Source organism: Macaca fascicularis, chromosome 1 (assembly GCF_037993035.2).
Source record: "Macaca fascicularis isolate 582-1 chromosome 1, T2T-MFA8v1.1".
Classification (NCBI taxonomy): Eukaryota; Metazoa; Chordata; class Mammalia; order Primates; family Cercopithecidae; genus Macaca; species Macaca fascicularis.
The window spans coordinates 68,013,613-69,130,993 of NC_088375.1; the positions used below are offsets into that span (position 1 = coordinate 68,013,613).

Genomic DNA, 1,117,381 nt, shown 5'->3' on the forward strand with positions numbered 1-1,117,381 from the left:
TATGTGCCCACACAAAGACTCACACACCAATGTTCATAGCAGCATTATTTGTAATAGTCAAAAAGTGGAAGCAACCCAAATATCATTTTGTTTATCATTTGGACAGATGAAATGTGGTATATCCACAACAGAATACTATTCAGCACTTAAAAGGAATGAGCAGAAACTGCTACAACATCTCAGGAATAATTGTGCTAAGTGAAAGAAGCCAGATGCAAAATGTTACATACTGTATGATTTCATGTATCCTAAAAAGACAAATCTAGGCCAGAAATGGTGGCCCACGTCTGTAATCCCAGCACTTTTGGAGATCCAGGCAGGTGGATTGCCATGAGTTTGAGAGCAGCCTGGGCAACACGGTAAAACTTGTCTCCACAAAAAAATAGAAAAATTAGCCAGGCATGGTGGTGTTATGCACCTGTAGTCCCAACTACTCAGGAGGCTGAGGTGGGGGGATCACCTGAACCCAGGAAGGTCAAGGCTGTAATGAACTGTGATCCTGTCCCTGTACTCCAGTTTGGGTGACAGAATGAGACCCTGAAGCAAGCAAGCAAGAGAGAGAGAGACAGAGGGAGAGAAGGAGGGAGGGAGGAATGAAAAAAGGAAGGAAGGAAGGAACGAAGGAAGGAGGGAGAGAGAAAGGAGAAAGAAAAAGGAAAGAAAAAGAAAGAAAGAAAGAGGAAAGAAAGAAGAAAAAAGAAAAGAAAGTAAGAAAAAAGGAAAGAAAGAAAAGAAAGCAAGAAAGAAAGAGGAAAGAAGAAAAAAGAAGAGAAAGAGAAACAAAAGAAAGAAAGAAAGAAAAAGAAAAGAAAAGAAGAAGAAAAAAAGAAAGAAAAGTCTATAGAGACAAAAAGTAGATTAGTAGTTGTCTGGGGCTGAAGGTGGGAACATGAAATACTGTAACTCAGCATGAGGGAATTTACTGAGTTGAGGAAAATATTCTAAAACTGGATTATGGGGATGGTTGCCACAACTCAATAAACATGAAAAGTCATTGAACTGTATTCTTTAAATGGGTGAATTTTATGATATGTAAATTATACCTCAATAAAATTTTTAAAATTCAAGTGCCTGGCTGAGGTAACAGTGTAGTGTGAATGAACTTCAAGTATGCTACAATTATTCTCTCTTTAAACTAATATAAATGGTTAGTTATAGAGCTTACTCCGCAGGGCTCAGGGAGAAGACAAGGATAGTAGAAGGGACTGGAGTGAGTGTGGGAGGAAAATGGAAGGACAGAGGGGCGAGGCAGCCTTGCAGAGACATTAAGAACTTGGATAGCCAGATCTTGGTTCCTATGCTGGCTCTACCACTTACTAACAGGTCAAGTGAGCAGATATTAATCTTCTTTTAATGTCTATTACCTCTCTGTGAAATAGTGTCTCTCATAGGACAGTGTGAAAAAACAGAGATAATTTATGTAAAGTACTTAGCATAGTGCCAGGCCCATAACAATAATTTTTAAATGAACTATTATTATTTAAAATAGCAGTTTTTAAAATAGAAGGCAAAACAGCAAGGTGCCACGAATTTGCATGGGTAGTTCTTATTTACCCTCAACTGGAAAGAGAGAGATTGATCTTTATCCTTTACAACCCAAAGTGCAAGCCTAGATATTATCAGAGTCTCCTTCAACCCATCCGGAGTTTCTCTGGGGCTGTCTATGATGTCACATGTACACCACTACTGTATAGTGCATCCTTGAAATAACTCCCTTAGAAAAAGACTCCATTTTACATTTCGTCGGACACTTTGCCAACAAGAATAAGACGTTTTGCTTAATAAACAAATAACAAAGACTATACCCAACAAGACAAGAACATAAACAAACATACTCTTCCACTATCAGTCCTCACCAGGGGACTCAATGGTCATAAAAACTTACTGTCACTCGTGATTTAAAAAAAAGAAAAAAAAGAGTTTGGCATCTACTGAGCCAAAGGCTGAAGGCTGTGCCACATCAAAGACCCTTCATTACAAAACCGACAGACCTCCCTGGCCTAGCCCAGGAGATTCTTTTTGTCTTGTTAAAGCAAACTAAATATGGCCTGAGAAGGACTCCGTACCTCTATATTTGAGTCCTTTTGGAGGAACTGTAACCTAGCTTAACAGACAAAATTGAAAACCTAACTTAGGAGTATGTGCCTGTCACAAGAGCTAATCTTGGCCAATCCCAGCGGCCATACTTCAACCATTCATTCACTACTGAGTGTTCACACTGTGTTCAAATAAGGTAAACGCCGAGCTGTGACAATCTAGCCGTTCTGTACCTCACTTCCGATTTCTGTATGTCATTTCCCTTTTTTTGTCTATTAATCTTCTTCCACCATGTGGCCATGCTGGATGCTGAAATCACTGTGAATCTGCTGTGATTCTGGGGGCTGCCCGATTCCTGATGTTCATGGCTCGATTAAACTCTTTTAAATTTAATTCAGCTGAAGTTTTTCTTTTATCAGCCTTCATCACTCTCCTTAGACTAGTTTGTTAACCCTTTTTCCTATCTTTTCTCTTGATACTAAAAGTTACTTTATTTGTAAAAGATTACATCTGTAACATTTCTTTTTTTGGTAGAGACAGGGTTTTGCCATGTTGCCCAGGGTGGTCTCAAATTCCTGAAGTCAAGCGATCCGCCCACCTCTGCCTCCCAAAGTGCTGAGATTACAGACGTGGGCCACGGTGCCCGGCCAAACCTATAACATTTCTATATTGATTCAGTGTACTACTATGTGTGGTTTCTAAAACTGGCTGACTTTCAGAGTGGCTTGAGCCTGTGTGCCCGCAGCTCTGACTACTGGATGAATGAAAAGTACTAAAAAAAATTGCCTTCTTAGAAACTCCATGTAACTGGTGACTTTTCTAATTAAAATAACATCAATGAAAATCTAACATTATAAAAAGACAATGAAGGTGGGTAGATCTGGTTTCCCCTAATAAGGTAATGAGGCCTACCATTAACCAGGTAGAGAAGGTCTGCTGGGGCCTTTCTCAAGGATCTAGGGATGTCTTCACCCTAATCTTGCACCTCTGGAATCTTCCTCCTTCCCCTCCTCCATGTGTCAGCTGTCCAAGTGCCATCCACTCCTCTCCAGGTACAGGGACATTAATCTATCACACTCCAAGTACCCCAAAATAAAAGCCTCAGAAGCAAGTTTTCCTTTGATTTTCTCTTGTCCTGTTGTCTCTCAGTTCCATTCTCCCCTGAGCCTAGCCATAAAGCTGGAATCCCTCTTCCCCAAGGCAGGTCATAGAAACCAGAACCCCTCTTCCCCAAAGGTAGCCACAAAACCTAAATATATTACTCAATTTTCCCTCCATCTTTCTGTGTAAAGACTGGCCACAAAGAAATTATCCAACCTACCTTGTTTGACTATAGGTCATAAGACCCCATTCTAGAGAGGGATCTGCCCCACACACAGGAGGAGGAATGTGTGCTCAGGGAGGTCAAGAAGAATCTAAACAGGCAGGCCTCCCTGGGTTTCCCCAATCAGTCTATTAGCATTAGATCAGACCCTTTTTGTCCAATCATATTTCTACATGGTGGTTTGTACTTTGTTGAATCTAAGCCTACCAATGGACAATTTCCTCTGTATCTTTGGGTCTTCAATCTGAAGGCTCCCATGTATTCATGTTAAATAAATGTGTATACCTTTTCTCCTATTAATCAGTCTGCCTCATGTCAGTAATTTTCAGTGCACGCCCCCTCCAGGGGACCAAGGCCTTGCCGCCTATGTCACCAAGCCTTGGTTTTGATAAGTGAAGAGAAGGTTTGACATTTTCTCCCTCAACAAAGCCTGGCTTTCCAGACCGTTCTCTCATTCAGCATGCCAAAGTGAAATAAAATTGACAGTCAGAACTGAGCAATGACTGTTGTTCTAGCTGGTATCTACCATCTCTATAAAGCAATGAAATATTGATTCAATGAGTGAAGGCAATGGAGCTTTAAGAAAAATCTTAAACTGCATTGGCTTAAATTTTTAAAAATCATTATTATATTTGTTACAAATGTACAAAAAATTAATTTTAAATAAGAATTAAGGAATTTTAAATTATTTTCCACTACTGGTAAGAGTGAAGAGAAAGACATTTTCATACATTGTGTTCACACGTTGCTGGTGTTTGCATAAATTTACTAAGTATACTCAAAGGTCCAAGTAGATGTCTGCTTTAACTTGTAACCTGCTCCTCTGTACTCACCTCTACCTAACGCCCTCCTCTCTTTTCCTGAAAATTAAAAGTGACAATAGACAGCAATTTCCTCAACATGGAGAATTTTTGAGAAAGAAGAAATCAATGAGCTGCTTTCTCTTCTCTAAATAAGTTAGATTATAAACGGATTTAGACATATCAAGGGCATAACTTTCTCTTTCCAACTATTATGTTTTGAGATTTAGGATAGTTTATTGCATTTATATCAATCAATATGTTGTTATGGAATTTAGAGATTCCTTTTAAAGTTGGCAATCTTGGTAGTTTTTTTTTTTAACCTGTTAATTCAGTGAATTTCTAACTTACTGTAAATGTTGATGCTTAAGGTCTTAATGGTCTATATTTATATAGAATATCTTGATTCCAATTTTCTGTTCTTCTAGCTGAAGCTTTGCATTTGGAAAAACGTTGCATTTCCATCTAGATCTACCCTACAGGCCTAGTGGAAGAAATTATTTCCTCTCATACCTCTTACAATGAAATTTTAAGAAGCAAAAAAAGGTGGGGGGGCTTCTGATTAAATATGACAGATTGAATACACATGTTTGCCTCCATTTCCTTCCACAACCTCACTAACCTGAAAGTAAAAAGATTACCTAAAAGACATAAACCCATAAAGGCAATGACAAAGAAAGAAGAGATGACACTACAGCACGATAGAACGTATAGATACATACATGAGTGGGAAGTTACTAGGTAAGAGAAAGCTGAAACTTTAAGCTGACCATAAGGCAAAGGGAGGTGGTCTAGAAACAAGACAATTGATTTTACAGAACCCCAGAAAAGCTAAAAAATCATAGGTATCACATATCTCAAGGTGCTGATCGGGTGGGGCTAAAAACAGAAGGGCAGGGCCGGGTGCAGTGGCTCACGCCTGTAATCCTAGCACTTTGGGAAGCCAAGGCAGGCAGATCACCTCAGGTCAAGAGTTTGAGACCACTCTGGCCAACATGGTGAAACCTCACCTCTACTAAAAATACAAAAATTAGCTGGGCGAGGCCAGGCACGGTTGTTCATGCCTGTAATCCTACCTTTTTAGGAGACCGAGGCGGGCAGATTGCCTGAGCTCAGGAGATGGAGACCAGCCTGAGCAACATGGTGAAACCCCACCTCTACTAAAACTACAAAAAATTAGCCAGGCATAGTGGTGTGCACCTGTAGTCCCAGCTACTCAGGAGACTGAGGCAGAAGAATGGCTTGAACCTGGGAGGCAGAGGTTGTAGTGAGCCGAGATCACACCACAGTACTCCAGCCTGGGCGACAGAGTGAGACTCTGTCTCTAAATAAAGAAATAAATAAATAAATAAATACAAACAGGATAGGGTAAATCTGTATAGGAAATAGAATCCCCAGATCCCCTCTTTCACCCCAAATAATGACTACCCTTTTGCCACCCGGTGTAAGACTGGATGACTCTCTGAACAAGCTGCACCATAATGGCTCAGGTCATAGGACATCAGGAAGTGGGAGACGGGGATACCGTACTAAAAATGAAAATCTACACGTGAAAGGTGAGAATCGCATTGCACTTTTTGACATAGCTCCTAAGAATGCTGGCATGCAGGCTGATACTAATATAGGAGTTAAAAATAAATTATTGGCCGGGCGCGGTGGCTCCGGCCTGTAATCCCAGCACTTTGGGAGGCCGAGGCGGGCGGATCACGAGGTCAGGAGATGGAGACCATTCTGGCTAACACGTGAACCCGGGAGGCGGAGCTTGCAGTGAGCCGTGTTCGCGCCACTGCTCTCCAGTCTAGGGGACAGAGCGAGACTCCGTCTCAAAAAATAAAATAAAATAAAATAAAAATAAAAATAAAAATAAATTATTTAGGCAGATAGTGAGGGTACAGGAGTCCTCAGTAAGTCTTTTCTCTCAATAAAAAGCAGCCCCAAAACCATTTCTTTTCTAACAGAAAGCAGCCTGAAAAGTCAAGCTGCAAGCATAAATAAGCAAGCTGGAAGCAGGGATAGATGAGTGCCAGCAGCTGTACTAAAAGCCAGGTTCACACAGTATGGCAATTCCCCCTCCCTTTTCTTGGTCGCCATGCGTGTGCGTGTCGTGGAGCCGGCCACGTAATAAAAATTTACATAATAAAAGATTAAGGTGAGATGGCCAGGTTCTTCTTGGGCTATGTAAATGACACACCTGGTCAAACCAATCCCCTGGGCCCTATGTAAATCAGATACCACCTCCTCAAGCCTCCCTATATAACCTACTGCTTCCTGCCAAGGGCGGGTTTTCCATTCAGAGCCCTTCCTCTGCACAGGGAAGCTGTTCTCTTCTTTCCCGCCTGTTAAACTTTCCGCTCCTTAACCCACTCCATGTGTGTGTGTCCCTGTCGTTAATCCTCTCGACGTGAGACGATGAACCTCGGGTATTTTCCCAGACAACAAACTGCTTTGATACCTCCAAGTGGATTGGAAGATTTCTCTCTGGGTCAGTTGACCAATGCAAGAGGAAAGACTCACAGACAACTCACGTCGGAGGACACTATGACACTGTCCAGCCCAGCCACCCTGTGATGGTGGTCATCATTCCAAAAGCCCCCACCACTCACACAAATGTTCCATCCAACTTTTTAGTGCCTCACTCTGAAATTAAATATGCAATAATGGAGAAAAATTGTGAAATAAAATTAAGTTAATCTCCTAGGGGGGAAAAAGACAGAGACAGAAAATGGGAGATAAAATTTAGAAAATTAGAGGACCACTGTAGACTATCCATATAATAGGAATTCCAGAGAGAATGAGTCAGGAAAATGAAGGGAGGGTGTTTTAAAATAAATAATTCAAGGGAATGTCCTAAACCCGATGACATAAGTTTTCAGATTATGCCCAGCACGACACCAAGACACATATGAAAACCATGCCAAGACACATCATGAAATTTTGGAACCCCTAAAATAAAGACCTTAAAAGCCTTGAAATTTTTTTCCAAATATCATGTACAATGGATTAGAACTCCGATTAGCATCAAATTACTCAATACCTAACAATGGAAACTAAAAAAAATTTAACAGTATTCAAAAATCAGAAGGAAATTGTATTCAACCCAGAATTATCTATCTGGCCAAGCATTCAATTAAACAAAAGGATAAAGACATTTCCAGATGTGCAAAGTGTATCGGTGAGATTCCAGTTAGTATTCTGATACAGGGAAAATTTAATATGAAGAATTATTAGTTAGTAAAAAAATATGATTTTTTTGAGAGAGGGTCTCACTCTGTTGCCCAAGCTGGAATGCAGTGGTGGGATCACAGGTCACTGCGGCCTTGACCTCCCGGGCTCAAGTGATCTTCTCACCCCATCCTCCCAAGTAGCTGGGACTACAGTCATAAGCCAATGCACCTGACTAATTTTTTTATTTTTTGTCAAGATGGGATCTCCCTATGTTGGGCAGACTGGCCTCAAACTTCTGAGCTCAAGTGATCCTCCCGCTTGGCCTCCCAAAGTGCTGGAATTACAGGCATGAATCACCATGCTCAGCTAGTAAAAGATGATTAATTACTAAAAGATGTAAAAGAAAGCCCAAAGAAGACAGGAATACCAACTGTAGGGAACGACTACTTCCTTTAAGGCGGAGACAGAGTATCCATAATCAAGAAAGAAATAAGCTCAGAAGGACCTGCAAAGGCTGAGATTCAGACCTCATTGTAGAGGGTGTGACTGAGGCCCATGTAATAGTGGAGAAGTTCACTGGGGTACTGTGGACAGAAGCTGTCCACTGGGGTGTGCCAACCAGAGCCAGTGGGCAGGAGGTCACCCGCTAGAGCAAGCTAGGGCTGGCTCATGAGAAGTTGCTTGCTGGAGAGTTGGAGGAACTTACTGGAAGTTGAGTGGAGAAACTTGTTTGAAGGCAAGTGCCACTGAGCCCCCTGCACATCTGTTGACAACTGCACATGAGAACTTGGAAGAAAAGCCCTTTTGTCTGCCATGCTGTGCGGTGTTTTTCCAGGGCCCTCTATTGACAAAGCCTACCATTGCTCCAGCTGGCAAAGAAGAAATGTTTATTGGGTCCAGCTCCAGTATCATAAAGAAGCACAATAGAGCTGAGATGCAATAAATTAATAACTGGCACACAAAGTCTCAGAAAAATCTGCTTCCTTTGTGCCTTTCCCTGGAAAGTGACTCAAAAATGATCCACCAAAAGGAAGCAAACTAGGAAAGAATAATATATGAGATCCAAGAAACAAGAGATAGAGGACTGATCCCAAGAACGAGGAAAAGTGAATCCCAGGATGATGACAATGGAAGATCCAGGATGACAGTGGATACAGCAGGACTAGTGAGCAACCAGTATCTCTGACTGGAGCAAGAAAAGAGATGATTCCAGGAGGGATAACTCAAAAGAGACTGTGTGTGTGTGTGTGTGTGTGTGTGTGTGTGTGTGTGTGTGTGTGTAGAAGGAAGAAATGGAGTAGGGAGGAGGAGGGAGAAAAAGAGCAGGAGAAATAAAAAAAGGAAGAAAAGAAAAGAGAATATGTTTGAATACATTGAAAGGAGTTTTATGCTCTATCAGTGTCTTAATGATAGATACCTAGAAAATTAAGTGAACAAGAAACTGACAATTATTAATCCCAGAGAGAAAAAAAGGTTTTACAAAAAATATATATAATTGTAGTTCACTACATGTCTAGTTGTGAAAAATATTTACACAGTGTTCAAAATTCAATGAATATTCAACTGATCAAAAATCATGGTACAACTATATTAGGAAGATGAAGTGAGAATAGGTGAAGAATCAGGAGGTATAAAAGAACGGAAGCCTCATCTTACCTAGCAGGAAGGCAATAACAGATGATAACCAACATGTAAAAATGTAAGAAAGCAACATTACGAAAATGTTATTAAAAATATGAAGGTGACTACCAAATGAAAGACCAAAATGTATCCTAAGCGGTTGTTTCTGGATAGCAGTAATTGAGGGTAAGGTGAAGTGGGATGGAAATTGTTGGTTTAAGTTATAAGAATTATAGAATTTAAACATTTTTAACTATGCATATGGATATCTTCAATAAAAATTGAGGAAAAATCAAAACAGAATTTATTTCTTAAGTTTGAATTGGAACGTAGGTCTGCATTAAACACATTTCTTCAATTTATTTCAATTAAAAGTTGGTTCCAGGGCATAATTCCCTGCTTTGGACATATTCTCAGAAGCATAAAGTCTTTGGCAATAAGGATGCTCCCCTCAAATTACATGAGGCGCAAAACCACAGTGTGCCAGGGGGCGTGAGAAACTACAGTGTAAGCATGGCCTACCTCTAGAGGAGAGAGTCAATTTTATCCAAGGGTAATCGCAGAAAGCTTCTTTTCTTGTCTTAGAAAACATATCAGGCCAGGCACTGTGGTGCATGCCTGTAATCCCAGCATTTTGGGAGGTTGAGGTGGATGGATCGCTTGAGCCCAGGAGTTCAAGACTAGCTTGGCCAACCTGTTGAAACCCTGTCTCTACCGAAACAAACACACAAACAAAAGAAAACCAAAAATTAGCTGGGAGTGGTGGTGCACACCTGTAGTCCCAGCTACTGCAGAGGTTAAGGTGGGAGGATTGCTTGAGCCTGGGGAGGTCGAGGCTGCAGCGAGCCATGATCGTGCCACTGCACTCCAGCCTGGGCAACAGAGTGAGACCCTGTCAAAAAAAAAAAAAAAAAAAAAAGGAAAAAGAAAAGAAGAAAAAAGAAAAGAAAACATATCTATGTTATGGAAGACAGTGGAGCTTTAAAGAAGGAAAGAAATTTGAATTAATTTTGATGCTAAGTTAATGGTTACACTGACATCAGGGCTTTTCAGATGTTGTTTCCTCTCAAGAAGTGCAAGCCCCTCTAGCTTTTCACAGGTATATTACCTTCCCATTCGGTTCTTCAAGTATGAATGGAACACTTAATGTATATGTTATGGGTTGAATCGTGTTCCCCCAATATTTATATGTTAAAGTGCCAACCCCCAGCATCTCAGAATGCGACCTTCTTTAGAAATAAGTTCGCAGCACATATAGTTAAGATGAAATCTTCATGATGGACCCTAATTCAATAATACTGGTGTCTTTACAAAAAAGGAAAATTTGGACACACACACACAGACAATGCCATTGAAAGATGAAGGCAAAGATGAAGGCAGAGATGGGGATGATGCTTCTACAAGCCAAGGAACACCAGGGATCGCCTACAAACTACCAGATACTAAGGGGATGGTAGGGAACAGCCTCTTCCTCACAGCTCTGGAAAGAAACCAACCTTGCCTACACCCTGATCTCAGGCTTCTAGCCTCCAGAACTATGAAACAATGTGAAACATTTCTGTTATTGAAGCCACCCAGTTTGTAGTATTTCATTATAGCAACCCCAGAAAACTAATACAGTGTTTAATGTGCTTTTTCTATTAAGTGGTGGTCTGGTCCCCAGATTTTCTTTTTGTTGTAAATATTATCCAGAGAGTCAATATACTTATAAATATCTTCTCAACATATTTATATCATCAATTGAATTAAATTCTTCTTTTGAGCTACATTTGTATAGTTATGAATGAAAAGTTGTTGGGGGAGATAGCAGAGAAAGAAAATGTGATTATTTATTTCTTTAGACTGAATAAATACATTTACTTTTCTGTCAGAGGGTGGAAGGGATCAGAGTAACACTTTCCAGTTGCATTCCTTATTTGATTTTCTAACTAATTCAAGTCCTTTCAGTTTAGATTTGGTTTGTATGTTTTCTTAAAAGATGAGTGAATGCACATAGTTGTATTTACGTTGCTTAGGATCTATATACTGTAAGGCAAGAACGTTTCCATTTATAACATTCCTTGCAGCAGGACACAGTGGCTCATGCCTGTAATCACAGCACTTTGGGAGGCTGAGGTTGGCGATTACTTGAGACCAGGAGTTCGAGACCAGCCTGGCCAACATGGTGAAACCTTGCTTCTATGAAAAATACAGAAATTAGCCAGGTGTGGTGGTGCTCACCTGTGATCCCAGCTACTTGGGAGGCTGAGGCATGAGAATCACTTGAACCTGGGAGGCAGAGATTGCAGTGAGTTGAGATCATGCCACTATACTCCAACCTGGGCAACAGAGTGAGACTGTCTCGAAAAATAAGAAGAAAAATACATTGTTCCCTGCTGGCAAACTACTGAGGGTCTGAACTAGAAAACACTGTCCTAAAACCTATGTATTACACAGAAGTTCAATTGGTTTAGGGATCTGTAAAAACAAATAGAACTGACAATTTTTATCTAACACAGATGTTTTAATCAGTGGTGTGTATATATCTTGATGCACAATTAAACACAAATGTCCCCAGAAGATACATGCTATTTCAATGTGCACATTGGGAGTATCTCTAGAATAAGGACCTGAAAAAGTCCTATTGTTCTTCATCTTATTAAGAACTTCAATTCTGGCACTTTAATCTATGCATTCATAGTAGAGTTGAGAATCGTGATACAGCTATGCTGATAATTCAAGTTAAAAACACATTTTCTTTGATTATCTGGATGTTGCAGGCAAATGTAGGAACCTATTAGCATGAATTATTATCCAGAGAGTTGGCTCAATTTTCCATTTCACTTTGCTCATGTAAGCATGGTCTAAATCATTGAGTGAAAAATATTGTTAGCAATGAACTGCATTTAAAACTCTGGTAAAAAAGTCATTTTTATCTAATGGCCAAACGTAACAAATATAATAACAATGATTTCTTACACTTACAGGGTTGACACTGGTGAGATGTCTCCATCAAGGGATTTGATGGAGATTACAAAATTTAGAACTCATGGGTCATAGTTCAGTGTTCCTTCCACTGCTTCAAGGTTCTTTGTTTTTTTGTTTTGTTTTGTTTCTGTTTTTGAGACAGGGAGTGCAGTGGTGCCATCAAAATTCATTGCAGCCTCAGCCTTCTGGGCTTAAGCGATGCTCCTACCTCAGCCTCCTAGCTGGGACTACAGGCACATATCACCGCTCCTGGTTAATTTTTTAAAATTAGATTTTTGTAGACATGGGGTCTCACTTTGTTGACCAGGCTGTATTTCAGGGGTGCTTAGCCTTTTATGTGCCATGAACCTCCTTAGGAATTGGCAGAAGCATTTGAACACCTTCTTAGAAAAATGTTTTCAAATGTATTTCTAAAACATCATAGGTTTATAAAGAAAACCAATTATATTAAAATGTAATTTTCAAAATATCTTAAAATTTGTGACACTGTAGTACGTGTGCCTCTTTATTAACACACTAAATATCAAGATACAGTAGTAAATCTAATAAATGTCATAATTTCAAAGTAATGACAAGTATAAACAATAATTCAAGGTATTTACAACAATTGTGACATGCAAATAACTGTGATTTCTGTTGGTAACAAAGTCACTGATATTGCTGCATACAAGACATTGGGAGTTATCGATAACCAGTAATCCAAACAGGATGTGGCATTAGAGTTTTGAATTCAGATAATTATTTAATTAATTAACTAACTAATTTTTTTGAGACAGAGTCTCACTCTGTTGCCCAGGCTGGAGTGCAGTGGCGCAATCTCGGCTCACTGCAGCCTCAACCTCCCAGGTTCAAGCGATTCTCCTGCCTCCGCCTCCAGAGTAGCTGGGATTACAGGCATGTGCCACCATGCCCAGCTAATTTTTGTATTTTTAATAGAAACAGGGTTTCACCATGTTGGCCAGGCTGGTCTCGAACTCCTGGCCTCAGGTGATACCCCTGCCTTGGCCTCCCAAAGTGCTGGGATTACAGGTGTAAGCCACTGCCCCTGGCCGAGATAGTTATTTAATCAGTTGTTGGGTTCTTATGAATGAAACTAACACCTTGGAGTAGCTCGACATTAAACCAGGTGTAGGGGCAGAGGGGTGCTGTCACCGAAAGGTCTAAAACCCAATCTGAGTTATATGCATCCCAGAGCCAGGAAAGCTCTATAAGTTAAATTGCAATGACATTCATTCATTCAACAATTACCTTCTGGGAACCAGGAACTGAGTGGACACTTCCTCAGCAACTTGGTCCTATCTGCTGATATTCGAAAGCCAGTCATTAAAAATCCAGAGATCAATGGGAAACAAAATGGCATTAATTCAAGAAAAAGCTATTCATCTTGATTGGATTGAGTTTCAAGACAGGAACACGTAGCTTACATCTTGCCATTCCCCTGGTTCTCTCAGTAATCTTGGCCCATTCCCTTTTGTGTGTGTGTGCCAAAATATTTTTACAGACTTTATGTTTTTAGAACAGTTGTAAGTTTACAGAAAAATTGAGAAGATAGTACAGAGGGTTCTCGTACCCCCTAAACTCAATTTTTCTTATTATTAATATCTTACATTAGTATGGTACATTTGTTACACTTAATGATATAATATTTATACATTTTAATTAAAGTCCATACTTTATCCAGATTTTTTAGTTTTCACTCCATGTCTTTTTCCTGTCCCAGGGATGCTACATTACTGTCATCCTGCCTCCTTAGACTTCTACTCTTAGACTTTTCTTGACTGTGACAGTTTCTCAGATTTTCCTTGTTTCTGTTGACCTTGACTGTTTGAAGGAGGACTGGTCAGGTATTTTGTAGAATGTCTCTCAATTGGGATTGGTGTGATATTTTTGTCATGATTAGACTGAAGTTATGGGTTTTGGGGAGGACTATCACAGAAGTAAGGTTTCATTTTCAAGACCGCATATCAAGGGTACAAGCTATCAACTTAAGAATGATGACCTTAAGTTATCACTGTTGATGATCAAGTGACTGAGGTAGTGTTTGTCTGGATCCCCTGCAAATTCACTTTTCTGTAATTAACTACTAAAGAGAAAATAATTCTTACTATACATGATAACTTCGTCCTTTACAGAATCATAGATCTAGAAGAGATTTTGACAGATTAAGTGGTCCAGTCTCTTGTCCCTGTATTCGAGCCATCCTGCACAGATAAGTTTGTGGTAGGCCTATTTTTAAAGATAGAAAGTGGCTGGGCGTGGTAGCTCATGCCTGTAATCCTAACACTTTGGGAGGCTGAGGCAGGCAGATCACTTGAGCCCAGGAGTTTGAGACCAGTGTGGGTAACATAGTGAAACTCTGTCTCTACAAAAAATACAAAAATTAGCCGGGTGAGGTGGAGTGCAACTGTAGTCCTACATACTCAGGAGACTGAAGTGGGAGGATGACCTGAGCCCAGGAGGTCAAGGTTGCAGTGAGCTGTGATTGAGCCACTGCACTCCAGCCTGGGTGACAGTGAGACTCTGTCTCAAAATAATAATAATAATAAATATAGAAAGGGAAAGGGACTCCACAGTGAAAGAATTCTGAACTCTTGACAAATGAGGTTCTCTGGCTCAATCAATCAACAAATATGCAATGTAGAGTGCTGCAACCGTATGCAAACTGCTTAGATATGTGTGTAACTCCAAGGCACTTTTACCATCTGAAATCATTTCTGGAACAAGGTGGTGTATGAGTGAAGATACAAATAACTGAAAACAAAAAGGCAGTGTAACAGTGGGAAACAGTACAAAAAAAAGTGTGGTTATAAACACAGTTTTTGGACTCATAAGGTCTAAATTTACATTCCAGGTCCACTGAATGAAGGCATGCCATTTTCGACAAGACACTAAGGCCTTTCTAAGCCTCAATCTCCTTAGCTATAAAATGGGGATAATTCGTACCTATTATCAAAAGTTGTGCAAATCAAGTAACATATCGAAAGCATCTGGCACATAGTAGGTCCTCAACACATTGTAGCTATTGTTATTAAGCAGGGAATAATTATATGACCCTGTAATCATTCTATTACTTGGTATCATAATAGTTACATGGCACTGTAAATTAAATAGAGTGTGTTTTAGAAGGGCTTTCTGCTGCAGGAATACACATTGTGGATATTTCTCCTTAGTTTTCTTCCCGCTTCCCAGCTTCCTCCACTCCCTACTTTCTCCTTTGTTTGTTCTGGGATTTCATTACCTCTTCCCTGCTCTCTCAGTGGCTGGTGCCTTCATACCATTCCCCACTGCCAAGCCCTTTTGTTACTCTGGCATTTGTCAAGCAGCTGAGTTTCTTAGTGACTGATAAGAACCGCTTCTCCCCCAGGTAATCAGGGAGAGGCAGCGAGCTGGCAAGAGTGGAGAAAATGTTTCTGTGTACAGGACTTGGATTCCTGCATTTGTTTGTTTTGTTTTAAGTGGTTGCTTTGCTGATCTTATTACTGTAAAGGGTAATGATATTTGGGAATGAAAGTCTATGAATAAGTAATGATAATAGAAGTAAGACCAAGAACTGTGGGATAGAAAGCTTCTGTTAAAAATAGTCTGTCATTTTCCACTCTGCCTACTAAGCCTTTTCCTAGACTGAAAGACACAGATCGTGCTTCCACGAGCTGAGCCAACACAGCATGGCGGGAGTCAATCCACAACCCAAGGAAAACCGTACTCCCGAGCAAAGCAAGTTTCTATTGTGGTCAAACCACGTCCCCTGGGTTTCTCTGATGTAGGCAATGAAACTTTTCTCCCCAAAGCCTGGTAACCTGAGTAAAAAATGTAAAATGTATTGATTTTAGAATGGAAACTACAAAATGAGAACACATTAGGCTTTGCTCTGAGAACTTTATGGTTCTTAAGATAGTTATTCTTAGTTATTTGATTCAATTAAAACACAGATATGAGCAAGGTGAACCATAAGGAAATATGATAAGAGACTTCAGCTCAGGATGAAAGTGTAAACCATAGCATCAGAGGCATCATGCATGCATTATCTAGAAGGCTGGTCAAACTGAGGTCCTGCAGCCTCAGCACAAATGGCTGCCAAATCTCCATTCTAGTGAACTAAGAGAAAACAGACAGCGAGGCAAGCAGGACTTTGTACTCAGAATATTCTCCAGTTCAGGAAGCCCAGATCCTAGGAGTGCAAGCCAAGACATTACAACCGATGCGAGCAATTGCTCTGGTGCCTATCGTGGCCTTGGATTTATTGCTTTAATGGCTAAGGTCACAAGCTAAGGCATTCTCCAGATTCTGCTATTGAATACAGACACTACCGCCCCTCCTGTCTCCCCACCATCAAACACCAGGAGTCTGGTGGGGCAGAACTGCACAAATGGGAAACACCCATCAAATGCAGCAGGAATATTAACTTCACTAGGAAGCCTTTATATGCCATTACTTTAGAAAGGATTCCTTGTTAGTCCTACCATTAAACAATTAAATTGTCAGAGATGAATTCTGTGCATGTGTGTGCAGAGCTTGCCTGTGTGTGCAGGATGTGTAATTTCCCGCTCAGGTGATGTCTGCTGCAGGTTGTCTTTCTCTCTCTTTCTCTCTCTGTCCCTCTCCCACCCCAATTGTATGCTTTTCCCTTTACATTGTTGAAAATAAATACATCTTCCTGATGGTATAAGCAGTTTTTGTTACAAACTTTGATATGCCTACACATTTTATACTACACAGAAAGTAGTAATATAAAATGAAATGTTCAAAAATTAATTTGTCTCCAGGTATTTCTCTGCCAGAACATGATTCCTTAGTTCCCCTCTCCTGACACTAGTTATTGATACAGTCAGTTTACTCTACATGCATTCTAAACATGGATGTTATATCAAAAAACTCTAAACCAAGTCCAGGCTAATGCCTACAAATAGGAAGAATGATGAGCAAATGCTGTTTCCCTTATATATTCATCCTAATTAGGAATTTATGCCTTCATAATACTGGCTTACTTACCCCAGTTCCCTATTGTAAAATGTTTGACCTAGGAAAATCAATGCTTGTGACAAGTACACACATTTCACTTAAACCAAGTAATAATTATTTTAGTCAAGAAAAAGCACACTACCTAAAATAAATTTAATTATATTTAATACATATAATTAGTGCCACACTTAAATCTCTATACTTTCTTATATAGCTCATATGTTTACTTAATTGGAATATATCCTTGCCCTTGTCAATTACCAAAACTTTTCTTTGAGGTTTTTATAATCTTTTAAAAATGCTAAAAACAAAATAGACTAGCTATACACTAAGATGAAAAGACTTTTAGAAATTCCATATGTATAAAGTGAAGGGGCCAGGTGCAGTGGCTCACATCTGTAATCCCAATTCCTTGGGAGTCCAAGGAGGTAGGATTACTTGAGACCAGGAGTTTAAGGTTACATGAGCTATGATCCCACCATTACATTCCAGCCCAGGTGACACAGTGAGACCCTATCTCTAAAAAATAATTACAAATTTTAAAAAATAAGGTGAAGAGTAAGCTTGAGAAAATACTCCAATATCTACAAATCCTCCAGTTCCTGAGAAAACCATGTTGGATTAATTCTCTATGTGCCAGGGTGACTATTAGTCACTTAATAAATGCTCCTTGATTGTGATGACATTGCAGTATCATGAATATAACCCATGAACGAATATTAAGCTTCATAAAATATTTAGCCTATCTTTTTTATAACAATGTGCAGAAGGGGCAAATAGAGAAGGAAAGGACTCTTCAAATCAGATTATAAGTAGCTTCAGTTTCTCTCCAGACTGCCCGTTTTTTGGCTCTTGTTTTCTTTGGCTTATGATATGGTTCGAATATGTCCCTCTGGATCTTAAGATGAAATGTGACTCTCATTGTTGGGAATGGGACAGATTCCTCATGAATCTGGTGCCATCCTCATGGTAATGAGTGAGTTCTCAGTCTGTGAATTCGTGTGAGAGCTAGTTATTGAAAAGAGCGTGGCACCCCTCCCCTCTCTCTTGTTTCCTTTCTCTCTATGTGATACAGTCTCCTCCTTTGCCTTCCACCATGATTGTAAGCTCCCTGAGTCCATCACCAGAAGCAGATGCTGGCACTATGCTTCTTGTACAGCCTGCAGAACTGTGAGCCAAATAAACCTCTCTTCTTCATAAATTACCCAGTCACAGGTATCCCTTCATAACACAAATGGATGAACACAGCGCATATATATATATATATATATATATATATATTTTTTTTTTTTTTGAGACAAAGTCTTGCTGTGTCGCCCAGACTGGAGTGCAGTGGCATGATCTTGGTTCACTGCAAGCTCCACCTCACAGGTTCACACCATTCTCCTGCCTCAGCCTCCAGAGTAGCTGGGTCTACAGGTGCCCACCTCCATGCCCGGCTAATTTTTTGTATTTTTAGTAGAGACGGAGTTTCACTGTGTTAGCCAGAATGGTCTTGATCTCCTGACCTCGTCATCTGCCTGCCTTGGCCTCCCAAAGTGCTGGGATTACAGGCGTGAGCCACTGTGCCTGCCCTATTTTTTTTTTAACAGATTGACCCTAATATGATTTTTGGAACCTCCTCCTGTTGCATGGCCAGTTATATTTAGGTGTAAGCTGGGGTACACTCTGCTGTCCAGCTGTGGGGGCCCTCACACAGCCCTGCACAGCCTCTCCCAGGCCTCACCAAAATCTGCCTTCAGGTTTTGGATGAAATACTCGACTTCTTCAGTCATTCATACTTCTGAATTTGTGTTCTGGCACCATGCGGACCCATGTGTTTAGGTTTCTGGTCAACAAAAAACTGTACAGACCCTTACTGCCAAAGGAAGGAAGAGGATAAATGAGGAACATTCTTCTTGGAAGAAGAAAAGGAAAAGGGAACAAAGAAAGGTAATACTCCCAGAAGATAGATGTGTCACCATTTTTCTTATTTACTTACTATCTCAGTTCATTGTGTAAAAAGTTTGAACTCCCCCACCTCCAATACACATACATACCCCACACACTCTTTTGCCATCTTTTGCTTAAATAACTTCCTTCCACTTTCTGTGTTTTTCCTCCAATAGCAATGCCATCTTCCTTAATATAACTATTTTTAAAGTTGGCTTTGACTCATCCAGTGCCCTCATGCCTGGAGCATTCTGTTCTCTTACCTGTGGAACTCATGAATGTTATTCCTTAACCCACAAGAAGGTTCTCTTCCTCCTCCCCTCTGGTTATCCAGGTCCCATCCAAGTTTCATGCCTAACTTAGGACCCATATTCTCCCTGAAGACTTGGGATGAATATTGAGGTTGATGTACACATGATTGCCACACTCTTTTTATTATTACTATTATTGTTCCTAATATAGAGAGGGGAGTCTCACTATGTTGCCCAGGTTGGTCTTGAACTCCTGAACTGAAGCAATTCCCCCGCCTTGGCTTCCTAAAGTATTGGGATTACAGGTGTGAGCCACAGTGCCCAGCAGGCTACCATACTCTTTTAGCTAATACAATATTAATAGCATTAAAAGTATTTCAACTGAAAAATTTTAGTTGAAAAAGTTACCAAGGATGTTAGAACGACATCTCTTTACAAATCATTGGTATGGGCCAGGGCCAGGTGTGGTGGCTCATACCTGTAATCCCAGCACTTTGGACCAGCACTTTGGGAGCGGGAGGATCACTGGAATCTAGGAGTTTGAGACCAGCCTGGGAAACAAAGCAAGACCTCCATCTTTACAAAAAAATTAAAAAACAGCCAGGAGTTGTGGTTTGTGTGTGTGTAGTCCCAGCAACTTAGGAGGTTGAGGCGGGAGGATTGCTTGAGCCAAGGAGTTCAAAGCTGCAGTGAGTTTTGATCACTCTATTGCATTCTAGCCTGGGCAACAGAGTGACACCTTAACTCTAATTATTTTTCAATTAAAAAAGGATTGATATGTTTACTGTAAACCACTCCTACCTATTTACTAATATAGGTTTTCCAAAATAGTACCTTGAGCAAGGGACTCTCTCTCTCTATATATATATATACAAACATATATAAATATATAGTGATTTCCATTCAGAAATAATACTTGTATTACATCTGAAATCATGTCATTAGTTATTAATTGCTTTGATTAAAGTTTTTATAGCATTATGAGACTCCTATTAACATACAAATGTCCCTGAGAGAGATAACACTCCAAGTTCATTGTCAATGATTTACATATTTTCAGGAATTATTGCAGGATTATTTATGAAATATCAAATCACTTTCCACCTGTGATGGCAAATAAGTAAATGCAACCACATGAGGAAGCCCAGCACATAACTACTTCTGTGTCATGATATCGGGGCAGTTAGAAGAGACTGCCTGCTACCCAAACTCCTCCATCACTTCTCAAATTTTTTATTTTAAATTTTAGCCAAAAGGGTCTTTGTATACTATTAAATACAGACATTCCTGAAAGAAGTCACACATTAAGCCCAAAATGGTTTTTTTCCATCTCTGAACAAATGCATTTATCAGATTCTTCAAGATGCTGACCCAAACCCTTTACTGTTTAATTCTCTGAAATGTCTTCAATAATTTTTTGAAGTCCTAAGAGATGTTTATTGAAATAATCACAAATTTTTGTAATTTGCTCTCATATTATGTCCACACCTAGAATGGAATATTCAGCTAACAAGTGGACATCCCTGTCTACACTTCATCCTCAAAATACCCAGAACCAACACATGCTATTCTCTTCATATCTGCTTCTCATTTGTTATGGGTTTACTTAGCCACACAGTAGTAGTAACGTCACTCAAGTAGTAACGTCACTCAAGTAGTAACGTCAGAGGTATCTTTCCTTCTTCTCTTCCCCGCAGTCAGTGATTATATCCTGAGGATTCCAACTCAGCGATACCTCACACTTGAAAGGGCTCTCATTCAGAGGCCCCGTGTTTCATGCAGACCTGCACTTTTCCTCCCTAGACTGCCAAAAGAGCTTCTTACTCACAATGCCCAGCACCGCTCCCCACTGCACGTTACTCTTCCTAAAGCTCAGCTTCAATCATATCATTCTCCAGTTTGAAAACTTTAATGTTCCCCACTGCTTATTAAATTCAGATCAAACTCATCTTGCTTTTCAGTGTATATTATGATACACTGAATTATGTATATTCATAATACAATATTAATAGCATATTTGATACACTGTGTTATGTAATATACACTGTATTATCATACACTATATTACGATACACTTTTACTTTCATGTACCCACTAGTTAACCAGAACACTCACTCCTCTCAAAGATTCCCTTTGCTTTCCAGCCTACGTGGCTTTCCTCAAATTGTTTCCTCCACATTTCACCCATTCCCCATTTCCAGCCAAGATAGGTATCTTCAAGGTCAACTTCAGGTTTTACTTTCTTCACTACATCTTTCTGGCTCTCCCAGCTGGATGTGATCATCTCATCGTGGAACTCCCATGGCCATTGCTGTGCCCCGACTTACTAAATAGTGCCAACGTATCTATGCTTGTCTTATGCTACTCACTGTGTTGACAACCCATAAGTCTAGGAAGAGTGTCTTATTAATCTCTACTTCACCTGCAGTGCCTAGATCAATTCTTGCATGTAAAATGCACATAATTATTAGAGTATTTCTGAATGAGTTTTGAAGGAGGATAAGAAAGAAAGTGGAGGAACTCTGAAAGGGTAGCTATGCCAAGAAATGATATCCTAGGCTCCTAGAGAGTAATTTTACACACTTTGTCATCTTGTATAAGACTGTAACTTAGCACAAGCATCTTGACAATGATGAAAATCTGTGCTGGGGGCAAGGCAGGCTGGTCCAGAGCACCAGCATCCACAGGAATCAAATCTAGTACTGGACTCTCAGGCAGGGAGGGCAGCATGAAACCACTGGGTCCTGGGAATCTTGGTAGTATCTTCAGGTCCTGGAAGGCTGCGGGGCAGATGGCAGCTCTAGGCCAGAGGATTCTGGGAGACAAATGAGGTGATAAAACTGACTGCCTGTTTCACCAACATACACTAGATTAGACTAGCACTATTTTAGCCTTGTTTGGATTCTGTATATACGTGAAACTGTCAGTCCCTTGTTCAATCAATCATTATATATTTATTGAGTGCTTCCAGTATGCCAAGTACTTGCACTGTGCTAGTTGCTGAAGATATGGGAGCTAATAAAAAAAGACAAAAATCCTTGCTTTTATGGACATTACTTTCTAGTGGAAGAAGAGAAGTGATAAATTGAACATATGCATAAAAGATTAGAAGGTGATCTTTATTTTATTCTCTGGATGAAAATCAAGCAGGCTATAAAGGTGAAGTGTTAGAATTTCACGCATAGTGGTCAGGGCTTATTAAGAAGATGATACTTGAGCTGGGATGTGGAAGAGGTGAACATGTATCTGTGCAGCTATCTGAGGAAAGAGCACAACAGGAAGAGGGAATAGCCAGTGCAAATGTCCCGAGGAAAGCAAGGTTGGCTGTTAGAGGGACAGAAAGGAGACCAGAGTGGCTGGAGTGGTTGGAGGCAGAGTGAGATTAGAGAAATAAAGAGAGACTTCTAGTCTTTGTAGGCTATTGCAAGAACATGGCTTTTACTTTGAAATGGGGAGCTCTAGGAAGAGCCTTGGCAAAAATTGACACCATTGCTATTGACCTGAGATTGAACTGGAGACAGGGCCAAAGACGGAAGCAGGGAGACCAGTTAGGAGGCCATTGTCACATCCTAGGCAGAAGATCATGATGAAAGCGTGGACCACAATGGTGGTGGTAGAGATATTGAGAAGTGATCAGAGTCAAGAAAAAAAAATTCTTTTTGAGACAGAGTCTCACTCTGTTGCCCAGGCTGGAGTGCAGTGGCGTGATCTTGGCTCACTGCAATCTTCACCTCCCGGGTTCAAAGGATTCTCCAGACTCAGCCTCCCAAGTAGCTGGGACTACAGGCACGTGCCACCATGCCTGGCTACTTTTTTTTTGTGCTTTTAGTAGAATGGGGTTTCACCATGTTAGCCAAGATGGTCTCGCTCTCCTGACCTCATGATTCGCCCACCTCAGACTCCCAAAGTGCTGGGATTACAGACATGAGCCACCACACCTGGCCGAGTCAAGAAAAATTTTAAAGGTAGCTTCTCAAGACTTTCTGATGTATTAGATAGAGGAGATGAAGGAAAAGAAATCAATGATGACTCTAAGGATTTTTGTCAGAACAAGTAGAAAAATACTGTTGTTTATTGATGGAGACTATTAAAGGTGGCATAGATTGGGAAAGCAGAGATAACAGGGGTTGAGTTTGGGGTCTGTAAAGCTTGTGATACCCATTAGGCATCTACATGCAGTCTGGAAGTCAGGAGAGAGCCTGGGCTAGAGATATAAATTTGGGAGTCATCAGAATATAGAGAGTATTCGAAGGCAAGAGACTAGATGAGACCCACAAGAAAGTGGCTGTAGAGAAAAGACAAGGTGCAAGGACTGAGCTTGAGGCAACCCAACATCCAGAGGTCCTAGATAAGAGGGGGAACCAGCAAAGGAGACTGAGAAGGAACAACCAGTGAGGCAGGTGGCAAACCAGGTGGGTGTGTTGTCCCAGGAGCCAGGATAAAGGCATTTGAAGGAGGAGGAGTGGGCACCTGGGTCAAATGCTGCTTAAGGGTCAAGTTAGATGCAAAATGGCCTTTGGATTTAACAGCGTGGAGGTCACTGGTGACATTGACCAGAACAGTTTCAATGGAGTGATCGGATAAGAAAGCCTCAGTGGAAAAGGTTTGAGAATAGAAGAGGAATTGGGTGCAGATGCTTCTTTTTGCCATAAAAAATGGGTTTTGTTTTGTTTTGTTTTTTAGACGGATTCTTGCTCTGTCACACCCTGGCTGGAGTACAGTGGTGCGATCTCGGCTCACTGCCGCCTCTGCCTCCTGGGTTCAAGCTATTCTCCTGCCTCAGCCTCCCAAGTAGTTAGGATTACAGGCGCCTGCCACCACGCCTGGCTAATTGTTTTGTATTTTTAGTAGAGGCAGGGTTTAACCGTGTTGGTCAGGCTGGCCTCGAACTCCTGACCTCAGGTGATCCACTCACCTTGGCCTCCCAAACTGCTGGGATTACAGGCGTGAGCCACCGCACCCAGCCAAAAATGGTCTATTTTTTAAGCCAGTAATTTTAACTTTCAATTAACCCAAATGGGAATTGTATCCACAGCAATCTGAATAAGTCAAATTTTACTTGTGAAATCTCCCTATCAGACAAATGACAAAAAGGTTTTGTGAAATGGGTTTCAGCAATTTTAAGTCTGAAAGTCTATTTGTTAAACAAAGGAAAACAACCACTGCCTTCAGTAAATCTGCAGCTCAAAGTATTATAAGTTTTATAATCAAACTTCTATTTGGAACTTCACACACACACACACACACCCCAAAATGATGACATCATAGTTCTCAATTAAATATTGTACCTCATTAGAAATAACATTTACTCATTCCAAATATTTCATTATTGATTTATAGTTAGTTCTTTTTTCATGCCATAGCTACCACATACTCACCTTAAATTTGTAATGAGGTTTCTCATTCCATAGACATTTGTCTGCCTTTTGTACTTGTAGACACAGGTTCATGTTGTCAACAGTTGGGTATTGAATCTCAAAAAACATTAAGCTTGGGATTAAAAGTAGGGCAGGGAAAGCTGTCAGTAAAACATGCTAACCTAATATATCTGATGAGGACAAGGTCTAGTTCATAATCAGAACTGCAAGGATGCTGTGAAGTACAATGATCTGATACTTGTGGTATCATTTTGTTGTAACATTAAAGCCAAGAGTCTTCTCCACCCAAGGGCAGTGCCAGTTTCCCAGAAGGCTCATTTCTCAGAGCCAAAGCTCCAAAGATACCAGTGCACCCATGCTGATAACTTAGTCTCATGTTATTTCTCAATTTTATGCTTAATTTGCTCCTTTTGGTTTTATGTATTTTGACACGGCCAAGTGTATGTGGGGATTTCCCCATAGTCCTTTAAATGCTGTAAAACTTTAATATAGGGAGATAAAAACCATAATAAGCCATGCCTCCAAGCCCTCACATTTAGTTCTTTGAGTTTGACAATAACCAGTTTTAGATATTTGGAAATTTGGATTTCTACATACTTGCACTGCTTTAAACGCCCTTGTGCCTTTCCTAACCCTCCTCTCCCACCCAAATGAAAATTATATTCTACTGTTAATCTGGACATGCAACTTCCATTGACTGCACAAAATGGCATCTTTACAATTCTTAAATTATCATCATAATGGCCTACATCATGCATGAGCCAATGCAATTTAATATGGTTCAGAATAAAGCCAAGATGGATGCCCAATTCCCAATTTTAGGCATGCAACCCTGGAACGTCTTTTGGAAAAAATGAAATAATGCTCTTGGTAGGCTGTTGGGTTCGTCTGTTTTCAGCATAATTGCCATCTCTCAGCTTCCTAATACCCTTAAAACCTCTGAGAGTCTTTAATGTACAAAGTTCAACAGAAACACCTTCAAAACAGATTAGTTCTAATTATGTTTAATATTGGTTTGCTACTTTATTGAATAAACTACATTTGCTTAAAAAAAAAAAAAAGGAAATTCACTTAACTGCATGTCAGTCACCCAAGTTTTAAGTGTACAAATGAAATGGAAAACATTTATTACACAAATTTAATTACAATTCTAAGAAATAAACATGCAAATTAGATAGAGTTCAATTTGCAGATGCTAATCCTCATCCTTGATCTTGTTCCTTCCTCCCTTGATTTTCAGTCTGTGCGTCTTCTTGATTCCTAGGGTGCCAGGCAGCCAGAGGTTTGGTTTTTCACAGTCGGAGGATCACTGTTTTAAAGAAGTGTTATATTTAGCACATCTGGCATAGTGGCAGTAAACAAACATTATAGTCTTTGTAACACTTTTGTGCAGGTGCCTTCTCCCGATTTTATTAGGTCTATGCCTTCCAAGCCTCTGCCTTCATTACACCTAAAATGACCCATCTCGGCTATGGAGGGGTCCCTAGACAGAAGTTATGAATTAATGTTTTTAAAAAATAAACTCTGAGGCCACTATAGGAGAAAATTACTATTTGCAAAAATTCTGATTCCAAGGCTTAAATTACATTCTCTTCAGCAAGGACAATCTCTTGTATTACTTTTTATTTCCTGGAGGTTTTCCCTGGAGGCTCCCCACCCAGAAAGAGTTGCCAATTCAAGTTGCAGCAGGACCAAGGTTGCTTTTTTTTTTTTTTTTTTTTTTTTTTTTTTTTTTTTTATACGTACGCAGCTCAGGAGGGAAACGGGCGGGGGCGGCGAGGGAGAGTAACTGTTTGGTCCTGCAAAGACATCTGTTTCTCATCTCCGTTTGCTGTGGCAAAGGAGAAGAAAGTCTTTTGCAAACGGTGGGAAAGGCACAGATTTTTTTTTTAATCACACGCACACACAACAACAACAAAACTAAACCAAATTTTAAAAGACAAGACATCTCGGAAGGTTGCAGTGTGAATACATTATTCGGCTGGAGCCGAGCCCCCAGGGTTAGGGCGGGAGCCGGAGAGCGCGTGGGGTCTGGGCTGCGGGCTGGAGCTGCGCCCGCGTGTCCCCGGGCACCGGGAAGGGAGGGGAGGAGAAGGAGGAGGGAGGGCGGGAAGGAGGGAAGGAGGCAGGGGGCGGGCTGGGGTGGGGGTGCGGGAAAGGCGCCCCGTGTGCAGCCTGAGGAGCGGCGGCGGCGGCGGGAGCAGAGGGAGGGAGGGAGAGCGGGCGCGCTTGTCATGTTCCCTCTCTCACCCTGGGGGCATCCTGCAGAACCTCTCCTCGGAAATCCACGGGGAAATGGCAAACAGGATTGACGGGTTTCACACGCTGCTCGCTAGACAGAGCCGCTCATTACCATAACCGTCTGCAGCGACGGCGGCGCAGCGCCCGAGTCGCGGCGGCGGGACCTGCCGGGACCCTCGCCCGCCGCGCACCCGCAGTCACCGCCGAGCGGGCCGCCGGGCCGGGACCCGTGAGTGTGCACCGGCAGCCGGGCTGGCGCCGAGCCCAGAGCGGACCAGCAGCGGCTCAAGCGCTGCGGCCGCTGCCTCCCCGCTGACCCCGCGGTAAGAGCCGGGCTGGGCGCGGGCCGCGGGGGCGGGAGAGGGCCGGGCCGGGTGGAGAGGGAGGGCCGGGCCGGGTGGAGGGCGAGGGCCCCCCGGGGCTCCTGCCCGCTCAGACGGGCACCCACGCGGCCTCCCGCGCGCCCTCTTGGCACCAGGGCTGCGCCGAGGTCACCGAGTGGACTCGCAGCGGCCGGAGCGGGGTCGGGGCGGCGTGGGGGCCAAGGCACAGCTGGGCGCGGAGGCGGCGCGGGCTTTTCCCTGGGCTAGCGTGCGCCGCGGCGCCTTCACCAGGGCGGGAACCGCCGCCTCCTCTAGGGCTGCTCGGGCTGCCACCCGCGCGCACCGAGACAACTCCAGGGGCGGGTGGGGTCAGAAGCTCTGGTGAGACCTCAGGGTCCTCGGTGGTCGCTTAATCCCTCATCCTAGGGGACGGGGGTCAGTAGGAGGGGTTCCCCCAGGTCCGGATGCCGCGGCGCTTGGCAGGTGGGGAGAGAGGGATTGTGGATGTCAGGAGCGCGCGTTTGCAAGAAAAAGGAATTGATGCAGTAGCTGACACCTTCTGTCCCCCGCCACCTCCGCCCCCGCACCCTCCTCCCAGGCAGCAGAGCCGCGCTGCGGGCGGCGGCGGCTCCTCTGTCCTCAGCTCACCTCCCCGGCGGGCTGAGGCTGCTGCCCGCCTGGTCCACGCCTCCGCCTCTCTCTTCCCTTCCTCCCCTCCAGCCTCTTCGGCCCTAGCAACTTTCCGAGTGCCCAGCTGCGGTCGCAGAAGCAGGGAAGAGGCGTCCTCGCCGCCAGGTCCCATGGGCGCAGGGCGCTCCCGCGGCCGGGGGCTTCCGGCGGGTTTGGCCGGCAAGGGAGGGAGGGAGGGCCGGGCCGGCATCTGCTGCGGGCTGGAGCGCGGGGGCCCGGGCCAGCCCCGCCAGAGCCCTGCCAGCCGCCGTGAGTCATTTCCTTGGAATCCTACCTTTGGTGTTTATTTCCCTTAGAAGGAAACTTGGTTGAAAAAAAAAAAAAAAAAAAAGGATAAGACATAAAGAATAATAATAGCTCTTATTCTTCCGAAGAGGCACACGGCTCCGGCACCGTAGAAAGACAACTTGCCTTTGTTCCCGGACACTTGGGGTGTTGTTTACTTTCTCCTGCGGCCAGCGGCCGACCGGGAGCTGCTGGCTACCCCGGGAGGGGCTGAGGGCTGCGGCACCGACACCCCGGGGGTGTGTCTGTGCGGGAGCCAGAATGTGGTTGGTGGCTGCCGCCCGCCTTCAAGAGGTCGGCCCTCCAAACCTCGGACCCCCCCACCCCCCGCCCCGCCGCCAACACACACACACACCTTGGGCACCGGGGCTTGGACATCGGAGCACCCCTTCGTGCTCTTTAAGCCCACCCAGCACCTGCAGCCCCAACCACAGGACCCAGCTTCAAGCTCTTGACCTCGTAGGGCTGCAGCTGAGACATGTACTTCCCAGGGCAGACAGGTGTACTGCAGGGACCGGCAGAAAAGCGACATCTGTCTGTTTAGAAGGGTTGAAGGATTTTGTTCCGCCCATCCAGTCCCTTCCACTACCACCACCAGGAGCCGGACAAGCTATTGAGATCATTTTAGGACGATGTGGAGGTCAGGGGCTTGATGCCATTTAAGACTGGCAGCATCGATCGAGGGTGGAAATAGCCCTTTACTTCCCTGCTTTCCAGTGCTGGAATCAGACTGCTAACTGCTGTAATGATCTTAATCAAATGCTCTCCAGTTTTCAATGACAGATGGAAGAAGAGGTGAGCGAAGAATAACCTGGCGCCCCTTGTTAGATTCAAGGTGCCGCTGAATTCATAGCTATCCTGTTTTGTGTGCCAGCCACTCCTATTAGCATCATAATTGCTTTGAGGAAAGAATAAGCACAACTCATCTGGAAAAAAACAAATTGTGTAGAAATGTCTGATAACTTTACTATGAACATTTGCTGGAAAAGCTTGGCATTCTAGCCCTCAGCCTTCTGGGGATGCTGGACATGTCATTCCACTACAGCCACCTGGGTGTCAAAACAGACATTCAGGAGCCTGAGGATGAAGGGTTAGGGCTTGTTTTTGTTTTTTTTTTTTTTAATCTTTTAAACCCATGCATAGGCAAAACACACTCTAACACCCTCCTGTTGAATCCACCACCTCAGATGTTAGAAAATAAATTTTGTCATAATGTATATCCTTTTATTTGTTTAATATTAATAGAACATGAATTTGTGGACTTGAACTGCTGACATCAGTAGCAGAATTATAAATCTCATCAGACTGAGAATTATGACAGTTTAGATCTCTACATATAATATGAAGACAGATTCATGTTAAGCATTTGTGCTTAATCCTGCAGTGTCCAATTTTTCATGAACAGTCAACTTGCCTTCTTAATTTGTTAACATCCATCCAGTGTTAAGTTTTAAATAGACTAGGAAGACTCAATTGCAAAATCTCCTCCCTGTTCCCAAATAATCCCAATTCATTCACGTTTTATTCAGATTTACATAAATCACTTGCAGAACTCAGCCTCTCTAGTTTAGGGTTTTGTGTGTAACAGTTCTCAATTTACAGAAGAAAAACTTACTAAAATTAGATATTGTGAACAAAAAAATAGCCAAGATAAATACTGTTATGCCATGTTTCCAGTTCACATGCATAATAGCATCTCATATGCTGGAAATAATGCTAACAAATAGAAACACTGAAATCCCTAACAACCAAAAAACTCCTACCAAAAAGTTATTAAAATATAAACAAACTCTGACAAACATAAAACAGCACAGGGCCCATATAATGTCCTATTAAACAAAAGTAATTTGCTGCCAGGGGCCTGCAAATGTTTTTCTTTCTTAAGGGGCATGAGTTTGTCAACTTGCTTTTGTTTACATGAAATAAAATTCTGCATAGGCAAAAGCCTTGCATCTTATTCCCGTGATCTAACACAAAAGTGAGTGTAAACTTCAAACTAGAAAATGTTGATTCTCTCAATAAGAACAGGCTGCTGACTGTTGAAAAGCTGTAATTCATGTGCTCTTGGCAATAGTATTTCCTGATATGATTGTCTCTTAGAATAGTTTAAGAGACTGGACCATTTCATAAGAGTCTTCCAGGGAATAAATCATCATGAAGTTTGATACCCTACTTGGATGTGGAGTTTGAGAAGTGATGGACAGAAGGGCTTAATTTGTTAAATCAGTGTAGGCTAAATTTCTTTGTTGATGACTCAAAGATAAAAATAAATGACATGTCCCATCGTTTGTTTATAAAGATTTATCTTTTGCCCACTTGTCTTAAGGTTTACTAATAAGTCCTTACTGATGTCTCTTTGGAGAGTGTCTTAAAAGAGAAAGGGGAAGTGTTTTAGCAGCCCAAACCAGCTGAGTCCTAATTCTCTCCACTGACCTGTACACCTTCCCTGTCTGTCAAAAGGTCTTGCTTCATTATTCTGTGTGGATGGGACAGAATTTGAGACCTCAGAGAGAAGACTGGGTGAAAGGTAGAGTCATTGCTGCCAAGAACTGCTCTTTTAGCCAGAAGTACATTGTCACTTTAATGATGCTGTTTTGCCTTTCCCTGGTGTTTTTCCTCCTTTTCCTTGGAAGTGGACCCCTGTTATGGCATGTAGGTAATAGTCTCCCATGAGACAATGATAGATTCCCAGTCTTTCCCAAAAACATTACAAGCTGTATAATTTGGAAAAGAAAGCAAGAACTGGGCCCTTAGTTTATATCTGAAAAACAATCAATCTTCAGAAAGCAAGCGTGACATCACTTGTGTGACAGTTCTTGAAACCACAAAATGAGATAGTGGGGGCTTGGGTCTCGTAAAGGGATTGGCAGTTAAGGAGGCACTGAGGCTGTGCTACTGTCACCACTGGTCTATGGCTGCTAGGTCTTTTTACCTTCATATCAGACTCTCCTCTCCCTTGAACTTACTCTTGACCCTACCTTGAGAGCTGCAAAGGGCCAAGTGAAGACACAGAGCCCCCATGAAAGCGGCCCCACTGCTTGAGCTATAGAGGGGCCCAGGAAGCCTCACAGAGCAGAGGCTCCCATCTCCCTGCAGGCCCAAGGGAGAAGGGCGTGAACTGGAGAGAAGGGCAGTGATGTGTTGCCTCTTGGAAAGTTCCTGCTCTGTGTCTGGGCTTTGCAGTGTAAAGAGTTGTTGGCTGCCTCTGGCCCCAGAGCCTGGCTCCTGTTTAATATTCTGCCTGCTCCGTTGATGTTGTGCTTGGCTCCTGTGGGACTGCAACTCACGGCTTGAAACTGGAGCCAATTTTCTGTCTTCATCTCTCAGTGTTTTGACTGGAGGCAGATCCAGTTCAGGCCGATCAGGGCTGGTGGAAACAACTACCAAGTGTCTCTCTGTCTGCTTTGCTTTGGGAGAAGAAAGTGGAGGGAGCCCCAGCATGTTGTAGAGGAACTGGCCTGCGGAAACAAGAGGAGGAGGGTGCAGGGGGCAGCGGAACAGACTGAACCTCAGAACATCAGTTGGAATTACGGTGGATATTTCTGCTTCCCCTGCCCTTTTCTTTTGATTGATTAGTGGATTTCATCAAAGGAGACTCCCGGGGGATTGACTGGAAAATTGATTTTGCCTTATTAATAGAAAGGAAGAGCAAGGGTTTTGGCTTCTTAGCGGTACATTTTCTTTGGAAGGTCAGGAGGAAAATGTGTTTAGGAGGCAAAGCAGCTGTCTAGAAGAAGGCTGAGGGGAATCTGAGAACAATAAGAAATGAGGTTTTAAAGATCCGCCCATGAAATGCAGATTGCTGAACACAGAGGCTGAGCTAATAGCAGCTAGAGAGTTTGCTGAGGTTTTCTTTGAAAAAATAATAAAATGTTTCAGGGTGAAGGGGAGGGCCGAGAAGTAAAAGTTTCCCAAAGCAAAGAAATGAAGATGCCAAGGCCGTCCCTTGGCTTGCTCTTGATTAGGGCTGTTTTCTTCATTCTTGTTTTTTTTTTTTTCTTTTCTTTTCAGATCTGAGGCTGTCAGAGATGACTCTGGTTCTGTCCATGAATAGATTCTGCGAGCCCATTGTCTCGGAAGGAGCTGCTGAAATTGCTGGGTACCAAACACTATGGGAGGCTGACAGCTACGGAGGCCCAAGCCCCCCAGGGCCAGCACAGGCTCCTTTGCAGGGAGATCGGGGAGCTGGTCCCCCGCTGGCAGGTATTTCCCTTGACCCCCCCACTCCTTGCTGCCCTTTGCAGTCAGCCTGGTGGGCAGGAGGTGGTGTCTGGAGTGCCCCTCTGAGCCAGGAAAGCTAAAGCTCCAAGGGCTTCCCGGGCTGCTGTGCACCTCTCATAAGTGAGTCCAGAGCTCCAGAGAGAGGACCAAAGGTGATATTTAAATTGCATTCAAACCTGTGTCTACCCATGCTGCTGCTTGAATTATATTCTGTATTTTTAAGAGGGCCAAACCAGATATTGAAACTCTGAGTTTGGGTTTTGGTTTTCTGCCCTGTGGAACTATATGGTTCTCTCACAACTATGAAAGCTCTGGTGGGCTCAACAATGACACCTTTATCCCATGAGATATAAAGGAATCGGCACTTTGCGCCAGCAGCTATGTGTCTCTTTTCTTTATTAACCCATTTAGGCTCAGTGTTCCATTATTGGAACGCTAAGCTTGTGGAAGTTATTTCTATCCTGCTGTTCAAGGTCATCACCAAGGTCTGACTTCACACACAAAAAATGTGCAACCTCTGGCATAAATGGGTTAAGCACACAACTGGCTTTGGGATTGTAGGAAAAAATTTAAAGCCAAGAAAATAAAAATATGTTCTTCCTGATTCTTTCTGCTTATGGTTTAAGTTCCTTCGGATTTTTGTGCAGTATTAGCTATTTTTTAAAATAAACTAAAATATAAAACAAGTACTCAATGAAGTCTGTTTTGCTAAAAAAGATTAAAAACTGTGGTCTTCATGGTTGGCATACTACATTTTGAAGAGTGAAAAGGACATTAGTTACCCAAAATTTTAATTCAAATTTTAAAAATTTGAATTTTGCATTTTGAAAAAAAGGAATGTTATAATTCCAATATGCAGATAACCATTTGTTCACTAACCTAAAGCCAATAATATTTTAAAGTTGTTTGGTTATCAGTGGTTACAGTTAAAGATGTATGCATTTGAACAGTGGTGCTATGTTGTCATAGGTTTAATTAAACAATTTAAATAAATACTAATATATTTTAGAGAAATTACACTCCTCCACTTTCTGAATATTGCAGTTTCCTTTTGCATAGATTTAAGATTCTGCATATTTATTAAATGCTAAAGTATGTGATTTTCCTCTATAATTGCCTAGAAATCTTTTCCTAGCCTGGGTCACAGGATTCCATATGATAGCAACTATTAAGACAAATGTTTATTTTTAATCACCACATGTTCAGACAAATATGCAGCCAAGTTATCATCTAGAAGGACAGGAAATGAAAGTATTTTGTTTGGAGAACCTCTGGCAAACCGCATGTCATTTGTCATATCTGATTTATTACCACAGGATCACATTACAGGGGAACTTCAAATCCTCTAACAACATCCAAGATCGCATACTTTAAGAGGAAGTATGTGGAAGAAGAGGATTTTCACCCACCACTCAGCAGCTGTAGCCATAAAGTATGTTTTTTTTTAATAGTCATTATTTTTATTAAGAGTTTAAGATACTTAGTAACAGTTGCTTGATCCACTTCCAGGAATTAAATTGTTTCACCCAAGCAATGAAAATGAGCCACTTCTCAGTGGAGCTTCATTAATCGTTGTCACTTTTTTGGGTCCTGTGTTATTTTTCACAAGTACTTGAAGAAAAAGCTGGCAAGAGCTGTTCTACCCAGAAATGTCAAAATTATGTAATCCAAGGAATTTTTTTAACATATGATTTAATATTTCTCAGACTGCGTTTCGGGTTATGGTTCTTCCGCACTTTTGTGTGGAATGCTTGTTCTTTCCCGTGGTGTTCTCCCCAGTCTAAGTTCTGGCTCCTGCAGCCAATGTTACTTCTGTGTGTGTCCACATGGGGGTGGTTACGCAGAGCTTTTCCTGACCTTTTGTGGGTAGACTCACCATCCTTGAATGTGTGTATGCAAGTAGAAATATGTACTTCCCTGGACATTGGTTACATATAAGTTGTTGAAAAATATACTTCATTTCCAAGAAAAGACCAAAGCTAACTTTTTTGTAGGTATAGTTAAAAAAAAAAAAAAACAAGGTGGGGAAATTGCATAGAATTATGAAACTGGGCACCTAAACTTTTGAAATATCAGTTCGTTTTTCTTTAGAGTTACCTTCCTTCAATAACTATCTGCTGATTTAATTGAGGCAGGTATAACTGCAGACCATAGTTGTCTGAAATGCAGAGAGGATTTTCAATTCGTCTTCCTCTCTGTCTTCTCTTGTCTTCCCCCTCTGCCACCTCATCCTTTAGAGGTTACTTTTACCTTGCTCATGAAAGGACAGCAGAATGCATTGGTAGGTACTGGGCTTTTCCCTGCATGTGTAGTCCCTGCCTTTGGTCAGTATGGGCTGGTTTAGTTCACAGCTCCTCAGGTTATGCTGCCAGTTTGCTTTTTTGATGACCTGGAATAGCTGGTCCCCCGGACACAAGCAGTTTATTTCCTTTTTAGTTTCTGTGTTGTGGTTGTAGCAGTTTCCCAGTTGCTACTGGATTTGCACCAACCATCACATAGTGATAGTGTCACACAGCTCAGGAGTGAGCCCTCTCAGTTCCTCTCGGCATCTCATCTCCCACTCAGCTCCGCAAGGAAGCCTACTTTGGTCCTTCAACTGACAGATTCTGTCAGGGCCTGAGCCTCATTCATTATTGTGTCCTCTTATCAAGCAAGGATAATTGCAAGTATGAAACCCAAAGGATTAAAAGAGGGACAGTATTAAAAGCCAAATCTCATGCTCCTTGATGGCTAGACCAGGGTTTGAAGTATATTCATTGTGACTTGCATTTTGACATCATTTTAAAAACACGTATTGATGTATAATATATGAGTTATGTGTCTGTGTGTATGTGTATTTGTGTAGACACACATAAAAAAGTACAAGTATCACAGTACAGCTTGATGAATTTCATGAGGTGAACATATCCATGTAACTAACATCCGGGTCAAGAACCAAAACATAACCAGCAACCAGAATCCTCCTTGACCTGCTTTTAACACTACCCTTTGCCCCACTCACCCCAACTCTGAAAGTACCTCCTCTCCTGACTTCTAATAGCTTAGATTAGTTTTGTGTTTCAGCATCTTCCTTACTGGGCCATAATAGATCAAACCACCTGAACTGTCCCTCCTGAGGTCTGCACTGTGGCTTGATTCCCTAGTGCTTGGCCATACCAGTGGATCAGGAAGTGGGTGGGCACTCCAGCCAAGTGACAAAAGGGAACAGAATGGGGGACAGCCTCTCTAAATGAACCTTGGGGAACAAGACCACAACATGCCCAGACCCAGACAGTGCCAAGAAAGAAGTATGCTATGATGGTGTTTTCTTATAGTCCATTTTCTAAGCTTTCTCTCTTCCTTTTTTGTTTTTTTTGTTTTGTTTTGTTTGGTTTTGGTTTTGGTTTTGGTTTGTAGACCATCTCAATTTTTGAGGAACGAGCCCACATCCTTTATATGTCCTTAGAAAAGCTAAAGTTTATCGATGACCCTGAAGTATACCTCCGAAGATCTGTCCTTATAAACAATTTGATGAAAAGGATCCATGGAGAAATTATCATGCAGAATAACTGGTGCTTCCCTGCCTGCTCTTTCAATGGCACCTCTGCCCAAGAGTGGTTTATGGCTCAAGACTGCCCTTACCGAAAACGACCACGGATGGCCAAAGAGGAATGTGAAAAGTTTCATGCCTGCTGCTTTTACCAAGAATGTGGTGGCCACTACCTAAATGTACCCCTTTCTGTCAATGCTAATGTTGGAAGTGCCTCCACCGCTGCCTCCTCTCCCTCCGTCTCTTCTTCCTCCTCATCCTCCTCTTCCTCTCCCCCTTTGTCTCTACCGAGTTGTTCCCACCAGGTGGATTTCGATGTAGGCAGTGCACCTGTTTACAAGAGTGATGGCCAGATACCTGCCAACGAAATCTTTGTCACTAATGTCAGATCACTTGGTGTTCAGGAAAAGGCCAAATTAAATGAGGAGAAAGCAAATAATGACACCAACAGAGATGGTGGCCCCCTCAGCCATGAACCTGTGGGAAATGACCTTGCTTTTGAGTGCAAAGGCCAATTTTATGATTATTTTGAGACCGGATATAATGAAAGAAACAATGTAAATGAATCTTGGAAAAAGTCCTTACGGAAAAAGGAGGCTTCGCCACCAAGTAACAAACTGTGCTGCAGCAAAGGAAGTAAAATATGAGCCATCTTCTCACGGAACTTTGAAGCATGCACAGCATGATCAGTTAGCTCTCATAAATTTTATTTTGAATGGATTTTGTACAACTGATAAAATTATGCCATGAACATGCCGTGTCGTTTTAATGCCTGGAGAGCAGATTGCATAAAACATCTGTATAGTAGGCATCAGCGAGCTTCTTATAAATGTGGTGATTTTTACCAAGGAAATGATTGACTTAATGCTTAAAAGTATATCATAGTTTTCTGACAGAAAAGACCAGTAGATTAGATTGGGGGACAATGTGCCCTTGCAATATTTCCATTGCCCCCCAAGGAGCCTGTCACTAGCTAAGAAATTTCTACATGTTTGCCGATTAATTAGGGAGTTATTTGGTAAGCAAATCAATATAACCAGCAAAGATACCTGCTTCTTCTATATGATATAATTTTGTTTTTAAATAAAAGACTGAAGACAGGGAGCTAGATGAAATGGCTTAATGGTGCTGTTAAGTATTTGTACCTAACAGTCTTGCGTGACAGATGAAAATAGGATGTAACATAATGAAACACACCTGTCTAGGGGCGGCAATCAACAGTCTTACACAGAGAGGGTATTCCCTGCAAGTTTCTGGCTTGCCTGTGATGGGTGATGAGGCTTTTAGAGAGGTGTTATACAGGGCGATTTTTGGTGCCTTACTTTATCTTAATTTTTGCCAATGTGAAAATTAAGGATAAATCAGAGTTACAGCAGGGATTTAACAAACAGGAAAAAAAAAAAAAAACAGGGTGGATCAATATGGTGTGGAAACTGTTAACTTTGAACTATTGTGTTCAACTTTTGATTCGACATCTCTATTCTTCCTTTATTTTTGATGCCCAATTGCTTTTGGATTTGGCATTTTTTCAATAGGGATGGAGGAAATGAGAGAGAGCTGTTAGAAAGCAGCACGGGCTGCTCGAGCTTTTCTATGGCAACTGTCTGTTGCTGGGGTTTGGGTTTTCTGGGTTTTGGGTTTTGTTTTGTTTTCTTGTCCAATGAAGTTCACGAACCAGTGGCATGCATTATACTTTTCTCTGTTTTGCATCATTTCACTTGTTTAGATTATAAAAGCATGTGGGTTTTTATATATGAACTTTGCTGTTGATTAAGAAGCACAATGTTATAAATGATGTGGTGATCATTAAGGTTTATCTTAAAGAATGTAAAGACTTTAGTTTTTTGAAAGTTATTTTGGAGAAATGGGACTTAATTTATAATAGTTACTATGTATTTGGTTTACATTTTCCAAATAATATCTTTAATTTGTACGTTTGAAAAGTGTTCAGAGTGGCCCTCCTACCATCCTTCCTTCCACTCCAGCCAACTCTTCCTGCCATTCCAGTTTCCAGGTTTACTAATTGACTTGGACCTGTTTAAACAATACTTCACAGAAACCAAATGCCAAATGGAGGAAATAAGTAAACCCTCCCAGTTTCTCCAAGATAAAGCTTTTTTATTATTGCTATTAATATTAAATATAGGTCTCATTCATACAGTGTATGAGTAGGATCATTTGGACAATTGTCCACAAGGACCAATTTTTAAAACATTTTCTTGCGTTATAGCTAAATACTCTAGTAATGTTTTGTCCTTTATTTTCAATATTTGATAAACATTTGATGTTCAAAACTTAGCTAATAGATGCTTGTATATGAATGTGTTGTAATAAAGTGAGGTTTTCTTGATATATATTTATTAAAATGATAAAAATTCATTAAGATTTTTAAAAATTTTAATGGCTATTGGCTATGTTTCTCTTTTCCATTATTCTCTCTCCTTTAAAAAACTCAAAACATCTAGAAACTGTAATGGATAGTGGCCACACAGGAGTTTTCTAAATTAAAGAGTATTTTAAAATGCCAATCTGACAGGTGTTTTAGAATGATCCTAGTTTGTAAGTTTAAGTTTCTGTTGATTAAGAAGCACAATATTAATAGATGATGTGGTGATCAATAAGGTTATGTCTGAAAGAATGTAAAGATTTTCCTTTCTGGAGTGTGTCTGAAAAAAATTGTATAGCATGAAGCCGTAAATACTGAATCTTAGCTGATTGCATTATGAAATGTCGAACTGTGAAGATGACCCATATGTAAACGGTTATAACAACTACAGATTATTGCTAGTAGCATTCCATACAATTGTGTATTAATGTTCTTAGGAGCTAATATTTGATAAAGGGGGAAAGCTAGTTAAAAACTAATTTGTCAAATGTAGCATTCTTATTACGAGTGTAATATCTCATGGAGATTTAAATATGAACGAAAGGATTTATCCTTCTGCTTTTTAAAGGCCCCAGCATTACTAGACAGTGTTTTTCTTGATGGCCAAAGCTGTAAAATGACAAAGTTGATGATTTTCAGCAGCACTCACCTGAGCTGTGAGCGCCTGCACCTGTTCGGTAGAACCCACTAGAATCACTTCTCTGCAGGATAAGTGATGCCTTTGAATCCAGCAGAATAAAAATCTGTTCTTTTTAGTCATCGTCAAGTTTTTGTTTCCAGGATATTTCTAGCATCACAAAAAAATTTTCTTCACCAAAAACTAATTCCTAAGCACCCATCCAAACTACAAAAATTCTCTTGTTAGTAGGTGAGAGTGCTAGGACTTCCTGTGTTCACCTCCCATGCACCCAGAATTGTCTTTTATGCGTGAGATATTCCATTAGATTTTCCTAGAGTGGCCAGGACACCCTTCATAGTAAGTTAAATCCCTTAGCTGGATTCTATAGTTTTATCTTGAGCAACTTGGAAAAGCTAAGACATCCTCCACCCACACTGCTGTCTACCCGCCTGGAAGCAGCACCTTCTCTCATTGCTGTGCTGTGCTTTAAGGAAAACCTGATATGACAGAATCAAGACTATTAAAAGATAAATGAAGGGAAACCTTCATTTAAGAAAGTGGCCTTGCTCCCCAAGAGTGCCTTTAATTGCTATTCCCCTAGGCATCTGGGTGCATATCATTAATGAAATCATTAACCTTTGTCTCTCGTCCTTCCTTTCTAAAAATGGCAGATTATAGAAGGTGGTCTGGCAAAGGGATTTTCAAAGGGCAAAAGTCTCATCATCATCTTTCCACTCAAAATCCTATTATTCTATACTTCACTTTGCAGGGGTCCTAGGGACAGGATTGCAGGGACAGGGGACATGGGAGGAAGAGAGAAAAATTCAAAACCAGCAGATGCCACTATCTGGCAATGAATTGAGAATTAGGGTAAAGCATCTTTGGCATGATCTTTTATTAAGACAACAAAAATGTAGAATATTTTACATGCTACTTTGTTAAATGGTGAAGCAAGTGAATGAAAGTATTTATTTTTAGAGCTCACAGTTAACTCCATCGAGACATGGCTATCCATCCCTCCAGTTATGAACTTGTATTACAGCTCCACTTGGTGACTTCCTTTCTGTGTATCAGGAGCAGAGCAGAGGACAACTTGTAGAAGACATGACCATTAAGAGACATCCACTTCACAACAAATATAAGACAAGGATACAAGGATTCCTATGTGATGCAGCTAGGTTTTTATATCCTTCTAACAAATGGTGAGCAGGAGACTTTTTTTTTTGGAAATAATTAGTTGTGAAATTCCATTTTTCTGACAGCCCCTTACATTTGAAGTTATTTCATTTGTAGTTAAGGTTATCACACCCCTGCCAATTTTGCTAGATCTTTTCAGAGACAAGCATTCAGCATGGCATTAGTAATGGTGGTTTAAACTAGAGGCAGAACTGTCCCATGAAGAGGAGAATGATATCAGTATTTAAATCATAAAAGAAGAGACAATGTATGGTTTGTAGTGATTCATTTTAAGATTGCTGTGTTTTGATTCTGTGGTTTAAAATAAATGCATTAAGGATCTTTTAAGTTACTACAAGATGCCTCTGTTGCTTTCTTAGCTATAGTGCCTCAGCAAGGTATATTCTCTTGACATGGCTAAAACAGCTCAATTTTATGTGATATAGCTACACGACCGGGGGTGAAAGAGTTACTAGTTTGGAGATTATTTCCCAGCCCTGGGTACCTGCCATATTTGAGCTGGGAGAACTCACTTAGGAAAAGCACTTGCAAAGATGTAAGTTATGAACACTTGAATCTCGCATCCTGCCATAAAGTGCATCAGCAAGTGAGTTTAATAAAACATGCTGTTTAAAATAGTCTGTAATTTCCTGTTTCTGCATTTCCCTTCAGTATCTGTGACAGGCTGAAGAACGATGACTAAACGAAGGGAATTTACACAAGCTAGTCTGGTGGTGTTTGCAAACCATCGCCATGAGCTTCATCTTCTTTGGTAAACAATCCGCTGGTGGGCTGTCTATGGTTGGTTTCTTTTCCTTGTTGTTGATCCAATTTGTTAATTTTGAAAATGCAAACTACTTATTCACAGCGTGGAAACACCTGCTTTTGACCACAATGAAACTGATAGAATGTATGGGGATGTATTAGTGGTTTCTCATGACATTTCTTATATTTCTCAACCCCATTTTTTTGACTCTTCTCTTGATTTAAAAATATAAAAATGTGATAAAATCTTGTTGGGAGGACCTACCTATAAAAGAACTTGCAGAGATGTAAGTTATGATCTTGCTTTCTGCCAAGATCTCCAAAACAATAGGCAAATATCAGAATTTTGGGAGAAAGGGATCTAACGTACCCTAGTCCTGTGCTGCACAGACCAGCCTGGCCTTCAGCAGGCATTACCTCTATCCAGATCTTTCAATGGAAGCAGCTGAGTCCAGGCATCAGGCATGTGATTCTCCACTGCCTCCTCTGGTCAGTACACACGTGCTTCAGATACCCTCTAAAGTGACTGCAATGAACTAAGCTCAGATGTGCTAAGACCCTGGTATCCTCTCAATCAAGAGATGAGTAGATCTTTCTGAAATATACTTGGCACAGCACTCAGATATCTATACCATCTTCAAAACTCACAACATCCCTGTGTGCACAATAAGGAAACGATCAAGAATGACAGGCTATGCAAGGGATTTGGGCAAAAGGTTAGGGAGTTGATGTCTGGTCCAGTATGCTGAAGGAAGTCTGAAAAATACAGTGCTCCCCGTACACTGCGGAGTGAATACACTCTCTTTAAGGAAAAGTCTAAAGACTGCAAGAGAAAGAAGACAGAATTTTTTTGTTTCCTCGTCAAACCTCTTTAGGAAAACAGAAAAAAACATTTCAGGGACTAAAGGATTGTTTTAAATGTTTTTGCAGGAAGAGAGACATGGCTTGTCTGCCCTTTCTTGATCTGGGAGGGGCTCTCCTTGTTCTCCATGTCCTTAGAAACCCACGAAACTGTATTTGTGAACAGGTATGGTCATTAGCCCAAGGAATCTCTCTCCTGTTCAGTTTAGGCACAGAGGTTGTGGGTTTCTCACAAGACTGGAGTATAGCAGAGAGTTAAGAGTAGGGAGTTTGGAGTTAGACTGCCTGGATGAAAATCTCAGCTCTGCCAGGGTAGCTGTGCAAGCTTGGCCTTGGCCAGCAAGCCACTTTACCTCCTAGTGCCTCAGTTTACTCATCTGTAAAATGGAGTAGCACACATTATCCACCTCACAATTGTCAGGATTAAAGGTTTTAATATCAGGGAAGTGACTCAACATTTTCTGGGTGTACATTATGGGTTTGCAACGAACACGCCTCCATGACTCCTCCATTACGGTCCTTGAATACCCTGCAGGTGGAATCCAACAGTGCCAGATCCTCCTTTTGGTGGAAAGTATTCAGCCTCTTTGGTTCTGTACAGCAAGCTTGAAGTTAAACAGGGGGATGGTATGAAACCTGGGGTCCCAGGGCCCTTAGCTATGAAAATAGTCATGGTGTCCTCGAGATATGTTTAGTATTTAAAATACCTTATTGCAATTCATAAAATCTTCTGAAAGTGGTTGCACAGGCTAACCCCACATCAGATTTCCTTACCTTTGGCTGGAATTAAATCAGCTCCAGGCTATCACAAACGGAGAAGAAACTCTGACTGGGAAAATGAAGGCATTATCCTTAATAAATACAATTTGTTTGTCAGACAGAATCTTTCAGAACATTCGCTATGTGAGGGGAATAAGAGGTGTCCCTTACAAATGGAAAGATTAAAAACCACTAACCTCTGACTCATCTCCAGGATTTGCCAAAGTTCAAGTTTATTCAGTTGTTGTATCGAATAATTTTCTTAAACCTAGTTTTAACTCTGAAAAAGTACAGTATTAAGTTAGGAAAAAAAGGGGGTGGCAGGCGCGGCAGCTCATGCCTGCCAGTAATCCCAGCACTTTAGGAGGCCAAGGTGGTTGGATCACTTGGGTTAAGAGTTCAAGACCGGCCTGGTCAACATGGTGAAACCCCGTGTCTACTAAAAATACAAAAGTTAGCTGGGTAGGTGTGGTGGTGGGGGGCACCTTTAATCCCAGCTATTTGGGAGGCCAAGGTAGGAGAAGTACTTGAACCTGGGAGGCAGAGGTTGCAGTGAGCCTAGATTGATCCAACCTGGATGAGGAAGTAAGAGTCTGTCTCAAAAAAAAAAAAAAAAAGTTGGGGGGTGGGCAGGGGAGGTAATTTAGACTAAACGCTATTCCTTGTGCTCCTAAACCTGATAATTTTGGAGGCCAAAGCAGAATTTTCTGGATAACCATAACCAAGGACACAGCCTATTATAAAATAACGGGGATACAGTTTCCACGTATAAGGTCAACTAGAGGTTGGTTATCCCTATTTCAAACTCTTATCCCTTCTGTTTTGCCATTAAACTCAGAAATCTACTGATAATTTCAAAATAGAATTCCATTTACAAAATTACATTCCATCTCTCTATTTTTGAAGAGTATGTATTTTTCCATAAGGTGAGGTTCACTTGTAGTAGGCTTGCTGATGGGTAGGTCCTGAAATGAGAACAAAACTGAACCATATGGCTTGAGAATGAGAAATGGACAACAGAGTATAATGAGAGCAAATGCAGTGTTGTATCATGGGGGTCCCAGGACTTCTCTGCAAGAGGCTCCCCTCCTATTTGACTGGACCAGGATCTCATGATTGGCAACATTAGTTGCCATTTGAGCCAGCTGAGAGAGGCAGTGGGAAGCCAGGACATCTCAGCCTGCCCAGGGAGGTCTAGACTGGCCATCTCTAAACCTCTGTCCTCTCAGAGTTTGGAAAACCAGCAGCTGGAGTAGATATTTTTATTTTCCAATCAGTAGGATTTTAACCAGTTAAGATGACCAATTAGAATTCTCAACCGGCCCAATCTTGACCTAGCTGGTTTTAGGCAAGATGACCTAATGCACAAGGGACATCTCTATCTAGAGATGGTATTTGTCCCTGCACAGAAAGAACTCTTAAAGAAATTCTGGGGCCATTTATCCATCTGGGTGTTTTAAGTGATGAATAAAGAAATACATACTAGGAAGAATCCTGGGATGGAATTTGTGTGACTTAATTGATTTCTAACTCTTATTCTTATTATAGATCCAACAAAGCTTAACTCAATCTTTTAAAAATGTCCTGTTAGGCCAGGCGCGATGGTGCACACTTTAATCCCAGCACTTTGGGAGGCCAAGGCAGGAGGATCACTTGAATCCGGGAGGTGGAGGTTGCAGTGAGCCTGCAGTCCCAGCCGCTCTGGAGGCTGAGGCATGAGAATCGCTTGAACCCCAGAGGCAGAGGTTGCAGTGAGCTGAGATTGCACCACTGCACTATAGCCTGGGTGAGAGAGCAAAGAGCAAGAATCTGTCAAAAAAAAAAAAAAAAGAAGAAGAAGAAGAAAGAGAGAGAAAAGAAAGAAGAAAGAGAAAGAAGAAAGAAAGGAAAGAAAGAAAGAAACAAAGAAAGAGAAAGAAAGAAGAAAGAGAGAAAGAAGAAAAGGAAAAAGAAATCCTAAGTCTTCATTTATTTGCTTAGAGTCAATCTATTGTATTGATTTCTGGTCAAATGACTGCTGTTTCTGAACCACAAGATTATAACCAACTTAGTGGTGAGAACTAGATTAGGAGTTAGGAGACAGATTCTTGCCCAGGTCTGCCACCCAGTAGCGGTCTAACCATGAACAACCCCCTTCACTTCTCTGGATCTTGATTTTCCATCTGTCAAATGATGAGGCTGGATTCAAAGGACCTCTAAAAGATTGTTCCCTTCTGACCCTGTCTTCTGATTCTAACAATTCCTGATTCTAACAATCAGGGATCTTTCTGAAGATGTTCACTTGAGTTTTCTGCATGTCACCCTTTCCTTTCCTTCCCCAGAATGCCTTTTTTCCCTCCCAGTGAAACTGAGAAATGGCTTCTGGATCTTTCTTTAAGAATACATCTCTGAGTTTTCCTGTCCCAAATAACTGTTTTCTGCATATGGCGGCTAATCTATTGTCTTCTGAAAATATACATTCCTCCAGATAGGCCGTGCTCCCCCATTCTCACTGCAGTTCCTCTGCCCCTCCCCCTGGAGTGCTCCTGCCCCCGCCTCCTTTAGCCGATTAGCTCCACACACCCGGAGCCAGCCAGGCACAACGTGGCTCCCCCTGGCACAAGATTGTCCTCGCCTGCAAGCAACCAGCCTGCCTGCACCATGCAGGCGGGAGATCCGTGAACCCTCCTCTCTCTCATTCTTATGCCTAATAAAATAGCGGACTTTCCCCCTTCTTTTTATGAAGACAGTTCTTGCAGCTGTGACTATAACTGTTTTTTTGTTCGGTTTTTTTTTAAAATACCAGCCAAGATTATGGTCCCATAACCCAATTAGTGTCATTTGGTTGTGGTCCAAGGGCTTCCCCTGCACGAGTTTTAATTTGGGGATCCCCGGAGGCTGCACTCCACATCTGTAGCCGGCCTGTTCTTCCTCTCCCCTTATTTGCTCGAGGTTTATGGGAGGATTAGCTGTGTGGTCTGGGAGGCGGCTGCTTCCCTTTCATCCTCACGGCTCTCGAGCCGCCGAGGAGCCTTTTACTTTTCATCAAGCCCTGGCACCTGGAGGGCGGGCAGCCCGGGCGACTGGAATGAATCAGAGGATGCCCTGCAGGCCCCGGGGGGCGCGGCCCTGCAAGCAATGGGGAGGGGAGGACTGGGGAAAGGCTGCTTATTGGGCGGCTCAGCACCGGGCCAAGCTGGGCCGTGCTGGGACGGCGAGGGGGTGGTGAGGAGGGCGACCGCAGTGTGAGGTGCCCTCGCTCCCCGCCCCCACTCCCTGACTGGCGAGGGCTGGCAAGGGCTCCGGGCGCTCATTGTGCAGGCAGCTGGCACCAGCTGGGAAGGGGAATTAGCATAACAAAGAGCCGGAGCGAGCGCAGCGCGGCCCGGCGGGGGCTCTACCGAGCGCCCGGGGCTCCGAGGAGCCGCGCTGTCAGCGGCTGTGGCGCGCTCGGGCGGCCTGGCCTGAGACCCTCGGAGCGGCGGGGCCCGGCCCCCAGCGCGCGCGCTCTGTCTGGGTTCCGGCCGCAGGACTCGCCCGGAGAATGCAGTGGGTGTGGGTGTGTCCGGGACAGCGTGAATGGGCGTGGGGGTGTGTGTTCGGGTGAGTGTGGGTGCCCGTGTGTCCGAGCGTGCGTGTAACCGTGTCCCTGGGCGTGGGAATGCGGGTATGAAGGGGTCACCTGCATACGGGTGGGGACCCGCCAGCCCTCTTCCCTCCCGCCCCAGGAAGGCCTCTTTGTTTATTTTTTTTTCCTCGAGACCGCGGTCGTTCTTCTTCAGTCACCAGTTCTGAATCCTGACTGCACCTCGGAGCCCCCTTCGGGAGCTTTTACAAAACCCTCAGGCCTGAACCCTACCCCCACGCGGCTCGCGATGAATTGGACTCCGCTGAGGCCTCCCAGCGAATGTTTCTTCAAATGTCCGCGTGGATTCCGATATGCGGCGTGGTTGGAGACTGCCGGGTACCCCCTCCCACCGTCCCCAGCCCCGCTGCCGACCCTGGACGCCAGCGAGCGCCAAGGAGACCCAGGCCGGCTGGGCGTCGGGTTTAGGGTGAAGGATAAACTCGAAGCTTATCCTTCGCCTTCACTGGTTGAGGGTCAAGTGCACATTCCCCCGACAGTAGCGCTGGGTCTTAGGCTACCGACTGGGCAACTTCACCTCCATTATTGCATCTAAGCCTTACAGTAGCCCCGTGGGAAAAAAGCTGTCGTGAAATGAAGCTCAGTTGAGTGTCACAAAAGGTCACAAAGCGAAGTGTTCAGCCCACCGAACTGGAGTCCAGGGCTGCGGGACTCCAAAGTCCACGTTCTTTCCACTGTAATATTTAAAAATAAAAATTAAACAACTAAATCAAAAACCACCGGTGCTTTTCAAGTGTTGCCAAGACCTCAAGCTGACCAGGTCCCTGGAAAAACCCTGGGAGGACTGTGAGGTAGGCGGGGTTAGGGTGTAGCAAGACTCCTGACCCCAGAAGGCAGATACGGCCTAGACGACGTCGCTAGAAAAGGCCAGGGGCATCTTCTCTCCAGCAACCTTCTACACCGCCTTCCACCTGGGCAGTCTCCCTTCCAGTCGCGGCCCTTCCAGATTCCAGTTCCCCACCCCCTCCCTACAGGAAGGAAATGTGACAGCACAAGCCGTTCGCCGTCACCCAGGAGCTGTCAGCAGCTGTGCAGCGCGGGGCGGGGTGGAGGGGGGCGGGAGAAAGCGCCGCGGTCAGAGACTCGGGGACCCGGGGACCCAGGGACCCGGAGACCGGGGAGGTGCACCTCCGCGTTCCGGGCCTCGCGCCTGGGCTTCGCCTCGCTGCACCGCGCCTGCTTGCTCCTAGCGGGAGCCCAGAGTCTCCGAATCTCCTCAACAGCTTCGCGACAGGAGTCTCTTGCCTCAGCTGCCTGAGCAGCCCTCCTGGAGACGGAGGAGAGGAGGATGAAATAAGCTCTGGGCTCTGCTAGCCCCAGACTCCCCCATTACCCAGAGGTGTGGGTTTCCACAGTGCAGGCTCCAACCAGCGCCTTAGCATCACCAAGCTCCAGAGGGCCCTGGGCTTCTGAGGCCACCCAGGCCCACCCACCCTTCTCACAGCAGGGGAGATAAAGGTCCAGGGAGATGAAGTGACTGGAGGTTTCACTGTCTCCTGACTGCCTGCTCAGCTTTACTCTGGCTGCATCAGACCCTTTAACAGGCACCTGCCCCTGCTTACTTACCGGGGACATTTTCTACGGAGAGAACCTCAGTGCTGGGGAAAGGAGCAACTATAGGCTTGCGGGCAGCATCTGCCCACAAGGTGCTCTGGAGAGAGGGAGAAGTTGGAAATCTTGGGCCCCCAGCCTGAGCACTACCCAGTTTGAGTTTCTGGGGCCTGATGGGGCTGGTGGTGGCTGCTGTTGTTATTATTAAGAGTTCAGAATTCTCGTAGGTTCTAACAACTGTGTTCTTTCTCAATAAATGGTTTCTTAATAATCGTTTTAATTAGCAAAAAGGCTGTCTTATTAAAGCTAATTAAAGGCAATTTGGGAACTTTGTTTTCATACAATCATAAAATTAGAGAAACAAGAGGCAGGAGAAATGGGAAAAGTCTCAGCTTTACTGCAGAGGGGGCAGGGAGGAGTTGGGGAGACCCTACCTCCAAGCCAGGCATGCAGAATGCCAGTGCCCAGGGGGTGGACTGGAGCTCCTAGACTTGGGTGTGGCCTCAGGCAGTGTTAGGGACCAACTGCAGGGAGGGATACTCTGTTCACATCCTCCAACTGGAATCTCAGAGACACCTGAACTCTCAGAGTCACCTGAACTCCTCCCTCTGCTCTCACACAATTAGTCAATTCTTTCCCTCTAGTTATCTTTACATGGAAAAAGAAGGTGCTACCATTGCACCTCTGCCATTGCACCTGGCAGCCATAACCTAGGTGGTTTAGCATCCCTCAGGTGCCTTAGCATCACCAAGCTCCACAGGGGCCCAGGCTTCTGAGCACTCAGGCTTATCTACCCTTCTCACAGCAAGGGAGATTAAGGTCCACGGAGGTGAAGTCCAGAGCCTCAGCCCTGCCCAGGGCGCCCCTAAGTTCCCCAGTATTTCCATTCCATCCATTCTGTAGCTGATCGTCCTAAATCGCCAGGCAAACAGGAGCAGTTTACCTCCCAGGTTTGACTTTCAGTGCCCTCCAGACCTCAGCCCAGGCTATATGCCCAGCCCCACCTTCTGCTCCCTGGGGGGAACCTTCTGCTCCAGCCACGTCTGTCCTCTCAATGTCCTCTCCTGCTGACCTGCAACTTTTCACCTCCCAGCCTTCACTCCAGCTTTTCCCTTAGCCTGGGATAACCTCTCCATGCCCCCACTTATACAAAGAGTAACTTGCTCTCAAGGCCAAGTCAAGGTCCACATTTTGTGTGAAGCCTGCCAGGACTACTATAGTTCTGTTCTGTGATACATAAAATGTAATATCCCCCCTCTCTAGAATTACTTTTCAACTAGAATCATAGTTTTGGGGGAGATTTTTTTTTTGGAAGGCATTATAAAGTAGAAATTAAACATGGGCTTTGGAATCAGAGAGCTTAGTTAAAACCCTGGCTTCCTATGACTTTGTGACCTTGAGTAAATGTCTTGACTTCTCTAAGCGCAGTCTTCTTCATGAGCAAAATGTGGCTAACGATACCCATAGCTAAGTTATTGGGATGGTGTATGTAAGTCACTTTAAATAATGCCAAACACGCAGTATGAATAGCTCTAGGATCCTTGTCCTTGTTGATGTGGGGGAATAGTTTAGGGTGACCATTTGTTGTTGTATGAGCAAGTCCTCCAGATAAAGAGAGCACCCTGTCAAAGGATAGATTCCGTGGCTATCTGAACTTCCACCGCACACATCCCTAGGGGTTCTAGTGCCTCAGTACACATACCGCCATTCCTTCTCTCCAGGGACCCTTCCAAATCCTAGGAAGGGGCTCTTCCCTCGGGTCCATGGGATAGTGGTTTATGGGCACATACTTACTGTAAGTGTCTAGTGTCAGAACTCTACACAAGAAAGACACTAAACAGGGCGTTAGCTCCTTACCTTCTTGTTTTAAGTTTCCCAGTCTCCATCCTCAGTAGGCCTCCCTGTAAATCACCCATTCTGGCAGGAACTAACAGTCTATAAGGGTTTTCCAGTAAATTCTACCAGAACACCAAGAATTCTTGCCTGTCCTTAAAAATGCAGCTTTGTGCATACATAGCTTTTTTTGTACAGCGGGTTTTGTCCCTCTCCTTAGCTGTTGCTTAGGCCATGGGACAGTGGGTGGCCATGAATCTCCAGGGGGCTCCCCTTCTGCCCTCCCCTGAACATCCTCTGGATGAAACAACCATGGCAAAACTGACCTGGGAGGAAGAGTAGTGAGCCCATGCGTGAAACACTAGTGTTTAGCCGCCTAGTCTCAAAGCAGTTGTTTAAATAGGGGCCTCAGCCATGCTAATAGCTGTTATCATAGGACCTTACGTCTATTAATGTCTCCTCAGAAGGAAATGCAAACCTATGACATGCTGATTGTGATAAGCAGCACACTTTCACCTACGAGGGACTGTAATCGAAGCAGAAGTGCCTCACAAATGACCTAGTAGTCCCCCACACATCAGGCACCAGAGTATCTTTTCTCTATCATAGGTAAGAAAGGGACTTATTTCCCATCCTGGAGCATCAGTGGCTGTGTCAGCCCCACCACAGCTTCTGATGTGACTGGAGCTACACTGACATGTATGATTAAAGCTCCACGTTATACCGCAGTGGCTGCGTTTTCAAGGAGATGGAGGAAACCTCACAGGACCCCTGGGGCAGGACACAACACTGCTCCTCAGAACATTCCTTTTAAAAAAGTTGTCATGAAATCCAATTAACCAGCTGGAAGGCCATCGTGGGCAGGCCTCCTCGGGGTTAATAAATAATAGAATATGCCCTACGTGGGAAGGGGAATCTCTCTTTTCTAAGCTTGCAGGCTGTGACAAGGGCTCCTGGCAGGAATAAACACGAACTACCACCACATTCTGGTCCCTAAAACTTCGGTGAGTCCAGCAGTGAAGGTCTCCTAGACAGATGCCCAGGGGATACCCTGGGGGTACCTTCCCCCTCCCCTGCACCATAAGCCACAAATTCATCAACCCAGCCCCAGGTGTGAGGGAATGAGGGGCCCTGTCTTGAGAGAACAGAGCATTAAAATGCAGTCAGGAGCTTTAGTTCTAGCTCCAGGTCAGTCTCATTCTCAGGCAAGCTGTTCAGAGGCTCCTGTTCACAGCTGAACAAGACCGATGGTAGAGAAGAGTTCAAGATGGGCACAGCAGGTCCTCTCTCACTGGTCCCTTCTCTGTGGCTGATCCCCCGTGGGGAACTCTGTGCTTTTGTTAGACCAGCACTGCTCAATAAAAATATAATGCGAATCATGAATGTCATTTTCAATTTTCTAGTAGTCACATTAAAAAAAAAAAAAAGTTCATTTCAAAAAAAATGGTGACATTAATTTTAACAATGAAGGCTGGGTGTGGTGGCTCACACCTGTAATCCCAGCACTTTGGGAGGCCGAGGCTGGAGAATCACTTGAGACCCGGAGTTCAAGACCAAACTGGGAAATAGGGAGACCTTGTCTCTACTAAAGATTAAAACTTAGCCAGGTGTGGTATTGCACGTCTGTTAGTTCCAGCTACTCAAGGAGGCTAAGCAGGGAGGATCATTTCAGCCCAGGAGGTCGAGGCTGCAGTGAGCTATGATTGTGCCACTACACTTCAGCCTGGGCAACAGAGTGAGACTCTGTCTCAATTTAAAAAGAATTTTTTTTAATTTTTTTTAATAGAGAGAAGGTCTCGCTATGTTGCCCAGGCTGGTCTTGGACTCCTGGACTCGAGCAATCCTCTCGCCTCAGCCTCCCAAAGTGCTGGAATTACAGGCATGAGCCACCACACCCAGTCCCTTAATTTTGACAAAATAAAAAACAGTTTTAAATTATAAAACATTTTAATAATATATTTTATTTAACCCAAATATATACAAATTATTGTCATTTCAACATGTAATCAATATAAACATTTTGAATGAGATATTTTACATTCTTTTTTGTCTTGTGCTAAGTCTGAAATCCGGGGTCTAGTTTACAATGACAACACATATCAATTAGGACAAGACACATTTCAGTGCTCAATAGCCACATACAACTAGTGGCTGCCATATTGGACAAGTCAAGGCCTGGATCTCCGTGATCCCTTGTACAGGGAATCATGCAGCCCCCATCTGGCTCACAACCACATCCCCTCTCCTCCGTGCCCTCTGGGCACCATGTTCTTGCTTCTTGGGGACCCTTAGCCCATCTCCCTAGTTCAAGACTTTGGAAGGACTGGGAAAGGCAATGGAAGCTGCCATCACTCCCAGGGACTGCTCAGTGAAAACTCCCCGACACCAGAGGGTCAACATTTTGGGGCTGGCTGGCTCTGGTCTACACCCTCCAGCATCATCCCCACGGCCCAGGGAGGGTTGTGTGGGGCTATCCTAGAGTGACAGAGCCAAAGACTGGGCAGGCAGGTCGGGGGAGAGGAGGAGTTGCAGACAGTAGCTCCAGTAGTTCCTGGAGTGGTGAGGGCTTTAGTTAGAAGCAGATTGAGGAGCCTTTAATCCTCTCTGTTACCAGAGAGGAAAATGTGGGTGGCAAGTAAAGTCTTGTCAGGGAAAATACTGGCAGGAAGGTGAGCCACATGCCCGAGTAATCGCCGACTCCACTGCTCTCCTTTGATGTAGCACCTTGGTGCCATGCAGGCCAGGCCAGGCCTGTGACAGACAGGCCCTTCCTGGGCGATTGCGACTGTGTGTGTATGTGTGTGAGTGTGTATCCTGGCTCCTTCTCAAGCTGCAGATGCCTGTCTCTGCATGCCCTCAATCTGACAGCATCCCAAGGGGAATGAGTCCTAGGTTCATGTTTTCTGAACCTCACATTTAGACGTGTGGCCTGAGAAATTAGGAGTGTCATGGAGCGGACGACAGGCTGGTACAGATGACACTGTACTCACCATGCCCGTCCTACCTCCCTGAGTGGTCTCTGCTACCTTGTGGAATAGCAGTGGATGCATGAGCACGTGACTGCTCCAGACAGTGGGCAGGCTCGGTCAGCATGCTGAGTAGAAGAGGGCACTGCAGAGAACAAAGAGCTCCAGTGGAAGTGCTGTCTATGGGCCTGGAGCAGTGGAACAGGATGAAGGCTCAGTGAGGTCCCATGGCGGGGAGAGAGTCACCCATTTGTAAGAGACAACACTCCTGGGGTCCAGTTCTCAGGCCCTTGTGCGTTACCAGGAACTCTGCCAGCTCTAGCCTGATGTTGCCACCATCCCTCAGGCTTTAGAAAGGGGAAAGGGAGCTGGCTGATTGATCACTATTATAATATAAAACACTTTAGAGTTTACAAAAAACTTTCACCTCCCTTACGGTGTAATTCTCCCAACAATTCTATAGTGTTGGCAGGACAGGTATCGTTATCCTTATTTTATAGGTGAGAAAACTGTGGCTCAATGAAGGGAAACGCTTTCAAGGGGCAGAGCCAAGATCAGTAGGCAGGCTTTTCCATAGAGCTCTCCAGAATCATTGCTCAAGCTGCCCTTAGAGCAGGGCTCTTATAATTTGGGGGTCATAGATCCCTTTGGGAGTCTGATTAAAAAAAAAAAAGCTTTGAATCCTCTTACTGAATAATAGACTTTAAACAGTCCATGATCCCCTTGAAATTTTACACAAAATATTGTCTGTACAGTTTTTAGGGGGAGGGACTGGGGATGAATGAAAAATATCAGATTTTTTTTTTTAAACAGTCTTGCTCTGTTGCCCAGGCTGGAGTGCAGTGTCATGATCTCAGCTCACCACAGCCTCTGCTTCCTGGGTTCAAGTGATTCTTCTGCCTCAGTCTCCCAAGTAGCTGGGATCACAGGTATGCACTGCCATGCCCGGCTAATTTTTATATTCTTAGTAGAGACGGGATTTCGCCATGTTGGCCAGGCTGGTCTCAAACTCCTGACCTCAAGCAGTCCAACTGCCTCAGCCTTCCAAAGTGCTGGGATTACAGGTGTGTGCCACTGCACCTGGCCAAATATCAGATTTTTCTTTTTTTCTAGTTGGAGTCTTACTTTGTTGTCCAGGCTGGAGTGCAGTGGAGTGATCTCAGCTCACTGCAACCTCTGCCTCCTGGGTTCAAGCAATTCTCCTGCCACAGCCTCCCAAGTAGCTGGGACTACAGGCACACACTGCCAGTCCCGGCTAATTTTTTTTTTTTTTTTGTATTTTAGTAGAGACGGGATTTCACCGTTTTGCCCAGGCTGGTCTCGAACTCCTGAGCTCAGGCAATCTGCCCACCTCTGCCTTCCAAAGTGTTAGGATTACAGGCATGAGCCCCCTCAACTGGCCCAAAGATCAGATTGTTAAGGGAGTCTATGACACCCAAAAGGTTAAGAATTTGTGATCTAGACCAACCTCTTCATTTGACAGATGAGGTAAATGAAGCCCAAAGATGGCCAGTGATTTGCCCAGGACTGCACTAGCCTCAGAGCAAAAGTGGGACTTGAAATCTGAGTCAGTCTGCCCTTTCACTATATATCAATTATAATGAGGTTTACAGATGCCTGAGCTGCTCCTGGCTCCAGGGAGCCCTGGTTTGGGAAACACCAAGCCCCTACACAATGAGATCCAGATTAAGAATGAATGTGTCATCCCAGCTCCACCCCTAGCTAGCTGCACCACTATCCTGCACTCTCTACACATCATTTTACCTTCCAGAGTAGCATTTTACCTTCCAGAGAGAAGCACCCCCTGACCTCCCTACCTCTGAGGAACAGTGTGAGGAAGCAAGGACATGAAATGTGATGGAGCTCCAGAGATGGGGCAGGGAAGGGGAGGAAGAGGGAAGAACAGAAGAGAGCAAGTGGATGTTCAAAGAGGCTGGGGCTGGGCAACAGATAGATGGGATGGTTTTATTCTATGCAGCTGTTTCATCCTTTGGGGCTAAATTTCCCCATCCCTCACACTGTAGGTAACAGGTCTCCTTAAACTTTGCCCTTGCATCCTCTGAATTGATCAGGGTCCTTCTTTGTAAAACAAAGCAAATATAAAAACCTGGAATCCTCCCTATCTGGTTTAAGCATGAAGTAAGGATATTGAGAGGACTGAAAAACAGACTTGAGTCTGAGCTTCCAGGATGACTCCAAGAGCCACACTGCAGATCCGGCTGCCAGGGGAGCTGCTGCCTCCGTCAGGAGCAGGAAGCTGCCAGTTCTTACCCACTCTGTGCCTGCTGTGATCTGGTGCCAGCAAAAAGGGAGGACCCCTTTCTGCCATGTCCCTGTGCCTGGGTAACTCTGTTCAGAGACAAAGATTGACTCAGATTGATGTGACTAGCACCCCTAGCAGCAATGGAAATGAAAAAATAAGGGCCGTTTTCTTTTGTTTTAGTCTTCGTTGGAAAGGTAGGATGCATCCTTGAAAAACTATCAAAATATCAAGAGGGTATTGAAAACATTTGGGCAGCCATGAATATGTCTATGATAGTGCCCTTTTTGATGCTGGGGACATAGTCCCAGGAGACTTGCTCTGACAACCGTATTTTGAGGTCTCTCATTTTAACTTAATTTTGTTTTGTTTTGTTTTTTTGAGACAGTGTCTCACTCTGTCGCCCAGGCTGGAGTGCAGTGGTGTGATCACGGCTCACTGCAGCCTGGACCTCCTAGGCTCAAGCGATCCTCCCACCTCAGCCTCCAGAGTAGCTGGGGCTACAGGCATATCCACCACACCTGGCTAATTTTTAAAGTTTTTTTGTAGAGATGGGGTTTCACCATGTTACCCAGGCTGATTTCAAACTCCCAGTCTCAAGGGATCCTCCTGCCTCAGCCCCCTAAAGTGCTGGGATTACAGGGATGAGCCCCCACACCTGGCCTAATTTCAACAAATTTTTAAAAAATTCATGTGACTTCTGTATTATATGTGTATATATCTCTTATCATCTATCTAGAAATATATATAGAGATACACATACACACATATACTATTTATAAGCACACATTGTATACATACATGTTTTATTTACCATAATAATCATGTTTCTCTAAAAATCAAGTCGAATTGGGGTGTTGAGGAGAATATTTGAAGCTAATCCTTCAGTTTCTCATAACCCTCAGCTACACACACACACAGGCCCTTAAAGATCTTAGAAGGGAGGGAGGCTAAATGTCCTGGTTTATCTGGAACAGGCCTGGTTTATGCCTATGGGCCCAGCATAATGATTAATAACACACCTGCTCTCTCCAAAGTCTTCATTTAAATGATAAATTATATAGTCATCTTAATCTTGGGGGACATCTGACAGTCCCTGGCTTCTGGGACGTGCTGACAGAAATGTCATTGCAACCTGACCCAGCCAGCCCTTGGGGAAAACCAAGTGGTCAGCTGATTTGTCTTTATTCTCCTATTTTGAGAGAGGTCAGACCTCCAGGCCCTACCTCACCACACCCAGCCAGTTGAACTGAGACCTCTGGGGACATGGGCTCCTAAGTCCTGTCCCCTAAGAATTGAGAATGCATCATCACAGATGCTCACACATAGGCTATGGTCCTAGCCAAGCCACGGTCATCTTACTGCTCAAACCTTCCCTCCTCTAGGAACTACCCCTAACCCTGATCCACTGTAAACATAAGTCCTTTAGCATATGATGTCCCCACATTGCATAAAACTCACTGAACCTGCTTACATGCCAATTCTATGAGAGTCTGATTATTGTTTCATTTACTACAGTCCTGCCTTTCTCACCAGACTAGGGATCCCAGGGTTAGGGGCTATCTACTAGGTATCCCCAAGTGCAAGATTGAGTTCTTCCCCCATCAAACCAGAGATCTTTAATGGCAGGAACCAGTCTCCCCATCAGATGGAGCTCCCAAGGACAGGAGTCCTGTAACCTGGAAGACAATCATCTCTTCTTCTTACTTCTGCCTTTGCCATTCAGTGCGCAACCTAGGTTCAAGGGAAAGTGTAGGTATGGATCTCGTTCTCCTAACTACCCCGCACTTGGGCTGAGTGAAGGGGTGAGATTTGTTCCTGTGACTCCCTTTCAAAGCAGTTCTGATTTTTCCAGTCTGCCTGGGCCTCCAGGCTGCAGAGCGGACTGACTCGTGCTTAATGAAGCGCATTCTCCATCTGTGGTCTGCCCCTCCTGGCAGCTCCAGCTGCCTGGGGCCTGGCTTTGGGGAAAGCAGTAAAGAAGTTCCCTCATCTCAGGCTGCCCCTCACTACAGACACACCAGGGATCCACTCCCCCAGGCCAGCCCCACCCCACCCATGTTAGGCTAATGAGATCCAGACCCCACACCAGAGCTGTCCTGATTGGGTTGACCTGTTTAATTAAAGCAGCAGCTTCCAAAAACGGAGGTTCTGCTCCAAGGCTCTGCCCCTGGCCTCAGAGACAGACTCTGGCTGTCTCTGGCCAGCTTGGACTTTGGCACTTTTTCTCAGACCCTGACTTTCTTCTCTCCCTCCCTCCTTCCTTCTCCTCATTTTTCCAACATCTGTGTCCAGAAAGGAAGAAAAACCATGTTTGGACTGGCCTCCTTCCATCAGTCATTTTTTTCCCCTTTCAAACGTCTTGTCTAAAGCGGAGTCAGTTACATAAACATTCCACCTCTTTCCATAAATTGGCCGCAGTTACCGAACAATAGTGTTACTGTGCAGGGGAAGAGGGAGCCCGAGGCCACACCCCGCAAGTGCTGGTCCCCCAGCCAAATAGAACCAGAGACTCATTCTTTGAAAGAACCAAAGAGGAAATCCAGAATCTTCAGGCCAGACCTTTTCTGTTGTGCTTGGAGCAGTTCCTTTACCAAAGCCCCTCTCTGCTCTGCCCTCCCGACAGCCGTCTTCCATCTCTTAACTTCAAGCTGTTTGAACGGATGCCCAATTTCTGCTTTTTCCTTAACTGCCTGACAGTGTGTGTCACTGTGTGTCCCTGTCCCGAGGGCAGAGTGTGTGGATGATGGAGTTGGTGGTGGTGGTGATGTGTGCATGTGTGTGTGTGTGTGTGTGCGTGCGTGCATGTGTGTCTTTTGGCAAGATTTTTGGAGGCACGCCCTCAAGATTTTGTTGCCTTTTTCTTAAATAGAAACAGTTAGACCTCACTAATTCAGACCAGTTGGAGAAAAGTGCACAGGGGGAAAAAAGTCTGACTTAACAGAACCCAGTTCTTCTCAGGCCTTCTCCCTTCTCCCAAATGCATCCAGTTACTGGAACTGGACTAACCACATTGGCAGATACAGTTTTGCCAGACTTGCTCCATGAATAGATAAAGACCACTTTTTCCATTATCTTGAGTACCTAATTAAATGTGCTGGCCACTCAGGGTGTGAAAATGCATTTTTTTTTCCTAGTAGGTCAGATATCTTCAACATTTATACAGTACTTCTCATTGACTTAGTGAACTGTCTTCTTAGCCAGACTGCATGCACTTTAAGGACAAGTTCTATATCTTAATCCATTCACTATCCAGTGTCTATTGTAGCTCCAAGCACATAGTAAGTGTGCAAAATATTGTTGAATAGTGGATGGATGGATGGATGGATGGATGGATAAATGGATGTACAGATGAAATTAGTTAGGCAGGAATAACGGGGGTGGAGAAAGAGCCTTGGCAGGGGAAATTTGAAGGAAGCTTCGATTGACCTCCGTCTGGTGAGGAGCAGAAGTAGCAGAGAGCAATGTTAGAGCAAGAGCAAGTAACTGACAGCACTGCCATCAGCTCTCACAGCAAGTGGCAGGAGATGGGAGAGACAGAGATGGTTGGAGCTGGGACTGGGGAAGTGAGTGGTAAAGCAGGAGTAGGAAGGCTGTGATTGAATGGGGTTGGTGGGAAGATGTAATCGTGTGAATGGGTCTGTGAGCAGCTCTGGTGCTAGAGGCAGATGTGGGTGTGATAAAAAGAGATTCATCTGCTATGGGTAAACTAAGTGGAAAAGGTGCTGTATCAGTTAAGTGGCTTTTGGCTGCAAGTAATAGAAAATTTAGTTCAGTTGGCTTACACTAGTCATTCTCAACTGGGGGCAGTTTTACTCCCCAGGGGACATTTTGCAAGGTCTGAAGACATTAGTGGTTGTCACAACTGGGATGGGTGGTGGAGGGGGTCATACTGGTATCTAGTGGGCAGTGGCCAGAGATGCTTCTCAACATACCACAATGCATAGGACCACACACAATGCACAGCTGCCCACAGCAAAGTATTATGCACCCCAGAGTGTCAATGGTGATGCTGAGAAACCCTGACTTAAACCAATAAGGAACAATTTATTGTTCCATATAATAAGCAGTTTCAATGGTGGTCATTTTATGTGTTCATTGAGGAGGTGGGTTCTCCCCACCAGTAGCCTTTGCCTCTGCCATGTATTGGGCCTTTGTTCCCTCAGGGCCACAAGAGGCTACAGTGGTTCCAAGTATCACATCCTCACCCAAGAGCATCTTCCTGTCCCTTTATAAAACTCAAATTTCCTTTCTGTCTCACTAGCCTTGTGTCCTATACCTATTCCTCAATCAATCCTGGGCGAGGGGATTGCCAAGATTAGTTTAATTGACATCCCTCACCCCTATCCCCACGCTGACACTGGGGTATGGAACGTGAAACATGAAGAAAATTTATATTCTGTTAAAAAGAAAATGTATCTTCTGGAGAAAGGAGAGGGTGCTGTGTGATTCACAACAGGCTCTCCCCAGCATATTAGGTTCATGAAACTGAGAAATACGGTCCTGGGCCTCAAGGCTGGAACTTGCTGCTCTGTTACTCATTTTGGATTTGCACCTTCATTCACTCATTCCATAAGCAGTAGATATTTACGGAATGCCTCTGCATGGTGCAAGGGACATCACAGACGTGTGGTTCCTGCTGACCTGGAGCTTTCAGTCTTGTAAGGGAGACACTAATCAAATAGTCTCATGGATGATGTGCAATTAAAGACAGAGATAGGCTGAGATTTAAAAGCACATGGAGCAATGACAGCATATTACAGAAGACCTTACAAAGAAGGTGAGGGAGAGTCAGGAAGAGTTTCCTTGGTTGAGCTAAGATCTGAAGAATGTATGAAAATTAGCTTGGTAAAAGACAGGGGACAGAGGAGATTTCCCGAGAATAGTGACCATGTGTGCACATCCCTCTGTGGGGAGGAGCTCAGCGCAATCCAGGAACAGTCACAGCGGAGTGCAGAGCAGAAATCCAGGGGAGGACAGCAGGGATTTTGAGAGGTTAAGCAAGGGCCGAATCTCATAGAGTTTGCTCATGTTAAGGATTTTTGTCTTGGTCTTAAGAGCAAGGAAAATTCATTCAAGTGTCCCAAACAAAGATCTTTTTTTTTTTTTAAGTGTTTAAAGTTTGTAATTCCTAGTAGGAAAACATTATCTGAATGAATACCCTAATGGCAAACCACTGTAAAATGCTTCAGCTGCATTTGGGGGAGAGGGGTAGGGATTATCTTCAAAGCATCCTGGCTCTCTTGATGAGAAGGTCAGAGGTACACTGGTTTGTATTATTGAGACATCCATAAGGTGATCTAGGTTGCTTTCCCTTCAGTAAGGGCTTTATTTATCAGAAGGGCATTATGCTTGACCTCCATATTTGGCTGACAATTTACGGATAAGATTCGTAACCTTTGGGTTGCTCTGGTATTGTGACATATTTGCTGGATGCTGAGCCACATCCTGGAAGGCCACCATAACTTCTGGATCCTGCATGGCTGCAAGAACCTCTGGATCACCAAGAATTTCATTGAGTCCAGGCATTCTGGCCATTCCAGGCATGCCCCCTCCCATTCCAGGCATTGCTCCGGGAAAATGACCAGGCATTCCCCCAGGAAAACCACCTGGAAAAGAGCCACACTGAGCTCCTGACTGTCATCTGGCTTCTTCCTCCCTCTGGGCTCTCTCATGCTCTTCTCGAGCCTTCTTAGCTCTTTCTATTCTGTCTTTGATCTCTCGCTCTTTCCATTTTTGCTCATACTTTCTCCAATGTTCTGCAATTGTCTGTGCCCTAGGTTGAACTTCTTTTAGCATTGCACTAGCATCTTCATTATAATCCAATTTACAGGCAAGGGCAAGATCATGGGCTGCTTCTTCCCAGTGGCCTAGAAGTCTGTGTGCTTCCCGGCTGGGTGCGGTGGCTCACACCTGTAATCCTAGCACTTTGGGAGGCTAAGGCGGGCGGATCACAAGGTCAGGAGATTGAGATCATCCTGGCTAACACAGTGAAACCCCGTCTCCACTAAAAATACAAAAAATTAGCCGGGCATGGTGGCGGGCGCCTGTAGTCCCAGCTACTCAGGAGGCTGAGGCAAGACAATGGCGTGAACCAGGAGGCGGAGCTTGCAGTGAGCCAAGATTGTGCCACTGCACTCCAATCTGGGTAACAGAGCAAGATTCCCTCTAAAAAAAAAAAAAGAAAAGAAAGAAAGAAAGAAAGAAAGAAAGAAAGAAAGAAAGAAAGAAAGAAAGAAAGAAAGAAAGAAAGAGAAAGAAAAGAAATCTGTGTGCTTTCTCTCGCCACTTGTCAGGCTGAGCTGAATCAGGATTTATTTCGATGGCTCTGTCACACTCTCGGATGGTAGCATTTGGCTTCTGTAATTTGAGGAAGACACTGGCCCTCTTGGCCTACAAAATGGCCAAGCAAGGATTCAGCCTGATGGCATCTGTGAATAAGTCAGTGGCTTTCTGCAGTTTACCATCATTTAGGGCTCAGTAGCAGCCACCTTCTTATCATTTGCCTGATCCATCATCTCTGTTATCTCTGCATTTTCATCTCCCATTTCTTGATGGGCATCAGTGTCTGGTTCAATCACACCTTCATTATCGATTTCTAGATCACTTTCCTCACTTGATGGTTCATCTGCCTTTAAGTCTTCCTCCACCTTCTTACTATCAGGTTTTTCTTCCTAGGTATTTTCTTCGAATATAGCTTTCTGAGTAGCAGGTGGTACTTTACCCCACATGCTCTCCACCCACTCCCTCAGGAAGCGCATTTCCTTGGTGTGCAGAACACTGGGATCCTGCTTACACATTTTCACAAAGGCCCGAAGTTCATTCACTTTGTGGGGGTCCATGGTCAGGAGGTGGTGGGCAAAGCTGAGGGTCTGTAGCCTGGTTCCAGGATCAGGTTCCAGGATCATGCTTGGCATGACCGCACAGAAAGGACTTTTTTTTTTTTTTTTTTTTGAGATGGAGTCTTGCTCTATCACTCAGACTGGAGTGCAATAGTGCGATCTCGGCTCACTACAGCCTCCACCTCCTGGGTTCAAGTGATTCTCTTGCCTCAGCCTCCTGAGTAGCAGCGATTAGAGGCACCCACCACCACGCCCAGCTAATTTCCAAATAAGGATCATTTTGATTGCAGTGTGAAGAACAAAGTGGAGAGAAGCAGGCTAGATTTGGGAAGGTAAGAAACTACTACATGGGTTCAGGCAGGTGAGTTGTGATGGTGGATTGGATCACGGCGATGGTGGGGATGTAGAGAGGTTGTAAGATTTGAGATACATTTGGCCGGACATGGTGGCTCAGGCCTGTAGTCCCAGCATTTCGGGAGGCCAAGGCAGGTAGACTGCTTGAGGCCAGGAGTTTGAGACCAGCCTGGCCAACATGGCAAAACCTTGTCTCTACTAAAAATATAAAAATTAGCCGGGTGTGGTGGCGTGTGCCTATAGTCCCAGTTACTCAGGAGGCTGAGGCAGGAGAATTGCTTGAACCTGGGAGGTGAAGGTTGCAGTGAGCTGAGATTGTGCCACTGCACTCCACTCCAGCCAGGGGAACAGAGCAAGATCTTGTCTCAATTTAAAAAAAAAAAAAAAAAAGAAGCCAGGCACGGTGGCTCACACCTGTAATCCCAGCACTTTAGGAAGCCAAGGCGGGTGGATCACAAGGTCGGGAGATCGAGACCATCCTGGCTAACATGGTGAAACCCTGCCTCTACTGCAAATACGAAAAATTAGCCAGGCATTGTGGTGGGCACCTGTAGTCCCAACTACTGGGGAGGCTGAGGCAGGAGAATGGCAAACCCGGGAAGCAGAGCTTGTAGTGAGCCGAGATAGTGCCACTGTACTCCAGCCTGGGTGACCGGGCAAGACTCCATCTGAAAAAAAAAAAAAAAAAGAAGCAGAAAGAGGGAGATAGACATTTAAGAGGTAAAATTGACCAAATTTATTGATGGATTTCTTGTGGACCAGTGGGGAAAATAAACTATTAAGGACAGATTCCTAAATTTCTGGATTCAGAAAATGGTTGGAAGGAAGAGCCATTTATTAAGAAAGAAAACAGTGGAAAAGGATCAGACCTCTGGGAAAATTAGAGTTTAGCTTTCATCATGGTGAGATCACAGCTCCTTTGAGACATCCAAGTGGAGATGCTGAGCAGGCAATTGTATATATGGATCCAGAGATCAAGGGAGAAGACTGGGTTGGAAATATAAATTTAGAGAATATCGACATACAGATGGTATAGTGGGTGTCTTTCACCAAGTAACAAATTACCTCAACACTTGGTGACTTCAAACAACAGCCATTTATTATCTCTTATGGTTTTGTTGTATTGAGACTTTGGACAGTGCATGGAGAGGATAACTTTGTTCTACAGTGTCTGAGGTCTCAGCTGGGAGACTCAATGGCTGGGACCTGAAACTACATATATATATAAAAAATATATGGTTTGGGGTTTTTTTTTTTTTTTTTTGCGATGGAGTCTCGCTCTGTCGCCCAGGCTGGAGTGCAGTGGTGCAATCTCGGCTCATGCAAGCTCCACCTCCTGGGTTCAAGTGATCGGTTCTTCAGCCTCAGCCTCCCAAGTAGCTGGGATTACAAGTGCCCACCACCACGCCCAGCTAATGTTTTGTATTTTTAGTGGAGACGGGGTTTCACCATATTGACCAGGCTGGTCTTAAACTCCTGACCTCGTGATCTGCCCACCTCAGCCTCCCAAAGTGCTGGGATTACAGGCATGAGCCACCATGCCTGGCCTATATGATATTAATGTTGGCTGCTGGCTGGGGGCTTAACTGGAGTCATTGGCTGCCAACACCCACATGTGGCCTCTCTACCTGGCCTGGGCTTCCTCACCACAGGATGGGTTGCTTCTAAAATCAAGAAGCCTGAGAGAGATCCAGGTGGAGACTGAATTCTTCATACGACCTAACCTCCAAAGTCATAGAGTGTCACTTCCATTTGACCAAAGAAGTCATAAGCTGCCAGGAAGATTCAAGGGGAGGAAACTTAGACCCTACTTCTTGATGGAAAAGTGTCAGTTACGTTTTAAGAAGAGTATGTGGGATGGGATAAATATATAGGTGTGGCCATTCTTGGACAATGCCATGAGCCACAGATGCTACTTAAAGGTAGCGAATAAGGTGTCCCAAAGAAAAACAATATGGATGAGGAGAGGAGAGTGCCTAGGATGGAGGTTTGGAGTCATCTTACATGTCAGGATAAAGAAGAAGAGTCTACCGAAAAAGACAGAGAAGACACAGACAGGGAGTGGAAGGAAAACCAGAGAGCATGGCGTCACAGAAGCCATGGAAAGAAAGTTCACTCATTCATTCAATGAGTATTTATCAGGTACCTACTGTATTTATCAGGCACTTATGCCAGACTGTTCCAGGTTCTGGGAATATAGTAATGAATGCAAAATTCCTTGACTTCATGATGTTACATTCTAGAAGAGAACTATCCAATTAGTTGAAAACTGAAAAAAAAAAATGTGCCTTGGATATAGTCACTTGAAGGTCAATGGTGATCTTCATGAAAATGGCTTTTATAAGAAATGGGGACCAAGCATGATGGCTCAAGCCTGTAATCCCAGCACTTTGGGAGGCTGAGGCAGGAGGATTGCTTGAGCCTGGGTGTTTGAGATCAGCCTGGGCAACACAGCAAAACCACATCGCTGCAAAAAGGAGCAAAAAATTAACCAGGCATGGTGACGTGTGCCTGTGGTCCCAGCTAGTTGAGAGGCTGAAGCAGAAGGATAGCTTGAGCCTTGGAGGTCGAAGCCATAGTGAGCAGAGATCATGCCACTGCATTCCAGCCTGGATGACAAGTGAGACCCTGTCTCCAAAAAAAAAAAAAAAGAAAGAAAGAAAGAAAAAAGAAAGAAAGAAAAGAAAAGAAAACAAAGGAAATGAAAAAGAAAAGAAAAGGAACAGAAGCCAGATTGGGTGGTTTGAGGAATCAGTTGGAGAAGGAGAGTATAAAAAATGGATTGGGGAGGTAAAGGCAGCTGTGGGGCTCTGAGGATAAAGATAAAACCCCTGACAGGGCATTTCCTCTTCTCTGTAGCATGTCCTATTATCAGGGCACTGGAAGGGGCTGAAGCCCCACTGTGACTGGCAAGGGACCCGCATCAAGTTTTTCTGCGCTCCACTCAGCATTGTTCGGGAGTAACCAAGAATGTGCTGCCTAGTGCAGTTCCAGCCTCCAACCCTTAGTCAACAGCTCTGTCATCTCCCGCACCCTCATGGATTCTTTCCTGGATTGTTTCTTCATTGCTGCCAAACTCCATCCTGAGCTTGCAGCCCAGATTCTAGCCACATTGATCTCCTCCAAGCTATGCCTGAACTCCCCTCCTTCCTTCCGTCTATCCCTTTCACTATTTGAGTTCCACGACAAAACTCCTTCTCCATGAAGAAGGACCCACACCAGCCCTCATGGATGCCCTTACCCACTGAAGACTGCACTGAGCTCAGCTCTGCACCATGCATGGTTCTGGCTGGCCTGTGATGTTTGTGTCTTAATCTCCCACACCACAGGTAACTTATGTGAAAGCAGACTGGGTGGAGATGTTTCCTATGTCTTCACAGTGTCCCTGAGGCAAGCTTGATACTGGACTAAGTAAATAGCAAGGGCCCAATATCGCGTCTGTTGAATGACTTGATGCAGAGGCTACCTGTGCCCTCCCACACTTGCCCCAGATGACCGGCCCTGTGAGCCTGTCGCAGTAGCTGAATCCAGGATAGGAATGGGAACTGCTTTTCTCAAGACTGCTTGCAGAGCTCCTGGGGAATAAACAGCAGGAGAAGCCCTCTCTGTACTCAAGAATCTGAGTTCAATCTGGAGATAGAGGAAGAGGGATATAGTTCCCCATCCCCATAAGCACCCCCAGATAAGTTAAAGAGAACACACCAGCCCACAGTAGTAGTTGAACGAGTCCATTTATGTATGGCAAATAGATACAGAATAAAAGATTGACTGAGGCGGGATGATCTTCTCTGGTAGAGTCTTCTCCAGGTGAAAGGTCTTAAGCTTGATGGGGGAGACATACAAATGCCACTTGTTAGCCACACCACCTTGTACAAATCACATAAGCCCCTCTGAGCCTCCGTTTTCCAACCTTTTTTTTTTTTTTTAGAAACTGAGTCTCACTGTGTTACCTTGGCTGGACTACAGTGGTGGACTCACTGCAGCCTCAAACTCCTAGGCTAAAGGCATCCTTCTGCTCAGCCTCCTGAGTAGCTGGGATTGCAGACATGAGCCACCGTGTCCAGCTCCCAAGTTTTCTAATCTTTAAAATGGGAATAGTAATACCCACCACGGGCTGGACGTGGCGGCTCACACCTGTAATCCCAGCACTTTGGGAGGCTGAGGAGGGAGGATTGCTTGAACCCAGGAGTTTGAGACCAGCCTAGGGGACAAAGCAAGACTCTATCTCTACAAATAATCATAATAAATACCCACCACATAGAATTGCTAGGAGAAATAAACAGGATAATATACAGTTGGTCCTGTTAGTTGTGACTTCTGTATTTACAAATTTGTCTACTCACTAAAATGTATTTGTAACCCTCAAATCAATATTTACAGTGTTTTGGGGGTCATTTGCAGACACACACAGAGCAGCAGAAATTCGAATCATGTTCCCAGCTGAGGCTGGACAAGGCATGCTCTTCCTTCTTCTTTCAGCCCTCATGCTGTAAACAAGTGCCCCTTTTGCAGTCTATTTAGTGCCATGGTTTTGGCATTTTTTTGTGCTTTTTCTTGGTGATTTCACTGTTTAAAATGGTCCCCAAGCATAGTGCTGAAGTGGTGTCTCCCGCTCCTAAGCATGAAAAGACTGTGCTGAGATTTGTGGAGAAAAGAAGTGTGTTAGATAAGCTTTGTTCAGGCTGAAATGATAGTGTTGTGGGCTGTGAGTTCAGTGTTAATTAATTAATGATACATACTTCATAGAAACACATAAAACAAGGCTATGTATTGATTGGTTAATGAAAATGTTCTGACCAGAGGTTCGAGGTTTGCAGTGATTTTGTAGGGTATAAGTACCCTAAGTAATGAGAATGGACGGTATGTAGAGGTGCCTATATAGCACATGGTGTAGACGAGACGCATTCAGAAGTGCTGACTGCTGATCTTGGTGACAAGGTGACAGAAGGCACTCCAGGCAGTTTCTTGCCATGGTTGTTTGTGCTTTGCTGGGAATTTGGATCCTGTAAGAGTCAAAAAAATTTTGATCATAAGTTTCTGTCTCTTTGCATCCAATTGAGGTACCGAGTTAAAAAAAAAAAAAAAGTTTCTGTCTTATTTCTCTTGTGTCCTGTGGGCACCTCATGTTTTTGCCTCAGACAGGGAGCTTAGGCAGGGGCTGAGGCTCCAAAAGGACCATGTCTCTAGCCTTCTGTGTGTTTTCTACCCTCCTTCTTGTTTGACACCCAGGGGTCCCAATTATCTTGTGTTTCAGTGGTTACTTTCACTGTGGTTGGTCCTGGGGTGGGTGGAGGAGCAAAAGCCCTGTCTGGATCCACATTCCCCTGCAGGGTGACAGACTGGGCTCTAAGCCCCAGCCATAGGGGAAAATGTTGGGGGTGGGTGGGAAGGGGGACCCTGACCACAAGCTTTCCCCCCATAGGAAAGGCCTTCCCCTATTGGGCTACTGTCTTTTCCCAGGTGGGGACAAAAGCAGCAAGAACTAAGAAAAAGGACTAGAGGTTTTCTCCACACATGGGTCTGATTAGACTCTCATTCCTGAGGCTCTCTGGGCTTGAACACTTTCTCTCCAGGAAGCCAGACAGCCAGTTAGAGAAAATCTGCAAACCTGCACTGAGGCCAGGCTTCAGGAGGCAGCCCCGGGTGGGGTGGAAGAGACGGGAGGGCTGTGGGCACTTGATCTTTATCACAGCCCTCAGCCTCCCGGCCTCCTGCCAGCTCCCATAGCCCCTGGCCAGGAGCCTCTAAGAATTCAGAGCCTGAGGATTGTGTTACCTTCTGAATTCTATTAGCACAGGCCAGCTGGGGGTGGGGATGGGGGCTGGCTAGGGCTTACCTGGGGAGTCGTTTGGTGCCAAGCAGGCGCCTTGGGTTGCTTGTTTCTGCCTTTCCAACTTTGATTCCCCCTTTGCCCTCATTCTCTCATGTTCTCTGCAGGGAAGGACATGAATTGTGTATACGTTAATATAAACCAAAAAAGATAGGGGTTTTTCAGATGTTCATAAGGAAGAGAAGTTAACGATGATACGAATAATAGCAAAACTTTGTGCCAGACACTGTTCTAATTGCTTATATGTGTACAGTCCTGCATTGTTTAACAAAGGGGATATGTTCCGAGAAATGTGTCATTAGGTAATTTCATTGTTAGGTGATGTCACCATTGTGTAAACATCATAGAGTGTACTTGCACAAAACTAGACGGTAGAGCCTACCTAGGCTGCAGGGTATAGTCTATCTCTCTTAGGCTACAAACCTGTACAGAATGTTACTGTACGGTATACCACAGGCAATTGTAACAGGCAGTGGTAAGTTCTAGAATACCATAGGCAACGGTAAGATTTTTTTGTATGTAAACTTATCTAAACATAGAAAAGGTACAGTAAAAATACAGTATAAAAGATAAAAGATGGTAGACCTGTACAAGGCATTCTCTGGAAAAGAAGCTTGCAGGACTGGAAGTTGCTCTGGGTGAGTCAGTGAGTGAGTGGCGAGTGAATGTGAGGGCCTAAGACACTATTGTGCACTACCATAGACTTCATAAGCTCTCTACACCTAGGTTGCAATAAATTTATAAATAAATTTTTCTTTCTTCAATAATAAATTAACCTTAGCTTACTGTAACTTTTTTACCTAATAAGCTTTGAAAAATTTAAAAAACGTTTTGACTCCTTTGTATTAACACTTAAAACACACATTGTACAGCTATACAAAACTATTTCTTTCCTTATGTCATTATTCTATATGCTTTTTTCCATTTTTATATAACTTTTTTGTTAAAAACTAAGACACAGACATACACATTAGCCTAGGCCTACACGGGGTCAAGAACATCATGTAGAGAACCACGTCCACATCTTGTCCAACTGAAAAGTTTCTTGTTCTTGTTTCTGTTTTGTTTTGTTTGTTTGTTTGTTTTGAGACAGGGTTTTGCTCTGTTGTCCAGGCTGGAGTGCAGTGGTACGATCTTGGCTCACTGCAACCTCTGCCTCCCGGGCTCAGGCAATCCTCCCACCACAACCTACCAAGTAGCTGGGACTACAGGCCTGTGTCACCACACTGGCCTTATTTTTGTGTAGTTTGTAGAGAAAGGGGTCTCACCATGTTGCTCAGGCTGGTCTCAAACTCCTGGGCTCAAGCGATCCACCCACCTTGGCCTCCCGAAGTGCTAGGATTATAGGCGTGAGCCACCGCGCCGGCCCCGTTGGAAGGTCTTTGGGGGCAACAGTTGTCGTCTCCTACGATAACAATGCCTTCTTCTGTAATACCTCCTGAAGGAACTCCCTAAGGCTGTTTTATAGTTAGCTATTTTTAAATAAGTATAAGGAGCATACTCTAAAATAATGATAAATAGTATAGTAAATACATAAACCAGTAGCATAGTTGTTTATTATCATTATCAGTTATTATGCATTGTACATAATTGTATGCTTTTACACGAGTAGGTTTGTTTATACCAGCACATGAGTAATGCATTGTGCTACAATGTTACATAGGCTACCATGTCACTAAGTGATAGGAATTTTTCATCTCCATTATAATCTTATGGGACCACCATCATATATGTGGCCTTTCCTTGACCAAAACATCATTCTTTATGTGGTACATGACTGTATTAGCACATTTACAACTCAAAATATCTCTATTTTACAGATGAGGAGATTGAGACAGAACTGTATTAGACTACAGTTTCCTCATAACCATAAAGAAGTTAGACAAAATCAATCTAAAGTAACTTACAGCCGAGCGCAGCCAAATTATCTCCGCTCACTGCAATGCTAGGCTCATGCCTGTAATCCTAGCACTTTGGGAGGCTGAGGCAGAAGGATCACTTGAGTCTAGGAGTTCAAGACAGTCCAGGAGTTCGAGACCAGCCTGGGCAACATGATGAAACCCATCTCTACCAAAAACACAAAGATTAACCAGGCATGATGGCACATGCCCGTAGTCCCAACTACTTGGGAGGCTGAGGTGAGAGGATTCCTTGAGCCAGGGAGGCGGGTATTGCAGTGAGCTGAGATGGCACCACTGCATTCCAGACTGGACAACAGAGCCAGACACCGTCTCAAAAAAAAATGTAACTTTCATGTTCATTTTTCATTTGTTTTTCTTTTTCTTAGTCTCCTTCCATAACAAGAAGGAGGAAAAGGAAAGAGAAAGAATAATTTATTTAATCTTTATTACATTGGACTCTATAACAAGGGCAGCAAACTGTGTTTTCAAGAGCCAGATAGTAAATATTTTAGGTTTTGTGATCCACACAATCTCTGTCAAGACTATTCAGCTCTGCCATTGTAGCACTAAAGCAGTTAGATACAATATGTGGACCAACATGTGTAGCTGTACTTCAATAAAACTTCATTTAACTAAATAGGCAGAGGGCTGGATTTGGCCCTCTGTCCTATTGCTTTATAAGATTACCCAGGCTGGGGTCCTGCCCTCAGAAAGCTCACCTTCTGCTCCAGGCTTCACTGTGAGATATATGAATGTGACTGACATACTCCATTTAACGTGCAAAACTACATATACATGTGGACACACACACACATGCTCACACACATATGCACATAGTTTCCCAGCTTTATGTGTATTGACACACACCACAGGCCTCTTTTACACATTGCCTGGCAATTTACATCCTCAAAAGGAATAGTATTGCTGGGCATTCACGATGTTCTAAGCACTATGATTGGTGATTTTCGTGTTTTCTCAAGTCATCCTTCCCACAGTTTCGTCCATAGGAATTATGATCCCTGTAGTAGTTTGTTAGGGCTACCACAACACAGTACCACAAACTGGGTGGATTAAACAACAGAAATGTATTTCTCACAATTCTGGAGGCTAGAAGTTTGAGAACAAGTTGTCAGTAAGAGCCAGGCATGGCGGCTCACACCTGTAATTTCAGCACTTTGGGAGGCCAAGGCGGGGAGATCATTTGAGCCCGGGAATTTGAGACCAGCCTGGGCAGCAAAGGGAGACCCTGTCTCTACAAAAACATTTTAAAAATTGTCTAGGTGTGGCGGTCTGCACCTGTAGTCCCAGCTACTTGGGAGGCTGAAGTGGGAGGATCACTTGAGCCCAGGAGTTCGAGGCCACAGTGAGCTATGATCACACCACTGTATTCCAGCCTGGGCAACAGAGTGAAACTCCATCTTAAAATAACTAATTAAACAAGGCAGAGTGCAGTGGCTCATGCCTGTAATTCCTGCACTTTGAAAGGCTGAGGTGGGTGAATTCACTTGAGCCCAGGGGTTCAAGACCAGCCTGGCAAATAGTGAAAACGCATCTCTCCTAAAAACACAAAAATTAGTCCAGTGTGGTTGCACGCACCTGTAGTTCCAGCTACTCGGGAGGCTGAGGCAGGAGGATCACTTGATCCTGGGAGGTGGAGGTTGCAGTGAGCTGACAGAGTGAGACCCTGTCTCAATAAATATAAATAAATAAATAAATAAATAAATAAATAAATAAATAAATGGTGTCAGCAGGGTTAGATTCTTCTGACGTCTCTCTTCTTGGGCTGTGGATGGCCTTCTCCTCTTTGTATCTTCATATGATTTTCTCTCTCTGTGTCTGCTATGCTCTGAATGTTTGTGTTCCCCCCAAATTCATGTTCCTATCCTAATCCCCAGTGTGATGGTATTAGGAGGTAGGGCTTCTAGGAGGTGATTAGGTCACGAGGGCAGAGCCCTCATGAATGGAATTAGTGTCCTTATACAAAAAAACCCATCCCTTCCACCATATGAGGACACAGCAAGAAGGTGCCATCTATGATGAAAGGGACCTCACCAGACACTGAATTTTCTGCAGACATGATCATGGACTTCCTACCCTACAGAACTGTGGGAAATAAATATTTGGTCTCTATAAGCCACCTAGTTTGTGGTATTTTGCTATAGCAGCCCAAATGGACTGAGACAGTGTCTGTGTCCTGATCTCCTTTTCTTATAAGGACACATGTCATATTGGATTAGGGCCTACCCATATGATCTCATTTTAAATGACCCTTTTAAAGACCCTGTCTCCAAATGGTGCCATTCTAAGGTGGGGGACAGGGCCATAACACATAAATTTCTGGGGAATACGAGTCAACCCACAACAATCCCATTACAGAAAAGATAACAGAGACCAAGTAATTGGCCCATGGTCATACTGCAATTTGGTTGCCTGACTTCAAAGCCCATGTTGCTGCATGTATCAGTAGCTCATTCCTGTTTATTGTTGAGTAGTATTCTATTGGATGCATACATTATGTTTTCTTCTTATGCATTAATTTTTAAATTTTGTTTTATTTTTTGGAGATGGAGTTTCACTCTTGTCATCCAGGCTGGAGTGCAATGGTGTGATCTCAGCTCACTGCAACCTCTGCCTTCCAGGTTCAAGCAATTCTCCTGCCTCAGCCTCACAAGTACCTGGGATTACAGGCATGCACCACCACATCCAGATAATTTTTGTATCATTAGTAGAGACGAGGTTTCACCATGTTGGTCAGGCTGGTCTTAAACTCCTGACCTCAGGTGATCCACCTGTCTCAGCCTCCCAAAGTGCTGGGATTACTGTGTGCACCACCACGCCCAGCCATGCATTTTTAAATTGATGAACATTTGTGTTATTTCCAGGCTATTAGGAATAAAGTCATTGTGAGCATTATTATACCAGTCTTTTTGTGGCTACAACTCTAATTTCTCTTGCCTAAATACCTAGGAGTCTAATTGCTGAGTGATAGAATAGGTGAAACATTTAAGTTTTAAGAAACTGCCAAACAGTTTTCCAAAGTGCTTATTCTATTTGCACTTTTATCAGCCATGTATTAGAGATCTGGTTGTTTCTTGTCATCTTCAACATGGGGTTATTTTTCCCTTTGCTATTGAGTTGTAGGAGTTCGTGTGTGTGCGCGCGCACGCGCGTGTGTGATCCTTTGTTAAAGAGATTGATTTCTGGTATGATGATTTGGGAAGCTCCAGTGAAATTGATGAAAATCATTTTTTAAAACCCCAAACACTTAGAGGCTCTGGAAACGTGCCTAAGGGCATACAGCAAATGAAGAAATATCTATTAAAGAAAATCTACAAATATCTGGTAAGAAAAACGATAATCTATTGTATTTGAACAACTGTTTATTTGTAGAAATTGACAAACTAATTCTCAAATTCATATGGATTTGCAGAGGACCCAGAATAGCTATAACAATCCTGAGAAAGAATCTTGTCTGGGTGTGGTGGCTCACACCTGTAATGCCAGCACTTTGGGAGGCTGAGGTGGGAAGGTCAAAAAAAAAAAGCCAGGCACAGTGGCTCACACCTGTAATCCTAGCACTTTAGGAGGCCAAGGCGGGTGGATCACGAGGTCAGGAGTTCAAGACCAGCCTGATCAACATGGTGAAACCCTGCCTCTACTAAAAATTCAAAAATTAGCCTGGGGTGGTGGTGCACACCTATAACTGCAGCTACTCAGGAGGCTGAGGCAGGAGAATCGCTTGAACCTGAGGCGGAGGTTGCAGTGAGCCGAGATCGTGCCACTGCACTCCAGCCTGGGTGACAGAGCAAGAGTCCATCTCAAAATGATGATGTTAATAATAATAATAATAATAATAAATACAGGTCACAAAGACTTTGCTGCTAAAACAGGCTGTGGTAAAGAAGCCAGGCAAAACCCACCAAAACCAAGATGGCAACAAAAGCGACCTCTGGTCGTCCTCATTGCTCATTATATGTTAATTATAATGCATTTTAATGCTAAAAGACACTCCTCCCAGCACCATAACAGTTTACAAATGCCATGGAAACATCAGGAAGTTACCCTATATGGCCTAAAAAGGGTAGAAACCCTCAGTTTTGGGACTTGCCTACCCCTTTCCCTGAAAATTCATGAATAATCCATCCCTTGTTTAGCATATAATCAAGAAATAACCATAAAAATAGCCAACCAGCAGCTCTCAGGACTTCTCTGCCTATGGAGTAGCCATTCGTTATTCCTTTACTTTCCTAATCAACTTGCTTTCACTTTACTCTATGGATTTGCCACGAATTGTTTCTTGCACAAGATCCAAGAATGCTCTCTTGGGGTCTAGATCAGGACCCCTTTCCTGTCACACAGGATGAGTGCTCTCCCCTCTCTCTTTGGGACAAGGGCCCAGCTGAGTACTGTTCCTAGAGGGAGGTAAGGAAACAAAGGACTTTCCTTAGGGAAATGGCCCAAATACCTTGTGGGCCATAACGAAATGTTGCTAAGTACAGTCCAATGGTACTTACAGAACCTGATACGGGGTTTCACTAGCTAAGGAATTATTTTGGTTCCACCCATAGTGGAAACAATAGAAGTAACCCTGTTGTGATTGGCAGTCCCAAGGGGACCTTGTGTCTCTGGATGGAATTTATACATGGCTCTTTGTTGACCAGAGTTCATCATAATGGGTAGGGGAGGGGCTGAGTGCATAAGACTTGAGTTGGTTGAGTCTTTGAACCAGTAAAATGGCTCCCTTAGATGTGGGAGCCTGACAATCAAAATTAGTGACTGAAGCATAAGTTTCAAATTATCGAGGTTTATTAAGCCAGTTTGAGGGCACACCCAGGAAAAATGAGAGTCACAGACACATCTGCAGCTCTTTTTTTCCAAAGAGGTTCTCAGGAGGTTTAGTATTTATACATTTTCCTTAAAAGAAGGAATGGGAGCAGTGAGAGGAATGACTACATGTTTGTCAGACTGTAGTTAGTGCCCAGGAAATCTATATTTTACATAATATAAGGTGAACATTTGAAGAGAAGAGGAATAGAGGAAGCAGATGTCTCAGAGAAGGGTGAAGAAGCGACTAATCTCATCTTGTCTTTGTTCTATACCTGGGAAGATGAGCTAGTCATTGACATTATCAGTGTGGAGTCTTTTGAAAGGTCTGGTTTCTGTGTAGCCCTTAGGGAAGAAAGTCTAACGGCAGTTATCAAGGGAGAGGATGTAATGAGATATGTCCAACCTTCTATAGCATCATGGCCAGGACTCAGCTTCCAAGGTTTCTCTGGGGTCCCCCTGGCCAAAAGGGGATCAGTTTAGTCAGTTAGGGCCTTGGAATTTTGTTTTTTATTTCTCAGGTCTCAGTAAGGCAACCTGGGGAAGAGTCATTCCCCACCTGGGGATTCCTGAAGATACATGTTAGATATAAGTGAGGCTTGGTGAGAAGGGGGGATGACAGGAGTCTTGGGGACCTGCCTGGTATCATCTTTCCTACTCTGAACTTGTCCACGTGAGGAAGCACCCAAGGACCAACACTGAGATGATATCTGCCTTTGTAGGTTCCTCAGTCCAGATCCACAGTGGAGGCAGAATTAGTTAAGGTGTGAGTTGGTGACTCCCTCCCCACATTTCCCCATCATCCTGTCTCTCGTTTGCCCAAAACAAAGCCCTTTTTTAAAGGCTAAGAGCTTCTGCTACTATGAGAATGTGAGACGAGAAAGGAAGAAACCGGTCAAGCAGGCAGTTAGAGTGGGTCCTCAGTTAAATTATTTCAAACAAAAGAACAGCCTGAAAAATCAAGCTGCAGGCACAGAAAAGGAAACTTGCACAGGGGGTCTTGCCTAAGACATTCCCACAGCTGCACAGATAAGAACAACTACACAGGTGACTTGCCCAGACATGCTTGCAATGGAAAATTCTGTGCTTTAACACATGCGCGTAAGGGGAACAAAACAATATGGCGCTAAGGGCCCCCATGCACATTAGGAAAATGGGGTGGAGCTACCAGAAATTTGCACCTTATGTAAATGAGATGCCTAGCTCCCATCAGTTTCTTATAAAAGGCTTTGCATTCAACTATAAAAACAGCAACCCTTTTGAGACCCCTCTCTGCTGCAGAGAGTTTCTTCTTTTGCTTATTAAACTTTCACTCCAACCTCATCCTTTGTGTTTATGCTCCTTAATTCTCTTGGTTGTGAGACAAAGAACTTGGAGTGATACTTCACAACGAGAGACTGCTACATTGTGGTGCATTGCTGAGACTGTAACAAAAACAGCCTCTTCTTACTACATATTTCATCAAGAGGAGCTTACATATTTATTATAAGGTTTTTACTTTTAAGGACTGAATCCCAGTATCATGTCTCTGCTCAGTGCTACGGGAAAGCAAGTGGCATCCAGGCAGAACCTGTGGAGATCTATCACTGTGGGGCCAATTTAACCTGCAGTACAGAGGCTTGTGCATTTGAGCTTCATAGTAACAGCCTTCAAATGCTAGTTCCATGTCCATGGAACAGAAATGACCTTGTGTCTGAGAAAGAATTTGGGCATACAATGTAGCAGCTTCATGTAAGGGATTGTATTTGTCAAACTAAGACAGCCTGAACCGCTGGAACTTATGCTTGATTTAAGGGAGCTGATGATGTAGGCAGGGGAGACAACCCAGAGAGTTCATCTGCAGTCCGCAGACCTCCTAAAGAATCCATAAGTGGAGCTCTATCTCAATATAATTGGTTTCCTAGGTAATCCTATACATCTGATTTTACGCATTTGAAGACACTCTTCAGAGAAGGGGTCCATAGGCTTCACTAGTTTATCAAAGTCATCTACGGCACCAAAAAGACTCAAAGAATAAGAACCTAGTACCTCTCTCTCCTTTCTCCTCTCTTTTCCCTTTTCTTTTCTCCATCTCCTTTCTCAGTTTTTATAGCAGGGCAATTATAAGACAAAAAAGCCCGCTGTTACTAACACTGAGCCCTCTTCACAGCATACTTTTGATATGTTTGTTTAAAAATCTACATTCCTATCAGGAGAGGAATGGGGAAAGACAAAGGAGATGACCTCATTTTTAGTTTCTAGGGAGGAAGGGATTCATTGTGTGGTTTATTTATACCCAATTCCCTCCAGAAAAGGCTTGGGACAAATATAAACATTTCAACATATGTAAACCTATGTTTTAGGTATTAAACAGCAGGAGAGAAAGCAGGGAGTGATCCTGGGGTGCTTGCACAGACCTTGCTCAGCTGTGGAAATCAGCATTAGCATTTGGCTCTATTCCAAAAAGCTCCTTCATCACCTTCAGAGCAGATCTCAGAATCTAATAATAATTTAAGTGAGTATTTTTGTCAAACTTTAAAAGCTTGGCATGTTCTGTCCTTTAATATCTTCCTTCAGAAAAGGTAAGCTGCTTAAAAAGTATCAATGTTAATGGATGGAATCATTAATCAAGAGGAAGAAAGATTTTTTTAATAGTCATTTGACTTAATTCATCTTAATTCATCTCCAAAATATTTTCCTAGAGAGAAATTGGACAATTCAAGTCTTTTTTTGGTCATCAGCATTGATAAGGCTTTGGTACTCAGGTAGTAGTGGGGTCATTGTAAGAAATTTCCAGCTTCCAGTTCTTTATGTAGTTTGGTTTTTTTGAATGTTGGTCAAAAACAAGATGTTGCAACTTTGTCAGACGTTTTCAGAAATCATTAGCAATAAAAATTCCATTAGCATCCCAAAATATGTATTAGTCCTATAGCAGACACAATGCATTGCCCACTCCCCATATCCGTTTTTCCTTCCCTTTCCCTCCGTTCCTTTCCCTGGGCACATGACTACCCAGGTAAAGACCACATTTCCAGCCTCTTTTGCAGCACGAGATGGACACGTAACTAAGTCTTGGCCAGTGAGATGTGAGCAGAAGTGGTACGTGTACTTTCTAGGTCATTCCTTTAGCAAAAGAATGTGTCCAGTGTCACCCTTCTTCCCTTCCCATGAGCTGAAAGGTAGGAGTTATGGCAGGAGCTGGAGTAGCCATCTTAGACTGGGAGGTGAAGCCACATGCTGAGAATGGCATGGCAACAAGGTAGAAGAAACCTGGCTCTCCTACAAGATAGAAGAAGCCTCCAACACTACAGAACCACCATACCAACCCCGAACTATCTACTCAAATTCTTTTATGTAAGAGAAATAAGCTTTGTTAGAGACACCATTATTTTGGCCTTTGGTATAGTAGCTAAATCTGTACCCTAACCCATCTTGGTCTCAGCCACACTTCTTCTTACTCCTAGTTACTCTTATTCTCTTCTGGGCTCCATTTCATTTTGCTGGCCAACCTCTGACATTTTGCTATCACGATGCATTGCCAAAGCTGTTGCAGATAAGCGGGGAGTACCTGGGCCAGTGGTGCAGGGGTAAAAGAATTTACCAAGACAGCTGTAGATAACAATAGGCAGATTTACTAGAGAAAGTAGGAAAATACGTTGCAAGGAGGCAATGGGCAGCCAGCAGAAGAGAATCTGACTGCCAGGAAACAGAGGCTTGCTGGAGATTCTATAGAAGGGTGTTTATGCTATCTGTTGAAGAGGGCTTTGTGCAGTTCTGATAATGCCAAGGTTGCAGTGAGCTATAATAGCTTGCAGGTGTCTGGTGATAGTTGGACGCAGGAAGATTGTGAGTTATTTGCTCAGGAGGGCTATGTGTCCTGGACCATGAAGAAAGAAAGGAAGACTTACAGTTTATCTGCTTTCTTTTTTCTTTTTCTTTTTTTTTTTTTTTTTGAGATGGAGCCTCGCTCTGTTGCCCAGGCTGGAATGCAGTGGCATGATCTCGGCTCACTGCAACCTTTGCCTCCCAGGTTCAAGCAAATCTCCTGTATCAGCCTCCCGAGTAGCTGGGATTACAGGCACACACCATGATGCCTGGCTGATTTTTGTATTTTTAGTAGATACGGGGTTTCACCATATTGGCCAGGCTGGTCTTGAACTCCTGACTTCAGGTGATCCACACACTTCGGCCTCCCAAAGTGCTGGAATTACAGGCATGAGCCACTACACCCAGCCGTTTATCTGCTTTCTCTCTTTGCTTTCCCTTGGTCCTGCTAGCCTAACTCTGTTTCTCTAATTAGGACTCCACAAAAGCTTCCTCAGTCACTCCCCCTTCCTGCAACTTATATGATTTTCTCATCTGATCACCACCACACACCTCATTCTCAATTCTCCACCATGGCCTACCTCTAGATAATCCATGATCTCTAACTTTTGCCAAGGATTCATAGAGATAAAGCAACAAAAGCTGCCAATATTTCTTTTAACACTTAACACATGCCAGTTTCTATTCTAAACTAATTATGTATTAATGTTATGTCTAAACTAATTACATCTCATTTTAACCTTTCACCAGCCCTTCGAGGTAAGTAGTTTTACTCCCTCCATTTTGAAGATGAGAAATCTGAGGCACAGACAGGTTAGGGGATGCTCTTCCCACTCATCCTGACAGTGGTTCTACTCCAGAAACTCTAAACAGAGACAAGCAAGATCAGAAAAGTCCATGAGTGAGGCAGGTGAATTGCTTGAGGTCAGGAGTTTGAGAGCAGCCTGTGCAATACCATAACACCATGTTTCCACAGTAAATTTAAAAACTAGCCTGGCATGGTGGCCCCACCTGTAGTCCCAGCTACTCAGGAGGCTGAGGTTGGGAGGATCCTTTGAGCCCAGCAGTTTGGAGCTACCGTGAGCTGTAATCACACCACTGCACTCCAGCCTGAGTGACCCTGTCTCAAATACAATGAAAGAAGAAAGACAGAAGGAAGGAAGGAAGGATGAAGGAAGGAAGGAAGGAAAGAAGGAAGGGAGGGAGGGAGGGAGGGAGGGAGGGAAGGAGGGAGGGAGGGAGAGAGGGAAGGAAGGGAGGGAGGAAGAAAGAAAAGTTCTTGAGGTCACTGAAGAGTGAGGGCCAGGCTATCTATGACCAGTGGCAGCTGCTGGGTGGTGGAGACAGGCTGAGCAGTTTTGGAGGACTCCTGCATCTCTGGTTCTCAAGAAATGGCACAACTTTTGTTGGGGTTCTGCTCTCTCTGCCTTGCTCCCAAACACACATAATTCCATGGTTGTTTTAAATGATGTTCTCCCCAATGATTCCCTCAGAATCCTCCAATTCCTATCCTTGGGCTCTCTCCATTTTATTTTTATTTTTATATTTTTTTTCCTTTGTCAAGCTTTCTGCTTCATTAGAACCATATAATAGCAGAAAGCAACTTACCAAGCCAGACCCCAGAGAGCCCTACAAGTTGGAACTGGGTCTCTCCTCTCAGCATGGGGACAACTTTGTATCTTCCCCATCAGGCACATTGACCAGCTGAAAGATATTCAGTATGGTCACAGAGAAGGCAATCCGGAGTAAAAGATGCTTATTTAAAATGGATAATTCTTCCTCTCTCATCCTACTGAAAATATCTCTCTCTGTCCCTTGCTCCCTCCTGCAGTTTCAGCAGGGGTGTTGTGTGATCACATGTTAATTGAGTTGTAATTCCTCCTCCTGTTAAAGTGGGTATTTGTTCACGGGAGAGTTTAATGCTGTTGTACTGGGATGTCACAGATAGTTCTTCCTTCTTTACAGCAGTATGTAGTCAATGCTACATGTCAACTGTATTGTCATTATTCTGCCAAATGGAGGATTGTAGTGGTTATGGTTGATTGGCACTCAGCATCTAGTCTGCCTTCACAGGTAGCATTTCCTGTTTGATTTACAGAAGCGGGTAAACTAAACTCCTCATTTCTCAGACTCCCTTGCAGCTAGGTTTCTAGAAGACAATTAGGTTCTCCCAATTAGATGTGCCTGACCCAAGTGAGACAAAGGCTGTCTTCATGCAGCTTTGACTATTAAGGATCTACCAGAGAACCAAGCAGCTAAGCTTGTCCTACCTCAGGGTCTTGCTCAGAGCCATCCCTGGAACCAGCAGCAAGCATGATTGTACAGACAGTATGTTTCTCTATAGCAGCCTTCCAGCGCTCTGTCACCAGTCTTGTAGGTGTCAGGAGGCAATGATGTGGTGGTGGTGGTGATGGTGGTGGTAGCAGATGCCTGAATCCAGCTATGGATTTTTAAATTCATCAGCTTCAGATTTGCCCACCTTTGTAGCAGCTCCCCTGTTGAGCCAGTTCTGGTGTGCTGTTCTGAAAGTCATTCTAGGAGGCACAGTCTGGGGTCTGCTGCTTCAGCCCTGGCAATAATCTTTCAGGCATCTAATTCCTGATACTACATAATCTTTTTGTTTAAAATTGGTATAATGGTTTCTGTTTCCTATACCTGAACTCTTTTAAAACAGGGGGCTTTGGAAGTACAAAGAGCTGAGAGCCATGGAGAAAAATTCTAGCATTTGACTGTGGAAAGGGGACAGTCATAGTACCGCTCTTGCTGAAATGCCCATGAAAAGCTAGAAAGGTACTTTTTATGCCTATATGTATTACAAGTTGGTCAGAGGGCTTAGATTTAAAGCTTGCCCTAGGAAAGTTTCATTCATTTAGTCATTCAACAAACCTTTATTTTCTGCCAGGAACTATACTAGGCACTGTGGCCAAATAAAGAATAAACCATAATCCTTGCTCTCCAGGTGCTTGGAGCAAACATCCAAAGTAAAATTAAAGGCAGCTTGGAAGAAGCATCTTAACCAAAGTTTGGGAATAAGATCAAATTTAGATTAAATTGTGATTGATGACAGTTAAAATTGCCCAATTCTGTAGAGCTATTCCTCTTAAATCCTTTTTGGAGCTGACATGAGTCAGTAGATAAATAGCCTCACCTATGTGTTTCATTGAAATGCTTGTTTCCTGAGCATCTTCCCCGAGTGGAGTGTTTGTTTCATATGCATTAGCAAAGAATTATATTTTTCATTTAAAAAATATCTAGAAATGTTATTCCAAACTAGAACTCAGGTACAACACACATACCGTGGTTTGGAATGTGATATCAAGGTATCTATCACCAGCTCAATGCAGAGCATTAAAACTCTGGGAAAAATACAGCATCCTAAATGATGAATTTGCAAAACTGAACTTTTAAGGCAACAACAATAAGATGTCACTGGCTACTGCTTTATATATACACAAAGGTTTTTGATAATATTGACCAATTATTAGGTTGGTACAAACGTAATCATGGTTTTTGTCATTAAAAGTAATGGAAGGCCTGGTGCAGTGGCTCATGACTGTAATCCCAGGACTTTGGGAGGCCGAGGTGGGTGGATCACCTGAGGTCAGGAGTTTAAGACCAGCCTGGCCAACATGGCGAAACCCCATCTCTACTAAAAAATACAAAAATTAGTCCATGGTGGCGTGGTGGCAGATGCCTGTAATCCCAGCTACTCAGGAGGCTGAGGCAGGGAGAATTGCTGGAACCGGGGAGGCAGAGGTTGCAGTGAGCCGAGGTCACACCACTGCACTCCAGCCTGGGTGAGAGTGAGACTCTGTCTTAAACAAACAAACAAACAAAAAGTAATGTGAAAAGCCTCAATTACTTCTGCACCAACCTAGTATATTGATTGTTTATTTTAACATGTATAAAACAAAAATAGAACTCTTCTTCATTTTCTTCACCCAAACATTTGTTTCCATGAGGGCAAGGACCTCTTCTATTTTGTTCACTGCTGTATTTCCAGCAACTGAAATAGACTCTTGCACATAGCTGGGCTCAATGAATATTATTTGAATGTTGAATATATCTTTTTAAAAGATTTTCTGTGCTGGGCATGGTGGCTCATGCCCGTAATCCCAGCACTTTGGGAGGCCAAGGTAGGCAGATCACGAGGTCAGGAGATCTAGAGCAGCCTGGCCAACATGGTGAAACTCCATCTCTACTAAAAATACAAAAATTAGCCGGGCATGGTGACAGGTACCTGTAATCCCAGTTACTCAGGAGGCTAAGGCAGGAGAATCGCTTGAACCCGGAGGCAGAGGTTGCAGTGAGCCAAGATTGTGCCATTGCACTCCAGCCTGGGGAACAAGAACAAGACTTCATCTCAAAAAAAAAAAAAAGAGATTTTCTGGGCCAAGCACAGTGGCTCATGTCTATAATCCCAGCATTGTAGGAGGCTGGGGCAGGAGGATTGCTTGAGGCCAGACGTTTGAGACCAGCCTGAGCAACATAGTAAGACCCCCTTCTCTACAAACTTTAAAAAAAAAATATTAACCAGGCATGTTGGCATATGCCTGTAGCCCTAGCTACTCAAGAAGCTGAGGCAGGAGGATAGCTTGAGCCCAGTGGTTCAAGGTTATAGTGAGCTATGATTGCACCACTGCATTCCGTCCAGGCTGAGTGACACAGTGAGACTCTGTCTCTAAAAAATAATAATTAAAAAAAGATCTGTCTGGCTACTGTGTGAAGGATAGGCTATGGGGTGCAAGATGGCAAGCAAGGTGGCTACAGTAATCCAGGTGGGCAGGTGAGAGATGGTGGTGGCTTAGATTAAGGGTCTTTGGTGGAAGTGATAAGAAGTAGTCTGATTTGGAATCTCCTTAGAATGGAAACCTGTCAAGACCTGCCAATGGATAGGCTATGGAGTGTGAGAAAAAAAAAAAAAAAAAAAAAAGGAATCAAGAGTGACTCCTAAATCTACTGCTAGAGCAATTGGGGGAATCATGGTCCATTTATGGGAACTCTCGGTGTAGGGACAGCCCAGGCAGCAGACTAGGCAAGTGTGTACGTGGCCTGGTCAAGGAAGAGCAAGGAGGCTAGTGAGCAGTGAGCCAGAAAAGGCAGGAGCTGAGGTCAGAGAGGTGTTTGGCACAGATCATGAGGATCTTGTCAAGGAAGGTGAAGACAGTTGATGTTGTTCTGAGTGATGGGAAGCTCTTGGAGGTACAAACTACAAGTGTTCTAACACATGATCACATTTGCATTTTTAAAGGATGATTCGGGCTACGTATGTAGAAAATCAACCACAGAAATGAAGAAATAAAAATGGAGAGGCTTGTTAGAGCTATAGCAGGGGAGAGGGTAAGAGACAGTGGTGGCTTGAACCAGGTTGGTGGCTGGGGTGGGGATGAGACCAGTGAGATCATGTCTGCTTCTGAAACATGCCAAGCTCATTCCCTCCTCCTGGACCCTCCCTGGTTGGTCCTACTAACTAGGCTGCACTGCACTCACTGTTCCACCTCATGCAGGTCTCTCCCCAATTATCATATCCTCGGAGGTCTTCCCTGAGAAAGATCACCTTTAACACAGTGCCTGGTGCCTCCTCTCTCACTCTTTGCTTTATTTTACTCATACTCTGTATCACCCACTGTTTTTATATTTTATTGACGTATTTTTATCATCAACTTCCCCCACTAAAAGGTCAACTCCATCAGAGCAGAGGTTTTGTTGTACTCACTGCTGCATCACCAGCCTCTAGGTCAGTGTCTGCAAACAGGTATTTGTTGAATATAAACGAAGCACTTAGGTAGGTGCTGGGAAGATTTTCTTTATATGACAAAGGGTTTCGTATGCAAATATTCAGCATAAACATGACTAAAGGACAGGGAGTATTCAAACTATGTTAAGGAACAAACCATGTTAGGGAAGTTTCTACATAGGAAACCTTTTTTTTTTTTTTTTTTTTTTTTTTTTTTTTTTTTTTTTTGAGACAGGTTCTCACTCTGTCACCCAGGCTAGAGTGCAGTGGTCCGATCATGGCTCACTGCAGCCTCCACCTCCAGGGCTCAAGTGATCCTCCTGCCTCAGCCTCCTGAGTACTGGGATTATAGGCATGCACCACCATGCCCAGCTAATTTTGTTCATTTTTTATAGAGATAATGTCTCACTATGTTGCCCAGGCTGGCCTCAAACTCCTGGCCTCAAACGATACTCCCAATTTGGTGTCCCAAAGTGCTGGGATTACAGGCATGAGCTACTGGGCCCAGACTACACAGGGGAACTTCTCATTGACATACAGTCAATAGGTGAGGGGCATAGCAGCAGGTTGATGCTTATGTATGTAAGTACTCTCTTGCACCAAGATACAGGTCTAAATAAGAAAATTTAGTTATTTTTAATAAAAGTGCCTGGCTCATCATTTAAAAAATAGAACTTTTTGGGGGTGTAATTCCTGTTTAAAAAAAAAAAAGATAGCATGTATTCATAATACAGACCTTTACACAAGCATATGCATTGAACAAATACATGTTGTCTTATTATTTTTGAATGCAGTCTTTTCCCCCTATTTCCTTTTCTTTAGTCAGCCCTAGCCCCATTTCTTCCCACCATAACACCTTGAATATGGAGTATACTTTTCTCTTTTTTATGTAATTCTGTATAGAATATATACCTATACACATACCCAGGGGGAATGCTGTTCATTGCTTTACAATGTGGGATCATTTATACACCTTTTCTCTCCTCATCTCAACACCACCTCATAGAAACTCCTCCAAGCTATCTGGCATACTCTGATTTTCCATGTTCATTGGTTACATACTATTCCATGGCGTGGACATGTAATAATGTGTTCAGCTATTCCCTCTTGGAAGGCAACCCTCTGTTTCCTGGCTTTTGCTCCTTTGAACTATGCCATAACACCCATCTTTGAAATGTACAGTTTCAGAGCAGGAGGTGAAGCTGGATGCTCTTTCATTCAATCCCACAGTTTTACAGTTAAGATGAAAAAGGATCAGAAAAGTAAAAGAACATGCCCAAGGTCACACAGCTATTGGCTTGGTGCTTTGTAAAAATTTGAATAGCTATTATTTCACACGCTCTTCACAAGCAGGGCAAGTATTATCATGTCAACCTTAAAAGTGGAGAAACTGAAGTCAAAGAGACCAATTGCTTTGATTTTATTGCCAGTGAGGGCTAAAGCTAGGGCTTAAAGCCAGGACTTCTGATTCCTGATCCCCAGTAGCTTCTTCCACTCCTACGTCGATGGAAACCATTAACTCAAAACTTCTGCAGGGCAGCCTTCTGTTAATATATTCTAGACATCAACTATACACCAAGCCTGAAAAAAAAAAAGTTTCGTTAAAAGAATGATACAGTGTGGATTTGCCCATAATTCACAGCGTACTTTCCTTACCTATTAGAATAAATGATAGTCGAGGTTGTTAAAAACTGTCTTTGAAATCAAACAGATTTAATTGTGAGTGCTGGCTCTGTCACTAACTCTGCAACCTTCAGCGGATTATCCAGCATCCCTAAAACCCAGTTTCCTCATCTATAACCAAGGATATAATTGCACTGCACCTACCTTCTCAGGTATTGTTAGGATTAGATGCCACAGGTGTAAGAGCAGATAGGACAGTGCCTGGCACATAGTAAGCTCTTGATAAAGATTAGCTATTATTTTGGATGTTGTAATTCTTAGGTCTCACCCAACTGAACCAGTAGATATCTTTGATATCTTTCCTTCTTCACTCTTGTCTAGGACAGGGAAAGTCTTTCTTATCTACAGGTCCAGGGCAGCTCGATATCCTTGCTGGTTACTTTGTTATTTCTTCGTAAGTGTAGGGTTAGAGCAGGGAAGACCTTGAAACAGTTGTCTCTTTTAGCATTGTACATTGGCTAAAGTGGAGGGGAATCTGTCCCCGAAAACGGCAGAATGGGAATATTCTGACCCTTCTGAGCACGCCTGACTGACTGTGTGAGCCATGGAGAATGCAGACATTTTTCAGCAACAGAACATAACTGTCAATGGATGTGTTACAGCTATTTTAGTGCCTTCTCCCCTCCTGGAGAAAAGCCATTTTCAAGCCCGTTGCTTGCAATGCATCAAGTGATGAAACACAGATAACAAATTGTGCATTTGTTTGGCTTCATGCTTATTACACCCCCGGTTCTGGAAAGCATTGCACTTAGCCCCTTAATAATCCCTCTCCTGGGATCAATTACTAGGATTTATCTGGTTCCTCGAGCATAAAAGTGTTTTATTGTTTTTACTTTTGCTCCAAGTGAAGTGTGAGTGGGTAGGCCAGGTTTAAAGGGACTGTCCCAGGCAAGAATGTGAAGCTGCGATCATTGGCCCTGCTTTTACTGTCTACCGGGTCCTCATGACCAGGAAAGGGGGGAATATTTGGAAACGCCTTCCCTGGGGAGGCATCAGGTCCAGATGTCCTCATCTCTAGCTACTTGCATGTACATAGAATGTAGGTCTGCAGGTGCCTAACAAGGTGGGTGCTGCTCCAGGGGAGAGGCTGGAAAGCAGAACCAAGTTACCATCTCAGACCAAATCGTTTTTCCTCTAGAGTTTCACTGTAATCCAAACCAGTTGAACATTTGAGAAGTGGGTACCATGAAAAGGGGTAATGGAATTAGCTTTCATGTTTTTCCAGGACTCTAAACCATATTTCCTGTCACAACTGTACATTATTAATACAAGGCATCTGTTAGCGCAGAACTGCCTGAAAATGTGCACCCAAAAACCTTACATCTGGTTTCAATAATTTTTTTCTGACATTTGTAGTTGGTGGTGGTGGGGAGTGGGAGGAGGATGGGAAAAAAGGGGGAATTAAAGCAAGATGTTGCCTTTAACCCATCAGAAGCTCCTGTTGGAGCCGAAAGCTGGCGTTCTTAACGTGGTTTCTGCATTAGGTAATATAATTATATTAATTTAGCAGCAAATAGCAAGACTCCAGGCCTGGTGGGTGTGGGTGCCCGCTCGCTTTTATCCTGCCTTCTCTGGCTGCAGCAATTAGCTTCCTCTTGAGAAGGGGATTAGGAGGACCACCCCCCAGCGGCGGGGGTTGGGGGGCTCTCTCAGAGCTGTCAGGTGTCATTCGGCTTACCCAGTCCCCCCACCACTCCCCGCCCCTGCAATTAACTCGCTCTCCTGCTTTGCCAGCCCCTCACCCGCGCAGAGACAAAGAGGCCTGTTCCCGAGGTGTCCGACCTCCTGCCCCCTCGGCGGGCCCCGCCCGGGTTCCTCCAGCAGGAATCGCCCCAGGCGCTGGGAGCCAGAGCAGGCCGGCTCTGACACCCGCCCCAGACTTTCCACGATCAGGTTTCAGCTTGACTAACGAGGGGGAAAGAAAGAACGCGCGACTTCCGCGGGCCAGAGCTGCGCCGGGGCCCGGGGGAAATGCAGGCCTGGCCTGGGTGGGAGGCGATGCGAAGAGGCTCCCGGCTCTGCCAGTGTCTGCCCCGGGACTGGGCCCTGGGACTGGGCGGGGCACAGGCGTCCCAGGAGGGGGCGCCCTAACTCGACGCGTACGGGCCACCTGTGCCTCCCACGCCTGCGCTGCCACCCGCCCTGCTCCGCCGTCGCCTCCTCAAAAGTGCCCCGGGTCCTCCGAGGCGGCGGCGTCCGAGATGCTCTGCAGAAGGAACGTCGGCTAAAGCCGGCCCCCCGCCTCAGGAGGGGCAGAGCCCGGTTTGTCTTTAAGTAGAACACTTGCCAAAAGGGGCTCTTTGGGATTTCGGACTTTTTTTTCCCCAAGCAACAGACGTACCTTTCTAGACTCACCAACTTAGAAACACAGGTTTTCTGTTTGTTTCATTAATAGACCTTCAAAGACCATCATGTCCCACAGCCTCCTCCTTTTCCAGATGAGGGAACTGAAAATCAGAAAGATTTTGCCTTTTGCTCAAGGTCACACAGCTCAAGTTCACTGTGCGACTGGGACTAGAGGGTCCGAATATTCTGCAGCTATGATATGAAAAAAATAAGTTTGGCTGGAGGGTGGAGGGCATCCAGGTCTGTCCTGGCCAGCCGGCGGAGAGGCTCAGCCCAGGGTTCAGATTTTCCTGGAGCCAGTCCACCAGCGGTCAGGCCACATGTGAGTAATAAAGAATTGAGTGTTGTGTACTTTAGGCTGGTCTCCCTCTTCCTGGCCCCCTTTCCCGGCCTTAACTTCCTTTTGGAGTCCCTACTGACTTCTGGGTGTCCACCATGGGCCCTGTTGGAAAAATTTCAGCTCCATCCCAGAATAAAAGGAATGAAAACCTGGGGAAAGGAGCCAAGGAGGAAAAGCCACAAATACGCATCTGGCCGCGGCAGAGGGAGCAGATCCAAGAGTCTGCAGAGATGCACCGTGACTGCTGTTTGCAAAGTTTCAGCTGCCAGACACTGGGCTGCCCTCCTGGGTCCCTCTCCTGAGAAATCAGAGCAGTAGAGAGAAGACACATGTTCCCCACCAAATTTTTCCTGCTGCCAAGTCCTTCAAGTTTCTGCAGACCATGGGGAAGAGCAAGAACTGTGGAGTCAGACAAGAGGTAGCTGGAATTCCAACTCCCCAACCCATTAGATGGGGCCTTGAGTAAGTGACTCGACCTCTCTAAGCCTCAGTTTCTTTGCCTGTTACATGAGGGGAACAATAGGACCATTATGAGGACTTATATAATGTGTACTATATAAAGCACTTTACACAGTTCTTGTACCCAGGGCTACATTGTAACTTTTGTGGATTTTAGGCATTTTGGCCTTTGTGGCCCTGAGCCCTTCATCAAAAACAAAAATTAAAAAATACAAAAATATTTTATGGCTGCATTTGTATAAAGATGAACATAGTAATATTATGTAGTAAAGCATTTTTTTTTTTTTTTTGAAATGGAGTCTTGCTCTGTGGCCCAGGCTGGAGTACAGTGGCACGATCTTGGCTCACTGAAACCTCTGCCCACTGGGTTCAAGCGATTCTCCTGCCTCAGCCTCCTGAGAAGCTGGGATTACAGGCACTTGCCACCATGCCTGGCTAATTTTTATATTTTTAGTGGAGACGGGGTTTCACCATGTTGGCCTGGCTGCTCTCAAACTCCTGGCCTCAAGTGATCTACCCGCCTTGGCTTCCCAAAGTGCTGGGATTACAGGCTTGAGCCAGCGTGCCCAGCCAGTACTAAAGCATTTTTTAATCTAAAAGTATTATATATTGTTTTGTTTCTACAAAGAAATTACAACATTTCTGTGGGCCCCCAAAAGCCCTGTGGGCCCTCGACACTGTGCCTAATGGATGTCAGCCCTGCTTGTCTCCCAGCTCAGGATCTGCTTTTAGGGTAGCCCAAACAAAGACATAGGGGCATGTCTATGGTGTGTGAGGAGCCATAGCAAAGAGGCAAACGAGAAGAGTGTAATGAGTGAAGGTGGGGGGAAATTGGAGAGAAATAATTTTCACAGACTCAGCCTCCCCACAATCCTCTGGCCATCACATGGGGCTGCTGTTGTAGCCTTCCCTGCAGGGTCTGTCAGGACTGTGCTTCCTGTACATTAGGTCTGCCCTCAGCACTACTGGCCTTCTATCTCCACTCCCTCTGCTCATACCCAGGCAGGTGGGTAGTGTAAAGTCCACCTTCCCCTATAGGCCCCTCTCAGTAGTTCCTCTTCACAGACAGGCATCTGTCCTGCCAGGATTCTAGTCCCTCTTGTCAAGGGGAGATCCCAGGCTTTGGAGCAACACTGCCCTAGCCTCCCGAGGCCCACATGTGGAATATCTGGCCATGCCCTCCCACCCACTTTTCTTCTCAGGGCAGGCCCACCTCTGGGGTACTTTTCAATTGCAGAGAGCCTCAGAAAGAGAGTGGACATGAGAGAAAAAGGCGCTATCCTACATGATATTAGCTTTTCTTCCATCTGAAGTCACAAGGCTGGGTCATGCAGTCAGTCCCTGGGGGCACATAGCTCTTAGGATTCGCTTCCAGCTACCAGGCAACTGGCAGAGACTAAACAGCTTATGTTTCTAAAGAGGGAGTGACTGGTGTTTATCAAAGACTGATGTGTGGGCTCCAGCGGCCTCTCCAGACGGTGGCTGAGGCCTGTCCTGAGCTCTGGGAAAGCAGGAAGTCCCCGGCTGGGCTGAGACTTGCTGGCTTTGCAGGAGCACTGGCAGGATCTGAGGAAAGCATTCCTCACAAATGTCTCCTTCAGAGGCTGGTGGATTCCTTAACAGCTAATTAGTGAGAAGTCACTACCATGATGGGAGCTGACCTAGGCCTTCCTCCACCTCCTCCTCGGGGTCGAGACCCCAGGAGAGACCAGCAATGCTTTACTATGGCCGTATTTCCTCCCCGACATCAATGCTTTCTTTAGGAATCATCTCTCCAGTTTCAGCCTTTTCTCAGAAACCAGCTTTTCTCTGACAAGTTTGCAGCTCAAAAGGAACTGGCTCCTCTTACTGTTGAAATCGGGCACATCTGGAAGCAGTAAACTTTTCAGCAGGCTGAGGGGGAAGAAAAGATGTCTTGTAGGGGACAGATTTACCTCTGGGACTAATTATTCTTTGTATTTCACCCGTCACATTTACCATCTTCATCAGAGCAAAGAGACAATAAGTGATATTAAATCCCAGAAAGATGCTTCTCCCCTTCAAGGAGAATCTCCTCTCAACACCCTGTCCTCTGACAAGGGCCATGTCACTGAGGTTGACACCGGGGCCTGGGAATCAGGGATGGGTGGGGCAGAGGTGCTTCCAAATGCTTTTCCTCGTTTGAATATAGTGTCTGTGTTTTCTATTGCTGGAAATATCCTTATGGGTCTGAAATCAAAGTCTTCTCTGGCCAGATTTTCCCCAGACGTAGGCTCCCTTTGGAAAGATAGAAATGAGAGGGGATTGGTTGTGGGGTTAAAAAATCATTTTGGGGGAATTCTGAACCAGCTCTTCTCCTCCCTTCTTCCTATCAAAAACTCATCCTGTGGCCAGTTGCACTGGCTCACACCTGTAATCCCAGCACTTTTGGAGGCTAAGGCAGGAGGATTGCTTGAGCTCAGGATTTCAAGACTAGCCTGGGCAACATGGTTAAACCCAGTCTCTCCAAAAAATACAAAAATTAGCCAGGCATGGTGGCACATGCCTGTAGTCTGAGCTACTTGGGAGGCTGAAGGGGGAAGATTGCTTGAGCCTGGGAGGTTGAGGCTGCAGTGAACTGAGATTGTGTCACTGCACTCCAGACTGGGTGACAGAGTGAGACCCTGTCTCAAAAACAAACAAATGAAACATCCTGGTAAAAAGATCAGAGAAGACACTGAGTCAGATTCTTCCAGAGCTGGGTGACAGTTGTGTGAAACCCCTATTAACCCCAGTGAGTGAGGCACCAAGTTCAAGAGGCTGAAGGTGAGGCCCAGAGTCAGCAAATGAGACATGGGGTTTTATTAGCGGCTTCCATACAGGGGAGCATCAGGATGGACAACATAATTGGGTGGCCTAGTGGCAGTGGGCTGGGCAGGAAAACTGCAATGGCCTCCAAATCTCATGCAGTTTGTATAGCATTTTCACTTAACACCCTCCCCCTAACAACTTTCACCCAGCAGACTTCATTTTGTCCCAAAATTCAGGGCCTCAATCCCCTGTACCACCGGTGTTCCACAGGATGGGCTGGGGACTCAGATGTTCTGCCTAGACAAAGAATTAATCTCCTGGTTGGCTACTCCCAGATTCCCTAGCTCAGAACACACATTCTGGTGCATCTGCCACACAGGGTCATTCCGAGGGTTTGCTAAACTTAATGCTGACAGGTGCGTTTACCCTACAATGACCCTCCACAAAGCCATCACTGTGATACCAGGGTTCAGGAGTTGTCACTTCCTTTCCCAACCACATAAATGAGCAGCTCAGACAGGGCCCCAGCATCCGATTGATTGTCTTCCCAATCCACACCTTTTTAACCCTTCAAACAGATACCACTCAAGTCAAGGGGATGAGTGTAGGATAAGATGTTCTCTCCCTCTGCACTCTTGTCAGATGTTGGCCTGAGATGGCCCAGGAGGATCACAACCCCATCTTCTGAAGGGTGCCTGGTGTCTTTCAGGTCTTCCTTACTTAAAATGTGCTTGACAAAATTAGCATTAGTTGAAAGCTCCTTCAAAAGTACACAGTCTCCTCACCCTTTCCTGCCCCGCATCCCAGGCATTTTTAACAAGACCTCCAGGTGATTTGTATGAATGCTGTAGAATGAGAAGTTGTGTTCCAGATCAGTAGTTCTCAGTAATTGGCTTGGCTCGGAATCACCAGCAAGGGTTGTTAAAATGTTGACTGCAGGACACTACCCCAGAGTTTCTGATTCCAAAGGTCTGGCATGGCTGAGAATGTACATTTTTAATAAGTTCCCATGTGGTGCAGGTTGTGCTGATCCAGGGACAACGCCAACGTGGTTCCCAAGCCTAATTGCATAACACTTAAGGAATTGTGTTTAAAAATACAGATTCCTGGGCTTTACTTAAGAAATTCAGATTCAGAGGTCTTATAATCTAATAACAGGGTTGTTACAACAAAGTACATTTGTATAGCACTTTACAGTTTACAAAATGCTTTTGTCAGAGGCTTTTGAACCAGAGCAACTCCATCTTGAATAGGAGCTGGGTAAAATGAGGCTGAGATCTACTCGGCTGCCTTCCCAGAGAGTTAAGGCATTCTAAGTCACAGGATGAGATAGGAGGTCAGCACAAGATATAGGTCATAGAGACTTTGTTGATAAAACAGGCTGCAGTAAAGAAGCCAGTTAAAACCCACCAAAACCAAGATGGTGACAAGAGTGACCTTTGGTTGTCCTCACTGCTACACTCCCGCCAGCGCCATGACATTTTACAAATGCCATGGCAATGTCAGGAAGTTACCCTATATGGTCTAAAAAGGGGAGGCATGACTAATTCACCCCTTGTTTATCATATAATCAAGAAATAACCATAAAATGTGCAACCAGCAGCCCTCAGGGCTGCTCTGCCTGTGGAGTAGCCACTCTTTTATTCCTTTACTTTACTAATAAACTTGCTTTCACTTTGCTCTATGGACTTACCTCAAATTCTTTCTTGCATGAGTTCCAAGAACCGTCTCTTGGGGTCTGGATCAGGACCCCTTTCCAGTGATGAAATGAGAGAGTTCCCTGGCCTCTTTGTAGGATGCACAACAGGGGTGTGGCTCATTTATTTACCGCCCCCCCACAACAAACACACAAATCCCTTAAGGTAACGGGAGCACGCAGGTGAGCAGGTGCAGGAGCTGGGGTGAGTGCTTTTGGTCTCCAGCCCCACAGCAGTGTCTAGGGGTGTTACAATGCTCTTTTAACCCTGCCGTATGGGGATGGCTTTACTGTTAAACAGCTGAGTGAAGAGTCAGTATGAGAGCCTTTTTGGGTTCCTGTATCCAGTGCATCCCGAATTCTTGTCCAGTATCCAGGAAGAATCAGGTCACACAGACTTGAAGGATGGTGAATGCAGGGATTTTACTGAGTGATGGAGGTAGTACTCAGTGGGACGGGGAGCTGGGGAGGGGATGGAGTGGGAAGATGATCTTCCCCTGGAGTTCAGGCATCCTGCAGCCAGTCTCCTCTGCAACTGCTCCCAGCTGAGCTCTTGACCTTCAGACGCTTTGTCTGTTCTCCCCTTCTCTGCCATGCTGCTCTGCTGCTCTTCTGCTTGTGGAGCCTGGCGTTTGAGGTTTTTATGGGTACAGAATCGGGGTATGATGGGCCATGGTGGTTTTGGCAAACACTTGGGCAGGAAAACAAGGATAACTGTTCTCATTTAGGGCCGTGGTTTCCAGGCTTGAGGGTGGGGCCTCTGCTGGGGAACCACTCTCTTCTACCCAGTATTTCCCTGCCTCCTGTCTGTATCAGTAACACTTTTATAAGCAATATTCCATTTACTCTTTGGAGTGAAGAATCTTCTTACAAACAAGGAGGAAGCTCAGGCTCTGAGTGGTTAAGCAATTTATCTAATATTTCTTAGTGAGTAAGCCAAGATTTGAACCCAAGAATTCCAAAGCCACAACCTAAACTTTTCCATCTCATCATAGCCTGTTACAAAAGCATTGTAAAGATTGAGGCCATTTCAAGTATTTTTAGTTTCGTGATCACATTTGAGTTAACTGTTCACAGGGTTTTTCAGAGGCAGTTTTATGGTTTTGTGGAACCTGGTTAATGAACAGATAAGACTGTTTTGTACGGAGCAACATCTATTCCCATGCTGGTAATATCCTTGGGTACTTAGAAGTATGCCAAATAGATTGAACATGCCTTCTCTGGTCTTAACTACCCTTCCAATTCTCCTTTTTTTAAAACAGTTAAAAAAAAATAAAAATAAAAAGACCCAACCCTTTCTTCAAAGGTCAAACTGATCAAGTTTTGATTTAGCTGAGCCTGAATCAATGAGTTTACTGAGTGTACAGACTCCCAGTCCACATCACTGCCATAATGCCCAACTAAGCTTTTTCAGTCAAAGAAAAGGCATCTGCTTGCATTGTAAGTACTAGTTGTTGATGACCAAAAAAAAAACCATTGTATGCCTTAGGCCATATCTATGAAAAAAAAAAAAATCTTCCCAGAATCTGTCCTCAGATCCTTTTTAAATGCAAGTTGAGACGAGAGGTTTCCAAGCTGGCTGGGACAGAGAACAATGCCCTGGAGCTGTGGGTGTGGGAGTGGGTGCGGCTTGTCATCTGGCAGCTTTTGAAGAGTTGTCAAAAAAAGGCCATTTTGAAATAGGTGCTCCAGTTACCTACAAGAGGGCAGCGCCTAGGTCAGAAATGTCCAGAGGTCTCCTTGAAAAAAGAAAAGGGGAGAAAACAACCTTCCTAGCTGGGAAGCAGAGCTGATATTCTCCCATTGCACGAACCCCTTTCCGAGAGGTGTTTCTGGGAGCACTGAGATCAAATTACAAAACCATTTTCTGCCTCACATTACTCAGTTTTTTCTTTCTTTCTTTCTTTCTTTTTTGAAATAGGGTCTCACTCTGTCACCCAGGCTGGAGTGCAGTGGCGTGATCTTGGCTCACCGCAGCCTCCATCTCCAGGGCTCAAGCGATCCTCCCACCTCAGCCTCCCGAGTAGCTGGGACCACAGGCACATGCCATTATGCCTGGCTACTTTTTGTATTTTTGGTAGAGATGGGGTTTTACCGTGTCGGCGAGGCTAGTCTTGAACTCCGGGGCTCAAGTGATCCACCTGCCTCAGCCTCCCAAAGTGCTGGGACTACGGGCGTGAGCCACCATGCCTGGCCTTAGTTGGGGTTTTAAGTGGCAAAACTTTCTTCTTTCAAAGTCCAGTGCTCCATTGATTTTCCCCTTTCCTCCCTGTCTGGCAGGAATGGCAGTGAGGAAGTCAAGGTGCTACAGAAGAGTGAGTCGAGGGTGCCTGTATCTTAGATCACATGCCATAACCAGGAAATATTTTTAGAAATCCAGAAAAAAAAAAAAATCTCCTGGGCGAATGGTGTCGATTTTGTGCTGTTTGGGGAAAGTGGCTCATCAGAGTAAATGCCTCTTTCTCTGATGCCTTAAGTATCCTCCCTGCCTCAGATGAGCATGTTATTAAGGTAATGTTACCCTTTATTGTTGAAAAGCAGTGTAAATAGACACCCAGACTACAGAGATTACCTGCTTTCAAACTGCAGAAATGAGACACTTTCTCTTACAATTTCCCTTTCCACCAAATAGCATACCCTATTTACTTGGGGGAAATAGTCGCCTTCTTATAATGACCACACCCATTTGCTCAGATGGAAGAAGCTGGCAAAGTAAGTGCTGTTATTATCTGGGCAAATCTTTGAGAGTTTTCTTCCTCATCCTGTGTTGTTCCACTGTGAGCTTACTGCCCTCCCTTCATTCAGTCACATACAGAAGGTACTGCCCCTTCTGCTCCCCACAAGGGTCAAGGAACTCCCAGTCCTAGGATGGAGGGTGTCTCTTGACTGATGGGGATGGCGGTAGGGGTGAGAATCATTTCAGGACCATCTGATACTGAGAGAGGAGACCCAGCCTGCTGCCCTTGGAGAGCTCTCAGCTGATGAAGAAGGCACAGCCCTGACATGAGGAAATTTACACACACACGTGCACACATAGACACATACATATATACATTTACACATGTACATATGTGCACATATATATACATGCATTTCCACCAAATATTATATATTAATATATTTTTTCTTGGAATATATAGAGAAAAGTAGTATTTGATGAGTAACACTAAGACTAAGAGAGCATAATTAGTATTCATTGACCCAAACTATGGAGTTAGTGCTGGGGAAAAGAGATTTTAAAGGGAGCAGGTGTCCGGCTCCATGTAGAGCGAGTCAGTGTGACCGAGGTGTACTCTGAGTGCTTAATATTAGCCTAGGAAAGAATAGCAGAGACTCCGCCTGCTGCCTCCCGATAGGGATTTCTTTATAACCAAAGCACAATAGCTTTACCCAGCCCACTGTAACAGGATAAACAAGTTTGATGTAACTTCCAAATCTATTTTCTATTGTAAGTTCGTTTATTGAATAAAATAGCAATTCAACATGTTTGCAAATCATGGTGCTGTTAGATGCCAACGCTGGCAGAGATTCATGTGTTTACTGTACAGCTCGCCCAGTTAGGCTCTGCTACTCAGCAGAGCAGCAATGTGGAATTCCAAACAGCTGCAAGTAGTAAGTGGAAAGCGATTTTTGCTAATCATCCAGGAGGTTATGTGGCATGGTGGAAAATGGTTCCAGACAGCAACTTGCATGTAGAGTCAGGACTTGGAAGCGGCTTCTGGATATTTGCTTTTTGGACTGATACAAAGTAAGAGCGAAGTGGTGACGTGATCTTGCACACTTGCATTTGGTATTCTCTAAATGTGAACCTGAATTTGTTTTACATTAGAAAACCCCTTTTCAACAGTTTTTGGGCCTGGTTCCCAGGATCTGAGGAAAATGCACAAAAGCAAAGATGTGGTCCACTTATGGGGGAATATGGGAAAGCTACCTCCTCACGCTTCTCCAAAGGATTTAAAAATTCTTCTGAGGATGTGTGTGGTTTTTTAAAATCTATTTTGAATGTAGAATTAACTTATATCCATTCAGCCAGAGAAAAGTTGATCTTGGTTTCTCAGTAAAAGCACATTTCAAGATATCGACGTGGAAACAGGGGCTTTGGTGGTGGTCTACCAAGAAGTATACCTAATCTGTGAGTATCCCTGCTCAAGCTGGCCACTCTAAAACTCAAGACTTCCTAGGCCTACCATCACCTTTTGCCATGTAATGATCCCCAGCCCTGCTCCTCCTTGTCCTGGCTAGAGCTTAGAATGGGCTTTGGAAGCCCAGGCTAGAGGCTGCATTTCTCTCTCATCAAGAATGGGAAGTGAAGACCCTCTGCTGCTGCTTTTTGTCTGTGGCTGGAGCACTAAGAACATGGCCTCGAAGCTGGCTTCCAGATACCCAAGCAGCCAGGATCTCTGCTAGGTCCCTTCTGTCCTGGTGTTTGGCATCCGAGGTAGCCCTAGCCTGTGTTCCAGCCACCTAGCTGGTTGCTGCCAGCTCAGTTTCCCAGGACTTGGGCCTAATCCCGGTCTCACGCCTCACATGGAGCCGGCTGGTTCCTGTTAGCATGTCAGTCTACCCCTAACGGCGAGCATCGTTGCTGCCAAGAACTCATGAAACTGGATTCCCATTTGGCCCCTTCTGATCAGACTCTTCTGGACCACTTTGCCTGCTTGGAAACAGGCGGCAGTTATGCCACGTCCCTTGGACTTGTCTGTGGCTGCTCAGGGAAGGGCTGCGTCTGGTCCATATGTTCTGATTCATGATATCCCCTCCCGGCAGCCTGTAGTGCAACTGGCTTCAATCTGGAATTCTAGGTAGTGCTAACCCCTCTTTTGGAATAGCTCCTTATAGCTATGATCTGTGCTGAACAAAATAATCTTATAAAGTGCAGAGGCTTTCAGAGAATGTTATCTACCTTTCAAAGTAAAGTTCTCAAGAACATTCTAGAAGATCACGTTTTGTTTTTTTTCCACAGCTTAGCTCAAGGCATAGGGGATTTGATAGATTTATGACAAGGACTTTTTCAAATGTATTGATCTGGCTAGCTTTGGTCCTCAGAAGAATGTTCTGCCCTGGAGCAGGCCCGTCTTATCAGACACAGCTACACAAATGGGTTAGTTCTTGCAAGTGGTCCACCGACTGACCATAGAGAAAAATAATTAGCCAAGTCTTTAGTTATGCCTCAGAGTGGACATTTTTTTTTTTTTTTTTTTAAAGATAGGTTCTCACTCCTGTCGCCCAGGCTGGAGTGCAGTGGCACAATCTGGGCTCACTGCAGCCTCGATCTTCCGGGATCAGGTGATTCTCCCACCTCAGCCTCCACAGGTGTGGGCCATCATGCCCAGCTAACTTTTTGTAATCCTTTCAGTAGAGATGGGGTTTTGCTATGTTCCCCAGGCTGGTCTCAACTCCTGGATTCAGGCAATCCACCCACCTCCACCCCGAAAAGTGCTGGAATTATAGGCATGAGCCACCGTGTCCGGCCTCAGAGTGTACTTTTACTGAAGCTATTTTTGGTGGGCACTGTTGGGGTCGCACTGGTTTGAAGCGAGGGTGAGCCATGTGCCAGCCTTGATAGCTGTGCGCTGCCGCAGAGACCGTTGCAGCCTCAGGATGGCCTATGCTGTGGGGAGGGCCTGCAGGACCGGGGTCTTTCTGACCTGGAGTGAATGTAGAGCATAGGTGGACCTATTTCCTGCTGCCAGATTTAAGAAGTTTGCCACAGAAAATGAGGCCTGGGCCTTTGTCAGGAAATCTGCAAGCCCAGAAGGTTCAGAAGGGCAGAAAAATAAACATGTACAAGAATCACAAACGAAAGCCATCAAGGGACTCCATGAGCCATTGAATGGCGATGGAGATGAAAGCGCAGAGTTGTGTGCAAAGCCTGTGAAGCAAATCACAGAGCCGGCACCTCGAATGAGCAGGGACATTTTCTTACATCGAAGGCTTTGTCGTCGAGTACACTGATGGCTGCTGCTCCAGTAACGGGTGGAGGATAGCACTTGTGGGAACTGATGTTTACTGGGGGCCAGGCCATCCTTTAAATGTAGGCATTAGACTTCCTGGGTGACAGACAAACCAAAGAGCAGAAAATCATGCAGCCTGCAACACCATTGAACAAGGAGAGGCTGAAAACATCAAAAAATTGGTTCCGTACACAGATAGTATGTTTACTGTAAATAGTATAACTAACTGGGTTCAAGGTAGGAAGAAGAACAGGTGGAAGACAAGTACAGGGAAAGAGGTGATGAACAAAGAGGACTTTGTGGCACTGGAGAAGCTCACTCAAAGCATGGGCATTCAGTGGATACTTGTTCCTGGTCATCCAGGGTTTATCGGGAATGAAAAAGCTGATAGATTAGCAAGAGGAGCTAAACATTCTGAAGACTAAGCAAAGTGACTTTATTACTTGGGAAAAGTTGAGCCAGTGGCTGTTTTGCTACTTTTGCTTACTGGTACAGAAAAGAGACTACAGGCTGGACCATTGCAGTGGATGAGCAGATGTGGCTTTCACACTGAATCATGGTGGCACGGTGGCATTCTGTGATACATTTTGATAAAAAGTGGTTAAATATATAATAAATTGAACATCTCTCAGATTTAAGAATTATGTGAGATTTCAGCATTATGCTTACTAGGTTTGATACTGTTCTTGCTTATTTTATTGCAATCTGTTGTAAAATGCCACAGGTTTGATTTTTTTTTTTTTTTAGACAGAGTCTTGCTCTGTTGCCCAGGCTGAAATGTAGTGGCACAATCTCAGTTCACTGCAACCTCCACCTCGAGGATTCAAGTGATTCTCCTACCTCAGCCTCTCGAGTAGCTGGGACTACAGGCGCGTGCCACCACGCCCGACTAATTTTTGTATTTTTAGTAGAGATGGGGTTTCATCATGTTGGCCAGACTGGTCTCAAACTCCTGATCTCAAGTGATCCACCCACCTCAGCCTCCCAAAGTGCTAGGATTATAGGTGTGAGCCACTGTGCCTGGCCCACAGCTTTGATTTTGATAAGAAATCAAAAAAACATTGGTTAAAAGATGCAGGTCAGAAGTCTAGAATTATTCTGAAAAAATCCATTTACCTTCCAGTTCACAGACTTGAATCTCTTGCTTTTACAGGTGACTTGTGCATGTGGGCACATTAGAGACAGATGCAGCCCGGGGCCTGGGCGGGCTGCTCAGCAGAGAGGATGTGAGCTGGTCTTAGCCTCACATACCTGCCTGCTGGGCAATGACATAACAGGCCAAGCCTGCACACAGGTGACCCTGGCTGCTAGGCCACTCTCTAGGAACAGACAACTTGTAAAGACCAAGATGTATAAATCAATCTTTCCAAAATTTCTTTGGCTCTTTTATTGAAAACTGTGCACACTTAAAAAAAAAGTTTGACATGATCATTGATTTAGTTTTAAACCTTTTTATCATAAAATGAAAACATACAGGAAGACAGACAGACACACACACACACACACACACACACACACACACACACACACGCTGTTTTCATTGAGACTTCTGCCTAGAAAAAAATCCTTATTGATCTGTATGTTCTGAAGGCTAGTGGCATTCAAGACTGTTAGCAGTATTCAGACATTTTTTATTTATTAATGGAACATTAATTTTTAAAAACCTCCCTTATTATTATTTTTTCTTTTTTTCTTTTTCTTTTTTTTTTTTTTTTTTGAGACGGAGTCTCGCTCTGTTGCCCAGGCTGGGGCGCAGTGGCATAATTTTGGCTCACTGAAACCTCTGCCTCCCAGGTTCAAGCAATTCTCCTGTCTCAGCCTCCAGAGTAGCTAGGATTATAGATGTGCGCCACACCATGCCCAGCTAATTTTTGTACTTCTAGTAGCAGGGTTTCACCATGTTGGTTAGGCAAACTCCTGGTCTCATGTGATCCATCCACCTCAGCCTCCCAAAGTGCTGGGATTACAGGCGTGAGCCATGGTGCCCGGCCAAAACCTCCCTTTTAAGAAAACCAATAATAATCTGTTAATCTAAATGCATACAGAAACACAACTTATGAGTTGGCCATTATTTTCTTGCAATGGAAAATTAGATAACAACTACTGAACAGGCTCACAAATCATAACTTGGAAATACAGTTAAAACAGAGGTACATATGATCGTTTACTACTATTTTGCTTATTTCCAATAGATAGAATCACTATAAATGTCCCACATTAACATTTGTGTTTGTTCATTTCTGGTGAGTCCAAAAGGAATAAAACAGTATTCCCAAACATTTAATATTTTAATTGTTTTGTTATTTTCAATGGGTTTTAGAAATAATCACTTACTCTGGTGTCATCCATTAGTAAAAACTTATTACTGCTTCAAATCATCTTTTGGCTAGATTGTATATAGAAATAAACGTGTAATTCATTGAAAATCTACTTGGTACATGTTGCCAGGCTTAGTCAAGGGAGCCCTAAAGCAGAGGTGTTTGAGACCTCTCCATTAAGCTATGAATACCTTTTTGTTAGTTACAAAACTTCTCTTACTGTAGGTAAAATAGGTGAAATGGTGGCTGATGTTGAGTCTGTGGTAGAAGGCCCAGACTCTGTTGTGAGCCACTCCTCCAGTCTCAAGGGTCTCCTTAGAATACCTAGACTACTATGGAGCACAGTTTGAAAACATGGCCTATTAGATGAGGTGTAATTTCAACCTTAGTGTTTCTTGGGTACTAAAGGGGGTCACCTTAATAGTAGTAACCCATGCCAGGCACCGTGGTGGACACCTGTAATCCCAGCACTTTGGGAGGCTGAGGTGGGTGTTCTTGAGTCTAGGAGTTTGAGACCAGCCTGAGTAACATGGCAAAACCTCATCTCTACAAAAAATACAAAATTAAAAAAACATCGTAATAACCCAAGTTTTATTGACTCTTCTTACCACATACTCAACTAGGACCTTTTATTTGTTTCAACAAAGTTCCATCCAGACTTCATAGAGTATGTCTTACATGTCCTTATGAATGGTGACCATATTATTATAGTCAACACACAGATTCCTCTAGGCTCATCCTTCTTCTCTGGCCTCAGTCCCATCCAATGTTCTCTGTCCACAAAACCTCTTGAGAGTGACTCTCCATTGCCCTAGCTTCTGGCCACCACAATCAGAATTTCAACATCCAAGCCAACTAAATCCAGAGGCCAAAGTTTCTAATCCATGAGGGCCAGAACAGCACTAGGTCCTGGCCCATCTGCCTGGCAACCTGTGTCATGCTGGTCCCTTAGGAAAGTAAGAATGATACTCTTGCCTCAGGCCTCACTGAGTCCCTCACAAAGACCAATAGTATAGCTTTAGCTCACAGCCCCTTTTCTACCAGGCTCAGACACCAAACTGAGGTGCCAGGTATGGAACAAATCCCACTTTGGCCTTTTATTTTTACCTCCAACCAGATGGCCATCAAACCTCCTCCCGTCTGTTTCTACCCCATATAGCAAACCTGCAAACTGACTATTCTTGTCCACCCACCAGTTTAGGTCCATTCTCTGACATGTTTAAATCTTAGTTTGGGCTCAAAGTGGAATTAATTCATCAGATGACATTATTCTAAAATTTGATGTCGGCTGTCTTGTTTCCCTTAGATTGACACCATTCACTTCTTTACGCTGTGGCTCTGAGCCCAGCCCTGGGGTGCTATAAGCTTAGATGGAGAGATGTGTTCAGGACATGAGGCACCTTCAGCACATGTACCAATATCTTTGGCCCTTGGAATGAATGTGTTATCCAAAGGGCAGCTACTGTCTTTACTAGATTTCCTGGAAAATTACAAAGAAAAACAAACAAACAAATAAGCCACAAAAGCTATTTCCTGATTTTTCCAGCAACTCTGACTAGTTTTGAGTAGGTTGTTTTTATTATTTCTTCCTTTGGGGAACAAATTAAAGTTGTGTGTTTATTTCTGCAACATTGAGGAACACAAAGAGAAAGTCTCCCAAAAGGATGATCCTCTTTCCCATTCCAGATATTTGCCAACAACCACATGAAAAGGAAAAATATGCTTGAAGACATTGCATTATGCAATAGATTTGCCTTATAATATCACTTATAATTCCGATTCTATTTTAAATTCATGTAAGGTGTGACTCCCACTCCCTTGCGCCATCCAAAGTCATTTAAAGACCTAGGAGGGCTGGGCATGGTGGCTTATGCCTGTAATTCCAACACTTTGGGAAGCCAAGTTGGATGGATTGCTTGAACCCAGGAGTTTGAGACTAGCCTGGGCAACCTGGGGACAAACCTTGTCTCTACAAAAATGATAAAATTAGCCAAGCATGGTGGCATGCACCTGTAGTCTCAGCTACTCAGGAGGCTGAGGTGTGTGAATTACTTGAGCCCAAGAGGTCAAGGCTTCTGTGAGCTGAGATTGTGCCACTGTAATCCAGCCTGGGCAACAGAATGAGACCCTGTCTCAAAAAACAAACAAACAAACAAACAAAAACCCTAGATGATAAATAAATAATCATACTGATAACAGCCTCTCATATTACCAGAGAGAACACGATTCTAATAAAAGCCAGTCATGACCACACTCAACATCTGGGATGGGGAAAAACTGTTGTGTTCTTTTCCCATTGGCTCTCCTTTTGGTCATATGAAGACAGCTTTAGGGCATTTGGAAGGCCTGTCTTGAGAACTTCTCAAGGCTGGTTTTAGTTAGTGGCACTTAGAGTACAACATTTTTAGATTTTTCCAAGAGGACCATCTATAAGCAATATTTCACCTGCCAATAGCAACAGCATCTCATAACCATGATGTGCTACTGTGCTCAAAGAATGCCTCCCTCTTCAAGGTAACAAAAGAATAGAACAAAGGCAGTTGAAGGAACTGAGACATATAAATGTATTGGTTTCATACAGCTGCAGTAACGAAGTACCAAAAACTTGGTAGCTAAAAACAACAGAAATTCATTCTCTCACAGTTCTGGAGTCACACGTCCAAAATCAAGGTGCTAGCAGAGTTTGTTCTTTCTGGAGGCACTGAGGGAAAAGCTGTTCCATGCCTCTCTCCTGGCTTCCGGTTGCTGCAAGCAATCCTTGGGTTCCTTGGTTTGTAGATATATCACCCCAATTTCTGTCTTCACATTGCTTCTTCTCCATGTGCCTTCTTCCTCCCCTCTTCTCCCCTTCCTTTCCCTCCCCTCTCCTCTTCTCCCCACCCTTCCTCTCCTTTCCTTTCCTCTCTTCTTCACTCCTCTTTTTCTCTTTTCAAGACACTTGTCATTGGATATAGGCTGATCCTAAGCAAACATAATCTCATCTCAAGATCCTTAATTAATTACATCTGCAGAGATCCTTTTTAAAAATAAGGGGATTAGAGACCAGCCTGGGCAACAGGGTGAAACCCCATCTCTACAAAAAATACAAAAAATTAGCTAGGTGTGGTGGCGTGTGCCTGTAGTCCCAGCTACCCGGGAGGCTGTGGTGGGAGAATCACCTGAGCCTAGGAGGTTGAGGCTGCAGTGAGCCATGATCGTACCACTGCACTCCAGCCTGGGTGATAGAGTGAGACTCTGTCTCAAAAAAAATAAAAAAATAAATGAATAACATTTAAAAATAAATATAAAAGTATGGGCATATTCACAGATTCTGTATCTTTTTTGGGAGGGGGATGGTGGCACCATTCAACCACCATAACATGTAAAGGAAAGTCAAGTAAATCCAATTAAAAAAGGCAACAAACATGTCTATAATCCTTTAAGAACAGATAAAATGACTGGAATTACGAACTGGGGATCAAGATATTGAGTTACATAGTCTTAGTTCTGTCAGTGTTGACTCTAGGATACTGGGCAAGACCTTCTCCTTTGCAGGCCTGGTATCTGCATTTATAAAATGAGAGGATGGATTAAATTAGCTTGAAAGTATGTTCTAGCTCTGGTGTTCCATGATTCCATATGAACATCCATTCTCCTAACTAGTTCTCACATGAGCTTATGTGCACACACACATGGGTGCAAGTCATACCCCACCCTCTTACAGATCAAGCCAGCCACCTCCCAAACCCAAATGTGGTTTCCACACTGAATCTATAACCTATGCTTTCTCATGTGGGGCATCTGGGAGCTGACTTCCATTGTGTCATGTTTGACTTGGCTGGAGAAATAAATTTGGCAGTGCTTAGAAATGCCACACCTTTATATTCTGAGTTTTTCCACAATCTTCTTGGTGTCCAGGACTTCTGATCACTTTTCTTTCTTATTTTCCAATTGCGTATTTCAGCCTGTGGTCTTCAGCCTTCCCACTGCTTTTAATGCCGCAGGAGTGGCCCACGTCTCAGATGATTGTCCTGGCACTGGCAGATGACCTAAGAAGGCAATAAACAGATAAAGAAGAGAGACTTGGAAATTCCTTGGCATCACTTCTTCTGGAACTCTTGATGGTAAAATGACCACATGCCAGAAATTACACTGCAACTCTACTCCAGAAAATCTGTGTGGCATCTAATTTTGGCGGATTAACTGAGTCTTACTATCCCAGACTTCATGTGAGGGCTGTGCAAGGGAAGGGTATACTCATGGAATTGTAGAATGACAGCTGGAGAAACTGTACACTTTTTTTCTATGTACAGTGTATATGCATTTTTCTAAAACCTAAGTTCCGTGAGAGTACAGAGTGTTGTTCACAGCTCTCTCCTCAGCACCTAGCCCAGGGTGTGGCAGGTAGTAGGCACTCATCAAATTTCTGATTATGAATGAAAATTAATGCAAATCAGATTCTTAGAAGAGTTCAGATCTCATGCAACATCCTCATTTCTGATTCATTTTCAGTAGCCAGAAATGTTAGTAGGCTAACACTTCAGTTTCTCTGCTAAATAATTGATGAACTAAAAAGGACTAAAAATATCAAGAGAATTCACCTGTAAGGAGGAGCTCTGCACGCCTTCCATTGTCGGCATTAAGGATAGCCCTTCAACTTACCTGCTTTGTAAATTTAGGCATTTTTAACATTGAGTTTTCTTAAACTTCTGTCTCTGCCTCCCCATTCTCCCTGCTGGGCACCTCCCCACCCCCTACCCCTGCCAGGTGCGTGCACAGGAACACACACACACAAGTGGCAGAGGGTCTCATCTCTCTTTGCCACTAGCCTGGCACCTATGGAAACAAACAAGGTCCTGTGCAGCCACCTAGTGGTGTCTCCTCACCCCTGCAGTTCCACATGGCTTCTAAAGGAAATAACAGAGGGCACTGGGAGGCACTGAGATACTTTGAAGACGGCCCACTTCCTCAAGGCATCTGGGACCTCAACCAGAGGTGAGCCAGAGGGAAAAAAGGAGAGCGAGCTCAGGGCGTGCCTGGCTCCGGCCGCTGCCTCACTTCCTCGGGGGTCAGCGGCCAAAGGCGGTGGGGGTGAGGCCAGACGACCCTGCACCACCCGAAGGAAGTGATGTCATGGTCTTCTTCTCCGAGAAGCCTTTGACACGGAGGGCGGGGGCGGGGGGATAGGAATGAGTGCCAGGGTGGGACAGACAGCCCTTGTTCCATGGGAAACGTCGGGCTTTGAGAGACTTGTTTCATAAACATGCCTTGCCTCAATTTTGAACCCTCCATTTGAGTTCCTTTACAGAATTGTCCCTTGGGACTGAGAAACTGTTGTGATTGCAGAGGACACAGAAAAGGGTCAGCCAAGCAGTGATCAGAGAACAGGGGCAGGCAGAACTCAACAGCCACTAGGCAATGGGGTTTAAATGAAGAACCATAACATTGAACGAGGCTCCTGGGAGCTTAAGGACTCTGGAATCTTTCCACAGGGTCTCCAACCTTCACAGGTCCCAGGGTGCTGAGCCTAAGGAGATGGAAGTAAAAGACCAGCACGATCAGACACACACCATTAGAAATACCTTTCTTCTCATTTCATACTCCACCCTGCAGTACCACTGTGAGTGCTACCATCCCGAGAGCACCTTGCCTTTGTGGATTTGACCAGTTTTCACCTGAGTAGTAATGTATCTTACGTCCACTGGAACCTTCCTTTACCCACGGACAGCTCTGTGTAAGCCTTTCTCGTCTGCCTACAACTTCTGCCTATAAATTATTAGGTTTCTCCATTTAAAATAAACGGAATTTCCCTCAAGCTTACGATCCATACTCATCCACACCCACACTCCTCGCCAGTGTCTCCAAAGAGCAGTTTATTTTGACCACTCTGTTCTGACCCCATTCCCATCTGGCTTCTGTCCTAAGCATGGTGGAAATTGCCTTTTTGGAGGTTGCTCATGACTTTCTACTTGCCAAATCCAAAGGCTTCATTAATAATAACATGTCAGTTTTGATATTTTATACAGTCACAGCTCTTGGTGTTCAAGGATGTAACTTAATTTTCTTAGAGCTGACCTCAAATCGTTAACTCAACCTCCAATGTCTGTGGCCTTCCTAATTCAAGATAAATCCAGCCTTTTCTGTTTTTTATCTTTTATTTTTTAGAGATGGAATCTTGCTCTGTCACCCAGGTGGGAGTGCAGTGGCACGATCATAGTTCACTGTAGCCTCCTGGGCACAAGGGATCCTCCTTCCTCAGTCTCCCGAGTAGGTGGGATTACAGATGCGTGCCACCACACTTGGATAATTTTTAAATTTTTTTCTGTAGAGACAGGACTCTCACTTTGTTGCCCAGATTGCTCTCAAACTCCTGGGCTCAAACAATCCTCCCACCTCAGCGTCCCAAATGCTGGGATTACAGGTGTGAGCCGCCACACCCAGTGCCCATTCTGTTTTTATTCTTATTTAAAATTTTTATTTTTATGTAACTTGTGTTAGAAATGTACCATCAGACCCATTTTTTTTGAGACAGGCTCTCGCTCTGTCGCCCATGCTAGAGTATAGTGGCTTGATCTCAGCTCACTGCAACCTCTGCTTCCTGGGCTCAAACAATTATCCCTCCTCAGCCTCCCGAGTAGCTGAGACTACAGGCACACACCACAAACCTGGCTAAGTTTTTGCATTTTCAGTAGAGACAGGGTTTCGGAATGTTGCCCAGGCTGGTCTTGAAGTCCTGAACTCAAGCAATCCACTCACCTCAGCCTCCCAAAGTGCTGGGGTTACAGGTTGGAGCCACCACACCCAGCCTCATTCTGTTTGAAAACAGAATTAAAACATAGTCTTTGAGAAGCAAATCAGAAGTTCCCTCCCCTTATTCCCCGACATTTTTTCAGTCTCTGTAGCTGCAGGGGGCATGTGACTGGGGGCAGCATTCGTGCATCATGTCGGTGTGGGGAGAAAAGCAGTGTCTGGCCCATCATGACATTCTGTCTACACCAATTTCCACTGACTAGTGACCCTTGCAACTTGATCTCATTGTCCTGAGCCAGCACTAGTTTCTGATGGCCAAGTTTCCACTGTCGCCTCTCTTTGCCTACATCCTTATGGTCCAGACTGCAGCTCCTTTGGATCCTTTTGGCTTGTCCAGGGCCTCTTCTGCATCCCTTTTGGTGGCCATAGAAACTTTTCAGATTTTTCTCCAGCCTCGCCAAGATGCGTGGGGGCTCTGAGTGGCCACCCTAAATCATGACTGCTCTGTTCTTCCAATGCCATTCTGGATGTGGAAATTCTCCCAGGAACTATGATTCTCCCTGGTGCATTCTGAGAGGAGAGACACATGTGTCCTCTGCTATGGAGAGTCTCTGGTGATGTATGAATTTCTTTGACTGTGACCATAAAAGAAAATGCATTTTACATCACGGCCGAGCACACGTACACATCACACACGAAACAACAACTTCATGAAACAACATTACCATTACCTTGCAACGAACTCTGGGATTTCCTAGTCCATTGTATTCTGTTTCTTTTCATGCTGGTTTCATCCCAATAAACCGATTTTATGATGCAAGAGGTCTCAGCCCACAGTTTAAAAAATATTGCCTTGATAGTGGGTTTGCTTGGTTCAGAGGGCGGGCTCTGGGCTCCATACCAAAACTTAGGAAGCAGCTACACACTTGTTTTGTTCTTTCTCAAAATGCACAGCTTTCAGAATCAAAGAAAGTCCTGCCTCTCAAGCTGTTGTCTCTACTATGGGTTTAAAATAAATCCATTCAGACATTCAACAGATTTTTTCTTCTCAGCTTTATCTACTTTCTGTCTGAGAACAATGTGTATGGAGTATGACACATGATAAAGAAAAGAGTAATGGCTATAAAGAAGCACAAGGGGAAAAAACCCTCAGTTAATATTCCCAAATATACCTATAATCCCAGCACTTTGGGAGGCCGAGTTAGGTGGATCACTTGAGGTCAGGAGTTGGAGACCAGCCTGGCCAGCATGGTGAAACATACAAAAATTAGCCAGGCATGGTTGGAGGTACCTGTAATTCTGGCTACTTGGGAGGCTGAGGCATGAGAATCGCTTGAACCCGGGAGGTAGAGGTTGCAGTGAGCTGAGACTGCACCCGTGCACTCCAGCCTGGGCGACAGAGCAAGACTTAGTCTCAAAAAACAAACAAAAAAAAATCCAAGCATTACATATTCTATTGGTAATAGTAATAGTAACTAATTATGATTGAGTATGTATTATGGGCCAGGTATGATGCTTAGCATTTCATGTTTATTATTTCAGTTAATCCTTACACCATCCCTATGATATGGTACAAATATTATCCCCATTTTATAAAAAGGAAGTTAAGGCTAACCTAAATTTGACTCTTTCCCTACCCTTTACATTCAGAGACCATTTCTCATGTCTGTTAGTTTCTTTGTTCTAGCCCTACCTCCATAAAATTAGGGATGAAAACTAGACCCTCTCTCTCAGCTCAGAAAGAGTCCAGCAAACTTTCAAAGGCAAGGCTGCTTTCTGCTAAGTTGGAAAAGTGAGGTCTTGCTGCACAGGCCTGCAGCTTGACCTGCACCCATCCCTCCTGCTGCTGTTAGCCATTCTCCTTCTAGGGCTTTCTATGGCCTAAAACTCAAGATCATCCAGAATCTTCTTCCAACCAGAAGGGATTGGGAGTCTGTCCTTCTCCTTAGCAACCTGCAGATCCTCATAGGAAATGATCACGGTAACTTCCCTTTATCTTTTCTAAAAGCCACATCTATAAAAGGGAGAAAGATGACTCAAGAATGCAAACAAAACATAACTATAAGTTTGAATTTTCTCCTTTGAGTTGGTGAGTTCCTTCTTTATCTAGCAAGTATTAATATTTATTGAAGATGTACTAGGCACAGTTCTAGGTGCTACTGGAGATTTGATGACGAGCAAGACAGATCAAATTCTTCCCCTTCTGAAATTTACACTCTATAGGGGCTGGTTTCTGGGGAGGGCAGGCAGTGGCTGGAGGTTTTCAGCTTTCTTTTAAGTCACACTTCCCAGTAAGAAATGTGTTTTGCACGGCAAGGTAGTATATTCCTTCTCCCTTCTGCCCCCACACAATAGAATCAAAGTTTTGTAGAACACTTGCTCTTACTAATATAAAAACTAAAAACATAAAGTTAATATTGCCTTATTAATACTTGAATGCAGCTGGGTGTGGTGACTCACATCTGTAATCCCAGTACTTTGGGATGCTAAGTCAGACAGATTGCTTGAGCCAAGGAGTTTGACACCATCCTGGGCGATATAATGAGACCCTGTCTCTACAAAAAATAAAACAAAATTAGCCAGGCCTGGTGGCAGGTGCTTGTGGTCCCAGCTACTCAGGTGACTGAGGTAGGAGGAGTGCTTGAACCTGGGTGGTTAAGGCTGCAGTGAGGTACGGTGGTGCTACTGCACTCCAGCCTGGGTGAGAGAGTGAGACCTCATCTCAAAACAAAAACAAAAACAAAAACAAAAAACTTGAATGCAGCATAAGAAAACTTTCCCCAACAAGCAATACAAAAACAAGAGTCAGGCAAGATTGTATTTAATGCACTAGGAGTACTTGTCTGCTTCTAAGTTTATTCCAGTCCAGAACATACAAGGATATTTCTCACTGTGCATACATTCATGTGCCTGTTTCTTTCTTTCCTTTGTTTTAATTGGTTTTAAAAGTTGGAAATCCTTGTTCATACAAATAGGTAATTGTGAGTGGTGATAATAAAGATGCATTCTTTTTGCCTATGAATGGAGATTCTTCTTTAATCTTACCCTACAATTATGATTCATTTAACGTCTTGTGATTACTCTTTCGTACAAACATAGAACTAAGCTGCAATAATTCATTCACCCCTTTTGGGCAGCAAGTTTAGGTCACTTATTGATTCAGGGTTCTGAAAAGAAAATGAGTCTTTCATTTGAAACCTTTTATCTTGTGTTTACAATTTGTCATCTGGAAAAATCATGATTGCATCTGGAAAATCACTCCAAGTTTGAAACTGAGGAGTGAAATATAACGATCTCCCTAATTTTATTTCCATCATACTGACTTTACTAATAATATCATTTTCAATATGTTGTAACAATATGAGGAACAAATAGGTGCTAGGGTGATTGCTCTTAAGGTGACTTGCCATAACAAAATGTCTTTGGAATCCTGGACGTGTTGGACTTGCTGAATTATATTGTTGTTTTCTCCCTGAAGTTATACATTTTAAGTTCATTTAAGAAAAATCAATAACCTCCATTAAATATACTAATTAAAAATGCCAAACATTGTCTTTGAAAATGAGATTGCTTGCCAAATGAGATTGCTTTCCAACTAGAAAAACGTGACTGTCATTTCTGAGTTTATTCATCCTGCTTAATACTTTCCCTTACGTTTCCATAGGATAACCAATGAATTTCAGTGAGCTTCAGTGTGAGAGTATGGTTCATTCCAGTCTCACCAAAACACATCAATATTTTGGTTATTGATAAGCTCTTTTTAATAAATTTAACAACTTTCATGATGTTTTCCAATACCTCTATGAGATTTAGCAGAATTACTTCAAGAGATGGCACATTTCTATTGATTCTGATTTCTAAACACAACTGTCATTAATAGTTTTTACAAATATTTTAATAGCTTTGCTGTTTTCTAGCAATATCAGCTGGCCCTGCCTGTCACTCATAATTCCATTATTACATTTTATTTTATTTTAAAACATAAATTAAAATAATTAAATTTGTTATTTTCTTTTAGAGATAGGGACTCCCTATGTTGTCTGAGCTGGAATGCAGTGCTTTTCTCAGACATGATCATAGCATGCTATATCCTTGAACTCCTCGGCTCAAGTGATCCTCCCTCCTCAGCTACCCAGGTAGCTGGGACTAAAGGTGCATGCCATCATGCCCAGCTCTATTTTTCCATTTTAGTAGATATTGACCAACAAAGCATTTTTCCACTTTTGTAAATATATACAATCCATTGTGTGTGCGGTTAAACAACACAAACACCCCCCCACACTCACACAGATCTTGTTGTTTTGCATACATGAGAGGAGTTTAACAACTTGCAGTATCTGTGCTCTTTTGGGGATGGATCTCAAGGTCTATACTGGATTTTAACCACATGAGAAGCATGACTCTAGAAGGTTCTGCAGTAGCACAGATCTGACTAGAAATACTACTATCCCAAAGAATTGTACACTTCAATTTATTAGCTGATTTGGTATTAAAAATCATATTCATCATAGCTATTTATATTAGAGAATAATTTTTATGTTTTTATTTTGAAAGATTGATTTTTTAAAGTGGTTTCATTTTGAAGTAGTATAGGTACATAATAGTTGTATATATTTATGGGGGTACATTTGATACTTTGATACAGGTATGCAATGTGTAATAATCACATTAGGGCAATTGGAGTATCCATCATCTCAAGCACTTATCATTTCTTTATGTTAGGGACATTCCAATTCCACTATTTTAGTTATTTTAAAGTAGACAACAATGTATTGTTAACTATAGTCACCCTATTGTGCTACCATATAGATCTTATTCATTTTATCTTACTGTATTTTTGTGCCCATTAACCATTTCCATTTTATCACCCTATCATTGCTACCCTTCCCAGTCTCTGGTAGCCATAATTGTACCCACTAATCTCCTCCCTGAGTTCAAATTTTTTTCTCACATATATGAGTGAGAACATGAGATATTCGTCTTTCTACACCTGGCGTACTGCACTTAACATAATGTCCCTCAGTTCTATCTGTGTTGGTACAAATGGCAGGATTTCATTCCTTTTAGTGGTATATAATATTCCATTCTCTGTATGTGCCACAGTTTTTTATCCATTCATTTGTTGACGGACTCTTAAGTTGATTCCATATCTTGGCTATGGTGAATAGCACTTCACTAAACAGGGGAGTGCAGATATCTCTTTGATATGCTGATTTCCTTTCTTTTGGATATATACCCAGCAGTAGGATTGCTGGATCATATGGTAGTTCTATTTTTCACTTTTTGAGGAACCTCCATAGTGTTCTCTATAGTGGTTGTACCAATTTACATTTCCACAAACAGTGTACAAGGGTTTCCCTTTCTCCACATCCTCACCAGCTTTCGTTATTGCCCGTCTTTTGGATAAATGCCATTTTAATTGGGGTGAGATAATATTTCATTGTAGTTTTCATTTGCATTTCTCCAATGATTTGATGTTGAGCATTTTTCCTGTACCTGTTTGCCATTTGTATGCCTTCTTTTGAGAAATGTCTATTTAGATCTTTTATCCATTTTTAAATTGGATTATTATTTTTTTCCTAATGAGTTGTTTGAGCTCCTTATATATTGTGGTTACCCTTTGTCAGATGGGTAGTTTGCAAATATTTCCTCCCATTCTGTGACTCGTCACTTCACTTTGTTGATTTTTTGCTTTGCTGTGCAGAAGCTTTTTAGCTTGATGTGATCCCAGTTGTCCATTTTTGCTTCGGTTGCTTGTGCTTCTGAGGTCTTACTCAAGAAATCTTTGCTCAGACCAATGTTCTGGAGAGTTAGAAGAATAATTTTTCAACAACTGTGTGAGACCCATTTTCTCTTTTGTCCAACCATATGTAACTAAGTCTCGTTTACAGTTTATAGAACAGGCCAGGAGCGTTGGCTCATACCTGTAATCATCTCACTTTGTTAGGCTGAGATGGGCGAATCACTTGAGGTCAGGATTTCAAAACCAGCCTGGCCAAAATGGTGAAACCCCCTCTCTACTAAAAACGCACACAAAAATTAGCCGGGCGTGGTAGCGGGCACCTGTAATCCCAGCTACTTGGGAGGCTGAGGCAGGAGAATCACTTGAACCTGGGAGGTGGAGGTTGCAGTGAGCCGAGATTGTGCCATTGCACTCCAGTCTGGACCACAGGTTGAGTCTCCACCTCAACAAAACAAAACAAAACAAAACAAAACAAAACAAAACAAACAAAAAAACAGTTAATAGAACAACAGAAATTGTGTCAATAATTTTTTGTCCTTTGTTTTCTTTTAAAAATGTTTGAAGAGCTTATTAGTAAGTCTAGCATGCTGTGTTTCCAAGTGTCCTCCTAGTTTTGAAGGTGTCATTGCAAATAATATATTGGGGTTTGTCACTTTTGTTGGATTTTATGCACTGAAAATTTTTAAAAAAATAATCCGTCTTATAAAGCTGTGCATTCTCTTTTTCTTTTTAAAAGACATCTTAAATGAAGTTGAAGCTAACTAATTAGAATCAATCATTTTCTCAACATTGTCACTATTTACAGTTCTAGGTTGAACTTGGGCATTTCTCTAATTTTTCCTTCATTATTCTTTTCTAATAAGAAGAAATCCTGTTAAAGGGAAATTCATGCTAATTTAACAAAATACACATTTGATGCAAACCTGAGACATATCTCACTTGACAATGTTCTTTCAGAAAAAGGCTTTACAATGAACTCTGACTAATGTTAACATAAAATATAAACAGCTAATTGTCTTATAAATATCATGGGCATATTCATATCATATATCAGAAAATCAAATGAGATGTTTGTTTTTAGAAGGTAGAATGACTTGTACTAGCCAACTGATATTCATCATAGTCTTTTTTTTTTTTTAATTCTTTTTGAGACAGAGTCTCACTCCATCACCCAGGCTAGAGTGCAGTGGTGCGATCTTGGCTCACTGCAATTTCCACCTCCCAGGTTCAAGCGATTATCCTGCCTCAACATCCCAAGTACCTGGGATTACAGGTGTGTACCACCATGTCTGGCTAATTTTTTTTTTTTTTTTTTTTTTTTTGTGGTAAAGATGCAGTTTCACCATGTTGGCCAGGTTGGTCTCGAACTCTTGGCCTCAAGTGATCCACCTGCCTCAGCCTCTGTAAATGCTGGGATTATAGGCGTGAGCCACTGTGCTTGGCCCCTCATAGTCTTTTATTAGCTTTCTTAATCCCACTCATAGCAATTGGATGTAGTATTTCTTACAGTGTTCACAATTCCTAAAAAAGTCCAGTGATGTGTTCTCATATTTTCTATTTTATTCTAATTGCTTATTCTACTCTATTTCATTTTGTTAAAAAATAAGTAAAAAAAAAAAAAAATTAAATGTAGTTGTGACCCATTAAGTTTATTTTACAACCTACTATGGTATTTTGTCTTCCAAGTAGTCTGAATAATGGTGACATAAATAATAAATATATAAACAAATGAGAGAAGTTCAGAGAGTGGTAAGTGCTATAGGAAAATGTAAAAGAATAATGTGATAGAAGAGAGTGACTGGGCAGAGATTAATTTTGCCAGGGATTGAATTTACCCTGGATAGGAAGGGTTCTTGGAGATGCTAATGAATTGCACTCTGCATAGTTTAGATTACTGATATGAGCCTGTTCTTCAGCATTTATGAGTAGTTTGAACTATATCATTTTAATTGTACTTCTGATTTGCCTATTGTTTTGTGTATATCTGGTGAATCCCCAGCCAGACTGCAACTTCCTGCAGGAGAAGTCTTTTTTCCCTTTTTATAAAATCTCCCCCAATACTCAGTTTTGTGCTGTGTGTAAAGTTGGTGCTAGACAAATGCTAGTTCAATGTTGATTATTGAAAATCACAATAAACCAGGGTGGACATTCTTATAGGTGGAGCAGACAAAAGCCTATGCCAGATGGTCAGGGTTGGGTAGATCCTTGAATCCTTCAAAATAGCTCATGATTGCTCCTTGAGTGTGAATCTTTGTAATTAGAAATTCACTCCTTTGTCTTCCAGCCTCTATCAATGAAGTCTTAGCAACCATTTGTGCCTCTGTTGAATGAGTATAATTCTGTGGCTGAGTCACGGCTGAACTTAAAAGGAGGATTGGCCTGGTTAATCCCTCCTAAGCACCAGTTTTTCTGTCTGGAGAGTTGCTACCAGATACTCAGGTCTGTCTGTCTGGATGGGATGCCCCAGTGGAATACTTAGATTCTACTAATTGAGAGTCAGAGAGAAAACACACCCAGTGCAGGTGCCTGATTAATGACTTATGATTAAAGTAATAGTATAGAGAGGGACTGACCATTTATTACTCACATTTATATACTAATTTTGGTATTTTTGTTTTTAAGGAAATACAATACCAAGGCACAAATTGGTTCCCTCCTTTAAACCTCAATTATCATCAATTTTGCTCTATTTACTCTATTTCTGGTTTGCTTCTCAACTTCAGGGAGGACTCTCCTTGGCTTTGCTTGTAGTCAGAACTGAAGCCTTTCAAGCCAAGGTATGTCCGGTCATGTCTTGCCTCAGGGCTGACTGCTCTGGCTCCAAGTCGGGAAGGTCCAGAGGCCTTACTGCTCCAAGAGAAGCAGAGATCCTCAAAGTTCAGCCACTTCTGCCTGTGTGTGAAGCATTAAAGGTGGGGGAGAATCTCCCTCTTCTCCCTCTCCTCCCATCTACACTCTCCCCAACCCAAATTTTCTCCTGGTATTTAGACTTTGACATTGGTTTACTCCATTAATCTTATTTCTCATTTCCAAAAGGAACTTAGTTTCCTACCATCCATTCCTTCTACTCCAATCCCTGGCATTTAAAAGATGTTTATGCTTTTTAACAAGTGGTATTGGGAAAGTTGGATCACCATATGCAAAAGATTGAAGCTGGACCCTTATCTAATACCAAATACAAAAATTAACTTGAAATGGATCAAACTCCTAATCATAAGAATTAAAATTATAAAAATTTCAGAGGAAAATACAGGAAAAAATCTTCATGACATTGGTTTCTTGGATATGACATTAAAAGTACCAGCAACTGGCCAGGCATGATTGTTCATGCCTGTAATCTCAGCACTTTGGGACGCCGATGTGGGAGGTTCACTTGAGCTCAGTAGTTTGAGACCAGCCTGGGCAACATAGTGAGACCTCTTCTCTACTAAAGATAAAAACAATTAGCCAGGCATGGTGGCATATCCTGATAGTCCCAGCTACTTGGGAGGCTAAGGCAGGAGGATCGCTTGAGCCCTGGAGATGGAGGCTGCAGTGAGGTATGAATGTGCCATTGCACTACAGCCTTGGTGACAGTGAGGCCCTGTTTCAAAAAACAAAATAAAAACAAAAACAAAAAAAAGCAACAAAAGAAAAAATAGTTAAATTAGATTTCACCAAAACTAAAATGTCTGTGCATCAAGTGACACAATCAGCAGAGTGAAAAGACAACCCATGGGATGGGAGAACATATTTGCAAATCATATATTTGATGAGTGATTAATATCCAGAATGTGTAAAGAACTCCTACAACTTAACAAGAAAACCAACAATACAATTTTTAAAAATGGGCATAGGACTTGATTAGACAGTTCTCCAGAGAAGGTATGTAAATGACCAATAAGCATATGAAAAGATGATCAACATCATTAATCATTAGGGAAATGTAAATTAAAACTACAAGGAGATACTACCCCATAATGATTAGAATGGCTAGTATAAAAACAAAAAAATAACAAGTATTGGTGAGGATATGGAGAAATTGCACTGTTGATGGGAATGTAAAATGGTACAGCCTCTATGGAAAATAGTATGGCAATTCTTCATAAAAATTAAAAACAGAATTACCATATGATTCAGCAATTTCACTTCTGGGTATATACTCAAAAGAACCCAACGCAGGGTCTCAAAGAGATGTTTGTATATCTGTGTTCATGGCAGCATTATTCACAATAGCCAAAAGAAGAAAGCAACTCAAGAGTCCATAGAGAGATAAATGGAAAAAATGTGTGACATACATACAATGGAATATTAGCAGTTTTAAAAAGGAAGGAAATTCTGACATGTGTCAGCTTAAAATAAAATCACACATTTTTTATACATTTAGAAAACAGACTTTATTTCTTATATAAGGTTGCAGACTGCAGGGTGGCCATCTTACAGGCTGAGAAGTGTAGCCTCTGGTTTTTTAAAGCCATTCAGCCACTCTTACGTCTTTTGATTGGAGAGTTTAGTCCATTTACATTCAATGTTATAATTGATAAGTAAGGACTTACTCCTGCCATTTTGTTATTTGTTTTCTGGTTGTTTGGTGGTCTTCTCTTCCTTCTTTCCTTCCTTTCTGCGTTCCTTTTAGTGAAGGTGATTTTCTCTGGTGGTTATGTTTTAATTTCTTGCTTTTTATTTTTTGTGTATCTGTTGTATGTTTTTGATTCAAGGTTACCATGAGGCTTGAAAATTATATCTTATAACACATTATCTTAAATTGATGACAACTTAACACTGAGTGCATAAACAAACAAGCAAGCAAAGAGAAAACTAATGAAAACTCTGCATTTTAACTTGCTTACCCTACTTTTTAACTTTTTGTTGTTTCTATCTTATTGTATTGTTTATGTCTTGAAAAGTTGTGGTAGCTATTATTTTTAATTGCTTCCTCTTTCAGTCTTTTCACTCAAGATATGAGTAGTTTACACACCACAATTACTGTGTTAAAATATTCTGTGTTTTTCTGTGTATGTACTATTACCAGTGAGTTCTGCACCTTCAGATGATTTCTTATTGCTCATTAACGTCCCTTTCTTTCAGATTGAAGAACTCCCTTTGGCATTTCTTGTACAGGGCTGGTGTTGATGAAAAATCCTTCAGCTTTTTTTGTCTGGAAAAGTCTTTATTTCTATACTTTTATGTTTGAAGGATATGGTTCACTGAATATACTATTCTAAGATAATTTTTTTTCTCCTCAGCACTTTAAACATGTCATGCCACTCTCTCTTGGCCTGTAAGGTTTCCCCTGAAAAGTCTGCTGCCAGACGTATTGGCGCTCCATTGTAGAGCTTTTTTTAAAATTTATTTTGTTTTTTGAGACATAGTCTCATTCTGTTGCCCAGGTTGGAGTGCAGTGATGCAATCTCAGCTCACTGCAACCTCTGCCAACCAGGTTTAAGTGATTCTCCTGCCTCAGCCTCCCAAGTAGCTGGGATTAGAGGCACCCACCACCATGCCTGGCTAATTTTGTATTTTTAGTAGAGACAGGGTTTCCCCATGTTGGTCAGGTTAGTCTCAAACTCCTGACCTCAGGTGATCCACCTGCCTCAGCCTCCCAAAGTGTTAGGATTACAGGTGTGAGCCACTGTGCCCGGCCAGTATCCTTTCTTTATCCTTGACCCTTGGAAGTTTGATTATTAAATGTCTTGAGGTAGTCTTATTTAGGTTAAATCAGCTTGGCGTTTTATAACCTTTTTCTACTTGGATATTGATCTATTCCTCTAGGTTTGGAAAGTTCTCTGTTATTACCCCTTTCAATAAACTTTCTACCCCTATCTTTTCTCAACCTCCTCTTTAAGGCCAATAACTCTCAGATTTGCCTTTTGAGGCTAATTTGTAGATCTTGTAGGTGTACTTCATGTTTTTTTTTTTTTTGTTTTGTTTTTTTTTTTTTTTGAGACGGAGTCTCGCTCTGTCGCCCAGGCTGGAGTGCAGTGGCGCGATCCATGTTTTTAAATTATTTTTTCTTTTGTCTCCTCCCACTGTGTATTTTCAAATAGTCTGTCTTTAAGCCCACTAATTCTTTCTTCTACTCGATCAATTCTGCTATTAAAGGACTCAGATGCATTCTTCAGCATATCAATTGTATTTTTCAGTTCCAGAATTTTGGGCTTAATTCTTTTCAATTATTTCAATTGCTTCATTAAATTTACCTGATAGGATTCTGAATTCCTTCTCATGTTATCTTGAATTTCATTGAGTTTCTTCAAAAGAGCTATTTTGAATTCTCTGTCTGAAAGGTCATTCTGGGAGTGATGCCTTATTTAGTTTGTTTGGTGATGTCATGTTTTCCTGGATGGTCTTGATGCTTGTGAATGTGTGTCAGTGTCTGGGCATTGAAGAGTTAGGTATTTATTGTAGTCTTCACAGTGTGGGTTTGTCCTCATCCTTCTTGGGAAGGCTTTCCAGGTATTCAAAGGGACTTGGGTGTTGTGATCTTAGTTTTGGGTCACTGCAGTCATTTCTGCATTAGGGGGCACCCCAAGCCCAGGAATGCTATGGCTCTTGCAGACTCAGAGGTACCACCTTAGTGGTCTTGCATAAGATCTGAAAGAATCTTTCCCCAGCTGCTGCTGGAGGATGAGGGAGGGGTAGCGTCTGCAATTCAAGACTGTCTTTTCTACGCTTTTCAGTGCCTCTTTCAGTGATACAAAGTTAAAACCTGGTACTGCAATGGCCCACTTGATCTCTGGTTCTTATTAAGGTGTGTTTTTGTGGATAGCCGTTCATTTTGTTGTTCTCGAAGGGAGGACAATTGGTAGAGGCTTATATTTGGCCATCTTGCCCCACCTCTCTTAGATTTTGATAAATTTTAAGGGTTTTCATATTGCCAAATTGCTTACCCAACTAAACATTGTGTGTGAGTGCTATCACATAGCACTCATGCCAGGCTGTAATGTTATTTATTAATTTTTTGCCAACTTAATGTGTGAAAATTGTGTGTTCTTATTTTACTATACATTTCGTTGAGCTTTTTGCAATATATTTTGTTTCCTAATTTTATTTCCCTCCTCCTTTTTCTAGTGGGTTGTCTATAAATGTGTCTTGCTCGTCTATAATTGGTTTCTAATGTTTTCTTATTGATTGTATTAACTCTATATATAATTTTAAAATTAACACTTTGCAAATTTCTTGCAAATACCCCAGTCTATTGCTAATCTTTAAATTTTTGCTATTATGGCCAAGCATGGTGGCTCACACCTGTAATCCCAGCACTTTGGGAGGCTGAGGCAGGTGCATCACTTGAGGCCAGGAGTTCGAGACCAGCCTGGCCAACAAGGCAAAACCCTGTCTCTACTAAAAATTACAAAAATTAGCCAGGTGTGGTGGCTGGTGCATGCCTGTAATCCCAGCCACTCAGGTGGATAAGCCATGAGAATTGCTTGAATCTGCAGTGAGCTGAGATCATGCCACTGCACTCAGTCTGGGTGACAGAGTGAGACTCTCTCTGAAATATATATATACACACATAATTTTTGGCTATTTTTATTTAATTGATGTTTCTGATTGCCTGTGTTTAAATCTACCTTTATCTCCTTTGTGTTCTCTGGTGAATTTGAAGTGTGTTTATACATAGGGGTTAAATCACACTGAACCTATATTAACAACAGCATCTTTTAGAAATTATGTAGGAGCTGTTATCACATCCCTGTCTCTAAGTCTGACACTACCTGAGTTGAGTTCTTATTCCACCACTCCCTCTGCCAAACCCTTGGATCTAGAGTTGCCAGATAAAATACCCAGTTAAATTTGATTTTCAGATACCTAGGATGTAAATTTGAATTTCAGATAAACTTTCTTTTTTTTTTTGGTAGAGATGGAGTTTCATCATGTTGGCCAGGCTGGTTTCAAACTCCTGGATTCAAGTTATCTGCTCACCTTGGCCTCCCAAAGTGCTGGGATTACAAGCTTCCTGTAAGTACTTTTTTCTTTTTTTAAACACAAGTATATTCAAATATTGCATGGGTCATAGTGATACTAAAAAGTTACATATTGTTCACCTGAAATTATGTACTTATTTTTTGAGACAGAGTCCGGCTCAGTCACCCAGGTTGGAGTGCAGTGGTGCTATCTGAGCTCACTGCAACCTCTGCCTCCCCGGTTCAAGCGATTCTCATGCCTCAGCCTCCCAAGTGGCTGGGATTACAGGCGCAGGCCACCACACCCGGCTAATTTTTGTATTTTTAGTAGAGAGGGGGTTTCACCATGTTGGCCAGGCTGGTCTCAAACTCCTGGCCTCAAGCGACCCTCCTGCTACGGCTCCCAAAGTGCTGAGATTACAGGTGTGGGCCACCGTGCCCAGCCTGAAATTCAATTTTAATTGAGTATGCTGTATTTTTATTTGTTAAATCTGGCACTCCTATTTGGGGCTAGTTTACTAACACCTGCTTACTGAACACCATTCTGTACTAGATTTTGGGGTGGGTGGGTTGGGAGAAAGCAGAAAGAAAAGATGACTCCAGCTCTTGGAGAGTTCATACTCTGGTTTCCTGGAGAATTCTACAATCGTTAAAATAATCCTCTCGACCATTACAATGACTGCTAGATGAAATTTCTGAGAGCACAGCTTCCGCATTTCCCTGCTGCCTAGGGCAGAGTTATCCACTTTTACCTTATCATAGAACCACCTGAGCCGCCCCTGCCATGGACAGTCTGATTCATTTGGTTTGGGGAGGGATCGAAAAGCCCGAGGTTTTAAGGAGAGCCAGGTGAGTATGCTGAAATTAGTCTGTAGAACTCTGGCAAGCCTGTCTGTTGGCTCAGGTTTGGAGGCCTCCGAGCAGCAACATCGTGCCAATTACACCCCGTTGGGGCATCTTCAGATCTTTCACTTTTCACAACGCAATCAAAATCTTCGTACCCATTTTGCAGTAGTGATCTCTGTAAGTTGTTTTACAATTCATAAAGTTTATTCTGTTTGATCTTCACTCTAATTTACAAGGAAAAGCAGGGAAGTTTATTTCTGTTTTACAGAGGTGGACAGGGAGGCTCACAGGGGCTAAGTTCACACAGCAAGCCCTCGAAACTGCCAGGGCTGCAAAGCCCGCCTTCTTTCCACCGCACCGAACTACCTTCCTTTCGCCTACAAAACGTAGGTGGGGACCACTGGTGTTGGAATGAAGGCCCACCTCGAGTTTCAGGTGACTTCCACTCTGCAATTAACTTGCAGGCAGCCCCACACCTGCAATGAACATACAGGTGGGGGGAGAGATATACACGCCAGGGTCAGTGGAAACCAGCAGCCGAGGGGTGAGCGGGGCTAGGGGTCCCGGGCCGCCGGCGGGGCACACGCGGTTCGGAGAGGCAGGCCGCTCTGTGGCCAGTCCCCCTGCAGCAGCACGGCCTGCTCGCCACCGCCCCGGGAGCGCCGCGGGTTCCCGAGGCCGGGCGCGGAGGGCGCGCGGGCACGGCGGCAGGGGCGTGCTCAGAGGACGCGCGCTGGACTACTCCTCCAAAGGGCAGCTCCGGGGGAAAGAGGGTGGCGTCCCGGGGAAGCCCGCAGCCGCCGCCGATGTCGCTGGGACTCGGAAGTGCCGAAAGAGGGGTGTTGGGAACTCGCGGCTCGCGTGAACGTTGCCGTCGCCGCCGCCCGGGACAGCCCGGAGGTTGGTAACTGGTGACCGTAGGGGGTCCTGGGGAGGTTAGATGGTGAATTTTCTGCGTCAGTTTACTTCGTTAAAAAAAAAAAATGCACAAAACGCTTTCCGTTTCCTACCCCAGTTTCCGTGTGCGCGCCCGAGGGCGGGACAGAGGAAGTTCCCGGTCGGGCGAAGGAGACAAAAGCGGCGGGGGCCGCGCGCTCAGTGCGCCCGGGCAAAGGCGGGGATCTGGGCGCCGGGACATGTCCGCGCACGGCCCAGCTGGCGTCCTCTCTCCTTGGCTTCGTCCCCAGCTTCCGGCACTGCTGCGGGGAGTTGCGAACTCTGGTCCCCTTGGCAGTATCAGCGGTGCGCCTGCCTGCCTGCCTGCTGTGACTCTAGGGACTCTAAAGTTAGAGACTTCCTTTGCGTTCTGTCTTCAGGACTCAGTTTCCTTCCTCTGTTCTGAGTCTAACCTTCAGGTGACAGGTCTTTATGCGGAAAACCCCTCCCCCCAATCCTCACCAGAGGTGCTTTACGGGTAGCATTGTGTTAAAAAATGTGTTACTACCTGTGTTCGTTGCTCTTGGATCAAGGTTGTAGAGCTAGGGCATTTGGCATCCTCGGAGGCTTGCATTATGTGGGAGTGAGACATTGCTTCTCTGTCTCTTTCTGTTTTTGTTGTTGTTTGTGTTTTTGAGACGGAGTTTGGCTCTTATCGCCCAGGCTGGAGTGCAATGGCATAATCTAAGCTCACTGCAACCTTCGCATCCCCGTTTCGAGCGATTCTCCAGCCTTGCCTCCTGAGTAGTTGGGATTACAGGCATGCGCCACCAAGCCCGGCTAATTTTGTATTTTTAGTAGCGACGGGGGTCTCACCATGTTGGCTAGGCTGGTCTCGAACTGTTGTCCTCAGGTGATCTGCCCGCCTCGGCCTCCCAAAGTGCTGGGATTACAGGCGTGAGCCACCGCGCCTGGCATCTCATTCATTCTCAGAGCTAAGGACCGATTTCAATGTGATTAAGTGCTATGGGAACGCAAGGAGAAGAGAGGGAAGGCTTCATTGAAGAAGTGGTAGTTAATTGAAGGAGACTTTGAGGAATGATTTTTTCCCCCTTCCATTCCTCATGTTCCATTTTCCCTGTGATTTTTCTCCCTCCTTTCTGGTTGCCAGTCAGTCCTTAATTGTGAATAAGTGTTTGATAAGGACAGCTCTGACCTGAGAGATTCCATTAATGTTAATTTAAGGAGACTATGTGCTTGTTAGGTGCTTTAGATACATTATTTCTAAACCTTACAGTAACTGGGAAAGATAGGTGGTGGTATAGCTTTTCACAGTGGGATAGAGAAAGCCTTGGAGGGGAGCCAAAGCTGCAGACTAGTACATGTCAGGGCTGGGTTTTGGACTCCTCTTTTGGATCAACGCCTGTGCTTTATCTGCTGTTTACTTTGTCCCCTCCTTGGGAGTAGGTTAGATGGATGAACTTAGGGTGAAAGTCAAGTCTCTGGAGGGAGCAACCATTTTTGTGGGTGGCCAGATGTTGGGAGCTCTGTAGGTAGCATCACGAATTTGCGAGCATGGGCCTTAACTGCACCCCCAGCTTCCAGATGGACCTGGCCCAGGGGGAAGTGTTCCCTAAAGTAGTGGTCCCAACCTTTCTGGTACCAAGGACCGGTTTCATGGAAAATAATTTTTTCATGGACCGGGGGAGTGGGGATGGTTTGGGATAATTCAAGCGCGTTACATTTATTTTGTTTATTTGTTTTGAGATAGTCTTGCTGGGTCACCCAGGCTGGAGTGCAGTGGCACGATACCAGCTCACTGCAACCTCCACCTCCCGGGATCAAGCAATTCTCGTGCCTCAGCCTGCAGAGTAGCTTACAGGTGTGCGACACCACACCCGGCTAATTTTTGCATTTTTAATAGAGACAGGATTTCACCACGTCAACCAGGCTGGTCTCAAATTCCTGAACTCGAACTCCTGAACTCAAGCCATCCTCTCCTTGGCCTCCCACAGTGCTGGGATTACAGATGTGAATCACCATGCCCCCCCTGCATTACATTTATTGTGGACTTTATTTCTATTGTTACATTGTAATATACAATGAATACAACTCACCATAGAGTAGAATCAGTGGGACCCCTGAGCTTGTTTTCCTGCAATTAGGCGGTCCCATCTGATGGTGTTGGTAGACATTGACACGCAAAGTCTGTTTGCTTATGTCCAGTCTACTCCATAGTCTCATTTTGGTTGCTGTCACTGCAGAAGACCCTGCTTCACAAAGATAGGATGTTGGCAATGGAAGCAGGCTTTTTGGTGCTTTTGTGGCAATCTCAGGATGTTTCGCCTTGGCTTTAATCCAGAATGTATGGAGATGTGAAGTCGTCTCAAACGTACTTCTAGGGCCCCATCATTTGCGATCTCAAGCAGCTGGTCCTCTTCTGGCATGGACAAAGTCAATTCACCTGGCTTATTCACAAATGGGTGTAGGATCCTTCCCAGTTCGTGGGTCTCTTGTAGTTGGGAAGTAATGCTCAAACTCTTGAAAGCTGAGATAGGTGATCATGCACCAGCTGGGAGAGAGAAGGCCCTGACTTAGTCTCTTTCAAAATCTCTGCTAATGTTTGAAACATGTCAGAAATCCGTGTTCGCTTGTCGCCCCAATGATTCCAGTTTGGTTTTGAGTGCAGCCATTTATCTGTTGACCTGAACACAGTTCTCCCCTGAAGGGACAGATTGAGTTCACTGAGGAGGGAAGCAAGTAAGCAAGTTTTGCAACCCCTTCTGTGAAATGTGCTGCCAGTGGTGACTGTTTTTCTAAAAGAAATCCCTGGAGTGGCCCTCATAACTCAAACTCTGGCCAGTGATCTATCTTTAGTCATCCCACTTCTGTGTATAAAAGATGTGTGTGCCCTACGTCCATCTCATAAAGCTGCGTGAACAGATGTGAGTTAAGGGCATGTACTTTAATGTGGTTAATAATTTTAATCATATCCTGCAAAACGTTGTTAAGTTCAGGTGACATTTTCCGGCTAGCCAGCACTTCTCTATGGATGTCACAGTGCATAGACTCATTCAGAAGTGACCTCTTTGACCTGAGTAGTGAAACCAGCCGTAGCAGTCGCTCTGCTCATGCACATACTACCCAAAATGACCAATTCAGTTTTCCTGATAGGTAATCATTCAAAGACTTGAATAGTTGTGCAGCTGTGGTGTTGGTTAGCAACAAAAGTGCAAGTGACACATCCTCGTGCATCTAACATCCTCATGCACATCCTCCTGAAAACCGTATCACATAAAAACAAGCATTGTTGCCTTGTCAACATTGGTAGACTAGTCAATCCAGATTGCGCACTGCAGTGACTCATTAATCCTCTCTAACAATTGTGCCTCAATATCTTCTGCTCTTTCAATTCGCCTAGTTATGCTGCTAGAGAAGAACACATGCCACCTTTTGAACTGCAGCCTCTCCTAAAAGTTCAGAACAAATGTCCTTAGAAGTAGGCAGGACCAACTCTTCACCAATAGTAAAGGGCTTCTTAGCTTTAGCAATATGGTTAGCCACTAAGAATGATGCTCTCATTGCAGACACATTTGATGAAATGATAGCCTTCAATAATTGCTTCTGTTCTTTGTGCTTATGTTTTTTCTTTTGAAACACTCCAAAGGTTTGTCTTTTAATGCAGGGTGCTTGGTCTCTATGTGGTGAAGCAGTTTTGAAGGTTTCATGGCTTCATTGGATAGCCAGTAGCCACATGTTATACAAAGTGGGTTTGGAGAATGTGAATCACCTGTTGCAATGAACCTGTAATTTGAGTTTGACTCCTGGTATTTTCTTTTAAACGCAGCTTTCTTTTTGTTGGCAGTCTTAGCGTCTTCTGTCTCATCATTGGGTCTTTCCCCCTTTTCAAAGAAGCTTACCAGTGATGTTTGTTTTTTCTCATTTCGGCTAGGGTTAACTTGTGGGCTTACCAAAACTGTGACTGAGACAAATGTGCAGCGTAGGAAACAGGCACAGCTGGAAGTGGTAAATAAAATAATGGGCGGGCCATGAGTGGACTAAAATAGGTGTCAGATTCTGATTAAAGCCTGCCCACGGATGCGGTTGTACAGTGGAAGTACATCAACTTACTTGCCATTATAAAGCCTGCCACCAGACGCAGCTTGTTGCTTGACACTCACTGATAGGATTTTGATATGAGTCTGCAAGCAATTGATTTATTATGGTCTCTGTGTAGTCAAACCTCTCTGTTAATGCTAATCTGTATTTGCAGCCACTCCCCAGTGCTAGCATCACTTGTGGTCCCAACAACTTGAGGGGCTGAGGAGGAAGGATCATTTGAGCCCAGGAGGTCAAGGCTGCAGTGAACTATGATCAGGCCACTGCACTCTAGCTGGCATGACAGAGTGGGACCCTGTTTCTTAAATAATAAAGTGAAAAAACTAAAAAAGCTCCAAATTTATGAGTATATGTACTTCTTTATTAATATAGTAAGTAACTTTTATTAAAAAGTAAAAACAAATTCAGTGCAGTAGCAAATAACTCCTGTAATTTCAAAGTAGTGATGCCCACGTAAATGGTATTTTGTAGTATTTTCAAAAGCTACACTGTGGTATGAAAGTATCTGTGGTATGAAAGTATCTGACTTTTCCTGGTGACAGTCATCAGACCTGCTCTTACTACCATGATTTTCTGGTTTTTTGAGACAGCGTCTCACTGTGTCACACAAGATGGAGTGCAGTGGCATAATCTCGGCTCACTGCAACCTTCACCTCCCGAGTTCAAGCAATTCTCATGCCTCACCCACCCCAGTAGCTGGGATTACAGATGTTCACCAACATGTCAGGCTAAGTTTGTAGTTTTAGTAGAGACAAGGTTTCGTCATGTTGGCCAGGCTGGTCTTGAACTCCTGACCTGAAGTGATCTGCCCACCTCGGCCTCCCAGTGTGTTGGAATTACAGGCGTAATTCCAACATATCTGGCCGGAACTGCTCTTACTACTGTGATTTGTTGTCCACATCTATAATCCAATGAAATGCTAATTTTCAACCAGAAATTCATGAAAATAGAGATATTTGAGCTCATATCCCGCTGAATTCTCTCTATGGACACCTTGGGAGTGGAGGGCTGGGGATCCTGGGTTACATACAACCCTACTTAGTGGTTGTTTTCATCTAAGTACTTGCTGGCCACCTTAGAGTATCACTTTTTTTTTTTTTTTTTTTTTTTTTTTTTTGAGAAATGGTCTTGCTCTGTTTCCCAAGCTGGATCACAGCTCACTGCAGCCTCAACTTCCCAGGCTCCCACCTCAGCCTGCCGAGCAGCTGGGACTACTGGCGTGCAACACCATTCCTGGCTAATTTTTGTATTTTTAGTAGAGAAGGGATTTCGGCATGTTGCCGAGGCTGGTCTCAAACTCCTAGGCTCAAGTGATCTGCCCACCTCAGCCTCCCAAAATGGTGGGATTACAGGCATGAGCCACCACACCTGGCCTGTTAGCGCATTACTGATAGCAGTTTCCTTCTCCTTCAGTTAGTGTTCCCCTTAGCCCGGGTTCACAGTTGTTTCTGTTTGATGAAAGCTTTTGAGAGAGCATTGCTGGATTGTTTATATAATCTACCTGCTCTGCTCCTTCTGTGGGTAATACAGTTGGAGAATATTCCTGAAATAGTCGATGTGTGTCATGTATACACCCTACCTGTCTTTTTTTTTTTTTTTTGGCGAGTAGAAATTAACCTTAGTGGTAGATGATGTTATTAGTGTCAGGGAGGAAAGATGAACTACAATCACATATACCACAGACAGAAGCTCTTAAGATGTTATGAACAATTTCATGGTAATACATTTGAAAATTCAGATGAAATTGACAAGTTTTTTCCAATAAAATGTATTACTGAAGACAAAAGCTAGAAAAAAGAGTAGTCCTATATCTACCAAAGACATTGAATTTGTAGTTAAAAACCTTTCCACAGCAAAATTTTCAGGCCCAGATGGCTTTACTAGTGAAACTTCCAAACATTTAAGAAAATTAAAGAGGAACCACTTTCCAGTTTCATTTATGAGGCCAGCACAATCTTGTTACTAAAAATTGATAAGGATATGACAAGAAAATTATAGACCAAATGCTCATACAGACAGACACATAAGTCTTAAATAATGGTAAGTCAAATCTAGCAATCTATAAAAAGGATAATAAATCATGACCAAGTTAGATTTATTTCAGGAATGTAAACTTTGGCTAACACTAGAAAAGTCAACAAATGCAATTTAACTCCATACATGAAGTAAAGGAGAAAAATTATTTGATACAATTCAGCACCCATTCATGATTAAAAAGAAAAAAAAAAAAACCTCCTTGCAAGCTGGAGCATTGAGATAAATTAGATTTAAAATAACAGAGGGTATGGTATTGCTCTGCAAATCTATAGATTTGGGCTAATCCCAATCAAAATCCTGGCAAATTTTTTTCTTCAAAAATAGGTGATAAGCTGATTGTAAAATTTATTTGGAAATTCCAGACAGTCTTAAGAGCAAAATTGGAGGACCTAAGCTACTAGATCAGTATTTAGTCATGTCAATGTGGTATTGCATAAAACTACACAGATTATGGAACTGAGCAGAGAATCCATAAACAGGCTTATACATCTGTGGTCTGTTGATTTATGACAGAGGCAACACTGCAGGGCAGTGGAGAGAAGATGGTCTTCTCAGTAAATGACACTGGGTCGATTCGCTATCTACATAGACAAAATGAAGCTAGATTATGTACCTCATCTCATATACAAAAATTAAGATAACATCATATACCTAAATGTGAATGCTAAAACAAAGCACCTGGAAGAAAGCTAAGTAAAATATCTTTATGACCCAGGGACAAGTTTTTTGAATAGGATACAAAAAGCACTAATTTGTACAGTAATAAGAATGAACCAATTATTGCCTCACATAACATGGATGAATCTTGTGACACAAAGCTGAACAAAACTAAGATAGATGTAAAAGAGTAAGTGCAATGTGATTCCATTCATGTGAAGTTCAAAAACAGACAACTAAATAAACCATGGTGGTAGAAGTCAGGCTAGTGGTCACCTTTGATGGAGTTAGTGACTAGGAAAGGGCAGAAGGGGCTTCAGAGGCGTTCTTTCACTTTTTTGAGACAGGATCTCGCTCTGTCACCCAGGCTGGAGTGCAGTGGTGTGATCTCAGCTCACTGCAACCTCCCTCTCCTGGGCTCAAGTGATCCTATCACCTCAGCCCACCTGAGTAGCTGGGACTATAGGCATGAGCCACCATGCCTGGCTGATTTTGTTTTTTGTTTTTGTTTTTGTTTAGAGATGGGGTCTTGCCATGTTGCCCAGGCTGGTCTTGAACCCCTGGGCTCAAGCAATCTGCCCATCTCCTCCTTTCAAAGTGCTAAAATTACAGATGTGAGCCACTACCTCTGGCCTGGCATGCAATTTTTATCTCAGTGATAATTACTTGGTAATTACATAAGGCTTTCCACTTCTCGAAAGCCCTAAGGGCTGGGCATGGTGGCTCATTCCTGTAATCCCAGCACTTTGGGAGGCTGAGGAGGGAGGATCACTTGAGGTCAGGAGTTTGAAATCAGCCTGGCCAACATAGCAAGATCCTGTCTCTAAACAAAAGAAGACCAAAAAAATAGCAGGGTGTGGTGATGTGAGCCTGCAATCCCAGCTACTCCTGAAGCTAAGGCAGGAGGACCACTCTTGAGCCCAGGAATTTGAGGCTGCAATGAGCTATGATCATGCCATGCACTGTAGTCTGGGTGACAGAGTGAGACCCTGTTTAAGAAAAAAATAAAAAATAGTAAAAAGGAAGTCTTAAGGTTTTTTCTTCATTTAAGTATATTTTAATAAAGTTTACTTAAAACCTTGTAAAAAGTTAGGTTCATTCTGATGCTCCCAGGCTGGGGAGTGTAAGATGTGGTGGGCACGAGCCTTGCTGATTAAAAAGGTTTAAAATAGGTTGAGAATTTTCAGGGGGAAAGAATGTAATATCGCATCAGTAGCTTTTTTTGAATTAGGGACTTATAAAATTGACTCCCTTTTGCCAATCTTTAATGGCAGAGATCTGGCTTAAGGGAATTTCATATAAAAAGACTTAGAGTTATGTTTGATTATAAGATTGATACCAGTGTGAGGTGGAAATAAAAGCTAAGGGAGTATTAAGTAGAAAATTTTGTTTTCAGATTTAATTTTCTTCCAATTTAAGTTTTGAAAGTTTATGACCACTGGATTAAAAAATTTTTCTTCCAATTTAAGTTTTAAAAGTTCATGACCAGTGGATTAAAAAACAATCTTTTCTATAAATCCTTTCAGTTAGGTACTTTCCTCCCATAAGGCCATGAACTAACTGAGGGCAGGGGTGGCATGTGAGTTTCCTATTACACCTGTACTAAATTAACACAAATTCAGTGGCTTAAAACAACAGACATTTATTACCTTATGGTTCTGGATGTCAGAAGTCCAAAATATGACAGCAGGGTTCATTTCTTCTGGAGGTTCTAGGGAAGAATCTTTTTGCTGTCGTTGCCTTTTCCAGCCTCTAGATGCCTCTTAGATTCCTTCATCCGGGAGCCCTTCCTCCATCTTCCAAGCACACCACTCTAACCTCTGCCTCCATCATCACCTCACACTTCCTCTCTGTCTCTGACCCTTCCGCCTCCTTCCTAAAAGGAACCTTGTGATTACCTCGGGCCCACCCAGATAATCCAGGCTAACCTCTCAATCAAAAGATCCTTAATCACATCGGCAAAGTCCCTTTTGCTGTGTAAGGCAACATATTCACAGTTCCAGGGATCAGGACATGGACACTTCTAGGGGACCCATCTTTGGTGGACCCCACAGAGGGGGTCTTTATATTTTGTCTTCACAAAGAGCACAGTTCCTAGTTGTCAGTAGAAGTTCATTCGTATTTGTTGAATGGAGACATGGGTCTAAGATTTCATTATTTGAGTGCAGTTTCTGAAAGAAGAGAAGTGATGGACTTGTCCTCCCACTGACACAACTGAAGCTTTGGGTTCAGGTTTAGGTACATGTATTATACAGAGACAACTGACAGTAAGGCAGAGGATCTGGGGACAGGCATAGTGGCTCATGCTTGTAATCCCAGCACTTTGGCAGGAATAGGTGGGAAGATCACTTGAGCCTGGGAGTTCAAGACCAGCCTGGGCAACATAGTGAGACACCCCCCCCCCATTTCTTAAAAAAAAAAAAAAAAAATGGGTGTGGTGGCTTTTGTCTATAGTCCTGGCTACTTGGGAGGCTGAGATGGAAGGATTGCTTGAGACTGGGAAGTTGAGACTGCAGTGAGCCAAGATTGTGCCACTGCATTCCAGCCTGAACAACAGAGAGTGAGACCTTGTTTCAGAAAGGAACCTGGAACCAAGTCATTGAAGTAATGGTTGAAGGAATCATAGATGTTAGTCTGGAAGAGGGTTTAGATGGAGTAGATGGCATTAGTTATCTATAAATATTTGAAGGAGTATTATTGGAAAGAATAAAAAAGCCTTTTTAGCATACTCAACAGTAATAGCATTAAAAACAACAAATAAGCATTTCAGAGTTTACTATGCCTAAGGCACTGTTTTATCATTTTATAAATTAACTTAATCCTCACATCAATCTTCTGAGGTTCGCTATTACTGTATTTTACAGATAAGGAAACTGAGGCTCAGAGAGGTTATGCACCTTGTCCTAGGTCACACAAGCATGAAGCAGCAAAGCTGGGATTCAATCTTTGGCATTCTGACTCCAGAGCCATCACTGAAACCATATCACACTGTGCTGTCTCCATGCCTTTAGTTCCAGAAGGTAGGAGAGGACTAGTGGCAGAGGAAGTCCACCCCTGTATTTTTTAGAAATCTGTATGTTTTAGAAATACAGGGGTAGATTTCAAGGGAAAACACAACAATCAGAACTGCTAGCCAGGCATAGTGGTGTGCACCTGGGAGGCTGAGGCAGGAGTATCGCTTGAGCCCAGGAGTTTGGAGCTGCAGTGAGCTGTGATCATGCCACTGCATTCCAGCCTGGGTGACAGAGTGAGACCCTGTCTCAAAACAAAAACAACAACAAAAGCAACAGCTGCTTAGGAACAGTGTTTCTCCGCCTTGTAATGTTACTGGAAATGGTCAAGTAGGCTATTATAAAAAGAATTCCCCAAACTGGCTGGAGATGAGACCAAATGGCAACAGAGATCCCACTGATTTTGAAAAAAATTAATTTTTTTCACTACATATATAAGAAGGGAGGGAACAACCTTTGTGACATTTTATGTAATAAAGATCCATTGTGAAAGGTATCTTTTCAACTAATTTTCCAGATTTTATTGATGAGTAACTATTTATAATATACCTGGTGTGATAGATGTGTCCTCACCCCTTTTTAAGGTACCCTTGCTGCTCCTCCCATAAAGAAGTATGGTCTGTTTTCTCCTCCTTGAATCCAGGCTGGGTTTTGGACTTGCTTTGACCAATAAAGTGTTCTGTGAACTCTGGAGCCTGGTCCTTAAGGGATGTTGCACCTCTTGCCTCTGTTCTTTTGGTACCCTGAAGCCCCACTGCTGTGAAAAAGCCGAGTCTAGCCTACCAGAGGAGGAGCCCTGGCCTGGAGGAGAAGGGAGGGGCCTTGTGTGAGCTGGCGCCAAATGCCAGACGTGTGCATGAGGTCATCATGGCCCCCTCCAGCCCCAGTGGAGTTGTGTGATGACAGAAGTCACATGAGTGACCCCAGGAGGGACATGAACAGAACTATCTAGACTGACATCCCACAAAATCCTTAAAAAGAATAAATGTTTATTGTTGTAAGGAACTACATGTTGTGATGGTTTCTTATGCAGCAATACATAACTGATACATAATATGTTGGTGTGGATTTGGAAGTAGTGGGTATTTTAAACTATTCTGTAATTAGACATTTTCCCCAGTCCAGTGGACCTCTTTCAGTCTATCTAGTCATTCTTCTGTGTTGGTGAAACCTTTCTGGGTTTGGAGAAGTATTTCCTCTTAGTATTATGTGTGTTGAAGGATAAGAGTCTTTATAAGACTCTTATGTGGGGACCGGGCACGGTGGCTCACACCTGTAATTCCAGCAGTTTGGGAGGCTGAGGCGGGAGGATCACTCGAGGCCAGGAGTTCAAGACCAGCCTGGGCAACATGGCAAAACCCCATCTCTACTAAAAACAGAAAACTTAGCAGGGCGTGGTGGTGTGCGCCTGTAATCCCAGCTACTCAGCAGTCTGAGGCATGAGAATTGCTTGAGCCCAGGAAGTGGAGGTTGCAGCGAGCTGGAATCATGCCAGCGCACTTCAGCCTGGGGGACAGAGCAAGACTGTGTCTCAGAAAAGGAGAAAAAAAAAAGACTGAAGTCGGGTTTGGAGAGAATTGTGATATGGGAATCTGGACTTGGTGGTTTTCTTGGAGAAAATCATGTAATTTAGAGTCTATAAAATGGGGTTCCGTTTCATGAAAATTGGACTCTGGAAAAGGCAAAAGTGTCATACCACTTTTTCCGAATATGCTAGAATATTGCACTACTATTTCATTTTCTTTAAAGCCATTGTCATTTCAGTGGGCATGTGCTTCTTTCACTTTTATTACTTGTGGTTTCCAGAGTGCTCATTTGTTCCTGAATTTAGACCTATTTCAATTTTACTCTTATCTCTGCATAACTGCTAACTTTCCCCTCTTACTTACAAGGTAGATCGGTTTGGTTTAGTTTGCCTTTTTCAGTAAATCTTTTAAGGAATGTACGTGAGTTAGATGTTTCATGTGTATTTTGATTACATTTCATTGATTTAAAATTTTTTTCATCATAGAGAGTGTCTAATGTTATGCATAACGTTTAAAAATTCTATTACACTTAGACCACTTATATTACCTTCTGGCTTTCCTAATGGATTGATTTCATTATAGATTTTGGAAAATGAATCCAGTACACTCTAAGAATAGTGAGGTGGCTGAGGGAAGGCTCTGCAGTTAGACTCAGTGGGTATGAATTTAAGCTTTGCCACCTACCAGCTATGTGATTTGGGGCAGGTTTCTTTATCCTTTCTGGGCCTTGGTTTCCTCTTGTGTTAAGTGAGGTTATCAGAAGCACCAACCTCAAAGGGTTGTTATGAAGATTAAGTGAGATAATGCTTGTAAAGTGCCTTTTCAGCATAGGAAATCCGTAAATAGTACTTGTTATAGTACAGCTATTACTAAAGCATAAGAAAACTCAGTAGAGGGAAATCTTCGTTTAGGACATTAAGCAGTTAGTCAGTAGAAGTGACGATGGTGATGCTGGTGTGGGGGGATTGTTAGCTTAATGATGAGAGCTGTCTTATTAAAGTCCTCTGGTGCGTGTGAATATTGGGTTATAGCCCATTTAGTGCTTGATATCAAGATTTAAAAGCAGAAAAAATTTAAAATGGAAGTGTTGGAATCCATTAGTTGCCTGCATCAGAATTAAAGCTAAAGTACTTTTGAATGATATTGGAAGTTGCTGGGGGAAAACCATCTTGCAGCCATTATGTTTATGTATGTTTCAGGGTTTGGCAAGGTGAGCTGTGCTTTTCTTCCAAGATCAAGGAACCGGATTTCTGCCTGTATGACAGCGGGGGTTGGGAATTTTGGTTCTAATTTTTGCTTCATTGCTGGCTTCTCTGTCCATGGGCAGATCGCTGCTTCTTCCCAAGCAGGATTCTGATTCCTGAAAGGGCTCTAAAAGCTTAGCCCTCCTGTGAGGATCAGAGTAGATGGCAACTTTGAAAGCAGGTGGAGGGTAATTCCAAAGTAAATGCAAATGTAAGTAGCTCCAGTATAGAAAAAGCTCTGTTAGCTGAGAGATTCTTGCCATTTTACAGCTCAGATTTTATTCTGTGGCCCTCTTGAGTTCTATAATTCCCAGATAAATATATTTTTTGAAATATTCAACTTTGGGGTGTTTGTACCCAATTTGCAGGTGGAGAAAGCTCCCTATTACTCCAGTCTGAATTCCTTCCGTCTGATTCTAGGGAAACCTTTGCTATGATTTCCTTTAATGTCTAATATTAAAGGCATGTTCTGTCGCTGTGTCCTCACTTGCCTCGAAATTCTCACTCTTTTCAACATTTAACTTCGAGATCCTGTTGTCTTACAGCTTTGGAGTTGCTGTTTTATCTTCTTTATCTTCCTCTTTTTTCCCCCCTACCAACTTCTGGACTAGTTTGATGCCAGGGACAACTTAATTTTTCCCCGTCTGTGTGGCTTGGTTCCAGCACTCTCTCCACTTTCACTAAGGGCCTAAATCATCCACCTCCCTGCCTCTTGGGTCTACCACAGCATCAAGGCGCTGCTTTGTAGAGCTTCGTTCGAATAATTTTATGTACTGGCTTGCAAGCCTGAGGTTCTGCAGGAAATAAAATCTAAACGTGAAATCGTATGTTTTAAGACTCCTTACCACTTGGCTCCTGTTCTCCCTTCCCTGAACCATCCACACTTTCTCTTCTTTACAGTTCTGACCAGTATTCCCAAACTGGGAAAGTGTTCGTAGGCACATCTCACCATCACACATCCCAACAACCCAATCACTCTTACGTATCAATAGTGCAATCTCATTTATGTAGATTAATCAGGTAGACTGCTACTTAAACACAGGCTATGTCACTATAGATTGGCTGTTTTCTATAGAAATGATGCTGTAAGTGGTGATGACTTTTCTAGGCTATCTCACAGCTACCCACTTAGCTGATAATATTGGTGCAGGACTGACTGCATGAAAACAGAAAAGAAGCATCAGTTACACATTTTAGTAAGAATCTCCTTGATTTCAGATAGCTCTGCCTAAAGAGGGACATGCTTGTTTAGAGCATGAGAAATGGACACTTGATAATTTTCTGAGAGACTTTTTGGGAACCTCTAAGGGCCTGGACATTTTAAAAAGGTTCCAGTCATATTCCCAAATATACAGCTTTCCTTTTCTTTTTCCTTTTCCTTTTCATTGTGTCATAAATCCCTTAAGAGATATCTACTCTGATTTACTTTCTGGCTGCACAGCTGAAATAAACAGGGAAAACAAAGTAGGGAAATAATTTTCCTGAGATAAGTGGGCAAGTGTTGAAGGCTGAAAGAATGAGGGTCGTGATCAACTTAGTATACCACTGGAAGCTATATGAGTAAACAGCAAACTGTTTCTCATGAAAGCAGGTTGTTGGCAAACTGACAAACTGTGTCTGCCTCCCAGAAGGAATGCTGGGGACAGTCACCACCCAGGCACAGTGTTTCTTGTGATTAGGCAAATCTGAAGCCTGTTAGCAATAATGTGAACCTGTGATCAATCAAGCAGCTGACCAGTCGTTACCTCCTCCTCCCTGCTCTTTCTACCCAATAAAAACAAAGGGCTGTAGAAGCTGGAGGTTGCTGCTTTTGCTCACTAGAAGCAGGGAGCTCTCTTCTTCCCCGGCCCCTTCCTTTAAAATAGTTACTTTTGTTTTAAGTTTTCATTTCTGCCTTCATCCTCCTTCCTTTAGTCTCCTAATGATGGTCTCAAGTAGTAACAGTAGTAACTGTTGTAATGACGATCTCAAGTGGTAACAGTGACTGTCGTAGTGACAGTCTCAAGTAGTAACTATGGCAGTCAGCTACAGGCAAGAGTTGAAAAGAGAGGTGAGGAAGAAAGGTCTGTTAAGGAGGGTGGGGGAGTGTCTGTGCGGTGGTGGTGTTTTGAGGTGGCATTCGTGTAATGGAGAGTGGTGAAAATGAAAGTGGAATGCCCATCGTTCCCTTGAGGGTAGCAGAGAGGTAGGTGGTGAGGAAGAGGCACTGGGCTGGGCTGAAAGCTTGCAGGTGGCCCCCAGGGATAGTTTGCTTGCTGTCCAGGGTGGCCTTGGATTGGGCGTCAGAAGAGGAAGGAGACATTAACGAAAGCCCTGGGGATGCCAACCTCCTGAAAGAGGTCCAGATGCAGGTAGGATGGGCACACCCTTGGAAGGTCAGCCAGATTTCTTTGATTCAGGGGGAAAATCAGGGTCTGGGCTAGGTGGGCTCCTGATGAATGAAATTCACTAGTAACTGCTGATGTTTGTTGAGTGCTTATTCACTGCCAGGCCCTGGGCTAAGCATTTTACATTTAACCCCTCAACAACCCTATGAGAAAACATTTGGGAGGCCATTATTTACCCAAGTTTCCTCAACCAATGAATGACAGAGCCTGGGACTCCCCCCGCACCTGCCCACCCTTCCTCCCCCGACCCCACAGGTGGGTTTGGTGCCAGAATTTATCACTGTGCTGTCAGGTGGAGACTATTTGGTTCAATCCCTAAATTTTGGGGGTGAGGGGTCAGCTAGTTTTGCTGCTTCGTTACCTGCTGTTTTGCTGCTACTGTGTATCTTTGTGCATATGTCTACAAAACATGTAGCATTATTGAAACTGTTATTGTTTCCTTATACCACTGAATAGAAGAAAATGGAGTTTGTGCTGGGGCCACTGTCTGTGGAGTTTGCACATTCTGGCTATGTCTGCAGGGGTTTTCTCTGGCTACTCGGTTTCCTCCCACGTCCCAAAGCTGTGCCCATTAGGTGAATTGGAGTGTCTAAATGGTCCCAGTGTGTGAGTGTAACTGAGCACCCTATTAAGTTTTTCTGTGATGGCATCGAATGCCTGTTGATGTTCATCTGTCCAAGGTTGGGGGCTCTGAATCTAGTCCTTTTTAAAGGCCTCATAAATTGGCTTAGCCGTCAACCCCAAATTTGGAATTCAAATTCAACAAAAGCCAGACATTCCTAGGAATCCCTGCAATTGCCTCCTGTTTTGGGGAGCCTTTGGGGCCACTGTTATCTGCTTTCAGTCGGGTCTTTAGGCTCCTTCAGCCTGAAGTCGAGGTTCCAGAGACTAGACCTTGATACAGCACAGACACCTGTGAAAATCTCCCCTACCAGGAGATGGCTTCAAGGCTACAGTCAATTTACAACCCAGCTGAGCCCCAGATGATGCCAGCCCATTCACAAGATGGAGCAACAATTCAAGATGAGTCATCGGAACAAGTCATGCGGGCCTGCACAGCCTCACCCCATGCCACAACTTCCTTCCCCTTCTTTTTTATTTATGTATTTTTATTTTATTTATTTTATTTTTTTGAGACGGAGTCTTGCTCTGTCGCCCAGGCTAGAGTGCAGTGGCCTGATCTCGGCTCACTGCAAGCTCCGCCTCCCAGGTTCACGCCATTCTCCTGCCACAGCCTCCCGAGTAGCTGGGACAACAGGCGCCCGCCACCATGCCCGGCTAATTTTTTGTATGTTTAGTAGAGATGGGGTTTCACCGTGTTAGCCAGGATGGTCTTGATCTCCTGACTTTGTGATCTGCCTGCCTCGGCCTCCCAAAGTGCTGGGATTACAGGCGTGAGCCACCGCGCCCAGCCTGCCTTCCCCTTCTTAAGCCTTTGCACTTCACTTGGAAATTTGAAGTGGTTCCATTAAGGCAAGAGTCTAGACCGTCTTGCCCATTGCTAGCTTTGGTCTGTAATCAAGTCACTTTCTTTCTACCATACCTCTATCTTGCTAATTTGTTTTGCAAGTAGTGAGCAGCTGAACCTGTGTTTGGTAATGAGTGTGGGGGTGTGAGTATGAGTGGGTTCTGCGCTGAGATGGCATCCTGTCCGGGGTTGGTTCCTTCCTTGCGGCCTGAGCTGCTGGAATGGGCTCCAGCTACCAGAGACCCTAAATTGGAACAAGTGGGGTGAAAAATGAATGCATAAAAATTACCTAATAAAAATTTGTAAAGTCTATGATAATCATACAAATGCATGACAAAAAAATGTAGTATGGAAGCTCTCAGTGAGCCCACCCTAATTGTAAATGTTTTGAACTGCATGGTGGCAGGAGGTGCTCATTATAATTTTTGCTTTGCAAACATTTTATTCCTTGGTTTCACCCACCACCAGTACAACTGCCATCACTTGCTGATTCATCAAACTTGGGTAAATAATGATCTTACCTGTGCTTATTAATCTTTAAGTGTATGTATAGCTCATGTTTATTCATGTTTATTTCAGTGTTAACTATTAGAAGTGTTTTGGTCTTTAGATGTTTGGTGTTTTTGTGACCAGAAATATGCAGTAGGAACTTACCTTTTGTTTATATCAATTAGCCTGTGGTAAAATTAGTTGCATTATACATTGTTTTGCTTAAAGTTACAATTTCCAAGACCCTACTAGTGATGTTAAATAAGGACTCATTGTACAATCCAGCTAAGAGCAGCACTAAGCTGAGTGCAGTGGCTCACGCCTGTAATCCCAGCACTTTGGGAGGCCATGGTGGGCAGATCTCCTGAGCTCAGCAGTTTGAGACCAACCTGGGCAACAAAAAAACTAGCCTGGCGTTGTGGTGCGTGCCTGTAATCCCAGCTACTCAGGAGGCTGAGGCAGGAGAATCACTTGAGCCTGGGAAGTTGAGGCTGCAGCGAGCTGAGATCATGCCACTGCACTCCTGCTTGGGCAACAGAGCAAGACCCTGTCTCCAGGAAGAAGAAAAAAAGCACCAAAATGAAAAATTATTAAACCGAATTTTCTAGTTCCCTGAGGATTAAATCCTTAATGCAGGAGAATTGTCTCAGATAGAATGTCCCTGAAGAGCATCTAATGGCAAGCCTTCTAAAACTTTCATTTAGTCTACAAGATCATTTGTGTTCAAATTTCAATCCTTTTAGAAGATCAGCTTTTTGTTAATCAGATTCTTCATGAGGCAAAGAGGTCATCCGATGTAATACCAACATCTTTTGACAGGCGAGACATTAAATTATAAACCAAGAAGTTAAAATTACCTTCCCACTAAGGGGAAGCCTATCAAATTCCGGAAAAGCTCCAGAAAGGAGTCTTGTTATTCTGAAGATGAAAGTATTTAAAAATAAATTGTGAGTAGAAATGGATAAAGCTAGAAGTAGTTCTGAAAAATAGTAAGGAACTTGAGAACGTGTTATTGAAATACTAGGGTTTAGGCATGTGTTTTAAAGCATGAATGACTGCTTCCGGATCTCTTAGGTTGCAGGAAAAGTCCAGACCAAACTTTCTGGGTGACTTTTAGGTAATGAAATGGGGCACTCTGGGTGCAAGACCGCTTATTTCTGAAATCATGGTTTATCAAAGCTGAAGTTTATTTCCCTTCCTCCTCTGTCTCCCAGTGGCCTGAAGAAAGGAGTTTGTGTGTGGCAGATTCTGAGTCAGGCTCTAAGTCTGAGTCACTGTACACTGGCATTAATGGGATTGGCCATGGCAGAGTGGACGGGCAGGGGCCTGGGTCCAAAGACTTGGCTTTGAGCCTTGGCTCAGTTATTTACTTATTTGTTTACTCATTTATTTAGACAAAAATTGTGCATATTTATGGTGTACAATGTGATGTCTAGCTATACATTGTGAGATGATTAAATCAAGGTAATTAACATACCCATCACCTTACCTGCTTATCATTTTATGATGAGAACATTTACGGTCTACTCTTAGCACTTTTTAAGACTATAATACATTATTGTTAACTATAATCACCATGCTGTATGATAGATCCTCAGAATTTATTCATCCTGTCCAACATCTTTTAACCAGCATTTTCCCCCTTCCCCCCAGCCCCTGGCAACCACCACTTCTGTGAGTTTGACTTTTTTTAGATTTCACATATAAGTGAGATCATGCAGTATTTGCTTTTCTGCTCTGGCTCAGTTATTTCTGGCTCTGTGACCTCATCACATTTGTCATCTATAAAATGCCTACCTCCCCTGTTCCACTTCCACCTACTTCACCAGGCTGTTGTGAAAACAAAATGAGATAATGTGTGAATTCTGGGTTTTGGCATTACTGTCACATGTTAGAAGTAGTTGGTGGGGTTGGGGAGGGGGGTGCGGCTTAAAATTTTGCTCTTAGTTTGGCATCCACAATGAGACATATTTGAGAGGTTTAAGTAAAGCAGTAAAGGCCATAAATGGGTTTAAATTTAGTGAACTCTGTTAGTTGGAACATTTGGAATCATTTAATTTGCTGAATTTTAGGATCTAACTTTCCTGTACCTTCTCTATTACTTAGAATATAGTCATGGCTACCATGATGGAGAGATCTAGAATAGGAGAGGCTTCAACAACCTAGAAATGCATTTCTTTCTCCTGTAACAGTCTAGATCTAAGTAGTCTGGGGCACTTTGGGGGTTGGGGGTAGTACATGGATTTGGGGGCTGAGAGGCCTCTGTCTTGTCCACGTGGCTTTCACCTCTTCATCCATGGTGGCTGTTCCAATTCTGTTCAACAGGAAAGGGAGGGAAAGAAAGAGATGGCCACAGCCATGTCCCTTCACTCACATCCTTTTGAATGGAGCTATTCAGGTGTCCACACTTAGCTACAGTGTAGTGTTGGTGTCCGGAGGAAATTTTAATTGCTGTGTGAGAAGAGAGACTGAATTCTGAAAAGGGGTAGTGAGGGGCAGTGGGTAACAAGCAGTGTCTGTCACAGATGCCTGTGGTTATGTCATTAACTGCCCTTTAAGAAATGTATGGATGAGGCCTGGCACAGTGGCTTGTGCCTATAACCCCAGCTACTCAGGAGGCTGAGGAGACCAGGAAATCAAGATCAGCCTGGGCAACATAGACCCTGTCTCCAAAAATACATAAATAAAGTGCGTAGATGCATGGCAGACAGAGAGGTTTATAGTATTCCATTCTGATAATCAACTGCAGGATGGTACTTGATTTCTTATATATATTTTTTGAGGCAAGGTCTCACTCTGTCACCCAGGCTGGAGTGCAGTGGCACAATCTTGGCTCACTGCAACCTCAGCCTCTTGGATTCAAGTGATTTTCCTGCCTCAACCTCCTGAGTAGCTGGGATTACAGGCAAGCGCCACCACGCCTGGGTAATTCTTGTATTTTTAGTGGAGACAGGTTTTGCTGTGTTAGCCAGGCTGGTCTCAAACTCCTGGCCTCAAGTGATCCACCTGCCTTGGCCTCCCAAAGTGATGGGGTAACAGGTGTGTGCCACCGTGCCCCGCTGATTTTAAGTTTTTATTATATTTTTTAGAGATGGGATCTGGCTATTTTGCCCAGGCTGGTCTTGAACTCCTGGCCTCAAGTGATCCATCTTGGCCTCCCAAAGTGTTGGGATTACAGGCATGAGCCACCATGCTTGGCCTATAGTATGATACTTGAAAGGGACAACAAGGATGGTGAGCCTGTTGGCTTAGAGGTTTGGATATTGTTTGTGCTTTTCAGACTTTTTGAAGCCATTTATTATTCACAAAGCACATGGTAGTCCCTTCTTGCTACATTCCAGGCACTGCGCTAGGGGCTGGGGAGTCAGCGATCATGGTCCCTGCTATCTGAGGTTCACTCCACAGAAGAGACAAGTATATTATGCAATGAGTAGAGAACTGTCTGATGTATACTCTGATGGGAGGCTGTGGGAACCCCTAGGAAAAGACCTGACCCCTTTGACAGGCAGGATGCGTGTGTGTGGTGTATGTGTGGGTGTGCGCGTGCATGTGTTTGTTGGATGCAGGAGGGAGTAAGGTCACAGGGAGGAGGAGGCTTTATTGGGGTTATGTCTGTATCACCTCGAATAGTGATGGTCTCAGGGAGTGTGAACTAACTGAATTGATGTTAAGATGCTGTTCTCTAGTGCCATGTTCATGGCTTAATGTTTTGTCTCTTTCTCAGAAACTCTCAGCGTGGGCATTGGGAATCTTCGTGCCTAGGAGCCATGCTGCCCCGATGGGAACTGGCACTTTACCTACTTGCCTCACTAGGCTTCCACTTCTATTCCTTCTATGAAGTTTACAAAGTCTCCAGAGGTAAGGCCCCAAGCTTTTCTGACCTTCTATCAAACAAGGAAACTCCTGTCAAAAAAAAGGAGCAGAGGTGGAAGATTCAAGAAGATGATCCAATAGTGTCGGATGATGTGGGCCTTGATTTGCTTCCCCCTGTCTTGGATAGTTTGAATCAGTGACCTGAGTCCATTAAGTTTTCTACCCTAATCCTTGGTCTTTTAGGTGATGCTGTGGCTTGTCTTCTATAATTGGTGGGTTTGATTCAAAGGCTATTGAAGGCCATGGAGGGGATTTGCATTCAGAATTCAAAGTAAAACTCTTAAATTTCTCTTTCATCATTACTCCTCTCAGACATATGAGACCCGGGCTCGTTTTATCTTCTTGTTCTGTCATTTTTAGTGTGTTGCCTTTGTCTGAGTGCTGGAGATAAATCATCATCAGGTCACATCCCTGCCCATACGAAGGAGAATGGGGGCCCTCCTTTATTTTAGTGGCAGTTTGGCAGGGAGCACTAGTCACTCCTGCTCACGCCCAATTGGCCAGCACTGAGTCCCACGGGCACAGCTGGGAGGTTGGGAAATAGTCATTAGCTTGGTGGCTATGTGCTACCTAAAACTACTTTTTTTTTTTTTTTTTTTTGAGACCTAGTTTCACTCTTGTCACCCAGGCTGGAGTGCAATGGCACGATCTCGGCTGACTGCAACCTCTGCCTCCTGGATTCAAGCAATTGTCCCAGCTCAGCCGCTGGGATTACAGGTGCCCACCGCCACGCCTGGCTAATTTTTGTATTTTTAGTAGAGATGTGGTTTCACCATGTTGGCCAGGCTGGTCTCGAACTCCTGACCTCAGGTGATCCTCCTGCCTCAGCCTCCCAAAGTGCTAGGATTACAGGTGTGAGCCACTGCACCCAGCCTAAAACTTCTCATGTTATGGAAGAAAGAGAAAGAATTTTGGAGGGTCCTTGAGCAGTCTCTGCCATAGGTAGCGAGAGTGTCCTTGAGGTGATAGTGATTACTGAGCCTTGTCTTAAGAAGAGCAAGAGTCAGCCAAGTAGAGAAGTGAGCAGAGGAACTCTGAACAGAGTTAAGTTTGCAGGCAAATGATGTTGGAGATAGCTTACCATCATCAGGGAACTACAAACCACTCATCAGGACTAGAGTGCAGAGTGTGATGGGGAGTGAAAGAGTTGAGCTTAGATCAAAGAGCAGGGATAGGTTGTGAAAGACATGGGTTGTATATTTGGCCAAGGAGTGTGGACCTTATCTTGAAGACAGGACGGCATATTGAAAGTAGTGCAGTCATTTAAAATGACAAAGGTAGGTTTTGGGAAGTACAGTTGAGAATGCTCTGCCTTCAGCATCTGCTACTCTATGGATCACCAGGGTTGATCTTCCTCTGCATTCTGAATGTGTCCCATTCATAGCCACGGACTTGGTTGCAGGAAATGACCATCTAAAGGAGATGAGCAGGGTTCTTTGGGCAAGGCTGTCGAAGTGGCTGCATTCTCTTGCTGGAGCCTCTGAGCTCTCAGAGCTTATGAAGAGGAACTAACCTGCTCTGTGTCAGGCTCCGTGTTAGATACTTCATGTACCTTGTCTCACTTGATCTTTAGCGCAGCCCTATGAGATAGGATATTTAGAAAACAAGCTTGGCTGCAGAAACTTAGCCTCCAGAGTAACTGTAGTTCACAGCTAGTGTGGTGTCTAGCTAGCATCAGAGACCCTGGTTCCTTCTCCCATGTTCCCCTGCTGTCTTCAACATGTCCCACCTTTTGTAAGGTAGCTGCTCTAGCTCTTGTTGTCAAGTTTGCTCTTTGATCAGCAGGAAGGATGGAAGGGAAGGGGAGGACAGGCTCTCTCCCTTTCAGAACTTGACTTGAAAGTGGCTTATATCATATCTATTCAAGTACTACTCACCAGAACCTAGTCCTGTGACCACATTCACTGAGAGGGGAGCTAGGAAATGTAATCTCTGGTTGGGAGGCCATTTATCCAGCCAAAGCACACGGATTCTATTGTAGAGAAAGCAAGAAGGGACATGAGCAGTCCATTGGCAGTCTCCTCCATAGAAGGGTATCTTCATTACCTATTTCTGCACAACAAGCTATCCTGAAGCTTTGTGTTTTAAAGAAACAACCACCTTTTATGATCTCTCACTGTTCTGTGAGATTCCCCCTACCTCCCGTTTTGAATATACTTTATTTTTTAAAAGTCGTTTTAAAGCCAGGCATGGTGGTGCACTCCTGTAGTCCCAGTTACTTGGGAGGCTGAGGCAGTAGGATCACTTCAACTCAAGAGCTTAAGACCAGCCTGGACAACACAGCAAGACCATGTTTCAAAAACAGAACAACAAGAAAAGCAGTTTTTGGTTCACAGCAAAATTGAGCAGATAGTACAGAGAGCTCCCATAATACCCCATGCTCCTATACACACACAGCCTCGCCAACTAGCAGCGTCCAGCACTGGAGGGGTACGTTTGTTACAATTGATGAACCTACACTGACATATCATTATCGCCCAAAGTCCATACTTTACAATAGGGTTCACTCTTGGTGGTGTACGTTCTTTAGGTTTTAAGAAATGTGTAATGACCCATATCCACCATTGTAGTATCATATAGAGCAGTTTCACTGCCCTAAAACTCTTCTGTGCTTCGGCTACTTATCCTTCCCTCCCCCTGCCCCAACCCCTGGTAGCTCCTACTCTTTTTACTGTGGCCATAGTTTTACCTTTTCTAGAATGTCATATGTTTGCCTTTTCTTCGAATCATACAAAATGTAGCCTTTTCAGATTGACTTTTTTTTTTTTTTTTTTTTTTTTTTTTTTTTTTTAACTTAGTAATAAGCATTTAAGGCTTCTCAGTGTCTTTTTATGGCTTGATAGCTCCTATCTTTTTACTGCTAAATAATTTGTGGTCTAGAAAAAAACCACAGTTTATTAATCCACTCGCCTGCTGAAGGACATCTTGGTTTTTTCCAAGTTTTGGCAATTACAAATAAAGCTGCTATAAAGATCATGCATAGGTTTTGAATGGACATAAGTTTTTACCTCCTTTGGATAAATACCAAGGAGTGCAATTGCTGGATCATATAGTAAGAATATGTTAATTTTTGTAAGAAACTGCCAAACTGTCTTCCAAAGTGCCTGTGCCTTTTGTATTCCTGTCAGCAGTGAATCAGAGTTTCTGTTCTCTGCATCTTGCCAGCAACTGGTATTGTCACAGTTCAGGATGTTGTCCATTCTAATAGGTATGTAGTAGTATCTCATTGTTTTTCTGTAAGGAAATGCATTTGCATTTTCCTAAGGACATACGATGTGGAGCATCTTTTTATATGCCTGTTTGCCATCTGTGTATCTTTGGTAAGGTGTCTGTCTGGTTCTTTTGCCCATTGTTAAATTGGGTTGATATGTCTTTTGCAAATAGTTTCTCCTAGTGTATGGCTTGTCTCATTGTCTTGACAGTGTCTTTAGAAAAACAGAAATTTTGAAATTTTAATGAAGTCTAGCTTATCAATTTTTTTTTTAAGGATTGTGCCTTTGGTCTTAGATCTAAAAAGTCATCACCCTACCCAACATCATCTAGATTTTCTCTTATGTTATCCTCTAGAAGTTTATAATTTTACATTTTATATTTAGGCCTATGATTCATTTTGAGTTAATTTTTGTAAAGGGTGTAAAGTCTGTGTTTAGACTGATTTTTTTGCAGGTAGATGTCCAGTTGTTCAGCACCATTTGTTGAAAAGACTATCTTTTCCTCATTGTTTTGCCTTTGCTCCTTTGTCAAAATTCAGTTAGCTATATTTATCTGGGTTTATTTCTGGGCTCTCTATTATGTTCTATTGATATATTTGTCTGTTCTTACACCAATACCATAATGTCTTGATTACTGTAGCTTTACAGTAAGTCTTGAAGTTGGATAGTGTCAGTCTTCTGACTGTTACTTGTGTTGTCTATTCTGGGTCTTTTGCCTGTCTGTATAAACTTTAAAGTCAGTTTGTTGACATCTACAAAATAATTTTAATTATAAAATAAAGATGTTTATAGCAGCTTTATTAATAATTGCTAAAAATTGGAAGCAACCAGGATGTCATTAAGCAGGCAAATGGATTAATAAATTGCAGTATATGCAGACAATGGAATTTGCCAGGATTTTCACTGGGGTTGCATTGAATCTATAGATCAAGTTGGGAAGAACTGACATCTTGACAATATTGCGTCTTCCTAGCCATGAACATGGACTATCTCCCCATTTATTTAGTTACTTGATTTCTTTCATGAGAGTTTTATTGTTTTCCTGATATAGATCTTATATATATTTTGTTAGATTTATAGCTCAGTAGTATTTCATTTTTTGGGTGACAATGTAAATGGTGTTGTTTTAAATTTCAAATTCTATTTATTTCATTGCTGATATATAGGTAAGAAATTGACTTTGGTATAGTTACCTTAAATCCTGCAATCTTGTTGTTATTGCTTATTAATTCCAGGAGTTTTTCTGTCAGTTCTTTCAGATTTTCTACATAGGTAATCATGGTGTCTGCAAAGATGATTTTATTTCTTCCTTCTCAATCTTATATACCTTTTCTTTGTTGTTGTTGCCTTAATTAGGATTTCCAGTAGAATCTTGAAAAAGGGAGATGAGAGGAATATCCTTGCCTTATTCCTAATTTAACTGGGAAAACTTCTAGTTTCTCACCATTAAGTATGACGTTAGCTGTGGGTTTTTTATAGATGCTTTTCATCTATCTAGTTAAGGAAGTTCCCCTCTATTCCTAGTTTTCTGAGAGCTTTTGTTATGAACGACTGTATTAGTTAGGGTTCTCCAGGGAAATAGAATCAACAGCTACATATAGCTATAAAAGATTTATTACAAGGAATTGGCCCACACAATTATAGAGGCTGGGAAGTTTCATGATCTTCTGTCTGCAAGCTGTAGACCTGCGAAAGCCAGTGGTGCCATTCAGTTCAAGTCCAAAGGCCTGAGAACTGGAGCAGCCTAGGATGTAAATCCCAGTCTGAGGGCAGGAGAAGATGAACCGAGATGATCTAGCTCAAGCAGTAGCCAGAAACAAGAGTGAATTCTTCCTTCCTCCTCCTTTTGTTCTATTTAGACCCTCAATGGATTGGATGGTGCCCACCCGCATTAAAGAGGGCAACCTACTGTATCTGATTCAAATGCTTAACTCCTCAAGAAACACCCTCACAGGCACCTAGAAATAGTATTTAATCTGGGCATTCCCTGGCCTGGTCAAGTTGACACATAGCACTAACCAACACAACAGATGCTGGTTTTTGTCAAGTGCTCTTTCTGCATTTCTTGATCATTTTATTCTTCTTTAGCTTGTTGATGTGTTGGATTACATTGATTTTTTGTGTTCTGTGAGATTTTGACTTTAATATACCTGGACTGGACTCAGCTGGCCTTTCTCCTGTTTCCTGTATTGTCAGCTGGGGCTGCAGTCATCTGGTGGCTCGATTGGGCTCACTCATCCAGGGTGGCTCACTCACATGGCTGGCAGTTGGTGCTGGCTGTCAGCTGGGAGCTCAGCTGGGGACTGTCAAGTGGAGTACTATGGTTCTCTCTAAATGGCTTCATGTGGCTTACATTTCTTACATTTATAACGGGGCAGCTGGGTTCCAGCTGTTGCACGTGCCACCTGGGAAGTTATGCAGGTCACTTCTGCCTCATTTATTGGTCAAAGCAAATCACAGGGCCAGTCCAGATTGAAGGGGAGGAAAGACTACACCTTTTTACAGGTGGAGCAGCATATGGAGGAAGAGAAGAGTCTGATGGCAGCCACCTCCTGGAGTTTCTCTTCTATAATGGGTGTTATACTTCTTTACCCACATGAATCACTGAGGCTCAAAAGTATTACTTGTCCAAGGTCATGTATCTAATAACTAATAGAGCTGAAGCTTAAACCTAGGACTCTACAACTCTACTTCTTATGTTGTGGTAGCTTCTGGGAATGGGGCAAGGGGTCCCTTTGTAGATAGTACAAAACTTTTCTGCACCTTAACCTGTCCAGATGCTGTCATGCTGTGCGTTATGCTGACCACTCCCTAGCCTGAAGCTTCCTAAATCCTTAATGCCTTTCCTTTTATTGTCAGTGCCGACATTCCCAAGAAATATATTCCTCAAATGCTTTTGCCAGTTTAGCTCACAGGAGCCAGATCCCCGTGCCATGCTTAAGTATGTTTAACTGGTGCAGTGTTGAGCCTTCTTGGTTCCATATCTCACTTTCTAATTCAGGAAAAAGTGCTACTTACCCACATTGTAGAAGTGGGTCACTGGAAAAATTGTCTCTACTGTGAACTTTTTTAGGGCATTCGTGTCTGGAGCAAATGTGCTGCCTAGAATAGACTAGGGGCTCCAAGTGTATTTGTTAAGTGAAATGTCTCTGGTGGGCATCTGCATGGCTACTCTCCTTGGGCACAGAGCAGGCATCTCATTCACGGCTGTCTCTATCAGCAGTAGTGGGGTTGTCATGTGGTTGGGGACAGCAGACTGATTTTAACAGTTTTAGTCAAATGGAATCTCTCAGCAAATCCATAGCAGGGACTCAATAGAATACCCCTTCTTCCTTGCAACTCTACCAAATTAGAGTATCTTGAAGTCACATGGAAATATTTGGGGTGGTGACAGTGATCTGCTATGCTGGCTGACCTCGCCCCTGGTGCTCTGCAGTACTGTGGCTAATACACAGCTATTGCATTAGGTTGGTGCCTTATGGCTTAGTAGACATAAAACTTTTTATCTGTTTACTTTTTTCTTTTTTTTTTTTGAGATAGTCTTGCTCTGTCACCCAAGCTGGAGTGCAGTGGCACAATCTCGGCTCACTGTAACTTCTGCCTCCTGGGTTCAAGTAATTCTCCTGTCTCAGCCTCCCTAGTAGCTGTGACTACAGGTGCATGCCACCACACCTGGCTAATTTTTGTATTTTTAGTGGAGACAGGGTTTCACCATGTTAGCCAGGCTGGTCTCAAATTTCTAACCTCAGGTAATCCACTCCTCCCAGCCTCTCTAAGTGCTGGGATTACAGGCATGAGCCACCACGCCCAGCCCCTCTCTGTTTACATTTAATGTGAAAATGCAATGTGCCATGCATCAGAAGGCTTGTGTGATAGGCCTTGAACGAATTGATGCCTCTGCCTAAAAGAATGCCATATATTTTTCTGGCCATATCAATTTAATGCAATATTCAGAATAAAAACTATTGAATTCCCATCATTGAAAATCCTGGTGATAGAAGGAATTCACCTGTTTTGTTTTTGTTTTTTTTTTTAAAGAAAGCACCTGGGAGGGGAAGTCTTTGACTATTTCAGTTTACCACCTATTGGTTCTTATTTAAATGTTTTATTTCTTCTTGTACCCATTTTGACATTTTACAGCTTTCTAGGGATCTATATACTTTATGTAGGTTTTCAGTTTGATTAGTATATTGTGGCTCTTAACTTTTAAAATTTTTTTGTGGTTTCATTATTTTATATTTTATCTGCATCATCTTCACTCTCTTCATTTCCTCTTTCCGTTTCTTCCTCCCTTCTATTTTTTTTTCTTTCATCAGTGGTGCCAGAAATCTTATTAATCTTTTCATCATTTGGCTTTATTTTCTCAGTCATTTCTTTTTGTTTTCTAACTCATTGATTTTTGCCCTTATCTCATTATTTCCTTCCTTATTGTTTCTTTAGGTTTGGTCTGTTCCTTTTTATTTCAGTGTCATGAGTTGAATGCTTATCTCATTTACTTTGTAAAGAATGTGTTTGGATTGTTGATTGTTTTTCTCAGAAGGATTTCTAGAAGAGGAATTATAGAGTAAAACCACACAACCATTTTTCAGGTGCTTAATAGATGTACCCAGGCTGCTCTCAGGAAGGCTGTGCCAATTCACGCTTCCAAAGGAGGAGATCCATTTTTCTGTACTACTCCCAGCAAGTTGAATGCTCTTCAATCCATCTCAAGTGTATTTAGTATATGATGTGATATTTTTTCACAAATAGGTAACTAAACATTGTGTCTTTTTTTTGAGACAGAGTCTTGCTCTGTTACCCAGCCTGGAGTACAGTGGCACGATCTCTACTCGCTGTTACCTCTGCCTCCTGGGTCCAAGCAATTCTCATGCCTCTGCTTCCCGAGTAGCTGGGATTACACGTGTGCACCACCACACCCTGCTAATTTTTGTATTTTTAGTAAAGACGGGTTTTTACCATGGTGGTCAGGCTGGTCTCAAACTCCTCGGCCTCCTAAAGTGCTGGGATTACTGGTGATTCTGATAATTATGATGGAATCTTGGTCATATACTGAATTCTTTTGTTAAAATTTAAAGTTTATTTTTATTTTTTATTTTACAAAAATAGAGACAAGATGTATGTTGCTGAGACTGGTCTCAAACTCCTGGACTCAAGCAATCTTCCTGCCTCTGCCTCCCAAAGTGCTGAGATTACAGACATGAGCCAGGTTGCCTGGCCTCACATATTAAATTATTATATTCTGTTTAATTGACTTCTCAATCAATTCTTACATCAATGCTGTGCTGTTTTAATTATCCTTGATTTATAAAATGCTTAAGTATCTGGAGTAAGTTATTAGTCATTGGTTCTTTGTTTTCAGATCTTTCTTAGGCTATTCTTACTGGCTTATTCTTCCAGATATATATTTGAAATTGGCTACTTTCAAAAAATCATTAGGGTTTTAGTTAGAATTGTAATAAACTTATAAATTAATTTGTAAATAATTGATATTTTTATAATGTGTCTTTCTATCCAATAATATATTTTTTTCTTTGCTTATTCAAAATCTTTAATCACTTCCCTTAATGAAGGTTTGTGGTCTTCTTCAAAATAGATCCTGCTGAAACTTAGGATTATTTCTGAGTCTTTTCCTTTCTCCTTTTGCGATTGGGATATTTTCCAAATTTCCTAGCTGATTATTTCTGATCTACACAAAAGGTATTTATTTTGGTTTATCTATTTTATATTTTAGCAATTTATTGAATTCTCTTATGTTCCATTGGCTCATTTGATTTTCCTTGTTCTTGTATTTAGATAATACCATCTGCAGATGATGATGGTAGTTTTGCTTCATTTGTTTTTGCTTTGCTAGGACATCTAGAACAATACAACAGTTGAATGTTATCCTGTTTTAATTCTGACTTTAATGGAAATCTCTGTATAGTGAAAGCTTGAACAAGCTTTACTTGTTTTTAAAAACTCATGTTAAGGAATCCTAGCCCCTTTAAATTGGCAATAAGTGTTTAATTTTATTTGTTTTTAAAGTACCTATTCCTTTTTTGACCTATTGATACATTTTAAAGTCATCAGTTTTCCAAAGGCAAACCATACGAATTCAATCCTACTACAAACCTACCATGGCCATGGTATTTTTAAACATACTTTTCCCCCTAGGGTTAAAAAAAATATGGATTTCTAAGTGAGAGTGGTTGGCCTGTAATTTTGTTTTGTCTCATCCCCAATTTCAATCTTGATATTCTGTTAGCTTTATAAAACAACTGGAGATGATTCCATTTTAAAAAATATTATGGTACTGTTAAGGTAGTTTATGAAATGTCTGCATCAGTGTCTGATGTTATTCACTTCTAAGTATGTCTAGGCATGAAGTCTCTTTGGGAGTTTATTCATTGAAAACTTTTCAGTACTTTTCAGGGTTATTTGTATGCTTTCATTCTTAAGTCAGTTTGAACAATTCATATTTTTCTATTTCATTATTACTGTTTTTGAGACAGTGTCTCATTCTGTTGCTCAGGCTGGAGTGTAGTGGCTCGATCCTAGCTCACTGCAAACTCAAGCACCTGGGCTCAAGTGATCCTCCAACTTCAGCCTCCTAAGTAGCTAGGACTACAGGCACACATTACCACACTTGCACACTTGCTTGGCTATTTTTTTTTTTTTTTTGGTGATAGGATCTTTCTATGTTGCCCAGGCTAGTCTTGAACCCCTGGCCTCAAGCCAAATCCCAAAGTCCCGGGATTATAGGCATGAACCACTATGCCTGGCCTGTGAAAATTATTTTCTAATGAAAAGCAGCTACCCTAGAACCTTCTGATTTTACAGAGACCAGGCACATCTTCTTTTATGAAGTAGCTATGATCCTGAAGAGTTGCATATTAATGACATTTTCATAAATGAAATTGTGTTTCCCATTGATTTGCATTTTCATGTCACAGGCTTTTTTTTTCATTTTTTTAATATTCAGTGATATATCTGTAGTTAATGTTTCTTTAAATACACTCTAGTACCAGGGAGCCCTCATATTTAAGGAGCCTTTGCTTTTTATGGTGCAAAGTATTTATTTGAATCACCACTCCCTGTTTCTTTGTTTTTATATAGTTGTTCTTAAAGTGGGATACAGCTAGTATAGCTGAACACATTCACCTTCTACCTTTTGTTTATTTCTGTATAAACCTGTGGTTTTCATTGTTACTAAGCTCGATTTATGAATAAAGGATACAGAAGCTCATTTATAGATCAGTTCTTTCTTTTACGTTGTTCATGCAACGTGCTAACCTCTCATGGGGCATGGGCTTTTTTGGAAGTAATTTTTCCCACTGACTTTTGTGATTAGAGGAACTTATTTGGTTGCAAGATGATCAGTAACTCTGGAGAGCCCAGTCCAGGGTGGGAAAACAAAGGCCACTGGTCCTGTCCTTGAACAGGTGTCCTTGCTCTTAGAACCAGGTGAGCTGACTGAGTATGGCTGGGGCCACCAGGGGTCCTTCAGTTAACAAGACTTTGTGAAAAGACCCAAATGTACTTCTGTAGGAGCCGGGAACTGAACAGCCTGTCATGAAGCTTTAACAGTGAGTGTTGTGGAACAGCCAAGGCTCCAAACATTCTGTTTGGTGATGCTTCACATTATATTTGACTGTGGTTTCCATTGTTACCTATGGCCAGAGTCTTAGGAAACAGTTGAATCACTGTCTTCGTATTGGAATGGATCCCAAGTCTTATAGCCTATCCCTTCCTTCTTGCACTGGCATTTTCCTCCTGGGTTGACACTGGTCCTTCAGGTAGGTGTTGGGGTTCAGGAGCACTACCTCAAAACGTGGCATCTTGGCATTTGAGAAAACAGCAGAAGCGGGAAAGTTACTCCCAACCTTTCTCCCCTGAAGCAGGTCATAAAACCCTCATCTGAGAGGTGCCTTCTCTATACACAAAGGAAGGGAACATCCTTATCTCAGAAGATGAAGGATCACACAGAAGAAATAGGTCTTGCTAAGTTCCCCTCAGTTTATTGCCATTAGAACATACTCATTTTGTCCAAATCTATTTCTCCACGACTGTCCAATCTTCATCAAACCTAGCATAAAATACACAAATTTAGCCATTTCTTTGGGTCTTCATTTCTTTACGAAGACTCCTGTATCATGTAAAACTTACATTAAATACATTTGTATGCTCTTCTCTTGTTAATGTGCCTTTTGTTACAGGGGCCTCAGTCATGAACCTACGAAAGTTAGAGGAAAAATATTTTTTTATCCTCACATAGGGGGAGTGTTGGCTTCCAGATAATCTGCTTTCTTAAGACTTCTAGTAAGCCTCCCACAATGACATGGGGCAGAGACTGGGCTGGGGGGCATTTGCGGGCAAGCCCTAGTATTAGACTCCACAGCTCCTCATTCCTTCTGCTCCCCATCTGGTGCTCCATGTCAGACCCCACACACTGAACATGCATAGAGCTTATGGCTTACTCTTGGCTTGAGAGTTTCCATTTCAGTCCAGGCTGCTTCTCCTTCTCCCAGAAGCTCTAAAGTTTCCCATGCAAATTACACACCTGGTGGTCTGCCCCTGCAGACTCAGAATTTCTCAGGTGAGTGGCAGATGAGCAGCCCTATTTGGGAGTTCTGAAGGACATTTATGCAGTGTCTCCTTTTACATCCATTGGCATATATGATTTGCTTTCCCTTGGGTTATTTTTAAATCACTTTTTTATTCCTCAAGTGGAAATTGGAAGAGGAAAGAAGGAGCCCCTAGGCCTCCAGAGTGTCATAAAAAGCCACCCCCTTTCTGTAGGATAATCTGCAGATGAATATTTGAGAGTTGCTTACCACTAAATTCTCCCATCATCAGAAGCCCATCTTTTCTGTGCCGCCCTTCCTATTCTCAATGACTACCACAGTCTGTTGTACTCGTGGCTTCCTGGAGAAATAATCAGTAGGAGCTGATTGGAGTTTTGCCAATGCGTAGAAACAGCGGGGCACGTGCGCCATGACTGGGTGTGCTGCTCCCAGTGGCTTGTGTCTTGTGTCAGACTAGGGTGTGTGTGTGTATGTGTTTTCTTCTCTTTCTGATTATTGCCCTCTTACTACACCCACCCCAGAATTAATTTCCCATCAAAATGCTGAGAGTGAAAAGGGGTAGGTTAGTTAGAGGTTTTAAGTAAATGGTTTACCACCACAGCTCATTGACAGCGATTAAAATGCAAATCCTCTCACTCAGTAGGTAGGATGGAGCTTTGATGTATCCTTTTGTGGAAGGCAAGAATCAACAGCTGACGTGGTAATCAGGACTCATCAGCAGAAATTGCTTCATTTCTATGCTCTCAGGCAGTTTTGTGAAGCACTGAATTTGGGGAAATAGAAACAGGGCACTGGAAGAAAGAGCGGGCTCTGCCAGTCAGTCCTTTGTGATGGGGAGAGAATTCCCAGGCACAGAAGGCTGCTTTTCTGTTTGTGGTGGCCTCTTGCTTGACTGTGTTTGACTTAGGATAAAAACTCCAGTTCTGCTCAAAGAACGAAGGTCTGAGGTCCCTCCCTAAGAATAAAACTGCCTGTGCAAACATTATGAATGTAACTGCCTTTGTAGGACTAACAGATTAGTCATAAGATTAGAAATGAAGCTTAGGAGTTATGCAGCTGGAGGCCACAAGATTCTAAACCATCCCAATTGCTCCTAGGTAAAACTATCACTATTGTAAAACCTAAGATTGGTGCTTGAGATATTTTGCAGACCCTGTACTGGAGGGATCAGCTGGTGCCACCCAGATCGATGAACTGGCTCATCTGATCTTGTGGCTCCCACTCAGGAACCGACTCAGTACAACAGGACAGCTTTGACTCCCTATGATTTCATCTCCCACCTGACCAATCAGCCCTGGCCCTCTACCTGCCAAATTATCCTTAAAACAAAACAAAACAAACAAAAAACCAGTCTCACGTGGTCAGGAGTTCGAGACCAGCCTGACCAACATGGTGAAACCCCATCTCTACTAAAAATACAAAAATTAGCCAGGCATAGTGGCGCACACCTGTAATCCCAGCTACTCGAGAGTCTGAGGCAGGAGAATTGCTCTCACCCAGGAGGCGGAGGTTGCAGTGAGCCGAGATTGCAGCACTGTACTCCAACCTGGGTGACAGAGCGAGACTTCTTCTGGGGTGGGGCTGGGGGAAATTTTCAGGAGACTGATTTCAGTAATAATAAAACTCTCATCTGCCATTTAGGCAGCTCTGTGTGAATTAAATTTCTCTATTATCATTCCTCTGTCTTGATAAATGTGCTGTGTCTGGGCAGCGGGCCAAATGAACCCAAAGGGCGGTTACCAGAACATATAATCAGAAATTCTGAGGGTTACTGCAACTTGTGGAAAGATGTCCTGCCTCAGGTTCTCCTGTATCAACTACATTCTGCAGCTGGGGTTTTCAGCTAACTTAAGGCAATGTGAAGACAGTGAGTTCCAAATGGGTCATGAATGGATTTAACTTAGAATTTAAAATTTATGTCAGGGAGCATTTGTGTCAAGAAATGAGACAAAGGTGATATATATGAATTCTCCAAAACATGAGGAAAGATTTTTTTTTTTTTTTTTGATATGAAATTTCACTCTTGTGCCCAGGCTGGAGTGCAATGGTGCGATCTCGGCTCACTGGAACCTCTGCCTCCTGGCTTCAAGCGATTCTCCTGCCTCAGCCTCCCAAGTAGCGGTGATTACAGGCACCTACCACCACACCCAGCTAATTTTGTATTTTAGTAGACATGGGGTTTCTCCATGTTGGCCAGGCTGGTCTTGAACTCCCGACCTCAGGTGATCTGCCTGCCTTGGCCTCCCAAAGTACTGGGATTACAGGCTTGAGCCACTGCGCCTGGTCAAGGACGGATTTTTGGTCTAGAGCTATGCTGTCCAGTACTGTAGTCATGGGCCACACTGGATAGGGAGGGAGCATTTGAAATGTGGCCAGGTCAAACTGAGGTGTGCTATAAAGATGACATGTAAATAGGATTTTAAAGAATTAGAAAAAGGGAATGTAAAATAACTCATATCACTGTTTAACATTGATTTCATATTGAAATACAATTTATATTGGAGTAAATAATATAGTAAAATTAACTTGACTTCTTTTTTTTTTTTTTTTTTTTTTTTTTTTTACTTTGTGGCTATTAGAAACTAAATTTTTAAGTGTGGCTCATGTTCTATTTCTATTGGGCAGCACTAGGCAAGATTTTATCATCATTCTCCAGTCTGCATAGGGCTCCTTGCTCCCACTAGAGGGAGGTATGTTCCAGCCTCAGGAACTCTGAGGCTAGCTTGTAAATAAATGCCACTGCTTTTGAGTGAACTCTTAAAACAAGAAGCACCAAAAAAAGAGCTTAAGTTTTCGCTTTGTTTTAATCCCGTGTAACTCTGATGTTTCTAAAGGTTGCAGTTTGTGTGAAAGTGAAGCCAAAACAGAAGAGGGAAGAGGCAGAAAGTTTTTCTACTCTCTTTGCCCTAATGAATTCAGAGGTTTCTGTTAATTCTTTATTGGATCACAGTAACTTGTCATTTGTTTGCCAATTGTTCCCTTGGACTTGAGTCTGTGTGTCTGTGTGCAGTGCAACATGCAAATAGGTGCGTGCACACACACATACACAATGTCGTCTTGCATACAGCGGTCACAGAGAGGACCAGTGCCCTACTGTAATCACACACCTCCATGGCACACCCAGAGCACTTGGAGTGCACTGTAGCTGGGGCTCCTGGAGGTGTGCCATGTGTACCCTGGGCCAGTGTGCAAGCCCCTCCCTTTTTGTATTGTTCCTAAACGTTGCCTGTAGTCTGACGCTTGGCTTGCTGTTTGCATCTAGTGTGTGTGAATCTGCCCCTTGATCCTACTCTGAACCCAGCATCATTTCATGATTATATTTTAGTGACAGCACTCTCTCCTGTGTTTCCTTCTGGGTAGCTCCTTTTTGGTTTCTTGTGGTTTTTATACTTTTGTTGATCTGATAAGCATTAATATTTCCCCATTCTTGTCTAGGTACTCTTTGTCCTTTTTTGGGGGGGAATCTCAGTCATTCTGGTGGCTTTGTGCCACCCTTATACTGAGAACTCGTAAGTCTTTATCTCCAGCTTAGAGCATTCCTTTGAGCTCCACCCACACCCATGCAGCTGCCTACAGGACATCGCACCTCAGCATCAGCCCCCACAGCATTCCTTCCTGCATCAATTCACCCATCAGCACTATCGTCATTTCTTATTCTGTGTTTGTCTATCTTCCCCAGTCAACAGTAAGCCCCAGGAAGACAAAAGCCACACCAGTCTGGCTGCATTTCATTCCTAGTATCTTGTACTGTGTCTGGTTATTGTATATCCCCAAGAAGTGTTTGCAGATATTATTTTATCTTTGGTTTCAGATCAACTGTATTGTTTACTTATATACATTCTCATTACCATTATATGACTATTTTATTATATTTTGTTAGCATTATATCATAGTGGATCCAATCACCATATTTTGTGGCAAGTCAGTGTCAAAATTTCTTTCTTTTTTTTTTCTTTCTTTCTTCTTCTTCTTTTTTTTTTTTTTTTTTTTTTTTTGAGATGGAGTCTTGCTCTTGTTGCCTAGGCTAGAATACAATGGTGCAATCTTGGCTCACTGCAACCTCTGCCTCCCGGTTCAAGCGATTCTCCTGCCTCAGTCTCCTGAGTAACTGGGATTACAGGGGCCTGCCACCACACCTGGCTAATTTTTGTGTTTTTAATAGAGGTAGGGTTTCACCATGTTGGTCAGGCTGGTCTCGAACTCCTGAACTCGTGATCCGCCCTCCTCATTCTCCCCAAGTGCTGGGATTACAGGCGTGAGCCACCATGCCTGGCCCAAAATTTCTAACAGCATGTGCACGTCGGCCATTTGCAGTAACCCTTCCCATGTTTTCCTGTGTTGGAAACTCTTCTCCCTTGCTCTCTCCTTTTGTGACCCTTATTACAAGCCAAATTTCCATCAGTGGCTCTACGTATTTCCAGGAACTTAGGTCACAGAACACTGGAAAGCAGGGTCAAGCAGTGTGGTATGTTTCCGTGCCTGCAGCTTAGTCCACCGGCTGCTTCTCCAGGACATGGTCCAATTCCTTTAGTGCTTCAGCTCTTCAGCCAACCCAATTTTGTTTAGATTTGTGACTAACGAAGACTTTTTTTTTTTGTTGGTTTGTTTTGGTCAGAACATGAAGAGGAGCTGGACCAGGAATTTGAGCTGGAGACTGACACTTTATTTGGAGGATTAAAGAAGGTACAAAGTGGATGAATAAAAAATCTCAGTTTTCAAACCTGGTTTCAATATTTCACATCACGTTTGTATTTGGAGTCGATCCAGGTATCGTATTCAGCAACAATCTGGAATGAGGTGTCCTTTCTGCTGTAAAGGTGTGAGTGTGCTGTGTTGGGGAAGGCATTCCCAGGGTCTGTATCTTCTTGTCCCCTGTTCTCTTCTGAAGATACCAGAAATATGATTAACTTTATCAGTTAGGACAGTTTTCACTTTTGGAAAGCTCAGAAACTTCTTTCTTGACCTAGCCAGATCCATCAGAATCACATGTGGCCCCTGGACACTCCTACACCGACCGTTGGCAGCTGCAGAAACATCTTCCTTCCGGCCCCTGAGTGTCCCTGGCTGTTCACGCTGCTGCACAGCGTGCTGGGAATTCACATTCCTCCTCCCTCTGGTGGGGCGGTGCCAGGGTGCTGGCTCGCTTGTCTTCAGCAGCAGCTCATTTTGTATTTTGTCTACTTTGGTAGCAGGCAGAGTGGCCACTGTTCTTTCACATACCCGTGTCTTTCTAGATGTGACCAGTAGCACGTCTGTGCTAGAGTATATATTCTGGGTAGGGTACCACACCCTTCTCTTCCAATTGAGAGATGCCTGACTACTTTTTTCTCCCACCAGAACCCCTGTCCTTTTGAGGCTGGAGTTCTTCTCATTCTTCTCCATTCAGTTTCTTAGGGCCCCATTTCAGTTACGACTTGGACCGTGGAGGGTCCAGGGCCCAGCTCATGGTGTGGGCTTCGGGTCAAGGCTGATTATGGGCTGCATATTTGTTTTTCTAAGTATTTTTATATGTTTTTAAAATGTTATCAGAGCATTGTTTGTTTTTTGTTTTGTGTTTTCTATTTTTACTTTAAGTATGTAATATACCAAATAAATCATAAATTCAATCAGCTTTTTGTGGGCTGGCTTGGTACATAAAAGACACCTTGCATTCCAGGTTCTGAACATTCTGCTTATGAATGAACTTTTGCAAGACAGTTCATGTCCAAGTTGGGTACTGCCTGTACTAATATTTTTCTCCTGTTGTAAGTTGCAGATCTTACTCGAATTGTAACAAATATAGCTCAATTTCCATTTTGATTTGCTAGGGTAAGCCGTTCCTTTCTCCCAGCGCTGTACAGAGCCATGCATAAGATCCAAGGCCCATGTTTGTCTGGAACTAGGAAGAGGATCCTGCCCTGCGTGGGGTGCCATTCTTGGCTTTCCTTGCTCTACCCACCAGATACTTCCATGAAAACTTAGATGTAAATTGAATTTTCATCCGTGGCATCCATTTCTAGATAGCTCTTCTTTAAATAAGCTCTTTTTAGGATTGTTAGTGAGAATGTAATGTGGGTAGTATTGTACCCACCTCAGAGATGAGGACATTTAGGAAGCTTTGTCACAAAGTGGAATTTGAGATGTAATAGGAGGTAGCCTTTGTGTGTCTCAGATCTACTCTTTACGACTATAACATTAGCAGATGTCTTACAGCAGAAAAAAAGGTGATTTTTTTCCTTTTAGAATTAAAATTCAAACATTTTAGATAATATTGAAATATAGAATTATGTGCCAGGGGCACAAATAAGCAGACACATTGGAGAGACTTTGAGCTGCAGAGGAGCAGTGGTGAGGCAGCACGAGAAAGGAAACACAGGGTGAGGCCCCAACAAGGTTTGGAGCTGCCACGGATTTCATTATCAAGGGCAGGCTCAGCCCAGTCGTGTGTTGCTACTTCTAGACAAAGGGGCTTTGTCTTCACTGACTTCCCGGCTCCTGTCACTTCATTGGGTCAAGCCCAGCTGCTTGACTGACTCCCTGCAGAGGCTCCAGAGCCCTGCAGAGATGACCACTTCTCAGTGCTCTCCACTCCCCACAGTGCTCTCAGTGCTCTCCACTCCCCACAGTGCTCTCCACTCTCCACAGTGCTCTCCACTCCCCACAGTGCTCTCCACTCTCCACAGTGCTCTCCACTCTCCACAGTGCTCTCAGTGCTCTCCACTCCCCACAGTGCTCTCCACTCTCCACAGTGCTCTCCACTCCCCACAGTGCTCTCCACTCTCCACAGTGCTCTCCACTCCCCACAGTGCTCTCCACTCTCCACAGTGCTCTCCACTCTCCACAGTGCTCTCAGTGCTCTCCACTCCCCACAGTGCTCTCAGTGCTCTCCACGCCCCACAGTGCTCTCCACTCTCCACAGTGCTCTCCACTCTCCACAGTGCTCTCCATTCTCCACAGTGCTCTCCACTCTCCACAGTGCTCTCAGTGTTCTCCACTCTCCACAGTGCTCTCCACTCTCCACAGTGCTCTCCACTCTCCACAGCGCTCTCAGTGCTCTCCACTCTCCACAGCAGCTCTCATAACAGGGCTGGGGTTGGGAGTGTTGTTGCTCAGGCCACTTCTGCCTTCACAGAAAAGTCCACGTGGCACAGGCACGTACTCTGGGAGCTCCAAGGATTCAGTCTTTTGCCATCCCGACAAATCTGTCTGTCCATCCCTCTGTCTCTCATTCATCGACAGTGCTGTGAGCGCCTCTCACCTTCTCATCTTTCTGCTTCTCATCACCTTGCATGTGGGGTGGGTGGTTTGGAGCCCTATAATTTATGGAGGAAATGGTGAGTCCTGGTGGATATCCAGCAGATGAAGGACATTGATATAGGTCCTTAGGATCAAAACAGTCTTTGCTGAATATTTCTTTTCTCAGAGGCTGTAGGAGGTGGCAAGCACATGCTATTTTGGTCCAAATTCTAATCAAAAGAAGATATTAGGTGTGACTAGAAATCATGACCTTTAGAAGAAAGTTTATGTTTTCTGACCAGCCCATCCCTTGAATGTTAGTCTGCAGCTGGATTGGTAAACCTCAGAACTGCTGACATTATTATTATTATTATTATTATTATTATTATTATTTTGAGACAGAGTCTCCCTCTGTTGCCCAGGCTAGAGTGCAGTGGCATGATCTTGGCTCACTGCAAGCTCTGCCTCCTAGGTTCTAGTGATTCTCCTGCCTCAGCTTCCTGAGTAGCTGGGGTTACAGGTGCCTGCCACCAAGCCCAGCTAATTTATTTTATTATTATTATTTTTTAGTAGAGATGGGGTTTCATTATGTTAGGCTGGTCTCGAACTCCTGACCTCAGGTGATCCACCTGCCTTGGCCTCCCAAAATACTGGGATTACAGGCATGAGCCACCATGCCTGGCCGACATTTTATTTTATTTTGTTGAGACAGGGTCTCGCTCTGTAACCCAGGCTGGAGTGCAGTGGCACAATCTCAGCTCACTGCAACCTCCATCTCTCGGGTTCAAACATTTCTCCTGTCTCAGCCTCCCAGGTAGCTGAGATTACAGGCACACACCACCACGCCTGGCCAATTTTTGTATTTTTAATAGAGATGGGGTTTCACCATCTTGACTAGGCTGGTTCAAACTCCTGGCCTCAAGTGATCCACCTGCCTTGGCCTCTCAAAGTGCTGGCATTACAAGTGTCAGCCACCATGACTGGCCACATTTTTTTTTTAAATATTATTATTTTTTTTAGAGATGGGATCCTGCTCTGTCACCCAGGCTGGAGTACAGTGGTGTAATCACAGCTCACTGGAGCCTTGAACTCCTGGGCTCAAACGATCCTCCTGCCTCAGCCTCTTGAGTAGCTGGGACTACAGACATGCACCACCATACCTGGCTAATTTTTTATTTTTTGTAGAGATGGGGTCTCACTATATTACCCAGGCTGGTCTTGAACTCCTAGCCTCAGCCTCCCAAAGCACTGGGGTTACAGGTGTGAGCCACACTGCCTGGCCACTACTGACATTTTAGATCAGATGGCTGTTGTGGGGAGCTGCTCTGGACATTGTACAATGCTTAGCAGAATCCCTGGACTCTACCTAGTAGATGCTAGCAGCATTTCCTGCCCTAAGCCTTAACAATTTAAAAAAGTGAGCTGGGTATGGTGCCTCACTCCTGTAATCCCAGCACTTTGGAAGGCTAAGGCCAGCAGATCACTTGAGGTCAGGAGTTTGAGATTAGCCTGGCCAACATGATGAAACCCCATGTCTACTAAAAATACAAAAATTAGCCAGGCATGGTGGCATGTGCCTGTAATCCCAGCTACTCCAGGGGCTGAGGCACGAGAATGGCTTGAACCCAGGAGGTGGAGGTTGCAGTGAGCTGAGATGGTGCCACTGCACTCTGCACTCCAGCCTGGGCATCAGAGTGAGACCCTGTCTCTAAAAATAAAAACAAAAACAAAAAACAATTTAAAAAGTCTCCATGCATTGTCAAATGCTCCCGGGAGGCAAAATCATCCCCTTTTAAAAGCAGCTCATCTATAGCAATATTTAAGTGCTCTTAAATGACCACTGTCTTAGTCATGCCAATTTGCCATTCTTACCTTTGCTCATCCTGTTCCTCTTCTGGATTGGGGCTCACGCCTTCCCTGTCTGGCCGTCACTCACACTCCAGATCATAGCTGGCTCCCTGTCATGGAAGCATTGCCTGAACCTCAAGCCGGCCTTGGTACTCATAGTTCCTGACACTTCCCTGCCTCTCTCTTTACTTCCTTCCACAAATACAGCTTTCAACGAGAGGGTCTCTGTGCTCAAGTCCATATGGAGTGCTGGGGACGGTGGCGAACCAGACAGACAATGTTCCTATGCTAGTGTCTCCTACTAGGGACAGGCTGACCACAAATAAATGAACAAACAATGGCCGCAGACTGAGCTAAATGACATGAAGGCAGTAAACAGGGTGATAAGATAGCTCTATTTTGGATCAAATTGTGTACCCTATTATGAAAAATTGATTTGTAGAATTTTATTTGGTGTTATCCTTTCTCACATAGATTGTGGGTCCCACAAAAGCAAGGCTGGGATTTTAATCATTTCTGTATCTTCAATGCCTGGAGCAGAGTCAGTGAGTATTTTGTTGAATTTAACTGTAGGAAAGAGTGAAGTGCCAGGTTGCAGCATGGAGGTGAAATACATCGTCCTCCGTGCCTCTAGATAGCCGTGTAGGTAAGCGGGCGAAGTGGGACGGTGTGTAGAGTCAGAGGAGGGAGAGACCACTCTGGGCACAAAACAATCACAAACTGCCTCTGGGAGAAGGGGCTGCACCTTCACCTGAGCTGCAAAGAATGGGTAGGGTTTGGCAAGATCATCGGTAGAGGAGACGCTGTTCCAGTGGTGTCGCTGTGGTTAGAAAAGGGAAGAACATATTAGGGAAATGGTGACTCGAAGTGAAGCTTCACTTAGGGCAGTGAAAGGGAGCTGGACCTGACTGTAGTCCTCCAATTTTTGACGATGTTCGGGTTTGGAGGATTACAGCCCCAATCAAGAATGCCTTTGAGCTTTGTCATTTCTTTGAGCTTTGTCATTTCTTTGAGGGTAACGCTGATGGCACTTGCCGAGACAACAGATGCGGTGTGGGTGCTTGTGTAGGTGCGGCTGTCAAGGGCTGTTCAGACTCCATATGCTTTGGTTTTTGCATCCTTTTTTGTAATGTTTGCTCTTCCAGGCTGTCAGGGTAAAAGCGTCCCGCGACCCCCCAACCCCGCAGGCTCCAGCGTGCTGTGCTAGAGCCTGTGTGTGGCAGGGATGGGGTGAACCCAGACTTGCTGGGTTCTGGCGTGATCTGTCGTCGTATTTGCCAGTCCCTGTCTGTTACTTCTTACTGGTCTTCTCTCTAGTGATGCCAGGGAGATAGGGGAAATATTTCAGTGCCCATGTTGCTTGCTCGATGAAGTAAACATGTTTCTAGACAGTGGCATCTGAACCAAACTGATGCAAATGAAGTTCTATGTCAGGTATATTGTCATTAATTTTTTTCATTTTATTTAGGATTCAAGATCATAAATACTTGGCATTAATGGAAAGAGCACAGGTTTGGAGTTGGATGGGCTTGAGTTCAAATTTGGCTTTGCTACATCTGGGAAAATAATTTACCTCCTTTGTAAAAAAAAAATGTATGTGTTTGAGACAGGCTGAAGTACAGTGGCATGATCTTGGGTCACTGTAACCTCTGCCTCCCAGGTTCAAGTGATTCTCTTGCCTCAGCCTCCTGAGTAGCTGGGGTTACAGGCGTGTGCCACCACACTCAGCTAGTTTTTGTATTTTTAGTAGAGATGGTGTTTTGCCATGTCGGCCAGGCTGGTCTCGAACTCCTGGCCTCAAGTGATCCACTCATCTCGGCCTTCCAAAGTGCTAGGATTACAGGCATGAGCCACTGTGGCCTGGCCTCATTTCCCTCCTTTTAGCCTCAGTTGTATTACCTGAAACATGGGAATAAAAGGTTATGAAGAGGTGATGGACAGAAAACACCCAGCATGCTTGTGGTTAGTATAGAATCGATGAACGATACATGTTATTCTGGTTATTGTTATTTTTTTCTTCCATGGATGAATAATTCCTTGCTTTAGCACTAAGAATTACTGATTCTTGGTTGGGCGCGGTGGCTCATGCCTGTAATCCCAGCACTTTCAGAGGCTGAGGTGGGCGGATCACCTGAGGTCAGGAGTTCACAACCAGTCTGGCCAACATGGTGAAACTCTGTCTCTACTAAAAATACAAAAATTAGCTGGGTGGTGGCGGGTGCCTATAATCCCAGCTACTTGGGAGGCTGAGGCAGGAGAATCACTTGAACCTGGGAGGCGGAGGTTGCAGTGAGCCGAGCCTGCACCATAGCACTCCAGCCTGGGCAACAAGAGTGAAACTCCGTCTCAAAAAAAAAAAAAAAAAAAAAGAATTGATTCTCCCTTTCTAGCAAGGAGGTAATGTTCTACAGAGTGACATTTACATGTAGAGGGGGACTGCTATTGAAAAGAGCTCTCAAAATCCTAATGCATTATAAAGAGTGTTACAAGTAATCAATTCTGTTCTTTCCTGAGGACACATTTTCCCATGACAGGTTTCTGAAATTGGGGCAGACCTCTAAATAAGCTGTTCTTTCAGAAGTAAAATCAGAAAGGACTTTCCAGTGCCTGTGAGGAGGCTTAGAAAGAAGAGGCAGAGGCAGGCAGGGAAGCTTGAATACGAATGACTGTGAACATAGAGAAAGAGGTACTTCTATAAAGATGTAGTTTTTAGCTACTCATGCTTTGCCCATGAAGGTTTTAAGATCTGGCTTATTTATAAATGCCTCTGCATTTTAATACTTCAGGAAAACAACATTCCATTTTGACTCATTTAACAAATGAGTTAAATGTGCACCTGCTGTGTAAGCAGCTTCCAGGCCACGTGCCAGGGATGCTGTGACATTCCAGGCTCAGTCTCTGTCCTGAGTGGGCTCTGAAGTTTTGGGGAAGGTGATGATGTGACAGTGAGCTGGTGGTGCAATAGCCACTGGGGCTTGTAGAGGCAGAGGGTGCAGAGAACCCCACCGGCAGGGACTGAAGGGAGGTGATGGCTGGGCGACGGGAAAGCTAGGTGAAGGGAATAGCATGCCTGACGACCTGGATTTGAGTGAAATAAATTTGACTTGGCTAGAAGGTTGAGTTGTGAGGAGGGCAAATGACTCAAGATAGGCAGGGAATAGATCATAAAGGCCATGGAGTGCCATATGTGGAGTCTGGACTTTATCCAGAGGGCAGTGGTCAGTCATTGAAGGGTTTCAGGTGCCATTTCTTCTGTGGACTCTTTCTGAAGCCCTCTGACTGATTTTCCTGTCTTGCCCTGTCTCTGTCTTCTTTCTCTTCTCTACACACACACACACACACACGTGCACACACACACACACACGCGCGCGCGCTCTCTCTCTCTCTCTCTCTCTCAATCTGTTAGTTTTGCAGAGCTAAACGCTTGATTCTACCTTCACCTTTTTTTTTTTTTCCCATACAAAGTCTCGCTGTGTCACCCAGGCTGGGGTGCAGTGGCATGATCTTGGCTCGCTGCAACCTCTGCCTTCTGGGTTCAAGTGATTCTCTTGCCTCAGCCTCCCAAGAAGCTGGGACTACAGGTGCCCATCACCATGCCTGGCTAATGTTTGTATTTTTAGTAGAGATGAGTTTTCACTATGTTGTCCAGGCTGGTCTTGAACTCCCGACCTCATGATCTGCCCACTTTGGCCTCCCAAAGTGCTGGGATTGCAGGCGTGAGCCACTGCGCCTGGCATTCAAGGACCTTTTCAATGAAACAAATAATATTTCCCATGAACTACTAGATAGAAAAGAGAGAGAACAGAGCAGGTTACCTGGTGGCTAAGAATTAATAAACAAATTTGCTGTTTATCCATTCACAATGCAGATGCTTTTTTTCTTTTTCTTTTTTTTTTTTTTTTTTTTTGAGACAGAGTCTCACTCTGTCACCCAGGCTGGAGTGCAGTGATGTGATCTCGGCTCACTGCAACCTCTGCCTCCCAGATTCAAGTGATTCTTCTGCCTCAGCCTCCCGAGCAGCTGGGCCTATAGGCATATACCACCACGCCCAGCTAATTTTTTGTATTTTTAGTAGAGATGGGGTTTTACCATGTTAGCCAGGATGGTCTTGATCTCCTTACCTCATGATCAGCCCGCCTCGGCCTCCCAACGTGCTGGGATTACAGGCGTGAGCCACTGCACCTGGCTGCAGATCCTGTTTTTACATGAGGCAGAGAGCTACAATTCCTATTCCTGTTCTCACCAGGAAATCACTAGCATCTTACGTTTTTCCTACCTGTCTGCAAATTTAAATGTCAGGAAGAAAATCTAGCATGGATGAGACTAGACAAAAGGTCTTGTACTGATGGGTAAGGAGCCGGCATTCTTTGTGTTCACAAGAAGGAAGCAAACCTGACCTTCCATCGCTAATCATGGGTTTTTTCTTATTTATTTATTTTTTTCAGACAGAGTCTCACTCTGTTGCCCGTGTTAGAGTGCAGTGGAGCAACCACGGTTCACTGTAACCTCTGCCTCCCAAGTTCAAGCGATTCTCGTGCCTCAGCCTCCCAAGTAGCAGGGCCTATAGGCATGTGCCACCATACTTGGCTAACTTTTTGCATTTTTAGTGGAGACAGGTTTTCAACATGCTGGCTAGGGTGGTCTCAAACTCCTGGCCTCAAGTGATCCGCCCGCCTTGGCCTCCCAAAGTGCTGGGATTACAGGTGTGAGCCACCCCACCTGGCCTAATCTGTGGGTTTCTTGCCCCTGCCATTTGGAGACCCTTCAACCCACATTCTTTGTCTGGAGGGGCTGGCATGGTACACAGGAATCTGTCTCTGCTAAGCAAGCCTCTCTGGAAAGGGGAAAAACTGTATAAAATCCAATTTTCTGTTAATCAAGACAGGCTGAACATTCACACACACAGCCAAATCACTTATTAATCTCCTGTCAGATGGAGGGAGGCAGAGAGATGACAGACATGCTGGAATAATCTTTGAGGGGCTGCGGCTTAATGAAAATGAGTTAAGGCCTAACCTCTGTAAACTCACCAGAATTTACACACATGAAACAAAGCAAATGTTGCCAAGAGATCAATGTTCCTTTACAAGAAGTCCCCAACCCCAATGGGCATGTTCACCTCAACTCAGCAAACATTATCAAGAGTCTACTCATGTTTGAGGGAGTTCGATGCAAAGATGAAGACATTCCCACTGTTGAGAATGGTGAGAAATTTCTCAGTCACAAAGCAGTCAGTTTACAAGTCAGTGCTTACTACCTGCTTTCTGGTCTGGGTTGTGATAATACTGTAGGTTAAGGAAGTAAGAGGCATTATTTCTCTACTCAACAAGTGTATACTCTAGTTGAGAATTCCAGGAGGACACCCCTAGCTTTAATACGGCTGATGTGTGAAGTATGTAACAAGAGCCAGGGCTGTACACAGCCAGGACAGTTGGCCCTGCTGGTGGGTCCTGCCTGAAAGCTGGCCCTGGCATGCCGTTTAACAAAGTGTTTCCATATGTAGGATTGTCCCTAGTCGGTGTAGCCAAAAATTGCTGGGAGAGTTTCTAGCCTTGGAATGATCAGAGAAGACTCTCTGGAGTAGGTGGGTTGGAGCTGAGTCTTGAATGGAAGTACTATGTTTTGAACTGACCCAAGCCTATTTTGTTGTTTAACAAAATAAAGTTCTTTGGTTTTACTCTTGGTAACTTCTGGCATTTGGAGGTGAATAGGAGTTAAACGTCTTCTCTCCCACAACCTTGCCACCAAGTGGTATGTTAAACAGTGAAAGTGTCTAACTCTGAATTCTCCTACAAGTACAAACATTCATTAGGTAGGGAGGTACAAAACCCATCATTGAGCCTGTTCCTGAAAGCTTGTGAAGCCTCTATTGTTTGTCTTTAGGTACTCCAACAAGCATCTTGCAGGAAGTTCCTTCTGAGGCTGGTGCAATTCTATTCTGCTGGCTGAAACCCTTCTACTCTGATTAGAGGATAGAGCCTTATTGAAGCAAAAGACACAGACCAAGAGAGTGTTAGACCTTCAATGCTTTGGGTGCTGGACTCAAGGGAGTTTTTTTTGTTTTTTTTTTATAGGGTCTAGATCTTGGCCAGGCTGGAGTGTAGTGGTGCCAGCACCATAGCCCCCAGAATAGCTGGGACTGTGAGCATGTGCCACCATATCCAGCTAAGTTTAAAAAAATTTTTTTTTTTTTTTTTTTTTTTGAGACGGAGTCTCGCTCTGTAGCCCAGGCTGGAGTGCAGTGGCCGGATCTCAGCTCACTGCAAGCTCCGCCTCCCAGGTTCACGCCATTCTCCGGCCTCAGCCTCCTGAGTAGCTGGGACTACAGGCGCCCGCCACCTCGCCCGGCTAGTTTTTTTTTTTTTTGTATTTCTTAGTAGAGACGGGGTTTCACCGTGTTAGCCAGGATGGTCTCGATCTCCTGACCTCGTGATCCACCCGTCTCAGCCTCCCAAAGTGCTGGGATTACAGGCTTGAGCCACCGCGCCCGGCCAGTTTTAAAATTTTTGTACAGACAGGGTCTTGCTTTGTTGCCCAGGCTTATCTCAAACTCCCTGCCTTAAGCAGTCCTCCTGTCATGGCCCCCCATACTGTTAGGATTACAGGTGTGAGCTACCATACCCAGACTAATTTATTTATTTATTTATTTATTTTTTAAAGATAGAGTCTTGCTCTGTCATCCAAGCTGGAGTGCGGTGGCATGATCATAGCTCACTGTAACCTCTAACTCCCGGGCATAAGCAATCCTTCTGGCTCAGCCTCCCAAAGTGTTGGGATTACAGGTGTGAACCACTGCACCTGGCCTCAAGGGATTCTTACATACTTCATTAGTACAAGGGTAATAATGAAAAATTTTAATCCATCACATGTTGAGCACCATGCTTTTCATTAGTAAAATATTTATTCCTAACATTCCTTATGCTAGTAAACTTTCAGGTGCAGCTTTAGGTACCATGGTGGAATTATTTGAATTGTAGTCATGTATGGGAGTAGATTTCTGATTAGAGTCCTTCAAATGCTAACTCACTCTTTCTGGACTCCTTATTTGGATACTTTCAATGTTAAGAACTGTCCTTAGAGGTGGATTAAAGTTAATTTACACACAAATATATAAGTGCTGTAACAGGATTCAGAATTATATAAGTGCCATAACAAGACCCAGAGAGAAAGGGGGAAGGGATTATTCCAGCCTAGGGCAGGTTGAATAGTGGCGGGATCTGAAATTTGGGGGGAGGTATGGGGAAGCGGGAAGGAGGGAAAACATTTCCTTCTCTCAGTACATTTCCTAAAAGTGGTGCCTGTCAGCATTTTTAAAAAGGTTATTACCTTTTAAAATCATGACATGACAGTTGATAAGCCTTTGTTAAAAAGAAATTAAGCAGCAGCAGCAAGGTAAGAGCGAGATCACAGGGGCACGTGGGAGAAGATGTAAAGTGGGGTGTCTTTGTGTGGGGAACTGACTGATGCCACTTTCAGGGATGACAATAGCTGCCGAAAAGTTTGAGATGGATGAAGGTTTGTTATTCCACCATAATTTTGCTCCCAGGTTTGATGAAAGCAAATCTCAGGTCAAATTCTATCTGGCATATGTACGTTTATTAAACACTTGCTAGGCAAGCAGTGGAAACCAGTTTACACCAAGCTGATCAGTGGAATTGATGGAGTCCTTTAAGGAGCTTGCATCACCACCTTGCATTGAATTTTTTACTAGGTAGATAGAAAATAGAATATTATCTAGAGGGGGATGGATTTGGGACTTCTTTAAAGACAGGCAACCAGAAATTCTCCAACCATGTGACTGAATTTAGGATCTTAAAGGCCATCACTTCTAAATTGTCTAAGCCAGTCTGTGTCTCTAATGTTAATGTTGTTAATTAGCAAGTCAGATGCCACCAGGGAAAGTTATATGGCTTTTGAGATATTTGACTCATATATGACTCGGAGCTTTGAGATGGAAAACAAGAGTTAACCATGGCCTTGCAAGTTCTGTTACTCAGTGTTTAAGCTAACAGTGAACAGCAACAATGTAACACTACAACCTGAAGTTGCTGCACTACAATGCTTTTATTTTAAGATCTTTTTTTATAAAACATGATCTGCCTTGCCAAGGCAAGGCTTCAAAAAATTAATTTTAAACTGATTTGTTTCTCTCCACGGAAATCTTTAGTAAAAGGCGAAAGATTTATTCGATCTGAAGAGAAATCAGTGAACACTGAAAGTTGGTTTTAACTCATTATGGCAGTAACTGCAACTCCTAGTACACCGATGGTGCCTACAGTTCACACAAAAAGAATTACTGCCTACAGTTTGCACAAAAAGAATTATTTAATCTTCCCATAGTTAGAAATGTTGAGTCAAAAGAAATATTCTTTTAAGCTTTAAAGAATTTACTATGTGCAGGGTACTATGGGTATGCAAATGAATGTTGAGTCATCGCCTTGAGATTCCACACCTTGTTATTCACCGGGTGCCTTTGGTGCTACCACTAGGGGGCGAAGTAGAGGACATGCTAGCAGGGTTCTAAATCCCATCCTGGGTTAACCATAGAAACTCTCGTTTTAGCCCTTTTTATACAATGGGACTTGGAGTACGATTTGTTATCTTTAGCATCATCTTATTTTGAAACAATTACACACTTATAGGAAGTTGCAGCAGTAGTACAGAGAGGCTTTGTGTACCTCTAGCCAGATTCCCCAGTGGGGAATCTTTTTGTCCCCCAACTTTTAATTTTAGATTCCAGGGGTATATACACAAATTTGTTACCTGGGTATATTGTGTGACGCTGAGGTTGAGGGTGTGAATAATCCTGTCACCCAGGTACTGAGCACAGTACTCAATAGTTTTTCAGCCCTTGCCAGTCCTCCCTCCCACCCCCCAGCAGTCCCTGGTGTCTGCTGTTGTCAACAGGAGGACCTGATGGTTAGCTCCCCAGTGGGGAACCTTCCATAGTAAACTCAAACCCAGGAACTTGACATTAGTACAGCCCACAGACTTTAATCAGATTTCACCTGTTTTGCAGGCACCTATTTGTGTATATGTATATAGTTATATGCAGTTTTATCACGTGTGAATTCATGTAAACACCAACATAATAAAGATATAGGACCTTGAAGAGCTACTCCGTGCTACCTCTTCTGTGGCCATACTCACCCTGTTCCTCCTCATCTCTAATCCCTGAAAAACCACAATGCTTTTAATATATATTAAAATTATATTAGGATTCTTATATCTTATTGGTGAGAAGATATTTTTATCATTCTGCAATGACCCTTTTTGACCCTGGTGATTTTCTTTCTCTGAAGTCTACTTTATCTGCCATTGATAGAGCCACTCCCACTTTCTTTTGATTCATGTAAGTATGCCATATTCTTTTCCATCCTTTTAACTTTCCACCTCCCCATTTCATTATATTTAAAGTGAATTCCTATAGACAGTCTAGAGTTGGGTCATTTTTCTAGCAATCCATTCTGCCAAGCTCTGTCTTTTAATTGCTGTATTTAATTTGATTGGGGTTTATTCAGCTTCTTGAATCTGTAGGTTTTTGCTTTTTGCCAAATTTGGGGATTTTTTTTTTTTTTTGCCATTATTTCTTTGAACATATTTTTAACCTCATTTTTTTTCTTCTTTCTTTCTGGAAAATTTAATGACACCAATGTCAGGTCTTTTGTTCTTATATCAAGGGTCTCTGAGGCTGTATTTTTTCAGTCAGTTTTCTCTCTCTCTTGTTCAGATTGGGTGATTTTTATTGACCTATCCTTAGGTTCAAAAATAAAAAAAATCTCACTGTGTCATCCAAGCTGGAGTGCAGTGGTGCAATCTTGGCTCACTGCAATCTCTGCCTCCTGGGTTCAAACGATTCTTCTGCCTCAGCCTCCCAAGAAGCTGGGATTACAGCCATGTGCCACCATGCCCAGCTAATTGTTTTGTATTTTTACTAGATAGGGGGTTTTGCCATGTCAGCCAGGCTGGTCTGGAACTCCTAGCCTCAAATGATCCACCCATCACGGCCTCCCAAAGTTATGGGATTACAGGCGTGAGCCACCATGCCTGGCTCAATAATTCTTTCTTATGTAATCTACTTTTGCTATTAAGCCCATCTAGTAAGTTATATTAAGTATAATTAATATTGCATTAATGTAAATATTAATATATCAACATTTACTTCATACTTAATTTTATTTTGCTTATTGTCATTCCGTAGGTCCTCAGCTCTCTAGCCCAGTCTGCTCTTTTCACCGTTCAGAATCTCCTTGCATTTGTTTTATAGATTACATCCAAGGGTTTTAGCTGTCATTAGTGGAGGGATAGGGATAAATGTGCGGACTATGTCTTGCCTGAAAGCAGAGGTCTCTGTGTTGTAGTCTGTGTTTTAAAGTAAGTTTCAGGTATCATAAATAAGATGAGTTATTTTATTAATACACAAATAGGTTTCTGAAGAGAGATGGTAGAAGCAATGGACAGCGGGGGAAGGATGGGGCAGTGTGCCCTGAGGATGTGGTGAGCCTTGGTCTTGTTCTTGTCTGTCTCTATTCCCGGTCTCCCAGGTTCCTGGGCTGCCTGTGATGGCTGGTGGGTTCACAGGTGATCTGGGTGGGGAGGTGTCTCTTGAACAGCTTGGGAGCTAATGGGCAAAGGGGACAGAGGTAAAGATGTATGGGAGTACTCTTCAACATAGCTCTGCTCACCTGTTTCCCTGGTCTTTCAGGCAGTATGTAAAGTAGAAAGGTGGCATCTGGGATTATGGAGGGTTCCTTTCTTCTTCCCCTAAATAGATGGCAAAAGTGTTAATTCTTCCTTTTTCTCTCTGAGATTATACTTTCTTAATTGGCCTTTTGCCCTGGGGATCTCCAACATTTTGGGCTTCCATGTGGAGTTCCAGTTTGCTATGTTTGCCCACTGCAGAGATGTTCTGTACAAACCAGTTTTCTTGCATGTGTGAAGACTTCCTCAGCAGAGAGTAAATTCTCTGAGTATAAGGATCATTTTAGGGGCTGTGGCCCCCAACAGGCTGAGGATCTTTTTTCCTTCCATGTTATTGTGACTCACTTTGTCTTTTTGATATTCTGGGGAAGTGACATTAATGGTATGTGTGATTTATTAGCATATTTTGAAGCTGAGGAGTCATGATTCTGTGTAATTTGTTCTCCAGTCATCTCATTCTATTACATTTTTTTGTCATGATCTCCAATTTGTTTATCACCTTTTTTCATCGTTTATAGTTCTTTTTTTCCATATACCTTGTAGAAAATATAGTGTTTTTCCAGTTTGAGAGATGTGGGGAAAATAATATAGTTTTGTGCCTTCAAGTTCACCCTGAAATTTAATGTTTCTTTTTAAACATTTGATTCCTTCTTTGCTGGCTTTAGGAGGAAAGGAAAGGTGGGAATATGGCATAGACAGAGCAGGGAGACAGAATCTATTCATGTTAAACCGAATAGATTCTGCAGTCTTGCTCTCCTGCGTAATCCAAAGTGACTTCTGAGAAATAGGTAGGTAGGTAGAGAGTTGTGACCAGAGGATGTTACTGAGTTTAGGTTGGCAGTTGGGCTGAAGATATGCGAAATAATTTACCCATGTTCATTAGGTCCTCTTGTCTTAAGAGGCTTTCTCTTTTCTTCTTCCACAAAACACCTCCCCTTTACCATTTTACCCTGGACCAATTTGCCTGGCGTGTGTGGCGAGGGGCAATGAAGAGGCTGGGAATGGTACACAGTAGAACAGGGCAGCCTGGGCCTGTCCTGTTGGCGGCGTCCCTGCCCTTGTAAGCATCTTCACCTATGCAGGAGGGTGATGATGTTTCAGCAGGGACTTCGTTATTTCCAGAAAAAAAGGTTTTATTAGTGGAAGCGTTTTATCTTTCAGAAAGTATTGACTGGGAGAGAGTGTTGTCTCTGGAAATTGTAAGCAGTAAAATGATTTAGTTCAAATTCTTTTAGAAAGAGAAAAGCAGTTGTTGAAGGAAAAAGAAAACTCTTCCAATAATTGCTCAATGAATCATTAGCCCGGGTTCATTCGGAGAGCAGTGCCTCTTTTGTGCAGAATTCTTACAAAATTAGTCTCCTTTTGTGTTTCTTGTCTGGAGATTTACGGGCCATTCAGGTCAGTTTGCTGCCTTAGAATGTGCAGGGAAACATTTGTGATTTCAAGAACCTCATAAAGGTTTTCTCTGATCGCAGATAACTCTTATTTAGTGTAATAAGATATTATATATGGTCTCAAAGTAAACAATAAGCAAATAATGCTATTTAGGAAATAAGTACACAAACGTGTAGCATTTCTGTAGTATTTTATTTTTACAACTTGCTAGGTATGAGGATAAGGAAAATAGTAAATATATTCAGTTCTATACTGTTTTCTCTGAAGGAAAAAGGTATAATAATAAAAAATATACAGTGGTTGGTAAGGTAGGTCATTTCCTTTTTTTTTCTTTAAAAATTGATATACAATAGTTGTACACATTTTTGGAGTACATTTGATACTTTGACACCTCTATACAATGTGTAATTATCAAATAAAGGTAATTGGGATATCCATCACCTGAAACATTTACCTTTTTTTGGTATAGAGAACATTACATGTCTTTTGGTTTTGAAATACATAAATGCATCTGTGACTGTATTCTAACAAACAATCACTGCCTTCATTACCTAGTTCTTGAGCATTCATTGGGTTGACCTAGCTGGTGTTTTCTTCCATGTCATTTTCCTCCATTGAATAGACTTATTTCAGACTAGTGTCCTTCAAAGTGAATTGTTTTCATAATGCTTTTGTTATTAAGCTGGAGCTGGATTCCAATCAGAGGAAACATTTCTTCCATAGTATGTTAGTCATGGTTCCACTGCAGACAACAGAATCTGTTGCAGTCATTTTAAAAAGACAATTATTGCAGGGATTTAAAGACATTTCAGAATAATGGAAAGACCTCTAGGAGCAGGCACTAAGTGAGCTACCAGAAACAGTTCCGAGAGCCACCCTACACATCTGCTGCCACATAGCCCCTGGCTTGAGAACCTAGGGCTCTGGTGCCACATCTGACAGCTTCAGCATCTCTGACCTGACTAGACCCCAGAATCTCCATCATGGCTGCTGCAGAACAGCCAAAGGGCCTCTGCCACCATTTTCTTCAGAAGTCTTACAGCCCATGCATCGTTCCTTTACTCTCAGAGTCATAGTGTTTGTATTTGTTCATCAGAAGTTCAGCTATTTTTAGACCTGCCAGCTACAGGGAATTCGGGGATATGTAGTTTTCAACCTTCTAACCTGTAATGTGTAGGAAGTAATGCTAGAGAGGACTGAAGAGTCATGGTTGAGTTAATTGGCAGTACCTGCTGTACAAGCAGATGTTTTCTTCTTAGCAAAAGATTAAGATGGTTGCTTTCCTGAATGCTGAAGTTCCTTTTTGTTAACTGTGGACTCACTTCTTTTCAGTCCACAATCTCTAGAACTTGCTTCTTTCCTTTTGTTGCACTGGGTTTGGGATCTTGAACAGCTGAACTCTCTCATATTCTAACTATGGGTGCTTCTAACTGTTTCAGGATGTGCGGCTTGAAAACTCCTGGAGTTGTGTTTCTGGGCCTATGAAAGTAAAATCGAGTTTGTTGTTTGTTCATTTATTTGTATATTTACTGAACAAACAAGGACATAGTACTTCATACATTCCTGGCTGTATTCCAGGTGTTTTCCATACTTTAGTTTATGTGTTTCTTATGAATATGAAATGGGTCCTCTATTGTAATAATACTATGCTTTGGCCATGTCTTGAGAGTCAGTAATTGATTTTTCAGAGAGTGGGCCTTGAGTTGGTCAGGAAAATCTGCAGAGCAGATCATCCACTAGAACTATTCTGTGAGCTTATATTTTCTCCCTACCTGGGGTTATAAAGGCATTCTAAGCCAGAAACTGGGTTCTTCACTTTTGGTATCTCTTCTTCCCCTTTCCCAGCAGACTGTGCTGATATCAGGTTCCTAAAAATAGTTTGACTCATTGTATAATCATTCAAATTTTTCGAACTTTTATTGAGCATCTAATATATTATGTTTATTGAAGGATACAAAGCTTAATATATATGTAGACCCTGTCGGAAAGGAGCTCACAGTCTAGTGGAGAGATAGCTCAGTAACCTGTAATTAAAACACAATGGGGGCTGGACCTGGTGGCTCACGCCTGTAATCCCAGCACTTTGGAAGGCCGAGAAGGGTGGATCATTTGCAGTCAGGAGTTCGAGACCAGCCTGGCCAATGTGGTGAAACCCCATCTCTACTAAAAATACAAAAATTAGTTGGGCGTGGTGGTGCACACCTGTAATTCCAGCTTCTTGGGAGCTGAAGCAGGAGAATCGCTTGAACTCAGGAGGTGGAGGTTGCAGTGAGCCGAGATCATGCCACTGCACTCCAGCCTGGTGACAGAGCGAGACTCCATCTCAAAAATAAAATAAAATAAAATAAGCCGGGCGCAGTGGCTCACGCCTGTAATCCCAGCACTTTGAGAGGCTGAGGCGAGAGGATCACAAGGTCAGGAGATCGAGACCATCTTGGCTAACACGGTGAAACCACATCTCTACTAAAAATACAAAAAAAAAAAAAAATTAGCCGGGTGTAGTGGGGGGGGGCCTGTAGTCCCAGCTACTCAGGCAGCTGAGGCAGAAGAATGGTGTGACCCCGGGAGGCAGAGCTTGCAGTGAGCTGAGATCGCACCCCTGCACTCCAGCCTGGGCGACAGAGCGAGACTCTGTCTCAAAATAAAATAACATAAAATAAAAAAATAAAAAGCACAGTGGGATAAGTTGCTTTGATGCAGGTAACCATAGTGGCATATTATGAGAGCATAGGCAAGGGACACTGAGTCCAGGCTGAATGGATGGATTAGGAAAGACTTCCTGGGAGAAGGCTTGCCTGAGCTGAGACCTGAAAGGTAGGTCCTCATTCACATGATGCTTCAGTGATGGTTTTTCCAAATAGAGGGAGCAAAGTGTGGGAGGCCCAGCTGCATGAATGTCAGGCTGTGGGGTCAGAGGGGTCAATGCAGTTGTAATGTGGGATGATGGGGGCAGTGAAGGTTAGGTAGGACAGGGGGACAGGGCCATTTTATGAAGAACTGCATGAGTCTCACTGAGAAGTTTCTCTGAAATGCTAAGGGGAGCACATGAAGAATATTAAGTGGGGGAAATAACATGATCAATTATGCTCTTAAAAATATTACTTTGGTGCTGTGTAGGGGGCATGGAATGGAAGGAATAAGGCCAAATGGGTAGAAGTGAGTAGAGAACAGTCTGCAGAATTGAAGTAGGTCTAGCATATGGTACAGGGAGGAAAACGATTTTGCAGTAGCTCCAAGACTTTCCTGGATATCAAAGCCTAATTGATGTGCTGTGATTGAGCATATGAAGCAGCATATACTAGATGCTCAGTAAACTTTCTTGAAATATTTGAATGATTATACAATGGGTCAAATCATTTTTTAAAAAGTTTTATTTATTTTTATTTTTTTGAGACAAAGTCTTGCTCTGTTACCTAGGTTGGAGTGCAGTGGCATGATCTCGGTTCACTGCAACCTCCACCTCCCAGGTTCAAGTGATTTTCATGTCTCAGCCTCCCGAGTAGCTGGGATTGTAAGTATGTACCAGCACTCCCAGCTAATTTTTGTATTTTTAGTAGAGATGGGGTTTCACCATGTTGGCCAGGCTGGTCTCGAGCTCCTGGCCTCAAGCTATCCACCCACCTCAGCTTTCCAAAGTGCTGGGATTATAGACGTGAGCCACTGCACCTGACCTCAAATCATTTTCAAGGCTCATCCATGGCCTTTCTTAGACTCTGCTTCATTTGTAGATGTAAACTTCTGAGCTGATAGCAAGCTATCTACAAATGCCATCAACAGGCCTAATAAAACAGTGCTCCTGACCCATCTCACTAGGAGATAAACAGTGGAACTATTCAGCAGGTCATGGACTGATTACAAAAAAAATCCAAAAAGACTCCAAAAACAGTGGGGCCAGGGATCTGGATTGAGGAACTAGCAGACTGAGCTAACTGATGTGGCAACAGGGTGAATTTCTCTCATTCACTTAGGGCGTCTTGATGAGTGCCTTGGCACTTGGCTTGGTACCTTACATTTTAGTCTATTGACCAGGCCTCAGTAGCTATGCATTTGTGTTGTTTTCAGCTAGAGAATAGTCCTCAATTTTCTGGGGAATGCAAGAGAAAGCACAGAACCAGAATTTTAGCCATCCCTTGTGATAACAACACAGTACTCCAGCTAAGCGGCTGAGAGTGAGTTGTGATCTGGCAAGGTTTAAGGGCGATGAGAATTCAAGGCTAGAAGGAGGAAAGATTTACTCAGTGGTGAGTTGCTAGGGCAAGTCCTCACTTGCCAGGAATTTTTTCTTGTAACTTTCTTCCCTAGTGACATAGGGGTGTGAGAAGGGGGGACCACCCCCTCTGCACGGGTGGGTGACAAGCACTTTCTTAGTATTTCTTTCCTTTAGCCTGGAAAATAACTGTCTTTCCCATTTTCTGAAAGGAATCTTAGACATTGTGCTAGTGGAGCCCTTCATTTTACACACAAGGAAATTCAAGTCCAGATAAGTGACTTTTCCAAGTTTAAACAGGGGGAGAAATGTGATAAGTACTAGATGGCCTGATTTTTTGGCTCCCTTCCTGCTCCCCGCCATTTGAAAGGCTTACTGAATGTTGGGTATATAGGAGACAGATTTGAGTCAAGGTTCTTGCTCCCGGAGAACTCCATTTTTCCCTCCAGAGAGAAAATACATGAATAAAAGTAATATAATAAATATGCCATAATAAAAGTTCTAGAATTGAGATGTGGATGACAGAGAAGGGAGTGCAGTGAGGTCCACCTGGGAGGCGCAGGGATGGGAAAGCCTCACTTCTGTGCTGACATTTGAATTGTACTATTTAGTGAGTGTTTTGTGCATGTCACTGGGCTGGCTTTGTGGTTGTGGGGCATTAATGAGGTGCACTCTGGGTTGGAGATTGTCTAGTCAAATAGTTTTGTGGGCCAAAGGGGTGGGAAGGGCAGAGAGTTCAGGTACAGGGACAAGTATGAGTAGAAACATCTCAGAAAAGGGTTTCCTCCTTGGCATCAGACAGGCCTAGGTTAGAAACCCAGTTCTGCCCCTTACTAGATTTGGACAAATAATCTGCTTTCTCTGACCTCCAGTTAACTCATTAGTAACACAGAGATAAAAAACAGAACTACTTAAAAAAGAAAAAAGAAGAATAAAGGAAAAATGAGCTTCAGGCCAGGCGCAGTGGCTTATGCCTGTAATCCCAGCATTTTGGGAGGCTGAGGCTGGTGGATCACTTGAGGTCAGGAGTTTGAGACCAGCCTGGACAATGTGGTGAAACCCTGTCTCTACTAAAACTACTAAAATTAGCCAGGTATGGTGGTATGTACCTGTAGTCCCAGCTACTTTGGGAGACTGAGGCACGAGAATCACTTGAGCCTGGGAGGCAGAGGTTGCAGTGAGCCAAGGTTGTGCCACTGCACTCCAGCCTGGGCAACAGAGTGAGAGTGTCTCAAATAAAAAGAGCTTCAAATTGCTGACAGAAAAAAACCCCCAAAAAACCCAAAAAACAAAAAACCCAAAACTTATTTATTTCAACTACATGACATTCTGAAAAAAGTGAAATATGGAGACAGTGAAAAGATCACCGTTTGCCAGGGATTGAGGGGGGGCAGGGTCAGGTTAGGAGGGATGAAGAGGTAGAGTACAGAGGATTTTTAGGGCAGTGAAACTATTCCGTATGATATGAAAATGGTGGATATGTGTTTTTATACATTTGTCCAAACCCATAGAATATGCAACATCAAGAGTGAACCCTAATGTAAACTATGGACTTTGGATGACAATGATGAATCAGTGTAGGTTCACCAATTGGAACAAATATATTACTGTGGTGGGGGATGCTGATGGAGAGGGGTTAAGGGGTCTATGGGAACTCTCTGAACGTTGTGCTTAATTCTTCTGTGAACTGAAAACTCTCTAAAAGATAAGGTCTATCAAACAAATGAACCACTTTAAAGATTGTTATGAGGTTGTAATTAGAAAACACATACTCGAATGTTCATCAGTGATTGTATGGGAAGAAAGGACAGGTCTGTCAGGTTCCTGGACATATGAAGTTGAGTTGCAGCACTGTTACCCCTCTCACTTTGCAGTGGATTTTTAGTGTCTTCATTGTGGGGTGTGGTGGTCTTGGTGCTGGGGGTGTTCCCATTTAGACTTTGAGCTCCTCATGGTGCCTAGAGTAGAACTCCATTGTGGGTAGGAAAAGCAGCAGTTACAAACACTAGGCCCAGACCCTTTCCTTTGTTAAGAAAGGAAAAAGTGTTTTGCCAGGAAGGTAGAGTTACTATTTAAGAAACCCAGAACGATTGTGTCTCTCAGAGTCCTTAGTATTGCCTGTTGGCAGAATGCAAGCCTCGGAATAAACAACCGCATTTGTTAACTTGTTCAGTGAATTCCGAAGTCTGGGTGCTCAGAGCTTTGAACGGTGAACAGGAGGATGACTGCTCTGTTGGTGAGTGTTAGGTAGCAGCTTCGGAGTGTGTGCCCTCCCCGGCTGGGAATGGTACGGGGTGGGCTGAGCTGTTAAGGATTCTGTGAGTTTATGAACATTCAGCTGTAGGAAGGCTTCATCAGTTGTGCAGATCGGTCCCCAGGCTGGTAGTATCACATCATCTGGAAGCTTGTTAGAAATACAGAATCCCAGGCCCCACTCTTGATTGACTGCATCAGAATCTGCATTTTAACAAGTAGGTGGCTGTGTCCACCTTGAGGTTGGATGTGGGTGACTTCTCCTTGGAGTACAGCCTCCAAGCTTCCATGGAGAAGCCTGCCTAGTTCTGCCTGGCTGGGATTTAGCCCCAGTTTATAGCTGACCCCCTTAGAGTCCCAAAGAAGAGACTCCTAATTGACTAATAACCATGGAGTCAAGAAAGAAAATGGGGGAAAGGACAGAACATGATGTTGTTCCTGATTTCAGGCTTTCATGTTTGCCTTGAAATGTGTGACTGAGCTCAGAGTCTATAAAGCTTTTGCTTCGAGAAGCAGTGAGTCAATATTTTTCTTACCCAAATCATTAAACATCATCTTGACCTTTTCATTGGCCCAGCTTTTGTGTGTGGTCATTTCCCTTAGGTACCTTTTTTAAATGGGGAAGAATAGACATGAGAGAGACATTTTTATTGCCTTTAAATGAATGTTTTTTGTAATAATTAGCGGTGAAAGGCCATGCGTAATTTTTGTTGATGGGATTTTACCAGCAGAGTTTTCAGGAGTCCTGGACTTTCTGGTGGAACAGAAAGTCTTAGATGTTTTGTCATATTATATCCTTTTTCCCCCCTAGAAAATTAAACTTGGAGAAGTTTTGAGGCATAGGTAAGCTTGGGGTCATGAATTCTAAATGTAATTCTAAGTGTTCAAAAATGTTATATTTAAAAAACTCAAACGTTGTTTTTTCTTTTTTGAGTTTGTGTTAAAAAAAAAAAAGTCTCGGCTTTCCGTGTCTTTTTAGCTATATCCCTGTTATAAAAGTGGTATTTTACTAACATGGCCTCATCACATGACCTTTGAACTTGTTTACCTTTATTTGGTTAATTGACTCTCAGCTAACTTGGAAATCTCTAGATGGGGAAATAAACTGTGGATCAGGGATCAGGAGCCAGGTTAAAGCTTTGAGTTCTCTGCCGTGCTGCCTGGCTGTGTGTTGGTGGGCATGTCCCAGACTCTGGTGTAGTCATCTCTAAATGGAAGCAATTCAACTAGATACATGATTTCCAGCAGGGGACAGGGGCTTTAGGAGCAGATCATGTATCAGGATCTGGGGTGTGGAGAGCACGTGTAATTTGAGAATGCACAGTATTGTATTTCCTTATTTGAAGAAACGGGAAAACTTTTTTTAAATGAGTGGCACAAGTAAAAGCATGATACAGTCTTGGCTGGTGGTTTACAAGGGATGGGAAGCACATGGGTCTAGCAGTGAGTAATGGGTACTGCTGTTTAGTGAGTACTGTGTGCTGTTATAAACTTTTAATATACATATGCTCTTATTTAAGCCTCAAAAATCCCTGTAAGGTAAGTACTATTGTTGTATGAAGAAAAAGAACAGAAAGGTTAAGAATCATGTTCAAGGTCATCACAGCAAGTGTGAGTAGATCTGGGCTCTGGACCCAAACCAAGCCTCCAGTCTTAGCTACCTTGCACTCATAGTCTGTTATGAATCAAGATCAATTTTATGTGTATCTTACCTTCTGCAAAAAAAAGTTTTATTTGTGTGTAACTGGTATGACATTACCCCACAATCTTAGGTACACCAAAAAAATCACACTTTTCTTCAAATCCAGTTAAGAGAGACTTCAAGTTCTACTTGTGGAGATTGGTGAGGGGTTCAATATCAGTAGTCATTGCAGGAGTCCTTTTCCAGGCACACGTTTTGGTTAGAAAATTCTGAGACCTCAAATCCCCCTCCATCCTGTGTGCATCTCTCCATGCTCCTCTTGGCCTCTGTGGTCCTTTCTGGGGCTCCTGAGGCCATGACTTGGAGGTGCTGGTTTCTAAGCATCCACATGTCCACTCTTTTCAGAGGTTTCTACCTACTCCTGCTGGGGAGCTTCATACATGTGGAACCTGGTACCGATGCAGACACAGAATGCCACATGGACACAGAGCTTCTTGGGGGGAAGGGAAGTGTACCTTTCATTCCTTTATTATAAATTTATATGAAATTAGTTAATTTCTCTGACAAATTATTCTGTCTGTAAATGGTAACAAGACTCAGAATGACTGACTTTAAGCCATATTATTAGTGTCCAATTTACATTTCTCTTCTTAGTGAAAACATCTAGTTGTCTAAACCGGGATAGCCTCAATTCATTACTTGTGCTATCTCTGTGACCTTGGGTAAATGAATTGAGTTCTTTAAGTCTCTGTTTCATCTTTTGCAAAATGGAAATAATAATAGTATCTATACTATAGAGGGCTCTGGGAGATCAGCTATAACAAAGACACTGAGTTGTAGAAAGTCCAAGGTGCATTTGGGGAATGGCAATAGCAATGATTCTGTTAGGTTGATGCAAAAGTAATTGCAGTTTTTGCCATTAACTAATAGCAAGCTGGAGGGGAGTGTACAGGTGGATGGGGAAAGGCTAGAAGTATGTAAAGCCTGTACAGAGTTTGGACTCACACTGACCTTTCCAGTTTTATTAACTGGAGTTTGTGTTCTGACTCAGACATGTACTGAAATCCCTCTGATAAACTCCTATTTTGTCCTATTTAGGATGCGACCGACTTTGAGTGGAGCTTCTGGATGGAATGGGGGAAGCAGTGGCTGGTGTGGCTTCTCCTTGGCCACATGGTAGTGTCTCAAATGGCCACACTGCTGGCAAGAAAGGTATGATTATTTGTGTTGTTACCTTTTAAGTGTGTTTTTCCTTTGCTTCTTGTAAAGAAAGAGTCCAAGCTAGGAATCAGAAGACATGAATATTAGCATTGGGGGCCTGGAAAAAATGATAAAGTTGTTAACGATCAATATAACATTTAAGATAAAAGTTCATAGTTCATATCCTGCACTTACTTTTTCCAACTTATTTTCAGACATTGAATATAAAGGTTGTAGAGTAAAACTAACCATGGAGGGTGGTGGTGGTCTTTAAGATCACTTCCGATCAATTTATCAAAAAGTTGCCTGTTGTTGAGAATCTAGACGAGTCCAAATTCAGAAGAAAATGGATGATTTACTTAAGAAGTGGTAATAATTTTAATCTCAAGTACTTTATGCTGCTGTCGCTGTTTTAGATGGGAAGTCCAGTAGCATTTTGCTCTTGCCTTGGTCTGGCTTAGATAATGAAAGATTCTTCAAAGTGGTTATTTGAAAACTACTTTTATATGAGGCAGGATTGAGACCCTCTTCACAGGTCTAGCTAGCAAGGGACCTGGTATACTGCCAGGGGGATCTTTCTGTCACCTGAAGGCCAGGGTGTTGATCAGAGGCCTCTGATAAATGCTTCTTGCTTGCTATAGATTCCTGGTGGAGGAAAAAGTCTGTGCTTGGAAATTTACTGAGTAAAAACAAGACACAACCAATACCTGATTTGGAATTCAACCTAGGAAAAATGTTTTGATTCTCAGAGGTTCCCGGAGGTGATAAAACTGAAGTAGAAGAGAAACAGAAACCTCTGGAGATTGAGACCAGAAAGTGAGATACAGAAACAGGATGCCTTGTGGTTAGAGATGTGCACCTAACTTGAGTCAGTTTCTGACTCTACTGAAAATCGGTGCTTCCTGGGCATTGCTTCTAACCCTGGAAGATAGGCAATCCCAACAGCATATTAACTTCCTCTTAAATATGATATTGATTTTTTTTTGTACTCAAGTGGCTGCTGAACTGGCAAAATCCAAAATATTAGACGTCGTCAGATCTGAATATATTTTAAAATTTCATGTAACTTTGTGAGCAGACCTAATAATTTTTTTTGTTCCTAAGCTAGTAATAAATATATCTACCTCAGCCCTCGTTAATGGTTTTCTTTTCTCCCACAAATTTCTGTTTAGTTTTTTTTCCCCAAGAATTCAAAATTTCTGGAAATTTAACATTTTAATTTGTAACAAAGTTTTCCCACTCATGTGTAAATGACTTATTACCATAAGTCTTAGTTTTCCTATATGTAAAATGAATAGCTTCATACTGTTTTTTCTTTACCTCTGTGAGGGGAAGATGATGTACTTCGAGGATTGTACTAATTGTGTGGTGGAAGAGTGCTAGACATTGTATTACTCATGTTGGTCCTTAGTTTGGTCACTGATTAGCTTTCTAACCTGAGCAAAGGTTTTCACTGCATCTTCATTTATGGTCTTAGTGAATTTTTGTTGCTTAGAATACATAAAACTGAGTAATTTTATAAGAAAATGAACTTATTTAGTAATTTATGAAGAAAAGGAATTTACACAGTTATGGAGGCTGGGAAGTCCAAGGTTGAGGAGCCACATCTGGTGAGGGCCTTCTTGCTGGCGTCTCTGCAGTCCTGAGGCCATGCAGGAGATCAGGTGGTGAGCGTGATAGCTCAGGTATCTTTTCCTCTTCTTATAAAGCTTCCAGTCCCACTCCCATGATAACTCATTAATTCATGATATGGTTTGGCTCTGTGTCCTTACCCAAATCTCATGTCAAATTGCAATCCCCACGTCTTGGAGGAGGAGCCTGGTGGGAGGTGACTGAATCATGGGGGCAGACTTCCCGCTTACTGTTCTCATGATAGAGTTCGTATGAGATCTGGTTGTTTGAAAGTCTAGCACTCCCCACTTTGCTCATTCTCTCTTCTGCTCTGCCGTGGTAAGATGTGCTTGCTTCCCCTTTGCCTTCCGCCATGATGGTAGGCATTCCAGTCATGCTTCCTGAGGCATTCCAGTCATGCTTCCTGTTAAGTCTGTGGAAGTGTGAGTTAATTAAACCTCTTCTTCATAAATTACCCAGTCTCAGGCAGTTCTTTGTAGCAGTGTGTAACAGACTAATACAACCTATGAATGAATGAATCCATTAATGAAGGCAGAGCCCTCATGATCCAATTGCTTCTTAAAGGCTGTACCTCACAATATTGCCACACTGGGGATTAAATTTCAGCACCAGTTTTGGAGGGGACAAACATTCAAAACATAGCAGTTGTCCTCTGCAAGATAGGATCAATAATATAGTATCAGTTTTTTTAATCCCTTTAAAATATGATGAACTTCATTTGTTAGACATTTCATCCTTAAAAGTAAAGATGAAACATGGAAAAGTGGAACAAAGAGAAAGCATAAAAGAAATGGTTGAAATAAGTTTAAATATGTCAGTCATTACAATCAACATAAGTGGATTCTCAAAAAAGATGAAGATTGTCAGACTAGATGAAAAAAAGAAAGAGAAATAAGGGAAAACAAAAACCAAAACGGAGCTCAGAGAGGCTTTTCTTAGCTGGATATCCTTAAAACAGAAGGGCACATAATTTGAAAGTAAAAGTATGAAAAGATGTTCCAGGCAAATATTAAACCCCTCTCCCTCTGACAAACTACTGGTGCAGTTTTATTAATAGCGGCAAAGAGCATTACTGGTGACAAAGAGGGCTGCTGTTGAATAACAAACAGTTCATTTCTTATTAGGAAGATATTAAAACTCTTAAGTTTATTTGCTTCAAAATATATAAAACAAAAAGTGATCATAAACATAAAGATAGATAGGTCTATTATTGTAGGGAGATTTTTTTCATGTTTTTTTATTTCAATAGTTTTTGGAGTACAGGTGGTTTTTGGTTACATGGATAAATTCTTCAGTGGTGATTTATGAAATTGTAGTGTACCTGTCACCCAAGCAGTGTATACTGTAGCCAATATGTAGTCTTTTATTCCTCACCCCCACAACCTTTCCCTCCGGAGCCCCAAAGTCCATTATACATTCTTATGCCTTTGTGTCTTCATAGCTTAGCTCCCCCTTATAAATGAGAACATATGATATTTGGTTTTCCATTTCTGACTTACTTCACTTAGAACAATGGCCTCCAGCTCCAACCAAGTTGCTGCAAAAGACATTATTTCTTTCCTCTTTATGACTGAGTAGTATTCCATGGTGTACATATACCACATTTTCTTTATCCTCTCGTTGGTTGATGGGCACTTAGATTGGTTCCATATCTTTGCAATTGCAAATTGTGCTGCTATAAACATGCAGGTGCGTGTGCCTTTTTCATACAATGACTTCTTTTCCTTTGGGTAGATACCCAGTAGTGGGATTGCTGGATCAAATGGTAGTTCTACTTTTAGTTCCTTAAGGAATTCCTATACTGTTTTCTATAGTGGTTGTACTAATTTATGCTTCTGCCAGTAGTGTGAAAGTGTTCCCTTTTTATCACATTTACAGCAATATCTATTTTTTTTGACTTTTAATTATTGATTAATAAGTAATTATGGAAATTAAGTTGAAAAGCAATAAAAACAAGATCTACTTTTGTCAAACTAGAAGGTATACATATGCTTACCTCATAATAATTTTCAATATGAATTAAGAAGTTAAAATGAAAATCAAAAGTATTAAACTTTTAGAAAATATGACATAGAATATTGATGCCGACACAGATTTTTTTCATACAAGATACAAAAAGTGCAAATTATAGAGGAAAACACTGATAAATTTACATTAAAATTAAAAACGTTTTATCTAATGACACAATAGAAAAGTGGAAAGGCAAGTCAATAGTGGAAAAGTAATTTGCAAACTGACAAAGGATTGGCATATGGAATAAAGAAATTTCGTATAAAAGACAATCACTCAATAGAAAAATGATATAAGATATGAAGAGGAATTTGTAGAAGAGGAAACATAAATGACCAATAAACATATGAAAAAATGTTAAATTCATTAGTAATCAAACAATTTGCATCTTAAAACTACAATAAGATATCATTTTATGCTTTCTAGTTTGGCAAAAACAAAACAAAAATCCCCTGATGATATCAGCGTTAGCTGCCTGAACTCATCCAGAAAGGGTGTTGAATATATATTGGTATAACTACTTAGTAACACATTATATAGTAAAGCCAGAGGAGGGCCTACCCTACAGCCACCAGCACTGTGTGATTTTATTTTCCTTTACAGACAGGACCTCACTGTGCTACCCAGGCTGGAGTGCAGTGGTGTAATCATGGCTCACTATAACCTCAAACTCCTGGGCTTAAGCAATCCTCCTTCCTCAGCTCCTGAGTAGCTTGGACTACAGGCTGTGACACCACACCTGGCTAATTTTAAAAACTTTTTGTAGAGACGAGATCTCACTATATTGCCCAGACTGGTCTTGAACTCCTGGCCTCAAGTGATCCTCCCATTTCACCCTCCCAAAGTGCTGGGATTACGGGCATGAGCTAGTGCACCTGGCCAGATATTTCGTATATTTTTAACTGAACACATGGAAGAATGAAATGATGGGCAGAAGGAAAGGTGGAGTTGCCCTGGGGACACTGTGTTTTCATCTGTCCCCCCCATGTCTCTGGGCCATGTGCATCAGGACCCACATGGCCTCCTCTGATGGGTCTCCTTTGCCTCTCACCCTTGTTCTTGTTCCTCCTGTTCGCTTCCTGTAGATCAGTGTTTCTTAAATTTTTTTCAGTATTGTCCCTGAGGCACCTTTCGAGATAATTTTTTCCCTGATCATCTCTCCTCCTCTGTGAAATTTGAGTACTACAGATATCCTGTATATATCTGTTTATTTAGTGTGCGTACGCATAAGGAGTAAGGTTTTCTTGCCCCCGATAACCAACAAGTAACCTAAAACTTAGACAAAATATAGTACTAGTCTTCTACAAATGTTCAATTATTAAACAACAATAGAGATGGAGTCTTGCTGGTCTCAAACTCCTAGCTTCAAGCGACCCTCCCACCTCTGCTTTACGAAGTGCTGGGATTACGGGCATGAGCCACCATGCCCAGTCATCACTAATTTTAATTTCCATTTTATCCTTAGGTCTAGCCTACAAAATCTGCCCCACCCCACCTCATTTGAAGGAGATACAACCCTTGTTGAGAATGCATGATTGAGATTAATTACCTTTTCCTGATTAGATGCCCCTCCCTCTTTCCAAACCTCCTCTACGTTCAGCTCCTGTTTTGCACCTGACACTATCAGAAATCTAGCTATATTAGGATATAGATGTCCCTTCATTTAATTTGCTTGTACCTTTGACTTCTTGCTCCTCCTCTTGTGGGAAGCAGTATTTGGTGTGGTTAAGAGCGCTAGGGTCAGTCCCTGCATTGCTACTCTCAAACTGTGTAACCTTAAGTTCCTGAATATCTCTAAGGCTGTTTCCACAGTTGTGCAAGCGGCATGGCACTGCTGGCTTCATGGAGTTGTGGAGAGGGGCTGATAAGCAAACGTTTTTCAAGGTTATGCTTGCACATGAGGACAGCCCAATAGATGGTGTCTGCTGCTGTCATCTGCTGGCATTTGCTCCTGAGAGCAGTTTATGTTATTCAAGAATGGAGGGGACCATCTTGAGATTCCAAAATCCTCAAGGGCATAGGCCGTGTCTAGCATCCGTAGCAATGTTCCCATGCTGATGGTCTTTTCAAGCTTGTCTTGGGTCCTGGGGGAAAGGATTGAGAAACACAGCCCCTTCTCTTGGGGAGTCACAGTTGAGTGGGAAGTTAGGAAAGCAAATACTGTTCACTGTTCTGTACCTGATGTGGTTGGCTGGGCACGCTATGGGGGGAGAAGGTGTGGGCCTCACCTGCCTTTCTGGTGTCAGGGCAGGCCTCCGAGAAGGTGGCTTTTGAGCTGTGGCTTCAAGGAAATGGAGTTCACTTGTTTCAGCTTCCTGCATCTTGTTACCAGGCAGGGCTGGACAGGGGGACTAGTCTTTTTCTCTGCAGAGCACATCTTATCCAATGTCCGTAGGAGGTGTTCTTTTGCATTTTTCTTGGAATGAGGCAGAGTGAGCACTGAGTCATCTCCCTCTGTATGTGCCTCTGTCATCCTCTGGGTGACCGCAGGTTTGATTTGTGAGACAGCTGGTGGGCCGGGTTCGGCCTGTGGCTGGGGCACAGTGCTTTCTTTGTCTGAGTTTGCTTGGCCCTTACATAAGTATGAACCACAGCGTTGGCCTCATTAGCACTCTGCTTTCACCACCTGGACTAAGTGTTCCAGATGGCCTTAATTCGGGTAGTTGTTTTTGGTACTTATTCAGGGTGGAAGATTTAGGCTGCAGTTGTCCTTTTTTTTTTCCTCCCCATTCTCTGAGGCATCCTAAACTATAGGCAATACTATGCAGGGACAGGCTTTAGCAATTCTTGCTGCTATAGCCTTAAGCCCTGAAAGATTCTAGCCTTCTCCTTTATCTAATATCTAATCTCGTCTCTTCCTTGGCTCGCTGCACCTCCTCCCACGGAGAGGTGGCAGGTTATTTTTATTTTCAAAAGCATGATCTATCTTTTTTTTTTTTTTTTTTTGCCATGGTAAGAAATAAAACTTTCCACTGAGTTACTTGGCTCAGTTAAACACCCTTTCCCCGGATAAGGCTCTCTCTTTGGGTTTTGGTGAGACTTCATCAGGAGCCAGTGGCCCTGGAGGGAAGGCTGAATCACGGCTCTGAGCTTTGGCTGTGTGTGTGTTATGATTGGATTGGATGTCGCGGGTCAGATAGTTGCCTCCTTTCATGAATGCCAACTGTGGCCTCACCACCACCTGAGACGTTGTGTTCTCTGCCCTCAGAACCAAAAAATACCCCCATGTGAACTTACTGAGAAGTCTGACCTGGTGTAGGGCTGAGGGTGGGTGCTGTTGCTAACCACACAGCTGGGTTCTCACTGTGCCTCTGATGGGGAGAACCCACATCATTAGCTATTGGCTGATGGGCTGAGCTCATCAGGCGCAGGATATGAAAGGGCTGAGAAGCCTGACCCATGGTGCTGAGTGAGATGAGTTAACCAACCTCTGGAAGGCTGCAGGGAGCAGAGCTTTTTTCCAGGACATTCCCAAATCCATGCGCCGAATAGAAATATCATGTGCTAATGGTTCTTCTGGAATCAGCCCCTTTCTACCTCCATCAATGCATGTCTAAGGAGAGATAAAATTCCTTTTGTGTGGGCCTGCTGGCCTTTACTCCCAGGAAAAAGCAGGCTAGAATGCAGTTTTTCAGACTCTGGGATGGGTGGGTTGTATCTTTCTGTTTGGGGAGATTGTATATAAATATATATGTATATATAAGACATATATATTTCAGTAGAGCTGCTGTTAATTATGTAGTATGTAATAAATTACGTCATACATAAGAATATTGATTGATTCCCATTCTTATTTCCCAAATAATGCTCCCATTGAGTGGTTTCTTGGCAGATGTGCAAAAAGAATAGGCAGGGACATCTGATAATGTTGCCAACAGGAATTCTGACCAAGGCTGACACTTTCATTCCTCCCTACAGAGGTAAACTCTAAGGAGGGAACCCACTCAGGCACATCCTATTATCACTTGGCGCCCTTGGCACAGAATGAGCTGAAGTAGAAACAGATGGTGTGAGAAGGGGCATTGGCAGTTTTTCCTGACTCCTTATGAAGAAGGTTTTAAGAGTATGGATTTCAAAAGAAAGAGCAAATCTGCAGTCTTTTCTTAGGGTCACTGATTCCATCCTTGGAGCTCTGCCAGCTCAACTGGTTATTCTCCCGGGAGACTCTGCTGGGGTGATGGATAGAAGGCTCTATAGCAGGTATCCACTTTCCTGGATTGGTACCTGTGCCCCATCCGTTGTTAACTATTGGAGATTTCCCCCAACAGAAGTACAGTTGAGAGATGCTGTGAGTGGCAAACAGGTAATAGGCGGTGAGATGTGAAATGTCTCTTCCATTCTACCTACATACGCAAAACAGCCTTTGTTTATAAAGGGTTAAGTAGGACAAGTAGAGACTTTGGAAGACAGTAGGTTTTCACATTAGTGGGTTCCAAAGCCCACATTTTAGTACTATTTTCTTGTTGCTTCTTAGTCATGATCACAAGGTTAAATCCCAAGACTTGGGAAAGCGTATCCATCTACCCAGCTATGCATCCATGCAACTATTCTCTCCGTCCTTCCATCCAGTAGTTATGAAACACTTGATATATGCTGGGCACTGTGCCAGATTCTGGGCTCACATTACTGTAATCTAAACAAAGCAGGAGTTTAGCCTGTTAAAGGAGACTATCAAGTAGAGTCAGACCCCATTTTGAGAGTGGTTCAGTGTAGACCCAGGGAGCAGAGGGGAAGGATGCCTGCTTAAGTCAATCAGGGTTAGTAAGATCTATGTCTCATCAGAGAGGCCATAGCGTTCTCAGTCTGGCTTTGTCTCCACTGCTACATAAATAGGGTACACTTCCTTATTTTTCATCAGACTTTTAAACATTTTCCCTCTTCCCCTGCTTTCTGTTCATCTTCTATTAGAAATGGAAGAACCTGGAATAAAGAGCATTAAGGGAGGGTCAGAGTAGTTCCAGTGGGGCTGTCATCCTGTGCTCCAGCAAACCCATCTCAAGCTTCAGGTCACTCATGCTTTGATACCTTTTAAAAGAGCATGATAAATTCAAATTAAAACCACAACAAGATGTCATTACACACTTACCAGAATGGCTCAGATAGAACATAGTAACAGCACCAAATGCTGGCAAAGATGTGAATAAACTGGATCACACATGCATTGCTGGCAGGAAAGTATAATGCTACAGCCATGCTGGAAAATGTTTTATAGTTTATTATAGAGCTAAATATGCAACTACCTTGCACCCCAGCAAGTGTGATCTTGGGCGTTTATCCCAGAAAAATGAAAACTTATTTTTACACAAAAATCTATACATGTATGTTTGCATAAGTTTTATTTGTAATAGCCCCAAAATGGAAACAGCCTAGACAGCCTCCAGTAGGTAAATGGCTAACAAGCTGTGGTATATCCACATCATGGAACATTACTCAGCAATGAAAAGGAGCAAACCATTGATACAGCAACTTGAAGATATCTGCCGGAAATTACGCTGAGTGAAAAAGGCCAATCTTTGAAATGGAGAAGAGGTTATTGGTTGTCAGGATTAGGGATGGGGGTGGTCAGAGGAGTGGGAAGGAGGTAAATGTGGTATAAAATGGCAACATGAGGAATCCTTGTGGTGATGGAGCCGTTCTGCATTTTTACTGTGGTAGATACCAAACCTATACATGTGATAAAATTGTATAGAACTAAACACACACATAAATGAATACAAGTGAAACTAGGGAAATCTGAGTAAGTTTGGTGCATTGCAGCAACATCAATATCCTGGTTGTGATATTTGTGGTTTTAAACAATGTGCCATAGGAAGAAACCGGGTAAAGTGTACAAGGGATGTCTCCTGTATGTATATGTGAATACAACTATCTCAATAAAAATCTGAGAACATTATATAAAAGTTGTATGCAATTGGAATCTAAATTTATACATCAGAAACATCACAATCCAACATTAAGGCCATGTTTTACTTATACACTTGATGTGATCAATGTGATTCTTTGTGTCTTCTTTCAAGTAACAAGTAATTCCCAATCACATTCATGATTTGAACCTTGTAATTTAAATGAATTGGGCTATTTTGGTGTTTAGGTGTGTTTTCAAACTTGAGTTTGACGTACAGTACATGTATGACCAAATCTTGCATGTCTGCTCTTATTACCTTTAGAACTTGGGAAAAAAAAGTCTGAAAGCCTTTCTAGTGATGAGTCAGAAGTGTTGTTTTGGAACAAAATGCAACACATTTTATTTTTTTATTTTTGAAAAGTTAAAAAAAATTCTGGCCTGGTTGATGTCAGATGTCAGAGGCTTAATACTGATAGTTAAGCATTTTTACTTAAGAGAGAAAAAAGGTCGATAAACACATACACACATTTGGAGTAGAGATGGATGGGACAAGGCTATCCTTAGGCCTTTGCTTATGAAACTGGCCTTTGAAATGCTTAGAAAAAGCTCTTCTGCTGCCCAGAGGAGCAGGCCGTCCATGCTGCTGCTCACCCTGCTGGGCCATGCCACCCTTTAATCCTGGAACCCTCTTCATAGTGCTTGAGATCTAGGTATGTGCATGGGAAGGATCGTGGTTGGGCAGCTGTGCCCTAAGGGCTACATCTATAATGGGGACGGCCCTGCCATGATGCCAGTTGGATTGCAAGGCATGGGAGGCTGATTCTGCTCTAGCAGGATTTTGTTTACTTGTTTGTAACTTATTTTGAGATGGAGTTTCACTCTTGTCTCCCAGGCTGGAGTGCAATGGCGCGATCTTGGCTCACTGTAACCTCTGCCTCCCGGGTTCAAGTGATTCTCCTCTTGCAGGATTTTAATGGTGTTTTGGGGATAGGATTCATTCCAATGGCATTTTTATAGACAAAGTATGAAAATCAACATTGTAGTGGGATTCTAATCTATACAACAGTTTTGTGTAGGTGATTCTTTTTGCGTTATTCACATCTTTTCGTGGCCTATACATCATGAATGTATATAGTAGAGTTGCTTGTACCTGGGGAGAATCAGTGCATAATACTAAGATGGGTAGAGAACATGAGGCTCATGTGAGAGCATGTCCTGTGATGTCTTAGACCAGTTAAGTGTCGTCTGCCTGTACTGTTTGGCAGTAGGGAAACAGTGGGGGATGAATATGGGACAAATTTGTCTGCCTCAAGGTGGCTTTGGAGACCACTGTTAAATTCATCATAGAGTCTCTCCAGTAAATGGGGTTTGCACAACACTGTGAAGTATTTCCTGAAGGTTCTTTCAGCATTTTCCAAGTTGAAGCAGCTTCAGACTGTGGTAAGTTCCCAGATGAATCCTAGCAAACAGGCTTTTTCCGAAGGGATCAAATAGCACTTAATAAAAACATAACTGTGTCTATGTATGTAGCCACACATGCACGAAAAAGAATTCCATTGGTAAATGCTGTAGGTCATGTTGGAAAAGAACCTCCTTTTTTTCATTTGTTAAAACAACTACTTCAAATAGTCTTTGGCGACGTATTCCTTATAATTGGACTCTGCCCAGAGGTGAGGGTTTGAAGCAAATTTATGTGGCTGTTTTCTGTGGGTAGTAGGATGGAAAAATAGTAAAAATGAACTTCACATTTCTCTGGTTTTCCTGGAACTTAAAAATGGCTGACCTAGTCTCATATTTAAAATGTTCTCTCTTAAACTAGAGTATAGGTTTGGGAAAGAATAGTAGGTAGGCAATATTTTGAAAGTGTTAGCATCAAAGCATGGGATTTGCAATTTATACTCCACACCTGTCTTGCCCTGAAAAGTCTTTGGCTCCACAAGAAGACTTAAATTCAGGCACTTCTCACTTTTCAATTCGGTGTGTTCCTGGGATCCACATTTTAAAATGCGTCCCTGTGAGACATCACATTTCCCTATGGGAATAACAACCGTATTTGTAGAGTCCTTCCTGTGTATACACCCCATGAAGGAGATACCGTTATTATTCCAGTTTTGTTTTGTTTGTTTTTGAGATGGAGTCTTGCTGTGTTGCCTAGGCTGGAGTGCAATGGTGCGATCTCAGCTCACAGCAACCTCCGCCTACCAGGTTCCAGGGATTCTTCTGCCTCAGCCTCCTGGGTAGTTGGGATTGCAGTCACCTACCACACCTGGCTAATTTTTGTATTTTTAGTAAAGATGGGGTTTATGCCATGTTGGTCAGGCTGGTCTCAAACTCCTGACCTCAGGTGATGCGCCTGTCTTGGCCTCCCAAAATGCTGGGATATTCCAGTTTTATATATGAAGAAATTAATCCACAGAGATGGAGTCATTTACCTCAGGTAACACAGGTCGTTATGAGACACAAGCATTTCAATTTAGGCAGTTAGACTTCAAAGCTTGAATCATTAAACCACAATGATATCTTGCGTCTCAAAGTTAAAACATTATAGTTATTAAATAAGGATTTCCCCATCAGATCTGACCAAAGTTATATCATGAAGCAAAGATATGTTAATTCATCTACTTATTCAATGTGATAACTATAAATTACTTGATGATTAGATAAAAATCTGTGATTCTCCTAAAATGGGAATAAATGTATCAATCAGGTAGACTATGCAAAGTCCTCAGTAGCTCATAAAGCAGGTAAGATGCAATTTTTCTATGACATAAATTTGACTAATCAATATGCAAAAAATCAAAAATGGAAAAATCCCTACATATTTAAAATCTCTGGCTTAGACTTTGGAAAGTCTTTCGTGGTTTGGATGATCCAGTTTTCTTAAGAAGCCTTCCTAGAAATGTGTACTAATACTTCCTCTCACCTTCACTTCTGAAGGATGGTGTATGTAGGATGTGGTCCAGTTGGCAGTTTTCCAGCTGTCTTCTGGCTTTCATTGTGTCTGTTGAAAAGTCAATCCAATATCTTATTGTTGTGTGACCCAGGGGTCTGGGTGGCTTTGGTTGAAGGCAGGAGAGTGGTTACTTGCTTCTGGGTGGAGCTGTTGGGACTCTGGGGGTTAATGTGGAAAGTCCCTCTGAATCTTGTTTGTTTTGTACCAAAATTCCCAGGGCAGTGATAATTAGAGTTTCTTTATTGGGTAATTAAATGTGATTCTCTTACATGTAGAACTTTCAGTATCAATTCCATGAGCTCACTTCTCTTTCTTTTCCTCCCTCTCCTTTCCCTCCCTGTCTCTCTCTGGTTGGGCCCCACCCTGTCTGCAGCACAGACCCTGGATTCTCATGCTCTATGGGATGTGGGCCTGCTGGTGTGTGCTGGGGACCCCTGGTGTGGCCATGGTTTTGCTCCATACCACCATCTCTTTCTGCGTGGCCCAGTTCCGGTCTCAGCTCCTGTCGTGGCTCTGTTCTCTCCTCCTGCTCTCCACACTGAGGCTGCAGGGTGTGGAGGAAGTTAAGGTAAGTGTCTTCCTGTTACCATCGGGAATCCAGAGAAGGCCCTTTTGGCTTTGCCTTGATCCCAGTAGACACCTTGGTTTTCAGATGAGATGATTGTAGAACTGTGATGGGGCTCCCCATAGTGGCCATACAAGGTTGCTACATGTGAACCCTAGTGGTGCATTCTGCAGTCCTATCATTCCTGGCTGTGTTTTAGCCCTGTGAGATTGCCCAGGGCTGGCCCTGTACCATCTCTCAGAGTTTGGGTAGGCATGTGGAGTGCCAGATGTCACAGGGCCAGAGGGCCAGGAACAAAGAGAGAAGAAACAAACAGAGGATTTACTAAAAATCATCTGGAGAGTGCCCTACAATTTATAGGGAATGTACACATCACTCAACTCATCTGATGGCCACAATGGCCCTGTGGTGGTAAGTCAGGTCTTTTTCTTCTTCCTAGTTGATTGAACAGATTCATTTATTCATTTATTGAGATGGAGTCTTGCTCTGTCACCCAGGCTGAAGTGCAGTGGCGCAATCTTGGCTCACTGCAACCTCTGCCTCCTGGGTTCAAGCGATTCTCATGCCTCAGTCAACCGAGTAGCTGGGACTACAGGTACCTGCCACCATACCCAGTTAATTTTTGTATTTTTAATAGAGACGGGGTTTCACCATGTTGGCCGGGCTGGCCTGAAACTCTTGGCTTCATGTGATCTGCCCGCCTTGGCCTCCCAAAGTGCTGGGATTATAGGTGTGAGCCATTGTGCCTGGTCAGGAACAGATTTATTATCTACTCATGTGACCTAGTGGAAGCACTTTCAATTTAGATAGTGAAAACAAAGGGTTATCTCCAAAGGGCCCAGACCAAGCTTTCATTTTAGTAAACCCAGAGGCATTTTGACAGACTCAGTCACCTATGGGTTGTTTGTGCTAATAGAGGAGGACACTGGGCTCAAGCCACACTTCCTTATAGCTTTTGTTTGCATTAGTAAAGTCTTATTTTACAGGCACTTACCTTTTAGCTTTATTTTTTTCTTAGTCACAATAACAGTGCATTTTTATTTTATGATTGCACATCAGACTTGGCCCAGAGGATGGTGGATGACAGAGGGACTGCCTTCCGAGTTGAAGAGTTTACTGTGCCTTGCTGAGGCGATTGCACCTATCAGCAAATTCTTCTTGCACTGCATTTTCTGATTTCTGTTGTGTGTTCTCTGATCATCTCCTGGCAGTGGCTAGCATCTCCTGGACAGCTCCGGACTATCTGGTTCTGTCTTTGGTAACTGGAATAACCTAGCCCTGCTTGTGCAAATGAAGCTTAGGCCCCTCAGGCTATCTCAGGCCCACTCAGGCTGTGTGAGATTCCTTCTCTCACTTGTCTATTGAATACACCCTTTACATGTGCAAGTTGGAGCTGCCAAGGTCTGCGGCTGCAGGGGAGAAAAGGGAGAGTCTGTGTGGAACTCTCAACCATCCAGAAGTGGGAGCTTTCTTTTAAGGTAGAAATGCATGGCAAGAAGAACACAAGTCCAAGTCCCCAGCTCCAGGGTCTGGTCCTGGGTACTCGGCTTCAGAGCCCTTCACCTTTGGGGTCAGTTGACTCTGAGAATAGCCAGCCTGAGAGATGCACAGCTTGGAAAACACTGGGGGTCATGTGCCTAGGGCAGGACCATTGATGTTTCCCACCTTCATCGACCTTCTCCTTCCTAGCCCGGTTCCCAAACACTGCCCAACTGGCAGGAGCTGTTTTTTTGAGTCAGGCCAATCTGCTTACCTTTCCCTTTACCCATTTACATATGCTTACACTGTTTGTTGGAACCAACCCTTCCCATCATCCCTGTCCACCTGATTCTCTTTCAAAGTACAGCTTAGACCTCAGTCTCTAAAGGCAAGTAATAAAAGAGGGCCACAGAAAACACAGATCATTTAGTATCACATACTGCTCTGAGAGCTGCTGGCTCTTACAAACCGGGGACACAATAAAACAGTAGCATGTAAGTGACCAGGTGTCACATAGAGCTTTGGGGACACTACACACACCTATCCCTTCCTCTAACCCCCTAGGATCTCCATAGGCCCATTCAAAATCTTGGGCTGTGTTGGATATTCTTTATTCAATCACTGTGGGACTGGAACTCCTGTGGTATCTATATTTTTGTTCATTCAGTCACTCCTTCGTTGATCCAGGTGACTGCACTTAGCATTCATGTGCCCTGCATCGACACAGTAATGGGAAGGAACATGATGGGAAATGTGAGATGGATGACCTGGTTTCTAGTCTTTTCTAATCCCCGTCTCTTCTTACTCTGAAGCTGGAGCAATCATTTAGCCTCTGAGCCTCAGTCTCATTATTTGGAAAATGGAAGTAATAATTCCTCTTCCTTTCTCATGGGATTGTTCTGATAGTCAAACAAGATAATCTATGTTAAGTGATTTTGTGAAAATTGTAGCATTTTGAAAGTTGAAGCATTTTTTGCTGTTTTTAGTCTACCTTAATTTTTCTCACTCTCATTAATGATGTGGGGCTAATATTTTAAGCACATATATCAAAATCTGGACTTATGAGAGTATATCAGATAATCACTCCATTTTAACAAAAGATACTTCCCAGAGTGATTAACTAGGCAACCATTTAAGCAAGTGTGCTTAAAAACAGATTTACAGTAAAAATGAAAACAAGTTCACACCTAACTTTTTGGGGACCTGGCAAGTGTAAAAACAGAATCTAATTCCATTTATCATTTCTTTGGGGACAGTATCCGTTATGGATGTTGGAGGTAAATAAATATTCATTTGTTCTGGAAGTTTTACAGTGATTTGAAAAACATTGAGGAAGGAGATCATATGATTAGAACCTAGCTGGGTTTCCATGCTTTTGCACATGTGGTTCTCCTGATATGATTATCCTCTTTCCCCTTGGTGGCTGTTAAAGTCTTGTACAAGAAGTAGAAACTCTGTTCAGTGGTTGGTTTTTCTGTGTACTGCTTTAAGAGACCCTGATGGATCAAATTAATTACTTTCTCCTTTGACCCAAGTTAGATTTCTTCTATATATTTCCATAAATAGCTTTTCTCACTGAATGTATTTTTGGAAAACATAAAAAATATAGAAAAATATAGAAGTTAGAAAATACTTCTTGATTTTACTCCCTGATATTAACATTTTACTGTATTTCCTTCTCATCTTTTGTTCCACGCATATTTTTGCACAGGTTATTTCTTGTTTCATGCTGTATTGTAATTGCATGTTTACACATCTGTGTCCTGTATGAGAATTTAACATATTGAGGGCAGGGTTTATTTTTTAATATTTGTCTGTAAAACTTATTTGACAGATGCTACTCAACTAAATGTAGAGCCAAGCTGGTAACAAAAGAGCGAAGAGAAAAATACGTTGAAGACAGAAATCCCATGGGACATTTTAAGCCCCTCTTTGTTATCCGAATAGTTGAAGAAGCTGTCAGAGTATCCACTGGATGTAGCTAATCTGCACTTTATGCCCTGGGTATCTGCTACATGTGTGTCTGGGAAAACCTTCATTATGTTGTGTCAGTCCTAATGCTAAGTTTACATTAGAGATGTTCTTTTTCCTACTGCTCATTAACTGCTTGCTTTGATTACCAATGAGATTTACCTGGTGTTCATTGGTTCTCGACTCCCCTTTATGGCACAGCTGCTCTACCTGAAGAAGAGGTCGCCTTCCCAGAGCCCGCTAGGATTCTCAGATGAAGGTGGCCCTGCTGGCCAGCAGCTGCAATGGGACTGGACGATGTCCCTGCTGGCCACTCAGAGGTTGTTCTCTCCTTTTGATTTTGTAGAGAAGGTGGTACAAGACAGAAAACGAGTACTACCTGCTGCAGTTCACGCTGACCGTTCGCTGCCTCTACTACACCAGCTTCAGCCTGGAGCTCTGCTGGCAGCAGCTGCCTGCTGCGTCGACCTCCTACTCCTTTCCCTGGATGCTGGCCTATGTCTTTTATTATCCAGTCTTCCACAATGGGCCCATCCTCAGCTTCCCGGAGTTCATCAAACAGGTAGAGCCCGCTGGGGATGGGATTGGGATTCTGTAGATTAAGCCTTTGTCACTGTTGCTCTGGGCTTCTCTGACTCTTGAGTCATTTCATTCAGAGGTGCCCACAGATTTACAACACTATTAGTTCTCATGAGGTTTTATGGAATAGATGAAATGCATATGAGAAATGAGCCTTTAAAGTTTGACCCCTCAGATATGTTAGCTCTAGGGGGTCCCACCTTGATTTTCAGTGAACTCTGGCAACCAGGATTAATGAGTGGGGCACAACGAGGAGTTTGGGAGTTGGTATCCAATGTGGCGAAGTCCCAAGGAAAGAAAAAAATTTGATTATGATGCTATTACTTGAAGGAATAGAAAAGGAAACTGTCTAAGCTGTTGCTTGGCAAATAATATGTTTCCTTTTATATTCAAAAGCTGCTTAAGAAATAGTCCTGCCATAGCCTGGGAGCTGTTCAGGGTGACCTAGATGTGAGAACAGAGTGGAGTTGAAGTAAGTTCGAAGGCAATGGTGTGTGTTGAGGACTGGATTCCCCTTTGTGCCCAGGCCCCTGCCTGCCTTCCTTGGACAGCATCCTTGTCTGAAATGCCATGTTAAACTACCTTTGTTGTTCCCCCCTACTTCACTTTTCCCCCTTGCTTACAACTTTCTTTTTTTTCTGCCTCCTCAACCTACCTCTAGTTTCATGGAGCATAATTGCTAAGTTAATTCACATAAGGAATTAGTAATTGACAATGCCTAAAACAGTGTTTCTCAAGGGATCTTCTACCCCCACCACCAAAACAAAACAATCCTCATAGAGGAGAGAATAACATGTACGTGCATACACACATATGCATGCACACGCACAACACACACCCACACATATGCACACACCTGGAAGTGCAGGGCAAGCAGCAGTGTTGCACATTTCTGGGCAGCAACATGAAAGATGCTCCCTGAAAAAGAAGAGAGGGTTCTTAGAAATCATATTTTGTCCTCAGAGTTCCACTGAATTATGCATTGTATTAAAGGATATATTTTTGCATTATAACAATAACACAATGTTCTAAAATTTCCAGTGAAAGTATGTAACTTTTTATATCTCTAGAAATCTGTAAGTGAAATCGATATTCTAGGCAGATATGTTTAGTCTGTGGTTTCTCATACCTCGGTTTGGGATTGTTCTTTTGTCATGAAGGAATTTAAAATCTGCGTTTGAAATTGTGTTTAAAATTATTGTGTGAAAGAGATGGTTTAATGATGGCAGCTGATCTTCTAACTCAATGATTTGCAAAGTGTAGTTCCCAGACCAGCAGCGTCAGTATCACCAGAGAACTTGTTAGAAATACAAATTCTCAGGTCCTCTCCAACCTCCTGAATCAGAACCTGTAGGGTTAGAACCCAGGAAGGTGGTTTAACAGGCCCTTCAGGAGGAGGGTGGGAGTAAAGGTAGGGTGGGCACAGCATAGGGTGGGTTCCTCTCTTTTACAATCTCCTTACCTTTGTGAGTATTTGAATTATTCCCAGTTTGCCAGGCAATAACTTTTGGACCAAACATCCACACACAGACGCCCCTTTCCTGAGGATGGCTGGTAATTTTCAGAGAAACATAAACTAAATCCATTAGGAGGAAACAGATTATTTTCCCAACTTCCTCTTATATATAAGCTTTGCCCTGTATGCTCTGCACTTTATTATTATGCAAAATATCTGTTCCTGTTATTTCTCATCTCCTTTTTCTTCTTTTTTTGAGACAGAGTCTTACTCTGTCACCCAGGCTGGAGTGCAGTGGTGCAATCTCAGCTTACTGCAACCTCTACCTGCTGGGTTCAAGTGATTCCCGTGTCTCAGCCTCCTGAGTAGCTGGATTACAGGCATGCACCAGCAAGTCCAGCTAATTTTTTGTATTTTTAGTAGAGACCGGGTTTTGCTATGTTTCCCAGGCTTGCCTCTAACTCCTGAGGTCAGGCAGTCTGCCCTCAGCCTCCCAAAGTGCTAGGATTACAGGCTTGAGCCACCATGCCCGGCCCCCTTTTCCAATTGTGCCTTTTAGGGTCTAGTAAGAATATTAGAGGCCTCTAGTAGGGTCCTGTGTCACACAGAGGCATGCTTTAAGATTATTTCCCACCTAAATCCTTAGCCAAGGACTCTCATTCTCTTGAGTCTCAGTCTGGGGAAGTGAAGGGGCAGGTTGCTTCCTATAGGGGCCGGGTATAGACACTCTGGGTTTTATCCATGTCTTTTCCTTCCCCCCCCCCTTTTTTTTTAAACTGTTCCAAAACAATAGCAATTGCTGACAGCAGGGAACTCGAAAGGGCAAATTAAAACCTCTATGTTTTGGGGAGTATTCATAAAACAGTCATTCTAGAAAAGGATAAATGTTCAGTAAGATATAGGGCAAATTTAAAAAGCCAGGAGGTTTCCGCACTTGCTGAAAGTGGCTGTGGGAAACTTCCCTTCTATGGAGAAGGGGGCTCTAAAGGGGGAGGGGGTTAAACCAAAAAGGTTATCTTGTAGTGAAAGGGTTCTTTCAGAGAAGCCAAGAAGGAAAAGGCTGGGAGGTGGGGAAAGAAAGCTAGTTGGAAGAACTTGTAAGTTAGATTTGCTCTGAATGAATGCTTGAATGAATGCATGCATGAAATGCCTTCAGCTATAAGGATTGGAAATACTGAAATGCATGGTTCTTAGACTGGCAGGTCAATGCCTAAAAATAACGTAGAGCAGGAGAATGACGCTGCACCACCAGGGGGCAGCAGTGCCCCATCGTGGAAACCAACCCCAGCGGGAAATCTTCACCCAGTATCTGCAAACTCCTAAGGATCAAATGACAATGTTAGTTTTAGGCATACCCCTGGAGAACGTATCTTCCACCCAATTTACATACACAAAATGAGGGAGGTATAGAAGAGGTGTCTTCTGCAATGTAAAGCGTATGAAATTTGCATAATTAGTCATGAACAGGTAAAAATTTGCCTCAGCGCCTTAACTTGAAGGCTATTTCTGGTGGCATTTAGAGTTTTAGGAACATGGGCCCGATTTGATTTTCTCTCATGTTTCTGTGGCACTCGGATACCAAGTCAGCGGTGAGGCAGGGATCCTGAGGGACTTAGGGAAGGGAAGGACATGGTGTTTATACTTGCTTAGCCTGGAGCCTGGGGCCGGTACGTCTTGAAGAGGTTGACTGGTGTGGTGTAGGCACTGGGGAGAGGAGCAGCCTTAGCGTGGTAGGCCAGGGACTCTTCCTTGCTGGGCACTGTGCTCTCCCACCTTAGAGAAGCCAGTGGTCAAATAGGGAATTTGGCATGGAGGTTAAGAGCAAAGGTCCTGGAGCCCACCCTCCAGAGTTTGAATCCCTGCTCTGCTTTGGCTTGAGAGTGCTTGCCGAGTTATTTACCTTATTTATGCCTCAGTCTTCTTATCAGTGAAATGGGAAGAATAATAGTGCCTCCCTCAAGATTGCTGTGAGGATTAAATAATTGTGTATAGGTAATGTGGTTTGACAGGTTAATACTATAAAGTGTTAATTCTTACTCTTATTATTTGAGACAGAGTCTGGCTCAGTTACTCAGGCTGGAGTGCAGTGGCACAACTTCAGCTTTCTGCAACCTCCAGCTCCTGGTATCAAGTGATTCTCATGCCTCAGTCTCCCAGGTAGCTGGAATTATAGGTGTGCACCAACACACCCAGCTCATTTTTGTATTTTTAGTAGAGACGGTTTCACCATGTTGGCCAGGCTGGTCTCGAACTCCTGACTTTAGGTGATCTGCCTGTCTCGGCCTCCTAAAGTGCTGGTGTTACAAGTGTGAGCCACCATGCTCGGTCTCTTACTTTTATTATTGTGATTATTGGCCAGAAAGCATGCGGTAGGGTAGTTTAGGTCAGAAGGGAGACCCTGGGTATCCAGTCTGGTAGGCAGGCACAGCAGCAGGGGATACTGGGCCATGGCCATGCTTGGGCTCAGAAGAGGCCAGTGTGCTGGTTCCATCTATTTGAAGAGAGACCCAGGCAATTGCTGCGGGAACAGGCATGGGGGCAGTCCCAGAGTTGCTGGGACTGGCAAGAGCTGTGCAAGGCAGTCAATGTCCCAGAAGCTTTGTTTACTATTTGGCATGGGCTCCTGGAATCATGCGAATTGTAATAAAATATACTAGCTGATCATTTAGTCTGAGCCAGGCTTTATACAATTCTAACTTCAAATTTTTGAGATGGTCTCACTCTGACACCCAGGTTGGAGTGCAATGGTGCAATCATAGCTCACTGTAGCTTTGCCCTCCCGAGCTCAAGTGATCCTCCCACCTCAGCCTCCTGAGTAGCTGGGACTATAGGTATGCATCACCACACCTGGCTAATTAAAAAAAAAATACTTTTCTAGAGATGAGGTCTTGCTATGTTGCCCAGGCTGGTCTCAAACTCCTGGCCTCAAGTGATCCTCTTGCTTCGGCCTCCCAAAGTGCTGGGGTTACAGGCACACACAATTGTGCCTGGCCATTCTAGCTTGTTTATTCCTCACAACCTATGAGAGAGATACTGTCATGACCACTTTATGGACAGGGAAACAGAGACAAAGAGAGGCTATTGCAATGCAGATAGGGTGAAGGGAATCAAGACATGGGCCTTATTGTGCTGACTTGGTGTGTGAGAGGAGTTAGAGTGGGATGGAGTGTCGCCTGGTGGACATGCAGGTCTGGAGGCTCAAGCTGGCTGGAGCAAGTACCAGTCTTGGCAGCAGCAACACCTGGAGGCCCCACTTGCTGTTCCAGGAGAGCTCACTGGACGTCACTGGCCTTGGTCTGGATGGCTAGGGGGGGCGGGAGTAATGTGGGTCTGATTAGGGAATGATTTGTTAGGAGTAAGGGTATGGTCTGTGACCAGTATAAAGGACTAAAACAACTGCCACAAGGCCTCCTAGACCCAAGCAAAGAGAAGCCAATAAGTTAGTGGCTCAGGTGGTCCAGCTGAATATCTGGCTCTGGGGAGGGCTTTTGTTTTGTGCTCACAAACATATGTATTATTCGCGTGTGAAGAAAAAGAACCTTTCAGCTTTGAGAACTGTCATCTTTAATCATCAGAATATATTTGGAAGAGAGAGAAAGGTGTCGCTATTCCTTTTTATGCAATTTGCATGAAATGAGGTTTTAAAATATAATGCATTTTGAAATGCACTTTGCAGATGAGTTAATGTGTATTTTTTAGTGATGCTTGAACTTCTCAATTTCCATGGTAGCAGTTTCCAGTGGTCTTAAGGTTGGCAGTCCCCTAGGTTTGAAATGTCTCAAATGAAGTACTTTGCATGCAGGCAAGAGAGCTGCCCTGCACATTAGATGGGCTGTATATGGGCTGTCTGTTCTTCCTGCTGGGTCGAAAAGGGACAAATTTTGGACTTTTTTTTTTTTTTTTTTTTTTTTTTGAGATGGAGTCTCGCTGTGTGGACCAGGATGGAGTGCAGTGCCGCAACCTCAGCTCACTGCAACCTCCAACTCCTGGGTTTACGCCATTCTCCTGCCTCAGTCTCTTGAGTAGCTGGGACTGTAGGTGCCTGCCACCAGGCCCGGCTAATTTTTTTTTATTTTTTAGTAGAGACGAGGTTTCACTGTGTTAGCCAGGATGGTCTCGATCTTCTGACCTTGTGATCGCCCTCCTTGGCCTCCCAAAGTGCTGGGATTACAGGCATGAGCCACCATGCCTGGCCGGATTTTTTAAACAAAAGCCAGTCAATTAGATTGCACATGTAAATAGACTGTAATAATGATATGAGTCTAAAGAATCATGAAAAACCTTTTTTTATTTTTTTATTTTTTTTTCAGGTGAAAGCAAATAGAAAGTTGGATTGTTTTTCTTTTGCTATGTTTATTTGTACAATTTTTTTTTTTTAATTTAGATGGAGTCTCGCTCTGTCGCTCAGGCTAGAGTGCAGTGACTCAATCTCAGCTCACTGCAACCTCCACCTCCCAGGTTCAAGCGATTCTCCTGCCTCAGCCTCCTGAGTAGCTGGGATTGCAGGCACAAGCTACCACACATGGCTAATTTTTGTATTTTTAGTAGAGACAGGGTTTGACCATGTTGGCCAGGCTGGTCTTGAACTTCTGACCTCAAGTGATCCGCCTGCCTTTGCCTCCCAAAGTGCTGCGATTACAGGCATGAGCCACCATGCCTGGCTTATTTGTGCAATTAATAAACATTTCTGTTGCTCAGAGCAAGGAGGCAGTTAGCACCAGAAAGGGAGTGTTGCAGAGAAAGGTCTAGCCCTTTTGGTCCTGTAGTGACATGTAATTATGCCTTATTAAACCTGGTAGGGAAGTTTTAGCTTGTGGAAACTAGGGAAGTCATTATTAGGAAGGCAACATCTGACAAAATGTACCTCATGATTTTTCTTAATTAAGATATTTGTGTCATTTTAGAAACTATGTAGTTTGAGGAGGGAAAGGAAGCCTTTGAATTGACCTTGAAACGTGATTGCCTGGAACTGAGAGGTGATTGGGTGTTAGTGGTATTTTCTTGATTGTCATGGGGGCTGTTGGTTCTGGCCTGTTGGCTCCCTTCCAGTCCAGCTGCTATCTCTCCACTCCTTGGGATGGGGCTCCATACCCAACACTGCTTGGAAGCCTGAGGTGCAGTCCTGGCCTTCAGGGGACCTGAGCTTGGGGTAGGTTATGCTGAACAGCCTGTGGGCCATATGCACAGTTGCTTATTTAGAAACTGTAGAAATATGGCTGTGGGTGAAGATTATCTGCTGTCAACACTGCTTTTGAGGCCATTATCGCGTTCAGCTAGAAGACTTGCTTCTCTCCAAGAGTTTGGGCAGGTTGGGCACACTGATTTATATCTGTAATCCCAGTGCTTTGGGAGGCTGAGGTAGGAGGATCACTTGAGGCCAGGAGTTTGAGACCAGCCTGGGCAACATGGTGAAACTCAGCTCTACAAAAAATAAAAAAATCAGCTGGGCATGGTGGTACATGCCTGTAGTCCCAGCTACTGGGGAGGCTGAGGCAGGAGGATCGCTTGAGCCCAGGAGATCAAGGCTACCATGAGGTAGGGTCACATCATTGTATTCCAGCCTAGGCAATAGAGTGACAGCCTGTGTCATAAAGAAAAGAGTCTGGGTGCCAGGAAAGACCTGTCCATTGGTCTACAGTGATTTTGCTGCCTCTACATGTCTTAACCTTGGTGTGAACTCCTCTAGCCTCTACAGACTAATGGATAGTATATGTCTTAGTCCATTCAGACTGCTATAACAAAATATCATAAACTGGATGGCTTCTAAGCATCAAACATTTATTTCTGACAGTTCTAGAGGCTGGGAAGTCCAAGATCAAGACACTGGCAGATTTGATGTCTGCTAAGGGCCTGCTTCCTGGTTCACAGGCTGGTATCTGTCACTGTGTGCTTTTGTGGTGGAAGGGGTCTAACTCTTCAGCATCTCTTTTGTAAGGGCACTATTCCCAACCATGAAGAATGCCCTCATGACCTAATTACTTCCTAAAGACCCCATCTCCTAGTACCATTACCTTGGGTGTTAGGATTTCAACATAGGAATTTTTGGAGGGATGTAAACATTCAATTTATAACATTCTGCCCCTGCCACCTGAAAATTAATATCCTCCTTACATGCAAAATATACTCATTCCATCCTGATAGCCCCAATAGTATTAACTTGTTCCAGCACCAGCTCAAGTGTCTGAAATCCAAAGTCTCCTTTAAATATCATCTAAGTCAGATGTGTGTAATACTCAAGGTATGATTCATCCTAATGCAAATTCCCCTTCAGCTATGAGCCTGTGAAATCAAGCTCTGTGCACCCAAATACAATGGTGAGACAGGCATAGGATGGACACTCCAATTCCAAAAGGTAGAAATCAGAAAGAAGAAAGGAGTAAAAGCTCCCGAGGAAGTCCAAAACCTTAAGGCTCAGGAATCATCATTTTTGGCTCATTACTCTGCCCTCCAGGCCCACGAGGGTGGAGGTTTCACCTTCCAGACACACTGGGGTGCCTTCTGGACACATGGTGGCAGGGAGGGGGGTTGTGGCTCTGCCTTCATGGGGGCTTTGCGCCTCCTGCCAATCGCCCAGGCCAGAATCTTGAGCTGGTGGCTCTACTGGTCTGGGGTCATGAGAGCAGTGCCACCTGCATGGCTCTGCTGGACCCTGCCTTTGTGCAGTTATTTGTCTGGGCCCCATGGCTCTGTAGGCATTGTTAGAAATCTAGGTGGAGGCAGCCACACCCGCTTACAGCTTCGCTGGTTGCAGTGCCAACTACACTGCACTGGGGCCCACAGAAGCCACTCTTGGGGCAGCCAAGGAGTTTGGTGATGGGGAATGGGGAGCAGAGCCCACAGTGTGAGGCAGGACTGGGCAGTGACATCCCCTCCTTTGCATCTGCAATTGCTCTGTCCCCCAGGCCTTTGCACTCTGGCCTGTGATGATGGTGGCAGCAAAGAGGGTCAAAATATTCACAATATTATAATGTTACATTACTTTTTCTCTGACTGAAAAGAACCAATTTTAATTGTAAAACATAACTAAAATCTCACCATCCAAAGATTACCATTGTTGGCATTTGGTGTATATCTTTCCAGCCTTTCATTATTTTATGCACATTGAACAAAAATCGTTTTCATGACTGAATTCCCTTTGGAATCACTCTTCCATTGTCTTGGACAGGAGGGTCCTGGCTTCTGTTTAAACAGCTGACTAACCTTATCAGGTGGTTGTTTGGCCACATTCTCAATGTTCTCTCCTGAAGAGGCTTTCTCATTCTTTATAGTATGGAAAAGCTGAGAGTTTTCCAGATCTTTAAGTTCTGCTTCCCTTCTGATTAACACTTTTGTCTTTAAATCACTTTTCTCCTCTACTGTTTTACTATAAACAGTCAAGAGGAGCCAAGCTGCACCTTCAACACTTTGCTTAGAAATGGCTTTAGCTAAATATCCAATTTCATTACTCACAAATTCTGCCTTCCACGAAACACTAGGATATGAACACAATTCAGCCAACTTCTTTGCTGGTTCATAACAGGATTGCTTTTCTTTCAGTTTTCAATACCATATTTCTCTTGTCTAAGAAATCATCAGATGGCCTTTACCATGCATATTTCCACCAACATTCTGTTCACTACTGCTTAGCTCTTCTCTAAGAATATTGAGGCTTTCTCTACAGCTCTTCTCCTTTCCTTCTGAGCCCTTGCCAAAATTTCCCTTAAAGATCCATTTACAGCAATGTAGACTTCTTAAAGCATGCACCTCCAAACTCTTCCAGCCTCTATCCATTACCCCTTCCAAACTAATTGCATATTTTTGGGTGTTTGTTAAAGCAGCACTCCCACTCTTGGTACTGATTTTCGGCCGTAGTCCATTTGGGCTGCTGTAACAAAATACTATAAACTGGTTGGCTTATAAACAACATAAATGTATTGCTTACAGTTCTAGAGGCTGGGAATTCCATGATCAATGAGCTGGCAGATTCCGTGTCTGGTGAGGGCCTGCTTCCTTGTTCATAGATTGGCACCTTCTCACTGTCTTCACATGGTAGAAGGAACTAACTAACTCTCTGAGGTTTCCTTGATGAGAGCACCAATCCTAATCATGAAGGCTTTACTCTCATGACCTAATCACTTCTCAAAGGCCCCACATCCTAGTACCATCTCCTTGGGGGTTAGGATTTCAACATATGAATTTTAGGGGGACACAAACATGCAGACCAGAGCAGTGTGTTTGTAATCATTTCTTCTTTTGCTAGTGGTTATTAGGTCAAAATGAATTTGCTTTGGAGAGCTGGAAAAGGGTTGAGAATGAACAAAGAAGAACTCAGTACATAGCTACAAAAAACAAAAAAACAAAAAACCTAAGAGTGAAGGGAGAAGGAAAGGAGAAATAAAAATTAGTCTAGCATAAAACACGGAGAAGAATACTCACTCATAGAGGATGCTGGGCTTCCTGGCAGAAGTTCCGATGCCAGGCATTTGGAGAAACAGGATGAAGAAATAGAGGGGTCTTGAGGACATTGGCCTCACTAACAGAGAGGGTCCAAATATTCACAATATTGTAAGGTCACATTACTTTTTCTCTGATTTAAAAAAGAACCAATTTGGCCGGGTGCGGTTGCTCACACTTGTAATCCCAGCACTTTGGGAGGCCAAGGTGGGTGGATCACTGGAGGTCAGGAGTTTGAGACCAGCCTGGCCAATGTGGAGAAACCCTGTCTCTACTACAAATACAAAAAATAGCCAGGTGTGGTGGTGGTACGTGCCTGTAATCCCAGCTACTTGGGAGGCTAAGGCACAGGAATCGCTTGAACCTGGGAGGCAGAGGTTGGGGTGAGCTGAGATTGTGCCACTGCACTCCAGCCTGGGTGACAGAGTGAAACTGTGTCTTAAAAAAAAAAAATTAATTGTCAAAAATAACTAAACTCTCACCATCCAAAGATGACCACTGTTGACATTTGGTGTATATCTTTCCTGCCTTGGATTATTTTATGCACATTGAATAAAAATAGTTTTCATGACTATATAATATTGAGGTACACACATGCACTTAACCAACACCCTAGTGTTGGACATTTGGGTTATTTCCTTTTAACTTCTTGTTTATTAACACAAACGTGAATGATCTGGCAGGTCGATGTTTCCACGCTGAGGATTTAGTGATTGACTGGCTTGTAACAGATCTGCTGCCATAGACTTTGTAGGGTCTCTCAGAGCATGCATGCTTGGGGTAAGGATTCAAGTGAAAACCATTCTCAGTTTATGCCCAGAAAGGGGTCTGCCTGGGGTCACTAGTGCATCTTTAATTGCAGTTAGGTCTGATCAATACAAGTCTGCAAATACCCAAGGATACCCAGTCTTCCTTCTTGGAGAACTCAAGTTCTGCTTCCTGTCAATACTAACCAGATGAATTCTCCAAAGCAGTTACTGTTGTTTCTTAACAATGCAGATTGGTGTGACTGCATAAAATGTCTTCCTGAAGTGAACTGAGGGAAACAAAAGGCAAAAGGGAAATTCCTGTTAGTTTTGCCAATTTTTTCCTTTTTTTTTTTTTTCTGAGACAGAGTCTCTCTCTGTCACCTAGGGTGGAGTGCAGTGGTATAGTCTAGGCTCATTGCAATCTCTGCCTCCCGGGTTAAAATGATTCTCCTGCCTCAGCCTCTTGGATAGCTGGGATTACAGGTGTGTGCCACCACATTCAGCTAATTTTTGTATTTTTAATAGAGATGGGGTTTCACCATGTCAGCCAGGCTGGTCTCGAACTCCTGACCTCAGGTGATCCACCTGCCTCCGCCTCCCAAAGTACTGGGATTATAGATGTGAGCCACCACCATACCCAGCCTAATTTACATTTTAAAAGTTAAACCAACAAGCTTTCCTGGGCATAGTTAACCAAGCAGATGGCAAAAGGGAGAAAGCTGTTTGTGCAGAAGATTGTAATGCCAATGAGCCGACCAAAATTTCTTAGCCTGGCTTCTTGTTGCGGGAGGACAGTTTGAGAGACTGGAAGTTTCTAACACTGGAAGTGTTAGAAAATGGAATAAAAATAAATCCCCTGCTGTGTAACTCTGTCTTCCCCACTGGGGGCAGTGCCTGCCACTCTCCTGGCTGCAGTGGGACCCACTGCATCCTGATGGTAGAGGAGAGAGAAGCTAAGGAGCTACCTCACGGAATGGGCCTTTGTGTCATGAGCCCTGGTAGGCAAATGCTAAAGCAAGCTCATTTCCTCCACCGGCTAGTGTGTGCAGATGCAGCTTCGACATTTAACATTAGTCTGTCCTCTACATTTCAAGGGAGCTTTCAGTCTAATAAAATCTTGTCATTGTGAGATCCAGAAAACTTACTGCTCTCTCTAGTTTTTCTGTATTTATATTTGTTTAGTGGTATAAGGCTGAATGAAATGGAATTCACTTCACATTTTCCAGCATGTTTATGAATTCTAGAATCTATGTGTTTTAAGTTATTATGCATCTCTAAACAACAGGCAGTGAGGTGAGACCACAGAACCAGGCTTTAAAATTTTTCGTCTGTGTTGTCCACATGTATTGAGTATGCCCTCAGTAGCTTCTATTTGTATCTGTGACATTCCTCTCTTGCCTTTGGTGTTTGGCTCTGAGCTGTCTCCTAATGCTGCCCTGTAGCTGGTTGTCTGGGACATCACATGGGAAGGATGGGAAGACATACATGGAAATGGTTAATGATAGATACTAACTACCAAGTATCCAGGGCTTCTTGTATGCCAGTCACTGTACTTAGTACTTCACATACTTCATCATATTTAATCATCACAACAATGTTTTTTACTTTATGTTTGAGGAAGCCCAGACTCTGAAAGGTTAAGTAATTTGCTCAGGATCACACGGCTGCGTAGTTTGTGGTAGAATTTGATCTTGATCCTCTGACTCTAAAGTCCATTTTTTAAAGAAGAAAATTCCTTTTCTAATAACATCAAAAAGAACAAAATATTCAGGAATAACTTTAATCAAAGAGGTATAAGACTTGTACACTGGACACTACACACATTGCTGAAAGAAATTTAAAGAAGACCTGATAAATGGAAAAACAGCCCGAGTTTATGGAGTGAAAGACTCAATATTGTTTTGATGACAAAACTACCCAAAGTGATTTATTTTACTTTTTCTTTGTTTTGTTTTTTAGACGGAGTCTCGCTGTGTCGCCCAGGCTAGAGTGCAGTGGTGTGATCTTGGCTCACTGCAACCTCTGTCTCCCGGGTTCAAGCAATTCTCCTGCCTCAGCCTCCTGAGTAGCTGGGATTACAGGCATGTGTCACACCACGCCTGGCTAATTTTTGTATTTTTAGTAGAGATGGGGTTTCACCATATTGGCCAGGCTGGTCTCGAACTCCTGACCTCAGGTGATCTGCCCACGTGGGCCTCCCAAAATCCTGGGATTACAGGTGTGAGCCACCGTGACCCACCTTATTGTATGTTTTCTAAAGTCTGTATTCTTAACTGTTATGCTCTGCTGCCTACTAGGCAAGAGACTTGTTCCACATATTGTCTGCCATGTTTCGAAAACAACTTAGGGTGAAATGACACTCCCACACATCATTTTCCCTTGCTCTCAGCCCCTGTCTTTTTCTCTGTCTCTTCTACCAGTCCTGTGTCTCTTTTTGAGTGGGCCCTGCTTTTACCAGCCTCAGACATGAGTAGGTGATGGAAGAATTCAGGCAGGGTGGCGCCTGTAGCCTAAAGAAACTCCAAATTCCCAGTGGGGAAAATACACCGTGTGCTGCCCTTCCACTTGGGTTTTCCCAGGGCTGATGCTGGAGTGGAGGGATCAGTGCAGAACGTGGCTTTGGTTCTTGGCACTAGGCTAGCTTGTTGACCCCCATCCCCCATTCTTATTTTGAGACAGTGTTCAAGCTCAGATATGATTCTTCCACCCAAGAATGTTGAGTGTTCCCAAGACAAGCCAAACCAACCCTCTGTCAGCCGGCATAGCAATAATGTTTGTGGGAAGTTTATGAAAAATCTTATCGAGGGGACTGTTTCAGAAATCAATCACCACCTAATGACCTCTTTTGTTTCCACTTTAGATGCAGCAGCAGGAGCATGAATCCCTGAAGGGCAACCTGTGTGTCCTGGCCCTGGGGCTGGGCCGCCTTCTTTGCTGGTGGTGGCTGGCCGAGCTGATGGCTCACCTGATGTACATGCATGCCATCTACAGCAGCATCCCCCTCCTGGAGGCTGTCTCTGGTTGGACGTTAGGTAATTGTGGGAATCACTAACAGTGGGATGAGCCCCAGTAGTCAGTTAGCATCAGAGTGGAGCTGGAGTGGGGGTGAGGAGGGGTGCAGCTGCCTAGAGCAAACCCTCTTTATTATTATTTTTTAACCTACTCCTCTTGTGGCCAAGATTATGCACGTGAGAAGTGGTTGATGTGGTTGACATGATTGACGGAAGTGAGAGCTGTGCTTATAATCTGGGAACCAAGAATGGTGGCATTCTCCTCTGTAATGGGATCCTACTGAGCTTAGCTGGGTCCACATCTTCACAGATAGCTAGCATTGCGTTTAGCAGTAGAAAGCAGGAGTTGCTGGGGGCAGCTTTGAGTTCATTCTAAGAGGGAATGCTCCAAGATTGAGTTGTTCCACAGTCTTCCTTGTTCTTTGTGCATAGGGTATAAAAGAATACGAGGCTGGTTGTGGTGGCTCATGCCTGTAATCCAAGCACTTTGGGAGGCTGAAGCGGGCAGATCACTTGAGGTCAGGAGTTTGAGACCAGCCTGGCCAAGATGGTGAAATCATGTCTCTACTAAAAGTACAAAAATTAGCCAGGTGTGGTGAGAGACACCTGTAATCCCAGCTACTCGAGAAACTGAGGCAGGAGAATCACTTGAATCTGGGAGGCGGAGTTTGCAGTAAGCCAAGGTCATGCCACCACACTCCAGCCTGGGTGACAAAGCATGACTCTGTCTCAAAAAAGTATGAGTTTGAGGATCACACAGTTGTAGGTTTGAGTTTCAGCTTCACCAATGACTGATGGGTAACCTTGGCAGTTTACTTAACCTCTGAGCTCCAGCACCCTCATCTGTAAAACAGGGAGACTTAACTTTGTGGAATAATAGGAGGATATTAGAAAGTGCCGCACATTGAGGGTATACCTTGTAAAGTGTCTGGGGGATAGAATAAAGGGTGTGTGTGTATTTCCCTCTGTAGATCCCCTTTTCTTATCTACCCTTTCCTGTGTGTCTGCCAGGGAGGTGGCATGGAAGTCTTATTTCCTCCGCAGGGCTAGTCTCCAGTATAGGATTTGTCTGTGGAGAAACCACTCTTCTTTATTCCTCTGGCCAAAACAGCAGAGCCCATGCCCGTTTCTGAATAAAATCTCTTCACTTCCTTGTTCTCTCTTTTTTTGAGGACTCCTGCAGTGACTGACTTCTGCCTGTACTCTGACCTCCAGCCTGTAGCTCCAATAACTGTGATCCTCAGGCAGATTAAGCTGTTTCCTGCTGAGGGCAAGAGTACAAGCCCGACTCCCTCCTTATCTGTTTAACATTTCATAGATCTTCCTAAACAAATCTTGATTGTTCTTGGTATCACACGTACTTAATCAGGATGTTTCCAAGGAAGAAACCTTTAAGATGGAAAAAATGCTAAGTTATTTTAATGATAGTCTCTTTCTTCAAAACAAAATTTTTTATAGTTTGGGGTTGCTTAATATTGTAAGGTTTTAATGATACAATTAGACAAACAGAATATGATTAAATGATAGCTTATACTAAGTCAGATCCCAGTTGTACAGGATACAAACTAAGGGACTGTTTCAGCGTGAGGGTTTTTAAACTACAAGTAATGGAAGACACAATTCAAAATGGCGCTTAAACAATAAGGAAAAGTTATTCCATATAACAATGATACCTAAGTTCAGCACTAGGGGTGGTAAATTATGTGACTCTGATGGCACCAACACACCTTTTGTATGTCTACCATTCAGCTTAAACTAACCAGAATCTTAGAAGCCCTTAGTTTGTGCTCCTAATCCCATCAGCCTCTGTCACCCTTTCTGAAAAGGTAACCTGAATATTGTATTTATCCTTTTCTTTTTTTTCGTCGTACTTTTACCACAGTTAAAATTGCATATGTTAACACCTCTTCATATGAATAGATTCATACTTGGTATGTATGTTCTATGACTTGATTTTCTTGTTTAACATGTTTTTGAGAAATATTCATGTTAACATGTAACTAGGTACCACTTATTTTCACTGCTGTATAGCATTCCAGTGTATCTATATACAAGAAGTTATTTGTCCATTCTACATATAGAAGGACATTTGAGTTTTTTTACAGGGTTTTGCTGTTCCATATAATGCCATTTCTGTGTCTCTTGGAGCTCATGTGTAAGGGTTTCCCTGTAGGGCTATAACTTTCAAACTCTTTGGCACATTACCCACAGTAAGAAATACATTTTGTATTACAGGTGTGTGCATGAGTGTATGCATGTCTGTGTCTGTGTGTAAACTCTCACAAAGTCATACTTTACCTTGAACCACCTGCAATGTATACTGGCTGATATTTTCTGTTCCATATTATTCTATTTTAAAATATTCTATTTTAAAATCCCTGAATTGGATGAGTCACTATCCAGAGTTTGTCAAACATTGCTCGAATATATGTATGTCTATATATCTATATCTAGAAATAAGTATCATGGGTAGTATATATGTTCAGATTTATAACATAAATTATTTTTTAAATTGGCTAAACCAATTTATGCTCTTCTTGGCAGTGTATGAGGGTTTCCCTTGCTTGAAATTCTCACCAACACTTGATACTACTCAAAGCAATTTATAGATTTAATACAATCCCTATCAGTGACATTCTTCACAGAAAAAAAAAAAAACAAACTAAAATTTGTGTGGAACCAGAAAAGAACCGGAATAACCAAAGCAATTCTGAGCAAAAAAAAAAAAAACAAAGCTGGAGTCAGAACACTGCCACATCTCAAAATATACTACAAAGCTGTAGTAACCAAAACATCATGGTACTGGCATAAAAACAGGCATGTAGATCAATATAAAAGAATAGAGAACCCGGAAATTAATTCACATATCTTTTAATTTTGAAAATCTGGTGGTTGTGAATTTTATCTCATGGTTTTAATTTGCCTTTCCTTGGTTACTAATAAATTTGAGCATCTTTTCATAGGCTTAAAGGATTTTATTATATTATTTCTTATTTATTTTTGAGATAGTCCCACTCTGTCACCCAGGCTGGAGTATGGGTGATCTCAACTCACTGCAACTTCCACCTCTTGAGTTGAAGCAATTCTTATACCTCAGCCTTCCAAGTAGCTGAGATTACAGGCGTGCACCACCATACTCAGCTAATTTTTGTATTTTTAGTACAGACAGGGTTTCACCATGTTGGCCAGGCTGGTCTTGATCTCCTGACCTCAAGTGATCCACCCACCTCAGCCTCCCAAATTCCTAAGCTTACATCTGTGAGCCCCTGTGCCTGGCCTGGTATATCATTTCTAATGAATAACTGTTGATAACTTTTGCCCATTTTTCTAATGGGATTTCTGTCTTTTTCTTATGGATTCATAAAATTTATTCTATATTATTTGAAAAAAGTCGTATGTGTAGTTGCAAATATTGACATCTTTTGGTTTGTGGTTTGACTTCTAATGTTTGTATGTTGTCTTTTGATGAACAGGCTTTATTTTAATGCAGTTGCATTTAGACATTTTTATTTATCATTTTTACTTTTTTGGGTCTTTCAAAAATAATTATTTCAAAAATATAAATAAAAATAATTAGGTAATTCTCTATTTTCTTCTAAAACTTTTAAAGTTAAAAAAATCTTTGGTTATTATGGACATTTGCATCATAGACTGATAAAATATAAACCATCCAAAATAATTTTTTTTTTAAATTGACAAATAATAACTGTACATACTCATGGGGTACATGGTGATGTTTTGGTACATACAATGTATGGTGATCAGATCAGGGTAATTAGCATATGCATCATCACAAGCATTTATCATTTCTTTGTGTTGGGAACATTCAGTATTTTCCTTCTAGCTGTTTGAAACTGTGTAATATATAATTAACGCTAGTCATCCTACAGTGCTATAGAACACTACAACTTATTCCTTCTACGTACTGTAGTTTTGTATCTTTTAACAAATCTCTCCCTATCCCTCCCTTTCCAGCTTCTAGTATTTTCTCTTTGGTTTTTTCACTTCTGTATGAACATTTATTAGCTTCCACCTATGAGTGAGAACATGTAGCGTTAACTTTTTGTTTCTAGCTTATTTCACTTAACAGAATGTCCCCCAGTTCCATCTTTGTTGCCTCAAATGATAAAATTTCATTCTTTTTTATGGTGGCATGGTATTCCATGGTGTAAAAATACCACATTTTCTGTTTCTTTTTTTTTTTTTTGAGACAGAGTCTCGTCCCGTCGCTCAGGCTGGAGTGCAGTGGTGTGACCTCGGCTTATTGCAACCTCCGTCTCTTGGTTTCAAGTGATTCTCTTGCCTCAGCCTCCTCAGTAGCTAGAATTACAGGTGCCTGCCACCACACCTGGTTAATTTTTATATTTTTGGTAGAGATGGGGTTTCACCACATTGGCCTGGTATTACATTTTGAGGGTGAGAGGTGGGGGTCTGGTTCAATTCTTCTGCATTTGGGTATCCAGTTTTCTCAGTACCATTTGTTGAACAGACTGTCCTTTCCTTAATGAGTGTTTTTGGCAGCTTTGTCAAAAATCAGTTGGCTTAGATAGTGGATTAATTTCTGGGTTCTCTATTCTTTTATATTGATCTATGTGCCTGTTTCTATGCAAGTACCATGTTGTTTTGGTTACTACAGTTTTGTAGTATATTTTGAGGTCTGGCAGTGTTCTGACTCCAGCTTTGTTCTTTTTGCTCAGAATTGCTTTGGCTACTCAGGATCTTTTGTGGTTCCACACAAATTTTAGGGTTTTTTTTTTTCTATTTTTGTGAAGAATGTTACTGGTATTTTGATACGAATTGTATTAAATCTATAAATTGCTTTGAGTAGTATTGTCATTTTAACAATATTCTTTCAATCCATGAGCATGGGATGTTTTTCCATTTGTTTGTATCCTCTTCAATGTTTGTATTTCTTTCATCAGTGTTTTGCAGTTTTCCTTGTGAAGGTTTTCACCGCCTTAGTTAAATTTACTCCTAGTTATTTTACTTTTTTGTAGCTACTGGAAGTGGAATTGCCTTCTTGATTTCTTTAGTTCACTGTTTGTGTATAGAAATGATACTGATTTTTGTCTAATTGTACCCTGCAGCTTTACTGAATTTGTTTATCAATTCAAATAGTTTTTTTGGTAGAGTCTTTAGGTTTTTCTTTCTTTCTTTCTTTTTTTTAACTCTAAGTTCAGGGGTACATGTGCAGGTTTATTACATAGGAAATTTGTGCCATGGTTTATTTTTTTTTTGGTACAGATATTTCATCACCCAGCTATTAAGCTGAGTACCCATTAGTTATTTTTCCTGATCTTCTCCCTCCTCCCACCGTCCACCCCATGATAGGCCCCAGTGCATGTTGTTCTCTTCTATGCCTCCAGCTCCAACCATGTCCCTGCAAAGGACATTATATTGTTCTATTTTATGGCTGCATAGTATTCCATGGTGTATATGTACCACATTTTCTTTATCCAGGCTGGGCATTGTTGATGGGCATTTAGGTTGATTCCATGTTTTTGCTATTGTGAATAGTGTTGCAATGAACATACACATGAGTGCGTCTTTATAATAACACTATTTATATTCCTCTCAGTATATAACCAGTAATGGGATTGCTGGGTCAAATGGTATTTCTGTCTTTAGGTCTTTCAGGAATTGCCACACTGTCTTCTATAATGGTTGAACTAATTTACACTCTTACCAACAGTGTATAAGTGTTCCTGTTTCTCCACAATCTGGCCAGCATCTGTTATTTTTGGACTTTTTAGTAACAGCCATTCTGACTGGCATGAGATGGGATCTCATCGTGGTTTTGATTTGTATTTCTCTAATGATCAGTGATGCTGAGCTTTTTTTTCACATGATTGTTGGCCACATGTATGTCTTCTTTTGAAAAGACTTTATGTCCTTTGCCTATTACTTAATGAAATTGTTTATTTTTTTCTTGTAAATTTGCTTAAGTTCTTTGAGATGCTAGATATTAGACCTTTGTCAGATGCCTAGTGTGCAAAAATTTTCTCCCATTTTGTAGATTGTCTGTTTACTCTGTTGATAGTTTGTTTTGCTGTGCAGAAGCTCTTTAATTAGATCCCATTTGTCAATTTTGCTTTTGTTGCAATTGCTTTTGGCATCTTCGTCATGAAGTCTTTGCCCATGCTTGTGTCCCAAATGGTATTGCCTAGATTGTCTTCCAGGGTTTTTATAGTTTTGGGTTTTACATTTCTGTCTTTAATCTATCTTGGGTTAATTTTTGTATGTGCTATAAGGAAGGGGTCCAGTTTTAGTCTTCTGCATATGGCTAGCCAGTTATCCCAGCACCATTTATTGAATAGGGAATTATTTCCCCATTGCTTGTTTTCGCCAGGTTTGTTGAAGTTCATATAGTTGTATGTGTGTGGCCTTATTTCTGGATTCTCTGTTCTGTTTCATCAGTCTATGTGTTGGTTTTTGTATCAGTATCATGCTGTTTTGGTTACTATAGCCCTTTAGTGTAGTTTGAAGTTAAGTAGCATGATGCCTCCAGCTTTGTTCTGTTTGCTTAAGATTGCCTTGGATATAGGGCTCTTCTTTGGTTCCATATGAATTTTAAAATAGTTTTTTCTAGCTTGGTGAAGAATGTCAATGGTAGTTTAATAAGAATAGCATTGAATCTGTAAATTGCTTTGAGCAGTATGGCCATTTTCACAATATTGATTCTTCCCATCCATGAACATGGAATGTTTTCCCATTTGTTTTGTATCATCTCTGGTTTCTTTGAGCGGTGGGTTGTAGTTATCCTTGTAGCTATCTTTCACTTCCCTAGTTAGCTGCATTGCTAGGTATTTTATTATTTTTGTGGCAGTTGTGAATGGTAGTTTGTTGCTGATTTGGCTCTCAGCTTGACTGTTGTTGGTGTATACGTATGCTAGTGATTTTTGCACATTGATTCTGTTTCCTGCGGCTCTGCTGAAGTTACCAGCTTATGAAGCTTTTGGGCTGAGATGATGGCGTTTTCTCAACATGGATCATGTCATCTACAAACGGGTAGTTTTACTTCCTTTAATACCTAGTTTATTGAGAGTGTTTAACCATGAATGGATGTTGTATTTTATTGAAAGCTTTTTCTGCATCTATCGAGATAATCATGTGGTTTTTTTCTTTAGTTCTGTTTTTGTAATAAATTACATTTATTGATTTACATATGTTGAGTCAACCTTGTGTCCCAGGGATAAAGCCTACTTGATTGTGGTGCATAAGCTTTTTAGTGCAGTGGTGGATTCTGTTTGCCAGTGTTTTGTTGAGGATTTTTGCATTGATGTTTGCAAGGACATTGGCCTGAAGTTTTCTTTTTTTGTATCTCTGCCAGGTTTTGGTATCAGGATGATGCTGGCCTCATAGAATGAGTTAGGTAGGAATCTCTCCTCCTCAATTTTTTGGAATAGTTTCAGTAGGAATGGTACCAGCTCTTTTTTGTACATCTGGTAGAATTTAGCTGTGAAGCCATCTGGTCCTGGGCTTTTTTGGTTGGTAAGCTATTTATTACTGCTTCAATTTCAGAGCTTCTTATTGGTCTGTTCAGGAATTCAGTTCTTTTCCTGGTTCTGTCTTGGGAGGGTGTATGTGTCCTGGAAATGGTAACTTTCTTCTAGATTTTCTAGTTTGACATATTCATAATATTCTCTGATGGTTGTTTGTATTTCTGTGGGGTCAGTGGTAATATCCCCCTTGTTTCTTATTGTGTTCATTTGAATCTTCTCTCTTTTCTTTATTAGTCTAGCTAGTGGTCTATTTATTAATTTTTTTTAAAAAACCAATTCCTGGATTCACTGACCTTTCAAGTCTCTAATCCCTTTAGTGCAGCTCTGATTTTGGTTATTTCTCGTCTTCTGCTAGCTTTGGGTTTGGTTTGTTCTTGGTTCTTTAGTTCTTTTAGTTTTGATGTTAGGTTATTAACTTGAGATCTTTCTAACTTTTTGTTGTAGTCATTTAGTGCTATAACTTACCCTCTTAACGTTGCCTTAGCTGTGTCCCAGAGACTCTGGTATGTTGTATTTTTATTCTGGTTGGTTTGAAAGAACTTGCTCATTTTGCCTTAATTTCATCATTTGCCCAAAAGTAATTCAGAAGCAGGTCATTCAATTTCCATGTAATTATATGATTTTGTAGTGCCAGCTACTCAGGCTGAGATGGGAGAATCACTTGAGCCCAGGAGGTCAAGGCTGCGGTGAGCTATGATCGCACCACTGCACTCCAGCAGCCTGGGCAACAGAGTGAGACTCTGTCCTCCACTCCGCGCCCCCCGCCAAAAGAAAAACCTTCATAGATTAAAGTGGTTAATTATTTTTAGCTACAATACCTATCATATCACCTATAAAATCATAGGTGATATGGCATACTTAAACTTTCCCCAATTCTTATGAGAAATTTTAAATATCTAGAATGTTTGAAGGAATTATGTAACAAACACAATGGATCCACCGTGTAGATCCAACAATTGTTAATTTTTGCCCCCAAGTAACATTCTCCTACCTAACTACAATTACATATCACGCTTGAAAATAGTACTTTTCTAATACCTAATATCTAGTCTATCTTCACATTTTCCTAGTTGTCTCCAAATATATTTTAAAGTTATTTTTGTCAACCCAGAATCAGCCAAATGCATCATTTGGTTTCATGTCTATTAGTCTACTTCAATCTAGAATAGTTCAACCATGTTTTAAAATGATAAGACTTTTTGAGGAGTCCAGACCTATTGTCTTTTAAAATGTCCCACACGCTGGATTTGATTTTTTTTAAATTGCGTTATTCTTAAATTTGTTCTTCTATCCTGTCTGTTTCTGTAAATTGAAACTTAGATCTAGATCCTCTAGAGTCTTGATTTAATAAAACAATTTTTTTGCAAAAATAACTTTAGAATGCCCTGTGTTTCGTGTTGTATCTGTGGGGTGCATATAATGTCAGGTGGCCCCCTCTGTTTGCATCACAAAGTTAAATCACCTGCATATGGTGGTGGCGCCCCATCTCTCTCTTCTGAAGGTACATTTATCCCTTTGCAATTAGCAAGCAATATGTGGGATGTTAATTCAGTGCTATCTGAGTATCTTGTTCCCCAAAAACCTGGAAAATAGTGTTAGTGAATAGTTTTAACATTTTTTGATGAAACTTGCCTGAATCAGTTTTTTGAGTAGGAGTTTGAAATGCTGATTTTCCAAATCTATCATTATACCTGCATTTGATAGCTGGCATTCTTCTGTAAAGAAGACTTTTCCATCATAAACTGGAGCTGACTACAGTTTCTCATAAAAAGCCAGGGCAAATGTGTAATCGTTCCTCTTTAAACTTCATTTTATAGAATAAGGAGTTCAGTGAAATATTCTCCTTCAATAGTAGTGTCAAATAATTTTATATTTTACAATTCAATGTAGTAATTTTCCTTTTGGATGCTAAAATTGTCCCAAATTTGGTCAGGCTGGCTTCTGTGTTCTCTTGACGAGCCTTTATTTGACTCTGAATGTTTCCTTAGTTTCTGGAACTGAAAGATACTCCAGTGCTCATCTTATATTTTCCTTAGCCCTGTATTGGAATCAGCCAAATCTTCAAAGGAGCCTTCGTTCCTTTTAGTTGGGGAATTATATTTGGGAGCCGAGATCTGAGTCTGTCCATTACTACAGGGGTACTATTGTTTGGAGGCCTGAAAATTTCCAGTGAGTAGACTGGGGAATATGTTTTTACAAAAACATGAGTTTTGTAAAATGTGAGTTCATACTGAGATTTTAAATTCAGATTTAACATTACTATGTGTTTTCTTAGCAACTTTGATTTTATACTTGTGCCTTTTTTCTTTATTAATGAAGATCATAGTTTCTAACTACATGAGCATATTATTTGTGGTGACACTATGAGTAGTTTCAAAATTATAATACTCAACATTTTGACTAAAAATCACTGAATGACATTTAAGAATCATTTCAGTTCTTTTTTTCTCTTAGAGTCGAGGTAGATACTGAGTGCTCTATATTCAAAAGCCATTTGAAATAATGCTTTTTAATGTGTGTTCATATTACTGATTTGATATTTGGTTAAATTCTTCTAAATTTGAATATGTCTTTTTATCAGTCCTATTTTTTATTTTTATAAGTTCTTTTTGATGCCTTTTTGTATCTGTGAGGTCTTATGGTTTCTTTTCCTTGCATATTCTTTCAAGTTTACTTATGTTTTCAAACATGATAAATATGTTTATCTTATATTCTATAGCTCGTAATTCTACATCTGCAATCTTTGTTAGTCTGATTATCCATTTTACTTCTGTCAGTTCTCACCCATATTTTGGGATGTTTGATTGTGAGCCCATGTTAATTGCTGCTTTGTCCTTGGGAATTCTTTGGTGTCTGTGTTTGAAATACATTCATCCAGAGAATATTTAGGTTTATATCTGCCAGGTGCTTGGAGTTATTACCAACGTGGTGCCACTTACATTTCTGGCTTGGGATTCTGAGGGGACACACCGGCAATGGGAATTTTGGGCTTTGGAAATCTGAATTTGTGTGAGCTCTCACCCTGATCTCCTATGTGTATGGGCTCCCAGGACCGCCGCCTGTCCCCACATGTGGCTTGTGGAAAACAAAGCCTAGGTCCTTGCAGCCTGGCAGGTTTTACCAGGGTAAAGACAAGCACCACCACTCACCCATTTTTCAGCTCTTACTTTATATGTATATGTTTGGTCTCCAAGGACTTTTCCAAATAGCTCAAGCATATATTTTAAAATGATGCTTTTACATATTTCATTTAACATTTCTTAGGTGTTCTCCATTGGCATGATTTTCAAGATGGGACAGTCTGTTATATTGCCAGAAATGGAAATTCCCCTATACCTCTTTTTAAGAAGGAAGAAATCTCCCAAGAAACATTTCCAGCAGCTTCCCCCTTTATGCACCTTGTAGCTGTAACTGCATCATCTGGGTCATATGCCCATATTATAATCATCCCATGATTAGTTGTAACCAGGAATTTCTTTCAGGTTACTATGGGGAAGAGGTTGGACACTGGAATGAAATTCCCTTTCCAATGGCAAGGACTGGGGGAAGAGAGTTGTTTGAGAGGCAGCCAGTACTTTGTATTAGGGCAAATACTTCTGAATACAAAGTTGCAGTGTAGTGTTTCAAATTGGAAAATTTGAAAAGTAGTATAATAGGCAGCCAAGAAAATAGAAGATTTAAATTTTATAATTGTTTTATTCCACTCTTAAAACAATTAATTTGAGGCTTATGATTTGCAGAGTGACCAAATATCCCATTTTGCAGTCCTATTTTATATCTGTTGTCCTGACATCATTATAATAGTTCCTTTCATTCTCAAAAGTGTCATTGAAAAGTGAGCATCCATGGATTTTGGTATCTGTAGGGGTTCTGGGAACCAATTCCCCAGGGATACAGAGGACAACTATATAGTTAGATGCGACTGGAGCTCAGGAGTGGGATTGACAACGGAGACAGGTACGTGGGAACTGTTGCACACATGTGATAACTGAGGCCACAAGAGTGAAAGAACTTCCTTGAAAAATGTGTAGAATGAGAATAAAGGAGGGCCAAGTATAGAACTTTAGGGAATGCTAAAATTTAAGAGGTGAGCTGAAAAAGAGGAGTCAAAAACGAATGAGAAGGAATTTTAATAAACAAGGGAGGAAGCCAATGGTTTTGTGAAGGTTGCAAGAAGAAAGCTCAATTTATCAGAGGTTGAAAAGAGGCTGAGTAAGAGGGGATTTAAGAGAGTCTTTCTTTTGGCAAACGGGAGGTCATGGTTGACTTTGGTTATGGTTGACATTGTTCATTTTGGGAGACTAAAAACCAAGGTTACAGAATAAATCAAAGGTGAAAAAATAGAGGCAGACGCCAATATGCTGCTTTGGTTGTGTTAAATGATGATGCCTAGTATGTTCTGTTTCCCTGCCACGTAGTCTCAGATGGCCTTGCTGTCACATAGCCCAGTGGGTCCTGACTGCATCTTTTTTCCTTCTGGTGGACCTGCCATCTCCAGGCCACTCCTCAGGGTCTCCGTCTCTCCAGGCTGCCATGGTTGGAGTATAGCATGGCAAACACCCCCTTTCTTTCCAGCATGTGGGCATCTTCAGCTTCAAGGTTTGGGGGCTAATCCTTCTTGAGATGATGTTCAGAAAGATAAAATAAGCATAAGGGGGTTATAAGGTTTGTAGAAGGCATATGGGCTTTGCGCCCTGGTTGCAGCCTCTGATTTCCTTCTGAACTAATACAGAGCTACAGTAATTTTTTTATTCTATCACTTTTAACCTCTCAATGGTAGGGCTCTCCTTCCATGATGGCCATTTTTTCCATCCAAAAGTTGTAGTTAAGTGTGAGGCAGCAGCACAGACAGAGTAAAAGACGCCTCTTTGTCTTACGTGGAAGAAGACATACAATATATCCTTCATCTCTAAAGATCTCAGGACTGGGTAACGTTCTACCCTGTCCAGGAATGACCCCCTCCGAACGCCCCAAGCTGAGTGAGAGCTGCTTTAGAGAAGTGCCTATACCACTGCCTCTGGGGTCTTTCTCCTGCAGCACTGACAGCACAGGTGCTTAATGAGTACTTCACGTGCAGGTTCAGGTGAAGTAAAATTTCACAGGGACTCTGCCTGGCAAATGACATCAGATTGGTGTTAGTGTGAGCAGCCAGATATCCAGATGAGTGATTGATGCAAGATTTTGCATAAGGCAGCGAAGGGAAATCATACATCTTACGTTATTATTCCAAAAAGGGATCGCTGCAAAGTTAACAGAAATAGAGAATATAAATAGAGGTTGTTTCTCATGGGATTGATGTGGTTAATCAAAGGAGAGAAATTCACATACTCCATGGAAGGTGTTCAACCCTCTCCTGGCGGGGATGGAAAAAAACAGTGGTGGCTGCTTGTCTGTCAGGGCTCCGTTGCTACTCACTGTGATTGAGAGGACATTGGGGGCTCCATGGCAACAGGGCGACATTTGTTTTTCTTTCATTTCCCTTAATCCTCTCCTGGAGATATCAAAGTAAAATTTTCTTCCCATTTATTTTTCTCTCTCTTCAGGGTGATGTTGATGATGATTATTAATTTTAACCTTCTCCTTCAGTTTCTAGTGAGGGTTAGAGCTGCTGTAATCAGCCTCTCAGGTGGAGGCCAGGCTCCAGGAAGATCTGCTCCCTGAGCACTGCCTGGGCAGGGCATTGGGCTGTGGATGTTTTCCACACCAGCGTTGTACTGGTCTACGTGGGGTTACCTCTGCCCCCGCTGCAGCTGGCCCAGCACCTGCATTAGACGTATCTTACTGGAAGGATAGAACTTTAGAGAACACTAATATTTGACAGGTGAATAGAAAAAGAGGGCCATTAATGAATCAGAAGGAATATTAATTAATGAGGAAGGAAACAAGTGTCTCGCGAAGGTTTAAAAAAGAAGGAGGTGCACAATTTATCAGAAGTTGAAGAGAGGCCAAGTAAGAGGGGACTGAAGAGATTCTGTTTCAGTTTTGGCAAATGAGTCATGGTTGACTATGGTCATGGTTGCCACTGTTCATTTTTTGGGAATATAGGGTTGAAGAATAATCAGATATGAGAAAATAGAAATTGTTTGGGGGAAACTTTCAGTGTTTCTGCTTTCAGCAACTAAAAGCAATCAGAAACTAGTGGGAAATGTGATCGTGATTATAGCTTTCTGAAGGCCAGTGGGAGGCTGAATTCTCTTAATATGCAGGAATATTCAGGAAGAGGATACTGAGCAGCTCCTATCCATGTCTGCCGAGTTCAAACAAGGTTTAAGTTTAAGCAAGGAAGTGTTATTAGATATAGTCCTCAAGTGGTGTACCACAGACTGAACACCTCGAGGAAGACACACACTATCTCTTATAGAGCTGAAAACATGCACACGTCTTTCCCTAAGTAACTCTTCAAGTCCAGGCTCTCAGCGGGCTCAAGGGAGTGTCCACATCTCCTGGAATTAGGTCATAATGTTAATATCCTACAACTGTGAGCTCAGTTGTAGAGTTAGCTACCATTGACACACTTCATATTAAATAGAAGGGGAAAGAGATGAGAATGAAGAGAAATGTTAGTCAAAATTTACATGTAAATGCATTATACAGCAAATAAAGTACAGGTAATGGTTTAGAGTGAATTTTTATGTTTTTCATTAAGAAAACTTTTTAACTTTCAAAATTGATATATAATGTACATATTTTGGGGGTACATGTGATAATTTGATACATTCATATAACCAGAGTAATTGGGATCTCTTTTTAAATGCTGGGAACATTTGAATTATTTTCTTGCTGTTTTGAAATGTACAATCAATTAATGTTAACTATAGTTACCCTATTGATCTATTGAACAGCAGGTCTTCTCTCTTCTAAGTGTATATGTGTACCCATTAATCAGCCTCTCTTCATCCTCCCCTTCTGCTTACCCTTCCCAGTCTCTGGTAAACCACCAATCTACTCTGTCTTAACGAGATTCACTTTTATATCTCTGACATGTGAGTGAAAACATGCAGTGTTTATCTTTTTGTGCTTTGCTTATTTCACTTAACATAATGACCTCCAGTTCCGTTCATGTTCTACAAATGACAGAATTTCTTTTTTATGGCTGAATAATATTCCACTGTATTTATATTTCAGTTTTTTAACTCCATTAATGGACATTTAGGTTGATTTCATATTTTGGTTATTGTGAATAATGCTGCAATAAACATGGGGAGTACAGATATTGCTTTGACATGTCGATTTCCTTTCTATGGGGTGTATACCTAGTAGTGGAATTGCTGGATCATATGGTGGTTCTATTTTTGTGTTTTGGGGGAGTTTTTATATTGTTTTTCATAGAGGCTGTAGTAATTTACATTTCCACCAACAGTGTATGAGGTTCCCCCGTTCTTCACATCTTCAGCAGCATCTTTTTTTTTTTTTTTTTTTGATAAAAGCCATCCTAACTGGGGTGAGACAGTATCTCATTGTGGCTTTGATTTGCATTTCTCTAATGATTAGTTATGTTGTGCACTTTTTCATATGTTTGTTGACCATTTATATGTCATTTTTTGAGAAATGTCTTTTAGGTCTTTTGCCCATTTTTAAATTGGATTCTTTTTTTTTTTTGGTATCGAGTTGTTTGAGTTCCTTGTATATTCTGGTTATTAATCTTTTGTCAGATAGATAATCTGTAAGTATTTTCTCCCATTCTGTGGGATGTCTCTTCACTTTGTTGATTATTTCTTTTGCTGTGCAGAAACTTTTTAGCTTGATGTAATCCATTTGTCTATTTTTTCCTTTTGTTGCCTGTGGTTTTGAGGCCTCGCCTAGAATCTTTGCCCAGACCAGTGTCCTGGAGTATTTTCCCAATGTTTTCTTCTAGCAGTTTCACAGTTTCAGGTCTTGGATGTAAGTCTGTAGTGTGGTTTGAATTAATTTTTGTATGTGGTGAGAGATAGAGGTCTAATTTGGTTCTTCTGCATGTGGTTATCCAGTTTTCCCAGCACCATTTATTGAAGAGAATGCCCTTTGCCTATTTTATGTTCTTGGCACCTTTGCGGAAAATGAGTTCACTGTGTATGCATGGATTTATATCTGGGTTCTCTATTCTATTGCATTGATCTGTACATCTTTTTTAAAATGCCATTACCATGCTTGATTTGGTTTCTATAGCTTTGCAGTATATTTTGAAGTCAGATAGCGTGATACCTTCAGCTTCGTTCTTTTTGCTCAGGGTTGCTTTGGCTATTTGGGGTCTTCTGTAGTTCCATATGAATTTTAGGATTTTTTTTCTATTTCTGTGAAGGATGTCATTGGCATTTTGATGGGGATAGAGCAATTTCTGTGCCTGATCAGGGGGTTTGTGACTTTCCCCTTCATTCTGTGTTCTTTTTTGCCTTCAGTTAGTACTTCTGCTGTTGGGTTTCTTAACTCTGGTGTGATCCAAATTTTGATTCTTCACAGGTCTAAGCCATTGCAAGTCCTGCTGTTGTCTTCCATTAACTAACCAGTAGACATGGCAATACTAGGTGATACCCCACAAAATCCCCTAAGTTTCCTTTATACTCCTCCTGCCTCCATTGTGTAGGAGTAACTCAATTTCCCTTTGACAGTAAAGGTTAAGCCTTCCAGCTTGTACTATAACTCCTCTTTCACTTGTTCTCCTAGTTCCATGAGGAACCCCAAATGGCTGGGTGATAGTAGGTTTTGATTTGATAGAGTCATTGTTTTGTCCCCTGGTGGAAGCACTTCTTTGCTGTGTGGTAAGACCTCTAACCAAGCACATCACAGAGTTGCATGGATGGGAAGAGGATTTCTTAGGAGTAGGTTAAGACGTGCAATAGTGAGAGGTGCCACTCCTTCTTCCCCTCTTTGAATACTGACTCTACATATTTAGGTGATGGGTAAGAGCACCATATGGAGTTTGCTGGCTCAGAGCACATTCTATATCCTGTGGGATAGAATCTCAACGTCACATGATGATGTGTATGGGAACCTTTGACAGACTATTCTGTAAGGCTAACTGCTTTCGAATGATGGGATAAGACTAGTGAATCCCATAGCCCAACGTCTGACTTCATTTGCTACAAAGTGAGGTCATTAGACAAAAGTGATGTTATGTCTGATAACATGACAGTGACTAAGACAGTCATTACGCCCATGGATGGTGAAACTGGCAGACACGTTGGTGAATTTGGAAAGCAGATTCACAAGGAACAACTCTCTGGCCCCTCCAAAACAGAAGAGGTCTAGTATAATCAGCCTCATACCAGAATATGGAAGGTCATAGGAAACTGGCAAATTAGGGACCCAGCTGTGCTAATAGCCAGGTTAATCTTGGTGAGAGGCTGTCCACATTGTTGATCCTATGCAAAGCTTTCATTACTGCCATTGCGGCTACTTTGGTCATGAGCCCATTGGAATGGCTGTGGAAAGAAGCTGGCTGATGTGCAGGGGCCATGACACCTTGTTATTTAGACTGCCAGGCCCTTTTGTTGAGTATTTACATGGGTCACAAATATCTCCACTGGGCTTATTTTGAGATGTTCATTTATATGCCTCTTCACTGATTTAAATGCCTCCTTATTAACGTTTATCCAATTGAATTCCTTCCACAATCCTAACTATCCCAGGAAACTATTGGACACTCCCATGAATCAGTTTTAGATTCTTACAGAAAAATTGACTAATGATATGTACCACTTGAAATTCCACCCAGTGTGAGGCTTTTTCCTTATTTGCTGTCCTTCAGGGCCACCTCACGTGCAAGGTTGCAGCTGTTCATTTCCAGCAGATTCCAGCATATCATGGGGAGCCGTCAGTGAACAGAGCTCAGTTTCCCCTCCTCTACCAAGTCCTCTTTGGGCCTTAGCTGTGGGATGAGAGAAGGATAGCTATATAGCAGGAGTCAGCATATTGGGAGGAAGAGTTCTCTTTTCCTGCAACTTATTTGTGACTTCAGGATTCTCCTTGTGTGTGTGTGTATGTGTGTACACACACGTGTATGTATCCATTGATAATGGAATGCTTCCTGATATTGTGGCTAGGTGAATCAGATAACTCTAGTTGATAATGGATCACTCAGGTAATATGGTTCTCTGGTGTCCTGTGGTCAGGGATAGCTCACCTGGTGAATGAGTTAGAATGGCATGCACAGTTATGTATATATCACTTCCAAATTCCGAAGAGGTCTGCCAAAGCTGTGCCTCTTTCTTATGGATGAGTGGCATAAGGTAGACCAACTTGCCCTTTACTTGTATCTTGAACTTCCAGAAACTGCTCTGAAGTGATATACCCATATATATATATATGTTTATTTCTGATATGCTCATACTTACTAAGGCATCTGGTATGCCTGCCACTCTTAATTTTGTAGGTCCTATTGGCATGCTCTATTAATGATTTTTCTTATGGTTATTTGGCTCTCTAGTTTAGAATCTTTAGATCTGTGAACTGACTCAGGTCTGGAAATTGGATAAATGATCATGGTGGCTTAAGTTAAGCCTTGTTCACTAAGACTAGATTATTTGCCAGTTATATAATGACAATAAAAATAACAGTAGTGGAAATGATAGCTAACATATATTGAGCACTTAATCTGTGCCAAACACTGCTTTAAAAGCTTTGTATTATATTAGCCTGTGTAATTCTCATGGCAGCCCTATGAGCAGGTAGAATCTTATTGCTATATTACAGTGAGGAAATGGAGACACAGAGAGGTTCAACTTGAATATTTGTCTGTTTAAGGTCTATGGACCTCATGATCAGTTGCCCTTCTCCAAAAATCCCAGTGAATCAGAGCATCTGACCACCAGGAAGGCCATGTGGCTTACTGTGGTCATCATGCACACGTCACCTTGGGGTTAAGTGGCATTATTTAGTCTATTACTTAAGGGGTTTGGTGTCCGCATTGAAATGAAGAATCTCGTTGTCTCCTAACAGCATTCTCAGCCCGCAGAGAATGGCCTTGGCAACACATTTCTGAGATGCTTGTGCTCCCCTCACTAGTGTATTTATTTATCAAATTCTCAGTGAAGGGAGTGTCTTCTGAGCTCTCTTAGAGACATAATTAGGGAGTGGGCTAGCAGGTCACACATGATAAATCCACCCTGACATTCTTATCTCCTGAAATCATTCTATTACTTCCTCTATGACTTCCCAAAGAATTTCTGGCATCTCAGCCCCACACATATGGGCAGCTGTGGTGTCTGGGTTTCCAGAGTCATACAGTCAGCTCCACTCCCAGCTGCTGCAGCTGGCATGTGGAATCCTGACTTGCTGGTAAGTGTACTCATATTGATCATTCCACCCCATCCAGTTAGTCTTCTTCCCTCCATCTAGATTCCTCAGAATCCATTTGCACATATATAGGTCAGAGTTTTGTGGTTCTTTTGGAGTGAAAGCCTTGTAATAGGCCCCTTGGGGCATGCTGGGGCTCATTTCTAGACAGTGAGGCATGGTGAGCAGGAGAGATGAAGAAAATCTGCTTCTCTTGCAAAGTAATTCCTTCATGAGACTTCATTGAAAGGGTCTTCAGGTAAGGCCAGATCAGCCTCACCTGAAAGCCTTACACAGGGAAAAATGGGCTGTCACTGCTGGGAAGTGATGCTCCCTGAGGTTTGGGGACTTGGGCTTTTCTGAATCACCTTAAATATCCGTTTTAGTTTTTAGGAGTTTCACTCTTTGTGGATTGGTAGCCCAGTCTATAGATATCTTGCAAGGGTGAGAATTCAGCTGGCAATGTAATTTAATAAAGATAAGGATAAAACTTTTTGGTTTTTTTGTTTATTGAGCCTGCTGACTACAAGAAATAAGAGATGGTTTTTAGCAGAGGCCGAGAAGGTCCCTGGGTTTCAGTCCATGCCCTGAGCTGAGAATTTAGGAATTTGAGCCTGTCATTCTCCTCTTACTCTCATTCTTTAAGCTCTCCTTGGCAGTTGAAAGCCACCAGCCTACACCATATTTCTTGGAATTAAAGACATCATGCCCTTAGTAGTTGTAAACTGTGTTCCCCAGGGAGGCTAGTTTGCAGGTGCTTATTAGGGTGTTCTCTTGAGATTAATTCTTGTGGGAGGAAAGGGGTGGAAGGAGGACCTGGAAGAGGGAAGAGCCAACTGTGATGGAGTCTTATGGAAGCTCCAGTCAATTCTGTAGGGAGTTCTGCAGGTGGGGTAATTCTTTGGAGTGGTCCCAAGCAGAGTGAGGAGGCTAAGCCTTTCTACTCCCATGGCAATCAGTCCTTGGATGTAGCCTGCCCCAGAAAGGCTTGGGCGAGGTAGCTTTCCTGAGTGGATGCAATCTCCAGTGGAGGCAATCCCCAGCTGGGGGTTTCTGCTGGTCACCTCCCATCAGCTGGGACAGTGAGTCCTTCATTGCTTAAGGAAATCTGGGCAGTGCATCCTAGTATTCACCACAATAGTGTTTTGTGGAATTGTCTACTCGGTCACCCAGTGTTGGCTTCAATGGTTGCTTCTTTCCAGGTGACTCCAGACAATAATTTGATGAACAATTTCAATACTGTGTACCTGGAGCTTCCAGAGTCTCACTATTGATTAGTAGCTGGATTTTCACTGCCTTCAGCTCCAAAGCATCAAGACAACCAAGTCTAGGTTCCCCAGGTTTTCCTGAGTGTCTCGTGCCGACAGGTATTGAGTATCAGTTTCTTGAAACTATCAATTTCTTCCTTGGAAGTAGGAGAAACCAACTTTGGATGATTTATGCAGAAAATAAAATGTGTTAAAAGGAAAATGAGTAGCTCATACAATCACAGGACTCTGAACTCAGAGGACTGAATCCAGGGCTATGCAGCCAGGACTCAAACCCCACAATATGCCACAGTCTGTAAGGATGCCACCGCCTCCTAGGGTAACTTGCACTAGCCACTGTGTGCTGCCACTAATGTCACTGCCACTAGAGTGTGCTCGTCTAGTGGACAGAGCCTATTCAAAGTGCAGGGGAACGCGCGGGGACTGTGTGATGTGGATGGAGGGTAAGGAATGAGCAATGGGAGAGGGACTGTGGTCAAGTTTCACAAATGCCCATGTTGATTTTAGACAGCAGCAGCTTGTTGAATGGCTTGAGAATCAAGTTGCAAATAAGACCTCTTACATAGGAAATCTGAAGCCTGCTGGGCCCAGAGGGACAGAAAGCTCAGTAATTGTTTTTCTAGAGGTACTGGTCTGAATGTCAAGTGTCTTTGCCAAAAGAGACCTTGCTCACTTTTCCGATCAATCTTTCTCTACACCTTCTGCCTGTCAAGTTGTTACCTAAGTGAGTTTTTTTGGTGGTTAATCTACAAATATGACACTTTTTCAAATTATTTGCATTTTAATGTCAGTGAAAGTCAAGCTTGTCTTTAGATTTTGATAAAGATAGCCCCATGGCTCACCAAAGATATCTTAGTTCAAACTGTTCTTTTTAATAGTATAGTAATAATAGCAACATATTTTCCTCACCATGAAAGTGGAAATGATTGGCAGTTGGAAAAAGTATTTGTTCATTGACATCTTCTCAAATTTGTAATTAAGAGCAACAAATAATCTGCTAAACATTTCAACATGCAATAAATGTGTATATAAAAACAGATATACACATGTAAACATGTGTATATATGTACACACACACACACACACACACATATACACACATTTTTAAATAGAGACTGGGTCTCACTATTTTGCCCAGGCTGGCCTCAAACTCCTGGACTTGAGCAATCCTTCCACCTCAGCCTCCCAAAGTACTGAGATTACAGATGTGAACCGCCATGCCCAGCCAATATATAACACACAAACGAGGTTTTTTTTTTTTTTTTTTTTCTTTCTCCTGAGACAGAGTCTAACTCTGTTGCCCAGGCTGGAGTGCAGTGGTGTGATTTCGGCTCACTGCAACCTCCACCTCCTGGGTTCCAGCGATTCTCCTGCCTCAGCCTCCTGAGTAGCTGGGATTACAGGCATGCACCACCACACCCAGAGAATTTTTGTATATTTAGTAGAGACAGGGTTTCACCATGTTGGTCAGGCTGGTCTTGAACTCCTGACTGTGTGATCTGCCTGCCTCAGCCTCCCAAAGTGCTGGGATTACAGGCCTGAGCTACTGTGCCCAGCCAACACACAAACAAGTTTTAAACAGTGGTCACATGTTGACTAGTGAGCACAGTGGTGCAGAGAATATAAAATAGAATTGTGCTAGTATCTCTCGCTAGCCCTCTCTGCCTTTACTATTTGCCTTCTGCATTTTGTCCAGATAATCTACAAGGATTTGCAAGCCCTGTGTTCTTTACAGGCTACTTTTTTTTTTTCCTTTTAAAAGGTCGCCTTGGCTTCAGAGCTTACAACCTACTTTGAAAGCTTACTATATTACGAACTTTTCCTCTATGTGGTGAAATAATCTTTTAGATTTCATTCTTTTAGAGTATATATATTTTTTACTAGTTTTCAGGTATTCCTTTCTATGGCTTTACTATAATTTAGTTAACCAATTCTCTGTTGTTGATTATTGCTTAAAATTTTGCCTCATTATAAATAATGTTTTAGTGAACATATTTACATTAACCTTTTTAAATTCACCTGGGATGATTTCCTCAGGGTAATTTCCTAGGTCAAAGGCTTTTGCAACTCATTGCCAAACCAGACTTTAGAAGGGTAGTGTCATTTTTCTTTCTTGACATCAGCAGTGTTTGAGAGAGGTGGTTGGTGGTGGACTGATTTTTTGTTAATGCAATTGATTTCTATTTAGAAGGCTAGACATCTCTTGCCACCTGCCCTACCTTTCTCTATTTTCTGGATTCTCCTCCCCTGCTATCCTCTTAGGGTGCTCATTAACATTCCTTTGCTCTTGGACAGTTACAGGCTCTCTCTCTGAGTATGAAGCAAGCTGCAGTCAGGTGCCATCTAAGCAGCCAACTATGGGAAAAGCGCAAAGGGCGGAACCTGCGGGAGATTCCCTTGTCAGGTGGGCAAGGCATGGAACTGTGGCCCTCTCCCCCAGCCTTTTCCCAAAAGACAACTGGGGCCTCACGGGAACCTTACAGGGCTTCTTGGAGGTCAGATTGCTTGCATATTGAGGCTATGAACCTACTGCATATATATATATATATATATATGAGTTTTTAGATAGGACAAACTTTTCTTCTTGCAAGATTATAGTGTTTGAAGCCTTTCAAATATGTCCTTCCCGTTTATGGAAAAAATACCATATTAATCAAGACACCAGTCAGTGGATGTTAGGAATAATGGGACAATCGGGACTTTGGGATTGTAGGGTATAAAACTTGTTCTACAATGGTGCGACCTTGTTAAAAAGCAGAATATTTCTGCAGTTGTGTGCTGGCTTGTCATTGAGCTTAGATTAAAGCCAGTCTGATCCTCCTTAACAAAACATCATGTGGTCTGGCACCTGCCTCCGTGACTCATCTCCTCCCACCCTTGCCCCGGCCTCTGTGCTCCAGCACTCTGGGCTTCCTGCTCATCTTCAGACAGAGCAAGCATGGTGCCACTGCAGGGTGCTTTTATGAGCCGTTCCTTCATGTTAGAATGCTTTTGCCTTTCGTCATCATATGACTTCTTGTCATTCCCATCTCTGCTTAAATGTCATTGCCCCAAAGAAGCTGTCCTTGGTGACCCAAACAGAAATAGACAACCAGCGTTCTACATCACTGGATTTTTTTTCTCTGCGTAGGACTCATTGCCATCTGAAATTTTCCTCGTTTGTCTGCCTTCCATCCCTGAGTCTATGTTCCATGGACATAGGAACCTTAGTGAACTTGTTAATCATGGTGTCCCCACTGCCTAAAACAGTAGATAGCTAATATTTGACACTCCATAAATATTTATTGAGTATATGAATAGTGCAGTTGGTCAGGTAAACGCCTTTGTAGTTTGTTAAAAGCAAGTATCCTCAGTAGACTCATCTGGGGTCTGAAGATCTGAGCTTTAGTCTTAACCCCATATCCACGAATTCTGTGACATTGGAAAAACCACTTGTCATCTCTGAATCTCAGTGTCCTTATCTGTAAAATAAGAATCATAGTACTTACGCAGAGAACCCCCATGGTGGTTGAGAGGAATAGCTGTGACAGTAGAGATGCGCAAGCTGTCTGTAAGCTTTTCAACAAATGGACATTGTCTCTACCTGTTTATTAGAAGTAATTACAGGAGATTACCACAGGGTGCTTCCAAAGCTTGGAAAAAGAGAAAATGCAGCCCACTACAGAGAGAAGACTTTTATATCAGTGCATGATGGGTTAGAAACATGTATTTTGGTGGGCACTTGATTGAGGATCATTTAATTGGAGGCTTTAATCATACCATTGGAAAGATTTTGCCGATCAGAAAGGGAGCTGGTTTAGTCAGAACTAGACAAGGAAACGTCCAGAAGGCAAATCCTGACAATTCGCAGTCAAGCATTGGCTGGGGAAGGATGCCCTGGTTCAGCAATTTGCTTTGTCATGTCAGGTGGCAGAATATCCTTGTGGAGGAGACAGGTGCCTCCATCTTTCACAGCTTGAAGTCACTGAAGGTTCAGGTTCTTGAACCAGGGCCAGTGCCCCGGCCCTGATTTCTTTCTCACCAAGCACTCTCTGAATGCATCATTTGACTTCTTATGTGACTGACCTAAAGAAGATATGAGGCCCCACATTCTGGTAATATAGATCTGTCTCCGTGAGCTGGGTTAATGTGTGTCTACCCCTACACACAGATCTGTCTCAGGGTGCTGACAAATCAGGCTCCTGACCCACAAATCGGAGGACCCAGACCCTGGCTGAGGTGACTGTCAGTGTACAGCCACCTTGAAGGGGATGTGGCTGGGTGACCGGCTGCCTCGATCAGGGACTCCCACTCGGTAGCATAACTTTCCATCTGCAATGCGGTCATAGTTTAATTTGACAATTTATTTGGTTAGAGGTTCTTTTTTGTTTCTGAGATGGAGTCTTGCTCTGTTGCCCAGCCTGTAATGCAGTGGCTCGATCTCAGTGCTCACTGCAGCCTCTGCCTTCCTGGTTCAGGTGATTCTCCTGGCTCAGCTGCCCGAGTAGCTGGGACTACAGGCGCCTGCCACCACCCCCGGCTAATTTTTGTATTTTTAGTAGAGACAGGGTTTCACCATGTTGGCCAGGCTGGTCTTGAACTCCTGACCTCAGGTGATCCACCCACCTCAGTCTCCCAAAGTGTTGGGATTACAGGCATGAGCCACTGTACCCAGCAATTAAGAGATTCTTGAATGTAATTGATATTTTGTGTATGCATAGGAGGGTTTATCAGTCTTAGTGTAATAGTTTAGGGTAGACATACTAGAAGGGGCCAGGAGGTGGCAGTAAAAGATAGCTAGTCATTTAACCAATTCAAATTAGACCAAATTAGCCTAATATTCAGCCTCTCTAGGGTAATTTGCAAAGTATTGAGGTTGGAGCAGGATGGGTATTGCTTCTAGACCAGAGAGAGAGAGAGAGAGTCTACCGAAGTAGCCATTCTCATCCCAGCTTTCATGATTTCCCTGAATCTTTTTACTTTAAACTGTTTTTCATTAAATTCTCCTGTGAAATTAAAAAATTCTCAACTTACTCTAGTTTTCAGATTTTATGTAGAACATGTTTTTATATATAGGCTGTAGGTTGGACTGTCACTGGATTTCAGCAGTGAGGGTCTCCCAGCTCCTTAATTTCTAGATAAGGTGGACCTGACTCTTTATTCCCTAGATGGAGCGTGGCCCAGTGCTGTTCTGAGACATTTACTCCTATGCCACTTCTGTCCCTCACCTCCTGCTTCCATGGAATTGGTTCTGTTTGGGGATCATATTGCTGTCCCTATTGAATATCACCCTGGCTATCACGTGGCATTTGGTTATTTTTCTTAATTTGTACACACACACCATGCATGACACACACAACCACCAACAAAAATCTCTTTGGATGCAGCACGTGTTAGAGGACTTTAATAAAGGTTTGGGAGACAGTTCCACAAGCAGCTTAAAATTAGTGGTCGGACCTCCTGGATCCCTCTGCCATATCTGAAACTCAGACTCTGGCCTCTGGCCATGCTGTTCTGTCTTCTCTGTCTAGCTCCTTTTTCTGCCTTTTCTCCCCTTAGGAACAAAGCTCATCCTCTACTTTTTTTTCTAAACAGACTGATCTTTCTAAAACACAAAACAAATCATATAATTTTCTTATTTGATTTCCCAGGTCTCCCGCTATAAAGTTGTGCTTTGTAGCTGACGAGTGTGACCCTTTCTGATAGTGCCTTTCCCGTTGCTGAAGTCGCATCACCCTTCCTGTCTACGCTTTTTCTGCCCCAGCTGCGCTGGGATGGTTCATTTCTTCATGCTTTGGCTATGCCATTGCTTCAGGTTTTCTTTATCTAGTTAATGCCTCTAAAACATCTCACTTCTGAACTACTTCCCCTGAGCCCCCAGGTTTAGAGGGAGCCTCCCTCTGCTCCTTCATGACTAAAATGAATTACTTTTCATTGGGAGAGAGAAGCTGAGAGTTCCAGTCTTAAACTGTCACCAATTTTGTGACACAGGGCATATTAAGGGAGGCTAAATGATTATGAGGAGTTATTTAAGTGCTGACCCTCCTCAAATGTAATTGTGATCACTGAAAAAGTGATGGTCATTTAATTCACATCAGTTCATCAAAGTTTCATTAAGTCTTCATAAAGAAATTTCTACTCATGAATTCGCTCTCTAAATGTTGGGTGCCAGGTACTGTGTGGGGCCACAGGTATAGAGAGGAAGCGGAGATTTCCAGCGGGAGTATGCATCCATAGTTCTGGGATTCAGGGGAAATATCAATGTTAGTGATACGTATTTGGGATTCAATAGTGAGAATATAGGCTGGGCGTGGTGGCTCCTGTTATCCCTGCACTTCGGGAGGCTAAGGTGGGTGGATCATGAGGTCAGGAGTTCAAAGCCAGCCTGGCCAACATGGTGAAACCCCATCTCTACTAAAAATACAAAAACTAGCAGGGCTTGATGGCAGGCACCTGCAATCCCAGCTTCTTGGGAGGCTGAGGGAGGAGAATTGCTTCAACCCGGGAGGCAGAGGTTGCAGTGAGCCAAGATTGCGCCGCTGCACTCAGCCTGGGCAACAGAGCAAGACTGCGTCTCAGGTGGGGGACAGGAAACAGTGAGAATATGGCTATTAAAGCTATTGGGAAGGGTGCCGACTAGGGAAAATATATGGGAGATCTGTATAGATCACTGGAGCCGTGGAGACATCCTGCTTTTCAAACATTTCTTATGTGAAAGGGAAGATGTTCTGAGTGCAACTTTCCTATTCTGAAGAATTAAAAAATTATTTTGTATCTTAAAAAAAAATTTTTTTTTTTCAGATGGAGTCTTGCTCTGTTGCCCAGGCTGTAGTGCAGTGGTATGAGCTGCCATACCTGGCCATATCTTTTATAATTGGTACATTGTAAATCATTTTTTTTTTTTTTTTTTACGAACTCCAAGGACTGTGACAATAGCAGAGGGCACATTTTATAATGAATCTACATATTAAATAAATATATAGATAAAATGTACAAACAGCTTTCCCCTGGAATGCTAGCAAATTTGAAAATTAGCTGAGGATTTATCTTTTGAGGGAGCTTTGATAACTGGCAGTAACTTTTTTTTCTTTTCTACTAATCCTTACCCGATGGAATAGGGTGGTGTTAAAAGTGTTTTGTTAAAATAGGTGTTAAAATAGGGTTTTGTTAAAAGTGTGGGCGGATCACGAGGTCAGGGGATTGAGACCATCCTGGTTAACACAGTGAAACCGCGTCTCTACTAAGAATACAAAAAATTATCTGGGCGTGGTGGTGGGCGCCTGTAGTCCCAGCTACTCGGGAGGCTGAGGCAGGAGAATGGCGGGAACCCAGGAGGCGGAGCTTGCAGTGAGCCGAGATCGGGCCACTGCACTCCAACCTGGGCAACAGAGCGAGACTCCGTCCCAAAAAAAAAAAAAAAAAAAAAAATAGCGCTATTTGTAGAAGTATTTTAGCAGAACTCTGCAGAGAAGCTTGGAGCTTGGTTTCTCTAGTAGGGAGTATTAGGTTGGGTCTGGGTGATTGCTGATCTTCACTCTCAGGCTAGCAGAGCATTGTTTCTTTACAGTTAAGTTGTGCTTATCAAAATGATAGCAGTCTTTAGCTAATAAAATGAAAGGTCACTTCTGTGGCACAAGATTTCTCTTTGAAATTCCCTGCATGTTCTCTTTTCGGATAACTCAGTGATGGATGTCAGAATGAATTTGGAACATTACCTTTGAAATTCTGCCACAGAACAAACTGAGCGAGAAAGGTGACTTTTTTTCTTTTCTATACCTGAAAATCTGAAAATATTAGCGAAATTAGTATTTGGAAAATTAAAACAACAGAAAGGTAATCTCTATTTTTCCAAGAAAGCTGCTATTTACACTTTGAAATATCTTTTTATATTTATATTTATTTATTTAGAGACAGGGTCTCACCCTGTTACCTAGGCTGGGGTGCAGTGGTGCGACCATTGCTCAACATAGCCTTGAACTCTTGGGCTCTGGTGATCCTCCCACCTCAGCCTCCCAGGTAGCTATGACTATGGGCATGCATTACCATGCCTGGCTAATTTTTAAATTTTTTATAGAGACATGGTTTTGTGTGTTGCCCAGGCTGGTCTCCAACACTTGGTCTCCAGTGATCCTCCTGGCTCAGCCTCCCAAAACATGATATATCTTTTAAAAAATGGGGAAACAAAGTAGAGTGCGGATCTTCTAACTTAGGTCTCTAAAACTTGACTGGGCATAATTTTCTAGTACTTGTTTTATATATAGATTTCAGGTCTCTGGCTCAGATACTAAACAGAATCTTTCAAGGAGAGGCTAGGATTCTCTGTGATTATTATCCCGGAAGGTGTTTAGGACCAGATACATTTCAGAAGCGCTGTTGTAATTGCTAAAGATCATGGGGCATCTTGTTGTAGAAAGACATTCTTCTTCATAGGCTGCCAGTTCCCAGCGATCTAAGGACTGATAAGCTAATTCATTATTCTGATCCTTGACATTCTCCCCCTTCTCCCTCCCATCATTGGCCTCTCCATTTTTCTGTTTTTCATGCTTTCTATGTACAAAGGCCAAGCAAGGAGGTGGGATTGTGCTGAGATAAGCCCATTTTGCTCATTGCCCCCTGCACATGCATTCAGTGGGTGGTGAGGAGGAAGTTGAATATTCAGGATTGAGGTGGGGGCTCTCAATGCCTCCCCTTTTAGAATATTGTATTCTGGAAAATTAAAAGCGAAAATGTAGAATTAACCCTAATGTATTCATCACCCAGGTTCAACAATTATCAACTCCTGGCCAATTTTCTTTCATCTGTACTCTCTCCCGTATTGTTTTAAAGCAAATCCCAGACATCTTATTACCTGTAAATATTTCAGTAGTATCTCTAAAAGATAAGAACTCTTACATTCTTTTGAACTTCAGAATCTTCTAAGAAAACAGAATATGGCAGAGTGGAGCTTTACCCTAACTAGGCAGAGCCTAGGATTAACGGGAGCAAAGACAGTGACTTGAGGTTTTTCTTTAAAAGAACTCAAAAAGGTAACATTTCTTCAATTCATTATTGAATGGTGCTTCTCTATGGTAAATCCATGGTAAATCCAGGTATGTGAGTTTATGGGAGAAAAGAGCTTTAGCAAGGGATTTGAGAGTGAGCGAGGAGGTAGAAAAGTGAAAATAATTGAAAGTTACATGGCAAAGTTTATAATAAAGCTTTGTGAAATGTACATTAGAGTCCTTTTTAAACACTTAACTGTTCACTGATTGGAGATTAAAAACCTGTCTAAGTGTAAGTAATCAGTTTTTTAGCTCAGTGTTTAAGTACTGTTGTTGATATAACGCCTGTGCACCTATCTAAATGGTGATGAAATGCCAGCAAAGTTATCCATTTGCTTTTTCTCATTCTACAACATAACAGTGAGAGGAAAGAGATAAGACATTTGACATCTGATATTTGTTTTGAAAGCTGGGGAGACAAACATATATTAGTTAGCATAATATTCCTTTCTTTTTCCACTCTTTCGAGGAATTAAACATTCTAAGGTTTGTTAAGATACAGTAGAAAGATTTTTTATAAGTTTTCTCCTTGGATTAGAATCCTGAGGTTATTTAAAATTAATGCAGTGTGAACCTAAAGCTACTCTGGGATTTACTACTCTGGAACTTGACTGTTCAATTACAGATATTCTATGTAGTGTGAAGATAATTTCATGGTGCATGCTTGCAGAATGGAAGAGATGCCTGCTTGATGTGCTGTTATAAATATATACTGAAATGTAGCAAGTTGCAGCACGGTTATTTAAAATACCAACTATTCTCTGCCTTCCCTTTCCCCCTTTATCTCCTTCCCCCATAGTCCCCTCAGAATACCATGATCTTTGTTCATTCTTACCTAACTCATTGTTGTGCTCAGGTAACTTGGTGTGCATATAACTTCTTAGATGCAGAAAATAGCTGCATCTAAGAAAATAGCTGCATCAAAGTATCCAACAAATTCAGATTTCCATATGTCAACTTTTAAGCCAAGTTGACGTATGGAAATCTGAATTTGTTGGATACTTTGGTGGGGGGGGCAATTATTTGCTTTCTGAAGATATTCTTTACTTTTTTGAAGGATTTGCAATAGAATCCTTTAATTAGTGGTTAATTTTCAATTCATTCTGCACATAGATTTTACAGAGCACTTCTTTTAGGCAAAGTGAGTGATTGTATTAGTTTGTTTTCATGCAGCTGATAAAGACATACCCGAAACTGGGAACAAAAAGAGGTTTAATTAGACTTACAGTTTCACATGGCTGGGAAGGCCTCAGAATCACCACGGGAGGCAAAAGGTACTTCTTACATGGTGGTGACAAGAGAGAAATGAGGAAGAAGCAAAAGCGGAAACCCCTGATACACCCATCAGATCTCGTGAGACTTACTCACTATCACGAGAATAGCACAGGAAAGACCAGCCCCCATGATTCAATTACCTCCCTGCTCCTGGGTACCTCCCACTACGCATGGGAATTCTGGGAGATACAATTCAAGTGGAGATTTGGGTGGGGACACAGCCAAACCATATCATGGACTCTGCCTGAAAATGTGCTTTTTAGAACTGTCAGGACATTTTGCCCTGTATAAAGCTCCCTTCTTGTCCCACATTATTTCATTAAGTCTTGCCTGGCTGTGTATGTGGAGTATTACTTTGCTTCTGCTGTGTGGAATCTTGCCTGCATTTCTTGAATCAAGTACAAGATGATGTCATAGGTGGTATCCTGAGGAACAAGATGGGCAAATAGGATTTAATATTCTACCTAGGTAAATTGTCTCCTCCAGCAACACATCTTTTCTTTAAAGAGGGGCATTTTGGTGATTTGAACCCGTTAAGAAGAAATTTTCCAAAACTAGGATTTTCCATGTCTAACATGTTCAAAGAATAGTCACTCTGGGAAGTAAACTCTCTCTTGGGTTTCCAAGTTAGTAACCACTCATTGTGACCTTGAGAGGATCAGTTTGCTGTTAAAGAAAAAGAAGAAACAGTTACCTGGGAGAGTGTTAGTTCATGGTTGACCAGTATAGAGCCCTTTCTACAGATCACTGGCTCCTCTCATTTAAGGACAAAGCAAGGGAGAATGATGGGAGGCCAGGAGACAATTTGGATGCAGCTGTGGAAGCCCTTTTTGGGGCTGACTCTTGACCTTGACAGAGATCACCTCTGGGAGCGGCTGAAAGGCTTCCTGAGCTTGATGGTCCTTGGCACACTAAGTGCCTGTCTTCTTGTCCCTGTCTTTCACATCACCTGCCCTTTATAGCAGAAAAAGGTATCTCTTATTGTGCCTGTGCTTCTTTGACCTGGTATTAGCTTGAAACAACTCAAAGAGCAAATCTGTTCACCTAGAGTTGCTCACCACAATGCGCCACCCCCTCATTTGATCTCAAATACCTTTGCATACATTGTGCTGCTTGAGGCTGGATTTTCTGAGGACCTTTAGAGCTCCTTCCCTGTGTTTTTTTGGTTCATTTGTTTTTTTTTTTCCCTGCTTGAAATAACCTCTGTCGGCTCCCTGGTCAGCTTCACACAGGCTCTGTTCCACGTCTGGCCTCAGAGTTGTGTGTGAATCTAGTAAACATGGTGACTTGGAGACAGCTGACCCGATTCAAGTTACGACCCTGCCACTTGTTAGTGTGTGATCTTAGGCAAATGTTGTAACCTTTCTGTGTCCAAGTTTCCATCTGTAAAATGGGGAGTAATAGTAGTTCTTACCACAGAGAGAATGGAGCAAACACTTGTTTCTCCACCCTTAGTTTAAGAAATAAAATATTACAACATAGTTGAAGCCTGATTGGGTTCCCTCCTGATTGTGTTTCCCACCCTGCCCCTAAATGGCAGCCACTATCCTGAATTTGGTATTTTTATTCTTCTACATCTGTTTATGCTTTTACTGTTTGTGTGACTATTGTTTTACGTGGATATTGGTAAATAATAAGACCCGTGAGAGACGAGATGGAACTGTCTGAGAAGCCACGTGTGAAGGGTGTGTAGATCCCACTCTAGCAATTTGTGGGGGGAGGAGAGTGCAAAGCTCTGCCATAGCTCTCATCAGGAGAGCACCAGGTTTTGGTGTTGTCCCCTTCTGTTTGGCTGCTGTCCCTCCAGGTCTGTTGATGCACCCAAGGGGCACAGCCTGGCCTCTTTGTAGTGTTTTGTGCGTTCACGCAGAAAGGAATTATGCAGCCAGAAGTTTATAGCCCCAAACCACTCTCCAACCCACTCTAGTCTGTTCTTGCTTCATTTTACCAATGTCTGCTTTGTTTGTTCCTAGTTTTACGGATGTGATTAATGTTCCTCCCGCCTCTGACTTGTTGCCTTTTTTCCCCTTTCTGTCTCCCCTCCCTCCCTGGTTTGGTCTTACTTACTCTGAACACTCAGTCTTTGCATTTCCTAGAAGCAGCCCTGAAGCCTCTTCTGTGAACTACTCACCAGCCGGATGCAGCCGGGGTCCTGGGACCACCCCCTTTTTGAGCACCAGAGGGTCCACTACCGGGTGTGCATGGCCTTGCCATCAACATGCACAGCCAATTGTTTAGAGCATATTATTGCTGTACTATGAGTAGGGGATTTTGTGATATAGACCGTGCACAGTCAGGTAGATTACAGGGGTTCCCCTTAGTCAGAGATTCAGCTCAGGATCTCTTAGTGGATGAGTCTGAGCTACTGGTTTCTGACTGTTTCTCCTTCAGCAGGCCAGTGACACTGTTGAGCTCAGAAGTGGGGACACTAGCTTATTCCTGGTGGGGCTGCCTCTAGCTCTAGAGGTTTAGGTTGAATTGAAATGACACCGGTTGCTATAGTCATTCATTTCCAGAAATCAGTGCTAGAGATGACTGAATTCCTTTTGCTTTTTTGGCCCCTCTGGCTGGCCAGGCTTCACACGAGGTGTCCCCGGTGCCTCTCCCCTACACGCTGCTCTTCCTTCTGGGCTCTAGCACTTGCTGCCCTGGAGTATATGGCAGCCATTCCTCAGTTCGGCCCATGACCTCACTCCCTTCCCCGACCAGTCACATTTACTGACTTTGGTTTTCTGGGTGCTGATCCATCTCCTCCTGACCAAGCACATTACAGAACTCCTGTGGGGCAATAGCTACCTTTTGTTCAGTGTGTCTACAGAGCCATCATGATGACTCTCAGCACTGGTGTTGACCACCTCAGGACATTAGCTTCTCTTCTTCCTTCACCCCTGGCTGGGAGAGAAAATCTCCAAGTGTCTGTTGTGGCACTTCTACCTTATGTTGAAGTTCCTGGTCTGTACTCTTCTTGATTCATCTTTATATTTCCAGTGCTTACCCCAGATCTTATATATAAGAGGTTCTTATAAATAACCTCATATGAGAAAAAACTTATTTAAAAAAATGTAAGGTTCTTGAAGCTACAAAGCTTTTTTTAAAAATTATTCTTCTTCTTCTTATTTTTTGAGACGGAGTCTCGCTCTGTCACCCAGGCTGGAGTGCAGTGGCCGGATCTCGGCTCACTGCAAGCTCCGCCTCCTGGGTTTATGCCATTCTCCTGCCTCAGCCTCCCGAGTAGCTGGGACTACAGGCACCTGCCACCTCGCCCGGCTAGTTTTTTGTATTTTTTAGTAGAGACGGGGTGAAGCTACAAAGCTTTAATCACAAAGTTAAGCAAAATCTAGCGTAGGTTTGATGTGTACAAAGTAAAAGTTATTAGAGGGACTTGGAGCAGAAAATGTCCAGATGAGAGGTCAGGCCATGGACTGATGCAGGAACCCAGGACAGGCTGGAGATGAGAGCGTGGAGAGAGTCGGGGGGCACAAGCTAGTAAGGCAGCTTCCTGAAGCTGAGGGAAGTGAATTTTCATGAGGCAGTTGCTGAGTTGTTCTCCAGGTCTGTGGGGGAATTAACAATTCACAAGGTGATCTCATACAACTCAGACCCTTGTGTTTACCCCCGGGAAGATCTTCTGATCATTAACAAGGTTCATTGGATGCGCTACTCTGTATTGTGTGCCTGCTGCTTGGAGGTCCTGATGTTCAGCCATGTGGGGATGGCCTCTGGATATCCTATAATCTGGTAGACAGTATCAGCAAGTGCAAAAAGACCTGTAAGATAATGAGTAGTAGAAATGTTAGTTGCACTTCCTCATATGTGGTACAGATAATAGAACACTAGAATTGAAATCATATGAGTAAAGCATTTTTTAAAAATCTAAAAATTTATATGTAGAGAAGGTACTTTTGGAAGCTTGGCATTTGGAGAAGATGCCGTTGATTTTGGAGCCAAAAGACCTGGGTTAAAGTCCCAACTGTGGATTGACTCTGAGGCTTGCGAAGGTCACTTAATCCTTATCAGTCTTTGCATTCTAATATGATATATGGGGGCAATACTTGTGGGATAGGGTGGTAAAAATTAACAGTGGGATAATGGACATGAAAGTGCATTCATTCTTTCATCCCATTCATTCATTCAGCAAATACTCATTGCTCATTTTGTGTTATGTGCCAGGCACTGGTTGGTGCTAAGGAGATGGAATTAAAGAAGATAGCTGTGATCTTTGCCCTTCAGATCTTATCGATAACTAGACTTTACAGAAAGCTGAACCACATTATGTACTGGGAAAATACTGTGTGACTATTTCAGCTGGGGCAGTTAGAAAAACTTTAAGAAATAATCGCACTTAGATGCGTAATGGCAGTTTAAGGGTAACTCTACCCTTAAACTTAGGTAGAATTTTGACAGACAAAATGGAGGAAGGGAACCTCTAGGCAGAGAAAAGAGTGTGAGCAAAGAGAAAGTGAAGGAGAGAATTGGATAAAATGAGTGGTTCAATGAGGACAGGAATGTCAGGGCAGGAAAAATAGGTTGGGCCTGGCCTTGGCTTCTCCTTCGCATTCCCTCCACCTTTCAGCGTGAGATTTTTAGCCACTCATTTGTGGACTAGAGCCGAGAGAAGGGTGATCAGCCAGATGGGATCCAGTCACTAGCTTCTTCATTTTTAGTTAAAATTATGACAAGTCAAGATTAAACACAAAGAAGGGCTGGGTAGGTATGTATGTCAATCTGGGAAGAACTAAATTCCAGGAGAGCTAGTTGGGATCTTTTCTCAGCCCTCCTAGAACTCTTATAGAATTTGACATTCGTCTCCTTTTGTCTTGAAAATCTGTGCCATTTACAGTTCTCAAGGGGAGAAAGCTAAATTCTGTTTCAGACGAGTTGAGTTTCAAGATGGCCCAATTAGAGGTGGCCTGCTGTTAGGCAGAATTAACTACACATTTAGTAACTTCAAGGCAGTAGCTGACATAGTGCTGGGACTTCTTTCTCTCCTTTTCACCAATGTTCTTGATACTGGGAATACAATATCTAAGGTCCCAAACCTACAGAAGACTCGTTGATTTGGTGGCAGGTCTGAACTTCAGTAGAGATTTAAAAATCCTCAGAGCTGACTGTATGCACTTCCCGGAAGTACTGTGATACAGTTTGTCTTCCTACTGTAGTATAAGGGGAATTTTTCATTCAGTTACTTCTTAAGGAAATGCTTATCAAACATCAACCATATGGCAAATATTAGGTGCTGGGAATGCAAGAGGTATAAGACACCATTCCTGATCTTAAGGAACCTATAGTCTTAAGCTATACACACATGTATACAACTGTGGTCTGATAGGATAAGGACAGACAGATCATAAGAAGGGAGTATGATGAGAGCCCAAGAGGAAGCAGAGTGGCTGCATAGCTGACCTCCTCACCCCCTTCAAGTTTTGCTCAAATGTCCTTGTTTTGATGAAGACCACCCCACTCTCCTTTTAAAAAGGGCAGCATCAGCCACCTCAGCACTTCAGAGCTCCCTCACCCTATTCTACGGTTTTGCTTTTTCCATTACATTTATTGTCCTCTGTCTCAGTTGGCTGTTGCTGAATAACAAACCATCTCCAAACTTACCAGCTTAAAACAATGATTGCCTCTGTCTCCCTGTTCTGTTGGTTGACTGTACTTGGCTGGGTAGTTCTTGCTTGGGGTCTCTCCTATAGTTGCAGTCAGACATCAGCCAGGGTTGCCGTCTTTCAAAGGTGTAACTGGGCAGGATGTCCAAGAGGTTTTCTCACATGGCTGGCCATTCAGGCTGCTGTCAGCTGGGAGCTCAGCTGATGCTGTTCCCCAGAATATCTTCATGTGGCCGCTCTGTGTGGCTTGGCCTTCTTTATATGACAACTGGGTTCTAAGAGGTACTATTCAAAGATTGAGCATTCCAAGGGGCAGGAAGTGGAAGGTGTCCGGCCAGTGGCAGACCACACTTGGAATTAGAACAACATCACTTCTTCTGTATCTGTTGGTCCTAGGACCTGCCCAGATTTACTCTTGATGGGGGAGTGGCAAGGTCACATTGCAGAAGACCATATGGGATGAAAGATACAGTTGCAGCCATCGTCAGGAAGTCATTCTGTCATACTTCCTAAAAAGTTTATAAAGTTTATTTTTATGTCTATTTTTTTTGTTGACTCTTGCTAGGGTATAAGCCCCATGAGAGCAGGAGTATCCACTGATGCATTCCAAGCACCTAGAACCATGCTTGGCACATATGTATACAATGAATGTTTGTTATATGTGCAATGAATGGTGTCTGATCCTCTGTGTTTAGGTTGTTGCCTGTCCTCGGGGTGTGAGTATTAATCTCACTCCTAATTTACATTCTTTTCTCTTTCAACAGACCGTAACACTCCATAAGGGCTGTTATGATGCCTTTTTATTCACCACCATATTGCTCAGTGCCTGGCAAGGAGCTGATGTTCAATAACTGTATGTTAAATGAATGAGATGAGACCATATTTGAGCTGGAATCTGAAGGATACATAGTATTTTGCCAAGAAAAGAAGGAGGGGTAGGGCACAGAGTCAGAAGAAAATACTGTGTGGCAAAAGAGAAGGATAAATGAGACTGCAGTGAAACTGTGAATCCCCTGAGGCTAGGTCCCACCGATTTGACCTCTAGTCTATTTCTCATAGGACATAACTGGTGATTCCATTAGTCATACCCTCTGCACATGCTTGTTGAATGAATGTCAAAGGAGTGTGTAATACATGAACTTATATATGGCTTTTTTTTGTGGGGGAAGAAGTTGGGTTAGATAAAGTCATAACTCTTGCTAATTGAGAAAATCTTACATATACAAACCCAGAAATATTTGTTAAAGTATTGAAAAATAGTAAAATGTAATTTTTTTGAGCATAACGAAGTTAGTTCAATTTATGTCAAATAACTTGCAATCAGAGTAGAGTCATTTATAGTCTTATGTTGCCTTCCTGCCTATTGTATGCCCAAGAGAATGCAACAAGATATTTAGGGTCAACCCTGAAACGTAGACCAAATCTTACAAGGGAAAGAGACTAATTTTTAGGTCAAGGGGAAAGAAGAGTGAGCCATGCATTTTTCTTTTTTCTTTTTCTTTTTTCTTTTTCTTTTTTGGGACAGAGTCTCACCCTGTCACCAGGCTGGAGTGCAGTGGCATGATCTTGGCTCACTGCAGTCTTCGCCTCCCAGGTTCAAGTGATTCCACTGCCTCAACCTGGAATCGCTTGAACTGAGTAGCTGGGAGTACAAGCATGCACCACCACGCCCAACGAATTTTTTGTGTTTACTTAGTAGAGACGTGGCTTCACCATGTTGGCCAGGATGGTCTCGATCTCCTGACCTCGTGATCCACCTGCCTCAGCCTCCCAAAGTGCTGAGACTACAGGCATAAGCCACCGTGCCTGGCCAAGCCATGCATTTTTCAAAGGGATAATGAAAATCAACAGCAAGACAGCAGAGTAGTGAAATCCACGGTGCAAACCCAATTTTTAAAGAAAATTAACACACAAATTGTTATTTGTAATTTAATCTTTAAATTTAATATTGTTTTAAAAATCATTATGTGTCTTTTATTATATAAGCTAGTAAACCAGATATTAAAATTTCAAGGAAAATATCTATTTAAGCCTTTCATATCTTAAGTCATAAGAAATATTCAGTGATAGGAAAATAGAACACTTGTATGACTTCTTTTTTTTTAAATATTATAAAAATGTATTTAATCATATTGTTGGTTATCTGGTTAACTTTTCTCTATATCTTTTTTTAAGTTCTAGGGTACATGTGCACAACGTGCAGGTTTGTTACATATGTATACATGCTTTCCATTCACATAGCGCTTTAAGAAAACCCAAATCAAGCCCAATTACCTTATCTTTAATTATATTTAGCAGTAGAGTTTATTAAACATCTATGCAAAATCAGTCTTTTCCTTAGCCCAGTTCTGTGTGAAAGTACTAACAAATAGTGAATATTTTGTACACACAGTGACTCATAAAAATGTAGACTCAGCCGTAGATTTTAATTTATATGCCTTGGATCTGACAAATGTACAAAAATAGTGTAAAAAATAAAGCAATACTTGAGACATGAAGCAACCCATTTTTCCTGATCTGGCATCCTGTTAGCAGGGAGGAGAAGTCTGTGATGCTTCATATACATAAGAGCTTGGCATGGCCTTAACCATGCATACTCTTCCATAGGTCCATTGTTGCCTTCAGTTTTCAGGTGGATTATTTTCAGCTCTGGAAGCATTGTACCCTTTAATCAGTCATTCTTACGTATGTGTCCTGCCATCTCTAGTTGTGGAATTTTTCTGGCTAGAGCCTAGTGGTTCATTTTGCATGAGTTGAGAGCCTCCCTCATTGCCATCTCAGCCAGTGAGACTGATTTGTCACCCAGAGTGATCACATGCCCTTCAAGTATTTTATGATAGTATTGCTAGGACATATGTCTCACTTCTTGCTGAACGTGTGGTGTATGCCTATATTCACCTGTATGTATACATATATATTCACACACATATATCAGATTTGTTTTCCTGACTCTTACCAGGCACATCCAAGAATGCTGAAAGTTTATCCCTAGCCCTTCAGCAAGTATGACTGTAGTCTGATTTTCAAAAGTCTGAAGAACCTGTTTGATCACTTCTGAATGGGAACGAGACACAGCGGTTCCCAGGAGTTTCTCCTTGTAGGATGTATGACTTTCACATTTGAAACACCACCTGCCATCACCCAAACTGTATATTCAGAAAGTGGCTTATGTTTTTCTTCTGGCACCAGGGTTACCATTTATAGCCACACACTCGATAATAGTGACATTCTTTCAAAGATCATAGTGGGGCATCAAAGAGGACAGACGGTGGTATTTTCTGCTAGTACCTCTCTGAAGCTTGGTTATTTCCTTCAGAATATCCCAGAAGATAACCTGGTCTGCCACACCGACATGTCCTACAGTAATTTTCTGCACAGTGGGGAGGGCAATCTTGAGGTGAGAGAGTGTGTGACCATTTATCATCTTCCCTGGGGGTTCCTTCTGGGCTTGGCCTGTGGTCTTCTCCTTGTGGGCACTGCTCTGGCGGACCCACTGCCTCCTTACTCCGCTAGACCTCAGGCCTTCATGTGAGTTTTCCTTTTTTTTTTTTCCAAAGAGCTTTATTGGAAGATAGCTCACATACCATAAAATCCACCCCTTTAAAGGGTACAGTTCAGTGACTTTTAGTATATTCACAGATATGATTCACCTATCACCACCACCAGTTTTAGAATATTTTCATCGCCTTGAAAAGAAACCCCACCTTTTATTAATTGCTGCCACTTCTCCCCAAGAAACCACTAATCTACTTTGTCTCTATAGATTTCCCTATTCTGGGCCTTCATATGAATGGAATAATACAATATGTGGTCTTTTGTGACTGGCTTGTTTCACTCAGCTTCATGTTTTCAGGGTTCATCCATATTGTGGCATTTATCAGTACTTCATTCCTTTTTATGGTGGGAAGTTATTCTGTTGTATAGACAGACCACACTGTGTTTATCCATTCATCTGCTGATGGATGTTTAGGTGGTCTCCTCTTTTGGCTATTGTGAATAATGCTGCTCTGTACATTGGGGTACACGTTTTTGTGTGAACATATGTTTTGTGTGAACATTTCGTTTCTCTTAGGTATATAACAAGGAGTGGAGTTGCTGGGTCATGTGTAACTCTGCTGAATCATTTGGGGAACCACCAGACTGTTTTCCAAAGCAGCTGCCTCGCTCTGCACTCCCAGCAGCTGTGCCTGGTGGTTCCAGTTTCTCCAGATCTCCATCAACACTTGCTGATCTGACCTTTCGATTCTAGTTATCCTAGTGGGTATAGACTCGTGTAGGTTTTCTTTTTTAACTTTGAACTTTTGGGTGTGCATTGTGGATGCATGTATGTATGAGGTATGGGAGATACAGCAAACAGGCATATGATGCATAATGATCGATACAGGCATTCAGTGTATAATAATCACATCAGGGTAAATAGGGTATCCATTACCTCAAGCATTTATCCTTTGTGTTAAAAATAACCCAATTATATTTTTCTAGTTATTTTAAAATGTGTAATTAATTATTGACCAAAGTTAACCTGTTATTCGGCCAAATACTAGATCTTATTCTTTTTTTTTTTTTTTTTTGTACCCATTATCACGTAGGTTTTGAAAGATTTTGGAAGGTTTTTCCCCTTTGTAATAGTTTTTTAATGCACTGTACACATTTTGGGCATTCTCTTTCCTAGTATCTGTAAAAGCATGACTGCTAAGAGGTCCTCTTGCCTGTCACAATAATGAAATTTCATTTTTTGTTAATCGAAAATGGTTTTCATTGAAGAAAACCAATGTGGGATACTTTTGTAAAATGTGCGAGTGGAAGGGAGGAAGGGGTGGGTGGAGAAGCGAGGCAGTTGGCATAGCTCCTGGGGTGTTGGTCTCCTCCAGGAAGCTGCTGTGACTCTCATCCGTGTGTCTGACCGGCCTGTTTGCCTTTCAGGAGGACTGGCGTTAGCCCAGGTGCTCTTTTTCTACGTGAAGTACTTGGTGCTCTTTGGCGTGCCGGCTCTGCTCATGCGCCTGGATGGACTCACTCCGCCCGCCCTCCCTCGCTGCGTGAGCACCATGTTCAGTTTCACCGGGATGTGGAGGTCAGGCGCTGGGTTTGCTAAAGTTGGTCAGGCTTGTCCAGTGGGAGGAGCACGGCTGGACAGGCCTCAAAGGGTTCGGGCTACTGTCCTCTCCCTGTCTCTCGCTCAAGCTGCATTTGGCATCCGTTTCTTCATCCTACTAACAGGATGACTAATCCATGCTTTCTGGGTCTCTCACAATTATGATTAGTCTATGTAGATAGGTGAGATAAGAAAGTTTCTTTCTGAGTCTGTGTACTGGTGCACAAAGGGTTATGTTTGAAGTAGTTTCTTACTAACTTGGGAAAGGCTACTGTATCTTCATTTTTTAATTGCTTTCTCTTTTTCTTGAAAATGACATCAGTATATGTGAGACTGTTAAGAAAAAAAGACTCAGGATAATAGGTTAGGCCAGTGTTGCAGCATACTATTTATAAATGTCTCTAAGTTTCATTTTTCTTATTTCTTAAATGGTAGTCAAGGTAATCTCTGTCTCAAGGAGTTGTTTTGAAGATTAAATAACCTAATGTGTGTAGAGCAGGTGGTATAACATAGATGTTTACTAATGTTAGCTTTAACACTTGTGTTATTCTTATGCTCAGTGAACATGATAGACAGATACTTTTTTCTGAAATTTTCTTACTTTTCTAGATTTTGACCCATAGTCTTATGGTTGGTGTGGAGTCTTTTTTTCCTTAGTCCTTCTGCCATTTCAGATTGTTGTTTTCAATGTGATGGACTTGTTGCTGTGTTCCTCTTATCACTTCCAGAGTGTAATAAGTGACAGGATTGTGTTTGCAATGGGAAACCTAATGGAAGAACCTCAGGGTCAGCACTGGCACAACCATGGGAGTCGGTGCCTGATTCATGTGGCTCATTCCTTTTTATTTTTTAATTTTTGAGACAAGTTCTCGCTATGTTTCCCAGGCTAGTCTCAAATTCTGGGCTAGATCCTTCCACCTCAGCTCCCCCAGTAGCTGGGATTACAGGCTTATTCATTCTTAAATTTCGTCTCTGTAGGCAAAAAAACCCAAGACACAGGTAGGGAAAGAGCTCAATAAATACTGCCACATCTAATGTTGCTGTTCAAAAGGAGGTGGGTAGCACTCAACATCCTGATTTTTCATAGTAACTTATTACAGATGCTGAATTTATCAGAGCCTCTCTAAATACATTTTATTTTTGGTCCAGCTTGCTTCTTGGAGTAAGAAATTTCCTATGGTGATTGCAAGGAATGTCGAGTAGTTACTTTGATTTGTCCTTACTTCATCAAATATCACAGGTTGCCCTGTTTTCATGGCAAGATTGGGGAATGTTGGCAAAGAGGTACTCTCTAACTAGAAAGCCAGGGAATGGTTTTTGTTGAAAAGGTGACGCTGGTTGGAAGGCTCTGTTAACTTTTGATTTACTCATCAAAGTCACTTACTGAGTCAATGGGTTGGGACCCAGCATGATTTGGGAACATGTCACAAGTATCTGGTGTGAACCTTGCACAGTCCCTGTGCCTACTCAGTGTGAATGCTTGTACTGTTGCATTTCTTGGGAAGCACATTCTCCTAAAAGGCTTCTCCCGTATTGGCTGGCATGATAAAACCATAACTCCCTGGCATGCATGCTGGTTTCTGGGCCCATGTCCATAAATACCAACCCATTATGTCACCAGAGGCAATTTTGGCAGTTGACTACATTTCATACTCAAAATGGTTGTCTTCTTGTCCTTTATTTTAATTTTTTTTTTTTTTTTTTGTCCAAGGAAGACCTTCAGCTCTATATCAACCACAGAGGTGGAGAGAACATGTCTGTCAAGACCGTTGTCACTGTCTTGATTAGAACTAGACTCATATAGTTGAGACCCCAGGCTGCTGAGACACTCTCCCCTCACTCAGTTAAAGTTTTAAGACAAATGTGGACAAAAGAGTAGTAATGAAAAGTTATTCTGAGGAGGAAGCTCTGGGGTGACCCCTTGGAGTTATGTGGTTCTAAAAAGAGGTGTTTCTGAGGGCATGTGACAAAATAACAAAGAGGGCCTTTCCTGGGAGTGACCTAGACTTTTATCCTGGCTTCTTTAGCATGCATAGGTGTAGGTTTTCCTCTCCACATTTTTAGGTTTCTTGAAGGATTTTCTGGGCTGCTAATTATACTTAGAAACACACAGGTCTTTGTACAGAATGGCCATTTCATACTAAGTAGTTAAATTTAGGTATGGAGATGAACTTTTTCTGAGATTCAGTGTACAATGTAAGACTCGGAAGTAGTTTTTTAATTGAAAAAAAAAAATAGAATAACAATTAGAGTGTCTCTTTTGTGTGATTTGCAGATGCTCCTTTACTAGTAGGAGGAGGTTGACCATGTTGCATGTTCGGTATCTGGTAGCATAACCCTGACACTGGTCTTGGTCTCATTCTCTAACTGTTCTCTTTAAGAATGCTTGTTAAAGGAAACTAGGTTTTGAATTTGTAATTTCTATTAACAGCTAACCTTACTTTTTCTGGGCCATCTGTTGAAGTATTGCTGCGGACAGGGAATGGCTCTCTTCCTGAATTTAGGTTTGAGAAGAATTTAATCATGAGCAGATGTGAACGCTGGTGATGCAAATTATTCTGCTGGGTCATGTCAGCTATTCACATGGTGACGTAAAGGGTACGGTGGATGGGAAGTGGAGAGAAGAATCTCCAGAGATGATTTAATGGTTACCTGAACTTCTCAGAGATCTACACTGAATGAGATTTAGAACTGCTGATAGAGGAATATTTAGCCCCCCCATTTTAATGGAGCCATACCCTCCTGAACACCATGCTGACTGATTGCATCATCTTTCAGCCTACTTAGCATTGAGAGACTTGAAGTCAGCAGCCTGCCATATCAGAGGAATATGAGCTCTACATCATAGAAAAGATAAAATTGGCCATTACCAGAGACATAATCTTCCTTGCCATGCTAGTTCAAATTGACTGTGAAAAATTGCAATTCACTAAGAAGGCCCAAACCTGAAAGTTAGGACCTGATGGGTTTGTTTTTCTTTCCTCGTAAACCTTCTCTTTCATATAATTTCTGCTCAGATTATTTACAGATATAATAAGACTCCAAGGAGTACATGTATTCCCACTTGCATGATTTTTCCATGGTCTTATGGACCTGAGAAAATGATAATTTTCTGCTTAATTTTTGGATTTCACATTTTAATTTAGATGGGCTGAGATCTGTAATGAGCATTTTTTGCCAGGAGTCATTAAAGATGACGTTGCATGTCTAAGGCTCCAAATAAGAGATCTGATCCTATTTTTGTGATTTGATTTCTAGCTGTGGAAGCAAAGTGATAGAATTTCCCATGGTGGCTGGTGAGTTATGGGTCAGTTTCAATTATTTCAGGAATCCTGCACAGCTTGCCCTCTGCATTTCTTGAATTATGATGCTTTCAGGTGTTCAGAGGCAAACTCATGCATCATTGCTTATCCCAGGGGGATCTGGGTGCTGTTGGTGGCTGCTAGACCTTAATACATAGGAGTATCTTTAGGCTGGGGATGAGGAGGAATCTGAGCACCTTCTTTTAGTCAGGTAGATTGCGTGGGCTGTTAGGTCAATAGAAGAATTTAGGTCCCTAGGTAGAGAGTTGGTCCAGCATGTTAGATGATAAATCAGCTCTACAAACTGCTGGCTTTGCATTAGTACTGCCTTTGAATCATGCTTAACCACCAGTTGCAGGGCAGGATGGCGGGCATGGAGTTGGTGAAATATTTTATCATGTCTACCGACATTGTTGGGTAGAAAGCTGGAATAGGGTGAGCATAAATAAGAAAAGGTCAAATAGGTGCTGTTAATAAAAGATTGCTTTTTTGGGCAGCGATCTATTGACTAAGAGCTGGCTACCTACTAGTTATGTGACTTTGGACAAATAATTTAAATTCTCTGGGTCAGTCTTTTAATCTCTAATAGGAGAATAGTACTACTTTACCTCATAGGGGTGCTATGAGGATTGAGCGAGCTTGGCATATAGTAGGTCCTCAGGAAGGGGTAGTTTCTTAGTACTTTTTTTTTTGCTTGAAAATAAAACAAAGCCAGAGGTGACCGAGAGGTCCACCTGCTAATGGACTGGGGTAGGGAGGCAGGGAGCAGTGATGGGACTGGCCGATGGAAGGCTAAATTTCAGCTCTGCGCCGGAGATGTGATGATTCAGAGACAGAGACTACGGTGGAAGCAGTACGGGCTGGACCTTCAGAGGAGGGGCCTTGGTCTTGTCATTTTTGTCTGCTTCCTTATGTGAGAGGAAGACTGAGGTGTTGGATGAAAAGACTAGGAACAGCATCTTGTCACTAGACAATGCCTGTGTTCCCATCTACTTGTCTGTTAGCCCCAGCCACATTGAAGGGAGATGACCACCAGGATCCCTGTGCTGAAGTACAACCACCCCCACAAATCTCCTTATTCTTCAGTTTCTTGAGGCATTAAAATGGGGCTGATCATAGTACTCATCTCACTGGATTGTTGTAAGGGTTAGGTAAGATCATATACTAAAGCACTGGATACACTGCAGGCAAGCTGCAGACACCAAAATATAAGTGATTAACTAATCATTACATAATTATATAAATAATGATTAATAATCATTACAAATAGAGTAAAACTTATACCGTTTGTTCGTTTGTAGTTTATTTATGAGACAGTGTCTCGCTCTGTCACCCAGGCTGGAATGCAGTTGTGTGATTATAGCTCATAGCAGCCTCTACCTCCTGGGCTCAGGTGATCCTCCTGCCTCAGCTTCCCAAGTAGCTGTGACCACAGACACGCACCACCATACCCAGCTAATTTTTTTTTTTTTTAAGTTCTGGGATACATGTGCTGAATGTGCAGGTTTGTTACATAGGTATACACGTGCCATGGTGGTCTGCTGCACCCATCAACCCATCATCTAGGTTTTAAGCTCCACATGCATTAGGTATTTGTCCTAATGTGCTCCCTCCCCTTTCCCCCACACCTGGCTAATTTTTAAAATTTTTTGTAGAGGAAGGGTCTCTACTATTTTGGCTAGACTGGTCTTGAATTCCTGGCCTCAAGCAATCTTCTCACCTTGGTCTCCCAAAGTGCTGGGATTACAGGCATGAGACACTGTGCCCAGCCCCACCATTTGCTTGTTTTTTAATTTCTCAGAAAAGAAAGACCTGATAAGGTGCTAAGTGTTGAAGTAGATGGAAGGTAGAAGAGGTGAGTGACAAAAGGTGGAAGACATGGATTTCAAATTAGATGCATGTGAGTCCCCTGAATCTGCCCCAGTATGACCTCTCCCCCACCCCTCACAGAGCTCTTATTCATTCATATAACTTTGCAAGCAGTTTCCAGCCACTAGACATTTATATTACCTCACATTTTTGGGTACCTACCTTAGTCAACCCCTATCTCATAGTTCCATCTCAACAAACTCAAAACATATTCTCTTTCTTGTAGCATTCATATTTTGAAATCCCCTTACCTTTTCCTTCAAACATAGACTTCCATAGATCAAAGTGGAAAGGGCTATCAAGTTAAAGCAAATTTTACAAACCATCATTATATTTTGCTTCCTGAATTTATTTTGCTTCACGGATTTATTTTTGCTTCACAGATACTGTGTCCTCTTCTCCATTTTCTCCCCGTGTGGAAGATTTTTTTTGGGGTGCCTTTACTGACAAGCTCTTAGATGACTGTTAGAGTAAGAAGTAATCTAATGTAAGAAGCACCAGACATTTTCAGATGGAAGATGTTGATCACCAGTCACCAGAACATAGTGTCTGAGGCCACAGATCTAGAGCCTGAACTGCCTGGGTTTGAATCCTGGCTGCACTGCTTATTAGCCGATGACCTCTCTGTGCCTTCGTTTCCTTCTCTGTAAGATGGAGATACTATAAAGGGTATCCAATTCCTAATGGAGCTGGAACCCTGTACCTTTCATGGTAATAGTCACACTCTACTTGGTTGCAACCCACCAACCCATAAGCCCTTTGAAGGCAGTGATCATGTCTTATTCTTTTTTTTTTTTTTTTTTTTTTTTTTTTTTTTTGAGACGGAGTCTTGCTCTGTCCCCCTGGCTGGAGTGCAGTGGCACTATCTCGGCTCACTGCAAGCTCCGCCTCCCGGGATCATGCCATTCTCCTGCCTCAGTCTCCCGAGTAGCTGGGACTACAGGCGCCCGCCACCGCGCCCGGCTAATTTTTTTTGTATTTTTAGTAGAGCGGGGTTTCACCGTGTTAGCCAGGATGGTCTCGATCTCCTGACCTTGTGATCCGCCCACCTCGGCCTCCCAAAGTGCTGGGATTACAAGCGTGAGCCACCGCGCCCGGCGATCATGTCTTATTCTTGTTTAATGTTGTAATCCTAGCACCCTCCTCGGTGCCCAGCATTCAGTGGAAATCTATGCTGAATGGACACTGGTCACTCTTCTGAAATTTTGATCACCAGGTCTTAAGAGCAAGATTTCCAAGTATTTAGGTCTGGCAGCTGAGCGGCTTCTCTCTGCAGCATGTGGTGATATGTGGCTGTAGGTGTACCATACCATGACTGCTGTTGATACGCCACTGTCATCTCCCTGTTTTTCTCATTAAGTATTAATGCATGACATGCCAACATATTGCATCTGCCGCGATTTCTTTGCGAATGACTTTGCCTTGTAAGGAATCTAGAAAGAAGAATGTTTGCCTTTCTTACTTTATTACTGTCATTATTTTATCAGATGTTGTGCCACATCCTCGATATGAGATGAGGGAGAAAGTTACAAATATAAAGGGAGAAAAGGGATTCAATTCAGACTTGGCTGTGAGAGAGGAGTTTGGCAACTGTTTATCTTTGGGGGTAGGATTTTTCTGAGGGAGGTGCTGAAAGGAGATATCCTAATGCCTTAAAGAGGAAGATGAGGAGCTGGATGTGGGGCTGGGAGTGAAGCCTTTCTAAAACACATCCTCAGAATAGCCCAAACTCTAATCATAATAATCATAATAACAGCAATAGCAGTAGCAGCAGTGCAAAGAACATAATGCTTACATTCTGCCAGGACAGTTATTTTTAAAACATGTTTTAAATTCATTTAAAATAACATTATTAAGCCCAATATATGTTAATATAACATTTTTTCTGAAAAAGTCACTATTTCCAATATCAAATAATTTAGTGAGAAGAGTTTTTTTTTGCAGATTTAAACAAAATTCTAGCAATTTTCAATGCATTGTTGTTTACTATAGTCACCATATTGTACGACAGATCTCTTGAATTTACTCCTTCTAACTGAAATTTTGTATCCTATGAAGTAGTCAATATAATTACAGATAATCTAGGGAAATGGACAAATATTAAGAACAAGTCTAATTCATCTAAAATATTCACCACCTTTGGAAAGTAAAATTATCTGCTCCTGTAATAAGATCAGATAACATCTCAAAATCAATTAGAAGGTACTTGAGCTATTACAGCTTTGAAAATGTGTATCCCTGTGTTTGTGCATGCACACACACTCAAGTATAATTTATTCAGAAAAAAAGTCCTCCCACACAGCTTGTTCCCACTTCTGCAAGGACAGTTCTAAGTTCTTTTATATATTCAATGTATTTCATCTTTACAAAACCCCTGTGAAGTAGGTACTATTATTTTTGCACTCTACAGATGATGAAATTGAGGCATAGAGAGGTTGAGTAACTCTCCTTAGATCACACAGCGAGTGAGTGGTGGAGCTGGGATTTGAATCCAAACACATGGCTCTTGAGTCTGCTCTTGATCACTCCCTTTTACTGTCTCTCTAGTGAAATGGAACTGAAGCAGATTTCTCCTTCATAGTCTGGAGTGTGGGGCTTGTGGGACAGGATCTGGAATTTAGAGGTACCTGAGAATGACTATGGCTTACATACTGACTCCCTAGAAAGGGAATGGTTCAAGGAGTGATGGGAAGGGTTCAGTCTGTGTCACGGTTGATGAAAATAGTCAAACTCTGTAAAATATTTAAAGAGGTTTATTCTGAGCCAAATATGAATGATCAAGGCCCAAGACACAGTCTCAAGAGGTCCTGAGAACCTGTGTTTGTTAGGTTATAGCTTGGTTTTATACCTCAATGATTGCACGTGAGTTATGCATTTGTTTGGTCTGGAAAGGCAGGACAACTTGAAGTGGGGGCTTACAGGTCACAGGTGGATTTAAAGATTTTCTGATTAACAGTTGGGAAAAGAGTTATCATCTAAAGACCTAGAATCGATAGCAAGGAATGTCTGGGTTAAGAGAAGGGGTTGTGGAGACCAAGGTTCTTATTATGTAGATGAAGTAGCTACTCTTAGAGACAATAGATGGCAAATGTTTCCTCTTCAGACCTTTAAAAGGTGCTCAACTCTCAGCCAATCTCTTCAAGATCAGAAAAGGACCTGGAAAGGGAAGGGGATTCTCTACAGAATGTAAATTTCCCCCACAAGAGACAGCTTTGCAGGGTCATTTCAGAATATGTCAAAGAGATATATTTTAGGGTAAAATACTTTAATTTCTTTCAGGGCCTGCTATCTGTCATGTAATGCTATACTAGAGTCAGGTTGAAATTTGGTATCTTATTGCCGCAGAGTCTGTTTTGTCTTAAGATCTCTGTTTTAATGTTAATGCTGGTCAGTTGTGCCTGAATTTTGAAGGAAAGAGTGTATAATGAGGCATTTCACCCCCTTCTTCCCATCATGGCCTGAACTAATTTTTCAGGTCTACTTTTAAATCCCCTTAGCCAAGAGAAGAGGTCCATTCAGTCGGTTGGGGGGTTCAGTGTTTTGTTTTTGGTTTATAGCACCGAGGGGGAGGGTTGGGGAGAAAGAGAATCACCAGTTTAACCTGAGTCACTGACTGGATGAATGGTGTGGGGCCACTGGGGGCTTCTGTTCTTATCTTACATCCTTGTATTACAAACAGCAATCCAGAAACAGCTGCCCTGATAGAGGAAGGAAGTGGAGGCTTTACCTGGTGCCCACAAAGACTTAATTTGACTTAATTTCTCCTGCCAGTGTCTCCTCCTGCATCTCCTTTCCCACAGCCACCTTGATGACTGTCCTCCTCTTCTGTTCCTTTATCTCATTTCATGCTGGGTCAGGTCCTCCTTGCCAATGAAAAAGGAGAATTGTCCTACATCTGCTGGTCTTTAAGCTTCTGGGTCTCCTAGCTCTACCTTATTTCTAATTCAGACATACCTTCAGCAAAGTAGTGTTGCTTTTTGCCCCACCTCAGTTCTGAGGACTGAGTGCAACCTTCTATTTTTCTTAAATATTTACAGAATATTTGGATATGTCAATTTCACATTTATATGCAATTAAGGCTCTCATTCTTTTCCTGTATAATTTCTGCCTTTAGTCATCAGCTGAGAATGTCCTTCTACACTCCATCTAAAATTTATTTTTATGTAGGGCAGAAATTCCTAATTTGTGGATCCACAAGCCACTGATTCAGTTTTTCTTTAGCTTTTCGAAAGGCTACCCCCGTAGAATCCCTGCCTCCTAGCATGGGGACCGGCACACAGTAGGCACTTAACAAACCGATATTTTCTAAGTGAAAGAATGCATGATCCTTCACTATTCCCACTCCCTTGAGGAAGAGATAAAGAGTAATTATTTATTTTCCAAGACAGGTTCTCATTCTGTCGCCCAGGCTAGGTGCAGTGGTGCCATCATGGCTCACTGCAACCTCTACCCCTCCACCTTTCGGGTTCAGGTGGTCTTCCCACCTCAGCCTCCTGAGTAGCTGGGACTATAGACGTGCACCACCATGCTTGGCAAATTTAATTTTTGAAATATAGGTTTAACTTAATTTTTTATTTCCAGTGGTTAACCTGCCAGCCTAAGTCCATTTATGGTCATCATAAAATGCTGTCTTTTGCCATAGTCTCTATTTCCTATATTGACCTGAGACTTTCTGGGCCCATCCTCCAGCAGCCTGCATTCCAGGTTTTGTGTTTCTTTAAAATGTAAATGTTTCCATTTTTGTGTGTATTGAAAAACTCAGCATTAGAATCCAAGAAGGAGTTTGTGTTTCTTTATTGGTCTAGTGGATAAGAGTGAGTCTGACGAGGAGGGAAAGGTGGTGAACTTGGCCTGGTTGGGGTCCAGACTTCTTTTCTTCCTAACTTGGCCTCACCCCAGGTGTTTTTTGTTTGTTTGTTTGTTTGTTTTTGAGGCAGGTTCTCACTCTGTCACTAAGGTTGGAGTGCATTGGCTCAATCAGGGATTACTGTAGCCTCAACTTCCCAGGCTCAAGTGATCTTCCTGCCTCAGCCCACCCCCCCCACCACCCCCCCGCCAAAGTAATTGGGACTACAGGTGTGGGCCACCACACCTAGCTATTTTTTTTTTTTTTTTTTTTTTAATTTTAGAGACAAGGTCTCACTGTGTTGCCTATGCTGGTCTCGAACTCCTGAGTGCAAGTGATCCACCTCCCTTAGCCTCCCAAAGTGTTGGGGTTACAGGTGTGAGCCACTGTGCCGAGCTAACCCCAGTTCTTATTAACTAGGCAGAACCTTTTGAGTCCTGGCCAGGCTCTGACAAAGCTGTGTACTTTGTGGTAGGCTTACCTTGCCATCCATCATGGTGCACCTTATCCTGGTTTTCTGGCCTTCATCCCTCTACCTTTAATGCAAGAACTTCTGGATCTCTTCTTGCACAGGGATTGCTGAGGAAGACTTAGCACTGCCAGCCAAACTCTCTCCTTCACTCTGTCTAACTACGTTTACTGTGATATGATCACCCTGTGTTTTTATGGAAAGCATTTTGCAAGAGTCGTCTATCAGAGTCTGAACCAGGAAGTAAAGCCAGAGCCTCTCTGATTGGGTTTTTACCTCCACCTACATGACAGACTTCCCTTTCAGGATGCCATGGGGTGACCTGAGGGCAGGGGAAGCTAGAACATGAGACTGAATAATTTCATCCTCTTCCTTCTCTTTCTTTTTCTTCCCATGGTTCACTGTATCACAAGGGACTAGTTTTTTGTTTCCTCTTCCTATTCTCTCTTGATGACATATTCTTCTTTAGGGAAGGAAGCCTTGTTGCCCAGCCTTTGTAGGGAGAATGGCGTATTCTTTTTGTCATATGGAGGAAAATAAGTTTTGACTCATTAGATTTGATTCTGAATTTGTGAGCAGCCAGACAACCACTAGGAATGAGAGATTGCTGAGAGTGAAATTCATTGTTCTAGTTTAAAAAAATCCCGTTAGAATTAGCTTATTTATTCTCGTGTAATTGTATTGTTAAGTAAGGATTTAGATATTATCATCAGTGAGAATCAGAGATACTGATATGTCCCAGATCACAGAGCTAGTACATGCTAACTGCGTTTAAATCCTAATCCTCTTAGTAAGAAAGGTTTTGAACCATAAGTGTGTTTGCTCGTAGAGGAGCATGTGAAAATTTGCATATTCTGTAGCACCGTGGGTGAATAGGTTTCTTCTTTCTGTTATACCCAGAAGAAAGGCAGAAGTTTTCTTATCCATTTTGTGAGTCCTGAGATTGCAGATGATTACAGCTACAGACAACATTTGTTTTGTGTTGCTTCGCAGACCTACTGCCATTTTTATTCTAATCCACCTGTCTGTACAGACATTCAAAGACTTTCTTTTGGTATACTAACAAATTCTCTGATACTGCCCAACTGCTTACCTAATGAACAAGATGAATACTTTGTCTTCTACTAAGAACCATAAACTGTAATTACCTGCAGGGTAAAAGTTAAGACAAATTCTCTGGTTGTCATGCTTGCAAACAATGCTTTATTCTTTAGCATGGTATATAAGCCTGGCTCCAATCTTCTATTCCAAATTCCTCTCACTCACCTTACTGGCAGTAGTGCAGAACAAGTCTTCATTCCTCAGTCCAGCCTGTGCAGCTCTCTCACAAACCTCTGTGACTTGGGTGCTGGCTTTCTAGTACCATAGGGCACACTCTCCGGACCCCTTTTTTTTTTTTTGAGACGGAGTCTCACTCTGTCGCCCAGGATGGAGTGCAGTGGTGCGATCTCGGTGCACTGCAAGCTCCGCCGCCCAGGTTCACGGCATTCTCCTGCCTCAGCCTGCTGAGTAGCTGGGACTACAGGTGCCCACCACCACGCCCAGCTAAGTGTTTGTATTTTTAGTGGAGACAGGGTTTCACCGTGTTAGCCAGGATGGTCTCGATCTCCTGACCTCGTGATCCGCCTGCCTCAGCCTCCCAAAGTGCTGGGATTACAGGCATGAGCCACCGCACCCGGCCTCCAGACCCTTCTTATATCAGACAAAATGCCACTGAACTTCTGGAGGCCAGGGACTGCTATACCTTACTGTTTTGTATTTGATATTTTGCTTTGACAAAGCCAGCGTTTTGGTATTTAGCAAGAGCCTTGCATTAGATTCTTGGTGTCTTAAGTAGGGTCTGAGGAACAGCCATATCAATCTTTCCTGGGAGCTTGTTAGAAATACAGGATCTTGACTACAAGATTGGAATCAGAATCTGCTTTTCAGCAAGATCTCCTAGGAACAGTGTATGCATATTAACATTTGAGAGTCACTGGGCTAGATGACTCCTCAGGACTTCTCCTCCTCGATGTGCAAGGCTCCATAGACTGCCTGGATGATGGCCATGAGTAACTGTAAATATGTTTGAATATTCAGTATCTTACATTCACATGGGTCACAGGGACCGGGACCCTGAAGAACTTAAATGGGAGTTTTTACTGACTTTACCAGGGGATGGCACCACAAACGGACTGAAGAGACAGGTGACAACAAACTTGTTGACCAGTTCTAAGGCAGGGAGGGTGCTGGAGGGCAGCTCTTTGGAGGAGGTAAGGAGTCAGGGAAGCTCGACTTACAGGTGCTCAAACCATATAAAGGCAACTGATCTACAGCCACAAAAACTTGGAAAAAATGAGTTGGCCCATTTGTCATCATAGGATGCATTTGTCCTCGAATTCATTTTCCTATATATGACTTCTCTTCCCTGCCCTCTTCCCACTGTTTCCCTAGAGTTGCTTCTTGTGTGTAAGAAGCCCACAGGGGAGGGACTCCGCCGTTCAGGAGGGAATGCCCAGCCTCTCCTGGTTTCTGGCCAAGTCCTGTAGACATCCTTCTGTGAATTTCGGAGGATTGGCCACCTGATCTTCATGGCAGGGAGGGATCTAGTTTCCTGTGAGACTATTTAAATAGGAGAGCTGACCCACCAGACTTCTGGAAAGCATCATCGGGGCATGGCCTTACTGTTGAAATAGAGATGACAAGTTCAAGTAGGCATTCCATTTCTGGGAAATGTTGCTAGCTGCAGGCTACAGAGGATTTGCTAAGAAGTTAATTAAAATATACATCATGGATGTCCTACAGGTGGCGCCTGGGTTGTGATTAGCAAGTGATTGGGAGGCAGTCAGGCGAGGTTGCTTGCTGCATTATTTTAATCGAGGTTCTTCACCTGGGAGTGGGGAACAGTGTTGTCATTAGGGGACTAAGGGAAATGGAGTTGCAGAGGCTTGGTGATGGGGGCAGTAGTTCAGATCTTATGACATATTGTCATCATAATGTAAATCTGCAAACAATACTTGTCTAGTCGGCGGCTGACTTAATTGGTAGCAGTAATTGTCATAGCAATATATTTCCAAGATTACTTATATTTATGTTGCAGTTGGGATTAGGTACCCTTCTTACAGTCTGGTTTTAATGAAAAAACTGAGAGCTAAGATCTTAGGTTCCCCGGGATTTCTCAAGTGAGTTCCTGCTACAGAGTGGGATATGGTATATTTGAGACAGATGTATTTCCTCCTGAGTTGTGTCATCACTCACTCCAATAGGATTGATCCAGAGGGAAATTCAAGGGACTGGTTTTATGTGTTATGCTTTTTGTGTGCTTCATTTTCTATTAGCAGATTTAATTTTCCAAAAGGTTTTAGCAAGATCATCTGCCAATATTTGCCTTTGACTCAATCATAATCAACTAAAATGTAGCCTGGGTGCCTCCCTTCCTCAAGGTTGTTGGTTGTAAGAGTCCTATAGGTGGAACCAAGAAACTGGACCAGCCCCTTTCCTGGTTTGAGTAAAGACTTCAATTAGAGTTATGTGTGGAATTTGGCTGTGGTCCTTGGCTCTTGGGATGGTGAAATAGGAGCGTGAGAGGCTGAATCTCTGGAATCTGAGAAAATCTTTAGTAGCCTAAGGGTTCCAGGTATCTTGCCTGTGCTTCAGAGGAGAGGGATGGATGTTAGGTGAGGTGGAGAGTGATTCTCTCACACTCTATGAAAGCACCTTCCTAGTGGAGCCTTGACCACATAATGTAGGTAGAAAGGAATTTTCCTTATGACAAGTAGGGGTAGGACCTGCCCTCAAGAAATCTACGCAGGGGCTGTTCTTGTGTGAGTTTGTCATATATGCACCTCAAAAGTGCCATTTATCCAATCTTAGATGGATACTCTGGAACTGTTGGCCCTGAGGAATGTGTCCTTAAATGTTTTCCTGGTGCTGGGAAGCATTTTTCTGGACCCCTTCCCTCCATAATGAGAGACAAGCATCTGGGAGAGGGTTTGCAGAGTGGTGGCATCTGTGTCACGCCGTCTGACCCTTGTGGGCTTAAAGTGTGATCTGTTGGCTGTGTACTCTGACCACTGAGTGGCTGGTGGAAGTGCCCGCAGCAGGAGTAGTAAACAATTTGTCAGCTGTTCCTGGGCAAGTTTTATCAGCATCTCACTGAACAGAGTGTCCCCTATCGTATGACCTTTCCCCAAATGATTCTGTAACTTCATATTTGATTCTCAAATGGTCTAGATTATTCTCATCAATACTTCGCTCACAGACTATTTAGACTTGTTGTAGAGCCTCTCTGAATGAATTGTACCTGATAGTCCAAGTTCTCTTTGGTCAAGGAGTATTTATTGAGCACCTACTATGGGCCAACCATTGACAAATGGATATGATACAGAGCTGAATAGAGGAGTCCCTGCCCTCAGGGAGTTAATACTGACAAGTAATGTGTCACAAGTCAGGCATGACCATCATTGAGTCTCTATAGCCCCTGAATGTTAAAAAACATTTCCACATCTATTGTCTCATTTATTGGTTCAATAGATTAGTCAGAGAAGGCCTTGTTTTTGTTATCTCCATTTTATTGATGAGAAAAATAAAAGCTTAGAGAGGTTAAACGATTTGCCCAGAGAGGAGAGTGGCAGACCTGAGACAATACCATGTCATCTCCCAACAGCATGTCCTAGTTTCCTTGATGTTGGTTTCTGTAACAGTTTACCAGTGATTAGCTTTAAACTGTCATGTCTTTAAAATGTAAATATTGTGGTCAGTGGGCACCTTGAAAACTAAATGAAATTACACTAATTCCCTGAAAATAAGTGAAATAAATTGTTTTGTTTGAATAATTGTACATCACTATTGATATAAAGTTGTTGGAAAAGCAGAGCAATATTTTAATTCATTTAAAAAGCATTTAAGGGAGTTATGTAATGATGTAGTGTAGAGAATAGAGCATGAGCTTTGGAGTCCGGCAGACTTGGGGTCACATCCTGTCCTTAATAGTTCTGTCACCTTGGTCAAGGTACTCAACTTATCTAAGCCTTAGTTTCTCTACCTGTTAATGGGCTACTGATGCCTACCTGCTGGGATGAAGGTGAGAAGTTAATCTTTCTGTATAAATTAAGGTTCATATTCTGTTTGTTACTGGACATTCAGGCATTAAAGGTGTGTGTGCGTGTGTATGTGTGTCTTTTGAGTAAACTGACACAATATGAATTACATAGCTATCAGAAGTTCATCTGGGGTAGAATGAGGTGTAGTCACCCTCCAGGGACACTGACACCAAGGTCCAAAGTGTGCTGGAGGTGAATCAGGTTTGAGAGAGACTTCACCTCTGTATTGAAATCCCATGGACAGACTGCGAGCTGAGGAGTCAAAGTTGAGCCACCAATTAACCCATTTATGCCTGAGGTTGCAATTTGTTGAATATTTGCAATCAGACCTCGGCAATGACATTGAGCAGTAGGATATAAATTACTCCCACATGTTTCGTGTTCCAGTAATGGAACACTAGGCATAAATAGTTGCCAGAGAAGACATGGAGCTGCAGCCATTGATACGTAACGAAGCTGCTGTTTACATGGGCAACTCTATGGAGCTTATTCCAGGAGGCACACCACCAGGGATTTTAGTTATTAAGGATTAATGCAATTATGATGGTGCTTGGCACCTCCCCCCTCCCCCTTTTCTGTTTGGAGCCTGTTGTATCCTGCACCCCTTGCTGGCTTGAACTTTCCATCTACAGTCTGCCTCTAGAAACCTGGCAACTGTCTACCTGGGTTCAGCTTCAGAGCCTGCAGGTAAACTCTTTGTTCCCCACCCAGCCTCTGCTTCCCTTTAGGCTCAGCTGACTATAAAATGTTTCTCTGACCTCTCCCTGATAGCTCCCCTCCAGGACAGAATTCCCACCTTATTCCTTTGTTTTCCTAGATACACTCATGTGGTACTTATCCTCTAGGAAGGCACTTGTCAGATCTCTGCTTCAGGGAAGGCTGTGACTCCATCCATCTATCCATTCACTGATCAAACAAATATTTGTTGAGTGCCTATTATGTGCCAGCAACTGTGCTATGTGCTGGGGATATAGTAGTGAACAAAACAGGCAAAAGCACATACTCTCACATAGCTTACTCATAGCTGGTGAGACAGATAATTAACAAACCTAATAAATAAGCGAATGATATGGTGTGTTAGGAAGTGATAAATGCTATGAAAAAGATAGAGCAGGGTGAGGGAGACTTGGAGTTCTGGGGGAAGGGTTGCAGTATACAGTCAATATCATTTTACGAACACTGAATTAGTGACCACTGAGCCATTGCTTCTAGGGGAAATACAGAGTTAGGTTCCTGCTAGCCTCTGGTCACAACCTTCTCATCAACTGATAATACATAACTTTGTTTTTTTGAGTGTTTCTGCTTAAAGACGCCTTCTTTACCATATGTAGTCGATTCATTCACATTGAACTCATGGCCAACAGCACCATAACTTGTGCTTGAATAAAGCTTTTCTAACACTTGTGTTTTCTCCATAAGTCTCATCACAGCCTTCCTGTACTTAGCAACGCTAGACAGCACTTCATTACTGTGCTTGGGGGTCACTTTTAGCAATGAAATCGCCAAAAACACAAAAATGTGTAAAACATGGCACTAAATAGGTGGCAGAAAGGATACTCGTAGTATGAGAGCTAAAGCATGCGGCATGGGCCTTGTTGGACCTCACCCAGCTGAGATCCTCAGCAGCACTTCAGACCTCATCGGGTGATGTACATATTTTGCTGCATGAAACTTGCCTGCGAGTGGCCACAAAAGTACCTCAAGTATTGATTTTGAGGTTACAAATAAATTTTAGTGAGATGAATTTGCAAATACACAATTTGTGAATAACAAGGATTGACTGTCAATGAATGATCAGCATAGGCCTCACTGAGAAGGTGATATCTGATGAAGACTTGGAGGAGATTACAGGAGTCATGTGGGTATTTGGAGAAGTGTTCCAGGAAGAAGGTGCAGCCAATGCCAGAGGTGTGCCCAAAGTGCTCAAGGAATAGCAAGAAGGCCAGTGTGGCTGTCATGGAGTGTGGAGTGACCAGGAGAGTGGCAGGAGATGAGGGTGGGGGAGTGGACTTTGTAAGCGATAGTGCATCCTTTGGTTTATATCTGAGTTAGATGGGGGAGATGTGGAAGGTTTTTGAGCTAAGAAGTTTTTTTTTTTTTTTTTTTGAGACGGAGTCTGGCTCTGTTGCCCAGGCTGGAGTGCAGTGGCCGGATCTCAGCTCACTGCAAGCCCCGCCTCCCCGGTTCACGCCATTCTCCTGCCTCAGCCTCCCAAGTAGCTGGGAGTACAGGCGCCCGCCACCTCGCCCAGCTAATTTTTTTTGTATTTTAGTAGAGACAGGGTTTCACCATGTTAGCCAGGATGGTCTCAGCACTGTACTGTGTTGAGGCAGCAGTAAACCAGTTAAAAGGGTGCCAGCAGTAATCTATAGACAAGCCTAGATGTCATCATCTGGTCACCACTAAAAATAACTCTTCTGCACCTCCCAGTCCCCGGATCACTCCCAGATCACAAATAGAGCACAGTTCTTAGAACTCAGCCACCTTTTTGGAGCATCTCAAGGAGAGTTAAACTGTGGGATTACAGTACCTGCTGCTGCTGGTGCCTATCTGAAAATGTGCTGCCACTTGAAATTGAACTAATTGAAGCTTTAGTTTCTCTAATGCAATTTGGCATCTTGCATTATTAGCCTTACACATTCAGATTATTTTAAACACAGGGTGCCAGTAATTGGATAGAAGAATATTCCCTTCATTGTTTGTCTGGATAAAAGGTACATAAGCTTCCTTGCTAAGTTTCAGCTTTCCTTTTTACAACCATGATCGCAGCCGTTGAAAGCCACATCTCATTTACCTTCACTGGGAAGGGGAATGTGGCTAAATAGATTGCCTGCATGAAGATATTTGCATCCGAAGTAGAGAGTGGAAATAATTCATGTCACGTTGCTGTACTGCTATAATGAATACAGAATATACTTTAGGTAATGCATTATTAAAGGCATGCACAGCAGAGCTTCCGTGTATACAGTTTGAGCGTGAGCTTATTAGCATTTCAGGTTGATACCTCTTTTAGATTTAATTAGATTCCAGGCTTCAATCAATTTATTAAATGAATTTCTTGCTGCTTAAAAGGTGTAATATGTTCATGACAGTAGCTTTTCATCACTCTCTTCTCATTTCCTCATGCACTCAAGCAAATCTCAGCTTCCGTCTTGGATTCAAAGCCAGAGATTATTTTCCAAAGATACTATGCTGTATAAACGTAGCCTCTTTTGTGCTTGGGGATATTGGGGCTTTGGGGAGAGTTATTTTTTATCCACACTGTCTGACATGGATGTACTTCTTGTAGATTTACCACCAGTAAATGTAACCAATGCATAATAATAGCACTCTCTTCTGTTTCTGTGGCCCTTTGTCATTGTGACTCTTTCTACTATTATTTTGGCACAAAGTTCACAAACTTTTATTTCTGTTGCCATGGGGAGAGTGTTGGGACTATTCAAATAGTGGGAAATTAAATGGAATGCGTCAAATCATATTAGTGATTGGCAAGATGAGCCAGAGAGCTAGACCATAAAGTGCGTAATTTCATGATGTTCTGCATTTGTTTAGAAGAGCAGAGAGAACACTTCTCTGAGCCCTGCAGCATCCTAACCTTGCCTCTGTCATTGCCTGCATGCATGTCCTTAAGTCAGCCCCTGGCTATGACTGCCTCATCTTTGAAGTGGGGCCCCTGGTATCTTGTCATTGGAAGGCAGGGGAGAGGTCTGATCTAGTTCCAGCAGTTCCTTCCAGCTTTAGGTTCTGTGTATTTGTGGGGTAAAGGAGGGTGATGTGAAAATAGATTAGTTTCTATTTATGTCTAATAGCCATCATCTAAATAAATAAAGCCTAAAATGCAAAGTGGAAGAAGTGATATAATTTATTTGATGTATTTTTAATTTGTGAATGAACTAGGGCCTCAGATTAAAGTCAGTTGTGCCCAGCTCAGTTAAGGAAGTTATTTTTATTATATGGACTGTTTATCTCCTCATGGGTTACATTTTTGAAAGCTCAGTTGGAAAGGAGATTAAAGACCCATCAACCAAGGTAGAATAATATAAGTATAAATCCATTTCTATACTATAAATCTTTTTATAAGGATAAATCCATTTTTGCCACAGAGCAAAAGCTGTGGTGAAAATGCTGTGAATTCACAATTCAGGAAAAAAAAAAAATACTAGCTAAGAAGCAGAGCCCAGAGGCAAAATGGGATTGGGACTGACTGACAGGCTCAACTTCAAGGACAATGCTGGTTTTATTTGTTTCTACAAGCCTCAACATGGGCTAGGTTATGTAAGAGGCCTGTGAAATTTTAAAAACTGATTTTCCACCTGCAGATTATTCATGTAAGGAATGCTAAACCTTATTATTAACCCCAAGCCTGATTTCTCACAGAAAAGAGAGTGCAAAAATGCCTGACATGTAGTTGGAGTTCTAGGATCTTCTTTAACCTGGAAAATGTCCGTAGCCTTTTTTTGTCTTTTATGACATTTAAGAGTTCTCCCTTATTTAATAGAACACTCATAATTTTGAAGAATCCTCATGATGAGACTGATATACATTCTGGGCAGGAAAACTACATAAGAAGTGTTATATCCTTGTCGGGGTATGTCATCTGGAGGGACACCATGTCCCACTCTGCCCATTAGAGATGTTAATTTTCATCATCCTGAAGGATGAATTTTGTCTGATTTATCTACTGTTACCATAGTTACTTTTTTTTTTTTTTTTTTGGCCTTGCGGCTAATAAACAGTCTAGGGAAGACACTTGAAGACCATGCAAATACTCTGCTCTTTGTCAAAATGTCCCCCTAGACTTAGTGTTATGGGTTATTTTTGCCTGAGCCAGTTTTACCCTGATGTTTGCAAAATGATGACTTCCTGACTTTGGCACTTACCAGTGGCACTGGGTATTCTATTGAAAACATGAGCTCCTTCCCCCAGTTTATTTGTATATTTATTATCTGTATGGATGCACCACTTCCTGTTTTTTAGTAGTTTACAATTCATTACTTAATTATGTATTTATTTTTTGGTGCTCACATTGTCTCAGTCTTACCCAAGGGGAGCCCCATCGACCTGCTTCTGTGTCCTTGGACATGCCCAAATGGGATTTGAGAAGGATACCTTATATTAATAAACTCTGCCCTGCCAATCATATTTTTTCCCTCTGTGATCCCTAAAGTATCCATACATAAATTTGGAGTCATTGATGGCTATGTGCAGAGTAAGATGAGGTGTGGGCTAGGGGTTCATGGGGTCTCTTTGCTCCTCACTGAGCCCAAATTTGAAATTCAGTGTCTTGCCTCGTGTTGAGTGGCTACGAGAAGAACAAGAGAGAGAAGAGAGTACATGAGAATATGAATGAGGAAAGAGAAAGAACAAAGAGCTCAGGCCTCCTCTTCCCCCATGCAGGAGTGGGCTCAAGACCTAGATGGGAGTGAGAATAAAAACACATCTGTATACCTGACTTTTTAACATGCCGACTCCTCCTCCTAGGATATGCAGCACACAGTGCTATGGTCCGATCACTCTGAGGCAAGTCCTCCTCTCTGTAGGCTCAGGGTCGGCTGCCATAGACTTCTTCACTAGTCAGCCCTGGTCAGAGCTATAGCCTTCTTTCTTGTTCTTCACAGTTGCTTAAGAACAGGACCCATTTCATCTCTTCCTTGGGTGCTCCCAGCAGAACTGACACATGGACCTCTCCCATCAGCAACTCCTTAGGTCCTGGGGCTGTTTGGATCATGAGGTCTCTATATTAGTCAGTTTTCACACTGCTGATAAAGACATATCTGAGACTGGGTATAAATTATAAAGAAAAAGAGGTTTAAGGATGTACAGTTCCACATGGCTGGGGAGGCCTCACAATCATGGTTGAAGGCAATGAGGAGAAAGTCACGTCTTACATGGATGGCAGCAGGCAAAGAGAGAATGAGAACCAAGCAAAACAGCTTTCCCTTATCAAAGTCAGATCTCGTGAGACTCAGTCACTACCATAAGAACAGTGTGGGAGAAACCGCCCTCATGATTCAATTTTCTCCCACCGGGTCCTTCCCACAATATGTGGGAATTATGGGAGTACTGAGATTTGAGTGGAGACACAGCTAAACCATGTCAGTCTCAGACTGTATGCCCTGTGTGGTCTTGTGTTTCCAAAAGGCATCTGATAGGCTGTAATATTGGGCCTCAATTTCCTTTAAGCCAAGAGAGGGAATAGGATTAGGATCTTTAAGATGGCCTTCAACTTTAAAACTCTCTAATTCTGAAAATTGAGTCAGGAATTGTATGTGCTTGAATTAGTATTCTCACATATTTGCCCTTACTCATCACCGTAATGATTCTGCTATTGTGTCTAACAAAATAGGCACTTTTCATGGGTTTTCTTCTTTAACAACTTCTTAACCACTCCCCTAAATGATCCCTTTTGATAGAAGCGTAATCAGGATGTTAATTAATACATTTGCTAGCTCTCACATAAGGACATAAAAACAAAGTATTCTCACAAAAATAGGAAATGAATTTCTGTAACAGCCTAGTAAAGGGCATATTTCTGAATTCCTCCTAAGACTACGTTAAGTGAATGCTTACCCATAATGAAGCCACTCCAATCAGCTTCTCATTTCTTCTTCATTCATTTTGAAGGATTGTTCTTGAGCTGCTGAAAGTGCTATTCACATTATTAATAATTAGAGCTTTTATCTAGATGCTGGGTCCTCTTTTCAAGTATTCTGACCATCGGCAGCACTGTGTACTTACCTGCTGGCCACAGGTAGGACTGACCAAACATAGGTTCTTTTGAGTGGACAGTTAGAGTCCACACCCAGACCTTCAGTGTGGGGGAAGCACAGTCTTTCCTGTGCATCAGGCTAACTTCTAAGGTGGTGTATTAATAAGGGACTTGCCCCCAGTATTGACAGTTCATATCCAATAGTACCTTTTCTGCAGTTTGTATACTTAGAAAGTCAGGGGCTTCTGAAAACTCAAGAATCAAGAGCATTCATCTCAGGAGTTACTGTCATCTAAGATCAAGCCTCTTGATTATCTTCTTATTGGCCTGGGCATTAGGCAGGCAAGTGTCCTCTCCCCTCTGTCATTAAATCCTGCACTGGCTGCTAGCCTAAAGGAAAACTTGATTTGCTGATTATACTGTGGCTTTGAAAGCTGCTTCTGCTCTCTGAAGAATGTGAAAAGGAGGGATAATGAAGTCCCCAGTCACTCTCAACTTAGAACCATATAATTATTTTAAATTGTTTTCGTTGTCTGTTCTTCACACCTGTGATGTGGTTTTTCAGATTTCACTCCTAAGAAGTCCAGATCTTGATGCAGAGGCGTAGGCAGTAGGAGAGGATGGGCAGAAATGGGAGCTGCTAGGCCAGGCATCTGTGTGGCTGTGCAAAGAGCTTAGGGTCAGCTCAGACAGCAGAGCAGCAGATATGTGGGCAGAGTGAGGAGCTCAGGAGCAAAGGTGAGGACAAAGGGGTTGCAGAACCGTGAGGGTGTGGTATAAGGGAGGCCATTCCCAGAATAAGTCAATACTCAAAAATAATGAAAAGTAACTAAGAGGTTTTTTTTTTTTTTTTTTTTTTTTTTTTTTAAGCTATGGGAGAGCATAAACATGGTCTCCTACAGAGCCCCACAATATCTATTTGAGCCCCTCCCTGGACTTCACAAAGAATGGTCTTCAGAGGTATCCAGTTGAAAGACAAGGGTTAGTAGTATTCTGAAGGGAAGTTCACAATGGTTGCTAGAGTCCTATCCTCTTCCAAATTTGTTTTGACAGCCAGGAAGCACATGCATGTTTTAATATGTGTTTCTAGTATGACACTGAGAGATATGGATAATGAATGGCTTGGAAGAATGATCCAGAGATGCTGGTGAAGGGGTTCAGAAGATGTTGCTCCAAAATATGCCACTTTGGCAGATTATTTTGAGCTGAAAGAAACTGAGAACCAGCCAACACAGGAAATGCTCTTTTACCTTTCCCTCAGCTGCCTAAAATAAAGTATAAATTTCCCCTTTTGTAAAGGAAATGTACATATATGAAGGAAATGCTCATTAATGTTTATTAGTAAAGGCATCTGTAGCAGGAAGAAAGCTACAAGAGGCAGCTTTTATCACCTAAGGGACTTTAATCTGCATACCAAGGCAACATTTATTCACCATCCATTTCCTCTTCTCACCTTCCATAATTTGCTTTCACCACCCCTCAGAAGCCCCAAACCCCTATTCTTCTCTGTAGCTCAGATGATACATTAGTTTCAATCATCTGGCTGCTTCCTCGTGGGATTCCCATGCATCTGTATGTAATTAAAATTATTTTTCCTCTGTTAATCTGTCTTATGTTAATTTGTAGACCAAAGATCCAGAAGGGTGGAAGGAAGCAATCTTTTTTTTTCCCTCTACACTGGAGAATTTGATGCACAGCACAGCAATTTATAACAGAGAAGGAAAACCTATAAAGGTCACCTGGCTCTTCCTTACCCTACATATCTGCATCACAGATTCCCTCATCTCCTTCAAATCTTGACTCACATATCACCTTCAAAGGGTGGCTTACCTGGACCATTCCGTTTAAAACTTCAACTGACATCCCCACTCACCCCATCACTCTCCACTTTTTCTTTTTGCTTTTTGCTCTAGTACTTGGCCATCCACTAACACATGATATGCTCTAGTTATTTATTATACATATAATGGGGGTGAATTGTTGATTGTCTGCCTTTCCCTGTTGGAACAGAAGTTCCATGAGAGTGAAGATGTTTTCCCATTTTATTCACTCATGTAGTTCAACAGCCCAAACAATGCCTAGCACCTAGTAGCTGTTCAATGTTATTCATTCGATGAATGAATGAATGTAATAAGAGGTAAAACATGGCCAGGCATAGTGGCTAATGCCTATAATCCTAGCACTTTGGAAGGCCGAGGTAGGAGGATTGCTTGAGCCCAGAAGTTTGAGACCAGCCTGGGCAATATAGTGAGACCTTGTCTCTACAGAAAATTTAAAAATTAGTAGAGCTTGGTGGTACACACCTGTAGTCTTAGCTACTCAGGAGACTGAGGTGGGAGGATCATTTGAGCCCCTGAGGCAGAGGTTGCAGTGAGCCAACTGTGGCACTGTACTCCAGCCTGGACAACAGAGTGAGACCTTGTCTCACAAAAAGAAAAATAAGGTAAAACATTCACAGACATAGCAAAGAAGCCAAAATGGGGACCTGGAGGGAACTATTCTCAGGTTTGGCTTAAGTGAAAAAGGAACTTTCCATACTAAAAAGTGGACAACAGAAGCAATGCTTTGCTGAATGGTTCACGACAAATTCTATTGAAAAGTCTTAAGTAATGTTCTTTCTACCTGTATGTGTTCAGTCAGGATTCTAGCTCTTTGATACAAAGTCATTATTTTGATATCATTCATTTAGGGTACAACTTTATTTAAATGCAGTGCAAGTTATTTCTTTAAAATGTGCTGATTTGTACAATATTGTGTTGTTAGTAAATAATTCTCTGCTGTCCCTGAAGAGCTAGGAGTGGGGATCAGGGAGTGGGGAGATTAAGCTGGAGGGAAGAGAGTTGAAGAAAGTTAACTGGAGATAGGGTTAAGCTGGGATTCTTTAGGAGGAGTGACAGAAAAGTCATTCTGAGGCTGTCAGCTTAATGCCATAATTGCCTTACATAATTTGATACATAAATGCTGAATAAACACCAATTAAAGCCTTCATGAGAGAGAAGCAGGCTAATCTGAGGATCTTACTTTGTGCACCTTGACTTGTGGTCATAATTGTCTCCACATTATTATTCTTTTTGCAGCCTCCTCCAAGTAGCTTGTCAGTTCCCCTTGACCAGGGCCTCTTTTGGTCGTGTTCTCTTTCTATTCTATAGCAACTGGCATTCGGTGTTGTCCTGGTAACCATCAGCTTCTCTGTTTGCATTTCTTATTTGGAGCTAGAAAAGCTGAGGTTGTAGGTTAGGCTTCCTACATGCTGACCATCTGTGAATCCAGGAAAACTGCCCATGACCTTCTTAAGCAGAGCACACACCTTTGGATCCATGCCTTTAGTGAAAGAGGAGCTCCGGAGAATCTGCAGATGCTCACCCTATATCACTTCCAGGTATGCATCCCCCACAGCCCGCAGTCCCAGTCCTTTGTGAAGGCCATAACATCATTTATGATTATTTCAGATCAGTTGAGTGGGCTTGTCTGTAGGAGGCATAGTCCTCAATGACTGTTTTACATCTTAACATAGAGCAGCTATTAACTGCTGAGATATAGAAGGAAGCAAAGAATTTTGTGAGCCCATTTTACTAAAAAAAAAAAAAAAAAAAAGTTACTGTAAAATTCCTCAATTGTTTTTAGATCTGGTAACCAGTACCATGGCCTCTGGATTAACCCAAGTTTGGCATCTGAGCTTTGCTCCCTGACGTCTGGTAAAGTGGTCTGGATTCCGGGCTCATAGGCTGCCAAGGCCTTCAAGTCGTGGAGTGAGACCAAGCAATGGTGTAGAAGAGCGGGGAGAAAGAGGCTTGTGAAATCAGGGAATAACTCTGGCCTTTAACACATTCTAAAGAGAGGAAAGGTATCTCTGAGCATCTCATACATTTCTGCCACCAGCAGATCTTCTCCACCAGAAATAACGACCACACATGGATATGAATGGAGTGATGTCTTTACTGATTTCCGTGGTTCTCCCCATTTGGAGTTGAAATGCCCTGACTTAGACTTGGTTCCTGGGAGAATTCTCTAGGGGACAGGGACAGGAAAGCTGAAGCTCAGAAATCAAACCTAAACATTTTCATATTCACCCAAGAAGTGACATTGATATTCTGGCCATATCAAACACCTTAGCAAACTTCCCAGGTTTGAAATCCCCATGTGCCCTCAGGCAAATGAGATTATTGAGATTATTCATCAAAACTAATGTTTTCAGAAAGGGAACAAAAGACATACCTGCTAACCTGATGGTGGCATCACATCACAACTTGAAATTGAGGCCTGTGGGATTTAACCTGGATGTCATGTCTTAATTTTTGTCAAATGTAAACCCACTAATAGGAAAAGAGACTTTCACCCAAGTGAAAATTTTCTGCTAAGAAAAACATTCCAAAGTAGAGATTTTTACTTTTGATGTAGAAAAATGTTTCAACTATGAACTTGCAGAAACATTCTTCTACATCAGAAGACAAAAATAACACATTGTAAGGAACATAAGAAAAAAAATCCATATGGAAAAAGTTGAAACAGCCAATATGTGTTTAAGTGTCTCCATTATGCAGCCATCTCACATAAACTGTCTGAAGACACCATTTTTGTGAGACACACATCGAGAGAGAAAGAGAGAGTGTGTGTGTGTGTCTCTCTCCTGGATTGAAAGTGGGAAGAAATGGGGGAGGGGCAGTGATTTATATGCTGCTAAGTCCTCTGAGACCCTCGTCGATGGGGTTCAAGCCTGATTCAGGCCTCTCAAGCTGACCTTTGCAGGCCCATCACCATCTCTCGGAACTGGCCTCGCACCTCACTCTTGAGCCCTCTCCCTCTGTGCTCTCACTAATGCCAGACTGAAATGTTTCTAGAAGATAAATAAGTCTCTATCCAGTCATTGCTCTGCCTAACACTGTTTGGTGGCTCCCTAGTGCCTTAGGATAAACCACAAACTCCTATGAGGAGCAAGTTCAGAGAGCTGGTGGGAAGGCAGTGGTTATGGCTTTGAGCCATGAAACTTACTTCCTGGGTTAGGACCTTGTTCATCTACTTACCAGCTGAGAACCCTTGGGCAAGTTATTTATTTCTTTGGTTTTCAGCTTCTTCATCTGTAAATTGGGATAATAGTACGACCGTGACAGTATTGTTGAGAGGATTAAATGAGTTCTAACACGTACTAAACACCTAATAAAGATTCGCTTTTATTGTGATTACTTATATTCTGCTCCCAGTTTGCTTCTGCTCCTATTCCTTCAGTCATACCCAGCTACTTGCAGAGCTCTACCCTACCGGCATTCACCTAATGGACCATATTTCTTTCTCTCTGTGTTTAGTTTTTTTTGTTTGTTTGTTTTGAGATGGAGTCTCACTCTGTCATCCAGGCTGGAGTGCAGCGGCCCGATCTCAGCTCACTGCAACCTCCGCCTCCTGGGTTCAAGCGATTCTCCTGCCTCAGCCTCCCAATAGCTGGGACTACAGACACACACCACCACGCTTGGCTAATTTTTGTATTTTTAGTAGAGACAGGATTTTACCATGTTGGCCAGACTGGTCTTGAATTCCTGACCTCAGGCGGTCTGCTGCCTCGGCCTTCCAAAGTGCTGGGATTACAGGTGTGAGCCACTGCACCTGACCCTGTATTTAGTTCCTATAAGCTACTTTCTCCGCCTAGAATGTCGTCACACATGTACCCACCTGCATCCTCTTCATTTATCTTCTACATCCTCCCACTAACTCTTCCTTAACCTTCAAAGTTCAGCTTAGGTCAAGACTCTTTTACTCTCAACAGCCTACCAGATTTCACTCTATCTTAGAGTCTCCTGTAGCTCCAGTTCATCTTTCTCTCCTACCATTTATGACACAGCACAATAATGGTCTGTTTACTTGTAGTTCTTCACTCCCCATCCCCATAAAAGAGGGATTATATCTTGATCATTTCTATATATCTCCTACCTGTATATTGTGTGTTCATAAATGCTGCTTCATGAATGGATGGTTAGATGGAGGGAGGCATGGATGAGTGAAGGCACTTTGAGAGATATTACCAAACTAGAATGTGTCTAATGTGGTTGTAATGGTTAGGGGTTTGGAAGTCTATTTGATTAAGAAATAGGTCAAATATTTGAGAAATACCCATGCTTTGTAAAAGAAGGCATGAGTAGGAGAGGGTTTAAATAGCTGTCTTGGGATATATAAGTGACTGGAGTGTACATTTACTTACTTTGTATTGTTTAACATGGCAGAACAATGACCAAGACTGGGATGAAAGATACAGGCCACTGTCAGCTCAAAATAAGGGATATAATTTTAATAAAGGGATTTCGTTTCAGTAGCAACTGCCTAGGTTATAGCAAAACTCTGCACCAAAAGCAAGTTAGACTAAATGATCTCTGAATTCTATTCTGTGCGTTAGTCTTTGTCTTCTTCCTGTCAATGGATGGGTTCAGATGCCAAGTGTCTTATCAGCCTTTTGGGATCTCATTTCTTAGAGGGCTACTGGGCTCCAATTCTTAAATAGTTCCTTTTCCCCTTTTTAGCCTGTGCACCCTCTTTTTTCTACAAATGCCTTCAAAGTTAATAGAATATCAGCAGTTGAAAGGATCAAGTACCTTGATTCTAGTTCAGCCAACCATCTGAATATTTGGTTTCCTTTATAGCACCCTTCACAATGCTAAGTTTGCAACTTTTAGTCATCCCAGCAGAGACAGTCAAAAAGCAGGGAGATCTATAGGTCTTATGGCAGTCAAGATTTTCCAGAGAAACAGAATCAATATAGATTGCACTCACATGTATGTATGTGCATGTAGATATACATACATATATATTATTAATTTTAAATAATTGGCAAATTCAAACTCTGCAGAGCAGGCTGGCAGACTAAAGAGCCAGGGAAGAGTTGATGTTCTACTTTTTAGTCAAAGGTGGTCTGCAGACAGAATTTCTGCCTCCTTGGGGCCCTCAGTCTTTTCTCTTAAGGCCTTCAACTGATTGAATAAGGCCCACCCACATTATGGAGGGTAATCTGCTTTACTTGAGGTCCACTGATTTAAGTGTTCATCACATTTTGAAAATACCTTACCTGCAGCATTTACACTAGTGTTTGACCAAACAACTGGTACCATAGCCTAGCCTAGTTGACACATAAAATTAGTCATCCCACGTCTGGAGTATGAGAGAGAGGTCAAAGCTAGAAATACAGATTTGGGAGTCTTGAGCATATAGGTAGCACTTAAAACCTTAAGACTGGGTGCTGAGTTTGCCAAAATGATCTAGTGACAGGAAAGTTCTCAAGGCAGCCCATTTGGTTATAGTCATAATTGAGCTGAAAACCCTGTTTTCTGGTTCATTACTTATCCATCTTAAACTTCCCGGTTCCTTGCATCCCCCCTCAAATGGTATTCTTTCACATTCCTGCCTCAGCCTGGATGTTATCATCAGACATGTCTCTCTTTGTCAATCTGTCTTTAAAGTAGGCACTTGAAATTGAGGGTGACCTTTCAGGTGTGGTCTGATGAACACAAGCCATGCTCAATTCTTTTGTTCTTCTATTGAAGCAGATACATATTAGAATTTGGTTGAAGGGAGGGGGGTTAGAATACTGTTGATTCATTGAGCTCACTCTTGGCTTAAAGGCTAAATCTCAATCTGCTTCTGCAACATCACCTTGCCTGTATCCTACATGTGCAGTGTTTTGTAGTCCATAGTAAAGACTTGAGCTGCTCCTCTGAGTGAAGTGGGGAACAATTGTAGCATTAAGTAGAGGAGTGATGTGTCTTGGGTCTTTAAAGGATCATTCTGGCTGCTCTGTTGAGAATGGCTTTTTGGGAGCAAGGGGAGCCTTTTAGGAAGCTATTGAAGTGGAAGTGGTGAGAAGTCATCAGATTCTGGATATATCTCAAAGTAGAGCTAACAGGCTCTGCTGATGGATTGGATGTCAGGGTTACAGAGTTAAGTATGACTGCAGGGTTTTTAGCCTCAGCCACTGGTAGGATGGAGTTGCCATCAACTGAGATAGGGAAGGCTACCAGAGGAGTAGATGCAAGCGGGGAGATCAGGAGTTCAGTTTGGGATGTGTGAAGTTTGAAACTGCCATTTTTTTTTTTTTTTTTTTTTTTTTTTTTTGAGACAGAGAGTTTTGCTCTTTTTTCCCAGGCTGGAGTGCAATGGTGCGATCTCTGCTCACTGCAACCTCTGCCTCCCAGGTTCAAGTGATTCTCCTGCCTTGGCCTTCTAAGTAGCTGGGATTATAGTCGCACACCACCATGCCTGGCTGATTTTGTATTTTTGGTAGAGACAGAGTTTTACCATGTTGGCCAGGCTGGTCTCAAACTCCTGACTTCAGGTGATCCACCTGCCTTGGCCTCCCAAAGTGCTGGGATTACAGGCATGAGCCACTGTGCTCAGCCTGAAATTGCTTTTTGACATCCAAGTAGAGTTATTTAAAAAGTAAGGAGATGTGTGGCTCTGGACTGCAGGAAAGAGGCCTGAGCTGGAACTCCCAATTTGGGAGTCTTTAGCATAGGTAGTACTTAAAACCCAGAGACTGGGTGGTACGACTGCCAATGGCATGAGTACACAGAGGAAAGAAGAGGACCAAAGACTGATGAGCCCTGGCTCTCCAGCAGTGAGAGGCTGGAATCAGCAAAGGAACCTGAGAAGGAGCAGCCAGTGAGTTACCAGGAAAACCAAGAGAACATGGGGTCCTGGGAACTCAATGAAAATCAAGGAGGATATCTATATAATAGATTATAAACTTTATATATAGTATAAAATATTGTATACATCTGTAATACATAATACATGCTAAATATATATTTTCCATAAAGATTTTATATAAATTATATTACAACATTTATATATTAGATTACTTCTGGGGAAACACAGCAAAGGTGGCTTAGTGGAAAGGGCACCAGGAATCAGAGGGCCTGAGGGCTGGGCTCAGTTCTGTTGGTCTTAGTTCTTTAACTTTAGGCAAATTAAATAGCCTTTTTCAAGCAACATTTTTGACTCGTCGGGAAAGTGGAGATTTTAATCCTTTCTTTACTTTCAGTTATTGCAAGAATCAACTGAAGTAGTAGATATGGATATGGTTTGTTAGCAATAAAGATCCTGTCGTCCGTCCTTCTCCCTCTCTTTCTCTATGTGTGTATAAATGTATATGTATATAGATAAGGAATTCCAGATATTTGTTAGATTTTTAATGCCTGTTGGACCATTCAGATTATGACCTATTGTAGGTCATAATCATTTTAGTGGGTTTCAGGCAACATTTGAAAATGAAATAGGACTGAGCATGCTGGCTCACGCCTGTAATCCCAGCACTTTGGGTGGCTGAGGCAGGCAGATTGCCTGAGGTCAAGAGTTCAAGACCAGCCTGGCCAACATGGTGAAACCCCATCTCTGCTAAAAATACAAAAGACAGATGGGCATGGTGGTGCATGCCTGTAGTCCCAGCTACTCGGGAGGCTGAGGCAGGAGAATCACGTGAACCTAGGAGGCAGAGGTTGCAGTGAGCCAAGATCATACCACTGCGTAACAGAGTCAGACTCTGTCTCAAAAAATGGAATAGAAAATATCAGTATTCATGGGTCAGAGAGAGTAAAGGTAATTACAGTTTTTTTGGGGAATCTTTTTAGTTATATACTTGCATTAGTTATCAAATTACCCCCATACTTAGTAGTTTAAAACAATAAGCATTTGTTATTTAGAGGGGTCAGGTATCTGTGACCTGCTTAGCTGGGTGGTTCGATTCAGGTGGAAGACAAGCTGTCAGCGAGGGCTGCAGTCATCTAAAGACCTCGCTGGGCTGATCTTCCAGGCCTGTGCTTGTGGCTGTTGGCAGGAGGCCTCAGCCTCTCACCACATAGGCCTTTTCTTAGTGCTACTCATGACATCTTTGCTGGTTTCTACCAGAACACATGACCTAAGACAGAAAGAGAACAAGAGTGTGCCCCCAAGACAGAAGATGCAGTATCAGATCAAAATTAAGAGTATCAGATCAAAAGTAATCAAGTGTGCTATGACTCTCTTCTCTTCTGTTAGTCACATCTAGCAATCCTGGTACAGTGCGAGAGGGACTTTACGAGAGTGTAAAGGGTGGGAGGTGGGGATTGTCCAGGGCCATCATGGAGACTGGCCATCACAACTTCTATAACTGGGTTGAGATACAAGATACATCTTTAAATGTGGGTCGTGTGAGAAAGTGTTTAAGAAACACTGCTGTACAGTGTCTAATACTGTGCACCATTAGGCAGAGGTACACATTAGCTAGCAGAAGCCCATTTAAGAAGCTCTGCTGTTGATGCGCTCTACACCCGTGGTTAATTACCTGTGACTTTAAGATCATGAATATGAACACCAGTGACTTTTACAATGAAGCAAGATAATGGAAGTCTTACTGGGCTATGGGGGACTGTTTGTCCTTAAGTAAATTGAGCCTATACTAATGTCCTTTCAGAGTCCTTCTGTCTGATTTCTGTAGTTCTATACCTTTTACCTATCTGGTCATCTGTCAAGTATATCTGCTGGTTGTGAGTTCTCACTTCAAATCTGTGGCCATATTTCATGCACAACTGCATGGCTTGTTTCTTATAGAATACAATACAGGAGTTTGTGATAGCAGTTATACTTTCAGCTGATCTTTCTGCCTGTTTAGTCTTCTTAGGAGTGTGGTCTGAGTAATGAGCTTATGGAAAATTCTACCTGGAGATAAATGGGGTATAATTAAACTTTGATATTTTGAGAATAGGGATTATTAGAAACATAAAGGCATGCCCTACTTAAAGGAATCTTGTAGAATAATTACAGACATGATTTGTATAATATAATTTGATATATTCCCTGGTGTGAAAACAAATCTGTTTTAGCTCTCCTAGCCAATATTTTTTCTGTTGACTAGTGTAAATAACTGAAAAAGAACAAATTATTTTTGAAGTGCTAATAGATCCTAAGCAGGCTGGAAGTCTCTAGTTAAACAGTTAAAAGACCAGTAGAAAACACAACACAAAGTAAAAACATATGGCCTTGGGTTCTTAATTTGAAACTGTGAGAGTTTCAAACTGGAGTCGTTTCTTGATATAAAGTGAGCCCTACTAATTAATTGGAAAGGCACTATTCTACAAGAAAGTTTCTTAGTTTGATGTTGACTGTTTACTCTTCAACACTCTCCTACTACTTGTCAGCCCTGCAGCCACAGGTCTTCTCTGGCTTAAGATTTTACACCTGAGGGCTTCTCTGCATCTTCCAGTCACAGTGGAGGATTGGAGGATTGGAGGATGTGCTGTTTTCAGTGGGCTCGCGGGTCTGTAGAGGCCCATTTTTTCTCGAAGAGTTACTACTGTTAGAATGCTGGGCTGACCCTAATTTTTTTTTTTTTTTGAAACAGAGTCTCGCTCTGTTACCCAGGCTGGAGTGCAGTGGCATGATCTCAGCTCACTGCAACCTCCACCTTCCCGGTTCAAGCAATTCTCCTGCCTCAGCCTCCCAAGTAGCTGGGACTACAGGCATGCGCCACCACGCCCAGCTAATTTTTGTATTTTTAGTAGAGATGGGGTTTCACCATGTTGGCCAGGATGGTCTCGATGTCTTGACCTTGTGATCTGTCCGCCTCGGCCTCCCAAAGTGCTGGGATTACAGGTGTGAGCCACAAAGCCTGGCCATAATTTTTTATTTATGTATCAGTTGACCCCCTAAGCTATCAACTCCTGTGGTCAGGGACTGTCCATCCTTGTACCTGACAGCATTTGGCTCATGGGAGAAGCTCAGTAAATATAAAGAAATTACATTCTTTATTCTCTTGCGTGGATTTATGTCCAGAAGAACAATGTTTGGGGTACAATATGCGTGTGATACTACTTTTCTTAGTGTTTCTATTAAATGTAGTAAATTTTAATTTTCCTTGAAGTATATGAAACTTAAAAATTTAAATGTTGAGACAACAATATGATTCTTATTTCTTGAAATAAGATTGATTTTTAAAAAAAATCTATTAAAAATTTGGTAACATTCAGTAGGAGAGGAATTTAGTTTTTATAACACAGATAGGGACCACTGGCAGCTTGAATGAGCAGGTTGAGAACCACTCAGCTAGAGAACACTGAAGGCCCCTTTATGTTCTCACCTGTGCATATCCCTGAAGACCCAGCAACATCATCAGTTGGCTTTATGAAGTGACTTCTCTGTCCAGAATGCTGTCTGAGCAATGGGTGGCTAATGAGGGTGCTGTAGGCCTGGCCCACTCACCCAGCATTAATTATAACTAGGAAAAACCAAAGCAACTGTTGGCATGGTGGATTGTGAAAGGCCAGGCACTCTTTTGTATGTATTGCTTCCCTGCCTTGCAGTCTGTTTTTATTTTTCCTTGCTGCCTCTGCTGTGCAAATCAGCCTATGCACTGCTTAGTCCTGAGAAGACCATCTGTGTCACACTGCCTTGAACCTCAGGCCTCAAGCCGTGACACAGCCCTGCAGAACTCCATCCTCATCCGTGTCCTTCTAGTCTCTGCTTCCCATTCCCCACACCTGCCTATGCTGCATTGTGACATTGACAGTTGACAAACTGTGGCTCCTTAATTTTTTTCTTCTGGACTTCAATAAAAAGAATTTGATAGAAAGTTATGGAAGTGGCCAGGCATCATGGCTCATGCCTGTCATTCCAACACTTTGGGAGGCCAAGATGGGCAGATCACTCAAGGTCAGGAATTTGAGACCAGCCTGGCCAACATGGCGAAACCCCGTCTCTATTAAAAATTCAAAAAACTTAGCTGGGCGTGGTGGTGCATGCCTGTAGTCCAGAGAATCCTTGTAACTCAGGAGTTGGAGGTTGCAGTGGGCTGGGATTGTGCCACTGCACTCCAACCTGGATGGCAAAGTGAGACTCTGACTCAAAAAATTTATGGAAGGGAAAATAGCCATATTCACTTAGATTAGCTCAGCCACTTAAGTGAGAGAGATGCCCAAGAAGAGACTTAGACAGTTTGCTGGTAATTAGTAAGCCTAGGAGAGGCGGCTGCAAAGACTAGGAGAGCTTGTTGTTTTAAAACCCCGAAACTCTACTTATATCTTAGTCAAGTAGGGAATAAATAACCAAATGGGAATTCTTAAGGCTCCGATATATCATGAGTATGTGAGTAAAACTGAGAAAGGAAAGGACACAAATTAGTGAGAATGACACTAACGTCAAATATATTTTCAAAATTTGTTAGTATCATTTTTAGATACAATGACTGTTGTCTTTTGAGTCCTGGTTATGGTAAAAAGTATTTTGTTTCAATATAAAAGGAGGGAAAGCCTGTGTACCTCATTCCAGTTAAGCAACTTTTCAAACCAGTCGGCCTTGGGTAACAAGGCCAAATGTTCAACTATTCCGAGAGGTGAAACTAGATCCTTGAAGGGATCATGTGATGGCAGTTTTTCAAACCGTAATGAACAGATTCATCAAACACATGTCATGAATAATCACTTGTTGTGATGTATTCACAAACAAACTGCTGAAGGGTAGAATGAGGTATAATAAGATGACTGATTATAAAAATACACATGCAGGGAAGATGTTCAGCTTTTAAGATTGTATTAATAATAGCCTTATATTAGTTTTGTGTTGAATTCTTGTGACCTGCTGGCATTTTTTAATAAGTATTGACTCATTTAATTACCCAGCTCCCAGAACTCAACCCTTAGAAGCCTAACCTAATTTCTTTAGTTTCCTGAAGCTCTGGGTGTCTTGGGTCCAGTTTACTCTCTAAGCACATGCTGAAGCTTGTGTCTCTATGTAATTTTTGGAGCATCATGGAGAGGAAGGTGTAAGTCATATATCCTTGTTCTCTGTTTGGAGATACTCAGTGGTGTGGTTGTCCAGGGCAACCTGGGCAGAAAGACCAGCAGGGCTCTGTGGTTCCATTAGGGATGTAGACTTCTCTCCTCTTAATCTTGCTGCTTTTGGTTGCCCTCTGGGCATCATTACTGAAGTGCTGCTTGGAAGAAAGAAGACAACGTTTGTCACCATCTCCTGTGGCTCTGGAACCAGCTCCCCTTATCAGTCACCAACTCAAGTGATGTTCTGTGGGGACTGTTGCCAGTTGGCTTCGGCAGTGAGGATCCTAAACACTATGGAACTGACATGTTACCTGGGAAGTACCTCCCACACCAGGCTGTCCAACTTCTTGTTCTTCAAAGCCCAGCTAGAGCATCAGCTCCTCTGGGAAACCCTTCCTCCATGCCTCTCCTGCCCTCCCCCATGCTGGTAAAATGTAAACACCCCCTCAGGAGCTCTCACAGCACCTCATGCTTATCTCTTCTTTGGCATTTATCCCTTTGTTCCGGATTCATTGAATCACTTATATTTCCTCCACCAGACTGAATGCTGGAGGACCACATTCTGCTTTGTTCAGTTTTATTTTTCTAGCCTCTAATGCCATGCCTGGCACATAGTAGGCACTCTATTCATTAAATGGATTTATTTGCCATTCTTATTTTGGCCCATAGACTCGGTTTCCCCAGCCTCTGCCCTTTGCAGATGCTTGAAATCTCCTGGCACATCTGTTTCTGTCCTGTCTCCTCCCCTTTCTCCCTTTTGCCGCAGCAGCTTTGCCCTGTTTCATCGGTTGCATGGGAGTTTGGGTAGGAAAATGGAAATCACTCAAGATACGTTGGGTGGCAAGGATTAACTATAGGGAACTGGAGGCGCGCCAGATTCATAGAGGGGTGGTGAGTGGAGGGTCGGAAGGCTGTTGGAAGCTGCTGCTGCTGGTCTTGGCTGTCTGCAGCACCAAAGTGGGGTCTCGAGAGTCCCTCACTGCAGAAGCAGCTAGCGAAACCCATGTCTGCCATCTGCTGACGTCCACAGGCCTGTCCGCAGCTGCCCCCTGGGAAAAGTGGCTTTTCTTGCTTTTTTCCCTTCAGTTCTTATGAGAGTGCCTCTCATTGGGAGAACTGAATCAGAAGTCAGCTGGAAAGGGAATCTGGGAAGTGCTAGTTTATAGGCATTTCACCTCTGAGGTACAGGCCAGTGCTTGGAAGGAAGGAATATCCACACACAAAATCTGGCATATCGAGAGCACTGCCTTGCTTCATCTGAAACCTTCTCCCTGAGCTGCCCACCGCCACCTTTAAAAAAAAAAAAAAAAAAAAAAAAGAACAAAGCTCTGCCCATCTTATTGGATGCTTTAATTTTGTTAATATGTGGGAACCCTCATCCTTAGTCCTATCCCAACAGTTAATATCCCCTCTGCCTATATATTAGGTCTCCTGTATTCTTAAGAATTAAATCTTTCCTAGTCCAGAAGTTATAAGCATAATCTTTTGAAAAGTATATCTCATTTAATTTATAATACATTAGTCATTTGAAAATCGCGGAATTTTTAGTGAGGCAATCTGAGTTTAAGTTAAAATCAGGTCCCTTATTAGCTACATAATTGTAGGAGAATCATTTAATCATGCATTCATGCATTTTCATATTTACCAGGCTTGTACTAAGTGCCAAGAACCAGGCTCTGTTAGGTACCACTGGCTGTTAAATGGTTATAATATACAAGCCTTATTTTCCTTACAGTTTGTTAAGAAATGTTTGTGATGGTGCTTTGTAAATTTAAAGTTCCATTGAAGTACTAATCATTATTTTCCTAATAGACAACAACTTATAAATTCATGTTTAGAATTCTTTAATAGAATTTATTATAGTTATAATACGTCAGCAAAGTGGTATCATGGTCATATTAAGGCACAACACCTGGAGTGAATCAGCCTCAATAACTTTTTTTCTTTCTTGCTGTCTATTTACTCAAGATTTAATTTAGCTTATACTATATACTTAATATATATACTCCTTATATACTCAAGATTTTTTGAGACTGTCTCCCTCTGTCACCCAGGCTAGAGTGCAGTGGCACAATCCCGGCCCACTGCAACCTCCGCCTCCGCCTCCTGGGTTCAAATGATTCTCCTTCCTCAGCCTCCCGAGTAGCTAGGAGTACAGGCATGTGCCATGACACCCAGCTAATTTTTGTATTTTTGGTAGAGACAGGGTTTTGCCATGTTGGCCAGGCTGGGCTCGAACTCCTGGCCTAAAGTGATTGGCTCACTTTGGCCTCCCAAAGTGCTAGGATTACAGGCATGAGCCACTATATATTCAAGATTTAATTTTACTTAGCCTGGCTGCCTTGCGCATGGTTCTAGCAGGCAGGGATAAGGTTTAATTGTCCCACTAGAACAGGACACAGTAGGTGAGAGGTAAGTCCCCAAAGGAAGCCAGGCCTTCCCTCAGAACAAAAAAGCAAACAAGCAAAACCAACAAATGTCCACATGTAACTCCTGTCTACTTTTCTCTCATCTGATGATTTTGCTTTATACTCTTAAAAATATTATCTCCACCAAATCACTGCCATTTGCATTCATCTTCTTTTAAATCTTCTGTACCTATCACCGGTACAATGGAAGACTTTCCCCCAAATGAACAAAAACCAACCTTGTTTGTTTCATCTTTCTTCGGTGACTATGGTTCCTTTTCTCCTTCAGGACATAACTCTTCCTCATAAGAACTACCCACACTGGGTAGTGTCCTCCTCTCCTTCTCATCCTCTCTTTACTTGGCTCTAGTCTGGCTTCCATTTCCACCGCTCAATGAAACTAGTCCTCTAAGTTGCCAGTGACCTTTAATTTGGCAAATGTGTCCAATAGACGTTTTTACATGAAGAGATAAAATGCAAGATGAACTTAGACCCTTATACTCACCCCATGCACAAAAATTAACTCAAAATAGATGATGGACTTTAAGTGCTAAACTATGAAACTTTTAGAAGAAAACAGAAAATTTTCAAGATCTTGGGTTAGTCAAAGATGTCTTAGATATAACACCAAAATCATGATCCACAGTAGGAAAAATATCGATCAATTGGATTTTTGAAATTCACAACTTTTATGCTTCAAAGACATTTTCAGAAAATGAAAAGATAAACCATAGGTTGAGAGAAAATATTTGCAAATTACATATCCAGTAAAGGACTTGTTTCCAGAATACTCACAAGGGTAGGAACTCTCTTGTTCATTGCTGTATCCTAAGCATCTCTTGTAGCTCTATTGAGCATCTAGAAGGTACTTGATACATATTTCCTGGATAATCACAGCATTCATACAGTTTGGAGAATACTCTGTTAGGATTCTTAATGACGTCTAAGGAGGAGAGAAAACAATCTTGAACATTTGTAGAACGTTATTGAAGCATTTGTACCTACTACATTCATTCCCTTTTCTGTTGTTGGTATCACTGTATCCATGCCACAGTTAAGAAAACAGAGCCATGGAGGGATTAACTTTTTGCCTGTGGTCGAATGCTATTAAGTGGTAGAGTCAGAATCCAGATCTCGAATTTCTAATTCTACATTCAGTGTGTCATGATTTCCACTGTTGTTGGGGAAATGTCTTCACTCCTGAGCTGATGATGCCTGGGACTGGTACCTTCTCACCTTTCCTTCAGCAGTGAAATGCCTAGATCTCAGGCTTGTGGGCTGTTTTTCCAGACCCTCCTTCCTGATGATCTGATGGCAGACACACTTGTCTGATCCATAAGAGCATGTCACGTGGTAACTCAGGACTGTTTTCACCATGTTCCGAGGAGTTTGTCCTCCCAGGGCTTGTTTTCTACTTTTCCATCAGACCTTGGTATTTCACCAAACGTGTTTGACTGGCAACTGGGATCATGCTAGTCTAAGTTCATTTTCACTTCTCACTATGTTCCCAGCGTAGCTTTTTATTCTTTTTTTTTTTTTTTTCTTGAGATGGAGTCTCGCTGTGTTGACTAGGCTGGAGTGCAGCGGAGTGATCTTGACTCCAACAACCACCTCCTGGGTTCAAGCGATTCTCCCGCCTCAGTCTCCCAAGTAGCTGGGATTACAGGCGCCCACCACTATGCCTGGCTAATTTTTGTATTTTTAGTAGAAATAGGGTTTCACCGTGTTGGCCAGGCTGTTCTTGAACTCCTGACCTCAGGTGATCCACCCTCCTTGGCCTCCCAAAGTGCTGGGATTACAGGCATGAACCACCACACCTGGCCCGGTTTTTTATTCTTGACTGTGAGCAGGTTGAGATGTAGGATAACAGATGGAGCTGAAGATGGTATGATACGGTGCCAGTTACTATATGATGTCATCAGTAAGCCTATTCCAAGAATTGTGCCTTGGGCATCCTTAGAAAATAAAGATGTTGCTTGACACTGAGAGGAGGGCAGCCTTGGGACACTTTGAACAAAAAGCTGGGGTCTAGGGGGCCTGGTCGATCAGCCTCAGCTCTGCTGTTTGTTGTATCTCAATTATTTCATGTTCCTTATTCTGTGCTTCCGAATTAGTCAAGTGAGGAGGAGGTTAGGGCAGATACACTTTCAGGTCTTCTCTGCTGTCTAAAATTGGGTTGGGTAAGCTAGCCAGAACTAATCAGGGCTTCTTGAGTCTAGGTATCAACTTTGTTACCCTAGCGATGTGCTTTGGTTTTTACCCCCAGCTGTGCAAATTAGTTTTCAAACTTCCCAGGCAGGAATGTAAAGGCTGAACTTTGGCAGCCCATTAATGGGATAAACAAGTCTAGTGACAAAAGACTGAAGATTGAAAATGGAAGAGGTGGAGGCAAGGATTGAGAGCTGAATTTTGGTATATTGTCTACATGCTACCTTGCCTGTCATCCTTAGTGGCCATGACAACAGTGGTTCTAAAATATACCTCGGTTGTATGGCATTTGCCACTCCTGGCCATAGTCCATTGCTGTTTTTATCCCTAGCTCCCACCTAGCCAAGATTAGCCTGGGAGGAAGGACAGGACCCCAAAGGGCAGGCAGCCTGTTAGTGCAGAACAAGTCCTGGAGCTGGCCATAGGTTCTGGTCTGAGTTCTGCCATGGACGTGCTGTGTGGCCCCCATCCCTCCTCCGTCAAAGGAGCAGTTCTAAGCTAGGTGATATATAAACCTCTGTGCTCTGTGAGTAAGCATATGGGCAGCACCACTTTGTCAGGCCCAACAAGCCTAATTTTGATGCACTGCGAGGCTCTAATGAGTACAGCAGTCATAATCATAAATAAACTGCCAGGGCTGCCATGGTTGTGTTAGCCCAGGCACAGTCTACTAATTTGCTGATGGTAATCAGACAGGAGCTGCTGCTGTGGGAGGGAGCACTCATACTTAGAGATGCTGCCTGAAAGTGCCGGAAACACGAACTTGGAAACTTGAGGCTTAAAGGAATCTTAAAGGTCATCCATTCCAGTTTCTTTTTATCTCAAGCTGAAATCTGCCTCCCTGTGGCTGCTATCAATTGATGTGCAGATAACAAAACTTGCATATTGTACGAGATTTTCTATTTTTAATTTCTGGAAGGAGCTAAGAATAATATGTACAGGATCCATGTTCCTTATGCCTCGTCATAAGGAAATCCTGGTTTTCTGTGAGCTGGTTAGCAGTGAGACTATTTCCTTAAAAGGTGATAAGAATGATTGTGCTACAGTTTGATCAGTATCTTATTGCAGAAGAGAAGCCCCATTTTTATCTGTGGGTGTTTATTTTATGCACTTACATAAAATATTCAATGTATTAAATAACTACTTTTGAGCCTCTTCTATCTTCAGTGTACGATGCTAAGTGCCAGAGCAGACAGAAGCATTGGTGCTTTATTACGGGCGTATCATTCACACATTGCTTCACTCAACGACATTTATTGCTTTCCGGCAGGCTCTGGTTCTTGCCCTTATGAAGTTTTTGGTCTGTTGTGGGAGAGAATGATTGATTAGTTATCAGTCACGCTGCATTGAAATTATTGTTGACTTTTCCATCCCTTTAGGCTCTATTCTCCCTGAAGCAGAGGTTACGTGCTGTGCATTACTGAATTTCCAGTATCTAGTACAGAATAGGCACATAATAAATATTTGTTAAATGAGTCTGTGGTTGAATATGTGAAGGAAAAAGCACAGACTTTGGTGTCTGCTCTAAGCTAGATCCTGACTGAGCATTTGATAGCCATGAGACTGGGAATAAAGACACAAGCCTTCATAAAATAGGACCTATTTAACAGGGTTGTTGTGAGGATTAAAAATTAGGATATACAGAGTGCTTAGCCCAGTGTTTGGCATATACTTCTAAGAAAACAATGTATATTCTTTTCCTACTGTAGCTCCTTAAGGTGCCTTTTGCATCTGTATAAAAAAACTAAATGAAAATATATTTCTTTTTTTTTCTTTTTTGAGATGGAGTCTTGCTCTGTCGCCCAGGCTGGAGTGCAATGGTGCAATCTCGGCTTACTGCAACCTCCGCCTCCTGGGTTCAAGTGATTCTCCTGCCTCAGCCTTCCTAGCAGCTGGGATTACAGGTATCCACCACCATGCCTGGCTAATGTTTGTAGTTTTAGTAGAAACGGGGTTTCCCCGTTTTGGACAGGCTGGTCTTGAACTCCTGACCTTGTGATCTACCTGCCTTGGCCTCCCAAAGTGCTGGGATTACAGGTGTGAGCCACCACGCCTGGCCATGAGAATATATTTCTAGAATTCATTGGATTGCTAGTGTTTTGAAATTAAAGATGGCCCCACAGGGGAGGCCCCACCCCTTAACTCTTTGGAAGGAGCATGAGTTAGGTTTACCGTGGTAAAGAGGAAATCCATACTGAACGTTTCAAAATCACTGATGGAGTAAATTTCAAATATTCTCATCACAAAAAATGTTAAATATTTGAGGTGATGGATATATTAATTAGCTCGATTTAATCATTCCATATTATGTTCAAAAATCATAGTTATCAGTTTGTACCCCATAAATATATATGACTATAATATGTCAATATGTAACAATAATGATGATAAAAGAATTGACTCATGATTCTGAGGAAGCTGCAAAAGTCCACAAATTCTGGTAACATAAGGCTAGCCCTCTGGTTGGGTAGACCACAGTTTTCTTTTGGATAGAGTAATTTTCTCTTATGATACTTAAAATTCTTAAGGTAATGATGAAATAACTTATTTTTAAAATACCACATAAATTTAAATAACAGTTTATAGTTCAAATATGTTTGGTTTATTTCTTTCTAATGGGAACAGGATGAAAGGCATATACATTCTTTAAGCCAAACCTTTAGCATCATATTAAATATGTTGCCTGACTTATTGGTGGTGAAGTTGGTAAGACTAAGATAATGACTCTTATGAAGAGCAGCTTTATGGACCACTTCGTTCTCCAGCCAGTAAGATAGGTATCATTGGTTTTATCATGTGGTCTTGATTTTCATTTTATATATGTTCACTCATTTACAGCTCAAAAACAAAAGATATGAGGAAAAACTAATTAGAGTTATAGACAGTAGATTCTGATTTTAGGATGCATTGTTAATTTCTATATACAAAAAACATGAACTTGTTTGTCTTTATTTTGCAAGGAGTGTGCTTTCTGTTTTATCTTTCATTTTTAAAATGTTGAAATAATCTTAAAGTCACAAACATTAGAAGCATGGTACATGTAACGTTTTCCCCTTGAATTATTTGAGATTAGGTTGTGGACATGAAGCATCATCACCCTAAATACTTCACTGTATGCTTCCAAGGACACTTTCCTATGTATTAGGTTGGTGCAAAAGTAATTGTGGGTTTTGTCATTACTTTTAATGGCCAAGACCACATGCAATTACTTTTGCACCAACTGAATAACTGCAATATGCAGGTTGAATATCCCTTATTTGAAATGTTTGGGTCCAGAAATCAGTGTTTTTGGATTTTGAGCTTTGCAGATGTTGGAATAGTTGCAGTTACACTAGTTGAGCATCTCAAATTAAAAAATCCAAAATCTGAAGGTGCTCCCATGAGCATTTTTATGAGCATCTCATTGGTGCTCAAAAAGTTTTAGATTTTGGAGCGTTTCAGATTTCAGATTTTTTGGATTTGGGATACTCAGCCCTCTAATAACCAAACTCAGGAAGTTAATCTTGGTGCATTCCTACTATTCATTCCTCAAAACCAAGGTACTGTTCCCTGGAGGGTCTTCTGGCTAGTGGAGACTATCTGGGCTCAGGTGTTGCCTTACCCCTAACCAACAATCACTTAACCTCTCTGTGCTTCTGTTTCTTCCTTTGTGGTGCAGATGATAATAGTATCTGTCTACCTCATAGTGTTACTGCAAACATAATTGTGTGTATGTGTGTAGAATGGAAGAGTGCCTGGTACATGCTAACCACTGTATGTGTGTTGGCTTTTACTATTAACATCTCCCCTTCTCCACTCTGTGTGCGCTGTACTGTGCCTGCATGGTGAGAAACTATAACCCTTTATTCTCCCCTAACCTTGCCTTTCTTTCTCACATGATCCGAGGAATGTGAGAAGCAGCATTAAATTAAAGCTTATGTATATTCTACCCATATCTTGTAGTCATTGTAAGGGCTCCTATATTTAGAGGTGATTTTTTAAAAACCTGCTCTTTGTCCCACCTCTGGAGCTCGAATTAATTTTTAGATACATTCATCCTTTCATGTATTGGCTGTCTACACAGAATTATCATTGGGAAGTATTTTCAAAGCCCTAAGATGCGCTTTGCAATGGAAATCTTTCAGGGCTATAAGAATGGATAATTTCCTGGCTATTAGTTGAATAAGAAAGACACATTTTGCCTTTCAGAGATTGTTATGTCTTATAATACAGAGATGGTTTCGAATATATTTAGTGTTTAAATATTCAGTAGGTGGTGTGCTAAAGCTTAGTGTCCTTAGGTAGGCCTCATGTTACAAGTAGAGGAGGAGATGGGAGAGGGAGGTTTGGCTGGCCACCGTTTCTATGAGGAAGGGCACCTGGAAATGGAAAGAAATGAATTGACTACCACATCATCCCCTGGAGGCCATGGCTAGGTTGAATGAGAATGATGGTGTTGGCATGAGTTGGGTGAACCTTATTTTTTTTTAAACTGATAGTCATCCAGAAACAAAAGGACAAATAATGTACATCTCCACTTACCTGAACTTCCATCACTTTGTGGAGCCTGGCTAGCTGAGACCAAGGAGGAGGGTGGAACCTGGGAAGAAAAAGTAGGTGGGAGAAGAAGTAGGTGGGAGAAGAAGCAGGTGGGAGAAGAAGCAGGTGAGAGAAGAAGCAGGTGGGAGAAGAAGCAGGTGGGAGAAGAAGCAGGTGGGAGAAGAAGGTGGGAGAAGAAGCAGGTGGGAGAAGAAGCAGGTGGGAGAAGAAGCAGGTGGGAGAAGAAGCAGGTGGGAGAAGAAGCAGGTGGGAGAAGAAGCAGTTGGGCTTCCCTGGAGCAGGGCAGCCATGCTGGGAGAAGCAGAAATGAAGTGGAAGCGGGAAGACATCAGCTTTTAACATGAGCAGTCATTTTCAATTAGTAATAACGAAAGGCAGTGAGAACCTTGCTTTTAGTGGGGTGCTTGGGAAGAACAAGTAATTCATGCATTTTAGGGTTCAGTTTGATTTCCAGCTTTGTTTTCTACTGGCTGTCAGCTCTGGGGATACCAGTACCTGCCTCATCGGCATGCGTATGTGAGCACCAAACATAGTACTTGCCAGATTCTAAACAATAAATACAATTTCTCATTATTATCAGGTTTTTCATTACTGTTTCAGTGCCTTCCTCCTACCCCAGTATATACTGCGGATCTCTGATTTCTTCCATGTCTGCTTTGTCCTGTGATTCCTGGAATAGTCTGTTGCTGTCTGTTCCCAATGTAATTGAAAAGGCTCTCAAGCTTTGGATGAGTGAAGGAAGCTGAAATCTTTGTTTTAATCTATACATACTTCTACCTCCCATGTTATAGATGTGGCAACCTTAAAATTGCTGTCTGTGGTGTGGATATTTATTTATGGGGCTGAGCAAGGTAGCCTTGGTTTTGGTTAAGAGAAGGGATCATTTCTATTTTTAAAAAATTTGTGTTAAATATAATTTTAGAAAGAACTTAGCATCTTTTCCAGGTCAATGTAAAATTCAAATGAAACACATCACCTCTGCCTACAGGTAGATCTCTCTTTAGAGAACAGCTCTGTGCAGAAGACTTATGAATAAATGGAATTTATGTATCTCTAATCCCGTTTTTCCTGAATTATGTAATTATTTTAGGTCAGTGATATAGTAAATGAGGTCTGTCATGTTTTGGCTTTGAGTTTCTTTATTCTCACCTATGCTGTGTCCATTGTCTGTAAACAGATACTTAAGTACATAAAAGAATCTTGTCATTTAAAGGTATCCCACAGGGAATGACAGTAATTACCTGTCAAATGTCAGGTGGCGAGGTACCAGGCATGATGGGATGTTCGAGGGATGAGGCAAGGGTGGAGCTAGAAGCTAGGGACAGGTGGGGTCTGGACAGTCAGACCCCCCTCGAGGGTGAATTCCTGCGTCCATTACCCCTTGTCTGAAAGGGACAGAATTAACTCAGGCCCTACTCAGTCAGGTTGGCAACCCAAGAGGTGAGACTCGTGGGTGGGATGCAACCACCACCCTTTAGGTGCTGGGAGCAGTGATTCCGCCTGGGGAACTAGATCATCATGATTCTGGCTGCCTGGTCTTTTTCTCTCTCTTTTTTTTTTGTTTTTTTTGTTTTTTTTTTTTTTGAGATGGAGGCTTGCTGTGTCGCCCAGGCTGGAGTGCAGTGGCGCAATCTCGGCTCATTGCAAGCTCCGCCTCCCGGGTTCACACCATTCTTCTGCCTCAGCCTCCCGAGTAGCTGAGACTACACCGGCCACCTGGTCTTTTTACTCACACTCTGACCCAAAGGGAGAGAAGGGCACTGGCTACACAATCAGAGGTTCGGGAGGAACAAGCATGCTAGTTAGAGAAACCAAGCAGTGTCATTTATATGGACTGTACCAGTTTGGTGGTGTCAGGAAAAGGCTGCGACTTCAAGGGTCTGCCATAGACCAGTGCTATGGGATGCCTGGTATGAGGCTCAAGCACAATGGCAGGCTCCCAGCTAGTGCATGGAGCTGCAGCTCTTCCAATCCCCTGCTCAGGGCAGACCCAGAGATGGGACAGGATTGTTTTCTCAGGTGGAAAGCTCCAGGGACTACAACTAGGTGGGGCTTGGAAGGCCACTGCTGCACCAGCCTCTCCCCACCCCACTACCCCCTCTAACCTTCTTCCCTTTGGCTAGTGTGGTGGTGTGCTTTTGAAACATATTTCGGGCTGAGTGCGATTGCTTGCACCTATAATCCCAGTACTTTGGCAGGTTGAGGTGGGAGGATTGCTCAAGCCCATGAGTTTGAGACCACCCTGGGCAACATAGACCATGTCTCTATTAAAAAAATTAAAAATTAGCCAGTGTGGTGGTACACACCTGTAGTCACAGTTATTCTGGGGGCTGAGGTTGGAGGATTGGTTTAACCCAGGAGGTCAAGGCTGCAGTGAGTGTGATCGCACCGCTGCACTTCAGGCTGGGTGACAAAGCAAGACCTTGTCTCAAGGAAAAAAAAAACCATATACGTATACATATATATGTGTGTGTGTGTTTGTATACATATATATTTTTTAAATGAACATCTGAGACATGAATATTACAAACGGACTCTTCTATTGGAAAAGTGGAAGGTACCTGGGAGATCCACTCTCATGGCCTTTGTTTCTAGAGCGAGCTTACCCTTGCTGAGACACTTACGCTACTAGAGAGCAGTGTTTCTGCACCAGAATCTCCTGGAGGGCTGTTAAGTTTAATTGCTGGGCTCCATCCCCAGAATTTCAGAATTGGTATGTCTGAGGTGGGGCCTGAGAAGGCCTGGAATTGCAATTCCAACAAGTTCCCAGGAATGCTGCTGCTCCAGCGGCCGCATCTTGAGAACTACTGTGGTATAGCAATCCATTTATTCATGCTATGAATTTAAATTATATAGATAGTTGTCTAGTCTACCATTACTGTAAATATCTTTTCTTGATATGCCTGCCTATGTCTCCTTTGAACAGGTATTTTGATGTTGGACTGCATAAGTTCTTAATCAGGTAAGCCAATAATTTTTATTTTAGGTAACATTGAATAGCATGCCTATTATGAAAGACTGAAACGGAAAATCCTTGTTAAATATCTTGATAAATAATGGCATTTGTATATATATACTTGTCAAGAAAACATTGCTAACACTAGTTTTTTTGTGGTTCCCAGAATCACACATGATTAAGCAATTAAAGAAATCAATGTTTAAAGTGGCTTATTTCTGAAGTGATAGTTACGTAAGATCTCAGACAAGTATAATTCCAACTACTAGGCTGCTGGAAAAACTAATTGAAAAATTAGGAGTGCCAGCTTGTATTCAGACATTAAACAACCGCCTTAACCAATTTTCCCTCCACTGAATTTAGTCTTTTTAAGTGGAATCTTTCAGTTGCTTTATAGTTGTGAAGATACAACCGTGTTCATAATTGAAAGAGATTACAGATGACAGTTTATATCCTAGTTTATTGGTGATTTTTACCAGAGTTGGCTTATGGGACATATTAATTTCAAATAGCTATTAAATCTAATAGAGGTTAAATGGAAATATAACAGCATTATAGTTTTAAGAATATGCATATTTTGTCTGCTATCAGTTTTGCTGTGTTTTCTAAATGTATTAATATTGAGCATGTATTACTCTAATAATGATAAATAATGATCATTAAAATGCTTGTCAAAACTATTGAGGGAAGCAGAAATGGTTGCTGAAAGACTGCAAGCTAAAGATGACAAGGAAACCAGAAATTATGTAAAGCGATTTGCTTTCTGCAAGTATGTATCTCTAAATGCTAGTTAATATTGTCTAATAGCCTGATAATGAACAGTCTGTAAACTCAATGTGATTTTTGGGTAAGTGTTATGCTGGTTTCGTTCTCTACAATGCGTGGCCATCTCCCTACTGGTAAGATGCTCTTTGAGAGGAAGTGTACATAATTGACATCACCTTTAATCCCACCAAAAACCACATTTCCTCTGCACTAGATATGGTAGTGTTCTGAGTAAGGCCATGCAGGCCTTATCCTCTTTGACCTCTTTTCCAAGGCCTCATCCAAGGCTGCACAGTGAAATCTCCTCGGCTTCCCTCCTACTCAAGGAATATGGATGGTCCTGGCTTTCTCCAGGACCATCCATACTTACTCCACAGATAGTAGAGTGTGAACTGCTATCTTCAACACAGCAAGGGTAAATACATTTTAGCAGGAAGGACAAAGAACCAGCAGTCATGGGAAAGCAGGCATGAACATTCCATATTTGAACTGATCAGAAGAATCTGGATGTATTATTACTTCAGGGAGTAGTTCGAGTTTTTTATTTAATGTCTTTGGTGCTTTGTATAACTCCCATTGTACTGTTCCCTTAATGCCTTGTAGTGGATGCAAGTTTGTACTCTTATTTTTTATAGTAAATTTCTTGAGGTCAGGGATCATGTCTTAGTCACCTATCAATGATTAGATTCAGAAACTTGTATAGGATCAACCTTCAGCAAACATTAGTGCTAGCAGGGAATGAATGAAATGAGACAGAAAGGACAAGAGGGGTGAAGCAGGTTGAGAAGAAGCTGTACAGTCGATTATTCAGCAAATAACTTAAGCTTACCATGTGCCACTTACTTGGATATGCCTGGGAATGCTGTCACTTGCAAAAACAGACATTTGATTTGAAGCTTTCCATGTGCTTATCCCTTGCCAGGCTTGTAGTTGGAGTGAACGGTGGGTCTGCCTCTGCTATCCCTCCTCTTTTTCCTTCTTCTGGGCTCCAACCCTTCCTCCTAAGTTGGGTCTGGAGGAAGGAGAGGGAGTGGTCAAGTGGCTCTAACGTGACCAAGGCTGGGATCCCCTTGCTCTGGCAGGAGGCCCTTTTGGGCAGGTACTGGAAGATGCTCTAACTGGTCACCTTAACCAGCATTCTGTGAAGCGAGCGCTGTTGGGAGAGTAAGGCTTCTCTCTACCCTGCCATGCCGTCTTCTGTGTTTCCTTACCCTCATTCGGGCAGGGAGCAGAGAAAATTAGCAGGTTTCTTGCTTATCCTACTGGGGAAGGAGAGGTTAGTTTTGCAGGCATCCCTAGCCTCTGGGAGTAGGTCTCTTCCTCTCCCATCACATGACAGCGCCCCACTAGGCAAACAACTTAATGACTCCAAGGAGTCTCTTCCTCTTTCCTCTTCCCAGCTTGGGAGTAAGGGGTAGGGGTGGTAAAGATGGTGGTTGGGAGCAGAGGCAGTTCTCCATCTTGCAGTAATCCCAGAATGGGGTGGATCTCACCTCTTTATTTGCAGCTCTCTTTAGAAAGTGAGTATTTTCAGGCCGGACTTGGTGACTCGCACTTGTAATCCCAGCACTTTGGGAGGCCAGGGCAGGTGGATCATGAGGTCAGGAGATCGAGACCATCCTGGATAACACGGTGAAACCCCATCTCTACTAAAAATACAAAAAATTAGCCGGGCATGGTGGCAGGCCCCTCTAGTCCCAGCTACTCGGGAGGCTGAGGCAGGAGAATGGTGTGAACCCAGGAGGTGGAGCTTGCAGTGAGCCAAGATCACGCCACTAAGCTCTAGCCTCGGTGATAGGGCAAGGCTCCGTCTCAAAAAAAAAAAAAAAAAAAAAAAAAAAAAGTATTTTCAACCATGTGCAGTGGCTTATGCCTGTAATCCCAGCAGTTTGGGAGGCTGAGGTGGGCAAATCACTTGAAGCCAGGAGTTCAAGGCTAGCCTGGGCAATATGAGAAAAAATCCTGCCTCTACTAAAAATACAAAAATTAGCCAGGCGTATTGACACACACCTGTAATCCCAGCTACTTGGGTGGCTGAGGCACGAGGATCACTTGAACCCAGAAGGCCAAAGCTGCAGTGGGCCAAGATGGGCTGCTGCACTCCAGCCTGGGCGACAGAGTGAGACTCTGTCTCAAAAGAAAAAAAAAAAAAAAAAAAAAGGAGGTATTTTCTTCTCCCAGCTTGGGAGGGAAGTCAAACCTGATGGGACCCAGCACCATTTATGACTGGACACCTTAATAAGAACTGTTTCTTTGGGACAATGACCCTGAAGCTAGGTTGAAGAGGGTGGGGGCATGGTGGGGTTAGCAGTGAGGGGATGGCAGCAACAGCTCCTTTAAGAAGATAAGCTGTGAAGGGGAGGAAAGAAAGATAGGGCAGCTGGTGGAGAGGGTGGGTGGAGTGGGTATTTTTTTCTTTTTAATGGGATGAACTCTTGTATTTAGCCACCAGAAGGTCTTAAGTGTCCTTTAGACTTAGAGAAAGCAGTTTCATTTAGGTGGAGAGAAGTAGAGCCTGATTGCTAGGGGGAGTGAGTGGCCCCTTAGTAACCTCAGACAGCAATGGCATTTTCTTGTAAATATATCATTAGAGAAAACCTTAGAGGGTTGAAAGAGTGAAAGGGATGGTACTTAAGGAATCCTTCTCACTCTATAATGGCCAAGAGAAGAAAATATACTTCCCTTTGTAAAAGAGCAAATGTGGGAGAAATTGTCATAGGTTTCCTCCTCCCCTCTAAGATTAACTACATTTATTAGCTCCAAAAGCTCTTAATGTGCAGTTTGGTTTGTCAGGCTGTATTGAATACTTAGTGTTTGGCTTAAAAAAAAAAAAAAAAACTACAGCATGCCTGAAATTAATCAGCTGCATCTTTTAAATTGATGGAAGTCATGTCGACTTCTCTGGAATGACGTAAATTTCCACAAAGCCAAGAGCCCTATCTTTGATCTCAGACTAGGCATTTGCAAGGAGGGACATGCTTCCTTTTAAACCTTGAAGTACTCCACTGAGCCATGGGGGCAGGAAGGAGCTGTCACACTTAATGAAATGTGGGCATTTTTGGTATTAGTGTTTTGTGATGACTGTGGGAAAATTCAGTGAGCTCAGTTCTGCATCTTATAGAAATCATAGACAGAAGCAGCAATCACAACTCACCTAGGAATGGCCTCAGAAGAAGCCTACTGGCTGGAGTTCTTAATGTGACACTGCGTAAGAAAAGCTGACCAACCTGGGGAAAGAGATTACAGAATAAAAATTTCTGTTTCATTATAGATAACAGGGTGGCTTGTTTAAATTTAGCTTAGTTTAGCTTTGGCAAGAAAGTAAATGATTTTTGGTTTGATTCTTGCTGACTGAGGCATGTTTCTTTTTCTTTCTTCTTTTATCTTTGAATAGATATGGGATTTTGCCATGTTTCCCAGACTGATCTTGAACTCCGTGAGCTCAAGCGATCCTCCCGCCTTGGCCTCCCACAGTGCTGGGATTACAGGCGTGAGCTACTGCACCTGGCCAGCATTTTCCATCTTACTCAGAATTGCAGCCAGCACTGTCTCTTTTAAGACAAAGGTGTACATGTGGTCTCACTTATATGTGGAATCTAAAAAAATTGAACTCATAGAAACAGTAGAATGGTAGCTACCAAGGTCCGGGAGTGGGGAATGAAGAAATGTCAAGGAATACAAAATTTCAGTTAGACAGAAAAAGGAAGTTCAAGAGCTCTATTGTATAATAGGGTGACAATAGCTAATAATGATGTATTCTTGAAAATTACTGAGAGAGGAGATTTTAGGCTTTCTCACCACACAAAAGATAAGTATATGAAGAAATGCATGTGTTAATTAGCTTGATTTGTCCGTTTCACAATATAAACGTATTTCAAAACATGTTGTACACCATAAACATATACAATTTTTGTCAGCTAAAAAATAATAGTTTAAAAAAGATGAATGATACTTGTTTTGTTCCGTCCCCCACCTCTGACTGCTCCTGTCTGACCACCTCAGGTGGGGCAGTAGTTTTCAGTGGAGCAGGATAACATCATGACTTAAAAAAAAAATTGACACATTGTGTTTGTATTTATGGGCTACAATTTGATGTTTTGATATATATGTTGTATAATGATCAAATCGGGGTAGTTAGCATATCTGTCATCTTATGCATTTGTCATTTGTGGTGAGAACATGCTGTATTTGGTATTATACAATAACTATTTGATATAATATACAATACCTTACTATTAACCATTGTCACTCTACTGTGCAATTGAACACCAGAACTTACTCTTCCTATCTAATTGAAACTTTGTACCCCTTGACCAGTCTTTCCCTATCCTCCCCTCTCTACCCCTTCTATGGTAATCACTGTTCTATTCTCTGCTACTGTGTTATTAATTTTTTTAAGATTCCACATGTCAGTGAAATCATGTAGTATTTGTCTATGTCTGGATCTTTTCAGTTAACATGATATCCTCCAGATCCATCCGTGTTGTCACAGATTACAGGATTTCTTTCTTTTTTATGGTTGCATAGTATTCCATTGTGTTGCCAAAATCAAATAAAATATAGAGATGAATCTCTAAATTTAAAACATTTTATTTGGCCCCAGGCACAGTGGCTCATGCCTGTAATCCCAGCACTTTGCGAGGCCATTTGCGAGGCCAAAGCAGGTAGATCACTTGAGGGCAGGAGTTCAAGACCAGCCTGGCCAACACGGCAAAACCCTATCTCTACTGAAAATACAAAAATTAGCTGGGTGTGGTAGCACACACCGATAGTTCCCGCTACTTGGGAGGCTGAGGCACAAGAATCTCTTGAACCTGGGAGGCAGAGGTTGCGGTGAGCTGAGATCATACCACTGCACTCCAGCCCAGGGTGACAGAGCAAGACTGTGTCTCAAAAACAAACATATGAGAAGCAAGAAGTTTCAATTCAGGGCATACATACAGACCAGGTGGCCTTCCATATGTCCAGAGAACAAACAGAAAGTTGGGAGTTGTGTTGGACAGAGAAATGTTATGTATTGTTTTGAAAGAAAGCTCATTGGCACTAGAGAGGCTTTTGAGAGATGGTAAGCTCTGATTGGTGACTGATGATGGTAAATAAAACCAGTGTTAGAGTCTCGGGAGGTCATTTCAGCAGCTATTAGGTAAAACTGGTCTTAGGGTTACAGCAGGCTGTTTCAGCACCTGAGCTTGTGGAACATTAAACTCTTGGAGCAGGTGCTATGTGTCCCAAGTGCTTTTCTTCCCTGGCCCCTCAACTCTGATTTAGTTGGGCATCACAATAGTGATCCAATTTGTATAATTAACTTTCACAGTGTGTATATGCCACATTTTCTCTATCTGTGCATCTGTTGTTGGACACTTGAGTTGATTCCATCTCTTGGCTATTATCAATAGTGCTGCAGTAAACATGGGAGTGCAGATATTTCTTCGATATACTGATGTTCTTTCCTTTGGATGTAGACCCAGTAGTGGGATTGCAGGATCATATGGTAGTTTGGTTCTTAATTTTTTGAGGAACCTCCAAACTGTTTTCCAAAGTGGCTGTACTAATTTACATTGCCACCAACAGTGTGTAATGTAAAGGGTTCTTTTATCTGCACATCCTTGCCAACACTTTTGTTTGTTTTTTTTTTTTTTTTTTTTTTTTTTTTCTTTGAGGCAGGGTCTCCCTCTGTCACTCAGGCTGTGGTGCAGTGGCATGATCATGGCTCACTGCAGCCTCAGCCTCCTGGACTCAAGCAATCTGCCTGCCTTAGTCTCCAGGTAGCTGGGATTATAGGCATGCACCATCATGCCCAGCAGTTTTTTTGTTTTTTTTTTAATGGTAAAGACAGGGTCTTACTGTGTTGACCAGGCTGCCTTTGAACACCTGAGCTCAAGTGATTCTCCTGCCTTGGCCTCCCAAAGTGATGGGATTACAGGTATGAGCCACCACACTTGACCTTTTTTTTTTTTTTTTTTTTGGTCTTTTTGGTGATAGCTATTCCAACTGGGATGAGGTGGTATCTCATTGTGGTTTTGATTTGCATTTCCCTGATGATAGGTGATGCTGAGTATCTTTTCATATGTCTGTTGGCCATTTGTGTATCTTCTTTTAAGAAATGTCTATTAAGATCTTCAGCTCATTTTAAAACACTTTGTTGGTTTTTTTTTTTTGTTTTTTTGAGACAGAGTCTCACTCTGTCGCCCAGACTGGAGTGCAATGGCATGATCTCGGCTCACTGCAACTTGCCTCCCGGGTTCAAGCAATTCTCCTGCCTCAGCCTCCTGAGTAGCTGGGATTACAGGCGTCCACCACCATGCCTGGCTAATTTTTTATATTTTTAGTAGAGACAGGGTTTCACTATGTTGGCCAGGCTTGTCTGGAACTCCTGACCTCATGATCCACCCACCTCGGCCTCCCAAAGTGCTGGGATTACAGATGTAAGCCACTGAACCTGACCTATTCTGTCTTTTTAATTGGGGAATTTGATGCATTGACATTCAAGATTATTATTGATAAGTAAGGACTTACTCCTGCCATTTTGCTAATTGTTTTTTGGTGGTTTTGTAGATCTTTCTTTCCTTTTTTCCTCTCTTGTTTTTTTCCCCTCTGGTTTGGTGGTTTTCTGTGTTGCGAAGCTTTTTTTCTTTTCTTTTTCTTTTTTTTTTTTTTAATCTTATTTGTGTATCTGCTGTAATTTCTTTCTTTGTGGTTACTATGGGATTAACATAAAGAGTGCTGTAGTTATAATAGACTAACTTTTTAAAGCTGATAACTTAACTTTGGACATATGACTTTTAAAAGAGGACCCAATGCTATCCTTCTCCCAGTGTCTCTGAAACATTAAATTTGTCAATTGATAATTTTTCATTACTCTTTAACTTACAGATTTAAAATCAGAAAAGTATTCACCTGAATTTTTTTCTATATTATTTACATGTATCTTTTAATTAATTTCAAATACATATTTCAAATAAGAATCTAGCTTTTAAAAAAAATAGCAAGATAAATTTTATCATCACTTTTCACATTTACTCCAGAGACCATGTGTGAGTTCATCAGAGCCACTACTTCTGTCCTAAGGAGAAGGTCTTGATACCTTCTCAGGACTAGTGGAAATGCAAAGTGTGGAAATAATTCCACTGATACTTCTTAGGCAAATAGAACAAGGCAGTGAACCTCTGGCATGGCCCTGAAGCTATTTGAGAAGATCTCTGGAGATCTTTAATAGAGTCCTTAGAAGATAAATTTTTCCACAAATAAATAGATTTTGCATATTAGAATGGTGTTCAATATAGTGTATATTCAGTTCATACAAAGGCCAACATTTATATGAAATACATGTGCCCTTTTGAAGCATGATTTTGTTCTGATGAAAGAGAAGGTAGAAGAGGACAACTATTCACTTGTAGTGTCTTCTGTTCTTCTGGAGGTTGGTGCAGGTTTTCCATGAAGTCTGGAGTATCTTTGAATGGCCAGAAGGGCAGCCAATTTCAGCAATATGGGAGTTGGTGGCTTACTGAATTCTGAAATGATTATAAATGATATTACCTGCTTCTGGCTTTTTCCTTGTTGATACCCCATACCTGACCCTTTCATAAAATTAGCCCTACAACAGAACAGAATTATTATTTGGGCTAAAAATCATTGGCATTTTGAATTTTATGAATCACAGGGTAATTTTTAACTTTCTTTATCTCAGATACCACAAGTCTATCACTACGTTTGCTGTAGTTAATTGTAGCATTCCTGGTATTGATGAAGAAGTCTGGTCACCATCATCTGAAGTGTTTCTTGGATTGTGTGATGTCTGAAACGTTCAAAAAATCTGCCTTGCGTCTTTAAGAAGCGAGGTGGTCAAATGAAGGATTAATTGAGGCTTATGTACTCCCTCTGAGAAGGAAGAGAGCTGAAGATGAGCCACTCTCTTTTTGGTGTCCCCTTAGGACCGTTTAGACCTATTTTGGCTCTGAGCTGCCCTGGAAACAGAAAGAGAGAGGCACACATTTGATCCTGGAAGTAGGATGGTAATGGGAAGTTAATTAGCATCTGTATTCAGTTTAGCAGTTTAGAACCAGCTAAAACACATGCATGTTCTGTGTCTACCAGGAAAGAAAGATGAAGTCATTGTGTGTGTGTGTGTGTGTGTGTGTGTGTGTGTGTGTGTGTATATATATATTTTTTTTTTTTTTTTGAGACGGAGTCTTGCTCTGTGGCCCAAGCTGGAGTGCAGTGGCTGGATCTCAGCTCACTGCAAGCTCTGCCTCCCGGGTTCACGCCATTCTCCTGCCTCAGCCTCCCGAGTAGCTGGGACTACAGGCTATTTTTTTTGTATTTTTAGTAGAGATGGGGTTTCACCGTGTTAGCTAGGATGGTCTCTATCTCCTGACCTTGTGATCCACCTGCCTCGGCCTCCCAAAGTGCTGGGATTACAGGCATAAGCCACCACGCCCAGCCCATTATGTATATATTTTTAAACACAGAGGTGATAACTCAGAGGCAAAAAATACTTGCTTTGTTACATAGGATTTTAAACTTTGTATTTTGTAAATGTAACATAAAGGTCGATTTCTGTTGAAACAGTTTTTACTAGTGATATAAAAAGTGAATGAGCTTATTAAAACACCACTTCCACCTGAGGTGAGTCTAAAGTGTGTATCTTTGCGGCCCTAATTAGACATTGCCCATCATCTTTTAGTGGCATTCGGGGGAGAAATGACACCTGGGAGGAGTCCCCAGGTCTCTTTCATTCCTGCCTGATGAAAACTCATCTCCTTTGAAGTGACTGCAGTATCAGTTTCTTTTAAACTTTTCTTTGATTCCACCAGAAAGAAGCTAAGGATCTGTATGATGTTCTTGTACTAAAGTGTTTTAAATAAAAAGTGAAGAACATGTGAGTGAAGAGACCCAGGTAACCAAAATAGGCCCCAGAGAGGCAGTTAATGAAAATACAGGCAGGGTGCTAGAGAGAAGTCCACTGGCTCCCATGGAGCTGGGAACCCCCTTCCGTCGTTGCTCCTGCACCCAGTCATTTTCCAAATCCTACTGACTTTGTCTTCTTTTTTTTTTTTTTTTTTTTTTTTTTTTTTTTTTTTTGAGACAGAGTCTTGCTCTGTCGCCCAGGCTGGAGTGCAGTGGCCGGATCTCAGCTCACTGCAAGCTCTGCCTCCCGGGTTTACGCCATTCTCCTGCCTCAGCCTCCCGAGTAGCTGGGACTATAGGCGCCCGCCACCTCGCCCGGCTAGTTTTTTGTATTTTTTAGTAGAGACGGGGTTTCACCATGTTAGCCAGGATGGTCTCGATCTCCTGACCTCGTGATCCGCCCGTCTCGGCCTCCCAAAGTGCTGGGATTACAGGCTTGAGCCACCGCGCCCGGCCGACTTTGTCTTCTTAACATCTCTCACATCCACCCCTTCCTTTCTGTTTCTGGAGGAAAAGAATAATATGCACCTTTGTCTGTGAACTGGGCTTCTTATCCCACAGAGCTGTGATGAGGTTTAATAATACATGCTAATCACTCAGCTCTGTGCCTGGATATGATGGAAACTCAAGGCTAGTTTTATCTCCCTGTCCCCCACTCCCCAGTCCCACTTTACCTCTGGAATCAGAGTAACAGGATTTGAATCCTGGCACACTCTTCACTCTTTCTACCCGTGACTTTAGATAACTTACGTAACCTTTCTAAGACCTTGACTACTTATCTGTAAATTGGAAATCACAGTTTCTGGCTCAAGGAAGTTGTTTGCCAGGCTTGAATGGGATGAAGTGTGTCAAAAGTGTTTTAGGGGCCATAACACTCCATGCAGATGTTAGCTGTGATTCAGGTCTTCATTTTCTTTCCAACCAAGTTGTCCGAGCCTCCTCCCAGTCCCCTCACCTTTCATAGCTTTTCTTTCACTTTGCTTATGGCCACCCATCAGTCTCACAGAAACCCAGCCCTGATGCTGCCCCTCCCTCCTCGGAACCAGACTTTATACAACCTCGTGTCCTGGGCCCACCACAGTGGGTCTTCAGGCTACCTTTCCATCTCATCTCACCGTTATTCCCTTTGTGCCACTGCCACTTGGGACCAAATGCTGCTTTTTGCCCCATGCCTCACCATCTCCTGGCGTCTTTGTTAGCTATATCAGAAGTGCCTGTGCTTCCCCCATTAGTGCATATCCAAATCCCACCCGTCTCAGTCCATCTCAGATGCTGCCTTCTCTGTGCAGCCTTCCTCCCTCTACCTCGATAACGCTGTCTCCCAAGCCTCCTGGATCCTGGGAATCTTCCTGGATACTTTAGATCTCCAAGCTCTACATCTGGGAATTGGGCTAAGTAGATTTGGGTAGAGTCCAGCAATGAGTATAATTGTGAATCACTCCCAGTGACTCTGATTCTTAGGGGACTTTGGGACCCCAGCTTTAAATATAGCATGTGTTCGCATGTGTGCACATACATGTTGCAGCCCCTCCCAGGTAGCCAGCAGGATCTGACTCATCTGGATCTTCCACATAGTACCTCACAACGTCTAATGTCTAGAGGGCTCCTCAACATATTAAGATAAATAAAGTTTATTTTCAAAAATGTAAAAGGACTTAGTAACCATGTAATTTTCTTTTCATTTAACCCGTTTATTTTTATACCAAATTAAGTGCCCTAAGCACTATTCTGGCTGCCAGGATCAAAGCAGTGACAAAATAGACAATGTCCCTGCCCTCTCTTTGCTCACATCCCAATGAGTAAATGAGAAAACAAGTAAGCAGTGTGTGATGACATGGGTGAGTGTGGAGGATGTTAGCTAAATGAAATCAACCACTCACAGAAGAACAAGAACTGCATGAATCCACTTTTATGAGGTATCTAAAATAAACTCAGAAGCAAAAGCAAAAATAGAATGATGGTTGCCAGGGGTTGGGGGAAGGGAGAGTTGCTAATCAGCAGGTATAAAGTTTCAGGTAGGCGAGATGCATAAGCTCTGGACATCCACTGTACAGCATGCGCCTGTAGTTATCAGTACTGTATGGTGTAGTTAAAAACCTGTTAACAGGTTAGATCTCATGTTAAGTGTTTCTACAATAAAAATTTTTTTTTAATGGAAGAACAAAAAGAACCCAAGTAAGCAAGCACTATCATTCCCTTGATGTGATGGAGGGTGCAGGCGTGAGTGCCGTGTTTGAAGGGCTGGGCAGGAAGGCCCTCTTTGAGGCAGTGGGTGACACAGAGATGAATGAGGAGGAAGGGGTCACCGGGGAAAGGGCCAGGGCTGGACTGTTCGAGCCAGAAGGAAGTACAAGCACCCAGCCTCTGAGTTGCAAAGGAATGTGCTTGAGGAACAGAAGGGGAGCCTGGGGCTGGCCAGTGAAGGAGCAAGGAGTCCTCCATGAGGCTGGAGGAAGAGGGAACAGCCAGACTGTGATGAAGACTGGGCTCCATTTTGAACGTGATAGGCACCCTTGAAGGGTTTTAAGTAGGAGAGTGACAGGATCTGATTTACATTTTCGAAAGTCACTCTGACAGACTTAGGTGGGAATCTAGAGAAACTGGGAATTTTGAACCTCAACCATGACTGCGCTTCTGCATCATGAGCTGGAGCCTCCTAGTCCAGGTCTGTCCTGCTACTCGGGGGTTTCTCAAACAGACAGCTGCTGTGAAAGCTTCACTGTGTTGAGCAACAATAGACCTCAAATACCTCTTAATTTCTTTCTGCTTGCCTGGTGTGTTCTAAAATATGTAATTATGCACGTGAATATTCACTTCGAGGCAGTTAAGTGAGGGTTGGTCGTGGCAATAGACTGTCTCCAGAAGTATGGGCAGCTGAGTGGAGTTGGGGTCAGGGCTACGAAATGTACTTGGGATAGAGGTTTGCAGTTTTCCCAGGATGACAAGTACCCATCTTGTCTTCTGGCCACTCAGCAAACCAGGGCTTTGGCCTTGTCACTGGTTCGTCTCTCTTGCTTGGCCATTAGTTAGTGAGGTCTCTGAAGGCCCAGTTCTTAGCCATCAGCACCCTTGTGTTGATGCCCACTCGCCTTGGGTGTCAGCCCATCTTAGGATGCAGAGACCCTCTAAGTCCACAAGGCTGGCTCCTTCTCTGGGACTGCCAGTGCAATCTGTCACATACTGTGTTGGTGTGTTCTCCCATTTCTTGTCAAAAATTAAATCCCCTTCCAGGCTTTCCCCATCACAGTCGTGTCAATGTCCAAGACAACATTCCTTGTCCTTCAGATGCAAACACTTGGATTGCTTTGGAGTCCTTTTCTTATGTTCACAGAGTGTTAGAATGGAAGGGCCTTGATGATTATGCTCCACATTTCACTAATATTTCGTTTTTAGAAGATTTCTCAGATTCACTCCTTACCCTGATCTTGCTGTTACCACTTTTGAGGAAAAACTTGTTGGAATTATTTGTCTTCCTGGCTGTGCTATATTTGAGTTTATTAATGAGAAAATCCAGGTTTGAAAAGAAAAAAAGAAGAGAAACTCTCCACACTTGAGAATTGAGATGCATAATTTAGTTCCCACCATACATAGCTTTATCAATACAGATGTTCCTGTGAATAAATGTATCATTTAAAAAAATCAAAAAGAGCCCCTGGTGACTTGTTTGAGATATTTGCAATGTAGAGACATAGTTTTAAATGTAAAAAGCTCTGAGTCAGGGATGCTGCTTAGCAAGACGGGCTGTGAGATCCATGGTCTTAGGCCAGTACAGATGGGTTATTTACTTGACAGGCCGTTTGCTAAGTGTTGGCGCTGCCTTCTTCTGAATTCTCTTATGCATGGGGGATCTTTCTGCCTTATGAGGTTGCTGCATCTGGTAGAAGCCATAAATGTTTTTTCTTCCTTGCAGGAAGAGTCTCAGATCCCCCGTGCCTGAGATTAGATTCTGAAGAGAATGGTAGGTGGGCAGAGGTGGGACCTGAAGTGCATTCTGGTGAGGGTGGTAGTGGTGATACCCAGCTTGGAGGGACAGAGGTCCTGGGGTGGAGTCCTATGCCCAGCGCTGGAGATGGAGAGCCCGTTTCCCTGAGTCCAGTGGCAGACATGGTTGAGTCCCCACTGGAGTAGTGGTATAATTTGTCAGCAGTTCTGATTGCATCACCGCTGAGCCTGGAACTCTGGCCCTTTCAGAGATTGTGCAAACTGCCTAACCTTCCTTAATAAACTAACCAGAGTGGGTTCTGGTTTTTTTTGTTGTTGTTGTTTGTTTGTTTGTTTTGCAACTGAAATAACTAATATAGTTACTTACTCAATGGACATTGGAGATGCCTAGCTCAACAGGTGGAGCACATGATCTTTAGTTAGCTTTGCCTGTGAGCTGCATCAATTCCACATACCAGAATTAAACACAATTAGAGCTATTTTTGCATCAGTAACAGAAGCAGCCTGTGGAATGGAAAGGGCATTGGATCAGATGCAGAAGACCAACACTCTAGACTGCTGTACCTCTCTAGCTGCAGCGGTTTTGTGTGAGTTGCTTCTGTTCGGGCCTTAGTTTTCTTATTTGTGAGATGAGAGAATTATACCAGATAAACTCTAAGGTCCCTTCCAATCTCAACAGCCTCTGCTAAGCAGCCTTGCTGTTTCTGATACTAGAGAGCAGCTTCTGTTGTCTAGATCTGTGCCAGCCAATACAGTAGCTATTAATCACTCATGGCTATTTAAATTGAAACTACTGAAATTCCATAAAATTACTGTGATGTTGTGATATAATATGAAATATATATTTGGTCTCTGCCTCCCAGTTTCCAGCACAGAGCTCCTAAAACACTTAGGGGCACTAGGATAATATTTTGTCCTGATATTTGGTCTTTGACCCCAGTTCCTGATGCATAGTTCTTAAATCCCTTGGAATTTCCTGAGTGATCAGAGCGTCTTTTGTTCTAATGAGGCAACTCTTGATGGGCTTCTGGATAGCATCAAGATGGGGGCTGGGTACCAGGGTAACCAACCATGTGATAAGAGGATGGGAACTTTTAGCCCCACCCTCATCACCACCTCCCAAGAATGCAGAGGCTCCTTCATTCTCTTCTTTCCTTTAATGCATGTGTCGCCCCCTCCTCCTGCATAGGCTGGCTCAGCACTCAGCTCAGACTCCCCTGGAAGCGTCAGGTGCTCCCTTGCAGCATGCTGTGTGGTCTCTCGCGGTTTTGCAGCGCAGGCTCCCATGGCTGAGTGCCTGGGTTTGTGTGCTGGATGCATTACTCTTGACTGTGTGACCAGCTTAACAGCTCCGTGCTTCACTTTCCTCATCTGTAAAATGAAGATTAATAATAATACCTATTTCACAGCAGGTTTTTGAGGACCAAATAACACAGTACACTTAGAGTGCTTAGAATAGTGTCCAGCAGTAATACAATGGCGGTTAGCCATCACCATTATCAGCATCATCATTTCCCTGGCTATCTTGTCATTCTTTGGGATCTTAGCATACTGAGTGGCAACACCTTTAAAAAGAAAACAATAAAGAAAATGAGTGATTCTGCTAATGCTTAAGATTTGGCGATTCACAAGTAAGCTCCCTGAGGGCCAGAATTGTGGGCTTGCTTTCTTCTACAATTTCCTTTGAGCACCTGGCAGAGGATGAGTATGCCAACAGTGTGGCACTAATGAGTGGAGCTGCTGTAGGCCAAACCCAGGCCATCTCTGGTATGTACTAGCCATGTGAATTTATTAGCGAATATTTAATAGCACTGCTTCAGTTTCCCCATCTGTGAAATGGAGACATTGTCACCTTTAAGAGGAAAGTCAGATACTTTTAAACTCTGAGTTACATCAAGCAAATAAATAAATGGGTGAAGTCAATCTCTCTAAATGCATAAACCCATTCATTTATATATCAGATTTTTTTAGCATCTACCATGGGCAAGAAACCCTACTTGTTCTTGGAACACAGCAGTGAGCAAAAAGACATGGAGTTCCTACCCCCGGGAGCTTATTATGCTTTAGGAGCAGAGAGGTGTTCATCAGGTGATCATATGCGTATCAGCAAAAGTATAGCAACCAGTAATGCCGAGAGAGAGACACATGGTTCTGCAAGTGTGTGTCACAATGCACCTGACCCAGGAGTGGTGCAGGGACTGGTCATGGGGAAGGTTCTCCCAGGATCTCTGGGGTGGAAGGTGGAGGGAAAAGCATATCAAACCCCTGTGGTGGGAGGAGCAGGGTGTGTCACAGGAGGAAGAAGAGAAAGAAAGTCCTTGTGTTCTGGGCACCAAGAGTGAGGCGCATAGTGAGACTGGTGGATTGTCCAGGGCTGGGCCATGTAAGGCCTTGAATGCCATTTTAAAGATCAAAGTCAGTTTTAGATGCTAAGCAATAGACTGGAAATGAATGATTAAGGAGTTTCCTGGGGAAACATAACTGTAGTTAAAAATTATGTGTGCAAATGTATCCTAGCATGTCTAAAGTTCTCATTCAGATGATGTAATTAACATATTGAAGGGAGAAACTTTCACTAGAAAATGCATAGTGTAGCCTATTAATATGCGGAAGTGAAAGGATCTGTTGTGAGGAATATTATCACTAATCTGTTACCAATCATAATCGCAATGTTTGCAATGATGTACAGTTTTATATTAATTAGGGTAGATTCATTTGCATTCAGATACCCTTTCCTGAATGAGAAAAATGTGATAGTACCATCAGGGACGTGGAAATCGGGCATACCCTGCCATCTGTAGAAATCTGTGATGCACCTATGTCCTGGTTTGTCAGCAAGTCAAAACCCCCATGTGCTCATACAAATTGTTACCCCCTGGGATATCATCCATTGATAAGTGCAGCCTTGGAACCTTGGGGATATTTTCAAATGCTGATCAACATATAAGATCAAATTTTGTTAGAAAATGGAGGCCAGGTGCGGTGGCTCATGCTGATAATCCCAGCACTTTGGGAGGCTGAGGCAGGTGGATCACCTGAGGTCAAGAGTTCGAGACCAGCCTGGCCAAGATAGCAAAACCCTGTTACTACTGAAAAAAACAAAAATTAGCCAGGTGTGGTGGCATGCGCCTGTAATCCCAGCTACTTGGGAGGTTGAGGCATGAGAATTGTTTGAATCCAGGATGTGGAGGTTGCAGTGAGCCGAGATGGTGCCACTGCACTCCAGCCTGGGCAACAGAGCGAGACGTTGTCTTAAAAAAAAAAGAAAAAAAATGGGGATATTTTTTGTTAAGCTGATGTACATCAGACCAGAACACTGAATTCAGCTATGAGGAGCGGTGACATCAATGTGGTACTGAGAGATCAGTATTTGTTGTGACTTGTGTAAAATTTAATCCCTACTCTAGCTATGCAGTACCTTTTGAACATTCTTGTGCCTTTTAGGGAATTTCTAGCCTTATGTACTCTGCCTCCTCAAAGTACAAGTCAAAAAGTCACTCTCTCGGCCTCTCTTGCAGCTAGTACCCCAGTGTATCCCAGGCCCAGCTTCTCAGGGACATCAAAGGGGTAACTGTAATTCAGAAGAGCATCATGGGAATGAGAGGGCCTCCCACAAAACTATTTCCAGCAAAGATGGTAGAGAGACATGCAGCTTTCCCTGCAGCATAAACAGCGTTCTGCAGCACAGGCGTCTGCAGCACAGGCATCTGCAGTACCAGCACAGTGCTGCTGGCGGTGTCACCAAAAGCGGGGTGAACTGGAGTGGCCTCAGGGAGCAATGGTCTCCCAGCCTGATTTGCTGGCCCACCCAGGTATTCTGTGAGCACATGTCCTTTAATAAATTCCTTTTCTGCTTAGTTAGAGTCTGTTGTTTGCAACTAAAAACTGAGTTATATATCAGACTATATAAATAAGCACGGTAAAGACAGTAATTCATTCTGTTCTCACAGCGACTCAGTGTTGAAGAGGTACCACGTGAGTCTTGAGGTAACTGGATAAAGTTTAATCCTTTGGTTGTGCTGCCAGTTCAAATGTTTCTGCTCTGATGTAGGGTATACAAGCTCAGGTTATGTAAAATTGCACACAAAAATCATAGGATTTGTGGGAAAAATAGAGTTGAGTAAATCACTCAAAATCTATTCAACTTTGTCCAGAGCACCAAGAGAAACAGTAACAGTCCTAATAAGGATCTTAGCACATTTGAAATGTCATGTTGAATTCCTAGGAAATACATCTTCTAGTAAGTACATATTAGCCTTTACCTTAAAAGGTGAAGGTAACATGACTAAAGGGGTATAAACAAGGGTCGGGGCTATCAGGGCTAATTTGTTATGAATCATAATATTAATACCAATGTTTGCAATGATGTGCATATTTGCATTAATTAGAGGAGATTCATTTGCATTCGAATACCCTTTCCTGAATGACAAAAATGTGTGACAGTACCAGCAGGGACTTGGAAATCAGGCGTACCCTGCAGCCTGTAGGAATGAGGAGTACTGAATAAGGAGTTATTAACAGAGCAACTTGTTCTGGAGACAAAGGCAGGGAGAGATGGAGAAGCATTTGCAGACTTCGCACAGACTTGAGGATGTCTGAGAGAGATGGCTCTGAATCCTTGTTCTGGGTTGTTCTTTTACATAAGAACCTAGGAGAACTGGGTGGGCCCTATGTGCTTCTAAGACAGCGTGTTGACCGAACTAAGCCAATAAAAAGAGGCAGGATTAGTGGGTATTTGGTACAATAATCTAGTCAATTCTGTTAGTGAATTCTATGTTCAGATGCTCAAAGTATTGACAGGCTAAGAAAAAAAATGCTTATAAACAGTCACAATTTCTATTTTATAAGGATATTATTTTTCCCTTTACCAGTTAGTCATACATCAATTAACGACAAGGATACAGTCTGAGAAATGCATCGTTAGGCAATTTCATCATTGTGCAACAACATAGAGTGTACTTACACAGACCTATGTGGTATAGCCTACTGTACACATAGGCTATATGGTAGAGCCTGTTGCTCCTGGGCTACAAACCTGTGCACTGTGTTACTGTACTGAATACTACAGGCAGTTGTAATATGGCAAGTATTCATGTAAACATAGAAGAGGTACAGTAAAAATACAGCATTATAATCTTATGAGACCACCCGTCGTATATGCAGTCCGTTGTTGACTGAATCATTATATAATGCATGACTGTACGTATGAACTATGGTAATTAAAGTGTGTGACTGTGTGTTATAGAACAGTCTGTATTTGAAAGTACTGTGTAAACCTGAAAAGCTGGTGGACCTCTGGCATGTAAATAACGGGACTGTGGGCTTCAGATAGTCTCTAACATTGTTGAAGAGGAAGAAGAGGAACCTAGGCAGAGGACTAGAATCTCTTGTCAATGCATGCTGCAGAGGGGCGGAATAGCTTAACAGTTAGAAGTGTAAGTTGTGGAATTCAACCACCTGGGTTTGAATCCCTACTCTACTGCATACTAAGTCTGAGCCTCGGTTTTTTTCATATGTGAGTTGGAAATGATAAATTTGCTAATGTATGTAAAATACTTCTGACAGTTCCCTAAGTGGTGGATATTGTTATCTCTTATCTGTCCATCAGTCCACAATACCATCTGTTTCAAGGCTAAGGAGAGAAAACCCATGTGGAAGTGCCTCTCACAGGGTCTAACACTTAATAGGCACTCAGTATGTATTTGTGGAATTTGAATCTGATGAGAAAGATTGACATAGCTGCAACTAGCACTGTTTCTTTTCCTCTCACCAAATCTATGTGAAAAGGCTTGCTTAGTGGCAAGGGTGGGTGGGATAATCTTTATTGACAAGACAGATGCAAGAGCACATTCTACACCAAACAGGCGATGATTCCTGGGTATTTGCAAGCAACATGTGATCCCAGGGGAAGGTCTGACCTTCAAAATGTGTGTGGACTAGAAAGAAAGAGCAGCCTGGTTTCAGCTGTGAAAAGGCCATTTAAAATAAAAACACTTTAGAATCTGAAAGCCCACAGCATCTGTTTCTAATTGAAAGGTTATTTGCAGACAATGTGTTTTTCGTAGAGTGACATTTGTATGTGTTTATTAATATACTGAGTCTATTGCAGTGAAATCCATTTTGGAAATGGAAATAGATTTTTGAACATTTTAATCAATTTTTAAGCAAAATAATGAACTGGAAAACATTTAGCTGAGAAAGTGCATCTGATTACACAGGACAATTTTTCAGTTGTAATAAAATGCAGATATGTATTGTTTCTCCCTGTGCTACTGAGAGGAGGTTCCTTATTTTATCTCTGGACTCTATAATGTTTTTTCATTTTCATCTGATGCTTCGGAGGCCCAAGATTCTAGTCCTGGCTTTTCCATTTATTTCATGGCCTTAGGAAAGCCACTTCCCATTTCTGGACATCAGTTACTCATTGGTAAAAACACCTTATGATTTAAAAGGTCTCTTCTAGCCGTAAACTTATATAACTGTAGAATTCTGTGACTTGACTGAAGCAGGCAAATTCCTATAAGCAATTGAGCAATCCAAGAACCATGACATTCTCCAGACCCCATATTGGAGTTTTAGATACTGGATTTTATGTTTCCGTCAGCACCATGTGCAGAGCTCCTACCATATGCAGAATACTCTTAAGGCCAATGATGGGACAGAAAGGTAAGCGACTACCTGAGTTTTCTGTGGTCTTGTTGGAGAGGGAGAACAAACATTATGACATAATTAGAATGATTAAACCAGTTAGAAATGCCAGAGCACAAGCCTTTGATAATCGTAGAATACGAAAGGAAGAAAGAGTCCTAGTGGGCAATGTGGAGAAAGGGCCACATTCTTAAAGACAATATTTGTAATTGAAAAATGAGACTTGGGTTCATATTCTATTTACTGAGTCAAATCTGCACTACCTATTTTTTTTCCATATAGTTTTTCTGGAATATACCCTAGTTGAGTCTTTCTCTCTCACTAGATTTGTGAGCATCTCAGAAGCCTCTCCTTGTTTTTCGGTGTGAAGTCCCTGTGGCATCGAGCATGGCACTTCGTTCAATATAAATGTCTTGAATGGTGGAACGTCCCTGATCGTCACCTTCCAGCCCTATCATTGCTCACTGGCACTGGAATTTGGGTATGGCCAGGAGTGATAATTGGGTGAGATGGAGGTGAATGGCACAGAAAATCTGGCTCTTTTGTTAGTAGCTCTGCTGTTTTAGAAGTACAGATGGCAGCTGGCTGCTTCAGAAGACAGCATCTTTGGGGACTGTCAACTCCAAGGGAAATGGGTATGCCTGAGAAGAGTGCATCCCCAGATGCTGCTCTTGGCCTTATGTCTGGAGATGGTCTTTTCATGACTAAATATGTTTGTAATCACCTCTGAGACTCACAGACAACCTGCAGCTTTCTGTCTGTAAGAGCTTCTCCATCCTGTCCTTGATGCATCTTGCTGGAGCAGGCAGGAGAGCGGCAGCATTTGTATATAGTGCACCCATAGGTGTATTTTCAGAGGGAAAAAAATCAAGCTATGTGATCATTGCTTTAGATTGGGGATCTTTAAACGGGTTCTGTAGTCCTGCCAAGGAAGCTACTGGATAAACTGAGATTTAGGGATTTCCAATGATTTTGATCTTCCTGGCTTTCTCTCTAATAAAGAAATCAAGGGTTTGATAATTTGGTCTTACCAAACTTTTTAAAATTTCTGAGAAATCAATCCTGACTCCAAGAACAAAAAAGGCCCAGCTTAAATGAGTTTGTGCTGGCACCTGGTGGCTTGATGATGCAGAATACTCCCGGGTCCCCGAACTCACTGAGGGATGTGGCGTTAGGGAGGAGGCTGGAAGAGAAAGTGGATGGGGAGCTGGTGGGGGAATGAGGAGTCTCAGGCTGCCGTATAGAGTGGAAGGACATCTTTTCATCCTGGCTAGCTGCCACGCACTGGGGTAATTGTACCTTTTTTTTTTTTTTTTTTTTTCATGAGTCTTCTCCTAGGTGCTGTTCCGGGCACTGCTGAGCAGGCACCTATGGTCTATGAGGGGCATCCATTCTTTTCCTGGCTCTGATGGCTCACGTGGAGCTTGTCAAGTTTTCTTTTCAAACTCAATACTGTTTCACTGCACTGCTACCATGGTGGATTTGTACACTTCTGTTATATTTAGCTTTGGCTACCTGAGGATGTGGGGAGATGATGATTCACGCTACATGGGGTAAAGATTTATACATTTTTCCCCCTAGGGTTTTGTTATATTTTGTTTGTTTCATTAATGCTCTTTTTATATAACAATCCCCACCCCACTACGTCCTGTACATAAACAGAAATACAGGTGGAGTACCCCTTATCTGAAATGCTTGGGACTAGAAATGTTGAATTTTATATTTTTTCAGAATTTGGAATATTTGCATATACATAATGAGATATCTAGGGGATGGTACTGAAGTCTAAACATGAAATTCATTTGTTTAATGTACATCTTATATACATAGCCTGAAGGTAATTTACACCATATTTTAAATAATTATGTGCATGAAACAGAGTTTTGACTGCATTTGGACTGTGGCCTGTCACATGAGACCACGTGTGGCATTTTCTACTGGTGGCATCATCACGGAGCTCAAACATTTCAAATTTTAGAGTTTTCAATTTTGGATTTTCTGTAATAGAATTCCCAGAGAAAGGTCAAATATATAGGGTCTAGATTTACCCATCACGTCAGTGCTAAGATACCCATAGAATTGTACCTCTTGTGTCTAACATTCTGGCCTTCAATAAGGACCTTGTGGATTGGGTTGGTCTCTCTTTGCCTTCCATGGGAGTACTGCTAGTGGGATGCACTGCTGAAGTCACTCCTTGATAGAGGGTTGGCTTTGCATCCACATTTTCTTTTTTTTGTTTCCTTTTTTATTATACTTTAAGTTCTAAGGTACATGTGCACAACTTGCAGGTTTGTTACATATGTATACATGTGCCATGTTGGTGTGCTGCACCCATTAACTCATCATTTACATTAGGTATATCTCCTAATGCTATCCCTCCCCCCTCCCCCCACCCCACAACAGGCCCTGGTGTGTGATGTTCCGCTTCCTGTGTCCAAGTGTTCCCATTGTTCAGTTCCCACCTATGAGTGAGAACATGCGGTGTTTGGTTTTCTGTTCTTGAGATAGTTTGCTGAGAATGATGGTTTCCAGCTGCATCCATGTCCCTACAAAGGACATGAATTTATCCTGTTTTATGGCTGCCTAGTATTCCGTGGTGTATATGTGCCACATTTTCTTAATCCAGTCTGTCATGGATGGACATTTGGGTTGGTCCCCAATGTCTTTGCTATTGTGAATAGTGCCGCAATAAACATATGTGTGCATGTGTCTTTTTAGCAGCAGCATGATTTATAATCCTTTGGATATATACCCAGTAATGGGATGGCTGGGTCAAACGGTATTTCTAGTTCTAGATCCTTGAGGAATTGCCACACTGTCTTCCACAATGGTTGAACTAGTTTACAGTCCCACCAACAGTGTAAAAGTGTTCCTATTTCTCCACATCCTCTCTAGCAGCTGTTGTTTCCTGACTTTTTAATGTTCGCCATTCTAACTGGTGTGAGATGGTATCTCATTGTGGTTTGGATTTGCATTTCTCTGATGGCTAGTGATGATGAGCATTTTTTCATGTGTCTGTTGGTTGCATAAATGTCTTCTTTTGAGAAGTGTCTGTTCCTATCCTTTGAGAATTGGAAAAAGCTATTTTAAAGTTCATATGGAACCAAAATTGAGCCTTCATTGCCAAACCAGTCCTAAGCCAAAAGAACAAAGCTGGAGGCATCATGCTACCTGACTTCAAACTATACTACAAGGCTACTGTAACCAAAACAGTGTGGTACTGGTACCAAAACAGAGATATAGACCAATGGAACAGAACAGAGCCCTCAGAAATAATACCACACATCTACAACCATCTGACCTTTGACAAACCTGACAAAAACAAGAAATGGGGAAAGGATTCCCTATTTAATAAATGGTGCTGGGAAAACTGCCTAGCCACAAGTAGAAAGCTAAAACTGGATCCCTTCCTTACACCTTATACAAAAATTAATTCAAGATGGATTAGAGACTTAAATGTTAGACCTAAAACCATGCATCCACATTTTCTTTTTTTTTTTTTTTTTTTTGTGACAGAGTCTCGCTTTGTCACCCAGGCTGGAGTGCAGTGGCGCAATCTCGGCTCACTGCAAGCTCCGCCTCCCAGGTTCATGCCATTCTCCTGCCTCAGCCTCCGAGTAGCTGGGACTACAGGCGCCACCACCACGCCCGGCTAATTTTTTGTATTTTTAGTAGAGACGGGGTTTCACCATGTTAGCCAGGATGGTCTCGATCTCCTGACCTCGTGATCCACCCGCCTCGGCCTCCCAAAGTGCTGGGATTACAGGCGTGAGCCACCGCGCCCGGCTGCATCCACATTTTCTTAACTAGGCTTCCTGACCAGCCTCTGGCCTTTTGTAGGATTGTTTAGCTGTGTTGAGCACTAGGGAGGAGCACAGGCCTCTCTGGGGCAAAGGCAATGCATCCCAGCCCTGAGGAAGGCCATTGTTATGCATGGAGCTCTGGGTTATAGGACCTCCACTGCCAGCACTACTTCTACCTGGCCATGTGAACATGCCCATATCGGGCTCCAGTTCCTCATCTGCCAAATAGAAGACAGTGACTACATCACAGGGTTTTGTGAAGATTGGGTTAGATGATTTATGTGGAAGAACTTGGTGGCACTGTACAGTATTGTAAGGTGGATTACTAGCGTGTTGCTCTAACCTACTGAGCTGTAATACTGTGGGGGAAGGGGACTGGGAAACATTGTGTGTGTGTGTGTGTGTGTGTTAAAATAATATAAATAATCTGTCTTTCATAGTTGATGATTCTCTGGACATTGGCTAGAATCCTTTTGGATGGGGGAGAGAGGTCAGTGGGAGCGGGTAGGCCAGTTCGCTCGGTGTGCAAATAACTCTGTTCACACATCAGATGTCAGACTGGCTTGGCCTTTTATGACAGAAGCTACTATGAGCGACACTCTTGCTGGTGTGTGTGTGTGTGTACACGCGTGCATGCGTGCATCCCTTCTTGTGCTGTATCTACACAGAAAACATAGCAAAGATTTTGATTGAAAATTTGGGGGTGGGGGAGAATCCCTGTGAATAGCACATCAACAAATAAAGACACCCACGAAATAAACAGTGTTCCAAACCAAACCAACTACAACACAAACATGCAAATATGCTAAAAGCTGTGTAACCAATAGCATGGCCCCCTTAGCTCTGAATTACAGAGCCTGGAAGAGCAGCTTGCGGATGCTCAAGATTCCAGTAATTACCCAACTAGCAGCGAGCTCTGTAACTCTCAGCCACTCCTGGGGAGATTCGGGCATATGCATATCAAGTCCAGCTATGAGCTGTCACTGGCCATCAGAGTGCTAATGACCAACTGATTTGGCTGCCTTAATGTGGTGGAATTCCTTTTGAGAATATTTCCTTTTTAACTGGGGAAAATACGTTTAGTGCTTTAGTAAGCACCTCATCACTGAAGCCACTGCTGCAAAATATATAAATAGCCTGTGTGAAAGTCCTGGGATATTTGTATGAATTTAGCCTATTCCAGCACACAAACCTTTACCATCTTTCATCCACCCAACCCAGAGTCTCTGATGCCTGTTGTTCCCTGAGGGCTCATAGCTACTACTGGCATTTTGAGAACGAGTTTCAGAGCATCTTTTCAGTACTCACTCAACTTTCTTTGTCTGAACAGAATGCAGCCAGTTCCCTCCAGTTTCCTGCTGGGGAACCCAGCTGTCTGCTGTTTTCATGTGTGTCCAGCCCAGGCATGCTGGGCTCAGTACCACATTACTGCTTGTGACTGCAGACTTTTCAGCCTCTGCCTGTTAGTGATTGTATCTCTTGTCTGCTATATCATTTACAGTGGAGGTGAAAGAGCAATATGGGAGAACCTGTCTTTTCTTGAGTTGGAGAAGGATTTGTGTCTCCTAATCAGCAGAAAGTTAATGTAACTGGGACATTCAGATAATGAATAGGGGGCTAATACGGGTGATCGGGAGTAGCAAAGACACCCCTCAGATAATTCCCCCATGGGGCTTCTGTTTGAGTTGGACCTTTGCCATACAGCAGGATTCGGCGATGTTGGCACTGTTGACATTTTGGACTGGTTAATTCTTTGTTGTGGGAGCTGTCCTGTGTACTTAGATGTTTAACAGCATCTCGGGCCTCTGCCTGCTAAATGTCAGTAGCACCCCCTACAAGTGATAATAAAAAATATCACCAGGTAGTGCCAACTAGCCCTGGGGTATGGAGAGGGAGGGGAATTGCACTTGGTTGAAAACCACTGTTAAAGATAAAATGTCACATTGGGTTTTGAACTGTACATAAAGGAAGGTGTAAAAAAAAGGTGGCTATAGGTCTTCAAGTTTAAAATAATGTCTGTTGCCTCTGATACAACCTCACCCAACCACCACTGTAATGTAATGTCTAGAGAACACTGAGAAAAGATGAACGAAATCAACACTGAAAAGTAGGGCTGGACTTCAGTCTGTTGTCAGAATCAATGAGAAATTTCCTTTACTTTGGCACAGAAAGCTCACTTGTCTGAAAATGCTGTCAGTGGCTTGTGCATGCTGTGCTACGAAGTCCCTCACCCTTCTTCTGCTGTCTGCCTGTCCTCCCAGTTCAGAAACACAGTCTGTTCCAAGCAGAAAGGTGGGCTGCCCTTCCTTGTACAAATACAGTGTCATTGTTGCATTCCGTTCCAGCGCAGTTGTTGTATTGCTCTTCTCAATTCATATACACCCCCCTTTCCACATCAATGTGGAGACTCCAATAATAATAAAATGAATAGACAGAAAGTGAGGAACACAGGATTGGGCCATTGGGGTTCATTTCTGTGTTCGATCTTCCGTCTTCCACAGGTCAGCTATGGTAGGTGAAAATGGAGACAGGAAGGGCCCTGCTGACACATTGGGAAGGGCCATTTTAATGTGTCCTGTTGGTTAATTGATCAAACAAGCAAGGAATGGAGTAGAGGAAAATGCGCCCTGAAGGAAGAAGCAGCATATCAGAGAATACCTGTTGGAAACTTGAAATTGGACTAGGGACTGGCACCTCATTTTGTTCATCGAGTGTGTTACTTGAGGAGATTTGACTGTTGCTTAAGGAGAAACAGAACAAAGTGAAAAGCAATAAACTGTTTCCTTTACCCTTTCAATTGAAATAAGAAAAATTTTGAGAAACTCGAGTCATTTGAAGTTCTCCTTTATTAATTTTATAGAGAATTTTATGATTCTGGGTTTTATTGTTTTTGGTAATTGGATGCTATAAAAATTTTTCAGTGATTTTCTCTTCTTGATAATTAGAAATAGTGATGAAAGTATCTTTTTGTATTACAAGGCTTTCTTTTCCTTTAAACAATTGTACACATTTTGTATTTTTTTTCTTTTCTCCATACAGACTTTTATGAGAATGGATTCATTGTATCCCATAATTGCTATTATAGTATGTAATGAAAATGAGATATTAAGCATTGAAAATCACAGCAAAAGTCAATATATTCCTCATTGGTAGATAGCAGTTGGTGATAAATGCTAAATATGAATACATTTTACTTCTTCTAAGGATTTATGTGGAGAAAATAAATAATATTTAGCCATTGAAGAAAGTTTCCACTGTGAAGTAAGGGACTCATCACTCCAAGTCTCAGAGGAAAAGCAGGCCTGTGAGATTATTTATTATAAATATAAAAAACAGGTCAAATATTTTAAAGCTTTAGTCTCATGTGGCATATATGAAATAGTAATAAACCATAAATAGAGGATAAGAAGGGAAGAAAAATGGAGTTAAGAGAAATAAGAAAGCATTTCTGGAAAAATAAGGATGCAATCACATAATTAAAGTTTTCTTTGGAGAACATGAAGATCGAAATTGACACTTGAAAATACTCCTGTGAGGAAGACCATCTTGAGATTGTCTTCCACATTGTAGAAAAAGATAAAAGAAAATAATAAATACTAGAGATAACTGTAAAACCTGAACAATGGGAGCAGAAGCGTTAAAAAGGGCAACATAAAGAAGAAAACTTTCCTGGATTTGAAAGGACTAACCATATTACAAGCAAAATGCATAGAAGGGGCTGGGCACAATGGCTCACGCCTGTAATCCCAGCAGTTTGGGAGGCCGAGGCAGGTGAATCACTTGAGGCAGGGGTTTGAGACCAGCCTGGCCAACATGGTGAAACCCCGTCTCTACCAAAAATACAAAAATTAGCCAGGCAGGGTGGTGGACTGCTGTAATCCCAGCTACTCAGGAGGCTGAGGCAAGAGAATTGGTTGAACCTGGGAGGCAGAGGCTACAGTGAGCTAAGATTGCACCACTGCACTCCAGCCTGGGTGACAGAGGGGGACCTTGTCTGGAAAAAAAAATCAAAGAGAGCCACGTGGAAGCATATTCTGCTGTAATTTGTGAATTATGGAACAAAAGGAAAAGGTACATAAGGATCCACACAGAGACAAGGGTTACTTAGGAGGAAAAAAAGATGTTGGACATCTGTCTGGCAACACCTCAGGCCAAAAAAAAAAACAGTGGAACAAGGCCTATTGAGTACTGAGAAGGAAAGACTACGATTCAATAATTTTATATCCAGTTAAATTGTTTTAGTGTTTGAAGCCAACTGAATGACTTCTCTAAAAATGCTTTAGGGTACCTGCCCTGGACAAGCCCTCTTCTCACACAATGGTCTTGACCTGGAAGGACCTATGGAGTAGGAAGGCCTTTGAGCCTGGGTGGCCTTGCCATCTCCTGCTAAAGTGGTAGGAGTAGCAGTGGCCATTCCTCAGAAGTAACCTGCGATTTAAGATCTGGTAAACAGGGATGAGGTGGGCCAGCTAGATTCTACTTTGAGGATTTTGGAATAGAGAAAATATTGCAGTTGGTTTTGAGGACTCGAGGTAGGGAGTCACAGAGATGGGGGTGTTGTCAACAGCTCCCCAGTCTGGCAATGTGGAAACTGACATTGCAGAGGGCCAGAAGCTATGAGGAGGCAGGGATGCCGAGTGGGGTCAGAGAGGAGCAGAGAAGCCACACACAGGGACAGGGCAGCTGTTTCAATGCCTTTCTTGTGCTCACGAAGCTCTGTCATCCTTTGAATTTTGTCCTGTGTCCTTCCAGTAAATCCTCCTGGATATGAGAGTGTGTATCTGTTCCTTCTACTCAAGAAAAGTTCTTCCTATAAGGGCATTCTCAGATCATCATGGGCTTATGAAGCAGGCCACCTGGCAACCTTTAATTGAAAACATTGCTTGAAGTACACTAAAAATTATAAATCAAATAATAAAGAAGTGTGAAGGGATTGGATTGCTCTGTGGGACTGTCAGTAGGCTTAATACCGAATGTCTCCCTAAAGTCCTGAGGAGACTGGTCACCCAGTAGCCACCCTGATGACTTGGTCACTCTAGTGACATAGAAGATGGCCGAGGGCTTGGTATTTCTTTTCACAATAGCATCTGGATGAAACTAAAAAGTAAAGAATGTTGTTAGGGATTGTTACTCTCAATTTAGGCAATAATCCTGTAATTTGACATAAAAGATGTTCCAAAACAGCCTTTCTCTAAGGTAGCATTTATCATCAGAATTACAATTGCAGTTTAGTATAATGACAACAGTGTAGCAAATATGAACATTCATACAATGTTGCCTTGAGAGAAAACTGGGGAAAAAAATACCAAAATATTGATGTGGTTTTCTTTGGTGGTAGTAAATAGGAGATTTTTTCCCTCTTTATACACACACACACACTCTGTCTCTCTCGCTCTCTTTCTCTGACTCACCCTCACCTTCATATACATACATATAGTGTATACTAAATATATATAGATATCAAATATATTAAATATATATTTAATAGAAATATATTTTTAATATATTAAATATATATTTAATATATTAAATATATTAAATATAATAAATATTAAATATATCTATATATAGTGTGTATGTTTGCTTCAATGAGTAGATATTGATTTTTTTTTTAAGACATGAGGTCTTGCTACATCGTCCAGGTTGGAGTGCAGTGGCTATTCACAGGTGCAGTAATAGCACACTACAGCTTAGAACTCCTGGGCTCAAGTTATCCTCCCTTGCTTAGGTTCCCAAGTAGCTGGAACCTACAGGTATGCATCATCACACCCAGCTTAAGTATTGCTTTATTTAAATTTTTTTTGTTTGTTTTTTTGAGACAGAGTGTCTCGCTCTGTTGCCCAGGTTGAAGTGTGTTGGCGTGATCTCAGCTCACTGCAACCTCCGCCTCCTGGGTTCAAACAATTCTCCTGCCTCAGCCTCCTGAGTAGCTGTGACTACAAGCGCACACCACCACGCCCAGCTAATTTTTTTGTATTTTAGTAGAGATGAGGTTTCACCGTGTTGCCCAGGCTGGTCTCGAACTCCTGAGCTCAGGCAATCTGCCTGCCTCGGCCTCCCAAAGTGCTAGGATTACAGGTGGGAGCCACTGCACCCAGCCAAGTATTGCTTTTTAAATGAAAAAATGTAAGCTTTATATTTAAAAAAATAGAGGCAATACTAAGCAGTGTTTCTGAATAAATCCACAATGAGTTACTAAGAACCTCCTGTGCATGGGGTATCATGTTTAGCCACTTGACCAACATTGTCTCCCCAAATCTTTCTGTGAATCCAGTAGAGTGTGGGGTTTTGCTATTTTCTAAATGAGGGGAAACAAGCTCTTTGAGGGTAAAGGCTTAACAAAGTCTCACAGGCAGACGTAGCAAGTTTGACTGTTCTAGAAAAGAATACCAGCCAACCACGGTGGCTCACACCTGTAATCCTTGCACTTTGGGAGGCTGAGGCAGCAGATCACTTGAGGTCAGGAGTTTGAGACTAGCCTGGCCAACATGATGAAACCCCGTCTCTACCAAAAATACAAAAATTAGCTGGGTGTGGTGGAGTGTTCCTGAAATCCCAGCTCCTTGGGAGGCTGAGGCAGGAGAATCACTTGAACCCGGGAGGCGGAGGTTGCAGTGAGCTGAGATTGTGCCACTGCACTACAGCCTGGGTGACACAGCGAGACTCCATCTCAAAAACAAACAAACAAAACACAAAGCAATAACAAAAAGAAAAGAATATCTACATCCTCAGGGAACTTTAGAGGTTTAGGTGGAATGTCAGCATCCCCCCGGTCTCCTGGTCTGAATGACTCAGTTGAGGGCATGGGAAGGATTTGTTGTCTGCCCAGTGCCCCAGGCCAGCAATGTGAGTGTGGCCCTCCCTTGGAGAATGTCTCTGCACTGGCCAGGGAGTGCATCAGCATCAGCGCTTATTCCAGGGAATGCCTCTGTGCCGAGTATCTGAATGGGGGATGGCTGGCTAGTTGGTGGATTCATCTCCTCCTTCCTCCTGCTTTCTCTTTTCCTTTCCCTTGATGTCCCTTTGTCTGTTTTTCCCATTGCCAGCCCTGCTTTTTGAATGGCAAGGGAAAGTGAAATTCAAACTGTTTCAAGATGAGACAAACAGAAAGTTGTCACTGTTGACAGATGACAACCTACGTATCCTTCTAGATCTTGATTACTCTTTATCTATCTGCCTGCCTCTCACACCTCTGGGCAGGGAATAAACAGGTAGGGGTGGGAGGTTGGCCTCCAACTGCCCAAATTTCTTGCTGTCACCTAAACTGTTACCCCTGGCTTACCAGGGACGTGGTCATCCCTCTGGTGTATTTCAAAACACATTTTGATTTCTTTCCAATTCAGCAAATGCATTAGTTTATTTTCCTGTTTTTGTTGTATCAATGTTGGGTTTAGGAAATAAAATTCTTAACAGTTTTTGCTGCATCAGTGTTTTAGTAAAAAAAATCAATATTGGTTGGATGCAGTGGCTTGCCCATGTAATCTCAGCACTTCAGGAGGCTGAGTTGGGAGGATTGCTTGAGGCCAGGAGTTGAAGACTGGCCTGGGCAACATAGCGAGACTCTGTCTCTGTAAAATAAAATAAAATATTAGCCAATCACGGTGGTGTGCACCTGCAGTCCCAGCCACTCAGGAGGCTGAGGTGGGAGGATCGCTTGAGCCTAGGAGCTCAAGGCTATAGTGAGCTAGGATCACACCACTGCACTCCAGTCTGTTTGACAGAGTGAGACCCTGTCTCTGAAAAAACAAAAATAAAATAATATTGTCTTAAATCATATTAAGTATACATGTTGTATATATATTATACATATATGGACATCTTTGTGTGTATATATATTTTGATTGTTTTGTTTTACATTTGCAAAAGGTTTAGGGGCTGATCTCAGAGCTGTTGGCCAACAGAGGTAGATTAGTATGGCACCATTGTTCACAGACAGGCATCATGGGGAAAACTGCATTTGCTTCATTGTAATGACCACAGTTAAGCAAAGCTTTTGATTTTCTTGTTCTAAAGCCTTTATGGAACATTAGTCCTGGCGAGAAAGAGAAAACACGTTTAGTGAGTTCATAATCGGGAGCTGATGGAATAGCCTTTAAAAAAGCAGACACTTTTTAAAAAAGAAATTCAGCTACTTTCGTAAATGTGGGTTAACAGGGGCAGGGAAGTTAGGGGAGGATACAGGAAGGGTAAATTTCATGAGTAGGATGGTTGGGCATGTTTTCTCTGAATATTTTTTCTCTACCTTTTCTCTGAAAAATTAATAAGGCTCCAGGGTGTTTTTCTTTTTTTCCTACTTTCATTTTCTCTGAAAAATTAAGGGAATTGTTCAAATAATCTCTCTTGACTCTTTAAAAAACTCATGTCTGACTGAGCATGGTGACTTGCACCTGTAATCCCAGCACTCTGGGAGGCTGAGGCAAGAGGATTGCTTGAAGCCAGGAGTTTGAGACCAGGAGTTCAAGCCTGCAGTGAGCTGGGATTGTGCCACTGCACTCCAGTCTGGGTCACAGAGTGAGACCCTGCCTCAACCCTCCCCACCCCTTCAAAAGACCTCATATGTCTTGAATTTTAATTTTTCCAAATTTTTCTTTGAATTCATTATTGGGGCTCTCATTGTTTCTTCATAGGACCCCCTCAATGGCCTTCCTACTATGCTCTGTATTATTGCCTGCGTTCTTTTGCCTCTAAGTCCATCCTTTCCATGACCTCCTTACCTTAACAGAACATGGATGAGAGTCTAGTAACATCCTCAGAAACCTTGGTAGCTCCTCTCTGCCCATAGGGATAGGTTCATCGAGGCCTCATATCCAATCGCAGCTCATCTTTCCAGCTCTATTTTTCTACACTCGCTGTCTCCACCTTCCACATAATCTAGACAGCTGAAGCAGTTCTTGGTCCCAGAACACATTGTTGACTTTTCTCTTCTCTACCCTTGGATTGCAGGTGGCCTGTGAGCTGTCTCTAAGATCCAAGATTTGTCTGTTTCAGGGTCTTCAGCCCTCTCAAATACTAGACCCCGAGAAAAGACTCTTTATTTTCTGCAAAAGATGGAGAAGGAAATAGTATACACTGCCCGTGCACTCTATTCACCCACTGCTGGTCCTGAGGTGTGGGAATCTCTCAAGCTCTAGGCATCAACAGTGGGAGGGGATGTAGCTGGTGATACTACAGTCTTAGTGACTTTTGACTATGTGGATTCCTGTCAAGGGACCTTGTCAAGTATCTTTACCTAGAGAAAGTTAGAAGGGTTTCATAAGGCTCCAGGGTGTTTTTCTTGTTTTTCTTTTTTCTTTTCTTTTCTTTACTTTTTTTTTTTTTTTTTGGACAGAGTTTTGCTCTTGTTGCCCAGGCTGGAGTGCAAGGGCGCAATCCTGGCTCATCACAACCTCTGCCTCCCGGGTTCCAGTGATTCTCCTGCCTCAGCCTCCTGAGTAGCTGGGATTACAGGTGTGCACCACCACGCCCAGCTAATTTGTGTATTTTTAGTAGAAACGAGGTTTCACCATGTTGGCCAGGCTGGTCTTGAACTCCTGACCTCGGGTAATCTGCCCTCCTTGGCCTCCCAAAGTGCTGGGATTACAGGCATGAGCCACCATGCCCAGCCCAGGGTGTTTTTCAGAGAAGACTCTACCAGCTATTCCTAATCTAGATCATACATGGGTTTGGTTCTCTTACAGGTGTCCTTCCACTCCCAGTTCATTCAAAGCATTCGTTAGCCACAATTCATGATCTTTCCTCAATATCTTATCTCTTCAATAGTTGTTACCTCAAAAAACGGTGTCTTCACTTCTTCCATTACATGCACCAGATGGCAGGAGTCATCTCTGATACCTCCTTCGTCCTCACCCTTAAATTCCCAGGTCTGTTGATTCTACATACCTATGTCTCCCAAATGTTCCCACTGTCTCTAAATATCCATGGCTACTGTCACCTCTTATCTGGGCGACTGAAGTAGTTTCCCATCTAGTCAACATCCATGTGTTCTCCTCCTCCTACCCATTCTCTATATTGTAATGAGAATGGCTTACAATTCTGATCGAGGTACCCTTTGCTTAAAATACTCCAGTGATTCCCATTGCTTTGAAGATTTGAAGACAAAATTCTTAAACTGAACTATAAAGCTCTCCTTGCTTAGGCCTCTTCTCTTACCTCTCTTACCTCTGCAGCCTCATCATCTTTAGGCATCCCTCACTCTCAGCATTCAGCCTCATGAGTTTTCTTTGGGTCCCTTGAGTGCCCATTTTCTCTTGCTGCCACAAGACATTTGCACAAGCTATTCCATCAGCTTAGAATATTATTCTTCTCTCACTTGCTTAATAAGCTTTTGCTTCACAACTCAATTTAGTCATGACCTTTTTTTTTTTTTTTTTTTTTTTTTTTTTTTTTAGATCAGAGTCTCACTCTGTTGCCCAGACTGGAGTACAGTGGCATAATCTCGGCTCACTGCAACCTCCACCTCCTGGGCTCAAGTGATTCTCCTGCCTCAGCCTCCCAAGTAGCTGGGATTACAGGCATGTGCCACCATGCTCAGCTAATTTTTGTAATTTTTGTAGAGATGGGGCTTCACCACATTGTCCAGTCTGGCCTCAAACTCCTGAGAACAAGAAATCCACCCACCTTGGCCTCCCAAAGTGCTGGTATTACAGGCGTGAGCCACTGCACCAGGCCTTAGTCATCACTTCTTCAGGAGACCTTCTCTCATCTCTAAGTAAAACTGTTGTTTCTCCTGGAGTAGTATGTTTTATTTCTTTAGAGCCTCATGACAGCTTTTCATTTATTTGTGAAATGATTTGACTGCTTTTCTTCCCTGTTGGACTGTAAGCTCCATTAAAGTAGGGACCACGTATAGTTTTGCTTATATCGCCAACACTTAGTGCAACACCTGGCACTTAATAGGTTCCTTTAACTATTTGTTGAAGGTCATGAGGAAGGGCATTTCCTTTGTTCATGCTGTTTTCATACTACAGCTTTTTTCCTCCTTCTGCTTAACATTTAGTCTAAGCATCCCTTTAGATGACACTATGCTGTTTCTCACCAGCCAGAATTAATTACTCTACTTCAGCTGGTCAGTTCAGCTAACATTCTCTCAGTGTCTGTCTACTACATGCCAGGCAACACTCTGGGCCTTGGAGACATAAAAATGGGAAAGACATTGTCCCGGATACAAAGTGGTCCATAGTTTGCCTGAATGTGATGTATTTGAGTGCCATACTAGGAGTCTGAATAAAGTGATGGGAAAATACAGAAGCAGGACCATCCACTTGGCCTGGGGAAGCCACAGAACATTTCAGGGAATGTGATCCAGGGGCTGGACTTGAAGGTTGGCGTGTGATTCCACCAGGCATGGCAGATGGAGGAGGAGGGAACTGCTGAGCAGGAAGCACCTGGAGCAGAGGTGCAGAGGTGGAAGATGAGTGCATGCTTGGAAAGATGGCGGTCCAGTGTGGCTGGGGCGGTTAGGTCTACAGGGAGGTAAGAGGAGAGGCTGGGTTGTGGAGAGGCCAGGAAGGTGGGACATTATCTTGTCTGGCATGAGGAACCTCCACATGGGTTTAAGCACGGGCTTAACAGCATCAGATTTCATTTTTAAAATAACCCAGTGTCAGTGTGGAGAGGGTGTGGCAGCTGGTGGTGGTGAGGATGGAGGCACAGAGAAAAGCAAGGTGGTGGTTGCAGTGACCTGGGCAATGAAGAAGCAGGGCTTGAAGCTTCACCGTGAAAGTGGGAATGGAGAGTGTGGGATGATTTGAGAGAAAACTTGAAAGTCCGGGTGACAGACTTGATAATGAAGGCTGGATGGGAAAGAATGAGGGGAGAGTGGAGACAGAACAGCTTGGAGTTTTTGTGGGGTGAAGTGACAGATCGTGATGAACTGGGCCATCACCAGGGCCTCTCTGGACCCTTTCAAATGGTCTCAGATGGCGTTAGTGGTCAGGAGATGGGCTGAAATGGAATAGAGAGAATTAATAGGTTAGGCCGGGTGGGGTGACTCACGCCTGTAATCCCAGCACTTTGGGAGGCCGAGATGGGTGGATCTCCTGAGATTAGGAGTTCGAGACCGGCCTGACCAACATGGCGGAACCTCGTTTCTACTAAAAATACAAAATTATCTGAGCGTGGTGGCAAGCGCCTGTAATCCCAGCTACTCAGGAGGCTGAGGCAGGAGAATCACTTGAACCCGGGAGGCAGAGGTTGCGGTGAGCCAAGATTGTGCCATTGCACTCCAGCCTGGGCAACAAGAGCAAAACTCCATCTCAGAAAATTTAATAGGTTGCAAGACAAAAACTTTTTGATTCATAATTTGGGTAGAACTTGAGCAGAAATTTAAGTTGGTTCTCCATGAAGAAGGAAATCACTGGATTTGTTAGTGGGATTAATAGAAAATTACAGAAGCATATGGAATCCCGTTAAGAAAGTAGATCCCGGTCCCGCAGTAGTAGTCATCCTGGTGGTGATGAGGGCATATTTATTTTATCTGCTCATTAAGGCAGGTCCCAAAGGGCCTCTATTTGGCAGTATTCCAATAATCTAGTTAATATTTTTAGTCTCTAAAACATATTGGGCACCATTTTGTACTTAGCACTGAGTTGGGAGCTGTGAGGAAGATGATTAAATGAGTCATGAAAATCTCATTTCTTCCAAAGCCTCTGGGAATTCAGACTTCCAAGCTTCCCTCCAAATAGCGTTAATTTGTACATTCGACCAAGTCCTCCTGTGACTCCAGAACCTCATCCGAGGACCTATTTCTGTCTGCCTGTACTGAATCTGGAGTATCTGAGCAGGTGTGTTACTCCAGCCAGGTGGGCATCTTGAGTGTGTGTACACAGCCGAGCAGATTGACTTTGAAGTGCTGAATGGCATTAAAAAGTCAAAACAGAATAATGTTCATGTAGGGTGGGTATAAACAGCTGTATGATAAGGTGGTGTTTCGGAGTCCAGAAAGATCTTGGGGAAAACTCTGATGACATAATTGCATGATTTCTTCTCTTATTTCATACCCTACTATACTCACTGACCCAGCAGTGATGGACCGTCCTGGTAGTTGCCATTGTCTTATGGAACATTTCTGTTCTGCTATCAGTGCTCACCGTGGGCACCAAGGCAGAGGAGAATTGGGGAAAGCACCCAAGAACACCTCGGAAAAAGGCCAGACCCAATTACCAAGGCCAAGTAAGCAACTGTCTGGTCTGATCTTGGCCTATGTTACTGTCCTGGACAAGGTCCAGTGCTTTAAGGGAGCTTTGTTGGAGGTGATACAAGGACCATCAAAAACAGTAGCTGCTTTAAAATGTTGTATCCCCAGAGCCTACAAGGCCTGGAAAATAGTAGGTGTTTAATAAGTGTTTGTTTGCTTGAATGAATTAATGAAGAACAAATAGATGAATGGATGAATCAGATTCCAAGTCACAGATCTGGAGTAGGAACCAGGGGACTGAGGGGAGCTCGTGAGGCAGGTGGTACAGAAGGTGGGGACAGGCACCCAACTGTGGCTTGATGCTCCTGCTATGCCAGGGCTCTCCTTGGTGCATGAAGAATTAGAACAGGCTAGCTACCTAATTATTTGATTAGAACTTGAGCAGAAATTTAAGTTGGTTCTACATGAAGAAGGAAATCACTGGACTTGTTAATGGTATTAATTGAAAATTACAGAAGCATATGGAATTCCCATTAAGAAAGTAGATCCAGGCCCATCAACAGTAGTCATGCTGGTTGTGATGAGGGCATATTTATTTTATCTGCCTATTAAGGCAGGTCCCGAAGTGCCTGTATCTGGCATTATTTCAATTGCTGTTCCTAATGCCTAACAGACCCCGCTAACTGGGGGAGAAGTATTCTGAAGTTTACTGCCAGGCTTATGCGTTCAGCCTGGGCGGGGCTTCTCGGATGGCAAATGGCAGTGCAGTGCAGTGGTTCTTAAGAACGTGGATTTTTGAACCTGCTCCCAGCTTCCATTCTTGGCTCTGCCACTTACTACCTTGGGCAAGTTGCCTAATCTCTCTGTGCCTCAGTTTGCTCACCTGTAATAATAATGGCATTTACCTTGTAGGGTTGTTGTGAGGATCAAATGGCATAATACGTGTAAAGCACTAAAGTAGGCATGATTGTTGTTTTTGTTATTTGTCATTGTTTTTATTACTGTGGGTGAGGAAAGAATGATCAGATGTTGTCTATTTTTCATTTAGGTTTCTATAATGAAGGGTTGGTATTGAGCCACTGGCAATAAAGCCTTTTAGGAAATACATTTTGTCAGTTGCATACGAAGGATGGATTGGCAGAGTGTGGTACTGTGGGGAGGTTTATATTCAGAGTCCATGGTTCTCTATGAAGTCCAGGGCAAGCTGGCAGGACTCCCTGAATTCCCGAAATTGTAAGAAGAGTGTGCAAAGGGGCGAGAATCCATAGTTCTAGTCAGTCAGTGCTCAAAGGCCATTTCATGGGAAGACATCTATCTGCCTACAGGGTCTGGTAATAAGGAGACTTGAGTTTTAGGTTCACCATTTACTTGGAAGAGTTGTGGGCAATTTAGACTTCATTTTTTCCTCTTCGTAAAGTGAGCAGAATAATATATCTGTTTACCATATGGCATTATGATAGGATAAAAATAAAGAAGGAAGCTGGATACAGTGGTGTACGCTGTAGTCTCAGCTACTTGGGAGGCTGAGGTGGGAGGATGGCTTGAGCCTGGGAGTTTGAGGCCAGCCTGGGCAACTTAGCAAGACTGCATCTCAAAAAAAGCAGTGTGAGAAGATTAAGATATCCGTAAATAGATAAAATTCTGTTGTTCATTTGGATCATACTACTCACTTGCATTCTGCCTTTCTAAAAAAACAGAGTTGTCATATCTTAGGACACATGTACCAAGCAAGGGCTCATCAGAGCCAGAGAAGAGAATGTTTACTGTCTCTACTCACCCCCTTATCCACTATCCTCCCCAGGCACTGTGCTGATTTTCAACTGCAAGCCTTTGTGCTGTTTCCTGAAGTATTTGTTCTTTCTACTTCTGATGATCTAAACTCCACTCATCCTTTCATGCCTAGCTTATGTCTCACCTCTTCCCTAAAGCTGTTTGATTATTCCAGCCACACAGACTTCTCTCTTTTCTGAAATCCACAGATCAGCACTGACTTACGCTTTAGCTGGCTGGGATTTTTAACTCCTTTGTAAATGCCTTGGATATAAGAGCCATGGTTAGTTGATATGTGTACATCCAAAAGTACATGAGAGGAAAGAAATCTGTCTGTACGGTAGAAAAAGCACAACGGAGCATGGCTCCTTCTCTCCACCTTTTACCCTGTGTGTGTCCTTGGGTAAGTTATTTAAGCTCTTCTGAACTTCAGTTTCCTCAACTGTAAAATGGTGATAATACCTACTTCAGGACTGCTGTGCAGCTTAAATGATATAAAGCTGTGAGCACAGGAACGAGCACATAGTAGGCATTCAGTTAATGTTGTTTTGACCCCCTTTTCTCCTGCAGGGGAAAGCTAGGGATGAGAGAGAGGTGGGAAAGAGATACTATTAACCCCACCAAAACTCAACATCGAATTCTCAGTGGCTTGCCTAATCTACAGAAGGGATGCCTTTTTTGTTTGTTTTTGAGACAGAGTCTCACTCTATTGCCCAGGCTGGAGTGCAGCGGCGTGATCTCAGCCCACTGCAACCTCTGCCTCCTGGGCTCAAGTGATTCTCCTGCCTCAGCCTCCCACGTAGCTGGGACTATAGACATATGCTACCACTTCCAGATAATTTGTATTTTTAATAGAGACAGGGTTTCACCATGTTGGCCAGGCTGGTCGTGAACTCTTGACCTCAAGTGATCTGCCCAGCTTGGTCTTGCAAAGCTCTAGGATTACAGGTGTGAGCAGCCACTCCTGGCCCAGAAGTGTTGACTTTTTAAGCAGGAGTAAGAACTCCTAAAGACTGATACAGAGCTAAAGGACACAGGGGATGTAAGAATCCTGACATCAGCTAGAGTCTAGGTTTCGATAGTAAGTGAGCGCAGATCTGTGGGTTTTTAAAAAAGAACTCCATGTGACTGGAATAATCAAATGTGTTGGCTCTTCTCTGAAGCCCTGGGTTCCTTGTAGGATGTGATGTATACTCCAGTGACCGAATTAAAGTGCCTTCAGAGGTTCTTAGTGCAGCCCGCTGCAAAGCCCAGGGAGAGAGGGAATGTCCCAGTGGCGAGCAAAAGTAGAATCCTTAGCAGCCCCCACCCACGGGGAACTGGAAAGTGGGGACCCAGCATGACTCGTCACAGTTCTGAAGATCCTGCACCATTTAGACACAGTGCAGATTTAGCAATTATTCTGAAAACTGTAACCCTGCTAGAAGATTGGTAGGTTTATTTTTGTTTTTTAAATTGTGTTTCTGAGTAACCCCCTAGGAGAGCCTGCTGGGTTGTTGGCTCCAGAGACCAGGCAACAATGACTTTAAAGTGATTAATGCTTTCCCCCTTCATTATTCAAGATAAAACTTTATCATCACAAGGAACTACTTAATCAAAATGCCAGGAATCTTCTCGGTTATATGAAATTTATTGGAACGGTTCTTTTTTAATCTCAAGTCATAAAACCATTTTAAGATGTAAATGTCATAGCAACATTAATGAACAATTTATTGAAGGGAAAACAAATTGGTTTATCAACTCCCAGGCTGCTTTGGTAACCAAGGTACTTTAGAGAAGCTACTGCCTTTGTAAATAGGCGTGCAAGCCTTGCAGAGAGGCAGAGCTCCTGAAAAGTTCTGTGATGTTGAAGTCTTGGAAAGTGAACTAAGATTTTTATTAACCTTCAAGGCCATCTCAGTTGTGCCTCAGTGATGATTTTCTGCCAAGTGGCTAAAATAGAATCAGATTGGAACATCAGCTTTCCTTACTGACCATCGGCTACAATGCAGTGCTAGGAGTTAAGTTTCCTTTCTTTGTACTTCATAATCTATGACCTGCAGAGCACTGCAGTTGCTTCGTCTCCAGCATTATCGATTGGCTTGAGGGTGGCTTTCTCCCCATTTGTATTCCCAGTGACAGCTCTAACATTTTGTTTCTATGGATAAACAGACTTGTGGAGAGTAAGGATGATACGCAGGGAAGCAGGTGGCAGGAGTACGTTTTGAGAAAGCTCCTCGGGGCATTGGAATTTTCCAGGTAGATTCTTCAGGGACTCACACAACTTTCAGAGGGCTCTGGGAGAAAGCTTGCATCTTTGACAAGTAATCAGTGCTTTGCTTGTTTAAAACGTAGGTACCTTACATGTCCAATTTGTGTCCTTCTGAGATATTGTTCTTGAAAACCTCTGGCCTGTGCCTTGTGCCTGGCTGAGATGGTGGAAATACGGGAAATGGACTTGGAGATGGAAATTTGTGAACAGGTAGTTCACTGGCAAGTGCTCGTGGGATGGACAATTTTGAGGGAATGAGGCAAACAAGATTAAGCAAGGGGAAAATTGGACTGCTGGGCAGTTGTGGCAGAGGCATCACCTAGTTGGCCCCATGTTGCTCTCGAATTGAGACACCCTTCACAGTTGTCCTGCCTTGAGTCAAGGGAACCGGACACTTGTAAGCTTCTCCCTCTCGACCAGTTATTGATGTGGACTGCCTCCAGGGAGGGCCATGTTGTTGGGTGAGGCAGCTCTCTTGGAGTAAAAGCAATTCCTGGAGAGGGCTCAGCTGCCAGGAGAGCAAATGGGGCTACCCTTGGTTTGCCTGGTGATTATATGTTAATGGACCTCCTCATTCCCCTTGAGAAGCCCTCCTTGGCTTTCTACCCTCACAGAATGATTCCTGCCCTCCTTTGAGTCCGACCTCTGTTTTCTTGTAGCTGTCTCTCTCTTTGCTGGTCTATGAAGGCAGGGAGCAGGTCTCCTTCATCTCACATCCCCAGCCTTTAGTGCAGTGTCTGCGTTGAAGAGTTAAACGTCTTTATTCCCCCATTCAGGTGGCTCTACCCCATCTTTGCCTGTTCCACTGCATCTCTCTGTCCTAAGACGTCAACATCTTCTTGATGTCATGCCAGCCCAAGGGCCTTTGAGGGGAGAGGAAGATGGGAGATGGAACCTTTTTCTTGGATCCAGTGGCTCTACTGCTGCCCAGAAAGAGGGAACCAAGGTTGGCTTCCTGGCCCACAGCAAGAACAGCCAAGTCCTGCGATATTGGACCCCAAGCTGAATTTTCAGAGTGTGTCCGTTTGCTCTTCTTCATCTGTCAACTTGGCTCCCCACTTTGTACCCTGCCTTTAGAGGCTTTGAAAGGGTTGGGGTCAGAGAGGCTGTAGAGCTTCTTTAGCTTCAGGAGACTTCCAGATGGAGGGGAGGACATTCTTCTGTGGAGGCCCTTCTAGGATCATGGGGAAGATAGACATACACATTGGAAGGCAGAAGAGAGACTTCAGAAACATGAGTGAAGTGCAGAGTAATAAGACCTAAATTTAACCGTCTGGGCATCGGAGTTACAGTTCACCTAGCAATGGGGTTTCATAGTCTCCTGAAGGTTTCAACCCTAGCCCTGCTCAGTGGCCACAGGGCATCAGACAGTACTCTTCTCTGAGGCCAGAGTAAAACATCTTGGTGTTCAGGGCTGGCTTAGACTCCTGCAGTGTGAGCTTCTCAAATCATTTCTCCGTGGACCTCAGCCTCCTTCCCTGGAAATGGGGATATGGGCTCAGAGTTGCTTAGGCCACCCGGGGCTCTGCCTCCTTCTCTCCCTCTCTCCCTCTCTCCACCTCTTCCTTTCCCTGTATGGTTTGCTGGGCCGTGGCTCCACCCCAAGCGTATCCACTTCATTACTCTCCAGCTCCCTTCCACTCCTGTCTGGGGCTGACATATTACTAGAAATGGCCCTGAAATTGTTCTCTTCCCTGATAAAATATTCATAACTGGGATCTGTATTTTTATTGAAAACTTAAAGTGGACAGGCTCCATTTCTGTTGTCATACGTCATGGGCACGCAAAGCCCGCAGCGAACGAGCAGAACCAGGGCTGCTGGGTTATGAACACTGCATGTGGAGAGCAGGGAGGGGATGCATTTTAAGAAAGAGAGTAATAATACCGATGATGATGATAAACCAGATAGGTTAATGATTTTAGCATGAGGGCGCACATTATTATAATTGTATAGTGAAAGTTTTGTCCACTGCTGCATCCTCAGTGCCCCTTGTAATGTCTGTCATCATGAGGGGTTCAAAAATGTTTGTTGAACTAATTACTTTCAGGAAAACCCTGACCCTCTCCTAATTCAGCTAGGGTTGTAACCTCGGTTTGCTGCTTTGTCCTGGCTTGTGAAGATGAGCTTTGGTGGGATGCTGTACTCGGAGGAGTAAGGGAGTTTTTGCCCTTTGGTGCTGGTCAGAGCTCAGTGCCGGGTTTGTGTCTTGAAGGTTGAGATTTGGGTTTGGAGACAAGGGCACCTTTCTCTACCCAGAGACCAGGCCACCCTCCCTGTGTGTGAGTTGTGGGTGGGAGTCCGTGGAGGTGCTGTGAAAATGTGCATGTGTGTGCAATGTGTGGGAACATACTAGCGAGAAGGCAGGGGGGTTTCAGCGTAAGACCTTGAAAGTGCTAAGATCCTTGAGTGAGAAGTTGCCATCTCTAAATCAGGAAAGTGGGTTTCCTTGACTTCCTGTCTTTCATGATGGATTTATGTGGCACCATCTAGTCTTTCTCAAGGTGTGTCTTGTGGTTCACTGGAGATCTGAGGGTCAGGAGAGAGATGGCAGCACTGAAAGAGAGGGTGCCATTTAGCAGTCTGCTCTCAGGCCGTTTAGCAAGGCTGGAATACATAAGGTTCGTGTTTGTTGAGTGGGTCCCCTGGAAGATGATTGGGTGCGAGCCATCCTGCTGGTGTTTTCTCTTCTGCCTACCTCCCTCTCCTGCAAAGAAGGCTGCCCACCAGATAAAGGGGGTCCCAGAAGCAAGAGGCTGTATATTGGGCCTCCTGTGATAGAGGCCAGAGGAAGGAAAGAATATGTTGAACTTGAGTTGGATATTTCACACCCAGGGACTTGAAGGGGGATCCCCTCAAGGAACCAATGAAAGTTTTCCACAAAAGCCTGGCATTTAGAAACATTCACCACAAAGAAAAACTAACAACCAGCCAATTTGAAGAAGCAGAAACAACCTACAGAAAGAGGCTACCTCCTTGCCTTAAGCACTCACTTGAGAAGACCCCTCTGCTGCCTGTAGTTCTACTCACCCCAACCCCTTGCTGTGACACCATAGTGAAGCCCAGATAAGCAGGAAGAGGAAGCATCAGCCTGCAGTACACCTTCTCTCCAAGCTGAGAGAACAAGCAACAGATCTTGCCCATGCTGGAGACAGGAAGAATTTTAATTCGTGCACAATACTGGAATTGTGAGATGAACAAGACTGGGAAGTCCTGGAATTGGGCCCTAGTCCTGTTTAAGGGAGTGGCCGCCCGTCAGTGGGAGTCTGTGGAGAGTGGGCATGACATAGAATAGTTGAGGGCAATTAGGAAATTGTGAGAAGAAGAGATTCTCTGGACTTCTATTTTCAGAGAGGAGTTTGTGCTGTTTCAAAGCAGCCAGGCTTTCACACACTGTCCCTCATAACTGTTAGATAACAGGCTTGAATCTGTTGGGTATTACCAACAAACCATTGAATTAATGGCTGAAGCCCATATATATTGATTGACAGACATCCGGGACAGAAATGGTGCCCATCAAACCCTCTTAGAAGCCTAGTGGTAAATTCTGCACTGGCGGCCTCATTAGTATGCATGTGTTGGACTCCAATCAGATCAGGGCTGGGAAGTGTTATTAAGCCCTGTGAGGAGAAGTGGGCCAGCTGAGCCTGATTAGTATTGATTGGAATTTCTTCCTACCAATAAATTTGCTTATTAATGTCGATGTTTGGAGGCCCTGTTTTTGAAAGCATAGCCATGTTTGTTCTTTTCTCTTTCACATGTCCTTCCCCCATTTTTTTTTTTAAAGACAATTTTCATTTGAAAAAGTATTTTGTGAGGAGTCAGAACTGTAGTGTGCAGGGGGTTTAGTCTATACTCTCGTTTCTTTTCTTTTCCTCCCCTTCTTGTGGTCTTTTTCTCATCTCGTCTCCAGCAGCAGGGGGCATGGAGGGCATGTAAATTGCAGCCCTACGAGGCTCCTCCCATATTGTCTCATGTTGCCTGACCTCTGGAGAGTTTTCCCTCAAGTGGTATCTTTCCCCTGATTTTCTTAAAATAAAGATGCAAACAAACAGAACCTTCCATCATTTGAGTCCATTCTTATGAAAAGGTCAGTTCTCCCAGGGCCAAGGGCTGTGTCTCTTCTGTTTATCACTATGTCCCCTAGCTGTGGTCAGCCCCCAGATGTTTATTAGGTGCATGAATATATGATATAAATGTGCACATGTCCAGCCTGGTTCCCACTGCTCCCTGCTGCTCACCTGAACCCCAGGGGGCTGCCCTCCCTCCTGGTCTGCCAACACCTACTGCCTCCTTTCCTCTCATCGCCTTTGGGCCTCCAAACATCCTTCCTCCTGCTGACGAACACATATACCATCCTTTGGGCCCAGAGCGGCCTTCAAGAGGGGAGCTGATATGACAGCTTCACTCTCTTGCCATGTTTGATTGACTGTAGTTTGGCAGATGTTGTTGATTAGCTCTTTGAGCTGGAGACTGATGCTGATGAGACCAAGATGATGGAATTTAACTTCCTATAATTTGACCAAGAATAACAACGCATGGACCACAGATTTCACCCCTAACATAGCCAGCCACTCATGAATGGGTGTGATTTGTTCTGGTAAAGTAAGGATATTAGAGTCAGCATAATCCAATACCACTGGAAAAACAGCTCAAAGCCACTGACCCCCTGAAGGGCTAGATAAGCAGTTTCTTCTTTTAAATGAAGGACAGTGTAAGATTGTGCTGTAGAAATAGGGGATGGGACCCAGATGTGAGGCTTCCTGCGGACGGTGCTGATTGTCACCCACACTCACAGCAGGGCTCAGGATCAGCCCTTCCCCCTGAATGAGCTGGAGGAACATGGGGAGGACCCAGTGGTGCCAAAGGCTCACAGGTGAGAAAGAGACCCTAGGAGGGAGACAGAATGTGGCTGGGACCAACTTTGAGCAATCAATGAAATGCATTAAGGTATGAAATGCATATGTTATTAACTGACACTTGCTAAACTCCTGGATATGTGATAAAGAAAGAATGTCTTCACTCTATTTGTGAGTGGAGGACCCATAACAAATGCCCCCATGAACCTCCAAGTGTCCTTGGAAGGCAGATGAGTCCAAGATAAGCCAATCCCTTCCACTGCTTTCCAACTCCTGAAACCCCTGGTTTAGAAAGTTGAAATTTTGGAATCTTCCCCAGCCTGACGATCAGAACCTAAGTTGCACTTGTACACGAATGTCTCCTGCTTCGGTAGTGGATCAGGCCAGTTACTTGTTGGCTACTGTATTAGTCTGTTTTCACACTGCTGATAAAACATGCCCGAGACTGTGAATAAAAAGAGGTGTAATTGGACTTACAGTTCCACATGACTGGGGAGGCCTCAGAATCATGGCGAGAGGTGAAAGGCACTTCTTACATGGCAGCAGCAAGAGAAAATGAAGAAGAAGCTGAAGTGGAAACCCCTGATAAACCATCAGATCTCATGAGACTTATTCACTATCATGAGAACAGAACGGGAAAGACCAGCCCCTGTGATGCAATTACTTCCCACTGGATGCCTCCCACAAGAGGGAAAACTCTCTCTAGAGGGTTTGGGAATTCTGTTTACCCATTTCGAAATAAAACATTGCAATTCAAGTTGAAATTTGGGTGGGGACACAGCCAAACCATATCACCTACTGTCAAGGAAGAAGTGGGCAGGGCACTTGGCTGGTTATGTGGGCGGCCAGGAGTACGTGGGTGGAACAGGCCAGAAGACACTGTCCACATGGGTATTTGGGCGGATTTCCTGAGGAGTCAGAAGAGCATTCTTCCTGCTTGGCTTTCAGTGGTGTCCTGGGGAAGTGGCTACACTTTAAAAGGAACTGGATCCCTGGGGATTTTTCCTTCCACTTGAGCAGTGAGAATGATTCAACCTTGTATTTGAGGGTAATGCTGTATTGTGAGTTCCTTGGTGGCAGAGAGTTTTTTGTGACTCAGGTTTGAATTTCCCATAACAGCTAACACAGAGCCTTCTGCCAGAAGATATCCAGCAAACGGTGGGTGGATAAAAGCCGAGTGAATAGAAAACGTGTCTCACAAAACCTGGTGGTCTCAGTGTCCTTCGTAGTTCCAGAAGGAATCAGGATAGTGGAAGCTTTAAAATGAAGGCTGGTAACTCTTTTGCAAAGGAGTGCTGCAGTAGAGTTCTCCTACCTGGCTAAGGTAGGAGGGGTACCCTGTGCTTCTTTCTCTTGTTACTTTATTTAGAAAGAAAGGATGCAGTTGTCCCTAAGAGCAGATGCTGGCCACCTGCCAGGACTTGCCTTTGGGTCTTACCTGTTTGTGTTGGCTTGAGCAGTTCGTAGTGTTAATGATTGTAGAAGGAGCTTAAGGGGAAAGGATAGGGAAGAGTAAATATACTTTCCAGGGGCAGGAAATGGATTTGGTGACTTTTTTCTTGCTGCTTTCTGGTCCACTTTGAGGGGCTTCTGGTAAACAGAGCTTACAGGCTTTGGCGAAGTGAGGAAGAAAAATGTTTTATCTCGAAATGGGTAAACAGAATCTGCCATTTTCTTTGAATCTCCAAAACAGCTCTATAGGAAAAAGGCTGTTGAACCATTCAGAATTTTGCCAGTTATTCTTGAGGCCAGGCATGCATGGGTTGGGGTCATATGGCTGGGATGGTGGGGCATCCTTGGGAAAGGCGCACAGAGAAATTGAAATGGAAGTTGTGGGGTTGTCTTGGGGTCAGCTTAGTGCTAATGATGAGGTCCTGTCTGGAGTAGTGAGGAGACTGTGCTTCTAAAGTTTCTGTTTATTTCATAGTGATATCAAGTAGTAACTCATGGAATTGGATGGTATCTAACTTGGTAGAATCCTCTTCAGTCAGTTCATTGTCAGTTGATAGAAATTTGCTGAGCATTTGCTATGTGCTTGGCATTCCCATAGATATCACAGAGCGTGATGACTTATAAGGCAGAATCCATATGTCTGAGAAGTTTCAGCCTAGTTCAGATTATAGATTAACACACAGGAAAGAGTACTGAATCAAGCATTGCCATCCATGCTGAGATTCTGAATGATGTGGTCAGGCTCTAGCCCCTTATCATGCTGTATTGCTTTTTTTTTTTTAAATAGTAGTCTGAAAGTATTTACCTATTCATTTGCTTATCTGTTTAAGTCTCCCCTACTAGAATATTTCATGAGGGCGGGGACCTTCTCTGTACTGTTCATGATTTTAAATAAACAGTTTAATCTCTGTCCACTTGGCCCATAGTAGGTACTCAGTAAATATCTGTTGAATAAATGGAGTGGATAAGTGCTGGAGGAGAGGTTAGTCGGTAAAGGTTGATGTGAAGCAGGATATAGTAGTGAATCTAGTTTTTAATTCCATTCAGCATTTATTATTCAGCACCCCTTATACATAGGTCATAGCTCACTTTGCAGATTCTCACTGATGATTGGAAGTGGTGGAGCTAGGATTTGGACACAGGCCTGTCTGACTCCTAAACCTTCATCTTTCCACCACACAATGCTGCCATTCACAAAAATGGCCAGGCTTTCCTACCAAATGTCCTAGAGACCATAGGTCAGAGGCAGAAATCCAGATCTGGTCTCTGTGTGCTCGGAACAGGATTTTATTGTGACACTATGCTGGCTGCTCTGTGGATGAGTGACTTATGCAGATGTGGTGGTTCCTTCTTTTGACCATTCAGTCATTGATGTCACCCAGGAAAAGTGTAGGTATTTTTGTGTGTGTGTGTGACATTATTGAAACAAAGTGTATCAGACTCTGTTATCTGAGAAATTATGGCAATTCCTTCCCAAAGACATTTCTAATGAGGTTGAAAGCCTGCTCAGTCAGTAATTTGGGAGCAGCTGTCTCTAGTAGTGCCAGGGGATTGAAGACTTTGGTTCACTGTAATCGTAGAAGGCCCTTTAAGCCCTGGGATCCTGTGTCTTTCTCCTGAATTGGCCATCTCTTAACTCTACCACTCGGCCAAGTTTTCCTGTGTGCTCCTTTCCCACGAACTCTTAGGATCACGCGAAAACCGTGTCCTGAGGCATTCAGTCCTCCAATTTCTCTCTTGTACCCTTCTAAGGACTAGTCCTGACCTTTGAATTGGTATTTAGTTCCTAAAGATGGTCCTTTATTTCTTTGCTTATTACTTCTCAGAATTGTGAACAAAAACAAACAAGGAAGAGAACACGGTGAGAATGTGTGTGACTTCCACAGAGTCAAAGTTTTTTGGTTTTTTTTCCCTTAAAAACAATGGGAATGTCCATATCTCACCTCTCTCATGCTTTGTTGGTTTTTCCCCAAGTTGTTCTGAGACTTGTTTATAACGGGAAGTTATTCCCTGAGGAGACCTCTGGCTTCTTGGGGGCTCACCCTGCCCAGGGCACTTACCTGTAAGTTAAAAAGAACCATATAAAAGGATGACAGCTATGACATCATTCAAGATAAATAGAAGAGGCTGCGGTGTGGTCCCAGCACTTTGGGAGGCCGAGGTAGGAGAATTGCTTGAATCCAGCAGCTCAAGACCAGCCTGGGCAACATAGACCCCATCTTTACCAAAAAAAAAAAAAAAAGCCAGGTGTGATGGCAGCACCTGTAGTCCCGGTTACTCAGAATGCTGAGGCAAGAGGATGGATCACTTGAGATCAGGAGTTTGAGGCTACAGTGAGCTATGATTGTGCCACTGCCCTGCAGCCTGGGTGACAAAGCAAGACCCTGTGTCTTAAAACAAACAAACAAACAAACAGAGTGTGGTGGATCCGTTTTTTTCCTCTTTCTTTTTGACTTTAAAGACTTTTCAGATTAAGAAATGCCAACTCCTGAGCTGCACTGACCATGGAGAGTGAAGGAAGCTAGTGATCACTGAGGCCGGTATCTATGATGCTCTTTGATACATCTTTTCTCAAAGAAAGAAGGGGAAGATGTGGTGAAAATGGTCATCTCCTTTCCAGTTTTAAAACAGAATCCTTTGCCACATCCCAGTTTCTAGCTGAGGTGTGGGGTAAGTCCCATGGAACTAGGTGATTTCTTCACTGGCCTGTACCTTTTACCTTCATCATGGCCTCAAGGTGATCTTGGGCCACTTGTTTGGACAGATAGAAGGCCCTTTAGTTTCATCATAAAGAGTCTGTAGGATTAAAAGACTGAGAACTTTTGAAAATAAATCTATTCATAATGTTTAAATATGAGCAGGGTACTTAACCATTCTGTACCTCATTTTGCATAAATGTTGTATAAATAAGTCTAAATGTATAAATAGGTCTAAATGAAGAGGCTGGGCAAAGAGAGTTAGCATGGCATGGTGACAGGATGCCAGTTTCAGAGATAGGTGTGAGTCCAAATCTGTTTCCTCATCTGGAGAATGTGGGTTTTCTACCTCACATCATAGGTTTAATTGTGGCAAGTGCCCAGCCATCTGCCTGGTGCCTAGAAGGTGCTCAGTAAGTGTTCATTCTTAACCCTGTTTTACTGCTACTCTGTATGCTACTCACATTACCTTAAACTGCTGTCATTTTCTCTTTTTTCTGCATTTATTTGATTTCTAATTGACAAATAATAATTGTATATATTTATGGGGTACAATGTGATGTTTTGATGTATGTACACATTGTGAAGTGATTGTCAAGGTAATTAACATATTTATTGCCTCACGTAGTTATCATTTTTTTGTGGTGAGAACATTTAACATCAATTCTTTTGGCTGTCACTCTCAATGTTTGTTTTGTCTGTCAGGCAGAGGATACACTCCCTGAAGGTGGGGGCTGTGTCTCTAGCAACTTCATTTTCCCCATCGTGTCCAGCACAGTGCCTGACACCTGATAGTCACTTACTAACTTCTTCCAGTGCATAGTGGCTGCTCATAGTAGGTGTTATGTTAAATGAATGAATGAATATGACAGAGACTAACCAAATACAATGTAAACTTACTAACCAAATACAATGTAAATTATAAGATTACAACTTATAGATATCATTCGATAAACCAGCTCAGTTTTAAGTAGTTGTTGAATACTTAGGAGATAGTTGACTGCTGTTTCGAGGGCACCCTTTAGTGTAAACAATATTAGCAGCACGAATCATACAAGCACTAATTAGAGAAGGTAATTGGAAAGGATATATATTTTTCCAATCTGCATCGTTGACATTGGGGGCTTCCACTTAAACAACTTATTAAGGAATGTCACTCATAAAGAAAAGGGTATTTAGCAGAAATTCTTTTCAATCCAATCCCCAAGGGCCAAGGGGTGGGGGGTGAGTAAAGAATTTTGAATTTGCTACAGCTGTCCTGAGGCCATTCATGATTTGGAGAGAGGAGCAGGGCTCCTTGCTTGCTTTGCCCTTTTGCTTCTTTGAGATGTTTCTTTCTGCTGAGGTGCATCTTTGTCACAGCTAACATCCAACATCTACTGAGTGCTTGCTGTATGCCAGGCATTCTTTGAGCTCTTTGTGTTCGATGTCTTGGTTAAGCTTTACGACATTCCTGTGGTGGATTTTATTGCCTCTACTCTAAGGATCAGGAGCCTAAGGCTCAGAACAGATAAACTTGGCTCAGAGCCTCACAACTACTAAGTGAAGGTGGGATTAGAATCCAAGGGTGAATCCATGCCTTAACCGCTATATTTTGAGGCATCTCCTTGGTTTTAATGCTTCTGGGTCAAGTGATTCTGCCTGTGGCAAGTACCTAGAGGGAATACAGAAGGGTACTGGGCATGGGGGGTATAGATTCTGGAACAGATGAGGTCTCAGCCCTATGGGGTTCCAATATAGCTAAGAAAATGAAGCAACTGAACAACTGTATAACTATCCAAATGGTAAGAATTTATAAATAGGCTGGGCGCGGTGGCTCATGCCTGTAATCCCAGCACTTTGGGAGGCCGAGACCATCCTGGCTAACACGGTGAAACCCCATCTCTACTAAAAAATACAAAAAACTAGCCGGGCGAGGTGGCGGGCACCTGTAGTCCCAGCTACTCGGGAGGCTGAGGCAGGAGAATGGTGTGAACCCGGGAGGCGGAGCTTGCAGTGAGCTGAGATCCGGCCACTGCACACTGCACTCCAGCCTGGGCGACAGAGTGAGACTTCATCTCAAAAAAAAAAAAAAAAAAAGAATTTATAAATAGCAGAAAAGATCGTGTTAGGGGCCGGGGATCATAATTTGAGTTTGGAAGATGGATGATGTTTATCTGAGGAGGCTTCCAGATGGAGCCTAAAGGTGAAATCAGAGTGGAGTGGGCGTGGAAGGCAGTTTATGGGATAGTGGGTGGGAAGCACGGTGGGGAGGGTTCTTTAACGGTGGGAAGCACGGTGGGGAGTGAAGTCCAGGGAGAGCCTCTTCAGATCCCATTCACAAGGGCATTCTTGCACAATGATTCCTGGAGGCTGGTCATGGGAGAGCAGGGAGTTGGGAACCACTTCTTATATCTATTCAGTGGTGCTCTCAGCAACTGCATGACAGATCCAACTCTTAGCATAGGTGTGAAGGAGAAATTTTGGTTTTGATACTTCTCTGATATTTTCCCCTCGGCCCGTTGTTATTCTTTTCCATAACCTTATATTGGGTCTTCACCATGCCAAGTTACTTGGGCTGGCCTCCCTCAGAGTACCCGTCACTTCAGCTCTTCTCTCTTCCTCCTTGCCTTCAATTCATTTTGTAGATATTTCTTGAGTACCTACTGTATATTAGCATCAATGTATTATTAGCCTCAGTGAGTGGTTGACTAGCTGGTTAATGTGATAGATGAACCCATACTACACTGTTTTTTTTTGTTTGTTTGTTTGTTTGTTTGTTTTGAGATGGAGTCTCACTCTGTCACCCAGGCTGGAGTGCAGTGGTGCAATCTCAGCTTACTACAATCTCTGCCTCCTGGGTTCAAGTGATTCTCCTGCCTCAGCCTCCTGAGTAGCTGGGATTACAGGAGTCTGCCACCCTGCCTGGCTAATTTTTGTATTTTTGGTAGAGACGGGGTTTCACCATGTTGGCCAGGCTGATTTGGAACTCCTGACCTCAGGTGATCCGTCCACCTCAGCCTCCCCGAGTGCTGGGATTACAGGCGTAAAGCGCCTGGCTTCACTACATTGTTAATGTGCTGATGTGGTCTCCCAGTGTCAGCACATAGAAGTTAAGGGACAGAACCATGAGTGGTTGCTGATACTTTTAGAACTAGGCAGAGACTGAGTAGCCTGAGAGGGAGCACGAGGAGCAGTGGCTCTAAAGATGAAAGGAAAACAGAGAGTTCCATCGGAGCCACAGAAGCAAAGAATGCGAACAGCGAAAGTCATGTGGAAGGATGCTCGTGATTAGGTGAACGGAACAGTTTCCTAAAGTGGAATGTATGCCATCCTGTTCTTATAAGAAGTATGTGTCTATGTGTATTTATAGAAGAATGTCATAAAGGACATACACAAAAAGCTCATTGGTAGTTCTGGATTTTAAAAAATACTTCTAAAGGTAAGGAGTACGGTAGTGGTAAGACATAAAGCAGACATTATCTAAAGAGGAAAATGGAAGGCACTGTCAATGCAAATGTAATAGACAGGACAAATAAGAGAGAGACACAGATGTAGTCATCAGCTGTGACAATATGGAGGTCTTTGATGACCTTGACAAAAGCTGATGGAATGGGGAGGGGAGGGACAGAAGTCAGACTGCAACAGGTTAAGGAGGGAATGGGATGGAGGGACTTAGAGACTGTATGTAGACTATTCTTTCAAGGACCTTAAATACCTGCTTTAAAAAAGCCATTAGGATTGAAGCTGGAAGAAGCTGTGGATGAAAGAAAGACATTTATGAAATGGGGAAGTGCATCTTTAGGCTAAGGAAAGAACCAGTCAGATAAGTTGGACAGAGATACTGGGGATGGGAGCTGGGAAGGGGAAGCATGGTTCCTCAGGAGGCAGAAGGAGACGGAGCTAACAAGCAGAGTTAGCCTTAGTTGTGGAAACGGCATCTCTTTTACTATGGGAGAAGGGCCAAATAGTGAATGGACGTGTGCTGATGGTGATAAGGATGATATATGTGGTTAGGCAAGAAGGAGAGGGTGCTCATATAATGATCTTGATCTTGACTTTCTCAGAAAAGAGTGGTAGATGCAAGCTCTGCTGTGAGTTAAGTCTGCCCTGAAACAAATGTTACCACAGACATCCTCAGTAACAGGTTGTATATAAGCTTTTAGTCTGATCTGGCGTGTTCCTGTACACCTCTGTTGGATAGCACAGTATCAGCATGTAGTAGATACTTAGAAAATACTTGGTGATGATGCAAATATACGGTTAGGAAAAGAATGTGGCATTCCTAGTATGTTCTTCATTATTCCTGTCATTCCATGAATGCTCCTTCTGTTTCTGGCTGCATAATCCCAGAGGGACACAAACAAGGAAATATACAAAAAAAAAAAAAAAAAAAACAGAAACCATGACAGTGAGAGAGTTTAGAATCACAAAGAATGGACAAGGAAGCTGAGAATCTGTAGCAGGCAAAAGCAAGCCTTTGGAGAGAGCTAAAAGCTCTCGTCAGCTATTTTGCAGGCTGCCAGTTGATGGGTTGGTATTTGCTCTGTGTTTCTTTGAAGAAGAGAGTCAGGACCAACCAATGAAAAGCACCAGGAAGCATGTTTTCTTCAACCTAAGTTGTGTAAAAGTAGAAAGACTGTTTCACAAGCTGAGATCTGCTAAGAGTGTGGAGGTGTAGGCTGGATGGCTCTTGGTGTGGGTGTAGCTCAGGGGTCCCTGGGCAAGATGGCCTCTCAGATCCCTTCCAGTTCTAGTGTCCTCTGTACCAACTATAGGGGGTCATTCTTGGCCTCCAGACTTCTTGCTGTCATCAGGAGTTTCTACCAGATTTGAGTAGAAATGCGTTGAATTTTTTGTATCACCTCACAGTTAGTTGGATACTTTATCTACCTCTGCCATGCTTTGCTGCTACAATGATGATTTAGGTTCACAAACATAACTGTGAACACTTAAAGATGCCAAAAAAGCATCAAATGAAATACGGTGGAAAGCCCAGAACAAGGTGATTGACATTTACTGGAGGCTCAGTAGATATTAAAAAGCTAGAAAATATCAAATTAAACATTGTCTTTGTAGTGTTAAGCATATTAATATTTGTAGTAATCATGGGGAAACAACTTGGTCTAGTGATGATACAGACACGAGATAGGGAAATACTGGGCAGAAGAGGGTGGTTCCCCAGCAAAGGCCCCATCCTCAAGCCTGGATACCTGTGGCCTTAAATGAGAACAGGCATTCTTGTTTTTGCACCCAAGAGTTGCCTTTTGGCCCGTCATACCCCTATCCTGTACCCATATAAACCCCAAACCCCAGGCTCCATAAGCAGATGAGGGGACAAGGAGACAAGACAAAGAGATGAGCTGATGAATGACTGAACAGCATGGCAGAGAAGGAGAGAAGAGAAGGAATGTGTGAATGCTGAGAGGAGTTCAGCTGGTGATGAATGGAGGGGAGATTGGCTGCTAGATGGCCAGACTCCAGGGGAAGACCATCTTTCCACTCCATTCCCCTTCCAGCTCCCCATCCATCCCACTGAGAGCCACCTCCACCACTCATTAAAACCCCTGCATTCATCCTTCTATGTGTGACCCAGTTCTTCAGGGATGCTGGACAAGAGCTCTGGATACAGAAAGCTGTCACACTGGCCCCCTGCCCTTGCAAAAAGGCAGAGGGTCCACTGAGCTGGTTAACACTTAAGTCATTCACAGATGGCAAGGCTAAAAGAATGCACTGTAACACATGACCATTTGGGCTTTGGGAGTCACAGGCTCCCACCCCTGGATGCTGCCATGGGGCTGGAGCCCGGGGTTGCTTGCTCCAGCTCCTGCACCTGTCTGTCTCTGTGCTCCCCCTCCCATAAGGGGTTTGATCAGTGGCGGCAACCAGAGGATGCACATTCCTGTTGCACGTCCTGCGAGGGAGGTCAGGCAACTCTCCCGTTTCATCAAGAAGAATGCACATTTTGAAATCAGACAAACCCAAGTCTCAATTTCTCCTCCACCATTAGTTGTGTAGCTTTCTTACTCTTAGACATCTCAGATCGAAGAGAACATGCATCACTGTAATTTTCACCAGTGGATGAAAAGTTCTGCTCTTTGATGCAACATGGAACAAAGTGACCAGTTCCTCAAGTAGGGAAGTAAGTAACCTCTCTGAGCTTTATTTTCCTCATCTGGAAATTGGGGGAGGGGGAAATTGCCCAGAGTAGCTTCATAAATTGAGTAACACCTGTAAAATGTTCAGCGCAGTACCTGGTTCCCAGTGAGCAGTCAGTGTTTTCTCTCTCTTCTTTATCAAAATATTTAACTCAATGCAAATCCTTTTCTGATGATCAGTAGTGTCTCTAATACGCTATTGTTTATATCCTGTCAGTATAGTGATAATTTGTTTTACATTATTTCTCCATTCCTTTCCATCCCTTTTGCCTTATTAGATCATCATGTACCATCCTATGAGGTGAGCTGGGCATAGATTCCAAACTTATGTCCTAGATGGAGATGCTGTGGCCCAGCATGGGTCACAGCTGTTCGGGGTTATAGAGATGGAGACACAGCCTTGCTTATACCCAGGGACCTGCTTGCTGAGCCAGGCTCATTCTTGGGGTGCAACCAAAATCCAGATTTTATAACTGGGTGCCCTTGGTTCTCAGGTAACTTGTTAAGTGTGAAATTATGAAATGTATATTTGATCTTCCTCCCAGTTTCCTGACATACAACTCCTAAAATCCTTAGAATCTCTAAAGTCATGTGTCTTTTTGTATGTTAAGGAGTTGACTGATGGCTGGCAGCCCCGTAGTAGCTTCAGGATGAGGCTTATCACTAGAAAGACCAATGCCTGACGAGAGGGATGGGACTTTCAGCCCTACCCCTCAACCTCTGGGAATAGGAGAGTGGCTGAAGGTTAAGTTAATCACCAATTATTTAATCAACCATTCCTACGTAATGAAGTCTCCATAGAAGTCCAAAAGGACAGAGTATTGATGAACTTCCAGATAGCTAAACGTGTGAAGGCTCTTGGAGGGTGATACACCTGGGGAGGGTATGTAAGTTCTGAGCCCCTTCCACCACATTTCGCTTTATGCATCTCTTCATCTGTCTCTTTTGTAATAATCTTTATAATAACAATTTAAGGTAGATGTAAGTTTCCCTGAGTCCTGTGAGCTGCTCTAGCAAATTAAACCCAAGGAGGGAGGGTCGTGGGAGCCTCAATTTATGGCTGGTTATGTTACCGATGGAGGGTGTCTAGGGTCTTCGCATCTTGAACCAAGAATTGGGCAAAATGCACAAAGCAAGGAAAGAATGAAGCAACAAAAGCAGAGATTTATTGAAAATGAAAATATCCTCTACAGGGTCAGGACAGACCCAAGCATAGGGGCTCCAGAGCCCCGTTAGAGAATTTTCTGGGGTTTAAATACCCTCCAGAGGTTTCCATTGGTTACTTGGCTTATGCCGTATGTAAATGAAGAGGATCAAGTAAAGTTACAAAGTCATTTACTCAGTGTAGGCCCTGTGTAAATGGAGAGGATATTTCCTATCATAGCTGAGGTGTTTCCATTGATTTAGTTCTAGGAAGTCAGCATGAATCAGCCTTATGTTCCCAGCCTCCAGACCCTATGCTCCTGCCTCAGCTGGTCAGAAGCACAGGTAAACCAACTTAGGGCTTGTGATTGGCATCAGAAGTAGGGCTCAGTTTTGTGGGGCCAAGTCCCCAACCTGTGTGATCTGACCCTATCTCCAGGTAGATAGTATCAGAATTAAATTCAGTTAGAGGACACCCAGTTCATGTCACTCCAGAACTGATTGCTTGCTTGGTATGTGGGAGAAAACCCCCAAACATGGGGTGTCAGAAGTGTGTTATAAGATTATAACAGCAGAGGCCGGGCACGATGGCTCTGCCTGTAATCCCATCACTTTGGGAGACTGAGGCAGGCGGATCACCAGAGGTCAGGAGTTTGAGACCATCCTGGCCAACATGACAAAACCCCATCTCTACTAAAAATACAAAAATTAGCCGGGCGCAGTGGCAGGCACTTGTAATCCCAGAGGCTCGGGAGGCTGAGGCAGGAGAATCACTTGAACCCGGGAGGTGGAGGTTGCAGTGAGCCAAGATTGTGCCATTGCACTCAGCTCAGGTGACAGAGCCAGACACACACACACACACACACACACACACACAATGTATAGCAGCAGAATCTGTTTGTTTTCCACTCACTGAGAAAGGCTTATTTCATTTCTTTATAATGTACCCACATGTCTTTTTGTAGTCTACCTTTTGGATTTTCCATAGTAATGTACAATTACATTTTTTTAATTTGTGAACTTTTAGGATTTTTTTTTCCTTGATTCAGGAAGGCAATGATAATCTTTTTCCTCTGACATTGACTTTGCAAGAGCTTGTCAGTGGTATTAGGGGTACATTGGGATCGATGTCAACTAGCCAGTAAAGACAAAATTAGAACCCTCTACTGCTTTATATATCCTCTTCTTTATCTCGGATGTGGCTTTCCCCATGAACCTGTCCCTGGGAGCTGCCCCTCAGAATCAGCCCCTCATCCCCCAGCACATGCAAGTTGTCTATAGCTCCAGGCTGCATTTATTTCATTCTGCTTTGACTTTTTTTTTTTTAACTGTACCTTTAGATGTTAAACATACCTCTAGACTGTCTGCCCCAGGCAGGCACAGACGTTTCAATCCCTCTTTATATTATCCCTATGCCTAGCCTGTAGTTGGTACTCAGCCTATTTTTTATAGGCACATTCCTTTCACAAACACAAATATACACAAAAACGACTGGGGAGCCAAGAGTGGCTTGGTTTGATTCTAGTAGAAGTCACTATACAGTTTTTGATACCAGGTTATATAGGTGCAACCCTGAGCCACCGTTAGAGTTTATGTGCTTTGTTCCTAGAAACTTGCACCTTGAAAGGGAGACATTTTACCTTAGCACTGTGAGAAGGGAGTAATGATCTCTAGCCCACATTCTGCTCTGGAAGTACACCCCTAGGAAGTATTTGAGCTCATCCAGAGCCATGGGAGGGGGTTCGGTCCTTTGCCAAGTCCCATGCCCTGCTCAGACCATGATCCTGGGAGATGTCTTACTCCCAAGGGGACTTTGGATGAGGGCCCTCTGGAGAGCTGTGCAGCCCTGTGAGGCTCAGCAGAGACACTGATGGAAGCTTGACCATGTACAGTGTAATCCCTGGGAACTAGGGACTCCTGGAGGGTATGAGAGATGCTGGAAAGAACACAGAGGACTCCGCAGCTGTGCCAGAGGCAGCTGTGTGCCCAGGGCTGGTGCTGCTGAGGAAGACAGTGAGCCACAGACCCACCACCCGGGAGTGTGTGTGGAGAGGAGCAGAAGGATAGGCATCAGACTAAAAAGACCTTTGCGCTAATGAGAGTGTGGGGTCACCCTTGGCATACATTCTAACATAGAGACTTGTATTCTCCAAGCAAGCTCCTCACTGAGGAGCTAGAACAGTGTGATTTGAAGTGACTGAGCTGCAGGAGAGGTCACTTAAGGCGGTGCTGTCAAGTCATAAGGTGACGCAGCAGGAAAGTGGTGCTAACTAGATGGGCTAGCAATATTGGCCCCGCAGGTGAACTCTGAAGAGTAGCTTGGTTGCCCCCAGCAGTCCAGCCCATTCTAGCATCCCTCTGGAGGGTTCTTGGCTCCTGGTGCCATAAGAGGGGCAAGTGTTAAAGCCCACAGCTTCACCTTAACTCCCATGCTTTGCAGCATGGACAGTCAGCCTTCTCCTCTGGCCTTCTCATTTAGGTAAATAGGGAATGCTCTTGAAGGAGCCTCTCTCAATCTCTTGGCCTCGGCCGTCGAATTGAAAAAGGGTCAGCTTCTTAACCTCTGAAAATAAACTGTCTGATCTGTGCTACCCAAGGCAAAGATGGTGAGCTCTGGATCAGCTACTTCTGCCCTTCACATTGTCTCTGGGCATGAACCAGATACATAGCATCTCCTCCATGCCTTTCCCTTTCTTGTCAGGAAAGCTAATGGTGTTAGAGACCCAGATCTGCTGATTTGGTTACTGGCTGTTAGATTCAAGTCAACATATGCCGCCTGGGTAAATGAGGCTCCACAGGCATGCGGGCGCTTGGAGGGCATCTCTTTGTTCTTTGGCTCCATGAAATGGCTTTGCTTGGCAGCTGCCCCTTGCCTACAATTTCTCCTGTCATAGTCTTGGAAGGCAGGACCATGGTGTGGGTGGGAAGAGTTTGGAACAGCACATCCCTCATTTGGACCCAGCTGCTTCTCTGTATCCCCACACTCAGGACCTGGCTTCTCTCTGCAGCAACATTAGCCGCCTGTACTGGGGAGTGACTAATCACTCTCATCTTCTCTGCCTGCCTTTCTCAGGGGTAAGGTAAAGTCGAGCTCAGTACTCTCCGACCCATAAAACTTCTTTTCTCATCTTGACCCCACACTTGAGAGGGAGCCTTCCAAGCAAGTGAAATGCCATCAGTATGTTGTACTTCTTTCCCCAACCCTTGGGAAGTGGTTGTTTCCTAGCCTGGACCACCATGTTAATATCCAGATCTACAGCTGACATCTTTGGATTTCTTATGACTTTAGTGCATGAACAGAAGCATTTTTAATCTACTGAAGACTCTGCCTTGTATGTCACACGTTTAATGTCATCCTTAGACTGCCTCTGTCTGTAACATGCCAGCTCTTAAAATATTAATCTCTAATGTGCACTCAAGAGTTTACTCAATTACCACGGGATTTTTCAAATAAGCATCATCATCCCCGCAGCCCTGACTGCATTAAGAGAAAAATGCTTACCGGGCCATTGTTTCCTGAGCATGGGATGATGTTCCTGCTTTGTTTCCGTAAATGTTACACTGGCACGGCTGTGTTGGCTACTGCAGATTTATTGTCATTCATGCCCAAGCTCAAGCATTATCAGTTTTCCCTTTTAGTGCCAAACTTTAAAAGGTGCCATCTCTGATAGGGATCGTGAATCATAATTACGGTAAATGAGAGGCAGTTGAAACAGTTCTGTCAAAGCTGATTTGTCGGAGTGCGGATTTCAGTCTGGAGAGGGAGCAGCCGCCTCATTACCACCAGCAGTCATTCCACTTTGATTATTTTTTTGAAAATCACATCAGTTTCAGAGACCTTTATTTTCTTTCCTCCTGAAGACAGTCTTGAGTGTCAGTGTTTTGCAAAGGGTATCCATATAATACTTGCTGGCTTTTTCTCCCACTTTTATCCCTTTCTGGGCATTGAAACTCACCTGTGGCCACCCTAGATGACCATTTTCATTTCCAGTATGCCTTAAAGAAAGCCCAGGATACAATAGAAATGTGCTATTAGGAAATAATTTGTTACCTTGAGTCAAGATTAATCTCAGGCTTCCTACAAGTAACCCTTTTGGCTGGGTTTTGTGGCTCGTGCCTGTAATCCCAGTGACTTGGGAGGCCAAGGTGGGAGGATCGCTTGAGGCCAGGAGTTTGAAACCAGCCTGGGCAACATAGTGAGACCTGGTCTCTAAAATATAAAAAAAACGTAGCCAGGCATGGTGGTGTATACTCGCAGTCCCAGCTACTCAGAAGGCTGGGATGGGAGGATCCGTTGAGCCCAAGAGTTTGAGGCTGTAGTGAGCCATGATTGCACCAGTACATTCAAGCCTGAGCAACAGAGTGAGACCCACCACTCAAACTCTCCCCTGTGCATTTTGCACTTGCCGATGCATTTTAATTTTGGTTAAAAGACGAGAGTTAACTTCATGGCAGCAGAGGGGTAGGGAAAATGGGGAACTCAAAAGCATAAGCTAATATTTCAGGAGCTCTGTGTTCTGAAACCCAATCAGGGAAGACAGATCCCCTCTGCTTTGATAGAAACCAGTAGCAAACAGCACACTATTGTGATATTTTGTAACTCTTCAAGAGCTTTTATGCTTATGTCTCAAATGTTCCCAGACTTTATAGACCTTTCAAGAGGCTTCATTCCCTGGTTCTCTCCTAGCCCTTCAGCTATTCCCAGTTGTAAATCAAAAACCAGAAAAGTGACTGCCACTAAAATCTGTGACCCTGACTTACTCATCCCTACATCTGCCCTACTCTGTGCTTTAAGGTGCTTTTAAGGTCCTGACTCCACATTACTCTTTTTTTTTTTGAGACGGAGTCTCGCTCTGTTGCCCAGCCTGGAGTGCAGTGGCGTGATCTCGGCTCACTGCAAGCTCCGCCTCCCGGGGTCACGCCATTCTCCTTCCTCTGCCTCCCGGGTAGCTGGGACTACAGGCGCCCGTCACCACACCCGGCTAATTTTTTTGTATTTTTAGTAGAGACGGGGTTTCACCGTGTTAGTCAGGATGGTCTTGATCTCTTGACCTCGTGATCCTCGATCTCTTGACCTTGTGATCCTCCCACCTTGGCCTCCCAAAGTGCTGGGATTACAGGCGTGAGCCACCGCGCCTGACCCACACTACTCTTTTTGTGACCTGCGAACACGCTGGAATTGAAGTGACGTGCCTGGCCAAGGAAGAGCTATCGTCAGGAAAGTTAACCCAAGTAATACAGCAAAGGCCAACTCTTGGCCTCCTGGACCCCATCCCCTCGCAGATATCGAATACTGATGGGCACAGCCATGGTTTTATTTGATGCTTTTAAAGTTAAGGTCATATATGTTAAATATCACAACTTGAGTGCTTTAATTTTAAAAACATGTAACCCTGGAGTTTTGCTTTGTGGTTAAATCTCCCTTTTCTTTCGGTAGTTCCAGCAGCTTTCTTGGAGAGGTTGGCGTTGGTATGTGTCCCCCCATCAGTCCCCGCCAGCCGTCCCTTTTGCTCAGAGTATCTCCTGTTGGTATCTATGATTTAGTCTGACTTCGTAAATATTCCCTCGAAACCCCACAGCACTTTAGAGGAGAACACAGTGGCGGCAGACATAAACAGTGATATTTACTTATGAAGTCACAGTTTCTAGCTGGAGAATCATCTTTTGTTTACAAGGAGTGACAGTCAAAGAAAAGAAGAGGCAAGAGAGATGAATCAGGGAAATGAGAAAGATGAAGGAAAGAGCAGGAGACAAAGGAAATTCACTAGGATTTATTGAGTGTCCTCCTGAATTCGGAGTCTAAATTAGACTCTGGTGGACTAAGAAGGGAAATTTTATAATTCTGTGTTGCAGATATTGATGTAAGGTGAGGAATCCTGCATGCTGTCAGGCCTGGTGAGGTAGCTCAGAAGTATTAAAGAGTAGCACATCAGCAAGTTGAAAGAAATCATTTAGGTTGAGATGAATGCATGAATCTTAAAGAGGTAAAGAATCAAAGGGTGAGATTGGCTGGGGAAATTTTCGTGGAAGTGAATGTTAAACCCATTTTGAAAGATCAAATGATGCAAAAGACTGACCAGAGGCCTTCTGTGCTTGGGGGATGGGATGGCATAGCATGATTACAAGGCCCAGGTTTGGGCAGGAATGAAGTTAATGACTGGGGTGGGGAATCTATTTTGGAGGCTGGTAAGATGAAATTAGTGGCGTAAGAGGCAGTTGGAGAATGACTTAGAGGAAGCCAAGCTGATGGGTTTAATTTAGGCCATAATACAATGGGAATCCACTGGAAGTGGGACCCCCGAAGGTAGAGACTTGCCCACCCTTATTAGACTAGATGCTTCCTGACCACAAAGAACTTGCCTCTTCTTTTCCTTTATGTTACACACGTCGGCTGTTGATTTTTGTTTTTGCTAACTGACCAACAGACCAGACTTCATATGTGTGGTACTGGGTTGCTTTGAAAACCTGGAGTATACACCTATCAAGGCCATGGACCCCGCCTCTGGGGCCCTCTCCAGCTTGGCTGCCACAAAATCATTACACCATAAACCCAGATGAGGAATGAAATGCTTCGGGAACCAGCTAGGCATTTCTTTATTGCACTTGTCCTCAGAGCACTTTCTTCCAGAGACTCCAAGGCATTGTACCAGCACAGTAACCTTTAAGTTGTACAAGTTTATTTTAGAGTGAACATTTTCCTAACAGCCATGATAAATGAGTTTGAAGATTAGGACCGGCAGGAGTGGCACTGAATAGGATGTGAGTGAGAGGCAGAGATGGAAAGGAAACATCCAGGAGAAACCCATAGTTCACATGCTGATTAGAGGGGTGTATGCCCAGGATGGTGGCAATTTTAATCCCTGGATTTGGGATCTGCTGATGGAGCAAAGGTTGGGAAATGCCTTGGGGGCAAGGGTGGGCTCTTTCCCCTACCCCTTCTCCTCCTGACTGTGCAGTGGGAGAAGTCATGCATCCCTTCATCATACGGACATCCTCATTTGCCCCTTTACTTCTGGCTTTTCGTACCCCCCCACCCCGCCCCCACCTTTTCCTCTGGCCTAGGGAAGCTTATAAATGCTTTTAGCATCCTCCTGGGAGAAAGGTGGGAAGACAGGCAGGCAGCCAGAAAATGTTGGTGGTTATTAAACTGAGGCTTCAAGGACCTTTTTATTAGCAATTAGACTCAGCTTTGCAGCACTAAAGAGTGTAAATTCCCACTCTGTCTCCTTTGCTCAAACCTCCAAAGAATCTGTTTTATATGGTATTTATTTATAACCCAGAATAGACCTGGGCCTGGGAGCCCTGGGGATGCTGAGGCTTCAGTGTGCTCTCAAGCAGAAGAAGAGGGTTAGAAACCCCAGGGAGGGAAACAGTACATACCCCTCTCTGGTGTTCACCTCCCCTGGGCCTTGGCATGTCCCTGTTTGTGACTGGGAGCTAGTTTTGATGCATGACATCTTGAAAAGTGCTTTTGGTGCTTTTGCTTTGCTTGCTTGTTTTACAGTCTCTGGTGTGAAGATTGTAATACCACAAAGACACATGTGTCATCAGGACTTTGACCTCCCAGGACATCATTAGGTCACTTAAACTGATAAAATGTGTAAACCTGTATAAGGACTTTCTTTAGACAGTTAGTTACTGCAGTAACTCATTATAAGAAAAGGACTTGGTCAGGTGACTTTTCTACTTGGCAGATAAAGGGGGAACCTGAGGGGAAGGGTGACAGTTATTTGATGGCAAAATGTTGGAGATAGACAAAATCGTAGTAGATACTGCCTTACCCTGGCACACCCACATACCTTCTGCAGGCTCCTCCGCAGCCAGTGTTAGGTGTGTGGAGAACAGCTGGCTGTCATCTGGATTAAGAATAATCAACAGGTATATGTGGGTGTTGAATCCATAGCTTTGACCCAATAGCACTAAGTGACCTGGATTTGATAGTGACACTTTTAGGACTAATGGTTTCAAGTAAAGAACATCCCTGAGCAAGCAGTTCAGTGTTCTTGGTGTCTTCAAATGCTGATGAAAGATATAGGAGTGCTACTTGTTATGATAATGGCTTTTTAAAACCCCAGCTTTATTGGAGTGTAACTGATACACAAAAATTGCACATATTAATGTGTACAATTTGATGCGTTTGGACATACGCATGCACCCATGAAACCATCAACATAATCAAAGTAATAAGCATATCCATCACCTCCAAAAGTTTCCTTGTACCCCTTTGGGGTTTTTTTTTTTTGTGTGTGTGTGTGTGTGTGTGTGTGTGTGTGTGTGTGTGTGTGTGTGTTAAGAACACTTAACATGATATTCGTTGAATGAAGTATGCTGCTGCTGGCCCATTATTAGTAAGTATAAACCTTTCATGTGTATGCAGTGTTAAAATCTCCAGAGTTCTATTCATGGGCACAGCATATCTTTCCATTTTTTGTGTGTGTTTACTTTCTTTCATCAATGTTTTATGGTTTTCAGTGTACAAATCTTTTGCCCTCTTGGCTAAATTTATTCCTAAGTATTTTATTCTTTGTCATTCTATTTTTTTCTTTTCTTTTTTTTTTGTTCTTTTAAAAATGATATTTTTTCTTAATTTTCTTTTTGGATCATTTATTGTTTATAGGAAATCAACTGATTTTTATGTTACTTTTATATCCTCCAATTTTACTGAATTTGTTTATTAGTTCTAATGGGTTTTTTGTAGTCTTTAGGGTTTTTCATATATAAGATCATGTTATCTATAAACAGACATAATGTTATTTCTTCCTTTCCAATTCGTATGCCTTTTATTTATTTTTCTTTTCTGATTACTCTAGCTAGTACTTCCAATACTATGTTGAAAAGATGTGGTGAGAGTGGGCATTCTTGCTTGTTGCCAATCTTAGCAAAAAGACTTTCAGTTTTTCAATGTCAAATATGTTAGCTGTGGCTTGTCATATATGGCCTTTATTGTACTGAAATAAATTTCTTCCGTACCTAGTGTGTTGAGAGTTTTTAATCATAAAAGTTTGTCTAATTTTGTCAAAAGTTTGTCTAATTTTGTCAAATGCTTTTTCTCCATGTATTAAGATGATAACGAAGGCTTTTGTCCTTCATTCTGTTAATGTGATATATCATGCTAATTGATTTGTGTAAGCTGAGACATCCTTGCACCTTAGGGGTAGATCCCAGTTAATCATGATGAACCAATTCTTTCAACATACCGTTGAATTTCGTTTTCTAGTATTTTGTTGAGTATTCTTGCATCTATGTGCATCAGGGATATTGGCCTGTAGGTTTGTTTTGTTTTGTTTTGTTTTGTTATTGAGATGGAGTCTCACTCTGTCACCCAGGCTGGAGTGCAGAAGTGCAATCTTAGCTCACTGCAACCTCTGCCTCCTGAGTTCAAGCGATTCTCCTGTCTCAGTCTCCCAAGTAGCTGGGATTACAGGAGGCATGCACCACCACACTGGGCTAATTTTTGTATTTTTAGTAGAGACAGGGTTTCACCATGTTGGCCAGGCTGGTCTTGAACTCCTGACCTCATGTGATCTGCCTGCCTCAGCCTCTCAAAGTTCTGGGATTACAGATGTGAGCCACTGTGCCCAGCTGACCTGTAGTTTTTTAATGATGTCTTTGTCTGGCTTTGGTATCAGGGTAATGACAGCCTCATAAAATGAGTTTGGAAGTGTTCTTTTTCTTCAGTTCTTTTGACGGTTGGAGAAGGATTGGTATTACTTTTTCTTTGAATGTTTGTTAGAATCCACCAGCGAAGCCATCAGGTCCTGAGCTTTTCTTTGTTGTTAGGTTTTTAATTACTAATTCAATCTGTTTGTTATTAGTCTGTTTAGATTTTCCTGATTCTTTCTTGGTAGGTTGTATGTTTCAAGGTATATGTGCAAAAGATGCTCAATATCACCAGTCATCATGGAAATGAAAATCAAAATCACAATGAGATATCACTTCATATGTGTTAGGATGGCTATCATTTTCTAGAAAAACAAAGGTAACAGGTGTTGGTGAGGATGTGGAAAAATAGAACTCTTGTACATTGTTGGTACAGCCACTATGGAAAACAGTATGGAGATTCCTCAGAAAAATAAAAAAGAGCTACTATGTGATTCAGCGATTGCACTTTTGAGTATATAAAATAATGGAAATCAGTATCTAGAAGAGATATCTATACTTCCATATTAATTTCAGCATTATTCACAACAGCCAAGATATGGACATAACCTAAATATCTATTGATATATGGATTGATAAAGAAAATGTGGTATATACATACAATGTATATACCAGTAATAATATACAAGTAATATTATTCAGCCTCAAAAAAGAAGAAATTCCTGCCAGTTGCAACATCATCGATGAACGTGAAGAATATTCTACTCAGTGAGATAAGCCCATAACAGGACAAATATTGTATGATTCCAGTTATATATAAGGCTATGAAGGTGAAATAAGCCCATGATAGAAAGAGAAATACTGTATGATTCCACTTATATGAGGAATCTAAACATAGTCAAACTCCACATGCATGTAGATGTTCACTGTAGCACTATTCACAATAGCAAGGACATGGAATCAACCTAAAAGCCCATCAATGGTAGATTGGATAAAGAAAAAGTGGTTCATATCCACCATAGACTACCATGAAGCCATGTAGAACAATGAGATCACGTACTTTGCAAGAACATGGATGGAACTGGAGGCCATTATCTTTAGCAGAAACAGAAAACCACATACTCCATGTTCTCACTTATAAGTGGGAGATAAAAGATGACACATGGACACACAGAGGGGAATGACAGACACCACAGATAGAGGGTGGGAGGAGGGAGAGAATCAGGAAAAATTGCTAATGGATACTAGGCTTAATATCTAGGTGATGAAATAATCTGTATAACAAACCCCCATGACACGAGTTTACCTATATAACAACCAGCACATGTACGCCTAAACTTAAAGGTTAAAAACTAGTCAAACTCATAGAAGCGAAGAATAGAATGGTGGTTGCCAGGTGCCAGGGGTGAGAGGAAGGGGGTCTTTTCCTTATCAATGGATATAAAATATTGGTTATGCAAGATGAAGAATTTCTAGAGATCCACTGGGTAGCATTGTGCCTATAGTTAACGATACTGTATTATGCATTTAAACAGTTGTTAGCAGTGTAGATTTCATGCTAAGTGTTCTTGCCATGATTTAAAAAAAATTAAATGTGGATCCAGAGTCTTTATATATTGTCTCATCTGATCTTCACAGCAACTCATACTCAAAGAAGGTTTTAGTGCTGCTAGTGCATACTCAGTGTGTATATTTAAGCTGAGAAGTTTACTTGACAAGTTTGGGGTTACAGAAGTTGGTGAGTGGCAGAGCAGGGCCAAGGTCACATCTTCTAGCTCTCAAGCACTGCCCTCTTTCTTGTCCTCCACTTCACCACTGTTGCTGCTTGGGCTGTTTTCTAGTGACAGATGTGCTTAGACTGAGCCATTCATACTCTCTCAGCCTCTCTTTCTGTGAGAAAGATAGAGCTTTTGTGAAGCCAGAGTTTGGGTTTTGAACTATGAAGGTGTGGTTGAATCTTTCTCTAAGATGGAGGCTACAAGCTTGGGTTTATCAGCACAGTACTTCAACTCACTGAACTACCAGCTCAGTGAGAAAAGAAAGAAATTATTATTTTTTAAATGTTGGCATCTAATTACATTTACCTAGAAGTTGAAGTGTAGGCTAAATATAGCTTGAATTTAATTTCTATTTTATAAATTCTACAATGTTCTGTTGCCAAAGAGGGCATAGAATTTTTAATAGATAATTTTCAGAATTGCATATGAAGCTTTTATACAGCATCTTTTAGTAAAGGAGCTGAGAATTAGCCCAGCTCAAAATATTTTCTCTGCTTTGAAAATAGACTCCTCTTAGCCTTCTGGAGGATGGCAAAGCCTATGGTTGCCCATTAACCAACTGCTGGTTATTACTTATTAAGATGCTGTTATTATCTCTACTGGACAGAGAGATATTAAAAGCAAATTATATTCCTTTTTGTGTGCATCTTCCTTTGAAAACTTTTTTTCCTTATTAAAAAACAAGGCGGGGGGATATGTATACAGAATGTGCAGGTTTGTTACATAGGTATACGTGTGTCATGGTGGTTTGCTGCTATGATGACCTGTCCTCTAAGTTCCCTCCTGCCACCTTCCACCCCCCAACAGGCCCTGGTGTGTGTTGTTCCCCTCTCTGTGTCCATGTGTTCTCATTGTTCAATTCCCACTTATGAGAACATGCAGTGTTTGGTTTTCTGTTCCTGTGTTAGTTTGCTGAGGATGATGGTTTCCAGCTTCATCCATGTCCCTGCAAAGGACGTGATCTCATTCCTTTATATGGCTGCATAGTATTCCACACATTTTCTTTATCCAGTCTATCACTGATGGGCATTTGGGTTGGTTCCAAATCTTTGCTATTGTGAATAGTGCTGCAAAAAACATACGTGTGCATATGTCTTTATAGTAGAATGATTTATATTCCTTTGGTTATATACCCAGTAATGGGATTGCTGGGTCAAATGGTATTTCTGGTTCTAGATCCTTGAGGAATTGCCAGACTGTCTTCCACAATGGTTGAACTAATTTACATTCCCACCAACAATGTGAAAGCGTTCCTATTTCTCCACAGCCTAGCCAGCATCTATTGTTTCCTGACTTTTTAATAGTCACCATTCTGACTGGTGTGAGATGGTATCTCATCGTGGTTTTGATTTGCATTTCTCTGATGCTGAGGGATGTTGAGCTTTCTTTCATATGTTTACTGGTCACATAAATGTTTTCTTTTGAGAAGTGTCTGTTCATATCCTCTTTCCACTTTTTGATGGGATTATTTGTTTTTTTCTTATAAATACGTTTAAGTTCCTTGTAAATTCTGGATATTAGACCTTTGTCAGATGGGTAGATTGTGAAAACTTTTTATAAGTACATGTGTAGCTTCCTTTGTGATATCTACCTAGAAGATGGAGATTTGACTGGAGGGTCATCATTGGCTATGAGAAAGAGCACTAAAATGTGGGCCAAGGCCAAAGCCAGAGCCAGGGTTGGGTCAGGGGAGCTACTGCCCATGAGAACTGGGCTCAGGACAGCACAGCCAGCTCTGTAGAGAAACCTGAGCACAGGGACTGGTCTCAGGGCCCAGATGAAGCCAAGGTGAGGTCACCTCACCACCAGTGTAACATGGACAAAAGTCTTGCCTTTCCTAGCCACTAAAGGCTCTGTTCTTTGAAGGACTAGTACTTTTACTTTGGGTGGTAAATCTCTTAGGGTTAGAGTAGTTCCAGAGGTGTAGTGACACATACTTTTGACTTTAATAGGGTAATTAGGATTACAAAGTATGGAGAAACTTCAGGGTCTTTCAGTGGTCTGTATTCTTTAGGAACAGGTGTCTACCAAAGTCTCCCAGTACCTGGTACAGGACCTTATAACCAATCTTCCCTTTGTTCCTGTTGCTTATAATGGGTCCATGACAATGGTGACAATTTACAACAGGTTTAAAAGCTATTCGAGGCTATCAGCAGTAAATGGAAATTGTGTTATGTATATAAGTACTGTTGACTAGTAGCTGTGTAATACACACATACATGCATATGCATACGCACATCACATATCTAGTGCTGTCTGAATGAATCTTATAATTTAGTTCAAATGACACCCATAATAGACACATTTTGGTAAATAGCTGTTCAATCAGCGGAACAGACAGTACACACCGTAGGTTCCTGGGTTAAACTGCAAGCTGGAAAATGCAAGAGAGACTTCCTGGACATGGAAAATCAACTGGAGTTTATAGACTGAGTAGGTGTTGGAAAATCAGGGAGGATGGAGGAATATCTTCTAGATGTGGAAATGGTATGACCAAGGGCACGGAGCTATCAAATTCTCCTTTATTCAGGATTTTAGGATTTGTCACCAGAGCCAAGCGGGGAGAAGGGAAATAAGGGTGGAAAGTTAAGGCGGAGCTGGAGTAGGATGTCAGCAACTGCCTGCCTTAGCCCGGCCAAGGAATAGGTAAATAATGACAGGAAACCAGCAAGCCCACCTCGGCTCAGTGCAGGAGACAGTAAAAGCCACATCCGTCAGTGTCTGGTGCTTCATCTTCATACCTTATTGGGGTCTGGGATTAGTCTGTCATAGAATTAAGTGGTAATGTAGCAAGCCAAGGAGCTATTGTATAGGTCCTTGGAAAAAGGAAGTGTTGCGATTTTAAGATAAATGCGTTTACCTTATCTTAAAAAGGATTGTTTCCACCCCTGTCTCCCACTGTAGGGCGTATATTTGTGTTGTTTTTCATAGTAGGTGTGAGGGAGCTAGATACTTTCTTCTCCCTTTATGTACCTCTACTCAGCATCACCCTAGCCACCAACTTTTTGTGCCCCCACTTCTGAAATAGGCAGATGTCTGCAGGATGTCAGGGAGTTGAGATAGCAGGTGTTATCTCTGCTTGTGGGACAGAGGGTGACTACTTAGTCGTTCAAAAGCAGAAGTTATACCTCTTGTCTTCTGACACTGAACAGTGGCTAACAGAGCTCATTGGCTCAAATCCCTTTGTAAATTGTAAGCATTATTCTCTTGAGCAAGAATTCTTTCCTAGAAAGGACATTTTTCAGTTAATAAAACATCAGTGGATGTTTCTGTGGAGACTGCTTTGAAGATTTGGTTAAACAGGAAATATATCACCAAAAACACAACATTCTAGGTGTAGATTTTACCTCTCCTGTGTAAAATAGGCCTAGTTATTTCCTTGGAGGGTTGTTTTAATGATTAGAAATAGTATGCATAAAGCATCTGGCGCATGGGCACTGAGTAAAGGGTAGAAGTCATCAATACTGTCTACATTTTATATGGATTCTTCCTCCTGAGTTGGGGGTGTGCTATGGTGCATTGATTCGGTGAGATGCTTTTAAATTAAGAAGGTGGCTGCAGCATTTTCTATAAGCGGTGACCACACGAAGCCAGCCAGGCCGAGGCAGGCTTCATGAAGACTCAGCCTGACACAGTCACTGACGAGAAGCAAGGTTTTTAGTTTTGCTTTGCTGAGAAGGTGGTGCTGATTGCTTTCTTCCATTGGGAAATCAATTTACTGTGCAGCGAATCTTAGTAAGCAGTTTCATACTATTGCTTTTCTAAAAAAAGAGACATGTTTCTGTTTTTATTAATCATGAAACTGACAGAAGATGGTAGAATTTGTAAAAGAAAATAACCTGTTTGCTCTCCTTTTTACCACACATACTGTTTTCTAGAAATTAAGAGTAAAGAAGAGATTTTTATCTTCCAGTCTTGAAACTATACCCTCTTCTGGTTTGAAACAAACAGCCTCATGTCCTTGGAGACCTGCCATATATGAATTTCTGGAATAAAAGGAATTTTCAGAGATGTTTGTCTGCTGTCATTTTGAAGGCAAAGTAACAGAGCCTTGGTTCCAGGAGATGCCCAAAATAGCTGGGCATGTAATTTTGGGGCTAGATGTTTCCTGATCACAAGCTTGAAAACGTGTCCTCCTTGGAGTTGAATTCAAGATCAAGTACCACTGGTGTGGAGAATGAGAGGGTTTTATGCTATGGTTTTCTGACATATACAGCGCAGCTAATTTGTGTGTGTGTGTGTGTGTGATGGAGTCTCACTCTGTTGCCCAGGCTGGAGGGCAGTGGTGCTCACTGCAACCTCTGCCTCCCAAGTTCAAACAATTCTCCTGGCTCAGCCTCCCAAGTAGCTGAGACTATAGGTGTGCACCACCACACCTGGCTAATTTTTGTATTTTTAGTAGAGACAGGGTTCACCATGTTGGCCAGGCTGGTCTTGAACTCCTGACCTCAAGTGACCCCCCCAGCCTCGGCCTCCCAAAGTTCTGGGATTACAGGCGTGAGCCACTGTCCCTGGCTGCAGCTCACTTTTAATTAGTGAGATACTATTTAAACAATAGCAACCACAACAACATGAAGCAGGTTGGGTGAAAAGAGAATTTGATAATCTGTTTTATAAAATAGCCCTCTGCACAGTTTCCTTAAAGAGAAGTCGTTCTTCATCCTTTTGCAATAGGTTTGATCACCCTATTTTATTTTTACATACAACACTGGTTATGTAAAGTTAAGGGCGGCCTCATGATGGGCCAGCAGTTACCTCCATGCAGGTAGGAAGCAGCGTAATTCTGGCCCATTTTTTGCCTCTGCTGAGTATTCTACACCAATAACCAAGCAGCCTCTGGGGGGCAGCAGAACACCGGATAAGACCACTGTGCCCTGGGCTGTCAGGCTTTTCTGACTTGTCATCCAGCCCCTCCTTTGTGTCCTTGGCGCAGAACCCAAGCTTCTCTTTGCCTACCAAAACTCATCCTCTTGGCCTTGCCAGAATGAGAGGCTTCGCCCTTCAGCCTCCTTTGCCCCACTGTTTTCGCTCACACCCTTCTCCCCTGCACTCTGAAACCTTCCTAGTCTACTTTGTACCATGTCACATAGCTTAATGATGGGACTTGTTTGCTAGTGTTTCACAAGCAGGTATGCCCATCCTTATAGCAAGAACAAAGTCTTGTCTGTTTCCCATAGTGCCAGGAATTCCCTGAAGGCCTAAAGACATGCTCAACAGCAGGTGGAAGATTCCGTAATCTGTATTGACTGCTTGATGCCTATTTGCTAATTTGATTGTCAAGATGGTCCTGTTTTTGCACAAATGAAAGAATTGGCTTTGCTTTACTTATTTCTGAAACTGCTACATTCTCACATACCTTCCAGTTTAATAGTTCCTGATTGGGGTGAAATATAGAGGACTTTAAAAATTAGCCCATGGATGTAATGGAAGCAGTAAGTTGGGTGTACAGTTGCAGATTTGCTTCTTGGTCTTTCTCCTCCCCAACTGTGTACCTTGGGCAAATTAATTTCTCAACCTCAGTTTCCTCACCCATAAAATGGGATTATGTAAGGTGATCAAATAATTTATTATCCAAACTGGAAACTGGAACATATTTGAGAGTGGAGGATGTCAAAGAAAAACCAGATATAGGTAGTAGTTGAAGCAGTAAAAAAATTTATTTGGGAACTATTGTAATAGGGGAAAAGAGACCTCAGTATGGAACTGGACTCAATTATTTTTTTTTTTTGACAGAGTCTTGCTCTGTCACCCAGGCTTGAGTACAGTAGCATGTTTTCAGCTCACTGCAACCTTCACCTCCTCCTCCCAGGTTCAAGAGATTCTTCTGCCTCAGCCTCCCAAGTAGCTGGGACTACAGGCCCACACCACGATGCCTGGCTGATTTTTGTGTTTTTGGTTGAGACAGGATTTTGCCGTGTAGCCAGGCTGGTCTCGAACTCCTCACCTCAGGTGATCCACCCGCCTCGGCCTCCCTAAGTGCTGGGATTACATGCAAGAGTCACTGCACCCAGCCAGAACTGGGCTCAATTCTGAATACAGCTTGGACAAGGGGGATATAGCCAAGGAGCAAGGTGGAGGTCATTGAGTAGACTACTATTAAGAGGAAACGTTGGGAAATAGGGGGATTCTGGCTAAACAGACTTAACAGGATTCCTCCTGAAGGCAGCCAGGGTGATCAGACACCAAGAGTAGGTGATGAAGAATTTGGCCAGATATTGGAGCATGATCAGATACTGCAGGTGGGGGGTTCGTTCTAAACCAACTTAGCAGTATTCTTGCTACAATAAAGATGGACACCAAGGTCGAGGCCTAGAGAGCTTAGAGGAGCTTGACTAAAGTTTAGTCAAGGAGAGAGTCTTTGTCCAGTGGCATAGTTTGAAGTAATTACAATGGTATAGTCTTTTAAAAGATTTATTGCCTGATAAGTTGCTTTTGTTTTTAGCTTGCCTACCTATACAGTTCTATTAAGCCAGGTGTGGTGGCTCACGCCTGTAATCCTTGCACTTTGGGAGGCTAAGGCAGGAGGATCACTTGAGGCTAGGAGTTTAAGACCAGCCTACGCAACTTTTATCATCTCTACAAAAAAAAAATTTTAATTATCTGGGTGTGGTGGTGCATGCCTGTAGTCCCAGCTACTTGGGATACTGAAGTGAGAGCATTGTCTGAGTTCAGGAGCTTGAGGTTGTGGTAAGCTAAGATTGCACCACTCCACTCCTGCCTGGGTAACATCTAGAGATGCTATCTCTAAAAATAAAATAGTCCTGTTGAAAACATTTTGACTAGAACAATTTCGTCTCCGAAAACAATTTTATTTCCTCCTCAAAAACAAGTTTGATCGCCTCCCCCAAATTAAAATGGTATATAAACAGGACAAATGCTAAGTTGTTTAAAATGCTGGGGCAGTGGGTATAAACCATACATATGGTGCTTTAAAGAATCAAACAAAGTAGTATATGTAAAGTGTCTAGTACTTGGAACATACTGTGTATTCAGAAAAGGATTTTCTCCTTTTCCCTCCTGGAGGAAGGTTGGACAAAGAAGCACTGATCAGCAATAAACAAAGGCCTATGGGTTTTTTAAAAAGGCTATTGCAAAAAGCTCCTAGCTTTCCAGGTCCTAACAGCCTAAGGTGTGAGTTTTGTCCAACTCAAGCAGGAAAATACTGACTGAAGAACATAGTCCTGTCTCTCTGTACTCAGGCAGCTGTCTCGGCAATAGAGAACATACCCAGGGGACGGCTGTGCATTTTGTCTGGTACTTTGGCTGCCCTGTGAGCACAGAGCCCTTTTCTTTGTTGTGAATTCACGACTGCTTCTGGGCAACCTGCCTAGAAAGCTGGGGAACCGTCTCTGGCACCCATCTGCTGCACCCAGCTCCTGCCTGTTTAGGAACGTGATCTTACCAACTGCATTTAAATAATGGGTTTACCATAAACTTAATAGTCTGAGCTGTAAAATCCGCACCTGCTGTATTAGTCCATTTTCATACTGCTATGAAGAAATACCCAAGATTAGGTAATTTATAAAGAAAAAACAGTTTAATGGACTCACAGTTCCACATGGCTGGGGAGGCCTCATAATCATGGCGGAAGGCGAAAGAGGAGCAAAGGCACATCTTATATGGTGCCGGGCAAGAGAGCCTGTGCGGGGGAACTGCCCTTTGTACAACCATCAGATCTCGTGTGAGACTTATTCACTATCACGAGAACAGCATAGGAAAAACTCACTCCCATGATTCAATTACCTCGCACTGGGTCCCTCCCATGACACATGGGGATTTTGGGAGCTACAATTCAAGATGAGATTTGGGTGGGGTCGCAGCCAAACCATATCACCTGCCTTGAAGGTTGCTGGTCCCGTGTAGCCAGAAGCCTAACTGCCATTCTGTGATTGGATTTCCAGGGTTGGGCCCGGGCCCACCCCTTTCAGAAACTCTAAATTCATGACTTCTTGCCCTGCCTCTTGTAAGTGCTATTTTGCTCTAGTAATGAGAGCTCTTGAGCCTGTGTGTTCATTTAACCTAACACCCTGCAGAGCTGAGGCTTGGGTTTTTGCCAACTCCTTGTGGGATGGAGAATCCAAGGAATCTGGCCTCCTGGAAGCGAGGAAGGATCTGCATATGTGAACAGCAGTGTGCGACAGGAGAGTCAAGCCAGGGAGCAGGCAGAGTTGCAGGGCAGCCCTCTGCATGGCTCCTAACAGCCTCTTCTTTCTCTAGGTATGTGTACATTCCAGTGGGCGGGTCCCAGCATGGCCTGCTGGGGACACTGTTTTCCACGGCGATGACATTTGCATTTGTGAGCTACTGGCATGGCGGCTACGACTACCTCTGGTGCTGGGCAGCGCTCAACTGGCTGGGAGTCACCGTGGAGAATGGAGTCCGGAGGCTGGTGGAGATTCCCTGCATCCAGGACAGTCTGGTGAGCAGGGTCCTTGCTTCTGTGTTAGGGGACAGCTGAGCTACGCAGATTAGGTCTGGGAGGGATGGGGCCATCAGATTCCCTGCCCTCACCGTGGGCCCTTTCTGCTAGGTTGGTTCAAAGTCCATATGCCTAGAGACAAGACATCTGGAAAAGAAGCTTCTGTAGTGCTTATGTGTGTTTGTGTGTGTGTATGCGTATATATAACTATAAAAAATGTATTATGTAAAAATTAGAAAATTTAAACAAGAAAAAAACCTCCCTTCAACAGAAACCATGTTAAGATCCATTCTTCTAAATTTTTTCTATGTGTTTATACAAACAGACATATGTATGTAACATTAAAACAAATGCTATTACAGAGAGATGATTGTATCTGGACCACCTGTTTAAGTCACTGAGTCCATACCTAACCACCCTTTTTAATGGCTACATAGAATTCCCTTATGTGGATATGCCATAATTTATTTTAGTCTCCTATTATTAGTAATCATATTATTCTAAAGGTTTTTTGCAGCTGTCCACTGGATTAAAATGAATATCATAACCAGGATGAATTCTCCTAAGTGAAATTTCCAGGTTCAAGGTTTTTCTCTTCTTTAATGTTCCTTATGTATATTGCCTATTAACCTTAACTGCCCTGTAGACAAAAGTACACTGGTTTATGTTTCTACCAATGGCGCATAAGAATGACCTTGCTAATATTGAGTATAACTGGAATTTTAAATCCTGATGGGTGTTGTATATAGTAGTATAAAAAACAACTAAGGTTTTAAGAAACAGTTCAACTTTACAGGAAAGTGAGTTGGAAAATCAATTAAGCGTTTCTCTTTACACATATATTTTAAGTGATTTTAAACTATGGGCATAGCTTTTATCTTGCAAATGTGGTATATGATATATTACAATCTTGTCGGAAATCATCAGTTCTGAAGATGCAGCAATATCCCTCTAACCCCAAAAAAAGTAGCTAAAAAGAAATGTGCTGGCATCAGGGTTCATGGCAGGCAATCACACACAGAAAATTTGAAAAATGATTAATGTGGCTATATTCCACCAATATGAATAACTAAAGCAAATGCACTTTAAAAAACCCTGTCAAAACAGAATACATTTACATATGTTTTTATAAAGATAGCCATAGTACAAGTGGACAGTTATTTCAATAAAAACTGAAATAAACTGAGTAGTCAAACAACACATTGGAGGGGATTTAAATATGCTCATGTATGTATAAAGATAAATATTTTTCCAGCCATCAGCAGGAAGGAAATGCCAGTGGATTCTAATAGAAAATGGTATTTCAGTGAAAGCCATGGCTATGTAACACACAGGAAAACGAAAAAGGATGGTATCATAAAGATTTTAATCTTCCCTCAAATCTGAGCATTCTGCTCCAAAGCCTGAAAACACAGTTATCACCTTTGAAAGACAGAAGGTTCTTTTCAGTCCTGTCTGTAGCCCTGTAACTCATTTCTGTGCTGTTTCATGAAGCAGCTAACATTAACCTTGAACTTAATGTTAAGCAGTGCTCTGTGGCCTTTGAGCCATAGCTTATGCTAGTAATAATTTTAGAAATCTAAAACGTTGGAGTAACCCAACTGTGCCATGTAGCCTGTGGCCTGTTCATTTTGGTTCAAAATAAATCAAGGCATCAGGCACATTTACTCACAGGATGAAGCTCTTGCCTGTCTACCTTGCTCCATCACAGCTTGCTTCAGGACTCACTCATTCACCTCACTTGACCTTCCATCTATAATTCAGGTACCTTGGTACATAGTAATTTTTGATATGCATTTTCTTGGCAAAATATTTGTCTTATATGTTGCAAATGTGATGTTTGACTTGCATCTTTATTGAGCAAGAATATATTTTATGAAACCTATTTTTATCACCTACAAGCCTGGTAGGAGGTGACGGCTATTTAGACAATGTACTCCTTGAGTACATGGCCAGGTTCCCATTACTCTGTTTATCCCCATTGTCTGAGTGAGCCTCAGTGTTGTCAGTGTACAATTAGTGCTTTCATATCAGATCGATTCTTCAGTTCTTCCTCCACTTGTCCAGACATAGAGTCTTCCTCCAGTACCCTGTTTCTTGTGTAGTTCCACACAACATCCAAATGCACACAAATTTTTGAGGGAACTGTTTCCCCACTTAGTTTACCCTTCCTCTCTCTTTCCATGAATCAGTTTCCTGTTCTTCTGTCAAAATCCAAATGAAGACTTACTGCCTCTGTGAGTTCATTCTGCATGCCCCTCACGTCCTCAGTATTATTCAGAGTTCTCCAGAGAAACGGATCAATAGGGTGTGTGTGTGTTTGGGTGGGCGGGCGGGGGTGGGGTGTGGTAGGGATGATGGTAAAGAAATTTAGTGTACAGAATTAGACCGTGTGATTTTGTAGGCTGAGAAATTCAGACCCAGGAGAGCTAATGGTGTAAGTTCCAGTCCAAAAAAAAAAAAAAAAAAAAGGCAAGAGAAGACCAGTGTCCTAGCTCAAAGACAGGCTTGAAGACAGAAAAAAATACTGTCTTAACTTTCTGTTCTATTTAGAACTTCAACAGATTGGATGAGGCCCACTCACATTGGGGAAGGAAATCTGCTTTCTTCAGTCTACTGATTCAAATGTTAATCTCATCCAGAAACACCTTCACCAGAACACCCATGAATAATATTTAAGTGAATATTTGGGCCCATTCAGGTTTACAAATAAAATTAACCATCACACCCTTTCTTCATGGTGCATATCCTTCATCTGTTTTATTAAGATAGATTAGCAGATGTCTAAATAAAAAAAACTATTTTTTCTTTGTCATATCGTCTTTTCAAAAAATGTTTGCAGGTACATAGTAGGTGTTTGTATTTATGGGGTACCTGAGATATTTTGATACAAGCATGCAATGTGTAATTATCACATGATGGTAAATAGGGTATCCATCATCTCAAGCATTTATGCTTTCTTTGCGTTACAACCAATCCAATTATACTCTTCCAGTCAGTTTTAAATATATAATAATTGTTGACTGCAGTCACCTTGTTGTGCTACCAAATACTATGACTTATTAATTCTATATAACTATATTTTTATGCTCATTAACCATCCTTCCACCCAACTACCCTTCCAGGCCTCTGGTCATCATCCTTTTACTCTCTGTCTCCACAAGTTCAGTTGTTTTAATTTTTAACTCCCACAAACAAGTGAGAACATGTGAAGTTTGTCTTTCTGTGCCTGGTTTATTTTCCTTAATTACTTCCAGTTCCATCCATGTTGTTGCAAAGGATAGGCCCTCATTCTTTTTTATGGCTGAATGATACGCCATTGGGTATATGTACCACATTGTCTTTATTTGTCTGTTGATGGACACTTAGATTGCTTCCAAATCTTGGCTATTGTGAATAGTACTATAGTAAACACGGGAGTGCAAATATCTCTTTAATTTACTGATTTCCTTTCTTTTGAGTATATCCCAAACCATAGGACTGCTGAATCATATGATAATTCTGTTTTTAGTTTTTTGAGGAACCTGCGAACTGTTTTCCATAGTGGTTGTATTAATTTACATTCCCACCAACAGTGTACAATGATGCCCTTTTCTCCACATCCTTACCAGCATTCGTTATTGTCTGTCTTTTAGATAAAGCCATTTTAACTGGGGACAGATAATATCGTATTGTAGTTTTGACTTGAATTTTTCTGACTTTAATGTTGAGCGCTTTTTCATATACCTGTTTGCCACTTGTATGTCATCTTTTTCGAAATGTCTATTCAGATCCTTTGCCCATTTCTTAATCAGATTATTAGGTTTTTTTTTCCTGCAGAGTTGTTTGAGCTCCTTATATATCCTGGCTATTAATCCCTTGTCAGATGGACAGTTGACAAATATTTTCTCCTATTCTGTGGGTTGTGTCTTCACTTATTGATTGTTTCCTTTACTGTGCGGAAAACTTTAAACTTGATGTGATCCCATTTGTCCATTTTTGCTTTGGTTGTGTATTACTAAAGGATTATTTGCTAACTCCAGTGTCCTGGCAAGTTTTTCCAATGTATTTTTTTAGTAGTTTCATATTGCGAGACCTTAAATTTAAGTCCTTAGTTCATTTTGATTTGATTTTTTTAATATGGTGAGAGAGAGGGGTCTAGTTTCATTCTTCTTTATATGGATATCCAGTTTTCCCAGCACCATTTTTTGAAGAGATTGTCCTTTCCCCAGTGTATGTTATTAGCACCTTTGTTGAAAATGAGTTCACTGTAGATGTGTGGATTTGTTTCCAGGTTCTCTATTCTGTTCCATTGATCTATGTGTCTGTTTTTGAGCAATACCATACTATTTTGGTTACTATAGCTTTATAGTATATTTTGAAGTTAAATAATGTGATTCATCCAGTTTTGCTCTTTTTGTTCGGAATAGCTTTGGCTATTCTGTGTCTTTTGTGGTTCCATATAAGTTTTAGGATTTTTTTTTATTTCTGTGAAGAATGTCATTAGTATTTTGATAGAGATTGCATTGAAACTGTAGATTACTTTAGATAATATGGATGTTTTAACAATATTGATTATTTCAGTCCATGAACATGGAATATCTTTCCATTTTTTGTATCCTCTTCAATTTCTTTCATCAGTGTTTTATAATTTTCATTGTGGGGATCTTTCACTTCTTGGTTAATTCCTAGGTATTTAATTTTATTCGTAGCTATTATAATTGGGATTACTTTCTTGATTGCTTTCTTTAGTCTGGCTAAAGGCTTGTCAATTATATGAATCTTTTGAAAAAACAAACTTTTCATTTCATTGATTTTGTATTTTCATTGTTTCAATTTTATGTATTTCATCTCTGATCTTTATTGTTTCCTTTGTTCTAATTTTGGGTTTGGTTTGCTCTTACTTTTCTAATTCTTTAAGGTGCATCATTAGGTTATTTTTAGTTTTTCGACTTTTCTGATGTAGGTGCCTATAGCTATAACTTTCGTCTTAGTATTTCTTTCGCTGTATCCCATCGGTTTTGGCATGTTGTGTATCCATTATCATTTGTTTCAAGGAGTTTTTCAATTTCTTTTTTAAGTTCTTCATTGACCCTCTGTCATTCAGGAGCATACTGTTTAATTTCCCTGTGTTTGTATAGTTTCCGAAATTCCTCTTGTTATTGATTTCTGCTTTTATTCCATTGTTCAGAGAAGGTAGTGGATATAATTTCATTTTGTAAAATGTTTTAAGACTGATTTTGTGGCCTAACATATGGTCTATCCTTGATAATGATCCATATGTGGAGGAGAAGAATGTGTGTTCTGCAGCCGTTGGATGAAATGTTCTGTAGATGTCGATTAGGTCCATTTGACCTGTGCTGCAGGTTAAAGCTGATGTTTCTTTGTTGATGTTCTGTTTGGATGATCTGTCTATTTCTGAAAGTGGGGTGTATAATTTCTTCAGCTGTTATTGGGATATCTCTCTTTAGCTCTAATAATATTTGCTTTAGACATCTGGGTGCTCCAATATTGGTTGCATATATTATTTACAACTGTTATATCTTCTTGCTGAATTGATCCCTTTATCATTGTATAATGATGGTATATGTATCTTTGTCTCTTTTTATAGTTTTTGTCTTGAAATCTATTTTTCTGATGTAAGTATAGCTGCTGATGTGTTGTCTTGAAATCTATTTTGGTTTCCATTGGCATGGAATATCTTTTTCCATTTCTTTACTTTCAGTCTATGTGTCTTTATAAGTTAAGTGTGTTTCTTGTAGCCCACAGATCATGGGGTCCTGTTTTTTAATCTATATGTGTTTTTTAATCTATTCAGCCACTCTGTCTTTTGATTGGAGAGTTTAGTCCATTTACATTCAACATTGTTATTTATAAATTAGGACTTCCTCTTGCCATGTTACTATTCATTTTCTGTTTTGTGGTCTTCTTTCCCTCCTTTCTGTCTTTTAGTGAAAGTGATTTTCTCTGGTGGTGTGTTTTAATTTGTTGCTTTTTTGTGTATCTGTTGTGTGTTTTTTTGTTTGAAATTACCATGAGGCTTGCAAATAATCTTATCACCCGTTATTTTAAACTGATGACATCTTAACACTGATTGCATAAACAAATTAATAAGCAAAGAGAAAACAAATAAAAACTCTACACTTTAACTTTGTACTACTTTTAACTTCTTGTTGTTTTTATTTATATCTCATTGTACTGTTTATGTCTTTAAAAGTTGTTGTTGTTATTATTTGTTACTGGTTTGTGTTTTAGTCTTTCTACTCAATATATGAGTAGTTTGTAGGCCACAATTACATTGTCATAGTATTCTGTGTTTTCCTGTGTACTTGATATTGCCAATGAGTTCTGCACCTTCAGATGATTTCTTATTGCTTATTAACATCCTTTTCTTTCAGACTGAAGAACTACCCTTGGCATTTCTTGCAGGACAGTTCTGGTGTTGATGAAATTCCTCAGCTTGTTTGTCTAGGCAAGTCTTTATTTCTCCTTCATGTTTGAAGGATATTTTTGCTGGATATATTATTTTAGGATAAAAGTTTTTTTCCTTTAGCACTGTGTGTCTTCTACCCTCCCCTGAATTGTAAGATTTCCATTGAAAAATATTCTGCCGGATGTATTAGAGCTCCAATGTATGTTATTTATTTCTTTGCTCTCGTTGCTTTTCAGATTCTTTCTTTATCCTTGACTTTGGGAGTTTGATTATCTTGAGGTAGTCTTATTTGGGTTAAATCTATTTGATGTTCAGTAACCTTCTTGTTCTTGAATACTGATATCATTCTCTAGTTTGGGAAGTTCTCTGATACTATCTCTTTGGATAAATGTTCTACCCCTGTCTTTTCCTCTCTTTACCTCCCTTTTAAGGCCATTAACTCTTAGATTTGCCTCTTTGAAGCTGTTTTCTAGATCTTATAGGCATGCTTCATTCTCTTATTTTATTTTTTATCTCCTCTGACTGTATTTTCTTATAGCTCATCTTCAAGTGTGCTAATTCTTTCTTCTGCTTGATCAATTCTGCTAAGAGACTCTGAGGAATTTTTCAGTGTGTCAGTTGCATTTTTCATCTCCAGAATTCCTGCTTGATTCTTTGTAATTATTTCAGTGTCTGTTAAATTTATCTGATAGGGTTCTGAATTCCTTCTCTGTTTTGTCTTGAACTTCATTTAGTTTCCTCAAAGCAGCAATTTTGAATTCTCTACCTGAAAGGTCACATATCTTTGTGTCTCAGCAATTTGTTTCTGGTGCCTTCTTTAGTTCATTCAGTGAGGTCATATTTTCATGGATGGTTGTCATGCTTGTGCATGGTACAATAGTATTTGGGCATTGAAGAGTTAGGTGTTTATTGTAGTCTTCACAGTTTGGGCTTCTTTGTACCTATGCTTCTTGGGAAGGCTTTCCAGGTATTTGAAGGGACTTGGGCATTGTGATCTAAGTTTTTGGTTGCTCTAACTGTATTTACATTATGGGGCACCCCATGTCCAGTAATGCTGTGAGTCTTGCAGAGTCATGGAAGTACCACCTTGGTTATCTTAGAGAAGATCCAGAAGAATTATCTGGATTGCCAGGAAAAGACTCTTGTTCTCTTCCCTTACTTTCTCCCGAACAAATGGAGTCTGTGTGCTAAACTGGCTAGAGCTGGAGGTGGAGTGACACAAAAACTCCTGCGGGCCACCACCACTGGGACTGCACTGGGTCAGACCTGAAGTCAGCACAGTACTGGGTCTTGCCCATGACCTACAGTAACTACTGCCTGGCTACCACCTATGTTTGCTCAAGGCTCTAGGTTTCTATAATCAGCAGGTGGCAAAGCCAGCCAGACTTGTATCCTTCCCTTCAGGGTTATGGGTTCCTCCTGGTCCTGGGTGGGTCCTAAGATGCCATCCAGGAGCCAGGTCCTGGAGTCAGAAACCTTAGGAATCTACTTGGTGCATTATTCTACTACAGCTGAGCTGGCACCCAGGCTGCAGTATAAAGTCCTTGCCACTCTGCCTTCTCCTTTCCACAAGCAGAGGAGTCTTTTCTCATGGCTACCACCACCCTAGGCCTGTGGCAAGTATTGCTTGGCTATTGCCAGTGTTCATTCAGCCTCCAAGGGCTCTTCATTCAGCTTGTGATGAATGCTGCCAAGCCTGGGTCCTTCCTTTCAGGACAGTAGACTCCCTTCTAGCCCAGGACAGGTGCAGAAATGTCTGAGCCAAAACCTGGAACTGGAAACCCAAGAGCCTACTCGGTGCTCTACTCCACTGTGGGTGAGCTGGTACCTTGGCTGCAAAACAAAGTCCTCTTTCCTCTTCCCTCTTCTTTTCTCAAGCAGGAGGAGTTCCCCATAGCTACCACAACAGGGAATGTGCTATGTCATGCCTGAAGCCAGCAAATCTCTGAGTCATACCAAAGGTCCACAGCAAGCACTGCCTGGCTACCACTGTTGATTATTCAGGGCCTAAGGGCTCTTTTGTCAACAGGTGATTTATTTTGCCAGGACTGCATCCTTCCCTTCAAAACAGTGGGTTCTCTTTTAGCCCAGGATGTGTCTAGAAATGTTGTCTGGGAGGTAGGGGTTGGGATGGAGGCCTCAGAACTCTGCCTGGCCCCCTATCTTACTGTGGCTGAGCAGGTATCCAAATTGCAAGACAAAGTTGTCTTTATTCTTCTGTCTCCTCTTCTCAAGCAGAAGTTTGAAAGGAATCTGTCTTGGGGCTGTGAGCTATGCTGCCTGGGGTTGGGAGAGGGGTGATGCAAGCACTCCCTTGGATGCCCTGGCTGGTGTCTCACTAGGTCACATGTCCCTGAAATCAACTGGCTTGAAGTTCAGCAAAGTATGAGGACTTGCTCAGGAATCAGTCCTTGTTTCCTAGACTACCTTTCAAGTTTATTTATGACCTTGGAGTCCCTTAGCCTTTGGGGAAAAGGGTTGCTGGAATCCAAGTTCTGACTTCGGGGGATGGATGCTTCCCCGCTGACTAGGGCTGCTCTAAGTGCCGCCTCCATGGGCACTGGGCTGAGTTCTGCCCAGTATCGCTTCCTACTGTGACAGGGCAGCCCTGAGTTCCAGTGCCAAGTCCCACAGTCACTGTGATCTTTCTCCCCCAAGTGTACGAGTTGTTGCTCCATGCCATGTGGCTGCTGTTGGAGGATGGAGGAGACGTGGCATTGTAATTTAAGACTGTCTTTCCTACCCTCTTCAGAGCCACTTTCAGTGATATGAAGTTAAAACCAGGTACTGTGATTGCTCATCCAATTTTTGGTTCTTATAAGGGTGTGTTTTTATGTGTAGATAGTTGTTTAATTGGGTGTTCCTACAGGGAGAATGATTGGTGAAGGCTTCTATTTGGCCATCTTGCTTCACCTCCCACTTCTTTCATGTCTTCATCTTCAACCCCAAGGTCTTATTTGGGGATCAAAATACAGAAGAATTCTATTTCTTGGTGTTGGTAGACTGAGAGCTGAACATTCGCCCAAATACTTGTCAGAGCTGAGTGTTGGAAATAGGAAACCCTCTGATCGTCTACAGCAGGGTTGTCTGATAGAACATTTATGGTGACAGAAATGTTCATTGCACTGTCTAATACAGTAGCTACTAGCCCCATTGAGCACTTGAAATGTGGCTAGTGCCTATTTAAACTCTGAATTTTAAATATATTTAATTTTAGCTAATTTAGATCCCAGTATCTCCCATAAGGCTAGTGGCCACCATTTTAAACAGTGCAACTCTGGAACATACCCCCCTTCTAGAAAACGTAACGTGCTGAACCTCTTGACTTGGAAATCTCCCAGGTTTCGCACATGTAATACTGAGCTCATGCACCCCTACCTCCCAGTAATTCCAGCATACTGTCTTTCCCCAAATGACACCACCATCTATCTAGCTACTCAAGGCCAAAGCTATTATGTTATCCTTTGTACCTCTCTCCCCCTCAGATTCATCTGCATGTACTGTACATTCTACCTCCTAAGTAGACCTTGAATTTTTTTGTTTGTTTCTATTTCTACTGAAATCCTAATCCAAGCTGCTCTCATTTCTTTCCTGGTCTACCAAATAGCTTCTAACTAAATCCCTGCTGCCACTTCCTCCCCCTTCCATTTATTATCCTCATAGTCCTGACTGATATTTCTCCATAAAAACCTAGCCATGTTGCTGCCCTTTAAATCCTATAGTGACTCCCATTTTGTTAGAACCAGGTCCACAACATTTAAGATGACCTATGACACCCTATCTGATCTTTAACTTACTGCCTCTTCCCACTCCTCCCCCCATCACCTCTCTGTTCTTCTTTCCATTCATTACATACCTGGTCCCTCTAGCCTCAGCTCCCCAACACAGGTACTTCCATCTTCTAGAACGCTCTCTTTCCTTCCCTTCCACCCCTACTCATCCTTCAGATTTCAGCTCAAATGATATCTAGTTTGGCCCTCCTAACTCAATTAGATCCCATTTGATAATTTATTTTGGGTACCTTGTATATGTTCTCTTCTGCTATATTTATCACAGTTGAAATGGAAATTTTAACATAATTTATTCCCTCACTGAACTGTAAGCCTCACAAGGTCAGAAATACTGTATTCTTGACCCTTATCCCAATTCCTGGCACAATGCCTTGTTGAATAAAAGAAAGAATGAATGATCCTTTCTGACTTCATTGACTGAGGGGAGTTTAAGATGAAATAGGCTTATGCAGCAACATGAAGAATATAGATTGAACACTGAAAAAACTGACTAAGACTGAGAGTTATTGAGTATTGGGAGATTATCTTACTAAGCAGCAGCATAGATACAAATAGGTCTAGTGATGGCAAAATGCTGTTATAATGCTCAGTGCACAAAATATATATACAGGAAACAATGGGGTAAGGAGGAATTAGTCTTCCTGGTAGCCTGCTGCTTTATGAGAGAAGGGATTGTTGATTGTGACTCACTGAGACACAGAGCTGTAGGAAGCTGACAAAAGGCATTTTCACAAAGCATCCAAGCTCGGTGGATGTAGAGGAGTTACTGCTGGAGGACTGCGCTTTTTCTCTATACATGTACTCTCCAGGGAGCGAGGATTTCTGTTTGGCATTGAAATATTTTAATCAGAGGAAACATTTTGAAGTGACACCACTTCTTGCCAATTCTCGATTTGATCTCTCCTTTCACGGAAGGCTCCTTCAGGCTGCTTGTCGATTATTCCTACCCAAAGGAGAATCTATATCTCAAATAGTTCACCTACCCCCACCCCTGATTTCCATTTCATTGAATAATTTAAATTCGTTCTCCCCTCCCAGCCTTGCCTCCCCCTCTTTGCCCCAAGAGTGTCTTGCTGAGCTGATTTATATCCTCTCTGAAGCAGTAAAATTTCTATTTATAGACTTAATTGAGGAAACACACCTCTAGTGAAAACCACCGAGAATCAGTCTGATGGTTGTGGTAGGGATTTGATGTTCTGGGACATCAGAGAGAACCCAAAGACTCTATAGTGGTGGTAATTCAATTTATTGGCCATGTTGATCAGTTTGATTTTGAAGATAGAGAATTCCAAATTGGTTTTAAGAGATCAACCAATTTAAAAGTATTGTTGATTGTAAATTGACCAACATGATCCAAACTATGGTTATTTGATTCTGTAGAATCCTAACTTACCACTTGACAAGACATACATGTCTAGTTGTCCTGATTAGAAAACCTTTTTCCAGGGGTCAGTAGTCCAAGCCCTGACTAAGCCTCTGAGAGAGTATAAAGAAAATTTGAGAAGAGCTGTGGTGTTTGATAATGGCTCATGGCCTTCTATTCCTCCACCATTTGGATTTCTTTCAACAAATTGAAATCAAGCAGTTACTGGACATAAGCCATTTTCTCCAGAAAATGGTACCCTTTCTCGACTGAGCCCACTTAGGCATAGTCAGCATGGCTATTCATTTCTTAACTTATTCATTTAGGGAAAAAATTCTCAGCATCTTATGTGGGAGACACTTTGCACATTACTGAAGGACTCTAAACTGAATAAGACATGATCCCTGCCATGAATTAAGGTTCCTTGCCTGGCCTTCTATCAGAGTACTCATATTATGATGACTGCTTTGGATTAAAGATGTAATAAAACCATGAAACGGGAGCTTCCCTCTATGAAGAGCTAGGATATCTATATGACAAATGAACTTGCCTTTATAAACATAATAAAATGCTGATTGACCTAGCCTTCCCAGGCATTGCTTAGAAGAAAGGTCCAGGCTAGAGACAGAAATTTGGGAGCATATAGATGATATTTTGGAGCCATGAGAATATTTGAGACTCTTAGAGAAAGAGAGAGAGAGAGAGAGAGAATGTGCGCGTGCGTGTGTGCAAAGAGAAGAAAAGGCAGCCAGGGAACACCAGTATTGAGAAGTTGGATGGAGGAGGAGTTGAGGAGGAGGAAAATCTAGAAGGTGATTTCACAGAAACTAAGAAGAGGGGAGATTTCATGGAGGGGAAGTGGTCCATGGTGGTGATGCTACTCAGGGGTCGAGTAAAATGAGAGTGCTGGCAGTGAGAAAAGAAAGCTGTGAGAGTTCATCCCTACCCCCCAGGGCTTATGATCCAGATGGAGAGACGAGATATGCACAGACCAGTTGAGGGCCACTATGAGGCATTACATGCAGAGTGACCAGAATGAGGCACAGAGGCAGCTGATGTTCATGGCGGTCAGTGTGAGTGAAGCTTTTGGGAAAGGTTCATTAAAGAGCCAAGGCTTGAATAGCAACCTGGAGAATCAACTGTAGGATTTGGCTAGGGTCAGGAGGGAGAAGAAGACTGGCATTGCAGGCTGGGAGAACAGTGCACACGCTGCCTGAAGTCAGGCACGGGCATGCTGTTTCTAGGTCACGAGGCTGCCAAGACAAATGGGAGAAGGGTGGTTAGAGGGGCCACATGGTTCCCATATAAAGGGATTTGAATGCCATGCTTAGAAATTTAGAAACACAAACCACTTAACCAAACAGGAGAGCATTAAATTAACATATTAATCCCACACATCAAATTAGCCTGTTGTGCCAGCTTATTAGTGCTCACTCGGGCCTCTGGGTCTGGAAAAAGCAATGTGTGTTGTTATGAACAGTGCGTTCCTTGGTGGATTACGACCCGTTGGCACCCCCACGGCATTGTCTCCCAGTCCTAAGGATCATTAGCGATGCAGGAAACACACTATGCAATTCTCTGGTTATACATTTTCTTCTCTGTGGGAACTGGAAGCCTGAATCTTAACCTCTCTGGTCTAAGAGGCAGAATTCTGAAAATAATTCCACGTTAGTTCCAATATGTTTAGTATGACAAAAGCATTTTCAAAGGTTCTTTTTAACTTTCCATGACTGAGTCAGCTGACAGATAGAAGGCTTTGAAATAGAACCCATTTTCAGTTATTCCTGGACTGATGAGCGCCAGGACCGGCCAGTGCTTGGCCTTCTGCTGCCTTTCCCTGGCTGCTCAGTTTCTGCTGGAGCAAGACAGGTCACCTGCTCCAATCACCGGCTGCTATCATGGCATTCTTATACTTTCTCCCTGCTTAATGCAAAGGCTCACCTGGGACACCATAATCTCAGGAACGAGTACTGAGCCAAAGATGAGATCCACAGCGTAAATGTAAATGGTTGAAACTGGCTTTTCTTGGTGGTTTGTGGAGTTTGATTCTTCATCTGTGAGTCTCTGGTCTCTGTTTCTGCAGCACAGATGAATGGTGGTTGCTCTAATCACAGTCTAGTGCCTAGCAGCTTTCCATAGATGAACTTGGGAAAAACAAATAATCTTAGTACGTATATGTTGAAGCTTTGGCTGTGTCTTTCCAATTCTGGGTATCTTTTTTTCTCCCCTAAATCCAAATTACCCACCGGAGGTGACAAAGCTTGAATTTCCAGTGTTCCTGTTATTGATGAAAAGAAAAATAGCCCCCTTGTTTATTCCTAAAATAATATGCACATACTTACTGCACTATATTTTTACAATGTATATATATGTACATATGCTGTGACTATATGTGTGCAGCATGTGTGTGTGCACGCGTATGTACGCAGTTTTAAAGATCTGAGGCAGAGATGTGCAGGACTTCCAAAATAAGATTCTTCTAAAGTACCTCACATTCTTTCCAAGTCCTAGAAATAAACTCTGCTTTAAAAAGCCTTTCGAGCAGCTGCTGGTCTTGTTAGAGATAAGCTGGGTTGGTATTAATATACTTGTGATTACTGACATGTATTGAAACACACAATTTAAGTTGGATCTTGCTTTTTCTTCTGGTGTCAAACCTGCAGTTTACCTAATAGGCTGGAGTAATCGCTAGAACAGACACTGACTGTCCACGGAAGGGTAGGAAGCAAGGGTACAGTATAAAAGGTGAAGTTCATCCATCAAACTGACTGCAGCTATTAAAAGTGATGTTAAAATAGTTTTTTTGTTTTGTTTTGTTTTGAGACAGAGTCTAACTCTGTTGCCCAGCCTGGAGTTCAGTGGCACGATCTGGGTTCATTGCAACCTCCACCTCCCAGGTTCAAGTGATGCTCCTGCCTCAGCCTCCCAAGTAGCTGGGACTACAGGTGCATGCCACCATGCCTGACTCTCTCTCTCTCTCTCTATATATATATATGTGTGTGTGTGTGTGTGTGTGTATATATATATATATATACACCATGTTTTCACCATGTTAGCCAGAATGGTCTCGATCTCCTGATACCGTGATCCGCCCACCTCGGCCTCCCAAAGTGCTGGGATTACAGGCCTGAGTCACCGCACCTGGCCTAAAATAGTTTTTTTGAGAGGGAATGGGTTCTTGACATATTAGTTTAAAATGATCACCAAAGAATGATAGATTTAATAAAACCTTATTTTTATTTAAAAATACACATAAACAGAAAGGTATGTGACAGGTTATACACTAAAATAATCGTGGTGGTTAACTCTTACTGGTAGTATTATTTGTGATACATAGTTTCTTATTTTTGCTTATTTATATTTTCAACTTTTGCTACAGTAAATGCATACTGTTGTCTAACTAAAAATTATTGAGAGAGAGGTGAGCAGGACGGATTCACCCTAGGGAGGCTTTGACTAGCTGATCCTGAATGCTTGATTTATGTTAGAAATTGAAAGTTAGTCAGATGTAGTGGCTCATACCTATAATCCTAACACTTTGAGGGGCCAAGGTGGGAGAATCCTTTGAGGCCAGGAGTTCGAGACCAACCTGGGAGACACAGTGGGATACGTTTGCTACAAAAACAAATAAAAATCAGCCTGTTTTGATAGCATGTGCCTGTTGTCCCAAATACTCAGGAGACTGAGGTGGAAGATCGCTTGAGGCCAGGAGTTCCGTGCTATAGCATGCTATGATTTTACTTGGCGAATAGCTACTGTGCTCCAGTCTGGGCAACAGAGCAAGACTCAACAACAACAACAACAACAACAACAACAAAAAGAAAAAGAAAAAAGAAAAAAAAAAAAAGAAGAAGAAGAAGAACAAAGAAATTGAAGGTTAGAGTTGTCATTCTCCAGAACAAACTAGGTCTGTTGTAGTTGCCATCCTTTGCTAAAGAAGAAATGGTACCAGATACCGTACAAGAATTTCTCACATTTGTTATTTGATGTAACCACTGCAGCAAGCCTCCAGGGTAGGTGTTACTACCTCCAGTGTTACAGATAGGGAAACTGGAGACTGGGAAAGGTAAATAATTTATCTAGGAACACAGTTAAATGAGGAAGGGAGTCAAACCCAGTTATACATGATCTAAGCTTCCTGGATTTCAGACTAGAAGAATCTTTGTTTTGATAAACCTCTCCTACTTAGATCACCCGTTCACTTCATGTCTCTTTGCTGCTTATGCGTATTGGGCATTGGATTGATTAATATTCAGCCCTCAGTACTTGGACAACGTGGGTTTTGATTGTGTCTCCTCTCAACCTGTTTATCAAATAACTACTCTGAAAAATTGGTCCAACTAAAAAGGGAATGTTCACAGAGGGAATTTGACCACGTTATCTCATATGATGTTAACAGCAGCCTTATAGGTGTGTCTTATTATTCCCATTTTTACAAGGAAAAAAACTGAAACCTGAAAGTTTAAGTAAGATATATCCATGGTTCACACATCAAGCATGAATGTAATAAATAAATAAGCAAACAAGCAGCTTTCCTTCATCTCATTCTTGGGTCCCTTTCCCCAGCAACAGCAACGCAACATTCAATTCTCTTAGTTGTTTCTGATTTTTACTTCTTTCCAAAGTGTACACTAATTTTATTATTTCTTCATTTATGTTTCTTTCTTTCCTTCCTTCCTTCCTTCTTTCCTTCTTTCTTTCCTTCCTTCCTTCCTTCCTTTCTTCCTTCCTTCCCTCCCTCACTCCCTCCCTCCCTCCCTCCCTCTCTCTCTCTCTCTCTTTCTTTCTTTCTTTCTTTCTTTCTTTCTTTCTTTCTTTCTTTCTTTCTTTCTGTCTTTCTGTCTGTCTGTCTGTCTTTCTGTCTTTCTTTCTGTCTGTCTTTTCCTTTTTTGAGGCAGAGTTTTGCTCTTGTTGCCCAGGCTGGAGTGCAGTGGCTTGATCTTGGCTCACTGCAACCTCCACCTCCCGGATTCAAGCCATTCTCCTGCTTCAGCCTCCTGAGTAGCTGGGATTACAGGTGTGCACCACCACACCTGGCTAATTTTTTTATTTTTAGTAGAGATGGAATTTCACCATGTTGGCCAGGCTGGTCTCGAACTCTTGACCTCAGGTCAGGTCCACCTGCCTTGGCCTCCCAGAGTTCTGGTATTACAGGCATGAGCCACCACGCTCAGCCTATTTCTTCATTTATGAATTGTAACTATTAGCTGCTTTCTTCATGAAAGTTTAGCATCTTAGTCCTATTCCCTATTTTTCTTCTTAATATAATAACTCCATTTTGTTTGTTAATTCAGCACTCAGCACACCATGGTAAGTGTGGCTCACTGCCAAACTGTTTAATATAAGTGCATCTCCTTTCTTATAACTGTTTCTTCCACTTAGGTGAAGAATTGCCTTGCCATTTTTTTCTTTCATTAGTTTACTGTCCCTCCTGCTTCCCAGATTCTCCAATAGAACTGGAAAATCCCTCAGATGGAATTTTCCACATGGTCAGAGGTATCTGCTCATCTGTCTATTCTCTTCCTTTCCTGGAGAATCTCTCTTGATGCCCTTCCATCCCCTTTTCCCACCTGACTCACTGCTCTTTAGATGCTCTGTTTAGCTGTTGTACTGCTGCTTCCCTTCTCCTCTCTCCTTTAACAAATCCCTGTTTCTTTGTGCTGGGTCTTGTTTTTTTTTATTTTTATTTTTTTCTTTTTCTCCCTTGGTTTGATGGAGCACATCCTTTAGTAGCTTTTTAAGAAAAAGGCCATAAAGAGATAGTGTTTTGAGACCCTGTATTTTCAAAAATGTCTTATATTTACTCTCACACTTGACTGGGCACTGGATTTCAGGTTGAAAAGTAATTTGTCCTAAGAATTTTGAAGATATTATCTGTCTCCTAGCTTTTTGCTTTTCTATTGAGAAATGCCATTTTCATTAGTGTATGTATTCTGTTTTTTGCTCTGGAAGCATTACTGCAAACATCTTTGGTATATATCTAAAATTCTACTGTGCCCATTGTCCCTGCCTTTAAATTCTCTTTGATGCAATTTATCTATGAAAGAACTTTTATCCTGGGGGCAAAGGAGGAAGAGGGAAACCTCGGGCTCTATATGTTTATTACCCAGCTTTTTAACTAATCTCCCAGCTTTTTTCTTCTTCATGGGTTACTCTTGCCATCTGTGGTACCTGGTGCCTCTATGCCTGGGCCTTATGGGTGTTTGGTGTATAAATGACTTTCATGTCTTTGACATCTAGTATTTGGGTATCTCAAATCTACTAATTCTTTAATTTGCTCTATCTTATTAAAATGAGTTGTCTTTGCTCACCCTGCTCTTCCCTTCATTTTTTATCTGTGGATGTATACCTTTTTCAAATGTTTACTTGCATTTTAATGAGACTTACAAAGGGATCAGAGATGTTTATTATGTTTAATTGGATATCAGTAGAGGAGTTTTGTGTCCTATCACTTGGTGAATCATTCTTAGATTTTAAAATATTAAGATTACTTAAAAAGGAGGCCTTGCTTTAAACTGTTGTTTTTGTGGTTTTGACACGATGTAGCTGAGGCCACAGCTGTCACATCCTAGGCTTATTCACTAGTCCCAAGGGACCTAAGTGTAGCCTGGAGAGGGAGGCCCTCAGTACCATGCGCAGCTATCACTTGGGTGTGATGGTCGTCAGACTTTCATCTTCCCACCCATGTGCCTTGACTCTTTATGCTCAAGGGAGATGGCTGGGGTCTAAGGTCATTTAGTGGAAAGATTCCTAGGTTTTCTTTTGTTTGTTTTTCCCTTGTTACTTCTTTTTAACTTAATGAAGTCATTCACAACCATATACTTTTAAAAAATACATATAGAGAGATGAAGCTGAAAGTCCTCCGGGATACCCATCCCCCAACAAACACACCCTGCTCATTTTCCTCCCCAAGAGGTAACCATTGTTATCAGTTCGAATATAGTCTCCCATACCTTTGCTATTTTGTGTTTGTGTGGTTTAAGGAATATTCTAAAGTTTGCAGTTTTCTTCCTCACTGATATGCTGTGAAGATGTTTCTATGATAGTGTATGCAGATCTGTGTAATCAGGAATGGTATGGATGGTATGGATGTATCATTCAGCCATTCTCCTGTTGAAAATTCAGGTTGCTTCTATTTTTTTTTTTTCGCTTGCAAATAATGCGTCTGCAGTGAAGATTCCATTTTGAGCTTCCTTGTACACGTGTGTACGTGTTTCTTTAGGGTAGTTACCAAGAATAAAATAGGACAGAGGAGTTGGCAAACTAAGGCCCATGAGCCAGATTTGGTCAACTGATTGTTTTTGTATAGCCTGCAGTTATGAATTGTTTTTACATTTTAAAATTGTGTTATTGAATACTCTATCCTTTCCCCAGTTATTTAAAAGATCACCTTGAATATATAGTAAATATCAAAATATACATGGATTCACTTTTTGGCTATCTATTCTGTTGCTTTGATCTAGTTGATTGTTTTAGTTTTAAATACTAGAGTTTTATATTGTGTCCTGATTTCTGCTAGGGAAAGCCCCTACCTGTTTTTGGCATTTTTTCAGAATTGCATTGGCTAGTTTTGCCTGTTGACTCTTCCGTCTGAATTTTAGAACTGGTGAAGTTCCCCAAAACTTCCTTTGGTATTTTTATTGGAATTTGCTAGATGTGCATTGAATTGCAGTATGATTTGAGTACAGTTAATATTGTCTTAGTCCATTTGTGCTGCTACAATGAAATACCTGAGACAGGGTAATTTATGAGGAACAGAAATTTATTTCCTAGAGTCCTGGAGGCTGGGAGTCAAAGATCAAGACACTGGCCATTTAAGTGTCTGGTGAGGGCCCAGTCTCTCCCTCCAAGATGGCATCTTGTTGCTGCATTCTCCAGAGGGGACAAATGCTGTGTCCTCACATGGCAGAAGGAAGAAAGATGAAGGGGTAGAGTGAGTGAATCCACTCTGACAAGCACTTTTAAAAGAGCCCAAATCCATTCATGGGGTGAAGCTCTCATGAATTAATCACTCCTCTAAAGGTCCCATCTCTTAATACCACCACAATGAGGATTAAGTTTCAACATGAATTTTGGAAGGGACACCATCATTCAAACCATAGCAAACGTTAATTATTCAAATCTTCTCTTATGGTCTTACATAAAGTTTCATCATTTCTTCTTAGAAGTCTTGCATACTTCTTTTTGTATCATTGCTTTGGTATAGGAAAAGTACTGATTTTTGTATTGAGTTAACCTTTTGCATTTATGTTGTCTAAATCTTTTGTTAGCTCTGCTAATTTGCCAGTTATTTCTTTTGAATTTTCTATATCAATGGTCACATCACCCACAAATAATGACAATCTTGTCTTTGCCAACAATTATAACTCTTACTACATCCAATTATCTCATTGTACTGACTAGGATATTTTGTACAGCTTTGGATAATAGAGGATAAAATGTCTTTATCTTGAAGTTTATGGGAATGCTTGCTGTGGGATTTTGGTATATCCTCTTTTTCAGCTTACATATGCTTTCTCTTTTTCTAGTCCTCTAGAGGTTTTTATTGTGAATGAGTGTACAATTTTACCCAATGCGTTATCGTCATTTATTGAGTGATCATAAGATTATTTTCCATGAGTTACGTAGATTATCTGTATGTCTCTAATATTGAATCACCCTTCCATTCCTGGGGTAAATCTTACTCCATGGAGAGTGTTTTTAAGTTACTCTTGTATTTGACTTGCTGCTATTTAATTTGTATTTTTTAAGGTAATAAAAATGAACAACAACAAAAATTACCAATAATTAACACCACTAAATTTGGAAAGAAATTTGGTGGAAATTTGCAATAATTAACACACCATTAAACTTGGAAAGAAATTTGGTTAGTCATAAAAAGCTAACATAAGAAAACTGGAAGCTAGCCTTTCTTCCACCGTTAAAGTGAAAGTTTTTTATGACTTTGATATCAGGGCTGTGCTAATGTCATGAAATGAGTGGAAGCTTTCCATGGTTTTCTACTCTCCAAAAAAGTTTTTGTGAAATGGAATTTATCTCTTCTTGACATCTGGTAGACCTTGCTCATTAAAATCACCTGTATGCCAGGTATGGTGGCTCACACCTGTAATGCTAGCACTTTGGGAGGCCAATGCAGAAGGTTTGTTTGAGGCTACGAGTTTGAGACAAGCCTAGGCAACATAGTGAGACCCCATCTCTACAAAAACTTAAAAAAAATAAGCCAGGCATGGTGGCACGTACCTGTACTCCCAGCTACTCAGGGGACTGAGGCAGGAGGATCACATAAACCCAGGAGTTCAAGGCTCCAGTGAGCTATAATCATGCCACTGCACACTAGCCTGGGTGACAGAGTAAGGCACCATCTCTAAAAATAATTAACTAAAAATCATTTAGGTGAATTTTCTTTGAACATAGGGCTTTAACCACTAATTCAGTTTTTCTATGTGTGTTAGTCCATTTCCATACTGCTGTAAAGAACTTCTCACGACTGGGTAACTTATAAAGGAAAGAGGTTTAATTAACTCACAATTCAACATGGCTGGGGAGGCCTCAGGAAACTTACAATCATGAAAAGGCACCTTCTTCACAAGGCTGAAGGAAGAAGTGCCAAGGGAAGGGGGAAGAGCCCCTTATAAAACCATCAAATCTCATGAAAACTCACTCTCGTGAGAACAGCATGGGGGAAACCACCCCCATGATTCAATGACCTCCACCTGGTCTCTCCCTTGTCGCTTGGTGATTATGGGGATTACAATTCAAGATGAGATTTGTGCGGGGACACAAAGCCTAACCATATCACTATGTTTATGCTTTTTCAAACTTTCTACTTCTTTTATTCAAAATTGAGGTAATTTATATTTTCTAGATAATTTACCTTTTTAAGCTATATCTCTAAATATATTGTTATATAATCTCCAAAGATTTAAAAATTTTCTATATATATTATTTATTTTGCCTTATTTTCTTAATTGATAAAAATTGCTAAAGTTTACTCATTTTATTTTTCCTTAAATAAACACTTTTGGTTTGAATGAATGAAATTTTAAAAAATGTAATGGTGTGTTAATTATTGCAAATTGTTGTTATGCATTATTTTATTGCAATGTTATCAGTGAGCATAGCTTTTATGGTAACTTTTTTCTTTATTTTTTCAACTTTTCAGTTTAGGGGTATGTGTGCAGGATGTGGAGGTTTATTATATAGGTAGATGTGTGCCATGGTGGTATGCTGCACAGATCATCTCATTACTAGGTATTAAGTGATGATTTTAAGGTAGTAAGTCCAGTGTCCATTAGCTATTCTTCCTGATGTTTTCCCTCTCTCTAGCCCCTCAGCAGGCCCCACTGTGTGTTGTTCCTCACCGTGGGTTCATGTGTTCTCATCATTCAGCTCCCACTTGTAAGTGAGAACATGCGGTGCTTGGTTTTCTGTTCATGCATTAGTTTGCTGATGATAATGGTTTTCAGCTCCATCCATGTCCCTGCAAAGGATGTGATCTTGTTTTTTTTTTTTGGCTACACAGTATTTCATGGTGTATATATAGCACATTTCTCTTTGTCCAGTCTATCATTGATGGACATTTAGATTGACTCCGTCTTTGCTATCGTGAATAGTGCTGCAGTGAACATACGTGTGCATGTATCTTTATAATAGAATGATTTATATTCCTTTAGGTATATACCCAGTAATGGGATTCCTGGGCCAAATGGTATTTCTGCCTCTAGGTCTTTGAGGAATTGCCACAGTGCCTTCCACAATGGTTGAGCTAACTTACACTCCTACCAACAGTGTAAAAGTGTTTTGTTTTGTTTTGTTTTCTCTGCAACTGCAACCTCACCAGCATCTGTTGTTTTGACTTTTTTATAACTGCCATTCTGACTGGCATGAGATGCTATCTCATTGTGGTTTTGATTTGCATTTCTGTAATGATCAGTGATGTTGAGCTTTTTAAAAATATGTTGGCCACATTTGTGCCTTCTTTTGAGAAGTGTCATTCATGTCTTTTCCCTCCTTTTTAATGGGGTTGCTTGTTTTTCTCTTGTAAATTTATTTAAGTTCTTTATGGATGCTGGATAGTAGACCTTTGTCATATGGATAGATAGCAAATATTTACTCCCATTCTGTAAGTTGTCTGTTCACTCTGATGATAGTTTCTTTTGCTGTGCAGAAGCTCTTTAGTTTAATTAGGTACCATTTGCCAATTTTTGCTTTTGTTGCAATCACTTTTGGGGATTTTGTCATGAAAACTTTGCCTGTGCCTATGCCCTGAATAGTATTGCCTGGATTGTCTTCTAGGGTTTTTATAGTTTTGGATTTTATATTTAAGTCTTTAATCCATCTTGAATTAATTTTTATATGGTATAAGGAAGGGGTCCAGTTTCAGTTTTCTGCATGTGGCTAGCTAGTTCTCCCAGCACCCTTTATTAAATAGGGAATTGTTTCCCCATTGCTTTTTTTGTCAGGTTTGTTGAAGATCAGATGGCTTAGGTATGCGGTCTCATTTCTGGGTTCTCTCTTCTGTTCCATCGATCTATGTGCCTGTTCTTATATCAGACACATATTTTTGGTTACTGTAGCCTTATACTATAATTTGAAGTCAGGTAGTGTGATCCCTCCAGATTTGTTCTTTTTGCTTAGGAGTTGCCTTGGCTATTTGGGCTCTTTTTTGGTTCCATATGAATTTTAAAATAGTTTTTTATAATTCTGTAAAGGATGTCAATGATAGTTTAATGGGAATAACACTGAATCTATGAACTACTTTGGGCAGTATGGCCATTTTCACGATATTGATTATTCCCATCCATGAGCATGGAATGTTCTTCCATTTGTGTCCTCTTTGATTTCTTTTAGCAGTAGTTTGTAGTTCTCCTTGAAGAGATCCTTCACTTCCCTTGTTAGCTGTATTACTAGGTATTTTTTTCTTTTTGTAGCAATTGTTAGTGGCAGTTCATTCATGATTTAGCCCTCTGCTTGCCTGTGGTTGGTGTATAGGAATGCTAGGGATTTTTGCATATTCTTTTTATATCCTGAGACTTTGCTGAAGTTGCTTATCAGCTTAAGAAGCTTTTGGGCTGAGATGATGGGGTTTTCTTTTATATATATATATATATAAAGTATATATATATACTTTTTTTATTGTTATACTTTAAGTTCTAGGGTACATGTGCACAACGTGCAGGTTTGTTACATATGTATACATGTGCCATGTTGGTTTGCTGCACCCATTAACTCGTCATTTACATTAGGTATATCTCCTGATGCTATCCCTCCTCCGTCCCCTCTCCCCACAGTAGGCCCCGATGTGTGATGATCCCCTTCCTGTGTCCAAGTGATCTCATTGTTCAATTCCCACCTATGAGTGAGAACATGTGGTGTTTGGTTTTCTGTTCTTGCGATAGTTTGCTGAGAAGATGATGGGATTTTCTAAAGATAGGATCATGTTATCTCCAAACAAAGATAATTTGACTTCCTTTCTTCCTATTTGAATGCGCTTATTTCTTTCTCTTGCCTGATTGCCCTTGCCAGAGCTTCCAATACAATGTTGAATAGGAATGGTGAGAGAGAGCATCCTTGTCTAGTGCTGGTTTTCAAGGGGAACAGTTTCTGCTTTTGCTCATTCAGTAGGATGTTGGCTGTGGGTTTGTCACATATCACTCTTATATTTTGAGGTATGTTTCTTCAATACCTAGTTTATTGAGAGTTTTTAACAAGAAGGGATGTTGAATTTTCCCGAAGGCCTTTTCTGCATCTATTGTGATAATTATGTGGGTTTTTTTGTCTTTAGTTCTGTTTATGTGATGAATTACCTTTATTGATTTGCATATGTTGAACCAACCTTGCATCCCAGGGATGAAGCCAACTTGATCGTGGTGCATAAGCTTTTTGATGTGCTGCTGGATTTGGTTTGCCAGTATTTTATTGAGGATTTTTGCATCAATGTTCATCAAGGATATTGACCTGAAGTGTTCTTTTTTTGTTGTATCTCTGCCAGGTTTTGGCATCAGGATGATACTGGCCTTCATGATAACTTCTTAGAATGTATTTAGGCTCCCTTCCTGGTTTAATACATGTTGAGTTTGATTATGGTCCACCTGCATTTGAAAATTGCATGTATTCATTGTTCCGTATATCTGTTAGCAAAGGCCTGTTAATGTTTTCATTGTGATGATGTATACTTAACATATAATTTGCCATTTTAACCACATTTTGGTATACAATTCAGGGGTATTAAATACATTCATATTGTTTTGCAGCCATCACGACCTTCAATCTCCAGAACTTTTTCATCATCCTATTCTGAAATCTCTCATCTTCTCCCTCCATCCCTAGTAGCCACTGTTCTATTTTCTGTATCTATGAATTTGACTGTTTTAGGTATCTTATATAAGTGCAGCCATACAATGTTTGTCCCTTTGTATCTGGCTTATTTCACTCAGTATAATGTCTTCAAAGTTCATTCATGTTGTGGCATACGTCAAAACTTCTTTCCTTTTTAAGGCTAAAATGCCATTTTATGTATATGTTACTCTGTTTACTCATCCATTGATAGACATTTGGGTTGCTTCCACCTTTTGTCTATTGTGAATAATACTGCTGTGTACATTGGTATACAAATATATGTTTGAGTCCCTTTCAATTCTTTTTTGTATTATACCTTGAAATGAAATTGCTGGATCATATGGCAGTTTTGTGTTTAATTTTTTGAGGAACGTATATACTGTTTTCCACAGTGGCTGTACCATTTTACATTCTCACCAGCAATGCACAGGGCTTCAAATTTCTTCTCATCCTCATCAACACTTGTTATTTCATTTTTGATATAGCCACCTTAGAAGATGTGAAGTGATATCTCATGGTTTTGATTTGCATTTCCTTTATGATTTTTTATGTGCTTATTGGCCATGTGTATATCTTCTTTGGATAAATGTCTATTCAAGTTCTTTGTCCAGTTTTTTAAATTGCTTTTTTGTTGTTGTTGAATTGTAGGAGTTCTTGATATATTCTGGTTATTAAACTCTTTATCAATATGTGATTGCAGATATTTTCTCCCATTCCTGGGTTGTCTTTTTACTCTGTTAATAGTATCATTTAATGCATAAAAGTTTTTAATTTGGTAACGTCAAGTTTATCTCTTTTTACTTTTGTTGACTGTGCTTTTTGTGTGATAGCCAAGAAATCATTGCTAAATCCAATGTCATGAAGGTCTCCCCCTGTCTTCTTTTAAAAGTTTTATAGTTTTAGTTCTTCTTTTTAGATATTTGAACCCTTTTGAGTTAATTTTTGTATATAGTATAAGGGTCCAGTTTCATTCTTTTGCATGTGTATATCCAGTTTTTCCAGAATCATTTGTTGGAAAGACTGTTCTTTCCTCATTAAATGCTCTTTCTGCCCTTGTTGAGAATCATTTGGCCTTGTCAAAAACTATTTAACCGTATATAAGGGTTTATTTCTGGTCTCTCTATTTTATTCCATTTGTCTATATGTTTATCTTTATGTCAGTACCACACTGTTTTGATTATTGTAGCTTTGTTTTAAGTGTTAAAATTAGCAAGTTTGTGTCCTGCAACTTTGTTCTGCTTTTTCAATGTTGTTTTGGCTAGTTAGGCCATTTGAGATCTTGGATGAATTTTAGGATGGGGTTTTCTATTTCTCCAAAGAATGTCATTGGGATTTTGATAGGGATTATATTGAATCTGTGGATAACTTTGGGTAGTATTGTTATTTTAACAATATTCTTCCCAACTGGGTGCAGTGGCTCATGCCTATAATTCCAGCACTTTGTGAGGCTGAGGTGGGAGGATCACTTGAGCCCAGGAGTTTAAGACCTGCCTGGGCAGTATAGTGAGACTACAAAAAAGTAAACAATTAGCCAATTGCAATTAGCCACACCTGTGGTGGTCCCAGCTTCTTAGGAGGCTGAGGTGGGAGGATTGCTTGAGCCCAGGAAGTCGAAGCTGCAGTGAGTCATGATTGTGCCACTGCACTCCAGCCTGGAGATAGAGTGAGACCCTGCCTCAAAAAAAAAAAAAAAACAAAAAAAACTTCCTCCCATCTATGAATGTGGGATGTCTTTGTATTTATGTCTTCTTTCAGCATTGTTTTGTAGTTTCATTATACAAATTTTTTGCCTCCCTGGTTAAGTTTATTCGTAAGTATTTTATTCTTTTTAATGCCATTATAAATAGAATTGCTTTCTTAATTTCCTTTTCAGGTTTCTCATTGTTAGTGTATAGAGATACACAACTGTTTTTTTGCACATTGATTTTTGTATCCTGCAACTTTGCTGAATTTGTTTAACATTTTTGGTAGAATTTTTAGGGTTTTGTACGTGTAATCTGTGAACAGAAATCATTTTACTTCTTTCTCATTTGGATGCTTGGCTTATTGTTTTCCTTTAAAAATTTTTAAGTGACACATAAAAATGTATTGTGTAAAACATATTTTGAAATGTGTATACCTGTGGAATGGCTTAATTAAGCAAATTAACATGCCCTACCTCACTTATTTTCTGTGGTGACAACACTTAAAATCTACTCTGTCAGTGATTTTCAAGAATATGATATATTGTTATTAACTATATAGTCACTGTGTTGTACAATAGATTACTTCAACTTATTCCTCCTATCTAATTGAAATTTTGAATCCTTTGACCAGCCAACATCTCTCCAACCCCCCTTTTCCCCCAGGGCCTATTAATTTTTATGCAGATATTTTATATTTCTATTTTGCTCTGTTAGATATCACTTTCTAGGGAGATTTGCTAAATCTCCTACTGCACTTGTAGATTCCAGTTACTTTTAAAAATTCCAGTGTCATTGTAAGCCATATGTTCTTGAAGACATATGGCATTTGAAATCAACAGTTGGTATCTGCCAACCATTGTTAGTGGGATACATGCGTGACGTATTTGTTGAACAAATACTTTTTGAAAATCCACTTTGTGTATGGCACTCAAAAGGCAAAGATCTTGAAGGCTGCAGTTGAGAGAAGGGAATCCACACTGCCTCACAGATATGAAGTTGTGTAATGTAGTAGGAGCATGAAGATGTTCAGTTAGAGAAACATGTGAATTCTTGCGCTGCACTTATCAGTCTATGATCCGGGTAAGTTACTTAATCTCTCTGCTCTTCTAGTTCTTCATTTGTAAAATATGAATTGTTTTTACCTATTTTACAGTATAAGTAAAGCTGCTCACACAGTGAATTTTTTGCATCACAAACTGTATTTATCTAAAACGTAGATAGATGTTGTCTAGCCCATGGGTTATAGAAACAGAAAATGGGTAACTGACTGTGCTAATACCAATGTGAATTAGGTAAATGAAGAGCCTCAGCACATCCTGGGCAACACAGATAAAAAGTAGAAATATAGAACCTAAACCCAAGTTGGGCTGGTCCAAAGCTGTTGCTCTCCTGAGCTGACATTAAGCTGGGACTTGAAGAATAAGGAAGATGCATTCAAAGTAGAGAGAACAGCTTTTGCTAAGTCGCATAAATATGGAAGCACATGTTATGTTTGGGGAACACTGAAGACAGCCATGTCATTGATAAAAAGTGGGGAGAGTTAAGATTGGGAAGTAAAATGGGATCCAGTTTAAAGTGCCTTCCCACTTTGGATTTCAGTCTCTAAGCAGTGAAGAAATATCAAAGCATTTTGCAGAGTAGAGACACATAATGTGCTTAACGAACTAGAGGGAGAAAGGCTAGAGTATGACATGTCAGTTAAAGTTGTGGCTTCTGGAAAACTCGAAGCAGAGATGTGCAGACTGGAGGTGGAGCCACGGCAGTAGAAAAGTAAGAACTTAGGGTGAGGCAGTACTATTGCTCAATCCGGAACTTTTAGCAGGACCCCAGGCACCCCAAACATGGCTTAAGTTCTCTGACTAGACAGAGCCAGTTGTTTCCTTAGTTATTTGAGAGTACTCTGAAATTTTTTCACGTACTGCATGGATTTAAATGCTAAACTTTGGCCTCTGCAGTTTTTAAACTAAGCTGGACATCTAAAGTGTGAGGAAGGTAACTTGTCCAGTTAAAGAAAACTGGCTTTGCCTTCATTGCTGCAGGTGTTTGATTCTCTCTCAGGAGCATGCACACAGAGTTCGGAGAATGTAACTGCATTGACCTGCTGTTGTTTGAAGCCCTGTACACTTGAAGGAAGGAGGAGGTATTGCTTTCAGAGGGTCTTCATGTATTCATTCAGCTTGGATATAGGGTGGGATAGAACATTTAGGAACTCAGGAAATTCTGTAACTTATTTAGGGCAAAGAATGAGACCGGTGATAGCTAATTATTGAGCACACATAGGATATGCATGGCTCTTGGATGGTACATAGTTGAGAAACAGTCCTGCCCTATCCTTGAGGAACCTGCTATGCTGGTAGGAACATGAGAGAGGGGAAACTGGTGAAACAGACTTCTAGCTGAAAATGACTGAATGTTTTGAGAAGGGAAAACGTCCTACAGGTTGGCACAGAGATGGGACATGGGCCCTGGAGTGACTGGAATCTGAGTCCTCCTGACCTTGATTGTGTCACTCTGGTCATTCTTCTCTTTCTTGAGAGTTATAATTGTGTCTCTTGTTGTCTCTAGCCTCATCTTAACAGTCTGTGGGGTGTTCACCGCTCATTTGCTCTCTCTGGTCTCCACCAACCCCTCCCTTGTCATTGCCTTTTTCATCCTCTCTTACCCTCTGGTTAGCATTTTTATTAGAAAATGGAAAACTTCAGTGATTATATGGAAGAACCGTGTCCAGCTGCTCAAACCCACCCAGTTTCTGTTTTTAGCTTCTCCACCACTTAAAAATAAGCAGCATCAGGTCCCACTTGCCAAGCCTTTGTCACAGTCTCCAGCAGCCATTCCTTCGGCCATCTGTTCCTCCAGATGCTCAGCCTGTCCCCACCTCCCGTCTCAGCCCCACAAGCAGCCCGTCCGTGGATGAGTGAGGGGCTGGAAGCCCACAACCTCCAGCCCAACTGTGCCATCTGTCTCCCATCTCCACGTATGTTTCTAGCTTTGCTTTTGACCCACATTCCTGTAGCCACCCATCCCTGGCTTGTTTGCCCCCACCAATCCTGTGATTTCCAGGGAAAGGATGCTGCCTGGAAAAGATGGACGAGTTGCCATGGAGATTTGAATATACACAGGAAGCCACAGACACCTCACACCTGGAAGTACAAAGGAGTTTGACATAAGTTTAGTTTAGCCCTAAGGTTTAGTTGGTTTGGGTTGCAGTCCTTCCCATTGGAAGTCAGTGTCTTAGAGGGAAGTTTAAAGCCAAGTGTTGCCATAGCTGAGTGTTGTCATGATATTCCCCCATCCCGTGTCAGTCTCTTGGATCACAGGCAGACTACTCAGAGGAATTGGAGGTTAGCCCTAGGCCTGTGCTCTGAGTGTTCTCAGGGGCTTGCTGTAACCAGGCCAAAAGTCTAGCACCTGCCCTTGCACCTGAATAGTGGGTATATTCACATTCACAGGAAGAGAAACTGCCCGACCCACCCCTCTGTCATGTACCGTAGAGACCATGTAGAGAACTGGTCACCCCTGCCTGAGAACAAAGTGATTCTAAAGTGCCCCACCTCCCATTCTTCCTTTTTCTTCTGGATTTCAGGAATGTCGGGGGAGGAAGCTTGGAATTGGTGGCTACACCTTGCCTGTCTGTGGCCGGGGGCACAGGAGGCTCCTCCTCACTCTCCAGATGATGCCAGGTGGTGGGCAGGATAGGAGGGGCCTAGTGGTTGAATGCTGTGAGGGAACATTCCCTGCACTGGGATGCATTTCTCTGGATCCCAAAGGAAAGGGGGCACATTTTTGGCATTGCTCCTAATGCCCACATAGACCAAGCGAGAACTCTGCTCTGTGATGAATGTGCAGGAGAACAATTCGCCCTTTCTCAACAGGGCTCTGCTGACCTTTTGGGCAGGACAGGTCCGTCCTGCACATTGCAGTGTGTTTATTATCCCTGGCCCCTGCCCACCAAATGTCATATTGCCTTGTAGTCATTGAGACAACCAAATGCCCAGCAACTTTTCAAACATCTCCTAGGGGATAGTGCCACTCCCAGTTTTTTGCTGCCAGATAATCAGATTGCTACAGACCAATCTATGCCCTAAGAAGAGACCAGGACCAGACCAGAGCTCTCTTTTGTCCTGATAAATTCGTATTAATGAACATCATATTCTATTTGTCCATTATTGCCTTAACTGATCAACTTGGCAATTCTCTTTGTCATACCTGATGGCTTTTCACTGTCTTCTGATATTCCCCCATTCGTTTACAATTCTTCAACATGAATTCTCTTTTCAAGGGAGTTTTCAAGTACCTAAGCCATGAGGATGGTGACTTAACACCTGAGGCATGCCTCCCACTTGTGAGAGGCCTGCATCCTGGTGATGAAGGACCACCGGGGTAATTGCTGTAGGACTACGGAAAAGAGAGTGTAAGAGAAAAAGTCTTTAAAGTGGAGGCTTTGGCCCTGTGGCCTTAGAGATTCCGAAAGTTAAATTTATTGATGTAGCTGCCTGGTCCAAGGGAATATACCTTCTAGTTTTGTCCACATGACCTGTTTCCTCCTGGGAACTTACCCCTAGAGCTCCTATAAACCAGTGGCTGAGCCAGGGGGTTCCCAAGGTGGAGAGAGAGATCCCTGATGTCAAAACCATCACCTTCCAAAGTGTCCAGAGAATGCAAAGAGGAGAGATGAATTGCAGCTGAGACTCCTGTCCGCTTTGTTGTTAGTTATTACCCTCTTGTGGATGAATCGGACAGATCCCACCCCCTTTTCCTTCCTGTGGCCCATCATTCTTTTTCCCTACCGTTTCACCATGAAAAGGAGCAACACTCTGTTCATTTTGCTGCTTATTGGCATGGCTAGTTTTGTCAGAGGATGAGGCTGTTGGTTAAAATTAGGTTTTTGGATTCCTTGATCATCATCTATTTTGTCTCCCACCCACTCACCCTGGGGGATAATCAAGAATTGCCTATGGACATCTTGATTTCTCCTTTAAATCCTTTTAGTTTGATTCTAACAGGCTGTGCTTTTTAACATTCTTGCTTATTTAAATTTTTTTTTTAATTTCCAAATTTTTAAAAAACATTTATAAAAATTGGATTGTAGTCATTCGTTCCAGATTTTAGCTGCCCCCCTCCCTTCCTGTCTCTGAGATCAGCAGCTCCTTCACAGTTGGTATGATTTTGACTTTTTTTTATCCTAAGTAGATAAAGGAACTCATGGAACCATGCAGCTTGGAAAGATATGGGGGTAATCACAGAATCAAAGGAAGAACTGTAGGAGCTGGGGCCTCAGGGCTAGACTGAGGAGCCTTATGCCTCCAAGACACACTGTCTGTTCTCACCTCCCTTGGCCCTCAGCTCCTCCTCCTGCTGTGGCCAGTCCTTACCCTGCCCCAAGTGTCAGCTCCACAGTCCTGCTTAGCAGCCCCATGCAAAGAGAGTCTTCCTCTCTCAGTACCTCTCTGTTGATTATTTAATAATTGTAGTCACTTCCCACAAAAGAAGAGCCACTTAGCTTAACAAGCTACGTGCACTCTCGGTAGTTGACGTTAACAAAGGAAAGATGACACAGTGCCTTTGTGTTCCCTTCTCAGGATGTGAGGCTGGGGGAGGCTGATGTGGTTAGAACAGAAGTGGTGGCGTGTCAGACTCAGCAGATCCCTTAGGAATCAAATGTCTTGTTAGTAACCGCAGTATCTGGAGAGAATTACTTGGATGCATTTATGTCAATTAAGACAATTCATATTTTCTTAATCCATTTTGGATCTTCCCCCGTCTCCCAACTTCCTCTCACCCTGCCTTCCTAGTTACTGCTAATTGAGTCAGTAATACCCAGAAAATATCTTCCTCTGCTTTAGAATGCAGAAAGTGGTAGATTAATGTCCCATTATTCTCAGAGGTGAAGAGTGCTGAATAATAAGCCTGCTCCTTCCCCATTTCTCTCTCATTAACAGTTTTCACACCATGTAGTTATCTTGTACCAGGTCTTGTCTGACAGTGTCCTCCTGTACGTGCCTGTGGCCTCCTAGAGCAGGGGCAAGACTAGAGGTAATCTTGCCTGGTGGCCTCTAAGTAGGGACACTCTGCATCACTGGAGAGCATTCCAGAACAACCATGATCAGGCAGACATCTCACTGTCCACCGCACAGCGGCTCTGTGAGCGGGCCACCCTTGTGTTTGCCAGCAGTAAAAGCACGTTCCAAAGTGATGTTGGAGCAGAGAGCCGTGGGTGGGAAGATGGGGAGATAGAGGATAGCAGCCAGATCTGAGAGTTAGGAACAGACCCTGGGGCTGGCAGGAGAGAACAGGAGGAGTCAGAAATTCGTTTCTCTAGATGGAGAGGACACCGACCATGACTTCCAAAGCAGTCACAGGAGATTCACAGCAGGGCCGCCATAATAAGTAAGCCTCTTGCTGAAGACTCGCCCTCCAATTTAGTCCTTTTTGCCTGTCATGAATTGCATCGGCTGCTGTCATTGAGTTATTCCGAGTTCTGTTTGTAATTGGAACACAGCTGAAATTAGGGTGCATGTGACCCTAGAGATGTGTGGGTTTCTGGAGGATATTTGGGAAATATCTCCAGACCCTTTGCTCCCTCTTTCTCTGTGTCTGTGGATTAGGTGGAGGTGCTTATCAGATACCCTGAGCCCCTGCTGTGCTGTACCTGGTTCTCATTCTGAACACACAGTCCCTCGGGGCGGTCCCCGTGCAAGTGCTAATAAGGCTCGCACACTCCAGCACCGCGACCTCACTAGGGAGGGGGCTCCCAGAACAGTCAGTGCTGAAGAATAAAGGCTTTGTTTGCTTTGTGAAATCCCTAGGAAAATCTTAAAAGGAGAAGTATAATGAAGAACTAGGAAGGACAAGTGGAATTCGTTATTGTGATGCCGTAAAACATCCCTCCAGCCTTGAGTATTTCAGGCACGCAGATACACTTCATCCTCAGTGCCAATGTGTGCCGCGGGTGAAGTGTGGGCCTGAGCTCTGATTCCAGCAGTAGGCTCGGCTCACACTGATTGTCCTACACCCTTGTTATGAGATTACTCTTAATAGCATGTCAGGTTTAGGGGGCAGTTGGCTGGCTTCCCAGGGTCATTGTAACTGGCCCAGAGGAGCATGCTGATCTTGACCTAATTCCGTGGAGCTATATATACTAGTTATCACAGACAGCAGTTTGAAGTTCTTCCACCTGTAGGTTTACATGCAGAAAACAAGTGGAGGAGGGAGAGTGCTAAATCCTAACTGGTTTCAGTGCTTGTATTCCACATGTCAGAGGGAAGCCCTCACATTTTGTTCTCCCTCAAAGAAACAACTTGGGGTATGTCACTTCTTTCCTCAGGGTAGAATGAATATGTTGCAGGAGTACGGTTTTGTTTTGTTTTGAGACAGGATCTTGTTCTGTCACCCAGACTGGGGTCCTGTGGTGTGATCATGGCTCACTGCAGCCTCAAACTCCTGGGCTCAAGCAGTCCTCCCACCTTAGCCTCCCAAGTAGCTGGGACTACAGGCACATGCCACCAGGCCCAGCTAAGTTTTAAATTGTTTTTGTAGAGATGGTATATCACTATGTTGCCTAGGCTGGTCTTGAACTACTGGGCCCAAGTGATCCTCCCACCTTAGCCTCCCAAAGTGTGAGATTATAGGCATGAGCCGCCACACCCAGACTGGAATTGAAGTTTTGAGAGCTGTTTAAATAATGACCTGGTTCAGGCTCTGTGGGGAGGCACCCTGGGCTGGTGACAGAGAAAGCTGGATGATGTCTTAGCCCCATTTTTTCCACCCTTGTCATGAGATGCCTTCTTGCCATTTTTCTCACAGACCCGATACTTCTCCCCACAAGCTCGCCATCGATTCCACGCTGCCCTTGCGTCTTGTTCCACCTCGATGCTGATCCTGTCCAACCTGGTGTTTCTGGGGGGCAATGAGGTTGGGAAAACCTACTGGAATAGGATCTTCATACAAGGTAAGTTGCTTGACAGTGCTGTTTTCAATCAGTTTCTTGTTTTCCATGTATGCAGGTGGGATCACACATGGGATGGATGGGATTTGGGGAACTCATTCATTGTTATGTTCATAGTATGTGACCTCTAAAGTACCAGCCAGGAATAATTGCCTATGTTTAGCTATGACTTTAAGTGTCCCCTCTTTTTGATGCTCCATATCTCCTGTATGTGATACTTGTTTAACACCAAAAGGTATTATTCCAACTCTCCCAAAGTGTATATTCCCTTCCATTACACTATGTTTCCAATGATTTGATATTTCTTAATCTTTCCTGCTGCTGTGGTTGAATATCCCCTTCAGAACTCATGTTGGAATTTAATCCCCAATTGGCAGTATTGAGAGATGAGGCCTTTAAGAGGTGATTGGATCATGAGGGGTCTGCCCTCATGAATGGATTAACCCATTCACGGATTAATGGATTATTATGGAAGTGGGACTGGTGACTTTACAAGAAGAGGAAGAAAGACCTGAGCTAGGATGCTCAGCCTCTTCACCATGTGATGCCCTGTGCTACCTGAGGACTCTGCAGAGAGTTCCCACCAGCACGAAGGTCTTCCCCAGATGCAGCCCCTTGACCTTGGACTTCTCAGCTTCCATAACTGTAAGAAATAAATTCCATTTCTTTATAAATTATCCAGTTTTAGATATTCTGTTATAATCAACAAACAACAGAGACACCTAATGTCCGTGGGTCCTAGTCTGCAATGTACTGCAAAATCTCACCTTGTTTTGTTTATTGCTCTGAATGTCTTACTAGGAATCTGCCCTAGAAGCTTCCTTGTACTCTCCTGAAGCTGTAGCATGGCATTGGTATTTGCCACAGCTCTTGGTTGTGGGTATTTTTGTGTGAATACCAGGGGCCAACCTTATGTTTAATGTACATTAAATAGGTAATCTGAATATCCAAAGCAAAGCCATACCTACAGCAGGTAAACTGCTGCTATGTGGGAGTTGTCAAAATATTCTATTAATAATTGATCATTGTTTATTTATGGTCACCATTTCCCTTGGGCTGGGACTGAGTTATATCTATGAGAATCGGGAGATTTGGAACTACTCACAGTACATACTACTGTAGCCAACTCGCTACATCTTAAAAGAGAAGATCCCTGCTCTGTTCCCTGCCCAGTGACACGGTCTTGTGCTTTTGCTTTGGGAAGCTTTGCCAAGTGGTGATGACGTAACTGCACAGCTGGCCCATCATCTCCACATCTGGGTCCCTGAGAAGGCAGCAGTGCTTTTGCTGCAGCTCTTTTCACACCAGAAATAACAGCAACACAGCTGCAGTATTTCAGAATGGCAAACCATGGGCCTAAACTGTGGCAGCCTTGGGTGAGCCAGGCTCAAAGGGCCAAGAGAGAGTCCTGTTCTACTTTAATCTTGTCACTAAAAGACCCCTCTTTGATCTTGCTTTCTGTGAGATGTTTTAGCTGATAGTTCCTGGAAAGACCATGTGCTTTCTAAGTGAAAGCTTTCCTTTAATAGAGATGAGAGATCGTAGGGTGCAAAGGATCTGAAGATACAGGTGGGTTACAGCATTTTTTACTTTTCTTGGGCCCTCTCACAGAACCTAGCACAATGATAAGAACATTGTGACTTGGGGGGAAAGTGCTGATTTGGTTTGCTTGTCACATAATGAGGAAGCTCTGATTTTCACTTCCCTGAATCAAATGCATTCAGTGTTTGCTACTTGGGAGGCACTGAGAACACAGAGATGAAAAAGGAAGCTCACAAATGTGAGTGCCAAACACACAAAAATGTGCGGTAGATTCAGAGAATTGCTCTGCCGGGTGTATGAGTGAATTATTGGAGGTCACAGGATAGAGTAACTGACTTTCCACGGAAGATATACTCTTCAGAAGAGGTGGCATTTGAATTGAAGTAATAATTCAGGAATTTGCTAGGTAGAAAAGGCAGGTATATCAGGGAAATTACCACTGGCTGCTTTGTCTGAAATTCCAAAATCTCAGTAATTTCTCACCTTAGAAGTTTGTTTCTCTGACAGTTCAATACAAAGCCGGTGGCTTTTTCTAAGCAGCGGCTCCAGGACCTACAATGTTTGTTTTGATTCTCCAAAATCTTGTCCTGGCATCATGGAGGAGAAGAGAACACGGGACTGGCACACCAGGTGCTCAAACACGTGATATTTCTGCTTACATGTCATTGGTCAGAGCCAGTCACATGACCAACCCAAGTACAAGGCAGGGGCGTGTAGGGAAGCATGCAGATATCAGTGTGCACCAGCTCTCTATGGCACAGCAGGAGCGGCACATGGGCCTGGCCAGAAATGCCCAAGAGGCAGTTGGAAATATGAGTTAGAGTTGGAGAAGATGGTGGAACCAGTGATTGAGATGTGTGGGGGTCAAGGGCGTAAAGGTTGTATGTGAGGCCAGGGGAGTAGATGCAGTTAACCATGGAGCTGTGTAGAGTGAGAAGAGAACAGGGTGGGAGAAACCCCGGGGAATGCTGGCATTGAAGGGAGCAGAGAGAAAGGCAGGAAGATCAAAGTGTGACTTACCTGACATCCTGTGGAGTTAACCTCAGTCACATGGGATTGGGCTCTGAAAACGCGGTCTGCTGCTGCCACATGGGACCTGCTATGGTCTATGACTGAACACACTATTTATGTCCTCCTTGGACTCCGGTGCCACAGCCCTGGGAACTCTGATTCTATAAATGTGGAAGGCTCTGTGGAATCATCTCTCTTCTGGGTTCCGAGGCCAGAGAAACTCAGCTTAGAAGGCTTTTTCTATGTCAGTGATTATCCAAATAAGCTTGTTTGCATCTCTGCTGGCCTGTGCCATGGGCCTCCTGAGTCAGGGAATGTCTGCTGGGGTTTTGGCAGTTGCCCCTTCATCTGTTCCTTGCTGTGGGTTTTTGTCCCTGGAGGATTGGCTTTAGATATCTCTTGGAGGTAAATGAACCAGACGGTGTCCAAGCTCCCATCCTGGAGAACTCTGGATTTCATTTAATAACTAATGTGACTTGATAGAAGATTAATATGAATATTCCTGTTTTGGTGAAATAAAATAATGAGTCTATACCATGCTCCCTCAGTCTCTGCTGGGGCTGTTCATATCCGAGCTTTGTAAAATTAAAAAAATCTGAATTCGGAAACTCATCTGACCTCAGAAAGTTTAGTTAAGGGATTGTCAAACTGTATATGGAATTGCTGACAAATGTGCACCTTTGACAGCCTTGTAGTCTTGGCATCTTCCCTGGGACACATGATCAGTTCCTGTCGCTCCAGAGCCCATCTTTACACACTGAGGAAATACAGTGAAGCGAGTAAGAATGCTGGCTTTAGGGATGGAGAGCATTTAAGCTCAGTGTCTAGATTTCCAGATTTAAGGGAAAGGTGGCCCTTCCCTCTGCACCTTGATGGGTTGGGACCTGCTGCAGTAAGAGGGAGGAACCGCTGACACCACATCCCTCTAACAGGTCTTGCCTCAGAGTCCTGGAGAAGTAGGAAGGAGCAGATGGGTATCTAGGAGATAGGGATTATTGAGGAGATTTGTGAACACCTCACAGCTAATGGGGTGTGGATACACATGTGTCTTAAAAGATACCCCTCTCTGTTTCCCAGGGAGCCCTCTTCTGGCATCACTGATGTCCCTAGAAGTATCTCATGATTCACCTGGAAAAGTTGTCTTAAAATTGGTATCTTCCTGTCTCCAGTTCACTTGAATTTAGCCGTAGATTTGTTTGCTCTAAACTACAAAGTTTATTTTAGTGATTTCCATGAAAATGTCTGTCCTGGTCTCTGTGGGTCATATGGGTGAGATGAGGCTGTAAAACCAGACCCTTCCCTTTCTATTGTGCACCTGCCCTGCTGTCTAGAGAGTGGAACACAGAGTCTGAAGGCAAGGGATAGAAATGCTCAGTGGCAAACCTAGGGCTCTGGTAATGTGTCATCCCCAAAACAGTTTTGGTCAGGAAGTGTTACCTCTGCTGCTGAGATTGAAGAAGTAGTGTTGAGTTTATTCAGCAGAGAATAAGGGATCTATGTTTTTGTTTTGTTTTGTTTTGTTTTAAAAAAAAAAAAAAACTCCAAATTTTTACTTTTGAAGTTATGCTTCAAGCTGCTTGAGGAATATGCATATTTAGGCCTCACAAACTTTATTTAAAAGATTTAGCTGGTCCACGGATCTGAGAAGGATATGGCTGGAGATTTGGTCCAAATGCTGTTCTAGGAGGAACTCTGCTGTGTCATGCTTTGCAGAGACCAATGCAGGTTGCTTTTTACAAGTGCTTTGGCTCTGAAAAGCATTTGTTAATAGAAGGAGCTTTCTCATGCCTGCCATAAATCATTGACATTGAAGGATAATTTCTTCAACAAGCAGCTGAATAGAGCTCTGTAATTCAAAGGTATCAATGAGTTGTAACTCCAGATCAGCAAGGCCAGTCCCCATAAACCAGCTGTGGCCTAAGCATCTTGGCAGTGCTCTCTCCACTGTCCTGGGGTAATGAGGAGAAAAAGTATTCAAGGGGGGTGTTTATACACTGGGAATATATCTGGCCTTGAGAGGGCTGAGAGCCTTATAATGTTTGTATGGGTGCAGAATGGTGCTTCTTCTGAAAAGTCTGTGTGCTTTTGTCCAGGGAAGCCATGGACTTTGTTTTAAAAAAAAAAAAGAAAAGAAAAAAGGAAAACCAAACCATTTCCCAAGTGGAGGGGCCTGGATCACTGGGGTGATCCAGTGACAGTGTTGCAGTGACAAGAGCTTGGTAGAGATGTGGCATCCGCGGAACATTGCCCTGTCTGATGCCTCCTTACACACACACACCTGTACACACATGCACACATACACACATGGATGTTTGTTTTTGCTTCTATCATCCGATCTATTTTGGCAAGCTCTGCCTTAACACTTAGCTCCTGGAGTGACCCCATGCCAAGGCAAGGAGAATTTTATTCTTTTTCCCTCTAGATTGCAGTGAGAGAGGAGCTGGTAATTTTCTTATGCAGGTCCCCATATTTGCTTGCTATTTCTAGCTGAGAGAAGAGAAAGTATATTTTTCCCTGATTACTAGCTTGTCTGAGCAGTTTATTTGCCTCCGAACTCAAATGGTTCTGGACAGGCATTTTATTTAAAGCTGAACTAGAGTATTGCACTAGAGATTCTGGAGGGTTGTGGTTAAATAGAAATTCATTCCCATCGTATCTTCTCAAATTCTTGGGATTAAAAATTTCACTTCTGATGAAAGAGGACAGAGGGCAGGTGTCGGTGTCTCAGAGGCCATCCTTTCTGATGACTTTGTTTCACGGCCTTCCCTGGCCCTTCTCTCCAAGTGGAGTTTTCACTGCTGTCATTGATTGTGTCTGTGCCTCACTGGATCCTCTGAAAGTTCTAGAAGAGTTTGAAAAGCAGGGGCTTCCTGTGCATCATACTTAAGGGTGATGAGGTTGACATGTAGATGTATTACACAGTCTATCCGTGTTTACGTCATTGGTCTATTTATGACCATTCTTGGAATCTGAATGTCAAGACTTGCAGAAGCCTTGGTTTCTTTATTGCATGCCACATGGCCAGCCAGAGGCCTTGGGCATTAGTTTTCCCACAAGTAATTCCAGCCAAGTCACCAGGCATAGAATGTGAGGAATAGTGAGTGAAAGTCCTTATTCATAAGTGCACCTAGGGTTATGTTAAAGCTGAAACAAATTCTAAAATACCCAGGAAGGGCTTTCAACCAGATAACATTTAAATCTTTTGTGCTAGGTTGTGGAAACTTTTTCCTGCTAATTAGAGTTTCCAGGGCACTGAACCCTGACCACTTGCTGTGTTGCCAAGTTGGTTCCCTATGGCTACTGTAACAAGTTATTAAAAACTTGTTGGCTTAACACAAGTTTATTTTTCTTGTAGTTGTGAAGACCAGAAGTTTGAAATCAGTCTCACTGGGCTAGTCAAGGTGTTGGCAACGTTGGTTCCTTCTGGAGGCTATAGGGGAGAAGCTGTTTCCTTACCTTTTCCAATTTACAGAGATAGGTTTCTCTTGGCTCATGCCTTCTTTCCTTCCTCTGTCTTCAAAGCCAGCAGTGTAGCATCTTCAAACCATGTTCTTTCATCTGTCTTCTTCTGTCACACATATCTACCTCTTGTTCTTGCTGTCTCCTCCTCTGTTTCTCTCTTTCTTTTTTTTTTTGAAACGGGGTCTCTGTCACCCAGGCTGGAGTGCAGTGGCACGATCTCAGCTCACTGCAACCTTCGCCTCTCAGGTTCAAGCGATTCTCCTGCTTCAGCCTCCCGAGTAACTGGGATTACAGGTGTGCGCCACCACGCCTGGCTAATTTTTGTATTTTTAGTAGAGACAGCATTTCACCATGTTCATCAGGCTGGTCTTGAACTCCTGACCTCGTGATCCGCCCACCTCAGCCTCCCAAAGTGCTAGGATTACAGGCATGAGCCACCGCACCTGGCCTCCTCCTCTGTCTCTCTTATAATGACCTTTGTGATTCCACTGGGCATGCCTGGATAATCCAGAGAAGTTTCCCATCTCAAAATCTCTCAGTTGATCACCCCTGCAAGGTCTCTATTGCTGTGTGAGGTGACTTTGACTTTGACAGGTCTGGGGGCTTAGAGGGTGCGCGTCTCTAGTGGAGCCGTTACTTAGCCCACCGCACCACGCTGACATGGGCAATTGCTGTGGCACAGAACACCCCTCGGTGACACCACTGCCATAGCTTCTTTCTAAAGAGATTTGGTTATAATAGCAATTGGGATGTGCCACTAGCCTCCTTAAAATGTGAATCTGCCTGTCAAAAAAAAGGTAATACTTAAATTTCACAGAAGGACACACGTGAGATTTGTTATCTTCAGGGAATTTCAAGGGTGTTGTTGAGGACTGCTGCAGTTTTGCCTGCTCAGTGTTTGTTTCCCATTCCTTGGTAACAGCGCCCTGCTTTTCCTTTGGGAACAGATCTCTCCCACCCGCCCTCAATCTGTGTGATTCCGGTGGGGCACACCCCGTATCTAAGATCCACAATCAATGAGTGGCCCGGGACTGGCCAGGCAGTAGGGTCCGTCTCGCCATGTGATATAATTCCAGAGCTTTTGCTGGAACTATTGGGAAGCAGAAGCAATCTCTCCTTTGGAGTGTGGAGTTGTCAGGATGCAGAGCTGGAGCTGCTGAGCCCTCTCGTCCTCCCAGTGAACAGCCACGGAGGCGGGGGGCCAGCTCAGAGGAAGGCAGAGCTGCACGATGGAAACTGAAGCCATATAATTTTGAGCCCCTAGATCGAGGAATGCCTGAAGCCGACATATCTTTGTACTTTTCTGTTACAGGAGATTTATTTTTATTTTTTTTACTCAATCCATGTTGGGAGACAGTGTTCCAGGGTTTTCTTTGTTTCTGCATTTCTTGCAAACAGAGGCACTGGCTACCTTTGTTCCCAATTATTTCTCCTGGATTATTTGTATAGAAAACACCTCAGAATTGTCCAGCTACTAAGCAGCAATATCAGGTGAGATTACAAGCCCTTTGACTCCAAATTCTACATTCTTTGTATCAGACTACTCTTCTCTCTCTGCTCTGTGAGGCCTAAATCATGACAGGCAACCACTGTTTTCACTGTGACCCATCCCTGGGTGTCACTGCCAGAGACAGTCTAAGGTGCCTGGTTAATTGTTCTGATTCTTAGTACTTCTCCACTGAGCATGTTGGAAGGGTGACAAGAGTCAGACCTTCCAGGCTCTGGGGCTGATAGACCAGCTTGAGGCCTGTTAGCTGGATCAGCACTGACCAGTCCACATGCCTACAACTCTTTTTATCCCAAGCCTGCTCAGATGGTCAAGGACTCTGGCTTCCCTCTTTAGGTTTACTCCGACATTGCATTTGATTGGTCCCAAGCCCTGTTTCCAGTGTAATTACTCTTTTCCAGACCAAGAAAGCAGTGGAAAGAGGAGATAATTTTGTTTTGGCACACAATTTCAACGACTGGGGAAACAGAATTATCTCAGGTTGGCTGTCATAAGAGCCGAGGGCTTGTGACTGTCATATGTAAGGGCAGTGCTGGAAATGCAACAAAGGACAGCAACATGGCTGGCCGTGGTTCTTGTCTTTGCAGTGAAGATCAGAAAGTAGAATCCAGGGGACCTTTTCCTTGCCTCAGGAATTCTATCTGGCACTGTGGTCATTTATCTTAAGTGTAATTAAGGCACTCAAGTCTTTCAGTGAATATTCAACAAATGAGAGTGAAGACTATACAAAAAAACCTTTTCATTATCTTGAAACAAAGACAAAAAAAAAGCATATCCTGTTTTGTCAGCACCTGTTTGGTACCACGTAAGATTGTTGAAGGGGTCAGAGCTTCCAGCTGACACCTGTCAATTGGGCCTAGTTGGGCCATTTTCCTCTGTACTAACCTAACTCTCCCAGCTGCCAGGGGCTGCCCTGATCACATTAGCTGCTGCTGTGGAGTATTCTCTCTAAGGGGAAGCTACTGAAAGGGGAAAGCATGGAAAAGAGGGTGTTACGGTTGAATTGTGCCCACCCAATGAAGTCCTAATCGCCAATACCTCAAAATGTGACCTTTTGGAAATAGGGTCTTTATAGAGATGATAATGAAGCAGCGTCATTGTCTGGGGTAAATACCTGAGGTTTGTCATCTTACACCAAGGAAATCGAGGATGCAGACACAAAAGAAGTGGGTTTAGGAGTGGAGGTTTAATAGGCAAAAGAAAGAGAAAGGAGAACAGCTCTCTGTCTTGAGGAGGTGATGTCTGGTTTACATAGGGCCCAAAGATTGGTTGGACCAGGTGTGACATTTACATGGCACGAGGAAGCTAGCCTGGCTGGTGCCATGTCGCCTGCTCCTTACTGTACACATGGTTGGCAAAGAAAAGGGAAGATGGAGCCGCCATTTTGGACATGCCTAGTCCCCACATAGCCTCTTTCCTATTGGCACAGCTGCCGGCATTCAAACTGCCATGCAAGCTTCCAGCTTGCTTGTCTATGTCTGCAGTTCAATTTTACAAGCTACTCTTTGTTAGAATATGGTTTGGGGCTGCTTTTCATTAAAAGGAAAACCTTACTGAGGACTTCCTGACCCTCACTATCTGCCTGAATAATTTCTTCTTAATTCCTATATCAATAAGTTAAAAATGAGATTATTAGGGTATACTCTGGTGTCCTTATAAAAAGAGGAACTTTGGATACAAAGATAGACATGCACAGAGGAAGATGATGTAAAGCCACAGGGACCCAGGCAGCCACGGGGAGATGGAGGCAGGGATTGGAGTGATGCTGCCACAAACAAAGGAATACCTGGAGCCACCAGAAGCTGGGAAGGACAAGGAAGGCTCCTCCCCTCCAGGTGTTGAGGAGAGCCTGTTCCTACTGGCTCCTTGATTTCAGAGTTCTAGACTCTATAACCAACAAACTAAATTTGTGTGGTTCTAAGCCACCTGCTTGGTAGTATTTGGTTCTGGCTGCCCTAGGGAATGAATATAGGGAGCATTATGTTGTGTGGCGTATGGAGTTGGGGTAGGGAGAGGTACTGAGATGGGCTGGCAGTGACTCTTCCCCACTGTAAGAAACAGTTCATGAGTCCAGCAGCTGGAGGGCCAGAAACGCCCACTTCGAGTGTTCAGGTCCACATAATGGTTAGACTTTGCTGTCTGGGCATGGGCCGTAGGACAGACATTCCAACAGTGTGAAGTGAGGATAGGAGTCGTCAAATACCCAGTCACAGCAATGTCACATGGTTATCCAGAGGCACAGTGAGGGCCCTGGGAGGTGAGGAGCAAGGAAAGCCAGCCTTCTAGCTCCTGGGGAGCCATTATCTTTCACAGGTGATCCAGGTCAAGCAAGAACAGGGATGTATGTGGTAGGTGAAGGCGGGTGAGCAGAAACACGGCCCCACAGTGAGTGTCCCGGGATGCACCAATCAGCCACTTTTAAAACAAAGCCAAACTTCCAGCCCCGACCTGCCTTCATATTTATCTTCTCCTCTTCTGCCCTTCTCTGACCCCTGACATCGATTACACAGGAAGCAGCAGATAGGAATAGCTAGCCTGGCAGTGTATGTCACCCTGTGTCAGGCTGGCAGATGGAGGCTTCCGGGCAGGGCAGGCAGAGCTGATACTCCACTTGAGAGCCACCCTGCATCCCACCAACCCAGGGCCGAAGCCTTTGTCCCCTGGGCGCCTGCTGGCACGTGTGCCCGCAGAGCCTCTCTGCACCCTTTTGTTCTCCTCTGGCTATTGTAGCATGCCAGCTGCTGACCACTCTTGCCCAGAGAAGGAGGCAGCTGCTAATTTTAGCCCTACTTAGGTCTCCAGGCAGCACATCTCAGGACTTAAAAAATATTTTTTGGTTGCATTTTTAGGTGATCTTGGGAAACAGAAAATTGGGAGGACTTCACCTGCTATCAGTAAAATGAAAAGGGAAGTTTAACCTTTTGTTTTAAAAAAGTTACTGTATTTCTTTGCTGTTAGAAATCTACTGGGGCCAGGGGCATTTGCCTACGAGAGTTAACTTGTAACCTGTGGCTTTTAGTGGGGTAAGAAGACAGACAGCTGAGTGCTAAGCCAGGGGATAGAACATTCTGCCCAGAGAGCACTAGGAAGATGTTTCTGGCCTCCCTGGGGGAGGCCAGGCCACTCTGCTGATACAAGGGAATGTGGAATTCTGCTTGGTAAACCTGATTTCCGTTTTTCCCCATTGTTTACATGTTGGGTAGGTGGGAGCACTCTCATTTGTCTTGGTTCCAAGTTGGGTTGCCTTAGTGAGAAGGCCTTTGAAACACATCTGTTGAGTCATGCACAGCAGGGAGCCATGTGTGTTCTGAGGGTTGTCAATTATAGAAAATCTGAAAAATACCGGACAACATAATGGCACAGCAGCCAAACCATGCCTGGACATTTTCTGGTCACACAGGTCTGTCTGTGGAGCTGTGCTTTTTCTCAGAAAGTTATTGGGTTTTTTTTTAATAAGCTAGAAGAAACCAGCTAACTTGTAACTTAACAAAATTGTTCCCAATCTTGTTGTTTTTCTGTTTGCGTTCACAGTTATCCATAACTGACTTTAGTCATATTTGAAGCTAACCTCTTGATTACTTTTTTCACTTTATGACTGCCATTTAAGGTTGCTGGAGGGTTGGCTCATGACTTTTGGATTGCAATACAAAATTTCTATCAGCCAGGGCTTTACCAAGAAAAGCAAAAGTCCATGGCAAGGAAATAAGCAATGTGGGAAGTATCTCAGCTTATCTGATGCAGGAGAAAGAAGGACAGTGGTCAGCTGAGTCTAGGTGCAAGGCTAAGTTATTTTTACAGAGAATACTGCCAGAAGGAGAGAGCTTTTGGGACATAGTGTTGTGATATATGCTTTGGGGACAAAAAGGTGAATGGCTCAGGGTTGCACCAATAAGCTGATTTTAAAACACAGCCAAACTTCTGGCTATCACTTGCCTTAATATGTGTCTTCTTAGTTCTGTCTTCTGGGTGAGAAAGTCACCATGGAGGATGTGACATCAGAGGCGGGCTTAATGGATGAGTAAGTACCAGACTTGGGGGATGGGTCACAGCCTGTATAAAGGTATGGAGGCATAAATCATATATTCAGGAACTGCAAGCATCCTGGGATCATAGCAGGAGAGGATGCAAGGTGTGATATTGATGAGTAAGCTGTTTGCACCAACAAACACCAGGAAGGTAACTTGAGGATCAGGGGATGAAGTCCATACATGCCATGCTAAGGAGTGTGCACTTCATCCTTAGTAGGCTGAGAAAGGCAGGGGCTACAAGGATTTTTGCAAGAAAGTGACATGATTTTCATTTTTGAAAGATCCATCTGGAGGTCACATGAAGGGGAGCAGTCCTAGGCGCAGGGCGATCAGGAGGAAGCTGTGGGAAAGATGGTGAGGCTCTCAGCTATGGCTGTGGGGCATCGAAGGACAGAAAAGATGGGAAAAGAAATCTTCAGAGTTCTCCCAGGGAGAATTTTAGGGAATCAGTTAAGTCTTCATAATTTGTACAATAATGGTTTTGGTACCTGAGATGGGCAAAAATACCTGAGGTTTATCCTTTTTATTTGGGAGCTCATTAGAGATTAATTTCTGAAGTTTGGAGAAAGAATGGTCACTCCAAGTTTCCCCTCTGTTTCTTTGCCTTTGCCCTTAGAATTTGAAAGGATATGCAAGTGCCAAGGAGAATGTGAAAACAAAGAGGGGGTGCTTTGCGGAGATGAGCCGCTTGCTCCATGTACTGCCTGAATTAATGTTTTTTGCAAGGCTAAGTTCGCTCTGGAAGGGGGACTCCTTTTATAGAAAGTGTTCTGTTCTCTGCAGATATTTTACAGATATTTCAGATTCGTCTTTTGTTTCCTTAAACATCAATAAGCGTAACTGCTTTGTAATCTATGTTTGATACTTTAAGTATTTTTAATCTGTGTGAATCTGTGTCTGCTGTGTTCCTTTACTGCTGGGTTTTACCCCTACCTTCTCTTTCCTTGGATACTTGGTTATCTTTGACTACGTGCTGCTCATTATCTTGCGTAATTACGTGTGAGGTATTCCTGAGGCCCAGTGTGAAGGTATCTTCCTCCAGACAAAATTTGTGCTTGCATCTGCCAGACCAATAGGGCTGACTCAAGAGTTGCATTTCCTTAGGGAGGGATTCACTTCCCTCCCCTTCTCCTTTGGAGGTGGGAACTAGGTTTACCTCTGGTTAACCCTTAACCTTAGGATGAGTGTGATTATTTTCTGGACCCCAGCTTAATGTGTTTTTGAGGACCCACCTGTTAGACTCATTGCTTTTGTCAGGCTCTGGGATTTTTCTTCTGCTATCTCACCCCAAAGGCTGCAGCACAGTCTGGACAGACAGATGTTTTCAGGAAAAAAAAAAAAAACAAAAAAACTTTAAGAACTTTGTTTGCCGCCTTTGGTTCTCATTTTTTCTTAGATTTTGGCCTGGTTATTCCTTACTGTCTTTCCGGAATGTTGCTAGCTGTTTAGGGAAAAAAATTAAAACATTTATCTGTCAATTTTAGGATTCTATTTTCTCCCAGTGGAAGTACTGGTACAAATAATATACCTACCATTGCCGGAAGCTGAAGTGTTAGATTCTACAGAAATTCTGCTTTTCCTCAGAGTCAAACATCCCAGTTGAAACGTCTAAGAAATGACAATGTGCTTCAAATATAAATAGGAGGTGTTAGGTAAATGCTTTATTAGTGAATTCATATTGAATTGCTAAGAGAAGTTAGGTGTGTCTGAGATGTCCCCCGATTTCTGAGGGCTGTTACAGAGGCAGTGTAGGGTGGTAGTGGAGGACTCTGGAGTCAGACATAATTGAGCCACTTACTAGTATGAGAACTTGGACAAGGGACCTAACCTCTTTAATACTCAAATTCCCACCTGTAAATTGAGAAAAATACCTACCTCATAGGGGGTTGTAGAGATTAAATAAGATAATAAATATAACCTTACACAGTTCCTGGCACATGATGACCCCTTACTAATGGTAGTTAGTTATTAGTACTGGTATTATATTAACCTTATTCTGCCACATGGCCCCATTTTTCTTCTATCAAAATAGTTTGGTGGATATGCACATGCAAAAGAATGAAGCTGGACCCATACCTCACATCATATACAAAAGTTAACTCACAGTGGATCAAAGACCAAAACGTAAGAGCCAAAACTATAAAACTCTTAAAACAAGATAAATCTCCATGACTTTGGATTAAATAATAGCTTCTCAGATATGACACCAAAGATACAAATAACAAAAGAAAAAATAGATCAATTGGGTGTCATCAAAACTAAAAACTTTGGTGCTTCAAAGGACATCAAAAAAATGAAAATACAGCCAGGATATGATAAATTTTTGCACATCATATAATGATGAGGAACTTGTATCTAGAATATATAACTCAATGATAAAATAAGACAATTCACCCAGTTAAAAATGGGCAAAGGGGGCTGGGGGTGGTGGCTCACACCTTTAATCCCAGGACTTTGGGAGTCCAAGGCAGGAGGATAACAAGGTTAAGAGATAGAGACCATCCTGGCCAACATAGTGAAACCCCGTCTCTACTAAAAATACAAAAATTAGCTGGGCATGGTGGCACACGCCTGTAGTCCCAGCTACTTGGGAGGCTGAGGCAGGAGAATTGCTTGAACCCAGGAGGCAGAGGTTGCAGTGAGCCAAGATCACACCGCTGCACTCTAGCCTGGCAACAGAGCGAGACTCCGTCTCAAAAAAAAAAAAAAAAAAAAAAGGGCAAAGGACCTGAATAGATATTTATGCAAAGAAGATATACAAATGATTAGTAAGCACATGAAAAGACATTCAGCATCATTAGACATCAGAAAATGTGCATTAAAACCACAATAAGATAGCACTTCACAGCTACTCCCTTTACTGCTGATGGGAGTGTAAAATGAAAAACAGTTTAGTCTACAGTCTGGTAGTTTCTTAAAAAGTTAAACATAGAGTTACTATATGACATAGCAATTCTACTCCTGTATATGTGCCCAAGAAAAATGAAAAGCTATGTTCACACAAAACCTGTACATGAATTTTCATACCAGCATTCTGCATAATAGCCAAAAAGTAGAAACAACCCAAATGTCTGTCAAATGATATGTGGCATATCCGTACAATGGAGTATTATTCAGCAATAAAGAGAAATGAAGTACTGATTTATGCTACAACATGGATGAACCTTGGAAACACGGTAAATGAAGGAAACCAGTCACAAAGGATCACATGTTGTTGATTCTATTTATGCAATGTCCAGAATAGGCACATCTATAGAGACAGAAATAGAGTAGTAGTTGTCTGGAACTGGGAGGGATAGGGATTTGTAGGGTAATAGCTAATGGGCATGGGTTTCTTTTTAGGGGATGATGAAATATTCTGAAATTGAATATGGGGCTTGGTATGGTGGCCTGTGCCCATAATCTTAGCACTTTGGGAGGTTGAGGCAGGAAGATCACTTCCCTTTAGTTCAGGATTTCGAGACCAGCTTAAGCAACATAGGGAGACCCTGTATTTACAAAAAAATATATATATATATATTTTAAATAGCCGAGTGTGGTGGCATGTGCCTGTAGTCCCAGCTGCTCTGGAGACTGAGGTGGGAGGATTGCTTGAGCCTGGGAGGCCAAGGCTGCAGTGAGCTATGATCATACCACTGCACCACAGCCTGGGTGACAGAGTGAGACCCTCCCTCAAAAATAAAATACTTAAAAATTAAAAAAAAAAAATTATTGTGGTGATGGTTTCAAAACTGTGAATATACTAAGAGCCACTGAACTGTGTTCTTTAAATTGGTGAATTGTGTGATATGCAAATCATATCTCAATAAGGGCATGTTAAAAACAGTTTAAGGCTAAAAGATAATTGATCCGATATGGCCCTATCCTCTCCGTCCATCTGTCTATTTGTCTTACCACCTTTTTTTTTTTTTTTTTTTTTGAGACAGAGTCTCGCTCTGTTGCCCAGACTGGAGTGCAGTGGCGCGATCTCGGCTCACCACAAGCTCCGCGTCCCGGCTTCATGGCATTCTCCTGCCTCAGCCTCCAGAGTAGCTGGGACTACAGGTGCCCGCCACCACGCCCAGCTAATTTTTTGTATTTTTAATAGAGACGGGGTTTCACCGTGTTAGCCACGATGGTCTTGATCTCCTGATCTCGTGATCCACCCGCCTTGGCCTCCCAAAGTGCTGGGATTACAGACGTGAGCCACCGCGCCTGGCCTTACCATCCATTTTATCCGTTCATCCACGCACCCAACAGCCTGTCCACTCTTCCTTCAACCCATTCATTTGTCCATTTACCCTTCCTTCTGCCCTCCCATCTCATCCCATGCCATTTTGCCTTCCTCCCTCACTCTGTCAATCCAAAAAAAAAAAAAAAACGTAAAACCAAAAACTTGATTTGTTGCTCATCTGCTAGTTTAGTCTGTACTAGTCATCATGTAAGTCTCTGCTTTTCATCTTGCTAGTTTGGCATTTCCGGTGTCCTTATGACTTGCCACTTAGCATAAGATGAGTTTTCCAAGCTCTGCAGAGGAAATGCTCTTTATCAATCCCTCCAGTAAACAGATGGATGCATAGATGTGGGGACTGTGGGGTGTTTGATACATAGCCAGCAGCTTACTGAAATGGCGGGAACATCCAGGTCACATCTCACCTGACAGAAGTCCTCAGAATGGTGTGTAGAAAATTTTGGGTTTGTTGTTTGCTGTGACATCTCAGTGTTAAATGTGTGTGACACTCACTCTTTCCTCCTTTCAGTGGCTCAGTGCAGGTTTGATGCCTGGTAACTGCATTCCTCATTCTTAACACAATGGTGAGTGATTTCAAGGTTGACCTGGTTTAAAACAGCTTTCTTAATGAGACTGTTCACCTTTGTGTCATCATTAGTATGATGTCAGTTCTTTCCTTGCCCAACCTCCAGTACAGTTGTTTCCTAACTTTGTTGCCCATCAGAGTCACCTGGAGAGATTATTTAAAATGCAGAGTCCTGAGCTCTTACCTCTAAGAGATTCTGATTCAGTGGGTCTAGGGTAGCATCCGGGAACCAGTGTTTTAAGGAGCACCCCTAATGACTCTTAATTGGAATCCTCCTTGTACTACCCTGAGATACTCTACCATAATTGATCTGTTAATGCCAGCATTGGTTAACAATATGGGAGACTTCTAATTTCCCTTCTAATGCCTGGCTAGTGTTCATTTCTTCAAGCCTGGAAGTGTTAATCCATGGCTAAGAAGAAGCCATTACTATTCTGTGTATCTCCAGCTGAGTTAGTGGGTAGATTATAGTGCTTTGAGAATTTTGAAGGTGGCAAGAACTCAGCAGCCCTAGGCAGCTCTCATATATCCAGTGATGTAGATACTACAAACTAACTTATCCAAATAATCAGCATCTGGGGTTAGAAACGTACTGTTTGATATTAGATTTTTGCCCTTCTTCATTTTTCTTGGTTTAGTAAAAAAACCACTTTTTGAAGACAAGAGGGAGTGGCCTTAGGAAGAGAATTATTTGGGGCTAAGGGGTGAAATGAGATGTTAGTTGTAATGAAAACTCTTCTCTGACCACAGAATACTGAGTTCTGACTCCAATAAGCTGAGTAGTGGACTTTAAAATGCCTCTAGATCTGCACATACCTCAAGATGCTATGTGGACATATTTTTTTTTTTTTTTCTGATGAAGGTATAAACCCATCAGAACACTAAATTCCTCACCATCAAAATGACTTTGCCAAAGCCCTAACATGGAACTGTATTCAAAACATGTGTGTGTGCACCTCCCCACCCCCACCACACACACACACACACCTCTTTAGGCTAATGCTAGCCAGTTTTGTTATTTGGGATTTTGAAGTACAAACAAGGAAATAGGAGGCTTAAACTAAATTTCAGCTGGAATTGAGGGAGAAAATACTGCAATAGCATCTTGGCTTAGGTGGACACAATTCTCTTTACGGTTTGCAAAGCACATGTATTTGCATTATAGTCCTATGATATAGATTGAACTAGAATTCAAGTTAACTGACCTGCCAAACCCACCTAGGTAGTAAATGGCAGAGCTGAGTTTTGAGCCCATGTCATCTAGCTGCTTCTTCAGTGCTATTTTCACTACATCGCACTACTAAGAAAATGCTGGGGTTTTACGAGTTGTCTGGCTGGATTTAATAACTGAAAGGAACCTTACCTTGTTCTTTAGGGTACAAATGATGAGCTACTGAATACTGTGTGAAAAGAACTATGTAAATGTTTGTGACATGGTGTCAGTGATTAGTGTATGTGTTTTCGGGAAGAACTGAATGTCCATATAGTGGCACAGGAAGATCTTAGCACTTGTCTTCCTATCTGTTAATATCTCTTTTAGGAAGACTCCCAGGAACACATAAAACACATATAGTAAAATGCGCAAGTGTTAAATGTGCCAAATGATCAGTTTTTAAAATTGAAGACACCTGTTTAGTCAGTATCCAGCATTCTGGAAATTACTCCTTGTGATCCCTTTTAGTTATAATCCCCTTTAGACTAACCAATATCCTGATATCTATTAGGTTAGTACACAAGTAATTGCAGTTTTTGCCATTAATTTTAATAGCAAAAACAGCAATTACTTGTGCACCAACCTAATAACAATATAGATTAAATTTTGCCTACGTTTGAACTTTATTTAAATAGAATGATAAGGTACTAGCAGTTCTACTGTAACGCTTGTTTTGAAAATGCAAATTTCCATTATAATTGATGCATTAGAGAACAATTCGAGCATAATGCAATTTAGTGTTTGCTTATATGCAATTTTGTCCTCAAGAAACTCTAAATGAATGCAGAAATCTTCACTCAGTGAAACTGAGCCCAGTAGGAAAGCACAGCATGCACACACATGCACCTCATGTATCTACCAGCCACCTGGGTTGATTGTGTTATGAGACACACCCATCCACATCTCGTGTTACACACTCCATCCAGTCGTAGGCAATGCTACTTCCACCACGTCACAATAACTTGCAAGCTGCAACCCTTCTTACACCCTCTTCCACAAGCAAACTTCAGGTCTTTTTCAACATAAAATGCTATTTATTCTAGTATGTATGCATTTCTTAACAATTTTACATGTGTAAAACCGTGCTTCCATTTTTATTAGATTTCCCTATTTTTTAAAATTTGTCACTGCCAAAGTTTTGAATGTTTTGTTCCTGTCTTTCTCATAAGCCCTATGATTTTAGTTGCATGTATTTGCATATTGTGTTACTTTTGAGGAACACATACATCACATTAAAGCAGAAGGGACTGTATTTCTCTTTTGTGTCTGGCTCCTTTTGAGACTATGTTTGAGAGATTTATCATTGTTATGTGTAGCAATAGTTCATTTTCATTGCTGTACAGTATTTCGTTGTGTGAACATACCACAATTCATATATCTGTTCAACTGATGATGGACTTGTAGATTTTTTTTAGATTGAGACTGTTAAAAACCTTGTACATATTTCTTGTTGAGTATATACTTAGGAATTGCTGGGTCTTATGATACGTGTACGTTCAGCTTCAGTAGAAGTCACCAGTTTTCCAATGGGGTTGTACCAATTTATCATCTCACTAGAGTGCATGAGGAACCTAGTGGCCTCAAATCCTTTCCAAAACTTATAACTGTCTTTTTAATTTTAGCTATTCTGATAGGTGTGATTGTCATCTCATCATGATTTTAATTTGCATTTCCTTGACGACTAAAGTTTAAGTATCTTTGCAATGTTTATTAGCCACTTGTATACTCTTTTCTGTGAAATGTCTGTAGAAGTCTTTTGGCCATTTAAAAATAATTGAGTTGATTGGCTTTTTCTTCTCGATTTATAGGCATATATTCTGGGTAAGAATTTTTTGTTGGTTTTGTATGTTGTAAATATGTTCTCCCACTCTATGGCTCCCATTTTTTACTCTTTTAATGATGTTTTCTGAGGGACAAGGTTTTTACTTTTCAAGTCCTATTTATCAGTCAGTTCCTTCATTGTTAGTACTTTCTATGTTCTGGTTAGGAAATATTTGTTTACCCCAAGCTCATGAACATATTGTTCTGTATTATCTTCTATCAGTAGAAGCTTTACTTTTTTACTTTCTCTATTTATGTCTAAAATATGTTTCGTATTAATTTTGTGTATTAATGTGAGATAGGGATCCATTTTTTTGGTCTATTCGGATATTTAATTGACTCAGCAACATTCATTGAAAAAACCATTGTATCCCCCACAGATGTGTACTACAGCCTTTGTCATAAATCAGATGTCCATGGTCTGTTTGTCTCTTGCTGGGCCAATACAGCACTATCTTAAATCTTGTTGCTGTGAATGTGATTCCTTAATCTTAATTCTTCAGAATTGTCTTGGATACACTTAAATTTTTTACTTCAGAAACATCTTTTCAGTTTCTACAAAAAAAAATTAACTTGGTTGGCTTTAGATTGGAATTACATTGAATGTGTATATAAGTTTGTTGAGAATTGAAATCTCTACAATATTGGTACATCTCTTGATTTATTTAGGAAACAAATATAAAACTCATAGTCAGTGTTAGTCTTTGATTAATCACAAATGAAATGATTATTTATATAGGTGGGAAAATAGCTTATGTATCCCAAAATGTTCTGGAACATACCACACGTCCAGAGGGTGAATCACTCCTTCATCTTTTGTAAGGCATCATGGTAGTCATGTCAGTTGAAGTTGGAGATGCGGAGATGGAGGAGATCATGATTTAGTACTGGTCAGTGAATCTTTTGCAGATTTTGTGTGAACAACCTGCCTGCAGAGAGTGGCATTCGCGTTGTCTTTCAGTAGCTTCATTTTTTTTTTTTTTTTTAACCACCAGACAACTTTGTTGGAAGAGAAGAAGGAACATCTTATTCAATTTAATGGACAGAATTTAAATACAAAAGAACTAATTGCAGAAGCATCTGGAAACATTACACAGATGAGCCAGTGGTGTTTAGAGTTGGTGGAAAATGATATATTCATATGCCAAGAATTAAGATGTGATATTTTTGGAAATTTTTATTTTATGGAGAAATTCCTTTTTTTCTGTTTTAAGATCTGTAGCTGAAAAGATGGATATTTTGAAGAATTATTTGGAAATTTGGAGGTCCTCTGGCCCACCTCTCTCCCAAAGCAGCATACTTATTCCAGTATACTTTGCAGAAGCCGTAGAATTGTAGATAGTTAGATCCAAAAAGATCTTGGAGGAGAGACTCTGGTCTAACCTTCCCATTTTGAAAAAGACACTGAGGTCTAGAAAGGTAATGTTACTTGTGTACAATCAGGACTAGAGGCCAAGTCTCCTGACTCTCAGTCCAATGCTCATTTCCAGAGTTCAGCATTTCCCAAAGTATTCTCAAAGTATAATCCAAAGAAATAGTAATCATTTTGGGAGAGTAAAGTGCTTCGTCTAAGAAGTAGTCTTGGGCTGGACGCTGTGGCTCATGCCTATAATCCCAGCATTTTGGGAGGCCAGGGCAGGCGGATCATCTGAAGTTAGGAGTTTGAGACCAGCCTGGCCAACATGGCGGAATCCCGTCTCTACTAAAAATACAAAAATTAGCTAGGCGTGGTGGTGGGTGCCTGTAATCTCAGCCACTTGGGAGGCTGAGGCAGGAGAATTGCTTGAACGTGGGAGGCAGAGGTTGTGGTGAGCTGAGATCGCACCACTGCACTCCAGAGTGATAGAGCATGACTCCGTCTCAAAAAAAAAAAAAAAAAAAAGTAATACTGGTCTTGGGAGAGTGAAGTGCTCAGTCTAAAAGGTGATCCTTGGCAAAATCAGTTTGGAAAATTTTGCATAGCATGTCCTCTTGGAAATTTATGATACACATTGACACTTCTGCCATATAGTAAGGAGAGTTATTTAACTTTAATTCCGTCTTTTCTAAACATTTAACCATGGGCCACTTTTTGCACAGAACAACTTGTTATAAGCCCTGGGGTACTCCAGGAAACCTGCAGTAGATGACATGGGTCTGCCTGACAGCTTTTGCCACTGGTAAGGGCTCTCCTTGTAACTTCCACTTATTGCGCATGGCCACGTCCTCTGGGGTAGTCATTTGGAGGTAGAGTTTCTTTCACATTTACTAATTGCACTTGCCTGGGCCTTTGCTTATGTTAATATATTTAGTCCTCACAAAATTTTCTAGAAAGGTGGTTAGTATAATCTCTGCTTTATAGACAAGGAAACAAAGAATCCAAGAGGTTACACAACTTGTTGAAGGGTGCCCAGCCTAGCGGACGGGACATGCTTGCCGTCACACCTGCCTGCCTCCCTACCAGATACTACCTTCATTATTATGGAGACACCACCATTTGTCACTGTACTTTTTAAGAAATCCACTTTATTTAGGTGTAACTTTTATACATAAAATGCAGTCCCTTTATCCCAAGTACTGGATAATATTCAACACATTTTGACAAGTTGATATACTTGTGCAGTTGCTCCCACCATCAAGCTATGAAAAGATTAACCTGGCTAAGTTCACGCTGTGAGGTGCATGCTTTCTTTCTCAGTTCTGTCTTCAAAGCTTTTGCTGTGTTGCTGTGGGTCTGCTTTGTGCCACTCAAGGTTTAGTCTGGGACTCGGTCATGCTTGAAGTGTTAGTTCAGTTGCCCAGGCCTTCCTGATACCAGTTTGGGTCCCTCCTGTGCAGCTGAGGCCTGCTGTCTGAGACCTGTGGGGGTTCATGCACTGCAAACCCCTTACCCAGCTCACTCTCCTTCAGGGTTCCCTATATGCTCTCCAGCCCACAGGGCCCCCTTTTTTGGATCGCTTTGGCCAGAAAGACCAGATTTCCATCAGGGGTTTAGCCTCCCTGTTGCTGCTTCACCCTGCAGTTCTGCAACTGAGACCTGCCCTCCCAGCTCAGCTGAGAGATAAAAGAAGAAAACGATAATGGGAAACTCACCCCCGTGCTTCAGCAAGTTTTGAGTCCTGCAAAATCTGCTGACTGTGTTTGCTTTTTTGAGTACTCTGGTAGTTGCTTTGTATACTTTGCACGGAGTTTTTCGTGTAAGTAGTGGGAGATCATAGCAGAACCAGAAGTCTCTATTTACTTTTAAATGTGTTTGATTTTTGTTACAAGAGACTTCTAAGCAGCTGGACTTTAAGGCCTATTTTTGAAAACTCCTGAGAATAAAAGAGACTTCGTATACTACAGCAGGAAAAATATTTACAAACTCCTAGCCCGAGCCTCTTGTGCTGGCAGGATAAGTTCCTGTTTTCTAATCTCCAAAGGAGTGAATGAATGTTCTCACCACTGTGCGCTCTATTCTAATCCTTTTAGTCCTAATGAAGAGGCTGTGAACATATCCCTGAGCCCTCGGATTAAAAGTCAAGACAAAAGCCCATAAGACAAGAAGACACTGAATCCTATTTCTTGCTTTTATGAAAATTACAATATCTCTTGGAAAGAAAAACTGTTTCTTTTGCCAATATTTTTTATCATACTAAGGAAAATTTGAAAATAACAGAAAAGGAAGAAAATAACGTATAATCCCATAACCCAGAAATAATCACTGCTAACATTTTCTCTCTGCTTACAGATCTTGCAGAAATACGTCTTTATCTTTTGTTTACAATTTTACTACAGTAATAACCATAGAGTATAAAAATGATTATGAACTGAAACTCTAGATGTTTTTATATGAAACTCTAGATGTTTTTATATAAAATATCTTCTCATTACATATTTAAAATAATTCTGAGAAATTAATGGCTAATTGGCAATAAATGAAGATCTGTAATTTGTTCATTATTTTAAAATAAACATTAGCATCCCTAGCTATTCCAATTTTGAGTAAAATTATACACGCAAATCTTCAAAGAAAAAAGAGGTGCAAGTAATGGATGATTCCTTCCCACTGTATTAGCCTCCTCGAACTGCCATGACAAAGACCACAAACTGGAGAGTTTAGGTAACAGAAATTTATTCTCTCCCAGTTCTGGAGGCTTGAAGTCCATAATCCAAGCGTCAGAAGCGCATTCTCTCTTCGAGAGTCGGTAGAATCCTGCCTTGACTTTCCCTTGCTCTTTTCGTGTTCCTTGGATTGTAGCTACATCACTCCTGTCTCTGTCTTTTCTCTTCTGATGAGGATACCAGTCTTAATTAGGTTTAGGGCCTATCCTCATTGAATGTGACCTCATTTAACTTCATTACCTCTGCAAAGATCCTACTTCCAAACCATTACATTCTGAGGTACTGAGGGTGATGACTTATACATACCTTTTGGGGAACACAATTTAACCCATAAGACCTACCATTTGGTCCTTTTTCCCATTCCACTGGGGCCATTTTTCCTCCAGCCAGGATGCCTATCTCTCCCCTGTGACCAGCAGAGCTGCCTCAGATGGAAATGTCATGTGGCATGTTAGGGGGAGTTGCCTTATGCGGTACCCTGGCTGCCAGCCTCCCTGCTTCCCAGCACCCCCAGCCATGTAACCCTGTCCACTCCTTTCTATCCCCACCCTTATCCCAATATCTCTGGCAAGGAGTTAGAACCTTACCAGAGCTGAGGGCCTCTTTCTGGTTTTCTCAAGAACAAAAAGCCGAGGGTAAATGTGAAACTATGTGGAGGAAACAGATTTCTCTTCTTAAATTTCCAGATTCAGAAACAATTATTGAACATCTGTTATGTCTGGGCACTGGGCCAGTTTCCTTTAATCTGTGTAAAATCATTTACTTTAAATGCTATACAACTTTTATTGCTGAGGAGACAGTTTTAGGTAGGTCAAGTCACATACTAGGTACATTTCAGAGTGGGGTTTTAAATCTGCAATGGCAGCCTGAAGGCAGAAAAATTGCAGTAAAGAGTCTGGGCCAGGTGTGGTGGCTCAAGCCTGTAATCCCAGCACTTTGGGAGGCTGAGGTGGGTGGATCACAAGGTCAGGAGTTCGAGACCAGCCTGGCCAATGTGGTGAAACTCCGTCTCTACTAAAAATACAAAAATTAGCTGGGAGTGGGGGCGGACGCCTGTAGTCCCAGCTACTCGGGAGCCTGAGGCAGGAGAATCGCTTGAACCTGGGAGGTGGAGGTTGTAGTGAGCTGAAATTGGGCCACTGCACTCCAGCCTGGGAGACAGAGCGAGACTCCGTCTTAAAAAAAAAAAAAAAAAAAGTCTGGCTCCATTTTTTGATGCTTGACTGCTGACAGCTTTCAAGCCCCACCCCTCTGATTTCTTGTGTCCCACCTCTGGGTGAGCCTGTAAGAAAACAGACCCGCACCTTTCTTACGGGCTGCAAGTTCGATTTCCAAGCAAATCGAACCACTGGTCTGACCCTCACCACAATTAAAACCAAAGCCACTTGCCCTTCCCTTTTTTGAAGCTGATTTGGAATGGCTTGGATCCCCGCTATCTCCAGAAAGCCACATTATATGAGTAGTAACCTTTTCAGACCCTCCTGGTGTGGTATGTCATCATCAGTCTCAATGTCTGAGCCACTTTTGCATGGAGAATCTGCGGAACATCCGCAGATAAAAATATTCAAGGAAATTGAGTGCTGCCTCGCTGATCCTCAGAGGCCTAGTATGAACATGTAGTCAGCATACGTTCGGCTGACGGAGACTTGAAGCCATGCATTTATTGTTGAGGACCTTTCTCCCCAGCAGTGTACTTGGTGAGGATGGTGATGGAGACAAGGTTCTTTCCATCTTTGCAGCATTTGTTTCTTCTCTTCTGCTGTTGCACAGCTCTGAGTTCTTTACTCATTGGTGGAGGTCTTAAATTTTTTCCTCCATATCCAATCTGCTTATTCAGTGCTATTTGGTTATCATCCCAAGACCCTAAATTTATATACACTTACTCTTAAAGCCCCACAAGCTGATTGATTATGCACAACACGCATTGTCCAGAACATGCATTTTCCAGCAGTTGTTGTTTTCCCCCAGGTGAGGATTTATCTGTCCTATAGAGAAATGAGTGGCTCTATGTATGCATGTGTGTTACTACATAATGCAGGATTAATTTGAAAATTGCATGGAGGTCTGAATGTGAATTATGCAAAATGCAAAAGCCGGTTTTATTATGAGCATTTGAGTTAACATGCCTGCATACAGAAATGTTCAGGGAATTTATGGTTCAGTTCAAGTGACACCAGGATTGAGCCTTTTAAAAACAGACCATTCCCAGCATAATGATTCTATAATTTATTCGGAGTCAGACATTTAGCACTGCTGAATTTTGTGTTAAATAACCCAATTGGTATATATGAAAACAGCTTCCAGTAATTCAAATCCTTGGAATCAGCCCGACTGTATAATCGTGGCCTCAGCAAATACTTAAAGAGGGTAGAGGGGATATTTAGCATAAATTTGGCTATATAGTCAACTCTGGTATGTAATACAGGGGAATTAGTCTCAGATACATGGCTGTCTTCAGATGGGGTTTGGAATCTCATTCTGGCTCCCCTCTGACCACTCAGCACACCCAGGATCCCCTTTTACTTTCTTTGTCTAAGCAAGCTAGGAATAGAGACTCATTTTCATGAGTTTTCTAAGCATGGCACAATTGCCACGGGAAATTGGCATGGCTTTACAAAATAAGCCATGGCTTCACATCAGTTCCTAAAGAGTAAGCTGGAGAGGCCTGAGTGGGTCAGACCAAGGTAACCCTGGCACAGTGCTGGTCACGCAGAATACAGCAGTGATTGGTAGTGTTGGGACCTAACATTGCCATGACTGAGATAGACCTACATGAGCCTCAGATAGTGGAGAAATGCAGTGTTGTTCCCGATGTGAGGATGGGCTGCCTGGAGCCATGATACTGTTCACGCTGTGTCACCCTAAAGGTTTTATGTCATCTCTGGCAGGAGCCACATGGAGATCAGAGTCAAGAATGACCTTGACCTGTCCTATGTGTTGTCAACTATCATGTCCCACTTATGGGTAATGGTAAAGCAGAATGTTGGAGTATTGGGTTTGGGGATCCACGTCAGCATGACAGAAATCTTGCCACCGACAGAGCCAACAATGCTGAAGCGGTCATAGGTTTATATGGCAGCAGCTTATTTGGAAGTTAAAAACAATAAAACAGCAAGGTGTTTATGCAAGGAGAGTATCTTCAGGGTTTGTGTCTCTATACCTGCATAGGCTACTCATATCATTTAGCATCAGAAATGTGCTTGTTCAGTGACAAGTGTTAGGCTTCAGGAAAGCTTTTTGGATTTATGGTTGTGAGATGTCAAAGAACGTTCTTGTCAGAGTCTTTCCCCTGCCTTCCCAGTAGAAAGGGGAAGAAACCTGTTCATCTTGCCTATATGGCATGATGCTGAGGACTGGGATATTGAATGCGACTCTGAAACAGCTCAAGTTTGCTGCTTGAGATTTGGATTTTTTATGATTTCCCATTCTATATTTTATGTTGAATAAATGGAGAATCAGATGGCTCCTATTCTCATAATGGTTTTGTGAGTAGGGATTGAATATTCTGGTTTTAAAGATGAGAAAACAAGAGGCTCAGAGAAGTTGGTGTACAGAGCTAACAAGTGATGGAGCTCAGGACCCCTCAGTCCAAGAGCAGGGCTCTTTTCTGTGGCTGGGAGTTCTGGCTCCTGAAACTGGCCCCAACCATGGAGGGTAGGACATCTTATTCCTTTCTTCTTTGTGTTTCTGCATCCTAGAGAGTATGCTGAAATAGAGTTTTCAAAAATTCATTTTTAAAGGTCACCCATAAAAAGGGTTGAACTATAGGTGCATTCTTGGGAGCATGGTCTGGTTATTTTTTCTTTTCATTAAAAGAGCAAACATAATACAAGGGTCTTTTGTTTGCAGTTTTGGAATTTAGCCAATTATAAATACATTTAAGGGGATTCAGATCCAACTCAAGCTCTTAATCAGAGCATTTGGAAGCTCTTGGATAGAAGGTATATTTAATCTCTTTCTAGGTCAGCTGGATATCCCTGCATAGCTATTAGTTCAGACAAGATAAGCCTTGGAGCCCTTCTTTGCTTATAATGTGTTGGTGGGAGGCGGGGGGTGAGGTGGGAATGAGCTAGAGGCACATGGGCCTGAGGCAGGCCTATAATTTATGAATTTATTTGCTTCATGGCACACTCCTTCCTTAGTTTGTCCATGAGGGGCAAATATAATCTTTTTAACATATTCTCATATTATAAATTTAGAAAGGGAAAGAGAAGACTCATTAGCTATATGAAATTTCACTGATTAAATATACTGGAAAGCTGTAGATAATTGCCAGGAGCCATACAATCTCATCCCTAGGGGGAGAGAGGAACCAGCTCAGAATGGAGCCTGGAGTAATTGTGACTCTGATCACAGGAGAAAGAGAACACTTGATGAGAGCTCCTCTAGTTGATTCTCCATAAAGGCTGAAACCCTCAAAGTTCTGGGTCTGTCTTCTGTGCATGGCAAATGCCCCCACTCATCTCTCCAGACTCAGCAGAATTATTGCCCCTCCTTTCCTGGTGTTCTCGATCCTACAGGGGCACTGATCAGTGTCTGGTGTATAATTGGGAGTTAGATGATGTATCTGTCAAGATCCAGTCTGGAAAACAGAGACTATACTAGGTATTTAAGCAGCAGGGATTTAATATAGGGAATTACACAAGTATTAGAAAGCTGAAAGAACAAAAAGGGACACTGAGGCATCCCAGATATATGTAGCTGTAGAAAGCAGTTACTGTCTCTAGGATTGGGAAACACAAGGGAAGAAGTGAATTGCTAGAATCAAGGGTTTCAGAGAAGAGGCCCCTAGCAGCCATGCTGAAGGGTACCCTGTGGCTTATGATTGAACCTCAGACCGGGTGGCTGCGCAGCCAGCTCTGAGACCCCAAGGTAGGTGAGTACTGCTGAAGTTGAGAGTGTTGTTAGAAGCCGGAGGCTGGACCCACTGCTGCCTTCTCGGGCTGGAAGGACATTGACAAGAACTGGAAACAGGAAGGAAGTTCAGTTGTCCTCTTCTCCCGCTATATTGCAATAGGAATTGCTCAGAATTGAGGTGCACAACAAGCATAGTCATAGGGCCTAGACCATCCCAGACAGGATCATGGAAAACCTGGGCATCCCAGTAAGTAAAGCAGTCACCTGACCTTGCCTTGGTGGCCTCTAGGCCAGGGCTTGGTTGTCAGTAAGGGCAAGCCAGGAAAGGAACTAATGGAGCTGGAGGTGGGGGGCCCGCAGGAACCCTGAACCCTGACCCTAAGAGGCCCAGAAATGGCATGACCGAGGCTAATACATCATCCATCCTGACTGACTCAACTGAAGGAAAGCCTAGCTTTCAAGAGCTGGAGGAAGTAATTGGAATAAATGCTGGATACACATCAGCCACTCAATCATGGCATTTCCAAGAGAGAAGTCTTAATGAGAAAAGCCTTGCCCACCCTAAGTAGTATTAAATGGGTGGGTGGATGGGATGGATAGATGGAATAGAGGGGATTGGAAGAGAGAGAGCAGGGAGTGGAGACAGGAATAAAGGAAGGAAAGAAAGAAAGAATGGAGGAATCAAAACAAATTCTTGTCTCTAGCTCTGCAGCTGAAGGGTCATAAGAGTGAAAATAGAAGTAGCGTACAGCCTTTCCTGTAGATGGTGGTTCACTATGAACCCCTTGCAGAGATTATGATGCCAGTAGTAAGGAAGTTGGTTTTGATTTCCTCAATAAAGATTCAGAAACAGTGAAATCTGAGCTGCTACAGAGGGCAGAACCCAGGGCCCACTGTGTTCTTTGAGCACAGAGCCCAGTGTGTGAGCACCTGGAGATACCAAGGTGCCCAGCCATTGTAAACTGCTCCCAGCCAAGCAGGCAGTCGCAGGCCTGGCCCTGCCTATGGAGCCTCCCCTGCAACTCAGTGCCCTTGCCCGTGCCCTCCAAGGGGGCCGCAGAACACCCTTCAGGCTGGTGCAGTAATAACAGCCTCGCTCCGGTAGATCTGTAAGAAAAAGGCACCAGCCTGTTAGAAGAAATGGGGAAAGGGTGCAGAGAGTTCTCAGAAAAAGGAAATGCAGATGTCTCTGAAGCAAATGAGAAGACACTCAACCTCACTCTGCAAAAGAGAAATGCACCTTGAAAGTAGGACAAGGGGTACCATACCAGGTTGGCATAGATCAAAAAGTTTCACCTCATAGATTCCTGTAGAAGTATAAAGTGCCAGCTCCTCTAGAGAGAGCAGTTTGGCAGTACCTCTCAAAAGTGACCCGGCAGTTCCGCTTCTAGGACTTTGACATCCAGACGTAATTTCACACATGTGAAATGAAATATACAAAGATATCCCTTGTAATAGCAAAATATTGGAATGGACATAAATGTCCACTGGAGGCCACCAGGTGAATCAATTATGGCACATCCATTCTTCAGAATTCTTCCAAGCTGTTAGATCAAAACAGCCTTATATGTATGTACATGGGACAATTTCCAAGATATAGAACCTTAAAAAATAGGAACAGTGTGTGTAGTATTTAGGTTCACAAACAATACATATTTTAGAATGAAAAGTCAGCTACCAGCTAGGTGCAGTGGCTCACGCCTGTAATCCTAGCATTTTGGGAGGCTGAGGACAGCAGATAGCTTGAGCCCAGGAGTTTGAGACCAGTCTTGGCAACATGATGAAACTCTTTCTCTAAAAAATATACAAAAATTATCTGGGTGTGACAGTGCATCCCTGTGGTCCCAGCTACTTGGGGGAGGGTGGTGCTGAGGTGGGAGAATTGCTTGAGCCCAAGAAGTTAAGGCTGTAGTGAGCTGAGATTGCACCACTGCACTCCAGTCTGGGTGACAGAGTGAGACCCTGTCTCAAAAAAAAAGTTAAATACCATTTAATGTGTACGTTTCTGTGTACATACAATATCTGTGGGAGGATAAACAAGGAAATGGGAACAGAAAATGCCTACAGGGAGAGGAACTGAGGGATAGACAGAGGAGTGAAGGGAGATTTCCTTTTCCCTGCCTACCCTTTGGTACATTTTGTATTTTGTGCGTTATCTCGTCAAAAAGAAATAGATTTTTTTTTTTTGAAAAAAAGTCTTAGTCATGCTGGAGGCCACAGCAGCCAAGGTCGTGGGGCAGGAGCTGGAGGGCAGGCCTTCTGCATGTTGAAGGAGGGTCTTCATGGAGGATGGAAACCACTGGAAGGTGTGCCTGTGACAGTGGAATAGTGTGATGGGAGAATAGTACGACAGTGGAATAGTGTGATGGGAGAATAGTGTGACAGCAGAATAGTGCGACAGCAGAATAGTGCAACAGTGGAATAGTGTGATGGGAATAGTGTGACAGCAGAATAGTGTGACGGAAATAGTGTGACGGCAGAATAGTGTGACAGCGGAATAGTATGACGGGAATAGTGTGACAGGAGAATAGTGTGACAGTGGAATAGTGTGACGGGAGAATAATGTGACAGCAAAAGAGTGCGACAGTGGAATAGTGCAACAGTGGAATAGTGTGATGGGAATAGTGTGGCAGCAGAATAGTGTGACGGGAATAGTGTGAGAGGAGAATAGTGTGACGAGAGAATAGTGTGACAGTGGAATAATACGACAGTGGAATAGTGCAACAGTGGAATAGTGTGATGGGAATAATGTGACAGCAGAATAGTGTGATGGGAATAGTGTGACAGAATACTGTGACGGAAGTGTGACGGGAATAGTGTGACGGGGAATAGTGTGACGAGAATAGTGTGACGGGAATAGTATGACAGGAATAGTGTGACGGGAATAGTGTGACATTGGAATAGTGTGACGGGAATAGTGTGACAGTGGAATAGTGTGACGGGAATAGTATGACAGGAATAGTGTGACGGGAATAGTGTGACATTGGAATAGTGTGACGGGAATAGTGTGACATTGGAATAGTGTGATGGGAATAGTGTGACAGTGGAATAGTGTGATGAGAATAGTGTGACAGAGGAATAGTGTGATGGGAATAGTGTGACAGCAGAATAGTGTGATGGGAATAGTGTGATGGAATAGTGTGACGGGAATAGTATGACAGCAGAATAGTGTGACGAGAATAGTGTGACAGTGGAATAGTGTGACAGGAATAGTGTGACAGTGGAATAGTGTGATGGGAATAGTGTGATGGGAGAATAGTGTGACAGCGGAATAGTGTGACGGGAATAGTGTGACAGGAAAATAGTGTGACAGTGGAATAGTGTGACGGGAGTATAATGTGACAGTGGAAGAGTGTGACAGTGGAATAGCGCAACAGTGGAATAGTGTGATGGGAATAGTGTGACAGCGGAATCGTGTGACGGGAATAGTGTGACAGGAGAATAGTATGACGAGAGAATAGTGTGACAGTGGAATAGTGCGACAGTGGAATAGTGCAACAGTGGAATACTGTGATGGAATAGTGTGACAGCAGAATAGTGTGACAGGAATAGTGTGACAGGAGAATAGTGCAACAGCGGAATAGTGCAACAGTGGAAAGATGTGACGGGAATAGTGTGACAGCGGAATAGTGCAACAGTGGAATAGTGTGATGGGAATAGTGTGATGGGAATAGTGTGACAGTGGAATAGTGTGACGGAAATAGTGTGACAGTGGAATAGTGTGACCAGGGGAATAGTGTGATGGGAATAGTGTGACAGTGGAATAGTGTGATGGGAATAGTGTGACAGCGGAATAGTGTGATGGGATTAGTGTGATGGGAATAGTGTGACAGCAGAATAGTGTGACAGGAATAGTGTGATGGGAATAGTGTGACAGTGGAATAGTGTGACGGGAATAGTGTGACGGGAATAGTGTGATGGGAATATTGTGACAGCGGAATAGTATGATGGGAATAGTGTGATGGGGAATAGTGTGATGGGAATAGTGTGACAGTGGAATAGTGTGACGGAAATACTATGACAGTGGAATAGTGTGACAGGGGAATAGTGTGATGGGAATAGTGTGACGGGAATAGTGTGACGGGAATAGTGTGATGGGAATAGTGTGACAGTGGAATAGTGTGAAGGGAATAGTGTGACGGGAATAGTGTGATGGGAATAGTGTGACGGGAATAGTGTGACAGGAATAGTGTGACGGGAATAGTCTGACAGGGGAATAGTGTGATGGGAATAGTGTGACAGTAGAATAATGTGACGGGAATGGTGTGATGGGAATAGTGTGACAGCAGAATAGTGTGATGGGAATAGTGTGACGGGAATAGTGTGACGGGAATAGTGTGATGGGAATAGTGTGACAGTGGAATAGTGTGAAGGGAATAGTGTGATGGGAATAGTGTGACAGTAGAATAATGTGACGGGAATAGTGTGATGGGAATAGTGTGACGGGAATAGTGTGACAGCGGAATAGTGTGACAGTGGAATAGTGTGACAGTGGAATAGTGTGACAGGAGTAGTGTGACAGTGGAATAGTGTGACAGGAATACTGTGGGAATAGTGTGATGGTGGAATAGTGTGATGGCGGAATAGTGTGACAGCAGAATAGTGTGACGGGAATAGTGTGACGGGGGAATAATGTAACTGGAATAGTTTGACAGCGGAATAGTGTGACGGGAATAATGTGACAGTGGAATAGTGTGACAGGGGAATAGTGTGATGGGAATAGTGTGACAGGAATAATGTGACAGTGGAATAGTGTGATGGGAATAGTGTGACGGGAATAGTGTGATGGGAATAGTGTGACAACGGAATAGTCTGACAGGGGAATAGTGTGATGGGAATAGTGTGACAGTGGAATAATGTGATGGGAATAGTGTGACAGTGGAATAATGTGATGGGAATAGTGTGACAGCGGAATAGTGTGACGGGAACAGTGTGACAGTGGAATAGTGTGACAGGGCAATAGTGTGACAGGAATAGTGTGACAGTGGAATAGTGTGACAGGGAATAGTGTGAGAGGAGAATAGTGTGACGGGAGTAGTGTGCCGGGGAATAGTGTGACAGGGGAATAGTGTGATGGGAGTAGTGTGCCGGGGAATAGTGTGACAGGAATAGTGTGACAGCAGAATAGTGTGATGGGAATAATGTGACAGTGGAATAGTGTGATGGGAATAGTGTGAGAGCGGAATAGTGTGATGGGAATAGTGTGACAGTGGAATAGTGTGATGGGAATAGTGTGAGAGCAGAATAGTGTGACAGTGGAATAGTGTGATGGGAATAGTGTGACAGTGGCATAGTGTGATGGGAATAGTGTGACAGCGGAATAGTGTGATGGAATAGTGTGACAGCAGAATAGTGTGATGGGAATAGTGTGACAGCGGAATAGTGTGACAGGAATAGTGTGACGGTGGAATAGTGTGACGGCGGAATAGTGTGAAGGGAATAGTGTGACAGTGGAATAGTGTGACAGTAGTAGTGTGACAGTGGAATAGTGTGACGGGAATAGTGTGATGGTGGAATAGTGTGACGGCGGAATAGTGTGACAGCAGAATAGTGTGACAGCAGAATTGTGTGATGGAAATAGTGTGACGGGAATAATGTGACTGGAATAGTTTGACAGTGGAATAGTGTGATGGGAATAATGTGACAGTGGAATAATGTGACGGGAATAGTGTGATGGGAATAGTGTGACAACAGAATAGTGTGACAGTGGAATAGTGTGATGGGAATAGTGTGACAGTGGAATAATGTGATGGGAATAGTGTGACAGCAGAATAGGGTGATGGGAACAGTGTGACAGTGGAATAGTGTGACAGGGCAATAGTGTGATGGAAATAGTGTGACAGTAGAATCGTGTGACAGGGGAATAGTGTGACAGCAGAATAGTGTAACGGGAGTAGTGTGACGGGGAATAGTGTGACGGGAATAGTGTGATGGAAAGTGTGACAGGAATAGTGTGACAGCAGAATAGTGTGATGGGAATAATGTGACAGCGGAATAGTGTGATGGGAATAGTGTGACAGGGGAATAGTGTGACAAGAATAGTGTGACAGCAGAATAGCGTGACAGTGGAATAGTGAGCCATGGTTGGCCTTTCCCGTTCACGCACTGGCGACTGATAGAATCAAGGCAGTCCCCATTTCCACATGTGCTTAGCCCTGTCTATACCTGTGTCCTCTCCACCGGCTCTCAGTGTTCTGAAACCCACACCATGAATGCCTGGGTCCCTCCCTCCGCTAAACTGTAACTCTCCAAGGGCAGAGGCCAGTTATTCCATCCCACATGCCTTGGCTCTTGGCATAGTGCCCAGCACACAGAAAAGGCATAATAAATGTTGAGTGAATCATTCATTAACATCAGGAAACACCCTGGGGTTCTGATTTATTGTTTTACGTGAGATTCTTGTCTCCCTACCCTAACTGAAAGGCAGCCTTTTAATCGCTGGTACCCCAGCACTTAGCCTATTGCTCTGTATATAGTAGGAGCTCAATAAGTGTTGAATGATGCGAGTCGCATGATGGCTAGTTTATCTTCAGATCAGATTGTTTCCAGCCAAACGGCAAGAACAGAGCCATATCTTCCCTGTGGAATGAGTACACAGCAGCCTCTAGGAAGGAGGTGGGAGGCTCTGCAATGGGAAGGGTTCCAACAGCCTAGGTCAGTACTCCTCCCAAGGGTGACGTCAGAGATGTACCAGAGGCACAGGGAGGGGACTGTCACAGTTCCTTCTTTGGACATCACCTCAAGCTCCAGTTTTTGGGACACAGATGGGGAGAAGTCCAGATCCCAGCCATAGGGCTGACCCTTGTAGACACTACCCCATCACTTTAGAGGAATCAGAGAAAGCCCACTGAGGGAGGCTGCTTGCACGTCCCGAACTGACCCAAAACCAAAGAAGCATCTGGAAACTCTACAAGGACTCCATCATGTAAATATTGTGCTCTGAGGTCACAAACATAACCAGCCAGAAGCTGCGGCAGCTGAGGCCCCTTCCCTGGAGGCCAACAATTAACCCCATGTAAAGATTACCAGGAAGAGAATAAATAGCTGGGAAAAGTTTCCCAAAGGATCCCAGCCTCCCTGCCACTCCCGTTGCCTGAACAGAAAGCATGGAGGAGGCAGGGAAGGTGCTAATGCCTCATTAGTGACTGTTGCAATCACTGGGATCTTGGCTGTCTTGATTGGCTTCTCCTCTGATCCACGTCAATGGCGCCCTGTCCTGTCTCCTCTGACCCTGTAGACAATTGGTTACTGGTGTTTGATTCTGAGCAGATCAGCCAGTGAAGAGGAAATGCTTCCTTGTGAGCTCCTGCAAAGTGTAGGAAATGTAGGCAACCCAGTGAGCAGGGCTGCTGCGAGAGGGACTCTTGGTGGGGGTGCAGGGGACACCCATCCCAGCCTGGGCTCGGAGCACCCACCAGGACTTGCTTGTTGTCCCAGGCAGACCTGCCATTGACTGTGGGAACATAGTGTTCCTTCAGAGCAGGGTCTGTAAGGCACAAAAACGTCTTTCCCTGTAACCGAAGTGGAAAAAAGTATCTTAGTCACTTTATACATCAGGTAAATATCCTCATGAGCACGTCATTAAAAATTTGCCATTTCCCCTGACGTTTCCACAGCTTGCTAGAACACTGCCTTCTGCTCTAGTTATAGACAAATGACCCTCCATTCCCTGCTTCTGCATTGGTCTTTTAGCTTATTCCTTGGACTGACTTTCTGGGGGGAGGGAAGGATGATTTGAAGACCTGTATTTTATAGGACTGTAACCTCTTAGAATTAGAAGGGACCTTTGTAGGGATCATCTGGTCCCACCTTCTCTCAGAGGCAGATAACAGCAATGGATGCCTTCCTAACAGCTTCCCAAACGCTCACATGCTGAGTGATTCCAAGAACGATGCCCACTTTCTGTTCAAAGGCTCTAAATGTTATATGCTCCTTTTGACAGTAGCCAAAATCCATCTCCTGTCACTTCCATCCATGGGTCCTGGTTCTGTCTTCTGGAGTAACATAGACTAAGTCCATTTCCCTTTCCAGGTGACCTCATGTAGTTTTTCTAGGCTACACTTTTATTTATCTTCTTGTCCCCATGTGGAGCCCTTCTAGACCTCCCATAGAGGAGCCCTTCTAGACCTACACAGAGGAAGTGGCTTCTGTGTGACAGTGTCACTTCTACAGCATGGCACCTGGAGCCGGTCAGCCTCGCTGGAGTCCACAGTCACGCATGTACTTTCTCTTACTCTCAGGCTGAGCACACATACTCCCGAGCCCCCGCCCTTTGAGCCCCTTGTTTCCCATGTGGCCTGAGATGACAGCAGCAGTGACCATTGCTCCTCTCCAGGGCCAGGCAGCCGTGCTCATCCCCTGGTCCCCAATGGCTCCATAACCTTATGCTCCTGCAGGGGAAGTGGGTCACGCCAGGAGGAGCAGCTATAGCGTGAGACAGCCCAGTGCCTCTCCTCTCACCCTCAGCAAAGAACCCTTGGTCACCAGGGTTTCCATGTGGGTTTGATGGAGGAAGGGTAGAGATGTGGGGTCTTCTATATTCCTTTTCTCTCCCCTGAACAGTGATATAAGAGCCCTTGCCCCACCCTCAGGCAGCTCTCATGCTTCTTTAGCAGAGAGGGCCCCCAGACTCCCTGACTTCCCAGTGGGCCTCTCCCTGTGCTGCCTCCTCCTGGTGCCCAGGACCACCTAAATGCCCTGTGCTCCCAAGGCATGGCAAGCTGCTTCACCTCCAGGGGCTGGCTGCAGGGGGCAATGTGGACAGCGCCACCACGGTAGCATCCTTGAGCTTGGATGCCTTTACCTGTGTTCCCAACACCCCTCCTTGTACAGGATCTGGGAGATGAGATGCCTTTTCCAAATACCATTTGTAAATGTTGGAGCCATGTTTTTTTCCGAGCTAATCTCAGAACTGTTCTGCGCTCCTGTCAGGTTGCTTTTGAAGAAGGCAGCTCAGGTGGTTAAAATGAGCACTAGTGGGACCAAACCTATGGCCTCAGGATCCTTCACGAGAAATGGCTCCACAGCCACCTACTGCATCACAGGCACAGCCCATCCTACTTTTAGGCAGGAGGAGCAGGGGAGACAGTGGGGATGCCTCTGGACAGCCTAGCCCCACTGCTGGATGAAGAGCAGCAGCTGCTGGAAGATGATGCACAGAAAAGCTCTTGCTCCACAATACCTCCAGCTTTCAACTAGTCCCAATCTTCAGTGTGTTGATGAGCAAAATAGACTTTTGCAGACACAGTGGGAGCATGGAGGTGAGAACAAAGGCATCTTTGACAGGCAGGAACATTTCCTTCCCTTTCCAGAGCAGTGGCCTGCAATCCTAGCTCATCATCGCTTCTGAGAGCTCTGGGAAGAGTTGCTGCAGCCATGGCTGCTGCCCCTGGGGACTTGGCTTTATCATTCTGTTCTTTGCTCAGAAATTCAAGTCAAGTAATTTAGAATTCTTTATCCAACAACTGCTTTAGGAAAAGAACATATCAGAAGCATTTGCTGACATCACCTTTGAGATGTTCACGTAGTTTAGGCATCTCTGTCTTTCCTTTCCCTTACAACTCTTTCTGGCATTTTCATTTGGTGGTGGTAGGAGAGTGGGTGTGTGGAGTGCGTTCCTGCCCTTCCCTCCCTTGGTAAGTCCAGGTGTTCAGGACCAGTGCGCGCCAGGTGCCTCTTCTCCCAGGCACTTCCACAAGTGTAGAGGATGCCTAGACGGTGGGCACTTTCGTCAATTAACTTTGTGTTGCACAGGCTTGGAAAATGAGGGCCAAATGTACATAGAGGGTGTGGTCTTGATCAGAGGTTTTGCCACAACTATTATTTTTAATGGCCCGAAGCAGGCAGTCTTGTGAATGGGTACTCCAAAGTCAACAACCCTGTGTTTCTTCAGTCTCGTCTTTGTTTATTCATTGACCATTTTACCATGCATGCCCTGGTTCCAGGGACATAGGAAGAAAGAAGGCAGGTACACAGGCTCGCAGACCAGGTTCTACCTCCCATCAAAGAAGGAATCTCCTCCCTTATGTTCTGGCCCACACGCTGTCCTGCTCCAGCCCAAAAGCTCAGTCTCTCGAGCTTGTTTTGGTGTCCAAGGGCCCAAGTGTCCCTTTTCCTCCTGGCGTCTCCTCTTTCCTCCCAGCCCTGCCCCTAAGGGTGCTCAGACCTCTTGGCATCACTCTTCTAAAGTAGACTTTTATATATTTGCAGCAACTGTCTTCTCTTCTGCAGGGTCTTATCATTACCAGGTAGATATCACTTAATCCATCAAACGCTCCTTTCATACCATGTTCCCACACTTCTGCCGCTCCATATTTGTATAGTTGGATTAAAAAACAAAATCTGAGTTCAAGTCCTGGATATCCTTGTTAACCTTCTGTCTCATTGATCTGTCTAATACTGACAGTGGGGTGTTCTGCACCAAGTGGACCTAATAGACATCTACAGAACTCTCCACCCCAAATCAACAGAATATACATTCTTCTCAGCACCACACCACAATTATTCCAAAACTGACCACGTAGTTGGAAGTAAAGCACTCCTCAGCAAATGTAAAAGAACAGAAATCACAACAAACTGTATCTCAGACCACAGTGCAATCAAATTAGAACTCAGGATTAAGAAACTCACTCAAAACCACACAAATACATGGAAACTGAACAACCTGCTCCTGAATCACTACTGGGTAAATAATGAAATGAAGGCAGAAATAATAAGTTCTTTGAAAACAGTGAGAACAAAGAGACGACGTACCAGAATCTCTGAGACACAGCTAAAGCAGTGTTTACAGGGAAATTTATAGCACTAAATGCCCACAGGAGAAAGCAGGAAAGATCTAAAATCGGCACCCTAACTTCACAATTAAAAGAACTAGAGAAGCAAGAGCAAACACATTCAAAAGCTAGCAGAAGGCAAGAAATAACTAAGATCAGAGCAGAGCCGAAGGATATAGAGACACAAAAAAACCCTTCAAAAAAATCAATGAATCTAGGAGCTGGTTTTGTGAAAAGATCAGCAAAATTGATAGACCGCTAGCAAGACTAATAAAGAAGAAAACAGAGAAGAATCAAATAGATGCAATAAAGAATGATAACGGGTATATAACCACCGACCCCAAAGAAATACAAACTACCATCAGAGAATACTATAAACACCTCTATGCAGATAAACTAGAAAATCTAAAAGAAATAGATAAATTCCTAGACACATACACCCTCCCAAGACTAAACCAAGAAGAAGTTGAATCTCTGAATAGACCAATAACAGGCTCTGAAATTGAGGCAATAATTAATAGCCTCCCAACCAAAAAAAGTCCAGGACCAGATGGATTCACAGTTGAATTCTACCAGAGGTACAAAGAGGAGCTGGTACCATTCCTTCTGAAACTATTCCAATCAATAGAAAATGAGGGAATCCTCCCTAACTCATTTTATGAGGCCAGCATCATCCTGATGCCAAAGCCTGGCAGAGACACAACAAAAAAAGACAATTATAGACCAATATCCCTGATAAACATCAGTGCAAAAATCCTCAATAAAATACTGGGAAACTGAATCCAGCAGCACATCAAAAAACTTATCCACCACAATCAAGTTGGCTTCATCCCTGGGATGCAAGGCTGGTTCAACATACACAAGTCAATAAACGTAATCCATCATATAAACAGAACCAAAGACAAAAACCACGTGATTATCTCAATAGATGCAGAAAAGGCCTTCAACAAAATTCAACAGCCTTCATGCTAAAAACTCTCAATAAACTAGGTATCAATGGGATGTATCTCAAAATAATAAGAGCTATTTATGACAAACAGCCAATATCATACTGAATGGGCAAAAACTGGAAGCATTCCCTTTGAAAACTGGCATAAGACAGAGATGCCCTCTCTCACCATTCCTATTCAACATAGTGTTGGAAGTTCTGGCCAGGGCAACTAGGCAAGAGGAAGAAATAAAGGGTATTCAAATAGGAAGAGAGAAAGTCAAATTTTCCCTGTTTGCAGATGACATGATTGTATATTTAGAAATCCCCATTGTCTCAGCCCAAAATCTCCTTAAGCTGATAAGCAACTTCAGCAAAGTCTCAGGATACAAAATCAATGTGCAAAAATCACAAGCATTTCTATATACCAGTAACAGACAGACAAATCATGAGTGAACTCCCATTCACAATTGCTACAAAGAGAATAAAATACCTAGGAATCCAACTTACAAGGGGTGTGAAGGACCCCTTCAAGGAGAACTACAAACCACTGCTCAATGAAATAAAAGAGGACACAAGCAAATGGAAGACCATTCCATGCTCATGGATAGGAAGAATCAATATCATGAAAATGGCCAAACTGCCCAAAGTAATTTATAGATTCAATGCCATCCCCATCAAGCTACCAATGACTTTCTTTACAGAATTGGAAAAAAACTACTTTAAAGTTCATATGGAACCAAAAAACAGCCTGCATTGCCAAGACAATCCTAAGCAAAAAGAACAAAGCTGGAGGCATCAGGCTACCTGACTTCAAACTATAAGACAAGGCTACAGTAGCCAAAACAGCATGGTACTGGTACCAAAACAGAGAGATAGACCAATGGCACAGAACAGATACCTTAGAAATAACACCACACATCTACAAACATCTGATCTTTGACAAACCTGACAAAAACAAGCAATGGGAAAAGGATTCCCTATTTAATACATGGTGCTTGGAAAACTGGCTAGCCATAAGTAGAAAGCTGAAACTGGATCCCTTCCTTACACCTTATACAAACATTAATTCAAGATGGATTAAAGACTTAAATGTTAGAACTAAAACTGTAAAAACCCTAGAAGGAAACCTAAGCAATACCATTCAGGATATAGGCATGGGCAGGGACTTTACGACTAAAACACCAAAAGCAATGGCACCAAAAGCCAAAATAGACAAATGGGATTTAATTAAAGAGCTTCTGCACAGCAAAAGAAACTACCATCAGAGTGAACAGGCAACCTACAGAATGGGAGAAAATTTTTGCAATCTACCCAGCTGACAAAGGGCTCATATCCAGAACCTACAAAGAACTTAAACAAATTTACAAAAAAAAAAAAGCAACCTCATCAAAAAATGGGCAAAGGATATGAACAGACACTTCTCAAAAGAAGACATTTATGCAGCCAACAGACGCATGAAAAAATGCTCATCATCACTGGCCATCAGAGAAATGCAAATCCAAACCACAATGAGATACCATCTCACACCAGTTAGAATGGTGATCACTAAAAAGTCAGGAAACAACAGATGCTGGAAAAGATTTGGAGAAACAGGAATGCTTTTACACTGTTGGTGGGAGTGTAAACTAGTTCAACCATTGTGGAAGACAGTGTGGCAATTCCTCAAGAATCTAGAACTAGAAATACCATTTGACCCAGCCATCCCATTACTGGGTACATACCCAAAGGATTATAAATCATGCTACTATAAAGATACATGCACACATATGTTTATTGCAGCACTATTCACAATAGCAAAGACTAGGAACCAACCCAAATGTCCATCAATGATAGACTGGATTAAGAAAATGTGGCACATATACACCATGGAATACTATGCAGCCATAAAAAAGGATGAGTTCTTGTCCTTTGCAGGTACATGGATGAAACTGGAAACCATCATTCTCGGCAAACTATCACAAGGACAGAAAACCAAACACTGCATGTTCTCACTCATAGGTGAGAATTGAACAATGAGAACACTTGGATACAGGTCAAGGAACATCACACACAGGGACCTGTCAGGGGGTGGGTGGCAGGGGGAGGGATAGCATTAGGAGAAATACCGAATGTAAATGACGAGTTAATGGGTGCAGCACACCAACATGGCACATGTATACATATGTAACAAACCTGCACGTTGTGCACATGTACCATAGAACTTAAAGTATAATAAAAAAAAGAAGTTAAAAATTAAATAAAGTACAAAAATCTGCTAAGTTTAGCTGTTTTCATCTTACTCAATTTTAACTCATTAGTGTCAGCTCATCCTCCTATCCTACCTAGTTTTTGGAAATCCTATCTCTGTTATCTGTGTCATCACTGAGTCTTTTGTCATCTGCACAATTGGATCCCAGAGCTGTGGAGCTGAACATGAGGTGTAGGGGAGGAGCGTGGTGGCCCCAGAGTATGCCCTCAGCCTTCGGTGGCACCTTTGCATAAGGCCTCAAACAAAGACGCAGACTGTGCCTATGGCAAGAATCCAGGCTGCTTGTCTGAATGCTAAGCACACAGTAGGTGCTTCATAAATACGGATGTGGGTGAGCGGTTGTCAGGCACGTCTGACGAGAAGCCTGATTCGTGGTGTGCCATCCCCGTTTCAGGAAAGTGGCTTCCATGAGCTCATTTGCTAGGCAGCATCCACTGTGTTTTATAGTGTGGTCATGAATTAATAATGAACAACACTCCTAATTAGGCTGGAATAAAAACACAGGTTAAAGAAGAGAAACAGCTGGGGAAGTGTGTTCTGACTGTGCAGCCTCTGGCTCCGGGGGCTTGATTTGGGGGTGTAGCAACCACTGCAGTGGACAGTTTTCTGGAAAGCGGGTCCCCTACCCAGTTGTCCCCGGAGAGAGAAAATATTTGTTTTTTCCAGCACCCCTTCTGCTTGTGCTGTCAGAAGAAGAAAAAGTGGCTCTGGCTGGTTCTCCCCACTCCCTGCATTTCAGGTGGAATGATTTTACTTCATGGAAGTGAGTGCTTTAGTAAGTGCTTGCCTGCGGGGCTTGCATCGGGAGTCAGGGAAGGATGAAAAATGTGGTAGAAGTTGGCCTCATCAGGATGTGAAATTGACTGTGAACAATGTGATTTATTAAAGACCACTGTTTGTGCTGGTTAAAATGTGCGCTCAGCTCCTAGCAAGGATCTCTTGCTCAGAATGGAGAAAGGTCCCTGAGGGTGGTCCCAGCTGCCCCTTCCTCTGTCTCTCCTTGCCAAATTCCCTTGCAGGCTCAGCCCTTAGCAGGGGCCATGTAATTGTGGCTTTAACGGTTTTAATAAAGGATCATGCAGGCACTGGGAACATGCTCTTCAATGCTCACAGTCGAAATTAGGCACTAACCAAGACAAAGGATATAAGCATGCTCATCCATGCTTTCTCTGTCCCCCACTACAAAGACAAGAAAGGGCGGCCCCAGGAGATGGGGGGATCGAGTGAGTGAGTGATAGCTGAGGTCTAAAAATACCATCCTGAAGCTCCTTCCTCCCTGTCACCTTGAACACCTGGAGTAGGGGGATGAAATGAGATTTGGAGGCCAAGGATTTGAAGGAAAAGAATCCTGGCCAGGAGGGTTCACCGTGTGGCCTGAAGCAAGCTGCTGCTTTCTGAGCTTCAGTGGCCAAGTGCACTGTGGAGTTGCAGAGCCCTGAGTTCTAATGTCCAGTGAGCGTTTAGACCTTGGGAAAACTACTTCTCTGGGCCTTAGTTTCCGTATCTACTAAATGGGGCTGGTGACACCTGTCTGATAAGGTGGTTGTGAGAATGTGGGATGTACCCAGCCAAGCCACATGTAATGCTCAGTAAATGTCTGTCTCCTCTGCTCCATGCGTGAGCACCCAGTTTAGTAGGAAGCCCTTCCCCCTGCAGATTCCCCTACAACAGTAGTTCCCAAAGTGTGGTTCTCAGACCAGCAGCATCCACATCACCTGGGAACGTGCTAGAAATGCAGAATCTCAGGCCTACCCCAGACCTACTGGATCAGAAACTGTGGGGTGGGGCCCTGCAGTCTGCGTTTCACCTCCAGGTGGTTCTGGCTGTTCTGGGATTTTCTGCTTCAATTTTGAACAAATGACAACCATCTAGTCCTTTCTCCTGAGAGGATGTGAAAGTGACAGCTGACCATTTTTTGAAAAAAACTGTGAGGCCTGAACACTGGGGTTTGAGTTCCAGGTGCGTAAACTCTGCGAGGGTAAGGAATTATTATTAGAACCTTGAGGTAGCAAAAGCCCGTTCTTCAAAGCTGCTGTCCAGCTCCGCCTGTGTATGGAGTTAGATCCAGTGGTTTATAGGCTCAGAAGCCTGGGGCAGCTTTGCTCTTGCTGTGTATCTTTTGATAAGGAAACCAGCCCTCTGACGGAAGAAGGCTCCTGCCTCATAGGCTTATTAAGATTAAAACTCTAAATGTAGCTCTGGAGGAAGGTCTGCAGGCTCAAGGCCATTTGATGAATGACTCCACGATATCTGCAGACTGCAACTGCTGGAGTAAATAAGATTTAAATACAGCTGCCAAGCCACCTTATCATTCCCCCCCATCAGATCTGAACACGGTTAAACTAAGTGCTGTCAGAGCCAGCTCATTGAATGAAGGCAGCAGTGCATAAAGTCATTCTGAATAATTAATGAAATAATGGTTGTGAAGCTGGTGGGATGGTGCAGAGAGTGCTAGGGCAGGGCCAGTGTGTTTGCAGATCCGGTGTCAGCACCTTAGGACTAGGATCTGGTACATGAGGCAGTTCTTTAAGGAAAGAAGCACTCATTCTCCAGTGGCCTCAAAATAGAAAATGCCACCAAAGCAGAGATATGTGATATTCGGGATATCTAACAAATATCAGGGCACAGGCACAGACCTGTAGATCCAAAGAGATGGTGGCCAAGTGCAAGAGCAGACCCTTGGGGCCCCTGCAGAACCACATGTGACCCCTCTTTTTGTAGAAGACAAGTCATGAGGGAGAGGCCAGGACCATGGCTTTTACTCACTCTAGGGTAGCGTATCATTCTTTTAATGTCAGGTATAGTCTCTCTGATGCACACCAACTGAGTGTCAGCCTTGAGGGCACATGCTGAGGATATGCTCAGAGTCAGTGACAGAGGCCCCCAAATTCATCAGTCACCAAGTCTTATAAATCTGTCTTTGGCAGCATCTCCTGGAGTTGCCTCTTTCCCTTCACTCTACTTCCCCATTGGATATCTCCTTCTCTGAGCCAGCCCATTAGCAAACCCTCTGGAGGTTGAAATTCATCAGCCTCACATTGGTGTTAACCAGGATGGCTGTGTGGGCTGTTTCATGTGCACAGTGCACCCTACGGACGTGGATGGATATGTTCGTGACATTTAAGAATCGTATTAGGTTGCTGCAAAAGTAATTGCGGTTTTGCCGTTGAAAGTAATGACAAAAACCACAATTACTTTTGCTCCAACCTAATATATCCTTCACATTTGCAGACTTAGGCTTTGACCAAGAAGAGTTTGTCTTAGGAGGTGAATCTTGTTTTCTTTACCACCTGGAAGTTCTTAGGAGTAATGGGAATCTCCTCTCTTTCCTTTCTTAGACTGAGTCACTGGGGGACGTTGCTCTATGGGACCAGAAAGTAAGAATCTATCATTTTAGCTGTAAGGACCCAAGGGCCAAGCTGGGAAGGTCATAGTGCTGTTCAACCCTCAGAACTGGGAACCAGCAAGGTGATGACTGCACAGTGGACGAGCCAGAGGGACAGCAGGCAGTGGGGTGCTGGAGTCTCTAGCCTTGGTGGAAGGAGGAAGTTAAGGCAGTATTAATGCTAGATAAATAGTGGGTAATGGTAGATTTTAAAAACTAAGGGACAGACATCATTCAGACTATTTTCCACATAGGACTCAACCTGACACCCCGGGCTTGGGATGTGGACTCTGGGCCTTTGTGAGGCGATGTGACTTCAAGCAAGATTATCACTATCGGATTGAAATCAAAACCAAAGTTTGAGAATCCGCTAGCTGGGTGCTCTATGACAAGTTATTTACCTTTCTGAGCCCCAGTTTCTCCCTCTTAAAATGAGAATAGTAATTTCTACCTCAGAGTGTTGTAGGAATTAACTAAGATTGTGTATTCTTTGTGAATGGTGTAGTAGATTGCATATTCTTTGTAGAGCATTTACATGTAGACAGACTATGGTGCTGGGTGGCTAGGAAGAAAGCTTCCCTGAAGTTTGTTCACGTGCTGGCCATCAGCCATTTTCTTCTAAAAATGGGTACTAGTAGGATGTGGTCTTTGAAAAAGCCCTGTTAGAGACGAGATGGTAGTCACAGGCTCAGGAGTGCTGCCCAGCCTGACAGCCAAGTGAGACTGTGATGCGGTAATTGATAGCTCAGACACAATTCAGCAACTCAATTAACTCATGTCCCATTAGGATGGATTGATTTATTCCTTGGGATAGGAATTTGTGCTGATTCAGCAACAGCAGCCTTCCCACTGCTGAATGCATCTGCATGGTTAAGAAAGCTTTTCCAGTGCTCCTGCTCCCCAGAGGCCTCAGGGGAAGAAGGCATGATTAGGGGAGACCAGTGTTCAGTCCTACACACAACAAGTCCCTCTCCCCCTAGGAAGATGAAGGACTGAAGGTCCATCATTATTTTATATATATATATATATATATATATATATGTATATATTAATTAGATAGAGGCTCACTCTGTTGCCCAGGCTAGAGGTGCAGTGGCACAATTTTGGCTCACTGGAATTTCTGCCTCCCAGGTTCAAGTGATTCTTGTGCCTCAGCCTCCCGAGTAGCTGTGATCACAGGTGCACACCACCATACCCTGCTAATTTTTGTATTTTTAGTAGATACAAAGTTTTGCCATGTTGGCCAAACTGTTCTTGAACTCCTGGCCTCAAGTGACTTGGGCGCCTCGGGCTCCCAAAGTGCTGGGACTATGGGCATGAACCACCGTGCCTGGCCTACCATCATTTTGAAAATGAATTTTGGGCCGGGCCCGGTGGCTCACGCCTGTAATCCCAGCACTTTGGGAGGCCGAGGCAGGCAGATCATCTGGGGTCAGGAGTTGGAGACCAGCCTGAGCAACAAGGAGAAACTCTGTCTCTACTAAAAATACAAAATTAGCTGGGAGTAGTGGCGCATGCCTGTAATTGCAGCTACTTGGGAGGCTGAGGCAGGAGAATCACTTGAACCTGGGAGGCAGAGGTTGAGGTGAGCCAAGATCACGCCATTGCACTCCAGTCTGGGCAACAAGAGCGAAACTCCATCTCTAAATAGTGCCTGACTGCATTGGGATAAATGGTATTCCTCCTGGAATTCATGTGGACCTGGTACCTCAGCATGTTACTTCATTTGGAATCACCATTCATGATGATTCTGTCATCATAAATCTTACTCCTGAGGTCAGGAAAGGATAAGGAACCCTTGACAGCCGATTGGTACATGCCAGGTCTACTGTCTGTAGGAACATGTGTGCATTAAAAAGTCCAGTGAGCTGTGGGTATGTAACAGAATTATCAAGTGGCCCTATATTAATCTTTTGTATTTCTAAAACACTTTTAAAAGCACTACCAAATCTGTGATCTTATTTTATTTGCATGTATGCTTTTAAAAAAATTATTCTGAGCTCTCATTGTGTAGATGGGGAAACTGAGGCCCTAATAGGCTCTCATAATACAGTCAGGATTATAAGTCCTCCTAAGTGCTATCTAGCCACCTCTCTGGATGGCATATACAGTAAGAATGGGGAGAATTTTCAGAACCTAGCTATGGCCTGTGCTAAACATGTCTATGCCTCACCTCTGGGCAATCTTGGGGACAGTCTTCCTTATAGTCCTGTGTGTTAGGCGGAAGCTTTCACAGGGTGTCACTTGATAGCCACAGGTGCCAAGCAGAGCTGTGCAATGCCCCAGGCCTAGCATTGTGTAAACGAAGCATCCCCATTGGCCCATCTCCACAGCTGGCCACTGGGCTCCATGTTTACCAAACACTGCTGATGCCTCACTCCAAACACAGCTGAAGTCCAGGAGTGCTTTCTGTGTCCAAAGCCCACTCCCCTCATCCTGCTCCCTGAACCCACTGAGGAGCAGGTGTTGGCCAGTCCCCTGGCATCTGTGCCTGAGCCACAGTAATGAGAGTTCTGAGGGCTTCCAGCAGGATGGATCCATCTGGAAGTTCTGGGAAAGTACCTGGCTGTATTGAGCTAAATAGTGTTCCCCCGCAAATTCATGTATACCTGGCACCTCAGAATGTGACTTCATTTGGGAGTAGGTTATTTACAGATGTAACTTGTCAGGTATCTTGAGAGGAAATCCTGGATTTGGGATAGCCTTTAAATCCAATGACTGGTGCCCTTAGAAGAAGAGGAGAGGACAGAGGGAAGAAGGCTCTGTGAAAATGGATGCTGCCATAAGCCAAGGGATCCTAGGAGCCACCAGAAGCTGGAAGAGGTAAGGAAGGGTTCCTGCCAACACCTTGATTTCAGACTTCTGGCCTCCAGAACTAAGAATACATGTCTATTGTTTTAATCCACTAAGTTTGGTAAGTTGTTATGGCAGCCACAGGACACATACTGGCTGCCTAGCAGGAAGTGGAGCTGTGGGGCTGGTCCTGGAGCCAGGCTGCCAGGTGTCCTCTGCTGCCCTCACCTCTCTTGCCTGCGGGGCCTGGGAGAACACTGGAAAGCTAGGCTAAGGCGCAAGGAAGGCCAGGGCTTGACTTCCCTGTTGTCACTCTAATCTTGGTGGAGAAAGACTTCCATGCCCTCTCACCATTATTATTACTACCTTTTTTTAGTTTCTGTGTTATGCTAGGCACCATGCAAGTCTTTACATCATTTCACTCCCTCCTTGTAAGGACACTGTTCAGTAAGTTGCTCTATCCCTAGTTTTTCATTTGAGGTTCATTAACTTGCTCAAGGTTCCACAGCTGGCAAGTGGCAGAGCCAGAATTTGAACTCATCCCACTTAAGAGCCTGCACATGTACCACTATGCTACAGTGACTTCCCCATGCCATATTAATAATTATGGTAGCTAATGGCTGACATAGCAAGAAGAGAGCCTGTAACCATCCCCATGGGCTTCCTGCAGCCTCCTTCCTATTCCTACCACTGTCTGCCTGCCTGCCTCTTCCCTATGCAGCAGCCACGTCACATGATCCCCGTTCCTTGGATGGCCTGTAAGGTTACACATCAGGTGGTCTTCCTCTGGTAGCTGGTCCCTGTCCCTTGCCATCTGACAAACTCTTGCTCAGCCCATGTGGCCCAGTTTAAATGTGCTCTGTGCATTCCATCATCCAGTGCTTACCACATGGATCATAAGTCCCACTGGTATGTGTGTGTGTGTTTGTGTGTGTGTCTTTCCCAAGTTGGAGTGGGAGTGCTTTTGACACGGGACTGGGTCTTTCCATTTTGCCATCTTGTATCTTCCCCAGCATCTCTGGCTCTCCAGAACCCCCAATCAATGTTTAAGTGAAACATGCAGAAGATATGAAGATTGTTAAGCAACAAATACTCAGCAGAAAGGGCTGTTAATTTTAAAAAAAGAAGAAGAAAAAGAAAAGAACATCAGATATTCTAAGACAAGTATTTGTAGAGGGAATCACTAAAAGCTTTCAGTTTTGAAAGCAAATATTTAATTTAGGCTCCCCCTTCTGTGTGCTTACAAATGGCACTAAATTCAGTATAATGCTCAATCTACATTTTGAGATTTACTATGGGACTCATGGACTTTAAGAAAAAAATGTAGTTCATTGTAAATGCCTACATTTCACAGTCATTCTTTTCTTTTAACACAATTGGAGTGACAAAGGTAATGACTTCCTAGCTAGCCATATTCAAAAGAAATGTCAAAAATTTAAATTTATAAAGCTCTCTGTGAAATGTTGTGATGCCCCCAATCAAATGACCCTCCTGATCTTGTCCAGCACCCTTTTCCTCTCGGCTGCTGGCACCTTCCTGTCTCATTGCCAAGGACAGGCCACGTCTGCAAGTCTCTATCCCACTCTCCACCACTTGGAACTCTTGAAAGCTCTGGGGAGGCTGACCAAGGACAGAGGACCCTATATTTAGAGCTTCAGGATCCTAAATGCCCCAGGGCTCAGAGCTCCTATTAGTGCTATTTCACACTTACTACGAGTTAAAAAAAAAAACAAAAACAAAAAAACAACGGTGAGGATGATGATGGTGATTTTTGTGTCTTGTCCATGAATCAATATTATTCTAGGGGGAAACGTACCCTGGTTTCAAACAACTCACCTACAAGTACAGGTTTTGGAACATGACCTACATGTTTACAGTGGCACGTGAGACTACTTTTTCTCAGACTCATGGACTTTTTTCCTTTTTCAATTACTAACTGCTTTAGTCCTCTAAACATGGATACTTCTTCTTCTTCTTCTTTTTTTTTTTTAAACCAATACTGGGTCTAACTCTGTGGCCCAAGCAAGATTGCAGTGGTGCATTCATAGCTCACTGTAACCTCTAACTCCTGATCTCAAGTGATCCTTCCTCCTTGGCCTCTCAAGTAGCTAGGACTACAGAAACACACCACCAGGTCTGGCTGATTGATTGATTGATTGATTGATTGAAGAGATGAGGTTTCACTATGTTTCCCAGGCTGGTCTCCAACTCTTGGACTCAAGTGATCCTCTCACCTCAGCCTCTCTAAGTGCTGGGATTACAGGTGCCTGGCCCTAAACATGGATTCTTTAAAAGCTTGCCCTTTTTCTAAACATGGTTCGTGTTTGCAGTAGTGCACTCCTCATTTTATGCTGACTCTGATGGTAATGTAGGACTCAATTGCTGAAGTTGTCATTACAGCAGACTTTCCAGGAGGCCTGTGTTGTTTCTCAGGTTGCCTTCTCCAAAAGGGGACAGTTTGCCCATATGGGACATCCTGCCCCAAGCATTTCTAACTGCTCTTCCATCTGTGTCCTCCCTCTGCAGGCTGGCCATGGGTGACCCTCTCTGTCCTGGGATTCCTGTACTGCTACTCCCACGTGGGCATTGCCTGGGCCCAGACCTATGCTATGGACTAATGCTGTTGGGCCCAGGCCAGTCCTTGCTGCTGGCCTCCAAGGCAAACAGTGCTTCACCCTGACCTCTCACTCCAGGACAGCCTCTAAGGGATTTGATCTGTTCATCTTCGGTTGAATGTTCTCACTCCAAGACTGGATGCTGGATCTCACAGAAAATTCACAGCCAGACAATCTTCTAACCTGGAGTCTTTGAAATCTTCTACCCCAACCCATCATTTTCCTATTGAGGAAGCTGGGGTCCAGGGCAGTTTTGTGTCTTGCCCAACTACACAAGGTGACATTTTGGTCTAGAACCTACTCTCATGAGCCCTTTGCATTCTTTCCCCTTAAGCAAGAATAGAATGTAGTGTACATTTATTGATTGAGACACAGAAATCCTGATTAGGCCTGTCTTCTGGGCAGTATTTCTAAAATATTTGAGTGACGTTGATGTTTAAGTGACCTCCTTCATCACATCCCACAGTGTCTCTAGAAGCAGCACTAGAGTTTGAGCTTCACACTTCAGCCCCTCTGTAGGAAAGAGAGCAAGCCACAGCTGTCTTTTGAATTACCTAGTCCAAGAAGACAGTAGCAGCCCTGTAGCATTCTAAGGCATCCATACCCAAGGAGTCCTGTGATTTGAGCTTCAGCAGGGTGATCTACATTTGGGTGCTTGTTTCTGAGATTTGCAGAGAAGTATAACATGGTAGTTCCTCTACCTTACAGTTAATAGTTTCTTAATACAGAAGCAGCATTTAGAAACCACAGGATAGTGTATCCACAGATGGGTGCTATCAGGCTAGTCACGATGATGGTGTCCTGGAGTCTTGTCCACCCTCTCTACACGTCTCAAAAGTCATCCTCCTACTCAGTGATTCACGTTTAGTGGTTTATATTGTTATGGTTTGATTCAAATGGAGCCTTTTTTGTCATGTAGATAATCTACATGTTTGTAGAATTATTTTTAATATGTTTGAGGAAAATGTTTAAAATCTAAATATATTCACATAACTTGATTATTCACTCCTCTAAAAAGATGCTGGATAGGCTACCAAAGGTCCCAAGTGGTAGATAATTCAGAATACTTCTGTGTGAATTTGGAATTTTTTTTTTGGAGTGGGGAGGGGTAAAGGAGCCTTAAAATTTGAATCCATAATATATCTAATTACAGGAGAATTTACAACATCTCAAGTAGGTGAATTAAGTTGTCATTGAGTGAAAGGCTCACTTGGACCTAGTGCTGCCTCCTGTTTATGACATAGCATGGCCCTTATGTCTTGAGTTGAGGTTATCAACTCAATGAGGCTTAAACTCCTAGAGTACAGGACCATTTTATTGACTGTCTTTCTTCATAGCTTCTCTGCTTGGCAAAGAGATGGGAGAGGAGCCAGATACTGACTACCCTGGGTGGGCACATTATGTGTTAACTAAAGCAAAAGAGAGAGGCCAGAGAGGGGCAGGTAGACCTGCATAGCAGCAGCCTCAGCAGCTGTCTTGGTAAAGGAGAGAGAGAGACATGGGGCCGGTGATTCCAGGGTGCTCAGAAGTTTTAGGAGGGAATGAGCCTCAGGGAGGAGTGGGCACCTACATGAATGCAGTAAACCTTCATGGACTAACACTCATTCAGGATTTGTGGCCAGTCAGAGGGAGTTCGGCTGAAGTTTACTCGGAAAGAAAGGGCTTGCTAAGAAAAAAAGAAGTATAAAAATGATGATATGGAAGTGTCTAATGTATGTGTACATGTAAGTAATACAAAAGTTTTGAGCTCTTCCAAGTATACCATTTATAAAAAAACAAATAGGCTTATTCATTCATTAAACTATTTTGGAAGAGTCAGTGGATATATTTGAAAGTGGCAATCCTGAATTTCTTTTAAACTATTATATGATTCATAGTGGTTCTCAGGAATTAATAAATGATTACTGTGTTTAGCTCTGTATTTGAGGCTGATTAATTAATATGTGGATTATCCAGGACCATTGTTTTGCTTAACCTCTTCCTACTCCCCAGCTGTAATATGAAAATGATAATGCTTCTTTCCTCATGCATATTAACTAAAATCTTGTAGTTACTCTGAATAGTGGCGCCTGGGCACACAGAGGAGTTCAGTCAAGGACACTGGACATGTCATCAGCCCTGGGCAACTTCAGGCACAGTGTTGGGAAAAGACTAGACAAGGTCCCAAGGTCAGTTCCAGACCCTGGATCCTCTGATACCAGCCTCACTCTGCGGGCAAGACCAAGAGCTCCAAGCACAATCGCCAAGATGCTACCCAAGGAGGGAAGCAAGATACCTGAAGGACACCCAAACCTTAGTCATTCTAATTCTTGGGACCACACAAGAAGACTGAAAGGTTATTTTTTCAAATTAATTCGTTTGAAGTGTCAGGAGAAAACATTTTGTTCCATTAAAGATAGCAGGCCTCAAGAAAAAATCAATGACACAAATAATTGTATAATAATCTATATATTGGGAGAATAGCAATTTTGGTGGGGGAGGGGGCGGCTTCCCCTTACAGAAATTGAGACTGCTCACTTGCTTATTTAAAATAATACAACCATTGACAAAGAAAATAGTAAATTAACCATAATATAATGAGTTTGGTTTTTAGCAGGTATATCAGAATATATCCATACAATAGGGTTCCCTTCAGTGTGGACAACATGAGAAGCCAAATTATCGTGATACTACTGGCCTCAGCGCCTTTTGAGAAAGCCTCTCTGAGGCCTTTCTCAGGGAAATTATTTCATTTTAAAACAAAAAAACCCTCTTTTTAAAATCATTGAACTCCATCTGGCACCCAAAACATGGCATTCATTACTTAGCTCTATATTACTGGTCCTTTTGACTAATTACAAAAATCATATTCACAGAGATGTTTTGCAACATTGAAGAGATCTAGATAGAATGCTTTAGGCTGGGCATGGTGGCTCACACCTGTAATCCCAGCACTTTTGGGAGGCCGAGGCAGGTGGATCACTTGAGGTCAGGAGTTTGAGACCAGCCTGGGCAACAGAGTGAGACCCTGTCTCAAAAATAAATAAATAAATAATAAAGAATGCTTTAATACGTTATTAGTGATACTTTTGAAACAAACATCAATAATTTGGAATTTTAAACAATATCACCCTTAAATTATTTTTATAATGCTTTTGTGCAATTTGATTAAATCAGTTGCACAAAATGTAAGGAAACATTACATTGCACACAATGTAAGGAAACATCATTAAAAATACTGTACCCCTACTGTGATCCTATAAGATCAAGCAGAGGCTTGTAGGTCAGATTCCCCATCCCCTAATTAAGTTACACTGTCTATAATAAGAGAAGTGCCATGTTTGTAAAGTGGTCCAGTGGATGGTAAATAAGAACTCAGGTTGGCAATACTGTGGAGCCTTGCCATGAGCAGGAAGCAATACCTATTAAAATAGCAAAACTGAAACCATGCTGGTGTATGGGACTATTTCGATTAGAGGCAAGCTACCTTAATAGCTTCTGAGACTATCAATGAAGTGTAAAGCACAGATCAGAGCTCATATTGTAGACACTGAGTCATTCAAAAAAGATTGTTATATTCATACTATGTTTTAAAAGGTGCGAGGGAAACGTTAAGATATTTTATACAAATTTCAATCCAAATTGTTCAAAATAAAAAAGTGTACATCTAAGTAAGGGGGGGTGGTGGTCAGCTTCTGGTGTATCAGATCCATGTGTCATACAGTTTTCCGTGATACCAGGCATTGAGGTCAACATCTGTGCCCTTGTACAGCAACTGCAGCTGGACCTTAAGATCGTACAGCCACATACGTTCATGTCCATTCTCTCACTATTTGGTACTTTGACACACAGTCTTGGTGAATCTGGAACTGTAAGTTTTCAAAAAACTGTAAGTGCTGTCCAAATAAGAGCTTCCCAAACTCTTGAATAGAAAATACCATCCTAGGTCACAACTTAGGTCACAAATGTCATCTTAGGCCAGAACAGCCAATTCAGTGACCTAAAATTAAGGAAAGGCAAAAGCAAGTATCATGTATAAAATAGTTTATTACCATAATAAATAAAACTTTTTTTTACAAATATCATTTGTGCTTGTTTAAAAATGTTGAGAAGGGAATATCATCAATGGAGGGGCCTGCACGTTCCTCTTAACATTCCCAAGCCACAGATATACAGTGGTGTTCTTGGCAGCATCCTCAGCTGACCACAAAAATAGTATCAGCTCATTTACACTTTTGTTTATTCATGCTCATTTGGACAAAGTGACAGATGCAAAGGAAAAAGAAAAACCCAATAAAGGATTTGGCAGGACTCAATGGAAAGCGTATTAATATAAGGAGAAGCCCCAGAATGGTGAACTGCTCATGAGTAGAAGTGTCCTTGAGGTGCCGGCGAAACGTCGGATGTGGACAGTCTCCAACTAATGCACAAATACAGCATCGGAATATAAAGAGAATACATTCATTAGGGGAGGGTGCATCCTTCTTAACGTAAGATCAGTTTATATCCTGATACGAGATCTGTGAACTTCTCATTGAACAACTAATGGATCCATCGGATGACTCAGAAGCCAGATAGATAAAGAGACAAGGGCTGTAAGAAAAGTTTAATGGCAGGCAGGGAGGGCACCCACCGCTCTGGCACCTGCAGGGAATTCAAGTCCAGTTCTAGAGGTTCCAGAATAAGTAAGTCTGATATGCTTACATGAGAATGAAGTTTCACTTGAATTTAAGCTGCAGATAAATTCACATTGATTCTTTTGAGCTGTAGGGGGTAGAAATTAAAACTTCTCAACATGAACACCTTTGGTGAGAAAATGGTTTTTTCTCTGATGTTTGTTTGCAGTCAGTGCTGAGAGGATCATGAAGTCTCCTCCAGATGGAGGGCACAGGAGCTGGTGAAGGTAATCTTAATTGAAGCGAGTGAGAAGGCAGTATATAGAGCAATAACAATGATTTAGCAACAGAGGGAGGCTGGCTGGGGCATCAAGTGTGCCCTCAATGGCCTCCTCTTTAAGCAACACTAGGTGATAAGGGAGGAGAGAGGAAGGGGCGTTGGCAGCTCTATCACAGCTGGAGTTCCATTCAAGGGTCTTAAGGCTAAACGTCTTTATTGCAAGACATAGTACAATCTATTATTCAAATGCACATCAGCAATGTGTATCTATCTCCACCAGGGCTCCTAAAATTTCCCAGAGTATGCATGTGAGACAGAGTGGTCAGTGCAACAAGGGAAAATGAGGATCCTCCTATACCTAGTATTCCTAGAGTCCCCACAAGGGCTCAAAGAGCCTGACAGACAGTTGGTATAATACCTTCCAACTAAGGATTTGGAGAGGAAGTTTGCTGAATGGGATGGGGTGGTGTAGTACAATTTTACCCCTGCTCAGCCCTCCCCACTTCTGAAAGAGGAGGATTCCAGCAAAAGGGCTGATGTTTGGCCAACAGCAGCACACTGGATCAAAGAGGTTGAGGGTAAAACAGGCCCCCAGGGGTTGGATAACAAGAAGAAATCAAGTAAGAAATGTATTTCCAAAAGTTTGCTGGAAGGCTGCGAAATGGGCTCAGTTTTTTAAATACTTGGGCTATCCTGTAGCATTAATGTTGTAACCTTGTTAGCATAATGTAGCATTGCATTAATTAATGCAATGAGTTGCATTAATTGTACACTAGATAATTTGGTTTTTCAACCAAATGGTCCCCTCTGTTTCTGTCCTTTGGCTATCTTGTCATGTCCAGTGGAGGAGCCCTTTGTAAGTACATGGGATGGCAGTGCCCATTGCTGGAGTCAGTGCCCCCCCACCAAGAACAAACACCACCTCACTGACCATCTCAGTTATCAGAGTTAACCCTAAACCCACCCCCTCCATCAGCCGGGAGGAGCATGTTCAACCAGCAGCCAAGTGACAGGGACAAGACCTCCCCACTTCAAAGCAGCCTGTCAGGATATTCTCTGGGAAATGGAGCTTCAGTATGAATGACATTCAAAGCAAAGAATTTAGTAGAAATCAAATAGCACTTACTAGACAATGGTGCCACATATCATGCCCCCACTCCTCAAAAAGGAAAAACATATATCCTGGGCAAATCTGTTCTCTTGGCATACTTTTTCTGAAGTCTAAATGTTCTGTCCCATACCTAGTAACTTTTTGTTTCCCTAATCTCTCTCCAGCCACCAGATAATGGTTTATACTGGAAGGCTCAGGTCAGTGGTGTCTGAGGCACATGGTCCTGGCTCGGGAACCCAGAGTGGCATCCTGGCATGGGAAGGCAGCACAAAGCAGCCTGCGGCCAAGTTCATGGTGTGAAAAGGAAGGGAGAAAGGTTTGGCTCATTTACACAATGTTTTTTCAGAGAAAACAATTACAGCAAAAAATCCCTCAAATCCTAGGGAGGATTACGGGAGAATAAAGCCCATGCACCCACACGTGCACCTGTGACCCCAAGAGGAACAGATTCCTGCTGCAGGAGCTGGCTTCCAGTCATGAGCCCAGTTTGCACTGATTCAGGAGTGCATTTCCAAAGCTACATTCCACCCTAAAACATGTCTGGACTTCAAAGCCTTACATCATCTTTGCCCCTCATGCCCAGAGGTCTGAGAGATTTCATGGACATCCATCTCCCTCAGGCAGAGCTGGAGGGAAGTGGCAGGGCCTCTTGACATTGGCTATGGAGTGCTGGACAAGAAGCCTGCCATCAAGTCCCCGGAGAGCTGGGAGGCAACAAAAAGTCTCCAGGGGCAGGTGCTTCTGAGGCTGGGTTTTGGGGGTGGATTAGAGGCCTACCCTGCCTTAAAAGTGGTGGCTCCTAAACTTCAGAAGCAGGTTGAGGAGCATGTTTAAGAAATGGCAGACTAGAATGTTAGGGGGCAGCCAACAGATGGGATTCCAGATATTTTACGGGCTCTTACCCAAGGACTGGTTGGCAGCTTCTCAAGTGAAAGAGGCTGAAGGCCTCATAGCTTTATCCAAAGTCAGACAGTTGTGACTCGGCCTCAGGAAATTAGAATTCCTCTTCTTTGCATGCCGCCACCTGAGGCTAAATCTAATTATGTCACAGCCTGGAGAAGCTAGGGGCAGCCCCTGTAAGCCTCATGTGAGAAGCTACATATGAGGTTAGGGCTCCTGGAGCAGGACTCTCCCTTGAGCTCGCAGGCCCTGGCTTCCCAGGGCCATCTGTGCCAACCCTGTGAACCAGGAGAGGTCAGCCCTGCCTTGCACAGACAACCGAGGGCCCAGCCCTGGGACTCACCGTGAGCACTGGGCAGGACTAAGGAGGCGAGGCGGGGTGGGGTGGTGGGTAGGCTCGGACCAGAGGCTCTCAGAAACACTGAGTATCTTTGGTAGGGCAGAGGTACCAGGGATGGGGTCACCATCTAACACAGGCAAAGGTAAGCTCCCTGGATAAGTCCATGCTGTCACCTGTACTCCCAATTCCATTCCCTCCAAGCTGACTCTTCAGAGCTGAACTTCTAACCTTGCTTGTCAGTATTTGGGGTCCTGACACCTCTCTCTAGGGCATGTGCCCTGGCCAGCTCCACTGTGCCTGGAAGACACTTCTCCCCTTTCCTTTCTCAGATGCCACTGAGAGAAGCCCAAGCACATGAATAACCTGACTTAGGTGACCACGAGGCAGTGGACTGTCCCCAAGCATCGTGGCATAAGGGCTCGGATGGCCCGTATGCAGCCCTGTGACCATCACTGGGAGCCACGGCTCCAAGGCCACTTTTCTCCATCACCTTACAGAGATAGCTGGAAACTCACTGCTTCGTTCTCTTTCCAGCTCCTGAAGAGAGGACAATCATGATCCTGAAATCTTTTGCCATTTTCTCTTGAAATCCTACTGACTTTAGTAGGAAATAGAGAGACTGGCTTTAAAATAAGGCCCAGCATGGCTCCCAAGTGCCTATAATGACCCCGTGCGGCGAACAAAATACAAAGGTCTGCAGGGCAATCCCAATGAGAATCAAAGTATAAACATAGCACTTGCTACAGTTCTGAGGTTGTGTGTGTCTGCTTTGTTAATAAAGCAACTCTGGGCTCATGACCCTTCCTGCCGATGCTCCATACCCTGAGGAATGCCACGGGGACACTTGGGAAGAGGCCAAGAAGGAACAGAGGCAAGGGAGCCTGTGTGTGAGGCCAGCGGCATGGAGCACGGCCAGAGGCTCAGCTGGGGACTCCAGAGCCCTCCCTGTCAACTGTCCCAGAGGAGCAGGCTGTGGGCCGCACCGCAGAGAACCCCTGGATCCTAAGGACCCCTCTCCAGCTCTTACCCTTGCCTCATCACCTTTGGGAAAGGAGACCTGAGGATTCCCAGCTCCAATGTCTATGGGCGGCATGCACCACACCTGCAGCTGCTTTTCTGGCCTTAACCATGAGACAGAAAGTTTCCGGGCTCTACCCTCCTGTCCCTCAAGCTCCGCTTGTCCCGAGCTAGTTACAAATGACAACTACAGGAGAACATGGTGATGTCAGACACAGGCTGTACAAGGACGGGGATGCCGGGAAGTCCCTGGCCCACCACAGTCCGTTGGGGGTCTTGGCAAAGGAGCCCAGCATGGTATATACATGAGAGGTTCTCGGCACTTTCCCACCAGTCCCCAGATGGCTGCTGCTCTGTTCTGGTAGTTTATCTTTTACAAATATCATGGTAGTAAAAAATTAAAAATGAAGGAAAATACCCTTTAGACAGCATGTCCCTTCTTTCAAAATTGTGCAAAGATGGTTCAGATGCAGCTGCCACCTTGCAGGGTAGGGGCACGCTACCCTTCCCGTATCTTTTTCCAGATAGAGAAAGAGCGCGTCTAAGCCACTGGCCCCACTTTTTCTGTCAGGAAAAGCCTACTTGAAAATTGTTGGTCATGTGGACGTGTGTGGTAGGGATGGTGGTCACGGCAAGGTTGTAGGTGTCTGTCTCTGACTTTTCTTTTAATAGACCTCTCAGCTGGCTCCAAAAATGTCTCTCTCTGATTCTGGGGACTGTGGCCTCGATATTTCAAACAGCTCCTGAGGAGACTGAGAGGATCTTCTGGAAGTTAATATCCTGAGTATCTCAGAGAGCTGTTTCTCAATATTGGTCATTTTGGCGTTTAAGGCCTTGATGTCCTCCTTCAGCTCGTGCCTCACCTCCAGGACTGTGGCCTGCAGCGTCTGCTCAGGGATGGGGTAGAAAGAATGCTTGACCTCTGCCAGGATGGGACTCCGATCCTGGGGACTCCTGGCCTCACCCACGTTGTCCAGCCGCAAGTCGCTCTTGGTGATGCCACTGTCACACGAGTCTGTCTTCTTCAGCGTGGCCTCGCCTGATGCTTTTGTCCTCTCGGGAAGTGTCTCCATCGACTCAGCCTTGGACACCTTGTTCCATTCCTCACCCTTCCCGCAAGCATCTTTGAAGCGGGCCCAGCCTTTGCGCTTGGCACAATCGCCCCCGCCCGCCTTGGGGCCCAGGCACTCGGACCCGGGTGCATGTAGCTTTGCGTGGTCTGGAACCCCGGAGGTGGAGGCTGCCTGGAAGGACACGGGCGTGGCAGGACTCTCACGTACGGTGACCACGCTGGCCTTCATGAGGCTGTGGTTGGCGGAGGCATGCTCTGTGAGGACATTGCCCTTCTCCACATCTAGGTCATCCAGGTCCCGGCCCCCTCTCTCAGCCGCCAGCCTGGCCTCTTTCTGCTGTCGGAATCTCTGGAAGAGGCGCCGGACAGGGTGGTCCGGGGGCAAGATCAGGGGGGCCTCATTCTTTCGTTTCATGCGCTCTTCCTCTTCACGTTTCACGTCACTGATCTTCCGGAACACAATCTGGAGAGAGAGAGAGAGAACGACATGCCATGTTAGCCACATGCTGGCTGCAGCAGCCCAGCTCAGCCCCTCTGCCTATCATGGCCCTCTCCTTCCAGTCCACCTGCTGCCAAGAGGCTGGGGCTCACAGCCTGCAAGGCCTCACGAGGCTTTTCTCTATGACTGACCTCACCCTCCTTTTATTGACACTGACTCCCAGCTTTCCAACAGCAGGTAATTGACTCCCTTTGTCATTCCCTTCAAGAGGAACAGATCCCATTTTTTTCCCTCCCCACATGCCAGGAGGCTGAAGAATCCAAAGAGCATCTTCCCAGGAAACTGTCCTAGCCTCCCTTAAATCCGTCCTTGTCTGCAATTCAGCATCATCTCATGAGCCTTTCAAATATCATTTTTCTGGCCCCACTTCAGACCTACTCCATTAGTATCTCTGTACAAAAGCTGGAGCATCTCTGGTCTAAACCATACTTCAGGGCAAGAAAGTCCCCTGGCAAGGCTACAGCTAAGGTTTCCAAGGCCACCCACAGATCTGGACCCTAAGTGAATGTGGTTGGCTGTGAAAAGTAAAAGCCAGTCTCACACGGAAGTCCTCCTTGTCCTTGGTGAGCTTACAGTAGACTAACGTCTATAAAGTTGAACATAAACTTGTCCTAACAATAATACCCACACTTGGACAGTGATTTGCAGGTCACAAGGCACTTTAATGTTACTTCATGTATTCCTTTTGACAGCACTGTGAAGTCACTGGAACACCTGTTATTATCCCCATTTCAGACATAAGGAAACCGCAGCTCAGAGTGGCTAAATATCACCTAACAGGTAAGTTGCCTAGAGGGGACTTGTACCCAAGGTATCAAACCCCAGATCCATTAGGTGGCCAGCAGGTAATGACTAATGATAACAATACTTCACGCAGAGGATGGACCATCAGCAAAACAGACTCATGAATTTGGCCCTGAGTGCAGCATAAGCCACAGCTTACGGGGGCCTTCCCCGGGTCAGCATCTGACTATGGGAAAGCCCCATAATTTCTAGCTTATATTGCATGTGCCAGTTAGACTCTGGGACATGTTTTGGCCCACATCATGTTTGAATTTGTGAGACGCAACCTGTAATAGGTTGTCTTTTTAGTGTAAATTTCTGATTTGAGGACTACAGGTATTGAGATTGTGTAGAAGTAGAGGAGAGGCCTGTGGTAAGGGAGAACAGCAGCTTTTTCATCATCCCAATCTGGGAAACTTTGTGCCCTGGGCAGGCAACTTAGACCCACCCAGAACCTGTCCCAGGGACTTGCCATAGGACCACCAGTCTTGGGGAGGCACACATGGTGTCATGCCAGGAGCAGGGGTTTGGGGTCAGAAAGAACTAAGTTTAAGTCCCAGCCCCATTACTTAACCATGTAACCTCACACAGGTATCTTAACTTCTGAGTCTCAGCTTCCTCCTTAAAAAGTGAGGAAAATCTCTACTTTTCAGACTTGGTATAAAGCTGATACAGGATGACTTATATGAAATCACTGGCCCACTGGAGATGCTTAAATGGCTCCTGTTGTCCTCGCCCTTTCAAGGCCCCCAGCTGAAGATGACACGCAACTTGCCCTACCTCCTCCAAGAGGCCCTGCCCTGTGCTGTCACCAGTAGGTTCTCAGGTATGACCAACAAGACGACTGTTTTATAGTGCCCAACACAGAGAAGCCAAATAAACAGTTAATTGTTTGATGCTAGGAATCCATCAGCAAATCACTGGCAGACTAGAGGCCCACGTCTGTGCACTAACTTCTTGGTCAAAGTTTCTGTCACTAGATAACTTTACACTGAGGTCACTAACAGGTGGATGGGTGGTTAAATCTTCCAGCTAGTATCTGGATTCTGATATGTGACTTTCTGACCTCCACTGGGCAGCATTTCTCCCATCCCTGCCTCCTCTGGTCCCCTCTTTAGCCGTACCCCAACTGCCCCTATAGTCTGGCTTGCAGATCCAAGAAGTGGGACTCGGGAGAATCCTCTCCACCCTGAAGAGGGACAGAGAAACCCAATAAAGTCCTCATGGGGAGATGGGGAAGTGATAAGTAGAGTGATTGGGACCCTTTTCTCTCTGTGCTCTGAGTTGGATGCCTCTATACGCGCTGTACTCTGTTCTGGGAATGGCCTCTGCTCTCCATTGGGCATCCAAATCCTCTTCACACCAAGACCCAGCGCAAATGCACCTCCTCCAGAAAGTCTTCGCTGATTTCAATGTGCTGTAAGTTATCCTCCTACCTCCCCACTCCAATGGCCCTTTCTACAGTTTGACTGCTCTTCTGTCCTGATTACTCTCTATCTTGTATCCCTTTGTAGTAGAGAGGCCAACTCTCTTCTGCCTACTCACATGCCTTCTTAGAGAGGGGAGGAGAGAGAAGAGAATAGGAAGGAAGGTGGAATGGAGGGAAGGAATGCAGAAAAGAGGAAGGAGAAAGTGGGTGAGAATGTGAATGTACCCAAGAGAGATGATGGCTTTTAGAGCTCATTGCTCTTTTCCTGCCCTTTATATCTGCAGGATATCTGATTCCTAACACTATCCCCCTTTTTCACTTGAGCAAGTTTGGGCAGGTCTATTCCTTGTAAGCAACAATTCCTGAACACAAACATATCCTATCCCGCTAAAAGGTCCCTGAGGGCTCAGAACAGTACTTTGGAGGTCACATTGTATTTTTTACTTTTTAAATGTTTGCTTATTATTTGCCCTGAAAGAGCAATGATTTTCCGTTTTGTTTCCAATTTCCAGCTGTTCAAAGTGCCTGGTACCTAGCAGGCCCTCAATAAATATTTGTGCAATGTAGAACACATAAATATTGGCTAATGAATCCGTGGGATAATATCTTCTTCCTGGAAAGATGAAATCACAGAGGTCATAGTCAATGTTATAAAAAGCAGAGTTTGGCCTGGACACACATCTCTCAACATCAAAGGTCAGGGGCAGCCTCTGAGACTTGAGATGTTCTAAGACTAATGAAAAGGAAGTTCTTCAGATATTGAGGAGTCAACAAAAAACTGATCCAAAGAGGCTTAACATAATTCATGGTGGACATTTCGGAGGGGAAGTGGGAGTTCCTCCTTGAGGGTGTGGCTACATTGTGCTTGTCCCCCAGAGGCCCCATGGGTCAGAATCCTGGACTGAACCAGCCAGCATATTCAGGTGTTATGACTGTGTGGTCGATGTGGGCAGTTCAGGCACTCACAGACAGGGCCTGTTGGTGGAACCACGGGTCTCTGGATCTGTGCAGGCTTTTTTTCCAAAGTGTCATCCTAGGCTGCCCTCCATCATCCTGTGTGATAGGCAGCCCCCCTGAACATCACTGTCTCAACCAATGGACAGGTGAGCCAGGGAAGAACTTCCTATCCTGCAGAAATGCCTGGTTCTTCCTTTGAGAATCAGGGAGGTAAAACCTGCCACCCCCAGGAGACAAGGCAAAAGGAATTTTTACAGAGCTGATGTGGTCTGACAGCTTTGCTGATCTGGAGTCAAGGGCTCTGCTTACTAACTTCAACTGCTTTTCTGGAGAAGTTAGTCATGGAGTGTGTCTCAGAGGCAGCCATGACCACGCATTTTGCCAAGTATTTTAGATCTGAGTGGGCAGGAGTGGTTGTATGACTCATGACAATGAGGTCTGTGCCACCAGCACCAGCCACAGCAGCTCTCCGTCTGCTTGGAGATGCTCCACAGCTTCCCATGGCAAGAGCGTATCCTGGGAATGATGGGCATGACTCCCAACTCCGTAACCCAGGATGCTCCCTGTACTGGACAGGTGATGGATGGAGGTCTGGGGAACAAGTCTGTCCAAAGTATTCCATGATGCTCTAATAGGTACTATGAGGTGGGAGAAGTTCCAAGGTTAGGTACGTTTGAGCCGCAGTGTTAAATGGGTTGCTTTACTGCAGGACTTCTCAGAGCCTTACCACGCTAATGTGCCTTATGAATGTCTAAGAGGAAGACATTATATGCAGCATTTCTTAAGCCAGTTCCCCCAGATCCTCTCTTTTGAATGAAAGAACCCCTCTGGAAAACACTAAAATTATATCAATGTGTAGGGTATGGGATGTTCTCTGTATTTGTGTATAGCCCTGACAGATGGGCAGATGTTTCCTGTTCCAGCTAAAGGGGAGCCCCTATCTCTAACTCACTCGCTAAGCCCCTGGAATTTGAGATTTGAGGACTCCATTGCAGATGCATTACCCCCTGGTAGACAGGCCAGGGTCAATCCAAACTCTGTGGCTATAGCCATCCTCGTTTGTGAAGCCAAAAGAAGTGATGTATATTGCCCTCCCTCCAAAAATCTGCTTCTAATGTTTGTGGTTTAATGGGGAGAGAGAAAAAGAGATCACAGGTAACTTCTCTATGCACCACACATAGGCTCCTGAAGGATGGTGTGAAAATAAAATCCTAAAGGACTTCCATTTTCACTCATCCTCATTGCAGACTGACCTCATACTGATTTCATCATCTCTGCCTGGCTGATTTTATTTTTGAACTCTTACATGAGCTCAGGGAACTGACATTTAAAAGTACCCCTGAGATGAACATTTTTGCAATGAGGACAACTGCTCATTGGCTCTTGCCTTCTTTCTTCACATCACAGATCCTTAGTCAGGGACCACACCAACAGAGAAGTGCTGGGGTCTGTCTGGAGAGTTTGTTGCACTGGAAAAGGCCCAGCCCTGGTGATAGAAAACTACTCTGTTCTTGGCATGGTTTCAAGGCACTGGTAATGGGATAAGTCCAGATCCTTCCTGGATCCAGCCAGAGTCCTGCCAGCCCACAGGGGCATATATTTTTCTAGCCTGACATGTTGCTCAGAATGCTGAGCAGCTCATGACTTATTGCAACCTGGAGACAGAGGACGCCTGGAGGGCAGGGACGCTGCTGTGCCTTGCTCATCCAACTTGGCATCCCTCTAAGCTCGCACCAAGCAACGGCACTAAGTCTGGGAAGACTAAAATGGTTGTTGAGCTGAATGGAATTGACACTCAGATCCTTAAGCTATAGGGATTTCTTGGTAATTATTTTCTACTAGGTTTGAAAAACCAATACCCCTGGAATCTGACGTGAGCCAGGATAGTCGACCACCTCTTCTGGGTTACATTAAGAGGGCCTGGCTCCTCTCAAGCCTAACCTGTTCTCAAGCCCTAGCCAGGACCAGGCCAAGGGGAGGAGTCATCCCCTCGGGGTCTCATGCATGGGGGAAAGGCAGGCCTAGGAGGGGAATGGACTTGCTGGAGTTCTGGCAGCAAGAGAATGTGAGGAGGACACCCAAGTGGGCGCACAGTTACTTAAAAGAACTCAGATTGTGGAATAAAAATACATATGTAATGTCAATCCTCAGTGGTTTGCATATATGAGCTGAGGTATGAGTCATCGAAATCTATGGATATATCAAAAGGGATTTAGATGATTTTCTCTTGGATTCAGACACATGTCCCCAATCTGAAATGCTCAACAGTAGAAAGAGCACTGGCTTGGAGTGGTCCTAGTTCTGCCACTGACTAGTCACTGTGTGACCTTGGGAAAGTTATATCCTTCCTTGGTTGTACCAGATCAATGGTTCTGAAATCTGGCTGCACTTCAGAACCCCTTGAAGAGGTTATCTAGTGAGTGAGAATTTCCCATGGCAGGGCTAGAAACTGGCATTTGCAGCAAGCTCCCAAGTGATTCTGACATGGGCAGCCTGACCCAGGTCTGCTGACTAGGCTCTCAGAACCCCTGGATGGATGGATGGTGAGGTCACTGCTACTCTGCTGTCCCCTGTGCATGGACTTGTGCTCACATGAGTGTGGCCACACACACCAGCCTCCTGCGCACCTCTCTGCCTGTACTCACACTTCCAGCCAGACTCAGCCCTCCTAGGTGCTACCTGGGATTGGAGTGGGGGATGACCCTGGTCTCTCACTCAGCCTCTGGTCCCTGAAGGATGACTGAGAGGAAACGGGGAGGCCCCGCAACCACCTTCAACTCTTTCTTTCTTAGATCTGACAAAAAGCTGTCTTAGAGTGGGGGGACATAAAGCCAAGCAAACATTTACTGAGCACCCACTGTCTGAGAGCACTCAGCAGGGCGCACACACTCTATAGCTCCTTGCTAGTAGGAGCCAGGCCTCTTGTCCCAGAGCTGGGGTCCATGTTGGTGCTGACTCAAGCACCGTGAGTGGCCGAGCGTCAGAAGGGCCCTAACATCCCCACAGGCCCACTTGACGTAGCTTTCCTTGTGGTTTCCTCACCCACCAGCCTCCTCCACCAGTCACCCTGCCTGGTTTTATGGCAGAGCATAAAACATGAAGGTTAACAAACTGGGCCATTTAAGAAACTTAAAACATGGAAAAACAAACTGCAGATGGGCAGATAGGATAAGGCAGTTGGTTGGGTTTTACTTTTGGAAAAGGCCACTTCTCAACCCCCTCAGAAAGATCACTTCTGTTATAATGGAATCAAATGCTACATTTTCTACTTGGTATCATGATGAATACGTGACAGCCCAGAACATGGGAGGCCCTGAGCCTCGAGGAGGGGAGGGGGCCCCAGAGGGACCCAGGCCAGTTCAGCTAAGGCTGTGTCCTGCCCTGGCCTGAGGCTGGAGGGAACAAAGCACAGCACTGTCCTCCAGGGGATGCCAGGCTCGGGAGATAGAGCAGTAAACTCACATCATAAGCACAGAGTGCTAAAGTGGGCCCAGGGTGGGAGGGCGAGGGCAGGAGCCTGTGGAGTCAGCATGGAGTGATGGCATGTGCACACGCTGGAAGTCAGGTGGACTTGGATCGTGTTCCCCAAACCTCAGTTTCAGCACAGAATACAACTGCTTTCACAGGACTGTTATAAGGATTAAGTTGGATAATGTAAGTAAGCCCTTAAGGAGAGTGCTTGACATTTAATGGTTGCTCAGTAAATGTATTATGTATTACTCTTTATGGGGGCGGTCCTTGAGATGATTCTAGAAGGATGAGCTAGAATTAGGTATAAAAGGTAAAGAATTTGGGTGAGGGTATTCCAAACAGGGAACAGCCCACGCCAAGACACAAAGGCAGAAACGCCAGCCAGGGAAGAACAGTGTCTTTGTGGTGGCAGTCCTGGTGAGAGGAGCTGATGCTGATGGAGAGCTCTGATGTGCCAGGCACTGTGTTAAATGTTGGACCTGTGCCATCCTCGAGGAAACCCCAGCAGGTGGGTACATTATTATCCTCACTTTTCAAATAATGAAACCAAGTTCAGAAAGAGTAAGTGATCGCCCAAGAGGACAAAGCTGTGGAGCTGTGAGCCAAACCCGGGCAACTGGAGTCCCTGCCCACACCATGTCTGAGGCCATTCTTCTAGGGAAAATGCCTTGGGTTTTAGGGCAAAGGACAGTTTCTCTCAGTATAGGCTGATGACCTCCACTAGTGTCTCTCCGTCTTTGTCCATTGGCAACTTCTCTAAAGAATTCAGGGGCAGCACTAGGAAGTAGAATATCTGGCCAAGGGAAGGCGAGAGGCCAAGAAGCCAAGATTCCCAGAGGATCTAAAGAGGGAATGCCTCTTTAGATGCATTAGGCTATGTGGTGTTTTAATTTGTCAGGATGAACCAATGACTTAGGGTGGAGCCCAGACTTTGATTGGTTAAGTTGAAAAAGAGGGCTAGCAACACATGAGCCCAACTGTTTGGCTTACTGGAAAATCCTGCCTCCCTGAAGGATGCTGAGGTTACCAGTTACCCTGTTGACCACTCGTGACCTCTGGGCCCAGCACTAGGCAGAAGGAGTAGGAATGCACAGATGTCCCAGTGGCCTTTATCCTGGAAAACCCTAGAGGCTAGAGCTGTTCTGTTCTCAGGGGACCTGGTCCACTGGCTCTCAGCACACTGCTAACAGGCAGGCCCCTCCCATCACCATGCAGCATCTGTACTTTCTTCTGGCATTAATCAAGAATGACTTGTCTGACCCATCAGTGCCATCCCATCATCTTATTCACTCCTCTAAGGTCCCCCACTAGACTGGCAGACATGGGCAGTAGGTGGATTGGACATATCTTCTTTTGACAGACCAACCTGGGGCCTGAAAGACTCCCACAGATGCTCCTGTTCCTTTTTCTTCAGGAAGGTTCAAACCCAAGACAGATGAGTATCCTTCCTTCTCAGTGCCACCCAGAGAATGAGATGTGCCCCTGGGTTGCTACTCAAGGAAGAGATGGCACTGCTGTGCAGGAGTTGCTATCCTCTGGCATTTCACTAGGGGTCACATTTGTCACCTTCTCCTTGTTTTGTGCTCCCTCAGTGTAGTGGACTGAATTGTGACCCTCGAAAGGCATGTCCACCCAGAATTTCAGAAGGCAGCCTTATTTGGAATAAGGTTCTTCACAGATGTAAGCAAGGTAAGGATCTCAAAATGAGATCATCCTGCATTAGAGTGGGCTCTAGACCAGTGATGAATGCCATTACAAGAGACAGGGAAAAATGCAGAACACAGAGAAAGGCCATGGGGAAGATGGAGGTAGATACTGGAGTTATGTAGCTACAAGCCAAGGAATGCCAAGGATTGCTGACGGCAACCAGAAGCTAAGACAGGCCTGGAATGGATCCTTCCCCAAACCTCCAGAAGGAACCAAGGCAGTAGACAACTATATTTCAGACTTCTGGCCTCCGGAACTGTGAGAGAGAAGCAATTTGTTTTAAGCCACCAAAGTCTGTGGTCGTTTGTATGGCAGCCCTCAAACTAGAACACAAGGTCTGCTTCACCACTTCCTCCTCTCTCCCTCCCCTAACGGAGGCCCTGTCCACAGCCCTGCCCTTTGCGCTTAGGCCTCGCCAGCTGTTCTCCCTTCTGCTTCAGTATTTATCCTCACGCAGCTGAGGCCGGCATAGAAGCCAACAAGACAATGGATGTAAGTGCCCACACCCGCCGTGTGCTGGTTTCAGACCCTGAGGAAATTACTTGATCTTTCAAAGCCTTAGTTGTCTTCTGTACAGTTCCTACTTCTTCTTCCTGTGGAGTTGCAATGAAATAACATTTGAGAGAAGCCCCCCTTCCTTCACATTTATAAACCAATGCTGCTTTTCTTTCTAGTCCCAGCCTGAATATTCCCACACTGAGCATGGGTACATCAGTGTTTCAGAGACCCCTCAAACTCTACTGTCCTAGCCAGAGCAGTCTCCCTTCCCACCTAGTTCTTCTTCAGTGAAGGTGAAGTAGATAATCAGGTCAGTAGGAATCAGAACCCCACGTGGGTGGGTGGGAGGAGCAACTGAAGAGAGGCCAGGTAGAAGACTGTGACTAAAGCTAGTGACAGATATAGAGGGGATGGCCCAGGGAAGCAGAGGAACGGGCAGATAAAACACAACATGGCCCGCTTCTAGACATACACACCAGTTCATGATGCAAGGAGAAACAAATACAATCTGCAAACTCTGCACCTCATTAACCTGAACCTGAATCAAGAATGACTTGTCCAACCCATCAGTGCCATCCCATGAAGACTCAGGCATCATCTTATTCACTCTCATAAGGGTCCCTGCCTAGACTGGTGGCCATCTTCTTTTGACAGACCAACTTCAACCTGTGGCCTCACCTGCACTAGGTCCCTGAGGGGCATTTGCAGCCTTGTGGGTATCCCTGGGAAACACATGCTACTAACTCCTAGAGGGCTTTGGCCCCTAATGTTGTCTCCCATCCTAGGAACCAGACGGAAGCATGTGCAAAACACAGGCCTTCCCTTAGCCCTTCCAGAGGCAGTTTTAGGAGTCTGCTTGCCTGCCTATGTCTCCACTCCCAAGAGGTTCCACTCTGATCCCTCAAAGGAGGACAAGTCTTACAGACTGGAGCTTTGAACCTCTTCCTACTTCCATTAAAAGCTCCTTGAAGCATGTGGCCCCAGTGGGCAGCCCTCAGGACTCCTGTCTTTGCCCCTTCACTCAGGCAGTGCATAATGGGGAAGCCTAGAACCCCTGCCCTCCCCACCTCCAGCAGCACTTGCCAACCAGTAAGAGGGACAGAATCTCCTGGGGAGCTTTTCCAAATACACATCTAGGCACTACTCTCCTTGCATCCCTCTCTGCCCTTTAGTCTCCACCTCTATTTGAGAGCCAGTGCCCTAAGCCTAGAATGAAGATCATGCCAGTAAAGACAGGGGAAACAGGGTAAGGCAGCCACATAGGACATATTTCATACTCATGTTTCGAGGACACACACACACGTACTCAGCAGACAAGATGCCCCTTCTCGATGCCAGTGTACCAGCTGCACACGTAGCTCCTCTTACCAGCTACTCCCAGCCCTCTCTCCCTCTGCTTTTTTTTTTCCCCTTAGTGACTGACAGGTATCCTATCCTGGGTAGAGGCCTGAGGCACTGGATCTGAAGCCAAAAACAGCTGAAGGGTGGTGGGAGTGGGCAGTAATCCTATCCATGCTGCCTGAGCCCTCTGTCTGCAGGGAATATGCCCAGTGGGGAGCAGAGCCACAGCCTGTCCCCTAGGTGGGGAAGAAACTCTCAGCCAGTGAGGTCTGTAGTCCAAAATTCCCAGGGAATCCCCCTGGAGCTGGGCAGTCCCTAGTCCCAGGCCCCTTGGGGAGAGCCTGTTTTGTGATGGATTTCACAGGACTTCACGGCTCTGTATGTCCATTCTTCGACCAAACCTAAATTTCTGACTGGGGTTTTAAGCCTCAGGTCCTTTCTTTATGGAGAGGTGATATTCTCTCTGAAACTTCATTAAACAAGGAAACAGCTCTGATCAGCCATTCAAACACTCTTTATGCAGTGCCTACTGAATACAGAGCAATGTATGAAATGTATGAGATAGCTGGTCCACATTTAAAGAAAGCTAAGACTCTTCCTTTCAGAAGCTGATGATCCAACAGCTTTCCCAGCCTGAGCTGATCTGGGAAACAGCTGCATTTTACAGAAGGACCAACTGAGAATGAGAAAGGGAAGGGGGGATGGGAGACAGCGCCCATACAGTGTTTGCTTCTCCTTGGAATCAGGATGGTGGTTCAGAGGCTGTTCTAGAACAATCCAACCTCTCTTTAGAATGCTGACACTGATTTACAGAGTTGGCACTGCTCTATTCTTAGCCATGGACGGGGCCACCAGGCCATGACGCCACTCTCCTAATGAGAGGGGGCAACGGAGAGTTCCTGAGCAGCTGCCGCCAGCGGCTCAAGTCCTTTACTTTATCCAGCTTAGTCATGACAGCAGCTCTGGGAGATGCTCTGTTGAATGTGCTTTCATGAGGAACTTTTCCACTTGTGAGAGCATTACTCCCAGTTTACAGATGTGATGGTGACTCAGAATGGTAACTGGTCATTCACTTGAGTTCTTGGTATATAGTGCTAACATCAGTCCCTTAGGACCTGGACCATTTCTAACCTATCTCCCATTAACACCTAGTATATTTACACTGTGTTCAATTTTAGCACCTGAGACTATCAATATATTCATCTATCTCTTTGTGTGTTTGAATTATCTCCCTACTCCCATTGTCCCTCCCTCCCTCAATAAGACAAGTCTCCTTGCTAGAATAAACTCTACCTTGTTCATTTTTGTGGTCCCAAAACTAGAAGGGTACTTGTCACACAGCAAACATTCAGTAACTATTTGGGGACTGACAGATTGCGTGACTTGGGCAAGTCAATTAACTTCTATCTTTGTCTATTATAATTTGGAAATAATATGCTTTACAAGAGAGAAATATCGTGAGGATGAAATGAGACAGTGAGCCCCGGGATGTGTGCATCAGCTCTTTATGTATTGCCAATTAGCACCAAGTCCGCCCTCCACACTCTACTGGCTAGGCACCGGCCAGTAAGTTACCCAGACTCCCTTGCCGGCTGGTTTCCTGTTAGGGTCTACCAGTGGCAGCTCTGGCAGGAGACTGATAGGCGGGAGGAGGAGAGAAGGGGCTTCCTCCCTGCTTTCAGCTCCTGTAGTATGGCTCCAGCAGCCCCGGTCAGCTTTAGCCCCACTCTCCAGCAGTTTCTCTGGTCACTCCCTGCACAAGCTTCTTCAGCTCTCAGCTGTGTACCTGGGCAGTCAGGGTGCAGCTCCACAGCTCTCCCCACTCTCTGGGACACGGGTCAAGCCAAGCTCTCTTTCCAGAAGTCTGGGGAGGAGCTACAGGTGCCTCTTCCTCAGAGGTCCTGGCACAAGATAGGCAACACCCCTTCTCAGAGGGCTGCATGGAACACCCACTCACCAAAGCTAGGGCCCCTCCTCCAGCCTCCTAGGTTTTGGTAATACTGCCCTTTTGTGCTCCCAGCCCTGGTAGAGAATGCTGTTTATTTCCATTATTAATCCCTGGGTGTCCTCAGCATCTCCTTTTTGCTCTTTTAGCCTTTCAACTCCAACATCATGATTTAAATCCTCTCTTAAAAAATTAGTATAGTTTCAGTTTCTGTTTTCCTGACTGGGCCCTGAGTGATTGTGTGCGGGAGGGAGCTCGGGTTCAAGCCTAGCAAGGGGGTAGGCGCTCCCACTGAAACCTAATGGGAGCTGATACCTTTCTCCCAAAAAACTAGTAGCATGAGAAAGAAAGACACTTGAACTCCCACCTGGTAACCCAGTCCTCGTTTTATGGGGGGCACTGGCTAATGTCACCCTTGCCACTGTCAGTAATCAAGGCTTTGAATGTCTCTTGGTTTCCTTGGTTACCAGGACTTGGGGAAAGGGCATTTTTCTTCCTTGCTACTCAGTCTATTTTCCTCATTCAGAGGATCTGCTGTTCCTAAAGCTTTCAGAGAACAGCCCGCATAGAGGCCTGTGCAGGGAAGGAGGCAGAATTTTATCCAAGTCCATCTTAGAAGTACTGTCTTTTGATGAATCATCACTTGCCCAACTGTGGCCCTGGGTGAAACTGTAACACACAGCCATCTACTGAGCAGGTTGATGCTAACCATTTTACATAACTTATCTTCCAACTCTCAACCACAAGCCTGTGAAATTGAAACTAATTCTCATTCCTCTTTCAAAGTTAAGAATTCCAAATTTAGAGAAGTCCTTTGCTGATGGTTTACTCAGTCAGTCAGTGGGTGACCAGAACCCAAGTCTGCTGATATCCAAACTTTGCCACCAGGGCTGGGAACCCACACGTTCCAGAGCTTAAGGGGCCCTGGGAAGGGAAGAAATTCATGCTGCTTTGCTTGGGAAGCTTCCCTGGGAAGGTCACCAGAGCTCTGGAGAGAGCTGAGCACCTGAGGGCCAAGAGGGTCTTCCTGCTGGGCCCAAGAAACATGGGCAGGATACCTGCTTATGCCAGGCTCTGAGCTTGTGCTAGGACATGAACTGAACTCCTCTGAGGATTATGCTAAACTGTGACTGCTGATAACCCAGACCCTGTGCTGCCTCCCGCAGCGGGACTGGGCTCCAGGCCTGGGGGTTGAGAGTTCAACTTTTCCCTCAGGAATATTCATCTATCTTTCTTGCAGGCCTGCAAGATGCTCTTGCCAAATGGAGACGTGGGATGCATTGATTTCAATCCCAGATCACGCACTGAGGTGCTCCTCTTTTTAAGGCAGCAAGGCAAGTAATTTGTCTCTCAAACTGCACATTCACACAAAATCCGTAGTCTGACCCTGGCAGACTGTATACTCATGTTATTACCACTCACTGCCATGGCGGGTACGGGGAGGTTGTGTCCTTCTGGCCCATGGCCAGGGCTCAGGGACTACTGGCTCCTCACTCCTGGAGTCCAGTCCCCATGTGGAGCATGGCCATGCAGTTTGCCAAGGGCAGTATTTCCAAGGCCCCTCCTCTGCTTCCATCAGCCACACGTGCCCAGCAATCCTTGTTCCTGGTACGGTAATCCACATCAATGCATCTGGGAAAGTGGCATTTTAATTTTCAGGAAGCAGATAATGCAAAATTAGGGGACTTGTGGTGCATATCAAGCAATTGTATCATTTCTACTTATTTTTTCACGTGCTGTCATTGTAGGTATATGGATAGACAGTTTGTGGATTGCTTTTCTCTCCTTCTGTCAGTATACACAAATGGCAAAAGTTAGTACTGAATCCAATATAGAATAGGAAGGCTGGTGTGTTCACTCCAGGAGTAACCTTAAGTATTTCAGTTGACCTAGAGGTTGAAAGCTCTACCTGGACAGTTAAGTTAAGGATCTGGACAGTTTAGCTTTCCCATTCCACACCTATAAGCTACCAGCCCACATATTTGAAGCAGGTAAGACCAATCTTGGCTTTCTTGGTTGGAGAGGAGGCAGAAGGAGAATAAACACTGCGGACTGCCCCCACCAAGATCTGTTCTGACCACCATGGGCTGGCACCTCCCACAGCTTAGCCCGCGGGAAATCCCCAAGAGCCAAGGGGTCTGGAGAAAGCTGAAGTGGGTTCCTAGTCCAGGGGAACAGGGCATTTGAGACGGACAAAGGCCCTAAGAGAAGAATAGATATACCATAACCAGATGAAGAGAAGGTAAAAGAGAAAGAGAAGGATCTCTGGCTAAAGGATTTTACTAGGAAGGTAACATGAAATAAGAAACAACAAGAGAAAGGGCAGAGAAGGGGGCATAGAGCCATCAAAATGGCAAAGAAATGAGCCTTTATGTACTAGAATCACGGAGGGGAGGGAGCCCCATGTCACCTGATAATGACAGTGGCTGCCAGATGCTGGGCTCTCCTGCGTACTGGGTTCTGTTCTAAACACTTCACATACATTATTTCCATGACCTTGTACAACAACCCTATGGGTAGCCACTATTACCATTCCCATTATGGAGAGGAGGAAGCTGGGGACAAGACTGTACACAGTGAGTAAGAGGCTGAACCCAGGCTGACCTGCCACCAGAGCCCGAGGGCTGCAGTGCCTGCCTACCATCCAGCCTGCATCCTCCTGCAGAGCCCACAGGCAGCTGCCCCTTCTTCTTTGATACTAGGAGGAGAGAACAGGGACTCCCCACCTTTATTTGAAAATGAGACTCCCTTTCCTTTGCACCACTGTCATCTCCCAGCCTACTGTGCAACGGACCCACATAAAGTAAGCGTATTTCTCCAGCTGGGTCTCTACCTTACACTCTGTTCCTATATTTTGGACCTTCTGCTCCCCAAGTGAGTCTCTCTGCTCCATTTTTGTACCCACTGTAAAGAGAACAATAGGCTCTGTGGAGTAGGCATGTGGGTTAAATGAGACACAATGTACATAAAGCACATGGCATCCCCAGTGCTCAATAAATACTATGCCTGCCTCTCCCCACCCTGGATTGAAGGTTTTGCCTTCCCTTTACTGAGAATGTGGCCCTCATGTGCCACTGATTCAACAGGAGGGACAATCCTATGCCTGGCCAAAGGAGCTGTATTTGGCCAAACCTGGGCACAGTGTGGACACAGACCCGTTCAGAGAAAGACTGGCAGAGGAATACCTTTGTAGCATGAGTATAATAATGGCCAGGAGAGCCCCACTCTGCTGAGGAGGAGCTTTGAGAAGCCATCTTTGGAGCAGGAGTGGAATCTCTCTAGGTAGATCCACTCTAGGTAGGTGGATCCCCAGGCAGCAAGCACAGCCACTAGGCACAAGCTAAGAACAGAGGGAACCACAGAAGCTGGACAGAAGGTGGCTGAAGAGCTTCTCTGCCCACCACTGGCAGGACCTACCTGTTCCTGTGTGCCTTCCTGTGCTCCACACCCCCAACCCCCAACCCTGCCCCATCTCTAATTTTCAATGACATGTCAAAAATGTTTCACCAATGACCCCATCCTACACATGAGTTTTTCCTGGAGTAAAGAATAATTAAAAAGTTAACCTAACCAGATGCGTATAGCTGGCAGCTGGGTTACTATTATTTATTTTATGAATGTGGATGCTGAGGCGCCAAGGTGTTTGGGGCTAGTAAGTGGTAGGGCCGGCTGGTATTTGAACCTAGGTATGAGTCCACAAACCCAAGCTTATTTTGCCTTCCTCCTGACCAGCTGCCAAGGACTCAGCCACTCATCAGTGGCAACTCCCAGGGATTAAATGAAATTGGCTGGGACAGCAAGAGCTGGAGCTGATGGTCTCAGATCCCGCTCCCATCTCAGGAAGAATCTTCTGTCCTGCTACAGCCCCTTGAAAATCAGCCAAGTGAGGAAGGGACAAACCACCATGCAAGTCAGGAAGTGATGAGCCACCAAAGATGGTGTTCAAAAGACATCTCTTTATATGTAATGGTTGCAACAATTATACTGTCCTCCAAGGCCACCAGGAATGACAAACACACTAAGAGGCTTACGGAAACACCAAGCAGGGAATGAAACAATGCTATCTTTGGTACAGGGAGCAGACACTTTACTGCCTACTGACATAACTCACAAGCTTCGCCGCATTCCCTGCTGCAGGTATGGGGTGTCCAAGCCAGCTTCATACTCTCATCTGGGCCCCTCTGGCCAGGAGTGTGAGGCCAAGGTTGGAGTATAGAGCACACCTGGGTCCAAGAACCTTCTGACTCCTTCAAAGTTGCTCTGCCTGGGTTTCAACAGCACCACAATCTGCTCTTTCTTCCCACCTTAACCCTGTATTCTCTTTGTCTTTTTCTTATTGATTTGTCATCTCTCTGTATATATTTTAGGCCTTAATTTGTTGCTATTTACATCTGTGGGAAAAAAAATCTTTTCCTAATCCAGCAGTTGGCAAGCTGCTTCTGTAAAGGGCCAGATAGTAAATATTTCTGGCTTTGCAGGCTACTCAATTCTGCCACGATAGCACAAAAACAGACAAAATGTAAACAAATGGGCACGGATGTGTTCCAATAGAACTTCACTTAAAAAACTAGATGGTGGGCCAGGATTGGCTCAGGTTATAGTTTGCTAACCACTGTCTTGGTCCATAGCTTGTCTTTTAATTATTTTTTGTGGTCTTTTGTTGTCTCAAAGTTTTTCACTTTAATGATCAAATTTTTCTCTTTTCATTTATGGTTTGTACTTTTTAGTTTATTTTTATTTTTATTTTTTATAGCGACAGGGGTCTCTTTATTTTGCCCAGATTGGTCTTGAACTCCTAACCTTGAGCAATCCTCTCACCTCAGCCTCCCAAAGCACTGGGATTGCAGGTCTGAGCCACCATGCCTGGCTTGGTTTGTACTTTTCGTATAGTTACCAATTACTATATAGATGAGGATACTGAGGCCCAGAGAGGGAGAGTGGCTTACTAAGGTCGCAAAGTTTCTCTGTAGCAGAGCTTTCTTCTAAGATTCTAAGGCACCACCTTGGGATCAGACAGCCTTGGCTTTGAATTTTGGCTGTTATTTATTAGCAATGCTTGGACAAACTTTCTTTTTTTTTTTCTTTAATATAACCCTTTTCCCTGAAGTTAATCTTCCTTCCTTCCATCTTTCTTTTATTTGCCTGGCTGTCCAATAAACCCATCACTAATTTACTTCACACGTCTGAATACCTCTATCATGTGCCCCCCAAAATATTTTCCATGTTTCTAAAAACATTAGTTCCATTTTTTCCCCCGGAGACATCATTTCTGGGGCCATCTGTACCCTTGCTCAAATATCATCTGGCTGTTTTCCAGGCCTGGGGTCTGCCGCCACTAGCTGACCTATGGCTATGTTCTTTTTCTTAGTTTTCTCCTCATTTTGCTGGAGCACATCCCCTAGTGGTTCTTCAGGAAAAAACATGCCCCCAAAGCCACTGGAATTCCTGCATTCTTAAAAAATATTTTTTATCTTCACCCTTGAATAACAATTTGGGGCATGGAATTCTTGGCTGAAATTCATTTTTCTATCAGAATTTTCAAAGTATTTGTTTATTAGCTTCTGTAAGTGAGCATTGTGATTAAGATAGCCATTCTGATTACTAATCCTTTGAGTGTAACTTACTGTATCACTTTGGAAGATTTAAAGATTTTTTTTTAACCTCTGAAAGTTTCAGAATTTCACAACACTGTGCTTCGATGTGGGTCTTTTTAACTCAAAGACCTGGACCCTTGGTGGCCCTGCAATCTGAGGATTCTTGTTCTTCAGCTCTGAAAAGTGTTCCTATATTATTTTCTTTGATAGTTTTTCTCCCCTCCATTTTCTGTTTTTCTTTGAACTCCTATCAGTTGAAATGTAGAGTCGATGTTTGAATTTTATTAACTTCCCCTTCCCCCTTTTCCTTATTCTTTGTCTTTTTATCTTCTATAAGATTTCTTTGATTAAATTTTCCAGACTTTTATTATGTTTTAAATTTTCTACTATCTTATTTTTTAAAACTCAAAGGCTCTTTGCTTCTTTTGAATTTTTAAATAGCATCCTGTTTTGTTTCATGGATATATGGACTTTATATCTTTATTGTAAGCATTTTTCTTTTGATCCTTGAGTTATCTCTATAGTCACTGGGTTGCATGAGGTAGAGCTGTAGAGCTGGAATTCTTTCCATCCCATATAAGGACTTTAAGCCAACCCCCTGAATTTTAATGCTGCAGTTTACCTCCTCCTCACCCCATGGTGATTTGTGCTTCTAAGGCCAGAGCTTTCTTGGGCTTTGCAAGAGAAAAAAAAAGGCTCCTTTTCCATTTTAGCCCCTTCTGCATCTGTGCCGCAGCTTCTTCCACTTTACTAAATCAGTTATCTTTCCTCCGTCTGCCTTCCATCTTTCAAAATTACTTATCTGCTACTTTCTCTTCTCCCAAGTTTTAACAAATTAGTCCTTCTAGGTTTCTATATTTTTAAAAATGGTTTTTGTATCATTTCATTGGGTTTTCTGGAAAGTGAAGAAATAGATGTTTATGGCTAATCTCCCAAATTTAACACAATTTTATTATTTTAATTTTTAAAATGTACACCAGAAGCCCTTTCTAACTAATTTAAGAATCCAGAAGTCATAAAATAAAAATAAATTTGGTTATATAAAAATCCCTTCTGCACGGCAAAAAACAACATGTGCAAGTTAAAAGACAAATGGCAAAATGGGAAAATACTTGTAATTTATAATATGACAAAAACTGCTCCTAAAAATAATAAAAGACCCCAATATTCCTATTTTTTTAAATAGATAAGAGAGATCACAGAAAAGGAAATTTAAATGACTGCTAAGCATAAGAAAAAATGCTAAATCTCGCCCATAATATGAGATGTACACATTCAAACTACTCTTGAGATACTACTCTTGAAATTTATCAGATTGCTCAAAATCCGGAAGTCTCACCCCACACTTTGATAACAGGGTGTGGGGAAACAAGCATTCTCATACATCACTGGCAAGTTTAACCTTTTTGGATATCAGATTTCTCATCTATAAAATAGAGCTAATAACAGTGCCTACCTGCTTTATACAGTAATTGTAAGGACTAAAAGAAATAATGCATGTAAAGTGCCTAACACACAACTAGTACACATTTAATAAATACTACTTATTAACATATATTTGCTTGTGTCATTGTGTTTTTCTTCAATGATGATGCTACAAAAGACAAGATTAAATGCTGCCTTCCTAACTCTCCCATAAAATCTCTGATGACAAAGACTATGTCTCATATTTCTGTGTCCCTTCCAGGGCCCGCAGAGAGCAGGACACAGAGAAGTGTGTGGTCATGAAACATCTGATCTTTGAGGGACAGTATGGATTTTTATGTAAAATCTGTAATCTCGGGCTTGTGCTTAGTTTTGAATTATACTGTGAATTGGCCCAGCCCCAAAGCAGGAGGGCATAGAAGGCACAGCTAGAATTCAGGTGCCAGCAAGGGGAGGCCAGTATTCAAAGATGGTGCTCCATGTTCAAGTGTAGGGTGCACCCCATAGGCCAAGTGCTCTAAGAGAGACAAGACACACCTCTCCAGGACTGTCACCGGTGGCCGCTGTTAGTGTAATAAAACAATGTCAGGGCAAGGAGAGGTGCCCTGGGCCAGAGCGGACATCACAATTCAATCTCCCTGGGTCAAGGGTGGGGAAAGCTTCTGGTGCCACCTGACAACATGTGTCAAAGGCAGCAGCCCTTCCTGCCCCTGCTATGAAGTCTGAAGGAAGGTCTGATCATAGTTGAAGGAAGGGAGGGGGCTAAGGAGCAGCACAATGCTCTGCTGTCTCAATAGCAGGAGGGTCCTTGACTTCCTGGCCATTTCAGCATTTAGGTTATCAACCTCATTTCTAATAACAATCGCCACACCTAGAAGATTAGAGGCCTATCACAGCCTTTCCTTCAATTCACTCCTATTTCTCCTCCTTTGTTTCCTCTGATAACAGAGGCAGAGGAGCCCAAGGGTGATGCTAAAACCAGAAGGGACCTGGTCTAGCGCTCTGTCTTCAAGCCAGTGACTTTCTAAACTGTTCCATGAAGACAGCCATTACTTCTGCCATTATTAGCAATATGAAAATTGACATTTGTTCCTACTTTGTGGTTGACAGAAAGCCAGCACACACATTATCTCATTTGGGATCACATATATGGGGCAAGTGTCCTTATTTTGTATAAATGAGATGACAGAGGCTGAGAGAGACAAGATCTATGGCTCTTCCAAACCTAAATGCTATTCTCCTTTTGAAGGTTTAGAGTTAACATTCCATATATACCTCAGTAGCCAAATCTGTATCTAGTCATCTAACAGTGAATTTTATAAACCTACACATAATTTGGTCTTTTATTTAAACCCAGTTCCACTGGCTCATGCTTTCACACACACGGAGAGCAACTGGTCAATACCATTCCTCCCTACACACACTTTGCAGAGCCAGGGACAGCAAACGATCCATCTAGAAACCTCATTGCCAGGCTGCAAGCCCAAGGTCTCCCTCCCTTCTCTGGGGTTTGTGGGGTTGAAGGTTGGGAGGGTTGGGTAGAGGTGAGGGGTCCTTGGTCTGAATTTTCCAAGGCTAGAAATGGGGAGAGGAAGGTAGGGAGGTGGGGCAGCCCCTGTGCAGGAGACAAGAATTGATCTCACTTGCATTAGCACCTTTGAAGAAGGAAAGACATATTTCATCCTCCCTCCCCTCTACCACTCCCTGCCAAGCTGAGGGTGGGGAAAAGAGCCGAGGGCACCTGCTGAGAAGTACCTGAGATAGACAAGACCTGTCATCTTCTCCAGAGGAGAAGGTCAGTTCACAGGCCTGCAGATTCTCATTTGTCTGCTTGCTCAAGCCCCTGAGTTGCTGACAAAGCTGTCAGAGAAGAATTGCAGGCCTCACAAGTCTCTCCTCCCTGGGGGTTTAACCTTCACCTAGTGTAACACATGGAGGTCAGACAGAGAAAACTAACTTCCAGAGAGGTGTCATTTTGGACTAACCAAACAGCATCCATCCAAGCAACAGTGATAGAGTCTTGGGGCTGGCTGTCCCAGGAGCTGGGGAGCAGAATTCTGGTCCCATTGAAACCAGAGGGTCAATCTTGGCCCTGAGGTAGACCCATTTGGCTTCAGTTTCCATAGCCAAAAAAGAAAGGAGGCTAAAACCACTCTAAACCTGACACCATTGCTTTGAAGATGTAATAAAAGGAAAGTGCCCAGATGATGGATCTCAGGGCTTTCAACTCTGAGGCCTCCTGATCTCTCCTTGGTCTTCCCTCCTACTATGGGATCAGCATTTCCCCCATGCTCTGTAGCTCTAAGCCAAGGTCTCCTCTTGTGATCAGCCATCTCTCCTTCCTTACCTCCCCCACTCCCTAGTTATGCTGTGTGTTTCCCCAGTATCTGGGCATCTCGATCCTAATCCCACTCTGCTTCTACACCAGGCCAGCCCTAAACAGTGTTCCTCCGACTGTAATCACAGTCAGCAGCAGCACTGAATGCTAAGAGCCAGGTGATATTTGCATATTGTATTTTACTTTACCCTTGCAATAATCCTAACGTAGGTGTTATCACTGGCCCCATTTGACAGATGAAGGAATTGAGACTTGGAGTGGTTAGTGGAAGCAACAAGATTTGAACCCAGAGAGTCAGGTTCCAGATCCTGTCCTTTTGCCAATTAGTTCTAATTCCTGTCACCAGTTTAATTCATTCCGAAATCTCCCCTCTTCCACAAAGCCTTCTTCTGGAGTAAACAGGAGGAGGAAGTTCCCCTTCCAGATTCACTCAGCCTTTGCCGCCATCAGCTCCATGGAATTTAGATACCAGCCCTTGCAGGGGTGGACCGTGCCTGGGTGGGGAGCATTCCACAGAGGGCTTGCTGTGCGCCTTCTGAGTCCCCAGTCATTGATATGTGCAGGGGATGCAAACAACCTTTAATATTTGCAGGAGCAAAATGCAGCATGGAAAGTAAAATCTAACACAAAATAAGCAAAGCATTTGAAAGTCAAATAAAACTGACCTTTGCTTTAGCCACTATTTGGGATTATGTGAGCCCTGGCTGGTGACTCAGAACCTGTTTGATGGATACCTAATGATTTAATTAGAACCACAAACTGTCAGGGCTGGAAAGGACTGCACATATCACTTTGTTTAACTCTTCTGTGTTACTGATGAGGAAACTGAGGCCCAGAGAAGGGTAATGACATGTTTCAGGCCTCCTGGCCAGGAAATACTGGGAGCTAATTCTTCTGAGTCTCAGACCATGCCTTACTAAGTAAATAGAAGGCAATAAAAACAGTTATTAGCAATTCGTGCTAAGAATAGTGGCTAATTCTCATCATATCACCCCAGATGGATACTGTTATTTTCACTTTGCAGATGAGAAAACTAAGGCTCAAGGATGTATCAGCAAGTAAGTGAAAGAACTCCACTGCTGGGAAGGGCCCCGATGGGCATTTCCTGTTATCTCTGTATCATCTCACATTTGCCAGATGTGTACTCAACCCAAGTTCTGTCAGGCATCACACCGAAGGCTGGGTGCAGAAGAGAAAGCATAGTCCCTACTGTGTGGGAATTCACAGTCCAGGAAGTAAGCAGATATTTGTATGTGAGGTGTGTGTGTGTGTGTGTGTGTGCGTGCGCACGCACATGTGTGTATGTGTGTAGGGATTGGCATAAGAACGCACCGAGGTCAGGTTTTCATATATATTGTGCCTTGACCAATACCTGAGAGGAGTCTGGTAGGCGTGGGCAAGTGCATCCATATCCAGGATGGGTGGGAGCAGGTGCCAGGTAATCAGGGGATGCGCAGGAACCCCACCCTGGGAATACACACTACCCAACCCCAGCTCTGCAAAGAGGTCTCTGTTCCCATCTCCTCCAGCACTGAGAAGCACCAGGCCTCTTCCCCTTTCAAGCGTACAGTCTGCCTGTAATAAGGCAGGCGGGCATTTACCCTGGCTTGACCCAGAGTCTCCTCCCAGATAGAGCTATTTACATCAAGAACTGTTCAAGGACAGGGACAGCACAAGCAATTACTGGTAGTAAAAACCCAAGCCATGCTCTGCCGTACTCCCCCCCAACGCTGTTTTTTATATGGTCAATAAAGTGGCGGCCTGATTCGTGCTCTTGGCAGGCAGAGCTTAGGTGTAAGTGTTCAGCCAGGAAGCCAGCTGGCCACACAGAGGGAAGATGGAACATCTTCACCATGTTGCTGGTTTAATGCTCCAGCCCAGTGGCAGGCTGTGGGCTCCAGATGTGGCCTGTCTGCAGGAGCATTTTCTAAAAAGTCCCTCAGCACTAACAAAGATGAAACTCCTACAGCCAGGCCATTCCCTCCTCTTAGGAACCTATAAAAGAGCCATCAATGTGTCTTGTCCTGGGGACAGAACACATACAAGGAGGCCTCCCTGTCCTCCCTCCCTCCCTCCCAATTCATCTGAGATTGAATCTATTCAGGCAGACACAATTTTCACAGAACGGCAAATGAGGTCTTCTTTTTTGTATACCACTCACTCTTAAGTGTGCTCTAGCTATGATAGTGGTGTATGATTCAGGCACATGGCAAGGCTGGACACAATAATGCAAACACAGGTACAATAGCAAGCCATGCAGATACTAAACAGTTCATCACATGAAGCATCTTGTGTGTTTGCAACAGCCCTTCACTGTCTCATTCTCCAGGCAAAGAAGGAATCCACTGTCTTATTCTCCAGGCAAAGAAAGGGTGTCCAGCATTCACCCTTTCTGGAGCCCATTTATGCTGCCTTTTCCCTGGATTGCTCTTCCTTTCCCCGACTCCCATTGTTGGTTCAAATACTTTCTCTATTGCAAAGGACTGAGGAATTCCACTTCTTCCATGAAGCCTTCCTTGATCCTCCCAGCCAGAAGTGCACAACTCTTTTCTGAACATAACATGATCTCTATTCCCCTCTAATAATTAAGAACAGGCTTCTGCTTTAAATTCATTTTTGATGTAAATATACTATTTAATGAAATAGTAAACATCATGAGATCTTATATTTACATAGAGTCCATAAACAGATTTTATAATCATAGTCTCCATAAATTGACCCTATAAACTTGCTGATAACTCGAATTATATTCAGTTCCTTTACTATTGCAGGGTTATTGGACTGACCCACCAATGGGTAAGGATTACCTTACTCATTCTTGTACCCACTCACTCATTCAGGCACAAGTACTGAGCCTGCAGTCTGAAGTAACTAGTAATTTTAACTGGATTGGGTTAGTTTCTGGGAGGATTTCCTGCTAGGACAGTAAGTGTTCAATGGGTCTTGTTGTAACATTCAGATTCCCAATTCCAAAATGTAAAGTCTCTGTTGGGTTACTTTAAGAAACCCTAACTCCTCCAACCAGCACAATTCCATTTCCCTGGAAAGAGAATAGGGCAGGGAGGACAAGGGTGAAGGAGGCATTTGGATTTGAGGCTCAAGACCAGGGAATCCTTAATCTAAAATTGCAGATGTCCTTATAAAAAGGGAAAAATTTGGGCTGGGTGTGGTGGCTCACACCTGTAATCCCAGCTCTTTGGGAGGCTGAGGTGGGTGGATCACGTGGGGCCAGTAGCTCGAGACCAGCCTGGCCAACATGGTGAAACCCCATCTCTACTAAAAATACAAAAATTAGCTGGGCAAGGTGGCACACCTGTGGTCCTAGCTGCTTGGGAGGCTGAGGCAAAAGAATTGCTTAAACCCATGAGGCAGAGGTTGTAGTCAGCTAAGATTGCGCTACCGCACTCCGGCCTGGGCAACAGTGCGAGACCCTGTCTCAAAGGCGGGGAAGATTTTGACCTGGAGACACAGATATGCATACAGGGATGTGATGATGAAGGCAGAGACTGGGGTGATGCAGCAGAAGCCAAGGAGTGCTGGATTTCAGCAAACTAGCAGGAGGTGGGAGACAGGTATGGAACAGATTCTTCCTCACAAGCTTCAGAGGGAACCAACCCTACAGATACCTTGGTCTTGGACTTCTAGCCTCCAGAACTGTGAGACAATACATTTCTGTTATTTAAGCTGCTCAATTGGTGGTACTTTTTTTTACAGAAGCCCTAGCAAACTAACACAGAGACTTGAGACAGACAATGGTGACATCATGAAGCTAAGTTAACTAAGAGTCAGACCCATAATTCTATTAGTTTAAAAACCATATGTAGATACATACAGGGAAGTAGAAATGGGTGGGTGGATTGACAGACGGAAAGAAAGAGAGAAAGAAAGAGAGAAATACACTAAGAGAGAAAGAGAAAAAGAGAAAAAGAAAAGAAAGAAAGAAGAGAAAGAAGGAAGGAAGGAAGTTAGGAAGGAAGGAAGAAAGAAAAAGAGAGGAAAGAAAGAAAGAAGAAAGAAAGAAGAAAGAAAAAAGAAAGAAAGAAAGAAGAAAGAAAGAAAGAAAGAAAGAAAGAAAGAAAGAAAGAAAGAAAGAAAGAAAGAAAGAAAAAGAAAGGGAAAGAAAGGGAAAGAGAGAGAGAAATGATAGCTGACTGCTGTGCAGGCACTGTGCCTGGGTCCTCCCAAGCCCAGGAGCTCTCCCATACAGTGCTGGGGAGACACTATTAGTCTGTACGGTTGAGTCTTGGGAAAAACATCCCACAAGCAGATAATGTGATGTACATGGCACAATCACTATGCTAATTAGTCCTCATGAGCAACCTGTGATATACAGTCATGTGTCACTTAACAGGAATACATTCTGATAAATGTGTCACAAGGCAATTTTGTCATTGTGTGAACATCTTAGAGTATACTTAAACAAACCAAGATGGGATGGCCTACTATATGTCTACGTTATATGGTATAGCCTGTTGCTCCTAGGCTACAAACCCGTGCAGCATGTTACTCTACTGAATACTGTACTGAATATAGGTAATTGTATCTGTCTATCTATACATATTAAAATATAGAAAAGGTACAGTAAAAACACAATATAAAAGATTTTTTAAAATTAGCACACCTGTATAGGGCACTTAGCAAGAATAAAACTTGCAGGACTGGAAGTTGCTCTGGGTGAGTCAGTTGGAAGTGAATGTGAAGGCCTAGGATATTACTGTATTCTACTATAGACTATAAACACTGTACATTTAGGCTACACTAAAGTTATATATATATATAAATTAAGTGTGCTACAATGTTACAATGGCTATGACGTCACTAGGTGACAGAAATTTTTCAGCTCCATTATAATCTTATGGAACCACTACCATTGATGGCGCTAGGTAGTGCCTGACTATCTTCTTATCCCTATTTTACAGAATGAAGAGATGAAGCTCAGAGAAGCCTAATGCCACATGGCTGGTAAGTGGTATGGCAGGCATGGGAGTCATACTTGGGTCTGCTTGCCCTCAAACACCGGCTCCTTTTACCACACCCGCTGCTCTGCATACCCCTGCCTGCACAGACTCCGTGCTCAAATAGTGAATTCAACAGTCCCAACCTTGTGACCTGCACCAATTTTAAAGGGCTGATATAAATGCCATCATACCTGGCCTGCCAGAAATCTTGTAGGAAATCACCTGGGCCTCTGCTAAGATGCATGTAAATCTTAAAGTCCTGGGGCTGTTACTCTCTTCAGGGGCCCAAGCCAGGTTCTCCTTCATCTCTCTAAATTGTACTACCATTCCCAGGCATTGGGCCATCAGGGAAAGCTTAGCCTTAGCCTGGGGCCTATGGAATCTGGCTCATTTCTCACCAGGACCTTCTCATGCTCCTCAGAGATGCCAGCCTCTCTAGAGTCTCTGAGGGGTCTTACATGCTGTTCCTTTGGCCTGAGTTGCCTTTCCTCCTCCTCTTTGCCTAGCCAGCTCTTACTTCCTTCAGGTCCTCACTCAAATGTCATCTCCCTGGGACTCACCCTTCACCTTGGTTTGGGTTTCTCTCTCTTCTACCCCTTTATCATACAATGATGCAAGGGTATCCCTGATAACACGCCTCAAGCGCTACGGGCGTCAACTTTCTGAAGTCCTTGGCAGCTTGAGAGTCCACTGTGGGCAGGGACTTTGCCTGCCTTGCTCACACTCTATCCCCGGGGCATGCACACAGTAGGGTCAGGATGAACAACTGGTGAAGGAGTGTATGATGAAGGCCACAGTGGGGAACTTGTGGCTCTCAGAGGCGTGTTAGTTTCTCTGGAGGAAGCCCCTTCACCCCAGGCTTACACAGTTTCCTTCACCTAGGTGGCCACAGTCCCACATATGTTATTGTCCACAATGGCAGAAGGACAGCTGCTCAGGGCATCATTGGCCACCAAGTGGAATCACAACCCACAGGGCCCATTCCTGACAGCGAGCCAGGAATGTACTCTCTGAGTACAGCTCTCAGCCATTAGCACCATGAAGTCTAGCAAAGAACGTAGATGAGATGAAGCGGCCAGAAAAAAAGCCCTATGTTCAAAATAGTAATCGTAAGTCTCCAGAATCCATAAAAGGAACGTGGTAATGCTGTACCAACCATGAGTGATATTTGCCTTTCCTTAAAACAACTCAAATAAAAATAATACTTCTATGAACTAAACATAAAACAAAGCAAGGGTCATTCAGCCCATGTGTGAAGTTTTCACATCAAATCAACACCTCCTTGGGGGCTGTTTTCTGACACTTCCTGGTACTTGAAATAAAAACTCTGCCTGATTCAGGGCTGGGAGGGAGAGTGGGAATAGAGCCCAGGACACTGCCTGGAGGCTCACAGCAGAAGGAAGAGGCTGGGAGAAAGAAAAATGCCTTCAGGCTGTTTCCTAAGTCTTTCTGGCCCAGAGTCTGTTCTTTCCAGCTTGAAAAGCAAAACTTCTGATGCTAGAATGACTTTCCTTTAATATTTCCTTCTGCTGGTATGACTGTCCATTCCTCCAAAAACAATGCTGTAGACAGCAGAAAGTGACGGCAGTACTTGCTGCTGGTGTCACAGGTGGTTTGGCTCATACCTAGTCAGGAGTTTCACCTTTGCTTGCCTGAAACATTCATTCCTAATGCCTGTGGCCCTTGCATTCCTGTTATAAGTTCATTAAAAGGGTTCTGAGAGCTGCATACCCACATTAACAGGGATCTGTACCTGCCTACAAGTCTTGGAATTTTAGTCTATCAGCCCCAGGTCCAATGCCAAGGCCTTGAAGAAGTTATGAACAGTTGCCTTTCCCCACCCCCAGTCCCCCAACCCCAGCAGCGGAGCCACCTGCCTTCCCTTGGCCTGGCTCCCCTGACACAATGCAGATGACTCGTGCACATTCTCTCCACTCTACCTTCTCCATCAGGAGGGGTGCTATTGTGCAGGCAATATTTCTTTAACTGGGGTTTGCTCCTGTGTTTGTCAGTTTATTTTATTCGCCTTTAAAAAGTTTTTTTTCTCTACCTTGGTTTGAAAAAAAAAAAAACAACAAATTCAAAGATGCTCGCTTAGATGCATAAAACACAAGATAAATGATAACATAATAAGGGCAGAAGGAAAATAAAGGTAAGAAATGAGATATAGCCAAGTACGGACCATGAGATTGACAGATGCCACCAATTTAGCATCCGGTGAGTAAAGGAAAATTTAGCATCTGAGTCTGGTAAAGGAAAGATGGCGATATCAGCAGACACAGATTGGGAGTACCTAGTCCTTAATTCCCAAAGAGATCAAGTGTCCAAATCATGCTTTCAGCACTGAAGATGCAGTTCTGCTCTGACTTTGGGGAATGTGGTCTGTTCTCTCCTTTCTTCCATCAATATTAAATGAGCATCTTCTAATTGCCAGGACTTTGGTAGACTCTGGGGATAAAATAGATATCAAGATGTGATCTCTTTCCTTGCTCTCCATAAAGAAATAGATTGCCTTCTTAACTGTTCTTGGCTTTGGGTGGTGAATTTCTGCATAGAGGTGTCAGGGGTTAGGGAAGGGATAGGGGGAAGAATGGCCCACCTGTCTTTGATTTTTTCTTTCCTCAACCTGCAATTCATGATCCTTCTTTCTCAGCCCCAATAAGTCCTTACACTTCACAGCCCAATTCAAATGCCACCTCCTTCAGGAAGCTGTTCCATATACTTCCAGGCTGAATTATGTCTGCTCATGTTGTATTAAAGACAATATATTTTCATGGAGTGGGAAATTCAGAGGTCAAATACACAAAAGTTAATTTTATTGCAAACTGAGGCATCTCTGAGTGGAGCTAACAGGAATTCAGCACCAATAAATTAGACCTGTGTCCTGGGAGCCTAGGGTTCACATATTCTCCTGTTACTCTGGTGGGAGGCTTCTCACGATTGTCCTAAACAAAAGGGTATGAATATCGATATTTTTTTCCAACCCACAGGCTAATATGCTGCCTGCCCTGCTCCCACTGTGAGACACATGTGAAGAAGAGGTCTTCTCCTGTCTAGAGTGTATGGAGGGAGGCAACTGGGGTCACAGAAAGTGCTTCGGGCCGTAGACTTGCACATAGACTCCAATCAACTTCTCTGTTTAATGACTAATGGCTTTGTGTACCTAGGGCAGATCACCTAACCTCTCCAAACTTCGGCTTCTACAGCTGTCAGTAAGGGGAGTAAAGTATAGTTCACAGAATTTTACAAAACATAAATGTTTCAAGGCAGACAAAAGGGTTTATAATGATACTTGGTTTGGGATAGGTGCTCATGAAAATTTTCTTTCTTCCAGTTTTTTGCCTTTACCTAGGGTTGGGGCGTCTGCTGCTTATTTATCATGCAACTTTAGGCAAGTTGTTAACCTAAAATTCAGTGCCCCTGTAAATGGATGGGTTGTGGAGAACTGAACACAGTGATACATGCAATGACCTTGTGACATCCACACAAGGGATCAGAATATACATATGCAGCATAATCATAAATTATAGTCTGAATTATCCATTCACTCTTTCTTCCAAAAGGTAGCCCATGGCTTTTGTGTGCCAGGCATTGTGCTATTGCTGGAGACATAAAGAGGATCATGATACTATCCCTGACTTCAAAGGAAGGCAGTCTGTATCATTTTTGCCTTCATCTTTTGTGCACTCCACACTCTGCATGTACTTTGTGTCTCTGTGGCATCTTCTCTGGAGGACACACTCAAGAAAGTAAGAAATGAGTCTTGTTGACTTGATTTATGCAGTGCCTCTGTGTGGCTGATGTATCACCTCATTTTCCCCTGGCCACTGCTCTGATGGTGCTCGGGATGTTTAGGGATGTGCACTATCTCCTCCCAAAGGGACCAATCCATGGTGATGTCTGGCTGGCACAGACTACCCATCAGAGACCTGTGTTGGTCCTGGTGAGTACAGAGGGCATGCAGCCAGGCCTGCAGAGAAAGCTTCAGATTGAGTCCACAGGAAGAATCTGCCTCAATAGGGGACCTGACAGCAGCAAAGACCCATGACAACTCAGTCAAAGTTCTGGGAATAGAAACCCCCAGCTATCTTCCATCAGGGGCAGGGATAGGCTTCCACCCACTCTGACAGGCTGCAGGGCTAGTTCTGGAAGAACCAACGTGCTGCCTACACCAGATGACTCACACCCAGGCACTTGAGTGAGCCTCCCGTCACTCCCTGCAAGAGGGTAGGGAGGGATGAGGAGCCCAGTTCCCTTTGCCTTGAGCCTTTGCCTCAATAGTCAGATTTAAATAACACACAATATAAATCTTAACAGGGCCAAGCACAGTGACTCACACATGTAATCCCAGCACTTTGGGAGGCCAAGGCAGGAGGGTTGCTTGAGGCCAGGAGTTGAAGACCAGCCTGCACGATATAGCAAGACACTGTTTCTATTTTAAAAATTAAAAAACAAAACAAAACAAAACAAAAAAAAACATGTAATGGGATTAGTTTGGCATGGTTCAACTTTGCATTACTAATCTCCTTCATAAAAACATCCCCAGAATTTTGCACCATAATCACTAGGTCATAATTTTCCCATCAAGAGCTAATTGTTATCAATAATCATGAGTTGCTGTGATTTTTCAGGGCTAAGAAAGTGGGGCTAGAGGTTCTAGCCCAATTTTAGCAACAATAATCATCAAAACAAACCCACGTGTGACCTTCTATGGGGCCTGGAGGGGAAACGCTCTCTGAGGTATGTAGCTGAACCAACAACCTCTCGGAATGACTGGGATAGGAGGCGACCGCGACCGCCACCTCGACCTCGGTGGAAGGCTTCCTGCCTCAGCAAGGGCTCTGAGACCAGGGCAACAGGGCCATTCTCAGACAAAAGAACAAAGACTTCAGGAGAAGCTCCAGGGGACCTGCCACCCTGGCTTCAGGGATCCAAAGGAAAGTAGATCCTGGGACAATGGAAACAGTCCCTCAGAGAAGACAACTAGGAAATTTATGTATCACATTCCCTTCTAAACACTGCCCTGCTCTCGCCCCCTTCCCCCGCAATTCCTACTCAGTTTTATTCCATTTGCAATACTTGAGTGGGTCTTGCTTTAAGAAAGCATGTTACACAGGCTGGGCGTGGAGGCTCATGCCTGTAATCCCAGCACTTTGGGAGGCCAAGGCGAGTGGATCATGAGGTCAGAAGATCGAGACCATCCTGGCCAACACGGTGAAACCCCGCCTCTACTAAAAGAACAAACAAAAATTAGCCATGCATGGTGGTGCATGCCTGTAATCCAGCTACTGGGGAGGCTGAGGCAGGAGAATCACTTGAACCCGGAAGGCGGAGGTTGCAGTGAGCGGAGATTGCACCACTGCACTATAGCCTGGACGACAGAGCAAGACTCCGTCTCAAAAACAAAAAGCATGCTATACAACAATCTAGACTTTACTGAAACACATCAACAACTGTACGCTATCACTAAAGGGTTTACTTTGAAGAATGATTTACTACAGGGTTCTTCAAATAGTGAAGTCTTCCTTACAGGCATTTAAAATGGAATTGGGTTATGTCCTTCAATTTGCATGGAACTTTAACTTCCTCCAGACATGTCTACTACATTCACAGAGGCCTCCTGTGCTAATCTTCCGTTGTTTGCAGGCTCTGTTGGGTGTGATGACCAAAATGTCTCTGATTACATGCCCTGTCTCTCCAAGCAGGCTTCCCGAGGAAGCTTTCTCTCTCTGTTCCAACTATGGAGATCATTAGGGCCTCTGAAAAGAGTAGGTGCTGGGCATACACTTACAGATAATCACGAGTTGCTATGATTTTTCGGGGCTAAGAAAGTGGGGCTAGAGGTTCTAGCCCAAGTTAGCAACAATAATCATCAAAACAAACACATGTGTGACCCTCTGTGGGCCCTGGAAGAGGGCATACAGCACTAAGTTGACTGATCAACTTAGAGCAACAAAAATGATGAGTTTGTATCTTCCATTTGAGTTATATCTTCTATTTGACCACATACTGATTAATATCTAAAATCACTTAGCTTTACAAGTATCCCTTCTTTGCCTCCCAGGAAGCTGCTGGGGTCAGGTGAGATACCATGAGAAGAAAAAGCTGCCCTCATTTGCCCAACTTGTGTTTCCCTGAGGGATTTTGAAGAGCTAGGCCCTCAGCTAGAGCCTGGGGCAACAGAGATGAGATCCCATTTCTGGCCTAGGGCTGAATGCATATAACTGACTGGCAGTTATCCCTGTGCTCAACATGTAGGGGTTATGAAGGGCATCAACCAAACCTGGATGGATCAGGACAGGAATGCACTTTAGTCCCCAGACTGCACCTCAGCATGGCCCCTGCCGCTCCCCAATTCTCAGGGATTCAGCTTTTGACCAATGAGACACGTCCTGCTCTAAGGCAGAGGCTGACCAGTGCTCTCCCTCCCTTTTTCCCTGGGCCTCATCTCACTCCTGAGCAGACTGTCTGTAAGAAGCCCTGGCTCCAGGTTCCTAGAACCGAAGGACTAGGCACGCTCCTTCCACAGTTCATCAGAAAACCCAGTTGCTGGTGTGGTGAAGTAACATTTTGAAATACCCCCTTCTGGTATTTCCTGTTACCTTGACACTTTCTTGATTCTACAGACCGGATCTGCGGCAGTGGATTTACTTAGGAATAGCAGATTCCCTCGAGGAGTGCTGTCCAAGAGGAATATAACACAAGCACAAATGTGAGCCACATATGGGAATTTTCTAGTACCTACATTTTAAAAGTCAAAAGAAATAGGTAAAATTGGCTGAGCACAGTGGCTCATGCCTGTAATCCCAGCACTTTGGGAGGCCGAGGCGGGAGGATCACTTGAGATCACGAGTTTGAGACCAGCCTGGCCAACATAGTGAAACCCCGTCTCTACTAAAAATATAAAAACTAGCCGGGCGTGGCGGTGTGCACCTTTAATCCCAGCTACTGGGGAGGCTGAGGCCCGGGAACTGCTTGAACCCAGAAGGCGGCGGTTGCAGTGAGCTGAGATTGCACTACCATACTCCAGCCTGGGCAATAGAGTGAGACCACATTTCAAAAAAAAGAAAGAAAAAAAGAAATAGGTAAAATGAATTTTAATGTTTTATTTAACATAATATCTCCAAAATAGTAATCAACATAAAAAATATACATATAAAAAGTACTGTCTTCTATAAATATGTGTATGCAAATATATATGTATATATAAAATATCGTCTTCTATAAATAAAAATATATGTATGTATGTGTGTATATGTGTATATGTGTATATATAAATATATATACATATATATATAAAATACGAAGTCTTCAAAATCCCTTGTCTATTTTACCCTGGCAGCACATCTCAGTTCTGACTAGCTATATCTCAAGTGCTCAACAGGCACATGTGACCAGTGGCTACCACGTTAGACAATGTAGCCCCAGAGCCAAGGAAGTGTGAAGAGGTGGCTAAGAGGGAGCCACCCCTCAAGAGCCATGGGGTCAGGAACTGGAGAAGACTCAGGAGTGGGTTGCGATCAATGATATCTCAATGGAAACCAAAACGATTTTCAGATTTCCAGTGTGGTAGATGACAACTCCCAAGATTAGCCCCCAACCAAGGCACCAAATGCCTTTGCACCATGTAAAATTGCCCACAATTGCATTTTCCAGTATGGTAGCCATTGCTACATGTGGCCATTTAAATTAAAATTAATTTAAAATTAAATAAAATTAAAAAGGCATTAGCTCAGTTGCATTAGCCACATTTCAAGTGTTCATTAGCCATATATGGCTGGGGGCTACTGCATGGAGCAGTGCAAATATATTTCCATCATCACAGAAAGTTATATTGGACAGCACCAGCTAGAACTCGGAATCAACCCCTGAGAAATGTGGGGAGTGGCCCCAAATTTCCTGAGATAAAGATTCTGCTATTTGTCGGTATGGGGACTTATAAGGAAACCTAAACTGAATCATAGAAAAATAAGGTCATTTTAGTATACACCCAGACATGGATAAAACTGGAAACCATCATTCTCAGCAAACTAACACAGGAACAGAAAACCAAACACCACCTGTTCTCACTCATAAGTGGGAGTTGAACAATGAGAACATATGGACACAGAGAGGGGAGCATCACACACCAGGGCCTGCTGGGGAGTGGGGAGCAAGGGGAGGGAAAGCATTAGGACAAACACCTAATGCATGCACGGCTTAAAACCTAGATGACGGGTTGATAGCTGCAGCAAACCACCATAGTGCATGTATACCTACGTAACAAACCTGCACATTCTGCACATGTATCCCAGAACTTAAAGTAAAATAAAAAAAAGAAAAATAAGGTCATTTTTCTTGCATAGCTCAATATGTGGAATAAGATGAATAATTTAACTTTTAATAACATTCCTTTTAACTCTTGGTGAACATTGCTTCATTTGTAAATTTGGAAAACACTCCATATCACTGTACAAGGTGGCGTGAGGATCAAGTGAGACAAAGAGGGTCAAACATCTGACTCAAGTCGTGGCCCATTGGGCTTCCTTCCCTCCCTTTTCTAGGGTTATGTGTGTAAATGCCTATGTGTCCCTCCTCTCGTTCCTATATTCCTCTTAAATGCAGTGGCGGGCAGATTTTCACCCTCTGAAAAGAAGAGCCACATCATTGCAGTACACTGGGAACACCTCTAAAGCAGATGGAACATTCTGTGGCCAAACAGGACTAGTGAGACAGCAGAATGCAAACTGCTAAATGGAGAGAATAAGAGAAAATGGCTTTGTGGAAGGTACAAACAGCATCAAGACTTTTCAGGAGAAATCAAATTGATATGGTCATCCAGAACTTACAGACACAAAGAGAAAACAGGTGTGCAGAAAGTGGGGGCTGGGAATGGGAACTGAGGACTTCATTGCATTATTTTGACCGGAAATATGTGGTAAGCCAAGGCAGGAGGTATAATCCAAATAGAATTTCAGTAAAGGTCTACATTGCATTGACTTGCCAACAAAACTTTCTTATTTCATCTCCTTCTTATGGCAATGATATAAGAGTAAGAATAAGCATATGCAATTAAGCAGTAAATAAGGTAAAGTCACTCAAGACCAAGTTCACTTGGGGACAGTCTCAGAAAGAATGTGAAAGGGATCTGTGCTGAAGACAAAGGGTAAAATCATAAGGGATAGAATTTTAATTATATATAATGGGTTAACTTGACCTTGCTTGCCCCCAAAGAACTGGGACTAACATAGATCTATTGTTTGTTTCTACAAACTCTGGCCAAAAATGATGTGTGCCATTAATCATATAGTGGCATCACCACATTGCCTCACCTGTTCTCCTTGGCCAAATCCCTGTCTCAAGGGACTCTGGTCTAGGAAAAGGGGGTAGATCTCTTTCCTAACCAGGGATAGGAGCAATTATAGAAGCTGAGATTGTTTTCCCTGCTCCTTCATGTTATCCAGGAAAGCTGGGCCTCCTCACAGGGTAGTGGGAGTAGAAGACTCAACAAAAGCTATGTCATGCATGATATGACAGTCACTCTGACATTGATGTTGTTTCTCCCTCTGTATCTCTTTCCTTTTTAACTTTAGCAACCAGTATTACTTCCTCTGGGGCTTTGGAGCTAGAAGAATCCCACAATACCCAGGTACAACGCCTCATTTGATAGCTAGGACTCAGTGACCCAGAGAGTAGAGGGAAGTGCCATGTATAACAGCCCTGAGCACCTGGCAACTGAGGCTAGGAACCCAGGCCCAGACCTCCTGCTTCAGCTCAGGGTTCTCTCCACTGTATCCAGGGGCCCTTCCAACTGGTGCTGGGTTTGCACACACAATAGGTACTTGATGCCCCTGGAGAATAAAGGTTCCTATAGTTAACCTGCATAACCCAGGCTCTACTGCTCTAGCTCTTGGCCACCTACCAGGAGCTAGCCTGATAATCAGAGTGGTTTTTAATGCCAATGAAAATTCTTCAATGCAAGAGTTATGCTTACAAAGGCTTCCACTAGCTGTCAAAGCACTTGGTGGTTTGGGTTAATAAAATTTTTAGATCTTATAAAATGTATTTTCTCTTGAGGTATTTTTGCATTGTTTTTAGAATAATGAGATCCCAGATAAAAACTCGAGACTTAACAGAAGACTGCATAGAAGTTGATGGCCAAAATAAAATTTAGATTCTCCCTCAATGGAGAGACATAATTTCTCCCAGGCACAAGGCATGAAGTAGACTCTGTTCCAGCCCCTTGTTGCTTTTTTGAGACATGTCAGAAGCTATAGAAAGAGGCCGTCAGAAGGCAATGGCTAGGGTCCAGCTGTCCTCTATTCTGTGGTTCCAGGAAGAGACTACCGACTAGGCCCAGTTATTTGACCTTCTGATTCTAAATGGACTCAGGGTCTGCTGAAGACGACCCTCTCCCCCAGTCACCCTGCCACTTCCCTCCATTGCCAATCAATGCACCAGTGGGCACGTAGCAGGTTCCTCAGTGGGTTCCAGCCCCATACTGAAAGCAGGCCAAGCACTGGAACTGGATCCTCACAAGGGATCATGAGCTTCACAGAGACATAAAAAAGAAAGTCTGCTCTAACGTTAAAAGATTACACATTAAACCCAGAAAGTCCCCCTATTCTATGAATAGGGATAAGAAGGATCTGTTCTGTGTTACTTTGTAGGACTGGAGTGAAGCTCAAAGGTGAGAAGGGAAAGGTATTTGTAAAAGGGCTGTTTTGGCTTCAGTGTTTCTTGTTATGTGTGCTTATACAGTCACACATATTAATATTTTACTCTTATTTTCTGGGCAGTGACAACCTCCCCCCATTATTCTGGCCACCACAGAGAGACTATGGCTTTCAAATTACATAGGCATATAGCAGGAGCCCACTGCACAGCCAGTGCTGTGTGAATGAAGGAAAGCCAGAAAGCCAGAGCTCGTGAGAAGGGATCAGAAGTTCTCTTGTGCCCCTGGGAGCGCAGGGGATGTAGAAGGGCCTGGTAGTGTTGATGGCACAGATGAGTCCTGCCCTCCACGGCTCCTGCCTCTCTATGGCTCTGCCCCATGTTCACTGCTGTTATCCCTCAGCATAGAGATCATTTACACATGTGTTTTCTCTCATAGCCACCTGGGCTTCTCGGGATTTGATTTATCCTCTGTCCTCTAGCTTGGCACAGTGTATGGTCTCAATAAAAGTGGATGGAAAGGATGACTGTCCTCTAAGAGTTTCTGAAATACCTTGGAATCAAGTCTAGTAAAATACAGCAATCTAAAGTCTGACAGATGGAAGAAGAGAAATTCAATTTATATAATGGGTAGAGAACAGCCTCCCAGAAATTTCATTGTTTAACATCCATTTGTGTAGGAACCTGAGGCATCTGGGGAAAATCTCACATTTGTCTTGCTGGGGTTAATGTGCTTCCCGTTCCTGACAGACCTCAGGGAAGACAACTTAACCTGATAAAAAATCAACACCAATTTATGGAAATATAAACAGACTTCTGAAGGGCACACAACCATAAGGGGAAAATTAATCAGTAAAGATGTACGAGCAAAGTACTTAAATCAACAAGGCAATCAGACAGAAAACTCCAACGGGAAACCTGCCTGCCTGGGCTCACCCACAGCCAGTGTTTCTCATGGTCTCTCAAATCCCTTTCCTTCCTGAAAAGAAAAAAAAAATGATACCTTACATTTTTTAACTGAAGATTTAAAAATATGTTATATAGAGTAAAATTGGGCTTCTTTTATCCTTTAGCCATGAGAAAAAAATGTTCTTTTGTTAGGAGGACCGTGGTCACCATGAAGGTCAATCATGGTCATCCATGGGGTCAACCGTGGCAGCCACGTTCCCCCAGCAGAGGAGCCCTACTTAGATCCAGCCACTCCTCAGAGGTGGAGAAGGGCAAGTGGGGAAATGTCCATCCTGGCCCCCAGGAAACTCTCCCTAAAGAAAAACCAAGAAGAAACACTTTCCGAATGTTTCTTCCTTTTAAAATAAAGTTAGTTAGCAACCCTGATGCCTTCATCAAAACAAAGAAAGGCCTTCTGATGACCGAATCTGAGGACGATCATCCAAAGTGCCGAACAAAGTGAAAAATGAAATCAAGATTTTTTCCGTTCTCTTGGTTCTGCTGGCTTCAGGGTCCTGATTTCATTAAGTTGAAAGGGAAAAACAGACAAAAGAAAAAGAAAAAGAAAAAGAAAAAATTTTTTCAAACAAAATACAAGCAAGTTAACCATTAAGTAGAAAGGTCCAGCACTCGAAAGGTTAGCAAAAGGACACGTGTGAGTTGAAGCATGGTTGGGCAGCATTGATGCTTTTGATGGCAAACGTGCTGTCCTCATGTGGACAGAAGGTCAAAGATCTGTTCTAGGAGTGAGATGAGCACTCCTCATCATGGATCTGACATGGCCTTCGCTGGGGTATCCATAGCTTCTCACATTTCCCACTGTGGCCAGGGAAAGACTATGGTCTGTGTCATTCAAGGTTACCAGCTTACATGGGCTATCTGTGATCCCGTGTTTAGAAATGTGACAATAATAGTAGTCATCACTTACTGAACAGACTTTATCTGATTTAATCCTCACAATATGTGAGGATTATATTAATTCCCAATTTTCAGGCAAGAAAAAATAAGACCCAGAGAAGTTTAGTAACTTTTCCAAGGTGCTTCTCTCAGTAGAGTAGTTGTTAGCCTTTGCTGTACTTAGAATCCCAAACCACAGTGCCCAAGCTGTACGTTAAGCCAATTAAATCAGAATTTCTGGTGTGGAATTTTTTTAAAAAAAGCTCCTGGATGATTTCAATGTGCAGCCAAGGCTGGATAACCACTGATCCAGTAAGCAATAGAGTTAGGATCTGAATAGGATTCTAGGCCTCTGCTCATTTTTCTCTGCAATATTGTCAGTCAAGAAGGAACAATCCACAGATTTAAATAAATATTCATCAAATAGTGTTCCTACTGAAGATAGGAGACAGATTCAGAAAAAGAAATCCATTTGGCATAATGTTTACTTTTCTTATAAATAGAAACAGGCTGAGGGTTAAATGTCTTTTCCCTACAGCAGAATGCATGGGCTTTGCAAACAGCATTTTCAGACATTCAAAATCTTGGTACTTTATCAAGTTCTAGCTATGTGCTTGAGGGTTCAGTTGTAGTTTGACTTCAGGGCCACATACTAGCTTCTGGCACCCACAGTGAGAATACCGACTCACAAAGGGCATTCATGGCCAATGTCATCCTCGTACCTCATCTGTTCAGACAGATGCGTCCTGCTGCCAATTCCAATGAATGCTTCAGTTAATAGTCCTCATTTTCTAGGGCAAAATCATCAGGATTGAAACATCTTCCGCTGGCTGCTATGTGGAACAGAACATCCCATCTCCCTGACTTCTCCTGTCATGAGGAAATTATAGAAAATAATTTTCCCTATAAATGCCTGTTTTCCTGCAGATAGGAGCCACCATGGACACTTTAGCTGAGATATCTTTTTTTTTCTTTTTTTTTTTGAGACGGAGTCTCGCTCTGTCACCCAGGCTGGAGTGCAGTGGCCAGATCTAGCTGAGATATCTTAGTTGAGACATAAAGACTTGGTTAATCAGAACCATCAGCTTGTCACTGCCATTCAGACAAGCAATTAACCCTTTCTTCTAGTCAGACTATGGCTTCTAACTTCATTAAGACCTTCCTGGCTAGCATTCCCTCTTGTAAAACTTCTGTTCCTAATAGCATCACACTGCCCATAGCCCATAGCTGCACTACACAGACATATTTCACAGTCAGCATTACCTATGAAAGTATTTCTGAACCCTAGATGTGACACATTAGGCTTCATCTTACAAGTAGTTTTAAGGTATTCATTCAGTTTTTTATACATTAATTCAAGATACATTTACTGAGCCCCCTCTCTATTCTAGATACTGCCCTATACACTAGACAAAAAACACCAAGTAATATCCAGACCCAGATCTAAGAAAGCTTCCAGTCTTGTGTGAAAGCTCAAAACATGGAAGGCAATTATAACCCAATGGGTGGCTAAATGATGGACTTGCCTATGGCTCCCTTAACTCAGTCTGGGGGTAGAGGGTGATCAGGGAAGGCCTCTTAGACAAGAAGAAGCCTGAATGGAGGAAATCGGCACAGAGGTATGAAGGATGAATAGGCTCTTAATGCTGTAGAAGCTCATTTCTGCAGGGCAGCTAAGACTATACCTGTCTCATTCAAAGGTTTCAAGTGGCTCTCGAGGCTCTTCAGAAAATGGCTTTCTAGCCCCTTCTCTTTCCCAGTCCCCTGTGCTGAGCCACTACTCTATTTCCCAAGCAGCCCTTACATATCCATATATTTCCATTCTTTCTGGGGCTATGTTCTTTGTCAGGAATGCCCATTATCCTCTGTCTGCTGGGCTTCTCCTCACCCTTCAAGGCCAAGTACAAATGTCACTTTCTCTGCAAAGACTTCCCTACCTCTGACAATCACAGGACTTCTGACATTATATTATAGTTATCTGTGTGCCTATCTGAGCCATAAGCTTCTGGAGGACAGGACTGCCTCTTAATCATATTCACATTCCCAGAGTTTGCCATATAGAAAGTGTATTATATGCCTTCTTTTTGACAAAGGAATGGAAGAGCAAAGTAACGCATTACAAATTTATGAGAACGTTTTCATCCATTTCAATGCAAAAGGAGGTAGAGTCTCCCTGGAAAAGGCTACAAATTGGGGTAAATGAACAGGATCCTGGTATCAGCTCCTGACAAGCCAAGGAGCAGCACTTGCCCAGTTTCTGAAAAGGAAGTTATTTGGTGACTCGCTGATGTGCAGTAATACCATAAGCAAGCAGAAACAAATGGGGAGACTTGGGAGCAAGTTGATTATTCATGAATCCAATTACAACTAATAGCTCAAGAAAGGGCCCTCTCAGATGCCTATAATAATTCATGCAGAGGACAGAAGGAACCCTGCCAGGTTGGCGTCTGGATCCTGAAGTGTCAGAGAGCTTGGACAGGTATGTAGCAGATCATCCCAGGGAGGCAAGCTCAACTTCTTAGACTCAATGCTGACAGGACCAAGGTCATGTTTAAGTCCCCTTAGGCTAGTTCACAGCCCAGAGACAAACTTTTCTGTGGACAGAGCCTGTGCTCCCTTATCTAAGCCAGTCACCCACAACATTTATCTTATTTTAAGGTCAGCAACCTCAGATGCAGGATGAGGTAATTAAACAGAGGGATTTAATAAAAAGTTCTCCTGCTGACATGCTGCACTGAACCCCAAACAGGGTGAGTCCAAAACATGCCTAAGTGGTTCAGGACCACGGACAGTTCCCAGGGGGTTGGACTACTCTCCTCTATTCATTTAAAAGTGCAGGTTCCAGCTCAGTAGTGCCTGCCTACTCAACGCTCAAGAGAGAGAGGTGGGTACGGAAACCCTTCCCATGTCTTTTATTATGAATGTAGTGAGAAACCAGAATGAGCTCAGGGAGGTGGAGGCCATCCCTTTGTCACCACTCTCAGTCTGGCCCACACTACTTGGGCATGGGTTAAAAAGTCAACAATTGCTAATGATGATGAATGATTACTTATGTTGTGATGGTGTGTGGGATTAGGAAGAGCACAAATGTCTTTTCTTACTCTATCATGAGTTCCTCATACTGTAGGAGAAACTATACTGGCCACCAGACAAAGATGTGTATTTCAATGGGAGAAAAAGAGAAGTATATAGAAGTATATACTTCAGTATTAAAGTCCTATTTTTGATGAGCAAGGCAAAGGCATATTCCCACTGTGTCTCCTTCATGGTAAGTATTTGACAGTTCTAATGTGCTCATAGAGGCTTATCTTACTCAAGAAGCCCACAGGAGAAAGGCCTCTGCTTAAATATACATATTGGTAGGATGCTGTCTCCCTATGTTGCCTAGTCTGGTCTCGAACTCCTGGCCTCAAGAAATCCTCCACCTTGGCCTCCTAAAGTGCTGGGATGACAGGTGTGGGCCACCAAGCCTGGTCCTCTGGTTAACTTTTCATTGTCCATGAGGAAATAGTGGGTAGGGTGTGTTTACAGGCATAGGAGCAGGATGAGGTATTCCTCATCTTAAAAAAAAATGTAGATGTTCTGCCATTAGATACACAAAAGATTATCCTTCTCTCAAACAAAACAAGCTCCTTTTAACAAGGAATCAGGGAGTTTGGTCCTTTGGAAATAATTTAATAAGCTTTCTCTGGAATCCAGTTTCAGCTAACATGCAAGAACCAGGCACATTTTCATCCCCTTTCCAGTATTCAAAACAGTCCACAAGGCACTCATGGAATAGGAAGCAGTAAAGTTTTAAAAGAAAAAATCCTGAAGCACATCTCCTGTCTCTGCATTGTCTGCACAGCTAATCTCAAGGGATCTCAATAATCCTCCAAACAAAAGAGACTGATCTAAACTACAAAGCAACTGTGAATGAACCACCGAATCAGGACAAATGAGACCAGGAGGTTCTAACCCTGTGTTCTCTATGGTCAGCAGACAACCTGCAGCAGAATCAATTGATACTTGTTAAAATGCAGACTCCTAGGGAACATCAAATATCTACTGAATCTTAATCTCTGGGGGTTGTTATTGAACCTACATTTTAAAATAGGCTCTTTCTGAAGGAAGGTTGGTAAACAACTGCTCTAAGCCATAATTAATGTAGGCTTAGGAGTCTGAAGACTCTTGAGGCCCCCTTGTCTGAGTTCTGACGAGTTGTATGTTTTCAGAATGTCATTGTGCCCTCTTTAGTGATGATCTTGGAGCCTGAGACCACATGAAATAGACTGTGAGTTACTTTCATTTCCAGTGCCTGGCACATAAGGAATTCTTAAAGAATGGTGAATAGTGAAATGAATAAATAGATGATAATGAGAGACCACACAGTAGGACAGGTGATAGAACGGATGAACTAATGAACAAATGGAGACCAATAGTGAAATAACAGATTTCAGTATAACAATTACCAAACATGACTTGGAATTAATGTTTTGCCTTGATGACATGAAAATCTTAAATAAATTTCTCTCTGGTCATTCTATGTCATTTACTTAAAATGGGAAAAGACATGGGGGACTATTGGTTTGAGGTATCTGTGCAGAGGTCCCATGTGCACCCAGCACACACACACACGCTCACACACACACAGCCGTCCAGGGATGCAGCTGCCACACTAAATATTGATTAGCAACAGGAGGAGCCAGTTTTAGATGCGTTTACAAAGGAAAAGCAGCCTTGAATAGACAGCCCCTTAGGTAGAAAGTACAGCTCTATATTTTGATGGCTTTGCTACTTCACCTGGCATAGATAGGGCCAGCAAATGTCTTGCTGGGAACCAGCTGTGCTGGGCATGCTGCTCTTCTCTGACCCCAAATCTGCATCCCAACCTGCTAAAGGGCCTTCATTAGTAGGGCCTGAATTGCCTGGAACATTCAGATGTCTTTGTTGCCAAAATACTCTAAGCCAAAGCAAATACTGTCAGGTAACAACCAAAGGCTACCAAATGAAAAAGCAAGCTCACAGTGGACTATAATGTGGCTGAGGTTAGATTATACATGAAACTGTAAAGCTGGGCTTCTATGTGGGCAGAAAAGGATTAGAAAAAGTAATCATTTCCCTTCAAGCCATTCTGCAGTTTTAAATTCCTCGGCATGCGAGGGGGGAAAGGAAAGAAAATTTAGAGCACAGGATACATTTATGAGCCAAAAGATCAAATCAGATGTAATAAGTGGCTTCTTCTTTAGGTTTTCTTTATGTCCTTATTCTTCCTCCTACTGACCCAAACTTTGGTTAAGAGACTATCAAGAAAAAAAAAAATGCAGCTGTCCTTTCCCTGTGCTTCAAAACCAAAGGGAAGCTTCTGGTAGAAATATTCCAAGTCTAACTTTCAATACTTATGGCAATAATGTCCACCCTGACATGTGGCAGGGGAAGTTCAAGTACACCATGCATTGCCAGGTGGCCCTCCCAGCTTGTGAGCTGTGACACCACGTTTCTCTTCACTCAAGAAAGCATACTGAAACTCAAGTAAGAATGGCATTATTATAGGTAGAACTTTGAATATGGTATAATTTTTAAAGTAAATCATATAAAAACATTTGCAATCGACTGTCATTAGTAATAAATTACTTGCAAAACACCTCACAACTTATTATGAAAAGTAAATCAATCTACCTTATTCAATAACAGACAGATTCCTTGTTCCTCAGGCTGTCAGAGAAAAATCCTAGGAAACCGATAAAACCTTTCCTCCTGGATGAAGATGACCCCTCTCAAAAATATGTTATCAGTACTTTAAAAATAGCTCTCAAAATTTCAAGTACAGGGTTTAAGTCAACACCAGAGCCATGTAATGCTGTAGCTTTTGCCATATCAGCTTACTTTGAGATTTACTGTATCAATATCCATTGTCTTTTTCTGCCCACCCCACCCTCTTTCATGGATAGAAACCATCCAGGGCTGATGAGGTCAGTCAAGAGAGTTCCCCAACTTCTGGCTGGGCCCTCTCTATTCATTCCTGCAGGCAGCTCTCAATAAAGCCAATGTCTTACTCTAAAATAAAGGTCAGTGGTCTTGTTTTCCAGAGCAACTGTGATGATACAGGAGGAAGATTAACATAGTTACCACGCAAAGTGCTAAGGACAGTGCCTGGCCCACAGTAAATGCTATATAAGTGTCTGCTATTATGATAATGATAACATCTCAAAGCTGCAGGCAGGAACTATTGCTGCCTAAGGCTACGCAGGAAAATTACACTTCATATGCAAATTCCCTTCTTTCTAAAAGGCGGGTGCTACCAGTTTTCAAAGGGACAAGGTCAGGCCTTAGTTTCTGGTGTCAAAACATGGCTTATCTATATCAGAAAGAGCTCTTGACAGGGGAGGTTAAACAAAAAAGGAGTGAAATGGCCCACACCATTCGCCAGATGACCTTTCTAAGGGTAGCAAATTGGTTCTGAACTGAGAGACAGTTGGGTAATAGCCAATCTCCTTCCCTACCTCTGACCCCCTACAATTTTGAGTGTATTTAGTAATTACTGATGAAATTTGCCAATTACCATTGCTTTTCCAGCTTTCCCCGTGTAACCCTTCTGGAGTCTTACTATTTTGAGGGAAAGACGGGGCGGGTGGGGGCGGGAGTCTGAGCGCATGGGAGGTCAGATGTGGCAGCAAGCAAAAGTGAATGTAAGCTGTTTGGATTCCCTACCTGGCCCTACAGAAAAGCTCTGCCCAGGCTACAGCCAAGCACCTCCCCTCAGTGTTTTTGCTTTGTTCTTTTCAAATTACACTTAAGACAATTTGGAACGCCCATGTTGCCTATTCATGCCCAACCGTAATCAAACCAAGTGGATTTTCTGCTTTCAACTGGGATCTGTAATACACTCGATGGCCATTATAACCCTCTCCTCCGGACACCAACCAGGCAGGTATCTGGGTGTTAACCTTACTCATCCTGTCTTTTTAACTCTCCTTTTCCTCATTAAAGATGAGGTGTCTGTGATTCACAAGACAGCTGAATCTATGACATGAAAGGGGCCAAGTGATCAGAGAATAGGAAGAAAAGATTTGAGAGTTATCTCCCTGCTCTGTTATTTCCTTAGATTTCATCTATCCAATTAGGTTCAAGCCTTTAAAGCAGAAATGATGCTGAAATATTTCTGGCTCTCCCATCCCCTTCCCTAACTTTCTAGGAAATGTTGTTTGTTGTTACAGTGATCATGTATCCATGCCACGTTACATCTTATAAAAGCCCATATACTTGGAGTTAAAAAATGCTAGGTCTTCGCTTCACAGAGAAGTTAAAAAATTGGCCCCACATTACCAAACAGGAAGTGGCAGAGCTGCATGGCTTCACCCAGGCTGCATGGCTTTAGAGCTTGCACCCTTAACCACTACTCTACAGTCCCTCACACTGGTTGATCCACTTCTCTTTTTATTCTTTCACAGGCCTTACCTCTTCATAGAAAAATTATTTACAGAGGCTTAAATAAGTGAGTTTAAGAAAGTAGAGACAGGGGAGTGTAATGGAAGCCAGGGAGAAGAACTCAAGGGCTTATTTCCAGTTATGGGGAAATTTTATGAAAGAGATGGGATCTCAAGAAATGCCACAAGCCCTTTGAAAAATAATCAATGATATAAATCCAGATTAAATTACCTCTTTAAAAATACATATATTGCTGTTCAAATACACAACTGTCTTGGGGAGTCTCTGATAGAGTTTCCAGGTAAAGCAGCAGAGCTCTAGTTACATTTATTAAGCCCACAAACCATTACCTGAGCAAACACTGAGCAAGTGAGAGAATCAATACCTGAAGTTTGCCCTGCCTAACTCCTCCTCCCAGCTCGGCAGGGTGCTCTACCACCCACACTGAGAAGCAGAGCTCATGCCTCTTATCTCAACCATTTCTGATTTTCTGTGCAAAGCTGACATGTCAGGTTGGAGCAAATGAAACAAATGAGTATTCTTGGGAAACCTGAGGCCCAGTGTGCCACGGAGGCATGCAGGCCCCTGAGCATCTCAGAAAGTCATTTAGGAATTCATCAGATCGGAAGGAACCCAGGCCAGTTGTGACCATGAGAACATCCCAAATAACATTAGCTGCAACCCCCACCATCTGGTCACAGCTCTGAGAGAAATGAGGTGGCTGAGGATAAATTTCTCTTACAGGAACTGCTCCCCAAAACTCACCCCCAGAAGCAGAACCAGGCAGCCCAGTGTGGCTCCTCTGGGGGTACACCACCAGCTTAGGCATCAACTCAGCATCATAACATTCAGAAAGTAAGTGGCCCACGGCGAGACCATGAGCAAAAGGCTGGTAGAGGTACCTGAGAGATAGTGGGTCAAACAAGAAAGGGACACAATTCATGCACAAGTTCCAGGTTCTTCTAACCACTGGAGTTCACACTGACCTCTCCCCTTGCAGGCTCCTCTAGCAGACATCCTTGCTTTGCCCAATTTCACAAGCCAGCCATCTCATCTATTGTGTGTTCATGGCTCAAGGGCAGAGGCTGTGTCGTCTATCTGCCTTCTAGGACAGAACCTCATTTGATCTTCATCACAGAGGAGGCCTGTCTTAGTCCACTGGAGTGCTATAACAAGATAGCTTAGACTGGGTAATTTATAAATAGCAGCAATATATTGCTCACACTTCTGGAGGCTGGGAAGTCCAAAACCAAGGTGCTGGCAGATTCAGTGTCTGGCAAGGGCTCTGTCTGCTTTACAGACAGCACATTCCTCACAATGTAGCAGAGGAAGTTAGTTCTCTGGGGCCTCTTTTATAAGGGCATTAATCCCATTTATGCAGGCAGAGCCCTCATGACCTACTCGCCTCTCAAAGGCCCTACCTACTAATACCAGCACCTTGGTGGTTAGTTTTCTACATACGAATTTGGGGAAAACACGAACATTCGGACCACAGCAAGGTCCTTAACACTTTCTGGATTTGGTGATGGGTCATCGAGAGCCCAGGGCACAGCAGCTCTCTGAGGTGAGTCTCTTCACATACCCTCTAAGAAGTCTCTGAGAGTTAAAGAAACAGGCTCCTTTCTCCTTGCTTTTGGTGACAGAAGAACCAGATGATCAAATTATCAATTAAGCAAAGCAAGTTAAATGGAAAACGAAGTATCCTTTCTTATGGCCTATTTTTTTTTCTTTCTTACTTCAAGTTCTTAGAGAGAATGTACTTCTCAGAAAGCTGTGCAAAGTGGATAGCGATTTTCTGAGTGAAACTCAATCAGTTGAGCTTAGGTTTGGAAAATACTCTGACTTGAGAAAGGAGAATCAAAGTGCATAGAAATTTGGCTAAAGGTTGGAGTTTACCTGAGGGTTAATCCAGATGATGGTAGCTACAAAGTAGCACAATGCTTGTCTGGGCATGTGCGGATGAAGTAGGAATTCTAAGCCCCCAGGAACCCTCTTCATCTTCAATTACCTTCCAAACCAGCCTGTTACAATACCTAAAATTATACCATTAACAATTAATTGATCTGGGTTAAGGCTCTGCATTAACATTTATGTTTTTATCTGAACAAATTCCAGGTATCACCATAGTCATTAAAGGCACTGCCCTCTGGGAAGGATAAGCTGCACCAGCTGTGGGCATTTACCAGGACACTCGTGAGATTTTTACTTTGTTAGCTAAGAGGAAGACCTCATGTGACTGATAGGGAGGCTGACCTTGATGGGGAAAGGAGAACAGGTGCTTCTGAGGAGAGCTAGTCTGGGCAGGGCTGTGAAAAGAGAGGTGTGGGTAGAGAATATAAGCTCATCTGGGGTGTACAACAAAGAGGGGAAGGACACAGAAGGACAAGGAGAAAGGCAGGTCTTAGCCACTTCATTGTTCTCTCTTGTTCAAGGTCTGGTCACAAGTTCTCTTTCACCTTTAATCTCCAATAAGTTAATGTCTGGAGCATCTTCAATTAGTGTGTCTGTCACACACACACACACACACACACACACACACACACACACCACACACACACACACACACACACACAGAGCCCTCAGAAGTCACACTCAGCTCCCCTAGAATCTATTTTAAAAGCCAGTCCTAATTCTGATGGCTCTGTCCATGGTTCTAGCAGGCAAGGTTCTGAAATCTTGCAATACAGAATCATAGACTTCAAAACACAAAATTGACATATCTATCATTATTTATGCTACATTTAATTCCAAATGATTAAAGATGATTAACTCATAAAAGAGATAAATTAGGGGAGTGATGGCAATTGATTTCATGAAAGGATTTCCTACTGAACCCCTTTGAATAGGACTCCCCATTTCCCTCAACAAGTCCCAACTATTTCCATACAGCCCCCAGCTGCAGGGACCTCATCAGAAGCTGTCTCTTCTTTGGAGGTCACAACATTGGTTGACTGTACTTCTTAAGCCTTCTCACCAAAATGTCCCAGAAGGTACAGGGAGCAAGAAAGAAAATAGAGACCCAGCTCAGGGCCCATTTAAAAAAAAAAAAAAAAAAAAAGCAGCCGGGCGCGGTGGCTCAAGCCTGTAATCCCAGCACTTTGGGAGGCCGAGACGGGCGGATCACGAGGTCAGGAGATTGAGACCATCCTGGCTAACATGATGAAACCCCGTCTCTAGTAAAAAATACCAAAAAACTAGCCAGGCGAGGTGGCGGGTGCCTGTAGTCCCAGCTACTCGGGAGGCTGAGGCAGGAGAATGGTGTGGGGCGGAGCTTGCAGTGAGCCAAGATCCAGCCACTGCACCCCAGCCTGGGCAACAGAGCGAGACTCTGTCTCAAAAAAAAAGGAAAAAAAAGCAACATTTATTTCTTCAAGTCCTACCTTTTATCTTACAATTAGGTAAAGTTTGCATTCTACTACATAAAGCATCTGTTTTTATTCTAATATCATTCCCCCGACCCCACCCCGCCAAAACCTTTGGGGAAAACAGATGCTACAGGAAACAGCACTTGGAAAGCAGAGGCGTGGCCTTCCTGTGACGGCTCAGCCTTCTCTTCTGCCCCTCTGCACCATATGTGGAAGATGTCACCCCCTGTGGCAGCAGGAGAAGAGTGAGCTGCAGGCCCCTGACTCTGATGGCTGACCTGCTCATGGGACTTCCTAGGGCCTAGAGAGGGTACCCATTTGAACAAAAAACCTTAATAGCACCTACCCCATAAGGTTGTTTGAAGGACTAAAGGAAATAATCTAGTGTCAGACACTGAAGAAATGTAAGCTATTAATATTAGGATTTATTCTTCTTTTATCTAGTTAAGAAAGTGACCCAATTTTCCCCCTAGTTAAGGCCCTTTGGTGGCTCCTACAAGGAAGGACCTCTGCAACTGGCCACTGCCTGACTCTCTAGGCTTATTCTCTTCTTCTCCCTGCAGTCAGTCATGCCTTGGACCCCACTGTTTAGTCTTGGATGATTTAGAATGCTCCATACTTCCCATGCTATTTTGCACCTCAGGGCCTTTGTGTGTGCTGACTGCTCTGGCTGGAATGCATGCCCCCCACAGCCTCTCCTCCAGTAGTGAAGCCCCTTCATCTGATTAGACGCAGAAGGAGACAGAACATTTTCTGTGGAGACTTCTCAGTCCTCCTGCCTCCACAGACCTACTGTACACCCCAGGCATCACCTTTCTTGTTCTATTTCCAAGACTTTTTGTCTTTCTGAGTCACTTTTCAGATGTCCAGCTTGTTGGGAATGGGAATTCATCTCTATATGTCTTGTCTACATTTAAAAGACATTCAACAAATGTTTGATGAGTGTGTGTGTGTGTGTGTGTGTGTGATGCTGGGATGGGTGGGGGGAAGTGTTGATAGGTGCCAGGGGAGATGGAAGACACATTTGCCTAGCACATAGCCTGTAAAAATGGACTGTCATGCATTAGAGGCAGATATTCCATCTACAAAAATCTGCTGATCAGTCCTTAACCTAGTGCTGTAAGACAAGAAGGCTGCCAAAAAAGTTTCTATATGTTGATCACAATGGATGCAGGGTTTTTACTTGCCTGTGAATCAATCTATACCATTCTCTCCCCACAGTTGAGCGCACAGGTCTAGGATACTATATCCTGTCCCTACACACACATGCACATGCATGCAGGCATGCATACACACACACAGACACAGAGACAGAGAGAGAGAGAGAGCACCAGAGAGCCAGAGAGAGAGAGCATACTTTAGCTATTTCCTGCCACTTCAGTTTTGCCAGAACTGTTTATTTGTCGATGTATGGGTGTTTTGTTCAAGACTTTATATTTTTTCATTATAGTGATTATCTTATCCATTTTGCCTTCTGCTGGCTGTACTTTAGCTCACTGTTCTTTTGCATTATTTTGTTTTAGTTTTAATTTTTTTTTAGAGATAGGGTCTCATTAAGTTGCCCGGGTTGGAATGCAGCAGCTATTCACAGGCACAATCATAGTGCACCATAGCCTCAAACCCCTGGGCTCAAGCCATCCTTCTGCCTCAGCCTCCTGAGTAGCAGAGACTACAGGAGTGTGCCACCATGTCCAACTTTGCATTATTTTAATTCCTTTTTTAAAACTTTAGATTTAAGTGGGATGTTCCTGGGTAAAGAGTAGGCATTTATTAAGATTGCCCATGACTTGGGAGGCCGAGGTGGGCAGATCACCTGTGGACGGGAGTTCGAGACCAGCCTGGCCAACAAGGAGAAATCCCATCTCTACTAAAAATACAAAATTAGACAGGTGTGGTGGTGCATGCCTGTAATCCCAGCTAGTCAGAGGCTGAGGCAGGAGAATAGCTTCAACCCTGGAGGTGGAGATTACAGTGAGCTGAGTCCGTGCCATTGCACTCCAGCCTGGGCAACAAGAGCAAAACTCCATCTCAAAACAAAACAAAAATGAAAACAAACAAAAAACATTACCCATGACTAGAACACAGAGGTTCCATATCATCTGCCCTTGAAAACATCTAGATTAACGATAAGGATGGGAAACAAATACAGAGAAAAAAACACAAACTCTTAATATGTATACATAAATGTACCCCCAAATAATCCTAAGCATCTAAATACCCAGGTTCCAGGAAGACAAGTGAAGGAAAAGAGGTTAGAGCAGCTGTGGGGAGCCAGAGGAACGGTTCTGGAGCCGTTCTGATTACGCTTCCAGATCATCAAGGCTCTGATTCTCACAGTACTTACACCTCTTTTTTGGGTTTTCTGCACAGCATGAGCAACTGCTAGGCATAATTAGTTAGGCTGGGTGCCTGAGCTGCTTGCTTACCAAAGAGTGTTGACTACCCTCTCTTCTCCCTCCTCCCAAGCAACATCACCATTTAGGCAGAACTACATGATTCAGCTCTTGCTAAAGGAGGTCGTAGCTGCTTTCTGGTAAGGGAACAAAGCAAAGAAGGAAAGGCAGTCTAGAAGAAGCCAAAGCCACGTGGTGATCAGATCTTTTATTTTGGATCTCATCATGCCCTGACTTCTGGATTTTCACTAGAGTATTTCCAGTGGAAAGTAAGGAGAGAGAAAAGGTAGTCACTGGGCAGCCAGAGGACAGAGAAATGGTCTCAGAGCTAAGTGGTTCAGTCACAGAGTAACTATGAGGAAAGACACCCAAAGGGAAGAGACTGACGGGGAATAAAAGAAAGTCATCTGGTGCATAATGAAAAGGTAGACTTCTGTGGTTTGGGTGTATATTTGACCCTTTCTCTTCTGATATAAAAACTGTTTGCTGTCTTACCTGTTGGCATTTAGAACTATAAACTTTTGTCCTTCAATCAATTAAGATTTTGAGTCAATTAATATTTATACTCTCTCTACTCAGGATTCAGACTCTGACCTCTTCCCTTGTCTATCTGCATTCATTTCTCAGATCATCTCACCCGGTCTCATGGCTTTAAATAGTATCAATAGGCTGATGGCTCCTGAATTTATATAGTTAGCCCAGAACTCCCCTTTGATCTCTCAGTCTGAACTCTCAGTTCCTACATGCCCCCTCCCCATGCACATACCCCTCAAATTCCATCCTTCAAAAGTCTTCATCAACTCAGTAGCAACTTCATCCTTCCAATTAATCAGGCCGAAGGCCTTGCAACTGTTCACTCTCAAACACCCACAGAAAGTCCTATTGTAGCATCTGGCCATTTCTCCCCACACCTCCATTGCTACCAATTTAGACTAAGTCACCATTGTTTCTTAACTGGATTATTACAGTCTGCTCCTGACTCATCTCCCTGCTTCTACCCTTGTCCCACTCTGTCCTCAACACAGTTACCAAATTTATCTTTCAAAATTCAAGACAGAACATATCACTCCCTTGCTCAAAACCCTCCAAAGATTCCATCTCCCTTAGAGTAAGAGCCAAAGTCCATGCATTGGCCTATAATAAGTACCAGTTCTAGGCCCATAAGAATGAGTTTTCACCTCCACTTCTGATTTCATTTGCTACCGCTCTCCTCTCATTCACTCCCCCTCCCCAACCATATTGGCCTCTTTGCTTCTCCTCAGACATCTCAGTGTCTTTGCACCTGCTATTTCCTCTGTCTGGACCCTCTTCCTCAGATATCTACACAGCCTTCTCCTTCAATGAATCTGAGCTTTTGCTCAAATGTTTCCTTACTTGTGAAGGCTTCTCTGGCCACTCTACATCAAGTGATCCATGAAGGCAGCAACTGTGTTCACTGATATATCCCTGATACAGAGCACAGCCTGACACATCAGAAACTCTCATTGCATATTTTGTAAACAAATGAGAAAATGTAGCTAAAGCTGGGCACATGACTCAAGCTAGGAAATCAGATGTTCTCTTCTGGGTCTATGACTCCAGAGGGTTGGGAAAATCAGTTGGAATGGATCCATCCCAGCAGTATTGCCCTGACAACAATGAACCTGTATTCCTGGCCTTTTTTTTTTTTTTTTTTTTTTTTGACAGGGTCTTGCTCTGTCACTAGGCTCCAGTGCGGTGGCACAATCAGAGCTCACTGCAGCCTCAAACTCCTGGGCTCAAGGACTCCTCCTCCTGTCTCAGCCTCCTCAGTAGTTAGGACCTTAGGTGCATACCCACACACCCAGCTAATTTTTGTATTTTTTTGTAAAATAATCTTGCTATGTTTCCCAGCCTGATCTTGAACTCCTGGGCTCAAGTGATCCTCCTGCATTGGCCTCCCAAAGTGCCGGGATTACAGGCATGAGCCATTGTGCCTGACCTTGATTCTATTGTTTCTCAGCCTGATTCATTAGCTATACCTTCGATTCTGTAAGCAGCTTTACCTCCTTCCAATAAATTCCCCTTTTTCTCAAGTAGCTAGTGTCACTTTCTGGTGCTTAAAATGTAATAACTCTAATTGATAGGCTGTTTCACTCCCAATTCCTATACTATCCTGTGGCTCAATAAAAGTATTACATGCTCCATGAGCATTCTAGTCAGACAGATTGTCTTTCTACTGATATTCTAGGAACTACCCTCAATCTAAAATTTTATGATCTTATTAAAAATAATATTGACAGGTGCCCATATTACTTTGTATCTCTAAAATGTGAGTTAACCCCTCATTTTACTGAAGAGGAAATGGAAGCCCAAGAAGTTGAAGTAGGAGACTGTATGGAAAAAAGTCCAGACGTTAGAGCTTGATTTGCCAATCCTGTGCTCAATAATGCTCACTCCCCATCCTGACCAGAGTTAGAACAGTGGGATCAGTCATCTTACACATTGTCTTAGGACTGAACCTTCATTCTGCATCATAGCTTCTGGAGTTAGGGAGCCCCCGAAGCAACAGCTAGAGGCCCCCACTAGATTGTATGGTTTGCTTTCTTGCCTTTGAGAGGCCATATCTGGCCATGGAAAGTCCTCAGAGATGAAGCTAACTTGGCAGGACCCAAAGTCACCCTGAACATGCACTGCTGGGCTGGTGCTGCACTATTTTACCAGGCTTGTTATCGTTGAAAAGAGACTAGCAGAGGTCAGGGATAAATAAGAGCTGATAAATCTTAGTAGTCTGGCATGAATGCCGCTGATAGCCTTTTTCAACTCCAACTAAAAGTGCTTGTAGTTGTATTTGGAAACTGGCCATAGGGTCTTAGCTAAACTGAATTTTCAGGCTATGATATCTGCAAGTTTAGAAGTCACTTTAACTGCATGACCCACAGTTGATCAGCACCCAGGACAGCATCTCTTGTGAGCTTGGGGAGGATGGACCTAGCAGCACAACACACACCCAGCTGAATTCAGGACTCCAGGGCCTATATTCTGCAGGTAGAAAAGCTCAGATGTTGCATTTTAGTCTCAGTCCTAAAGGTCAATCCAAGACATTGGGGGTGGGGGGATGGAAACAAACACAGGAGCACAAACAGCAAAAGCTTAATCTTGCAGGGACTCTAGAGAGTTAACTGTAGAGTGGCTGGAGAGACAGGAGCTAAGTAAAGATAGTAAACCTTCCTGGAAAAAGTGAAACCTACTCAGGGATTTGAAGGAAGGAAGAAAATGGATATGCTAGAGAGAAGGGTACACATGGCAGGAGGGCACAGACAGATAAAGATGAGCATGACAATCCAACCCTACACATTTCTTTCCATCAATACATTCAAAGTGTTCCCCAGAACATCAGGAAATACTATCTCTGAAAAGAATGTCCACCCCATTTTTCTTCAAATACAGTTACAAAATCAACTCTCTGATAAGCTCTTTTCATTCCCTCCTATCTTTTTTTCAGAAATGGACTTCTGCCTTCTAACAATGGTGACTATATTTAGACCTGAAGAAATGTTAACCATGATATGAGGCTTCTATATTCGGTTCTGCTTCTTCCTCTCATGATTACCTAACTCTATTGTTTCTGGGTTTGTTTTTCCTTGTTTTATTCCTAGATTCTCAGTCTTACACTCTGCCAGAAGCTGGTCTCTTCTGGCACGCTTTTTAGAATTTTACTTACAGGCTGCCACGATCTTATTTTCCTCACTCTCTGTTATTTACCTGCTGGGATTTAAAATAGTCATCTCCTATGTTAACTCTTTCCTCTTTGCCCCAACTTTGAGAAACAATCTCTAACTAAATTTTATAATTTTTTTTTTTTTTAACTAAAAGAGACTTTGGAAGAATCAAACTCAGGCTTGTGACAGCTAAAACACACTTACCATGTCTTTTAAATGTAAAAACAGAGAGTGAGAAGGAAAAGGAGGGAGGGATGGAGAACATTTTTTCACAATCACCATGATGGAGGAGTCACAGATCATCAGGAAAAGCCAGTTCCAGAGGCTAAACTACAGCAAAGGTAACCTGTCTCAAAACCAAAAATTGAAACCTATCCCTTCAATTATTCCCCAAACTACTGATCAAGGTACCTGCTTTCCCCTCATTTAAAGAAAATTCAAGTCTTTAAAAGGACTAAATAATACCTTCCACCTAGGGAGACACATGCTCATTTAAATTGGCCCACTGCAGGCTGTGATAAAGTGGACACTAGGATCCTTCAAATGCCTGGGGTACGTATTGTCGAGTGTGAGAAGAAGGGCTTTCTGAATGATGTCATCACATGATCCATGACAGTAAAGACATAAAAAATAACAGAATATTGCAAACTTCTTCATTTTGACTTGTATAAACACAGATTTACCTACAACAGGATAAATGAATTCATATTATGAAACAAACACACTAGTAAATATAACATGCTCCATATAAATGGTGCAAGAGAATCCCCTAAGGCAAGAGGCATGCAGGAGGACCCAGGCCAAACTATTCCTCCTTGGCAGTACTGTTCCTCAGTCCTTCTGCTTGTATGGGTGGGGAGGCAAAAGGAGAAAGGAATGAGGACAGGAAAAAAGCAACAGCTGTAAAAGATGAGGCCAGGCAGATGTGAAAATTGAAGCTGTACTCAGGCCATTTTCCTTCTGGGGAATTTTAACACCAAGCTGCACCTAACAATTGCTCTACCCAAGCAACACCGCAAGAAAGCAGACATGAGGAGGATAGAGGCACAGGTGGTTAATGGAAGGCCCTCACAGAAAGCCCTGCCCCACAGACTGTGCCTCCCAAACTGTGCGAGGCCTGCCAGCATTCTGTGTACAAGGGACCAGCCCTGTCACAGGTACCAAGCGGAAACAGTCAATAGCCCACCAACCTACAGGGGCAGCCTGGGGCACCTGTTGATTCTTGCAGTAATGATCTGTGTTACTTAACTTGACATCAGTGTGGGGATATTCTAAAGGACTACAGAAAGGAAGTGTGCTGGGGGATGGGCAGAAGAGCCCCGCTAGATTAAAGAGCATGGATGGGATTCCTGGCAGGCAAAATCTTGCTTAATTTGGCTGAAGTTAATTGATTAGAGATAGTGCTCCCATAACTACTAGAAGGAAAACAACTGGGTGAGCTGCAAGGCTGAGTCAGGAGGTCACCTGCTGGAGCTGAGGCCAAGAGGTGACAGTGCTGCATAACCAAAGGCCTTCTCAGAACTAGCAAGTTGGATCACAGAAAGGCAGAGAACACAAAAAACAATAAATAAAAGGACAACAGGTCAAATCTAGTCACCATGAATTCTGAAGGAATTATTTTATTTCTGGGAATTTGGCCTGAATAAATCTCACTTTATTTCTGGGAATTTGGCTAGAATAAATGTTAGCAAAAGGGGACCATTTCTTCAAGGTGGTTTGTCCTCAAAGGATTCCCTTCATTCAGCTGCAAGTCTTGGTGCACTGGTACCCATGGCTTTTAAGTCCCCAGGGTAACAATGCTGGGGTACCCATCCAGATGGGAAGTAGAAATCCTGGCTTGACAGTTTCATAGCCCCCACTTTCCTATGGGCTCAAGGAGGCAGGCCCAGACCACTGCATCTCTGGGATTTCTCCCGGCACAGTTCTGGGCACACAGTGGTTCTTACTGGATGGGGCTGAATTTGAGTGAGAGCAGACAGTTTGAGCCTTAGACTGCTGCCTCAGGCACTTTCCCAGAAAACAATGATAAATTTAAAAGGCCCTGCTATGTTCCTAGTGCCGCACCCTCCAGCTCTTATCTCTAGACAAGGGATTGGGGGCTCAAGAAGCTGTCTGGAAGGCAATCATATCTGGGAACTAACTTGGAACTAACTGTCTAATGCAGCACAAGAGGGAGAATAATGTGCCTGAGACATGCAAGTTACGAACGAGGAGGCTCAGTTCATGGTGTGTGTGTGTGTGTGTGTGCGCACACACACATGCATTTGTGTTGTGTGTGTTTTCAAGTATGGGAGATACTATGAAAAGACTTCAAAGCATTATCAGTTGCATTATTTATTGATCCAAAAAATGTATTCCAGCGGGGAGGGAGAAAAGAAAGAGGATAAAGATTAAAGCACCAGGAATAAATCAAGAATCAAGAAGGGGGCCCTTTGTAAATGTTTCATGTAATAAATTAAACAGGCTACTTCACAAAAGTTGGAGGAGATAAGGTGAGTTCCCGGCCAAAGCAAGAGTCATGGGGAGTAGAAGAAAGAGGGAAGAAAGAGATGAGATCCTGGAGCTAGATGGAGCTGTCCTTTCCTGTAGGTGTCAGGGGAGGCACTGTGTAACTGGTTTCCCTTCAGTTGCTCAGAGGCTACCAAGCGAACAATCGCAGCCAATCAGAGTGCCCTGGAAGAGGCCCTAGGGTGAAGAGAGTAGAATGAAGGCAAGAGCAGCTTTCCCAGCAAGGCCAGGCAGCCTCACGGAAAGCCTTTGGAATCAGATCTCTAGTAGGCTCTTCCATTCAGGTAGAAAGAGGTACTCCTCATCACCACCTTAGCCTTGGCAGCCAGAAAGACTGGGACTCTCCACTGGCCTAGGAAGATCTGACAATCTAGGGGTCCTGGTTACAGCCTGAGCAGTGGGCTGAGGAACCCTCCATCTCTCACAAGAAGCCAGGGTGACTGCATGGAAGTGAGGAATCTGGAAGTCTAGGACAAGAACGCCTATTTTTAGACTTGGGGACAGGACTGAGACTAACACAGCCTCTGGCCTGCCTATCAAGAGAAATCTTTACTGTTTAAATATTTCAGCAGCCACAAGTCTGCAGGTGATGCATCTAAACTGCGAAGCAGAATCAGCCTCAGAGTTGGAGGTGACTCTACTCATTCACCCCCAAAATATCAAGCGCCTACTCTGTGTCAGGATTGTTAGCAGAGCTGTCCCAAAATAACTCTGGGAGCCCGCTCTGCAACATCTGGGCACTGAGTTAGCTGGGACTGGGAGCCTCCCCTTCTCCCTGTGGGAAGGACTACACTCAAGCTCCACTTCCCAGGGGCTGGGGGCTTCTACTCTCCATTGAGGTGGGTGGTCTACAGCTTCTCATGGGCCTTAGCGCTCTCCAGTGCCAGGCAGCAGGCTTTCCCAGACCACTCCTGTAACCAGCTGACATCCCAGATCCAGCCTGCCTGTGCTTTTTTATGTCCCTTCACTACTGTTTGTTTTCTCACTCGTCCTGTAGGGGGAGGATAAGTAAAGGGGGTGTGGTCCCTCCACCGGAATGCAGGCTCAGAGTGTACCCAAGCCCCAGCACCCCCAATGAGATAATGAGGAACCCACGTCTATCTTCTCTTACTGACCATCACCCATGTAAGTCTATTCCTTAACCTGTGCGGCATTGTAGAATTTGTCCCAAATCCTAATACAATGGCCCTCAAGATTCAAAGGGCACCAGAATCACATGCAGGGCTTGGTAAAACACAGGTTGAGCTGGACACGGTGGCTCACACCTGTAATCCCAGCACTTTGGGAGACTGAGGCAGGCGGATCACGAGGTCATGAGTTCAAGACCGGCCTGACCAACACAGTGAAACCCCATCTCTACTAAAAATACGAAAATTAGTCAGGCATGGTGGCATGTGCCTGTAGTCCCAGCTACTCAGGAGGCTGAGGCAGGATAATCACTTGAACCTGGGAGATGGAAGTTGCAGTGAGCCAAGACTGCGCCACTGCACTCCAGCTTGGGCAACAGAGTGAGACTTTGCCAAACAGAAAAACAAACAAACAAACCAACAAACCACAGGTTGTTGGGCCTCACCCCATAGATTCTAATTCAGTTGATCTAGGGTGGGGTCATGAATTTACCTTTTTAATGAGGAACCACACATTGAAAAATATGCCTAGTGTCTGGGAGGCAAAGATCCATGGGACCCACCCTACAAGACACAAGCTGTTAGTTACTGGGGATGAAGCACGGGGCAAAGCTACTCTGAGATGTAAATGTTAAACAAAGATTACACATGTAAAATTATAAATTGTTGGCTGGGCACGGTGGCTCCCGCCTGTAATCCCAGCACTTTGGGAGGCCGAGGTGGGTAGGTCACCTGACGTCAGGAGTTCAAGACCAGCCTGACCAACATGGTGAAACCCTGTCTCTACTAAAAATACAAAAATTAGCCAGGCGTGGTGGTGCATGCCTATAGTCCCAGCTACTCGAGAGGCTGAGACATGAGAATCGCTCTAACTCAGGAGGCAAAGGTTGCAGTGAGCAGAGATCATGCCACTGCGCTCCAACCCAGGTAACAGACTGAGACTCAGTCTCAAAAATAATAATAATAATAAATTGTTTAAGTGCTATGAAGAAAGAAAAAAGTGCCATGAGTAAAAGCCAATGTGAGGACTAACCTGGATTGGGAGCATGAGAGCAAGGGAAGGTCTCTGAGGAAATGGTTTATGGGTGCCTTCTATCCCCTGGATTTTTCTAGGGCAGCCAGGATTCAACTATTCTGCTCCAATTTTTAAACTAGAAATTCTGGTAGTTTCACATCCAAAACTGTATTTTTCAGATGGCTGCCTGCTTTTGAAAGTAGCCAAAAGACCTGTGTTTGACCGTATATGCCAATCAAGAAACGATGGTCACTAGACTTAAAAGCCATCTATCTGGTATAATACGATACGAAGCAGGAGTCACATGATACCAGGGGTCTCCTGCCATCTACACACTGTTCTGGAAAGTACCACCAGATTATATGTTTCAAATCACACTGGGGAACTAGCTTTTTCTACTATCCCAAAGTTGATCAGATAAACCTGCTCCCACCCGCCCCCAAGCAGTGCTAGGCTGGCCCAGCCACAGTGCCCAGTTGTTTTCTCTTCTCCAGCTGTCAGTTCTAGAAGGCTTTTCAGGGGAGGCCTTAGGGGAAAGAGGCGGGGAGTCAGGACGGCATCCACAGTGGCTGTATAGCCAAGCAGCCCTCTTCTAGGAGATGGACCCAGGCCTGTGGTGGGTGGTAGCAGAGTAACAGGGAGAAAGGCCACTCTGGCACTAGACTGAGTGGTGCTTTTACTCACAGAATACTAGGCAGGCCAACATTTTGAGGGGAATGCCAGAAGAGGCCCATTCTTCAAGAGCTGGGGCAGCCACAGACACAGAGAGAGACTGTGGTATGCCAATTTCTTTTTGGCCAGCATCCTGGGATCTAGTTGATCCTGCTATTGATAAACATGGTGCAGTGACCCTCTACAGAGGCTGATCTTCAGGACTGTAATGGTGGCCAGCTCCAGCTGCACCCTTCTCCTTTCCCTTCTTACTCTGAGTCATGCAGCCTGCCAGACTCTCAGGCAAGGCCCCAGATGCACTTTATACTCGTGCAGAGTTTATAGTGTAAAAACTACCTCTCATGCTCTTAGGTGAAACTCATAACAATTGTATGAGTAAAACAGAGATGCCTCCCCTTTCATTTTACAGATGAGGAAATAGAGGCTCTGGAGGTGATGAAATTTGCTCAAGGTCATACAATTACTTAATGGTACCTGTAGAATGTGAGCCCTGGCTTTAAGTCCAGCTCTCTTTTAATCCATCCCAGTGCCTCTCAAAGCCTCTCTTCTACTCCCCATAGCACCAGGACAGCACGGGGGCTGCAATATACAGACTATGATGTCATACAACCTTTTCTATCTTTCTTTCTTTCTTTTTTTTTTTAAAAGACAGAGTCTGGCTCTGTCACAGTGGCGCAATCTCAGCTCACTGCAACCTCCGCCTCACGGGTTCAAGCGATTCTCCTGCTTCAGACTCCTGTGTAGCTGGATTACAGGTGCCTGCCACCACGCCTGGCTAATTTTTGTATTTTTAGTAGAGATGGGGTTTCACCATGGTGGCCAGGCTGGTCTTGAACTCCTGACCTTAAGTGATCCACCCACCTCGGCCTTCCAAAGTCCTGGGATTACAGGTGTGAGCCACCACGTCAGGCTATTACAACCTTTGCTTAAGTAGCAGTCCCTTAGGCCCTGGGTAGAGGGCACACCAAGGTTTTCTGCAGAATGGCACAGAGGAAGGGGGAAATTGTTGACTTCAGCACAGCCCTCTCTGGCTTTGGGAATCTTCTGTCCAGTAATGTAGTCAGAGTAGACCGTTCATTAGAGAAACTCCAGAAACATACAAGACTTCACACTGCAATAGGGGAAGAGACAGCCAGAGAAACAACCACCTTGTAGGTTGGAGGAGGAGACTAGGTGTTAAGTAGAAAGTAATGGATTTATTAAGCAGATAGGAATTACCAAACTGATTGCTATAAAATGAGTCCACATCTATAGCTGCCCCATTCCTGTGTGCCTATCTCACCTGATGTTACTGAGCTCAGGGCAGTCTTGGAGAGCCACAGGGAGGTGTGACCACAGCACTGGCTTATGTCCCCCTGCCAACCTGGGTTGTGCAGCTGCTCTGCAACCGAGATAGAAATCAGGGTCTAAGGAGGTGGGGATTCAGTGAGGGGCACACACTTCAGTCCTCCTCTGGGAGATTTAATTTCATTCCCCAGTTTCTGAGTGTAGAGTGAGGAAGGGGAAGGGAAGGGTGCATAATATTAAAGCATTTTAAATTCAGGTCCCATGAATTCATATGTATGTTGGAAAGGATGGAGCTGACATATACCACTATATTTACTGGAGGATTTAATGAGCAGATTAAGAAACAACAAAGACTTGGGAAGATGATAAGGTCCTAGGGGCAAACTGTCTATTCCTTTACCTTTCACATGCAAAAAAATTGCTTTACTAAGGAACAAACTATTTCACCTTTTTCTTAAAGTAGGCATGCTTGAATGTCTTGAATGTAATAGTATTCTACCAAATTCTTTACTATGATTTCACAGTTTAGGATTTCATTAGTTCTAATTTGGCTATTCCACCAACTACTTTATATTTATGAAATTAGACATATTCGCCATCATACAAAAATAACATTTCTCCCCTAACTGCACCGTGTAACAATTATATAAAAAAATCACATAAATATAATTTAACTCCTGAGATGAGATCCTTTGACAGGGAACAAATGAGTAGAGCAGGTTCGGGAATGAGTGAGAGAGAGCCAGTACATGCCAATGCACGTGTATGTGTGTGTTCAGGCACAATGGCACTGCCAGCCATGTGCCTTGGCTCTGCTCAGGGGCAGAGCTCTGGTTTAACTCCATAGGGGGCACAGCTGCAAGGGTGTGAAGGCCAGGTCCCAGGGTGATGCAGCGTGTGTCAGGTGCAGGAGGCCAGCAGGAGCCAGCAGGCTCACATGCTTCTGTGTCCACGTGGCCTTCAGACCTCCCTAGGGGGTGAAGCAGGAGTGGGATAGTGGGTATCTGGGCTCACTTAACCCATGCTCACCCCTTGATGCTCAACCCTGACCATCAGAAATAAAACACACACATCCCACACTCAATCTGCCTCTCAGACAGCCACTTTTAGAAACAGGAGAAAGAAACCCTTAGTGAACGAAGCATTTGTTGAGCAACCATGATGACAGAACTTCCAAACCGTAATCCCTCTCCTTGAAACCTTTATGATTTGTTACAGAGAGAATGCAGTGCCTAGCACAGGGCTGCGTACCACAGTGAAACCTACTGCTGGGAAATGACAATAGAAAGAACCAGTATTCAAATGTGAGGGTACTATGGAAGCTACATAATCATAGTAATAACTCTATCAAAATATGTTTTCCCCCAGGAGGTGGCAGGCCAAGATAAATAAGTACAGCCCCTTTCCAAGGAGATCTGACCCCTTACACCAAAGACTCTCCTGGCCCACGCCGGGCAGGCATCAGTTCTGAGGTGCTTTTCTAACTGGAAGGCTGGACTTGGCTTTGTGGTGACCTGCCCATCCTCACTGGCTGGACTGTCTCAGCCCACAGCCTCCTGTCACCCTTGAGTCCTCCCTGCATTAGCCCTCTTGAACCAAGCCTCCCACTCCCCAGCTTTATTCAGAGCCTCAGGCCTGAAATCTCCGCTTGGCCCTTCACACCCCACCTGTCCTACCTGCTCCCGCTGCCCCGGGCTTTGGCCTTCTGCCTGTTTCCTGTTCACAGACTCTCCTTGCCCTGTCCACTTGGCTCTGCTCCGGCTTCCTCCTTTTGCCTTCCTGTACTGCCCCAGTTTGAATTCTCCCCAGGCTCTCCTGCTTTCGGTAGCCAGGTTTGGCCTCGTCTTAGAGGCTTGGCTCTTGACACCCTGCAGTCTCTCGTCTTGCTCAAATGCCATCAGGGTCCCACTAGGTCCACTCAGGCCCTCAAGAAGAATTCTAATAAGGAAGCTCCTCAATTCCCTTGGCTGGATGGGAAAGCTACCCCAGGCCACCACAGAGCCCAGGCAGGCTCACTGCCTGCACACAGAGAGGCAGAAACATACAGAACTCCCAAGAGAGGCTTCTGGGAGAGCTTTTACCCAAGCTTTTAAGTAAAAGGAGATACTGGATGGTCCGATTTTCACTAGAGAGAGAAAACCTTGTATGGGGGAAACCTAACAGCAAAGAACAGACAGCATGAGCAATACCACAGGGCTCCAGTGGTAAGGAACAGTTCTATGTTATGCCCAAGTCCTCAGTGACAGGGTGTTCAATCAACAACACAGCATCACCTGGACACTTATTAGAAATGCAGAATTTTGACCCCTCTCCTGACTTACTGAATTGGAACCTACTTGGAACCTGATTTTTAACAAGATCCCAGATGATTTGTGTGCAGATTACAGGTTGAGAGACACCAGTTTATAGAAATAACTTGGGACACAGGCAACTTCCCTTGGCCACCTCTGTCAGTGGAATGTTCTGAGGACCCCTGCTTGACAGGAGCCAATGCTCACTTTTTTTTTTTTTTTTTTTTTTGAGATGGAGTCTCGCTCTGTCATCCAGCCTGGAGTGCAATGGCGTGATCTCGTCTCACTGCGGCCTCCTCCTCCCAGGTTCAAGTGATTCTCATGCCTCATCCTCCCGAGTAGCTGGGACTACAGGTGCACACCATCGTGCCTGGCACATTTTTGTATTTTTAGTAGAGATGGGGTTTCACCATGGTGGCCAGGCTGGTCTCGAACTCCTGACCTCAGGTGATCCACCCACCTCGGCCTCCCAAAGTGCTGGGATTACAGGCGTGAGCCACCGCGTCCAGCTGGCTGCTTGCTATCTTACTGCAGGCACATGGGCTGAAATGTGGGCCGCAGAAAGAGCATGGGATTTGGAATTGAGGATGTGATTTCAAGCTCTCGTTTGACCACACACTCCCACATACCACAGTTTGCTCCTTTGAGCCTCAGATTCCCCAAATGGAAAAACAGGGATAATAACAATAGTACCAACCTCACAAAGTTGTGGCAAAGATCCGATAAGATAAAATATGTGAAAGTGCCTCGTCCAAAGTAAAGCAGAGTACAGATGCTAACTGTGTTGTTTGCGTTGTATTTTAGAGTTCTAAGCCAGGAAGGTCACCCAGCCTGTTGCTTCAATAGACTCAGCTACATTGAAAACATTTAAGGACAGCAACAAGTAGGTCCTGATGAGTTTATCTGGGGCACAAAGGGAAAAACCAGACATAATTTTGGGTCTGGTAGAAACTGAGCCCAGGACAAGGTTTAAGAATCTAACTGCTCATCCCAAATCTTCAGTTTCATAAGCCAAGTCACAGGAAGGAATCTTGGTCTTCTAATTATACTTTCAAATCTCTTAAGCTGTAGGTGGTAGCTTTTTTGGCTGGGCCAGGATGGGATTATAGGGGAATCGAAAGATAAAGATAGGAATTACAAGTCAAGCAGGGACAGGTGGCAGGGAATGAGCCAATGTAAGATGGGATTTCAGAAGCCTCTTTCCAACGCCATCTTGTTTAAGACATTTGTATCTTACACTCTCCAGAGCAAACTGGATGGGCAGATACTATTAGAATCCAAGTTTGGGAAGATTCTTAAAAATATGAGAGCTCATCTAATGTTCTCATTTTACAATGAACACAACTGAGGTTAAGAACTTGCCCTGGTGGCAAATTTGGAGTAGAGCCCAAGTTCTGGCACCTAGTCCAGGGCAACAGGTACTTCCCTTAAGAGATACTGATCAATTCAGCCACTTGAGAGCCTCCAGAGGAAGAATAATGGACTGGTGCTAAGCTGGTAGGAGTTTCCTGGGCAGAGCTTTCTGGAGGAGGCATCTTTGAGTTGTGGTTCTATAGAGAGGAGAGTTATGTCTGGGGTTCCAATACTCCCAGGCCCTCTTTGATGTGGTGTAGGAAACTGGGAGGGTCAGCTACATAGACTGAGTTACAGTCTGGGTTGAGGCAGAGCAGAAGAGAGAGAAGGTCAGGAGGCTGATGAGCTGGATGAAAGCTCAGGAATCACACTGATGAGGCTGCATTTGACAGAAGAGCTGGGAGGGTTGTGCAGGGACAGAGCCAGGACCAGATGCCCATCTTCACATGAAGAAAGCAGTTTGAGTGGTTGTATGACTAATGACTAGAGGAAGATAGAACCTGGACATAAAATTCAATTTGTAAGAATTTTAGCAAGAGTCAGGAGAGGATAAGTGTGGAGTAGGGCAACCAATGATCCCAGTTTGCCTAGGACTAAGGGGTTTCCCAGGATGCAGGGCTTTAAGTGCTAACGTTAGGACAGTTCCAGGCAAAGTGGGACAGCTAGTCACCCTGGTGCAATGGGTAGGGGCCACTGGGGTAGCGGCCTGGCTGGACCTGAGGGTGCCTACTGCTAAGAGGTAGAAGAGGGTGGCTGAAAATGTGAGGCTGGAATCCCCACTTATTAACTTTTGACTTGAAGTGCAAAGGCTGAGTGGAAATTTAGTTGTAGTTCTAGTAGCTTAAATTATTGTTCATAAAATTGAGGCACTGTATGAATAAATGCAAGAAATAAATTTATGAATAAAGCCCCCAAATCCAGGGGAAATATTAGACATGTGCTGAATCATATAAGAAACCATGGGTGGGGCCGGGCGCAGTGGCTCCCGCCTGTAATCCCAGCACTTGGGAGGCCAAGGCGGGCAGATCAAGAGGTCAGGAGATCCAGACCATCCTGGCTAACACGGTGAAACCCCGTCTCTACTAAAAATACAAAAAATTAGCCAGGCGCGGTGGTAGGTGCCTGTAGTCCCAGCTACTTGGAAGGCGGAGCTTGCAGTGAGCTGAGATCGTGCCACTGCACTCCAGCCTGGGCGACAGAGCGAGACTCCGTCTCAAAAATAAAAAATAAAAATAAAAAAAAAAGAAACCATGGGTAATACCTGCTCTAAAGGATAAGCAGAACACCATGGAAACACAAATTAGAGGAGAGAGAGAATTCAGCTGGATATAGACTGAGGAAGGCTGCAAGCAGAAAACAGAATCTGAGCTGGATTTTAAAGGCCGGATTGGGTTTTGACAGGAGGAGGTAAGGAAGTGTGAAGGACATTTCAATAGAAGATATATGCAGAAGAGAGTACACTGCATGTTCTGTAACTGTTGTAGCCCAGGGGGGCGAAGGTATCAGGCAAAATAATGAAGATACAATCTGAACTGCAACCGGAAATACAAGTTTATAGAAGATCCCTGGGTCTGGATTTTACTCCAAGGCTGTAAGGAATCATCGAAGATTTTAGAACAAGAAAAGGACAGAGGTCTGAGCTTGAAAGTCAACAAAAGATCGTTCTTAACCAGCTATAATGAAGGAGAGTCCATAACTCCTTGGGTATCACTTACCACCAGCTCATAACTCCTGGCAGCCAGAAGCTCTAATGTCTAACACAAATCTCTTTCCTGAGATCCTGATGTCCTCTGTGCTTTGTGAATCTCTCCGTCAAGCAGAGTTCCACTGGGTTCTAGGGAGGTGCGCTTCATGAGAAGGCAAAGGAAACTGATATTTTACTCTGAGAGTCAAAGAAACTGTCAATTAACCAAATACTTGGACCTTCTTCCAAGAACTATTGAGGAGAAGAAACACAGTTTACATAAGAATCTTCTCTGCAAAAGAAGAAGATTCCTGTGCTGGCTTCAAGGTACTCAAGGAAGAGGTGGAAAATGAGAAAAAGAGAACAGAGGATGAGGAGGGAAAAGAATAGGAGAAGAGGGAGAAAGAGGAGAAAAAGAGGAAAGAGGAGGAGGAGGAGGAAAGGGGTGTGTAGTTGGTTAAATTGTGTCTCCTCACCAAACCCCTCCAAGGATCCTTATGTACCAGGGTCCCAAACCCTGGTACCTATTAATGTGACCTCATTTGGAAGTAAGATCTTTGAAAATGTAATTAATTGAAGGAGCTCAAGATGAAATCATCTTCCATTTAGAGTGAGCCCTGAGTCCAGTGACTGTGTTCTTAAAAGAGAAAGGTGTGGGAGATTTGAACCCGAGAGACACAGGGGTGAAGGCCATATGAACACAGAGGCAGAGATTGGAATGATGTGGTCACAAGCGAAGGATCACCAGGAGCCACCAGAAGCTGAAAGAGGCAAGGAAGGGTTCCCCGCTACAGCCTTCAAAGGAAGTGTGGCCCTACCAACACCTTGATTTCTGATCTCTGGCCTCTGGAAGTGTGACAGAATAAATTTATGTTGTTTTACGCCACCAAATTTATGATAATCTGCTATAACAGTCATAGGAAACCAATAATTTGGGGATTCCCCAAGTGTGTGTGGGACATGGGAGGGAGATATCACAGTTTGTACCACTCTCAAGTAGCCACCAACATGATGGTTTTCTTTTCCTCAGGAAGTTCAAGAATGATGAGGAAAATCTGAGACTTCTGAACAATACAGGACACACACAAATAATGGAAAAGACACTAAATAAAGTGGAAACTAAGTAAACGATTGAAACGTGGAGTCAGAAGCCACTGACAGCCTAAGAAAGCCAAGTAGCCCAGCTTCCCCATGGGGTTGTCCTCGGCTTTGGTGAGGGGAGGAAGCAGGGTCTGTCCTGGATACTTGTTCCTGGGCTCAGGGCCCAGGTGTTTGGATGCACGGCTTCCCACTCTTTCAGTGGAGGTGCACCTATTGTCTCCTCGGCCAAAGACTCAGGATCATGAATAACTCATGGTAAACTCACTGGGGGGTCGTAGGCATGGATTATTTGCAAACACCATAAAAGGTCCCTGATCCAAAAGGCTCTGCACTCAAAGTGTATTACATGTACTTTCTATTCTCCCCAGGCCCTATTCCACCCCTACATCAGCCATTATAATTCTTAAAGATTTTGTGCTCAAGCCAGGGGCCCAAGTGGGGGCATTTACCCTCCATATAGTGCAAAAATACACAAATAACAATTGACCACCACATGACATAACACTTTGTAGGGTTTTCAAGCTTACAAATATCAGACTAATCTTTATCTTTGACCCAAAGGGAAAAAAATACTTCCCAAGCCAAGTAGACCTGACCTGAAAACACCACCATCTTGTCAAGAAACAGAACTTTTGGGATGATTGGATCCAAGGAATGGTTGTGTGGATTAACCAACCTTCTTCTCCCTGGCTGCCACTCTTAAGACTAATCACTGATAGGAGGAAATGCTGCTAACACATTGGTATAGTTTGGATATTTTTTTCCCTGCCCAAATTTCATGTTGAAATGTAATTCCCAGTGTTGGAGGTGGAGGCTGGTAGGAGGTGTGTGGGTCATGGGGGCGGATCCCTCATGGATTGGTGCTGTTCTTATGATAGTGAGTTCTTGTGAGATCTGCTTGATTAAAAGTATGTGGTACCTCCCCCAACTCTCTCTATTGCTCCTGCTTTTACCATGTGATGTGCCTGCTGCACACTTCACCTTCCGCCACAAGCAAAAGCTTCCTGAGGCATCCCCAGAAGCCGAGCAGATGCCGGCACCACGCTTGTGCGGCCTGAAGAATCATGAACCAATTAAAACTCTTTTCTTTATAAATTATCCAGTCTCAGGTATTTCTTTATAGCAACATAAGAAAGGCCTGATACACAAGAAGACACAGGCACACACACAGACACACACAAAGACACACACACAGAGCAGCAGCAACATTGCTGGCACACAACAGTCCATGAGGAAAGCAAGCAAACTTCCAGCCATTCGTGTTAGACGAGCATGCATGCATGATACAAGTGCAAACAGGGCCTGCTTCTGCAGAAGGCGACATTAGTAATCGAAGCTCATGCAATGACAAAGGGGCAGCTGCTTATGCTTTAGTCCCCTCTGTGCCCCCTGTGCATGCAAAGCAGTCCCCAGCAGTGGCAGAGAGGGAAGTAGGAAGCACAGAAAGGTCGGGGTGGGGGTGGGCTGCCCCTGCTTGTGGGCACAGAATGCAGCTTTGCTAACAGATTAGGTGGGGCTGGTGGAAATGGAAGAGGTGCTTAAAATGATTACTTATAGAGAGAATCCAAGGAGTTTTGTTGCTCATAACCACAGATAATTAGGAGCTGCCTCCAGCACTGGTCCAACAAGCTTAGAGCTGAAAGGACCCCTGTTCAGGTTCTAACCTGAGAGAAATGTCAGAGAAGAATTAGGAAGTGCTTTAACACAAAGCCCAGGATGAAAAACCTGGCAGCTCTCCAACTGCCTCAACATGCAGCATAATAGCTAAACAAAGCCACTCTGTGGCTACGTTCATCCAGCCATGAGGCAGAAGGACTGGGAAAACTGGATTTGGCATGCAAGCCCTTCCCTGGGTTTTCTTCTAGCCCAGCTCACAGTTTGGGGTTTGCAAAGGCATCCGCCTCCCTGGGCAAGAAGTTTGACTGTGCAGAGCAGATACCAGGTTCCTCCCTTCCATAAATATTTCTGCAAAATCCATTCATCTTCCTGAAATCTCCAATTATGAGTACGCTTTGCCTTTATTTCTCAGTGCCCCTTTCTTTCCCTTAGCCCAATTCTTTCCCCAGATCCCCACTTTCCTAGGGCAAAAGAAAGTGGCTTCCACTCACAGCAAATTTTCTGAGTCCTCCCCACAGTGAAGTGAAAACCAAAGAGAGAACATTATGAGAGAAAAGCAGCCCTATTCATACATCCTTAACTTTACATAATAATTTCATAATTGTTTTTTCTGAAACCAAGTTAAATCACATTTCTGCTGCAAAAATGCTTGAAATCGTGACTTTAGAGAAGGAGAGGTTGCCAGTGTACTGCATGGCACGCTGCTAGCTACGGAGCCCCTCATGGTGTACTTTTCTTTGTCAAGATTTCCAATATTTTAAACTCCATTTCCTAACTCTACAGGTGTTCTCTTTTTTTTCATATATGATCCTTCCACCTACGGCCATCTGCCATAGGATTTGTCCCATAGCCTGAAGAAACCCTCCCCCTGCTTACAGTCTTTGGAACCCAGCTTCATATCTTGGTTCATCCAGATGGTTACAGAGATCTTCTGATAGAGTTAGGATGCAGTTTCACTTCATCAATAGGGGGTGTCCTGTGTATAATGTGCTCCAGCCTGAGGAATGCAGGGTTTTAGATGCTATAACACAAACAAATGTCCTCCTTTAAAAAATCATACTCTGTCAACCAGAAGTTATTTTCATGACTGCTTTAAGCATTTGCAAGAAGTGTGCTACGAAATACAGCAGAATACAGAAGCTGTCTGCAAAGAGATCTCCAAGTGATAAGGCACAATCTTCAGTATGCTGCCTGTTACAAGAGGTTTTTAAAAAATTAAATCTATCATGGAAAATACACTGGCCTTTGCTACTATAGGCAGCTCAGGGACAGTCAGATAGTTGTAAAAGTCTGGGAAGAGAAAAGTTTGAGGAGCTACTGGGACCTTATAACATTGCCAGGTACAGTGGGAATTAGGATGGAAGGGATAGTGAATTTACTGGTGGCCCCCTGGGAATGTTACTTCCCAGTCCATACTGATCCACTTGTCCTTGGGGTCCCTAGACACTTCTAGAAAAGGCTAATCCTGAAGGTTGGCCTACCCTGAAAGTCTGAGACAGTTCCATTCTGGTGTCTTTAAGCAGCCTTCTCTTAGGTAAAACAAGGTCAGGAAGGAGCTAGAAACAAATTTGGGGGGTGGGGAAGCTAGATAGTGATTTCTCTCAGGAGGCTGTCTTCCTAGGTTCTTACTGATTAGCAATTCAGATTCGCTGTTCTCACATCAGCCCATCCTGGAAAAGGCACCTTCCTGATTGAGTATGAGCCATCTAATCAATCATCTTGCTTTTGTGCTGCACCTCTTCCAAATAGTGACTCCATTTCTCTGATCCTAGGAGTGCAGTCCTGGCCAATGGGCCCTTTGTACCCCAGGGGGAGGCTGTCATCCCAGTGATCAATCTGGAGGCTTCAGCATGCCCTGTCTATCTCATGTGTAATTCCATTAAAGCAGCAGGCCACTGGCTACCAGTTATGGGTATCTGGGCCCTATGGAGCCACCATGGGACTTGATGAATGATGGCATTTGAATCAACCATCTCTGTGCCCTGTCCATAATAAGGGACATAGGAGTACACAGAAGGGACTGGGTTTCTCTTCTAGTCAGGTAAATTCCTACCCCTCTATCAAGATCCAGCTCAAGAGTTACTCCCTCAAAGAGTTTCCTAACTATTCCCATGGCCAGAAAAGGCCTTAGATTCATGGTTATCATATTCCCACTCTTCCTTTAAGGCTTCATCCCAGCCCAGCTTTGGCCATATTCTAAGCTACTCCCTGACTCTTCAGGTTCTGCCCAGGTACAAATCTCCAGTCAAGCTGGCTACTCAACTGAGAGCTGAAGGTCATTCCTCTGACCTCTCATGATGAACAGAAGCAAACTGCAGCTCTGAATATTCCTGTCATAGACTATCACCAGACTTTTATGCTACCTCAGTGGTACCATAGCAGAGCCACATGCCAAATAGCCATCTGTCAGGAAGATCATTCAGTCTCATTCTGCTCCATTGTTTAATTATGCAAACTCATTTGCATCTCCTTCCTCCATCTCTGAACAAACAGCAATCATGCAAATACCATCAGCTATCAAGCCCGGTGGTGGCTCCATAGATCCCGGATACCCTTAGGCAGTGGCCAGGGGCCTGCTGCTCTAACAGAATTACTAAAGAGCTACACAGGGCATGCTGCAGCCTCCAAAACCAACACTGGGCTGACAGCTTCCTCCAGGGGTTACTGAGGACCCATCACCTAGAGAAGCTCTACTAGGATAGAGAAATGAGGTCACTGTTTGGAAGAGGTGCAGCACAAAAGCAAGAGCATGGTCTTGAGACTCAAGCAGACCACACTCCCCACAGCTTCTTGCCTATGCTACTCACCTGAGAGGGGCCCTACCTGCTCTAGTCACAAGTCCACAGACGGCGCCTTTTTGAGAGTTTAGAGACATTGTTTGGTGACCTGGAAGTGGAGGTCAAAGCAGGCATTTTAGTTTCAGCCCAGAGATTGGAGTGCTTGCTCTGGACAGGACAAAGGCCCCCAAAGGCAGAATTGAGTGGCAAGTGTGGAGAGTGCGCCAGCAGTAGGTGCTGGAATTAGACTCTCTCCCATCTCAGGACAGAAACAGGAGAGTAGCTGAAGCCAAGGTTTCTCCCAGGCACCAAGACTTGCAGCCAGAGACAGCTTTGTGACCTGGAACCAGTCTATGTATGCCATTACCAGACGCCCCAGCCTGCTCCCTTGGTCAGTTGGGGGACAGTGGCCTACCAGCTGAGGAGGAAGAGGGAGGTGGAACCCACTCCCCTGGAGATCTAACCTCAAGCACAGTCTACCCTTAAAGAAGTGAGAAGCACAGCCCATTAAAGTCCCCACTGAGTCAAAGAAAATGTGAGTGTGGTGTCCGCTGCTAAAGGGAGCACCACCAAAGCCTGGAAATGGACCTGGAGAGGGGATAATATATCATCCTCCACCAACCTCCTCAGTCCACTGTTGTGGACTCAGCAGTGGCTCTTTCTGTTGGGGCTCAGGGAGGATAGGCTGAGAGAAACCACTTCTCAGGCTTCTCTAGTGAATCCATCCCCAGTGAAGACAAATGCACACTGGGAGGTGGTGCTTTTCATGCTTCTCCCTTGCCTCTGTCCCTGCCCCTAACTGCCGGCTCTTACTCTTAAGCCACTTACTAGACTGCAGCCTGAATTTCATCACCAAACAAAAATTACATTGCTACAATAAGCAATGTGTGAGAAGCCATAGCACGAAAATGTGTGCAACCATGGAACTCATACAGAGCCTTGGTGCCCTGAAAGCTCCCAGAAATGAAGCAGTTGCTTAACACAATATATACCACTGTCATACCCCAAGGGGAAAAAAGAATTAAAAAATCAAGAAGCTTTATCCAAACCTATCCAAATGATAGACACACACACACACACACACACACACACACACACACACACTATATATATATATATATAAAGGAGGAGTGCTGGCTCTCTCAGATGAGAGGGAACCAGTGCAAGAAGCACTGCAATAAAAAATCCAGAGTGTTCTGTCACCTCCAAGAGACCCCACTAGCTCCCAAGCAATGGATCTGAGCCAGAATGAAATGTCTGAAATGACAAACATAGAATTCAGGACATGGATGGCAAAGACCAATACCCAACAACATCATGAGCAAGTTGAATTCCAATACAAAGAAGCCAGAAAAACAATCCAAGATTTGAAAGACAATATGGCTATATTAAGAAAAAATGAAACAGGGCTCTGGAATTGAAAAATTCACTGCAGGAATTTCAAAATATAGTAGGAAGCTTTAACAACAGACTAGACCAAGCATAATAAAGTGTTTCAGAACTCTAAGATAGGTCCTTTGAATCAACCCAAATTTGTTTGTTTGAATCAACAAAAATAAAGAAAAAAGATTTTAAAAAATGAACTAAGCCTTCAAGAAATATGGGATTATGTAATGTGACCAAATACATGACTTTTTAGCATTCTCAAGAGAGAAGAGACAGTAAGCAACCTGGAAAATATATTTGAGGACATAATTCAGGAAAATTTCCCCAATCTTGCTAGAGAGGTCAACAGGCAGATACAAGAAATCTAGGGAATTCCTGTGAAATACTATACAACAGGGGTTCCCAACTCCTGGGGCCATGACTGGTACCAGTCCCTGGCCTGTTGAAAACTGGGCCATACAGCAGGAGATGAGCAGGAGGTGAACAAGCACTGCCACCGGAGCTCCGCCTCCTGTCAGATCAGCAGTGGCATTAGATTCTCATAGGAGCGTGAACTCCATTGTGAGCTGTGCATGTGAGGAATCTAGGTTGCACACTCCTTATGAGATGGAACAGTTTCATCCTGAAACCATCCCTGCCACCCCAGTTCATGGAAAAACTGTCTTCCACAAAACTGGTCCCTGGTGCCAAAAAGGTTGAGAACTGCTGCTATACAAGACAACCATTTCCAAGGCACATAGTGATCAGACTATCCAAGGTCAATGTGAAAGAAAAAAATCTTAAAGGCAGCTAGATAAAAAGGGTCATATTACCTATAAAGGGTAATACTATAATATTACCCTTTCATAGTATTAGTGTGAAAACCATCAGACTAAGAACAGACTTCTCAGCAGAAACCCTGCCAGCCAGAAGAGATTGGGGACCATTTTTGGCATTCTTGAAGAAAAGACATGCTAGCCAAGAATTTCATTTCCTGCCAAAGAAAGCTTCATAAACAAAGGAGAAATAAAGTCTTTCCCAGAGAAGCAATTGCTAAGGGGATTCATCACTACCAGACCAGTCCTACAAAAAATACTTAAGGGAGTTCTAAACATGGAAACAAATGTGTATTTGGCTGTTTTCATGCTTCTAATAAAGACATAACCGAGACTGGGCGATTTACAAAAGAAAGAGGTTTAATGCACTTATAGTTCCACATGGGGAGGCCTCACAATCATGGCAAAAGGCAAAGAGAAGCAAGTCACATCTTACATGGATGGTAGCAGGCAAAGAGAGAGGGCTTGTGCAGGGAGATTCCTCTTTATAAACCCATCAGATCTCATGAGACTTATTCACTATCATGAGAACAGCAAGGGAAAGACCTGCCCCTACGATTCAATTACCTCCCTCCAGATCCTTCCCACAACACAAGGGAATTCAAGATGAGATCTGGGTGGGGACACAGCCAAACCATATCAGAATGATACTTGCTACCACAAAAGTACGTGTAAGCACATAGCCCATAGACCCTATAAAGCAATGACAGAATTGAGACTAGCCAACAACACTACAACAGGAACAAAATCTCACAAAGCAACATTAACCTTGAGCGTCAATAGTCTAAATGCTCCACTTAAAATAAATAGAGTGGCAAATTGGATAAAAAAAACAAGACTCATCCTTTTGCTATCTTCAAGAGACCCATCTCACATGTAATGACGCCCACAGACTCAATGTAAAGAGATGGCAAAAGATCTACTGCACAAATGGAAAACATAAGACAGCAGGGAGTTGCTGGTCTTATATCACATAAAATAGGCTTCAAACCAACAAAAGTAGAAAAGGACAAAGAACAGTATTACATAATTATAAAGGTATTCAACTCAACAAGAACACTTAACTATCCCAAATATATATATAATTAACATTGGAGCATTCAGATTTATAATACTATTATTTCTAGACCCAAGAAATGACTTTGACAGCCATGAAATAATAGTGGGGGACTTCAATATCCCACTGACAGCAATAGACAGATAATCAATGCAGAAAAATAAAGAAATTCTGGACTTAAATTTGGTACTCGACCAATCAGACTTAATAGACATCTACAGAAGACTCTACCCAACAACCACAATAGTATACATTCTTCTCATCTGCACATGGAACATACTGTAAGACTGACCATGTGCTTGGTCATACAGCAAGTCTCAATAAATTCAAAAAAATCAAAATCATAATCAAAAATCAAAATGGAATAGAAATAGAAATCAATTCCAAAGGAACTCTTAAAACTACCCAAATACATGGAAACTAAACAACTTGCTCCTGAATGACTTTTAGGTAAACAACAAAATTAAGGCAGAAATTTTAAAAAATTCTTTGAAACAAATGAAGATAGAGACACGACATACTAAAACCTCTGGGATGCATCAAAAGCAGTGTTAAGAGGAAAGTTTATAGTTCTAAATGCCTGTATCAAGAAGATAGAAAGATCTGAAATTAACAACCGAAGATCAGAGCTAAAGGAACTAGGAAAAAACAAACTAAATCCAAAGCTAGCAGAAGAAAAGACACAGCAAAAATCAGGGCAGAACTAAATGAAACAGACCAAAAATACTGATTCTTCCAGTTCATAAGCATGAAATGCTTTTCTGTTTGTGTTGTCTATGATTTATTTAAGTAGTATTTTATAGTTCTTCTCATAGAGGTCTTTTACCTGCTTGGTTAGATGTATTCCTAGGTATTTTATTTTTGTGTGTGTGGCTACTGTAAATGAAATTGCATTTCTCTATGGTACTCTCTATGATCAAGTACCATAGAGAGGATCAACAAAACAAAAGGTTCGTTCTTCGAAAAGGATAAACAAGATCGATAGACCACTAGCTAGATTAACAAAGGAGAGAGAAGCTCCAAATAAGCACAACCAGAAGTGACAAAGGAAATATCACAACCAATCCCACAGAAATATAAAAGATCCTCAGAGACTATTATGAACATCTCTACATATACAAACTAGAAAATCTAGAAGAAATTGATAAATTTCTGGAAACACATAACCTCCCAGGATTGAATCAGGAAGAAAAAGAAATCCTGAACAAACCAATAGTGAGTAATGGAATTGAATCAGTAATAAAAAACCTGCCAACCAACAAAAGCCCTGGACCAGATGGATTCACAGCCAAATTCTACCAGATGTACAAAGAAAAGCTGGTACCAGTCCTACTGAAACTATTTTTAAAAATTTGAGGAGGAGGGACTCCTCCTTAACTCATTCTACTAAATCGGCATCATTATGAGACCAAAATCTGGCAAAGACGCAACAAAAAAAGAAAACTACAGATCAATACCCTGATGAACATAAATGCAAAAATCCTCAGCAAAATACTAGGAAACTAAATCCAGCAGCACATCAAAAAGTTAATTCACTGTGATCGAGTGGGCTTTATTCCTGGGATGCAAGGATGGTTCAACATGTGCAAATCAAAAAATGTAATTCACCATATAAACAGAATGAAAAACAAAAACCATGTAATCATCTCAATAGATGCAGAAAAAGTAGTCAATACAATCCAAAACCTCTTTATAATGAAAACCCTCAACAAACCGGGAATTGAAGGAACACACCTCAAAATAATAAAAGCCATCTATGACAGACACACAGCCAACATCCTACTGAATGGACAAGAGGTGGAAACATTCCCCCTAAGAACTAGAACAAAACAAAGATGTTCACTCTCATCACTCCTATTCAACATAGTAATGGAAGTTCTAATCAAAGTAATCAGACAAGAGAAAGAAACAAAGGGTATCCAAATAGGAAAGAAGAAGAAAAACTATCTCTTTGCTGATGACATTATTCTCTATCTAAAAAACCCTAAAGACCAAAAGTCTCCTAGATTTGATGACTTCAGGAAAGTCTCAGGATACAAAATCAACATACAAAACTCAATAGCATTTCTATATGCCAATAATGTGCAAACTGAGAGCCAAATCAAGAATGCAATTTCATTTACAGTAGCCACACACACAAAAATAAAATACCTAGGAATACATCTAACCAAGCAGGTAAAATACCTCTATGAGAAGAACTACTTAAACAAATCATAGACAACATAAACAGAAAAGCATTCCATGCTTATGAACTGGAAGAATCAGTATCATTAAAATGTGCATCCTTCCCAAGGCAATATACAGATTCAACACTATTCCTATCAAGTTACCAATGTCTTTTTTTTTTCACAGAATTAGAAAAAACTGCTCTAAAATTCATATGGAACCAAAAAAACAGCCCAAATAGCCAAAGCAATCCTGCACAAAAAGAATAAATCTGGAGGCAATCACATTATCCAACTTCAAAGTACACTATGAGGTTACAGTAACCAAAACAGCATGGTACTGATACAAAAACAAATACACCAATGGAACAGAATAGAAACTTTGAAATGAAGCCACACACCTAAAACTAACTGGTCTTTGACAAAGTCAACAAAAACAAACAATAGGGAAAGAATACCCTATTTAATAAATGATATGAGAAAATTGGCTAACTATATGCAGAAGAATGAAACTGGACCCCTACCTCTCACCACATACAAAAAATAACTCAAGATGAATTAAAGATTTAAATGTAAGACTTTAAACTATAAAAATCCTAGAAGAAAATCTAGAAAATACCCTCTTAGATATTGACCTAGGCAAATAATTTATGCTAAGCCCTCAAAAGCAAATGCAACAAAATTAAAACTTGACAATTGGGGTCTAATTAAATGAAAGAGTTTCTGCACAGCAAAAGAAACTACGAACAGTGTAGACAGACAACCTACTGGATGGGAGAAAATATTTGCAAACTATGCATCTGATAAAGAACTAATATCCAGAATCTATGAGGAACTTAAATCAATAAGCAAAAACCAAATAACTTCATTAAAAAGTGGGCAAAGGAAATGAACAGATGCTTCTCAAAGGAAGACATCCAAGTGGCCAAGAAACATGAAAAAATGTTCAACATCACTAATCATCAAAGAAATGCAAACCAAAACCACAAAGAATACCATCTCACACCAGTCAGTATGGTTATTGTTAAAAAAAAGTCACAAAATAACAGATGGTGAGGTTGGGGAGAAAAGGGAACGCTTACACATTGTTGGTGGGAATGCCAATTAGTTTAGCCCCTGAGGAAAACAGCTTGGAAAGTCTCAAAGAACTACAAATAGAATTACCATTCCACCCAGAAATCCCTTTACTAGTTATAAATCCAAAAGAAAATAAATTATTCTACCAAAAAAGACACCTGCACTCATATGTTTATCACAGCACCATTCACAATAGCAAATACATAGAACCAACCCAGGTGCCCATCAACAGTAGATTGGATAAAGAAACTATGGTACATATACACCTGGAATACTACAGAGCCATTAAAAAGAACAAAATCATGGCCTTTGCAGCAACATAAATGCAGCTGAAGTCCATTATCCTAAGTGAATTAATGCACAAACAGAAAACTATATACCACATGTTCTCACTAATAAGTAGTAGCTCAACATTGAGTACACATGGACACGAAGATGGGAACAATAAATACTTGGGATTCCAAAACTGGGGGTGGGGGTACGGAAGGGTCCAAAACTGGGCAGGGGGTAATGGTGGTGGGTGAAAGGGTTAAAAAACTATCTACCACTGGGTAGTATGTTCACTACTTGGATAGTGGGATCACCAGAAACCAAAACCTCAGCATCACGTAACATACCCATGTAACAAACCTGCACACATACCCTCAGATTCTAAAATTTAATAAAACAAACAACGGCAAAAAGAGTATGGGCTTGATGACTGCCAGGCTTGAGCTGCAATTCTAACTCCAATTAGCTTAATGGATCAGGGGCAAATTATTTAACCTATCTTGGCCTCAGTACCTAAGTGGGATACATGTAAAGGCGTTAGCACACACTTGGCAGATGAGACAATAAATTGGGATGGTTATTATATTTTATGCTGGCACCAGTGATATCTGCAGAGGCTGAGAGACCTCCACAATCAGGGCCCGGGGGAGAGAAAAAACGGGGAATGGGCTATGAAATATATAGGAAAAGCTTCAGAAGGACAAAGAAGGAAAGATTACTCTTTTAGCCAAGGCTTTAAGATATACAGCAATAGGCCAGCTGTGATGGCTCATGCCTGTAATCCCAGGACTTCGGGAGGTCAAAGTGGGTGGATCACTTGAGGTCAGGAGTTCAAGACCAGCCTGGCCGAGATAGTGAAACCCTGTCTCCACTAAAAATACAAAAAATTAGCCAGGCGTGGTGGTGGGCGCCTGTAATCCCAGCTACTCGGGAGGCTGAGGCAGGAGAATTGCTTGAACCCAGGAGATGGAGGTTGCAGTGAGCCAAGATCGCGCCACTGCACTCCAGCCTGGGCGACAGAGGGAGACTCTGTCTCAGAAAAGAAGAAGAACAGAAGAATATATAGCAGTAATAAGATGGAGGGACATGCCCAATACTCGTTGGCAGATTTGTATATTTTTGTTGGTTGGTTGGTTGGTTGGTTGGTTGGTTGACGGATTGACTCATTGAATTATTGAACATTTGCTTTGTACCAAGCTCTAAAAGAGCTGATCAAGACAGAGAAGTGTGGCCAGGTAGGGTGGCTCATGCCTGTAATCCCAGCACTTTGGGAGGAACACCTGAGGTCAGGAGTTTGAGACCAGCCTGGCCAACATGGAGAAACCCTGTCTCTACTAAAAATACAAAATTAGCTGGGCACAGTGGCGCATGCCTGTAATTCCAGCTACTCAGAAGACTGAGTTGGGAGAATCACTTGAAACCGGGAGGCAGAGGTTGCAGTGAGCCAAGATCACGCCATTGCACTCCAGCCTGGGCAACAAGAGCAAGATTCCATCTCGGGAAAAAAAGTTAACTGGAAATACAACGAGAACTACAAAGAGGTGATTGTTGCTAATTGAATTAAAAGACAAGGGGCTTCATCTAGACTAGAGAGATTAAAGAGAAGCTATATGGAGCAGGGTCCCATTATAAATTCAAAATTTCAATCTAGAAATCTAAGTTAAGCACAGGCAGGGTAAGGACCATTAAGTGACATTAGTAAGAAGTAAACTGCCAACAACAAGGTTTGCAGCGAGATAAACCAAAACAGCGTGGACCTCTGACATATATTATACCAGATATGGTCTGCATGGACATTTGGTCTGGGATAGATTCTATATGTGAGCTCATATGCAGGTATTCAAATCCCCCTTGGAAATGGAGGAGAACTAACATTTCTTTTTATTCATCTAACATCTTATAAGGTAATTATTGTTATCAGAGGAGAGGCAGCCTGGGTTCAAATCCTGACTCTGCTTACCAAAAGCAAAGGCTACAATAAAAACCTCCATAACTTACTGTCAAAATTTATAAGGACATGCTCAGAACCACAGGGCACATTTTTAAGAGTAGAAGGAACACTTAAATAGGAAAAAGGAAGCCCAAACAACATGGCAGATGAGTTAGAAATGTGAAATTTGACTGGGCCAAAGAAAGAATGAGAAAGTAACTTGCAAGGAGGAACTTTGAAGCTAGTTAGAAAACATCCTTTGACAGCCTTCTAACATTAGCACAAGCGAAACGCACTTTGAAAATATGACTGGCTATTCACTAGAAAATGAGTGGGCCACTGGGCATTTGTAAGAGGTGGGAGGGGAGCTGAGTTGAGGAAGATGTTTAGAAATTGGGGAGACCCTGCCAGTAATCTCTGTTTGGGACTTTACTGAGGACCAGGTGACAGAGATTCCAACTGCCGGAGTATATATTTGGCTTCTGTTTCAGATGTTTCAGAGGCAAGACCTGTTTGCTCCACAGGTCAGTGATCATTTGAGCTGGAAGAGATACTAAAGAACATCTAGACCATGCTTCCTAAATGTGCTCTGTAAAACACTAGCTCTGGTGGATTTTAACAGGTATTTCATAATAGATAATACTTACAGATATAATTCAAAATTTTAGGGAACACATGAATGAGAAATCTTGGGTTACACATCTAAGACAGCAAGAAGCCAACTTGCTCACTTGAGGATGAACTTCTGATCTAGGATCCATGAGCACTACCCTTATTATGCTTCAATTACATACACCTAAGAAATTATTATTAAGGACGCTACTCTCCTCCAAAAGACTGCACTAACCTTATATTCTTCTAAACTAAGCCAGATCTTTTCTAATTTGTGGTAAACACTGTATGTAACAGTACATCAAGTAACTTGATGAGTATTAAAAGATAAATTACAACTTTCCTCCTCCTTCCTCTCTTCCATGCCTGACTCTACCATTCCCTCCATTCATTCTGTTATAGGAGGAATCAGATCCATTTTGAATCCAACAGAGCCATTCTTCACCAAACCTCACTGATGAACCACCTGGATCTCTGGGGCTACTTGAGGGGGTCAGCCTCAAATTTTAGAATTTTCTGTTCAGGAGATTTCTAGATGTTAAAATTCAGCCTATTACTTCTTTTTAAAAACTTTTAGCACCTAATGGGACCTAAGTCCCAGAAAAGCTAAGTAATACATTTGATGATTTTATTGTCATCATCCTTATCATTATCAGCATCCTCTTTATCATAATGATAGCCATACAAACACTGAGAATTTGCTATGTCAAAGAATGGTGCTGAGGCCTCTATTTCATACCTGAATAAAGTAGGGCCTAAAGAGGTTAGGTAACTGGCCTGAGGTCACTAAATAGGGCCAGGATTTGAATTCAAATACTCTGACTGCAGGATCCACATTTTAAACCACCAATCTAGTACCTCCACATGATTATCCTACCAGCCAAACCATTATGGCTCCTATTTTTCTTTGCTCTGCTGCCCCCATTGCTATGAATAATGGAAGGGAAGTAACACAGCTGTATACTACCACATGTGAGGCAATGTGCCTGGCACTTTCTCACTCTTTCCCATCACTACCATTTGGGGTAGGCAGTGTAGATCCACGGAAGACAACAAGGTGTACTTGTTCAATGCCACCCATCCTGACCCCCTGCCCCAGCTAGCAAATGGCAGAGCCTGGATGTGAAGATCTAGCTTTAAAGCCCACGTTCATTCCAGAACTTCATTAAACTTCACTAAAACTTCCTTAAAAATAGCCAGACATAGCCTGACAGACTACAGTTTAAGCTAATTCATACATAATGAAGCATGGAGCACTTTTATTATCTTCCACCTCCAGCATCAAGATGGAGTTCTGCTAAATGTTTCTTGGGGTACTGGGGAACACCTGAGGACCCATGAAAGACTGCACAGGTCCCTAACATCGCTCACTGATCCTCTTGAGGAAAACGGAAATTGATTTTGATTTACGGTTTGTTGTTCTGAAAGAATTATGGTCATGTCACTCACATCATCTCTCCCCCTCCCCCGACTCCTAATTCCAACACCATGATTTTATTATCTTTTTGGCTTGACAGACTAATAGATGATTTTAATTTCACAGAAGCCCACATATGGAGGGATGACAAGGAAAATATGGGCTATGCAGAGATCATTTTTAAAACTTAGGCTATGATGATTCAGGGGGGAAGTGGATGACATTTTTAAGTACCTAGCTTTAAGGTCTTTCTTTCCATCTTACCAACCTTCCACAGGAATTTGTTCAGGGAGAAAATTGAAAAGCTTTCCACTGCCACTTATGAGCAGAGCTTTCTCCAAGCATTCAATGCTTTCATCTTCTCTTCTCCAGAATAAAATGCTCTTTGGTTAAAGTGGGCTAGAAATGTACATATGGTATTCAAGACAGTTCACTATGGCAACCTCAGTTTTAGAAAACAGGCATTAGGAGGGCCCAGCTTTGAAAACATCAGTAACTATAGTCCCAAGCTCCCTCCCAAACTCACTAAGTTGGGGCTTTAACCAAACTAAAAAAAAAAAAAAAAAAAAAATTCATCCTGGAACAAATTAATATAAACAAACACTGCACAAAACAAACTCAATACACAACAATATTGGCTTTAAAAATAAAGCCCTACACACAGAATGAGAACCGCCCTCCCAATTACCTACGTGCCAATTATCCCATGCACTGACTGCTGTTAATTACCTAATTGCTTGTCTGCAGTACATCATTTAATTGTGGTACATTACTTCTACTGTCCTAATGATCAGAAGGAGAATGTAATTCCCTAGGACCTGGGGAGTGAAACCTTACCTCAGGTTGAAAGGAAAGTACAGCCCAAGTGAAACATTGAGTAAAGAAATAAGGCTGGTTATAAACCAAGGGCAACAAAGTGTGAATTCAGAACCTCCAAGACTGGAGGTGGAAGTAGGGGATGGGCAGTGGGGAGGAGAAAGGGAAAAGTATGTATTGAGTGGTTCCTACAGGTACTGTGTCACTTTTTCTTTTTGTTTGTTTTACTGTATGTAAACTTCTCAATAAACCTAATTAGGGCAGCCATAAAAAAGAATGAGTTTGTGTCCTTTGCAGGGACATGGATGAAGCTGGAAACCATCATCCTCAGCAGACTAACACAGGCACAGAAAACCAAACACCAAATGTTTTCACTCATAAGTGGGAGTTGAACAATGAGAACACATGGACACAGGGAGGGGAACATCACACAATGGGGCCTGTCGGGGGGTGGGGGCCAAGGGGAGGGAGAGCATTTGGACAAAAACCTAATGCACGTGGGGCTTATAACCTAGATGATGGGTCGTAGGTGCAGCGAACCACCATGGCACATGTATATACCTAGGTAACAAACCTGCATGTTCCGCACATGTATTTCAGAACTTAAAATAAATACATAAAATGTAAAAAACCTAATTAGGAAGGACTTGTACTGCCCCTTCTCACAGACAAAGAAACTGAGGCTCTGAATAGTTAAGTAACTTGCCCAAAGGCACATAGCTGGTCAGCAGTCAAATCAGTATTCAAACCTAGTCCTTAGACTCAAAGCACTGCCCTTTCTAGTGAGTTACTAACAGCATGGCTGGGTTAACCCGCTGCCTAACCAAAGCGAAACATGTCATGCTTCCCACACCCAGCACACCCAGCTACCTGCTGTGCCCCTGTCACTACAAGGGGGAAATTTGTCACATCTCCCAACCTGGGGTATTACTGTGGTTTTACCATACATGTTTCTGAGTGTACTGGCGGTGGCAAAGGCCACTGGAGAAAGATACTTAGGAGACAACACAAGCCTCCCCTGAAAAGTTAACAGAGTAGAATGCAGAAGCCAAAGAATACCAATATGGGAAGAGCTGAGAGCCACACTTCACTGAGGCTGCCACAGAATGTGACACTGCTTAGCCAGAAGAGCACATGCCAGGTTTGGAATCTGCCACTTATTAACCAGGCAATCTTGGAAAAGGGGTTTTCTTCCTCACAGGGTCCTAGTTTATTCAATTGAGAAATGGGAATGATACGGTAATATCATGAGGCTGTTCCAAAGATGTAATAAGCTGACATACACATACTGATACAGTGACGTAGCTTGCACAATATCTGGAGTTGGTAATAACTTACTGTTTATAGTCTGCAAAGCTCTGATTACAGATACAAGATGAAACCAGGCCTGGAGGAAAATGCACGTAGACCTGGCACCCTAGAGAGCCAAGGATTTGATGAGGAAGGCTCTAATTCCCCTTCTTTTCATGAAGAGCCACAAGCCACCTCCCTCAGAAGAAACAATAATGCTATGCTTTTCTTTTGTGCTTCCCTCTAGACTCCCTGTTAACTGACCTAAGATCTCAAAATAGCCTGATTTTTCCCTCCAAGAATGGAACTGGCCAAAACGGTGGGCAATTGCTGACCTCTTCACTGGCAGGAGCTGGAGAGGCAGCAAGGCCAGCAATGGATTCCACTTCTCAGAGTGACTGATCCCTCCTTTGCTGCAAGAGGTGCAGAGAACCTACGGCTAACACCTATCCTACAGAACATTGTGCAGGGCAATAACCCTGCGTGAACAAAGGCAGAGGAACTGCCTTCTTTTTACTTTTCAAAAGGCACAGGATAATAAAGAATAGGGTATCAATCAAGTGGATGGAACAAAATAACAATAACACACAAATGAATTGAGCACTCGCTATGTAGCTTTGCACTCATGTGAGCTTTGCAAATATTATCTTATTTAATGCTTGCAACTACCCTACAAGTTAGACATTTTCATCAACCCCATTTTACAGAAAGGAAACTTTTTTAGCTTATCCAGAATTATAGAAGCAATAAGTGGCAGAAGCAGGACCCAGACCAAAGTCTCACCTGGCTCAGACCTCACAAGCAAGAAAAACTAAAGGTCAAAATGCTGGATTTGCCTCCAGGTTCTGTCTCTTTCATCCTTGTCTGTGCCCTCATGTGGCTTTGGAGGAAATGGAGGAAATCAACAGTTTCTTTCTGAGTTGGGTTCCAAGAGCAGAGCTGAGAGCTAGGTGATGTTTATACCCTTGGATTTAGGGGAAAAGGAATGTGGCTTAGAATACAGAGGCTAGAGTAGGACAGGAAGCTGTGATCAGGAAGGCTTTAGTCAAGGTGTCACTTCTGGCTCCAATTCTTTCATTACCAACCCAGCTCTGTGACCTTTCTATAAAATGTGAAATGAGGATGTTAGGGAAGTAGGGAAGAGACTGAATGGTTACCAAGTCATCTTCCAGCTCAGAGTCTTTACTGCACATTGGAGAAGATCTGCAAGATCAAGCAACTCCCCAGACAGACGTCAAAGGCACTCTGTTGTCAAGAATCTTAGCAAATAAAACACTTAATTTTGCCAAGATAGAAACAGCTACAACAATACACTTCACTTTACCAGGAAAAAAAATAGCTACAAGAATAATTCATGCATGTAATGTTCTTGTCTTCCATGCCCTACGTAACTACAAATTAATTCTCAGAAGGACACAACAAGAGACTACAATGGCAATACCAAAATGACAAGCCTCTTTTTTTTTTTTTTCCAAAAAAGAATGGCTACCTCTTTACACAAAGGCTTTCACTAAAATTCCTTTGGATCCATACCGGACTCATACATGGTCACTCAGAGCTGGAAGGAAATTTGCAGGTCAGTTAGTCTGACTCTCCAACAGTTGCCTAAGTCCCTTCCACAATGTTTCTGAGTATGGGTACCTAGGAGATGCCTAAGTACCCTCATAATAACGAACTTGATACACTCAAAGCAGCCTATTTCATTTTTTTGGGAGTTCTGATTTTTTTTCAAAAGACTTTTTATACTGTGCCAAAATCTGTCTATAATTTTGGTTCTTCCTCTGTACCCTGTGGCTATAAAAACTCCTCCACAACAGCCCTTCAAATATGTAGCCCCTGAGTCTTCTCTTCTGCAGAGCTATCACTCTGTACTTATAGAAAAAACCTGACCACTGAGGTGTCATTGTTTTTGTTGTCATTCTTGTGTTTTTTTTAAAGACAGATTTACTTGAGCCACAATTATTCCAAGAAGATTACTCCTCCAAATAACCCAAACTGCGTATTTTTTCAACCTATATTATCAGCAACACTGAAAGCTGATTATAATCAACTTGCTTTCACAGAAAGAAGGAATACATCAAAAAATAGACTATAAGAGAATCCACTTGGCTAAATGTATCACCAGCAAGCATCCTATGTTCCCAACCAACAGATCAACCAGGAAGAACACTGGATGCACATTTCTCCACCACCGCCCACCCTCCACTAGAATTTAAATGGCTGGGTTTCAAACCACAGAACTATAAAAACCATCTCGCCACAATCTTGCATTTTATAATGTGGAAGTTGAGGCCCAGAGATCCCATCTGTTTCTCCTTGCCATTCTCAAACTTTTATTAATTCTAGGCACCCCACACTTGGTTATGCACTGAGGATACTAAGGCACCAAGCCCTTGCCTTCACAGGTCTCTGTGCAGGGACCCACAAGATAGTCCAAGGGATTTAAAACAGGTTGAGGAATATTGCTGGGGTAGCCCAGTGACAGGCATTGGACTTAGAAGACAAAGGGTTGTTTCCTTTCTCCAGACTTTGTGCAAATTGCCCCTCCCAGTAGATCATCAGTCCCTTCTGTTTGGCAAACTCGTTCTTTGGACTCAGCTCAGGTATCACCCCTGACAATTAATCCTTGACTCCCTTTAGCTGTCCGCCTCCTTTATGCTCCCATAAAACCTTGTTCAAATCACAATCACTGTACTTACCATCTTCTACGCAATTATCTTTCTTGTGTTAACTTTTCTATTAGACTTTAGGTTCCTGGAGATAGGGAACTGAGTATCATTGGGTTTTATAAGTCTAGTCTCGTTCAGTTGGTACAATACTGGGTTTGATGAATAAAAAAGTAAACATTTCAGCAGTTTTTAGGGCTAACAGGGGTTTGTCACATACAGAAAAGAATTCCAGGTTGGGAAAGCAGCAGGCAGAGACACAGCACTCTGAAGGGGTGTCATGTGCTTGGAGAACTGTGTGGAATTCTCATGGTGGCAATTCCGGGTGGGAAGGGTGGGCATAGAGAGAAGTTGAGGTCAGGGCTCAGGGGTTAAGTTTGGGCCAGATGTGGACAACCACATACACCATGCTGAAATGTACAGATAATATCCTTTCATCAGGTAGGAGAGTGACAGATCAGATTTTTAAGGTTAGTCAAGCAGCCATAAGAAGGAAGCACTCCATTGAGGGCAGACATGAGGCAGGAAGGTGAATTTGGAGCCCACTGCATGATCCAGCTAGGGCATGAGGAAGGTTTTTAATGAAGAGCTTTGTGTCCTGAGAATTCTGTGGGGGCCTTGAGGATGAAGGCAAAGTACTGACTTAGATTTGAGAGCTTAAATAGAACCAACAGGATCTGATGAGTAACACGAGGCTTCAGAGAGGGAAAAGCAGCATCAACGTTGATGCCAGGGTTTCCCAGGACAAATTAGACAATGTAAATAGGAACCATGAGACAAGAAGCAGGTTGGGGAAAAGATTAAGTAGTCATTTTAGGAAAGATTCCTATGACAACCTTTCCATATGATTTCTCCAGGTGCAGAGCTATCTTATTATTGTTTTAACCAAAAGAGTTAGAGAGATGAAGTGCAAGAAAATCTGTCGTAAAAACCCCAAAAGTATGAGACCAATACTTTAATCCTCACAGAGACAGATGGAGCAGTTCTGATGATTTGAGAGTGGAAGAAACAACTTAAGGTGAAAAATCTTCTGGTTCTTAAACCACCAATCATTTCTCAACCAGTTTAGTTGGCAGTTGCATGCAAAATATTCTCTAGACAAACAAATTCCATGTCTCTCTTATTCTCTGGACCCAACTAAGTCATTTTCATATCTGTTAAAAAATTATCATTACTAGCTGACAGGCTAATGGCTTCACACTACTCAGCAAATCCCAGTCACCGCAGAGAATTCAGTTTGCAGTAATTAAGTGGCCCCACAGAGCCATTTTGCTGACTAGCAACCTCACGCTTTACTCATCTTTTCAAAATGCTAGGAGGTCTAGATATTGATGAGGGGAAAAAAAAAAGCCACATCCCTGCCCCCAGCACACACATGAATAAATCCCTTCTGCACCAAAATGGATCCATCTTCTAATCTAGCAACATCCCCTCTCTCCTCCATTTTATAGCAAAAGCCCCGCAGAGAAAACAACAAACAGAACCTCTTTAGAACCAATTACTCTACTTAAATAAACAGCAAAGGGACTTTTCTGGTCACAGTGATTATCCAAAGTGCACAGGGACTGTTCTTTGTAGAAAATAACTGAAACTTTTAACTCACCCTCTTCCTCAGGTTGTATGTCAGAATCAGGTTCCGGGAGAAGGAATGGGAGAAGGCTGTGTAGAATTCCAGCACTTTCTGCAGGGCATCCCGCTTGATCACATGCAGATCGCAGTAGGTCAAGGCCCTCACATTGGCACAGGACTGGGCAAGGGTGGCTTCCTTCCAGAACACATCTCCAAACACGTCTCCTTTTCCTAAGGAGAGAAGGTGGTCATGAGGAACGTGTTGGCCAGGAGAGGTCTCCCCATCCAGCTGGCTTCCCTCTATTCCCCAGAACTGCTGTCCATTCAGCATTCTGCAGATTGGGCTCAGAAAAGGGAAACACTATTTTAACGTGAACCTTAACAACATGCAGTTTAAGAAATGTTTAAGTAGCAGTTAACACATGCCAAAGTTTAATCACTTTGAAATCATTTATGTCACCTCCTCGAAGGGTTATCTTGATCATCCTATCCAAAACAGGACACACACGCCCATTATTCTGTATCACACCCCTTTTCTCCCCCATAACACTAATCATAATCTTTCATTATATTACTTGTTCACTGGTTTATTGCATGTCTTTCAACTTGATAGCTCATGTGTCTTATTCATCCACATAACACAGTGCCTGCACATGGTAGGAGCTCAACCAATATTTATAGGCAGAAAGAAAGAACGGAGGTAGACTGTGGTGGGTCTATACTAGTGTGACTGAGAGGTGAATATTTAAGGGAGCATGTGGACTCTTCATCAGCGATCTAATGAGCAAGAGAGGTCTCTCTCTGGGATGATTCACATGCAAGAAGTCAGACAGAGTTCTTTCCTTACCACAGTGTGTCCACCACCCTAAGGTTTATGTTTGTATGGTGCCTCTTTCTCATCCTCTCTCCCATACCTCCTTCCAGAGCATGTTCCTTACCCTTGCTAAATGTCCTCCTGGTGGTATTAAAATATGGGCCCTATATAAATGGCATCTCCAGGATCCTCTCTATCCCTAGCATTCCACAAGAATACATTTAATAAGTCAATAGAATAATGCTATGGACTGAATGTGTGTGCCCCTCCCCCTTAATTCATATGTTAAAATCCTAACCCTCAGTGCAATGATATCAGGAAGCGAAGCCTTTGGGAGGTAATTAAGTCACGGGGGTGGAGCGTCTCATAAATGGGATTAATGTCCTTATAAAAGGGACTCCTAAGAGCTCTCCTGTGCTCTTTCTATCATGTGAGGATACAATGAGAAATAGGCAGTCTGCAAACCAGAAGGGGGCCCTCACCAGAACCTGACAATGCCAGCCCCTGGTCTCAGACTTCCAGCTTCCAGAACTGACAGAAATAAATTTCTGTTGTTTATAAGTTACCCAGTCTATGGTATTTTGTTATAGAAGCCCAAATTAAGACAAGTACTAATCCCATATAGCCATATTCTGGGTCAAAGCTTTATCAGTCGTCTTTAACCATCTGCTTTTCACACCTAGGGATATTCTTCCTACCTTTGCCAGCAAGCAACATTTTAACATATGTCAAATGCAAAGCCTAATTCATTTCTGGCATAGCCTCTGGTTATAAATAGTTTAAAATGTTGTTTATCTTGCCTCTAAATTTTCAGCACGATAAACACAAATTTGAATCCCCAGGGAGCCAACGAGGAGTACGCAGGAGGAAGGGGAAAATGCTACCAAGGGTGAAAAGTAATGTATTCAAGGGAGTTGTCAGCCTGTGCATCCAGATCGGCCAAGCTCCACAGCTGAAATCAAAGGACCTGTAGCTCAGTGTGTTTAACAGGCCAGCTGTTTTCCTGATTAAAGCTAAGGAGATAATTATACTTCCAAGTACATGGATAGAACTTGACTTTACCTCAAACATCAAAAAGTGTCCATTCTAAGTATGTAAGATAGCTGTGGGCACAGCCTTCCCTAAGCACCTCCAAAATGTGAGCTGAAAAACATTTATACTAGACATATTACTTCACAGTTCTCTATGTGTTTGTGGTTCTAATTTACGAAGATGGTTTTACTGAGTCAATGTGAATAGGATACATACTTGGGGTAGCTTCTAGGCAAATACGTCTTTAAAACTGTGCTACTTAGATTCCCTAACTAAGTTCTTTTTTCAAACATCTGTAACATAGGTGGCTCATTTAGGGCTGGGGTCAGTAAAGGGGAATGTTTCTCTCTGTAGGACGCTAACTGGCTTCCACGGAAATAGGCTCATTTATTGTGTACTCCCCAGTACTCAGTTCTAACCAACAAAGCTGGCCAATTCATTTGTAAATGTTATATGTATTAAGCATTCTATAACCTCCCTACACTGCCCACAATGGCTTATGCACCCTTCATATTTGTGTCATCTTGTTCCTCAAGGGAACGTCCTTCCTCCAGAACATTATGGTAGGTAGTTAAAAATAGGCGCTACCCATTCTTTTCCCCGCAGTACACACATGCTGCAACTCCCATCAAGAGGTGAAGTCTAATTCCCTCCCCTTGAATCTGGACTGGCCTTAGTCACTCCCTGGCCTCAACCAATAGAATGTGGAAGAAGCGATGTTCTGGGATTTTGAGTCAAGGTCATAAGAAGCCTTGCAGCCTTCGCCTGGATCTCTGAGAACACTCATTCTTGGGACTGTCCCTCTTGGAACCCAATCAACAAGTGAGAAGCACAAGCCACACAAGAGGTCACATGTGTGTGCTGGGGCCCACAGCCCAGCCGAGCTCTCAGCTGACAGTCTCAACTGCCAGTCATGTCAAGAAGCCATCTTAGTTGTCCTGCTCAGTCCAGCCTTCAGATGACTACAGCCCCAGTCAATGCCTGACTGCACCCACATGTCGGAAGTGCAAGTGACAACCAACCAGCTGAGCTAAACAACCCACAGAATGGAAGAGACAATAATAAGTTTCTTAAGCCATTAAATGTAGGAGTGGTTTGCTACACAGCAATAGAGAGCCAGAATACACAGAATCATGGAGCTTGAGACCAGTCTGGGCAACAAAGCAAGACATCGCCTTTACAAAAAAATGAAAAATAGCTGGGCATGGTGGCATGCACCTGTAGTTCCAACTACTCACGAGGCTGAGATGGGAGGATTGCTTAAACCCAGGAGTCCAGGAGTTTGAGACTGCAGTGAGCTATAACTGGGCACTCCAGCCTGGGCTACAGAGCAAGACCCTGTCTCAAAAAAAATTACCTGCTAGGTTATGTAATATTCCAGCAGAACATCACAAATCATCCCAACTCTGAGCTAGCATCCCCCTCTTCCTTCCCTGAAAGAACTATACAAGACAGAGCAAGGGGTGGCTCTAAGAGGGGCAGATTTTCCTCTGGAAGCGTTTGAATGTCTGTGAGAAAATGTAGAATGTATAAAACCTGCAGTCTCCTATTGGGATGAAATGTGTTATAAGCCAGCACTATTGAGAGTAGAAGCTAGTTGATAATCTTGCCTGATTTGTATTAAGATTACTTCATCTAAACAAGACCAAAATACATGAGTGTTATACTTTTCAGATGAATTTGGGAGTCATTTTTCTAATTACAAAAGAAACTATTAGGTAAAAGAGTAGCACTGCATGTGCATGTAATTATAAATATATCTATAAAATTTCAGTTTATAAGCAACTCTTCAGGGGCATACCTATTGCATAAAATAAGGGGCAACCATATTGTGGTTGGAATACACCATGAAATAAATGCATCTGTAGAAATGACAATATTCCCATTATGAAACATTTTCCAATCACAGGTTTTGACAGAAAAAATAAATGGAGGGTAGTTCCTACCACAAAAAGTATTTCACGGTAAGATAATCATGATTAATCTGTAGGGTCTAAGAGTCTCAGTATTGTCAAAACTTGAGTTGATTTTCAACCCAAATTGAAAATCATATAACTTTACTTCCTGTCAAGGCGGTAGTTTTGGTATAAATTATCTGTTAGTGAGATTTAAGAATGTAATATCAGAGGACCTGTCAGATCCAAAACAAACTCAGGATTATTCTGGCAAATGCAAAATGTTTTTATGACACACATAACTTGGGAGAACTGTCAAGGGGAAGGAGACAGAACATTTGGCAAGCTGCTCATAAGTTACACACAATGCTGGAAATAATGAGTTCCCAGGTCAGGGTTGCAAATCAGAAGCCCGGACAAGCACTACACCCACATTTGTTTCTCATTTGCCAGTGTGTGAAATGATCATTCACTCAAGAACAAAAGGTACCCCAATGCACTCAGCAATCAAGCTACTGGAGGCAATCAGCCTATTGATTTATTTATTACACTGAGGCTCTGGGTGCAGAATGTTAAAACCTAATGTTCCAAGTCTCTAAAATACTAACATTCTAAGAGGACATTCTGAGCTGGGGGGAAAAAAAAGAGGGAAGTAAGGAAAGGCAGGCTAATTAAAACTCCAGGCAAACATCTCAGTAATAATTAATCCTCCTCCTCCTCCCGTCAATTATATGCAGCTGTCTTTACTGAACCTCCAATTCTGCAGTGGACTCTAAACAGCCCTATGGGGTACCAACATAGGACTGAAGAACATCCACAAAACATAGCTGGGAAGTGGGACACAGGGCTGAGGTGGCACAGGGCCAGGGAGGGGCACAGCACAGAAGAAAACCAAGTCCCTGCAGGCAATTTGGTTTAATGAAGGGCAAAGGCTAGAACAGCCAGCCACTTGAGGAAGCTGAAGGGGGGTGAGTGGGGTGAAATGGGATTACCATGGTGAATTCAAGAGATGCTGGAACTCTGGGACCCTGGAAGGATCAATAGCCTTCCTGAGGTTAAAGAGTTGCAGGGAAGCAATTCTGATCTGAACTCTACAACTAAGTCTTGGAACCCTCGAGAGAAGGCACTGTTTATTCAAAGACAGGCTCTGAGTGAGCTTGGCAGACCTGGGAAATCAGAAAAAAATGAAATTTCTGGCTGCTTGTCTTCACTATTCCCTATTATATGCTCTTTTAAGGACAATCTCACAGTGTTATAATGTACTCCACAAAATATAATTCTAATATTAAACTCACTATCTGCTATTAAGATCATTATTTCTAGACCCAAACCAATTTAAACAAATTCATTCAGTCATTCATGCAACTTTTGCCAGGCACGGTTCTAGGGGCTGAGGTGTAACAGCAGAACAGCAGATACAGTAAGGGAAGGAGATGCAGGTGACTATAATGTGTTAGGGCCTATAACAAGGGAGAGTCCAGGAGGTGTATCCAGCTCAAGTTCAAGGGATAAGGGAAGTCTTCCAAGATTTGATGTCTGAGTCGCAACCTGCAGGATGAGTTCAAGTTAAGCAGCATAAAGCTGAAGCATGGAGATGATTCCAGGCAGAGGGATCAGCATGAGCAACGCCTTAAGGCACAAAGATCTGCCTCTTTAGCAAAACTGAAAAGCTATGGCCAGGCGTGGTGGCTCACACCCATAATCCCAGCACTTTGGGAGGCCGAGGTGGGTGGATCACGAGGTCAGGAGATCAAGACCATTAGCTAACACAGTGAAACCCCGTCTTTACTAAAAATGCAAAAAAAAAAAAAAAAAAATTAGCCGGGCGTGGTGGTGGTGGTGGGTGCCTGTAGTCCCAGCTACTCGGGAGGCTGTGGCAGGAGAATAGCATGAACCTGGGAGGCAGAGGTTGCAGTGAGCTGAGATTGCACTCCAGTCTGGGCGACAGGGCGAGACTCCGGCTCAAAACAAAACAAACAAAACAAAAAAAACTGAAAAGCCATTTGGAAGCCTCAGAACCACCCCGTATTTTGAATTATCTGTTCCTTCATTCACCTGTAGAAATGAGAGTTATATTTTGTAATCCTTGGAGGAAAGTGCCTGGTTTCCTTATTTGGCAGCAAACTCACCTCAGCACCTTCCACACTGTACACTGAGAGTGAGAAACACCGGCTTGTTGAGTGAGTAGCTCTTTAAAGGTTTAGATCCACTACTCTGTTGGGGGCTTCTCTGGGAGGCTGAGAGAGGTGCCAGAAACACGGAGTACAGTAAGGTTTGCCCTCCTCCCCCTACCCCACTGCCTTTACTCCTCTTCCCTAGGGTATCAGGAAGTCCTTTGTCCTTATGCCATTTCAGGACAAGAGGGGTTTTTTCACTCACTTCATCAGGATGATGAAATGCAGCTGCAGAGACCTGACATCGCTGAGAGAGGCTCTGAGGAAGGGGCATCCTCTCTCCTGGCCCAAGAGAAAAACTGCTTAAAAGACAGATAAAGGGAGCTGGGTTAATCTTTCCAGGAAAGCCCTAAGCAGAATGTGTGCATACTCACTGACTAGATAGCTCAGGAAGACAATGACAAGGGCTCAGTTCTCAGACCACCTGGATTATACCACATACCAGGCCCTCTCTTCAGTTAGTGAAGCCATGACTAACACAAAAAGAGAATATGCCCAAATCTCCTCCTCCCCAGTACTGCCCTCAACACGTTTTCCAATAACTTGATCATCTATTCTTTCAATATGAGTTTTGGGGCCAGACAAGCTGGCTGCAAGCCCAGGTTCAACCCATTGAGGGCTCGTGCTGGCCCCTGCTGGACTTCTCCTCCCACTCCCTGCCCTCCAGTCACATTGGGAGTCTTGGAGTCCCTCTAAGTTTGGCTCCTGTCTCACATTAGGGTTTTCCCCGCACTGTCCAGACACTTCACCCTACACCTTGGCCTGGATGATGCCTGCTCATCCTTCAAAATATGCCTAAACCTCCTCTCTGATCCCTTGAGCAGAGTAGCTCCGTATTATGTATGTCCTTTTCACTCTGTTTCCCCCTGGAAACACCCATCGTACTTGGAACTGCTGCATACCCAGCACTGTCTCTGGTACATGGCAGGCACTCAATGGTTGTTGAATGTATACGTAAATGAACAGCACTGGGCATCTTATTGAATCTCTCTCAGTCTCAGTTTACTCAACTATAAAATGTGGCTAATCATACCAACCTGCTATGGTCTGAATATTTCTGTCCCTGCCCCCTCAAATTTATATGCTAAAACCCTAACTCCCAATACAGTGGTATTTGGAGGTGAGATCTGTAGGTGGTAACTGGATCATGAAGATAGAACCTTTATGATTAAGATGACTGCCCTGGCCAGGCACAGTGGCTCACACCTGTAATCCCAGATCAACAGAATATACATTCTTCTCAGCACCACATCACACTCATTCCAAAACTGACCACATAGTTGGAAGTAAAGCACTCCTCAGCAAATGTAAAAGAACAGAAATTATAACAAACTGTCTCTCAGACCACTGTATCAGCAGTGGAGGTTGACATCTGAAAACGGACAGACTGCCTGTTCAAGTGGGTCCTGAGTAGCCTAACTGGGAGACATCCCCCACTAGGTGCAGACCGACACCCCACACCTCACACAGTGGGGTACATCCCTGAGATGAAGCTTCCAGAGCAAGAATCGGACAGCAACACTCGCTGTTCAGCAATATTCTATCTGCTACAGCCTCCACTGCTGATACCCAAACAGGGTCTGGAGTGGACCTCAAGCAAACTCCAACAGACCTACAGCTGAGGGTCCTGACTGTTAGAAGGAAAACTAACAAACAGAAAGGTTACCCACACCAAAACCCCATCAGTACGTCACCATCATCAAAGACCAAAGGCAGATAAAACCACAAATATGGGGAAAAAGCAGGGCAGAAAAGCTGGAAATTCAAAAGTCAGAGCGCATCTCCCCCTCCAAAGGAACGCATCTCATCACCAGCAAGTGAACAAAGCTAGACAGAGAATGACTTTGACGAGTTGAGAGAAGAAGGCTTCAGTTGATCAAACTTCTCAGAGCTAAAGGAGGAACTACGTAACCAGCACAAAGAAACTAAAAACCTTGAAAAAAGAATGGATGAATGGATAATTAGAATAATCAATGCAGAGAAGATCTTAAAAGAACTGATAGAGATGAAAACCGTAACACGAGAACTACATGACAAATGCACAAGCTTCAGTAACCAACTCGATCAACTGAAAGAAAGAGTATTGGCGATTGAGGATCAAATGAATGAAATGAAGTGGGAAGAGAAGTGTAGAGAAAAAAGAGTAAAAAGAAATGAACAAAGCCTCCAAGAAATATGGGATTATGTGAAAAGACCAAATCTATGTCAGATTGGGGTTCCTGAAAGTGACGGTGAAAATGGAACCAAGTTGGAAAACACTCTGCAGGATATCATCCAGGAGAACTTCCCCAATCTAGTAAGGCAGGCCAACATTCAAATTCAGGAAATACAGAGAATGCCACAAAGATACTCCTCAAGAAGAGCAACTCCAAGACACATAATTGTCAGATTCACCAAAGTTGAAATGAAGGAAAAAATGTTAAGGGCAGCCAGAGAGAAAGGTCGGGTTACACACAAAGGAAAGCCCATCAGACTAACAGCAGATCTCTCAGCAGAAACTCTCCAAGGCAGAAGAGAGTGGGGGCTAATATTTAACATTCTTAAAGAAAAGAATTTTCAACCCAGAATTTCATATCCAGCCAAACTAAGTTTCACAAGTGAAGCAGAAATAAAATCCTTTACAGACAAGCAAATGCTTAAGAGATTTTGTCACCACCAGGCCTGCCCTACAAGAGATCCTGAAGGAAGCACTAAACATGGAAAGGAACAACAGGTACCAGCCATTGCAAAAACATGCCAAAGTGTAAAGACCATCGAGGCTAGGAAGAAACTGCATCAACTAACGAGCAAAATAACCAGCTAATATCACAATGACAGGATCAAGTTCACACATAACAATGTTAACCTTAAATGTAAATGGACTAAATGCTCCAATTAAAAGACACAGACTGGCAAATTGGATAAAGAGTCAAGACCCATCAGTTTGCTATATTCAGGAGACCCATCTCACATGCAGAGACATACATAGGCTCAAAATAAAGGGATGGAGGAAGATCTACCAAGCAAATGGAAAACAAAAAAAAGCAGGGGTTGCAATCCTAGTCTCTGATAAAATAGACTTTAAACATCAAAGATCAAAAGAGACAAAGAAGGCCATTACATAATGGTAAAGAGATCAATTCAACAGGAAAAGCTAATTATCCTAAACATATATGCACCCAATACAGCACCCAGATTCATAAAGCAAGTCCTTAGAGACTTACAAAGAGACTTAGACTCCCATACAATAATAATCGGAGACTTCAACACCCCACTGTCAACATTAGACAAATCAACGAGACAGAAAGTTAACAAGGATATCCAGGAATTGAACTTAACTCTGCACCAAGCGAACCTAATAGACATCTACAGAACTCTCCACCCCAAATCAACAGAATATACATTCTTCTCAGCACCACATCACACTCATTCCAAAACTGACCACATAGTTGGAAGTAAAGCACTCCTCAGCAAATGTAAAAGAACAGAAATTATAACAAACTGTCTCTCAGACCACAGTGCAATCAAACTAGAACTCAGGACTAAATAATCAAAACCGCTCAACTACATGGAAACTGAACAACCTGCTCCTGAATGACTACTGGGTCCATAATGAAATGAAGGCAGAAATAAAGATGTTCTTTGAAACCAATGAGAACAAAGATACAACATACCAGAATCTCTGGGACACATTTAAAGCAGTGTGTAGAGGGAAATGTATAGCACTAAATGCCCACAAGAGAAAGCTGGAAAGATCTAAAATTGACACCCTAACATCACAATTAAAAGAACTAGAGAAGCAAGAGCAAACACATTCAAAAGCTACCAGAAGGCAAGAAATAACTAAGATCAGAACAGAACTGAAGGACATAGAGACACAAAAATGCCCTCCAAAAAATCAGTGAATCCAGGAGCTGGTTTTTTGAAAAGATCAACAAAATTGATAGACCGCTAGCAAGACTAATAAAGAAGAAAAGAGAGAAGAATCAAATAGATGCAATAAAAAATGATAAAGGGGATATCACCACCAACCCCACAGAAATACAAACTACCATCAGAGAATACTATAAACACCTCTATGCAAATAAACTAGAAAACCTAGAAGAAATGCATAACTTCCTGGACACTTACACTCTCCCAAGACTAAACCAGAAAGAAGTTGAATCCCTGAATAGACCAATAGCAGGCTCTGAAATTGAGGCAATAATTAATAGCCTACCAACCAAAAAATGTCCAGGACCAGAAGGATTCACAGCCAAATTCTACCAGAGGTACAAGGAGGAGCTGGTACCATTCCTTCTGAAACTATTCCAATCAATAGAAAAAGAGGGAATCCTCCCTAACTCATTTTATGAGGCCAACATCATCCTGATACCAAAGCCTGACAGAGATACAACAAAAAAAGAGAATTTTAGACCAATATCCCTGATGAACATCGATGCAAAAATCCTCAATAAAATACTGGCAAACTGAATCCAGCAGCACATCAAAAAGCTTATCCACCATGATCAAGTGGGCTTCATACCTGAGATGCAAGGCTGGTTCAACATATGCAAATCAATAAACGTAATCTAGCATATAAACAGAACCAAAGACAAAAACCACATGATTATCTCAATAGATGCAGAAAAGGCCTTTGACAAAATTCAACAGTACTTCATGCTAAAAACTCTCAATAAATTCAGTATTGATGGAACGTATCTCAAAATAATAAGAGCTATTTATGACAAACCCACAGCCAATATCATACTGAATGGGCAAAAACTGGAAAAATTCCCTTTGAAAACTGGCACAAGACAGGGATGCCCTCTCTCACCACTCCTATTCAACATAGTGTTGGAAGTTCTGGCTAGGGCACTCAGGCAAGAGAAAGAAATCAAGGGTATTCAGTTAGGAAAAGAAGAAGTCAAATTGTCCCTGTTTGCAGATGACATGATTGTATATTCAGAAAACCCCATTGTCTCAGCCCAAAATCTCCTTAAGCTGATAAGCAACTTTAGCAAAGTCTCAGGATACAAAATCAATGTGCAAAAATCAGAAGCATTCTTATACATCAGTAACAGACAAATGGAGAGCCAAATCATGAATGAACTTCCATTCACAATTGCTTCAAAGAGAATAAAATACCTAGGAATCCAACTTACAAGGGATGTGAAGGACCTCTTCAAGGAGAACTACAAACCACTGTTCAGTGAAATAAAAGAGGACATAAACAAATGGAAGAACACACCATGCTCATGGATAGGAAGAATCAATATTGTGAAAATGGCCATACTGCCCAAGGTAATTTATAGATTCAATGCCATCCCCATCAAGCTACCAATGACTTTCTTCACAGAATTGGAAAAAACTGTTTTAAAGTTCATATGGAACCAAAAAAGAGGCCGCATTGCCAAGACAATCATAAGCCAAAACAACAAAGCTGGAGGCATCATGCTACCTGACTTCAAACTATACTACAAGCCTATAGTAACCAAAACAGCATGGGACTGGTACCAAAACAGAGATATAGACCTATGGTACAGAACAGAGCCCTCAGAAATAATACCACACATCTACAGCCATCTGATCTTTGACAAATCTGACAAAAACAAGAAATGGGGAAAGGATTCCCTATTTAATAAATGGTGCTGGGAAAGTTGGCTAGCCATAAGTAGAAAGCTGAAACTGGATCCTTTCCTTACTCCTTATATGAAAATTAACTCAAGATGGATTAGAGACTTAAATATTAGACCTAAAACCATAAAAACCCTAGAAGAAAACCTAGGTAATACCATTCAGGACATAGGCACGGGCAAGGACTTCATGTCTAAAACACCAAAAGCAACGGCAACAGAAGCCAAAATTGACAAATGGGATCTAATTAAACTAAAGAGCTCCTGCACAGCAAAAGAAACTACCATCAGAGTGAACAGGCAACCTACAGAATGGGAGAAAAATTTTGCAATCTACTCATCTGACAAAGGGCTAATATCCAGAACCTATAAAACTCAATCAAATTTACAAGAAAAAACAAACAACCCCATCAAAAAGTGGGAAAAGGATATGAACAGACATTTCTCAAAAGAAGACATTCATACAGCCAACAGACACATGAAAAAATGCTCATCATCACTCGGCATCAGAGAAATGCAAATCAAAACCACAATGAGATACCATCTCACACCAGTTAGAATGGCAATTTTTTAAAAAAAATCAGGAAACAACAGGTGCTGGAGAGGATGTGGAGAAATAGGAACACTTTTACACTGTTGGTGGGACTGTAAACTAGTTCAACCATTGTGGAAAACAGTGTGGCAATTCCTCAAGGATCTAGAACTAGAAATACCATTTGACCCAGCCATCCCATTACTGGGGATATACCCAAAGGATTATAAGTCATGCTGCTATAAAGACACATGCACACGTATGTTTATTGTGGCACTATTCACAATAGCAAATACTTGGAATCAACCCAAATGTCCATCAGTGACAGACTGGATTAAGAAAATGTGGCACATATACACCATGGAATACTACGCAGTCATAGAGAAGGATGAGTTTGTGTCCTTTGTAGGGACATGGATGCAGCTGGAAACCATCATTCTCAGCAAACTATCTCAAGAACAGAAAACCAAATATCGCATGGTCTCTCACAGGTGGGAATTGAACAATGAGATCACTTGGACACAGGAAGGGGATCATCACACACCAGGTCCCATTGTGGGGAGAGCGTAGTGGGGAGGGATAGCATTAGGAGATATACCTAATGTAAATGACGAGTTAATGGGTGCAGCACACCAACATGGCACATGTATACATATGTAACAAACCTGCACGTTGTGCACATGTACCCTAGAACTTAAAGTATAATTTAAAAAAAAAAAAAAAGAAAGGAAGGAAGGAAAAGGATTAGTACACTTATAAAAGAAAGCTGAGAGAGTGCCCTCCCCATGTGAGGACACAGTAAGAAGGCACCATCTTTGAACCAGAAAGTGAGCCCTCACAGCTGGCACCTTGATCTTGGACTTCCCGGCATCCAGAACTGTGAGGAATAAATTTATGTTGTTTAAAAGCTACATAGTCTATGCTATTTTGTTATAGCAGCTGGAATAGACTAAGACACCACCTCATTGGGCTGTTGTAAAGTTTACATAAATGAATGTCAACAGATAACTTAGCACCATGCTTAGAACATAGTAGGTGTTCAATAAATAGTAGCCACCATAAAAGAAGAATCTTCCCAACAGCACTGTGAAGCAAATTCCACAGGGATTATCAGCCTCATTTTAAAGAAAGAAAAGTGAGTTCTGAAGAGGTTAAATGATTGCCTGTGACTGCCTCGTGGTCTCCATGCTGGCAAAGGAAATGCAAGATTCCCAGGGTGTCATCCTCTGCATTGCCTCCCTCAAGCAGCCCTCCTCTTCAATCAACATTCAGTGACACCTGCTTTAGGTAGGCATAATGCTAGGTGATGGAAAGGAGGATAAACGGGAGACAAAATTTTGACCTTACCGAGCGATGGCCTAGGTAGGTTTCCAGCTGTTTCCTCCAAATCAGTTCTCTCCTCTTATGGTAATGAAACTCATGACTTTTAGCTAGGCATAGTGACAACCAGAATAAAGACTAAATTGCAGGCAAGTGTGGCCATTTGTTCAAGTTCTGGCTAAGGGGAGGTGTGTAGAAGGGATATGTGCAATTTCAGATCATTTCCTTAAAGAGAAAGATCATGTTTACCTTTCCCTGTACCTCCTCCCCTTCCTACTGGCAGGAATAAGGATGTAAGTTAGCTTGGACCAGGAGGCCAAGGGCAACAACCTAGTTAGAGTGAGGTACCATACTAGGAGGAGGCTGGGTGCCTAATACCATGAGGTTGCCCCACCAGCCCTCTTACACCTGGACTGCTACATAAGAGGAGAATAAGCTTCCATCTTGTCTAAGCTTCCTTTCTTTTGGGTTTCTGTTGGAGCAGCTGAACCTGCAACCTAGCCAATTCAGGAGTCCATGATCCAGTGGGGCAGTACAATATGTTGACCTCTGTAATAGAGGTATATGCAAAAGTGCTTTTTTCACCTGCTCTAAGAAAAAGCATGAGCTTCCCTGTGTCTGATGGACTAAACAGTAAGATGATGATGAAGACTCTGGCAGCACATTCAGAGCAAAAGCTCCAGCAACTAGAGCTGAAACCTTGGTAATATCACTCACTTTCCAGCCCAGCCCTGACTGTGGACCAGAAAGCAAGGATTAGTGAGGACTCACAGTGTGCCAGGTTCAGGCACCAGCCAGGAACCCTGCACCCAGCACCCATTCTGTGCCTCATCCCAATGGTGCTGGAGTCCAGTTTTCCAAGTTGATTTTGAACACTTAATAACTCTCTCACATGGGAGAAGAGTAGGTAAACAAAGTTTTGACATCTTATAAATGTTGCTGTCTCTTATCTGTAGTAAAGGTACAAAGCTCTGCTTTTTATCCTTACTGCAAAAAATAAATGCTGCTGGCAGTATGTGACCTTGTTTTATCTGTTACAGTTTACAGACGTTAGAACATACATCAAAGACAGACAGACACAGTGGAAATCTCATCAACTTGTTTTCCCATGTAAGTAGTGAAAATGCACTAGCAGGAATAAAGCCTTAACTCTAAGGTCTTATCTGATTGTGCTGGGGTGTCGAGTGCTTAACTGACATGTTCTTTTGGATTTCTTACACCAACAAAGAAAGTGAGCAATGGAGGTGCTGAGGGGGGCCTTGGCTGCAGAGATAGGCCTGTATTTCACTTTACTTCTCTAAAGGGCATCAATGCCTAGAAAAGTTTTGTCTCATTCTAGGTCTTGTGGGAGATCTCAGAGATGTTCAAGAAACATTTTTGTTTTTGTTTTTTGATGTTGGTACAAAGGAGTGCAATGGTTATGCTCTTCGGCAAACCATCTCTATATTAGAGATGGGAAACTGGAGTGTGTCAGCCACAGATATGGTCAATGAAATACACCCAAGAACCTGTAAGATTATACACCAGGTTCCATGGAAAGTGTGCTTGACTTTCTCCCAAGCAGTGAGTCGACTGAAAGTTTCCAAAGATGGGGTTATGTCTTACCATCTCTCTCCACGCAATTCAGCCTAGTTCCACAACCTGGCCTTACCTGTTATGGATCAGGCAGAATTCCAGTGATTGGGGGATAAAACAAAAGGCTATGAGATCATCTCTATCTTCAAAGAGATGATGCTCACAATGTAAGGAGACAAAACTTACATATGTGTATAACAATGAAGTATAAAACAATAGTAAAAAAAGGAATCCCGAGGTATGGGAGAGGCAGGGCTAGGCAGTACTACTGAGATTTCATAGAGAAGATGAGAATGGAGCTGGCCTTTATATGGTGAGGCGAGATAATTTAGATATACATGAAATAAATAGACAATTTTTCCAAAAAGCAGGAAAAAAGTTGGGTGGTAGGGAATGAAGACAGCTGGTTGAGCTGGGTTCACTTTCCTTTATCAACTAAACTTCTTGGTAGTCTTATTTACACTATCTCTGCTCTCTCACTTTTTTTTTTTTGTTTTTTTTGACATGGAGTCTAAATCTGTTGCCCAGGCTGGAGTGCAGTGGTGCAATCTCGGCTCACTGCAACCTCTGCCTCCTGGGTTCAAGCAATTCTCCTGCCTCAGCCTCCCTAGTAGCTGGGATTACAGGCACCTGCCACCACACCCGGGTAATTTTTGTATATTTAGTAGAGACGGGGTGTTTCACTGTGTTGACCAGGCTGGTCTCGAACTCCTGACCTTGCGATCTGCCCGCCTCAGCTTGCATTCCTAATCTTAAGGAGAACTACTTTGTCCCCATTTCTGATATGTCTCTCCATGGCAAGGTGGCTCCAGCTGCATCATGTTCTGAACCTTCACCTGACTGATAGGTTTGCAGGAAAAACGAACTCATGCGTAGACCAGCCCTTTGCTCTCTCCTTGGAATGAACTGCCTGTAGGAAGGATGTTCTCTCTGTCCTCTTCTGCCATAAGATTTACGGAGCAGACCCACATAGGAAGAGGCTTGTGCTGGTCATCATCACGAGGTGGGTCTAATTCTGGGTCTCAATATTAGGAAGTCTTCTTGGATGCAAATATAAAGCACATTCTCTAATATTAGGTCTATCTGGAAAATAAAAGGTGATGCCTTGACCTGTGCCAATCATACTTATTTTCTCTCTTGGTTCAGAACTCTTGGGGGAATCTATGCAATTTATTAAGCACCCCTGAACCCAATACCCATCCATCTTCATTTCTCAGGCTACTTGAATCTTGCTCCTCATCCCCACACTCCACTAATGCTACTCTCACCATAGTCAATAACTCCTTTGCTGATAAATCTAAAAGACACTTTGCAGTTTTCAATGAATCATACCTCTTTGATTCTAGCATACACTTATGGTGTAGAGCATTTTTATCTCTGAAATCGGAATGTGCCAGTTTATCTGGCAGCATTTATGGCCCACTGATTCTTAATGGGCCATAAAATATTAGTGTGTCTTACAATCCATGACATTGTCTATTTCGTGAACTATAGTTCTGTAACACTTGAAAATGACCATTTGTCACACTCCCCCACGACCCCTCCCCTGCCACACACCTCAATTGACTTCTGTTATATCCCTCTCTCCTGGTCTCTCCTCCTTTTCTGGAAATCCATCTCAGGCTCCTATAAGTTGGTATTCCTTGGGGCTGTGTTCTAGACTTTGTTGCTTCTTTCCCTCCCTTGTCTCTTTGGGTGTTCTCAGCCTCTCCCCTGGCTTCAATTGTCATCTAGACCATGATCTTCCCTAGATTTTCACCTCAAGCCTTGATCTTTCTTCTGAGTCCAGAATCTCCCACTGGCTACTTTCACTCAGCTCAGACCCACAGATCTAAAAATGGAACTGGTCTTCCTTCCTGGGAAACCTGCCCATCCTCCAGTGTTGCCCATCCCAGTAAAGTCATCCAACTCATTCCAGGCTGCTTCTTCTTGCTCATCTTCATATCGAAAATAGATGGCCAAGCTCTGATAATTTCATACATAAAATACCTCTTGGATCTATTTTTCTTCATTTCCATAGCCATTTAAGTCAGGTTAGGCTACTGTCATCTCTCAGCATGTTCCCTGCCTTTTATCTTGGCTTTTTCTACTCCTTTCTCCACACAGCTGCCAGGATGATTTTTCTAAACACAAACGAGATTCTGTCATTCTTCTGCTTTAAAATCCTCACTGGCTCTCCATTACCCTCAGTCCAAATTCCTTAACAACTCTCAAGGCCTTGCTCACCTATTCCACCCTCTTGAGAATGTTATACTCCAGGTATTTTGAACTACTTTTTTTTTTTCCCCAAATGTGTCTCCAAAACCTTTGCAGATGCTTCTCCCTATTCCTAGAACACTCACTCTCTAATATCCCTTTGCAACTCCCCACAGTCACTGCTTTCCCTAGCGGAATTCAGCTTAGACATCAGCTCTCTCAGGAAGCCATCCTTGACTTCTTATAGCTGCTGGATTAGATGCCTGTTATATAAGCTCCCACAGCATCCTGTTCTTAGTCCTATTACAACTCTTGGCTCTATGTTATAAAATGCATATTTACTTGTCTGTTTCCTGGCTGAGAAGTTTGGCTTTATGAGAGGTGTATCTGTTTGGCCCACTGTTGTATTTCCAACCTCTAGCACTGTACCTGGCATGGTTATAAAATAAACAAATCAATACATCCATGAAAGCATGGGTTTGAGCAGAACAATGTAAGGTAGTCCAGGATATGAAAGACTTAGGATATCTTAGGCTGGATGACTTTGAGGAGAAGATAGGTCCCCAGTCCAAGTGCAAGAACCTGCGTATCCTTAGGACAGCTACAATGTCAGCCTGACTCAAGAAGAAGGAATTTGCTGACCTGCTCAGAAACACTCCTATAATTCACTGTAATTCAGTTTAATGATAAGCTGAAAATTTACAGACTAAAAAGAACTAAAGATAATGCATGTTAGAAATTACTCTGTGACAGGGTCCTGGAGCAAGATGGCCGAATAGGAAAAGCTCCAGTCTCCAGCTCCCAGAGTGAGCGACACAAAAGACGGGTGATTTCTGCAGTTTCAACTGAGGTACTGGGTTCACCTCACTGGGGAGTGCTGGACAATCAGTGCTGGTCAGCTGTTGCAGCCCGACCAGCGAGAGCTGAAGCAGGGTGAGGCATCACCTCACCTGGGAAATGCAAGGGGGAAGGGAATCCCTTTTCCTAGCCAGGGGAACTAAGACACACAACACCTGGAAAATTGGGTAACTCCCACCCTAATACTGTGCTTTACCAAGGGTCTTAGCAAACGGCACACCAGGAGATTATATCCCACATCTGGCCAGGAGGGTCCCACGCCCATGGAGCCTCCCTCATTGCTAGCACAGCAGTCTGAGATCTAACTGCAAGGCAGCAGCTAGGCTGGGGGAGGGGCACCCGCAATTGCTGAGGCTTAAGTAGGTAACAAAGCCACCCAGGAAGCTCGAACTGGGTGGAGCCCACAGCAGCTCTAGGAGGCCTGCCAGTCTCTGTAGATTCCACCTCTGGGGACAGTGCACAGCTAAACAAAAAGTAGCAGAAAGCTCTGCAGATGCAAATGACACTGTCTGACAGCTTTGAAGAGAGGAGTGGTCCCAACACGGACTGCCAGCTCAAGTGGATCCCTGACCCCTGAGTAGCCTAACTGGAAGACATCCGCACTAGGTGCAGACCAACACCCCACACCTAGCACAGCAAGGTACACCCCTGAGACACAGCTTCAAGAGCAAGAATCAGACAAGATCACTTGCTGTTCAGCAATATTCTATCTTTTGCAGCCTCCACTGCTGATATCCAGGCAAAGAGGGTCTGGAGTGGACCTCAAGCAAACTCCAACAGACCTACAGCTGAGGGTCCTGACTGTTAGAAGGAAAACTAACAAACAGAAAGGACACCCACACCAAAACCCCATCAGTATATCACCATCATCAAAGACCAAAGGCAGATAAAACCACAAAGATGGGAAAAAAGCAGGGCAGAAAAGCTGGAAATTCAAAAAATAAGAGCGCATCTCCCCCTCTAAAGGAATGCAGCTCATTGCCAGCAACGGATCAAAGTTGGATGGGGAATGACTTTGACGAGTGGAGAGAAGAAGGTTTCAGTTGATCAAACTTCTCAGAGCTAAAAGAGGAATTACATACCCAGCGAAAGAAACTAAAAATCTTAAAAAAAGAATGGAAGAATGGATAACTAGAATAATCAATGCAGAGAAGGCCATAAATGAACTGACAGAGATAAAAACCATGATGCGAGAAATATGTGACGAATGCACAAACTTCAGTAACCGACATGGTCAACTGGAAGAAAGAGTATCAGCAATTGAGGATCAAATGAATGAAGTGAAGCGAGAAGAGAAGTCTAAAGAAAAAAGAGGAAAAAGAAATGAACAAAGCCTGCAAGAAGTATGGGATTATGTGAAAAGACCAAATCTACGTCTGATTGGGGTGCCTGAAAGTGACGGTGAAAATGGAACCAAGTTGGAAAACACTCTGCAGGATATCATCCAGGAGAACTTCCCCAACCTAATAAGGCAGGCCAACATTCAAATTCAGGAAATACAGAGAATGCCACAAAGATACTCCTCAAGAAGAGCAACTCCAAGACACATAATTGTCAGATTCACCAAAGTTGAAATGAAGGAAAAAATGTTAAGGGCAGCCAGAGAGAAAGGTCGGGTTACACACAAAGGAAAGCCCATCAGACTAACAGCAGATCTCTCAGCAGAAACTCTCCAAGGCAGAAGAGAGTGGGGGCCAATATTCAACATTCTTAAAGAAAAGAATTTTCAACCCAGAATTTCATATCCAGCCAAACTAAGTTTCACAAGTGAAGCAGAAATAAAATCCTTTACAGACAAGCAAATGCTTACAGATTTTGTCACCACCAGGCCTGCCCTACAAGAGATCCTGAAGGAAGCACTAAACATGGAAAGGAACAACAGGTACCAGCCATTGCAAAAACATGCCAAAGTGTAAAGACCATCGAGGCTAGGAAGAAACTGCATCAACTAACAAGCAAAATAACCAGCTAATATCACAATGACAGGATCAAGTTCACACATAACAATGTTAACCTTAAATGTAGATGGACTAAATAGTCCAATTAAGAGACACAGACTGGCAAACTGTATAAAGAGCAAGACACATCAGTTTGCTGTATTCAGGAGACCCATCTCACATGCAGAGACACACATAGGCTCAAAATAAAGGGATGGAGGAAGATCTACCAAGCAAATGGAAAACAAAAAAAAGCAGGGGTTGCAATCCTAGTCTCTGATAAAACAGACTTTAAACCATCAAAGATCAAAAGAGACAAAGAAGGCCATTACAAAATGGTAAAGGGATCAATTCAACAGGAAGAGCTAACTATCCTAAATATATATGCACCCAATACAGGAGCACCCAGATTCATAAAGCAAATCCTTAGAGACTTACAAAGAGAATTAGACTCCCATACAATAATAATCGGAGACTTCAACACCCTACTGTCAACATTAGACAAATCAACGAGACAGAAAGTTAACAAGGATATCCAGGAATTGAACTTAACTCTGCACCAAGCGAACCTAATAGACATCTACAGAACTCTCCACCCCAAATCAACAGAATATACATTCTTCTCAGCACCACATCGCACTTACTCCAAAATGGACCACATAATTGGAAGTAAAGCACTCCTCAGCAAATGTAAAAGAACAGAAATTATAACAAACTGTCTCTCAGACCACAGTGCAATCAAACTAGAACTCAGGACTAAATAATCAAAACCGCTCAACTACATGGAAAGTGAACAATCTGCTCCTGAATGACTACTGGGTCCATAACAAAATGAAGGCAGAAATAAAGATGTTCTTTGAAACCAATGAGAACAAAGATACAACATACCAGAATCTCTGGGCACATTTAAAGCAGTGTATAGAGGGAAATTTATAGCACTAAATGCCCACAGGAGAAAGCAGGAAACACCAAAAATTGACACTCTAACATCACAATTAAAAAAACTAGAGAAGCAAGAGCAAACACATTCAAAAACAAGCAGAAGGCAAGAAATAACTAAGATCAGAACAGAACTGAAAGAGACAGACAACACAAAAAGCCCTCCAAAAAATCAATGAATCCGGAGCTGGTTTTTTGAAAAGATCAACAAAATTGATAGACCGCTAGCAAGACTAATAAAGAAGAAAAGAGAGAAGAATCAAATAGAGACAATAAAAAATGATAAAGGGGATATCACCACCGACCCCACAGAAATACAAACTACCATCAGAGAATACTATAAACACCTCTATGCAAATAAACTAGAAAATGTAGAAGAAATGGATAATTTCCTGGACACTTACACTCTCCCAAGACTAAACCAGGAAGAAGTTGAATCCCTGAACAGACCAATAGCAGGCTCTGAAATTGAGGCAATAATTAATAGCCTATCAACCAAAAAATGTCCAGGACCAGACGGATTCACAGCCAAATTCTACCAGAGGTACAAGGAGGAGCTGGTACCATTCCTTCTGAAACTATTCCAATCAATAGAAAAAGAGGGAATCCTCCCTAACTCAATTTACGAGGCCAACATCATCCTGATACCAAAGGCTGACAGATATACAAAAAAAAAAAAAGAGAATTTTAGACCAATATCCCTGATGAACATCGATGCAAAAATCCTCAATAAAATACTGGCAAACCGAATCCAGCAGCACATCAAAAAGCTTATCCACCATGATCAAGTGGGCTTCACACCTGAGATGCAAGGCTGGTTCAACATACACAAATCAATAAACGTAATCCAGCATATAAACAGAACCAAAGACAAAAACCACATGATTATCTCAATAGATGCAGAAAAGGCCTTTGACAAAATTCAACAGCATTTCATGCTAAAAACTCTCAATAAATTCGGTATTGATGGAACGTATCTCAAAATAATAAGAGCTATTTATGACAAACCCACAGCCAATATCATACTGAATGGGCAAAAACTGGAAAAATTCCCTTTGAAAACTGGCACAAGACAGGGATGCCCTCTCTCACCACTCCTATTCAACATAGTGTTGGAAGTTCTGGCTAGGGCAATCAGGCAAGAGAAAGAAATCAAGGGTATTCAGTTAGGAAAAGAAGAAGTCAAATTGTCCCTGTTTGCAGATGACATGATTGTATATTTAGAAAACCCCATAAAAGAGGACACAAACAAATGGAAGAACACACCATGCTCATGGATAGGAAGAATCAATATTGTGAAAATGGCCATACTGCCCAAGGTAATTTATAGATTCAATGACATCCCCATCAAGCTACCAATGACTTTCTTCACAGAATTGGAAAAAACTGTTTTAAAGTTCATATGGAACCAAAAAAGAGGCCACATTGCCAAGACAATCATAAGCCAAAACAACAAAGCTGGAGGCATCACGCTACCTGACTTCAAACTATACTACAAGGCTACAGTAACCAAAACAGCATGGGACTGGTACCAAAACAGAGATATAGACCCATGGAACAGAACAGAGTCCTCAGAAATAATACCACACATCTATAGCCATCTGATCTTTGACAAACCTGACAAAAACAAGAAACAGGGAAAGGATTCCCTGTTTAATAAATGGTGCTGGGAAAATTGGCTAGCCATAAGTAGAAAGCTGAAACTGGATCCTTTCCTTACTTCTTATATGAAAATTAATTCAAGATGGATTAGAGACTTAAATGTTAGACCTAATACCATAAAAACCCTAGAAGAAAACCTAACCATTCAGGACATAGGCACAGGCAAGGACTTCATGTCTAAAACACCAAAAGCAACGGCAACAGAAGCCAAAATTGACAAATGGGATCTAATCAAACTAAAGAGCTCCTGCACAGCAAAAGAAACTACCATCAGAGTGAACAGGCAACCTACAGAATGGGAGAAAATTTTTGCAACCTACTCCTCTGACAAAGAGCTAATATCCAGAACCTACAAAGAACTCAAACAAATTTACAAGAAAAAAACAAACAACCCCATCAAAAAGTGGGCAAAGGATATGAACAGACATTTCTCAAAAGAAGACATGCATACAGCCAACAGACACATGAAAAAATGCTCGTCATCACTGGCCTCAGAGAAATGCAAATCAAAACCACAATGAGGTACCATCTCACACCAGTTAGAATGGCAATCATTAAAAAGTCAGGAAACAACAGGTGCTGGAGAGGATGTGGAGAAATAGGAACACTTTTACACTGTTGCTGGGATTGTGAACTAGTTCAACCACTGTGGAAAACAGTATGGCGATTCCTCAAGGATCTAGAACTAGAAATACCATTTGACCCAGCCATCCCATTACTGGCAATACACCCAAAGGATTATAAATCATGCTGCTATAAAGACACATGCACACGTATGTTTACTGCGGCACCTTTCACAATAGCAAAGACTTGGAATCAACCCAAATGTCCATCAGTGACAGACTGGATTAAGAAAATGTGGCACATATACACCATGGAATACTATGCAGCCATAAAAAAGGATGAGTTTGTGTCCTTTGTAGGGACATGGATGCAGCTGGAAACCATCATTCTCAGCAAACTATCGCAAGAACGGAAAACCAAACACCGCATGTTCTCACTCATAGGTGGGAACTGAACAATGAGATCACTTGGACTCGGGAAGGGGAACATCACACACTGGGGCTTATTATGGGGAGGGGGTGGGGGAAGGGATGGAATTGGGAGTTATATCTGATGTAAATGATGAGTTGATGGGTGCTGATGAGTTGATGGGTGCAGCACACCAACATGGCACAAGTATACATATGTAACAAACCTGCATGTTGTGCACATGTACCCTAGAACTTAAAGTATAACAAAAAAAAAAAAGAAATTACTCTGTGACATAAATGCTGTCCCTAAAAGTATTAAAACGTCACCCAAATATGAGTCATCAGCCTTCCTTGTGGGGACTATGCTGATCATGAGAAAACAAGGCTGGCACCTCTGTCTGAATGGGGACTCAGCCATAAATGGCTAAGTTAAAGCAATGGTTTGGAAACTTCATGACAATTCTCCTTCTGTTCTTCATTATTGCAATTAGATAAAATTAAATTAGCCAAATCTCTCCACCAAGCAAACAGAACACAAATCTTCCACTGAAAGCAGGTGCTAATTTTCCAAGATTGCTATGGATGAGAACTTTGTTTTCTCCCCTTCTGATTATTTATAAAAGAATATAAGTGAGTTATAGAAAATAACTGAAATATGTTGAAAAATAGACAATAAAAATTACAAATAAGTCTACTGTCCAGAAAACTTCAGTTAACATTTTGGTATACCTTCCATCTTTCTTTTACTCATATATGCATTTTGATCTAGTTAAGGTTACTATATATATAGCTATATATTCTGCTTTTATCCCACTTAAAGTTATATTTGAAACATTTTGCATGCCAGTAAAACTTCTTCATATCATTATCATAACAACTGCCTTAATTTACCATAATTTATTATTCAACCAATCCCTCTGTCTAGACACTATAAAGTTATGAAAATTTCCTTTAGAAAGATCAATCAACTTCCTAACTGCTAGTGTCTTCGGGGACTGTAAACCAATTTTTAAAATTACTTAAGCAAACACAGAATTAGGAAAGAGACCTGGTCTCCGCCTCCACCCTCTCTCAATCAGATAATGTGTGCATTACATGATACAAGTGGTTTTGTATTTCTGAAGTTCTAGATTATTCATATTATAGCTTCTTTCTAAAAGTACAGACTTAGTTTAATCTCTTCAGATGATGGAACAGCTGTATGACTATTAATGCTTGGTTGGAGTGTTTAGGGTGACACTTACCCACAGCCTCCTCCCTTTGTGCTAAGCATGAGCAAACAACATTATTATATGGCAAGTGGCAGCAATATTTACCTAGCAACTTCAAGTCCCTGGAGCACTGTGGAGCAATGCACCACAGTGATGGCAGTGCGTGGGGGACCCCCTCCTCTCCATACTCAGCTCACAAGAATCTTGGGAAGCATCTCTGTGAAGGATTTAGCTTCTCCAATCCTCTAAAATAATGAGGGTTTACAGAAAGTTATTGTTGTTTTTGTTGTTGCTTTAGATCTTTGTCAGATAAGCCATTCTGTCTTCATTGCCTGGCCATCCTTCTTTTGAAGAACTCTTAGAGGGATGGGTTGGGTACTAGATGCAAAAATAAATGCCACTTTTTTTCTGATTGAATTGGTAAAAAAAAAAAATGCTGTCAAGACATCTATTTGAAAAATAATATCATTCTTCTAAATTATATCCTAATAACCAACAAATGTGAAATTTGAAGTAATGTTGACTTTCTCAATATCCCCTTGAAAATTAAAACAAATTTTTCCCCCACATTTAGAAAGTAGCATATATTCTTTTAAAGACTACTTGAAAGACAAATATTTTTTAAAAATTAAAATATCCTAAAGCTTCACAAACAAGACATGCACTATAACACGTTGGTGAAAACACCTATGGGCTTTTATCTATGAATGGTTTTCCCTCACATAACTGAGATCAGATTGCATTTAAAAACTGTATTTTACTTACTTTGCTTATTTCTAGTATCGTTTAAAATTTCTTGTGAGTATTGTGAATGGCTTCACTCCCATTTCTTTCTTTCTTTTTTAAGAGACAGGGTCTTGCTATGTTGCCTAGGCTGGAGTGCAGTAGCTCTTCACAGGTGCGATCGCGGTGCACTACAGCCTCAAAGTCCAAGGCTCAAATGATCCTCAACCGCCTGAGTAGCTGGGGCCATGGTCACAAGCCACCACACCTGGCTTTCCCAATTCCTTTCAAATGCTCTGAAATACTTGGTCACTTAGAAAAATATTCCTATGTTCTATCTGTGTCTTTTTAAAAAAAAATGCATTTCATATTTCTTCCTCTAAATCCCAAATTTCTGTCTTGACCCATGGTTTCTTTTCCTGATTCCAGACCCACAGGGTCCAAGTCACTGCTGGACTCTCCACTTTGATACACTATTGGCCATTAAATGCAACAATGTAACAGGTCAAAATGAAGCTCACCACTTTCTCACCACCATTTCCTCCTGACTTCATCTTCTACCACTGATGCCCCCATTTCCCCACTCATCAGAACTGCCTCTCTTGCTTCCCTCTCTTTGCTCCCCACATCCTACTTACAACCTTACAGACTCTGCTTCATGATGTTTTATGCACCTTTCTCTCCCAACTATGGATGGCAGATTTAGCAAATAAAAATACAAGATACCCAGTTAAAATAGAATTTCAAATAAATGAATAATTTCACTCATAAGCAAATCCCATGAAACATCTGGATAAAATTTATACTAGAAACTATGTATTGTTTACATGAAATTCAAATTAAACTGGGCATGTGGTATTGTATTTGGCAGCCCTACTCCTGTCTCCATTTTTACTGCCTGCATCTTAACACTCCTTACTTCTGCTATAAGCCATAGTTACCTAACAGCCTCCTGGTCTCTCTGTTCAATCCATTAATCTTTACAAATCACAGCTGTAATAGTGCCATGCTTTACTCACCACCTTCAGTGGTTTCCACTGCTGAGTTCCTCATGCTGACCTTTAAACTCATCTCATAGACTAGCCCTGATATGCCTCCCCAGCCCCATATCCCACTGCTGCCCCGTAGGGCTCACAGCTACAGCTCAAGTAACTGTCTTGTGGTTATGAAACACCCCCAACACTTTCCTTCCCTAGGCCTCAGCTCACATCATCTTTTCCATTTAGAATGCCCTACCTCACCTGTCCAAACCTTGACTCCATCCTCATAAAGCTGCTACTCTAGGCCTCTTATACAGATCACTGGGAAGTTGATCCTACCATGTAGTATGTCAAAAAAGTGGAGAATTGATCATTTCATGTGGTTTAGGTTAATGTAATAAAAGGTCTCCTACCCAGTGCATCCCAGCCTTAGTTGCTTCCCCACGTTCATCATCTCATCCCATTCCACAAAAAAACATCAAGCAGTAACTGCCTAAAGCAATGTTTCTCAAAGCGCAGTCCTCCAACCACATGCATGGAATCACCTCTGGGGCTAGGGCTATAGATTCAGAACCTGTGGGGAACAAATGGGGCTTGGCATGATGAACAAGTTTCCCAGCTGAGTTTTGTGTTCACTATAGTTGAAAACCACTGGCCTCATGGAAAGGCTGCTCAGTCTGCTTTGCTCACGTTAGTACTTGAACATGCCACATGCATTTCCATGTATTCTTTAATACCTCTGGAGGCCCGTGCTGTACTTTCTACTTTCAGACTCAGACTACAAAACTCCTACTTGTCCTTCCAAGCCCAATTCAACTTCTACCTCCTGCATGAGCATTTCCCTGCTCACTGCAAGAAGTCTATAGAAAAAGGTACACACGTTACTTATTGCCACTAGCCATGCATTTGTCTCATCCCATGTAATGGAACATTCCTCCAAGACAAGATTTTTCTCTGTACCCCCAAAGAGATTAAGACCATGTTATGCTCTGGTGATTGCTAAATAAATAGATGCTGCAGTAATATCCAAATTAGGTCAATGAACCCAAGGAAGTTAACTAAGCAAAAATGAGAGTACCTTCCAAATTAGGAACTGTGACAAGGAGGTGTCCTTCTAAAAATAAATAAGTAAATAAAATAAAGAAGATTTCATCCATGAACAAGCATTTATGCCTTTATGTACATATAAGTCCTAACTCAATAGTGACAGGACTGCAAGTAAGATCTGTGCCACGTGAACGAGGGCCTGCTCATCAATCTTCCCCATGGCTCTTCCCATTTCTTGGCAGACTTTGGCCCATCCACAAATCAAGAAGAGAGTTTCCTGTAGTCGAAAACCATACCTAGACCTGTTCCAAAAAGACATTGAAAACTGAACAAAATAGACCCATCTTCTTTCCTCCTTCACTTCCTCCTCCTCTGGCCCTGTTGATTTCTCCAGTCACTTCCGGAAACTATTCCCTGTCCGCACCTCCCACATCCCAGAGGTTCTCCCTCCCCTGCTATCTGTAGATTCTGGCTCTCCTTCTACTTCCTTATTCAGGGGTTCACCATTTTTCCTGAGCCTCTCTGCTAGTCTCCATGCCTCTGTATTTGTGGAACCCAAATCTTCCTGTCAACCCCCTTTCTAAAACTCTCTCTGGGTCCTTATCCCTATAAGATAAAGTCTTACTCTGGACTGTGGGGCTCCTCACAGCCTAACCTCTGCCTTCCTTTCAATTGCATTCTATTCAGAAAATAGCCTCTGGTGCTTTCCATGTGCTAGGTGCCAGAGATATGAAATCAAAGAGTCTGGGGCTCACAGGAGAGTGGGGAGTAACCATGCAATTGATGCAGTGTGACAGGCTCGGTAGAAACACAGGAGGTCTTTGAAGACTCTTAACCAGCTAGTGGCAACTCCTGCAAGGAGTTATAGCAGAACCAGGACTAGAGTTAAATCTCTAGCTTCAGGACTCTTTTTACTGCTTGATGCAGCCTGACCAAAATACTTCTGTTTGCCCCAAGGAAAAAAAAAAAATCCACAAAATGGAAAAACACAAGATGATCCATAAAGAAAATACAAATTCAGTATTAAAATGCAAAACGCATAAACATTACTAAGGGGACACTAAATCGCAGTGAAAGGAGATCATATAAATACTGCACTTATAAGATGGAAATGCAGGGAGATACTTAACACACTTATGCACAGCCCAGATGCTAGTCCATGACTCATCTATGTTGCTGAGTCACACGGTAACACAGAACACCAAGATAACTACTTACATGCAGATGCTACTAGTACTACTTGGATAGGGGAAAAATGGTATCTCTATCTTTTAATATTGATATCTATAAAAAATTAAATTACTTTTTAAAATCTAATAAATAAAATGCACATGTGAAAATCTCAAATTTATTTCAAGGAGCCAAGAAACTAGATTTGAGAAGCCATTAAATGATTTCTAAGGGAATTCCAAAAAGATATAAGGATTTCATGCAAAATTAAGGCAGAGAGAAGAGTAAAGGGACAGGAGATCATAAGAGATTTCTGATATGTTCTCTGTCCTCAGAGAATATCATCTAGATTTGTGGGACCACGTTTTAAACTGCAGACTGTGATCAGGTCAGGAAAACAATTTAGTGGGTCATGATGGTCATTTTTTTAATGAAAGAGAACATTATCTAATAGAAAATACCAGGTTGCAACTCACATAGCAAGAGAAGTATCAAATTCTGCGTATAACTGTGTGTGCACTTGTATATGTATTCATTTGCAAAGTAATATACATTTCATATGGCAGGTTCCAGTCACAAAAGTTTGAAAAACACTCTTCTTTAAAAGACTTTCCTTAGAAGGGCCTTATTTTTAACACAAACTAAACACACTTAGTTATGAGTACTGGCCCTTTCCTTTGTTCTTGGCATCTGTGCTAAAATTAAACAGAGAATGTGAGTGGAATATTAGAAATGGAAGGAGGAGGCAAATTAGCAGAATGTAAATGAGTGAATTGATAATAACAGAACAAAGAGCAAGACAACGAGATGGATGAGCTCTGGCGTTTTTTTCTAAAACCTCTTGCTTGTGATAACTAAGGATTACTTGGATATTTTCTGTCCTCTTTACAGCACTGGATATACAGTAGCTGCTCAATAATTGCTCATCCAGTGATCCTCTAGAATATCTGCACTCTCTCTCTGTCAATGCTAATCATGCAGAGTGATGGCTGTCTTTCCACTGTCAGCCCCCTCCACTTGTAGGAGGCTAGACTAATGTTTGGTCCACTGCTATATCCCCACTCCTATGACAGTGCCTGGCGGATAGAAGGTGTTCAATGCATTTTGGTTGAATTGTATTGAAGGGCATCAACAGACAATATAGTTATAATGCCCATTTGATGCTTAACCCCCTTGCAAGAAAAAACTGATTTCAGTCCATTGACCAAAGATATGCTAATTATAGAAAAACAACAAGAACAAAACTCTAAATTTAAGTTTCCAGGGAGCCAACAGCTTAGAGTCACTTTTGCCTCTTTGTCCAGAGCTCAGGTTGACTCGAAGGACTTGTCTCGACCTTTTAGAGAATAAGAGCCCCTTGAAATCTGATAAGTTATTTAGAATATTGAGTTTGGACCTACTTTTCAGACCCAGTCTGGCTCCTAGAGACAAAGTGGAGAAGCTTTTTCTAGTGTAGACAGCTTGAGGGCAACAACCACTTTGAATCCAAAGCTGCTGAGCTATTTCAGAGATCCTGTCCACATTGCTAACTAGAGCAGGCAGAATGCCCGGGAAGGCCCAAAGTAGAGGGCTAGATTTAGAGACGCAGTCAACAAGGTCAAGTAATTCAACAATAAATCAAGCCCTGGTTTCTTCCTCACAAGAAGCCCAGGATGAAAGGAAATGAGAAGGGGCTAGGAAGCTGTTTGTCTCCCCCACCCCTCTTTAGCTCCGTCATGCCTCTATGCCTAAGTCTAGGTGTTCAAACCAACTCCTAGAAATGTAGCTGTGTGTGGTGAGTCACGAAGGATGCCCTGAGCATGGAAAGGCATATGGTCAGTTATCAGTGGGAAGATGAGTGAAAGATGCCCTTATCAAAGGGTTAAGTCAAAGGTCAAACTTAAAGTATTGCTTGCTAGTTAACAGGTGCTCATCTCAGCCAGGCAAACATAAAAGCATGGCTATGACCACCAGTGGAAATTCCTCTTTATCGTGCATGCTAGAACTTAAAGTATAATAAATAAATAAATAAATAAATAAATAAATAAATAAATAAATAAAAGAAATTCCTCTTTATCAAGGAAACTGATGAGTATTAAAGGTAGAGAAAAATGCTCCTTCATATCAGACATACTAAAGCAATGGTTTTTACCTTCATGAGTCCTACGTATACACAGTTGAATCTCGCTTCTCTGTGAAAAGGGGGCAAGGAACAGAGTAACCCTGGTCTGCAGAGTTCAATGGATACCATGGAATCTAGAACACTTATTTTGGCAAACAGTTTCAGCCTCCATTCCCCACCCAATTTCTTTTTGCTTGTTTTTTGTTGTTGTTGTTGTTTGTTTGTTGAGACAAGGTCTCCTTCTGTCACTCAGGCCTCAGGCCAGAGTGTAGCAATGTGATCATGTCTCACTGTAACCTTTGCTTCTGATCCTCCCACCTAAGCCTCCTGAGTAGTTGGGACCACAAGTGTATACCACCATGCCCATCTAATTTTTGTATTTTTTGTGGACACAGGGTTTTGCCATGTTGCCCAGGCTGGTCTTAAATTCCTGGACCCAAGAGATCCATCCGTCTCAGACTCCCAAAGTGCTGGGATGACAGGCATGAGCCACTGCACCCGACCACCCCACCCAATTTCTATCCCACGCTCCCTCTGACCATCTGCCAATGTATGCTGAAGGAACATAAATCATCCTTAGGTTAACCTAAGCCAAATGTAATCAAGAGAGCCACTTGGCTTAGGGCCAAGAAAACAAGAAGGCAGCTACATATTGTGTGCTCCAAAGTCAAGCGGGAACAAAGTTGGGGCTTTTCTTTTTCTTTCTTTCTTTCTTTTTTAAAATAACACTATCTAATGTCTCTCTGTAGTTTGAATCTCAATTCTAACTTCAGCATAACTTAATCTCCTCCGGCCTCAGTTTTCTAATAAATCATTTGTAAAAGATAAAACACGTTTACAATCTCTACCAGTAGCTGGCAACTTAATGGGCCAGCATACTACATTAATTATCATCAGAGGCTGGGCGTGGTGGCTCATGCCTGTAATTTCAGCACTTTGGGAGCCCAAGGCGGGCAGATCACAAGGTTAGGAGATGGAGACCATCCTGGCTAACACGGTGAAACTCCATCTCTACTAAAATCAAAACAAAACAAAACAAAAACAAAACAAAAAAAATTAGCTGGGCATGGTGGCGGGTGCCTGTAGTCCCAGCTACTTGGGAGGCTGAGGCAGGAGAATGGCATGAACCCAGGAGGCAGAGCTTGCAGTGAGCCGAGATCGCACCACCGCACTCCAGCCTGGGCAACAGAGCCAAGATTCCGACTCAAAAAAAAAAAAAAAAATTATCATCAGAATTGCAGTATTACATTTTGTAATCTATTTTGGATTGAAGCAGAGGTTCTGGAGTCAGAGGGACTCTGGAATGCTGGTTTCATGGACTTCATCAGCCATGAGGAAATTTCCTTAACCTCTTTGAACATTAATTGTCTCATCTACAAAATGGGGATAATAAAACCATTTCATAGGGTTACTGTAAGGTTGAAATGAGTATCTGTGTGTCAAATGCTGTGTGTCAAATGGCACAGAATAGATGACCATAAATGATAGCTATTATTATGATGATGGCTTGCCCCCTTAGAGATATGCCACCAATAAAGAGCTGTTCTCTGGCTAGCTCAGAAAACCAGACACATTTCCTAAAAGCTACTGATGCTCAATGTCCTGATTACCAACACGTTCCCCCACGTCCCTGCTCCTCCTCCCACATTCTCTATTGCTGTGGATGGTGTACCAGCTTCCCTGTTATCCATGTGAGAAAACCTATAGTCCTCGTTGACTCCTCCTTCCCCGCCACAGCAAATCTGTCATTGGGTTCTTGATTCTACTTCTTGAATATCTCAACTCCATCTGTTTCTCTCCATCTGCTTGCCACAGTATTAGTTCAGGCCACCATCAACTTGCCTCTAGATAACATGCCTCCCACCTGGTCTCCTTACCCCAGCCTTCCCCATTCAATCCACTCCCCAAGCTGCAACTACTGTCATCTTTCTAAAGTACAAATCTCATCATGCCTCTCCCCTGCTTTCAGCTCTTCACTGGCTCCCCCAAATAATCCCAGTCACCTAATGTCGCTTCCAGAGTCTGCCACGATCTGACTAGTGCTTCACTCCCTCCCTAGTCTGACATCTTACCATGTCCCCTCTTGTGTTCCAGCCACACTAAATAATTTGTAGTTCCCCAAGTGAGTCATGAATTTCTCCCTCTGAAAGGATGTGACACATTTAGGATACGTCATCCCTTCTCTTCTCCATGCTAACTCATTCTCAATTTTTAAGTTTTAGCATAGGTAGAGGAAGACTTCCCACTTGAATACTGGGTTAGATGTGCCTCCCATTGTACTGTGAATGTCTGCTTATTTGTTCGTCTCCTACACTAGACTGGGAGCCCCTTGAGGATAAAACCCATTTTTCTTATTGAAATACTCCAGACATCAAACAGCGACTGGCTTTGTGCCAAACAGGCTCTCGCTGTTTGTTTGTTGGATAGATAAGTGAATATTAGCAATTGGCCCTGCCTTATGAAGCAATCTCTACCTGAAGGCAGCAGTGGCATTGAGCTGCCCAGTAGCTAAGCCAACCCCAGGTACCTTTGCTCATCCAGCAAAGCCAACACCTACCTAGGATGGCCACCACCTCATCATCTTGGATCACCTCCAGGGAGCCAGAAACCACAAAGCAGAGGCTGTCAACGCTCTCTCCTGCATGGTAGATGAGATCCCCTGGGGCACAATGCACCGTCTGGAACTCCATGGCCAGTGCCCGGAGGCAGCCATCACTGGCCAGCCGGAAGGCTGGGTGCTCCTTGAAAACCTTGCGGTTCAGGTGCACGCAGATGTCAGCTCTCATGTCCTTGGGGCAGATCTGCAGGACCTAGCCAGGCACAGAAAAAAACAGTGTGAGGGTCCTCACTGTGGCCTTCAGCACTTCAGGGGGAGGAGCAACATCCACTACACCAGACTACACTCTTCTAACCAAAGTTCCTGCCCTTATGGAGCTTATATTCTTATAGATGAGACAGATAGTTTCTAAAAAAAAAATCTGTGCTGAATGTTCAGGACAGGGGTCTGAGAGTCAGCACTGGGAGTAAGTAGGACTCCTGCAGACTAGTGGTCAGAGAAGACTTCTCTGGGAAGGTGACTTTTTTTTTTTTTTTTTTTTTTTTTTTTGAGACAGAGTCTCACTCTGTCGTCCAGGCTGGAGGGCAGTGGCATCATAGCTCAACCGCAAGCTCCGCCTCCCAGGTTCACACCATTCTCCTGCCTCAGCCTCCCGAGTAGCTGGGACCACGGGTGCCTGCCACCATGCCCAGCTAATTTTTTGTACTTTTAGTAGAGACGGGGTTTCATCGTGTTAGCCAGGATGGTCTCCATCTCCTGACCTCGCGATCCACCCGCCTCAGCCTCCCAAAGTGCTGGGATTACAAGCTTGAGCCACCGCACCCGGCCCAGAAGGTAACAAGCTGACTCCTGCATAAGGGCCTGAGTGAGCCATGTGAAGAAAAACATCCCAGCAAGATAGCAAACACAAAGACCCTAAGAGAGCCTGAGCAATGGCCAAAAGGAGTGAGAGCAAAGGGGCAGGAGATGAGGATCAAAGACAACACGAAGTACAAGAGACTTTCAGGTGTAATAAGCCTTGGGTTTTACTCTGAGTATGACAGAAAATACTGGAGGATTTTTGAGCAGGAGAATGTCATGACCTGACTTACATCTGAAGAAGATCATTGAAGCTACAGAGTGATGTTAGAGAGTGCTGACTATAGGGTGTCAAGAGTCTAGTCAAGGAATCTAGTTAGGTCCCTCCTGCAGCTGTCCAGGTGAGAGGTGAGGGAAGCTTTGACTGGGATGCTGGCAGGAGAGCCAGGGAGGAGCAGTTAAATTTAGAAAAGATTTGTAACGTAGCGTAGCACAGATATGATTTGCTGATGGACTGAATATAGGGTGTTATTTAAAGACAGATATAAAGTAACATTTACTAAGCACTTACTGAGTGGCAGGTGTTGCTAAGCACTTTAGAATCATTCATTCATTTAATACTTATCACACACATTATGGTATGCCAGGCATCATCCTAGGCTCTGAGGATGAAGCAGTAAAAAAATAAAAATAAAAAAAGACAAAACTCCCTGCCCTCATATAAGTTACCATCTAATGGGAGAAGACAAATAATAAGCAAAATAAATAGAATTTAGTGGTATGTGCTTAAAGAAAACAATAAAAAAAGGAAAGAAGGATAGGCAAAGTTGAACAGGGTTATGATTTTACATTTTAAACTGTTACGTGCATTTGCTAATTTAATCCTCCCATAAACTGTGTAAGTGTTATTATTATATCATTTTACGATGAGAAAACTGAGGCACAAGGAAGATAAATAACTTGCCCAAAATTGCCAGGAAATGGCACAGCTGGGGTTTCAAACTAGATAGCTTGACATCAGAGCCTGGTTTAGATCCCAACCAATTCCTGTACTAGGCAGCTGCCCCCCAAAAAAGGCTTGTAATTTTATTATCAACATCTCGGCAGCATCTTGGAATTCAAGCAAAATGAAAACTGGAGGAGGCTATGCAGGTCTCATCTTCTGAAAAAATTAAAAATTTGCAGGTTTTTCTAGAGGGAGAAATATTTCTCTGGACTAAATGTTTGCAATAAAACATTGCATGGCCCCTTACATAGCAAGCATTAAGTACGGACACTTTCAAGCAAACGTCTCCAGAGAAATCAAAAGTGTTTCTAAAATAATCCATTCTCCCATCCTAGCTTATAAGCAAAGCTAGGGGCATAAAATCAAGTATGTTCAGTGATGACGTTTTCCTTGAGGTTCTGGGTACTTTCCCACCCCTGCTTCTCTGCCTTAGCACAAGCCATTTGCTACTGTATCTGCTGCTCATCCCCAAAGTTGGAAGACTTTCAGCCTCCTTCAAAGTCCAGCTCAAACCTCACCTCACCCCCGATGGCTTCACTTACATCCCCACCCCCTCAGGTGCCCCTGTGCACTCCTTGGAGGTACAGCAGTGGAAAGAGGTCAAAGAGTTGAAATCCCAGCTCCTTCCCCTCCAGGTGACACTTTCCTTTCTCCTATCAAATGCAGACTGTTAACACTGACTCGTGAGATTAAATGAAATTATATCTACCAGTACACAGCCTGGGACAAAGCCTGGCCCCAGTAGGGGATTCGGAAAGCACAGATGCCCTTGCCCTGTGTACCTCTGCATTCTTGATCTGGGATTGCAGGATGCCCAGCAAGTGAGCATGCCCTCTGGGAGTACAGACACAGGACAGACCAAGGCAGAGAGGAAAATTCAGAATACTAATGCTTGGGCGGAGCACTTGCTAAGGACTTACTTCTAAAAGGCTCATTCAAAACACGACTCCTGCAGAAATGCAGATTTAATTTACTTCCTCTTTTCTCTGAGCAGATCACTAGATAATGGGGCGCACTCGCACACCATGTCAAAACTGTGCCCAGTAGTCTGGAACCAAGACTTACTCTTCAGGTGAGTTCACCTTTAAATATATGGTTTCCCCTGGGCTAGACTTTACTCTTTCCCTGGAAGAGGCTGCTAGGGAATGAGGCCTTGGCATGGAGACAGTGTTTTATTCTGGGCACTGTTCCCAGAGCCAACGGAGAGTACAATGTGAGCAGGTGAGGGAACCTGGAGGGGAGAAATTGCAAACTGTCACAGCCGTCAGTCATTTCCATCATTCTTCCCATCTATTGGCTCCACACTGAGGTGGGTGGGGTGTCTGGAATTCCTTTCTCTGAGTGGAGTGGGGAGGTCTCAACTCTGAGACCCCAGAGCCACCCTCCCCGGCTCTGGCCACCTTTCATACTGCTAGGTTTTGAGAAGAGACCATCCTTACTCTTCCTTGAAGGTCTCAAAGGCTAAAGGGAGATGTCAATGTGGAATTTCCTCCAGGCTAGGCAGAACAGGAGTCCTAAGTAAGAGAAGAGGCATTAGAATCAGGTAGAACTGGATTCAAGTCCCAGCCTCAGCACTCACTAGATGCATGAATGTGAGGCAATAGTTAGCTCCTCTCCCCATGTCTTCATTTTTTTGAAATTTCATATAGAATTCTTCTGAGGATTCCATGAGCTGTTGTGTGGAACATCCTGGTATAATGCCTGACACATACAAGTGTTCAATGCCTGTGAGCTCTCATTTTTGATGTTGTCATCATAGCAGCAGCAGCAGCAGCAGCAGCAATTTCAGGGAGGCTTTGAAGTCCAGAAGGTCATAGCCAAAAGGGCTTTAGAGGTCACCTAGTCTTAAAGATCATGTTTCCATGTGTATAGACATAAAAACAGACTTGGAGAGAGACAAGCGATGTGTTCAAAGTCACCAGCCAATAGCTGGTAAAACTGGGGTATCCCAGCACTACCACCCACATGCCCTGGCTCCCTGGTTATCACTGACCATTCTGACTTAGATTGGAGGGGAGGGGCAGATGTGGAGAGGTACAGGACGACAGGACTGGTTCTCTCCCCAGCAGCTGCCTGCCACAAGCTCCTGCCCAGAGGAGCAGCCAGCCCGGGACAGACTGGGCTCCAGAGTGAGCTGGGTCCACGGCTATTCCCTCTTCCATCTGGACCAGGAGCTGGGGTAAATCCCAAAGCCCTTCAGGAAAGTGAGGGCAGATCTGCAGGACAGATCTGCAGGGAGAGTAAGAGAGAGCAAATGCTGACGGTGCTGTCTCCCATGGGCAGCCACCCAGCCAGCCCTACAGCAAGCGGGGGGAAGGGCTTCCTTCCAGACAACCAGACTTACAAAGGCATCCTGGTGCCTGGGAAAAGGAGCCTAGGGCAGAGAGATCAAAGTTCCTTTCTGCTCCATCAGCTGCCAGGAACCCACAGAACCTACAGGCATTGTTGAGAGAACACAGCAGAAACAACAGGCGTAGTTGGGGCAGGTGGTTGGCAAAGGCAGCCACTAAGTTCAGCCCCAGCTGATGCCCTGCCCATCCAAGAAATTAGAATGACTCTATTGGGACTCATCCTCCTTCTCTCTAGTACATGTTTTAAATTTTTTTAAGTAATAGTAGGAAAAGCACAAGCTTTGAAGTCAGACAAAATGGTGTTCAAATCCTGGCTTTGCCATTCTTTATTCTGTGACCAGGGGCAGTTAGCAAAATGAATCGGGCCTCTTGTGCTTACCCCCTTCAATAGGGTAACAGGGTTGCTGTGGAGGCTAAATGAGACACTAGTGTAAGACCAGACATATAGAAGAAGCAAAACAAATATCTGTTCTTAATGCATGTTCAATAAATGGTAGCTGAGGTTGTAGTAGTGGTGTTATGGTTATCATGGCAAATAGTGAGCAAAACCAAAGTAATGTTCAAGTTGAGGATTAAATTCAGTTCAATTTTTCTTTTTAAACTGTCAACTCTCAACTGACAATTCTAATGAAGGAAGACTAGGAACATAAGTAGCTGATCCCAAAGCCAGCTGAATTTGGTTTGCAATGTGTCATTAGGTATTTTTGCAAACGTGTTATCTTTCTGTTTTCCTCATTCTAACAGTCGAAAGAATCAGTATGCCCTGAGTACTTACAGACTGGTGATAAAAAACAGACTTGATAAAGACTGAGAAGCAGAGAACGAATCTCATTGAGAATGGATTTAATCTCAATAGATCTGAGATTAAATCTTTTTTATAGAAAATATGCAAAGAAAATTCTTAAGTTAATAATAGGAAGTCCACTGTATGTTTTCTGTATTATTTCCAGTACCACCAAATTTTCATTACTCTATTGAAATGCATCTAGAATGATACAACCGTTAGAGAACAATAGGAATTTATCACCCTCTCCATTTTACAGGTGGGAAAACAAATAACCAGAGAGATGCCTAATTGATGTTCTGATCAAGTCAATTGATCATGAAGGCACAAACTCTTGTTCACTGTTTCCTGGACTTGTCTAGTGAATAGGGTTGCCTGGGCACTTGTTAAAAATTCATGGCACATGTACACCTGTGTAACAAACCTGCACGTTCTGCACATGTACTCTAGAACTTAAAGTATAATTAAAAAAAAACAAAAAGAGTAACTCCTTAAAAAAAAATGCTCTCTCACTTCCCCTAAGTTCTCATTCCATAGATCCAGTGAAGGCTGGGATAGTTTTTAAGGGCACTTATTAAAAATGTTCCCTCACCTCCCCCAACTTCTCATTCCACAGATCTGGGATGGGGGCTGGGATTATTTTTAATGATGACATCATGGGATTCTTTCTTTGAGACAGTCTTGCTCTGTTGCCCAGGCTAGAGTGCAGTGGCATTATCTTGGCTCACTGCAGCCTCTGCCTCCTGGGTTCAAGCAATTCTCCTGCCTCAGCCTCCTGAATAGTTGGAACTACAGGCACATGCCATCATGCCCAGTTAATTTTTTGTATTTTTAGTAGAGATGGGGTTTCCCCATGTTGCCAGGCTGGTCTCAAACTCCTGACCTCAAGTGATCCACCTGACTCGGCCTCCCAAAGTGCTGGGATTATAGGCATGAGCTGCTGCATCTGGCCTGACATCATGGGATTCTTATCAGGGTCAAGATGAGGGTGAGCTAAGTGAGGCAACAGCCTTGGGCACATAAAATTAAGGGAATGCCAAAAAAGTCAGTAATCAAGATAAATCATAGTTTAATGCTATTTTTTTTAAATCAAGGTTAATGCAAAAAAATCCATGATGAACAAAATACCGAAAGTTTGAATGAAGACAAGATCAGTAACAGTGCTTTCCTATCTTCAAGTCTGGGTAAAAAGAAAATTGGCAATACTGATCTCCCTTCTCTAGTCATGGCCCTGATTCTTATCATCGTCCAAGTTTGGGAAATTCTACCCTGGACAGTTAAACTTCCAGCTCCTCTCTTCTCCAGGAAATACACCCTGCTTTTCTAATTTCTTAAATAATGATTTTTGATTGTTGGTCTTGGAGTAAGGCTGATCTAGAAGTAAACAAAACCTCTGGAGGTAGGACCTGGAATCCCAAAGTACCCAAGTGAATTCTGAGCATAGCCAGGTCTGAGATCCACTGTCCTAGGCAAGCCTCAACACCCCTAGGGAAAGCAAGAGACAAATGATTTCCCTGAGCTCCTCAGCCTCCTTACCTTCTCTGTGTCAATGCCTCTGGACATGGACCAAGTGGACACGATATAATCCATGACTCGCTCACTCAATCCTTTTGGCACCTGGTAGAGCTTCAGGAAGTCTCGAACACTGTTGAGCATCTCATGGTATCTGTTGGTGTTGGCATACATCTGTTGGAAAATGGTCGTCACATTTCCGAAGATGGTGGCATAGAGAAGTGCTAGAGGTGAGGAGGAGGAGCAGGAGAAGAAATAACACGTGAGTGGTCCCTAAGCCAGGGTTCCAGAATGCTCAGCTTGCTCAGAGTAGGCCATTGGCCAGAGCTGCCTCCCCCTCCCGCCCGCAGTGCAGACTGCCTTGACTATTCTCAGGAGACCCTCTCACCTGGAGCTTCTGGGGCATGGATGCAAAGAAAGAGCCTCCTAACACCGAGCTACTAGGAGAAACCTGTGGGAGGCAGGGTTAGGGTGGATGGGAGCTGGCATGGCTGGGGACAGAACTAAGACACAGCAGTGGGGGCTAGGCAGTGGGTTGCGGGGGCGGGGGTGAGTTGTACTGCTTCATTTTATACCTTCTATCATAAAAAGTTTGAGCCATGCCTGAGGTCACTAGTCAAATGTGTGCCTATGCGCTCCATACCAGTCAAAATCCAAACCCATCGGTGAATGATCTTTGTCAAGCTCTGCTATGTGCCAAGCACTATGCTACCTGCCAAGGACAGGATGGTAAATAAACAGTCAGACCTGGTCCTCACAGAGCTAAAAACAGAGCAGGAATGACAGGCCTTAAATAAATAATCACAAATAAATAAATAATAGCAAGTCTGCAGAGGGCAGTGAAGGATGTTATATCCTTGTTTTGCACTTATTGTTAGTGCACCGATCTGCTTCACTGTGATGTGGCTCCTGGGGAAAAACATAGCTTTAATATGGTAAGAATAAAATCAAGTCCCCTTTGAGACATAACAAGTATGTACTATGTGCTACTACAGCTCCCCCTACATTTGCATTAGGAAGAAGGATCATTCTGTTATTACAAAATCCCACCTTCTACCTCTAACTTCCATTGCTCAATGCTGAGCTCAACAGCTACTGCTTCCAGGAAGTCTTCCTAAATACCTTCTGCCCTCCATCTGTCACCACAAGTGCGACCATGATTTACCAGGCATATTTCTACAGAACTCATATGACACCATTTTGCAATCATGTGCTTCTTTCTTTGCCTATTCCCTGACAGTGTGAGTTGCTTGAAGGCTGAACCCTTCTTTTCCTTGCCGTTCTATCTCTAGGATCTAACACTATACCAGTACTTAATAGGTATTTGTCAAATTTCACACATTGTTGCTCTGGCTTTTTAAAAGATGAGTTATTATTGATATATAATAAACTGTACATGCTTAAAGTATATAATTTGCTATGTTTTGACATATGTACACCAATAACACCATCACCACAATCAAAATAGTGAACATATCCATCACCGACAAAAGCTTTGTCATGCCTCTTTGTAATCCCTCCCTCCCATCCCCACCTGCTTTCCACCTGCCATCCCCAAACAACCACTGATCTCTCTTCTGGCACCACAGATTAACCTTCATTTTCTAGAATTTTATAGAGATAGAATCGTACAGTATGTAATCTTTTTAACATCTTTATTAAGATATAATTCATACACCATAAAATGTATCCATTTAAACCACAAAATTCAACGGTCTTTAGTATATTTACAGAGTTGTGCAACTATCACCACAATCTAAGTTTAGAATATATTCCTCCCAAAAGAAATCCCACACCCATTACCAATCATTCTCCATTTCCTCCCAAGTCTCTTGCCCTAGACAACTGCTAACCTACTTTCTATCTTTACTGATTTCCATATAAGTTAAAATCATACAACATGCGGCCTTCCATGACTAGCTTCTTTCACTTAACATAATGTTTTCCAGCTTCATCCCATGTTGCAGCATGTATCAGTACTTCATTCCTTTTTAATCTGAACACCACTCTATTGTGTGGATATTACACATTTCATTTACCCATTCATCAGTTCATGGGCATTTGGGTTGTGTCTGCTTTTTGGCTATTATAAACATTCATGTGTAAGTTGTTGTTGTTGTTGTTGTTGTTTTTAGATTGAGTCTCACTCTGTCCCCCAGGCTGGAGTGCAGTGGCGCGATCTCCGCTCACTGCAAGCTCCACCTCCCGGGTTCACACCATTCTCCTGCCTCAGCCTCCCGAGTAGCTGGGACTACAGGCACCCGCCACCACGCCCAGCTAATTTTTTGTATTTTTTAGTAGAGACGGAGTCTCACCATGTTAGCCAGGATGGTCTTGATCTCCTGACCTTGTGATCCGCCCACCTCAGCCTCCCAAAGTGCTGGTATTACAGGCATGAGTCACCGCTCCCAGCTGGCTCGTGTGCAAGTTTTTATGTGAACATATTTTCAATTCTTTTGTTTCTATACCTAGGAGTGAAATTGCTGGGTCATATGGTTACTACGTTTCACATGTTGGAGAAATTGCAGAATTGATTCCGAAAGTAACTGCACTACTTTACATTCCTGCCAGCAGTATATAAGAGTTCCAGTGTCTCAATATCCTCCATTAACATTTGTTATTGTGTCTTTTTCTTTCTAATGAGTATGACTTGCCATCTCATTGTGGTTTTGATTTGCATTTCCATAACAGCCAATGATGTTAAGCTTCTTTTCATGTGCTTATTGGTCATTTATATATCTTCTTTGAGAAACCAAATCTTTGCCCATTTTTCAATTGGTTTTTTAAATTGTTGAGTTGTAAGAATCTTTTATATAATCTGGATACAAATCCCTTCTTAGATAAACGATTTGCAAATACTTTCTCACATCACATGGGTTGTCTTTTCACTTTTTTGTGGTATTATTTACAGCACAAAAGTTTTTAGCTTTGATGTAGCTCATTGTATTTATATTTTTTTCTTTTTTACTCTTCTTTGACTGGTTTATTTGATTCAGCATATTTTGGGATTCATCCACATTATTGCATGTATTGTTTAATAATAGTTCATTTTTCTTTTTAAATAAGAAAAGCAAACATTTTACTTGAAATAATTAGAAATTTACAAGAAGCTTTGGGAGACTGAGGGAGGTGGATCACCTGAGGTCAGGAGTTCAAGACCAGCCTGGCCAACATGGTGAAACCTCATCTCTACTAAAAATATATATATATATAAATTAGCTGGGCATGAGGTTGCACACCTGTAGTCCCAGTTATTTGGGAGGCTGAGGTAGGAGAATCGCTTGAACCCAGGAGGCAGAGGTTGCAGTAAGCCAAGATCACGCCACTGCACTCCAGCCTGGGTGACAAAACAAGACTCCGTTTCAAAAAAAAAAAAAAAATTACAAGAAGTTGCCAAGATGGTACAGAAAAATTCTGCGTACCCTTCACCCAGTTTCTCTCATCTTACATGACTACAGCACAATATCAAGAACAGACTGACATTGCTATAAAGTATATGTATACTTCTGTGTCATTTTATCATATGTGTAGATTCATGTAACCAGCACTACATTCAAAATACAGAATTCTTCCATCACCACAGAGACCTCCTTGTGCTTCCCCTTTATGGGCATGCTTCCCCCAGCAATCACAACTTTTTCTCCTTTATTATAATTATGTCATTTTAAGAATGTTATAAAAGACAGGCACAGTGGCTCATGCCTGCAATCCCAGCACTTTGGGAGGCCAAGGCAGGCAGATCACTTGAGGCCAGGAGTTTAAGACCAGCCTGGTCAACATGGCAAAGCCCTGTTGCTACTAAAAATACAAAAAAAAAAAAAAAAAAAAAAAAAAGTTTAGCCAGGCATGGTGATACACACCTTGTAGTCCCAACTACTTGGGAGGCTGAGGCATAAGAATCACTTGAACCTGGGAGAGGTAGATGTTGCGTGAGCTGAGATTGTGCCACTACACTCCAGCTTGGGTGGGTAACGAAGCCACTCTGTCTCAAATAATAATAATAATGTTATAGAAATGGAATCGCAAAGTATGTGACCCTTTGATACTGTCTTTTTTCACTCATCAAAATCATCCAAGTTGCTGCATGTATCAATAGTTCCTTCCTTGTATGGATGTACCACAAGCATTTCTTCCAAATAATCTTATGTCAGGGTTAGCTGACATACTATGGGAGACAAAAAATAAGAGAGAAATGCATGGATCTAGAGATAAGAGAAGGACTGAGGACACAAATCCATTGAAAGAGAGTTGTAAACAAGGATCAAAGAGTTCTCTGGAAAAGTACCAGGGACTGGTGTCAATCTGAACAAAATGAGTCAGACAAAAAGCAGACACTAGCTCTTCTAAGCTCATAGATAGCCTCATAACAATGCAGTTGAAGGTTCTGCCTCCTCCATGCCAATAGTGCATGAAGTGTGGTCAGAACTAACCATCCTCCCAGGAGATGGGTTAGTTGTCTTTTTCCAGTCAGTCTGACTCTAACGGAACAAGCCTATGTGGGCAGTCCTGCTTCAGCTGTTTTCTGATTCACAATGAACCAGGGATCACAGGCAAAGAGTACATGTGCCTCTTTTAGAATGGCTGCCAGAAAATTAATTTAATCTTGAGCCTAAAACAATAGTTACACCAAATCGATATAGTAAGAATAACTCTCTTGTCCATGATCTAGGAGAACCAGGCAGCAGGTCAGACGTCAAGCAGGGATGTACAACCATCATTTACAGCTCAGGGCTGCTCTTGTTCTAGGTTGCTTCTGAGGCATTCTGGAAGGTTAGGGGTCCTCAGGAGGCCCTTGCTCAATTATGATTACTATTATGAAATATTATTACACTAAAGGTTGATAATTCTCCTCTTAATGCCCCTTCCTTAATTTATTTTCCTTTTTACAAAAAATAGCGACATGTTCTCACAATGATGCCCAGGCTGGTCTCAAACTCCTGGCCTCAAGCAGTCCTCCCACCTCAGCCTCTCAAAGTACTGGAATTACACGTGTGAGCTACCATGCCCAGCCCCTAATTTTATATGAAGGGGGATTACATGTTTTTCATGCATGTAACATTTAAATTATATTGGTATCTTATATATAAAGCATTATACCTTAAATACTAAAAACCTAAGTGGGAGAGAAGACATGTAAGTCCAGTTGTCACCTGAATAGATACATGCGTGTGATGTGGAGAGGAAGGGAGAGATATTGTAATGCCACTGTCAGGAGAGTGAAAAAGCCAGCATGAACCTCCCAGTGCATAAGGTGTTATGGATGGCTCCAAATGTGGATTCTTTGAGTCTTTCCGTTTTGAGAAAGTAAGGAGACCTCCCCCAACCTCAAGGCAAAATGCTGATTTGGAGAAGAAGAGGTTTCTTTCATATTTGAGTGGTTTACAGTTTAACTACATCACAGCGAGAGCTTGGGTTCCTACCCAGAAAGAAAGAAAAAAAAAGATGGTATTATCCAGCCCTTAATTAGAAATAGCTGTGTGTGGCCGGGAGCGGTGGCTCAAGCCTGTAATCCCAGCATTTTGGGAGGCCGAGACAGGCGGATCACAAGGTCAGGAGATCGAGACCATCCTGGCTAACACGGTGAAATCCCGTCTCTACTAAAAAAATACAGAAAACTGGCCGGGCTAGGTGACGGGCGCCTGTAGTCCCAGCTACTCGGGAGGCTGAGGCAGGAGAATGGCGTGAACCCGGGAGGCGGAGCTTGCAGTGAGCTGAGATCCGGCCGCTGCGCTCCAGCCTGGGCAACGGAGCAAGACTCCGTCTCAAAAAAAAAAAAAAAAAAAAAAGAAATAGCTGTGTGGAATTTGGTGGGTGGGGGAGGGGGGAGGCGGGTGTAGCAAAAACACATATCTTTATCAATTTCATTTTCTTAAATTTTTCCTGGAAGCTTCTGAACTGTGCCATTGCCAGTTGTGTGACTCTTTCCTGTGAACCTAAAATGACAAGGTTCATAAATTTGGAAAGGAGAGCTTTATTTCTCATAAAGGATTGCAGCTTGCAGGGGGCTATTCTGACAGGCTGGGAAGCATAGCCTCCAGCCAGAAGCCAGAAGCAGACACTTCAAGAGGGAGAAGAATAAGACAAAGATGTATGGTGAATGGGGGTGGCCAAATATATATATTAAATAAGCTGTAGGAAGGATCATGAATATTCATAAAAGAGAAACATGCATGTGAACAGCTGAGCTTCATGCCTCTCCATGGGACCCATGTTCAAAAAATGGCAGCATTAGCATGAACCAAGGATGGCATTTTTAAAGCAGAGTACATGAAAACCCTCACTGTCCATCCTCCATAGACTAGCCAGAACCATTCTGTAGTGAGTGGTCTCGTATCAGGAAGGAATGCAGTTCAGCTGTTTTGTGAAAACCACAAAAGGGAGCCGCAGCATCAGTGATTATCAGTGGTGGAGTCTTTCAAACGGGCTGGTTTCTGTTTAGTCTTAGGGAAGAAAGACTTAGGGCATTTGGTGAGATAGGGGTTATAACAAGGCATGTTTAACCTCTCATCCTATTATGGCCAGGAACTCAGTTTCCAAGGCTTCTCTGAAGTCCCCTTGGCCAAGAGGAGGTCTGTTCAGTCAGTGAAGGGGCTTAGAATTTTATTTCTATTTCTCACTCTTCATCAGCAATCTAGGAAGTTTCTTCACTTATTTAGGTTAGAGCCCCTTATTCCTGCATCTCCTGTCTTCCTCTTTCTTGGTTTACCCCTTTCCCTCTTTTTAATGAGATATCTTCTAAGAGTTTTCTGAAAAAGGATATATGGGAACAAAGTTTTTTGAGACCTAACATGTCTACTCTTATATTCAATTAATAGCTTAGTTTGGTGTAGAATTCTGAAGTGGAAATCATTTCTCTCTGAATTTCTCTCTGAATTTTGGAAGCATTTCTCCAGTCTTATCTTGCAATTTGAGAAGTCAGAACTAGTAGGATCCCTTGTCCTTCATATTATAACCTGTTTTCTTTTTCTCTCTAGAAACTCTTTCTACAAGGTTCTGAAAATTCGTAATAATGCACCTTTTTGCTATGGTTCCATTTTCATCCATTGTGCTAAACTCTTTCAATCTGGAAATGTATGCCCTTCATTTCAAGAAAATTTTCTTGGATTATTTGATAATTTCTTCCCTTCCATTTCTATATTTTCTTTTCCCTGGCCTCCTGTGATGCAAATGTTGGACTCCTAGATTAATTTAATTTTATTTTTCTCTCTTCCTAATTCTATCACTTTATGAGAAATTTCTTCAGCTTCTGCTCTTTTTATTGAATTTTCATTTGATATTATACTTTTAATTTCCATGAGATTTTTTTCATTGTCTGAATGTTCCTTTTTAAGTGCATTCTGTTGTTTCTTAGATGTAGTATCTTCTCCTGTTTTCTCAAAGGATATCAATGATAGGTCCATTTTTGAGTTTACTTCTCTTCGCTTGGTCTTTGTTTCCTCATTTATTTATGTGCATGTTTGTCTGCCTTTCTTCTTAGAAATATATGGTAATCCTTAGATATCCACTCATATTTAAGAGTGGGGCCCTAGAAAACTGATTAAAAGCTTTAAGTGAATGAGTAGACATTGTCAACTGTGAGAATTCACTGTAGACTGACCTGGCTAGAGTTTGTGTTGAAGAATCCATGATGCTACCAACTTTAGGATTGTCCTTTTGGACTGCTCAGAGAAGACTCAATTTGCTGTCAAGAATGCTGGCAATATTCAGCAATTAAGTGAGGGAGAGAAAGGTTGAAGCTTTCAATATTCAGTGTACAAAGTTTCCCTTAATTCTTATTTTCATATAGCACCTCTATTTCACTGTGCCTGTTGTCCCCCAGTCCAGAGACTACCTCTAAAGAATAGACCAGGTTTCATTAATGTCAGGAGGCGCAATGACCCAACTGCACAAAATGAGGAAGACATCTGTGGGCCTAAATACTTGCTAAGCAAATTTTTAACCCGCCCTCTTTTTCTTAGCTCCACCTTCACCTCCACTTGTGGAGGTACTTATTGTCACTAATAGTTGAGTGGGGGTTCTGGTGAAAATCTTTTGGGAGTTCTGTTGCAAATCAAATTATTTTTCAGATTTCCCTTGTGTCACATTAGGGTTCAGCTTTATGGGGTCTACCAAGTCAGTCATTGCTTTCCAGCTTTCAGATTTATGTAACTGTTGTCTCTCCTCTCATTCTTTTTGTCTTTATGGATTTATGCTTGTAAAAAGGACTCCCCTTTACTGTTGCTTTTGTGGGGTTTCAGGGGTAATCAGATAGAAACATGTGCATTCAGCCAGCCATTACAGCAAAAGCAGTATCAATGACTTGCAAAGGCTTCAGGAATTACTGGCTTTGGCCCAATGTTCCCCATATGAAAGTGAAAAATGGTACCAAACCTGCAAAGATAAGCGCTCAGAGTAAAACAGTAATGATAAATAACACTACTACCTCATGGTAGATAGTCACTATTTAGCAGGTAAGGAAACTGAAGTCCAAGATCAAAGAAATAAGGCAATATGTAGCAAGGCCAGATCCCAGGATCTGTCTGACTCCAGCCACACACTGTATCTACTAAATCATCCATTCTCGAACTTCAGTGTGCATCAGAATCATGCGGAGAGCCTTTAAACTCATTCTGGGGTCTCACCTCCAAAGTAGATTTAATAGGTCATGAGTGGGCCCTAGAGCATATATATTTCTAACAAGATCCCAGGTGATACTTGCACTGCTAAGAACTTTGAGAAGAGTGGTATGATGATTCTCTAACTTCTACTGCAACTCCTTATTTTATTTCAGAATATGTTGTCAAGCTGTATGAACATAAATGTTGGTTTTGTCTTGCTCTTCACAGCCAAGGCTGACTGGATTATTCATTGATCACTTTTTCTGGAATAAGGATAGGCAAACTGAAAAGAAAAAGTAACTACCTATTAAGAGCCACTATATATTTTCTAAATATAGACTTTAACACCCTCCCTTTCTCTCTGTTTTTTTCTATCTCCCCTCTCTTCAACTCTACTACTCCTACTATCCTGCCACCCTGAGATTTCATAGATGCCAACGGGAAAAACTGAGAAAGTAGAAGCCCTTTCCAATCTCTGCTTTTAAGCCAGATAGTGCCTGAAATTCAATATCCATTAAGATTACACCTTACTGCTGCTTATTTTAAGGAGACTTAATTTGTTCCCTCTTTTGCCAAAAAAGAAAATAACTCTTATATGAATTTCCCTTAAAACAAAATCTCCAGTCTTATCATCCTTAATTCCCCATTAGTCATTTGATTAGGATGAACTGCTCATTAAGTAGCTGTGCTGTTGGCTGTGCAGGGTGCAGGAGAGAGTGTCATTAACACATACAACATTGGCACTGAGCACTCAAAGTGGTCCAGAGACACTCTCTCACTTCCAAGTAATAATGAGACAGAGTAAATACAGTCTAAAAAGGCAGAAAAGGAGCTCACAAGTTAAATTTTCTGCTTTCTATGTTAAGGGAAGCCAAGCAAATCCCTATAGGTGATTTCTGCACACACAACATTTCTCTTGATAAGGAAGGAAAGATGGGATCTTCAGAGTTATACTCTTCTGGGTTCAAATTCCAGCTCAGCTGCTTAGAACTGTGTGATCAGAGGCAAATAACTTTACTTCTTTTTCCTCTGTTTCTGTCAATCTAATAAAAAGAGAAACGTCTGCTCACTTCCCCCTGGGTTGTTGGCAGAATTAAATCAGATATTGTGTGAAAGTATCCAGAATACTGAGCTGGCACATAGAAACTCCCAATGTTATTTACTCTTTCCGTTAATCATCCTAGAGTCAACTATCATGACAGTTAACGCACACTGGACAGCATGTCATGAAGACAGTAACCTAGAACACTAACCTGAATTGAATTAAAAGACTGCTGCCTTTTAATTGCACTGACTCAAAATTTATCATTGCCAAACAATATTGGAGTCTAGAAGAGAGATGTTTTCAACTAAGCTCATCATGCACAGAGGCCTTCAAAGGAATTTCTAAAATCCATAAACACTAAGAACTTTGACGTGTTATGAAGCTATTCATGGATGAGAAGGGGCTGAAGAGTAAGTGTAGACAAGGGGAGAGTGTGAGGGGGTAGGGAATAAGACCTGAGAACCAGACTTAGTCCTTATTCTATTTCATCCAGCCCATGTAAGAGCAACACATCTAATTTTGTTAATGTAATTGTTTTGGTCTTTACTGTTGTTATTGCTTTTGCTTCTTTGAATGTGATATTGGTGGAGTAGGTGTGAGGATAGTGTTTATACTGGCATGGTAACTGACAACTAACTTTTAAATTATTTCCCATAACTTAAAAGCCATAGCCAAGAAACTCACTTCTTGGGCAGAAATGGGTAGTGATACGGTTTGGCTGTGTCCTCACCCAAATCTCATCTTGAATTGTAGCTACCATAATTCCCACGTGTTGTGGGAGGGACCCTGTGGGGGGTAACTGAATCATGGGGGTGGGTCTTTCCCATGTTGTTCTTGTGATAGTGAATAAGTCTCATGAGATACGATGGTTTTATAAATGGGAGCTTCCCCGCACAAGTTTTCTCTCCTGTCTGCCACCATGTAAGACGTGCCTTTTGCCTTCCACCATGATTGTGAGGCCTCCCCAGCCACACGGAACTGTGAGTGCATTAAACCACTTTTTTTTCATAAATTATCCAGTCTCAGGTATGTCTTTATTGGCAGCATGAAAATGGACTCATACAAGTAGTAACAATGGGAAGAAAAAGAAGTATCTACTCATTGCCATGCTAGCAGATCAATCCAGCATAGGAGGAGGATGCACAGGAGAATGCTGAGTCTATGCTTTGGAGACAAGAGCTGCAATTTGGAATACTGGCTCCACTACCCACTTCAGGATAATCATTTACTCTCTTTAAATTTCTTTGTATATAATAAATAATTACCTTATATTTTTTAATAAGTGGAATAATATATAAAATGCTTATCACAGTATCTTGCACATAATAAATGCTCAATAAGTAATAATAATTAACAGCAGGATAATTAAAGACTAAAAAATTTTCTCGAAAGTTCATTATTTCCTGGAAATGTTACCTAACTTTATCATCAGATGTCTTAATTCAACAAACATTAAATGCTCAGATATGTCATGTGCTGGTCTGGGAAGCAGCATGGTATAGTAAAAATAACTCAGGTTCTGATGAGAAAGCAGCACTGTAATGGAATTCATGGCCCTGCCACTAAGTCAAGTAATGAGAGCCTCAGTTTTCTCATTTATGAAAGGGGAAGGATAATCCTCACTTCTTAGGGTGGCTGGGAATATTCAATTAATTAATACGACAACTGTCAAACACAATGCTGGATGGAACAGATTTGCAGTAAATCTTAGTTTTCTTTCCTGAACCACTCAGTGTTCATATTTTTCCATCAATCATCTCTGGATTCTGGTTTCTTCAGCTCTTGGCTTTGAATGATTATACTCCTACTGTGATAAGTTGGCCTGTGCTTTTCCTTAAATAGAAGACTTTCTGGAGTGTGGAAATTTTGGTGGAGTCACTTCAGAGGCACCTTCCTCTGCATTCAGTGGGTGCATTCAGTTTGTCAATGCTGTTGACAAGCTATTGAAGAGTCTGTCTCAAAGAGGTGAGTTTGCTCTGGTTCAATGATCCAAGGGCTTCTCCGAGTGTAATGTTGGAACAGCAGCATCACATCATCTGGGCATTTGGTAGAAATGCAAATTCTCAGGCCTACCCCAGACCTACTGGATCAGAATCTCTGGGGGTGAGACCCAGGAATTTGTTTCTTTCAAATTCTCCAGGTGGTTCTGAGGTATGTTAAAGTTTGAGAAACACTGGTTTATGCTATACCAATAAATACTCAGTACTTCCCTAATAAGATTTAAGTATAACGTCCTCCCCCAAGCGGGGAGGATGGCCAGATGAACAAAAAAAGATACTGGGCCATATTGAGAATGCATAAGGAGACTCTGAAGGTAGCTAACCTTACTCTACTATACAGGAAAATGGCCATGAAGCCAGGTGAGATTGAGAGAACCATCCCACAGATTAGCAACACCTTGATGGAAATAAGTACACTCAGCTCTGAATTTCCTGCCAGTGGAACCAAGTATCCCCATTTTTCTAAGAGATGGTTTAATTATTTTTTCTCTTTCTCCACTTCTTAGCCCTTTACAAATGCAAAAATACCCTTTTATCATCATGACCCCATTCCACCAGATACTCTCTACAGGGCTAGTTCACCTAACTCCTCAAGAGTCAACAGTCAATTTACAGACCGAAGCATGCCCACTATGGAACTTTCACCCACCAGGCCACCAGGAGGTTGCCTTGAGATAGCAGCTGATTTCTATGAACTCCCCCTACCAGGAGACTGCCTCATGATATGAAACTCCATCCCACCTGGGGCGCTTTTGGCCTAGTCCTGCCCACGAAGGTGCCAGCAGTCACCAGCTAAACCACCCAGTAGATAAGGCACCGGAGGTAACACACAGATCCCACCCCCTTGCTCACTTCCTCCCCTGCCTTTTAAAAGTGTCTGATTTCTGTTCCAAAAGCAAAGTGGTATATTTAAAGGCGGGACATCTGTGCTTCTTCCTCTAAGCCAGCTTTGGAAATAAGTCACTTTCTTTTTACCAGATCTCACTCTTGTTAATCAGACTCTGCAAGCAGCGAGCGATTAACCCGCATTTCGGTTACACCAGCACTATCCCCTCATTTCTCTTCAACACATCAGCCATTGCCATGGGCACAGAAAGTAGCCCCCCGAAACAGAGAATATAAAACATAGATACATTCCCTATTTTATAACAAGAAAAGCCTAAAAACTCTCATTTAATAACCTGCTAAGAATAGCATAAATTCCTACACCACATTCAAACTCGGCCGTGTTGGTGCATGTCACTTAACAAGCACAGTTCTTACAGGGGAGACAGAAGGTTATTTTCAGCTACTTCTCAACTGTCGAATAAAACAACAGCTCCTGCTCCACAGTAAGCCATTAACAATGCAGTCTGTGCCACCTCATTTCAACCAGTGTTTTAATAGCACCACAGATAAAAGCACAGCAATTTCCACAGGCAATTACTTCTGCAGATGAATCAAGAAGGTCAGAAACAGGTTGAAAAGGTCTTCAGATAATTTGCCACTTTTACTTATTTTGAACTCGCTGAGTTCCTGATTGCAAAAAGACAACCATTTAGTTACAATGCACATGGCTAAAGGTAGACTGGCTTGTAGGTTTGCAAACCCAGGTCTTGCTTTACTTCCTAATGAGAGCTCTAAGTTTATTTTTCTCCAATATGAGTCATCAAAGGGAATCTAATTAACAAAGCCATTTAAAATAACACAATTTTAAAAGTCATTTAAACAAGCGTGTTAATCTTAACTAGGTCCGTTTTCCAATAGTAGTTAACATCTACTTTTAAGTTAGAAACTCTCACAAAACTCGATGTTTATTTTTCTTCTAAATCTCAAAACAAAAATAAAAGTGAAAAACTTTGCAGAAGCCACTACTATCACCACGAACTACATTGAAACATCATAATAATTGGACAGAAAGTGGCTTTTAAAGAAATACTTCTTTCAATAGAAATAAATTAAAATCATTTTGCTAATTTTTGCCAACTCTAATCTCAGTACCTCTAGCATTTGCTAATTTTCCACACTGAATAACCATAAGTCTTTTAGTTTATCAAAGGCAGAACTGGAATCCTTTAGTTGCTAAGTTACACTGCAAGTTATAGTGGTGCCTCTTCTCCACGTTGCCTCCAAAATAATAGATCCCCCTAACCTTTTACCACAGAGGATGCCAAGAAGTAGAGAATTGTGAGCCTATCATATCTGACAAAACTATTCATCTTGTATAAGTCAGTGGTCCTAATCCTGACTCTGTTGCTGAGCTGTAGGACAAGTGACTTTCACTCTTTGGGCATAGAAGGCCCAAATATTTGTTTAATGAATGAATAAATGAATAATAAAAACAACTGATGCTTATATAGCTCTAATCATATGTGAGTCATTGTTGTAACTACTTTGCATACATAATTTATCTTAATGGTAGATACTATCATGATATCCATTTCACTGATAAAGAATCTAGTCAAAAATGTTTAAGTGACTTCCCCAAAGTCACACAGCCAGTAACAGATGGAAGAAAACACCCAGGCAGGTTGGCTCTGAAACTAGTCAAATACCTCTCGAAACAATAAACACACACATCAGCTGTGTGCTAGATACTGTCCTAATGCTTCACATATACTGACTCATTTAAATCTCTTTACAGGCCTATGAGATAGGGACTATCATTAGTCTCATTTGCACATGGGACACAGAGCGTTTAAGTAACTTAGCCAAAGTCACATAGTTAGTAAGCATACATAGAGCTAGATTCAAACCTAGGAAGTTTGGATACAAAATCTATGCCCTGAACCTTTGCACCAGTGCTTCTCAGCCTTAGCAGCATTGCCATTTGCGGCCAGTTACTTGCTGTGGGACACTGTCTTGTGCGTTGCAGCATGTTTAGGGACATCCCTGGCCTCTATCTACTAGATGCCAGCAGCACATCCCAGTTGTGAAATGAAGGTGTCTCCAGACATTGATGGCCATGCATCTCTTAGACGGCAAATTTGCCCTCATTTGAGAACTACTGCTCTAAGCTCTGCTGTTTTTCCTTGAGTAAACAAACTTGTCAAATGGGGAAGTCAGACAAGAAGCAGGACTCCCTGGGGCTCAAAGGGGGTCTAAACTTCCTTTGAGCCCTCTGAGCTCTAATATATGACTATGTAATTAGAAAAAATTGAAATGGATGATATTATACAGGGTCTATTCATGATAAAAACTTGGCTTTTCTCATCTTCTTGGCGCTAGAAAGACAATTTCCAGCCTAATAGTGATGTCCATAAATGACTTTAAAGACGTCTTATAAGCCTAGATATTTCTCATTCACAAAGATTTTAATCAGGTAGGAAATAATTCTCTGGCCATTACCCAATCATGAATCTCTGCTGTTTCCATTGTACCAAATCTGCTGCATTATAGTAATCAGAGCTTTGCAGTCACACTGACTATCCCGGCTCTGCTACTTACTTGCTTTGTGAGTTTGAGCAAAACACTTAGTGTGAGTTCAGTTTTCTCCATCTGTAAAAAGGAGATAATACCATCTGCCTTATAGTAAGATTTTGGTGAGGATTAAATTTGATGATATATATAAAGTGCCCCATGTAGTATGTGTTCAACAAGTCAGTTTTTTGCTATGTTATTACTATTTAAGGTACAGCTCAAAACATAATTCTTCCCAAAAGCTTCCCAGAACCAACACATAAGACTTCCCCACTCTATCCCTAAGTGTAGCTCATATGTGGTAATCAACAACACCCAGAGGGGCCCTACCTACCTGGAACAACAATGACCATTGTTCTCAACCAGGGGAATATTAGAATCACCAGAAAAGCTTTCTAAAAATTATGTTTTCTCAGGTTTACCTACAGCCAGCAGTGTGGTGAGAAGGGGGTGAGCAAGCAGATTTTTTAAAACTTCTCGTAACTCTTACAGGCACCATTACCTCATCCACGACCATGAGCTTCTAATTTAGTTTGCAAGTAACCACTGGATGCCTTATTTTTAAAAAGTCTGGTTAAGTTAAAGTATTTTAATATGTTTAAGGAAAGTTGTGTGTCCTTACAAAACAGATTGTAAAACAACAGGCTTAGCCAAAGATGTGCTTAATGCTAACTGGGTACTAATGATTAAAAAAAAAAATAGAAGGAAGAGTTAATTGAAGAAATTAGTAACTAAGGTGATACAGCAACTTTTTCCTAGTTGAGAGGAAATAATCATAGGCTACAGTCGGATTTCGCAGTCTAGGAAAATATGACACTCTTTGTTTCTCCCTTTTTCTTACTTGAAAGAGGAAGTATAAAGGAAAAATGTGTAGAGAAAAAGGTGATTTTAAGCCTTGAAATCAGAAAGGTCATGATTCTTCAGGAAGAGAGATGGCTCAGGAAGACTGGCCAAGTGTCAGGAGGAGGGAAGTGAGCCTTCACAAGGGCTCTGAACAGCCAAGATTTGAGTGTCTGCCATGACACCTCAGACCAGCTTCCTGCCCCGAATTACTGGGGCTTCACGGCAATCATGGCTATCCTGGGAGTAGAGAGAAACATGAAAATTAAGCTAAGCAGTGACTAGTAGTTAGAAAAACCGTTTAGGAAAAAAAAACCAGTATTCCATTTGTATTTAGCTGTTTGATGGGGGTATTTATACACCATGATAAACTTGTCAAAAAATAAATATTAGAAATCATTGGCTCCTACTCTTCTGTTAATAGTGTTGCTGTTGATGAAATTCTCTGGGTTTTCCATTCACCACAGCACCACCACAGAACAGTTGACTTGGTGTAGCTACCAGGACTGTAATAGTACTTAGGAAAAAATAATCATCCCAGTCTAGGTCACAAAAAGGGATTTTGGCTTCTGAATCGTTCTTGATTGCTTGCTCTGGGGGAAGCCAGTGGTCATGCCGTGAAGACACTCCAGCAGCCCCGCGGAGATGCACGTCATGTGAGGGAGTCACCTTGGAAGTGGCTCCTCTGGCCCAGTCATGACATCAGATGACAGAAGCGCTGGCCAGTATCTGACTGCAACTGGGTTGCTCCCAAATTCATCATCCATGGAAGCCAGAAAGATAAATTACTGATGTTGTTTTAAGCCTCTACATTTTAGAGTAGTTTTCACAGAATAGATAACTAATCCAGAAATGCTGTGTCTGTTTCAACTTAAACATGAGCATTTTATTAACTTGAGAACTAGTTTGAGAAAACATTTTATAATTGCCTTATGCAGCATGTAGTAGACAGAAAACAATGGCTACCCAAAGATGTCCACATCCTTTTAATCATCCTAATTTCTAGAACCTATGAATATGTTACCTTACAGGGTAACAGGAACTTCACAGCCAGGCACGGTGGGTCATGCCTGTAATCCCAGCACTTTGGGAGGCTGAGGGGGGTGGATCACGAGGTCAGGAGTTGAAGACCAGCCTGGCCAACATGGTGAAACCCTGTCTCTACTAAAAATACAAAAATTAGACAGGCGTGGTGGCACACACCTGTAGTCTCAGCCACTCGGGAGGATGAGACAGGAGAATTGCTTGAACTCAGGAGGCATAGGTTGCAGTGAACCGAGATCATGCCACTGCACTCCAGACTGGGTGACAGAGAGAGACTCTGTCTCAAAAAATAACAACAAAAAAGGAACTTTGCGGATTGATTAAGGATCTTGGGATGAGAAGATTACTGTGGATTATCCAGATGGATCAAAAGTAATCACAAAGGTCTTTACAATGGGAGCGGGGAAAGGTCCAAGGCAGAAGTAGGAGATATGATGACTGAAGCAAGAGGCTAGAATGATGTGAGGACGGTGATACAAGCCAAGGAATGTAGGTGGCCTCTAGATGCTGAGAAAGGCCGGGGGACAGATTCTTCCCCTGAAGCCTCCAGTAGGAGCACAGCCCTGCTGACACTTTGATTTTGACTTTTGACCTCCAGAACTACAAGGGAATAAATCTGTGTTGTTTTAAGCCACTAAGTTCACGTTAATCTATTATAGCAGCAATAAGAAACCAATGCAAAGCACTTAAATCATACCATCTTAAGTTTTTCAAATCATACTAATGGGGTAATGAAAAATGATCTGGGAGCTGTGAGATTTCAGGTGAATCACTAAAGTGCTTTGAACCTCACCTTGTTTTGCCTATAAACTGATGTTTGATCACAATCATCTTGGTGGTCTCCCAAAGGCCCCACCTGACAATACCATCACACTGGGGATTAGGGCTTCGACATAGGAATTGGGGAAGGGAGATACATAATGGGACTGATATCACCATTCAGTCCATAGCAAATGGTAATAATAGAAATTAGACCAACTTTCAGTTGGTATGTTAATATTTTAAAATTCTCTGTAGAGAATCCACTCACGCAGACCATTCCCACCCCATCCCTCTTGGGATGCCCCTGCTCCTCCCTGGTTTCTGGTTACAACAACAGGTCAGGGTATGGTGTCAGAATAATAAAGTTTTTTCATTTCTAGACCTCACCATATATCACCTATGAAGTGCAGTTTGGCCACGATCATCTTGGTGGTCCATGCAGAAACATCTGTAGTGGGTGAGCACATACTTGCCACACAGGAGAGCCAGGAGGAGTGAAACTTAGGGGGAAGCTGGAAGGAATGTGGAGGAGTAGGGCAGATTTCACAACTGGCGATTTAATCAGCAGCAGTACACTCCAGCTAAAAAAATTGCAGATCATATGCCCTCTTTGGAAATTGAAGCTGTACAACTATTTAATTTGAAATGGAATAGGCTTTTAGACAATCACTTGGTCCAGCAGATTAACTCCAGCTATTTATTTATTTATTTAAGAGGTGGGGTCTTACTCTGTCACCCAGGCTGGAGTGTGGTGGCATGATCATAGCTCATTGCAGCCTCGAACTCCGTGGCTCAAGTAATCCTCCCACCTCAGCCTCCTGAGTTGCTGGGGCTACAGGTATGAGTCACTGTGCCCAGCTCTATCTCTTCATTTATTTCACAAACAGATGCAAGCCTCTCCCTTGGGTGGGGAATGGCACTAGCTCTCAAATGCAATGTCCAATAGGACCTCGTCCAAGATGAATAGACAAAGAAATGTGGTATGGTCAGGGTGCTGTGAAGGGGTACCCAGTCTAGACTGGGGTGATGGGGATGGGCAGGGCATGCAGTGGGCCCAGAGAAAAATTTTGAAAGGTAAGTGGGAATTAGGGGTATGGCAGGGAAGTGGAGAAGGCAGACTCTCAAGCAAAAGCAAATGATTCAGAGCCCTGGGACATGGGATATGGATGGAGAGTAGTGAGACACGAGGATGAAGAGGCAGGCAGGGGCCAGGCGGGAAGCCTTATGCCAGGCTAAGACACTTAGATTTGCCCACGAAACCATTTTCAGAGCTTCATTAAATATAATGAGAGTACAGGGACTGGCTTTTGCTAAAGAATTTATACCTACTCAATTATTTCCACCATTTAACTCTTATTGCCTGGGTTAAATCCTGGCAGAGTAATGAAATCACTGGATAGTCAGCCAATTGGTCAAAGAACACAGATTGAATGCCCAACTCCCTCACTTATAAACTCTCCTTCAACATTTTTTATCAGTCCTGTCACTCAGGCTAAACACCTTGACATCATTTCTGCCTATCGCTTTCCTCACCCTTCTCAGTTCAATTAACTCAAAACTACTTCTGATGTCTCTGGATTCCATTTTCTCTATTCCATTCCTGCTACTCCTTTTGAATTCAGAACCATTCTCTCTCAATGACCCACATGTCAATAGCTTCCCATGCCCTTGCCCTCTCTTCAGTTCCTCCCAAACCACCTTTAATCCTGCCTCTATTTCAGTAGCCATCTTCCCAAAACACTGTTTTGGTCATTCCCAGCTCCAAACTTCAGAAGTGCCCTCACTAAACTTAGCATCAAGTCTATCTTCCTAAGCATGGTGCCCAAACATAGAGTTCCAACCTGCCTTTGCAAACTTGTCTGCAACTACTTGCTTTCACACAAGCTATGCTTCAGACAACCCTGAGGTCTCCCCTTTCCTGCATCCAGAATTGGCTCCATGGGCGTGTGACCTGTGCAGTCACACGGGCCCCTACCCTTAGAAGGTCCTATGCTTAGCTCAATGCTCCACTATTGCTGTCTTGAAATTCCTAACAATTTTCAAGCAAGAGGACCCACATTTTCATTTTGCACTGGGTTTCACAAAATTATGCTGCTGATTCTGCATGCTTTTCACATCCCATCTGTACCCAATGTTCATATGTTGTTCCCTCCACATAAAAACTCTCATCTGCCCATTTCTCTGTGCTAGAACCTGATCCCTCTTTCAAGACCCAGCTCAAATATCATCAAGCCCTTGTCAGTCTCTCTAAGGTTCTCTTCTGGGCTCCCCAAGTACTTTGCTTTCACTTCTGCCTCAACACTCCACACAATACCTGAAACGTAGTCATGTGCAAACATGCCTTATTCCCCCTACCAGAAGAGAAAACAAGCCACTCTAGGATCGGGGTGGGAGGATAGCTTTTCACTTCTGCTGTTCCTCAATGCCCGGCACAGAGTAAACTCTCAATACGTTATTGATGAACTGAATTTTACTCCCTGTATTACACAATGATTTCTTGGCCACCAGTGACTCCTCTCTGTGTGAGCTGCTCCTGGATCAGCTCCAGTCCTGCTGACTATGTCCATGGTAACTCTGGGCCACCTCAGAAACTATGCTAATGAAAATATGGGTACCAGGCAGCCAGTTAGTTCAGGAGAGTGAAATGGCTTTGTAAGTGGTCATACATGTGAAGAGTTATATGAGTGAAAAAAATCAACCCAAATTTGAAAGTCAATAGGTCAGTGAAATGTTCCACAAAAGAGAACTGATTCCCAGTTGTGTAGAAAATTGCTCTCAAAGTAAGTGGTATACTGTAAGAAGGCCCAAGAGCCTTCCTGAGGTTGAAGACTCACAGAAGTAGCCAGTAGAACTCAGCTGTAACTGTCTTCCCCTGAGGCCCATACCGCATTAAGGAAAGTCCCAAGTACAATGCATACTCTCCCTGTGTTTTTCTTATAGCACATGTTAATCCATTTGGACCTCTTTCTTGCTTAAAACCCTCCAAATTCTCTTACTAGAGAACAGAGTCCAAATGTCTTAATACAAAATAGCAAACATGTATTGAGTGCCTTCTTTATGCCAAGCACTATGCCAAGTATTTTAGAGAGATTATGTCATTAAATCCTCACAGCAACCCAATATAGACGGTGCTATTATTATCATCCCTATTTTAAATATTTGGAAACTGAAAAAGAGGTCAAGTAAATTCCCCCAAATCACACAGCAACCAAGGAGTAGAGCCAAGATTTGAACCCAGGCAGTCTGAGGCCTGAGTGCTTTATTACCCTAGTGGCCCTTGCCTACCTAGACTGCTTCATTTTTCACAGCTCTCCCCTGTCTCCTGCCCTTCACTGAAGCCCATCTGAACTGTGCACCATGCTCCAAATGTGCCCATTTTTCTTGCTCAGGCTTTTTTACTTTTTGTTGTTGTTGTTGTTGTTGTTGCTGTTGTAGAGACAAGGTCTCGCTATATTGCTCAGTCTGGTCTTGAACTCCTGGCCTCAATCAATCCTCCCACCTCAGTCTCCCAAACTGTTGAGATTATACGCATGAGCCACCGCACCCTGACCTCTTGCTCAGGCTTCTAAACCTTTGTTCCCAGGAAGTCCATTATCCTAGTAAATGTGACCCCCCCTAAATCTGGGCCTCAAATTTATTGGTCCTAGGACTCCTTTCCACTTTTAAGAGATTGAGACCCTCAGGTTTAATTTCTAATATCATAAATATAAACAGATATAATCTTATGTAGATTATATAAAGAGGTAGACATCTATGTAGATATAATCTACATAAGATTATGTCTACAGATATATATCTACTGATATTTATAATATTAGAAATTAAACTGGAGAAATTTTAGAATATGTGTTTATTCACTTAAAAATCTCCTCACTGCATGTTAATATAGATAACATAGTTTATGGAAATAATGATACTGTCCAAAATAGAAAATAATTTGTAAAAGAAATGTTGTTGCTTTACATTGCCAAATCTTTTTAATGTCTGACTTAATAGATGATAACTAGATTCTTATATCTGCTTCTACACTCAATCTAATGTGACCTGTTGTTTGGGTTGAAGTATATGAAGAAAATCCAGCCTTACACAGACATGTAGTTGGAAAAGGGAGGGGCATTTTAATAGCCTTTTCAGGTAACTAGGGATAGTCTTCTTTGATACTATCCTAGAATTTAACAAATGATAATCTCTTACAGTTTAGTTGTAGTGTGAAATCTGAAACCACATCAATGAGCTTTTCATACTCTTATTTCATACGCATATTATTAATTGGTCTATCTCAGATTTTGAATGGCTCTTTTACCCAGCATTATTTTGTAATATCATGCATTGGTCATTTGGAAAATATGGATTTGTTGACTTTTGCAGATCTTTTGAAAAATCAATGTATTTCACTAAACATTTTAAAAATCACATTTGTTAACATCACCAATCTTATAAAAAGTCTTTTTATTGGAAACTATTGAACTCACAGCGGCAGATACCAGTTTTTCATCACTCTAATTTTTGCTTGAAAGCTTTAATTTTATCATTGGCAACAAATACTTTCCATTATTTTCCTTGAAGTGATGGGTTCACCTCATTCAGTTTCAAGAAAATGTTCTGCCAAATACCCAAGTCTGAATAACCATAGTTTGACAGCCATTCTTTTGAGTAAAAATGGTGTTCCATGAAGACAACAGCTACGTCAGCTTGGAATACAATTGCACAAATGCTGTTCCTTAACACAACCTTGTATTTCAATATGCAGAAGTGCTGGTCTATAGTTCTCATTCTGTCCCACAGAATATTAAGCTACATTCAGGGATTGGGATTTCATAAATTAATAATTTATATTATGTTATTAAGTGAAACTGGCTTTAAAAAATACATGAGTATATGGCAGTGAAGAATACAGTCACTACTAACACAGTTTGAAGCTGCCTTAATTCATCCTCAGGTGTCCGCCATTTCACACACCTTTGCTTTTGTACTATCAGTGTAAATAGGAATGCAGTGAAACAGGCAAATATCCTAGTATTATAAAAATAATTTTGACCTCATGAAGTCTCTGAAAAGGCCTGAGACCATCATAGATCCACAAATCATACTTTGAGAACAGTTGCCCTGCATTCCTTTTTACAGACAATTCAAATGTCACTTCATCTTCTTTTGTGCCACCAATGTACCTTGTGTACATTTCTGGTATTAGTACACACAATATTTTATTATAGACAATTGATTATATTCTGTTTCTTACAGTATCAGTAACTTCAGGGCAGAAACTCACATGGTGTTCATGCAAAGTGTGCATATAGGCATTTATTATGAGGAACTAGTATTTCACTTATATCATTGTTTATGATTATGGAAAACGAAAGTACAATAGGGATACTCTATGTTAATCACTTGGTTAATCACTCTATGTTAACCCCTCTATGACTATGTATTCTCTCCTTCTAATTTTATCATATAGCAAACATTAACATAGAGGATTACTCTATGTTAATCAATGGTACACTTGGGTGTACAATTCAAATAAAAAATGTGCATGGTGTTTGTATTCTTTACTTTTTTCTGTTTGTTCTAAATCTGTTTACTGAAATATAAATTTATGTCTGCTGAATCTAATAAAAAGGGGTTTCCATTTTATTCTTTTTAAAGTTTTCTAATTTTAATTTGTTATATTTTCACAAAAGTATTAGTGTAAGATGGACTGAATATTTTTTCAAAATTAAAAGCAATTCTTCCCCACAGATAGGCTGAGAAGTACTGAACTAAAGGACTAAGAAAAGGCCATATGCTACTATTCTCATTTTTGTATTTAAGGATGATTCTCCAGACCCATCATCAGCAGGTGAGCTCTGAACTTCTTTCTACTGGCAACAATGGGTTTATGAGGAGCCATCCACACCCGTTCTCCAGTTCTCTCCCATCCCCATCCCCATGACTTTACAAGATGATTCCCTATGGAAGTAATGCTGCCCAAAAAGAATAAGGTAAAAATAAGAAATACGGAAACTCAGATCAACTCAATGCATTTCAGATGATAAAACCAACCGTAGAAGAGTCAATAAAAAAGACCAAACAATGTAGGAAGCATGACACCTTACCCTTCACGTAAAGGAGAACTTTAAAATTATTTTACTTTTCCTTTCCTTCTTTTGAAAGAGAGCACAGCCATCAGAAAGAAGCTAGCAACCCCCAGTTCAGCCTTCAGGATTTCATTTGAGAACATCTAAGAAGTATTTTTCTTCTCTCCATGAAATTATCTGCTAAAGCAGTTCTGCAATTATTCTGAATACATAGAAACTAAAATGACTTACACTCTGAAAGTTACATTTCCAACTGACTATGTGTGAAAAGCAGCTTTGTAAAATGTGCTTTTGTGTGCAGAACCCAGTGAGCAATTACCTATCCCCTCCTATCCAGGCTGTGCAGGCACAGAGCCTGGGCAGCACCTGTACCAAGGCTGCCAGTACCTGCAGAGTTGGCACATAGACACTTGGAGTCTGATGGGAAACACATTCACCGTCAAAGCCCTAGTTTCTTAAGCCCGGACTGAATATAAATTTACCTTTTACAATTTCATAACTGTAACTCCAACCTCTTAGAAATATCAGCTTGTGGCCAGGCGCAGTGGCTCATGCCTGTAATCCCAGCATTTTGGGAGGCCGAGGCAGGCGAATCACCAGGTCAGAAGTTCAAGACCATCCTGACCAACATGGTGAAACCCCCATCTCTACTAAAAATACAAAAATTAGCCAGGTGTGGTGGCATGCACCTGTAATCCCAGCTACTCAGGAGGCTAAGGCAGGAGAATCACTTGAACCCAGGAGGCAGAGGTTGCAGTAAGCCAAGATCGTGCCATTGCACTCCAGCCTGGGCAACAGGGCAAGACTCCATCTCAAAAAATAAAAAAAAAAGAAATATCAGCTTGTAAAACCCCTCTATGACTATGTATTCTCTCCTTCTAATTTTATCATATAGCAAACATTAACATGTACTAGTACTTTTCAAGAACCTAGGCTGAGAATTGGTAAGATCAAAGATGACTAAGACAATTTGTATGCTAAAAGAGCTTTTATATATGCTGAATAATTTTTTTATACTTTATATTTATTGATTATACTTTACATTCAAACAACACAACTGCCTTCATACCACTGAAATAGGCAGAGGAAGGATCATTCCCATTTGCTTGAAGAGGAACTGAAGACTAGGACGTATTACATCATCTCCTTCTGTTAATACCACAAGGGGGCTAATCCAGAACATAATGGTAGTTAAGAGCATAGCTTTGGGGTCAGAGGGTTCTGGATCACAAACCAGTTCCAATAGTCATTGCCTTGGCTTCTTATTTTAGGCAAAATTGCCCTTCTGTGCCTCAGTTCTCTCTTGTTTTTTTCTGTTTGTTTATTTGTTTGTTTGTTTGTTTTTTGGAGACAAAGTCTCACTCTGTTACCCAGGCTACAGTGCACTGGCATGATCTTGGCTGACGGCAATCTTCGCCTCCTGGTAAGGTTGGCAGAGTGATTCTCATGTCTCAGCCTCCTGAGTAGCTGGGATTACAGGCATGCACCACCACACCTGGCTAATTTTTGTATTTTTATTAGAGACAGAGTTTTACCATGTTGGTCAGGCTGGTCTCGAACTCATGACCTCAGGTGATCCACTCGTCTCAGCCTCCCAAAGTGCTAGAATTACAGGCATAAACCACCGCGCCCAGCCTCAGTTTTCTTACGTATAAAATGGAGATAAATAATACCTGTCTCAATTGGTTATTGGAATATTAATTGAGAAAATGTTCATGACGATGGGAGGAACTCAATAAATGATAGCAACTACACTACTTTATCAAGGGTCCTTTACTAAGCTCCCACTTACATGTACTGCAATATTTAAAAAATCACAGACATAGGAACTCACAATGTAATAAAAGGATAAATAAGCAAAGAATGTAACATAATAATACAAAAATGACAAATTGGGCATTGATAAGGACTGACTCCTCAACGTTCCCATAGTAACATCTAGATCTCAGAACACTTATTGGATACACTATCATTGTCAGGGTCTCTAACCATCTGCCCATTCCACCCCACCCCCAACCCAGCAGATTACGAGCTCCAGGTAATTTTTCCTCTTTTGCTAAATCCTTATTTACTATACAAGCCCTGACAGACCACACAGACCAGGAATGAGTGAGCCAAGGACAAGAAGCCTTGGGACCTGCCATGTAGTAGGCACTCAACAAAACATGTTGAATTAAAGTAAGTTGTTGATGACTAGGTTGTCTTTTCTAAAAATGTGTTTTTGGGGGCTACTCCTGCATGTAAAAGATTCCTGGGGCTCCGCTCTCAGGTAGAGTCCACATCTTTTACGACAGCAGCAGCTAAGGCTCTGAGCCATCCCCAGCTAAACATCGCTGTTCAAAAGCAGGTCCTTTCAGAAATAATTTGCAATGACTTCCTGAATAACAATGAACAAAAATCATTAAAACTGCTTCCAGGCTAACAGATTAGAAGATTCTCCCACAAGTTGAGAAGGCAGGAAAGGAAGGCCATCATGGAGGTGTGCATGGCTTATGTTTTTAAGTATGTTGTGTAGAGTATTCAATGTTATTCAGGATCTGGCCCCTGCATCTCTCCTGAGGGCAGTGGGACTGACACACGGCGCACTCCAAGTGATCTGATTCAACAAGAACTCTGGTCTAAGAAGGAAACTGGAGTTCCCACTCAGCAAAACAAAATACCTATCCTTTTGCTAACTAGCTTATCCTCCTAAGAAGGCATTCAACAGATATATTTGTTAACCAACTAATGTTAATATATATAGTTGTTAACCGACAAATGTTAAACATCCCTGGGCTCTTTCCCTCTTTGTGTACAGTACTTTCCCATGGTAAGTTCTAGTACCAACAATGTCTTGTTTATTACATTCCCAGCGCTATTTTTAGGGTCCTTTACAGATTGGTACCCTGTATTGCGGCCAGGCTGTCTGCCTTTTCATGTGCCCCCCTCCAGAGTCTATTATCAACAGAGCAGTCAGTGACTTCTTAAAACCTAAATCAAATCATGTCCCCTCGACTCCCCATGTCACTCAAAATGAAAGCTGAAGCCATGATCCAGAATTCCCTCTGACCTGTCCCCTGCTATCTCTCTAAGACCATCCTTCCACCCTGGCATCATTGCTGTTGCCTAAAGACATCATCCTGCTTTTAGGGCCTTTGCACTGGCTGCTACCTGTATAGCAAGACTCTTCCCCCAAATAACTCTAGTGCTAACTACATCTCTTTTAAGTCTTGGCTCAACTGAATTTTTTAAAAAGGCTTCTCAAAGAGGTATAACATTGTATTTCACTGTCAACACCCCCACTGGCACTTGCAATTTCCTTTACCAAACTCTATGATCCCCAACTCCCAATAGCACTTACTACCTTCTAACGAGCCATAAAATTATTCAGTTTATTAATCAGTCACATAGCCTTTAGAATGTGGGAAAAATTGTTCTATGCGCTTTAGAAATAAATAACACAACTTTTATTATGTGTCTTATCTTCTGATTCCCTCCACTTGAGTATCTGTTCCACAAGGGAAAGTATCTTTGTTATATTCACTAATGTAAATCTGGTGCCTAGACTACTGCCTAGCACCTCAAGGGTGCTTAATAAATATTTATTAATAAATAAATGATTCCCCTACTAGTTCCTTTCACAGAAATATCCTTCAGTTTCCCTTACCCATCTCAAGTTTTGGTGTCTCTCTGTCTTTTCACAGACCACTCCCTCTCCCTGAAATGCCTTCCCCGTCATCTGCCTACAAACTCCTACTCATCCGTTAACTTCGTTCAAGCATCACCTCCCACGAGAAGCTTCCCTTCACCATATGCAGGCATAGTCAAGAGCTTCTTCCTTAGTGAAGCCACATCAAACCAAGGATGGCTTCCTAAAGAAGCCCAGCTCTGGCAGATAAAAGCGTCTGTGTTTGCCTTGCAGAGTCATTTCCCCTGAGGGTCAGGGTAGAGCTGACACCTGACCAGCAAGCACAGGGTGGGTTGGAAGACCTCAATAAGACATTTTCCTGGAGCATAATGTGCTCCATCAATCACACAGAATAAACCAGATTCTGTGTCAAATAAGGAGAAAGGAGAGGAAGAAGAAAAGAAACCAGCTGCTCCATCCAAAGGAGCAATTAAAAGATGTTTGAAAATAAACAGCAAAGGCAAAAGAAAAATTTTAAGTAGACAACGACTTCCTATGGCGGGTATGAAAAATGACGAGGTCAATCCAAGACAACTGAGTCATTCGGACCACAATCTATCTCCAGCAACTCCAGAGAACTACAAATTTTTCTCTGTCCTCATCTCTTGGAGGGACACAATCCTAACGCATTTAATTTATGTCATTTTTCTCCGCTGGTACTCCCAGGAGGTTTGAGAGTGCCATTTAAAAACTCTAAAAGACCAATAAAACTGCCCCAGCTTGGCCAGAGTTGAGGTTCTTGTACAGGGCAACACCATCAAACTTCAGTTAAGGAATGTATTTAGGTAACCAGCACTGGTTTTAGATTTCCAGAGAGAATTATCTGAGTTTTCAGGCACACTGTCATTAAAAGCTGCTAAAGAGCTTTATAAATACCTACTGATTATGGTCCCTCAATTCTAAGTCTGACCAAGCATTTGAGAAAGCATGACTTTGTCATAAAGACACCTGCAAACACAGACTTCTCCAAACATATAGGTCAATTACTTGCTTTGTGGTTTATCCAAGGAAAATACTGTTGCCAACTTCTAACTGATGCTTTATTCTGCTTAAGTTCAAGTTATCTTAGCTAACTCAAAGCCTAAATAGGGGTTAAAATACAAAGCCTTTTAATTATCCTCATCAATCATCCATCCAAGTTTATATTCAGAAAATATATTCCCATTTTTAGGTTTCCAGAAATAAATTCTTTTACTAGGCATAATTTCATTGAAAGCTTTTAATGAGTTTTGTAAATTACCATCCTTCCCAAGGAGGTTCAAATCAGATTAAGATAGACTGAGAAAGGGAGCTGAGATTAGCCTCTGCCAGGACACCAGCTACTTCCTATCACCAAACAATGGAGGAAGTTGCAAATAGCTATGAATAGATGCCTCAGTAGGCCATCTGGGCCATGGCATAGCACTTGACATGGGGCAAGCACATGAGATCTAATAGCTGCAGAAATCATCTCCTCATACTTCCTCCTACAGCATTCTTAATAAGGGTAACCAAGAGTAAATATTTCCCCCCTTAGACAGCCTTCTAACTCTGTTTACTCTGTTACTGACCAGCTCAGGTGTTGGAAACATTTCTCCTCTAGGTCTTCTCCACTGAACATAACTGCACCTTCTGAGATACACAGGAAGAGTCTGTTTTTTCTCTTCATGAAATTCTTCAAGTACTTAGAGTAATGCTGCCTAACAGAACTTTCTGTGATGATTGAAATGTACTGTATCTATGTGCTGTCCAGTATGGTAACCACTAGCAACACGTGGCCAGTGAGTCCTTGAAATGTGCTGGTGCAACTGAGGAACAATTTTTTTTAATTTTAATTAATTTCAACTTAAATAGTTATGTGTGGTTAGTGGCTACTATATTGAACAGTTCAGATTTAAGGACATTTCTCATGATTTGCCAAAAATCTTCCCTTTTTCAGATAAACAGCCCTTGCTTTTAAATAGTTTCTCAAAAAAAAAAAAAAGTCTTCTAGAATCTTCTCCAGGCAATCAGTTCCTCTCTGATATGTCCCAATTTGCCAAATTCCTATAATGTACTAAAACAGAGAACTCCTGGTAAGGTCTGACCTAAAAGGCTATGCTCTCTTATCTGAGCCTGCTTAGATGTTTGAGAGTCCTCTCCTTAGACCCAACCTAGCCAGGATGTGGCATATACTGGGCACTCAGGGAATATTTGAAGCTTAGGTTAATATTGCAGATATTGTGGCATAACTTGATAAGCCTATTTTCCCAATTCTCCAGAGTCTTTTTAGCTCTACTTTTTAAAATTGCCGTGTTCTGATTTGTTTTGTTGGCTTTGAGGATTTATGCCTCTCCAGTACATCAGTTGTTCCTTCATTAAGGCTGTATATAAAAACATTTTTTAAACTGAAAACAAATATTTTAAAAGATAACCAGGATTATTTGGTGTCCATCAGGGAATGGATAACAAAAGGTAACCTCAAAAAAAAGCCAACGTCTCTGCAGGAGAATAAAACTTCAAGGTAAACACCTTCTTTCAGAGATCACAAATGACATCAATCAAAGTCAGAGAAAGTTAAATTCTTCGTACCTAACAGAGCAGGACCCGTTTTTTTTCACTCACTAGAAGTGTACTACAAGCCACCTCAGAGAGGCTGCAGATAGTCTATGCAGTGAAATGTTTTATATATTATACAACAAAGCAAATATCAGCAAATTACAATAGCTATACTCTTCTAGACAAGTCATTAAACAGGTGGTGCATTTCTCAAATACATATATATATATATATTGAATTTGAGGAAGTTAAATAACGTTAGAGATACTTTATCACTATTACTGATTGTTCTTCAAAGAGCCAGCAGATCCCTAAACATTTAGCTTTAAGTTTTTCTTTTCCTCACACCAGATCATTAATAATCTGTAAACAGTCCCTGGGAAGAACTAAGAGAAGAACTATTTTCAGGAATTTGAGTAAGTACACTTACCTGTAAAGATGTTTTGCAAAGTGAATAATCACCAGTAACAGATCTGAGAATTACTAAATATGATATATTTATAAACCAGGTTTCTTAAAGTAGGGCACACAACCTGAGAATTATTCTAATGCTAAGAATTCATTACAAAGCCCCTGCTATAGACTAAAAGTTTGCGTCCCTTGAAAATTCATACATTGAAATCCCAATCCGCACTGTGATGGTATTAAGAAGCAGGGCCTTTGGTAGGTGATTAGGCCATGAGTGCAGAGCCCTCACCAATGGAAGTAGTGCTCTTGTAACAGAGACCTCAGAGAGTTCCCTTGTCTCTTTTACCATGTGAGGACACAGAAAAAAGATAGTGTCTATGAGCCAGGAAGTAGGCCTTCACCAAACGCTGACCTGTTGGTGCCTAGATCTTGGACTCCCCAGCTTCCAGAGCTGTGAGAAATAAATTTCTATTGTTTGTTACAGCAAACTATAGCTAAGACAGCTACCTTGTATGGCTGACAGAGACACCCTCCCTGCCCCCACTTTGCTGAGCTTCTGTATGTGAGTCATAAAGCTTTCTGAAGATAGGAGATAACTGAACTGATGATCTTCAGTTGAGTGACTAAAAACTCACAGAATGCCTTTTGTTCCTTGTAGTAATTCTTTACCAAACTTAATGTATGCAAATCCTTTCTGTGTATGTTCAATAAAAATAAATGGCTACGTGCTCACATGTAGGCACAAATAAGATAAGGTCTCTGATCTCACTAAGCCTCTTAGTCATCTTGAAAAATCTTTAGGCACAGAGTTTAGTCTCTTATTTTGTGAGACCAAGTATTAATTTTAACACAAAAAGTATAAAGGCTATTAAATATACTCATGTGTGCCAGAACTCCATGAACTCTAATTAAATTTTAACCAGAGCACTAACCTGCACAGATTCAAGGGAAACATTTACCTTCTTAACACTTATCTTTTCAAGTAAATATTTTATCTAAATTATGATTATTTCTGATTTAGAATCTTTGCAAGTTTCTACCGCTAGGTGCAAGAATATCTTCCAGGCAGTCCTAGAGAATGTTGTACCAGAACGTGGGAGAGAGGGGGAAAGGCAGAAGAGGAAGCCCAGAGTGGTAGAGCAATTTAGACCATAGCAACAGAACCACTGAGTGCCTGTGAAAACCTACATGTAATATAGTTAGACACGTCAGAGAAATTGGATCAAAGTGAAGAGTTAGGGAGAAATACTGATGATCTTAATTGGTTCATTACTTCTTATTTATTTAGAGGTAGGAATAGGATGGAGAAGAGGACAACTGAACAGGGCTTCAGTTCCCAACTGGTTTCTGGCCTCAGTGAGAACAACTCCTTAAAAATATGATTTCAGAAAGGCCTGGGGTGGTGGTTCAAGCCTGTAATCCCAGGACTTTCGGAGACCAAGGTAGGCAGATCACCTGAGATCAGGTGTTTGAGACCAGCATGGCCAACATAGTGAAACCCCATCTCTACTAAAAATACAAAAATTAGGTGGGTGTGGTGGCACACCCCTGTAGTCCCAGCTACTAGGGAGGCTGAGGCAGGAGAATCACTGGAAGCCAGGAGGCAGAGGTTGTAGTGAGCCAAAATTGTACCACTGCACTCCAGCCTGGGCAGCAGAGCGAGTCTCCGTCTCAAAAAAAAAAAAAAAAAAAGGATTTCTATATTGGGCTTCATGTAACCTTTTGTTTAATAAGATAAATACATTTTGAAAGCCTCTGAGCTAAATGGCTATCCCCCACAGAATTTATAAGGAAGAGAGCAGGGTTTCAATGACAGTGAAGAGGGTAGCTTTGTACTTAGGCATATAGGTAATAGAACTGGAAAGTGCTATTCCTACCTCTAATTATTTGTGCTGAAATCTAATTTAAGAGATTGCACAGAAGTTGTATAACCTTATTGACAGTAATCATTAAGCCTGCCAGGAAATTACCTTAAGTCTCAGAAGAATGCTGATGCACTTTGGCAGAGTCCAAGTGGAGTCATACAAACTTCTCATCTGTTAATGCCCCTCAATTTACTGTAGAGCAAAATGATTCTCCTCCTTCATCTTCCCTGTCCACTTTCTAGCACTTTCCAAAAAAAGAGGTCTAGACTACAGTCACGCTATACAGAGACTATCCCCATCAGGAACATGAAAACCATGTGTAAGTCACAGCACTTTTGCAGTGAATACCAAGATAAAAAATACACGGTATCTCTCCTCGCGGAGCTGGGGTCTGATAGGAGACAGAGGTACATGAATTGTATAGAAAGACAAAGAAAAGCAAATACTACAAAGACGAGAGAGCAAATGTTCAGTGTTGGCATGGATGGTAGGCAGAGGTACTGGCCACTGAACCAATAAATAAATCAATTACGCGTATCCTGGAGAAGCAGGAAAAGCTGGAACCATTGCTTCACATCAGGACCCTCATTTCTTTTCTAGACAATTCTAACACCCTCTAAACGTGTCTCCCTGCTTACTTCATCTATTCTAGCCCATTCTCTACAACACGTGCTTAAAATCCTTCAATGGCTTCCAACCAAACGCAGAAGTCAGCACTGCTTACTATGACTTACAATGTTCTTCATGATCTGAATCTTGTCCACCACTCTGGCTTCATTTCTAAAGAATACGGGGCCTTCCTCAAAGGCTCCATGCTCTCAAATATATCTGGGCCTTTGCACAAGGTGTTTCTTCTGTCCAGAACATCTTCCTATTCTCAGTCTGCAGTCTGGCTAACTCCCTTCATTCCTGGAGATTCAGCTCCTCTAAAAAGCTTTTCTGGACAGCATCTGGGCTGGGCTAGTCATCCTTTCCCTGTGTTCCCAGAGCTCCCTGTGCTTAGCTCTATTGTAGTATTTGGCACTCTGCTTGTATCTGTCATGATATTTTCATCTGTATTAACTCCCCAAACTCAGATTGTGAATTCCTTAAGGGTAGAACATTCATTATCTTTGTTATCACCAATGATTCGTGCAGTACCTGGCACAGAATAGGGACTCAGCAAATGAGTCCAATAAAATATTGACCTGAAGATCCATGACAGAGAGAAAATCAATAAAAGGGGGAAAAATGTTAAAACTTTTTCTGTCATTTCTAGCTGGGAAACTAGAATCAAGTCACTTCATTACTCTGAAACTCAGGATTCTTACATGACAACAATGATTAACAGACTACACAAAGTAGTAGGAAGTACAAGAACCTTGGAATTGGCTATCCCTAGAACTGAATCCTTCATTTAGGTACTTATAGGCTATATGATTTAGGGAAAGTCATTTAGCACCTGGATGCCTCAGTGTCCACATGAAAATGGGGATAATAACAGTACCTATCTGATAGAGTTATTTAGAGGGTTAAATGAACTATTGCCTTGAAAGCATTTAGAAAAGTGTCTGCCACATTGCAACTAATAAATGCTAGGTATCACTGTTATTTTATGAAAATGCTTTGCACAATTTATAGATTCAATGTTATTCCTGTTCAACTACCATTGAAATTCTTCACAAAATTAGAAACAACTATTTTAAAATTTCATGGAATCAAAAAAGGGCCCAAATAGCCAAGAAAATCCTAAGCAAAAAGAACGAAGCTGGAAACATCACAGTACCCAACTTCAAACTATACTACAGGGCTATAGTAACCAAAACAGCTTGGTAGAGGTACAAGAACAGACACATAGACCAGTAGAACAGAATAGAGAACCAGAAATAGGACCATAGAGCTACAACCATCTGATCTTGGACAAACCTGACAAAAAACAAGCAATGGGGAAAGGATCCCCGATTTAATAAATGGTGCTGGGTGAACTGGCTAGCCATATGTAGAAAATTAAAACTGGACCCCTTCCTTACACCTTATATAAGAATCAACTAAAGATGGATTAAAAACTTAAATATAAAACCCAAAACTATAAAAACCATAGAAGAAAACCTAGGCAATACCATTCAGGACACAGGCATGGGCAAAGATTTCATGATGAAGATACCAAAAGCAACTGCAACAAAAGCAAAAGTTGACAAATGGGATCTAATTAAACTAAAGAGCTTCTGCACAGCAAATGAAACTATCAACAGAGTAAACAGACAACCTACAGAATGGGAGAACATTTTTGCAATATATCCATCTGACAAAGGTCTAATATCCAGCATCTATAAGGAACTTAAATTTGTAAGAGAAAAATGACCCCATTAAAAAGTGGGCAAAGGACATGAACAGACACTTCTCAAAAGAAGGCATTCATGTGGCCAAAAAACATATGAAAAAAGCTCAACATCACTGATCATTAGAGAAATGCAAATCAAAACCACAATGAGATACCATCTCACACCAGTCTGAATGCCCATTAAAAAGTCAAACAACAACAGATGCTGGCAGGGTTGCAAAGAAAAAGGAACGCTTTTATACTGCTGGTGGGAGTATAAAGTAGTTCAACCATTGTGGAAGACAGTGTGGTGATTCCTCAAAGACCTAGAGGCAGAAATACCATTTGATCCAGCAATCCCATTACTAAGTATATACCCAAAGGAATATAAGTCATTCTATTATAAAGACACATGCACGCATATGTTCATTGTAGCAGCATTCACAATAGCAAAGACATGGAATCAACCTAAATGTTCATCAGTGACAGACTGGATAAAGAAAATGTGGTACATATACACCATGGAATACTATGCAGCCATTAAAAGGAATGAGATCATGTCCTTTGCAGGGACATGGATGGAGCTGGAAGCCATTATCCTTAGCAAACTAACACAGGAACAGTAAACTAAATAATGCGTGTTCTCACTTAAAAGTGGGAGTGAAATGATGAGACCACATGGACACATGCTGAGGAACAACAAATACTGGGGCCTGTCGGAGGGTGAGGGGTGGGAAGAGGGAGATAATCAGGAAGACTAGCTAATGGATGCTGGGTTTAATACCTGGGTGATGGGATGATCTGTGCAGTAAACCACCATGGCACACATGTACCTGTGTAACAAACCCACATATCCCACACGTGTATCCGTGAACTTAAAAAAGTTGGAAATTATTTTAAAAAAAAAAAAAAAAAGGGAGAAGAAAATGCTTTGTAAATTGCCATATAAATGTCTATTTTCTTAAAAATAAAATAGCCTTTTTGAGATTATAGTAAGGAAAGTTCCCTGAGGGCTATAAGACAGAAGAACTTTATATCAAATGTGACTCTAGTTTTTAAAGTGATGCTCTATACTCGATTTCATTTCCAAGTATTCTGTGTATCTTTTAAAACTCAAAAGATAGACTTCTAAAGAAAAACAATTTGTATTCATAGTGGGAAAAGTTGCCTTAGCATTCTTAAGTTGAAATCTATCTTCTCTAGGACAAATGAAAGAATCACCTGACTGCCTGTCTAAAGGGAGATCTACCTGGAACAAAGGAATGGCCCAGGACCAATAAGCAAGTTATCCAATGCTGAGTGAGAGTGAGAGTGAGAGAGAGAGAGAGAGAGAGAGAAAGAGAGAGAGAGACAGAGAGACAGAGAGAGACAGTCCTGATGTTTTCTGAAATGTTTCTCCAGGAAATATCTGATCATATATTTATTTTTCTCAGTCTATGACAACAGAGGTCAAAGAAAAAATGTCTCTCAACCACAGCATTAACTGCATTAGGGCATTTTTCTTTTGGTAAAGGCAATGCATACTCCTCAGATAATAACTCTGGAGCTGTTTTGTTTGTTGCTGCTGTTGGTGCCTTTTGGGTGTTTTTGTTTTTTTAACATGCTAGATCTAAAACAAATCAAACAAAAAAACAAAACAAAAAAACAAAACCAGCAGTTGTTCTCCTGAATGCTTTCAGTCTTTCAGGTGGTTAAATGAAGAGCCAAGAAAAGAAAATATATCATAAGGCAAAAGAAAGAAAAAACAAAGAAAAAAAACCATGAGAAACAGCTGACTGGGGCTGCTTCGCAACAGTTATTTGCATACATGCCTGGGGCAGGCAGGAGAGGGGCATTTGTGTGAAGGGAACCTGTGTGAACAGTGTCAAGCCTCTCCACTGGATCCCATCAGGAGAGGGCAAAATGGAAATAACAACATCCCACCAGGTGGTCCTGGAATTAAATACTTGGAAGAACTCACTTCGAGCATTTTGCAAAGTAGTGTTGCAAAAGCAAGCTTGGCATCTTCTCTAGAGATGTTGAAGAGAAACTAAAATTGTTTTCAAGGGATAGCCTGCATTAGCAGTTTTCAGCTTTCTGTGGAGGTTATCATTTCAGACTCCAAAAGGCCCCTCACCAGTCACCCAAGCTACCACTGCTTCCCTGCTACCATTAGAATAACAAAACTCAAACAAATCACGAGCTCACCAAAACTATCAGGAGGAATGATGGTGCAGTTTACACTGTTGGTGATCAGACTTCACTAACAAGGTCAAACTTGTGGATTTGAATCTTATATGGGTCTGTTGCCTTTCTCCTCACAGACAGACACCAGGGCAGCTGTCCCACAAACGTGGGCTGGTAGACTGAATGGAGATGGGGCAAAACAGAGCAGCAGCCTCTGCAAAAACCTGTTCCTCCTACTTAAAAAAACAACTCAAAATATGGACCCCAAAAATGGTCAGTCAGTAATGGACAACACACAAAGCTGGTTCCTGTTAAATACCCTTTAACTATTTAAGGTAATCACTAGCTTATGCCTCTTCCTCTTCCTCTTCCAAAGCGGATACTCTCATCTCAGTTCCATGCTTTGTCATTTATACCGGTCTTCCTCTAAAAGGAAGTCACAGTGGTTCAATAGCCTATTAATACCAATTAATACCATAAAAGGCCAGCCTTCAAGGCTCCCTGTAAGATCCAGTGGACTATAAGCTCTCAACTAGTTCCTTCTAGCTCTGAGTTTCTGGGATCCTCTACATTGTCAAGAAAACCATCAGGGAATGGGAAGTTTATTTTACTCCCTGCACAGCAAATGCTGAATTTTAGAATATTGTTCAGGCTGGGAAAAATAATTAACTGTGAAATAACTTCTACTCCTATATAGCTAGATTAAATGTAGATATTCTTAAAACTACTTAAGAAATTGTAAAATCTCTCAGTCATCCATGGTGATAACTTTATACGACTGGGGACATGGGAAAAAGTAACAGGCCCATGCAGATCCAAAATCTTGAATCTATATGGGAATAATCACTGCTATTATTATACCCCAAGGCTTCTATAATCTCTTATTTTAATACGGGGAAAACTGTTCACTAATAGGTTTTTTCCTGTATATATATAGGATCTGTCTTCTTTTCTAAGGACGAATGAACCCTAATAAATTATGACCCTAATGAATTGTTAATACTACTGGACTAAAGCAGTAGGGGACCAGGGACAGAGACTTGGTGTTGTCTTTCAATCCCATGCACACTCTGGAGGGGATTAAGAAATCTATGTGGGATAACACCGTGTGAGAGAATCCTGAAAACTTCTGATAAGCAGGTTTTTAAGTGGCTATAACATGAGCTCCTTCTTCAACAAAATTTCTCCAAATGAATACCCATTGACTGCTCTAATTCCACTTACTGTAGGCTCTGGTTATAAACACTGACCCAACACACACCTACTCAGTAAATCTGATGTACTTGCAAATTTGGCTTTGTCCCCACCAGCTCTGGATTTTCCATTTGCTCTGTTAGCCAAAAATAGCACCAGGGCACAAGAGCACGTTGCTTACCTCCCCTACCATGATCGTGGAAGCTCACCGACAATCACATAAGGTCTTAGTTCTTTTAATAAGACATGAAATTATTCCTTTGAAATAAGAATACTCTGCAGCATAGGGTAATAAAACCCAAAATATAACAAGTGTTATCTTAAAAAATCAAACTCTTTATTTAGAGACACGAAGAGGGTTTGTCTAGGTTGGCAGATAGACAGGGAACACAGATGGTGAGAGACCATGCTAACAAATGGACTAGATTTAAAAAATAACCATTATATGCTAGTCAAAGGTGCAATGATTTAATAAGCCGGGGATGGTAGAGGAATTCAAGCTCAACTGACATCTACTGAGTGGTTACTAAGTGTGGGGTACAAGGTTAGATCCTTTCATCATGGCATAGCATTTATTACTCATACCGCTGTGTGGTGTTACTATTTTTCGATTTCAGGTGATAAAACAGCTGAGTTTTAAGGAAACTAGGCTGAAAATCCCCTCAGCGATGATGAGGTTGGCAACCCTAATAGACCCACGTTCTAGATCATTAGTGCAAGAGTGGTCTCTAGCATCTCACCCATATGCAGTCCTTTACACCTCTGACATTACTGGCCTTCTGTAACACCTTACTGGCCTTCTGTAACAAGCCCTATAGCTAAAGTTGGTTTTTTTCAGTGACGAAAGTTAATTTGCATTGAGCAACCAGTACCATCTTCTCTGTCCCATCTTGTGAATAACAGCATACATCTGTGAGACAGTTGGCTGCAAGAACTCTAAGGAGGCTCTGTTTCCCATCTGGGAGATGGATGCCCCACCACCCACATTTCCTCGTTCGTTACATGTATTAACAAGTCAATAAGCCAAAGTTACAGAGAAAGTAGTCTTCCCTCTAAAATGTCCTCGGTGAAAGAAATAAGGAATGTGCCTGCAAATCATTCAAAGTCATCTAATACGGATCCAATACGGATCCATTACAAGACCCGCAGAAGGTAGAGAAAGCTCTCTTTGTGGAAGCAAGAAAAAGAACTGATATTGCATTGGGTCAACTAGTGCATAGCTCTGCTGCTTAGGTTGAGTTAATGTGCTTGCAAGAAATGTGGGAGTGGCATTTCTAGAACACTGGACCATTCTGATAAACCGTTAAGTATACTAACAGTGATTGGTCTCTATATGCTGAGCAATCACCCAGAAAATAGGCCCCCTGGAATATCCTATTGTATAATTTATTAAGAAACTAACCACTAATATGCTGAGCTCTTCAGAAGGTGGAAGAAGCAGGCTATTTGACAAATGTTTACACCCTCCCATTCTGGCTGAATGCTGATCTTTCTATGCTGTAACTCTACTCTAGTATGGGTTATCACTTAGGGTTTTGGGTTGGAATTCTTTTCTCTTTGAAAACAAATCTCCCAACACCTGACATACTAGGGATAAACTGCCCTAAGTGGACATTGAGACAGAGAGGTCAAGGCTAATTAAAAACAACCAAATGGCACACGGTATTTACCAAAGGTCACACAATCATGTCCATTTAATGCATGTTTGTGTAGAAAGGAGCAACGCATCAACACATTTACTGTCAGAGGTTGAGAGCAGCTGTTTGTTATCTGTAATAACATTTTGTTTTAGAAACACAGCTACCAGTGTCATCTAGTTCATCTCCTCTTAGAGCACAGATAGACTAAGAAGATGACTTGCCTTTATCTCTACCTCACATACAACTCTGCTTCAGAAACAGTCAGCTGCCTTGTGCAGGTGAATAGCAGTTGACTCTGAGTAAGAAGGGCTTAGGAGTTGGTATGGCTTACTGTCAATATACCAACTAATAATTTTTTTCCAAAAGACACTGATTTACTGATGAGACCACAAAGAAGGACTTCTGTCACGGCCCATGTTTATCAATACCCTCCAGCAGCATCTGGTGCCCTTAGGGATTTCCAGCAAGCCAAGTTACAATTCCTTTTTTGGTTTAGCTGGATTTTTGATAAAAATAACCTGTTGGGGCAAGTGAAAAAACACCTTGGTGATAAATAAGATACTGTATGTAAAAGTTTCTAACACTGTGCCCGGCATAAAACTGGCATTCAAATAGGTTTCTTCCAGTTGGGTGCAGTGGCTCATGCCTGCAATCCCAGCATTCTGGGAGGCCAAGGCAGGTGGATCATGAGGTCAAGAGATCGAGACCATCCTGGCCAACATAGTGAAACCCTGTCTCTACTAAAAATACCAAAAAATTAGCTGGGCAAGGTGGTGCATGCCTGTAATCCCAGCTACTTCGGATGCTGAAGCCGGATAATCACTTGAACCTGGAAGACAGAGGTTGCAGTGAGCCGAGATCGCACCACTGCACTCCAGCCTGGCAACAGAGCAAGACTCCATCTCAAAAAAATAAATAAACAAATAGTTTTCTTCCTTTCTTCCATCTCTCTTCTTTCATGAAGATTGTTATTTATTTTAATAATGCAGTAAGATGGATGGGAATGGGAAGACCTGCAAAGCATTTGTATGGGCTAGCATTTGTTGTACCTGGAAAACAAGTTTAGAAGTCACTGGAGTTACCATCATGAATTTTCCAAACTATGTCTCTACCTGTTTGATTCAACTCAACAAACATTTATTAAGTATGCATTATATGTCAGAATAGTGCTGGGGATATACAAATAAAAAACAAGGATTCTGCTCCATGTGCTCACAAAACCACAAGGAAGCAGCTTCCAGAGGCACATTTGGAGGGATGCAGGGAAGAAAAATGAGTGAATGCCTGCTCTCCAGGACAAGAATTTAATTAACATAATCGAAGCATAATGAGACTAATTGTAGCATGTAAATATTGCCAATTAACCAACAAGTGCCCAATTTCCCCACAAATTTAAAAATTACAGCCTTTTTTTAATTATTGAAGGAGGGCAAAAGTCAGTGTCAACAAGAAAAGCAAGTTCTTTCCATACTGTTTACAGAGAGGTCAAAAGATAGCCCTGCCCCTCAAAATCTTCATGTAAGTACTAGATTTAAAAGCAAGGTGTGGTCAGGCGTGGTGGCTCACACCTGCAGTCCCAGTACTTTGGAAGGCCAAGACAGGCAGATCAATTGAGGCCAGGAGTTCGAGACCAGCCTGGGAAACATGGTGAAACCTCGTCTCTACTTCTCTACTAAAAATACAAAAATTAGCCAGGTGTGGTGGCAGGTGCCTGTAATCCCAGCTACGTGGGAGGCTGAGGCAGGAGAATCTCTTGAACCCGGGAGGCAGAGGTTGCAGTGAGCCAAGATTGCACACTACACTCTAGCCTGGGCAACAGAGTGAGACTCCGTCTCTAAATAAATAAATAAAAGCAAGGTCACAAAAATCTCATCATTTGTGTGCAGAGGAACACTTAATCCAAAAGCTAAAGCAACCTGTTGTTTGTGTCATGGCTAAAGAACAAACAAGGGTAACAGCGAAGAAGCACCTCCATTAATTAGGGTCATGTTATTCCCACTGTAAATCCTAATCACTAGTTAGAAGTGAAGTTTCATTAAGGTCATTAGTGCCTATCAGGAAATTATAATATACTTACACTTAAATGTCATATTCTAATACTTCCCACAGGGACCTAAATTAAGTCAAGTTTCCATGCAATAATTCTTATAATACATAAACCTATCACCCCCTTTTCTGTGTGTGTGTGTGTTGTTTTTTCAGAAATTTTTTAGCATCTCCCTCATGACCAAAAATTACCATGAGCAAAACTAGATAGAATGTAACCATTCCCCTAGCTGTAAGTGTGCAGGCCAGAGATGAAGAGTGGAAGACTGAAAGGGTGGGTCAGATCCTGGAAGGCAACTGTCCTTTAAGATGAAAAACAGTGATAACTGCTGAGAAATCTCAACCTTAAGTGTGTTGAAAGTTGATAATGTCCACTTACGTAGTGAAGAATTTGTGAAACAGGACTGTCAAAGGGAGTTATAGGTTCTTGGAAGTAAGAAGCTCCATCTTTTGAATCTTAATACCTTCTAGATAGTTAAAGATAGTGTCTTATACATAGTAATACCTTATAGATAGTAGACATTCAATAAATGTTGTCTGAATTATGTTACTCAACATACCATATCTCTTTCCTGTCATTTTACAATTTAGAAAATGATTTGACACCGAGAATTGACACCATACAAATCTGCCAATGCTCACATTTCTTACTGACTGGTTGGTCACATGGCTACTTTCCCTAACCCTTGTCTTTATAAATTCAATTCAATTTAATTTGCATTGAGTTGAGTTCTGTCAAGACTCAATAGTCCATGTTAACAACCCACATTCTAGATCATTAGTGCAAGAGTGGTCTCTAGCATCTAACTCACAAGCAGTCCTTTATATCACTGATATTACTGGCCTTCTATAATAAGCCCTATAACTAAAGTTGTTTTTTTCAGTGATGGAAGTTAATTTGCACTGAGCCATCAGTACCATCTTCTCTGTCCCATCTTGTGAATAACAGCATACATCTGTGAGATAGTTGGCCAAGCTACAATCTTAGTCATGTGACATTTTTCTGTATGAAAAACAAATTAGGTTCTTATGAGGCCCAAGTATGAAATTTTGGCTTCATAATAATATACTATATATTCGACTTCATAATAACATCTTACCAGCTGGGCCTCCGTGTCAATTTTTTTCTAGTTTATTATTCTTCTCAAATAAACTACAGATTCCTTAATTGCATGTGTGGCAGAGCACATTATTAGGTGTTATAGAGGTTACAAAGGTAAAGAGTTAAGTATCTTAGACCTTAAAAAGCTTAGAGTATAGCAGAGAAAGAAATGTACGCAACTAATTACAATTCAAGGCAAAGTAAAATAACTTTAAGAGAAAAAAAAAGATTAAGTAGCACACTAAAAGGCAATGCAAGATTACTTCTAGATAGAAGGATATCAACTGCTTCTTTAAAGATATGAGCATTGGAATCTGGCCTTACACATATACATACATATGTGTGTGTGTATTATGTGCACATATTAAAATATACATATACTTGTACAGAATCCTGTAAACATTCTACCATATGAATACAATTCAGACAGAATTAAAAACAACAGAATTCCCTCTAAGAATTTCTGTAAGGATTCATTTAGATCACCATTGCCTCCTTGGAGGATGTGAATTAGAATAGAGTTTGTGAAACCATGGTTTTAAGCCATGAGCCTTTGTTTTGTTTTGTTTTGTTTTGTTTTGAAACGGAGTCTCGCTCTGTTGCCCAGGCTGGAGTGCAGTGGTGCAATCTCGGCTGACTGCAAGCTCCGCCTCCCGGGTTCGCACCATTCTCCTGCCTCGGCCTCCCGAGTAGCTGGGACTACAGGCGCCCGCCACCACATCAAGCTAATTTTTTGTATTTTTAGTAGGGATGGGGTTTCACCGTGTTAGCCAGGATGGTCTCGATTCCTGACCTCGTGATCCGCCCGCCTCGGCCTTCCAAAGTGCTGGGATTACAGGCGTGAGCCACTGCGCCTGGCCTTTTTATTTCTTTTTCTGAGATGGAGTTTTGCTCATTCGCCCAGGCTGGAGTAAAATGGCACGATCTCGGCTCACCATAACCGCCGCTTCCTGGATTCAAGCGATTCTCATGCCTCAGCCTCCCGAGTAGCTGGGATTACAGGCATGCACCACCACGCTTGGTTAATTTTGTATTTTTACCAGAGGGGGTTTCTCCATGTTGGTTAGGCTGGTCTGGAACTCCCAACCTCAGGTGATCCGCCCACCTCGGCCTCCCAAAGTGCTGGGATTACAGGCATAAGCCACTGCGCCGGGCTGCCATGAGCCTTTTAATCAAGCAACAATTTAAATAGAAGTTCGATATGTAAAACAAAGAATGGCTACTTAGGGTAGGAGAGGAAGGAACTCCATCTACCCCACCCCTTTCCCAAACTTGCCCACAGCCCAGGGTGGAAACTTCTTGACAAGATGACCAACAAATCCCTTCCTGCTGTCACTATCTGTGATTTAAGTCTAAGTCCATGGAGCACATGGCAAACCACAGCACTGTGTGTCTTAGAAGGAACAACATGTTGTATGAGCCCTGGGATCTTCCCTGGGGAGCATTCCCTGTATTTAGGGGAGGAAGCTGAACATATGTGAGAAGAAGTAAAGCAAAGCACTTGTTTAAGTGCCTGTCCTAGGAAGAAAGCTTTCAAAAAAAGGGAAAAAAAAGTCAAGGAAGACATCACAGAAGGAGAAAAGAGAACATGAGCTGTGAAAGACACTGATTAGCAGGAAGAGATAAAGCAAATAATTAATTTTTATCTAAAAACATTTGGGGCCAGGTGTAGTGGCTCGGGCCTGTAATCCCAGCCTTTTGGGAGGCCGAGGCGGGTGGATCACTTGAGGTCAGGATTTGAGACCAACCTAGCCAACATGGTGAAACCCTATCTCTACTAAAGAAAAAAAAATACTAAAAAAAGTAGCTGGGTGTGGTGGCACGCACCCGTAGCTCCAGCTACTCAGGAGGCTGAGGCATGAGAATTGCTTAAACCCGGCAGGCGGAGGTTGCAGTGAGCTGAGATCCTGTCACTGCACTCCAGCCTGGATGACAGAGTGAGACTCTGTCTGAAAAAGAAAAAAATTTTTTTTAAAAAAGCATTTGGATCTGTGTTAAATGCAGAACCCAGAAATTAACTGCTGAATCCAAAGGGGGCTTTGGAGATGTGCAGGCCTATCACTCCTCCCACAGTTCTGCTAGCTCGGCCTTGGCAAAGCAAGAACTCTGGAGGGACTCTGGGGCACCAGCTCAGGCCTGACGCAGCAGTCTCAACTGCAAGCCAAGAGGCAGAACAATGCCACTCTAACATCATGATTCACAATGAGTGAAAACCACAATAAAGCTTTTCATCAGAGGAAAGGGAAAATAGTCTTTGTTTATCAGCATCCTGGGGGAGATCAAAAGCCTACTTTCTAGAGCTTGTTCCAGATGTCTCTTCTACCTCTTTAGAGCCTACTGGCCTCCAACAGCCATGCTCAGTATCTCTCATTTCATGCACAAAAAGGTCATTTCAGGCACAGCAAGAGAGCAGGCAGCTCTCTGCATTCTCATGCTGCCAAATCAACCTTCTCACTCACCTAAAGGGCTGTTCAATATGTGTCCTCATGGCCCACGTATCCTCAGAAGACAAAGCCATGTGCTGTCTGCTCTGGGACACAGAAAAAGGAGTCAATCCAGCCTTCTCTCTGAGTTGACTAAATCATGCTACATGATTCTCTCTGGCCACAGCCCTGCCAGCCTTTGGAAAGCTATGACTCCTGAGCCCAAGAAGCTCCCAGCTAATAGAGAACATGTTGTTGTCTCCCTCAGAGTGTTCTTGGTCTAGTGTGCCTGGGTACCTTGTTCTTTCATTTTCTCATTTCTTGAGCTAAGACGTAACTATTACAACCAAAAGAATCTACTTCTATCATCCCAACAGTGTGGCAGGAAAGCTATGTTCTTAAAATAAAAGTCACACAACACTGTAAAGTGAAGCAACACTGGATTTGAAAGTCAGGAACTAGATTAGTGTCATACCTCTGCCACTCACTAGGTGAGTAACTTTGAGAAGTCACATGACCTCTCTGACCTTTTGTTTCATCAATTGGAGATATACCTATTCAAAAATCAATAAATACCATCATGTGTCACTTAACAATAACATACAGTTTGAGAAATACATTTTTAGGTGATTCCATCCTTGTGTGAGCATCATAGAGTATACTCATATGAACCTAGATGGGATACCTACTATAATCCCAGGCTATGTGGTATAGACTGTTGCTCCTAGGCTACAAACCTGTACGCCTTGTTACTGCACTAAATGCTGTAAGCTGTAATAATACAATGGTAAGTATCTGTGTATCTGCAAATACCTAAACATAGAAAAGACACAGTAAAAATATGGTATTATAACATTTGGGAACCACCGTCCTTTACATGGTTTGTTGTTGAGTGAAAGGTTATGTGGCACATGACTGTATTTACTGAGTCCCTGCCTACTACATGCCAGGAATCATGCTAAATGCTGAGGATATTCTGGTGAGCAAATCAGACTTGGCCTTTGCCCCCACACAGTTTAAAGACTAGTAGAAGAGAAAGAGAATAAATAAGGAAACAAATACATATTTACAAATTAGAAGTGTTTGGAAGGATATAAAAAAAAAAAAAAACAATGTGCTCAGAAAGAAAGCAAGATGGAGAATGAGGTTTTTCCCCCTCTGGGGGTAATCTGTAAGGGGAGTATGTGTGAGGGAGGAGGAAAAGCCATCAGAGAATACAGTGGAGAAGGAGGATTCCAGGCTGAAGGAACATCATAGACAAAGGCCCAGAGGGAAGGAGGGACTTAGCATGTTCAAAAGCTCAAAGAAGTTCAAGTGTTTGGAGCTGGGAGCTTGGGAAGCAAGAGGAGGTGGTGCGAGAGAAGGCTGGAGAGGGGGCAGGCAAGCAAAGTAACTAAGTCCTGCAAAGCTGCAGTGCTGTGCCTAGCACATAATAGGCCCTCAATCAACATGGGCTGCATGCAAAGGTTTTCTTTGACCAGGAGAATAAATTTTAATTTATAACCTAAATGACTTCTAGGAACCCTGCTATTTTAATGATTCTAGTCCCCAGATTGCTGAGGAAAAAAATTTTAAAGAGCCCCTTGTCCTTTGTGAACCACAAAATAAACAAAACCCCTGTGGAATGAGAATTTCACCCTTAGAGTCCCTACCTCATCCACCAAAGACAAGGAGGCACTATTTAAATAATATTTAGGCAAACATGCTTGGCCCAAGGGAAACAGTAAGTGCTTCTAAAGCTACAAACATTATGTAGGTTACAGGTTAAAATCATTTCATGGTTCCCTTTCTTTCATGAACAAACACTAGTTTTACTAATCAAGAAAAGATGTTAGAATTTCTTAGATATCCCATTAAAAAGACCCATACAGCCAAAGGCAATGTGGAAATTCTAGGCACAACTATGCCATCTGTTCATGCTCAAAAGATGGGTTTCACATCACATCTTATCTGAGTGGTATGTCCTCTTTTGGTGCCCCTGTCTTCTATTCTTTCCCTAGTTCCAACATTTCCATCATGTGCTAGCTTTCCCAGTGGAAATCAAGCATGAATATAAGGCCACTGAAAAGCTCTACTGAAAAACCACTAAAATGTTCATTTTTCCAAGATAACGTTTGGCAGCTATGGTAAAAAAGTGCAAGAGATTTGTAGTGAGACAGAGCTGGATTCAACCCCCAGCTCTGCCACTTACTGGCCATGTAAACTTTTGTTCCTTTTTGAGTCTCAGTTTCTTTTTCTGTCAAGCAGAGATAACACCTACCTGACGGGGCCTCTGTGGCTTAAAAGGGATCACATCTAAAGCCCCTTACCCACAGTATGGAGCATAGTAGGCACAAAATAACAGCCAGGTTTGGAAGGTGGCCCAAGTTTGAGATGCAGCAAAGTCCTTGCAGCCAGGACTGCTCCCCAGAGGCTTGGCCACTGAGGCAGATGATAAACAGAGAGAGCTGGAGCTTGTCATGAGAGGCTAACCCTGCTGACTCAACAGTGCCAGAACCTTTGCAATGGACCTCAAATCCCCCAGGGAGGAGGGATTTGGGTCCTCCTACAGGAGGACCCAGGGCTCCTGGTGGGCAAGTGCATTCCTTCCCAGGGACAAGGGCACTCTACAGAGCCCAGGCCCAGCCTGACTGGGTGCAACTAACCAGAGAAGCATTTACCTTTAGGAGCTTCAAAAGCCACAACTGCCCCTAGCCCAGGGTTAGAGAAACACAATCCTTGGAAGATTTATCAGGTCTTCCCAGGTCCCTGGTTTGCATCTTTCTTGTCAAATGGATCCACTGTTAGTCCTGTCTTTCTGATCAATACCTTTGTCTAAATTCTGCCTACAGACCCAAACCGTCCTGGTTCAAGTCAGCCCAGTTATCTTCTGCCTCTTGTGAATTATTTGTTAAGCATTTTCAATTCTTCTTCTAGGAGACTGATGACTCCAAATCAGGTGACATTTTAATACCCCTAGCAGTAAAAGCATTTATCTAAGCCCCCCCCCCCAAAAAAAAGAAACCAAAGTCTTATCTACTGGCATAATGTGTTTATCTCAATGAGATTTATCACATAAATGAAATAAAAGAGTGCCAAAAATCATGTTATTCCAGAAACATTCTTCCCCTAATATTTATAATGGTATGTTAAGTAGGAAAAATTCAGCAAATGATCAATTTAGAGAAAAAGAGCCTTTATATTTGGAATCTACCCATTAACTTAAAATCCACAAATCTTGTTTTATACAATAATGCATTCCTCCCCCCAATCTCAATATATTATCAAGTTATAATGAGAAAGTTTATATCTCATTTCACAGAATAACAAAAATAGAAGGGTATCCCCTCAACGTATAAATGAGGAAAGTGGGACTCAGAGGCCAAATTGCTTCAGATTAACTCAGCTAGTCCAAGAAAAGGGATGAATAATCAAAGCCTAATTCCAGTATGGTCAAAAATAAGAAAATAGAGAAAGGTACCTGGAAAATCTACAACCAAAGGCACAGGCTCCCAAAACCTGAATCTACAGAGCCAACTTTTACCCATGGCAGCTTTGGGAGCATCTCTGAAGAGCAGATTAAGAAATGTGGCAGAACTTATATCTGAAAGGTCTGGAGGCCAGGCTGGAAAGTGGTAGCTGTCCACCAGTTACAACCAGGGGCACCAGTTACAACCTGGGGCTGGCCCATCAATGGTGTGGACATTGTGGCCATGGTTACAGTGACCACCTGAGGAGAAGGGAGAAGTCTAGATTCCAGGTGTCTGTCGATTTTTAGGATGTGGTCTTGACCATATTCTCCTCCTACAGGCTGAGAACTAAACATAAAATGGAGCAGGTTAAGTGTATCAAGAACACAGATTTAGCCAGAGAACGCAAATGTTCTGCTAGCACCACGGAGATCTCATATATGTATAGGTACAGAAAACCAGACAATTGACCTTAGCTCTGGCTTGAGCATCATGACAGCCCCTGGGCTGGGAAGTAATAATTCAGACAATAGATGTTTAGCTGATGATAAGTGTCTGGGGCTCACCTCTTAGCTTATCCTTTGCAATTTCTTTTTATTCATTTTAACCTGATATCCCCTGCATACAAATGTTTAGTGATGAAGGAGGGTAATGGCATGAATGTGAGAAAGTTCTGGAAGTTTCCTCCCAAGAGCATCAGCTAAAGTTTTATCCACTTAAGAATAAGTAAACATACCCCAGGCCAGAGACATCACCAGTTACAGGCAAAAACATTCATTGACAGCCAGAAGAAGAAACCACAATCAGAGAGAGGGATACTGCAGAAGGGGGATTAAGATACTCTCTCATACAATTTTCTAAGCAAAGAATTTAAAAGACAAGAGACACGACCCCAGCCTTTCTTAAATCCCTTACTATTGACTGTAAGCTTCTAAGCAAAGTTGATTTCCCCTGTTCCCAAATAATACTCCACCCACTCCGGTGGCCAATAGCTCCATCAAAAGTGTAGGCATTGTGGCCATGGCTACAGAGACCACCTGGGGAGAAGAGAGAAGTCCAGGCTGTAGATGTCTGTTGATTTTTAGGATGTGGCCTTGACCATATTCTCCTTCTTTAGGCCTGGAACTAAACATAAAACACAGAGCAAGTAAGTGTATCCAGAATATAGACTGAGCTATAGAGTGCAAAGTTGCTCTGCTAGCACCATGGAGAGCGAAGCCCAGTCTCAGTAGGCTCATGTGTTATTTGGGGTCACCTGCCCTCCCCACTCACCTGCTGCCTTTCTATAGCAGAGTGTCACGACTCAGCTGGGAGTGCTGTGATGGCTTCACACATAGTCAAGGGGGCTGGACATTGCTATTAATATAACCCACTTTTCCCCTTAGTACTTTCTCCCTGCAGTGATTCATTCCACCTGCAAGTACTTGAGCTGTACCTGGGTGGCTCATTTATTTGCAAATAATAATTTCACAAGCATTAAAAAAGTAGGCAATTAGCTTATTCTTAATCTTAATATGCCACCTGGCTAGCAGGTGGTCTCCTGCCCCAAGCAATGATGCAGGCATTCTGGAGTCATCTCTGCCTCTTGCTGTACATGTTACTTTGCCTCCATCACCAACACCCTTTCAAATGTTCCTCCTTAGAAAATCTCAAGTTCTCAACTGAGCTTGTTATAGAAAAAGAGTTACAAACCCTTTGGGCAGCTGCCATCTAAAAACTCTGTTTTCCATATTTAGCTAGAGACCACAGTTTTCACTGAACTCATTCGTAATGTAAGTACCAACCACTCTTTAGAGAAATTTGCTGGAAGGGATGTTTCATGTAGCACTCCCAAACCAGAGCTTGCCTGGAATAATCCCCACTCACATGATGTCAAAAGAGCCAGAAACAGCCCCTGGAAAAACTGAAACATCATTTACTCTTTGCCCTTCAAATGAGCATTAAGGGTAGATTTCTGCTGCTCCTCCCTAACCCCCACCCCAAAACTGCTCTCCCACTGATTTCTAGGGCAGCTTACCTGAAGGGTGAGGTGATGAGAAAGTTGATCAAGATGAAACATTAAAGCTAAAAAACACAAATGAAGGCAAGGACATTTGTCCAGCCTCTTCTTGCTCATTCTCCAGCTCTGTCTCTGCCATGTGCACAAATCACCCATTTAGGCACATTTTTATCCCAGAATTCTAACTCCTCTCTGTTCAAGCCTTTACGGTGACCACTAGACAGTACCCCCACCCACCCCTACCCTCATGCTAGAACTTCCCATCAAGATACACTAATCTTGGCAATGGTTCTTACACAGAGGAGCACATTGGAATCACCGGTAGAGGAGGTATGTTAGAGATATTAGAGAAATTTGCTGGGAGGGATGTTTCATGTAGCACTCCCAAACCAGAGCCCGCCTGGAATAATCCCCACTCACATGATGTCAAAAGAGCCAGAAACAGCCCCTGGAAAAAACTGAAACATCAGTTGCTCTTTGCCCTTCAAATGAGCATTAAACCCACTATATATGTATCGAGAATATATTTATTATATATATAAATGTACCAAGAATATATATTTATATATATATATAAATGTATCGAGAATATATTTATATATATATATATACACACACACACACACACACACACACTCATACCTGGTGTTTACTCTGGAGGTGCTCATTTAGTAGGCCTATAATGGAGGTCTTGAATCTAAACTTTTTAGTAGCATCATGGATAAGTTGGATGCACTCTCAGTTGAGGTGCTCTAGCTTAGAGCCTTCCTGGGGGCTTGTGAGAAATACAAAGCCATGAGCCTACCCCATGCCTACTGTGTTAGAATCTGCATGTTAACAAGACCCTCAGGTGATCTGTATGCACATTAAAATCTGAGAAGCACTGGCTTAGAGCACATACAGGTCAATAGGTTACTGTTCACAGCAGCAACCACATGTTTAGTGCTTTATATAATGAAGACTTTACCCTTGTTAAAGGAATTTCAAATATCTGGGAGCTTGATCCTACAGAAGCAGAGAATAAATATGGGAGCCTGAGGCCTTATAGGCACTCTAAAAATCACATCATGAGTCATGGGGACAGATGTCTATTTTGTTTATGCGTAAGGCCGGACCACTGAATTTTCTTTTCTGAGACAGGTCTTATTCTGTTTCCCAGGCAACAACAGTTTTCGCATGGGGGTGGGGGTGAGGGGGGACTGTCTGGTGGTTACTGTAAAGGCTTGAACAGAAAGAAGTCAGGGTGAAAATGTGCCCAAATGGGTGATTTGTCCACATGGCTGAGACAAAGTGCAGTGTTGCAATCTTTTTTTTTCTTAATTATGCATTTTAAACATCAATATGTACATTTGTTTTTACAGTTATACATTTTCTCATCTGTTTTAGACAACAGCTTGTAATAGTTTTGAATCCATTAAGATGTTGCTTTCAATTTGAAATATTTTGTATATACATGTATATAAAAATAACCCAATGATGACTCATCTGACAGATGTTTAAGATCAATAAAGGCTTATTTTTCAACATGCAGTTAGGAAGAAAGGGAAGCAAGCCAACCTCTCTACACTCTCTTTTGCTGGCTTGTTTTTGCAGTGGTATCAGTAGTGTTTTTGGAGGGAACCACATGCCTTCAGCCTATCTAGTTAAGATCAGATACCACAATCAACAAGAAGGGTAGAAGAGATGGGGAACGGGGAGTGGGTAAGTGTTAAATATCAATTTTCGAAGTGTGCATTTTGTACTCTTTCTAGATACAGGATTAAAAACAGGCCAATGAGGAAAAAATTGTTATAATTGTTATAAATTGTTATGTTGTTTTAAAACTGCAATCAAATCAAGACATAATAGCTGAATTAAGTTCTTTTAATAGATTGCACATATAGATGTTTAGCCATACTCTTAGATCAACTCTTTAACAGTAGAACTTCATATCCAATTAACATGGTCTAGATACCACCTTTCTTATTTTTTACAGTAAAGTCTGGTATTTAAATACCTACTTCTACACTGACAGCTTTAAGAAAAACAGGACACAGAGGGAGTTGTCATTTTTAGCAGCAATGAAATACCACCAACCCATTTTTACATACCAAATTCAAGTCCCTATCAGAAGTGAGTGGACCACAAAGTCACCGGGTACAAAATTGCTAGTCCATTTTTAAATCAATAACTTGAAATTACCCTTGCCCCCAACCCCATTACATCTTTTTATAAACAGCAAACTTTTTGCTGTTTTATACGTAGGCTAGCAGGCTTGTTTCAATATGAAAGTGCTAACTCATTTACAGAGTTTTATAATCAGTTATGTAGTGCTATAATAAATGTCCAATAATCTACATAGGAACAATGATGAATAAAAATGATGATTGAATAAGGCTATCAAATTACCTTATCTTATTTACATATAAAGAACAGATACCCAATGGTGAGGAAGAGACAGAAATTGAACAAATTCTCACAGGTTTAAAAATTACATCTACCTTTGAGTTTTATACTGTAAATGAGACATTTTAAGTAGCCCATGCCTATTTTTTCCTCAGAAAAAGAAAAGTTGCCTTCATGACATCCCCTCTTGTGTCAGATTTCCACAGTGTCACTTTGAAGCTTCAGAGTCAGGATCTTACTTTCTTCAAAAAATAAAGAAAATACACCCCCTAAGGTACCTCCAATCCTCCCCACCCCCAAAATCCCGCCGGTTTCTTTTCCAGTGCCAGGTTGCATGGTCAGGTCCTATCTCCCGGGATTATTGTTGTGATTTTTTTTTCTGTCCATCTATTGATCATTAGTTTAGAATAGATAACATGAACCGGTTCTGGAACCACTACTAGGAGGAACACAAGCTCTTCACTACAATCACACAGTAGGAAAGAAAGAGATAAATCAATTCATCCCTGGTGCTGGGCCTCCAAAATTGAAAGAATTTGGCACAACTGGAGCACTGAATTTGTATCCTCTGTGCGTCTCAATCATTTTGGATTCATGGGCTGCTCTTCTTTGATCAGCCAGAGTTGCTACATCTGTAACTATTTTCTTTGTTCTTCATTAAGACCATGAGTCAGAGACTGATACCACACAGGATTATGATTTTGAATAGTCTGAAAGATAGCTTTAAATATCTGATACTCAACAACAGGGTTATCTTCGTCATCAATGACTGTGGAATAGCCTTCCTGAGCAGTTTCTTCAGCATCATCTTCTTCCCAATTTTCATCATCTCCATCTTCACCTGCCTGCTTAGCCAGAATCTCCAAATATTCTTTCTCATCTTTATCAATATCATCTTCATCACTCCCCAGTTCCTCGGTTTCATCATCATCTTCAGCTTCATCATCATCACTGTCATTTTTGGACAAAAGAGCATGGCAGGCATATGCTCTTTTCAATCCATTCAATAAAAGGATAAAAGCTGGCAAAATCTGTCCAGAAACCTGATTCAAACCTTGGGGTGTCTGTTCCATTATCAATAAGAGCACAGAGACTGAGACCACACATATTTCTGTCATGAAGCCTCAAGAAACAGTCAACATCATTAAGCCACTGTCTAATAAAATTATTTGTAACTGGTTAAACATTATTAGGGAAGTGAAGATTTTCTAAGGTATTGAGTAATAGGTATGCATTATAATGCAAAGCTGCAATTGCAACTTGCAGACATATAGTTCAAAGTTCACTTGTCTTAACCTCTCGTCAGTCTTTCTAAGGCTGCTTGCACGAATAAGGAAATGCACTGGTCAATGTCATGCCCTTTGCACTGCAGAATGATGACCTCTAACAATTTTGCCGCATGACACTCTGCATCTTCTCCTGCAACTCCTGTAAGAACCTTTTTGCACATACTGTATATCATTTCAAGATACTGGGTATCAGACAGAAATGTCTTGCTAAGAACTGTTACATAATTATAAAGGAGCGGCATCATATCTGTAAAGTAATCAAAGCCATCTTACTGAAAGACTTCAAATACAAGGGGTGGTAGCTGCCACATTTGTGGAGACACTTGTTGACATGTCAGGCTACGCGCTAAAGAGAATATCTCCTCATAGGATTCTGAGACATGCTGTTGTAAAACAGTACCAATGACCTGTAAGCAGATTCCCTCAAGCTGTTGGGTTATCTCTTTATGATCTTCAACTACAACTAAGAAGTGTGTCAGCTGTATTCAGAATTCCCATAGCAGTAACTGCTTTGTCATCACTACCTTCTTTATCAGGACTGATCTGGATTACTTGGCTAAATGTCATTGCCAACTATTGTGCCATTTCTACTGCAACAAGAGTAACTTCTTCGCTATTTTCACAGATCATTTTCCGAATTACATTGGTAAGGTCATCATTTTCTGTTTCTCTTATAATATGAAGAAGAGCCTGCATTACAGGTCTGATGAATGGTGTGATATATTCTTTAAATTTTTCTTGATTGCTGATCAATACTTGAAAGACAATGGCAGCTTCCACTTTCACAGGCATGTCTCTATCATCAATCAGACATCTTGTTAGCTCTAAAGCTGTCTGAAGGTTCTGATCACTTTTGAACTTTACTTCACAAAAATAGTGAAGCACCCAGCAAGCCCTTGCTCTCGTAGCCTAGTTCACTGCTGAAGAGAAAGAATACATGATTCTGCAACATGTATTCCATCTGATCTTTATAGATCTTCTTCTTCAGAAGTATTTCAGCTCAAGACCCAATCATATGCAGGGCTCCATCTGTTTTTCAAAGGTCAGCATTTGGTTCTGTAAGAATCCGGTAACAAAATCCCATAGTCTTTTGAAGTACCTGTTTCCTCTTACTACGGGCTGTAAACAAAAGCTTCTGGGCAGCAGTGGTAAAAGGAATGAAATCTTCAAACACATTAAACTTCATGCTTATATATTCGTAAGGGTCTTCTTCCCGAAGTTCCTCATCAGCATCTGTATAACACATCAATGGAAAAATAACATCTTGGATAATGCCTTGTATATGGGGTTTCAGTTTCTTCCAGGTGAGAGCATGAGAAACTCCTTGATTAATAGAATTTAATGTCTGTTGTAAAACTTGAGGAACCATATATTGCTTCTCCTTGTATTGTTATAACACCTTTAATAAAACTTGCTGGACACCAACAACAAATGCCTTCAGAAATACTTCAGCCAACTTACTATAGTCCTAGGAAACATTGCCAGGGCTTTCATATCTTTCAAAAAGTCTTGCTAAAATATGTAAGGCCCACTTCTTGCATTTTCACTATGGTAACTCAGGTCGATCATCTTCTTCAATTCGAAGTGTTTCAGTCTTCAAAATTTCTATCCATTCTGTCAGGTTCTGTTGGTTTGTCAGTTCCAGTGGCAGTATATGCTGAATAAGAGCATAGAAGATCTTGAATATTTGTTTCTGGATGATGACAGACTGATCAGACTGGTCAGAAAGAAGCTGGATAAAATGATCCTTTAGAACTGGCAGAAAATGCTGCATTGCTACTACTAATGGACTCCACTCCTCTAGTTTTTTATACTTATAATTTTTCCAAGCTGATAAAGGCAAAGAAGAATTCCTAGCCAACAAGCACTGTTATCGTACTGAAGATAAAAGCCAATTTTGTCCACAATGGCTGTCCAGCAGCTTGAATAATCATGTTTGATGATGTGATGAATGCATGTAGTAAGCTGTACCCTGATGAGCTCAGGAGAATGGATAATGGCTTCTACAATATTTTCTCAAATACAATGGCAATCTTCTTCTGGAATAGTATAAGGGGATATATACCCTTGTGCTGTTTCTCGACCAAGCCAATACTGTGTTATATTTTTCAAATACGTAACACCTGCCTCACAGGTAAATCCAGTTGTTCCAACAGTAATCTGGAGCAGCGGTGAGACAAAATTCAGAGACTTGTGTGTTTCATTGAGCTGGCGCTCCAAGGTCTCTCGCAGGGCTGGGTCCATGGTGCCCTGCAGGGCCTCGATAATGGTGTTGGGGTCCATCGCAGCACAGACTCAGTCAAACCCGGGGCTTCGGTGCTACTGGGCCAGGAAGAGTGCTACTCACTGCACACATGGACCTGCCACAGCAGCAACTGGCGCAAAAGGGCAGTGGTGCAATCTTAACTCACTGCAACCTTGAACTCCTGGGCTCAAGTGATCCTCCCACCTCAGCCTCCCAAGTAGCTGGGACTGCAGGCTCATGCTACCATGCCAAGCTGATTTTGTGTTGTTGTAGAGATAGGGTCTCACTAAGTTGCCCGGGCTGGTCTCGAACTCCTGGTCTCAAGCAATCATCCTCCCTCAGCCTCCCAAAGTGCTGGATTTACAAGCCTGAGTCACCATGCGTGGCCAATATTTTCAACAGTTAGAGGCAGGAATGAAAAACAATTCCTTTTTGCTTTGCTCAAAATAAGTATTTGTGAGCATCCACTTAAAGAGTTACTGTGCTAGATGCTGGACATACAAATAGAAATAAGACCCAGTTCCTGCTCTTGTGGAAAGGGCAACATTAGAGAAATGTTCAGGAAATGGAGCAAAGGCCCTTATCTCAGCTTAAGGAAGTCTTAGCTCACTATTGTTTGGCTGAATCTCAAAAATGTACAAACCAACAGGAATGTCCCCTTCTTCCCCACAGATTCCCTGAAGCCAGTGAACTGTATGGCAGGAAAACCAAATACTAACTGTGAGTTGCCCTGTCCTAGAAGGCAAGAGAAGGGACTTCAGGGCATGCATGTCAAGTTAGGCTTTGATGACTTGTGTTAGAAGGTTCAGGAAGAAAGGAGCATCACTTATCCCCTATGAAAAAAAGGAATGGCCAAGAGACCTTCCTTGAATCCATGAAGAGCTTCCAAAAGGAAAAATTTTAAGTTTAGGGATGATAAGGAGCAGAAAGGCTTGGTCTGCTTTACCTGGTGAGCCTATCAATGTACCCATCAAGCACATGCTCGTTACCCAGCAGAGTGTTGGGCACTAGGGGGTGAAGGAGGATAGAATCTAAGATTACTTTTAGCTCTGAAAACCTCAAGACCATTTAGGTTAGGCTCTTCATTTTACAAAAGACCAAGTGCAGACCCAGAATAGGCCTTATCCAAAATCACATTACTAGCTCTTGAGTACAGGATTACTAGCAGGCTGCAATCTGGGAAGATGGCTGAAGTACACTCGACACTATATAAAACTCCAACATCAGTACTTTGGGCAACATGTAGTCACCAGAGGTTTCTGAGCTGGTGACCAGCTTAGTCAAAACCACTTTCCCCCTTGATAATAGTAAATGCCATTTCCAGTTAAGTTACAGATGACAGATTTTAAGTAATGTTTCCATGTCTATGTGTGAGATCTGAATGGTACCTCCATTACTGGCATTACATTTTATTCCTCAACCCTCCTCTTCACAGCTCTTATTAGGAAAGCACGGAAAGTCAGGTGATGAGGCCCACAGGAGCTGTGCCTTGCCAGTGTTCCCTCATGAAAGGCTGCAGCCAGAACTGTGTCCTTCCTTCTTGATGCAGGTCTCTATGCTTAACTTGTTCACCCTCTGTTCCAGAGCATTAGGTGCTCCAAGTGAAGTACTTTTGAATTCTGTCAACCCTGACCTCTCCCCTGTCATGTAGAAAGGCCTCAAGTGGTAGTTTCTAGGGCTACTGATCATACAAGCACATGCACCCTTCTCAGGAGAGGGAAATTAGAAAACTTGCTAACTAGAGGTGCCATGGCAGGTGCCAACTGGATCAGTGCAGGATGGAATAGCACATTCCAGAGCGCCTCATGAGTCCACTGCTAAGGGTAGAGCTAATTTACAAGAAACATGCAGAGGGTTTGGCTGGATCCCCTCTGATACTAACTGAGCCCAGCTCTCATATGGCATGGAGAGCCTATGGCATGGAGCGGATGGTGCTGGGGCAGGCTTCCCTCAGCCTGACAGCAGAGCAGCTGTCTCTACTATTGAGCCAGGTGTGACCCCAGAATGCCGTCTCTACCCCCTCAGCATGGTGGCAATGCCATGGCAGTGAGGATATGGGGAATGGGGAGCAGCTTAGGGGAGACTAAGGCATTGCAGGGCTGAGGTCCACTATGCAGCTCCAGGTCCCCCTACCATGCTCCTTCAAGAACGGAGTTGGTAGCAAAAGATTATCACCAAGTTCCTCTCAACTCAGCAAAACAAGTGGGGAAGTGAGAAAAGAAAGGAGGAGGAAGATAGCTTCCTGTGCTGTGAGGACTAATTGCAAGCAAAACATGTGTCAGCTGCCACTGCATACAGTAAACACTCAATGGATGGTAACCTTAAGGGTTTGGGCTGCACCTTTAGTGCCCAAATCCTATGCCTATGGAGGGACTGAGGTACTTGGACAACAACAGTCAAGGCAGGTGGAGAAAATCCTAGTTTTGATTGTACCAAAACAAATCACCTCACCCTTAGCAGAGTAAGACAACTAGCATTTTACCATGTTCACTGATTCTGAGCATGAGAAATTTAGAAAAGGCCCAGCAGGATGGCTTGTCTCTGTTTCTTGACATCTGGAGCCTCATTCAGAAAGATTCAAAGATGGGGTAACTTAATTGGAATCATCTATGAGCCATAACTGGTGGTTGACCCATGCTGTCAGCTATAACCTGAAGCTGTAAGCTGGAACACCCATACATGGCCCTTCCATGTGGCTGTGTGAGTTTCTTTACAGAATGGTAGCTGGGTTCCTTTTTTTTTTCTTCTTTTTTTTTCTTTTTTTTTGAGATGGAGTCTTGCTCTCTCTCTCAGTCTGGAGTGCAGTGGCGCAATCTCGGTTCACTGCAAGCTCCGCCTCCCAGGTTTACACTGTTCTCCTGCCTTAGCCTCCCAAGTAGCTGGGACTACAGGCGCCCGCCAACATGCCCGGCTAATTTTTTGTATTTTTTAGTAAAGACAGGGTTTCACCGTGTTAGCCAGGATGGTCTCGATCTCCTGACCTTGTGATCCACCTGCCTCAGCCTCCCAAATGCTGGGATTACAGGCATGAGCCACTGCGCCCGGCCGGTAGTTGGGTTATAAGAGTAGGTGTCCCAAATAAATCACGCAGAATCTGTATGACCTTTGATGACTTAGCCTATCACTATAATGTGACTTCTGCCATAGCCACAAGGTTTTCCAGGTTCAAGGGCAGAGAACAAGTATCAAAGGCAAATTTTTAAAAGAACACGTGGAATGGAAGGTAATATTAAAGCTATCTCTGGAATATACAATCTGCTTCATTTGTCAGGCTAAATATATGCTCCCATAGTCTCCCAATGCAGAGATATTATGTGCAATCTCTGGAACAAATATTTTCATATGACAGCTCATTAATTCAGTCTTTACAATAATACTGCAAGGTAGTTTATTATTACTCCATGTTTTACCTGAAACTGAGCTCAAAAAGTTTAGACATCTTGACCAAGGTCATATAGTTTTTAAGCACCAAAGCAGTATCAAATTCAGATCTAAATCTGTTAACTACTTATTAAAACTCAAAGCTCATAGTCTTTAGAGGACATTTTGGGTCAAACTAAATGATCTTGGGTTCTAGGGCAGTAGGAATAAGGTGGCAAAGAAAAAAAAAGGCAGCTGTTCATTTGATGCCTAAATGTTCACAGTGTACATACAGTGCTGAAGCTAAGCTTGTAACTCTTAAGTGTTATTTTTTTCTAATAAATGCATTTTATGTAAGGGAAGACTTTGAAAAACAGTATCTCCAGATAGAATGGAAACTGGGCCACCTTACTAGTCTCTCCTACACCCCAATCGCATTTTCCAAAGTAGAGAGAAAGGTACAGTTCAGAACCTCTGTTTTTCAAACTGGAATAAGGCCCCTCTCTTACTTTTCCCCCAACTCTTTAAGATAGATCATTTTTATTTTGAAACTTAGCCTAGATTGTGGGGCAAAGAACAATCAAATGAAACGGGTGAATTCCCATTTTATTCCTTATTGTCATTCTCTATCTCAGGTAGCTGATGGATCCAGGCTAAATGTGAGTCAAAAAGTATGTTACAGATCAGCTTTAGTTGAAAAAAAAATGGGTATATATCAATACAACTCAATGGGGGAATAAAAACTTTTTCAACAAATAGTGTTAAGACAACTGGATATCTGCATGCAAGTGAATGAAGGTGGACCCCTACCTCACACCATACACAAAATTTAACTCAAAATGGATCATAGTCTTAATTGTAAAAGCTAATGCTCTAAAACTCTTAGATGATCATATAGGGGCAAATCTTTATGACCCTGAGTTAGACAAAGCCTCCTTAATTGTGACACCAAAAGTACAGTCTACAGAAGAAAACTAGATAAATTGGACTATGTGAAAACCTAAACTTTTGTACTGCAAAAGATACCATCAAGCACGAAAAAATGCAACCCACAGACTAGCAGAAAATATTTGCAAATAAAATACCTCATAAGAGATTTGTATACAGAATATATTATAAAAAAACTCATAACCCAATAGTGAAAATATTAACAACCCAAAATAGGCAAAGGATCTAAACAGACATTTCTCCAAAGAAGATATAGAAATGGCCAATAAGCACATGAAAAGATGTTCAACATCCCCAGTCATAGGGGAAATGCAAATCAAAACCACAATGAGACATCACTTTACACCCATTAAAATGGCCATAATCAAAACGACAAGTGTTAGTGATGATGTAGAAACATTAGAACACTGAAATTGTTGGAAGAATGTAAAGTGGTGCAGATGCTTTGGAAAACAGTTTAGCAGTTCCTCAAGATGTTAAATATGGAGTTACCAAATGACTCAGCAATTCCACTCCTAAGTCTATACCCAAAAAAGGCAGAAACAAATGTCCATATGAAAACTTGTACATAAATGTTCAATAACGTTCAGAGGAGCATTGTTCATAATGGCCAAAAAAGTGAAAACAGCCCATATACCTGTCAACTGATGAACAAATGAATTAGATGTGGTATAGCCATACAATAAAATATTATTCAGTAATAAAAAGGAATGAAGTACTGATAAATGCTACAAAATATTAGAACCTTGAAAATGTTATTCCAAGTGAAATAAGCCAATCACAAAAGACCACATATTGTACAATTCTATTTATATAAAGTGTCCAGAACAGGTAAATCTAGATTTAGAAAAAGTAGATTAATGGTTGCCTAGGCCTACAAAATGTGAGGAGAAATGGAAAGCGACTGAAAATGGGTATGGGGTTTCTTTCGGGAATTATGAAAATGTTCTGAAATTGATAGTGGTGATGGTTGCACAACTCAATAAATGTACTTAAAACTACTGAATTGTACATTTTAATTATGCAAATTGTATGGTAGGTGAGTTTTATTTCAATATTTATATCCACACACACATACACATATATGTTTACACACACACACACACACATATATATGTCCAAAGCAAATTCATATTAAAGTGGGGGCAATGTCAAGAATAGAAAACCACCCACAGATGCTCCTCTGCTTTAGCCTGACATGTGGCTATGTGACCAAAGGTACTGTGAAAAGCAATTAGACGGTGCTTTCTGAAAAACAATTTTATTGAGGTATAATTTACATGTGACAAAGTACTTCCATTTGAATTCATAGCTTGATGTGTTTTCACAAATGTGACCACCATATAACTAACACATTCAAGATACAGGATATTTTTTTACCCCAAAAAAAGTCCCATGTGCCCCTCTGTCCCAAAATGACCAGCCCTAGGCAACAATTGAGCTACTTTGTCATTTTAAGTAAGTTTTGCCCTTTTCTATAATTCCAGATAAATTAAATCCTACAGCATGTACTATCTGGGATCTGGACTGTTTTATAACTCAGGATAATATATTTGAAATTCAACCATGTGTCATGCATATCTCTAATACATTGCTTTTTTATTGCAGAGAGTATTCCCTTATATAAATAGACTAAAGTTTGTTTTGCATTTATCTGCTTAAGGACATTTGATATTTTTCCCTAATTTTAGTTATTATGAACACTGATATACAAGTTTTTGTGTGAACATATGTTTTCATTGCTCTTCGGTAAATGAACAGAAGTGGAAACACCAGGTCTTATAAGTGTATGCCTAACTTTATAAGAAATTGCCAAGCTGATTTCCAAAAATGTTAATACTATTCTACGTACCCACAAGCAATATATGTAAGTCTTTTGAATTTTATTCATCATAGTGGGTATCTCATTGTAGTTTTCAATAGCCTTTCCTTGATGACTAATTAAATGAAGCATTTTTTCATGTGCCTTTGGCCATTTACGTGTGCATGTGTGTGTGTGTGTGTGTGTGTGTGTGTGTGTGTGTGTGTGAGAAGTGTCTGTCCAAATCTTCCGCCTATTTAAAAAATTATTTTTAATTGAGTTGTATAAGTTTTTTTTAATACATTCGGGATTCAAATCTTTATCAGCTTAGTCTGTGGCTTAAAATTTCATTTTCTTAATGGTGTCTTTTTTAATAGTGCCTTTGATAAAGTCCAATGTATCATTTTTTTGCTTTTATGTTTCAAATGTCTTGTGTCCTAAGAAATCTTTGCATATGCCAATGTTGAAAAACTTCTAGTTTTACAGTTTTAATTTTTATGTTTCAGTATACTACCTATTTTGAGTTAAATTTTGAGTCTAAAGGGTTGAAGTTCATTTTTTGTATATGAACATCCAATTTTGTAGAACCATTTGTTGAAAGACTATTTCCCCACTAAAATATCTTCTTAACAACATTTCATCACAAGATTCCTCATTTCCCTTTTATAGTCACACCTACTTCCTTCCAACTTTCCTTTAATCCTCTTCTCATTAACTCCTACCAACCACTAACCTGTTTTCCACTTCTATAATTTTGTCATTTCAAGAATACTGAATATATGGAATCATAAAGTATATAACATTTTGGGATTTGCTGTTTATTCTTTGCATTTATCCATGTATGATGCTCTTCCTTCATTTGTATAGATTTAAGTTTCACTGATAGTGTTTGTCTTGCATCTGAAGAACTTGCATCTTAAGTCCACTGGTGAATAATTCTGTCAGCTTTTGTTTGCCTGAAAAAGTTTTCATTTCATATTTATTTTTGAATGGTATTTTTATTGGATATAGAACTCTAGGTTGACAGTTTGCTGTTTTCGTTACAGCTCTTTAAAGATGTGATTTCATTTTCTTCTCATTTAAAAGTTTCTGACAAGACATATGTGAGTATTGTTATCTTTGTTCCTCTGTATGTAATTTTTTTGTCAGCTCTTAAAATTTTCTCTTTATCAATTTTGTTCAGTAATTTGATCATGAACTCCTTTGTGTTTTATCCTTCTTGGAGTTGTTGACCTGCCTGGATCTGTGAGTTTATAATTTTCACAAAATATGAAAAGTTTTTAGCCACTAGTTGAAATTTTTTCTGCCCTTCATCCTTTCTGGGACTCCAATGACATGCATATTTACAACAGCTGTTCAAAAGACCCTGTTTGTCAATTCTATTTTCTCTGTCATTTTAGGTCTATTTCCATTAACTGATTTTTCTCCTAGTTATGGGTCATGTGTTTTGTTTTGTTGTGTTGTGTTTTGTTGTGTTGCTTTTAGGCAAGCCTGGTAATTTTGGATTGGATGCTGGACATTGTGCCTTCATATTGTTGACTGCTGAATACTGTCCTCTTTAATGGATGTTGAACTGTGTTCTGACTGGCAGTTAACTTAATTACATATCAGTTTAATCCTTTTTTAGGCTTTATGAAAACTTTATTAAGTAGACTTTACTCTAGGGCTTATTTAGTCCTATAACTAAGCTGTGACTTATTTTGGAATGCCGTCAATATTAAGCAGGACCCTAAACCCTGGCTGGTCATAACTCAAACTTCTACCAGCCCTGTAATGCCTCTGGAAATATTCAGCTTACAGATACCTGGTAGTTCTTTGCCTGGCTTATGCAGTTTCAGCCTACATATAGCAGTGAGCTGCAGTTGCAAGAGGAACTCTGTAAAGATCCTCAGCGTTTTCTCTACTGAGCACATTCCAGCCACTCAACCTCTTCAAATTCAAATTTTTGTCTTCTCAACTCTGTGATATCATGCTCTTCTCGAGTGTGTATTGTGGTCCAGAAAGTATCTCCGGGCAGAAAGTTGGTATTATCACAGGGCTTATGTCATTTGTTTCCCTTCTCTGAGGAGTCACAGAACTGTACTAATTACCAAAAGGAGTTTTTATAGATTTTTGTCTGGTTTTCTAGTTGTTTACAGTAATAGAGTAAGTCCAACTCTAGTCACTCTCTTGTGTCTGGAAGTAGAAGTCACTGATATTATCTATGTTAATACAGTGAAAAAAAAAAACCCAGTGTTGTCCCTCTCTCCATCCTCACCCCCACACCTCCACTGCTAATACTGTCTCTGTGATGTGCAATATCCAAGGCTTGATTTAGGTCTAATGAATATCTCTGAGAACACAGTACACTTTGGGTTTCCCAGCACAAGAATTGAAATGAAAAAAGCACAGGGTACTCTCCCAGCTGAGATTCTCAGCCTCTTTTTTCCCCTACTGTGAACAGTGTCACCCAGGTGCCCTCACTCACCTATTTTAAATACACTCGCCAACTCTGCTAACAGCTTCAGCCTCTGTTAATCAGGTAGCTTTTCATTAACGTTCTTATCCTTGTCCCAGCATCTTATTAGTCATGCTTTATTAGTAGACATGTTAAGTCTCAAATCTTAGTTCCTGTTAGCTTCTCAGTATCTGTTGTCAAGTTGAAGATCTCAGACAGAAGGAGATAAGAACTGGTTCATTACAGAGTGACTCTTTCTAATAAATCTCCTTGGTTCTCTATGATACTTATATATTCTTCCCACTATAGTTGCCTTTTTCTCTCTATTTAGAACCAATACAAATCATAGAAATGAGATCATTCAGCTTAAGGGTATATTATCTTCACTTCAGCCCGTCCTTCTTTAAGATGAACAATGCTGTCTTTAGATTCTGATACTGGCTCTGCCACTTATTAGCTGGATAGCCCCAGACAATTGACTGACTGAGTTTGTTTCCATACTTACGGAATAGGAAAAATATATTCTGCGTATCTCACGGAGTTTTTTAAGGATTAAGCAAGATAATCTGTGTTAAGTACTTTATATAGTGCCTGCACCATGGTAAATGCTTAATAAATGTTAGCTATGATGACAATGATGGTGATTAAAATGGTCTTTCCATACACTCTGCATACCATCCCTCTGACTGACCTGAGGATTATAATTATTCCCTATCTACTAGCAAAGAAGTTTCAATTTCCCTTCACTTCTGCTTTTAAACAGTTTTCTCCTATTTTACAAAAAAAAAAAGAGTGTGTTCTTTTCTTCCCTTTTCCAGCTCTTCATAAACACAGTGTATTAGTCCATTCTTTCATTGCTATAAAGAAATACCTGAGACTGGGTAATTTATAAAGAAAAGAGGTTTAATTGTCTCATGGTTCTGTAGGCTGTACAGAAAGCATGATGCTGACATCTGCTCAGCTTCTAGGGAGTCCTCAGGAAACTTACAATTATGGCAGAAGACAAACGGGGCACAAGATGTCTTACATGGCAGAGGAGGAGCAAGAGAGAGAGTGGGGAGGTGTTACACACTTATAAACGACCAGATCTCATGATAACTCACTCACTCACTATCATGAGAATAGCACTGACCAGATGATGCTACACCATTCATAAGAACTCTGCCCCCATGATTCAATCACCTCCCACCAGGGCCCACCACCAATAGTGGGGATTATCATTAAACGTGGGATTTGGGTGGGGACACAGATCGAAACCATATCACATGGTTTTTCATTTCTATGACTCTTCTATCCAATTTATTCTTAATTCCCTTTAATCAAGCTTTTATCCTCAATACTTTAATTTTCTGTAAAAGTTACCAATCATCTCTGAACCACATTAAATGTTATTTTCAAAGTCCTACTATTCCTTTCAAGTCCTACTGGGCTTTCTGTAGCTTTTGACAGAATTGTCCATTTTCTCAATTTTGGCTACCATGACCACTGAACTATCATTTTTCATTTTCTACTGGTGGCAGATTAAATTACTGCTATTATTTCTTGCTTCCCCCTAAGCAATATTATCCATTCTCTTGCAATGGCCTTGTATGTAACAGAATCCCCTGCTTCTTGTCTTTCAGGCTTGACCATATGACTTTGAAAAATGAGATATTGGAAGGCATATCATGAACAAAGATTTGAAATGTGCTTGAATAGTTGGAGTTTCCCTCTTTTAAAAATTTTTTATTTTTTTAAATTTTTTTTCATTTGTTTTTAGAGAGATCTCACTCTGTTGTCCAGGCTGGTGTTCAGTAGAATGATTATAGCTCACTGCAGCATTCAACTCCTGGGCTCAAGTGATTCTCCCTCCTCAGACTATCATGTAGCTGGGACTACAGGTGCATGCCACTGTGCCCAGCATTTTTTTTTTTTTTTTTTTTTTTTTTTACTTTTTATAGAGATGGAGAGGGTCTCACTGTGTTTGCCAGGCTGGTCTTGAACTCCTGACCTCAACTATCCTCCTAACTCAGCCTCCCAAAGTTCTGGGATTACAGGCATGAGCCACCAGGCCCAACCCTAGGGTTCCCGCCTTATGCCCCTGATTCAAAGACATAAAAAGAACAGAAAAAAAAAAAAACAATAATATGTGAGTCAAGTCACTCCAGATACAGTTGACAGTAAATAATCATAGGGAGATTTATGAAAATGAAAGACTTAAAGAATTTCAGGCCGGGCGCAGTGGCTCAAGCCTGTAATCCCAGCACTTTGGGAGGCCAAGACAGGAGGATCACGAGGTCAGGAGATCGAGACCATCCTGGCTAACACGGTGAAACTCCGTCTCTACTAAAAAATACAAAAAACTAGCCGGGCGAGGTGGCGGACGCCTGTAGTCCCAGCTACTCGGGCGGCTGAGGCAGGAGAATGGTGTAAACCCAGGAGGCGGAGCTTGCAGTGAGCTGAGATCCAGCCACTGCAGTCTAGCCTGGGAGACAGAGCGAGACTCTGTCTGAAAAAAAAAAAAAAGAATTTCAAAAAGTCAAACAGACCAATAATTACAATAGACAATGAGATAGTAGTGAAAAAATAGATAAAATATTGTAAATATAATTCAGTTAAGTGGAATTGAGAGGCTATAATTCAGTTCTTAAAGCTTCTCAGTGATTCTAATATGCAGCCAAGTTTGAGTCACTGGTCTCAGTTTTGATAGTTTAAGTTCAAGGCTGGGGATTAGTTTAGCCCTAAGCATGTGACATAATTCTGGCCAATGAAGCATAAAGGAAAGTCTACTGAGGTTGGAGAATAGAAGTTTCTTGGAAAGTTTCTTCACTTTTAAAAGGAGTCAAAGAAAAAAAAAGTCTTCTACATCTGCTGGGCACTGTAGCAGCTGCATGTAGCCCTGGAAGTCTGGCAAAGGGTAATGCCCACGTGGAGGTAAAGGACAGGAAAGACAGAAGAAATCTGATGCTGTCTTTGAGTCACTGAATTAAACAGTGCTGAAGAAGCTGTACATTAGGGCATCTCACAATGTAAGAGAATAAATTTTCCTGCTGTTTAAAACAATTGAAGTTAGACATTTCTATTATTTATAGATGGAAGCATCCTGATACTATGACTAGCAGGATTTATCCTAGGAATATAAGAAGTGGCCAATATTAGAAAATCTGGCAAACATGCCATACTTTCTTCTGTATATATTCCAGAATAACTCTCTCAAAGGTCTCATGGAAACATGAACAGGGATATTCATCACAACACTGTGGTACCAAGGCAACAGAGGAAACCTAAGTCCACCACCGGGAATTAGATAAGTAAAATGTAGTCATTTTGCACAGCACTGAATATTGTGCAGAACCATGTCAGGAACAATACAATAGATTTGTATATTTTTTCATCAATATATACACACAAATTCATATACATATAGCAGCATATATACATATATATAGCAGCATACATACATATATATATACCAGCATAGCTATAATGCCAAAGATCATAGTGTCTAATGAAAAAAAAAAAGAAATATATTCATAGCACAATATCTTTTAAGTAAATTAAACTCATATACCCCTACAAATACACATACCTCACTGTATATTTCTCAGGGATACATATATCTCAAAATATACAGATTGAAGGCAGAATGGTGGATTAAAGGGGTAAGAACAATAACAAAGAAACAACCAAGGTTGATAGTGTTCCATACACTTAGGAGTATGATTAATTCAGTTTCCTATACTTGAAGGGAAGGAAGGAGGAAATGGAGGGAAGGAAGGAGGAAATGGAAGAAAGGAAGGAGAAAGAAAAGAAGAGAAATGGAGACCTATCAATGTAATTCACCACATTAAGAATTGAAATGAAACATATGATTCTTCTCAAGAAACACAGAGCATTTGATAAAACTTTCATGAATTATTCTTAATAAGCCAAGATTAGAAAAGCAGTGCTTTAATCTGGAAAGAATATCTATCAGAAACCTGGAGTCCAAATTACCTTCAATGGTAAAATTTCAAAAGCTTTCCCATTCAAGTCAGGAACAAGCAAGGAAACCTATATGACCACCGCTGTTGAATATTCTACCGAAGGTCCAAAAAATACAGTAGGAATGAAGAGTTGTAATGATTAGAAAATGAGTTAAAATTCTAAGTGTAGGTTATATATTTGTCTATATGGAAAATGGAAGTCAATAATGAGTAAAAGTTATTAGAACTATTAGGAGGGTTTAGGAAACTTGCTGTTTATAAAATCCACACACAAAAATCAATAGCAATATTTTGGCTGGGTGCAGTAGCTCACACCTGTAATCTCAGCACTTTGGGAGGCCAAGGCGAGCGGATCACTTGAGGTCAGGAGTTCAACACCAGCCTGACCAACATGGGGAACCCTATTTCTACTAAAAATACAGAAAAACTAGCTGGGCGTGGTGGCAGGTGCCGGTAATCCCAGCAACTCGGGAGGATGAGCAGGAGGATCACTTGAACCCAGGAGGTGGAAGGTGCAGTGAGCCAAGATCACGCCACTGCATTCCAGCCTGGGCGACAGAGCAAGACTCCATCTCAAAAAATCAACAACAACAACAACAACAAAATAGCATTACTTTAAGAAGCAATAATCAATTAGAATATCTAATAAGAAAAAACAGACCATTCATGATAGCAACAAACAGTGTAAAATATCTAGGAATAAAACAAAAATGTGCAGAGCATTTATGGAGAACATTATCAGGACTGCATCACAGGAAATGTTTAAAAATTCCTGAATAAATGGAGAAATAAATCATTAATTACAAAACCCAACATTATTAAAATGTTAATTCTTCCCAAATTGTATTAAAAATTTGGGAAGGTTGCAAGCAAACATCCAAGAGTTTTCAGAGCACTTAAACTTACTTGAAAATTCCAGCATAAGGTCAATAATATATGAATAATTAAGACAATTGTTAAAAGAACAGCAAAGAGAACTGACCCACCAGTTAAAATATATTAAATGTCTATATTAATTAAAACAGTAGATGTGGACACAGTGATATACAAAGATTGGTAGATCAAAGAACCCTAGAAACATCTCTGGTCGGCATCTCAAATTTTACAATTTGAAACCTGAATCCTTCATCTACCGTCCTCTCATCCTAAATCTACTTGTCTCTCTGCTTTCTCCATTTCAGTTGACAGCCACTGTTTGGAATTTGGTTGTTTAACAGTAGGAAAATTTCTTCTTCCCATTTCCCTAGGATTCAATTCCTAACTCTGCCATAATGAGACAGGTTAAGACATATTCCCTGAAATTACACTACAGCCAGGGCTAACTAGGTCTATGAGAAAAATTGAAATCTTTTAAATGCTCTTCTCCCTACATCTACAGAGATCCCCTGAGGTTCTCCTTTCTCTGTGGGGTCTTTGCTTTTATAAGCTTCTCTTGAGAGGCATTGAAAATGGGACAGCATTTAACATAAACAAGCTGAAGAGGAAACCAGCGCAATCCCTGTTCTTTCAAGGAGCCATAAAGCGATGAGTAGCACAAAGTGCTCAGCTCTGTATGGGGCAGTGAAGGACATCTAGTTTTCTCATGGAAACCCTTAGCACCCTTGGCGTCACTAAGTGTCATTATACCCCTCTAAGTGCACGGTCAAACGCAGGCATAATTTGTTCTGCCTCCAGAGGATTACAGTAAAAATTAACTCAAAATGGATAAGTATACCAGATTGCTTTCTCCACCCTGCCTACCCAAGCATTTAACTTTACTGCTCAGTCTCAGAGATAATGAGCTCATAGGTACTTCTCTCTTGAGGGAGATCTAAGTCAATTTAGCATGACTTTAATCCTCTGAATTAAAAAAAAAGTCACACAAAGACTGAATCCCATAGTTCACCAATCAGGACAAACACTTTGCAAAAAATGCCATTTGCTTTTGCAGGTGGAAAACTGCTTTCTAGAAATTTACTAATTAGAGCTGTAGTTGATGTGGTCATTCATATGAGCAAGAAGAGAAAGAGAGAGGAATAGAGCAGAGACGTAAGTGGAACATGGAAGACTGGGTTGCAGGAGTCTGAAGCAGGACACTGACTGCAGTCTCACAGAAAGTCTCATAGGTGTATAAAACAGCAAGGGAAGTGGCTCTGAGTCTCAGCTGCCCTGAGGGAGGATGGATGATGCTGAAATCTCAGGAACTGGGCAGGTCATCAAAGCAGGTAGGGCAAAGAATGCATTTCTTTCACATTGAAGTCACATGATGCTCCATTTTCCACACTTGCATCAGGACCCATCTGCTTCATGAGAAACATTACTGACAATGACGGAACCCCCATCACTATCCAAAAGTTCCTCTCAAAATCTGCTCCCATTTTCACTGCACTATTCCATACCATTTATTCAATCCATTTATTTTACAAATAACTGAACATGTCCTATGTACATATCATGGTACAACCTTCTGAAGAAAGTATAAAGATATCTATAGCCTGTGTACTCAGAGCTCCCCTAACACTGGGAATAAATATTATTTAATTTTTTGTTTTCTACACTAGGTCATTAGCTCCAGATGGCAGGGACCTTGCCTATCTTGCTCATCATTGCATTTCCAGCATGATACCACCTGATATACAGGTGATAATGAATAAATGAATGATCTCTTTCCTTCTGTCATTAACAGTGTAAGTCAAACACAGATGCAAGAAATTAATTAAATGCATAAATAGCAAAGTAACTTAATTCTCTTCCTGAATTATAAATCTGGCATATGAATTCAATATTATACTCAATTATTTATGTATGTTGGCCATATTTGAACTTATAAGTCTCCAGCTAAAAGAAATCATTTAGATATTGCTTTTTGAAAGGTGCCAAATTACATAATAAAGGGATCAATGCTCCAAGAAGATATAATAATCCTTAATGAGTATGCATCTAACAACAGAGTTTTAAAGTACATGAGGCAAAAACTGATAGGACTGCAAGGAGAAAAAGATGAATCTACTATTACTGTTAGAGATTTCAATACCCTTCTGTAATAAACAGACATACCCAGGAGGCAGAGAATCAGTAAGGATACCAATGAACTCAATGGCATCATTAGTCAACTAGATAAAAGGGACATGTAGAGACTAATTTGCCCAAGAACAGCAGAATACACATTCTTCTCAAGCTCACATGGAACAGTCACCAATATAGAACACATTCTGGGCCACAAAAGACATCTTAACAAGTTTAAAAGAATATAAACGAGGTAATGTCTGCTCTCAGATCATACAATAGAATTAAACTAGAAATCAACAGAAACATAGCTGGAAAACCTTGAAATACTTGGAGAATAAATATAACTCTAAATAACACATGAGTCAAAGAAGGAATATCCAGAGAATTTCAAAACTACTTCAAACTAAAATAAAAAAAAAAAAACTTATCAAAATTTGTGGGATGCAGCAAATACAGTGCATAGAGGAAAATTTATAGCATTGAGTACCTATATTAGAAAAGAAGAAAGATCTAAAATCAATCACCTAAGCTTCCACCTTAGGAAAGTAGAAAAAGAAGAGCAAATTAAATGCACAGTAAATGGAAAAGAAATTATAAAAGGTAGAGCAGAAATCAATAAAATTTAAAAATCAATAATCAATAAAACCAAAAGCTGGTTTCTTGAAAATATCAATAAAATATATAAGCTTCTAGCTAAGCTAATTCTAAAAAGGAGAGTGTTGCAGGAAGTCAGGGACCCTGAACAGAGGGACTGAAGCCGTGGTAGAAGAACATAAATTGTGAAGATTTCATGGACATTTATTAGTTCCCCAAATTAATACTTTTATAATTTTTTATGCCTGTCTTTACTGCAGTCTCTGAACATAAATTGTGAAGATTTCATGGACACTTATCACTTCCCCAATCAATACCCTTGTGATTTCCTATGCCTGTCTTTACTTTAATCTCTTAATCCCATCATCTTTGTAAGCTGAGGAGGATGTATGTCGCCTCAGGACCCTGTGATGATTGCGTTAACTGCACAAATTGTTTGTACAGCATGTGTGTTTGAACAATATGAAATCTGGGCACCTTGAAAAAAGAACAGGATAACAGCAATGTTCAGGGAATAAGGGAGATAACTTTAAACTGTGACTGCCTTGTGAGCTGGGCAGAACACAGCCACATTTCTCTTCTTTCAAAAGCAAATAGGAGAAATATTGCTGAATTCTTTTTCTCAGCAAGCAACATCCCTGAGAAAGAGAATGTGTCCCTGAGGGGAGGCCTCTAAAATGGCCACTTTGGGGATGGCTGTCTTTTACGGTTGTAGTCAAAGGGATGAAATAAGCCCCAGTCTCCCGTAGCACTCCCAGGCTTATTAGGACAAGGAAATTCCCACCTAATAAATTTTGGTCAGACCGATTATCTGCTCTCAAACCCTGTCTCCTGATAAGATGTTATCAATGACTACGTGTGCCTGAAACTTCATTAGCAATTTTAATTTCGACCCGTTCTGTGGTCCTAGGATCTCACCGTGCCTCCATTTGCTTTGTGATATTTTATTACCTTGTGAAGCATGTGATTTCTGTGACCCACACCCTATTCATACACTCCCTCCCCTTTTGAAAATTGCTAATAAAACTTGCTGGTTTTAAGGTTCAAGAAGCATCACAGAACCTGCCGACATATGATGTCTCCCCCGGACACTCAGCTTTAAAATTTCTCTCTTTTGTACTCTTTCCCTTTATTTCTCAGACCAGCGGACACATAGAGAAATAGAAAAGAACGCACATTGAATATCAGGGATGGGGTTTCCCCAATAGGAGAGAGGGGACGTAAATTACTAATATCAGAAATGAAGGTGAGTACATCACTACAGACCTCATGAACATTAAAAGGATAATAAAGGAATACTTTGAACAACTCTATGCTCATAAATTTGATAACCTAGATGAAAATGACCAATTCCTTGAAAGACACAATATGCCAAGAAGAAATAAGCAATCTGAAGCGGTCTGTATCTATTCAAAAATTGGATCAATAATTAATAACTTCCTAAAACAGAAAGCACCAGACCCAGATAGGTTCACTGGTGAACTCTATCAGACATTTAAGAAATAAAAGACAACAATTATCTATGATCACTTTCAAAATATAGAAACAGAATACTTCTGAACTCATTCTAGGAGGCCAGGATTACACTAATGCCAAAACCAAACAAAGACATTACAGAAAAGTACACTCTTATATCTCTCATGAATAGAGATGCAAAAATCCTCAACATGATATTAGCAAATTAAATCCAACAATGAATAAAAATAATTATACAGCAAAAACAAGTGGAATTCCAGATATGCAAGGCCAGTTCAACATGCAAAAATTAATTAATGCAACCTATTGCATCAACAAGCTAAAAATGAAAAATCACATGATTATATCAATAGATGCAGAAAAAGCATATGACAAAATCCAATACCTATTTCTGATAAAAACTCTCAGTAAACTAGTAATACAGGGGAACTTCCTCAACTTGATAAAGAATGTCTACAAAAAACCTAAAGCTAACAACATAGTTAATGGTGAGAAACTCAAAAATTTCCCACTAACATTAGGAACAAGGTAAGTATGTCTCTTCTCACTACTGATTTTCAATATACTGAAACTCCTAGCTAATGCATTAAAATAAGGAAATACAAGATATAAAGATTGGGAAGAAAGAAATAAATTTTTTTGCCGATTACATAATTCTATATGCAGAAAATCTGAAAGAACTGACAAAAAAATCTTTCGGAATTAATAGATTATTATAGCAGAGTTGTAAGATACAAGGTTAATACATAAAAATTACTTTTCAGTATGTCAGCAATGAACAGATGGAATCTGAAATCAGAAACACAGTATCATTTATATTAGCACCCCTAAAAATGAAATAGTTATAACTCTAACAAATGTGTATAAGATCTACGTAAAGAAAACTACAAAACTCTTACAAAAGAAATCAAAGAACAAAATAAATAGAGAGGTAGTTCATGGTTCATGGTTAGGAAGGCTCAATATTGTCAAGACGTCAGTTCCTCCCAAATTGATCTGTAGATTTAACACAATTCCAATAAAAATTCCAAGCAAGTTATTTTGTGGACATCAACAAGCTGATTCTAAAGTTTATATGGAGAGGCAAAGGACCCAGAATAGCCAATATAACACTGAAGGAGAAAAACAAAACTAGAGGACTGACACTATCCAACTTCAAGACTTACTATTAAAAGCTACAGTAATCAACAATACAGTGTTGGTAAAAGAATAAATAAATCAATCCATGCAATAGTATAGAAAGCCCAGAAATAGACATACAAATATAGTTAATTGATCTTTGATAAAGGAGTAAAAGCAACAAAGGAGAAAAGATAGTCTTTTCAACAAATGTTGCTCAGACAACTGGATATCCACATGCAAAAATATGAAACTAGACACAGACCATACACCTCTGACAAAAATTAACTCAAAATAAAGACTTACACATAAAATACAACCATACAACTTTCAGAAGAAAACTTAGGAGAAAATCTAGATCATCTTGGGTTTGGTGATGACTGTTCAGTTGCAGCACCAAAGGCACAAGAAAAGAAATAACGGATAAGGTGGACTTCATTAAAATTAAAATTTTCTCCTCTGTCAAAGACACTGTCAAGAGAATGAGAAGGCAAGTCACAAAATGGGGGAAAAAATTCCAAAAGACATATCAGATAAAAGATTGTTTCCCACAATAAATAAAGAACTCTAAAACTCAAAAATAAAAATGAAATCCGATTTTAAAATGGGCCAGACTTAATAGAGACCTTATGAAGGACAATAAACAGATGGTAAGTAAGCATATCAAAAGATACTCCATATCATATATCATCAGGGAAATGTAAATTAAAACAGTAACAGGATTTTTTTTTTTTTTTTTGGAAACAGAGTCTCGTTCTGTCGCCCAGGCTGGAGTGCAGTGGTGCAATCTCAGCTCACTGCAACCTCTGCCTCCCAGGTTCAAGTGATTCTCGTGCCTCAGCTTCCCGAGTGGCTGGGATTACAGGCATGCTCCACCATGCCTGGCTAATTTTTGTATATTTTGTTGAGATGGGCTTTCACAACATTGCCCAGGTTGGTCTTGAGCCCCTGAGCTCAAGTAATCCGCCCACCATGGCCTCCCAAAGTGTTGGGATTACAGGCGTCAGCCACCATGCCCAGCCAAAACAATAAGAAGACATCTTTACACACATATTAAAACGGCCCAAATCCAGAATGCTAACTACATCAAATGTGGTAAGATTCTGGAACTATGGGAACTCTCATTCATTGCTGGTGGGAATGCAAAATGGTATAGCCACTTTGGAAGACAGTCTGGTGATTTCTCACAAAATTAAACATACTCTTACTATACAATCCAGCAATCATACTCCTTGTTATGATTGGTAACATACTACTTACTCATATGAATTGAAAATTTATGCCCACACAAAAACCCGCACATAGATATTTACAGTAGCTTTATTCATAATTGCCAAAACTTGGAAGCAACCAGGATGCCCTTCAGTAGATGAATGGATAAACTGTGGTACATCCAGACAATGGAATATTATTCACTGTTAAAAAGAAACGAGTTATGAGGCCATGAAAAGACATAGAGAAAACTTAAATGTATATTGCTATGTCAAAGAAGCCAATATGAAAAGGCTACTTACTGTATGATTCTAACCATATGACATTCTAGAAAAGGCTAAACTATAGAGACAGAAAAAATATCAAATGTTTCCTGGAGTTAGAGGGATGAGGGATGAATAGGCTGAGCACAGATTTTTAGGACAGTAAACTATTCTGTATGATCCTATAATAGTGAATACATGACATTATACTTTTGACCAAACCCATAGAGGGTACAACACCAAGAGTGAACCCTAATGTAAACTATGGACTTTGAATGACAATGATGTGTCAATGTAGTTTCATCAACTGTACCAAATGTATCACTCAGGTGGGAGATATTGATAATGCTGTGCATGGCAGGGGGTTAAGAGATACACGAGAAATCTCTGTACTTTCCACTCAATTTTGCTGTGAACCTAAAACCACTCTAAAAAATAAAATTCTATTATAAAATTTTTAAAAAATTTAAAGAGGTGCCCAAAGGAAGTGGTTTTCATAGACACGTGTAGTCACGGGTACAGATACCAAGCAGGTAAGCAATATTCCTCAAACGGAGATTGAGCAAGGGTCATCCTCATCTGGGTGTGGGAGAAAAAAGTTAAATTCCCATCAAGGGAGGAGAGAATATCAGGATAGCTTCAGAGAAAGTCAGCTCTAGATAGAATCACCGTACCCCACCGCCATTGTATAACATCTAAACTCATTCCCCAGATTTCAGGATCAAAAATAGCCCTCGGAAATCAACAGTGCTCAGATAGACGGAGGCTTGCAGATGCCAGAACAGGCTCACATGACAAACCCACCTCCACCCCCTTTACTTCAAAGTATGGAACTTTTAAGATTAGAAGAGGAACTTTCTGGTTCCTTTGCTATGAGTCAGAGATGCTTCTGGTGTACTTGGAGCAGGCAAGAGGAGGAAGAAAGCACAAACATAAGGAGGATGAGGAGTAGGAGGGAAAAATCATTTTCTTTTCAGGCTGAATATGCTCACTGGAAGATTGCTGAGGTGTTTCTCTTTGTTTGGAAAGAAAAACTCAATGCTTGCATCTAAACTACATCCTAATTAGAAGCCACATTAGGCAAAATCTCTAAACCTTTTCAGCCCTGAGAAGCAAAAGCGTCATCACATTATCACTCTGCAAAATTGAATCATTAATACACAGTAAAAACATAGAAACTGTGAAAAAGACTGTGAAGTATGCAGCCACAGGAATGCATTATGGAAGAATGAGTAATAAGCTCCAGTAGCTGTGGTGGTGGTTATAATGAATAAATCCTAACAAATGAAGTCACCTGATTCTCTTCCTAAATTACAAATCCAGTAGACCAGAGACAAGTGCTAGGTATGATGGTGGGGAAGCAAGCATTTAGAAAAACTTCCAATCCAGAGGTCTAGGCTTTTTCGGAGAAATGAATGTAAATGAATTCAGTTATACGTGGAAAGCTCAGCACCTTAGAGCAGCAAATGTGTGCTAATGAAGGCAAAGGATCCCAACAGAGCTTTGCTTCTGATAGAGAAAAGCTCTTCTTTCCTGGCTAACACATGTGAGGCTAACCTAGTCTCCCTGTCTTAGGCATGTTGGTCCTTGATCACCAGAGGCACCAGAATGGATTTGGGGGTGGAGGAGTTTCTCTATGAACACATCCTTGGCACTAGAAAAATAACACAAAGCATATATCCTAACAATTGTTGGCCTTCTTCATGGACAAGGCACAATTTGCTTCATGTCCTGTTATGGGATGGCATTGGGATTCTAGAACCAGAAACTATGTTTAAATATTGACACCACCATTTACTAGCTATGCAATCTTGAGCAGGTTGCTTAATCTCTTTGCATCCCAGCCAGCCTGGCTCAAAGTGCATATAAATTATATTTTATACTTCATAGTGTTATTGAGAGGATTAAGAAGAGCCATGCAAAAGGCTTTGTAATGTGTAAAGAAAGAGCTATACAAATTCACAGGTTTGTTATTCTGTCTTGGACAGCCCATTTTCATTAATGCCAAGCAAGCTTGGTGAAGGTTGAACTGTCCAGGAAAAGAAACAGAATATCTATAGACTCAGAAATACAAGATGTTCAATAGAAATTTATTACACTGATGAATAACTGAACAAGATTCATCAAATGATTAAACTTGGATGGTGAAACCAAGGGCCTAGATTACATCTGGTCTGAGGCAAACCTCTTCCTCCCAGCCCATGCTCTGGACAGTGATTCATCAGCCTCTCAGTTCTACAGACACTAACAGCTCTAAGCCATGTCCATGTCCTTGGATGCCTATGTCAGATCTAGTGAGAGGCATGCACAGAAAAAGAACTAGGGCGCAGAGAAAACATGGCAGAGAAATTGTTGCATCCATAGGCGCATGCATGCATAGAGCATGGTCATTATTGAAAGGGACAGAGTTGTCAACAGTCCTCACTCTAATGGCAAGTACAAACCAAGCCCCACCACAGGCATCTTTGGCTTCAATAGCATCAAGTCCAACAATGTGGTATCTACATCAAAGCAACCTCCTTCTCAAAAGAGCTTTGTTACTTGAGAGGATCCTCTCTTTCCTACACAACTAGCACCTGCAGCCTGCCTGGAGGTTTACAAAGCATTCCCGTATCTGTTATCTCAGTTAGCCTGTGAGAATCCCATGAGGAAGGCAGATACGTTCGTTTTAGCTCTGTTTTATAGAGGAAGGTGCCAGAGTTCAGAGAGTTTAAATGTCTTTGCCCGAAGGCACATAATTTATAAGTCATGGAGCTAGGCCCTCAAACTCAAACCTGACTTCAGATCCTAGAATGATCTTTCCTCAACCTCAGGATTACTCCTCACGTACTTTTGGTGAGAGAAGAGCAGCAGCACCCAAGAAATTTGTCTGCCATCCTCCATGCCTGTTCACTCTCCCCAGGCCTGGCCTGGAACCATACTTGCTTCAGAGAGGGAGTCACTCCCCTACCAAAGCTGTGCTGGAAGAGCTGCTAGACATCTCTCCAGAAATTGCCCTGCTCTCTGCCAGGCATTCATGGTACTATGAACTGCAATTCCTGAACTGATGGCTTAATGGAATATTCAGAAGACTGTCTTCCATCTCTTCTGGAGGAGACACCAGGCAGAGAGAAAGAAGTCAGTCATTGGCCTACTGTGAGTCAGCTTTACCCTTCCAGGACCAACTCAGGGCCGAAGTTCACTCACAGAGCCTTAGGCAGTTACTCAAACTTCTGAAGGGTGATTTCTCAATTTAACTATCTGAAGCCACACTTTTCCTATTTGCCTTCAGTAGGCACTGCCAGTGCACACAGATCCGGACTGAGGCCAAGAACAGACTCTGACCATAACCCCCTTATAATGGATCTTAAGATGGCTGAATAGGAACGACTGTGGTCTGCAGCTCCCAGCAAGATCAATGCAGAAGGCGGGTGATTTCTGCATTTCCAACTGAGGTACCCGGCTCATCTCACTGGGACTGGTTAGACAGTGGGTGCAGCAGCCCATGGAGGGTGAGCAGAAGCAGGGTGGGGCATCACCTAACCCAGGAAGCACAAGGGGTCGGGGAACTCCCTTCTCTAGTCAAGGGAAGCCCTGAGGGACTGTGCTGTGAGGAACAGTGCACTCTGGCCCAAATACTATGCTTTTCCCACAGTCTTCACAACCTGCAGACCAAGAAATTCCCTTGGGTGACTACGCCACCAGGGCCCTGGGTTTCAAGCACAAAACTAGGTGGCCATTTGGGCAGACACTGAGCTAGCTGCAGAAGTTTTTTTTCATACCCCAGTGGTGCCTGGAACACCAATGAGACAGAACCATTCACTCCCCTGGGAAGGGGTCTGAAGCCAGGGAGCCAAGTGGTCTAGCTCAGTGGATCCCACACCAATAGAGCCCAGCAAGGTAAGATCCACTGGCTTGAAATTCTTGCTACCAGCACAGCAGTCTGACTGGGATACTTGAGCTTGGCAGGGGGAGGGGCGTCTGCCATTACTGAGGCTTGAGTAGGCAATTTTCTCTTCACAGTATTAAAAAGCTGTGGGGAAGTTCAAACTGGGTGGAGCTCACCAGAGCGCTGCAAAGCCAATATACCCAGACTGCCTCTCTAGATTCCTCTTCTCTGGGCAGAGCATCTCTGAAAGAGAGGCAGCAGCCCCAGTCAGGGTCTTATAGATAAAACTCCCATATCCTTGGGACAGAGCACCTAAAGGAAAGGGGTGGCTGTGGGCACAGGTTCAGCAGACTTAAACATTCCTGCCTGCTGGCTCAGAAGAGAGCAGTGGATCCCCCAGCACAGCACTTCAGCTCTGCTAAGGGACAGACTGCCTACTCAAGTGGGTCCCTGACCCCCGTGCCTCCTGACGGGGAGACACCTCCCAGCAGGGGTCGACAGACACCTCATACAGGAGAATTCCAGCTGGTGTCTGGTGGGTGACCCTCTGGGACAAAGCCTCCAGAGGAAGGAACAGGCAGCAATCTTTGCTGTTCTGCAGCCTCTGCTGGTGATACCCAGGCAAACAGGGTCTGGAGTGGACCTCCAGCAAACTCCAGAAGACCTGCAGCAGAGGGGCCTGCTTGATAAAGAAAAACTAACAAACCAAAAGGAATAGCAACAACACCAACAAAAAGGAGTTCCACACCAAAACCCTATTCAAAAGTCACCAACATCAAAGACCAAACATAGAAAAACACACGAAGATGAGGAAAAACCAGTGCAAAAAGGCTCCAAATTCCAAAAACCAGAACGCTTGTTCTCCTCCAAAGGATCACAACTCCTCACCAGCAAGGGAACAAAACTGGATGGAGAATGAGTTTGACAAATTGACAGAAGTAGGCTTCAGAAGGTGTGTAATAACAAACTTGTCTGAGCTAAAGGAGCATGTTCTAACCCAATGCAAGGAAACTAAGAACCTAGAAAAAAGGTTAGATGAATTGCTAACTAGAATAACCTGTTTAGCCAAGAGCATAAATGACTTGATGGAGCTGAAAAACACACCACGAGAACTTCCTGATATATACACAGTATCAATAACTGAATCGATCAGGTGGAAGAAAGGATATCAGATATTGAAGATCAACTTAATGAAACAAAGCATGAAGCCAAAATTAGAGAAAAAAGAATGAAAATGAATGAACAAAGCCTCCAAGAAAAATGGGACTATGTGAAAAGACCAAATCTACATTTGATTGATGTATCTGAAATTGACAGAGAGAATGGAACCAAGTTGGAAAACACTCTTCAGGATATTACACAAGAGAACTTCCCCAACATAGCAAGACAGGCCAACATTCAAATTCAGGAAATACAGAGAACACCATAAAGATACTCCTCAAGAAGAGCAACCCCAAGACACGTAATTGTCAGATTCACCAAGGTTGAAGTGAAAAAAAAAATGCTAAGGGCAGTCAGAGAGAAAGGTTGGGTTACCCACAAAGGGAACCCCATTGGACTAACAGCAGATCTCTCAGCAGAAACCCTACAAGCCAGAAGAGAGTGGGGGCCAGTATTCAACATTCTTAAAGAAAATGATTTTCAACCCAGAATTTCATATCTAGCCAAACTAAGCTTCATAAGCAAAGGAGAAATAAAATCCTTTACAGACAAGCAAATGCTGAGAGATTTTTGTCAACACCAGGCCTGCCTTACAAGAGCTCCCGAAAGAAGTGCTAAATATAGAAAGAACAACCAGGACCAGCCACTGCAAAACATACTAAATTGTAAAGACCATAGACACTATGAAAAAACTGCATCAACTAATAGGCAAAATAACCAGCTAGCATTACAATGACAGGATCAAATTCATACATAACCATATTAACCTTAAATGTAAACAGGCTAAATGCCCCAATTAAAAGACACAGACTGGCAAATTGGATAAAGAGTCAAGACCCATCAGTGTGCTGTATTCAGGATACCCATCTCATGTGAAAAGATGCATATAGGCTAAAAATAAAGGGATGGAGGAGTATTTACCAAGCAAATGAAAAGAAAAAAAAAAGAAAAGCAGCAGTGGCAATCCTAGTCTCTGATAAAACAGACTTTAAACCAACAAAGATTAAAAAAGACAAAGTGGTAAAGGGATCAACACAACAAGAAGAGCTAACTATCTTAAATATATATATGCACAATAAAGGAGCATCCAGATTCATAAAGCAAGTTCTAAGAGACCTACAAAGAGACTGAGACTTCCACACAATAATAGTGGGAGACTTTAACACCCCACTGAGACAAAAGATTAACAAGGATATTCAGGATGTGAACTCAACTCTGGACCAAGCAGACCTAACAGACATCTACAGAACTCTCCACTCCAAATCAACAGAATATACATTCTTCTCAGCACTACATCACAGTTATTCTAAAATTGACCACATAACTGGAAGTAAAACACTCCTCAGCAAATGCAAAAGAACAGATATCATAACAAACAGTCTATCAGACCACAGTGCAATCAAATTAGAACTCAGGATTAAGACACTCACTCAGAACCACACAACTACATGGAAACTGAACAACCTGCTCCTGAATGACTACTGGGTAAATAACAAAATTAAGGCAGAAACAATAAGTTCTTTGAAATCAGTGAGACCAAAGAGACAACGTACCAGAATCTCTGAGACACAGCTAAAGCAGTGTTTATGGGGAAATTTATAGCACTAAATGCCCACAGGAGAAAGCAGGAAAGATCTAAAATCAATACCTTAACATTACAATTAAAAGAACTAGAGAAGCAAGACCAAACAAATTCAAAAGCCAGCAGAAGACAAGAAATCACTAAGATGCGAGCAGAACTGAAGGAGATAGAGACACAAAAAAACCCTTCAAAAAATCATTAAGTCCAGGAGCTGGTTTTTTGAAAAGATTAACAAAATAGACCACTAGCCAGACTAATGAAGAAGAAAAGAGAGAAGAATCAAACAGACACAATAAAAAATGATAAAGGGGATATCACCACTGATCCCACAGAAATACAAACTACCATCAGAGAATACTATAAACACCTCTATGCAAACAAACTAGAAAATCTAGAAGAAGTGGATAAATTCCTGGACACATACACCCTCCCAAGACTAAACCAGGAAGAAGTCGAATCCCTGAATAGACCAATAACAAGTTCTGAAATTGAGCCTAACAACCAAACAGCCCAACAGGCTGAAACAGCCTAACAACCACAACAAAACCCAGGACCAGACGGATTCAAAGCCGAATTCTACCAGAAGTACAAAGAGGAGCTGGTACCATTACTTCTGACATTATTCCAAACAACAGAAAAAGAGGGACTCCTCCCTAACTCATTTTATGAGGCCAGCATCATCCTGATACCAAAACCTAGCAGAGACACAACAAAAAAAGAAAATTTCAGGCCAATATCCCTGAAGAACATCGATGGAAAAATCCTCAGTAAAATACTGGCAAACCGAATCCAGCAGCACATCAAAAAGCTTCTCCACCATGATGAAGTTGGCTTCATACCTGGGATGCAAGGCTGGTTCAACATATGCGAATCAATAAACATAGTCCATCTCATAATCAGAACCAATGACAAAAACCACATGATTATCTCAATAGATGATAGATGTAAAGAAGGCTTTCAATAAGATTCAACAGCCCTTCATGCTAAAAACTCTCAATAAACTGGGTAATGATGGAACGTATCTCAAAATAATAAGAGCTATTTAGGACTAACCCACAGCCAATGTCATATTGAATGGGCAGAAGCCAGAAGCATTCCCTTTGAAAACAAGCACAAGACAAGGATGCCCTCTCTCACCACTCCTATTCAACATCATATTGGAAGTTTTTGCCAGGGCAATCAGGCAAGAGAAAGAAATAAAGGTATCCAAAAAGGAAGGGAGGAAGTCAAATTGTCTGTTTGCAGATGACATGATTGTATATTTAGAAAACCCCATCGTCTCAGCCCAAAATCTCCTTAAGCTGATAAGAAACTTCAACAAAGTCTCAGGATACAAAATCAATGTGCAAAAATCACAAGCATTCTTATACACCAATAATAGACAGCCAAATCATGAGTGAAATCCCATTCACAATTGCTACAAAGAGAATAAAATACCTAGGAATCCAACCTACAAGGGATGTGAAGGACCTCTTCAAGGAGAACTACAAATCACTGCTCAAGAAAATAAGAGAGGACACAAATAAATGGAAAAATATTCCATGCTCATGGATAGGAAGAATCAGTATCGTGAAAATGGCGATACTGTCCAAAGTAATTGATAGATTCAATGCTATCCCCATCAAGCTACCATTGACTTTCTTCACAGAATTAGAAAAAACTACTTTAAATTTCATATGGAATCAAAAAAGAGCCCATATACCCAAGACAATCCTTAGCAAAAAGAACAAAGCCGGAGGCATCATGCTACCTGACTTCAAACTATACTACAAGGCTACAGTAACCAAAACATCTTGGTAGTGGTACCAAAACAGATATATAGACCAATGGAACAGAACAGATGCCTCAGAAATAACACCACACATCTACAACCATCTGATCTTTGACACATCTGACAAAAACAAGAAATGGGGAAAGGATACCCTATTTAATAAATGGTTCTGGGAAAACTGGCTAGCCATATGCAGAAAACTGAAACTGGACCCCTTCCTTACACTTTATACAAAAATTAATTCTAGAGGGATTAAAGACTTAAATGTAAGACCTAAAACTATAAAAAAAAAAAAAAACCTAGAAGAAAACCTAGGCAATATCATTCAGGACATAGGCATGGGCAAACACTTCATGACTAAAACAACAAAAGCAATGGCAACATAAGCCAAAATTGACAAATGAGATCTAATTAAATGAAAGAGCTTCTGCACAGCAAAAGAAACTATCATCAGAGTGAACAGGCACCCTATAGAATGGGAGATCTGCATTCTCTCAGTTTGACAAAGGGCTAATATCCAGGATCTACAAGGAACTTAAAAAAATTTACAAGAAAAACACAACTCCATCAAAAACTGGGTAAAGCATATGAGCAGACATTTATAAAAAGAAGACATTTGTGCAGCCAACAAACATATGAAAGAAAAGTTAATAATTAGTGGTCATTAGAGAAACACAAATCAAAACCAAAATGAGATACCATCTTACACCAGTTAGAATGGCGATTATTAAAAAGTCAGGAAACAACAGGTGCTGGAGAGGATGTGGAAAATAGGAATGCTTTTACACTGTTGGTGTAATTAGTTCAACCATTGTGGTTGTGGTTGAACAATTAGTTCAAGCATTGTGAAAGACAGTGTGGCAATTCCTCAAGGATCTAGAACTAGAAATACCATTTGACCCAGCAATCCCATTACTAGGTATATACCCAGATTATAAATCATGCTGCTATAAAGTCACATGCACATGTATGCTTATTGCGACACTATTCACAATAGCAAAGACTTGGAACCAACCCAAATGTCATCAATGATAGACTGGATTAAGAAATTGTGGCACATATACACCATGGAATACTATGCAGCCATAAAAAAGGATGAGTTCATGTCCTTTGTAGGGACATGGATGAAGCTGGAAACCATCATTCTGAGCAAACTATCACAAGGACAGAAAACCAAACACCACATGTTCTAACTCACAGGTGGGAATTGAACAATGAGAACACTTGGACACAGGATGGAGAACACCACACGCTGGGACCTGTCAGGGGGTGGGGGCAGGGGAGAGGGATAGCATTAGGAGAAATACCGAATGTAAATGACGAGTTAATGGGTGTAGCAAAACAACATGGCACATGTATACATATGTAACAAAACTGCACGCTGTGCAGACATACCCTAGAACAGAAGAAAGGAAGAAGGAAGAAGGAAGAAGGAAGAAGGAAGAAGGAGGAGGAGGAGGAGAGGAAGAAGAGGAAGAAGAAGAAGAAGAAGAAGAAGAAGAAGAAGAAGAAGAAGAAGAAGAAGTCGTCGTCGTCGTCGTCGTCGTCGTCGTCGTCAGGACACAACAGATGCTGGAGAGGATGTGGAGAATAGGATTATATACTGTTGGTGGGAGTGTAAATTAGTTCAACTATTGTGGAAGACAGTGTGGCGATTCTTCAAGGATCCAGAACCAAAAATACCATTTGACCCAGCAATCCCATTACTGGGTATATACCCAAAGGATTCTAAATCATTCTACTATAAAGACTCATGCACACGTATGTTTATTGCAGCACTATCCACAATAGCAAAGAGTTGGAACCAACCCAAATGCTTATCAGTGACAGATTGGATAAAGAAAATGTGGCACATATTCACCGTGGATACTATGCAGCCATAAAAAAGGATCAGTTAATGTCCTTTGCAGGGACATGGATGAAGCTGGAAACCATCATTCTCAGCAAACTAACACAGGCACAGAAAACCAAACACCACATGTTCTCACTCATAAGTGGGAGTTGAACAATGAGAACACATGGACACAGGGAGATGAACATCACACACCGGGGCCTATCAGGGGGTCGGGGGGCTAAGGGAGGGATAGCATTAGAAGAAATACCTAATGTAGATCACGGGTTGATGGGTGCAGCAAACCACCATGGTGTGTATATACCTATGTAACAAATCTGCACGTTCTGCACCTGTATCCCAGAACTTAAACTGTGTGTGTGTGTGTGTGTATGTATATGTGTATATATATATACCCCTTATATCCTGTCCCACAGTTACACCATTCCCTGGAAGCCTGAAACTCATTTCTAAAACAGACTCATTGCTTTTGCCTATCAGTACCTTCTTCTAGGTTTAGTCTTTCCCACTTTTCTGCCTGAAGAAATGCCAGTTTCTCCTTTTAGAGCTATTAAAATGGCACCTCATTCCTTCTTTCAATCACTCATTTATGCAAGCAACAGCAAAGCCTTCCTTGTCTCTCAGAGGCAAACAGTCAAACACCCTCACTGACAGCTCCCCCACACATGCCTCCATCCCAGCATGGGTCACACCGTATTTTTTTAAAAAAACACATTTATCTATGTAAAAATGTATGAGTTCATTTAAGCAGTAATACTGAGTTAAAAATTAATACAGGTTGAACTTCGGTAAAAATGGACCCAAAAGTATGGACCCAAAAATGGCAAAAATGAACCCCAAAAAACTAAAGTTTGGACAATAATACAGTGGAGTCTACTATCCCCATCACCTTTGACAAGTCTTAATTGGTCTTGCCTCAAGAAGTGTTCCCAAAGACCTTTCTGTCTTATTGCCACTGCCATGCCTTAATTCAGAACACTGATCCACTCAATAAGCATTTGTTGATCACTGACTATGTACCAGTTATCAGTATATATAGTCCCTGCCCTCAAGCTCATAAATTCCTAGAAGAGTTATACAAGTGGACAATTATATTATCATGATAAACGCAATGTAGGAGATAATCACAGACAGCCTAGGGAAGGATACTGATTCCATTCTAAGGGGTTGGAGGAAAAGTGGTGGTCATGTGAACTGAGTCATTAAGGACTGGCAGGAGTTAAAAGAAGAGAAGAAAGTTCAGGCAGAAAGGCTAGTGCTCTTCATCCCTTTATAGAGATTCATATTTTCATTCAGTATCATTTTTGGTTTGTCTGAAAGACATCTGTTTACATTTTTTTATAGTGCTGGTGTATTGATGATAAACTTTTTTCAGATTTTACATGTCTAAAATATCTTCATTTAAATCTTGTTTTGAAAGATATTTTTGCTGGATATAGAATTCTAGGTTGATAGTTTTCTTTCAGTACTTTAAAGATGGTGCGCTATTGTTTTCTACTTGCATTCTTTCTAGCATTCTTTCTAACAAGAAATCTGTCTTTGTTCCTTGTTATGCTGCATATATTTTTCCTATGGTTACCTTTAAGATTTTCTTTTCATCACTGATTTTGAAATTTTTATGATGTACCTTGGCATAGGTTTTTTGTGTGTTTTCATGTTTCTTGTGCTTGGGGTTTTCTGGGTTCTTGGATTTGTGAATTCATGTTTTTCATCAAGTTTGAAGATTTTTCAGCCATTATTTCTTCAAATACTGCTTCCACCATCTTTCTCTCTCATCCTTTGCTTTTATTTTTATTTTTTAAATTATAAAAGCAGCTTTGCAAGCCAGAGTAGGCTCAGAAAGATTTCCCTCTCTTCTCCTTTGCAGACTCCAATTATATGTATATTTGCCCTGTAAAGTTGTGTCATAGCTCATTGATGCCTCTTTCATTTCTCTTAAATTCTTTTCTCTCTAGGTATTTTATTTGGATAGTACATATTGCTATGTCTTCAAGTTTATTAATCTTCCCTTCTGCAATGTCTAGTGTCAATTCTGCCATTAATCCTACCTAATGCATTTTTTATCTTGGACAATGCTTTTTCATCTCTAGAATCTTGATTTGAACAAAAAATTTACCATGTCTCTACTTAAATACTGTAACATATGGAATACAGTTATAATAACTAATGTCTTTGCCTGCTAATTCTAAAAACCTGTAACAGTTGAGTCAATTTCGGCTGACTGATTTTTCTCCTCATCATGCATTGTATTTTCTTCTTTCTTTGCTTAATAGGTCATTTCCATTGAATGTCAGACATTGTGAATAGGACTTCTGGGTTACTGGGTATTCATATTTTTGAGCTTTATTCTGGAACACAGTTAAATTATTTGGAAACAACTTGATCTTTTGGGTCTTACCTTTAAGATCTGTTAAGTGGACCCAGAGCATTCTTTAGTCAAGAGATAATTATTTCCCACTGCCAAGGAAAGACCCTTCTGACTACTCAATCCAATATCCCGTGAATACAGCTGGCCTGGTGGGAAATGAACTTCTTCCCAACCTTGTGCAAGCACTAGTCACTGTTTGTTGTTGTTGTTGTTGTTTGTTTGTTGAGACGGAGTCTTGCTTAGTTGCCCAGGCTAGAGCGCAGTGGCGAGATCGCGGCTCACTGCAAGCTCCACCTCCCGGGTTCATGCCATCCTCCTGCCTCAGCCTCCGCAGTAGCTGGGACTACAGGCGCCCGCCACCATGCCTGGCTATTTTTAGTAGAGACGGGGTTTCACCATGTTAGCCAGGATGGTCTCGATCTCCTGACCTTGTGATCCACCGCCTCGGCCTCCAAAAGTGCTGGGATTACAGGCGTGAGCCACCGCACCTGGCCAGTCACTGTTTTTTAATAATCCTTTTGAGTCATTCTTCTCCTAGCTTTGGGCGGTTTCTTCATTCACAAGTGTTGATTAGTTATCTATTGAAGGCTTGAGGAAGATTCTCTGCAGTATCTTCCTAGTTTTCTCTTTGTGCAGCCCTCTCCTATTTGATACTTGCTATGGTCTGAATATGTCCCTCAAAAGTGCACGTGTTAAAAACGTAATCCCTCTGCCCTCACAAATGGATTGATGTATCTTGAAAATGAGTTGGTTATTATTGGAGGAGCTTTATTGTGAAAACGAGCTCTCTCTGGCTCTCTTGCCCACTCACCGTGTAATGCCCTCTGCCATATTATGATGCATCATGAAGGCCCTGACAAGATGCCAGCACCATGCTCTTGGACTTCCCAGCTTTCTGGAGGAATCATGAGCTAAGTAAACTCTTTCTTTTTAAATTATCCAGTCTGTGTGGTATTCTGTTTTAGTAGCAGAAAACAGACCAAGACAATACTCTCTTCTGTCATATCTAGCTGCCTTGATCAGATCCACACTCTCAGGTCCATCTCCTCAGATTCTGACTGAGTTCCCCAACCAGGATGCAGAAATTCTCTCAAGGCAGTAAACTGGGGTAATCATAGGGCTAACTTATTTCCTGCATCTTAGGGATCACTGTCCTTTGTTGCTTGATGTCTAGTATCTTGAAAGTATTGTTTTATATATTTTGTTAAGCTTTCTGTTCACTTTTGTTTCCTTTTTTTTCAGATAAGAGGGTAAATCTGGTCTTCGTTATATAACCTTGGACAAATTAATCACAGTGTATTTTAACACTGGATTTATGCATCTCTCTTTCTACTAGACTCTGAGCTCCTTAACAGTAGGGTCTGTGCTTTATTCATTTTTATATCTTCACACATGCATGGCACACAATGTAGATGGAATAATAATTAACAAAGGTTAATTCTATATCATAGATGTAGGCTACCTTTTTCCATTGCCTCAATTACAATGGGGATGGCAAGAGTGGTCCATTGGATATTTACAGCATCTCAGGATGCTGTAAAGAGAAAGAGACCACATAGGCCCTCTCCTCTGGTTTATCCCTTTATAAAACATGGAATCCTCTAATATATTCCTAACAAAGCAGCAAAAGCTAAAATGGTGTTTAGGTGGAGGAGGGGGAATGAGAGATGAAGTACTATGTCTCCCCTTTGCAATAGAAGGCCTCTCTGACCCATAATTATCTTCCCACACACACCCATTACCAACAGGGGTCTACAGAGACATCAGCAAACATAGCAAAGGGATAAAAGTTGAGAACAGAAGACAGAATATAGTTTCAGAGAAGAGATATTTCTCAAACTAAAAAAAAAAAAAAAAAAAAATACTCTTGGACATGGCTACCAAAAAGATGGACCTAGATTGGCAGGACTGTCTCTCTGCTTTTGCTTTTCCAACAAAGCCATATCACATGCAGGCACAGGCATTTACATAGACACATCCTAAACCATACTGCAGCTGAGATTAACATAGACAGATCATCAGATAAGCAATCCTACAGTAATACTGCAGACAACCACAAGAGATTCTGAGTAATTTAGGATGTCAACAATTGTTACTGGTATTGCTTATCAGAGTGGGGTATGTGAGAAGAAACTTAATAAGAGTTAAACATGTAGGAGGTTTTATACCAACAATCTCAGTTTTTATGCAAACAATTTCAATCCTCCCCATTATTGCATATTAGCTGATATAGGACCATGTTCCCCCGTTTTATGTAAGAGAACTAAAATCCACAATGATTAAATGTCAAGTACAAATTGGTTTTCCTAGTCCTTAATTCTAAGACCTTGACCTGAACCACTCTAAACCACAGGTAAGTGATGAAGCTGGTGTCATCAATGTATGTGATATTAAAAAAAAAAAAAATGTTACTGACAAATCCCTACCATCAAAAATATAAACCCTAGAAAAAAACTGAGTAGTGACCAGGCTGTAGACAGTAGCCCTAAAACCATCTAAGCAGTTCAGGGCAACGTTGTGATAGACATAAGGTCAAAGAATACCTTTAAAAAGGAGACTGAAGGATTTTCTTCCTTTGTGTTTTCTGTATCTACATTAGATAGACTGGCTGAGGAGAATAATATGACCAGTAAACAGACAGAATAAGTACAGAGTCCTGGACCCTAGACCCTCAGCTAAATCCCTGAAGAAGTGAGTATATTTTACATGTAAACCAATAACATCAGACTAAAAGTGGAGGCTCTTTCCAGAACATTCTGAGTTTCTGGTGTCTAGCAACTCAGGGGAAAGTTTAGCTTTTCTTTAGAATTCATGTCAATCTGATACACAAAGAAAAAAGAAAAGGTTGAAGAAAGAAAAGAGAGGGAGGAGGAAAGAACAAGAAACAAGTGAAGAAAATAAAAATAAGAAAAAAAACCAGACTTTTCCTTCCTATTTATTACCCCATGGAGGAGGTTGTGTATGACTGTACAGTTACCAAACGCCATCTTTTCTGTCTTCCAGCAAACAGCTTTAGAATAGGAACCTCCTGATAGCACATCCCTACAGCATTTCTAAACAAGTATATTTTGGTCTTGGCAGACAAATCCTTGCCTGTGACTGGCTTCATACCTCTAAATGGGATGATCTTCTCCTGGAAGGAGCATTCCATGGCCCAGGGTGCTTTACTTCACTCACAGTGGGATCAGTAGTGAGCTCTCACTAAGCCTATACTATGTGCACTAACTCCTTAATAACTCGAAGGGCAACGTGACCACAGTGATCTGGATGTAGTGGATGGTAAGAAGCTGGTCTTCAAGTTAGTGAAGGACCATTATGAAAAAAAGGTTGGCCACTTGTGCTTCCTTCACCAGAAAAGAGAAGTAGAAATCCTCTTATCTAAGAGCAAAAGAGGGAGCCGAACGGACTGAACATAAAACTAAGTACGCAAGGGAGATAATGGATAAAAATCTTTAAAACCAAGAAAAATAAGTACCTCCTCTGACTGGATTGGTTACAAACCCATCAGGAGCTTACATAGGATCTACTTTAGAGACTGCCTTCACCTCAAACACCTGCACGGGTAAGGAAAGAAATTAACTGTGTTCTCCTAGACACAGTGATGAGGACACCCCTGCCCTCTGTTCCAGCAGCTCCTACAGGCTTCCAAGGATATGAAATCAGACAAGAGCCCTGCTGTGATTTTTAAATAAGACAGGATAATTTACTGAGATCTTAATTTGGATTTGTATAACCATTTGTAAAACCATAGCTCTTGCTATGGTTTTCTCTCCCCTGCTCCAAGAAGGTACCAGGCCTTGCATGCTCACCTGCCTTTGGGGAATGTAGGGAGAGGGGCAGTAGCACTAGAAGAGCAAAAAGCACAACCAACCTTCAGACAGCTTCTTTTGCATTGTCTCCTGCCATCTGGGCCACCTTTAAAGGGTATGGTACAGAGGAAGCTGAGAGGCAGAAGCAGGAAGAGAGCAGGCTGATGCTCCAAGACGAGAAGGAGACACAAGTCTATGGGCTCTAAGAAGAGTGGGCTAGGAAGCCTGTTGAGATAGCAAGACCCCTGGAGGGGTAAGTGGCAGTGGTTGTGTAGTGGCTGGCCGGGACCACCTTTCAGCTGCCTCCTCCAGGAACATCTGGCTTAGTCCAATGCCTTTCTAAACAACTCTAAGGCACTACATTTTTTTCTCTTTCCCTTGTGGATTGCATTATATTGAAAAATACTGAAAATATGTCTACCATTGACAAAGACTTGGAAATCTTCTTTGTTAAACAGTAGTGTTTGTGGCAGGTATCTCTGTTGTTTGCAGAGCTGACCTGCCTGCTGATTATCACTTGTTTATAATAATACTTTTTAAGTATGACTATATTGCCTCGTACAAATGGGATACATCATCCCACCAAACTGGGCATCTGTCAAGGGCAGAAAATATGCCCTTTAATTATTCTACTCAAAACAATAAATATTTATCAACCTCAGCCCCACGGAAGGTACAGAAACATTAAGAGGCATGGTTTTGCCCTCTGGTGGCTTACAGTCTTGAGAAACAAGGCACAGAAGGTAAGAAACATACGACCTGCAAGTGAGTGGTAAATGTGTATAATATTGGCTTTAGACACCTCAGGGATTCACAAGTATGGGGCTTGCTGACAGTCCAGAGAGTGAACTGGCTGGGACTGCCTAGGAAAGGAGCAGAACTCGCTGCTGAGCACCCACTGTGAGCCAAGCCTGTGTCAGGCATGTGGCATCATAATCTCACTTAGAACCGCAAGACCCCTTGCAAGGGGCACGGGCAGTCCTGTCAACCACCTTTTACAGATACACCTCACAGTAAATGAATCCAGAATTTGTAACCAGGTCTAAGTGACTCCAAAATGCTCTTTTTCTCCTGTATCAAATTGCCACACCCAAGAGAAGCCTGGCTTGACATTCAGGTGTGGGGTAATGAGGGCCTGGACTCAGGTGAAGACAGAACAAATAGAGAAGCTAAGCTGAAGAGAGCTGTCTGCCTGATTGGGTGTTGGAGAAGAAGCACAGAGTGAATTAAGGAAGCTCAGACTCAGATTCTAACAGTGCCTTCCAGGGCTGGGCTCACAATGGTTTTTAATCAGTCTCATTAGTTACTTGCTCAGGTTAACCCTAAATATCTGACTATGATGCTATTTTATAGAACCCAGTATCTAGAAAGCAGTTCCCAAAGTGTGACCAGGAACTCTAGAGATTCCCCGAGACCCTTTCAGGGGTCCTTACATTCAAAATTATTTCCCTAATAAAACTAAGACATTACTGTCCTTTTTGACTCTCATTCTCTCACAAAAGTACAGTGAATAGAGTTTCCAGAAACCACATGGTATGTAATATTGCAATGGGCTGAATACAGAGGTAGATATGAGATTCCAGCTTCATTCATTAAGGTAGGGTCAAAAAGATTTGCAAAGCTAAAAGAACAACACTCTTGACACGAAATTATTTCTAAAAATATGCTGATAGTCAACATGCAATAACTTTGTTACTCTTATTCTTGAATAGATTTTTAAATCTCAGTTTTAATTTCTAAAACAATATGTATTGAGATATATATATATATATATATATATATATATATATAATCATTATCTCATACAAACAAAAACTCTTTGGGATTTGGGGATTTCTGACAATGTTTTAAGATTATAAAGGAGTCTTGAGACCAAAAATATGAGAACCACTGATCTAAAAGAACAATGGTAAAGACAAGCTCTCAAAATGTATTTGTGTTTAACTTCCACTAATTGGTGGGCCAGGCATTCTACTAGGTGGTTTACATTGGTGACTTCATGTGATCCTCATAACACTTTCAGGTAAGAAACTTATCCTATTTTGCAGATGAGGAGAATGAGGCGCAGAGAGTTTGAACATCTTGCCCAGGGTCTCACAGCCATTAGCTAAGCAGAACAGAATTCAAGTCTATGTCTGTCAAATGCTAAGGCCCAGGCTGTTAACCATTATCTAGTTCTTGAAATGTACTTTAATTAGTTCTTTAATTTGTACCACTATTAAAGTACTAAACAGTTCTTTAATATGTACCACAAAGGTACGTATTAAAGTCAGATTTTTAAAAAACTAAATCCATGATAATAGATAATAGAAAAGACCCATCGTGAGGGAAGAAACTTTAGGAAAAAGGGGTAGTAAATGGTATAATTCTTTAGTCCTAAATGCTTGTTGCCTCCTAGGCACTATACTGTGCCCTAAGAACACAGTGGTAAACAAGGTAAACTCAGTTCTTCCACTTAAGGAGCTTAACAAGAGAGAGTGAGTGAAAGGGCAGAGACAGATTTAAACAAATAATTACACAAATGCAAAGCAGATAAACAATGCAGCGATGCCTGGAAGGAAAGTAGGCTTGCTCAGAGTCATCTCCATTCACATACCAAGGGAGCTGGGAAGGGCAACAGAGTATCTGGCACAAATCATCCCCGGTGCTCCTATCAGAACTTGAGCTGGGGCTGTTCAGAAAGTTCATCTGAGCAGAAGGGCATTTACAAGTTCTTTTGTTGGTTTCTTTATTTTTCAGCTATATACATCTTTGAACTTTTGAATCTAGATAAGCCAAGATTACTGTTTCATTTGAAAGGACAAATATGTTTTGTGAGGCATGGTGGGCTAGGGAAGGCTGTGGGAGGTGTGAAGCACTTGGGTATGTTTAGCTTGTTTAGAGACTTTCTGGAACAGAACTCTGGGCAGAGGCAGGGATATTAACTAGACCAGTGGGTAGTGCTGATGCAGATTCAGTGCAATTAGCCACCTTACTAATTTATGGTGCATAAACAGTGGACCAAGGTCACGACGGAACTAGAAGAACCTCTGCACAGCTCACACAGTCCATCTCTCCGCAGAGTGGCAGAAGAGCCACATTAATCTTTGTATGCAATGGTTACGGGAGTAATAGGGTTCTCCTCACTGACAGGCTTTTTTCTTTAAATCCAGATAGTACCTTGTTCTCCATTCTTTCCATCCCCCTTCTCCTCAATCTAGCCAGATATAAAGAAGCCCAACTTTAGTACCCTATTATAGTCATACACAGCTCACATTACCCTAGCAAAAATAAAACACAGACAGCCCTCCCTCTAAGACTTTTGGTAGAAAAGCTGCATCTAATAGTACATATTCAATTAACATCTGGATCTAACAGATGCTACATGTCAACAGCTTCCAGATCTATATCTCTGACCAATCCTCTCTCTTTAGCCCCAGCTCATAAGCCAACTCTCTACTTACATCTCTTGGATAGCTCAAACTCAACATATTTAAACTCAAATTCATGATCTACCCCTAAATGGCACCCCTACCCCCACGTCCACAGCTAGTCCACCTCCATGAACCCAGGTCTATATAAGATACTAGTCTTGCAAATGCTCTGCCCTCAACCCTACCACAGCCAATTCATCACCTGGTCCTGTTGGTTCCACCTCCAAAATCCATCCTGGATTTTCCTCTTTCCATCTGCACTGCCACCAGCAACATCAGAGCTCACCTCAGCTCTCACCTGGGCAACTACAACATCCTCCTCACAGGACTCTGCCTCCAAGTGACTCTCCACATGGCAGTGGGTGCTCAGGTTGGATGGGGATGTGTGGGATGGTGTGGGCAGAGAGGAACACATGAAGTGCAGAGTCAAAATCAGGAGGCTCTGCACTGTTCCCATGAGGAGTGATGCAGACCAAGATTGGGGGTGTAATAACGGGAACCTAAAGAAGTGAAGGACACCAAGGGTCTTGTGGATGCTGACTTCTCAAGCAGAAAATGACACAGAAAAAAAGGGAAAAGGTCCAGGGGCTGGAGATGGGGCATGGTAGCTGGGAAGTCAGTGCCACTACTAAGAAAGTTAAGAAAGTTAGGAGGAAGAGCTGCTTTAGCAGTTCAAGACAAGCCTGTCGATCTTGAGAAAGAGAAGAATAGTTTCACACGGTGTCTTACATTCCATTTATCTGTTTTATGTAACAGAATCTAGTAGTCACTTGGATACTGAGCTTCTTGGGGCAGGGACAGTATCACCTATAGCTTGGAATCCTTGACCTCTGAAAACCACACCTCACTTTCAAAATACCTTTTCCTGGCTCTTCTGCACAGCTTCATTCATCGTATCACTCCAGCCCAGCTTTCCTGGACCCACTCATCCTGCATACTGGCATTCCTTTCTTCCTAACCATACTTGCTAGTCGTTTTGTTTAAATGTGTGTTCTAAGCTCACTAAATGATCAGCAATCCCACACAGATCTGACCCCTGACTCCCCTTCTGGCTACTTAAGTGGGGTATCTCCAATGGCCAGATGGACAGATAAATGCTCATCCCCATATCCAAATTATATAGCAGCTTCTTTAAGATGCACATCAAATGCTACATGACCCACAGGTCAATCCCTGCTTTACCAGTAATGATAATAATGAGCCTCTGAGGAGCATGTTACCATTAACATAGTATTTTCAGAGGTCTGCTCATAAAACTATAGAAGATGTGTCTTCCTGAAAGTCATTTCTCATTCTCCAAACTCCTATAGCCCTTTATCCAGATACTTTTTTTTTTTGCAGCATTTATCATACCCACTTTGATTCAGAGTAATTTGCTAGACCATCAGATTGTAAACTCCTTGAGGGCAGGCTCTGAGAACAATTCATCTCTGGAGCCCCACAGCCTGGCACAGTGCCAAGAACTCAGGACACCAAATAAATATATGATCAATGAATAAATAAAGCACAGCCAACATAGACAGCTCCCTGTGTAAATTTTAAAACCTGAGTAATGCTTAGAGGCTCAGAAGAAAAGCTGCCAGATAAAGACAAAAGGTACTATAATACTAATAGAAATAGTTAAAAGGAGTATGCCATAGGGTTACTACTTGATAGGTTTTATATTGCCCTTTGCTAAGGGTACCAGTAAGGCTGGCAAAGTCCTCAAAGGGCCTGGGTGCTCTCCCTCTACTCCTAACTCACGGAGAGAAGTACCACTAATTTGACTTACTATGTAGACCCAACTCCAAAAAAAAAAAAAAGCACCACAAGGACTTAGAAAAAAGAAACAAAGAGAAAAATGAAAAAGCAGAATGTTTGTGGTTGGAGGAACCAGGGAACCAAACCAGGCCTTCAGGAGCTGCTGTATCCACCATCTGTTAGAGTTCACAGTTAGGCCAGAGACTTCTGCTCCCGACTGGCTCACAGCAGCTGGGCCTCAGCAGCCTGCAGAATAGGGGCTGACGCCAGAATGAATAAATTGAATTAATCCCTCCCTCTGTGGGTTCCTCAGCCTTGAAATGCTGGAAAGGCGTTTATCTCACCATGGTTGTTGAGTTTAGCAGGGGCAGGTAGACAGACATGCCCCACTCCATTGACTCTTCTCCCCTTAGTCCTAGGCTCCAAGAGATAGTCCCAAAATAGACCTAACCATTTCTATTTCTAGTGAATTCAAGGCAGCTCCCAGTTTGAGGTAATGAGGTTGGAAGTAGGATGGGGCAGGAATGAGGTAAATGAAGAGGTTTAGAAAAACTGTACCCACTGTGTACTTTCATCTGTGTCAACAGCAGCCCCTGAATTGGGTACAGCAGACCCAGAAGGGAGGGTCTCCTCTCCCCTGATGCAGTTTCTTCTACAACTAACAGGGATAAGGGGCTCCTGTGACAACCTGGTTTCAGAGTCAAAGATTTTAACACTGCTCTCCTTTCCCAAGTGAGAGGCTTCAAGGCCCAGCAGCAGTCTGTGAGTGCACAGCCAGCCACCCTGGAACCTGACTTTACCTCTGAGGCCCAAAATCTGGCTGAGGGAAGAGGGAAAATCTCTCCTTCAAAGCCCCTTGAGCTTCTGGAAAACAATTCTGCAGCTCAGAATCAAATCCCAGACCTGTTCAGGAAGAGGAAAGTGAGAGACAGAGTGGGGAAAGGGAGATGAAAAGGCAGAAGGTGAGATGGCCATGCTTGGGGATCAGAGCAGGTTAAGTGTGGTGATTCCTAGGTAGGAAGAAAAGGGCCAAATGAATAGGAGGAGGATGGAGAGAAGGTGGGTGAGGAATAATACACAGGTGGGTTTACCCTGGATCAAGCAGCTTGGGGCCTTGCAGCAAAGTCCTAGAGCCCCAAATAAGAAAAACAAATGCATAGTGATTTCAGGAGAGTGAATATCTAAGCACTTGGGCCTCCACACCTCAGGCATTCAGAGGACACAGGGGCATCTTCCCTTTTCCAAATACCACATCTCACAGGCAGTGCTAAGAGCTGGCCTCACTAAGGATGCTGGGCTACATGTGGGCAGCTCAGAAGAGTGGAGGGGCCCCAGGAAGACCAGGATGAACAGACTCCAAGGAAACATCAAATGCCAGTAAGTGAACCAACGAGGGGAGGGAAAAGGAGAGGGCACCCACCGCCACCCGCAACCCTCTCACCAGGAGCAGCTGGTTCCCAACTCTGCAGAGCAGACAAAACCAACATGTGCCAATAGCTGAGGAGTGATTCTCAGGCTCTGATCAAATGTTTCTTTAGTAAAATAATTCCGTCAAGACACAGCATTTTTTCACTTTCAGCCCAGAGGAACTCAAGCAAAGGACACTGCAGGAAAAAGAGAACCAATTAAGATGCTGCTCTGCTGTTGACCATGGTCTCTATTTGCATGAGCAGATGTGGCCAAAAACACCATCTGGTGACCCCTGGGCCCTTAAACCTCTGTGCACATGGTGGTGGTGGGAGGAAGATGGCTCTGTTTTGAGGCTAAAAGGGAAGTCTTGGCTTCGGGAGATGAGCCCATTCATCATTGCTGCCAGGCAGCCCGTCTGTTTCCCACTGTTGCTGCCCAGCCACCCACAGACCCGCCATATGGCTGAAAGTGGTGGTTTCAGGCATTGCTAAAATGCTGTATCTACCTGCCCTGTTGGGAAGGAAGCCTGTGGTGAAGTGGGCCCTCCACAGTACAGCAGTACACTCTGTCCCTAACCCCAGGCAGCGACACTGCCAAGAGCTATCCACCTACTTTCTTAAGACTTCTGGTGCCGGGCGCGGTGGCTCAAGCCTGTAATCCCAGCACTTTGGGAGGCCGAGGCGGGCGGATCACAAGGTCAGGAGATCGAGACCACAGTGAAACCCCGTCTCTACTAAAAATACAAAAAATTAGCCGGGCGCGGTGGCGGGCGCCTGTAGTCCCAGCTACTCAGGAGGCTGAGGCAGGACAATGGCGGGAACCCGGGAGGCGGAGCTTGCAGTGAGCCGAGATCGCGCCACTGCACTCCAGCCTGGGCAACAGCGTGAGACTCCGTCTCAAAAAAAAAAAAAAAAAAAAAAAAAAGACTTCTGGAATCCCTCCCGTTCTCTCCATTCCCACTACCACTGCCTTCACTCAGACAATCATCATTTCTCCACTAAAATAATACAAAAACTTCCTGTCATGTCTGCCTTTCATCTTGCTCCTCTTCAATCCAATCTCTAATAATTTCTACTCCTTGATTAAAGTCCTGGATACCTCCTCCTACCTTCAGGAGAAAGTATAACCTCTTTAGCACATAGATCTCTTCAAAAGCAGCCCCTACTTTCTACTTTTGCTTTGATTGTAGCTAGTTGCTCTCTTCCCCTGCATTTCAGCTATGTGAATGCATTTCATTCTCTTCCAATGAACTGGGTCCTCTGGTCTGCCTCCATGCCCTGCCATCTCTCTTTTTTTTTTTCATCTGGCTAACTTAGGTCACAGTAAATGTCCATTGTTCCTTAACTCCAAAGCCTAGTTTAGGTCACTTCTACCCACTTCTTCCTTTGGAAGTCCATACTTAACTACAACCACAGGATTTCTCATGCTGTATCAAATTATCTATGTACTTGTCTGTCCCCTCTTAGTTTGCTGCCTCTGGAAGTTTTGTTTTATTTATCTCAGTATCTATCAGCCCTAAATTTTGTTAAATGAATGGATAAAATATACTTGTCAAAGACAGGCAGTAAATTAGCGACCTCTCTGGCAGGACTTGGGAAAGGCTCATCATGGCCTCTTAATGTCATTAAAAGTATTCCTACCAGTCACTCTAAGCATGGATGGTGAATATAGCATGTATTTCATTACATTAACAAATAGCAAAAATTTTTTCATGGATATATAGGCTCAGGGTAAAAAATTGTCTATTTGCTGCCAAGAAATACCTACGATGTACCCGGTATAGAACAGGCATTCATAATAAACAGAAAAAATGAAATATCATAATCGAAAGATTAAGATCCTGTTCACTTTCCCATTGGAATAAGGGTTGACATCTCAAGTCACCTCTCAACATTTTCTCCACTAAAGTCCTCTCTGGAAAGTCCTGGACCAATAGTGTAGAGCAGATCTCAAATTTACTAGCAACTCTCTGCCTCTCAGGAAGGGAGAGATGAAGGTTACTTTTCCCATCTTCAGGTGATAAAACAGAGGCATAGAAAAGCAAAATTGCTCCTTGGGGACACAAACAGAATTGGCCCCACTCCAGATGCTTGTTCTCTCCTTTCCCATCCTCGCCCCTAAGAGGCAGCAGAGCCAAGCCAAGGACACCTAATCTTGGAGAACAGTGAGCTGCAGTGGGCATAGAAAGGGCTATTGTATCTTAGTAGTTCTCCTGTTCTGCAGTCTCTTTATGTACCTGACCAGGAAACATAAGCCTCTAAGGAATGGTGGAATGTCAGCAGGCAATGCAATATAATGCCAAATACTTTTCTCACTAATAAGCGTAATTAAGGTCATTAAGTTATGAGTGTGAGAACATTCAACTGGAGGATATTTAAATAATGAGATAACTGCTTTACAAAAAGCCTGATTAAAAGAAGAAAGCAGCAGCTAAGTGAATCTGCAAAGTGGTAAGCATATCAGAAGCCTCCACACCGTGTAGAAGAATATCCTTCTTGGACTCTGTCCCCACTGACCCAAGAGCCTTCCCCCATGCTTCCCCACCCCCACCACTCCAGGGCCTCCATCTCTAGTGGACTAGCAGTTGGAGAGGAGAGTTGATGTACTCAATGGAAGGTGCGGAGAAATTCTTTCTGAGGCAGTATTATTTAATTTATTCCAAAGGCCAGTGATACAAATAAATGAATAATGCCTGCCATTTCATAATGAAAGGGGCAGGCTCAGGACCCCAGGCTGCGTGGAGACTGGCCACCTTCATGCACTTCATGGCTCTCTGAACTAATTTTGGAAGCGGGACTGTGGTTAGACAACTTCTAGACAGTGTTCACTAGGCAACACCCACATCTCTGTCTAGGGTAGGAACAGAAAGGAAGAGGAAGAGGAAAGGAATAATAATAAAAGCAGTAACTCCAGCAGTTATTTATTCAGCACTTACTATCTGCCAGGCGCCATGCCAGGGATTTCACCACCATTACATCTAAGCCTGTCAATCACTCTGCCAATGAAATAGAGCCATCACCTCCTCCATTTTACAGATGAGGAAACTGAAGTTCAGAAAAGAACACCTAGCTTTGGGAACTTTTCAAAGCCCCCTAGAGAGTGAGTAACTAAGGGGATGTGAGGGGGAGACAGGAGACCACCTCCACTGCCTACGTTCATCAGAAGGTTTACCCAGTCTTGACCCCCCTCATGACTCCCCAAACCAGCAGCTCCTTAAGGAGGCAGAAGCAGAGGCAAAGTAGCAGCATGAGAGGAAGAAGAGCCATCCCTAAAAGGTGACTGTAGGGATCTGGACATAGGACAGGTCTTTGCTACACACAGAGTTGGTACCCGCAGTTGCAACTTATGAATCTCCCAGTTCCTCCACTTCCTAGCTGATTTTAGGCAAATGACTTATCACCTTTCTGGGCCTGTTTTCTTACCTGTAAAATGCGAATAATAGTCCCATCTCACAGGGCTTTGAGGATTAAATTAGTCAATATGAGTTAAGAGTAGTCCATAGTAAGTGTCTAATAAATTTTAGCTCTTAATATCATCAACATTGTCATTATCCTGACTGTTCCAAATATAAAAGCAAGGCATCCTGGTACTGTCAAGTACCAGGGACTTGGGGTTAAATCTCCTCCCTTAGTCTGATCAGGATCCAAACGGTCAATGTAGACACCTTCCCAAGTCAAGCACTGGTTCCATAGAGTGAGTTAGTCACCCTTCAGTTCCTGACATGTAGCCCGGAGTCCAGTGAACTGAGACTATTGCCAACAATAAATCGTTCACATTGACAGCTTAGAGCAAGAGAGTTCTGTGTGAGCATCATGTCTTTCGTCTCAGGGGAAAAAAAAAGTTGTAAAACTGGCCTACCCTCTCTGTGTTCCCAGTGGGGTTCACAAAAGGGCAGCTGTGGGGCACTGAGGGAGCACTTCAGAAGACTCAAATGTAAGCTCTGTTTCTTCCTCTCAGTAACTGTGTCATGTCTGGAAAATTGATCAACTTTTCTGTGCCTCACTTCTTCAACTGTGTCACAATGATGATTAAGTGGCATAATGTATGTAAAACACTGTTTGCTCAAAGCAGTGTATCAATATAGAGAACTAGAATTAATATTTTCATTCTCCCTAAATCAAATCCACTTAGGCCAGTGTAAAGCCCTTACTCCTCTCAAACCAAACCTCACCTACATACTCCTACTTCCTCTTCTAGCTTGGTTTCAGGATCTCAAGGGAGCAGCTGATGGAGGGGGCAACGGGCGTGACACAAGCCGTCAGGTCTGAACTCCCAGAAGTAAAAGTCATGGGTTCTATTTTCAGCAGGGCTGGCTGTAGAAAGGTCAGTATGTGACCTCATGTGAGTCTTCTCCCTGCCTCAAGCCTCAGGCTCAGCTTATAAGCCTGGGGATAAGAAACAGCCAGGTCTCTAGGGCCCAGATGACTGTGAAAAGCAGGTCAGTAACTTCATATGGAGCAAGCAGCAGCGATGTCTGGCTGCCAGGAAATGGTGGCAGACACAGTGCTGAGGAAGGGATGGCAAGATGCTGCCGGGGCAGATATCACAGTTCGACACCACACGACTCCTCCCAGACTCAGCTAATATCCTCTAACTCTCAGGATCAAGTACTGGAGAGAAGTGCTTATTGTCATTCCACACAGTGACCGTCTTGGTTCCAGCTTTCAGCAGTATCCCAGAAAAATGGATTTCTATAACTACTTCTTATGCCTTCTTGACCACACAGGAATGAGACATCCAGTGGGTGAAGTTTTAAAAACAGTATGTCCAAATAGCCTGCCCCTAAAAAAGTCGGGGTTTTGTGAGCTACGTGTGTCACTGACAATTCAGTGTTTTTTCTCACATTCACTCAGATTCTCTCACTGACAGATTTGAGAAGCTCCCCCTGCACGTTTCTGAAGTGAGTGGGAGAAGAAGAGTGGCTCTAGAGCAGGTACTGCTTTTACCTGATACGATGTGAAGACATAATTACATGGGCAGAACACTCTCACACTGATGCCATGCTGATCAAATTTATGGCTAGCTGGAGGCTAGGGAGGTAATAACCAAGTGAGTAGATTAAAGACCAAGGTCCTTAAGAAATGACACCAAAAGCACAAGCAACAAAAGAGAAAAAATAGAAAAATCAGAATTCATCAAAATGTTAAACTTCTGGCATCAAAGGACACCATCAAAAAAGTGAAAAGGCACTTTCACTTTCTTGCAAATTATGTATCTGACAGATAATCAACCATAAATTTAAAATTGTAACTTGGTTAAAGCGATATCCAACCACATGGATGCAAAAAGGCTGAAACTTTTTTATATGAGAGTTCCCAGGAATCACTCAGATAAGAGTGGTAAATGGGAACTCAGGACCATTTCCCAGGGTTATATCTCCAAGTAGTCAGGGTCCAATGGCTCTTCTTAAGTGCCAAGAAATTGTACCCAGTGGGGAAGGACTCACTCTACTGGGAATCACGAAGTTTGGTCCAAAATGCCGATTGCCAAAGCAAAAGATGGTAGAAATGTGATTTCTCCATATGTAGATGTTTGCCAAGAACAAGCTTTGTCTAGGAACATTGGTATAGGGTGCGATTCTGCACGAGGAGAAGGAAAGGGAGAATGCAGCCCCACCCAGTGTCTTCTGGCCCAAGCTCAAATCAGGGTCTATGAAAAAGGACTGGAAAGAAAAAAAAAAAAAAAGGCAAGCTGAATGGAAAAAGCATTCTATTATTGGCAGTATGACGTGATCCTGTTCTGTCCTAATGCCAGGGCTGAGCACAGGTGGAGGAGGACATTTCCCCCACATTGGAGCAAACTACAGAGCGTCTGCATGTGACTGTGGGTGACACAGAAGAAGTAACATCAGCACTTTGATGGAGAAAAATATCCATCCCGTTGGGGTTGGGGGTTCACATAGCAATTGAGAAACGATGTGGTATGCATCAGTAGTGGCCAGGGAAGGAGAGCAGATGCTACCAGGTAGAAGAACAAGCAGCTATGGTCACCCAGAGTTACCATGAGATATTACTCTTACCCCTTAAGCCATAAGTTGGGTTCTAATGGTCTTTCTGGTAAGCAACAGAAAAAGAAACTGTTTTGTTCCTGCTACTGTGACTCTTTTCCATGTCTATGTTTCCACATTGGTGTAGCCAAGGAAAATGGGGAGACACATTTGGATAAACATCAAGTCATAGAATTTGGTGCAATAAAAAGCCAACCGCAAAGGCACAGGATGGTAGAGGCAGGGTTCTTAGTACAACCGAGGAAATAAGTGTGAGGTTCTTCCTAATCTTAACCTCTGTGTCATCACTGGAGTGCTGGTTAATTACCACAGAAAATGAATGGCTAATTATCCATCTGTTCTCACATCATTTCTAAGTGGCTGACACATAGTAGGGTTTTGATAAATATTTGTGGAGGGGAGAGAGAAAGAGAAGCAAAGATGGAAGGCTTAAATCATACTTTCAACAATGTGTTCAGAAAGCCTTTTGCTCAGAAATCCTGCTTCCCTTTCACTTGTTAAGGTGCTGGATTCCATCCAAGGCTGCCAGCACCTGCATGGGAGCACAGCTCAGTATAATTAAACACCTGACCTTCCCAGGAGGGATGGAATCAAAATGACAGCCAGGGGAGAACCTGTGGCTTCTGCCTGTGCCCCGCCTCTCTGCTTGCAAGACTGGGCCAGATGGGTAGTCCCCAACAGCCCCGATCACTTTGTGTTTTCACTGCAGGGGTGCCGTTAGTCTGTTCTCTGTTAATTTGAACATTTGAGCCAGGCTTCATAGGGACTTCTTAGAGTTTACTATAGTTTCCCCAATGGGTGCATTGAAACTCCCTCACACCAAACCCAGGGATCTTTAAGAAGGGGGCCCAGCCCTCATTTATGTGATCAGGAGGAGGGACAGCCTACGCCCACCCCTGCTCTGGCTCAGCCACCCCCATTCCTGCCCAGACCAGTTCTGTTTCCCATCTCCTTCTGCAAAGGAGGAACAAAGGATCATCCTCTGACCAGGGTCGGCTTTTGCAAGCAGGGCACCTGCAGCTCTGCAGAACTCACTGGTCATTTTTCACATATTAGATTTTGTTTTAAAGCCTCTGCTCTTTTTGTTCTTCCTACCAAGACCTCTCTCCTTGCCAAGCTTTCTTGCAGTGATGGTGGGATTTTATCACCACGTAGCTGTGATTCAGAGCCAGACCTCTAGCTGATGAGAGCTGAAATTATTCTCTCCCATGCATGCAAAGAGCACAATGGGGAAAAGTGAAAATGGAAACATTTTGTGAGTCTGCAAAATCACTGTCAGGTGAGAATTTATGGAGTTGGCTCTAACAGCTTCTCATTCTGCAGTATCCTCATCGGAAGATTTTCTTCTTGATATTTAGTTGGACAAACAAACCCTTATCAAGCTCTTCTTATACAAAGCATTGGGCTGTCCCTATTCTCTGTTGCCAGATTTGCATATAACACCTTCTCCCTCCTTTACACACTCATCCAACACCTACCAAAGCCCCTGGTGGAATTGTTGAACCATTCAACCACATTAATGAACAAACAACACACACAAAGGGTAGTTAAAGAAAGGCATTAACATCAACTAGCAGGCCATCTGTGGCCGGACTGAACACTAAGCAGAAACAAAGGTTCTGAAAGGGAAGAATCTTTACCTTCATTTATGCCATTTAATTTGCATCGTTTCCATTTTCAGAAGAAGCAGTCCCAGGACTTAAGTACCTTGCTGACTATTAAGTAGTGCAGCCAAGATCCATACCCATGCTTGTCTCTTTTGATCCCAGGGACTTTCTATGCTATATAATTTCAAAAATGGAAGTTTTTCTCCTGACCTAATGGCAGCTGCACATGCAGCTTGACTGGTTTCATTGGCAGTGGATATGACTTTCACAAATCATCCTTGTTGTCTAGTTAGCCTCCTTTCTGAGTAGCATCAATTCAAAGGGGGCCTGTCCAGAGAAAGGGGCAGTCTTTGATGCCAACAAGCTGACCACTATCATGGGCTGTAGCATCTTCTGTCTAAACAAACTGAGTTATATAACCCAGAAATCCCTGGTGGAGTCCTCCAAGTAAAAAATCAAGTCTGCATCTCAGTGACTTTTCTAAACTGAAGACTACGGGATTGAGATCTGGATGTTAAAAAAATTTCATCAAATTGGACTTACTGCAAAATATTGCAATCCCGGGCTTTTGACACATGGAAAACAGTCAGAGGTGGTCATCAAGCACTAGCCTACTGTGAAAAGGAGTCTGAGGGGCTGACAAGCCAGAAGACACAAAACAGGCGCTCAGTCCCTTTCTGATCAGCGCATCTTTCTTTCTGCCCACTATTTGGCAGCAAGGGGTTGCGGCTGCTTCTTCTGCAGCATTCAGCTCCCAGGTCCCTGCATCAGTGTCCTGCTCATTGCTGTCAGTGACTGGGGTGGCAGCACAGACAGGTGGAAAGACAATGAGATTGGGAGACAGAGATCTGGGTTTGCATTGTGCCTTCACCATTCACAAGTAGGTTGACCAAGGGAAAGAGAATTGACCTCCCTAAGCCTTAGTTTCCTCACCTATAAAACTAGGATAATAACACCTGTGACATAAGTGTTGGGACAGGTGAATAAAGAATGTGTGTAATGTGCTCTGCACACAGTATATGTTCAATCATTCATCATTATTAATACTGCTATTACTTACCTATCATTGTAAGTGATGCAAATCCTAACCATTATTCACCGGTCAAGTAAAATCTCTCCTCTTTTATGCCACATTCACGTCCATATTACACAAAAGATCACCATCTTCCTAGAAATCTGAAAGCTTATTCCATGAACACTTAGTGCTTTCCAGCTGCACATGGTTTTCCTACTTGCATTTGTGTAGATTGTAAGTTAACTGTGGAGAAAATATCATATTTTCTCTCTCTTCCTCCATTCATTCTATATTTATTGAGCCCACTGTGGACCATGGATTGGCTCACACAGCCCCTGACCTAAGCAGCTTGAAGTCTGGTTGTGAAAACATCAGCACACAGATGCAACATGATAAATCTTAGAAAAGCCTTAGGTGCCTGGCTCATGGCTCTTCCCAAATAAATGGGGTATACACTGCCTGACCCCTCCTTGACCTCCTCACTGGGAAGACACCCTGCACATGTGCCCATAACAAGCTGTCCTTTCCTTAGTGGAGACTCATCTCATTGACTCATCTGGCTCCCCTACCAGACTCCAAGCAACAGGAGGGCAGAGCTTGTCGGCCGCATTAACTGCTTCATCCTCAGTATGGCACACAGTGCTTGGCACATGACGCACTCAGCTGAGCCCAGAGGTACTCAGCTACACTGTTGATTAATTGAGGTTCTGGAGAACTGCAGGTAAATATAACATTTGTTTTCTCAAGGACCATACTTACTGATGTATTTTTAGAAACTATTTCCTGGTGGGCTTTCCTCCTCCCACCAATTTTAAAGAAGGAAAGGAAAATTCTTTTCTCCTCTGTGTGATTTCTCTATAGCTGCCTGTAGTTGTCAGTCTAGCAGTTGAGAGCCACAATAAATGCTTGCCAAAAAGCAGCTGAAGAAGTGTGAAATGTGATTAATCAAGTTCCTCTGCTTAAAGTAGAATAGAGACTTTCACCACTCTTTGCCCACCTTCACCCCTCCTGCTCAAGCTTCAAGGACACCCTACAAAGGAATCAGCCTCTGCAATCTACTGACATAACTGTGGCCTGTGGCTACCAGTACCAACTGCTGTCATGGAGATCTACAAGAGCAAGCATAGCACTAGTTGGGAGTCATGAGCCGGCTCTGTTTCTAACTAGCTGGGTGACCTTTGACAAATTACTCCACAGATTCTTTATCCATAACATGGGGAGAACATTACTTGCCCTATGGAGTATTGTGAGTTTCAAAGGAGACAACAGACATATCAGCAAAATATTACTAGAAACAAAGGATTGGATTTTAGCAACATCTCCATATTATAATTGACATTTGAATTAAAATTATATTTTTAAAAAGGAAAGGAATTTTTCAAATAATGTGGGTACCTATAAGATCAGAACAATGACCCTTATCGGTTGGCATTCCATCATCAAAGCTTCTGAACATCTAAAACTTGTTGTAAATTCCTCTGCCCAGTGCAGTAATCCAACTATGAACAAGGATGATGCCCTCCCACAATACACACAAGATATTTTGTCACCGTAATTATAGTTCAAAATAATAGAGATATCTTCCACCCCTCTCCTGCAATCTCTCCACTGCCCTCTTTCTCTCCCTGATTCTTTACCCTGCATCCCCCGACCACACACACATCACAAAGAACATTTTCTCCTGCCAAATCCCAAAATAATCAAGGAAAGCAACAAGACAAAGGGAATGACTTTGTCAGATGAAACTGAAGTCAAAACCCAGTCCAGCCACCTCTCAAACTGTGACCTTAAGTAAGTTATTTCATGTCTCTGAACTCAGTTTTCTGATCTGCAAAACAGGGATAAGAAAGCCTATTTATAAGAGTTACTGGGTAGTGAAAACTTCCCAGCATGATCTGGCATGTCTTGGGCACTCAGTGCATGACTATTTGTAGTCTTTTCTCCCCTTCTCCACGGGGATCACTCCTGCTGCTCCTGTTACCATGTCCTGTCCAGTGAAGATCCTGCCAGTCAAGCCTGAACAGTGAAGCCTGGGAGGACTTCCCAACCACACAAAATGACTTTCTACTTAAGGGCTTCCCATAACTTGCTCCGCACTCAGGCCAATTTTTTTTTTAAGAAGCTTTGTATCTAAGGAACCTCACATCCAGATATACTTATATTTAATGACCTGTACTTTAAACACTGTAATGTACCTGATATTTTATGCAAGTTCAATTCTATTCAAGTAGAGCATACCCAAAGGACTAACAAATAGTTGAGAAACACCATCCTTTGTTGGGTCCTGTAATTGTGCTGCAAGAGAAGAAACAGAGGGGCAAGGAGAGAGTTATCATTGTTTAAACACTCTGCATGGAAGCACTAGGCTAGGTATTTTGGTACTTCACATCATTTTGTTTTTGCATCCCCATTTGGTACCTCCATTTTCAGTTAAGGAACCTGCTGAAGGTCAAAGCATTAATCATGGGCAGAGGCGGGCCTGAAAGCCAGAACTGACTGGTTTCAAAATGTAGGCTCTTTCCCACATTACAGCAGCCTAGGAACAAAAGAGAAGAGAAAGAACAAGACGACCCACAAGTCCCACCCTCAGGAAGCTTAGAGCCTCACCAGAGCTGGACCAAATAGCAGGCAAAAAAGATAGCCATGATGTCACAAGAATGTTCACAGAGCAGTGTAAAGTGAATCCAAGTGAATAAACCCAAAATAGGGTCCATCAGTCTAAGGGCATGAAATGACAAAGGGTTATGAACAGGGTGGGAGTAACCAGAGTTTTCTGGAGGAGGGGAGAAAGTGATGTGGAAGACAGAAAATAGTCTAAGGTTGTCCAAAATGGGGGCACCCAACTGAAATGCATAGTAGTAGGCAGAACTTTTTTGGGAAAAAAACACAACAGGTTATAGAGAAAAAATCAAGCTGATTGCTGGCTAGAAAAGAACTCTAACGATAAATTGGAAATGAAAGGCTATTTCTCCTATAACATTCTGAACACTGCCCCATTCCCAAAATAAATATAAACCAAAAATGAAATTAAACAGCATTCTCATGCTCCTGAGAAGGGAGTAGCAATTACTACTTTCTTCTTTTTTCTAATTACAAAAAAGAAAAGGTTAACTAGGAAGAGCAAGAAACAAACACTGTTATTAACAACAATAAATCATGACATCTGAATGTTAAATTTCAAATTTTTCCAAAACGTTGTTATATATTATTATCTCATTTAATTTTCACTTCGGCCAAGTGAGATTGTCAGGAGAGCCTCTTACCTCTAATTCACAAAAATAGAGGATACAGCCCAAAGCACAGAGCAGATCTAAGATTTGAATCAAAGTCTCTCAACTAGAAATATAAGGACAAAGCTCCAACAAGCTCTTCCTGCTGTGGAGGACTAATGTTTCCTAGTATCAATTGACAGAATAGGACTATGAGGAGAAGAAGGAAAGTTGAGGCTGACACTACTGGTCATCCCCCCCATATCAATTTTCCTTGTCTATATTATTGTATTTCTACTCAGGCACATGACCACTCAGAATAAATACTGTATTTCTATATTTCCCAGCTTCCCTTCCCAGTGTGGCTAGGTTACCAAGTTCCAGCCAATGTGATGCGAACAAAAGTGATAGACAACATCCTAGTCTTGTTCTCAAAAGTAAGGAGTATGACCAGCTTTCCCCTTCCTTTTATTTCTACTTTCTGGAATAAGAACATATGGCTGGGGAAAAAAAAAAAAAAGCCATATGGGATCCCAATATGAAAGTCATGTGTTGAATATAGCAGAGAAACCTGGGTCTCTGATGACTGCAGAGTAGCCAGGCCAACCCTAAACTTTTAGAAAATTTTGTTCATGCCACTTTGGGTCTCTGTCCAACAGCAGAACCCATATCCTACTTTTTTAAAAGTGTTGCCAATAGCACTGAAGCACTGAAGAAGCCTTCCAAAATATCAGGGTCTTCTCAATTGCTCTGATTCAAGAAGTCAGTAAACATTTACTAAGAGTCCACCATGTGTCAGAAGTCTCCTAAGAATATCATTACAGCCTCCTGGCAGTTGTGACCCACATGGTTTTAGAAAAATCAGTATGTTGGTACAGAATGTGAAAAGGGATACACAGCAGAAGTGAAACGGAAAGAAACAAGAAATCTTTAAATAAGGTCACGAAGGAGGCAGGGGAAAATCCCATATTTGAATGCAAGTGACAATCCAAGCTGAAGTGAGGCCACAAGGGATACTGCTGGGCTACAAGTGGGTGAGGTAATGGGGTCAAGTGTTCGGCAGTGCACGTAGTGTCTCTTCCTCCCAGGCAAGAAGGCAATAGAAGGAAACACTAGGGTGGGCCCAGTTGCTGTCTGGGAGTTTCCAGGCCTGAGGGAGAGGTTACCTAAAGCATTGATCCGGATGGTATCTGGCCCAGTAGAACTAGAAGCAGAGAGGAGAACTGGACCAAGGAAATGCTTACGAGAGTCCCTTTAGCTGACACTCAGCTAGAGTTTTAAGGACCTGAAGTGGGAGGAGAACTGGGAAGAGAAATGAATTCAAAGAGACAGGTGTTGTGCAGTGCTGAGGTAGGAGAACAAATATTAGGCTTGGGGGTGGAGAGTGTCTGGAGTAGGAGTACATTGTCTAGACCCCCTACCATTAGCAGACAGAAAGGAAATAGATGTGGCTGACTTAAAATGACAGAATGACAGCAATGACATTATGAGAAGAGAATCAGAAAAGTGCAAAGCCCATATTTAGAAAATGGAAACTATCTCTTTGCCATCAAATTATCCCTGGAGAGCTCCCCCGGTCAGGTCCCTAACCTGAGACCTCCCACATAAAAGGACTCTTCCCCTGACAATTCTTCTTCCTTTGAGGGATTCCTCAAAGGCCAGGGAAAGGATCAGCCACAGTGAAGACTCCATCTCTAGGTCTTTGTTGCTGGCTGCTGGGCTGACAGGGTCTGTCTCTGTCCTTCCTATCCACCTCCACCACCCATACTGTCAGCTCCTTAAGAGCACCAACTATGGTGTTAAGTCACCAAATCCTTAGCACTTAGCCTGGCATCTGTTGGCACATGGGGAGACACTCAGTATGTGCCTGTTGAATGGGGGACATTCTCTGCTAGATGTCACACAGAGGGCTGGCATGGCCTTGTGCTTCTCTTGGTATTACCAATGCATAGGAGAGACTATATTAGAGAAAATGAGTCCACTCACCATACTTTATAGTCAGCCCCTGCCAGGGACTACCACAGATCTACACAGGGAAGGCAGGGAAACCAGGGCAGAAGCTGGCTTGCCCCAATCCAGGCCAAGACCCCAGAATGGAAATTAGACATAAAACCAGGCACTTGGAGATACTGTAGATCACCTAAATCCACAGCTAATCACAAAAGCTCATTTTAGTCAACAGTTTTCACCCTTCTTAAAGCAATTTCTTCTCAGAACTGAAAAAAGGTAGGCTAGCTTGAAAATATTTAGTTTTCCTGCTGCATGTCATCCTCTGGGGAATTAGCCAAGTTGTAATGAGATGTTCAGAGCAGACAGGGGAGGTAATAGAAAGCTCGGATAATCTGTATTATGGCTAATACACTGCAACAAGATAGCCAAGAAACACTATTACTAAGGCATATAAAATTCAGTGCAAAGAGGAGAAAATCATTAACATACCCAGCACTCCAAAAACCCACTGGCTTTTTGTCTCTTTTTACCCCTTAAGGAGTGCTAGGCCTGACTACCAGAGTGACCTGGTAGTCAGGGAGGGAGACAGCACTGAGCATTTGATGTAAGTACAGGCTGTGGTCAATGCTCCCCATTCCTAGAGATCCCAAATCTGATGTCAGTCTAATCCCACGAGCTGTACAGGAAGGAGGTCAGTGTTTACATGTGTATACACAGGCAAAAAAAGGTAAAAGAGAACCCTGTAAATCTAGTAAGACATCAGCAGTTGTCCTGAACAAACACTGTTTGGAGTATAAATTTACAAGGATAATTACCAACGCATTACACCAAGTGCAGTAACTTTCTTGTTAGCACAATTTGGCAGATGTGTGTCACATGGAAAGTGGAACAGCTGAAACTGTGACAGGTTGCTGAAAAATGGCTGGTTTCCTAAGCACCCAGTCCCCTGAGTCTGTACCATAATCTTGTTCTTAAAATGACAACAACAACAAACAAGCAAAGAAAAAGTTTCCACTGCAGAAACTGCTGGCTTGCTAAAATCTATGAAGTGAATTTTCAGTGCCTAAGTGTGGAGAGACTGTTGGGGTCTGTGTCATTAGACCACACTACCACAGGAGAGAGATCTGGATCTGAATCCTCTCTCTCCTGTCTACCAGTCCCAGGTTCTTGGGAAAGTGAGTTAACTTCTGTGAGCCTCCATTTCCTTATAAAATGGAGATAATCATCTCTAACATATACCGTTGTCATGAGCAGAAAAAATTGTGTGTAGAGTATTTTGTACAGTGTCTGGCAAATAATAAGTGTTCAAGGAAATGGTGTTAAGTAGACTTGCTTAACTAAACATCATCCTTGGCTGCATAATGCAGAGGTGACTACCCATGTATTTTACCTTTTTAAAAAAAGAAGTGGGCTGGGCGTGGTGGCTCACACCTGTAATTCCAGCACTTTGGGAGGCCGAGGAAGGTGGATCACCTGAGGTCAAGAGTTCGAGACCAGTCTGGCCAACATGGTGAAACCCCATCTCTACTAAAAATACAAAAATTAGCCAGGTGTTATGGCACGGGCCTATAAGCCCAGCTACTTGGGAGGCTAAGGCAGGAGAATCACTTGAACCCAAGAGGCAGAGGTTGCAGTGAGCCTATCATACCATTGCACTGCAGCCTGGGCAACAGAGTGAGACTCTGTCTCAAAAAAAAGAGAGAGAGAGAGAAGAGAGAAGAAGAAGAAGGGAGAGAGATAAGAGAGAAGAGAAAGAGAAGAGAGACAGAGAGAGAAAGAGACAGAGAGAAAAAAAGAAAGAGAGAGAGATCACCTGACTCTCAGAAGGTGGGAAGAGAAAAGAGGCGGTAATAATTGAAGTTTTCCCTGGAGACCATACCCAAGAAATTGTGCTTTCCATAGATGAATCATTTTGGGAAAAACAAACAAACAAACACACAAAACCCAACTGCTTATCCTTACTATATGCCACCATGCCACCAGAACTATTTTCTTCCAGGTAAGAAGTTGCAGGGAAATCTCATATTTGAAAGCCTTTTGCAAGTCCATAAAATGGGACCCATTTCCTAAATGACCACTCTTAGCAAATTTTCCGTAATGGATATAACAAGGTATTTCGATTGACAAAGTGGCTCATCTCTCCCTCCCTCTAAGAGAAGGAAATCAAATCATGTCCTAAGCACGGTGCATCTGGTTGTTTATTTTGTGAGCCCCAAGGCTTACAAAAATGCTGTAAGTAAGCACTGCCTAGGAAATACATGCAGTTAAAGCTGAAACAGTTCCAGAAGAGAAAAGATCTTAAATCCTTTTCTGTGACATGAGAAAGCACCTCAAATTCTAATTAAGATGAAGCAATTAGCCACCCACAGATCCTTAACACTGCTTCCCATGGCCAGGCAATCATCTCTATTAAAACCCATTTTAAAGTAAGGAACAAACCCAAAGCTCCATAGGCACATACTTCGCACAAATCAATTACCCCCTTAGACACATTCCTTAAATACTCTCAGGAAAACTCTGCCTGCAGAGAGGGCTTTTATGAAAGGACTCCATCAGACATGATGAGGCTGTTGCAAAAAAGGAGGTACCAAGCAGCAAATGTGACAATTTGAGGTAATAAAACCCACTCACAAAGCGGCATGCTGAATCTCTGGTCAGCTGGACAAAGCAAGGCGGGCTGAAGCCTCAGGTTTCCCTGGGCGGTATAACAATTTGTCAACTCCATCCTAAAGGAGTACATCAAGAGAAACAGTTTCTGCCTACTGAAACAAGAACCCAAGAGTTTTTACGTGTGCTCAGACCTGTCTAAACTGAAGTTGCACCAGAGGACTGTCTTCTCACATCTCAATTTGTCATTGAAGTGCCCACAGGGTGCACTTGGCAGTTTCACAATGAGTCCAATCCACTCAAACTTGTTTGCTTTCTCCATCCCAGTTAGGTCCCTTCCTACATAAGACTCCCTTTAATGAGGGGAATTCATTGTTGTCTGCAGCCACAAGTTGCTTCTACATTCAGCAATAGAACAGCTATACAACGGTCAGTAAGTCAATAAGATCTAAGTATCTTTCTCAAGAACTAAGGTTGTTTCTCAATCCAATGAAGTTACTCCAATAACCTATTACTTCTCAACTGAACAAGAGCCTTTCTTCCCTCTGTGTCTGTGGATTTTTTTTTTGAGTTGGAAAATTTCCCATCAAGCAAGACATCAAAAATGTTGATCTAGACCAGCACTGTCCAGATGATTAAATTTAAATTTTTCCTAGGAGCTACTTTTAAAAGGAAAATGAAACAAATTAATTCTAAGAGAATATTTTGCTTAACCGATACATCCCAGAAATATTACCATTTCAATATACAATCAATATAAAACATAATTAATGAGATGTTTTGCATTCATTTTTCATACATTCTTTTTCTCATACTATATTAGACTATGCTGATCTAGAGCTATGTTCAAATTGACATGTAGCAAGATGGATATAGTTAATAATATTGTAATGCCTACAGGAAATTTGCTGGGAGAGCAGATTTCAAGTGCTTTCACCAAAAAAAAGGTAATGATGTAAAGGAATGGATATGTTAATTTGCTTCACTGTCATAATCATTTCACTATATCAAAACATCTCATTGCATACCTTAAATATATACAATTTTTATTAAAAAGAAAAAAATTGACATGAAAAGACTTCCATAACTCACTGTTCTATGAATAGTTTACCAAAGTGTGTATGCAGTAAGGTCTCATTTTAAGTTTATAAAAATCTATATGTATTCAGATATGCAAAGAAAATAGTCTATAAGGGAAGACACCAACAGTATTAGTAGTTATCTCTGAGAGGTAGAATTATGGATAGTCTTTACTTTCTAATTTGCACTCTTTTGTATTTTCTAAATTTTTTTGCAGTAAGCATATACTGCTTTAATTATCAAAGTAACTATAAGCCTAGTCTTTAAAAAAATCTCTCCCTTGTTTTAAGTTATTAGTCCCCTGATCCTGCTGGCACTATAGTCATTGCCCTATTTCCAGCTAACAGAAGAGATGGCCAAACAGCATGACCTTACCACCCCACCCAGCACTGTCATACTTACAGCCAATCATCATGATGGCCACTGCAAAGATCTTCTCAATATCTGTGGATGGGGCGATGTTCCCAAAGCCCACACTGGTGAGGCTGGTCATTGTGAAATACAACGAGGAGATGTAGACAGAATTCTTGCTGGGACCACCTTCCCACTTCCCTGAGCCAGACCCATTAAACTGGTAAGGGGTGCCAATGTCCATCGCTAGTTGGTACAGCCAGCTGTTGTTGCGGATTGTCTTGGTGTCCTCGTCAAAGATCTCATAGTCCCCAATGCTGTACCAGATGCAGGCCATCCAGTGTGCAGCCAGCCCAAACACACACACCAGCAGGACCAGCACAGCAGCTCCATATTCAATGTAGTGGTCCAGCTTACGGGCCACTCGCCCAAGACGGAGCAGCCGGACAACTTTTAGAGAGCTGAACAGGCTGCTGATGCCCTGGGAGAAGAGGAACACAGCGTCAGGGCCAAAGAACCAAAGATACTACTCTCGTCCCCTCCGCCCCACTTGGGCCATTATTTTAAGCATAGTATATTTCCATGAGATGCAATATTATGCAACCCTTAAAAAAAGTAAAATTAGAATTTTATTCCAAGATGTATGAAATGAAAATTCCCATTAGCATTTTCTACTTCCATTAAAAAGCAAGTAAGCAAGCAGACAAAACAAATAGAATTAGAATTATATTGTACATAATAAATAAATATATGTGGGCATCTTTCCATATCATTACTCACTTTAACAAATTTTAAGGGTTGTGTAATATTTCATCTCACAGAAATGAGATATTGCATAATATGAAAAAAGTTTAAGGGTTACATAACATTTATTTCATATTGCATAACATTTCATCCAAATTATATTGTGCATAAATATGCAAATATATATGTACTGAAAATGGTTGGGAAGTACACCAAAATATTAAGAGGTTATTGCTGCATTAGCAAGTTACGAAATTACAGGTAATTTTATATTTTGTATATATTTTTGTTATATTTACTTAATTTCTATAATATTATTTATAATTTTAAAAAATAAGTTTATAAATTTAAAAACAAATACAGTTTTTGAAAAGCTAAAAATAAAGAAATAGCTGAGAAGAATAAAGAACTGAGATTCTGTTTCCTCAGAAACATTATAAATTCTTAGAAGGCCATATCACTTCTGTCAGGCCAGGGATTATACAATCAGACACCACCTACTTAAATACAATCAGTCAAGGAATCTAAAAGCTAGAAGGAACCTTCCGATTTCACCTGGTCAAGCCTCTTCCCTTCTGGCTGGCATCCACTGATCACACCAAGCCAGGTCTATTCTCCAAATAGTAGTTTTCTAGGGAACAACATTGTGGTAGTGAAGAAAACACTTGAGTACAAACCTGGAAAATGGGGTCTGAGACCAATATAAACCACTAACTTGCTGTGAATTTGGATAATTCAGCTACCTCTCGGTTCTCTTCTCTAGACAATGGGAGGTGGACTGAGGATCTCTAAGTCTTCTCCATACACTAACATACTCTTATTACCAAAGATAGCTGAAACATATTGCAGAAGCCATATCATTTAAAACCCCAAACCTAAGGTGTTCTAACGTGATTCCAAGATGTATGCAAGTGAAGTTTCTGTTAGCTTTTTTCTACCTCCATTACAAAGCAAATAAACAAGCAAACAAAACAGACATTTGAGTCAAGACTTTGTCCTCCCTTAAATAGCAAAAATGCAAGAAAGGATGATGTCCTTCACTAAGTAGATTGAATTACTTTTCACTATTTTAAACACTAACAGTTTCAATGTTACTGCTATTCTCTCTTGTCCACTGTCCCTTTAATGACAACACTCCAAGGGTCAAGTTATGTCACAGACAAAAGGAAAATGTACAAAAGCTTTTTGATGAACCTATGCCAGAGATCCACCAAGAGGCTTTTCCTCTTCCTGGATACAGTTAAACTATATTTTGCAGCTTCTTCCATCTGGGTAGTTCCTGGGGACTAGTTCTTGCCAATGGAATGTGAAGTGAAATATGTCACTTCCAGGCCATGGCAGTTAATAAGTGTGCTTTCTCTACATGCTTCTTCTCCCCTAGCACATCTTCCAGGTGAGTCTAGCATGACTGTGAGGCCACACATTGAAGGTGGACCCATAGCATGAAAAGAGCCTGGGTCCCGGAAGGACTATGTGGAACATCCCTTCCCCCAAAATCAATTTGAATTGTATTGTGATGTAAATGAGAAAGAAACCTCTGAAATAAGCCACTGGAACTTTGGGGAACATTTGTTACAGCAGCTAGTATTTGCCTTCCCTGACAAATACAGAACCCCTCTGTCATGTGAACACGTAAACCATACGTAGCATAGCCTTGTCAATACAGACCATATATCAGGTTGCCACACAAATTATTTTTGTTGAGGTGAGGATGGAAGAGGTGAGATTTATTGCCCTTTAAAAAAAAACTGACAAGTTCGTAGCCATAAAATGTTCAACCATTCTTGTCCAACATACACCAACAAATGGCTAGATGCAAGAATAAGAATAGATTTTTGTAGGCCAAGGAACTACATCTCCAGGGTCAGTCTCATCCAAACCGTTTTTAACAAACCTTACTTTTGGCATGCCCAATATTCCTCCTCTGGGTCTCTTTTTCCCCTATGTGTGTTTTTCTCAAAAACCCACTATGTAAAAAGGGCTGAGAAAATCCCTTATACTAAAGCACAAAAGACTAATGAGGGTAAATGGATATCCTCTCTTTATAGGCATTTACATTCTAACAGAGGAGAAAACCTTGGGAAACCAACTTCCAACAGTGGAATTAAAAGTACCCACAGCCTGCATGGAGGAGATATTTTGGGAGGCAAAGGAGTGTTTTTGATGACTCAGAAATCAAACACCACATAAGCAGCCACCTACTCTCCACCTCCTCATAAGGAGGTCCCTGAAATCATCTTTCAAACAGTTCTACTCTGAAGCAGAACTTACTGCCCAGGGCAAAACGGCCTTGTCATTTTTCCTTACTTGTATTCAGTTCAAAGCAACATTTATGTAGAACCCACTATGTACTCTTTGTGCTAATGCTATAGAGAAGAGATTAAACCGACAGTGTCTTTTTCTTCTTGTTCACTATTGTATCTCCAACACCTAGAATATGGAAGGTGCTCAATAGGGAGAAAATGAGGAAGAATCAAAAGCATAATAATAGTGAGAGATACAAGACATGATAACTGAAAATATATTTCTGCCTAATAATTGCAGAATTGGAGAGCTAAGAGGGAGCATAGAATTCACCTAGGCCAATTCCTCTGAGTTCAGCAATGTCCTCTAGACCACCTTTAAGAAATGGTCATCCAGCCTCTCCTAGACCACTCCCACTCCTACTACCTCTGAAGAGCAGACTTCTGTGGCAGTCATTTATAGAGATAAACTGCCATTGGGGGTCCCATCATCTTTCTTATCTCCCTCTTACTTCGTCCTTTCTCCATCCTTCCTCTGTGGCCACCACAGTCCATGCAATTACTAGCCAAAGGCCATGCTATCCTCTAGCCATACACTCAAAGTGTTGCAAGCATCCCACATTGTGGAGGCACAATTGTACGACTGTGCCTGCTCGGACTGGTCCTTCAGCCCAGAATGCTCAGCATTCCTGTTTTGCATACTAGTGAGTCTTCAGGTTTGTCACCAACTCCAACCAAGTACCAACTCCTCCATGTGTCCATAAGTATTCTATATTCGTTATCACTTGAACACATTGCCTTGCATTAATTTCCTGTACCTATTTCCCCAACTACATCAGGAACTATACCTCTCTGAAGGCAATAGCCACTTTTTATTCATTTTAGAAGCCCCATGTATTCAGCATGTGTTGTGTTAAATAAGGTCCCCACAAAAATCTATGTCCTTCCTAGAACCTCAGAATGTGACCTCATTTGGAAAAAGGATCATTGCAGGTATAGTTAGCTAAGATGAGGTCATACTGAAATAGGGTAGATCTTTAATCCAGTATTACTGGTGTCCTTATAAGAAGAGAAGAGATGGATACAGAGGGAAAATAGTATGTAACAGATGCAGATACAAGGACTGGAGTGATGCAGATACAGATTGGAGGGAGGTATCTTCAAGTTAAGGAATGCCAAAAATTGCCATCATTACTAGAGGCTAAGAGAAAGGCATGCAATAGATTCTCCCCATGGCTCTGCCAACACCTTGATTTTAGACTTCTAGCCTCCAGAACTGTAAGAGAATAAATTTATGCAGTAACATGCTACAGCAGCCCTAGGGAATGAATATACCCATACAAGGTCTAGAGCCCAGTGCCTTTGCAGAAAGGGTCTTCAATATTTTCTCAACTAAATTTAAGTTTGAATTATTATACAATTCTTTCTTGTTATAAAGAGCCCCTGAAACAATAAAAAACAAGCATTTTTTTCATTGTGTTGTTTATCTATGTGTACACTGATACTCTACTACACGGTTGTTGCATTAGTTCTCTTTTACTGCATTAGCAGCTGGAATTCTAGTTATTTAAAAGCATTTTAAGCTATTAATTTGAGATTTTTTTCTTTACTTGCCTGAGTTCAGTAGATGAGATAAATAAAAAAGAATACTCCAAATATTTTTATTTTATTTTAGTACACTAAAAACATGAGACTTCTTGCATCAGAAAACACACCTCACCCCTTGGCTGTCAGAGCTTCTGCACACTGTGGAACCAGGGACTGGCCTACACCTGGGACATATCACCACCAGCAACGCTGTCTCCATGACCAGTGGAGCCACTGTACATGATGTGCACTTCCAGGGTTGCCTGTCAGGCAGCTCCAACCCCCAGAAAAGCCACATAACTGCCTCCACTAACAACTGTAGTCTAGGCCACCGAGGCACTCACAGATACCATTGATGTTGATTACAGCCAAAACATAAACAAAAACAACAAACAAACAAACAAAAAAACCTATTTGGAGACTACACTCCTGGACTCACCCAAATGAAAGCCAAAGTGCCCTACCCAACTGATGCTATAGGATATACTTACAGAAGAGTCCTTCCCTACAAAAGCCACTCCATAAAACTGGAAGAGGTAACAATTCTACCAGATGCACAGATATCAATGTAGGAACACAGGAAACACGAAAAAGAAAGAATGCATGACACCTCTAAAGGAACACAATAATTCTCCTGTAACAGACCCAAAAGAAAAGGAAATCTATAAAATGTCTAAAAAGGAATTCAGAATAATGCTCTTAAAGAAACTCAGTGAGGATCCACTGGGATTAAGAAGGCAGACAGGAGGCAGGACTAGCTTGCAGCTCCCACTTGGATGGACAGAGCAGTGTGTGGAGACTCACACTGTGAACTTTTGCTCCAAGAACTACTGCAGGAATATACCAGCAAAGCCAAAAAATCCACAGACCCTCTGACGGAACTTGATCACTGTTACAGGTTCCTTGATATGCCAAAAACCTGTGAGTCAGCTTGCTTTCTCAGTGGGGAGGCTCACGGCCTCAGGCAGGTTCTTAGCCCTGGTTACCTGCTTCCCAGAAATAGACTCGGTGCTGTTAGGGGGGACATGGTGAGAGTGAGACCAGCCTTTAGGACTGAGGGCTGTATGGGAACAGGGTGAAGCCTGTGACTGCCAGCTTTCCCCTACTTCCCTGGTGACCTGTATGACTCTGCACAGACAGCCATCATCCCCCTGGGAATATAACTCCACTGGACTGGGAACCACACTCCCAACCCCCACAGCAACTGCAGCAAGCCTCACACAAGGAGAGACTGAATTCAGACATGCCTATCCCTGCCCCCAGCTGGTGGTCTTTCTTTACCCACCCTGGTAGCCAAAGACAAAGGTCATAATCTCTTGGGAGCCCTATGGTACTGCCCACCACCTGAGAAACCTGAATACTTAACCAGGTGTCCCTGGGCAAGTTTTTATCCTCCCTAAAGGACCGCAGCTGATGTAGTCTTGAAAGTGCCATCTCCTGCTGGTGGCCAACCAACACAAAAAATAGCACACTCAACAAAAACACAATCTCACACCTGTAATCCCAGCACTTTGGGAGACTGAGGTGGGTGAATCACCTGAGGTCAGGAGTTTGAGACCAGCCTGGCAAACACGGTGAAACCCCATCTATACTGAAAACACAAAAAATTAGCCAGGCATGGTGGCAGGTGCCTGTAATGCCAGCTACTCAGGAGGCTGAGGCAGGCGAATCGCTTGAACCCAGGAGGTGGAGGTTGCAGTGGTTGCAGTGAGCCGAGATCGCACCATTGCACTCCAGCCTGGACAACAAGAGCAAAACTACATCTCAAAAAATGCACGCACACACGCACGCATGCACACACACACACACACACACAACTAAGAATCCTCAGAGTCCACTTCAATCCTCTGCTACCTCCACTGGAGCAGGCGCTGGTATCCATGGCTATAAGACCTCAAGATGGATCACATCACAGGACTCTTTGCCAACACTCCCCAGTATGATCTCGGAGCCCAGTAGCTCCACTGGGTGACCAGACCCAGAAGAGCAAAAACAATCCCTGCAGTTTCGCTCTTAGGAAGCCTCATTCCTAGGGAAAGTGGGAGAACACTGTATCAAGGGAGCACTCTATGGGACAAAAGAATCTGAACAGCAGCCCTTGAATCCCAGAACTTCCCCTCGACATAGTAAATCCAAATAAGAAGGAACCAGCAAAACAATTCTGGTAATATGACAAAACAAGCTTCTGTGACACCCCAAAAGATCATACCAGCTCACCAGCAATGGATCCAAACCAAGACAAAACTTCTGAATTGCCAGAAAAAGAATTCAGGAGGTCGATTATTAAGCTAATCAAGAAGGCACCAGAGAAAGGTGAAGTCCAACTTAAAGAAATCAAAAACATAATACAGGATATGAAACGAGAATCCTTCAGTGAAATAGACAACATAAATTAAAAAACAATCACAACTTCTGGAAATGAAAGAAACACTTAGAGAAATGCAAAATGCACTGCAAAGTCTCAGGATAGAATTGAACAAGCAGGAGAAAGAACCTCAGAGCCTGAAGACAAGGCTTTCAAATTAGCCCAATCCAACAAAGAAAAAGAAAAAAGAATTTTAAGAAATGAACAAAGCCTCCAAGAAATTTGGGACTATGTTAAACATCCAAACCTAAGAATAATTGGTATTCCTGAGGAAGAAGAGAAATCTAGAAGTTTGGAAACCATATTTGAGGGAATAATCAAGAAAAACTTCCCCAGCCTTGCTAGAGATCTAGACATCCAAATAATAGAAGCTCAAAGAACACCAAGAGGAGTCACTGGAAAAAGGTCATTGCCTAGGCACACAGTCATCAGGTTATCTAAAGCCAAGACAAAGGAAAGAATCTTAAGACCTGTGAGGCAAAAGCATCAGGTAACCTATAAAGGAAAACCTATCAGCTTAACAGCGGATTTCTCACCAGAAACCCTACAAACTTGAATGAACTGGGATCCTATTTTTAGCCTCCTTAAACAAAACAATTATCAGCCAAAAATTTTGTATCCAGCAAAACTAAGCTTCATAAATGAAGGTAAGATGCAATCTTTTCCAGATAAACAAATGCTGAGAGAATTCACCATTAACAAGTCATCACTACAAGAACTGCTAAAAGGAGCTCTAAATCTTGAAACAAATCCTTGAAATACACCAAAATAGAACCTCCTTAAAGCACAAATCTCACAGGACCTATATAACAATAACACAATGGGAAAAAAAATATATTCAGGCAACAAATATATGATGAATAGAATAATATCTCAAATCTCACTCAGTACTAACATTGAATGTAAATGACCTAAAGGCTCCACTTAAAAGATACAGAATGGCAGAATGGATAAGAATTAACCAACCAAATTTCTGATGTCTTCAGGAGACTCACCTAACACATAGGGACTCACATAAATTTAAGGTAAAGAGGTGGAAAAAGATATTCTATGCAAATGGTCAACAAAAGTGAGCAGGAGTGGCTATTCTTATATCAGACAAAACAAACTTTAAAACAATAGCAGTTAAAAAAAGACAAAAGGGGCACCATATAATGATAAAAGGCCTTGTCCAACAGGAAAATATGACAATTCTAAATATATATGCACCTAACACTGAAGCTCCCAAATTTATAAAACAATTAGTACTAGACCTAAGAAATGAGATAGATGGCAACACAATAATAGTGGGGGACTTTAATACTCCACTGACAATACTAGATAGGTCATCAAGACAGAAAGTCAACCCTACCACAAATAAACTTAACAGATATTTACACAACATTCTAACCAACAACTGCAGAATACACATTCAGCACATGGAACATTCTCCAAGACAGACCATATGATAGGACACAAAACAAGTCTCAGTAAATTTAAGACAATCTAAATTATATCAAGTACTCCCTCAAACCACAGTGGAATAAAATTGGAAATGAACTCCAAAAGGAACCCTCAAAACCATGCAAATACATGGAAATTAAATAACCTGCTCCTGAATGATCACTGGGTCAAAAATGAAATCCAGAAGAAAATTTAAAAATTCTTTGAACTGAACAATAATAGTGAAACAACCTATCAAAACCTCTGGGATATAGCAAGAGCAGTGTTAAGATGAAAGTTCATAGCCGTAAGTGTCTACATCAAAAAGTCTGAAAGAGCACAAATAGACAACCTAAGGTCACACCTTACAGAACCGCACAAACAAGAACAATCCAAACCCAAACCCAAACCCAGCAGAAGAAAAGAAACAACAAAGATAGAGCAGAACTAAATGAAACAAACAAAAAGGATGAAACAAAAAGATGGTTCTTTGAAAAGATAAAATTGATGGACCATTAGCAAGATTAACCAAAAAAGAAAAGACCCAAATAAGCTCAATTACAAACGAAACGGGAGATAGTACAACTAATACCACAGAAATACAAAAGATTATTCAAGGCTACTGTGAAAACCTTTATGCACATAAACTAGAAAACCTAGAGGAGATGAATAAATTCCTGGAAAAATACAATCTTCCTAGATTTAACCAGGAAGATACAGAATCTCAGAACAGACCAATAACAAGTAGCGAGATTGAAATAATTTTAAAATTTCTGCCAAGAAAAAGTCAAGGGCCAGATGGATTCACAGCTGAATTCTATCAGATATTCTGAGAATTTATATCAATCTACTGACACTATTCCAAAAGATAGAGAAAGAGGGAATCCTCCGTAAATCATTCTGTGAAGCCAGTATAACCCTACTACCAAAATCAGGGAAGGACATGACCAAAAAAGAAAACTACAGGCCAATATCCCTGATGAACACAGATTAAAAAATCCTCAACAAAATACTAATGAACAGAATCCAACATCATATTAAAAAGATAATCCACCATGATCAAGTGGGTTTCATACCAGGGATGTAGAGATGGTTTAACATACACAAGTCAATAAATGTGATACACCACATAAACAGAAATAAAAACAAAAATCACACGATCATCTCAATAGATGCAGAAAAAGCATTTGACAAAATTCAGCATCTCTTTATGATTAAAACTCTCAGCAAAATCTGCATAGAAGGAACATACCTTAAGGTAATAAAAGCCATGTATGACAAACCACAGCCAACATCATACAGAACAGGGAAAAGAAAGCATTCCCCCATGAGAACTGGAACAACACAAGGATGCCCACTTTCACCACTTCTATTCAACATAGTACTGATAGACTTAGCCAGAGCAATCAGACAAGAGAGAAATCAAGGGCATCCAAATCAATAAAGAGGGACTCAAACTGTCACTGTTTGCTGATGATATAATCATATACCTAGAAAACCCTAAAAAGACTCATCCAAAAAGCTCCTAGAACTGATAAAAGCATTCAGCAAATTTTCCAGATACAAAATTAATGTACGCAAATCAGTAGCTCTTTTATTCACCAACAGCAATCAAGCTGAGAATTAAATCAAGAACTGAATCCCTTTCACAATAACCGCAAAAAAATAAAGTAAAATACATAGGAATATACTTAACCAAGGAGGTGAAAGACCTCTACAAGGAAAACTACAAAACACTGCTGAAAGAAATCATAGACGACACAGACAAATGGAAACATATCCCATGCTCATGGATGGGTAGAATCAATATCATGAAAATGACCATACTGTCAAAAGCAATCTACAAATTCAATGCAATTCCCATCAAAATATCACCATCATTCTTCACAGAACTAGAAAAAAAAATCCTAAAATTCTTATGGAATCAAAAGAGAGCCCATATAGCCAAAGCAAGACTAAGCAAAAAGAAAAAATCTGGAGGCATCAGATTACCTAACTGCAAACTACATTATAAGGCCATAGTCACCAAAATAGCATGGTACTGGTATAAAAATAAGCACATAGACCAATGGAATAGAATAAGGAACCCAGAAGTAAACCCAAATACTTACAGACAACCAATATTTGACAAAGCAAACAAAAAATAAAGTGGGGAAAAGACACCTTATTCAACAAATGGTGCTGGGATGATTGGCAAGCCACATGTAGAAGAATAAAACTGAATCCTCATCTCTCACCTTATACAAAAATCAACTCAAGATGGATCAAAGACTTAAATCTAAGACCCGAAACCATAACAAGTCTAGAAGATAACATTGGAAAAACATTTCTAGACATTGACTTAGGCAAAGACTTCATGACCAAGAACCCAAAAGCAAATGCAACAAAAACAAAGATAAATAGGTAGGACTTAATTAAACTAAAAAGCTTCTGCACAGCAAAATAAATAAGCAGCAGAGTTAACAGACAATCCACAGAGTGGGAGAAAATCTTCACAATCTATACATCTGACAAAGGACTAATATCCAGAATCTACAAAGAACTCAAACAAATCAGCAAGAAAAAAACAATCTCATCAAAAAGTGGGCTAAGGACATAAATAGACAATTCTCAAAAGAAGATATACAAATGGCCAGCAAGCATATGGAAAAATGCTAAACATTACTAATTACAGGGAAACCACAATGCGTACTTCACTCCTACAGAATGGCCATAATAAAAAAATCAAAAATAACAGACATTGGCAAGGATACAGTGAAAAGGGAACACTTTCACATTGTTGGTGAGACTGTAAGCTAGTACAACCACTATGGAAAACAGTGTGGAGATTCCTTAAAGAACTGAAAGTAGATCTACCATTTGATCTAACAATCCCACTACTAGGTATCTACCCAGAGGAAAAGAAGTCATTATACGAAAAAGATACTTGCACACACGTTTATTGCAGCACAGTTTGCAATCGCAAAAATATGGAACCAGCCCAAATGCATGTCAATCAACAAGTGGATAAAGTGTGCTGAATATATATACCATGGAATACTACTCAGCTATAAAAAAGAATAAAATAATGGCATTCACAGCAACCTGGATGGAATTAGAGACTATTATTCTAAATGAAGTAACTCAAGAATGGAAAAACAAACATTGTATGTTCTCGCTCATATGTGGGAGCTAAGCTATGAGGATGCAAAGGCATAAGAATGATACATTGGACTTTAGAGACTCAGGGGAAAGGGTGAGAGTAGTAAGGGATAAAAGACTAGACACTGGATACAGTGTACACTGCTCTGGTGATGGGTGCACCAAAATCTCAGAAATCACCACTAAAGAACTGTTCATGTAACCAAACACAAACTGTTCCCCAGAAACCTAATAAAATTTTTAAAAATTAAAACAAAATAAACTCAGTGAGATATAAAAGAATACAGATAGATAATTCAGCAAAACTAAGAAAAACAACTCATGATCTAAATGAGAAATTCAACAAAGAGATAGATACCATAAAAGAGAACAAAACAGAAATCTTGGAGGTAAACTCAGTGAACGAAATAAAAAATACAATCCAGAGTGTCAACAACAGACCTAGTTCAAGCAGAAGAAACAATTTCTGAACTTGAGACAAGCCTCTTGAAGTAATCCAGAGGACAAACAAATAAAAAGTAATGAAGAAAGTCTATGGGACACCATTAAGTTAATAAATTTTTACATTATGTAAATTCAAGAAGGTGAAAAGATACTTAAGAAAACCTACTTAATGAAATAATAGTTGGAAACTTCCCATATCTTGGGAGAGATATGGACATCCACCCACATCCAGGAAGTTCGACAGTCCCCAAATAGTTTCAACCCAATAAGGGTTATCTGTGAGGCACATTATAGTCAAACTGTTAGAAGTCAAAGATAGAATTCTAAAAACAGCAAGAGAAAAAGCTTCAAGTCACATATCAGGGAATCACCATTTCTTACGAGAAATGCTTAAGAGAGTCCAACATCTAGAAAAGAAAGGATGATAACTACTATGATAAAAACATATGAAAGTATAAAACTTACTGGCTGAGGAGATATGCAAATGAGAATGAAAAAGAAATTAAACCTTGTCACTACAGAAAACCACCAAACCACAAAGATAAACAGTAACAGAGAAAATGAGGAATATCTAAATCACCAAAACAACAAAAATAACAGAAGTACTAACCTATCAATAATAACCTTGAATGTGAACGTATTATATTACCCAATTAAAAGATATACACTGCATGAATGAATAAAAAACCAAGACTCAACTACAGGCTACCTAAAAGAAACCCACTTCACCTGTAAAAATACACAGAGACTGAAAAAGAAAGGATGGAAAAAAAAATACTCCATGCAAACAGAAATCAAAACCAAGCAGGAGTAGCACACTTATGTAAGAAAAAATAAACTCTAAGCCAAAAACTGTAAAAAGAGACAAAGAAGTTCCTTATATAATGATCAAAGAATTAATTTAGCAAGACAATATAATAACTGTAAATATATAGGCACCCAACACTGGAGCTCTCATAGATATAAAGCACATATTACTAGATCTAAAAGAAAAGATAGACCCCAATAAAATACAAGTTGGTGACTTCAACATCCCACTCTCAGCATTAGATAGATCATTTAGACAGAAAATCAACAAACAAACATCAGATTTAAACTGCACTACAGACCAAACAGACCTCATAGACATTTACCCACATTTCATCGAACGTTCTCCAGGATAGATCATATGTTAGGCCACAGAATAAGTCATGAGAAGTTTTTAAAAATTAAATCATATCAAGTATCTTTTCATACCACAACTGAATAAAACTAGAAATCAATAAATACAGCAACTTTGAAAACTATACAAATACATAGAAATTAAACAACATGCTCCTAAATGACCAATGGATCTCTAAAGAAATTAAGAAGGAAATTTAAAATTTTCTTAAAATAAGTGAAAACAGAAACACAACATACCAAAAACAATGGGATACAGCAAAGGTAATACTAAGCAGGAAGGTTATAGCAATAAACAGCTACATCAAAAAAGCAGAAAGACATTGAATAAGCAGCCTCACAGTGAACTCAAGGAAGTAGAAAAGCAAGAACAAACCAAACAAAATTAGTAGAAGGAAAGAAGCAACAAGAATCAGAACAAAAATAAATGAAATAGAGACTTAAAAACATACAAAAAAAAATAAAATGAAAAGTTGTTTTTTAAAAAAGGTAAGCAAAATCAACAAACCATTAGCTAAACCAACTAAGAAAAAAAGAGGTAAGACCCAAATAAATAAAATCAGAAATGAAAAAGGTGACATTACAATGGATAACACAGAAATAGAAAGGATCATTAGAGACTATTAGAAACAGGAACCATCACACTGACTTCAAAATTTACTACAAAGCTATAGTAACCAAAACAGCACAGTACTGGCATTAAAACAGACACATAGACCAATGGATAGAAAAAAGAACCCAGAAATAAACCCATGTATTTACATCCAACTTATTTTCAAAAAAGGTCCCAAGGACATACATTGGGGAAAGGACAGTCTCTTCAATAAATGATGCTGGGGAAACTGGATATCCACATACGGAAAGATGAAACTAGACTCCTATCTCTCACCACATGCAAAAACCAACTCGAAATGGATTAAACACCTACATGTAAGACTAGAAATTATGAAACTACTGTAAGAAAACTTATGGAAAATGTTTCAGGACATTAGTCTGGGAAAAGATTTTATAGGTAACCCCTCAAAAGTAAAGGTAGCAAAGCCAGAAGAGACAAATGGGATTATATAAAACTACAAAGCTTCTGTAAAGCAAAGGAAACAATCCACAGAGTGAAGAGACAACCTAAAGAATGGATTTGTAAACTCTTCATCCAACAAGGATGAATATCCTTAAATAACATCTAGAATATACAAGGAACTCAAAAGCAAAACATTTAAAATAATCTGATTAAGAATTGGCAGATGGGCTGGGCGCGGTGGCTCACGCCTGTAATCCCAGCACTTTGGGAGGCCAAGGTGGACAGATCATGAGGTCAGGAGTTCCAGACTAGCCTGGCCAATATGGTACCAAAAATACAAAAATTAGCTGGGCAGGGTGGCTCGCGCCTGTAGTCCCAGCTACTCGGGAGGCTGAGGCAGAAGAATCGCTTGAACCCAGGAGGTGGACGTTGCAGTGAGCCGAGATGGTGACACTGCACTCCAGCCTGGGTAACAGAGCAAGACTCTGTCTCAAAAAAAAAAAAAAGAATTGGCAGATGATCTAAAAAGTATATGAAAAAATGCTCAACATCATTAATCATTAGGGAAATGTAAATCAAAACCACAATGAGATACCATCTCATTCCAGTTAGAATGGCTACTATCAAAAAGATAAAAAGTAACAATTGCTAGTGAGGATGAGATGAAAAAGGAACTCTTGTACACTACTGGTAGCAATATAAATGGGTTCAGTCACTATAGACAACAGTAAGGAAGTTCTTCAGAAAACTAAAAATAGAACCATCATATGATCCAGATATCCCAATGCTGGGTTATGCCCAAAGGAAAGGGAATCAGTATGTCAAAGAGATAGCTGCACTCATGTTTACTATAGCACTGTTCACAATAGCTAAGATATGGAATTTACCTTAGTGTCATCAACAGATAAATGGACAAAGAAAATGTCACACACACACAAATACTATTCAGCCATAAAAAAATAAAATAAAATCCTGTCATTTGCAGGATGACAAATGGATGAGCCTGGAACACATTATGTTAAATGAAATGAACCAGGCACAAAAAGATAAATATTACATGCTCACACTTATATACGGAAGGTAAAAAGGTTTTCTCATAGAGGTAGAGAGCAAAAACAATGGTTACCAGAGACTGAAAAGGGGAGAGAGAATAGGGAGAGTTCAGTTATTGGATACAAAATTACAACTTGAGAGGAGCAATACATTCTAGTATCCTATAGCACTACAGGGTGACTACAGTTAATAACTTATTATACGTTTTTAAATAGCTAAAAGAGTTCCTAGCACAAAGAAGTGATAAATGCTTGAGGTGATTGATATGCTAAATACACTGATTTGACCAGTATACATTGTATACATGTATTGAAAATCACACTGTACCCCATAAAAATGAACTGTTATGTGCCAATTAAAAATAATTTTAAAAGAAAACCTACCTCACATTTCAAATAATTCCATAGAGTTCTTTAACACAAACTTGCAATTACGAACAATCAAGAATTTCAAGTTGGATCAACATGGATGAAGAGACAGTGAGAACCTATTTTAGTGAGCTTTATCCCTGAAGGCCAACATCTATGACTGGAGAGAATGCGTTGGTAAATCTCAGTAACCTCTGTTGTAGTTATACTGATGCAATTCAAATTGAAATGGAAATTTAGCAATTATTAGATTCATCTGTGTGCAAGCTAGCAAATTTTAGCCATTCACTTGGCCTAAATAAAGCATTCCCTTAAACTGGGCTTTACATTGTCTTCTCATCTAACCAGGTTCACCAATTCTCTGCTCGATTTTATTTTTTCTGTCATAGACAGGGAAATAACAGTCACAGACTGATGACAATGTGTTGCTGAAAAGAACCACTTAGTCTTTCAGGTTGATAGATAGTTCTGACAGGCTTCCAGGTCCGTATGGAGACACAATCACATCCATAGCAAATTCTGCAGGAAAATTTTTTTTAAAGTTTCCTGATTGCTTTCAACCCCATATTACTCATCACTACTCTTTCCCTGCATCCTCCTCCAGCTAAAGACCTCCTTTTCAATGCTTCCCTCTGAGACCTCTGGAACCCATCTTCATGTGTAGAGAAATTCCCAACCTCAGCATCTTCATAGGTTGTTCTCACCACCTTCTTGCTTTAGTTGAAACCTGGCTTTCCCCCAGCACCCTGCTTTTTTTCCCTCTTCTCCCTTACATCCTGGAGTTAATAGTAGAGAGTTTTCAAGCTCTACACTTGCATCTTCCAAACAAGTGCTATTTGGCACTCAAAAACCAAAATTCTCCTCTCCCTTAACATTCATGCCATCAAGCAATACCACATCCTCATTACTGCTATCTAATTATGAATGGGTGACATCTGTTTAATGCTTACAAATGTGCCAGAAATTAGACTTAGTATTTTCATTAATTATCTTGCATACCAATTTCTTGGTCCCTCCCTTATAGCCCCTGAATCTTTTCTCCTGGCTCCCCAGTCAATCTCCTGCTGTCAGCACAGGAAACTTTAATGTCCATGGGGAAAAATCATTCAACACTCTATTCTTTGACCTCCTCATTGCCAATGATCTTTACCTTTACTCCACATCATCACTGGAAACCACACCAGCTCTGAAATATTTACACATGAGCATTCTACACGATGAGTGCAACTTTCCATGCCTCCCACTCTTTTCCACTTATCGCCATCCTACCTAATTTTTGGCTTCTCTTTGATATCTCTATTCCTCATCTCTTTTTATTTTTCCAGCTATCAACTCTGCAGATTCCACTTCCTTTTGTATCACACTAGACTCTGTTAGTTACATCACTTCGAGTACTCTCTTCCCACCGCTCTAACAACCTTGCTCCTTGCCCTCCTGCCACATTTGCCCTGCCAAACTTCCTAACATTCCTTTCTAAAACTACAATCAACACACAACGGCTCAATTTCTCATTTACCACTTATTTTTCCATCCATCACAATCAGACGTTCACTCTTACCGCTTCTCAGAATCTACCTTCCCAAGGGTCACCAATGACTTTCTAATTTTGTACGTTCAGCACTTGACACTTGTAATGAACATTTGACATTCTGTATGGCCACACAGTATCTCAACTGTCTTCCTGTGTTTGAGGAACCATCACCTTACAAGGTGTATCCTGTCTCCTACCACACAAGCTGAGCATGCCAGAATACCTGCTTTTCCATGTAACTACAGTATGAGCACATGATCTAGAATTGGCCCATCAGAGGTACCCACTCCAGTAACTGAATAGTACCTAATGGAGGAACTACACAAGACCCTTTTGGTTAGAGCATGGCAGTATTGCTAGTTCCCAGAGGCAGTGGATCGTGTTCTGGAAGTGGTATTCAGTGTCCCCTGATGGTTTTATCAGCTGTGTATATTACAGGTCCATGTCCAGTAGCAGCAGCAGTGGTATATTCCTGTTCTCATTCTACAACATGATTTGGGGCATTGTTCCTGGCCACGTAGCCTCCAAATGTTTTCCTGATCTTTCCAAAAGCTCTGTGAGTTCCTAACATCCTTTTAATAACCTTTTTTCCTCCTTATATTAACCAGATTTGAACACTGACTACTACAACAATTGAGAAAAGACTATCCTCCCTTGGTTCCCAAAGCACCTCTCTTTATGTGAAATTGTTCCCTAAGGCTTTTTCTAGACCTCCTTCTCTTCTCAATATAGCCCCTTTCCCTGGGCAGCTGCATCCATTAACGTGGCTTTAACCACCATCTATTCACTAATGACCTGCAAATCTACCTTTTCAATCCAGGCATTCCTCCCGACCTCAAGACCTCTATGGGAATGTCCCTGGAATGACCCTTCGGCATGTCACTGGAATGTCTATGGTTTTGGCATGTCTAACCCTCATTCTATCTCCTATCCTCTAACTTGGAGAATGTGCTCTGGGTCTATAATCTCTCAAGTACAAAACCAGGTATCATCATCTTAGTTGGTCATGCAAGCATTTCTTCACTGAATGTCCTTTTAAGAAGGGCAATGTTAAGCATATTGGTATTCCAATAGGTAATTTTGCTGCCATTTGGATAAAAATAGGAAATAAATTATTTTCTTATCTATACATAAAATCACTCTAGAAATACATGTTAAATACTAGAAATATCGATTGTCCCCAAGAAGGAAGACTTTCTTACTGTATTTGCTCTTTTGAACATTGTACCATGTGAATTTACTTATTCAGTTTTTAAATTAAGTTATAAAAATAATTAAAGTTTAGAAATACAACACAACCCCACTTAAACTAGGCAATATCTCCCTCTGTCTTCTAGATAAAATTTATTTAGTTTAGCAAATGAGACCCTTCGTAATTTAATCCTTGGCAGCCTCATCTCTCACTCTTTCTCTCCCAGGAACCTCTCTTTAGTCATATCAGATTATTTGTGGTTCCACAATCACACTGTGCCTTCACTCACGCTGTTTCTTCTGTCTCAAACGCTGTCACACTGGTTGTCTGCCTGGAAAACTCCTACCCATCCTCAGATACACTTCTCAGTATCCCAGTGGGAAGATGAGTCACAACATCTTTATTATTAAAAAATTATCACTGTATAAAGTATGCAAGTAGTTTATCTTTTAAAATAAATATTAGTGTGGATTTGACCTTATCTCAAGAATAGTATCACTCTCTGACTTGAATTCTAATTGGCTTTCTTGACTGTAAGAAAGGAGTACGAATATGGCAGTGTCTTAGAAACTGTGAATCAGGTATCAATCATAGGAACGTAACTTTCCATGTGGTCTTTATGGACAAAAAAATGAGAACTGCTAGTCTAAGACGCAACACAAACAGTTTCCTCTCTGTGAAGCCCCCTAATCCCCATAGGCAGAGCTGTACATGCCCTCCTCTAGGCTCCCATGAATGGTTCTTCATTCATTCTTTAAACAAATAATTCCTGCACACCTAGTACAAGCCACACACGGTTTCAAGCACTAATAAACCGGTCTTGGTGACAAGACCAAAATCCATGCCCTTCTGGAACTTTCATTTGACTGCAGGGGGAGACAGAGAATAGATAAGAAAAGTAATGTTTTGTTATATGACAATAAGATGAAAAATTAGGCAGGAAATGAAAATATAGGGTGCCAAAAAGAGGGATGATGGTCATTGTTAAATAGGGTTGTGAAGGAAAACTCTTCACTGAGATGTTAGCATTAAAGGCCCAACAGAGAGGAGAGTGGAAGCTACAAAAGAATCTAAGTGAAGCATGTTCCAGACAGAAGGATCAGCAAGTGCAAGATGTCCTGAGGCCGGACTGGCATTTGTCACAATGTCTTTCTATTAGGCTGACAGGCTTTTGAGGTCAGGAAACACATCTTTGGCGAGAATAATCAATATTTATTGAGTGGTTTCTGACTACCAGGCACAGAAGGCATTTTACATGCATTAACTCACTTAATCATCATGACCTTTCGAGGTAAGGATATTATATACCCAACTTACAGTTGAAGAAACAGATACACAGCATCATTTGTCCAATATAGCATAGGTAGAAAGCAGCACAGCTGGAATTTGAACTTAGATCAACTGACCACCAAGTATACGTTCTTAACCCTTTGCCCTATAGATTCCACCTTTAAATTCTCATCTTTACAATTGTAGCTCACTGTGGATGCCCAATAAATGTTTGTTGAATGGAAACTTAAACTGTGACTTATAAGAAGTTTTGATGATGGAAAATTAGTGGTCTGTTATAAGGATTTACTGTGTTATTAACAGAGATAGTCTTGTTGGTTGTCTTTATAAAACAGAGATGACTTCAAGAATAAATATTCCATGATGATCCCATTACTCTGAGAACTGCAAAGCCATTACAACTGTACCATGGAATAAACTGGCTTACCAGATTTTATTGGAAGTTACTCAATGAAGCTTAAATATAATTTTCTTCCCTTCCATTGCTTCAACATTTTACTTTAGGCTGGTTTAATTCAATTTGGTAATCATTTCCTGAAAACCTAGGACAGAAAGACACAGCCAAGAGCTACCAGTAATACAAAAACTAGGAAGATACAATTTCCTGCCCTCATGTTGCCTACAATCAGCCACAGAGAAAACACAGCCTGTAAGCTGCAATGCAGCAGCAAGCACAAGTTAGCTGCCATCATTAAGACTGAATTAGCACAAGACCTGTGGGTATGCATCAAGATTTTCTTCTATTTATTTAACAGGTCCATTGCCATATTCAGGGGAAGGATGTGGTTACTGAGTGTAGAGAGCTTTTAACTAAAAATGGGATAGCTTGCAACCTTCCATTTGTTTAACCCAATAATGTGTCCAAAAGGCACATCTGCAGTCTCCATAGAAAACAATCATTGAAGGAAGTTTACAAATGTTGCTTAATACCATCCACTTCCTTTCTGTTTACAATTCAAACCATGAAATAAGCTGTGTATTCAGTTGTGATAATGTAGGGCTCTCTTTCCTTCTAGAGGCCTGAAAACTGAAATATTTTTCATTGGCCAAATAAAATCCAAAGGATACAGAAAAGAGAATCTGGTTTTATCAAACCATATCTCCATCTTCTCAGAACACAAATTTGAGGTTTTCTTCTCCCAAGGAAATGAAATTAATCCAAGTAGCCTAGAATCTATTTCTCTCATATTGAAGGAAGCAATACAATCCTGTTGTATCCTGACACTGATGCAGTTAGCCATGCCCTTAATTTACTTTAGGCTAATTTGATTTAAATTCTCCAAGACGACAGTATGTCAGGGTCTGGCGGGGATGAAAACCCCAATGACTTTCATGGGGGTTGCATCTATAGGCATGTTTGCCCCTGGGCCCGAGTATAGTACTGGTCCACTTATCAGTCCCCTGGGCAGAGCTCTGGATACAGAACAGCACCAACATTAGGAAAGCATCACCTTGACTAGGAAGATTTGAAGAAGCAAGGAAGCGGCTGGGTCTCCTGACCACATGTGCTAACACTATTTACTTCATGCAGAGGGAAAACACAGGTAACTCCCTATGCAATCTAATTTGGCCTTTAAAAAGCACGCATTCCCTCCACAAACATAATCCACTTCAGTGGCATCCTTGCCCAACACCAAGCTTCAAGTAAGAAGGTAGAAGCCTCCAAATGTGTAGCCTCCTGACAAGCACTGAGAATTTGTGGTATGCTTGCCCTAGGCCTCCACTAGCTGGTGGGGGGAAAGGAGGCAGGGTTTTAAAAAGCTGGTTTAGATGTGCAAAAGGTTCCCTGGAATTTGGGGAGCCTGGTATGCTAAAGTACAGGTCAGCAGCCCAAACACCTGGGTTGTATCTGTGAGAACTGGGCAGGGTGCTGAGAATTCCCAATACTCAGGGACTACCTCACATGTTTGGCAAACCAAAGCTCTGTGAGGCAGAGTACCCTCCGAAAAAAAGCTTGGCAGGCCACTGGGCATACTTCTGAGGAGTCACAGGAAGTCAAAGCAGGTTCCCAAAAGAGGTGCCATGAGGGTGGACTTGGCCCCATGATGCCTCTCAGTGTGACTGAAAAAGGGACAGGGAGAAACAGAGGACTCACAGGGAAACAGCGCAATCCTAACTCAGGGATTTTCTAGGTTTAAGGTAATAAGGGCCCCCTTCCAGCTGGAAGGAGGATCAGTATTTTGCCTTTATATTGTTTATGGTTTTAACTCTGTCCTATCTTCACAAATAGATTTAAAGCCCGTGAGAGCCATTTGTCTTTGCAGCTCAACAGAGAATGGTGATGAGACTACTAATCATTCTAGACTTCCATTCCATGAAGCGGCTGAGAGACACAGAGCTCCACTCTACTGCCATTAGGCCTTCTGAGGATAAATCTCTGTAGAGATTTGTAAAGAAAATTATAGCTCCTTTAAGAGGCTTCCAGTAAATATATAGATCCAAAGTTTCTGGAGACAGGCAGAAGTAAGTAAACATACTTAATCATTCTGTGTGGATTAAAATAATCAATAAGTAAAACTTTTGAGAATAAGAGAAGCCATAGACAAAATAAACTGCCTTCTTGTTAGGAAAACAACAACAAAAGGCCACCAAGAGGAGTCTCATGGATGGACCATATCACATGTGGGATTCAATCTAAGGTCACAGGCTAAGACCAGGCCCCCTGTGACCCCAGTAGGTCACCCAACTTCTCCGAGCTTCACATCTTCACCTATAAACTAGGAGAAATGCAGGTAATACAGGGCTAATGCCCATAAAAGTATTAGTGGTTGTTTTACAAGGGTGCCACCTTGCTGTCTTCCAGCTGTAAAAAAAAAACAAGCTAAAAAAGACAAGTCACTAAGCGGAGAAACTATTTCTCCACAGTGAAGAGAAAGAATCTGAATTATCAAAAGAAGTTAACCCTAGATGAGAGTTAATAAATAAGGAGAATAATGCCCCTTCTCTGAAAATTTGCAAACAAGCAGTCACATACACTGGACCAAAACAGCCGTGTAAGTGTCAGGAAAACGGGCAGGGATCCTAGACTTGTGCTTCAGGACACTCAGAGACCCATAGGGGAGCAAAGGTCAGTTTCACCTGATACGGTTATTTAAAAAAAAAAAAAAACAAGGATATCTGAAATAATGAAAACTCATAGGATACAATTTATACCTAGGTATTGGTCTTTCTAAACTTGCTTTAAAAGATCTAGCACTTCTTTGACTATAATTATCAGAAGTTACCAAAATAACAAATATACCACTCAGAAGTTTATTTTTGTGGAAAAGTTGTATATAGACTTTGACCTGTCATCCCAATCCTGCTAAGTAGTAGCAAATAACAATAATTTTAAAGAACTTGCAATGTGCCAATCAGTCCTAACTCTTAGTCTTACAGTCATTCATTCAATTCTCACAACTATCCTATGGAAAAAACGCTGCAATTTTTCCCATTTTATGTGAATGTAGTTTTTTTATGAATTAACTGTTGGACAAGCAGCCATGAGGATCAGTTCTATTGATTACAATTAGACTTTTGGAAACAAGCAATGAAATCAAAGTCTCCATGGCTATTCCAAAGACACCAGCCAAACCAGCCTACTATTTTCCCCCAATCACTCAGAAAATTCTCCCCCAAACTCAACCCAACTATAATAGAACTGATGAGTCTCCACCTTTTTTTTTTTTTTTGAGACAGAGTCTCCCTCTGTCGCCCAGGCTGGAGCGCAGTGGCGCGGCAGGAGCACAGCGGCGTGATCTGGGCTCACTGCAAGCTCCGCCTCCTGGGTTCACGCCATTCTCGTCCATCAGCCTCCCCAGCACCTGGGACTACTGGTGCACGCCACCAGGCCCAGCTAATTTTTGTATTTTTTTGGTAGAGACAGGATTTCACCGAGCTAGCCCAGATGGTCTCCATCTCCTGACCTTGTGATCCGCCCACCTCGGCCACCCAAAGTGCTAGGATTACAGGCGTGAGCCACCACGCCCAGCCTCTCCCCTTCTTTTTAAGTAGTGAGCAGGTTGTGTATAAGCACCAAGTAGCAGAATGAAAAGTACACCCCTGAGAGGAAGCTTCCAAAGCAAGAATCAGACAGGTACACTCGCTGTTCAGCAATATTCTATCTTCTGCAGCCTCTGCTGCTGATACCCAGGCAAACAGGGTCTGGAGTGGACCTCAAGCAATCTCCAACAGACCTACAGCTGAGGGTCCTGACTGTTAAAAGGAAAACTAACAAACAGGAAGGACACCCACACCAAAACCCCATCAGTACATCACCATCATCAAAGACCAAAGGCAGATAAAACCACAAAGATGGGGAAAAAGCAGGGCAGAAAAGCTGAAAATTCAAAAAATAAGAGCGCATCTCCCCCTCCAAAGGAACGCAGCTCATCGTCAGCAACGGATTAAAGCTGGACGGAGAATGACTTTGACGAGATGAGAGAAGAAGGCTTCAGTCCATCAAACTTCTCAGAGCTAGAGGAGGAATTACGTACCCAGCGCAAAGAAACTAAAAATCTTGAAAAAAGAGTGGAAGAATTGATAACTAAAATAATTAATGCAGAGAAGGCCATAAACGAACTGATAGAGATGAAAACCATGACACGAGAAATACGTGACAAATGCACAAGCTTCAGTAACCGACTCGATCAACTGGAAGAAAGAGTATCAGCAATTGAGGATCAAATGAATGAAATGAAGCGAGAAAAGAAATCTAAAGAAAAAAGAAGAAAAAGAAATGAACAAAGCCTGCAAGAAGTATGGGATTTTGTAAAAAGACCAAATCTATGTCTGACTGGGGTGCCTGAAAGTGACGGGGAAAATGGAACCAAGTTGGAAAACACTCTGCAGGATATCATCCAGGAGAACTTCCCCAATCTAGTAAGGCAGGCCAACATTCAAATTCAGGAAATAGAGAGAATGCCACAAAGATACTCCTCGAGAAGAGCAACTCCAAGACACATAATTGCCAGATTCACCAAAGTTGAAATGAAGGAAAAAATGTTAAGGGCAGCCAGAGAGAAATGTCGGGTTACACACAAAGGGAAGCCCATCAGACTAACAGCAGATCTCTCAGCAGAAACTCTACAAGCCAGAAGAGAGTGGGGGCCAATATTTAAATTCTCAAAGAAAAGAATTTTCAACCCAGAATTTCATATCCAGCCAAACTAAGTTTCATAAATGAAGGAGAAATAAAATCCTTTACAGACAAGCAAATGCTTACAGATTTTGTCACCACCAGGCCTGCCTTACAAGAGACCCTGAAGGAAGCACTAAACATGGAAAGGAACAACCGGTACCAGCCATTGCAAAAACATGCCAAAATGTAAAGATCATCAAGGCTAGGAAGAAACTGCATCAACTAACGAGCAAAATAACCAGTTAATATAATGGCAGGATCAAGTTCACACATAACAATATTAACCTTAAATGTAAATGGACTAAGTGGACCAATTAAAAGACACAGACTGGCAAACTGGATAAAGAGTCAGGACCCATCAGTTTGCTGTATTCAGGACACCCATCTAACATGCAGAGACACACATAGGCTCAAAATAAAGGGATGGAGGAAGATCTACCAAGCAAATGGAGAACAAAAAAAAGCAGGGGTTGCAATACTAGTCTCTGATAAAACAGACTTTAAATCATCACAGATCAAAAGAGACAAAGAAGGCCATTACATAATGGTAAAGGGATCAATTCAGCAGGAAAAGCTAACTATCCTAAATATATATGCACCCAATACAGGAGCACCCAGATTCATAAAGCAAGTCCTTAGAGACTTACAAAGAGACTTAGACTCCCATACAATAATAATGGGAGACTTCAACACCCCACTGCCAACATTAGACAGATCAACAAGACAGAAAGTCAACAAGGATATCCAGGAATTGAACTCATCTCTGCAGCAAGCAGACCTAATAGACATCTACAGAACTCTCCATCCCAAATCAACAGAATATACATTCTTCTCAGCACCACATCACACTTATTCCAAAATTGACCACATAATTGGAAATAAAGCACTCCTCAGCAAATGTACAAGACAGAAATTATAACAAACTGTCTCTCAGACCACAGTGCAATCAAACTAGAACTCAGGACTAAGAAACTCAATCAAAACCGCTCAACTACATGGAAACTGAATAACCTGCTCCTGAATGACAACTGGGTACATAACGAAATGAAGGCAGAAATAAAGATGTTCTTTGAAACCAAAGAGAACAAAGATACAACATACCAGAATCTCTGGGACACATTTAAAGCAGTGTGTAGTGGGAAATTTATAGCACCAAATGCCCACAAGAGAAAGCTGGAAAGATCTAAAATTGACACCCTAACATCACAATTAAAAGAACTAGAGATGCAAGAGCAAACACATTCGAAAGCTAGCAGAAGGCAAGAAATAACTAAGATCAGAGCAGAATTGAAGGAGATAGAGACACAAAAAACCCTCCAAAAAAATCAATGAATCCAGGAGTTGGTTTTTTGAAAAGATCAACAAATTGATAGACCGCTAGCAAGACTAATAAAGAAGAAAAGAGAGAAGAATCAAATAGATGCAATAAAAAAATGATAAAGGGGATATCGCCACCAACCCCATAGAAATACAAACTACCATCAGAGAATACTATAAACACCTCTACACAAATAAACTAGAAAATCTAGAAGAAATGGATAATTTCCTGGACTCTTACATTCTCCCAAGACTAAACCAGGAAGAAGTTGAATCCCTGAATAGACCAATAGCAGGCTCTGAAATTGAGGCAATAATTAATAGCCTACCAACCAAAAAAAGTCCAGGACCAGATGGATTCACAGCTGAATTCTACCAGAGGTACAAGGAGGAGCTGGTACCATTCCTTCTGAAACTATTCCAATCAATAGAAAAAGAGGGAATCCTCCCTAACTCATTTTATGAGGCCAGCATCATCCTGATACCAAAGCCTGGCAGAGATACAACAAAAAAGGAGAATTTTAGACCAATATCCCTGATGAACATCGATGCAAAAATCCTCAATAAAATACTGGCAAACCAGATCCAGCAGCACATCAAAAAGCTTATCCACCATGATCAAGTGGGCTTTATCCCTGCGATGCAAGGCTGGTTCAACATACGCAAATCAATAAATGTAATCCAGCATATAAACAGAACCAAAGACAAAAACCACATGGTTATCTCAACAGATGCAGAAAAGGCCTTTGACAAAATTCAACAGCCCTTCATGCTAAAAACACTCAATAAATTCGGTATTGATGCAACGTATCTCAAAATAATAAGAGCTATTTATGACAAACCCACAGCCAATATCATACTGAATGGGCAAAAACTGGAAAAATTCCCTTTGAAAACTGGCACAAGACAGGGATGCCCTCTCTCACCACTCCTATTCAACATAGTGTTGGAAGTTCTGGCTAGGGCAATCAGGCAAGAGAAAGAAATAAAGGGTATTCAGTTAGGAAAAGAAGAAGTCAAATTGTCCCTGTTTGCAGATGACATGATTGTATATTTAGAAAACCCCATTGTCTCAGCCCAAAATCTCCTTAAGCTGATAAGAAACTTCAGCAAAGTCTCAGGATACAAAATTAATGTGCAAAAATCACAAGCATTCTTATACACCAGTAACAGACAAACAGAGAGCCAAATCATGAATGAACTTCCATTCACAATTGCTACAAAGAGAATAAAATACCTAGGAATCCAACTTACAAGGGATGTGAAGGACCTCTTCAAGGAGAACTACAAACCACTGCTCAGTGATATAAAAGAGGACGTAAACAAATGGAAGAACATACCATGCTCATGGATAGGAAGAATCAATATTGTGAAAATGGCCATACTGCCCAAGGTAATTTATAGATTCAATGCCATCCCCATCAAGCTACCAATGAGTTTCTTCACAGAATTGGAAAAAACTGCTTTAAAGTTCATACGGAACCAAAAAAGAGCCCACATTGCCAAGACAATCCTAAGTCAAAACAACAAAGCTGGAGGCATCACGCTACCTGACTTCAAACTATACTACAAGGCTACAGTAACCAAAACAGCATGGTACTGGTACCAAAACAGAGATATAGACCAATGGAACAGAACAGAGGCCTCAGAAATAATACCACACATCTGTAGCCATCTGATCTTTGACAAACCTGACAAAAACACGAAACGGAGAAAGGATTCCCTATTTAATAAATGGTGCTGGGAAAATTGGCTAGCCATAAGAAGAAAGCTGAAACTGGATCCTTTCCTTACTCCTCATATGAAAATTAATTCAAGATGGATTAGAGACTTAAATGTTAGACCTAATACCATAAAAACCCTAGAAGAAAACCTACGTAATACCATTCAGGACATAGGCACGGGCAAGGACTTCATGTCTAAAACACCAAAAGCAATGGCAACAAAAGCAAAAATTGACAAATGGGATCTCATTAAACTAAAGAGCTTCTGCACAGCAAAAGAAACTACCATCAGAGTGAACAAGCAACCTACAGAATGGGAGAAAATTTTTGCAATCTACTCATCTGACAAAGGGCTAATATCCAGAACCTACAAAGAACTCAAACAAATTTACAAGAAAAAAACAAACAACCCCATCAAAAAGTGGGCAAAGGATATGAACAGACATTTCTCAAAAGAAGACATTCATACAGCCAACAGACACATGAAAAAATGCTCATTATCACTGACCATCAGAGAAATGCAAATCAAAACCACAATGAGATACCATCTCACACCAGTTAGAATGGCAATCATTAAAAAGTCAGGAAACAACAGGTGCTGGAGAGGATGTGGAGAAATAGGAACACTTTTACACTGTTGCTGGGAATGTAAACTAGTTCAACCATCATGGAAAACAGTATAGCGATTCCTCAAGGATCTAGAACTAGAAGTACCATATGACCCAGCCATCCCATTACTGGGTATATACCCAAAGGATTATAAATCATGCTGCTATAAGACACATGCACATGTATGTTTATTGCGGCACTATTCACAATAGCAAAGACTTGGAATCAACCCAAATGTCCATCAGTGACAGACTGGATTAAGAAAATGTGGCACATATACACCATGGAATACTATGCAGCCATGAAAAAGGATGAGTTTGTGTCCTTTGTAGGGTCATGGATGTAGCTGGAAACCATCATTCTCAGCAAACTATCGCAAGAACAGAAAACCAAACACTGCATGTTCTCACTCATAGGTGGAAACTGAACAATGAGATCACTTGGACTCAGGAAGGGGAACATCACACACCAGGGCCTATCATGGGGAGGGGGGAGGGGGGAGGGACGGCATTGGGAGTTATACCTGATGTAAATGACGAGTTGATGGGTGCTGACGAGTTGATGGGTGCAGCACACCAACATGGCACAAGTATACATATGTAACAAACCTGCACGTTATGCACATGTACCCTAGAACTTAAAGTATAATAATAATAAAAAATAAAAATAAAAAAATAAACAAAAGCAGTGGTAGAATAAAAAGATGCTCCTTGCATCCCCAAAAGACTAGTGTCAGAATAGATTAGATTTGGTCACTGCTATATTCGCAAAGACTGAGGACTCTGGGCTCTTACAAGGTGACCTGAAGACAGGCAGGATGGTGTCCTGGGACTACCCAGGGCAGAACCTGTGTACATTCCATGGGGACTCAGTAGATACCCGTTTCCCACATATACTGGGCCCAGGGACTGAAAGCTGGCTTCAGTTCTTTAAATACTGTGTATTATCCAAATCATTTTGGCTCAGAAATAAAACAAAGTAGGCACTAAAAGACTCCCAGGACTCTCAGTTCAGCCCCAGAGGAGGCCACTAATGCCCAGAGAGGTAAAGAAACTGACTCCAAAGTCACTGGCCTAGCTAGGGTCACTCTGCAGTTCCCCCAACTCTTACCTGAATCATAGAACTATTATGAGTCTACAGCAAATCAATTCATAAGCGTGCTTTTTAGAAACTTAAAATCAAAACATCTAAAAATGAGTACTGGTGGCAGTAGTGGTAATCTTTAGAAATGGCTTTTAAAGTCATAATGCATTTATGGACAGTAATTTAAATCCCTTTCCTGGTGATACTAGGACACAATCCCATGTTTGGACAGAACACAGCCCTCCACTGCAAAGGCCCTCCAGGCAAGCAAACAGAGCCACAGCTCCCCAGGCCAGAAAGCAGATGGCCAAAGGAAGCTGCCAAAGGGTGGGACCACCTAACTGCCATCTAAATGGAGAGCTGAGGACATAAGCCTCGCCTCAGGGGTTCTGGGATCACAGAACTATGGGTCAGGAGGGGACTTCAGGGGTAACTGATCCCACACCCCTTCTCTTACAGATAAGGAACCAGAAGTGCAGGAAAGGGTGCCTCATTCCAGGCACAGAGCAGCAAATGACAAAGCTGAGACACAAACCCTGGTTTCCTGACTCCTCATATAATATACATTATTCCTTGTGGCCAAATCTAGAAAAAAACAGGCTACAGTATTTTTTTATTGCAATAAAAAATATATAACATAAAATGTACCATTTTAACCCTCTAAGTGTACAGTTCAGTGGCATTAAATACATTCACAAGGTTGTACAACCATAACCACTATTCATCTCCAGAAATTTTTCATGTTTCCAAACTGAAACTGAATTAAACACTAATTCCACATCCTCCCTTTTGCCAGCTCCTGATAACCTCCAATCTACTTTCTGTCTCTATGATTTTACCTATTCTAGAAACCTATATAAGTGGAATCATACAATGTTTGTCCTTTTGTGTCTGGCTTCTTTCATTTAGCACAGTGTTTTCGGGCTCATCCATGTTATAGCATGTGTCAGAATTTCATTACTTTTTAGTGAATAAATAATATCCTATTGTGTGCGTACAACACATTTTGCTTACCCATTCATCTATTAATGGGCACTTGGGTTGTATCTACATTTTGGCTACGACGAATAATGCTGCTATAAGCATTGGTGCACAAATATCTATTTGAGGTCTCAGGATGCAGTACTTAACTTTTTTTGCTGTTTTAAACTAACTCTTACACAGTGTTTACTATGTGCCAGGCACTGTATGTTATAAACATGACCTTATTTAATTCTCATAATTCCTGTAAGTTAGGAACTACACGTATCACCATTTTACAAAGAAGGAAACTGAGGCACTGATAAATTAAGTAACTTTCCCAAGATTATAAAGTGACTAAGTGGCAAAGCCAAATTCAAACCCAAGTCACGTGGTTCAGGATGTGCAGGAGGCCAGAGCAGAGGAGGAACAGTTACAATAAATGGGCCTTCCAAGGGCTTCCCCTCAGGATGAAGGCCAAAGTCTTCACAGTGGTCCCCAAGGGCCACACATTCTGCAATGCTCTCTCTCCTGATTCAGGATGTCTCCAACTTTGTTTCTTACCACTGTCCCCTCAACTCACTCACTCATTCACTCCCACGTAGTCACAGGGAACTTCCATTTTTCCTCAGATACATTGGATACCCTTCCACCGCAGGGCCTTCACACTTGTTTATCCTCTGCCAGAACGTTGGCACCCAATCGTCCTCACTCACCTCATTGGAGTTGTTGCTCAAATGTTACCTTCTCCAAGGACTTCACTGACACACTTAAAATCACAACTCCTAGACCCCCTTCCCTGTTTCATTTTTCTCCAGAGCATCTATCACCATTGAGTGTACTAGAGGCTTTACATTTATTTGTTGATGCCTCACACACTAGAATGTACACACTGCCTTGGCAGGGACTGCTGTGTCCTCAGCACCCAGAACACTGCCAGTATAGCAGGCCCTCAACAAAGATTAGCTGGATGAATTAATACATAGCATCCATGTAGCACTTCACAGTTTACGAAACTTTTCCATGAATATTATCCCACTTGGTCTTCATAAAATAACTGCAAACGTCTCAGAGGGATCGCACCATGAAGGTCAGACTAGCTCCTGCTGGTCCGGAGAATATTCCTAGGAGTCTGAGGCATGGCTTGTACTTTCTGTGGGAACTTACAGAGCACTGGACCAGAAAACAGCCCCAGGATACCCAGTCAATGTCCCGGAAGCCCGGGAGCACGCGTACCCAGGCTGCCTTAGGGAGGCAAGATGCCCTGCCCCTCCTTGGTGAAAGCCTGGAGACAAAAACCATGTTTCAGAATCAGAAGTCCTTTCCCATTTGCTTCACTCTGCAACAAAAACTAGGGCACTTATTTGTGAGCCAGTCACTGAGATACTCCTGTTCTAGAAACTCCCGTATTACTCATCCAACTTTTGATGCAGAAATATACTGCACAGCCTTCTCTGAGGCATCAACAACAGCCCTAGAGACACATCTCACAATAAACAAGGGAAAAACATGGCCCAAATTTGTGTTTTATTCTCCACCTGGACTATTCTCAGCACCTCACTGCCACCCATAAGGCCCTTGTGACCTGGCCCCTGCCCACTCCTCCTGCCTTCTCTCCTGCCATGTTCTCACACACCCACACTCCAGTGACGCTGAACAACTTGAATTCCTCAGATCTGCCATGGTCTGTCTTACCACCTGCCCTTCATGTAGGTGGGTTTCCATGCCCAAAATGATTTCTCTTCTCACTGTCTTCCCCTTTCTGCTTTTTACCTAACCAAGTTCCTACCTATCCTTCATTTTAGAACTCTTCCTTGACATCCCAGCCAGAGTAGCCCTACTCCCAAGCATCCAGCACATATTCCTGTTGTAAACTCACCACAGTGCAATATCACCGCCAACTTACCTGTCCCCTCACCATCCTATATGTAACTATCAGTCTCCTGAGGGCAGGGACCCTGTTAATTTCAAGACCAAAGCCCCAGAACCTACCTGTTCTTGTGCCTGGTGCTAACAGGCACCATACAAATAATTGCTGAATGACTTTGGAAATTAGATCAACCTCTAAGGAGACAGCTTTTGAACAAGGGTGAGACCACCTGCCCTAGAATTGTCTTCTTCCTTATAGATCAATCCCTACCCCATTCATACCACCGGGTCTCTTGGCTGAAAAGCAAATGTTAAAGCTCAATTCTTCACCTTAAAAAAAATAAATAACATATATCAGTCTATATATGATGTTCACTGAGATACACCACTGGTAAACAAGAACTGGGAACAGCCTACATAACCGATAACAGAAGAATTGTTAATTAAAAATAAATTAGCTTGGGAAAAAATTGTAAGTTATCAGAAAAATAAAATGAATAAGAGATTTGGGATCAGAAATCCTGGCTTTACTTGCTTGCTATCTGTGTGATCTGGAGCATATCACTTAATCACTATGAAAGTTCCATGGAATGAGAACACTCCCATCTTATCGCATGGGTTTTTGTGATAATAAATCAAGATAATTGCCCTCCATAGTGGCTGATGCCTGTAATCCCAGCACTTTGGGGTGGGGATTGGGAGCAGATTGCTTGAGCCCAGGAGTTTGAGACCAGCCTGGGCAACATTCAGTGAGACCCTACCCCTGTAAAAACAAAAAAAAAAAAAAAAAGGAAAAAATTAGCCGAGTATAGTGGTGCATGCCTGTGGTCCCAGCTACTCAGGAGGCTGAGGCGGGAGGATCACTTGAGCCCAGGAGTTCAACGCTGCAGTAAGCTGTGATTGTGCCACTGCACTCCAGCAACAGAGTAAGACCCTGTCTCTTAAAAAATAATAATAATAATGGATACAAAGCATTTTTTACATTATAAAGCAATACACAAATACATGCTCATTAAAATTAGTTATCACTACTATAGAAGAATGTTTGACAAAGAAAAGCTGTAGGCAAAAATGAATATGACTATGTAAATTATGTGCACATTTTAGATAAAGACAGGAAGGAAATAAGCAGAAATGAAAAATCATTGAGTTAAGGCAGGAGTCAACAAAGATTTTCTGTAGAGGGCCAGACGTCAGGCTTTGCTGGTCATACAGTCTCTGTCACAATTACTCAATGCTGCCATTATACCCTAAAGCAGCCATAGAAAATATCTAGATGTAGGCGAGGCGTGGTGGCTCATACCTGTAATCCCAGCACTTTGGGAGGCCGAGGCGGGCAGATCATGAGGTCAGGAGATCGAGACCACCCTGGCTAACACAGTGAAACCGCGTCTCTACTAAAAATACAAGAAAAAAAAAAAAATTGCCAGGTGTGGTGGCAGGCGCCTGTAGTCCCAGCTACTCAGGAGGCCGAGGCAGGAGAATGGTGTGAGCCTGGGAGGCATGCAGTTAGCCGAGATTGCACCACTGCACTCCAGCCTGGGCAACAGAGCAAAACCCTGTCTCAAAAAAAAGAAAAAAAAAGAAAGAAAACATCCAGATGAAGAAACATGCCTGGGTTCTAACAAAACTTTATTTATGGATACTAAAACTTGAATTTCATATCATTTTCTCATGTCACAAAATATTATCCCTCTCTTTTGTCTTTCATCAACTATCTAAAAAAGTAAAAACCATTCTTAGCTCATGGGCTGTCCAAAAACAAGTGGTAGGCTAGATTTGCCCTGTAGTTTGCTGAGTCCTGGGTTAGAGTGATGTGTAATGAACAATTTTTTTATTATAGTTTTCTTTAATATTGTTATATGCCTTTTATACTTAAAGGGAAAAAGATACCATGAACTGCCCAAGGACTGCCAGAGTAAAATCGACCAACCTCAGATTGAAACATGAGTCAGCTAGCCCTTGTGTCCTCTGCAAACACATGTCCCATATACCAAGGTGTCATAACCCTTCTCTCCTGGAAGAGCCCAGTACACATCTTGCTTATTCCTCAGCTTTGGCATTTCAAGTTCCTTTCCTATGTCTTTAACCCTGTCAGCCCAAATCTTACCACCTTCCTCAAGAACAAACCCTAAGTTCACCTACTGCAGGAAGTCGTCCCTAATTAACCGCATCCAAAGAGATTACCCCTTTGCTTTATTAAGCAATGTGAACACAGTTGTTGTTGTTTTAACACAGTCCTCAATTGTTACATCCCAGTCTATTTTCTCTCCTAACATGACAGTAACAGCAAGGGCAGAACCCATGCCCTCTGCTAGTTTTCTACCTCCCGCAGGTCCTGGCTCCTCCTAGAGGGGAACACACAAAACAGCACTTCATAAACGCAATGAACTGGTTGCACCAGCCAATGCTCAGGTTTCTGCTGTTGATTTTAGTGATATGATCAGCGTTCTCTGCTGATCTGCCACAATTAGCCATATCGCCCATTATAATTGTTCATCTGGTCATTACTTTGGTACATTCCAAGCTGCTGCAAAGTAATTATATTCTAAACACGGAGCCGCTCACCCCAATTCCAGACCTTGGCAGCAACGTTATGAGATAACATTATATGAAGATGCTATGAATCAATCAGCTAGGTATAAGGAGGATATTTAAAAGAAAGAATGGAAAAACAGTGAACCAACCATGTGAAACCTGCTTTAATCAAACAGAGTATTCTTCTAAAACCAGAAGCCAGTGAGGAAAAGATTGCCAAGCCACACAAACACAAAGAGAACAAGAACAAAAACCGATGTATAAATAGGTCAGTTTCTTTCCCACCTTCATTTTTCTCTGAGTACCAGGTAACAGCCTCTTCTTGGTCTCCCTCCAGAGTGCCACCTACTGCCCAGGCAGGGGAGGGCAAGTGGGAAGCTGGCAGCTGCTGTCCCCTCACTTCTCAGTTTAGATTTCTTAAAGACAGGCCCTGAACAAGAGCTCCAGAATGTGTCCAGTTACCACCTGCCACTTATTGGGACTATTAACTCATGTGACAGATACATCATCTCATTTTATCATCACAATAACTCTATGAAGTATGTACTTTAATCTTCGTATTAACATAGGAACAACTGACAAATACTGGCTAAAAAGTGCTACTTATTGAGTGGCCTCAAGTGCCAGGCCCAGCCCTGGAGATTCAACATGAAGCAAAGTAGAGGATCTCTGCCTTCACGGAACTTACCTTCTAGTGGGAGAAACAAAAATAAGCAAAAGAAAATAAAAGTTTAATAAGATTATATCTGAATGTGTAAAGTGCTATAAATGACATTAAAAGGTTAAATGGGTAAAGAATCATTCTTAATTAAAACTGGGAGAGAAGGGGAGTATTTCCAGACAGACCCAGCCTAAATGTGCAGTGAGAATCTCTGCAGACTCAAACAGCACAACTCAGGACATCCAAGAACCAGGGTGGGCATGCTCTGTCCACAGGGCTATGACAGAAACTCCACTAGGGGCAGACGGCCTCTATACAGGTGTGCTGTGCGAAAAGTAGCAGGCGGGTGGGGGGCATAGCCTGTGTGCATCCAGGAAAACTGAGAAAACATAAAGAGGAAACTACAGATAGGGTTTGTAAAGCATAAGATTCAGGGGGAAAATGGAAAAGATGGAAATACTTATGCTAATATATGTCAAAGAGAATGTTCTTGATGCTTTAGGAGCATTTGAACCTGCTGTGTGCATGTAATTTATATAACAAGCCAGAGCTGCTGGGATCCCGCTCCTCTGGTGTTTAGCTAATGGAAGCTATGCAATCTGCTGGCAGTTTGTTGGTCTGAGTTTACAAAGCTGCCTAGCAGAAGCATTTCTTTCTAGATACTCTTCTTGTCATGGTTCCAGGGGTTAACGGGATCAGCTTTCCTCAGGCATAGAGAAATGTATTGGTAATGAGATAAAATCCAGTAGATTATGCTTTTTCTGTAATGGTGTAATTTTATTAAAATATCAAACCCTTATTATGATCATTGACTATTTATACATATTAAAAGAGATATGGTGCTCAGAGTAAGGACTAAAGCAACACAACCACGTCAGTACAAATAGAATAACCTCGACTGAACTCAGGCCAACTCTCCTTCACCCTCTTAAAACAGTTATATGACGCACACTGTTGTCTTTTCTAGAACATTCTCCTTACTCCCTTGTGCAAAAGCCTTTCTTCTTTGAGGTTTAAGCCATGCGTTCCTGGCCCTCCTTCTTATCTCTCTACCTTGTGGCCACTCTCTGTCACTCCCTGAGGACACTTGCGTGGGGTACACCATCCTCCAAGGGCCCACATCTTCCTCTGTGATGTTTCCTCAGTCACCCAGACAAGCTGCCTAGCACCTAAGCACTTGGTCTTCCTCTCTGTCTCTTTACCTCCTCTCTCCCTCAGCATCTACTGCCCAGGCAATATCTAAGGAATTGTCACTTCACAGGGTGTACTAATTCTAAAGTACCAAACACTGATGTACTCATCTCTGGCCATAAACTCCTTCCCTCCAGCTCATTCACACCCTTATTCCTACTTCACCAGCCCTTGAAACTCAGATATACACCATATCTTTCCTTTATCCCTGGTGCATAACTCCTTGATGATGTAACTTCCTTCCTCATAAAGCCTCATCTTTCTATCAGTCTATCCAGCAGAGATTTATGGAGTCCTTACTGTGTGCAGGTCCTGACCTAGGCACAGACATTAAGCCTGGTCACTTTACGGGGCTTACAGCTTGTGGAAGGGTCAGACAAACCAGTAATACGTGCAGTACAGCAACAGGGGGAGAACATACAGAGCTCTGAGCCAGAATAAAGATTAAAGTGTGTCATTTCTGTTGCCCTCTAACAATCATATTCAACACTCAGCCCTCTTGCCTTACTACTCCATGGCTCCCAAAAGTCCACTCTAACTTTGGGTATTTTGGATCAATCCAAAGACTCACTCTTTAAAAAAAAAAAAAGTCACATAAACCTGCCAATTGTTCTTACTGAATTTATGGTTTCTAATTTCAGGCTAGCCTGTAGCTAAGGCTTCCATGTACAGTTGAGGTTGTAAACTTCACAACCCTTGGAATATCATTCAGGTAAACTATTATGAGAATATTATTGGTGTCTCTAATCTTGTGCATTTACGTAAGCTAGGCAACCATATGCAGTAGCTTCAACCACAGTAATATTTTTATGGAGGTTTTTATTTGGCTGGTTAATTGGTTGACTGCTTGGTTTTTGATTAGCTCCTTTTCTAATATGCTATTACAGCTGTTCCAAATTTTCATACTCAATTTCAAAAGGTACCCCAGCTTTTATTTGACCCAGATAATCAAAGCTATCAAATATGAACTCCCTCACAATCTTTCTCCCACACCTATTATTATTCCTACACCTATAGCCACCTTTCTATTTTCTTAGAGCATAGGGTGAGCCTTTTCTATTTTAAGGCTAAGCCCTCCAGCTCTGCTCTGGATGCCCTATCTTAAGGAACTCTATCACTTGAATATAAAATATTTTGCTCCCTCCAGGCACAGACTATTTTCTGGAAATATAAGTTGCCACTTGGCCCCAACCTCAACACTCAGGTTGAACCTAGGGCAAGCTGGCATCCACCCTCAACATCCACGTGGGCTGTTCTCACCATAAAGTTTCTATTAGATATACTGAAAGAAGCTTTTCAATCCTTGTGTATTTGCTGACAATTACCTTTCTCAAAATTCTATCTTACCCTGGTTTCTATGAAAACTCTCTTGGTTTTGCTCCAACTTTTCTGGCAATCTGGATCTGTCCCTTTCCTCCATTTCCATAGCCCTCATCTTCTCTTGCATGGAATACTCCAAAGCATTTCAGTTGGTCTCCCTGGCTCAGGTGTAACCTCCTCCAATCTGTCTCCATAAATGGAAATTCAGGATTCTTTCCAATCCAATTAATTTTAATCCAATCCTGTCTTTTCCGGGCAGGAAATCCTCCAGTGGTTTCCCAGTGCCTACAAGTGGTTTCCCAGTGCCTACAAGTAAATTCACACCCCCTAGAATGGCATTCAAAACCATCTCTTATCCAGAACCTTCAATCTCTTACTTCTAACTCTGCCTCTCTCCCTACTGACCTCTTTCACTACCAGCTCCAGATATACTCAAAAATTTGCAGTTCTCCTTATTCTTTCTTTTGCCTTCATAACTTAGCATAAGACATTCTTTTTTTAAAAAAATTATACTTCAAAGTCCTAGGGTACATGTGCAAAATGTGCAGGTTTGTTACATAGATATACATGTGCCATGTTGGTTTGCTGCACCCATCAACTCGTTATTTACATTACGTATTTCTGCAAATGCTATCTCCCCCCAGTCCCCCAGCCCCCGACAGGCCCTGGTATATGATGTTCCCAGTCTTGTGTCCAAGTGTTCTCACTGTTCAGTTCCCACCTATGAGTGAGAACATGCGGTGTTTGGTTTTCTGTCCTTGTGACAGTTTGCTCAGAATGATGGTTTCCAGCTGCATCCATGTCCCTGCAAAGGACATGAACTCATCCTTTTTTATGGCTGCATAGTATTCCATGGTGTGTATGTGCCACGTTTTCTTAATCCAGTCTATCATTGATGGACATTTAGCTTGGTTCCAAGTCTTTGCTATTGTGAATAGTGCTGCAATAAACATACATGTGCATGTGTCTTTATAGTAGCATGATTTATAATTCTTTGGGCATATACCCAGTAATCAGGTTGCTGGGTCAAATGGTATTTCTAGTTCCAGATACAGGAGGAAATGCCACACTGTCTTCCACAATGGTTGAACTAATTTACACTCCCACCAACAGTGAGAAATAGGAGAATTCCTATTTCTCCACATTCTCTCCAGCATCTGTTGCTTCCTGACTTTTTAATGATCGCCATTCTAACTGGTGTGAGATGGTATCTCATTGTGATTTTGATTTGCATTTCTCTGATGACCAGTGATGATGAGCATTTTTTCATGTGTATGTTGGCTGCACAAAGGTCTTCTTTTCAGAAGTGTCTGTTCATATCCTTTGCCCACTTTTTGATGGGGTTGTTTTTTTCTTGTAAATTTGTTTAAGTTCTTTATAGATGTTGGATATTAGCCCTTTGTCAGATGAGTAGATTGCAAAAATTTTCTCCCATTCTTTAGGTTGCCTGTTCACTCTGATGGTAGTTTCTTTTGCTGTGCAGAAGTGCTTTAGTTAATCAGATCCCATTTGTCAATGTTGGCTTTTGTTGCCATTGCTTTTGGTGTTTTAGTCATGAAGTCTTTGCCTAGGCCTATGTCCTGAATGGTATTGCCTAGGTTTTCTTCTAGGGCTTTTATGGTTTTAGGTCTAACATTTAAGTCTTTAATTCATCTTGAATTAATTTTTGTATAAGGTGTAAGGAAGGGATCCAGTTTCAGTTTTCTGCATATGACTGGCCAGTTTTCCCAGCACCATTTATTAAACAGGAAATCCTTTCCCCATTTCTTGTTTTTGTCAGGTTTGTCAAAGATCAGATGGTTGTAGATGTGTGGTATTATTTCTGAGGCCTCTGTTCTGTTCCATTGGTCTGTATATCTGTTTTGGTACCAGTACCAAGCTGTTTTGGTTACTGTAGCCTTGTAGTATAGTTTGACGTCAGGTAGCGTGATGCTTCCAGCTTTGTTCTTTTTGCTGCAGATTGTCTTGGATATGTGGGCTCTTTTTTTGGTTCCATATGAAATTTAAAGTAGTTTTTTCCAATTCTGTGAAGAAAGTCATTGGTAGCTTGAAGGGGATGGCATTGAATCTGTAAATTACCTTGGGCAGTATGGCCATTTTCATGATATTGATTCTTCCTGTCCATGAGCATGGAATGTTCTTCCATTTGTTTGTATCCTCTTTTATTTCAGTGAGCAATGGTTTGTAGTTCTCCTTGCTGGGGTACTTCACATCCCTTGTAAGTTGAAATCCTAGGTATTTTTTTCTCTTTGTAACAATTGTGAATGGGAGTTCACTCATGATTTGGCTCCCTGTTTGTCTGCTATTGGTGTATAGGAATGCTTGTGATTTTTACACATTGATTATGTACCATGAGACTTGGCTGAAGTTGTTTATCAGCTTAAGGAGATTTTTGGCTGAGACGATGGGGTTTTCTAAATATACAATTATGTCATCTGCAAACAGGGACAATTTGACTTCCTCTTTTCCTAATTAAATACCTTTATTTCTTTCTCTTGCCTGATTGCTCTGGCCAGAATTTCCAACACTATGTTGAATAGGAGTGGTGAGAGAGGGCATCCTTGTGCCAGTTTTCAAAGGGAATGCATCCAGTTTTTGCCCATTCAGTATGATATTGGCTGTGGGTTTGTCATAAATAGCTCTTATTATTTTGAGATATGTTCCATCAATACCTAGTTTATTGAGAGTTTTTAGCATGAAGGGCTGTTGAATTTTGTCAAAGGCCTTTTTTCACAACTACGAAGATAATCATGTGGTTTTTGTCATTGGTTCTATTTATGTGATGGATTATGTTTACTGATTTGAGTATGCTAAACCAGCCTTGCATCCCAGGGATGAAGCCAACTCGATCGTGGTGGAGAAGCTTTTGATGTGCTGCTGGATTCGGTTTGCCAGTATTTTATTGAGGATTTTTGCATCGATGTTCATCAGGGATATTGGTCTAAAATTCTTTTTCTTTGTTGTGTCTCTGCCAGGCTTTGATATCAGGATGATGCTGGCTCATAAAATGAGTTAGGGAGGATTCCCTCTTTTTCTATTGATTGGAATAGTTTCAGAAGGAATAGTACCAGCTCCTCTTTGTACCTCTGGTAGAATTCGGCTGTGAATCCATCTGGTCCTGGAGTATTTATGGTTGGTAGGCTATTAATTATTGCCTCAATTTCAGAGCCTGTTATTCATTTATTCAGAGATTCCACTTCTTCCTGGTTTAGTCTTGGGAGAGTGTATGTTTCCAGGAATTTATCAATTTCTTCTAGATTTCTAGTTTATTTGCATAGAGGTGTTTATAGTATTCTCTGACGGTACTTTGTATTTCTATGGGATTGGTGGTGATATCCCCTTTATCATTTTTTATTGTCTCTATTTGATTCTTCTTTCTCTTCCTCTTTATTAGTCTTGCTAGCAGTCTATCAATTTTGTTGATGTTTTCAAAAAACCAGCTCCTGGATTCAGATTCGTTGATTTTTTGAAGGATTTTTTGTTTCTCTTTCTCCTTCAGTTCACTCAGATCTTAGTTATTTCTTGCATTCTGCTAGCTTTTGAATTTGTTTGGTCTTGCTTCTCTAGTTCTTTTAATTGTGATGTCAGGGTGTTGATTTTAGATATTTCCTGCTTTTTCTTGTGGGCATTTAGTGCTATAAATTTCCCTCTACACACTGCTTTAGCTGTGTCCCAGAGATTCTGGTACATTGTGTCTTTGTTCTCATTGATTTCAAAGAACTTGTTTCTTTTTAATTTTGTTATTTACCTAGTAGTCATTCAGGAGCACGTTGTTCAGTTTCCATGTAGTTGTGCGATTTTGAGTGAATTTCTTAATCCTGAGTTCTAACTTGATTGCACTGTGGTCTGAGAGTTTGTTGTGATTTCTGTTCTTTTACATTTGCTGAGGAGTCCTTTACTTCCAATTACGTTGTCAATTTTAGAATAAGTGCGATGTGATGCTGAGAAGAGTGTATATTTCTGTTGATTTGGGGTGAAGAGTTCTGCAGATGTCTATTAGGTCTGCTTGGTACAGAGCTGAGTTCAAGTCCTGGATATCCTTCTTAACCTTCTGTCTCATCAATCTGTCTAATATTGACAATGGGGTGTCAAAATCTCCCATTATTATTGTGTGGGAGCCTGAGTCTCTTTGTAGCTGTCTAAGGTCTTGCTTTACGAATCTGGGTGCTCCTGTATTGGGTGCATATATATTTAGGATAGTTAGCTCTTCTTCTTGAATTGATCCCTTTACCATTATGTAATGGCCTTCTTCATCTCTTTCGATCTTTGTTGGTTTAAAGACTGTTTTAGCAGAGACTAGGATTGCAATCCCTGCTCTTCTTGCTTTCCATTTGCTTGGTAGATCTTCCTCCATCCCTTTCTTTTGAGCCTATCTGTCTCTGCACGTGAGATGGGTCTCCTGAATACAGCACACTGATGGGTCTTGACTCTTTATCCAATTTGCCAGTCTGTGTCTTTTAATTGGGGCATTTAGCCCATTTACATTTAAGGTTAATATTGTTATGTGTGAATTTGATCCTGTTATTATGATGGTAGCTGCTTTTTTTGTCCATTAATTGATACAGTTTCTTCACAGCCTCAATGGTCTTTACAATTCGGCATGTTTTTATAGTGGCTGGTACCGTTGTTCCTTTCCATGTTTAGTGCTTCCTTCAGGAGCTCTTGTAAGGCAGGCCTGGTGATGACAAAATCTCTCCATATTTGCTTGTCTGTAAAGGATTTTATTTCTCCTTCACTTATGAAGCTTAGTTTAGCTGGATATGAAATTCAGAGTTGAAAATTCTTTTAAGAATGTTGAATGTTGAATATTGGCCCCACTCTCTTCTGGCTTATTGGGTTTCTGCTGAGAGATCCAATGTTAGCCCTTCCCTTTGTGGGTAACCCAGCCTTTCTCTCTGACTGCCCTTAACATTTTTTCCTTCATTTCAACCTTGGTGAATTTAACAATTATGTGTCTTGGGGTTGCTCTTCTCGAGGAGTATCTTTGTGGCATTCTCTGCATTTCCTCAATTTCAATCTTGGCCTGCCTTGCTACGATGGGGAAATTCTCCTGGATAATATCCTGAAGAGAGTTTACCCACCTGGTTCCATTCTCCCCATCACTTTTAGATACATCAATCAAACATAGATTTGGTCTTTTCACATAGTCCCATATTTCTTGGAGGTTTTGTTCGTTTCCTTTTACTCTTTACTCTTGTCTTCTCACTTTATTCCATTAATTTCATCTTCAATCACTGATATCCTTTCTTCCACTTGATTGAATCAGCTATTGAAGCTTGTGCATGCATCACAAAGTTCTCGTACCACGGTTTTCAGCTCCATCAGGTCATTTAAGGTCTTCTCTACACTGTTTATTCTAGGTAGCCATTTGTCTAACCCTTTTTCAAGGTGTTTAGCTTCCTTGTGATGGGTTAGAACATGCTTCTTTAGTTCAGAGAAGTTAGTTATTACCGACCTGCTGAAACCTACTGCTGTCAACTCGTCAAAGTCATCCTCTGTCCAGCTTTCTTCTATTGCTGGCGAGGAGCTGCGATCCTTTGGAGGAGAAGAGGTGCTCTGGTTTTTAGAATTTTCAGCTTTTCTACTCTGGTTTCTCCCCATCTTTGTGGTTTTTATCTACCTTTGGTCTTTGATGTTGGTGACCAAAAAATGAGGTTTTGGTGTGGATGTCCTTTTTGTTGATGTTGATGCCATTCCTTTCTGTTTGTTAGTTTTCCTTCTAACAGTCAGGTCCCTCAGCTGCAGGTCTGTTGGAGCTTGCTGGAGGTCCACTACAGACCCTGTTTGCCTGAGTATCATGGCAGAGGCTGTAAAACAGCAAATATTGCAGAACAGCAAATATTGCTGCCTGATCCTTCCTCTGGAAGCTTTGTCCCAGAGGGGCACCTGCCTGTATGAGGTGTCTGTCGGCCCCTACTGGGAGGTATCTCCCAGTTAGGCTACATGTGGGTTAGGGACCCACTTGAGGAGGCAGTCCGTCCATTCTCAGAGCTCAAATGCCATGCTGGCAGAACCACTGCTCTCTTCAGAGCTGACAGACAGGGACGTGTAAGTCTGCAAAAGTTGTCTGCTGCCTTTTGTTCACCTATGCCCTTCCCATAGAGGTGGAGTCTAGAGGCAGCAGGCCTTGTTGAGCTGCAGTTCGAGCTTCCCAGCCACTTTATTTACCTACTCAAGCCTCAGCAATGGCGGATGCCCCTACACCACACCCCCAACAGGCTGCAGCCTCGCAGGTCAATCTCAGACTGCTGCACTAGCAGTGAGCAAGGCTCCATGGGCGTGGGACCTGCTGAGCCAGGCATGGTAGAGAATCTCCTGGTCTGCCAATTGCTAAGACAGTGGGAAAAGTGCAGTATTTAGGCAGTAGTGTACCAATCTTTCAGGTACAGTATGTCACGGCTTCCCTTGGCTAGGAAAGGGAAATCCCCCGACCCCTTGCACTTCCCAGGTGAGGCGGTGCCCCGCCCTGCTTCAGTTCGCCCTCTGTGGGCTGTACCCACCATCCAACCAGTCCCAATGAGATGAACCAGGTACCTCAGTTGGAAATACAGAAATCACCCATCTTCTGCGTCAATCACGCTGGGAGATGCAGACCAGTGCTGTTCCCATTCAGCCACCTTGGAATGGACAAGAGGCTCTCTTTGCCAGAAATGTTCTTTACCACAAGCAGCGTTTTGGTAAATTTATTACTTAATGTTCACATGCATAAAATAATTATGAAATGTATATGTCACATAAAAATAATGAATCCACTATGCAGCCTAAGGACTAGAACATCATCAATTTTAATTGCATCCACCCATGTGCTCCTTCCTAGCCTCCTCCAAGAATTAACTACTACCTGTATCACAAATTTTAGGTTTCCATTTCTCTTGCTTTACATAAAAATTTACTGAGGTATAGTAATTTTTGCACATCCATCAAACCATCACCACAATCAAAATAATTGCATTTCATGACCACAAAATGTTCATTTCACCACTTTGTAATGTCCCATCCTTCAGCATGCTCTCTCCACCTCTCTCTCCAGGCAACCACAATGTGCTTTCTGCCACTATAGATCAGTTTGCATTTTCTAGAATTTTTATTTAAATGGAATCATACAGTGTACACTCTGACTTCTTTTACTCAAAAAAAAGTATTTTAGAATTCATCTACGTTGTTGCAAATATCAACAGTTTATTCCTTTGTATGACTGAGTAGTAGCCTATTGTATAAATGCATCACAATATACTTACCCATTACCTACTGAAGATGTTTGGATTTTTCCCTTAAAAAATATATAAAGCTGCTATGAAGATCTGTGTACAAGTCTTTATATAGTCACATGCTATATTTCTCTTCAGTAAATAAAAGTTAAATAGCAGGGTCACATAATAGGTATATATTTGATTTTTAAAGAAACATCCAAACTGTTTTCTAAAATGATTATTCTATTTTATGTTCCTACCAGAAATGTAGGAGAGTTCCAGTTCCTCCACATCAATATTTGGTATAGTCAGTTTTTAATTTTAATCATTCTAATAGGTACATGGTGGTTTCTTGTAGTTTTAGCATCATTTCTTGATAACTAATGATGCTGAGCTTTTTATCTCTTGAACATATACAATGAAGTTATAATAACTATTTTAATGCCTTGTTTGCTAATTTTATCTTCTGTATCATGTCTGGGTCAGTTTTCATGTGCTTATTTGCCATCTTTATATCTGCTTTGATGACATGTCTGTTAAAATCTTTTGTCTATTTTTTATTGGGTGTTCGTCTTATTGAGTTTTAAGCATTCTTTCCATATTTTGGCTAAAACTTTTCATTAGATATGTGACATGCAAATATTTTTTTTTCCCAGCATGAGGCTTGTCTTTTTATTCTTGTAACAGCATAATTCAAAAAGCAGATTTTTTTCAGGCATTTTTCTCTTTTATTTCAATGGGACAGTTTATGCTTAAATGCCCTCAAGATAAACAATTTTTTCTTCTATATTTTCTAATCCAGTATTAAATCCATTCGACATGTTTTTTCCTTTCATCTCTAGAAGTCTGATGAGTCTTTTTTATATTTTTTATGATTCTACTTATTAAGCTCAGTCTTTTCTCTTGTTTCTTGAACATACAGAATACAGTTATAGAGGCTGGGCATGGTGGCTCACACCTGTAATCCCAGCACTTTAGGAGGCCAAGGCAGGTGGATCACCTGAGGTTGGGAGTTCAAGAACAGCCTGACCAACATGGAGAAACCCCGTTTCTACTAAAACTTAAAAATTAGCCAGGCGTGATGGTGCATGCCTGTAATCCCAGCTACTCAGGAAGCTGAGGCAAGCGAATCGCTTGAACCTGGGAGGCAGAGGTTGCAGTGAGCCAAGATTGCACCATTGCACTCCAATCTGGGAAACAAAAGCGAACCTCTGTCTTAAAAAACAAACAAAAAGAATACAGTTATAATAATTGTTTTAATGCTTTGTCTGATAATTTTATCATCTGTAGTTTTTCCACGCTAGCTAATGGGAACTATTTCCAGTCCTGTGTGTACTCCAAGTACTGCTCTCTCTAATCCTTTTGAGTAGCCCTTTCCTTGACTTCAAGTAGTTTTTACACAGGCCTGCAATGATCACTACTCAGCTGAAGATAAAAGGGGGACCCTTTGCAGCTCTCTGCAGCTTTTTCTCTCTGTGCAATTTTCTTCTCTCTGGTGTTACACTTTGGCCTACCTATACTCCTAGTTCCATCTCCTTACTCAGGAAGACTGCTGAGCTCTGCCTGGACTCCCCCTCCCTATGGCATGGCCTCTCCAGGCAGTAAGCCAGGGAATTATAAGGCTCAGATTGTTTTTCAGCCCTCAGAGATCATTCTCCTTGATTGTCTGATACCTGATAGTTTGAAAACTGTCATTTCATATATCTTTTCCTTTTTTTTCATTGTTTCAGGAGGCTGGGTCTCTATTACTTCATCTTGGCAGAAATGGAGTCTCTAATCCTCCTGTCCCCTGCTAGCTCTCCATTTTTAACAAATGTACAGATCCTTAAATAATGCTATTTAGTTTTATTGTTCTTAAGCTTTATAAACATACTATGTTATGCATTGGGTGAATATACCACCCAATGGAATTTTATTTTGCATTGATGGAGATCTGGGTTGTTTCCAGGTTTTTAATCATAAAAACAATGCTGCTATGAACATCCTTGAACATGCCCCTGATGCAACTTTGCATGAGACTCTAGGGATGAGTCTCACACCTAGGAATGAGACTGCCAGATTTTATACTGTCTTGTAACATGCTTGTCATTTGAGGTTCTCAGACTTTTTACATTTTGTAATCTATTGAGCATGTAACAGTATCTACTTGCAGTCTTATTCCTGTTTCTCTGGTTACATATGAGGTAAAGCATCATTTCCTATGTTGGTAGTCATTTGTGCTTCCTCTTCAGTGTGATGGCTGCTCATGTGTTTTGCCTATTAATTTACTGGGTTCTTTGCCATTTTCTTATTGCTTTGTGGAACTTCTCTTTAAAAACATATTCCCAAATGGTAACTTGTCTTTTCATTTCCTTCATGCAGTCTCTGCTGAACAGAAATTCTTAATTTTAATGTGGTCAAATGCATCAAACTTACATTAGCTTTTTTTGGCAACTGCCTTAAGAAACCCTCTACTGGGGCCTCACTCTTAGAAGGAAAACTAAAAAACAGAAAAGAAGAGCATCAACATCAACAAAAAGGACATCCACACAGAAACCCTGTCCAAAGGTCACCAACATCAAAGTCCAAACATAGATAAATCCACAAAGATGGGGAGATACCAGCACAAAAACGCTGAAAATTCCAAAAACCAGAATGCCTCCTCTCCTCCAAAGGATCACAACTCCTCACCAGCACAGGAACAAAACTGGATGGAGAATGAGTTTGACGAATTGACAGAAATAGGCTTCAGAAGGTTGGTAATAACAAACTCCTCTGAGCTAAATAAAGGAGCATATTCTAACCCAATGCAAGGAAGCTAAGAACCTTGAAAAATGGTTAGAGGAATTGCTAACTGGAATAACCAGTTTATACAAGAACATAAATGACCTGATGGAACTGAAAAACACAGCACAAGAACTTCATGAAGCATACACAAGTATCAATGCCAAAGTGATCAAGTGGAAGAAAGGACATCAGAGGTTGAATATCAACTTAATGAAATAAAGTGTGAGGACAAGATTAGAGAAAAAAGAATGAAAAGGAATGAACAAAGGCTCCAACAAATATGGAACTATGTGAAAAGACCAAACCTACATTTGACTGGTATACCAGAAAGTGACTGGGAGAATGAAACCAAGTTAGAAAATACTCTTCAGGATATTATCCAGGAGAACTCCCCCAACAGAGCAAGACAGGCCAACATTCAAATTCAGGAAATATAGAGAACACCACAAAGATACTCCTCAAGAAGAGCAAACCCAAGACACATAATTGTCGTATTCACCAAGGTTGAAATGAAGGAAAAAATGTTAAGGGCAGCCAGAGAGGAAGGTTGGGTTACCCACAAAGGGAAGCCCATCCGACTAATGGTGGATCTCTCAGCAGAAACCACACAAGCCAGAAGTGGGGGCCAATATTCAACATTCTTAAAGAAAAGAATTTAGCCGGGTGCAGTGGCTCACGCCTGTAATCCCAGCACTTTGGGAGGCCGAGATGAGGGGACCATGAGGTCAGGAGATCGAGACCATCGTGGCGAACACAGTGAAACCCCATCTCTACTAAAAATACAAAAAAATTAGCCGGGCATGGTGGCGGGTGCCTGTAGTCCCAGCTACTCAGAAGGCTGAGGCAGAAGAATGGCATGAACCAGGGGGCGGAGCTTGCAGTGAGCAGACATTGCACCAGAGTGAGTGGACATTGCATTCCAGCCTTGGGGACAGAGCAACACTCCATCTCAAAAAAAAGAAAAGAAAAGAATTTTGAACCCCAAATTTCATATCCAGCCAAACTAAGCTTCATAAGTGAAGGAGAAATAAAATCCTTTACAGACAAGCAAATGCGGAGAGATTTTGTCACCACCAGCCCTGCCTTACAAGAGCTCCTGAAGGAAGCACTAAACATGGAAAGGAACAACTAGTATCAGCCACTGCAAAAACATACCAAATTGTAAAGACCATCGACACTATGAAGAAACTGCATCAATTAACGGGCAAAAAAAACCAGCTAACAATATAATGACAGGATCAAATTCACACATAACAATATTAACCTCAAATGTAAATGGGCTAAGTGCTCCAATTAAAAGACACAGACTGGAAATTGGATAAAGAGTCAAGACCCATCAGTGTGCTGTATTCAGGAAACCCATCTCACGTACAGAGACACACATAGGCTCAAAAGAAAGGGATGGAGAAAGATCTACCAAGCAAACGGAAAACAAAAAAAAGCAGGGGTTGCAATCCTAGTCTCGGATAAAACAGACTTGAAACCATCAAAGATCAAAAAGAGACAAAGAAGGCCATTACATAACGGTAAAGGGATCAATTCAACAAGAAGAGCTAACTATCCTAAATATATATGCACCCCATAGAGGAGAAACCAGATTCATAAAGTAAGTCCTAAGAGACTACAAAGAGACTTAGATTCCCACATAATAATAGTGGGAGACTTTAACCCCCCACTATCAATATTAGACAAATCAATGATAAAGAAAATCAACAAGGATATCCAGGATTTCAACTCAGCTCTGTACCAAGCAGACCTAACAGACATCTACAGAACTCTTCACCTCAAATCAACAGAATACACATTCTTCTCAGCACCACATCACACTTATTCTAAAACTGACAACATAATTGGAAGTGAAACACTCCTCAGCAAATGCAAGAGAATGGAAATCATAATAAACTGTCTCTCAGACCACAGTGCAATCAAATTAGAACTCAGGATTAAGAAACTCACTCAAAATTGCACAACTACATGGAATCTGAACAACCCGTTCCTGAATGAATACTGGGTAAATAATAAAATTAAGGCAGAAATAAGCATCTTCTTTGAAACCAATGAGAACAAAGATACAACGTACCAGAATCTCTGGGACACAGCTAAAGCAGTGTTAGAGGAAAATTTATAGCACTAAGTGCCCAAAAGAGAAAGCAGGAAAGATCTAAAATTGGCACTCTAACATCACAATTCAAAAGCTAGCAGAATACAAGAATTAACTAAGATCAAAACAGAACTGAAGGAGATAGAGAAACAAAAATCCCCTTCACAAAAAAAAAATCAGTGAATCCAGAGTCTGGTTTTTTGAAAAGATCAACAAAATAGATAGACTTCTAGCCAGACTAATAAAGAGGAAAAGAGAGAAGAATCAAATAGACACAATAAAAAATGATAAAGGGGACATCACCACTGATCCCACAGAAACACAAACTACCATCAGAGAATACTATAAACACCACTATGCAAATAAACTAGAAAATCTAGAAGAAATGGATAAATTCCTGGACACATACACTCTCCCAAGTCTAAACCAGGAAGAAGTCAAATTCCTCAATAGACCAATAACCATATCTGAAATTGGGACAGTAATTAACAGCCTAGAAGCCAAAAAAAAGTCCAAGACCAGATGGATTCACAGTCAAATTCTACCAGAGGTACAAAGAGGAGCTGGTACCATTCCTTCTGAAACTATTCAGATTAATAGAAAACAGGGACTCATCCCTAATTCATTTTATGAGGCCAGCATCATCGTGATACCAAAACCTGGCAGAGATACAACAATAAAAGAAAATTTCAGGCCAATATCCTTGATGAACATCAATGCAAAAATCCTCAATAAAATACTGGCAACCCGAATCCAGCAGCACATCAAAAGCTTCTCCACCACGATCAAGTCAGCTTCACCCTGGCATGCAACTGGTTCAATATATGCAACTCAATAAACATAATCCATCACAAACAGAACCAATGACAAAAACAACAATTATCTCAATAGATGCAGAAAAGGCTTTCGATAAAATTCAACACCACTTCATGCTAAAAAAAACTCTTAGTAAACTAGGTATTGATGGAACATATCTCAAAATAATAAGAGCTATTTATGACAAACCCACAGCCAATATCATACAGAATGGGCAAAAACTGGAAGCATTCCCTTTGAAAACCAGCATGAGACAAGGATGCCCTCTTTCACCACTCCTATTCCACACAGTATTGGAAGTTCTGGCCAGAGCAATCAGGCAAGAGAAAGAAATAAAGGGTATTCAAATAGGATAAGAGGAAGTCAAATTGTCCCTGTTTGCAGATGACATGATTGTATATTTAGAAAACCCCATCGTCTCAGCCCAAAATCTCCTTAAGCTGATAAGCAACTTTAGCAAAGTCTCATGGTAAAAAATCAATGTGCAAAAATCACAAGCATTCTTTCTTCACAGAATTAGAAAAAACTACTTTAAGTTTTATATGGAACCAAAAAAGAGCCCACATAGCCAAGACAATCCTAAGCAAAAAGAACAAAGCTGGAGGCATCATACTACCTGACTTCAAACTATACTATAAACTATACACCAATAATAGACAAACAGAGCCAAATCATGTGAGAACTCCCATTCACAATTGCTACAAAGAGAATGAAATACCTAGGAATACAACTTACAAGGGATGTGAAGGACCTCTTCAAGGAGAACTACAAACCACTGCTCAAGGAAATAAGAGAGGACATAAACAAATTGAAAAACATTCCGTGCTCATGGATAGGAAGAATCAGTATCATGAAAATGGCCATACTGCCCAAAGTAATTGAGAGATTCAATGCTATCCCCATCAAGCTACCATTGACTTTCTTCACAGAATTAGAAAAAACTACTTTAAATTTCATATGGAACCAAAACAAGAGCCCACATATCCAAGACAATCCTAAACAAAAAGAACAAAGCTGGAGGCATCATGTTACCTGACTTCAAACTATACTACAGGGATACAGTAACCAAAACAGCTTGGTACTGGTACCAAAACAGATAAACAGACCAATGGAACAGAACAGACACCTCAGAAATAACACCACACATCTACAACCATCTGATCTTTGACAAACCTAACAAAAACAAGCAATGGGGAAAGGGTTCTCTATTTAATAAATGATGTTGGGAAAACTGGCCAGTCATATGCAGAAAACTCAAACTGAACCCCTTCCTTACACCTTACACAAAAATTAACTCAAGGTGGATTAAAGACTTAAATATAAGACCTGAAACCATACAACCCCTAGAAGAAAACATAGGCAATACCATTCAGGACATAGGCCTAGGCAAAGACTTCATGACTAAAACACCAAAAGCAATGGCAACAAAAGCAAAAATTGACAAATGGGATCTGATTAAGCTAAAGAGCTTCTGCACAGCAAAAGAAACTACCATCAGAGTGAACAGGCAACCTAAAGAATGGGAGAAAATTTTTGCAATCTACCCAGCTGACAAAGGGCTGATATCCAGAATCTACAAAGAATTTATTTACAAGAAAAAAAAAATATCAAAAAGTGGGTGAAGGATATGAACAGACACTTCTCAAATGAAGACATTTATGCAGCCAACATACACATGAAAAAATGCTCATCATCACTGGTCATCAGAGAAACGCAAATCAAAATCACAATGAGATACCATCTCACATCAGTTAGAATGGCAATCATTAAAAAGTCAGGAAACAACAGATGCTGGAGAGGATGTGGAGAAATAGGAATGCTTTCACACTGTTGGTGGGAGTGTAAATTAGTTCAACCATTGTGGAAGACAGTGTGGCGATTTCTCATGGATCTCTAACTAGAAATACCATTTGACCCAGCAATCCCATTACTGGGTATATACCCAAGGGATTATAAATCATTCTACTATAAAGACACATGCACACATACGTTTACTGGGGCACTGTTCACAAAAGCAAAGACTTGGAACCAACCCAAATACCCATCAATGATAGACTCGATAAAGAAAATGTGGCATATACACACCATGGAATATTATGCAGCCATAAAAAAGGATTGAGTTCATGTCAAACTAATACAAGAACAGAAAACCAAACACCACATGTTCTCACTCATAAGTGGGAGTTGAACAATGAGAACACATGGACACAGGGAGGGGAACATCACACACTGGGGCCTGTCAGGGGTTGGGGGCTTGCGGAGGGATACCATTAGGAGAAATATCTAATGTAGATCATGGGCTGATAGGTACAGCAAGCCACCATGGCATGTGTAAAGCTATGTAACAAACCTGCATGTTCTGCACATGTACCCCAGAACTTAACGTATAATAAAGTAAAATACAATAAAGTGTAAAAAAATAAAGACACCCTCTGCTATGGAAAGGATATAAGGGTTTTTCCTAAAAGTTTGAAAGTTTTGCCTTTCACACTTAAGTCAAATGACTTAAGCTTTTTTTTTTTTGTCTGAAGCTTCTTGTTTACATGTGGTATGAGGGAGAAAAAAAATACCACTTCATCTCTACAAATAATCAAATATCCCAGAACCACTTATTGAGTGGTCCTTCCTTACCCTAGTGACCTGTGATGCTACCTTTATTCTTCCTATTTCCTGATATATGGGTCTGTTTCTATTCAGTTCCATCTGTCTATTTGTCTATCCGGCATCAATACTGTATTGTCCCAATTATTAGATTGTTATAAGAAGTCTTAATATCTGTCAGAGAATATCCTTCCACTTAATTTTTCTTCATTCGTTGCTTCCTTCCCAATCCTTACAACTATTTCTTTTTTCTCTCTTACTGTATTGGCTAGGACTTTGAACAAAATGTTGACTTGAAGCTATGATAGTGAACATTGTCTTGTTCTTGATTTTAAATAAAATGTTCTTAAAATATACCCCCACTACAATGATGTTTTCGGAAGATTTTTAATAGATATTCTTTATCAAATTAAGAACATCCCTTTTTATTCCTAATTTGCTAAGAGGTTTTATCAGGAAACGTTTTTGACTTTTTGCCTTCTCTGCATCTATAATTATATGGATTATCTCCTTTCATTTGTTACTGTAATAAGTCAGATTTATAAATTTTCTAATATTAAACCACCTGTGTATTCTTGGAATAAATTCAACTTAATTATAACACCTTACCTTTTCTGTACTTTATGAATTCTTGTTTACTCTTTTGGTTATAAATTTTTCATCCATCCTCATGAGTGAGGTTAACTTATAATTTTACTTTTCTGCACCATGCTTATGTTTTGGTTTTGTGATTTTACTGGTCTTACAGAATGAATTGAGAGTATTCCTTCTTTTTCTATTATCTGAAAAACTTTACATAAGACTAGAATAATATATATCTTGAAAATTTGGTAGCATTCATCTATAAAATCACCTGGTGCTTACATTTTCTTCATTAGAAGTTATATGCCACTTCAATTATTAACAATTTTAGGGCAAGATGGTTTTCTGTTATTTTAATTGAGTCAAGTTTATCTCCCTTAGGAATTTTATTATTTGATCTAAGTTTTCAAACATACTGCTCTAAATGCTTAATTTTCTCTTACTGTCTTCTAAATCTCTATTATATTTGTAGAACTGCCTTGGTTTAGGCCTAATGTTGTTTGGTCTAAGCCTTCTCACCAAAGTTTTATCATTTTTGTGAGTCTTTTCAAACAGTCAACTTTTGATATTGCTAATCTTGCCTGTGTATTTTTTAAAATCTTTAATTCCTGCTTTCATCTTTATCTTCCTCCTACTTTTAAATAATTTGTTTTTTTAAATTATCTTGTTGAATGCTTATTATTTTTAAATCTTTCTTCTTTGATGTTTTAAATTACCATCTAAGTAATGTCTTAGCCTCATCCCACAACTTTTTTTCATTTTGTTTTTGAGACAGGGTTGCACTCTGTCATCTATGCTGGAGTACAGTGGCATGATCTCTGCCCACTGCAGCCTCAATATCTGAGGCTCAGGTGATCCTCCAACCTCAGCCTCCTGAGTAGCTGGGAGTATAGGTACATGCCACCACACCAAACTAATTTTGATTGGTTTTTTTATTCTCCTGCTTTTATTTTTTTTCTTTTCCTAAGTTCCAGGATACATGTGCAGAATGTGCAGGTTTGTCACACAGATATACATGTGCCATGGTGGTTTGCTGCACCTATCAACCCATCACCTAGGTTTTAAGCCTTGCACACATTAACTATTTGTCCTGATATTCTCCCTCCCCTTGTCCCCTACCTCCGACAGGCCCCGGTGAGTGATGGTCCCCTCCCTGTGTCCATGTGTTCTCATTGTTCAACTCCCACTTATGAGTGAGAACATGCGGTGTTTGTTTCCTGTTCGTGTTTGGTTTCCCATTCCTGTGTGGTTTCCTGTTCCTGTGTTAGTTTGCTGAGGATGATGGCTTCCAGCTTCATCCATGTCCCTGCAAAGAACATGATAAGACCACATATCTACAACCATCTGATCTTCAACACACCCGGCAAAAACAAGCAATGGGGAAAGGATTTCCTATTTAATAAATGGTGCTGGGAAAACTGGCTAGCCATACGCAGAAAACTAAAACTGGACCCCTTCCTCAAACCTTATACAAAAATTAACTCAAAATAAATTAAAGACTTAAATGTAAAACCCAAAACCATAAAAATACTGGAAGAAAACTTAGGCAATACCATTCAGGACATAGGCATGGGCAAAGATTTTATGATGAAATCACCCAAAGCAACTGCAACAAATGCTAAAATTGACAAATGGGATCTAATTAAACTAAAGAGCTTCTGCACAGCAAAAGAAACTCATCAGAGAAAGCAGGCAACCTACAGAATGGGAGGAAAATTTTGCAATCTATCCATCTGACAAAGGTCTAATATCCAGAATTTACAAGGAACTTAAATTTTAAAAAAATTAAAAAAAAAAAAACTACCACATCAAAAAAAAACTACCACATCAAAAAAAAAACAAAAACAAAAAACTACATCAAAAAGTTGGCAGAGGACATGAACAGACACTTCTCAAAAGAAGACATTTATGTAGCCAATAAACATGAAAGAAAGCTCAATATCACTGATCACTAGAGAAATGCAAATCAAAACCACAATCAGATACCATCTCACGCCAGTCAGAATGAAGACTTTTTTGGGTTGTAGCAGAGACGAAGTCTCATTATATTTTCCAGGCTGGTCTCAAACACCTGGGCTCAAGCGATCCTCCCACTTCAGTCCCCCAAAGTGCTGAGATTATAGGCATAAGCCACCACAGCCAACCCATGATGCTTCATATGTAGCATTTTCATCATCTTATAGGTCTAAATATTTTCCAATCCCTATCATTCTTCTGTGACCCATAAGTTATCTAGAGCATTGTGTAGTTGAGTCCACTTACACCAGCTCAAGAAAGCAATTGTTAAATTTTCGGAAATTTTGAAAGCTAGTCGTTAAACACAGTCATTATTAAAAATCAAATTACATGAACTTAAAATTAAATTAGTTACATGAAAATCCAAGATAATAAATACTCAAAGTACTTTACCTCCTATTTTACTGCATTTTACTATTAGCCATGCTCTCAAGATTATTCTATGTATCTGGATGGTGAAAATATTACACAATGTTGTGCTACTGTGCATCTCTTCCTAACTGATACTCAGTGCAGTCTCGTGGGTAACCTGAAATCAGTGATGGAAAAAGTATTTATGTCATAGAAATTAGCAAAATCTACAAATCAGGACTTTTTTTCCTTCTGGAGAATGAGTTGTTCAATATTTGTACATTTTTATATTATCTGAACTTATTTTCTAGTATACATTGTTTATATTGTATATGTACTTTATGTATATATACTTCATACTCAAAGATATATATACTTCATACTTAAAGAAGCTTTTAAAATGCTACATGCTGAGAGAAATGGTAGAATTAGTGTGCATGTAATCCATTATTATGTTTTTAACAAATACACATGATGAGTAACATATGGTAGTTCACCTTTGGGGGTCAAGGGAAGGTACAGAAAAGACCCAAAAGTCCTTAAAAATCCACTCAGATGCAAATGCCTGTGACCTTATGTGAGCAATCTAAGTTCTATTTATGCTACATTGGTGAATGCTTCCTACACAACTTTAAAACAGAGGGGTTTTTTTCCCTATTTTTTCTCCTAAAACACCACCCACCAAGTTCTAATTATAACATCATATATTTGAATCACGCTTTATGAGTTAGGAAGCATTTTTTAATATAGTATCTCTTGATCCTTACAAGGACCCCATGAGACAGGTATCAGCACCTAAAAGGCTGCCTCCCATTCTGGTTTCTAAGACTTGTAGACTGGATTGTGCTTCCTGATAACTTTTGTCAGTTTAGACTTTAATTCTGCCCCATTCCACCTTCATAATTCCAGACTAAGGAGTTTTAATCCTTTTGTTGGTCTTCATCCAGAAACCTCTCACTCTCTTGAATGATTTCAGTTGCCCTAAAGTTCCTTTTTTTTTTTTTTTAAAAAAAAAAAAAAAAAAAAAAAAAAGCTTATTTATATATTGGGAAAGAAAAAAAGATAAAACCCTGCTTTTAACAAAGAGGCTATCAAAATTGGCAAGCCAGTTTGTTTTCTGATGAAGACAATCATTGTAAAAGGCAGTAAAATGATAGATTGAAAAATTCATTTCTCATTGCAACAGTAAATGTAACTAGGGCAACAGTCATTTCAGTGATAGAACACAATGAAATCATGCCTGCCTCACTGGAAAAGGTCTATATCTACTGGACAAATGTGTATTCAAGTCAAAGGAGGGCTAGAATGCATTCACAGCAGTAATGAGTCTAGATGGTTCTTCAAGCAACAGGAAAATCTCAGCCTGAAATCTTAAGAAAAACCTCTATAACAAATCCTTTCTACAATCTTGCTTGAGTTTGAGTACTGACTGAATTGAGTATTGTCTCATCTCTCTCCTTCCATTCACTGCCAAATGTCTCACAAAAAATAAAAATAAAATAAAATAAAAAAGCAAAACGGGCTGTTTGCCTCCCATTTACTTACTCTTCTACCCTTTATCATGAGGCATCCATCATTGTTTCATCTGCTATCTCAAAATTCATGACTACTGATCATGAACTTCAATGACATTTCCTCATTCTCTAGCACCCACATGCATATGATTCCCATAGCTACCCTTTTAGCCCAACTTCTCTCCAAAGTTCTATGTTAATATCATTCTGACCTCTGGACATTTCAACCTGAAAGTCACACTGGCACTTCAAATTCAACATATCCCACAGGGAAATAACATTACTTAAATTCTTATATTTGATGCTCAATAATGTAACAAAAAATGAGATCACCTTCTAAGCATATACAGCCCCTAGACCCATTCTCTTTATATCTATACTGTCCTTCCGTTAATGGAGTCAACATCTTCTAAGACAGAAATTCATGGTCAACAAAGACTCTTTCTCTCAATTCCCTACCTAATCAACCATCAAATCGTGTCAACTGAACATTATAAACCTGATTTCCATCCATATAGCTATCCTTTCTTTTCTCTTCAAACTTAAATGACTCCAAATCCATTTGTCACTTTTTTCTCTCAGAGTCATATTTATTTTGTGGCAAGAGTAATGAACTTTTTTAAAGGAAGGGAAAGTCAACTGTAATTTCATTGACCTTATCAGGTAATGTTTCCTTCCAGTGTAGGTATAGTATATATAATTTCATACAGTTTTATTTTTAAGTTTTTAATTATAGCAAACTTACAATTTTAAAGCCTGTTTTCTTTGATGAAAATAATATACTTACCACCAATGTCATTAGTCATTGCAGCTACTTTTAAGTGGAAACATCATCAAAATGATGTCTTAACCATTTCACTATTATGAGAATAGTAGATTATTTACAATGTTACATATTTAAAGATAATGCTGCAACAAATATTCCATGCACATGGGATTTTTTTTCCTTTGAATTATTTCAAATGAATATTTTTAAGATAGGTTCAACATTTTACATTAATTTATTAATATATTTTTCTTGCCATCTATTACTATTTTCCCAAAGGTTTGCAACAATTTTCAGAGTATGAGTTTGTCAGTTTCACCACAGCCTCCCCAGAAATATATACAGTTCAATGACGACTTTCTTTCTTCCCTTCCCTCCTCCTCTCTCTTACCCTTCTTAAGGATAAAGCATCCACTTTTTCACTATCATAATGTTAGCAGTAGGTGTTTTGTTAAATGCTCTTTATCAGGTTGAAGAGGTTCTTTTCTATTTCTAGTGAGTCGAGCATTTTTATCACAAATGGGTGTTGGATTTTACTGATTTTTCTGTACCTATTAATATCAACTTGTGGATTTTGTCTTTTATCGTATTAATACAGTATATTACAGTAATTAATTTTTTGATATTAAAACAGCCATGTATTCCTCAGATAAATCTCTTTTGGTCATGGTGAATAATTCTTTTTACATGTTGCCAGATTTGGTTTGCTAATATTTTGTTTAGGAGCTTTGTGTCTTTATTAATAAGAATATTGGCTTGTTGTTTTGTCTGGCTTTATTAACAGAGTACTACTAGTCTCAGAGATATAATTTTTATGTGTTTCTTCTTTTATTTTTGAGATGGAGTCTCTGTCACCCAGACTGGAGTGTAGTGGCACGATATCGGCTCACTGCAACCTCCATCTCCCGGGTTCAAGTCATTCTCCTGCCTCAGCCTCCCAAGTAGCTGGGATTACAGGCACGTGACACCACGCCTGGCTAATTTTTTGTATTTTTAGTAAAGATGGGGTTTCACTGTGTTATCCAGGATAGTCTTGATCTCCTGACCTCATGATGCATCTGCCTCGGCCTCCCAAAGTGCTGGGATTACAGGTGTTAGCCACCACGCCTGGCCCTTCCTCCATTTTAAGAGTTTGTGCTATTATCATACATATATCAATAGATGTTTTGTACCCAATACATTATTATTGCTTTATCCACACATCCTTTAAAGAAGTTAGGAGAAGAGATTATAAAAAGATATATTTTAAAGTATTTTTTATTAACCTATGTACTTACCATTTCTGATGCCCTTTACTTCTTCCTTGGGATTTGAGTTAAAACTAATGTCATTTCCTTTCATTCTGAAGGACGTCACTTGGTATATTCTATAAGACGTGTCTGCTAGCAACCAGTTTCCCCAGTCTTTCTTAGAAATGTCTTTATTTTGCTGTCATTTATGAAGAATAGTTTTGATAGATTAGAATTCTTGGTTGAGGAAAATTTTGTTTCTTGAATGGGTCATTTCATTGTTTTCTGGCCCCCACTGCTTCAGGTAAAAAGTCAGCCATTCATCATATCGACAAGTCATTTTCTCTTAGCTTTCACAATTTTCACTTTGTCTTTTACTCTGTTCAGTTTTCTTTAATCTTTTTTCTCTGTTCTTCAGATTAGATAATTTCTATTAATCTATTTTCAAATTAATTTTTTTCTTCTCAATCTTAAATTTGCTGTTTAGCTCCTGTAGTGAATTTTTCTCAAAAAGAAATTCAAGAAAACTCAAGAAAAATCCAGCACTTGAGATCTACCCTCTTAGTCAATTTCTGGTATACAATAACGTATAGTCATTTTGTTGTGCTATCCTAAACTTACTCATCTTGCATAACTAAAACTGTACACCTTTTGTCCAACAGTACCCCCATCACTCCACCCCCAGCTCCTGGTAACCACCATTCTACTCTCTGCTTCTGTAATTTCAACTGTTTTGAATTTCTCAATAAATGAGATCATGCAGTATTTGTCTTCCTGTGCCTGACATTTTTTGGCATGAAATTACAGTTTTATTTTTATAGCCTTACATAGATTGTTGTTCGTTGGGTCAGTAGATTCAAAGGGAAAAAAAATATTCTTCAACCCAATGTTATACATAGTTAAGGTGACTGGGCTGAATCCTACCAACCTGAAAAAAAATGGATTTTTTGCTTTTATTAATATTTTTAATTGACACTTAACAATCATACATATTTATGGGGTACAGTGTGATATTTCAGTACATGTATACAATGTGTAATGATCAAATCAGGATAAGTAGCATATCTATCACCTCAAACATTTATCGTTTGTGTTCAGAACATTCGAAATATGCTCTTCGAGCTATTTCATGAATTTATTTCAGTTATTGTACTTTTCAACTTCAGAATTTGTTTTATAATTTCTAGCTCCTTACTTATTGAGTCATTGGTGTTATACTCTCCTTTAATTCTTTAAATATAGTTGCATTTCGTTTCTTGAACATGTTTATAATTTCTTTGAAGACTTGGTATGCTAAACCCAATATCTGAGGACACTGAGAGGCAGTTTCGATTGACTTTTTTTCTCCTTCTGAGTGTGAGTCACACATTACTGTTTCTTTGTAAGCCTGATCATGTTTTGTTGAAACCTGAACATTATAGGTAATATACTGTAGTAACTCTACTGATTTTTCCCCACTTGAAGGTTGTTGTTGTTTAATAACTTGTCTCAGCTAAATCTGTGAAATCTGTCTCCCTCAGTGTGTGTGGTTATGATATCCCTGTTGAGTTCCTGTTAACTATTATTATGCTTGTTTTTCATTTGTAAGCCTAAACTCTTAAGAGTCACCTTTGTGTCTACATAGGTTGGCAGTCAGTCAATGATTAGACAGAGGATGTGATCTAACATCTCAAGTCCATAAGGCTTTCATCCTCTGCCAGTGAATCTGTGTGTGGGTAGGCACATGCACTCAAAGTCCAAGCTGTTTTATGTCTGCCTAGACTTTCACTTGCTGTTGGGCCCTGTAGTGTCTCCTCTGAATATTCAAACAGCCTCAAAGTTGGTCAACAGTATATGGACAGTTTGAGCTCTCTACAGTCTTTGCTGCACCTCAGGCAGGAATATGCTCACTTTAATCAATCCTGCAACCTTGGGCTTCTAGAGATGTTGGCCTTTCCCATTCACCCTATTTCTGAGATTGTCACTTCCACTGACAATGCTGGTGGGTGTGGGCATTACCAGCCACTTCAATCAAGTCAATTCAGCAACACCGCTGTTAGTCCTCATAGCCTGCCTTACCCTGGCCAAACCTCCATGCTAACAAAGCTGTAGCGGGAGGAAGGAAAATGAGAGGAATCTCAAGAAAAAACATTGGAGACTCCCGCTGTCGTTACAGGAAGTCATACAGTTCTTTAAGTATAAATGTTTCTCAAATTGTTGTATAACTTTGGACAGTTTCTAAAACACTGAAATTGTTATTTGTGTCAATTCTGTCCAACTTTATAGTTGCTTTTTAGGAAGAGGATTTGCCAACCTCACTGAGCCATAGCTAATCCATATTTTCAAATACTCATTATTGTTTCATTTAGCATTTTTAATTATTAGTAACATTGAACATTTTCTGGTTTATATTTCCCATTGAGTGAATTTTCCTTTCTCCTGTTTTACTTCGTCATATCTGGATCTTTTTCTCAACTCTATAAATTTATTATAGATGTTAAATCTTTGTCTATATGTTTGATGTAATAAACTCAATTATTTTTCTCATGTCATTTTTATAATTTTTCCTCAGGAGCTTTTTATTTCAAGCATTGCAGTGTTTTCTGGTCTTTGAAGGCTGAGAAAGTTCCCAGGTACTCTTTACCCAAACCAGTTATACTGGCTTATCAATCAATTCCCCAGTTTCCCATCTTCAGCACACCCTATGTAGTGCTTTTCTCATACAGGCAAGATAACCATTAAGTGCTAATGAATTAAATTATTTCTGGCAGGAAATTCATGCTAACAGGAGGTAATATTAGTGACATCTAAATTTTGAAATATATGCAGTTTTATTATATTTATTATAATATCTTTATTTATTGTAATATCTTTAGCTTCTGACAAGGTAAAACAAAGAGGTTCTGGACAAATATTAACAAATTATGATATTTGTAACCTGGCAACATTATTAACATGTCACGAAATGCTAAATTATTTTAGGCATTTAGATTAAATATGCTTTTTCCTTCTATGTTCACTTCTTCCATCTCCTTTACCCTTGAAATGGCTTCCTTCATGGTTGGCAAGCTGTAGTTCAAGCTTTGTCTGAAACAACTGCTAAGTGAGTACAACATGAAATTGGAAACTGGGCAAGGTATATGAGCTCAACTACAAACCGGATCCCCAGATACAGGTTAAGACATGATGATGCAGCCATAATGAAGAGGAGCACGTAAGGCCCATAATCAGAAAAGGTCACCTGTGTAATGGGTGTTCACAAGAATCTACATGCTGATAACAGGATTTGCTGCCTTAAGTCACCTTCCCAGAACTAACTTGCCCTAACACGAGATTTACAGGCAGCATGATGTTGAGAGCCTGATGTGTCTACCCTCCAATGCACTAACAGGAAACAATCAATCTAGGAGGTTATGAGGGTAAAAAGCCTTTAAACTAAGAAACTGCACTATTAACAAAAGTATGTTGATGAAAGATATAGAAATAGCATATGCAAATGAACTGGTGGGTCAGCAGAAAGCCCAGAGGAAAGAAAAGAATCATTTGCACTGTATTATGATATGATCCAAGGCTGAAAGAGACTCTGTTTGTTGCACTTGAATTGTCATGAGAATGGTACGAGGATTAATAGGGAGAGTCCATCCAGTTCTCTGGATCTCCAGAGAGGGGTGGCACTGGATATACACTGAGAAGCAACAAGATAAGAAGCTATGAAAAGGGACATCACAATGTATTAGGCAATGTGTGTGTGTGTATGTGTGTGTGCATTTATATACATACATATGACAAAGCAGATATTGCTACCTACATTTTACATATAATGATACTGAGGCTTAGTTACAGATGTTACCTTGGTCCTGTAGCTCCAAAGCCTGTGCATTTTCCACTATGAGAGCTTTAAAAACTTTCATTAGGTATCTTGAATGTGGAAAGAAGGTTTCATAAACATCCCACAATATGAACTCTTATATCCCTCTCTGTAAGCAATCCTTTGACTTTCCAGAACAAAACCATTTCATGAAAGGGGATAACATGCACTAAAGTCACTCAGAGAAAGCCACTCAAGATCTCACCTGGCCCAGGCAGACAGTGCTTTCAGCATATTTAGGTCAGATGGAAAAAGACACAGAGTTTAACTCATGTCTTATTCTATGCATTGACCATGTTGGACTGAACTGTCAGGGAACTGACTGTCAAAAGGAAAACTCAGCATTAGAGATATGATTGCTTCAGCAACTACATCTAGTCTCAGGGGCTCCTCAGTCCATGAATGAGTCATTAGAAGTAACAACGACAAAAAAAAAAAATGAATCATCCCTTATCACACCATGGCTATATGAAGAAAATCACCAGCATGAAAAAAGAAGGGCCAGTGTTTGGCTTTCTTATGACTGAGTAGGAGTAACTATGTAGCTGTCCTAAAGGAATCTGGTCATTAATATAGAGAACATTTTTTCAATATAAAAATGTCTTCATTTGCTAGCTATAAATACTATCTCTATAAATACTATCTCAATAAGGAATGACATAATCTGAAACCAGGTTTTCCTTCTCTATAATTATATTCAAATTGCCCAAAGTCCATCTGTACTGTCAAATGAAACAGAAATGGGGCCAGAATTCCAGTGACTCAGGCAAAACTTCCTGGGAAACTCGTGGAGACTTTTATTCTACGCCAGAATTGTTCCCTTTGCTCCAATTGCCTTCATTTTACTCTTAGTTCTAGAAGTGGAGGCTGTTTAGAAACAGAGTGAAGAGCTAAAATGTTCAAGGTTTCAAGGCAGGGTAAAGAGGGGCCAGGGGAATGTGTATGTGTGGTCACATGTATGTGGGCACATATGTGTTAAGTTTGGTGCATAGGTTAGGGGGAAGTGGGTATGGTTTGAAAGAGGACACCAAAAGCAAAGTTAATCTTAATTTCCACCCCCCAAAAAAGTGGCTCAGAAATCAGTTAGGCAAGAACTAGAAAACTGGTCTGGGGGTCATGAAATCTAATCTTTAGTGCACCAGCAATAAGACTTTGAACAAGTCAATTGCTCCTGACTCTTGTCTTTTTTCATAAAATTTTCAACATCCACACAGGAATATTGGGAATAAAATTAAGTAACAGCTAGAAAAATGATGCAAACAGTACTTAAAGCTTTATTATTGCTTTATTATTGCAAGATATGCTGAGAACTGTTTACAAATTCAGATAAACCAAAAATAAATGAACCACAATAACACAAGCCAGGTCTATTGCAGTAAGCCATCGCCTAGGATTAATGTATCTCCTGATAGCAGGATAAATACTTAGAAGTAACATATTTGAAAGTGTTGCCCCAAGACATAATAAATGACTATGATGACTAACTTGGGGAGCCAGAATTGGAATTGGATTATGTGAGAACAGAAGGCCTATAAACAGGCTAAACAAATACTGCTGTTTAATATGTGAGGCCCCACAGTGAAGCAGTGTTCATGCTGTAGTGGAGTGAAGACAAAGAAAACCAGATTCTCTCTAGAAGAAAAACAAAATGAAATGGAAGCTATGTTTTATGATTTGCTGCCTGCTTGAGATTAGACTTGACAATGTTCAATAAAGCAAACAAATTTCATTCACTGAATTGGTGGTGCTGACCAACTAGCTTTGTGTGTCTCTATCATGGCTTGGAAACTGACATGCTTATAATAGGATGAAAATAATAGATGTTCAATGTAGCTACTTAGCTAACATTTTTTTTTCTTTTTGCAAAAATAGTGCTACTGTCACACATTTTAGGTTGCTTTTCCACATATGAGTTGAATCAAACTGTGACATCTTCACATTCTCTGTCAGTACCTCCGTGATCATGGGCTGGCCCACCAGTGGCTAAACAAAGTACAGCAGGTCAAGTTTTGTGCTTTTTCAATGCATCTGCTCCACACAAGGATCACCCTCTCCTAAGTTCAAGACTCAGAGATGTTAACTTCTGCTGTGGATAATTGTTTTTAACAAACTTCCAATATGTTTATGCAGCAAAAACAAAGGTAAAAGACATAAAGTACTACTTTTGTGAATAGAAAGATATCAAAGCCAGTCTGTGAATTTTCTTGTTATAGCCACAAGCTGAGATTTGCTCCTCAGCTGGAATATACACAAACCAGTGTTAGAATCTATCAATTTCTATACTCAGATATTGAGTTTCTTCTGACACCTATGTAGCCAGCCACAACAGTGTATCTTCAAGGGCATACCCTCTAAAATAGGGAGTCTAAGGAGCCATACACCGGATATGCCCTCCTGCTTCTTAACATCAGGCTCTTAATAAAGGGTTTTTGTTGTTGTTGTCAAGGAACAGAAATGAGAAAAAGCTGCCAAGCAGTTATAATTTGGAGTATCTTGTGTGTAGCACTTCAAGAGATTTAAAACAGCCCAAGTTCCCAAATGCAGTGAAAACCACTGGGGTTCTCAGGATAATCTATAGGCACTGAGATACTTGTGCCTAGAGAGAATTCCATTCTTTCTGAAAAATATTTCATTATTACCTGATGAGTCACTTATTTCATTTTCTACTTTCCTAAATTACTGTTTGATTTTGATTTTTATAAGGGGCACTTTGTAACTAACCCAATTTATTTTAAAAGCTTCTAAGTGTTTTCTCTTCCTTAGTCCCTACTATTTCTTCTGTGTGATTGCAGAAAAGCTATCGTGTTATGAACATGCTGCACTGCTCTGTATATTCACCTTCCTGGGCAAATACTCAGCTCATCTGATACTTAACGTGTCTTTCTTGCTGACTCTTCAGGGTACATATCTCCCCTACCACATCCAATAAGCATGATGGATTACATTCAATTTAGCTAATGCCAACCTATAACTAATTACAGCAGCATCTCAAATCAGGCTGCAGTTACAGCCTTGCCAAAGTGCCCTTTATCAACAGCTTCTTTCCAGAGATTGATTCAGCAAGGATGGTGAATTCAATTGTAAATATGAGAAGAGGGTACAATGGCTAAGCTGCCAACACCAAGGGCTGTGAGTCCTAACTGTTGAAGGAGATAGATGCATGGATCCTTGGAGTAAATGAAGAAAAATGTAAATTGCAGCATCCCAGAGGGGCCTGCTGGCCATTACTCATGTTACTTACTCATGTTACCCAGTGTTATGCTAGGCGGATTTGGTGGTTAGCAGGGTGCCCACAGGTCAAGAAAAGATTCACAATAATCTGGACAAGCTACTGTTTTGAAATTCCAAGTGTGACCCTGGGCAAGGTACCCTCTCTTGATCTCAGGTTCCCCATCAGTAAGATAGAAAGACAGCAGAGCCTGGTTTCTAAACCCAGATGCATCCCTGAGGGGCTCTGTAAGTTGAGAGTAAGTTACTCAACTTTTCTAAACTTTGGTTTACTCAACAGCATAACAGAAGTAAGAATAACTACCTTGCATAATTGTGAGGATTTAATATGATAATGTTTATAGAACATCAGCAGAATGTCTAGCACATATTACAACCTCAATAAATGATAACCAATATTGGTTCCAAGATCAGTATTTCATCCATTTTGATTATAAGAATCAAAATGAAATTGCATACGGAAAAGAGCTATGAAAAAATATTAAGTGCTAAGGCATTAGAATACAGAGTTTACCTAGAACCCCACAATAACATGGACAATCTATGTTTTGCTTTACCAACATAGACTATGGGAAAACAGGCAAGAAGTAATCCTCTCTAAGGGCCCTTACTTTGCTCCTTACTGTATAAAATGATATAAAATCAATTGCAGAAAGAGTCTTCAAAAAAACTAAAATTAAAATTACCATGTCACAGAATCCCACTTCTGGGTATATATCTAAAGGAAATGAAATCAGTATGTCAAAAAGATATCTGCATGCTCATGTTCACTGCAGGCATTACTATTCACAATAGCCAAGATATGGAATCAAGCTAAGTGTCCATGGTTGGATGAATGGATTAAGAAAATGTAGTATATACACACACTGGAAAATTATACAGCGTTTCTTTTTTAGAAGAAAATCTTGTCTTTTGCAAACCATGTGTAAAACTGGAAGACGTTATGCTAAACGAAGTAAGTCAGACACAGAAAGACAAATACTGCATGATCTCACTTACATTTGGAATCGAAAAAAGTCAAACCCATAGAAGTATTGAGTAGAATGGTGGTTAACAGAGGCTGAGGAGGCAGGGGGAGTTGGGGAGATGGTGGTCAAAGGGTACAAAGTTTCAGTTAGACAGGAGGAATAAGTTTTAGTGATCTATTGCTCAACATGGTGACCATAGTTAATGTATTATACATCTCAAAATTGCTAGAAGAGGTTTTCTGTTCTTGCCACACACACAAAAAATAGGTAAGGTGTTAAATATGTTAATTAGTTTGATTTAATCATCCCACAATGATCAAAAATATCACATTGTACCCCATAAATATAAATAATTATTTGTCAATAAAAATAAAATAAGATTTAATTTTTTTAAGGATGAAAACCTGAAAGCAGAAAACAGAATTAGCCCTTAGCACTGCCAGTCTGGTCTGCCCTTTAGAGCTGGCTTTATTGTAAAATCTCTCCTGAGATTGGGGCCTCCCCTTTTAGCCAAGGCTCCGGCATGCAGAGAGTGAATGATCATCAAGAGGCTCAAGCTCAAATCCTCAGGAATAAAGAGCAGCTTCCCAAAGGCAATACTTCCCAGGATCAAGTACCTTTGTGAGGTTAGTAATTGTTCTTTTGGATAGTTTCCTGGGCTCACAACACTAGTGCCCAAATGCTAACAATGTGGGCACTGCATTCGTCTACATAGGTATCTAATTTAATCCCTACAACATCTTGCAAGGAGACACTGCTCTTATTAAAGATGAGAACACCGCGATTCAGAGGATAACCAATGTGCCCAAGGGCACGCATCTAATAAGAGACCGAATCAAACAGGTGATTGTTATTTTGTCATGCCCTTCTGCACAACAGTAAGATACTATTGTTTGACCACCTGACGATTCTATCTGCCAATCTCGGGCTATATCTTTCTCGCAGACCTAGCTCAAAATCCTCAACCTGAAGAAATTATATTTCCCCTAAAAGTTCCAAGGCACTGAACAGAGCGCTCATTTCTGGTGGTATTTAATCAATCACTGCTGAATAAATACAGAGGTAAGGCAGCATGTTTTTGTCATATCTTTTCCCAAAGACACAAAACACATTCATATTTTTTTTATTTCATCGGTTCTAGTGGCTGCTTTTTTAATACTTTTTTTTTGAATTGAGACATAAATAAGGGGTTCTATAAAACATTTTAAATGGCATTATTTGTAAGGTCTCTTTCTTTCCTCTAAGTGTTACCGTGCTATTTGTTGCTTTTTCTATTCAAATGGAATCTTTTCGTTTTTATACATCCATTTCAAAAAAATGATTATAAAATGTAACTTAAAAAAGAAGTCTCCTCTATTGCTTAGCATGTTTTATTTTCTATTTTTTCTTTATGCTTTCCCTTAATGAGTTTTCTCCTACCTTTTCTAAATAGCCCTAAATGGATCTGCCAACTTGTTTACAACATGCTTAAACCTACACTCACCATTTGCACTACTTTCATGGGTCTGTCTTTGCACCAGTGGGAAGACAACAGGCTGTCTCCAGCACCTCCATCCATGTCTCTGAGGCAGGTCATGCTCTCAGAAGTCTCCCTCTAGGCCCCCACCCACATAGTTGTGATCTGACAGTGGAGCACACACTCCTTTCTCACTCACTGAAGTTCACCCAACCCTCCCTCTCTGCTTACATCAGCCCTCCACTGCTCCTCTCACAATTATAATTAGAAATATGTACACTATTTTAAGTTACTTTGATTAGTGTGTAAACATATAACAAGTAATATGTCATTAAATTTTAATCAGCCTGGTGGGAGAGATGATGTTTCCAAGGGACTTTTCCTGACCATCTCATATCACCCACAAAGGAGTTTCTCATTCTACCGAAAAGGAATGATTCTCATGCACTTTAATTTCCAATATGTGTATGGTAACATTCATGTAGTAAATTACTAAGCACTGATTACACATCTTTACCTTCAAAAACTTTCAAAATATTAAAAAGGTAACAGTACACAAAGATAAACTACTGCTTCCTAAAGGAAGCCTTAAAGCCTCTAGTTCTTACAAAAGCCTCTGTCATTGATTGTAACATTCTCTTCCCTCCTAACCAACATCCTGAGACACACTTCAGCTAATTTGCAAACCTTATGTCTTATCAACATAAATTTCCTGCGCTTGGAGAAATACATTTAACACTCATTCCCATGAAAAGTTTTAATACTCAAAATCCTTTAATATCTTCCACATTCTTTGTGCTCCCTTTTCTATATACTGTGGCTGCGACGTATTGTTGGCTATGAGCTGGATAGTTCCAAAGAAACCAGAATTATCTAAGCTAAATTTGACCCCTAATTGTAGTGAACCTAAGGCTAAACAAGACATCACCCAAATACTAAGTAATTCTGGGATCTCAAGTGAGAACAAGATTTGTTCTGTCACTAGCTGTACTTCTTGACAAAAGTCACCAACCTCTCTGTGTCTCTTGACTTCATCAGTAGTCAGAAGGTAATAAAAAAGAAATCTGTGCTTATAGGGGTTTTATGAGGTTCAAAGAAAAGAAATAAATAAACAGGATGAAGCATTATTAAATATTCATTATCTTAGTATTCATAAAGAAAATATCTAAAGTTTAAAATATAATAAAAAATTAAAGCATAATGTTAACTCAAAACACAGAATTGCTGACATTCTGACATTCTCCTATAAACTATTAGACTTCATTCATGAACAGTTGGTATTGATCATACTCAAATGATGATTCCACTAATTGTTCAGCATTATAATTAAAATAAAAAAGATACTTTCTGCAGACTTGTTTTTTCTTACTATCTCATGTGATCTTGATTCACCCATTCATTGTTTTCCTCATTCCATCAATATCTGAATGCCTATTGTGTGCCAGAAACTGTGCTAAGTGCCACAACTTGCAAAGGAACAAGACACAATCCCTTCTCACTAGTAAAATTGAGTTGAGTCATAATTAATCATGTAAGAAGATTATACAACATAAAAATATTTTGGTTTCTGTACAGAATACTGTAGGAATGCCAAAAAAGAAAGTGACCAAGTCAGTCTAAGAGAGTCTTCAAGGAGATGGTAGTCTCTGCAGGGTCTTAAAGGATGGGCCCCCTTCCAAGTTCTTGCTAGAGAAAAGCACCAGGTTCAACAAAAAGGGGAAGAACTTTATAGCATGAAGACAATGGATCTGGTTAGCACAGAAACATAATTGTAATCATTTAGAAAATAATTATGTACGCCAGGGGTTAGTCTAAACTCCTTTTTGCAGTCAACGCCCTTCAAAATCTGGCTTCTACCTAACCTTTCAGTGTTATACCCCAGTAGATGTGAAGCACACTAGTTGAAAGTATATGCTAGAATCAAACAAGCCTATATTCAAATCCCACTCCAAGATGACTATCAGTGTAACCTTCGGCAGATGGAAACCTCTCTGAGCCTCTCTTTCCTCATGTATAAAAATGGAATGATGATATGCCAGATTCGTAAGATTCCTTTTTTTTTTCTTTTTTTTTTTTGGAGACAGAGTCTTGCTCTGTCACCCAGACTGGAGTGCAGTGGCGCCATCTCGGCTCACTGCAACCTCCACCTCCCAGGTTCATGACATTCTCCTGCCTCAGCCTCCCGAGTAGCTGGGACTACAGGCACCCACCACCACGCCCAGCTAATTTTTTGTATTTTCAGTAGAGACAGGGTTTCACCGTGTTAGCCAGGATGGTCTCGATCTCCTGACCTCATGATCCACCTGCTTTGGACTCCCAAAGTGCTGGGATTACAGGTGTGAGCCACTGCACCCAGCCATTTGTAAGATTCTTATGAGGAGTTCAGGAGATGAGATGTATAAAATATTTAACACTTACTAAACACTTAAGTTCTCAAAAAACATCAGCCAAGATATCTAATTGTCTACCCCACATCTATTTTCCATTCCTTCTTGCTAGAGAATCTATATTTTGGTGGGGCGCCATCTACCAAGCTAAGGACTATATTCCTTCCATTGTCTTACACAGAGAGGTGACAACATCACACAATTCTGACCACTGATATATAAGTAGAAGTCGCTAGACAGGCTTCCAAAAAATCTTTAAAAGAGGAACAGATTCAGGAGGCTTATGTTCTTCTGCCTTTTGTCATTCTTCCTTTTTTCTACTTGGAACATAAACTTGATGACTAGAACTGGAGCAGCCATTCTGTGACTACATGAAAGAGCAAGAGAATCACAGAAATCTCAGCCCAGATAAACTTAAGCCACTGAATTAATATAGCAATTATCTGCCAATGGATTCTAATGCTGTGAGAAAAAATAAACCCCTATTTCCAGGCCTGGAAAGCCTAAGGATTAAGATATCCTTCCTAAACTTACAATACACATACAACTCTTAATATTTAAGCAGACCCAAAACTCCTTACCCAAATGCCTTAGGCCCAGATAGGCTGCAGAATTCAGATAGCTAATAAGGTCCATTTATCATATATGACCAAACACCCCTAAACAGAATTGGGCAGCACCTGTCCTAAAGCATAGGAATATTTTTGCAGAGAAATGTATGAATATTCAAACTAAGTGAGCTATGTCAAGATCTTAAGTAGTAAACATCAACTCAGGTTGGGTTTCTTCAAGTACATTCAGGCCAGTAGAGATTTTGCCACTAAATAGGTTATACTCATTTTTCTCAGCTTTTGGGATTTGGGGATTGTGTATAATGGACCATGGATCTGTAGTAAAAGACAGAATGTATCTATAATCCAAGTGTAAGTAATATGCTGTGGGGGCTGAATAGAAAAATATAGGCTGGGCGCGGTGGCTCAAGCCTGTAATCCCAGCACTTTGGGAGGCCGAGACGGGAGGATCACGAGGTCAGGAGATCGACACCATCCTGGCTAACACGGTGAAACCCCGTCTCTACTAAAAAATACAAAAAAACTAGCCGTGCGAGGTGGCGGGTGTCTGTAGTCCCAGCTACTCGGGAGGCTGAGGCAGGAGAATGGCATAAACCCGGGAGGCGGAGCTTGCAGTGAGCTGAGATCCGGCCACTGCACTCCAGCCTGGGCGACAGAGCAAGACTCCGTCTCAAAAAAAAAAAGAAAAAGAAAAATATATTATACCTGACTCAGAGGAATCAGAAAAGGTATCTCGAGTAAAGGAACCCCTAAGCTTAAACCATAATGGATGATTAAGATTTTTGAGAGATAGCTAAGGCTTCTTCAGATATGGAAAGAACTGCATGAGCAAAGCCCTCAATAACATTGTACGCTGACCACCAGTGAAGAAGAGATAAATATTAATAATAAAAAAACAATTAAAATAACATTTACTGAAAGATGCTGATACACCAGACACTGCTCTACTCATTTCACCTATATTAACTCATTTCATCCTCACTTAAATCCCATGAGGTGAGTATAATCATTATTCCAATATTTCAGATGAGCAACTGAGCACAGAGAAGTTAAATATAATTGCTTAAGGGCATTTAGCTAGTAAGAGGACTCAAATTCAGACAGTCTAAATGATAGCCCTAATAAAAACTCAATGAAATTCCAATTCTGACCTATCTAACTGACCATTTTTTTAATTACTATCCTGTGCTGGTGAGGTACAAGAAAACTAGTATGTACCTCTGTAAACCTGTACAATCTTATTGACAGGCAAGCAGACAGTATGTATCAAAAGCCATTAAAATGTACATTCCCGCTTTCCCAATAATTCTACTTCCAATGATTTTTCTCAAAGAAATAATCAGAGTCTTCTGGTAATAGCGGACTGATAAATTCAGATGAACTATCCTATTGAGAACAACTATAAACCCTGGACAAACAACTTTATAAAATCAGCTTGAATGCATCAGTGAGCTAGCAAGGCAGTGAAGACTTACGTGGCCAGACATGGCAGTTCATGCATGTAATCCCAGCACTTTGAAAGGGCAAGGAAGGAGGATCACTTGAACCCAGTAGTTCAAAACCAGCCTAGGCAACATAGTGAGACCCCCATCTCTAGGGGAAAAAAAAATAGCCAGGCTTGGTAGTGGACACCTGTGGTCCCAGCCACTAGAGAGGCTGAGGTAAGAGGATCACTTGAGCCTGGGAGTGGGAGGTTGAGGCTGCAGTGAGTCGTAATCATGCCACTGCACTCCAGCTGGGGCAATAGAGTGAGATGCTGTCTCAAAAAATATATATATATATACACACATACACACACACACACACACGTGGCTACAATATATACAATGGCTACTCTCTAGAGCAAAGTAAACCAGAAAAAGTCTTGAAATACAGCTTCAAATCACCTCACTCCATGAAACTGTATTCAGATGAGCCTGGTTGCTAGTGTTCTTAGCTACCTGTAAGAAGCAAATTTAAATACTCTCTAAAAAATCTATACCATCTTAGGGCCCAAAACATTTTTTAAAAATTTCATGTAGAATGTCCAGTACACAATCCAAAATAACTAGCACATAAAGAGATACAACAATCTGTGGGAAAACTAAGAGAAACAATAGAACACAATAGGATGAAACCCACGGAGACTTCAGAATTATGGAGTTATTGAATGTAGACATTAAAATAATTATCCTTAACATATTTTACAAGATAGAAGGAAAAATCAGGAATTTTAGCTGAAAACTTAAAACTATAAAATAAGCCATTTGACAATTCTAACTCTGAAAAATACAATAACCAAAATTAAGAATGCATTGGATGAGTTTAGAAGTAATTAGCCAAAGCTGAAGAGTATTAGGAAACTGGGAGATGAGTCAGAAAAAAATATCCAGAATGAAGCATGGGAAGAGAAAAGGTTAAAAAATACAAGAGATTGTAAGACAGACACAGGGGATAGAGTGCAAAGAGTCAACCTGTGTGTCCTTGGAATTCCGGAGCAAAGAGAAAGTCAAGTTATAAGGAGATAAAGTTATAAAGAGATAGCAGCAGAGAATTCTCCAAAACTGATCCCAGCAAAAAAATGAACCCTCCCACTACACCAGGGGTCAGCCAAATTTGGCCAGTGGCCTGTTTCAGTATGACTTGTGAGCTAAGAATTTTTTTTTTTTTTAACATCATTAAAGGGTCATGAAAGAAGAAGGGGAGAGGAAAGGAGGAGAGACTACATGTGACACAAACAGCCTAAACGAATTATCTGCCCCTTTACAGAAAAGGTTTGCTGACACCTGAACCACAGATGTAAGGATTCCTATAAACCCCATATGCTCCTCTAAATCTACCCTTTGCTTGGTATCTCAGATCACCAATGAGGAGAACTAAAAGAAGTTTGGAAGGAGAAGAAAGGACAATGAGATTAGGGTATTTATTTCCCCAGCTGCCTCCAAAAAGTCACCATAGGATGCCTGCATCCCTTGACCAATATAAAAATTCCTATGAAGTAACTTTCTTCACACTACCTCTCTGCTTCTAGCTATTAGTGAAAGCTCCCCTTCCCTTTCATGTTAGGGGTGATAAAGCCCCTAACTCTAATCCTGATCCAGGCTTCTGCTGTTACTAGCTCCCAGGTCTGCACTATCCCTTGCTGTTTCATAATATCTTTCCCAATGCATTATATATCTATTATCTACAAGGTCTGACAAACGGTGGCCATATCTAGGTACAGCATAATAAAACTACTAGAAGAGATGAAAGAGAAGGAAGAAGAGGAGGAGAAAGGAAGAAAGACAATAAATCTTAAAAGCACCAGAGAAAAAAAAGAATTACGAGGGACAACAATTAAACCAAGAGCTAAATTCTCAAAAGAAATAATAAAAGTCTGAGGAATTATGGAAAAATATATCCAAATTACCAAAAGAAAACAATTAGCAATCATGAATCCAATCACACCAGTGCAAATATCTTTCAAGAACTGAAACAAAATAGAGGTATTTTCAGACAAACAAAATATGACAATTGGTCACCAGCAGACTAAACAGATGCTAAAGGGTGTTCTTCAGGCAGAAAGAAAAATATACCAGATGGAAGGCAGAATATGACTGAAGGGATGAGGAACAATGAAAGGGGAAATAGATAAAAGTATCGATGCATAAGACAACAATGAAGATACATACAGTATGTATATACTTGACAATAATAACATATAAGTAAAGAAGGTAAAAGAGTTTAAAGCAGTCTAAAATCCTTGCAGTATCTAGGAAGGGGTACAAGTACTAATTTACAACAGAACTGTATTTTTCCAGAGTGCCCACCCAAAGTGTAGTAAAATAATTAGAAAGTTAATAGACAGGTGAATAATACCAAATAATCCCAAAAGAAGGTAAAAGAGCAGAGGAGAGAAAGAGAAAAGGCGAGACAACTAAGAGCAAACAGCAAGATAGAAGATAGAAACTAAGATATCACGTCAAATGTAATAAAGGTGATGAATTAACTCCTTCAAATTAAAGGTAAGTGTGTTAGAGTGGATTTAAAATAGGCTTCTTAGAAGAGCTATATCTAAAATACAAGAATATAGCAAGGTTTATGTTAAGGGATAGAAAAATATACCACGTAAACACTAAAACAAATCAAAACTGGTGTTGCTCTATTAATATGACACAAAGTAGACTTTAAAGAAAAATTATTACTAGACAGACACACTTCACAATGTTAAGGTTCAAAGTAGCAGAAAGATAAAAATTCCAAAATTCTAAAATAAAAGTTGTTTCTTTGGAAACATTTAATAATAAAGTTAGTAAATTGGCAATACTGATTGTAGAGGGGGAAGAGAGAACAAATAAGAGATAATGAAGATGAGCAAATATAATCAATATGAAGAATGAAAAAAGGAAAACAGCATCACTACATATCTTACAGACCTTAAAAGATAAAGGGACATTATTTATGAACAACTGTATACCAATAATTCTGAAACTTTAAGTACAATAGAAATATTCCTAGAAAAAATCAGCTTACAAAAACTGACTCCAGAAGTAACAGACAATTTGAATGGGTCTTTGATTATTTAAATAATTAAATCCAAAATGGAAAATTCCAAGCCCAGATTGCCTCACTTGGTGAATTCTTCCAAATATTTAAGGGAGAAATAAAAATGTTAAAATTCATTACAAAACTGCATTGATTAACGCAATGTGATACTGGTGAAGTTAAGTACAAACAAATCAGTGAAAGAGAATTGAGTCCAGAAAAAGATCCAGGCCTATAAAGACACCTATAAAGACACTCATAATTAAGTGAAAGACTGGACTGAAGACAAGTGAAGAAAGGATGGCATTTTCAAATAAATGATACTAGGTCAACTGGATATCCATCTGAGGAAAAAATAAAACTTGATCTCTGTTTCATATCATACACAATAATCAGTCTAAGTGGATTTCAGATCTAAATGTGAATGGAAAACAATAAAACTAGTGGAAGATGATATGGGAAAGTATCTTGAACTTGAGAGTATGAAATTTAAACAAGACATAAAAGCATATAAATGAAAAATTGATATATTGTTCTAAATTAATAACATTTGCTCATCAAAATGCATCCTAAAAAGAGAAAATAGGAAAAACACATAGTAGGGAAAAAATATTTACAGCACATATAACCCACAAAGGGTTCATATCCAGACTATATAAAGAACTTCTACAAATCAATTTTTTAATAAAAAATGTATTATGTGTAGAAAAGGAGACCGCATAAGCACTTCATAAAAGAGAATAACCAAAGATGCTGACTCCCAGCAAAAATTTATGAAACGATGCTAAACCTCTTTAGTCATTCAAAAAATATATATCAAAACTAGAACAAGAAACAACTAAAAGCTCATTGGATTAGGTAGAATTAAGTAAACTGGAAACATCAGTGTTGGCAAGGAAGTAAAGCAGTGGAAATTCTCATGTATTGCAACCACTTTGTGCAAAACACTCAATGCAACCACTTTGGACAGCTGTTTGGCAGTATTTACTAAACAATATACATACACGTAAAGCCCAGCAATTCCACTCTGTCTAACAGAAATCAGGGTACTAAGAGTATGAATATTCATTTAAAAAACAACCTAAATGAACATCAACAGTAGATTGGATTAACAAATTGAAGGATATTCATACAAGCGATTACAAACAATAACAATGAACTAACTACTGATGGACTCAAAAGCATTCCTGAATCTCTCGAAAGCTGTACTGAACAAAATGAGATAACATAAAAGAATGCATCATTGTCCCATTTAATTTATATGAAGATCAGAAATCAGCAAAATAGAAACACTAGTGTTAGAAATCAGGTTGCTCTGGAGGAGGAAGAAGGGAGAAGTGATTAGGAGCAATGAGGGATGTCTGGGGAGTTGGTCACATTCTATTTCTTGACCTGGATGATGGCTACATAGATGCTTGCTTTGTTAGAATTCATTGAAAACCATATTTCTGTTTTAAACACTTTAAAAGAAACAATCAGAGATGTGACACAAATTTATTTACAAAGACATACTGTTTCATTATTATGATAAAAAAGTTAAAAAAAGGAAGTAACCTAAATGCCAAATCTTGATATATCCATACAATGAACTACTGTATAATCATTTAAGTTCCTGCTATAAAAGAATTTTTAATGTCATAAAAAGGGAAAATCTATTGTTGAGATAATAAAATAGAAAACTCACTATATACAGTGTAATTCCATTTTAATAAAATATACAAACATATATATGCTTTATATATGAAGGAACAAAAAGGCAGACAATATATGCCAAAATGTTAACAAAATCAAGGGCAATCATTATTTCATTATTTCTACATCTATATTTTTAAATTTTTTTACAAGTAACATGAAAAACTGAAATGAAAAATTGGAATTAAAAAATTCTTTTTGTGAAGATTATCCAGAGGCTAACACTAAGTCTGTCTTCACTTGGAAGCACATCCCTGAGGCACGGTATTTCTCCCATAAAGTCTGAAGCACTCTTTCTTATAAGTTAACATTTATAGACTCCAGAGCTAAATATTGCATGGTAACATAAAAAGAAATCATAAGATGTCTGCATGGCTCTGACACAGACTCCCAATCATTGTTTTCTTCGATCAGAGCCAGATCACAGAGCTCCTATTCCCCCTTTCACTAGAGTTTAACTGGGTTAAGAGCTTCATGAACAACAAGCAAATGGCCAAGCTATTTTTCACTAACATTTGTCTTCCTTCACAAATAAAGATTAAACCAAAGAAAATCGCCTCTTCCCCCAGCCCCATATGCAATGCCTGTGCCTAACCTTTCCTGCCCTCATGTGGTCCTCCCTTTCCCACTCAGCAAAGTTCTACCTCTCTTTCAACACCTTCCTAAACAGGTGTTTTTGCTTTTTTCTGGAAGCCTCCCATAATTCTCCTAATCCAATTGTGCTCAGAAGTTTCCTCAGCATGTATGAGTCCTGCAGGGCCCCTCAGCAGATCATTCCGCCTTTGCTGCAACTTTCTCTTCCAGCGGCTTCTATAACTTCCGGTGTCATTTTCCTACCTCTGAGTACGTGCCACTGCCTACATTTAGATGCATGAGGAAGAAGAAAAACCAAAAAAAAGATCTCAAAGTTCTCAGAATCTATTGTTTATAAAGAAACCAAATACCACTTTACACATATTAGATGGCTACTCTCATCCATTAAGCTGGCTATATACAGAAAATAACAAGTGTTAGCAAGGATGTGGAAAAAAGGGAACCCTTGAGCACTGTTGGTGGAATGTAAAATGGTGCAGCTGCTATGCAAAACAGTATAGTAGTTCCTCAAAAAACTAAAAATAGAATTATCATGACTCAGCAATTCCACTTCTAGATACAACCCAAAAGAATTAAAAGCAAACACTTGAACAGAGATATTTGTACTCCAGTGTTCATAGCAACATTATTCATAATCGCCAAAAGTAGAAGCAACTCATATCCACTGATGGGTGAATGGATAAACAAAACGTAGTATATAGACACAATGAAATATTATTCATCCTTAAAAAGGAAGCAAATTCTGACAACATGAATAAACCTTGACGACATTACGCTAAGTGAAATAAGCCAGTTACAAAAGGACAAATATTGTAGAATTCCAATTATGAGGTACCTATGTTTGTCAAGAGAAGAACTGCCCAGCTGAGCCAAGCCCAAATTTCAACAGAATAATTATGCAACAAAATATTTATTTTATTAAACCACTAAGTTTTAGGGTGGTTTCTTATGTAGCATTATACAACTGAAACAATTAATACTACACCCCAGTAAAAGTGAGCAAGCTACTGACACACTCAATATGGTTGATGCTTAGAGCCATTGTGCTGCCAGAAGCCAGGTACAAAATATTACACACTGAATCATTCCACTTACCTGTACTTCAAGAACAGGTAAAACTAATCTATGGCGATAGAAATCAGAATAATGGTTACTTCAGTGGAGGGCAGTCTAGGATAAAACGGATGAGAACCTTCTAGGGTGCTGGAGAAATCCGATGTTTTGATCTAAGTAGTGGTTATGTGCAAGTATATGTTTGTAAAAATTCACTAAGCCATATACTTTAATGCATTTTTATCACACTTAACTTTATGTATTTTTTACCTCAATTTTTTAAAGTTTCAAAAAATTCTACTGAAAGGAGATTAGCTATAACAAAGCCTATATCAGATTATGATTAGTGCTATGAAAAAGTAAAAGGATAGAAATTTGTAGTAGGGTTCTCAGGGAAAGCCACTCTAATCATGTAACGTTGAGCAAACACCTCAATGAAGTGAGAGGAAAGGCCATTTAGGGGTCTGCCCCTAATGAGAGAACAGCAAGTACCCCAAGACCAGCAAGAGGCCATGGCACCTAAAACAGTAAAAGGCAGCCAAGGGATAGACTATGGAGTGCCTGATAGGCAACCATTGTGGATTTTATTGTGTGAGATGAGAGACTGCTAGGTCTAATGCTGCCAACATGTAGAAGAAGATGAGAACTGAGATCTGACCATTGGATTTGGCTATGTGGACATCACTGGCACCTTTGACAAGAACAGTTACAGTTTCAATAGAGTGACAAGGATGAAAACCCGATCAGAATAAGTGCAAGAAAGAGAAGATAAAAAGCAGAAACAACAAGAACAGAGAACTCTTTCTAGGAGTCTTTCAGTAAAAGCAGCAGGAAAATGGGGCAGCAGGTGGGGTATGTGGAGAGAGCTTTACAAAGAGGGGATATATTCCTTGATCATACAGAAGAGAAAGGAAACAACTGAGGAGTGGGCAAGAGGAAATGAATTCAGCACAAAAGCTGACCCACTAGAAGGAAGGAAGCAGAGTATGTGGGCAGGCCACAAAGTGGATTTAGCTATGGGAGTACACGTAAGTTCTTTTTCTTTCCTTTCCTTTTTTTTTTTTTTTTTTTTTTTTTGAGATGGAGTCTTGCTCTGTCACCCAGATGGAGTGCAGTGGCGCGATCTCGGCTCTCTGCAACCTCCACCTCCCGGGTTCAAGGGATTCTCCTGCCTCAGCCTCCCGAGTAGCTGGGACTAGAGGTGCCTGCCACCATGCCCAGTTAATTTTTGTATTTTTAGTAGAGACCGAGTTTCACTATGTTGGCCAGGCTGGTCTCGAACTCCCGACCTCAGGTGATCTGCCCTCCTCAGCCTCCCAAAGTGCTGGGATTACAGGCGTGAGCCACTGCGCCCGGCCAAGTTCTCTTTTTATCGCTCCTCTTTTGTCAGTGAATAAGAAGTAACAGGATCAGGGAAGAATGCGAGCTGGGTATTGTCAGCCTGAAGAGAGAGGAGAAGCTATGAAGGTTTGCCTTGTTGGAGAACACATCCTGGGGAAATTCAGGGGGAATTCCAGGTGAGCTGAAGTCAATCTGCACAGTGATGGAGTTCTCCACTCACATTCTCCGGTCACATTCGGGGACTAGGACACAGCCTAGATGAGGCAGAAAATAAGAGTCCAAGTGGGATGGGGGTTTGGCCAGGCATTAGGACTGAGGGGCAGAGGAACAGGAGTTTGGGGAATGGAGTTCAGTGCACTAGTGGAGGTGACGACCTAATTACAGTAGCTTCAAGATATGGGAGGAGGGAAAGCAGGGACATGTTATTTCCCTAACTCATTCCCACCACTGCTTCCTAGGTACACCTTCAAAAACAAAAATCAGATGAGATCCCACCCTAACGGAAGCCCATGATGGTTTCTTTGTGCCCACATGATAAACTGTAAACTCCTTGGCAAGACTCTAGGATTCTTTATCACTGGACTCGGCCTTCGTCCCTCCCCCAGTGCTAACTCTGATTTGGGCACAACCAATGTCTTGCTCATCCCTTATAGCACAGGCCTTTGCACATGTTCTTTCCTCTCCCAGAAACGCCCTACTTCCTCCTCACAAGGCTAAACCTACTCATCTCCACCAGGAAGCCTCCCTGGATTCTCCCACTAGGCTAAGTGCTCCCTGTTGTAGGCTGCAACACCTTGAACTGACCCCTAGAACGCCTCTCACATTCTCTGCCGAGTCTATTATCTGTGGCCCCTACTAAACCAGGGGCTCCTTGGGGAGTTATATCCCTATCCCCTGTCATCTAAGTCAATTACATTTCTTCGAAGAGGGACCAACCTGAAAAAGGAGCCAAGAAAAGTTGGTGGGGAACTAAAAGAGAAGCCGAACTTGGGTTGGCCAGAGAGGATCCTGGGAGAGAAGAATGGCAAGTCAACAGAGGGGAGTCAGACACAGCAGCTGAGTTTATTCTGCTCCCCAGTGCTGAACTCTTTTTTTTTTTTTTTTTTTTTTTTTTTTTTTTAATCATACTTTAAGTTCTGGGATACACCTGCAGAACATGCAGGTTACATAGGTATACACGTGCCATAGTGGTTTGCTGCACCCATCAACCCATCATCTACATTAGGTATTTCTCCTAATGCTATCCCTCCTCTACCCCCACAACCCCCAACAGGCCCTGGTGTGTGATGGTCCCCTCCTGTGTTCTCATTGTTCAACTCCCACTTATGATGAGAACATGTGGTGTTTGGTTTTCTGTTCCTGTGTTTAGTTTGCTGAGAATGATGGTTTCCAGCTTCATCCATGTCCCCGCAAAGGACATGAACTCATCCTTTTTTATGGTTGCACAGTATTCCCTGGTGTATATGTGCCATATTTTCTTTATCCAGTCTATCATTGATGGGCATTTGGGTTGGTTCCAAGTCTTTACTATTGTGAACAGTGCTGCAATAAACATATGTGTGCATGTGTCTTTATAGTAGAATGATGTATAATCCTTTGGGTATATACCCAGTAATGGGATTGCTGGGCAAATGGTATTTCTGGTTCTAGATTCTTGAAGAATTGCCACAAGGAATCTTCTACAATGGTTGAACTCTTGCATTGCCTCAGAGCCATTTGTTTTTAGGTTTTACATTTTTTTTTAACTCTTGAATCACAGTTTCACAGTCAATCACGGCTTCCTGGAAGCCATGCAGGATCGACTTCCTGCTGTTAGAAATGCTCCCCTAGCCATTCCCCAGCTCCCACATATACACACCCCAGGTAGGATCATGACTCGGGTGCCTGTGCAGGGACAGCACCTATAGCCCAGTCTTCCATGTGAAGCCTCTGCTTTAACAAGAGGCATGTCTGCTCCACAATCCTTCACCCACTGTGAGAGCAAGTCAGGAGGAAGACTGAGAACATAATCAAAGGAAAAGTTCTAGACAATGTTTCCAGCATGGGGGCAGTGGCAACATCAGGAGCATCACTGAAAACAGACTCAGCCCCTGGCCACTGCTGGCAAGTCACACTCATCAAAAGAGAAACGCACTCATCCGCAGCACTTCCTGCCGCTAACAAGACACAGGAGTGAAAACTACTGTGTGTCTGATTTTGTCCTCTTTTTTTCAAAATAATTGGTTAGAAGAAATACTCAGCACAAACATAAAAGACAGAAATGCCATGGAAAAAAGAATGAAATATGAGGACACTATGGTACGACTTAGTTTTTCTGTCCATTTTACTATCGGACATAATGGCTTGTAAGAAATGTTGCTTTCACCCAGGTGCTACCACAGGCTGCTAAGACTGGCCAGCCTGCATCCTGGGGTCTCACCTCCTCTCCACCCTCCAATCAAACCCACAGCAGAAGGAAATCCCAGACCAAGACCTGTGCTGATCAGAATTGAAATCGCCATTGCTACAGAGTGATGATTTTTAATTGCTATTGCTAAATAAATCATGGTACATCCATACAATAGGATATTATTCTGCAATTTTAAAAAAGTTATCACAAAAAAATAAATCATGGTACATCCATACAATAGGGTATTATTCTGCAATTTTAAAAAAGTTATCACAAAAGAAATGGACGAACCCGATATACATGTTGCTAAGTGAAAGAAACCAATCTGAGAGACTACATGCTGTGTGATTCCTATGTTACGACATTCTGAAAATGCAAAACTATAAAGAGATCAGTGGTTGCTAGGAATTGGGGTAGGGGGATAAATACGTGGAACACAGGGGATGTTTAAGGCACTGAAACTTCTCTATATGATACTGTAATGGTTGATATGCATCATTACACACTTGTCCAAACCCATAGAATGTATAATCCAAAGAATGAACTCTCATGTTAACTATAGGCTATATGCTATATGAACTTAGCTAACAATAATGTATTAATATTGGCTCATCAATGATGACAAGTGTACCACAGTAATGCAAAATGTTAATAGAGAGGAAACTGTGGGTGAGAAGGGGAGGGGAGGGTGGTCTCTGTACATCCCACTGCAATTTTCTATAAACTGAAACAGCTCTAAAACATAAAGTCTACTAATTTGAAAAACCAAATTGCTATTATGAGCCACAAGGACTGCCTATACAGTATCGTTAGAAATCAAAGGGGAAGAAAAGCCCTGGTCATCTCATGACTTTCACCTGACAGCTTCCCAACTGCTTCCAGCTGGACAGCAAGAGGAGTCACCGATGTGAAAACTGAAATGTTAGCCATCTACTTAAAAAGAACCACAGGTTGGCCGGGCGCGGTGGCTCAAGCCTGTAATCCCAGCACTTTGGGAGGCCGAGACGGGCGGATCACGAGGTCAGGAGATCGAGAACATCCTGGCTGACACGGTGAAACCCCGTCTCTACTAAAAAATACAAAAAACTAGCCGGGCGAGGTGGCGGGCGCCTGTAGTCCCAGCTACTCAGGAGGCTGAGGCAGGAGAATGGCGTGAACCCGGGAGGCAGAGCTTGCAGTGAGCCGAGATCTGGCCACTGCACTCCAGCCTGGGCGGCAGAGCGAGACTCCGTCTCAAAAAAAAAAAAAAAAAAAGAACCACAGGTAAGGACTGACAGGGATAAATTAACAGGCTAAGCAATGAACGTTGGTCCAACTTGCTTTCAGCATCAGCGATAAGGAAAGCCTGGAAGAGCAGGGAATAGTGAGCCTAGAAGAACCTAGAGGTGAGGCCATTCAACCCAGGATAGGCAATGAGACCTTGGAGTCACTGCTGACCTCCACCCTCACCATCCATCCCCACACACCTGCACCAGTGACCTCATGTTAGGGTCACACAGGCTGACCACCCAAACCCGTCACCCCTCAGCTGTGAAAAAGGTCCATGAAAATGAGGGGAACAGCAGGCGCCACGCCAGGGAATGATTCAGAGAAAGGGCCCCAGGGACTGAAATGCATAGCTTGGTTCCCTCGTCTTCCAGATTCTCTGATGAGACAGCATGACCTGCAGGAGAAAGCACAAGCCCAGGAGTCAGGAGACTAGAGTCCGGTTTCACTACCTCAAAACAGCTGCCATCAGGCAAATGGACAAACTGTCCCTTTCATCTGCAAAACCAGGATAATACCTGCTCTCAAGCCACAGAAGGTTAGAGCTGGGATGGGCTCATCACACAGGTGAGGCAAAGAAAAGCTGAGGGAGATGAAGTTACTTTCACAAGGTTGCACAACTGGGTGAGAAAGTCCCTCTTGGGTAACAACTTGCCGTCCTCCCAGTTCAGCGCAGTCTCTTCACTGCCACACAGAGTTAGGATAAAGGTGATCTGTATGAGTGTTTTGGAAACTTGAAATCACAAGATAAAGGAAAATTTGTCATGCTGTCATCTTTTCATTGGCACATTTTGCTCCTGTTCTGCTAGAAGGTGAGTATCTCCCATGAATGTGAGCTCTTGGCAAGTGTCAGCTGCATCACTGGCACTAGCTGGTTGTGCTGCTGCCTGAGGTTTCAGAGCCAGGGATAGAAAAAAGCTCTTGGCCACCTTCAGGCTCCAGGGCACCAGCACTGTCACCTGGGAGATAACAGCCCCATTCTCCCCTTTGCATTTCCACACTTCAATAGCAGTAAGCAGTAAGTTTCCTTAGGAGAGCGAATCTGTTTTGTCGGTAATAATTCAGTCTTTAACACATGAAACACACTAGCCCAACAATCCACTCAGCACTTGAAAGAGACTTATTTAGCTTTTGCTTTGACATACCCATTCCAAGCTTTAGTTTGCTCTGTTTCCAGACCTTTTGTCCTCCAACCATTTTAACTAATGTGCAAACATATTCTCAAACGGCCTCCGAAACAGATTATTACCAACAGACTGGAGAATGACGCAAATGTAGCCCATCTACATAAGTGAAACAAGTTTAGCCAAAGGGATCACTTGTGTGGCTTAAATCATGGAGATGGGCTATATCCACAGGGCTGAATTCATAATTGCAGGCTTTAACAATTTACCCCAGTTCTTTTTTGACCCAGGCTTTGGGTGGCTCCAATCTTTTCACTTCAAGAACTCCCCACCCCCACTGCACACATACACACAGATGGCAAAGCCAACACAGCTCACGTCCTTCTTTGGTGGTCTCCACTGGCACACAAGTCCATTGGCATAATTTTGAGAACACCAAAGATGATTCAGCTAGCTCCACATGTACTTTTTATGAGAAATGAGTCAATAAGTTGTTTCTCTGCACACTCCCCCAGAGAAAGAACCTAGAGCACAGGGAGCTGTAATATTAGATTAGTAACTCCACAACAGATCACAGGTGAGAAGACAGCATGTGGTAAATAGGAAGCCACTAAGCCATTAATCAGAATTCTCCAACCCAGGGGGTTTTCCCTCAGCCGAATCCAGGTTCAGAAGATGGGGTGCCCTTCATGGGCTCTCCAACATCCTCTAACCAACATCAGCCATTCATTCCCACTAATTTAATGGTGTCGTTTCACTAAAGGACTATGCCTGGGAAACTGTGCTGGGTCTGTCCCTTGGCAAGCATCTTTAACTGCTCATGTCATCCCCAACACAGATGCCTTGGGGAGAATGTAGCTGCCCACCTCCATCTACCCCAACCAGACCCTGTGTCCAACTTCTCCACCACACTCAGACAAGCCAAGGAGTGAGCCACACACGTCAGAAGCTTCCTGGTCAGTTTTGACTCAACTGTCCATTAAAGTGTTTTGTTCCTATTTTATAAATATCTGATGCTATTAGGAATAGAGAAGTCAGAAGGGAACTCATTATTACTGTGATTATATGGTATGTTATTCGATCTTGAGAGAGTCATTTCCCCTCTGAGTCTTTTTTCTTACTTGTGAATTAAGAAGGTTGAACTATAAGACCCCCATGGTCCTGTCAGGCTGTGACCTCAAGTGGGTCTACTTATTACCTGCTAAATGGTCCCAGCCCCCACCCTGTTTTCCTCCCACCCCAATTACAAGAAAGAGGTCAGGGTGCTAGGCCTCTTGTTCTTACAGTAACCTTCTGGAGGTGAGACTAATGCAGATGAGATTTAGCATTCACCAGACTTTAGCTCTTGGAGCTGGCAGGAAACTCAAATAATCCACCACCCAAAAGCTATGCAGTAAGGCAGGTATAGCAGTACTATCCCCAAGATGTACATAGGAAAACCATGATCCAGAAAGGCTAAATGATATGCACAAGGATCCCAGCTGTTTCAACGGGTGATACCAAGAGAACTAAAAGCCAAATCTTCCCATTCCTCACACTGCTCTCCCTCCACACCACCAGAGTTGTTATGAAAGGGCATTATTTGAGGTGTTAGCCAAAGCTTTAAAAGAAATTACCAAATATAAAATGATATCTTACAGAAGGTAACAATAGCTATAGCCCTTAATATTTATACTATTATTTATGACCCAGAGGTGATAGTAAGAGGTTTGATACTAAGCCCTTTACCAATGAGAAAGCTACAGATAACTGACATTTTTCCTATTAACCAATCTATTTCATGAATCTATAAATCAGAAACCACTACTGGGGTATTTATAAATAACAGCAAAGGAGTTCCAACCCAACATATTCAGTTGGTTTGGAACTCCTTCCCAGGGGAGAAGAACTCTGCTCTGTTAACCTACCAGGTGACTGACACATTTTACATATGTGTTTATAGTTCTGCCAATTTTTAATAAGAATCTGTGGAAGCTGGAAAACTGTTCTATTTATCTGCAAAATTTCAGTGCCATTACTCTAAATAGAAAATGGTTTATTTTAAAAACCAGTGTGTTTTTAAAGCTAAATTTCACTTTCCCCATATGTGTTTAAGAAGCTCTTTTAGATTCACATAATTTATTTGAATTATCTAAGCCAAAATGATCATATTTTCCTAAGAAAAAATTTTCTAAAAATGTGCTCACAGAGAAAAATATTCCCAACACGTACTAAAATTCTCATTTGTGGGCCAGGAGTGGTGGCTCATACCTGTAATCTTAGCACTTTGGGAGGTCGAGGCAGGTGGATCACTTGAGGTCAGGAGTTCAAGACCAGCCTGGCCAACATGGTGAAACCCCATCTCTACTAAAAATACAAGAAATAGCTGGGCAGTAGCATGTGCCTATAATCCCAGCTACTCGGGAGGCTGAGGCAGGAGAATTGCTTGAACCCGAGAGACGGAGGTCGTGGTGAGCTGAGATCGTGCCACTACATTCCGGCCTGGGTGATAGAGCAAGACTTTGTCTCAAAAAAAAAAAATTCTCATTTAAGAACCCCAACATTCATGTTAGGTATGATTCTGCTCTTGTAAATGATCAGTCTTGACTCATTTCATCCCCCTACAAAATTCACACAAGCCACCCCAGAGAATTAGTCTTTGGGATTTTAAAGTATTTTAAAACCCACCACACAGATACAAGCATGGGTTGTTGTGAATCTAGAGCATCTGAGCATCCAAATTCTCTCCTTCCAGCTCTACATTGGCAGCATTTTGTAGCAAGAGCTACATTGGAAAGAGAAGCTCACTGGAAAGAGAAGTGGTAGCAGTTCTGTTTTCCCAGAGAAAAGGCTGCTGTCCCACTGCTGGTACTGATCTGAAGGCACAAAGGCATCATTATACCACCAGTAAGACATGGAGTCTTGACATCCCGGGAGGATGACCTGGATGTCCCAGGTCTTGACATTCCGGGAGGGAGCAGGCTGTTCCTTTTAATGTTCTCAAGCCTGAGTCCTATGAGCCCTTTAGTTCTGAAATGTGTCTTGCACCTCAACTTAGTTTCCAGGTGGCTTCCTAGATTACCCACACAACCCAGCCAGACTGAGACCTTGGGAGCCTCTGTAATCTGAAGCAATGAGGGCCCAGCTGACCAGGGCTGGAGACTTGCCAAATGAACTGCCTTATCTTAATCCATCTGGAATGTCAACTAGGAGTAAGAAAAAGGAAGGACAATTCCCACAGAACACAAACTAGATAAGAATCTGACATTTTTCTTTGCAATGACTTGACATCCTCACTTTTTCAAAGAAAATCACCTTAATCAGTCCAGTGGCCCTTCCTGCTACCACATGGCCCAGGCACTCATTCAGAAAATGACTTAGAGCATGTCCTAATTCCAACACATTTACAGAGAATTTAGCTTCCTTTAATTTCATCCATTGCCTGCAGGACTAACAATTGAAAACAGTTGCTGTAGTTTGAATGTTTGTCTCCTCCAAACCTCATGTTGAAATTTGATCCCCGGTGTTGGAAATAGGGCCTAATGGGAGGTGTTTGGGTCATGGGGGTGGATCCTTCTTGAATAGATTAATGTCCTCGCTGGGGGAAGTGGGGTGGTAAGTGGATTCTTACTCCATTAGTTCCCACAAAAGCAGGTTGTTACAAAGAGCCTGGCACCTCCTCTTCCTGTCTCTCACTTCCTCTCTCACCATCTGATCTCTGGACAAGCTGGCTCCCCCCTTCACCTTCTACCATGAGTGACCCGGTCCGAAATCTTCCAGCCATCAGAATTTTGATTTTTCTTTGTAAGTTACCCTGCCTCAGGTATTTCTCTATAGCAACACAAAATGGACTGAAACAGCAGTGTAATCCAAAACAATACTGCTCCTCTTAACCACAAGCTGGTGCCTGACTACCTCAGTACATGGTTGCCTCCAAATTCATTTTAGCGAAGAAGTAACTCATCTCAAAATTTAACAGAAAAAAGGAAAAGCAAACTTTCAGGAAAATGGTATTCCTATTACCAGGAGTTAATTGGCTATGAAACAGCCAAAAGTCAGCAGCAGATAAAAGAAAAGTCTGCATAATTAGAATAACCAATAGGTAGACATTCAGCAACTATATACTCAACAGAAGACTTGCCAGTGCAGTGGCCATGCATGCCTGCTGCTGCAGGCCCACCATTCCTGAACCAGTGGCTTACATTCCACGTGGAGTAGGAGTAAGCCTTTGGTCTCTTCCCCACCCATTCACCGTCATGCAGGGCCTCCAAACCGCCAAAGGATGGGAACAGCAGGCAAGGGTATCTATCAAGCATGCTCCCTCTGTTCTACACATCAGTCATGCTATTTCCCACCCATTTATTCTTCTGTTGACCACCCACATTTAATTCAGTTTTAAAGACATGACAACAAGGTCCGAGATTTGAGGGATGTACCTGACTCTCTCTCCCCTCCAGTGGTGGTGGAATCTGATCAGCAAAACCAATCTTCCCTGGATCACCCATAAAGGCACTAACCTCATCCACGTTCTCAAAAGCGTTGATGACATCATATGGCAAACAGGACAGAAGGTCAATCACAAACCACGTCTTCAGGTAGTTCATGCGGATAAGTTTGGGGTCAGAAATCACCTCCCCTGCTGGTCCAACAAAGGTGGTATGAAAATTGAGCACAATGTCCACCAGAAAGATAACATCCACGATGCTATCAACAACCAGCCAGGCCACATTGTTCTGCCTGGTTTTGAAGGAGACATTATAAGGGACCAAGATGGCTGTATAGAAGGTCAAGATCAAGATGATCCAATCCCACGTGGTCTTAAAAACACAGTAATGTAAGATGATGTGAGGGGGAGTCTTTGGTGCCTCTTGCTTGTACTGGGGAAGGATGTCTGAGCCCAGCTGTAGGACCTGTACAGAAAAACATGACCAAGAGAGAACTAAGTTAGGATTTAATTGCAAGTATCTAACCAGTCAGCATCTGTGATTGACAAATGGTCACAACACTCTAGATAAATCGTTTGGATACAATAACAGGTATAAAGGAATATGGGAAAATGAAAGTGAACATTTATAATAGAAATAATCATAAAGAAACAATTACAAACTACTATTTGGCTGTGAGCCAAGTGTTATACTAAACACTTTACACACATTTATTATCTCAATTCTAAACACACCTTTGTTCTATTAGCCAATTATTATTCCATAAGTTAGAAACTGGGGCTCAAAAAGATTAAGCAACTTTTTGTTCAATAAATATTAATTGCTCTGATTTCATCCAACAGTGGCAGAATGCACATTCTTCTCATCAGCACATGGAACATTCTCCAGGAAGACTATATGTGAGATGACAAAACAAGTGTTAACAAGCTTTTAAAAATCAAATTCATATCAAGAATCTTTCCTGACCACAGTGAAAGTAAACTAGAAATTGAAACATGTGGAACTTGGGAAACTTTATGAATACATGGAAGTTAAACATGCTCCTGAATAACCAGTGGGTCAATAGAGAAATTAAGAAAGAAATTTTAAAGTGTCTTGAAACAAATGAAAACATAACAAAAACCTATGGGATACAGCAAAAGCAATACTAAGAGGGAAGGTTATAGCAATAAATGCCTACATCAAAGAAGTTAAAAGATTTTAAATAAACAACCTAACAACGCACCTCAAGGAACTAGAAAAGCAAGAACAAACCAAATCCAAAATTAGAAGAAGGAAAGATATAAAATAAGAACTAAATTAAATAAAATTGAGACAAAAAATACAAAAGAGCAATGAAATGACAAGCTGGGTTTTTTAAAACCTAAGTTTAAAAAACCCAAACCTTTAACCAAGAAAAGAAACCCCCAATAAAATTCAAGATGAAAAAGGAAATATTACAAGAAACAGCAAACAAATACAAAGGATCATTAGAAGCTACTATGAATAATCATATGCCAACAAATTGGAAAACCTAGAGGAAATGGATAAATTCCTGGACACATACAATCTACCAAGATTGAAACAGGAAGAAATGGAAAACTCTAACAAACCAATAACAAGAAATACGATTAATTGAATCAGTAATTTTAAAAATCTCCCAACAAAGAAAAGCCCAGGACCAGACGGCTTCAATGCTGAATGTTACCAAAGTTTTAAAGAAGAATTAGTACCAGCTATTCTCAAACTATTTTTAAAAATTGAAGGAGAGGGCATTCTTCCAAACTCAATCTATGAGGCCAGCATTACCCTGATACCAAAACCAGACAAGGGCAAATCGAAAGAAGAAAACTACAAGCAAATATTCCTGATAAACCTACATACAAAATCTTCAACACAACACTAGCAAACTGAATCCAACAGAACATCAAAAAAAAAATGGTGTACACTATAATAAACTGGAATTTATCCAGAGATGCGAGAATGACTCAACACATGCAAATTAACAAACATGGTACATCACATCAGCAGTAGGGGAAAAAAATTATTATCTCAATAGATGCAGAAAAAGCATTTGATAAAATTCAATATCCCTTCAAGATTAAAAAAAAAAAAAAACTCTCAACAAATTAGGTATAGAAGAAAGGTACTCAAATGCCTTACATTCGCAGCAACCTGCATGAGATTGGAGACTATGATTGTAAGTGAAGTAACCCAGAAATGGAAAACCAAACATCGTATATTCTCACTCATGAGTGGGGGCTAAGCTAGGAGGATGCAAAGCCATAAGAATGACACAACAGACTTAGGGGACTCAGGAGGAAAGGGTAGGAAGGGGGTGAGGGATAAAAGACTACAAATTGAGTTCAGTGTATGCTGCTTGGGTGATGGGTGCACCAAAATCTCACAAATCACCACTAAAGAACTTATTCATATAACCAAACACCTACCTGTTCCTCAGTAACCTATGGAAATAAAAATATATATATATATATATATATATATAAAGACCTTACAGGACAAACCCACAGCTAACATCATACTGAATAGGAAAAAGTTGAAAGCCTTCCCTTTAAGATCAGGAACAAGACAAGAATGCCCATTTTCACCACTGTTATTCAACACAGCACTGAAAGTCCCAGACAGAACAATTAGGCAAGAGAAAGAAATAAAAGGCATCCAAATTGAAGCAGAGGAAATAAAACTGTCCCTGTTTACAGACATAATCATATATTTAGAGAAACATAGACTACACACACACACACAAAACCTGTTAGAACTGGCAAACAAATTCACTGAAGTTGCAGGATACAAAAATCAACATACAAAAGTCAGTAGCATTTCCACACACCATCAGCAAACAATCTGAAAATGAAATCAAAGGAGCAATTCCATTATCAATAGCTATGAAAAAAATTAAGTGTCTAGGAATAAATTTAACCAAAGAGAAGAAAAAATCTCTACAAATAAAGCTATAAAACACTGAGACAAGAAATTGAAGAGGACACAAAAAAATAGAAAAGTATTCCATGGATTAGGAGAATATTATTACAATGTCTAATTACCCAAAGCAATCTACAGATTCAATGCAATCCCTATTAAATTACCAATGACACTCTTCACAGAAGTAGAACAACTTAATCCTAAAATTTACATGGAATCACAGAAGACCCAGAACAGCAAAAGCTATCCTGAGCCAAAAGAACAAAACTAGAGGAATCACATTACCTGACTTCAAACTATACTACAGAGTTAAAGTAACCAAAACAACAGGGTAGTTGCATAAAAACAGACACATAGACCAATGAAACAGATAGAGAACCCAGAAGTAAATCCATGTATCTACAATGAACTCATTTTCAACAAAGGTGCCAAGAACATACATTGAGAAAAGGACAGTCTCTTCAACAAATGGTGCTGGGCAAACTGGATATCCATATGCAGAAGAATGAAATTAGAACCCTATCTCTTCTCATATTCAAAAATCAAGTCACACTGGGTTAAAAATTTAAATCTAAGACTTCAAACTATGGAATCACTAAAATAAAACTTTAGGGAAACTCTCCATGTTGCTGGACTGGGCAAAGATTTTTAAGGTAAACCTCAAAAGTACCGGCAACCAAGGCAAAAATAGCCAAATAGGATTATATCAAGCTGAAAAGCTTCTGCACAGCAAAGGAAACAATCAACAGAATGAAAAGACAACCTACAGAATGGGAGAAAATATCTGCAAACTATTCATCTAACAAGGGATTTCTAGAATATACAAGGAATTCAACTCAACAGCAAAAATTGAATAATGTGATTTAAAAATGAGGAAGTAATCTGAATAGCTATTTATCAAAAGAACACATACAAATAAATGGCCAACAGGGATATGAAAAAATGCTCAACATTACTAATCATCAGGAAAATGCAAATCAAAATGCAATGAAATATAATCTTATCGCAGTTAAAATGGCTATTATCAAAAAGACACATATACACAAAAAAATTTTGATGGGCTGGGCGTGGTGGCTCACGCCTGTAATCCCAGCACTTTGGAAGGCCAAGGTGGGTGGATCACCTCAGGTCAGGAGTTCGAGATCAGCCTGGCCAACGTGGTAAAACCCGGCTCTACTAAAAATACAAAATTAGCCGGGCATGGTGGCATGCACCTGTAATCCCAGCTACTCAGGAGGCTGAGGCAGGAGAAACACTTGAACCCGGGAGACAGAGGCTGTAGTGGGCCAAAATCATGCCACTGCACTCCAGCCTGGGCAACAGAGCAAGACTCTATCTCTATAAAAATAAAAAATAAAAAATAAATACTGGTGAGGATCCAGATGAAGGGAAATTATTATATACTTTTGGTGGGGATGTAAATTAATACAGCCATTATGCAAAACATATTGAGGTTCCTTGAATAAAAACAGAACTACCATATGATGCAGCAATCCCATTGGTGGGTATATATCCAAAGGAAAGGAAAATGGTATGTCAAAGAGCTATTGGCACTCCCATATTTATTGCAGCATTATTCACAGTATCCAAGATACGGAATCAACCTAACTGTCCACTGACAGATGAATGGATAAACAAAATATGAATGGATATATATACCCAATAGAATATCATTTTGCCGTAAAAAAAAGAATGAAATCCTGTCATTTGCAGCAACATGGATAACCCTGGAGGATATTACGTTAAATGAAATAAGCCAGGCACAGAAAGACAAATACCACATGTTCCACTCATATATGAAAGCTAAAAAAGCTGAACTCCTAGAAGTAGAGAGTAGAATAGTGGTTACCAGAGGCTGAGAATGGTACCAGAAGAGAGTGTGATAGGGAAGGGTTGGTTAATTGATACAAAATTTCAGCTAGAGTAAAAAAACAGATTAAGTATTTAAGATGATGGATATCCCGACTACCCTGATTTGATTATATAAATTTATCAACCTATCACATGTACCCCCAAAATAGGTATATCTAAAGTGTATCAATAAAAGTTTTTTTAAATTAGTATTTGATAGGAGAAATAAGTGTTCTATAGCACAGTAGAGTGAATAGAATAATAATTTACTATATTTCAAATAACTAGAAGAGAGGATTTTGAATGTTTCTAGCACAAAGAAATGAAAAATGTTTGAGGTGATGGAGACCTCAATCACCCCAATTTCATCATTACATACTGTATACATGTATCAAAATATCATGTGTACTCCATAAACATACATAATTATGTATCAATTAAAATTTTTAAATATATTTATTGCTCTGTGCCTGGAACTGTTCTAGGTACTGGACGTGCAGCAATGAAGGAAACAGCATGATGCCTGCTCTCGTGGAGCTCAGTCTAGGAGACAAATCAAAATCATTTCAAATTGTGATAACCACTAAATAACACTGGGGCAGGCAGAACACTGTGATTTGATAAAATGTGACTTGAGTAAGAGAGGGAAAGTGTTTGAATTGAAACCTAAGTGACAATAAAGAACCAGCCATTTAAGTTTGTATGGAAAAATTATCCTAGGCAGAGGGTGTAACTGGTGTAATAACCCTAGGGTGAAATAAGCTTGATATTATCAGGAAAAGAAAGAAGTCCAATGTGGCCGAAGCACAATGAGTGGGAGGAGGCGAGGGAGAAGATGCTAGATGAGCTCTGAAAGGAAAACGGAAACTAGTCCACACAGGACCCAGTGGGATATTGGGAGGTGTTAGATTTTATTCTATGTACGGCTGGGTGTAACCAGAGGGTTTTAGGTAAAAGAATAATAATCGGATGCATGTTTCTAAAAGATCACCCTGGCTGCTTTCTAGATAATGAGTTGGTACAAAGGATTGAGGGAAGAATAGAATCTGGGTACTTGTTATAACAGAGAAAAAGATGAGATGATAGAGAAAAGCAGTCCAATTTTGTACATATCAATATTTCTGCAGTATAACCCAGCTGGACTTGCTGATAGCTAGAAAGAAAAGGAAAAAAAAGGCAACGAAGAGTACCAACTACTACATTCCATGAGCCCAGCATGCTGGCTGGCCCAAAGGAGGCACTACAGGACTGTTTTTAAGTGAGTGAGTGAACTCTAAAGTCCTCCAGCTAGCGAGAGATGGAGACAGGATCACAAAACAGATCTAACTAGATTCAAAACACATGCTGTTCCACATCATGGTTACATTTCCCTGAGTAACTTAGGATTCTAAGGAAGCAGACTTAGTGCAGGAAGAAGTCCAGAGAAGGTTGGTTCCAGGAGAGACTCACCAACGGGTTTCATCCTCATTAGTCAGAGGCAACAAGCTGTGCCTTCTCATACCAAGCCAAGCTGGAAGGGACTCCCAGCTGCTCCTCTGACACTTGCAGGTTCTTATAAATCTCTAGGTAAAACTCCTCTTGTGTCATGGGAACTTCTTGTTACCTCTAGAGGTTGAAGACCGTTTAGTAAAAGTAAAATTAGCTGAACACCCCTGTTTCCCCTATGGTTGACACCAGCCTTTAAAAGGGGGCAAAGGAAAGCTAGGAATCCAGAGTGTCAGTGTGCGTCTTTGGGTGGAAGAACTCTTTCCACTCCTCCTGCGAATGCACTCCTCCCTACTATGCTTGAGATTTTAATTTCTCTCTCCATGAAAAGGAAATTACAAGAGTGTGATTAAGGAAGCTTGGATTCTGAGACCTCAGCAAGAAAGAAGTTTGGCCTTTAAGAATTGTTGGGAAAAGCTGAGTGTTGAGAGAAGCTGAGGCAGAGCTTGGATAATGTAAAAGAGTCTTAGAACATGTCTGGGGTCCAGGGTCTAAAACCCCTCATGGCCTTTGGAACACCAAGTTCTGTGCTAAAGGGTGGAAGGCTCCCCTGACGCACCATAGTCTAAGCCCAGGGCCCAAAACCCCTCGTGGCTTGGACAGAATCCATGGCTCAGGGCATAAAACCTCTCCTGACCTCTGGCATGTGTCTAGACTTGCTGGCTCCTTGCTTCTAGCCCTCCCAGGCTCCTAGATGGATTTTGTCTTAGAATTGGCCATATAAATGCTAAACCATCACAGCTGTAAATCATGTGCTTAATGCAACGCCCCCTTTCAACCCCACATTCTTGCCACCTGTTTCTTTGTTTGATCACCAATAAACAGTCTGGGCTTCCAGAGCTTGGGGCCTTTGCAGCCTCCATAACTAGTGCTGGCCCCGTGGACCCACTTTCTCTCTCAAATTGTCTTTTCTCATTCCTTTGACTCCACCGGACTTTGTCACCCCCACAACCTGGTGTGGGGTCTGATCACCCCAACAAGAATACAGCAAATAAATGAACCAAATAGGACTTCCATTTCTGGAATGATAGAGTAGACATATTTTTCCCTATTCCTCCCTCTAAGTGCAACTAAAAAGCCTTCATCATTATATCTAAAACAAATATAAGACGACTCTGAAAGGTGGAGAAAAGAAAGCAAACTGGCTAGGAATGACACAGTGGTGAGCTCTCCGGGTTTTCCTTTTGACTCATGTATTCCTGACTTGGAGCTAAAGAAGCCAGCAACCTGGAAACTCCAAGGAGTACAGACCAAAAAAAAAAAAAAATATCCCAACAAAAGCCTATTCTTTCCAGCCAAAAGGACTGGGAAATGAGCAGCCTCAAAAGACAGAAAGCTGTTAGATAATAACCACTTACTATAACCACATAGCACAGAAAAATTGTGTGCCCCCACCCCGCCTCAGCTAAGTCAGCAGGGCCTACTAGGAAGCCTAGACTTCCCCTTTCTTGAGGCTGTAATGAAGCACCCAATCTCCCATCTCCTCTCCTACTGAGATATTCCAGCCAGAAAAGGCCCAGTAAGAAGCATGGACTTCCACACAATGCCACCTCCACCAACAGTAATGAGGTGCCCCTTTCCCTCCTCAATGGGATGGTCAGAGGAAGCCTAGTGGACAGCTGGGATTTTCACCACTGCCCAGCAGTCATGAGGTCATCCCCCACAACGCAGAGAGGTATCCATGTAAGCTTAGTGAGGAGCTGGAATTCCTATCTCTACCCAGCAGTAACAAGGAGGAGTACCCCCCTCAGGTGTCAATTGAGGCTGAGTGGGAAATCTGTATGTTTACCCTGACCTGGCAAAAGTGAGAGGATGACTACCTCTTCTTCTGCCATATAAATGTTAAACCTAAAATTCAAACTTTAAATAAGATCCGGAGACTACCCAAATGCCAAACTTTCAATAAAAAATTCATTCATTATACCAAGAACCAGGAAGATATCAAATGGAATGAAAAACAGGTAATCAATAGATGCCAACACCAAAATTATGTATCAGAAATATCAAAGATTTTTGAACAATCATAAAAGTGCTTTAACAAGCAATTAGGGACAAGCAAAGAAGATATAAAGAACCAAATGGAAGTTTTAGAACCAGAAAATATAATAACGAATATAAAAAAATCCAATGGATAGGCTCAAAAGCAAAATGAGGCCAGGCACAGTGGCTCATGTCTGTAATCCTAACACTTTGGAGGCCAATGTAGGAGGATCACTTGAACTCAGGAGTTTGAGGCCAGCCTGAGCAACATAGTGAGACCCCATCTCTACAAAACATTTAAATGTAGCCGTGCCTGGCGGTACATGCCTGTAGTTCCAGCTATTCAGGAGGCTAAGGTGAGAGGATTGGTTGAGCCCAGGCAGTTGAGGCAGGAGTGAGTCATGATCACTCCAGTGTGGGCAACAAAGTAGGCAAAGCTGTCTCAGGAAAAAAAAAAAAAAAAAACAAATGAACAAGATGAAGAAAAAAATTAGTGAACTTTAACTTGAAGATAAAACAATAGAAATTATCCTATGATTGTTGTTCTGTAATAGAAAGTATTTTGAACAATAGAGACAGAAAGGCAAATTACATAATGATAAAAAGCATCACTCCAAGAAGACGGAACAATCCTGATGTATATGTACCAAACAAGAACTGTAAAATATATAAAGCAAAAACCTAATAAAATCAAAAGGAGAAACAGACCCACAGTACTCCTCTCTCAATAACTGATAGAGCAACTAGGTAGAAAACTAGCAAAGAAAGAGAAGAACTCAACAATACCATCAAACAATAGAATTTAATCAATATTTACAGAATACTATCCCCAACAGAAGCAAAATACAGTCTTTACAAGTGTACACGAAATAGTATTCAGGATAGATCATACGCTAATCCATAAAATAAACCTTAATAAATACAACAATTAAAATCACCAGAGCATATTCTCAACTACAATGGAATCACACTAGAAACCAATAAAGATAATGGGAAAATATCCAAACACTTGGAAACTAAGTATCACACTTCTAAACAATCCATGGGCCAAAGATAAAGTGGCAAGGGAAACTTTTATTGAACTCAATGAAAATGAAAATAGAAGTGGGATACTGTGAAAGTAGCACAAAAAGGGAAATGTTTATCACTAAATGTTTACCTAAGACAAAAAGCCTTAAATCAATATTCTAAGCTCCCACCTCAAGAATCTATCAAAAGAGAACAAAAATAAAACTAAAGCAAGCAGGAGGAAGGAAATAATAATGAGCAAAAATCGATGAAATTAAAAATAGGAAAACAAGAGAAAATCAGTGGTCTTTGAAAAGATCAGTAACATAAAATAACATCAACAAACCTGTAATCAGACTGAAAATAAAAAGAGAGAGAACAGAAATTACCAGCATTAAGAATGGAAAAGAGAATATCACTATAAACACTGGAGACATTAAAAAAAAAAAAAAAAGGGAATGCTACAAACAACTCTACACACATAAAGTTGACCAGTTAGATGAAATGGACCTCAAAAACCACAAACTACCACACCGATAGCCATAAAATTATTGAGGGAATCAAATGCATAGTTTTAAAACTCCCAGAAAAAAAATCCCCAGGCCCAGATGATTTTAATAAATAATGGTGTCAAAATTTAAAGAATTAACAGCAATTCTACACAATCTCTAAAAGAAAATAGAAGCAGAGGGAACACTTCTCAATTCATTTTGTGAAACTAATTTTACCCTGATTCCCAAAACCAAAGATAGTACAAAAAAGAAAACTACAGACTAGTAGCTCTCATAAATACAGATGCAAATATCCTTAACAAATAGTAGCAAACAGAATTCAGCAATATATAAAAAGAATGAGGCCAGGCGTGGTGACTCAGGCCTGTGATCTCAGTGCTTTGAGAGGCTGAGGTAAGAGGATGTTTGAGGCCAGAAGTTCAAGACCAGCCTCGGCAACATAGTGAGACCCCCCATCTCTACAAAAAAAAAAAAAAAAAAAAAAAAAGGCCAGTGATGGTGGTGCATGCCTATAGTCCTAGCTGCTTGGGAGGCTGAGGCAGGAGGATCACTTGAGCCCAAGAGTTCAAGGCTGCAGTGAGCTAGGATTATAGCACCACACTCCAGCCTGGGTAACCAAGCAAAATCCTGCCACTTAACAAAAAACAAACAAAAAAAAAAGGTGGGGTACATTTCAAGAGTGCAAAGCTGGCTCAATATTGAAAAAAAAAAAAAGCCATGTAATGTACGATATAACAAGCTAATAAAAAAATCACTTATCAATTGATATACAAAACATTCAATAAAATTCAACACCTAACACCCATTCATGATAAAACTCTCAGGAAAAAAAAAAAAAAAAAAAACACAGAAATAGAGAACTTCCTAAACTTAATAAAGAGCATCTACCAAAAAACCTACAGCTAACATTACTCTTAATGGTGAAAGACTGAAAATTTTCCCCCTACGACAAGGAACAAGGCAAAATATCAGCTCTCACCACTCTTAATCAACACAGTACTGCCATTGCAATAACCCAAAATAAGGAAATAAATGGCATTCAGATCAGAGAGGATGAAATAAAACTATCCCGATTTGCAAATGACATAATGCTACACAGAACATCCCAAAGAATTCACATAAAAACTTCAAGATACACATATAAAAATTATTGTATTTCTACATATAGGAATGAACACTAAAATTACATAATACCATTTATAATCATTCCAAAAATACTCAGATGTAAATATAACAAAACACATGCAGGATTTGAATGCTGAAAACAACAAAATGTTAATGAAAGAGATTAAAGAAATGGAGAGACATATCACGTTCCTAAATTAGAAGACTAAACATACTAAAGCTATCCATTCTCTCCCAATCGTTATACAAGTTTAGCACAATTTCTGTCAAAATGCTGGCAAGAGTTTTTGTAGATGTGCACAAGATTACTTTAAAATTTATATGAAAGGTAAAGGAACCAAAACAGCTAAAACAATCTTGAATAAGAAAAATTAAGTAGTTCAAACTCATCAAATGATATACATTAAACATGAGTGGGTTTTTAGTTTTAGTTTTGGGTTAATATATCAATTATACTTCAATAAAGCTGTTTTTAAAAAGAAAGTAGGAGGAATCATTCCAACCATCACAACACTTGATATATAGCTACAGTAATGAAGACTATGTGGTACTGGAAAAAGAACAGATACATAGATTAATAGAACAGAATAGAGAGCCCAGAAATAGACCCATACAAACATACTCAACTGATTTTTGACAATGGTGCGAAAGCAATCTGTGCAGGAAAGATGGCATTTTTAACAAATGGTACAGGAACAAGTGGACATCAATAAGCCAGAAAAGGAACCAGGACCTAAGTCTAGCATCTTATTTAAAAACTAACTCGAAATGGATTGCGGACTTAATATAAAACATAAAACTAAAAAAGTTTTTTTTAGAAGAAAAATGAAAGAAAATCTTCAGAATCTAGGGCCAGGCAAACTGTTCTTAGATTTGACACCAAAAGCATAATCCATAAATGGGAAAAGTGACAAGTTAGACTTCATCAAAATTTAAAACAAACGACTGTGTTGAGGATGAAATGAAAATCTGTGACTGAAAGGAATATCTGCAAAGCAAACATCGAATAAATAGTATCTAGAATATATCATCTATAATGTATAACGTCAAAACTCAACTATAAAAAATCTAATTAAAAGCTGAGTAAAAGGTATAAACAGACATTTTACCCAAAAGGAGATACAGATAACTAATAAGCACATGAAAAAAATGTTCAACATCATTAGTCACTCAGGAAATGCAAATTAAAATTACACTATGATATTACTACACACCTATCAAAACGGCTAAAATAAAAAGTGACAAGACCAACTGCTGGTGAGAATGCAGATAAACTAGATCATTCATGTATTCTTAGTAGGAATGTAAAATGGTGCATGCACTCCAGAAGAGTTTGGCAGTTTATTAACAACTAAATATGCAACTACCATATGACCTAGCAATTACACTCCTGGGCATTTATCCCAGAAAAATGTTCACATAAAAACTTGTACATGAATGTTTATAGCAGCTTTGCTCATAATCGGCCAAAACTGGAAACAATCCAAATATCCTTCAACAGATAAATGGTTAAACTGTGTTGCTTCTATATATATCATAGAGCTCTACTCAGCAATAAAAATATAAAAACTATTGATACATGCAACAATCTGGATGAGTCTCCAGAGACTGAGGGAAAAAAAAAAACCTCAAAGATTACATATTTATGACTCCATATATGTAATATTCTTGAAATGACAAAATTATAGGAAGAGACTTAGTAATTTACCAGGGCTTAAGGAAGGAGTAATGGCAGGAAGGAAGGGGGTGGGAGGCTGAAGTACCCATAAAAAGGCAACATAAGGTATTCTTTTTTTATATAGTTAAACAACTTTATTAACATAGTCAAACAGTGATTAACATTCACATCTATTATGTCACATCATACAAATGTAAATACAAAATTACTACAGTACAATATATATTCTCTGCATGATCCAAAATATTTGGTGGCCCCAAAAAACTCTCTTTAAAATTCAGCGGCTTATCAAAAATTAAAACCATATTCTATTTAAAATGGAGATCTGTTAACACAGAGTTAGACTTCAAGAAATACCAATTTAGTAGAGTTTGAGAAGTTGCAGGAGGATATGTTTCAAGGACACATTCTAACATAGTGTGGCAGGTACAGCAAACATCCGATTTAAAGCTTTTAAGCATAACTTTAAACTTCCTTTGATAGTACTTTAAAACATGAGGTATTCTTATGGTGAGGAAAATATTCTGTACCTTGACTGTATCAATGCCAATATCCAGGTTGTGATATTATCCTACAGTTTTGCAGGCAATTACCATCAGGAGAAGCTGGGTAAAGGGCCCATGGGGTCGCTTACACTGTTTCTTACAGCTCTATATGATTCTAGTTATCTCAAAATAAAAAGTCTAGTTTTTAAAATCAACTGAATGTAGATGAATTACAAATATTTTAAGGGGTCCTGAGCATTCAGCTAAGGGAAAGGCAAGGTGAAAACGGAAGCAAGTTATGCAGGGGCTTATTGCATGTTTTTAAGATATAGTCTGGGTGATAAGACTATTCAGCAAGAACTCAAAAGAATCCACAGTAAACAGACACCTGCTGTTTGCAAACCAGTCATCTAGAGCTCCATAGTTCTTGGTAACAAATCCTCAGGAGGAAATGCCGTTTCAAAGAAAAATGGCTCTTCTGTGACAGTTTGATATAATCTATAATTATTTCTAGGTGGATTTTCCATTCTGATTCTTTCTAGGATGCTATTAGGCCCTTGACTGAGTGAGGTCTTAGTTCAATAGTGTCTTCATACCTCCCCAAAATGCCAGGTTGACCACAGAGTCTCCCCTGATGATATTCCTACAACACGTATTCAAAGATGAATTGACGGCAGCACTAGGCTAGAGAGGGAGGGTTGATGGAGACTTGTATTCAGTACCTCTCTTCCCATCTCTAGGATGTTGCCTTTTACATTTAAACCACAGGGTACTGGCTTTCTAAAATATTTTTATTGCTAGGACATTTTATCAGGATAAATGTCAGACATTCTCTTTCCAAGTCTTTATGTAAAAGGCTATGAGTGATTCCAGCAAGATCAAGTTTTTAACCATCCGACCTAGGATCCTACATATTTCACCCTGATATGAACTCTTTAGCAATTATCAGGATATTACTGAAAATAGAAGATGGAAATTCCATGAAGTGAGTTATTACAGAAAACCAATATGCTTAAGAGAAATTCCCTAACCAAAAGAGTATTTCACAGCTAGTTAACTATCTGGCTCCAACAGTCCTTTCAAAATACAGTACAAATGACTATTCATATTCCTCAGAAAGACTTCCCTGAGACTGACCATCTTCCTCCTCAGAAGTGTGTGTGGAAATGGATTCAGACTAGAAAGACAAGTGACAGCATTGCTCTGATTGTTACCAATGCACCAGGCTCTTGGTTTAGGTTCCGCTGCTTGCTGCACATAAAGTCAATCACTGAGATGACAAGTACTGCCAGGAAAAAAGGCTTTAATCGGGTGTTGCAGCTCAAGAGATGGGAGAACAAACTCAAATCCATCTCCCTGAGCAACTAAAATTGGGGGTTTATGTAGTGGGGAAGGAATGTAGCTACATGTGGGTAAACAAGAATTAGGGAGGGGTAGGGAAGAGGAGTTGGCCACCAAGAAGCAGGTGGTTGGTTAGGCAATCATGATGGGTGAGAAGTCTGGCATCTCATTGTCCAGATGCAGTGTTCTGGTGAGTTTCAGCTCCTTGATACTATCTGGGAGGCCTGACGGTTGGTTTCCTGAAAAAGGGACTCAGATAGGACAAATGTAACTTTCCTAAGTTTTAAGACTGGGAGGGTCAATTTCTATGTTTCTTCAAAAGAAACCAAAAACATAAGTTCTACAGGACAATTGGGGAAATTTCACCATGAGCCTGCGATCTCCACCCTCAGGAGAAAAAGCTTTCTCAGGACCATTCAGGATATGACTATCTGGAAAGGCGTTAGTATCCTCCAAAGGGAGGTAATCTCTGGGCATTGAGTCACAATGCATAGGATACAGACCTTGTCCAGTCATAGAAGCATGCCATAGAAGCATATGTTAGATGCTCAATGAGATTTCAGAAGCTTTACAGAGAAATTAGGCTTAATAACCTGGTCTTGGTGATCCTAGTGACCACAGTACAGTCAGTAATCTCCCTTGCCTCTTTTCTGCCCTTGTCAGTATGAGCATGTGCTTCTAGTGTCTTCCTTTGATTAGTCTCGTACAATAGAAGCTTCCTAGGAGAGGCTTGTGTCTGTCCTATTCGCACAGTCAGACTGGGAGTTCCCCAAAGGCAGATGCTACTTCTGCTAGGATAATGTCACTAGTCTACACTCTCTAACACTCTCCTGCTACAACATCCAATGCCAGGCTTTGTCCAGAGGAAGTGCTCATTACAGGCCATTATTTACAGGGCCAAACAATGTTCATCTTCAAGATTGATTCTGGAAGGAAAAAAATGTTTTTCTCTTGATGAAAAATAGGGAAATCAGACTGACTAATCTATCACATTTCTCTAGCATTTTTACTTCCAAAAGTCCCCTATTGTATTTTTAAATCCTTGTAACCACCCTGTGAGGAGGTTCTACAGATGGGAAAATGGAGGCTTTGTATAATGGAGGTGACATGACTCACCCTGAGTCATGCCAGGGGTGAGTAAGCAGAGAAGCTGGGAGTAGAAGCCACAGGCTGTCAGCTCCAAGCCTCCGAGTCTTTTCACTAATCCATCTGTACAGCATGAAATACTTTTCATAACACACTGACATACATCATCACATCTCATGCAATGGGAAGGCTGGTATTTTGCTTATTTTACAAATTGGGAAAATAGACCCAGAAGGTAAACTATTTGTTCACAGTCACATTGCAGATGACAAAACAGGACCATATACTCCAGTCCAGTTTCCTGATTCAGTGCCTTTTTTTTTTTTTTTAACTGTGCACAGACTCTTAATAGCTTACTGTTTTTCTACAGAACCCCTGAATGATAGCAACATGCCTTCCTGTCATCTTATGCAACCAGCTCCTGGTCAAAGGCACCATCTCCCACTGTGGACCTTCTCCAGGACTTCCCAAATAAGTCCAAAACCAGGCGCACTGGCCAGAGCCTGTCTCTCTTAAGAGTACCTACTCTAATCCCCAAACTACACCTAACTAGAGTAGGAGAGCAGGACCATACCTTGTGATATGGTTTGGCTGTGTCCCCATCCAAATCTCAACTTGAATTATATCTCTCAGAATTCCTACATGTTGTGGGGAGACCCAGGGGAAGGTAAGCGAATCATGGGGCCAGTCTTTCCCCTACTGTTCTCATTATAGTGAATAAGTCTCACGAGATCTGATGATTTATCAGGGGTTTCTACTTTCACTTCTCCCCTTTTTTTTTTTTTTTTTTTGAGACGGAGTCTCGCTCTGTTGCCCAGGCTGGAGTGCAGTGGCCGGATCTCAGCTCACTGCAAGCTCCACCTCCCGGGTTCACGCCATTCTCCTGCCTCAGCCTCCCGAGTAGCTGGGACTACAGGCGCCCGCCACCACGCCCGGCTAGTTTTTTGTATTTTTTAGTAGAGATGGGGTTTCACCGTGTTAGCCAGGATGGTCTCCATCTCCTGACCTCCCGATTCGCCTGTCTCAGCCTCCCAAAGTGCTAGGATTACAGGCTTGAGCCACCGCGCCCGGCCTCTCCCTTTTCTTTTTTTCTTTTTTTTTTTTTTTTTTTTTTTTTGAGACAGAGTCTCTCCCACTGTTGCCCAGGCTGGAGTGCAGTGGCGCGATCTTGGCTCAGTGCAAGCTCCACCTCCTGGGTTCAGGCCATTCTCCTGCCTCAGCCTCCCGAGTAGCTGGGACTACAGCTGTCCACCACCACGCCCAGCTAATTTTTTGTATTTTTAGTAGAGATGGGGTTTCACTGCGTTAGCCAGGATGGTCCTAATCTCTCGACCTCGTGATCTGCCCACCTCAGCCTCCCAAAGTGCTGGGATTACAGGCGTGAGCCACCGCACCCAGCTACTTCTCACTCATTTTCTCTTGCTGCTTTTACCTGCCACCATGATTCTAAGGCCTCCCCAGCCATGTGGAACTGTAAGTCTAATTAATCCTCTTTTTCTTCCCAGTCTCAGGTATGTCTTTATCAGCAGCATGAAAACAGACTAATACAGTAAATTGGTACCAGTACAGTGGGGTGCTGCTAAAAAGATATCCGAAAATGTGGAAGCGACTTTAGAACTGGGTAACAGGCAGAGGCTGGAACAGTTTGGAGGGCTCAGAAGAAAGAAAAATGTGGAAAAGTTTGGAACTTCCTAGAGACTTGTTGAATAGCTTTGCCCAAAATGCTGGTAGCAACATGGACAATAAGATCCAGGCTGACCCCAGAATGGTAGATCCAACAGCTTGCCCTATACACCTGCAAAAGCCACAGACACTCAACGCCAGCCCGTTAAAGCAGATGGGAGGGAGGCTGTACCCTGCAAAGTCACAGGGGCGGAGCTGCCCAAGAGCATGGGAAGGTACCTCTTGCATCAGCGATTTGGATGTGAGACCTGGAATCAAAGGAGATCATTTTGGAGCTTTAAAATTTGACTGCCCTGCTGGATTTCAAACTTGCATGGGCCCTGTAACCCCTTTGATTTGGTCAATTTCTCCCATTTGGAATGGCTGTATTTACCCGATACCTGTACCCTTATTGTATCCAGGAAGTAACCAGCTTGCTTTTGATTTTACAGGCTCATAAGTGGAAGGGACGTGCCTTGTCTCAGATGAGACTTTGGACTGTGGACTTTTGGGTTAATGCTGAAATGAGTTAAGACTTCGGGGGACTGTTGGGAAGGCGTGATTGGTTTTGAAATGTGAGGACATGAGACTTGGAGTGGCCAGGGGTACAATGATATGGTTTGGCTTTGTCCCCATCCAAATCTCAACTTGAATTGTATCTCCCAGAATTCCCACGTGTGGGAGGGGGAGCTAATTGAATTGTGGGGGCCAGTCTTTCCTGAGCTATTCTCGTGATAGTGAATAAGTCTCACGAGATCTGATGATGGGTTTATTTGGGGTTTCCACTTTTGCTTCTTCCTCATTTTCTCTTGTTGCCACCATGGTAAAAAGTGTCTCTCACTTCCTGCCATGATTCTGAGGTCTCCCCAGCCATGTGGAACTGTAAGTCTAATTAAATCTCTTTTTCTTCCCAGTCTCAGGTATGTCTTTAGCATGAAAACAGACTAACACACTAAAATTTTTCGTGTCCAGTAAATATCATCATGCAAAGTGATTTCTGCTGAGAATGGTCAGAGATCATAATATCTTATTCTAAGCTCTTAAGTCTTGTTCTCTGCTACACCTCACTCTTAACTCATGTTTTTGCCTTAGGAATCATCGAACAAACAGAACCAGGGAAAGACTCCTGCATCCTCCAATGGTCATATATCTACAAATCAGCGTCCATCCTCCCCTACCTACTTCATCTTGTTTCAAGAGAGGAAGTGCCCTCTTCTGTGAAAGGCCAATTCCTCCCAAGTGCTCTGAGTCTCATCCTCCCACCTCCTCAAATGCTTTAGCCCAGTCCTCAACCTGTGATTCTCTTTTTTCTTCCCATCAGCCTCTCTTTGAATACAGAATCAATTCATCAACATCTTTAGACATAATCAACTCAACTTTCTTGCTACAGCTCTTTTGCTATTTCCCTTTATAGCCAGATTTTTTGAAAGAGAAGTCTAAACACAATGTGTCCATTTTCTCACCTCAAATCACCTTCCAACACATCCCAATCTACTGCCTCCACTCACTACGGAAATAGCTGTTTTTAAGGTTAGTGTTACTACATCCAGTGTACTCTTCCATCCTGATCTACCTCATCCTCTCAGCAGCATGTTACAGTTCTTCCTTCTCGAACACCCTCCTTGCTTGGCTTTCCTGATGCCACTCTCTCTTGCTCTAGTACCACAAAGGTGTGCAGCGCAGCTCCCGCTTCAAGCAAACCTCCAGAACTAATCTATCAGGGAGTTCTGTTGCTTCTACCACCAAATAAATATAACTCAGGAGCCATTCACTACCTCTCACTCACCTCTACAACTATATTCAATGTACCATCCTGTCTCACAACACCATGGCAGAAGCTTCATCTCTCTCTACTTTCATTCTTGCCCTCCTCAAATTCATATATCATACATCAACTTGTATTCCATCAGGTCACTTCCCTGATCACAACATTCCAGCTCTTTACATCAGACTCCATCAGACTTCAAATAAGATCTACATTCTTGCTGTGACCTACAATCCCCTGCCTATCTTTCCTACCTAATCTGAACCCTTCTGACTTCACCAACCATATTCCACCCACTGGTTTTTGGTTTTTTTGTTTGTTTTTGTTGTTGTTTTTTTCAGATGGAGTCTCACTCTGTGTCCCAGGCTGCAGTGCAGTGGCATGATATTGGCTCACTGCAACCTCTGCCTCCTGGATTCTCGTGCCTGAGACTCCTGAGCAGCTGGGATTACAGGTGCACGGCAACACGACCGTCTAATTTTTGTATTTTTAGTAGGGACGGGGTTTCATCATGTTGGCCAGGCTGTTCTAGAACTCCTGACCTCAAGTGATCCACCCGGGTGCCTTGGCCTCCCAAAGTACTGGGATTACAGGCATGAACCAGCGCGCTTGGCCCACCCACTGGCTTTCTGCAAAGACACCAACTCTTTCTATGTAGCAGCTCAGAATGCTCCTCTCCTACTTTCCATGTGGATGGATTCTTCTCAACCTTTAGGTCTCAAATTAAGTGTCATCTCCTTATAGAAGCCTTTCCTGATACCCTCTCTAAAATAGAATCTTCACCCATTTCCTTCTTCTGTTACTTTCTATTTATCAACAGGATTTTTATTGTACTCATCAGGAATTGTAATACATGTATCTATTTTTTTACTTGCTTATAGATGTCTCTCTTACTAGATCATAAGCCCCATGAAAACAAAGTGCTTGTCTCTACTTACCATCACAAGGCCTGGCACATAGTGTTTAACAAAAATCACTTGAATGAAGAATTAGCTGAATAATTTATAAAACAATTAGTACTAGACCTAAGAAATGAGATATACAGCAACACAGTAATAGTGGCGGACTTCAATACTCCACTGACAGCACTAGACAGGTCATCAAGACAGAAAGTCAACAAAGAAACAATGTATTTAAACTATACCTTGGAACAAATGGGCTTAGTAGGTATTTAAAGAACATTCTACCCAACAACCACAGAATTTACATTCTATTCATCAGCACATGGAACTTTCTCCAAGATAGACCATATGATAGGCCACAAAATAAGCCTCAATAAATTTAAGAAAATTGAAATTATATCAAGCACTCTCTCAGACCACAGTAGAATAAAACTGGAAATGAACTCCAAAAGGAACCTTCAAAGCCATGCAAATACATGGATATTAAACAACCTGCTCCTGAATGATCACTGGATCAAAAATGAAGTTAAGATAGAAATTTAAAACTTCAAGAGGAACAACAATAGTGACACAATCTATCAAAACCTCTGGGATACAGCAAAGGCAGTGCTAAGAGGGAAGTTCATAGCCCAAAATGCCTACATCAAAAAGTCTGAAAGAGCGTAAGACAAGCTAAGGTCACACCTCAAGGAACTAGAGAAACAAGAACAAGCCAAACCCAAACCCAGCAGAAGAAAGGAAATAACCAAGATCAGAGCAGAATTAAATGAAATTGAAACAAACAAAAAAAGACAAATGAAACAAAAAGCTGGTTCTTTGAAAAGATAAATAAAATGGATAGACCATTAGCAAGATTAACCAAGAAAAGAAGAGAGAAAATCCAAATAACCTCACTAAGAAGTGAAACAGGAGATATTACAACTGACACTACTGAAATACAAAAGATCATTCAAGGCTACTATGAACACCTTTACACACATAAACTGGAAAACAGAGGAGATGGATGAATTCCTGGAAGGATACAACCATTCTAGCTTAAATCAGGAAGAATTAGATACCCTAAACAGACAGTAACAAGCAGTGAGATTGAAATGGTAACAAAAAAGTTACCAACAAAAAAAGTTCAGGACCAGATGAATTCACAGCTGAATTATACCAGACATTCAAAATCCTATTGACACTATTCCACAAGATAAAGAGAGAATCCTCCCTAAATCATTCTATGAAGCCAGTATCACCCTAATACCAAAACCAGGAAAGGACATAGCCAAAAAAGAATACTACAGACCAATATCCCTGATGAACATATATGCAAAAATCCTTAAAAAATACTAGCTAACCAAATCCAACAACATATCAAGAAGATAATCCACCATTATCAAGTGAGTTTCATACCAGGGATGCAGGGATGGTTTAACATACACAAGTCAATAAATGTAATACACCACATAAACAGAATTAAAAACAAAAATCACATGACCATCTCAATAGACACAGAAAAAGCATTCGACAAAATCCAGCATCCCTTTATGATTAAAACTCTCAGCAAAATCAGCATACAAAGGACATACCTAAATGTAATAAAAACCCATCTATGAAAAACCCACAGCCAACATAATACTGAAATGGGAAAAGTTGAAAGCATTCCCTCTGAAAACTGGAACAAGACAAAGATGCCCACTCTTATCACTTCTCTTGAACACAGCACTGGAATCCTAGCCAGAGCAATTTGACAAGAGAAAGAAATAAAGGGCATCCACATTTGTAAAGAGGAACTCAAACTGTCAATGTTTGCTGATGATATGATTGTATACCTAGAAAACCCTAAAGACACCGCCAAAAACCTCCTAGAACTGATAAAAGAATTCAGCAAAGTGTCCAGATACAAAATTAACATACACAAATCAGTAGTTCTTCTGTACACCAACAAAGACCAAGTGGAGAACCAAATCAAGAACTCAACCCCTTTACCCCCTGGCATAGGCAAGGATTTCATGACCAAGAACCCAAAAGCAAATGCAATAAAAACAAAGATAAATAGCTTGGACTTAATTAAAGTAAAGAGCCTTTGCACAACAAAAGGAATAGTCAGCAGGGTAAACAGACAACTCACAGAGTGGGAGAAAATCTTCACAATCTACACATCTGACAAAGGACTAATATCCAAAATCTACAACAAACTAAAACAAAATAGCAAGAAAAAAATTAATCCCATCAAAAAGTGGACTAAGGACATGAATAGACAATTCTCAAAAGAAGATATTCAAATGGACAAAAACGTATGAAAAAATGCTCAACATCACTAACGATTAGGGAAATGTAAATCAAAACCACAATGCGATACCACCTTACTCCTACAAGAATGGCCATAATCAAAAATAATCAAAACTAATAGATATTGGTGTGGATGTGGTGAAAAGGAAACACTTCTACACTGCTGGTGGGAATGTAAACTATACAACCACTATGGAAAACAGTGTGGAGATTCCTTAAAAAACTAAAAGTAGAACTACCATTTGATCCAGCAATCCCACTACTGGGTATCTAACCAGAGGAAAAGAAGTCATTATATGAAAAAGATGCTTGCACACACATATTTATAGCAGCACAGTTCACGACTGCAAAAATGTGGAACCAACCCAATGCCCAACAATCAATGTGTGGATACACTGTGGGGGATATATATATATGAATGATGGAATAGTGGTCTCAGCAATAAAAAGGGAATGAATTAATGGCATTCACAGCAACCTGGATGAGATCGGAGACTGTTATTCTAAGTGAAGTAACTCAGGAATGGAAAACCAAACATTGTATGTTCTTACTTATAAGTGGGAGCTAAGCTATGAGCATACAAAGGCACAAGAATGACGCAATAAACTTTGGAGACTCAGGGGAAAGGGTGAAAAGGGAGTGAGGAATAAAATACTACAAATTGGGTTCAGTGTATACTGCTCAGGTGATGGGTGCACCAAAATCTCACAAATCACCACTAAAGAACTGACTCATGAAACCAAACACCACCTGTCCTCCAATAACCTATGGAAATAAAAAAATCAAAAAGAAAAAAAAAAGAATTAGCTGAAGAACAAATTAAGCCAAAGAAGAAACTAAATAAAAAGATCCAAATAATTATATAATTATTTTTAAACCACTTTATTGAGGTATGATTGTAATGGAAAAAGCTGTGCCTATTTAATGTATACAACTTGAGGATTTGGAGATAAGTATACTCCTGGGAAACCATCACCACAATCTATGCCCATAAACCTGTCCATCATTCCAAAAAAAGCTTCCTCCTGTCCTCTTTATTATTATTTTTGTGATAAACACACTTAGCATGAGTTCTACCCTCTTAGCAAATTTTTAAGTATACAATATTATTAACTATACTATACTATATATCTCTAGGACTTATGTATCTTGTATAAGTGAAATTTTATGCCCTTTGACTAATATCTGCCTGTTTTGCCCTTCGCGCAGTCCCTGGAAATCGCTATTCTAGTCTCTGCTTCTCTAACTTTGACTATTTTGGATTAATAATACAAGTGCTATCATGCAGCACTTGTCCTTCTATGTCTGGCTTATTTCACTTAGCATGATGTCCTCCAGGTTCATCCATATTATCACAAATGGCAGGATTTGACTCTTTTGTAAGACTGAATAATATTCTATAGTGTGTATATAACACGTTTTCTTTATTCTACCATCAATAGATATTTAGGTTTCTTCCATGTCTTGGCTATTGTGAATAATAGTGCAATGAGCATGGGAGTGCAGCTATCTCTTCAAGAGCCTGATTTCAATTCTTCTGTATAATTCTTGACAAAAATATAATATCAAGAACATTCTTAAAATGCTATCATAATCATGATATAGATAAGAACGGATATGTTAAGTCCTAGGTTCATATTCTATGTACCTTCCGTGAAGAAATAAAAATAAAAATGAGAGTCCATGTAGAACATTTAATAGCATGAAAGTTTCCAGCAGACGCCCTTCCCCAGGAGCAAGGGTGTTATGGCATTGGTTATCATGTATTGAGTACTTACTACATGCTCTACCCTGACCTCATAAGCCCTTTATATTTAGTTCATTTCCATTCTCACAACTCTATGAGGCACCTGCTATTATCATTCCTATTTTATAAGAAGAAACTAAGGTTTAGAAAAGTAACTTATCCAAGGCCACAAAGGTTTTAAGGGTGCAGCCAAGTGTTGAAACCCTTGTCAGGTTTAACTCTAGGGTCCAGGCTTTAAACCCCTCTGCTCTCATGCCGGGTTCCAGGCTGAGTACCTCACATACAAAATACAATTTCATCCTTATAACAACCATGTGAGGTAAATATTGGTCTCCATTTTATAGACAAGGAAAAGTTATTCAAGAGAGGCTAAGCTGCCCAAAACTGAAGCTGCACAAAGCTAATTAAGTAATGAAGCTGAAATTCAAACCCAAGTCTAATTCAAAAGTCCATACTCTAAATTAATACTAACAATGGAAATAAAATGCAAGCCACAAATGTGAGTCTTATATGATTTGGCAGCCACAAAAAAGTAAAAGCAAACAAGTAAAATTTAATATTTTAATCCAATAATTTAATGTAATATATCTAAAATATCATTTCAACAGGTAATCAATACATAAAATCACTAGTGAGATATTTTACATTATTTCATACTGAGTTTGAAATCTGTTATGGATTTCACACCTAGTATACCTCTCAACTCAGACAAGGCACATCTCAATTGCTTAATAGCTACATATTGCCAGTGGTTACCACACTGAACAGCACAGGTCCAAACCATGAAGTTACACCACACCACACGAATATCCTGTACTAGCTTAAACAAATATAGGCATTAGTCTCATAGATTTGTAATGGATCACCTATATACATACTAGACAACAAAATAATGAAGTAAATGTGAACGCAGGCATGTGGGTACATGCAAAAGCATGAGACAAGGAGGTGGGGAACAGGTAGGCGATATCAGAAAATGAAGGGATGGTGGGGACACTATTACAGAGGGGGCTAAAAACACAGTAAGTTCATCAAGGTGCAGCTTTCGAAGGCTGAACCTGGCAAAGTCTCAGCCTGGGAACCCCAATCTTGGCTTCAGAGCTGATCAACCTTGAGCAAGTCAAGATCTCCATGCCTCAGTTTCCTCACCTGAAAAATGAAGCTAATACCGCCTAGACCAGAGAGATACTATGACGATCAAATCAGAATATAGATATGAGTGACTGTGTGTGTGTGTACATTCTTGTGAATGGTTAAGCAGTATTCAAAAACTAATACTTTTGTCAGCAAAAGAAATAATCAGCAGGGTAAAAACAGACAACCCACAGAGTGGGAGAAAATATTCTCAAAATATGCATCTGTCAAATGACTAATATCCAGAATCTACAAGGAACTCAAATCAGCAAGGAAAAAAAATCCTATCAAAAAGTGGGCTAAGGACACAAACAGACAACTCTCAAAAGAGAATATATAAATGGCTAACAAACATATGAAAAAATATACAATGGCCAACAAATGTGAAAAAAATGAAAACATATGAAGAAATAATCCTATCAAAAAGTGGGATAAGAACATGAATAGACAGCTCTCAGAAGAATATACAAATGGCCAACAGACGTATTAAAAAATGCTCAACATCACAAATTATCAGGAAAATGCAAATCAAAACCACAATGCGATACCACCTTACTCCTGCAAGAATGCCTGTAATTTAAAAATTAAAAAATAATAGATGTTGGCATGGATGTGGTAAAAAGGGAACACTTTTACACTGCTGGTGTGAATGCTAACTAGTACAATCACTATGGGAAACAGTGTGGAGATTCCTTAAAGAACTAAAAGTAAAACTAACATTTGATCCAGCAATCCCAATCCTGAGTATCTACCCAGAGGAAAGTAAGTCATTATATGAAAAAGACACTTGCACAGGCATGTTTACAGCAGCATAATTTGCAACTGCAAAAATAAGGAACCAGCCCAAATGTCCATCAATCAACAAATGGATAAAGAAAATGTGGTGTGTGTGTGTGTGTGTGTATATATATATATATACACACACACACCATGGAATGTGTATATATATATATATACACACACACACCATGGAATACTACTCAGCCATACAAAGGAACCAAATAACAGCATTCGCAGCAACCTGGATGGAGTTGGAGACCATTATTCTAAGTGAAGTGACTCAGGAATGGAAAACCAAATGTCGTATGTTCTCACTTATAAGTGGGAGCTAAGCTCTGGGGATCCAAAGGCATAAGAATGATACATTGGACTTTGGGGACTAGTGGGGAATAATGGGGGAGTAAGGAATAAAAGACTGCACATTGGGCACAGTGTACACTGCTCGGGTGATGGGTGCACCAAACCTCAGATATCACCACTAAGGAACTTATCCATGTTACCAAACACCACCTGTTCCCCAAAAACTACTTAAATTTTAAAAACTAATAGTTTTGCATAAACAAAGAAAAATATTACTTCAGGAGATTCCGGATGAGAATCAGGAAGTTTCAAGCCTAAAATTGGGGTGGTCCAGAAAGTCCTTAGCTTCCTCAAGGATCAGAGACCAAGAACAGCAGAACTGAGATTAAGAAGAAAGGGAGACTGATAAAGTACATTTGTTTGAAGAAAAAAAAAAAAAAAGACAAAGTAGCCTCATAGACTCCATCAATTCTATAAAACCTGGAGTCTAATAAAAACATCCGTTAACTGAATATCTGATGGAGAGCTGGACATGAAAATGTACCCATAAGGAACCCACAGTTTAGAACAGAAGAGAGATGTATAAACAAATTATTAAAATATAATGCAACAAGTGGTAGGGAATGCATATGTAAAAGTACTTTAACAGCAAAGAAAAAGAGACAATAAATTGACTTTTAGGTGATCAAAAAAGGCTTAGATTTTAAAGTGATTGTCAAGATCTCCATTAAAGGATGAGCCACAAGGCAGACAACACTCATATATGTCTGGCATTTTAGGCAAACCAACTATGTGTGCAAAAGCTCAAATGTGTAAAGGAAGGCAGTACAAAAGCTTACTTGAGAGGAATCTGGTATGGCTGAAACAAGGGTTTTTTTGGTTTGTTGTTGTTGTCATTGTGTTTGGGGGGACTAGAGAGGGCAATACTGGGTGATAAAGCTTCATTAAGGGAGAGCAGGACTTGATGTGCCCTTGATGCATAGGTAAGAACTTTTAAGATAGGTTCATAGTCAAAGTGCTCTTGATGAAGGTAACTGGGCAGCAGTGTGGAGGAGGGCCTGGAAGAGGCCAGTATGGAGGCAGGGAGGTCTGCTACAAGACTACTACAGGATTCCAGAAAGAAAAGACACAGGCTTGAACTGGGGAGTAACATTAGACAAAGTTGTGAACAAACTCCAGTTTTCCTCAGAGCTTGAAGACCTGGCCAATCCACTATGGCCAGAATGGGCCCTAACAAGGGTTGGCAGTACCAGCAGCCTCAAGATCCCCATCTCTCAGGAGTGTCCGCTGTCATCTCCCTGGATGATGGCAGCAGAAGAAACCAGAGTCAAATACAGAGAAATTTCTCTTCGAGACTGGTCCCAGGGTACTCACCACTTGCCACCAAATTGGCTTCACTGGTCATTTAAGGACACAAGTAGGTCACCCTCCATAAATACTACCATCACCATCATCTACAACTGCCTGAACATCTCCCTCTGAGGGTGATAAGAAACCTTGGTCCTCTAAACCCTTACTCTAGGTACATCCATCCCAGCACCTATATGTGTGTTTCTTTCCATTCCATAGAGTTCCAAAAAGCTTCCCTGTTTAGAAATGACTTGGGTTTTTACGACTACAAAGTGAGGACAAACTCAGCCCACACATTCTCAAAAAAAAAAAAAAAAAAAAATTGAGGCAAGCTTGATGCTAGGGTGGTGAGCTTGATGCTAGAGGCTAGGGTGCTGCTCTAGTCACAAAATAAAGCCTGATTTGGGGTTTCAGACATCCCTAGCTAAACAACAACTTAATTCCCATGATAAACACCCTTCTCCATAAACCAGGCAGGTGCTATTTTTAGGACTTTTTCCATGATGCACTTGTTCTTTAATGGAAGAGGTAAGAGCAGCGGGAAGCAATTAAAAGTATTAACCATATACTTTACACTGCAGCCCAGGACCAACCCACGTGACACCATCACAAATACAATCCCATGTTGAAATGCAACTGGGCAACAATCTTGGTTTCTTCCTATTTTGTTGAGAAATACTTCAGCTGTATTCTTTTAACTTTTAATCTTGAAATCTTCAGCTGTGTATTTTTTTACTTCAATATGATTAAGAATTAGTGGTGAGGCCGAGTCACAGAAGCGTTGCCATCATAATCAAGTCAGTCATGAATAGTTTTCCATTATCCATGATCAAGGTAGAAAGGTGACATGAGCAGAGGAAGGGGTTAATGTGGAAGGGAAATGACATTTACTGAGGTCCCTACTAATGGTCTGCACTGAACCAAGTGCTTGCTGCCTTTTCTCATTCATTCATTCAATGAACATTTATCAAGTACTTACTACGTTATCAGCGTTGTGTTCGATGGGAGATATAACAGTAAAGAACCGAGACATTCTTTTTTTTTGTTTCTGTTGTTGTTGTTGTTGTTTTGAGATAAGAGTCTTGCTCTATCACCCTAGCTGCAGTGCAGTGGCACAATCTCAGCTCACTGCAACCTCCGCCTCCCGAGTTCAAACGATTCTCGTGTCTCAGTCTCCGAAGTAGCTGGGACTACAGGTGTGCACCAGCACACCTGGCTAAGGTTTATATTTTTAGTAGAGATTGGATTTCACCATGTTGGCCAGGCTGATCTCAAGCTCCTGACTTCAGGTGATCTGCCCACCTCGGCCTCCCAAAGTTTTGTGATTACAGGCGTGAGCCACCATGCCTGGCTAAGAGACACGAATACTGCCCGTGTGGGCCTTTCATCTAATGGAGGAGGCAAACCTGAAACCAAAGTTTTCCCAGTGTCATGAACACTCAAAGTAGAAACTGAATATGGCAATGACAGCTTCTAAGAGGAAGCCTACCTGGAGTGGGGTAGGAGCAGTTGGAAAAGCCTCAGAGAGGAGGTGTGAGATCTACACTGAGACTTGAAGAGTGAGTAGGAAGTAGCCCAGCCAACAGATGGAGCAAGAGCTTCCAGGCAAATGGTGGCATGTTCCAAGGCCCAGGGTCAAGAGAGAGAGTGTTTGACAGGCATAAATGGCCCCTGGCTGATGCTGAGGTCAAACGGGGTACAGCTAGATGAGGCTAGAGAAGAGAGTTTGGTCTTGTAAGTCACCATGTAAAATTCAAATTTATCCAAAGAGGCAACAAAAAGACATTAAAGGATTTTTAAGAAGGGAGTAATAAAATCAGAGTTGTCTTTAAAAGCATCACAAATCCTCACAACAATCTTTTAGGATAAGTAATATTATCCTTATTTCATGAGAATGAGGAAAGATTAGGGAGGCTAAGTAACTTTTACAAAGTCACACAGCTGGAATGTAGTGGAGCTTTGGAGGAGGATTTGGGTCAGTCTGACTCCAAATCTCTTTCTCTTTGCACTACGTCATCCTGTCTCTAAAGAAAAAGAAAAAAAAAATTGCAAAAAATCCCTAAACCTGATTTCAGCTAATTATTTATTGCTTTTTCACCAAAATCAAGTGCAGAGTTGATCCCTGGCATCATTGAACAGTTGAGTTCTCCCCTGCCTGACTTCAGTAAACGAAGTTTATTAAAACATAATAAATACATACACAAAACAGCCCTCCCAGGAAAAAAGCAGAGAATACCCTTCCACAAAATCCCAGCCTCAGAAAGGAGAGAGCTGGTAAGATGGAATTCCATGGCCCCCGTGTGCACAGGCCAGCCTTTAGGGCTGCAAGGCAGCAGGAAGGTCATACACTGGTTTGGCCACTACCCAAGCTCATTTTCAACGTACCATGAAGCGGTCATCCAAAACGCCTCCAGTAACAGCACACTTACAACCTACAGTCACAGCCATATTGCCCACATTGAGACCATTGAGTATTTTAAAAGACTCTTTATGACAGGCAACACTGCTGAAAACCCAGGTACTTAAGAGTAGAAGCTCCTGTTGCCAAAGTGACTTTCTTCTCCAAAGAAACAGATCCACATAGTAAGGAGTCATTTCAGCGTTATCACTTTTCCTCTAGTCTGAGGAGCCAAATGAAGCCAACACCCAAAAAAGTTAAAGAGAAGAATAGGAAATCTCAATTTTAGAGTTTGAGAATCAAGGGAGCTTGTTTTTAGAAAAAGGGGTAACATTTTTTGCTTATGGAAATCCTAGCAGCTTCCACCAGTGCTACTGGATTGGGGAGCTGGACACTAAGGATTTGGGCATGGCCTCAGCTCTACTACAGTAGCACACAGGTCACTCATCACCAGAAAATGTGTATAGCAAGCCTGACCGTGCATGTGTTCAACAGGTAAAGTTCATCACAACTTTAATTCTCTGTGTATCTGTCCAGCTGCCTGTAGAGGTGACTGGCTATGGCCATCTCTCACTCCTCATGCACATCCTACAGACAGATGGCTGAAAGCTGTACTCTCATGCACATAAGGAAAGCATCCTCCAGATTTAACAGACCAAATCTTTGTGTAGTTCATTAAAAAACAGATAATTTTCCCTTACATTTTTATTTATATGTTAAAATTTAAGATTGAGTAAAACAATTAATAGTATTTCTAATGGTGAGGGAAGAAAGAAAATGGCTCATGATTATATAGGCAGTGTAAACTGGTCCAACCTTGTTTTTTCAACTTCAGCGCTTTCTACCCAGTTTTAAGTGTTCACATCCTGCCTCCTTACTTTCACTTCTAGTAATCTATCCTATTCATAAGAGCATGAGTGTTTAAAGAGTTGTCCATAGAGTAGACTAAGTAATGCAAGTAAACTGTCCATTTCTACCAAACACATTGAAACATAACAGGAATACAAACCAGTGCAGCTAATAAGAGCTGAAACCAAACAGACCAAGAGTTTTTCAGAAGCAGGGGTTATCAGAACCAGTTATGCACTATAGGAGACAGGAGTAGAGGTCACAAGCTCTTGCTGGAGTGACAAGGAGATGCCATGACAGAGAAACACAAAACAGAAAATCTCTATTCCATATCTAAAAGATATAAAAAGGAAACTGATCATCTATCTAGAACTTTGGGTAGAAAAAAGGGTTATCTGTAAAAAACCAGAACCCCAAGTCTGTGCCATGCATGAGTGTAGAGTCAGAATTTACACTGCTCTCATAGTCAGGAGCTCCCAGGCTAAAACTCTTACAGAAAAGTTGGTCTGAACCAGGCAAAACCATAGTATGTGACATTGATAAACTCAACTTAACCACCACAATCAGATGCCTCATCAACTGGAGATCCAATGGACTCCGATCAAAAGACTCCAGTTGCAGATAAGCTTACCACAAGAGGAAATTAAACACCAAGAGAGAGGATTTAAGGTGTGCCTAAATTCTGAAGCAATAAAAAAGGAGCAATGTTAATAGACATGAATAAGACACTATTTTTGAAGACCAGGAAGATTTGAAAAAGAACTTCATAGAATTTCTAGAAATAAAAAGATAGACATTTGGCTGGGCATGGTGGCTCACACCTCTAATCCCAGCACTTTGGGAGGCCAACGCAGGCAGATCACCTGATGTCAGGAGTTCAAGACCAGCCTGGCCAACATGGTGAAACCCCATCTCTACTAAAAATAATACAAAAAAAAAAAATTAGCCAGGCATGGTGGTGCACACCTGTAATCCCAGCTACTCAGGAGGCTGAGGAAAGGGAATCTCTTGAACCTGGGAACCAGAGGTTGCAGTGAGCCGAGATGGCATCACTGTATTCTAGCCTGAGTGACAAAGTGAGACTCTGCCTCAAATAAGAAAAAAAAAAAAAATCTAAAATAAAACAAACATCTCAGTGAACATATGATTCTAAAATTAAATATTCAGTTAAGCTATGATTTCAGAGAGAGGGAATAAATAATGACATATGTAGACATGAAAAGACTAAAAGAATTTATTAATCTCCGAATCTATGAAAGAGCTACTCAAGGATATACTTCAGCAAGACGGAAACTAAAAGTTGTGAACTACAAAATCTATGATGACCAAACAAAATGGTAAAATATATATTGATAAATCAAATTAGGTATTAACTATAGAATAGAAAAATAATGGCCAATGAGGAAGTTAAAAATAAGAAAAAACTAAAATGCTAGAGAACAGTACGTATGACAGTACTTTAGAGTTAAAATACTCTAAATACTGAGGTCCTTGTTTTGTGTTAGAAGCAGTTAAAGTTATTAGCTTCAAAATCAGTATATGCTGTTAAAAATATATAAATATAATCTATAAAAGAACAAAAATAGAGTGTATACCTTTGAAACCAATAGAAAAAAATTAAAATAACATTGAGTGGAAATCAAGGAAAGAGGGAGGGAGATAAAAAGGGAAAGAACGGGGAGACAGTAAGGAAGGAATGGCGGAACTGGAGGGGGAGAAAGCAGATAAACAGAAAACACAAAATCAGATACCAGAATAATACCAGACATATTCCAAATATATCAGTAAGAATAAGAACCATAAAATGATTAGATTGGAAGGCACATCAAGACAGTATAGAAGCCTCCAGCGAGCACCCCCTCCACAAGAACACGAAATTGAACAACTATCCACACAAAAAAAGCACCTACATAAGAGCCAAAAAAAATCAAGTGAGTAATCACAGTACCTGGTTTTAACATCATATAAAAAGGCGCTGAAGAGGGAAGAAAAGACAGCTGTAAACTGCCTATACCACCCCTCCCCTATCCCCAGCAGTAGCCACATGGCATGGAGAGAGAATCCATGCACTTAGGGGAGGGAGAACACAGTGATTGTGGGACTCTGGATTGGAACACAGTGCTGCCCTGTCACAGTGGAAAGTAACATGGGGCAGAGCTCAACTGGTACCCATGGAGGGAGAATTCAGACCAGCCCTAACCAGAGGCTAATCATCCATCCCAAAGATCAGAACCTACATTCCAACAAGCCATGCCACTGCAAGCCAAGGTCCTCTGTGATGCTAAATAAGCTAGACCACAAGGACTATAATTCCTGGGCAAGTCCTGATGCTGTGCTGGACTTGAAGATAGTGAGTGTGGGGTGAATGTGACCTAGTAAGATACCAGCTGAGGTGGCCGAGGGAGTGCTTGAGTTACTCCTCCTCCAAACCCAGACAGTGCAGCTCACAGCTCCAGGAAAGACTCCTTCCCTCAGCTTGAGGAGAGGGGAGAGTAAAAAGGACTTTGTCTTGCAACTAGGATACCAGCTCAGCCACAGTAGGATAGGGCAACAGGCAGAGTTCTGGGGCCCGCCATTCTGGGCTCTAGCTCATGGACAACACTTCTAGACACACCATGGGCCAGAAGGGAACCTGATGCCTTGAACAAAAAGACCCAGTCCTGGCAGGCTTCACTACCTGCTGACTACAGAGGCCTTGGGCCCTGAATAATCAGGAATGGTAACCAGGCAGTGCTCACCCGAGTCCTTGGGTAAGAGACTCAGAACCATGCTGGCTTCAGGTGTGACCCAGCCATACCCAGCTGTGGTGGCTATGGGGACAGTCTCCTTTTGCTTGAGGAAAGGAGAGGGAAGAAGAAAGGAGATTTCATCTTGCAGTTTGGGTACCAGCTCAACCACAGTAGGGTAGAGTGCCAAGAAGGCTCCTGGGATCCCCGATTCATGGTTTTGGCCCCTGGACCTGCCCTGAGCCTCTAGAGGGGAGCCCACTGCCCTAAAGGAGAAACTCAGGATGGACAGTATTCACCACAAGTTGACTAAAGAGTCCCTGGGACTTGAGTGAACATCAGCAGTAGCCAGGCAGTACTTGCCAAGGGGCCTAGGTAGTGGTGGCTACAGGCCTTGAGAAAAGGGGAGAGGGGGAAGGACTTTGTCTCATGGCTTGAGTGCCAGATCAGCTACAATAGAATAGAGCACCAAGTAGATACCTAAGGTTCATGACTCCAGGCCCTGGCTCCTGGACAGTATCTCTGGACCCATCCAAGGATGGGGGGAAACTCACTGCCTTGAAGAGAAGGAAACAAGCCACCTGGATTTGTACTTGCTGATTGTAGAGCCCTTGGGCCTTGAGTGAACATAAGCAATAGCCAGGCAGGGGGTCACTGTAGGCCTTGGGTGGGACCCAGTGTTGTACTGGCTTGGGGTCTAACCTAGCACAGTATCAGTGGTGGTGGCCACAGGGGTGCTTGTGTCACCCATCTGAAAGCAGCAGGTAGCTCGGCACAGAAGGAGACATTCCATTGGTTTGGGAGAAAATAAGGGAAGAGAATAAGTATCTCTTCCTAGTAATCCAGAGAATTCTTCTGAAGCTCAATCAAGACCACCAAGGTGGTACCTCTATGAGTCTGCAAGAGCCACAGCTTAGGGTGTGCCCTTATGCGGATACAGCTGCAGTAACCAAAAACTTAGTCAAAACACCCAGCTCCCTTTGAATACATGGAAAGCCCTCCCAAGAAAGATGGGTGCAAACTGCAATACCAAACTCTTCAATCCCCAGACAGTGATGAACATCCACCAGTGTCAAGACCATCCAAAATGTGACCTCACCCAAATGAACTAAATAAGGCACCCAGTGACCAATCCTAGAGAGACAGAGAGATGAGACCTTTCAAAGAAAGAATTCAAGATACCTACTGAGGAAACTCAACAAAATTCAAGATAACATAGAGAAGGAATTTAGAATCCTATCAGATAAACTTAATAGATTAAATAATTTAAAAGAATCAAGTAGAATTTCTAGAGCTGAAAAATACAACTAACATATTGAAAAATGCATCAGTCTCTTAATAGTAGAACTGATCAAGCAAAAGAAAGAAACAGTGAGCTTGAAGACAGGCTATTTGAAAACACACAGAGGAGACAAAAGAAAAAGGAATGAAAAGCCAGGCACAGTGGCTCATGCCTATGGTCCTAGTACTTTGGGGCGCCAAGGTAGGCAGATCGCTTGAGCCCAGGAGTTCGAGACCAGCCTGGGCAACACGCAAAACCCCATCTCTACAAAAAATTTTTAATTCACTGGGTATTTTAAGTAACTGGGACTACGTTTGCTTGTAGTCCCAGTTACTTGGGAGGCTGAGGTGGGAGGATCGCTCGAGCCCAGGAGGTTAAGGCGGCAGTAAGCCATGATTGTGCCACTGCACTCTAGCCTGGGGGGCAGAGAGAGACCCTGTCCCAAAAAAATGAAAAAAAGAAAGAAAAAAACCAGAAAACAAAAGAAAAGAGAAACAGAGACAAACAGAGAAAGAGAAACAGAGAGAGAAACAGAGAGAGAGAGAGAGAGAGAGACAGAAAGAAAGAAAGAAAGAAAGAAAGAAAGAAAGAAAGAAAGAAAGAAAGAAAGAAAGAAAGAAAGAAAGAAAGACGGACACAAACTAGAAAATAGTCTCAAAAGTTATTGGCCTTAAAGAGGAGATGGGATGAGAGATCAGAAAAAAAGTTTATTAAAGGGATTATAACTGAGAACTTTCCAAATAAAGAGAAAGATATTAATATTCAAGTACAGGAAAGTTACAGAACACCAAGCAACCCAAATAAAACTACCTCGAGACATTTAATAATCAAACTCCCAAAAGTCAAGGATAAAGAAAGGATCCTAAAAGCAGCAACAGAAAAGAAACAACACACAAAGGAGCTCCAATACATCTGGCAACAGACTTCTCAGTGGAATCCTCATAGGCCAGGAGAGACTGACACAACATACTTAAAATACAGAAGGAAAAAATTTTTATCCTAGGATAGTATATTGAACAAAAATATTCTTCAAACATGAAGAAAAAATATTTTCCCAAACAAAAGCTGAAGAATGTCATCAACACCAGAACTGTCCTACAGGAAACACTAAAGAGAGTCCTTCAGTCTGAAAGAAAAGGATATTAATGAGCAAAAAGAAATTCTCTGAATTTTCACTAGTAATAGTAAGTACACAGAAAAGCACAGTATATTATAACTGTAATTGTGGTGTGTAAACTCATATCTTGAGTAGAAAGACTAAAAGTTGAACCAATAAAAAATGGTAGCTATATTTTTTAAGATAGACAGTACAATAAAATAGAAATAACAAAGTTTAAAAGCAGGGGATGAAGTTAAAGTGCAGACTTTTTTTTTTTAACCAGTTTTCTCTTTTCTTGTTTATGCAATCAATATTAAGTTGTCATCAACTTAAAATAATGGCTTATAAGATAGTATTCCCAAGCCTCATGGTAACTTCTAATCAAAATCATACAACATATCCACAAAAAAAAAAAGGCAAGAAAATAAAACCCACCACCTGAGAAAATCACCTTCATGAAAAGAAAGAAATGAAAGAAGGAAGACCACAAAACAACCAGAAAAACAACAAAATGGCAGAAGTCCTTACTTATCAACAATAACATTGAATGTAAATGGACTAAACTCACCAATCAAAAGTCACAGAGTAACTAAATTGATTAAAAATAAGCAAGACTCAAAGATCTGTTGCCTACAAGAAACACAATTCACCTAGAAGGACACACACAGACTGAAAATAAAGGGATAGAAAAAGATATTCCATGCAAATGGAAACTAAAACACAATAGGAATAGCAGCTATACTTATATTGGACTAAATAGATTTCAAGACAAAAACTATAAAAAGAGACAAAGATGGCCAGATGTGGTGGCTCACGCCTGTAATCCCAACACTATGGGAGGCCGAGGTGGGTGGATCACAAGGTCAGTAGTTCAAGACCATCCTGGCTAACATGGTGAAACCCTGTCTCTACTGAAAATACAAAAAATTAGCTGGGTGTGGTGGCATGTGACTGTAGTCCCAGCTACTCAGGAGGCTGAGGCAGGAGAATCATTTGAACATGGGAGGCAGAGGTTGCAGTGAGCCGAGATCACACCACCATACTCCAGCCTGGGCAACAGAGCAAGACTCCATCTCAAAAAAAAAAAAAAGAGAGAGAGAGAGAAAGATTCCAAAAAAAATAATAGCTAGAGACTTCTACACCCCACTTTCAGCACAAGACAGATCATCTGGACAGAAAATAAAGAAACATGGGATTTAACCTACACTACAGACCAAATAGACCTAACAAATGTTTACAGAACATTTCATCCAACACCTGCAAAATACACATTCTTCTCCTCAGCACATGAATAATTTTTAAGGATAGACCATAAATTAGGCCACAAAACAAGTCTTAAAATGTTCAAAAAACTGAAATTATATCAAATGTCTTCTCTGACCACAACAGAATAAAACTATAAATCAATAACAAGAGGAATTTTGGAAACTATACAAACACATGGAAATTTAAAAATATGCTCTTGAATGACGAGTGGGTCAATGAAGAAATTAAGAAAATTGAAAAATTTCTTGAAACAAATGAAAATGGAAACATAACATACCAAAACCTATGGGATACAGCAAAAGCACTACTAAAAGTTCATACCAATAAATGCCTACAGCAAAAGAGTAGACAAACTTCAAATAAATAACCTAATGATGTATCTTAAATAGAAAAGCAAGAGCAAACCAAGCCTAAAATTAGTAGAAGAAATAATAAAGATCAGAACAGAAATAAATGAAATTGAAACAGGAAAAATAATATAAAAGAGAAACGAAATAAAAGCTGGTTTTTTGAAAAGAAAAAAAATCAACAAAACTTTAGACTAAACAAAAAAAAAAAGAAGACTCAAAATCAGATGAAAAAGGAGACATTACAACTGATATTGCAGAAACTGAAAGGATCATTAGAAGCTACTATGAGCAATTACACGCCAATACATTGGAAAACCTGGAAGAAATGGGTAAATTCCTAGACATATACAACCTACCAAGATTGAACCGTGAAGTAATCCAAAACCTGAACAAACCAATAACAAGTAATGAGATCAAAGTCATAATAAAAAGTCTCCCAGCAAAGAAAAGCCTGGGATCCAATGGCTTCACTGCTGAATTTTACCAAACACAAAGAAGAACTAACACCAATGCTACTCAAAGTATTCCAAAACATAGAGGAGAAGGAAATACATCCAAACTCATTCTACATGGACAGTATTATCCTGATAACAAAATCAGACAAAGATACATCAAAAAAAGACAACTACAGCCCAATATCCCTGATGAACACTGATGCAAAAATCCTCAACAAAATACTAGCAAACTGAATTCAATAACACATTAAAAAGATCATTTGTCATGACCAAGAGAAATATATGCCAGGGATGCAAGGGGTTTAACAAATTACGCAAATTAATCAGTGTGCTGCATCATATCCACAGAATGAAGGACAAAAAACATACAATCATTTCAATTGACACCTTAAAAACATTTGATAAAATTCATTATGCCTCATGATTAAAAGTAAACACCTTAAGAAACTAGAGAAGGAAGATACATCAATACAATAAAAGCCATATAAAACAGATTCACAGCTAGTATAATACCGAATGGGGAAAAACTGAAAACCTTTCTTCTAAAATCTGGAATGAGACAAGGATGCCCACTTTCACCACTGTTATTCAACATAGTACTGGAAGTCCTAAGTAGAGCAATCAGATTCAGTCCTCACCAGAGCAAAAGAAATTAAGGACATCCGAATTGAAGAGGAAGAAGTCATTGTTTGCAGATGACATAATCTTAAATTTGGAAAAAACTAAAGACTCCATTAAAAAAACTATTAGAACAGATAAACAAATTCAGTAAAGTTGCAGGACACAAAATCAACATACAAAAAACCAGCAGCATTTTAAATACCAAGAGCAAACAATCTGAAAGAGAAATCAAGAAAGCAATTCCATTTACAATAGCTACAAATAAAATACCTGGGAATTAATTTACCCAAACAAGTGAAATTTCTCTACAATGAAAGCTACAAAACATTGAGGCAACAAATTGAAGAGGACACACACAAAAAAAGTATTCCATGCTCATGAATTAGAAAAATCAATATTATTATAATATCCAACTACTCAAAGCAATCTACAAATTCAATGCAATTCCTATTAAAATACTAATGACATGTTTCACAGAAATAAAAAAATTAATCCTAAAATTTATATGGAGCAACAGAAGACCCAGAATAGCCAAAGCTATTCTGAGCAAAAAGAACAGAACTGGAAGAATCACATGATCTGACTTCAAATTATACTACAGAGCTGTAATAACCAAAACAGCATGGTACTCACGTAAAAACAGACACATAGACCAATTGAATAGAATGGAGAACCCAGAAATAAATCCATACCTCTACAGTGAACTCATTTTTGACAAAGGTGTGAAAAACATACATTGGGGAAAGAACAGTCTCTTCAATGAATGGTGCTGGGAAAACTGGATTATCCATATGCAGAAGGATGAAATTAGACCCCTATCTTGCACCCAACACAAAAATCAAATCAAAATGGATTAAAAACTTAAATCTAATACCTAACTATGAAACCACTAAAAGAAAACATTGGGGAAACTCTCCAAGACATTGGACTGGGCAAAGATTTCTTGAGTAATACCCCACAAGTACAGGCAACCAAAGCAAAAATGGACAAATGGCATCATATCAAGTTAAAAATCTTCTGCATGGCAAAGGAAACAATCAACAAAGAAACAATCTACAGAATAGGAGAAAATATTTGCAAACTATCCACCTGACAAGGAATTAATAACCATAGTATATAAGGAACTCAAACAACTCTGTAAGTTAAAATCTAATAATCTCATTTAAAATGGGCAAAAGATCTGAACAGACATTTCTCAAAAGATGACATACAAATGGCAAAGAGGTACGTGAAAGGTGCTAAACGTCACTGATCAGAGAAATGCAAATGAAAATTACAATGAGATATCACATAACCCCAGTTAAAATGGCTTTGATCCAAAGGACAAGCAATAACAAATGCTGGTGAGGATGTGGAGGAAAAGGAATCCTCATAAACTCTTGTTAGAAATGTAAATTAGTACAACCACAGTGGAGAAGGATTTGGAGATTCCTCAAAAAGCTAAAAATCGAGCTACCATACTATCCAGCAATCCCACCTGCTAGGTATATTCCCAAAAGAAATAAATCAGTATATCCAAGAGATATCTGCACTTCCATATTTATTGCAGCACTGTTCACAATAGCCAGCATATGGAATCAACCTAAGTGTATATTGATGGATGAACGGATAAACAAAATGTGGTACACATACACAATGGAATTATTATTCAACCATAAAAAAAAATGAAATCCTGTCCTTTGCAACAACATGGATAGAACTGGAGGCTATTATGTTAGGTGAAATAAGCCAAGTGCAGAAAGATAAATATCTCATGTTATTATGGGGGCCCCCAAAAATAATTAAACTCATGAAGATAGGGTAGAATTATGGTTACCAGAGTCTAGGAATGATAGCGGTGGTGGCGGGCTGCGTGGAATAAAGAGGAGATGGTTAATGGATAAAGAGGATTTGGTAGTAGAGGTGGGGGTAGATAATGGCTAAAGAAGAGATGGTAGTGAAGGGGGAGATAAAGAGGAACAGGGGGATAAAGAAGAGATGGTTCGGCCTGGTGCAGTGGCTCACGCCTGTAATCCTAGCACTTTGAGAGGCCAAGGTAAGCAGATAACTTGAAGTCAGGAGTTCGAGACCAGCCTGGTCAACATAATGAAAACCCTTCTCTACTAAAAATACAAAAATTAGCCTGGTGTAGCAACACGTGCCTGGAGTTCTGGCTACTAAGGAGGCTGAGGCAGGAGAATCCCTTGAACTCAGGAGGCAGAGGCTGCATTGAGCCAAGATCATGCCACTGCGCTCCAGCCTGGGTGACAGACCAAGATTCCATCTGTGGGCAGGGGAAGAGATGGTTAATGGGTAAAAAATTACAGTTAAATAGGAAGAACAGGTCTACTATATGTTTCAAAATAACTGAAAAATAGAATTTTTTAACACAAAGAAATGATGAATGCTTGAGGTGATGGATACCCCAGTTACCCTTATCTGATCATTACACATTGTATGCTCGTATCAAAATATCACATGTATCCCATAAATATGTAAATCTATTATGTACCCATAACTAAAAATAAAACATTTTTCAGTGGATATTTGTTAAATTACTCTATACTACTATGAAGGAAAAGTTTCTGAATTAAAACTAAAAATATGCATACAAGGAATTTCACTGAAGCATTATCTGTAATTACCAAAGATTGGTAACAAATATCTATCAACAGGGGATAGCTGAATAGGTTTGGATATAGTAATGCAATGGAATATAATGCAACCATTAAAAAGAATGAAGGAGACAAATGCTCTTAGGAAAACATACCTATTATACTGATGAATGGGTTAAAAAAATTAAATAAATTGGCCAGGCACAGTGGCTCATGCCTGTAATCCTAGCACTTTGCCGGGCCGAGGTGGGCGGATCATGAGGTCAGGAGATGGAGACCATCCTGGCGAACACGGTGGAAACCCGTCTCTACTAAAAATACAAAAACTTAGCCCGGCATGGTGGCGGGCACCTGTAGTCCCAGCTACTCGGGAGCCTGAGGCAGGAGAATGGTGTGAACCCAGGAGGCGGGGCTTGCAGTGAGCCAAGATCATGCCACTGCACTCCAGCCTGGGCGACAGAGCGAGACTCTCTCTCAAAAAAAAAAAATCAAGGGAATTTTAAAATAATATAGTAGGACCACATTTTCGTTTTAAAAATGTGTAAGTACATATAAATTATATCAAGCTAAAAACCTTCTGCATAGCCAAGGAAACAATCAGCAAAGTGAAGCAACAACCTGCAGAATGGAAGAACATATTTGCAAATCATAAATCTGATAACGAGTTAATATCCAAAATAAATAAGGCACTCAAAAAACTGAATAGTAAGACAACAAATAACCTAATTTTAAAAAAGGCAAAGGATATGAATAAACATTTCTCAAAAGGAGACATACAAATGGACAACAGGTATATGAAAAAAATGCTCAAAATCACCAATCATCAGAGAAATGCAAATTTAAATCACGATGAGATACCACTTCACATCGTTAAGATGACTATTATCAAAAAGATTAAAGATAAGCATTGGAGAAAATGTGGAGAAAATGAAACCCTTGCACACTATTGGTGGGAGTGTAAATTAGTAGAGCTGTTATGAAAAAACAGTACAGAGGTTCCTCAAGATATTTAAAATAGAATGACCATATGATTCACCAATCTCACTACAGGGTATATCGTCAAAGGAAATGAAATCAATATGTCAAAGAAATACTGGCACTTCTATGTCTATTGCAACATTATTCACAATAACCAAGATATGGAATCAACCTAAGTGTCCAACAACAGATGAACAGATAAACAAAATGTGGCACATATACTACAATGGAATATTCAGCCATAAAAAAGAATGAAATCCTGTCATTTGTAACAACATAAATGGAACTGGAGGACATTGTGTTAAGTGAAGTAAGTCAACCCAGAAAGACAAATATTGCATGATCTCACCTGTATGTGGAACCTAAAAAAGTTGAATAGAAGTAGAGAGTAGAATGGTGGTTACCAGGTCTGGGAGAAAGAGGGAAGGTTGGGTAAGATGTTGGTCAAAGGATACAAAATTTCATTTGGATAGGAAGAATAAGTGCAAGAGATCTATTGTATAACATGATGACTATAGTTAATAACAAAGTATTGTATCCTTAAAAATTGCTGAGAGTAGATTTTAAATGTTCTCACCACACACAAAAATATAAGTATGTGAGGTGATACATGTTTGTTTGATTTAGCCATTCTACAATGTATATATATTTCAAGACAACATGTTATACATAATATGTACAATTTTTTTCAATTAAAAAAGTTTTTAAAGCCAGATACAGTGACTCACACCTGTATTCCCAGAACTTTAGGAGGCTGAGGTGGGAAGACAGCTTGAGCCCAGGAGTTTGAGACCAGACTGGACAACAGAGTGAGACCCCCATCTCTACAAAAAATGGAAAAATTAGGCATGGTAGCCTATATTTGCAAATACCCCAATATTTACACCTGTAGTCCCCACCTACTTGGGAGGCTGAGGTGAGAGGATCTCTTGAGCCTTGACCTCCCAGGCTCTAGACCTCCCACACCACTGAGCTGTAGCCTGGGCAGCAGAGTGAGATCTTTTCTTAAAAAAAAAAAAAAAAAAAAAAAATTTAACGTGGAAAAAGTATACAAATGCTTATAATAAAACACAAACTTTAAAAACTGGTTACTTCCAAGAAACAATGGGTATTTCATGTTTTACTTTAGATACGTCTTTAGTTTTAAAATCTGATTTTTAAAACCTGATTTCTGAAAATGGAGAAAGCTTCCAGAAAGTGATACAAAGAGCCAAACGTCTAAATCTAGTATTAAACTAATATCTGTTGAAGATTTATTGCAAATTGAGTATCATTTATCCAAAATGCTTGGGACCAAAAATTCTGAATGTTTTTGGATTTTGGAATATTTGCATGTAATATCTTGGGAATGGAACCCAAGTCTAAACACAAAATTTATTTTTTTCATGTATACTTTATATACATAGCCTAAAGGTAATATCATACAATATTTTTAATAATTTTGTGCATGAAACAGAGCTTGTGTACACTGAACCATCAGAAAGCAAAAGTGTCACTACCTCATTCCAGTGTTCAAAAAGTTTTGGATTTTCACATTAGAGATGCTCAACCTGTATATGCCATAGGGTTCATATTAAGAATCGCTCTCACTCTTCACAAATCTATGAGTACATATTATTCTCATTTCAAATTACTATCGCTATTTCAAGAGAAGAGGAGGAAACAGAAGCTTTTAGGAAATGACTTGCCTGACATCACACAGGTAAAATTAAGTTGCCAAATAGGCTATAACCCTTAATGCTGTTTCAGCACACTATTCCTGTAACTGAGGGGAAAACTGCAGAATACACATATGGTATTTACCAGATGTACCGTCTAATTCAACTTATAATGAGATGGTATCATGAGCTTTGAGCTGGAATACCCACTCCCCAGGACATGCCTATATGCTCGTGCCTACGCTCCAGCTATCATAATTGCAGATCTCAGATTACATCTTGACCTGGCCTCTTCATGGGGAAGGTTCCAGAGATGATGTGATGGGGAAAGATGGTGTCCCACATCTTCCCCGCAGTAATCCCATGGAGAAAGAGGCCAGGCTGGCAGCATGGAGTGATCCCAGGCAGACCAAACCCAGCAGAGTCACTCCTGCATGGAAGCCACACAGCAAATCCTGATGAGCAGGACTGCTGCTCTCTCCTACAGACTGAGACTTTCCTCCTTATAAGGGCACCAGGAGTTACAGCAACAAAAATCTCAGAAGTGTGTCCCTCAGATCCCCTTTTAAAAAGGTTTCTCTGCCCAGCTTCAGGAACTGCAGTTAGCTGACAGCCTCCAGCTGCTGGTTCCTAAGGGACAGAAAGCTGAGCTTCCAGCGAGCACCCACCCATGACAAAGCAAGAAGGTGGCTAAGGGCCTGGTCATTTTTGCCCTATATGGGACTTCTCTCACTGGCAATCTTTGCTGATGGCCTTCCTGTCAGGCTGGTAGAGCCTCTGTGGATCTGCACTGTGGCCTGATACTACCCCTGCCTAGTGCTGTTTCCTCCCTGTTTTCACAGGTGTTAGCTCCGTGTCTGCATCTCGGAGCATCCAACCTGTGACAAAGGTCCTCCAGCCTAACTTATGCACTGACATAAGGTATTTTTAAGATCAGAGATTAACTGGGTTTCCTTTGCTGAGAAGGGGGAGATTTCAGCATCCCCTACCCAGTCTAAAGCCAAAAAGCCTGGTCGCCCTCGTATAAGCAGTAGCAGAGGGCTAGGAAGAAGAAACAACGCCCAGAAGGAATTGCCCCGAATGAGAAAAAGGCTGGGTTCAGAGTCAGGTAAACCTGGTTTTCATTCCAGAGTCCCCCACTTACCACCAGGTGACCTCGAACAAGTGAGTGAACTTCCCTATGCCTCTGTTTCCTCCGCTGTAAAACTGCTCCAGGTTTAGAGGATTATAGGAGACAATGAGCACAGAATGTGGTACACAGTACTTCCTTCCTTCTTTTCTTGAATCAGTCCATAAAGGAGATACGAGTTCTACAGTAAGAACTAAGGCCAGACTGCCTGAGCTCAGGAGAGAGGATCAGACGAACAGGGAGATTAAACTGGCTTTGAAAACAACACGTGCAATCTATTTAAATGCAAAATTGCTATTCTCAGTCCACCTGTGCTTTGTGTCAATTTTTTCCTAGCGGTGGGAGAGGTTTCACGGAGGTCTCCATACTCTTATTCAGTCTCCATTTGATCAGTGAGAAAACAGGACAAAATATCAGCTATGAGCTATGGATGGAGAACACATTTTTCTGTTTAGAACTTCCTACCAACTTCCAACACATCATGTAAATGCCTTAGAAGCCATCACTCTATCCTAATAACGAAGTAAAAAGCTGAACAATCTGAAAAATCAACTTTTTTTTCTTTTTTGAGACGGAATCTCGCTCTGTCGCCCAGGCTGGAGTGCAGTGGCACAATCTTGGCTCACTGCAACCTCTGCCTCCCGGGTTCAAGTGATTCTTCTGCCTCAGCCTCCTGAGCAGCTAGGACTATAGGCATGCACCACCATGCCTGGCTAATTTTTCTATTTTTAGTAGAGAAGCGGTTTCACCATATTGGCCAGGCTGGTCTCGAACCCCTGACCTTGTGATCCACCCACCTCGGCATCCCAAAGTGCTGGGATTACAGGTGTGAGCCACTGCACCCGGCAACAACTCTTCTTAGATCCATCAGAGAAGTGAGTGCACAGGGCAAAATGATACCTCCAAAGCTGGAAAGACAGACTGTTGAATACAGAGAATCACAACTGGCCAGAGCAGACAGGCAGGAACAGAAACCTCCACAGGAACCAGTGCTGGGTAGGAAAATCTAAACTGTAACTGAAAAATTGCTGTAGGCTACGTGGACAAGTCTGAGCATTAAAAACTCCAGGGAGGACCCATTCGTAGGAAGTCCCTTACACTTTGTGAATTGTACCTCCAGGAACTATCCAGGTCCTCACAGTGAAGACGGAAGAAAAATCCCCTTGTGCTTCTGGCAGTGGGACGAGAAAGGGAACCATTTTTAAATACACCAGAGCATTCTGATCTTCTTAACAAGGCCTGACCTCAGGAGAAACTATTTAACCAGAGCCTAACTAACTGATTGGAGGAAAGGAAATACCCATCTCCAGCCAGCTCCAGCCACCCTGTCCCTGCCAAGAGGTGAGGGGAGGAATGAAAAGAACTTGTAAAATTCATAGCCCAGGGGCACAGACTCACTAAAAACTGAGACCTAATCACAGTACTATAGAACATTCCTCCCCCACCCCACACCTTACCATCACATTACTAAATGGCCTATTTACCTAGCACATGACAGCTGACTTTCAGCAAAAAGTCACAAGGCATATTGAAAGGCAAAAACACAGTTTGAAGAGACAGAGTAAGCATCAGAACCAGACCCAGGTATGGCAGGGATGTTGGAATTATCAGACTGGGAATTTAAAACAACTAGCGTTAATTTTTAAAGGGCTCTAATAGATAAAAGTGGACAATACGCAAGAAGAGATAGGCAATGTAAGCAGAGAGATGAGAACTCTGAGAAAGAACCAAAACAAAATGCTGGAGATAAGAAACACTGTAATTGAAACAAAGAATGTCTTTGATGGATTCATTAGTAAACTGAAAACAGCTGAGGAAAGAATCTCTGTGCTTGAGGACACGCCAATAGAGACTTCCAGAACTAAAACATTTTAGAAAACAGAATATTCAAGAATTGTGGGACAACTACAAAAGGTATAGCATACACATAATGAGAATACCAGAAGGAAAAGTAAGACAGGAACAGAAGAAACATTCAAAGCAATGATCACTGAGAATTTTCCCAAATTAATGTCACCCACCAAACCTCAGATCACAGAAGTACAGAGAACACCAACTCAGACAAACACCACAAAAACGGCCGGGCGTGGTGGCTCACGCCTGTAATCCCAGCACTTTGGGAGGCCGAGGCCGGGGGATCACGAGGTCAGGAGATGAAGACCATCCTGGCTAACACGGTAAAACCCCGTCTCTACTAAAAATACAAAAATTAGCCAGGCGTGGCGACAGGTGCCTGTAATCCCAGCTATAGGAGGCTGAGGCAGGAGAACTGCTTGAACCCAGGAGGTGGAGGTTGCAGTGAGCCAAGATCACGCGACTGTACTCCAGCCTGGGGGACAGAGTGAGACTCCATCTCAAAAAGAAAAAAAAAAAAAAAAAAAAGTCGGGAAAAAAAAAATCACCTAGCCTAAAAAGAAGGAAAGATAAGAATTACAGTTGACGCTTGAACAATGCAGGAGTTAGAGACACCGATGCCCCCACACAGTCAAATCTACAATAACTTTTGACTCCAAAAATTTACTAATAGCCTACTATTGACCAGAAGCCTTACCAACAATATAAAGTCAATTAACACATCCTTTGTATGTTATTTTGTATTACATACTGTATTCTCACAATAAAGCTACAGAAAACAAAATGTTATTAAGAAAATCATAAGGAAAATACATTCACAGTAATGTACTGTATTTATCAATACCATAAATTTATATCATCTGTTTACAATACGAATAGTCTATCTGAAATGGCAGGCAGCCACAGCTGCAGACCCCAATCTATGATATATATGGAGCAATCCAACTTTTTCTTGTAACTAGTGTCACTTCGTATGGGTCCCCTAGTGTTACCGAGGTTTATGGTATTCTACTAAACACGATAAAAAAAAATATGCTAGAGATTCATGATGAGAACCTTGACAGATCACTTTTTACTGCTATATAAAATTTACTAGAGAAAAGGACTGTTCAGGAGGAGATGATTAGCATCACAACATTTAAGTGGATACTCATAACACTTGAGTTCACAGCAAGAACAACAGGAAGTGGCTATGAAATTATTACAGTAGTAAAGTATGTACTTTAGTTCATGTTATGCAGTTATTTAATACTGCCTCTTTACGTCTGTAAATGTTCTGTTTATGTGCATACGTTTTTATAAATTTTAACTTTTTGTAATAGATTTCTTTATATTTTATGGTAATAATGAAATAGACTAGTATCTACATATATTTTATGCATTCATGACATACCTAACTTTTTCAATATTTCTAGGCTAAGGAGTTGGTCTGCATGTTTTTCAAGTCATTGTAAATCTCCAAAATATTTTCAGTATACTTTTTAAAAAATAATCCACATATTAGTGGACTCACACAGTTCAAGCCCATGTTGTTCAAGGATCAACTGTACATCCAACTTCTCAGAAACCATGCAAGTAAGAAGAAAGTGGAATGAGATATTTAAAGAGTTGAGAGGAAAAAAAAAACCCACCAACCTAGAATTTTGGACCTTGTGAAATTATCCTTCAAAAATGAAGGAAAAGGCCAGGCGCAGTGGCTCACGCCTGTAATCCCAGCACTTTGGGAGGCCAAGGAGGGAGGATCACCTGAGGTCAGGAGTTCAAGACCAGCCTGGCCAACATGGTGAAACCCCATCTCTACTAAAATTACAAAGATTAACCGGGCGTGGTGATGCATGCCTGTAATCCCAGCTACTCAGGAGGCTGAGGCAGGAAAATCACTTGAACTTGGGAGGTAGAGATTGCAGTGAGCCAAGATCATGTTATTGCACTCCAGCCTGGTCAGCAGAGGCAGACTCATCTCCAAAAAAAAAAAGGAAAAATCGACTTTTTCAGACAAAAATGGAGTGAATTTGTTGCCAGTAGACCTGTCTTGCAAGAAATGTCAAAAGAAGTCCTTCAGAGAGAATGAGAATTACATAGGTCAGACACTTAGAGGTACATCAAGAAAGAAAGAGCACAGAGAGGAATAAGTGAAGGTAAAATGAAACTTTTATTTTACTTATTTTTAACTAATCTAACAGATGACAGTTTAATGAAAAAATAATGTGTATTCAATTATGCATGCATATGTGTGTTTATGAATACATGAAATGAGTTAAAGCAATGATACAAGGAATGAGAGGAATTAGGAACATCTTCCTATTATAAGGTACTTAGTATAGTATTATTTGAAAGGGGCTTGGATTACTTGTAAATGTATTTTGCAAACTCTAGGGCAACCAGTAAAAATAATTTTTTTTTGCATTTTGATTGCTGCTAAGGAAGGAGAAAAAGTTGAATCATATAAAATGCTCAATTAAAACCAAAAAAGGCAGAAAAAGAATGGAAGACAAAATAAGAAGAAAAAGGGCAATGAACAGAAAAAAGCAACAAATACCAGAGGTATTAATCCAACTATATCAATAATCACCTTAAACTTCAGTGGTCTAAAATATACAAATTAAAAGACACAGACTGTCAGACCAGATGAAAAAACAAGACCCAACTATATGTCATCTACAAAAAGTCATTTTAAATATGAGGACACATATTGATTAAAAAGTGAAGAGATGGAGAAAGATATATCATGCTAACAGTAATCAAAAGAACGCAGGAGTAGCTGTATTAACTTCAGACAGAGCAGACTTCAAAGCAAGAAAAGTTATCAGAGATGAAGAGGGTCATTATAATGATAAAAGAGTCAATTCTCAAAAAAGACATAATCTTTAACACCTGTACATCTAACAACAGAGCATCAAAAAATGTCAGGAGAAAATTGATACTGCAAGGAAAAATAGATGAATTCATTATTATAGTTGAAGACTTAAATACCTCTCTATCAGATATGGACAGATTTAGCAGGCAGAAAATCATTAAGGATATAGTTGAACTCAATAACACAATCAATCAACTGGATAGAATGAACATGTAGAGACTACTTTGTCCAACAATAGCAGAAATCACCTTCTCTCAAGGTCACATGGAACATTCACCAAGATAGACCACATTTTGGGCCATGTAACCCACCTTAACAAACAAATAGAAATCATACAATGTCTGCTCTCAGGCCACAGTGGAATTAAACTAGAAATCAGTTAGAGAAAATAGCTAGAAAATCCAAAATTACTTGGGAGACCAAACAACACACTTCTAAATAATACACAGGCCAAAGACTATATCTCAAGAGAAAATAAAATATATTTTAACTAAATGAAAAAGAGAATACAAATTAAAATTCGTGGCATGCAGCAAAAGCAGTGTTTAGAGGGAAATTTTTAGCATTAAATGCATATACTAGAAAAGAAAAAAATAAAAAATCAATAAGCTTCTGCTTTAGGAAACTAAAAAATTAAAGCAAATTAAATCCAAAGTAAGCAGAAGAAAAGAACAAAAATTGGAGCAGAAAGCAATGAAATTGAAAGCAAAAAATCAATAGAAAAAAAATTAACAAAACCAAAAGCTCATTCTTTGAAAAGATCAATAAAAATCAATAAGCCTCTAGCCAGGTTAACTAAAACATACTAGCCGCTCAGATGAGACCTAGATGTTTGCCTTATATTGGCAATCAATGAGCAACCACTTATGCCAGACCGGTAGACTAAAACTCATTAACATTGTTTCCTTTCTTTCGTTCATTCCACCAATTAAAAAAAAAAAAAAAAAACCTTAATACTGAATACCTACTATGTGCCAAACACCGTTCTAAGTGCTTGAGATTTATCACTGAATAAACACAATAAGTAAGTAAACTGTATATTACATTAGAAGGTATCACGTGGAAGAAAACATAGATCAGATTAAAAAGAGGACTAGAAGTTGTCCTTAATTTGGTATAAATTTATAATATATAATACTATTATTCTCATCCCTTTCTTATCCTCTTATATAACATAAATATATTAATAATAGTTAATTTTATATCACAGTATTTGAATTACAGGATAGGAAGAAGACAAATGAACATCACCAATGACTTTGCAGCCTCTTTTGGGGAAAAGGCTGGCATATTTTCCACTGTACATAGAGTAATTGTACCATGTTAGATGGAAGTATGATTTTCTTATTGACTTATTTGGAGATTAAATATGGATTATAAAAATGCTTATGAGTATCAAGTTGACAAGAGGTGAGGAGGTAATAGTTCTATGTATCAACTTGGCTAGGACGTGGCACTCAGGTATTTAAGCCAACACTAAACTAAGTGTTGCTGTAAAAGTATTATGTAGATGTGATTAACATCTACAATCAGTCGACTTTCAGGAAAAGATATAATCCTCTGTAATCTGAGTAGGCCTCATCCAGTCAGTCAAAAGGCATTAAAAGCAGAACTGAGTTTTCCTAAGGAAGAAGGAATTTGTTGTGAACTTCAGCATCAGCTCTTCCCAAGGGTTTCCAGTCTGTCAACTTGCCCTGAATTTTGGACACAAGTAGCCAATCACCACAATCACGTAAGTCAATTCCTTGCAATAAATCTCTTCATATTAAGTACCTACTAGCTCTGTTTCTCTGGTAGAACTCTGACTGATACAGTCAGCTACATAGAGAAAATAACATTTGGGCAAAGACTTGCAGTTAAGCATGGTGTGTACAAGGAACAGCAAAAAGGCCAGTGTGGCTGAATAAGAGTGAGCAAGGGGAGAGACGTAGGAGAGGAGGTTATTCTATTAACCATAAGAAGCAGCAGAGAAAGTACAGGCTGTGAGTTGAAAGGTCTCCTTTAGCATCCTTTCTATCATAAGCCAAGCCCACATCATGACAAAAAATGATGCTACCATCATCCAAATATCTCTCCTTCTCTAAAATGGTACAAATGAATGTTCCCCATCTCCACTGTTGACAAAAGCTTCTGGTTACTACAAGGAGATCTTTTGTACCTAACTCATTGTACATTACTGCATATATTCAGAACATTATTTGTGAGCTGAATCATGTTGGTAGTGTCTCCACTAGGGGGTATGGAACTCTGGAGCCAGGCTAGAACATAGATCCAAAATCATCCAAACGTGGATCAAGGACTGACGAGCCATCTACAGTCAATGGGACAGTTTACCTGTTTTCCTTGGGTAAGACGGTGGTTTGGAGTCAAGAAGATTTAATGCTTCTAACTGGTCCCGCCCAGATGTAGTTGAAAAAATAAAGACCAGGATTCCAGATCCAAGATGGCCAAATAGGAACAGCTCCGGTCTGCAGCTCCCAGCGTGATCAACACAGAAGACAAGTGTTTTCTGCATTTCCAACTGAGGTACCTGGTTCATCTCACTGGGACTAGTTGGACAGTGGGTGCAGCCCACAGAGAGCGAGCCAAAGCAGGGAGGGGCATCGCCTCACCCATAAAGCACAAGGGGTCAGGGGATTTCCCTTTCCTAGCCAAGGGAAGCCACGACAGAGGGCACCTAGAAAAACGGGGCACTCCCAGACAAATACAGTGCTTTTCCAATGGTCTTAGAAAATGGCACACCAGGAGATTATATCCCATGCCTGGCTCCACCGACCCCAAGCCCACGGAGCCTTGCTTACTGCTAGCACAGCAGTCTGAGCTCCACCTGTGAGACAGCAGCCTGGCAGGGGGAGGGGCGTCTGCCATTACTGAGGCTTGAGTAGGTAAACAAAGCAGCCAGGGAAGCTCGGACTGAAGGAGATAGAGATACCAAAAACCCTTCAAAAAATCAGTGAATCCAGGAGCTGATTTTTTGAAAAAGTCAACAAAATCGATAGACTGCTAGCAAGACTAATAAAGAAGAAAAAAGAGAAGAAGTAAACAGACACAATAAAAAATGATAAAGGGGATATCACCACTGATCCCACAGAAATACAAACTACCATCAGAGAATACTATAAACACCTCTATGCAAATAAACTAGAAAATCTAGAAGAAATGGATAAATTCCTGGACAGATACACCCTCCCAAGACTAAACCAGGAAGAAGTGGAATCTCTGAATACACCAATAACAGGCTCTGAAATTGAGGCAATAATTAATAGCCTCCCAACCAAAAAAAAGTCCAGGACCAGAGGGATTCACAGCCAAATTCTACCAGAGGTACAAGGAGGAGCTGGTACCATTCCTTCTGAAACTATTCCAATCAATAGAAAAAGAGGGAATCCTCCCTAACTCATTTTACGAGGCCAACATCATCCTGATACCAAAGCCTGACAGAGATACAACAAAAAAAGAGAATTTTAGACCAACATCCCTGATGAACATCGATGCAAAAATCCTCAATAAAATACTGGCAAACCGACTCCAGCAGCACATCAAAAAGTTTATCCAACACAATCAAGTTGGCTTCATCCCTGGGATGCAAGGCTGGTTCAACATATGCAAATCAATAAACATAGTCCATCATATAAACAGAACCAACGACAAAAACCACATGATTATCTCAATAGATGCAGAAAAGCCTTCAACGGAATTCAACAGCCCTTCATGCTAAAAACTCTCAATAAACTAGGTAATGATGGAATGTATCTCAAAATAAGAGCTATTTATGACAAACCCACAGCCAATATCATACTGAATGGGCAAAAACTGGAAGCATTCCCTTTGAAAACTGGCATAAGACAAGAATGCCCTGTCTCACCACTCCTATTCAACATAGTGTTGGAAGTTCTGGCCAGGGCAATCAGGCAAGAGAAACAAAAGGTATTTAATTAGGAAAAAAGGAAATCAAATTGTCCCTGTTTGCAGATGACATGATTGTATATTTAGAAAACCCCATTGTCTCAGCCCAAAATCTCCTTAGGCTGATAAGCAACTTCAGCAAAGTCTCACGGTACAAAATCAATGTGCAAAAATCACAAGCATTCCTATACACCAATAACAGACAAACAGAGAACCAAATCATGAGTGAACTACCATTCACAATTGCTACAAAGAGAATAAATACCTAGCAATACAATTTACAAGGGATGTGAAGAACCCCTTCAAGGACAACTACAAACCACTGCTAAACAAAATAAAAGAGGACAGAAACAAATGGAAGAACATTCCATCCTCATGGATAGGAAGAATCAATATCGTGAAAATGCCCATAGTGCCCAAAGTAATTTATAGATTCAATGTCATCCCCATCAAGCTACCAATGACTTTCTTCACAAAACTGGAAAAAACTACTTTAAAGTTCATATGGAACCAAAAAAAGCCCATATTGCCAAGACAATCCTAAGCAAAAAGAACAAAGCTGGAGGCATCACGCTACCTGACTTCAAACTATACTACAAGGCTACAGTAACCAAAACAGCATAGTACTGGTACCAAAACAGATATATAGACCAATGGAACAGAACAGAGTCCTTAGAAATAACACCACACATCTACAACCATCTGATCTTTGACAAACCTGACAAAAAGAAGAAATGGGGAAAGGATTCCCTGTTTAATAAATGGTGCTGGGAAAACTGGCTAGCTGTATGTAGAAAGCTGAAACTGAACCCCTTCCTTACACCTTATATAAAAATTAATTCAAGATGAATTAAGGACTTAAATGTGAGACCTAAAACCATAAAAACCCTAGAAAAAAACCTAGGCAATCCCATTCAGGACATAGGCATGGGCAAGGACTTCATGACTAAAACACCACAAATAATGGCAACAAAATAGACAAATGGGATCTAATTAAACTAAAGAGCTTCTGCACAGCAAAAGAAACTACCATCAGAGTGAACAGGCAACCTACAGAATGGGAGAAAATTTTTGCAATCTACCCATCTGACAAAGGACTAATATCGAGAATCTACAAAGAACTTAAACAAATTTACAAGAAAAAAACAAAAACCCCATCAAAAAGCGGGTGAATGATATGAACAGACACTTCTCAAATGAAGATATTTATGCAGCCAACATATACATGAAAAAATGCTCATCATCACTGGTCATCAGAGAAATGCAAATCAAAACCACAATGAGATACCATCTCACACCAGTTAGAATGGCAATCATTAAAAAGTCAGGAAACAACAGGTGCTGGAGAGGATGTGGAGAAATAGGAAAGCTTCTACACTGTTGGTGTGAATGTAAACTAGTTCAACCATTGTGGAAGACAGTGTGGCAATTCCTCAAGGATCTAGAACTAGAAATACCATTTGACCCAGCAATCCCATTACTGGGTATATACCCAAAGGATTATAAATCATTCTACTATAAAGACACATGCACACATATGTTTATTACAGCACTATTCACAATAGCAGAGACTAGGAATCAACCCAAATGTCCATCAATGATAGACTGGATTAAGAAAATGTGGCACATATACACCATGGAATACTATGCAACCATAAAAAGGATGAGTTCATGTCCTTTGCATGGACATGGATGCAGCTGGAAACCATCATTCTGAGCAAACTATCACAATGTCTGCTTTAGGATGGGAGGAAGATGGTTGGTGACAGGTCTTTACTGAGAAAACCAAACACCACATGTTCTCACTCATAGGTGGGAACTGAACAAAGAGAACACTTGGACACAGGGCAGGGAACATCATACCCCAGGGCCTGTAGTGGGATGGGGGACAGGGGGAGAGATAGCATTAGGAGAAATATCTAATGTAAATGATGAGTTAATGGGTGCAGCAAACCAACATGGCAATGTATACCTATGTAATACACCTGCATGTTGTGCGCATGTACCCTAGAACTTAAAGTATAATAAAAAGAAGTTAAAAATTTTTTTTAAATGAAATAAAATAAAAATAAAGACCAGGCACCATCAAAGGCAGATAATGACAAGTTGGGTGCGTGAAGCCTAATAAGATACCTTGTCAAGGCTTCCTAACCTCTCACTTACCCCAGCAAAAAGAAGAATGCCAAATTTTCCTTACTACAAAGATTACCAAAATAATAATAATTTTAAGTATATTCATTAACATGTAAAAATGCTCATGATTATATAAAGTGAAGAAAAGGCAACACAATCACATTTAATGTACACACTATTGCTAGATGTGTCTCAACTTCATAAACATTAACATGAAAAAATGAATTTCTTAGCGTTTAGGAAATAGGATATCTACAAAGAAACAAGTTAAATGCACACACCAAAAAAATGTAAAATGCCATGTGGTTGTTGAGATTGCAGGTAATTTTTATTTTCTTCTTTTCACTTCCTGTATCTTCTTTGCCTATAATGGTATGTATTGCTCTAATAACAAAATTGTTTAAAAACTCCTTCCTGTACACGAAGCACTTCTAGCTCCTTAAAAAAGTGATCTGACACTTTTAATCTCAAGCAAGCTGAAACAGAGCTTTTCCAGCCTGCTTTTGCACATGGGAAAGTATAAAGCTCAAAGGAGTTAGGTCACTTACCCAGTGTCACACATTGTGGTGTGTAAGCCCAGCCAAGACAGGCGTCTGGGGGTCCTGAAGGTCCTCTCCATGATAGCACCTAGTTTTGTGCCATTGTCTCAGCCTATGCACCCCCTAAAAGTGAGGCTCAAGATGAGCTAACCCCTTGCTCTTACCTCTGCCAGGCGGGAGTGCTTGTGGACATTCTCGCCTTTTTGCACGCTTGGAGCCAGCTGCTGCAGGACACCCCTGCTGCTTGTCAGTGCTCTTGTCAGCCGAGCAAACTTCCCCCAGCCTGAAGCAAGTGGAAGAGTGAAAAGACAGGGTCAACCACATCCCAAAGGTGCACAGACATTCACGTTAGAAGCTATACTGTCAGAAACAGACACCCCCAATGCCCTCCTAAGCTCCCAACAGTCACTCTGCATCCCTGCAGGCAAGACCCACTGCTCAGAAAAGCACCTTGTGTGTCGCAATTTGCTTCTCCCCTGCACTTTCACTTCATCCTAATCATAGTTCGTGAAGCTGGTAGAGCAGGTTTTAGTACCATTTTACAAATAGGGAGACTAAGACACAGAGTGCCCAGACAATGAGAGTCTAGCACATCTCTCCACTATGGCCCAAGCCTTCTTCACCAGATAATACCAGGTAATTGAGATGGTTCTCTGATTTGGTAACTTGGCTCAGAGTTACCAAATCTGAGTTCCCAAATTGAGTTACCAAATTGGTTCCCAATCCCCAGGCTACCTGATCTTGCAGAAACAACTGGTTCTGGGTTTTAAATGGACAAGCTAGTTCAATAGCCATTCTATGCATTACCTTCTCCAAGGCCAGAGGAGTAAGAAATGATTTCAACCCCTGGGGAGGTGGGGGAAAAGCAGTGGTAGATTTTAGTCTGCTTTAGGATGGAAGAAAGATGGTTGGTGACAGGTCTTTACTGAGAATCGAAGATGTCTGAGTGATCTTGACACCTTTTAAAGGCCCCCAAAGACAATTGTCCATTTCAACACTCAACAACCCATCTACATCAAGGTTATGACCATGCAGTTGCCCCATGAGACCCTTGAAGTCCTGTCAGGATTCTCAAGAATCAGGAATTGGGTTTTAGGAGCTCCAAAAACCCAGACATGGGGTATATAGCAAATAAACAGAGCATGCAACTATTTTTACATTACAGCTAAAAGCAGGACTAGGTGATTTTATTTTTTTATATCCTTTAGAGTTTAGAAGCATTCAGCACCTTCCAGTAGAAATCTCATCTGCCAAATTTTACCCTGGAGCAACTTTCCAAGATAGGATCCAGAGGACAATGGAGTTAAGCAGAAGAATGTCCATATTTTATTTTTCTATACAACCTTTGAGAATCATAAACTGGATAAATTTTTGTCAATATAGTAAGAATAGCAAATCAGCTCTTTTTTGTCTCATTCCAGAAGTGCCAGGCTTCAATAAAAAGCCAGTAGTGCTTTCATCCACCCTGATGCCACGAAGCAGAAATGTGGAACTGCTGGGATTGGCTTGAAAAGATACGCATAGTGGTTTGACTGTGGGCGGGTGGGGTATCCCACTAATGTTAACAGGAGGGGACAGCATGGACTCTGTAGGGGTCTTTGACATCTCCCCCAATGTCAATGAATGTGCTATGGGAACTATGAATTAAGATTTTTTAAAAGTCACTTTCAGAGGAAGGCTCTACTTTAGCTTAAAATACAGCTGAAACTGGATTCCAAAAAGCTTTTCGAGAAGAGCAGAGAGTTTATTTTTCAGTCAGTTGTGTATGTAAACATCAGCAAGGGCTCTGCACCCACCCTACCACCACCACCAGCGTGATCTATATACTGTGAGAACAGTGATGAGAGGGAGCTGGCAGAGCAGGTGCCCCAAACCCCTTGGTTCATCACCTGATATAACATAAAAGAATAAAAAGGAATATCCCTGGACCTCTGGGCATTTCCCTAGACTCAGGATAGCCCCTCACTCTCTGGCCTAGCCCTGATTCTCTTTGCAAGAGTGGGCTCTTAAAAGAGTGGGCTCTCGGCTGGCTGAGCAAGGGCATGGGAAGGTGAGTGGGTGTTGAAAAGGAAATGGATGAACAGTGTGAAATTTGCATCACACTTCTACCCAGGATGGGCAGGAAGGAAGGAAATAAGTTTTTACCCAAGTTCCCAAACCCATATTTTCTTTCCTGTGCTATAGATACTTTATAATGGCAATCATGCCTCGCCAGATGAAAAAATAGATTCAATCACTCATGTGTTAATTCTATAAACATAATTACTAGGTACCAGGTATGGTACTAGATACTAGAGACATTAACATGAATAAGACACAGATTCTGGCCTCAGAGAGCACACACTCTAGCAGGGAAGACTGACAATTATGAAATCATGACATAGTGAACTAAGTTCTATGACAGGGATGAGTACAGAATGCTATGGCCAAGACTGTCAAAAGAAGGCATATACCTAATCCAGGCGGGGGAGACAAAGCAAGTTTCCTGAAGGAAATGGCACTAGAGCAAAGTTTTAAACAATGAGTAGGAATTAGGTAGACTTAAGGAAAGAAAGACATCCCACACAGAAGGAACAGCACCTACAAAGGCAGAAAATTATAAAACAGGGTAATATGTCAGTGAAGAACAAGACATTCGGAATGGCTGGATGAAGGGCCATGGCTTATAAGTGGGAGGGGGATGCCAGGCATGTCCTGAGATGATGCTAAAGAGGTTGGTAGGGGCCAAACCAAGAAGAACCTGGACAGTAAAAACCTACAAGGTAAGTTAAGAACCTTGAACTTCATCCTGAAACCCACTGAGAGCCACTGAAGGACTTTAAATGTGGTGAGGAAGGAGATACACATGCCAATTTGCATTTTAAATGAACAGAACAACAAAGTGGATAGTGGGCTGGGAAAAAAAAAAAAAAAAAAAGACAGATAGAAGTATGTTAGGACAACAGGCAAGAGACCATGTGGGCCTGGACCAATGCTGCGGCCTGGGCCGGGGTCAAGGGGAGACTTGAGGGCAGCTACAGAGTCAGGACTCTGAAAAAAATAGCTATAGAGGAAAAGAAAAAGCAACCTAGGTGGCTCCTGAGTTTCTGGTTTGGGTGACAACTGGGGTGACAGCTATTCAAGGAGATTAAAAACATATGAAGAGCAAACCAATTTGGTGGAAGATAATACATACAATTTGGACCAACAATGTCCCTTACAGCAGACCCATCAGAAGAATCATTTCTGAAGAAAGTGAAACTCCTATTGTCCAAAAGGCCAAATGGGAGGGGACAACCCAAACCGAACTTAGCTCAAAATGGTCTTGCTCAGGGGAAGTCAGACAGTCACTTTCCACATGATTCATTGTTGTCCTTCAAGGAAGAATACTGGCCTATCCCTAGCAGGCTTACCTGCTTCCTGTATTGAACCCCAACTTGCTTTAGGCAGGCATATATTAGATCATTGACTGTGCTTTACTGTTTTATTTGCTTACCTGCCTATGCCTTCTCCCAAATAGACTCAGAGGCTCTATCGCAGGCATTTCCTTGTGTCCAGCACCTAGCATGAGGCCAGGCACCCAACAGGTGAATACAATAGGTGTACTGGACAAATAAAGAACAAATATTTTTTCTCTCATCACCCTACTTCTGTCTGGATTTGCAATAGATATAAGGTCCCAAAGGATAGGCAGCCCATTTCACAAACTCTCTTCAGTTTTAGGGGGTATTTCTGTGCCTCTCTTTTGCCAGGCATTTCTGCACCCACTCCTCCAATTCCATCCCACTTGTAAGTTCAACACTGAATAGTGCTCAAATGAAGAAACCCCTGGCCCAGGATTCTTCCAGTTCCATCACAAATGTCACCAGCAAGTTAGGCATAGCAGAGCTGTGGATGCCATGAGAAAATTGAAACCATACATGATCAGGAAAATGAGAGGGGAAGTGGGCAGGAGCAGAAGAGGAAGAGTATAGAAAGAAAAAAGACAAAAGGAGAGGAACACAGTATACAATCTAGCAATCAGCTAAAAGGTATTTACTGGGTCTTTTCTCCATTCTCAGGAATGGAGAAATGGCTTTTACCCTGTCTTGACCCGACAATGGCTGGTGGGTGTCAACTTAGCTGAGCCACCAATGAGCCTGAATCTTTCTTTTTCAGGCCAGAAGAGATGGTGCTGGGATGAGTTAGAATTCCAGTTCCTCTGAGAGTAAGTCCAGGGGTACCAAAAAAGACAGAGGACAGCCTTATCCTGAGATACAGGGTCAGAAATTCAGAAGGAGTTGATAGCATAATCCAAACATCCAGCAGAATATAGTCAACACAGGGTACAGCATGGAGAGTCAGTGTGGACCACTGCCTAAGCGTCCTCAAGTCTCTTCCCACAATCTTTTCCTTACCAATGTACAAAGCACCAAAAATCTAGAACGGCTTCTTCAAGTAGCAGTCACTAAATCGTCACTTTCCCATCAGCCTAAGGGCGGAGACATAAAATGTTAACAATGAAGGGCGGTGGGGCCTGCGACTTGGGTCTATTACTATTTCTCCCATGTCCAGCATGAAGATACATGGAGAAGGGTGAACAGTTACAACAGTTTGCCAGAGCCTTCATCCTGCAATATTCTAAATCTCTGGCTCTTAGAAACCTACTCCAAAGTTTTGCATTCCTTTTGTTGTCTGCATTTGCCTTAAGTTTAACTCTGAATTTAGAAGTAAACAAGTGAATCTTTGAAAATGAATTTGCTCCTTTAATATGACATTAGTTGGCAGGATAATAGAGAAAACAAGAGGACTGACTCATCCTTTGGTGAGCAATGTAAAGAGAGAAAATTCTGAGCTTTACACTCTAATTCTATACTCATTTGCCCAACCCTCCTGACTCAGAAGAGAGAACGTGACAGAAACATATCCCACAGCCTACTCCCAATTATCTACAACAAAAGAAAAAGCAAGAGATAAGGAACAAATGAAATCACTGGAGCATCACAGATTCTCATTTTAGGCAGGAATTCCTACCTACTCTCTCATTCAGCCTTTAAGCATGCATACACACACACACACACACACACACACACACACACCCAGAACTGTTAGCAAACAGCAAACCTAACTTGACTTTCATTCCCTGCTCCATGCCATCCGTGGGCACTATTTGTCAGAGAGTAAGAGAATTACTGTCAAAAGACAGAGAGCAAAGTGAAGATGAGGAAGTCAGAGGCCTACCTAGCTCATAAAAAGGACGGTGAGAACTGGTACACCAAATGACAGAGGGGACTCTGAAAGCATTTCCAGGACCCATCCCCTCTGCCTGAGGCTCTGGGTAGAAGAGAAGTTACTTTGTGTCAGATCCTGAAATAGGCTACTGTCAATTATCCCATATGTTGGACCCTTTGCGGGTGATTTGTGGGAAAATTGGGGGCACAAACTGGCTTCTTGCATCACTATCAGGATGTACCCACCCCAGCCCCAAGTCCCCAAATTAGGTACTACATGATCTGAGAAAACAAAGTAATTTTAAAGACAATTTGAACACAACCGATTTAAAAGGCTAATATGGTGGTGGGAAAACATCCCATGGGGCTATGCCAAAGAGCAATTATCTGGGAATTTTCTGGAGTTTTAGATTATCCACATTTCCATTTCATCTCCAAAGTGAATTCTAAACAAGCCTAAGTCAGCAAGACTCAAGATTCTTAATGGTGACTGAGGTGCTGTACTGAAAACCCAGCTGGTCTCCCGGAAAGAAGCTGCTGAGAGTACATCCAAGAAGAAATGTCAAGCCAGGAGATAATCCAGCCACATGGCAGCATATTTTCTAGGATCTAGACTTGATCCCTGTAGCAAAAATTGCAGTTTATAGACTTAAAATAACAAGGCCTAGAGAATGATCATGTGCTTCCATCATAAGCACACTGATATAAAGTTTGACTTGTCCTAAGCAGACCACCAAACCACAGTGGGCCAGGGGCACAATGACATGGCAAGTGGGAAGGTCTGAACATATCTGCCATGGCATTTGAAATTGACAGGCTTATAAAGCCATGTCTTTGAGGAGACATTAAGCGTGGTCTACTAGCAGGATTCCTACATCGAGGGCTAACGTGTGTGTGTGTCAAATTTTTATGAATCCAGCCAGAAGTTACTCCTATTTATTTCACTGACAAAAACAATTAATATCTGGTCCCCTCAGCTAAGAAGAAACAGAGTAAATGTGTGTGTATGTCCTCATGAGTATCTGTAAGTATGTATGTGTATATACCAAAACTCTTATCAACAGAGAAATGCACCATTGAGGCAGGTTAAATGAAGTGGATCATTTTATTCCTGGAAAATAAACCTAAGTCTCACTACATCACTCTGATTTATCCCTCTTTAGGTTTCATGAGCATCAAATGCAGGTACCTACATGCCAGGTACGGAGCATTCTGTTAGGTATGCTTTTCCTACTAAATAATAACAGCACATCACCTACGAATGTTCCAGTGGTAATAAAAAAAAAAACATTTTGATTCAACCAAATCACATAAATTTTTAAGAGAAAAATTGCAAAAATAAATGTAAAAATATTCAATTGCCTTCAAAATACTACTTTTGAGTTTATTAGGTTAAAAAAGCAACTGGCCCTTCTATATGGTAACAAGATGATACTTAATCATGAGTGAACCCACTGCCACGAAATAGCTACTGCACTGAGAAATCTTCAAATTAGAAACTAGAAATCGGGCAATCATGTATCTGTAAGCAAAGGGAGACTCAGGTGGCTGAAACGCTGGTTGAGAGACTGCATCTGCTGCAGTCTTAAAACCAAAAGGCAAGCTGAAATTGAGTTAGTGAGCTATCAGACAGTTTTAAAAAAATAGGATGCGCTGGTATTCACAGTACTGTGCTCAGAACTCCATAAATGTGAGTGGTTCAATGTGCCAGGATTTTAAATACCCTCAGAGGACACAGCCCTTGAGAGAGCATCCACATAATGCTTTTTATTTCCTCCTATCATGCTCATTTAACAACAAAAATTTTGTCACATCAAAAATAATATGTCTCAGTTTAACTCTCCCCTGGACTCCGCTCTCACCTCTTTGCTACGTCCACAAGGAGCAGAGTTCGCCAGCAGAGCTGAAAAATCAACCACAGAGCCAGATAGCACTGCAACATGAAAAAACTCCTAGCCTCTTGGTTATCTTGAGTGTAAGCTATGAACGAGGGATGTGAAAGAGGTTCTATGTCACCCCCTAATCCAAAACCTCTGGGACTAACTTGCCATCTTTTTTATGTCCTGATGAGCTGAACCTCTTCAGGGATACAGTTGTTGCAGAAACCCTGAGCCATCTCCTTTCCTGGGTCCCCTATGTTATGCAAACAATACATGCATATGATATGGCTGAGATGAGTGCTAAAATCTGTGATCACATAGCTAATTAAATGACCCATATAGAAATGTTACTCAGGACCTGGCTTCATTAATGTCATGTTCCAAATGAATTAACCAGTCACAGACTTAATCAACCACAGACACAAAGATGTGCTAAAGTCTGCTGTAACAATCTTGAAGTGCTAGAATTCAGTCAAATCTAAGAAAGTTTATATATAAAGCAGATGAATGTAGCCATAGACCACCCCATTTGTATGACTGACATTTGTTATGTGAAAACTTAAAAAGATTCTGATGATACTAGAGTTCCCAAACTATCTTCTTCTGCCTAACTAATATCGGAAAGGGTTAATTATTAAAGGTATGAAATTGATTGAAATGCTTTCATAAACAAAGTGTTTTTTCTCCCCTTCTCCTCCCTGGATACACTCCGGAATGACACAGTGCTTTGCTCCATACAAATTAAAGTTAGAATCTTGAGGTTTGTAAATTGATTGCCTTGACAACCACAAATTCTCTGTAATGAGAGCCACACTAAAGACAAAAAAGGCATAAATGTATCTGTACAAGTGAGAATTACAAACCTTTACATGAATCATCCTCAATTGGCTGTTTGAAAGCTGTTATGTCACTGAAAGTGCAAAGAAATAAAACCACTTTATCCTGTTCGTTTCGAATTGGAGCAATTTTCACAAAGAACCACACAGGTGTCCCTGAAAGGAATATCAAAAGGTTGGTCAGTAATTTGCATTCTCATTTGAGGGGCTATGGAAGCAAAGACTTGGGAATGAATAGGTACAAATATTAATTCATTTTTCAAATGGTCTTATTCCTTCAAGTCCTGGGTTATCATCACACCATAAATGTTTTTTCTTGCTGGAATAAAAACTTTCACAGTGACTATTCAGTAAGGGATTTCTCCTGTTCAACTAATTTTCTAAGTGCAGATCTCTTAACTTGTAAAACAATTAGGAAATAGGTTGAAAACCCCACCTGATCTTATGGAAGAAACTTAGGTACAAAGACCTAAAGACTTACCTTAGACCACATAGTAGACAGTAAAGAGTAGGGGCCAAGATAGGCCCTGCCAACCATGGCCAGCAGACCATGCCAACTCAAATTTCAAACTTCATCCATTGCTAAAGGATCCCAGGGTCAAAATCCAGTTTAGGAATCCACCAATTTGACTCATATGACCAATCACACATGGGCCAGAAACTATATTTCTTTTTTTTTTTAGACTCTCAGGCTGGAGTACAATGGTGCAATCTCGGCTCACTGTAACCTCTGCCTCCCGGATTCAAGTGATTCTCCCGCCTCAGCCTCCCGAGGTAGCTGGGATTACAGGCACCCACCACCACGCCCGGGTAATTTTTGTATTTTTAGTAGAGGCGGCCAGGGTGGTCTCGAACTCTCAACCTCCAGTGATCCGACCACCTTGGCCTCCCACAGTGCTGGGATTACAGGCATGAGCCACTGCGTCCAACCCAGAAACTGTATTTCTACATCCCTCTCCTTAAAATAAAAATCTAAGAGATCCAATGCAATGGTAAATGACAAGCCATTGAAGAAGGAAAGGAACACCACAATAATTCCCCCGTACAAAGCTCTCCAGAAAAGAAGGATTCCAAGCAGGTTTGGGCTTCGATCACGTTCGTGCCATAGGAAGCTCAATGAATGTGTTTCCATATCAATCCTTGTTCCTGAGGTACAGTGGAGGATAAATGAGTTCTTCCTAAGCTCTGTCTTCATTCACAGAAGGAGGCAGGTAGGGCTATTCTGACTGGCTTCTTGGAGAGGGTACCCACTCAGGTATCAACAGTCAAATATCTGCATAGTCACTCGCTGGCTTCCCAAAAATAATTAAGGAAAATAAATGAATCTTTTCTAGCCATAGAAGACATCACAGCAAGAAGCACCAATTTATTCTATGATACAAAATTAAATGAGACACAAAGCAATCCTATGTTCTTTTCTTCCTAGTTCTTATATTCCGGCTCCTACAATAGCATCTAGAAGAACTGAATAACTATTTGTTGAATTTTGCATAACTGGCATAATACTTAGCATACTATTTTATAACCATTTGCAAATCAAAATAAAGTAGCTATTTCCCCATGCTAAGTAATAGTTTCCTATGTAGCCAGCACTGTGCTCAGCACTTTACATATGTTATTTTGTGAGATAGAGAGCAGACAACTCACTGAATCTTGGAGATGAAAATAGATCCTCAAGAGGTCACCTGGCTTTCTCTGTCCACAATCACATCAAACTCTGTACTGTACACCAGGGACAGACAGACATCTCTGATTAACATTAGGCTTAGTTAGCCAATCTAGCTTGACAACAACTACTTCAGAGATTTAACTATACCACCTATTCACATGTCAGTAGTAATAACCCTGAAATGCACAAACAGGCAGCAAGTAGATCCAATGGAAATGTGTTCTCCTTAAATCTTGATTATCTATGTATTCCGCTATAGTTAATTTTAATCTTCTTTCCATTCTCTTTGTGTAATTTTCAGCTGCCAGTTTCTAGGTGTTCTGCAAATACCAACAGATTATAATGTCACCTTAAGAAGTGTTTTGAAAGAAAACTCTACCATATGAAAATCACAAATAGCATTTCAAAGTTAAGAATATGACCTCTGAATTGTTCACTGTTTTTGGAAGTATGTATTACTGTTTCTCCCAGTTTTTTCTCAGAATCTGCAGGATTTTAAACCATTTTCAATTAAGCAACAGAAAACTCAAAGTGTCACAGCAATTACATTTATATCCTCACAGCTCTCAATTGTACCCTCTCCATTAAGGCAAAAACACAAATCAAAAAAAAATTTTTTGCTCTAAAAAAAAATTTAAGCATTTTTTCAGATGATAAACCAGAAAATACCACTAATTACTCCCCACTTAATAGGTGAATTTGTTTAAACTATGTCTCTCTGTTGCCCAGGCTGGAGCACATTGTGTGTGGGTTCCTGTCATCTGATTTATTACTAATTTGACAAATGTATTACTAATTTGACCAATTAGTAATAAATCAGGTGACAAGAACCCACTCATGATGCCTGCTCCTAGAATCTCCAGAACCCTCCCCTCCCAGCTATAGCCCTGTAGCCCATCACTGCACTGCACCGGCTGGGCCTGATGCCTGGGAACTTGCTCATTCTTTATGTTTCATTTATGACTACAGGCGTGGATGACACTAAGCCACATTTCCAAGATCATGAAAACCATTGTATTAGTTGTATTGGGAGGTCTTTTTCATTTGTCCACAGCTCAAGCTTACCATGAATGAACTCTCCCCACTTAACAGGTCCATTTGTTTAAAGTGTGTCTCTCTGTCACCCAGGCCGTAGTACAGTTGCACGATCTTGGCTCACTGCAACCTCCACGTCCTGGATTCAAGAGATTCCCCTGCCTCAGCCTCCTGGGTAGCTGGGACTACAGGTGCATGCCACCACACCTGGCTAATTTTTGTATTTTTAGTAGAGATGGGGTTTCACATGTTGGCCAAGCTGGTCTTGAACTCCTGACCTCAGGTGATTCTCCTGCCTCAGCCTCCCAAAGTGCTGGGATTACAGGCGTGAGCCACTGCACCCGGCCATGTTCCCTAATTAAACACATACTACTCTGACCATTCCTTTTCAGTATCTAAATATATATCTTATAACAAAAATTCATACAATCAGGACATAGTGCCTTAGCGTTCATCTTGAGTTAAATATAGGGACTTTTTAAGGGAAAGGACCTCCTTTTTCCTGATCTGGTGTTTCTCTGTGGAAGAACATCTTGCAGTGTAACACTCTGGGCCTTTTTCCTGGGTTGGTTGGTAATCTGGGAGACAAGAGCTGGATATGTGTAGCTTGGCCCCTTCTCTGCTTTGCTCCCCTACCCTATAAAGTGGGAAAGGCAAAAGGCAGGAAGGATGGCTGGTAAGAGGAAAAGCCTGCAGTTCTCCAGTACTACCTGTGACTTGCAGGTAACTCTGTCTGATTCTAGGTTTCACTTTTAGAAACTCACTTGCCCACAGGTAAAAACTACATTCCCCAGGATCAGCTTCATTAGTCACAAAAGTGATATCTTATCCTCTATTGCAGGAGTCCCCAACCTTTTTGGCACCAGGGACCAGTTTCATGGAATACAATTTTTCCATGGACCAGGGTGGGAGGATGATTTCAAGATTAAACTGTTCCACCTCAGATCATCAGGCATTAGATTCTCACAAGGAGCAGGCAACCTCACATACACAGTTCACAATAGGGTTCGTGCTTCTGTGATAATCTAATACCACCGCTGATCTGATAGGAGGTGGAGCTCAGGTGGTAATGCTCGGTCAGCTGCCACTCACCTCCTGCTATATGGCCCAGTTCCTAACAGGCCACGGACTGGTAGCAGTCTGTGGCCTGGGAACTGGGGACCCCTGCTATATTGGCCTGATTCCTTTACCTCTCAATTGGTTCTGATCATGGACAGGGAAGTTAAGTGTTATGTACTGGCCCCCTCAAAGCTTAACAGCTAAGGACTTTTTCTTTAAATAGATCATAATACACTCCAAGGGCGAGAGACCTGATCTACTTCCTCTGTCTTACCACCGGCACCCCTACTTCCTGGCATTCAATGCAGTATTATGCACAGGGTCATGTGAAGCCATTGCATCACTCCACTCCAGGGAGTGCCGTCATGGAGTTGCACAACAGCCTTGGTGGGGTAGATGCTCTAGGAATGCTAAATTAAAAAAAATAAATCCTACACCCAGTGTTTTCAGTCCCGAATTATCACTACCCAAACAGTCTAGGAAAGTGAGTAGAACAGGCTTAAGTTTTCACTTCTGGAATTCTTTCAGAAGAGAACGTAAGTCCCTCCTAGGTGGTACAGACTACTATTTCAACCTTTTCCACTTAACAGCAAAGGATTTTTATTTAATGAAATATAACTTAAAGATTTAATATGTGAAACAGTTGCTTCAAGTGAATGTGAACCATCTGGAACCTGGACCCCACTCAAGCCAGTTTCCCTTCTACCCTCCAAGGATATTCAGGAATCCTTTGGCTCCATTCAGACATTGACTTTCCTGCAGATAGAACTTGGAGCAAGTAGCCTACAGGGGTCTCTCCTAGAACCCAAATTCTACAGCAGAATCCATTCCATCAAGATGCTAGAGAGGCAATAAATGCAAATATTCACATACATACATAAAAAATCAGGAAGTAAAATTTCTGCCTCCTTACCCAAGTACTACTATGGAAAAACTGAGAAAAGTAAGCATTTGATGTCCTACTGCAAAAAGGACAAAGTGTCAATGTTAAATCCTTTATTAAAGAAAGATCTATGTACAAACCCAGGAACAACATAGCACCTGACAACCCTACTGATGGCAGAGGCTGCTGCTGCTGCTGGGAAGGAGGCTCTTTCCAAGATGAGGATGTCCAATGGGAGGGCAGTTCCAGGTCAGCCTTTTTAGATCACTCTGATTTTCATCCCTTATGTAGCTCCCTTAGGTCATGTAGTAATGAACCTGACAACCTAACCTGGCTTTGAGGTTCCTCAGCCTTGGCAGTCAGATAACAAAACAGCAAGGCTCAGATATATGAGAGAATTTTTGGCCTCCATCAATCTTCTTTCTACCCTGGGCTTCCTCCCAAGTACTCTCTGTAATCAGGCATCTGGGCATCCAGACCATATTCAACAGCAATGGAATAGACCAAGCCACTGTGATTGGCTTTTGGGAAGGGCTGCACTCTAATAGGTCCAGAAACTAGACTTGGGGATGGTAGCCTGTGCCGGGAAATAGAACAATTGGTCTGGGGTCAACTTTATGGAGATGAATTACAAGTACAGAGAGGATGAGACAGCACCAGAGAAATGTAATGGCCACCGGCCATTAGAACATCTGCTACTGAGTCCCAACCCCTGAGTTTGAGCCCTGTATCTTCAGTTATTGGGAGCCTTGGCCGCATCAGTTTAACTTCTCTCACCATCAGACTCTTCATTTGTAAAATGGGGATAACAGAGTTCTTAAAATAAAGTAAAAATACCCACATGTCTGATACATAGGTGTTTAAAACTATCACTTTCTTTCTTTTTTATTTATTTATTTATTTACTTTTTGAGATGGAGTCTCACTCTATTGCCTAGCCTGGAGTGCAGTGGCACAATCTCGGCTTCCTGCAACTTCCGCCTCCTGGGTTCAAGCGATTCTCCTGCCTCAGCCTCCTGAGTAGCTGGGATTACAGATGCCCACCACCGCACCGGCTAATTTTTGTATTTTTAGTAGAGATGGGGTTTTGCCATGTTGGCCAAGCTAGTCTTGAACTCCTGACTTCACGTGATCTGCCCGCCTCGGCCTCCCAAAGTGCTATGATTACAGGCGTGAGCCACCATGCCTGGCCCCAAAACTATCACTTTCCTTTCTTCCTTCCTTTTAAATTTCTCACCTGTAAGATGGAAATGCCCAACCTCATTTCACATGGCTGTTTGAATGACTTAAAAACAGGAAGTATTTCAAAGTGTTTAACAAAACTCTGAAGCTGCCTCTGCCTGTTTTGAGGAAAGAGGGCCAGTCTCATATATAACAAGGGCAAAACTAGGAAAATCAATACTTAAGCCTCAACATAATTAAAATTGCATGATAAGCATAAAACAAGACCTAAATAAATGGAGAGAGTTAAATTGTTTGTAGATAAGATTCCATTTTATAAGACGTCAAACCTCTGTCTCTAATATATATATCTCTCTCTAATGCAATTTCAATCATGTTTTTGTATTTGTTTTTCTCTGACTCTGATGAATTAAAATTCAATTCAAACAGAAAAATTAAGGTGTACGCATGGCCAATAAATCTTTGAAATTATTAGAAAGAAAAATAATAACAGGGACTGCCTACTACAGTAATTAAGAGTCACTGGCACAGGCCTCAAAAGAAAAACAATAAAAATAATAATCATTGAGTACTTACAATGGGGTCAGATCCTGAAACATTGTGGTTTACTTCTCACAATGACTCTATAATGTAGAATAGCTACTATGATATTGTTCTCATTTCAAATGTGGGAATCCAAGTAGGCAAGTATCCTAGACAAACTCACATAGCTAATAAATTACTAGAGGGTTCCTAGAGAAGAAGACAGAAACAAATCCACATATGTGTGAGACCTTAGCATATAAAGAAAAGGGCATTTCAAATCAGAAAGGAAGAGCTGGATTATTTTAAATAGTAACAGGACAGCTGAATAAGCAATGTGGAAAATAAGTGAGATTGTTGCTTCACATAATATATAAAAATAAATTCTAAATGGTTTAATATTCTAAATATTTTAACACAACTATAAAGGTACCAAAAGGAACAACGGAGGCATATTTTTATTGTTTAGGTAAGGAGAACTTCCTAAGCATTATATAAAACTCGGAACCAAAAAGGAAAACATTGACACAAAACTTGTTCACTTCTAAATGGTTAAAAAAAAATAAAAAGTTTAAGAAGTTAAAAGAAAAAATGTTTGGAGAAAAATGTTTTTCAATATGTCTATGATTTACGATCAACATTCATTACATATAAGCAGCTCCTACCATTGAATAAATAAAAGGTAACCCATTCAGCAAATAAGTAAAATATGATTGCTTTGCCTATTAGATTTGTCTCCACAACTAGACTGTAACCTCCTCAAAGGCACAGTCTGTTTCTTACACCTATATCTCTGTGGCCCACTGGGTCTGGCACAGTGCTGAGCCTACAGTAGGTAATCAATGTGTACTTGGCCAGCAGCTTCTCCTTGCTGGCTCAGCAGAAATGCTGTCAGATGCCTTTCCCTGGGCTTCTCTGAGTGGGAAGCTGATCCAGAGCTCCCAGATTCCAGGCCACTAGCCACACCACAAACTGTGGAGTCACACGTTGGGGGAGTGCTGTCCAGAGGATGTACTGACTGCTTTTATTCAGGGTTAATACTTCTGGATTTTCTTGTTTGAAAAATTGAAAAATTAATTGAGTAGCACAGGAGTGAACACATGAATATTTACTGAATGACTTCATTAATGACAACTGTTATTGATGTAAGAAAATCAGGCCAGGCATGGTGGCTCATGCCTGTAATCTCGACCTGGGAGGTAGAGATGGGTGGATGGCTTGAGCTAGGAGGTGAAGACCAGCCTGGCCAACATGGTGAAACCCCAATTCTACAAAAATACCCAAAAAAATGAGCTGAGCATGATGGTGCCTGCCTATAGTCCCAGGTACTTGGGTGGCTGGAGCCTGGGATGCAGAGGTTGCAGTGAGGTGAGATCACGTCACCGAAAGAAGAGAGGAGAGGGGAGGGGAGGGGAGGGGAGGGGAGGGGAGGAAGGAGGGAGGGAAGGGAAAGGAGAGGAAAGAAGGAGAGGAAGGAAGGAAAGGAAGGAAGGAAAGAAAGAAAGGGAAGAAAGGAAAGAAAGGAAGGAAGGAAAGAAAGAAAGGGAAGAAAGGAAAGAAAGGAAAGAAGGAAAGAAAGAAAGGGAAGAAAGGAAAGAGAGGAAGGAAGGAAAGAAAGAAAGGAAGGAAAGAAAGGAAGGAAGGAAAGGAAGGAAAGAAAGGAAGAAAGGAAAGAAAGAAGGAAAGAAAGAAAAGAAAGAAAGAAAGAAAAGGAAATCATACAGCATACTAAACATGAGGCAAGTAACAATATGAAATATATAGCACTCCAGAAATGCCAGGTTTTCCAAATAGCCAATAGATAGAAATCTTTCAAATAATCCATCCTTCAACATATGTAATGAATTCCACTCATTCCAAACCACACCATGAAGCCTTCTGCTAATTACTGTCAACTCCCCAAAAGATAGGACAAATATTAATGCTTATCAATGGAAGATCCTGTCAGGCCTCTGAGCCCAAGCCAAGCCATCGCATCCCCTGTGACTTGCACGTATACGCCCAGATGGCCTGAAGTAACTGAAGAATCACAAAAGAAGTGCAAATGCCCTGCCCCGCCTTAACTGATGACATTCCACCACAAAAGAAGTGAAAATGGCCCGTCCTTGCCTTAAGTGATGACATTATCTTGTGAAATTCCTTTTCCTGGCTCTTGCTGGCTCAAAAAGCTCCCGCACTGAGCACCCTGTGACCCCCACTCCTGCCCGCCAGAGAACAAACCCCCTTTGACTGTAATTTTCCTTTACCTACCCAAATCCTATAAAATGGCCCCACCCTCATCTCCCTTTGCTGACTCTCTTTTCGGACTCAGCCCGCCTGCACCCAGGTGAAATAAACAGCCATGTTGCTCACACAAAGCCCGTTTGATGGTCTCTTCACATGGATGCGCATGACAGATCCTTTCTACAAAGTTGTCCTTGCAAACCCTAGAGAATGAGACTGGGAAAAAGAGAACTAAAACAATGTATTAAAAGCTTGTAAAAATGAGTGGGAAAATCCCTATAATTAAATAGGATATATAGGCAAAGAATCCGAACAATTAACATTTAAAAGGGTAATTTTAAATGGATAATAAATAGGAAAAAAATACTTCAATCTCACTAGCATTAAAAAGCTCATTAAACAAAAAAAATTGTGGGCAATTTGACAATTTAAAAATTATGCTATTCAATGCTGGTGAGGCATAATGAGTCAGACACTCACATTCTGTATGAGGACTTGGAAATGGGTTCAGTCCTTCTGGAAAGCTATTTGGCAAAATGTCTCAGAAACCTTAGTTCATATTCCTTGACACAGCAATTCTCAACTTCTAGGAAATATTTCATAATGTCAACAAAATACATTTGTAGGGAGGGGGGAGGGGGGGGGAGGGGGGAGGGATTGCATTGGGAGTTATACCTGATGTAAATGACGAGTTGATGGGTGCAGCACACCAACAAGGCACAAGTATACATATGCAACAAACCTGCACGTTATGCACATGTACCCTACAACTTAAAGTATAATAATAATAAATTAAAAAAAAAAATAAAAATTAAAAAAAAAAAAAAATACATTTGTATAACAATTTTTACCTCAGCATTGTTTTCAATAATGAAAATTGAGCCTCATAAATAATAATAGAGGAAACATTAATAAAATTCTTTCTAAATTATATTTATGAGAAATTTTAATAATGGGGATAAATAAACATATGATTTTTAAATTGTATACATGTCAAAATCTCCATTATGTAAAATGTACACAGACAAAAACAAAAAGGAAACACACCAAAAAGTTAATAGTATAATAGTACTTCTCTGAGTCTGTTGGGGTTTTTTTTCTTTAAATTTTTTGCATGCATTCATCATGGTAAAAATGCATTAATTTAAAAATCAGAGAAAAAATATGCTTTAAGATAGCGATATTTCACTTTTTAAAATCTCAACAAGAAGAACTTTTACCTCATGGAACTCTATATTGCTTTAAAATGCTGAGTGTTTTACTCTATTGAACAGCGAAGTTTCAAAGTAGAAGCAAAAGTTTCAAAGTAGAAGCAAACTCTACCTCCACAGAGGTGAAAAGAAACATGAAACCCTCCTTCCTCCCCTCCGCCCCTTTTCCATTCCCAGTGGACTCCTCTCTTCCTGCTCACTCCCTGGCTCTGATGCCCTCACTTTGCACCACAACATGTTGTTTCTCTCTTGTTTCTTGGTAAATATCAGGTTCCTTTCAAAGTAACTCAGCAAACATTCACCTCCTCACTCCTCAATGCCGGCTCCCAGCCAGGCCAGACACTAGCAAGTTTTACCTAACGCGGGGCTTCCTACTTCTGGGCTCCGCCTGGGGCTCCCAAACTAAGGGAGGAGCCCATCACAGGACACCACTGACAAAGGCCCTGCGCTCATCTCCTCCATGGCCCCCTGGACACCTGTCAGTTTGAATGCCTCTTCCAGGCATTCACTGGCCTGACCAGGCCACTATCATTTTGCTGTCAGAGGGATTCCTAACAGCTCCTCTACCTCCTGCTCACTAAGCTGTATTCCATCTCCACGCTCTAGCTGGAGCCATATTTCTTTTCATTTCTTTTTTAGAAGGGTTTTGCTATGTTTCCCAGGTCAGATTCAAACTTCTGGGCTCAAACGATCCTCCCCCCTCAGCCTCCAAGTAGCTGGGATTACAGGCGTGAGCCACCACTCCTCGGCTTAGAGCCATCTTTCTAAAATGGAATCTGAAGACATACTCACCCTGCTTAAAATCCCTCAACACCCCTCACCTCCACCGCCTTCTCTACCACTGCCGCTTTTAAGACAATTGCTTCTAAACGATTTAACTTGGCTGTGTGACTAGCCCTTCCTAGCTTCTCCAACCTCATATTACTTCTCATGTATTTATATATTTTTATATATATATACACACACACACAGACACACACACACATTTTGGAGACAGAGTCTCTCTGTCACCCAGGCTGAAGAGCAGTGGCACAATCTCAGCTCACTGCAACCTCTGCCTCTGGAGTTTGAGCAATTCTCCTGCCTCACCCTCCCAAGTAGCTGGGATTACAGGCACCCGCCACCACACCCAGCTAATTTTTGTATTTTTAGTAGATGGGGTTTCACCATGTTGGCCAAGCTGGTCTCAAACTCCTGACCTCAAGTGATCCACCCACCTCGGCCTCCCAAAGTGCTGGGATTATAGGCGTGAGTCACTGCGCCTGGCCCCTCATCTATTCATATATTTATTTACTCCATGAGTTTGGGTGGAGCACTTTCTATGTGTCAGGCACTGGGCTGGGTGCAAGGGGTAGAGCTCTGAAAGAGATGCACCCTGTTGGCATGGAAGCCAGTCTTCACTGCAGCTCTTTCTGTCCTTGTTACTCCAAGTGTGATCTGTTTCTTGTTGCTATCTGGAATTGCAGCATCGGCATCACCTGGAAGCAGAACCGCAGATCCTTTGCTAGACCCTCGGCATAGAAATACACATTTCCATTCACTGGTGAGTTCTTATGCATGTCAAAGTTGAAGAAGCATGGGTTTGTGTCTCTTGAACCCTCAGTGCTCTCTCTCTGCTGCAGCCCTCTTCACATGCATTCAGCCTGGGATACTCTTGGCCCTGATCTTTGTCTAACTCCCCTCTATCCTTCCAGTTTCTGCATGGCACTTAATGTCTGTTAGGAAGACTTCCTTCCCTGACCCCCTAAGTTGGAGTTGTGAGCCACCTATGTGGTGTCACCATCAAAGCACTTACGGCTCTGTTCCATGGATGCTGCCCCTTCCCCTACAGATGCTGTAAGAGCAGACATTGTGTCTGTCTCTTCATATTTGCATCCCTAGCAGCGAGCCTACTGTCTGCCATAGGGTTGTAGGTCAATAAAAAGCTATTGGAAAAAACACATACACAGAGAGAGAGAGAATCCAGTGCAACTGTATAATTTCCAGGCTTAACAAATAAGTTAAAGGTTCTTAATTCCTCAAGAGAGGGTGGGATTTGGAGGTAGTGGGCAGGTCCTAGGAAGAAAACATTATCTTCATCATTTCCTTAGTTTCATGGTTCATGTTGCATGTACAAGTTTAGCTTTGTCCAGAGCCCCTGCTGACCCACTAGGCATCTTTGTGTGAATTAGAAAGAGAAACTCCTTCCTCAGCACAGATGCAATTCCAGACCATGGTCCATGGAGAACTAAGCAAGGAAATCACAAGTTGATTTCCACTTCCCCCTAAGAGGGTATAGCCTGCACGACCTTATGTGTTAGCCCTGCCTTGTACCCACAATAAAACTAAGAATGGCCATGGAGCAAACAGTGGAAACTAGCCCTGGTGCTACATGACCTCGGATGAGGAATTAACTTTCAGTTGTGCCTATTTCACAGCGCTTAAAGAATCCACATTTTAAAATACAGTCATGCCTTACACAAAGTTTATTTTCTAAAGGTAAAAGCTAGGGTGAAAATTGTATATGATCATAATTACTCTTGAAAATGCTTTAATAGCACCCATAAAGTAGAGCCTGATGCCCAGGTTGATATGCCACTTTGGAGACTATCAATAAACCTACCACAAACTTCAGGAAGGGAAGAAATGCTGATTCTTTGGTCGGCCATCATTTGATCTAGTTGGTTTACCTGGGTAGTTCATGTCTACCTAAAGTACAGAACTTCAAATATCAGAATCAATCACTTTCAGCATAGTGAGATACTCATAATACAGGATCTTCAGCCTCAGAGACAGCTAGGAGAAGGCAGATTGCCCTGTCGCATCTCAGACTCACTCTGGGGCACATGCTCACTGAAACCAATGGCAAGTGAATCATTAGTGCTGCCAAAGTGGTAAACTTTTAACTTATTCCATTAGCTTATGACACATGTGCAGAACATGTCTTTCCGCTGTTGGTATGCTTCTGGTAAGAGCTGTTGCTTTTAGTTGAGTCGTGTTCCCCCATAGTGGAAACACTGGCATACAGCCCTTCACAGTCTTTCCCTTCGTTCCTTTCTTAGCTAATAGTGGGGTGGGAACTAGATCTGCCAGCAGAGGGAGTGAATTGGAGCAAGGCAACAAGTCCAGTGTGAAAGCTTTGGTAACAACCCTCTCGGGCTTGTGGATGGCCAGTGCTAATCTCTCAGACCAGTATCGGCACAGACTACCAAGCAAACAGTAATCTCAGTCACCTACTCCAATACCCCAGACCTGAAAAAAGTCCCAGCTGCTCCCAGATAAAAACAACACATGCCCTTTACTTTCCAGGGCAAAACATATCACTCAAACCTAAATGCCACCAAATTAAACAGTTATCCTCATGTGCCATAAGGACCACCCCAGAATTGTTCAATTGAATCAATTTCCTACCAGTCAATCCTACATATAAGGAACAGGACTTCTTACAAAACTAGTGTTTTTAAAAAACAGAAACAAACCACTATTAACACCCATGCAGCCTTGCTAGGCCCATATACCCTACTTTCCCTACTTCTAATACAGCTAATCTCCAACAGGAAACCTCCTAAGGGAAGAGCAAGTTTTATACTTCTGTATGGCTATTGACCTAAAACCTCATTAACATACTTTGTGGAAGTAATTGTAGCCACAAACAAATACAAATTAACAATGTATTGTTCTTAATACTGGGGACAAACTTTTATTTAGAAGCTCTTAATTAGGCACCCACTAATATGCTAAGTGCTGTGGAAGATAGATACAAAGATGAACTGGACAGAATTTCTGTCCCATCTTGTCCCTCCCTTTTTAAAAAGTCTACAAGCGCCTTAAGCTAGCAACTCACCATATGTAAACCAGTAGGAAAAAACACTAACTCTTAGCAACAACAACATAGATGAATAAGTCTTAATTAGTGACAAGAACCTCATCAAATGTTCCTGTGAGAAACAGTGTAACTGATCACTCTGTATCATTCATCCCAACATACACAATGGCTTCAAGTAACAGCATTTACCTGATGGGAGAGAAGAAAAACCAAGACAGCAACACAGGAAGAGATGTTTTACTATTTCAAACACATAAAAAGATATAGTTCAGAATGGTCTCAATACTCACTGTTCTTCTTGTACATTAAAATTTCAAAGGAATTCATCTCATAGTTTTCAAATGTTTGCCGTACTTTTTCAATCGTGTCTTTATCAGTCAGCTCCCCATACATAAAACTGCAAACAACCAAAGAACTCAAGTTAGATTAACAAGTATTCATTATTCTACAACCATATGTTAAATATCTGTTCTATATTCAGCACTGTGCTATGTACTGTGGAACACACACACACACACAACGAAAACATTAACTAACTTAAAAAAATTTACTGATTCAACTCTGAATAAGACTTTTTCATTGCCTCCAAAAAACTAACAGTCTAATGAGAGATACACACCATAAAACAGTACATCAGAAAACAGTGGATTAGAGAACAGTGTGATCACTGCCACAATGGCAAGCACACATAATGAATTACAGAACACACAGAATAGGCACAGTGCACTCCCTGGTTGATCAGAGAATGCGTCCCAAAAGTAAGGACAATTAGGTCTAAGGGCAGGAAGGAGGGAAAATGGCTGAGAGAAAGAAGGAGAAAAACATTCCAAACAAAAGACAAGCAACTGCAAAGGCACAGAGGTGACAGTCAGATTAACTCCAGACCCTGATTATAGTTCATTTCAGTATGATTGAAATATAGACAATGAGAGGGAAATTTGCAACAGATAATATAGAGAAGTAAACAGAGGCAAGATCATGGAGGAGACCACGGCATTATAAGCCATGGGAAGTAATTTAATCTTTATCTTGAAAGCAATGGGAGCACACGGGAGGGTTTTAAGCAAAGGAGAAACATGATCAGATTTCATTTTAGAAATACAACTCTGGGAGACTTCCTGGTAAAGATGGCTGGGTAAGTTTAGACCATAGATTTTTTTCCTTTTCTAGTTCTCAGCAAAATAAATTCATTTATTTAAATGTACATGTAATGTGTTAGAGAAAACCTCAGAAGAGTTGAAGGTCTACCTACTAACGCTAGTTCTCACCAGAAGCAAGAAAATCGCCAGGACTGTCTATTTACCTGGGCCCCACACTGAATCTGGTCTAAAAATTATGGTTTGTGCCTCTGGGAACAGGATATACTTCCAGTTAAGTGGAATAAATAATGGCACAGGAGACTAACAAAATGCCAGAGGAGGGGGGAAAAAACATCTTTCAATGGGGCTGGAATGTCCAGTTCTCTGACAAAGGCTGCCCATGGGCCCAGCAAGCATTTCCCCTGCCCACCCCAGGCCTGCAGACTGCAATAACAAGAAAGAGCAGCAATGATCACTCCTCAAGTCAGGTAATGCACAAACTGGCATGGGTTCCTGAATGTTACTGTAAAGTCAATATAATCTAACCTTTTTTGATGACTTGAATCACAGAAACATAGAGTTTCAGAGCTACAAAGAACCTCAGAGGTTATCAAGTGCAATTTCTGATCTAAAATTGAACCACCAAGTCAAGCACTATGCTTAGCTTGATACTGGAACAACCCTGGGCTTACTACAGGCTTCCAAATTCTGGCACCCAATAAGAAAAGAGTCCTAGCTGTTGACTTTGTGAATTCTGTGTCACAGTTGTTATTTTATGTCCCTTCCCAGTCCTCTGAGGAATGTGATTATCTGTGGTTGTCCTTATGTACTCTGCTTTGGGGTTGTACTCTTCGTCTGTAAGCCAGGAAATGGAAAACTGAGCTTGTTGAATTACCTCTAGAAAGAAGAATAGATCAAGACTAATTGAGCCCTGCCTAAGAATAAGAGGATTTTTCCTCTTTCTCTTTGTGAATTAATTTTCTGTATAAGTGACCTCCATTTAAATGAAGTGATGGTATATATGCTAGCAATTTCCTTAACAAGGTAAAAGAAATCTCTGTAAAGTTGAATCTTCAAATAAATGAAGTGCCATAATTACACCCAGTTTTCATTCGTCTTATGTACTTTTTCAAGCTGTAGATTACCAGTAGTTCTAAGTGTCCTTTACCTGGATCTTAGATTGCAAATGCTTACAATGCACAAAATAAGTAAAAGAGACTCCTGAGCTATCAGGAACATAGCTAGCACAAAGGTATGTTTATTTATAGAGAAGGGATACCTTCGGGTAATTCAATAAGTTGCTGAGAACTGTGCATAAAAAAAAAAGCTGGCTAAATTAGCAAGTTATTTTATCTGATTTCCTTAAAGTGTCTGATTATAGCCAATAAGAAGAAAGGTAAGGAAAGGCTGTTCAAGTCCCACTAAAAAGTGAAGCTACGTCTCTGAAATTGTTCTGATTATATATGTGCAGTACAGATAGAGATGTAGATGCAGATAAACAGATCTATAAATACTTTAGAGGATAACAGCACACAAAGAATATAAGATAATTCTATTATATTAAGAATTATAATTTCTAAACCCTTGAACAGTCAGGGGGAAAAATCTTCAATTTTCCATTTCTCAGTCCCCAAAATCTAAGATTTAAGAAAGTAGAAATATTTTCAAAACATTTGATACTTCCTTCTTATGAGCTCAGACATTTATTTTATTTTAGAAGACTGTTTTATTTTAAAATAATGTAAAGTGACATGGCTGACTTAGCAAGTAAAAATGCAACTTCTGAAAACAGAAGACTATGCTTGGTCAGACAGCTTTCTCCACTCTTCATAGATGAGTTTGTTTCTTCATTTGGCATGAATGATTCCACTTCATGCAAACACCACTGAAGACAGAAGACGGAAGAAGGCAGAGACTGAGAGGAGCCAAAAGGCTATGGTGGGCCAAGACCTTGCCAGGGCACAGCAGGGGAATGTCTGGCAGGATCCAGGCTGTATGTCTGGCTCAACACCTGGAAGATGCTTTAAAAGAGCTTTTCTAACACCACGGCCCAAGGACACTGCTTGGTTAGAAACCCTGTAAAAATATACCAGCTTCACTGTTAGTACAATTTGCTAAGAGTTCAGAGAGAGAGAGAGGTAATAGCATGAATTAGAAGGCAACAAAATATTGGTTCTCTCATCTTTTTCTGAAGTAAAAAAATCTGGCTGAGGCCAGGTGTGGGGGCTCATGCCTATAATCCAGCACTTTGGGAGGCCAAGGCGGGCAGATCACCTAAGGTCAGGAGTTCGAGACCAGCCTGGCCAACATGGTGAAACCCTGTCTCTACTAAAAATAAAAATAAAAATAAAAAATTAGCCGGGTGTGGTGGCACACGGCTGTAATCCCAGCTACTCAGGAGGCTGAATCAGGAGAATTGCTTGAACCCAGGAGGCAGAGGTTGCAGTGAGCCAAGATCACACCACTGCACTCCAGTCTGGGCAACAAAGCAAGAAGCCATCTCAAAACAAAAAAGAATTTTGACTGAAGAAAAGCTCTAGGAACAAGGCCCTTGTCTCCAACATTGTAGTTACTCTTCTAAAATGCTCACAAATTTTTAAAAATTGTTCTAATCATCTAAAATTTCATTTCACTGTATTTGAGCCTCTAACTTTCACATTTAATTTAATCTAAAATGCCATAACTTTTGAGTTCACATTTTATAGACAGAATGGTTTTCCTGAGTTCTTCTGGGTTTTCTCCCATCTTAGTGACTGCAAGTTTGTCAGTTGTGGGAACTATGTTTTATATCTGCTTTGATTTTCCCAGTACAGTACATGAACTAGAGATGATATGGCAATAAATTTTCCTCTGAATACACACTGAATGAGGTAAAGGCAATTCCCAAATGCAGTAAGCCACTTTCTTTTTCCAAAAGATACCATAATAGATTGTTCAGCAGAACAACCCCAAACATAAATACCTGCAGGTGCTGCTTTTTTGCATCACTTCTGCCCTGTGATAGCCAGAAAGCTTGCAAAATCCATCATTGCTGTACACAATAGGCCAGTCCACTATCTGAGCATTCCCCAACACAAAATTAGTATCTGTTAAAAAAAAAAAAAAAGGGAAAAAAGGGCACATGAGGCAACACATTAGTTGAGATTCAATGAGGACATAAATAACGTCAAGCAATCCAGATATTTCTGTTTCCCTCCAAAACAGAGACTTTTGAACAGGAATGTGGCCCTGTAAGGAATACAAAACAACATTGTTTTAGAAGTGAATATTTTGAATACAAGTGCTAACTTAGGTCACTGTACTCCAAAAACAAGTTAGAAAAGAAAGCGTACCTAACCAAACCAACGAATCCTGCAGAAATCCAGTGGATTCCCATGAGACATATTTAAGTCCTAATTTTTCATCCCAGTGAAGGTATACCAATAATACAGAGCAAGAGAGAGCCCAAAAGTAATTTATTCTGAGCTCTGTCCAGCATCTTAGCCTTTTCAGTCTTTTGGCCAGAGGCTAAAAATTTGCCTTCTTGACCCTAACTAGGATTTGCCCGACCTAGGGGGCATCTCAGGAAGGTACAGGAAGGAGGCTGAGCACTGCCTCATGGACACACATACCACCATGGAACCCTTCCCTTGGTAAGGAATAGTAACTAGACTCTCTTAATACTAGAGCTTTTAGAGGCTGATCAAGATGCCCACACAACAGGACCTTCTTGCTAATTTTGAAATTCTTGCTGATTTTGAAATGCAGCCACAGAGCTGTCTGTGTTTGGCCAGTTTAGTGTATTCTCACTACTTCCCACATTTTTGAAAATCAGTCATCAATACTTTTTATGCTCAGGAAATCAACTGTGCTTCCTTTCTTTTCAAGCATTTCAATTAAGCAAATAACATCCAGAACTTAAATGTAATCATTATTTAAGTTTGGCCCTTCCTTTCCACAGAAGACCCATGCACTTCCCCACCCTCCAAAAAAAGAAAGAATACAAACATCCTTCTTTAGTTGTAAACTGGAGAGGGTATTGTGTATGTATGTGTGTGTCTGTAGATACACATACTACATAGAGTGAAATAAGAGTGATATATTATATCATTATTTAATTGAAAGCATTTACAGTTTTTTCACAATATGGGTAGCCAACCCTTCAGATAGGCTTCTGCACTCTTCTTAGATGAGTTTATACTTGATTTGGCAGGCTTGGGAAAATGATTCCACTTCATACAGACACCACTGAAGACAAAAGACTTGGAAGAAGACAGGGTCTGAGGAGCTAAGGGTTGTGGTGAGCCATGATCTTACAGAGGAGGGTGAAGGAGGAGGAATTACTAAACATGGCAATCTATTATTGAGAATGCTTTGATCTATTTAAAAGGAACAGAAAACACAATATTTATGAGGTGAATCTATAAAGCTACTATTTTTATAAATATGCTTTCAATGAAAATCTACAACCAGTCCTTCCCTCCATCTGTCCCATATATACATAAATTGCTCTTGAGTGCCAACAGGTGCCAAGCACAATGCAAGACCCTGGAGGTCTCCAGATTGATAAGAAACAGTCCCTGCGCTCAAGGAACTTAGCAAGACAAATAGATATGTCCACAACTAACTAAAGAAACAGGTAAGAAAACAATGAACTCTGAGAGAGGTAAAGGGCTGTATCTTAGAGGGGATAATATTTGAATTTGCTCTAGTCTAAAAGGATGAGTAAGATTTATTTAAACTTTTTGAATGCCTAATATGTAACTGGCACAGATAATACAAAAACAATAGATATAGAAATTAAAATATGATCACTGTCTTCGTGAACTCAAGAGGGTGTGAGAGGAAGAGAACATTCCAGGCAGAGGATCCAGCGTGGGCAAAGGCATGGCAGCATGGAACACAGCGCAGGCTAGGGTAGACAAAAGGCAGCCAGGAAGAGTGGCAGGATAAGTAACTGGAGACTAGACTGGGAAGGGTCTTGAATGAATAAAGTCAGAGAGCTTTGATTTTATCCTAGGGGCAGAATAATCCTTCATATTGGTCTTCTCTCCCTGAATAAACTCAATTTCCTGAACTGAATAGCTTAGACTTAAAAGTAGTACAGTATTTACTAAATTCCTCCCAAGTGAACATGAAGCCTAGTCAGTTTGACTATCTCTTTTGTTAAATCCTGAAATAGTAGTTAATTTCCCTCAAAATACCTAGAGCAGGAGGAAAAACTGAGTATTCTTTATCATGGCTAATGCTCCACTGAGATTATCTATGCAGAAAGAGGGAAGAATAGCCAGTTATATATAACGGATTGACCATATGTGTTTATTTTCTTTTGTATACCAGACCCCAGTAAAATAAAAGTAAACAAATTAAAAATGCAAAAATCCACAAAAATGAAAATTACGTAAAAAAAGAATGAACAACAAAAATAAAATAACTGGGGAAGAAGGTGCAATATTATAGGAAACAGAGAAGAACTTAAAAAAAAAATCTAATTGGTATCCTTAGAGAGATTCAAGAAGTATTACATCCACAAAACAAAAACAGAATGCTATGTGGAAAAAATAATAAGGGAACAAGAACTCTTGTAAATTAAAAATGAATAGCAATTAAATATTGAACATGAATTTTAGAAGATACAATCTAACAGAAAGTAATACAGAAAGAGAAAGAGACAAGAAACACGGAGAAGAAAAAAAAAAAAAGACATGGAGGATCAATCCAAGAGGAAAAAACATGCACCTGAAGAGGAACAGCAGGAAGAACAACTTGAGAAAAGGCCAGAAGACATTCTTTTTAAAATTAAAACAATCAAATGTGAGTGTACAATGAAGATATTTTCACATATGCAAAGATTAGGGGAAATTATTTACCACATATTCTTTCTTTGGCAGTTACTTAAGTAAAATGAGGGAATAAAGCAAAAAGGAGGACAACATGGAAACCAGGAAAAAATAGCTCCAAATGTAGAAAGCAAGGAAGAGAGCTAGTAGATAGTATTCAACATGAAACAATTCAGAGACTAGAAGTTCCAAAAGAGAATTATCTACGGATAAAGGAGGTCAGGATTTGATGATATTCTTGATTATTTAGAACAACATTGTCAACAAAGGTATGGCAGGAAAGAGAATTAGAAACATCAAAGAAAACAAAAACCAAAATCTCATCATCACATCATTGTAAGAATAAGGTAAGCACCTTATTAATTTCCAATTTTAAAACCAATACATAATAAAGGATGAAATATTTAATTATCATAAGTATCTGAATGTAATCTCATTGATTCTGACACTAAAAATACAGATGATGAAAGTTTAGGGAGAGAAAAGAGAACAATGATGAAGAGAATAAGAGATGGTGTGTACAGCTGATTAAAAAATGGTATAAATATTTTACTTAAAGTTACAAAAATAAATAATAAGAGAGTAATATAATTATATTAGGAGGAGGGGTAGGGAGTAAGATTAAGTGAGCTAAAACCTCAACTAATTAACAGAAGTCAACAGATAATATCTAAAATGGATAATCTATAAATAGCTATAATGCATGTTATTTAGAGAGATGGCAGAAACTATAAGAAGAAAGCTAAAATTAGAAGACACGGCCTCTGGTGAGTAGGATGGGAGGAGGGACAAGGCATAGAATGGTTATTGACATTACATTACAAGCTCTTCTGCTTGATTTTTGTTAACATGAACTTACTGACTTTGATAAAAATAACTATGTACTTAATTTTAATTAATTTAATCTAAAAGATTAATTTATTGATCAAATTTTTTACTTACTGAAAAATGAGAGCAAGATAGATTTCAAGCTCCGGATATCACTGCAAGTGCTCGCAAAAGTGTTCTGATCACCTTTTAAAGTTATTCATCCTTCTGGAAGCATACCCTCAGTCCCTGGTGTGCATATTACAGCCCCATCTAAGAAAAACCAAGCCCACCGCCTCTGCCCAGCGGTCCCACCGTCTGGGAAGTGAGGGGCGCCTCTGCCCGGCCCCTACCCAGTCTAGGAAGTGAGGAGCCCCTCTGCCTGGCCGCCCCACCGTCTGGGAAGTGAGAACGACCTCTCCCTGGCCGCCGCACTCACTGGGAAATGAGGGGCGCCTCTGCCCGACCGCCGCCCCGTCTGGGAAGTGAGGAGTCCCTCTGCCCGACCGCCGCCCCGTCTGGGAAGTGAGGAGTCCCTCTGCCCGGCCCCCCCCTCCCACCTCTGGGAAGTGAGGAGTCCCTCTGCCCGGCACCCCCCCCCCACCGTCTGGGAAGTGAGGAGTCCCTCTGCCCGGCCCCCCCCCCCGCCCCCACCGTCTGGGAAGTGAGGAGTCCCTCTGCCCGGGCCCCCCCCCACCGTCTGGGAAGTGAGGAGTCCCTCTGCCCGGCCCCCCCACCTTCAGGGAAGTAAGGAGTCCCTCTGCCCGGCCCCCCCACCGTCTGGGAAGTGAGGAGTCCCTCTGCCCGGCCCCCCCACCTTCAGGGAAGTGAGGAGTCCCTCTGCCCGGCCCCCCCACCGTCTGGGAAGTGAGGAGTCCCTCTGCCCGGCCCCCCCACCGTCTGGGAAGTGAGGAGTCCCTCTGCCCGGCCCCCCTACCGTCTGGGAAGTGAGGAGTCCCTCTGCCCGGCCCCCCTACCTTCTGGGAAGTGAGGAGCACCTCTGCCCGGCCGCCGCCCCGTCTGGGAAGTGAGGAGCACCTCTGCCCGGCCCCCCTACCGTCTGGGAAGTGAGGAGTCCCTCTGCCCGGCCCCCCCACCGTCTGGGAAGTGAGGAGTCCCTCTGCCCGGCCCCCCTACCGTCTGGGAAGTGAGGAGCACCTCTGCCCGGCCGCCGCCCCGTCTGGGAAGTGAGGAACCCCTCTGCCCAGGCACCTCACCGTCTGGGAAGTTAGAGCGCCTCTGCCCGGCCACTGCACCATCTGGGAAGTGAGGAGGGTCTCTGGCCTGCCGCCGCCCGGTCTGGGAAATGAGGAGCCCCTCACTGGCCGCTGCACTGTGAAGTGAGGAGCGACTCTGTGCCTGCCCCCCCTCCCCCGCCCCCCCACGCCCCTCACCCTGGTCTGGGAAGTGAAGAACCCCTCTGCCCGGCCGCCGCCCCGTCTGGGAAGTGAGGTGCCCCTCTGCCTGGCCGCTGCACTCTCTGGAAAGTAAGGAGCGCCTCTGCCCAGCCATCTCACCGTCTGGGAAATTGGAACGCCTCTGCCCGGTCTGGGAAGTGAGGAGAGTCTCTGGCCTGCCGCCGCCCCGTCTGGGAAGTGAGGAGGGCCTACGCTCGGCTGCCCCACCGTCTGGGAAGCAAGAAGTTCCTCTGCCCCGCCACTGTGCAACCCTCCAAGTATGAAGTAACAGCCTTGTGTGTGATCTTTCTGCCCTCCCCAAGTTTGCATTTTCGACATTAAAGTTTACTTTTTAATAAGAAGAAGAAAAAAAAAAAACAAGCCCACTAGCATCTTCTCTGACTTTAGTAAGGGAAACAGAAAAATAGGAAGTGCAGTAGGAATCGAATCATCAGCCTATCACCCACTCAGAAGATTCTCACCATAGAATTTAAAATTCCAAAATAGTGTCCTCTCACTGCTAACCCAAGCAAGCAATTACAGCTCTAGGGAGCAAGATTCCCTCGTCACTCCATGATAGAAGGTCTAGGAATTCCCTCTTTACCCAAGGAGTCAGAGAGAATGGAAAAAAGATTTCTAGTCCCAGCCACAAAGCCATTTGCCTCCAACAGTATACAAATTCTTCCCCCATCCCTGCCCCATTCCTAGCACGCACGTTCCCTTCTATTCTAAACCACAGATAATTGACCTGTAAATTACCTTCCAGAACACAATCTGTTTATAAGTTAGGGGCTACCCATACAAATGCCATAACACCACAAATATCATCTAAGGGACTAAGGGATTCCACAGAAGTGAGATTTTAGGTATTAATAATAATGGGTACCATTTATTGATAATTACTCTGTACCAGGTACTGTTTTAAGTACTTTACCGTGTATCATGGTGTTTTTCAATCTTTACATAAATCTTTGTGAAGTGATATTACTTTACTGAAGGAAGTCTCAGGGATTGCCTCATTTTACTCATGAGGAAACTGGGTCTCTGAGGATACACAATCACCATTTATACCAGGGTAAAGTTGGGATTTGAACCTAGGTCTGTGTGACTTCAAAATTTATGCTTTTAATCATTATATTACATAGTCTCCTTATGCCATTAGGTGCTAAAATCAGACCATTTCTATGAATACTGTTATTGTAGTCATATATTGTTATTCTGCTTCTGGTATACAATGATGCCCTCTGGAAATTTTGATGTGAGTAGAAGTCATTGTTCCAGTGCTGAATGCTTGGGTTCTCCTGTCTTTTCAATGTTTTGTCTCTTCTCTCACTTGAAGACTACCATCTTTTACTTCTTAAAACCTAGCGTGCTGGCCAGTTTCTGTAACAGTCCTGCTTCCATACAGTAGAAGAGGAGAAGGAACAGGAGAGAAGAGGGTAAACTTTGTGCCTGGCTCCCCATTTGACACTCAGGAGTGAGGAGGAACACCACACTGGGTGACCCAAAGCAGCTGCACAGGTAACTTGGCCATGTTACAGTCCTGAGCCTCCCTCAGTTCCCATGGAGTCTGGAAAGAATCCAGAAGTCCCCAACTGCCCGTGGCTGCTGAAGTTGAATAAGCGGATGATTATCACAGTGGAGCGAGCTGACCTTATAGCCAAGGGCTGTATGTTAACCTACCCAATCCTAGGATCAAATGGGGTGGGTGGGGGTGTTTGGGGGAGGACAGTGAGTCAGGCAAATATCAGATGTGAGCTGGAGGCCAGGAATAGCCTACATTAGATCAAGTCTCTCTCTCTCTCTCTCTCTCTCTCTCTCTCTCTCTCTCACACACACACACACACACACACACACACAGAGAGAGAGAGAGAGAGAGAGAGAGAGAATATGTGTGTTGGATTGGGGCAGAGATACCAAGTTTTATTCCATCCAGGAGAGTGGAACGTAAGTTTGCCAGCTGTGGACTGGAGCCCCACATATCAGCCGCGCACCCAGTGACCAGCAGAGCAGGGACCATTGCCAGAGACTCAAGGAACAAGAGGGGAAAACTAGGGCTCTGCATCCAGGGCTCTGAGGCTCCAGAGGCTATGCAAGTGCCACTTGTTTCCACCCCACACACCATCTTAGAAGCAATGAGGTGGGTAGAAGTGGAATCTGAGTCCAGAAGAGACTGAGGTACCCAAAAGACTATTTAAACCAGAAGAGCTAGAGATACCACTTTAGAGTCCCCTCAACCACATTCCCTTTGCTATTCAGTAAGATGGGAGGGAAGAGCAAAGGGGAAGATTAGATCCGTTCAATAAAATAAAGAAATAAGCCTATGTATGTATGTCTGAGTGAATTTACCAGGATGCCTCTAGAAGTATGTCTGCCATAAGAATAAATAGGCTCAGAAAATGGGAATCTCCTGAATAAAGTACATAAATTCCAGTACGAGAACACTATGACAGCAACTTCGCTTAGCCAAGGCTTCTGAATTCCTCCAGGTGGTTGGCCGTATTCCCCATGGTTGAGAATGCCAAATAAGAGAGCTAAAGTGAAGCGACACAGAGTTTCTAGCCAAATGCACAGATGGGCATTCTACGTCCAAACATCAATGACTCTGGGATTATTTACTATTTTTCGCACTCAGTAAACAGAAACCTAATTTTAAGCTAAGCAAAACTTAATTAGCAAAGTAACCCACTGCTTGAATAAAATATCAAATAATATATAATATCCTATATAAATAAATGGAAATATATCCCATGTTCATGTACTGGAAGAATTAATAATTCTTTTGTGTGTGGGGGGGGAATGGGAGTTGGGTTTTTTGGTTTTTTTTTTTTTGAGACAGGGTCTTGTTCTGTCGCCCAGGCTGGAGTGCAGTGGTGCAATCTCAGCTCACCGCAACCTCTGCATCCCAGGTTCAACCTCCACCTCCCAGATTCAAGCAATTCTCCTGCCTCAGCCTCCTGAGTAGCTGGGACTACAGGCACACATCACCATGACCAGCTGATTTTTGTATTTTTAGTAGAGACGGGGATTCACCATGTTGGTGAGGCAGGTCTCAAACTCCTGACCTCAAGTGATCCACCTGCCTTGGCCTCCCAAAGTGCTGGGATTACAGGCATGAGTCACTGCACCTAGCCAGAATTAATATTGTTAACATGTTCAGACTACCTGTGATGGTTAATAGTGAGTGTCAAATTGAGTGGATTTAATGATACAAAGCATTAATCCTTGGTGTGTCTGTGAGGGTGTTGCCAAAGGAGATTAACATTTGAGTCAGTGGGCTGAGGAAGGCAGACCCACCCTTCATCTGGTGGGCACCATCTAACCAGCTTCCAGCAAATATAAAGCAGGCAGAAAAACGTGAAAAAGCAAGACTGGTCTAGTCTTCCAGACTACATCTTTCTCCTGTGCTGGATGCTTCCTGCCCTTGAACATCGGTCTCCAAGTTCTTCAGTTTTGGGACTCGGACTGGCTCTCCTTGCTCCTCAGCTTGCGGACAGCCTATTTTGGGACCTTGTGATTGTGTAAGTTAATACTTCTATTAGTTAATATTAATATGTATATAAACCCGCCTTTATATACACACACACACACACACACACACATCCTATTAGTCCTGTCCCTCCAGAGAACCCTAATACACTGCCCAAAATGATCTACAGATTAAATGCAATCCTTATCAGAATTCCAAGGACATTTCAGCCAGGCATGGTGGCTCACACCTGCAATCCCAACACTTGAAGAGGCCAAGGTGGGAGAATTGCTGGAGCTCAGGAGTTTGAGACCAGCCTGGGCACCACAGTCAGTGCTTGTCTCCAATAAAAACTTTTTAAAAATTAGCCAGGCACAATGACATGTGCCCATAGTCCCAGCTACTCGGGAGGCTGAGGTGGGAGGATCACTTGAGCAAAAGAGGTCAAGGCTGCAGTGAGCTATGAGCATGCCACTGCAACCCAGCCTGGGCAAGACAGCAAGACCCTGTCTCTATAAAAACAAACGAATCAATGACATTTTTCACATAAATAGAAAAAATATCCTAAAGTTTATATGGAATGCTAAACTCATTCAAAAACACCCTCTCAGAAACACTGAGAATAATGTTTGATTAAATATCTGGGTACCCCATGGCCCACTGATAAAATTAACTACCACAAACACCAAAGCCGAGGCTCTTAACAATATCACTTCTGCAACAGTCTTTAATGGAATCAGCAGAGCCACAGCTTGCAATTTTTCAGTGCCCTCACAGGCCTAATGGTACTCTGAGTTTGGGAGGATTGAGCACCATTTCAAAGCTCTATTTTGATAAAGAGTTTTTATGCAGGCAATACTTACCTTTCCACTCCTGGGGTTTCCACTGAGAGAAAAGACTGTCCACCCACCCCTAGATAGAAGTATTGGGGTGAATACTTTGGTCCGCCTTTTCATCCCCGCCACTTATACTTTCATAATCAGACTGACCAAACTCTCGGTAGCTACCTCAAGAGCAAGAGGAATCACTCTGTCTTGGCCTATGCCCCAGCCTGGTGGGGAAAGAGAGGGTTTGGGCTACTTGTCTCCTTATGGCACTCAGAATCTATAATACTTGTGACAGGCCCTGCCAGACCTGGGCTTAACTTCAGCTTCTTAGCCTAGGAGTAGGTCAGTAACTCATGGTCTAGAAGCCAGGGTGTAAGCTTGAGAAGGGAGACAAATGGCACCACTATCTTCTCTAATCCAATAATAGTAATAGAGCTGATTCTGTATTTTGACCCTCATTTGGCTCCTTCAGACAGTCTTCAATTGAGTAAAAATCTGAAGAGAATGAGAGTAAAATGGGCTCCAACACATTAATAAGCATCAAACCCCCAAGATTCCAAGGGTATTAAGAGGAACTCCTAGAACTGCTGAATCACACTGGTGAGACCCTTTATGAATACCTCCAGAGGAAGAGGAAATACGGCCACTTTTACAACACTGCTGATGCTGTGTAAGTCCTTTTCACTGTCCTTCTTTTTTACGTGTGTGGAAAAGACCAGACCGTTACACATCTCAGGTCCCCTACTCTATATTAGGTAGTACAGTCAAAGCCTCATTATAACCAGTTAAGATTATATTGGTAGCCCCCAATAAGCCCTGCCTCCTTGCATTCATGCCTTGTGTAGTTCTCCCCCGCTTGCATCTGGGCGGGCCTATGATTTGCTTCAATCAACAGAATGCAGTAGAGTTGGTGCTGTGCCCACTGCAGGCGTAAGCCTTAAGATCTGGTGACTTCTGCTGCTGTGCTCTTGGGAGCCCTGAAATTCCTTGTAAGAAGTTCGGCCATGCTACAGGAGAGGCCATAAGGAGACTGTGCAACCAGAGCCAACCTAGAGAGAAAGAGGTCCTGAGATTACATGGAGAAGAACCGAGGAATCTAGTCAACAATGAAAACCAATAGAAGAATGAGGGGTAAAAGACACTCTAGTAATCTACTCTTCCCCTTCCCCAGCAATCCCTAGGCTTCCCAGAGCACAATTTGTGAGAAGAAAGGGGATGACAACAAGTTTAATTCTAGTCACAGTGTTGTCCCTAATGAGCTGTAGGTAAGTCACTTCAGCTCTATAGATCTGATGGGGGACAGGGTCAACTAAATCTCCATGCTTCTGGCAGCAATAAAATACGACTCTCTAAGTAATCAGATGCATAACAAAGAACAAATCAGATGATGCCCCGCAACCTGCAATCCATGCATCCATTTGGAGTAATCAAACCAGTCATCACCATGAAATATCACTTCTCTAAATGCTGGACTCTGTGCAGCCTGGATCACTTCAAAAACAGCAGAAACACCCTCTAAACTTAATACCCTTATTCCAGGTGAACCATGTTGTATCAGGCTTTTGCTCAGTGGAATTGTTTGGATTTGGGATATGATGTGATGTGCAGTATTAATATTAAAATGTACCATGTTGTCAAATGATTCAACAGTAGAAATAAATCACATATTGGTGGGTCCATTTATATATAGGGAAAATGCCTAAATGTGTCTTCGAAAACAAATATGCTATTGATGCACACACATACACACACACACGTATATGTACATATGTATCTTTTACAAGGAGAATGTGTAACTTCCAATCAGCCAATAGCCCATTCTGAAGCATCAAACCTGCCTCCAAATTTGTATTTTCTGAACTTATCAAGTCCTTCCTACATTGTTCAGTAAATATGTAGGTTCAACCTGGCTGCCCTTGACATGATTTATTCATTGGCTCTCATCTGAAAGTTCCCCTGCATCCCAGGTCTTTGATGCAAATTAGCCAGATTCTACTGCCGACTTCTGATGCCTTTTTACCCCCTAAGGGTCTATAGCTGCAAGAGTGTGTACAATTAAGTGTAAGGCTTCCTAAATTCAACCTTCCTCAGCCCACACAGTTTTCCTCTGGTTCATAGCATAAAACAAACATTCTCTAAAAATTTAAAAGACTCCCCTCCTCCCCTTACTGTATAAAGTTTCTCCAACTGATGAGGCATGAGCCAAACTACACTGCAGTAGTCAGAAGTGTCAAAATCATTCCAAGCCTACCATTTGCCCATAAAGCATAACACAGACATATTCTCAAGAGAAATTATTAAAAATCGCTTTTCATCAAAATTACCACAAATAACAAAGGAAAAACTAACTAAAGCAACGACTTAGAAAAGTGACTCAGTTTGGCAGTTACGCAGATAAAAGCTACATTCAGCAAGCAGTGCACACAAGTGTACTGTTCCCTGCCAACACTGGTTATTTGGAGGGCTACAGTAAATATTTCACAATACACGTCTAATAACTTGAGATATTTTAGTCAGAAGAGCACATGTCTTCCTGACATTTTAGAATTAGAATTATAGATTTCTAAGGATATCAGTACTCTTACAAAAAGGAAGTTTGAGGCCGGGTGCGGTGGCTCATGCCCAGCACTTTGGGAGGCCAAGGCGGGCGGATCACGAGGTCAGAAGATTGAGACCATGGTGAAACCCCATCTCCATTAAAAATACAAAAAATTAGGCAGGCGTGGTGGCAGGTGCCTGTAGTTCCAGCTACTCGGGAGGCTGAGGCAGGAGAATGGCATGAACCCAGGAGGTGGAGCTTGCAGTGAGCCGAGATCATGCCACTGCACTCCAGCCTGGGCGAGAGAGCGAGACTCCATCTCCAAAAAAAAAAAAAAAAAAAGCAAGTTTGAGTAAAAATATACTTTCCTTCTTTTAGAATAAAGAATTGAAAGATAATGATTGAGATAAATGAGAATAAGTGCTATGTATTTTTACTATATAAAGACCAGAAAACAATAGTTTGATTTACCTGAACCTAAATAAAATCCATACCAGAAATTACTTAAAAAAAAAAGACAGATCAAGGTTATTTAGGAGAATGGAGAGGATGGAATGAGAAACAAGAAATTAAATCAGTATGATATACCCAAATAAAACATCTAAAATCTTAACATCAGCAAAAGTCATCTTGTGGCTCTATTGTGATTTTCAACAATAAAGTCTCATGAAAATGACTCTTCTAAATTGTCAAAAGCCTAATCTTTGCACAAAACAAACTGAACTCTCAAGAGATTCAATAGTTATTTGCTTTCTCTGATTTTAATATCCTACAGAAATACATTTTTTATTAAGTCAGTAAATTACAATGGAGAGAGAGATTTCAATTTCAAAAGCAAACTCAAATACTTCATTTATTGGGTAGTTACCCCTAAGTACATGATATCAAAAGCATGACCTCCATCTTCATTCAGCATCAAATTAATTTTAAAACAATAAAAACAGATGAACCAGTTTCACAAGAAGTATGGAAGAGAATGAAAATGTGTTGAAATATAGAGACTTTTATTACTGAATGATATTTTACTTAAGAAATAAGAGATCAGTGATATCTTGAATTACTGTTAAGAAATATTTGTGTAATCAATTGTTTAAAAGTGTTTCAATAGATTAATCAATCTATTTAATGATTGATTCTATATATATATACACATATATATATATTTTTTGAGACAGAGTTTTGCTCTTGTCACCCAGGATAGAGTGCGATGGCACAATCCTGGCTCACTGCAACCTCTGTCTCCTGGGTTCAAGCAATTCTCCTGCCTCAGCCTCCTGACTAGCTAGAATTCCAGGTGTGTGCCACCATGCCCAGCTAACTTTTGTATTTTTAGTAGAGACAGGATTTCACCATGTTGGCCAGGCTGGTCTCGAACTCCTGACCTCAGCTGATCCACCTGCCTCAGCCTCCCAAAATGCTGGGATTACAGGTGTGAGCCACCGTGCCTGGCCCAATAGATTTTATTCTCATTTTTACAGTCTTAATAATTTCTTAATGCACATCTGTATATATTATAGACAATTTGAACAAAAAGTCTTAGACCATAATCGAATAACACAAAAACATTCACTCTCAGAACTCAAAAAAAGTGACGACTCAAAGTAAGCAACATAAAAATATTAATGAATGCTAGGAAAAGGGGTTTTTTTGGTAAGTTGGCTTTACATTTGTCTCCTGTGTTATTTTAAGGAAGTCAAGTTGTCTCTGTTTGCAGATGACATGATTTTATATTTAGAAAACACCATCACATCAGCCCAAAAATTTCTTGAACTGATTAACAATTTAAGCAAAGTCTCAGGACACAAAATCAATGTGCAAAAATCACAAGCATTCCTTTACACCAACAATAGGCAAGCAGAAAGCCAAATCATGAATGAACTCCCATTCACAATCACTGCAAAGAGAATAAAATACCTAGGAATACAGCTAACAAGGGATATGAAGGACCTCTTTAAGGAGAACTACAAACCACTGCTCTGGGAAATAAGAGAGGACACAAACAAATGGAAAAAAATTCCATCCTCATGGATAGCAAGAATCAACATCATGAAAATGGCCATACTACCCAAAGTAATTTATAGATTCAATGCTATTCCCATCAAAATACCATTGACATTATTCACGGAATTAGAAAACACTATTTTAAATTTCATATAGAATCAAAGAAGACCCTATATAGCCAAGACAATGCTAAGCAAAAAGAACAAAACTAGCGGCATCACACTACCTGACTTCAAACTACACTATAAGGCTATAATAACCAAAACAGCATGGTACTGGTACCAAAACAGACATACAGACCAATGGAGCAGAACAGAGACCTCAGAAATAAAACCACACCATCTACAACCATCTGCTCTTTGACAAACCTGACAAAAACAAGCAATGAGGAGAGGATCTCCTATTCAGTAAATGGTGCTAGGAAAACTGGCTAGCCATATGCAGAAAACTGAAATCAGACTCCTTCCTTACACCTTATATAAAAATTAACTCAAGATAGATTAAAGACTTAAATGTAAAACCCAAAACCATAAAAACTCTAGAAGAAAACCTAAGTAATACCATTCAGGACATGGGCATGGGCAAAGACTTCATGACAAAAATGCCAAAAGCAATTGCAACAAAAGCCAAAATTGACAAATGGGATCTAATTAAACTAAAGAGCTTCTGCACAGCAAAAGAAACTATCATCAGAGTGAACAGACAGCCTACAGAATGGGAGAAAATTTTTGCAATCTACTCATCTGACAAAGGTCTAATATCCAGAATTTACAAGGAAATTAAACATATTTACAAGGGAAAAACAAACAACCCCATCAAAAAGTGGACAAAGAATATGAACAGACACTTCTCAAAATAAGACATTTATGTAGTCAACAAACATATGAAAAAAGCTCAACATCACTGATCATCAAAGAAATGCAAATCAAAACCACAATGAGATACCATCTCATATCAGTCAGAATGATGGTTATTAAACAGTCAGGAAACAATAGATGCTGGCCAGGCTGTGGAGAAACAGGAACGCTTTTACACCGTTGGTGGGAATGTAAACTAGTTCAACCATTGTGGAAGACAGTGTGGAGATTCCTCAAGGATCTAGAACCAGAAATACTATTTGACCCAGCAATCCCATTACTGGGTATATACCCAAAGAAATATAAATCATTCTACTATAAAGACACATGCACATGCATATTTATTGCAGCACTATTTACAATAGCAAAGACATGGAACCAACCAAAATGCCCATCAATGATAGACTGGATAAAGAAAATGTGGTACATATACACCATGGAATACTATCCAGCCATAAAAAGGAATGAGATCATGTCCTTTGCAGGGACATGAATGAAGCTGGAAGCCATCATCCTCAGCAAACTAACCTGGGGACAGAAAACCAAACACTGCATGTTCTCACTCATAAGTGGGAGTTGAACAATGAGAACACATGGACACAGAGAGGGGAACAACATATGCCAGGTCCTGTTGGGGGTGGGAGTAGAGGGGAGGGAGCTTAAAGAATGGGTCAGTAGGTGCTGCAAACCACCATGGCACACGTATACATACGTAACAAACCTGCACGTTCTGCATACATATCCCTTTTTTTTTTTTAGAAGAAATAAAGAAAAAAAAAGAAACATTAAAAAAAAAAAAAAAAGACTTGAACAGGGTATAGCACCAGAGTGAATGGGAGGAATCTCAAAGCAGCTCTCTGTTTAATACAACAAATATTTGAGTAACTACTCTGTCCCAGGCATGGCAGGAGTGTAGGGGACACGCTTGTCCATTTTTAAGCAACGTCCAGTTTCCCTATCTGGCTTTATCTGCCCCACTCTACATATCACAAAATTCCATGTCCTACCCCCTCCACCCAGGCCCCAGTCACAGAAAACTAGGCCCGGAGTGGACCGCTGGCCAAACAACCAATAGTCAGGGCTGGACCAATGAGATTCTCTCCCCAGAACAAAACTCAGACAACTAAAGCTGAGAGATCCGTAGAGCTGAGCATGTATCTTTGACCACATGCATGCTGATGAGTAAATGGAGAAAAGTGGTCTTGAGAGAGAAACGGGGAGCTCAGATACACAGGGGAGCATATATGAGGCCATTTGAAGGGAGAACTGGACAGACAGAAAGACAGGCAGATGGGCAGAGATGGATAGATGGAGGCAGAGACAGCAGAGACAGACAGCAAAGAGACATGGACCGTGGCAGAGACAGCAAAAACAGAGACAGTGATGAAGACAGATGGTAGATGGTGACAGAAGGTGACACAGATTAAAGGTAGACAGTGGCAGAGACAGGCAGGAAGATAGACAGATGGAGAAAGGAGAGGAGACAGCGAGGGAATGAAGGGACATAGGGCATGGGGCAGAGGCCAGGCCCACGGAGTACAAAAGCATGAGCCGAGAGCAAGAGACCAATAATAGCAAGACCGAGAGAGTGAGCCGCGGGAGTGAAAGACCAGGAGAGGATAGGACATGAGAGACTGAGGGGAGAGAATAAGACCAAAGGCCAGAGAGAGATACAAAAAGAGAAGAAGAAAACCAGGAAACTGGAGATACGGTGTTACTAGAGACACGTGAGAGGTACGGATTGGGAAGCTGGAGGGGAGGAGACATTTTAAATGAAGAAAAGACGGAGGAAAGCGGCCACTCAGTGAAGTCAGGCTGGAGCACAGTCCTGGAGTGCTCCAGCCAGGTGGGAAAGCGTAAAGGAGAATTTCATCTGACATGACAGTGACTAAAATTTAGGAGCCCTTTTTTCTTTAAAAAGTATCAGCTATCATTTCAAAATGGCAAATGCAGTATACACACTTATTTCCTCATTCTTGAATGATGAAAAAACATGGAAATGGGACGTGAAAGTATTCTATCAAGCTTGTCGGTGACCAACTCACTGAACTGAAAAGCAACGGCAGGCACATACTGCCTTCTTCAGGCAGAACCCAGGTGTTTTTGTGTGTTGAAAGGAGTACCTAAGTGCACATCCCCTCACCAAATTCACCGCCATGACTGAATGGTCTGCACAAAATGTTAAGAAACCACTTTTGGTTCATGCCTGTAATCCCAGCACTTTGGGAGGCCGAGGCGGGCGGATCACAAGGTCAGAAGATCAAGACCATCCTGGCCAACACAATGAAACCCCATCTCTACTAAAATACGAAAAATTAGCTGGGCATGGTAGTAAGCACCTGTAGTCCCAGCTGCTCAGGAGACTAAGCCAGGGGAATTGCTTGAACTCGGGAGGCGGAGGTTTCAGTGAGCCGAGATTGTGCCACTGCACTCCAGCCTGGTGACAAAGCAAGACTGACTCCGTCTCAAAAAAAAAAAAAAACAGACAGAAAGAAACCACTTTATCCAAAGAACAAGTAATTGGCTTTTCTCAGCCAGGGTCTTGGCAGCAAAATATGACATACTCAATGGGTAATTTGAGGAATGTTTAATAAAGGAACTATTTACAAAGGTGTGGGAGAGGTATAGGCAGTAGTGTGTTAGCAAGCTGACTCTGGGAAGAAAAGAGTCCCAATTTATAACATTGGCCAATTTCTAAGGTGTAAATACCTTACGCCTTGGTATAAGCAGTTTTCAAGCTTCCAAAGCGAAGTCCCTGAACCAAGAATAAGGAAGAGATGCACATAATCACATCTTAAGAGGTAGAACCAGCCAGTTGCAGTCTGCTCCAGCACTCCACTGAGGAACACTCCAAGACATTAGTAACAGCTGGAAGCTTTAAGTCTCCAACCCTACCCAAACCCAAAGAGAGCAAGCTAGAGACGGTAAGCTTTAATCAGGGGAAAACAGCTAGGCTAAGATGACCTCGCGGGAGAGAACAAGGAGAATAAGGACTACAACCTCTCTCTTGCTTCCCATTTCATGTGATGTACCCCACAAGCTGAAGGCAGCCAAAAGCCAAAAAGCAAGGAAGGCTACAGGTGTACTCTATACAGGTCAGCCTCCCAACCTCCAACAAGAGACAGGCTGGTAAAGAAGAGTGTGGTTCTAGGGAGGCAAACAAACTATTCAGTACCTTGACCCACACAGAGGCTTCAAGCACAGCCTTAATGATGACAGCATAGAAGTGTAATATATTCAGTCCTGATAATGCCGAGAGGAAAAGAAAGCAAATAAAATAAAAACTTAAATATCAATTTAATGGAAATAAATATAGTCTTATCACTCAAATTAACTCCATTTTCTTTGCATGGCCCTGAAGTTCTAGTCTAAGACGTATTTTCCAACTTCACTCTTAATACAAATCAAAGTTAAGCCATAGATAAATATCAGTAAAATTTGCCAATACAGTATCATCTTTCAAATGCTGACTCCAGCACTCTGAGAATGCCAGTGGAGGGTGTCTAAATCATTGCTTTAAGGGAAGAAAAAGGAGACTGAAGGCCATTTCTCTTCCTTACAGAAGCACCTGTTGTGATTGCAGAACGTTTAAAAGGCTATGGGAAATGATGGCTTTTAGTCACTCTCAATTAATAATTACATTAATAATTATAGCATTGACTCAGTTAATTTCAGAACATCAGTTTTATGCAACATAGGACTGATCAAAAGAGTTGTCATTTTAATTTACATAATGAACAATCAGTATGAGTAAGCAAAATTGACTATTGGCGTAACTCTGTAATACCTAATCAGGAGAATTTTAAGTGGTTTTGTCATTAACAGGAGTGTTTCACTGGTAGAGCAGAAACTGTGAGAATCAAGGGAGATGCTGAAGTTGGCTGGACTGTGATCTGTTCAGCAAGACCACACTTGCAGCAGGGCGCAGTGGCTGACACCTGTAATCCCAGCACTTTGGGAAGCTGAGGCAGGTGGGTCGCTTGAGCCCAGGAGTCCGAGAACCCCCCGGACAACATGGCAAAACCCCATCTCTACGAAAAATATAAAAATTAGCTGGGTGTGGGACCGGGCACAGTGACTCACACCTGTAATCCCAGCACTTTGGGAGGCCGAGGTGGGTGGATCACAAGGTCATGAGATCAAGACCATCCTGGCTAACACAGTGAAACCCCATCTCTACTAAAAATATAAAAAATTAGCCAGGCATGGCGGCAGGCTCCTGTAGTCTCAGCTACTCAAGAGGCTGAGGCAGGAGAATGGTGTGAACCCGGGAGGTGGAGCTTGCAGTGAGCCCAGATTGCACCACTGCATTCCAGCCTGGGCAACAGAGAGAGACTCTGTCTCAAAAAAAAAAAAAAAAAAGCTGGGTGTGGTGGCACATGCCTGTAGTCCCAGCTACTCGGGAGGCTGAGGTGGGAGGATGGGAGGATTGCTTGAGCCTGTGAGGCAGAGGCTGTAGTGAGCTGACATTGCACCACTCCAATCCAGCCTGGGTGACAGAGTGAGATCCTATAATATCTCAAAAAAAAAAAAAAAAAAGACTGCACTTGCCTAGAGAACAGCCAGAGCATCAAACACATTCCAGCATCTAGGATGTACTAAAAACTCACACCAATGGATGAGCAACTCAAGACAGCATGCCAAAGAAGACAGAGCAGTGGGATATCCCAGAGGAATAAGGTTTGTTTAAAAAAATCTCAACCGCATCAGAACAAAATGTCACACATTCTGCAATCTTCTTTTAATTCACTTACGGGATCTGGTCATCCCACACCCAACCTCACAAAAAAATAAATAGCTGTAAAATCTAAGAATAATTTTGGGTGAGGTGTTTATAAGGGAAAAATATGTAGTAAGTGTTGAATCATTAAAACATCCCTTAAATCTTTGGAGAGGTTTACAAAGCATGTTGGCCTCCGTCATAGATTCCTCTGTTAGACCCAGCATCACAAAAGCTGTACTCATTTTGGTATTCCTACTTGTTAGCACAGTATTGGGCACATAGGAAGTCCACCGTGCTTATAAAACTGAACCATAAGCTAGCCTTTGCTTTTTGTTTTAATTTTCCATTGAGTTTTGATTCCTCCACTAAATCTGTGCCTTTCCTTCTGTCATTTTGTTTTCATTTCAGTGAAACAAATATAAATCATTCACTTCCTAGTTCCTTCTCCCTTCCAGCTCTAATTCTTGCATAATCTCTGTCCCCAGGGTTTAGTGCTTCTCAAATTAAGAAAATGAATCTCCTAAACACACACACACCAAAAAAAAAAAAAAAAAAAAACCCACCACACTTGCATGTACCCTTTGCACATAATTCTAACTGTACGAGTCTTTCACACGTCATTTACAATCATGTGTGAGGGAGCTCCTCAGAGAGAATAGTTCAACCCACAGTGGATACTGATGCCTCCCAAAGGGCAAGAACAAGTTTTGTTTTCATTTCATTTTGGTCATGTGCTCCTATTAACATAACTCTCAATGACCCTGTTTTATTAGTTACTAGATTGTTTGGGCAACACCACTATTAAAGACAAAAGAAGAAAATACCAAATGCTGGCAAGGATGTGCAGTGATGGAAACGCTCATACACTGCTGGTGGGAGTCTATATTAATATAAACCCTTTGGAAAACTGTTTGACAGCATCTACCGCAGTTAAACATGTGCATCTTAGATATATACTCAAGAGAAATGTGGGCCCACAGGTCCCGAAAGATATACTAAGAATGTTTGTAGCAGCATTAATAGCACAAAAGTGGAAACAATCCATCAATGGCAGAATGGATACAATGTGTGGTACAGTCATACTATAAAGCACTATGCAGCAGTGAAAACACATCAACAGGCCAGGTGCAGTGGCTCATGCCTGTAATCCCAGCACTTTGGAAGTCCGAGGTGGGTGGATCACAAGGTCAGGAGTTCAAGACCAGCCTGACCAACATGATGAAACCTTGTATCTACTAAAAATACAAAAATTAGCCAGGCGTGGTGGTGCACGCCTGTAATCCCAGCTACTCAGGAGGCTGAGGCAGGAGAATTGCTTGAACCTGGGAGGCAGAGGTTGCAGTGAGCCAAGATCCCGCCACTGCCTGGGCAACAAAGTGAGACTCTGTCTCACAAAAAAAAAAAAAAGAAAGAAAAAAGAAAAGAAAAGAAAAGGAAGCAGTACATGCAACAACATGGAGGAATTGCCACCCGACAAAAGAATACATGCTAGATGATCCCATGTATATAAAGCTCCAAAACAAATAAAAATTTGTTTATTAACTATAGTGGGTTTTTTTTTTAGGAATGCAAAACAAACTGGTAAAATTATGAGGAAAAGCAAGAAAGTGATCATCATACAATCAGGAGACACCACCCGTTGGGAGAAGAGTGAGGGTCTTAGGATCAGGAAGGCTTTGGGGGCTTCTAGAGGGCTGGCAAGACCCTATTTCTTGACACAGGTGGCAATGACATACAGTATCACTTTATGGAAATATGTTAAGCTGTACAAAATTGTTTTGTGTGCTTTTCTATTGGTGGTACTGAACAACTAAAAAGAAAAAGATTAAAAGGGGAGAAGAATACAATACAAAACTTATCAAAATTTTTTAAAGGTTTGCAGCTGGAAAAAACAGTGGGCTGTCAGTTTTGTTCCATGGAGAAGACTGCAAATAAGTGGTAGCTATAAGAAGACAGATTTTGGTAAGACCAAATGACAGCAACAAAGGGAGGAGGAAGAGGCAGAAAGAAGAGAAGAGAAAAACAAGGAGTGGAGGCAAAAAGAAACACAATTATACTTGCTTACAAACAGAATATTCCTCATGAGAAAGTGAGGGTTCCATCACTGAAGCTAGTCAAGCACAGGCTGGAGGACCATCGGGAGGGATGTTCTGGAGAGGATGCAAACAGTGGAAAATGAATTGTGTAGCATGTCCCCCAGAACTAAGATGCTGTGATTCTATTTCTCTTTCTCAACAGTTATAGGTGTGGCCACTTAGAGAAACAGAAAAAATAAAAACCAAGAAAATTATGGTCCAAATATCCTAAATGTATAAAGCAGATATTCTAGTAGATTTTAAAATGTTTACAAGCCATTAACTAATCAAAAATAAAGGGAAGGGAAGAATTGAAGAGCTTCAAGGTAATGCTCAAGGAACCACTCCCAAATGAGGTCCAACCATAAATGAAGAGTTGGCATTGGAAACAATGAAGGCAAGGATTCAGTTGACCCACAGTGTTCCTCAAATGCATCTATTCTTTTAAGATAGATTATTAAAATAAATGGGTTGCCTAAAAGTCATGGAATTTGGAAGCTTTATTTCCTTAACATTAAATCACAAGGCTTCAGCCTCTCAATCCCCCATCTAACATCAGCCAATAGATTTAACGTTTTGCCACTTTCAGAGAAAGATAGCTGAGCCTTGGCTGAAGACTTAGAATATTTTGCAAGAAAAAACAAGCTCTGCTGAGCTGGTGATAATCCAGATTACCATCCATTTCCCCTTTTAGAAGCACAATGGATTTTAACCAGTTTTCTGTTTTATAAATATTACCATGGCTCAAAACATCTATGAGGAGACACAACATTACTCGTGGCTCTCATCCTGTTTGCTAACTAATTATATCAACAACCTGAACCAACTTAACACTATACAAAAACACAGCTGATTTAGCAATCTGTAAATTATACATGTACATAAATCTGTACTAAAATGTGCTGTGTTTCACTCCAGCTAATGTGCATGGATTCTTACTGGCACCTACAATTGTTTGATATAGGTTCCCGAACACTAAAACATATGTTCTGCCCAGAATGGGACCATTTAGAGTAATATTTTTGTAGTTTCCTGGCACTAAGGTCTGCCAGCCTTTCTAAGACAGATCTCCTATTTGCTTCAGCGAACATTCTGACAACAAGTGCCTGCAGATTTAAGCAACTATCAAAAAATATTCTGTAACAACACTTTCCATCCATGAATATAAAGAGAAATGGGCTGGTTTTGCCTATGTGGCAACAAAGCCAGTAGGATTTAAAATGATCACTGACATGACCATAAGCAAAATCAAATAAAATATGGAGTATTAATTATTTCTGCTGCCTACTTATGGCAATAAAAAAACAGATAATTATCAAATCTTTCCTTCAAATGGGATTCAAAGTATACCAAAGAAAGTTAAAGTAGATTTAATACCAGCAAGACCAGTAAACACCTTAGAAATGTTTTTTAAATACAGTGACAGGCCTAAACAGTTTCAGCCAGTCAACACTGTAAAATAGGGGCAAGAACCCTGGACCAAGATTCACTAGAATGTAATTTGCTAATCACAAGGAGGGTTTCTTGTTTACCACTGTATCCTCGGTGTTCCATAAATACATTCAATAAATCTTTGTTGAATGAAGAAACCAGTAACAACTACTGGCTAGTTCCTGATCTGTCTCTAATTGCCTTTTCCTAACTCTGCCTCTTACTAACTGTAGGTAAATCACTTAACCTGAGGATTCTTAGGTGAGTTTTAGTTTAAGGATTTTAGTTCCTTAAATTCTAAAATGGAGACACTGCACCTCCTCTACTAGCTTATAAGGATCAAAGGCGATATTCTATGAAAAGTGACTTGGTACTTTATAATGGGGCACACAGATGTTAAGTGCCCATTATCCCCGCCTTTGCCTTCAGCTAAACCACTGACAAAGGTGAACAGACTGCATTTCCTTGAAATATAATTAGCCTCTCCTTTGCCCTATTATTCTGTTGAGATGTAGTAGTGTGGCTGTTAGCCAAGATAGATGTTGTTCTTGTTGTTATAGCATTTTATTTAATCTCCACTCGGAAATTATGCTTCTTGAGAGAATATAATGGTAACATGAGGAAAGTGTTTCTGCATGGTGTACCATAAAGAATATGACATTGGATTCAAATGGTTTGGGGCCTCATCAGTTCTGCCCTTAAATATTTGAGGAAAGTCTCTTGCATGTTTCCTTATTTATACAGTGATGGGGAAGGAGAGGCAGACTAGGTAATAATTAAGGTCTGTCTCTTCCTACAGTTCTCTGACATTCCAGACATCAGATATTCAAATAACCCAAAATGAAGTCAGTACTACTGTTCATTATCATATGAGAAGTTTTTAAAGGATGATAAAAATAGTTCCACAGACTAAATCATAAAAGCTGAAGAAATAATAATGCTGAGAGAAGGATATATGATATATGTCCTCTAAGGAATACCAGCCTCAGGCATTGTTTGCTCTGCCACTTTGAATAAGCCACTTACTATTCCTAGGACTCAGTTTTCTGATCTGTAAAAGAGGAACATTAATAGTGCACAGGACCACTGGGAGAAAACACCTAATAAAATGATCATAAAACATTGCTTTTCCAAGGTAAAATGCTATTTTAATACCATAATGTCCAAAAAAAGGGCTCATGGATTTTAGAACGAGACAATCAATATCTTTAAATAGACTTTTTCCACCACAGTAAAATAATATAATGCACGCAGATATTGTGATATTTCCAGGAGTTCGCATTTTTCTTCCATTTGTGTTCAGGAAATATTATAAAAAGGATCACCTTTTAAACATTAAGTGCCATATTTCAAGATGAGAATCATTTCTTCTGAAATAATAATTTTAAAAATTCATCCAACTCTCCCAAGATGCTTCATTTTTGTTGAAGCTATTCGTTTGATTGGTTCATTGAAATCAACCTGCTGAAACTGATGTTGAAATGACAACGCCCATCCTAAAAATATTCCCAGTGACTTACTCTAGTCACATTCTATGCTTACAGAGGGAAAGTGGCTCTAATAAGATCAACTAAACTAGACAGTATTCTGCCTTCACAGCTCCAAGATTCTTAAGGTTCTCTTACAAACCCAAGGCATCTTGTGACTTTTACATGTAAGTTTCTCTTCCTGCTCCCTCCACTCAAAAATATACACAGTATACATTGGGGTTTCCCCTCTAACATACAGGGTACTGCCTCTTTACTGAAAAATAGAATTGTCATTGATATTTATGAGGAAGTTGGTGTCACTGACAATGGGATAACCAAATTTTCAAGATTGTCTCCATACCCCTTAATAGTCCAATAAAAATAGCAATAATAGCACAGTAACTCTTAGTTATTTTATTTAAAAATCCATGAACACCTCCAGCTTTTTTCATGGCAAAACAGTTCATTGTGGCTGTTCACATAGTAATTATCATCCCCTTGCATCCCCAGGTAATGACTGTGACCTTGACCTAAAAGCCACCTTAGTTTGAATAAGGAAGACCTTGAAAGCAAAGGTGACTGACCAGAAACACTCTTAGGAGGCACACAATGAAGAAATGATCATTTCTAAGAAAGTACTTAAATAATACATGATTATTTGCTATGCTAGTTGATGTGTTTTATTATAAGATAAACTTAAATCACTGTTTAATTAAAGAGTATTAGTAACATAAGTTACTTTTCATGCCCTTCCCCTGAATCCCTAACTAAATCCAAACAGAATCTCATCTGAAATCTTGAGATTTACACATGATTAAAACCCATTTCCTAAGTTAGCTCCTCATGTCCCCCTGGTAGAAGAATGTCATCTGTTTCTGGAAGGGGTGGAGTGGGGGGTCTAGGAGTCTGCAAAGAGCATCTTATGCTTGGCTGTCTTTCAATGTAGCGTTTGATGAGCTCGTGCGCTGCGCCTTCCAACTGCCAGGACTCCTTTTTGCTCTGCAAGTGCTTAGCTGGGGTCTCTCCGCTGTAAGTCCAAAAGCGTTTGGAATTCTTCCTTACCATCCCTGCTCCTAGGACTCTCGCCTCTCAAGGCTTCATGCTACCGTCGATCTTAATGCCACAAGGAAACAGATGAGTGCTGATGATCAGTTTATTGGGTAATGGATCTATTTATAGGTTTGGTGAGATTGGGAATTTATAAGTGAGCAACACTTAAGGGTGGCATAAAACAGTTGTGGGTTTGGAAGACAGGAAATATAACAGGTTTGTACCTGTGACCATTTAGTCCGCTCTGCACCTGTGCCCTCCACTTCCCACCTGACGCCAGGAGAACCATCTGCCCCTCACTTCGAAGGTGAGCCTTAACTTCACCTGGAAAGGGGTGGGGGAGTGAAGGGGTGGAATCAGGCCGCCGACAGCACTTCCCCACACCTCGGACTTTTCAGTTGCAGGGATGGAAGGTGGAGGCAGCCGCATCCTCCCATTCTGAGGCAACGGGGACCGGGAGTTGCCCGTCTCTACTGCTGGCTCTCCCTGGGGAGAGGCGGCGCCTCCGGGAGCCCCAGAGCCTTCGCGGAAGGGTGGGCAGTGCCGACGGGGCACGCGCTCTCGCTCCGGCTGCGGCCAGCTTTCCATCACTTTTCCCAGGACTTTGCTCAGCAGCTGTCACGCACCCTTGAAGATGAGACCGAGAGGGCGCGAGAAAGGCCCAAAAGGCGTCCCCAGAAGAGCTCTCCTGTTAGGATGGGGACCCATCAGACCCCGCCCCGCCCTGCCCACCTTTCTCTGCCTCAGGGAGGCTGCCCTGGGTGCCCGCGCCGCGGCTCCTTAGCGGAGCTCGCGGGTTCTGCTGCATCTGCTGGCTCCGAGCGGCGAGAGGTTCTGCAATAAAAGCACGGATAAAACGCCCGGGTAATCGAAATCCGAATGCACCTCTTACCATTGGACCGCCGGACAATATTCTCCAGAAACGTGTTCTGCGGGGCCACCAGTCCCCTTCTGCCCCCAGCCATGGTCATTCTCCCAGCAGCTCAGGGTCCGGGGGGCGTCCTGGCGCTGCTTCTTACGACAGCAGGAAACTGGACTCGGGGCCCGCACGCAGTCCCGGCTCGAAGCGCCCCATGCGCCCCGCGGGGACCCGCAGGCAGGGCTGGCGGCTCCCTACGGCTGCTACCCTCGCGCCCTCTTCGCGCCTCCCTCCCTGCGGCCCGCCTCGCAGTGCACTCGCGCCGGCCTCGGCTCGCTGCAGCCGCCTCCGGGTGGGCGGAGGGAGCAGCGGCGCCTGGGCCGGCGGCGCCCCCTACCGGGCTCGTGCCCCCCACCGGCCTGCGGGAGACCAAGCTTTGGGGTTCCTGCAGAGGCCGGGAAGCGGCGGGCGGCCGTGGACCAAGGCTGGGACGGCAGCGCCACCCTCTGGGTACAGCTGGGAAATGTGTTCAGGATGTGCCTTGGGTTGGGTGGAGAGGGCATTGTGAGCAGCTTTCAGGGCGGATTCACCCCTAACAAGTCTTGGGGGAGCGTGCTGATGTAACTCTCTTCCTTTGCTCTGTTTCAGGCCAGGGACCCCGGGACGTCTAAGGCTCTGGGAACACCTTCTTGCCTTCCTGTAAGATTTGTCAGCCTGACTAGTGAAAGTTGCCCCACCTTGATTCTAGGCCAGTGTTGGAGCAGTAATTAATGAAGTTGTATTGCAACAATGCAGATTTACAGAGTGACTGGCAGATTCAGCTTCAGAAGAGTTGTCTTGGGTTGTTTTTACCGTAGACACAAATGCAGGCTCCTGATGTTTGGTATGATCAATATCAAACTGCCTGACAAACATCAAAAACGGTGGACTTGTCTCTAAGGACGAATGCTCAGGGGAGGGGCAGTATTAATTAAGCAACCGTGGCTTTGGCTTGAAGGGTAGTCTGTAGTGCAGAGGATACAGTTAGTTTTTACAGCTGACCCCTAGTATACAGAAGAACCACGTACATCCAAGGTTTCTGGACAGGGGCTAAGACAATAGTCGTTTGTTCACTTATTTTGGGGGATTTCGAACCAAACATACTCTGTACCTGCCTTTTTACTATATATCCCCCGTCGGTGTGGTGGGAGACTAAGCCTATGTCCCACAGAGGAAATGAATGGAGACTTTACTAGTTTCAGACCGAGTCAACAGTCAACACGAAAATGTAAGAGGAAAAAAAAAACTGACCCCGGAAATTAATTGTCTGGGTTAGCCATCCTGACATATCCTAATGTATTGCAAAGACATCCTGTCTCAGTTAATTAATCTCAAAAACAGAAGAACTAATTCTTGCCCAGAAATCTCTCAGAGTTGCTGTGAAGATCAAGCAAGATTATGTATGGGGACAGCACCCTAAATTGTAAAGTGCTTTGCCAAGGTCAGATGTCATTATTGGAGTGACTAAATAAATTGGGCCATTACGAATATCACCCTTTGTCTCGTCTTGTGAAGAGACAAAGTAAACAGATTGCTCTTAGCAGAGAGTTAAATAAGGTTGTCATAGGATTTGAAATGAAAGTAATGATACACTTTTCCCTTAAGATAGCCTTCTACCCATCGCCTGTCACCCAGTCTAGAACTGTGATTTCTTAAACCCTAGCTCCGTCTAGTGGTTCTTTGTTCTATTACAAATGAGATAACACAGTGGTTGAAGAGAACATGACTCTCAAATGCATTTGGTGCTGAGCTGAGCCAGTTTGGTGCCTATCGACTTCATTTAAATAAGTCCATTTAAATAAGGTTTTTAAAGTTGTGTTATTGCACAAACATGCCAAGGGAAGATTTTTCATGACAATATTAAAAACCCATCAAGAAACTTCATAATCCTGCTTGTGAAAGGAAGATAAAGAAAATAATGCAGAGGGGAAAACTATCATAGAGTTAATAAAATTTGTAAGGTTTTAATGAGCTCTCATGTTCTATGGCTTAGATAAAAAAGGAAACAGATGATATTAGTTTGAGATGAGAGATGTTAAAGCCTTGGTGGGCTACCTGATAAGAAAAAGAAATGAGATGTCTTCCATTTAAAATGTACTACTGAAATGGATCTCAACATGGACTGTGCGTGCGTGTGTGTGTGCGTGCGTGTGTGTGCGCGTGCGTGTGTGTGTGTGTATTGGCACCTTTTTGAATACTACAATTTTTGGTGGCACATTTGAAGAAATTAAAAGACCTAAAACAAAGTAGTGCTACTACAAAGTGGTCCTTTTTTTAAAGTTTTAAACCTCCAGATTGTGTGCCATAACACAATCACATTATTTCATATCTTTTTGCTTAAATAAGACTGGATGCTTATAAAAGCACTGTTATACTGTGTTATGGCACTTTAAGTACTTGCTTAGAAATGATCCTTTCTTCATTGTGTGCTTCGTAAGAGTGTTTCTGGTCAGTCACCTTTCCTTTCAAGGTCTTCCTTATTCAAACTAAGGTGGCTTTTAGGTCAAGATCACAGTCATTACCTGGGGATGCAAGAGGAAGATAATTACTACGTGAACAGCCAATGAACTGTTTTTGCCATAAAAAAAAAAAAGCTGGAAGTGTTCATGATTTTTAAATAAAATAAATATTTAAGAGTTAAATTGTTCAAAAGTCAGCAATCTTTCATCACAATGTGAGTGTCTCACAGTGTCTGTGGAGGTACATCCAATTTTTTCCCCCATTCCCTTGGTTCACTCACAACACATCTGACTGTAGGAATAGAATCACATTCTCCCCTGTCCACAGCCACATTCTCAATATTCCAGTGAACACTCCCTCTTTCTTGGTGCTAGTTGACAGGATACTGTGCTTCTTACCTTTTACTTGCCACCTTCTGTTCCCTCCTTAACATTGAGTTCCAGCACCTGCTCAACTTAAAAGTTCTGTCTGAGATCTACCTCTGTAATATAGGAATCTCAGTTAGAGTAAATTTTAATCTTACAGATTTGTCGAAACTTGGTTACAGATTCGTGAAGGATTCACAATATACCAATGTACCTTGGAAAACAGTTGAGAACGCTTATATTTTTGCATAACATACAAAGCCACTCCTTCATTTAAAGGGACAACTTTAGATAACTGTGACCAGAGTTCCAATTCAAATGCCTCTATCCATCTGTGCAGAAAATGGAGCCCATTTTCTGCAGGGATACAGAGTTCAGATACAGAGTTGGAAATAAATTCTAAAATGTGAGTCTACTGCTTCTAGGCTTCTTTCCTCCTCAGGGGCTCTCCTCCTGTATCCCTCAGCATTTTGTTTACCTCTTAGCTATAAGAAGTGTTTATGTCTGTATCATGCTATAGATTATGTCTGTATCACGCTCCTTGAAACAAAGACACACTATAACTATCTTTGTTCTCATAAATGCTATTAAGCTACACTGTAGTTAGTGAGTTCACAAATGTAATAGATAGTGATGGAGGCATAATGCTATAGGGAGAATATGGAGATGGTGGTCTGCAGATTGGCTGGGAAAAGAGTCCAGGAAATGACAGAAAAATCTCTCCCCGCAACAACAACAACCAGTCTATCAAACGAAGAGGATGACAATGCCACACATCAGAAGGGGCAAATGGTATCATATAAAGACAGGAACTTCATTTTTTTTTTTTTGAAACGGAGTCTCGCTGTGTCTCCCAGGCTGGAGTGCAGTGGCGTGATCTCGGCTCACTGCAAGCTCCGCCTCCCGGGTTCACGCCATTCTCCCGCCTCAGCCTCCCAAGTAGCTGAGACTACAGGCGCCCGCCACCACGCCCGGCTAGTTTTTTTTTTTTTTTATTTTTAGTAGAGACGGGGTTTCACCATGTTAGCCAGGATAGTCTCGATCTCCTGACCTCGTGATCCACCCGCCTCGGCCTCCCAAAGTGCTGGGATTACAGGCTTGAGCCACCGCGCCCGGCGGAACTTCATTTTTCCTTCCATTAAGACCACAAGGTGTGGGTGACAGATTTTCGAAAGCCAGGAACCTCTCTAACGTAGGAAAGTTGCCTGTGAGTCCTAGAAGGTCTGAGAGCTGGAAGGGGCAGGCTACAGATGCATCATCATGAGCAACTTAAGTGGAGGAGAAATTGAACATAGAGGCGACTTCACTATTCAGCCACCATGAGTGAAATATCTAAATATCTAAAAGTGGAGAGGAATTTGCAGCATGAGAAATTTCAGCTTCTATAGCCCAATGACTGACTGACTTCTTGTATGTAATTTCTGTTAACAAAACTTCTATTTGAATCAACTTATAGGAAGAATGTTGGGCAGACTATATACAATGAAAAAAATGATTCCCTACTATAGATGTATCTCCCCAGTGTTGGGAGAAGGGACAGAATCTGCTTCAAAGGAAATACTAGTCCCTGAATTTGATTGACTAGGGGCAAAGAATGCACTGATGTGGGTCTACACTTACCCATGGCTAACCCAACAGACAGTGTGAAGCATTTGTAGAATTGAGTTATATCCTTCCAATTGCCCTAAGCTATTCTTCCTTCTCATTTCCTCTAAACAAAAGAGAAAAGGATCTTTTATCACACCCTTCCCTCAGTGGGAAATAATTAAAAGTCATTTACAACAGTCTCGTTATAACAAACATTTGCATGGTGTCTAGTATATAGCAGACACTGGGATAGGTTCTAAGGATTAAAAGATGGTTATGGCCGGGCGCGGTGGCTCAAGCCTGTAATCCCAGCACTTTGGGAGGCCGAGGCGGGCGGATCACAAGGTCAGGAGATCGAGACCACAGTGAAACCCCGTCTCTACTAAAAATACAAAAAATTAGCCGGGCGCGGTGGCGGGCGCCTGTAGTCCCAGCTACTCAGGAGGCTGAGGCAGGAGAATGGCGGGAACCCAGGAGGCGGAGCTTGCAGTGAGCCGAGATCGCGCCACTGCACTCCAGCCTGGGCGACAGCGTGAGACTCCGTCTCAAAAAAAAAAAAAATAAAAAATAAAAGATGGTTATGACTGGCACCTGCCCACAAGAAATTCAACAAACACTTAATGAATGTGTATGTTCTTCATGATTTCTTTCAACTGCTTTCCTGTCTCCAATGTGCCCTCTAAATCTTCCTTTCTTTTTAAATAAACTATAGTTCAACTTGACCTCTTCGCTTATGATTTTTTTTTTTTTTTTTTGGAGACAGGGTCTCAAAAAAGCCAGAAGTTCAGGTGAGAATTTGTCTAGTTCCTCATTGCCATATTTAAACCACTACTCTTCTCCATTCATGTAAAATGTCTCCTACTTTGAAGTTCATGACCGATGACAATATCACTATTACTTCCCTTCAATTCTTAAAACAAACTTGGGGAAAACTGTATTCAGTTATGAAAAAGCTGAGTTGCCTGCAGGACATTTCAGAGAAATATCAAGTAGGAAGTAGGATATTCACATCTAGAACCCAAGAGAAACATCTGGGTGGTGCTCGAAATTGGAAATCACCAGTTTATAGCTTTCAAAGGAGACTGAGAAAGAGCAGTTTAGAAGTGGAGGGAACTGAGAGAAGTGGTTTTATAGAAGCCCAGAGGGGAAAACTCTTTAAATGAAAAGAAAGAAGAAAAGCGTCATTTGTTGTACACTGTAGAGATAAACACTGGAAAATGTGCATTAGCTCTAATGATTAGTTGGCCATTTGATACATTAGTGGAAACATTTTCAATGGAATAGTAGGGAGGGAGCCAAAGTGCAAGGCATTTAAAGATTAAATAGAAACATACAATTAAACCGTTCACGCCTGTAATCCCAACACTTTGGGAGGCCGAGGCAGGCAGATCAGCTGAGATTAGGAGTTTGAGACCAGCCTGGCCAACATGGTGAAACCCCATCTCTACTAAAAACACAAAAATTAGCTTGGCATGGTGGTGGGTGCCTGTAATCCCAGCTTCTTGAGAGGCTGAGGCAAGATAATAGCTTGAACCCGGGAGGCAGAGATTGCAGTGAGCCAAGATCATGCCATTGCACTCCAGCCTGGGCAACAAGAGCAAAACTCCGTCACAAAACAAACAAACAAAAAAATATATATACAATTAAGATGGCAGATGGGGCTAAGGTGCAGTGGGTACCACCTTGCTCTCCTAAGCATACAGAAATGCCAGGTAAGGCTGGGCACAGTGGCTCACGCCTGTAATCCCAACACTTCAGGAGGCCTAGGCGGGTGGATCACTTGAAGTCAGGAGTTCTAGACCAGCCTGGCCAACGTGGTGAAACCCTGTCTCTACTAAAAATAAAAAAATTAGCCTGACGTGGTGGCACACACCTGTAATACCAGCTACTCAGGAGGCTGAATATTTTATTGAAAACTTTATCCATGTCTATTGAGATGATCACATGGTTTTTGTTTTTAATTCAATTTATGTGGTAAATTACGTTTATTGATTTGTGTATGTTGAACCAACCTTGCATCCTAGGAATGAAGCTTACTTGATCATGGTGAATTAACACTTTGATATGCTATTGAATTTGGTTTGCTAATATTTAACTGAGGATTTTTGTATCTATGTTCATCAGGGATGTTAGCCTGTAGTTTTCTTTTTTTGTTGTATCTTTTGCCAGGTTTTGGTATCATGGTGATGCTGGCTTCATAGAATGAGTTAGCGAGGAGTCCCTTCTCCCTGATTTTTTGGAATAGTTTCAGTGAAATTAGTACCAGCTCTTCTTTGTACATCTAGTAGAGTTTGACTGTGAATGGACCTGGTTCAGGGTTTTTATGGGTTGGTAAGTGTTTTGTTTTGTTTTGTTTTGTTTTCACGGATTCAATTTCAGAACTCAATATTGGTCTGTTCAGTGTTTCAATTTCTTCCCATTTCAATCATGGGAGATTGTGTGTTTCCAGGAATTTATTTATTTTCTCTAGATTTTCTACTTTGTGCACATACAGGTGTTCATAATAATTTCAAAGGATCTTTTCTGTTTCTGTGGGATTGGTTGTAATGTCAACTTGTCATTTATGATTGTGCTTATTTGGCTATCTTTTTTTTGTTATTCTCACTAGCAATCTATTGATCTCATTTATCCTTTCAAAGAACCAATTTTTGGTTTCACTGATTTTTTATATGGATTTTTGGGTCTCAATTTCATTCAGTTCTGCTCTGATCTTAGTTATTTCTGTTATTCTAACTTTAAGGTTAGTTTGTTCTTGTTTTTCTAGTTCCTCTAGGCATGATGCTATTAATAGATTATTAATTTGAGAGCTTTCTTTTTAAAGTGAGTATTTAGCACTAAACTTCATACTACTTTTGCTGCATCCCAAAGATTTGGCTATGTCGTGTCTCTATTTTCATTAATTTCAAAGATTTTTTTTAAAATTTCTGCCTTAATTTCATTGTTTACCCAAAAGTCATTCAGGAGCAAGTTCTTTAATTTCCATGTAATAGTGTGGTTTTTGTTTTGTTTTGTTTGAGATGGAGTCTTGTTCTGTCGCCCAGTCTGGAATGCAATGGCACAATGTCAGCTCACTGCAACCTCTGCTTCCTGGGTTCAAGTGATTCTCCCACTTCAGCCACCCAAGTAGCTGGGATTACAGGCCCACACCACCACACCTGACTAATTTTTGTACTTTTAGTAGAGATGAGGTTTCAACATGTTGACCAGGCTGGTCTCCAACTCCTGACCCCAAGTGATCCGCCCACCTCAGCCTCCTAAAGTGCTGGGATTACAGGCGTGAGTCATCGTGCCCGGCCAATAGTGTGGTTTTGAGAGATCTTTTTGGTACTGATTTCTATTTTTATTCCACTATGGTTCAAGAGTATGGTTGGTGTGATTTGTTGTTTTTTTTTTTTTAATTGAGACTTGCTTTATGGCTGAGAAGGTGGTTGATCTTGGAGTATGTTCCATGTGCAGATAAGAATGTATATTCTGTGGCTGATGGATGGAGTATTTGGTAGATGTCTATTAGATCCAGTTGATCCAGTGTTGAATTTAAGTCCAGAATTTCTTTGCTGACATTCTGCCTCAGTGATCTGTCTAATATCGTCAGTGGGGTGTTGAATTTCCCTAATATTGTGTGGCTGTCTAAGTCTTTTTGTAGGTCTAGAAGTACTTGTTTTATGAATTTGAGTGCGCCAACATTGTGTATTTAGAATAGTCAAGTCTTGTTTAACTGAACACTTTATCATTATATAATCCCTTTCTTTGTCCATTTTAAACCTTTTGGTTAGTTTAAGGTCTGTTTTATCTGATATAAGAATAGTAATTCCTACTCTTTTTTGTTCTCCATTTGTGTGGTAGATCTTTCTCCAGCCCCTTACTTTGAGCTGATGAGTGTCATTTAGTGTGAGATGGGTCTCTTGCAGACAGTAAGTGAATGTCTGCAAGAAAAAAAATGTTTTTTTATCCAATTTGTCACTCTGCGCCTTTTAAGTGGGGCATTTAGACCATTTACATTCAAGGTTAATATTGACATGTGAGGTTTTGGTCCTAGTGTGAAGTTGTTAGCTGGTTGCTTTGTAGTCTCTATTGTGTGATTGCTTTATATGGTCTGTGAACTATGTACTTAAGTGTGGTTTTATGGTAGGAGGTATCATTCTTTTTCATTTCCATGTTTAGAACTGCTTTAAGGATCTCTTGCAAGGCTGGCCTAATGGTAATTAATTCTCTTTGTGCTTGTTTGTCTGGAAAAGATTTTATTTCTCCTTCACTTATGAAGCTTTGTTTGCCTGGATATAGAAATTCTCGGTTGAAGTTCTTTTCTTTATGAATGCTGAAAATAGCCCCCAGTCTCTCCTGGCTTTTAAGGTTCCTGCTGAGAAGTCTGCTGTTGACCGAACAAGGTTCCATTTGCACATAATCTGACCTTTTTCTCTAGCTGCCTTTAAGATTTTTTTTTCTTAACATTGACCTTGGACAGTTGGTGACTATATGCGTTGGTAGCATTCATTTTGTATAGTGTCTCATAGGTGTTCCCTGGATGTCTTGTATCTAGATGTCTATTCTTCTAGCAAGATTAAGGAAATTTTCTTGGATTATTTCCATGAGAATGGTCATAAAGAAAATACAATCAAACCAAAATATGCCGTGAAAAGAAAAAAAAGACGTAAAAAATTAATATGGTATATGGTAAATACATTGAAAGTGACAGAAATGCATTCAAATATATCAGTAATCACAGTTAATGTAAAAGGATTAAATTTGCTTTTTCAAAGAAACTATTAGATCAGAAAAAAAAACACCACCTTTTAGTGGTTTAAAAGAACCTCACATAGAGCACAGTGATATAAGAATGTTTAAAATGTAAAGAAATGGGCCAGATGTAGTGTCCCATGCCGGTAATCCAGAGTGTTGGGAGGCCGAAGCAGGAGGAACACTTGAACCCAGGAGTTTGAGAATAGCCTGGGCAACATAGTGAGACCCATCTCTACAAAAAAAAATTTTTAATTAGCTAGGTGTAGTGGCTTATGCTGTTCAGTCTAGCTACTTGGGAAGCTGAAGCAGGAGGATCACCTGAGCCCAGGAATTTGAGACTCCAGTGCTATGATCATGCCACTACACTCCAGCCTGGGCAACAGAAGGAGACCCTATCTCTAAAAAATATAATAAAAATCGGTTGAACATGGTACCAAATGCCTGTAAACCCAGCATTTTGGAAGGCTGAGGTGGAAGAAATGTTTGAGTCCAGGAGTTTGAAATCAGCCTAGGCCACAAAGCGATACCTTGTCTTCACACACACACACACACAAAATTTAATAAAAAATTAGCTGGCATGGTGGCATGCACCTGAAGTCCCAGCTACTCAGGAGGCTGAGGCAGGAGGATCACTTGAGCCCAGGAGGTTGAGGCTTCAGTGAGCTATGATTGAGCCACTGCATTCCAACCTGGGTGACAGAGTGAGACCCTGTCTCTAAATATTTAATAGTAATAATAAAAAAATAGACAAAAAGGGAAAAGGCCAGGCACGGTGGCTCACACCTGTAAGCCCAGCACTTTGGGAAGTCAAGGCAGGCAGATCACCTGAGGTCAGGAGTTCAAGACCAGCCTGGCCAACATGGTGAAACCCCATCTCTATAAAAATACAAAAATTAGCTGCACGTGGTGGTGGGCACCTGTAATCCTAGCTACTCAGGAGGCTGAGGCTGGAAAATCACTTGAACCCCAGAAGGCAGAGGTTATAGTAAGCCAAGATCACGCCATTGCACTCCAGCCTGGGCGACAAGAACAAGACTCCACCTCCCAAAAAAAAAAAAAGAAGAAGAAGAAAGAAAGAAAAGGATATAGCAGAACTTTAGATTCAGGCAATATTTCAAATTAGAAAACTTTAAAACCCTCCTACTACAAATATCAAAAAATTCTGGAGAGATATATATGTGTGTGTGTGTACACAACCTTCTGTGAAATCAAGTAAATTCCTCAGGCACAAAAAAGAAAGACAGAACTGAAAACCAAAGCAATGAGTACAAGCACAGTGATCTAACACTGTGACTGCCCAAGCAATTAGGGGAGGAGATGGTGGAAACCCCGATTAAGGCCAGGTCAAGAAAAGTTTTATTGTCATGCTGAATTCAGGCTTTATTCTATGAATAATGTAGTGTAATAAAAGTTTAGGCAAGTGCATGACATGATTTGTATTTTATAAAAATATCTCGGGCCGGGCGCGGTGGCTCACGCCTGTAATCCCAGCACTTTGGGAGGCCGAGGCGGGCGGATCACAAGGTCAGGAGATCGAGACCACGGTGAAACCCCGTCTCTACTAAAAATACAAAAAATTAGCCGGGCGCGGTTGTGGGCGCCTGTAGTCCCAGCTACTCGGGAGGCTGAGGCAGGAGAATGGCGTGAACCCGGGAGGCGGAGCTTGCAGTGAGCCGAGATCGCGCCACTGCACTCTAGCCTGGGCGACAGAGCGAGACTCCGTCTCAAAAAAAAAAAAAAAAAAAAAAAAAAAAAAAAAAAAAATATCTCTGACAGCAATGGGATAAATGGGCATGTAGAGAAACAGAGAAGGAAAGTTGAGTAAGGAAGACAAGGGCTATGCTATGTCAATGGTAAGGGAAATAGAGAAGACTGCATGGATGTAAGAGCTGTGTGTGAAGTAGAATCATCAAAACTTGGTGAATCTGCGGATATAAGAATTTGAGTTAGAACGTCAAAAGTCGTAACCAGTGTTCTGCCTGGACAAGCAGGTATACAATGGAGCCACTCCTTCAAAGGGGAGCACAAAAAATTTCAAAAGGAGGATCCTCCTCCTCCTTTTGAGGGGGCTGAAAAACAACAACAAAACATCTCTGACCTTAAATACTTAAATTCTGGTTGAGTGAGACTGGCAAAAATAAATTTGTTTTTCATGTCTTAAAACATAAATATCTTTCACTCACCTTTAATCATTTCATTTTGGAGCTAAAGGAGAATGCTTTAGAGCAGGTATAATTATTATAGAAAATATAAACTATCAGAATTATTTTACAGCATGGGACTTTGGAGATAAGTGCCATTATGTTAAGGTAAGGGGTACCTCAGTTGTTGTTCAGCCTTTCAAAAGATCCTTTGACATTTTCTTTTCTAGTTGACTTCCTCAGCTCATTCATGAGATTTGGAACCTTTAAAATGTTGCTGCAATCCAATTCTCACATGACTGTTGTAAAAAAAAAAAAAAAAAAAAAAAAAGCTTAACAAGATATTGGCGTATCTAACTAGTACTTTGATAACCCCACAATATTAGTTACCTATTGCTGAAAAAAATTACTGCATAATTTAACAGCTTAAAACAACAAATATTTATTATCTCACAGCTTACTTGGGTCAGGAATCCAAGTGCAGCTTAGGTGGGTGCCTTTGGTATAAGGTGTCTCATAAGGCTACAATCAGGCTGCTGGCTGGGATTGCAGTCTCATCTGAAGGCTCAGCTGGGCAGAGGATCTTCTAACCTCCCTCACATGGATTTTGGCAAACTTTAATTCCTGACAGGTTGTTAGACAAAAGCCTCCTTCTGTTCCTTGCCATCTGGACCTCTCCACTGAGCAGCTCACAACATAACATTTGACTTCCCACAGAGTGAGCAAGTGTCAGAGCAGACGAGTGACTGTCTAATATAAAAGCCACAGCCACACAGTCTTTCTTTTTTTTTTCTGAGAAGGAGTCTCTGTCTGTTGCCCAGGCTGGAGTGCAGTAGCACAATCTCAGCTCACAGCAGCCTCTGCCTTCCAGGTTCAAGCAATTCTCCTGCCTCAGCCTCCCAAGTAGCTGGGATTACAGGCATGCCCCACCATGCCTGGCTAATTTTTATATTTTTAGTAGAGACAGGGTTTCACCATGTTAGCCAGGATGGTCTCAAACTCCTGACCTCAAGTGATCTACCGACCTCAGCCTCCCAAAGTGTTGAGGTTACAGGCATGAGCCACCACGCCTGGCCCAACACACTCTTTTTGTGACCTAATCTCAGAAGTAACCTTCCATCCCCATCACTTCTACTATGTTCTGTTCATTAAAAATCAAGCTCACACTCAAGGGGAAGGGATGACACCAGGGCATGAATACCAGGAGGTCGGGACCACTTTCTTAGAGGCTGCTTACCACATCTACTTTTGACCCTAAACATCTATCAACCATTGTCTACCACATTCTTCTGTATCTTTGCGATATTCAGGTTACTTAACTCTTTAACCACTACCGCACCACCACAACCTTTACTCCCCAAGTTATTCAGCTTAGATGGTGTGACCTGTCATTTTAGAAACTTTCTCACTAGTATCTTACCTGGCCTCTCTATCTCTTCATAATACCTAACTCGGGATAAACACACTATCTACTCCCTCTTGGCATGCATCCAGGTGGCTAAGCCATGCTGGATGAAGCTGCAAAACAGGCCAGGTTGGCATTACTATCCAAATGATTTCCTATTCCACCAGAGCCTTCAACACTATCTAGCCGTCATGTTATACTGCTCTAGATAAGCTTGCTTTCTACTATTCACCCTTTTAAACCTTCTTCCTTCCTTCTCACTCCCAATTTCAATTTTGCACCCAACTTCCCAAAACTAAAAGCCAATGGTATGAGTTCCCTTGTGCTTCTACCACAAACACCTGTTTATAATTGCTAGCTACCATCCCCTCATCTTTTCCACCTTTCGAAATTGTAGTGTGCTCTGAATGCCATCGCCTGTCACTTTCTCTCTATTGAATCCTTCATATTAATATTAAAAAGTAAAATCCCCTGACAGCACTTTTGACTACCAGCTGCTCTCCTATATTTCTCCTCCTCTTCTTTACTGTCAATCTTTAAAGAATTGCCTGGACTATTTCCATTCCCTTACATCCTATTATTTCTTCAACTCAATACATCTGCTTTCCCTCCCATTACTCTAATGAAATGGTTCTTACTAAAGTTATTAATGGCCTCCATATCACTAAAGCCAGGGGACATTTTTCAGCCTTCATATTACCAGACCTCTTGGTGGCATTTATAGCATACTTTTCCCTTGGCTTCTGTGATTACTGTATTTTTTATTTTTTTCTTCGGTGTCTTTGTAGTGGCATTATTGATATTTATGGTTTTCCAACATCTTTTAGGTGCCTTTCTATATTGTGTTCATTTCCTCATCTCACCCCTTACCCCCCCCCCAAGTCAAAGACCAGGACCTACTTTGCCAGCTCCTCTCACAATCAAGTTTAACCATGTGATCTAGAGTCCTCCACTCGGTTGCATCCACGAGACTTGGACTTAGAAAAAAATGATGTGAAGAAGGAAACAAGTCAAATTCATTTAGCTTGCATAGGTTATTGCGAGGGTTAAATTTTATAATATACATAGAGTAATTAGAACAGTGCCTGGGACAACGCAAGCACTGTTTCTGCGTTAGCTGTTATTATTCATACAGGAACAGTGATAGTGCTGGCGGCTTTTGGGGATAGCAAGAAACATTATCAGTAATCACAAAAACCAAGGTTAAGTTTCATTCCCCTGATGTATAAGTTTCAAATAATCAAAAAAATATATTTAAAGGAGCCCTATTACCACCCTATGTAAGCCAAAGATTGTCATCAAACATAAGACACTCAAAGCCATCTAAGGACCTGCTACCGTGGCTGTATGCCAGGTAAGATCATGGATAGATCAAGGTGTGTTAAACATAATCTATAGGAGGTTGGAAGATTCAGTGTGATTTCAATAGCGGTGTCAAATGCTTAATCTACATTTCTAGGTGTGGCCAGCTGCAGAAGGACATGGTCAACCTTCATATATGGAATTTACTTTTTCAGAAATTAAAAGAGGATCAGGGGAAAAAATGCCTTGGTCTAGAGGGCAAAAGTTGACTCAATTAACCTGAAACAGGGACTACCTTCCCCTAATTTTCATCAATGTTTGGGATTAGCTATGACTGTAAATTGTATAAAATGAGAAAAGTCTTTTTTTTTTTTTAATGGATTACTGCTTTGCAAGACTGCATACCTGAATAATATGGGATGATATGTGTAATTTCATATAATCAACACATCTGAATAATAAGAATAACATATTATCTACTTCACTTGGTTGTAACAAGGAGTGATTAAATAAATTAATACACATAAAGCAATAAGAGCAATGTCTGGCATACCGTTGTTTGCTTGATTGTTTGTTTTATTTTGTTCATACACTTCATGCTGTGCCATTCCCTTTTACGGTTCTAAAAACAGTATATGCAGCTAAACTGCCTGCAATTCAAGGGCTCTTTGAGGGGAAGGTCACTCACTGCATGAGAGGAGAAGGAAGAAAACCCATGAATTTTAAGAGTTTATTTTGGAAGACAAAGTCCTCCCATCCCACCTTAATCTTTCCAGGAACTTGTAGCAAAAGTCTCCTAAGAGAAGAGGTGGGCAGAGGCCTTAAGGGTTTCTATTGTATGACAATGCTTAAGGCTATGCCTGCCTGCCCCAGACCGGCTTTCCACCCACTACAGTGCCTAGCTCAGGCAGTGCCTTCCTCTCCTTCCCCAGGCCAGCAATGCTGACTCCCTCAGAGCCTTGTAAGCAGCAATTTTTATAACCTTAACCATGCAAATGAGTGTCCAACTATAGCCAGAGAGTCCAGGAGAGCAACAGAAAAGGATTGCGCTCTCTGCATAACACTGGGCAAGATTCAGAATTTAAAATTCTGAATCCCGCTGAACAACTACTCCTCTTTGTGCTTTTAAGTCACTGGGGAATTGTTGGTGTGTTTGGATACCTTTGGTTTATTTACACTATACATGTTCTTGTTATCACAGATTTTCTCTTCACCAGCATGGGGTCTACTTGCCTCTGCTCTTCAAATGCCACTTTGTTTCCTCGCTATGGTCCTCCTTTTCTGTAAATACTGTCTCAGCATTAACAGCCTCCTCTATGGCTACCTAGCAGGTCATTTAGTAAATTATCTTTTATTAAGATCTACATAGAATGAATACTCAGGAGCGTTAATTCAATTTACCTGTGTAAAGAAACTATTCACTATTACAACACAGTTCTAAAAGTACTCTGATAAATCATCCTGACAAGGAAAAAAGTGAAGAGGAACATAAAGAAACCAGAGCATCTATAACTCTTTAAATAGTTCCTCTTTTGAATAATGTAAGTACAGAAATAACAAAAGATAAATGCCAGTCGGATACGGTGGCTAATGCCTGTAATCCCAGCACTTTGGGAGGCCAAGGTGGGCGGATCATTTGAGGTCAGGAGTTCTAGACCAGCCTGGCCAACATGGTGAAATCCCATCTCTACGAAAAACACAAAAATTAGTCGGGTGTGGTGGCATGCACCTGTAGTCCCAGCTACTTGGGAGGCTGAGGCAGGAGAATCTCTTGAACCTGGGAGGCGGAGGTTGCAGTGAGCCAAGATCACACCACTGCACTCCAACCTGGCAACACAACCAGACTCCATCTCAAAAAAAAAAAAAAAAAAAGATAAATGCCAAATAGCTGTATCAACCTAGGGAACAAATGCCAGAGACTAATTCCTTTAAGATTCTGAGAACCCGTGTAAAATGCTACAGGTAACATTATTCTTAGAACAAGAAAATGAATATGTAAAGCAGAGGACCACCATTTGGAGTATATGCATATAAATGTAACAGACTACAGAAAATATGTAATTCCTCAAGATCCTTTTTGCTGTTACCTACTTTGTTAGTTGAACTGTTTGTTCAACTGTTAGTTGTTTGTTAGTTTACTTAGTTGAACTGTAGTCAACTTTTTACCATCATAAAGAAGAAATTGAAGTCTAAAATATGGAAAAAATATCTTAGGAAACTGTAGCTAAAGTTAGTTCAAGTTTCCAAGCCCCGCTGAATTAAAAGAACTAAAAGCCTAAACTGAAGAAAATGTTTTCTTGATTTTGTTCAAAAGGGATAAGAAGTGAATTATTTTGAAAAACCACACTTTAACTAAATACTTATTCTGGACAAATTGCTGATAGGTTATTAAACAGATGAGTTAGGAGTATATGTTAGCCCTTTCTTGCATTGCTATAAAGAAATACCTAAGACTGGTTAATTTATAAAGAAAGGGGGTTTAATTGGCGAATGGTTCCGCAGTCTTTACAGGAAGCATGGTGTTGACATCTGCTGGGCTTCTAGTGAAGCCTCAGGGAGCTTTCAATCATTGTAGAAGGTGAAGGGGGGACAGGGTCTCACATGGTGAGAATGGGAGCAAGTGAGAGAGTGTAGGGGGAAGGTACCACACACTTTTAAAGACCAGATGTCATGAGAATTCACTCACTATCACATAGACAGCACCAAGTGGATGGGGTTAAACTATTCATAAGAAATCCACCCCCATGATTTAAATACCTCCCACCATGCCTACCTCCAACATTGGAAATTATATAAGATTTAGAGGGGACATCCAAACTATATCAGTGTACCTACAAGAAAAGAAGGTTAATTGCTGAGAAGCAGAATAGGTAAATCAAACGGGGAAAGAAAGAGGAGCATAAGGTGGTAGAAGGAGGGAGAGTACAAAGAGTTCTTTGTAATATGGACCAAAAAGATTACTCAAGGAGGTCTTCAATGAAAAGTAGGCAGTATACGCAGTGGTTACTATGAGCCTTGGGTGAGACTCAGTGCTGTCCCAGTGGTGGTGGCCACAGGGGTGCTTGTGTCACCCCGCCTCAGCTCCAGGCAACTGGAGAAAGAACACAGAAAGAGAGAGAGAGAGAGACTCCATTTATCTGGAAGAAAATAAGGGAGAAAACAAGAGTCTTCCTGCTAATCCAGAGAATTCTTCTGGATCTTATCCAAGACCACCAAGGAGGTACCTCAAAATGTCTGCAAGAGACACAGAAATACTGAACTTGGGTTGCCCCCAATGCAGATACAGCTATGGCGGCCAAAAACTTAGATCACAACATCCAAGTCCCTTCAAATACCTGGAGAGCCCTCCTAACAAGGATGGGTACAAAGAAGCCCAAACTATGAAGATTTCAATAAATACTTAACTATTCAATGCCCATACACTGACAAACATCGAGAAGCATCAAGAATATTCAGGAAAACATGACCTCACCAAACAAACTAAATAAGGTACTAGTGACTTGGCTCAGCGCGGTGGCTCATGCCTGTAATCCCAACACTTTGGGAGGCTGAGGTGGGTGGATCATGAGGTCAGGAGTTCAAGACTAGCCTGGCCAAGATGGTGAAACCCTGTCTCTACTAAAAATACAAAAAATTAGCCGGGCGTGGTGGCAGGTGCCTGTAATCCTAGCTACTCGGGAGGCTGAGGCAGGAGAATGCCTTGAATTCAGAGGGCAGAGGTTGCAGTGATCCAAGATCACACCACTGCATTCCAACATGGGTGACAGAGTAAGACTCTGTCTCAAAAAAATAAATTAAATAAATAAATAAATAAAAATAAGGTACTAGTGACCAGTTACAGAGACACAGAGATATGTGACCTTACAGACAGAGAATTCAAAATAGCTGTTTTGAGGAAACACAATGAAATTCAAGATAACACAGAGAAGGAATTCAGAATCCTAACAGATAGGATTTAACAAAGAGATTTAAATAATTTAAAAGAATTCAGAAGAAATTATGGAGTTTAAAATGCAATTGAGGCCAGATACTGTGGCTCACACCTGTAATCCCAATACTTTGGAAGGCTGAGGCAGGTGAATTACCTGAAGTCAGGAGTTCAAGACCAGCCTGGCCAACATGATGAAACCCCATCTTTACCAAAAAATACAAAAATTAGTAGAGTGTGATGGCACACGCCTGTATTCCCAGCTACTCAGAAGGCTGAGGCAGGAGAATTGCTTGAATCCAGGAGGTGGAGGTTCCAGTGAGCCGAGATTGGGTGACTGCACTCTAGCCTGGGTAACAGAGAGCCTGTCTCAAACAAAAACAAACAAACAAACAAAAAAGCAATTGATATGCTGAAGAAAGTATCAGACTCTCATAACAGCAGAATTGATCAAGCAGAAGAAAGACATAGTGAACTCGAAGACAGACTATTTTGAAAATACACAGAAGATACAAAATAAATAAATAAACAAGAAAAAGAATGAAACACACCTACAAGATCAAAAACATAGCCTCAAAAGGGCAAATCTAAGAGTTATTGGCCCGTAAGAGGAGATTGAGAGAGATAGGAGTAGAAAGTTTATTCAAAGGGATAATACCAGAAAACTTCCCAAACCTAGAGAAAGACATCAACATTCAACTACAAGAAGGTTACTGAACACTAAGCAGATTTAACCCAAAGAAGACTACCTCAGAGCATTTAATAAACTACCAAAGGTCAAGGATAAAGAAAGGATCCTAAAAGCCACAAGAGAAAAGAAACAAATAACAACACAATGGAGTACCAATATGTCCGGCAGAAGACTTTTCAGTGGAAACCTTACAGGCCAGAAGAAGGCAGCATGACATATTTAAAGTGAGGAAGGACTGTAATCTCAGCACTTTGGGAGGCCGAAGCAGGTGTATTGCCTGATGTCAGGAGTTCAAGACCAGCCTGGCCAACATGGTGAAACCCCATCTCTACCAAAAATACAAAAATTAGCCAGGTGTGGTGGTGGGCACCTGTAATCCCAGCTACTTGGGAGGCTGAGGTGAGAGAATTGCTTGAACCCAGGAGGCAGAGGTTGCACTGAGCTGAGATTGTGTCAGTGCACTCCAGCCTGGGAAACAGAGTAAGATTCTGTCTCAAAAAAAATTTTTTTAATAAAATAAATAAATAAAGTGATGAAGGAAAAACTTTTATCCTAGAATAGTGTATCTAAAGAAAATATCCTTCCCACATGAAAAAGAAATAAAGACTTTCCCAGACAAACAAAAGTTGAGGGATCTCATAAACACCAGACCTGGCCTACAAGAAATACTAACAGAGTTCTTTAATCTGAAAGAAAGGAATGTTAATGAGCAAGAAGACATCACCTGAAGGTACAAAACTCACTGGTAATACTAAATACACAGCATATTATAACACTGTGATTGTGGTGTGTAAATTCTCAAATCTCGAGTAGAAAGACTAAAAGATGAACTGATCAAAAATAATAATTATATCAAATTTTCAAGACAATACGATAAGATATAAATGGAAACAAAAAAGTTAAAAAGCAGGGGGGGCTGGGCGCGGTGGCTCAAGCCTGTAATCCCAGCACTTTGGGAGGCCGAGCCGGGCAGATCACGAGGTCAGGAGATGGAGACCATCCTGGCTAACACGGTGAAACCCCGTCTCTACTAAAAAATACAAAAAACTAGCCGGGTGAGGTGGCGGGCGCCTGTAGTCCCAGCTACTCGGGAGGCTGAGGCAGGAGAATGGCGTGCACCCGGGAGGTGGAGCTTGCAGTGAGCTGAGATCCAGCCACTGCACTCCAGCCTGGGCGACAGAGCGAGACTCTGTCTCAAAAAAAAAGAAAAAAAAAAAAAAAAGCAGGGGGATGAATTTGTTTGTTTGTTTGTTTATTTATTTATTTTGAGATGGAGTCTTGCTTTGTCTCTGAGGCTGCAGTTCAGTGGCACGATCTTGGCTCACTGCAACCTCTGCCTCCTGGGTTCAAAGGATCCTCCCACCTCCGTCTCCCAAGTAGCTGGGATTACAAGCATTTGCATGACACCCAGCTAATTTTTGTATTTTTTAGTAGGGGCGGGGTTTCACCATGTTGGCTGGGCTGGTCTCAAACTACTGACTTTAAATGATCCACCCACCTCAGCCTCCCAAAGTGCTGGGATTACAGGCATGAGCCACCATGCCCAGCCAAAGCACGGGAATGAATTTAAACTGTAGAGTATTTATTAGCTGTCTCTTGCTCATAGTTTGTTTATACAATCATCATTAAGTTGTCATCAGCTTAAAAATAGGTTTTTAAATATTATTTGTAAGACTTGTGGTAACCTAAAATCAAAAAACATACAACAGATACACAAAAAATAAAAAGCAAGAAATTAAAATGTACCACCTGAGAAAATCACTGTCAGCAAATGGAAGACAGGAAAAAAGGAAAGGAGGAGAAGACTACAAAACAACAAGAAAATAAATAACTAAAATGACAGAAGTAAGTATGTACTTATCAATAATAATATTGAATGTAAATGTATTAAACTCTCCAATTAAAAAACATAGAGTGGCTGCATGGATTAGAAAATAAGACCTAATGATCTGTTGCTTACAAGAAATACACTTCACCTATAAAGACACGTATAAACTGAAAATAACGGAATTGAAAAAGATATTCCATGCAAATGGAAACCAAAAAAGAACAGGAGTAGCTACGCTTGTATCAGACAAAATAAGTTTTAAGACAGGAACTATAAAAACAGACAAAGAATGTCATTATACAATAAAAATGGAGTCATTTCAACAAGAAGATATAAGAATTGTAAATGTGCATATACCCAACACTGGAGCAGCCTGATATATAACGCAAATATTATTAGAGCTTATAGAGAGAGTGAGATCCCCGTACAGCAATAGCTGAAGACTTTAATACCGCACTTTCAGCACTGGACAGATCTTCCAGAAAGAAAATTAGCAAGGACATTGGACTTAATCTGCACTACAGACTAAATGCACCTAATAGATGTTTACAGAACATTTCATCCAATGGCTCTAGAATACACGTTCTCCTCAGCACATGGATCATTTTCAAAGATAGACCATATGATAGGCCACAAAACAAGTCTTAAAACATTCAGAAAAAATGAAATAATATCAAGTATCTTCTCTTCCACAGTGGAATAAAACTAGAAGTCAGTAACAAGAGGAATTTTGGAAACTGTACAAACACATGGAAATCAAACAATACACTCCTTAATGATCAATATAACAATGAAGAGACTAAGAAGAAAATTGATAAATTTCTTGAAACAAATGATAATGGAAACACAACATACCAAAACCTATAAGATACAGTGGGCAGGGCATGGTGGCTCATGCCTATAATCCCAGCACTTTGGGAGGCTAAGGCGGGTGGATCACAAGGTCAGGAGATCGAGACCATCCTGGCTAACACGGTGAAACCCTGTCTCTACTAAAAATACAAAAAATTAGCCGGGCATGGTGGCGGGCGCCTGTAGTCCCAGCTACTCGGGAGGCTGAGGCAGGAGAATGGCGTGAACCCAGGAAGCGAAGCTTGCAGTGAGCCGAGATCACACCACTGCACTCTAGTCTGGGAGACACAGCGAGACTCCATCTCAAAAAAAAAAAAAAAGATACAGTGAAAGCAGTACTAAAAGAAAATATTTACAGCTGTAAGTGTCTACATCAAAAAAGTAGAAAAACTTCAAATAAACAACCTAATGATGCATCTTTTTTTTTTTTTTTTTTTGAGATGGAGTCTGGCTCTATCACCCAGGCTGGATTGCAGTGGAGGGATCTTGACTCGCTGCAACCTCTGCCCCCCAGGTTCAAGTGATTCTTGTGCCTCAGCCTCCCAAGTAACTGGGATTACAGGCATGCATCACCACACCCAGCTAATTTCTGTATTTTCAGTAGAGATGGGGTTTCACCATGTTGGCCAGACTGGTGTTGAACTCCTGACCTCAGGTGATCTACTCACCTTGGCCTCCCAAAGTGCTAGGATTACAGGCATGAGCCACCTCACCCAGACTATTTTAATTTTTTTAAATATATTTTTAACTTTTATTTTAGGTTTGGGGTACCTGTGAAGTTTTGTTTCATAGGTAAATTTGTGTCATGGAGGTTTGTTGTACAGATTATTTCATCATGCAGGTATTAAGCCCAGTACTCAACAGTTATCTTTTCTGTTCCTCTCCCTCCTCCCACTCTCTACCCTGTTAGATCCCAGCATCTGTTGTTTCCTTTTTTACATTCATAAGTTCTCATCATTTAGTTCCCACTTGTAAGTGAAAACATGTGGTATTTGGTTTTCTGTTCCTGCATTCATTTGCTATAGATAATGGCTTCCAGCTCCATTCATATATATGCAAAAGACATAATCTCGTTCTTTTTATTGCTGCATAGTATTCCATAGTGTATATGTACCACATGTTCTGTATCCAATCTGTCACTGATGGGCAGTTAGTTTGATTCCACGTCTTTGCTATTGTGAATAGTGCTGCAGTGAACATTCACATGCATGTGTCTTTATGGTAAAATAATTTATATTCCTCTGGGTATATGCTCAGGAATAGTATTACTGAGTCAAATGGTAGTTCTGCTTTTAGCTCTTTGAAGAATCACCATGCTTTGAACAAATTTACACCTTCCACAATGTTTGAACAAATTTACACTCCCATCAACAATGTATAAGGGTTTACTTTTCTCTGCAACCTTGCAAGCATCTGTTATTTTTTGACTTTTTAATGATAGCCATTCTGACTGCTGTGAGATGGTACCTCACTATGGTTTTTGATTTGCACTTCTCTAATAATCAGTGATAGTGAGCTTTTTCTCAAATGCTTATTGCCTGTATGTATGTCTCCTTTTGAAAAGTGTCTGTTCATATCCTTTGCCCACTTTTAAATAGGATTGTTTGTTTTTCTCTTCTTTATTTGTTTAAGTTCCTTATAGATGCTGGATATTAGACCTTTGTCAGATGTATAGTTTGCAAATATTTTCCCCCTTTCTGTAAGTTGTCTGTTCAGCCTGTTGATAGTTTATTTTGCTGTGCAGAAGTTCTAATGCTTTTAGATTCCACTTGTCAATTTTTACTTTTGTTGCTCTTGCTTTTGGTGTCTTTGTCATGAAATCTTTGCCTGTTCCTATGTCTAGAATGGTATTGCTTAGGTTGTCTTCCAGGGTTTTTATTGTTTCGGACTTTACATTTAAATCTTTAAACCATCTTGAGTTGATTTTGTATATGGTATAAAGGAGTCCAGGCCGGGCACGGTGGCTCACACCTGTAACCCCAGCACTTTGGGAGGTCGAGGCAGGTGGATCACGAGGTCAGGAGTTCAAGACCAGCCTGACCAAGACGGTGAAACTCTGTCTCTACTAAAAATACAAAAATTAGCTGGGCGTGGTAGCAGGCACCTGTAATCCCAGCTACTCAGGAGGCTGAGGCAGAGAATTGCTTGAACTTAGGAAGTGGAGTTTGCAGTGAGCTGAGATGATGCCACTGCACTCCAGCCTGGGCAACAGAGAAAGACTCTCTCTCAAAAAAAAAAAAAAAAGAAGGGGTCCAGCTTCAATCTTCTACATATGGCTAGCCAGTTATCCCAGCACTGTTTATTGAATAGGGAGTCTTTTCCGCATTGCTTGTTTTTGTCACCTTTGTCAAAGATCAGATGGTTATAAGTGTGCAGCCTTGTTTCTGAGTTGTCTATTCTGTTCCATTGGCCTAGCTGTCTGTTTTTGTACCAGTACTACGCTGTTTTGGTTACTGCAGCTCTGTAACAGAGTTTGAAGTTTGCTAATGTGATGCCTCCAACTTTGTTCTTTTTACTTAGGATTGCCTTGGCTATTCAGGCTCTTTTTTGGTTCCATATGAAATTTAAAATAGTTTTTTCTAGCTCTGTGAATAATGTCCTTGGTAGTTTTATAGGCATCACATTGAATCTGTACATTGCTTTGGGCAGTGCAACCAATTTAATGATATTGATTCTTCCTATCCATGAGCATGGAACATTTTTTCATTTGTTTATGTTTTCTCCGATTTCTTTGAGCAGTGTTTTGTAATTCTCATTGTAAAGACCTTTCATCTTCCCAGTTAACTTATTTTATTCTTTTTGTGGCAATTGTGAATGAGATTGCCATTCTGATTTGGCTTTTGGTTTGGCTGTTGATGGTGTATAGGAATGCTAGTGATTTTTGTACATTGATTTTGTATCCTGAAACTTTGATGAAGTTGTTTATCAGCTGAAGAAGCTTTTGGGCTGAGACTATGGGGTTTTCTAGATATAGAATTATGTCATCTGCAAACAGAGATAGTTTTACTTCCTCTCTTCCTATCTGGATGCCCTTTATTTCTTTCTCTTGCATGATCGCTCTGTTGAGGATTTCCAATACTAGGAAATGTTGAATAAGAGTGGTGAGAAAGGGCATCCTTGTCTTGTGTTGATTTTCAAGGGGAATGCTTCCAGCTTTTGCTCATTCAGTATGATGTTGGCTGCAGGTTTGTCATAGATGGCTCTTATTATTTTGAAGTATGTTCCTTCAATACCTAGTTTATTAAGAGTTTATAGCATGAAGAGTGTTTAATTTTATCAAAAGCCTTTTCTGCATCTATTGAAATAATCATGTGGTTTTTGTCTTCTGTTGTTTATGTGATGAATCACATTTATTAATTTTCATATAATGAACCAACTTTGCATCCTTTGGATCAAGCCTACTTGATCATGGTGGATTAGTTTTTGATGTGCTGCTGAATTTGGTTTTCCGATATTTTGCTGAAGATTTTTGCATTGATGTTCATCAAGGATATTGGGCTGAAGTTTTCTTTTATTGTTGTGTCTCTGCCAGGTTTTTGTTTCAAGGTGATGCTGACCTCATAAAATGAGTTAGGGGATGGGCACAGTGGCTTACATCTGCAATCCCATCACTTTAGAGGGCTGAGGTGGGTGAATTGTTTGAGATTAGGAGTTCAAGACCAGCCTGGCCAACATGACAAAACCCCATCTCTACTAAAAATACAAAAATTAGCTGGGTGTGGTGGTGTGCACCTGTAATCCCAGCTACTCAGGAGACTGAGGCATGAGAATTGCTTGAACTCGGGAGGCAGAGATTGCAGTGAGCTGAGATCACACCACTGCACTCCAGCCTGGGTGACAGAGCAAGACTCTGAAAAAAAAAAAAAGAAAAAAAAAAAAAAGAACTAGGGAGGATTCCCTCCTTCTCAATGTTTGGAATAGTTTCTGTAGAAATGTATCAGCTCTTCTTTGTACATCTGGAAGAATTCAGCTGTGAATCCATTAGGTCCTGGGTTTTTTATGGTTAGTAGGCTATTTACTACTGAATCAATTTCAGAGCTCATTATTGGTCTGTTCACAGAATCAGTCTCTTCCTGGTTCAATCTTGGATGAATGTATTTGTCCAGGAATTTTTGCATCTCTTCTAGGTTTTCTAGTTTGTGTGCAAGAGGTGTTTGTAGTAGTTTCCGATGGTTATTTTTATTTCTGTGGCATCAGTTGTAACACTCCTTTTGTCATTTTTAATTGTACTTATTTGGATCTTCTCTCTTTTCTTCTTGATGAGTCTAGCTGGCAGCCTATCTATCTTAATAATGTTTTCAAAAAACCAACTTCTGGATTCGTTGATCTTTTGAATGGCTTTTTGTCTTAATTTCCTTTAGTTTAGCTCTGATTTTTATAATTTCTTGTCGTCTTCTAGCTTTGGGGTTGATTTTTTCTTGCTTCTCTAATTATTTCAGTTGTGATGTTATATTGTTAAACTGAGATCTTTCTAACTGTTTGATGTAGGCATTTTAGTGCTATGAATTTCCCCTTTTAACACTGCCTTAACTGTGTCCCAGAGATTTTGGTATGTTGTATCTTTGTTGTCATTATTTTCAAAGAACTTCTTGATTTCTGCCTTAATTTCATTATTTACCAAAAGTCATTTAGGAGCATGTGCTTAATTTCCATGTAATTTTATGGTTTTGAGCGATTTTCTTGGCCTTGAATTTTATTATTATTGAGTTGTGGTCCAAGAGTATGTTTGGTATGATTTTGGTCCTTTTGCATTTGATGAGAATTATTTTATGTCCAATTATGTGACTGATTTTAGAGTATGTGTTATATGGCAGGCAATGAGAAGAATGTATTTTCAGCTGTTTTGGGGTGGAGAGTTCTGTAAGGGTCTATCACATTCATTTCATCCAAAGTTGAGTTCAGGTCCTGAATACCTTTGTTAATCTTCTGCCTGGATGATCTGTCTAATAATGTCACCAGAGTGTTGAAGTCACTCATCATTATTCTTTGGGAGTCTATGTCTCTTTGTAGGTCTCTTAAGAACTTGCTTTATGAATCTGGGTGCTCCTGTGTTGGGTGCATATATATTTAGAATAGTTAGGTCTTATTTAATCAAACCCTCTACCATTATGTAATATCCTTATTTGTCTTTCTTATCTTTATTGGTTTGAAGTCTGTTTCATCAGAAACTAAGATTGCAACTCCTGCTTTCTCTGTTTTCCATTTTCTTGCTAGATTTTTAATCTCCATCCCTTTATTTTGAGCCTATGTGTGTGTCATTACATGTGAGATGGGTGTCTTGAAGGCAGCATACCATTGGATCTTGCTTTGTTTGTTTATTTGTTATTCTTTTTTTCATCTACTTTGGCATCACCACACCTGGATGGAGCTTGCTTTTTTATCCAGGTTGCCACTCTGTGCCTTTTAAAGCGGGCATTTATCTTGATTGCATTCAAGATTAATATTGATATGTGTGGATTTGATCCTATCATTGTGTTGTTTGCTGGTATTATGTTGGCTTGTTCATGTGTTTGCTTTATAGTGACACTGATGTGTGTTTTTAAGTGTGTTTTTGTGTTATCTGGTAGTGGTTTTTCCTTTCAATATTTAGTGCTCCTTTCAAGATCTCTTGTAGGGTAGGTATGGTAGTAACAAACTCCCTCAACGTTTGCTTGTATGAAAAGGATCTTATTTCTCCTTCACTTAGGAAGTTTAGGTTTGGCTGGGTATGCAATGCTTGGCTGAAAATTTTTTATTTAAGAATATTGAGGCCGGGCGCGGTGGCTCAAGCCTGTAATCCCAGCACTTTGGGAGGCCGAGACGGGCAGATCACAAGGTCAGGAGATCGAGACCATCCTGGCTAACGTGGTGAAACCCCGTCTCTACTAAAAATACAAAAAACTAGCCGGGCGAGGTGGCGGGCGCCTGTAGTCCCAGCTACTCCGGAGGCTGAGGCAGGGGAATGGCGTGAACCCGGGAGGCGGAGCTTGCAGTGAGCTGAGATCCGGTCACTGCACTCCAGCCTGGGCGACAGAGCGAGACTCCGTCTCAAAAAAAAAAAAAAAAAAAGAATATTGAATATAGGCCCCAATCTCTTCTGACGTGTAGGGTTTCAGCTGAGAGGTCTTCTGGTAGTCTGCTGGGGTCCCTTTGTAGGTAACCTACCCCTAATCTCTAGCTGCCTTTAACATTCTTTCTTTCATTTTGACCTTGGAAAATCTGATGATTATGTGTCTTGTGGGTGTTCTTCTTCTTCTTCTTCTTCTTTTTTTTTTTTTTTTTTTTTTCTGAGATGTAGTTTTGCTCTAGTTGCCCAGGCTGGAGTGCAATGGCGTGATCTTGGCTCACTGCAACCTCTGCCTCCCGGGTTCAAGCAATTCTCCTGCCTCAGCCTCCCAAGTAGCTAGGACTACAGGTGTGTGCCATCATGCCTGGCTAATTTTTTATTTTTCTGTATTTTTAGTAGATACAGGTTTTCACCATGTTGATCAGGCTGGTCTCAAACTCCTGACCTCAGGTGATCCACCCACCTCAGCCTCCCAAAGAGTTGGGATTACAGGTGTGAGCCACCATGCCCAGCCTGTGGGTGATCTTCTTGTGTTGAACTTTGTAGGAGTTCTCTGGATTTCCTGAATTTTGCATTTGCTTCTCTAGCAAGGTCAAGGAAGTTTTCATGAATGATATCCTGAAATACATTTTTGAATTTGTTTGCTTTCTCCGCCTCTCTTTCAAAAATGCCAGTGATTGGTACATTTGACCTCTTTACGTAATTCCATACTTCTTAGAGATTTTGTTTGTTCCTTTTTTTTAATTTAATTTAATTTAATTTAATTTTATTTTATTTTTTTGAGATGGAGTTTCGCTCTTGTCGCCTAGGCTGGAATGCAATGGCACGATCTTGGCTCACTGCAACCTCTGCCTCCGAGGTTCAAGCAATTCTCCTGCCTTGGCCACCTGAGTAGCTGGGACTACAGGTGCCCACCACCATGCCCAGCTAATTTTTGTATTTTTAGAAGAGATGGGGTTTCACTATGTTACCCAGGCTGGTCTCAAACTCCTGACCTCAGGTGATCCACCTGCCTCAGCCTCCCAAAGTGCTGGGATTACAGGCACGAGCCACCACACGTGGCCTGTTTGTTCCTTTTCACTCTTTTTTTTTCTTTTGTCTGACTGCATTATTTCAGAGAACCAGTCTTCAAGTTCTGCAATTCTTTCCTCAGCTTGGTTTATTCTGCTGTTAATATTTGTAATTGTATTGTGAAATTTTTGTATTGTGTTATTCAGTTTTGTCAGACCTCTTAGTTATTTTTTATACCAGCTATTTTGTCCTTTGGTTCCTGTTTTGCTTTAATTGGGATTCTTAATTTCTTTGGATTGGGTTTTGCTGTCTTCCTGAATCTCAGTGATTATTTTCCTAACCGTATTCTGAATTCTGTTTCTCTCATTTCAGCCAGCTCAGCCTGGTTAAGAACTCTTGAAGAATTGGTGTGGTCATTTGGAGGACATACAACAGACGCTCAGGTCATTTGGGTTACTAGAGTTCTTGCATTGGTCCTTCTCATCTCTGCATGTGGATATTCCTTTAACTGCAGTGTAGACTTCTGGACGTTTTCACTGTGCCAAGGCTTTGTGCAGGGTCTTTATTTGAAGCTGACTTCCTATCTCTGGTTTCAGAGTGGGGAATGTTAGGGCAGGCACGGTGGCTCACGCCTGTAATCCCAGCACTTTGGGAGGCCGAGGTGGGGGGATCACCTGAGGTCAGGAGTTTGAGACCAGCCTAGCCAACATGATGAAACCCCGTCTCTACTAAAAATACAAAAATTAGCTGGGCGTAGTGGCACACACCTGTAATCCCTTGGGAGACTGAGGCAGGAGAATCACTTGAACCCAGGAGGTGGATGTTGCAGTGAGCCGAGATCACAACACTGCACTCCAGCCTGGGTGATAGAGTGAGACTCTGCCAAAAAAAAAAAAAAAAAAAAAAAAAACCTCTCAAAGTGGGGTACGTTTGCAAGGTATTTTTGTTGTTGTTGTTGTTGTTTTGGGGACAGAGTCTCACTCTGTTGCCCAGGCTGGAGTGCAGTGGCACGATCTCGGCTCACTGCATCCTCCGCCTACAGGGTTCAAGTGATTCTCCCGCCTCAGCCTCCTGAGTAGCTGGGACTACAGGAGCACACCACCATGCCCTGTTAATTGTTTATATTTTAGTAGAAATGGGGTTTCACCATGTTGCTCAGGCTGGTCTCAAACTCCTGAGCTCAGGCAATCTGCTCACCCTGGCCTCCGAAAGTGCTAGAATTCCAGGCATGAACCATCGCATCTGGCCTGCAAGGTGTTTTTGGAGTTGAAGCTTTGGGGTGTGATCCAGTACGTAGCATTTAGGCTTACTGATCAATTGGTAGACTCTTGCTCGGTTCTGTGGCTCCCCTACGTTTCCTAATAATTACAGCCACGTTCCCTCTCAATGCTTTGAAAGTGTGGTTTCCTCTCCCCCTCGAGTGTTGGTTGTTGATCACTGCTTGGCACTCCTAGACTGCCCACTGTATCTCTGGGGTGATGTCGGTGTTTGTTTCTTCCCCAACTTGGAGGCAGCAGAGGAATAGGCCTTAGTAGTGGTTGTGGCCAAGGGTCTTTTCTTTTCCCCCGGGGGCTCCACCCAGAGGAATGCAGATCAGCAATTACTCAGTGCAATCAGCCCAGGATGGAGGGTCTGTGCTGTGGGCCCAAGCCAGGGGTACCCTGTGTGGTGATAAGCAGTGGAAGGTGTGTGGGACCAGTGGGAGACAGACTGGCATCCTCTCCTTGGGTCAACTGCAGCTTGTTGGAGTGTGGATAAGCACTTAGGGCCTTTGCTCCTTGTTTGTCCGAAGGTGGCAAGGGCAGTTTTACTGTAGAGGCAGTAGCAGAGAGGCTTTCAGTTGTCCCTGGAGACTCTGTTCAGGGAGTTGCCGAGTTGCTACTGGCTCAGTAGCTCTGGCGCAGGGCTGGCTGGAGGCCAGGTGTGGAAGACCTGCCTGGTGAGGAGATACAGGAGTGGGCACCCATGTAACAGTCTGGCCACTTTTCTTTAGGGCTTCTTCAGTATGCTGGAGGCCTGCTCCAGTCCTTAGTCACCTCAGATTTTCTAGTACCTGGAGGTATCTCTTGAAGGATGAAAAGCAGCAAAGATGGCAGCCTGCCCCTTCCTCTGGGAGCTCTGTCCCAGGGAGATACAGACCTGTTGCCAACCAGAATGCATCTGACGGAGGTGGCTGGAGATACCAGTTGGAAGGTCCTGCCCATTGAGAAGGAGTGGGATCAGGGAGCTGCTTAAAAATGCAGTCTGGCCATGTTTTCACACATCAGCTGTGCTGTGCTGGGGATCCACCTCAGCTCTCCATTGCCATGGACACCCCAAAGCCTGAAGGCTGGAATGGCTAAGTCACCCAAACAGCAAAGATGGTGGCCTGATCCTCCCCTCGGGACCTCCAACACAGGGGCTGTGAAACCTCTGTCAGGCAGAAAACACTGGTAAGGGTAGCTGGAGACCCCGGTTGGGAGGCCCCACCTGGTGATAAGGAATGGGATCAAGGACTCACTTTAAAAAGCAGTCTGGCAATGTTTTTGCAGAGCAGCTGTGCTGTGCTGGGGTACCACTTCCACCCCTGATCAGCTTGGGCTCTCCAAAGCTGGAAGGCTGGAATCGCTAAGTTGCCCAAACAGCAAAGGTAGCAGCCCACCCCTCCCTCTGGGATGTCCATTCCAGGGAAATTTCAAATATCTGTTGGCCAGATAATACTGCTGAGGGTGGCTGGAGATGCTGGTTGGGAGGTCCTGCCAGTGAGGAGGAATGGAACAGGGACACGCCTTAGAAAGCAGCCTGGCCACATTTTCATAGAGCAGCTGTGTTGTGCTGGAGGATCCCTTCCATCCTGATCAGCTCAGACTCTCCAAAGCCCAAAGGCTGGAATGGCTAAGTTGCTCAAACAGCAAAGATGACAGCTCACCTCTCCTTCTGGGAGCTCTGTTCCAGGGAGGTCTCAAAACTCTTGTCTGCCAGAGAACACTGGCAGGGGTAGCTGGAAGCCCCGATTTGGGGGTCCCACCCAGACAGGAGGAACAGGATCAGAGACCGACTTTACAAAAGCAGTCTGGCCATGCTTTTATAAAGCAGCTGTGCTGTGCAGGGGTACTGCCTCCACCCCCAGTTGGCTGGGACTCTCCAAAGCCCAAAGGCTGAAATGACTAAGTCGCCCTAACAGCAAAGATGGCAGCCTTCCCCTCCCACTGCGAGCTCTGTCTCATGGAGGTGCAATGCTGCTGGTGGCTGGCTGGAATTCCAAGCCAGTGGGTCTTATCCTATGAGGTGCCATGGAAGTGGGGCCTGTAGACTGTCACTGCTCAGCCCCCTGGATTCAGCCTCTTTCCTATGGGTATGTACACTTGTCTCATCTCCTGCTTTGCCAGAGTTGCAGCTACTTTTAATGGGAGTCCAGGAAAGCCCAGGTATCTAAAGCTCCTGGTTCTCCACACATCCCTGAGCAGCTGCTCTGCTGAGACTCCACGTAGCTCTATCTGTCAGACTGAAGGCCCTAATGGAGTGGGTTCATGAGGGGATCTCCTGACCTGAGGGTTGCAAAGATCCATGGGCGAAGCATGGGTTCCCATGGTTGCACATTCCCTGGGTTGGGGAGGCTCCCCTGGCTCCATGTCACTCCTGGGTGTGCCATCATCCTGCCTTGCTTTTCTTCATTCTCCAGGGGTCAAGTTGTTGCCTTGGTTAGTCCCACTGAGAGTACCTGGATGTTTCAGTTGAAGGTGCTGAATTTACTCGCCCCTTCCATTCCTCTCCGTGAGAGCCATGCACACTAGCTGCCTCTAGTCAGCCACCTTGGCCACCCTTCTCCTCACGATGCATCTTGAAGAACTAGGAAAGCAGGAACACACCAAACCAAAGGAGAAAAAAAGAAATAATAACGATCAGAGCAGAAATAAATGAAATTGACATGAAGAAAACAATACAAGAGATTAATGAAACAAAAAATTGGTTTATTGAAAAGATAAATAAAATTCACAAACCTTTAGCCAGACTAAGAACAAAAGAGAGAAGACCCAAATAAATAAAATCAGATATGAAAAAGAGACATTAAAACTGATTCTCCAGAAATTCAAAGATCATTAGAGGCTACTTTATTGGCATATCAGCAACTATATGCCAATAAATTGGAAAATCTAAGAGAAATGGATAAATTCCTAGATACATACAACCTACCAAGATTGAACCAGGAAGAAATCAAAAACCTGAGAAGACTAATAAGAAGATTGAAGCTATAATGGAAAGTCTCCCACCAAAGAAAAGTCTGCAACTTAGCGGCTTCACTGCTGAATTTTACCAAACCCTTAAAGAAGAACTAATACATATATCCAGAATGGTATTGCCTTGGTTGTCTTCCAGGGTTTTTGTAGTTTTATAGTTTTTGGTTTTACGTGTAAATCTTTAATCCAAATTAAGTTAATTTTGTATGTGGTGTAAGGAAGGGGTCCAGTTTCAATCTTCTGCTTTTGGCTAGCCAGTTATCCCAGCACTGTATATTGAATAGGGAATCTTTTCCCAATTGCTAGTTTTTATAAGGTTTTTCAAAGACCAGATAGTTGTAGATGTGCAGCCTCATTTTTAGGTTCTCTATTCTGTTACACTGGTCTATATGTCTGTTTTTGTACTAGTACCATGCTGTTTTGGTTACTGTAGCCCCATAGTAGAGTTTGAAGTCAGGTAGTGTGATGCCTCCAGCTTTGTTCTTTTGTGTAGATTGCCTTGGCTATTCAGCCTCTTTCTTTTTATTTGGTTCCATATGAGATTTAAAATCGTTTTTTCTAGTTATTTGAAGAATATCTATGATAGTTTAGTGGGAATAGCATTGAATCTACAAATTGCTTTGGGCAGCATGGCCATTTTAACAATATTGATTCTTCCTATCCATGAGCATAGAATGTTTTTCCATTTGCTTGTGTCATCTCTGATTTCTTTGAGCAGTGTTTTATAGTTCTCCTTGTAGAGATCTTTCAACTCCCTGGTTAGCTGTATGCCTAGGTATTTTATTCTTTGTGTGGGAATCATGAATGGGATTGCATTCCTGACTTGGCTCTCAGCTTGACTGTTGTTGATTCATAGGAATGTTAGTGAATTTTGCACATTGATTTTGTATCATAATACTTTGCTAAAGTTGTTTATCAGCTGAAGGAGCTTTTGGACTGAGACTATGGGGTTTTCTATATATAGAATCATGTCATCTGATACACCAAAAATAATCACAAAAGCAAAAACTGACAAATGGGATCTAATTAAACTAAAGAGCTTCTGCACAGCAAAGGAAACTATCAACAGAATAAACAAAAACCTACAGAATGGGAGAAAATTTTTGCAAACGATGCATCTGACAAAAGTCTAATATCCAGCATCTATAAGGAACATCAACAAATTTACAAGAAAAAAATCAAACAACCCCATTAAAAAGTAGACAAAGGACATGAACAGACACTTTTCAAAAGAAAGCATACAAGTGGCCAACAATCATGAAAAGAAGCTCAACATCACTCATCATTAGAGAATTGATGCACAGGCAATCTTTCAAAGCAAAAAATGATCAAAAAAACCTTCTGCATAGTAAAGGAAATAATCAATAAATTGAAGAGACAACCCACAGAATGGGAGAAAATATTTGCAAACTATCAACCTGACAAGAGATTAATAACCACAACATATAATGAACTCAAACAACTCTACAGGGAACAATCTAATAATCTGATTTTAAAATGGGCAAAAAATCTGAATAGACATTTCTAAAAAGAAGACACACAAATGGCAAACAGATATTTGAAAAAGGTGCTCAACATCACTGATCATCAGAGAAGTGCAAATCAAAATTACAATTAGCTATCACCTTACCCCAGTTAAAATAGCTTCTATCTACAAGACAGGCAATAACAAATGCTGGCGAGGATGTGGAGAAAAGGGAACCCTTGTACATTATTGGCGGGAATGTAAATTAGTACATCCACTATGAAGAACAGTTTGGAGATTCCTCAAAAAACTAGAAATAGAGCTACCATGTGATCCAGCAATGCCACTACTGGTATATATCCAAAAAAAAAAAAAAAAAAAAACAAAAAGAAAATCAGTATATCAAAGAGATATCTGCACTTTCATGTTTATTGCAACACTATTACCTAAGTGTCCATCAATAGTCAAAAGGATAAACAAAACGTGGTACATATACACAATGGAATACTATTCAGCCATAAAAAAAAATGAGATCCTGTAATTTGCAACAGCGGGGACAGAATTGAAGGTTATCATGTCAAGTGAACGATGTTAGGCACAGAAAAACAAACTTCACATGTTCTCAGTAATCTGTGGAGGCTGAACATTGAAACAATTGAATTTATGGAGGTAGAGAGTAGAATGATGGTTATCAGAGGATGAAAAGCGTAGCTGGGGTGGGGGTGGTCAATATAATTAGACAGATATATAAAATATAATTAGAATGAATAAGATCTGATATTTAAGAGCACAAGAGAGTGACTACAGTCAATAATAATTTATTGTACATTTTTAAATACCTAAAAGTACAATCGGATTGTTTGTAACACAAAGAAAGGATAAATGCTTGAGGTGATGGATACCCCATTTACTCTGATATGATTTTTACACACTGTATGTCTGTATCAAAATATCTCATGTACCCTATAAACATATATATCTATTATGTGCCCACAATACTTTTTAAAAAAAAAAAAAAAAGAAAGGAAAATAGGCAGTGGCTAGCACATATTTCCAAGACACCTGATTCTATGGGGTCTTTGTGCCTTTCGTGGCCTTTGAACTATTTACAACTCTGTAACTTATAGACGACTGATAGCAATGCAAATTATTCTTGTCCAGAGACTGCAAATGAATTATTTTTGATGGTGTTTCAGTTGATTTTCCTCTCCTGGTGTTGAAGAAGCCAGTTTTACATTTTTGAAGTAAATTCATTTAAGTATTCCTGATGGCTCATGTGGCCCAATACATGTCTGTACTAGATTCTCCTTTGAATCTGTTTTGGTTTTTGTAGCATCTTACTAGTTCCCTCATTAATAAATGAGTTAAATAAAGTATTTCACTTGTGTTTATATTTGTATAAGATACATTTTTCCTTTAAAAATATATATTTTTCTATTGGATGATGGGAGAGGCTTCCAGGCATAGGGAATAATGATATGTTTTTAAGACATGATAATGAGAAAGAACATGGTATGCTGGTAGCAGAAGAGGCACAGGAGTAGTAGAGAGGTGGGCTAGAAGGATAAGCATAATTTAGGTCACAAGGGCCTTGTGATGTAATGAAAGTTTAAAAATATATTATCTTAACAGCTAATATCAGAATTCCTCTTAGGAAGGTTACTATACTTTTTGAGGCAATGCTTGGAATGCTGCGTGGTGATAGAACATAAGGCATGAAAGTCAGCAGGGATCAAGGTAAACATTTTAGGAGATAGCTAAAGAAAGCCACCTAAAACAAAGAAAGACATTTGTTTTATCTCCTGAAAAGGGAGGAGAGAAAGAGAATCAGAAATATGATGTGCAATTTAGACCATGTAAGATGAAGAGTCAGTAAAAATGGTGTTGAAATAGCCAAAAAGCATTTCAAAAAAGCGATGCCTAAAGCTCAACTTGACATTTTTTGCATTGTCACAACGTAAACCCTTTCAAAATTAGCTTTGTGTCGGTGGATTTTATGGGCATATTCTAGGGGATTCTGTGATGTTTGTAGAACTTAAAAAGGAACAGAATTACATATCTCAGTTGCTGCAGAGTCCCAACCTACTAAAACCTGAGCCCAGAAGTGGGGGTGCTAACGCAAAGGGTTCTCCCTACAGAGACACAGAAATCTTTTTTTTTTTTTTTTTTTGAGACGGAGTCTTGCTCTGTCGCCCAGGCTGGGGTGCAGTGGCCGGATCTCAGCTCACTGCAAGCTCCACCTCCCGGGTTTACGCCATTCTCCTGCCTCAGCCTCCCGAGTAGCTGGGACTACAGGCGCCCGCCACCTCGCCCGGCTAGTTTTTTGTATTTTTTAGTAGAGATGGGTTTTCACCGTGTTAGCCAGGATGGTCTCGATCTCCTGACCTCGTGATCCACCCGTCTCGGCCTCCCAAAGTGCTGGGATTACAGGCTTGAGCCACCGCGCCCGGCCTTGAGACACAGAAATCTTAGATAGAAACCGAGATTCCCTCGTGTTTGGAATGACCTTATTTAGCTCTCAATGGGTAATAGATGACATGTGAGTTACACAAACCAAGCATAATGAACTTCAGCTTAGTCTTGAAAATGATAGAGAGCCACTGAGGTGGCTGGAGTGTTGAGATATGACATGAGAACAAGGGCAATGACTTGAGAACAAGGGCAATGAAGTGCTGACTTGGAGTGAGGAGAGCAACAAGAGAAGAGTTGCAAATTACAGAACATCTTATTTTGTAATGGGCAAAAAAAAAAAAAAAAAAAAAACAACCTTTACATGGGAACCTTAAAAATAAACTTATAAAACTCAGGACACAGAGCAAAGCTGTGATTGGTAAAGTAATGGGGAGAAGGCCAGACAGTGGTTTCGATCACCAACTCATTGTTTCACACTTCTAGTTTCTACCAGAGGGAAAGTCTAAAATTAGCTTCTCAAATATTGTCAGCATTTAAGAAGTAATATCAGCACTAGTGCAGGAGAAAATGGGAAATGATGTGTGAACAGCTTCTAGGGAGTGTTGACATTTTTAAAGAAATGGTTCAGGGAAGGACCATCTTTCTTATCAACTACAAACTCTTTTTGAGGATCAACCTATATTGAAACACTTTGACAGATACAGTTGTTTAAGAGCCCACTCAGTACTGCAGAGCAAAGGAGAAAAAATAATTCTATTAGTTCATTCTTACACTGCTATAAAGAAACCTGAGACTGGGTAACTTATAAAGAAAGAAGGTTTAATTGGCTCATGGTTCTGCCGGCTGTACAGGAAGCATAGCGGCTTCTGCTTCTTGGGAGAACTCAGGAAGCTTCCAATCACGTCAGAAGGCAAAGGGGAAACAAACACATGGCATGGCCAGAGCAGGAAGAAGAGAGAGTGAGTGGGGAAGGTGCTGCACACTTTTAAACAACCAGATCTCATGAGAACTCCCTCACTATCACAAGAACAACACCAAATGGATGGTGCTAAACCACTCATGAGAAATCCACCTCCAAGGTCCCACCTCCAACAGTGGGGACTAGAATTTGACATGAGATTTGATGGGGACACAGATCCAAACCATATTATTCCACCCCTGGGCCCCCTAAATCTCATGTTCTTCTCACATTGCAAAATATAATCATCCCTTCTCAACAGTCCTCCAAAGTCTTAACTCTTTTCTGCATTAACTCAAAAGTCCAAAGTCTCATCTGAGACAAGGCTACTCCCTTCCACATATTAGCCTATAAAATGAAAAACAAGTTAGTTACTTTAAACATACAATGGGGGTATAGGCATTGGGTAGGTACTCCCATTCCAAAGGGAGAAATCAACCAAAAGAAAGGGGCTACAAGTCCCATGCAAGTCCAAAACCCAGCAGGGCAGTCATTATATCTTAAAGCTCCAAAATAATTTCCTTTGACTCCAAGTCCCATATCTAGGACATACTTATGCAAGGGATGAGCTCCCAAGGCCTTAGGAATCTCTGCCCCTGTGGATCTGCAGGGTGTAGCCCCTGCAGCTGCTTTCATGGGATGGCACTGAATGCCTACAACTTTTCCAGGTGCGTGGTGCAAGCCGTCAGTGGATCCACCATTCTGGGGTCTGGAGGATGATGGCACTCTTCTCACAGCTCCAGTGGGCAGTTCCCCAGTGGGGACTCTGTTGGGGGGATGCTCCAACCCCACATTTACCCTCCACACTATCCTAGTAGAAGTTCTCCATGAGGGCTCCACTCTTGCAACAGGCTTCTGCCTGGACATTCAGGCTTTTCCGTACATCCTCTGAAATCTAGGCAGAGGTGCCCAAGCCTCAACTCTTGCACTTTTCCCCCCCACAGGTTTAACACCATGTGGAAGCTCCCAAGTCTTACAGTTTGTACCCTCTGAAGCAGCAGCCCAAACTGTACCTGGGCCCTTTGAGCTATGGCTGAAGCTGGAGTGGCTACAATGCAGGGACCAGTGTCCTGAGGCTGTGCAGGGTAACCAGGGTCATGGGTCTGGCCCACAAAACCATCCTCCCCTCCTAGGCCTCTGGGCCTGTGATAGGAGGGGCTGCTGCAAAGGTTTCTGAAATGCCTTCCAGGCCTTTCCCCCATTGTCTTGGCAATTAGCAATTGGCTCTTTTTTACTTATACAAATTTCTAAAGCCTGTTGGAATTCTTCCCCTGAAAATGGGCTTTTCTTTTCTTACCACATGACCAGGCTGCAAATTTTCCAAATCTTTGCTCTACTTCCCCTTTAAACGTAAGTTTAAACATAGGTTGATTTTTTGCTCACACATATAAGCATAGACTGTTAGAAGCAGTTAGGCCACATCTTGAACACTTTGCTGCTTAGAAATTTCTTCCACCAGATACCGTAAATCGTCACTCTCAAGTTCAAAGTTCCGCAGATCCCTAGGGCAGGGGCACAAAGCAGCCAAATTATTTGCTAAGGCATAACAAAAGTGACCTTTACTTCAGTTCTCAATAAGTTCCTCATTTCTACCTGAGACCTTATCAGCCTGAACTTCACTGTCCATATCACTACTAGCATTTTTGTCATAACCATTCAACCAGTCTCTAGGAAGTTCCAAATATTCCTTCATTTTCCTGTCTTCTTCTAAGCCCTCCACACTCTTCCAATTTCTGCTCATTACCCAGTTCCAAAGTCACTTTCACATTTTCAGGTATCTTTATAGCAAAGCCCCACTCCTCACTACCAATTTTCTTCATTAGTTCTTGCATTGTTATAAAAAAAACCTGACACAGGTAATTTATAAAGAAAAGAGGTTTGGCCAGGCACGGTGGCTCATGGCCAGCACTTTGGGAGGCTGAGGCAGGCGGATCACAAGGTCAGGAGATTGAGACCATCCCGGCTAACACGGTGAAACTCTGTCTCCACTAAAAATACAAAAAATTAGATGGGCGTGGTGGTGGGTGCCTGTAGTCCCAGCTGCTTGGGAGGCTGAGGCAGAAGAATGGCATGAACCTGGGAGGTGGGGAGCTTGCAGTGAGCCAAGATTGCACCACTGCACTCCAGCCTGGGTGACAGAGCAAGACTCTGTCTCAAAAAAAAAAAAAAAAAAAAAAGGAGAAAAGAAAAGAAGTTTAATTGGCTCGCATAATGCTGGCATCTGCTCAGTTTCTGGGGAGACCTCTAGAAACTTACAATCATGGTGGAGGGGAAAGGAGGAGTGAGACATCTCACATGGCGGGAACAGGAGCAAGAGACATGTGCGGGTGGTACCACAGACTTTTAAACAACCAGGTCTCATGATAATTCACTCACTCACTCTCATGAGAACAGCACGAAGAGGATGGTGCTAAAACATTCGTGAAGCAGTACCCCCGTGATCCAATCACCTCCCACCAGGCCACACCTCCAACATTAGGGATTACAATTCAACATGAGATTTGGGTGGGGACACAAATCCAAACCATATCAATAATGTTTTATTGGACTCAGGTCAAAACATGGTTGAGAATATGAGCTTGAGGGTCAAACAGAATCCAACTTAAGAATGAGTTCTACAACTTACTGGTGATGTGACCTGGGCAAGTTACGTAACCTCTCTGTGCCCGTTTTCATCTATAAATAAGAGGTAAGGCCAGGCATGTTAGCTCACACCTGTAATCCCAATTACTTTTGGAGGCCGAGGCAGGTGGATCACTTAAGGTCAGGAGTTTGAGACCAGCCTGGCCAACATAGTGAAATCCAGTCTCTACTAAAATACAAAAATTAACTGGGTATGGTGGTGCATGCCTGTAATCCCAGCTACTCAGGAGACTGAGGCAGGAGAATTGCTTGAACCTGGGAGGCAGAGGTTGCAGTGAGCCGAGATCATGCCACTGCACTCCAGCCTGGGCAACAGAGCAAGACTCTTGCCTCCAAAAAAAAAAAAAAAAAAAAAGGTTAGGTGCGGTGGCTAATGCCTGGAATCCCAGCACTTTGGGAGGCCAAGGCAGGTGGATCACCTGAGGTCAGGAGTTCAAGACCAGCCTGACCAACATGGAGAAACCTCGTATCTACTAAAAATACAAAATTAGCCGGGCGTGGTGGCACATGCCTGTCATCTCAGCTACTCAGGAGGCTGTGGCAGGGGAATCGCTTGAACCTGGGAGGCAGAGGTTGCAGTGAGCCAAGATCACACCATTGCACTCCAGCCTGGGCAACAAGAGCAAAACTCCATCTCAAAAGAAAAAAAAAAAAAAAGAGTTAATACAATAATTTTCTTAAATGAGTAATACGGATTAAACAACAGTAATAATCATGACTAAGTACTTAGACAATGATAGCTTATTATAGCACTTAATATTTTCCACACTGTATAGCATTTTATACGTACTTTTTAATCCCCATTAAGAATTCTGTAATGCAGATACTATTATCATCCTGATTGTACAGAGGAGATGATGCATGTAAAGTGCTTACATGATGAATACCACGTAGCACATGATCAATAGATATTCCATGTTATTACAGATGAGCTTGATGTTAGAAAGTACAATTTGGATAAGAAGGACCAAAGATCACCTCATGACATTTTCTACATTGGACAAGTGCGTAGTAATAATCTATCACCTGGGACACTCTACCTAGTAGCTTGCTAGTGGAAAAATTTTCTCAGCCTCTTCTATAATAACCTTACAACTTTGTATCTATTTCGTATGCAATAGGAGCAATTAGAGACTTCTGTAGAGCAATGGCATGATCAAATCATGTTAAAGAAGACTGATTTGTCAAGAGTAGGTATAATGAATAGGAGTGAGGAGAGGGGAGGCATAGAAACCAACTAGGAAATTAATATTACTGCTGGCAAGAAATTTGACAATAAAATAGGAATAGGAGTCTTGATGAGAGATTTTAGAAGTTTTGCTTATCTGTACATCAGGAATGATGGTCTGTAGTTCTCTTTCCTTGTAATGCTTTTGTATAGTTTTGGCATCAGAATAATGCTGGCCTCATTAAATGAGTTGGGAAATATTCCCTCTTCTGTAAGGAATATTTTTCTGGAAGAGGTCATGTGGAATTGGTATTACTTCTGATTGTCACACATTTTACCTATATGCATGTTATAAAACCCTCAATACACTGATGTTGGTTTTGTTTAAAAAGTCAATTATCTTTATAAGAGATTTAAAAATAATTAAAACTCTCATATATTTATTAACAAAGTTACCACTTATAGTGCTTTTTATTCTTTTGTGTAAATCTGTATTTCTACCTGGTGTCACTTCCTTCCAGTATGAAAATGTTAACATTTCTTGTAGTGAAGATATGCTGGTATTAAATTATTTAAGTTTTTGTCTGTCTGAAAAGGTCTTTATTTTGCCTTCATTTTTAAAAGATATTTTTGCTGGATATAAAATTCTAGGTGGCAGGTTTTTTTCTCCATTCTGCACTATAAAGATTATCCCACTGTCTTCTTATTTTCATTGTTTCCAGTGAAAAATCTGATATCATCTTTATCTTTTTTATCTGACTGCTTTTAAGATTTTCTCTCTATGACTAGTTTTGAGAAATTTGATTATTATGTGCCTTAATGTCATTGTATTCACGTTTCTTGAGCTTTGGGTTCATTGAGCTTCTTGGACCTGTGGATTTATAGCTTTCGTCAAATTTGGAAAATATTTGGCCATTCTTTTTCTAAATATTTGCCTCTGTCCTACATCTCTATTTTAGGGAATCCAATTACATATATATTAGGCCACTGAAATTGTCTCACAGCTCACGGCTCTTTTCATTTAAAATAAATTGTTTCTGATTTATTTTGAATACTTTTTATTGTTATATGTTCAAGTTCATTCATCTTTTCTTATGTAATTATAGTCTACTGTTAATCCTATCCAGGGTCTTTTTCATCTCAGACATTGCAGTTTTCATCTCTAGAAGTTTGGGTTGGATCCTTTTTATATCTTCACATACCTACTTATCTCTTTGTATGTACACAAAATGTTTACAATATCTTTTAGTGTCTTTATCTGTTAGTTCTAAAATCTGTATCATTTCTTGCTTCTTTGCAAGAAATTTTTGATTGGATATCAGACATTTTAAATTTTATCTGCTGCTTTTTGTCCAACATCTTAGCAAGGCTGTGTTTGCCACTGCTCTCTGAGCTTTGCAATGCGCTCAAGGACAACAAGAAGAAAGATGCTGGAAAGTTGGCCAAGAAAGACAAAGACCCAGTGAACAAATCCAGGGACAAGGCCAAAAAGAAGAAGTGGTCCAAAGGCAAAGTTCAGGACAAGCTCAATAACATAGTCTTGTTTGACAAAGCTACCTATAACAAACTCTGTAAGGAAGTTCCCAACTATAAACTTATAACCCCAGCTGTGGTCTCTGAGAGACTGAAGATTCAAGGCTCCCTGGCCAGGGCAGCCCTTCAGGAGCTCCTTAGTAAAGGATTTATCAAACTGGTTTCAAAGCACAGAGCTCAAGTAATTTACACCAGAAATACAAAGGGTGGAGATGCTCCAGCTGTTGGTGAAGATGCACGAATAGGTCCAACCAACTGTTCATTTGGAAAAATAAAACTTTATTAAATAAAAAAAAAATCTGCTTAGGTGTTGGATATTTTTATATTCCCATAGGTATTCTTGAACTTTGTTCTAGGATGCTGGTATCTTACTTGAAAATAATTTTTAGTCTTGCTTTTAAGATGTTAGGTGAGACCAGAGGTGCACTTAGTCTAGATTATTTCTGACTACTGAGGCAAGAACTTTTTGAGTCCTCTACTAAATATCCCATGATATAACATTTTCCAGGTTGGATTATAGAAGCAGGCACTACTCCCTTCTCTGTAGTAGAGCTGAGTACTATTCTCTTTAATCTTCTTGGATGGTTCTTTGTCCAGTCTGGATAATTTTCTCATACACATGTGCCAATCAATACTCTGCTTAATACTCAAGGGGACCTTCCTCAGGCACTAACCACATTTTCATGTGCTCAATAGCCAAATGTGATTAATGGCCAATGTTTTTAGTGACACATATATGAAACATTACTATTAATATTATTGCAGAAATTTCTATTGGAAAGTATTATTCTAGAGCCAGGCTTATCTGACATCAAGCCTTTACTCATTGCATCAGTGCTTCTCAAAATTTACTGTGCATTTAGACCAGCTAGGGATCTTGTCAAAATGCAGATTTGGCTTCAGGAGGTCTGGTTCGTATCTGAGATTCTCTATTTCCAACAAGATACCAGATGATGAGAATGCTATGAGTCAGCAGACCACAGTTGAGCAACGCTGTAACCCAGGAGATACAAGCTTGCATATATTATTAAGTTGGTCTGTTTTCTTTTTATGTGGAAGAAAAACACACTGAAACAAACGAAAATAGACTAATAGTGAGAAAAGATCAGTGTAACATCTCATAATTTTTTTTTTTTTTTGCTTTTATGCAATTGTTTCAATACCTAACTGACAATTCTACATTTACACACAAGTTAATTTTCTAAATACATATTTAGGAGGGTGAGTTCCATGTTTGCTTAATTTTAATGTGAAGAGAACTTTATGCTAAGAGGATAAAATAGTATTCAGTGATATACTAGAGATGGCTCATACCATTTTATGAGAATTGTTAAATTTTTAGAAATTTTGCAAGCCATTATGCAAAGTTAAAATATAATTAAATTACTTTAAAATAAAGATATCAACTACTCAAACCCATCACTGCCTAATTATTTTGCTACTTTTTTTTCTATATTGTTTTACTACTTTACTATTATTTACCTCTTGAGGTTACTAGCATCTGTTTTATCTGCCAAGTTGAAATACAACATTTTGGTGAGCTACTACATGTTGGTAGTGACAGTGACAGGAGGCTGCCGAATGCCTAGGCTTAGGGGCAGGTCCCCGGCAAAATCCCACCTACAAGCCGAAGATAGTTTAAAGCCTGAAAGCAAAGCTACAAGTTAAATCCCCGGACCAGATCGAGAACCCACCTTCCCGTTTGGCATACCTTCCTCTGATTGATCCCCATTCTTCATCTATTTTACATATACCTGCCCTTCCCTAGTTGGTTTTCTACACTGTTGTGCTGACCTTTGAGTGTTGTCTTTGCTTTGACCTTTTTTGCATACTCACACACCAATCAGCACATACTCCCCATTGTGAGCCCATAAAAGGCCCTGGGCACAGCTATATTGAGAACTTTCCCGCCTTCAAGTAGGGGGACCATCCCTGCGTCCCCTCCCCACTAAAAGCTGTTTCATCACTCAATATAACTCCCTGCCTTGCTCACTCTTCGAGTGTCTACATGCCTACTTTTTCCTGGTCATGAGACAAGAACCCAGAGCTCACTGAGCTAAGGAGCAAAAAGTCCTGCATCAGTAGCTTGAAATTGACCATTTACACCACAGAAACAAGAAAATACTGCAAATAAGGGCTTCCCTTTTTCCCCAGAGGGCTAACTGTTACACATTTACCAGCACACCTCTGATGGTAGTGCCTTGGGAGCCACAGTAGATTCAAAACATAATAAATTAAGTAGTGTCTTAAACAATAATATTTCTCACCAATTCTTAGAGTTAACTGGGATCAGACATTTTGAAACACGGGAGAAACATGATAATCAAGCCTAGGGGCAGATCACTCACCCAGGAAAAAAGGCCAGATCCTTAGACCCAGAGAATCTGGCATACCATAATAATCCAGCTTCTTACCCACAGCAGGAACCATGAGGCTACACAAGATCTTGAGGAAGGGAAGCAACCAGCTTTGTTCTTAACTGGAACAGACATCTCAGTCATTTATGTGCTGGAGATAAAACTTATTGATGCAGGACTCTTCCTTCCATGTGCCCTCACTGCCTCTCCACTTCCCAGCAGGCCCAGAATGATCAAAGAGTGTCTGTGCTTTGCCATCACAGTTTCTAGGTCTTTTATGATGCAGAATTGGGAGAATAAGTAAGAATAGTAAGAACAGAATATGGGAGAGGAGGACATGAGATCTAAATTGAGACCCTTTCTGAGGGTCAATGTAGGGGTTGGGGAGAATTACAGGCTAAGTAAATAGAAGGCCAATAAGTGGCATAGCTTAATCTAAGAGTTGGAGGAGGCATGGGTAGAGATGTGTTTGAAGAGGTTAAGTGGGTGATTATGTTAGACCTTGTGAACCTGGTAAAGATTCCCTCTATCCAAGAGCAACAGAAGGCCACTGAAGGATTTGAAAGAGAGAAGATACAGGATTACATTTACATTTTGGAAATAACATTTCAGCTGCAAAGTAGAGAATATATTGGAATGGGCTAAGCCTGGAGACAGGGAGACCAGTTGGCAGTGACCTGATGGTAACGAACAATTACAGAAGTTATAGGGTATTTATACCTTTGCAGTGGGCATAGGCAAATAAGACAAGTTCAATACAGGCTATTGAAAAGTTATTTGAATACCTGGGATCTTAACCTTTTAACCTTAGATATTTGCCTTTGTGAAAGGAAAAGAAATCTTGGGGCCCCAAGGTCGCTAAGCTAAGAGGAAAAGTTAAGCTGGGAACTGCTTAGGGCATACCTGCCTCACATTTTATTCAAAATCATCCCTCTGCTCACTGAGAAAAGTACATATTTGATAGCCTCCTTTGGAAAGGGTGATCAGAAACTCAGAAGAATGCAACATTTGTCTCTTATCTACCTATGACCTGGACGCCCCCTCCCCACTACCAAGTTGTCCCAATATTGATTGATGACTCATGTCTCCCTCAAATGTATAAAACCAAGCTGTGCTCTGACCACCTTGGACATATGTCATCAGAACCTCCTGAGGCTGTGTCACAGGTGTACATCCTTAGCTTTGGCAAAATTAACTTCTGAAATTGACTGAGATGTGTCTCAGATATTTGGGGATCACACCTTATACCTGGGTGTGTAGAGTCCTCCCTTCCTTATAATTATACAGGATCTATCACATGCAAGGTACTCTGGATAGAGTAAACTTCTAGTGTTCCAAAGGAATTTAAACTATTAAAGATATATTTATTTTATTGTTGCAAAGTGTCTCTCTTCTGAGGAACAAAAAGCACTTTATAATATTGTTTTATAGCCTACTGGTTCCCTGTGAAGCTGGAATAATCAACAATCACAGTCTTTTGACTCATTAACAGGATTGAGTATTCACAGGCTATAAACTATCAATCAACTATCCAGAGAGGGAGCAGTCTCTCCTTTGGGGATGTTCTGTGCCATCCTCATTGACAAACCAAACATAACCCCCAGGCTACCTTAAAAGATTAAGATTTATGTTTGAGAACTCTAAGGACCCATTAATCAAGAAGACTGGTGAACAAACTATGCTTTAGTTTACTTGTAAACAGTATATATGTGTTCTCAACCTGAGAATAATCACTAATGCTATCAGCATACCTTGGATATACATTTTCCCTAGATATTTTAGTTTGGAATAACTTGAACCCAATTTTCATGCATTAATATTAGTTCATAATTATAGTCATGTGTCACTTCACAACAGGGATATGTTCTGAGAAATGCAGCCTCAGGAGATGCCATTCTTGTACAAACACCATAGAGTGTACTTACACAAACCTACATGGTATAGCCTACTACACACCTAGGCTGTATGGCATAGCCTATTACTCCCAGGCTACAAACATGCACAGCATGTTACTGTGCTGAACACTGTAGGCAACTGTAACACAATAAGTATTTGTTTATCTAAATATATCTAAATGTAGAAATGACACAGTAAAAATACAGTATCATAATCTTACGGGACTACAGTCGTATACATGGTCCATAGTTCACTGAAACATCATTATGCAGGTCATGACTATCACATCAGAAAACGCAAAGCAACAGATTCTCTTTTGTTTTTGTTAAAACTGTGTTGGCTCTACCTTCTCTAGCAGAGCTGCACCTAAACACTTCCAACTTAATGTACTCACAAAAATGTGATTGTCTCTTTTGAGAACATTCTGTCTCTACATAGATTAATATCTGTAGAATTCATAAGGAAAAACAAAACAATACATATCTTTCATTTATATATACACAGATACAGATAAATAGACCATTCCAGAAAAGGAAATTAACTTCAGTGAACTATTTGTAATTCATTCCTTCAAAAAATTAAAGGTTATTTGAAATCTGGAATTCATATTAGACTGTGAAGTTAAACTCTGGGTGAACTTTTCTGATGAAGGGAATTTAACATACCAGAAGGAATAACTTCCAAATCTCAAGGTCAAACATGGGGCTATGAACTTATGGCCACTGGGGTGATCAAATGGCTGAAAGTCATTGCAGTATAATTCAGGTAGTAAAACCTGGGAAAAGGTGGGGTATCGATGTTATAGGGAAAGTGCCCAAATGTTGGAATAACCCCAGAAGCTAAAAGAAGAGCCTCAGACACATCAGATAGTAAAGAAGAAGTACCTACAGGAAAGCAAGACTATTACTTATCAGTCATACCACATGTAAGACCTACAACTTGAATGCTCTTATGACACTGAGTGTTAAACAACTTCTCCTTGCAGAAGTGCTGTGACTAGGTTTCAGTTCTATAGTTCTGTCTATCCATTTGGTCAGAAGATAATGAGAATCTGCAAATGCTGCGCACCATCCAAAGGCCAGAGTTATAGAGATGAAAGATACTCAAGGGTTTTGGGGCTGAAATGGGAACAAGGAAAGGAAAAAAAAAAAAAAAAAAAAACAACCAGATGGTGTATTTGAGCAGGGATCTGTGGAGTGCTAAGAACTGGAAGATAGTATAGAAACAATAATACACACACATGCTGGTACTGTTATGAACTCTTTGTAGGGATTCATGCATTAAATGTGCACTACAGCATAAGAGACTGGCATAATTATTATCCCATTTTACAGAGGTAGAAATTAAGGTATGAAGGTTATGTTATTTGTCCAAGGTCACAAACATTACTGCCAAGCATTCAGGCAGCCCCACGCACGGCAAAGTAAATGTCTGATCACCTCCAAGAAAGCAACAGAGATCATCATCATCACCACCACTCAATGCGCTGCACATGCCACGCTTCTCTCTAAGTGTTGTTGTTGTTTATGATGTTGTTGTTGTTGTTGTTGTTTTTGAGATGGAGTCTCACTCTGTCGCCCAGGCTGGAGTTCAGTGGGACCATCTCGGTTCACTGCAACCTCCACCTCCCAGGTTCAAGCGATTCTCCTGCCTCAACCTCCCGAGTAGCTAGGACTACAGGCACCCGCCACCACACCCAGCTAATTTTTGTATTTTTAGTAGAAGCAGGGTTTCACCATATTGACCAGGCTGGTCTCAAACTCCTGACCTTGTGATCCGCCTGCCTTGGCCTCCCAAAGTGCTGGGATTATAGGCATGAGCTACGGTGCCCAGCCTCTGTAAGTGTTTTATATATATTAACTCATCGAATCCTCACAACCCTCTTTTTTGTTTTGAGGCAGACTTTTTAAAATAATTAAATTTTTAGAGAAGTTTTAAGTTTACAAAAAAAATCCTGTGGAAAATACAGACAGTTCCCCTATACCATCCCTTCCCCAGCCCCACCCTCAGCACACATAGTTTTCCTTATTAACATCTTTTATTCATGTTGTACTTTTGTTACAATTGATGAGCCAATGTTGATACATTGTTAAAAGTCCACAGTTAAAAAAAAAAAAAAAAAAAGTCCACAGTTTACATTAGGGTTGACTCTGTGTTGTGGGGTTCTACAGGTTTTGACAAGTGTGACATGTATCCACCATTACATCACACAGCATAGTTTCCTGTGTTCCACCTACTCCTCCCTGCCTCCCCACCTCCAAACCCTTAGTACACACTGATCTTTTCACTTTTCGGTTTGCCTGTTCCAGAATATTATGTGTTTGAAATCATATAGTATGTAGCCTTTTCATAATGCCTTCTTTCTATTAACAATATACATTTATGATTCTTCCATGTCTTTTTGTGGCTTGATAGCTTATTTGTTTTTACTGCTGAATGATACTCCATTGCATAAATGTACCCGTTTGTTTACCCATTCACCTACTAAAGGACATATTGGTTGCTTCCAAGTTTCGGCAATTATGAATAAAACTGTTATAACCATACATGTGCAAGCTTTTCTGTAGACAAAAGTTTTCAACTCATTTGGGTAAAAACCAAGGTGCATGATTGCTAGATCCTATGATAAGAGTATGTTCACTTTTGTAAGAAACTGCCAACTGTCTTCCAAAGTGACTGTACCATTTTGCATTCCTACCAGCAATAAGTGAGAGTTCCTGTTGTTCTACATCCTCTCCAATATTTGATGTCAGTTTTTGGATTTTTGCTATTCTAATATTAATAGGTATGTAGTGGCACCTCATTATTGTTTTAGTTTGCAATTCCCTAGTGACATAGAATGTTGAGCATCTTTTTATGTGCTTATGTGCCATCTTCGATCTTTTGCCCACTTTTAACTGGGTTAACAACTCCATTTTTAGATGAGATAACTGAGACATAGGAGTTCAACAACTTGCCCACAGTTACACAGCTGCGGTTGAGCCCTGGCATGAGCCCACACTCCTAATCACTATTCTATATTGCCTTTGGGATACACATTTTAGAGCTAAAAAGCCTGGATCTCAATGCTGGCTTTCCAGTTTACTTGGTGTCTAACCATTGATTATTTAATCTCTCTGAGCCTCAGTTTCTTGTTCTATAATATGAGGATGCCAGTTCTCACCATTGTCAAGAGTATTAAGACAGAGAAAGCACTGAATTTGTTCTCAGCATATAGCAGCTGCCAGTAAATGGTAGCTACCATTAGTCCAATGCCTCATAAAGAGTGAGAAAGCCCTATAGTAGCCATAAGAATTAGCTCATGCCTGGAAACTAAAATAGATCAGTCTAGAGCTTTAAAATCTGTGGAAACTCAGACATTCTTGGTAAGGTTTTCATAATCAGCTGTCAGTTGACACCTCAACTCCTTATACCTAGTGCATATGAATGAGTAAAGGGAGTTCTAGTTCTTGAAAGAAATTTTTTTTACTGTACTCAATTTCTCTTTCCTGTTCATCTTACCCTCCTGCTATCCCTCCTGCTATCCCTGCAAAAAAAAAAAAAAAAAAGTTACACTTCTATTAATCTTTCAACTAATGAAGCCTGCCTGGAACCAGATGTGCTCTGCATGCCTCCACTGAAAACTGGAATGGTGGCAGAAAAGAAAAACATCCAAGCAATTGCATTTGATGTGAATGAATAACTCTCAGAGGATCCAGGGCTCCTCTGAAACCACAGCAGATCTGGGTTGAGAGTGTCCTTAAGACCATATTATAGGCTGGGCACAGTGGCTCACACCTGTAATCCTAACATTTTGGGAGGCCGAGGTGGGAGGACCACCAGAGGTCTGTCCAACATGGTGAAACCCCATCTCTACTAAAAATACACCCAAAAATATTAGCCGGGCATGGCAGCATGCACCTGTAATCCCAGCTATTTGGGAGGCTAAGGCAGGAGAATTGCTTGAACCCTGAGGCAGAGGTTGCAGTGAGCTAAGATCACACCTTTGCAGTCCAGCCTGGGCAACAGAGCGGGACTCCATCTCAAAAAAAACAAAAAACAAAACAAAAACAACAACAAAAAAAAATATTCTAGAGAGAGTTATGAAAAAATAGATTACAGACTTAAGATTATCAATAAAAGTAGAAGCAAACTGGATAAACAGTTTCTGAAATTATTTTCCAATGAAAGTGATCAAAAGCAAAGAATACGAGTTCAAAGAGGAAAAAAAATTCCTAAAGAATCCTGATCTTCAAACCTCCCACTTTTTTCTGATGCTGTAGCATCTTTAGAATATCTTACCTTCTTTTTTTTATTTGTTTTTTGGAGACGGAGTCTCGCTCTGGCGCCCAGGCTGGAGTGCAGTGGCTGGATCTCAGCTCACTGCAAGCTCCGCCTCCCAGGTTTACGCCATTCTCCTGCCTCAGCCTCCCGAGTAGCTGGGACTACAGGCGCCCGCCACCTCGCCCAGCTAGTTTTTTTGTATTTTTTAGTAGAGACGGGGTTTCACCTCGTTAGCCAGGATAGTCTCGATTTCCTGACCTCGTGATCCGCCCGTCTCGGCCTCCCAAAGTGCTGGGATTACAGGCTTGAGCCACCACGCCCGGCCGAATATCTTACCTTCTTTAAATAATGACCCTTAACTAGTTTAAATAACTTTTTCCCCATGAGAGTTGACTAAGTTAAATAATTTACTTACATATCTGGGATCAAAATTGAAGCTCCTCCCCTTAGTGATTCAAGTTTCCAGAACACACCTGTCTTCTTCTAGCAGTAGTTAATGAGAAAGTTGTATTAAGTAAGACAATAAGTTAATTAATTATGTTTGGAAGAAACAGGTTTTACAGGCTTAAACTGGCATTAAAATCTTGCAAAGTACTTGGTTTAGCTTTTAAAATTTTACCTTTTGATTTTCCTTAAATAAAGAATGACTCTTCAGATTGGCCACTCCCAGATTCCTTAGCTCAGAACGCCAAACACACGTTCAGGTGCATCTGCCACACAGGGTCATTATCAGGGTATGCGTAGTTATTGCTGTCAGGTGTGTCAACCATGCACTATGTTAAACAGTCCTGGGATTGGACATACCTCTGTGTGAACCAGTATTGAGAATAAGCGAAAATAACCTAGCTACTTTCTCCTGGAAGACAAGACCATGAGCTAACTAAAACAGTTTAATTTCAAGATTAACTATATGCTTGCCTCACTTGAGCTCACCAGATCAAAGCTACTATGTCATAATTTCTGCCCAATCCTCAACCAGTTCTCCACCCTAAAACTACCCAGCCTTCACCCTAACTCCTATAAGTATCCTCCTGACTTCTCCCTTCTGGGATATTACTAAGTCTCTGTCAAGGCGATGTTTGCCCTTCTTACAGTAAGTCTAATGCATTTAGGTTTGTTTGATCAACAGCTTGTTTTGTTTTTCTTTTCTGGTGGTCTTTTGGAAAGACAATAGTCAATATTTTACAGATGAAGAAATCTGCCCAAACATACAGTTACTATGAACTACTTTCTTGAAGAGCCAACAATTAAACCCAGCTGTAACTAATTCTGAAGTTCCTATTCTATCCATAGATGTATACATTTAGGCATAAGTGTTAGATTAGATAAAGGAAACACAGCTTTTACTGTATATTCTTAGAAGTTTACAAGTAAACAACTTTAAAAGAGATGGCAGCATTAAAAATCGCAGTTTATAAATGCAAGGGAAATTCAAGTCCTTAAGTCAAGTCAAAATTTATTCACTGCCATCTGTTCTTCACAGTGACACAGCAATAAAGTGCATAAATAAATGAGTCACAGGCTATAAAAGAGTTGCCTAAATGAGTCTTCAAACAGATATAAACAAAAAAGAACTGAAATCTAAGTATTGATTGATAACAATAAGTGAAACTTAGAATTTTCCACATGATCCTAAGAAAAATCTCCTCAGCCCTCTTAGGTCAATGTTCAATGTGCTCTATAATCATAGACTTCTGAAGCCTGAGCATTGAGTGGCTATTGAAAATACAAAACATCAAATAAAAATACAAAAGTATTTCTGTTTCAAATGCACTGAAGATACTTCGTTGACTTTGAAATAAAGCAAAACAGACAGACTGTGAGACACAGAGAAAGGTGAAGTTTGATCAGTAGTCCCAGTTTGATTCATTCTGAAAGGAGGTAGAGAAGAGGTAAATATAAAAGCAGAGTCAAATGAAGGAAAACAACAAACCATTTGCCAGAAAATATAAGACACATTCTGTACTGACCAAGGGCTCTCAGCTCAGCAAGAGGCGTTCCAGGGTCAGGATGAAAAGCTGGGGTCAGAGTGTGGTGAGCATTGACACTCCCCCATTAAGGAGCGTCCAAAGGGACACAGACTAGAGGGTACAAGCGATTTCCACAACAGGGAAAGTTTCCTTCAACTCCTGGTATGGAGAGGAACCATCACCTTACCATTACACATATTTGAGAATGCAAATTGCACTGTTGATGAATGAGTTAATAACAATAACAGTTGGCTCACGCCTGTAAGCCCAGCACTTTGGGAAGCCAAGGAGGGCAGATTGCCCAGGAATTCAAGACCAGCCTGAGCAACATGGCGAAACCCCATCTCTACAAAAAAAACCATAAAAATTTTCTGTTTTTTTGGTGGTGCATGCCTATAGACCCAGCTACTCAGGAGGTTGAGGTGGGAGGATCGCTTGAACCTGGAAAGTCAAGGCTGCAGTGAGCCATAACCACACCACTGCACTCCAGCCTGGGTGACAGAGTAAGACCCCATCTCAAAAAAAAAAAAAAGTAAAAAACAAAAAATAAATAAATAACAAAACAAAAATAATAGCTAACATTTTCATGCAGCGCTTGTTCTGTACCAGGCAATGTTCTAAGTACTTTACATATATTAACTTATTTAAGTGCATCCTATGAGTACCTATGAGGTAGGCACTGTTATTCTATATATGAGGAAATTGAGGCATAGGGAGATTAAGTGACTTGTCTGGGTCTCACAGGAATGGCAGAGCCAAGACGAATCAATCAATTAATGCAGCCACTTGTGATGCTCTGCCTTAGCAGACAGAAACACATGCTGTTTTTTTGCACTCATAATGTAGAAATAGATTTTACACTCAGCAGTCCACTTCAGATCTCAATACTGAGTGCTCATCAGTATTCGTACAGAATAGAGGCTTCTCCCCCTTGCTCTATGGCATTTTGTGCTTATTTATCACTGACAACGCACGCAATTTGTCACATTTTATCTCCCATTTCTTTCTTATTGTATATATTTATGGGGTACGACGTGATGTTTTGAGAGATATATATACATTGTGAAGTTATTAATTTAAGCTAATTAACATATGCATTACCTGACAAACTATCATTATTTGTAGTGAGATCATTTAAAAATACTCTTAGCAATTTTCAAGGGTACAGTACATTAGTATTAACTATAGTCACCATGCTGTACAACACACATCTCTAGAACTTATTCCTCCTATGTAACTGAAACTTTGTACCCTTTGAATACCTGCCGTTTCATTAGAACATCTCACACACACACACACACACACAAATGCACAGGCGTGCGCACAGGCACACACACACACACACACACACACACACACCTGGGTTGTCGTACTTAAACTGTGCTCTTGGGAGTGTATTTAGGTAGTTGGCTAAAACTGTTTTATTTATTTATTTATTTACTTATTTATTTATTTATAAAACAGGGTCTCACTTTGTCACCCAGGCTGGCATACAGTGGTACAATCATAGCTCACTGTAGCCCCTACCTCCTGGGTTCAAGCAACTCTCTCACCTCAGCCTCCCAAGTAGCTGGTCCTACAAGCACACGCCACCACACCCAGCTAATTAAAAAAAAACACACAATTGGCTGGGCATGGTGGCTCACTCTTGTAATCTCAGCACTTTGGGAGGCCGAGGTGGGTGAATCATGAGGTCAGGAGTTTGAGACCAGCCTGGACAACATAGTAAAACCCTGTTTCTACTAAAAATACAAAAATTAGCCGGGCATGGTGGCACATGACTATAATCCCAGCTACTTGGGAGGCTGAGACAGGAGAATTGCTTGAACTCAGGAAGTAGAGGTTGCAGTAAGCCAAGATAGCGCCACTGCACTCCAGCCTGGGTGACAGAGCGAGACTCCATCTTAAAAAAAAAAAAAAAAAAAAAAAAAAAAAAAAAAAAAAACTATAGCGATGGGGTCTTGCTGTGTTGCCCAAACTGGTCTTAAACTCCTGGACTCAAGTTATCCTCCTGCCTCATCCTCCCAGAGTGCTGGGATTGCAGGCGTGAGCCACTGTGCCCAGACTGATTTGTTTTTGTTGTTGTTGTTGTTGTTTGTTTTTGTTTTTTGTTTTCTGAGACCGAGTCTCACTCTGTCGCCCATGCTGGAGTGCAGTGGCGCAATCTCGGCTCACTGCAAGCTCCGCCTCCCGGGTTCACGCCATTCTCCTGCCTCAGCCTCCGGAGTAGCTGGGACTAGGGGCGCCCGCCACCACACCCGGCTAATTTTTTGTATTTGTAGTAGAAATGGGGTTTTACCATGTTAGCCAGGATGGTCTCAATCTCCTGACCTCGTGATCTGCCCGCCTTGGCCTCCCAAAGTGCTGGGATTACAGGCGTGAGCCACCGTGTCCAGCCGAATTTGTTATTTTTTAATTCATTTTCAGAATTATATTTAGCCAATTTAAAGGATTATGTTTAAATATTTTAAAGGGTTATTTAAAGGATTATTTTTAAATGTTTACATTTAGTGTAAACTTTTTATTTTGGAACAATCTCAAACTTCCAGACAAGTTGCAAGTAGAGTTCAAACAACTTTTCTTCTGGAAGAAATCATTTGAGAATAAGTTTCTAACCTGATGCCCCAATACCCACAAATACTTTAGCATGTAGTTCCTACAAACAAGAACATTTTCCTGCAAATTCAGAACACAACCATCAGAATTAGAAAGCTAACACTGATACCACAATAAAATTTCATCCTCAGACCCTCAGACCCTAATTGTCCCATTAATGTCCTTTATAGATCCAGTTAAGGATCACATATTGCAGCCAGGTGCGGTGGCTCACATCTGTAATCCCAGCACTTTGGGAGGCCCAGGCGGGCGGATCACTTGAGGGCAGGAGTTCGCGACCAGCCTGGCCATCACAGTGAAACCCCATTTCTACTAAAAATACAATAATTAGCCAGGTGCGGTAGTACACACCTGTAACCCCAGCTATTAGGGGGGCTGAGACAGGAGAATCACTTGAACCTGGGAGGCACATTTTGCAGTGAGCAGAGATCAGGCCACTGCACTCCAGCCTGGGCAACAGAGCAAGACTCTGTTTCGAAAAAAAAAAAAAAAAAAGGATCAAATATTGCATTTAGTTGTCCTGTCTCTAGTCTCCTTTAGCCTAGAACAGTTCCTCAGTCTTTCCTTGACTTTCACAGCCTTGATATTTTTGAAGATTATAGAGCAGTTATTTTATAGAATGTCTCTTAATTTGGAGTTGTCTGACATTTTCTTATGATTAAATTCATGTTACATGCCTTCAGCAGGAATATTACAGAAATTATGATGTGGTTCCTCACATTGCATTTTTATTTGTTCCTTTACTGATAATATCAGCTTTAATCATTTGATTAACGTGGTGTCTGCCAGGCATCTCCACTATAAATTTACTCTTCTCTTTTTAATTAATGAATATTTTGTGTGGAGTCACTTTGAAACAATTTAAATAACCCATTCTTTATCAGATGTTCCATTTATTAATTTATATTAGCATGGACTCATGACTTCCTATTATAGTCAATGGGTTATAATCCCTTAGATGATAGATATCATTTGTTTGATGCTCAAATTGTCAAGTGAAATCTCCTTCAAGCTTGCTTCTGGGTACTTTTGACATGGTCCTATTATTTCTAGGATAATATTTTGATCTCTGGCTCACCAAGATGTTCCAAACGTTTCATCTTTTTTTTTTTTTTTTTTTTTGAGACGGGGACTTGCTCTGTCGCTCGGGTTGGAGTGCAGTGGCCAGATCTCAGCTCACTGTAAGCTCCGCCTCCCGGGTTTACGCTGCCTCAGCCTCCGGAGTAGCTGGGACTACATGCGCCTGCCCAGTTTTTTGTATTTTTTTAGTAGAGACGGTTTCACCGTGTTAGCCAGGATGGTCTCGATCTCCTGACCTCGTGATCCGCCCCTCTCGGCCTCCCAAAGTGCTGGGATTACAGGCTTGAGCTACCGCGCCCGGCCCCAAACGTTTCATCTAAAAATGGAATTAGTCATATCTCTGGAAACCCCTTGGTCCTTTTTAGTAGAAAATGACATTTAAAAATCTGGGTGAAAGTTGTGCTTATTGCTCTTGGGGGGTCAGTTGCTACCACAAGGCCACACATACACACACACACACACACACACACACACCCCTATCTATTTTTAGTGCTGTATTTATTTTCTTGATGTAATATTCTATTTACTGAAAGCCATGAGTTCACATAGATACAACCAATTCTAATCTGACATCATAGCATTCATTGTAGTTTTCTCCCTTTCTATTAGACAGTGAAAATCTTGACTTCCTTTTCTCTTGAGATCTTGACTTTTTTATCAAGCCCCTTGTTTGTAATGAGTCTCCCATGACTGCTTCTGGGTCTCTCCTGCCTAGAGGCCCTCTTTATCCTGCCAGGAAACCTCATGCCAGGCTGCCCTCATGCCTGGTGACCTTACCACCCTGCTTGGGCTCTGGCACTCCCCACTGGAGAGCCCCTCCTCATGAATGTCCTCGCTGCCCCACTCAAGGCTTCACCCATGTATGGCAGCCTCTTCCTCCCACGTGGGCTCGGACTCACCTGGTCAGGTTGACCCCTACAAGGATGCTCCGCACAGCCTACTTGTTACCTGGTTCCCCCTTGAGGCTGCCCACCTCACAATGTGATAACCACCTTGCTCTGTCACAATCCCGACTTTTATAATCGAGCTTTTTATTGGAGATGGAGTCTCGCTCTGTCTCCCAGACTGGCTTGAGTGCAGTGGTACGATCTCGGCTCACTGCAACCTCCGCCTCCCAGGTTCAAGCGATTCTTGTGCCTCAGCCTCCTGAGTAGGTAGGACTACAGGCTCATGCCACCATGTCTGGCTAATTTTTTGTATTTTTAGTAGAGACTGGGTTTCACTATGTTGGCCAGGCCGATCTCGAACCCCTGACCTCAGATGATCCACCCGCCTAGGCCTCCCGAAGTGCTGGGATTACAGGTGTGAGCCACCATGCCCAGCCTATAATTGAACTTTTCAGAAAGCAGAAGGGAAAGAGAAACACAAAGGAAGCCAACAGATACATTTCAAAACATCAGCATTGTTCAAAATAAAAAAGAAATCACTAGAAACTTTCGTTTTCAAACTGCAAGAAAAAGATTTTCAGCAAGTCAAAGTACTGTTTTTAGAAAGGAAAACAATTCTAAGCATGAAGAAAATGTTTATTTGCCATGAAGATCCTATATCAACCAATAAACAAAAATGTATTAATCACGTGCTACTTTCTGGAACTTCCCCTAACATTTGCATGGCCCAGGACAAAAATACAAATGGAGACCCACATGCCAATAGAGAAAATACGTAAAAGTTATCGGCAACATTAATAAAATTTCAGATAAAATATATTCTAACCTCTTACCTTGACAAATTACCTTTATAAACAACAAAATTTTAAAATGTATAAAACTATGTTTTTATATGATCAGAAGTCAGATAAATATCAAAGACAATTGAACTGAATTACAATTGCACATGTCAGAGTGTTCCACTGATGAGCCAGTGAAAACTGGGTAACAGACGCATACATAATTCGTTAATTACACTGATTCTATAAAACTTACTACTCTTACTTCCTTTTTTTTTTTTTTTTTTTTGAGACAGAGTCTCAATCTGTCGCCCAGGCTGGAATGCAGTGGCACGATCTCGGTTCACTGCAAGCTCTGCCTCCCAGGTTCACGCCATTCTCCTGCCTCAGCCTCCCAAGTAACTGGGACTACAGGTGCCCGCCACCACGCCCGGCTAATTTTTTGTATTTTTAGTAGATACAGGGTTTCACCGTGTTAGCCAGGATGGTCTTGGTCTCCTGACCTCGTGATCCACCTGCCTCGGCCTCCCAAAGTGCTGGGATTACAGGCGTGAGCCACCACGCCCAGCCTTTTTTTTTTTTTTTTTTTTTTTTTTTAGACAGAATCTCACTCTCTCGCCCAGGATGGAGTGCAATGGTGCCATCTCGGCTCACTGTAACCTCTGCCTCCTGGGTTCAAGTGATTCTCCTGCCTCAGCCTTTGGAGTAGCTGGGATTACAGGCACGTGTCACTAGGCCTGTCTAATTTTTGTATTTTTAGTAGAGATGGGGTTTCTCCGTGTTCGTCAGGCTGGTCTCGAACTCCTGACCTCGTGATTCACCCACAACCTCCCAAAGTGCTGGGATTACAGGCATGAGCCACCACACCCGGCCTACTCTTACTTTCATTTTACCAAAATCACTAATTATGTGGTCATAATCAAGATTTTTACATTATTTGCTTCTCCCATAAGTAACTCTAAATTAGCCTTTCTTGAGCCACGGAAGTCCCTATGTAAGTTTGTTTTTTCTATTTTTACCAATTTCAATTTGGAGAACAACAGCACTGAGACAACAGCAAGTGAAATAAAATTTCTAAAGCAATACTTAGATTCAAAAACAAATCATGAACTTTATGTTGTGTGTCTAAACATTGTAATGAAGCCACATATGATAAAGTATTATAATTGCTAAAATATTACAGAACACTTAGTTCCATCATGTAAATCATTATCATACACTACTTTTTGACATCTTTTAAATCAGTATTAATACCCAAGCTTTTATGTGAAGAATCAGTATCATGCTTCATACATGTTATATCTAGACCTACATATAGGTAGATTTAAGAGTAATACAAATCATTTAATATTGCAAAATGTTTCCCAGGTGCCATGTTAAGAGCAAGCAAGAAAATGGATGCTGGGCAGTATTGGGATATAATTCATTATGCAAAAATATATTTATATCACCTGAGAGGAAAGAATTGACAATTTTTTTTCTCTTACCTAACCACTTCTACTGCTGAAATACTTCCCTCAGAAATAATATGTGTCTGAAGTTGGCATTGGCCCAACCTACAACCTTCACAGAACTCCGACACAGTCACCTTTTATTTTAAGGACACAGGGCAAGAGATGAGATGAACGCTGCTATTAGTCTTGAGAGGGGCTGTTGGGATTACAGGTCATGCTGTGCCACAGCTGAGACCATAACACAGGTAACTCCTGCCCATGGATTTATGAATAAACTCATATTTTTGTTTTTGTGATACATGGAGCCCTCTAAGACATGGGGCCCAAGGCAAAAACCCCTTCTCTGGCACTGAAGGGCCATGATGCTATGCTGTTTCTACTGCATAAAGTGCTCTGGGAAATAAAAAGTGAGGTTATCAAATACAGCAGAATCTTCATGAGAGTTGAAAACCTAAACAGGGAGCAGGTAGAGTACTAGAATGCATAAAGGGAACAAATGCAATAAGAGAGACAGTTGCCCCAATGCTGAAAATATGAGATTATTTACACCCATGACTGCTCCAAGAGCAGGGACAGTTTCCAGAGCCTCAGAGCCTTGCAAAGCGCCTGGTGCAAAATCAATGAACAATAAATGCTGAGGATGAAAGAAAGGAGCACATGGCCCCTGAATTGATGAACTCAAACTTCTGATGCCTTTAGATGTTCTCCCCGTTTGTCCTCCACTTCTTTCTCTTTCTCCCTTGTCTGCCCAGAGTTTCTCCCTTTTATCCTTTCTTGTCTCCCACGGACATATCCTTAGTAGTTAACCTTATCCACTCTCTTAGGTTCTAGATACCAGTGGGTATTTGATATTTTCCTCCCATTTAAATTTCTTTTATTTAGGGTTTTCCATGGGGATGTTGTACATACTTACATACGCATTTAACTGACATTAGAGTTTTTTCCTATGCATCCTATGTAATATCATTTCCATTAATGGAGTTTCTAACAAGGAATTGGGTCACAGAATCTTTAACTTTGTTAAAGATGCTTTTACAACAAAGTGACATTTTTGAGGTGACTTCCTGGGCCCATTAAAAACAGGAAGTCAGGCCGGGCATGGTGGCTCATGCCTATATTTCCAGCACTTTGGGAGGCCGAGGTGGGTGGATCGCCTGAGGTCAGGAGTTCGAGACCAGCCTGGCTAACATAGTGAAACCCCGTCTCTACTAAAAATACAAAAAATTAGCTGGGTGCAGTGGCAGGTGCCTGTAATCCCAGCTACTCTGGAGGCAGAGGCAGGAGAATCACTTGAACTCGGGAGGCGGAGGTTGCAGTGAGCCGAGATTGTGCCATTGCACTCCAGCCTGGACAACAAGAGTGAGACTCCGTCTTAAAAAAAAAAAAGAAAAAAGAAGAAGTCTTAATCATGCTCAGTAATTAAGAGAAAATAAATAGCTAATATGAAATGAACACAAATTGTTATTCATCTGTTTTGGAATGGAGAGATGTACTATATATGCACAAACATTCCCAGGCATGCTCTAATTCACCACTTAAATGCCTATTTTATCCTATCTTGGTTTAGTTCTGGCAGCTTTAATTATGATCAAATGCTGAGAGTCGAGAAATAAACCAGATATTTGTCAAGCACCCACAAAGTTCATGGTACCATATGAGGTAGTAGGAACACAGTGTACAGAAGAGCCAGTCTTCTTAAGGAGTTCATAATCTAAGCAGGAAACAGAAACACACAATTACAGTAACTGCAAAATGAATAGGTCAAAGACTGCGTTTGTAAATTACAGAATGGATTGAATGGATTGAATAAATTCGAGTCCTACCTAAACACTGGTTTGCACGAAAGCATACAAAAAAGGAAATAAAGAAGCCAACTGAGAGCATGACACATTCAATTTAGTCTTTTTTATTGAGGTAAAATTTACTTACAGTCAAATGCATAGATCTTAGGTATGTAAGTCAATGAGTTTTAACAAATGCGTATACACATTACAATATAACATTCATGATGCTCTGGTTTCTCTTCAGAACAAAGCTTTCACTTTTTATAATATATCATTTATGATATAGACTATTTCCATCACCCTAGAAAATTCATTAACATCTTGGCCAGGTGCAGTGGCTCACACCTGTAATTCCAACACTTTGGGAGGCCGAGACAGGTGGATCACAAGGTCAGGAGTTCGAGACCAGCCTGGCCAAATGGTGAAACCCCATCTGTACTAAAAATACAAAAATTAGCCGGGCGTGGTGGTGGCGCCTGTAGTCATAGTTACTCCGGAGGCTGAGGCACGAGAATCGCTTGAACCCAGGAGGTGGAGGTTGCAGTGAGCCAAGATCGTACCATTGCACTCCAGCCTGGGGAACAAGAGCGAAACTCCATCTTAAAAAAAAAAAAAAAAAAAGTTTGTTAACATCTGTAGGATCTATATACAGTGATATCCCTCTTTCATTCCTGATTTTAGTAGTTTGTGTTTTCTCTCTTTTTTTCTTGGTCAGTTAATTTTATTACTTGTTTCAAAAAACAGCTCTTAACTGTGATTCTTCATTGTTTGTACATCTTCTATTTTCTTGATTTCTGCTCTTTATTATTTTCTTTCTTGTACTTTTTTGGCTTTAATTTTCTCTTTTTTTAGGTTTTTAAAGTAGAAACTGAGATCACTGATTTAAGACATTTCCCATTTTCTTTCTTTTTTTTTCTTTTGAGATGGGGTCTCACTGTGTTGCCCAGGCTGGTCTTGAACATCTGGCTTCAAGCAATCCTGAACCCCTAGCCTCAAGCGAGTCTCCTGCCTCAACTTCCCATGTTGAGATTACAGTCATGAGCCACTGTGCCCAGGCTAATCTTTGCCTTTTAATTGGGTGATTAATCTATTTATAGTGAATGTAATTATTGATATTATTGGGATTGAGTTTACCATCGTGCTTTCGGTTTTCTATATATCCCATCTGTTATTTTCTTCTCATCATACTTTTTCTTTTTCTTTTAGTATAATCTTTTTCTGTTTCTTTCTTTTTCTTTTAGACTACATTTCAATTCTTCTATTGGTTTTCTAGCTATGTGGCTTTGAATTGTTTAAAGTGGTTGCTCAGTGGATTATATGTACCTGAAACCTACTATAGTCTAATTAGGGTTAATAGTGTACACACAGGCCGGGCGCGGTGGCTCAAACCTGTAATCCCAGCACTTTGGGAGGCCGAGACGGGCGGATCACGAGGTCAGGAGATCGAGACCATCCTGGCTAACACGGTGAAACCCCGTCTCTATTAAGAAATACAAAAAACCAGCCGGGCGAGGTGGCAGGCGCCTGTAGTCCCAGCTACTCGGGAGGCTGAGGCCGGAGAATGGCGTAAACCCGGGAGGCGGAGCTTGCAGTGAGCTGAGATCCGGCCACTGCACTCCAGCCTGGGTGACAGAGCGAGACTCCGTCTCAAAAAAAAAAAAAAAAAAAAAAAAATAGTGTACACACAAAATGCAAGACACTAACATTATATTCCTCTCCCTTTTTTTTTTTTTTTTTTTGAGATGGAGTTTTGCGCTTGTTGCCCAAGGTGGAGTGCAATGGCGTGATCTCCGTTCACTGCAACCTCTGCCTCCCGAGTTCAAACGATTCTCCTGCCTCAGCCTCTCAAGTAGCTGAGATTACAGGCTTGCACCACCATGCCCAGCTAATTTTTTGTATTTTTAGTAGAAATGAGGTTTCACCATGTTATCCAAGCTGGTCTCAAACTCCTGACCTCACGTCATCTGCCCGCCTTGGCCTCCCAAAATGCTGGGATTACAGGCATGAGCCACCGCACCCTGCCAATCCCTTCATATTTTGTGCCATTTTTGTAATACACTTCATTGCTACATATGTAATAAATTTGACTGTGTAATGTTACTATTTTTGCTTTAAATAATTTATAAGAAACTAAGCAGTCTAATATGTATGATTGGATTTCCAGAAACAGAGAAGAAAATGAAGGGAACAGAAAATACGTTTGAAGAAACAATTGCCAAAAACTTCCTAAATTTTGTGAAAAACATATACGGGCTGAGCATCTAAACCTGAAAATCTGAAATCCATATTACTCCAAAAATCCAAGTCATTTTGAGTGTTGACATGATCTTCAAAGGAAATGCTCACTGGAGCATTTTGGAGTTCAGATTTTTGGATTTTGATGCTCACCTGATAAGTATAATGCAAATATTCCAAAATCAAAAAAAAAAAAAAAAAAAAAAACAAAACTACAAAGCCCGAAGCACGTTTTAATCCAAGCTGGGGTTCACTAAACACACACAAATATCCCAAGTACATCAAAGTCAAACTGCTAAAAAGCAAAAATAAACAAAATTCTTAAGGCAGCCTGAGAAAAAGAGATACATTACATACAGGAGAACAATGATAAGAAATATCGTTAAATTCTCATTAGAAAAAAATGGAGACCAAAAGAAATGAACACCTCTTTAAATGCTAAAAAAAAAAAAAAAAAAACAAGAAAAGGCTATCAACACAGCATTCTAAATGCAGCAAAAATGCCTTTCAAAATTAAGAGTGAAAGTCTTATTTTCCATATTTATGGAGTGAAGAGTTCAAGCAAATCCTTCCACAGAGAACAATTATGAAATCTGAACAAAATATTGCTTAGAAAACAACTACTTAAAGGTATTTGAAAGCGACCAGAAGCAGTCAGAAACCAGAAGTGAGTTTACACTTGAAAATCCACTTTGAAAATGGGTCAGAATTGTGAATTTCTGACGGTTTTGCCCTAGGATGTTTCTCCAAACTCCTTATCTCCAGAAGCAGAAAACTGAAGCCTTACCCACTCAATGTGACAGAGGACAGAGTTCTTTCAGAGATGAAAGAGCAGCTGGAAATGTATAACTCTACAAGTGCAAGAGTGTCAAAATATCTGTATGCTCTATACCTCTTTCCATATCCCTGATCAACCATTATGAGTGCATGGGAGAAACTGATGGGACAATATAGTTTTAGTCCAAGCAAGTTAACTGCCTATTAAAATAAAAGCCAACAATCATCAGAAGAACATAAGAGTGTCCAGTGTTACTACAATGCATCACCTACAATATTCAGTTTTCAACCAAAAATTACTAACCATGCAAAGAAACAGGAAAGCATGACCTATACTAAGGATGAGAGGAAATCAATAGACAATGACTCCAAGTGGGCCCCAATGCTGAATGTCAGGGGTCCCCAACTCCTGGGCCATGGACCAGTACCGGTCTGCGGCCTGTTAGGAACCCGCCTGCACAGCAGGAGGTGAGCTGTGGGTCAGCGAGCATTACCACCTGAGCTCTGCCTCCTGTCAGATCAGCAGCAGCATTATATTCTCATAGGAGCATGAACCCTATTGTGAACTGTGCATGCAAGGGATCTAGGTTGTGCTCCTTATAAGAGTCTAACTTGGCCGGGCGCAGTGGCTCATGCCTGCAATCCCAGCACTTTGGGAGGCCAAGGCGGGCAGATCGCCTGAGGTTGGGTGTTTGAGACCAGCCTGGCAGTATGGTGAAACCCCATCTCTACTAAAAATACAAAAATTAGCCAAGTGTGGTGGCAGGCGCTTGTAATCCCAGTTACTCAACGAGCTGAGGCAGAAAAATCGCTTCAATCTGTGAGCCGAGATCACGCCACTGCACTCCAGCCTGGGCAACAGAGCGAGACTCTGTCTCAAAAAAAAAAAAAAAAAAAATCTGAGGTGGAACAGTTTCATCCCGAAACCATCCCCCACTCCCATGTAAAAATTGTTTTTGACAAAACCCATCCCTGGTGCTGCTGCTGTATACAGAAGTCAAAGATTTCAAAGCAGCTATTATAAAGAATTAAAGTGTGTCCAAATAATTAAAGGAAAATTTTGTCTCAATATATGAATAGCTAGAGAATCTCAACACACAAGTGGAAATTATTTTCTAAAAAGAAAAAGTTGCTGGGCGCGGTGGCTCAAGCCTGTAATCCCAGCACTTTGGGAGGCGGATCACGAGGTCAGGAGATCGAGACCATCCTGGCTAACACGGTGAAACCCCGTCTCTACTAAAAAATACAAAAAACTAGCCGGGCGAGGTGGCGGGCGCCTGTAGTCCCAGCTACTCGGGAGGCTGAGGCAGGAGAACGGGCGTGAACCCGGGAGGCGGAGCTTGCAGTGAGCTGAGATCTGGCCACTGCACTCCAGCCTGGGCGACAGAGCGGGACTCCGTCTCAAAAAAAAAAAAAAAAAAAAAAAAAAAAAAAGAAAATGTTGACATTCTAGAGTGAAAAATAAAGTGATAGAAATAAAAAGTTACAGATCTAATAAGTTCAACAAATCCCAAGCAGGATAAATACAAAGAAAACCACAGCTAGTTAGCACATTGGAGTCAAACTGCTAAAAATCATAAAGAAAAATCTAAAAAGCCTATGTTTTGTCTGGTTTTCTTATTGTGTGGTAGGAAAGAAAATCCAAGACCAATTAATTTGGTAATGGTTGGAAATAAAAGTCCCATACATTGCTTTTAAATCTGGCTCTCAAAAGACCTACTAATTAACTTGTACTCATTCTCTCTCTATTCCTGTTACGCTTTATGTGCACCATCACTTACTTTTGGGATGCTCTGTGCAATCCATGACAACTACTCCTTTGAACCTGTCTATATTAGTCATCTATACGGTATAACAAAATACCATAGATTGGATGGCTTAAACAACAGCTGTTTATTTCTCACAGTTCTGGAGGCTGGGAAGTCCAAGATCAACATGCTGGGAAATTCACTTCCTGGTGAGGTTCTTGTTTCTAACTTGTAGCTGCCTGCCTTCTTGCTGTGTCCTCATAAGATAGAGAAAGAGCTCTGCTCTCTCTTCCTCTTCTTATAAGGACACTAATCTCATAATGAGGGCACTACCCTCCTGATCTAACTCTCTGCCAAAAGCCCCACCTCCAAATACCATCACATGGTGGGTTAAGGATACAACATAAGAATTTGGGCAGGGGGTAACACAAACATTTAGTCCATAACAATCTCACTGGTCCTCTTAAAGCAATGAAAACAATCTGAATTTATCAGTAACTTTTGATAGAGTTTTGGTTAAGCCCTTAGCATTCAAAGAATAAACGAACCCTTGGATTTCTAAGGTACAACAAACGTTGTTTGAGCAACAGGATACCTTCAAGGATTTCAGTTTAGGAAGAGTAATGGAAGAAATGATGCTGCCTAACCCAGTGCTTTTAAACAATTGTGAAACATTCCAGAATGGTTCTTCATCTGAACCTTTCCTTTCCTTCTGTTACCTCCTTCTTAATCACTGCCTTGGAGTTGGAATAAGAATACAATTTAACATATTTTTCAAATAATCATAGGAGGAGAGAGAGAGAACATTCTGTGCCCTTCCGCCCTTTTTGAACCCTGAGGTGTTAAACTGTGTTAGCATCTTTTTAACCCATAAGCATCACTGACATGGCATTTCTCAATCTTTTTTTCTTTACTTGACAGAAAAGACTCTTCTTTTAGCAAGGGCCAATTGCTACCACAAAATAAACTTATTTAATTGGACTTGTCCTTTTATTTCCAAGACTGATTTAACTGGGGATAGTCTAGGCTGACACATGAACAAAATGGAAACAATTCAAACCTGGAAACAAATTGCACCCATTTACTGAACTTGAATACTATATTTTAGCTGCACTTCAGATATATTTAAAGGACTTTCAAAGTACTTTACCACTTCAAATTGGAAGTGAATGTGTAACTATTTTTATAAAACTACTGAGTAAATTTGGACATGAAAATATTCTCCAAAACCTCCTAAAGTGAAGTAATACTCAGATGGTGGAGTTTCTGTTCCTTGAGAAGTGAAGGCAGTGTTTTTACCTTGGATGTGTGGAATGTCTCTAGGAGGAATGGATGTTTTGTTTTTGTTTTTTAAAGAAATTACCACCTTTAATACAGTGACAAATGGCATGCTATGAGGGAAGAATAAGGCGTGGAAAAATCAAGGGAAAGAGCCATGTCGGAACTCCTTCAGGCTAGCCACAGTAGGATGGCAATCTCCCAGGTCACAGTCAGCGCATTTCAACAGAACCACACTCTGCTCTGAGTTTGGTGGCTTTCGTTTTCATTTGTAATTCTAATCACATTTTTATTTGTTCCACACTTTCTTCTTGGCACCTCCTAATTATTGACACGAGACAAATTGGCCAAACTTCTGGCTAAAATTGGGATGCCTCCTACCTGACAGGACTTTGTGTTTATCTTTTACTGCCTAGAGTATGAGATTCTATCCAAAATTGGGCAAGTGAGATGTTTAAGATGCAAAGGGTGGAGATGGAATTTTCCAACCCTTGAAATGCGCAAGAGAACAAAAAAACATGTATTCTTGTACTTTTAGTTTAGGCTCATTTATTTTTCACAGTACATTTTACCCGTGTGAAATATGAGGGGAAAATTACTTTACTTTGGATCTCTATAAATTTCAAACTTCTTTAGCTGTAATACAGAGAAAATTTGACAACTGGCCCAGATGGTTAACTGTCTATTAATCTGATTTTGCTCTCTGTGTTGAAACAAACTCGACAAGCTTGTCAGGGAACCAATAGCCTCCTCAGTTTGTCTATGCTTTCTGTCTACAGAGTTCCCTTCTCACCTGTCCAACTGTTTGAAACCTTTTCCATCTACCCTAACACTCCAAATTCTAGATATTAGTTTTTTTCTGTCTCCCTAGCCAGAGTGTGAATAAAAGGCTTATCTCCTATATCTTGTTCTAAAGGGCCTGACCACATGCTCACCTAAAGGATAAAGCAGGCTGAAAGCCTACCTATTAACTATGGTGTATAAAGGGAAGCAAATAACTTTTTTTTTTTTTTTTTTTGAGACAGAGTCTCACTCTGTCGCCCAGGCTGGAGTGCGTGTCACAATCTCGGTTGACTGCAACCTCCGCCTCCCAGGTTCAAGTGATTCTCCTGCCTCAGCCTCCTGAGTAGCTGGGATTACAGGCACGTGCCACCATGCCCGGCTAATTTTTCTGTATTTTTAGTAGAGACAGGGTTTTACCATGTTGGTCTGACTGGTCTCGAACTCCTGACCTTGTGATCCGCCCACTTCGGCCTCCCAAAGTGCTGGGATTACAGGCCTGAGACACCGCGCCCGGCCACATTTTTAAATCAAACTCAGAAAATTATTCAATACTTGTATCTAGAGCATGTGCCTCCAGGTTCATTGAGCCAATACGTGGGTAAATGAGAGAAAAGTTGCATTTTTAAGTTAGAGAAGAGTGGTTTTTGTTATATGAAGGTTTTTCAACTTTATTAGTAAAGCTTCTGCGTGAAGGTCAGAATGTCTATGAACTGTTAAATTTCACTTTCAAAGTAAATCTGTCTCCCCAAGAAGTATACAAATAGGTTACCCCAAGGATCAGGCCCACATGATTCATAGCTACTTATAGGATCTGAGCCTACACAGTCAAGCAACACGGAGTACATGGCAGTCCTTTGTTGTTTACAGTGGTGATTGTGGGCAAAGTAAACAGCTGGTATGAATCCTTTAGGACAGCTGAGAGGCCCATAGACAATCACACAATTCAATTGTTTTCATTTTGTGAGAAATCTGTTTATATGGGAGAAGGAAGGCTGGAAAAACTCTTCAAAATTGGCTTGATCCAGTGATTTCCAAACCTGAGTAATTATAAAAATTATCTGGGAGATTGTGAAAATGCTGATTTCTAAGTCTCACCTCATCTACTTGAGTCAGCAAATAGAGCTCTGATATTTATATCGTTTTAAAAGCTCCCCGGGGCCAGGCAAGGTGGCTCACGTCTGTAATCCCAGCACTTTGGGAGGCTGAGGCAGGTAGATTGTTTGAGCCCGGGAGTTCAAGATCTACCTGAATAACATGGTGAAACCGTCTCTACAAAAACTACAAAAATTAGCCGCGTGTTGTGACACACACCTGTAGTCCCAGCTACTCGGGAGGCAGAGGCGGGAGGATGGCTTGAGCCCAGGAGTCAGAGGCTGCAGTGAGCAGCAATCGCCCCACTCATTCCAGCCTGGGTGAAAGAGCAAAACTCTGTCTCAGAATAAAACAACAACAACAACAACAACAAAACTCCCTGGGTGATCAGTGGGCAGCCAGGTTTTGGGGATCTACTATTTTCTTATTTATTCTTATGTAGAATAAAAGAGTTATTAAATTACAATGATAATGTATCACATTATAGATGAATATCTACATATATCAGTGGTTTTGCATAATGACCAAAATAATGTTGGCAAGGTCAGAAAAGTTTTCCTGGAGTTATTCATGGATTCATAGCTGTGCACAAAGCCAGCCTGACTCTGGAGGGCTTTCTCTGCTTAGTTGTCCTTCCCCTCATCACCATCCCCTTCATCTGAAAAAATTACTCTTGTTCCCCGATAAAATCTGTATTGTTATTTGTTAGATTATACAAACAGTATATGCATGGCAATAAATAAATAAATAATAAATAAACAACACATAAAGGAAACAAAAGTATAAATGATTTCAAACTCTACCATGTTTAGACAACTCTCATTCAGTGGGGACCCATTATTTCATAAAAATCTTTATGCATATGTACAAATGTATAGCTCTAAATATATATATGTGTGTGTGTATAAATATTTATATGTGTGTATATATATACATGTGTGTGTATATTTATATACGTGCGTGTGTGTGTGTATATATATGTGTGTATATATATTTTTTTAATGGAGTCTCTGTCTGTCACCTAGGCTGGAATGCAGTGGCATGATCTCAGCTCACTGCAACTTCCACCTTCCGAGTTCAAGCAATTCTCCTGTCTCAGCCTTCCGAGTAGCTCGGATTACAGGTGCCCACCACCACAACTGGCTAATTTATATATTTTCAGTAGAGATGGGGTTTCACAATGTTGGCCAGGCTGGTCTCGAACTCCTGGACTCAAGTGATCTGCCCGCCTTGGCCTCTCAAAATGCTGGGATTACAAGCGTGAGCCTCCGTGCCTGGCCTAAATATATATTTATGTAACTGTTGTAGATTAGATTATTAATTAGAAATATTAACCCTCTCCCATACCCCCACATCCATGAGTAGAATGTACTTCCCTATCCCTTGACTTTGTCATTTGCTTTGGCTAATGAAGGAGGAAGTTGACAATGTACTAGTTTCATAGATGTCCCTCATGTTTCCACTTGACATCTTGAGTTTCTGCCATTCCATGAGAAAAGCGCACCAAAACAGCCTGCTAATACCAGGAAGAAGATGAGAGCCACATCCAGTGAAGCCTTCCCTGCAGACCCAGCCCAACTTCCACTGATGTGGAAGCTAAATAAATAGATATTGCTGTATGGCACCGAGAGTTTGCAAATCTTTGTGACATAATAGCTAGGCAATGAAAAACCTTTTTTTTTTTTTTTTTTTTTTTTTGAGACGGGTCTCACTCTATCACCCAGGCTGGAGTACAGTGATGTGATCTTGGCTCACTGCAGCCTCCGCCTCCCTGGTTCAAGCGATTCTCCTGTGTCAGCCTCCCAAGTAGCTGGGATTACAGGCACGCACCACTAAGCCTGGCTAATTTTTAGTAGAATGGGGGTTTCGCCATATTGGCCAGGCCGGTCTCAAACTCCTAACCTCAGGTGATCCATCTGTCTTAGCCTCCCAAAGTGCTGGGATTACAGGCGTAAGCCACCATGCCCAGCTGAAAAAACTTTTTTAAAATAATAAATTACATTATATTATCCATGCATACATGGTCATGTTGCATGATACCATATTTTTGTAAGTTTTTGTGGTTGATTTTTGTTTGCTTGCTATATCTTTCCCAACCTCCTTACCATAACCTCCCCTCCAATCCCCGTGTAGCCAATGTTACCAATCTAGATTATATCTTTCCATACCTTTATCCATATAGCTACACGCAACCATAGAAATATCTACATGAAGGAAGGTCATCATTGTTTGTTTTATGAAAACGGAATAATATTATAATTATGATGTCATGAAAGAGAAGTATGGTCAGATATCTATACATATATACATGCATATATGTATCTATATATGATACACATACATATGTATACACACATACATATATACATACACACATCTGACACAGGGATGTAGGCCTCTCTCAGGGTGAGAAAAGGCTTCCCTGAGGGACTGATACTTAAGTTGAGCCATAAGGATGGTGTTGTGGGCTAAATTGTGTCCCTCAAAAGTTCATAACTTGAGATTCTAACCTTCATTAGCTCTGAATGTGACTGTTTTTGGGGATAGGGTCTTTAAAGCGGTAATTAAGTTAAAATGAGTTCATTTGGGTGGGTCCTAATCTAATAAGACTGGTGTCCTTGTAGGAAGAGGAAATTTAGACACGAACACACAGAGAGAAGACCATGTGAAAACCCAGGGAGAAGACAGCGACCTATAAGCCAAGGAGAGAGGCCTCGGAAGAAACCAACTCTGGCCAGGCGCGGTGGCTGACACCTGTAATCTCAGCACTTTGGGAGGCCAAGGTGGGCAGATCACCTGAGGTCGAGAGTTCGAGACCAGCCTGACCAACATGGAGAAACCCCATTTCTACTAAAAATACAAAATTAGCCAGGCATGCTGGTGTATGCCTGTAATCCCAGCTACTCAGGAGGCTGAGGCAGGAGAATCGCTTGAACCTGGGAGGCAGAAGTTGCAGTGACCCGAGATCCCGCCATTGTACTCCAGCCTAGGCAAAAAGAGAAGAACTTTGTCTAAAAAAAAAAGAAAGAAAGAAAGAAAGAAACCAACACTTCTTGGCCGGTCGCGGTGGCTCAAGCCTGTAATCCCAGCACTTTGGGAGGCCGAGGCGGGCGGATCACAAGGTCAGGAGATCGAGACCACAGTGAAACCCCGTCTCTACTAAAAATACAAAAAATTAGCCGGGCGCGGTGGCGGGCGCCTGTAGTCCCAGCTACTCAGGAGGCTGAGGCAGGAGAATGGCGTGAACCCAGGAGGCGGAGCTTGCAGTGAGCCGAGATCCCGCCACTGCACTCCAGCCTGGGCAACAGCGTGAGACTCCGTCTCAAAAAAAAAAAAAAAAAAAGAAACCAACACTTCTGCAACCTTTGTCTCAGACTTCTAGCCTCCAGAATTGTGAGACAATAGATTTTTGTTGTTCAAGCCATCTAGTCTGTGGCACTTTATTACAGCAGCCCTAAGAAACTAATATGAATGAATAGGAGTTTTCCATTACAGGGAGATAAGGAAAGGGTCCTCACACATTGCTGGTGGAAATGGGCATTTTAACAGCCTTTTTGGATAGCAATTTGACAATAACCATGAAAAATTTGTTTCCAGTTATTTTGCCACTACAATGCAATTTTAAAAACACTTATATATTTATCCTCACTCACTGAATGGGCTTTTATTTCTATGAACAGATTCCCAAGAGTGAAATTGCTGGCATGAGATCTTGTTAAAAAATGCTTTTCTTGTGGGTTTCCCCAGAGTCCTGTTGTTCCTATGATTACACTGTAAAACTGCTGATCTCAGAATATTTCATTTCCGGCCGGGCGCGGTGGCTCAAGCCTGTAATCCCAGCACTTTGGGAGGCCGAGACGGGCGGATCACGAGGTCAGGAGTTCGAGACCATCCTGGCTAACACGGTGAAACCCCGTCTCTACTAAAAAATACAAAAAAAAACTAGCCGGGCGAGGTGGCGGGCGCCTGTAGTCCCGGCTACTCGGGAGGCTGAGGCAGGAGAATGGCGTAAAAAAAAACCCGGGAGGCAGAGCTTGCAGTGAGCTGAGATCCGGCCACTGCACTCCAGCCTGGGCGACACAGTGAGACTCCGTCTCAAAAAAAAAAAAAAAAAAAAAAAAAAGAATATTTCATTTCCTAAAGCTCAAGTTGTATATTAAGCATAAAAATCAGTTCGAAAAATTGCTCTCAACAAAATAAGAGGTAGCAAAATTCTGAAACTATGCAGATTATATTAACTTTCTACCGCTGCATAAAAATTACACAAACTTAGGGGCTTAAAACAATACACATTTATTATTTCACAGTTTCTAAAAGTCTGGAGTCTAGGAAGGGCTTAGCGAGGTCCTCCTCAAGGTTGCAATCGAGGTGTTAGTTGGGCTGTGTTCTCATCTGGAGGCTGAACCAGGGGGAAAATCTACTTCCAAACTCATTCAAATGGTTGGCAGAATTCATTTCTTTGCAGTTGTAAGGCAGAGGGCCCAGCTTCTTGCTGGCTGGAGGCTGGAGGTCGTCTGCATGGCCTTATCATATAGGTTTCCCCAATATTGCCGTTTACTTCATCAAGCCAGCAAGGAGAGTCTGTAAAGTTAGTCTGTTAGCAAGACAGAGACTTACATAACATAATCACAGAAGCAACACCACGTCACCTTTGTCATATTCTATTGGTTAAAAGTAAGTCACAAGTCCTGTCTATTTTCATGGGAAAGGGATTACACAAAGGCATGAACACTAGAAGGCAGAAATCATAAGGGCCACCTTACAGTCTGTCTGCCACACAGATTTAAAACCTTCCTTGTGGCTAGGTGCGGTGGCTCACGCCTATAATCCTAGCACTTTGGGAGGCCAGGGCAGGTGGATCACCTGAGGTCAGGAGTTTGAGATCAGCCTGGCCAACATACTGAAACCCTGTCTCTACTAAAAACATGAAAAAATAGCCAGACATGGCAGTGCACATCTGTAATCCTAGCTACTTGGGAGGCTGAGGCAGGAGAATCGCTTGAATCGGGGAGGTGGAGGTTGCAGTGAGCCCAGATTGCACCACTGCACTCCAGCCTGGGCAACAAAGTAAGACTCTGTCTCAAAATAAAATAAAATAAAATAAAATAAAATAAAATAAAATAAAAATAAAATAAAATAAAATATTCCAGGCCGGCGCGGTGGCTTATGCCCGTAATCCCAGCCCTTTGGGAGGCCAAGTCATGTGGATCGCTTAAGGCCAGGAGTTTAAGACCAGCCTGGCCAACATGGCAAAACCCCATCTCTACTAAAAATATAAAAATTAGCTGGGCGTGGTGGTGAGCACCTGTAATCCCAGCTACTCAGGAGGCTGAGGCAGGAGAATCACGTGAACCCGGGATGGGGAGGTTGCAGTGAGCCAAGGTCATGCCACTGCACTCCAGCCTGGGCAACAGAGAGCGACTCTGTCCCAAAAAATAAAATAAAATAGAAATCTTCCTTGTCTGTGAATGAAAATATGTAATTTTTTTATTGCACTAATCAAATGTATCAATGTTCCTGATTTCTCAAAACAAGTCGGTAAAGATACCTGATGTTCCTTGCTTCCTTCCTTGGCTTTCTATGGCTTGATGTTGCTTTCACTTTATTATGATTAAATTGAAGTCAACAAACATTTGTGAATACCTGCTAAGTAGCAGTCTTTCCGGAGGTTGTGAGAGGCCTAAACACTTCCGTTTTTTGAGGCTACCATTATACTATAAAAACTGGAGAAATTAGTAATAATGGTTACAACATTGTTGTATATTTTAAATGGAAAGTGTAATATCTGAAATTAAAAAGTCCTTGAACTTTATAGCAGAACAGACATAAGAAAGTCAGTTAATAGAACAATAAAAACTATCCAATCTGAAAAACAAATGAAACATTTTTGAAAAAAACTAACAAAGCCTGAGGAAGCTGAGGGACCATATCAAAGGAGTTGATATAGGGGCAACGGGAGCCCCAAAAAGAAAGAAGAGAGAACATGCAGTAGAAAAAAATGTGTGAGGAAATGATAGCAACAAAACTCCTGAAATTAGGTGAAAGACAAATTGATAGATTCAAGAAACCCTAATCAGGATAAATACAAGGAAAACCACATCTAGACATATCCTAGTCAAACTGCTTGTGATAGACAGTTTTGACATGGCCCCCACTGACCTCAGCCTCCTGGTGCTCATGCCTTTGTATAATCCCCTTCCCTCGAGTGTGAGCTGAACCTAGTGACTTGCTTTTAATGAATAGAATACAACAAAACTAATGGGATGTCACTTCCATGATTAGGTTACAAAAATTGTGACTTCCCTTTTGGTCGTGCGCTCTCTGTGTGTGTGTGTGTGTGTGTGTGTGTGTGTGTGCGTGTGCGCGCGCGTGTGCGTGTGTGTGTACATGAAGCAAGCTGTCATACTGTGAGATGCTGTATGGAGGGGACCATGTGTCAAGGAACTAAGGGAAACCTCTGGCCAATAGCTCATGAAAAACTGAGACTTCTCTGGCTGACAGCCACAAGGAACGTGGCAATCACCACGTGAATGAACTCTGTGACAATTCTTCACAGTCAAGCCTGAGAAGACTATAGCCTTGTGAGGGGACTCAAAGCCAAAGCAGAGGACCAAGAAAGCTACACCCAGATTCCTGATCCACAGAAATTATGAGATAGTAAGTGTCTGTTGTTTTACCTGCTGAGTTTTGGAACAATTTGTTACACAGCAATAAATAATCAATACACTGCTGAAAACCAAAAATTAACAGGAAACTGTGACAGTAGCCAGGAAAAAAAAGCAATATATTACATTCTAGGGGGAAAAGTATTCAATGGTTCAATGGCATTGAACTTTTTATCAGAAGCTGTGGGGCCCAGGAGGCAGTGAATGATATTTTTCAAGTGCTTAAAGAATTAAACTGTCATTTCACCATTCTACATCCAGCCAAAATATCCTATGAAAATGAAAACAAACAACAAAAAACTAAATAAGTGTTTAAATAAAGGAAAACTAAGAAACTTCATTACCACCAGATGTGCATTATAAGAAATGCTAGAGGGAGTTCATCAGATTGACAGAAATGACACCAAAGGAAAACTTGGATCTTTAAGAATGAATTTATTTATTAATTTATTTAGTAACAGGGTCTCGCTGTGTCATCCAGGCTGGAGTATAGTGGCATGATCGTGGCTCACTGCAACCTCTGCCTCCCAGGCTCAAGCAATCCTCCCACCTCAGCCTCCCAAGTAGCTGGGACCACAGGAGCATGCCACCATACCTGGGCAAATTTTTTTTGTATTTTTGGTAGAGACAAGATTTTGCCATGTTGCCCAGGGTGGTCTCAAACTCCCAGGCTCAAGTGATCGGCCCACCTTGACCTCCCAAAGTGCTGAGCTTATAGGCATAAACCACTGTGCCTGGCCTAGGAATGATTTTAAATCATCAGGAATGGTAAATATCGGAACACATTACAGTTTTTCCTCTTAATTTATTTGGAATACATATAGATATTTAAGTTACAGCATTTACAGCATTATTTTTTGAAGTTTATAATGTAGATGCGTTACATATGATAACTATAGCACAAAATGGCAGGTAGAGTGTTAAATGGACCTATACAAATGAAGTAGGTCCTATACTAACAGGAAAAAAAAGCAGACCTAAATCAAATCTTATTAATTATTATATTAAATGTTAATGGATTATGCACTGAAAAAAGGGTCAGGGGAGGAATTATTAGATTTTTGTTTTGTTTTGTTTTTTGAGACAGAGTGTCATTCTGTTGCCCAGGCTGAGGTGCAGTGGTGCAATCTCGGCTCACTGCAACCTCTGCCTCCCAGGTTCAAGCGATTCTCCTTCCCCAGCCTCCCGAGTAGCTGAGACTATAGGTGTATGCCACCATGTCCGGCTAATTTTTGTATTTTTAGTGGAGATGGGGTTTCACCATGTTGGCCAGGCTGGTGTCGAACTCCTGACCTCAGGTGATCTGCCCACCTCAGCCTCCCAAAGTGCTGAAATTAGAGGCGTAAGCCATCATGCCCAGCTTGAGCCACCCTGCCCAGCTCAGAATGAATTTTAAAAAGCAAGACTCATCTCAGACACGTATTTAAAATAATGCTTGTTAACTTTTTTTTTTTTTTTTTTTGAGATGGAGTCTTGCTCTGTCGCCCAGACTGGAGTGCAGTGGTGTGATCTCGGCTCACTGCAAGTTCCTCCTCCCAGGTTCACACCATTCTCCTGCCTCAGCCTCCCCAGTAGCTGGGACTACAGGCGCCCGCCACCACGCCCGGCTAATTTTTTGTATTTTTAGTAGAGACGAGGTTTCACCGTGTTAGCCAGGATGTTCTTGATCTCCTGACCTCGTGATCCGCCTGCCTCGGCCTCCCAAAGTGCTGGGATTACAGGCATGAGCCACCACGCCCGGCCTGCTTGTTAACTTTTATCTAGTATTTCTAGGTATTTTTAGCTGAAAGATTTTTGTATCTACTATTTTTCTGGTATCAGAAATCTTGAAGTCTTCTTTTATTGTGAGATTACTTGGAAGAGGAAATAAAATAACAACTACGTACCAGTTCATTCCCTAACTTCTACTCATGGTTGGAGGGTGGCCTTAAACAATAGAATAGGAGGCTAGAGGCAAATGAGGTCCTGGGCATCTAGATCAGTAGGTAACTTCTAAACAGGGGTATGTTGGATCATGTTCTTTGTGGTCTTTGCATCTTATTTTTTTCTCTTGTTTCTCATTTGACCAAAAAAAAAAAAAAAAAGAAAATTAATACCTGTGCACCAGCACTGTGCTATAGCACAGTGGAAGTACAGGAAAGAACAACATAGACATAGTCCCTGACCTTAAAAAGCAGCCCAGTCTGATAAACAAACATTTAAAAATTACTCAAATAATTATTGGATAACCATATGACAAATGTTAAATACAAGTTACCATGAGAGCCAGGTACAGGGCCAGTCAGCTGAGTTCCTAAGCCTCATCGACTGGGTCCACTCAGTAATCTTGGAGAACCAAAAAGAAAACTCAAAAAAACAAAAACAAAAAAGCCTAAGTAAGGTAAATACAGGAAGAGCCAGAAGCTAGTTTAAAATAGATGTCATATAAGTCATGCACTTTATCTAGACATATAATATTCAAATTAATATTGTACTTAATACTTATCTGGTTCCCCTTGGCAACCATGCAGGAGTGGCTCAACAGAGAGGAAAAGAAAAAAAAAATTGTATCATTCTGGCAGCTTCAAGAAGTTACCATGGAGAAGAGAGATGCCAACAAGAAGGAAGACATTATTATGACCAAAACCAGAATAACAGTATGTAATGTGCAAGCTCCTAGCCCTATAAATCATACAATTTCAGTGGCATCAGCGAGGGAGAAGACAGCACAACTGTGAATCAAGATAGTACAGCAGGTCAGGTGTAGTGGCTCACGCCTATAATCCTAGTACTTTGGGAGGCCGAGGCGGGCGGATCATCTGAGGTCGGGAGTTCAAGAGCAGCCTGGCCACCATGGCGAAACCCTGTCTCTACAAAAAAATACAAAAATTAGCCGGGCATGGTGGCACGCACCTGTAATCCCAACTACTTAGGAGGCTGAAACAGGAGAATCACTTGAACCCAGGAGGTGGAGGTTGCAGTGGACTGAGATCGTGCCATTGCACTCCAGTCTAGGTAACAGAGTGAGACACTGTCTAAAAAAAAAAAAAAAAAAAAAAAAAGATAGCACAGCAGTCTGGCAGTATTCAGGAAGAAGAGGGGTTAAGTTCTACCTGCCTCATCTCCCTGAGGTTTGCCATTTTCATCACAGACTAGAAGAATATGTGTCTGTTTACTACCATATTCTCAGTGCCTGGAAAAAAATAACATTCAATCAATGAGTCATGTATAAACACAGTGATGCCTCAAAAAGTGTTAAAAATTGCGACCAATATATTCTAGTGGCAAATGAAGGCGTGTATCAATTACATTTTGAAAAGTTACTGTTATGATAAGCACAGTCTGAGAGATATGCTATAGAAGGCAGGACCAAAGAGACTTATCAGGTTGGTGAAAAGTAACTGTGGTTTTTGCCATTAAAAGTAATTTAAAAGTAATGACAAAAACCACAATTACTTTTGCACCAACCTAATACTTCCTTAAGAAGGAAAATGAGCTGATAGAGGCCACTACCCTGATTCTCAGTGGGTAAAAGGCAACATTATTTACTTAAGAAAGAACTGGGCCAGGTGCGGTGGCTCATGCCTATAATCTTAGGACTTTGAGAGGCCGAGGTGGGCAGATTGCCTGAGATCAGGAGTTAGAGACCAGTCTGGGCAACACAGTGAAGCCCCATCTCCACTAAAATACAAAAGAAATCACCCGGACGTGGTGGCGTGTGCCTGTAGTCTCAGCCAACCTGGGAGGCTGAGATTGCAGTGACCGGTGATCGTGCCACTGCACTCCAGCCTGGGCAACAGAGCAAGACTCCGTCTCAAAAACAAACAAACAAACAAACAAAATACAATTGTTAAGATGTTTAAGGGATAAGCAGTGATTTGGAAAATCTCAGGGAACTAAACAGACAAAAACTGGAGTTCAGAGCCTGAAATGGAGAAAGAATCCTGGACAACATGCCAGGTTTTAAGTAGAGATCCCTGAATGACCATTTTCTAGGTTCAAGGGTGTAACCATAATATAGCATGCCTCATAGAGTCTTAAACTCAGCCTCTAGCCATCTCAAGGCCTGATCAAAATTAATGACATCTGTCTCTAGTTAACTGCTGGCAAGACCGGTGCAGTGGCTCATGCCACCCGACACTTTGAGAGGCCAAGGGAGGAGGACTGCTTGAGCCCAGGAGTTTGAGACCAGCTGAGCAACAAAGTGAGACTCCTTCTCTACAACAAATTGTAAAATTAGCCAGGTGTGGTGGTGCACATCTGTGGTCCAAGCTGCACAAGAGGCTGAAGCAGGAGGATTGCTTGAGCCCAGAAGATCAAGGCTGTAGTAAACCATGTTCATACTACTGCACTCCAGCCTGGGCAACAAAGCAAGACCTTGTCTCCAAAAAATACAAGGATCAAAAAATATATATTGTAAAACAAACTTATAAAACACGGTTTAGAAAAAAAAAGGGAGGCCAACATATGTCTAAATGAGAAGAAATAGAATGGTCAAAATAATATTTGAAGAGATCGTTTCTGAGAATTTTCCAGAATTGATGAAAGACCTTGAACTACAGATTCAAAGATCTCTAGAAACTTCAACCAGAATAAATACAAAGAAAATTATATCCGGACATTTCATAGTAAAATGGTTTAGAATTAAGGAGAAAGAAAAAAATCTTAAAAGTGACTGAAATAGGAGAGATGCATAATTTTAAAGGAGTAACAATAAAACTGATAGCTGGCTGGGCACGGTGGCTCATGCCTATAATCCCAGCACTTTGGGAGGCCGAGGTGGGGCAGATCACCTGAAGTCAGGAGTTCGAGACCAGCCTGGCCAACATCATGAAACCCTATCTCTACTAAAAATACAAAAATTAGCCAAGCGTGGTGGCACACGCCTGTAGTCCCAGCTACTTGGGAGACTAAGGCAGGAGAATCACTAGAACCCGGGAGGTGGAGGTTGTGGTGAGCCAAGATTGCGCCCCTACACCCTGAACAACAGAGTGAGACTCTGTCTCAAGAAAAAATAAAAATAAATAAAAAATAAAACTGATAGCTGACCCTTTAATAGAAAACATGAAAGCCATTAAACAGTGGAATAAAATCTTCAAAGGGCTGAAAGAGAGTGACAACCAACCTAGAAATCTATATCCAGGCAGGGCACGGTGACTCACGCCTGTAATCCCAGAAATCTGGGAGGCCAAGGTGGGCGGATCACTTGAGGTCAGGAGTTTGAGACCAGTCTGGCCAACATGGTGAAACCCTGTCTCTACTAAAAATACAAAAATTAGCTGGGTGTGGTGGCAGGCACCTGTGGTCCCAGCTACTCAGGAGGCTGAGGAAGGAGAGTTGCTTGAACCTGGGAGGTGGAGGTTGCAGTGCACCAAGATTGCACCACTGCACTCCAGCCTGGGCAACAGAGCAAAACCATGTCTCAAAAAAAATAAGAAAAGAAAAACTATATTCAGATATATATATTTCAAAAGTGAAGGTGAAATAAAGACATTTGCCTATGCACAAAAACTTGGAAAAATGTAATGCCAGCACATCTACACCCAAGGAAATACAAAGAGAGTTTTCCAAGCAAAAGGAAAATGATCCCTAATTGAAGCTCAATAGCACAGGTATACAAAGAAGTGGTAGCTATATAGTTAAAACTAGATGAATATTGACTGTTAAAACAACGATAATATCTTGGGGAGGTTAAAATATATGTAAAAATACACAGAATTTAAATACATATACTTTATGGTAAAAAATTAATAAATATATGATAAGGTGTGAAGGGAAAAGGAGTTTACTACACTATTGTTCAAGAATAAGGGTAAAATAAAGTATTTTCAGTCATAAAATAACTTTTTTTCCCCTTTTTAGAGGGAAAGAGATGGGGTTTTCACTCTTTTGCCCAGGCTGAAGTGCAGTGGCATCATCATAGCCCACAGCAGTCTTGATCTGCTAGGCTCAAGAGGTCCTCTCTCACCTTAGCTTCCCAAGTAGCTGGAACTGCATGCACGTGTCCCCACATCCAGCTAAGTTTTTTTTTATTTTTTGGAGAGACAAGGTCTTACTGTGTTGCCCAGGCTGGTGTGGAACTCCTGGGCTCAGGCAATCCTCTTGCTTCAGCCTCCCAAAGTGCTGGGGTAACAGGCATGAGCCACCACGCCTGACCATAAAAAACTATGAAAGTTTAGTACTAATAAGCTCTTGGTGAAAAAACAACTAAAGAATTTTCTTTGGCAAAATTTAAATGAACCCAGAAAGAAACAGTGGGAGTAAATATATTGGTAAACGTTTTGGTAACACTAAACAAATATGGACTATAAGGGAAAAAAGGAAAGACGGAAGGGAGGAATGGAGGGAGAGAGAGAGAAAAGAAAAGAAAACAAAGGAAAGAGGGAGGGAAAAAAGAAGAGAAGGAGGGAGGAAGGGAAAGAGTAGCAATAATAATAAATCACTAATTTGAGAAAGTGTAAAAACAAGTTAGAGGCAACATGAAAATGCGGACAGTGTTGTTTCTAAAGTTATAGTATTGGCCGGGCGCGGTGGCTCAAACCTGTAATCCCAGCACTTTGGGAGGCCGAGACGGGCGGATCACGAGGTCAGGAGATCGAGACCATCCTGGCTAACACGGTGAAACTCCGTCTCTACTAAAAAATACAAAAAAAAACTAGCCGGGCGAGGTGGCGGGCGCCTGTAGTCCCGGCTACTCGGGAGGCTGAGGCAGGAGAATGGCGGGAACCCGGGAGGCGGAGCTTGCAGTGAGCTGAGATCCGGCCACAGCACTCCAGCCTGGGTGACAGAGCGAGACTCCGTCTCAAAAATAAAATAAAATAAAATAAAGTTATAGTATTCAAGTTCTATTTTTCTCTATGCTTTTTGTCTTTTCAACATTTTCTACTCTTGTGTATGCACTATTTTTGTAATCGGGATAAGCTATAAATGCTGGGGGTATTGATTTTCTTTTCTTTTCTTTTCTTTTTGAGATGGAGTCTCGCTCTGTTGCCCAGGCTGGAGTGCAGTGGCACTATCTTGGCTCACTGCAACCTCCACCTCCTGGGTTCACGCCATTCCCCTGCCTCAGCCTCCCGAGTAGCTGGGACTACAGGCGCCCGCCACCACACCCGGCTAATTTTTTGTATTTTTAGTAGAGACGGGATTTCACCATGTTAGCCAGGATGGTCTTGATCTCCTGACCTCGTGATCCACCCACTTCAGCCTCCCAAAGTGCTGGGATTACAGGCGTGTGCCACTGCGCCCGGCAAATTTCCATTTTTGTTAATAAGATTCTACTTCTGTAGAATGATTAACTATAAGGTCCAAACATATGCTCTATAGATCCATGATCATAGATAATACAATTAAGATTCAAAAAGTTAATAAACTTGTCAAGATTGCACACTGGGCATAGAGTGGGCTAAAACAGAATTCCGACATCCTCCCTTTCAACTTCACAGTGGGTTGAAAAAACACATCAGTTTTTACTTACACCTGTCACCAAAATCTTACTCATAATATAGACTATGGACCAGGATCTGGACTATTTTTAAGCAGGTTTTTATTTCCCTCAAAAAATGAATTAATAATGAAAATAACTCAGGAAGAGTAATAGTTAGCAATTTAACATTTTAGGTTTTCTCTATGACCTGTAATACCAGCTAACAACATAACCTTAAAAAGGCTACTCCAAGTACTATTGCATTTTAAGACGTCCACGAAATGATTGGAGAATTTCTTATCCCTAATGAGACTCTGGGTAAACTTGTACATAATGTTCTTACCAATAACACAGGAAAGCTCTCTTGCTCAAGAAAACATGGCCAGTAATCTCAAACAAGTAAATACATGCTATGCTGTGAAGAATATGCAAAGGCGAGGAAGATGATTTTCTCTTATAATCTCCCTTGGTATCATATTTAACACACCTTGTAAATGTATTTTTTGGTTAATTATGTAGTTAGGGCATCACGCAGAGTAGCGAGTAAATTGAGACTGTTTTTTGTTTCAAAACTTAGCAGATTTTGGCATCCAAAAAGTATAGATGAGGTATGCTAAAGTTCTGAATATTTGGGTTTACCTCATGTAAAATAAACTTTATTCATGTATTCAACAAATATTTACTGACCACTTCTAAGGGTCAAGGACAGTTTTAGTTACTGGAAATTTGGCCATGCAAGGCCACTGCCTTAAGAGAGCTCACATTCTAGTGGATAAAGCTAAGAAATAAAACTTTTATGTTTTTTTTATATATATATATATATGTGTGTGTGTGTGTTGTGTTTGTGTGTGTGTGTGTGTGTATATATATATATATATTTTAAGACAAGGTCTCGCTCTGTCACTCAGGCTGGGGTGCAGTGATGCAATCATAGCTCACTGCTACCTGAAAACCTCAAACTGCTAGGCTCAAACCATCTTCCCACCTCAGCCTCCAGAGTAGCTGGGACTACAGGTACATGCCACCACACTTGGCTAATTGTTTTTATTTTTGTAGAGATAGGGGGTCTCACTATGTTGCCCAGACTGGTCTTGAACTCCTGGCCTCAAGCAGTCCTCCTGCTTCAGCCTCCCAAAGTGCTGAGATTACAGGTATGACTCATTGTGTCCACTGGAAACCATTTTTTTACATTTACAAGGCACCTACTGAGTGTGTTGCATGCTAAGACTGAACTCTAGAAAACGATATGATGGAAGGAAGTGGGGGTGCAATTTCGATAGGGTAACAGGGAAGGCCTTTAAAGAAGGTATTTGGGATGTTGGAGGGACAGAAACAAGACCTGGATGGCTGGAACCCAGTGAATGAAAGGGAGGGTGGCACAAGATAAGGATGGAGAGGCAGGCAGGAGCTTGATCATGCAACTTCATACAAACATTTGCTTGGCATCTCCTCCTTTCCTGTCTTTTGCTGTTTACTAGGTTTCCATTCATTTCATCCGAATGGCCACAGTCTTTGCTCTTCAGAAAAAGATATCTTAGGAACATAACCTATAGTTACGATATTCTAATCTACTTATCTCTAAAAGTTAATCATGCATTCTTCATAGTGCTTAAAATGCCCTTATAAAGAGAATTTCTTTGTAGATCCAGGATAACTGGCAAAGGAGTCAATGAAAGTGATTGTTGAAGACAACAGATAACTTGGGTCTAGTGGTGGTAGAGGCCCTTGGCAGAATTTTCTTTGCTATTTGAAATGTAAATTTATTCTCGCTGTAAAGGCAAACTCAATATTCAATACAAAAATATAATTATTTTATCGGTACAAACTTACCATCTCTTTAATGCCCCCTACTGTGGTATCCTGTTAATCACAGTAATATATTAAAACTGGGATGGAGTCAGCTAAGCTGTAGCTTTCCAGAAGAATGCTTTCTGAAGCTTAGCTGCTTCTTCTAAAAACAACGTCCTTACTTAACTCTCTGGGTTATAAAATGTTTATGTGAAAAACCTTCCAAAACAGTTTTAATCAAAAGTCAGAAACTTATTAAACCTTTTTCTTTCTTTAGTATTAGGATACAGTGCATTAAAATGCATAAGAACAGGTAACAGATGAAGCTTTGTTCTTCAACCCCCTTGATGCCTGTAGATTTGATACTTAAAATTACCTTAAGTTTGAGGTAGGAAAGACTTTTCTTCTTGTTTCAAAGCCCTTCCATATCAACCTCTTACCAAAGCACTTGGAGACAATGTGATAAGAAAGGCAAACTCGGAAAGGGAGAATAATCAGTATTTCAAAAGTAATTTCTCTCTTCAAGGATCCTAAAAGTTTTAATAAAATATTAAATGGATGGAAGTAGTAAAGAAAAAAATAATGTACCATATTCCTTTAAAATCCAGGGTAAATTTAAAACCTATAATTGATAATTGAAGGTCTTCCTGACCCTATAACAACTCCAATACCACCTTGTTGACAGTACAAACAAAGGCATAGCCCAAAAGCATTGAGGCCACTGACAACCCATAGCCTTCCTATCAAAAATCCTTAACCCAGCAGGTTTCCTAACAGGGGATCTAAATCTTAATTAATTACCATACAAACATGTGAGTTGTTTGCACTCAGCCAAATCTTAAAGTACTTGCAGAATCAGGACAGAGCCAGCTATACCAATTCTAAGTTAATGTGGACTGAACAAGGTTTTATTAATAGCAAAGAAGAATTAAAATCCCAAACTTACAAGGTTTTCAACAAAAGTAAAGTTTGCTAAAAGTTAACAGTGTAACATGTATTATCCTAATACCACAGACTCTCAAAGGATTTCTCAGACAGTTTGCAAGAAATAACAGAATCTATCCAGTAAGGATAGTATCTACAATCCCAGATAGACCCTTTGGCAGCAGTGACTCTCCAAAACCGCCCAGGCCTAGACCTCCTCACTGCTGAGAAAGGAGAACTCTGCCCCTTAGGGGAAGAGTGTTGTTTTTACACTACCCAGTCAGGGATAGTACAAGATGCTGCCTGGAGTTTATAGGAAAAGACAGTTCTGAAATCAGACAATGCCTTTCAAACTCTTATACCAACCTCTGGAGTTGGACAACATGACTTCTCCCCTTTCTAGGTCCCGTGACCACCATCTTGCTATTACTAGCCCTCGGGGCCTGTATTTTTAACCTCTTTGTCAAATTTGTTTCCTCTAGAATCGAGGCCATCGAGCTATAGATTGTCTTACAAATGGAACCCCAAATGAGCTCAACTAACAACTTCTACTGAGGATCCCTGCACAACCCCCTGGCCCTTTCACTGGCCTAAAGAGTTCCCCTCTGGAGGACACTACAACTGCATGGCCCTTTCTTCACCCCTATCCAGCAGTAAGTAGCTAGAGCGGTCATTGTCCAATTCCCAACAGCAGCTGGGATGTCCTGTTTAGAAGGGGATTGAGAGGTGAAGCCAGCTGGGTTCCTGGGTGGAGTGGGGACTTGGGGAACTTTTCTGTCTAGCTAAAGGATTGTAAACACACCAATCAGTGTTCTGTGTCTAGCTAAAGGTTTGTAAATGCACCAATCAGCCCTCTGTAAGAATGGACCAATCAGCTCTCTGTAAAATGGACCAATCAGCTCTCTGTAAAATGGACCAATCAGCAGATGTGGGTGGGGCCAAATAAGGGAATAAAACGTGGCAACCTGAGCCAGCAGTTGCAACCCACTCTGGTCCCCTTCCATACTGTGGAAGGTTTGTTCTTTCACTCCTCACAATAAATCTTGCTGCTGCTCACTCTTTGGGTCTGCACTATCTTTATGAGCTATAACACTCACTGTGAAGGTCTGTGGCTTCACTCCTGAAATCAGTGAGACCATGAACCCACCAGGAGGAACAAACAACTCTGGACACGCCACCTTTAAGAGCTGTAACACTCACTACGAAGGTCTGCGGCTTCACTTCTGAAGTCAGCAAGACCACGAACCCACCAGAAGGAAGAAACTCTGGACACATCTGAACATCTGAAGGAACAAACTCTGGACGAACCATCTTTAAGAACTGTTACACTCGGCCAGGCATGGTGGCTCATGCCTGTAATCCCAGCACTTTGGGAGGCTGAGATGGGCAGATCACAAGGTCTGGGGATCGAGATCATCCTGGCCAACGTGGTGAAACCCCGTCTCTATTAAAAATACAAAAATTAGCCATGGTACGTGCCTGTAATCCCAGAGACTCAGGAGGCTGAGGCAGGAGAATCACTTGAACCAGGGAGTTGGAGGTTGTCGTGAGCTGAGATCACGCAACTGCACTCCAGCCTGGTGATAGAGTGAGACTCCGTCTAAAAAAAGAAAGAAAAAAAAAAAGAACTGTAACACTCACCATGAGGATCTACGGCTTCATTCTTGAAATCAGCGAGACCAAGAACCCACAGGAAGGAACCAATTCCAGACATGCTTTCATGCTATTTCATGTACTTCATGCCATAGGTCTCATGTCTTTTATTCTTACTCTGTCCAGTCCATTCTCAACATTTGAGCCACTGTGGCCTCTTTAAAACAAAAACCAAATCATGTCCTCTTCTGATCAAAACAGAGGAGGCTCCCTATGTGACTCACAGTAAAAGACCAAAAGTCCTTACCAAAAATGGCTCAAGTTTCTACTGGATCTTGTTCCACCACACCATTACACCCCGACCAATTTAGCTTCCACTCACTCACCGCACTCCAGCCATCCTGGATTCCTTGCTTTCCCTTGAAAATGGCAGGCTAGCGTTCATCTTAGAGCCTTTGCACAGTCTGTTTCCTCTACCAGCAATGCTGTTGCCCTGCTATCTTCATGGCTAACTCCATTACCTCCTTCAAATCATCTTGAGTTTCAACTGCTTGTCAGGACCAACTTTGAACACCTATTTCAAATTTCATCCCCACCCACTCTGCACTCTCAGTGCCCCTTAGTATGACCTACTTCTTATTTTTTTCTATAGCATATATCACCTTCTAATATAAAATATTGTAATATAATACATTATATACTGTATATTTCTTTTTTCTTTTTTTTTTTTTTTGAGACACGGTCTCACTTCGTTGCCCAGGCTGGAGCGCAGTGGTATGAACATGGCTTACTGTAGTCTCAGCCTCCTGGGCTCAAGTGATCCTCCCACCTCAGCCTCCCAAGTAGCTGGAACTACAGGTGCATACCACCACATCCTGCTAATTTTTGTATTTTTTGGTAGAGATGGGGTCTCCCTATGTTGCCCAGACTGATCTCGAACTCCTGGGCTCAAGCAATCCACACCCCTCCTCCTCTCAAAGTGCACAATTGTAGACATGAGCCACCATGCCCAGCTAATTGTATATTTCATATATATTTTATATAATGTTTATTTGTTTCTTTTTATTTTTACTTTTTTTTCTTTTGAGATGGAGTCCAGCTCTGTCGCCCAGGCTGGAGTGCAGTGGCATGATCTCAGCTCACTGCAACTTCTGCCTCCCGGGTTCTCACTGCAACCTCTGCTTCCCAGGTTCAAGCGATTCTCCTGCCTCAGCCTCCTGAGTACCTGGGACTACAGGCACCCACCACCACACCTGACTAATTTTTTGTATTTTTAGTAGAGACGGGGTTTCACCTTGTTGGCCAGGCTAGTCTCAAACTCCTGACCTCAGGTGATCTGCCCGCCTAGGCCTCCCAAAGTGCTGGGACTACAGGCATGAACCACCGCACCCGGCCATAAAAATTTTCTTTAAAAAACTATATATTGGGCCGGGCGCAGTGGCTCACGCCTGTAATCCCAGCACTTTGGGAGGCCGAGGGGGGCAGATCACGGGGTCAGGAGATCGAGACCATCCTGGCTAATACGGTGAAACCCCGTTGCCATTAAAAATACAAAAATTAGCCAAGCGTGGTGGCGGGTGCCTGCAGTCCCAGCTGCATGGAAGGCTGAGGCAGGAGACCCACTGGCGTGAACCTGGGAGGCGGAGGTTGCAGTGAGCCGAGATCGTGCCACTGCCCTCCAGCCTGGGTGACAGAGTGAGATTCTGTCTTTAAAAAAAAAAAATTAAAAAATGTTGTTTTGAATTACGTATGTATTGTGCAATGGCTAAATCAAGCTAATTGACATAGTAATTACCTCCCATACTTATTTTCTGTGGTGAGAACACTTAAAATCTACTCTCCTAACAATTTTCAAGACTGTGATACATTGTTATTTACTATAGTCACCATGCTATGCAATAGATCTCTTGAACTTATTTCTCCTAACTAAAATTTTGTATCCTTTGACCAGTGTTACTGAAACACTCAGTTCCTGGTTACCGTTTTTCTACTCTCTGCTTCTATTAACGAGTTCAACTTTTTTAGATTCCACATATAAGCGAAATCATGCAGTATTTATCTTTCTGTGCTAGGCTTATTTCATCTGGCATAATGTTCTCCAGGCTCACCCATGATATACACACACACACACATACACACACACACACAGAGTTTATCATTCATTTTCTCCTCCTCCTAACTTGTAAGGCTCGTAAGAACAGGGATATTTACTAAGAACAGTGCCTGACACATAGCAAGCACTCAATAAATATTTGCTATTAAATGGACAATGTAGAGTACAATCTATACTTATTATGGAAAAACTTTATGCATTGGAGTTAATAAGCATTTGAACTGTTCAGTTATTTATGTAGAGGCCAAAGTGATCAACTTAAATTCCTTCCTCAATATTTAGCATAATGCTAAGATAAAAACTTTTCTTTAACTGTTCTTTAATTGTTTGTTATTCACATAAATGCTATTCTCAACTGTTCATTATTCAGATAAATGGTATTGCTCTCAAAGAGGGCACAGTGAGTGAGCAGATCAATAACAAATCACTGTTAAGCAGGATGCTCAGAGATGATATGCTATAATGATGCTGATTTAGTAGCATCTTATACAGAAAAGGGAAATATAGGAATTTTGCAGTAATAGAGTATAACATTTCCCCTTTAGGTTTCAACTACAAATAAGCTACTTAGAAGTCTGTAGATCATAGGTTTCTGAGGCTGGGAAACAATATTTGCTGGTAAGCAGTAAGGCAGTCAATCTCATTTGGATGTAAATAAAAACAATATTGCTTCTTCCGGACTTAAAACTTGCCATATTTGGCCGGGCGCGGTGGCTCAAGCCTGTAATCCCAGCACTTTGGGAGGCCGAGACGGGCGGATCACGAGGTCAGGAGATCGAGACCATCCTGGCTAAGACGGTGAAACCCCGTCTCTACTAAAAAGTACAAAAAACTAGCTGGGCGAGGTGGCGGGCGCCTGTAGTCCCAGCTACTCGGGAGGCTGAGCCAGGAGAATGGCGTAAACCCGGGAGGCGGAGCTTGCAGTGAGCAGAGATCCGGCCACCGCACTCCAGCCTGGGTGACAGAGCGAGACTCCGTCTCAAAAAAAAAAATAAAAAATAAAAAATAAAAAATAAAAAAAATAAAACGCCATATTTTTCTTTGGATGGGGGGGATGTTAAATATTCTCTGTTATTTAAAATAATTTCAAAATAAACTATTTCAGTGCTTTCAAAGAAAAGTCATTGAGAACAGTAGCATGAACGAGCCTAATGCTACAGTGAGGAGAATGCAAATGAGTAAAGAATACTCCACCTCTCTGAAAGCTAGAAATCTAAGTCAGGCCTAGGAAGTCTATCCTGGCCTGGTAGAAGGGTATATTAGACCTAAAGAATCAGTATGGGACTATATTTCCGACTTCAATTTAATGGGTTTTCAAAAAACAGTATCAAGAATTTATGTGGGCCAGGCGCGGTGGTTCACGCCTGTAATCCCAGCATTTTGGGAAGCCAAGGTGGGAGGATCACAAGGTCAGGAATTCGAGACCAGCCTGGCCAGCGTGGTGAAACTCCGTCTCTAACAAAAATCCAAAAAATTAGCCAGGCATGGTGGCGAGTGCCTGTAGTCCCATCTACTCAGGAGGCTGAGGCAGGAGAATTGCTTGAACCCAGCAGGCAGAGATTGCAGTGAGCCGAAATCGCACCATTGCACTCCAGCCTGGGCAACAAAGAGAGACTCTATCTAAAAAAAAAAAAAAAAAAAAAAAAAGGAATTAATGTGGCTGGAAATTAAGACCTATTAAGAAAGGTCAGGGTCTTGCTCTGTCATCCAGGCTGGAGTGCAGTGGCATGATACATAGCATACTGTAACCTCCAACTGCTGGACTCAAGCAATCCTCTCACCTCAGCCCCACAGGTAGCTGAGACTACAGGTGCGCATCACTGTGCCCTACTAATTTTTATTTTATTTTATTTAGTTTATTTTTTGTAGAGACAGTGTCTTGGTACATTACCCAGGCTACTCTCAAACTCATGACCTCAACTGATCATCCTACCTCAGCCTCCCAAAGTGCTAGGATTATAGGCATAAGCCACTGCACCCTGTCAGAAGTTTCTTTCATGTCGTATTTTACAAGTTACATATTGTTTCCCTATATATTACCTCATTTTGTCATTTTGATCATGACTAAGCTGTCCACCAAATAGGTTAGATAATTTAAAAAATAATAAAAATGAGTTTTTTTAATTTTAAATGAGATGTAAACATCTTTTTGTTTCGTTATTTTTACAGACATGACTTCGGATATATTACATTTCAAAATTATTGTTATGGTATAAGGACTATTGCTTTTTATTACATAGGACAGATGGTCCCCAAGTTTAGACAAGGTTGAAGTTAAAGGAAGATGAGACAACCCTGGCTCACTGTGCCTGGGTGAAGAGCAGTTTGTCCCTGAAACTGTCCACACTCAATTTTGTCGTGTATCCAGAGTCGGTCCAGCTTTCAGGCTTCCTCTTGCTAAACAAAAACTCAACAAAGCTGAAAGAAGTATTTCCCCATTGTAATTAATACAATTACTTCCCATTTTATACATGTTCAAGGACTTTGTGCTCCAACAAAAGGTGACAAAGAAATACATAATGTCTCTCTCTTTTTTTTTTTCTTTTGAGAGGGTGTCTCACCTTGTCACCCAGGGTGGAGTGCAGTGGCACGATCTCAGCTCACTGCAACCTTCGCCCCCCTGGGTTCAAGTGATTCATCTGCTTCGGCCACACAAGTAGCTGGGACTACAGACAGGTGCCACCACACCCAGTTAATTTTTGTATTTTTAGTAGAGACGAGGTTTCGCCATGTTGGCCAGGCTGGTCTCGAACTTCTGACCTCAGGTGATCTGCCCGCCTCAGCCTCCAAAGTGCTGGGATTATAGACGTGAGCCACCACGTCCAGCCTTTAACACATCTTAAATTTAAAGATTAAACATTAAGTATGACTGAAAATTATAACAATTTAAATATTAAATGAAAATCATCAGTCTGTTACCAGTTGTCAGATAAAATGAATAAAGTATTACAAACAAGATAAGCTAAACGCTATCAAAAATAAAGAAAATGTAACACATGTATTACAAAAAACGATTTTTTTTCAAAAGTTGTTCCTCTAAGTGTGTTGATTGGTTATTAGTGAACTTATTTTTGTGCAAATTTTTCCTGCTGCCGAAAAAGCTATTCGTGGTCCTATAATAGCTGGAAAAGAGTACAACAGACAAACCCCATGGAGATGGAGAGGGAGAGGCATGCGCCATGCGCTGGAGCTGAGGTATTGCAGGATACACCGAGGAAAAGCTGAAAGAATGCACAGAGAACTGGTTGTCACAGAAGCAGTTGGAAAAAAAGATAGGCCAGGTGAAGCCAAGACACTCTGAAGTGTGGCTGGGCACGGTGACTCACACCTGTAATCCAAGCACTTTGGGAGGCCAAGGTGGGTGGATCATTTGAGGTTAGGAGTTCGAGACCAGCCTGGCCAACGTGGTGAAACCCCATTTCTACTAACAATACAAAAATTAGCCAGGCATAGTGGCATGCACCTGTACTCGGGAGGCTGAGGCAGGAGAATCGCTTGAACCCAGGAGCCAGAGGTTGCAGTGAGTGAAATCACGCCATTGAACTCCAGCCTAGGTGACAGAGTTAGACTCCATCGCAAAAAAAAAAAAAAAAACAAAAAACACTCTGAAGTGGTTTACAAGAGTATGTAGTACAGGAACAAATCTGAGAGGTTGGCAGCCAGTTGAGAGACTGGGGTGGCTCCCGTGGCATGGTTCCTGCCTTTTGGAACCTAATTTATTCAATGTTGTCTTCATTTAGGTTTCCCCCAAAAAAATAATAAATTAAAATTTTAAAAAAGACCCTGAGACAGCTGGGCGCGGTGGCTCACGCCTGTAATCCCAGCACTTTGGGAGGCCAAGGTGCGTGGATCACCTGAGGTTGGGAGTTCGAGATCAACCTGACCAACATGAAGAAACCCCGTCTCTACTAAAAATACAAAAAGTACCTGGGCGTGATGGCTCATGCCTGTAATCCCAGCTACGTACAAGGCTGAGGCAGGAGAATTACTTGAACCCAGGAGGCGGAGGTTGCAGTGAGCTGAGATCAAGCCATTGCACTCCAGCCTGGGCAATAAGAGCAAAACTCCGTCTCAAAAAAAAAAAAAAAAAAACCCTGAGATAGAACTTGGGTATAGGAAGATTATTTGTGAGGCGATCCTAAGAAGCTGAGATAAGGAAATGGAGAAAGTGAGAAGGAAAGGAGAAAAGGCAAAAAGTGTGTTAAAAAGTGTGTTTTACTGAGTGAGTTTCTGCTGTGGGTAACTACAGCTCAATCCTGCTGCAGATCCTTTGAGAAACTGTGTGGATTGTATCTCAGAATTGTCTGCTGGAAGTTGAGGAGGCCAGGGAACTTACCCACCCACTCCACACCCTGTTGGTTGAAGATTGCCCCCATGGGTGTTCACCCACAACCCCACTTCTGTGCCGCACCTCATTGTAACAAAGCAAGCTCTCAAGAGGCTGAAGAAAGCCTTCAGGCAAAGGAGAGAAATGCAGTGCTTGAAATGAGACACTGAGTGTGTGAAAACCATCCTCTCCTGCAACTGCAAGTGAACTCAGGAGTGCCAAACGGATATGAGGCAGAGTATGAACAGTGTTTGCTACAGAGACTTTTCCTGTGGATTCAGAAAAGGCCATTCAGTGCAGAGGTTTAGCCTTTGCTCTCCCACACTGTAATTCCACTTTTAAAATTGGGCTAAGGCCGGGCGCGGTGGCTCACGCCTGTAATCGCAGCACTTTGGGAGGCCAAGGCGGGTGGATCACCTGAGGTCGGGAGTTCAAGACCAGCCTGACCAACATGGAGAAACCCCGTCTCTACTAAAAATACAAAAATTAGCCAGGCATGGTGGCTCATGCCTGTAATCCCACCTACTCGAGAGGCTGAGGCAGGAGAATCGCTTGAACCCAGGAGGCAGAGGTTGCGGTGAGCTGAGATCGCGCCATTGCGCTCCAGCCTGGGCAAAAAGAGTGAAACGCCATCTCAAAAATAAATAAATAAATAAATAAAAATAAAATAAAATTGGGCCAAGGCCAGGTTCAGTGGCTCACATCTGTAATCCCAACACTTTGAGAGGCCGAGGCAGGAGGATTGCTTGAGGCCAGGAGTTTGAGACCAGCCTGGGCAACATCGCAAGACCCTGTCTGTACAAAATAAAATAAAAATTAGCTGGGTGTGGTGGGGTGCACCTGTAGTCCTAGCTACTCAAGAGGCTGAGGTAGGAGGATCACTTGAGCACAGAAGGTCCAGGCTGCAATGAACTATGATTGCACCACTGCAGTCTCCAACTTGGATGACATGTCTCTTTAAGGAAAAAAAAAAATTGATAGCCAGGCGCTGTGGCTCATGCCTGTAATCCCAGCACTTTGTGAGGCTGAGGAGGGGCAGATAATGAGGTCAGGAGTTCGAGACCAGCCTGACCAACATGGTGAAACCCCCTGTCTGCTAAAAATACAAAAATTATTCAGGCATAGTGGCACGCGCCTGTAATCCCGGCTACTCGGGAGGCTGAGGCAGGAGAATCACTTGAAACAGGGAGGCAGAGGTTACAGTGAGCTGAGATCATGCCACTGCACTCCAGCCTGGGTGACAGAGCGAGACTCCATCTCAAAAAGAAAAAAGAATTGAGCTCACCCATCAGTAATGAGATTCATATATGTCTGCACAGTCTGACTGGTGGTCCTGGGTAAACTAAGGAGACAGTCGTCCCTTGTCCTGTGTCTTCCCTAGTCTCATGTCTTCCTGGAAGGATACCATGCCCCAGATTTCCTCTCAGGGCCCGGTGGTACAGAGAGCAGTGACACACAGCTGAACTAGGGAAAATGCAGGTGCCTAAAGAGACCCTGGGTAGGCAGCTTAAGGAGAAGTTAGATTGAATCAGCCTGACACGGTGGCTCACGGCTATAATCCCAGCACTTTGTGAGGCCGAGGCAGGCAGATCACCAGGTCAGGAGTTCGAGACCAGCCTGGCCAATATGGTGAAACCCCATCTCAACTGAAAATACAAAAATTAGCTGGGCATGATGGCACACACCTGTACTCCCAGCTACTTAGAAGGCTGAAGTAGGAGAATCGCTTGAACCCAGGAGGCAGAGGTTGCAGTGAGCTGAGATCGCGCCATTGCACTCCAGCCTGAAGACAGAGCAAGACTCCGTCTCAAAAAAAAAAAAAAAAAAAAAACACGGAATCTGCCCATAAGTAGAGAGAAATAAAATGAAGAATGAGGTAACCTTAAAACCCAACTTAAGCCAGGCACAGTGACTCACACCTGTGATACCAGCACTTTGGGAGGCCAAGGCGGGCGGATCACCTGAGGTCAGGAGTTCAAGACCAGCCTGGCCAACATGGACAAATCCCATCTCTACTAAAAAAAAAAAAAAAAAAAATTAGCCGGATGTGGTGGCGCATACCTGTAATACCAGCTACTCGGGAGGATGAGGTAGGAGAATTGCTTGAACCTGGGAGGCAGAGGTTGCGGTGAGCCGAGATCGTGCCACTGCACTCCAGCCTGGGCAACAAGAGTGAAACTCCGTCTCAAAAAAAAAAAAAAACAAAAAAAAAACTTAAAACGCAGCTTTCAATTTATAACAAAAATAGTTTACATTTTTGAACACTTGGTTGGTGTAAATAATTGTATGTGTATTTGTATTCCATTCTGTTCCACAGGGATTTGAAATTGCTTTACGTGTTTGCAGAAACAAAAATACAATTACATAAGAGCCTTGTTTAAAAAGGAGTCACGTGCTTCATAACAATGTTTTTGGTCCAGGATGGACAGCATAAACATGGTAGCATACAATGATAGTACCTAAGTTGTTTTTGTTTTTGTTTTTTGAAACAGGATCTTGCTTTGTAGCCCAGGCTGGAGTACAGTGGAGTGATCACAGCTCACTGTAGCTTAGGCCTCCAGGGCTCAAGTGATCCTCCCACCTCTCAGCCTCCCAAGTAGCTGTGACTACAGGCCTGTGCCACCATGCCCAGCTAATATTTTGTATTTTTTGTAGAGATGGGTGGGATTTCACCATGTTGCCCATGCTGGTCTCAAACTCCTGGGCTCAAGTGATCTGCCTGCCTCAGCCTCCCTAAATGCCGGGATTACAGGAATGAGTCACCACTCCCAGTCAGTAGTCCTTAAGATTATAAAGGAGCTGAAAAATTCGTATCACTCAATGATGTCGTAGCCACGGTAAGTTGTAGTGCACTGCATTACTCACATATTTTTGGTGATGCTGGAGAATAACAAACCTACTGAACTGAGATGCCAGTTGTATAGAAGTGTAGCACATACAATTATGTACAGTACATAATACTTGATAATGATAAACAACTGCGTTACTGGTTTATGTATTTATTGTACTGTACTTTTTTTTTTTTCTTTTCTTTTGAGACGGAGTTTTGCTCTTATTACCCAGACTGGAGTACAATGGCACGATCTCAGCTGACCACAACCTCCGCCTTCCAGGTTCAAGCAATTCTCCTGCCTCAGCCTCCTGAGTAGGTGGGATTACAGGCAAGTGCCATCACGCCCGGCTAATTTCATATTTTTAGTAGAGATGGGGTTTCACCATGTTGGCCAGGCTGGTCTCGAACTCCTGACCTTGTGATTCACCTGCCTCGGCCTCCCAAAGTGCTGGAATTACAGGCATGAGCCACCTCGCCTGGCCACCATATTGTTATTGTACTCTTTCTATGCTTAGATACACAAGGATTTACCAAGTGTTCAGGATAGTAACATGCTGTACAGGTTTGTAGCTGAGGTGTATAGTAGTCTGTATCATCCAGGTTTGTGTAAGTATGTACTATGATGTTCAAACAATGATAAAATCGCCCAATGACACATTTCTCAGAAAATTTCCCTGTCATTAAGCAACCCATGACTGTATTTACAGTGAGTTATTAAACCCCTAAGGATGCCAGGCGCAGCGGTTCATGCCCATAATCCCACACTTTGGTGGTTCATGCCTGTAATCCCACACTTTAGGAGGCAAAGGTGGTGGATCACCTGAGACTGGGTGTTCCAGACCAGCCTGACCAACATGGAGAAACCCCACCTCTACTAAAAATACAAAATTAGCCAGGTGTGGTGGTGCATACCTGTAATCCCAGCTACTCAGGAGGCTGAGGCAGGAGAATCGCTTGACCCCGGGAGGCAGAGGTTGCAGTGAGCCGAGATTGTGCCATTGTACTCCAGCCTGGGTAACGAGAGCAAAACTCTGTCTCAAACAAACAAACAAACACCCTATGGATATTCAGTGGCTGGCTGGGGATTCACAAAACTACAAGATAAATATGGCACATCTTTAAGAAACAACAGTGTTACAATGATTTTCATAGGCGAAGGTGTGGGAGGAGCTGCCTGAGATGTACATTGGAGATGGTTACCATTCTCCTAAAAAGCTACAGCATAAAGATGCTGTTATGTTTATTTTTAAATTTTTATTTATTTATTTATGTATTTTGAGATGGAGTCTTGCTCTGTCACCAGGCTGGAGTACAGTGGCACGATCTCGGCTCACTGCAACTTCTACCTCTCAGGTTCAAGGGATTCCCCGGCCTCAGCCTCCCGAGTAGCTAGGACTACAGGTGCGCACCACCACGCCCTGCTATTTTTTTTGTATTTTAGTAGAGACAGGGTTTCACCATGTTAGCCAGGATAGTCTCGATCTCCCGACCTCGTGATCTGCCCGCCCCAGCCTCCCAAAGTGCTGGGATTACAGGCGTGAGCCACCACAGCTAGTCTTTTTTTTATTACTATTATTTTTTGAGACAGAGTCTCGCTCTGTCACCCAGGCTGGAGTGCAATGGCACAATCTCAGCTCACTACAACCTCCACCTCCTGTGTTCAAGTGATTCTTCTGCCTCATCCTCCTGAGTAGCTAGGACTACAGGTGCATGCCACCACACCCAGTTAATTTTTGTATTTTTAGTAGAGATAGGGTTTCACCATGTTGGAAAGGGGGGTCTCGAACTCCTGACCTCGTGATCTGCCCTCCTCAGCCTCCCAAAGTGCTGGGATTACAGGCATCAGCCACCACGCCCAGCTGATGTTTATGTGTCAACTTTATTGGGCCAAAAGGAATCCAGGTATTTATTTAGTCAAACATTATTTTGGGTGTGTCTGAGAGGGTGTTTCTGGCCAAGATTAACATTTAAATCAGTAAACTGAGTGAAGTACATTAGCATCCATCATGTGGGTGGGCCTCATCAAATAAGTTGAGGATATCAGACGAGATAGGGCACATTCAGGGTGGTATGGCCGTAGATGAGGGTATCAATAGAACAAAAAAGCTGACCCTCCTTTGAGTAAGGGAGAATTCTTCCTGCCTGATAGCATTTGTTTGAACTAAGACATCAGCACTTCCTGGGTCAAGAGCCAGCTAGCCTTCAAACAGGAATGATGGCATTGTCTCCCCTGGTTCTCCACTATTCCGACTCAGACCAGAAGTAAAACTATCAGTTCTGCTGGGACTGCACCTTGCAGACTCACCCTGCAGATCTTTGAACTTACCAGCCTCCATAATTATGTGGGCCAGTTTCTTATTTCATATATATATATATATATATATATATATATAAAATCTCCTGTTGGTTCTGTTTCTCTGCAGAATGCTGACTAAAACCCAGGCTGAGAACTTTAGTATTTGGCCTGTTGATTTAGAAATAACTTCCTTCCCAATGTCTTCACAAGTATCTGCTAACCTTGGTAAACAAAATTATAATCACTTCATTTCCTAAAAGCTTCAAACTGAAATTAACATAAAAATAAATTATAGAATCCAGGTGGTGGGTAAATTAATTCTCCCTGTATAATTCTTTCTACTTTTCTGTGTGTTTGATAATTTTTATAACAAAATATTTGAAAAAAGAAATTGCTGGCCGGGCACAGTGGCTCATGCCTATAATCCCAACACTTTGGGAGACCAAGGCAGGCAGATCACCTGAAGTCGAGAATTTGAGACCAGCCTGACCAACATGGAGAAACCCTGTCTCTACTAAAAATACAAAATTAGCTGGGCATGGTGGCTCCTGCCTGTAATTCCACCTACTCGGGAGGCTGAGGCAGGAGAATTGCTTGAACCCGGAAGGCGGAGGTTGCAGTGAGCTGATATTGACGCCACTGCATTCCAGCCTGGGCAACAAGAGGGAAACTCCATCTCAAAAAATAAATAAATAAAAGAAAGAAAAGAAAAGAAAGTGCTTTGAAGTACATAGGTTATGACAAAAAATCTCTTATATTAAAGAGAAAAAAATATTTATAAAATAGAATAAATTGATACAACCTTACTAGGATTTTAAATAAATGTAGTTTAATTCAAATCCCCCCAATTCCAAAATGGCAGTAACAAGACAAAAATAGAGCAGTGTGAAGTTTTCTATAACTTCACTGCTCCTTTCAGATACCCTACTCAACACCTACCCCTTCTCTCCTCTTTCAGCACATGGCCTTTCCTCTTCACTGAGAAGAGTGATACCATCAGGCATGAAATGCTCCACTGTCAGGCCAGGCACAATGGCTCATGCCTGTAATCCCAGCACTTTGGGAGGGCAAGGCAGGAGATCACTTGATATCAGGAGTTCAAGACCAGCCTGGCCAATGTGGTGAAACTCCATCTCTACAAAAAATACAAAAAGTAAGCCAGGCGCGGAGGCTCATACCTGTAATCCCAGCACTTTGGGAGGCGGAGGCAGGTGGATCACTAGGTCAGGAGATGGAGACCATCCTGGCCAACATGGCGAAATCTCGTCTCTCCTAAAAATACAAAACTTAGCTGGGTGTGGTGGCATGTGTCTGCAATCCCAGCTACTTGTAAGGCTGAGGCAGGAGAATCGCTTGAACCAGGGAGTTGGAGGTTGCAGTGAGCCGAGATCATGCCACTACACTCCAGCCTGGCGACAGAGCGAGACTCCATCTTAAAAAAAAAAAAAAAAAAAAAAAAAAGTTGGGTGTGGTGGCGGGCGACTCTAGTCCCAGCTACCCAGGAGGCTGAGTCAGGAGAACTGCTTGAGCCCAGGAGGTAAAGGGTGAAGTGAGCCGAGATCATACCACTGCACTCCAGCCTGGGCAACAGAGCAAGACTCCACTTCAAAAATAAAAAATAAAAAATTAAAATTAAAAAAAGAGAAATGCTCCACTGTCTAACACCATTACCTAGAAACTTATTGGTAGGTGTCCCCTTTTTAGTTTTCTCTAGTCTCAGGGGAGGAGGTATACTTCCTCCTATTCCAACCAATCTAGTCACCTTGTCCCTACTCCCTCCTCATTCTCCAAAGTCTTGTTCTATCACTTAGTCCTCTGTTCTTGTTTCTTGGGCCCCTTTCTCATTTCTGGTTTCTTTCCCTACAATATTTATGAAATGCCTAACAATCCTCTTCTCTAAAATGCTCTTCCTTTGTCTCAGATCCACAAGATAACTATTTTATGGAGATTCCTGTCTAGAAGATTCTGGGCATTCCTTAGGTAATGCCACTCAGAGTGCTGCTCTGTGAACTGTTTATTACTAGTCAGATTGAGATAAGGAGCTTTCATTAGAGTGTAAAGCAACTGTGTCAGTAAGTATGCAGTTTCGTGTACTTGGCTTTTGTTTTTTTAAGTAAGACTTCCTCAATGAAAGAAGCAGTGTGTTGATTTACATTCTGGCATAGGTCTCTTATCTCACTGTGGACTGGTAATGAATAGTTTGTGGATTGGTGCCCATCTGTGAACTAGCTTGTTTGTGGACCACATCTTGAGTAACATTGACTAGAGTAACACTAATGCAACTCCGTATATCCCCACACCAACATCCTACCCTAGTTAAATGAGGCTAGAGAGAGAACTATCGGAATTATTTTTGTTTGGTGCACAGTTGATGCTTCTAAAACACAGATCATGTGTGTCTGTCTGAATCAGTTTTTGTCCAGGGCATTGTTTTTCAAATTAAAGATCTTGAAGGGTTGTAAAATCAATGCAGTGAGGGTTAACCAGCAAGATAATATAAAATGAAATAGAAAATATTTTCATGCATCACAAACCACTTGTTAAAAATTGTTTTGTGAAACTTTTGATTCAGCTATATTTATATTTTTGATAGATTAGATTATTGTTCAGAGAGATTCGTCTCTCACCTCCATGGGTGGAGGATATTTTTCTGCCCCTGAACATTGGGCTTCCTATATGACTTGCTTCAGCCAATGGAATGATAGCAGATCAAAGGTTTGATGAGTCGTTGCGCAACTGGGCTTACTCTTTTGCACTTCTACCATTTCCATGAGAAAAATATGCCCAGACTAGTCTGCAGGTATCAATAGGATAAAAGGTATATGGGGCAGAGCCACCTGAGCTAAACCACTTAGCCAGGCTCAGCCTATGTTAGCCAACCACCAACCACCCTCAGATACATGAGCAGCCAAGAGCAGCAGTGCCACCTAGCTGAGTCCAGCGTAGATTGGCTGGCCCTAACTAACCCAAAACAACTGAGCGGAAATTAGTGCTTATTGTTATAACCCCTGCTTTTCTTAACCTATTTCAAGATAAGTCTCCATCTCTTGCAACTTAAGCAGCAAGTTCTTATTAATACAATAGTATTAGGGACATGGATGCAGCTGGAAACCATCATTCTGAGCAAACTATCGCAAGAACAGAAAACCAAACACTGCACGTTCTCACTCATAGGTGGGAATTGAACAATGAGAACACCTGGACACACGGCGGGGAACATCACACACTGGGGCCTGTTGTGGGGTGGGGGGAGGGGGGAGGCATAGCATTAAGAGAAATACCTGATGTAAATGACGAGTAAATGGGAGCAGCACACCAACATGGCACATGTATACATATGTAACCTGCACATTGTGCACATGTACCCTAGAACTTAAAGAATAATTTAAAAAATAAATAAATAAAAATAAATAGTATTTATAGGCCAGGCATGGTGGCTCACACCTGTAATCCCAGCACTTTGGGAGACCGAGGCAGGTGGATCACCTGAGGTCAGGAGTTTGAGACCAGCCTGGCCAACATGGTGAAACCCCATCTCTACTTAAGAATACAAAAATTAGCTGGGCATGGTGGCAGGCACCTGTAATCCCAGCTAATTGAGAGACTGAGGCAGAAGAATTGCTGGAACCCGGGAGACAGAGGTTGCAGTGAGCTGAGATTGCGCCATTGCACTCCAACCTGGGTGACAAGAGCAATACTTCGTCTCAAAAAAAAAGAAAAAATAGTATTTATAAATAGTATTAAGCCCTGGTGTTCACACTGACATATTTTATTCATTCTATTTATAATCCATCTCCTCAGGCTGGGCGTGGTGGCTCATGCCTGTAATCCCAGCACTTTGGGAGATGTAGGCGGGCGGATCGCGAGGTCAAGAGATCGAGACCATCCTAGCCAACATGGTGAAACCCCATCTCTACTAAGAGTACAAATTAGCTGGGCATGACGGCACATGCCTGTAGTCCCAGCTACGCGGGAGGCTGAGGCAGGAGAATCACTTGAACCCGGGAGGCGGAGGTTGCAGTGAGCTGAGATCCTGCCACTGCACTCCAGCCTGACTCCGTCTCAATAAAAATAAAATTCCATCTGCTTACAATATTCCTAGCTTAAATGCTACATAAAATTATATATTAGAAGCAAAGGTAAGAATTTTTCCCCACAGCTTTATTCAACTTAATACTTTCTGGTGGGGCGCAGTGGCTCATGCCTGTGATCCTAGTGCTCTGGGAGGCCGAGGTGGGCAGATCGCCTGAAGTCAGGAGTTTGAGACCAGCCTGGCCAACATGACAAAACCCCATCTCTACTAAAAAATACAAAATATTAGCCAGGTGTGGTGGTGTGTGCCCGTAGTCCCAGCTACTCCAGAGGCTGAGGCAGAAGAATTGTTTGAACCCCAGAGGTGGAGATTGCAGTGAGCCGACATCATAACACCACACTCCAGCCTGGATGACAGAGCTAGATCCCGTCAATAAATAAATAAATAAATAAATACAACTTAATAATTTCCTATCCAGTTATTATGATTACACTTCAGTCTATAGAATACTAGATCCTTCACAGAGGCTTCAAATATATCACAACTGAAAAGCTTTGTTTTCAAAATGCAATTCACAGCTCAGAAGTAATGGGAAGTAATTTCTAATACCTGTCTAAATTTATAATTCCCATTATTATGAACTTGATACTTACTATGTTTTTGATACTCCATCCAAGAGGGCTGTCCATTGGGTGAGAGGTCACAGTAGTAAGAGCTATGAGGTGTATCACTCCCTGTATGGGCTAAGGTGGAAGAGGTAAAGGTTGAGCTGTACCTCTCCTATCAAGGAGCATCTCTCATACAGGTGGAGGATTCTAGAGGGACTTCCAATAACCAACAAAAATATCCCATGCATTCGGGTCTGCTATACCCAGTGAGTGTTACTCAGAGAAACAGTAGTAATCAACAGAATAAAGACTACAACCTGGTTGTGGATGGTGAGGTATTAATAAGAAGACAATCTCCCTGCTTCCTCCTCCTCAGACCAAATCACAGCTGTAAGTACTGAGGGAAGAGAGTGAAGGGCACGGCATGAAGGCCAAGTCCTGAGAGCCACAAATTTGGTTTATGCTGAATCGAATGACATTGTTCTGACAACCAAAGTAATGGAATAAGATCAAAGTATATCTAGGAGAGCCCTATATGCAGGGGTGGTGGGGAAGGTGGCCGTGTGTGTATGTGCATGTGTGTGCGGTGTGCCAAAGCTTGCAACAGTTACTTTTTCTCATGCCTGTAATCCCAATATTTTGGGAGGTGGAGGCGGGAGGACCATTTGAGTCCAGGAGTTTGATACCAGCCTAGGCAACATAACAAAACTCTATCTCTACAAAAAAAAATAAATAAATAAAATTAGAAATTAGCAGAGCATGGTGACACATGCCTGTAGTCCCAGCTACTGGATAGGCTGAGACGGGAGAATCACTTGAGCCCAGGAGTTTGAGGCTGCATTGAGCCATGATCATGCCCCTGTACTCCAGCCTGGACAATACAGCAGGACTCTGTCAATCAATTAATCTTTTTATCCTAATAAGATTTTCCAGGGGACCCATTTCTTTGTATTATTATCTACAGGAATATTCCTATCTAGATAAGAGACCGCTGTATGGATTCACGGTGCCATCTCCTTGGCCAATTCTGAAGAAGCTTTGATGTGATTTCTAATGTCTATATTTAATACTACTACTACTAATTAACATACTACCAACAATAATTAACATTAATGACTCTGTCATTATGCCAAATTTATAGATTATTCTACACATTATATTTAGATTACTACCTCCAATCTCCAAGAAAGTATTTTAGGGCCGGGGTGTGGTGGCTCACGCCTGTAATTCCAACACTTTGGGAGGCCGAGGCGGGTGGGTCACGAGGTCAGAAGATGGAGACCATCCTGGCTAACACAGTGAAACCTTGTCTCTACTAAAAATAAAAAATTAGCCAGGTGTGGTGACACGCACCTGTAATCCCAGCTACTCAGGAGGCTGAGGCAGGAGAATCACTTGAACCCAGCAGCCGGAGGTTACAGTGAGCCAAGACCGCACCACTGTACTCTAGCCTGGTGACAGAGTGAGAATTCGTCTCAAAAAAAAAAAAAAAAAAAAAAAGAAAGAAAGAAAGAAAGAAAAAGAAAGTATTTTAGGAGCCTTCTAATCTCACGAGAAGCAAATTTCTGAAACATTTTATTTTCCAGGATTATTTCCACAAATCAATTTAATGTTATTTTGTTTCCATTTTAGTGGTTGATACATCTAATTTTACCCCCACATCTTCAGATTACTTTATAATTTGGATCCCGGAGATCTCTATAGACTGATTTTAATGAATATATTCCTTAACAGTCTTTTTAAACAGAAAAAGGCTATGAATTCTATTTTATAATTTGTGAAACAAAGAAGAGAATGTGGCGGGGCATGGTGGCTTACGGCTGTAATCCCAACATTTTGGGAGGCCGAGGCAGGTGGATCACCTGAGGTCAGGAGTTCGAGACCAGTGTGGCTAACATGGCGAAAACCCGTCTCTACTAAAAATACAAAAAGTAGCAGGGTGCAGTGGCGCGTGCCTGTACTCCCAGCTACTCAGGAGGCTGAAGCTGGAGAGTCCTTTGAACCTGGGAGGTGGCGGTTGCAGTGAGCCAAGATGGCGGCGCCACTGCACTCCAGCCTGGGCAACAGAGTGAGACCATGTCTCAAAAAAAGAAAAAAGAAAAAAGAAAAAAAAAAAAAGAAGAGAATGTGTTAGTAAAGAATGCAGCATACTGAGGCTGACTTGAAATGTAAACTTTAGCGCGTCCGTAATCCCAGCTACTCAGGAGGCTGACGCAGGAGAATCTACTTGAACCTGGGAGGCGGAGGTTTCAGTGAGCCGAGATCGTGCCACTGCACCTCAGCCTGGGTGACAGAGTGAAACTCCGTCTCAAAATAAATAAATAAATAAAGTTTAAAGTTTTCACTGTCTAGTCTTTTTATTTAGCCAAATAAATCCTTATAAAATCATATAACAGGAAGAAATTTACATAATTGCTAACTTGCTTGTTTAAAAGACCGTATAAATATTAAATAGAATTCGTCCAGATGGGTAAATATCTATATTACTGTAAACCCTGAAAATTTGAGACAGGTCTCAGTTAATTTATAAAGTTTATTTTGTCAAGGTTGAAGACACGCACCCAAGTGCGCGTCAGGAGGTTCTGACAACAGGTGCCCAACATGGTCAGAGCACGTGTTTGGTTTTACACATGTTAGGGAGACGTGAGACATCAATCAACATATGTAAGATGAACATTGGTTTGGTTCGGAGAAGGCGGGACAACTCAAAGCAAAGGCAGGACAACTTGAAGTGGGGAGGGGGCTTCCAGGTCAAAGGCAGATAAGAGACAAATGGTTGCATTGTTTTGAGTTTCTGATTACCCTTTCCAAAGGAGGCAATCAGATATGCATCTCAGCGAGCAGAAGGGAGACTTTGAATAGAATTGGAGGCAGGTTTGCCCTAACCAGTTCCCAGCTTGACTTTTCCCTTTAGCTTAGTGATTTGGGGGCCCCAAGATTTACTTTACTTTCACATTATTTTAGGAGATAATGAGGTTTCATAGTTTCCTGTCACAAACAACTCCAGGATTTTAAAAAATACATAGAAAATGTTCTGTTTAGGCCGGGCGCGGTGGCTCAAGCCTGTAATCCCAGCACTTTGGGAGGCCGAGGCGGGCGGATCACAAGGTCAGGAGATCGAGACCACAGTGAAACCCCGTCTCTACTAAAAATACAAAAAATTAGCCGGGCGCGGTGGTGGGCGCCTGTAGTCCTAGCTACTCAGGAGGCTGAGGCAGGAGAATGGCGTGAACCCAGGAGGCGGAGCTTGCAGTGAGCCGAGATCGCGCCACTGCACTCCAGCCTGGGCAACAGCGTGAGACTCCGTCTCAAAAAAAAAAAAAAAAGAAAATGTTCTGTTTATTTTTATTTTTGAGACAGAGTCTCACTCTGTCGCCCAGGCTGGAGTGTAGCAGCGTGATCTTGGCTCACTGCAAGGTCCGCCTCCCAGGTTCAAGCCATTCTCCTGCCTCAGCCTCCCCTGTAGCTGGGACTACAGGCGCCTGCCACCACGCCCGGCTAATTTTTTTTTTTTTTTTGTATTTTTAGTAGAGACGGGGTTTTACCGTGTTAGCCAGGATGGTCTCGATCTCCTGACCTCGTGATCCGCCCGCCTCGGCCTCCCAAAGTTCTGGGATTACAGGCGTGAGCCACTGCACTCGGCCAGAAAATGTTCTTTATTTTCAACTGCAGTATTCATTCATTAAACAACGCTGAGAATTTACTCTGCACTAGATATTTCACCTGATGCTGAGGATATATATTAAAATTCTGTTCCTGTTCTTCAATAGAAATTCAGTTTACTACAGGTGCAAATGCCCACATGTGAGACATTTAATACATTGGGTGAGAAAGTTAGAATTCAAGAAGTTCCCAAAATGTTCAGATAAGCTAAAACAAGCCAGTTGAAATTAAATAGCAATACATTTATACACACTCAGGAGGGAAAAAAAGGAAAGTAAAAAGTCTGCTGGAGTATAAACGGGGAGAGATCAGGCTAAATAACAACAGATGTAAAAAAGACCCAGGGGATGCAGATGACACCAAATTTAGTAACCTTGTGCAGTTGTTGCCAAGAAAGCTAATTTTACGATGGATTAATAAAAATATGCAAAGACCCCAAAATATTTCCAATTGATTTTGCATTAATCAGATCTCACAGAAGGCGCGGGGCGGCGACGGGGTCAGGGGGTGGTTTGTCTTATTTGAAGTACAAATTAGAACTTTTCATGAGACAATCAAAAAGCTGAAGGATCTGAAAACAGTGTCAATGAAGATTTGTCAAAGGGAATAATGATGTTTAGTCTGTAAAAGAAGCTTAAGTGGGACTTGATTGCTGTTTTTAAGTATTTAAAGAGCTAGTGTGACTGAGATTGCTAGCTGCTTTTCAGTACTCATTTCCTTTGTAGTCCTTAGCAATGGAACCCTGCTTTTTAGTGGGGCACTTTGAAATTTCCCAACCTCCTTTGAGATTAGATGGATCATGTGACTAAGCTGTGGATGTTGATGTATCAGCATAAGTGCTTTGCAAGACTGCCCGGAAGTCTCCTTAATGAGAGGGGTGTGCTCTTTGGCTTTTACTCCTGTGTGCTGCTGCACGTAGCAGGGTCCCGACTGGCACTCTAGCAGCCATTCTGGATTGCAAGGGTAAAAGTTATGCTCCAGGAACAGTGGAGGGCAAAATGGAAGAAGTCTGGATTCCTCACCAGTTCATTGCAGTTGTCATGTCAGCCCAATATTGCCTACTTCTGTATGTCTTTTACATGAAAATAAATAAAATTTCATTTTGTTTAAGACACTGCTGTTTGGGGTTTCTTTTGTATGTAGTTGAACTTTGGGTACAAAAAAAAAAATACGTTTTCTAAGACTTAAACATTTTATTTTTGGCCAGGCATGGTGGCTCATGCCTGTAATCCCAGCATTTTGGAAGGCTGAGGCGGGCAGATCACAAGGTCAGGAGTTCAAGACCAGCCTGACCAACAAGGTGAAACCCCATCTCTTACTAAAAATACAAAAATTAGCCGGCTGTGGTGGTGTGTGCCTGTAGTCCCAGCTACTCGGGAGGCTGAGGCAGGAGAATTGCTTGAACCCAGGAGGTGAAGGTTGCACTGAGCCGAGATCACAGCACTGTACTCCAGCCTGGGCGACAGAGCAAGACTGCATCTCAAAAAAAAAAAAAAAGACTTAAACATTTTAAAAAATGAAATGATCGGCCAGGCACAGTGGCTCACACATGTAATCCCAGCACTTTGGGAGGGCGAGGCAGGCAGATCACCTGAGGTCAGGAGATAGAGATCATCCTGGCTAACATGGCGAAACCCCATCTCTTCTAAAAATACAAAATTAGCTGGATGTGGTGGCACGCGCCCGTAATCCCAGCTACTCGGGAGGCTGAGGCAGGAGAACCGCTTGAACCTGGGAGGCAGAAGTTGCAGTGAACTGAGATCGCGCCACTGCACTCCAGCCTGGGGGACAAGAGTGAGACTCCATCAAAAAAGGAAGGAAGGAAGGAAGGAAGGAAGGAAGGAAGGAAGGAGGGAAGGAAAAGGAAGGAAGAAAGGGAGGGAGGGAGGGAGGGAGGGACAGGGATCTACTCTGTGATGCAGAGTTACTATCTCTGTATCTGTTTAAATGGAGACATTCAAATGAAGATCTGTTTGAATTTATAATTTCAGAAATGGTGACTATTCCAGGAGGTAAAAATAAAGGTTACCAGACCTTAAGATTACATGATTTCTCTGGCTGTGGGGATCAGTAGCTCTAAAAAAATTTATTAAAATAAAAATTTAAAAATTAAAAAAATTAAAGTTCCTTCTCCCTATTATGTTTGTGTCCAACATGAGCTGGCTTAATGTTAGGCAGTCCCCTGGTCATGCTTCTCAGGATCACCTGATTCTATTTTGGAGTTAAAGACCAACACTTCTAAAGTAATAAGGAAGCTGCATGAGGTGGGTCACACCTGTAATCCCAGCACTTTGGGAGGCCAAGGAGAGAGGATCACTTGAGGCCAGAAATTATCAAGACAGGGAAATTGCAATGGAGAAAAAGTAACTAACGCAGAGCCAGCAGTGCGGGAGATTGGAGTCTTATTATTGCTCAAATCAGTCTTTAAAGACAATTTGTGGGGTAGGGGTTTGGGAAGTGGGGAGTGCTGATTGGTCAGGTTGGAGATGTAATCCAAGTGAGACTTTCTTGCTGTCTTCTGTTCCTGGGTGGGATGGCAGAACTGGTTGAGCCAGATTACCAGTCTGGGTGGTGTCAGTTGGTCCATCCAGTGCAGGGTCTGCAAAATATCTCAAGTACTGATGTTAGGTTTCATAATAGTGATGTTATCCCCAGGAGCAATTTGGGGAGGTTCAGACTCTTGGAGCCAGAGGCTGCATGGCCCATAAACCCTAATTTCTAATCTTGTAGCTAATTTGTTAGTCCTGCAAAAGCAGACTGGTCCCAGGCAAAAAAGGGCTATTATCAATTTCATTTCAGAGTCAAATCATGAACTGAATTCCTTCCCAAAGTTAGTTCCACCTACGCCCAGGAATGAACAAAGACAGCTTAAAGGTGAGAAGCAAGATGGAGTTAATTAGGTCTGATCTCTTTCACTGTCATAATTTCCTCAATTATATTTTTGCAAAGGTGGTTTCAAGACCACCCTGTGCAACATGCAAGACCCTGTTGCCGTGAAAAAATTTTTAAAAATTAGCTGGGTGTGGTGGTGCACACCTGTAGTTGCAGCTACTCAGGAAGGTGGCTGAAGCAGGAGGATTGCTTGAGTTTAGGAATTTGGGGTGGTAGTCAACTATGATCATGCCACTGCATGCCAGCCTGGGTGACAGAGTAAGATCCAAGATCAGTCTCAACAACAACAAAAATAATAATAATGAAGGAAAATCAAAGAACAAATCAATGAACGCTTCAGCGTAAGTGGTTGCATAAAGAAAATCATAATTAACCTGAATAATATGAATAAAACAGGAGCTCAACTGAGGCCTTTCCTATGTGCCTAGTACAGCTGGTGAATCAAGGTATAATCCACAATAACTGCCCTGCTGAAAACTTTTTTTATTTTTTAAAATGAGGATACTAACACCCCATCTTCTTTCCATCTTGCCTCTTCCATTCTACTTTCTAACTTCAATTAGTTATAACTTTATTTTTACATTATTTTAATTTTTTTTACTGTAAATATCTGTTTTGTCTATTAGTTGATTCTTTAAACACTTATTTTCTTGAAACAATAACACCTATACATGTTAAGAGTCCAACCATGCAAAAAAACATGCAGGAAGATAAAGTCCCCCTTTCCATCCCAGATTGTGACACCTTTTCCTCAGATATAACCAGTTTTGGTGTACTCTTTCAAAAATATTCTGAGGCTGGGTGCAGTGGCTCACGCCTGTAATCCCAGCACTTTAGGAGGCCGAGGGGGGTGAATCACGAGGTCAGGAGTTCCACACCAGCCTGGCCCAAATGGCGAAACCCCATCTCTACTAAAAATACAAAAATTAGCCAAGCGTTGTTGTGCGTGCCTGTAATCCTAGCTACTCAGGAGGCTGAGGGAGGAGAATCACTTGAACCTGGGGGGTGGAGTTTGCAGTGAGCCAAGATCGCACCATTGCACTCCAGGCTAGACAACAGTGTGAGACTCCATCTCAAAAAAAAAAAAACCAAAAACATATATATTCTGAACATATATAGGCAGCTAGAAAGAATATATACACACACAAATATACATGAAAATATGTAAATGCTTTATTTATATTTGAACATTGACTTTTTTACTTAAAATATCTTTAAGATTGTTCTATATTGGTATAAATAGACATGCTTCATTCTTTTTGAAAAGTTCTTGCCGGGCGCGGTGGCTCACGCCTGTAATCCCAGCAGTTTGGGAGGCCGAGGCGGGCGGATCACAAGGTCAGGATATCGAGACCACGGTGAAACCCCGTCTCTACTAAAAATACAAAAAATTAGCCGGGCGCGGTTGTGGGCGCCTGTAGTCCCAGCTACTCGGGAGGCTGAGGCAGGAGAATGGCGTGAACCCGGGAGGCGGAGCTTGCAGTGAGCCGAGATCCGGCCACTGCACTCCAGCCTGGGCGACAGAGCGAGACTCCGCCTCAAAAAAAAAAAAAAAAAAAAAGAAAAGTTCTCATACATCCTATTATATGTATGTGCGTGTGTGTTAATTTTAAAGGCTAAAAACCAATAACAGCAATAACAAAAATACAGATAAAAATTTTAATTTTATTACAGAAAAATATTTTAGAAGCTTACATTTAGAACTCAATTTGTTCAATTCAGCAAACATTGAATAAGCATCTACTGCCGGGCATGGTGGCTCACACCTGTAATCCCAGCACTTTGGGAGGCCGAGGCGGGCAGATCATCTGAAGTCAGGAGATCGAGATAAGCCTGGCCAACATGGTGAAACCCCCGTCTCTACTAAAAAAATACAAAAATTAGCCGGGTGTGCTAGCTACTCAGAAGGCTGAGGCGGGAGAATCGCTTGAACCCAGGAGGTGAAGGTTGCAGTGAGCTGAGATTATACCACCACACTCCAGACTGGGCAACAAGAGTGAAACTCTGTCTCAAAAAAAAAGCATCTTCTAAACACACAGACCCCAATTACTTACTAACTACTCCTTTTTTTTTTTTTTTTTTTAACATAAAGTTGTAGCTTTAAACACCCATCTGATAACAGGGGGGAAATGATAATAGTGGGGAAACAGCATTTGTACTTCAACTTTAAAATGTTAGATATATATGCTGGGCGTGGTGGCTCACGCCTGTAATCCCAGCACTTTGGGAGGCCAAGGCGGGCAGATCACCTGAGGTCAGGAGATTGAGACCATCCTGGCTAACACGGTGAAACTCTGTCTCTACTAAAAATACAAAAAATTAGCCAGGCGTGGTGGTGCGTGCCTGTAGTCCCATCTACTCGGGAGGCTGAGGCAGCAGAATGGCATGAACCCAGGAGGCGGAGCTTGCAGTGAGCCGAGATCGCGCCACTGCACTCCAGCCTGGGCGACAAAGTGAGACTCCGTCTCAAAAAAAAAAAAAAAAAAAAATATATATATATATATATATATATATATATATATATATATATATAAATTAGCCAGGCATGGTGGTGTGCGCCTGTAGTCCCAGCTACTCAGGAGGCTGAGACTGGAGAATTGCTTGAACCTGGGAGGTGGAGGTTGCAGTGAGCCAAGATCGAACCACTGCATTCCAGCCTGGGTGACAGAGCAAGACTCCTTCTCAATAAATAAATAAATAAAATGTTAGATATATACATATTGTTGGCTGTATCTCCATAGTTACTTTGCTTCAAGACACTATGTGTTGTCGTGTGTGTTCCTGTCCTTACCCATATGAGTACGTTGCTGGAGTAGGCTCACATTTTTCGTTCCTATTTCCTTACTCCATTTCTCAATCTACTGCAGCTTGGCTTTTCAGCCCAGTAATCCCAGTAAAGTTGCTCTTACCAGAATAATTCATGACTTCTTACTTGCATAAGCATTTGAGTCTTAACCTCTCTTGGCCTAGTGACCCTGTTTCTCTTTGCATCTCTCTATACCCCTGGTTTCAGTAAAGCACACTCTCCTAGTTCTCTTCCTATTTCTCAATTCCTTTCACTCTCTTTCATGGATTTTTTCCCCTCTTTTAGACTCTTTGATATTGGTGTTCCCTTGCTTTTCATTCTCAGCTCATTATACTTTTCATCTTGTATGCTCTTCTTGTGTGACTTAGTTAGGTCTTTCTGTGGTCTGAATATATGTATTCTCCCAAAATTCATATGTTGGAACTTAATACCCAATGTGATAGTATTAAGAGGCGGGGCCTTTTGGGAAATGATTAAGACATGAGTGGCGTTAGTGCCCTTATAAAAGATGTTGAAGGGAACTGCCTTGCTTCTTCTGCCTTGTGAAGACACAGCAACAAGGCAACATCTATGAAGCAGAGAATGTTCCCCAGGCACCAAATCTGCTGATTCCCTGATCTTGGATTTACCAGCCTCCAGAACTGTAAGAAAGAAGTTTCTATTGTTTGTAAATGACCCAGTCTGAGGTATTTTGTTATGCAGCCTGAATGGACTAAGACAGGTCTTACAACCTTGGTTAGCTACAATCAATCACTAGCAACTCCTCTCTCTCCAGCGCTGATCTTAATTTTATGTCCAACTGCATATTGGATATCTCACTATGGAGCACCCAGTATATCCAGAAATAAACTCATTCTTTTTTTTTTTTTTTTGAGACAGAGTTTAGCTCTTGTTACCCAGGCTGGAGTGCAATGGCGCCATCTTGGCTCACCACAACGTCTGCCTCCCGGGTTCAAGTGATTCTCCTGCCTCAGCATCCTGAATAGCTGGGATTACAGGCATGCGCCACCATGCCCAGCTAATTTTGCATTTTTAGTAGAGATGGGGTTTCTGCATGTTGGTCAGGCTGGTCTCGAACTCTCGACCTCAGGTGATCTGAATGCCTTGGCCTCCCAAAGTGCTGGGATTACAGGCGTGAGCCACCATACCTGGCAACTCATCCTTCTTGTCCTGTAAAATGGCAAATATTCAGTATTCATCATCTCAGTTGTTGACACAATCATCTCTCCAGACACCTAAGCCAAAATCCTTGTATCAGATTAAATTCATCCCTTCCTTTCGACTTTCTTTATTTAGTTGGTCCCCAGATTTTGCTAATTTTACCTACTAAATATTTCTATCTGTCCCTGCCTCTAGCCTTGCTACCACTGCTGTAATTTAAGACTCATCATTTCTTGATTACTTCAATAGCTTCCTTTTTTTTGGGGGGGGGGGTGCAAATTCTATTCCATCTAAAATACCAATTGGACCCAATCTCCTGCTTAGATCGCTCTGATCTTGTTTCATTATCTGTAAATTGCCTAACCCTTTTGAATGCTATAAAAGGTTTAATGTGACTCACAACTTGCCTAACTCTGGGTTCACTTCATGTTCTAGGAATACAAAACCATTTTTAGTTCTCTGACATAACATCTTAATTCCATATTCTTTGTCTTTCCCATACTATTTTCTGTATCTAGAATGCTCAATATTTTCCTTTATAAGTAGTTTTTTTGTTTTTTGTTTTTTTTGAGATGGAGTCTTGCTCTGTTGTCCAGGCTGAAGTGCAGTGGCATGGTCTCAGCTCACTGCAACCTCTGCCTCCTGGGTTTAAGTGATTGTCCTGCCTCAGCCTCCTGAGGAGCTGAGACTACAGGTGCATGCCACTATACCCAGCTAATTTTTGTATTTTTTGTAGAGATGCGGTTTCACCATGTTGGCCAGGATGGTCTGAATCTCCTGACCTCGTGATATGCCCACCTTTGCCTCCCAAAGTGCTGGGATTACTGGTAAGAGCCACCATGACAGGCATAAACAGTGCTTTCTCTGTCCTATTTAAGAAATGTTTGACTACCTAAAATTATAAAAGTGTTATTGTTTTACCTTTTACATTGAGGTCCACAACGTATTTTGATTTTTTTTTTCAGTATGAGTAGGCATCAAGGTTACTTTCTTTCCACATGATATGCAATTGCCCCAGCACTACTTATTGACATGTCAATTTTTCTCCACATTACTACAGTGTCACCTTTGCATAAATAAAATGTTCACATAAGCATCTGTTTGAGAACTCTATACAGATCCATGTTTCTATTTTATATCCTTACGCCAGTACCACAATAATTTTTATAGCTGCTTTAGCAGTAATATGTGGTGGTATAAATCCTCCAACTTTGTTCTTTTTCTAGATTGTCTTGGTTGTTCTTGACCTTCCCAATTTCCATATAAATTTTGGAATCAGCTTGCAATTTAATACACACACACACACATACACTCTCACACCCTCCTGGTATTCTAGTAGAGATTACTCTAGATCTACTAAATCAATTTGGTTAGAAGAATATCTTTAGAATATCTAGTCTTCCAGGCCAGACACGGTGGCTCACGCCTGTAATCCCAGCACTTTGGGAGGCCAAAGCGGGCGGATCACAAGGTCAGGAGTTCGAAACCAGCCTGACCAACATGGTGAAACCCCATCTCTAGGCCGGGTATGGTGGCACACGCCTGTAATCCCAGCACTTTGGGAGGCGGAGGCAGGCTTGAGATCAGGAGTTCGACACCAGCCTGGCCAACAAGGTGAAACCCCATCTCTACTAAAAATACAAAAATTAGCCGGGCATGATGGCAGGCACCTGTAATCCCAGCTACTTGGGAGGCTGAGGCAGGAGAATCACTTGAACCCGGAGGTGGAGGTTGCAGTGAGCCAAGATTGTGTCACTGCACTCCAGCCGCGGTGACAGAGCAATACTCTGTCACCCCCCCAAAAAAAAGAAAAAAAAAGATACCCCATCTCTCCCATCTCTACTAAAAATACAAAAATTAGTCGGGCGTGGTGGCACATGACTGTAATCCCAGCTACTCAGGAGGCTGAGGCAGGAGAATCACTTGAACCTGGGAGGCAGAGGTTGCAGTGAGCTGAGATCATGCCTTTGCACTCCAGCCTGGGTGACAGAGCAAGACTCGGTGTCAAAAAAAAAAAAAAAGAATATCTAGTCTTCCAATCCATGAGTATAGCCATTCATTTGGGTCTTCTGTAATTTTTCTCAATAACATAATTTTCAGTATAGAGTTCTTACACATCTTTCATAAGATTTATTCCTAGCCGGGTGCGGTGGCTCATGCCTGTAATCCCAGCACTTTGGGAGGCCGAGGCGGGCAGATCATGAGGTCGGGAGATCGAGACCATCCTGGCTAACACGGTGAAACCCCGTCTCTACTAAAAATACAAAAAAAAACTTAGCCAGGCGCGGTGGCAGGCACCTGTAGTCCCAGCTACTCAGGAGCCTGAGGCAGGAGAATGGCGTGAACCCAGGAAGCTGAGTTTGCAGTTAGCCGAGATCGCACCACTGCACTCTAGCCTGGGCGATAGAGCAAGACTCTGTCTCAAAAAAAAAAAAAAAAGATTTATTCCTAATAGTAGTGGGCTGAATCCTATCCCCAAAGAAATCAGGTGTTAATCCTTGGAACCTATAACTGTTACCTTATTTGAAAAAAGGGTCTTTGCAGATGTGATTAGGGTAAGGATCTTGAGACAAGGAGATGATCTTGGATTATCCAGGTGGGCCCTAAATGTCATCACATTGTCCTTATATAAGAGAGGTAGAGGCTGGAGTGATGTGGCTTCAACCCAAGAAATGTCAGCAGACATCAGAAACTGGAAAAAGCAAGGAACAGATTCTTACTCAGAGCCTCTGGACGGAGCACATCTCTGTTGACACCTTGACTTCAGACTTCTGGCCTCCAGAACTGATAGCATACGTTCTTTCTGGTTTTGTTTTTGTTTTTTGAGACGGATTCTTGCTCTGTCACCCAGGCTGGAGTGCAGTGGTGCTATCTCAGCTCATTGCAACTTCTGCCTCCCGGGTTCAAAGGATTCTCCTGCCTCAGCCTCCTGAGTAGCTGGGACTACAGGCACGTGCCACCACGCCTAGCTAATTTTTGTATTTTCAATAGAGACGGGGTTTTACCATGTTGGCCAGGATGGTCTCAATCTCCTGACCTCGTGATCCGCCCGCCTCAGCCTCCCAAAGTGTTGGGATTACAGATGTGAGCCACCACACCTGGCCATAAGTTTGTTTTAAACCACAGAGTTTGTGGTAATTTGTTACAATGGCCATAGGAAACTCAAACACTAGGTATTTGAAATTGTTGATGCATTTGTATATCAATTTTTAAAAAATTCTTTGTTTTTTTTTTGTGACGGAGTCTTACTCTGTTTCCCAGGCTGGAGTGCAGTGGCGTGATCTCGGCTCACTGTGAACTCCGACTCCCAGGTTCAAGCGATTCTCCTGCCTCAGCTTCCCGAGTAACTGGGATTACAGGCGTGCACCACCATGCCTGGCTAATTTTATTTATTTATTTAGAGATGCAGTTTCACTCTTGTTGCCCAGGCTGGAATGCAATAGCGTGATCTCCGCTCACTGCAACCTCTGCCTCTCAGGTTCAAGCGATTCTCCTGCCTCAGCCTCCTGAGTAGCTAGGATTACAGGCACCCACCACCATGCCTGGCTAATTTTTGTATTTTTAGTAGAGACAGGGTTTTATCATGTAGGCCAGGCTGGTCTCAAACTTCTGACCTCAGGTGATACGCCTGCCTCAGCCTCCAAAACTGGTGGGATTACAGGCATGAGCCACTGTGCCTGGCTAAAAACTCATTTTCTAATTCTTTAATGCTAGCACATAAAAATACAATTGATTTTTCTAGCTAACTGTATCCAGCAACTTGCTTAAAATCACTTAATACTAAGTGTGTAGATGACTGTAATTTTATGTATAAAATGATAGACTATCATGCTTTCTCTAGATAACAGGTTTATGTATTTCTTTCCAATCCTTACACATTTTCCCTTGCCTTTATGCATTGCTGGGATCTGTAGTACAATACTGAAGTACATCCTATCTTTTGACTTTGTAACTACGAGAAAGTATTCTGTTCCAAATTTAAAATATGCAACTAGTAAAACTTTTAAAAACACAGTAAAACACCAGCCAAAAAAATCAACAACAGCTTTCTAGTTAAATCCAAAGGTCTTTTCTTAAGCCCTTCTCATGATTCTGCATCAGTGGACACTGCTTATTAACCCATTCTTTTTTGTTTTTTTAATTTTTTTTGAGACAGTCTCGCTGTCGCCAGGCTGGAGTGCAGTGGCATGATCTTGGCTCACTGCAATCTCCGCCTCCTGGGTTCAAGCGAGTATCCTGCCTCAGCCTTCTGAGTAGATGGGATTACAGGAGCCCGCCACCACATCCAGCTAATTATTGTATTTTTAGTAGAGATGGGGTTTCACCATGTTGGCCAGGATGGTCTTGATCTCCTGACCTCATGATCTGCCTACCTCGGCCTCCCATAGTGCCAGGATTACAGGCGTGAGCCACCGCGCCCGGCCTGTTAAGGCATTCTAAAGCATTCTTCTTCCCTATCCAGCTTCTGCTTTTCCTCTTCTAACCCGTTACAGACAGGCATTTCCAAGATTTCGCCTTAGACCTTTTCTCTTTGTATATTAGTCCTTGTTAGCTATTGGGAAACATTTTAAGGCCCATTATTATTCAGAACCAGGCCAGCTTCAGGTGCTTTCCTTTTCTTCAGGAACAAAACAGAAACCTATTATACTTTCCTTTTTAGGAAATGCCGCCGGGCGCTGTGGCTCACGCCTGTAATCCCAGCACTTTGGGAGGCTGAGGCGGGCGGATCACCTGAGGTTGGGGAGTTCGCGACCAGCCTGACCAACATGGTGAAAACCCGTCTCTACTAAAAATACAAAATTAGCTGGGTGTGGTGGCACATGCCTGTCATCCCAGCTACTCGGGTGCCTGAGGCAGGAGAATCGTTTGAAGCCGGAAGGCAGAGGTTGTGCCGAGCCGAGATCGTGCCATTGCACTCCAGCCTGGGGAACAAGAGTGAAACTCCGTCTCAAAAAAAAAAAAAAATAATAATAATAATAAATAGGTTAAAAAAATGCCATACTTTCCCCTGGCCCAGGTTCTGTTCCCAACCGTGGAATGCAGTCTTCTCTGCGTCTGCCCTTTTGTGCTGTGCTCGAGGGGGAATCTTCTCACTTTACTGGTTTTGCTAATAAACAGAAGTTACAAAGGTCCCCAAATCTTTCCAATGTTTTGGTTCCTGATCTATATGCAGATTCCTTTTTGCAGGAAAGTGCATGCGGCGCCACAACGGTGGGTGTTAGAAAGCTGGCTGGCTCAGAGGCCTCAGTGTGAGTAGCATTTGACAGGGTCTAGCTTTTGTGTTACAGGACCAAAGAAGCTGAATCATGTTCATTAGAAGCTGCTGCATAAAAACCAATATACCAGTGTATTAATTTGCAATGAAAAATACGACCGTCAAGGAAAACGGCTATTCATTTCATTTGGCCAGGGCATTCTCTCCTTGTAGGAAAACTATACGGGAATTAAAATAATATTCAGAATTGTATTTATTGAGAAAAGGAACAGAATAAAAGGTCCAGTTTTATGATTCAAATATTTAATGGAATCACATTAAGCTTTAATAGAGAGATGAGACTATCTCTACTACCAGAACCAGATAGTTTTGTATACACACACTTCACTTTAGAAATATTCACTTTCCAGGGTTTTCTTGGCTCAATTCCTGAGTTAGATATATTATTTCTTTCAGTAAGGTTTGCTCTGGCCAGAGACGTTCATTTCTGGTTTGATCCACTCTGGATTGACCCATAATATAATTATTACAAGACAATCTTTATTTTCAAGAATTTGGAGAGTATCTGTTGAACCCCAATACCGCTCAGCATACACCTGCATACTAGACGCTGGCAGTTAAATCCTCACTTATTTCTACTTATTCGTGAGGGGGGAAAAAAGGAATGAGAAAAAAAGGAAAAGAAAATCATAAACAGCCCCCAATGCCAGGCAGCCTGGCACGCAGCACACGCCCTCAAATCTGGTGAAGGAATAAACGCAGTTTCCTACTCCTTTCGCCGAATGCAATTCAGAAAAGCATTACAGAGCACATCTCCTTCCAGGCTGGAAACGCTGCCAGAACGCAGCTCTAGCTTCGCCTCCGCCGGGGGACTCCGCCCTCTCCCCCAGCGCTCCAAGAGGAGATCGCAGGTCCGCGAGAAATGAAAACGTGTCTGGACCAGGTCTCCTGTTCATCTTATCTCCCCATCACTCACAGCACTCACTCCCCAGCTATTAAAACATCAAAGAAAAGAAAGAAAGAAAGAAATGTGGGAAGAATAAGACAGTAGGGTTAGGATGAGGGAGAAGGGCTTCAGCAAAACACAGTTGCATCGCTCAGCCCCGGAAACTCATCCCGTCATCCCCACACTCTCTCTAGGGAATTGGGCCCCACTTCAGAGATCCAGAAACAAAAATTGTAGCGTGGAGATCGTTAGAGCCGAGTCTACTTCTTTCGCCGGTTGGGCCTCAGAGCCCCAAAGCCGCCCAGCTAGACTGCGCGACTGCACGGCGGCCCAGCGCGCGCCCCCAGCTCGAGGCTTCCGGTGAACACCGGGAAACTGAGCGGACTGCCCGTCCAGACATCTGAGGTCGGCCGCACTCCGAACCGTGCCTACAGCCGGGTGCGCAGAGGGGGGCCGCTCCCCGCAGTCGCCCGGTCGGGTCGCGCCCGTCCTTTCTCAGAATGACCGCGTTCCTTCCGCCCAGAGAGGGCAAAGAGTCCCGCTCCCTCGTGTGCACTTCCCGCCCGCGCTCCGGAGCGCCCCCTAGGAAGAAAGCCCGCGCGGCAGCCACGCCTCGGTGGCGATTTTATTAGCACTCCGTTGGGGTGGCCCGGCTGCCGGCGAGCGGGGTTTCCCCGCCCCTCCCCCCTTCCCCTCCCCCCAGGCGGCCGGAACCTCCCTGCGGGGCGGAGTGATACCGGCGGCGGCGTAGAGCGCGGCGCGGCCTAGGGGCGCCCGGGACTGCGCGGGGCGGGCGGCGGCGGAGGGAGGAGGGGAGAGAGGCGGGGCCGGGGCGGGTTGTTGTGAGGCGACTGCGCTACTGCCGGAGCGGGGCGGTTATGGCGGCTCCATATTAACAGCCTCCTCCTCCTCCGCCGCCGCCGTCTCCTCCTCCTCCTCCTTTCCCTCCCGCCAGCTCTCTAAGCCATCTCCCCCTTCACCCTGACGCCTACCTCTTCCCCTCACCTTTCCCCCTCCCCTGTTCTACCATGCCCGGCATGATGGAGAAAGGGCCCGAGTTACTGGGGAAGAACCGGTCGGCCAACGGCAGCGCCAAGAGCCCGGCAGGCGGCGGCGGCAGCGGCGCCTCGTCCACCAACGGCGGGCTGCACTACTCGGAGCCCGAGAGCGGCTGCAGCAGCGACGACGAGCACGGTGGTAGCCTCGAACTCCTCCCCGCCAGCCCGCCTGCCCCCCTCCCTCTTCCCCTCCCCCAGCCCCCTCCCCTCGCCGCTCTCCCGCCCTCCCTCCCCTCAGAGCCCGGGCGCTGCGGTAGCCTCGAACTCCCGGTGCAGTGCAGCAGCACCCCCGCGACCCCCGTCCCTCCGCCCTCGACCAATCCTCCGCCCTTGCCCCCCCTCCCCGCCCCCATCCACTGCCATCTCCTGGAGTGCCCCGAGTTAATATCTTCCCATCCACCCGCCGCTTCTTTCCTCCATCTAGAGATTTTTATTTTTTATTAAGTGTCTCTTCCTTTTTCTTTTCTCCTTTTTTATTTTTTTATATATTTTTTTGGCATTGCTTTGCAGATGTTGGGATGAGAGTCGGAGCCGAATACCAAGCTCGGATCCCTGAATTTGATCCAGGTAGATACATTTGCTTAAGCAAAATCTTATCTTCCCTTTCCTGGGCTTGGTTTGGGGTGGACGGGCTAGGGGTCCAGGCATGGGGCCGGGAGGGGATGTGGGCTTGGGCTGGGCAGACATCCGTGGCGGGGAGGCTGTCAGGCTTGGCCGGGCTGTGACACTGGGAGTGTGGGCAGATGTGTGCACTGCAAGGTTAACATGGTTCCCTTCGGAGGCCACTTGCCCGCTGGTGGCATCGCCTTCCTGACCCTTGAGCTGGAACGGGGTCGGGGTGAGCAGAGGGAGACGGCCCCTGGCGGAGTCCAGGGTCCGAGGCCGCGGGCTGGAGGAGCAGGCGTGCAGACTGTGTGGACGAACCGTGCAAATGTCAATTGCCACCTCGCTTGCCTCGGCACCGGGGCGGGCGGCGGAGGCCAGGGCGGCTGTCACCGGCTGGGGAAGCCAAGGGCGAGCCCTGCCGACCCGCGCGCAGCGGGGATTGTCTCTTTTCTTTCTTTTTGGCTAGGTGGTGTAGCTTTGGTCGCGGCAGCTCTGCGGAGTGCGGGAGCCGCGGAGAGAAAGGGGTGGGGGAAGGGGGTGGGGAGACGCCAGCGGCAGGCACACCTCGCTCGCCAGCCAGCCCTGGGAAGTTAGACCACAGGACAGTGGCTGCAGCTGCCAAGGAGACATTTTCTCCCCGAGCAGCCAGGTTCCAGCGTCCTCTGCCAACCCAGCTTGCGGGCTCCCTGTCTACTTTTCTCCAAACAGGCTCCCCGGCGGTCACGAGATTTCAGCTTGTGCGGGGATTGGGCGAGAGTTCCGCATATGGAGGCGCCCTTGCTGGAGCCTCTCGGAGTGGAGCGCGTTTCCTTCTCCCCACCCTGCCCGAGACCCTTCTCAGTTCAGGCTTTGGACAGACTTTCCGAGGGGCCCACCTTTTTATTTCCCTCCTTACAGTTCGTCAGTTTTTTTGCCCGGTGCCCGTTCATAATATTGCGTTTGTGTCAGACCTTCGATTTCTATGTTAGATATTAAGGAGTTTCCTTGTATTTTCCTGGGGAGAAACAGAATGTTTAATTATTAGAATACAAAGGTGTATTTTTTGTCCCTCCTCTACCTGTTAGGAAATGCAAAATGATATTTACCAACCATTTGGATTTCAGATAGCAGCTCCTCCTCCTGTCCCAAGTGAGGAGGATAAAAAGTAATGAGTGTTAAAATGATTGTCACGACAGTTTCATTTTTAATAGGTGAAAACAGTGATGCAAGAGTGTTCACTAGATTTGGGTTGCCTTCTAAATGACTGGCTGGGAATACATTTTATTTAAAGACTATCAGTGTATATACTGATGGGCTTCAAGTAATTTTAAATGTTTTATGAAGCTAATTTTCTTTATTGATGTTGCTAGTAGGTGAATGGCACTTTCACACCACTCTGCTCCCTCTGGGTTTACTTGACATTTGGAAGGAGCACACTTTGGCTTTAAGAGACTGAATTCAGGCCGGGTGCCGTGGCTCATGCCTGTAATCCCAGCACTTTGGGAGGCTGAGGCGGGCAGATCACCATGTCAGGAGATCGAGACCATCCTGGCTAACACAGTGAAACCCCGTCTCTACTGAAAACACAAAAAATTAGCCGAGCGTGGTGGCACGCACCTGTAATCCCAGCTATTTGGGAGGCTGAGGCAGGAGAATCGCTTGAATCTGGGAGGCTGAGGTTGCAGTGAGCCGAGATCACGCCACTGCATTCCAGCCTGGGCGACAGAGTGAGACTCCATCTCAAAAAAAAAAAAAAAAAAAAAAAAAAAATCTGAATTCCTAACTCCCAACTCTTCTTTTTGTGGTCTGAGCAAGCCACACACACTATCCCTGCACCTCAGTATTCCTGGCTAGAAAAACTTTTTTGTTTTTTTGAGATGAAGTCTCGCTCTGTCTCTCAGGCTGGAGTGCAGTGGCGAGTGCAGTGGCACGATCTCGGCTCACTGCAACCTCCACCTCCCGGGTTCAAGTGATTCTCCTGCCTCAGCCTCCTGAGTAGCTGGGACTACAGGCACACGTCACCATGCCCAGCTAATTTTTATATTTTTAGTAGAGATGGGGTTTCACCATCTTAGCCAGGCTGATGACCTCGTGATCTGCCTGCCTCAACCTCCCAAAGTGCTGGGATTACAGGTGTGAACCACCCACCGCGCCCAGCCTATAAAAACTATTTAATGGAATTCTTACCAGGATTAAATGATGGGCATATGGCAGGTAATTCTATAAAGATTAAAATTTGTAATTATGAAGAATTATTCTGGATGTATTCACACCTTTCTGATTTGGAGCTTTCATTGGGAGTCTCCACCTCAGCAGCTACAATTATTTCTTAAGTTAGTATATCTATCTATTTGCCCCAATGGGTAGATTTCTGAGTCAATATTTATTTCATAGACAACTATATACAGTTTTATTAGGAGTCTTGTGCTTAAGAGCCAAACTTAATGCTGGAACAAACTTGTACATGCCATAGCATTACATTGGAAAGCATTGATCTAATCATTGGAAAGCATCTTTTTTGTTTCAGGATAAACTGAACACTGGAACAAATTTCCAAATTTTGAGAATAATCACTTAGAATAATATTAATGTGGTTTTACGTGACCATTGTTAACCAACTTAATCCACAATAATATTTTGCTTATTTTGAACCCAAATAGAATATTTGAGGAGAAAAAAAATCACTGAAATGTTTTTAAAGTCTTTAAAGTCATATTTTCAATTTATTTACTCAGACTAATTTAATTTTATTATTAGAATAAGGCTAGACATCACTTTCTTTAACTTCACTTACTCATTTTCTGCTTAAGAGTCTTCTCCAGAAGCATACCGAACCCAAGGACATAATTAAAACTGACTACCATTTAAACTTACAAGGGCTTTTCTTACCTGTTAAAGGCTAATCTTATCAATCAAACGTAGATTATCAGTTATTGGGCATTTTTTACAGGGAAATACTGGGCCTCTGCCATTCAACATTATACTGCTGATCTATTTTATTATAAATGTTGTGCTGTTGTGTTTTTCACATCAATATAATTAGGTGGGAATATAAACACATTACCTTGGGAAAAATAATAGACGAAAAGTTTTTTTTGACAGAGTCTTGCTCTGTCACTCAGGCTGGAGTGCAGTGGTGCGATCTTGGCTCACTGCAACCTCCACCTCCTGGGTTCAAGCAATTCTCCTGCCTCAGCCTCCCGAGTAACTGAAACTACAGGCACGTGCTACCGTGCCCGGCTAATTTTTTTTTTTTTTGTATTTTTGTAGAGAAAAGGTTTCACCATGTTGGCCGGGCTAGTCTTGAACTCCCAAAGTGTTGGGATTACAGGCTTGAGCCACTGCACCCTGCCAAAAAGATATTTATTAGTTATGGAAATTGAGACATGGTTAGCTCCTCTCTCTTCTCTTTCTCATTATCTTTGTCTCCTAAACCACTCAATCCATCTTTATGGAGATTGTTGACGCATAGTTCTAGAAGTCATTTGAAAGAAAAATGCCTTGGGTGCTGAGTTTGTAAAATTTGCTGTGATCAGAATGTAGAAAAATTTCTAGGATTTTTTATGTAGGCTAATTTTATTGGAAAAGGTGATAGTGATGATGATAAAAATTAAGCAGGTAAAGAATGAATTGGCCAGGGGCTATCGCTCATGGGTATAATCCCAACGCTCATGGGTATAATCCCAGCATTTTGGGAGGCTGAGGTGAGAGGATCGCTTGAGCCCAGGAGTTTGAGACCAGCCTGGGCAATATAGTGGGACCCCGTCACTACAGAAAATTCAAAAATTAGCCAAGTGTTGTGGCATACCACATCTGTACTTCCAGCTACTCAGAAGACTGAGGTGGGAGATCACTTGAGTCCAGGAAGTTGAGGCTGCAGTAAGCTATGATGGTGCCACTGTGCTATACCCTGGGTGACAGAATGAGACTCGGTCTCAAAAAAAAAAAAAAATTTTATTAAAGTGATTATTTTAGGAAATATGAGAAGAATTGAGATTTATACTGGAATTACTGAAGTTAAGAGATTAGGAACAGTTTACCTTAATTATGAAACCATTGCTAATAATGTCTTTACTAACTATATTTCTGATTATTTTCTTTCCATTGTTCACTAGATCTTCCCAACTTTTATTTAGTGCCTACTAACTGTACTTACCTCATGAGAAAAGTTTTTGTGTGTAGAGCCTATTTCTTATCATATGCCTTTAATCTAATATGGCATAATAGCCTTGAATGAACCACCTGACTTCTCTAGGCCTTAGTTTTCTCGTTTGTAAAAGGATGATGATGTTAAGAATATCACAAGATTAAGCGAAAAATACTGTATATAAAGCAGTGGTTTTCAAAATATTTTACTTACATATCCATGAAATAATTTTGAAAAAAGGTTTACATATTTTTAGTCAACATCTATTACTTGTCACTGAGTTTAAATAGTTGAAAAATATAATCTGTAGTGTATTGAAAATATTAATACTTTGATAATGAAGTCTTTATATCTTTATTTTAAATGTATCCAATTAAATATAAATACTACAGTGATGTAATAGTACTATTTTGTAAAATATGTAGACAAGCTTCTAACATTCTGAAAGTTTACATTGTTCCTTTTCGTCTTTGAAGTCATTTCCATGCATTTTCTCCACAGAATTTTATCTTATATAATTTTTTTTTTGTGCTTTTAAGTGCTTTATTGGGCCAGCGCAGTGGCTCATGCTTGTAATCCCAGCACTTCGGGAGGCCAAGGCAGGTGGATCTCTTGAGGTCAGGAGTTCAAGACCAGCCTGGCCAACATGGCGAAACCCCATCTCTACTAAAAATACAAAAAATTAGCTGGGTATGGTAGTGGGCACCTGTAATCCCAGCTACTTGAGAGGCTGAGGCAGAATTGCTTGAACCCGGGAGGTGGAGGTTGGAGTGAGCCGAGATTGCACCATTGCACTCCAGCCTAGGCGACAGTGAGATTCTGTCTCAAATGAATAAATAAAGTAAAATAAAATAAAGTGCTTTATTGATCACCTGTGAGTAAGGTTCTGAGTGTTACATCTCTTCTGGCTTGAGTTATTACAATTAATGCATAATTGATTAAAACTCTAGTAGTTATGGTGCCTTGATTAAAGGAGTGTTTTCCTGACACCCTGTTTGAAACCCTGGAGGGTTTAACATTTTGGGTCATGTACTCTTGTAAGATTTGGAATGCATGAGAGATGGTGCCTTTTTATTTTTTTTTAAGTGAGAGACGGGCATTTGTGAAGAGAGATGATGGAAGTAGAATGAGTCTAACCTCTTATCATTTGACCACATGTGAGTTTTCAGGCACATTGTCTTTGGAAAGAGAACATAGGGAAGTTAAAGTTCTGAAAATTGATTCTCTTGAAACTTACTCGTGCTCATGTGCCCCGGGAAAGTCTTTGTTTACCCAAGTTTGAAGTTGGTATATATTAAGTATATAATTTAGAACCTAGTATATAAGTAGTAAAATGTTACAATATATTTAGTACATTTTAATATTCTCAGTATTTAAGTTCTTTATATAGTATATTTGTTCCATGATCTTCTTCGAAGTCCTTATTTTTAATGTCCTAAAGGAAATCTAAAAAGTAATAGATTTTTATTTTTATTGATGTGGAAATCCTAGTTTATTGAATTATATTTTCCCTTCCTAGTTGTTGGTTTTCTCCAGCAGTCTTATAAATGTAAGACTCCAGTTAAAAGATCTAATAATTTCAAAGTGATTAACCTTTAAATGTTTTATCTAAAACTGAAGACAATTGATCAACAATTTTATTTTCAGAACTGATATGCTACTGTAGTCTTTTAAAATTATGGTAGCTTGCTATCTAGGTTTTGGTTTGTTTTTTAATCTATTCAGAAGATAAGGTACTTTAAGTCATGGTTGTTTTGTTGGTGAGTCAGGTTTGAGTCTCAGTAATGTTTCTAAATATCAGATAGTTTTGAGGTATAATCTTAAATATTGTTACAGATAAAAACAAAATAAACATGGGGTTAATGTCTATTTAATGTTTTAGTTCATTCTGACTTTTACAATGAAAAAGGTAAAACTTACTGGATGCAGGCGGGGCGCGGTGGCTCACGCCTGTAATCCCAACACTTTGGGAGGCCGAGGCGGGCGGATCACAAGGTCAGGAGATCGAGACCACGGTGAAACCCTGTCTCTACTAAAAATACAAAAAATTAGCTGGGCGCGGTTGTGGGCGCCTGTAGTCCCAGCTACTCGGGAGGCTGAGGCAGGAGAATGGCGTGAACCCGGGAGGCGGAGCTTGCAGTGAGCCGAGATCGCGCCACTGCACTCCAGCCTGGGCGACAGAGCGAGACTCCGTCTCAAAAAAAAAAAAAACAAACAACAACAACAACAAAAAAAACTTACTGGATGCAAAGCATCCCAAGAGGTAGATAAATTATTTTTAATAGTACATGTTACTTTCTCCTATTTTATAGGAAAGGAATCACGTCTGAATTGTGAGAAAAACATAAAGGTCATTACAGCTATTCAATTTCATTTTCTTTTTTTTCTTTTTTTTTTTTTTTTGAGACGGAGTCTCGCTATGTCGCCCAGGGTGGAGTGCAGTGGCCGGATCTCAGCTCACTGCAAGCTCCGCCTCCCGGGTTTTTACGCCATTCTCCTGCCTCAGCCTCCCGAGTAGCCGGGACTACAGGCGCCCACCACCTCGCCCGGCTAGTTTTTTGTATTTTTTAGTAGAGACGGGGTTTCACCGTGTTAGCCAGGATGGTCTCGAACTCCTGACCTCGTGATCCGCCCGTCTCGGCCTCCCAAAGTGCTGGGATTACAGGCTTGAGCCACCGCGCCCGGCCTCAATTTCATTTTCAAGAGGTTGGCGAGAGAGGACATCAGCCATTTTTGAGATATATTCCCTTGAGGTTTTATTCATTTGTAGTTGATACGGTGAGAAGAAGCCTTTTTAGGACAAAGAAGGAAGGAACTTAAGAAAGAACTGTCTTCAATAAGCGTATACTAGTAATAATAATAATTAAATCATAGATAATGCTTACCATATGCCACGTACTTATATTCATTTAATTTTTTTTTTTTTTTTTTTTTTTTTTTTTTTTTTTGAGACGGAGTCTCGCTCTGTCGCCCGGCCTGGAGTGCAGTGGCGCGATCTCGGCTCACTGCAAGCTCCACCTCCCGGGTTCACGCCATTCTCCCGCCTCAGCCTCCGAGTAGCTGGGACTACAGGCGCCCGCCACCACGCCCGGCTAGTTTTTTGTATTTTTAGTAGAGACGGGGTTTCACCATGTTAGCCAGGATGGTCTCGATCTTCTGACCTCGTGATCCACCCGCCTCGGCCTCCCAAAGTGCTGGGATTACAGGCTTGAGCCACCGCGCCCGGCCTTCATTTAATTTTTGAGCAACTCTGTCAGATAGGTACTGTCATCATCCATATTTTTAGAGATAAGGAAAACTGAGGCACAGACAGATTAAATAGATTTATCCAAGGTGACACAGCTACCAAGTAGCAGAGCTGGTATTCAGATTCTGGGAGTTGGGCTCTATAGTTCATACTCTTAACCATTGCACTAAAATACCCCTCATTTCCTGTATCAGTCATCTCTTGGGCCTAGTTGGCACGTATATAATTGAAAATAGTAGAGTCCAGTTCAGAGTTAGGGAAGGAAAATTGTGAAATGCTTAATTAGGCATTCTCTGCTATCAGACAGGATTGCTCTATGTATGCCTCTCCTGTATCCTCTACCCGCTCACCCATATTGGACGAGCTGTTAGTTCCCACAGCTTGGATACCAGTTTCTGTCAGATTGAACCCTTAATTACAATGCTAAGAATTTTTTTGGAAACTTACTTATTTATTGAGATAGGGTCTTGCTCTGTTGCCCAGGCTGGAGTGCAGTAGTGTCGTCATGACTCACTGCAGCCTCGAACTCCTGGGCTCAAGCGATCCTCCCATCTCAGCCTCTTGAGTAACTGGGACTACAAGTGCACGCGACCACATCCAGCTAATTTTTTGTAGTTTTAGTAGAGACAGGGTCTCACTGTGTTTCCCAGACTGGCCTCAAACTCCTGGGCTCAAGCCATCCATCCTCCTTGGCCTCCCAAAGTACTGAGATTATAGGTAAGAGCCACTGCACCGAGCCTGTAGCTGTTACTTTTTTATGGGGAAAAATTTAAAAAATAGTTTAATACCTGTTTGAGAAGGGCCATTTAATGAAGATATTTTAATTCGACTTTCTGTAAGGCAAGAATGAGATGCAAGGAAATTATGTTTAAATATTTAGCGTGATATGCCATTAAGACTTGAGACTTAATGGAAAACTTTCTTTGTTGCATTTCATGTTCTGTTAAGTAGGATTTAAATGATCTTATTGTCATGATTCCATTGTGCAAAATCAGTTCCATATTAAAGGATTGAAGTTTAGGATATTCACTTTGTATAACGTTAGATTTTATGAATTAAGTAAAGGCTTCTGACCTACTTAAATAGGGTTTTTGTTTTATTACCATTGAGTGGGTTGACTATTTTGTGTTTGTATTTTTGTTTACAGGGTGAAAACTTAAATATGTATCTTAATATTGAAGTTTTAAAAAGATATCTCAAAGTTTCTTTTTTTTTTTTTTTTCGAGGTGGAGTTTTGCTCTTGTTGCCCAGGCTGGAGTGCAATAGAGCAATCTCCGCTCACCGCAACCTCTGCCTCCCGGGTTCAAGTGATCATCCTGCCTCAGCCTCTCAAGTAGCTGGGATTACAGGCATGCACCAACCACACCCGGCTAATTTTTGTATTTTTAGTAGAGATGGGATTTCTCCATGTTGGTCAGGCTGGTCTTGAACTTCCGACCTCAAGTGATCCGCCCACCTAAGCCTCCCAAAGTGCTGGGATTACAGGCTTGAGCCACAGGGCTTGGCCAGTTTATTTGCACTGAATATAAATTTCACATAATGAACTGTAATTTGGCATTTTCCTAAATTCTCAGCTCATGCTTTTGTGTCCTCTTTTATTAAAGATATGACAAAATACAAAAGGCTTTCGAATACTTTGGTAGTGTTTCTTCTTTCAGTTCTCTTTTCTTCTTAATTTTCCTTATAACATACATAGAATTTTAAGATAAATTTATATTTTATGGCAACGTATGATTTTTTAACTAAAATTTATTGATCGGTAATGATATATGATGCTTGTCTAAAAATAAAAATATTGAATGGTACTATATTATTGCCTGATAGATAACTTCTCTAAGATGGAGATTACAGTAGTAGTTCTCCTACCACTAGAAATGAATGTTCTTCATTCCAAGTATCTTATAACTTTATAAAGGATTACAGTTTAACCTCGGAATTATTTTAATATTTTATGTGAGTAATTTTAGAATTCTGGCTATTAATGGTAATTATCAGTACCACATAAAAGTCATTGATGAGCCGGGTGCAGTGGATCACGCCTGTCATCCCAGCACTTTGGGAGGCCGAGGTGGGTGGATCACCTGAGGTTGGGAGTTCGAGACCAGCCTGACCAACATGGAGAAACCTTGTCTCTACTAAAAATACAAAGTTAGCCAAGCATGGTGGCGCGTTCCTGTAATCCCAGGACTTTGGCAGGCCGAGGCAGGCGGATCACGAGGTCAGGAGTTGAAGACCAGCCTGGCCAACATGGTGAAACCCTGTCTCTACTAAAATAGAAAAATTAGCTGGGCGTGGTGGTGCATGCCTGTAATCCCAGTTACTCGGGAGTCTGAGGCAGGAGAATCGCTTGAACTTGGGAGGCAGAGGTTGCAGTGAGCCTAGATCGTGATATTGAACAGCCTGGGCAACAAGAGTGAAACTTCATCTCAAAAAAAAAAAAAAGTAGCAGCAATGCTTCATTTGTTGATAGTTTTAATGAATTAAATGCAACTAAGAATTAGGTAGACCAGAAGAATAACACTGAATGATTAAAATAATAGATAGAGTCTACAGGCATGTAACTTAGTTCTGGCATAGCTGTCTCAGCCCTTCATGCTGTTGATTCTTAATTTATATGAAGGTTAATAGGGCTTGATTTTTCTGACTTTCTAGGCTATAAAATAATATAAATTAGAGGCTGGGTGTGGTGGCATGCAGCTGTGATCCCAACTACTTGGAAGGCTGAGGCAGTAGGATTGCTTGAGGCCAGTAGTTCGAGACCAGCCTAGGCAACGTAGCCAGACTTCACATCTTTAAAAAGAAAGAAAGAAATTAGAAAATGTTACTATTCTTCCAAGTTAGAAGTAGAAGTAGACTTTGAGATTATATTAAGAAGAAATTGCATTAACTTTTTTACCTTGACTTTTTTTTTTTTTTTTTTTTTTTTGAGATGGAGCCTGGCTGATACCCAGGCTAGAGTGCAGCTGTGTGATCTCGGCTCACTGCAACCTCTGCCTCCCAGGTTCAAGTGATCCTCCTGCCTCAGCCTCCCAAGTAGCTGGGATTACAGGCGTGTGCCACCACACCTGGCTAATTTTCTCATTTTTAGTAGAGATGGGGTTTCGCCACGTTGGCCAGGCTGGTCTTGAACTCCTGACCTCTGATGATCCGCCTGCCTTAGCCTCCCAAAGTGCTGGGATTACAGGCGTGAGCCACTGCACCCAGCCTTTTTTATTTTTATTTTTCTTGACTTTTCTTCTAATACAGAGCACAAACTTTTATAAATGTAAAATGTCATAAATGAACTTAAGTTTAAAAGTGAATAGCTGGCAGACCCTTAGCAAGAAATAAAATTAAATAAAAAGCAGACATAAGTGTTTAAAAATTACAGCACTCTTGACCCATTTAGATATGGGGCAAAACAGTACCTGAGGCATTCTTTCTCGTTTAAAAGTCTTGAGTTTTTAAAGATGATCTCTAAGTAATGTATGGAAGTTTATATCAGATTTATTACCTTCTGTCAAGTAGAGATATGTAATGTACTGAAGAAAGTCTTTTTTACTTTAAAAGGGATAAACCAGCATTTGTAAAATTTCCTTAATTTTTATAAACAAGCTATTTACTATATGTAATGTAAATCTATTTTCCTTTTGTTTTCCTGTATTTTCTTTCCTTGTCCTCCTTTGCAGATACTGTACTAAAACTGAAATAAAGCTTACTTTTTTTTTTTTGAGATGGAGTCTCGCTCTGTCATCCAGGCTGGAGTGCAGTGGCACATCTTGGCTCACTGCAAGCTCCGCCTCCCGGAATCACACTATTCTCTTGCCTCAGCCTCCCAGGTAGCTGGAACTACAGGCGCCCGCCACCATGCCTGGCTAATTTTTCGTTTTCATATTTTTAGTAGAGACGGGGTTTCACTGTGTTAGCCAAGATGGTCTCCATCTGACCTCATGATCCGCCCACCTCGCCCGCCCAAAGTACTGGGATTACAGGGATGAGCCACTGTGTCTGGCCAGCTTACTTTGTTTATACTTATTTTCAGTGTAAATAAAATCCATCATATTCAAAGTAATTATTTTTTTCCCCCAGGTGCTACAAAGTACACAGATAAAGACAATGGAGGGATGCTTGTATGGTCTCCATATCACAGTATCCCAGATGCCAAATGTAAGTTTTCTGAAATTAAATGTTAATGTCAGCAGGAGTTTATCACCCAATTCAAAATGTGACTTATATTTGTTTTTGGGTCTTTTAGATTCTCATAAAACAGTTTTGTCTTTGTTTTTATTATTATTCTTATTTTTTTTTTAATGGAGGTTGTTATATTAGAATGTTTTTCCTTTTGGAAGATAGTGGGTTGATCATTCCAATTTGTGTCAGGCCCATGAAGAATGAAAAACCTAGGATCTGATGGCATTGCTGCTTAAATCCTCAAGCAGGGGAGGGAGTTACTATGTAGACATCTGCCCAGGCTTTTCCTCAGTATTTGGAGCGGTAAAGACATGCCTTCAAACTTCAAAGAGCCCACTATCATTACCATTTTAAAGAGGAAAGGGGAAAGAACTGACTTCAGCAGCCATCAGGTCATCTTTGTGCTCTCCATTTCTGGACGGAGACCTTCTGGATCATTGACCATGCACTTCTTGAATCATGGTGTGGCTTTAGACTTCAATGTGATGTAGCGGACCTGATCCTTTGCGGCACATCAGATATAGGAAACGTGCAGGTAACAACACTAAGATCCCCACCCCTCCATTCAGTTATCATTTAGTTTGTTAAATAACAACAAGAACAACAACGACACTGAACAGTTAATTCTAGCAGCTGTAAGATAAGCTTGTCTTTTTAGAATATTTACTAACATCTTAAAGGTGTCTGATTTATTTAGTCCCATGAAAATTAATGATATCCTATCGTGTATAGTAAGTCGAATCATGCTTATTGATGAAATAAGAGAGCTAAAAATTGAAAACCGAGTATGTTTCTGCTTAACTGATAAATCTTTCTATTTAAGAGCTGTAAAACACCAGCCAAAGGTCTAGCTGGTAGTCTAGAAATTGTGTGCCCTTGAAGCATTCCTAACAGAAAACATGAAATTATTCATCTGGCCTGGGACTGTTTAATGAGAACCTGAAAGAGACTATTAGTTTCCCAGGTTCAATTCTCATTACAGACAAAGGTTTTCATTCACAAACTGAGCATCAGGGTATCATTGAATTTTACTGGCTTAGTTCTGTTTTATACAATGGTTCATTTCTTAGCAAAGTGGAAACAAAATTCAGCCAGAGAGTCCTGGTAGTGTAGTGTTCATGTGGAATATTTAAATGAAGGTCTAGGGTGATGGTTTTCAGCCCTGGAAGTGCATTGGAATCACTTGGGGAATTTTTTTTTTTTTAAGTACTTATATCTAGTCTCTTTCTCAGACCAATTAAGTCAGAGGCTTCAAGGGTGGATCCTGGATGTCTTACTTTTTAAAAGCTCCCATACTGATTGTAATGCATAGCCAGGGTTGGAAACCACAAGTCAATTGGTGGTGTTCAGCATATATTTAGACCTGTCATGTATTTAAGTGCTTTGGGCTGTAAACAAAATGTAATATTTGGGTTTTCTACACAAAAAGCTTACCCTTTGTGGGGAGATTTGATAGCATACATTTAAACATTTTATTATAATAGCATTATTGTTATAAGAGCATATTCATATATTAGACTGTACTGACTAATAATCACAGCAAATACTTATAAAATTCTTAAAATGGACCAGGTGCTGTTCTGGGCATTTTCCATTTATTAACTATTTAATCACAGGAGGAAGGTAGTGTTTTTAACAACTATTTAGAGTGAGGAAACTAAGGTACAAAAAGGTCAAAAGTTACTTGGCCAAAGTCAAAAAAACAGCAATAAGCTGATAATCAAACCTAGGTAGACTAGCTGTTCCGGAATCAGGATTCTTAACCACTGCTTCTCAAAAATATTTCCAAAAAGTTAATTTATACATACACACACATATAAAAATTAATTAGAATCAAGGAAGAGCGATTTTATGGAGTTCACATAAAACTGAGTTCTGGTGAATGTGTTGGACTTCTCAGCAATGAGGCCTTGAAATAATAGCCAGTTTATCATCATTGAAACTGCTTATCTAAATAATTCTGTTGGCTTAATTACATATGGAAGATAAATGAAAGTGGAATACTCAAACATGCTTTGTATTACAAGCAGGAAGAGCTGAAGAAAATTTAGGAGTACTGAAGCATACTTAAATGTGTCATTGTTATGTATAACTGGCAGAACTATAAGCTATCCTTTATACATCAATCAAAAATGGAATGGTAAAGGCTTTGGATCAACTTTAAATATGTGAAAGGGTCTTAAACGGCTAACTCTCTTCAAATAAAGACTATTAGAAAAGAAATTATCTTAATATTTTATACAATAATTAGATCTATTGGCTACCCACAGATTGGTCTTTTTCTGCATACAAAAATATAGTAATGTCATTGAATTTAGTAAGTATAACGTGTAGTTGTAGAGATAAGTTATACTAAATAAAATTTTAAACCAGGTGAGCATCTGATCTTGCTATTACAAGTCTCTTTGTAACATTTCATGGGAGGTATCTTTGGCTATTTTTTTACCCTGGAATATAAATTGTTTTGCTTTGCTATGTTAAGAACAAAAGTAGACCTAGGTAAATTAATTAAATGAGAATAATTAATTATATACCATTATTTCATTGCAGTGGATGAATACATTGCAATTGCAAAGGAGAAGCATGGCTACAATGTGGAACAGGTATGTAGAGAAACACTTCAATAGTAAGGCTTGTCTCAATATTTACCAAATCCAGAGAATCTCATCATAGTTTCTGTCCTAACAAAGTGCATAATCTTGACCAGCTATTTTATAGATACCACAAAAGTCCTAGCAAAGAGTGACCTTTCAATATTAAGGAGTTTGCTTTTATAAACATTATTCATCTCAAGGGCTTAAATATTTTTCTCTCAGTATATCTGTTTCTTATTCTACTTTGAGTTCTGAAAATTTCTGGAAGCCTTCAGTATTCCTCTGGCAATGCTTTCCAAAATGAAAAGTTAAGGTTTTGGTGTATTTTGGAGTCAGCGTACACAGATAGAACTTTAAAACAATTCTTTTATTTATAAAAAATTTTATTAATGATAGAGGTAATTCTCTTTTGACTTTTTGTTCTATAGGATCTAAAAGTTAAACTTTACATTTAAGGGAATATTTAAGACTTTTAAATTTTGAATGAAATTACAAAAGGCTGTTTTTGTTAGATAACTTTAAAAGGATATATCTATATATGATATATCTGTCTGTATGTAGAGTTAAGTCTCTTCAAATAAAAATTATAACAAAATCAAGAAATTATCTTAATATTTTATACTATAATTCGATCTAATGGCTACCCACAGATTGGTCTTTTTCTGCATACAAAATATAGTAATGTCATTGAATTTAGTAAGTATAACATACATAGTCATGGAGATAAGTTATATTAAATAGACTATAATGTTTTTATATAATGTATATTATGTAATATACTGTGTTATATATAATATACTATATATAGAGAGACAAATATATGGTACATTATCCTTAGTAATAAGGGAATGGAAAATATGGAAAAATGAAATGAAAGAGATCTTAAATCTCAAATAAGTATTTCAACCTTTATCAGAATTTATAGTAAAATAGGTAGATTTGTTTTAAGATAAGTAAGAAAGGTAAATTATCTGTAACCTGGGTTATCAAGAGCTAACTTTATAGTCCAATTACATGGTAAAGGAATATTTTTGTGAAATTGAGATGTTTATTTTATCTATATCTACCTAAATGTAATTAACTTTTGTGTGAATTTTGAAGCCTTTGATTGCCTATTTTGTTTTTAAGCCTTGCCTTTCTGTTTAATATTTGAGAAAGTTAATCCTTTAAAATAGGACTATCCATATGTTCGTTTTCCTGTGTATTTTAAAGGACTGTTATCAGAGTACAGAAATTAACAAACTCAGTATTTAAAAAGTGGCTATATCTCTTAGAAAATAAAAGTTTGTGCCCTAAGCGATGCTTAATACCTTATAATAAAGAGAAAGGCCTACTACTTAAAATAGAAGGGGAATTTATGGAATTTTTGGAAGTTGTCCATTTCAGTCTTTGTTTTGATTTGGTAATTAAGTCATTGAAGTTATTTATATGCCTCCTAATAATTCTGTTTATATGTTCTGATAATAAATAACTTAAATGTGGTTAAAAAATTGTTAAAGTTGCAGTGGAGGTACTTTTACTTCTTGGACATGGTTAGCCTGTGATACACTTGTAAAAGGTTAAAACTTAAATATCTCCCTACTAAGCCCCAAATGAGCATTTCTGGCTTTGTGGCATCTGATCATTTCATTCAAGTATGGATTTACTGGAAAATTTCCTTTTAGCATATTTTTTCCTACATATTGACAAATTTTAAAATGTGGGTTAAACTCTTGGTGTGAACCTACAAATCTGCTTTGTAGTCACTCTCCTCAGCTCACTGTTTTTCCTAGATTCTGCAGCAAATATGGTATGTAAGAACATTCACTGTTCTGAGGCCCTGATTTAAAAGAAATAAATAAATGAGGTCTGCTACCTGGGCGCCCCTGATTTAAAGTCCCAAACTGTGAGTCTATCTTCAGTTGAAGTCATAGGCTTAAGATTTTGATCTAATTTGTGTTTAACTTTCTTAAGTGTGATGGAACATAAGTCCATTAAAACCAAAAGGGAATGATTTCTCTTCAAAGGCACTTGGCATGTTGTTCTGGCATAAACATAACATTGAGAAGTCCCTTGCTGATCTCCCTAATTTCACTCCCTTTCCGGATGAGTGGACAGTGGAAGATAAAGTCCTATTTGAACAAGCCTTTAGTTTTCATGGAAAGAGCTTTCACAGGATTCAGCAAATGGTATGGTAATTTTAATCTTACTGTGGTTCATATGTGAATGATATCTTAAGCTACTATTGAACACGTCCTAATTATTAAATACAAAAACATTCTTCAATTTAATTTTAAAAACTATTTGGAAACAGGTATATTTGTATACAATCCTATTTTCTGCAACCACTCTTACATGACAGTTATGTGCTATTGCATTACAGTAAATTAGCTTTTATTTTGACTTACATAACGTAATAATACACATGTAATAGAGTTATTTCGTATGTTTATTGTTTCAGGAAAAAAAAAATTCAACTTTATTTTTAAATGTTTCACTCTTTGACACGAGGATTTTTTCCAACTTATATATTTTTGGATATGAAAGTCCCGTTTTAAAAAGTCCTTATTAGGCTGGGCGCGGTGGCTCATGACCGTAATCCAGCACTTTCGGAGGCTGAGGCAGGCGGATCATGAGGTCAGGAGATCGAGACCATCCTGGCTAACACGGTGAAACCCTGTCTCTACTAAAAATACAAAAAATTAGCCGGGTGTGGTGGCACGCGCCTGTTGCCCAGCTATTTGGGAGGCTGAGGCAGAAGAATAGCTTGAACCCGGGAAGCAGAGGTTGCAGTGAACCGAGATCACACCACTGCATTCCAGCCTGGGTAACAGAGCGAGACTCTGTCTCAAAAAACAAAAAACAAATTATTTCAATATTGTCCAGATGGTGCTGCTGCTTTTTTCTTTCTTTCTTTCTTTTTTTTTTTTTTTTTGTGTGTGGAGAGAAACTGCTCTGTATTTCTAGTTCCTACATTTTTAGTATTGTGTCAAAATAATGTAAATCTGAGAAGTTCCTGCATTAAACTATTTTAACCTCAGTAGATGAAAATTAGATAATGTTTGCAAATATATCTAGGTGTCTTCCATAATGAAAGAGAACATTTTTGGTGGGGAAGTTGCATCCTTGTTTTCACTATGACAGATCAGTCAGTGCATGATCATCAGTCATTTTAATACTCAGACTTCATTTGATGGCCAAAGCCTGTTTGCATTATTTACCATTTTAAGACTGGATTTAAAACAAAGTTATTCAAAAAAATGTATTAAGAATCGAATAGCTTTTCTTTAAAACATCTTGCTAAATGAAAGAAGCAAGACACAAAGGTCACATATTGTATGATTCCCTTTATGTAAAATGTCCAGAATAGGCAAATCCATAGAGAGAGAAGGCAGATTAGTGGTTGCCAGGGACTGGTGGAGGGGTAGAATAGGGAATGATTGCTAATGGGTACAGGATTTCTTTTTGAGATTATGAAAATGTTCTGGAATTAGATAGAGATGGTGATTGTACAAGTTAGTGAATTTGCCAAAACCACTAATATGTACACTTGAAATAGTGAATTTTATTTTATGTGAATTATATATATTGAATACTAACATGACTGCGCTGGGAACTTCTGGGGACATTCTCACCAAATTAGTTTGTGACCTCTTCCCCTCCTCTTCCAGAACAAATAGGAATATTCATTCAGAAATGTCAGTGACATTGATATGGGATACTGACTGTAGTAGTACTTTTTAGCTCTATAATTCATAAAGGTACCCATGAAATATTTTTTAATTATGCCTTTACTAAATAGTAAAGAATATCATCAAAATTATTATTCATTTTGTTTATGAATTAAACTTGCTGATATTAACATGATTTTTTTTAAGCTTCCAGATAAGACAATTGCAAGCCTTGTAAAATATTACTATTCTTGGAAAAAAACTCGCTCTAGGACAAGTTTGATGGATCGCCAGGCTCGTAAACTAGCTAATAGACATAATCAGGGTGACAGGTAGGTTGGTTACCTTCATATAGTTACATTGTTAGGGACACTGCATTGGGTTGCTTACATTTCCTAAGGCAGAAAATTTATCACAACACATTGTAAATATTCCTTATTCTTACGTTTATGTTTCTTCTCTGACAAGAAGAGCCAAGTGGTTAGAAGTTTTAATATTAAGACCTCTTTCACCTCTTTTAATTTTAATCACAAATGCTTCCTTTTAGTATTGATATTTAATACACATTTAGAATATATTAAAGAATATGTTCTATGAAAGAAGCTCTTTTTATAATTACCTGAGTAACCGAAATCCTTATTATTGAGGCTAAATCTTTTGATAGTATAAAGTCATTTTGTTTCATTTTGTCTGTATTCTCCAATTGGAGGACTGAAATTTAAGTATTACATCAATTTGTATGTGTTCCCATTTCCCAAATGGTATTTCTTTTTAAATCCCTTTCCCACTGGGTCTCTGTTTTTGAGCTAGAAGTGTTTGCTAAAAGGATTCTGTATACCCAATGAGATAAATGTTTCTGAACACTACAGAAATCTGAATTAAAAGCTCATCTTCTCAAGTACAACTCTTATTCTGTTAAATAATATTTAGTAAAATTATTAAGATATATATATATTACAGTTTGATAAGAGCACTAGAATACAATAAAAAGAAGGGAATTGGTTGGGTGCAGTGGCTCACACCTGTAATCTCCGCACTTTGGGAGGCTGAGGTGGGCAGATCACTTGAGGTCAGGAGTTTAAGACCAGCCTGGCCAACATGGTGAAACCCCATCTCTACTAAAAATACAAAAATTAGCTGGGTGTGGTGGTGGGCACCTGTAATCCCAGCTACTTGGGAGGCTGAGGTGAGAGAATCGCTTGAACCCAGGAGGCAAAAGTTGCAGTGAGCTGAGATCGTGCCATTGCACTCCAGCCTGGGCAATAAGAGTGAAACACTGTCTTAAAAAAAAAAAAGGGGAATTAAGTGTACTAATTTTTGTTTCTTCTCAGTGATGATGATGTAGAAGAAACACATCCAATGGATGGGAATGATAGTGATTATGATCCCAAAAAAGAAGCCAAAAAAGAGGTAATGATGATCATTAGAAGTGCTTGTGATTGTTCTACAAATCTGCTGAAAAAGAATGAACAGTACTTCATATTAAGAAAAACTTTTTAGGCCGGGCGCAGTGGCTCAAGCCTGTAATCCCAGCACTTTGGGAGGCCGAGGCGGGCGGATCACAAGGTCAGGAGATCGAGACCACAGTGAAACCCCGTCTCTACTAAAAATACAAAAAATTAGCTGGGCGCGGTGGCGGGCGCCTGTAGTCCTAGCTACTCAGGAGGCTGAGGCAGGAGAATGGCGTGAACCGAGGAGGCGGAGCTTGCAGTGAGCCGAGATTGCGCCACTGCACTCCAGCCTGGGCAACAGCGTGAGACTCCGTCTCAAAAAAAAAAAAAAGAAAAACTTTTTAATGTAATGTTTTATGAGATAGTAAATTTCAGTGTTAATTAGCAATACAGTCGTACCTAGAACCCCAGTTAACCAAGCTGTTGAAAGTTGAAAATACCATTGAAACTGGAAAAAGATCTGAGTTTGTTTAAACTTAGCATTTACTAGATATGTGACCTCATCCAATTTAGTGACTCATTCTTTTGAAGAAACTCAATGCCATGGGTCATTCATCACTTTAAACTGTTTCATCAATGTTATTTTAAAAATGTTCATTCTACCTCAATTTTGTGTTTTACTAATTTTCTTTCTATGGCTAAATATTGTCAGATTCCTTAATTCCTTCATTTTCTTCCCCAAGTCTGCCTTACCATTGTTTCCCAGAGCCATGGTCCCAATGATCAACTATGAGAATCTCTTTCTTTCCCATTTCCCCATTCCTTTAACTCCCTACTTCCCTTATCCTTCTGCTATACCATCCCTAGCCCTGTAAACTCATGATGCTGGATTAGTTGTTATTCATGGTCTAAGAGACACAGCAGGAGAAAATGATACAATTATGTAAATTGTAAATTGTTACTACTATGGAAAACAGTTTCCAGTCTCACTGTAGTCCTTAAGTGCCTCTTAGTTTTTAATCTCTAAGTCCCAGGTTTTTTTCTTGGTAAAACGAAAATAATAGGATTGTTTTGAGAATCAAAGAGGTAATATGTATAAAAGCACTTTTTATAGTACCCAGGACATAGAAATCTTGTATACAAGTTGCTGTTGTTTTATCTGGGCAGCTGTTTTGAACATTCCTTCCCTTCCTACACATTGCCTAATACCCCTCCACCCCTAAAAACACTTGGCAGATAGCTTCATCCATGTCACGGAGAAAGTGTCAGACAGAAGCTGTCTTAAATTCCAGCCCTTCTTCTAAGTTCTATGCTACCATGCTGGCCTTTCCACTGTGGCGTATTAGTACTTAGAACATATTACAGTTACTGTATTTTGCCCACTAAGCTGCGAACTCTTTGAAGTCAGGGACTGAGTTATTCATTTATATCCCCTGACACTTTGCACAGTACCTGGTATATGGCAAATATTCAATAAATGTTTATTCAATAAATGGTTGTTGAATGAACAGTCTTGGGACTTAATATCCCTCTCTCACAGTAAGAAAGATCTTTTTTCTTTTCCTATACAATTTCACTGCTTGTGTGATCCTATCCATCCCTTTGTGTCTACTCTGAGACGTTCTCCACCAGTTATCCCTTGTCTTTCCCATATTTTCAACCTTTCAGTGCAGCCAAAAGTATGTTCAAGTCTTCCATTTAAAAGTATATCTCTGGCTGGGCGCAGTGGCTCACGCCTGTTGTAATCCCAGCACTTTGGGAGGCCGAGGCGGGCAGATCACCTGAGGTCAGGAGTTTGAGACCAGCCTGACCAACATGGAGAAACCCTGTCTGTACTAAAAATACAAAATTAGCCGGGCATGCTGGCACATGCCTGTAATCCCAGTTACTCGGGAGGTCGAGGCAGGAGAATCGCTTGAACCTGGGAGGCGGAGGTTGCAGTGAGCCGAGATTGCAACATACTCCAGCCTGGGTAACAAGAGTGAAACTCCATCTCAAAAAAAAAAAAAAAAAAAAAGTGTATGTCTTAACCACTCTAGAAAACAAATCACCCTTCTTAGCACTACTTCACTTTTGAGTTTGCTTTAGTCAGGCTGCTTCTGTCCCACCACTTCACTGAAACTGCTGACAGGTTACCAATGATTTGCAAAATGCAACATCCAGTGATCAGTTGTATTCTACTCGTGCTTTCTGTATCAAATTACTGACCCCTCCCTTCTTGAAAAGCTGTCTTTGACTTTTGTAATGCCATTCTGATTCCTGTCTACCTTTTTAACCATTGTGTCACAATTTTAGTGGCATCTTTTTCTTTCTTACTCTATTCTTTTATCATTATTCTTTTTAATTCTGTCTCTCAAAAAACTGTGAGATTTGATCTCTCTGTTCTTTGTGTGATTGCCACCTTCTTAGGTTCTCATCTCTTCTCTGAATTATCCTAACAGTTTTCTCTCTGATTATCTCTATGCCTCCCTTTTTCAGATTCTCCATACCACCCTTTCCAGTCCATTGGCTACCCTGTTGCCAAAGCAATCCTTTGTAAAGTTGCCAATTCACTGCTTGGTGAATCCTTCCATGGTGTTGTCTATAGGATAAAATACAAACTCTCCAGTTATGCATTCCCTACCCTTCCCCATTTATATCAGAGTACTAACAGTGTTTTAGATATGTCTTTTAGTTCCCTGGCTTTTGTCCTATGATTATGTTGGTCCCTTTTTTTCTGGAATTCCTTTCTTCCCAAATCTGCCTAGGAAATTCCTCACAACTCTACAAGATGTAGCTTCTCTATGAAATCTTGTGCCTTATCTTGAATTGACAACCTCCTTATTTCTCCTTAAATCTATTGCAGTACTAATTCTACTGAGTGGTAGTTGTTTACTCATAGTTTCCCCTTCCTGCCTTCCTGTCTGTGTGGTGAGCTCTTTAAGAGCAAGAATATATTTTAACTATTTTCCACTCCCAGGGGCTGATACATAGTAAGCATTTAGTAAAATTTTAATGAATGAGAATACATACTATATGCTCTTTATTATGATATAAACCTGAAAACTTAGGAATTTGCTACCTAGAAAGTATATGTGTGTATATATATATATATGGAATATATAGTTTTGCCCAACTATGCAAGATGATACATACTCATTTGGTCTTTTGCTCATGATCTCATCTTACCAGAAAATAAATAATATGAGGGAAGTATACGTTAAAAAGTTTTAAGAGGATATTGCAGAGGTGTGGTCCAAGACTAGCACTATGTGTCAGCAGCTTCATTCATTTCTCCGCTCATTCCAAACAATAAGGTTACCAGGCAGGGAAAGAAACTACATTATTGCTTTTAATACAGATGTTTGTAGCTGCTTCTGCGTGTTGTTAACATATTACATAGAAACTTAATTTTAACTTTTAAAAATTGTGAACTATATATATTGTAGAGTATGTACAGTTTAAAGAAAAATGATAGATACCAGTGTATCTACCACTGAGCTGAAGAAACAGAACTTCTGTTTGTGTTTCCTCAATTGGATATTCTTTTTTGTTTGTTTGTTTTTGAGAGGGAGTCTCACTTTGTCCCCCAGGCTAGAGTGCAGTGGCGTGATCTTGGCTCCCTGCAGCTTCCACCTGGGCTCAAGCAATTCTCCTGCCCCAGCCTCCCGAGTAGCTGGGATTATAGGCATGTGTCACCATGCCTGACTAATTTTTGTATTTTAAGTAGAAATGGGGTTTCGCTATTTTGGCTAGACTGGTCTAGAACTCCTGACCTTAGGTGATTGGCCTGCCTCAGCTTCCCAAAGTGCTGGGATTATAGGCGTGAGCCACCATGGCCGGCCTCAATTGCACATTCTCACCTTCTCTCTAGAGGGAGCCAGTATAATGAAATTTATTAATTATTCACTTCTTTCTTTATAGTTTTATCACGTATGTATATTATCACATATAATGATTATCATTCAGTTTCATTTATTTCATACTTCATTTAAATGGAATCATATTTATGTATTCAGTACCTGCCTTTTGTTATTATTTTTTTATTGCTATATTATAGTGTTCCATTGTATACATATACTGCAACTTAATCACTCTCCAATTAATAAACTTAATTTCCAGCTTTTTATTATGCACACTGCTGATATGAACATGTTCTGGATACACATGTCTTAGAGTTCCTTTGGTACAATAGTTCTCAGCTAGGTTTAGCACTGACCCTATAGGGGACATTTAGAAATTGTGGAGGTGTTTTCATTGTTACAGTGATTGTGGGGCATTTCAGTTGTTGAGTGGGTAGGAGAAACAGATGACAACTATACTGAAATGCAAAGCACAGATTGTTTCACCAAAATACCAACAGTGATTTATTGAGTAACAGTGTCCCAGGATTCTTTGGAATGGAGTCACTCTATTTTAGGGAATAGCCACATTAAACTTTCCTAGGTAATGGCAAATTGTTTTCTATAGCTGATATACCTCCAGTAGGCTATGAGAGTACCCATTGTCTACTTTCTTGCCAATGCTTGATCAGACTTTTAAAATGTTCCAAATCTGGCAGTATGAGATGGCATTTCATTGTGTCTTCAGTTTCATTCATAGGTAACTACTGAGGCTGTGTGTTTTCTCTCTATTAGCTGTTGTTACATCTTTTTAAAAGTGTTTTGTTTGTGGAATTTTTTGTTTTGTTTTTTTTTGGGGACAGAATCTTGCTTGTTGCCCAAGCTAGTGTGCAGTGGTGTGATCATAGCCACTGCAGCTTCAAACTTGTGGACTCAAATGATCCGCCTGCTTCATCCTCCCAAGTAGCTGGGATTGCAGACGTGAACCAGCATGCCTGGCTTGTAGTTTTTTATTTTTTCCACCTATTTTTCCACTTGATAGTTGTCTTTTTCTTGCAGATTGAATGTAAAGTTTTTTCTTATTGAATTCTTTGTATATTCTGGATATGAGTCCTTTGGTTAACAGCAAAGATCTTTTACCAGTTTGCGGTTTGTCTTTTTACTCTCTACAGGGAAGTAAACAGCTATTTCATCAAAAGCATATAAATTTTAAATTTATTATTTATTTATTTATTTATTTGAGATAGAGTCTCGCTCTGTCGCCCAGGCTGGAGTGCAGTGGTGCGATCTCAGCTCACTGCAAGGTCCACCTGCCGTGCTGAGTAGCTGGCACTACAGGCGCAGGCCACCGTGCCTGGCTAATTTTTTTTTTTTTTTTTTTTCTGTATTTTTAGTAGACGGGGTTTCATCATGTTAGCCAGGATGGTCTCAATCTCCTGACCTCGTGATGCATCCGCCTCACCCTCCCAAAGTGCTGGCATTACAGATGTGAGCCACTGTGCCCGGCCAATTTTAAATTTATTTATTTATTTATTTTTAAATTTTATTTTATTTTATTTTATTTTTGAGACGGAGTCTCGCTCTGTCGCCCAGGCTGGAGTGCAGTGGCCGGATCTCAGCTCACTGCAAGCTCCGCCTTCTGGGTTTATGCCATTCTCCTGCCTCAGCCTCCCGAGTAGCTGGGACTATAGGCGGCTAGTTTTTTGTATTTTTTAGTAGAGACAGGGTTTGACTGTGTTAGCCAGGATGGTCTCGATCTCCTGACCTCATGATCCGCCTGTCTCGGCCTCCCAAAGTGCTGGGATTACAGGCTTGAGCCACCGCGCCCGGCCCAATTTTAAATTTAAATTCCAGTATTCTTTTACATTTTCTTTTGAAAGTTTTAAACTTTTTCTCCTGAAGTCCTTGCTGTAGCAGTAAATAAGTTCATGTTGTAATGTAGAGATCCTTTATTTTTTTATTTATTTAACAGTTGGGGGTCTTGTTTTGTCACCCAGGCTGGTGTGCAGTGACACAATCATAGCTCACTGCTGCCACAAATTCCTGGGCTCAAGCCATCCTCTTGCCTCCTAAGTAGCTGGGACTACAGGCATGCACCACCACACCCAGCTAATTTTTTTTTTTTTTTTAATTTTTTGTAGAGATGGGGTCTTGCTACATTGTCCAGACTGGTCTTGAGCTCCTGGGCTCAAGTGATCCTCCCACCTTGGCCTCCCAAGGTGCTGGGATTATAGGCGTGAGCCACCATGCCTGGCTGTTTATTTTTTTAATATGGAATTGAATATCTTTTTCAACTGGTCTGCAGTACCAGCTTTATTATATATGAGGCTTATGCATATGCCTGGCTCTCTATTCTGCTTCTGTTGTCAGTTAAATATTCCTTGCTAATCCCACATTTTTTCAGTTACTTATAGTAAGCCTCATAAGTCTTGATAGTTCTGGGGTAAGTTCTGCTATTTGGTGATTCTTCTTAAGGAGTGCGTACCTGAACTAGTTAGCGTCACCAGTATAATTTGAATAGAAATGATAGGGAACATTTTTCTGATTGTAAAGAGAATGGTTTTTGTTTCAACATCAAGTAGGTAGGATGTTATTAAAGGTTTTTGACTCATTCACATTGCTGGTATTTGATGCTAGCTGTAGGTTGGAGCAATTCCATTTGGCCTCTCCAATTTGGTGGTCTCTGAGTAATCTGACTTCTTGCCATAATGGCTTGTTTCCTGCAAAGTAATCAATCCCAGAAGCACTAAGTGGAAACTACTCAGCTGTTTCTGGCCCCGCCTTGAAAGTTACTCAGAGTCACTTCTCTTGCATTCAGTGGTTATAAATGAGTCACTAAAGTTGGTTCAGAATCAAAGGGAAAGAATATAGACCCCTGCTTCCCCATGGCAGAAATGTTGAGGAATTTGTTGACATGTTTTAAACCTCCAAGCCCAGAGTATGGAATTTTCATAAATGTTTTCCCATGTGTGCTTACGGATATTATCTTGGTAACAAGGTTTTATATATGTCCATTAATATAGGTTTGTCAGTTCTGTGGTTGAAATCCATATTCTTACTGCTTGTCTACTTGACAGCTTGGTGGTGGTTGTCTGCTTATGTGATCAGTTATTCTGATCACTCAATTATTGAGAAGCAGTTGTTTATATGTTGAAGTTAGTGTTATTAGGTGCATACAAATTGTTTTATCTTGCTGCTGAATTAAGCCTTTTATCATTATGTAGGATCTCTTGTATTGGCTTCCACCTTGAAGATTATTTTGTCTGTTATGCCGATAGCTCCACCATTTTTCTTCTGTTAGATATTTGCCTGGTTTATCTTTATCATTTTACTTTCAACATTTCTGTGTCCTCACATTTTAAGTATGTGTCTTATAAGGAGCAGATAGCTGGGCGTATGTATTAATATTTTATCTGAAGAGTTTAGCCCATTTGTATTGATCATGTTTAGCTGATGTATTTTTGTTCTTTCTTATTTTTACCTTCTATTCGACTTGCTTTTCCTAGTCTTCTTTCCCTTCGTTCATGTCCTATTTTTGGGGATTAAGAATCCATTTCTTACTCTGTTTTCTTTCCCTCTCTGTCTCTACTTGTTTGGGATGTTTCCATATTTTCTTTTTTTTTTTTCTTTGTTTGAGACAGAGTCTCGCTTTGTCACCCAGGCTGGAGTGCAGTGGCGCAATCTCCGCTTACTGCAACCTCTGCCTCCCGGGTTCAAGCGATTCTCCTGCCTCAGCCTCCCGAGTAGCTGGGACTATAGTCGCATGCCACCACGCCTGGCTATTTTTTTTTTTTTTTTTTTTTTTTTTGTTTTGAGACGGAGTCTCGCTGTGTCTCCCAGACTGGAGTGCAGTGGCGCGATCTTGGCTCACTGCAAGCTCCACTTCCCGGGTTCACGCCATTCTCCTGCCTCAGCCTTCCGAGTAGCTGGGAATACAGGCGCCCGCCACCACACCCGGCTAATTTTTTGTATTTTTAGTAGAGACAGTGTTTCACCGTGTTAGCCAGGATGGTCTCAATCTCCTGACCTCGTGATCCACCCGCCTTGGCCTACCAAAGTGCTGGGATTACAGGCGTGAGCCACCACGCCCGGCCATTTTTTGTATTTTTAATAGAGATGGGGTTTCATCGTGTTAGCCAGGATGGTCTTGATCTCCTGAGCTTGTGATCCGCCCCCCTCGGCCTCCCAAAGTGCTGGGATTACAGGCATGAGCCAGCACGCCTGGCCGGGATGTTGCTATATTTCTATTCTTATTGTATACTCTGAAAATTTTATCCTGCGTATTTAATTTAAAATCTAATATTGATGTCTTTATTGACTTTCTGATTAATAGAAGGCCCTTAGAATGCTTTGACTCCATCCACTACCATCCTGATTTATATACTAGTTTTGTCCACAGTTTGTTACATCTTGGTTTTTTAAATCTCACAAATCAAACATATAGTCTCTTTTATTTAGATTTACCCACATTTTAACTTCTGTTTTGCCCACCATTCTTTCCTGAATCTAAGGGCTTTCTTTGAAAATAATTTCCTTTTTCCTGCAGTATATCCTTTAGAAGCTCATTTAGTGAAGACCTGTTGGTCATAAACAGATTTTTTGAGACATGGGTTTGAAGTGCATTGTTCTAGAGAGGAGTTGCATTTGCTTCTGTTGTCTCTAGGCACTACCAGTCTAAGATACTTTAAACTAAAATCATGATTTGGGGTTTTTCAGACAAACAGATCATATAAATTTAGGCCCCAAATCTGCCTGAATGGAGGACTGTGGTTGGGACACTTTTGGGAGACTCTTTTTTGGTTTCTTTCCACCCAGCCAAGAGTGAGATGAGCATGACTCCCATTAATCACCCCCTCCCTCTGCAGAGCAGGGGTGTTTTTTTCCTACTTCACAAAATGATGGAGTTCCCCTTTTAGCATTCTGGCTTGTCTCCTGTGCCCTGCACCTGTTGTCCATTGAAGCGTGGCTTTAGGCAAATGACAACCACTGCATATTTAATTCTCCCTCTGGATTCTTGCTTTCTCATCATTTCTGGCGTCGGAAGAATTTCCTTACTTCCCTGCCAGCTCAGAAGTGAATGTTAAAAGACTTTTAAAAAATGTTTGATCCAGCAGTTTTAGTAGTGCCCTACTGGGAGGAGTTTCTCTGAACATCAGATCCGCCATGTGTTGCTTGGAGTTAGCTTCGAGCAATTAAGTGGATTATGCTTCATAATAAATTTTCAGTGGGTGCAGTGGCTCACACTTGTAATCCCAGCACTAAATTTAGGTGGCCAAGGCAGGTGGATCACCTGAAGTCAGGAGTTGAAGACCAGCCTGCTTAACATGGCGAAACCCCATCTCTGCTAAAAATACAAAAATTAGCTGGGCATGGTGGCGGGTGCCTGTAATCCCAGCTACTCGGGAGGCTGAGGCAGGAGAATTGCTTGAACCTGGGAGGCGGAGGTTGTAGTGAGCCAAGATTGTGCCACTGCACTGCAGCTTGGGCGACAGAGCAAGACTCCATCTCAAAAAAAAAAAAAAATTTTTTTTTAAATGAATTTTACTAAGAGTTCCTTTTCTAAGAAATTGGAGTATTAGGCCGGGCGTGTTGACTCATGCCTATAATACTAGCACTTTGAGTGCCCGAAGTAGGCAGATCACTTGAGTCTAGGAGTTTGAGACCAGCCTGGGCAACATGGTGAGAATCCCATCTCTACAAAAAAAGAAAAATTAGCCAGGCATAGTGGCACACACCTGTAGTCCTGGCTACTCAGGAGGCTGAGCTGGGAGGATCACTTGAGCCCATGAGGTCAAGGCTACATTGAGCAGTGCTCATGCCACTGCACTTAGCCTGGGTGACAGAGTGAGACCTTGTCTCAAAAAAAAAGGCCAGGCACGGTGGCTCACGCCTGTAATACCAGTGCTTTGGGAGGCCGAGGCGGGCGGATCACGAGGTCAGGAGATCGAGACCATCCTGGCTAACACAGTGAAACCCCATCTCCACTAAAATTACAAAAAAAAAAAAAAAAAACTAGCCGGGCGTGATGGTGGGCGCCTGTAGTCCCAGCTACTTGGGAGGCTGAGAGCTTGTAGTGAGCCAAGATCGGGCCACTGCACTTCAGTCTGGGTGACAGAGTGAGACTCTGTCTAGGAAAAAAAAAATAAAAATAAAAAAATTGGATTATTAAATATATTCATTGAAATAATCTTCAACCTAAAAGATATAGTTTCTAATAGATTATTCTTTCAGAATAATGTATTTTTATATCATACTTTAAGAACAAGTTATAATGAAATAATGCTTAAAACTTTAGTCATCATTGTTACACTTTTTAAACCCTTCCGAGGCATAAATTTACTTTTATTTTAATCATAGATTTGGAAGTTAGAAATATTTTCAAGGTTAAGATAATTGTGTCCCTTTTAACCTTTAGAGGCATAGTTTTCTTTCAGCAACTGTGAAGTAAAAATGAAATGTTATCTCTCTTTAACCAGCTGTCTAATCTGCTATGTGTCATAATTTCTAAATTGTCCCCTTTTTTCTTTCTAATTTTAATTAATTAATTTATTTATTTTTATTTATTTTTTTTCTTGAGATGGAGTCTCGTTCTGTCGCCAAGGCTGGAGTGCAGTGGCGTGATCTTGGCTCACTGCAACCTGCACCTCCTGGGTTCAAGCAATTCTCTGCCTCAGCCTCCTGAGTAGCTGGGATTACAGGTGCCCGCCACCACGCCCGGCTAATTTTTTGTATTTTTAGTAGAGACGGGGTTTCACCATCTTGGCCAGGCTTGTCTTGAACTCCTGACCTCGTGATCCACCCCCCTCGGCCTCCCAAAGTGCTGGGATTACAGGCGTGAGCCACCGCGCCCGGCCTCTAATTTTTATTTTCAGAGAAACTTTGCATTTAATAAGTTGGCTCCCCCCACCGGCCCTTTATTGTTGAGGAAAAATATATCACATCTTGAAGTACACAGGAAAGTTTAGAGTCTAACTTATTTTTTCACTTATTCCTAGTCCTCTGGGCCTAAAAATCAAACACTTGATTGAGTGGATTAAGCAAGGATATATTATCTTGTATGCTTTTCCCCCCAGTTGGTGAGTGCTATGTGTGTATGTGTTTGGACTTGTACATAATATATAATTGGTTAGAAGTGTTTTTTTTATGTGTACTTATTGCAGCAGATACTTCCAATATTAATAGACTGTTTTCACTTTATACATTTGTGAAAACCAAGTGACCTGTTATTCTGCTTTTATTCTCTTAGGGTAATACTGAACAACCTGTCCAAACTAGCAAGATTGGACTTGGAAGAAGAGAGTATCAGAGTTTACAACATCGCCATCATTCTCAGCGTTCTAAGTGCCGTCCACCTAAGGGCATGTATTTAACCCAGGAAGATGTGGTAGCAGTTTCCTGTAGTCCCAATGCAGCCAACACCATCCTGAGGCAACTGGACATGGAGCTGATCTCTCTAAAACGTCAGGTATTTTATAAAAATAATATTTTTAATGATTATGTGCATTTTGGCTATCCGCCTTTACCTAGGTTGAGCTCAGTTGTTTGCAGATTTTTCTTAGCCATCCACTTATGCAAGTTTCATTTTTAAAAATTTATCTTATGTCCAACTTAGAAGATACCTCTGCCTGTTTAGATTTGAATCCCAGCATTGCTGCCTGTTAGTTCTGTGGTCTTGGGCAAATTATATAACCTCTGTAGCTGCTTCAATGTTCTATCTATAAAATCGGGGATAATAATCATTCTTCTCTTGCAGGTTATTGAGAATTATTTGCAATGATACATTTAGATTGTTTAATAGTGCTTGGCATATTTTGAATGCTTAGTGAATAATGGTGTCTGCATCATCATCATCATCATCAGTAGTAGTAGTACGGTAGTATTGTAAGGGCAGCATCATCATAATCAGATAGTAGTTAAAAATCAGCATCTAGAGTCAGTGGACCTGTTAAGTTCTAACCCTGGCACCATCTCCTTCCTGTGTAACCTTAGAGGAGCTCTTTAACTTCTCTCAGCTTCAGTTTTCTCATCTGGAAATGTGGATAATATTGTAGTGGTTGAGAGGAATTAAACAAGATAATATATGGTAAGTGCTTAAAACAGTGCCTGGCACATATTAAGTACTCATTTATTCATTGTTATTAGATCTCTGGCCTTTCTTAGTTGTCTTTTCCTTTTTTTTTTTTTTTTTTGTTATTTTTCTCTAATCCCTTAAACCTAGATATTCTTCTAAATCTGTACTTTCTTGGTCTATATCAGCCAACCCTATACTCTATGCCAGTGACTTCTGAGTCTTATTTCTCAAGCTGTGACTTTTCTCAAGCTTCTTAGCTATAGTTCCAGCTGCCTACTAGGTCTTCTCCTAAAAGACTTTTTTCTCTGTTTTCTGTGTGTTGAAACATCAGAATCATCTTTTATTCATCCCCTGCTGTTATCACTTTCCCAACACATGTAAACCAAAGTGGTAACCAAGTTATGTGAGTTTTATCTCTGAAATTTCCTTTAAATCAATTCCCTCTTTTTTATTTCATCACTACTGCCCATTTAGGCTCTTGCTGTCACTTGCCTGACAATAACTATCTTGTTGATTCTTTTTTTTTCTTTATTTTAAAAAATTTTTTGTAGAGAAAGGTTCTCGCTATGTTACCCAGGCTTGTCTCAAACTCCTGGGCTCAAGCAATCTTCCTGCCTGCGCCTCAAAGTGCTGGGATTATAGGCATGAGCCACCACGCTGGGCCTCTTGTTGATTCTTTCTGTTACTTCTCTTTAGCTGGAGGTTACACATTGTTGCCAGTGCTATCTTTTTAAAGTACTGGTCTGATCACTGTCACTCATCTTAAACCTCTTTGTTAGTTTCTACTTGACTTTAGCAGGTTACAGTAGAGGTAGACAAATCACGTTAAGAAATTTGAAATTCATCCTGAGTTAGGAAACTACTGAAGGACTTTGAAAAGGAAAGGTGGACCATGGTCATATTTACATTTTTCAGTGATATCTTTTGCATTTTCTTGTGTTTTTTTTTTATTTTTTATTTTTTGCTTTTTTTTGTAGTTGCTTTAGTGATTACAATATTCATCCTTAGCTTATCACTGTATATTTAGTTAATATTACAGTAGTCCTCCCTTAATCCGTAGTTTCACTTTCCATGGTTTCAGTTACCTGCAGTACAGTACCATAAGATATTTTGAGAGACAGACTACATTCACATAACTTTTATTGCAGTATATTGTTGTAATTGTTCTATTTTTAATTCGCTATTGTTACTCTCTTGTGCCTAACTTATAAATTAAACTTTATCATAGGTATGTATATACAGGGAAGAACAGTACAGGTTGAGCATCCCTAATCTGAAAATCTGAAATGCTCCAAAATTTGAAACTTTTTGAGCACAGATATAATGCTCAAAGGAAATGGTCATTGGAGCATTTTGGATTTTGGGTTTTCAGATTAGGGATGTGCGACTGTTAATATATTATGCAAATATCCCAAAATCCCCTGAAATTTGAAATACTTCTGGTTCCAAGCATTTTGGATAAGGGAATACTCAACCTGCATATGTTATGATTTGGTACTATCCACAGTTTCAGGCATCCACTGGGAATTTTGGACTGTATCCCCTGCGGATATGGGAGGACTACTGTATTCTACTGCTTACAAAATGTAAGAACCTTGCAACAGTATAGTGTGGGATCAAGATTCTCTATCTTAAACATGTTCAGATTTTTCCAATTCCTTGGTCCTGGTTATTCACCCAAACTGCTTTTCTGTTTCTCTTTTCCTTCCTTAATAAACATAGGCCACATTTGCTTCCTCTGCTTTCTTACCAAAACTTATTCTCCAACCCTTTCTAATCCAGATTCTGCCCCGTATGATATTCCAGTTCTACTGAAACACCTCTTTGAAGATGATTTATGGGCTGACATGGTGGCTCATGCCTGTAATCCCAACACTTTGGGAGGCCAAGACAGGAACATCACTTGAGGCCAGGAGTTTGACCCCAGCCTGAACAATATAGTGAGACTTCATCTCTGTGAAAAAAATTGTTTTAAATAGCCAAGCGTGGTTGTGTGTATCTGTAGTGTAGTCCTACAAGAGAGGCTGAGGTGAGAGGATCGCTTGAGCCTGGGAGTTCAAGGTTTACAGTGGAAAAAAAAAATCATTTATGAACAAGTAGCCACATCTAAGGCTGCCTTCTTGGTTTTTAACTACTGTGACTACTCAGTAATGTTTGACACTGTCAACCATTACTTTAATTTTGGAATTTCTTTCACTTGACTTTGTGACTGTCTTGAGTATGTGTGTGTACAGTACATATGTAATAGTACATATTTAGAAGGCAGCTATGCTCACCGCTATACCACCAACACATCTCATATTTGGTTAAATGCTTAGCCTTTAGTCAAACTATGAATGCAAGACACCTATCTTCCAAACCACAGCAGTCCTCTTTAGAAAACTTCTAAATCATCTGCTGTAATACTTTAAAAGTGCTAAAAATATCAAGGAATAAAGTGTACTCAGTCACCTGTATTCATACTTCACTACTACTCCTACACTTAGGGACTATTTTTATTGATTTTTTTTAGAAGGCACTTTAAGCTTTAACTTCCTAATTTGGTTATTCATTTGATGTGTGACAGTAAAGGTTTGCACTCATGGGTTTACAAATCCTGTTAACCACTGCTACTTTTATGTCACAAACATCTCATATGCAGTGTTCAAACTGAATTCTTCTGCACTCACTCTAGTTATCCGTTCCACTTTTTGTATTCTCTGTCTCAGTGAGTAGTGCCACATACTCTCAATTACTGAAGCCAGTGACGAATTAGCCTCAATTCCTCCTAATTCTCCACAATCAAGTGTTTACAAAGATGTCTTGGCTGGGTGCAGTGGCTCATACCTGTAATCCCAGCACTTCTGGAGGCCGAGGCGGCTGAATCATGAGGTCAGTAGTTGAAGACCAGCCTGGCCAACATGGTGAAACCCCATGTCTACTAAAACTACAAAAATTAGCCAGGCACGGTGGCAGGTGCCTGTAATCCCAGCTACTCAGGAGGCCGAGGCAGGAGAATTGCTTGAACCCTGGGCGGCAGAGGTTGCAGTGAGCCGAGATCGTGCCACTGTACTCCAGCCTGGGTGACAGAGTGAGACTCTGTCTTCAAAAAAAAAAAAAAAAAAAAAAAAAAAGTCTTAATTCCAAGGCATTTCTTTAATCTCTGTATACCACTACCATCCTTCCTTCATTCCTACAGTTTTAATGAAAGTTTTCTTAATTATTTATTATTTCTCACCTGGATTGTTAATTTCCATCCTCTTTACCCTATTCTGTTCTTCACATTACTACCAGAAGTGTCTTTCTAAAAGGCAGATATGATCATTTTGTTCCCTTGCTTAAAAATACTTTAGCTTTCCTTCAGTCTTTAGGCAAAGTTAAAATTCCTCTTCAGTCTTCAGGCAAAGTTAAAATTCCTGGGTCTGACCCCAGCCTAACTTCTTGCCTTTGCCTTAGGGCTTTTCTGTCTTCCTAAGTGTTATTCTGCCTGGAATGCAGTCCCTCCTCCCAAGCTTGTCTGCCAGTTTAATTCTTTAAAACTCAATTTAGCTGTCCTTTTCTTTGGAAAACTTTCCCTAATCTTCCCGACCACCTGTTCATCAACATACATAGAAGCACATTTACTCTCTCATTCTCTTTCTCTCTCCGAGTCTGTTAGGTGTTTTAGCGTTTATCATACTTTTATTTTACTTATGTTCCCACTATTCTATGAAATCCTCGAGAATTGAGACTTTACATTCTATCTCTATATGTCTATCTAACATGGCCAGCTGACTACCCTTGAATCATCCTAGATTTTATGCATTTTAGCTGTGGCTTTAAGATCTCTAGTGAAAAAAGTTCATAAATTATAAGTATTTCGCTGTCCATACTAGGGGGGAAAAACAGAGGAAAAAAGTAAACAATCCTAACCCTTAACAGTCTAAATATTGCTAGTAGAATAGAAGTTAAAAACTTGGTATGATTTAAATTCAGGTTGTATCTCCTAGCCTTAGGAAGGTTTCTTAACTTGGCTGTGCCTTATATTCCTCATCTGTAAAAATGGTTATAAGTAGAGTCTGTTCTGCTATAACTTTTTTTGAAAATGTGGATTTGTTCTAATGCAATTAATATACTTGGGAATAATTTGAGCATAACATGAATTGTTTGTTTATGTATGATTTTTGTCAGCAAAACAACATGTACTCAGCTGAACTGAGCACACACACATCTCAAACATGTACCAGCTACCTCAATTCACTGTGTGTTATGAACCATACCTATATGGTGTTAAAACTTTTCATCTGATTTCAAGTAACCCTCCTACCACTTCCATAATAATTCACAAACTACAACCATTTTGACTCCCACTTCCATAAGCAACCTTCAGGTCTTTTTTTCAAGGTAAAGTACTGTCTTTGTTGTAGCATTTATGGATAAAAAAATCATTTAGAATGTATAAAACTGTGTTGCCATTTTTGTTAGGTTCCTGTCTTATGTGTCATTGAAGTTTAAATGTTGTGTCCCAACCTCCTTTTCCCTCCTTTTCCCTTTTCCCTGTGGTTTTTATTATGAATTTTGCATAGCACACTGACCTTTTTTTTTTTTTTTTTTTTTTTTTTTTTTTTTTTTTTTAAAGACAGGGTCTTGCTTTGTTGCCTAGGCTAGAGTGCATTGGCATAATCACAGCTCACTATAACCTTGAACTCTTGGGCTTAAGCAGTCCTCCCACCTTAGCCTCCTGAATAGCTAGGACTACAGGTTCATGCCACCATGCTCAGCTAATTTTTTTTTTTTTTTTTTCTCCATAGAGACAGGTTCTCATTATATTACCAGGGTGGTCTCAGACTCCTGGCCTCCCAAAAACACTAGAATTTTAGGCGTGAGCTACTGTACCTGGCTAGTTCAGTGACTTTTAATGTATTTGTCATGTTATAGCAGAACTGATTGTACTTACCTCACAGAGTGGTTTTGAAAATTAAGTGATTTATTACATATAAAGGACTGAGAATGATGTTTTATACATAATAAATACCTAATAAATGTTAGCCACCATCATCATCATTATTATTGGAAACATTCTTATTTAGTCAAAACACTATGGTAATGAGAAAAATTGATGGAATTTAATTCCTATGTGTGCCAGTTGTCTTTGGTTATAAAAGTTATTGCTAAAAGATATTCAAGACCATGATATTCAAAGATATTCAGAGTCTTTTAGTCTCTTAGATGTTTAGTTCATACATGTATAAGTTGAATTAGTGGCATGTCATGCCCTAAGTGTGATTAGTATGACTATTCTAAAATAAAATTTAAGAGGGTTTTGGAATATATTCTTTTCACTTATTGAGTACTCAACAAATTTACCTAAGTACGCGATCTGATTCACATTTGGGGTTATTTTGTTGAAGGTTCAGAATGCTAAGCAAGTAAACAGTGCACTTAAACAGAAAATGGAAGGTGGAATTGAAGAATTCAAACCTCCTGAGGTATGTTATTGAAGGATACATGTGATTAAGTATAGTGAAAACTTTTTTTTTTTCAGTTGTCCAGTGTCCAAGTACTATTTTGGTCACATGCATCATTAATACTTTGAAGGTTTCATAATATGGATAATTTATTATGTCTCTATTTTTTTATTTAGATGATCTTATGAGGCTTGGTTAATCATTTTGTATCTAAGTTAAATTATTTATTTCCTGCCCTTAGAAATTCATAGCAAGCAAAGTAATTAGGGAAAATAGTAATAGGAACAGTGTATGTGAAACTAGAAGCTCATTGATGAGCATGCTAGTGTATTTCTGGGTCTACAGCAATGTTTGCTAAAAGCCCTTTCCTGCTTGTGTGAATTGGTAACACAGCAAGAAAAATATCATGAAAACAAGCTAGATTATTTTAACAAATTTTTATTTTAATTTAAGATAATTGTCTTTGGCTCAGCTTCCACTTACGATTTTAGTATGGGGACTTACAGTCTTGTACTTACAAAAACAAGGTATTGATTGACCATTTTCTCAAGTCTTCTATTTCAGTTGAAACCTAAATATGTTTTTGATATTTGTGGTAATTATAGGGGCACTTATATTCCCTTAAAATCCAATCAGGTCTTTTTCTAGGAGCTTCTACTATATCTTTTTTCTCTCTTTAACATTTCCATATTATGCTTCATATCCTGGATTTGCCTTTCTGTGTATGTGATAATCAGATAATCTTATTTGGTCTTATTGGGACTTTTTTTCCCCAGAAGGGGAAAAGAACTTGGTTGACTGAAATATCTACAGATGAAATTTATGGAGGGGCTATGGGGAGGCAGAACAGTAGTACTTCAGAAATTATGTACCATATGCCATCTTAGTTATCAGTGTCTTTCAGAAAGGAAGACTTATGAAAAAAGTTGTTTTTCATTGTTTTGAATAATCTCTTTCAAGAAGGCTAGGTTATGGAAAAGAGTGAAAAATAATACAAAACGGATATCTCATTCCTGGCCCACAGGTAAAGTGACAAACATTCTAGTAACAGTCATTTAAGGATAATATAATACAAAAAATTACTATGTTATTTTGTTATATTATTGCAACAAAAATTATTTTAATTTGTATTATGCATGAAAATGCATGAATGCAAACAATTTTAAATGTCTATAATTTTGTAATCTAAAACTTAAATACCGCAGATACTAAAAACATGGGAATAGCAGGAAGAACTTTATACTAGCAAGTGTGAAAAATAAAATGTAGAAATTCCTAGGAAAATGTGTCTTATCAAAATTGCCTGAAAAAGAAAGAAAAGCTGAATAATTGGTAATCATGAAGTAAAACGAAATAATAATTAACATTTTTCTCTCATAAGAAAACTTCAGACCCAGACAGTTTTACAAAAAACATTTACTAAATTTTCAAGAAAAGGATAATTCTCATCTCAGATTTTTCCATAAAATTACAGGACAGCCTCACTCATTAACTTTATAAAAAGAAAGATGCGAAAGTCCAGTAGCATTTTATAGCTTCTCTATGTGCTATCTCGTTTGATTTTTATGTAAATCCATACAGCTAGGTGAACCAGATACTATTATTTTACATGAGGAAACTGGAAATCAGGGAGGTTAACAACTTTCTCAAGGTGACAGAACTAGTAAATAATGAAACTCTGGCTATATCTCATCTTTTTAGAGTCCTGATTGGATTTCTATATTAGTATATGTCATGTTGCCTCTTACATTTGGAAGTTTTTATATAATAGCAAAATTATATATTACATTTCCACATTTTAATGCAGCTATTGGGTGAGAAGTTATCAAACATTTATTGTAATTTTTGATTTATTATAAAAATAATGATCAAAATAAAATAGCCAAAATGTTAACACTCTATCATCCATATATTGAAGTTTGGATATTACTTTGGGTTGATATATTGAACTTATATGATGTGAAAAATGTATATATATTGTATCATCTAGAGAGTCCCCAGGATATATTTATATTTGTCATATTGTCCTTACTGCTTTGGGGAGGAAGGCAACTTGAATTTCAGATTAACAATTACAATAAAGAACTTGAAGAATCAGGTAATCTATCCCCTTACCTTTATTTTAAACCATATCTAATCAAAGAATGTTAATAAGCTTTGGAATAATTACAATAAGCCATGAAATGAAGTAACTCGCCGGGCATGGTGGCTCAAGCCTGTAATCCCAGCACTTTGGGAGGCCGAGTCGGGCGGATCACGAGGTCAGGAGATCGAGACCATCCTGGCTTACCCGGTGAAACCCCATCTCTACTAAAAAATACAAAAAAAACTAGCCGGACAAGGTGGCGGGAGCCTGTAGTCCCAGCTACTCGGGAGGCTGAGGCAGGAGAATGGCGTAAACCCAGGAGGTGGAGCTTGCCGTGAGCTGAGATCCGGCCACTGCACTCCAGCCTGGGCGACAGAGCGAGACTCCGTCTCAAAAAAAAAAAAAAAAGAAAGAAATGAAGTAACTCTACTAAAAGTAAGCTGTTACTAAAGTGCATTACTTATTAATTTGGTTGTATTTCTTATTTTCATTTAGGGAAAAATTTGTTGAAGAAAGTCCATTCACTTCCACAAGTATTTACTGATCAACTATTTCATATGAGGCACTGTGTTAGGCCCTGTGAGAAGTGTGTGGAAAGAGGGAACACATAAAGATGTGGACAAGATGATGTGATTTTTCCACCTACTCTAATAAAAAAAGAACTTTCAGTCTAGATGTTATAAGACAAACTGATAAAAGTTGTATGATAGATTTATAAGCAAAGTATACAGGGAAACAAGTGGGCATTATTCATTCTGGCAAGGACAGTTAGAGAAGACTTCTTAGAGGGAGAATACTGCAGCTGAGGTTTGAAGGATAAGAGGGATTTTTTGCACATACAAAAATGACCAAAGAAGTCATTCCAAGCTGAGGGAATAATAAGAGCAGTGGTTTGGTGTTGAACAGTACATTCAAAAATGTAAATCTAGTAGGGGAAAATTAAAAGCCCTTTTAAAAATGAGTCAACAGGTATTCCCTGAGCACTTACTATGTGCTCATTATTGTGCTAATTAATTGCTATTGAGGATTCCATGAAAATGTAAAACAGTCTTTTCTCAAGAAGCATATTGTCTACTTAGGAAGGCAAACTTGGATGCAGAGAAGGAATGAACATGGTGTATGAGAGATGTTAGGAGGGTTGAGTAGGGGCATCTTTGTGATGAACATCAGTGGGCAAGTCCAGAGTATAAAGTCCTTGTGAAAGCCAGAAAGACTTTTAAATTAAGTCAAATGGAAAGACCCTGTAGTTTCTTTAGTACAGAAGGATGTAAAGAAAAATTTTAATTATAGGAAAGTTATGTCATTATTATGCAGGATAAATTAGAACAGGAAAACTTTATAGCTGCTAAAATATTAAGCATGTAAGTTGTAAATGATTAAGGGGTATCAGTAGGGTTGGGTATTAGTTATAGGAATGGAAGCAAGCAGTAAACCCAAAGAACATTGCAAGGTAGGGAAATTAATATGTCTTCCTTGAAAGTATGTGAGAGTGTTGAGGGTGTCGCTGGTATGTCTTCTGCTTTTTGTTTTGGATGGAGGTAAATGGGTAGGTGGAGGAAAGATTGATGGATCCAGAAGGAAGAATAAGTATAACTGAAAAAGGAGTGCTTTTTGAAGCTATAAATTCTCCATCTATGGTTGTTTTCCTGCAAAGGTAGACGACATCCTTTCATTATGGATGTTGGGTGGAATTTTCAGCATCAAGTAGAAGGTTTAACTTGGTGACCTTTTCTACCTCTTTCAACTCAGAGGTAGTACGAATCTACCACTGACGAAAATGGGAAATTTAGCAGGGAAAGGATGGAGTAAAAATGCCGAATTCCCTAAGGATGTCATAGATAGTTCTAGAAGGCTTTTTGGGACCTTTGATATTGTTATATATTAGATTGTCTTATTTTATATTATTATATTATTTTTAAAGCAACAGCATTTCAGATAGGTGTTTTTGTAGAAGAATATACTCTGTGATACCATACTGTAGCTACCTACAGCTACCACACAGTTTTAGATTCCTAGACATATTCTAGTTGTCCTTTCTTTAATCTCTACCAGAGTTTCTCAGATTTAAAAGACAATATTAAAATCAATAACGTATGTGAGTCCTATATATTTAAAATTTTTGACCCTATTTTTCTTCACTCTTCCCCCTCTTCTGCTTCCACTTGTCACACACTGACTGCTTAATCCTATACAGTTTCAACCGTCCCTTCTGCATTTTTCTTTTTCTTTCTTTTTTTTTTTTTTTTGAGACAATCTCACTCCCATCCCTCAGGCTGGAGTGCAGTGGCGTGATCTCGGCTCTCTGCAACCTCCATCTTCCGGGCTCAGGTGATTCTCCCACCTTAGCCTCCTAAGTAGCTGGGACCATAGGCACACCACCACACCTGGCTAATTTTTTATAATTTTCCTAGAGACAGGGTCTTGCTGTGTTGCCCAGGCTGGTCTCAAACTCCTGGGCTCAAGTGATCCACCCGCCTCGCCTCCCAAGGTGCTGGGATTACAGGTGTGAGCCACTGTGCTCAGCCCCTTCTGCATTTTTCCACTAAGCTGCCTCTTACAAAGGTTAGCATTGGCACTGATGACCACTTTCCACAACTTTTAACTTCTCATTCCCACTACCCCTCTTTTTCTTCCTTTAACTTTTGGGAGGTTATGTTCTCTTTTATAACTCTTCTTCTGTTCCCTGGTTTGTCTTCTATACATATAGGCATTCTCCAAGTTGTCCTCAAAATTCATTTCCCTTGTCTTGAATACACAATCTCATTGTTTTACTGTGTTAAAGTCGTATCATATGTTCATTTAAATTACACAAATTTATCCAGACATTCAGTCAAATAAAAGAGAGAGAAAGAATGTTTAGCAATAGCAAGTGCAGTAGTGCTGGCAATTCTTCTTACACTCCATTTATTGAATGTATGCCCCACAGTGAGCAGTGGTGAACTGAGAATTCAGAATCCACTGTTTCTTTAGTCAGTCTTAGTTTCTGCATGCCTTCTGTGTGTCTCTTTGAACTGAGAGAGAATTTTGTGTGTGTGTGTGTATGTGTGTGTTTGTAAAAAACAACACTACCCTAGATTCAAGCCAACAGCTTCATCTGTGGTTTAACTGAAAAACTAGTGGTCCATTCCAATGCTGGAGGAATACCTGGCTGTGTGGGTGTATTGAGAGACTGTGTGCCTGTCTCTGGCTACCTTTTTAAAGACATTTCAAGAGTAATCTTGAAAAAAATTTTTTTTTTTTTTTTTTTTTTTTTTTTTTTTTTTTTGAGACAGAGTCTCGCTGTGTCTCCTAGGCTGGAGTGCAGTGGCGTGATCTTGGCTCACTGCAAGCTCCGCCTCCCGGCTTCACGCCATTCTCCCGCCTCAGCCTCCCAAGTAGCTGGGACTACAGGCGCCCGCCACCACGCCCGCCTAGTTTTTTGTATTTTTAGTAGAGACGGGGTTTCACCATGTTAGCCAGGATAGTCTCGATCTCCTGACCTCGTGATCCACCCGCCTCGGCCTCCCAAAGTGCTGGGATTACAGGCTTGAGCCACCGTGCCCGGCCAGAAAAAAATTTTTTTTTAAAAATTGTAGGCCAATTTTAGACCTGAGTAAGATAATGACTCCATTGTTTTTTCTTATAAAAATTTCCCAGACTCGCCGGGCGCGGTGGCTCAAGCCTGTAATCCCAGCACTTTGGGAGGCCGAGGCGGGCGGATCACAAGGTCAGGAGATCGAGACCACAGTGAAACCCCGTCTCTACTAAAAACACAAAAAATTAGCCGGGCGCGGTGGCGGGCGCCTGTAGTCCCAGCTACTCAGGAGGCTGAGGCAGGAGAATGGCGGGAACCCGGGAGGCGGAGCTTGCAGTGAGCCGAGATCGCGCCACTGCACTCCAGCCTGGGCAACAGCGTGAGACTCCGTCTCAAAAAAAAAAAAAAAAAAAAAAAAAATTTCCCAGACTCTTCAAAACTGTGTTTTAAATAAATGAATCTGATTTTAGCCTCAGGTGGAACCTGAACTCCACCTGAATGTCCAATACCTCATTCTCATTGTATCCCAAATTAAATTAAATCTTAGCCTCACCTTCCCACATCTCCCACAGCAGCATTTCTTGATTTCTCAGGTTCTTAACAGCATTGTCCTTCTCTGAGCTTTCCAGGATTAAAGTCTTATTTTAGTTATGATCATACCCCTGACCCCTTGCCCCCCAAAACAAAACATAACTATTGCTTATTAAATTTAGTGTGAACTTATCAACCTTGAATTTTACTACCCTTCCAAAAGTGGATGGCCCTTATCATATTTTAATTTAGTTAAATATCACCAGCTTGCCAGGCTATTACTTCTTACTGACACAAATACTGTTTTCCCTTACATGTGGATTGCCTTCCCATTATTTGCCTTTCAGAAGCTTTTCCTATTCTAAACCCACCTCAGTCTTCAACCTTTCCTTGTTCTGTTTCCCCACTTAAATCATTATGACTTTTTCTCTCATCTTGAAATTCCCCCATATACTCTGTACTTTTTAACTTTAAAGCTGTTTGTATTCATTCATTTTCTGATTTGTAAGCTTTCTGCAGTTTAGATGAAAAAAATTTTCATAATGCATGTTATTTTTTCTTTCAGTTTTTGTTACCTTTTCATTAATGATACCTTTCCCTCCAGTTTCTTTCAGATTTAATAAACATGAATTGATCAACTTTTATTTGCATAGGCAGTGTGCCAGATGCCTTTTTAGATATATTCTAAATATATCCTCATATTTAGTTATATTTAATCCTTAGAGCTACCTAAAACATCGTTATTGCAAGTTGTATGTACAGAAGATCCTCAATATCCAACTCGTCATTCATCCATGTAATGCATGGAGAAGCAAAAATTGCCACACAAGAACATTGACTAATAAACCAATCATTTATAAAATTAGGCTCTACTCACCAACTCTTCCTAATTAACTTTAGCTGTTATCTGTCCCATTCACTACATTATCCTTCTCTGTCACTCTCTTGCTAATACAATGCAAATACAACACAAACCAAAATGAAATTGCATACTTTGCAAAAGATGAGAAACTTCATGAAGTCTCTTAAACTGCAAGAGAATGACATTAGTCACCTACAAAATTGTCAGATGAGTATCCAGCAGAATTAACCATTAAAGAAAAAAGTGATCACTCACAGGCAAGCACTTCACAAAAGAATAATTTGAGAACCAAGTATTAAGAGAGGACCTTGAGAAAATTGTTTCAATAAGCCTTTAAAGCAAAAAATGACCCATTTTATGATCATGTAAATTTCAAAGCCAAAGGATGTTGCACCATTGTATCATCAGAAAAGATATGCCAAAAATAAAGTGTATTAAACAAGTCATTAACTATTTTTTAAAAAGAGCTAATTTCTACAGGTTTTAGTTTCACATTTCAGATTGAACTGCAATCAACCTTTTATTTTTTTACCATTTACTATAAAATATTTTGACCTGTTTTAAATTGATTTCAGTACTAGTTATCCTTGGGTACCAAGGTCATCTTTTATCCACCTTACACAGCCAAGGTAGCATCAGATTGCCTGTGCATGAACTCAGTGTAAACTTCCTTAGTGTAAAGTTAGGGTCTCAATTAAGGATATATATCCCTTCTTTAAATAGAGTTCCTCCTCCATTCTTGTTACTCCCCTTTTGGGGGAACATATGTTTACCTAATTTTCCCTATCTCCTTTTTTTTTTTTTCTTTTTTAGATTTGTTGTGCTCTTTTATTACTGTTTCTTTATGTCTTTCATAGTTTTTATCCTATTCTCCCCTTTCTCTTTTCCTTTTTACTGTTCTTCCTTTGCCTCATCACCAGGTTCCTAACCTTGAGGCTTATCCACTGTTTACTACCTCGCCTGCCCTGCTGTCCCTTTTTAATCTCCTCATTTAGAATACAGTGATTTGTTTTAGGTTTTTCTCTCGTTAACTCTTAAGTCCATTTTTTTTTTGTTTTTTGTTTTTTGCTTTTTCATTTTTCCTCTTTTTTTTTTTTTAACTTTGGATTTTTGTTTCATTCTTCATTCTGAGTACTTGCACCCCCTTACTTTTGGTGAGAAAGTTGGTGTTACCTAGAACCTCTGTGTGCTATAGAAACTCTTATTGCTAAGACCATGAGTGAGGTAAGACCTAAACGCCACTTCTCAAAGGAAGCCCTCTTTCTGTTTTGCCCAACATGCCCAGGTATTACACGGAGCCACTTTATCTTGGCAGTTCCTTCTGCAAACCCCTGCATGTTGGTGTATTTATTTCTGTCCATCTACTGTCAAAGGTCCTCGATTTACCACTCAGTGGGTATACACTAATGAAGTCTGATTAGATACTTGCTGTTGTAATATTACCATACTGAAAATCCTAAATTTAGGATTTTTGTGGGGAGAAATATTGGGGGGTCTTGAAAAAACATATTCTTATCAGGATCACTTTCTGCTTCAGAAATTTAAAGAAATATTTTAGGACTTAGGCCTGTTCTGTAGTCCTATGATAATTTATACCACTGTTTTCAGGTATGAAGGATAGGTTTAATCTTAAATATGAAGGGAAGAAATTTTGGAGTCATAGATCCTCTCTGAAGAAAATAAAGTTTCAGCTGGGTGCAGTAGCTCACGTTTGTAATCCCAGCACTTTGGGAGGCCCAGATGGGCAGGTCACTTGAGGTCAGGAGTTTGAGACCAGCCTGGCCAACATGGTGAAGCCTCATCTCCAGTAAAAATACAAAATTGGCCGGACATGGTGGTGGGTGCCTATAATCCCAGCCATTCAGGAGGCTGAGGCAGGAGAATCAATTGAACCTGGGAGGCGGAGGTTGCAGTGAGCCAAGATCATGCCACTGCACTCCAGCCTGGGCATCAGGGTGAGGAAGAAAATAAAGTTTCTTGCTTATGGCCAGAGGTTTGAAACCAGCCTGGCCACATAGCGAGACCTCATCTCTTAAAAAAAATAATAATAATTAGCTGAGTGTGGTGGCAGGCGCCCGTGGTGCCAGCCATTACTTGGGAGGCTGAGGTAAGAGGATTGCTTGAGCCTGGGATTTTGAGGTTGCTGTGAGCCGTGATCATGTCACTGCACACTCTGGCCTGGGCAACAGAACAAGACCCTGTCTCAAAAAAGAAAAAAGGAAAAGCAAAGAAAGTCTCTTAAATGTTTAAAACTAGGCTAAAATTCATAGCTGCAATGTGTGATAGGAATATTATAGTTGGAAAATGGGAGACTAATAGATTTTCTCACATTTTAATATTTCTAATTAGAGCATAAATGCAAATGTTGTTCCTTCTCACAAATTGGTACATTTCCCTTTCATTATCTTTCTGCATGGGTAAAAGGTAACTCAGAATTTGTATTTTTACTTTCTAAAAATAGAATCTTCATAAATCAGAGTTGTAGTAATCTCATGTCTGTGATTTGATGAAAACTTAAAAAAAAATAAGCACTTTGGAAAATGTCTGTCTTCATATCCTCATTAGGAAACTTCTCTTTAATTTTGTAGTCAAATCAGAAAATTAATGCCCGTTGGACCACAGAGGAGCAGCTTCTAGCAGTGCAAGGTATATTAAAGATAAGCAGTTATTGTTGTTAATAATTATTTAATTTGTCATGAAAGGTGACTACCCTAGTTCTTCCCTTCCTTTAGAAATTGATCAAGAAAGGGCTCTTGTGTTTATCACAAAGTCCTGGTGACCAGGAATTCTGTGTTGTATTTGTGGATGTGACATACTCAAGTCTACGTACATTTTGAGTCCTGAACAGCACGTAATGCATTCTCGGCACTAAATAATTGATGGTGATAATTAAGCATGAAAAAGTCACATGGGCTCTCTGTGCTTTTCCTTTGATATTCCTGCAATTGGGTTCATTCTTACTATATATATCATTCATTGATAACTCAAAAGCATCAATAAACTATAGATGTTTCTGATTTCTCTACTTTGTAAAATAGTGTTTATCTGATAAATGTCAGGATTGAAAATATTAACTACATGCTTAACTTTCAATGTTTCATACTTCCCTTAAGAGATGTACCACTGAATGCTTAGAAACCTGACTTTAAATAGGTATATTTTTGAAAAGAGACTTGAGAGATATCAAAAAATCACATTCAGCATTTTAAATGCACTATTTCTAAGAATGTTTTGTTGAATTATATGGTAGAAGACTTTTTTTTTTATTAGGAATACCCATGGGCAAATTGGAAGCATTATAAACTTGGATTTTCTCATGTTTAAATGACTTAAAGACAAATTGTATATTTTTATTCATTGTTACGGATTTGTTTTCTCTTCATGATACATTTATGTGCAGGTCTGATTATACAATTTAAAGTTTGGTCTACATTTTGTTTCTTCCTGCCTGAGCACCTCTTTGTGTTGAGTGCTAATAACTTTTTTTTAATGTAGGTTAACTACTGTTGAGAGAGTGGGGCCCCAGTGAAACATATAAGCATACCTTTTAAAATGTTGCCAAATAGTCTTCAGAGAACATATTTAACACAAAAATGCTGTGCAGACATCATTCCGATTGATCGACTGATAGATGACTCTGCAGTTTGGATTAGAGAGAGTAAGAATTAGCCAGCCAGCATGATTTGAAAATGACACAGGAGGGTGCCAGCAGGATGATGTGTCAGCCCTTGCTTTGGCCTGTGCAGCATAGCACAGTCATTTCATAAAGAATTGATACTATGACACAGGGTGCTGGATGTGCATTGGACACATCTGTAATTATAGAACTGAGTTTCTGAATGAGTCAAAACAAGGTTTAGTTAGTTCATAATGTTCAAAAATAGCTGTTTTTAAATTAGGCTCTGCTAATTTAAATTATTGTTTAAAAAATTAGCATTTTCAGTGGCTGCTTTATATTCATTTAGAGCAATGGCCTACATGTTTAATATAGTCATTTTGAATAGGGATTTCTTTTATTCATGTAAAGCCACTATTTCCCTCTATCTTAGTAGCCTGGTAAAAACTGAACCCTGATTTCCAGTATTCAGTTGCTTAAAGACTAGTATATTAACTCTGTATTTTTAAGAAATTATCCCAGTGAAAGAATTTTCTGAAAAGAGTGTCATAGGAAAAAAAATCTAGGCTAATACTTCTCTACACAGCACTCAGTATTTGATATTGCTCTATAGCAGTACTTTAAGTTATAGAGTCCATTGAATCTTTTGGCTGGGTTGGTTACTACCCAAAGCTGCATTCAAAGGAAGAGCAGTGGTAATATCTAAATATATAGTTTGAACTATATATGTGGACATAACTTATAAATATTAAAATAAAATAATGGAGTAGTCATATATATAACCAAACATTTCCTCTGTACTGAGGTATATTCAGTATTATACTATGTGCATTTAAAAAGTAACCCTTGAAGTTACACTAATGCAGCAGTTTGTATGGAAGTATGCATGTTTGCAGGATTTCAAAGGCACTTTTTAAATAATGTGTTAATGGTGTTAATGTCTCTGTTTTATTTATTCTTTGGATTTTTTTTGTTTTCATTTTTGGGTTTTGTTGTTGTTACATAAAATAAAACTATAAAGGCTATTCATGCCCAAAATAGCTATTTTAAAGAGAATTTTAAAGTGTTATATTGTCTTATGTGCCCATGCATTTATATGGTGCTCAGAAGTGTGTCTTATAAATAGTATAATCATGTAGTAACGTCCCCTGTACCTGAGTTTCAGTGCAGTTAAGGGACATAATTTCAGGGTCTTTTAATACACAGTTTACTGTCTAGAAGTACTTATCTTAGCAGGCAATTGTTTTTGTTTTTTGGTAAACCTTTATATTATTCTAATGACCAATTTAGTTTTCCAAAGTAATAATAAACTTTTGATATTAACATGTTTTAATTTGTATAGCACTTTATATGCAAGACATTTTACACATACATTTCTGATTTGACACTTACTTGTTAAATGCTTTATTTTATCTGGCTCATAATAGAAGACTTACAGTGACCTGCAGAAAAAAATATTGACTCTGGTGCAACTAGTGAGATTTACAACTTTACTATTAAATAAGTTTTTTTGTTACTACTCTTTTGAAACCAAACATATTGAGATCATTTCCTTTCCTAGGGCTTAAATATGTATTTCCCACCCTACTTTCCTGTTCCATCTACTCCTATAGTTGTTAACTAAATGTTAACTATTTAAATAAGTTTCCCTTCTTTCTTTCTTAATTGGAAGAGAGGGGAAACCATGCTCAGATGAAATAGGAATGTCTGTTTACACTTTTGTAATCAGTCACTTTATTATGTTAATTCTAGTTCTACCTATGTTATAATTTTAATAGAATTCTTCAAGAGTCTCCAGGTAGGATATCATTAATACTGCTAATTTAATCCTCAAAATATTTGCCAGGAAAGGTACTTCTACAGTTTCTATCAGTTGTTCCAACCCTAAGTATCTAATTTTTATTATGACCAAATTTTATTATGACCAATAATGATCTTTCCATATTTGTGTTAATGATAAAATATTCCTGTTTGTAGCTTATACATATATAAATATTTTTCTCTAACCTATAATGCTTTTAGAAGTTATCCTAAAATCCAACTTGATATTCATGATAAACAGCATTCAGAAATTAAGAATTTTTAAAGGGACTGGGTGTGGTGGCTCACGCCTGTCATCCCAGCACTTTGAGAGGCTAAGGTAGGTGAATCACTTGAGGCCAGGAGTTTGACACTAGCCTGGCCAACATGGTGAAACCCCATCTTAACTGAAAATACAAACAATTAGCCGAGTATGGTGGCGCACACCTGTAGTCCCAACTACTTGGGAGGCTGAGGCAGGAGATTTGCTTGAACTTGGAAGGTGGAGGTTGCAGTGAGACAAGATGGCACTCCAGCCTGGGCAACAGAGCGAGACTCTGACTCAAAAAAAAAAAAAAAAAAAGAATTTTAAAAGGAATTTAAAAAGGAATTAGATTATTCTAAGTGTATCTTTTTTCCATTTAAAATGGAATGATGGTTAGCTGTTTTCAAAAAGCAGTATGTTTAAATTATAGTACAAAACACTTTTTTAAAGTATGTAGAGGCTAGAAGCATGGTATATGGTATTTGCATTTTAATTATAAGCTGCCTCTTAAATATATTCATTTCCTAGTCAGTAGTGCTTAAAAAAAGCTTCCCAACTAAAATTTATGCTACTTTAGGATAAACAAAATTTTTTCCAATTGTATAAAGATATCAGCTTTAATTAGTTATTTTTATATAGTTATTTTTTATAATTACTACCTTTTTATATAAAACAGAAAATGACAGAACTATGTTCACATGACTTATGCTTATAGTAAAAGTTACCTTTTCTTGTAGTTCATTCACCTTTTTAAGATAAATGAATTTTCAAGTCTAGAAATTGTCTTTTTTCCGTCTCATACTAACAAAAAGATAGAAGGGTTTGTAAAGGAGAGAAAGTAGATTTGGCAGTTGCTTAAAAATAAAAGGATGGTAACACAGTACATGAATGATCAAAAGGAAGTAGAACGAGGAGATTTATATCTTTCCATCTGAAAAGCACCCTTTTGCTTTAGAGATTATTTTTCTATTATAACAGATACCATAAGAACGGAGGTTCAAAAGTATAATTGTCAGCCCTCTGATACACTTACATTAAATAATTAATGATTCAAGATTTCCAGCATTTTTGTAATGGAATGTAACTTACAATGTGATTTTGACTTTTAGCCCTTCCATGTATACATCAGTCACTGTTCTGCTGCTACTGCTACCTTTTCTACCTTTTAATATGGAATTCTTGAAGAGATTTATAGGAGGTGGAAATACACACTCCCAAATGGCTTGAGTTTAAAATGTATGTCTTAATGATAGAAGAGAATAATCTCTCTGGAGTTTCTAGATGTTATTGTATTCCTGTTATTTTAAAAATATATTTTTGAAAAATTAATGTTTCCCAGTTAAACTAAGTACATGTTCACTTTAATAAATTTTGCTGTGAAAGCCAGAAAAAAAATCCTCTGAAATTTGATTATCTATAAGCAGCTTACCATGTTTCGTCTTTTGGGTGTGTTTTTTTTTTTTTTTTGTGGTCCAAAATCAATTTTTTTTTTTTTTTTGAGACAGAGTCTCACTTTGTCACCCAGGCTGGAGCACTGTGGCAGTATGTCGGCTCACTGCAACTTCCACCTCCTGGGTTTAAGTGATTCTTGTGCCTCAGCCTCCCGAATAGCTGGGACTACAGGCGTTTACCACCACACCCGGCTAATTTTTGTATTTTTAGTAGAAACTGGGTTGTACCATTTTGGCTAGGCTGGTCTCGAACTCCTGACTTCAAGTGATCTGTCCACCTTGGCCTCCCAAAGTGTTGGGATTACAGGCATGAGCCACCATGCCCAGCCCCAAAATCAAATTTTAAAAAATGGTTTTAAACATACCAAAGGCAGCTATCCATGCTATCCCTTCTAGCTAAACATAAAAATAATTTAAAAAAAAAAGATTCAGATTCTGATTTTACAGTTGGGAAATACCACATAAATTCTCCTGAAGTTACCACCATCTTACTAGCCAAAGATTTAAAAAAAAAAAAAAATGTGTGGACAGACTCCACTAATTCAGAATGTCTGATAATTCAGATAATGGCTATGCTCATGTCTCTACTGCTAATAAAAATATCTTCTTTAGCAAGTTAAAGTATTGACAAGAAATGTTTAAAAAAGATGTTTTTGCCTTGGGTAATATAGATTCCTGGTTGGAATATGTGGGCTTTCATAAAATGTAATGATAACAGAATATCTTAATGACTTATATTTTTATGTTAATTCCCAAATAAAACTTTATAAAGATTATAAGGTATCATCTGCCACCATAGAAAGCCAAGTTGTTTCATTGTAGCTTTCAAATGAAATTTAGAAATTTGACTGAAAACAGTTTTTTTTCTTCCTGGGAAACGTACTATTTGTCTGTTTATTCCACTAACCTTTGAAAACGACTCACTTTGAAAGTCTCACTTTCCCTAAAAGTGAGACTTTAACAACTATAGTTCAAGCATACCTTTTACATCTTCAGGAAGGGAGACTGACTTAATCATATTTAACTCCCTTCCTGAGAAAGTAGTCAGATCACCTTGTTTATTATCAACTATGAAGAAATAATGGAGTGCCCTTCCCCCAGGGACAGATTGAAACTAGGGTAAGCTCTGATGCTGTAAGTTGTTCAAGTTAGTTGCTGCTCATCACTACCACCTGCTAGTTGTTTCAGAAGCCTAGCTGGAGATTCTTTTAAAGGAGCAGTCTCATTGAGTCAGTTGGGGTTTCACTAGAGTTTGCCTAGTTGCTAGCAACAGTATAGAGCTTAAGAGTTCCATCGTCTAACCAAAATGCTCTTGAGCTATGCCATTCTGAGTGTGAAGGTGATGAAGAATTCAGCCATATATATCTAATACCTCTTGTGGTTTAGGGAAGAACAATCGTATTTCCTTATTTCCTAAGCACTTCCTGTGTACTCAGCATTGTAGTAATGCTAGTGCTGCTTTGTATTTTCTAGGACAGTACTTTCCAACCTTTTTCACATCATGGTACACAGAGAAAATTATGAAATTTGTCACAACACACTGGGGCGAGCAGATGAAGCTGCTCTTGTCCAAATGAGACTGCCAAGGAGCTCCAGCTATTCCAGACCCTGTCCAGCCATCCTTCAGGCTGAGGGGATTTGTTCTTAGGAACAAATGTGCCTAGATATTTGTTGGAATATCTAGGTTGGAATATCTGAGGTTGGAATCCTCAGCCAAACTACAGAAGTCTACAGTGTGGTCTGAGCCTTAAGAGTTTAACTGGCATACATGAGTTAATTATAAACATATTATAGTTAATGATAAGCATACTTGAGTGAGTTAGAAAAAGTTGTCAACATTGAACATCTCTAGAAACACTCTTACAGGAAGTAGTTTTGAGTTTAAGATATATAATTTTACAAATGTAACAATATTGGTGACAAGGTAAAGTCCATTGAACAAGAGAAAATTAAGTGGAAGATCAAAAGGAGTATAGTCAGAAGAAGGGGCACTTATTTAATGGAATCAGACTTGGGGACAACTTAAAGTTTTGGAATATATTTTGCAAAATAAGTGTTCTGAGGTTTATAATATCTTTAGACTTGGAGTCAGAGTTAGTTTAATGTGACTTCTTAGGAATACAGTCTCATCTAAGACTTTTTTTAAGGTTTTCACTTCTAAACTCATGTATTCAGTAGGTTTGACCGTTGCTAGAATGTAAATTAAGTGTTCCTTATGAAAATTAGTAACTGATAGAACATTATATTTGGTTTCTAATTAGTAGTTAATCTTCAGTGCAGCAAACTCAAATTTAGAATTTAGAAATGGCACAGAGACTCACCCTTCTAAGAGTTGCTATTTTCTAAAATGTAAAAGTAGTAGAGAAGTACTTGAATATATAACATTAACTCCTATCAAATATCCTTGGATTTTTATTACCAAATAAACTCTCAGTGGAATCTAGTCACTATTAGAATTTATAGTTAACTGTCAAGTTCAAACTGGAAATCAACCTCATGGGTTTAAAGGGAGTATAAATTCATTTATGCTGATAAAATATTATAAACAGTGTCTATCGTTACTTTATTGTCATGTACATGTATTTTCCTTTGAGAACACTGCAAATGAGCATAGCTTACAAACCCAGAACTCTACCTTAAAAATGGGATATAATTAGAGGATAGTAGTGTCAGACCTCCTGTCCAGAGTGCTCTTAGATAAAGGAATTCCCCTTAGAGTCAAGCCCAGCTAGTTTAATGTAGTCAGAGATGCTTATTTCCAAATTCTCAATTTAAAATAAAGCAGAATTTAAAAGTAGGATTGTTACATCATGATAGTGCTTTAGGGTAACTGAGTATTTCATATTAATTGGTATTGGTAAGAATAGCATTTCGCTGGGTATTAACATATCCATATATTCTCTCATCTGTGATCATATACATGTTGTTTATTTAAGCCCCCATATTTTTGTCTCTTTTCTCATCTCTTTCATTAATGAGTTACTGTTTTCTGGTATTTTTAAAAGCAGTTATCAAATTATAAAAATTTTCAACAACTTTTCTATTTTCTATTCTGTTTTGAGCTAAGTGCATCTCCTAGAATGAGTCTGTGAACTTCTTTTAGAATTCCCTTAAGAGGAAATTACTATCTATTTAAAATTCTATAGTATAGTTAACAATCTCAACCTCTTAAATCAATTATTACCCTTCATTATAATGAAACTTCCTTAGTGTAAAGTTAGGTTCTCAATTAACAATATGTATCCCTTCTTAAGTTTAAGGTAGTGATGATGAGCACAAGTGCTCTTCAGGTAGTCATTACTGTTACGTTATTCTTTAAGCTATAATCTTACATCCATTCAGTCTTTAAAACTACTAGATGAGTTAAAATCCAACTGACTCTGAAAAAAAACTTCCCTTTTAAAAATCCACCAACTTGTGATGATTCTCCTGCTTTTCATGTTTAAGTTCTTACCTAATTTCAATTTGTTGGTACCCTGGTGGTATAGGCAAGTATTCATGTTGAAGTTAGTATTAAGACCAAAATTATAATGCTTTTCTTAATGGGGGAACCCTAAGGCTACTCACTCAGTCCATTGAGGGGATAAGAGAGATGGCTCATTCCCATCCAGTTTTGTTTACAAACGATGTTGCTCAAATTTAGGTGACTGGCTACTAGGGAAATAAATGAATGTGGAATTGAGGATGGAACAAAGAATTCAATGCTTTACAATAAATGGACTGTATTTGAGAGTTCAAGAGAGGATTGGAGAAAATAACTGAGTATGTAAAAAATGGTAAGTTTCTGATTGTTCAGTTGAAGGCAAGTGGCTGGCTCGATGAAATGACATAACTGATAGTTTTCATCTGTGACCCTGATATCTTAGCCTCTATCTCAGAATTGAGAACTGAGCAGAGTTTGTCAGAAAGGATTGTCATTGCTGGTATCTTTTGTGTGTGCATGATGTATAGTACACACAGCTCTCCTTATTGATCCTTCACAGGTGTATTATTTACTTTGCCTTCCAGGTGTCCGCAAATATGGTAAAGATTTTCAAGCTATTGCAGATGTAATTGGCAACAAGACTGTTGGCCAAGTGAAGAACTTCTTTGTAAACTACAGGCGTCGGTTTAACTTAGAGGAGGTATTGCAGGAGTGGGAAGCAGAACAAGGAACCCAGGCTTCTAATGGTGATGCTTCTACTTTAGGGGAGGAGACAAAAAGTGCTTCTAATGTGCCATCAGGGAAGAGCACTGATGAAGAAGAGGAGGTGTGTTTGTGTATGGAATTTCAGCTAATATGAGTTGAGGAATCACCATTTTGTGTGGTATTCTGTAAGGTTAATTTGTCAAGAGGACTAGCTAAATTGAGCATGAAAGGTTGACAATACACTTACTCAGTGGTGCATCTCTCGTGACTCTTAAGTCATAATGACATGCTAAGTTCTGATTCTAGAAGAATGGAGTGTATTGTTCTTTCATAGTCTTATTTTTATTTCCAGTGTTAAGCTGTTTACAAATAAAGATGCCTGTTTGGTAGCCTCGTTGGTTTTTGGTTTTTTGTTTTGTTTTGTTTAAAATAAAAGAAGCTTGTGCTTCCAATAAACACTGGTGTTATGTTTTTGTTTTGTTTTTGTTTGTTTTGTTTTTCCTGTGACAGCCCAAACTATATTGTATTAAGTTCATTAGGACTTACATCTCATACATGTATTTTTGTTTCCTCACCTCTAGGCACAGACCCCACAGGCTCCTCGGACACTGGGTCCATCACCTCCTGTCCCATCATCCACTCCAACACCAACAGCCCCTATTGCCACTCTGAACCAGCCTCCACCACTTCTTCGTCCAACACTGCCTGCTGCCCCTGCTCTTCACCGGCAGCCTCCTCCACTCCAGCAGCAGGCTCGGTTCATCCAGCCCCGGCCAACTTTAAATCAGCCTCCACCACCTCTTATTCGCCCTGCTAATTCTATGCCACCCCGTCTAAACCCAAGACCAGTGTTGTCCACGGTTGGTGGTCAACAGCCACCATCACTTATTGGAATTCAGACAGATTCACAGTCCTCACTGCACTAAAAATTAAATTGGACAGAGCTGCAGTAACTTTTCACCCCATCATTATACCAATGCTCATCTGACTGATGAAAAAGAGGAAAGAATAATCATTTCTAGATACTGAGGCTGCGAACTAGTTCTGTGGCAGTGGACTGGCATAAGTGGATGTCTAAGAAATTTTTCAGTCCACTAGACTAAAATGTTACACAACAAAAAGCCTCCAGTTAGCCTCCTTTCTAGAGTATATGTTCAGCAATGTTGAACTCATAAAAGGAAAAAAAAAAAGATTTAAGTATTCTATATACCAAGTTTTTGTTTTGTTTTTACTGTATTTATTTTATCGAGGTTCTTTATATTCCTGCCTCTTCATAGTCAAGGCTCTTAGTACAGGAATATTGACTTAGGAATTGTGAAAACTCCTTAAGTTTCTTAAGTTAAGGATGTTCGGCTTTTTTCTTTAATTTAATTTTTTAAAAACATTTTCCTATGTTAGGAGTGCAAGAATAGCCAGCATTTCAGATTTTGACATATGTTCATTTTATGCATATTTAAGAAATTATAGCTGCATATCCCTTCTTTCAAAAAATGTTGCTTTTTTTTCTAAAGGAATTTTAATATGTTCCTTTAAAAGAAAGCAATTTAATCAATTGCAAAGCAATTATATAAAACCACAAAGAATGTACTGAACCTACTAACCCTTTAACATACATTTTAGGGTCCTAGCGCAGAGTCCTTGTTTAAAGGTCATTGACTCATCATCTATCAGTAATGAGAGGATTGGAAGAATAATTTTGCATACAAATGAGGACTTAATTTGTTGAAATATAATCTCTTTAAGTTCCTTGAAAATGGAGTTGGGTTTTTTTTGTTTCTAAATGCTATCTGCTTTTAACTAGTAGTTGCCTACATCTGGGGACTTCAGAGAAGAATTATATTTTGTTAGTTATGTAGACACAGTGGTTATGGAAGCATTTATTTACAGTACCCTTTTCGTGTTTGGTTTCTGAACTTAAAATTGCCCTTATACTTAATAATATGGTCTGCATTTAATATGAAAAGTGTTTTCTTGATAAATCTCTATTGTACTATTTGGATACATTTGTGTATTCCTTGCAGCCAACCTGTATTTGTGGGATTGGTTTAGGGTTAAATCATCAACATTATTTCAAAAATAAATTTAAGAATTTGTTCTGTGTTATCTAAAGATGTATCAGTATATTGTCACAATTGTGCTGTTAACTAAAAATGCTGAGACCCCTTTTTATAGAAGAACACAAAAGACATCAAGTCTTCTTAATTCAACCCATAATCATTAAGTCCTTACAAAGAATATTTTACAAGTGATAGTATTTCAACAATGTGTAATTAATATTTTTGATACAATGATTTCATATTGGAATCATTATTTGTGCAAAGGGACAGATCACTTAGATTGCTATACTAGTGGACATAGGCTAAATGTTTGCACATTCACATTCTTATCACATGTAGAATACTTCACAAAATAATAGTCAACATAAGGCCCTAATTTATGTTTTGAAAGATCATGTGTTCCCAAAATATTCCCTATCATTGGCTCCACAGCCTTAAAGTGCTATAGATTTAAGTTCATTGATTAGTTTTAATTTTTAATTTTAGACCACTTATTTCCATAAATACCCTACGTACTGGCATATCTGAAACTCTTTTTCCAGGTTAGGTTCTTTCTCATTGAATCATCTTAAATAGTTCTTGGACCTGAATTTAGCCGATTTAAAATTCTTAATATTCAACAATTTATACTTATTTTTTCTTTAAAAGCCACAGGGGACAGTTATGTATCTTCAAATATCTAAAGCATTTTTTTAAAGCACTTAAATTGTCTTACGTATGTGCATACTATACCTTTACAGCGTTTATTGTCTTGTCTCTTGTCAGTAGACCTTCAGTACACAATATGTGGGATATGTCAGTCAAGTTGGTCAGCACCAGCATCTGTCCAGCTGTTCAGTATATTGTGATTCATTAAAAAATCTCTTCTATCCCAGACATGGGCCAAGGTGCTGTATCTGAGGGATGTGCTGTAATTTGATTTACATGCATTAGAGCACACAGTAGAAAAACCTTAGCTTCATTAGTAATATGACACATGTATATAGTGAGATGTCTTTATTGTGTGCTTTGCATATTTTGTAAATATTTTGCACGTCATTATTTTTCTTTTTTGTTTAAGCAGTGTTTGGCCTGGAAGAGTGATATGCTTGCTGCTTAATCAAAGGATTAAAGATTTAAAGATGTCTATGTCTTCTATTTTTATATAATTTCATGTCCTATGAGGAATTCAGTACCTCTTCACTGTGAAATTTGAAATAATGATTTTTATAAAAGCAAAACTAGAAATCTTTTAATGACAATTTTAATTAATTTCAGGCTTACCATTTTTGAAAAATCTACACCAAAGTGGTTTTTTAAAATTACATAACTAAAAATAAATCACACTGTGGATACGTCTTATAAAACTAATGGAAAAAATGTTTTTCTATATGATACAATTCTAGTGTAATATGGATGAGGTAAGGGTAAGTTATGATCAAAACTTGTTCTTAATAAGCTTGCAATTGAGTAAAATAGAATATAAAATAAAGGTGAAATAATATGAAATTTTGTCTTAATGTAGGCCTACATTCTTTTTAGGAATGGATGTAGAGAGCAAGCCAAGAACATGACTATCATTTTTAAGAATATTCAAAATTGCAAGTACAGTCATGTCCCTTAACAATGGGGATATGGTCTGAGAAAGGTGCTGTTAGGTGATTTTGTTGTGCTGTGAATCAGATTGTACTTGTACAAACATAGGTGGCAAAGGCTACTACACACCTAGGCAACAGTCCTATGGTATACAGTAATATGCTGTACTATATACTGTACTGTATGTACTGTAGTAATGTACATAGGCAGTTATAACAGTGGTAATATCTGTGTATCTAAACATAGAAAAGGTATAGTAAAAATACTATATATATTTATTTATTTTTTTGAGACAGGTTCTTACTCCTGTTGCACAGGCTGGAGTACAGTGGTGCGATCTTGGCTCAGCAACCTTTGCCTCCCAGGCTCAAGTGATTCTCCTATCTCAGCCTCCCGAGTAGCTGGGATTACAGGTGCCCGCCACCACACCTGGCTAAGTTTTGCATTTTTTAGTAGAGATGGGGTTCCACCATGTTGGCCAGACTCATCTTGAAGTCCTGATCTCAGGTGATCCACCTGTCTTGGCCTCCCAAAGTGCTGGGATTACAGGTGTGAGCCACCATGCCCTGCTGATGTTATAATTTTAAAGAACACCAGTGTATTTGCAGTCACTGACTGAAGTGTCATGTGGTGCATGACTGTACTTGGGCTAAAGTACCTAGTTTAGTTATTAAGTATGTTGTATTAATTTTATGTTCCCTCCCGTTATCAAAAGGTTATGAATATTAATAACTGCTAACTAGTTAACACTGGGGTGTCAGGATCGCCTCAAAAAGAATAATAATCTGACTTAGAACTCTAAACAGAATCTATCTCTCTCTGTGCATGCCCAAAATAAATGACAAATACATTTTTATTAGAGGACACACAAGAAAAATGTGTGTGTTTAAATTTAGCCATTCATTATAGATTACATCGTTTATAAGAAAATAACAGAATAAATGAATACAGAAAGAACCCAAGAATCAAGTTCGAGAAACCATTCCATATTAGAAAATGTCTACAAGAAACTTTTGACATCTGATGTATGGTAGTACCTAAACTGTTTTCTTCTAGGAAAAAGTAGGTCATGTATAACTCCCCACAACTTACTTCTTTGTCATAACTGCCTTAGGGAAGGAATGTTCTGCAGCAGTATATTAGCGACAATGGAGTTTGAGAATTAAACACGACAAGGAATGCTCCTAAATGTGTGAGTTTGTGTCTAAGGGGCCATGTGGCTTTATCTGCCCTTTTTTGCTCTCCTAAGTCCTACAGAGCTAAGGGAGAAACAGTGAAGATCAGAAGTTAATATTGGGGGAGATGTTTGCCAATTGTCATTACTAGGTTTAAAGTAGACAACTGTTAATTAATAAAGGGAACAGGTCTTTACAATGCAGTAATTTAAACTTCAGAATCCTAAAGCAGGAATCTGGTTGTGCAGGGTCTCTAAGGAAAAAATGCTGGTGATATGAAGCAGAGGGATCTAAGAACAGTCTTCACAATGTAAATGACATCAAAGTTGATGTCTCAGAATGCTTCATATGTTTCCTTCCTTTGGACTATTTTAAGAAAGGTGAAATTTTTATTCTGTACAATTTAATCTTACTTGTAAGGTACAGTTACCAATAACTAAGAAGATGCTGAATAATACCACAACACAAGGTATCTCTTGAGGGATCTGTCTAGTTTACTACCCAGAACAGCTTTCTTATTTGACAGGATTTGGCTTGAAGAGGCCTTTAATCCAAAGACCATTTTTGTTGATATCCTACCCCTTCATCTTTTCCAAAAGAGTGAAAACAATCAGAATCATTGAGGGCTTGTGGCCTATGTATGCAAAATAGTTGCCCACCAACCTTAATATGATGAGTTTTCCAACTTGACTAAACAACTTAACCTCTGTGAGCCTCATTTTCCTCATTTGGGGAGGAATATATAAACTGGGGCATATAGTACCTGTCCAATGTATGTTAGAGGTTTTTACATGTCTACTTATACCATACCCTTCTTAATAAGGGAAATATATTTTGACTTTTTTTTTTTTTTTTTTTTTTGGACAGAGTCTCGCTCTGTCACCCAGGCTGGAGTGCAATGGTGCAATCTCAGTTCATTTTTTTTTTTTTTTTAATTAAAGTGCAAAAAGGAGAGATTAATTTCAGTTCAAGATGACAGACTGGACATAGTCTTTTACTTTTACTTTTCTTTCCCATAATCTCCCCCACCAGTCTTACTGAAATGACAAGAAATAGAAAAACCAAAATAACCCTTAGCGCAGTGCTAGGAAGCCAGAGGAGGAGCTACCAGCAGGTGGGAGTAAATGTATGACAAAAGCCCACAGAATTAAGGAACCTCTAATGTGACAAAGAGCTGAAGCCAGCCTTTTGCTAACAGCCAGCAAAGAACTCAGGCCTTCAGTTGGACAACCTGCCAGGAACTGAATCCTGCCAACAACGATGTGCACTTGAAAATGGATCCTTCCCCAGTTGGGTCTTGAGATGACCAGAACCCAGCTAACACCTTGATTGCAGCCTATGATTAAAGTAGATGCATCCAGATTCCTTACAGAAACTCTGAGTTAAGTGTGTATGAGCTGCTAAGTTTTGGCAGTGGTTTGTTTTGCAGCAATAGAAAACTAATACAATGGATAAATATATACAGTGTTAACACTAATCAAAAGAAAGTTGGAGTGACTGTATTAATGTCAGAAAAAGATTTCAAAGCAAAGACTGTCATCAGGGTTAAAGATGGTCATTTAATAATGATAAAGGTGGGCAGTTCATCGAGAGGATTCCTGATAAAACTGCAAGAAGAAATACACAAATTCACCATTATAGTCAGAGATTTCAACACCATCTCTCAATAACTGATAGAATGTGGAAGCCAAAAATTAGAGTATAGAAGACTTGAATAACACACCTTTACCTAATTGAAATGTGGGATCGGCCGGGCGCGGTGGCTCAAGCCTGTAATCCCAGCACTTTGGGAGGCCGAGGCGGGCGGATCACGAGGTCAGGAGATCGAGACCATCCTGGCTAACACGGTGAAACCCCGTCTCTACTAAAAATACAAAAAGAAATTAGCCGGGCGTGGTGGCGGGCGCCTGTAGTCCCAGCTACTCCGGAGGCTGAGGCAGGAGAATGGCGTGAACCCGGGAGGCGGAGCTTGCAGTGAGCCGAGATCGCGCCACTGCACTCCAGTCTGGGCGACAGAGCGAGACTCCGTCTCAAAAAAAAAAAAAAAGAAATGTGGGATCATTCTACCCAACAGTAGAACAAACACTCTTTTCATGTGCACATGACATTTTTCTCAATATCAGCACTACTGACATTTTAGGTTAGATAATTCTTTGTTGTGCATTTAGAACGTTGAACAGAATCCTCAGCCTCTACCCACTAGATACCAGTAGAACCCACCTCCCCAGTCTGACAATCGAAAATGTGTCCAGACATTGTCAAATGTCCCATAAGGAGCAAAATCACCTCCAGTCGAGAATCATTGCAATATATCGTATTAATAAAATAAAGGAAAAAACGCATATGATTATGTTGATAGACACAGAAAAGATACTTGACAAAATCCAGCACCTATTCATGATTAAAACTTAGAAAACTAGGAATATAACGAAACTTCCTCAGCCTGATAAGAGCATCTACAAGGAGCCTACAGTTAACATCACACTTAATTGAATGCTTCCCCTCAGGATGGAAATCAATGCAAGGATGTCTGCACTCACAACTCTATTCAGTGGTTTACTGGAGGTTATAGCCAGTTCAATAGGCAAGAAAAAAGTATACAGATTGGAAAGGAAAAACTAAAATTGTTTTTATGTGCAGATGACATGAAATTGCATGTAAAAAATCGCAAGAAACCTGCAGAAACTAGAATAGTAGTTTTTGCAAGTAGCAAGCTTAAGAAAATCAGAGGATACAAGATCAATGTAAAATCAATTGTATTTTCATATAATGGCAACAACTGATCTGAGAATGGAATTAAGAAAATTTTATTCATGATAGTATCAAAAAGAAAAAAAATACTTAGGAATAAACAAAAATGTGCAAGACTTGTCCACCAAAAACTATACTGCTGAGAGAAATAAGACCTAAATAACTGTTCATGGATTGGAAGACTTGATATTGTTAAAATGGCATTTCTCCTCAAATTGATTTATAGATTCAATCTAATTCTTATAAAAATCCTAGCAGGCTTAATTTGCACAGACTGACAAACTAATTTTGAAATTTATAATGGTGATGCAAAGGACCTAGACCAGGGGCCAGTAAACTTTTTCTATAAACAGCCAAATAGTAAATATGTTAGGCTTTGTGGTCCACAAACTGTTGCAACTCCTAACCTCTGCCATTTTAGTTCAAAAACAGCTAGAGAAAATTTATAAATGAACAGACATAGCTATGTGTCAATAAAACTTTATTTACAAAAACAGGCAGCAACTCCTTAAAATAGACAAAACAATTTTGAAGAAGAACAAAATTGGGTGATTGGCACTAACTAATTTCCATATTTGTTATAAAGATGCAATAATCCAAGATTGTGGTATTGGTATAATGATGGACATACAGATCAATGGAACAAAATAAAGAGTCCAGAAATAGACTCACACATATGTGATCAACTAATTTTCAATGAAAGTGTCAGTGTAATTCAAGGCAGAAATGATAGAATATCTGCATGCAAAAAAAAAACCTCCAATAAACCTTGATCCTTACCTCACATCATGCATAAAAATAAACATGAGATGGAACACAGACCTAAATATAAGAACAAAAACGGCCGAGCACGGCGGCTCGCACATGTGATCCCAGCATTTTGGAAGCCTGAGGCGGGAGGATCACCTCAGGTTGGAAGTTTGAGACCAGCCTGGCCAATATGGTGAAACCCTGTCTCTACTAAAAATACAAAAATTAGCCAGGTATGTGGCGCATGCCTGTAATCCCAGGTACTCGCGAGGCTGAGGCAGGAGAATGAATGACTTGAACCCAGGATGTGGAGGCTGCAGTGAGCTGAGATCGTGCCACTGTACTCCAGCCTAGGTGCGGCAGGGTAAGACTCTGTCTCAAAAAACAAAACGAAAAAGAACAACTATAACTTTCTAGGAAAAAACACAAGAAAATATATCACTGAAGCATGATCCATAATAGAAAAAAATTGATAAATTGTATTTCATCAAAATTAAAAATGTTACTTTTCAAAAGACACAAGAAAATGAAAAGGTTAGCCATTGGCCAGGAGAAAATATTTGCAAAACATAAGTCTGATCAAAGATTTGTATCCAGAATATACAACGAACTCTTACAATTCAAATATAAAAGCTCTTTCAAATCAGTAATAGAACAAAAAGAGGGGGGTGGTGGAAGATTTGGATACACATTTGCTGAAGAAGATATGCAAATGGAAAATAAGTACATAAAAAGATGATCACATATTAGTCATAAAGGAAATGCAAAGTAAAACCACAATGAGCTACCTGTAACACCCACTAGAATAGCTAATATTAAAAAAAAAAACTGACAATAGCAAGTGTTGTCAGGGATGTGAAGAAACTGGAACCCTCTTACATGGATGGTAGAAATGTAATATGATACAACTACTTTGGAAACCTATTTGGCAACATCTAAAAGACTAAATGTACACTTACAATACAACCCATTAATTTTACTCCTAGGCATCTACCTAAAGAGAAATGAAAATTTATGTGCACACAAAAACTTCTATTCAAATGTTTACAGCAGCATTATTTATAATTGTAAAAACTAGAAATAATACAAATGTCTATCACTTGGGGAATAAACAAAATGGTCTATCAATACAATTTTTTTTTATTATAGATCATGCTTTGATAATATATTTTCATGTGTTTTTTTCTAGAAATTTATAGTTTTGTTCTTATATTTAGATCTTATGCTCCATCTGTTTAATTTTTATTCGTGGTATAAGGTAGTCAACAATAAGAAAGAAAACACTATTGACTTATGCACCAACATGGATCAATCACAAAAGTATTTTCCTACTTGACACAAAATGCTACATATTTATTCATATTAATTTTCTTCTTTTTTTTTTTTTTTAGATGGAGTTTTGCTCTTGTTGCCCAGGCTGGAGTGCAATGGTGTGATCTTGGCTCACCACAACCTCTACCTCCTGGGTTCAAGTGATTCTCCTGCCTCAGGCCTCCGGAGTAGCTGGGATTACGGGTGCCTGCCACCATGCCCGGCTGATTTTTTTGTATTTTTAGTAAAGAAGGGGTTTCACCATGTTGGCCAGGCTGGTCTTGAACTCCTGACCTTATGATCTACCTGCCTCGACCTCCCAAAGTGCTGGAATTACAGGCGTGAGCCACGGCGCCTGGCCTTATTCATATTAATTTTCAAAAAAATGCAAAGCTATGGAGACAAAGGAGATCTCTTGCCTGAGGCCAGGGCTGGGGGTGTGGACTGACTGCAAAGGGACACAGGGGGCGATGGATTTGTTCTAAAATTTCATTGTGGTTATGGCTGCACAACTGTATACATTTACTAAAATTCATCAATTGGGTGAATCTTATGTTATTAAAAGTACATCAGCAAAGTTGTTTAAACAAGGAAGAAGAAGTATGGAACTGGAAGGGCTGTACAAAAGCTGTATCACAATGAGAGGCCCGGCCGGGCGCGGTGGCTCAAGCCTGTAATCCCAGCACTTTGGGAGGCCGAGGCGGGCGGATCACAAGGTCAGGAGATCGAGACCACAGTGAAACCCCGTCTCTACTAAAAATACAAAAAATTAGCCGGGCGCGGTGGCGGGCGCCTGTAGTCCCAGCTACTCAGGAGGCTGAGGCAGGAGAATGGCGGGAACCCGGGAGGCGGAGCTTGCAGTGAGCCGAGATCGCGCCACTGCACTCCAGCCTGGGCAACAGCGTGAGACTCCGTCTCAAAAAAAAAAAAAAAAAAAAAACACAATGAGAGGCCCTCATTTGTGCCAACAGAAAGTAGCATGAGATTTCAGAGGATAGAAGTGGCAAGGTCATGGAATACTGAGGAACGATTGAACTTTGTGTTTTTTCCCAGGATGGGCCCTTCCTGAGCTTATGCCTTTCTTTCTAATGCTTCTGTCCTGTTTTCTGTGAAATGGAAGATGTGACTAACCAGGGTTCCAAGATCATTGCTTGAAATCTCAGCATATAGAGTAAGCACTATTCTCAAAAATAAATACCAAATAAATGGTCTTCCTTGTTACCAACCTATTACAAAATGCAAGACCAAACTGTGCCAATCAAACCTATTATCTTACTTCATGATTCCTAAGGCTAAATAATAACTTTTAAATCTATATTGTAATGCCTTCTGGTGATTATGCAGAATTAATATGTTAAAATGGTTTCCTAGTAGTGACAGGAATTGCATGTGTGAATCTTATTAAAGAAACTGTCAAAGAGGACAGAATTCATACTTAGCCAGGTGTACAATGAAGACAGGAGGCCTAATTTAAAAACAATAAAAATCTCATTTCTCCAGCCAAGGCTGACCATCAGACAATCAAACCATGAACAGGAACAAGGAAGGGTGTGTTTATGTATCAAGCAGGGGATCCCCTGGAATAAATACATAATATAAGGCCATAGGAACAGTAGAGGTCTGCTTTTTTAGAGTGGTGCTGACCCTATAACATAGTAGATAACAATAGAGTAAAGCAAGGTAGAACAAAAGAAACATGGTTTTTTTCTTAAGCTCCTGAGTTAAAGGTGCAGCTGCTGAATGCACATACACAGGCTCTTTTGCAAAGGGAGGCTTACAAAAAATTTACATTGGTCCCAAGAGAAGCTCCCTGCCCCATCCTAGTACTCCCTGCCTCTCTTCTTGTGGTGGTCAGCACACTGACAGGCAGAGCTGAGCTAAAGGTTATTTGATGGAAGCAAAGGAACCAGTCATTCATGTCTTGTCTCAATACAACACCTACTTAGTGAGCAAGCTGCGTGTTCTCTGTGCACAAGACCCTGAGATCTGCTTTTTGCCTGGAAGTGGTTTGCTGCTACAGTATATCACACTTTCCGTGTGTGGTTCTATTACAGACAAAGACTTTCCATTGTAACTCGCAATTGAGTCAAAGGTGCAATCTATGACCCAAGGAGAGGATTTTCCCTCCTTATCTGATCTCGCTGATCCCTAGGTGATGGGAAGTACGAACTTTCGCCCCGCTAACTAACTCACTACATTGATCAGTCTTGTCACAGAGGAGCAGCCTGAGGAAGATAATGCATCCATCTACTATTCCAGTAGGCGGCATCCTCGCCTCTCCATCAGCACCATCTTTACATTGGCAGCCAGGGTTGCAGTCTCTCATCCTAATTTACACAGCAAATTAAACAGCTGAAATCCATGTCTTTGGGCATCTAGAGCAATATTACAGTGTCTAGAAGCAACAGATAAAAAGGTTAGCCCTTTCCTTCTGCATAAAACTGTAGTGTAGAGTTCAGCCCTGGTCTTATTTTGTAACTGAATTTAGTCTGAAGGTTGGATTTTGTTCAATGTTAGATATCATGTTGAACTTAATGCTGAATATTTTCAAAACACTAAAAGTACTACAATTTGTCTTTAAGTTGTTTTGTTTGAATTCACACCAATCATTTATTTGAGGGGTAGGGTGTAGTGGCTAGGAGTACCAGAACCAGACTTCCCAGAATTCAAATTCTGCCTCTCTCAAACTAATAATTTTGTGATTCTGGGCAAATTGCTCAATAGATAAGATTTTCCATCTATAAAATGGAGTTGATTATTAAATGAGTTAACATGAAAAAGTACCGAGCACAGAAACTGGTATATAAAACTTAAGAGGCCGGGCGCAGAGGCTCATGCCTATAATCCTAGTAGTTTGGTAGGCCGAGGTGGGTGGATCACTTGGGATCAGGAATTTGGGATCAGCCTGGCCAACATGGCAAAACTCCATCTCTACTAAGAATACAAAAATTAGCTGGGGTGTGGTGGCGCACGCCTATAGTCCCAGCTACTTGGGAGGCTGAGGCAGGAGAATCGTGTAAACCCAGGAGGTAGAGGTTGCAGTGAGCCAAGATCGTGCCACTGCACTCCAGCCTGGGTGACAGAGCGAGATTCCATCTCAAAAAAAAAAAAAAAAAAAAAGAAAAAACCCAAAAACTTTAATAAACGTTAGTTATCACTTGAAGGTATTTAATTTTTTATATGTGCATTTACGTACTTACAGGATTCAAATTCCACTTTATGATCAACAAGGAAATTGGGACTATGTTATTGACTTCTGACTAATATCCATCTAAAATTCCTTTACCTTTCTACTTAGACTCAGCCCTCGAGTTATGCGGCCCTCATTTCCCACCACAATAAAGATCCACCTCTCTATCCCAGCTTTTATTCCATCATATTTAAGGCTTGGATGTAATTTTTGGAACAGCTGACTGCTTTATTCAGTTGGTGGGGAGAGGAGTAGGAGAGAGAAGCAAATCACAGTCAATGACAGGACTAGCGATTCTGAGCATACCTGCATGTATGCATACTAGACACTGATGTTCCAGCCAGTGAAAGGAGATGTAACTTCTAAAACCATTATCAACTTTATTATGCTTGGAAGTAACGAGAAGAGAGGCAAGAAGCAGGCAATTGTAAGAGAAAGTGGGTGGGACGTAGTGGCTCACACCTTTAATCCCAGTACTTTGGGAGGTCGAGGTTGCAGGATTGCTTAAACCCAGGAGTTTGAGACCAGCCTGGGCAACATAGTAAGTCTCCATCTCTTAAAAAAAAAAAAAAAAAAAAAAAGTAGCTGGGCGAGCTGGGCGTAGTGGTGTGTGCCTGTAGTCCCAGCTACTCTGGAGGCTGAAGCGGCAGAATTACTTGAGCCCAGGAGATCCAGCCTGCAGTGAGCTGTGATCATGCCTCTGCACTCAGTCTGGGTGACAGAGTGAGAACCTCTCTCAAAAAATACACACACACACAAAGAGTGGGAAACTATAGTGTATGGCAGAACAGAGAGGAGAACTTGGGTTCACTAAGCACCTACTCTGTGTCAGGTGTACAGGAATGCTGTCTCATTTAATTCTCATGAGAAGATTATGAGACAGATCTAGAGTACCGAAGCAACACCCACCAGTGCATCTCCCCCACGGGGCGGTTAATCTAACTCACCAACCAAAAAAGGTTTGGATCTGGATTTCTGGCTCTTTTGAGAAATAAGAGATCAGGTAACAATAGGCTGGCACTGGGTGGTGGCTGCTCCACTAGATCCTCCACCTGCTGCTGGAGGCACCAGCGCCTCCCTCCTTTCTCCATGACCACCTCTGCCTCCCTCCTGTATGTTTCCTGCCCAGCTCCTGAGCACATCTGAGTTTTTGACTCCCAAGGTGTATATTATTCTCCCCTTTTATTGACGAGTACGGTAACTGAAACTCAGAACAGTCAAGTACTTTTCCCACGGTGGCCTAACTGAAAGTAAAGGATCTAGATAGAATTGGAATTTTGGTTCATTTCATTTATATAGAATGTATTGCCTTTGGAGAGAACATATTGTAAGAAAGAGCTCATATTTAAGAGTGCGCAGGCTGAGCGCGGTGGCTCAGGCCTGTTGGGAGGGCGAGGAGGGTGGATCACAAGGTCAAGAGATGAGACCAGCCTGGCCAACATGGTGAAACCCCGTCTCTACCAAAAATACAAAAATTAGCCGGGCGTGGTGGCGCATGCTTGTAATCCCAGCTACTCGGGAGGCTGAGGCAGGAGAATCGCTTGAACCTGGGAGGCCGAGGTTGCAGTGAGCCGAGATCACGCCACCGCACTCCAGCCTGGCATCAGAGCGAGACTCCGTCTCAAAAAATAAAATGAAATAAAAAATAAATAAAATAAATAAAGAGAGAGAGAGAGAGACTTGGATTCAAGTTCCAGTTGCAGAGCTTGCTGAGTGTGTCTCACCTTGGGTACGTCACTCCACGTTGCTGCTCTGGCCCTCAGAGAGCTCATCTGTAAAATGGGGATGACCAGGCCTACTTCACCAGCTTGTTTTGAGGACCACAGGAGATGCTTGGGAAGCCAACCCTTGACATAACGGGGAGCT

The 1,117,381-nt window shown here is 41.7% G+C and overlaps 5 protein-coding genes, 1 non-coding gene and 4 pseudogenes across 43 annotated transcripts; 5 read left to right on the forward strand and 5 right to left on the reverse strand.

Moving 5' to 3' along the window:
- Positions 1–26,610: 26,610 nt before the first annotated feature.
- Positions 26,611–40,914, forward strand: SERTAD4 (SERTA domain containing 4). 3 transcript variants are annotated; one of them, XM_045396506.3, is made up of 5 exons: positions 26,611–26,997; positions 31,984–32,175; positions 33,510–33,625; positions 39,802–39,929; positions 40,576–40,914. In XM_045396506.3, exons 2-5 carry the CDS (start codon positions 32,001–32,003, stop codon positions 40,604–40,606), a joined length of 450 nt encoding a protein of 149 aa, XP_045252441.1. In that variant the 5' UTR covers positions 26,611–26,997; positions 31,984–32,000; the 3' UTR covers positions 40,607–40,914. The 3 variants fall into 3 exon arrangements, with proteins under 3 accessions (XP_045252441.1, XP_045252437.1, XP_005540786.1); XM_045396502.3 differs by lacking the exons at positions 39,802–39,929; positions 40,576–40,914 and adding an exon at positions 35,590–39,723; XM_005540729.5 differs by lacking the exons at positions 26,611–26,997; positions 39,802–39,929; positions 40,576–40,914 and adding exons at positions 31,317–31,504; positions 35,590–39,723.
- An 18,955-nt stretch (positions 40,915–59,869) lies between these two features.
- On the reverse strand, positions 59,870–61,365 carry LOC102135981 (hsc70-interacting protein-like; annotated as a pseudogene).
- A 37,305-nt stretch (positions 61,366–98,670) lies between these two features.
- On the forward strand, positions 98,671–99,487 carry LOC102117520 (ribonuclease H1 pseudogene; annotated as a pseudogene).
- Positions 99,488–122,928: 23,441 nt separating this feature from the next.
- Positions 122,929–471,192, forward strand: HHAT (hedgehog acyltransferase). 15 transcript variants are annotated; one of them, XM_065541220.2, is made up of 12 exons: positions 122,929–123,077; positions 144,123–144,256; positions 160,663–160,730; positions 186,407–186,520; positions 199,322–199,516; positions 203,310–203,525; positions 217,041–217,212; positions 258,036–258,186; positions 306,343–306,378; positions 383,474–383,675; positions 418,068–418,212; positions 469,185–471,192. In XM_065541220.2, exons 2-12 carry the CDS (start codon positions 144,166–144,168, stop codon positions 469,274–469,276), a joined length of 1,482 nt encoding a protein of 493 aa, XP_065397292.1. In that variant the 5' UTR covers positions 122,929–123,077; positions 144,123–144,165; the 3' UTR covers positions 469,277–471,192. The 15 variants fall into 15 exon arrangements, 13 of the variants coding, with proteins under 13 accessions (XP_065397292.1, XP_065397289.1, XP_065397303.1 ...); XM_065541217.2 differs by having other exon boundaries at positions 122,929–123,019; XM_005540736.5 differs by lacking the exon at positions 122,929–123,077 and adding an exon at positions 123,282–123,484.
- On the reverse strand, positions 173,208–173,319 carry LOC123570772 (U5 spliceosomal RNA). The gene has a single exon (XR_006695019.2). It is a non-coding gene; the product is annotated as a U5 spliceosomal RNA (small nuclear RNA).
- A 2,089-nt stretch (positions 471,193–473,281) lies between the features above and the next one.
- On the reverse strand, positions 473,282–925,555 carry KCNH1 (potassium voltage-gated channel subfamily H member 1). 6 transcript variants are annotated; one of them, XM_005540745.5, is made up of 11 exons: positions 925,274–925,555; positions 898,880–899,003; positions 895,129–895,235; positions 881,278–881,406; positions 873,510–873,628; positions 817,337–817,729; positions 726,590–727,019; positions 609,145–609,344; positions 602,670–602,922; positions 569,413–569,609; positions 473,282–479,051 (listed from the first exon to the last, which is right to left on the reverse strand). In XM_005540745.5, exons 1-11 carry the CDS (start codon positions 925,350–925,352, stop codon positions 478,194–478,196), a joined length of 2,889 nt encoding a protein of 962 aa, XP_005540802.1. In that variant the 5' UTR covers positions 925,353–925,555; the 3' UTR covers positions 473,282–478,193. The 6 variants fall into 6 exon arrangements, 5 of the variants coding, with proteins under 5 accessions (XP_005540802.1, XP_005540801.1, XP_073891685.1 ...); XM_005540744.5 differs by having other exon boundaries at positions 817,256–817,729; XM_074035584.1 differs by lacking the exon at positions 898,880–899,003.
- On the reverse strand, positions 662,402–665,613 carry LOC102140559 (importin-7 pseudogene; annotated as a pseudogene).
- On the reverse strand, positions 901,101–924,969 carry LOC141409319 (uncharacterized; annotated as a pseudogene).
- A 35,474-nt stretch (positions 925,556–961,029) lies between the features above and the next one.
- Positions 961,030–968,314, forward strand: LOC102117893 (small ribosomal subunit protein eS25-like). Its single transcript, XM_045376074.2, has 3 exons — positions 961,030–961,051; positions 963,629–963,769; positions 967,860–968,314. The coding sequence occupies exons 1-3, from the start codon at positions 961,030–961,032 to the stop codon at positions 968,312–968,314; spliced, it is 618 nt and encodes a 205-aa protein (XP_045232009.2).
- Positions 968,315–1,047,134: 78,820 nt separating this feature from the next.
- Positions 1,047,135–1,105,889, forward strand: RCOR3 (REST corepressor 3). Of its 17 annotated transcripts, none has more exons than XR_012432762.1 (13): positions 1,047,135–1,047,489; positions 1,047,861–1,047,917; positions 1,059,398–1,059,475; positions 1,062,050–1,062,102; positions 1,064,100–1,064,261; positions 1,065,951–1,066,075; positions 1,067,075–1,067,153; positions 1,078,202–1,078,420; positions 1,084,396–1,084,473; positions 1,094,034–1,094,091; positions 1,102,221–1,102,353; positions 1,102,586–1,102,827; positions 1,103,288–1,105,889. XR_012432762.1 is itself a non-coding variant. In XM_074035715.1 (13 exons), the coding sequence occupies exons 6-13, from the start codon at positions 1,064,109–1,064,111 to the stop codon at positions 1,103,630–1,103,632; spliced, it is 1,299 nt and encodes a 432-aa protein (XP_073891816.1). In that variant the 5' UTR covers positions 1,047,135–1,047,489; positions 1,047,861–1,047,917; positions 1,059,398–1,059,475; positions 1,059,856–1,060,034; positions 1,062,050–1,062,102; positions 1,064,100–1,064,108; the 3' UTR covers positions 1,103,633–1,105,889. The 17 variants fall into 17 exon arrangements, 12 of the variants coding, with proteins under 12 accessions (XP_073891816.1, XP_073891813.1, XP_005540803.1 ...); XR_012432767.1 differs by having other exon boundaries at positions 1,047,135–1,047,486; XM_074035715.1 differs by lacking the exon at positions 1,102,221–1,102,353 and adding an exon at positions 1,059,856–1,060,034.
- The last annotated feature ends 11,492 nt before the right edge of the window (positions 1,105,890–1,117,381 follow it).

Coding starts and splice junctions, on each gene's coding strand:
- HHAT (XM_065541250.2), top strand. CDS start 123,391: ATGTCGCTGGGACTCGGAAGTGCCGAAAGAGGGGTGTTGGGAACTCGC. Junction 160,731..186,406: donor TATTTGGAGGATTAAAGAAG/GTACAAAGTGGA, acceptor TGTCCTATTTAG/GATGCGACCGACTTTGAGTG. Junction 306,379..383,473: donor CTGCATAAGTTCTTAATCAG/GTAAGCCAATAA, acceptor TTCTTTCTCTAG/GTATGTGTACATTCCAGTGG.
- LOC102117893 (XM_045376074.2), top strand. CDS start 961,030: ATGAAAGTCAGCAGGGATCAAG. Junction 961,052..963,628: donor GAAAGTCAGCAGGGATCAAG/GTAAACATTTTA, acceptor TCCCCCCCACAG/GTTTAACACCATGTGGAAGC. Junction 963,770..967,859: donor GTGTCCTGAGGCTGTGCAGG/GTAACCAGGGTC, acceptor CCAACATCTTAG/CAAGGCTGTGTTTGCCACTG.
- RCOR3 (XM_005540746.4), top strand. CDS start 1,047,321: ATGCCCGGCATGATGGAGAAAGGGCCCGAGTTACTGGGGAAGAACCGG. Junction 1,062,103..1,064,099: donor ATGGCTACAATGTGGAACAG/GTATGTAGAGAA, acceptor TTCTCTTCAAAG/GCACTTGGCATGTTGTTCTG. Junction 1,066,076..1,067,074: donor AGACATAATCAGGGTGACAG/GTAGGTTGGTTA, acceptor GTTTCTTCTCAG/TGATGATGATGTAGAAGAAA.
- KCNH1 (XM_005540744.5), bottom strand. CDS start 925,352: ATGACCATGGCTGGGGGCAGAAGGGGACTGGTGGCCCCGCAGAACACG. Junction 899,004..925,273: donor TATTGTCCGGCGGTCCAATG/GTAAGAGGTGCA, acceptor TTTTTTTAACAG/ATACTAATTTTGTGTTGGGG. Junction 609,345..726,589: donor GGCCATCATGATGATTGGCT/GTAAGTATGACA, acceptor CCTCACCTCTAG/CACTTCTCTATGCCACCATC.
- SERTAD4 (XM_045396502.3), top strand. CDS start 32,001: ATGACTCTGGTTCTGTCCATGAATAGATTCTGCGAGCCCATTGTCTCG. Junction 32,176..33,509: donor AGCTGGTCCCCCGCTGGCAG/GTATTTCCCTTG, acceptor TTATTACCACAG/GATCACATTACAGGGGAACT. Junction 33,626..35,589: donor TCAGCAGCTGTAGCCATAAA/GTATGTTTTTTT, acceptor TTTGGTTTGTAG/ACCATCTCAATTTTTGAGGA.